At 39.6% G+C, this 1016331-nt stretch overlaps 9 protein-coding genes, 1 non-coding gene and 1 pseudogene across 32 annotated transcripts in view; 4 read left to right on the top strand and 7 right to left on the bottom strand.

Annotated features, from left to right (window-relative positions):
* Positions 1-12897, bottom strand: part of FBXL13 (F-box and leucine rich repeat protein 13) — a 209662-nt gene extending 196765 nt beyond the window's left edge. Inside the window, exon 1 of the mRNA XM_026504143.4 lies at positions 12804-12897. Within this exon, the coding sequence (XP_026359928.4) occupies positions 12804-12878 (75 nt within the window). The 5' untranslated portion in view covers positions 12879-12897. The remainder of the gene's footprint in view (positions 1-12803) is intronic.
* A 167-nt stretch (positions 12898-13064) lies between these two features.
* On the top strand, positions 13065-44040 carry ARMC10 (armadillo repeat containing 10). The gene is made up of 6 exons (XM_026504126.4): positions 13065-13525; positions 31646-31794; positions 34558-34692; positions 37660-37836; positions 42079-42150; positions 43010-44040. The coding sequence occupies exons 1-6, from the start codon at positions 13387-13389 to the stop codon at positions 43259-43261; spliced, it is 924 nt and encodes a 307-aa protein (XP_026359911.1). The 5' UTR covers positions 13065-13386; the 3' UTR covers positions 43262-44040.
* Positions 44041-95123, bottom strand: NAPEPLD (N-acyl phosphatidylethanolamine phospholipase D). 2 transcript variants are annotated; one of them, XM_026504092.4, is made up of 5 exons: positions 94731-95123; positions 77328-77616; positions 54000-54646; positions 51232-51346; positions 44041-47208 (listed from the first exon to the last, which is right to left on the bottom strand). In XM_026504092.4, the coding sequence occupies exons 1-5, from the start codon at positions 94940-94942 to the stop codon at positions 47080-47082; spliced, it is 1392 nt and encodes a 463-aa protein (XP_026359877.2). In that variant the 5' UTR covers positions 94943-95123; the 3' UTR covers positions 44041-47079. The 2 variants fall into 2 exon arrangements, with proteins under 2 accessions (XP_026359877.2, XP_026359899.2); XM_026504114.4 differs by lacking the exon at positions 94731-95123 and adding an exon at positions 94278-94388.
* Positions 95124-132758: 37635 nt separating this feature from the next.
* Positions 132759-145897, top strand: PMPCB (peptidase, mitochondrial processing subunit beta). Its single transcript, XM_026504079.4, has 13 exons — positions 132759-132930; positions 133918-134058; positions 134811-134897; positions 135742-135871; positions 139292-139490; positions 139860-139939; positions 142064-142176; positions 142934-143077; positions 144105-144265; positions 145144-145229; positions 145310-145398; positions 145560-145635; positions 145722-145897. Exons 1-13 carry the CDS (start codon positions 132832-132834, stop codon positions 145784-145786), a joined length of 1470 nt encoding a protein of 489 aa, XP_026359864.2. The 5' UTR covers positions 132759-132831; the 3' UTR covers positions 145787-145897.
* A 101-nt stretch (positions 145898-145998) lies between these two features.
* DNAJC2 (DnaJ heat shock protein family (Hsp40) member C2) lies at positions 145999-179743 on the bottom strand. 2 transcript variants are annotated; one of them, XM_026504058.4, is made up of 17 exons: positions 179445-179743; positions 177000-177190; positions 171736-171811; positions 160336-160434; positions 159130-159271; positions 157738-157818; positions 156779-156844; positions 156201-156292; positions 155996-156117; positions 155105-155254; positions 151411-151499; positions 151268-151337; positions 149610-149794; positions 148616-148716; positions 148392-148499; positions 146329-146483; positions 145999-146133 (listed from the first exon to the last, which is right to left on the bottom strand). In XM_026504058.4, exons 1-17 carry the CDS (start codon positions 179506-179508, stop codon positions 146059-146061), a joined length of 1866 nt encoding a protein of 621 aa, XP_026359843.2. In that variant the 5' UTR covers positions 179509-179743; the 3' UTR covers positions 145999-146058. The 2 variants fall into 2 exon arrangements, with proteins under 2 accessions (XP_026359843.2, XP_048068844.1); XM_048212887.2 differs by having other exon boundaries at positions 145999-146483; positions 179445-179738.
* Positions 179744-182481: 2738 nt separating this feature from the next.
* Positions 182482-195558, top strand: PSMC2 (proteasome 26S subunit, ATPase 2). The gene is made up of 12 exons (XM_026504047.4): positions 182482-182640; positions 184450-184487; positions 185069-185150; positions 185877-185976; positions 190122-190253; positions 190643-190715; positions 191100-191195; positions 191829-191993; positions 192830-192917; positions 194795-194997; positions 195105-195201; positions 195293-195558. Exons 1-12 carry the CDS (start codon positions 182571-182573, stop codon positions 195448-195450), a joined length of 1302 nt encoding a protein of 433 aa, XP_026359832.1. The 5' UTR covers positions 182482-182570; the 3' UTR covers positions 195451-195558.
* Positions 195559-196373: 815 nt separating this feature from the next.
* Positions 196374-254261, bottom strand: SLC26A5 (solute carrier family 26 member 5). Of its 12 annotated transcripts, none has more exons than XM_057304389.1 (21): positions 254177-254261; positions 250866-250987; positions 231004-231208; positions 228852-228991; positions 222606-222716; positions 221318-221484; positions 220609-220777; positions 218285-218385; positions 216896-216978; positions 212346-212493; positions 211017-211130; positions 210145-210222; positions 209067-209162; positions 208824-208930; positions 207679-207748; positions 206942-207112; positions 206565-206657; positions 205777-205884; positions 204711-204911; positions 204060-204114; positions 196374-202491 (listed from the first exon to the last, which is right to left on the bottom strand). In XM_057304389.1, the coding sequence occupies exons 3-21, from the start codon at positions 231153-231155 to the stop codon at positions 202298-202300; spliced, it is 2358 nt and encodes a 785-aa protein (XP_057160372.1). In that variant the 5' UTR covers positions 231156-231208; positions 250866-250987; positions 254177-254261; the 3' UTR covers positions 196374-202297. The 12 variants fall into 12 exon arrangements, with proteins under 12 accessions (XP_057160372.1, XP_048069006.1, XP_026359795.2 ...); XM_048213049.2 differs by having other exon boundaries at positions 218285-218437; positions 220613-220777; XM_026504010.4 differs by lacking the exon at positions 206942-207112 and having other exon boundaries at positions 218285-218437; positions 220613-220777.
* Positions 254262-265006: 10745 nt separating this feature from the next.
* Positions 265007-741709, bottom strand: RELN (reelin). The gene is made up of 64 exons (XM_026503988.4): positions 741199-741709; positions 671012-671122; positions 607683-607818; positions 548012-548082; positions 527431-527463; positions 524631-524709; positions 506062-506158; positions 500904-500955; positions 476002-476098; positions 473209-473449; positions 455994-456139; positions 438273-438424; positions 431041-431153; positions 429484-429692; positions 428465-428593; positions 427352-427461; positions 423469-423535; positions 419533-419766; positions 418709-418870; positions 414056-414292; positions 394221-394413; positions 393266-393378; positions 386328-386465; positions 385201-385387; positions 378722-378927; positions 374767-374938; positions 374049-374249; positions 368795-369027; positions 359708-359865; positions 358232-358439; positions 356963-357039; positions 351113-351271; positions 350737-350925; positions 349952-350225; positions 347447-347587; positions 347163-347340; positions 343136-343220; positions 342139-342321; positions 339631-339802; positions 339429-339531; positions 337472-337701; positions 333294-333514; positions 331377-331524; positions 328840-329098; positions 327751-328000; positions 324111-324279; positions 309686-309826; positions 308231-308408; positions 306419-306612; positions 302112-302368; positions 299374-299528; positions 298093-298307; positions 295796-295973; positions 292469-292644; positions 292211-292317; positions 290916-291158; positions 290187-290362; positions 282729-282802; positions 281770-281931; positions 280884-281041; positions 278232-278451; positions 276204-276401; positions 275461-275559; positions 265007-266115 (listed from the first exon to the last, which is right to left on the bottom strand). Exons 1-64 carry the CDS (start codon positions 741422-741424, stop codon positions 266019-266021), a joined length of 10377 nt encoding a protein of 3458 aa, XP_026359773.3. The 5' UTR covers positions 741425-741709; the 3' UTR covers positions 265007-266018.
* TRNAK-UUU (transfer RNA lysine (anticodon UUU)) lies at positions 323895-323967 on the bottom strand. Its single transcript has one exon. It is a non-coding gene; the product is annotated as a tRNA-Lys (tRNA).
* Positions 567307-568494, top strand: LOC113258876 (dnaJ homolog subfamily A member 1-like; annotated as a pseudogene).
* A 5776-nt stretch (positions 741710-747485) lies between the features above and the next one.
* On the bottom strand, positions 747486-930670 carry ORC5 (origin recognition complex subunit 5). Of its 10 annotated transcripts, XR_008956394.1 has the most exons (15): positions 930471-930669; positions 927568-927660; positions 926161-926361; positions 917178-917252; positions 913512-913623; positions 908112-908242; positions 901892-901940; positions 901713-901803; positions 896117-896169; positions 894622-894734; positions 893429-893476; positions 886902-887012; positions 860717-860829; positions 854083-855939; positions 851080-853522 (listed from the first exon to the last, which is right to left on the bottom strand). XR_008956394.1 is itself a non-coding variant. In XM_057304384.1 (14 exons), exons 1-14 carry the CDS (start codon positions 930540-930542, stop codon positions 753683-753685), a joined length of 1398 nt encoding a protein of 465 aa, XP_057160367.1. In that variant the 5' UTR covers positions 930543-930669; the 3' UTR covers positions 747486-753682. The 10 variants fall into 10 exon arrangements, 9 of the variants coding, with proteins under 9 accessions (XP_057160367.1, XP_057160368.1, XP_057160369.1 ...); XM_057304384.1 differs by lacking the exons at positions 851080-853522; positions 854083-855939 and adding an exon at positions 747486-753818; XM_057304385.1 differs by lacking the exons at positions 851080-853522; positions 854083-855939 and adding an exon at positions 753637-753818 and having other exon boundaries at positions 930113-930670.
* Between the last annotated feature and the right edge of the window lie 85661 nt (positions 930671-1016331).

The following is a 1016331-nucleotide window of genomic DNA, read 5'->3' as shown; positions in this document are numbered from 1 at the left end:
AGAATACTGAGTTTCTCTACTCCCCACTCCTCACCACATCCTTCATTCTATTCCGGGTATCCTGAAGACATTTGCCTCAGAATCACCTGGGGGGTGAACAGGTCTCTGAAGATGGGGCCCAGGGAGCTGCATTTTTATAAGCTCCCCAGCTGATTCCTATACACACTACGGTCTGAGAACTAGGGCCTAAACAGAGCTCAGCGTTAAGGTGATTTTTTCAAAGAAAGTTGGGATCTGATTAGTGAATATGAGAAATTACTTATTTCTTTATATTTCTAAGCTCCACAGATTAGAAAACTACTTTTCCTGAAAAGTTATCTTGCAGAAGTCAAACCAAGTTGGAAGGGTAGGTCTCTGGAACGCTAATAAAGGCACACGACGGAACTAGCAGAGTTCAAACGTTCACCTTCTGCGTAAGAAATCTCATTGTTCAGTGTCCCACTGGGCAAAATAAAATAGACTGAGGCTTTATAGATCAATGTGTGAATAGTACATAGCTATGTGCCAATAAGAAAGCATAATTAGTGAATCGATAGCTTTTTTCCTCCCCAATGAAAATAAAAATTACGAAACCATTAGCTTGGCCTTTATAAACAGAGGCAAAATATGCAAACATTCCCACAAAACGAATGTTTGACTCTCAAAAACATCAATTAGGTCTTTATCACTGCTAAGTTTCTTGGTAAAAACTTACATAATCAAGAACAAAAGGAGACCATGATTTAATTATCTAGATTGGCTTCCTCAAGCTTATAGTTTCACAAAACAGTTGTGCAATCCTCCACTTTCTTTCGGCTCTGCCTCTCTAACTCGGTTCCCAGTATTTCTCAAATATTCTGAAAGATGTCTGGGGACTGACGACAAGCATGGGTTTATCCAGGACAATTGTTTCTTTTTTGTTTCTTTTTAAGATTTTTAAAATTGATTGATTGGTTGATTGATTTTAGAGGGAGGGGACAGAGCAAGAGGGACAGAGAGCTTTAAGCAGACTCCGCACTGAGCATGGAGCCCAACATGGGACTCCATCTTCCGACCCTGAGATGAAACCGAGAGCTGGACACTTAACCGGCTGCGCCACCCAGGGGCCCCCAGGATAATTGTTTCTATGCCTTTCTACTACTACCCATCTTTCAAGGAGCAGGATTAATGCAGTGGGTGGAGTCCACCGGGTTTAAATCCTGGATCTGCAATCTTCTAGTGTGGAACCTTGGGCAAGTTACTCCTCTGTTCCCATTTCCTTCCCTATACATGGGATCATAAAGTTATATATATCATAGGGCTACCATGAGAATTAACGAAGTAATGTATGTAAAGCACTTTGAATAGTGTCTAGCATAAAATAAGTAATAATGATAAGAAGCCATCATTATTTTTTAACCATTCCACTGCTAATTATCACCTCCATTAGAGGGAAAGGCTTGAGCAAAGAGAAAAGAAATTCAAAACTATTCCCTTGCGCCATTCAAAGCCAGTGTGATGACAGAGAGATTAACTTTATACCAAGCCTAATGGAAACGATTAGAACAAAAGCATGTGGGGGAAAATGATTAGGAGAGAGAACTTGATAGAACAATAGTTTAAATATAAATAGTAAGATAGTAACTGTCTATGAGAACTATGGGTAGATGCAAAACACTTAAGAGAGCAAGTCTTTTTTTTTTTTAAGATTTTATTTTTAAGTAATTTCTACACCCAACATGGGGCTTGAACTCATGAACCTGAGATCAAGAGACCCATGCTCCACCAACTGAGCCGGCCAGGGGCCCTGAGAGCAAGTCTTATTTAGCTTTTCAGTTATGCATATAAATATAGTAAAATATACTAAGGGCCTACATAGCAATGCAAGAATTAATTGCTTCATGAGTGCAGAGATAAAGTGATGACAAAAGGCTTGTGAGGCCCTCAGCAGTTGGAGAAACTTCCAAGTGGCAAGAAATGGGCAGGAGATTTGCAGGTAGGGTCTCTTTCTTTGCAAGAGCAAAGCCTCAGGGGCGTAGACCAGTTTGGCTGGAGTAAAGGGTTCAGGTGACAGAGAAGCAGACACAGCCAGTCTGTGAAGAAGCCAGAATTCTATACCAAGACCTGGGACTTAGTCCTCCTTTAGCACCCCTGAGGCCATTCATGCTCAAACCCCAGCAAAATCAATCACATGGCCAAAGGTCACAGATGGCCAAACATCAGAGAGTCATGGTCCACTTTGCTTCCCAAGATCCCACTAGGGATGACCTTGACTTTTAGAGGGTATATTCTTGGTTCTGGATTTCACAGATGAGGCAAAGAAGGGCCAGGTGATTCACAGAGCGAGTAGGTTTTTAAACTACAAACTCAGGGCTCCTCCCTTGCCCATACCATGCGCTCACGTGAAATCATCTGCACGTGTATCTTCCTCCAGAACTTGAGGGTTGTTTTTTCATGTTATCTATCTGGAAATATTTTATTTATATGCAAACCCAGAAACATATTCTTCTTTTAAATAAATGGTAGAATAGGGCAGCTGGGTGGCTCAGTCAGTTAAGTGTCTGCCTTTGGCTCAGGTCATGATCCCAGGGTCCTGGGATCGAGTCCCTGCCCCTAGCTCCTTGCTCAGTGGGGAGTCTGCTTTTCCCTCTGCTTCTGCCCCTCCCCTGGCTTGTGCTCTCCCTTGCTCACTCTTTCTCTCAAATAAATAAAATCCTTAAATAAATAAATAAATAGATGGTAGAATAATCAACGTATAGTTTTCACCTCATTTGTTTGTTTTTAGGTAAGATTGCTTTTAAAAATGCAACATCAGAATCACAAAGTTACAGAAACCTCTTTCCTTAGGAATAGGATTAAGTTTCTTTTTTTTTTTTTTTTTAGGATTTTATTTATTTATTTGACAGGGAGAGAGAGAGAGAATGAGCACAAGCAGGGGGAACAGCAGGCAGAGGGAGAAGCAGTCTCCCCACCGAGCAGGGGGCCTGACTCAGGGCTCGATCCAGGACCCTGGGATCATGCCCTGAGCCAAAGGCAGACACTTAACCAACTGAGCCACCCAGGCGCCCCTGGAATAGGTGTGAGTTTCTGTTCAAAGTCCCTTATACCTCCCTAAGCCCCCCAAACAAGCCCCAAGTGACATCTCCCAAATGCTTGCACCCCGACCTGTGGTAGAAATGGAGTTGGCATGCTATTGTGTCATCTGAGGGGACCTCTTCATTTGTTTCTATGGAAGTTAGTAAGTTAAACATTTGAAAATACAAAGATTTCTGTGTCTTCTTGACATTTAAACAGAGGGTGCCAATTTTTTATTTTAGAAACTCTATAACTGAAAGTATAGTGAAGATTATCGAAAAGGGTCGGCTGGCTTCGGCCATCCGGGAGGGACCTCAGGGAGAGGAAGAGGCCCCTCAAAACCAGCACTTGAGGGGTTTTAAGTCAGGCTGGCCTTGCAAGGAGAGTCTCCATGAGCTGTGGGCATGACTATGGATTCTGATACCTGCTGGATTGTGTCGGGACCAGGCAATCGGTGCCCTCCAGCTGCCGAATCCCTAGACAAATGAATTGTTACTGGAGAAAAAATAATCATATACTTTTTGGTTACTTAAGCGTTTCACGAATTTGCCTCTGGAACTGCGTCTATGAAATAGCTGGCAGGGCTAAGGGAACTCAGCAAACATAACCGCCCTCAGGAGAAGCCACAACCTTTTAGCCCCAAGGTCCCGCACAATGAGTCAGTGTACCCAGTTCCTTCTCTCCCACACTGGCGGGCGGTCTTTTGCTCCCATATTCAGGGACTCCTGATACTGGCATCTCTAGCAAAAATTTGCACCTATTAGTTCCTAAAAGAAAATACCCGGGAATAGAGTCTACGTGATGTAGAAATAAATGCAATATTTAAAAAATACAAATTGGAAACATAATCATGAGAGAAACATAACACATAAAAAAACTTATTTCTAAAAATAGAAAACTTTGCATAAAAATCATGATTTGTAACTTAAATACGCCCTCTGCTGGAAGTATCTAGTTTTGCAAACTAAATGTTAAACCGAAACCTGAGCAGACATTTGAAGAGCCCTTTTCCGCTCTCAGACACAATCACTATGCACAGATGTTTAATAATTTGGTAGACACAATACCCATAGTATCTCCCCCACCTCTGGTCCCTATGGGGTAGGCCTTGTTTGTACACAGTGTGTTCGCTACTAACTAGAGGGAATTGAGGGAAAAAATGATCTCTAAATATTATTGACAATGTATGCCTGAAATTCTACCAAATTCTGCCAATAGGGCTTCATCGTGCACTGCTCCTATCTTAATATCTTTTAAAACACAAATGTCTCTTGTAAGAAGGAAGGAGATTTCAACAGTGGCGGGATGAGTATTTCAGAGTTCTCAGAAATATCTCAGTGAGTGAGGAATCAGAAAACAATTCTCAGTTTTCCCACAGTTCCATCTAGGTACCTGCAGGCTCTGAGTGTCGACGCGTAGACATTTTTTTAAAAACCTTTGAATTTCTAAAATATATTTTTCCTGAATTTAAAATAGTATATAGAGAGTTAATTTTTTTATTGCCCATATTTCCAAGTATTTAATCGATTTAGTTCATTTATTTCAAACCTAAAATTAAAGTTTGAAAAAACGCTTGCCTCCAAGGTCTGTAAAAGTAACAAACCAAAAAACAGCCCTTCTATCTCTCAATATTTATATCTCTTGTACAAACAGTACACGTAGATCGCGTGGAAGCCGTATTAGACACTCGTGGTCCATGACAGAAATAGACCAGCTTGCTGCAACATGAGGATATGAACCATGAAGGAAGAGATTATTTTCTGGCAGAAAGAACTATGGTGTTTAATCACAGTGATTTCAAATTCATTTTTTGAAATCAGAAAAAAAATCTTTAAAAAACCCCCAAGCTAATGGGAATCCCAAAATATATCCATCTAAGAGCAGAGCTGTTCTTTGATGTTGCAGGATGGGGAGAAGCAGAGCTCTCTTCATCCCAGTGCCCCTTCTCCAGCCGTAGAGCGCTCCTTATAGGAGTCAGGAGAACCCTGGGATTCTGCCCACATACAACAAGCCAACCTTCAGAAATCCATCAGTATGCAATTAGGCACACACTGGCCTGCCTGCAAACTGAACCAAAGTGAGAGGGTTTTATGAAGGTGCTAGCTGGGACAGAGACTGAGCCATCTGGGAAATGGGGTGTTCAGGAGACCTCAGTTATGTGGCCAGAGGCAAAGGGCTCTCCTCCCAGGGAGACCAGACACAGGCCTGCAACAGGCCAGCTGGCTGTACCTGGGATGAGAAACCAGAGTTTCCGGTAATAAATGCTTTTATGCTCCCTGTGCTTTCTTAATGGTTTATTTGGTAATAGTATAGGAAAACAAAAAAAGAGGGCATATTTTCCGGCATTTAGGGCAACATTTCAGTATTTTCTTTTAATATATGAACATTTTTTTTCTGATTATAAAAATAGTATATGGTCTTTGCAATTTGGAATATTCAGAGAAAATATAAAGAATAAAAATCAACCATCATCCTGCCAACCAGAAATAACCTCTAATAAAAATTTTAATTTCAGTCTTTTCTCAATGCATATATTTTTTACAAATTAAATTTTAAAATTATAGTTTTACAAAACAAAATTAGGATTATATATTGTTATTATATATCTTTCTTTTTGGTATATTTTTTTTTTCTTGGCTAATCATTATGTCGTGAACATTTTTCCACATTTGCCCAAAATTCTTCAAAACCTCATGTATTGGGGTGTCTGGGTGACTCAGTCAGTTAAGCATCTGCCTTTGGCTCAGGTCATGATCTCAGGGTCCTGGGATTGAGCCCCGTGTCAAGCTCTCTGCTCAGAGGGTCTGCTTTTCCCTCTCCCTCTGCCCCCCCCCCATTCGTGCTCTTTCTCTCTTTCTCAAGTAAATAAATAAAATCTTTAAAAAAAAATTTTTTTTTTAAAAACCATGTATTGAGATTGGTTGACAATCTACTGCAAAAAAATAGTACCACAAATGTTTAATAATTTCTAAATGGTTGGCCATTTGGGTTGTTTCTAACTTTTTCCCATAATAAAAAATTATATTATGATATCTTAATTTTCACTACTAATGATGAAATGTACGTATCTTCATCTCTGACTACTTTCTTAGGATAGACTGCAAGAAGAATATAGAATCAGAAGGTGTGTTTTGAAGCTCTTCATACATATCTCAAAATTGCTTTCTAAAAGAGTATTATCAATTTATACTCTCATTAACAGCCAATGTGAGTGTCCATTTTACCTTGCCAGCACAGAGAATTATAAAATTTTCGGTTTTGTTGATCTGATGGGTGGAAAACAGTAATTCATTTCATCTACACTTTGTTTTGTCAGTGGAGTTAAGAGTTTTCTTCCATGGACACAATTATGGAGTAATTGTGTTCCCTCAAAATTCCTGTGTTCAACGTGATAATATTTGGAGATGGGAACTTTGGAGGGTATTCAGGGCTGAATGAGGTCCTGAGACTAGGGTCCTCATGAGGGAGTTAGCACTGTTAAAAAAAAGAGACACCATTAGGGGCGCCTGGGTGGCACAGCAGTTAAGCGTCTGCCTTCGGCTCAGGGCGTGATCCCGGCGTTATGGGATCGAGCCCCACATCAGGCTCCTCCGCTATGAGCCTGCTTCTTCCTCTCCCACTCCCCCTGCTTGTGTTCTCTCTCTCGTTGGCTGTCTCTATCTCTGTCGAATAAATAAATAAAATCTTTAATAAAAAAAAAAAAAAAAGAGACACCAGCTAGCTCGCTCTCCGTCTCTGCCGTGGAAGGACACAATGAGAAGGCAGCCATCTGTAAGCCAAGAGGGGTGCCATTACCAGAACCCAACCATACTGGCACCCTGATCTCAGACTCTCAGCCTCCAGAACTGTGAGAAAACAAATTTCTGTGGTTTAAGTTGCCCAATATAATGGTATTTGTTACGGCAGCCCAAGCAGACTAAGACACTAGCCATCTGTGATTTTGTGTACATTTTATTTGTCCTTTATTAGGACAGGCTTCGTTTTGATAGGATTTTGGGAGGTAGCTATAACAGTATCCAATGAGAGACAACCCCAGAGAATGAGAAATTCAGAAAGAAGCAAGGCCCCTTGTTGAATCTCCACTGTGTGTCCCTGGAAGTCTCCCCTAGAGTCCTTCTCATCTACGGGGTTTTGTTTTGTTTTGTTTTTTGTTTTGTTTTGTTTTGTTTTGTTTTGTTTTGTTGAGAGAGAGAGAGTGAGAGAGCAGTGTCCGCACCAGGGTGGGGGGGAGGGAGGGGCAGAGGAGACAGAGAATCTTAAGCAGGCTGCATGGCCAGTGCAGAGCCCAAGGCAAGGACTGATCTCATGACCTCGAGATCATGACCTGAGCTGGAAACCAAGAGTCAGAAGCTTAACTGACATACCCACCCAGGCGCCCCTCCACTATGGGTTTAAAGAGTTTTGTGGTTTGAAACAACAAACCATGTCAAGAGTTAATCCATTTGGTCTGCTGTAACAGAACACTGTAAACGGGGTGACTTATAAACAACAGAAATTTATTTCTAGAAGCTGGGAAGTCCACAATCAGAGTAAAGGAAGATTCTGTGTCTGGTGAGAGGGGCTTCCTGGTTCACAGACAACTGTCTTTGTTCTCATCGTGCCCTCAGATGATGGACAGGAGAGGGATGTCTCTCGGGCCTCCGTTATAAGGGCACTAATCCCATTCATGAAGGCTTCACCTCATGACTTTATCACCTCCCAAAGGCCTCATCTCCAAGTACCATCACATGGGCAATTAGGCCTCAACATAGGAATTTGGGGAGACACAACATTCAGTTGGTAGAATGCTCTTATCACTTTTTTTCACTTTCACAATAAAATCTATTTTTTAGATTTGAAAATTGACGTCAGCTTCCTTGGGTGCATGTGAGAACAGCTGTCCCATGTGTGACCCGCTGATCGCTGGGAAGGAGGTAACCAAGCTGACTGGCCATTAGACAGCACTTCCACCCTCACTGTGCCACTCAGGCTTTTCCTGAAGTTCTAGAAGCTTTGTGCCCTTGAAAAGAACAAACTTAGAGACACAATGATCATTTCTAGACCTGCACTGTCCAATATAGTAGCTACTAATTACATGTGGCTATTGAGCACGTCAGACATGGCTAGTCCTAATTGAGATGGGCTGTAAGTATAACATACACGCCCAGTTTTGAAGACTTAATATGATTTTATAGTGAGTCCATGTTGAAATGATTATATTCTGGACAGATTTGTTTTATAAAATATATTACTGAAATGAACTTCACCTATTTGTTTTTGCTTCTTTAGTGTTTCGCAGGACACCCAAATACAGCAATGCACAGAATATGCAGGAAAAAAGTTTGGACTAGAGACAGCTTCAGATTCACAGCTCATGTATATAATTATGTATATAATTATAGTGGCTAAAGCCCTTGAGACATTTTCTCCTAGCACATGGTAGATGCCCAGCAAATACTTGCTGATGGAGTGGTCTAATGTCCCCTCCTTAGCTTACCACTCTTGCTGTCCCCCAAGAAAAAAAAGGCTGGCTGGTGTCAAGACCCTAATTTGTTGTTCAAAAAAATAAAAGTTACCTAACTAACTTGAGTTGAACATACAAACCAGCGGTCTTTAAGATGGGTGTACAAACCTCTAGAAGCCCCCAAACCATTTCTCCTCGCAGACCCAGGATAATCACCACGGCTCCCAGGCTACACGCAGACCCAGGATAATCACCACGGCTCCCAGGCTACACGCTTCCCCATGAACACCCATAGATGGTCTATCTCTGTCCCAGAGCTCCGACCAGCAACCCGATGTAAATTGGCTTAGATCACATCTTGCCTTCTTTCGTGATTGCCACCATCCGCCATGGTCACAAACACTGTGGCCAGAGAAACTGAATGCACTGGTTGTGGTAAGCCAATAAGGGTCGACCACCAGAGACAGAAATAGTCAGTTTCCCTGAAGCAGATGATCTATGTGGGGAAGAGGGAGGTTATGGAATAAGAATATAAGAAATATTAGGAAGAAGGAAGAGGGAAGCACATATTGTATGGGCAACTTTTTAACGTCCAGTGTACATCTACTCCTGGGGAACACAGAGAAGGAAGAGGAAAAGAAGGGATACTTATAGAAGGGTTGAAACCCACTTACTGGGGGATACTGCTATTATGATCCACATCTTATTTGTCCACATAATGCTTGGTAATGCAACCTGATCCGATTCCCCTTGTATGAGCAAGCCAGGTGTGGCTATTTGTATGGCCATCACGATATCTCCCATCCCACAGGCTGTTTTCACAATGTGACTTTGATATGCCTTCCACCACAAAGTGGGGTCTACGCTCCCTCCTCTTACATCTCAGTGAGAATAATGCTATGTTGACTTCTGAGCCGAGGACATACATGGTGATATAACTTCTACCTAGTTCTCTCTGGAGACGCTTGCTCTTAAAACGGAGCCACCGCTTGTGTGGAAGAACAAGCAGCTCACGAAGAGGCCCATTTGGAGAAACCAAGCCTCCTGGCTCACAGACCTAGATGACCGCCCCGTCAACACCTAGCGCCAACTTGCCAGGTATGTGAGCAAACCAACTTACAAATGGATCTTTAACCCCTGTTCATCCACCCCAGATGGTACCACATGGAGCAGAGACAAGCTCTCCCTGAAAAAACTTTCAGAATTCAGATTTTTGAACAAAATGATTCCTGTTGTTTTAAGCCACCAATGCAGTTGTATTACATAGCAGTGGATACATAGCAATGGCTAACTGATAGAGCAAGCAAACAGAAAATGACGATACAGCCAGATCAAACCTGTCATTCCATCCATCCCTAGCTCCATACATTATGAGAAAAAACACGCAGGCATTACTATCCTTTAACTTTTTATTATGGAAAACTTCAAACATACAGAAAGTAAACGAATATAATGAACCCCTATGTACCCATCACCCAGTTTCAACAATTATCCCATTCGGGGAGTCTTCAAAGTTGTTCATATTAACAATGATTTTAAAATAACAACATATTAAAGAAAACAGGAAATGATAAACAAAATGGATGAAAACATGCAAAATTTTAATCAGAATGTATAAAAAAGAATTGATATTCTAAAACTGAAAAATATACTACTGGAAATTAGGTATTCATCTGATATATTTAATAGTAGACTGGACACAGCATAAAACAGAATCAATAAACTTGAAGACAATCAGTGAAAAATATCCAAACTAGAGCACAAAGGGAAAAATAAGAAAAAAAAACAGAACAGGAAAAAAAAAAAAAACAAGCAAACAAACAAACGAAAAAACCTAACACATTTATGCTTGGAGTCCCAGAAGGAGAAAAGAGAATTGGGTAGAAGCATTATTTGAAAATGATCAAAAATTTTCTAAAACAGATGAAAAATACCAATCAATAGACTCAGTAATCCGGTAAGTCAAGCAGGGGTGTTTTGTGTTGTTTTTTAAATCAGCCTCTGTGCAAAAGCTTGCAGGGAAGTGATATTCGGGTTTTATTTAGGATAGGTAAGTAGGTAGGGGATTTTCAGAAGAGGTTATATATGCAGGGAATCCGTGATAAAAAAAAAAAAATTATGTATTCCAAAGCTTGAAGATGAGTTTCAGAAGATTGCTAGTCCTGTCCAATGGGGTCGGATGAAGAGCTGAGCAGGCGTATGAGGCACAACGGGATTCATCCTGACAGTCTCCCAGGGGAAGCGGGGAAGCAGGTTAGGGTGGAGTATGGGCCCCAGAAAACCGCTTTCTTGCTCCTGCTGGTAATGTGGTAGCAGAAGGGAGTGAAGGAGAGCCTCTCTTCTCTGGGAGCAAAGCAATACGGTGAGCTGGTGAGCAAAGGGTGCTCGCCCCCAGAGGAGGGAGGGACTAGGGAGCCCTAGCGGCTTCCTAGTGTTATGGAAAGTGGAGAGCAAGGTGAGGAGAGGCTATCACTTCCCTGATGTTCCCTGACCCTCAACTCAAGGCCACTGAGTTGCTGCCTACTCCACAGCCTACCTAGACCAAGTCATCACTCAGAAGAGCTCTATCCTAAATCTGAAATACAAATATTCCACTTTCTGACCCCTACCCTCCTACTTTCCCAGCTCCCTCACTCAATTACTCCCTCTACCCCTCTTTACTCCTTAGGAATCTCCACTTTCTGCCCACGTATCAGTATCATGTCCCGTTCTCACTTCCCACTCAGTCCCTCGGCCCATCCCTCAGACGCTCTAAAAAACTTAGCTTAGCTCCTTGGCCACCGCCCCTCCATACTGTATGTCTGGCAAATGCCTATCCTGGATGAGGTCAGGATATTATTTCTTATTTCTACACCTCCATCTGGTTTACTGACTGCTACTTAAGAAAATCACACAACGGGGAAGGTGAGTACCATGCTCTCTACATATTTTCAAATATAATTGTATAGAAGTAAAACATGAATGAAACTCATCAGAAAAAAATTAAAACAATACAGATGTATCTACGGCAAAAAATTAGGGTTCTCCCCTAAAGCCATCCCTCCAAACATTTGCTGTTGATAGTTTTACATATGTTCTATGTATGCATTATTGTCTTAAATGTAGCTAGATATACGGACACACATACATACACACATAGACATACATATGTACAATCAGAGTAGCTACAGTGTAGTGGACACTTCTGGGGCAATATGCATTTTTTTCTTCTTTTAAAATACGTCTTGGAGAGCTTTTCTTCTCAAAAGGTACATATATACTTTACATACTATCCCAGTCCCTTATTCATATATAAGTTACTTACTATTCTCACTATAATGAATATCCTTGTACAGCTTTCTGGGTACAGTGAAAGTACATCTCTAAAGTGGATCCCTTGAAGTGAAATGTTTGGTCAAAGGGTATAAGTATTCAACATTTTAATAAATTCTTCTAAATTACCATTCAAAAAGGCTCTACCAAATTGCCCTCCCAAATGCATTGGGAGAGTTACTGTCCCAAACTGGGCTCTCATCGCTGCCTGGCTCTACTTCCCTTTCCTTCCCTAGACTTCTCTCCCCCTCAATCTCCACATACCTTATCTCTGCTCAAAACCCCTTCTGCAGCCTCCAACCCCGCCCAAATGTACACATTCTTAGCAAATATCTCAGTAAATATTTGTAGAGAAAATGGAAGTTACCAGAGTACTCTCTTGGCTTCCTACCCCCAACACAACAAAACCTACCCACCACTCTCCTGTCCGCCTTCCTCCTGTTATAATGATGGAGTAGGGAACGGTCTCCTGTTAGGGCAATCCCGGCTGTGGGGTCCTTCCCTTTACAAAGGGGGGGGGGGCTACCTTCCGTCTAGAGGTCTAGCGTCCACCCTCCGCTCAGCTTACCTGAAGTCTATCCTCCACCTTCATCACACAGGCTCGCCATGTGCTAAATCCACTATACCTCCTCTTAAGACACTATTGCCCACTCTCTTCATAAAGCCACACTCTTCTGATTTTGCTCCTGTCTCTAGAGCACTTCTTCCACTCTTCTGTGTGCTCAAGGCCCCTCTTACCCAGACCTTAAATGTGGAGCTTGAGGTTTCTGTCCCCGGGGCCCTGCGCTCTTTCTCCCTGGGACATGTCACCCTTCCCCTCCTTTCAGCCACCATCACGCCCCTCTGTCTTCTCCTCTCTGATCTGTGTCTTCAGCCCAAATCGCCAGTCTGTTCAAGGCTGACTTCATCCTCTCCCTTTCCGCTCCTCATACCCTCCGCTCCCTCTCTGGCCAAACCCTAGCCCCTCCTCTGGGTTCCTCTCCCTTCTAACTCCGACGCCACGTGGCTCCAGTACCTCGCAGACCTGAGGAATGTAGTTCTCCTTGAAGTAATTCCTCAGCCGCGGGTTGGCAGTGCGTAGTGAGGCCATGACCAGAGGCCCCACTGAAACTCCCGCCGGCCGGCCGCGCCCCGCGCCGCAGGCACCGCGCGCAGGCTAGAGGCTAGCGCGTCCCGGCGTTGCCCTGGCAACCGCGGGGCGGGGCGGGCGCGGCGCAAGAAGGCGCGCGCCCCCAAGGCCGGGGACTGCCGGGGGTAGGCGGGCGGAAGGCGGCCCCGGCCCCGGCCCCGGCAGAAGCGAGGCGAAGTCCGCCTCCCGGCGGCGGCATTGGTCCCCTGTGTGTCCCCTCCGGGCGCACAGTCCCTGCGGCTCTTCCCGTAGTCCTGCCCCCCCGCCCCGCCTCGCCTCCGCCAAGCTGCCGGACGCTCCCGGGCCGCAGTGGGCGGTTTCACTATTTTAGCAGGGCCGTTTCCGGGAGGAGGAGCTCAAGCCCATTTCCTTTCTCTTCCGCTGGGCAGCGCTCGGGTGGCGTCGGGATCCGCTTGCTCTGGAGCCTCCCGCGCCTGGTCCAGCGCTGCGCCCCAGCGCCAGCAGCAGCATGGGCGGCGCCCGGGACGTGGGCTGGATGGCCGCGGGCCTGGTCCTCGGCGCCGGCGCCTGCTACTGCATTTACAAGCTGACACGGGGCCAGCGGCAAGACGGCCGCGGGCTTCGGCTGCGTCCCTCGCGCTCCGCAGGTGAGGCTACGGGGTGTGCGGCAGGTGGCCGGGGACGGCGGACCGGGGCTGGGTGTCATCCCTGGGGTGAAGGTCGAAGACAGCAGGCGCTCGTGGCTCTCCCTTGCTCGCAAAGAAGCAGAACCAGGGGAGGGAGGGAGGCTCGTAAGCATGGCCAGGTGGAGAAGCCCAGGTGCAGAGGATGGATCGTCCGCTTGATTGGGTGCGTGTAGGGCTCTGAGCCGCCCCCTGCGTCCACTTAGTTCAAAATCCCGGGATGAAAAGTTGCCCAATTCCTGCCCGAGTGCGGCGTCACAGTGGAGGATTGGTTGGGTTTCTCAAAAGCATGTCGATTGCGCCTCACTTTAAAGCTTGCTCCCGGCCTTTGTGTTACCAGAGGGATTCCCGCTACTGTGGCCTGGGTGTTGCGGGGCCTGGAGCGGTGGAAGAAATTGTGCATGCAGTTGCCCTGGGGGAAGGAACGCCAGAGGAGTAGTTCTGCTTCCTCTCGGCCCAGCCTCAGAGGGGAGGTACCTGGAAGTCACTGTGGTTCATATACAAAGTTGCAGAGAGATCCTGGAGATAATAGACACCGATGTACATATCAATTTGAAACGGTTGTCTGCATGGGGAAGGGGGTACCCTCCTGGCGAAGAAGTGCATGGTTAGGTTGCTGTCCAAAAGTCGATTGATGCATTCAGGATTCTGAGGATTTGCTGGATGTTCTGGAGGGAAATTTCAGGTCATGGACGCTTTTACAGAAGTAATTAAAAATAAAATCTCCTGCCAACCAAGAAACTCCTTTCTACAAGTAGAGAAAAGAACTAAAATTTTATTGTTGAGTAAGCATTAAGCTAGATTACTGTTCCATCCCAGGCAATCAGGTAATGGGATTGAAAAGACAGAATTCTCACCCCGTTATGTACCTAGTCAGATAAAATCTATTTCATATTACCTGCATATTCTCAAGAAAAACAGTAGCTTGTTCTTAAGATAGGGCTTGACAGCATAGTTCATCCTAAATTCACTGGTGGTTGGGGTGGCTTTTTGTGTTAGCTAATTGCCTTTACCCAAAGGCAAAATAAGACTTCTCCGAGTCTTTATGATAAGCAGGTGCTGACAGCATAGAGCCAGGTGCCAAGGCTAAACTCAGAGATCGAGGCTCCATCATTCTCGGTGTTTACATTTCACACAGATGACTCCAAAGCCCCTAAGACTTTCTTGTGTTGTAAACTGGCAAGAGGGTTACTTAACTTTTTAAAAAGACATTCATTTATTTCGAAGAGACAGACAAAGGATTTCCAGTATAGCTGACTCCTGAACAACAGGTTTGAACTGCACAGGTTTACTTACGCAGAGGTTTTTTTTCAGTAAATATATGTACAGCTCTGTAAATGTATTTTCCTTATGATTTTCTTAACATTTTCTCTAGCTTATTTTATTGTAAGAATACAGTATATAGGGGCGCCTGGGTGGCACAGCGGTTAAGCGTCTGCCTTCAGCTCAGGGCGTAATCCCAGCATTCTGGGATCAAGCCCCACGTCCGGCTCCTCCGCTATGAGCCTGCTTCTTCCTCTCCCACTCCCCCGGCTTGTGTTCCCTCTCTCGCTGGCTGTCTCTATCTCTGTCAAATAAATAAATAAAATCTTTAAAAAAAAAAAAGAATACAGCATATAAGACATATAACATACAAAGTGTATGTTAATTGACTTTTCAGTAAGGCTTCCAGTTAATGGCAGGCTATTAGTAGTTAAGTTTGGGGGAGTCCGAAGTTATACATGGATTTTCAACTGCTCTGGGGTTGACACGCCTAATCCCTGCATTGTTCGAGGGTCAACTGTACAAGTTTTCTCAAGAAAATACTCTGAAAAAAACAGTAGGGAGAAGGTCTGTTTCCCTTTTGGCACAAAGAGAAAAGCAATTTTCGGAGCGCCTGGGTGGCACAGCGGTTAAGCGTCTGCCTTCGGCTCAGGGCGTGATCCTGGCGTTGCGGGATCGAGCCCCACATCAGGCTCTTCTGCTATGAGCCTGCTTCTTCCTCTCCCACTCCCCCTGCTTGTGTTCCCTCTCTCGCTGGCTGTCTCTCTCTGTCGAATAAATAAATAAAATCTTTAAAAAAAAAAAAAAAAGAGAAAAGCAATTTTCAAAAAAAGATTTTTATTTACCCTTACTTACAAAGCCGAATTTGTTGTCTTTGTGTGAGAGATTCTGGATTCAGATACCTTCTCACTTACACTGACTCAACCTGGTGAACACTGACAAAATCTTACTTTTAAACTGAATTTTACCAGTTTCCAAAGTCACCATTACCGTAGGTCAGGCAGCTTACAAAATAAGTTGCTCATGGTCCCTTCTTCCTGAAGCTACACACCTTTATCTTTGGAGAACACTTGACAAGTACCCATGTTTTTCAGCAGCATCCTTAGGGTTCAGAAGATGATCTTTTTTGTTTTAACTGAGGTATAATTGACATATAACATTGTATTAGTGATAGGTGTACAATTTCAGGATCTATGTGTACGTATATATTTGATATCAAATATATATAAGGTATACGTATTTGGTTCGATTTGATATATTTGATTCAGGTGTGTGTACATATTGCGGAATGATCACCGCAATAAGTTTAGTTGACATCTCTCACTTCATAGTTACAGATTTTTTGTTGTTGTGATGAGAACTTTTAAAATTTACTCCCAGCAACTTTCAAGTATACAGTAGCAGTATTGCTTGCCAGCTGTAGTCACCAAGCTGTACGTTACTTCCCTAAGACTTATTTAAGTTTGTACCTCTGACCACCTTCATCCATTCTAGACTCCCCCTTCACCTGCCTCTGGCAACCCCAGTCAATCTGTTTGTATTTATGAACTCGATTTTTTCATTTTTCTTTTTTTTAAGATTGGACATATAAGTGAGATTATATAGTATTTGTTTTTCTTTCCTGTCTGACTTGTTTCACTTAGAATAATGCCTTCAGAGTTCACCCAGGTTGTTGCAAATGGCAGGATTTCCTCTTTTTATGGCTGAGTAATATTCCCCTATTTCAGTATTCCTGTATATGGAGACCACATTTTCTTTATGCATTCACCTGTCAGTGGACACTGAGGTGGTTTCTGTGTCTTGCTGTTATAAATAATGTTGCAGTGAACATGGGGGTGCATATGTCTTTTCAAGATAGTGATTTCATTTTCTTCAAATACCCAAACGTGGAGTTGCTAGATCACGTGGTAGTTGTATTTTTGATTTTTTGAGGACCCTCCAAACTGTGTTCCATAGTGGCTGCACCAGTTTACATTGCCACCAACAGTGCACCAGGGTTCCCTTTCTCTACATACTCACCAACACCTGTTATCTCTTATCTTTTTGGGTTTTTTAAAATCTCTTTTTGGGGGCGCCTGGGTGGCACAGCGGTTAAGCGTCTGCCTTCGGCTCAGGGCGTGATCCTGGCGTTATGGGATCAAGCCCCACATCAGGCTCCTCTGCTTGAGCCTGCTTCTTCCTCTCCCACTCCACCTGCTTGTGTTCCCTCTCTTGCTGGCTGTCTCTATCTCTGTCGAATAAATAAATAAAATCTTTAAAAAAAAAATCTTTTTGATACTGGCCATTCTAACAGGTGTGGTTTTGATTTGCATGTTACTGATGATTACAGATGTTGAGCGCTGTTTCATGTATCTGTTGGCCATTTATATGTCTTTGGAAAAAATGGCTATTCAGTTCCTCTGCTTATTTTTCTTAATGATTATTTGGGTTTTTTTCCTGTTGCACTGCATGATTTCTTTATATGTTTTGGATATTAACGGCTTGTCAGATATATGATTAGGGGATATTTTCTCCCATTCCATAGGTTGACTTTTCATTTTATTGATGGTTTCCTTTGCTGTGCAGAAGTTTTTTAATTTGATAGTCCACTTGTTTATTTTCGTTGCTTTTGGTTTTGGTGTCAAATCTAAAAAATCATGCAAAGATCTATGTCAAGGAGCTTACTGCCTATGTGTTCTAGGAGTTTGACGGTTTGAAGTCTTATGTTCAGGACTTCATTATGAGTTGATTTTTGTGTATGATGTAAGATAGTGGTCCAGTTTCATCTTTTTACATGTGGCTGTCCAGTTTTCCCAGCACCATTTACTCAAGAGGCTGTCTTTTCCCCATTGTATTTCTTTGGCTGCTTTGTCATAAATTAATTGACCATAGATGCATACGTTTATTTCTGGGCTGTTCTGTCCCATTGATCTATGTGTCTGTTTTTATGCCAGTACCATACAGTTTTGATTACTGTAGCTTTGTAATGTATTTTGAAATCAGGGAGCACATGCCTTCAGCTTTGTTCTCAAGATTGCTTTGGCCATTTGGGGTCTTTTGTCACTCCATACAAATTTTAGGATTGTTTGCTCTATTTCTGTGAAAATGCCATTGGAATTTTGGTAGAGATTGCATTGGATCTGTAAATTGCTTTGGGTAATATGGACATTTGAATAATATTCTTCTAATCCCTGAGCATGAATAACTTCCCATTTATTTGTGTCTTCAGCTTCTTTCATCAGTGTCTTACAGTTTTCAGTGTACAGGTCTGTAAACCTCCTTGGTTAAAGTCCTAGGTATTTTGTTCTCTTTGATGTAATTGTACATGGAGTTGTTTTCTTAATCTCACCTTCTGATAGTTTGTTATTAGTGTATAGAAATGCAGCTCATTTTCTTATACTGATTTCGTATCCTGCAATTTCGCAGAACTTGTGTATTCACAGCTTTTAGGTGGAATCTTGAGGGATTTCTCTATATAATGTCGTCTGCAAATAGTTTTACTTTTTCCTTTCTGATTTGAATGCCTTTTATCCCTTTTGCTCGCCTGATTGCCCTGGCCAGGACTGCCAGGACTATGTTGAAGAAAAGTGGTGAGAGTGGACAGTCCTGTGCTTGATGTGAGAGGAAAAGCTCAGTCTTTCCCCATTGAGTACGATGTTAGCTGTGGCTTTGTCCTGTATGGCCTCTGTTACGTTGAGGTACATTCGCTCTATACCCTCTTAGTGTTGAGAGTTTTTATCATGAATGGATGTTGGATATTGTCAAATGGTTTTTCTGCCTCTGTTGAGGTGGTATGATCTGTGTCCTTGATTGTGTTACTGCGGCGTATCACACGGATTGATCTGCAGCTGTGGAGTCGTCTTTGCCTCGCAGGGATACGTTCCGCTTGATCATGGTGTGTGATCTTGTTAATGTAGTGTTTGCTAATATTTTGTTGAGGCTTTTTACGTCTGTATTCATGTGGATTTGGGCTTGTAATTTTCTTTCTTGTGGTGCCCTTGTCTGATTTTGGTATCGGTAACACTGGCTTTGTAAAATAGGTTTAGAAGGGTTCCCTCCTCTTCTGTTTTTAGGAAGAGGTTGAGGATTGGTATTCTTTGAAGAATTTGGTAGAATTCATTAGTGAAGCCCTGTGGTCTTGGACTTCCGTTTGTTGGGAGATTGTTGATTACTGATTCAATCTCCTTACTAGTCATTGGTCTGATAAGATTTTTCATTTCTTCAGTTCAGTCTTTGTAGGTTGTATATTTCTAGGAATTTTTCCATTTCTTCTAGATTGTCCAATTTGTTGGCATATAATTGTTCCTAATACTCTCTTATGATCCTTTGTATTTTTGTGGTATCCGTTGTAATGTCTCCTTTTTCATTTCTTATTTCATTAAGTCCACTCTCTTTTCTTGGTAAGTGTAGCTAATGGTTTGCCTGTTTTGTTCATCTTTTCAGTAAACCAGTTTTCAGTTTCATTGATCTTTCTGTTGTCTTCCTACTCTCATTAATTTCTGCTCTGCTCTTTGTTACAATTTCCTTCCAACTTTGGGCTTTGTTCTTTTTCTGGGTCCTTCTTGAGGTGTAAAGTTAGGTTGTTTATTTGAAATCTTTCAAATTTCTTAATATAAGCATTTCTTAATATAAGCATTTAGCACTGTGTACTTCCCTCTTCGAACTGGTTTTTGCTTCATCCCATTCTCTTAACGACTGAGCCACCCAGGCGCCCCTGTTGTAGTTTATTTCTAGTTCACTGCCTTATAGTTGAAAAATACGTATGTTATTTCAGTCTTCTTAAATTTATTAAGACTTATTTTTGTGGCCTACCATATGCCTTATCCTGGAGAATGTTCCATGTGTGTTTAAGAAGAACATCGATTTTGCTTTTGAATAGAATGTTCCATAAATATCTGTTAAGTTCGTCTGGTCTAACATGTCCAATGTTTCTTATCAATTTTCTGTCGGGGTGACCTATCCATTGATGAAAGTGGAGTATTGAAGTTTCCTCCTGTTCTATTGCAGTCTATTTCTCCCTTTAGGTCTGATTATATTTGCTTTATAAGGTGCTCCTGTGTTGGGTCCGTACATATCTACAAATGTTATATGCTCTTATTGGATTGATTCTTTTGTCATTATATAATTATCTTCTTTGTCTCTTATTACAGTCTTTTAAAATCTGTTTTGTCTGATATAAGTATAGTTACCCCAGCTTTTTGATTGTTTTCGTTTGCATGGAATATCTTTTTCCCCCACCTTCAAGTTCAGTCTGTGTGTGTCCATAAAGCTGAGTGGGTTTCTTGGCAGCATATACTTAGTGTGATACTGTGATTTTGAATAAGAAATATATATTTATTCTTCATCCCCATTTCTGGCACAAAGCTCCTAAAACCCTTAGAATTTTCTAAGTGCTGTGAGCTATAACGGTATCTTTTGTTATGTTAATGGTAACTTTTGGAAAGCCCGTAAGGATGGGGTCTTGTTACCAGAGGAGGTGAAAGTGTGATTAGAGGGCAATAAACTTAATAAGTAAAATTTTCTCTGACTTCTGTGAGCTGCTCTAGCAAATTAATTGGACCCAAGGTGGGAGTTGGTGAAATCTCTGATCTATACCCAGTTGATCAGAAGCACCAGTGACAACTTGGACTTGCCCCTGGCATTTGAAGTGGCGGGAATGGGGGGCAGTCTTTGAGGACTGAGCCCATAACCTGGGATCTGATGCAGGTAAATAGTGTCAGAGTTGAGTTGAATTGTAGAACTAGCTGGTGTCCAAGAATTGCTTGGTTTTGTGGAAAAACTCCCATATGTCATAATGGGTGACCACAATCAGAATGTGAATTGGGTCTTGTTTTTTTGTTTGTTTTTATTTTGTTTTGTTTTTTGTTTTTGTCTTTGTTTTTTTGTTTGTTTGTTTTTATCCATTTGGCCACTCTAGGCTTTTTGATTGGAGACTTTAGTCCATTTATATTTAAAATAATTTTCAGTAGGTATGGACTTTTTGCCACTTTGTTAATGGTTATGGCTGTTTTGCAATTCCTTTGTTCCTTTCTTTTCTTGTGGTAGGTTTAGATTCCTATACCTTTAATGTTTCTTTATCTACCATACGTTTTTGCTTTGTGGTTACCATGAGGCTCACATAAAACATAACAGTCTGTTTTAAGTTGATAATAACTAAAGCTTGAGTGCTTTCTAAAGCTCTGCATTCTTACTCCCCCCACACACACATTTTATGTTTCTGATATCACAGCTTACATCTTTTTGTCTTCTGTATCCCTTAAATTACTGATAGTTATTTTTACTCTGACTTTTAGCTTTTTTTTTTAAGATTTTATTTATTTATTTGACAGAGAGAGAGAGAGACAGGCAGCGAGAGAGGGAACATAAGCAGGGGGAGTGGGAGAGGAAGAAGCAGGCTCCCAGTGGAGGAGCCTGATGTGGGGCTCGATCCCAGAGCGCCGGGATCACGCCCTGAGCCGAAGGCAGATGCTTAACCGCTGTGCCACCCAGGCGCCCCATGACTTTTAGCTTTTATACTGAATTTATAAGAAAAATGATTTGCCCACCACCATTACATTATTCTGAATATAACTATTTATCTTTACCAGCAAGATTTATACTTGTATATATTTTCCTGCTACTAATTAGCACCTTTTGTTACAGCGTCAGAATTTCCTTTTAATATTTCTTGTAAGGCGAGGCTATTGGTGTTGAATTCCTTCAGCTCTTGCTTTCTGGAAAATTCTTTCTCTCCCCTTTATTTATGAAGGACAACTTTGCCAGTTAGATTATTCTTGGTTAACAGTCCTTTTTTTCTTTCAGCACTTTGAATATACTGTGACACTCCCTTCTGGCCTGCAAAGTTTTGGCTAAAAAATCTGCTCAAAGTCTTATACGTAATAAGTAATTTTTCTGTTGCTGCTTATAAGATTTTCTCCTTGCATTTAACTTTTGACTTTTTTTTTTTTTTAAGGATTTTATTTGTTTAGGATCGCCTGGATGGCTCAGTCATTTAAGCATCTCCCTTTGGCTCAGGTCATGATCCCAGGGTCTTGGGATCAAGTCCCGCATCAGGCTCCCTGCTCAGCGGAGAGCCTACTTCTTCCTCTCCTGCTCCCTCTTCTTGTGTGCGCATGCTTGTTCTCTCTCTCTCTCTGTCAGATAAATAAATAAAAATCTTTTTTAAAAAAGATTTTTATTTATTTATCTGAGAGAGAGGGGCCCCCTAAGCTATCTTCACTTTTTTTTTTTTCCCTGCTCTGATTGGATGAGTTCTCCTGCTCTATCTTCTAGTTTACTGATCCGTTCTTCTGCTTCATCTAGGCCGTTGTTGAAGCCTCCAGTAGTGTGTTTTCGTTGTTGTTTTCAGTTCAGTTATACTCTTCAACTCTGTGACTTCTGCTTGGCACTTTTATTTTCCGTCCCAGTCTTCAAGGAGTGGTCTCATGCAGGAGATGAGCTTTACTATTCAACTGTGCCTGGCTCTTGGTTGTCTCTCCAAACTTTGTGATTGTCCAAGCAGCCTGTTTTTAATAGCTCACGGTAGTTGAGAGTATGGAAGACCTGTCAGTGTTCCCGAAGGGCAGGATCTCATTCAGTGCTTAGATACAGGCTGATTAGAAGCCAGACCTTCAGGTAGCAGCTTTTAAAGTGTGGAAATACACCTGTCAGTGGAAGACAGAGGTGGGTGTCTGTCTGATCCTTCTGTACTGAGCCCTGGAGTAATAGTTTTGAACCCTTTCTTCGTTTGCTACCATCCCACTGAATCCATGGGCCCTGCTGGCCACTAGATCCGGGTGGGCAGGGGGCATCTCTTGCACAGCAGCCACAAAACCCAGGGAGCCAAACATGTGCACAGGCTCCTTTCTGGGAGATACCAGCAACCTGGAGCGAGGCATGGGGAGAGTGGAAAGGTGGGGCCATCGGCCTCCCCCGTCTCTGGAGAGTATTGCTGTCAGCCCCTTGACGTTTGTTAAAATAGAAATCTGCCCCTCAAACTGCCTTGCAGTTATTAAGATAAGCAAATAAGCCTCTTTGATGGGAAGACTGGTTTCAGTCTATGCCTCTGCCGGCCCCAGGGGGGTAATCCATGCTCCGTATGTGCAAGCCCTGTAAAAGCTCTCTCTCCATTTGCTGTAGTCTGGTGGGTGTAATGGATGCAAGTCTCGCTGGCTTTCAGAGCCAGATGTTTTGGAAGCCCATATCTCAGGTAGAAGTCTTGAAAGTTGGAAGACAGGATGTGGGGTCCAAGGCCTTTGCTTCTCATGGAGACACTGGGAGTTGTGAGTTCCCTTCTGGTTGTGTGTTGCTGTACCAGGGGTGGTGGTTATGGCAAGATTGTGTTTCATCGTCTACTATCAGTTTTAGTGTGGGTTTTTTCTTAGTTTTTCTCATTTCTGGATTTCTTTCAGAGAGAATTATCCTCTAGAGATAGATTCAGTGTGTCTGTGTGAGGACATCAGCTCAGGATCTTCCCATGTCACCATCTTGAACCAGAACTGGGTGATCTTTTTTTTTGTCTTTAACGTTAAGAAATTTATGATTCCTGAGGTGCCTGGGTGGCACAGCCGTTAAGCGTCTGCCTTCAGCTCAGGGCGTGATCCTGGAGTTATGGGATCAAGCCCCACATCGGGCTCCTTTGCTGGGAGCCTGCTTCTTCCTCTCCCACTCCTCCTGCTTGTGTTCCCTCTCTCGCTGGCTGTCTCAATCTCTGTCAAATAAATAAATAAAATCTTTAAAAAAAAAAATTGTAATTCCTATATAGCTAAGACTGAGAGCATTGAAAAGGATGAAAATAGTCCCAAACTGATTCGTTTAACAACCTGATAACAAAACATGATAAGCATAGCATGAAAAAACTGTACATCTGTCTCAATTATGAATGTAATATACTGGTTCTCAATAAAATATTAGCAAATTAAATCCATCAGGGTATTAACGTAGTAATATACCAAGGCCAAATGGACATGCAAAGAAGATTCATATTGGGAAATATATTAATGTAACTTATAGCATTAATAGATTAAAAGTAAAAACACATCGTGACTTCATAATAAAAAGGCATTTGAATATTATTGTTTCTTTTTTTTTTTAAGATTTATTTATTTGAGGGGCGCCTGGGTGGCGCAGTCGTTAAGTGTCTGCCTTCGGCTCAGGGCATGATCCCGGCGTTCTGGGATTGAGCCCCACATCAGGTTCCTCTGCTATGAGCCTGCTTCTTCCTCTCCCACTCCCCCTGCTTGTGTTCCCTCTCTCGCTGGCTGTCTCTATCTCTTCAAATAAATAAAAATAAAATCTTTAAAAAAAATTTATGTATTTGAGAGAAAGAGCAAGCACACACAGGGGGAGAGGGAGAAGCAGACCCCCCTCCCCCCCACTGCTGAGCAGGGAGCCCAATGTGGGGCTCAATCCCAGGACCCTGGGATCATGACCGGAGCCAAAGGTGTATGCTTAACTGACTGAGCCACCCAGGTGCCCCTGAATATTACTATTTCTGATAAAAACTTTTTTCTGATATTTTATACATTACAAAATGATCCCCATAAGTCTAGTTACCATCTGTCTTCATACAAAATTATTACAATATTATTGACTACTTTCCCTATGCTGTACTATACATTCCCATGATTTATTTATTTTATAACTGGAAGTTTGTACCTCTTAATCCCCTTCACCTGTTTCACCTGCCCCCAAACCCCTCCCACCTCTGGTAACCAACAGAGGTGTCTTGTGTCTGTGAGTCTAGTTTCTGTTTTTTGTTTATTTTGTTTTTTAGATTCCACATATAAGTGAAATCATATGGTATTTGTCTTTCTCTGACTCATTTCACTTAGCTTAATACCCTCAAGGTCCAGCCATGTTGTTGCATATGGCAAAATTTCAGTCTTTTTTATGGCTGAATAATACTCCATTGTATATGCATGTACACCACTTCTCATTTACCCGTTCACCTATCAGTGGACACTTGGATTGCTTCCACATCTTGGCTGTTAAAAATAATGGTGCCAGAATGGGATGCATGTGTCTCTGTTCAAACTAATATTTTCATTTTCTTCAGATAAAAACCCAGGAGTGAAATTGCTGGATCATACGGTAGTTTTAATTTTTTGAGGAACCTCCGTACTGTTTTCCACAGTGGCTGCACCAGTTTGCATTCCCACCAACAGTGCGCGAGGGTTCCCTTTTCTCCGCATCCTCACCAGCTCGTTATTATTTGTGGTTTTGACACCTGCCCGTCTGACGTGTGAGGTGGTAGCTCACTGTGGCTTTGACTGGCATTTCCCTGATGGCTGATGAGCGTCTTCCCATGTGCCTATTGCTCATCTGGGTGTGGACTTCAGAAAAATGCCTACTCAAGTATTCTGCCCACTTTTCAATCGGGTTTTTTGTTTTCTGCCACATATATGTGTACAAAATCACACAACTTTAGAGGTGCACCTTTGGAACCAGTTATAATCTTAGATCAACCTTTTTAAATAGATGAAAAAGCCGAGACCCCAAAAGGGGTTGAATGACTTGCCTGCACTTTGTGTTTTCATTTCTCTGGTTTTTGCTTCTAACTACCTGTGTGGCTTCAGGCAAATCTTTAAACAATCCTGGCTTCAGTTTCCTGGTATGTAAAAAGAGAAGTTTGGGTGGACCCCCCCCCCCCAGTCTTTCCTTTCTAAAAATCTGTTTTTGTCATTTTTTCTCTTTTCAAATATTTTGAAAATATTTGGGGGGGGGGTGAAATCCTGCTTTACAGAATGCAAATGAGGCAGGTAATAGATTCAGAAATAAAAGCAGAATCCAGATGTCCTAATTATAAAACTTGGGAGTGAGGAACTGCTGGCCTCTTGGCTTTTTAGAGTTTCTTAACAGGTTTCTTATTTGGCTTTCTCAGGACTTCATATCACTTACTGTTTCCCACAATCTGTACTTGACCCTTTCCCTCATATTTTTCTGTGACTCATCTTTTTTTTTTTTTTAAGATTTTTTATTTATTTATTCGACAGAGATAGAGACAGCCAGTGAGAGAGGGAACACAAGCAGGGGGAGTGGGAGTGGAAGAAGCAGGCTCATAGCGGAGGAGCCTGATGTGGGGCTCAATCCCAGAACGCCGGGATCACGCCCTGAGCCGAAGGCAGACGCCTAACCGCTGTGCCACCCAGGTGCCCCTGTGATTCATCTTTAAACAATATACTTAATTATTTTCATTACAGGAGTAATACATATTTATTGTAAAAAAAAAAAATCAAAGTGCTTATACGCACAGGGTAGAAATAAGTCATCGGTAATCCAGTGCCCAAAGATAACCGCCTTTAATGATTTGGTATGTATTTTAAAAGAGAAAAGGCACAGGGGCGCCTGGGTGGCTCAGTCAGTTAAGCGTCTGCCTTTGGCTCAGGTCATGATCCCAGGCTCCCTGCTCAGTGCGGAGTCGGCGTCTCCCTCTGCCCCTCTACCCACTTGTGCACACGTGCGTGCATTTTGTCTCTCTTTCAAATAATCTTTTTTTTAAAATAAATAAGAGGCACAGATGTGACCTCATATAGCCACCCCTCCCCCAGCCGTGTTCTGTGGACACGTGCACTGTCTAACCTATAATCATAGTTTTATGATGGTGTTATAAAATGGTTTCTGGTTTTCCTGTGGCAGTTTCTGTAAATAAGGGGTTTTTTTAAGGTAGAGCTATAAATCCTAAGTCACTGACAAATCCAGCATTCGACTGCTCTGGCTTTTACTCAAAATGAAAGCTTTTCTTTTGTCCTTGCCCCCAGCAGGACTGTACCCCAGTCATCGCGCCATGTTCAGGTAAACCAAACACATCACCACTCTAGCAGCGTGGTTGGCTCACTCCCGTAGATTTTACACCTGCCTGACGTGCTCTTAAAATTGTGATCAGAAAAGGTCTGCGTAATGTAAATCCTTTTCCTTAAGTAATCTATGCCTCTAGGCAAGTGTTCCATTGGACACATGCACCTGATTTAAAAAAAAAAATGCTGTGGCATGTAGTGCCTTACTAATAGAGAAATGCTGAGTGACCATTGGCTCATTTTTTTTCTTTTTTCTTTTTTTTTAAAGTAGGCTCCATGCTGAGCGTAAAGCCCAACTCAGGACTTGAACTCACCACCCTGAGATCAAGACTTGAGCTGAGATCAAGAATCAAATGCCCAACCAACTATGAGCCACCCGCGTGCCCCGTTGGATAATTTCTTAATGTCTATAAGCCACAGTTTCCCATCTATAAATTGATCATTATAATAGTATCTTCTTCCAAAGGTTAAAGATTAAGTGAGTTAAAGCATATGAAGTGCTTAAAACTGTGCCTGGCATCAGAGTGTGCATTCAGGATTGTTTAAAAAAACCTTTTAGGGGCACCTGGGTGGCTCAGTTGGTTAAGCATCTGACTTCAGCTCAGGTCATGATCTCAGGGTCCTGCGATGAAGCCCCACATCAGGCTCCGCACTCAGCAAGGAGTCTGCTTCTCCCTCTCCCTCTGCCCCTCCCCCCACTTGTGCTCACTCACTTGCTTTCAAGTAAGTAAATCTTTTTTTTTTTAATTTTTTTTTATTATATTATGTTAGTCACCATACAGTACATCCCTGGTTTTTGATGTAAAGTTCGATGATTCATTAGTTGCATATAACACCCAGTGCACCATGCAATACGTGCCCTCCTTACTACCCATCACCGGTCTATCCCATTCCCCCACCCCCCTCCCCTCTGAAGCCCTCAGTTTGTTTCTCAGAGTCCATAGTCTCTCCTGCTTCATACCCCCTTCTGATTACCCCGCCTTCCTTTATCCCTTTCTTCCCCTACCGATCATCCTAGTTCTTATGTTCCATAGATGAGAGAAACCATATGATAATTGTCTTTCTCTGCTTGACTTATTTCACTTAGCATTATCTCCTCCAGTGCCGTCCATGTTGCAGCAAATGTCGAGAATTCGTTCTTTCTGATAGCTCAGTAATACTCCATTGTATATATGGACCACAACTTCTTAATCCAGTCATCTGTTGAAGGGCATCTCGGCTCCTTCCACGATTTAGCTATTGTGGACAATGCTGCTATGAACATCGGGGTGCATATGGCCCTTCTCTTCACTACGTCTGTGTCTTTGGGGTAAATACCCAGTAGTGCAATGGCTGGGTCATAGGGTAGCTCAATTTTTAACTTTTTAAGGGACCTCCACACTTTTCCAGAGTGGCTGTACCAACTTGCATTCCCACCAACAATGTAGGAGGGATCCCCTTTCTCCACATCCTCTCCAGCAATTGTTGTTTCTTGCCTTGTCAATTTTTGCCGTTCTAACTGGCGTAAGGTGGTATCTTAGTGTGGTTTTGATTTGAATTTCCCTGATGGCTAATGATTTTGAACATTTTTTCATGTGTCTGTTAGCCATTTGTATGTCTTCATTGGAAAAGTGTTCATATCTTCTGCCCATTTTTTGATTTGTTTATTTGTTTCTCGCGTATTGAGTTTGAGAAGTTCTTTGTAGATCTTGGATACCAGTCTTTTATCTATAGCATCATTTGCAGATATATTCTCCCATTCCGTGGGCTGCCTCTTAGGTTTTTTGACAGTTTCCTTGGCTGTGCAGAAGCTTTTTATCTTGATGAAGTACCACAAGTTTATTTTATCTTTTGTTTCTCTTGCCTTTGGGGATGTGTCATGAAAAAGGTTGCTTTGGCCGATGTCATAGAGGTTGCTGCCTATGTTCTCCTCTAGGATTTTGATGGATTCCTGTCTCACATCGAGGTCTTTCATCCATTTGGAGTTTATCTTTGTGTATAGTGTGAGAGAGTGGTCAGGTTTCATTCTTTTGCATGTAGCTGTCCAATTATCCCAGCACCATTTATTGAAGAGACTGTCTTTTTTCCACCGGATGTTTTTTTCTGCTTTATCAAAGATCAGTTGCCCAGAGAGCCGAGGGTCCATTTCTGGGTTCTCTATTCTGTTCCACTGGTCTATGTATCTGTTTTTGTGCCAGTACCATGCTGTCTTTGTGATCACAGCTTTGTAGTACAGCTCGAAATCCGGCATTGTGATGCCCCCAGCTTTGTTTTTCCTTTTCAACAGTTCCTTGGCGATTCGGGGCCTTTTCTGGTTCCATACAAATTTAAGGACTATTTGTTCCAGTTCCTTGAAAAATGTCCTCGGTATTTTGATCAGGATAGCATTGAAAGTGTAGATTGCTCTGGGTAGCATTGACATTTTAACTATATTAATTCTTCCGATCCATGAGCATGGAATATTTTTCCATGTTTTTGTGTCTTCCTCAATGTCTTTCATTTTTCCTTTTATTCTGGTTAAGAGTTGGCTTGTGTATCTTGCTGCTCCCCTGTTGGGGGCATAGATATTTATAATTGTCATCTCCACTTGTTGGATACATCCTTTAAGAATAATACAGTGCCCTTCTGTGTCTCTAACTGTAGTCTTTAAAATCCAATCTGTCTGATATGAGGATTGCTACCCCAGCTTTCTTTTGAGGTCTATTGGTGTGAAAGATGGTATTCCATCCCTTTACTTTCAGTCTGGATGTATCTTTAGGTTCAAAATGAGTCTCTTGTAGACAGCAAATGGATGGGTCATGTCTTTTTATCCAATCTGCAACCCTGTGGCGCTTTATGGGAGCGTTTAGGCCATTTACATTGAGACTGAGCATTGAGAGATATGATTTTAATGATGCCATGTTGCCATTAAAGTCTTTGTTTCTATAGATAGTGACTTTCTGTTCTGTATCCCTCTCGGGGCCTTTTTACCTTTATAGAACCCCCCTTAATATCTCCTGTAGGGCTGGTTTCGTGGTTACGAAATTGGTCAATGACTGGCGATTCTGGAAGGTCTTTATTTCTCCATCCATTCTGAATGACAGCCTTGCTGGATAAAGGATCCTTGGCTGAATGTTTTTCTCTGAAAGAGTTTTTAAAATGCCGCCCCCAACCCTTTCTCTCATTCCAGGTCTGTGTAGACAGGTCTGACGTAATTCTGATACCTTTGCCTTGGTACGTGAGAAATTTCTTTGCCCTGGCCGCTTTCAATACTGTATCCTTGGATCTAATATTTGCGAATTGCACTATGACGTGACGTGGCATAGGTTTGTCGTGGTTGAGCTTGGGAGGGGTCCTCTCTGCCTCTTGGACACAAATGTTTGTTTCCCTTGCTAGATTAGGGAAGTTTTCAGCTACAATTTGTTCAAATATCTCTTCTAGACCTCTGTTTTTCTCCACCCCCTTGGGGATGCCGATGATTCTGATATTGGAACGTTTCATTGAGTCAGTAATCTCCCATAACCTACATTCCTGTGCATGGATTTTTTTGAGTCCAGATTCTATTTTAGTTTTTTCTTCTACTAACCCATCCTCCAATTCGCCAATTTGTTCTTCTGCCTCATTCACCCTGGCCGTCAGAGCCTCTAGTTTTGACTGCATTTGGCTCATAGAATTTTTAATTTCTGCCAAATTCACTCTCATTTCCGCCCTTAGAGATTCTATATTCTCATTAACATTTTCGTTAATACTTTTTTCAAGTCTACACATCATCTTGACCATTGTTACTCTGAACTCCATTTCTGATAATTTGGTTATATCCATATCCATTAGTCCTGTGGCAGAGGCCACAGACTCATTGTCTTTTCTTTGCTGGGGGGGGATTTCTCCTTCTCATCATTCTGATGAGCAGAGGTTGCGGGGTTGTCCAGAGCCCAAATTATTGACCGGGACCCAGGCAGTGTGCACTTGTTTTATAGGGATCTTAGAGATGTGGGCTTCTTGATTTTTCAGCCTGCCTTCTGGGGGAGGGGCCTGCCGCACCGATACTCAGGCCACCCTGTTTGGGTAGAGTCTCCGTGTCCCCTGCGAGGGGGGATGGGGATGGGCACTCTCTGAGCCGGTATTTCCAGGCTTTTGTTCTCTGGCGGCTTTCCCTGGTGGTCTGCTGTGCCTCTTCTGAGAGTCAGAGCTGCAGCGGCTGAATTTCAGCCTCTGTCACAGAACAGAAGGATTGCGGCCCGTTCACCACTGATGTTCTGGCCACTTTAACTCTGCTACTGTTGGTGCTGCTCAACCCTGCAGCGTCCCGGGATGTGCGCCCCCCACCGGCGTCCCTGCCCTCACTTCCAGGGCCTGCGCGTCTCTGTCCTTTGTGTTTCTAACGCTGCCAGCCTCCCGCCCCCCCCCCCCCCCCCCCCCCCGCGCGCTCCCGGAAGCTTCCGGTCTCAGTCTGGTTCCAGTGAGCGCACCGGAGTTCCGTTTCAGTCTGGTGGCGCGCGCTCCTGCTCACGGTCTCAGTCCGCTCTCTCGTGGGTGCCAACCGCGAGTCCACCCGCTCTCCCCCGTGCAGGTGGCTACCGCTTCCCGGCGCCCGAACGCGGCGGCTCCCTCCCCCTTCCGTTTATCTTCCGATATCCGTGTGCGGTTTCACGGCTCCCCTCTTCGTACCTCAATACTCAGCGCTGGAGATGTTCATTTGTAGAGATCCAGATGCGTCTTCCTGCGTCTCAGGCTGGTTCCATGGATGTTCAGGCTGGTCTGCTACCTATCCAGCTCGACTCGGGACCGGCTGAAAAAGGGGACCCCTACTCCTCCGCCATCTTAACTCCTCCCAGTAAATAAAATCTTTAAATTAAAAAAAAATTTTTTAGGGGCACTTGGGTGGCTCAGTCAGTTAAGTGCCAGACTGGATTTCAGCTCAGGGTCGTGTGATTAAGCCCCGTGTCCGGCTCATGCTGGGCGTGGAGCCTGCTTAAGATTCTCTCTCTCCCTCTGCTGCTCCCTCCTTCCCCTCCTGCTCACACACTTGTGTGTGCTCTCTTTAAAAAAAAAAAATTTTTTTATCTCCTATTGATTAAAATGAATTTTAAATAATTTTGTTTTTCTGCAGAAGACTTAACCAGTGGTTCCTATGACGATGTCCTAAACGTTGACCAGCTCCAGAAACTCCTCTACCTGCTTGAGTCAACTGATGATCCTGTAATTATTGAAAGAGCTTTGGTCACTCTGGGTAACAATGCAGCCTTTTCAACTAACCAAGTAAGTACTCGTCTCAGAATGGGCACCTCCCATCCTTACTGACTGGCAGTTAACCGTGACCCTGATAAGGCATTTAATCCCCGAGCCTCGCTCTCCTCCTCTGTACAGCACGGGATGTGTACCTACAGCCTAGTGTTTATTTCTGAAAAGCACAGCCGGATAGTGACATTAGTATTCCTGGGATTCCAATCCCTGCCAAGTTGGTCACAGGGATCACATCTGTGATAAGTGTGGTCTACTCCACGTAGCATTGTGTGGCCTTCTGAATTATTGAAAATTCAAAAGTGTTGCAGGAGAACAGTGAAAGCATCTAACATTCAGTACATGCTTTTCATTATATGTAGGTCTTGGGGGGGGGGGTTCTGATACAGGGGGGCCCTGGACCACTGACAACCGCTACCCAGTGTAAACAGCTTCTAACAGATTTTTAACACCAGGTCTAAAGCGCTTGATTTGAATGCTTCCTTCTGCCCATTACCCCCATGGAGAAAAAGTTAAAAAAAAAAAAAAATTGTAGGGCCCCTGGGTGGCGCAGTCGTTAAGCGTCTGCCTTCGGCTCAGGGCGTGATCCCAGCGTTCTGAGATCGAGCCTCACATCAGGCTCCTCTGCTATGAGCCTGCTTCTTCCTCTCCCACTCCCCCTGCTTGTGTTCCCTCTCTCGCTGGCTGTCTCTTTGTCAAATAATAAATAAAATCTTTAAAAAGAAATTGTAATGATTTTCAGCTAATACCTTTCATTGACTTTGTCATGAAAACAAAATTATGTTGCATTTATACTCTCTTTCAGTCACGTATTTTCCAGCATGGCAAGGTTTATTGTAAAGCTCTTGAGATTTATAGGGAGATATAAAGAGTATTTGTTGATTACTTGTATTCTTTCCGTGGCTAGTGACAGGACCCAACTTAAATTATTTTAAACCAAAAAGGGGAAATACTGAGCTCAGTTAACTTGGACATCCAAGAATAGCCCTGGCTTCGGCACAAGTGAAAACAGTTTAAGGTTACAGAGAGCGTGACCAGAGCGCTCTCCCTCCATCTCTTGGCTGTGCTTAGCCCTGCTCTTTTTGCATATTGGGTTTTTTGTTTTGTTTTAGTTTGGGTTTTTTGGTCTCTCTGGCCACAAAGAGGTTTTCGTCACAGTCCAAAGCCTTCATCCCTGTGGCTTTGATCCAGATGGTGGCGTTGCTTGGCCACGATCAGGTGCTGTGCGCAGGCACCCCGGAGCACGCGGGAGCACCCCGCAGCCGAACCGCGGGGATGGATGGAGCGCATTCAACCAGCAGCCCCATCGGGACTAAATGGGGTGGAGGAGGTGCTCCGTGTGCCCCGGTGGGGAGAAGCGCCACGCAGACAAAGCAGACGGTGGCTCATTTATTAGCATGCCTGTATTGGGGCTGTTCCTGACGTCACGGGTTTAGACCCTCTGAAGCAAACTGCAGTGGGAGTGGGCCCAGAGCCACGGGTGGAACAGGGCTTTCCTGGGTAATGGGAGTCATTGCCCCCGTCGTCAGTTCTGGTGCCTTGACCTGCTTTAATAGGCTAGTTTAAAAAAAAAAAAAAAAACTGCTTTCTAATAAACACAGATCCTTAGGCACAAGCCAGAACCGTTCAGGGAGTTTGTTTTTCTCCCGGTGCTGAGCCCACTCTTGACGGGAGAGTAGGGTTTGGGGCTTTTGGTAAAAGTGGATGATGCCAGGATACGCCTTCCTTCTTTTTCTCTTACAAGGGCATGTTTTGTCCTTACAGGAGTCATTTTCAGCTTCTTTTTCTTGTAAGAATCGAAGCAGCTAATGTATCACTCAGTGTTGGGGCCAAAGGCTTAGAGTAGCATAGTGTGGCAATCGATTGTGAGAAATGCCCAGATTACTTCTTCTTTGAAAATTTGGGCATCATTTCACAAATTGCATAGAACTCTAATTCTTCAAGATGTTAATAGGTGCTTGCCCCTACGTCCGCCCTCCCCCACTGAAAAATGACCGTCCCTTTGTGTATAGTTCATGGAAATACTCTGTTCAGTGCTCCCCTCTTGGAGATTCCCAGTACTCGTGAACAGGAGTGCTTCACAGTAAAGGAGTGTCTACGCTTAAAACCAGAGTTTCTCAAACTTTCTTTTTTTTTTTTTTTAAAGATTTTATTTATTCGACAGAGAGAGAGACAGCCAGCGAGAGAGGGAACACAAGCAGGGGGAGTGGGAGAGGAAGAAGCAGGCTCCTAGCGGAGGAGCCTGATGTGGGGCTCGATCCCATAACGCCGGGATCACACCCTGAGCCAAAGGCAGACGCTTAACCGCTGTGCCACCCAAGCGCCCCTTTCTCAAACTTTCTTAACCATGGAACCTCCCTTGTCTTAATGGAACATCTATTAACATCTTGAGGGATTTGTATTCCAAAGAATACATTTAGGAAAATGTTACTTTCCTAAATCATAAGTTTTTCAAATGTGTCTGTAATAGAAAAATAATATAACTTATTGCAAAGTAAAATAATTTGTACATTGCTTTGGGATTATTTCAGTAGCTCTGCAAATCTTCATTGTAGTTCTCCAAGCTATGGTTTTTAAATAATTACTTATCTTAATTTATTTTCGATCTATTTTCTTTACCTTTAAAATTATAGAAAGTAATTTTTTAAAATAAGAATTACAGATTGTGCACAGGCAAGGTATTTCCAAAGAGTCATTAATTTTTATTTGTATTTGTGGATGCAAAAACTTTGATGAAGGGAGTTCGTATTGAAGTGTTGATCTTGTTTTTTCCCCTCTTAGGTCATTATTCGTGAATTGGATGGTATTCCAGTCATTGGAAGCAAAATCAACAATCCCAACCCCAGTATTAAAGAGAAAGCTTTAAATGCATTGAATAACCTGAGTGTGAATGTTGAAAATCAAGTCAAGATAAAGGTAAGTTACCTGAAGTCGCAAATGTGTAAGTTTTCTATAAATGAAAGAGCAAACAACCATAGGGTTAGTTAAGACCTCCATCACCTCACATACTTACCCTTTGTATCTACATGGTGAGAACATTTAAGATCTATCCTCTTAGCACCTTTCAAGTATATAATACAGTGTAGTCACCCTGCTATACATTAGATCCTGGAACTTTATTCATCTCATAACTAGAAGTTTGTACCTTTTGAGCAAATCTCCCCATTTCCTTTATCCCTCAGCCCCTGGCAGCCACCATGCCACTCTTGTTTCTGTGAGTTCGGCCTTTTTAGGTTCCACGTATAAGGGATATCTCAAGTATTTGTCTTTCTTGGTCTTATTTCACTTAGTGTAATGCCCTGAAGGTCCATCCATGTGTTGCTAATGGCACAGTTTCCTTCCTTCTTATGGCTGAAGAATCTTCCAGTAGATATACAGACCACATTTGCTTTATTCATTCATCTGTCAACACAGGTTGTTTCTGTGTCTTGGCTCTTATGAGTAATGCTGCAGTGAACTTGGGGGTGCGTATACCCTTTCAAATTATTCTTCTCAAGGTCTCAGATGGATACGCAGAACTGGAATTGCTGGGTCATGTGGTAGTTTGTATTTTTAATCTTTTGAGGCTGCGCCAGCTTACATTCCCACCAGCAGAGCACAAGGATTCCCTTTTCTCCCCGTCCTTGCCAATGTTGTCCTTTTGACAGTAGCCACTCTGACGGGTGTGAGGCGATATCTCATCGTACTGTTGATCTGCATTCCCCTGATGATGAGTGATGTTGAGCATCTTTTCATGTACCTATTGACTGTTTTTGGTCGTCTTTGGAAAAATATCTATTTAGGTCCTCTGCCCATTTTTTATGGAGAATAAGTCAGGGGAAGGAGGAACCTGAACCAGCCAATAAGAGATGCGTTGGGCTTTTGAATTTGGGATTCATTTTCATCCAACTGTTGGTAAAGGAACCTGGCCAGAGTCTGATAATATCAGCAGAAAAATGAAATAAATTAGGAACTTATGTTACTTGAACATTTCTTGAGCTCCTGCTCTGTGATAGAGGTCAGAAACGAACATGATTAACTCTTGTTTTAAGAAAGCTAGAAGAGAAAAGGCAAGTCCATAAATAGGTGTAACGCAAGGTAAACATGATGAAGTAAAGAAAAATGTAAGTAAAACATTGTTGCGTACATAGAAAGGAGAGCTGTCATCCCAAAGTTTTGTAAAAGGTAGAGTACAGCTTGGCTCTAAAGAATGTTTAAGGTTTGGGGGCATCTGACTTTTGGTTTAGGCTCAGGTCATGATCTTGGGGTCCTGGGATCGAGCCCCGAGTCAGGCTCCACACTCAGCGTGGAATCAGCTTGTCCCTCTCCCTCTGCTCCTCCTTCTCTCCCTTCCTCCCTGTCTCTCCCTGGAATAAATAAATAAAATCTTAAAAAAAAAAAAAAAAAGGAATGTCTAAGGTTTCTACAAGCAGAGTTGGGGAAGGAGGAAATTCTAAGAAAGCAGCAAGGGGAGGTAGACACAGCCCCAGGAGTAACTGATCTTGTCTGCTTGGTGATCCTGTTGCTAAACTTGAACCGGTAAAAAGACTCAAAGATAATAAGGATCTAAATGCTCAAATCCTTTTAGGAAAGGCCGTGAAAGGCATCAGCATCTTATGAAAATATATGATTTATAAACAGCTGGGGAAATGGCATTTTTTTGAAGGACAGATGTGTAATGAAATCGTGGCCAGAGAGAGCGGGTGGCTTGTAAATGTCATTTGGCTCTGAACCACGATTAAAAGTTTAATCTCTCTTTGCTTTACTGCCATTACTCTAGTTTCTATGGTAACGTGGATACTTTTGGATTTTTTTAAAACTTAATACTTATGGGACAGTTGCTCATTTCTTAGCATTTTATATTAGGAAATTTTTCTTATCAGAATTTAGGGTGGAGTTTCAGTTAGGTAAATAGTAATTATCTGAGAGACATAATTTTTCCAAGCTGTAAGAAATAGAAAACAGTTTCAGAAAATTTTCCATCATCGTGGGTTTCGTTCTACTGTGTGTGAAATAGGAGTATTACTGGCATCGCATTCCAATTTGCCAGTGTCACCAGTATCAGGAGGGCACGGATCATATACATATCCCTGGGTAAAGAAGAAAATTGGGCCAAAGATAATTTTGCCTCTGCTTTCTTTTGATAGAACCAACCGTAAAGAAAAATTCTATTTCGCTTTGATCCCCCTGTTCTTCTAACATGTAGCTCCTAGACCCTGTTGTTAAGCTACTTACCATGACGCAGAATGGCCACACAGGTCTTCCTCCTCGATCCTCGTGTGTCCAAAGCAGTTGACACAGAAAAGAGGACTGAGCTGGGAGGTCCCAACAGTTGAGAGACCACAGGTGCTGAGAGCGTGGTCTCTGGAATTAGACATTGCTCCCCCACCGGCTGGCTTGATATTGGGCAGGGATCCAAGTTCCTTGAGGACTTGTCCTTGTCTGTCAAATGGCCATTAATAACACCCACCGCATTAGAGGTGTCTTACGGATTAAGTGAGGTGTATTTGTAAAATGCTCGCACAGTGCCTGTCTTAGCAAAGGTTGCTATAAAAAAAAAAAAATCACCGAAGTTTGAGGGCTGGATAGACATCTTTTTTTTTTTTAAGATTTTATTTATTTATGTGACAGACAGCGAGAGAGGGAACACAGGCAGGGGGAGTGGGAGAGGAAGAAGCGGGCTCCCAGCGGAGGAGCCCGATGTGGGGCTCGATCCCAGAACGCCGGGATCACGCCCTGAGCCGAAGGCAGACACTTAATGACTGAGCCACCCAGGTGCCCCTAGACGTCATCTTTTTTGAGGAACCAGCCTGCCCCTGAACAACGGTCCTCTTCCGCCGTGCAGAAAAGTTACTGTGTCACAGACAAGTTTTTGGAGATACTCACTCCCCCCCCCCCCTCTAGGTATACATGAATCAAGTGTGCAAGGATGTCCTGTCTGGTCCCCTGGACTCTGCCGTGCAGCTGGCTGGACTGAGACTGTTAACAAACATGACGGTTACCGACGACCACCAGCACATGCTGAGCTGTTACGTCCCAGACCTGTTCCGCGTGCTGCTCGCCGGAAATGCACGGACCAAGGTACGGATGAATGATGATGACTTGGAAGTACAAAGAGCTGTTGCATCAAGCTTAGTAAGATTGGAATTGAATTTTAAGTCCCTCATCTTCAGTTGATATCCCTCAAAAAAGAGCACATTTATTCAAAGTTTATTAAAAGCCTTTCGTGAGCCCAACAAAGTAAATTATTTTTATCCCCAAGTAATCAATTTCAAAATGAATTTGTGAAAATGTGTTATTTCACTTATCAATAGATGGGCATTCGTGTGCTCTTCGAGAATGTGTTTACTGAAGTGATGTAGCTGGCTTCCCCCCACACCAGGTTTAATTATACGTAATTGATTAAAAGGCTTTGAGTGATAATGCTGGTTAATTGAATTTTTTGCTCACCTCGGAGGTAGAAACTTTTTTTGATTTAGCCATCATTTGTGGAAAAATCTTTTGAAAACCACCGTTAAGTTAGTAACGGATGTCTGGTGCTTGATTTTGACCACTTACGCAGATGGAGGAGGCAACAGATTGACCTAATTAGGGATCTCAGGAGACGCCCCGTGAAAGTAACTTGAGTCAACCTATTAGTGGGCATTTTTCTCAAGTGCCATTTTTCGAGAAGTAGCATAAAAACAGAAGGTAGACTAACCAAAGGCTCTGATTAGTTGGGTTGATCATTTATCGGTGTTTTACTATGTTGGTCTGTGTTCTCTGGCACAGTTGAGAGAAAACGCAAGAGCATTTTCGAAGGACCACACTCCAAATATTCAACATCACTGAACTTATTTCTGGGGTTACCAAATGTGATTACAGGACAGCCTCACTATAGCCCTTTTAAAATTTGTTCTGGGCTTTCCACGTTTCCACTAGCCAGAGTTACTTGCATCTGGTCTAAGATGTACCCAAAGGCATTCAAAATTATTAAGTGTAATAATCTTATTAGCAATATTTTTGAAATATGCTCCATCCGTAGGCAGCTTCCAAAACGCGTGCACCCATCGACCTCTCTCTATCAGTGGAACAAGGTAACTTCCAGCCTCTGAGGCCCCAGGGAAACCCTTCCCTCTACGTACAGCATCGCAGACCCAGGACAGACTCCTGCCTGGGTCTGCAGCTGCTTTACCCAAAACCTCAGGAGGAGCAAGGAGTTCGGAGCCAGGCGAGTCTGGCCTGGGCCATGTGGATCTGTCTCCGACACGGTCGGTGTTTTAGTATGTTTTATGACTTCTTAGAAGGTGACTCACACCGCAATAGTATGTTCTATTTTTGTTTTGTTTTTCCATTCCATTGCCTGGTATGGCATTTCTGGGATAGAAAATTTGCTTTTTTTGGTCTGTCTGGGAACCCGACCACCAATTATAAAACATTGTTTCTCCATAAAAGATGAGTGTAAAGTTCCAAGTTGCAAATGGACTTTTGGACAGTAATCCATTTGTGAGAAAATGTACCCGTTTTAGATATTTTCTTAGTAAATAACCAAAATGACTTTTTAGAAATCTTATTTTTAATAAGAGATCTCACCGTACTACAACAATCTCTTGGGTACAGCACTGATTCTAACCAAATATAAATAATGGAAGATTAACGTGAACATAAATCATGTGTTTGTTAAATCTGCAATGAGAGGAAAGAAAATGAATGGCTTAAAAGAAATGTGGTCACCGCAAGATGGCACATGTGGTAAGTGAGAGGACTTAACATGGTTCAAATCAAAATACATACACAGGTGTCCCCCGCTATCCGGAAGCAGGGCGCGCCTGTGAAACCTCTCCTAAAAATGGGAACATTTTTGAGCATTCCCAGACCCCCCGCCCCCCAAAAAACCCTCTCTCAGGCTTTCCCGATAGCTTGGAACGTATCTTGCTAACATGCACAGAATAAATCAAGATAAGCAGAGATGTTCACAGACACAGTTCAAAGCTCTGGCTGCTCGATGTGGACATGCTGAGCGTACTTCCTGGGGTGTGTGTTGCCCCCACCAACGCTCGCTGCAGAACACCCAACACTCTTTTCTTTTAGTTTTTCTTGCTTTTTTTTTTTTTAATAAAAATGAAAATCCTGTTTGGATTTCTTTTGGTTCATGGAAACAGGTACCAGTAACGTAGGCCTTTCATAGAAGCGAGATGGCATGAGGCGAACATTCGAGAAGCAGGGGATACCTGCAGCTTTTTAATCTGCAGTTGTGCTCTATAAATTATTTTCTCATGTTTCTTTCACTCCTTTCCGGGGCATAGCAACGTGGAATTTTAATTCAGGCTCCACTGATGGCTCTGGCTGTTACTGTTCCCGGGTTATAAGCCTACCCTCGTTAGCCACTAGGGGGCCCTGTGGATTTTGACTTCATCCAGGCTTCTTTCCTAGGTTTGGGACCTGCCTGTTTCAGAACTCTTGTCCCTTTTCTTAATCAAAACTTCACTGACTTTGGAGACAAGTGTTCATTCCTAACACTTTTCCTTTCTGCTGGCAGCCAGTCAGGCCAGACCAGATCTGCACTGATGGTTAGAAGTTGTCTTTTCTCTCTCACCTTAAGAGGCTGTAATTCATCAAGAATTCTATCTGAAAAACATGATCTCTGCTTAAACAAGAAACTGCTACCCATGGTTTCTGCTGGGGGGTGGGATAGGCAGATAGGACGGTGGCGCTTGTTTTCACCCTTGTTTCCCTCTGCACGGTTTGAAATGTATCGTGACCATGTATTAATTTCATAATTTTTAAAAAATAATTGATAAATTAAGCAAAGCCTTTTATCCTGATTAACAAATTAGTATATACAACATAGATATGGAATATGTGAGTATATAGGTATGTAAAAAGCCCAGGAAGAAAATAACAAAACGTAATATTGATTGGTTTTGATCATGGAAATTGGGGTGAATTTCCTTTTCCTTTGTGCTTTTCTGTCACTTTTTAAAAATGTTCTAAAGGAGAGGCACCTGGGTGGCTCAGGTGGTTAAGTATCCAACTCTTGATCTCAGCTCAGGTCTTGATCTCAGGGTCGTGAGTTCAAGCCCGCATTGGGGCTACTTTAAAAATAAATAATAAAAATGTTTTATAGGAAACACACAATGCCTTTATCATAAAAAAAGGTTTTTTAAAAATTTAAGATCTGGGTTCCCTTCCAGGTCTAATAGCATATTTGTCCCTCCCCAGGCCTCACTTTGTGTAATTTCAAGTATCTTGTATAGCTTTGTATGACCTTTGTCCTTAAACCAGAATTCTGTTTGAATGTTATTACAGTAGTTCCCCCCTCCCCCTTATCCGTGGTTTCACTTTCCACGGTTTGTCATATGCTGTCAACAGCAGTTGGGACACAGATGATCTTTCTGACTTCCCGTCAGAGGCTCAGGAGTAGCCTAACGCTGTGTCACACCACCTGTCATTCACCTCACTTCATCTCATCACATGGGCATTTTATCTCCCAGCAGAAGAGGAGTGAGTACGGGGCAATAAGGTATTTTCAGAGAGTGCTCCCTTCAGTACAGATACTAAAATTGGAAAGATATTTTGAGACTACATTCATATAACATTACAGGAGATTACTCTAATTGTTCTATTTTATTATTGTAGTTCATCTTTCTGTGCCTAATCTATAAATTAAACTTTGGCATAGGTATGTGTGTATAGGAAAAAACATAGCATATATAGGTTTCGCTATTATCCGTGATTTTAGGTGTGTGTTGGGGGTCTTGGAATGATAAGGGGGCTATGGTACTGACAGTTACGAGTGACAGGAATGCTGATACTGTAGCTTGTCAGCTCTAAGTGCCTATTTAAAGGATTTTAAAACATTTTTCACGTAAAAAGATAAGCTCAAAGGTTCATAGTAACCTACTAAAAAGGACCATATTTTTCTAGTCTTGGTAACCAAACTGTCCCAAGATCTTCATACTTTAAATAGAAATAAACAACGCTTTGAGAGATTCCTTTTTTTGTTCCAAAGATGTTTCACTTACCAGTAATTGTAATAAAGGTCTTTAATGTTAAGCTTATTACCCTGGATTAGGGGGAGAGGCGGGTAGACAGACATTCACCATCTTCTCCCTAATGACGTAGCTGGAAAAATACTGTTCCAATAGCCCTGCTGTGTGCGAAGTGCTCTGGGAGCGTTGAGGAGAGAGCTCCGCGGGGTAGAGCCTTTGGGCCGGCCATACAGGAAGCCCGGGCCGGAGTTTAAAATGTGGACACAGGGAGAGGGCGGTGTGCTGGGGCCAGAGATGGGGGGGCAAATCCATGCTTGCTGGTTGAAATAAACCAATATGATTCTTCTTTCAGGTTCAAGTTCTGAAACTGCTTGTGAATTTGTCTGAAAATCCGGCCATGGCAGAAGGACTACTTGGTGCCCAGGTAAACAGCTGACATTTTCTGTTTTATAAGTATACAAATACATAGATTTGGACAGATAGATCTAGAAAGAATTACCCCAAAATGCTAAGAGATTATCTGTGAAGAGCACAGGTTTTTTGGTTTTGGGGTTTTGTTTTTGGTTCTTTTTGCCTAACGAATTTCCTAAAAATTTTCTGTAACCAATTTTACTTTTAAAAAATCATTTTGGAAGGGTCCTCCCTAACAACCATAGATTGTCATCGTTCTGTCCATCCATTTTGGGGTACATGTATGTGACCGCATCTCTTCCCCTTGACGTGTCTGTGTTTTATGTGTCTTCACGGGCGCTGAAACGCTAGTCCCCAGGACGCGCCCACGCCGAGCCGAGTGCCAGGACACAGCAGTGAGCACACTCGAGCAGTTACAAGAACATGGAACAAATGAACCCCATAATTAAAAGCTGAGATAAGTGTTCTGAAGGCAGTGAAGGTGGTGCGGACACAGAACGGGCCTCCACTCCTGTAAGGGAGGGACCTGCTCCTCCCTGAGCCCCGGCCTGGCCCACAGGGTCCGGGGTGAGGGGCAGTAAGTGTCTGGGGAATTGAGGAGCCCCCAGGAAGACCAGATGATGGAGCTTAAAAAGGACGTGGGTGTTTCTGCCAATGACTACCTTCTAGGACTCCAAGAAAATAGTTTTTTTCAGCTAAAACAGTAAAACCCTTTTTTCTTTTAGTATAAAGTATAGGGGTGCCTAAGATTTTACACTGATGTTAGGCCATTTTAGGGATAATTATCTATGACCAGTTTTTTTTAAGTGAAAATATACATGAAAACATTTTTCATAAGTTATTACAATCACACTCATGGTTTCCTCTTTCAGGTGGACTCCTCATTCCTCTCCCTTTATGACGGCCACGTGGCAAAGGAGATTCTTCTTCGAGCTCTTACACTCTCTCAGAATATAACTAAGTGCCTCGGAAAAGAAGGCTCTTCAGCTGTTCAGCCCACTTTCCCTACAGGTTCCTTGTTTTTCCTGTTATATGGAGAAGAATATGCCCAGAAAATGAGGGTGTTAGCTGAACACTGTGATGCAGACGTGAAGGAAAAGGTAACATTCATACCCAAGTTCTGACTGGTCCCAGTTTCCATCTTCCCTGTTACTAAGGGAGCTGAAATTCTTCCAGCTGCCGGATCTAAACGGTAAATATCACATTTCATCATTAACACAGCTGCACCCCGCCATGGTTTTCCGGTTTATTTTGAACCAGTTTATTTACTAAATGAACAGAGGAGCTTGTTCTGACACCATTTCTTTTCATTTTGCCATTTGCTGAGTTTACTTCAGTTATTTCCTCGATGTGACAGGACAGTCGCCTTATTTATGAGCGAGCGAACCTTCGGCCCCCTGCAGGGCTGTGCGGTTACCCGTCGGAGACAGCCTCCCTGTAGACCGGCTGGTGCGATCAGGGCTGCCCCCGGACGACCCTGTTCTCGTGCTCGTGAGGCCTTCCTGAGTCTTCGAGGCCACCAGCCGGCCCAGCCAAACCGCTCCCACAGCTTCGTCTGAGTCCCTGAGCGCCGTCTCCTCGTCCTCACCACTCCCAGGGGGACGGCGGGCTGGGGTCGGTGGGAATGTCCGTCCGTAGGCAGCTGGTTAAATCTGTTACCTCATCTTAAACAAGGAAATCTGAACACGCCCATGTGGAAAGGCATCCAGAAAATGTGGGTGTGTTTTTTAAATGAAAACTATTTAGGCTTCTATCCAGAGAATATTTTCTAGAACGATACCCAGACTTCTGGGAGTGGGACTGAGGAAGGGACTTTTCTATGTATACCTTCTACTGTTTGAATTTTTTTAACCATCAGCATAACCTTTATCTTTTAAATAAAAAGGAAAAAAGTTTATACACATTTTCTCTTGATAGTATTTTATTAATTTTCATCTATTTAGCTGAGATTTTCATATGTTGTAATTTTAGTCATAATACTGTTACAATAGCTTATGAAATAAAAACACTATTAATAGATTTCATTTCAGCCAGGTCTTACAGCATTCCCGTCCAGCACCATGCTCAGTACTCGGTAAATCAGGATGCAAGTGGCAGCTTTCCGACTCCAGGTATTTAAGGCAAAGCTGTACAAGTTAAATTTCATTTGCAAATACATGGATTTCCATAGGAAGTCACAAATCCTCAACCAGAAAAGTGTGTATTTTCAGGGTTAGCCTGATAACAGAAATCAAACTTGCAAGGACTATTTTTATAGTAGAAAAAGGATTCCGTATTCAGGTGAAACCATGGGCGTTGCCAGCTGGCTACAGCCGGGACGGATACGTGCTTGGGGTTGCATCACGGACAGAAGTCCTAATTCCCTGAAAGGCACATTTCTTTATAATGAATTTTTTAATCTGCCTCCTTGCTGAATGAAAATACATAGTCAAATGTGCACAGGGTTACAAAGTCGGATTTGGCGTTGATGTAGTTCGGCAGCCCTGGATTCTAAAACCCCATCTCTGCTTTTCCTCGGTTTTTAGTTTGAATAGATAATCCCGTTTCCTGGAGATCAGAGTGTTGAGGATGAAATGTCAAAATCCTAGAGAAAAAGGGGGGTCCTTTTTACCTTAAAAGATTCCTAAGAGACCTTCGTCTCTGTCGGGCAGGGCACACGGTGGCCTTTACGGAGCGAGCCTCCCTGCCCTGGGCGAGGGAAGGGCGCGTCGGGAAGCCCTCAGGTCCGCCTGGCTGCTGCTCGGCGAGATCAGACTGACCGCGCCACGCGGTAGGCCGAATGGAGGCGAGAGGGGGCTGGGCTTATTTTTCAAAATTTGGTTTTGCTTTCTACCTAAACCCTGCAAAACGTAGCCCAGGGAAAACATGGAAGCCACGCGAACCGAGTGCGATCCTACGAGAGCTGAAGCCCCCTGTACTTCGCGAACAAAAGGTCAGCGTAGAAAGAAGGTAAAGGGTAATAAAGCTCGCGAGCGGCCTAGAAAAACGCGGCAGGCCCAATGAAGCGAAACCGGAACATAAGTTACCTGGGACGCGTGACTGCAGAAATCATGTGAAGGCCATTCACGGAGAAGACCGAGTAAGACGCACTTGGTCTGCTTCCCGGCAGAGGTAAGAGATGAATTCTCACGGCGGCGCGCGACAGCAGGGCAGGCGCCCACAGGCCCCCCCCAGACAGGCCCCCCCAGCTCGTCCGCCATCGACCTACCAGCTCCATTCCCGTCCGCGTGCTAGAATGTTCCTTTGCAGTGAAAATGTTTAGGGGTGGTTCCGTTGTGTTTTTCCTGAAGGTTATTTTATGGGAAACTTTGTGCTTTAGTGCCCCAAATCACATACATTCTACACACATTTCCCCTGGCCTGATTTGCATCTCTGTAAGAGAAGAATGCTAATTTTTGATGAAGACCATTAACATTTATTTTGGCTATTACTCTCACAAAAGGAGATAAGTTGTCAGTCCTCAGGGTTCCATGTCCTAACTATACATGCTTGACTGCAGCAAGAACAAGACCCTATCGAAAGCAGCAGGAGCCTAGTTTCAGCTTTCAGAGCTCCTGCTCTATATTAGGCAGTGATGTCTGAAGAAATAATGCTCTCCCTTATATTTTCAAAGTGCTTTTTTAAAAAAATCACTATTCACATTTTTTGGAGGTAGGTCAAAAATGTCCTCTTGTTCCACATGAGGAAACGGAGGCACAGTGAGCATAGGTGACTTGTGGCAGAATACACAGAAAATCTGTGGTGGGAGGAGGATTAAAACTGAGATTAAGTGGCTAACAGGTGGCGTGCATATATATGTATGTGAAAATAGATTACCGCCGGGCAGCTTGGTGTAGAAAAGCTACCGTGATTATTTTGTGTGAATAAAGCTCACTTCACAGACTGGGGAGCAGGAAGACAGGATGGGCCTCTGACGTATCTGATTGAAAGCTTCACAGCAGTCAAGCGACCACAGAGCCCTTACAGGACTAAACTCAGGTCAGCTAATTCCCCAAAATCACCATTTCTTTTCTCTTTTAACTGCTAGTCTCCTACATTAGCTTAGTCAAAGTAGAATCGTGCTTAGAGGTCATTTAATATAAAAATATAAGCCATCTGAATCCTGTAAAATCAATAGATCTTATTGATATACTCATGGTTGGTGCTAAGAAATGGGGAGGGTGAGTAGAGAGAAAATGGAATACAGAGAATTATTAACATTTTAAGATGTGCATTTATCTTTGTAAAATATTTCCTGGCAGCTATCTTTGTGCTTAGCAGGTCTGACTTTTAGATTAAAAATAGAAAATGTCACCAATCATGTCCTCATAACCACCCCCTTGCCCTGCCTCTGTCCAACTCTGCTTCTGATTTGGGGATTGCAGACGTAAAACAGAAAATACTCTTCCTCTTTTAAGAAACTAAGTCTTTAAAAATGGGAACTTCGCCCAACCTCCTATGTTTCTCTGCTTAAAAAAATACATAACATTTGGCATATAAGCTAATCCTGACAGAGCAAGGAGAGGTGCTCTAAGCATGTGGGTGGCCGTGTCCTCACGTCCTCCAAAGTGAATATAAGAAACAGGTTTATATGTGCAGGGCTCTGAAACAGTCTCACTTGTAGGAGGCCCTTAACCAGAAGAACAGAAATGAGACCTTAATTTTCATAACCTCCAAATTCTACCACTAAAATGTTAAAAAAAAAAAATTTCATTGCAATGCTTATGCCACTGAGACAGGATTTTAATTCCCCCTCTCCAGTTCATTCTGTAAATGACCCACCTCTGAACTCCAGTTTCCCCGCACGAGCTGGCAGGCGCAATAGCAAGCAAGTTAGCACGCAAAACAAAACCCTCACTTGTAGAAGTTGTTTCCGAATATAAAAAATCCTCGTACTCCTGAGTTTCTCGGCCTTTCCTAGCTTCGAGGATGCCTTTGTCGCCAACAGCTCCTGTGCTCACATTTATTCAGAGTTTTCGTCATCAGTATTGAGGTATCTAGATTCTCCATGCTTCAAGACAAAAAAATCTTCGGTCTTAAGTCCGTGTCTTCCTAGAGCCTCACTCAGCTTCACTGGGGGCTCCAAGTAATGCTGGCAAAGGGCAGACGGGGGGGGAAAATGGAAAAGGCTTAACCATGCATGTATTTGGAGGGTATTTCGAGTTAAGAGTTGAAACTAAAATAACCAACATATGCCAACTTAACGTCCTTTTCATTCAAGCATTAGCAAATGAGTCAATCACAGCTTCTAATAGAGTCATTAATTAAGCCAACAGAAATACCCTACTTACCTCTCCAGCTATCACGACTGTCAAATGTGGTGCCAACTTAGACCGAACATCACTAGACTGCGTGAAACCTGATCAGTTTCACCACGTGAAATTCCCATCTAAATGGAATCAGTACCAAAGACAGTTTACAGAATGAGATGTTACCAAGATCTTCGAAGAATGTAGCCGCTTACGTTCTAAGAGTGTGTATGTGTCAGCAAATGCTGGAGAAAAGATTTCTGGCTCATAGAAGGTTACCCTCGAACCACCAGCCAAGTATCAACACTACAGTCTGAGGAGGACGTGGAGAACAGAGCTAAGACAAGTAGAACTTCTTCATTTCCCTTTGTTTCCTGGTTCTTCTTTTCTCAGAAAAGCCGTAAAGTGCAGAAGTATAAAGCGCGAATAAAAATCCATCTCTGAGCCCATCGACATGATGGGTCTGCCTCTGCCCATCAGGCAGCAGCTGTCCCCGCAGCGCCCGTCTGGAGTAGCCAGCGCACTGCTACTAAGAGAATAATATGGGAGTGATAAGAAATGGATAAGATGATGTTATCAGAGTTGTTAACACGATGTGGAGAGAAAAAGGGGGAGGGGTGATAAGTGTGGTAGATGGAGGTTTCATTTTAAATCCCACAGGCTAAGAGATCGTCTATGACAAGGCAGCGTTTTAGCCAAGACCTGGGAGAGGACAGCACCGGGCGGAGAGGAGTCGGATGGAGTCAGGGCATAAAGGTCATTGCCCTTCAGAGTGTTGAGAACAGACGGGAAGGGGCAGAGTGGAAACAGTCCAAGTAGTGAAAAGTAGTCCAAATGTGAAATATTCTGGGGGTGCACCTGGCTGGCTCAGTTTGTAGAGTGTGTGACTCTCTCGATCTTTGGGCCATGGGTTCAAGCCCCATGTTGGGAGCAGAGATGACTTACATATTCTGAAGTTTGAGCTGACTGACTGCAGGGTAAACAGGGTGGGGGACAGGAGAGAGAGAAGTCAGGTTTTGACCTGAGTAGCTAGAACCATTTTCTGAGATATAAAAGCAACAAGTTGGAGGGAAGATCAGAACGCAAGTCTTTGGTACCCAGTGGACATCCAAGTGGAGATGTCGAGCAGGCAGCCGGATGTAAAAACATGGATTATGGGGGAAACTTGGGAGTGAAAGGTAGAGTGGACCGCTGGCCATAAGACTGAAGAGATCCCCAATCAAGGGAGTGACCCACTAGAGAAGAGGCCCACAGGCGGGGTCAAAGGGCACTCACTGCTTAGGGATGGGGACATGGTGACCACAAAGGGAGTAAGACACACAGGCTGGCTAAGAGCTACTGGCCACACAGATCCTTTCACCTCCATCGCTAGCTTCTGGATCATATAGGAACTTGCTAATATATCCCCAAGAAAGTGTAACTTAACAACCTAAGTCACAATTGTCGCCTTGCAAAATTATGTTAAGAGATTCGAAAATGAAATTCTTTCCCACTGAAAAATAATTTGCTTAAGTCTCACCCCCCACAGACACACACCCCAGTGCCCTACAAGTCTTGGCCAACACCACACTTACACAATCACCCTACACTGTTTCTTTGCTCATCAGTCACTTTAGTAATAGGCTCTAATTTAGTGTGGGTTTCGATGTTGCGTTATCTGAGTTTCTTCATAGGTCAGTTGTTGGCTGCTTCAGCCATCGAGAAGGTAGCCCTAGAAGGCGGCCAGAAAGCCTCCTGAGTGGTAGCAGTCTGACTGTGCAGATACCTCAGTCCCACAAGGGAGGTCAGAATGCCCCACAGCCGAACAGCAAGTACGGATCCAGCAAGACAGCGGATGAGCGCTAAGAGTGACGGCGCAGAGGAAGCGCCCAGCACTCTGGCTCCGTTAAGGGCTAGGCAACCAGCCCAGACAGCTCTGCAGTTCCGGTCCAGAGCGTCGCTGTTCTACAGTCTACTCCCACGGGAGATACTCAGAATGAAGACCTTAGTCTCTTCAAAAGGTAACCCTATCTTCTGTGATGCCGGAAATCAAAAACTCACCAGTTTTGGTGGAAACTAAGTTTTAGTGCTTAAATACATCATACAGGAAACTCATAATTGCTGAGATAAAGTAGATGTTGCTATATATACAATTTGTAAGTGTTGCAGGCTCAGGCCATCCTCAGTCCGCTTGTATTACCGGAAGTAGCTGTTAGAGCTGCCTTCGTGCAAATCACTTCAAAGTGTTTACTCATAGGGTAAATATCCAAAAATTCTGTCGTCTTTATAATTTAACAAACTCCTAGAGGTCCCGTTTATGCATCTAATGTCAAAGCATGAGCACATTTTAATTTGCTAAGACTTACTGAGTTGTTACAGGTTTCACTAAGAAATAAAGGTGGAGGTTAGATTCGTAACAGGAACAATTCTTGGGAGACTGGATCACACAGTAACTCCTGAATGTGGAGGTTTCTATCCTCTCATCTTCCCCATTGCAGGAAAGTAACTGGGAAGATAGTCATGCTCTTAAAAATCTAGGAGTCATCCTCGATTCTTCTCCGAACAGGCTTAGTGAAATAGGACTTCATCTAAGTCTCTGTGTAGGTCACACACGGATCATACACACGTGTCCCTAGATCTGCATACGTGGAACCTACACACACGAGCTACATACACGGAGAGAGAAACTGCCACCGCGTGGCACGGTACGCCTCAGGATACCGGTACCCCACTTCCCCTCGCGGACACACGTACTTCCCTCTCATTCATCCCCCTGCCCCGGGGTCATTCATTCATTCACTCCATTCCCCACTCCCCAACCCCCCCATAGTGTGGTTCAGGGGTGGGAATTGGGACGGGACAGGAGGGGATGGGCAGGCAGTGTCCTAGGTAGCTGTGAACAGGCTACAACTTAGGGAGAGGGCAGGCCAGCAACAGCGCAGAGGGAGTGCCTGGAACAGCCTGAAAACACGGTTCCCACAGCGCAGCCCTGGGGTGTGGAAGAGGCCACACACAGCAAAGCAGAAGATGCCAAGTTCAACCATCCATTTCTAAATCTTGTTAGGGTAGGACCCGGATCCAGAAAAGGAGAAAGTGGGGTTTTTTTGCTGTCCCTCTCCTTGATTCCAGAACCCTGGTTAATAGAGTTCTAGGATTCACCTACCTTACCGAAACAAATCAGCTCTTCTGTGTTCGTCTAGGAATAAAACCACCACTTATCCCAAACCTGGCACACAGCACTCAGTCACTGTTCACTGGATGAAGAACATATTCCTAAAAAGTTCCAGGCTGTCCAGCCTCAGGTCTGCCATTGCCCTCCGAGTCCCATCCATACTCTGGCTGAACTAATTCCTCACTATTCCCCTTTTGCTTGCTGCCTCCGATCCTGTGCTCTGCCCCCTTCCTCCTCTTGAAACGCATTCTCACAGCGAAGTTCAGATGTCCCCTCTTCCAGGAAGCCCTCCCTTCCTGATCCCTCCAAATCAGTAACAGTCCGTGACTCGTGAGACCACTTTGTCCCACAGTGAAGCACTTCTTTCCACCCGTTTTAGAGTTATGGACACCCCTTACATCTTCTGCTCGAACAAAAGCCCCTTGAGGGGAAGACATGATGGCTCATTTTTTCCATTTTCTAAGACCACACACATTTGGTTCTATAAATGCATGCTTCACTTACAGAAATAAGCCAAAAGCACAGCATGTAATGAGGGTTTTTTTCCACTGTATATAAATACCGTTTTACTAATGTGATCGATCCCCTAATGCATGTGAGGCTATGCAGGCCTGATTCCAGTCCGGCCTCTGCGCACACCGCAGGGGCTGCTGATGCTGGCATCCTCTCCGGTCAAGCACATAAGCAGAGTGATGTTTGTCATGATCAAACTCACCTCATTGGCTAAGGCGAAAGTTCCCCAGTGAATTGCCACTGATTTCTTTGTCTGGACGTCAATGTGAATCCTTACAGCTTCTTCTGGGTCCACATGCTGGTATTTCATAAACCACCTGATAAAACAGCAATTTATTAGTTCTGGTCTTTGAAACACACACTAAAATCTAATTACTGCTTCATTTAATCAACCTCTAAAGGTTCTGCACAGGAGTAGGACAGGCAAAACCATCTCTTTTTTGAGTCCACTTTTCTGCTGCAAAAATCTTATGCAAACTGCTCCAGAACAGCTGAGTCTCGAGCAAAGCTCCCCTTGGCAAGAAGTTGTTTCCTGAGCGTTTGATTTTACTGACCATTTATTCTGAAGGTATGTCTTACTCTTACTTTAAAAAGTAGATACTTTGCAATCTTGGTATGAATCAAAGAAACTAACGGGTCGGGAACTAGAAGCCAAAAGCACGATTCAGGAGAACCTGAATAACTTGCTGAAACCATTTTTTTTTAACTTGCTAAAGCAAAAAGCAAACAAAAATTAGTGTAGGATATTTAAAGACTGGGAGCCAAAAAAAAAAAAAAATTGCTCTTCAAGGATTTTATTTAAACACCACACAACCGAATAGTGAGGTGTAGGATTTAGCAAGAGGGAGGGTACCTGAGGGGGACTACGGTAGGGAGAGAGTGTGCAAACAGTGCAAGGCCGCCCAATGCCTACGGAGCAGGGCTCAGGCGGGGGCCTGCGTGAGCACTCCAGCTCGACCCGACGCTGGGGGTGCGGAGCTCAGGTCTGCTACTCAGAGCTCTGCTGCCGCCCAGGCTCGTGGACCTGGACTCAACACAGGTACTTCTGCGGTTCACAGAACACATCAGGGAAGCGTTCCTGCGTCTGCAACGGCTACAAGGTTATTGACTGGTAGGAGCTGCCGGGCCCCCGGGAGCCTAGAAACAAAGCCACTGTGTTCTACTCAACAGCGGATTAGAGAAGCACTGTTGTGTCTCGGAGCTCGGAATCCAGGGCAAGATGCAAATAGTTTTTGGTGTTTCTATTGATTTTTTTTTTTAAACTCCTACAGCCAATCAGAGGGATGGACATACTCCTTTCCACCTTCAAGTCTATCTGAAGTAAATGTAAAATTTTTATTTTGGTGTGAAAGTTACAATAAAAACTTAACATCCTGGGGCGCTTGGCTGGCTCAGTCAGTGGAACACGCAACTCTCTTGGGGACAGGAGTTCAAGCCCCACGTCGGGTATAGAGCTTACTAAAAAACAAAAAAACAAAAAACAAGAACAACAAAATGCATAAACGAAACTTCCAAACCAGCTTGGACAGAATATCTGGTGACCGGAGATCCCCCACAGGGATACTACTGAAAGCTGTGTGGGTGTAATCATCGTACACTTCCAGAGTACTCTGTAGTACTCAGAGCACAAACACTCTGAATTTCTGTTGATAACCTTATTTCCAAAACTGTTAGTACTGACCAGAGAAATGGATTACACAGCAGAGGCTGCCACAGTCTAATTCTCTCAGAGCGATACTGTGCTCCTGGCCTTCTCCCAGCTGAGGAGCAAGGCAGCTGCCATGCAAGCAGAAAGGGGAATTCTGTGAGGGATTTTGTGTCGTCAATCCGTACACGTTATACCATCACGTACACAGGATCTTTATGCAGGAAACATTTTCATAATTACAAATAAGGTATTCTAATATATTAAGAACAGACATTGAGTAAAGATCAATACTGTATGAAACTGATTTGTAAACAGGTTGGCTGATGTTTTTTTTGAGAGATTTCATTAGAACTAAGTGGAAAAGTGAAGTTCAAAGACTTCTGATTCATAATGATTTTTAAAAATAAGGTAGAAGTATCTAGCCCCTTAAAGAAGGAAAAAAAAAGGGAGAAATAAGCATTAATAAAGACAGTGTATGGTTTTAGTGAACTTTAAAAGTTAATATAACAACATCAGAAAGTAATGATCAGATTTGCTCAATTCATTTTTGACTTAGTGTTTTTCCTGCTTGTAGGATTGCTGAAATTAAATGCCATCCTACATACAATTCTGTATCTGTGCATGTACTTTAGGAAATAAAACTTTTTTTTTTTTTACTATTAGTGTTTATTTTAACTGGTACCTGTCACCCAGAGTTAGCAGAACTCAAACTGAATTCTCTGAAATCACTTCTCTTTTCCTTAGGCAGGCGATGGGAAGGAAAGCACAGGCAGGGCCGGGTCTCCTGGGTCTCCAGTGCCAGTGTGACCTTGAACCGCTGACTGTGGGCGAGGCGTGAACACCAGGAACATAGTGCTGACACGAGACCAGTGCAAGGGACTCACTGCTAGGATTCCTTGCTTGTTCTCTGCCCAACACAGGGGAGCTACAGGACTGGGGACGGGGGCTCGCCAGACACGGGGTGAAAGGTGGTTATGCAGTGGGTCCCCCACATGAAGAACAAGAGTTGGCTTTGCTTACTGGCTGATCGGTTTAGCCTGAGTCAGACGGTACTTGAACTTGTAGCTAGGTTGTGGCAATTCTTTAAACCGTGGCCCAGCTTTCTTGGTGATATAATCTCTGATTCGGAGTCATTATTTCATGGATATGACGGACTGAAATACTTTACGAGAAATGTAATGGAATCTGACTCACCACCCCCAATAACAAAAGTCCACCATTAAAATCACAAAGGATATCCCAAATTATCACCAACTGGGAACTCCTTTAGAGTTCAGGCCCCTTATTACGAGCAGGGCTGCCTTCTCGGGAAGTCTACACACCTTGGTGCATACGCTCCGATGGGAATAGCTGCAAGGTCAAAAGGTCCAAACCTTTTTCCAATCTCTTCGAAAGCCGGACAATAGCCAGTGTCTCCTGCGAAAAAGAACCGACTCCAGGGCCCCAAGACAGACCAGCTGCCCCACAGAACCTTGTTGTCGTCCATGAGAGTCCTTTTACACCAGTGCTGGGAAGGGGTAAAGACAAAGGTGACCTTATCATGTCCAGGGACACAGTTCTCCTCCCACCAGTCCAGCTCGATCACGTTCTCACAGCCACACTTCTGCATCCAGTCAAGGAGACCGAGAGGCACGAACCATCTCAGCTCCTGACCGAATCGCTCATTCAGAGCGGTGACGGAATTGTAGTCCAGGTGGTCGTAGTGGTTGTGGCTGATAAGGACAGCGTCTATCGGGGGCAGTTCGCTCACGGTGCACGGGGGACGACGGAACCGCTTTGGACCCACGTGCTGCGACGGTGAAGCGCGAGAGCTGAAGACGGGGTCGGTGAGGAATATGAGCTCGTCCATCTCCACCATCACCGTGGCGTGTCCCAGCCACGTGACCCTCAGCCCGGCCTCCCTCACTCCAGCCTCCTCAGGGTCATCGATAAAATACGGCTTCAGCACCGGGAGCTCTTTATCAAGTTCCTATGCATTGAAAGAGAGGAAGAAAAGCAGCCGTTGGAGGGGGGAAAAGGTGTGTCAGAACATATTTTGACATAAAATATAGAGAAAGGCCTATCTGGGGAGAACTGACCTCATTCAGTAAATGTGCTATTTTTGCTTTTCTCTCAAAAATGCATACTTCTTTCTGAATCTGACTCCACAATCATGACAGTACAAGGTCTTAGTCCCAAATGCAGTAGACAAAGGGAAAGTTAAATTGGCCACTTTGAGCACTGCTGAATTTATTAACCTTTTGAAAAGCTCTCCTCTTGTAAGTGCTAGAAGAATTGGCCAAGCCGGTCACCCTGCCATCGTCCTCCCTGCACGTGGCTGGTGCATTTGCTGCAAAAAACGGTCTCAGAAGCAGGTCAGCCCCTAGATAGTCAAGAAACCTTACAGCCATTTCTTGGCAGATCTTGTATCTCACATACGAACCTGACTTTCTGAGCACACACAGCTCAAAGTGGAGCTCAGTGCTGATCCCCGGGCGACCCCTGCCCCCCGCCAGCACAACGGGCTCTCCTCATTCCTCACCCTAAGCCTTTCCACCACCAAACAAGCCACGGTAAAACGTGGCCCCAGGCTATGAGAAGGCGATTGCTTTGGGGGGTAAACTGATGTAAAAACGCTAATAACAACACAACAGAAGTATTAATTCCTTTCGTTAGTCTATATTTTCTCCTTGGATTAAGTGAGAACGAGAAGTGGCTCTGTTTTCGGGTCACAGTCGCGGCTCTCATAAAATCGTTTTCTGAATTGCGCTTTGGCGTTAGGCTCTACCGCTGTGTCGAGGTAGGGAGATGCTGCGTGAAGCTGGCCGGCCGTGTGCGGGACGGACGTGTTGAGGACTTGGTATTCCTCCTCCTTCCCCAGCTTCTCACCCACCCCAGAAACATTTCTCTCAAGCCTCAGGAACAGGAAAAGCTCTTCTCCAGAGCAACTGGCTTTATTCGTGTGACTGCCCCTGGGAAAACTCTTACCAGTTTACGCTTCGCTCTGTGCTGGGCCCAGGAAGCTGGGGTAAAGCTCCTTCCTGCGCTGCGGGACCCGACAGCACACACTTCTCCACTACCTTTAATCCTGGCTTTGCTTCTCTACCCTAAGAGTTCCTCTGCTCTACCGTGTTCATCAATCTGATTTTTTACTCCTGCATCTATTTTTCTAAGTTGCTGCACATCAGTTCTGAAAAGAGGCTGGTACTGGATAATCAAGGCAAATACAAGACACGCTACAGCCCAGTGAGAAGGAACGAAGAGCCCAGCCACCAAAGGCATCGTGGACACAGTAAGCTGTGTGAGCTGCTGCGGAACGGATGAGAAGTTCACGATGCGGAGGCAAGGAAGGAGGTCATCCCAGGTGGAGAAGATGCCCAAGCAAAGGCACAGAGCCAAACAGGAGCGTGGCACTTGGGGGCAGGGGACAATCTATGAAGGTTCAGAACACAGAGCCTTGAATGCCATAGTCCGCCCAGAGACAGGAGGCATCTTAAAAAGGGGAAGGCGGTGCCTGGGTGGCTCAGCCGGTTAAGCATCGAACTCGATTTCAGCTCAGGTCATGATCTCAGGGTTGTGAGATCAAGCCCAGCATCTGGCTCAGTGCACACCGGGGAGCCTGCTTGAGATTCTCTCCCTCTGCCCCTCCCCCACTCGTGTGTGTACACTCGAATCAAAAAAAAAAAAAAAAAAAGACATCCCAATTTAGGTTTAGCAAAGACACTTTTAGAGTGCAAATGATGACCTGAATGTGTCACAACAGCTGCCGTGACAGACGAAGACCGAACGACGGAGACAACAGTGAGACAGGCCAGAGAGGGGCCATGGGGAGATGCCGGTGGAAGAGAGCCAAGGGGTCACAGATGGCGTGACTGGGAGAAGGGCCGCAACGGAGGGGGAGCAGGAGCAGCAGAGGTGGAGGACGACAGAGACGCCTCTTAGCCACTCTACTCCTTAGTTTCCTCATCTGCAAAATTAGTACCATTGTACCTACACTTCACTGCTGTGGGGACCGTATCCGGGGCGGCTAGCACGCCGCACTCTCTAAGTATTCCAGACGGGAAAGAAACCACAGCCCCAGCAACCAGTCAGGCACCCACTGGACGTTTTTACCGGTTTCCTTTCTCATAGTCACTAATCTAGTTAAGATCCTGGGTGCTATCCACACGTTCAAGTCTTCCCTGATGCTCGGCTGTCAAACTCAATCCATACACAAGAGCCACCTCGACAACAGTCTGCTTACACTGGAAGTCCCTCCCTCACCGGAACATCTTTACAGACTCTACTCATGGACAAAACCCGACTCCCCGCCTCGGCCCGGGAGGAAGCCCGCCGCTGGACCCCCCGAATCTTCCCTTCCAGCTGTGTTTCACCCCACGCCTGCAGACCGGGTCCTGCCTACACGGGGCCGCTTGAGAGCCCTGCACAGTACTGATCCCACTTCTCAGGCTAAAATGCCTTCTCTCTAATCCCTGGGAGACCTTAAGCTAACTACGTACCCTTCACGGGGCCAACACAGAGTCTCCACAGACAGGGACAATCACTCCAACCGCTCGACTTCCACACCCCTCTGTTCACGCACCACCCGTGCATGTCGTGCCCAAACCCTGGCTGAACGTACGCAGGATGTCATCTCCTGTCTCACTCGACTTGGAATCAGCCGCAGCGCCCGTGCATGGGGCAGCGAGAACAATCACGTGCTCGGTAAAACTTGCTGGATGGAACGAGTGTGAATTTTCCAAATCAGTTCTCAAAGTTGGTAGTTAGGTTTACTGAACAGTAACAAATGTCGCATGGTACCTTTTTCAACAATGAAGGACGAGAGAGGGGAGGAATTAAATAATGTTTAATCTGGTACCACCCGTCACACTGCAGGCAGCTCCCAGTAACTACGTCCATCTCCAGAGGAGAGAACAGTGATGGCGCACACGAGGTCACCCAGCTGCCCTTCACACATACTGCCTCCTACCACTGCCTCCTCATTATCTCATTTAATACATGTTTTTCCAAAAAACAAGTAACAGCCCCAGGGACCTGACAGGGGACAATAAGAGATGGATCAACAAGGATACGAGGAAACTTTTGGAGGACAGCAAATGGACCTTATCCTGATGGTGGTGATCATTTCATGGGTATATGAATAAGTCAAAACTCATCAAATTATGTTTTTTTGAACATGTGGAGCTTGGACTATGTTCTTAAAACCATTTAAAAAATCGTAAGCACCATCATGTTCAAACAGTGCATCAAAATATCTGTAACAAAATTCCCTGAAAATGGCTGCACTTTTTTTGCTCTAAGTTGAAAAGTCACTCGAAGTTCACGATCTCGCATTACCTGCACACTACTGGGAGCTAACAAAACCCACAGCAGAGCGCCTCTGGCAGCCTCCGCCTGCTCTCCAATCAAGGGATTAACAGGTAAAGCCAAGAAGCCAGTCACCACAGACCACAGACTGTAGGATCCTTTTTATATGAAATGTCCACAAGGGGCAAGTCTGCAGAGACAGAAGATAGACTAGTGATTTCCAGGGGCTGCAGGAGGGAAGGGAACTGGGGGCTGATGACGAGGACGTGGGGTTTCCTGGGGGGGGGGGGGGTAATACAAATGTATCAGACGTGGGAACGGATGCACAACTCTGAGTGTACTGAAAACCACTGAACTGCACACTTAAAACAGGTCAACCTAGAGTATGTGGATTATAGCTCAACAAAACTATTTTTAAAAAAGGCCAAGTACTGACAAGAGATCTGAACTAAGCACTCACCCCTTCATGCTTCCTTCTGCATGCCGTGTTGTTTCTAAACCCATCACAAAAGAGCACCTCATTTTAAAAGAATCTGATCGCTAGCACCACTATCCCATAAAACTCAAAGAAACAGAATCTACAACCGAGATTCCAAAAAAGACAAAATAACTTTGTCCTTTTGATCTGCATCACTAGAGTCTGAAAGGGCATGTAGAGGGGCACCTGGCCGGCTCCTTCAGTGGAGTTCACGACTCGATCTTGGGGTCCTAAGTTCAAGCCCCATGTTGGGTAAAGAGATTACTTTAAAAAATAAAATCTTTAAAAAAAATAAAATTTTTAAAAAGCACATAGATTGGGGATAGAGAAATTCCTGTTTATTTGAAGAAACCAAGCCCTCCCTTGACATTTTCTTTACTAGATCAGGACTTTCCTTGGCTGGCCTTCCTCTTTTAAAGCTGCAAATGGGAAAATCCCTGGGCCCATAATTAACCGGGACACTAGTCAATGTTTACTTTTCTTAGAGAAAGGGAAAAATCCTAACGTTCATTCAGCAACTATTCTTTGCCAGATGCTGGAAGTGGGTTCTGTCATCTTACACTGTGAAGCAGATGTCACCACCATTTTACAGATACCCAGACCAAGGGCAAGGGGTCACTAAGAAACTGGCCCGAGTCACACAGCAAATGCGTGCTCCATCAGTGGAATCGAGCGCTTCCTGGCTCTAAAGACCCTATCTTTTCATTAAACCATCATTTTCCCCATGGCACAAATTTCATTCATTAACGTTAAAACAATGAAACCCATATTCCTATTAATACACTTATTATTTTTAAGAGTATGTGTATGCAGGAGACAGAAGAGAAAGACTTGATGCAAATCTGCTAAAATCATGTTTAAAAAAAAAATCACCTTTCAAGACTTGAGTTAAGGGGCGCCTGGGTGACTCAGTCATTAAGTGTCTGCCTTTGGTTCGGGTCATGATTCTGGGATCCTGGGACTGAGCCCCTCATCGGGCTCCCTGATCGGCGAGCCTGCCTCTCCCTCTGCTTGCTGCTCCCCCTGCTGTGTGCTCTCTGTCAAATAAATAAAAATCTTTAAAAAATAATAATAAAGACTTGAGTGAAACCTTTTCTTCCAACTGAAAGTATGTTTTTACCAAGGACACTCATAGCTATACTTTGCAACTCAGATTTAAATAAAGACTATTTTTCAAATTTATTTTGACGATACCATGTTAACACTGAATAGAGACTGAGCTGTTACCAAAATACCTCCAATGCAATTATTAATGTTAATGTTTTATATTTTTGCCATGCTACCTGTATTAGGAGTACCAGATCCATCAAAATGGCTTAATATTTTTAAACTTTTCCTTGATTATAAAAGAAAATACCCTTCATAAAATATTTGCAAAATACAGGAAAATATAAAGAGTGGCCATCCATCACATCAGTCTGCAGAGATTATAGCCACTGTTAACATTATGCTGTCTTTCGTCACAGCCCTACTTCTAGACATGGTTAAGATCATACGGTATTCATACTAAGAGAATGAGAGAGAGAGAGAGTGTGAGCAGGGAGGGGGAGGAGGAGAGAGAATCTTAAGCAGGCTCCACACACAGCACAGAGCCCGACCCTGAGATCATGACCTGAGCCGAAATCAAGAGTCGGACACTTAACCAACTGAGCCACCCGGCACCCCTTTCATCTTTTTTAAAAGAATTTCATATTGTGACTTTTTCATCTACCCCTTAAAACTCTGAGACACATACTGAAATATTGAAAAATGAAGCAAACGGGGGCACGTGGGTGGCTCAGTCAGTTAAGCATCCACCTTCAGCTCAGGTCATGATCTCAGGGTCCTGAGATCGAGGCCTGCGTTAGACTTCCCTGCTCAGTGGGGAGTCTGCATGTCCCGCTCCCTCTGCCCCTTCCCCTGCTCGTGCTCTCTCTCAAATAGATAAATAAAATCTTAAAATTCTAAAATAAAAATGAAACAAATAGATTGAGGAAATCTTGTCAGAATGTAAAAAAAGAAAAAACAATGAAATACAGGAAAAACTGAAAATTACAGAGGACCAATCCAGGTGATCCGAAATATAACTGGCAGTTGTTTTAGAAACTGAAAGGATGAGGAAAGGAAATTTTCGAATACTCGAGAAAATTTCCTAGAACTGGAGGAAACAGATTTTCCACATCTAAAGGGGCCCACCAAGCATCGAGCATGACCAATAAATAAAACACATCATGGGGGAAATTTCAGAAAAGAGAGGATCCTCAAAGGTTCTACAGAGGAAATACAGGTCACACGAAGGATCAAGAACAGCACTGAACTTCTCCACAGCAATATCAAAAAGAAGGTCATAAAGGTAATACTTTGAAATTCTGAGAGAAAACGTTTCCAAACAACAGTTCTATAACCACACTACCAGTAAGAATGAGAAATAGAAACGAGGTTCCGATCCAGGATGACTGTAGGAAGACCCCAAACTTACTCCTCTGGGGCCGCACCAAATCTACGTCTATTTCTAGAGCAATTCCTCCTAAAGAAGAACTGAGAGCGGACCCAACAGCTTCTGCACAATAGATGACAGACCACACCGAGGACAGCAAGAGAGAGGGAGACACGGTCATGAAGGGAACTCCCACCCCGGACACCGTGAACTGCAGTGGGGAGGGATGGTCCTGAGGGACGGGGGCACATCTGACCACCCTGGGGCACAGAAGAAAACCTGATGTTTAGAAGGACAACTAGAGCGTGGCTGGGTGGCTCAGTTGGTTAAGCGTCTGCCTTCGGCTCAGGTCATGATCTCAGGGTCCTGGGATCAAGCCCCAAATCGGGCTGCCCATTCAGCGGGGAGTCTGCTTCTCCCTCTCCCTCTGCTCCCCAGCGCTTGTGTGCTTCTCTCTCTCTCCCCCTCTCTCTCTCTCAGATAAATCAAATAAATAAACAAATAAATAAACGGACAACTAGAATTTAGAGGAGCCAGTCCTTAACTACCCCGGCCAAACGGTGGCAGAACTCCTGAATGCCTGGGGTGCAAGGGGTTACAAGCAGCCTGGTTTACGTTCACCCTCCACCTTGACAGCACAGATGGGAACAGCTTCTGGGCACTGCAGCCAGCTGACTGCCTTGGTCAGCACCAGGTCCCTAGCTCACGCCAGCCCCAGATGCCCTGGGGCACAGGGAAAAAGAAAAAAATAGTTTAAAAGAGCAACTAGAATACAGAGGAGCCAGCCCTAGAACCTGTCAAAGGGCAAGAGAGCTGCTGGAACTCTCCCTGGGACAGAGGGGCTGCCCAGCACCACAGTTTGTGTTCCCCCTTAACAGCGTGGACGGGAGCAGGGTCTGGGCTCCCAAGCCAGCCGACCGCCTCAGTGCGCCCTGGGCCCCGTCCCCTGCCAGCCCCAGCTGTGGCACCAATGCGGCCCCAGTGCAACCTGCACTGCCGCACACCTGTAAGGGCTCGCTCACTACCGCTGCAGCCCAGTGCCAAACCGTGGAAACGCCAAACCCACGCAGCTTTGGCTCTGGACGGCTTGAGAGACCACTCCTAGCATCGAGCACTCCCGGTCCTCCTGGATTATGCCTGCTTCGAGTCCAGCTGCCCCACCAATATGCCCCCCTGCACAGAGCTCCCCAGAAACCCCTGGTCCATGCCCATCTTCGTTCCAGGTAGCGCACCCTGCACAGAGCACCCAACAACCCCATCCCATCCCTCCTCGGTTTCGGCCAGCCCACCAAGGCACTCCTTGTGCAGAGCACCCTGGGACACCCCAGCTTTGGAGCTAGTAGCCCCACGAGGGGACCCCCAGCACCAAGCACCCTAGACACTTCAGCCTGCACCCACTTCAGTTTCAGCTGTCCTGCCAGGATGCCCTCTGTGCAGAGAACCCTGGGATCCCCCCAGCTTGCACCCATTTCAGCTTCAGCTATCCTGCCGAGGAACCTTCTGTGCCAAGAGCCCTGGCACCACTCCAGCCATCTCATCTCACCAGGGCAGCCCCAGCACAGAGTGCCCCAGGACCCCCAGCCCATGCCAGTCACATCTCCCCAGCCAGCCAAAGTCACCAGACACATAGTCTACACAGAGAATAACCATATAAATACCATTCCTTCAAATTTAGAAGTAGCTATTCTGCCTAATTCCTAGATACAAACACAGAAAGTCAAGCAAAATGGTGAGACACGGGAATGAAATGTATGTTCAGATAAAACTTCAGAAAAAGATCTGAATGAAACAGATAAGCAATATGCGTGAGAAAGACTTTGAATAACGATGGTAAAGATGTTCACTGAACTAGGGAGAAGAGTGGAAGAACTCAATGAGAACTTCACCGAACAGAAAATGTAAAACCAAAATCATTCCAAGCTAAAGAATACAATAAATGAAATGAAAAACACACCAGAGGAAATCAAGAGCAGATTAGCAGATGTAGAACAATGGATCAATAACCTGGAAGACAAGGTAATGGAAAGATCCAAGCTGAAAAGCAAAAGAAAAAAGAATTTTTAAAAAATGAGGATAGGTTAATGAGGTTGTCACTTGGACATCAGGCAAATAAACATTCACCTACTAGGGGTTCCAGAAGGAGAAGAGAGAACAAGGGGCAGAGAACTTATTTAAAGAAGGAAAGGCTGAAAACCTCCTTAACCTGGGGAAGAAAATAGACATCCAAGTTCAGGAAGCACAGAGAATTCCAAAAGAAATAAGCCCAAGGAGGACCACAACACATGATTAAAATGTCAAAGTTTAGAGAAGAATTTTTAAAACAGCAAGACAAAAGTGAAAATTTACAGAAAAGAAAAACCTCATAAGGCTACCAGCTGATTTCACAGCAAAAACTGTGCAGGTCAGAGGGAGTGGCATGACATATTCAGAGCGAAAAGGAGAAAACCCACAACCCAAAATACTCTATCCAGCACGGTTATCAGTTAGAATGTAAAGAGAGATGAAGAGTTAAAGTAGTCCATCACCACTAAGTGCTAAAAGGACTTCTTTAAGTGGAAAAGAAAAGGCCATAATTAGATGTAAGAAAACTATGAATAAGAAGATGTAAAACAGGACGACGTAAACATAAAACACTGGAGGGGGTGAAAAGGAAGTTCTTGTAGAGTGTGGTCTAACTGAAGCGACCACCACTTAATAGAGACCACTCCATGCTTAGGATGCTATAGGTGATCCTCCGGTCAACCACAAACCCAAAACTGATACAAAACATGAGAAAGAAAGGCATGCATCACACTACAGAAAATAACTAGGCACAAGAACATGAGGAGAAGAAACGAACTACAAAAAACACCAGAAAACAATGGACAAAATGGCAATAAGTACATACACCAAGCAATAATTGCTTTAAAAGTAAATGGTCTAGATGTCCCAATCAAAAGACAGGGTGACAGAACAGATAAAAAAAAAAACAAGACCCACCTATATGCTGCCTACTAGAGACTCACTTCAGACCTAGACAGTAACAGACTGAAAGTGAAACGTTGGGAAAAGACTTTTGATACAAATGGATGTGGGGGGAAAAAAGGAGTAGCAATATTCATATCAGACAAAACAGAATTTAAAAGAAAGATTGTAACAACCACATTACTTAATAATTAAGAAGTCAATCCAACAAGAGGATATACCACTCATAGATCCCTGTGCACCCAACACTGGAGGCAACTACATAAAACAAATATTAACAGACATATGAGAGAAATTGACAGTAATACCATAATAGTACGGGACTTTCACGTACCATTTACATGAATAAATAGACGATCCAGAGGAAAATCAATAAGGAAACGGTGTCTCTGAATGGCACATTAGACCGGATAGATGTAAAGAGATATACATACAGAACATTCCATCCCAAAACAATATACATTCTTCTCGAGTGTACACAGAACATTCTTCATGACAGGTCACCTTAGGTCACAAAAATGAGTCTCAAAACATTTAAGAAGACAGAAATGCTATTATGCATCTTTTCCAATCATGACAATATGTAACTGGAAATCAAACCAGGAAAACAAATACTGGATAAAACACAAACACACGGAGGCTAAAGAACATTCTACTGAACAGCCTATGGGTCCACGAAGAACTCGAAGAGGAACTTAAATATTAAATACATGGTGACAAATGAAAATGAAAATAACAGTCCAAAATCTTTGGGACACAAAGGAAATAGTTTTAATAAGGACATTTATGGCAATACAGGACTATCTCAAGAAACAAGAAGAATCTCAAACAATCTAACCTTACACCCAGAGGAACTAGAAAAGACCAAACATAACCCAAGTTAGTAGAGGGGAGGAAATAATAAAGATCAGAATGTAAATAAATTAAATAGAGACAAAAAAATAAAAAAGATAATGAAAACCAAGAGGTGGTCCTTTGAAAACAAAATTGACAAACCTTCAGCCAGAATTGTTAAGACAAAGAGAACACAAATGAGACACAAAAGAGGAGAAGTAACAACATGTAAATAAAAGGATTATGAAGAGACTACTACAAAGAATAATATGCTGATAAACTGGACAACCTAGAAGAAATGGACAAATTCCTAGAAACATATAATCTAAAACTTAATCAGAAAGCAATAGAAAATCTGAACAGACCAATTACAGGTAACACAATTGAATCGGTAATCAAAAAACTCCCAACAAACAGAAGTCCAGGACCATACAGCTTCACACATGAATTCTACCAAACATTTAAGAAAGAGTTAACATCTATTTCTTTTAAAGATTTTATTTATTTGAGAGAAAAAAAAAAAAGTGAGAGCGATCACAGAGGGAGAAGGAGAAGCAGACTCGCCGCTGAGTGAGCAAACAGCCCAATGCAGGGCTAGATTCCAGGACCCCGGGATCATGACTTAAGCCAAAGGCGGCCACTTAACTGACTGAGCCACCCGGGCACCCTAATTTTACTCACACTACTGCAAAAATAGAAGAGGAAGAAAAGTTTCCAAAACTGTTTTATGAGGCCAGCATTTCCCTGATACCAAAACAAAAGATACCACAAAAAAAGAAAACTACAGGCCAATATTCCTGATGAAAATAAACATAAAAATCCTCAACAAAATTTTAGCAAAACACATTCAACAATACATTAAAAAGATTATTCACCATAATCAAGTGGGATTTATACCTGGGATGCAAGGATGGTTCAATATCCTCAAATCAATCAACGTGATATACCGCATCAACACAATGAAGGATGAAAATCAAATGATCATTTCAATAGATGTAGAAAAAGCATTTGATAAAATTCAACATCCAATCATGATAAAAAGTCTCAACAAACTGGGTTTAGATGGAACACATCAACACCATTATAGGGCCAAATATGATGAACCCACAGCTAACATCACACTCAATGGCGAAAAACTGAGAGCTTTTACTCTAAGATCAGGAACAAGGCAAAGATGTCCACTCTTACCACTTTTATTCAACACAGTGCTAGAAGTCCTCACAACAGCAACCAGAGAAGAAAAAGAAAAGGCATTCAAATTGGTAAGAAGTAAAATTTTCACTATTTGCAGATGACATGATACTACATATGGAAAACCGTAAAGACGCCATCAAAAAACTATTACAACTAATGAATGAATTCAGTAAAGTTACAGGATACAAAATTGATATGCAGAAACCTGTTGTTTCTATATTAATAACAAAATAGAGAAATTAAGAAAACAATTCCATGGGGCGCCTGGGTGGCACAGCGGTTAGGCATCTGCCTTCGGCTCAGGGCGTGATCCCAGCATTTTGGGATCGAGCCCCACATCAGGCTCCTCCGCTGGGAGCCTGCTTCTTCCTCTTCCGCTCCCCCTGCTTGTGTTCCCTCTCTCGCTGGCTGTCTCTATCTCTGTCAAATAAATAAAATCTTTAAAAAAAAAAAAAAAAAGAAAAGAAAACAATTCCATTTACAATTGCATCAAAGAGACTTAAAAAACCTAGGAATAAATTGAAAATTATAAAACACTGATGAAAGAAACTGAAGATGATACAAATGGAAACATATTCCACGCTCATGACTCAGAACTAATGTTGAAATTTCCGTACTACCCAAACCATCAATGCAATCCCTATCAAAATACCAATATTTTTCACAAAACTAAAATAATCCTAGAATTTATATGGGACCACAAAAGACCCCAAGTAGCCAAGGCAATCTTGAGAAAGAAGGACAAAGCTCGTATCACAGTCCCAGATTTCAAGGTAGACTGCAAAGCTGTAGTAATCAAAACAGTGTGGTACTGGCGCCAACACAGACACACAGATCAACAGAACAGAATACAGAGCCCAGAAATAAACCCACATTTACACAGTCCATTAGCCTGTGACAAAGGAGGCAGGAATACAAAATGTGGGAAAGAAAGTCTCTTCAACAAACGGTGTTGGGGAAACTGGACAGCTACATGCAAAAAAATGAAACCGGGCCACTTTCTTATACCATACACAAAAATAAATTCAAAATGGATTAAAGATCTAAATATGAGACCTGAAGCCCACAGAACTCCTAGAAGAAAACACAGGTAGTCATCTCTTGGACATCTGCCTTAGCAACATTTTTCTAGATGTGTCTCCTCAGGGGAAAGAAAAGCAAAAATAAACTATTGGGACTAATCCAAAATAAAAAGCTTTTACACAGTGAAGGAAACCACGAACAAAATGAAAAGGCAACCTATTGAATGGGAAAGAAAAGATATTTGCAAACGATACATCTGATAAAGGGTTAATACCCAAAATTTATATAAAGTACTTATACAACTCAACACCAAGAAAAAAAAAATCCAATTAAATGAGCAGAGGGCCTGAACAGATGTTTTTCCAAAGACATACAGATGCCAGCATGAAAAGACGCTCAACATAATGACCAGGGAAATGCAAATCAAACTACAAGATATCACCTTACACCTGTCAGGATGGTTATAATGAAAAAGACAAACGCTGGCAACGATGTGGAAAAAAGAGAACCCTCGTACACTGTTGATGGCAATGGAAATTAGGGCAGCCACTGTGGAAAACAGTATGGAGGGTGTTTAAAAAATGAAAAACAGAAATATCATACAATCCAGTAATTCCTCTATTGAGTATTTACAAGAAAATGAAAACACGAATGTGAAAAGATAAATGCACCCCTATGTTCACTGCAGCTTTATTTATAACAGCCAAGATATGGAAGCAACCCAAGTGTTCACTGATAAATGAATGGATAAAGAAAACATAGTATATACACAATGGACTAATAATCAGCCTTAAAAAGGAATGAGATCTTGCCATTTATGACAACAGGGATGGACCTAGAGAGTATTATGCGAAGGGAAATAAGTCAGACACAGAAAGACAAATATCACGTGTTGTTTTTTTTTTAGATTCTACATATAAGGAAAAGAATAAACAAAAAGGAGAAACAGACCCATAAATACAGAGAACAAACTGATGGTTGCCAGAAGGGAGGGGGTTGGGAGGATGAGCAAAATGGGTGCAGGGGAGTGGGGGGTGCAGGGGAGAGGGAGGTACAGGCTTCCAGCTACGGAACGAGTAGGTCACAGGACTAAACGGTGCAGTGTAGGGAAGATGGCCAGTGGGACGTGGTACGGTAAGAGCACCGTACGGGGACCGATGGGAGCTACACTTGTGGGGAGCACAGCATAACACAGAAGTTGTCAAATCAGTGTTGCACACCTGAAACGTAACATTGCGGGGCAACTACAATTTAAAAAAAAATGGCAAAAAAAGTAATAATAATAAAGACATTTCAGAAAGCAAGTTCTCAAAACACTGACTTTCCAAGTACCCGTCCCTCAGGAAGCTGATTAGGAGTATGCGCCACCAAAACGAGAACACAGGCAAGAAAGAGGAACAAGTGGGGTGCGGGACACAGACCAGCACTGCGGAAGCCAAGGGGCCCAGCGTGGTGGTGAAGGGAGACTCCAGAACGGAAGTGTGCAGGGAAACGGGGGGCTGTCGGCCCAGAAAGAACCCGGTGCTGAGAGACCAGCTTAGAGTCTCTCCTCAGGAAAGCCATGGGGGGTGGGGGGGAGGGGACAGGGATGATTAGTCCAAATACATACGAAGTTCCTAAGCAGGTGAAAACGGAGGTACCGCTAAGCTCAGGGGGAAAAGCATATAAGGAGACATGGCCCCGGTACGGTGCTTGGTTGTCAGCGAAAAACAGGGACAGACGCAGAGCAGAGCAGGCAGCGAAGGGGGAGGTCGAGCAGACCCACGCGGGAGAGGTGGGGAGCGGCGCGGAGCTAACGCTGACGGCGAGCATGAAGGAACACAGAAACACCACATGGTTCGTGCTGGGATCCAAACAGTGAAATTCATAGAATCAAAAAGTGGAATGATGGTTGCCAGGGGCTGGGCACGAGGGAAGTGGGCAGTTTCTAGCACCAGGCCTAGGTTCCAGTCAAGTGGGATGAGGACGCCCTAGAGCCACGTGACACACCATGCCTACAGTCACACTTAAAATTCCAGACGGTGTGGACACTGAGGGCACGTGATGTGATGAGCACGGAGTATTACACCGACCTCCACCTGTGAAACCAATAATGCATGTTAATTAATTGAATTTAAATTTTAAAAAAGTTTAAAAAAAAATTCCAAAGGGTAGATCTCATGTTAAATGTCCTTCCTGCAATCAAATTAAAAGAAATGAAGATGAAGGTAAGCTCCCAAGGCAACCACTCAGAGGTCTGCAAGCTGTTGCCTCCAGAGAAGGGGACCGGTGACAGGGGCTGGTTAGAGGACGGGGATTTGGTATTTGTCTGATGAACCTTTCAGCACTATGACTTCTTAAAAAACTGTGTACGTGTATTTTTTTATAAAGATAAAAAAGCAACCTGTTAGCATACTCTAGCAAAGATATAATTGTTTTTCACTTTTTCAAGGGGCACCACTCTATTCTTTCATATTCTACATCTGAAGAGCACATTAGATTTTCAAAGTACTGTCATGTGTCATGCGAACCTCAAAACCTCAAAACCTCAAATCCTGGTGACCTAAACTGTCTTAACCTAACTTGAGGGACAAGTGCCGTTAGAGACTGCGATAGAGATAAAGCCACGTCCTCAGTGAGTTGCCTGAGCCTGGGTCCTGGACTCCTGCCGTCCCACCTTTCCTACCAGTCCACAACGCGCTGCCCCGATTCTGTGTCTCTCTCACGCTCTGCTCTGTCCCCCACTCACATCGACAGTAGTGACTGGTAAGGACAGCCTCCAACTAATGAGCCTCAGGATGTTCTGCCTCCCTCCTCCTTTGAAATTCTCCAATCGTCTCTTTTCCCCTGACTACCGGTGACAGTGATCAGCAACATCGACCAAAGTCCCCAAGCTGATTCCAACAGCTCAAAGCAATGGTGGCATCTGAATCGTGTGAAGCCTGTGAACTGGCAGGCACGCGGCTACGAGACCCAGAAAAGGCAAGTATCAGAAACGGGCCAAGTAAAGAAATGGTTTTCTGATCAGCCAACTACATTGTTTAGCTTTGCTAGTGACCAACTTTCATTTTACTTAGAACTGTTCTTTTGTACTTTATCTTCCTTCCAAAATATTTTCATATATATAAACCTAAATCAATAAACTATACTATAATAATATAAATTGCATAACAGTAATTATAATCCTATGTATAGATTATCCTGTTTCCTTCCAAAAAAAAAAATAAACTTTTATTCAACTTTAGCCCCCAGCGTCTAACAAAAACAATTTCCAGAAATCTGATTAAATTCTGAATTGACCCAATGATCTGAAGCAGGTGTTCTTTACATGGTTTTCTTCTTTTTTTTTTTTCCTAGAAAATGCAGAACTCTATCATATTTAGGAGTTGGTAGAAGTTAATAATTTGGGCAATTTAAAGGGATTAAATATGGAGTTACAGTTACATATGCAAATAACAAGTCAACAGGCATTTGATCTAGTTCTTAGCTTTAACTAAACAAGGGGGAAACATCTAAGAAAACAGAAATAAAATATAAACTGGAATAGGGCAAAGGTGTCTTCTCTCCCTCCTGTTACATGAAGCTGAATTTAACTAGTATGTACTGAGACCCCCTTTGACTTTTTTTTTTTTTTTTGGAGAGGGTGCAGGGGGAGGGGGGTGCAGGGAGGGGCAGAGGGAGAAGGAGAGAGAATCTCAAGCAGACTCCACGTTCACTACAGAGCCTCACGTGGGGCTCGATCTCACAACCCCAAGATCATGACCTGAAATGAAATCAACAGTCAGATGCTTAACCGACTGAGCCACCCAGGTGCCCCTCCTTTGACATTTTCTACTAAAAAAAAAAAAAAAAAAAAAAAAAAGCTAAAGAAGACGGCAGAATAAAAGGATCCGAGGATCACCTCCTCCCATAAACACACAAAGGCAACAACTACCCACAATGCAACGCCCTCGGAAAACAGTGGGAGACTGGCTGAGTCTGGCAGAGCAGATCTTCCACAGCAAAGACGTAAAGAAAAGGCCACATCAAGAAGGGCAGGAGAGGAAGAGCCAGGCGGGAACCAAAGTCCTGGCATGGCAGCAACCCACAAAAGGGAGATCACAGGCAGGAAGGCACTCCTTGAGAAGTGGGGGTCAAGCTTCAAATCAGGCACCCCCAGCCCTGGGAACCTGCAGAAAGAGAAGTCCCCATGTCTGGCGTTGAAAATCAGGGGCTTAGCTCCAAGAGCTTTGCAAATCAGCAGGGCTTAACTCCAAGAGAGCCAGAGAGAGATGGGAAACAGAGTCCCTACTTCTAAAGGGCCAGTACCCTGGATCATGCCACCCAACACACCATGGAAGCAGCAGTTTGAAAAGTGCCTGAGGTATACCAGAAGGAGATTTATTGACTAATTTTATGATGTGTGCCAGACAGGCAAGGATCTGTAGGAGCTTTCTCTGGGAACAGAGGTGCTGCTGGGTGCCATTTTTCTTGCCTTCATTCAGCCTAGCTAGCCAGACACTTGTGAGAACCAGTTCTGACACCCTCCCTCTACCTTGCCAGCACGCTTGCCCCACACAGATGTTCCCCTGCAGACCCACCCCATCCAACCACACCAGAAGGAGGCCTCAATCAGAACCAGCGTACATCTGGAGTGACTACTACCATACCATAGCTGGGGGCAGACCCAGCTGTCACCATTGCCCCTCCAAAGCCACTATCACCCTTCCACATCTGTGGGCAGCCTCAGCCACGACCAGCCTCCCCCAACCCTGTGAGCAGCTTCAGTCTTCCAGGGCAATCCCCTTAGGATGGGGGAGCCAGTTCCATCCAGTAACATGCTCTCAGAGGCTGCCGCCAGGCCTCTCAGTCAGTGTAGGGGGCAAACCCTGCCAACAGTGCAGCCACAACAGTCCTGGCCAGTCTTTGCAGACAGCGAGGCTGAGGGCTGACCTCACCAGCCAGTGTACCCACAGCCACAGCAGCCCTGCCACAACAGAAGAGCATATGCAGCCCATACAGAAAGCACTCTGGAGGGCCCGATTCTGCTGACCAGGGGTTACGGCACCACTGGGCACCACAGAACACCTTCTACATAAGGCCGCTACTTTCAGAACTGAAAAATGCAGTAACTCAAAAAATACACTAGACGGTCAACAGACTGGGTGTTATACGCAAATAATGAATCATGGAACACTACATCAAAAACTAAGGATGTACTGTATGGTGACTAACATAATAAAAAATTATTAAAAAAAAAAAAAAAAAGAACGTAGAAGAACAGACCAATGATCTGGAAGACAGGGTCACAGAAAGCAACTAACTGAACACCAAGAAGAAAAAAGTCACAACATGAAGTGTAATAACATTCTCCCAGAAGCAGAAGATGGCAAGGGCAGAAAACTTATTTGAAGAAATAATAGCTGAAAACTTCCCTGACCTGGGAGAAAAAACAGGCATCCAGGTCCATGAGGCACAGAGAGCCCCAAACAAGATGAAACCAAGGAGGTCCACACCAAGACATGCACAATTAAAATGGCAAAAATTAAATACAGAGAATCTTAAAAGCAGCAAGAGAAAAGCAAACAGTTCCATACAAGAGAAAGCCCATAAGGTTATCAGCTGATTTTTCAGAACTTTGCAGACCAGAAGCGAGTGGCATCATGTATTCAAAGAGTTGAAAGGGAAAAAAAACCCTACAACTAAGAACACTGTACCCAATGAGGTTATCGTTCAGAATGGACGGAGAGAACAGAGTTCACAAGACAAGTTGAAGGAGTCCATCACCACTAAACCAGCCTTACAAGAAATGTTAAAGGGAATTCTCTAAGTGAAAAGAAAAGGCTTTAACTAGACGAAAATTGTGACAGGAAAGCTTCACTGGCAAAAGCAAACACATAGTGAAGGTAGTGTGTCATCACTTATAAAGCTAGTATGACGGTAAGACGAAAGGAGTAAAATCAATTATATCTACAAAAGTGAGTCAAGGGATACACAAAATAAGATGTAAAACATGACGTGACATACATAAAATGTGGGAGTAAAAAAACAGCACTTTTAGCATGTGTTCGGACTTAAGTGATACCAACTGAATACAGACAGCTAGATACATGGGACGTTATTCATGAGCCTCCAAACAAAAACCTGTAACAGCTGTAAACAGAGAGAGAGAAGGGAATCCACGCATAATTAATGAAAATCATTAAATCACAAGGAAAGAGAGCAAGAGGAGAAAAGAACAGGAAACTACAAAAACAACCAGCGAACAATTAACAAAATGGCACATACCTATCAATGTCTTTAAATGTAAATGGTCTAAATGCTCCAATCAAGACAGGGTGACACAGTGGATTAACAAAAAAAAACAAGGGGTGCCTGGGTGGCTCAGTCGGTTAAGCATCTGCCTTCAGCTCAGGTCATGATCCCAGGGTCCTGGGATCGGGCCTCACATCTGGCTCCCTGCTCAGTGGGGAGCCTGCTTCTCCCTCTGCCCCTCTCCCCACTGTGCTAGCTCGCGCTCACTCTCTCTCAAATAAATAAAATCTTAAAAAAAAAAAAAAAGTCTCTTGTAGGCAGTATATTGATGGGGCTAACTGCAGACCTAAAGACACATAGACAGACAGACAGTGAGGGGATAGAAAAAGAATTTCCATGCAAAGGGAAGTGGGGGGGGGGGGGAGCTGGAGTACAACGTTTCTATCAGTCAAAATAGAACTTAAAATACACTGTAGCAAGAGATAAAGAAAGCAATTCCATAATAAGGGGCTCAATCCAACAAGATGCTATAACAACTGTAAATTTGTATGCACCCAACATAGGAACACCTGAATATATAAAACAAATACTAATGGAGGTAAAGTGAGAAACTAACAGTAACGCACTAATACTAAAGGACTTTAACACCAAATAATATCAATGGATAGGTCGTCTGAAAAGAAAATAAATAGGGAAACAGCAACTCTGATGATATGAGAAAGATCAGAGCAGAAATAAATGAAGAGACACTTAAAAAATAAAAGATCAATGAAACAAAAGTTTCTTTAAAAAAAAAAAAGCAAAACTGACAAATCTTTAGCCAGAATCATTAAGAAAAAAAGAGGACTCTGATAAATAAAACCAAAAATGAAAGAGAAGTTAAAACAGACAACACAGAAATATAAAGGATAAGACTACGACAAAAAAAATTACATGCCAACAAACTGGACAATCTGGAAGAAATGGATATATTCCTAGAAACATACAATCTTCCAAGACTAAATCAACTGGGACCACATCCAACGAAAAGGCTTTTGTGTAGCCAAGTGAACCATCAACAAAACAAAAAGGCAACCTACTGAATAGGAGAAGATCTTTGAAAGTATATACCTGATAAGGGGTTAACATCCAAAATAAAGAATCCATACAACCCAAGAGCAAAAACCAAATAATCCAATTAAAAAATGGGCAGAGGACCTGAATAGACCATTTTTCCAAAGAAAACATACCGATGACGAACAGACACATGAAAAGGTAGATACTCAACGCCACTCATCATCAGGGAAATGCAACTCAAAACCACGATGAGTTATCACCTCACACCAGTCAGAATGGCTGGTGTCAAAAAGACAGTAACAAGCATTGGTAAGGATGCGGAGAAAGGCTCTCACGCACACTGCTGGCAGGATTGTAAATTGATGCAACCATTATGGAAAACATGGAGGTTCCCTAAAAAATTAAAAATAGAAATACCATATGACCCAGTAATTCCACTTCTGGGTATTTATTGAAGAAAATGAAAACACTAATTTAAAAAGATATTATGCACACCTATATTTACTGCAGTATTGTAACTGACCCTCAAACAATGTGAAGATTAGGGCGACTGACCCCTGCACAAAAAACCCACATATTAAATTTTGACATCCCCAATATTTAATTAGTAATAGCCTACTGTTGAGCAGAAGCCTTACTGATAACCAAAACAGTCGATTAATACATATATTGTATGCTATCTGTATTCAAGGGTCAACTATATTTACAATAGGCAAGATACGGAAGCAACCCAAGTGTCCATCGACAGATGAATGGTTAATTTCATATGGAAGGGTGTTTGCTGGTTTCCATTGTGAAAGAGTTGTATTTAATACCAGTTAAGACTCATCCTGATCTCAGCTTTTCGAGCTAATAATCAGAAGACCTGATTTCAAGAAATAACCCAAGAAGGGTTTTCAAGTAGATTCTGCATATGCTTCTGTTTGTTCTACGCTACAAATCATAATATTGTTACTTGGCAATGTTTTGATGGCTTTGTTCTTATGTCATATACCTTTTTCTCTTGCAAAGACAAAGACTGTTACTAACACTGAAATAAGCTGGACAGAGAAAGACAAATACCATATGATTTCACCCATGTGAAGAATCTAAAAAACAAAACACATGACAAACAAGTAAACTTAAAAAAGAAACAGACTCATACATACAGAGAACAAATTGGAGGTTGCAAGAGGGGAGGTGTGGAGGGGAAAGGGTGAAATGGATGAAGGAGATTGAGAGGTACACGCTTTCAGTTGTAAAATAAATTAAGTCACAGGGGGCGCCTGGGTGGCTCAGTAGGTTGAGGGTCCAACTCCTGATTTCGGCTCAGGTCATGATCTCAGGGTCATGCGATCAAGCCCTGTGTCAGGCAGGTGCTCAATAAATACTCATTAAATGAATGAAAGAGTGAATGAATGAGTTACTGGAAGGACCTGAGAGGGTCCATGAACTCACTAAAATTATAGTTAAAGGTCTACAACTTTCATCAGATTTTCAAAAGAGGTCAGGATTAAAAAGAGCTTCAGAACCACTAACCTGGCAAGTTCTCAGAGACTCAACCCAGTTTCTAGACTATCTTCAAATCCTTAGAATGCACAGATGTATTTCTGCCTTCACGGGATCACTCATTTCCCAAGTGAAATAAAACTAAAGTTACCACTGCTTACTTCTGCAGTTTCAGAACCTGTGGCTCAGAAAACCGGAAGAAGGGCGCCTGGGTGACTCCCTCGGTTAAGCGTCAGACTCTTGATTTCCGCTTGGGTCATGATGTCTGGGTCATGAGATCGAGCCCCGTGTTGGGCCTGCACTCAGTGCGGAGTCTGCCTGGGAATCTTTATCTCCCTCTGCCCCACCCCCCACTCATGCAAGCACACTCTCTAAATAAATTCTTAAAAAAAAAAAAGGAGGGAGTGAGGAAGGGAGGAAAGAAGGAAGGAATTTATCCCAAAGAGGTAGCCTATTCATCATGGCCTCCAGCCCGACCCTTCCTCTTCACAGCTATGTTCCATGTTCCTCTTCATATGGGTTCTCCAGAAGGAGAAAACAAGTGGGGGGGGGGGGGGGTCTTGTTCCTCCCATTCTCAAAGTTGAAACATGTATATAAGGTTTTATCTATTAATGCCATGCCTCATTCTAACAGGGTGTTGCAAAAGCATTATTCACATTAACCAATTTGCTAACTAGGATTAATACTGTGAACATTCCTTAGCATCAAACTGACAATATCAGGGTTTTTTTTTTAATTTTTGTTAATCCCGTATCTTTAAAACACACACACACACACCAAGGTAAAGGATCCACCACCACCACCCCACCCCCACACCCCCACCACCTCCACCCCTGTTGCCCTTCCCACCCCAGATCAAGCTGTCAAGGATGTCCCCACGCATTTCATCCCATCCCCCACTCCCCCCCCCCCTCCCCACAAAGCCTGGCAGGACAGGGTTTGGTAGAAAAGAGAGGCCAGAGACGGGTGGTGGAGAGGGAAAGAAATTAAGGAAGGTGAAAGGAGAGGGGAAAAAAGGCTTTTGCTTTCAGGAGCCACCCACCCCCCGGCAAATACAATCACACTGCTCTAATAAACTGTAGCCAAATGTTAAGTTTCATCCTAGGTAAAACTCACGTATTTAAAGGTCAGTGACCTATTGCCCATTTGTAAAGGTCTGGAAAGGTTATCTGAAGATTTCTTTTACAATTTAGCAGCTTTATCCAAGCACTCTGGGCAATGCCTTAACCTTCATAATCGTATTCCAAACACACATCTGGTTCCTGCTTTACGGTGTATGTCCTGCACTTGCTCCCCTCCATGACCTTGGTCATGCCATCAGCCGCCTGAAAACCACTGCCAAAATACTTTTCATCTTTCTAGGCCCAGCTCAAGTATCACATCACCTCTCGGGGAAGCCAACTCCAGCCCCACCAGCTGGAATCAACTGCTTCCTTTCCTACGCTTCTAAAACGCTCTAGTCCTACCTCTGGTTGCCACCATGATCGAAGCTGGTTAGTCATATACGTACTTTGTTGCTCAATTATGAACTTGAGGGCACCATATTCACTTGTTCTCCCCAGAACTCCTAGGCCTTACCACACAAATGGGGCTCAAGTAACTAACTTGAGTGTCATAATACAATGCACAGAAAAATTAAGTAATAATAAGAGTAAATACACAGCCCCCCCCCGCCCCCCCGGGAAACCAAATGCTACCTCTTTGGAACCTGGAACACTGCTGTGATCTTTTTCCATTATCAGCCATCTGAGAACATTTGGAATGGAGAGATTTTTCCAAGTTGGCCATGGGTTCACAAATCTGCCATCCTTTCCTTTCTTCGATTTAGTTACATCTTCCTCTAGTCTGTAATCTAGTTTGAAACTTTTCCTGGAAAACCTGGAAGAATCACTTCCCACAGAGCTCCGGGCTGAATTCTGGCGTTTTCTTGCTGCTTCTTTAGGGTACTGGCTGCTTGTTTCATTTTCATCCATGTCCTTTTCAGAACTAAAAAAAACAGAAGGGGGGAAAAATACTGAATTTAACATAAAGGCATTAGAACTTATTACACAGCATCCGTAGTATTATTTCTCAGCCGATAGAAATTTCCTCAAACTTATAAAAACAGCATGTCTCTATCAGCTCAAACTTTCTTCCTGCAAAATGCAATTTCTGAATGCAGTATTACTGCTTGCTAAATAGAAAAGATGTTTGCTTTACCTATTCCTGCTGCAGCTTTTAAATATTCCTTATCTGCTGTAATCCAAAGCAATGTCCATCCACCAGGCAGCATTTAAACACGAAATTTTCCATTTCAATGATATCTTGTACAATTAAAGAACCCTACTGAATTTGTCATATTTCCATACCTGAATTTAAAATATTATTGTTAAAAACACACAGTGAGAAGGACTGCCGTAGTTCCTTGAGAATAACTCAGTACTCCCGGGGATTTACATGTAACTTCACTAGGCCTACCCATTTTTACTTTGAAGATAATCTGTCACCAATTCCCCTAAAAAACACACTGAGTTCAGATCCCAGGAAAGGAGACAGTAACATTAATGGAGACACATTTCAATAAGGTATTTACGTGGTTAACCGTGCAAATTTGAGTTAACTCAGATTTAGAACTGCCAAGACAGTGTAGTGACCTTGGGTAAGTTTCCTACCCTCTCTGGGCCTCGATTTCCTCATCCATAAAATGGAGATAACAAAACCACCTGTCTAAGGTTTATTGAGAGGTTTAAAAAAAAAAAAACACCATAGAACACGTATATAACAAATGCACCACACATACACATGGTACGAGCTCCACGACTGCTAACTGTTGACCTTATTACTCGTACCACAACCACCACCACTTAACTCACGGAACCGAAATCCTTCATTCTGAACTATGTAGGTACTCCAGACACATAAAAGTGATGATGTATTAAGAATATGCATTTATCCAGGGGCACGGGGGTGGCATAGGACTCTTGATTTTGGCTCAGGTCATGATCTCAGGGTCTGAGATCGAGCCCCGCCCCGGGCTCCATGCTCAGCAGGGGTCTGCTTGAGATTCTCTCTCCCCCTCCCTCCCTGCCCTCCCCCTGCTTATGTGTGGGCGCCCATGCTCACTCTCTCAAATCTTTTAAAAAGGAAAAAAAAAGAATATGCATTTACAGGGACATCTGGGTGGCTCAGTCGGATAAGCATCCAACTCTTGATTTTGGCTCAGGTCATGATCTCAGGGTCATGAGATGCAGCCCTGAGTCGGGCTCTGTGCTCGGTGGGGAGTCTGCTTGAGGAGTCTCTCTCCCTCTCCCTCTGCCCCTCCCCCTGCTCACGCATGTGCACACACTCTCTCTCAAATAAATCTTTCAAAAAAGAATATGTGTCAATCTACCATGAATTTCATTTCTTTCCTATTCTATAAAACAAACATTTGCTTTCTGTCCAGTTTAAATACAATGCATGCACATAATACACTTCATAACCCTAACAAAATAAACACAACTGAAAGCCAAATATTTTTATGGCCACAATGATGTTTACCATAGAAATACTGTCCAGGAGGGAAAGGGAAGAACACAAACGCTAGGATGAACACAGACACTGAATTAAAACTATTTTTCCAAACCGTCTATAGTAAAATAGTCTATGGTCTGGGGACTAATCGGTGTTAAGAAACCACGGCCGACAAAAGCTTCAGCACTCACGGTTGCCACTCAGCCCCCCCACCCCCCGACTGCTGGAGAGCTGAATGGCTAAGAGAGCCTCACGAATTTTGTACCTTAGCCAAATAACCTTTTTAATCCTCAATTTTCTCATCTCTAAAATACCTACTTATCTCCTAGGGGTTCACAGGATCAAATGACAGAATGTCCATAAAGGGACTGCCACTCACCAAATGCTAATTCTGGTTTCCCTAATCTTGCGAACTGGCCACCTATTTCAATGCTTTAAATTCTAAAAATTATTTTTAAAGTCAGATCTGATAAAACAAAAGGAAAAACCTCCAGAAGACTCTGTTGGTGCTCAGAATGAGGGCAAAGGTCAGTAAGAAGATGGTCCGTGAGGGTATTTCTGGCCCTGCCCACACTCTGCTCTGCTCCAAACACAGGCCTTCCTCAACTTCCTCAAATGCATCAGGCTCCCACCTCAGGGCCACGTCTTACCATCACGGGGCCTTTGCACATGATTTTTAAAATAGCCTTCAGTACCTGGACACAGATTCACAGGATTATATACGACCGTGAAAGTGTTCAAACAACACGAAATGTTGGCACTATGCACTGTGTGAAATGATCCGGAAAAAAACAGGACATGAAAACCTGAATTGTAACAATCTGGACTGTTCTCTTGGAGGAAAAGTACTGGCAGTCCACGCAGTGAACGTGCAAAGTGAGGAGCTCTGCCAACAGGTGCTCCAGTGACGAAGTGAGCCTCGGCGACGCAGGCGCCTGCCTGAGCGCTGGGACACGTGAGAAGGGACCTCATCAACTCTCAGTGTTCTGGCCGCTCTGGAGGGCACAGCAACAATCCCACAAGGGTCATCTTCAAACACCAAAGATAAAATGATGGGAAGAACAAGGGCTGAAGAAGAGTGGGTTCTGGGTAGGGTCCTGCTAGTAACTCGCTTTCAGCTTTGTAAATTCAGACAAACCCCGTAACATAACCAGGCTGGAGTTTCCTTAATTAAACGTAGCATATCTCCTCCTCATTTCTGGTTATAGATTTCTCTCCGAATTTAACACGTAAAAATCCAGCCTTGATCTCGGGCCAACAGTAAGCGAAAGGAGATGTGCGTACTCATGAATACATATACATGGTAAACAACCTGTGTTTTAAAAGTGAGTTCAAGGGGCGCCTGGGTGGCTCAGTCGTTAAGTGTCTGCCTTCGGCTCAGGGCGTGATACCGGCGTTCTGGGATCGAGCCCTGCATCAGGCTCCTCCGCTGGGAGCCTGCTTCTTCCTCTCCCACTCCCCCTGCTTGTGTTCCCTCTCTTGCTGGCTGGCTGTCAAATAAATAAAATCTTAAAAAAAAATAAAACAAAAATAAATAAATAAATAAAAGTGAGTTCAAAACTTGAACATCTTTCCATGACGTTGATTTTCATCCAATTTAAGGCACCATGAATGGTGCACACTGTTGTTTTATGTGCCACTAAGACTGTAAAAATATTATCAATTGTAGGACCACCCATTACATGACCTAACCTGGTATCAGTGGTGTTCACATATGCATAAAATGCCTGTCAACATTGATGAAATATGCCAGTTTTATATATGGGGATGCAGATTTTGGAAGAGGAGCAAAAACATTAGCCTTGGTAATTAAATATAATCAGAACCGCAATTAATGTGTTGACCCTCCTCTACTCTGTCAACAACAGCTAACTTTCTGAACAATAGCCAAATTTGGACTAAAAGCTAGAATCCAGAAGCAGATTTAAACAATGCCCTATGACAACCAACATAAAATATAAATGCTCTTTTTTAAAGAACAATTTGTTATAAAAAGAACATAAATTCCATCTAGTAATTATCATTACATTCTCTACATTTCTTTGAAGATTAATTGCCTACTTAACAGGAGAAGGACTTACCCCAACGTTTCTAACCAAAGAGAGATCTGAGCTGTGACATTTGGTGAAGACAAGTCTGCCAAGTACAAATATTTTATTTCAATAACTGCACACATGGGTAGAACGCTTTCAAAAAACAAGGACGCTCTATTTCAAAAGCAAATGTTTTATCCTTTCTTCCTTTGACATTTAAAATTTGCCAGCTGCCTAGAATTGAATGCATTGCTTTATCACTTAGAAACTTAAAGAAAAAAATTGCATTAGTACGATGTATGTTTAAGATTTCAACATGCTCATAAATCATGACATTGCAAATCATTATTCCTAGAGGTGACATTTAATAAATACTAATTGAGTGACTATCCATTACATACCAACAAAGATGCTGACATGAAAATTGGAAAACACTCAGAACTATATTTTCAGATATCTAAAATAACAGGAAATTCACCATTTTATATTTGCAGTTCTAGCTTTAGTGAAAAGCGTCCTTTTAACATAATCCTAGATAACATAGCTAATGAAACTATTTCAATTCACTGAAGTGTCTGCAAGGGGCTTCCCCAGGTTCAATTAAACTCCCTCCATCCCTCACAGACAACACAGACTTCCCCACATGCATTCAGGAGTCTGGTAGGGAGGGGCGATATGTCCAAGCGTGGGAAGTACACTGGGTAATGAAAGGGAGAATGTTCTGTGGGAGGTATGAACGGCCCATACATCAACAAAGAAAGGACTGCGTTGTTTGTTATCAGTGAATTTCTCTTTTTTTTTCCTCACTTTGTTGACTTAACAACCAGTTTCACTAAAAAGTTAAAGGAAAACAAAGCAAATAGCTTAATATACAAGACCTGGGAGCATACTAAAAATAAGTTGTGACAACTTTTAATAATTTTTGAGTCAAAAATATATTAGAATACATATGTGTATACATATATACGTAAAATACATTTAGATAAGTGTGTATATATGATATAAATCTATCTATCACACCAAACAACCTTCACGAAAGTGAAAGAACATTAGCTGGGGCTGCAGAAGACAGGACTCCAGCTTTACCACTAACTAGCTAGAGATTATCATGGGGAAAGTAACTTAACCTGTCTCAACCTGGCCTTACTCATCTGTGAAATAGAGATAACTACCAAATGTCTCCCTGAAGGGCTGTAATGAGGACAGTGACATCATGGGTTAGTATTCCCAAGCACTATCCAAATGCAAATTGTGACAACTACTATTATTAAAGTTCAGTAGAAACAAGGAATATGATAACTAGAACCTTTTGATCCAATTGAGCTGTTTTTCAAGTAAAAGAACATTCTAGAATTCCAGGCAGACTTAAAAACAGATTGCTGAAATTGTTCTTTCCTTAAAAATTTTATGTTAAAAGTATTTTTATAAAAAAATCTAAGTTTCCTGGTCCTTTATAAAAATCAAAATATTTTCCTGTGTTAAGAACTTTAAATTTGTCCTATAAGGTGTTCATCTGATTATAGACAGAAAAATTACTTCAACAAATGATCAAGTTAATTCACTTATCAGGACCCACAGAACGGAAGCTGCCCGTGTGGCCTGGCCCACAGATCTAAACCCAAGTCAGCCTGCACTCATGGGAAACCTTGTCAAGGAATCCTATCACCATCCTCCAACTCAGCTGAGCGAGCTTACCTTACCCCAAAAACAGGATTTGCTAGCCCATTAAGAAAATCCCTGACCTCCTAACCAATCATGCCCTATTTCCACATTGCCTCTTCTGTGCTCTATAAAATGGACTCTTGCAAAAAAAATTCCTCAGGAAGAGTGTTCCACTGCTTTTGAAGCACTATACACCCCAGACCCATGTGTTTTTTTCCCTTAAAATAAGGACATGGAATTTTTAAAAAAGATTTTATCCATTTAGCTGAAAGAGAGTGTGCATGTGCACACATGAGCACAAGTGGGGGGAAGCCGAGGGAGAAGCACTCAGGACTCGATCCCAGGGTCCTGAAATCATGCCTGAGTCAAATGCAGACGCTTAACCAACTGAGCCACCCAGGCTCCCCAGGACATGGAATTTGTTACTAAATTGTGTTCTGTCATCTGACAGAAGTAATTCACAAAGAAATGCTACCTTACCAAAAGCACCAAAGACTCAGAATTGATAGTTTTGAGAAGAGTTAGTGCAGAACTCAACCTGACTCTCCAGGAAACCAACTAGAGAACATGTTTTCTTTTCAAAAGCTAATCAAGGACAACAAATGTTCTTGATTACAGAACAGGCTTTGAAAATTCTTTGCTATTTGACAAAATGCAATATATTGAATTAAAAAGTCATTTTACAGGCTATTAAAAGATTTTAAGTCACGGGATAACTGGGCGGCTCAGGTGGTTAAGCATCTGCCTTCGGCTCAGGTCGTGATCCCAGGGTCCTGGGACTGAGCCCCACATCAGGCCCCTTGCTCAGCAGGGAGCCTGCTTGTGCTCGCTCTCTCCCTCTCTCTCACACACAAATATTTTTAAAAAAAAAAAGATTTTAAGTCACCAAAATACATACACTGTAGGTGATTCCTCTATAATAAGAGTTTTTCCTATAAGTAAATAAGAAAGCAAAGCTCTGATTAGAATTAGAAACAATGAACAAGGCAGCTTAAGACCAAAGCCCATTCTAAAATACCACCCACGGCACCGCAACTGGAATCCTTAGGATAATCCTACTAAAATGGCAGGTTAGGGCAAATTGAGAAAACATGCATAAAGCAGGATGTTTACTGAAATGACAGTTATCACCTCAATATCTTAAAAATAATGCAAACGATAAGTTCAGATTCGTTTCTGGTGTAATCAGTAACACCTAAATGATGTAATTAGTTAACTGAAAAGATTGGGGAATATGGGGAGGAAAGACTAGCTTGCTACTTGAGAAACCTAAGTGTATCCTCAGATTGAGGATACAATCTGTTATGTGACCTTTTCATTCATTATTCCTTCAGCCAAGATGTGAACAAAAATATACTTTCAAAATGTGGCCTCTCTCCCGGCTCTGTCTCAATCCAATATGCAAAAAGAAAGCTTCTGGTTTTTAAAGTATAACCCATAAAAATATATATCCCATAAAGAAAATGAAGGAAGGGGCGCCTGGGTGGCTCAGTTGGTTAAGTGTCCAACTCTTGATTTTGGCTCAGGTCATGATCTCAGGGTCGTGAGATCGAGCCCCACATCATGCTCTACACTGGGCACGGAGCCTGCTTCAGATTCTCTCTTTTCCTCTCTCTTCGCCCTCCCCCCTGATCACGCACACACAAATGCACTCTCCCCCCACCCCCCAAAAAAGAGAGAAACTGGTCTTCATAGATCCTTGATGAAAAGAAAGGGTAATGAGGAGAAAAGCATTCTCTTTTACTTCCGGTTTCAGTTCTGGTCCCAACTTTTACTATACTGATCTTCCTCTACTTACAACAGGGGGGCATTCCCAACAAACCCATCCTGAGGTTGAAAATATTCAAAGTTGAAAATCAACACACTCATTTAACATACCTAACCTACCAAACCTCACAGCTTAGCCTAGCCTACCTTGCACATGCACAGACCGCTTAGTCCGCAGTTGGGCAAAATCATCTAACACAAAGCCTGTTTTGTAACAAAGCGTTGAACAGCTCATGTATTTATTGAATACTGTACTGAAAGTGAAAAACAGAATGGTTGTGTGGGGGAGAGAACGGCTGTTAAGTGTGTCGGTTGTTGACTCAGGATCACGGGGCAACTGGGGGCCTGGTAGCTGCCAGAATCATACCATGAACCATCAGCCCAGAACAGTTCAAAATTCAAAGTACAGTTTCTACTGACTATGTATGGCTTTTCCACCATCATAAAGTTGAACAATCGAAAGTCAAACCATAGTAAGTCGAGACTGTCCACATGGAAGTTTTTAAGCTTTAAAAAGTCACTTAACTATTGAGGCGTCTGGGTGGCTCAGTTGGTTGAGCATTGGACACTTGATTTCGGCTCAGGTCGTGATCTCGGGGTTGTGGGATGGAGCCCCAAAGTCGGGCTCCACGCTCAGTGCAGAGTCTTCTTATCCCTCTCCCTCTGCTCCTCCCCCTACCCCGCACTCTTTCAAATAAATACAGTTTAAAAAAAAAAAAAAGTCACTTACTATCATTAAGACTCTCTCCATCTGTAAAATGAGAGGCCTGAGCCACAGCCTTAAGGTCCCTTCAACCTCCCTAATTGTAACACACTGTCTGTACCAGAGAGCCTGCTCGGGCCACGGAAGAGCTGCCCCCCCCCCCAACGTGGCCGCCACTGTGGTGTGCCCCTCCCAAGTTCTGCTCCCTCGTAGGAAGTTCCCAGCTAAAGTTAGCTCAGATGCAGCCACCTTCCCAGGCTGGGTTAGCAGGGGATAAGCACAGTATTTTCCATCGGAGAACAGCAACGTTAGCTACTTAGAGAAAGTGTAGTTTCACGGGTTTATCAGACAGACCAGGAGATTATTTAGAGCTTAAAATATTTCAGAAGAGATTTCATCACCAATCTGATAACCAAACAGGCATTCGATTTCACCCTTTAAAAAGATTTCAGATATAATTTGTAAGGGCCTATACTTCAATCATTTCTAGAGACATTTACCAAACACTGTTTGAATGTCTACTGTATCTAAATTCTAGCAAAAACAAAACAAACAAAAACAACACATCATAAGCAACCCTACAGATTTTGGAGAAATAGGTTTACAGAAATGTCAGCTATGAATACCAAAAACTATAGTTTTTAGAACAAGCCATTTCCAAAACAAATGGCCCGAATACTTTTCCTTATACGCTGATGAGAAGTTCTGTGATCCACAGCGTCAGGGACACAGAAGAGGCTCATAAGCTTCTGAACGCAGCCAACCAGTTACGGGGCCCTGGTGTCAACACAGAGGGTGATGGAAAGCAGGGCAGGCACCAAAGAGGTTGCCCGAGCCCCTGATTCATGTACAAAGGAATATGGCAGAAAGACAGATATGAGTCTGCCCTTGATGTCACCTCATCAATCCTTCATGAGAAAAAGGTAAATGACAACAAACCAACCAACAGTGGGGCTTTTACAAGGAAGCAAGGCCCAGGGCACTGCTGAGGTCAGACCCTGTTCGGCCCCTCTGCTGACAGTGTAGTGGCAGGTTCAGAGTGGCACCATGTGACATCCCCAAAAGGTCAACTAACATAATCCTGAAGTTCAAAGGAACTTCAAATTCAACTCTGTATATATTTTTTAAAGATTTTATTCATTAGAGAGAGAGCGAGCACGCACATGCACACGCACACGCACGAGGAGGGGCAGAGGGGAGAGGGAGAAGCAGCCTCCCCGCTGAGCAGGGAGCCTAATGCGGGCCTTGATCCCAGGACCCCCGAGGTCATGACCTGAGCCGAAGACAGACGCTTAACTGCCTGAGCCACCCAGGCGCCCCTCAACTCAGTATATCTTAAGAATACCAAGAAACAGGGCCTCCTGGGTGGCTCAGTCGGTTAACCGTCTGCCTTCGGCTCAGGTCATGATCCCGGGGTCCTGGGATCAAGGTCCGCATCGGGCTCCTTGCTCAGCGGGGAGCCTGTTTCTTCCCCTTCCCTCTGCCTGCATCTCCCCCTGCTTGTGCTCTTTCTTTCTCCCTGTCAAAATAAATAAATAAAATCTTTAAGAAAAAATGGATATAATTAAAATATACTTGAATCAAGAAAAACTATATTACCAGGAAAGGAACAAAAAAAACTTAAACATTTTACAATAAATACCTCCTAACTTGGCAGGTATCCCTGTCACCTCTAAGTCTTAGTTTCTTTGTCTGATGCCCATTCATTGTGGTATTGGACAGAACATACGTAATCCTTAGCCCAGCGTCTGGCACACAATAAGCCCACAATGACCGTAAGCCACTACCTTATTATATTCTAAGCACATAATCCATTTTTAAATTTCTGCACTAATAAAATATGGGAGCTGAGGGTAACAGCATGAATAAACTGAAATGAAATAAACTCTGGAATGTGTTTTTGTTCTTTTATTTGAGTAAAAGCAACCCTGGTCTTCCTGGAATTCATACAACTCAAAACAAATATGAAACCGCAGTTCTCCACAGGATTCCTATGCGAAACCATAGGTCCTTGTGGCCGGAGCAACTCTCCAAATTCACCAGGAGACCCTTCTTAAACCCTGAACAGTGCCCTCATTCTGAAAATAATAATCCTCACTCCCTTCACCCCCTTATCTCCCCTGACTGCCCCCCCCACCCCGGGAGAAAAATGTGCAAACTCAGGATACTAACAGTGGCCACACCTACAATCAGCACCCTCCCCAGAGCGGAAGCCCCAGTTAGCAAGATTCTTTGGCTCAAAGGAAAAGCTTTCCATCACAGGAGCAGGCAAAACAGGCAAGCCAGGCCAACTCTGGCTAAATGTCCCCTAAAGTATTTCAGTGTCTTCTATCTCCAAACCAAGCGACTACTAGTCTCGGGGTTCTCCCACTTCCCCCTCCAGTGGTCAAAACAGGTTATTAAGGATCTGATCTCTAGTGTAACTGATAGGTAGCAGTGGGACCCTAAGTATTTTCAAGCCAGCTGGGCACAAGGCCTTAAACCTGGGACTCTCAAGGCTGGCTGCCCATCAGAATGACCTATGGTTTAAAAACTCTACTTGAAGCTACTGAATCAAAATGTCAGGTGGGGGTTCCCCGGATAGTTTTTAAAGGCTCTGTGGGTGACCCCAATACACAGGCAGGGTTACGAATGGCTACTCTGAATTAGTCACTAGCATAAAAGTAGGACAGGCATTGAAGAACGACCAAAGGGACTTTCCTGTACTCCCAGATGTATGCTAGACTGGCAACTGCCAGCCATCAGGCCTACTCTTCCTCCCTGCCCCACACTCCAAGTTAGAGAAGGCGCAGAACCCCAAGTTGACCACACGGGGCTGGGCCTGGGAAGACCGCATGGCTAAGAGCAAAGTCTGATAGGTCACAGACTTGGATTCAGTCCAGCTAAGTCACAAATTTGACTCGGGGCTCCCAGGAAGCCAAACCAAAAGAAAAAGAAACACGATCAATGGTGAGTCACGTGGTCTATAATAACCCACGGCAGCCTGTACATGAGGAGTGGTCAGTAAATATTTATGGGAATGAATAAACGAAGAACAGGAGCTTAATCTCCTAATTATTCTTCACTGGGACCGAGTTAATTGTTCTTAAAGACTCACTGGGAATCAAATTATATGAGAAGCAAAAGTAACTGAAGGACAATGAGACAAAAGCCAACAGAGGGCGTTCCTACCACTAATTACGGAAATAAAAACTGAAAAATCCTGGGGAATTCTTGAGGCCTTGAATTCTATGGTGGTAAAGTTGTGACCTAGTGGTAAAGATTAGAAGATGCCAGGGCATCTGGCTCAGACGGTTAAGCGTCCGACTCGGTTTCAGCTTAGGTCATGATCTCATGGTCTTGAGATGGAGTCCACATCGGGCTCTGTGCTGTGCTGAGCTGAGCATAGAAGCTGCTTAGGATTCTCTCTCTCTCCTCTCCCTCTGCCCCGCACCCTCCATGCTGTGTCTCTCTCAAAAAATACATAACATTTTTAAGATTTTATTTATTTATTCGACAGAGATAGAGACAGCGAGAGAGGGAACACAAGCAGGGGGAGTGGGAGAGGAAGAAGCAGGCTCATAGCGGAGGAGCCTGATGTGGGGCTTGATCCCATAACGCAGGGATCACGCCCTGAGCCGAAGGCAGACGCTTAACCGCTGTGCCACCCAGGCGCCCCAAAAAATACATAAAATTTTTAAAAATGTTCTAGGTGCGCCTGGGTGGCTCAGTTGTTTAAGAGTCCGCCTTCGGCTCAGGTCGTGATCCCAGGATCCTGGGATGGAGCCCCACGTCGGGCTCCTTGCTCAGCGGGGAGCCTGCTTCTCCCTCTCCCTGCCACTCCACTGCTTGTGCTTTCTCTCTCTGTGTCAAGTAAACAAATCTTTTAAAAATAAATAAAAAATAAAATTAAATTAAAAATGCTCTAAAAAACAGCAAAACAAAAAAACTAGAAGAGGCCTACAATAAAACCGAGTCCCCCCCTTTTCTCTTCAGTAACAGAGCCCCAGTTTTACTTCAGGTTGCTAGCTATGCATCAGCTAAATGACCACCTTTCCTACCTTTCCAACCAGGGATTAGCCACACTGATGACACCTTGTGATACAAGCAGAAGTCTTCCATGATGCTTCTGGAAGTCTCCTTAAGGGCAAGGGAGACACTCCTTGATTTTTCCCGCATCTTGCTGGCCGGAGCCACCCAGAGGGTGAGGGCCACTTCCTGGGAATGGTGCAAAGAACTAGGACTTCAGGGGCCACCATACCCACCCTGAGTTTTCCAGCTCTAAGCTTCCTAAAACGAATCCCAACTGAGACAATAACCATAGCTGTGAAGTTCAGGGAAGCTATGGAAACACATCACCCTTCCTAATCAAACACGGGTACACCGCACGGCACACGTGTGACGGCTGTCGTTACTGCTTACTAAGCACTTACTATGGGCCACTTTAAATATATTCATCATCTCATTCAATCCTCAACATTCCCAGGAGGCAGAGATCATCCTTATGTTAAAGGTGATGTAACAAAAGGTTGATGGAGTTTTAACAGCTTACATAAAGTCAAAAAGCTGGTTAACAGTCGGGCCTGGAGAGCCAATCCAAGTTGAATCGGATTCCAGAGCCCGTCACTGCTCTTTCCATTAATCATGTTGAATCTGCAAAAATCCAATAAATTTTTCTTGAACAGATACCAGGTTCAAAGTTAGCAGCCTGGAGCCAACAGTCACAGTCTCGCTGGCAAGGCTAGCCTTTTTTTCTTTTTTTTGCTTTCAACGATGTCCTCTTTTTTCCCTTTCAAAGTAAAAAGCACTTAGTTCCCTGATAAGTTCCCTTATAAATATAACTGCCCTTTTAATTTTATACATGGAGATTTCAAACGTGACCTATTTAATCACTAAAGTGTTCTCGTTTAAAGTTACACAGAAAAGAACAAATGATTTATATAGTTCTATAGTCCACATAAACAGATAATATAGAGGCGGCCTTGAAGATATTTTCCCTGCCTTTGAGAAGAGGTCTTTGAGTTCATCCAGCATATAACCACCTGGCATTTTATCCTTCCAACTGGGAAGGACTGCTAATCAAGGTCGATGAGGAGACACCTTCGGCAGGGGGACCAACACGTCCAGGGTGCCCAGAGCATTCCCAGTTATAGCACGGAGAGTCCCCCATCCTGAGAACCAACTCAGTCCCAGAAAAACCTGGAGGAGTGATCACTCTATGGCCTCGGGCTACCATCTAAATGCAGTTAGGTCTTCAACAAAATCTACTAAAATGTGAGCAGTTTATGGTAAATTGGAGATGACCGTTATTACAAAGTGTGATTTAAGATATTCAGGCAGCTAAGCAAAAACGAATTACAAAGCTCTACATATTCATGCTTAACCACAAGAACGTTGCCGAGAACATCCAGAGTTTGTCAAATTCTTCATTGTGATGATATTCAATATGCCCACCAGCTTTCATATGCAGCCAGTTACATAAGCTCTGAGCAGCACACGTGCAATTACACACAACGAACACCTCATCTACAGGTCCAACTGAGACACTGTACGAGCGAAGAATGAGAGAAGAATCACCTTTCATCCAAGAATGTTAACGTACCTCATCCCTGTGAAATGGGAGAAAGGTCTCATTTTGAGGTTTCAGTTTTGTGGTATCCCGATAGGCTAAAAACTCTTGCAAGAGTAGAAACAGGAAATCTGTAAATTAAAGAGGTTGGACCAGTACATACTAAAGTCCTTTCTAACCTGAACACTCCATGACTAAAGTTCATCACTGTGTGACCCCTTTACTTTACAGATGAAGCAAGTCAGGCCAGAGGGTTACATGACATTCCAGGGGTCCAGCTGTGGCTGGAGATAGAGCCTGGGCTGTTTATTAGCCATGCTCTCATCCTAATTATGTTTAAAAACACTTGGACCGGGGCGCCTGGGAGGCTCAGTCAGTTAAGCGTCTGCCTTCGGCTCAGGTCATGAACCCGGGGTCCTGGGATCGAACCCTGAATCAGGCTCCCTGCTCAGCAGGGACTCTGCTTCTCCCTCTCCCTTCCCCCACTTTATTCCCCCCCCCCAAATAAATAAAATCTTAAAAACACTTGGAACAAAGAGCATATGATCAGCATAAAAAGATAAAGGACACATTTCACCTCATGTAGGGTATTTTACTTAGTTTAACTCATGAACAGATAAATGCGCCGTAACTTTTTTAAAAAAGGGAGTCTAGAAACTCTTTAAACTATCATTAGTTACTTCAGCCATATAACAGCACAATATTCTGAATATATACACAGTACTTCTTTTCACAAACTCACCAAACAAGCCAAAGGAAGAAACACAGTGACTTGAAAAGAGAACAAACATCTTTGTAGTTTGAAGGACCCTCAAAATACAGAAAACTTTACAAACTAATTATTGTTGCTGTCCAGGTGTCCAAGCATCGGGGTCTTGTAAGCAAAACAAACAAGCACCTTACCAGTTTACGGGGTGCCAGAAACAACGAGGAAGCTTGAGGTTTCTTTATTCTGACAACTTTACTCTTAAAAATGAGAGATTACAAACAAGCACGGAAGTATACAGGCAGTTCCTGTTCAGCCAATACGTTACCGTCCCTTAATCTGGGAAGACCCCGATTTAGAGAAACCTGAAAATCTGCTGCCTTCAGGGGAAAAGATGGAGTTATTTAATAACTACATACTGAGTTATTTCTCAATCACATTTTTGAATTAATGCTGATCCATCCACATGCCATCTGTGTACCTCTATAACTGATGATACTGACCCCTCACAAACAGGTTTAGGGGTGTCATTTATGGCTGTAATGCTGCCCAAAGCTTGCTGGGCCACCCCACTCGACCCTGGCTTCATTGGAAACCCTTTCTAGCAAGGGGCAGCAAGGGATATTCCTGCGTAAGACCAGAGCTGCTGTGCTAACGGACTTTCACTAAAATCTTCCAGGCTCTCAGGTTCCTGTTTGCCTCATCTGTGGAATGGGGTTAATAACTTCACATGTTATATGTCTATTAAATCGAACTAATAATACATAAATATTTGAAAGGGCTTTGTAAGTTATAGTCATAATACTTGTAATACGTTATCTAACCAACTGAGTTGACAAAAGACAATTTCTGACATAACAAAACTGCCCCTGGGGTCCTATGAATTCATATATAATGTGCCACAAAAGTCTTAATATTTAAATACACAATAAATGGTTACTAATCCAAAAGACAAGTCAAGCAAAGCGCTACCAATTATAGATACGTAGAATTCTTCAGTAATATAGCGGTTAGAACGGTATATTACTTGAACCTTATGATGGAAATCACATTTTTTTTTTAAATTTACTCATTGGAGGGGGAAAGGGGGAGTGGGAAGCGCAGAAGGAGAGGGAGAGAATTTCAACCAGCCTCTGCACTGAGTGGGGAGCCCAACTTTGGGGCTGGATCCCACGACCCTGAGATCATGCCCTAAGCAGAACCAAGAGTCGGACATTTACCTGACTGCACCACCCAGACACCCCACGAGTGATTTTTTTTTAATGCCAATTTTATACATGCTCTCACAGGCCTTCAGGATAAAGGTGCTCATTAAAAATTAATTACACGCACAGTTCATTTCCCCAATAATACTTCAATGCAAACACTTTTTACTGGTATGCTTTTCAATCTAAAATGCCAGATCAACACAGCCTCCCAGCTACAGTCATATTTTTATTTACATAAAAAGAGTAGAGTGGAATGGAAAAACCCTCTACATCCACAGCAATCTAGCACTACCAAAAAAAAAAAAAAAAAAAAGCAGAATGAAACATAATCAAAGGCAAATAGTACTTTTCCAAGCACAGACAAAATGTTCTTTAAAATCCCTTTTCCCAAACTCATAAGTACCAAAGGAACATAATACCCTTTTCAAACAAACATAAGAGGATGACTGTATCAACTAAAACAGAACCAAAACCCTACAATGGAATGCTTATATTAAAGTGTCATTCGTACAATCATCCCTGGACTAATTTAAAAATCAAGTTTTACAATATGAAATCTGTACAATTTAACTTGGAATTGTGAGCAGAAAATAGGGTATGAGAAATACCCTAAGTATTTTTCCCTCTTGTAGCCTTATAGAAATTCTTGCAGCAGGAAAAGCTGCAGAATGTAACAAAAATTTTTTTGAAAATTGGAATTGTATTTCCAGTTGACTCACAACAGTTTTAATTGAAGTCAATCTCTCTTAAATTCTTAAACAAGTACACTTGCCCTAATTTCTTCTCTCACAGACCTCATGTTTTCTTGCAACAACATCAGACTGTTGTAGGATATAGGTAATCTTTTCTTTTTAAAGATTACATAACTTTTAAACGATATCTGTGTCTGAGGCTGAATCAAAAACGGTGTAACTAAAATAGAAACAGAACTGCTAGATAACCACTGTTAACAGATTGAAATTGTTTATAATTTTCACAGAGTTCAGGAATGACTTTCTCAATAAATTAATCAGAATTATCAAAGAGCAAACACTTCATGCTCAGCCAAAGCACACGAGATGAGTCATGTTATAACAGTAAAGGCAAGCACAAGAATTAAGGGACTTTTTAAAGGCTAACTTTTCTCATTCTCTCAATATTTTCCAGGTTCGACTGCTGTGTTGACGCATCAGACGGAGCCCATGGAAGCATATTTATCTCAAACCATCGGGACCACATCGAGTTCTGTATTGGGGGGAAAAAACGATATCTGCACATCTGTTCTGAAAAGCCTGCAATAATACCCAACTTAAGAAACAACCACGGGACAGAAAACTCAAGAAAGCACCAGCTTCCACCACCCCACTCCACTTTGGCTCCTTTCTTTTGCTCTTCCGTTCACTGGTTAACTTTGAAGACAAAAGCAAAGAAACCTGTTGGAATGGATTTTTTTTTTTTAAGATAAACCCCATACATGAAGCAGAAATAAGTTGCTCTAAGGTAGCTGTCGACCCATTCATTTACATACAGCCAAAGAAGGTACACCCACATGTATTCCGATCGGTGAAGATGCAACCTGGTGATGTGCAGAGAAGATGGGATCTGAAATAAGTCCCAGAGACGGCACCTGTCCCAAGAGGGGGCTGGGGGGGAACGTGGCTCTTCACCCAGGCAGCTTCAGAGATGCGGGCTCCGCAACTCTCGAGGTGCAGAAATTCAAAGGAAGCCCTGCCTCTCACAAGTGCAGCATCTCCAGGAGGAGGCAGGGCTCGGCACCGGGAATCCCACGCACGGAGCGCTCTGCTTCGCTGAGGTGTCCACAAACAGCCCCAGGAGGGGTTGTGCTGGCTGCTCCGCCCAGAGGCCGAGGAGAAAGCGGGCCGTGAAAGGGAACCGCGGGCGGGAGGAAGCCGCCTTGCGCGAGGCCGGAGCGGCAGCGCAGACTTCCCAGCGCTCCGGCTACCGGCGGCGGAGGGGAGGGGAGGGGAGAGGCGGGGCTCACCTGGCGTGGGGGGAGGCAGGGCGCGCGCGCCTCCGCCGCTGCTGCTCCTCCGGGGCTGCGGGCCACTGAGCCCCCGGGGACAGCGCCCCCGCGCAGCGGGAGTGGCCACGGCGGCCGGCGCCCGGGTTCCTCCGTCCCCGGCCTCGGCGCGCCGGCTCCGCCGAGGGCGCCAGCAGCTGCAGGCACCGCCTCAACGCCCGCCGCCTCGCCATCGCTGAGGCGAGCTGTACCCATAAGCTGAGGCAAAGTTCGCTCCACGTGGCCTGCTCACTCACTCATTGTGACCTTCGAATCTGGCAGCCCTGCCAGCGTCGGGGCCGCCGCTCCGGCCTTTACCAAGATGGCCGCCCCCGCGGACCCCAACGCCGAGGCCATCTTGTTAAAGGAGGCGCCGCGGGGCGCGCGCTTAGCACCCCCCCACCCCCTTCCGCCTCCCGGTCAGCGCGCGCTTCTGGTTCGCCCTGCAGAAGCCTTTCTCATACCAGATTGGTTACCCTGCTCTAAATCAATAGCTAACTTTCAGGTGCATGAACACGTTCCTAGACACCAGCCGTAACTGCTGAGACTAAATGGGATCTTGGTGGCATCTCATACCCGGCGCTATCGTAGTAGACAAACACTTGGTAGAATAGTTAAAACTTACGATGCCATGAGCCTGGCAGCAAAGAAGCTAATCTGAAGTGTGTACAAGAGATAATGAATATTAGTGGCAGCGCTGCCTTGTCACAGTGCTCATTACCTCTTAAAATGATGTCACAGCCTAATAGTGTAAAAAAAAAAAAAAAAAAGGACAAGAAATGTACTATCAGGTTACAGAGCATTAAACTGTGATTCGAGTTTCTCCTAGAATTTTTATTTTTTAAAGATTTTACTTATTGAGAGAGAACAGGGGCGCACAAGTGGGAGTGGCAGAGGGAGATAGAAAAGTAGACCCCCGCTGAGCAGGGAGCCCCACAGGGGGCTGGATCCCAGGATCCCGGGACACTTCACTGACTGAGCCACCCAGGAGCCCCTGGGATTTTCTTTTTAAACTGCAGGATGATATTAGCTGTTTTAAGAAGTCATTTAAGTATAAACAATTTGAAATCGGGTTGAAATTGAATTCAACAGCAGATGGTTGGGCAAAAAAGATTCCTTCATAAGAGTTTCCTGCTTGTGCTCAAGGCCTGGTGTTATGTTGGGGGAAAAAATGCACAGGCCCCAAATGGAGACAGGACTACTGGAAAATGCAAACGAACTATTTTGCTATCCGAAAGTGAAGGCGCCCGTGTCATACTGTAGAGATACGAAGATTAGGTCAGGCGTGGACCGTGCTCCCTCCCGCTAGTGCTGACGTCACTCCATATTCAGTCCATATTCAAGTTTCTAGGATTATCCCAAGAACGTCTTTTATAACTTTTTCCCTCTGAACTAGGATACTGTCTAGGTTCCTGTGCTGCATTTGCTTACTACGCTTAAGAATCAGTTTGCAGGGGCGCCTGGGTGGCACAGCGGTTAAGCGTCTGCCTTCGGCTCAGGGCGTGATCCCGGCGTTCTAAAATCGAGCCCCACATCAGGCTCCTCCGCTATGAGCCTGCTTCTTCCTCTCCTACTCCCCCTGCTTGTGTTCCCCCTCTCGCTGGCTGTCTCTATCTCTGTCGAATAAATAAATAAAATCTTAAAAAAAAAATCAGTTTGCAGTGTTCACTTGCAACTTTTCTCTACACATACTTACAGATGCGATGAAGAGACCGATGCTCGCAGGGTGTTTTTCTGTGAGAGCAGGTACTTGGGATGAGCACATCCCTGTAAATCAGGAAAGCCTAGGAGGGATGAATAGTCTTTTAACACAACATTGAGATTATAACTGAAGCTGTATTAATTAAGGAATAGTGTTTATGCTTGCTTAACTCCTGGCACTACATAAACTTTATGGATCGTGTCATAATCTCTGCTCAACACAACTTCTAAAGCTTTTACAATGGTTGGATTTTTTTCTAGGCCATGAAAACAAGCTGATTAGTGTAACAATTTATATCACTCCAGGCAAAATTTCTAGGTTGCCCTGCTTCCCGGCTCAGGGCAAAATGAACACTGCACCCTCTGCATTTCACTCATGGTTTAATTTTAGATCCTGCCTTGCTGAAGGGAGTTTTATTTGTCCTTCCCTCTTATGCCAGCCCTAGGAAGTCAAGCACCTAGCACATAATGGTAACTATTTGTCTTCTAAATGGTTACCGTTAAAAACAAGACAACAGGCCCCAAACGGAGTCACTCAGGCTAAGCTTCACATCACCAAACTGAGAAGTAGTTTTTGCCTCTCTCAGAAATGGAATCTTAAACTAATCAGGACTCACCTGGTCAGCACTAGTAAGATCATCTGCCTGACAGACCCCTGCCATCACCTAAAGAGACCTTGCCCCACCAGCCCACTTTCTGCCAGTGTAACTTCTTTGTCCTGCTCCCGTTGAAACTACAGAAATGTAAAGATGGACAGAAATTAAGATGGACAGTAATGCTTCAGCAAGGCTTGACTTTAAACTGTACGCATTTTTCTCCTCCTCTTCCTTGGAGCCTCCCCCTCCCCTTCACTTGTTTTTCTGTAGAATCCCTTGTTCCAAGGAACTCCCTATAGATACTGACATCTTGCTGACCTCGACATACACTTAGTAACAAGACTCAGGTAGCCAGTGGGAACCCTGAGGCCACCTTGAAGACAATGAACACGGCTGGAAGCCCATACTAGATTCCTGTCGAAACCACCCAGATCCTGTACTTTTCTATAAAACCCCTCAGCCTTTTACCCGGGGGCAGGGGCGGGGGGGGAGGGGGAGGATTGGTCTGCGGTTTTGAAGGCTTTAGTCTGCTGCAGCCTCCTTTGCCTGGCAAAGTAATAAAACCATCGTTCCTCTTTATACCCAAACTCTGTCTTTGTGTTACATTTCAGCTCCAGAGTAGAGATTGGATTTCGACACCTCCCGGCTAGAAGTCTTTCATTTCGTACAGCTACTCAGAACTCCGTTCTATCTGCTGGATGGGATGCTGCCCAATCCATGAATCATTGAATAAAGTCAATAAGATCTTGAGAATTTGCTCACTTGAGGGGTGCCTGGGTGGCACAGTTCGATTGTATTAAGTATATTCACACTGTTGCAGAAACAGATCTCCAGAACTTTCTCATCTTGCAGATCTGAAACTCTATACCCATTAAACAACACTCCCTCTCTTCCCCCTACCCCTAGGCCCGAATAACCACTATTCTACTTTCTATTTATGTGGATTTGACTATTTAAATATCTCATAAGCGGAATCACCCAGTATTTGTCTTTTTGTGTGACTGGCCTACTTCACTTGGCATAGAGTCCTCAAGATTTAACCATGTGGTCGTGTGGGACGGGATTTTCTTTTTAAGGCTGAAGAATATTTCATGTTATTTATTTACCACGTGTTATTTATCCATTCGCCCACTGATGGACACTTGGCAGGCTTCTACCTCTTGACTATTGTGAATAGTGATGCCGTCAACAAGGATGTGCAAAGGTCTCTTCCAACCCTGCTCTCCATTCTTTTCGATATACACCCAGAAGGAGGATTGCTGGGCCATATGGCATTACTATTTTTAATTTTTTGAGGATCTTCCGTACAACTTCCAGAGTGGCTGCATCATTTTACACTCCCACCAACAGTGCCCGAGGGCTCCAGTATCTCCACGTTCTCGCCAACGTTTGTTATTTTTTGGTTGGTAGTGGCCACCCTAATGGGTCTGCGGTGATCTCATTGTGGTTTTTATTAGCACTTTTCCGATGATTAGGAATGTTGAACATCTTTTTGTATACTTGTTGGCCATTTGTATAGCATTTTTGGAGAAATGTCTGTTCGAGTCCTTTGCCCATTTTTAATTATATTATCTTCTGTTGTCAGATTCTTTATATAGGCTGGACATTAACCCCTTTCAGATGTAGGACTTGCAAATATTTTCTTGCACTCTATAGATTGCCTTTTCACTCTAATTGGGTCCTTGATGAACAAGTTTGAGATAGTCCCATTTGTCTTTTTGCTTTTGTTGCCTGTGCTTTTGGTATCATATCTAAGAAACCACTGCCAGAGCACCTGGGTGGCTCAGTCATTAAGTGTCTGCCTTCGGCTCAGGTCATGACCCCAGGGTCCTGGGTTCCAGCCCTACGTGGAGTCCCCTGCTCAGTGGGGGGCCTGCTTCTCCCTCTCCCACTCCCCCTGCTTGTGTTCCCTCTCTTGCTGTCAAATAAATAAAATCTTAAGAAAAAAGAAAAACCACTGCCAAGTCCAAGGTCATGAAGTTTTTCCTGTTTTCTCCTAGCAGGTTTATAGCTTGAGGTCGCACCTATTTTTATATGGCCTGTGAACTAAGAATGGCTTTTACAATTTTACATGGTTGGCAGAGGCGGGTGGGAATCAAAAGGAAAATATTTTGTGACTCCTGAAATTTATGCAAAATTCAAACTGCAGCATCTGTAAAGTTTTATTGTCACACAACAACATTCATTCGTTTACATATTGTCTAACTGCTTTGCACACGAGGGCAGAGCTGAGTACTGGCGCCAGAGACGTAGGACCCACCAAGCCTAAAATATTTACTATCTGACCCTTTACCAAAAAAGTTTGCTGACCTCTAGGTTAGGCTACGTTTCTCCCCCTACTCTCAGTATCTGAGATGGGCCAGAAAGAAAGGTATAGAGTCGAGGACTCAAAGACAAGGACTATGTGCTACCTCAAGGAAAGGGACAATTAAGTCAAAGTTCTCCAAACCTTCTCTTCTTTTACAAGCGGAAATAGCAGCCAATTAGAGCCTGGGTGGCTCAGTCAATTCAGCATCTGCCTTCAGCTCAGGTCATGATCCCAGGGTCCTGGGATTGAGCGCGTTGGGCTCCCTGCTCAGCGGGGAGCCTGCTTTGCCCTCTGCCGCTCCCCCTGCTTGTGCTCTCTCTCAAATAAAATCTTAAAAAAAAAAAAAAAAAAAAAAAAGGCAGCCAAGAGGAAATTCTGAGTCAAATGATGTCACCTTATAGTCACAGCTTCCAAGGTGGAGTGCCCCAACCCAGTGGGTATGCAAGAGAAAAAAAGAACTTCTGTTTACATTTTGAAAGCTTGTTTGCTTTCTGATCTTGAGTTTCCTAATACGTATCTATACAGTAGCATATTATAAAAGTAAAGAACAAGCACATATGGGTTATTTGTAGGGCATTCACAATAAAAATTGGAGACCACTGCATACCTCTAAATTAGAGAAGGATATTAGCAACTGGAGAAGGCACCTGATCCAAGGAAATAACGAAAAATTAAGCCCTTTTGCTTCATAAAACTAATTTCACACACTATAGTCATGAGATTGTACTTTGAATTTCATTTAGCCTTTATCCCACTAGAAAAGAGACTAGCCAGATATTAGAGTATTTCAGTTGTGTGAGAAGTAATATTCCTCTTGCTGGTAACTGGCCAGTGTATCTCACCTTTTTCCAATCTAAAAGACTCAGGGTATGATCTTCATAAGCCCCAGGTAAACTCATCCAAGAAATGCTGATTGCTTTGACAATTTTAAAAGTCAGAATTTTTCTAAGAGCATTTTCTGTGGATTAACAGCACAGAAAGTACAGGGGAGAATTCAGACGTGGAGGGGATGAGTCGGCCACCATTGCTATCTATTCTACCTGGAAAATTCTGTGCTTCCAAGAATAGCACTGAGAAAGTACAAGCTAGCCTGCTACTTTGAATCATGAAACTTGAGATTTAAAAAAAAAGAAAAAGATAAGTAGCGCCTTCCCGGCTCAGTTGATAGGGCATGAGACTCCCTCTCAGGGTTGTGAGTTTGAGCCCCACTTCGAACATAGAGATTACTTTTAAAAAAAAGCGGGGGGGGGGGGGGGACCTAGAGCAACCAATACATACTTTGTGAGCAAGAAGAATTTTAGACTTCAGGGGTTTTTTAATATTTGAATTTATTCTTCATTAATTATTTTTTAAAGATTTATTGGAGAGACAGAGCGAGAACACCAGGGCAGAGGCGGGAGGGGGAGGGAGGAACAGAAGAGGGAGAGACTCTCAAGCACACTCCGAGCTGAGGGCGAGCCCAACATGGGGCTCAATCCCACAGCCCTGAGATCATGACCGGAGCCAAAATCAAGAATTTAATGCTTAACTGACTGAACCACCCAGGCGCCCAAAATTTATTCTTCACTTAAAACACTAGTTTTAGGGGCACCTAGGTGGCTCAGTCAGTTAAGCGGCTGCCTTTGGCTCAGGTCATGATCCCAGGGTCCTGGGATCGAGCCCCACATGAGGCTCCCTGCTCAGCAGGGAGCCTGCGTCTCCCTCTCCCTGCCGCTCTACTTGTGCTCTCTAGCTCTCTGTCAAATAAATTAAAAATCTTTTTAAAAAATTTAAAAAGCACTAGTTTTAACTTTTAAAATGGTATTAGTGTTGAATATGGACTGGTTTTTAATCCTATTAACTCGATTAGGAGAAATCCACTAAGTTAACAATGAGAATTCGGTTTTCTCCAATGAGAGACAAGCCCTCCACACCTAAGTCGTTCCCAGAATAGGATTTGAGTGAAGTCTTCTGGTGGCACACCGATTATGAAAAATCACTTATTCTTTTGTGCTTAGATTTTTGCTAACATTGTCTTTACTTCCCATGGAGCTCAATCACATAGCCACCACAAAGGATTGTAATTCAGAATAAAGAACCAAACATATTTCAAAATCTAAACACCCAAACCCAACTGTTAATGTTGAAGACATTAGATTTTATTTAGCTCCCTCAGCCACCCAGCCAAACGCCCTATGTTATGAAGGCTGAGGCCTGGAGAGAGACACTTTCCTAATGACTTGAGGGATTCCATTCCGTTGAGTGCCCAAAGAACTGGACTTGACTGCTTCCTATTATGGGGCTTTGCTTGTGCGGCTCTGTGCAGCGGGGCCCACGGCTCACTTCGGCAGTGCTATTCATAGCAGTGAGCATAACGCTGCAGCCCTGCCCCTGATACATACAGAGCCCGAGGCAAGAGTATTAATGAGGCATACATCCCACATGTCTAATCATTGAAAAATTATACATCAGGCTGAAACTGGTAAAAGATCTTCAATCCTCCTATCTTAATAAAATACACCTTCATACGGATGAGGCCCGGGTTCTTTAGAGTTCTCTGGCTCCCCAGAGCTCTCCGCAAGCCGCTGGAGCTCACTTGGGGAGAGCTGGCAACTTGTCCATGACATCAGCTTCAAGCTTTTGTCCTTCACTGTGACGGCCTGGAGCTTATGCATGTGAACCCTTCCCAGTGTCTATGTCCCATCCATGCCCAACAGAGAGCCACCTCTGGGCCTTGGGGTACACAGAGCAGCGTGTTGCCTGAGCCCAAGGGGACAGACGTGGGGTGAAGTGGGCACAGGTCCTGGAAGCAGGCTTGGGACCATTGTGGCAAGACTCCAATTCCTGGGTACCGGAGAGTGGTTGGGGATGGAGCTCGGGCTCTAAGAGACCAGGTCCCCGGGGCACAGTTAGGGTGCAGTAAAAGGAGGCCAGCGTGGGCTCTTACCTGCAGGCCTAGAGCATGGGCCCCTCTTACCTAGGTCTGAGGATAGTCATGCTCTCGGACTAAAGCATGTGCCAATCCAGCATCCGAAACTATGAACCTTCAGTATTTCCACATCAAGACAGTTCATTCCCAGTGCTCAGCCAGTCGCGTGGCTCTGCCAACACGGATTCAGCAAGCAAAAATTTCAGGAGTCCTCCAACCCTTTTTAAATTACCCGACACATTTCTAGTACAAGGGTCATCCAACTCGGATGGCATTTATTATGAGCAGAGAGAGAAAAACTATTGCCTTCTTCCCCACAAAGATCAGACCAATCCCTCAGGTATCGGATTCTCCATAGACTCAAGTCACTGATGAGGGTTACTTGTCCCAGCCCTTCTCATCTACCCCTGAATTGCCAAGTCCCTGGCCACAAACAGGAATGTGTGGTCTGCATGCTTCCAATTCAAGGACAAAGAGTACTACTATCTGTGGTAAACTGACCAATCCTCTGTTCTCCCTAAAATGCCCAACTCCTAATCCCCAGAATCTGTGAATGCTACCTTGTGTGGCAAAAGAGACTTTAGACACGTGATTAAAAGAAGGATCTAAAAGAAAGGGAGGTTAGCCTGGATGATCTAGGTGGGCCCTAAATGTAATCACAAGGGTCCTTAGAGAGAGAAGGCGGTAGGAGGACAGCAGCGGAGGGCAGAGTGAAGCAGCCACGGCCAGCCTCTAGGGGATCCAGTCCTGTCACACCTTGACCTTAGCCCGGAGAAACGGATTTGGCTTTTGGCCTCCAGAACTACAAGAAAATTAATTTGTTTAAACTACCAAGTTGAAGGTCATTGTTACAGCGGCAACAGAAAACGCACACCCTCTCCTGCAAGCAGCCTTTGAAGTCTCCTAACAATGTGTATAAGACACTGAGGTCAGGCTAACGTGACAAATGAGCAGACACATAGATCTAAACTCCATCCTGTGACTTCCGGGTTGAACTCCGAGACAGCCAGCTTCTGGGCCTTATAGGAATAGCTTGCCGGGTTAGGGCTAGGGGTCATGGTTGGAGAAAGGAGACCTAGCACCAGAGGAGATTGCTTCTGGTCCTGGTGAGAACACATCGTGGACGGCCCTGAGCCACCATGATCACCAAGATCCCTTCTGATTCTAAAATTTGGAGCTGGAGCCAGAGAGGTCTTACCTTTGAATTTCACATTCACGTGTTACTGCTAGTACCGTCTCTCTCCATCCTCCCTGTCCACACATCTAACTTTGTGCACATGTTACTTCTTCTGCTCCGAATTTTCTTCCCTTTCACCCTGTGAGCCCTCAGGCTCATTGCTCAACACTCGGATTGAGAATCACCACCTTTGAGAAGATTTCCCACCTTCCCAAAGCAGAACGGTTATCTCTGACCTTGGTGCTTTCCGAGAACTATGAAAGCAGTAATTATAGTGTGACTATCTGTTTCCATTTCCGTCTCCCTAACCAGACTGTGGGCCACTCATATACAACTATTCTGACGCATATTTATACCTCTAACAGTGAATTCTGTGGTTAGCACACAGCCCGCACTCCTGTTATGGCTGGAGACTAGATAGAATGGATGAAGGATTAGTCCCTGAATTCTGAAGAGCCTCCTTGGGGCTGGGCGCGGGCTGGGCGGTGGGGAGAGATGGCGGTGAAGCACAAGGGGACAGGAAACTCATGTTTCAGCAAGACATCCAGAGCCCTGGAGAAAAAGAGGCGGCTGATTTGTGTGAGGATTTAATTCAAGGCTATCCTCAGATGCTCATTGTACATGCAATTTGGCATCTCTCCTGACCTTGCTTCAAAGTCAGTTTCTAAGCAGAGTTAACAGTATGAGCCGCCTCGCACAGCAATCTGCTGATTAGAGGCTCTTAACTGGGGCGGATGGCAGGCAGCCATACCCAATTCGTCAGCTCCGCATCCCTGCGTGCCTCCCGGCAGAGGCTACAACTTTAGAATTTTACCATAGCTAGCTCACAACTCTGTCCTCATAGACCCTTCTGGATAACAAGGCAACACATTCAGTTTTCCTTCTTAGGCATCACCAACACCCTCCCCCACTCCTGGAGCGCTCCAGATAGAGCTTGTGTTTTAAGATTTTATTTATTTGACAGAGAGAGACAGCCAGCGAGAGAGGGAACACAAGCAGGGGGAGTGGGAGAGGAAGAAGCAGGCTCTCAGAGGAGGAGCCTGATGCGGGGCTCGATCCCAGAACGCAGGGATCATGCCCTGAGCCGAAGGCAGACGTTTAACGACTGAGCCACCCAGGCGCCCCCAGATCTTGCATTTTCTTGATTCAAATACAAAGGCCAAACCCACTCAGAAAACCTCCTTGAAGTGGAAATGAGGTTGTCATTTCCACACATCTAGAAAAACCATGAAATCACACTTTTTGCAATATACACTGAAATCTACAGTGTGTCTTTGATCATGCAGCGCGCTTTAGGATGTAGTCCTCTCTGTATTCCTTTGTTACTTACACTGTACACTTACGTTGGTTTAGGAGTTTGCATTTCAGGCTCAGCTTTTTTAAGGTACACTTTTGTGACTTTTCCATAGGCCAGACACTGTGTGAAGTACTTTCCAATTCTCAATTTTCATAACAAACTCAGACGCTAGGCATTATTATACTTCTCTTACCGAAAATGGAGATTTAGAGAGACTAACTTTCCTGAGGGTACCAGGCTAGTAAGATGTGGAAGCAAGATTCAGGCCCATTTCTGTTGGAAGGAGGGAGCCAATAATTAGACTCTCCTCTTGCTTTTTACAATGTTAGTGTCACATTATATTGCTTAATAAATACCACTCAGCAATTAACAATAGCCTGGGGTGGAGGTAAGGGTATGAAACAATGTAATCCTGGTTTCCAAAATTCCAGCTCCCTACAATGTCCATTCTGGAAAAGCAAAGGCACTGCCAGCATGGAGGAGATCACCTAGCATTATCATCTAGGTGGGTAAAGCTGTGTACCCCCTATGCTCAGAGTTTCCCCAGCATTAAAGGCTGGTGGTTAACCCTCTTGGAAAACAAACTACTGTTTTAACTCAAAGTTAGGGAGAGCAGAGTTAGAGCCCCAAGGACTCTCTCCATGGATCTAGGCCAGAAATGAAATACAGGTTTATCATGTCCATTGAGGGGAACATTAGTGGAAATTAGAATGCTTTATAGAAATTCCCACTAACCTACAACCTCTGTCCTGCTCTGTACCATCATAAAGATGAAATCTACTGTGAATTAGAATCGATTTTTTTTTAAGATTTTATTTATGAGAGAGAGAGAGAGAGAGAGAGAGAAAGAGTGTGCACGAGTTGGGGCAAGGGGAGGGGCAGAGGCAGAGGGAGAGGGAGAAGCAGGCTTCCTACTGAACAGGGAGCCTGACACTGGCTCAATCCCAGGACCCTGAGATCACGACCTGAACTGAAGGCAGACGCCCAACCGACTGAGCCACCCAGGCACTCCTAAGATTGATTATTTAGTAACACACAATCTGTATAGTAACATGCAATTCAGATCTTCTACGGAAGGATAAGGACTATGAGAGAATTTCTAATGCAAGCACAGTGAATTTACAGTTTACAGATTGTTCCAGATTTGCAAGGATCTCAGAGTCTGAGATTCACTCTTGGCTTGGTCTTGGTTCCTACAAGAAGCTACTCAATTCCTCCCAAGAACAAGAGTAATAGACTTCAGTTGTTTCGCAGGGGTCTATGAGCAAGCCCAGATGATTGCATAAAAATCACTTGCAAAGGGGCTCAGTTGGTTAAGCATCTGCTGAGGTCATGATCCCAGGGTTCTGGGATCCAGCGCCCCAACAGGCTCCCTGCTCCGTGGGAAGCCTGCTTCTCCTTCTCCCTCTGCCCCTCCCCCGTGCTCGTGTGAGCAAGCTCCAAAGCAAATAAAAACTTTAAAAAATACAGAGAGGCCTCCCCCAGCATAAGTCTCAGTAATAGCAACAACTACTACTTTATATAGTAGTGTTTACTGTGTTCCAGGCACTCTTCTAAGCACTTCACAAACATTTCCTCATTTAATCTGCTCAACAACCCTGTGAGGTCAAAGTTGTTACCATCACCATCTATCAAAGATGAAACTGAGGCACAGAGAGGTTAAGGAACTTGCCCGAGGCCACCCAGCTAGTCAGGGGCTGAGCCAGACTTGAACATAAGCTCCTTGGCTCCAGTCTGAACTTTTAACCTCTACACTAGATTCTCCGTAACCTGTATATTAACAAGTTTTCCAGGTGATTCTGATGTGCAGGAAGGCTTAGAACACCCAACAATCCTCAACGGATGTTATGAGTCTCCTATCTCTCACCACCCTGTACCTGGCAGCCTCTGAGCTAGGGTTGGAAGGCAGCCAGCTCAGGACAACTTGGTGTTTGAATTTCTAGTCATTAGCTCTTGCATCCTCTGCTCTGGGGAGACTGAGTCTGATCCTGGAATGAGGCACATAGAAAAGAGTGTAGATTGGGAGTAAAGAAAGCCATATATGGGTTGGTTCATAGAACTTGGAAGAGCTAGCTGTTGGTGTGCCTCTCTTCCCAGCCCTATGTTTAATAGCATTATGTTGGTGGCTTGAAATCCACCCTGATGGGAATATTTACACCAGAGACATCAGCAAACACTACACACCAGGCCTTCTATTTCCCCGGAGAGCTGGTAGTTAAACCTTACCAGCACACCCCTGGATTCGCTGCGTAAGCCCCAGCCCCACCACCTGGTGGCTACATTCTTCAGATGCATTGTAAAACCCTCCAAGCCTTGGTTTTCACATTTGCGAAAATGGAAGGAATGACCACTGGGGAAATCAAATGTGGAAGAAGCACTGGGCATAGTTTCGAAGAGATGGCTCAAGTGTGGGCACCTTACTGGTGTTCTCTCCTTTCCATTTCCCAGTTGCTCCCAAACAGTGGAAGACACCTGTCCTAGTCCCCCATGCCTGCTTTCCCAAGCTAAATTTTTTTTTTAAAGATTTTATTTATTTATTTGACAGAGAGACAACCAGTGAGAGAGGGAACACAAGCAGGGGGAGTGGGAGAGGAAGAAGCAGGCCCTCAGCAGAGGAGCCTGATGTGGGGCTCGATCCCAGGACCCTGAAGGTCACGCCCTGAGCCGAAGGCAGATGCTCAATGACTGAGCCACCCAGGCGCTCCCAAGCTAAATTTCTTTCAACTAGGACTCATTTTTTCTTAAGATTTGAGAAAGAGAGTGAGAGAGGAAGAGAGAACACACAAACAAAGGAGGGGTAGGGGCAGAGGGAGCAGACCCCCCACTGAGCAGGGAGCCCAACTTGGGGCTCGATCCCAGGACCCCAGGATCACGACCTGAGCCAAAGGCAGACACTTAACCAGCTGAGCCACCCAGGCGTCCCTCAACTATTACTCACTTGTCAGTGTTTCCAGACTTTTTCATATTTTGAGCTAGGTCACACAGATCACAGCTCTAGCTCCTTTGGGAAGTATTTTGGTCATTTCTCTGAGTCCCCAGGGGCACCTCACTTGTGCTCAGTCTGGTCAGCTGCCCTTCCTGCTCCAGCTCCTTCGGCTGACACCACCTCCGCCTGCAACTTTGCTGCCAGTGTCAGAAGCCTCCGTCACCTCTGGGTACCCTTACCGGTGCACCAGAGCTCAGGAAACATCACAGTTCTGTGGCAAAGCAGGAAGACGGCACCTGTCCCCAGATGGTGGACGCTCTTCCACAAGCACAAAGAACATGTTGCTTAGACACCCCAATCTGGAAGTGTTTCGGTAAAATTGCTGTTTAACTGTTTCACTGCTGTGCCCTCTCCACAGGAATCAAGTATACGAGGGGAAGGGATTGCCTGAATCAGGAGAAAAATTCGAGTGACAAAACTTACGGGGATGGGATGCATAGCATGGGGAGTAGAGTCAATGGTGCTGTAACACGTTGTATGGCAACAGATGGTAACCAGACTTACCGAGGTAACCATTTGGCAACACGTTTAAATACCAAATCACTGTTGTACACCTGAACCTAGCACCATATTGTTTGTCAGTTATTCAATTTAAAAAACCCTTTGAAGAAAGAGGGAGAGAGACGGACTAGTAGACACCAACACACTGAGCTACAGAGGAAGAAAAACCACACAAAAAAGGAAGAAAAAGGATGCTCTCCGCACTCACACGTTAAGTCTCTCTGCAAAGACAGAAGGCGTGAGCCAATTTTGGGGCAGTAATTCTAATGATTGCCCATGAACACTTTTGTCAGAATGACTTGAAGAGGCTATTAGTTATACATAGAACGCTCTAGTTCTGCTAAAACTGGGAGTGCAAACATCCCCGTGTTTTCTAGTTTAGACACCTGCGCCTTCTTGACAACACTATCAAGATGTTGCTACTGGGACACCTGGTGGCTCAGTCGGTTAAGTGTCTGCCTTCGGCTCAGGTCATGATCCCTGGGTCCTGGGATCAAGTCCCCCTCTCTGGCAAATATAGTCTTAAAAAGAAAAAAAAAAAAAAAAAAGGCGCTGCCACTATGGTTCCGGAGGCGCGGGAGTCCAAGATCAAGGGGCCGGTGCAATCACAGTCTGGGAAATCATCTTCCGGGATTTCGTGAGGAACTGCCTACAGCATATGAAGTCTGGAAGACAGACCTGCAGTGATTTTCCTTAAGGCACCATGGAAAGACCCGGGATACTACAGTGTCTAAAACAAAATATGATCTCTGGAATCTTAAGTAAAAAAGAATGACTTACATTAAAAAAACAAAGCAACAACAAAAACAAAAACCCTTTGAAAAACAGCAACAACAAAACACCTTATGCCCAGACCATGGATCCTTCAACACTTAAGGCTCCATAAGTGAGGCAGGGTTAGCTGCCCGCCTCTTCCTTCTGCCTCCATTCTCTCTGGAGAGGCTCATTTGTCCATCAACCACCCAAACACATCTGTGCCAACCTGAATTTCAGCAATGACTTCTGATAGATTCACCCTGGGGGCGCCTACAAAGTTTCTCAAGTACGTACCCATGTACCCAGAGCTGAACACCATGTTCCAGGAAGAGCTAGCTGTACAGAATGGAGTGGGAAGAGCTATTCTCCTGGATAGAACATTGTGGTTTTATAAAAGTTGCCTAAGATGGAATTACTTTTTTTTTGGGGGGGGGGGTCATACGATTATTGGGTCATACTATTATTACTATAAACTTGCAGTTTGCAAAAAGATTGTTTTAGGTCGCTGTTTAGTCCCATCCTCACTAATCTCATGTTTATACAGTTAATTATTTGAAAATAAAGAGGGCTTTTAAGTTCGTATCTATGAACTCTTACTTTAGGACAGGAGGCCCAACATCCCAGCCAATGCAGGGCATTTTAGGTTTTGATTTGGTCTCTGTCAAACATGACTAAGGGGATAGGTTTTTACTGAAAGGTATAGGAGAAAAGCTTCAAGGCAGACTGGACAAACATTTAACATTTAGGATATAGCAGTAGCTCTCTGGGCCCAAAACATCTCTGGCAACCCAAAGCCATCCAAGTGTTAGGGACACCAATATTTCTGAGGCCCTGAATCTGTCTTTGTTTCCTTCTCTTTTCTATTATCGTTGCTTCTTTCTTCGATCTGCTCTAATTTTGAATAAGCGTTCATCAGGTGGGACCTGATGTTAATTTGCAGGGTTTCCACCAAATTAGTGAAATGGTCAGCAAGAATGTTGAAGCTACTGCCAGGTCCTGTCTGTTTTTTGTTTTGTTTTTAAAGAGTTTATTTGAAAGAAAGAGTGCACAGGCACCAGTGGGGGGAGGGGCAGAGGGAGAAGCAGACTCCCCGCTGGGCAGGGAGCCTGGCCCCGGGGCTGCATCCCAGGACCTGAGCCAAAGGCAGACACTTAACGCTTAACGAACGGAGCCACCGAGGCACCCCTCATATTTTCTTAGAGTAATGACCATTTCCTGTAATTTCAATATGGAGTTATGTTATTTGATACTACCAGCCTGATGCTTCAACATACTTTGTCACAAATAAAATTACTGACTGGGTGGTCCAGTCAGTCGAGCATCCCATTCTTGGTTTCCAGCTCAGGTCATGGTCTCATGGGTCATAGGCCTGAACCCCACGTTGGGCTCTGCGCTCAGCAGGGAGCCTGCTTAAGGATTCTCTCCCTCTGCTCCTCCCCCCACCCCCATTCTCCTTCTTGCTTTCTAAATTTTTTTAATTGCTGTTTTAACATTAATCATAGGTTGCTTGTATGTTGCCCCTAAGAACAAAGAAATTGGAGCCAAGAGTGCTCATTTGTATACAGTAAGGAGTCAATGTGTTCATGGAGTACAAAGACTGTCGGTTTGGACTTAGGCAGACCTCAACTTGCCTCTTCTTAATGCTATGACCTTGGGCTATTAGGTGTCCTCTGAGCCCCAGCTTCCTCAGTTATATATTCGAAATAATTACACCTACTTTACAGAAAGGTTTTGAGGTTAAGGATAACGCATGCGAAGTCCTAGTACAGAGTCTGACACACAGTAGGCGCTCACCACACAGTTGCTGTTTTTATTAATGTCAGGTTCTGTTTAGTCCCCAACTCTTTAATCCTTCCCCTGACTCAAGTCTGATCCCCCCTCACACCCCTTCCAGCCCCTGCTTTGCACCAAATGGCTCAACTCCGGGATGGTGTTTAGGCCAATCCGGGCCTCACTGTCCACCCTTCCCAGCTGCTAGTTTTCCTGCCCCCAGCCCTCCCCAACGCAGAGGTGCGAGTGCACTCTCACTTTCGCTCACGCGCTCGCTCTCGCGCTGTGTGTGTGTGTGTGTGTCTGCTTGGAGATGTGGACCTCTGCTCTGTTCCCAGGGGCCTGAACCTTGGTGCTCCATCCAGTACTAAGTCTGTTTCTTTGGAAACCCTCCTTTCAGACCTCTCAGACCCCATAGTCCTTCCACAGGGAGGGCCAAGGACAAGGCCATAGGGCCAGTCCCATAAGGTGGTCCTACCACCAGCTAACAAGCCTCCCGGATCCCACTGCCCAGATTTCCAAGTATCGCCTGTTCCGGACCACCAGGCCTTGTCCCTCACCATTTGGGATATTCCCGTTGGTTGGGACTAGACCTCTCCTCACTGGGCTTGGAGAGTGTGTCCTCCTGCCTTCCAGATCCTCCTTTCACCCAGGACATGTTCTCCCAACACGTGTTCCCACCCAGTTATCAGGCCTAACTCCTGCCTATTCATACTGTAGGTCTGTGGGGAGAGTGAAACTATTATACCAAAGCCTTTCACCGAGGGCCACAGGGAGGTGTGTAAGATCTAGTTAGCCTTTCACATTTTGACCTTGAATGGTAATGAAGCCTACAAATATTAGGATGCAGTCAAGTCACCACTCGTGTGGAGCTTTAAGTTCATCTCAAATGTTCATGGAACAACGAGCTGGAGAGTTTGGCTGCTCTTCACATCAACGGCTCAGTGAAGACAGCTTCAGGTTAGATGGTAGGTTGGGGGTATTGTAATAACACAAATTCTTAAAAACACAGCTGTTGGTTGTTGACTCCACTTAGGAGCTGCGAAGTCATAAGCAGCTGTGGCTGGTACTGTTTTGTCAACACTGGCCCAGAGGAACGCCTGACTCAGACCCAGCAAGTCACTGGACCTGGTCACCCCTCCTGCTGATGAGGCTTCTGGGGAAGTTTCAAGCACTGGGTGTTGTTATGAAGACCTGTGTTTCTAAGTTTTCTGTCTGCTTATTGGCAATTATCTAAGTCACAAATAAGAACATCTTAGGATAAAAATAACACATGTTCACTTTAGGAACTTAGAATACAGTGAAGCATAAAGCAGCAGACAAAACCATCATCCATCCCCAGCATGAAGACATAAGCGCCACTGACATTTGTAGGCTACATTCTTGTAGCTTAAGAAGAACTTTGCATGTGTTTAGGAAATAATATTAAGAGAAAAAAATAGAAATGACTGAGAAGTGCCTGAGAAGGCACTTATGTGCCTGCCTCTTTACTTAGTGCTTTAATATGTATTAACCTATTTAAATCTCCCAACAGCCCTGGGAGATAAGCTTGTGAGGTAAACAAAAACAGGCTTCAAACCAGGCAGTCTGCCTGGAGCAGGTGTTCTTACCCAACATAACATGCAAAGGAGAAAAACAGAGGCTACTCATATTCCTAGGACTCAGAGGACCATTTTAACAAGTTACATTTCAAGAAACTGACTTTGAAATTCACGAGAAAATACATCATCTTGTGATTTATGGAACAGGAGTAATATTAAATATAAAGCATCAAGATGGGTAACATGTATTAGTTCCTTGCTCCAAAGCTGAATATTTTCTCATAGGCAGAATGATGGCATAACTAACCTTTGGTCCGTTCCTTTAGTCCTTAATGCATTCAATCTATTATACTGAGCAGTGACCTGGGGACAAAGTCTGGAAGAAGAGGGAAATGAAGGTAGGCAGAGAAGAGTGCCTCAACAAGCTGGGGTGGGAGACGCCCAGGACAAGATTTCCAACTCCCACTTTACAGTTAGCCTCTTCTGATCTTATTAAGGCTTTGCAGGGACCAGTGCAGTAGCCACCTCGCTGATCTACCAGCACCCACTCTGGCAGGCTTCCACCCATTTTCTACGTAGAGCAGCCAGAGTTTCCTTATAAGAAGTTGGGCCTGCTACGTCTTACGATGACAAGCTCCGTATGTGGCCCACCAGACCCTGTGAGCCTCACTCCCGGCTGCATACGCTAGCTTCTGTGGAGTCCTCTGACTCCTACACCCTCTCCCTCCCCATAGCCTGTGTGCCCTCCGCCTGCATCATGGCCCACAAACTGCTTCTCCTTCCTGGGCTCAGAGGCTCATTCATCAGAGACTTTCCTGACCTATGTGAATAAACAGAATTGCCATCCAGTGGGTGCATAAGGTGGGTACTGCCCACCTCTCCTTCCCAGCACAGGTCACAATTCCAGGTTTACATTTGTGCGTTTGACATGTGAGACCTGTCTCCCTGACTAGAGTGTGAACCCCATGAAAACAGCCTCCATGTCAACAAAAGATCCCAAGGTCTAGCAGAGCACCTGGCATACAGTAGACACCCCAAAAATGAGTGAGGGGTGCCTGGCTGGCTCAATCAGTAGAGCATGTGACTCTTGGTCCCACAGTTGTGACTCTGAGCCCCCCACTGGGTGCAGAGATTACTTGATAAAAAAAAAAAAATTAAAGTGAATGACTAAAAACATTTTTACTGGAGTTTACCAGCTGTTATTTTTAAAGTAAGTTGCCTTTGCGAATTACTGTGTAATTAACAAAAGTTAACATTAAGGGAAAAGGTGGTAGGAAACAGTGAGCACTAAGCTGATTTTTTCCTATCCTGCCAAGAACAGAAAACCAATTCCAGAGAGGGTTTCAGCTCCGTGGGATGGAGCCTTAAGGAACAGGTGTGTGATGGGGTTTTAAAGCCGCATCCACCAATAATCCATAGGCTAATGGGCTTCCTGATGGGTTGAATTCAGCAGCAGAATGAAGTCACAGCAAACTGACCATTTATTTCACCATCAGGGTGCTTTGCTGCTGGCTCTAACAAGTATTCTGGGAAAAAGTACTCTATTTCTTTCTTCTGGCATCCTGACTGCTGTGTTGACATTTCTCTCGCCCTCCACAGCTCAGACACCTGCAAATCCTCACAGTGAGGGCTCCTCAGGAAAACTGGGTTTACTTTTACCCGGTGGGACACTGGGCTGCATTCATCTGTAAAACGAGGCCAAAGCTATCTTTCTCAAAAGATTCTTCTGCAGATTAAGAGGATTCAAGGAAGGGAGGTAGTGGGTAATATACTTAGTAAAGACCACTTAGGTTTTATTGAAAATGCTGTCCGTGATTTAAATGATAAAATTGGTTTTACTTGAGGGCTAGCCTGTCAAGCCCTGCTAAGTGGTGCTGGGCTGCTGAAGACCGTTCCCATTTCTATGCTGCTCTTCTGAAGCAGAACAGGAAACATCTGATGCAGAATCTCCCTCAACAAGTTTCTCTTCATTATTTTAAATAAAGTGATGCCTTCGGTACCCTCAAATTCAAGGCTGAGGTTGTTTGGGGAAACTCCTTAGCTCATGGAAGTCTTAGGATAGGGGGGCACATAAAGCATAGAACTTGGTCAGACCTCTGGGTTCTTTCCAGCATCTCACCTTGATTTTTTAGAAGCTACGTGATCTTCTCAGAGCCTCATCCGTAAGCTGGCTGTGATATTAGCTGCTCACCACCTTATCGTAAGGACTAGCGTTTTATGGGAAACTGTCGACTCCCATACAAACTGAGTAACTCTCACTTGTATACATAAAAATACCAGTTTTACAATGATAACTGGGCCTAGTTCTCCACAGAAACACAGCCATGTTACCCCCACCATTGGTAGCAAGTCGGTCATACGTGCCTGATAAAGCTCAATGTACTCGAGGGTTAGGGAACCCAAAACACCAACGTCAAAGATGACCACATGAGGTTTAAAACCATAATATTGGCCTATTTTTCCAGGAAAATGTCCAATTTCTAATCAGGAAGGAATATAGCAGTATAATGCATGAATTTAGTGTCTCCATCTGATTAAAATTAAAGACGCCATATTGTTGCTATGTCAAGGCCCTTTAAATGAAGAATATGCATGTAAGATTTGATGTGAAATAAGCACAGGTCAAGGGTCTATTCCATTTAATCCCATACGAATATTGGCTTTAAAGGAAAGTCTCCGCATAGAGTCGATAGAACATCTGTGTTCCCTACGTACGTATGTGCATAAGCACGAGTGCAGGCAGACAGACTATCTTCCCAAAGGACTTTTCATTTATTTGCTGCAAATAAAAGAATCATTTGGTCATTCCCCTCATCCCTGTATTTTTAGGGTCAGGCAAGGATTTCATGAATCATTCAAACTACTGTTTTATGCCTGAGAAAGTTCCAGCTCTCTTAGAAGCAGGCTGATTTGAGACAAAATGACAGGCCTACTTTTTGTGGGTCTCTTAAAATGCTTGGTAGCTGACACCTACCAGCAAGATCTGTGTGCAAAGACTGCAGCCTTATCCTCCCTGAAGGAAAAATCCTAATCACCAATTTCAAAAGCCTGAGCTTTGCTAACAAGCCAGCCACAATGCAATCTGCAGCCATTATGTCTTACTTGAAACCAGATATCCACACAACCCACAGCACAAAGAATCACTCTCCAGGCCCTGAAGACCCTCCTGGCTATTGCTCAGTGATTAATCATGGGAAAAGACCCGATTTTCAACTTAATTGGTTGGAGGGCAATCCATAGCTATAAAAAATGCAATTCACAGCCCACTAATGAACAGCTATTCAAGAAATGCACACATTGAAAACACTATTTATATACATCATAAGGAATGGATAAAGCCAAATACAGCTTTATTCGCACAAAACCTTGCTGGTCTTATCTGCTTACTCTATTTTTTCCATTTCCTATCTGCTGCTTCAGTGAGTGAAAAGAACCTCGAGGCAGAAGCCATCGAGACACTCTTTAGACCCTGTGCACATTTTATTAAACATTCCAGGCGGAATCAGACATGCTGATGCTAAGTAGTCACAGTGGAACCAGGGGGACGTGTGTGCGTGCTCTTTGTCTTTTCAATATTACATTATTTTGAGCTTTCGGGGATCAGTGATGGTTTGACTACCTGTGTAGCCAGTGCATTTTATTTTGTTGTATTTCAGAAGCAGTTGGAAAATTCTCCATCAGGGCTTAGAACAGGCAAGTGTCAGGTTCAGAAGGGTCCCTTTATCAGTGAGGGTCCTGGCAGAAAACCAGCATTCCAAGCCAAAGTTGTGTCTGAAGATCATTCCATGGCAAGAGGATTTGTAGGGACGTGGGCAGGCTTAAGGGATCGAAAAAAGGGCTGAGGAAGCACCCGGGGCTCACAGTGGAGCTCTTACTAGCCTGGCCTTGAAGGAAAAGATCGTTGTGAGATAGTTGTGAGAGCTGGAGCCACGGAGGGAGCTGGTAGCCCCACCCAGAGGAAGACGCAACCACTGTTGGAACCAAGCTGCTAAGGCAGGGCAGGAGCAGGCAAGGACTTCCATCTTCCCATTCTCGCATTCTCCATCTCCTGGCAGCGCCTCCCCCTGGATGAACCCCATGGAAGCCAGAAGCAGGGACGCTGTTGATAAGACTCAGCTCCTGCCTGGGTAAACACATCAGGGTAGAGAAGGACAGAGAGTGGAAGAGGGGAGGGGGTAGGCAAACAGAATAACCCAACAGACCCTTAAAGGCCCACGTGCCTAGTGGTTCTCCGTGCTGTGCAGGTGACAAAGCCACGGAGACCAGCTTCTTCCTTGGACAGTACCTTCAGTGTGATCAGCTTGGACTGCATGCCTACCACGTGCTCGATGCTGCTAAAAGCGGGTAAATTCAGAGATGCATAAAGCAGCACTCCCTGTCCCAGAGGAGCCTATAGCCTAAGCCAGAGCAGACTGGTAGGCAGATAAGGTCATGTCGCATAGACATGGACAAACGGACACCTATTTGCAGCCATGAACTGTAGCATTGTTTGTAACAGCAAGAAACAGAAACATGTGCCCGTCTACTGGGGACTGGTTACATAAATGGGACATCAATTCGGTAGAATCCTCTGTAGTTGTATATTTAAAATGAAGACCTTTCTATTGTGCTATAGAAAGATCGTGGAGTTCTACTGTTTAAGAAACACAGGAGCTGAAGAGGCACCTGGCTGGCTCAGTTGGTAGAGCATGTGACTCCTGGTCTCAGGGTTGTAAGTTTATGCCCCACGTTGAGTGTAGATTTTACTAAAAATCTTTAAAAAAATAAAATAAAGGCGCTGAAAGTTATATATAATATGCTGCCATTTGTGTAAAAGGAAGGGAGGAAGAAAGGAAGAAAAAAAAAGAACAGTATGTATGTTTACTTTAGTATACTGGTCAAGTTCTCAAAAGAGGAATGAGAAAGTGGAGATATAGGTGGTCTCTGTGGAAGGGAGGCCAGAGGACAGGGCAAGGAGGAGACCTAGGATTTACTTTCTTTTGAATCACATATGGATTACCAATTAAAAAATAAAATGAAAATTAAAAATTTTAAGTCAGCATAATATGGTAAAGGCACAGGGCGTATGGAGCCCACAGGGGGGTCCGTGGCCCAGCCTGACCCCTGAACCGCACCTTGAGGGCCGCGCAGAGCTTGGAGGGGACGGGCTCTGGGGCAGCAGGGAGGGTCTGAGCAAAGACAGAGGCCTGAGGCGGGCACGTGCTGCAGTGTGAGAACCTGGGCGGTGCGTGACTAGAGGCAAACGAGTGACGTGGAAAGGGACAGGAGAGCCGGCAGGGCCAGCTGGGGGGAGCCATGTGGCCCCTGCGATAAAGACTGGATCTCATCCTGAAAAGTCACCATCAACTCTGGGGTTAAGGGCGAGTTTGAGGGAGATGGAGAGGATCAACCGCTAGTCCTTGAAACATAGGTGTGTCTAATAACATCAGGTGAAGTAGGAACAACCGGGCCGGCAGGAGATCTAATGGTTTGATACAGATCAACGGGAGACCGTTTCCATTTGTTAATTTTTTACTATTAAACTATCTTTGCTTGCTGTTGGTTCATGCATTTTAACAGGTTTCAGAGGAGAGTTTCTGGAGAAAACTGGAAAAAGAACATTCTATCAGATTATCAGGACCATGGAAGACACTCACTGACTTCAGGGGCAGAGCACCTTGTCAACACAGCAGTCCCTTTCTGAGGGGCACAGGGTAAGAACCACAGCTCCCGTGGCCACCAAACCCGACCGACTCAGGAGCTGTTTGAGGAAGGACCACCTCACCCATGAGCAAACCTCCCACCCTCCACTCAGTCCACCTAGGAGTAAAGGATCCCTGCATTTAAAGTTACAGCTTTGGGGGAGTCTGGGTGGCTCAGGTCATGGTCCCTCCCCGTCAGGGAGCCTGCTTCTTCCTCTGCCCGCTGCTCCCCCTGATTGTGCTATCAAATGAATAAATCTTTAAAAAAAATTAAGTTACAGCTTTAGCTTGTCACGGATTTCTTCCTCACTTGTTATAGGAGCTTGGGTGAGCACTTAGAACTCTGGTTTCCACATCTATAAAATGGGAGTATTTATTCCTGCCTTGCCTAGCTCACTGATACACAGGTATATTGCAAGAAAAAACTCAGTGTATGTGAATGTGCTTTAAGAAAAATGAATCATGGAGTTTTATTAATAAAAGTCCACTGATGACCACCCCAGACGCAGAACAGACTTGTCGAGCTCAACAGCCCTGACTCAATGGGCCTTCAATAACAACCAAAAACAACAAAACAAAATCTCCATTTTCCTTTTAGTCATGGTGAGATCAATGCTCAACACATTCTACATTTCCAATAAAGTAACAGATCAAAGGGTAGTTCACAAGACTAACAGGATTCTAAGGCTTGTGTTTCGTTTTGACATGAACTCAAAGAAGTTGACTTAAAACTTTTAGTTAGATGTAGTCCAAGATCATTTCATCAGCAGCTTGAAAGGAAATAAGGTAGGAGGAAAGAAACACAGGCGTAGAGTCCAAAAGCCCTGGATTCTGTTCACAATTCAGACTTTCACTTGTTTTGTGTCCAGAGCAAGTGACCTCAAGCCCCCTGAAGGTCAGTTTTCTCAACACTCCCGGGTGAAGAGATAAGCACCACCACTTGGCTCTACTATTTTCTCCTTTTCTTCCTCCTCATTCTTCACAGGAGGCAAGAATCTAAGTTAAAGCACACTTGTTTTCCAAGTGCTTCCACTTAAAAACACAGAACTTGCAAGTCATGGTCAAGACACAATGTAAGCATTCCATCCACTGCCAGTTAGGCTCATCTTGAGGGAAAAACACCAAAGTCACACCTTTGTTCAACCATTCAACTTATTAGCTCCCCCTTGGTCCCGGGCGAGGTGCCACTGATGGCAACAGGGAGGCGGTTGAAATACGCATGGTCCCCACCCTCAGAGCTCATGGCTAAGAGGGAAACAAAATGAATACACCCACAAATACAAAATTGCTATTTTTATATAGTGCAGTGAAGGCAAAGAGAGTCTATGTAAGGTGGTCAGGGAGAAGGTCATTTCTGCTGGGGGCCTCTTAGGGCAGGCTCTCTAGAAGCAGAGCCTGAAAGGGGGGGGGGGTTGCTTGTGCAAGACTGTCACTGAGGGAGTGCTTGCAGGAGAAACCTGTAAGAGTGAGAGCAGGGGGAGAATCTGGGCCATTGGGGGTTTCAAGAGAACTCTAGCCTCGGCCTGGTCTCACTGAGAGCTCAGGACCAAACTTGTCCCACTCTCAGGAAAGAGGGCTGAATGGTTTTACCCCGTATCATTTGATAGTCAGTGGAGGTTGCCCTCTGGGGACAGAAGAACCTCCCAGGCGTCTTTCAGCGAGACAGGCGGTGCCCATCAGCCCAAGGCCATGCTCCCGCGGAAGGTGCAGGTGTGACCAGTTAGCGGCAGCCGCACCTGCAGCGGCTAAGGGGGGGGGGAAGCACTGCCCGCGCGCAGGGGAGGTAGACAGGGCAGCAGTAGCCTCCGCAGTAGAGCGTCCGGGGAGGCTTCTCTGACGAAGGCATTTCTGAGCGAAGGCTCGAAAGAGAAGGAAGAGTCAGCCGAAGAAGAGATTCCAGGCTGCAGAGACCCCACGTGCGTGAGGGAAAACAGAAGCCCAACAGCGCTGGAGAATGGCGAGGGGAGGGAAAACAGACCAAGATTTTGAGAGAGAGACTATATCATTTTCGATTTTGTCCTAAGGACAGGAAACCAATGAAGGGTTTTAAGAAGTGAAGGGACAGGGGCGCCTGGGTGGCTCAGTCGGTTGAGCGTCCGCCTCGTGATTTCAGCTCGGGTCCTGATCTCAGGGCTGTGCGATGGAGCCCCGCGCTGGGCTGTGTGTGGAGTGTGGAAACTGCTTACGATTCTCTCTCCCCCTCTGGCCCTCCCCCCTGGCATGTTCTTTCAAGGAAAGAAAAAAAAAAAGTGAAGGGACACAATCCTCCCCCATATTTTATCATCACTTTGGATCGGCAGAGAGGGGAAGGGAAGATGCTGGGGGCCCTGCAAGAGGCTGGTTTGCAGTTGTCTGGGCTACAGCGACGGACGCTTAGGGGAGGGTGGAATGGGGATGCAAAGAAAAGATAGCTCAGGGTAGATTTTGGAGGTAGAATCAGCAGAATTTGGTAATGAATGCCTTGGGAGGGGGAAAGCTTTATAGCTTGATGGGAGACAGAGGTAAGAATTAGGTTTCCCCTCTTTTTATCTATTACATCCAAAACGCAGGCTTAGGGTCTGGTGTTGAGGGTGTTTGTTTTTTTTTTGTGTGGGTTTTTTTCCTATTTATCTGTGTTTTTTCTCTGAAAAAAAACGACAATTGAATTAAGGTCATAACATCAGCCACTCTGAACAGCCAGCCAAGCCTCTGAAGATTAAATGACATGCTCGGTTAACATTGCCGCATAACAAAGACACAAATTCAGTGGCTTACTTCATGCCCGTACTATTCCCCAGCCGGAGCAGGTCTTACCTGGGTTCTCTACTCCAGGGGCTCACAAGCTACACCCACAGTGTCAGTCAGCGCTGGGGTCTCATTGGAGGCTTGGGGGTCTCCTTCCAAGTTCACATGGTTGTTGGAAGACTTCACTTCGTGGGGCTGTAGAACTTCTGGCGGCTTAGCTGCTTCAGGGCCAGGAGGAGAGCCTCTTACTTCTAGACCCTTTTAAAGGGCTCACCTGACGAGGCGAAGTTCACCCAGGACTATTTGATTCACTTAAACTCAGCTGATTAGGTACTTTAATTCCACGTGAAAGATCCCTTCACCGTGGCCATGTGATGAGACCTAATCACAGGAATGAGATTCCATGGGAAAGCGATTATACCAGGGTACGGGTCATTGCGGGTCATCTTAGAATTCCGCCTACCACAAACTGACCCTGAAAACAGATCAGTTACAGAAGAATGTTTCATGGCTGGCTCATGGATTTGTAGGAATTTTAAAAATACCTTTATCGTTAAATTTCTACTTTAGGATCTCTACCCAAATTTGGTGAAATCAGCCAGGGGTAAGAAGAGGGGGGTGCGTACAGGAGATTCTGGTAATAGGTAATCAAACTGACTTGACTACCTTGTCTCCCTGCAAATCTAAGTTAACTGGCAAATCATCATTCCTACAGCTTCTGAATCTATTCTTTTCTCAGATAACAGAAAAAGGAGTAAACATAAATAGGTCCAATCTACTTTTGCACGAATCTGACACCCAGATCTGAAGAAGAGCATCTTGGGACCCAGGTGCTTTTGATATTTGGTATCCTTGCAAATTTGTTTTGAGATCCTTATTGAAGGTCTTCCCACATTAAATTAGAATCGAGACTCTGTCTTCCTCTTGCCCTCTTTGCCAAACTCCTTGGACTCTTCTCTAGAAGATTTAGCGAGTTTAAGTCTATCTTAAGGGTACCCCTGAAGACATCTAGAGCAAAACATTTGTCTAGAAGGCACCGTTGGTCTCCACTACAGGAAACGCAGCGTCTCCGGGAAGGGTTGTGGAATGATTCGAAACCAGGAGCAGAAACATTTGGTATCCATCAATCCGGTGTGAGTCAAGAAGCACAAAATGCATGAACAGAGAGAAGAACAAAATGTGGAGGCAATTCATGATTTTAAGGGTTCCAGGAAGACCCCTGGTGTGGAAAAATCCTCACGATTTGGGGTCATCTGGGCCAAGAGGAAATGAAGGTGAGGAAGATAGAAAATCAGATTTTGCTGGTGTTATAACTGCTGGACTTGGTTCCTGTCGAAGAGACGGCGGCCTGCATAGGGGGTAAGTGGGAGTTCAGATTTTTCAGAAATGATTTTTCTTTTCATATACTTGATTATAATTGATTTCCAGCTAATAAGCACTAACCAGAAGTTTGAAGAACATAAAGCCCTTTGTATAAAGTGACCTACGTCTTCTTCCACCTCCGTCCTCAAGGACCGATCAGTTCACCTTAAGCATTACGTACACCAGGCCCACAAACACACGCGCGCTCACGCTCAGAAACATTCAGAACGCGGAAAAGTGCACAAGTAGGACTTTGACAATAGACGTGGGGGCTGTGAGCCACATTCCCAGGGACTGATCGAGGCCGCAGTTCCCATGGTGATTATATATTCAAGTCAGGGCCTACTGCCACTCAGTAGAGCCTCATTAAGAGGCAGGAGACAAAAAGAAATAAAGCTGAAACACTTCAATGCGTCCAGACTGGGCACAAAGGCGGCCAGCCAGCCCCACAGCCAGATGCAGGGAGCTGCTCAAACTGTCACATTACACAACTCACAGCACACTCATCGCTCCCTCATCACGGGGACGGGGCGGGGTTGGGGGGCACTGTAGAAAAGGCCAGATCAGGAAAGCTTCCCGGAACATGCAAAGATTTTTTTGCTTCAATTCATTTGCAGCTCCTTTTACTACTTTATTAGTTATGCCCCGATGAACAATTCTGAATTTCCCTTCCTATTTCAATTTGTATAAGAAATTGTGTGACGTGTGTGTGCGCGCGTGTGTGCGTGCACACGCAAGCACATGACTGTGCGACTGATACATGATCACTAAATAGGAAGCAGCGCTCTTCCCACGCTGTTCCCCTCTCATAATAAAAACATTTCTTTCGGAAATGTAACTTCATTTTTTCTTTTAATTCAACTTTTTATTTTGAGGTAATTGTAGATTCACAGGCAGCTGCAAGCAATATCACAGAGATCTCATGTACCCTTCGTTTTGCCCCAATGGTAACATGTTGCCTGACTGTAACACGACCAGGAAGTGACTTTGACATAATTCGCTGACCTTCTCATTCGCCCAATTTACACGCATTCATTTGCGTGTATTTAATTCTGTGAAATTTTATCTCATGCGGAGCTTTGTGCCGCCATCACCATGTTCACGATGGAAAATTGTTCCAGCACCTCAAGGACCTCTCCCTCTACCCTTTTTAGCCATGCTCACCTCACTCTTGTCTCTGTCCTCTTCCCCTCCCTACTTCAACCCCTGGCAATCACTGATCTCTGACTATATCATTTTGTCTGTTCAAGAATGTTATATAAATGAAATCAAATAGTATATAACTTTTAAGATTGGCTTAATTCTTTTGAGGTCCGTGCATGTTGTTGCATTTTTCAAGAGTTCATTTCTTTTTAGTGCCAAGTAATACCCCATAGTGTGAATGTACATTTAACCATTTACCTGTCGAAGGACATCTGGGTTCTTTCCAGTTTTTTGGCGATCATGAACAAAGCTGCTATTGATAACCATGTAGATGTTGTCATCTCTCTGGGATAAACGCCCAAAAGTGCAATTGCTGGGTCGTTGGGTAAGCATATATTTAACTTAATTAAAAAAAAAACAACAACCCGCCAAGCTATTTTCCACAGTGACTGTACCCCTCTGGAATTTTACATTTCCAGCAGGATTATAGGAGATATCTTGTTTCTCTGCATCCTCACCAACACTGTGGTGTTAAGGCTATTGTTTATTTGAGCCTTTCTGCTGCAGGTGTAGTGATCTCTTATGATTTTAATTCACATTTCTCTAATGTCTAATGATGTTGACCTTCTAATGTGCTTATTTACCATCTTCAGTGAAATATGTGTTCATATCTCCTGCCCATTTTTTAATTGGATTTTTTTTTGCTTGTTTGGGTTTTTTTTTTAATTGTTTTGAGAATTATTTATGTATTGTAGACACCAGTCATTTGTCGCATGTATGGCTTGCAATTATTTTCTCTGTCTATAGCTTGTCTTTCCATCCTCTAGCAGTGTCTTTTGTAGAACAAAAGTTTTTACTTTTGATGAAGTTCTGTTTATCAGTTTTTCCTTTTATGGATTATGCTTTTGGTGTCAAGCTTAAAATCTCTTTCTCTAGCCTTCCATCCTGAAGAGATTTTATCTTACGTGTTTTTCTAAAAATTTTATAGTTTTATATTTAAGTCTCTGAGTCATTTTGAATTAATTTTTATAGCAAGTGTGAAGCTTAGGTTGGCATTCATTTTTGGAAAGAAGGGGGCCTAGGAATATCCAGTTGTTCCGGCATTGTTTGTGAAAAAGGCTATCCTTTGACCATTGAATTGCTTACATGTCTTTGCAAAAAATTAGTTGGACAGATGTGTGTGGGTCTACTTCTGGTTTGAGATAATAAAAAAAAGATAAAGATAAAATTACAAAGCTTCAGGAAATTAGGGAGATGCCAACAAATATGGAAGATGGATAAAGTAATTCAGCATAAGGATAACTGCTACCCCTGAATAAAGAACCCCCCCCCCAGAAAGGAATGCCAGATATATTGAAAGAGAATTTCCCTAAAATGAAGGAAAAAGTGAATCTGCCGATTGTAAGAACATATTATGTTTCTTGGAATTTTGATAAAAAGCACTCAACACAAAAATTGCTCAACACTAAGACGTAGACTAGTTCAGTTGTTAAACTTTGGGAATAAAGTAATTTTTTAGGTATTCAAACAGATGAAGCAAACCATATTTAAGGGTGGGAAAAAATCTGGTTAGCTTCAGACTTCTCCAAGGCAATATTCCTTCTACTTTCATAATTTATCTGGGCCTGATATTCTTGGATCACATTTTCATTTTCTTGGAATTATTATCCAAGCATAAAGGCAAAAGCAGACATGTTCAAATGTGAAAGAATGAAAAGAATATGACATTCATGATGAAACTTTCAAAATAACAAAAATAGCAACAACTGTTTGACAATGAAATGCAGTCCATTAAAATGTTGATTGATATAAGGAACTCCGGAATAGAAAAGCCACATAAAGGGATTGGTAATGAACATTGGTCTATTTAAATATTATGACCAGTACCAAATATTCATGGGAATGCTGGTTACAGAACAGAGTATGAGTAGAATACAACTGAGTAATGCAAAAATAATAATAACACAACTAACAAAAATCAGGAGCTGGAGAAATGAGGTCAGAGGAAATGTAAGATTTCAGATGCCTTTCTCTTTCAAAGTTGGGAGTCAAGAGCTACTGTTTCTATTCGAACATGTATTTTTAAATCTTTAGAGAGGATTTTATTTATTTATTTATTTATTTATTTATTTATTTATTTATGTATTTTTAAAGATGTGTTTATTTATTTTAGAGAGAGAGCACACGCGCGCGAGAGAGCACATACACGAGCGGGGAGAGAGGCAGAGGGGGAGGGAGAAAAAGAATGCAAAGCAGACGCTGTGCTGAGCACAGAGACCAATGCGGGGCTTGGACTCACAACCCTGAGATCAAGGCCTGAGCTGAGATCAAGAGTCAGAGGCTTAACCGACTGAGCCACCCAACTGCCCTATTTCAGAGAGGATTTTAAAACAATACCTCTTCCAATTTATTTTGCATGTATATATGTATTTATATTTTTAAAGATTTTCTTTTTAAGTAACCTCTATACCCAATGTGGGGCCCAACCTCACAACCCCAAGATCAAGAATTGCACAGTCCCTGACTGAACCAGCCAGGTGCCCCCATATTTCAATTTAAACAATAGCTCCTGACCTCTGAAGAGGTAGCTTTTGTGGAATAATATCTCTTGTGGTGAAGAGATCTTTGATGTTCAACGATTCCTTGTTTCATTTTAGTTTTTGTTTTCTTCTATTAAATTAAAATTAAATACTGATAATACTATGAAATCAGTTGTCATCCTAATACAATATAATAAATACTATATGGCTCATTCATACTAATACTAATTAACAAAAGTTTTTAACTTTGTATCAGTCTAGTTTCCGGCTTATTCAAATAGGGTAATTTGAAGAGAGTTTAATAAGGGGGCTTTTTACAAAGGTAGGGACGGGGTTTAGAGAAACCAACAAGGGGAAGGGCAGTATTCTAGAACTAGTAATAGCAGAGAGCTGCCCCACTTAGCCTCAAAGGTAGAAGAAGAAAGGCTGCTAGAACGAACGCAGAGGATAGCTGGAGAAGAGGCTGTGTCCTTGGCCTCCAGTCCTGGGGAGGAAACTGAGAGATGAAGGCACCTACCTCTCTTCTCCAGGCTTTTGTATCCTGCTGTGACTTTCATTGGCTAAATCCAACTAAAAACCTGATGAATCAAGCAATCTGCAGGTAGCCTCCCTAAAGAATAGAACGGGAAAACGTGGGGAGGGGGGATGAAAGGCGGATACCCAGATACCGTTAATAAACATAGCATTTGTTCTATTATCCCATTCTTTTAAAGACCCTTGCTTGAGCATTTAGGTGAATGCAATCATGCAATATGTGGTCTTTCATATAATCATTGAATATTCTGGCTTCTTTCACTTAACATAATGCTTTCAAGTTTCATCCACGTGGTAGCGTGTATGAGTCCTTCATTCATTTTACTGTCGAATGATACTCTGTTGTATGGATATACCAAGTGTTACTTAATAATTCATCAATGTATGGACATGTGGGTTGTTTCCACCTTTCAGCTATGATGACTTATGCTGCTATAGATATTAGTATACAAGTGGACATGTTTTCATTTTACTTGGGTATGTACCTTGGAGTAGAATTGCTGGGTTAACTGGTAACTCGATGTTTAATTTTTTTTTAAAGATTTTTATTCATTTATTTGTCAGAGAGAGACATCCAGTGAGAGGGGGAACACAAGCAGGGGGAGTGGGAGAGGAAGAAGCAGGCTTCCAGCAGAGGAGCCCAATGTGGGGCTCGATCCCATAACACCAGGATCATGCCTTGAGCCGAAGGCAGACGCCTAACGACTGAGCCACCCAGGCACCCCCCCTTGATGTTTAATTTTTTGAGGAACCACCAGATTGTTTTCCAAATTAGCTGCACCATTTTTCATTCCCATTAGCAGTGCATGAGGGTTCCAGTTTCTCCACATCCTCATCAACACTTTTTATTGTCTTTTTTATTTCAGCCATCCTGGTGGAGTCAAAATGGTATCTCCTTGGGATTTTGATTTTGACTTTGATTTTTGAGGGAGAGTAGGATAGTGAGGAAAAGATGTACAGCAGAAGGGGCCATTGGAGAGCCTAAGAATATTGGAAGCACCAACCTCCCAGTAATGGCAGTGCCTTTGACATCCTGGCCTTCTTTGGTTCCTACTCATTTTCAGAGCTTGCTTCTCCAGTCAGTCCATTAATTCTGTGAAGCACAAAAGTTTTCAATTTGATGAAGTCCTATTTATGGTTTTTTCTTGGCTGCTTGTGCTTTAGGTGTCATGTCTGAAAAAACCAATGTCAAATCTAAGGTTGTGAAGATTGATACCTATGTTTTCCTCTAAGAGCTTTATAGTTTTGGCTCTTTGATTTACATCTTTGATTGATTTTGAGTTAGTTTTTATATATGGTAGGAGGTAGGAGGTCCAACTTTAGTCTTCTGCATGTGGGTGTCTAATTGTCTCGACACTATTTGTTCAAAGCACTATTCTTTCTCCATTGAACTATTTTGGCAACTTTGTCAAAAATAAATTGCCCATAAACATGAGGTTTTATTTCTAGATTCCCAATTCTATTTCATTGATTGTCTATTCTTACGCTAGTACCACACTGCTTGGTTACTGTTGCTTTGTAGTATGTTTTGGAACTGAAAAATGTGAATCCTTTATTTCAAGATTGTTTTGGCTATCCTGGGTCCTTTGAGTTTCCATATGAATTTGAGGATCAGCTTGTAAAGTTAGGCTGAGAATCTAGCTGGGATTCTGGTAAGGATTGCATTCAATTTCTAGATCCATCTGGGGAATACTGCCATCTTAATAAAATTAAGTCTTCTGATACATGAACATAAGATGTCTTTTATATAGATCCTCTTTAATTTCTTTAAATAATGTTTTATAGTTTTTAGAGTACAAGTGTGTACTCCTTTGCTAACTTTTTTCCTAAGTATTATATGCCTCGTCACTATTAAAAATGGAATTATTGTCTTAATTTCATTTTCAGATTGCTTTCATTTTCAAAAGATCATTTCTTTAGATACAGAATTCTTGGCCTACAGTCTTTTCCTTTCAGCACTTTGAGCATGTTATCTCACTGCTTTCTGGCCTCCGTGGTTTCTGATGGGAAATCAGCCAGTAAGCTTATCAAAGATCAAGTATATGTGATAAATTGCTTTTCTTTCACTACTTTTGAGATTTTCTTTGTCTTTCTAGGAATGGATCTCTTTGAGTTTATCCTATTTGGAATTTGTTGAGCTGTTTGGACATGTAGATTAGATTTTCATCAAATTTGGGTGTTTTTGCTCATGATTTCTTCAAAGGTTGTTTGTGCCCCTTTCTCTCTGTCCTCTCCTTCTGGGACTCTTAGTATGTGTATGTTGGTAGGCTTGAGGATATCCCACAGCATTCTGAGACTTTTTCATTTTGCCTCATTCTTTTTTAATTCTTCAGACTGATAATCTCAGTTGACCTAACCTCAATTCTTTGATTCTTTTTTCCGCCAGTTCATGCCTGCTGTTGGACCCCTCTAGTGAATTTTTCGTTTCAATTGCTGTATTTTTCATTTTCAGAACTGTGACTGTTTAAAAAATAATAACTATCTCTTTATTGATATTTTATATTGGTAAGCCATCATCCTCATACTTTCCTTTAGTTTTTTTTTCTTTTTAGACATTGTTTCCTTTAGTTCTGTGAACATTTTTAAATAGCTTATTTTAAAAGCCTTTGTCAAGTCCAATATCTAGCCTTCCTCTGGGACATCTTCTATGGATGTTTTCCCCCTGAATATGACCATATTTTCTTAGTTCTTTGCATATCTTGTAATTTTTGGTTGATAACTGGACATAAAATACAGTGTGTCAATTCTAATATCCGATTCCACCCCATCCCACGCTTTGTTGTTGCTGTTTCCTTTTGTTTGCTTAGCAACCTTCTTTTTCTTTTCTTTTCTTTTTTTTTTTTTTTTTTTGAGAGAGAACAAACAGTGGGGAGGGGCAGAGGGAGAGAGAGAGAGAAAGAGAGAGAGAGAGAGAGAGAGAGCAGACTCCCATCTGAGCAGGAAGCCCAGCCCAGGGCTCGGTCCAGGACCTGGAAATCATGACTTGAGCTGAAAACAGATGCTTACCTGACTGAGCCACCCAGGAGCCCCACTTAGTGACTTTTCTGAATGAATGCCTTGAAGTCATGGGTGACCACTGGAGTCTGCTTGGTTAGCTTAATGGTCAGCTAATGATTGGACAAATACTTCCTTAAATGCCTGGAAACAATGACTTTCCCAGTTTTTGTGATTGTTTGTTTGCTTGTTTATTTATTTATTTTACAGATAGAGTGAGCTGGGGCTAGAGGGAGAAGGAGAGAGAGACTCTCAAGCAGACTCCACATTGAGTGTGGAGCCCACCTGACACAGGGCTCGATCTCACAACCCTGAGATCATGACCCAAGCCAAAATCAACAGTAGGGCACTCAACTGATTGGGCCACCCAGGCGCCCCTATTGATTTATTTCTAAAGTTTATTTATTTATTTATTTATTTATTTATTTATCTCCATACCAAACATGGGGCTCCAGCTCACAAGCCCCAGATCAAGAGTTGCATGATTTACTGACTGAGCCCCAACCCCGGTCTTTGTCTTTCTAGATATGGATGTCTTTGAGTTTATCCTACTTAGCTAGGCAATTGACAAATGTGCCTTAGCCTAGAATTCCTGCTCATACAGAGCCTCAAGGTCAGCCCGTGAGGAGGGTTTAGGATCTTCTCAGGTCTTTCCTGGGCAGGTGCACAGCCCTGGGGATGCACACAGTTGTACACAGGTATATGGCCTTGGAAAGTTTCCAGGGATGTGTCTGAGCTTTTCAAAGCCTCTATAGACATCTCAGGCCTTAGCTTTCCCTTTTAAGCTTTTGTTTTAGCTATTGCTTGCCCCTGCTGCTATTTACCACCTCCAGGCAGCCACAAAGTGAAATAACTACCTCTACATATTTTTGACAACACCCCCAGAAATAGACTTTCTGCTTTGAGTCAGGTCAAACAAAAACAAATTTGCAAGTGAGGCTTTCCAAGGAACCACAGGATTGGCCAAATAATTTTAATTCTCCAGGTTTGGGGCCTCGAAGGAGCTTCAATTCAATTCTGCCTCCCCTGGTGGCTGCCAAGCATGGGATGTGGATTTATTATTCATTTTTTTAAAGAGTGTGTGGGTGTGTGTATGTGTGTACGTGTGTGCATGCATGTGTGCCTGCGTGCGGGGGAGTGGGTGGGAGGGAGGGCAGAAGGAGAGGGAGAAAGAGAATCTTAAGCAGGGTCCATGCCCAGTATGGAGCTCTACACGAGACTTGATCTCAAGGCCCTGAACCTGGACCAAAACCAAGAGTTGGATGCTTACCCAACTGAGCCACCCAGGCACCTGGGATGTGGATTTTTAAGACTACTGTGAAATTAGGGGGAAAGGGTTCAGGATAAAATAAATTGAAACACCATAAAGCTACTCTTCTTGAGGTTTAGCTGTTTTTAAAAATAAAAGCTCCCCAGATTACTGCAAGCCTTTGTTTAATTTTCAGAGTTCTGAAAATGTTGCTTCTGGTAATTTTTTTTTTTTTAATTCTTTTCTTTCTTTTTTTTAAAAAAGATTTTATTCATCTATTTTGAGATCGAGAGAGAGAGACAGAAAGAGAGAGAGAGAGAAAGCACAAGCAGGGAGGAGCAGCAGAGGGTGAGAGAGAAGCAGACTTTCCACGGAGCAGGGAGCCTGACACAGGGCTGGACCCCAGGACCTTGGGACTATGATCCAAGCCAAAGGCAGATGCTCGACCAACTGAGCCACCCAGGTGCCCCCTTTTCTTTCACTTATTTATTTATTTGAGAAAGTGAGCATGGGGGTGGTAGGAGAGGGAGAAGCAGACTCCCGCTGAGCAGGGAGCCCAGGGCTAGGGCGGGGACTGGACCCAAGGACCCTGATCACAGCACCCTGGGATCATGACCTGAGCTGAAGGCAGACGCTTAACGGACTGAGCCACCCAGCTGCCCCGCTTCTGGTCATTTTTTAAACCAGTTTTCTCATTTCTTTTATGAGAAAAAGAACTTTTGGAGGTCTTTATACTGTCATTTTCTCTGACATTCCAAATGACTTTGAGTTAAAATGTGCTAAAATTTCCCAGGAGCTTCCTGATTATACCTAAATATTTATATATATATGTATGCATGTTTGTGTTTCTTTATTAACGTTAACACACATTTGTTTTGGAAATATGAAGGAATAACCTTGGCTGTCCTTATTATGTAATAGAGCGTGTGGGCTAAACCGGTGAGTCATAGCAGAGAGGGTAGGTGAAGAGAGATGAGTCCAGAAAGATAAGTAGGAGTCAGATCATGAAGGGCCCTAGCTCCCATACTAAGGAGCCTTCACTTTATCCTGACCATGCAGTTACTGGAGGATTTTTCATAATGGACTGTCATGCTAAAAGTTGCATTTTAAAAAGATCCCTTGGACAACAAGGTGAAAAACTGTGACAACTGGAGCAGATTCAAGAGGCAGGAGCAGGGTGTATCAATTGGGTGTGGAGGGTGGAGAAAAAGATAGGAGATAAGGATGAAATACAGGTTTTTGGTTTGGATATCTGGGTGAACGTTAGTCTCCTTGGCTGTTTTGCATTGGGCACAAAGGAAAGGACTTAGGGCCAGTGAATTGCATTTTGGACAAGTTGATATTGAGTTGCCAGTAGGCTAGTCAATGCAGTTTTCTAGTCATCAAAGGCATAAGTGGACCTGGAGCTCCGGAGAAAGGCCGTTGGGTAGCCAGGGAAGTCCTTATGTGGAAATGTAAACTGTTAGGGAGAGTGCTCAGTGGAAGAGGCTCAGGTCCATAACCCTGGGGAGCACCAACTTTTAGGGCAAAATGGTACAGTGTTTAAGAGCACAGGCTTTGGAGCCAGACAGCCTCTTGTTAGCATGGTGACCTCAGGCAATTTATTTTACCTCAATTTCGGTATCTGTAAAACGAACGTAAGAATAGCACAGAAGAGCGCTTATTATTTTTAGTTTCATTAAGAGATCTGTGAATAAAGAGCTGCCCAAGAAAGTAAAGAAGAAGGTACTATGAAATGGAGGAGGCGCTCTAAGATACAGTAAGAAAATTTCAAAGAGATCTACGATGTCAAATTCTGTCATTAGAATCGTAACCACCGCGAAGCCTCCGTCATTAAGCAATTGGTGGCCTCACCGAGAGCAATTTCTGTGGAATGAAATGAACCAGACTGTAAAGGGTTGAAGCGTGAATAGGGGTCAACAATGACACATCCTTCCCTCCTGTCACCACGCTTGTCTCTCCCAATAGATGCTCCTTAATGACGGTGAGTGAGTTTTGGATCGTATTCCACTTTGTCCAATCCATTCCAGCCACCGATAGGATAATAGGTAGCACCAGGTTACCTTTAACTCCTCCACATTTGAGCCTTATACGCCACAGGCGATCTAAGTAACTGATAATACAAGACCTCCTACGGACTCTCTAATTCTTATAATTTGGGGCCGATCGCTCAGCACGAAGTCCTTCTCCATTCCTTCCAGGACCGTGTCAAAGAGTATCATTTCCGTCACGGCCACAAGGTGGAGCCCGCGTTCTCTCCTGGGACCTCGGGTCACGACCGCGGAAGCACATCCTCCTTGCAGTCCCGAGCGGAGATGGCGGCAGCGGCGGCGCGAGGGTGGTTGTTGCCCGCGGCGCGGCGGCGACTTTGGGGTCTCGCGGAGAGGCTTCTGGTTGGAGGCGCAGTCGGGAGGGTGAGCTTCTCTCCACTTGTCTGGGTTCCGCCCGAGACCGGGCCGGACCTTTCCTGCCGCACCCCACGCGGCAGACCTGAGTCATGGGCGCCCGGCCCAGCCGTGGAGTCCGCAGCCCGCACCCCCACGGCGGGTCGGCACCCGCTGCCTGGGCTTGGGATGCTCACTTCCCGCCGGGGATGAGCTGCCTTGGTCACCCACCGCGCGTGACCTGCTAGAGAAGTGTGGGATGACACTGGTTACCGGCCCCCCCCCCCCAGTTGCCCAGGGGTCAGTCATAAAGAGTGAGTGTTGATTACTAAAAGCAAGGTGGTTGCAAATTGGGGGAAATTAAAAAGTGAGACCAGAGTTCTTTTTTTTGCCTAAGACTGAGCTTCCTCTTCAGCTTGCTTTCTGCGAACCTCGGGGTAGCTAAAAGAAAGTTTTGTCAGGATATATGTTTTTCTCATTCGAACCTCTAGCTTTCTCCAAGGTATGTGGGACTTTCACGTGTGTTTAAAGGAAAAAAATCGCAGGCAGGCGAGTAGTCCATAGTCAAATCAATCAGCCTGAGTATCTGCCCTTCTTCCTATCTTCCACTTTTTCCAAAACAACTTCTTGAACAGTGAGAACCTAAATCTCATTTCTGTGTTGTGTATAGGTATTTTTACATTTTTCTCTCCCTTTCTTGGCTGCCCCCCTGGCTTGTTGCCTCTATAATGAATATTAAACATGTCTCGGAAATGTACTGAAATAAAAGCAGTTTCTCTCTGGATAATGATAATAACTGCTTGTTTTCCTCAAGGAAGGGCACGTTTGGAGGCATGCTGCTGGCTTTAGGAGTGGTTAAGCAAGGTTCCGAAGGGGTGGATCCCGGTGGAACAAAGATTAAGGAGGAAAGGGTACTTTATAGAGTCTCTGGGATAGATTTGGTTTTCTAACCAACATTTAATATCAGAATAGTGATGTGTTTTGCTTCCTTCTTCCCACCCCTTCACCCCCAACCAGTCATTATATTTTGGAGGGAACAGATTGAGAAGTACACAGGCTGCTACACAGGTTGTTCTGAATGTTCCTGAAACACGAGTAACGCGTTTGGACAACGGACTCAGAGTGGCCTCTGAAGACTCTGGCCTCTCAACATGCACCGTAAGTGATTCCAGCAACCACTGTTTAGGTGACCCCTCAGTGGGAGAGAGCAGATGATTTTAATCTCAGCTTTTTATTGGCTGGTGGTGGTTGAAAAATAGTGACAGTTATTTTGCTTTCACAGATGACTCTCACTTGTGAATCTTCCGGTGACGCTTTCATAGCAAGTGCATATGTACCTTGTTTAAGGGTCTACATCTGGTTCTTATAGCCTGTTATTGTGTTATTATTAGTAGTGTTGATAATGGTGAAAGGAGTACATTCTCTGGGCTACTCTGTGCCAGCTGTTCTTACATATACTGTCTTATTTGATCTTTAAAATAATTCTTTGTAGTAGGCGCCATCACACATATTTGAGGGGCAAGTTCAGAAAAGTTAAATGGTTTCGTCCAAGCACACAGCTAATATATGACAGAGCCAGGATCTGAACCTAGGTTTTCTGACAATCTCTATAATGTTCTTTATACTGTAGTTCTTAATTGACTGTACTAACAGGTTGGGCCAAAAATCTGGGTCCCCTGTGAGACTGGCAAGTAGATACTTTAGCACCCAGCAGCAGCTCGACGACCAAAATTTTAAAATCTCATAGCTCATAGGAATGTGTTGTCAATCCACTGAAGTCAAGAATACTTTAGAGTTAGGATTGGAAAGCATTTGTCAAAAAAAGGAAGGAGATTGCCCCCTCTGGAGCACTTCCATTCCCCCAGAAGAAAGAAAATGATGTTTTATTTTTTTTGCTTGATTACTTTAAGGTTGGGCTCTGGATTGATGCTGGAAGTCGGTATGAAAATGAGAAGAATAATGGCACAGCTCACTTTTTGGAGCATATGGCTTTCAAGGCAAGTTTTAAGACTTTATAAAAATATGTTGTCTTTGAGAGGCATTATGCAGAAAGTCCCAATCTAAGGCAAGGATAACTATTTCAGTAGTAGATGTGTGTGTATACACACACACACACACACACCTAGAGTATATATATGTGTGTGTATATATACTTTAATATATATTAAAGATTTATTTGAAAAAAAAGATGTATTTGAGAGAGAGCATGCATGTGTGCATGTGCACATGGGGTGGGGAGGGTAGGGAGAGGGAGAGAGAATCTCCAGCAGACTCCCCACTGAATGCAGAGCCCCACTCAAGGGCTCTATCTTATGACCCTGAGGATGATGACCTGAGCTGAAATCAAGTTGGACGGTTAACCGACTGGGCCATCCAAGCGCCGCCAGTAGTATAGTCTATTTTATTTATTAAATCTTTTCTTTTTTTCCACAATAATTACCTGAAATAATTACTGAAAGTTGCTTTGTAGAGCTAAAACAAGGATTTTCTCTTGGAATGTAATGGTCATCTGTAAGTATACCAGTGTTTTTGAGGCCCAGTGCACTTTATTTTTATTTCTAATTTTTAAAAAAAGTTTATTTATTTATTTAATAGAGCTCAAGCAGGGGCAGTGGCAGGCAGAGGGAGAGGGAGCAGCAGGCTCTCCGCTGAGCAGGGAGCCCGACACAGGGCTGGATCCCAGGACCCTGGGATCGTGACCTGAGCTGAAGGCAGATGCTTAACGGACTGGGCCACCCAGGCAACCCCCCCACCCATGCACTTTAGAAATCAAATTTGGCCCTTGCATGAAACTGACAAAGGAAGGTATCATAATTTTCTTTTTCTTCTTTTTTGTTTCAGGGCACCAAAAAGAGATCCCAGTTAGATCTGGAACTTGAGATTGAAAACATGGGTGCTCATCTCAATGCCTATACCTCCAGAGAGCAGACTGTATATTACGCCAAAGCATTCTCTAAAGACTTGCCGAGAGGTACTGTCGTTATGTGTAGTGCAGATAGGTAATTTTCACAAGTTCAAAAATAATGTAGTACTGTTTTTTGCTGTCTGTTGTGAAAGAGTAACCCTCAGAAATGTGAAAAAATGAATCAAACTCCGGGTGAGGGGGCACCTATTTTTATTTTTTTCTGTGAACATGATAAATGGTATCAAATAGGTGCAAGCTGCAAGACTTGTACAAAGCAGGCCCTAACACTTGATTCAAAAATACTTTCTCCAGAGCCATATGTGTGTAGTGAAACATTTTTAATGCCTTTGCAGTCTGTGGATGATTTCCTTTGCTGTGCAGCTTTTTAGGGTGAGGTAGTCCCACTTGTTTATTTTTTATTTTGTTGCTTTTGGTGTCAGTTCAAAAAAAAAAAAATCACTAAGACCTGTGTCAAGGTACTTTACTGCCTGTGTTTTCTTCTAGGAGTTGCATGGTTTCAAACCTTACGTTCAAGTCCTTAACCCATTTTTAGTTACTTTTTGTATATTGTGTAAGACAGTGGTAGCTTCTTTTCTTTTTTTTAAAGATTTTAAAAATTTATTTGATAGCGCACAAGCAAGGGAGTGGCAGGCAGGCAGGCAGAGGGAGAGGGAATAGCAGGCTCCCTGCTGAGCAAGGAGCCTGATAGGGGGCCCAGGACCCTGGGATCATGACCTGAGCCGAAGGCAGACACTTAACCGACTGAGCCACCCAGGTGCCCCAAGATAGTGGTAGTTTCATTCTTTTGCATGTGGCTGCCCAGATTTCCCAATAGCATTTATTGAGGAGATTGTCCTTTCCCATTGCATATTCTTGGTTCCTTTGTTTTAAATTAATTGGCCGTACATGTGTGGGTTTATTTCTGGGTTCTCTGTTCTGTTATATTCATCTAGGTATCTCTTTTTGTGCCAATACTATACTGTTTTGACTACTGTAGCTTTGTAATACAGTTCGAAATGAGGGAGTTTTGATGTCTCTAGCTTTATGCTTTCTCAAGATTCCTTTGGCTATTTGGGATTCTTTTGGTCATTTCATACAAATTTTAGGATTCTTTGTTCTAATTCTGTGAAAAATGCCATTGGAATTTTGATAGGGATTGTACTGAATCTGTAGATTGCTTTGGGTAGTAATGGACATTTTAATATTCTTCTAATCCATGAGGATGGAAGAGCTTTCCATTTACTTGTGTCATCTTCAGTTTCTTAATGTCTTATAGTTTTCAGTTTCTTTTTCCCTCCTTTGTAAGTTTAATCCTAGATATTTAATAGATATTTAGTTCTTTAATTCTTTTTGATGCAGTTGTAAATGGGATTGTTTTCTTGGTTTCTGCTAGTTCATTATTAATGTATAGAAATGCAACAGATTTTTGTACTTTGATTTTGTATCCTGCAATTGTACTGGATTTATTAATTCTAAAGGTTTTTGATGGAGTCTTTAGGGTTTTCTGTGTATAATGTGTTGTCTGCAAATAGTGACAGTTTTGCTTGTTTCTAATTTGGATACCTTTTATTTCGTTCTCATGTAATTGCTCTGGTTATTACGTTTTTTTTTTTTAAATTCCCTGTTCTATACAAAAACAACTACCACCTGCAAGTAAATAAAATAAAAATTTTATAACATGGTAGTCTAACTTGCATTACAACCAATTAAAATGACAACAGTGAGGAGGGTGTGTTGAATTGCAAAAAACATTGTTAAGGTTCTTAATGATTTCCTTGAAAGGTTTTACCCTAGGACTAGTTAAGGATTGGAACAGAGGGTAGGCCAGACTACTTTAAAGGATTGTTCATTCTAGCTCGTCCCTCTCCTTTTTTTACACAGGGAACAGCAGGGAAAGCAAAAAAAGAGGACTAGAGAAAGGACAAGACAAGGTAGAAGGCCTTTTTTTTTCCTCCTGGCTTTTGGTTGGGAAGGACAGAGCCCCCGCCGGTGGCAGTGGCAAAGCCTGGGAGCTCCTTGAGGAATCCACAGTGGAAGTGCTCTCTGAAGCAGCTCATTTTCTCAGGGTTTGCTTGAGGTTTTTGTCCCCTCAGTTGGGTGAAGCCTGGTGTATGAGGTAATAATGTGATGTTTAGACTAGCAGTCTCCAAACGTTTACGATCACTCAGCCTTATTGGTAAGAGACGTGATTATATATCAGTATAGGTATATTTATAAATTAAATACATGTACTACTATAGAATATTAAATATACATTAAAAAGAAAGATTCTGATTAAAACATAAATTCCAGGAAATATGAACTCCCAGTTGAGCAAACCCCAGTCTAGACTACCAATCCCATATAAGGAGAGTCTTCACACAGGATTCCTTGTCCTCCCCTGTCTTTGGACTCTTCGTAACGCATCATGGCCTCTGGTTCTCGTCCGGACAGATGGTTTTTGTTTGGTCTTACGGATAATTTTTTCCCTTTGGTCATGATCTCTGCCCCAGCTTACTTTGGTCTAGCAGTCTTTTTCCTCATGTTGGGCAGTCTAGAGGTAACTATTATAGTTGGAATGTAACAGAATTGCTTCTGAGACAAGGACCCTTAAAGTGAACCTAAGACGAGGAACAAAAGTTTGCAGTAGAGAAAAAAAAAATGAAACTAAAGATTATACATGTTTAAAATTTACTAAAATTTAGATCGTGATTGCAACTATGTACTCATTCTTGAAGAACAGATTAGGTTTTTCCTTTTTGGAGAAGTATGTAATTTTTCTGATGAAATTGCTTAACGGCATAGTAGGGTATCTTTGAGTTCAATTTTGGCTTTTTGCAAATTAGGGTCATTCCTGTATAAATATTTAAGGGCTTCATCAGTTTTTCCCAAGAGTCACTTTTAATCTTTGGGATACCTACCCTTTTCTTCATGTTAACTCTGCATCTCTGTTAGACCATCATTTATCAGTGATTTTGCTAATGGTGAGACTACAGCCAACATGGATCAAAAGGGTAGAAACAGACACTGGGATTAAGTTAAGTGGGGAAGGATATTTGAGAAGACTCATTCTGTAAGTGGTTCATTGGGGGCAGAGTTTAGATTATGCCGTTTCTTGCCTTTCTGTAGCAGCCTCACTGTTGCGGGAACTGGGGTAGCAAATACTTGGGCGCTGTGGATCCTCTGTAGGTACCTCGATGTTCTAATGCAGAACAATATACGCTCATTTGCAGATTCTGTGGCATGTTTGAAGTGGCAGAGTCATTACAAGTGTTGTGGGGACCTTTGACAAATGTAGGAATTTTCCTCAAGTTCTTCTGTACCACAGGGGGCTTATATTTTATATTTTTAATTTTAGGTATATTCAGTGTATAGAGAAGTTTGTTTCTTCCTACTTTTAGTCAAAATCAAATGATGCTCAGTGTCATGGTTTCTGATGCTAGTTTAATAGATCTTAATATTGAAAATTAAGATTCTTGGTGTTTCTTCTGTTTTATTTTCAATTAGCTGTAGAAATTCTTGCTGATATAATACAAAACAGCACATTGGGAGAAGCAGAGATTGAACGTGAGCGTGGAGTAATCCTTAGAGAGATGCAGGAAGTTGAAACCAATTTACAGGAAGTTGTTTTTGATTATCTTCATGCCACAGCTTACCAAAATACTGCACTTGGACGGACAATTTTGGGACCAACTGAAAATATCAAGTAGGTACAATTCTCAAGATTTTTTTTTTTTGGAGAAAAATTTGAGTTTTGAAAATTAACATTCAGAAACATTCAAAAAGTGTGTTTCAAAATGTAATTTCTTCCTCCCTGATAATCCAAATGAAATTGTGGTTAGCTACATTTTAGCCCCACCTAACTCGCAGGTGTCTGGGCTCATGGATATTACTGACATAACAAGTAATGGTATCAAGCTTTTTTCTTGATATATAAAAGTTGAAATTGTTTTGATACTTGTTGCCTATATCCCATTTCTGACTGCAGTTAAGTTAGAGCCTTTAAAGTCCAATTTAATGTCAGGTGTATTATTTTTAGTTTCCCTTTATATTGCTTTTCTTACTCCATTTACAGATCTATAAATCGTAAGGACTTGGTGGATTATATAACCACACATTATAAGGGGCCAAGAATAGTCCTTGCGGCTGCTGGAGGTTAGTCGATTTCCATTTCTGTATCTGTTTTAAACACAGTCATAGATAGTTGTGCTTATTAGTTTGATCGTGGTGGGACATGTCCTGGGATTTATTATTTACCAAGCAAATTGTTTCATATGCTGTTTAAGGGGAATGTACAGCACTGAAAATAGACTTTTCCTCTGTCTTCAGTAGAGGGTTATTTTTGAAATAGAAAAACTTACAGAAGTGTACACATGGAATGGAATTTACTTGCAAAGAAGGGGGCAAATGAGCAAATTCGGTGATAATGACATTTGGGAGGTGTACTATAGTTTGGGAATCTTTTGAGATTTTCAATTATTTTTTGAGAACCAACTCTATCCTTGGTCAGGCATGAAATGGGTATGTTATGTTGTTCATTCTTTGTTTATTCATTCAGTAGAGCTGATTACTGAAAAGGGGAACTATATAGGGAACCATTTAGAGTGTTTAATGGGAATCCAAACATACAGGTGGCATCAGGACAAGGCTTCCTTGGGGACACGTTTGAAGCTAGTGAATGAAAGATAATTGCCATTAGATTCTGCTGGATTTCCTGGCAGTCTGAAATTAGGCAAACAGTACACTTCATTGGGTTTCCAGGTTTGTTTTCTCTTTGGTATTTTTATGGTAAAGCAGAGTTAGATGGTGTTCTTTTGTGTAGATTTAATTTTTCTCTCTTTAGAAATGACAATAAATTAAAATTCTAGTTGCCCTGGATAGACTTGAGCTAATTACTTGGGATTAATGGAGAAAATGAAAATGAGGGTTAAGTCTAACATGTTATGCATTGGCCTCTGAAATGAAGTCATGTTACCTTTGTAAGAGTGCACTCTGAGTTGGAATATCTTACACTTCATGGCCTGTCCTGTATTAATCAGCATTTTGTATTTTGATACATAAGTGATAATGAGCCTTATAAACAATGGCTTCTTAAATTCAGTGAAAAAGACCAGACCTAGCTTTGTTAAAAAAAATTATTGGCTCCCTGCCTTTTGGATAAGGATGCACAGAGGTCTGGAGCGGGAACTGAGTATCTGGAATAGCATATCAGGAGGGCTGTAGGTGAAGTTAATAGAACCGGGGAAGTTGGTGGTGTCACGTGCTGAGAACTGTGTGCGTGTCCACGGTGGAACATCAGGGCCTTCCTGTTGTTTCATCAACCTCTGGATTGATAGCCAAGGTGGCTCTCCTACACAGTGCTTCTGAAAACAGGCAGTCATATGTGGTCTTGTTTATACCACAGATTTGTTTGGGAAATATGGGTGTAAGTTGTGCTTTTATGTTCTAAAGGAATGTTTCATATAAAGAACCTTCATGGCAATATTTTTCAAAGCGCTTGCCGTATGCCTAAATTTGTTTTCTAAGTTTGGCTTTGTGTTTAAGAATCCCTCACTGAATCTGTTCGGGTCATAAGTTTGAATAGTCATGTATGTAGACTTCCTAGGTTTTGGATGGTCAACAGTGAATGTTTGGATAGCTATGGATTTATTCAGAAATTTAGATGACATTTTGTTTCTGAGTTCTGATAGCGGAGCTAACAGAACAAAGCCCATACTTATAGTCTTTTCTACTTAAAAAAAAAAATGAACTGAAAAGTGATTTTGCTCAATTTGCATTCTAGGGCTTTTAGTGATATAACATAATTCTGTATAGAATGTGGTATTTTCGGGGCGCCTGGGTGGCACAGCGGTTAAGTGTCTGCCTTCGGCTCAGGGCGTGATCCCGGCGTTCTGGGATCGAGCCCCACATCAGGCTCCTCTGCTATGAGCCTGCTTCTTCCTGTCCCGCTCCCCCTGCTTGTGTTCCCTCTCTCGCTGGCTGTCTCTATCTCTGTCAAATAAATAAATAAAATCTTTAAAAAAAAAAAGAATGTGGTATTTTCAAGCTGTCTTACCCTTAGCTGTGAATTTGTTCATGAAAACTGTTAATTGTTCTACAGACAGAGAAAGCTGTGCAACGCCAAGCCTCATAACAGCGAGGAGAAAGTGTGCTGTGTGGGCTCACTCTCTAATGGCTTTTGCCACATTATACCACCTGGAGCTTACTGTAAAACAAAGGTAGTTGTCTGCTTTAGATTGTGCTGCTACGAGATATATGAAATATTTTCCTTCAATTTAGGAGTTTCCCATGATGAACTGCTTGAGTTAGCAAAGTTTCACTTCGGTGACTCCCTGTCCACACACAAAGGAGAAATACCAGCTCTGCCTCCCTGCAAATTCACAGGAAGTGAGGTAGGGCAAGCCTCCTTAGCTAGTGTTTAGCCCTTTGGGTTTCTCGTATTTATGAATGAGTGTACAAAATGTGCTTATTTCTAACATGAGTAAAATGGAAGAAACCAGAGGCTTAAATTGAAAGAAAAAGGGAAGAGGATGAATTCACGTGCTTATATTCCATAGTATTTAACCACCTCTCTCCTAAGGAAGCAGGATTTTGAGGGGAATGTCATAATTTGCTTTTTGTGCTTTTTCTTTGACATTATGCCCATTTATATATTTTGAGGTATGGAAATGTATTTTTAAAACCCCCCAAATTTTGACTTTCACGTCAGGTTTACTCTTCAAGTTCTGCCCAGAGTACCCTTCTGGGAGTAGCTATTAGAGAACTTGCAGAGCATCGGCTACTTGTCAGCTATAGCCTGCAGCTCATCGGTGGCCTCCTCTGCCACATCAGGGAGGAGGCTCCAAGGAGTACCCGGGAGAGGTCTGCTATTGGCGGACGCGTAGAACTGTGTAGCATCGGTGGTGCAAGAATATGAGTTATGTCAGTATTAGAGTATTACTGATCTCTACCGGGAAATAATCATCTCATGGCTATGTCTATACTATCTCAATAGGAGATGTTTTGGTGAAGTTTTCTTTCTAGAACTCAAGAAATTTTTCCGGATTAGACTGTTCAGCGTAATGTGGCGTGATTAAATCATCTTTCTTGTTAAAACCCATTACGTGGTGCGTGTCTTAACCAGAGTTGTGTTTCCTTCGTCTTAACTAGATTCGAGTGAGGGATGACAAGATGCCTTTGGCGCATCTTGCAGTAGCTGTGGAGGCCGTTGGTTGGGCACATCCAGATACAATCTGTCTAATGGTTGCAAATACACTGATTGGCAACTGGGATCGCTCTTTTGGAGGAGGAATGGTAAGTGATTTAAAAAAAAATTTTCCCAGGGGCGCCTGGGTGGCGCAGTCGTTAAGCGTCTGCCTTCGGCTCAGGGCGTGATCCCGGCGTGCTGGGATCGAGTCCCACATCGGGCTCCTCCGCTGGGAGCCTGCTTCTTCCTCTCCCACTGCCCTGCTGTGTTCCCTCTCTCGCTGGCTGTCTCTCTGTCACATAAATAAATAAAATCTTTAAAAAAAAAAAATTTCCGTAATAAACGACAAGGTAGAGCTCTATACTGCGAATTGACTTTTAAAATATAAACTGTGATCCTGGATTGCATCCTGGGCCAGAAAATTTTTTGTGTGGGTGCCGTAAAGTTTGTAAGTTGGATAAGTAACAAAATTTGAGTAAGGATAGAATTCATTAATAGTACCATATCGATGTTAATATTGTTTTAATGATCATATGGAGGTTAATTTCCTGGTTTTTCAGAAGTGTACACAAAGCATTTAAGGGTAAAAAAGCATCAGATCTTTCCGTGTACTCTCAAACAGCTGAAAAAATTTGTTAAAGAGAATGATAAAAAACATGGTAAAGTAACAGTTCTTAGGGAATTTGGATAAAGGGAATTCCTTGTACTACTTTCATAACTTTTCTGAAATTACTTCAAAGTACAAAATATGTTTGTACTCAGATTCAACAAAATAACACTTCACGTAAATATCTTAGGCTTCGCGTGCAATAGAATTTCAAATCTTTTAAGCACACACAGCCAAGAGCCCTGAAAATTTGGCTGATGACAGCAGTGAATCACCCTAGAAGTGGAGCAGCTACTATGTTAATTGTAAGGTTTTATTGCTTTTACATCGTGCATTTCTCTGGGGATACGCTGGGCTGGTGAGAGAAGTAGGGTTCTTAGTCTCGTTGAATTTTAACTTCTTGAGCTGTTGCTAGATGGAAACTCTACCTGTTGGGACATTCACTGTTGGCCACAGAACTCATTTTTCTTTCTGGTAATTTGGGCACGTATTCCTACAGTTCTCTTGGACAATGTTTTTCCTTACAGACTCTATCTAGCAAGCTGGCCCAGCTCACCTGTCACGGCAACCTCTGTCATAGCTTCCAGTCCTTCAACACTTCCTACACAGATACGGGATTGTGGGGAATCTATATGGTCTGTGAACCAGCCACCATTGCAGACATGCTACATGTTGTTCAAAAAGAATGGTGAGAAAACAAATCTTGCTTAGAATTCATATTTTAAACTAGTTTCCTCCTCACACGGTTGGTGATTGGTTTTGATGGTGATGTTAGCATTTAATCAAGAGAACAAGACTGAAGAGTAGCAGTTGTTGCCATGTTTTTAAAGATCACAGAGGTTTCTTCTAAGTCTCATGTGAAGCTAACTGTATCCTATAGGAAATTCTTAATCTTTAAGAAGCAGATTACTTCAGAAGGAAGATCCTAAAAGTTTGTTTGGAAAGTATCTTTACACGTTTTCTGGCTTGGAAAGGAGGTGTTAGCCAATGAATCCGAAGTTGCCGCTGCTAAAAGAAAAATGCAGTGTTTTACCCCTAACTGGTGCCTCGAGACAGAGGCAGAAGCCCACGCTGCTTGGAGAACTTCCTTAGCTCTGGTTCCTCTCTTCCTCTTAAATGGCTTACAGGTCTCTAAATCTCATCAATGGGGGGGGGGGTGTATTTGTTAATTTAATTAGTAGGCTTAAATTAGACTCCGCTGGATTCTTTTGAGAAACCAGTGGCCTCCAGACCTATCCTGGGCATATCGGATCCAAACACGGGGATTGGTGAAGTATTTCTCAAAATGTGGTCAGCCTGCTTTCACGTTGGATTGAACCTCTATCTGTAATCATACTATTTTTGAGAAATTAACGATACCAGGAAAATAAGGAATCAGTAACATTTTAGCTTTTGTGTAGCTCTACTGGGATCATTAAAATTTCAACTTTTCATTAAGTTGAAATCCTAATCCCTTGTATGTTGTGCAGTTCATAGACTACAGCATCATATCTTTGAGCTATTAACTCAAAAAGCACATAACCTTTTCAAACTAGTAGACATGTTGATTTTTCCCAATGGTTTTAGGATGCGACTCTGTACAAGCGTAACTGAAAGTGAAGTTGCACGAGCCAAAAATCTTCTGAAAACAAACATGTTGTTGCAACTTGACGGTAAGAGTAGAGACCTACATTCTACTTTCAAAGGGTTGATCTGTATTCCAATACTTAGTTTTTCCTTCTCTTTTAAACAGGGTCCACCCCAATCTGTGAAGATATTGGTAGACAAATGCTATGCTATAACAGAAGAATTCCCATCCCTGAGCTTGAAGCAAGAATTGATGTAAGCTATCTTTAGATACTGTAGGCACTTGTATAAAAGTTTCTTGTTACAAAAGCTGAAAATATGTATCATAAATCCCTGCTTTAGTTCTAAAAAGTTCTAGGTATAGACTCTGTCTTTACTACACAAAGCTCTGAATGCTGGTGTCGTCTCTATTTCAGGCTGTAAATGCTGAGACAATTCAAGAAGTGTGCACCAAATATATTTATGATAAGAGTCCAGCTCTTGCTGCTGTCGGTAAGCCCGGCTCCTTTTCTCTCCTGCACAAGGTGCCTAAGTACTTGGCTTTTATTCAGTTTTAACTATCTTCTTTTAATCTTTAGGTCCCATTGAACAACTGCCAGAGTTTAACCAGATTCGCAGGAACATGTGCTGGCTTCGTGATTAAAATGCTCCTACTCAAAATATTTTGAACATGTATATTTATAACGCTAACAGATGTGCAAGTTTTAAGCTACCAGTCCCTAAAGAAAAAAATAAAAACATATATACTTGGAAATTTGAATGAAATGCTGCATCTGACTTTGAAAGGATAAGACCACCACATTGAACGGTAGATCAGCACACTTTCAAATTACCACTATAATTTTAAGAATGAAAATGTGTACAATATTTTCAGTTTTATTATAAAAATGCACACACAACAAAGATTGTCATAAGTCATTTCTTGGCTCTACTTGCATTCAGCACCTGCTCTTGAGCAGCTTTCTTTGCTTTTACCATCTCGACAAGTTCCTAGGAAGGCAGAAAGGGGTTGGCACAGAGGTCAGAGCTGGCATGCTTTCCTAGCACTGGCTTGTGCACGTATGCAAAACATTCAGAGAGGGTAAGTCTGTCATTAAGACACCACTGACGAGGCTGATGTGTGCTAAGGGCCAGAGCTAGAAAGCCGCTCAGGTGAAACGGTAATGGACTCGAAACACGGCTCACCTTGTATCGCTTCATGCAGTCCTTCTTTGTGCGGCCAGGCACTGCTGCTGCTATTTTTTCCCATCTTTCAGGTGTATTTACTGGGTACGTTTTTAAGGCTTGTTCCAAAAGCTTCTGTTCTTCTGTTGTCCAAGGGGTGAAATCTGTGCACGGACCTGTTTAAGAAAGATTTGTATTTGAAAAATCTTAGAAAATTCTGTTGCAGTGCCCTCCCGGAAGAGTCCTGGTGCACGGTTATCTTGGTCAGTGGCCATTCAAAGCTGTGGTAATTCTGAACAAACTTTAGAGATGAAACACATGAAAATCTCTAAAGTACTAAATGAGAGAAGAAACTTAAAACTGCTCACATCCCCCCAAATATCTCAGAGGTTTTTTGTTTTAAGCATAGTCAGAAACACCTGCCTCGTGTTGCTCATCTCTTACAACCTAACACTGTCCTCACCAGACGGGCTGGCTGAAAAACACAATCACAAGTCGTAGGAGAGCTGCCTCAGACTTTCAGGTGGGTGAGACCTTGAAAAACATTCTCTTTCTACACTGGAGGAAAGAGCCTAACAAAATTAAGCCAAGTGCCCGAGATTTCAGTGCTCTAGGGGCATCGGATTGTGTGTTCCAGTGTGGCATTTCTGACATCCATCGACTAAATTTTTGTGGAGCTAATGCTAGTAAGAACCTCTATTAAACTAACCCCTTTGTGCTTGACAAGACCTCTCACACACTATCAGAAACAAATGTAGGTCTTCCTAAGGATGTAAAGATTACACATCACAAACAAAACAAAAACGTTAAATGGTTAAAAAGCTGAAGTCAGCTTTTAAATTCCAGGAAGCCCTTAGTGGAATTTCGTTTCACTGGTCTCAGGCCCACATTTAACACCATAGATTGAATTTATTTCCTCTCTTGGAAAAAAGATAAAGGACACAAGGAGCAGGAAAATAAAGCCTTTAGAAGTGCCCTCCAAGTGTCCTGGAACTTCCCTTTGTTACTTAACCTTAAAAGAGCCTAAATAATGCCCAGCCTAGACCAAAAAAACCAAAATCACCCCAATGATTTTTGCAACGACAGTAGGATTTTTTGCTCTTTATAGCATAAGCCTCTTTACTATTTTCATACTGAAATTTTGGGATAATAAACCAGATTAAGAATACAGGAAAAGTGGGACTTCGAGGATAGGTTATCATTTGATAGGTTATCAAATAGAGTTAGTTAATACCAAAACATGTATTTGGAACTGTGATTTGGAAGGCCTATCCCAAGATTAGTTTAGGGAAGAACAGACTGATGGCTCACAAATGCATCAAGTGAAATATAACTTTTCCCATCTTTGTTGTCAGCCACACAGAAAAAAAAGTTCGTACCCCAAATGTATACATGGACAAAAGTTTTACAAACGATACCACTTATGTAAGAGGTGTAATGCTCTCTGATATTTTCTGTTCATGACCCATCTGTGGGTCACAGTTTGCAGTTTGAAACACACTGGTCCAGGGAAGAACACCCAGGACAATGTGAGCACCCTAACAGGTTTTAACTAAGTTTTATTTTGAAATGAAGATTCCCTGTACATGCTCCCCAGGTTCCCCAAATCTGAACATTTTTACCACGCTTGTTTTTTCTCTGTACATTAACAGACATAATTTATTCTGAACCATGTAAAGTTGTAGACACGATGCCCTTTACTCCTTAACTTCATTTTTCCTTAAAAACAAGAACATTATAGTGTATTTTTCAAAATCAGGAAATTAACCTTGATAAAATACTATTATCTGGTCTGTAGACCTCATTCAAATTTCAACTGGCCCAATATCCTTTAATACTGATTTGTAAAGTCTGGTCAACAAAACAAAGCCCGCCCCTCCCCTAATGCATCTGAAATGGAAGAACTGCACTTCTCAGTGGTGTCGGTGAGGTCAGTCTAGGACGGTCCTAGAAATGCTTCCTTTCCACCTTCTAGTCTGTGAAAACACTTTATTTTCCAGTTATTCTGACCATAGACCCCGGGTCTTGTCTGTCGCAGTGTGAGTACATGCCTAGCATTTTCTAAAGAAAAACGATCTCATTACCTTCAAATCGTTCTGAAGGTGTTGCATTGTCTGCTTGAGGCACCACTCCATGTTCTTTTTTAAATTTATCAAAAGCCTTTTTGTTTATGTCATCTTTTTGATGAGGGTCTGAGAAATGAAAAAAGAAATATATCACAGATCATCTCATTTAGTCTTTCATTAAACTGCACAGTTTATTTTAAAAATACGTATTCAACGTAGCAAAGAAACTAAGATTTGCTCACCAAGTTTTTGAAGACTCTTTGCTTTGCCAATAACATCTTTGGCAGTTCTCTTGACTCCAGAAGAAGAGTGTATGTTCATGTAATTCGCGATAACTTCCCATCTAGAGACAGCGATGTAAGTTAGAGGGTAAAATGCCCAAATAAAAGCTAGAATGAATCTTCCAACTGTAATGCATGGGGTTAGCTATAATATCTACAGAATTAGCTCTGCTGGTGGTCTCATTACTCTAACCGGATTATAGCTTTTGCATTCTGTATGTTTAAACCAATTGTATATAATCTTGGTTTCAAGTCTATAAAAACCTTAACGATTTCTGTGTACAAACCAAGAGTAATAAGACCATACGTGAAGAGAGATTCTGCAAAGAGTTTTAGTTTCCCCTTCTATAGAAAGAGGGAGGCTGGATCTTGAAAGCTTCTTGAGTTCTAAACTCAGACTTGCAGTAAGTTTTGGTTTGATGTGGGAGTCAAGAAAGGAGGATTAAGACTAAGAGAAACTTGAACGCGATCTAATTCCCAGGACAAGCCATGATGGAGTAGGCCAGCGTGAAAGTCAAGGTTTATGTGTCATAAAATTTAATTTCCTGAGAAATCAGTGAAGCATCCTCCTGTACATGTGTTGGTGAAAGTGCAAAATCTTGTAGGTTCAAAATGCACTCTGCTTTTCACACTTCCTACCGTGGCACTGAATTCAGTGGAATGAGTCTGTCTAGACTCAGGCATAACCCTGGAAGTTTCTGCTGCAACCAATGCTATTCGGGTGTTGTCTGCATTTTCCCTAGGCTCTAGTATGAGCTCAAGAGAAGTTTCATTAGGGGCGCCTGGGTGGCTCAGTTGGTTAAGGGTCTGCCTTCGGCTCAGGACCAAGCCCCACGTCCATCATGCTCCCCGCTGAAGAGGGAGCCTGCTTTTCCATCTCCCTCTGCCCCTCCCTCTGCTTGTGCTTTCATGAATAAATACAATCTTTTAAAAAAAGCTTCATTAAAACCAGTACCTTGAATTTGTTCCAGCAGGGAAGAGGTTCACAGCTTTTATCAGTAATTGCAGATCATCTTCTGACCAGTTTTTACTGCCATTTCCACTTCCACCAGTTGATTTCTCTGCATTCCTGGATGCTTGGCGCATTCGAGCCTCAGCTTCCTCTTTCTCTTTTCTAATTTGCTCATTTATTTCTTCTATCTACACAAATATCACGGGTAAGTCAGGGACTTAAAACATCTTGCTACACTCCCTCTCTGGCTGGGCTCTGTGGTTCTCACTTCTCAGCATCCTCCTGACAATGCCCTATAGGCCTCCCAGGCCAGCCCCGAAACCGGCCATCATCAGGTTTTCACTCTGGCTTTGCCTCACTCTGGCCTCCAGGCACCAAGAACCACCCTTGGCCTGACCGGCCTTGTATTCACGTCCTGTGACTTCTATTTGCCTTGGACACGACTTGTCAAGTCTACAGTCACTGGGTTATTCGCACATAAGGGCGATTTCAAACCTCTCTTTAAGCTCAAAGCCACTCTTTCAGAAGATAACCTCGTTTATTCTCCACCAAAAGGTAAAGGCATAGATAGTGGCCAGTGTTTCATCCTGAAGTTCCACCCTTTACACTGTTAATTCCAGTCTACCTTCAAACATGCACAAGCAAAAAACAAGAAAACCTTTACTTGGCCTTGTTGCTTCTGTCAACAGCTCTCTAGGGGTCATCTGTGACTTATTTCCCCTCTTCCAGCCCTCAGAACCAGTCACCCAGAGCCAGCGATTCCAGTGACTGCCATCATCCCTCACAGCCCAAGTCCTTCCAGTGAGAGTCTTAGAACTAGTCACACTTCTCTGGCGCATCCCGCCAACAAAAGCCAGACTGAAAGTACATTAACCTTTTGCTACTCAAACATCTGCAGTAATGGAAAATAGTCGTCACGGTATTAAAAACCTGCTTAATTTGGCTCTACTTTTCCTAACCGTCTTCATCTCCCACTTCTCCCCCTTGCTGCTCCTACCTATATGTTAGGGTTCATGCTTTCCTCTGACCTTCGTCTTAGCACTGTCCATCCCTTCAAGGCTGGCTCGCACCCTTCACTGAGCCTTCCCTCACCACTCTGCCCTGCACTGGGAACTTTCAGACCCTCCATCTTCCGGTCCTCAGGCCTCTTCTCTTCAGCGTAACTGTTCCTGAACTCCTTTGAAGCAGCAAGAGCATGAGGCATTTTTGCAAACTACCTAGGCACAGTGCTATATATTGTAGGCACTAATACTTGTTACACTGAATTGAATTTCTGGGCCTGTTTCCTCATCTGTAAAATAAAAGGTGTACACTAGACAGAACATAGATTTCTTTTGGTTCTAAATGTTACTATCCTACAAAGATGCTCAAGGAATAGTCAAAACAATTATTTTTTCTAACAGTGACTTTGAAAAAACGATTAATATGCTATAGATACCCCAAATCAAATACATGTTACACAGTAACAACTTTACAGACTAAATCCAGTTTAAAGTAACAATAGCACTTACTGAAACATACCGGAGGACACAAAGAGAAAGGAGATTCCTTGCCCTTACTCGTACCTTACATGTGAGGTAGGGAAATAAATACTGAGGTGAAAGCAACACTATAAGCAGAATTAAATGCTAAATAAAGGTAGAAGTGATGTGTTCTATTACCTGTTTTTCCAGAGCAGCCTTTCCTACTTCTTTTGTAGATGATGTGAGTGTTTCATTCAAGCACTGTAAGCTAAAGGAAAAAAGGGGGTCAGACTTTATCCCAAGCCCAAGACAAGGCTTCAACAGCACTCCTATAGCTATACCTTGCTAGTTCAAGCCGATCACAAAGTTTTTCCACTTCTTCCATCATTTTAACCCGCTCTGCCTCATTGTCAGAGAAGTGATTCCAGGTCTAGAAGCACAAACACAAATATTTTTATCTTTTAAAAAACTACAGACACTGAAGAATATGTCCATAAACACAACTGCAAAATATTAAGTCCTCGAGAGATTCCTGCGGTGAGTGCACGGCCTTCTAAACATTAACAGCCATGCCCCCAGGCCCTCCCTGACCCTTTGGCAATAAAAAGCCATTACCAAGAGGATGGGGGGTCAGAAAAAAGGTGATGGTGTGGAAGATCGATCTCTGGATGTTATAAAAGAATGATTCCCCAGAGAACCACTTAAGAATCAAATTCTGTACGATGACTCAAAATTCTCTTTGTTGGGCTGCCTATTCTCTTTGTGCTTTAAATGTGCAATTATAGGGGCGGCTGGGTGGCTCAGTTGTTAAGCGCCTGGGTCCTGGGATCGAGCCCCACATCAGGCTCCCTGCTCAGCGGGAAGCCTGCTTTCTCCCTCTCCCACTCTCCCTGGTGTTCCCTCTGTCTCTCTCTCTGTTCCAAAAAAAAAAAAAAAAGGAAAGCTGAATAAAACCTTTAAAAAAAATAAATGTGTAATTAAAGATAATGTAATGTGTTAAGAACAGGGGGTATAAGAAAAATTATGATTAACTAACGAGTGTGTGCAATGTCTCCCATTCTTTAATGGAGACATTAATTAATTAATGTCCTTAATCCATGCACTCTGGCTCTCGCTAAGGTCCCAGTGCTGCTTTACTGCTGACCCTTCCCTAGTGTCTAAAAGCACTGCTGATTTTTTTTTTTTTTTAAAGATTTTATTTATTCATTCAACAGAGAGAGAGACAGCCAGCGAGAGAGGGAGCACAAGCAGGGGGAATGGGAGAGGAAGAAGCAGGCTCCCAGAGGAGGAGCCTGATGTGGGGCTCGATCCCAGAATGCCGGGATCACGCCCTGAGCCGAAGGCAGACACTCAATGACTGAGCCACCCAGGCGCCCCTGCTGATTTTCTTCCTACCTGTCTGGGTCGCTCCTTCCCAGGCTCTCTTCCTCTATCAGTACCTTCACTAGGGTGTTTGCATCCTCCACCCTCCTCCCTCTTAACCCTCTCTGGCTGATCTACTCACATGGTTCCTAGTGGCACTGAGACAGGGAAGACTTTAGTGATCTCACTCTTGCACTCCAGACTTGTACAGCCAACCACCCACTCAGAATTTCCATCTGAGCATCTCATGTGCTCAACATGCCCTAAACTGAAGTCAACTGGAGCAGGTGGGAATGGCAGTAAACAGTTCTGAACTCATCATTTCCTTTCAGCTTTTTCTTCTTTGTTTTCTATTTCACTGAATTATACCATCATCCACCCAGTGCCCCATGCAGGAAACCAGAACATACCTAAATCCTCCTGTATTAACCACCTCCAACATACAATCAGTGGCACACAGGCAGCAGTCTATCCCACCTCCCGAACACCGGTTCATTTCCTCCACCTTTTCTATTCCCACCCTCTCTCAGTTAAAGGCACAATACTCTCTTTCACCGGGATTATGGCAAAAGACTCCCGACTGTCTCTGCCTCTGGTCTTCTCTCATCATCCTGACTGAAACCAACCAACTCAGTAGCAGGTACGAACTAGCAAGACATGTAACGTCCTTCAAGACCCAGCTCCTTACCTCTTCACAGCTGCCTCTGGCTCGTTTAACCTGCGCTTCCTGGATCTCTGCCTTCCTTCCCTGCTCCCTGACCTCTCTCATCTCTGATCTCATGCATACGCTGCTTCAGCTGCTTAAATCCTACCAGATCCAGGAAGCCCTCCTTGACTACATTTTTGGTACCTCTCTTGCTAGTACTCATCTTAAAGTGTTTACTTTTAATTCTCCACCATTAACCAGATTTCTGGAAGGTAAAGACCGTATCATAATTATATCTACATCAATTGTAACTGCTTAGCACATAGCAAGTGCTCACCAGATATCTGATAAATGAATAATAACTCATCCTGGAAAGGAGCAATAAAACAGTTACCTAATGCCAGAACATTTACCCTCATTTATGCGACATCTCTAAGAACTATTCCAGCTTTCTACCTGGTCTTTCAGAGTCTTTGCGGATCTCTCATTACATGCCCATGTGCTAAGTACTACTGTGAACGATCTCATTTAAACTCCCTAATTCTATTAATAGGTACTGTTTCAGCTACTGTATAGGTGAGGAAACTGGGGCACAAAGGGGGTGAAGTAACCTGAGAGCCCACAGACAGTAAGTGTCTAATAGAGAATGACTTCAAACCCAGGCAGCTTGCTCTCAGCCCCAACTCTTTACCACTATGATAAAATGCATCCTTCTCAAAACAATTTTCTGGGTGAAATCTGAGGAAAATACTTCATTTTCTTCTATTTTGTTTCCTCTTACAGACCAAAAGCCTGAAGTGACCACCTGTGCTTGTATTTTGGTTAAACCTCCTTCAAAGCCTGCTGATGGGGCAGGTTAATTTCAATTATATTATATTAACTGAAGATTTAGGACGGCATATATTAAAATATAGATCCAATATCTAGGGCCTCTGGACAACGACATGAAAGAGAATGTTTCTGCACATAGTAAGCATTTATGGTACGGTATACAATACTGTCTCCCTACAGCTTGGCAGTTCATTAATTTATTCATTCAGTGCTATCTGATAAGGAACAATACTGGTCCCTGACTCTACCAGCTTCAAATGTTAAGAACAGCTCTTAGACAAAACTACATTTGAATACTTCTGGGATTTTTTGGTCAATCTTTTTCAGTGAAAACTATCTGAATGCAAGCTACCAGTACTCCCCCAAATGATATCCATTTCGATAAAAATGAAACCTTTCAGATTCCTAAAAGGAACCCAAGTTTAACTTCCAAAAGAACTTCTTCTAAGATAAATATTGATTTTACACCATTAAGGAAGCAACCAGCCAAAACCAAACTAAGGGACATCATCAGAACAAATGATCTGGTTTTTGCAACAAATGAATGGCAATGCGAGAAGGAGAGGAGATGGTGATGGTGGGGGGATCTGTTACAGACAACTGGGAGACACACAACTGGAGCCTTTGGAATGATTCTATTTAGATCCTAAGTTGAATAAACCACCCATACAAAGACATTGTAGGGATAATCAAAGAGATAAATGTGGACTATCAGAATACTGAGCAAGGTTTGTTTTTTTTTAGGTTTGAAAATAGCATGTTTATGTCAAAACACCAATTACCACATTTGCATACTGAAATATGCACACATGAAATTTTTTAAAAAGTGAATTTAAAAGCATTTAAGATCTTTAAATGAGATAAAATGTATATAACAGTTTAATTATATTTATATGGTATAAGAAAAGAAATACTAAGTTTAATCAGCAATTGGATTTGTTTTTTTTTTTTTTTTTTTAAAGATTTTATTTATCTATTCGACAGAGATAGAGACAGCCAGCGAGAGAGGGAACACAAGCAGGGGGAGTGGGAGAGGAAGAAGCAGGCTCACAGCGGAGGAGCCTGATGTGGGGCCCGATCCCAGAACGCCGGGATCACGCCCTGAGCCGAAGGCAGACGCTTAACCGCTGTGCCACCCAGGCGCCCCAGCAATTGGATTTGTTACCTAGAGTTGGTTCTCACACAGTCTGACGTACCTTGCATGAGTTTCGAAGTTTTTGCCTTTCCTTCTTAATGGCTTTTTTCTGGATATCTTTTTCCTTCTTCGCCAATAATGCCTGTTGTCGAATTTCCTCCTCTTCTTTTTCTTTAGCTAACCGAGCAGCTTCTAATTCAGCTTGTCTTTGCTTTAATAATGGAAAATAAAATCATTTTAGTAAGAAAATTCAGATTTCTAAATGTCTATAATCTTATTCAAAAAATTCAACCTTTAAATTAGGAAAAAAGGGCACATGTCAATTTATTGAAGACTGAAGGTTAAACTGAGAAAAGCAGCTGGTACAGTTCTACATTTAGTAGTAATGTAAAACAGGCACATTAGAAATAAGCATAGTATTAAAGGAATATATATGTTTTTACTTAATAAAAATTTGCTGCAGGGGCGCCTGGGTGGCTCAGTCGTTAAGCGTCTGCCTTCGGCTCGGGGCGTGATCCCGGCGTTCTGGGATCGAGTCCCACGTCAGGCTCCTCCGCTGGAGCCTGCTTCTTCCTCTCCCACTCCCCCTGTGTTCCCTCTCTTGCTGGCTGTCTCTCTCTGTCATATAAATAAATAAAAAGTCTTTAAAAAAAAATTTGCTGCAAGGAATATGCCTGTAAGTATCAATGGTACCAAAGTATCAAGATTCATTCATGTAGCACCTAAATCTCTACTACAAGATTACAGTTGTTTTGTTTCATTTTGTTTTTTTAAAGTAGGCTCCATACCCAGCCTACAGTCCAACACAGGACTTGAACTCATGACCCTGAGATCAAGAGCCGGACGCTTAACCAACTGAGCCACCAAGGCGCCCCTCAAAATGATAGCTTTTTAAATATATCTGAGGATTAAAGATTTTATGAACACTTAAAATCCAGCTTTCTCATCTTACTTTTTCTTTAGCTTCTTGCTCCTTCCGTTTTGCTTCTGCCTTTGCTTTCTTTTCTGCTTCTTTTTTGGCTTTTTCTTCTTCCTTAAATTTTTTTATTCTTGGATCACAGCTATACGCATTGTCTACCAGAAAAAAAAAAAAGTTAACTTTTTCAACATCCAGTATTTAATTAAAGAACCTTTTAAAAAGTATCAGTTATGCTTACCAACTAATGTTCTTATTCTATTCATTTCTTCTTTTTTTCTCTGTGCCCTTGTTGCTCTGTTCTGCTTTTCAATCCATCTCCTCTCATCACGACTATAAAATAGAAAATATTGCAAACTATTGATTATAGATGGTATCACTGGAAAATGTAATATTTTATAAGTTTATATGTAAATAATGTCTGAGAAAGTTAAAATGCCATGTCACTATAACATTAGTTAAAGGGTGATTCTACTTAATTTTGGTTGATTTTTTGGGGGGCATATTCATGTCAAAAGCATTTCCCTATGCACATGTGGAAAACTAAAACCAGTTAAGCAAACAGAAGAAAAATAATTTGCTGAATTGAGCTTTTGTGACAATTATATTTCTTGGCAATTTCTTAAGCATATCATAACCAACTATTGATTTGGCCTCATCTAGTTTAACTTGTGAGATGGGATTTCAAAATACTACTAAAAAACTCAAAAAAGCATACACAAAGAAAATTACTTAAGAAAATACATGCAGTATATTTATACAACATCACAACAGGGAACCAAATAACTGTCTTCCTTTATTAGTGACTTACATACATACCATTCTGCTTTTTCTTTTTCTTCTTCATCTAAGTAAGAAAATTCTCTCCAAGAATCAAAATTATACCTAATATAAATAAAAACAAAATTAAGCCAAAATAAATGAAAAAAATCTTCCTTTTAAAATTAAGTTACATGCACGTAATTCTAAGAAACATTAATGGCAAGTGGATGAGTCTGTCTTAGTAGATCCCCACCCCCCACTGGTGGAACGAACACGATGCTTCCTCTTTCTTAAATGACACTGTACTTGGTATGAGAATCTAGAAGTACATTCATCACCCCTAACTTAAAATCACAGCTCCCTGCCATCTCCATTAGCTTTCTCTCTTGCCTGGGACTTGTTAAAGTTCTCCCTACCTTCACCTGTCCTAGTCTGTCAAGTCTTAAGGAAACCCTCAAAGTGGCTACTGCATCTCTGATTTGTATCACCTGAAGGGAAAAAGCAACTACAACTGGTCCAGCTAAATTTGGATATTTTTGTTTCACATTTATCTTATGCTTTCATTCACCAGATACTTAAGGAGAAAAGATAGCACAATTATGAATTGCCCATGAATATAGTGTTTATTAAACACTAGTGTATTAGTTACAGAGACAAAGCAGCACTGCCTTCCTCATGTATTCAAGTATTTTTATTAGCAAGAAAATGCAAAGGTATTTATTTTTATTGAAATTAAATGGCTCCTTAATTTCCACTTTTTTTTTTACCAATATAGTATTCTTGACATCTAGAGATCTGATTATTAGAAAACAGATTAGAAAATCATGAAAACCCAAACATCACATAGGAGATAATATAGCACCATACGAAAACCTTTATGATTATTTCTGAATAGAGTGCTTTTGTTCAGAAAAGGTTCTGTGATTCTATCCTTCAGTTAATTTATGAACAAGCAAATATTGAATAATTATCCTTTTAAAAAAGGGAAGCATCATAGAAACAGTGTATTCACTTACCAGAAAGAATAAAATGCATCTACATCTTCAAATGATGAATTCATATCACCAAGTTTAGGGACATTTTTTTTATTTGACCATCTGAAACATTAAAAGAGAAAAATTCAGTTTAAAATTCTGTGTAACGGTCAACAGACAAGCTAATTTATTAAAAAACCATTTTTACCAAGCCCCTATAATCTCCCTTCCCTACAACTAAGAGATGGTGCTGGAAGATCCGCAGTGGGGTATTGAACAATGCAGGTGCAGCGCGAGAGGAGAAGGGTTGACCGGGTTGGGAAGAAAACAATGACACAGTGTTCTCATCGTCAGGTGGTCTTCAGCTCCATGAATTAGCAGCTGCCACACTGGATAGGAAAATCAGGCGCTAGCCGCCTCGCCCAGGCACACTCACTCCTGCCTCTAAACAGCCAGTTACAGAAGCAACCTGTAGGCCCAGATTTTTAAAAAATGTTACTTCAGAGAGATGACTCCCACCCCTTCGTCACCATGACCACCCCCCCATGAGTCAGACTTCTCAGTTCAACACCTCACCCATCATCTCTGAAAGGATCCTGAGGCTGTTACTGACCCATGTTTTCCACTCTAGGAAGCCATTCCACAACAGAATATATTACACTATTTTGTTTTTACCACCTTCAACACTATGACAAAACAAAAATGAGAATGGGTGGAGAAAATACTAAGCTGCACTAAGCCAATGAAGTGGGCCTCAAACCTGACTGCACATTAGGATCACCTGGGTATTTAAATGCCGACAGACATTCCAAGCTCATTAAATCGAAATCACAGCTAAAGCACAATCTCTCCGGGTGGCACACAGCCATCAGGAGTTCTTCGAGCTCTCCAGGCGATGCCGATGTGCAGCCACGCTGTGCTCTAAGGAAACCTTCCAGTGCAGATGGAACCAAAAAATGTAGAATATTGATACATACTATTTAAAAACTGACTTTAGATCATCCTTTGTCAGAGCACCTTCTGATGATGAAATGCTCCAAGAAACAGCTCAGTTCAGAAAGAACAAAAGCTTTATCAAATGATAAGGGGCCAGAGTACATGCACATTAGTAAAGGGGAAGCAAAAGAATGGGAAATTACCGTCACCTAAATAATAATATCACACTACATAAAGTCAGCCATTGTTCTTTCCCCACAAGGGAAATCTAAAAGAAAAACATCCCATGAGGTGTAAAGGAATCTCGCCATGGAAAGGCAGAACTTCTGTTCAGAGAGCTAAATAAATTAAGAGCAGTACGTTCACCAGAGGAGCTCAACTCTGTAGAGAAGGAGGAAGAGAGCAAAAACTCTTTATCAGAGGAACGACGCAGACGTCTGGAAGCGCATGCAGCAAGCCGATATAGCATTACAATCACAAGGGGATCCCTTAACTCACCTAGAATTCCTTTCAAACACTGGGGAAAACACTTCGAAGAAATTGTCCTTTGCTTCACTTTTAGAAGGAACTGAGTTATCAAAAGTAGGATCTACACTGTTGAATGCCCGTCTTTTCACTGGATCAGATAACATTTCATACGCTGAGGAAAAAATGGTAAGGTCAAATTACCATGACTCTACATTTTTTTCCTGTGAGGAAAAAAAAAATCCCCTTCTTTAAAAAAAAGTTATTATTTTTCATATTTAAAAATTTTGTGTGCTTGTGGGCAGGAAGAGACTGAATCTGGGTAATGACACCTCCAGCACTACTGGGATATAATCTCACTTCACAATTTCCTTCACAATCTCTTCTGGAAGGCGCATAACAAAACAATGGTTAGTCAACCCTTAAGAATGCATGACTCCGAGGAAAAAGACATAGAAAATTAACCGTTAGATTCCAAGGTTGTAAAAAAAATCAAAGAATCTTTAGCATCTTGAGCACTGTGTAAGAATGGGCCAAAGAGAGTAAGTTTGAAAGGTATGTACACAATTTTAAAATTTTACCACCAAAATGTAAAATTAGGGGCACCTGGGTGGCTCAGTTGGTTAAGCACCCGACTCTTGATCTCAGCTCAGGTCTTGACCTCGGGGTCGTGCATTCAAGCCCCGAGTTAAGAGTAAAATCACATTTAAGGACACATTTAGAAATGGCAACAACCTATATTAATTTGCTTAATGAAGACATGGCTATGCAAACAGCAATCAACTGTCTTAGGGTCCATAGCAGGATATAATCAATTTTTGGATTTAAATTATCAAAACATCTGAGGGACAATTTAGTCCTACAAAGTATATGAAATGGAGAAATTAGTATTCTTGTTAGACATAACACTTACGATGAATTAACTCTAGGATGAGCTTCTCCTAAGAATCACCTGATGATTTCATTAAAATGCAGACTGTGTCAGCAGACCTGGGGTGGGGGCCAAGCTGCTGCGTTCCCGAAAAGCTGCCAGGTACTGCGGACGCTGCTGGTTGGGAGAACCTCACTTTGTTGTAGTGAGGCTCTGGGGCAGTTTATCAGAAACAACCAGATATAACTGAAAATGTTTTCAAATGTCATGGTATAGTTAACTACAGAATATACACTAGAAATCCATTCCCAGCACTTAATAAATAATCATCACTATTAGAAATTCCTGACTCCAAAGTATTTTCTTACCTTTAGTTATGCAAGTGAAGTAGTCATTATCTCCTTCTTTTATTGGTTCACCAGCTGCTTTCCGTTTGTCTGGGTGATGTTTTAAAACCATTGCTTTATCTACAAAACAAGCCAGATTTAGACAATTTGTCACTTTATGCATCAAAACTAAAAATAAAGATGAGGAGCTTGGGAAAATGGCGGTGTAGGAGGACCCTGAGCTCATCTCCGCCCACGAACCTACCAAGACTGCAACCACATACAGTGGAACTCACTCTGAGAAGGCCCTGAAGACCAACAGAACAGCTTCTCCAGAGCTAAAGAGGTAAAGAAAAAGCCACACTGACAGGCAAAGAGAGGAAGAGACGTAGTCTGGAACCAAATCCGCAGTGTGGCAACCCACTGGGGCTGAAGGAAGGATATCACAGGTGCAGAGGTCCTCCCTGAGGAGTGGGGGATCAAGCCCCTACTGGGCACCCTTGCCCTGGAGTTTCACACAGGGAAGAGGAGCTCCCATAACATCTAGCTTTGAAAATCAGTGGGGCTCCACTCCAGGAGTTGGAAGGCTATACTGAGACTCTGCTTTTAAAGGGCCAGTGCACTGTATCACTCATTCTGAGACCCAGCACAGAGGGAGCAATTTGAAAAGCACGTGGGTTATACGTGACAGGGATTTATTGACTAATTATAGGGCATGTGCCAGAAGAGCAGGAATCTGCAGGAACTTTCTCCAGAAAGAGAAGTGTGGGCAGGTGCCATTTTCCCTGTCCTCCTTCAGCCTTACTGCCCGATGCTGGTGGAAGCCAGTTGTGACACTCTCCATCTACCTTGCTAACACTACTTGCCCCACCCCATGGTCCCCTGTAGAACCCCCCACCCAAAGGTGTCCATCCCAAGTGGCTCCCATCCCACCACACCTGGTAGGGAGCCTCAGTCAGAACCAGTGCCTCTCCAAACCAAATGTGGACAAAGGAGGGAGGGCAGCCGCATCCACCAGCACACCTGCAACACTTGTAGCTTGACCTCTAAACCAGCTGTGCTGGGGGCAAGCCGTGCCTACCACTGCACCCACAGTAGGCTTGGACCAGTCTACATCAGAAGGGTGCCTGCAGCCCCCACACAAAATATTTCGGGAGGGCCTGGGCCTGGTGACCAGGGTGGGGGAAATGCACTACCGGGCGCCACAGGACACGTTTTACATAAGGCCACTACTTTCAAGGACAAGAGAGGGAGATGACTTACCTAATACAGACACACAGAGAGTCACACAAACTGAGGAGACAGGAATATGATCCAAATGAAAGTTCAAAACAAAACCCAAGAAAAAAGAACTACTAAACAAAATGGAAATAAGTATTCAACCTGATTAAAGGCTCAAAGTAATGGTTATAACAATATTCGCTGGATTGAAGAGTGGATGATTCAGTGAGTACTTCAACAAAGAGAGAGAAAATATGAAAAACAAACTAGAGGGAATTAATGCCAGATTAGAGGATGCAGAAGAATGGATCAGTGATCAGGAGGACAGGGTAATGGGAAGCAACCAAGCCGAAGAGCAAAAAGAAAAAAAGAATTTAAAAAATGAGGCTATGTGGGACACCTGGGTGGCTCAGTTGGTTAAGCATCTGTCTTTGGCTCAGGTCTTGATCCCAGGGTCCTGGAATCGAGTCCTAATCGGGCTCTGCTCAGCAGGGAGCCTGCTTCTCCCTCTGCCTGCCACTCCCCCTGCTTGTGCTTTCTCTCTCTCATTCTGATAAATCAATCAATCTTTTAAAAATTTTTAAAAAATGATATGTTAAGGGACCTCTGCAACAGCATCAAGTATAAGAACATCTGCATTACAGGGGTCACAGAAGGACAGAGATAGGGGCAGAAAGCTTATTTGAAGAAATAACGGCTGAAAATTTCTCCAACCTGTAAGGAAACGATATCCAGCTCTAGAACACAAAGGGGGTCCCACAAAGGGAGAATGAAACAAAGAAGGTCTACCCCAATGCATAATAATTTAAATAGCAAAAATTAAAGATAAACAGGGAATCTTAAAAGCATCGAGAGTAAAGGAAACAGTTACAAGGGGAACTCGATAAGGATGATTTTTCAGCAGAAACTTTGCAGGTCAGAAGAATGTAGCATGATATATTCAAAGTGCTGGGAAAAAACCTACAACCAAGAATACTGTACTGAGCAAGGTTATCATTCAGAATGAAAGGAGAGATAAAGAGTCTGCAAGACAAACAAAAGATGAAGGAGTCTATCACCACTAAACCAGCCTTGCAAGAAATGTTAAAGGGAATTCTTTAAGTGAAAAGAATAGGCCATAACTTGAAGAAAATGGTGAAAACAAAACTTCATTGATAAAAGCAAACATACAGTGAAGACAGATCACCTATAAAGCCAGTATGAAGGTAAAAGGACAAAAGTAGTGAAATCAATTGTTACGCAGAAAAATCAGTCAACAGATAACACAAAGTAAAAAGATGTAAGATATGACAACATAATACATAAAACATGTGGGGGAGTAAAAAAGGAGTGCTTTTAAAATGTGTTTGAACTTAAGCAACCATCAACTTAACAAAGACTACGATTATATACACAGGATGTCATAATAGGAACCTCATGGTAACCACAAACCAAAACCCTGTTAATAGATACAAAAAAACCAAAAAACGAAAAAGGAATCCACGCCTAACTCTAAAGAAAGTCATCACATCATGAGGGAAGACAGTATGAGTGGAATAAAGAAACAGAACTACACCTTCCCCCCCACAACAAACAAAACCTCACCCCAAAACCAAATCCAACCCAGGAAGCAATTGGCAAAATGGCAATAAGTACATACTATTAATAACCCCTTAAAATGTAAATAGTCTAAATGCTTCAAAAAAGACACAGGGTGACTGAATGGATAAAATAACAAGAACCACTGGTGCACCTGGGTGGCTCAGTCTGTTAAGCATCTGCCTTCACCTCAGGTCCTGCGATCAAGCCCCACATCAGGCTCTCTGCTCAGTGGGGGGAGTCTGCTTCCCCCGTACCCTCTCCCTCTGTGTGTTCTCTCTCTCTCTCTCCCTCTCAAATGTTTTTTTTTTTTTTTTAAAGATTTATTTATTTGACAGAGAGAGAGACAGCCAGTGAGAGAGGGAACACAAGCAGGGGGAGTGGGAGATGAGGAAGCAGGCTCCCAGCGGAGGAGCCTGATGCGAGGCTCGATCCCAGAACGCCGGGATCACGCCCTGAGCCGAAGGCAGACGCTTAATGACTGAGCCACCCAGGCGCCCCACAAATAAATAGTCTTTAAAAACAACATCAAGACCCATCTATATGCTGCCTACAAGAGACTCACTTCAGCCGTAAAGACGCACACAGACTGAAAGTGAAGGGATTGAAAAAAATATTCCACGCAAATAGAAGTGGAAAAAAAAAAAGTTGGGGTAGCAACACTATGTCAGACAAAATTGACGTTAAAACAAAAACTGTTACTACAGACAAAACAAGGTTTTACTTAATGATAAAGAGATCGATCCAATGATAGGATATAACAATTGTAAATATCTATATACCCAACAGAGGAGCACCTAAATATATATTAAAAAAATTATTGGTTATAAAAAGAAATCGACAGTAATACACAATAATCATAGGGGCCTTTAATCCCCACTTACAGCAATAGACAAATTATCCAAACAGAAAATTAGTAAGGAAACACTGGCTTTGACAACACACTAGACCAGATATACTTAACAAACACCACCCAACCCTGGCACAATACGCTTCTTCTCAAGTGCACATGGAACATTCTCCAGCACAAATCACGTGTTAGGCCATTTAACAAGTCTCAATCAATTTAAGAACACAGAAATTATACCAAGCATCTATTATAACCACAATGGCATGAAACTAGAAATCAGTTACAGAAAAAAAACACAGGAAAAAAACAAACATGTGGAGGCTAAACAACATGCTACTAAAAAATCAACGGGTCAAAGAGGAAATCACAGAGGAAATAAAAAAAATACTTTGACACAAATAAAAATGTAAACATAACAGCCTAAAAAGGCAACCTACTGAATAGGAGAAGATATTTGCAAATAATGTATCTGATAAGGGGTTAGTATCCAAAACATAAAGAACTCCTAGAACTGAACACCAAAAAACCCTCAAATAATCCTATTAAAAAATAGGCAGAGAACCTGAATGAACATTTTTCTAAGAGGACATATGGATGGCCAGAAGACACAGGAAATAATGCTCAGTATCACTAATCATCAGAGAAATGCAATTCAAAACCACAACGACCTCACACCAGTCAGAATGGCTATTATCAAAAAGACAAGAACTAAGCTTTGGTGAGAATGCAGAGAAAAGGGAACCCTCACACACTGTTGGAAGGATTGTAAATTATTTTTTAAGACTTCATTTATTTATTTGATAGAAAGAGAGCCCGAGCAGCGGGGAGAGGGAGAAGCAGGTTCCCCGCTGAGCAGAGTCCGATGTGGGGCTTATCCCAGGACCCTGGGATCATGACCTGAGCCAAAGGCAGACAATTAACCAACTGAGCCACCCAGGCGCCCCGGTAGGATTGTAAATTCACAGAGCCACTATGGAAAACAGTACACAAGAAGTAAAATGACTTTGAAAGATGGGTGAATTTGGTCCAGGTGAATGGAAGACAGGAAGTAATTCCAAGCAAATGAGTAAGAGTTAACAAGGCACAGTGGCAAAATAATTGAGCTAAGACCCTTGCAGCAAACACTTCAGGCAAGGAAAATTGTTTTTAAAGAATCTTACTGATGACTCTTACAGCATCCTTCTCTGTATTAATAACTGAGCACTTTTACATTTGCCAAAAAGATTCTAAACAGAAGTCATGAGTTTAAAGGAAGTGATCACTTATTTTAAAACATTCTTTTGTTTTACATCATGTATTACTTAAAACCTTTATCTCATGGGGGCGCCTGGGTGGCTCAGGCAGTTAAGTCCCATGTCGGGCTCCCTGCTGAGCAGGGAGCCTGTCACTCCCCTTGCTTGTGCTCACTGTCAAATAAATAAATAAGATCTTAAAAAAAAAACCAAACCCTTTATCTCATGTAACACTAAGTAATAAATAGCTCGTGATGCTTGTGGGGGATATATTGAAAAGAAACTTGCCAAAACAAAAAAAAAAAAAAAAAAAAAAGAATTTTTTTTTTAAACTAAGTATAATCTGGGGCGCCCGGGTGGCTCAGCCAGTTAAGCGTCTTGACTCTTGATTTCAGCTCAGGTCATGATCCTGGAGTCTCTGAATCGGGCCCCATGTCGGGCTCCCTGCTCAGTGGGGAGTGTGCTTCTCTTTCTCCCCCTGCTCATGCTCTTTCGCTCACTCACTCTCTCAAATAAAAAATTTTTTATAAATCTTAAAAAAAATAATTTTAAAACTAGAAGGGATGTTAGAGATTATCTAGTCACATTTTAAATTTTACAATGGAAAAACTGAGACCCCTAAATTCCCTGTTCAATTCCTGCTCAGCAAAACTCAATTTTCTTAATACCTCAGCTTTAATTTAAAAAGTGATTACCTACTGTATTTGTTTCTAAAATGCTTTTTCTATGAATACAGTTGTCATTTTCCTTGTGATATGTATGATATATATACATTATACATATCTACATATATATATATTCACGACATATATATATACATACATTATTTATATATACGTAAAACTTCTACTTTTTGAGATGTGAGATTTTCACTGCCAACTAACCTAATGGGAACCCTAAATGATGGGGAAAAAATCCTCAAAATAGAAGTTTTACATATATATAAAATAACGTATATGTACATATGTCATATATATGTACAGTTACAAAATTTATATATGTACAATATACGTACCAGTCATTTTCATTTATATTTACTGATCATTTCCTTTATAATTTTTTTCAGTACTTATAAACGCATAAGGTACTTTATCATACTCAACAATATATTTTGTAGTTTCATTAGTATTTTCTGTGGTTAGAACTGAAAAATTTAAAAAAGTCTTTAAGTTTTTTTAGAATTTTAACATATTCAAGTAAATATCTAACCCTCTCATTTTTCGAAGTGCTAATAACATCTAACAATCCTTCCCTTCTCCAGTGATGATGCCTCTTTTATCATAGTAAATTTAATCAGGGTTTGTTTATGATTACCTATTCTAGCCCTGGATCATCTTTAAAATGATTATACACTCCTAACAAATTTGATAGTGACTTCCAAAAACTATTATTTTTGATATTTCTCCTGCATCTAGCCACTTGACTCAACCTTTTTTTCGTTTTCTAGGTAGAGCCTGTATTACCTACAAATAATATATATATTTTTCTTTCCATTAGTTCTCTTATTTAATATCTTAATTCACTAAACCACACTCCTAAAACAGCATAAAGAATAATAGGCAGGTTAGCTTCTCCCATGGATTTTAATGGTCATATCACTAACCACATGGTTAAATTTGTTGGCTGCGGGTGTGAAATACTTACCAAAGTAGGAAATTAACTGTATTTCTTTGCAAAGTTCTATTTATCAAAAAAGAATGGCTATTAAACTGTTTTATACATTTTCACTATTTAGGAAATCACATATTATCTAAACTATAGATTTAGCTATATTAATATATTTCCTAAGTTAGATTCCCGAGAGAAATCCTACCTGTCTGTGGGTATTATTCTTTTAATGTGCTGTTAAATTCAAGTTGCTATGAATAGTTTTTAAAGTTAATTTATCTAAGTAATCTCTATACCCACTGTGGAGCTCCGACTCACAACCCCCAAGATCAAGAATTGCATGCTCTTCCAACTGAGCCAGCCAGGTGCCCCTAAAAACATTTTTTTTTCAGGAGGTGATTCTTTCCTAACTTTTAAAATTTCTTCCTATTTAAGGATGCCTGGGTGGCTCAGTCGGTTAAGCATCTGACTCTTGGTTTTGGCTCAGGTCATGATCTCAGGGTTGAGAGACTGAGCTCTGTGTTGGGCTCCATGCTCGCCACACAGTCTGCTGGAGGTTCTCTCCCTCCCTCTCCCTCTGCCTCACCACCCGCGTGCATTCTCTAAAATAAATAAAAAACATTTGCCTTTAAAATTTCTTCCTCAATTTCAAAAAATTATTTGAGAGAGAGAGAGAGGGAGAGTGAGCTCATGCACGCTCACAAGCAGGGGGAGGGGCAAAGGCAGAGGGAGAAGCAGACTCCCCGCTGAGCAAGGAGCCCAATGCCAATGCCAGGCTCTATCTTGACCTGAGCTGAAGGCAGAAGCCTAACTGACTGAGCCACCCAGGTGCCTCTCAAAAAAGTTCATTTAACAAAATTTTTGAATATATTACATTTAATAGTGGTCTCCATTAAAAATATCATACTATAATGATTTCTTTCTGTATTTCACTATTTGTTTTTTCTTCTTATAAATTCACTTCGGGATGCTGCTGTTTTATCTTTTCTATTTTTCCATGTCCCTTAGTGCTATTCTTTTAAACATCTGAATTAGATGCCCATTTTATTCCCCCCCCCTTCTTTTTTAAGATTTTATTTATTTGACAGAGAGAGAGAGATAGCCAGTGAGACAGAGAACACAAGCAGGGGGAGTGGGAGAGGAAGAAGCAGGCTCCCAGCGGAGGAGCCCAAAGCGGGGCTCAATCCCAGGACTCCGGGATCACGCCCCGAGCCAAAGGCAAATGCTTAACGACTGAGCCACCCAGGCGCCCCTATTTTTACCTCTTTTTAAAAAGTAACAGTTTAAGGCAATGAACTTACTTACGGTGCAGCTCTAACTGCCATCCCTCAAGTTTTGATAGGCAATGATTTTACTTTTACAAAAAGAATCTCTTAATACAAGTTTTGTAACTTTCTAGGCCCCAAAGAGTATATCTGATTTCCCAAATGATTGTTTTTTTGTTTAAGCACATCTTTTACTGAATTAAAATAAAACTGACATTGAATTTTGACAATTGTATACACCCTAAAACTACCACCAAAGAAAGTACAGACCATTTCCATCATCGAGTTCCCTTTGCGCTTTCCAGTCAACTCCCATGCCGTACCCCATGACTTCTTTCACCACAGACAACTTTTGCTCTTGAACTTCATGTAAATGGAATTCTAGTCTGTCTTTGTATCTCTTCTGCTCAACCCAATGTCTTAGCTATCTCTTCTTTTTTTAACCACCGAGTACTAATCTACTGTATGAATATACTGCAGTTTGCTCACCCATGATCCTGCTGGTGAATACTGGGTGGTTTCTAGTTTTTGGATATTGTGAATAAGGCTGCTATAAGCGTTTGTGTACAAATCTTTTTACAGGCATAACAAACTTAGTAATTTCTACATATACTGCAGGGCTTCAAAAACTGACAAATACATTTTTGGTTTTTTGAACTCACATTTTTTTAGTAGTCTAGTATATCATCAGTTTCTTTACTAACATTGCAGAAAAGGCATTTCTGTCTTCTGGCTGGTTTAAGCAGAAAAGGAATTTATTAAACGTTATTAGGCAGCTCACAGAATCTCTGAGAGAGTCAGACGATAGGGCTTGAAAGCTATGTACCTAGGAACTATAATCAAATCATAGGAGATAGTTCAGAGGTGTGATGATCCCAGCACTGCGGGGCACTAGAGAAACTGAGCACAGGCTACTTCCATGGCCAGGGCCTCGGGGTAAAGCCATAAGCTCTGCAGGGCGCCTCCACACCTGCTGGCAAAATGGATTCTGTGCAGCACAGCCTAACCCACGCTGCTCTCCTGTGAATGCGCTGGGCGGTGAAACCTAAGTCACATGCCCGCAAACATTCTCAATCCCAAGATGTATTTTCTTATAAACCGGTAAGTTTCCTTCTTCATTTGCAATTATGGTTTGTGACATTTTTCTGAGGTCTTTAGAAATCTGCCATCCCTTTATTCTTTCTCTCCGAATCTTGGGAACATTCCTCAAGGTTGTCCTCTGCTTTACTGTTTTTCTAATTGTACGTAAACCTCTGGAATTCTAAATTCTGCTCTGTTTTCAGTTTCCACACAATTCTACTTATTTCTCCCTAGTCTCTTTCCGCAATGCCTACACCACGTCCCCAAAGCAGTGTCTTCATATGTTACTGACAACATGAGGAGATACTTAAATTTTCTTTTGAACCTTAGAAGTCTGAGAGGTGATGCTTCATTTTTTGTTGGATAGTCTCCTCTTACGCTGCACTGGTTTTTTCTTCGTGGAGTTTTCTGCCTAATCTTTACTCATCCATGTACATTAGAGAGTCCTGAAACTGTCTTACATCGTCTTTTGTGGAGGGGGCAAAAGATATTTCTCAATATTAAAAATAAAGGAGGCCAAAGAAACACTGTCTGAAAAATAAACGGGTAATTTGCCAGTAGCAACTGTTTACTGAAATGTCAAAGATATCCCCCTCTCCTTCCACTGAAGACAGTTTCTGGGATGTTGTGAGGGTACATTAGCAAAAAAGGCTTTTACTGTACATTCCTACTGCTATTATTATAAAATGTCTCTAAACAGGATTTTTAATTTTTAAGAAGCATAAGGAACGGCTTCAGTTTAAAATGCCACAAATATTTTGAACTAAAATTATTAAATTTAGAAAATTCAAATCACTGAAGACTTCGCTTCCGTGCAAAGAATATCAAACCTACACACATCATTTGCCAGTGTGGCTATTTTACTTCAAAACAAAATTATGTAAGCAACTGAAATCCCACTTTTAGTATTCAAGTACTTTCTCTTAACCCATCATTCAACTTTTCTAGTGACTTATTCTTTTCAGATAATGCAGAAAACAGAAAAAAAGACCACTTATTCTATTCATCCTTCACTTTTTAATTTTCATTATAGCAATTCAAAATACATTAAACAAAAAGAAAACTCTTTTATAAGTGTAATAGTATGTAAGAACTTGAAGGATCTCATATGCAGTAAGATTTTTATTTTTATTAGGCTTCTCTGTGTTAATAATTACGGGATCTGTGAACACTAACTTCGCATTTTTACTTTTGAACTAAATTTCAGAAAGCAGTAAAGCAAGCAACTGCCTTTTTTTATAATGACAGAGGTAAGAGAACATCAGTTGCCTTTTGAATAAATACTGAGAATATCAACACAGTGGCAGAGAGTGAATTATAATTCTACTTAATGTTAATAATCTGGTGCACTGGGGTTGCAAAACTTCTGGCTATAGAGTATTAAAAATTAACTTCTATTATGCCAATAAAATGATGGACTTAGAAACAAATGAATGTTTCTTCTACAGCTCATTGTACATTTTTTATCTTTGGAGAAAAAAACAATTCTTTCAACTATTTTCATAATCCTAAATCACTTCCAATTCTTTCACAAATTTATATGTATCAAGACTCACTTGGTATTTGTATGCTGCTCTTTCATATAGCAAGACTTTGCAAATATTTTTCCATGGCAAATCAATTTCCCTGGCAGTTCTGTACATTGCAATGGCTATTCATATGCATTAACATATGCTTAGTCTAAAACCATGCCAGCTTTTTAAGAAACTGAATAGATCTAAAATAATCTCATAAATTCCTTCACCTTATTAAAAATATTTCCTGTGATTTTCCTAAATATAAGCATTAGTGGAGAACATTTTGAGTTTATCTACTATAGTTAGTGTCAACTAGTATTTCTCAACATGAGATGGGTCTCATTCTGCCATCTTCCTCCAAGGACAATACTTTCTCCTCCTGACTGGCCTTGACTCCCTAACTCCTCTTCCATATGGTCACAATCTTACCTCCTCTGACCTCAATATCCATTCTCTAGAGTGGAGGGCAGAACATTCTCCTAAGATAAAACACAGAAAACTAATCACCTTCACCTCTTTCATCAAACTTTACTAACCAAGTGAACCGAATGGTGTGTAGAGTACTAAGGGGATTGTGTTTTCCAAGGCATGTGAAGACTAGGTTCCCAACAATTCCCCCGAAATTTTTAATCTTATTAATGAAGAAAGCAGTAAAACGTCAGATAATTCTTTCTTGGGCAGAAGACACAGGGTGGTATCAATAAAAATGTAACCCAAACCACAAAATAACATCAAAAAACCTAAGTAACAAGGCAGATTCCGCTAAATACAGCTGGCCATACTTCTAGTGGGAAATGAAACATTTTTAAAAAGCTTGCCATTGGAAGAATGTTCTTTATCTTGGTTACAAACACACCGACCCTCCCACCCTCTGATTTCTTATCCCCAGTGAAAAAGTCCATGCATGAGAATGATTGCTTTTTTCTGGTTCTGAAGGTAAAGGAGACTGTGGTTATGCATTGTTACGACCATATATCAAATGCTGTTGAATCTAGATTTATGGCTATAGACTATGATTGTGCATATCTTTTCAAAAAGATAGCATTTCCTATACCAGATATTGGATTATCTCAAAAGAACTAAGTACTTACGAGCTGCTTTGATCTGTCTCTGTGTAGCTTTGTATCTTACATGGCAAAGTCCAAGTACTGCATAATGATCCTGGTTCTGATAAAGACACAAAAGCGAGTCAAGTGTGAAACAGAGCAATATATCTTATCCCTTGTGCTGGTACCCTAAAATAGTGCTTCCCATAATAGGAGTCCAGTGAGACATTGCATATAAAATGGATTCTGTAGTAAGTCTGGGGAAATGTGGATTGTGATATAGCCTTCATGATTTGTATGCACATAAACCTAATAAAGGCTCTGAGAAGTCCTGCAATTAAAAAAAAAAACACAAACCTGCAAAACACAGCATTTTCCAAACTTACTTGACCACGGAGCCCATTTTTCTCTTAACACCTACTAATATCTTATAGCCATCCTTAAATCAGGGTATAGCCAGGAAGATTTCAGAACAGAGGGAAGCATTATCACAGCCCCACAGGGTTGGGGCAGGGCAATGATAGAACTAGGAGTCATATTAAGCAAAGAAGGTAGGTTGCATGGAAATTTTGAGAAACTGAGGGCCGAGGCTTCTCTGGAGAGGAAATACCTGCTTTTGTTTCTGCTTTGGTTAACATCCTTGTGAATTTACAAGCTGAAGTAGCAACTGAAGTCTCCCTGCAGAACTCAAAGGCTGTATCTGGTATTGGAGAAGTGAGTGGTGAGGAAAGGGAGTTGAGGGCATGTAACATGGGAGGAAAAAGTCAAGCAGGGCTGACTCATTTCCCTTTATTTATTTTTTATTTTTTTTAAAGATTTTATTTATTTATTCGACAGAGATAGAGACAGCCAGCGAGAGAGGGAACACAGGCAGGGGGAGTGGGAGAGGAAGAAGCAGGCTCACACCGGAGGAGCCTGATGTGGGGCTCGATCCCACAACGCCGGGATCACGCCCTGAGCCAAAGGCAGACGCTCAACCGCTGTGCCACCAAGGCGCCCCTGACTCATTTCCCTTTCAATTCAGGACTGCGGAGTCCGTAGGGATGGGCTCCTTCACTGCGCCTGGCAATCATACTTTGTTCCAGCTGATTTACCTTATTACTCTCTAAGGTTACTCTTTCTCTAGTCTCTCCTCCATCTCACAGATCCTTCTCTACCCTCTTATCAACAGCCCTGCCTCCTGCTAAACTAAAAAATGTAAATTATCCTACTCAATTTCCTACTCAATCCTTCTACCACCCTACTGGCATCCATATATCTTTTCCCTTTCCCTCCATTCACAACTGAAAAAGCCTGTCCTACCAAGAGAAACTACACCATCCTCCTTCTTGGTTCTGAGCCCTGTCTTCTCTAAGTCTCCTCAAAATACTAGCATCTTTCAGTTATCTCCTAAATTTCAACTGGATTATCTTCATCCATATAAAAACATACTGTTAGCTCTCACCTTTTTTTTTTTTTTTAAGATTTTATTGATTTATCTGAGAGAAAGACAGTGCATGCACAAAAGCTGAGGGGAGAGGCAGAAGAAGGAGTAGGCTCCCCAGTGATCAGGGAGCCTGACTTGGGGCTCGATCCCAGGACCCTGGGATCACAACCTGACCTGAAGGCAGATGCTTAACTGACTGAACCATCCAGGTGCCCCTGTTAGCTCTTATCCTAAAAATACTTCCAAGATCCCCTTTCCAGTTACCGCTCTATCTCCCATTTTTCTGCTGTTCATCAAGTTAAACTTGTTGAAAAAGTCGCCCACACGTTTACCTCCTTTAGCATTCATTTTCTTTTTTTTCTTCTTTTTTTTTTTTAGCATTCATTTTCAAACCACTCACTCCACTTTGGTTCTGCTCCATCCACTCCCACCCCAGGTGCAATGAGGCTGCTCTCTCCAGTAAGAATTTCCAGGTGCCAAGTCCAAGATCATTCATCTGCCCTCACTTGACTTCAGCTCCCAGTGGCAGCACAGCTGACTCCTTTCTTGAAATATCACCTTCCTTTGCTGTTCCGTGCATTCATTCTTTTCATCCCACCTGCCAGTACCTTTTTTCAGCCACTTCTACTGGCTTCTCTAGGACCTGCAAAGCTCAGTTCTGGGGTTTCTCTGGTTTCTCTAATTTGGTCCTGGGTGACATGAGCCAACGCCAGGGCTAGAATATAGTTAGTACCCTGTACATGCTTATGACTCCCCAGTTCACTTGAGCACAGACCTCTCCTCTGAGCCCGACATATGGAGCACCTCCACCTCTTGCTCGCTATTCCCAGCCTGTCACTCTCTACCTTAGTCACTCATTTCCAAATCCAAGAGTGGTGGTGCAGTTCCCTGCAGACAGCAAGCCCTTTCTCTTCACGTGCTGTTCTCCCCACCTTGCACACTCTCCACACTCTTCACCTTCTCATCCTTCAGTCTCAGCCTAAATGTTATCACCTTATTTAAAAGAGACAACCTTCTCTGCCCATCTCTGTTCCTTCTTGTTTCCCCTAAAGTACTTACAAATTGTTATTGCTCCCAACTCTCCAGTGGCTTGTCCAGTGACTACTGCTCCTTAACCTCCTCACCTCTCCCTGCTCCATGCTGCTCCACGCATTTGCCTTCTTCAGTTCCTGGCACACTTCGAACTTCTTTCTGCCCCCACACAAGCTCTCTGCCTGGAATGCCATTCTCCCTGATCTCTGCGTGTCATTCAGGTTTTATCTTAAATGTCAACTCCACAGGCCTTCCCTGCCCACCCAACCTAAAGCAGTCATCTGGACACTCTATCACAGGACCCTGTTCTACTTTTTTGCCCAGCACCTGGTGACCATGTCCTTGACTGTTTCCTTATTGTCTGTCTCCTCACTGGACTAGAAACTACGTGGGAGCAGTGATACTGTCTTGTTTGGCAGACTCCTCAGCCCCCAGAACAGCGTCTGACACAAAGCAGATGCCTGATCCCTGCTTGCTGAAAGAAACAATTAACTAAACCAAGGTATGAACCCTGCTACCTTGTTCTGATGTCACCTACTCTTTTCTATATCAAAGACCTCCATCTTTCTTCCTTTTTTCTCTTGTAGACCTCGATGGTCCCCAATTCTATCTTCTCCTGACCCAGCCTTTCTCTCGTTAGTATTTTCTCTACAGCCCAGCTTCGCCTCCTAATTACTCAACCCATCTGTAACCACTTGCCCTCCCAACCAAACACCAGAACTGCTTTCAATGTGGTCACCTACCCTTCGGGTGCCATACCCAGTGGCTTTTATTTTTTATTTTAAGATTTTATTTATTTATTCGACAGAGATAGAGACAGCCAGCGAGAGAGGGAACACAAGCTGGGGGAGTGGGAGAGGAAGAAGCAGGCTCATAGCGGAAGAGCCTGATGTGGGGCTCGATCCCATAACGCCGGGATCACGCCCTGAGCCGAAGGCAGATGCTTAACCGCTGTGCCACCCAGGCGCCCCCCCAGTGGCTTTTATTATTATTCATGTTATGTGACTGACCTCTCCAAAGCAGTGACACAGGTAACTGTTTGTCCTTCTTGGGACTTCTTCCTCTCCTAGTTTCCAGAAGAGTCTAGTGCCTGATGTTTAATAGTTGAACAAATGTCTCTTGTTTTTTTCTACCTCTTTCACTCTTCTTAGTATCTTTTGCTGCTTCTCCTCCTCTGCCCACCCCTTACTCAGGCTCAACATTCAGTTCTTTTCTTTTAAAATTGATCATGACAGTATGTGAATCAGCTAACATTTTGAGTGCTTATTTACTTTTCTAAGTGCTTTACACGTACACTTGATCTCATTTAACCCTCACAAGCTAGGAGACAGGAACTCATTATCTACTATCTGTTTAGTACTTATCGCACGTCAAGCACTAGGTTAAGTGCTTTATATGCATCATTGCATTAATCCTCACTCTACTCCTTTGAGCTGTTAGCAATCTCACCACATGAAACAGACGCATCAAGTAACTTTCCCAAGGTCGCAGCGCACTAAATGGGCAGAACCAGATTTGAATTCTGGCACTCTAATTCCACGGTATACATATTTAAGTATACTAGTGCCTACTTAAGCTTTATGTGATACCTATTTGTCAATATTCTTCTCCTCGGCTCATTATCACTCAACTCCCCCAGGTTCAACTACCACCTACAACTTGCCAATAACTTGCAAATGTTCTTGGCTTTATCGTCCTTTCAGAGCCACAGACCAATTTCTTTTTTTTTTTTTTTTAAAGATTTTATTTATTTATTCGACAGAGATAGAGACAGCCAGTGAGAGAGGGAACACAAGCAGGGGGAGTGGGAGAGGAAGAAGCAGGCTCATAGCAGAGGAGCCGGACGTGGGGCTTGATCCCATAACGCCAGGATCACGCCCTGAGCCGAAGGCAGACGCTTAACCGCTGTGCCACCCAGCCGCCCCTAATTTCTAACCATTTACTAGAAGACTTCATCAGTACATTACTGGAACCTCAATTTTGACATTGCCAAACTTGAACACAAACACCACATTCCCCACAAACTTCCTTATTCCTGCAACCCAGTGTTGGTGACTGACATCACTCCAGCAGGTCATTCAAGCTGGAATGCTCAGAGGTCTTCTGAGTACATCTCCTTTTCTTGTACCACACAGTCAAGGTCACCAAGCTCTATCAAGTCTACCTCCAAAAAAAGCACATGTTCCCTCTTCCTCAAAACCCAGCCATAAATTTAGCTCAAGTATGCATCTGCAGGCTTGGATTATTGCACTAGCCCCGTGACAGCAAACTATTCACTTCCCTTCCAGTCCTGCCCTCCCTTTTCAAGCAATTTTCTGTACTGCCAGGAGAATTACTTTGCTAAAATTAGCTTAGAAACTTTTGATGACTTCCTACTGCCCTGAAAATAAAATCTTAGTTCCTTCCTTAGCATGACATAAAAAGGACAGTACAACAGAATTTGGTCTAGAGACTTGTTTCAGGATTAATTTCTCACCACCACCCTTTAAGTACCCTACCCACTCTACTTTTCATTAATCCCTGAAGAGGTGATATACATTCTTCACTCCTTTGTGTCTTTGCAGATCTATTCCTTCTGCCCAGAACACCTTTTCTCCCTTCTCTGCTTCAAAAACTGCCCCTTTTAAGTCCAGTTCAAACATGTTTTCTGTGAAAAATTCCTAGATTTTTCCATCAGAGACAGTATCGTATGACCAGTGCTATCCCACTCAGAGCTTAACAATAAACAGGTGCTCAATTATGGTTCTCGTTGAAGCATCTTGAAACATGGCTCACTGATGGAAAACTCACGGGCCAACTGCCTATGCCTTTCAAAGCATCTGACTGAACAAAAGATTCAGATATTAAATACCTTCCAGTCTTTGGGATCAAGTGTTTTCAACATGGGAAACTCTTCCAACTGCAATTCTTCATCTTCTGATTCTTCTGATAATTCTTTCTTATCCTCCAGTTCCTGAAAAGAGGCAGAAGCATTTCTGTTTCTCCTCTTAACAAAAGCTTCAAACCATCTTCCCACAGGTTCAACTTGACAGAGTGTTGAGGCTGTGATTGAAAGTGTTAAGAGAGGCTTCAATGTATTGCATGGAATAAATCTGTTTCAAGGCAATATGAGATCAAAACAGCACCAGAATGTAATTTTAAAACCATCAACTAAAGAAATAATTGCAGTACAGGGATACCTGGGAGATAGTGCAGATTTGGTTCCAAACCACCACAATAAAGCAAATACTGCAAAAAAGTGAATCAAATATATTTTTTGGTATCCCAGTACGTATAAAGGTTAGGTTTACAGTATGCTGTAGTCTATTAAGAGTCTAACAGTACCATGTCTTAAAAAACCATGTGTATACCTTAATTTTAAAATATTTTATTGCTAAAAAATGGTAACCATCATCTGAGCCGTCAGCGAGTCAATCACATCATAGATCACCATAAGAATAGTGACAAAGTTTGAAATACTGTATTACCAAAACGTGACAGAGACACAGAGAAAGCAAATACTGTTGGAAAAGTTGTCCTGAGAGACTTGCTCAACACAGGGTTGCCACAAACCTTCAGTTGTAAGAAATGCACTATCACCAAAACACAATAAAGTGAAGTGCCATAAAACAAGGTATGCCTGCATTCCAGTTAACATGAGGGTCAGCAATAATCATTTCCTAGTATTTACAGAGTATTCAATCAACCTCTTCCAGTTATCTGATAAAATATTCAGCAAAACTTTTCTGAGAATATGAGAGGAAGGTGGGGAACAGGGAGAAATGTTGCCAACTGCTTTCCTTTTAGACCAATAATTGCAATAAAATAAATGATCAACTGTCATAAAAAACTAACCTCATCAAAAATTTTTTTTTCCTAAAAACAAGTCAAAGTATCTTAATTAAAACCTTGAATTCAGATAGCTTTTAAAAATTTTAAGAATTCACTAGCAATGATTTGTTCTGGAAGACAATTTTCCAAGCAGCTAATGAGGATTTACTGACCACAGCTATGCTTTAGTGAAACAAGCTCTAGATCTGAAATCAGAAGCTCTGGATTTAGTCTAGGTCTGACAATTAGTGACTATGTGAAATGAGAGATGTCTTCAACCGTAAAACGGGAACAATATCTATCTTCTATGGTTTCCCTGGAAGACTGAATGACAAACCACATTTTGAAACCACTCTGAAAACCACAAACTGTTGTATCAAAGTAAGGCTTTATCATCATTCCTGAGAAGCAGGAATAAATCACTGTATATCTGTATATTAACAATTCCAGAAAGGCAATGAGTAAGGAAAAAAAACTGAACACTTTAATTTTAATTTCATAGTCTATATGAATGCAAAAAGCTTTACTTTGCACAGCAACAAGTAACTCAAATAGAAGTCGTTCCATGTACCTAATGGCCACAATTTTCTAAAAATAATTGATTTTTCATGCTTTAGTTGGTTTGGGAAATTCAGCTCTCCTGTACCATATACAGGAGAGGATTCAAACACTATTCTCAAGAAGTACTAGCTGTGTTGTAGGGGCGCAGCTTTGAAGAACAACACCTTTCAAGCCTTTTCCTTTAGGTGTTAAGATTACACAGACTTCCGTGAGCAGAACGCAACATGTGCCCCGAGATATGCTCAAAATCACATCCGACAACTGTCTCTGTAAGTGGCACTGGTAATTAATGTGGATCGCTGAAACCGGAGACTAGGTTTACAATACCCATGACTGTCCTGGGCTATACATCGAAGAAACTACAGCAGCAGTTCAACTCTCAATGACTCTTTTTAAAAAGTCTGTCTACACAAATCTTATTAGCAGCAGTACCGGCAAGGATCTTTTCATACTGAGTATAAGGAGCAGTGTCTGAGTTCTGACATTAAAAATAAACAAAGCCGAAGCAAAAGCAGAGCGGGAGAATGGTGTTTAACAGAGCACCAGCAACAAGGCTTTGTACGACCCGAGGCACGTGGGAACTCGCTGCGGGAACTCTTGCCCTAGGCAAGGAAATGCTTACAAGAACCTTCTTAGGGTACTAGAGGGTTCGGTCCCGAACTGCTCCTCCCGATCCATGAGTCAGCAGCCGGGAGAGGAGGAAGAAACTGAAGGAGCCGAAAGAAGACGCCCCCTCCCTCCTTCCTTTCAGTCTGGGCAAAGATTACTGGATAGCCTGGAGCAAAAAGGCAACGGCGTCAGGGCCCCACACGTCCGGGGGCTAGTCGCCAGGGACAAGGACAGAGGGATTTCGGGGTCGCGCAGGTGGAGGACTGAGGCAAGGGCGGCTAAGGCGGGACGGAGCCGGGGTTGAGTGGGCACGTACCAGAGGTCAGAGCGTGGGTGATGGCGGTGCCCTGGCCGTCCGCAGCGCTCGGCAGGAGCAGCATGATGGCGCCGGGACCAGACCCGCGGGCGCAGCGGTTCGCGTCCCGGGCGGAGGGCACTTAGTGTCCCCTCCAGCTCTACCTCTCGGTCCGAGCCTCGCGCCTTGGCTCTACGACGCCCAGGAACCGGCGCATGGAGACTACCAATAACTACTTCCGGGATGAATCTTTCGCGGTGTGGAGGCCAATTCCACCCCCACACACCGCGCCAACGTGTGCGGCAGCCTAGTTCCGTTCTGACTCAGATCCGGTTGGGGACCGACTCTCACAAAAGAAAGGTTCCTAGACTCCTCAGTTCCCCGGCGAAAAGGATTATTTTCCTCCACCGGGTGCTGCTACACGTGGAGCATAATTTTCCGAAGCAGCTGTTTCAATGTTCTTTTTATTTTTAAATCACTACTAGCCCGAGCCTAACCGCAGGTTTTTCCAGTAGCTCTACTGGTATAAATAAAAAATGAAGATATGTACGAATAAATATTGAGAATAATTATTATAGTCTCTCTATATATCTATAGAGAATTTTGTAGAGATTTGTAATATATTTGCGTTTACGTAAATAATAGTGTCAACTAATATTTGTTGCGATATTACTAATTTACCTGTGTTGTCTCATTTAATCCTTATAACATTTGGAGAAGACCACGTCCTCGGTGTTAAGATTGTATTCCAAGGCCAGTAATCTCTTTACCCTGATCTAAAAATGAAGTTCCCGACCCCCTCCCCCCCAATATTTACAATTATAGGATTCTGGAATTTAGTTGTTTAATGTATAATAAAGTCAATTGTAATCCTTCTAGGACTGAGGTCAAACGCAAAAACTAGCAAAAGGAAACCGGTGGATGAAGATTCACCCCTGTCCCCCACTCGCTCCAGCCCGGCAGCAGTATCTCGAATAGGTTGAGCAAAATGAAAGACTTGTTGTGTTAAAGAGCACCAGAAGTTAGAGAATTATTCTCTATGAATTACATTTTCACTGTTAAATAAGTTGAATGGGCCTCCCATCTACCACATGACAAAACTGTCACTTCGAAATTGACATTTCAAAAAGTTAATTATCTCCCCCTAAACCTCTTCCTGATCCCTTTATTAATGCAATCACTTGTTAAGACAGGCTTTAAGGCTCAAAGTAACCTGAATCCACTTTCTTACTTTTTTCTCACACCTACCCCATCCATTCTTACAATTACCTCTAAGGTCATAAGGCTGGTGTGTGTGTGTGTGTGTGTGTGTGTGTGTGTGTGTGTGTGAGATTGTGGTAAAATACACATAACATGGAATTCACATCCTAACCATTCTTTAAGTGTACAGTTTAGTAGTGTTAAATATTCATTTTGTTTTGTTTTTAAAATACTTTTTAAAAATTTTTATTTATTTGAGAGCAAGAGAGAACAACCAGGGAGGTGGGGCAGAGGGAGAGGGAGAAGCAGGCTACCCACTGAGCAGGGAGGGCCCTTGCGGGGACTGGATTCCAATTCTGTGACCTGAGCTGAAGGAAAATGCTCAACTGATTGAGCCACCCAGGCGCCCCATTCATTTTGTTGCACAACCAATTGTCAAAACGCTTTTCATCTTGCAAAACTGAAACTCTATTCCCATTAAATAGCAACTCCCCAGTTCTGCCTCCCCCTAGGCTCTGGCAACCACCATTCTAGTTTCTGCTATGAACATGGATATATAAATTATTTTTTTGAGACCCAGCTTTTGATTCGAGTATATCCAGAACTGAAATTGCTGGATCATATGGTAATTATATTTTTTTTTGAGGAACTGCCATACTATTTTCCATAGTTACATCATTTTACATTCTCACCAACAGTACAGAAGGTTTTCTTTCTTCTTCATATTCTCACCAACACTCTTCTTTCTCCTCACCCCCTTTTTTTGATAGTAGCCATTCTAATGGATGTAAGGCAGTATCTCCTGGTTTTGATTTGCATTTCCCCAATGACTAGTGTTGTTGAGCATCTTTTTCCTGTGCTTGCTGGCCATTTGTACATTTTCTTTGGAGAGATGTCTATTCAAATCCATTGCCCATTTTTAGTTTTTTTTTTTCTTCAAGATTTTATTTACTTATTTGAGAGAGCCAGTTGGGGGAGGAGCATCAGGAGAGACACAAGCCGACTCCAAGCTGAGCGCAGCGGGGCTCTATCTCAGGACCCCGAGATCCTGAACTGAGCCAAAATCAAGAGTCAGACGTCTGCTCAACCAACTTAGCCACCCAGGTGCCCCCACTGCCCATTTTTAAAATGGGGCTGTTTTCCTCTTGAGTTGTAGTTCTTCATGTATTCGAGGATATTAATCCGTCATCGGATTTATGACATGAAAATACTTTCTCCCACCCTGTAGGTTACGTTTTCACTCAATTCACTCTGTCAGGCTTCAGTGTAAAGAAGGGCCAGCCTTTTCATTTCTGAATTTACAGTTGTTTCCTAACTACTCACTTCTGTTCATCACCTAATTTCTTTCAAAACGTGCTCTTTTCGCCAACTCCCCCGTACCTGAGGATGGTTCCTACCACTCCTCTTCGGCAGGACGTTCAAAAATGCAAACTGTTTTCTCATCTCATGCAGACATTAGATTAATGGACAATTTCTATCTACCTCCACTCTATATGTAGATCCAGCTACTACTTACTGCGTATCTAATACGCCAGATACTTTGAAAACACTGTTAATTACTGTCTCCACAATGCTGTGAGATAAACTAGGGAACAGAGTAAAGAAGTTACCCAAGAGGACACTGAAGAAATGACAAAATAAGGACTTAAACTCAGCGACGTTGCCAGGGTGGGTCTCGGAATCTGTTGCTCAGGGAAACTCTCCCGGGTGAGGGGCCAGAGCCCACCCGCGTTTCGTTTCCCACCGGGAATTCTTCCCACCGCACGCAAACGCGAGCAGGACGCCAGCGCGTGTCCTCCGCGACTCTCTTCCGGTTCTCGTGCGCAGACTAAACGGGTCCGCGGAGCACGGCTTACTTCCGGTGAGGAAAGGAAAGAGTGGCACCACCGGAAGCGACAGAGGTGCTGTGTAATCACTAAGGGCGTTGAGGCACTCGGAGCTCCTAAAATGCCGGATTACCTCGGTGCCGATCAGCGGAAAACCAAAGAGGATGAGAAGGACGACAAGCCCATCCGAGGTCAGTTGACACAGGCAGGCGGTCCCGGCCGGGGCAGAACCAGACTTGGCTCCCGAGGGGAGGCTGGATTCCTTGCTCGCCGCTGTGTCCCTTTTGTGCCCCTGATGATTTAGTCGGGGGCGGCAGCGCGCTTAGCCTGCCTGCCTTCTCTCTGCCCCTCGTGCTGTTCCAGGTTCTGTATTCGTCTCCCGCGATTGAAGTTTGTATTCATACAGAGCTGTCAGGTCGTGAGGAAGTCACGCACCCTGCTTGGCCTTGCAGGCCGTGAAAAGTGTCCCCGCCTGGCGGTGCTTGGTCACCTGGATCCTCTTTCCTGTCCCTCCTCCCCCTCTAGTGGGACGGCTTGGTGCTCTCCCTGTGTAGCCGAGATCCTGAGACGTAGTTTTCTTAAAAAAAACAAAAAAAACAAAAAAAACAACCCAAACATTCCTTTGGTTAATTTATTCGTGTGGTTCAAAACGCTAAATGCATAAAAAAAAAGATACATTGAAAAGTGTGTCACCCTTGGTCCTGCCAGCCATCCATTATCTACGGAGGCAACTAGTGTTGCCTTTTTGCGTTATCTTTCTAGACATTTTCTGTGCATAAACAAGCGTATATTTACTTAGTTTTACATAAATGTAACATATTGTACCTCTTGCTTTTTTCCTGTCTTCATGTGTCTTAGGGATAACTTCATATCATTATATGAAGGGTCAGTGCTCACTGCCTGTCTCTGCATCTGAATAGTATCCCACTTTATTGGGGAAGCCGTAATATATATAATCCTTATTGATGCACATTAAGATTTCTTCCAATCTGATGGCCATTCTAGAACAACGAATAACCTTGTTCATATAACTTTTATCCCAGGCACAAACACAAGCTGTAGGGTAAATTTTAGAAATGGAGTTGTAATTTTGATAATGCGGAATTACTCTCTGTAGAGACTACTACTTTACACTTCTACCCACAGTGCCAGAGATAATGCGCACCCAGCTCACCTTCCCCTTTTAATCTCATCTTTATGCTATTTTCTTCTTTTGTTCCTTATAGACCATTTAAAAAATATTCTTGCATTGTTTTTTTTTTTTTCCTTTCTTTGCTCTTACTCTTCCCTTCCTAAACAACTTCAGCCTCTCCTAGCACTGTTTTCTTCTCCATTTCCACTTCCCTGCCAAAGAAAGAACCTCTCTACTTTCATCCCATACTCTACTTTTTGCCTTGGAGGTGTTTTAGGATACTGCAGACCTCAGAGCTTCTCAGGCACCTGGTGGAAAACTTAGTCACAGAGACTTAACATTTCATCTGTGTATGTCTCTGGGTAGGTTATCATTCTGTAAATGTATTAATAAATTTATCCCTTGCATATAGTTATGACTGATGTATACGGAATTTTATGTGCTGCTTCATCCATTTCTTATTTGGCAACATTGTGAGGGTAAAATGAGTGTTATCTCTGCTTCTCAGATGACAGAACTGATGCTTAGAAAAGTGGTTTTTCCAGCATTACTTCGCAAGTGCATGACTTGCTGGGACTTTGCTAGTGCCCAGGTTGTCCTGACCCTCAGACTGTTCTTTGGGCTCGCTGTTCTTTTTGTGTCACAGCACTTTGAAACTCTTCAGCATATATGTTACACAGTTGGTAAAGATCCACCTGCACCCAATTAGATAAAAGTTCCTTGAGTCCAGGAATTTTCTGTTGGTTGTATTTATATCATTACAACTTTGCATAATTTTTCTCACTCAATTAATGCAATCTAAATTGAACAGAAAAGAATTGTTAGTTCTAGTTTCCTCTTTTTGAATCTATTATTTTTCTTATTTTAGCTCTGGATGAGGGGGATATTGCCTTGCTGAAAACTTACGTAAGTCCTTTCAGTGTCTACCAAATACAGATGTTTTATTTTGAAATAAGAACTATTGTTGGTATTATCCTTTCAAAATAATTAGAAGAGGATGTCTAGCAGTTTATAGTAATCCTCACTGAAAAAAGTTACACACCACAGTTTCTCTCTAGATTAGATCGGAGAGTAAATATTCAGCATGTCAAAGTTTGTACATTTTTTAAATACTATTTGTAATTAAGGGTGGTACTATATTGAAAGATACTTGAAATAGCTTACACAAATGTGTACTATATTTAAAATGTATGTAACTGAGTTAGATCTGAAATGGAAAGTTTTAATTCATAGAAATGGGCTTGTAGTTTTGGTTAATTTGGTTAAATGGAAAAATGATTTTCATTTGTTAGGTTCCATAATGGTGTGTTGTTTGGGGGGAAATACTGGTTCAGGAATACTTCGGAAAGGTACTCTCTCTCTCTACTTCCTTCACAAGCTTTGGGTCAATAATAGCTATTAAGATTGTAACTTAAAAAATTTCTGTCTGCAGCTTAATGAATTGTGGATATCTTAATGTTCTAATTAAAGTGATCTTTATCTCCTAGGGTCAAAGCACTTACTCTAGGCAGATAAAGCAGGTGGAAGATGACATTCAACAACTTCTCAAGAAAATTAATGAGCTCACTGGTATTTATTTCTTTATTCTTGTCTCCTCTCTTTAAATGTCACATGTTAATTATATCAAAATAGTTTAACTACAAAACTTGCTGTTTCTTGAATTACAGATTAAAAAAATTATTGTCCTCTTATCTAGAGATCTAAGAAATTGGATCTCCTTTAATAATCTTTCACTACCTTTTACAACCAAGTTCAGTACTTACACAGTTAAGCAACATCATCCTTTAAGCAAATGTTCTGTTGGTCAGAGCCAAGTTCAGTAAACTCTAATAAACAAGTAAAAATTTCTTAGTGAATAAAAATATGGTCTCCCATGGTATTGCTTGAAGTAAGTGGGCTATTGCCTAGTAGTTGGAAACTTCTCTTCTCAGTAACTTGAGTGGTCAAGTTTTATAGTATTTGACGTGCAGAAATTTGTGAAATATGGTGAATTTTGGCTGTGACTACTTTAGGGCAGCAGTTTTCAAAGGGGGTGATTTTGCCCCAGTGCCCCCCTTCCCCCAGGACATTTGGCAGTGGCTAGAGATAGTCTCGATGCTCATGACTTGAGGGGGAGGTGGCGCTGGTGGCATCTAGTGGCTCGCCTCCAGGGATGTTGCCTACTACACGAAAACGCACAGGACATCCCCCACAACAAAGTATTCCGTCCAAAATGTCAGTAGTGCTGAGGTTGAGAACGCTTGCTTGCAGGCGATGCATTACATTTCAGTGAGTTTGTTATCTTTCTTTATGTAGGTATTAAAGAATCTGATACTGGCCTGGCCCCACCAGCACTCTGGGATTTGGCTGCAGATAAGCAAACACTGCAGAGTGAACAGCCCTTGCAGGTTGCGAGGTATGTGTAGCACTCTGGAAATTTGTTTTTATTTTTTAGGATCTAGGGTATACACGGTAGTTCATAAAAATGTTTTATTCCTAATTTGAAGTAAAAAAGCTTTCTACAGAAGTATCTGGGATTAAATTTTATGCCTTCAACAATTATTCAAGTAGGTGAAAACGTAACATATAAAAGATTCAAAAGATTCAAATGGTACAAAAAAGATCAGATGAAAATAGGAAAACTTCCCTTCGCATCTTTGCTGTCCCATTGCCCCTTCTCAGCTGTAACTGAAAATAGTTCGGTCCTCTTAGTCCTCTTGTGTATCTTCATATATATATATTTGCATGCAAAGAAACATATCCTGATTTTTTTTTTTAGTACTTCTTTCTTTCTCTTGTTTTTAAAAAATTACTAATATTCCATAGATTTTGGTTTATTTACAGTTTCGTTACTGTGCATGGTGCTACACTGAACATACATATTAAATATTTCTCTGTGCGTACACTTCGGTAGTGTAGCTTACTAGCAGTGGAATTGGGAGGTCAAAGGCATTTACAGTTTTGAAAACCTGGAAAAAGGTGGTTTGACCAGTTTATACTCCTTAACACGAGGTTTTGAGGCAAATACCTGTTTGCCTGATCAATATAAGATATGTGATCATCTATTTTTACATTTTTACCATTTAGGGAGAAAAAAATCTCATTTTAATTTGCGTTATGCTGATTACTAGTATGACAGCTTATTATACTTACTAAACATTTGTATTTCTGTGTCCGTTCATGTTTTGTTCTATTGGGTTGTTTTTATGAATTTTTAGGAGCACTTTCTATATTGTACACATTAATCTTCAATATGCTACAAATATTTTTTCCCATTCTGTCACTTGACTTTTAACTTCTTGGTACCTTTTGTTGTAGTAAGGTTTAAAATTTTTAGGTTAATAAAATACATAAATATTTTCACTATACCTTTTGGGTTTGATTGTTGCTCAAGAAGGCTTATTAGCTCAGTCCAAGATTATATTCTTCTGTGTTTTATTCTAATCATTGAAAATTTTGTTTCAGTTTTACCTCTGTACTGTAGCGAAAGGTTATTTTTCCTTTCCTCTTTTCCTTCCTCCCTTCTTTTTTTCTGTCTTTCCTTCTTTTCATTTATTGGTTTATTTTTCAGCGTTATCATGATTTTAAAGAGTTAAATAGTTCGAGGACAATAGTTGTCTTTCCCAATTCCTTATCCCTAGAGACACCTATTTTCAAAATTTTTTTTTTTTAAAGATTTTATTTATTTATTCGACAGAGACAGAGACAGCCAGCGAGAGAGGGAACACAAGCAGGGGGAGTGGGAGAGGAAGAAGCAGGCTCATAGCGGAGGAGCCTGATGTGGGGCTCGATCCCATAACACCGGGATCACGCCCTGAGCCAAAGGCAGACGCTTAACTGCTGTGCCACCCAGGCGCCCCCCTATTTTCAAAATTTTTAAGTGGTTATTTGGTTACTACCTTCATGATCCTTATGGACACAATTCTTGTAGACTGTGGATTGCATCTTCTTGTTTTTTAGTTTTAGGTATTATCTCTTGGCTTGAGGATTTTGTTTTGTTTCCTCTTCCTTCATCCCCAGAACATATCTTTCCTATCTCTACATCCTCCTAATGTAATTACATTAAAATTTTGGTTAGATCAGTAGTCATTGTTTTCATAACTGTGGTAAGTAATGCTACTCACAAAGAGGCAAGTAGTAAACTGTGATTACTTTTTCTTTCCTGTACCATTTTTTGTTTTCCTTGTCATAATTGTCTTGTTTTCTCATTTGCCCAGTTTTCTGTGTGTAGAAAAACTCAACCTTCCAGTTTTTCCTGATTGTCTAACTTGCTTTTTGGATGCGTTAGGTCCGTCAGGTTTTTTCTCACGTGTACCTCAGGTGCGTTACCTGTGCCTCGGGTTCTCTCAGGTCCATTCTCCTAAAGAAGTCTTTCCCAGCACTTGCCCACCTGCTTCAGTTTGCACCGTGGCCTTTTGTACCTGCTAAATCACAACGCTCCCGTGACCTCCGACCCTGGAGGTTCCCTTTGCCCCTCTCCTGTTGCTTGCGTACCATGAGTTTCTCTTGTTGGTTTCCTTACACCTGCATTAGGTAGGCTCTATTCTCTGGTAGCTTCCTGAAAGAAGTGAGCTGGGAGGCAATATTTTGAGACCACGTTATGTCTGAAAATGTCTTGGTATAAATAGTTCCTTCAGAACTTTGAAGGCATCATTCCATGGTCCTCTACCTCCCGGGGTTGTTGGTCTGAAGCTGTTGCTTCCCAGTCCTGTATCTGTGACCTGTTTTTCATCTGGAAGTTGTAGGGTCGCCTCATTCTCACGATTCTGAGATTTCATGATGACATGCCTCAGTATCCATGGTGCTGGGCTCTCATGACCTTCACCGTGGCATTTTTTCTTGAAATGATTTGTTAATAATTTCTGTTTTCTTGGTCCTCTGTTCCAGGCTTGTATTATTTGGATCTTGGGCCTCCTGGATATTTCTGCTAATATGCTAATCTTTCCTGTGTGGGTTTTTTTTTTGTTTTGTCTTTTGCTCTACTTTTTGTGAGATTTTCTTAACATTAAGTCCCTTTATTTTTTTTCCTTCCTGTTTCTCTTTTCAAGGCTTTAATTTCTAAGAGCTCTTTAGTCTTTCAATATATGTGTTTTGTTGTTTTTTTGAATGTCCTCTGTTTTTGAATCATGGTTTTAATATGTTTTCATCTCTAAGGAAATTAATGATAACTGCAAGGTTTCTACTTCATACATACTCTCGCTTGTTGGGTGTCCATCTTTTATGCTAGATGTCTGGTAATCATACTTTGGTTTTAGTTGGAGACTTAAGAGCTGAGAGAAACTCAGCTTCATCCTGGAAGTTGACATCCTTACATATATATACTTTCTCAGCTTTGGATTAAAAAAATCCTTATTTGTGCAGACAGTGTTGACACGAGAAAGTAGTGATATTTTCTATATATGTAATCCTCCCTGGTGGACCTTAGGCGGTAACAGAAAACAGAGTCCTGTCACACAGTTAACGCTGCGAGGACAAAGCATTCTTTGTTTTGTTTTTTTTTAAAGATTTTATTTATTTGACAGAGAGTGAGAAAGCACAAGCAGGGGGAGTTGTATAGGGAGAGGGAGAAGCAGGCCCTGTGCTGAGCAGGGAGCCCTATGCAGGGCTGGATCCCAGAACCCTGGGATCATGACCTGAGCCGAAGGCAGATGCTTAACGGACTGAGCCACCCACGTGCCCTGTGGACAAAGCATTCTTGAGCTTACTTTGGGCTCCACATTTATGTACATGCCAGACTATTTTGTATTTCCCCGTATTATTGGTACAGCTTATGACATGGATTCTTTCTAAAGTGAGTTCTATTTTTTGTTTTTCTTCCATAGACAGAAGAGGAAAGGCAGTAGACTGCTTTTTACTATGATGTACATGGTATTACAAATTTGCCTTCACCATGTCACACAGAAAAAGAATACATTTGAGTTAAAAATAGCAACAATGATAAACATGGATTTGAAGTGTAAACTCAGGAAAGAATGAAAACACATTTAGTACTTAACTTGATGTAAGACAAGATGACCATCTTCCTAAAGGGAAAATAAAATGGAGAGTAACTTAAGATATAGAGGAGTATCACTAATACAGGAATGTAATTAAGAAAATCAAGAAATTGGGGCACCTGGATGGCTCAGTCGGTTAAGCGTCTGCCTTCGGCTCAGATCCTGATCCTAGGGTCCTGGGATCGAGCCCGGCATCAGGCTCCCTCCTCGGTGGGGAGCCTGCTTCTCCCTCTCCCCGCTCGTGCTCTCTCCCCTGTCTCTGTGTTTCTCTCAAATAAATAAAACCCTTAAAAAGAAAAATCAAGAAATTAGAGAACTTCTTAATGATGAAATATTTGGCTTTAACTTTCTGGGGGAATGTATCTTTTGAAAATTTTGCAGCTTAGCTAAGTTGAGTGGACCCTTGGGTTTCTATAGAAAAGGATCTTTAGCAGTGACCTATTTTCTGCAGTTCTGGTTTATACCTGCTCATTAGTCTACTGCTTGCCCAGGGAGAATCTGGTTACTTGAATTCATTATTAGTGGTTTAGGTTCCTTACTCTAATCAAGCCTTTTGCTGGGTTAGGTGTACGAAGATAATCAATGCTGATTCGGAGGACCCAAAGTACATTATCAACGTGAAGCAGTTTGCCAAGTTTGTGGTGGACCTCAGTGATCAGGTAGCACCTACCGACATTGAAGAAGGGATGAGAGTTGGGTAAGATTCTATTTACGGTTAATACTCTTCGCTCCTTAAAGATACCTTGTCACTTTCACATCCTTGGCTTTCTTTTGAATGAATGAGCTGGGTGCCGTAGAATACAAAGAAACACTCTGTAGTAGAGCACTACGGTTGAACATCCTTTCTTCCGCAGCTGCTGCTTTCCCCTACCCCAGGGCTTTTTGTGAATGGCTTTAGATGTTGTACTTAAGTGCAGGATTTTAGAGTTGAGTTTGCCAGTCTGTTTGAGGGAACGTGGTGTGAGTGGAGGAAGCGCTTGCTCTAGGGTATTTAGGATTAAGTAAGTTGGTTTATATACAATACATGATAATTAACTTAGTAAATTTTTTGAATGCATTGAGTGAGGATCTTTTTTACCTCCTTAGGGTGGACAGAAATAAATATCAGATTCACATTCCATTGCCTCCAAAGATTGACCCAACAGTTACCATGATGCAGGTAAGAAGATATGGGAGGGAAAAGGAATGGCATGACTTTGAATACAATTGCATCCATCTCAAAAAATTTTGAAACTTTGACTTGTAAGCTATCAATATGTGGGCATATACTGAAGAGTTGCAGAAATGTTTTAAACAATTTTTCAGAGGAGAAAATTTTTATCAGTCCTTTTTTTACTGGTTTGTCTTTCACTTGATGTCATAACAAGTAGTATCGCAGGTGGCTCTAGGACACTGGACAGTGTATTTCATTTTTATGGAATTCTTATTTGCTTTGAGTCTGATTTTCCTTTTAGGGTATTGGGGCTGCTCCACCAGATAGAACGTTTGAACTAGTATTCAAAAGCCTGTGGCTATATGTTTCACATTTTCGTCCTTCTCTTAGGTGGAGGAAAAACCTGATGTCACATACAGTGATGTGGGTGGCTGTAAGGAACAGATTGAGAAACTTCGAGAAGTAGTTGAAACCCCATTACTTCATGTAAGTGGTTGAGTCTGTGTACTAAATTCCCTATTATTAGATAGCTTTAAAAATTTTATATTTTCCTTAGTAAAACTTTTTGATGGGGTAACGGATAGAGGTGTGGTGAGTTGGTATGTTCCAGAAGAGAGAAAGCAAAAGGATTGAAACCCATTCAAAAACAGAAGGATCTGCTATTTTGAGTGATAGAGGAGGTTGAGGTGTAACCTTCAGCAACATATTAAATGTTATAAGTTATTGTCGAAGAAACTATGTGTTTTAATGATACCAAGAGGAAATAGGCTTAAATTGAGTCAGATTAAGTTTGGGAGGATAATGGAAAACTAGGATATTAAACACCAGGTAATACTTCTGTTTTTAAAAACATTATAATTTTTCTTAAATCAGGGGAAAATGTTTTGTTAAGCCTGGATAAGAGAAACACCTTTAGAAGCCATTTAGCATTATGTATTGATATGAGTCTAGTTTAGATCTTAGGTCTTAGAATAAGTAAAATTCTTATGTAGATCAAGCATATAGGTCGTGGACTTAATTTTGGTTTAAATATAATGATACTTACAGATATGATACAGAAGTAGTTCTGTGTTTATTACACAGAAGTGATAAGTGTAAAACTCATGTCTCCCACCACAGCCAGAGAGGTTTGTTAACCTTGGCATTGAGCCTCCCAAGGGTGTGCTGCTCTTTGGTCCGCCGGGTACAGGCAAGACCCTCTGTGCTCGGGCAGTTGCTAACAGGACTGATGCTTGCTTCATTCGAGTTATTGGATCTGAACTTGTACAGAAGTACGTCGGTGAGGTAAAGTACATTGATCAGAATCAAATAATTTGTGGCCCTGTGAAAGGTGTATAATATGGAATAGCAATTCCACATCCAAGGATTGAGACTTGAAATTTCTTGACTGACATTTGATTAGTAGTTCGGAAGCCACTGGCCTTCCTTTGGTCATTGGAAACAAACAGCTGCTTAAACCTTTTAATCAATATGCTCCCTCTTCAGAAGGAGGACCTTTTCTACAGATTTGGTTTCTAAGACCCCAGAAATGTGGTGAATGCATTCAAAAGTGTACTTTCATTGTAGGGGTAGCGTTTCATACCCTATTGAGAAGGAGAACATGATCGTCTGTGTATGTGCAAGGGTATATACACATATGATGTAGTTTTTCATTAAAGTCTAGGGCTATATAGATCACATCTGAAACATGAATGATCACTATACTTAGAATAAGAATTAGTAAAGGAGCTGCATGAGTTAAGATATACTTCTGTTCCTTGTTCAAAACTTAAAAAGCAACATCAGTGATCAGAAATGCCAAGTGATAAATCAGATGCTTTCTTTCATTTCCTCAAGTTTAACTGATTGAAATGGTGCTTTTATTCAAGTGTTCATTTGACCTCTTCAGGTCTTGAAGTATTTGGCTATTCAATAGATATAGAAACATGAGATTAATAAATACTGTTTTGAGGCTAATGAGATTAATTTGATGGAATAGGTAACAAACTTTGGTTTTTTTGAAAAAGCTTTAGGTAATAATACTTGAGAATACTGTTAGGAATATTGAAAAGTTTGAACCATAGCTTCTTATTATATTTAAAAAATGTTTTAAACCAACTCTCAATTATTTTTTTCATTAGGGGGCTCGAATGGTTCGCGAGCTCTTTGAAATGGCCAGAACGAAAAAAGCCTGCCTTATCTTCTTTGACGAAATTGATGCTATTGGAGGTATGAGTGGTATTTTAGAGAACAACTTTAGGATTGGTTTTCATGAGTGTTCTAAAGAAATGTGTGTAGAGTTCTCTTGATATATTAATCTTATTATAAATTTTAATTCCAATTCTTCTATGATCTCCGTCATGTCTGAGCTACACCTCTAATAAGCAATAGAGATACACTGTAAAGGAAAAAAATATAGAGCATTGCTATTTCTCAAAGTCTTTATCTTTGTACTTTCCTAATTTCATTCACATGAAATCCAACTCCTAACTTGGGATATAGCTCCACTTAATGTGGTAAGAAAGCCTTGGGGCATAATTTAGTTTGTGGTGGTTTTTCATAAAGTATACATAAAATAATGTTATTGTTGGCTTCATAGATTTGATGAAATACAGTATTAGCTGTGCGATCTAGGCAGGTTATTCCAACTAACTCTGAGCCTCTGCTCACTTACCTTATAAAGGAAATGATAATTCCTGCCTTGCTTATTTCATGGGTTTTTGAGAGACTTAAAGTAAGTCATAGGGGTGTTTGGGTGGCTCAGTTGGTTAAGCGTCCAACTCTTGATCTCAGTTTAGGTCTTGATCTCAGGGTCTTGAGTTCAAGCTTCACATTGGGCTCCACACTGGGGTAGAGCCTACTTAAAAAAAAATTAATAAATGAGACCTTGAAAACTAAACTGTTCTGTAGGCCTGGATTATTGTAATAGTTTATGATATTTCTTTTTTTTTAGGAGAGGGGAGGGGCGAGGGAGAGAGGGAGCCTGATACCGGCTCGATCTCACAACCCTGAGGTCATGACCTGAGCCGAAATCAAGAGTTGGACACTCAACTGACTGAGCCACCCCAGATGCCCTTAGAGTAATAATTCCTAATAGCTCAAGAGATGTCATATGTTCAGACAGTTATTTAATGAACTTAGTGACAAAAGTGACTTGAAAACAATGCACCCCATAACTCTTTGGGGACTGCAGTTAGGTTACCTAGAGTCTTGTTTTTAGACTGGATGAGTGTTGTTGGGTGTGGACATTTCTGTGGCTACTGTCTTGGAGGGACATAGTGTGACCACAGTGTATCAGTGTAGTGTTGCGACTCTGAAGTTATTTGTATAGTGTTTTTGGAATAAGCCTTTTGATGACGTCAGGATGCTCTGAAGCTCTGGCCTCCAAAGTACACTGTGTATAAAGTAGTATTAGGGCACAGAAAGAATATCTAGAATTAATCTAGAATAATCTCCTTTAAAAATTTTCTAATTTTTTTGTTTTATAATGTATATGATACATTAATATAACCGTATGCATTTATACAACTTAAAAGGAAAATATATATTTGGAGGTTTTTTGTTGTGTGTTTTTTTGTTTTGTTTTTGCTATTTTGGTTGAAATGAGAGATTGACATGAAGCTAGAATAATTCACCTATCACAGTCAGGTGATAATAAGCTGTTACAGTTTTACTGTATTATGGATTTAGCCATATATTTAAGGAAAGTTTTAGGAAACGTGGAGCAGGACCGTTTCTTACGTACAGTCGGACACCATTGTAGCGCGAAAGCCCGCGTGTATTCTGGTGCCTAGTCCAGATGTATATTGTGCCAAAAATGGAGGTGTTCTTGGGTGATTTTAAAAAACAAAATTCCTAAAACAGGTTTAAAAAAAAAATACTTAAAGGGAACCTCTGTTAAATAAATCTATGACGAGTCCTTTTGAAAGATTCACTTTCTAATTGGTTTTGTGTAAAAGAGGCTGTTCTTCGAGAACGTGCTTCACAGTGAGATACTCACTTGCGCTGAGTACCGGATTTGAGCTGAGATTGACAGTACTTCCGAGTTACGCATTGCACTATCCTGAGTGGATGCGAAGAGTTTATTTTTCCTTTTGTCTTCTCAGGGGCTCGTTTTGATGATGGTGCTGGAGGCGACAACGAAGTGCAGAGAACGATGCTGGAACTGATCAATCAGCTGGACGGTTTTGATCCTCGAGGTAACATCAAAGTGCTCATGGCCACTAACAGACCGGACACCTTGGACCCAGCACTGATGAGGCCGGGCAGGTTGGACAGAAAGATTGAGTTTAGCTTACCTGATCTAGAGGTAAGAAAATCATTGCATTTTAGAGAGTCCAGGAATCCCTTTGCTTGAAATTTTTTCTTCCCATGATATTTTTCCATTTTAATATTTATCAATTCCCCCATTTTTAGGGTCGGACTCACATTTTTAAGATTCATGCTCGTTCAATGAGTGTTGAAAGAGATATCAGATTTGAATTGTTAGCACGACTGTGTCCAAATAGCACTGGTAGGTTGAAAGGTCTTGCTTATTACTACATTTGCTGGTCTGTCTTTTCAGGCTGCTTGAATAAGCCTGTTGTTTTCTTTGTGTTTGAAAGGTGCTGAGATTAGAAGCGTCTGCACAGAAGCTGGTATGTTTGCCATCAGAGCACGGCGAAAAATTGCCACTGAGAAGGATTTCTTGGAGGCTGTAAATAAGGTCATTAAGTCTTATGCCAAATTCAGTGCTACTCCCCGCTATATGACATACAACTGATCCCTGAAGGCTTTCATGAAAAAACTTTTCATTGGAATCCTAACTTTATTAAATAGACTTGTTAATAACCATTAATTACACACACAAAAATAAAACGTTTCAAAATTGTATGTTTTCTTCAGATGTCTTTTGTCTGTAGTACAATAAAAGGTGATAATATCTAACGTCATTGGGTAGAAAAGCTTATACGATGTATGTTGATTGCGTTTTGATCACTACCATTTAAGGGTCCCCCATCATAAAGTGCTTGCTTAGACCACGTACGTTCTTGGCATATGCTGGCTGGGTGCCGCTGGTATCCTCCCATCTGCCCAGTGAGGGGATCGAATGCATCTTGATGTGATGCATGCAGAAACTTTCCTACTTACTGTACTTGTAGCCAAGCTGGGATTCAGTCCAGGTTTGTCAGCTCTGTACCTGTGTTCCTCACCTTTCATGCTCTTCTGGCCTCCATCAAAACAGCCCATCTAGGCACAGGACCTCATGTGTTTCAATGCTTTTTAATTTTTTTCCTACCACATTGAATAATAAAGCTTTGGCCAAATTTTAAGGTGGAAGAAGCATCTGATGTATTAGGTTTTGCTTTGTCATTTCAGTTGATTTCAAGTTAATCAAGAAGAATTAGTGACTTTAATGACCAGCGAAGTAGTAAAGCAGAAAGAAAAATAAATACACATAATAATCTAATTTAGAAAATCCAGAATTGGTTTCATACTGAGAAGTACTTATTTTCATTTTATAAATTAATGGTTTAAAATTTTGGCAGAGCTCCTGTTAGACTTTTGGTGAAGCAAGCTACTTCTAAAAATAAAGTTGTATTGGGATCCTCAGCAGATTTAAAATTATTTCTTATGCAGCCATCACCAAACCCCCTCCCATCTTACACCACCATTAGCCTCCACGTCCAAATACTGAGACCCAGGCACAATAGAGAATGTTTTTATTGCAGTTCAGTCTTCGTAAGTAATGCAAAACAGCAAGAGCTGGATACATTTTAATTCACAGACGAAAAAGTTAACATAGAAAATGCTTTAAATGTTGTATTGAAATATTTAAAATATGAAAGTTTTCAAAGAGAAAAGTGAAAGCCCTTCATTCATAAAATCCAGCCAGCATTCTTTTCTTTCTTCATTTTTCTTTTTTGTGAAATGGATCAGAACAGTTTTTCTGAGCTTGCCCTGGTCTTCCACAAGGTATGAAACAGCGAGCCCTTTCTAGGTGTTAGGCTTATGATATATTCAAGTCAGTGACTGGAGATGTGTGTTTTTGTAATGCTTTGATAAACATAAGCATTTATGTCACACTTTTTGAAATCTTACCAATTTTTCAGGGAGCCACATACTTGTATCCTATGCACCAGTGTGGGATTACTCAAACTGGCTATGTTGAGCTCACTCAGGCCTAACATGGTACAGCTCTGGAGAATCTTAACATCTCAGTTACATGATAAAAATCTAATGCCACACATCAAACTGACAATTATCTGAAAAATGTGGGTGTTTCTGGCCAACAGCATTAACCCTATCTAGATTAGCATCCTCGTACCCTATTTTAAAAGAGAAAACACATGTTCACCGGTAACCCCCCCACCCAATACATGTACACGTGTGTCCACAGACATGCATATATACATGCCTATGGACACATGTATGTTCTACACATCAGGATGCTGATAAATCGGAATACAGAGTTGACGACTTTAGAAAAATACTGTTGTGATCTTTAAAAAATACTTTCTATAAACATTTTAAAAATGTGATTGGATTTATAAAAACTTAATTTCCACAAAGCTCAGGTTTATCCGTTACATAAAGTGAAATGAAAAGCCTGGTATGCCTTTTTCTCAAAGGCAAGATAGATTTTTGAGATGCTCAAACTTGATTAAATCCAGGTCAGTACGCCAGCAGGTTACCTGTTACAATGCTAAACTTTTGAACATTCTGTTGTTGGGATGTGAGGGATTTCAGAGTGGTCACGTGCATTTCAGTTGGCTATATGGAGAATGCAGGCGGTACTTCTTACCAGTTCTCAAACCAAGTCTTACCAACACTCAAACCATATTATCAGTCTAAAAATAGTGACTCCTAAAAGCATTCCTGAAAGATACACTAAAACAGACCAACAGCATTTTTGCACTCAAAAGCAAACAGGCTCACACCAAGGACATTTTATTTGATTTTAAAACTTAATTTACTGTTTTTAAAGGAGCAGACATCCCTACCATATACCCTATCTTCCCTCTCCCTTAGCCTCTCACAAGGGCGTACGCCACCCACCCCACACCCCTCAAAACAGGAAAAGCACACCTACCCTCTCCAGGGCAGTTTCCTTGTATTTGTTACCCTCTCCTTCGTGCACAAGTGAGGGCAGACTCATTTTCTCAAAATGTATCTTTGGAGGCAGGCACCTCCTTTCTCTGTTGAACAGTTAAGAGTACAAGATCAAACCACATGGAATGGATATTTTAGGTGTTACCTGAAAACTATAACATGAGTTACTCCCAGGGCTTGCAGAGGATTCCTATCCTTTCTTGTTTCTCTGAGTCCCACTGCAGATGAGACTGGCAATTGGAATTCCACTATATGCTGCCATATAATTACACAGAATCAATGTGTGCGACATGAATTAGTTTCCCGGGCCCTGGTTCACAATTATTTTCAAACCTATTCCATCTACCCACAAGGCAGAAATCAACCACTGTTATACTGTGTAAGATCTGAGAAAGACAAAAGACTTTTCTATGTGGGACCCTTCCTGAAGACAGGGCTTTCGCATCTTGCCATAAAATAAGACTAGCTAAGCCCCGGTATCTGTCATTGTGGATTACACCCATTTTGACAGGGCATTAAGGCTGAATTTGAACCAGGGCTGAGAAACATAGGAAGCATACACTGGCAGCTATTAAGGTCCAGAAAGAAGAACATAGAGGCATACTTAAAGTAAAAAAGGTCAGGAAATTTTCCACTATACTAAATTTTAAGTAAAACATTCCAACATATTTACATAGAGATAAAACATTTTGAAATGCACTCTTACATTCTCAGAGGCATGCTAAAACAAAAACAGATTTCCCTTCAGTAAGACTTAAGTGCTTTTTATGTACATGGTAAAATTCTACTCAAAATAGGTTGAAAATTAAAGAACAGAAAAGTTAAATACAAATCCGTTAGACACAGGTAAATGCTATTTTTGTGCGCTTTCAATCCGCCAACAACTAGGACGTGATTATCGACTGTGTGTAAAGCATTTGTGGAAGATGGGTGCTAAAGAATATGCAATGAAGTATTTATAACATTGTTTACAATCCTCAAATTCTGCTTTAGTGGCTGAAATGGTGCAGGCCCTCTGACAAAAGCTTCCACTAAAGCTGAGGTCTACAGCTACGTGCTCCTTTAGAAGGCGGTCTGCATCACAACGTGGATGCAGCTGATCTTGCGTGTGGTGGCTGCAAACGAAGTAACTGGATGTGAACCTAATGTCCCTCTAGTTCTACATTAAGTACTGATTAGAACGCAGGGGTCTACTTTGAATTAAATTAGTAAAGTCTTTGAGGAACCCAGCAGTTAAAGCAAACAAACCATAGGGTTTGGCTGGAGTAGACTCATGCTAACGTAGTTCTTCCCTGGTGTTTTCTTTGTGAAAATGAAAACAAGAAGTCAATAAGAGAATCTACTTTAAAAACTGACTATTAGGGGCACCTGGGTGGCTCAGTTGGTTAAGCATCTGTCTGCTTCGGCTCAGGTCACGATCCCGGAGTCCTGGGACTGAGCCCCGCATGGGGCTCCCTGCTGAAGGCAGAAGCCTGCTTCTCTCCCTTGCTCCCCCTGCCCCCGGCTCGTGCTCTCAAATAAATAAAACCTTTTTTAAAAAAACCTGATTATTAGCAGGAAATCTCAGCAGAGGAGGTTTTAGGCATACTTGTGCTTTGATTTGGAATAAAGTGGTAGTTGGAACTATAAGAGTAAGACCTTTTGATGACAAATTGGCTTAAAGTTCTCCCCCACTCCTGACCAACTATAAAGAGTGCTTGAAATAGGCATTTTACTCACTCACAGGCTTAACTCTGGGTTTGATGAAGAATTAACTGACAACTCTCACAGACATCCAAGGAAGATATTAAATTATACCTAGGAGTTACCTTTATAAATACATGGCCTTTAAGGTTACTTTAGTCTTAGCAACAACAAAACTTCTGGTCACAGCTGTGACAATTTGAACACCAAAAAGAATAATTGTAATGAACTGAAGAACACTAAAACTATAAAGATTCATGAGCCTATAATTATCTGAAAGAAGATATAGAAGAACCTAATTTATCATCATCTGTTAAGCCAACTCCTTACTTTGAAGCTGATAATTAAGTGGCAAAAAATGAAATATTTAACCTGCCTTTCCAGTAAGAGATGTATTTAAGGATGACCAAATAGCTCAAGTGGAGGAGGGACAGTTGTAGTTTACAAAGAAACATCAACTAATAAATGCTGAAGAAATGAGAGAAATGGACCCCCCCCACAAACCTTAATAAAATTATCGACTTAGGCAAGGATTATCACTAGATGTTAAAACCCCTGGGTGAATGGTTAACGGGAAACTGGGCATTCATTCAATGCCAAAGGAATACCATGCAGGTAACACACTCGTCACAGAGGAGACGACGTAAGTGGGGGATTAGGCTGTCTTGTTAATCCAGTGACCCACTTTAGCATCGTTCGTTAATGGCAGGTCAACTAGATGTCATGTGTTTTCTGATGTGATGAGATTTGAAGCACGTGTCTCATCTATGATATATTCTAGCAGAAAAATGTTTTCTTTCAATCCATGAAACTTTTAGTTATGACTTTTAGATTACAGGCAGTTCAGGAAATAAAGGGACGAGAGAAATAACACCTTGAAAAAACAAGATGGGATTCTACAGGACAACTGCCCCAGTCTCTTTAAATAACCTAATGTCATAAAAGGGACTGTGCTGGATTAAGATGGACTTGAAGAGACATGACCAGTTGTAGTGTTAGGTCACAGAATGGATAATAGTTTGGACAGACTAACTACAAATTTGAGAACAATGGGAAATTTGAAGATGGTCTGAGGTGAAAGTATTCTGGAATGAGAAAGCAAGGATTACTGACTGAAAACAGTGGGTTACAGAACACTATGTTGAATATGATCTTCCTTTGGTTAAAAGATGAAAATACATAGGCACAGAAAAAGATGTGGAAGGAAATGCATTAAATAAAGTGTTAGTGATAATCTTTGAGTGGTAGCAATATCATGTGTTTCTTTTCTTCTGTTTTTTTCTTTTTTTTTATTGTTCTTTAATAATAACAGATTATTTTAAAAGAACTTCTAGAAAATTGTGGGTTTGCTCCTTCTGTTAGATAACTCTGATTACAAAAATCCTGTAAATCAACAAGTGCAAGAGCAAGGAGCCACTAATCTCCTGGGGACAGCATATCTGATTTGTAGGTAAAGTACTTAAAGGGAATAACTTCTCAAGTGCTTGGCTTATAAAGGTAATACTAAAGAGTAATAGAAATGTCACTGCACAAAAAACGAACTATTGGGACTTCATCAAGATAGGGCTTCTGCACAGCAAAGGAAACAGTCAACAAAACTAAAAGGCAACCTACAGAATGGGAGAAGATATTTGCAAATGACATATCAGATAAAGGGCGAGCATCCAAGATCTATAAAGAACTTATCAAACTCAACACCCCAAAACCAAATAATCTAGTCAAGAAATGGACAAAAGACACGAACAGACACGTCTCCAAAGAAGACATCCAAATGGCCAACAGACACATGAAAAAGTGCTTCACATCACTTGTCATGAGGGAAATACAAATCAAAACCACAATGAGATACCACCTCATACCCGTCAGAATGGCTAAGATTAACAACACAGGAAACAACAAATGTTGGAGAGGATGTAGAAAAAGGGGAACCTTCTTACACTGTTGGTGGGAATGCAAGCTGCTACAGCCACTCTGGAAAACAGTATGGAGGTTCCTCAAGGCGTTAAAAATAGAGCTACCCTACGACCCAGCAATTGCACTACTGTGTATTTACCCCAAAGATACAGATGCAGTGAAAGAAAGGGCACATGCACCCCAATGTTCATAGTAGCAATGTCCACAATAGCCAAACTGTGGAAAGAGCCGAGATGCCCTTCAACAGATGAATGGATAAAGAAGATGTGGTCATCATATACAATAAAATATTATTCAGCCATCAGAAAGGATGAATATCTACCATTTATGTGGACATGGATGGAACTGGAGGGGATTATGCTAAGTGAAGTAAGTCAGTCAGAGGAAGACAATTATCATATGGTTTTAACCATATGTGGAACATAAATAGCACAGAAGGGAAGGGAGGGAAAACTGGGAAGAAATCAGAGAGGGAGACAAACCATGACAGACCCTTGACTCTTGGAAACAAGCTGAGGGTTGTGGAAGGTGAGGTGGGTGGGGGGATGGGGTAACTGAGTGATGGACATTAGGGACGGCACGTGATGTGATGAGCACTGGGTGTTATACACAACTAATGGATCACTGAACACTACATCAAAAACTAATGATGTACTATATGTTGGCTAATTGAATTTAAATTAAAAAAAAATGTCACCACATAAGAAATGCAGGCTAGAGGACAGTTTATCTTTGAAATATTCAATTAAAAAGCCCCCACAAGTAAGATACATCTTGCTATGCTTCATTCACCCTCCAAATCAAGCTTTGACTACTAGTGTTTACCCTTAGGAAAAAAAATCTAGTGTCTAGTACTTAAGCTGTGTAACAATGAGTAATGTCATGAGAGGCTCATACCCCATCCCAGCTGAGTTGCTCATCTATGCTTCCGGAGTGGCGGGAGTGGCGTTGGGCTCCGAGTCCTCCTGCGGAGCGGGAGCCGAGGCTTCTTGCTCAGCAAGCGCTTCCCGAAGCCGGCTGCCTAGAACTGCATCGTGGATGCTGTGAAACAGCAGCTCCTTTAAGGCAGGATTTTCAAAAAATCGATTCTGAGTGAGGTCGTTTACAACTTGTGCTATGAAAGAAGAAAGGAAAATCAGTCCCCACTCTGGGTATCAGTCTTGAACATTATAAAAATTAGCACTCTTATATAGTTTAAATATTACAATGGTATTGTAAAAAGTGTCCCTCCAATCCTGTCCCCATGATATCACCCCCCAGTAGTAGCAGGAAACTATTTTTTTATTTTTTTTAATTTCAATTTTTTAATTCAAGTTTTTGTTGAAATTCTAGGTAGGTAACATATATGGTAACATTGACTTCAGGAGCAGAATGTAGTGATTCCTCACTTACATAGAACACCCAGTGCTCATCCCAACAAGCGCCCTCCTTAATGCTCATCACCCAGTTACCCCATCCCCCTCATGAAGAGTCTCTGATGGTTTGCCTTCCTTTCTGTTTTATCTTATTTTTCCTTCCCTTCCCCTATGTTTCATTTCTTAAATTTCACATGAGTGAAATCATATGGTATTTGTCTTTCTCTGACTTATTTCGCTTAGCATAATACCCTCTAGTTTCATCCATGTCACTGCAGATGGCAAGATTTCATTCTTTTTGATGGCTAATACCCCTGTGTGTGTGTGTGTGTGTGTGTGTGTGTGTGTATCAGTATATATTTCACACATGCACATACTCACACACATCACATCTTCTTTATCCAGGAAACTATTTTCTTGGATATTCTTCCAGTATTTCTTTATGGAAATACAAATATATATTCTTATTTTTCCCTTTTTTCTTGCCCAAAAGTATCTCTTTAGCATTAAATATGTATTATCCTGGATTTTTTTTTACTTTTTTTTTTTTTTTTTAACCACTACATGATATTCTATTGTGTGGATGTACCCTAGTTTATTTAAGTGGTCCCTTTTCTTTGACATTCTTCCCAGTCTTTTGTTTTATAGACAGTAACCAGTTTCTAGAACTGCTTATAGATGGTTAACCACATACACGTGTCATTTTGAGTATGTGCAGCACATTGCTGGATTTGCTGGGGTCGAGGGTAAAGTGCATTGGTGATCGGGCACGATAATGCCGCTCTGCCCTCCACAGAGGCTGTTCCATTTTGCGCTCCCGCCAGCAATGTCCGAGAGACCCTGCTCTCCCTCGTGTGCCCACAGAGCGTGCTATCAGTTCTCCTTTTTGCCATCCTGGCAGGTGCAAAGTGATACCTCTATGTAGATTTCATTTTCAGGCACTGTTTCAACCAAAATTCATTATAAAGCAAAAATAGCAGGGGTTGTCATGGAAAGACCTAAATGATTTTATAGAACTATGTTTACAGCTGCTGTTAATAATTACTAAAAAACATACCAGCTCCTTCCCTCCAAGGCCAGGTCAGGAGGCCTGCCACAACAGCCCAGGATAGGGGTGCCCGTGAGTGACTAACTGCAAAGCTAGCTTCAGAGTCATCTTTCAGAAAAATAATTTTCATTTTTTTCCCTTCCCTCCCCTGAATAATTTTCATTTCTGCCAGGAACTAAAATTAAGGGAAAATATTTCTAAACTTTTTAAAAGTTAATAAGAAAAAGAGAAATAAAACTAAAATGTCAAAACTTCTCCCCATTCTAGAAGCATACTCACCGCTGCATCCTGCTAAATACACATAAATACCGACATCTCCATATTCTCTTACAATCTGTAATAATGTTGAAATAAAGTTTAGTTTCTCTCGACTCTGGGCCCGAGGCAAGTCTCTTTCTACAGTATGTATTTAGTGACACAAGACGCGAGTTCATTCACCTGAGCTACTTCACTTCAATAATTACGCATCTTTGAGCTACTCGTTTAAAGCTAATTTTGTATTTCTCTTAATTTTTATATGGACAGTGATAATGAGGGCTATCAAAGAATTCTTGTTGAATTTTACGGAGGTGTAATAAAGGGATTATGGTACTGACTGGTAAAGAATCTTCTTGTAGAGCCATGCCCTGAAATACAAAGAGGCGACAGCTGGGAGGCGCGTCAGGGTCGGGAAGGGGGCAGCGGGTGGGGTGGATGCCACGGGCCTGCCCTCAAGCTGATGGGCTGTTGCAGCTGAGCCGTGCTTACATTGGGCTGCACCACACTGTGCTCTTTACTCTGGTATGGTTTTGAAATTTTCCACAATGAAAAGTTGAAGAAAAAAAAAACACAACAAAGAACTTTAAGAGTTGAAAAGGGGACCCTAGTCCAACTCTCTAATTTGACTGATGGCACAGAGCTACGAAACGACTCATTTAAGATGATGCTTACCCCAGCCAGGGTTTTCACGCCAACAGAGTCAATGAAGTTGACCTGTGTAAAATCCAGAATGATGGTGTGGACGTTATCCCCTGGGGGCATGAATCTTTGCAGTTCCTCAGGGAGTGTGCTCTTGATGACTATTGGGGGATATTTTACTTCATCATCCTCTTCTTCAGGCTTCGTGGCATCTTCTCCATCGACTTCTGCATCCTGTCAACGGGTAAACCAAACCAAAAGTCTATGAACGGCTCATGGGCTGGTTCTGAAAGAGATTTACGAGGGAAATTAGTCCCCCTCCTCTCAAGCTGCTGACTCCGCCAGACGTCTTCTAAAGCATTTGCCATATCCCTGCCTTTAACGTGACAGAAACGATGTGTACATAATATTCAGTTTTAGCTCGGTTTCTTTTCTCCTCTTCTTCCTCTTGTTTTTGTCCATTAAAACTCACTCTCTTTAGTCATCATATCCAATTTCTCCTCATTTCTAAAACAGTTCTGTTAACTTCAGCACAGCCACAAGTTACCATTAGCTTGAACAGCAAAATCCAGCCTTTGAGGGTTATTTTTTTTATTGTCAGCTGAGTGAATCTATGACAAAGTACCCACGGTACAATTTATTAAGGTACTACTGGATGATCTTCATTTTTTTTAAACAGTGTTTTCCGGGGCTCATAGCCCTACTCTTTTCAGAAGCATTCTCATAACTGACCTCATCATGTATCTTTAATATATAAAGGATACTTCAATTGTCTCTGAGCTTTCCTATTTTAGGGGCTCCCTGCTAAGACTTCAATCATGAGGGGCGCCTGGGTGGCTCAGTCGTTAAGTGTCTGCCTTCGGCTTGGGTCATGATCTCAGGGTCCTGGGATTGAGCCTGGCATCGTTGGGCTCCCTGCTCAGCGGGGAGTCTGCTTCTCCCACTCCCCATGCTTGTGTACTGTCTCTCTCTGTCTCTCTCTCTCTGTCAAATAAATAAATAAAATCTTAAAAAAAAAAAAAAGACTTCAATCAAGAATGAAGGTGGGGGTCGGTGCAGATCGAGAGAGAAGGGAAAACAACTTGAAGAGACCACCTACCACTTTGACAACGTTTGCATTGGCCACGTTTGCATTTCCAACTTCCTTAGCATACTTCTTCATGGCCTTTCTTCTCGCTCCCATTATGACTGCTGGGTTCACTCCAGTCTTTACAGAAGAGGAATACATGCATAATCACTTCTTGGTGCCCAGGAACCCACCCCAATGCGATAAATCTTCAAATCTCCCCATTGGACTGTTTATGATGCCAAGTTATCACCCACCTCTTGCTCCACCTTTCCCTAGGACACCCTGAGCTGAGTTACTCCCGCACTAAAGGAACATGAGTAACTCTCCTTATTCTTATGTGCATTTAACAGGATGCAGCAGTGAATACACTAAAGGGTCAAAGACAATTTTTAAAGGAGTATTTTTCAAACATACTCTCCGATTCTTATATTTAAGAGATTCTGTGGGTTGACTGGGAGGTTTTCTCATACACTGGGCAGTGTGGGGTCCAGGTTTAATCACGACCAAAGGAACCCACATGATCCGAAGAGTGAGATAACTAAAATTACTTTTTCACTCTTTTTCTTAAAAATTTTTTGAAAAGGTAATATGTGCACATGATAAAAGGGAATGACTAGTGGTGTTAGTGGTATTGTTTGCACAACAATGTGGATATACTTAATTCCATCTGAATGGTAAATTTACTGAAAATGGTAAATTTTATGTATATTTTACCAAAACGCAGAGAGAGAGTATAAAAGATATATCAAGACATTTAAGTGTCCCTCACATTCCTCTCAATCCAAAGGTCCCCTCAAAAATAATTTCTTGCGACTCACCTTTCTTTTCAAAGCACTGCTATATAAGTCGCTATTTGCATAATAAATTGGGGCATTTATTTGGAATATTTTTATTCCAGGAATTTCTTTCACCTGAGAAATAAAATGTTGTGAATTTAACACACGGAAATATTTCAGGGTCAAAACTGCACCCGCCTCCCTCCTCCAGCCTGAAAATCAACGCAGAAGTTGCTACCGGCCCTCTCGCAGGCCCTCTCACCGTGTTTAGATAAAATTCTGTCACTCTAGCCTACCTACTGTCCTGGAGGAAGGAGGTCTGAGAAGAAAGCCTTTAATATGCATATCTCTACATTTCTTTTAAAAGTCTTTGTTTCCTATTCACTATAAAACACAAAGAAGGAACCAAAAACTATTACAAACAGAGAAAAGAAAACAGGGAGGGGAGGCTGCCCCTCAGACTGTGAGGAACAGGCGGTCCACGTGGAGTGAAGAGAGGTGATGTTGGTTGGTTCCTGGAATGCAGGCAGGAGCTGAAGTAGACCCAAGTTCAAGAGAGTGAATGTTTTAGCCAGAAGCCTCAAAGAATTCTAGAATGACAAATCCAGCACATAATTCATTAGGAGGAGGAAAAATGAACAATCCTCGTAACAGTCTCATTTCCTAGTAGCTTATAGGGAGTCTGAGAATTTCTTCCCAAACATAAAGCAAATCAAAGAGACAAAACTAATTTTAAAAGGTTCTGTACAAGTCTTCTAGGTGTCACCTGAGGATATTCAAAATCAAGGGAATTTGAAGGCATAAGTCGTGCACGTACAAACTACCCTCCCAGTTTCAGTATTTGGTAAATATATACTTTAATTCCAAGAATATCTATTTATTCCCATTAAAGAAAGAGGAAAAGTAAATATGAGGAGGTTGAGTAATTAACGTAGAGTATGAACTCCAGAACTGCCTCCAGACAGTAAACTCCAGTTCAAGCTTTTTATTCTGACCGCGACACCTCCCTCCTTTTCAGCCCCACTTTTTGTCCTGTGTAAAAATAATAGTCAGCTGATCCCATGATATGCTTACAACCATTTACTATTTTTTAAAAATTTTTAAAAGATTTTCTTTATTTGGCTTACATCCATTTAAAATGAGAAAAAAGTCCTACCTCTTCATATGCGTCTATATCGATATACACATCCGTGTCGGGAAGCTGTCCAAGGACTTTGTAGCTGGGACTAAAGACAGAGGGACAGGGTGTTAAAAGACCATTGTTTTGAGGCCCAGTACGTGATTTAAACAGGAGGTTTTGCGTGTTTACATGTCATGTATGGACCTTCTAGTGAACTCAGGAATACTCTTTGCAGAGGGCTTCACATGGATACATGCCCAGGGCCATTCCCGGCACGCCCCCACACCCTGCCCCACGTACACGCCCACATCCACACACCCTTCATACACATGCATGCACGCGCGCACACACACACACACCCCTCACACACACATACACGCTGCACAATCTGGTCAGGACAAAAGACTCGGGCATTTAAAGCTGGGGGCAAAAGTGAACGGTGCAGAGTTCAAGCCATGCCAAGGAATGTGTAACTCAAATTCTCATCCACTCCATAGAACTGTCTTCCTACTCTTATTCTAAATCAGGGGAGGAGATTTTCTTTTGGTTTCTAATAAGAGGCTCTGACTCATGGGGGTGGTAGTCAACTGAAGGTGTGGGAAGAACACAAAAAATCTCATTAGCATAGAAAGAAGTTTTCTTCAGTTTGGTTTGAATAGATTTTAAACATTATTTTTCGAGAGCCCTCCCCTTTGCATAGGATAATCTGGCTCAAACTGGATACCGTAATGCTGACAGATGCTACTGCCTGAGCATCTCCTATTACCTTATTGTAGCCTACACACGAGGCTTATTTCTGCTGTTGTGTGGATGAGAAATTGAGGCCTAGTGGAGCGAGCTGTTCAATGTCAGAGGGATCGGCAAAGCCAGAATATGGCTCAAGGTCTTTGAGTTGACAGTCCGTGGACTTGCTGCAATGCCCTGGTGCTTCGTAGCAGCTATGCGCCCGTGCTCTGTGAATCAGAATCTATGATATGAATGTTAGCTATATTCTGGGGGGATTCCCTCAAAAAGCTTCCAGAGAACACACAGTATGTGCCCGGTACTGGACTCTGGGAACACCGCCTTCACAATCAAGACGCTCACAGTCTAGGTGCTTCTGTTGACAAATACGATATATTTAAAGTCAACACTGCAATTTCAGGCAGGACAATCACATCCATCCCAATTTGTACACTCACCTCTGTGTTCTGTAAATCACAGTCAGCAGAGCAATGATCACAGCTGTAATCAAACCATAGTCCAATCCCAGGAACAAGGAGGAAACAAAAGTGGTGAGCCAGATGGTCTACACGAAAGACAGAAAGCTTTATGTAGAATCACGCTAAAAATGATGGCACTAACTTAGCTTTCTCAAATTTTTACCAGCCCTCGTCCATGTGTTGCAATGACATATGAACCTAACAATCACCTTTGTTACTTACCAGTTCTATTTTGCTCGTTCTCCAGAAAAAGGGGAGATCTGAGAATTGCATAAACATTCCTTTCAGGTTGACAATCACAATGGCCGACAGCACAGCCTGAAACAGAGCACATCACGCATGCCTCTCCTCTCGTGTCCAGAGAGTCCCTTCTGCTGGCTCCTCACTGCCACGCGGCCCTCCCCATGTCCTCTCCCCACTCACTTCCCACACGGCAGTGATGGTACGTTTTGAGCGATGAGGACCTGGTTTTCAGGACTTCCTCATATTTACTTTTCCTTTCTTTAATGGGAATAAATAGATATTCTTGGAATTAAAGTGTATATTTACCTGGTTAGCTAAAATGGGCCTTGGAAAACCAGGCTTATATACTAGTAGCAAGCCTCCATGGTGGTCAACAGGTTCAGAATTAAACTTGGTACCCGAGGAATCATTTCACCCATGGTCTTCCTATACCATGATTTTCTCCACTCTATATTGTCCCTGATCTCTGCTAGATTAAATAGATCGGCGAACAAATGTCTTCGGAGTGAAGTCCATCTCAGATTTTTTTTTCAAGATTTTACTTATTTGACACAGAGTGAGCAAGCAAGCAAGTGAAAGACAGCACGCAAGCACAAGCAGGGGGAACGGCAGGCAGGGGAGAAGCAGTCTCCCTGCTGAGCAAGGAGCCCGATGTGGGGCTTGATCCCAGGACGCTGGGATCGTGACGTGAGCTGAAGGCAGCCACTTAACTGACCGAGGACCCAGGTGCCCTGCCATCTCAGATTTTTAATGGAAGTACAAGGTCATAGAAGATCAAAGAGAGATGGGACCTTGGAGATGAATCAGTCCAAACCCCCACTTTGCAGATAAGGAAACAGAGCCCCAGAGATGTTGAGATGGCTTTCCCAAGGTCCAGATTGTGGGGCAGGATGGTAGATTGTGAAGCGGGATCTTGGTCCCAGCCTTGGACCTTTCTTACATCACCCTGACAGGGTTACAGTAAAAACCCATGAGATGGCCACAAAAACAAACAAACAAACAAAATAGTAAAATCTCTACACATGGAAACAGCTCACACCAAGTCCAAACTACACACCTGGGGTAATGATTCAAAGAGGAATCCAGTGGCTAATATGACCAGCAGAATCATTAGTGAGGCCAAACAACCCGCAAGCTGAATGAGAGAAGACACACGGAAGGGCTTTTAGGAGACTCGAGTAAGAGGCGGGGCAAAGGGTGGTCTTAGTCTTTTGTTAGTTACTGCGGGAAGATCTAGAAAATACAGATTCAAACAAGTCATCAAAATCATTACATAAACCCGTAACTCCTTCCCACTCCCTTTCTGAAGTTTTGAGTTCTCTTATAGCTTTTAAATAGAGGCTGAAATGATTAAAAACCCTGACAGAAATGCTCTTGCCAGGGGTGAGGGAAAGGAGCTAATGACCCAAGACCCACAAGGGCCAGAAGCGTCCAATAAGACTCTGCCGTCCAATGTGGCAGCCACTAGCCACGGGCAGCTATGAAATTCTTAAAATTAAAATTAAGTACAACTAAAAATTCAGGTCTTGGTTACATTTCCCACATTTCAAGTCTCAAGGGCCATGTGTGGCTAGTGGTTGTCATACTGGGTGATGCAAAACAGTGACATTTCCTGGACGGTGCTGGCATCCTGACCATCCACACCCCGTCTCAGGCTTTCAGGACAATATCCTACGTCTGAACTGTGAGGTTTACTGGCAGCAGGGAGTGCTGAATAATTTTTGATTTAACTGGAGAATATACCTCTTTCCTACAGATTCAGGTCCTGTGATTTGCTTCAACCATTCATGCCCTTCTCTGATTCACTACACAGCTCCCTGGAGCATCAGTCTTCAGTCAGAGGAGCTTTGTTTGGGTTCAGAATAGAATCAAGGGATTAAGGTAAACCACCCCAAGTCACCGGTCCTCAGAGGCCACTTGTATACACACCTGCGTCTTCCCTCCAGTTCCCTCCTGAACAAGGCTTCGAGACAAGGAGCATGAAATGGAGAAAGTCTGGAAGAGTGAGCCAATGGAATTGCACAGTCCCAGGGCAATGAGCTCCTTTTCCATGTGGAAACAAAGCACACAAGAGGTCAGTCATTCTTCAGGAAAAACAGGCATGAAGGTCCATTTAAGACACATTTTCAGCTGGATAGACTGTCTCTTCATTCTCTTTCCAGATACAAGTTTGTTTAGCATGAGTTTAAAATAGGGATTCTTGAATAAGATGGGAGAAAAACACTTAGAGCTTTTGTTCTGTCAGAGGTAAAAAGCTGCACTCACTACCTTGTCCCCTCTTTCCCAAACACACTCTTATACAATTTTTTTTAAAGAAAACTGTAGCAAAAAGGGACAACATATTTTTGTTATGAGTAAGTTACTGGTGTATAGAACTGTTGGCATCTTCTAAATGCCTGGACTGTTGCTCCTCAGTGAGTGCACGCCAGTGTCCTCCTGGGACAGTGAGTGAGTCCTGCTCTCGGGGCTACTTCTGGTCTTCCTAGTTGGATCACTGTGTCTTGCGGGAATGTGGAGCATTTAATCTTCTCCTAGAAACACACACTGTGTTAAAGCACACAGTGTCATGCCAGAATTATGGCTCACGGTATTCAGATTAAATACCTTATCTATAGATAGGTTATAAAAGGAGGTGGCAGGGCACCTGGGGGGCTCCGTCGGTTGTGTGGCTGACTCTTGATTTTGGCTCAGGTCGTCTTGATCTCAGGGTCATGAGATCGAGCCCCGTGTTGGGCTCTGTGCTGGGCGCGGAGCCTGCTTAAGATTCTCTCTCTCCCTCTCCCTCTCCCTTTGCCCCTCCCCCTATCCTTCTAAAAAAAAAAACTTAAAAAAGAGGTAGCAAAGACTATAATGTGGAGTTTGGGTGATGAATCGCATATCCAAGTTTAATGAACAAAGAAAAGTCTTCCCAGAAATGGTTCTAGAAAAACATTAGCTTCTCAGGCTGTGAGCTTTAAAAATAGGGATGACATCTGTCAGAGTATGGCAAACTGAAAGCCTCACATCAAAGGTTACCTCTTCCTAGCAGGACCCCTACCCGTGATATAAGGTAGGACTGTACCTCAGTGCTCTGATGACCTAATGCACATATAAAATGAAAAAATTGTAGTGTTGAATAAATACATGTTTCCAATACCCCCAACATCAAACTAGAAGTTTTTCTAACAATACAGTGAAATCCAAGTCATTTGCCTTCCGTAGCGCAGCAGGATGATTATACCATAATGAAACATCTGCAGGAAATGAATGATTTTTTACCTGATTGCCATCAACCTGGTAGCCATGTTTATTTGCCAAGGTCTTGGCCATTGAGATGGTCACTGAAAATCCAACAATGGCTATGGCGATAGCATCCACGTATACAAGGTGGAAGAGGCTGGTGTCCGGGTTGGCTGGAGGCAGTAGCCTGAAAGGTCAAGCTGACTTTAACCCAAGCGTGTGACCACTGGGAAAAAAACATGCAACTAGAGGGGAGCATTCCAGAAGAGCATCACCTGCAGATAAGGTGATCAATGCTTGGATATTTGTTTGCTCTGGTTTGGCAAAAAGGAACACCCTCTTTGACACACATAGATTCTTTTTAGGGCCCAACCCTAGAGCACTGGCTTTCTACTTGAATGGGTTATCAGCAGACATCAGATGCCATTTTATTTAGAAAGGAGTAACCTCATACCTCATGACACCCTCGTGGTAGGTGTAAGTAAGACACAGAACAGGAAGAAGAGAGGGTCAGCGAAGGGCTCAGATGGCACAAGACATTTGAACCAAAGTCTGAGGGCAGGGAGGGTGTTCAGCAAGGGCTGTCTTAGAGGAGAACTACTGTCCAGACTGCTCCCATTTGTTATTTCAAGTAAGGGCTCTGCTTCCCAGGATCCCTCAAGGTGAGTTTCTAACACGGGAAAGGAGAAGATTATACTCTTTAGGTCTCACCTGGTAGTCCTGGGAATCTGGAGAGACCAATGGGGAGCCCAATTTTTGTGGTTCATTCTTATAGTTTTGAACCCTTGTCCTAACGGAACAGAATAGGGATTCCCTAGAATGGTATCGGGTAAGGGGCACCAGAGGGTTTCAAAGACACCTGATTCAGTTCAAGGCATTGGGTTAAATAATAACAATCAATTCATATATCATATTATTCTTTTTTACAATAACAACCATTTATTAAGTGCTTCCTCTGTGCTTATTTATCTCTGACAGCCCTGTGAGCTAGGCACCACTATATTGCCCAGTTTACAGATGAGGAAAATGAAGGATAGGAGACTAAGCCACTTGTCCAGGGTCCTATGGCTCATGTACAAATGGCCACCAGTACAACAAAAACCACGAAGAACCTGCCTCTCTGTGCCTATCTCTCTGACTGTGTCATATCACAGTGACAAAGGGGATGTTTCAAGTTCTGGGGTAAGGGAAAGGGAGGGGGAGAAGGAAAAAAACAATCTGAACATATATTAAGCCTACGTTTTGTGCTATATGCTTGCCATATGTCATCTCATCTGTCCTCACAGCAATCCTCTTAGCTAGCTGCCATTATTATCGTAATTAATAGGTAAAAAAACAGATAATTGCAGATGTTAAGTTATTGGCCCCAGATGGAGCAAGGAGTCAAACCCAGGAGGTCTGCCTGCAAAACTTAGTGTCTTTCCCTTGCACGTTGCTACAGAAGCACTAGCCAGAAGGGAAGTCCGAGCAGCAGATTTGGGACCGCAGAAGAACAGGAGAAAAGAATGTATTTTGGAATGAGTTAAGGAAAGTAGACCAAGATAAAGGATATATTGCTGTGACTGGGATCTTTAAGAGTCAACTATCACTTTCTGGACACTGTCCTGTGTGCATATTTGTGTGTGTGTGTGTGTGTGTGTGTGTGTGTATAGGTAAGTGTGGTAGTTTGCTTTCAAATATGGCTGCCAACAGTTCCTCCCATACTTGTATGTGCTCTCCTCCCGTGTAGCGGGGGGATCTGTGTCTCCTCTGGTGAATCTGGGCTGGTCTTGTGATTTGCTTTAGCCAACCGAATGTGGGGCGGGTGATGCTGTATGAGTGCTTTTAGCAGCCTAGCACCTTCTGCTTTTCTGTCTTGTTTCCCTGAGCCACCACAAAAGAGTCTGGTTATCCTGCTGGAGTCACCATGTGGGGAGAAGATGCCGGCCAGCCCTCTGCCATTCCAGCCCTCCACCTGACACATCAGACGTGGGACTGGGGCCCACCAGGCACACCTTCAGACGTTGGCACCTGCCTGAGAGACCCCAAGTGACAGCAGGAGACTGCCAAGTTCCTTACCTAGACGGTGAATTGTGAGCAAATAAATGGATGTTGTTTTAAGACATTGTTTTGGAGCTGTGATTCAGCAGTAAGACTCACAGATAACTGAAACGGTAGGATTGTATGTAAATATAGGTAGTTAGGTAAGCGTGATTTGTTTCCTGCTTGGTTTTGGGCGAAGTTCCAGAAAGGGTAGCCAAGTTATGGAAAGGTAAATTTTTTTTTGCTTTGTTTTTTGTGGTTTTGTTACTGTTATTGTTGTTGGTTTGTTTTTTGTTTGTTGAAGTATGGCTCTCACACATGGAGGAAAAGCAACATATTTGGGTACAGTGCAATAGGGAAAGGAAGGTACTGGGCAGAAACTGGTGAACTGTATGCGAATTTTTAAAAGGAGAAATCTAAGTTTAAGAATTCACATTTCATCAAATTATTTGTAATTAGTTATTGAATAGAATTGTCTATTGGATCTAGCCAAAGACTAATGCTTTACACATGACTAATTATGTTAGAGACCCAGGTGTGAGGTAATGGAAACAGCAAACCATGGAGCATCGGACGACTGTATTCTGGGTCCAGGCTGGGACTCACCAGTGAGCCACTAAACCTCATCCACGTCTTTCAAATGTCGCCTTCTCTGATAGCCTACCTAACACAGCAACCCCAGTCCCTCCCACCTTTACCTGCCCTCCCTCTTCTTCACAGCACTTCTCACTGTTTATTCTCCCCTCTCCCTCCTCTCCGCCGCTGGAGAATATAAGCTTCGTGAGGGCAGACAGTTTTCTGCTTGCATGGCTGCTTTTGTTTTTAATTGCTGTGGCCCTGGCACATAATAGCTATATGTTAAACATATGCTAAATAAATGAACTTCCTTACCTTGTAAAATGAGGATAGCATATATGTCAATAGTGTGACTGGGCGCACCAATGGCGATGGTGGGTAGAAGAGTATTTTATAAATTGTAAGTCCAAGTAGAAAAGCAAGTGTCACTACTGGGTTATACCTCTACACGGAATCACAAGTAACATGTTCATGACAGCAATCCACTGTTTTGAAGCAGAGTGCATGCTTCCTCCTTCAACACCTGTTCTGGGTGGGGGGAGAACTCTGGCTTCACGAGCAACTCCTGGCCCTGCGCTTCCCAGGAGATTCTTAGATGGCACCAGAGGCAAGGCCTGATGCACGATGCCAGGTTCATCAACGCCCAACATCTGGGCGAACACCTGATTCTGCTCATCTGGAAAGAGAGAAGAGGATGGCAAGAGGAAGAGACAGTACGAGAGACAGGAAGACAGAGACACACAGAGAGATGCAGAGAAGCCTGAGCACTTCGGAGAGGAGCAGACTGAGATGAGAAGAGAGGCTCATAGTTATTCCAGCTCCTTCAAATATAAAGAGAGTAGTAAACAATTTTAATGTAGAGTTAGATGAAAGAATACCAATCAAGCAAAGAAGAGATGATTTGAAACTAGAAAAGCTGTTGAAATAATGAGCCACAGAGCTTCCAATTAGCATGTCTTAAATGCTTCCAGGCGGATGCATGAGATCCTGTGGCTTCCCGGCTGCTCTTGAGACCGGAGGCGACAACTGTGCTAACCTGAAAGGGGAGGAGACTGGGGCTTTAAGAGGATAAGTGACTTGCCTGAGGTCACCCAGCTAGTGTCAGGCTAGATTTAGGTATTTTGGTTTTTAATTCCCACGCCACCCGAAGAGAGATTTGAAACACCAGCAAGTGCTAAACAATGGGAAACAAAGAAAATACTGCATACCACTGTTGGTGGAATCGCTACGGGACATAGTATGGGAGTGCCTCAGAAAGTTAAAAATTGAACTGTCTTGTGATCCAGCAACCCCACTTCTGGGTATATATCCAAAAGAACTGCTGACAGGGTCCTGAGGACATATTTGCACACCCATGTTCATAGCAGTAATATTCACAGTAGCTAAGAGGTGGAAGTACCCCAAAGGTCCATTGTTGGGTGAGTGGATAAACGAAACGTGGTATATATACATCCAGTGAAATTTCATTGAGCTTTAAAAAGGAAGGACATTCTGTCACTTGCTACAATACAGATGAATTCTGAGGATATTATGCTGAATGAAATAAGCCAGTCACAAAAAGACAAACAGAATTCCACTGCTGTAAAGTACCAAGAGTAGTTACATTCAGAGATAAAGAATGGTGGTTGCCAGGGGCTGGGTGGGGTGGGGGGAGGGAGAATAGAGAATTCTTGTTTAATGGGTACAGAGTTTCAGATTTGCAAGATGAGAAAATTCTGGGGATCTGTTTCACAACAATGTGAATATACTTAACATACTGAACTGTACACTTCAAATGATGAAAATGGTATATTTTCCATTATGTGTTGTTTTTTTTTACAATAAAAAAAAAAAAACCACTAAAACCCCAAAAACCCAAAGCCTCAGCTAGTTGATACGTAGGAAAAAATAAAAGAGATTTTTGATTGTAAGAATGCTAAAGCAGGAGTTAGAAACAACGATAGGTCTATTGATTATTCAAGTCACACTGTTACTTAAAATGGTTTTCCTACCCCAGAGGAAGTGTCCCGACGACATCCACGTCGTAGGATTCTTTCAGGTTAAACCCAGCTGAAATGCCAGTCCCCATCACCACCTAGAACAGACATAAATCCGAATGTGCCTTCATCGATGGTAATTCAATCGCCACAAACATGAGCTTCAAACGATGTTTGGCTTGTTCTCACTTTCAACTTCCAGTTTTAAAAAACAGAATTATAGTTAGCTTCTAGCATTTCTAACTTCTGATGGCCCTTCCCCTCCCCCCAAATTAGAATGGACTCTACAGTTGCCTGTGGCCTGGCATTCTTTCCTCTTTATTTTGTTCTGTTCCCTGCTGAGGTGTTTGGCCTGCTGACGACAAACAGGAAGAGTCCTAAAACCTTCTAGGAGTTGCCTCTGCCCTTCTGACTAAGATGGCGTGAACAAAGGATGTTGGAGAGTGTATTGTCAGGGGGGGGTGTCCTGACAGCGTGTCATCAGAAAAGGTATGTTTGGACCCACAATCCTGCTGATGCTGTGTTCGCGTCAGCAGCGTCAACTGTGGCTAGAGGCCTCCACCAGCCCCACAGCGGTCTCCCAGCTCAGCTATACTCGGGGTCACAGAACGCTGTTGTGCGTAAGTGTTCCTGGACGGTCAGGACACAGACTGAGTTGGTGTGTAAAGTACAGCCCTTTCTGAAGTGCAACGGGAACATAACAGAAGGAGAAGCAATTTTATTCATCTTGAAGAACTATTGCTATCGAACTTTCTGAGTGGGTCGTCCAGGGGAGAATGAGGGCTGGCCAGGGCAGGGAGCCAGTCCTCACTGTAGTGGCTGCCATAGGAAACCAATAAGGCAAATGTTATTAATAAACCATTGTGGTCATTTAAGAACATAATAGAATATATAGTAGCTCACTGCACGTGCATTATTTTTATAATAGTTGCTAAGTTGTGAGATGTAAATATGTATTAAGTTGTAAATATGTATTAACTACTTAATACTGTTAGGTATTTCTTCTGGCTTAGGAATGCCAGGAACCAAGAAAGTCTAGGAAACTTTGTCTCTTTTCAAAATGGAAACAGCTCAATTTCTTTAGGTTATTGAAGTTGCAGGTGTTCATTATAAAACAAGTAGCCAATAAAAATTTTGAGGAAGAAAAATATTCCATAATCTCATCACTCAGAGATAATTCATATTGCAGTTTTTACGGATGGCCTTCACCTAGACTTTGAAAATCATCCCTGTCTACGCTCTCCTAGATTTCCTTTCCTTTTAGCATATTTGTGAATGTTTCCCTTGACACATTCTACCCTTCTCTTGGCAGGACTGGGAGAAAAAAGGGAGGGACTCCCTGTTCCTCCCCTGTCCAAATCCCTCACCAGAACAGCGAGGCATCTGTGGCCAAAGTTGACTTACCGCAAAGAACTCTAAAGGAATGGGTGCCGGTAGTTTCTCTTTAAATCTCTCATTAAACTCCTTGCCACCCAACAGCAAACCAAAAACCATCAGCCCGACGCCTAGAGAACACACGTTGAGGTTTTTAACATTCTGCAACACAGCAACCGTACTCTGTAACACAGTGAACACTGGACGTTTACATCGAGCAGCAGCCCCTGGGTAGACAGAGACGCTCGTGGAGACACCGGTGAGCTAACTCACACTAGCCATCCCGCCACCGTGCATTCCTAGTTGAAAGTTCTCAGACTGAAATCTCTCTCTCCCACCAATCAGGAGGCATGTTTACCCAGTCATACAACTTTACAGTTTTCATTCTTTTTTTTTTTCTAGAGAGAGAGGGAGAGCACGAATGAGCAAGCAGGGGAGAGGGAGAGAGAGAATCCCAGGCAGAGTCCGCGCTGGGCTCCATCTCACGACCCCAAGAGCATGACCTGATCTGAAATCAAGAGTCAGATGCTTAACTGACTGAGCCATCCAGAACCCCTGTCGTGGTAATTGTTTTCCAACAATCTTATATTACAGTGTTCTTTGATTCTGTAACGGCTCAATGTAATATTATCATACTCAGAGAGGTACCCCTTAAGCTGAGTCCTGAGCATGAGGAAAGATTAGGGGTTGATATCAGCAAAATAATGCAAAGGTAAATACACAGAGAAGTTTTTTGGAGGGAAAAGAGGGAGAAAGTCGTCCAGGTCAGCACAGGAAAGAGGGAGCAGGTGCACTTCAAAGGCAAGAGAGTGCTAAAGTTTGGAAGAAGCCCAGGACAGTTAGAAAAGAAAGTCTCCGGGGTGCCCGGGTGGCTCAGTTGGTTAAGTGTCTGCCTTCAGCTCAGGTCACAAGGCTGGGGGTCCTAGGATCAGGCCCCAAATCAGGCTCCCTCCCTGCTCAGTGGGGAGTCTGCTTCTCCCTTTGCCCCTCCCTCCCTGGTGTTTTCTCTCTCTCTCAAAAATAAACAAATAAAATCTTAAAAAAATAAAAAGAAAAGAAAGTCTCCTACTTTTATCCTAGGGTTGCAGTCTCGGCACCCCAAATATGGTCAGTACTCATCTGGCCCCTGGGAGAGTGGGCTACACTGAGCCCAGGCTACACACCTTGCCTGTTGATGCCTACAGCACACTCAGGGGCTGATCTCTTCTTTTTCCTTTGTGACAAGGCACTGAGAGAAATCTCAGTGTAGGAAGCATGTCACTGGCTACTATGGGAAATGAAGAGTTTAGTTATTTAAGGCATGTTCCTACAGTTTGATCCCATTCTAGTCCATCGAGGACTCAATTTAAATGTCATTTCCTTATAGTGACTTTCTTAGACCCCTAATCGAAAGATCTCCCTATTTACCTTTCACAGCCGCCTGTACCTTTCCTCCATAGCACGGAACACAGTTGGTAATTAATTACATATTTATGCAATTAATGGTTTACTATCTGTCTTCCCACGGACGTGGGCTCCAAGAGGGCAAGGGCCGTATCTGCCCGCTCACTGCTGTGCCCACCACGGTGCATGGCACACAAACGCCGGCAAAGGCCATCGGTCCTTCGGCCCAAGGCTAGCTTTAGCAGCATCGCAGAGCTTCTGGTATGAAGTGTTCAGCTGTCATTTGACTTTAGTTATTTCATCATTTCCTCTTTATGCATGGGATATTAAGAAGCAGGCTTTTTGTTTTCCAAATGTATGGGTGTTTTAAAGCTACATTTAGTTATCGATTGCTAATTACACTGCACTGTGTGAGAAAACATTGAATTTTTAGAATTTGTGATCAGTTTCAACATGATTAGTTCTCAGCATTGTTCCCTATGTGCCTGCAAGTAATTTATATTTTCTCTGAGCTGGGTGCAAGCGTCCACATATATTTTATTCGATTCAATGGGTAATCGTGTTAGTTAAATCTTTTACAGACTTTTTTTTTTTTTTTTTTGCCTGCTGGAGTAAGCAGTTTTAGAGAGAGATGCATTCTCCCATGACGCCTTTAAATTATGTTAGCTCCCAAAGAGAACACAATTTGGTCTTAATAAAAAGCAGTCTCTTCCCGTAATTAGGGTGAAGGTGCGGTCACCAAATAAAGGCCTAATAAAAAAATTCCTTGTGAGGCATCACCTATTAATAAAATGGGACTTTAAGGTTTAACTCCCCGTGTAGGGTTCTCAGAAACGTCTTAGAATAATGAGATCTTATCCATTTTACTGTAATTCTTGGAAGAGTGAGCATTGAAGGTGACAGGGACACAGAAGAGAAGAGGGGGGAAGAAGAAGGGAAAACAAATACCAGGAAGTTGGGAAGTAGCTTACTTACGTACACCACCGAAAAGATCCCACTGTACCGCTTGGTTTTCACTCCAAACAGGTATTTCAACATGGAGGTGAAGACGTGCACAGCGGCCGCGGTGGTGAACCCCCGGACCAGGGGCTCGGTGAGATATATGGCCACAAATCCAAACCTACAGACACCTAGGCAAAACTATTTTTTTTAATGACAAAGAAACAAAGAAGTCACGTGATAGATCAGGAAGCGAAAACCAACCAGAAAACACACAAAAGTTCTTTCTGGACCACTTTCTAACAGGACAGTCTTGCCCCTGCAGCAGTTAAGTAGCTCACAGGTGAAACGCTGGTTGTACAGAAAATGGGAAGGTGTGGAGCGGCCTGGAGCCCCACGGGGCTCTGGGCACACTCGTACTTTCCCTGTTCCTCAGGACTGGGGCGGGTTCAGTCAATTGCCACCTCCTGCTCCTTCCAAGCAGTTAAGAGAGGCCTCTTCCTGATCGATCCTGCTTTAAACTTTTCTTGCCTTTGGAATCTCAACGGAAGCTTGCTAGCTCCTCGTAAATACCAGCTTAAGCCGGGCGTGCCGTGGGGCTGGTGCTCCTGAGCGCTTTGAACCCGGAGCTCCAGACCTTTGCTGGCTGGACCCTGGCAACCACGTACACCAGCCACGAAGGCTCGACAGATATTTATTCAATGAACAAATGAGAGCCATTTCTCCACCTGTGAATAGTACCTGGATGATTCCCGAGAGTAAGGTCACAGACATGGCGACTTTCACCCTCAAGGCATCTCTTGCTTCCGTACCATTGGTTGCATTTACTCCTCCTGGAATGACTATATCGTCTGGTACTAATCGAACGGCCACACCGCCAATCATCAGGCTGATCACAGCAAATGGACCTGACAGAATGAAGCATTAACTGAGGCAATCATTTTTGGTGTATCTCCCGGGGTTGTTGCCGAGGGAGACACGGGTGAGGGTCAATAAAGCATCACTGACATAAAACTGCACTGCTCTCCCTCGGCCTTCCGCCCCTGGGTTATGTGTAAGCTGTGTATGTACACATCGCATTCTCTACAAATGACCACAAGGATATCTTCCGCCCCATGGACTCTTCCAGAACCGGGACACCTGCCCATTAAGAAGTAGTCTAATTCCTCTCTCCTTCAATCTGGGTGGGCTTGTGACATGCTAGTCGCCAAAAGAATGCAGCAAAAGTGATACTGCGTGGCTTCTGAAGCCAGGTAACAGAAGGGGATGGCTTCCATATCTGCACTTGCTTGTGCTGGGCCCGAGGGCGAGCAACCTCCATTAGGACCCAGTGGAGAGAAGGATGGAGAGGGAGGGAGGGAGGGAGAGAGTAGCTGCTCCAGCTCCCCCTCTGACTCACAACTGCCTGACAGACCCTGAGAAGAGCGCTTCCCAAATCCTGACCCACAGCAAATCTGCAAGATAATCAAGTAAATATTTTAAGCTGCTACAGTTGGGGGGGTATTTTTTACCCAGCACCAGACACTGGAAACAGTGTGTGTGCGTGTGTGTGCGTGCACACGCGCACTGCTAGCAGCCTCGTGCAGCACCAACACTGTTATGAAGTCCATATAAATCTTATCCTAAATACACTGGGAAAAATCATGCATAATTCAAGGCCTCAAATAGGATGAAAACGCAATACATGCATAGTACTTAGGAACATGCAGTAACACGAATAAAAGAAAACGAAAAACCAGATCCAAGCAAACTGTATCATGAACTAAAGTACTTACTCCCCAGATTTCAACAACTGCTCTTCTTACAGGAGAAAATGGTCTTTTTCTCCCCGTTATGTCAAGATTATAAGAAAACTATTCATTCTGGAAATCTGCGGAGAGTCTCTTTTTACAAAGCACCTAGTGCGTATGCAGTAACCAAAGTTTCTATGAAGTGGATGTTGTGAGAACAAACACGCAATTTCTCTGGCACACTGCAAAGCTGGAAACCCACACGGAACGGCACTAACATAGCAACTCTAAGCTTTTACCGATGGATATGTGTCTGGAGGTTCCCAAAAAACAATACATGATAACAGGGTAAAATGAAGAGTACAGGCCAAACACCGGAGGCACAGCAGCTAGCATCGCAAAGGCTAACCCTGTGGGATTGAAACCAGACAGATATGGAGAGATCATTAGAAGGCAGAGGGTCCCGTGTACTTCTCTCTCGGCGCTTTAGGAGGAAGCGGTGAAAGGCACGGTATTTTAAGCAGATGGGTCTTAACCTGCCCACCCTGGCACCCCAATCCTACACCCAGGCTGAGACCGGTTTCCCCGTCATCTCCTCTTTGCCAAGGGGTGGGTTTTTTTCTGCTTTATTCTTTCCCAACCTAAAGAAGGGCAGAAAGTCTTAGTTGACTGGTGTAGCTATAATCCGTGTTGATGGCCAAATGTTGGCTGTTTCTCTAAGGGGTGTTTCTGTGGGTTCGTTGCGGATTCCTTTTCAATAAGGAACTCGCAGTTTCCAGTTCTTATACCTCTTCCAGGTTCTCTCTGCGGGCATATGCTCCTCCGTAGGCAGTCTTCTTGGGCAGGCACCTTTCAAATGAGCCAAGCCTTGTTACCTTCCAGAGCACCCACTTATCCAATGGGAAAGCACCTTTACCCCAAGAAACTTCGGAAGTGCAGGCCACGCCCACTGGAGGGCTTTCCATTCTGCCTACATGGGCAGTTTATACCCTTTTACCCGTAGATTCTTTTTCTTGCAAGAATTAGGCAGCAAACCCCCAAACTCCAGAGGACACATGTCTAGCGCTCTGAGTCGTTCTCCTGCAGTCACACCTACCTTGACTTTAGAGGAGGGGAAATGTATAGCGCTTTCACCTCTCTAGAAAATTCTCACTCCAGATTTATTATCATATCCCTGGTCCCCGAATATATCCTGTTGAAGTGATGCACTAAAGAGATGGTTTGGTGTCATTTACTCATAGTTTTGCAGAGATGGTCTGGCATCCTCTTGAGAATGTGGAGACTATAAACACCCCTTGTTCTCAGCTCAGGGGGCTCAACCAAATATCTGGGACAACTAGAAAATTCACTTAATGCATTGTTATGTTGTGAAGAAAAAAATTTTAGCCGAAGAAGAGGTGGGGAAGCATCCCTATTTCATATATAATAATATGGTTATCTCAATGTTGTCTTTTTTAAAAAAAACAAGTTTCTATTTTTTAATTTTTATTTCAAAGGAACACATGCCTATGGTTTAAAAAGCCTAACAGTACTAAAAGGCTCTGAAGAAAAGCAGGCTCTCTTCTGCCTTACCTCCAGGTTCTGCTCCCCAGGGGTGCTCACTTCCAACTTGTTCAGCTGTTTTTCTACCATTTATCTTGTTTCTCTAAATCGACAGTTCTCAACTGAGAGGATTTTGCTCCCCTCCCCCGCCCCCCAGGGGACATCCTGGCAATGTCAGCAGACATTTTTTTTATCATCTTGACGGAGGGTGGGGGCTGCTCCTGGCACCATTTGGGGCTGGGAAACCTTGCTCTAAATAACGTGTTGGCATGATTCTCAGTTTATCAGTTTCACATGTTAACTACTGACTTCCTAGTTTTTCAGCTTTCATATCATAATTATGTGACTTTTTTTTCCTTTCTAAGAAGGAATATCCCTGGTATTCTTTTTTTTTTTTTTTTAAAGATTTTATTTATTTATTTGACAGAGATAGAGACAGCCAGTGAGAGAGGGAACACAAGCAGGGGGAGTGGGAGAGGAAGAAGCAGGCTCATAGCGGAGGAGCCTGATGTGGGGCTCGATCCCATAACGCCAGGATCACGCCCTGAGCCGAAGGCAGACGCTCAACGACTATGCCACCCAGGCGCCCCTATACCTGGTATTCTGATATTTTATTATGGTGTGCCTCATTTTATTTTTTATTTCTTCTGCTGGGTACCTGGTGGTTTCTCGCAGTCTGAAGACTCATGTATTTCAAATCTGAAAATATTCTTTGATGGTATCTTCCCTTCTGTTTCACCTCTTCTTTCTGGAACTGCCAGTACATGTGTGACGAAACGCCAGGACTGATCCCCTGGTGTTCTTGTCTCGTCTCTCTTACTGCGCACATATTCATCTTTCTCTTCTACTTCCAGATTTCCTCTATCTTCCAACCCTTTGACAGAGTGTTTTATCCCAGCTATCATAATTCTAATTTCCATGATCTCTTTCTTGTTCTCTGAAGGCTCCTTTTAAAATTACATCCTGGGGCGCCTGGGTGGCTCAGCCGGTTAAGCGTCCGACTCTTGATTTCAGCTCAGGTCGTGATCTCAGGGTCGTGAGATGGAGCCACGTGTGCGGCTCTGTGCTCAGTGTGGTGTCTGCTTGAGATTCTCTTCTGCGTCTGTCCCTTCCCCTGCTCACGGTCTCTCTCGAAATAAATAAAATCTTTAAAATCACATCCTGTTCTTATCTCATGGATTCAGTATGTTTTCATAACCTGCTGAGAATACTACAGAGCAGATAGGTCTTATTTTGCCTTCTCCATTATTTATGTGCCCAGTGAGTTCCTTCTTTCTGTTTGGTTTGTTTTCTCCCTTGAAACTTCGTGTGCATTCGCCCCCTTTATTTACTGGTGAGCTTTACTGTATGGCAATTGGGGGACCAGCCAGCATCTTGTTTGGGAAACCCCCAGTTGTCACTATAGCTTTGTCTTCTCTGGAGATGGGTCATCTGCCTTGGGCTGCAAGTCTTCGCAGGCTCTTTGGAGCTGCTCAGGGCAAGGAAGAGCCTTTGTTAGTGCACAGGTCAGCGTGTAACCTCATTCCTCCTGACATCTTCCAGTGTTTTCACCTGCCATCCACTGCATGGGATCGGTGGGGACCTGGGTGGGCATGTGCTTGCTGTTTATTATACAGACTTTCAAACAATCCTCTTGCTTCTAGCCCTCTGCCTGACTCTCACCTTTGACAATCCTTGGAGCTGCCCATTTCCCAACGTTCTGCAAGGCAGACACCCAAAAACCAGCTTCCTCCACTCTGATAATTCGGTTGTCACTCATCTATCACTTGCCTTTTTTTTTCCCCTGCTCCACGGCATCTGCTCCCCCATTTTCTTTGTCCTTGCTAGTTTACACCATTTCCCTCTCCTTTACCATCATTTTAGAGGGATTTTAAATTTAGAGACAGAATCATGTATTCAATTAAATTCATGAATCCATTAATTGAATGCTTAACAAAGTCTTTTTACTAATAATTCACCAACCTCAAGAAATTAACTTACTATCTCTTGGATCTCTATCTTTGCTACATTTTGTTTTTCCTATTTATCTCTCTCCGTTGACTAGTAATGGGCAGAAAAATACCTTTTCCATACAAATTTGATTGTAGGATGACTTACATCTCTTAGTGTTCAACCTACTGGATCATTCTTCTTCTTTTCTGTAATACCACAGGCTTCTGGTTCTCCTTTCCCCTTTCCAGATGCTTCTTTTTCAGTCTCTTCTGCTGGTTCCTCCTTCTTTATTTGGTCTTTAATGTTGGACAAAGCTTGATCCTGGCTCTCTTCTCTTTCACTCGCATTCTTTTCTTGGGTGGCCTTGTCGTGGCTTAAATGTCCCCTGTATGTCAAGGATCCCCAAATTGACATCTCTAGCTCACAGCTCTCTTTTTAGCCCGTTATATTTTAAATATAAATATGCAATATCTATTTGTCTATCTCACAAGCATTTCAAATTTAACATATTCAAACTTACCTCTCAAATCCATTCCTCCTGCAGTCTTTATTACGTCTGCATTTGGCACCTCCAACTCTCAGAGGTTAGAACCAGAAATCTGAGAGTCATTCTTGACCTCCTTCTTCCTCAATGTCCCCACATCCAACTCATTGGCCCAGAAACCTTAAAGTAATTCTTGACATGCCTTGCTTCCCCATTCTCCCCTCAATTAATCCAACAGCCAATCTGGCTGATTTCACCATAAAATATAGCATGTATCTTTATAACTCTTCTAATTTTTTTTTAAAAAGATTTTATTTATTTATTCGACAGAGATAGAGACAGCCAGCGAGAGAGGGAACACAAGCAGGGGGAGTGGGAGAGGAAGAAGCAGGCTCATAGCAGAGGAGCCTGATGTGGGGCTCGATCCCATAACATCGGGATCACGCCCTGAGCCGAAGGCAGACGCTTAACCGCTGTGCCACCCAGGCGCCCCAACTCTTTTAATTTTTATCACCACCACCCTAGTTCAAGATGGAAGAATGCTAACAGGTCAAAAATAAATCTGTGGAATGGCATTTTAACCTAATTTGGCACAACCCTGAGGTCTTTTCTGAAGTATTATCTTATACGGGTTCACTGCAATCACTTCCTGTAGCTTTATCTGTCCCACTTGACTGTTTGTTTCACTTATTTCCCATTTCAGATGCTGAGTCGCTGTGTGCTCCCCTCCCTGCCCCCACCTCTGCCTTTGAACCTGTCCCCTTCTCTGCCCTTGGGGTGTTGGTGCCAAAATGGATGTGAAAAACTATCCTAAACCTGGTGTAAGGCTTTTGTTTAAAAGATTTGGTATATTAGTCACTTGGAAAATTAAAAATGCAGCGAATTGATCATTAGGGGAAGTGATTTTTTTTTTTTTGACAAATTGATCATTTGGTAATTAATTTTTGGGAAACTGGAGAAGGAAACAGATTCTTGGCCAACTGACCTAGAGGTTGTTCAAGCCATTATCACCTTTTGCCGACACTGAGTCATTGTCACCTCTAATTGGTCTCCCCACTTTCATTCTGGTACCCCTCCCACCAAGCAAATCAATCCCCCCCCCCAACAGCAGTCCTAGAAACCTCTTAGAAAGAAAGAAACTCCAAGTGAAAGCATGACGATAGCTTTCAGTGCCCTCAGAGTGGAATCCAAAGAGTGGCCAACAAAGCTGTGCAGACCTGCTACCGCCCACCTCGCTGGCCGCCGGCCCCTCACTCCCTACACCCCTAGCAAGCTGCTTTTCTATGAATTCTTCAAACCAAGTCTTCAAATACTCAATTCTTTCCCTGCTAAGTGTCTTCACACATGCTATTCCTTCTGCCTCAAATGCACTTCCTCTCATTCCTTACCTGCCCCCTATTCATCCCTCAGGGCGCAACTCAAATCTCTCTTAAAGAAGTTTCTATGACTTACCTAGTTAAGTTAGGTTCCCCTATTACTACCTTCTGGTACCCTGTATTTTCCTTCACTGTGTTTAACATCATTTGTAGTTAAAATTTATATGTGCTTTCTGCCTGTTTGGATAGTTAGTTCCATAAGGACAAGGAGGGCTGGAGAGATGCTTGATAAGAATGTATAAATAGATGAATAAATTAATGAGCATTTTCTTAAATTCTTATATCACAGATAAAATCACAGAAATGTAGAGGAACTCAGCAATCCTGGTCCCTTGTAATTAGAATATGGACTTAAAAGTCAAGATCCTTAATAATGACAACTCCAACAACACATTCACTGAGTGACTGATTAACTTAGCAAGAAGTAAGGCCAACAATAGCTAAATTGTGGAAGGAGCCGAGATGCCCTTCAACAGATGACCGGATTAAGAAGATGTGGTCTATATATACAATGGAATATTACTCAGCCATCAGAAAGAACGATTACCCAACATTTGCAGCAACATGGACGAGACTGGAAGAGATTACGCTAAGTGAAATAAGTCAAGCAGAGAAAGACAATTATCATATGGTTTCACTCATTTATGGAACATAAGAAATAGCAGGGAGATCGGTAGAAGAAAGGGAAGAATGAAGGGGGGCGGTAAACAGAAGGGGGAATGAACTACAAGAGACTGTGGACTCTGGGAAACAAACTGAGGGCTTCAAAGGGGAGTGGGGAGGGGATTGGGATAGGCCAGTGATGGGTATTAAGGAGGGCACATATTGCATGGAGCACTGGGTGTTATACGTGAACGATGAATCATGGAACACTACATCAAAAACTAAGGATGTACTGTATGGTGACTAACATAATATAATAAAAAAATTTAAAAAAAAAAAGAAGAAGAAGTAAGGCCAGGCCCAGGCAGTTCCTAGAAATATACTGATCTTCAAACTAGTATCATCATAGTCTACTACTACTGTTTCTGGGCTTTTTAAGGGTAAATGTTTCTGAAGAATTCCTTTAGACTGCTAAAGTTGAGCAGAATGATATGATAAAAACTATGAATTTGCAATCATGATGAAAGTAAACAGAAAAAAAGGTCAACAATTGCTTGAAGCGATGGTGGCAAGGGAAACAACACAAAGAAATAAATATACCTACTAACCTTGAGGAAGCTGGAGCACCCCTGTGCTTATGCCTGAGACCAAGTCACCCAACACATACTCTTTGAACTTGTATGCCGGTAACCACTTCGTTATGGGCAGGAACATATAAATGATATTTCGTATCTTCTTGGGAGTACATCTGGGAGGACAAAAAACAAAACAAACCCAGAAATAAAATGAGGAACACATCTACAGAAGCCACACCAAGGCATTTTCCCTTCCCCATATCCTGGAGCAATAAGGAAAAATTCACACTCTGTGCTAAGAATGACCTTTCCACTTTGCAGAGAACAGAAACAAGAAGAGCTGCTTGTAAACCCCCCCCTTTTTTTTTAAATGGAAACATCTGAATTGGCTCCATAATAATGCCCTATGACTTACCATGAAAAATAAGAAAATTTTAGCTTGAAAATAATTGCGATACCCCAGAAGCTATTATTTTAGTAGATGAAATTCTTTTTTTTTTTTTTTTTTTTTAAAGATTTTATTTATTTATTCGACAGAGATAGAGACAGCCAGCGAGAGAGGGAACACAAGCAGGGGGAGTGGGAGAGGAAGAAGCAGGCTCATAGCGGAAGAGCCCGATGTGGGGCTCGATCCCATAGCTCCAGGATCACGCCCTGAGCTGAAGGCAGACACTTAACCGCTGTGCCACCCAGGCGCCCCAGTAGATGAAATTCTAATGTACTTTCTAGGTTGGTGTAAAAACAAAGCAGGGGAATTATTTACTGATTGAGTAAATTTTTGAATGTGGAACCACTGACGGGCAGGCCCATTTAGTTTCCCCTGTCCTTATAAAATGAAGGAAATTTATATAAGTACTATGAGCTTTATGGGTATGTATTCAACACTTCAGGGTCTTTGATCAGTGAACTCAAAACACCACTTGTCACTGGCCTGTAGTAGTGGATTCTGTGTCTGGTTGTCTTGATCAGGTGGAACAACGTGCTAATAAAACCCAGGCCTTGTATTTAATCCCTATAGAGTTCAATTAATTTTGATACATAGACTATTCTGGGCCCTGGCCAGTCCTTTTGCCAGTCTATGCCAATCATCAGAGACATCACTGAATAAGAGCACAGACAGATGGGTTCCATCACCACTAGGACAGCCCCAAGCCCTCTGGGTGACAAGGAAGCAATTTATTCCATTCAAAAGACAATGCATTCTTGCAGCACACATGGGACTTTGTACCATGTCTTTAGGAGCCAGAAGTATCTGATCGCCAGGTGAAGGAAGATACTAGAAGCAGATTTGGGGCAACTATAGCAAGAGCTATGAATTTGAGGGAAACAAACGGGATTAGATGCCAGGCTCCTTGTTTAGGAAATTAAGATATCAGTACTAGCTACATTTGTGTAGTGATTGCCGTGTGCCTTGCACTTCGCATGTATTAACAGATTTTAACCCCCAGGAACTCTTTGATGTAAGTATTATTATTATCCCCATTTTACAGAGCAGGAAATGCAAGCACATAGCTGGTAGGTGGTTGGGACCAGGATTAAAACTCAGTCTGACTACAGTGAATACATTTTAAAACTCTTCTGATGATCATTCCTAGAGCGGAGGGTCCCTGTGAAGCTACGTGAACACAGAGCACGGACGTGTGGTCCCAAGGGTGCAGAAGGCAGCAATCAAACCTAATCTCGGGAGCTCTCAAGAGACACACACGTCAGGCACACACGTATTACCATTCCCAGGCCTGCAACATGGCTGTGTTAGTGTCTCCAAAGTGAGGAGTCCTAGGACACTGAGCGTCCTTGACAGCCTGCATTGGGTCTTAAATTCAGGATATTGCCAAATGGGGTAGAAGCCGGGGTGGAAAAAAAGACGGAGTGGTTGGAACATTCCTGAGAGATGAAGGAAGAGGTGGATATTTCAAAGGTGGTGGAGTATGAGAAAAAAGGGTGCTTAAACTGTTAAAGGGGTGCGAGTATAATCAGAATTTAATAAATAGGGTGAAATACATGATGAAGCTGGGGTTCAATCAAATACCTATCCCTGAGTGAACTGTGTGGACAGTTCTGCAAACCCTAAGTGCTCACCATTTGTTTTTTTTCCCCACCGCGCCAGATTTTCTTGATACATTTGACCTTGCTTCTGTCATCACTGAATGACGGGATAAAGGAAACGGGTTAAAACACAACATACGTGAATGCCTGTTTCAGCTTATCCCCGATGGAATCCGAAATCTTGTCCTTCTTGTGCAGTCTTTCCTGGAGGACTGGGTGACTGAAGATAGGCCTTTCCACATAGTACCTCTGGCTTGCTGCGAGGATTTCATTTTCTTCTGCATGATCCATAGTCCTCTGAGATTATGCGTCAACAGCAGGAGACAAGCATTTCCTGAGAGTCACTAAAGGAGAAAATGAAGAGCCTATTTCAGATGCCAAAATCTGACAGATGACTGTTCCTAAGCATCTCTTCCCTGCAGGACTGTGAGCTCGCTGGAGGACTTCTTCATCTTCGGACATCCCAGAGCACCTACCTCAGTATCTAGCGACCATTGATAAATCAAATGAAGTTAGAATCAATAAAAGAAAAAACCCATATGTGACTTATTTCCTCCCAGGGCAATAAGTGGTAATGTGTATGCTTTTAACAGAAACTCATATTAAATTCAGTGGCTAAATTCTGCAGTCAGCTGGCTTTCAGTGCATATGAGGAGAAGAGTGACTCAGGCCGACACGGATCATTTACATGTCAAGGAACCAGGAAAAGGGGCAAGATCAGTCCTTAGATTGACCCCAAGGTTCTTGAAGGTATATTATCCTCCTCTCCAATTCTGTACTCACATTTGATTACTCCTTAAATTATTCCACGGTTCAGAACTGAGGTTTATACACCTCCATGAGGGAAATTCCTGGTGACTAGTGAAAGGGCGTAAGTTGAAAATATCAGTGCAGTATTATAATACGGTTTTAAAGATGATGATGTTGTCATGTTTGAGACAATCAGGATGGTAGATTTATATATATATAATATACATATATTATATATATACATATATATATATATATATATATGCTACACATAGTGAATGTTAACATGAGTAAAAGAAATGATTAAGGAATAAAAACCCAATATATTTGTGCACATGAAAATGTGTACAAGGATGTTCACTATGGCAAAATCGGGAAAAAAAAAACCTTAAATGTCTACCTGTATACAACAAAAAGTAAATTTTGGTAGAGTGATATATTGTATGTTATAAGTAGTTTTAAAAAGTGAACTAAATCTGGGGCGCCTGGGTGGCTCAGTCGTTAAGCGTCTGCCTTCAGCTCAGGGAGTGATCCTGGTGTTATGGGATCGAGCCCCACATCAGGCTCCTCCGCTGGGAGCCTGCTTCTTCCTCTCCCACTCCCCCTGCTTGTGTTCCCTCTCTCGCTGGCTGTCTCTCTCTCTGTCAAATAAATAAATAAAATCTAAAAAAAAAAAAAAAAGAAACTTAAAAAAAAAGTGAACTAAATCTACTTGTGTTATCATCAATAAATCTCAAAAACTTAACTTTCAATAAAAATGCAAGGCTCAGATACTTCAAGGATACAATAATTTAAACAAAGTTTAAAAATGTATAAAGCAATACTATACGTTTATGGACACATATATGTAGTAAATGTATAAAACCAGGAATGATAACGAGAAACACTAGGATCAGGGTGGTGTTTCCTTCAGAGAGAAGGGGAATCAGACTCAGAGGAGATAATGCTTTAACTTACTGTATCTACAATGTTTTAGTTTGTAAAAACAATTGGTGCAAATAGAGGAAAACATTTAGATTTGATGAAGCCTTGCAGTAAGTGAATGGGTGTTTGTTACATGATTCTTTGTAATTGTCTGTATATTTGAACTATATACCTTATAATAAAAATTAAGTGCACAACAACTAAATCCAGTGTTCCCACCTGTAGGAAGTTAACAGCAGAGGAGATGGGAGTTAGCATGAGCTAACAGTTGGGTATCTATGTGTGACCACAGGAGTGCGGGGGATTACTGACGTTGCTCAATACCATTCCTGCGGGATGAGAAGTTAGTTTTTCACCAAACTGAAATTACATTCACACTGAACTCAGGCTCGGGTGGTCAACCACAAAACATCACGCAAAAATAAGTGCCTATGTCCGAGGAGGTTAACAATTCCAGAGTCTAGAATAAAAAGGAAGCCTAACAGCAAACGCAGGCAAGTACCAACAAGGAGGATATGAGCAGGTTAGTCTGGAGAAAGAGGATCTTGCAGCAGAATCTGACAAATAGAGATCATATGTCTTTTGTTTAAGCTAGCAAGGACGGTTGGCCATGTCTCGGCTAACTTTTTAAGACCACTCTAGGAACTCATCATAATACCCCAGAATGACTGGGCTGATGTATGTGAGTAAAGTCTGACAAAGGGCAAGGCAACCACTCTGCCTCCCCACTGAACTCCTCCAGAACATCACATGACAGTGTTGTAGAACCATCTGTAATTCAGGCAACGTACCACTCGTGCTGCTTTCAGCCGTGGTGCCCATGCCTACAGTTCCGTTCACTCTGATGAGAAATGCTATTTCCCCCCTCACTCTCCTTCCATTCTCCCTACACCCTGATCATTGTATCTTTCAAAAGCCTGGTTTTGTCTTCTGCTTCTCTGAAGTTTTCCCTTACCACTAATCCCCCACAGACTGGGTCTATACTTACTACTTGTGTAATTTCCCATTTTTCCTCCCACTGATTATAATTATTGGTCTCTTTTTTTTAATTTTTCTGTATACCTCCTTGGTCCTCTTCTGTCCTATTTCAGAAAGGTTATATCTTCTTTCATAGAGTCACTCAAAGAGAAAAAGGCAAAGTAGATCTGAGGGAGTTCTTTTTTTTTTTTTTTTTTAAAGATTTTATTTATTTATTTGACAGAGAGAGAGACGGCCAGCGAGAGAGGGAACACAAGCAGGGGGAGTGGGAGAGGAAGAAGCAGGCTCATAGCGGAGGAGCCTGATGTGGGGCTCGATCCCAGAACGCCGGGATCACGCCCTGAGCCGAAGGCAGACGCTTAACGACTGAGCCACCCAGGCGCCCCGATCTGAGGGAGTTCTAATAAGAGTCAGACTTTCTTTTTTCCCCTGTTGCAAAAACCCAGTTTTACCATTGATTTTACTGTTGCCCAACATCAGTTTGCCCAGATGTCAATGGGATGGATCGTGATGTTGTATCATCTACAATCAGTGGGACCAAACCTGACACAATGGTCTGGGGAAGGTTTAAAGTACTAATGTCAGGGCCTCACTTTGAACCTCCTGAAATAGGATTTCCAGGGGTAGGGCCTGGACAATGGACATCACTCTGTGTGGGTGTGGGCTTGCGCTGTTGTACCCATGTGTGACAGCCTTCTCTAAAGATTTCAGAGCAACAGAATAGGTGTTTACATTGAAACTCAGCAGAGGAAATAAAATATCTTTTTTAAAAAGAAGGAGAGGGAGAAGGAGCCTCCCTGCTGAGCATGGAGCCCAACTCGGGGCTCGATCCCAGGACCCTGAGATCATGACCTGAGCTGAAGTCAGATGCTTAACTGACTGAGCCACCCAGGTGCCCTGGAAATAAAATATTTCCAAAATATTAGGCATTCTTTTTTTTTTTATTTTTAAAAATTTTATTATGGTATGTTAGTCACCATACAGTACTTCATTAGTTTTTGATACAGTATTCCATGATTCATTGTTTGCATATAACACCCAGTGCTCACTGGAATACGTGCCCTCCTTAATACCCATCACTGGGCTAACCCATCCCCCCACCTCCTCCCCTCTGAAACCCTCAGTTTGTTTCCTGGAGTCCATAGTCTTTCATGGTTCATCTCCCCCTCTGATTTCTACCCCCTTCATTTTTCCCTTCCTTCTCCTAATGTCCTCCATGCTATTCCTTATGTTCCACATATAAGTGAAACCATATGATAATTGTCTTTCTCTGCTTGACTTATTTCACTTACCATAATCCCCTCCACTTCCCTCCATGTCAGTACAAATGGTGGGTATTCATCCTTTCTGATGGCTGAGTATAGACATTCTTATCCTTATTCTCAAAAGTCCTTTGGCTACCCTCAACAGGATTCCTCATTGATACCCATTACTCTGAAGGTCATTTGCCAACACCTCATTTCTCCTTCTAGAACTTAAAAATTCCTTCTACTTTATTAAGCAGGGCAATTACATGTGTGTTTTAAAAGTTACCTAGGAGACACTGGCTCTCGTGTACCAGCAGGACCTGACCTTGGGGAGGACAGGGACAGCTCCTCCCTGCCCACAGTGGGAAGGCAGAGTACGTGCATACAAATGCACTTAGGCTGGTAGATCTGGTGCTAGAAAGACGAGTTGTTTCTCTTTTGTGAATTGTATTGAAAGGGAGAAGGAGGGGCGCCTGGGTGGTTCAGTCGGTTAAGTGTCGGACTCTTGATTTCGGCTCAGGTCATGATCGCAGGAGCGCCTGGCGGGGAGTCTGCTTGAGATTCTCTCTCCCTCTCCCTCTGCCCCTCCCGCTGCTCTCTCTCTCTCTCAAATACATAAATAAATCTTAAAAAAAAAAAAAAAAGAAAGTGAGAAGGGAAGAGAGACTGTTGGAGGTCTAAGGAAAGAAAAGTTAGACCAGAGATTGACAAGGTATCGCCAGGCAGCACTGTGTCTACTTGATGTCTGTGATCTTACTTGTAAGTAGAAACTAATAAATACATAAATTTTTCTTCCACTAAAATAATAATAATAATAATAATAATAATAATAATAATAATAAGTAATTTAAAAAAAGTTCCCCAGGAGATTCAGATGATCAGCTAGATAGGTATTTGGCATGTTAAAAGATACTGGCTTTCAACTCTGCCTAAACTCAGAATCTCCTCAGGTGCTTAAAAACAAGAAATTCTGGCCTCCACACCAGACTAATTAGAGCACAACCTCCAGGAGGGGAGCCCAGGCATTTTCTTAAAAAAGTATCCTAAGATGATTTTAAGGAGAACCACTGGCTTAAAACCTAAGAGAGACAGAGAAATACACATGAAAAAGACACAAGAAAACCACAAATAATTTGAAATAATTTTGAAGACGAATTTGTAATAGAAGGACATGATGTAGCAGTAAAAATACTTCTTTGAATTTGCCATTTTCATTTAGGGAATTAGTTCTCAGCCCTGGCTGCTCACTGCAATCACCTGGGCAGCTACTGATGTGTGACTCCACGGCCAGGGATTCTGATCTAATTGGTCTGGGACGCAGGCAGGGGCTGAGAATGTAAGAGGCTCTCCAGGTGATGATAGTGCACAGCTCAAGTTCATAACCACTGCCTTAGGGAATGGCGATAGAGACACCCACATCCAAACAGAAAAGAAAACACTGGAGAGGGTGTAAACACTGTCCTTACTTATGTGTGTCTTTGAAATATATAATAAAAAATTACAAAACAGAAAAATATCTAGCTTAGGTTTTTCAAGGAAAGTCTTGTTTCTATTCTTACATTCTCAAAACAAGAGGGAGTTGTGTGTAGGTGAGCAGTGCAACGCCTGTTAAACTTTATACGGCCTCAGTTGTTACAAACACTTCTTTCTGGGTTTAAATTAGGAGCAAGTCTCAAAGAAAGATCTCAAAACATTAGATGGATTTAGGAAATCATTAGGGTATATACTCTCTGTAGGGTTGCCAAATAAAATATAGGATGTCCATTAAATTTCAATGCAGACAAACACCAAATACTTTTTTAGGATATGTTCCAAATATTGCATAGAGCATAGTTACATTAAAATTTTATGCTTTATCTCAAATTTTACTGGGTATCTTATGGCCACTGTAACTCTCTGTAGGTTAGGAAAAGACAAAGAGAGGATTCTCAAATATTTTTGAGGTGTTAGGACCCTGGCTATAGTCTTTTGTTTCCTTGAGATATTTTTGGCAGTTTTTCTTGCCTGGGAAAAGAAAGGAGTGCTGGGAAGGGTAAGGACGGGACAGGAGAAGAGGGTATTATAAAGAAAGGCTGTCCTTTTGGGGAACTTTTAATGCTCAGCAATGATTAAATAATTAAAGCCATGAAGGCTATCAATAACCCCCTTATCAGAAGAGCGGCAAAGAAACCAAGGGACCAACGCGAGATCAAATGACCAGACTCTTATCTGACAGATAATGAGCTTCCAGTGTGCTGATTAAAACATAAATCACCAACTTGTAAAACCACACAAACTCTCACATGAGAAAAGCTACTTCTAAGATGGTCTAAAGAGACAAATCTGGGGCGCCTGGGTGGCACAGCAGTTAAGCATCTGCCTTCGGCTCAGGGTGTGATCCCAGCGTTATGGGATCGAGCCCCACATCAGGCTCTTCAGCTATGAGCCTGCTTCTTCCTCTCCCACTCGCCCTGCTTGTGTTCCCTCTCTTGCTGGCTGTCTCTTTCTGTCAAATAAATAAATAAAATCTTTAAAAAAAAAATAGACAAATCTGACAGGTCCTCCAACAAAAATACTAGCGACAGAAAAGCAAAATGACCTGGAGGTTCAAATCCTGTTTTCCACAGCTCTGAAAGAAGGGATTTAAAAACAGTTTTCATCATAGATTTCTAGGTCTGAAAGTCATCTTGAAGATGATCCAATCTAACTCCTTCCCTTTGTAGGTGGGAAAACCCATCGACACTCACGTGGGGGTAAGTGACTTCTCCAAAAATATTCTTAAAACACAAACCTTGTTTCCTATTCAAAGTGCCATCAAATTTAAAAGGCACAGATATTTAGAAATAAAAACTATAACAAAACAGCAGCACCCTTTTTAACTTCAAACTAAAAGCAAGAATTAGTTGCTTGCCCATAATGGAGATTCACGATGGTTTTGTGGGAGATGCTCCAACATGGAGGTCAGGATCAGGGTCCAGCCCTAGCTCTGCACCTCAAGCATCTGAGCCATTCAATACCGTTACGACAGGGCCAACTAGACAGCAGCAACTTGGAAGACTGTCCGAATCACCTAGGGAGCTTGAAACAACAGATTTCCAGGTCCTTTAGAGATGCTGAGTTAGTAATTCTGGAATCTGAATCATTTAAAGCTCATAGTGGGAGACTGAGGAAGAGCCTGTTGGGAAACCCAATGCTGTTGACTTCTGTTCAGTGATGGCTACTTAGGGCTCAAAAATGCTTGTTGAATGAATACAGGAAAACAACTTGCCTCTCTGAGTCTTAGTGTCCTCCTCATCCTTACGTAATATTTCCAGTGACGACACTCTGAGAACAGTATTTGGCAAGCTTGTCCCAAATACCAATTAAATCTCTGTGGATTTAGCTAGAATGGGTTCAGTTGTCTGAAAGTTAAGATACCCCCCCCCACACACACACACCAGTTCAGCAATGCTTTTCAGTTTGAAAGTGAGTATTCTTCACTGTGGACTGGAGGTATCAGAATAGAGCCAGTTTCAGGGCATCCGTCCATCTCTTCAAAGTAATTGACTTACATAACCCTAATTACAATTATATAATTAATTACATAATAATCTAATTTGTCCTAATGCTTATGTTGTTGACCTTTTCATTCCAAGTATGCAAGCACATGCCCAAACTTACTATACCTTTCACATAATTTCTCTATGGGCGTCAACTAACAAAAATGAATGTTATTTATTATGAACATTTTCTACACTTCCCAGGGCATGCACTTTTCTATAACAGACATGGCATACAGAAAAGGCTTCATGACTTGCAGTCCAGAAAACAATTTTTCACTTATGACTTTGTCAACCTTTTCCTGAAAGCGATTTGGAAAAGCTGCTTCCTTCTCTCTATTCTTCTGGGACTCTTAGCATATATTATCTGCTCTTCCTTATTAACAATCATTGATTAACTGCAGTGGCCAATATGTACAAAGAGCCAAAGGCCCTAAAATCTTTGCAGGCTGCTCCTGAATGTGGATGGTAAGCTCTATGAGGCCAAGACCACTGTCCCCGAAACACTGGCCACATACCCCCACACGCGGCATGCTCCCAGACATTTGGTGACTGACTGCTCCCCACGTGTGTTTGATGGTGGGGGCCAAAGTGGCCAGAGTCCTTAACTTGGTGCTCTGCTCATCCTTTCCCTCTTCTTTTAGATTTATCATCCTCCTCTTAAATTCCTCTGCTAAAGGATTATGAGATTTCTATCCAAAGATGCAACATCATACATTATAGGGTTTGGGTTCAGAAGGACCATGTTTGGAGGCTGGAACTGGCACTTAACAGCTGTGTGTGTTTTGCAAGGTACACCAGTTTTCTGTCCCTTCATCTGCTTATCTGTAAACGGCAGTTAGGCGTCCAGGCTGTGGAGTCCCACAGACCATGTTCTGATTCTGCCATGATGATAGGACATCTGGCACATTATTTGACTTCTCCAAGGAGGCGGACCCTAAGTCCTGGCTTATGCTTGCTGTCCCAGAGTAATTATTATTTCAAAAAGTGTCCGGGATTGGAAAATACATTCTAGGTTTCCTTCAGATTCTTCAGCAGTAACACTGAAATAAACATAAAACTTCAATATAGATCTGTGAGTAATAAATTAGAAAATGTTTCCAAAGCACTTACCGTGGGGGGGGGTGGCACACAGTAGGTGCTCAATAAGTGTGACTGTTATAATTACTGCTGTGGGCAGGGGACCTCATTTCCTTCAATCTCAAGTTGCTTATTTGAAAATGGGGATAATGATTTTTCCTCTGTTTTTATTTAATTATCTTTTTGAATCATTAATATACTCACATGGCTCAAAAATTCATGTATAAAAAGAATTAAAGTGCAGTCTCACTTTCGTTCTATGGCTGGGAGGCAACCGTGGTGTCAGCTTCCTGTGTGTCTTTCCAGAAATATTTTACGCAGACAGATATGAATACATAGTCTCCTTCTCATGACAGCAGCATGACTTAATACTGTTCCACACCTTGCTTTTCTCACTTAATATCTCTTGGTGATCTTTCCATATCACTATAAAATGGATTCCTCATTTTTTAAAAAGTATTTATCCACTTGAGAGACAGAGAGAGAGAGAGACAGAGGGAGAAAGTGTTTGTTTGTGTGCAAGCGTGGGAGGGGGACAGGGAGAGAGATAATCTCAAGCAGACTCTTTGCTGAGCATGGAGCCGGAAGTGGGGCTCAATCTCATGACCCTGAGAGCATGACCCGAGCTGAAACCAAGAGTCAATACCCAATGGACTGAACCACCCAGGCACCCCCACATTGTTTTATTTTTTAAATAGCTGCACAGCATGCCGTTATACAGATGCTCATCATTCGTCTAGCCAGTCCCAACCCTGCTGCATTGGGGATTAATGTGAGAATTATAAAGCACGTAAAATAAGGGACTCCATAGATATTTACAATTACCTTTTTAATCAATCTCACACTTATTTCCTTTTACCTGCTCCATTTCTCAATGCCTTGGGTCTCTATCCACTCATTCATTCAATATGATTCTACTGACTCTCTACCTCCATGTTTGGCTGTCACATCCAAGATGGCTTAGAGATCAGTAAGCTATGATACATGCCCTCAGGACCCTTGTCATCTAATGTCTTTGCAGCCTCCTACCTCCTTTTAAGGATTTCTTACAGGTGGGTAGTAGCATATGAAATGATAGAGCATATAGAACACAGAAAGTTCTGGGGATGGGAGCAAAAGATTATTGGCAAGGAAATATCATTTAGGAAATGAGATCAAGAGCCTTTGATATATAAATCATGATCTTTTTCCTTATAAAATATACGAGCACTGTGGAAACTTAGAAATTTTTCATTTTCTCATGCATAAATAATCCATATTCAATGTATATTATGAATATGTACATTTGTGCATATATAATGGATATTTACATGGCTGGATATTGTCTTAATAGTTTTGCATTAAAATTTTTGTTTTTAAAGACTTTATTAATTTATTTGAGAGAGAGGAAGTGGAGGGAGAGGGAGAGAGAATTTGAAGCAGACTCCACACTGAACATAGAACCAGACGCAGGGCTCTATCTCACGACCCTGAGATCATGACCTGAGCCAAAATCAAGAGTCAATGCCCAACTGACTGAGCCACCGAGGCGTCCCTGTATTAAAAATTTTTTACTCAGACACCTGGGTGGCTCAGTCGGTTAAACATCTGCCTTTGGCTCAGGTCATGATCCCAGGGTGCTGGGATCAAGTCCCACATCGGGCTCCCTGCTCAGCAGGTAGTCTGCTTCTCCCTCTGCCTGCAGCTTCCCCTGCTTGTGCTATCTCTCTCTCTCTCTCTCTCTGACAAATAAATAAAATATTTTTTAAAAAGCTTTAAAAAAATAAAAAAATTTTTTTACTTAACATGATATCATAAGCATTTTGCCATGTTAATGAACAATTACAGAAGCATAATTTTTAATGGTTGCATAATATTTTCTAATATTCATATACAATGATTTAACCACCTTCCCTATTATTAGACACTTCAGCTACTTTAAGTAGGCCCTACGCCCAACGTGGGGCTCGAAATCACAACCCTGAGCTCAAGAGTCACATGCTCTACTGACTGAGGCAGCCAGGCAACCCCAAATTTTTGCTATTACAAGTGTAATTTTGGTTTTGGTCTGTGTGCGTTCACATGCGATAAAAACAAAAAAAAAAAGTTCACCTTTAAACAGTGTCAATACTCATTTTAAGTACTGGGTAACTTACAAAGTAAGTATATAAAAACTACAAGTTGACTTAAAATAATATGAATGGTACATATTTATGTGAGCTGCTGCTTTATACACAATAATAGTTAAACATAATTACAGCAGTTAACATTCACTGAGACTGTGGGATTAAAGACTCACAGCACCCACGTGTTTTTCAGATGATGTATCTGAGGCTCTGATAGGATAAGAACAGCCAGGATGGGATTCAGGTCTGCTGATTTCAGAAACCATGCATGTATGCAATGCTGCCTCATTAACGGTGTGTCAGACTGATCATGCCAGAATGCTTATCTAATGTTACTGAAATGATATTAATTATAGGCATGTGTTCTCACTTGCCGTGATTTGCTGCTTATGAAGCATGGTGGTTTTTAAACACACTGAAAAGCTTCAGAGAGGCTACAGCATTTGAAGCCGCTCTTGAATAACGGGTAGAAGGCAGAAGTAAGGGCATGTGATTCTGCACAAAGACGTGAAAGGTAAAAATTAATACAAAATGTTCATAGAACACCAAAAGCACTCGTAGACTACAACTGTGTTTTGAGTGGTTACAGAAAATGAAACTAGAGGTTGAACAGAGCCAGGTGTTACAGGACTGTCAAGGGGCTGGTTCTAGGCTCCAAATGAGTCCATATGCTCTAGTTATTTGACTCTATTCCCATTCTACTTTGTTCTGTATAGAACTACTGATCAAAACACCACCCTACTATGGAAAAATGATTCAATTCCATTAAAAATGAAGTCCCCTCTAACACTGATTTGCTGTGACTCCATAAGTTGATAAACGCTAAGATTTATTTTTCACCTACTTGAAAGATCATTAATACTCACAAGATATGCTTCCAGAATCTTCTTGAGTGTAAAAAGCTCGGCAATTCAAATTGCTGCTTAGGTTTGAGTGACAGATATTTTAATATGAAAAAGTTCTGCGTTGGGGGGGGGAGTCCCTGCTCAGTGGGGAGTCTGCTTCTCCCTCTCCCTCTGCCCCTCCTCCCCACTCATACTCTCTCTCTCAAGTAAATAAATAAAATGTTTAAAAAAACAAAGTTCTGAACTTTAAGTTAGAATGGAAGAAGAATCTAGTGGTTTACCAGTTATTTCTTTTTCTAAAATGGGAACTTTAGGTCATAATAATACAGATACAATAAAACTGCAAGTATTATAGGAGGGATAGTCATGAAAAGCAACAGTTTTCCATCTCTCTTCTCCCCAAGTGGAGCCTTATTCCCTGAAGCAACTATTTTCTTAAAATCATTTTTGTCTTTAGTTCCTCTGGTGGATTTATTTTGAACTCTACATCAGCATTTCTTAAAAAGTGCTATTAGTATTCTTGCTGGGACTTGGGTGGAACTGTCCTGTGCGTTTAGCATCTTTGTCCCTGACACTAAATGCCAGCAGTACCCTTTAGTCACTTTGACACATTTCCAAATCTCTAAGATTGAGAACTACTTTCTCAAAAAGTTAAAAACAGAACTACCTTATGACCCAGCAATTACACTACTAGGTATTTATCCAAAGGATACAAAAATAGTGATTCTAAAGGGCACATGCACCCCAATGTTCATAGAAGCAATGTCCACAATAGCCAAACTATGCAAAGAGCCCAGCTGTCCACTGCCTGATGAATGGATAAAGAAGATGTGGTATATATATTTACAATGGAATATTACTCAGCCATCAAAAAGAATGAAATCTTGCCATTTGCAACAATGTAGATGGAACTAGAGGGTAAGCAAAATAAGTCAGTCAGAGAAAGACAAATATCTTACGATCTCACTCATCATTAGAATTTAAGAAACAAAACAGATAAACATAGGGGAAGGAAAGGAAAAATAAAACAAGATAAAAACAGAGAGGGAGGCAAACCATAAGAGACTCTTAACTCTAGGAAACAAACTGAGGGTTGCTGGAGGGGAGGTTGAGGGGGATGGGGTAATGGGGCAATGGGCATTAAGGAGGGCACTTGATGTGATGAGCACTGGGTGTTACATGCAACTGAAACATCACTACATTCTACCCCTGAAACTAAAAATACACTATATGTTGACTAAATTGAATTTAAATTAAAAAAATTTTTAAATATATTTTTAAAAGTTTGAGAACTACTATTCTAATAGAACGATACCACTATTTTTTTTAAATCACTGAATTTAGACATTATTTGCGAATGCTTACCATTAAAAATGATATTTAAATCTCCTTCTCATTATTTTTGCTAGGTTGTATTACTATTTTTTTTTTAAAGATTTTATTTATTTATTTGAGAGAGAACGCGCCCACAAAAGAGAGCTGGAGGGAGCATGAGTAGGGGGAGGGTTAGCAGACTCCCCACTGAGTTCTTTTAAAACATTTTTCTGCATTCTTCTGGTAGTCTTTATTTAAAGTTAAGTTTATTTAACTTTAACTTTATTTAAAGTTTATCTTTTGTTTTTGTGTGTTTGTACATATGAGTCAGCTTAGTCCTTTATGTTGCCAGAAGTCCCATTATTATAACTACATTAAAATTGTTTCATTACTGGTTCTATCTATTGAATGGAATTAAAGTCATTTGCCTTGGAGCTCACTGACTACTTGAACTAATTAGCATTAATTTCTTTCTAAGTCTGGTGCACATCTGTCAGCCTAGGATTTATTTTAATTGACTTGGGGAGTTACACTCTTTCTTATTCTACATTTTCCTCCTTCTCACTTTCTACCCTCATTTTGCTGGAACACATCCTTAGGTAATTGATTCAGAAAGGGTACATGGAAGGAAAGGGCCTGAATCTTTGAAATCAAGAGTTGGATGTTTAACCAACTTAACCAACCAGGAGTCCCCTTCCCTCATAATTTTGAAGGCATTGCTTTATTACATTTTAGTACACAGTTCATTGATGAGAAACTTTATGTCGATCTTAAGTAACTTCATATTCCCTTTTAGAAAGTAATTTTAGGAGCCTCTCTATATCCTTGACTCTGAAATTTTATAATGAATGTATATTTGTATGGATTTTTCCCATTCCCTTGATGGATCCTTTAAAAAAAATTTTTTTTTGTGAAGATTTTAGTTATTTGACAGAGAGAGAGAGAGAGAGAGAGAGAGCACAAGCAGGGGGAGAGGCATAGAGAGAAGCAGGCTCCCCACTGAGCAGGACAGCGCAATGTGGGGCTCCATCCTAGGCCACCGGGATCATGACCTGAGCCGAAAGCAGACACTTAACTGACTGAGCCACCCAGACATCCCAATGGATCATTTTTATCTCCTACTTTTCCTCAACTACAGGAATTTTTTCCTAGTATTTCTTTGTTGATCTCTCTCCCTCCATTTTTATTTTGTTTTCTTTTGTTTTCTAGAACTGTAATAAGTTGATACTGGACTTACTGGACTGCTCCAGTTTTTTCATCTTTTCTAGCATATATATTCTCTGTCTCTTTGACATTTGGTTGTACATTCAGATTTCTTAAACTTTTTTTTTTTTTAATTCCAGTAAACATACAGTGTTATACTAGATTTCTTAAACTTTATCTTTTAGTCCTTCTAATAAGTTATTTTTATTAATCTTTTTTTTTTAATTGAGACTTTTTTGCTCTCTTTTCTGATTGTTCCGTCTTCAAAGAACTCTGTTTTTGTGTATGGAAACAATACTATTTTAATCACTGTGAGGGTACTCGGATTTTTTAAAAGCCATTTTAAATGATTTCTCTGAATGATCTCCCCTCTGGCATTAGACTGTTAATCTTTTTTTTTTTTTTTTAAAGATTTTATTTATTTATTCGACAGAGATAGAGACAGCCAGCGAGAGAGGGAACACAAGCAGGGGGAGTGGGAGAGGAAGAAGCAGGCTCATAGCAGAGGAGCCTGATGTGGGGCTCGATCCCAGAACACCGGGATCATGCCCTTAGCCGAAGGCAGACGCTTAATCGCTGTGCCACCCAGGCGCCCCTGTTAATCTTTTTTTTAAAAATGCTCCATCATATGTCAGGTTCTTAATTATATATTTATATTTATAAATTAAAGACTTTATTAACTTTTCTCGTTTTCCTCCACTACCATGTATCAAGTGTTTCCAGCATCGGACCCTTCCCTGAATGAAATGATGATTAGGAGGTTTTGTGTACCACAGTCAGCTCTGCAGAGTGCTTGCTTGATTTGAGGGAAAAGAGGCAAGAACTGGCCTGTAGGCTAGGGCCCACCCTCTTTCCAAGTGCTAGGAAGAGAAAGGATTTATCTGTAATACCTAACTCATATTAGAAGCACTGTTTCATTTTAATTAATGCATCAGAATTTTCCATTAATCTCTCTGCTTTAATGCCTCTGCTCATCCCTGCTCTATCCCTGCTGACTCCGTGCCCAGAGCTTCTTTCTAGAAGACCACTCTCATTCCCATGGCGGTCCTTCTTGCACTAATCCTTAGTTCTGTTTCATCGGTTACTTTTCTCCAAACATTTGCTTATCTCATTCTCTTCAGAGTTCCTCCTATTCTTTGCATAATTTTACAGCCTTTTAAAAGGAGTTACAGGGCAGAGAGAAGGCAAATGCTTGTGCTTAATCCTTCATTTATTGTTTTTCATTTTGAAAACTGAGCACGTGAATGTTAAATTTCATCAAACACATTTTTCATATAAAATGCATAGAAATATGGAGAAGGATTTGAAAGCATTTACCACAAAACTGTAAATAGAAGTTACCTTTGGATAGTGGAATCGTGGCTAACTTTGTTTTTATTTGTACTTTCTAGGATTTCCATGGTACACACTACCATTTTTGGAAGAAATGTCATAAAAGCAAGTTGTAAGTGCTTATGATAGGAGCACAAGGGACTTTCTGAATCCTCTCGGAGGAGGTGTCTGCAAACACAGGAGACCCCTGGCTGAAGAGTGAGAGTCATGTTCAGAGACATCTCAGAACCCCAGGTTTGAGAATACCACTAACTGAGAGAGGGATGTGGACCCGCTCCCTGACTGACCTAAGCTATCAGGTTTGCTTTTGTTACCTGCTTCACATAGAACCCTAGAGGCAGGTACTATTTTCTCTGTTGCCAACTAAACATACCAGGCGGCCTACAGATCTGCTCCCCGCTGATAGCTGAAAGCAGAACCGCGGAGAGTCTGCTGTGGGAATCCCCCACGAGGGGACCAGCGGGGTAACGACAATGACTGGAGGGAACCAGGTGAGTCTGTGCCAGCCCAGAGTGGTTAGCTCCCACTCAGCTCTTGCTGAATACTGGCTTCCATTTAAAATCGTCCTTTATATACGGGTTCAATTTACATATAGTGAACTGCACAGATCTGTGTGTGGTTTTAATGAGTTCCACCGTGCATTTCAGGCTATTGTGAATAGAACCTTTTCGTCACCCAGAAATTTTCCCCGTGCTCCCACCTGGTTAATCCCTGCCATATCCCTGAAATCACCATTGAGTAGTTTTGCTGATTCTACAACTTCATACAAAGATTTATTTATTTGAGAGAGAGAGAGAGCACGCACGTGTGCGTGCAGGGTAGGGGCAGGGCAGAGGCAGAGGGAGAGAGAATCTTAAGCAGACTCTACGCTGCAGAGCCCAACGTGGGGCTCGATCTCAGGACGCTGAAACACAACCCGAGAGGAAACCAAGAGTCGGATGCTCAACTCATTGAGCCACCCAGGCACCCCGCATTCCACAACTTCATATAGATAGAACATCCAATTTTTAAAAAGAACTTGATACTACGCTGTAACAAAACTATCTCTTTTTAAATGTTACACAGTATTTCTAAAACAACTGCAGACCCAACACACACAGGCTAAATTCAGCCTACCAGCAATGCAGCCCCTTTCTGCCTGGGCTACAGGAGAAACCAAGATATATTTTCTACACATTTACTAATTTCTCTCCCCATTGTTGGCTTTGGTACTACCTGCCAGTTTTATTCTTTAGCAACTAGCAGCACATTCTTTAAAAAGGAAGGGAGAGCCCCACCTGCAGGGTACCAAGCCGGCAAGGAGAATGGGAGACTGAATCCCACTCCATGGCCAGCCTTGGGGAATGGAATCCCAAAGGAAAGAATGGGTGGGGGCTGACTGGTGAGGGAAGGAAAGCTGGACACCACGCAGGGGGTGTAAAAAAGAAGAAACAGATCCCAGGGCTGCTGGAATTTGGACTAAACAATAAGAAACCTCATCTTCCAATCACTCCGCAAGCATCCCTCTGAAAAGGCCCTAGAAGGCCCCATCTGATCTTCAGCATTCTCCCAAGCTCCCGCTCCACAGCCGCCACTTTCATTTCCTCCTACTTCCCACCTTGTCCCTCTGCTCTGGGCACTGGGACCTTCCTGCTGTGTGCCAGGCACACACCTGACTCCTGCCCCAGAGCTCCTCAGAACCTTCTCCTTCACCACCTTCAGGTCTGTGCTCAACATCATTTTCCAGCTGAAGCTTTTCCTAACTAGCTTATTTTAAAAATTGCCCAACCAGGCCCTCCACTGCCTTCCCCCCAGCTTTACTTTTATCACATAGCACACATCACCCTCTGACCCACACTGTATGTTACTTCATTGTCTGCCTGTCCTCTGCCCTTCATGAGAAGGAAAACTACAAGAGGACAGGTACAGAACAGAAATTCACTGGACATTTGTTGAATGAATGAGTGAATCGAGGAAGGAAGGAAGAAATGAAAACCCCTGCTAGCTTTGGATTCTGTTGTTAAAAGAGTTCAATCGGACAGGGGTTAGTTAAAACAATTTTATCATTTCTAATTATCTTGCAACATTTCCACAGGATAGTCTTTTCTAATTACATTGCAACATTTGTTTTGAGGGAATAAAGATTTAAAAAGCAAACACATACTACTCCTAGCGACCAGAAAAACCCCAACAATACTTATTAACTTCAAAAATCAGGTTTGTGGGAGGAAAAATGCTTAAACACATCACTGGGCATTTGGGTTTACTCATAATTAAGTTTTTCATTTAAAGTTTTAACTTAAAGTTATGAGGACAAAACCCACCTTCTCATAGAACATTTACTCCTATATTTCCTTTAAAGACTTTAAGTAATCTCCACACCCAGTGTGGGGCTCGAACACATAACCCTGAGATCTAGAGTCACATGCTCCACTGACTGAGCCAGCCAGGTGCCCCCCCCCCATTTACTCTGTCTTAATTTATTTAAGGAGAAAGTAAAGAAATAACAAAACAGCATGTACCCAATATTACTAAATATATGAGAATAAGGATCAGCAATAAACATATAAAAATGAATCCAAGATTTTTTTTTTTTAATGGCAGGGATGCAACCAGTTCTAGGTAGATGGCGAAGTAGGGGCTGAGCTAGTTCTGTAGGTCTGCATTTGATTTTTGATACCAGGTAAGGGCAGTTCATTTAAAACACAAAGGTAAATAACTCTGGGGTCAGTAGCTTTCCTAAGCTAAGAAAAAAAAAATTCCCCAACCCAAGACATTATTTAGAATTAGCCCAGGCCCTGGGATTGGCCAGTGCTGGATTAGACCATGTGTGTCCAGCCTGCCAGTTCACCTATGAAGACACCCTCTATCCACCATGTTTGGAAGACAGCAGGGAACATGCTGGAATCATGGGACACAAGCCCGTATTTCCCAACACATGGCAGGGGAAATACAATGATTTGCCCAAGTTTTGGAAAGCTTGAGAATAAACTTGGAGCAGCTCCAAGACCAAGAGTCGAGAGAAAAGAAAGAAATTAAATGTAGCTCCTTGCAATCCATGGCCCTTGATGCCCTTGGTCTGTTTCCTCCTTAATGCCTTTCCATCCTTTTGTCAACTCATGTCCGTTTCTCTTTTACTGATCTGACAGTCACACATACACACAGTTTTTTTCTTCTAGGTGTTTTGGGATGTGAAGGGCAGTAGGAGAAAATAAGAGTAGGATAAACAGAAATAAATTTCATGGATTACAATTTAATAAGTTATATCTTTATATCTAAGAATAATTTTCAAAGTGTGAACATCTACAGAATTAACAACATAATGGCAACAAGACTGGGTCCCAAACAAATGATTAAGGTAAACAATATGCTCTGTTTTTCCTATCCCAGCTCTGGTAACTGGATAGCCTACAACTACCTGAGAAGGTGTGAGGATCACCTTTTTTATCTTACTTTGGACACAGAAGCTCGCATTTCAGCAATGATCAAGGTCATCATCTTTATCCCTTGCTGACACTTTTCTCCCATACCCCTACCAGTCACAGACCGCTTCTAGGAAAAAATTTCAACAGGCTATTGAACACTGGCATGGGTACCCAGAGGAGAGAGATAATCGTCTCTGGGGACATTTAGGAACAGCTAATGGTCTTGGATAGGCAGAGTTACATCGAGTTCAGTCCATCAGAACGTACTGGGTGCTAAGGGCTCGCAAAGCATCGTGGGAATGCTGACCCAGTGAGAAGGCACAGCACCTTCCCTGAATAAACTGAAGTCGCTTGATGTGGACTGCTTCTTAGGAAGGCATGTTTAGGCCTGGTTACCACTGAGTCTATGTAATCCTGGGCCAGCTATGATAGAAGGGATTTTGTGGGCCTGCTTTCTATCTTCAGGTGACACAATCTTAGAATCAGTTCTTTAACCCAGTGATTCTCAGTCTTGGCTGGACATTAGTGTTTCCTGGTTGGGGGTTGGGGAGGCTTTAAAAAGAGAGATGTCTGGGCCTGCCCCAGTCCAATTACATCAGAATTTCTGACCCAGTACTTCTTTTTTTTAAATAAACTCTTCCTGTGATTCAAATGCATAGAATTATACCTTAGTAGTCAAGAATCACTGATCCCATATGACACAGAAAAAATGAATGTCCAAAGAATTTAATTGACTTGTTACTTGCCCAAGATTACACACCTAGTTAAGGGCAGAGCTTGGATTAAAACTGTGATCTCGGGGAGCCGGGGTGGCTCAGTTGGTTGAGCGTCTGCCTTTAGCTCAGGTCATGATCCCGGGGTCCTGGGATAGAGCCCCATGTCAGGCTCCCTGCTCATCAGAGAGTCTGCTTGTCCCTCTGTCCCTCACCCCACTTGTACTCTCTCTCTCAAATAAATAAATAAAATCTTAAAATTAAACCATGATCTCCACCAGTTTACTTATCCAACTAATGTCTATCAATGGCATTCTAAAGTTGTGACCAACTACACAGCTGTCACTCAATAAGGTAAGTCAAAGCTGCTTCATACCTAAGGATCAGTTAGGCTGGTCCTGATCCAAGTTAAAAAGAGAGAGTAAGCTGTGTTCTTTCTGGCATTCCCTCTCTTATCCCTTTCTTCTAAATTGTGCTGCACGATTCAGGACTCTGGAAATGTTAAGAAATCCTGGGCTCCACATCAAATCCATCACTATCTATGACCCACTTTCCCAGTTTATTAGTTCCGGGGGGCCCTCTACCTACCCAAATCCAATGTGCAGCACAGAGGGCAGGGGACAGGTCCCCAGATGAGAGGTCTGGTCAGTTCAGTGAAACCTTGAGTCGTAGGGCTGAGAGCTGGAGAAGGGAGAGCTCGCTCCTCGGCCCTAGGACAGAAGAAAGGAAAATTAATCCAGTGGTTGCTGGTTTGTTCTTTGAAAGAAGTTATGTCCAAAATGTTTCTTGATGCTCTCCATTCCTAATAACAACCAACTCTCTCCCAAGACACAACTACTGCTATCACAGGGGTTTATACTGACTATGGTAATTACGTAATACAACACACACCCATACACACACACACATCTCCTTTCCAAAGGTGAACACGAGTATGTGTGTGTGTGAGAGAGCAAGTTCAAATTTTGAATTCAACCGCTCCCATCCTGAACAAATCATGGTTACAACAGTTCATATGTGAGAAACTGCCCTGAATGGGGCATCATTACTGGGAGAAAAATCTCAGAAGCACTTTCGTTGAGAAGGAAGAGAAAAAATTAAAAAATGGGATTCATAACATTCAAGATACAAGCTGATATTGATCAACTAAAAAATTAACAGGACTACTGTCTTTAGTCTTTTACAAATAATATAATTACTTTCTATTTACAGAACACTTACTCAAAAGGCCAAGTATTTATTCCATTCCAAAGTAAATTAAGTTCTAACTACTTGGTTTGACCCATATCCTCGCTTCACTTCCATTTCCCTGACTAAATCACTGGTCCTGTTCTAAAGGGAGGTCTTATTCCTCTGAAAGATATGCAACATTTTGAATGCTATGTGTTTTTTCTAGGGATAAAGTCCTTAGCTTTGGCCAGATTTTAAAAAAGACTGTCCCGTCCCCCCACCCCCTCCTCCCAATACAATAGTTTACAAGGGTGAAGCTGAAGAGAAGATGATGTAGTTGATAATTGCTGGTATCCACAGTGCAAGATTTTCTGAAACTGGCATCTGGAACTGTCTTCTAAAAGAAGAATTGAAGGATCTTATGAAATTGGATCTATCCTCCAAAAGGATGAACTTAGATGAAACAGAGTATGGGAAGCACCAGAGGATTACATTGCCCATGCTGACCTTGTCTTCCTTTCTGCACAATTCCACTAGTTCGAAACCAAAGGAAAATCACCATCCCCTCGTTTTTGTTGTTGATTTTGACTTTATTAACTCAATGATAGTGCAAACACTAGGGAAAATGGACATATCTTTTTAGTTATATTTCCTAGAAAAACTTGTATCTGGAATTAATAAAATGCAGACTACCTGCATTGATGGAAAAAAAAATTAAGATATCTGGGGACATACATTTAGAATGAAATGAAAACTCAACTCGTTTTCCCCAGATTTCAAGCTACACTACAAAGCTGTAGACATCAAAACATGCCCATATGGTACTGGCATAAAACAGACACATAGATCAAGAGAACAGAGTAGAGAGCCCAGAAATAAACCCACACTTATGTGGTCAGTTAATCTACAACAAAGGAGGCAAGAATACACAATGGGGAAAAGACAGTCTCTTCAAAAAATGATGCTGGGAAAACTGGACAGCTACATGCAAAAGATTGAAACTGGACCATCTTCTCACACCACACACAACAATGAATTCAAAATGGATTAAAGACCTAAACGTGAGGCCCGAAACCATAAAACTCCTAGAAGAAAACACAGGTAGTCATCTCTTTGACGTCAGCCTTGGAAACTCGACTGGTTTTGATTTAAATTGAAGAGGCATCTACACCTGACAAGTCAGTCCACTGTTGTAGTTTTAATTGGAAAATTCCTCTATCTTCCATTCTTCTGCAGCTCTTAGCAAAATGCCTCACACAGGGAAGGTGCTCGAATACTTGCTGGATTGAGTCAATTCTTTGGTATCACTCATAAATTAATGAGGAACCTGTAACTCTGTAGAGTTTCAGGGTAGAGAGAGAAAAAAAGAAATGCTACGTAACAGGACTGGGGCTTCAGGTGTTACCTAACAGAGCAGAATGCTTTCCAGCAGTGCACTTAAGATATCAGTCATAGCAACCTTACCTACCAATTCTTCACGCTGAGCTTTTTTCTAATGCAAATTAGTCTGAATTTCTCTCTCCTGCTTCTGGTCTCCCACCCGGAAGTCTTCTGAACAAAGAAATACTACGGTAATTAGGATTGCCTGGCAAAACCCGATTCCAAATTTCGTTTCAGGAAGTTGCATACTTCAACTTTTCCTCTCTTTCCAAGTTTACCCTCAATGATGCATGTTCTGTGCATTTATAGCTAATACACACTGTTCCCAGTTCTCAGATAAGAAAAAGCTGAATCTCAGGGTTCCCCCGCACCGAATTTCCATTTTTGTTATTATAACTTCCATTCACGATTTACCAACTCTAGACCCCAAACGGATCACGGGGAGGGAAAGAATCTTCGCCCCCTTTCTCACAGCGTCGCTGACAGCTGCCTTCTTCACAGCCGGCAGACCCTTGCAGGTCTTGCACCCTCGCGGGCTTGACCTCCACCGAGGATGCCCAGCATGCGTCCCCTGCCCGCCTGGCGCAGAGCGCCCATTCCGGGAGGCAGTCACCGCGGGTAAACCGGGTTCCTGATCAATGGTCTTTCCCAAGTAGAGGAGCGCGCAGGGGCCGCTGGATCACACCCGCTCCTGCGGCAGCGCGCCCGGCACGGGTCGGGAGCGAGCCGGAGTTTCAGGCAGGAGGCCACCACTACCAAACTGCAGAGCAGGAAGGCTCGTCCCCTTCGCGGAGCTGCGGAGACTGGGGGCTTTGCCGGGTGCTGAGGGGAGGCCCAGCCTCCGAACCACAGCTCCCCTCGCCGGGCCCCCGGGCCGCGCAGCACGGGGACCCCACCCGGCGGCTCCGCAGGCAGCGCGCGGTCCCAGCGAGGAGGCCAAAGGCAATAAGGAGATTTAAAAACCGACTGGGATACAAACAGGCGAGAACCGAGAAGGTGTCTCGATAGCGGCGTCGGCGGGGCAGGGCCGAGGGTGTTGGCCGAGCACTGTGAGGGCGCCTGAGAGGCGGCGAAGAGCGAAGGGCTGGGTTCGGACCCGAGGGAGGCGAGCGTCTAGTAAAAAGCCGGCGCCGCCGCCGCGGGCGGGGAGGTGTAGCGGGACGTTTCCGGAGGAAAGCACTTCCTCAGACTTCATCCTGTCAGCGCTTAGACACCGCCGAGGGGGCAAGTCGAATTCGTTTTTGGAAGGCGTGAGAGCCCAAGAGACCGAGAGGTAAGCCCGAGACACAGCGGAGACGACGGCCAGGCGCCCGAGTCCCCGGACCCCGCGCCCCCTCGCGCGCACTCACCGGCCGGCGCTGCCCGGGGCTGCCCAGGGCCGAGCCGCCTGGACGCCGCGCCGCTGCCTCCGCCCGCGGCTCTCGGAGGAGGCGCAGACGCGCTGTGGGGCCAGGGCGCCCGGCGCGCCGCCCGCAACCCGAGCCCGCCCCGCCCCGCCCAGGCCCGCGCCGCCCTCCTCCCTCCGCCCTCCGTCCCGGGACACCTTGGGCCCGAGGTCTCCTCCCAAACGTCTAGAACTTCGGGGGCGTGCTTGGCGATTAATGCCATACTTGTCCATCCCCCTAAAGTTACGGAACTGACACCCCACTTTCACGTCCCATGGCTCACGAACTCCTCAAGAGGGGATTCGTGGAGCTTGAAGGTGGGGTAAGAGACCAGTTTGGAGGGTCGAGGCCGAAGAAAGCACAATAAACAAACGCTATAGTATTCACGTAGGAAACACTGCTTATTATTTTTAAAATGGAAACATCCTAACATATATTATCAAATACAGTGATTATAGAAACCCAGACCTGATACAGGAACGTGCAAATGCAGAATGACAATCTTTTTTAAAAAAATGCTTTGATGAGCTGCTTTCGATGAGCACTTTTTCTTGCAAATACTGACTCGTGCAACAAGGCCGTGCGTGATAGATTCTTTTTCAGGAATTCTAGTTAGAATTTACAAAACACCTTAAAAAAAAAAATTAAGTAAAGCAACAAAATATTCTGTTTGGGAGAAAGGAATATACCTGGGGGGAAAACGGAGAAGGGAAAGAAAGAAAGGAGGGAGAGAGGAATAAAAGAAGAAAGAAGGGAGGGAGGTTTTGCTTTGTTTCTAACAACTGAGATGCGAGGGAGCACAACTAGAGGCCTAAATTCTCTAAGGTGAGGGGTAGACATGATTTCAACATAAAAACTTGCCCCTGGTTTTATGTCACAGCAAGGGTTAGAGTTGGTTCGCGGGCGACATCTTTTTTCTGCATTTCTGCACGTGCACACCATAGTGACACAGGTGAGGGGCTATTTGTAGCCACTCTTAAAGATGAAAAGTGCGCCAGGAGACACTATTGACAGATACCGCCTCCAGGGCAGGGGCCTGGCAGCACTCTTGGGGCCATGGTGCTGTCCTTCAGGCACCTGAGGAAGAAGAGCTGGAAATAAAGAGCTGTCTTCAAGGAGCCCCGAATCCTGTGCCGAGGAATCGCGGACTTCTGGCCATGGGTGTAAAACCACATTTGCTCTTCTTCAGGCTTTGAACATCTCTGAAGAAATCCTAACAGAATGACATACTAAGGAGGAACTGGGTTCCTGTGACATGCCTTTCTGGTGTTACTCGTTTGACACTTGGCCTTTGCCATTGTATGAGATGATCTTGTCACATGCATGTCGGGAGCCCAGTACTTCAACTATAATGCAGATACCAATCACCTCGGCATCTTGTTAAAAGTTGAGATTCTAATTCAGTAGATCTGGAACAGGGCCTGACATATGCATTTCTAGGGGCTGAGATAAGCCCCTAGGTGGTGCTGATGTATTTCTTTTGAAATTTATTTTGAGAGAGAGAGAGAAAGACACCATGAGCAGGGGGAGGGGCAGACAGAAAGGGAGAGACAGAAGCTCAAGCAGACTCCAGAGCGAGTGTGGAGCCCTGCCCCGGGGGGGTTGATCTCACAATCCCGAGATCATGACCTGAGCCAAAATCCACAGTAGGATACCTAACTGACTGAGCCACCCAGGTGTCCCTGCTGTGCTTTTGGAAATAGCACCAGGTTATCTGCTATAACAACAATTGTTTGTTGTTGTTTTTATTGTTTTTAAGATCCACGGATGGAGTGCCAGGCAGAGGGAGAAGCAGGCTCCTCGCTGAGCAAGGAGCCCCATGCAGGACTCGATCTCAGAGTCTGGGGGTGATGGCCTGAGCTGAAGGCAGATGCTTAACCGACTGAGCCACCCAGATGTCCCCTCCACACACACACAAAATAAAAAAATAGAGAATTGTTTTTTATACATTATGTGGCAGATACTGAGAGTACAGTGCCCTGATGGAATTTATAGCCTAATGGGGGAGACGACAGTATGGTTAGATAATCACATTAATAAAAGTATAAGTGCAAACTTGGATAAATGCTCTCAAGGCAAGCAAAACAAAATCCAGATGGATGAACACATTTAAGTACACAACCCAATCCAGATCAGGATGGAGTGGAGTGTCAACAAAAAGAGGGGGAGATGACATGGGGAGGAGCCAGTATGTGCGAAAGCTAAATAAATACTCATATTGGTACCTAACTTTGCATTTGTAATTTTGAGTTCTTTTTCTTAAAAGCAGTGCACCAAATTGTGTAAGCTTTGGGACCGGGCAGCGATCATAAGCAGCATGGAGAGAATAAGGACTTGAGAAGGAAGTGCCATCCAAAGATTGGGCACAATATATGAATATCATTGTTTCTGGCTTAGACAGTGCCCGAGTATCTCTTTCAACTGAGAATCACATCCATTTTCTTAATTATAAAGGCTCACTTACCAGGGCAGTGAAATGCAAGGGAGGGAAGATACACCATGGTAGGGACTTAAAATATCAAAAAGTGAGCATTTGTGTGAGCTAGGGGTTTGAAACAGGTCCAGAGGACTGATCTGCAGGTCTGGTCTCACAGGCTATCTGATCCATCAAAGCAGAAGACTTAAATGGCATTTTTGTCAAAACATCTACCTCAATCACCTAAACAAATACCTGAAATTTCACCATTAAAACACTCATTCTTTTGGATCTGGAAGCATTTCTGGAAGTTTAACACTACTTATTAAAATAGAAATCCCTAGGGGGAAACTTATAGTTTATTCTATATTAACAATTTTTGTGAGATGACCATGTCAATGCCCACCACAGTGTCTGACATTCAGTAAAGCTGAGTTGCCCCTCTCTCTCCTATGTGAGAACTGGTTAACACCTGGAGGACTAGGACCCAGGCTGGTTTTCTGTGTTGTGGGGATGGGGGCAGGTTCTGGTCGGGTGGGGTGTGTCTTAGGGAGAGAAGCCAAAGACAGCTGTCCTCCTTTGATGTTTTGCCAAACTCCAAACACGGAATATGCTAGAATATAAATGTTGTTACAGTTGGAAATTTAGAGGCAGACCGAAGAGTCAACTTCAAGTCACCTAGAATATGAATGTGGGAGAAATTATATTAAGAATTTGGAATTTCTTTTTTTTTAAAGATTTTTATTTATTTATTTTACAGAGATAGAGACAGCCAGCGAGAGAGGGAACACAAGCAGGGGGAGTGGGAGAGGAAGAAGCAGGCTCCTAGCGGAGGAGCCCGATGTGGGGCTTGATCCCATAACGCCGGGATCACGCCCTGAGCCAAAGGCAGACGCTTAACCGCTGTGCCACCCAGGCGCCCCTAGAATTCGGAATTTCTAATTAGCCTTTAATTAATGAGGAGTTTCCTCTTTAGCCTTGGAGGGCGTTGTTTAGTTTCTAATGAGATGATTCTTAACAGAATTTGTTTAGATTCTATTAAGGTGTAGAGGGGCTCCAAAGTGTCTAACGTATCACAATACGTCTGCCTTCCCTGGGTGGTAACATTAAGGGATTCTTATACTCACTTTGGTGTAAGTTAGTTTACAGTCCCTAGATTTACTGAGGCGATATTTCTTGTGCACAGTTCTGTGCCTTTTTATTATTCACATATATATCCACATATTATTCTACCAGTACTCTTTCCATAAAAAGTTATGTTTTCAGACTTAACTTCCTCTTTCTCTGCTGTACTGACATGATTTCTAAGACAGTAGATCCAGACACTGAAATAAAGTAATAAGGCCACTGGAGACTGGCAGACTTTTCCACCGTCACAAGGTCTCCCATGTCTATAAAGAGAGCATCAATTTCCATCCCATTGGATTAAAAAAAAAAACCAAACTAAAAATTCATTTCTTTTTTTTTTTTTTTTAAAGATTTTATTTATTTATGTGACAGAGAGACAGCCAGCGAGAGAGGGAACACAGCAGGCGAGTGAGAGAGGAAGAAGCAGGCTCCTAGCAGAGGAGCCCGATGTGGGACTCGATCCCGGAACGCCAGGATCACGCCCTGAGCCGAAGGCAGACGCTTTAACGACTGCGCTACCCAGGCGCCCCTAAAAATTCATTTCTAATAGGCACCCAAAGGACTAAATGGGAGATGCAGTAAGAATGGCAAACCCTCTCACCTCTGAACTGGAATTCTTTTAATAATGGCTGATTTTTTCCCCCTGCACGATAAATAAATGCATAGTTGCTGTTGTATTTACTGCTATATTTTGTGATTGAAGCAGTTTGTTGTTACTCTGGAGAAGTATGAGTCCTTAGTAAAGTTATTTTGAGACAATATAAAATTACACCTCAGCTGTAGTTCTGGGTTTACCCGTTAGTTCTAGTGTCCCGGCTTATTTTCTGAATTGACTCTAACCGCTCTCCATTCCTTGGTCAGAGTGGATTTATTCAAAGGTCATCGCTTTAAAACCCTCCCACAGGGGTGCCTGGGTGGCTCAGTCATTAAGCGTCTGCCTTTGGCTCAGGCGTGATCCTGGTGTTCCAGGATCGAGCCCCACATCAGGCTCCTCTGCTGGAAGCCTCCTTCTTCCTCTCCCACTCCCCTGCTTGTGTTCCCTCTCTCGCTGGCTGTCTCTGTCAAATAAATAAATAAAATAAAATAAGAAATCTTAAAAAAAAGATAAAACCCTCCCACAGCTTCCCAGAGCCTCCTAATTAAAGCTGAATTTTGTTGGTATGAGAAATTGCTTCCCCTCCCTTGCTCCTGATCTCCCCCCACCACGCAGCACTACCCCCCCCCCCCCCGCCCCCCGCCCCAGCCCCTCTGCAAATTCAAAAGATCTGAGACTCCCCTAAGGAGCCAGGCTAGTTCCTGCCTTTGTGTTTTTGCGCACATTGCTCATTCCTAGAATACGTCCCCCCGCTGAATCTGCCTGTCAAATCCTATTTATTCTTTTCTCTTCTGGCTGTAACATTTAGATCTTCACTTGAAAATAGTGAATAATACAGAAAAATACTTTTGTATGCACACAACTTGGGCCAACCTGAATATTTTACTGTATCTTATTCTGGCTTTTAAAAAAGAAAGAAACCATTTTATGTCCTCCACATACCCCTCTCTGATCTTTTTCCCCTGCCTGAGGAGATCACTGTCATGAATTTGCATTTACTATTCCCACACATGCTTTTAGATTTTTGCTACATATGCATGTATTGGTAAGCAACAGACTGTATAGTTGACCCTTGAACAACATGGGGGTGAGGGGCGCCAACCCCAGTGGAGTTGAAAATCTGAGTATAACGTTTGGCTCCCCCCAAATTTAACTACTAATAGCCTACTGCTGACCGGACGCCTTACCCATAACATAAACAATTGATTGACACGTATTTTGTATGTTTTACATCTTATATACTGTATTCTTACAGTAAAGTAAGCCAGAGAAAAGAACATGTTATTAAGGTAATCGCAAGGAAAAGAAAATACACTTACAGTACTGTACTGTATTTACCCAAAAGATCTACACGTAAGTGGACCCACCAAGTTCAAACCCATGCTGTTCAAGGGTCGACTGTATGTTTGCAAAGTTTAAAAATCTGATAAATGGCATCATGCTATATAATTTTGCAACTTGTTCTGTTGTTATTGTTAATGGGCGTGTTCATTTTAATACCATAGAATATTATACAAATAAACCACAGTTTATCCATTTTCTTGTTGATGGGCCCTTGGATTGCTTCTGATTTTTTGCAATTACAAGCAATGGCGCTGTGAACATTCTTGCACGCATCTCTGTGTATACATGTGGGAGTTTCTCTAGGATAGCTGTCTGGAAGAAGCTGGGTCACGTTGTATGTGCATATTCAACCTTACTGATATTATGACATATTCAATGTGTGTGATATTACACTGCTCTCTACGGAGATTTGTATTAGCTATATTTTCTGTTTTTTTTTTTTTAAAGATTTTATTTTCTTAAGTAATCTCTACACCCAATGTGGGGCTCAAACTTACAACCCTGAGATCAAGAATTGCATGCTCTACTGACTGAGCCAGCCTGGTGCCCCCTTATTTTCTATATTCTTGATGCCCTCACATCAGAGCCTTACTGACTGAGAGACTGCCCCTCCCAGGGCCAGCCAATTCCTACAGATAGCAACAACCCTCCAAGGATTACTCCTTTCATATGCAAGCGAACTAATAGACTGCCCTTTCTTAAACTGCCTCCTTCTTCTGGCTCTCAGGTTTCAGGAGGCAATATTCCTCTGCCCTCATCATTCCAGGGTCCTAGAAACAGTTCCTAAAGCCCGAGCCTGAAGAAGTCATTCAAAGTACCCAATTCTGAGCCTGCTTACCCTGCCTTGCCTTTCCTGGGGAGACCACAGTTAAGTCTCAAGTCCAGGGGCGCCTGGGTGGCACGGCGGTTAAGCGTCTGCCTTCGGCTCAGGGCGTGATCCCGGCGTTGTGGGATCGAGCCCCACATCAGGCTCCTCCGCTATGAGCCTGCTTCTTCCTCTCCCACTCCCCCTGCTTGTGTTCCCTCTCTCGCTGGCTGTCTCTATCTCTGTCGAATAAATAATAGTAAATAAAATCTTTAAAAAAAAAAAAAAGTCTCAAGTCCATGCTTTCCTCTCATTCCTTCTGCCTCTTCACCAACCTTGGTGCTCCCATGTGACTATGGCACGCCCCCTCCTCTTGGGAACTGTCAGTGGCAATTGTATCCTGACCGGCTGGTCTCACCAAACCTGGAAAATAATTAAACCTACATTTTATTTATTTATTTTTTAAAGATTTTATTTATTTATTTGCCAGAGAGAAAGAGAGAGCACAAGCAGGGGAAGCAGCAGGCTCCCTGCTGAGCAGAGAGCCCAATGTGGGGCTCGATCCCAGGACCCCGGGATCATGACCTGAGCCAAAGACAGATGCTTAACTGACTGAGCCACCCAGGCATCCCCAAAACCTACCTTTTATTTTATTTTTTAAAAAGATTTTATTTATTCATTCGACAGAGAGAGAGACAGCCAGTGAGAGAGAGAACACAAGCAGAGGGAGCAGGAGAGGAAGAAGCAGGCTCCTAGCGGAAGAGCCTGACGTGGGGCTCGATCCTAGAACGCCAGGATCATGCCCTGAGCCGAAGGCAGACGCTTAACGACTGAGCCACCCAGGTGCCCCAAAACCTACCTTTTAAAACAAGGTTGTACCATTGTAAACCAGCGGGGTATGAGAGTCCCTCTTTCCAGAACCACTGTGTTCGGATTCTTATTTTGCCTCCCTGGTTAGATATGACATCATTGTTGTTTTAAATGTTTCCGTAGTTATTAGTGAGTTTGAACATTTTAATCTTTTGTCATTTCAGTTTTTCCTTCAGGAAATTTTCATTTCTATTCTTTGTGATTTAAAGAAAATTATGTTATTACCTTCTTTTTTTTTAAGATTTCATTATTTTTTAAAGCAATCTCTACACCCAGCATGGGGCTTGAACTCACAACCCTGCGATTAAGAGTCACATGTTCCACCAACTGAGCCAGCCAGGTCCCCCCCCCCATTATGTCATTAACTTCTATTATCTATTTTTATGAGTTCTTTATATTTTCTAGAGTTCAGTCCTTTATTGATTGTATATTGTGGCTTTATCTTCTCCCCTTCAGGCTGGTTTTTAAACTTTGTGGTCTCTTCTGTCATGAAAAAGTTTGACAAATGAATCCAGTCAAACTACAGACCAATAACCCTATAATCTTTTCTTACCATTTGTCTGTTTTATGTCATGTTTAAGAAATTCTTTCTTCCCATGATCCCACAATGATATTTTCTTCTAAAAAGTTGTAAAGTTTTACTGCTGCCATTTATGTCTTAAACTCCCTGGGGTTTATTTTTGTGTGATGATATGTCTAGAGATCTATTTTTGTTTTTTCACTTGAATAATGAATTATCTTAGTACCACTTGTTGGCTAGTCCATCCTTTCTCCTCGTCTGACAAAGCTACTATGAGTAAAAAAGGTTGATTGGAAGTTCTTTGTGTGAGCAAGGTGATCTGGCAGGTTCATGACAGAATTCCTTAAATTTCAGTTCATAAGTCTTCTTTCAAGAGAGGAGTCCTTCAGCATTCTGTCTGGATGATAGAAGCCCAATGCCAGAATTTGGGGAGTTGCAAGATGAAAGGGTGCTGTGGTGAGGGAGATGGGGGTCTCACCCTTCAACTGGTGGGTTTTTGCTTATACCTTAAGAAGAAATTACTAGACTTATCGCAGCTCTTTGTTGCCTGAAATCTTTGGGTCTTCTTTAACTTCTCTGATTCAAGTTATCCAAAAAATAAAATAAAATAAATAAAAATAAAATAAAATAAAATAAACCTCTTGTCCCTTGCCAAGATGGGAAGGATAGTTTCCTGTTGGTAGTGGATGAAAGAAGTCTGTTCCTTATTCAGAATTTTAACCAATACCCTTATTTTCATCCTCTAGCCTGTTCCTTGTTTGCAAAGGCAGTTTTCTCTCTAGTTCCAGAATCTTCTGTGTTCTGTGATGCACATCCCTTCTCTGTAGACAGTTGGGTTTTAGCTTTTTACAGCATGATTAGTTACGAGTCGTCCATTCACTCTTCCTTTTCCAAAATTTTGTTGGTATCTTTTATCTGTTTGTCTCCATCCTATATTTTCCTTTGTCTTTTTATGGCTTTATATCATTTAAATTTTCTAAGTGTTGTTTTATTTGGGTATTGGAATTTAGTCTATTTCCTGTTTTTTATCTCCACTGGTTATTAGTGGTGTCAAAAGTATTGTGAAAATTTACCATTGCTGAAACCTCTAGATTTAACATTTTTCCCCATAGGTGTTTTTTATTTATTTTGGTACTGGGATAACTTATTAACTATTTGCAAAAAAAATATAGCTAGGGTCATTCCTCACAACATATAACGAAGTAAATTCCAGAATAAATTGTTGGAATATAAATAAGCTAAAGCAAAATATAGAGTAGTATTTATACAATGTGAGATACAAGTCTTTAAAGCATATGCAAAAAACCCTTCATAAATAAATACACATATCTAGATGCCGTATGCCCAACTAATAAACATATATGAAAAACAAATTTTACTTGAAATGCATCCTAAATACCCATCTCAAGTAAATAGTGCACATTTTCGTATAAAAATTAGCTAGGAAAAAAGTATATTACTTAGTGTCGTTACAAGTGGCAATTGCCATGTATGGGAAAGTTAAAAAAATAGAGTACAATTGGGGCGCCTGGGTGGCGCAGTCATTAAGCATCTGCCTTCGGCTCAGGGCGTGATCCTGGCGTTCTGGGATCGAGCCCCACATCAGGCTTCTCTGTTAGGAGCCTGCGTCTTCCTCTCCCACTCCCCCTGCTTGTGTTCCTTCTCTCGCTGGCTGTCTTTCTCTGTCAAATAAATAAATAAAATCTTTAAAAAAAAAAAAAAGTACAGAAAGACAATACAAATTGCTGTCAAAAAATTTCTGTTAACATTAAAAAAAATGGGTACATATTTTAGTGATCTCCTATACTTTTTTAAACCTTGAAACATAAGGACAAAAGTGATAATCTCAATTTGGGGAATTTTCCAAGTAACATACATATGTTCTTTCTTAGATAAAGGGTAAAATATATGTGATATTGACTATATTTAAGATCAGATATTGAGTATAATTTACAATAAAATGTATGGTGAATAAGAGATAACTGTAGAAACCATGGAAACTTGGCTGTGCAAATATTTTTAAATCTCTGCTATTACTAAACCTTGTTTCCTTTATTTATTTAGGAAGGTAAGTCAGTTCAACCAACAATACTTGAAGTCCTACACTAACTGCCTATGTTTTCAAATTAAATAAGCCAATTATATGTAAGTCCCCACTTACCCTATTAAAACTTTGCGGAGATGGACTGGTAGGGAGTTCAACCCTGTTCTGATGGTAGGAAGACAGGCGGATGGGAGGACTATAAAATATCTTAGCCCTACTCACCTGGTAGGTCTATGGTACACACACAAGACTTGGACAGAACGCTGTGGGAAAAATTCAGCCCTTCCACCAATGAGAAAATGAACCAAATATGCCATCAAATGGTGAACCGGCAGCAGACAATTTGTGAACCAAGAAAGGAGAATCCACAATTAACATACAATGTTACAAACATTCTTGGGCCAAATACTGCACTTAATTATAAAACATATCACATGTTAAATTAGGCAGAGAAAAGAACGGCTTGTATCTCCAGAGCAATGATTCACAATGGATTTGATACCAGGCTCAAAATGTACTTTAGCTGGACTCCTCAGCGGGATCGTCCTTTATCATTTCCCTGTTCAATGAGAAATACTACTGCCATCTATTACTCTATTACTTAGATGTTTTTTTTTAATCCTCTGGGAAACCAACACATTCAACACTATCAACATATTTTTTTATTTTGTAGATACTAGAAGCAGGGAAAATGCCTCCATCACCATTTTTATTGTCAACACGCAACACAGTGCCTGTCACACAGCAAGCAATCACCAAATATTTGCTGAATGAATGCATGAGTGCTTATTATGAGTCAGGCATTACGTTGGCAGCCAACAAAATTCTCAGGAATTCAATAATTTTCAAAATTCTCTATTGACTTTTCTTGGCGTAATTAGGGTGATTAATAGAAAAAGCTGAATACGAGGAATGCGGCTCAACCGAAAGTGTGGCTTCATAATTATTATTAACAATGGCGAAACAAAACACCAGTAAATATATCTGACACTGTTTTTTCCAAAACTGATCCAGCTTACAAATCCTACAGAAAATTTAATCAAAAAATGAATAAAGACAAATGAGCCTCAAATGGCTTATGGACATACTTTTTATTGAAGCATGGGCTTTTAGCTTGGTTCACCCTAGAGTACAACCTTTCAGTTAGGTTAATAGAGAGTTCAGGGCTACGGGGCCATTATAATGTTGCTGGTGTTGGTACAACTTCATCAGAAGGTATGAGTATGACCCGCGGGAAAAACAATCCACGAAGAGAACACAATGAAAACATCCACTGTTTTACAAATCACTCTGTTACCACAGACACGAAATGGCAGTTACTGTTAGTAGATCAGCCACAGAACACTTTAAAAGAACCTTTAGACAAGGAGCTGGGAACTTTGTGGGAGATAGGGTTTTCATCCACGATTTTTAAGTAGAAAATATTTCAAGGTCAAGCATTTCTCTTATCCACAAAACAACGCTAAACCAACATACATTTTAAGGAGTATATTAAAGGAGATACAATATCTTTACAACTATCTTCTCGAGTAGGTATCTCAACGAATTTTCTGCAGAATATAAGTAGCCCGAAATTCAGCAGCAAAATATTGCAACATAACAAGTAAATACAGTGTCAATGTGTTATACCATAGAAGAGAATACATAAAGGAACAAACAATGATAATTTAATCATATAAAACATGATACAGAGCTGAAATACAGTCCACTTACATACTTTGTGACCAAGAATGTTAAATTCTGTACTAAATGCCATTTTAAACATAAAATCTCTTAAATTTTTGTGCTTAAACTTTTTTTTTCTGTTAAACTATTTATTTTCAATACTGCCACTGTAACTGATATTACAACAGATCACCATTTTCACGGACACAGCAACATGAAGACATTTACTTATGAGAAAATAAGTCACTTGTCATTAGTTCACAGTGTGGGAAAGTGGTGTACACTCGGTCTTGAGAAGGGCTTTCAGTTAGTCACCAAGTCCTTCACAGAATTTTCCTGATATCAGATGCGGTGCGTGATTTAAAAGAACGGGAAGCAACACATCACATGTTGGAAGGAAAAATAAAATTTTTGATTCTTCATGGGTATCGTCTAAGTGACCTTCGTCTTCTGTTGTAGAAGTGCCTGAGCCCATGTTGTCGTGAAAAATTCATCATGTAATTTTGTTTGCGAGTGCTGTTCGAATCAGAAAGGATAGAGGCAGGGAGGCAAAGGAGAAAGAGCATGTAAGTCCCATCGTGGAAGGCACAATCTAGTCTATGTTCTAAGTTACCCTGCTATTTATCTGAAAATGTTCATGGTTAGTAGGTCATGCGGACAATGCTACCCCAGGACAGAATAACTGAAGTTGACACCTGTATTCACTGCCTTTGGCTTTGAAGAAATCCCCTTCTTTTCATTAGTGAGCTCTAAACCCGGAAAAAAATAAAAAGGCAAATTCTCTTGATTCACAGTGAAAGTGGATTGAAATTGTTTTGGCTTTTTGAATTTTATTCTTGAATTTTTTCTGAACACTTGGGTGGATTTCATTTGAGAGGAAGTGTGTGCTGTACCCATCACCTTATTTAGACACATCTTTAACAAGTAGGAAACATAATTTGATTCCTTTAGCAAACATTCTTGTTTAAAGCTTAAAAAGCAAAAACGAAGTTGTTAGCGGAATCAGCTTGACCTTCCTATTTCATTAGACTCAGGGGCAAAATAAAGTTAAGTTTTTCTCATGGCCTTTCACAAACAGTAAGCATCTGGGGTCTAGAAACATGGTCTTATGAAGAAGACACTCCACTGGAAAAAAGATGATAAAATACTAAGAAAGTGTAACAGACTGTATGATTGTGTAATGTGTGTATGTATTTCCTTCACATACATACACACACACGTATGTATGTCTACCTACTATACGGGAAGCTGATAAAAGTACTGAAAATGGATTTTCAGAGTCTGTAGGAAATTGCACATTAGTAGAGATAGTTGTTAAAAGGTTTGGTATGGAAAATATACTTTAAAAAGAATCATTATCTATAACATCACTGAAAAAAATCACACTCTTTTCACACACTGACCTGAGTGACAACATATCTCTATCTGGCATCAAAATGTGTTATTGAAATGTGAGCCTATCAGTAGTTTTCAAATTCACTGAGTCTCTTCAATGCTGTCTGGACACAGAGTTTTTTCCTCCTTAATTTCATGGAGACATAAAATGTATCTGGACCAGGATGATGTCATGTGATGTGATTCCACCATGAAGGGTCAATATGGCCTGAACTTGAGTTAGGGTAAAGAGGAGGCAATGGGTAATTTTACACCGAGTAGCATATTCTGGGTTATTAATGATCAACATACTAGGCGAGGTGTAAAACTGTACTGTTGTACCTATATACTAGGTATTATATTTAAATATACTAACATTTGTAATATACAAAAACCTTTAAAATGAGGGTTTTGTAGTTTGATCATTAGAAAAGAAAATTTATAATAAAATGTCTCAAAGGAAAATACATAAAGTGAATGTCATCAGATATACTTAACCAAAAAGCAACAGCATCTACACTTAAACCTGATAAAAAGACAGACTCACAGTGATATATATTTTATAAAATAAAACGAAGTGCTAATAACTTTCTACTGTAGGTTTCTATTTTATCAAAATGCTAGAAACTGTAGAATGGAAGCTAGAATATACTCTGAAGATACTGTAGAGAACAACACGAAACAATCAGGTTCATCTTCAGTCGCTGTACTAGCCCTCCTTCCTCACCTGATGTGACAGCTTTACATGTATCAACGAAGTTATTGGTTTCAACTTCATAGTTGAAGGATGAAATGAATGTATCCACTATTTATCATCAGCTGTAAGTACTCATTGCTGCCTAGTTACAAAAGAAGGGCAATGACCTTTTAGTCTTGAACGAATTAGTCTTGAATGAATCAAGTGTTAGGAGGAAGAGTCCTGTTACCTCTTTCGTCACAACATACTGGGGCTGGCACTAGCCATCTTCCTCCTAGCATGGCAGGTGACCTTGTAGCCCTTTTCCTGGGTTATTATAGTGGCCCCCTAAACTAGCCTCCTCATTCTCTCTCCTCATGGAAAAAAAAAAAAACTGCTGAAAAGAAACCATGAGATCTCGAGAACGTATCACTGAACACACAGTGGTATGTATGTGTGTGTGTCTTCCCACATACATACGGTGCATTTGGCACACCAGTCTCTCAAATGCTGGCTTTACCTTGGTAACAAGCCACTCACAACCCTCTTGTCCACGGAGCCACATCTAAGCCAACTTAGCAGATACTTCAAGTCCTCTACACGTTTCATCTTATTCTGTTTGTCAAGTCCTTTCTTCCCACACAGACTGCACTATTCAAACTCACCCTGAACCTTTTCCATCCATCTCACTGGTCAACCCCTTACATCACTTCTTAAATTTCTACATTTTTTCCCAGTATCACATTTTACGTATTGCTCGCTGAAGGGATTTCCCCCAACTTTGAACTCTCATAGTGCTCATCTTCTGGTTTGGATGAAGATTGTGTCTGATGGTGGAGTGGCCTGTCCCCCATTTCCCCCACCCCCACACCACAGAACTCAGCCTCCTGCCTCACCCCTGGGTGGTCAAGGCATGTTTGTTGAACTTTTGGTGACTTACTGATTGGATTCCTGTTGTAAGTCATTACTCTTTAACTATAAAGAATAATTGCAAGGTTAAAGCAATGAAAATTATTCTGTTGAAAACATGTTTAAAGATATAAGGTACTCAAAGAGAATTTAAGATAGTTAAAATATTTTACATAGGAAAAAAAACTCAGAACATTCAAGACATTTAGTTATCCCAGTGCAACCTAGATTGACACAAAAGTGACCTCAATATATGGGAACAAAGGAACATTCAATTTTTAACAAAAATTGATGTGCATGTTTAATGGCTTTAAAGCAATTTCTCTAATAGAACTATTGGCTCATTATTCTTCATCGCTATATATAAGAAAATAAACATTAACAGGTTGCAGATCCTTAATGCCTTGACAGTCAGTCCAAAATGGAAGCTTACACTTCATTTAGAAGGCATTTTGATTCATTGGATACCCTTTAATATTGAATAAATTTATACATATCAGCAGCATGCCTTTGGATCCCTGAGAAGGTAGATGCACATGTTTGCTATAGATGCCTTGTGTTTGTCTAGTCACATTAAAAATGGCCACATTTTCAAAGCATTCTTGAAACTAGTACTTTCATATGTAAAATATAAATATTTCTGGAGTCTGTTAGGTCGGAATCTAAAGAAGCAGGTTTTTCTAGTTCATAAACTTTTCAAAGTCAAGCATGTGGGAAGCTATACCAAACTGCTGTCTGCCTCTTAGGCCATTTAATAAACTGATGTGGTCATTAAACAGGTATTGTGGCTTCTAAAATGTCTAACTTACAGGATTGGGCAATCTTACACAAGTGGAAAGATCTCAGGTTTACTTATTTATTTATTTTTTTGTGGAGCCTGTTTTTGTTTCTGATACATATAGATACATAGCTATAGATAACCTGTAACGAAAATAATAATAGGTGTGATAGAATTAAGATTTGTTTTTCCACCTCAATTACAGGGAAAAGTAATTTTTTATTGTAAGTCCAATGAAGGTAGGTAATGTTCATCCCAAGGCACATCAACTACACTACTTGACCTACCAATTTGCTCTGGCTGGGCATAGAGCTTGGTCCATTTTTAAATTCTCCTACTGTCAGTCATTGAAAAAAGGGAGAATGAACATCAGTGGCATCTTGGAAATGCTAACTTAAATGTCCACTAATGCTGAGTGAGTTTAGGGACTTGGATGATATGGAAATATAAGACACTTCTCTGTTTCTGCATAGGAAATATGGATATTACAAGAACTTTCAAGAATGACTGTACTCTTTTGAACTGTTACTCCTCACTGGAGCCAGTATCTTAGGTCATTAATTATTACGAAAAAAATTCCACTGATTTTTAATGGATTCTCATGGAAATGGGGAAGATAGAGATTTGGTAGAAGTAATTTGAGCTCATAGAAATGTAGGTATTTTTACTGATCTGTAATTAATTTTATTACCAAAACATATAATACAATAAATAACACCTCATATGAAGGCAGAAATAAGAATTCAGTGGACTGTCTCATCTTCCAGAGAAATATTGGTGAGGGTCAGATGAGAAGCTGCCATTGAAACTAATCAACGAAACTCCCTTGCATAGAGGATGCTGGATACTCCACTTTCAAGACCATGCATTTTCAGGAAGGCTACACAGAAATAAGTGTAGGCTCATACATCTCACAAATGTTAAAGATTTCGTATTTATTTTCTCTGCTAAGTAGGAAGGAAAATAATATCTGGTAATGTGTACCCCAGGGAGTTGTAAGGACTAAATGGAAACTTCTAACATAATATGCAGATGATTAATAAACGATAATAATTTTAACTTCTTTCCTAAGCCTTAAAGTATCTCCATTAGAGGACAAATGTAACTATCTATTAAAGAGGGCAAATCTTACCTAAGGATAGGATCTAGAGCTCACAAATATTAAGAATAAGCCCACTACCTTCTGCCAATTCATTTATTAATTTGGAATAGAATTAAAAAGTCAAGTTACCCTCACGCATCTCCAGCACAATAGATCTTTTGAAAGACACTACATTTAATCAGAGCCCCCAGGTCTTTTACACACATTTCTAGGTTTACTTTCCCCTCACAACAGCTTATAAACTATGAGCACTTCAAAAGCACCTCATACAGTCCCAGGTATGGAGTCAAATTTGTTGCCCAATGAAGTAGTGCCGATTAGCACTCTATGTGCCCGATATTGCATTTTCATTAGAGAATTGCCACAAGGTTGCTGAACTCTGAGTTTACATGATATAGGTTTCAAATGTCCCAGTGTCTCTCAATATCATGTCTAACTTTGTTTTCACAAAAAAACGTTTCTTAATTGCAAAGGTCTTTGACAACACTTCTGTTAACGTAGGTAACACTGATGAAACTATTAGTCAACAGTTACCCAGAATTAGTAAGAGGACTTACCTTACTCTAGTGGAAAACCAATGACAGCAAATAATGAAATATAACACAAGTTAAAAAATGCTTTTCAATGCATGCAGCACTGTGATTAGTCATAAAAGTCTGATCAGGCTTAGATGCAATATAGGATTTTTCATCTCTTTTGAAAATAAAAATTAAAGAAGTTATTTCTTATTCTTCTACACCTAATATATACATATATTTAACTTTTTAATGTAATGCAACATGCAATATTTGCTCATAACCATATGTCAAAGTACATGTAGCTTAGTACTACATTTGGCATAAATGTTGTGAATAAAGTATAAATACGGAAGTAGTAGTTAATAACGGACATTAATTTTGCTATCTGTTTTTTCAATTATTTACATTTTAGGAAATACTTATTTCTGAATGTATTAAGGAATGGGCTTTAAAAAATACAGAAATCCTCTACATCAGATAACACGGTCAAATTAATAAAGGATAAATATGCTTTGCAACAAATGTACTATGCTCATTTCCATAAATCATTTGTGCCAAAAATGACAGTATTTTGATAATGAATAGCATGAGGGGATGGTCATGATGGCACTCATATTATTAAAATCTGATAGATGCGTTTAAGACCATAGTTAGCAACGTACTGGTTTTCACTCCCAGTAATGTGGTAAAAATTCACTTCTTAGTAAATCAATTCACAAAAGCTCTTTATTGAGCAATTTGCTTTCAAGGTACACATGCAAAAACCGGCCCACTTCATTATACATGTGACGAGTTGTGACTTAAACACGTACACAAAAAGATGTGATGTGCGAATGAAATGCATATTTGGGTGAGGGAGATTCTTAGGATAGAAGGATGAGTGCCCAACAGAAAAGATTAAGACCACTACTTTTCTTTTATCCTAAGAAGAACCCCACCAGCATGGATCTTGTGAGGGGTCTGCCCAAGTGTGTTCACAAACATTTACTGGAAAACGTTCTATACCAGCAAGTGAATTCAAAGAAATTAGGGTTCTGACATGATTGTCAGTGACTGTGTTATCTACATCATTCAGACTTTACAGAATAAGGCCTTTTGGTAAGCTAGTGAGGCTGGAAAAAAGTCATCTGTCAATTCAGTCCATCTGTTGTATGCCAGAATAGTGGGGGCCAATAGTCACAAAGTGCTTTTCGTGGGCAGGTTTTATTGAAAAACATCACCAGAATGAAAAGATTTCACTCTCAAACAAGCATAAAGCGTAAGTAACTTTGCTTGTTAAATGCTAAATGGTGCTTTTTATCGTTATGGTGTGGGGCCTGTCACTCCGTACATCCATATTTATGAAACGCAAATCCTTCCAACATGGACCATATTAGAATTAAACCATTAGATTACACATTTATTATATATGTTGTCAATTTAGGATGCATTCCTAAACCTTGAAATATTTTCAAAAGTGCTGAATTTGTTCTCACCAAACTCATTTCTCTTCTTAGTTAATATGGGCAGTAGTGAGGTTAAACTCAAGATACCATGCGTGACCACAATTTTTCTTTCTAGGGATTTTTAGCATGTGTCCTTAGTGCACATGCACAGAAGCAAAACTATGGTAATAAAGCTAGATTAAGGCCAGTCGGCACTCAGAAAAGAAAATATGTTCTAAAAATGTAATGGTTTTCCAACCATTAGTTGCAAAAACATATTAGCAGCCCTCTTTGCAGTAATCAGTTAGGTAGGGCCTGCGTCTCTTCGGATTTGCATCCCGGTCTCCTTTCCCATCCACACTTGAGGAGTTAGCCATACTAGTTTATATAACTAAATGTTATCATAAAAAAGTATGGTGAATTCAAGGATATTTTGAATTATTAGGGATATATGGGAGTATTCTATCTCTGTATTTCTAAATATACATCCCCTGTAGCAAAATTATAATTAGTAATATTTGTGAATCATGAAATGAACCTTGGATAGCTTCTTTGTGCCTCATTTGGTTGAAAGACACTCTGGAAAATGATTGTGTTTTCTTTTTCTGAATTCTCTGGAACTTTCTTTTTTTATTTTAAGCTTATCAAATGAGTAAACTAATTATTCTGTAGAGCTATCGAGGGCATATTAATTAGTAAATGCCTTAAAACTTTTGACTCTTCTGAAAAGAAGTACTTTGAAAAGGTACAGTGGTATAGAAATGTTAAATCCTAAGACAAGTGCAAAATATCAAAAAGATAGTTCTGAAAATATAATTTCTCTGTATTGGTATTTTTCTCCAAAAAAAAAAAAAAAAAAGGAAAGAAAACCAAGTGACTCCTTTAATTTTAACAAGTTTTTGAAATGTCACTAAAGACATAGCATTTGCTTTTAAAATTACCTGTGTAATACATAAAAATAAAATTATATGGTGATATGTGTGAAGCTATAATTTTTAAATTATTCACTGAAACTATTCACTCTTTCTTCACTCAAAATGTTTTAGTGCTCTGAAAGTCTGAGAGAATAATGCTGAGTAAGAGCAGACAGGGGCCCGGTAAGTGATAAATTCTTCAAAGGATTAAAATTATGGAGCTGGAATCAAAGTGAAGTCTTTACAAATACAGATTATTTCTCCAGAAAAATACCAGATACAACAGGTATGATTGAGATGATAGATTCCAGAGTATCTGAACTTGATTCTTACAGTAATATCATGATGCTGTTGTCAGCTTCTAAAAATTAATACCAACCCCAGGTGTTCCAGAACAGGGAACAAAGAACAGAGTTCTGCTTCAAAGTTGCCAAGGGGTGGTTTCATACCAGGGGAGGTGATGTGCACGGCTGAGCCCACCTGCTCTTTAATTTTGTCTAAGGGAGGGTGTGATGGTGATGATAAGCCTCTGGAATCTGAAACTGATAACTGAACTTGCTTGGCTGGGTGGCAGGAAGAGAAATATCTACTTGCACACATAATATGTCTATCCCAGGGCAGTATTCGCTGCCTTCTTTTGAGGACTGTCAAGTTTTGAAGTTTCCATAGGAGTTGGTAATGCTTTGTCAGGCACAGGAAGCCCCATTAATGTAAACTGACTTGGCAAGAGACTTGAAAGATAAGAAGTGTTTATTGACTCTAAATCTGATTCTGAACCAGTTTATTAGAATCACCCGAGGTGCTTTTAAAAAAGACTGATGCTCAGGTCCCACTGCAGATCAATTTAAATCAAATCATCTGTAGGGACGCTTCTTCCAAAAGCCCCTGAGTGATTCTGATGTTCAATCAGATGAGAAGCGCTGCTCTGAAAGGGAAGTAGTTAGGGCAGCAAGGCTCTAGGGTTGGTTTTTGGTCTATTTGGACGTATCTCTGGCCTTACTATATATATGTGTTCATTTTAGAGCCCAGGTTATTCTATTCTCCTGGAAGAACGTATGCTGAGGAAATCAACGTCTAAGTAAAACATCAGCCTCATATGTAGGTCCAAATGGGTTTGGACTGTTCTTTTAAACTTCAACTTTGTCTTGTGGAGGCAGAGCCCAGCAAGTTGTCCAAAGCAGCAGAGCGCGCAGTGGGGGCTTGTGTAGGGACTAGGTTGCTCTTGGATTTGGGGATTGATATGGATGCCATGCAAGCAGGTGCCTCAGTGAAAACTAAGACGAGGGCTAACTCAAGACTGAAAAAGTCAGCTCATGGCTATGATTGAAAGAAAACAAATCTGGTAGTTTGCCTACCAGTCAATCATTTAAGTTTGCTTTCAAAATGACTGAAATCAGCCAAAGGACTGATTTCATTTTTGATTTGGTAAACAGAATGAACATTTGAACCTATCTACCGAGAAGATTCGCCTCTCCTTGCCAACCACTTGGAGCCATCAGTCCGAACCCGTCGAGACATAAGCATTCCAGTTCTACAGGAACTAGATCGTTAGAGAAAAAGCAAGTCATCTCTCTGCGGAACAGTTAACCCGGCTCGGTGAGAGCAGTGCCAACTTTATCACGGGAGAAACCACAGGGGAGCACCCCAACGTGCTGGTGCTGGGATTGGTCAGGGGGGATCCGAAACCACAAATTCCTCGCTCCAGTGACGATCGCGTCATTGCACGGAAGAATCCCTGGGGCATCTGTGGCTCAGACAGGGGTTTGTAACTGGGCGCCTTAGCTAGAAATACTCTGTACCTCGACCAGTACAGACCCCTTCTCTGTTCAGGATGTCATGCCATTTTATAAGGCAACCCAGATGTGGCAAAGACATTGCTCCCCATTTCCCCAAGACTTTTGTGTCATTCAATTTCACTAACATGGTCAAATCCGCAGACTCGTCTTTTGCTTATTGAAGTTTGCTAAGGCATATTAAATTGCTTTTGGGACATTGCTACTTCAGGTTGACTCGAGCTACAGACTGCTGTTGCTGAAGAGCGTAGGCCAAAGTCCTGCGGGGGCTTCCCATCAGGAACGGTTGTTACTGAATTAAGGAGCATGCCATAGCAAAAGAATTTCAAACCTTCCTGAAATGGACATGGTACGCTATGTAGCAGATACTCACAGGACGACCTCCACATGGTCCAAAGCCCATTGATCATGACCTGTTCCGTTGTGGCGAGGTTGCCACCAGCGCAGTAAAACTCCTTTCATCCGTGCCTCCCTGGGTCACAGAAGGACAAAGAGGTTACCCGCTTAAGCACAACTTTCTGCTATGCCATTTCCAGACCTCAAAGATAACAGGCCGGTCTCAATCAACACAACTGAGGGATGGAATTCGGATCTGCTTAGGTCACCGTACTCTTCTGAGCAGCATTCAATTTTATTGGTGACCCAAGGACTTGGAATCCATTTCCTTCTCCCTCCCTGCTTCCCCTTGCTCCAGGAGGAGCTGGAAGAGACCGAATTTGGGGCACGGGCCATGCCTTCTGTGTGACAGGCGCGGTGCTAGAAAGTGGGGGTACAGTGCCGGACCACAGTGACACCGTTGCCTATCCTCGGAAAACTTTCGAAGGAGTGCACCCAAAAAATTAAAAATGTTCTTTTCTAAAGGACTGGAAATACCCGTTTGAGAAAGGGAAACAGGCAAAAAACGCCCCTGCGTGTAGTTGTTACATTCTCTTCCCTCTTGCGCCTCCTCCTCGCCTAACAGGAAACAGGAACACAACTCCGGGGATCTGGGCGCATCTTGGTTCTGCCACCACCGACTTGGGTGGTGCTGGCGTAGGAACCTCACACTTAGAGCTCGATCTCAGTGACTCCCAGGGAGCAAGGGTGACACGATGCCTTTCTGCTCGGGCCACTTACAGGGGGACATTGTAGGACACCCTCTGGGCCTGCGTGAAGTCCTTGGGCTGGTGCTGCGCGATGATGTGCCACGTGATGCCGTTGTTAACACTGTACTGCAGCAGCACCGCCTTGTCCACGGCGTGCGGGCCGCTCACGTCGCTGTTGCAGCTGTCCGTCTGCGACGTGCTCCCGATTTGCAAAACAAACATGATTTTGCTGAAAATACAGGGAAACGTGCGTCAAGGAGTATTAGAAGACTTACACTTTCTAATTTTTTTTTTTGACCTTTCCTGATCCTAAAGTCCATAATTTCTCAGGTTAGAGAGTAGAAATGGAAGCATCCAGTCTTAGGACTAAGGCATGCTAATTAAAAAATGTATTTATATTAACCTTTACCTCCCACCTATGAGAAATAATCTCAGAAGGCAAGTTTTCTACATAAAGAAAACAATTCTGACTTTATAAAAGGCCTGTGCTCTTCTTGGCTTATTAAGAGTATTTCACCTGAAATACCTTCTATTCTCTGGAAGGTAATATGGGTCAAACAGGCATGAGGACAGAGACAGGACCAGGAATGAAACCACAATATTTATACTACATACTTTTTTTTTTTTTTTAAACAAATAGCTCCAAGCTCAATAGCATCTGCAAAGGGATAAATCATCACGTCTATTTTAGGAGAGGATGTTGGGAGATAAGAGCGGAAGGAAAACGGAGTTGGACAGGCAGGCTCTCGACCATGTCTGCGATTCTGTTTGAAGTGTCTTTCTGCTCCTCATGGGCATCCTTGCCCTTTATGATACCGTTTTTAACATAAGAAATCTAATAGGAGGCCTAGTGATAAACAGAGTAGTGCCATTTACGGGAGCTGGTGACATAAAGCCGTAGACTTCGCACTTGTGAATGCATAAATTAACTTAAACTTGCTTGCACAACTTGGTGTGCAATTGTTCATTAAGCAGCTACTCATTGCTGTATATGGGGTCAAGGGAAACATCAGGCTGTCCCCAGATTAAGTCCATCTTTCTGGTAGGAAAACAAGGGATGGGTGAACATAACTTTTGGAACCTCCATGGTTACCACACAGGACTTAACTGTATTTTCATTGTTTATCATACTGGAAGACCCTAAGCTTGCCTTTCTGCCTCTGAAAACACTTTACTAATATCTTCCAAAGTCAAAAGCCTTAAGTAAACGTCTACATTTTTATTAACCAAGCATCTAATTCTCAAATATCCTTGTAGTTCCTGAACACTTTGCAGCAGTCCATGAATACTCTAGTCCAGTACTTTGCAATCTTCAGAAAGCCTTGGAATCTTTTTTTGAATTACACAGACAGAAAGTCATGTTTGCACTGGATGAGGTGGCAGAGCTGGGAATGAGCAGGTGGGGAAGGAAACCCCACCTTCCTGGAGTGTCTTTTTCTCTGTCACTTCCCTGGTTGATTTGCACCGTCTCTGTCCACTCTACTCTGCACTAGTAAGCAGCTCCGAGAAAATGTGAATTGATTCTCCATTTCTGTTTATTGTAACTACACATGCTAAATATAGGTATGTGTTTGCCTGACTACAAATCTACTTCACATATACATTTATATTTACATACTTGCAAACAGTCAACATTTAATTATCAATACAGGTCATCTACAGCCAATTTAAAATGTTTTCGTTATTTCTTTTCAACTTTATTGAGACATGATTGACATAAAACATTGTGTAGGTTTAAGGTATATACAACACGCTGATCTGATTGACTTATCAGTTTTTTATATTTGGCCATTTCTCCTGGCTTATGCCTATGTCACCACCACTCAGCCAGTGTATGTGAAAAAAAACAAGGTAATTCTACAATAGATTGAAGCAAAGCATAACTCTGAGTTGTGAAAACATACATTGTTTCCTTCTACCAAATTCAAGTGACATTTAGGTCTCTACTGCTTCCTGACACCCATGCCGTGAAGTTCATGATTATATTTAACAGACAGCGGAAAGTGACCAGTCTTGAGACCAATTCTGTGTCTGAACTACCATGTAGGAGTTTGGTTACCTTGCTCGAGTGAGATCCAGAGGCTTGGTGGCTGCCTGCCTTATCTGACAGCCATTGAAATAGAGTGAGTCTCCATGGGCGTAGGGTGCGAGCTGCCCACAGCCACTTCCTATCACCCCACCTTGAATGGTCTCCCAGTTTGCTTCAGTGACTCTTGCTGACTCGAAATTATCTTTGATATAACTGGGAAGATCATGACTGAAAACAGAGCAATCGTCACCTGGAGGGAAGGGAATAATTGCAAGTTAGCTAGAAGCAGCAACATCATTAAAGATGAAGTATTCGATTTTAGGCTTAATCCATTCTTGTTACTGTAAGAACAACAACATACTAAGCAGATCCAGACTCCCCAAAATAATTTTTTTTTTTGTATTGGAGCAATTATTGGCTTCCATTCTTGAAAAAAATCCCACTATCTTTGAGTGAATGTGTGCTACATTGTGTAGGTGCTAATGTACCCAGCGCTCACGTGAACCGGTTGTGTAAGTACCCAGCATCAGGCCGGGCTGCATGTTTACCAATGATGGGTCTTGGTGGAGAGCTCTCACCCTGGGATGAGAAGCCAACCTGATTTCTTTCTCCCCAGCACGCTTTTGTAGCAGAAAATGGCATAAATTATATTCTTATTCTTCCAGCTCTATACTTGAGTCTTGAGAGCAGAGTCTGCATTTTATTCCTTGTTGGATTCTAGCACCTAACACAATACTTGGCACGTATAAGATATGCAATAATAAGGTGATATAAATAAATGAATAGTGAATAGGCTGGAAGGATGGGACCGCTGAGCTGAAATATGGGCATTTAAGACAGAACATTAGCAAATGTGTATGTGTTTGCATTTGCCCTTGATTTGACCAGCACAACTTCCCTAAACATCTACAGTAGTTCCAAATCAAAAGGTCACAGCTCTGTTGGATCAGGGGAGAGGGCAAATTTCAGACCTCTGGAACTCCTTGTGAGACATCCGATTTGTTCATTTGCCTAAAGTTCAAGTTCTCCAGCTAAGACATGGACAGAACCAGCTGGTCTCAGCAGTGATGACACCAGAGGAAAGAGATGACAGCTAAGTAATTTCCGACATGAGAGATGTACAATGTCTACATTAATCATACTCATTTCATTTGGAGGCCAGGAAATAGCATCAACCAAGAAATCTAAATATACTCTACTCCCGAAGTCAAATCTGTGGATTTTTACAATGTAAAAACTTCCCCTTGGGGAAGCTGTATAATTCTGCTCCTCTTTGGATAACTCTCTCGGTTATGAGAGACAGCAAGGTTGACTGGAAAAAACTGAGTAATGGTCTTCTTTCTGATATTGACTAGCTGTGTCATCTTAGGCAAGTCACTTAAGTTCCCTGAGTCTCTGTTTCTTTACCTGTAAAGTGGGAATAATTATATGAAACATAGCTAACTTATGGGGCTATCATAAGTACTAAATGACTCTGCTGAATAAATTGGTGGACACTGTGTAAATAGTAAAGTATAAGGCAATGTAAGAATTCATTCAAAAAGGATTCACTGGGCATGGCTATATGCCAAGCATTAGGCTCTGAGGATATAATGGTGATTATATGGACTTTGTAACAATAGAAACCTGTTGGAAACCCTGCATCAAAGGAAATCAGGTTGCAGGCCTTCTCTCAGGCCAAGGGAGCAATTTCCTATGATGTCAGGAATTGAGTAGATACTGGGTCCCAAATCATATACTCAGCTTCTAGAAGCCCAAGCAGTAAAAATGTATTTTTTTGAGTCATGGGTTTGTGTGTGTGTGTGTGTGTGTGTGTGTGAGACAAAGTGACCTGGAAAACAGAATATCTTGAATCATCAGCTGTATCTTGAGAGGACAGGGGCAGCTGCTATTGGAGAGACTGAGAAAGAAGGAATATTGACAAAGTATCCAGGGATGGGCAGCTAGGCCAGGAAGGAGAGAGGCCCAGAAGTGAAAGTAAAGTGCTGGGGGTAGTGGCTGGGGCAGGGAGTTATATGGAGGATGGAGAATGTGAAGTGCTATAGAATTCTGTATTTTATTTTTTTAAAGATTTAATTATTTATTTATTTAATTAATTAAATGAGAGAGTGCATGAGCAGAGGGAGGGGAAGAGAGAGAGAGAGAATCTTAAGCAGGCTCCACGTGCAGCGTGGAGACTGATGTGGGGCTTGTTCTCATGACCCTGAGATCATGACCTGAGCCGACATTAAGAGTTGGCCGCCTCATCAACTAAGCCACGCAGGTGCCCCAGAATTCTGCATTTAAAAAAATACTTTAAGGAACACAGCAGAAAATTATCCTTGATACTTCATTCCAAAGATAAATAACTCTGTGATCAAAGAGTGTGTCATCTATCTCAAATCCCTCAGGGCTGGAGTTTTTCTTTCTTTCCTAGTGGCCTTTTTTTTTTTTTTTTTTTAAGATTTTATTTATTTATTTGACAGAGAGAGAGCACAAGCAGGCAGAGCGGCAGGCAGAGGTTGAGCAAGAAGCTCAACAGGGGGCTCCATCCCAGGACTCTGGGATCATGACCTGAGCTGAAGGCAGATGCTTGACCAACGGAGCCACCCAGACGTCCCCCCTAGTGGTCTTCGTATACATGCTGAAATGAGGAGAACCTCCTGGTCCTCTGTATTAGAAGAGACAGTCTGGGATTCAGACCTTGGAAACTTTCATCACAGATGCAGACGGCGCCAGTGGTGCAGTATCCGTGCCCACTGCAGAGCTTGGGGCAAGCCTCTCCGATGTACACGTGGTCAATCGCCCAGCTTTGCTTCTCCGTTTCTTCCCCCTTCTGGATCCAGCGGAACTGTGTCGCACTGAAAGTCCAGAGAGAGCAGAAGGGATTCAATAGGCTGTTACTTCCCGTGCCTGTGTCCCACCTCCAGCCCTGGGAATGGGGACTATTTCTGAGAAAAGGATGTCCCGAGGGTTCTCCTTGAAGCACCCAAGTACAGGTGAATGAACTTGTACCCTTCAGACTCTGGGGATATCTCCCAAAGTGCCATTCTGGAAGCTTGTACCTTCCCTGAGAGTTTGACGTGAGTTTCTTATTCTATTCCATAATAAATTTGTGTCCATTTTTCTCATAGAGGTATATCATTTTCCAAATCTTTGAGTAAAGTGAACGCTGCTATAGGAAGATTGCACTCTATTATGTTTATCCTGTGCTTGCATGTAACCCGACCAGCCCTGCACACCCCAGAGGGTATTTTTATATGGGATGAGCAGTGCAGCCTTTGGGAGTCACAGAGCCCTGGAGCAGATATGGTGCCAATTCCAGGTCTTTGAGCATCTGTGATCTGGGGCCTGTGATTGAGTTTGGCATGTGCTGTGGTATTTCATCAAAAGCAAATCTGAGATCTGTAGCATTTACAGAAAAGATCCCATGTCTTCCTATTTCTTCTTGGGTCATGCCATTGCCATCTGGGGACATGGGTTGGTGAAAGGCGGGAGAGAGTACCACAGCTGTAATGGAATCTCACTGCATGAGCTCTGCAGAGATTGCCAGATAATTCCACCAAGTTCACTTCAGTATGCAATTTACCTGGAGGAGACATGGTCAGGCAGCTGAATGGTAATCCTCTTCCAGCTCGAGCTGTTGACAGCATTGTAGATGGTGGCTTCATGAAACTGGAAGGGGGAGCAGCCGATGCTGTTTGAAGAGGAAGGAAGGCACTGGGTCTGAACGAGCTGCCAGGAATCAGACCTGCAGAAACCACAGAGGTTATGGTAGATAACTCTTAAGAGAAATAGATGACCTGACTAATGTCAATGTAACGCTTTGGGGTTGGGTTAAATTGAGGTATTTTTATGTAAGTTTTCTATTTCCTGTATATATTTATACAAACAATGAAAAGGAAAATTGAAAATAATTTCACAGAAGATATACTCTAACTCTTTACCAACACAAGAATATATTCACAGATAACAGAATAAAATCATAGCATGCACACTGCTGGATCCTAGTGGCTCCCTCCCACTGATATTACCAGAAATATACCTGGAGTCGACTGACAAAATTCTCTGTTTACCCAAACTTAACTCCCCATAATTCACTTTCAAAAGTGGTGGTGGGAGACAGGGCTATCAATATCCCAATAAAGTAACTGCACTGTGTCAGACTTTCACTATGCTTCAGGACATGTGACTCGGGCTGAAGCATATTTTCTCTAAAGTCTCATTAAGATTGGTTGAAAATGAGCCACATGAATAAAAGAGAATTCTACTTTGAGGACAAATGTAGCATCTACTTTATTTTAAGAGAAAAAAAGTTTGTTGGCTTGCAGCCAGCCTAGTATGAAAAATGATTTTTCTTGGTCTGAAGGAAAAATCTGAAAATAAGACATACATGTAAATCTTATATAAAGGCAATGAATACATGTGAAATGAACATAAACTGTACTTTTAATATAAAAGGTTGCTTCTCTGTAGTTGCTTTAAAAATAGACAACCATTTGAAGTTGTAGTCAAGTTGGGAGGAACATAAAAAGTTATTTCACGAACCTTGCATCCTTAGTATACTCCAACATGACGGAATGAAGGTCACCACACGAAGTGGCCTCGCAACCCACCACAATCTAAAACACACATCAGCAACAAATATGTACAGGTAAGATTAAATGCCTATCATTAATTAGAAATTCCCTCTCTCTAAACTATAACTCTCATAAGTAATCAACAAATATTCAGAGAAGTTTTTACAGAGCAGCCTGCTAGAACACCAACAATACATTTTTTTGAGTTCTGATACTATATGCTGGCTCACTGAACATAATAAAAAAATGAGGAAGGGAATAAAAAAAGATGCAACTTTGCGTGAAGATGAGAATTAAGGTTTAAAAAAGTACTATTTCTAATCAAGAGCTGGTTGTTTGAAAAGATAAACAAAATTGATAAACCTTTAGTTAGACTCATCAAGAAAAAGAGAGAGGACTCCAATAAATAAAATTAGAAATAAAAGGAGAAATAACAACTGACATCACAGAAATACAAGGATTATAAGAGAAGACTATGAAAAATTATATGCTGAGAAATTGGACAACCTGGAAGAAACAGATAAGTTCTTAGAAACGTACGATCTTCCAAAAATGAATCAGGAACAAAGAGAAAACTTAAACAGACTGATTACTAGTAACAAAATTGAATCAGTAATTGAAAAACTGCCAACAAACAAAAGTCCCCTCAGATGGCTTCACAGATGAATTCTACCAAATAAAGAAGAGTTAATATCTGTTCTTCTAAAACTACTCTAAAAAATAAAAGAGGAAGGAAAATTTCCAAATTTATTCTATGAGGCCAGCATTAATTTGATACCCAAATTGGACAAGGACACTACAGAAAAAGAAAACTACAAGGCAATATAATTAAAAAAAAAAAAGATTTATTTATTTATGAGATGGGGGAGGGGCAGAAGGAGAGACTCCTCAGACTACCCCTAAGAGCATAGCCTGATGCAGGGCTCAATCCCACCACCCATGAGATCATGACCTGAGCTGAAACCAAAAATTGGAAACTTAACCAACTGAGCCACCCAGGCACCCCAGCCAATATTCTTTTTTTTTTAAAAGGTTTTATTTTTAAGTAATCCCTACAGCCAACATGGGGCTTGAACTCACAACCCTGATATCAAAAGTCGCATGCTATACCGATTGAGCCAGCAAGGATGAACGTAGATGAAGAAATAAATCCTCAACAAAATATCAGCAAACTGAATGCAACAATACATTAAAACAATCATTTACCATAATCAAGTGGGGTTTATTACAGAAATGCAAGGATAGTTCAATATTTGCAAATCAATGTGATATATAACATTAACAAGAGAAAGGATAAAAACTATATGATCATCTCAGAGATGCAGAAAAAGCACTAGACACAATTCAACATCCATTCATGATAAAAACTCTCAACAAAGTGGGTTTGGGGGAACATACTTCAACATAACTAGGGCCATATATGAAAAACCCACAGCTAACATCATACTCAGTGATGGAAAACCTGAGAGCTTTTCATCTAAGATCAGAAATAAGATAAGCATTTCCTCTTTCACCACTTTTATTCAACATAGTACTGGAAGTTCTGGCTGCAGCAATCAGACAAGAAGAAGAAATAAAAGGCATCTTGGAAAAGAAAAGTAAAACTGTCACCATCTACAGATGAGATGATACTATATATAGAAAACCCTAAAGACTCTACCGAAAAACTGTTAGAACTGATAACTGAATTCAGTAAAGTTGCAGGATACAATATTAATTTACAGAAATATGTTGTATTTCTATATGCTAATAACAAAGTAGCATAAAGAGAAATGAAGAAAACAATCCCATTTACAATTACACCAAAAAAAAAAAACCCACAAAAAAACACCACCCAGGAATAAATTTAATCAAGGTGGTGAAAAACTTACACTCTGAAAACTGTAAGACAGTGATGAAAGAAATTGAAGATGATGTAAACAAATGAAAAAAATATACCATGTTCATGGATTAGAAGACTTAATATTGCTAAAATGTCTATACTATCCAAATCAATCTACAGATTCAATGCAATTCCTATCAAAATACCAATAGCATTTTTCACAGAACTAAAACAAAAATTTGAATGGAACTACAAGACACCCCAAATAGCAAAAGCACTCTTGAGAAAAAAGCACAAAGCTGGAGGTATCACAATTCCAGATTTCAAGATATACCACAAAGCTGTAGTAATCAAAACATTTTGGTATTGGCATAAAAATAGACACACAGATCAATGGAACAGGATAGATAGCCCAGAAATAACCCCCCACTTATATGGTCAATTAATCTGTGACAAAGGAGGCAAGGACACACAATGGGAGAATGACAGTCTCTTCAACAGTGCTGTTGTGAAAACTGGACAGCAACATGCAAAAGAATGAAACTGGACCACTTTCTTAGCTGTATACAAAAATACATTCAAAATGGATATAAGACCTAAATGTGAGACCAAAGTCCTAAAAGAAAACATAGGCAGTAATCTCTTGGACATCAGCCTTAACAACATATTTATGTGTATGTTTCCTTAGGTGAGGGAAAAAGAAAAAATACATTATTCAGACTATAGCAAAATAAAAAGCTTTTGCACAATGAAGGAAACCATCAACAAAACAAAAAGGCAGCCTACTGAATGGGAAAAGATATTTGCAAATGATATATCTGATAAGGGATTAATACCCAAGATATATAAAGAACTTATACAACTCAAGACAAACAAACAAACAAACAAACAAAAATCTGATTAAAAAATGAGCAAAGGACCTGAATATGTTTCCAAAGAGGACATACAGATAGCCAACAGACACATGAAAAGGCGCTCAACGTCACTAATCATCAGGGAAATGCAGATCAAACCACAATGAGATAGCACCTCACAAAAATCAGAATGGCTAGTATCAAAAAGATAAGAAATAACAAGTGTTGGTGAGGATGTGGATGAAAGGGAACCCCTGGGCGCAGTTGGTGGGAATCTATACTGGGTACAGCAAATAGTATGGCAGTTCCTCAACAAATTAAAGACAGAAATACCAAATAACTCAGTAATTGCACTGCTAAGTATTTACCAAAGAAAATGAGCACACTAATTCAAAAAGATAAACACACCTCTATATTCACTACAGCATTACTTAAAATAGCCAAGTTATGGAAGCAACCCAAGTATCCATGAAGAGACGAATGGACAAAGATATGGGGTATATATACAATGGAATATTACTCAGCCATAAAAAAGAATAAGCTCTTGCCATTTGTGACAACATGGATGGATCTAGAGTGTAGTAGGCTAAGTGACATAAGTCAGAGAAAGACAAATACCGTATGATTTCACTTATTTCTGTAATCTAAAAAACAAAACAAATGAACAGACAGAAATAGATTTATAAAGAACAAACTGGTGATTGCTAGAGGGGAGAAGGGTGGGGGAACGGATGAAACAGGTGAAAATATTGTAATAACATTGTAAGTTAGTGACTTATTGTAAGACAGTGACTACTCTTATCGTGGTGAGCACTGAGTAACGTATAGAATGTCAAATCACTATGTGGTACACCTGAAACTAATATAACATTTTATGTCAATAATACTTCAATAATAAAAACAAAAAGTTGAAAGAGCAAGCTCTTAACCTTTGTGACTAGTACAGAAATGACCAGGCCCAATTTATTTTCCAGGCCCAATTTTTATCCATTGATCTAGCTTGCTAGCTAATTTTAATATTTCTTTTTTTTTTTTAAAGATTTTATTTATTTATTTTTTGACAGAGATAGAGATAGCCAGCGAGAGAGGGAACACAAGCAGGGGGAGTGGGAGAGGAAGAAGCAGGCTCACAGCAGAGGAGCCTGATGTGGGGCTTGATCCCACAATGCCGGGATCACGCCCTGAGCCGAAGGCAGACGCTTAACCGCTGTGCCACCCAGGCGCCCCTAATTTTAATATTTCTGGATTATGCTATTGTTCTTCAGCTTTTCTACCCGCCAAGTTTGCAGTTTTAGTAAGACTGAGAGTCAGATGCCTCTCCAGGAGTAAAAGGCATTCCATACCAATCAGAGCTTGCTGTAAACAGAATGATATCCATGACTAAGTAGTAAACAAACAAAAAAGTACTATTTCTATTTACTTAATTAATATAACAACATATTAATCATAAATTTAGGGAAGATGATTTGGCCAACAGGAAAGTAACATTTGGAGAATTAATGGAAAGAAACTCAAAGTATCACTGGTTCAAAATATTTTCATTGATAGCCTAACTTCCTGATGCTACTACATTTCTATCATGACTTTCTATTTATAATTAAAAATAGTAAGTTTTAATTACTTAATATTCTTTATTAGGGTTTTTCCATTTCCATATGAATAAAAGCTTTCCATATTATATGCAATTAAGTGTTTGAGTCATTAATAATGCATAAGTGCTATAAAACTTTGGTGATTTAAATTTAAGCCATAATCTTCTAATGATCAACATGTCCTATTTTAGTGCTGATACTGGGGAAGGTTAGTGTTAAAAATTTCAGGCCATACACTCATGAATAAAACACCCCTGGCTTCAGAGAGAGAATAAGAAGCATATTCAATAATGGAAATGGAAATCATAAAAGATATAACTAAAACGCTGTGGTGCTTCATAAGAAGAAGAGATTGTATTTGATTAAATGGATTGGAAAATAATTAATCAGAAGTGGAAGATCTTAATTATTCCAGGCACAAGAAAGAAATGATGATTACGTGACATGATAGAGGTGCTATCATTATAATGGCAATCATATTACAGTATATATATCTATCTACCAAATCAACATGTTGTACATCTTAAATTTGCACAAAGTTATATGTCAAATATACTTCAATTAAAACAAAACAGAAAAGAATTAATCAAATAGGGTGCATGTAAGCTGCCTCTGGAGAACGGGAAGAGTCTGAGAGGTGGAGGTAGGAGAAACATATTTAGGTGGAAGGAGCGCGAGCAAAGACATATAGGCGGGAAGGCACTGTGCCATGACACAGCATGTGGTATGTTCTGGTCCAGGTATAGAAGGTGTAGAATACTGGGAGAGAAGGTGAGACGGATTAGTTGAGTTTGGTAGACCACGAACTGTGGTCTATGGCTTTTGACCTTAATCTGCTAGGCAATGGCGAGCCATTAAAGGTTTATGAGCAGTGGAATAATGTGCTCAGAGCTGTCTCTTAAAGATCAGTCTGACTGTGCTGTTGAAGGATAGGTGGGAGTAGAAAGAAAGACTAATTACTGGACTACTGATTTAACGAGGGCCAGAATGCAGGTGAGAATAGTGCAAACGGAGAAGATGGGATGGGTGCCAGGGACACTGGAAATTAGAATCACAGGGCTCCAGTAGGGCGCCTGGGTGGCTCAGTCAGTTAAGCATCTGCCTTCTGCTCAGGTCATGATCTTGGGGTCTTGGGATCAAGTCCTGAGTCGGGCTCCCTTCTTGGCGGGGAGTCTGCTTCTTTTTCTCCCTCTGCCCCTCCCCCCAACACATGCTTTCTCTCTCTCTCTCTCTCTCTCATAGATAAATAAAGTCTTAGAAAAAATAAGGCTGCAGTAGCTGGTTAGATGTGAAAAGTGAAAAATCAAAGACTACTTCAACTTTTAAAGCTGATGAATAAGTCAAAGGTAGTGCCATCAATAGAAACAGGAGAACCAGAAAGAGGAGCTGGTAGGGAGAGGGAAGAGATGAAGCTCACTGTTCGCCATTGCAAGTTGAGATGCCAGTACGACGAAGGTGTAGAAATGTACACAGAATGTAAAAGTACTGAATTAATTGTTGGTGAACCAGTCAAGATTGGAAAGGCAGATCTGGGAGCTGTCTTAAAGATATACCAGAAGCCAAAGGATGAATGGAATTCCCAATGGGGAGAATATCTAAGAGAGAAGAGAGTGGAGAAGGACTGCAAAATGCTGACATCTAGAGGGATGCAGGAAGAAGAAAAGCCAGAAAGGAGGCAGAAGTAGATTCCAAGGAGGTAAAAGGAGAACTGGCAGAGAACCCAGGGCCAAGGGACAAGAGCATGATGGCACCAGCTGGGGAGGGCAAAGACGACAATGCCCAGGGGTACAGATCAGAAAGGAAAGGTAAGAAACAGGTGAAGTTTAGAAAAAGTCTATGGTGACTTAGAAAAATGCAGTGTTGGTGATACTTTAAGTATTATATTTCTGGGGTCAACCGTTTTTCTTTTTTTAAACAAATGGATTTGGTTAGAGAAGAAGATGTCCATCTCTTCAGTCCTGGGTTGACAGAGGCAGCAAGACAGAAAGCTCCAATCAACTTAATCCAATATGATGACTTTGATAGGCGCCCAGTGTGGGCCTGCTAGAGGAAAATCTTCACTCCTAAGGGAGGTGGCTTGGAATTAGGGGTGGTGTATCACTGGATATTACCTTTAGCAACCTTCATGCCACTAAGTTAAGGATAGTCCTAGGAAGTGATAGCATTTGGGGATATTTCCTCACCCTTTAGTCTCTGAAGGAAAGTTTAACATAAAGCTGAGGAAAACAGTGAATACCCCTATCCCCTCTTTTTTGCAAAAGATCTGAATTTTAAATCTTGCAAAACTGAAGCTCTATACCCATTAAACGATAGCTCCCCATTTCTCTCTCCTACCAGCTGTGAATACATTTTTATTCCTGCTAGAAAGGATTCTTACTATGAACCATCATTGTAGGACATCTTTTTAAAACATTTAATAAATGTTTTAAATAAACAACCAATGTTTGTCTTTAAAATGATCTAGTAACAAAGTGTATTTCTGTAATACCCTTTTTAAAAAAATGTTTTATAATGAGAAAAACATCAATTGATATTGCTTTATCTTTCTGATTATCTATTAATGCTCTCCTATGACTTCTCTTTTAACCTCCTCTATGAATAAAATTTGCATATAAAGGATTTGAGAGTCCTTCTTAAATCTGAGGATTTGACAGTCCTTCTTAAATCTGAGGATTTGGGCTACTGCATATGTTTGTGTTTAGAAGTCAGACAAAAAAGTAGAGAGACATGATGGAAAAGGATAGAAAGTGGCTTAATATATGAAATTAGTGTAGAGTAAGAGAAAGAGGTACATAAATTGTGTGTGTGTGTGTGTGTGTGTGTGAAAGAGAGAGAGAAATAGGCAGAGAAGGCAGAGGTACCTATATGAGCTCTTGATTTCCAGGGTTTGGGAAACTGAACTCAAGATTATATACATGAAATACAATACAGTTACATTTCTTGCTATGTCCCAACATGCTAATTGATTTTATCTATGCTCAAATAATCCTATCCGATAAAGGTCTTTGCTAAAGGTTACTTCTTTTATTCATAAGATAGAGTCCCTTTTAATGAATGAAATCAATCATTTCCTTAAAGTTGTTCAAGTAAGCATTCTCCCCACCCTCCAACCCCAAATGCAATGCTATGTTCTGTCTGAAAGAGCCACTTCCTCTTACTTTAAACTGCATCATATATCCTGGCTGTATAATGAGTTCTCTGGAGGAGAGCGCATTGTGAGTCTTGTCCTTCTTTTTATTTGGCCAGTAGAGGTGGAAGGATGGATTGCCACAGAATCCTGCCGTCCTTACTGCATTAGGGTAAAAACTCCAGTTTTCTTCATGGGAAGTACCTTCTGTTAAGGTAAATTGGAAGCAATATGGCATGTTACTCTCTTGAACTGATTGGTTTATTGTCGAATTACTTAAATGTCTATGCTCTGCCTTTTTGCTTACTCTTTAAGAATGATTTTTATGTAATCGGTATAATATATAAATCCAAGGTGATTAATCAAATTTAGAAAACAGTATTAAATGCTCGCATAATGATTACCCAAGTTAAAAAACGTAACTGCTAGTCTATTGACTTGCACCATTACAAAATGTTTGGCACACTTTGTAAACAAGGCAATGTGCATCTCCGTGGTGCAGAAATTTCTAAGGAAACTAAAATTATTTTGGATACTGAAATTTCATATTATGTTTAGATCTAGACATTTTGCCTTTAATAGAATTTATTAAATTCTCAGTTGACATTTCAACAAAGTTAATTTTGAAGATTTATAAGCCACTGGGTGAAAGAATAGCTACCATTTGTTGAGCAGTGAATATGTGCTCCTCTTCTGAATGCTTTTCATGTAGTAACTCATCTAAAGACATAAGCAGACAAGAGGCTCACAAAATTCTTACCATCGTCAAAAGTGTCGACCAGTTGACTAGGATTGATTTCTGCTCCCCCAATCAGTATGTTGTCTAGTGCCCACTGCGCACGCTCCACTCCAGAGACCACGAGTCCATTGCTGGTCACAAAAGGCTGCCACCAGCGAAGTCGAGTAGTGTTGGTGAGGGCGTCCTCAGGAAGGAGTATGTAGTCGTGTCGAACAGAGATGTATTTCTGGTAATCCATCTCATGGAGCAAAGTCCAAGTAATTCCTATAGTAACAAATACACCAACGTAGTAACGTATCTGGAAAAAACTCCACAAAGCAACAGTAGACTGTAGCTACCGTAAGCCTCCCAGAGAAATCTTCAACCAGGAAATGAGAGTTGATTTCACTGACTTTAATGTAAGTGTTCACCACTGTTTCAAAATCAGGCTGATGGTATGAGGGGAAGGGTAGTTAGAAATATTTGGCCAAAAATAAAAACACCGAAGTAAAAATTATGTATTTTCTGTTCTTAAAATTTTGTTTTAGGTTGCTACGTGCATTATTTTTCATAAATAATGAGATACATCCGTGTTTTGTATGTTTCTGGACAGGAACTCCTAGTAACTTAATCTTTTAATATACCTATTTTAATTCTAGGCAATTTTTATTTTGTTGGACTGATAAGAATTTTCCCTCTTATCAGTTGATAAGACTGTAGGTGGGATGTTTAAATTACTTAAGGAAACACTTTTGCATACCCTAAAATACTTTAAGTTCATGTATTTCTTTGTTAGTTATTCAAATGATACCTATCTGCTGAAACCGATCTTCTAAGGATTGCATGGTATTTTCGGTTTGGTTTCAGCTACTTCAAAATAATACAATAGAATTTTATTAAAATATTCTTTGAAAGACTCATGAATTCAGACTATCTTCTTTCACAGTAGTTTTCTTATAGGTTTATAAAAGCTTGTCCACACACAAGCTTTTAAAATGTTTAAAAAAATGATCTTACTTGGAAACCATATAAAATTTACTTAATTGTATCATTTATTATCAAACTTCAGTTACACAGATTTTTTTTTTCTTTATTCATAAAGCTTGGAGCTTATTTTTTAGTGTGATTTCTCTCTTCTCCCCCTGTGAGTAGATTCTGTGGGACACACAGGCCGCATGTACGGAAGTGAAACATGACTAAGATCTGTAGCTTTCTCTTTGTGATTTTCGCTATTCTCACTGCAAAAGCAGCAAAGCTTTGCAGAAACTTTTCTGGAGGGGCACTGGATGTAAACTGGGAATCTGCTCCAAGGTGTGGCTTTCACCCCTGAAACGTGCCTCCATCGGTAGAGTAGTCCAACAGCACGCCTTCCTTCCGGCAGATGGGCCGATGGCAGGAGGTCATGTTGTTCTCACTACCGATGCGCCCCCAGTATTGCAGGAATCTGAATGCAAGCACATATTATTATCCATCAGAATAGTGAATTAGAACAAATAGTCTGCTCAAGTCCTGGATAACAGCTTCTCCCATAAATGTGTTCCTTACGTTGGGGCCAACTTGCGATGGTGCAGTAAAAATAACAAAAAACGACTTACTTGGCCCCCCTGAGATCCAAATCTTGAGTAATAGCTTGTCTCACGGTGGATCCCCCAAAATAGAGTGCAGTGTCCTCGGCAAGAATCCCACACTCGGTACAAGTACTTCCACCTTCTAAGGACATCCATAAATCAGGCTTGATTTCTTCACTGTCAAAGCGTTCCTTCAGGAAAGTCTGGAAAAAAATAAGTGGGATGTGATTAAAAGTAACAATTTCAGAAAATAACTATGGAATAGTTTAGACAACACAGTTTCAGCTTGGACTTTAAAAAAAAAGGGCTGATTTCAAATGCTTTTCTGAAGATATTAAAAAAAAAAGCAAGATATCCCTATAACTTTCTTTTTCATCATATATTAAGATCATTTAAAGTGATTCAATAATGTTTAATTATTGGAATTTTAAGTCTAGAATCTTTTTTAAATAAAGATTTTATTTATTTAGAGAGAGAGAGAGCAAAAGCAGGGGCAGTGGCAGAGGGAGAGGGAGAAGCAGACTCCCTGCTAAGCAGGGAGCTCGATGTGGGGCTCTATCCCAGGACCTCGGGGTCATGACCTGAGCTGAAGGCAGACGCTTAACCAACTGAGCCACCCAGGTGTCCCTAAAGCCTAGAATCTTAAAATGAAACAACTGCAAATTGACTATAGTAACATTATTATTTGTGAAGTTACTTAGGTATATTTTCTCCAAATGTATACATTTATCTATATTGCATATAAAAGTACAATTGTAATTTATTATATCATGAAACATGCACAAAAAAATGAAAATTTAGAGAAATAAGATATAATAAAACAGATGTTCTAGCACTTTTTTCCTTAACATTTTTCAGTGGATTATTTTGTTTTTCCCCAGGAGTGTGTGCCCCCCCCACTCTGGAGACTGCTTTAGCTTCTGGGACAGTGTGAACTTGGAAGGTCTATATGGTTAGGCAGGGACGTTTGAAACCAAAGTTTTTGTATGCAGTCAAAAGAAAATCAACCTTGGAAGTCAGGTTTTACATATTTACCAGGGTCAAGATTCAGGATGATGATGAGGAATACTCAAAATACAGAATATTTTACCAGGTCTCCAGTTTATTCTAACTAAGAATGATCAACAACCAGGAAGAGTCTATTTTCCAAAGAGAGTAGATAACTAAAATATTAGGGTTCGTTATGGCTGCATTTTATGCAAAATTATTTCATCCCCTCGCATCATTGTAAACACCTTGATTTTTCTATTCATTTTGTCCATAATAGTTTTGTACTGTGTTGAGGTATGATGCTTTCGTTTTTTGTTTCTTAAATGATAGAAATGATGTATCATGAAAACAATTTGTTAAAACTTCAATTGCAGTAACTCGATATAGAAAACCTGCACTTTTTCATTTCTTTAGATGAGTTGTCTAGTTGGTATCTTACTGTGTAGTTAAAATGGTTTAAATGGACTTTCTTGAAGCTCAGAACATAATCATCTTTAGAGTTATGGTCATGTAGGCACGTGTCAGTCTTACCTTCCCTTACTGATGTGAGCAAATAAATGCACTTTTTTAAAAGTAGGCTCCACGCCCAGCGTGGCACCCAATGCAGGGCTTGACCTCGCGGCCCTGAGATCAAGACTTGAACTGAGATCAAGAGTTGGACACTTAAGTGACTGAGCCCAGGCGCCCCAGCAAATAAATGCAATTTTAAAAATGGAGGTTTACCCGTAAGAACACAAGAGTCAGAAGACATGCACCGTTAACCATGTAAACGCTTATTAGAAATTCTAGGGTGTTGGGGCGCCTGGGTGGCACAGCGGTTAAGCGTCTGCCTTCGGCTCAGGCCGCGATCCCGGCGTTATGGGATCGAGCCCCACATCAGGCTCCTCCACTAGGAGGCTGCTTCTTTCTCTCCCACTCCCCCTGCCTGTGTTCCCTCTTTCGCTGGCTGTCTCTATCTCTGTCGAATAAAATAAAATAAAATCTTAAAAAAAAAAAAAAAAGAAATTCTAGGGTGTTATACGCAACTAATGAATCATTGAACTTTACATCAGAAACCAGGGATGTACTGTATGGTGACTAACATGATATAATAAAAAAACATTGAAAAAAAACATAAAAAAAAAAGAAATTCTAGGTCTGATTGGAGTTCATAATATAGACTTGTATAATTTCTTATCCAACTGAAGAATACTAATGAAATTTGAATGTTCAGGAAGGAAACTAGATTTTTTTTAAGTTAATTTATTGTCTGTGGCTAGGATTCTCATGTTAGAACCTCATTGGATAACAGAGAGACCAACAGCTTCAGACACAAGTGAGCATTGCTCCAATGTTATTTTTTTAACTTTTTAATTCCAGAGTTGTTGGTATCTTTTTTATTTTATTTTTTTATATTATAATAATATTTTTTTATTATATTATGTTAGTCACCATACAGTACATCCCTGGGTTTTGATGTAAAGTTCGATGATTCATTAGTCAAAGTTGTTGGTGTCTTATAGAAAAAAAAATGACAGAATGGGTTTGGTTTACATAGTTTGCCACTTACATGTTTGATTTCAGCCACTTGTGCTTTTTTGGCTTAGTCGTTTTTCTGTAATTGCAATGACGAATGTACTATATTTGTTCACAGAAATAAAATGCTTATATGGCAGCTGCGTGGGCAACTGTCTTTACTTTACACGTTAAATAATGATGTAACAGCTAAAGTTTCCAAGAATGACCTCTCCACTCTTAACACACAACCACATTTCAGCAGTCAGCACATCAGAACACTGAACTTTCTGAACGAAAATGCAGGTGGTGATAATCTTGTAATGACTTTGGATGGTGACATAATGGGGACCACGCTTATTGCGGTGAGCACTGAGTAATGTACGGAATTGACCAACCACTGTGTTGCATACCTGAAACTAAAATAACATTGTATGTCAATTATAATTCAGTAAAAAATTTCAGGTACTGTTCAGTCATTTTTGAAAATTTGTTTCTCTGTGATAATAAATGTAGGTTATTTGCTTCATTTCACATCAGCATCTTCCTTCAAACAGTACATCTACTGAAAAAGTGAAGACTTCATATTGATTTCAAATTAGGAGTCTGCTTTAAAAAAAGCAGAGTATTTATGTTCTTTCATTGACACAGTCTGGGTTTATTTTATAAACTGATAAATTGTACTAGAGGCCATCCTAATATTCTTGTATCTAAAGAAACCTAAGACATTCTTTAGTTGCCATCTGAAGGATTTATTTACTGGGGTCCCCAAAGAATGCTGTTCTAAAGTATTAGTCTCACACTGACAATGTTTCTTCAGGCATGACCTGCAGTGCGAGTAAATGTTTCCTTCGGGGGCTTCAACGTTACCTTCAGAGTGTGAGTCAAGTAGCAGTTGGGCCCAGAGTATCCCGGATCACAGATGCACTGTTCCTTTAAGCAATCTCCATGGCCTCTACAGTTGTCCAAGCATCCAGGGCCCAGGTAGAAATTATCGATTGCCCACTGCATATCTGAGTACTTCTGGTAGAACCTCAATCTTACTGGACTATTGACAACACAAAAGCAAAGGAGTGAGAACCAAAGTTAATTTTATTCAGGTCCATTTTCCTACATGTACATTCAGTGCTCAAGAGCGGAAAAAAATTTAAGACACTCTTGCAGGATGAAATGGGTTAATAAAAAAAGCTTTCTGACTATCATTATCTATTTCTAGTAATGGACATTTAAAGCTAGGTTCATTTAAATTTTATGATCTGTAAGCAAACTTGTAAAACAAAATGAAAATGCAGTGGAATCTCTACTTCAAGTAATAGGAACATTTTAAGACACAAATCTGTAACTATTATACATGAAGTTGCTTATGAGCTGGAGTCCAGTGGTTGTGTCGCCATTTAGACCCAGTAACTGCATTTCTGAGATTGTACAGAAGGTGAGTGAATCCTCTGACAGAGAGACTTGTCAGCATGCACACAGCCCTCAGGTGGTCAGGAAACAGCAACTTCTGAATCCCCAAAGATAATCAATATTCTCAGAACAGCTCCGCTAATTAGAAAACAATTGTGAAAGGGTTTTTTAAAGGGCAATTTCCCCGAGATTTTGATTTCATCTTTGCTCTTCTCTGTCTTCTGGGGAAAACACAAGCCTCATAATTAACCCTATATCAAAATATGCTGCACTGTTTTGGTGTAAAGAGTTCAAGGTGCATGAGGAGACTTTCTGGGGTGATGTAAATGTTCTGTATCTTGTTTTACGTAGTGGCTACATGGATTACACGATTAAGATGTGTGCACCTTGCTGAACGTAAGTTATACCTCATTATAAAAAAAGAGAGAGGATGGGAGGGGGGAAAATGAAGCAATGACATCGTGGTGTCTACCCAGCACCCATTTCACCCCAGGTGAGTTGTGTGAGTAAGATAACTCCCCTAGCCATTGACTGAGTCAGGGATGGGCTTTCTTGAGCTAATTCGTACCACTGGGATGCGAGGAGGTGGTTGCCATGGCTCTGAAAGAAAAGCAACTCTTTCTCTTCCTTTCTCTTACCTACCTTACATAGGTAAGGATGCGTTCTGCTTCAGTTTTCTGGAAGCCATTTATGTTCATGAGGGCTGAGTGTGACACCAATGTGTGAACAGTGCAGCAAGAGTCAGAGTAAGAAAGAAAGAAGTAACAATGTCCTTGAAGACATTCTTGAGCTCGTGAATCAACCCATGCTAGAGTCCACTTATCTTTGGATTTTTTCATTATAGATATAATACATTTCATTTTTAATTGAGTCCTTTGAATTGGGTTTTCTGTTACCTGCAGCAGGAAATATCCTGATCTAATTTCCTAGCAAGTTAAGTGACGAAGCCCTTTAGATTTGTTCCAGGAAACAGTGAATGATCATGTAGTAAATGATATTTATGGCACGCTGGAAAAGCCAAGTGCAAGCACCTCTATATGTTCTTGTCATATATCATAATTCTGTTTCATAAGATGGTTTTGCATTTAGCCAGGCTCTAAGATTCGTATGGTGGAGGTATGCCTGCCATTTTCTCCAGTGTATCTTTTTTTCCTAATTTTACAGTTAAAGGGAAATCTTTTGGAATTGCTTTAAATTAACTTATCCACAGACTTCTCAGAGAACAGTTTAATCATCTCGGCTCACCACTGCTCCAGGCTAATGACTTTTCACTGCAGGTGCAAAAAGTAATGATTTGGTAAGAGAAAAATGAAATCTACAAACCACACTTGCACAGATAGCATGAAGAATTAGGATTTGTACAAATAGCATGACCAGTTAGGATTTGCTCCTGGCTCCATCTATGGAGTGACAAGGCAGTAATACGGAAAGCATGTGATGCATGGTGGACCACAGTCTACAAGATCCATGGGGAAGCATACACCTTTTCATGTGGCTCTTAAGACTATCACTATTGTTATGTCCCCATGTTTAGAGATTAAAGCCTGGGAAATGGAAGGGCTTGCCAAGGCCCAAGTCTGAGGATTAGAACTTGAGGTCTCTTCAAGGTAGCTCATCGTGGAGGTCACCAATTGGAGAACCTTTAGAGTTAGGGTAAGAGAGCATTTTACCCACAATTACACAAAATTTCAGGCTCAACAGGTGTCCCTAATGAACTTCTAGATGCTTGGAACCAGGCTTTATTTTAACTTTTTACTTACTTCCCCACTAAGCTTTCAGGGAGTGGGTAGGTGATCCTTTTCCAGCCTTTGGTTGGAAAGAACACAGATGGCTGAGAAACACTTCCAGAACATTTGGGGTCTGCAGGTAAGCACTGAGGGACCAGATAATTCCAGCTCACACCAAAGTCGGTAGAATACTGCACATGAACTTGATTCTGGGCAACTTTTTCAGATACTTTACATCCAACAGAGATCTAATACACAGAAAAGAAATATTGTTAAAGTATTAAAACCATATTACATGTTTCTGCTCTAAGGACTTGGCAACAAGAAAGTTACTGGTCCCTACGCAGACGCTGCCCCACATCTATCCTGTATTTTCAGGTTCATTATCTGTGCTGCTGATGGACGGGGGAGTTGAGGTGGTTGCCCAAGGTGACAAATTATAGAAAGTGCCAAATATATTGTGCAGGGACTTTGGAGAGAAGCTGAAAGCTGTGCTTCTGCCATGGTTGGCCGATTGCCTTGGAAGGCCTGGGCCCACTCTTACAAATTGTTGTTTGTTGTGCTAATGGTCTGGCACTTCTATTTGGCAGAATGCTTGACCAAGAAGGATTGCTAACAGCTTTTCCAAGTTTACTATTTTGTTGTACAATTTATGACTCTCCATAAATCACTTTCGACTACAAGTAAGATGCAATGAAGTGATAACAGAAGGTACTTTTAATAAGGCACAATACCCTTGGTTGACGCAGATAGGCATACTGCGACATTTGTTGTTAATACAGTGGGAGTGAGGTAGACCATAATTTAGTTGACATAAAATAAATTGGTTGACATAAAATCTTGGCTAAAACTGATGTTGGCACTATAATCATGCCTTTGTTTTCTAGAATTTTCTTTCTCTAGAAATATTAAAGTGCTCTCATAAAAAAAAAAAAAAGTAGTTATAACCATAAGAGCTTTAAGCTCCTCTTAAAGGAAGAAATTGGCTAAGCCATATAATGATTTAGACTCTGGGAATTGAAATCAGTATCCTACCTTTTTATTGTCATTATTTTGCTCTATCAGTATTTAATCCCGAGCAGAAACACATTTATGAAAGTTTTACCTTGGCATAGTTCAGAAGTAAAATCATCTTAATCACTTTTAATCATGAAGTTATATATAGTTGAGATGTACATTACCAAAACATTACATTTTATTTTTCAAAGTATAGATTAAGTCAATGAAATGTTGTCTGATCTTTGTCTCTATATATTCCTTTTTCATTTTTATATTGCTAGTGGATGGTTATTTATGTAACCATAACATTTTCACCTTGAACTGCATGATCCAGCCTTCCGTGGGGGTCAGGTCATGGGTCACTGCGTATACTTCTCTTCCATCATGGCTGCCGCAAATCATGACACCATCAGGGGAGTCACAGAATCTTTCTACCGTGCAGTCGTCGTGGAATAGCCAATGCTCATTCACTTAAATGAACAAAAAAATTTATGACAAAGTTATGGCAAAATTACTTGAAGCAAACTTTCACTTTAAGCAAGATCTCATATTATTTTCAGTAGAAATCTCTCTTACATTATATACAATTCACACGTGAAACACTAACGTAAGCATATCATTTTAGGAACATGGATACTAGGAGGTTGAGATACACCTACTATCCAACATTGTAAGTCTACATTTAGAAAAAATGTATATTGTATGTATTATAAATGAAAAGTAGAGGGACATGTATATCAATTCTTTTTTTTTAAGTTTATTTATTTAATTTTTTAGTAATCTCTACACCCAATGTGGGGCTTGAACTTATGACCCCAAGATCAAGAGTCACATGCTCTTCCGACTAAGCCAGCCAGGTGTCCCTATACCAATTCTTTTCTGATAGATATTTAACTTTTAGTCAGGATTTAAAGAAGGACAAAGAGTTTTTAGTAATATGATAGCAAAGTGAGTTAGCTATTTCTACTCAAATTCTGGTAGTGACATCTGGGTAATTAAACAAATTATAATAGTCAAACTCATAGAACCAGAGAGTAGAATAGCAGTTATTAGGGGCTAGGGAGAGGGAGAAATAGACAAGTGTCAGTCAAAGGGTATGAAGTTTCAGGAATAGAGGGCAATAAGTTCTGGAGATCTACTGTGTGACAGAGAGCCTATAGTTACCAATACTGTATTGTATACTTAAAAATTTGCTAAGAAGGTTATAAAAAACAGGGGGGGGGCTGTGTGAGAAAACTTTAGGAGGTGATTGATCAATTTATGACCTTGATTGTGGTGATGGTTTCATGGGTGTACACTTATCTCCAAACTCATCAAGTTGTATACATTAAAATCAACAGCTTTTTGTATGTCAATTATACCTCAACAAAGTGACTAAAAACAAGCCTGTAAGAGTCTAAGGAAAACGTAGGCAGCAAGACTATGACCTGATTAGTGAAAGTACATCCTATTGTCTCTCCTTCTGTTTCTCAATCGCACACACGTTGCCCACAATGTCCTTTCAATTTTGAAACAGGTGTTTTTAACATGATTTTATCCCAGAAAGTTTAGGAATGGAACATAGCCATAAGTTGCATCTAATGCACGATATACTCTCATTTTATAGGTCTCTTTCTCTGAAAGTTTCCTGGTCAACTCTAGCATTTATGATGGAGATGAATGGGTACAATCAGAGGCTTGGGGTCCCTGGGCAAGTCACAGAGTTGGATGGCCTCAGAGGAGTCAGAGGAGGGACCGAACAATGTAACTGAAACTCAGCCTTCACCGTGTTGTGTCCTTTGGAGTTCGTCTGAGCGTTAATCTATGTCACAGAACAAGCAGTTTACATCTGGGTTCAAATGGCTAACACAATGCCATTGCCATTACCTGTTAATTTTCATTCCAAATCCCATCCCGATTCACGGGATTTGGAGCTACATTTAATCCTGCATCTACTACTCAAGAGTCAAAGTGCATAGACACTTGAATTCCATTAAGAATATCCCACAGCAGTTTATTCGGGGAACATGTTTTATTTCATGCCAGAACTCTGCAACCCTGATAAAAGCAGGTGTACATTAATCAACTACCTCATCAATCTCTTCTGAAATTTCAGAAACTACTTCTGTAAGTAGATATTACAGTGTCTAGAAAACCAGTGTTACCATTCTTCAATTGTACATCACCAACCAAGCCGAAAGTAAAAACCGCATTTTAGGTACTTGAAAACATAATCTCTATGTGCCTTTATTTACACAAAAGCAGTGAATCAATTATTCTCTGACCAGAAACTCACACAGGGAAAAAAATAAATGAATAATTTAGTCAAGGTCTGAATCAGATCTGTGTAAGTCAATCTCCTTAATAACCTTCTTCAGAGAACGATTTTCAGATAACTCTTTCAGACAACACTTGCAGTGTTGATAGGAGCTGTATAATTAAACATCACTACTTTGCTTAAGGATACCATGTTTTCTGTAGTATAAGCAAGGATGTGGCACGATAAAGCCACAACCTTGAAAGAAGACACCATTTTAAAAAAGGTGACCAGAAGAGTTTCAATGAAATGTAACAAAAACAAGACATTAAAAATGAGCATAGCATGGAGACATCTTTTCTAGTTCACCAGCATCACTGTTCTACTTCGAGAGAGAATGAAGAGTAATCAGCAGGGTCTTTAGACACTCTCGAAAACATGAAATGCCATCCCAAAGGCATCTGACATGTAGCAAAACAAGACACTTGTCTTAGGATATTAGAAAAAATGGCTAGGATATGTTGGCTTTCTACCCAAAGGAGAAAATATAGGAAACATAGAAATGAAGAGTTTCTAAGAAAAAAAAAGGTATTATTATAGAATGCTATTTATTAAAACATTCTTGCTGTTTGAATGAAAGAAAAGATTTAGTTACAACATAAGCCAGGAAGTTTGAGAGAAACAAGAGGGTGAAAGCCTTTTCACAGTTTTTATACTATTTAAGAATCTGTAAGAGGCTTCACAATCTACTTTTTTGAAAGGACCCCAGTCTACACTACATTTCTGGATTTTTATTTATCATTAGGGAAAAATGTACCTGCAGTTTTATCCTCCATAAACATGTCGAAGGCAATTCTCCCGACAGGACCGGCGTCTGCAGGGGAGCGCTCGTGCTGGGGCACAGGGGCGCTGCTGAAAGTGTCCAGCATGACAGTCCTCTGGTCAGCAGAGCCTGAGATAAGGACATTGTCGATGGCCCAATCATTCTGATCCAGGCCGTCGTGTCTTGGCTGCCACCAGCGGAAGCGAGTAGCAATCTCTTTAGCATCAGGAGGGAGAAGGATATTTACAAATCTGTGAGAAAATGATGGGGGTGAGGGAGGGAAATTGTGTCAAACATCTCATGTGAGTAAAAGATTTACAACAAGAGATAAGATGTTACAATCATGTGGTGGGTGGGGGGAAGATATGAGATAAAATTTAAAAAATTTTAAATTTAATTTAAAAATTAAAATTTTATTTTAATTTAAAAATTAATTAAAATTTTAAAATTTTAGTTTTTAAAAACCATAATAAACCGGTTTGAGTTTATGAGGGTCCAGGAGTCCCTAAATTGGGGAAAAGGAATGTGAACAAATTCGAGAATTCTGGAACTACCTACTTATTCTAACTGTCCCTGGTAGGCCTTAAAGGAATTTTACCATTTTCTGCTTGCCGCGGGGCATCTCTAGATCTGTGGGCCTAGGGATATGCACTTTGGTAGACATAAGCCAAGACTAACTTTTTTTTCTGTCTCCTACAGGTTGGTTTCCTCTCTTCCTTCCCCTGGCACCTGGATTTCATTCTACTTCCATGAGTATCAGCAATTTGCTTAGATTTTAGACACTGGGATTGTCGCAGGACATTTGGGCTCCCCGCTTGATAGCAGGTTTTTTTGTAATTACTTTACCAGTTGCCTGTAGTTTGACATTGGCTTTGTCTTTATGTTTCATTGAAAACAATGTATTAAGAAATACTAAATAAGAACCATGTGCTAAGAAGCCCAGTATGCTGTCCCCAACCCAGTCACTAAGAACAGACATGAACAAATCTGACTCCATGCTCCAATATGAATCATAACCAGCTAGACATGAGGTCTCAAATACCCCTTAATCGCAATTATGCATTTAAAGCCCAAGAATGTATCAAACCCTTTTGAACTTGTATTCACAACCATGAAGTTGGCTGGGGAAAATAATTTCCTGTGGTTTAATCTCCTTTGCATAAATTCCCATCTTTTTATCCATGCTAATTTACCCTCCTTAACTTTTATTTATTTATTTATTTTTTTTTAAAGATTTTTTATTTATTTATTCGACAGAGATAGAGACAGCCAGCGAGAGAGGGAACACAAGCAGGGGGAGTGGGAGAGGAAGAAGCAGGCTTCCAGCAGAAGAGCCTGATGTGGGGCTCGATCCCATCACGCTGGGATCACGCCCTGAGCCGAAGGCAGACGCTTAACCGCTGTGCCACCCAGGCGCCCCTCTCCTCCTTAACTTTTAAATGCTGCCTCTTAGTGTTAGTGTGCCAAGACAGGGCCAGTAAGCTCAAATTCATCCTGTGAAGAACCCTTAAGTTGAGGACTTTGATGGTGGCCCTTTTAGTTTTTGTCTTTCACACTGAAAAGGGTTCATTATTTTAGTTTTATTTACATAGTATCTCCTTGTTGGTTTTATTTTTCCTCCCTTTTTTCTCTTTTATGTCTTTCTTGAGGTATAGAGACCAGAATAGTAGGCCATAATCCAGATGGGGACCAATCAAGATCCACTCAAATTGAGGATGCTTTTGGTTGGATTTTCAGTCCTTGAATTTTAAATATTTTTAGGACTATGTCCTTATTTTGTGAACCCTAAGACCAAGATGCATTTTGTGTACCAAAGGGTACACAAGGAAAGTGTAGACTGTGAATCCTAGATCCTTACCTGTATAGTTACTGGCACTCTGGAGACCATCAATGCTTAGGCAAATAATCTTTTCCAAAGTTTATTTCCCCATGCATTTCAATTTTGAAGTTCATCTGCACCTCTTCTTGCCCCCTTTTTGTATGCTCACCTTGTAAGATCTTTCTATAACTTATCTGCATTGATTTGGCATGTTTAACATTTTATTTTAATTAATTAATTAATTGATTTAAAGATTTTATTTATTTATTTGACAGAGAGAGACAGCCAGCGAGAGAGGGAACACAAGCAGGGGGAGTGGGAGAGAAAGAAGCAGGCTCCTAGCGGAGAAGCCTGATGTGGGGCTCGATCCCGGAACGCTGGGATCACGCCCTGAGCCAAAGGCAGATGCTTAATGACTGTGCCACCCAGGTGCCCCGGCATGTTTAACGTTTTAAAGTGCATCAAATAATATCAGAAATCTATCTGCTTCTGGAGGGACATACAACCAGACTTCTTTACCCAGAGCAATGACCTTTATCTTTTTTTTCTTTCCTGTTTTTTTTTTTTTTTTTAAGATTTTATTTATTCATTTGACAGAGATAGAGACAGCCAGCGAGACAGGGAACACAAGCAGGGGGAGTGGAAGAGGAAGAAGCAGGCTTCTGGCAGAGGAGCCTGATGCGGGGCTCGATCCCAGAATGCCGGAATCACGCCCTGAGCCGAAGGCAGACGCTTAACGACTAAGCCACCCAGGCTCCCCTTCTATCCTATTTCTAAATTAGTTTCCTTTCTCTGATAAATCCTTAACTACATTTTACAAACCTTTGGAGTGAAAATTTATCTAACTAAGGCTGTCGAAAGTTTAAATAAATTATGACCACTGTTCCTACTTTGGTCAATTTTTTTCTCCCCAAGAGAAGTAAAATAGATCAGATAGTTATGTTTATATCCTATTAACTTCCTTCTCTCTGTATATTATGCTAATTGTTCAGGAACTCATAGCTGACAGTCTTTATAACTTTCTTCATAAAGACTAAGGAAAGGTTTACTTGGCTTATCTATTATTGTCTACTAATAGATGAGCATGTTTTTTGCACTATTACTCTGTGTTCCTCTTAGCTTCTCTGGATTCCTTTATTGGTGTCCAACTTTAATGCAAGTGCAGGATTTAAAACGTTTGCTTGTGGCTGGCATTTTCTCAACTGCCATTTTCCCCTTCTTCCTTCATAATAGAAGCCCATCTTTTTAGCGAGGTGAACAGTCAACCAGAGTAAAGATGGTATGTCCAGACTCCCTTGGATCTGGGTGTGTTTCTGTGACTAAGTTCTGATTACTGAAATGTGAATGGAAATAGGGGCAACTGTTAGGAAGTGTCCTTAAAGAGAGACAGCACGCCCCTCTTGCCCATCCTCCCTCCTGCCCGCGGAAATGTGGAGGAGCCAGAGTCACCCTTTTGGGCCACGAAATAGAGGTCATGTATTGAACGTGGCAAGAGTATCAGGTAGAAGGAAGCCGGGTCTCTGGTGCTTGTGCAGCCGCTGTAGCAGCCCTGGGCTACTTTCTTCTGGATCTAATTTATACAAGAGAGAAAAAAACCCTTTAAGTTACTTGGGGTTTTCTGTTATTCACAACTGAACCTCTTCTTAACAGATACATTGAATTTAAATGACCATCTATAAGATTCTTTAACTGTTTTTATTTTACCTAATTTTTAGCACCAAGGGATTATCTATGTTTTGTCTTCCTTTTGGGGTGCTTTTAATTATTCTATGTTTTTTGATTGGGCCGTGTTCATTCCTCCTTTCCCTTCACCTCTCTTCCCCTCTGCTCTGCTCTTGCCTCTCCTCCAACCTTCTTTCTCTGTTACTCTCTTCTCCTTCCACTTTAATAAATATGCTCTTTTGTTTTTTAAGATCTTTTTAACTTTTCTCATTGGTCATATTGATTGCTTTTTGCCCTTTGACAATATGTATATTTAGGTGACTCACACATTGTGTCTGTTAAACCCATTGTGAGGGTTTTCAAATAAGTAATTAAAAAATAGGCTCTAGGATTCTAAAGGATATTTACATTTTATTGTGTGTATTTCCAAGTCCTCAATTCTCTAAAATGGAATGAACACTATATAAATAAATAAATAAACAAATAAATAAATAAATCATCTTCCAGTTTCTATTTTCCCAAAATGTCGTTGAAATTAATTGCCATATATTCGTTAATTCACATGGGTTTTTGCACAGGGTCTATTCATAACTGGCAGTGTGATAGCATATTTTACTTTATTCTGGAATTAAAAAACTAGCTGTTCTTAAAATAAGACCCCCAATCAGCTGCTTATCCATCTCAGAAACCTTATCTTTATGGATCTCTACCAATGGGTATGGTTCGAGGTTCCCTGCAGTCCCCATGATTGAAGCTGGCAGACCTCATCAGCCATCTTTGCTCAATGTACTCATTATTAAAGATAAAGTAGAATACAAACCCAGGTTTACTGTATTGATCATAGAAAATTTCCATTAGCAGGTTCCAGGTAATGCCTCCGTTGACAGAATATTCCAGGAGAACACCTTGGTTACGGTTGTTCGGTGTAATCAGGCATCCGTACATGAAGTAAAATTGGATAAATTCGGCATTGGTGAGGTTCAGATCCACGGTGACTAGCAGTCGACTGCAACCCTAAGGGAGAAAAGCAGAATCCAACAAAACAGTGATAAAGAATCATATTGCAGGTTAGAGGTTTTCTCTGGCTTCCATCCTCTTCATATTTCTTTTGTAACACAAGTTCCATGGTATTGTATTTCTGGTGTTTGGATCATCTCTCGCATTAGCCTAGCTCCCAGCATGGCCTCTAGCACAAAGCAGGTACTCAGCAAATATTTGCTAAACTGTGAGATTTCATTATTAGAAATTACTTACAAAGGACGATGTATTCTAAGGAGATTTTCTTTTGTTTTCTTATAAGCAATAGGAGAGCTGAAATTAAAGTAACTGTTCTGTTTTATTAAACTGTTTCCGGTTATTCATAGGCATTTTTAGATTTTTTAAAAGGTAATAGCTATTAATAAAAGAACATGTTGAGATAACTATTTTAATATGAAATTTAAAAATGACTACATCTAAGAATTTCATACAATTTAATTATTAATTAGAGATAATAGTAATGATTTTTATTTAAATGTTTATAGCTGATTTTAGTGTCATCTATACTAATTTATTAGTGTAGATAGACAGATAGACAGAACATATCCGGAAAACTAGGCCTTTTCAGTTCTATCTACACTAGGAAGAGTATTGTAAACACTGCATTCTTAGCATTGAGGATTATAGAAATCCTGTATTACTGTTGGCTAAAACACTGAATAGAAATAATACACTTTATTGGCACAAACGCAAATTCTAAGATAGGGAATGGTAGGGAAATAAAGACCTGACAATGAAGTTGTAATTTTTTAAAAATTAAATTGCTTAAGAAGGGTATTTAGTTATGGTATTGAAAAAATTCTATTTCTAAACATGTCGTCTTTGGCAGTAATCAGAATGACCATAAAATTTCTCAAAGAAATTTTTTGTAAAGATTTTATATATTTATGAGAGAGAGAGAGAGAGAGAGAAAGAGAGAGCACAGAGAGAGAGGGAGAAGCAGACTCCCCACTGAGCAGAGAGCCTGATGCAGGGCTGGATCTCAGGACCCTGAGATCATGACCTAAGCTGAAGGCAGACGCTTATCCTACTGAGCCGCCCAGGTGCCCCATCAAAAAAATTTTCTACCATTGCTGCTGTCATTCACAAAATAATTTGCTATAAATAAAAATATCTAGTCGTTACTGACAATTATTCTTTCTTTGATAATTTGGAGAGAGAATTAAGTGTTGTTAATAAATTCAGGAAACACTGAAGCTCATTTTCCTGATTTTTGGCTCCTTAAATCCCAAATTTGTTGCAAGCTCAAGAGTTTTCAATTAGAGCATCATCCAGATGCAAGACGCTAGCACACTGGGCAAGCACTCTCCTGGATGAAAATTCATTTAAGTCCTTTTTAAATGTGTACTTACATATGCCTTGTGCTGATACTACCTTGCATAATTAAGTGGTCTCAACTGATTTGTGATGGGAAAATGTTGGAAATAATTAGTATTTTCTGATTTGTATGAAGTTGCAAGTTCACATCAGGGTTGTGCATTTAGAGTGTCTAATTCTGCATCTTGATTTGTCAATTAAACTTTAAAAGAGACTCAACTCTTTTGGGGGAAACTCAGAGGATGCAGAAATGAATAACCAGTAGCCAAATACTCACCCCGCTGAAATGGAGAGCCATTCCCGAAGCCACAGCACCACACACAGTACTTAGTTTCCCTCCGTTCACAGTCAACCAGTTCTGGCTGGATGGAGCTCTATTGAAGTTGTCTTTGAGTTGGGTTGGAAGGGAGATCTCGGGCTCATCACAGTATAGGCCACCCCACTGCTCGTCACAGCTGGGTATGGAGAAAAGAAAGGAAAAAGTCAACATTAAACAAAACCTCCACAATCGTGTTCTCAAATTAGTGAAGACAGCTGCTATTCCTAGTCCAGGATGATGAAAGCTTACTTATCTTCACAGAGCTTTCCAGAATTCATCTGCTTTTCTTAACAGTGCTTGCTTTAGGTTAGAAATAATCTGTGAATTAAGTGCCCCTAGGCATTCCTAAGGTAGTGACTTGGGCTTACAGGGAAAGAAGCAACTTCAAAGAATTTACTAGAGCCCTGTCTCTACATGACACAGCTCTAGAAAGCTGATAAGAAATTGTGGCTACCAAACTGAATTGGTAGGTCGTAATAACTTAGGAAATTGGTCTTTTCAAAGAGGTTTTGGGTCAATTAGGAATCCAAGATGCCATGTTCCAAAGGGCAGTGGGTACTTCGGGTAGCATCTGCCATCTCTGACCGAAGGACGGACCTCCCTGTTCGATGTGGGAGGAAATGTGAATGTAGGACTGGCGGCTCTGGGGTTTCAGAGGTCATTCTGGATATGGGCTAGAATCACTAACCAAAGAAAAGACCTCCCAGGTGTTCGGAGATTAGCAGAGAAGGGGGTATGAATTCCCTATCAACATCTTCATTCATACTATCCTATCAAACTGTAAAATCTTTGAAAATAAAGTACAAAGGCCTGTAGAACACAAGACACACACACACACACACACACACACACGCACACACACGCACACGCACATGCACACACACGGACACTTTATTTAGATCCTTCCAAAGATGCTAAGGCTCTCTAAGTAAAATACTAGGCCTTTCTGTTGATGGTAAGTTGAATAGGCATTTAAAAACTTTCTTATGCAAACCACACGGGAATACCAATTCAACCACAAGTAACACATTATCTATTACATATATTCAGGCCTAAGTGAGAAAAATACTTATGACATATTACTTTTGGTCAGAATATACTAAATTCCTGAACCTCTTCTAATGTCCTTTTCTGGGCTCAGGTGTATCTCATGAGCACAGAAGGAAATAAAATACAGTTGATGATAATTCACCTTTCTCTTGACAAGATGGCTATTGTTCAGTTTCTAACCTCTAAGCAAGAAGGAAGATACAATATCCATAAACTCCTCAGTTAGCTCAATATCAGATTCCAAGAGAAATGTACGACCGATGGCAGCTTTGGAGTGATTACAAATCCAGTTTTGGAAAAATCTCCTGGCTAGAATGTGAGTCAGGATCTTCCTATGGAAGGAAGAAGAAACAATGTACTTACATACAGCTTCCCTGGATGCACCTTCCGTGGCCACCACACATATCTATACAGCCGTCCCCGATGTAGACATTATCTATGGCCCATGTCTGCTGCTTGTCGAAAGGAGCTGGTTGATGCCAACGGAAACGAGTGGCTTGGGACCTTTGAAGAACAAGAGAATTATAATGAAGGATGCAGTGGAAAAGAAAATGTGTTCTGGTATATGTGAACAAGCGCGTGGAAGGCTGTAACAAAAATGCGGACACAATTGAGGAAGACACAAAAAGATGGAAAAACATTTCATGCTCATGGATCGGAAGAATTAACATAGTTAAAATGTCCATGCTACCCAGAGCAATCTACACTTTCAATGCTATCCTGATCAAAATACTGATGACATTTTTCAAAGAGCTGGAACAAATAGTCCTTAAATTTGTATGGAACCAGAAAAGGCCCCAAATCGCCAAGGAACTGTTGAAAAGGAAAAACAAAGCTGGGGGCATCACAATGCCGGATTTCGAGCTGTACTACAAAGCTGTGATCACAAAGACAGCATGATACTGGCACAAAAACAGACACATAGACCAATGGAACAGAATAGAGAGCCCAGAAATGGACCCTCGGCTCTTTGGGCAACTAATCTTCGATAAAGCAGGAAAAAACATCCGGTGGAAAAAAGACAGTCTCTTCAATAAATGGTGCTGGGATAACTGGACAGCTACATGCAAAAGAATGAAACTTGACCACTCTCTCACACCACACACAAAGATAAACTCCAAATGGATGAAAGACCTCGATGTGAGACAGGAATCCATCAAAATCCTAGAGGAGAACATAGGCAGCAACCTCTACGACATCGGCCAAAGCAACCTTTTTCATGACACATCTCCAAAGGCAAGAGAAACAAAAGATAAAATGAACCTGTGGGACTTCATCAAGAAAAAAAGCTTCTGCACAGCCAAGGAAACAGTCAGAAAAACTAAGAGGCAGCCCACGGAATGGGAGAATATATTTGCAAATGATGCTACAGATAAAAGACTGGTATCCAAGATCTACAAAGAACTTCTCAAACTCAATACGCGAGAAACAAATAAACAAATCATAAAATGGGCAGAAGATATGAACAGACACTTTTCCAATGATGACATACAAATGGCTAACAGACACATGAAAAAATGTTCAAAATCATTAGCCATCAGGGAAATTCAAATCAAAACCACACTAAGATACCACCTCACGCCAGTTAGAATGGCAAAAATTGACAAGGCAAGAAACAACAATTGCTGGAGAGGATGTGGAGAGAGGGGATCCCTCCTACATTGTTGGTGGGAATGCAAGTTGGTACAGCCACTCTGGAAAACAGTGTGGAGGTCCCTTAAAAAGTTAAAAATTGAGCTACCCTATGACCCAGCCATTGCACTACTGGGTATCTACCCCAAAGATACAGACGTAGTGAAGAGAAGGGCCATATGCACCCTGATGTTCATAGCAGCATTGTCCATAATAGCTAAATCGTGGAAGGAACCGAGATGCCCTTCAACAGATGAATGGATTAAGAAGTTGTGGTCCATATATACAATGGAATATTACTCAGCTATCAGAAAGAACGAGTTCTCAACATTTGCTGCAACATGGACGGCACTGGAGGAGATAATGCTAAGTGAAATAAGTCAAGCAGAGAAAGACAGTTATCATATGATTTCTCTCATCTATGGAACATAAGAACTAGGAAGATCGGTAGGGGAAGAAGGGGATAAAGAAAGGGGGGTAATCAGAAGGGGGAATGAAGCATGAGAGACTATGGACTCTGGGAAACAAACTGAGGGCCTCAGAGGGGAGGGGGCAGGGGAATGGGATAGACCGGTGATGGGTATTAAGGAGGGCACGTATTGCATGGTGCACTGGGTGTTATACGCAACTAATGAATCATCGAACTTTACATCGGAAACTGGGGATGTACTGTATGGTGACTAACATAATATAATAAAAAAAATTAAAAAAAAAAGAAAGGGGGGTAATCAGAAGGGGGAATGAAGCATGAGAGACTATGGACTATGAGAAACAAACTAAGGGCTTCAGAGGGGAGGGAGGTGGGGGAATGGGATAGACTGGTGATGGGTATTAAGGAGGGCACGTACTGCATGGTGCACTGGGTGTTATACGCAACTAATGGATCATCGAACTTTACATCAGAAACCAGGGATGTACTGTATGGTGACTAACATAATATAATAAAAAAAAACATTAAAATAAAAAAATAAAAAAATAAAAAAATGCGGGTACATCCCTAACTCATGTTTTGAGAAAAGCATTCACTATTGCAATTGGCTATGCAAAACTTTGACTAACAAACACCAGATCAAACTGAACTGCAACAGCTTGAGAATATATTTGGGATGATCTTTCTGAGCCTTGTAAAAACAGACCAGAACAGAAACTCAAACTATCCTGACCAGTAGCCTAGTGAACATCGAGCCCTCAATTTTGTGGGGGCACCATTCTGGAGGGACACCAGGGCTGCTGCTAAGTTATATTTGTAAATTAGGGAAAGATGCCTGTGTGGGAGCTGCCCCAACCGCTCTGCATTTGACTCAGAAAGTATGAATAAAAGGTGATAAAGGCTTTGATGGAGCATGATAAAACATTAGGGGAACAAAGATATGGGCTCATTTTCAACTCCTATGTGCTCCTGAAGATGAGACACTTTTGCACAGTGGGCATACTGGTCTACCTCACATAGCATTCGTGAGGAATTCTCACAATGAAAGTCTGAAGAAGACAGTAAGAGTGTAACTGAGAGGGATCAATAAAACCCTAGGTAATTGGATGGAGAAAAGAGAGAGGGTAATAAGTCTAGGCTTATTTTATATTAATTCGAATGCAATATAAATAAAATCAAAACAGAGATTCTCCCATTCCAGGAGCAGAAATCTATTTGCTCATTTGCACAGTTTTAGGAAGTGTCTTGTTCAGAAACACAAATAAACTTATGTTTTCAGAGACACTAGATGGCAGTAAATCCAAGCAGTGCCCAAGGCTCAAGTGATCATGAACATTCAGAAACCCGTAGATGAAATAATTAGCCAAAGCAAGTTTTGTCTTACGGATTCATTTTTTAAAAGATTTTATTTTTTAAAGTCATCTCCACACCCAGCCTGAGGCTCAAACTCACGGCCCTGAGATCAAGAGTCTCACACTCCATCAACTGAGCCAGCCTGGCACCCCTGTTTTATGGGTTCACATACTTATGTCATGACATGTCACAACACTCTTTCCCATCTTCTGCCTGTGTTTTCTTCCTCTCTCTGCCTGGTTACCCCTATGTGTGCCTCAGGTCTCGGAGGCAGTCTTAGGTCCTCAGAGAAATTTTCTTTTGGGTCCCTTTAAAAAAATCATGTTTATTCCAGAGCAAACTCTTCTTTTCCTTTTATAGTATGTATCACAACTGTAGTTATATATTTATTTGCATATGTAATTCTTTAATGTCTGACTGCTCCTCAGAAGAATAAGTTACAAGAGAACAGCGTTAATTCCCTTTTTTTTTTTCAACATTAGACCCTCACTGCACAGTGCCTAGCACTTAGTAGGTGCTTATATAGGTACAGGCAGTTAAGGGACACCTGGGTGGCTCAGTCAGTTGGGCGTCTGACTCCTGATTGCCTGCAATCTCTCTTTCAAAAAAATTAAAATCTTAAAAAAAAAAAAGGTGCAGGGAGTTGGTATCCAGGGGCCACCATTCTCACAGTAAGCAGGGAGAAGATGCTCCCCTGGGTTTGTGCAAGTCAGTGGTTGTGCTGTTCAGTTAATTCTTTTTTTTTTTTTTTTTAAGATTTATTTATTTATTTGAGAGAGAGAGCACTCAGGCCTGAGCAGGATGGAAGGTAGGAGGAAGAGAAGGACAGAGGGGGAGGGAGAGGGACAAGCAGACTTTGCTCACTGAGCATGTAGACGACCCAGGGCTCAATCTCATGACCCTGAGATCATGACCTGAGTCAAAATCAAGAGTCGGACGCTTAACCAACTGAGCCACCAAAGCACCCCTGCTCAGTTACTTCTTAAGGATGAAACCTATTAGCAGTTATGCCTGTTTACATGCAGCAACATTTTATAAATAACATAGTGGAATATCATATCTCCATAGCACATGGTTACTTGGATTCTAATAACAAGTCAACACTTATGTTCTTATTTTTTCTGACTATAAACTTCTGAAGGGCATTCCTTCAGGGAATACTGCTTCGTATCTCCAGTGCTTATAAAGGATAGGCAAGTAATCTTTGTTCCCCTAATGTTTTATCATGCTCCATCAAAGCCTTTATCACCTTTTATTCAGAGGGCTTATTTATGTATAGTTTCCTCTGTTGGATTATTCTCCTTCTTTATCATTTTTTTGTTGGTGACACCTACATATAGGACTTTGTAAACATTTACTGAAAGAACAGTAAGTTGACAGCAATAAAGATGGCCAGTTAGAATCAAGTAAGAGATGACTTTAGGGTGGGTGGGCAGGGACCGGGGGTCAGCGCTGGAGGGCACAATGATTTGATGGCTGTCAAAGGGGGAGTAGAACTCCCAGCAGTTGAGAGGTGGCATGAGCTGCCTAGCAGGGGGTGGCTTTCTGAACGTTGGTTGTGTTGAATCACAGTCTGGGCAGCCATTTAACAGAGAGACTGTAGAGAAGATTTAAGAGCCAGACGCATTGTTGGGGTTGATAGCTTTTATGGGGACTTCCAACCATGACATGTTCAGTTTGTACAACTCTGTGGCATTCCACAGAAAAGGAAACAGTGGGAGACCATGTGCAGAATGTACTAAAACCAGAGTTGGCCACTAAGAGTACAGATATTTAAGGACGCTAATCTGTACTCTGGCACTAGTCAGTCCTATGTCCGTGGTGCATAATTTAACATAAATAATGAGGGGATTAACTTAGAGGATTTCTAGGGCCCTGTCTCAAATGCGATGATTTTATATTCTTGGGAATAACTGCACTTACTAATTATGTACCCACAAAACAGGAGTAAATACACTATCCAATATTATCTAATAAGAAAAGGAAACACTTTCACTAAGGGGATGAATTGAAATATAAGTTGCAAAATGAAGGTCTGGAAGTTGAATTTCTAGGACTTTTTATACCTAGCCCTGTCACAACTTTTCTGTATAAAGGGGCCAAATCATTTATGTTTACGTGCTGACACTTCCCCATCTGTAAAACTACGAAAATGCTACTTCCCACCTCACAAGGGTGTTGTGAAAATTAATTAGCTTGTGTTTACCAAGACCAGAGAGTGTCTTGGTGAAGTCCCTTGGCAGGTGTCATCATTTATCCTGAAGCTTCCTTATAATGACAGCCACCACCAGCTGCTGCTTCTTGGAGTTGGGGGGAAAATGGCCCCAGAGCATATTTCTCCTTTTCCATATCCTTGAAATGTCTCCCTTTGCTTCTTTTCTGAATTTATATCATTTCCTCTCCATCAAGTGCACATAGTAAGTGCTCCATAAGTGTTGTTTAATAATTGAATGTCCATTGCTATGAAGTTAAAAAATGTTACCCTCAGTAGTGTTCCTTCCATCTCTGCTCTCCCAGGGAACCTTTCCCCACACTGCCTCCACACCTTTTAATAGGTTTCTATACACATTTCTGAGTCTTTGTAGCTACTCTTTTTTCCAGGACTGCTCTGTCTACCTATGAAGTCCTTATTGTCATCGTCATCACCAGGAGAAAAAGCCCTTTGATAGGAACCATACAGAACTTTAAAAAAACATTTTCGTTCTTCCTTGATGCTTCCTTTACTCTCAGAAATACATAAAATATTTAGGACTAGTAAATATAGCCAACTCTCTTACTCCCAATGAAGAAGTTGAAGCTCGGTGCCCTAAGTCACAGTGATTCACTCATGAAACTGAGAGAAGGCAAGAATCTCTTGGTTCATTACTATAATGTACTCTCAATGAGTAAACCCTTCAAAACTACCTCAGCCTGCACAAAATCATCCTATCCCTACCATGACCCCTAAATATGAGCAGTTGTTTAGCTATGGATTGTATGTGTTGTTGCTGTGTGTACACCCAAATCTATTTATCCTGACTTGGCAAGTTAACGTCATAGCTGAAGCCCTTGGCCCTCTGTGTCTAGTTAGAGGCTCTGCAATGCCCCATTTCAAAATGTGTCCTATATTTCCCTTGGCAGCCAAGGTTCTGCCTTTCTATTGGAAAAAAATTTCCTCTATGAGCCTATTTTTCTGCGTCAGACAAAAGTAGAGAATATCTCCAGGGGAGATAACGGCTGATAAGTGCGTGTTCAACATCATTAGTCATTAGAGAAATGCGAATCAAAACCAAAATGAGATACAACTTCCTACCCACTAGTGGTTGTAATAAAAAAAAGACAGCAGGGGGCGCCTGGGTGGCACAGCGGTTAAGCGTCTGCCTTCGGCTCAGGGCGTGATCCCGGCGTTATGGGATCGAGCCCCACATCAGGCTCTTCTGCTATGAGCTTGCTTCTTCCTCTCCCACTCCCCCTGCTTGTGTTCCCTCTCTCGCTGGCTGTCTCTATCTCTGTCAAATAAATAAATAAAATCTTTAAAAAAAAAAAAAAAAGACAGCAATAACAAGTGTTGACCAGGACGCGGAGCAATCTGAACCTTCATACACTGCCGGTGGGTATGCAAACTAGTGTGGCTGCTGGGCAGAACAGGTTGCTTGTTTCTCAAAATGTTTAACAAAGAGTCACCCTATGACCCAGCAATCCCACTGGTAGGTGTATACCTGGGAGGAAGCATAGATGAGCACAGCTGAACAGAGTGGACTCATGGGTCACAGCCCATGACCTACAGAGAAGAGCTAGAGGAAAAAGTGGGCACTAGAGAGGAGGCCTGAACTTTGGTACCAGGAGTGTGAATGAATTACTTATGGCTAGGGGCTCTACAGGGACGGGCCATCGGCCAGGGGATCCCTCCTCCGGGGGAGATCCTCATGAAGAAGACACTGAAGTATGAACAAAAGAAGGAAGTTGAGTTTTGAGGTGGAAATGAGAAGATGACTCTTAGAAACTTCTCTGTACAACTGACTCATTTCATAGGTCTAAGGACTGCCAGTCAAGGAGGGTGCCTCCATGGCTTCTTAGTGTAGAACTGGCTCCAGAACTATTATCTCCTGCTGGAGCTGATGTGTTACTGAGAAACCTGGTTGTCTTGAATGGCAGGTAAAGCCTCGAAAACCACAGATTTCACAGCTAGCTGGGGGTACTTAATTTAGGCATCCCAGACCTTTTGGTAGAAAATTCCCTCAATGATTATAATTAACACTAGGGATTTGTAGGACACTGAACGACTGTAACATTTTGGGATTTCTTAGGTAACATTAACCTGCCCATGAAAGAATATATACTGTCATTTAATTTTCCTTTCTTTTAAATTTCTTACAAAACACTGGGGTCTGAGAGGAGAAAGTGTTTGGACAACAGGTTATGACCCCAAACAAATGTGATAAAGGTAAGGTATCTTTATAAAGTGACCTAGATCCTTCACGATACCTCTCTGGATCTAGGGTGGAAAGCACGTTACAGAGTTAGCAATAGAAGAATTTAAACAAGCCACCCCACATGGCCTTTCTTCCTTCTTTGATAGAGAACAAATGGAGAGCTTTGGTACAATCCTGCTTCAGCCACTGACTGTGTGTCTACGGGGAAAATCATATAACTTCTCTGTGTCTTAGTCTTCATCTGAAAAGGATAACAGGGAGACCTCAAGGTTAAAGAAAACTTAAGAGAGATGTCAACCAGTTATATTGATTTGTATCCTAATTTGAAAAAAAGAATAAAATGTTTTATGAGACAAACAGGGACATTTGAATACTGAATACTAAGTAAATATTGAATAAGAATATACTGAATAAGAAATTGTTGTTAATTTTTAGGTGGGATAATGGTATCATAGTTATGTTTTTTAAAGTCCTCTTTTAGAGATACATACTAAAATATTTACACTTGAAATGACGTGTCTGGGAATTGCTTCAAAATAGGGGGTCCAGAGTGAGTGGTGCTATTGAAGATACAAGGCTGGTCATAAATCAATAATAGTTGAAGCTGCATGATGATTATATTGAAATATCATTTGCTATTTTCTTAAATTTTGTATGTTTAGATTTTAAATAAATAAATGTGAGCCAAAAATAATCTGTGGTCCCTTCAAACTCAGAGTAAAATTTTGATTCGAGGATTACAAAGAAAAGAAAATGGTTATCCTTGTTTTGGTAAATAAGGGTTTATTATTTTTGCTGATAATTATAATTAGTAATGATAATAAAAAACTACAGTGTCCTGAGTAGACCCACCAAGAACATCAAATACATTGGACCATCCTTCAAATAAAAGGAATTTCCTATAATTTATAAAATGCCTTCTCAATGGAGAATGACTTATATTTGTTAAAGCAATCTTAAGCATCCATACATAGCAATATGTACAAAGCACCCCCAAATCTCAAATTCTCTAATAAAACTTGGGCAACAAGGTTGACAACTGAGAACGCTTAGCTGGAATGCAGAATTTCTGTAAGTAGTTTTATTCTTCATTGTAGTGGAAATGGAACTATGTTTTGTCTTAACGTAATGTGAAAATATTGATATATTCAGTATGTGAAAATCCATAGTACCATGGTCTATACCAGACAAAACTGTTTTATGTTCTGTTGTCCTGAAAGACCAACATGAATTTGGTAAAGTAATAGCAATGATGTTCAAAGTATCAAAATGATGCATGAGAAAATGGATATGGAAGAGAAGTCTAAGGCTTCCTTGACCTGATTGAAAATGTTTAACAAGATGTTCAGTAATATGAATGCTTGCAAAAAGTCTTTTAAAAGATACTGGAAAATTGGAAGTAACAATGGAGATAAATAGTACCAAGGCAAGTTTGAAGAATCTCTTCTTTAAACAATGAACTTGTAATTCCTGTGAATATTTCTCCACGACAAACCCAATAAATACTATACATAGTTATTTGGTTTTCTTAGCATAAGATCTTCTCTTTGGTGTTATAGTTGGGATTATCACAGAAGAATATCCTCCCTCCCTAAGTCTGTTTACCTGAAAAACGGTAAACCCAACCCCATCCCGTTCTTTCAATCCTTCCACAATCTTTTTGCCCTTTCTTGTGCGTATCACTTGTCCTGTAAACTTCCTGCAAACGTGAAGTAGTGTCCATGCTGTGGCTGAAACCACCTGGCTTCCAAAGCGTTGTAGTTAATCTTTAAAGACAGTGGTATCAGCCAGGTCATTAGGGCTGGTAGGAGGGAATGGATCATCTTCAAACTGTGACTTAAAATAGCCAAGTCACACCTGAGCCTTCCAGTGGCAGCACCCCCTTCATTCCCCCTTTCTCAGTGGATTTGAGTTACCTGCCCTTCTGTTGACTCACCCTGGTTCTCAGGTGACATTTCAAGAACTGATGCTACTTGAGCCACATGTTATTTTTAGATCTGGGGTTAGCGAATAGGAGGAGGCAGATTCAGATGAGGGGCTATGAAATGGATTTTGGCATCTTTGTATTTTTTTTTTCAGCCTCTTTCAAGATCTCCTGCTTTCTCCCTTCCTAGTTCTTCTAGGACCATATCTCTTAGGCAAGCAATAAAAATGTAGGACTAATGTAGCGGTTAAGCCCATGGGCTCGGGGGCCAGACAAGCTGTATTTATTTCCAGTATCTTACTGAAACTGTTCTTTTGAAGGTCACTGACTATCTCCTTATTGAAAAATCTAGCAAATTTATTGTGAAACTTCTTTCTTCATTAGTCTCAGCAGCGTATGTCACTGATGGTGACTTCTTCCTGCTTGACACTGTATTCTCACTTGCTTATGGATACCGTGCTTTTCTGATTCTTCCCTTACCTCCCCAATTGGATCTTCACGGTTTCTTTAATAACCATTTCCATTCATTCTGCTATTAAATGTAAGGATCCTTTCTTTTCTTTTTAAATACTCTCCCGTGGAGAGCTGACAGTTTTATGGCACTGCCTATCACCTCTACGCTCTTGCCTCCAAGGTTGATCATCTTTCCCTGGGCTCTGACCTTCACAACTCTGTCAAATGGATGTCTTCATTTGTATTTCCAGTCATCACATTGAATTCGGCGTCATTTGGTTAAGGTTGTCACACTGTCCCTCCTGGAGTCAACTGTAGCTTTCTAACTACTCTCTCGGGCTTCAAACTTTAGAGTCATTTCTTGATGTGTGCAGTGGAGAAGAAGCCAGTGAGTTTTATCAATTCTTTCCTTGAAATGTCCTGTAATATCCGTCTCATCCCCTCCTTGTTAGCTGTAGCCTAACTTGTTACTTCATGTAAGTCATTATCACAACACCTTTGCCACTTTCTCTTACTTGAGCCTCCCTGTTTCCCGGTTGTTTTTCTTGGAAGAATATTCTCAGTTTCAAAACCCACCACAGTTCATTTTTCCAACAAGTCTAAACTCCTCTGCCTTGCTTCAGTGCTTATGATAAATTAAGCCAACTCCATGAACGAACAACTTTCCATAGCTTCCAGATATGAGCTCTCTGCCTTCATCAGCAACTCCTGGGCTCTTGCCAGGCCCATGTGTCCTGTTCACATTGTTTCCCTAATTTAGAAGGTTCTTCTTTTTACCCACCTAATTCCTAGCCATCCTTTGAGGCCAGGGCCCATCTTTTCCACGAAACCCTCTCTAACTCTGGCATTTAACACTGTCTCCCAGTACCTAAGGCATTTCTAGCCCTTTCCTCATTAAAGTGCTCACTTACACATGGCACATTTTATTTTTAAGTTGGTAACCTCCTCCAGGGCAGGAACTTGAGACAGTGTCTGACCATTACTGTGGGCTTGCTCTTGTTAAGTAAGCTTAGTAAGACTTCTTAGTCTGACTGAAGATGAAGTCTGATAATCACAAGTGTGATTATGTTGTTAACTCATAACTGTAAAGATGATTTACATTTTATAAATGTTCACAATGTTCCAAGCTCTTCCATGCACATTTATTCAATTTTTAACATGGGAAAAAGTCTCTTCATTTTTCACATGAGGACCCTGCAGCTTTGGGACATGGAATGACTTGCTTAAAAGCTCACGGGGCTGAAAAGCTGGAATTCTCCACTAAACCACAATGCTTTCCATTCGTTTTTTAATTTCCAGTAAGATCTAACTGAAGCAGTAAATATGGGAGTAATAGAGACTATGATCCTATCTACCTCAGTTTCTTTAGGTTCCAACACAGAAATGTCTGGAGCAGAGTGTGATTCTCTTGTGTTCAGTCTCAGTACTCCCTGCCCGTGAAATGCATGGGCATCCATTCAGTTCAACTCAGAAACCAGAGTCATCTTCACCATTGCCCCTACCCTCACCTTCCCGTGTCCGTTTCACCATCAAACTCTTGAATTGTTTTCATTTCTCTTGAATTTCTCTACTTCCCTTCATGTCTCCAGCACCTTAGTCTAAGCTACCAGTACTCACTGCCTCTTCAAGAGTCTCCTTCCAGCTACTGTTATCCTCCCCAATTTGTTTTCCAATTAGAATAAGCTTTTCTGATGCAAATCTGACTGTGTCCCCCTATTCCCAAGCACTTTAGCAGATTTTTAAGCACTTATATGACATATCCCCAAATATTATTTTAAACATTTTTTTTTAAGATTTTATTTATTTGAGAGAGAGAGCACCGAGGGAGAGGAAGAGAACACAGAGGGATAGGGAGAAGCAGACTCCCGCTGAACAGAGAATGCAGAGAGAGCAGATAGCAGAGAGCATGACGATGTGGGGCTCGATCCCAGCACCCTGAGATCATGACCTGAGCCGAAGTCAGACACTTAACTGACTAAGCCACCCAGGCGTCCCGACATATCCCCAAATCTTCAGTACGACCTACGATACTCTTCATGGTCTGACTCCATCTCACTCCACTTTCTCTATAGGTCGGATCCATTCTTTCAGTATCTCAGATATGCCTGCTACCTCCTACCATAGGTTGTTTTCCTTGCCTGGAACACTACTCCCCCTCCTACGCCCCCTTAACTCCTACCCATCCTTTATCTCATACACATTGTCACAGTCACTCCTCACCCCTAGTTAGCACATGGCTTTAAGCCCTCAGCATCATGTCTGTTTATAGTGAAGAGCTACAAACTGAAATTCTCAATTCTGTCCTAGTGGACAACGTACACAAAGATGTCTCAATACTTTGCAGATGTTGAGGCTATAAGTTCAACTCAAAACAAAGAAGTGCCATATTGAAAAAGTAACTGGCGGGGGCGCCTGGGTGGCACAGCGGTTAAGCGTCTGCCTTTGGTTCAGGGCGTGATCCCGGCGTTATGGGATCGAGCCCCACATCAGGCTCCTCCGCTATGAGCCTGCTTCTTTCTCTCCCACTCCCCCTGCTTGTGTTCCCTCTCTCGCTGGCTGTCTCTATCCTGTCGAATAAATAAATAAAATCTTAAAAAAAAAAAAAAGAAAAAGTAACTGGCTATTAAGGGCAGATATAGTATCGATATGCTAACTTGTGTTTGAGACAAAGTGCTCTGAGCCTGGCACATTGTTCTAATGATCTCTGGCATATGGCAGGGCACAGTAAGAGGTGGGTCTGGCTTGGCCTCCATCCACATGCATCTCTTTCTGAATTATCCAGAGGGCCTACTATAAGGCAGGATCACCTTTAAGACCACTGCATAACATGGCCTTTGAGGGTAGTACAATAAACAAACTGCAGATTTTCAATATGATAACAAGAAGAAATGGATGCTCATCAGGTTTTTCAAATGCCATTCGAAAGGGTCAAAATTCTTATGGGTATGTGCAAAAGACAATTAAAAGATAGATTAAAAGATGAAGAATAATTACCTTTCTTGAGTAGAAGACTCACGGGTATAATGACTAGCTGGAATAAATCTTAGAATGTCGTTTATTTGCAAAATGCTACCAAGTAGCTGGATAATAATTCACAGACTTCATAAAGCCTTAGAAGACTACCGCCTTAATGGAGTGTTTTTTCTATTTTACTTATTAAGATCGCCTTAATAATTCATGCATGGCAATACCTTTAACGAGCAACAAAATCTCACGTATCTCATTTAAACTTGGCAACTCTGCTGACAGTTAATATAGTCCTGTACCTCTGAGCCAGCAATTGCAGAGGGGCCCCAGGCTGTTAGTAACTGAAACCAGCCCATTTATGATAATCTGAAGACAAGTTATGTCCTAGATGAATAGTTGAATTTTATGATCATTTGCTAGGAAGATTTATTCATTCTTCATTTGTGGGGAGGCAAGAGAACAATAATGAGCCCAAACTATAACTCCTGTTCCACATGGTAGCACTGGTCACTTTGCTTCTCTCTTAATGGCAACAACTGATTACCATTTTGTTTTTTGGAGGGGAACGGGAATTCCTATCAAGATTTTAAAGCTTCCCTATGATTAGCACCTATGTAGATAGTGAAAAGAGAGGGTTGTTAACACTATCCATTAGGCAAAGTGAATTATTCTCTGTTTTACTCAAATAAAGCATTTACCAGGCAATTTTATGAAGCCATCATCATTTCTTATAGGCACAATGCATGATGCATTCATCACTGTTTTTCATATAAAAAGAATGCTCCAGGTGATAATTCTCAAGATACTGTTGAAAATAAAATTTCAAAAGCAGACAATAATTTTAATACGTACTTACCTGTTATATTTATTTGATATGACACCACTCACTGCTATATCTACAGTAGTCTGACTGAACAGAAAGTAGACTCCATTTAAATCTATTCTGTATCCAACGTGCCTGTTTTAAATTTAAGTGAATCAAGTCGGAGATTCTCACTGATTCAGCTACTGTTTTCTTGCGTATGCCATTTTTTCAAAATATTAGTTAAATGAAAGTCAGTATAGGCCTGGCTTTTGGGAAAACACAGAACAACGTCACCATAAAAATTGGTTTCTACCCCCCCCTTTTTTAAGAAAATAAAGTTTTAAATTATTTATTTATTTATTTATTTAAGTTATCTCTACACCTAACCTGGGGCTCAAACTCATGACCCTGAGATCAAGAGTTGCTTGTTCTTCCAACCAAGCCAGCTGGGTGCCCTGATTTTTTTTTTTTTTTAAAGTAAGCTCTATGCTCAATGTGGGGCTTGACCTCATGATGTTAGGATCCAGAGTCTCATGCTTCACTGATTGGGCCAGGGAGGCACCCCCTATTTTGTTTATTTTTTAAAGTAAACTCTATGCCTAATGTGGGGCTCAAACTCACAACCCTGAGATCAAAAGTCACATGCTCTACCAACTGAGCCAGCCAGGTACCCTTGTTTTGCTTACTAATTCATGCCTGGCGATACCATCAACAAGTAACACAATCGCATGTATCTCATTTAAACTTGTCCTAAAATCCGACATGCCAAATAATATCAAGTTGGGGTTCGCTACATGCAGAAGCATCCATACCTGGTATAAGGAGGGAGAGGCAGAGTGATTCTGGTCCATTTGTTGAAAGTGTCTGACACCAGGATCCGCTGTAGGTGGTAACGACTGCATTCAACATTGGTAGGTAGACAGTCCCTTACCAATGGATGCCACGATAATCCAAGATCTACCGAGTATTCCAATTCAATAGCTGGAACAGGAAACATTATTCTGAATAGAAATACATGTATGTAGACCCAGGAACCATAATTACTTGTTTTCTTATGTTTTAATTCAAATGTCAATTTGATTGTTCCTCCGTATTTATGTTTCCTATTTCTAAATGTGTCTTGATTTTTCCGTCTGCACAATACCGGTTATTATTTTTCACTTTCCAGATTAAAATAGTTTTTCTTTTAAGAGGCTAGGATCAAGTGAAACATAAAGTAAATTTTCCTGAGCCACTCTGTATACTGAGAAACTCTCAGAACAATCATAACAAAACCATTGTTCATGTGCAGTTAAAGCAATAGTAATGATAGATATATATTTATTGTTTAATCTAATAGTTACAGTATATTAGGAAATTATACAAACTACATATGTATACACTATAATAACCATACCATGTTTATTTATTTCATGGTTAGCATGCAAATACAAACATAGTGACCATATATTATAATGATTACTTCTTAAATAGTTTTAAAAAATTAAGCAACTTTCTCAAAATTTGACCATTCCACAGGGATCCTGACCAACAATGCCAATTTTGTCCCTGCTATTGGTAAAACTTCTCAGAAATGGCAAGATCTCTTTTGCTCACATATCCTGTTCTGCTGTGTTATGGAATATACAGGGTAATCATCGAGGTATAGAAGGCCATGCAATTTGTACCAAAGCATGCAGTCAGGCTGTGGGTCTAGGAAAAGCTATTTCTTTCTTTTTGTTCTGAAAAATCCAACTTCTAACCTATGTTTTGTATTCCTCTTTATTTCCTGCTTAAGTCTTTATAAAATCTGCTCGAGCCCCTACCTCCCTATTGAAATTGCTTTCTCTGAGGTCGTGATTCTCAATCTTGGCTGCACACTGAAATCACCTGGGTACCTTTAGAAACCACGAATGCCAGGGTTCCCCCCCCCCCCAGGGATTGTGATTTCACTCCCCTGGGGCACAGCCAAGATGTCGGGCGCTGTCCAGCTTCCCAGGTGATCGTCATGTTCAGCCAGCGTGGGACCACTCACTGCAGCACGGTTCCTAGCAACCCTTCCTAGTGAAATACAGTGGTCCAGTTCTGTCTTCATTGTTCTTGTCCTTCCTACAGCGTTGGACATTATTGATTATTCCCTGGTTCTTGAAGCTTTCTTTTCTTTTGGAGGCCATTATTCTGAATCTCCTGTCTTACTTTCCCTCTGACTCCTGTGCTAACTAGCCCAGCTATGGGCATTCTTCCAAACTCCATTTCTGGGCTTCTATTCTCTGTGTATACTCCTTGGGCTTCAACTATTATCTCTGTGCCCAGATCTGCCAATTTTATGTCTCCAATTAATTTCCTTCATTCAATAAATGTTTACTCAGCCTGGCATTGCACCGGATGTTGGCATATTGTGACGCACAGTTTAGACAAAGTTCCTGCTTTCTATCTTGTAAATCCTCCTCCCTCAAGGGCATCTCCTCTTAAAGCTACTTCCACCCGAACTAAAGAAAAACTCAGCATTTTCTATCATAAATAAACATCTCTTCTTAAGTACCCAATTCTGTCAATGGTGATACTTTTGCACTGGTTTTCTGGGTTCAAAATTTAGAAATTATTTTAGAAATTTTACTCTTCTCTCTTCTTTACTCTCTATGTTCAAACTGGCACCTGGTTTTGAGATTTTTCTGCTTCTTTCCTTTGTGCTTGCATTGTCTCATATCAATTTTATCCATCCCATTTTTCTTCATGCCACACAGTGAGGACTTCATCACCTCCTACAGAGATGACCACTGAAGCTTCTTTATTGGGATTCTTCCCTACCCACCTTCATCAGCTCCTATGCTAATCTCCCTAAAACAGACCACGTCACTCCTCTGCCCTTGTGCTCCTTTATTCATGTCCTTGTCAAGCACAGATTCTTGTATGTGCCTTTTAAGGCTCTTCTTCCTTAGCTGCCAACTCTGCTTATCCACTCTCCTCTTTGATTTTATCCTTCAGTTCAACCTTTTTCAAGAGGTTGCACCAGCCCACAGTAGAAAGTACACAGGACTGGGCTTATGAGGGCAGAGTGTCAGTCCTGGTGCTGCTGCAGGCCTCCTGGGTCATAACTTACCTCCTTGGGTTCTCATTGACTTCCTATGCTACTGAGGAAATAGGTATGTAGGACCCTAACGTCCTTTTTTATTTTCAAAATCAGCACTCTTCTCTCCTCCACTAGACGCAAATATTGCCTGTTCAGGCTGGTCTGCTCATGGTTTTCCCTATGGACTAGGAGCACCCCCACCTCTGCTTCTTTGCTTATGCTGTTAGCCTCGCTTGGGATGTCCTTTCTTCTCTATTCACCTTTCAAATCCATTCTAATCATCAATGCCCACTTGAGGCTAAGCTTCTTTGGGAAATCTTCCCCAGACCCTTGGATTGGCCATCCATTGGTCATCTCATTCTCCTTTAAGCTTTCATTACATTTTGCATCAATACTAATCCATAGAGCACTTGATTTAGTCATTTATTGGACTCTAACTTTTTGAAGTAATCCCTCAACTAGACCTATTAAAGACAGATGTGTACCTTATACTTTCCCAAGTTCCACCCCTGTTGACGAGTTTAGTGTTGACTGATTGAATCTGAGGTAGAAGGAGCACTTCTGGGATTCCCCCTAAGATATGTCCCTTAAGTTCAAACTAAAGAAAATATGAAGTATCTGGACTTTGCAAGACCTTGGAAGTAATCAAATTCGTCAGATGTTGCCCCCTGGAATCTAAAACAGAACAAAGTCCTTGTGAACATTCTTGTCTGGTTCTCTTACAGGAAGAATGATAGGGGTGTTCCAAGTGTTCAGTGATGTCAGTCTTTATATCTCCTAAGATAGATGTGTGTGTGTGTATGTGTGTGTGCGTGCGTGCACGTGCATACATGCGCACGCATGTGTGCAAGGTATATGTAAGTATGTGTGTGTCTGTGCACAATCTAGAGGATGCAACTGGTCACAATGAGGGTGGCCTAGAATATGCTATGACCCAGAATAGCAAAAAGTATGAGGCAAAATGGGAACAACAAAATTTCATGATTCCTGGGGCGATGGAAAGAAGACAGTAGCTGAACTAATCCGAAGCCCTATGAATTAAAACCCATGTATACACAAATTCGTGGGTCAATCCTATTGCTGATTCTGGCATTCTCTATGTGATGAGAATCCCTAATTCTGCAAATCTTATAGTAAAAGAGAAATAAGGATTTTCAAAAAGAGATAAATTAGGCGTTATTACTTATATGTAAAGAAGTCTTCAAGTACCTATACTTAAAAATAAGCTCACATTCTGATGCTTTAAAAAATAGACTTCTAAAACTTAATGCATACACAACATTTTCAAGAATGCGATTATGGTTGGACTCACGTGCACTTCTGTTTTGCTTATAGACTGTCAGAGGTGCCACCGATGCCCCTCTACACACGTCTGTCCCTCTACATGGAAATGGAATATTTACCATAACAGGAGTCTGTGACCGAGCAGGAGGCAGCAAAATCGATCTGTAGGAATGAATCCTCATTCACAGCAATGTCTGTGGTGACCACATAGCGGGTGCTGGCCTTTTCAATGAAGACCAGGGCGTCACCAGAAGAGCCGCACACAGGCATCTTGGTGCCTCCTGGGTGGAGCAGCCATTTCCTACTATCCAGAGTTGTGAAATCATCCTCCAAGACCGTATTACCAGAAATATTTCCTCCGATAAGAATCTGAAAGGTATTTTTTAAGAAAACAAATTTTCAATATGGTTTCAAGATAGGAGAGAGTTCAGTCTTGTTTATTTGTGTTTATCTGTCAGACTGCTCAACACTGGCGTCACACGGCAAGCATCCTGTCAGGGGCCTTTCAGAACGCTTTTGTTTATGTGGTCTGCTTGCCCAGCTGGCAAGAAGCGACAGAAAACAAATCGACAGATTGACAAAACCATTCACAACCTTCATGGGCCAAACTATGCCTTTGGAAACTACATGCACCCAAGCTGGGAAAGCAAAATTTGGCTTACATGTGATTATTTTCCATGCGAAATTTCTATTTAAGGACAGTCGTATCCTAAGGCATTTCAGTTCCAATTCTTTGCCTGGATTCTAACCGTTTGTTAACAGGTTCTTTGAGTTCTATTTGATATGCATTTTATTATGTATGAAGATCCTTTAGAACTGTCCATAAGGATGTTAGGAAGATTTATTTATTTCTTCTTCAAAGGCTAGGAAAGAGGATTTGGAAACGACTGCATGTGGTACCAATGCTAATTTGCACATTTTCCTTTTCAGAGAATTATAACCTCGTATCACGCTTGATAAAGTCCCTCTATCCATATGGCAGATTTCTCTATGTGCAGGACCTGGGCCTTCTGTTGTGTTGTTTGTTTTTATAGGCTCAGGCTCGAAGCTATATGGCATATCTAATCTAGCCGTGTGCCCATGGGCAAGTCATTCAATTGTGGGTCCGGGGCTTCCTCGACTGAACGAGGAGGCTGAACTGAATGCAATCCAGGCCACTTGCAGCTCGAGTGCCAACAATTATAATAGTTAATCTTGAATGCACTGACCTGGTCGATAACCCAGGGACTGTAGAAGTGCCCATTTTCAGACGGTTGCCACCAGCGGAGGCGAGTAGAAGCAGAACGGGCTTTCAAGGGTATCTCCAGGGCGATGTACCTGCCCACGTTGCTGGAGTTGCTGAAAAGGAACTCTTGAAGGAGACTCCATGACAGGCCGCCATTGAGCGAATACTGAAGAAGCACAGGTTGGCTCCTGGGGTCAGGAACACCTTTACCACATCCCAGTCTCATGAAGAACTGCACAAATCTGACACGAGTAAGATCTATTGTAGACTTTTTTTACTTCAGTGAGAAATTCACACTATTCACAAAAGACAAGCCCACAGGGTCATGGCGGGGGGAATGCATGGCTTTAATGAATATGATGATTTAATGAACGTCCAGAGCAATCATTTCAAAGTCCGATTTTCCTTTTTGACGTAAGGGAGTTAATAAAATGTGAAGTCTGAAAAAAAGGCAATTCTGTACCCGTATACATATTTTATGGCCCTCCACACAAGTGAGTCTGAGGGAACTGAGCATTCGCCGTACCCTCTGGCCATCCTATAAGAAGACGGAAGGGCTCCAAAGTCTCTCCAAGTGTGCGAGTGTGTATCGTTATCTATTTAAGATGAATTTGTCCTTAGTATCTGAAACTGGAAAAATGTTATGAATGTAGTTTATGCCATTAATTGGCAAAATCACCCATCCTATGGTTTTACCAGGTGTTTTTCAGATCTCCTGTTACTGGTTTGGGGAGACACATTTAAATGCAGCAGTTGTAGCACCTCTTTGTGAAAGGCCAGGCATCTTTTGGAAGAGGTATGTCAAGCCTGGGCTTCTTTTCCATCTTTTGTGCCAGGGGCAGGGAAGCATGAGTGTGGGGTGGTGGTGAGGGTGGGCTGTGCCAGCTTCTGACTATTGCTGGGTCTGGGATGGATGATACTGGCCATCGAGAACCGTGGCGGCCAGCCAGGGGCAGCCTTCCCAGCTGGCAGGGAGGTGGACGGAGTGGCAGCAACCAGCTAGGGTGCCAATGAAAACTAGCTCACATGTTATCTTTGGCAGGCAAGCTGCTGGTGCCTGGTCTGGCTGCCGTGCTAGCTGGTAATGCAGAATAAATTTCATGTGTAACCCAACACATACACCCAATTATGTATGCATGTCAAACATAGGAAGCATACTGGGACTTATTATAAAAGTTATCAGTTCCATATATAAAACCATGCGTTCTTCATGGGTTCCTCCCCTCCCCCATCTCCATTAACTAGGCATTCATTTATCTTATAACCCTGAGAAAATTGGGATTTTACATGGAGCGTTTTGAGGTCAATGTATGCAAATCCTACACAGCATGCTACTGAGATGAGATAAATAATGGAGCTTTTAACATTGGATTAATGAAAAAAAAATACATAGTTAGTACCTAGTGGACGTTGATATCTATAAAAACAATAACCATTTACAGAAAAATACCTTTTGGTCTACTGTCTACTTATATTGAGAAATGTTTATATATTAATTTAGTTATGGATAAATCCACATCGGAATTATTTAGAAAAGCCCAGTAATTTCCAAATTAGAGAACTCAGCTGCCAATGATAAATCTAAAATAAAGAGCATCAAATTAAACCATGTGCATTAAAATAGGAGGAAGAGAAATAAAATTTTGCTTTCTATTACTGTAAAATTATCTCACAGAATCGTATTTTTATGAAACATGGCCAAATTTATATTCAATAAATAAAAGATCTAGGTGAAAGAGGAGGATAAATATGTCAAGATCTATTTTAAGATACTCGGAAATGCTTTAAAAAACCAAAAACACAACTCCTTTTTTCACTTGCAAAAATAGGTCAGGGTTCCATTTTATACATGTTGAGTTGTCTTCTTTATTTTCCTGGCTAAGTTTTTGGCTCGTCAAATGATCAAGGGATATACATCTTGACAGGACATAATCCTCTGAGCCAGTTTAAAATGTTTGTTTCTGAGAGGCTGTGCTCAAATCAGAAAATGAGTGCCTAGAAAGCATGAGTAAATCATTGGAAAGAAATGTGTATAAAGAATAAGGCTAACTTCAAATATTCTTAACTTAAATTGCTAATGGATGGAAAATTAATGGTGGGTCATTTGAGGACGTATTCTATTTCAACTAAGCGTGGTGTAATTTTCCACATTGTTCAAGTGCTCATGAAAAGTATTCTCCAGAAGGTGGATAAAAAAGATGCAACATTATTTTCTTGAAGTGAAAGGAAGTGAAACATTGTCATTTCCTAGTCACCACCTTGTCAATAGCACTGATTTTGATATTGACTTGTGTCTGTTTAGCTATGTTTCATTTCTCATCTAGCTTATTTCACAAAGCTCTCTCGGTTTTAGGATGGAAATGACAGGAGCTGTGTCTTAACGGAGTCTCAGATAAGAGAGAAGCTCAGCATTTCCAACGGAAGGCCTTGTCCTTGAGAGGTCTGCTTCTCTCTGATTTGATTATGTTCTGTGACTGTACATCACAATGGGGCTTTTCAACAGCATCTAAAAACGTTTACCTAGCATGTGATAAATCCAGATCTCGTGTCATCAACATGCGCAAGCCATCTTCGTTGAAAAAGAGGTTGTTTCCACTGGAAAGGATTCCACACTTCCGAGATGGCTTCCCGCCACTCATTAATAAGAATCGATCGGATTCTAGCTGACCTGAAAAAAGTGGTAAAGGTGATTTACCTATGACCCCAAAGATAGTCATATTCTTTTTTAAAGGAATATGGTTAAGTGCTTTAGGCAGTTTTGAAATACAAAGTCATGACTACTGAAGCCACATATTTTGGGAGAAGAGGTCTCTTCAACAGTTTAGCTTGTTTGAACTGTTTAACTTTGGCTGTATAATTTAAGGGGCCACATGACAGAAGGGGGGTGGGGCTTTTCCTGAGTAGCTATGGTCCAGCCAGCTGGGTCCTTCCTCTCAGCTCTCCTACGCTGCCAAAAATGACACTGGCTAGTCTGAGCGTGAGTCAGGCCAGAAGTAAGGGAGGGTAATGTAGTTTTTTCACTGGCCTCTTCGCTGTGTTTTTGCTACTCTGAGGACCGCGTCAGGCAGGTATTATAAAATATTTTTAAAAACACAGTTTTAATGGAAGAAGTTACAGTGTAATTTAATATTTTCTATTAAATAATGTCTTTCAAAACCAGCTTACAAATCTCTCCAGATACTTATCTTAGATCTAGTGGGGGTTTTTTGATTGTGGTAAAATGCAAATAACACAAAATTGATCATTTTCAATATTTTAAAGTGAACTCAGTGGCATTTAGTACATTCATACTCATGTTGTGCAACCATCACCACTACCTTGTTCCAGAACTTTTTAATCACCCATGAGGGAAACCGTATACCCTTTAAGCAGTCACTCCCTATTGCCCTCTCACCCAGCCCCTGGCAACCACTAATCTGCCTTCTGTCTCTATGGATCTGTCAATTTTGGATGTTTCACAGAATCATATGATATATAGCCTTTTGTGTCTGACCTCTTTCACCTGGCATGTTTTCAAGGTTCATCCATGTTGTTGCTTGAATCAGTATTTCATTCTTTTTTTTGGCTGCATCATACTCCATTGCACTGATATACCTAAATCTAATATTAAATTGTACCTCACAACCATAAATCTACTATAACAATTTTATAAACAACTTGGGAAAAAGAAGTCTTTTGGTCCCACTATCCTAACACACGTAGCTGTTACATTTGTTTAAGACTTTCTCTTATGAGGGGCGCCTGGGTGGCTCAGTCACTGGGCGTCTGCCTTCGGCTCAGGGAGTGATCCCGGCATTCTGGGATCGAGCCCTGCATCAGGCTCCTCCGCTGGGAGCCTGCTTCTTCCTCTCCCACTCCCCCTGCTCATGTTCCCTCTCCCGCTGGCTGTCTCTATCTCTGTCAAATAAATAAATAAAAAATCTTTAAAAAAGAAAAAGACTTTCTCTTATGAGAATATTTTTCCATTGTTTTATCAGAGTACATATCCAAGCACATTTTTCTATAACATTTTCGTCACAGACAATGATGTTAGATTCTAGGTATAAAACTGAGGTACAGAAAGTGAGAAGAGGCTGCTCAAGGAGCTGATGATAAACAACGACAGGAATTTATATTTTTGGAAACTTGTTCCCTCTACCCAAGATTAACTGTCTAGAGACAGTTCCTAAAATTATCATTAATCAGCAATTCCATGTGAGAGAAAAAGTGGTGAAAATAGCTTTAGTTTTCTCAATCATGGCCTTGCTCATTCTCATTGCATTGCCTCAAAAACGGAACCCTATATAATTCAGAATGAAATGAAGGCGTGGGTGGTACCAATTGTAAGGATAAATAATGAATGTTAGAGTGAAATTCACGATTACTTCTATATTACAAATTACATTTACTATGTAAGTTCTTTCACAAAGCTCCATAGGATTTATTTTAAAAGATTACCTTCAAAATCATCCTTGAGAAAATCAGGATTTTTGGTGCTTATTTTACAGGTGGGACCTGAGTAGCCGGGATCACATATACACTTGGTTCCATTGATACAACTCCCATGTCCGTTACACATCTCTTCACATTGGGGACCAATATAGACATTATCGATGGCCCACGTCACTGGCTGAGAGCCTGCAGGGTAAAATCCTTGGTACCATCTGAAACGCACAGATCTGGAAAAGAGGCACAAGTCTTTTAAAATCGCATCAACAGAACAACGTAGGCTCAAAATAAGGACATCTGATCAAGGAGCAGCGGCCAGTCAGTGCCTCTGCACCACACTCACGAAGTAGAAAACATGGTTTGACATTTCACGAACACAAACTCCATTCCTCAATCTCCAGGATTTTGCCAATTTATGTTTTTGCTTCCTGTAAGCCCTTCCCAATCCTATCACCAGGTCAAATTCCACCTGACCCTCCACCTTTTTCAACAGTGACTTCTTTGGTGATGCTTTCTCCATTCTGACCATCTACACTCTGCATAACTAATCTTTTTCTTCATAAATTGAGGTAAAATTCACATAACAGAAAAGCAACCATTACTTATTTAAGGGGTACGACTGGGGGGCAGTCAGCACATTCCCAGTGTTCAGCTAACCACCACTTCGATCAAGTTCCAAGACATTTTCATCACCCCAAAGGGAAACCTTGTGTCTATTAAGCAGTCAGTCCCCATACCATCCTAGTTCCAGCCCCCGACAGCCATTAATTAATTTTATTTCCAAGTAAATTGTCCTATCATATTGTTGATGATAGCTTCTTGGAAATAACCTACATATTTAGGTAGTAGTCCAAAAATAGTTTAGTATATTTTATTAGACACAAAAAGTCAATTCAAAGAAGACAGGTTTATTTTTGAGGGGCTAGACATAGAGATGGCATGCACACTCCTTTTTGTACCCTATGAACGTGTCCCATTTTCAGTGATCATAGAAACCAAATTCAGAATAATTTTTTAAATTTGAGAAATAGAAATTAGAAGTCAATTTTGGAAGTACTTATTAGGCTTCTAAAGTTTAGTAGATACTAAAGCAGATGGAGTCAAGTTCCCACATATAATTTTAACCCTAATTTCATTGTTTATCTCAAGACTCCAACCATACTGAGCTGCTCCCAAAATGCCAGTTCATAATTACATTTTATTTTCAAATACTTGTCAGAGTTTAGTCTTGGCAAGAAGCACTTTCTACCCTTTGAACTTTCAGACTGCTGAGCTGAGGGAAATGGCTAGAGCTTTCCTTTGAACAAAAGCCTACATGGATTTTTTTGAACTTCTTATTTATTCAAATGTCCTGAATACAAATGAGCCACCTTGGTTGGATATTTATTATTGTTCACCTGCCTTGACACAGAAACTGCAAGCACTGTGATAAATGGGCTGAAGGGTCTGGTTTCACTGTGCTTCCCTTCTGCTGAAATCTTATTTTGAAAATTTCTCACTGCCACCCTCCCTGGTGAATGTCAGCGTTTGTTCTCCTAAGCCAGTGGTATTCAAAAGGAACTGTTTTTCAAACGTAAACTTAAAATTTCAAGCACACAACAGTGCTTTCTTCAGACAGGGGTTTTGGTTGACTCATTATGAAACTGTACAAAGCAAAAGCAATTAGGAAGTTTTACAGACAAAAAGGCTCCTAGATGAAAAGGACACAAAGGTGATGTGAATAAAACTCAATGGAAGCTCCATACTTCATGCTTCAAAGGTGAATTGACTAGATGCGGAGGCAAACACGGTCATTTTTGCACCTGAAAACATCTCATATGCTTTTTTGGTACCTGGTGTCCAGTAAGAGCACAGAAGAGGGTAATTTAAATATGGGTTATATATATATTTTTTAGCATCTAGCTTGTACTGTCACTATGGACCATGCTGAATACAAACCAAGCAATGGTTCACTGAGTTGGAGAAAATTTAACTTTTGCCTTCCAGCAATTCATGCCTGTGTGGGTTTTAAGAAGAGTGTTAATTCTTTTCCTGAAACAAGGACCAGACAACACTATTAAGGAAAATTCTTCTCTTTGCAGAAGTGGTTGAAGGCAGTTTGGAAGGTCGGTTTATACCATTCTGAGAGCGGGCATGCCTCTCAACAGATTTCTTTTCTTTTTATAGAAATAAAAATGACACGGAGTACAAAAAACACAATGGCCTAAGTTCTATCCCTTTATCATTGGAGGAGATATATTTTTAACTGACACTCAGTAGCAGTGGGTGAAAATGTATACATTTCTAATGTTCAAATTATATTGCCTTATGACTTCTCTCATTCAGATTTCCAAATTGTATTTCCTCATGCATCAGCACAGCCCCGCGGACATCACCAATTCTGAGAGAGGTGGTTTCCATGACACTGGAGCAACTGTCCTGTGACTTCATTCCATATTTCTTTAAATAGGATTGTTTCCATGTGGGAACGTGCTGAAGCGAGTCTCAGTTGTTAAAACAATGTAAACTCATGGCCTACACCCTATCTTTAGGGTGGTTTCCTAGTTTACCCAATTCTTAGCTGAGCAATAGGAAGAAATGAGAGGTCCATTAAAGAGAAAATTGGGAGCTTTTCAACAATAACCATAATGGTCACAATCTGGGCCATAGGTGTCTGCGTGATTGGCCAGCAGGCCTTTCCCTGCCTACACTGCCCTTAAGCGCGGATTTTTGGCAGCTAGGCTTCTGTTGGATGGCTTAGCTTTCTGGCTATAGCTGATTGATTTAGATTGTCTTTTCTAGAAATGTGGAATTAGGAGTTCTGGCACGTGAGAGCAGTCGTTTGTTGAGTGATGTTAAGGTCAACATGATAAAAATGAGGGTCACATACTGCTTTTGCTGAAGTCCTCACACTTTGAGTGGGGTCCATGAAATTCCCCAATATGCTCCTCCTAAGTTCTTCTACTTTTTGGTAAGCCCCTTCATATTTCCTGCAACATAGGATCTTAAATAATAGAACTGATTTTGGGTAAAAAGTGTTTCCTGAGCTCTTTCTCCCTGCCCTATTCTTCTATAGACAGTCCTCCCCACCCCCAGCAATAACAGCTTTCTGGTTGTGCCGGCTGAATTGTCAGCTCTATCTTCTAGAGAACCATGAGGACATTCTGCTTAGTAATGCTCATTTTTTTTTTTAATAGTTGGATTTTCCATTGGGATCATATCCTGGTGTAATAGCAAGAATTAATAAATATGACATCCATGACAGCTCAAAATATTACAGTCCTTAGCAATCAAATTATAAAAATTATGCTGATGACATGATGAGAAGCAAATGGATTTATGTTCAAAGAGAATACGGACTAGTGAAAAGTCACTTTCACCCTTTTGGAAAAGTACTAGGTATTAGTCGTTTTGCTTGAAGACCCAAGACTTCTAATTATGCTGAGTTTCACACTGGGAATGTAAATCTGTTTCCATCTTGAAAGTATATTAGTACTTTCTTCTTTTCTTGACATACCCTGAAAGAACAAGTTCTTTCTTCTGAGAGAAAAGACAAATTCTGAGGCAGCCTGCTTTATTGACTTCCTCTCTTTGTTCGCTTACATTATTAGGTTTAGTTTTTGAACTATTCATTTCAATTCTATTAGAATTGAAGTCCTTTATCTCCAAATAGCTTTCCGACAGACAAGTCAAATACATGGAGCAAGAATGCTGAGAGAGGTTGGAAAAGCAGAAATGCCTGGAGGGGGGAGAGCGGAACAATTTTTTTTTTTTTTTTTTTAATGAGGCACCTAGAATATTCTGTGGGCTTCCATCCTCTCGCTGTTCCCTCTCCCTACACAAGAGACAAAGGTAGATGTCTGAAAGTCATAAAATTCTTACTCCATTTATATTGGGAGCTGGGGGCAGGTGGGGGGGATTACAATATTAGGAGAAAACCATATTTCTGTTGCTTTCTCATGGATCTAATAAAGACCCGTGGGGGATGTGAATCACTACAGAGTGCGGTCCAGGATGTACTCTTTTAAATCTATCTTCGAACTCTGAGTAGTGTGTCAGCTCAGAGCCCCATGTTTAGAGTATCCACTGATCTGCTGAAGTGGAGAACTAGGGGGAGGTCACCCCCCATGAAGTGGCAAGCCAACGGTGACATCGGGGAGAACATCGTCAAATGAGAAAGATGGCGGTGTGAAGCGGCAGGTCCTCACCCGCAAAGGTGCAGCTTCCCAAAGTGCACGACCTCCCTCCTCCAGCCCTGGGTGGTCCCCGCGTAGTAGGTGCTGCTCGGGTGGTGCTCGGTGGAGCACAAGGAGCTGACGTGGCTGCTGCTGTGGTAGCACAGGGGGAGCAGCAGGTGCCAGGTCGCCCCGAAGTCCCTTGAAAACTCCAGTCTGACTGGATCGGTGGATGAGCTATCCGTGGAGCAACCCACGTTGATCTTGGGGAGGAAGGAAAAAAGCGATACAAATTACTTCAGAGCAACAGGCCTTGAAATGATTCACCACTTCGTTCTTTTCTCGAGAGTCCATTTTCCTGGGAACTGTCTTGCTGAAATATTTAACACTATAAAATTCTGTTTTGCCTAACTGAGTAATATCATATATTACCTTCAAATAATAATTTTTTCATAAAGAACCTCAAAGGGCCTCATAAAAAATTTATTTTCCCTCCTTTTATAAAAAGCTAGGAAATGGGTAAGGCAGAGGCTGGCGTGGATTCCAAATTTTACCTCTGGCCTACTTTCACAGCCAAGCCAAGCAAATTGTAATGAAAAGACTGTTTCCTGACTTCTAGCCATTAGCTTTTTTTCAGTCCACGAGAGAGGAAGACCCTCTGTTTTCCTCCTTGCGACACCTTCCAAATAATCCTCAAAGTTCTGCACGCAAAAAAACTTCAGTATGTAATCAATATTAAGACAAAACGAAACACAATTATTGTCACTATTTCCGTGGCACAGGGAGAACGTTTTTCAGAAAGACCTTCTTAACCATTAGGGAAATAACCACTTCATTCCTTTTTCCATGCTTTCAAGTAAATAAACTAAAACTTAATTAAATAAATGCATGTAATTCTTTCTATGCAATTTTCCCCTCTTGCAACTGAGATTAATATTTTCTTGGTATTGTAGCACCCAGATATATTCATATTTATAATTTTTGTTGTTGAACTTACTCCTTTACCTTTTGATGAGGAAACTATTAACATTAGATAAACTTTTCAACTAGAGGTATTTGTTTCTACCTAGATCTCCTGAAAACAGAACAGGGCCACATGTGCTATCTTTTTAAATTAACATTTAAAGCATGCATTTAGACAATATAATAGAAGGTTATTTAAGTAACTTAAAACTAGAAAATATAACAGAGAGTCTAAAATAGATATAGAATAATTTCTCTATGAAAGCATCATTTGGTCTCTGACTTTTGAGATGCAAAAGACAACTCTAATTTAGAGGCTACTGAGAGTTAACCTAAAACAAATATTCAGAATTTTGTTGATGCAGTTAGGCACCACTGTAAGCCTTCCCAAGGTAGAGAGAGATCTCGGCTATGAAACAAGCATTTTTGAAAGTTAGTACTACTGAATGCTGGCACAACGCACCCTTGGTCCTGCTGATTTTATCTAAGTGCTTGAAATACACAAAAGTATCTCTTTTATACATTATTAATTTGCTCTCTTCCAAATTATAAGGAGTCCATGAATATTAATGAAATACACAAAAATTATAAAAATAGTGTAGCGTTGTTTTATCTGTCGAATCCATGGTGGCATCATGATAAATATTATATAAATGTGCCCGGCATGGTACAGCAGTAGTTACACTGACTGGGTCTTAACTAACACATAAAAATTGTGACAACAATAATACTAGAATAGTATGGCCCTTTTCGTTTTCATCATGTTTAAAATAATTTATTTCAACAACTTCCCATCATAGTAGGTAGGGAGATTATGTCATAAATAAAGGACAAAAATTCAGAAATATAAACCTTAGTAGGACAATTGGTTCTGCTAATAAAAATGAATTATGATGTGAAACCTTTTTTGTCCCTGCACAAAAATGTAAAGTCATAATGCATGAGATTATCTGAGATTTTCCTTCTCTTTCCTGGCTTTTGCTCAAGATAAAATTTAAAGCATTTCTGACAGAACCATGTCAAGTACCTCAAATTGTATGATGGTGTTCTCGTTCACATCCAGGTCACGAGTGGTAATGGAATGCTCACCAACTTCATTTGAAACAAATACCATTGCTGAATCTTCCTCACTGTTATGTAAGAAAACAACAAGAAATCCATTGGGCGAAAGTTCATCGTGATTTGTATGGGGCAATGGTTTTATTTTAGCGTCTCAATTAAAGACTTACGGAGCTCCTTTTGAGGAATACGGGCAATAAAGGCCAATGTTACCACCAGGATAGAAAAACCAGTTGTCTTCTCTGGGTCCAAAGTCAAATGTATCCAGAAGCATCAGAGGGTTGTTTAGATTATTCCCATCAATAATGAAGTCATCAACAATCCAGATTTCTTCTTTCTTACCTAAGGCATTTTTGGATTAAAAAAAAGTTTTTCTAATGGTTAAAATCGCAGAGACATTTTTGCTCGTTAGAAGAAAGAAAAGGACAGAAAGGAATCCATAACAACAGGTTAAAAATATGCCTTCCAGACAAAGTAACACATACTATATGACAGTGTATTTATAGCAATTGAGGTATGAAAACATTAAGCTGTCAATCATATTAAGTTGACAGAGCAGGAACAGCCTCACTGGCTTTGGAAAGCTGAGAGGGTTTGTGAAAATGTGCTCTCCTTCCAGTCACAGTGCGGTGGTGCTGCAGACCCTCCACTGCCGAGAATGGGATTCGAGTTATGTTTTCATGGTATCAAGGGATCTGGAAGATATCTGCATCTGTGAGCATAGGCGGTCAAGCCTGAGGATTTAAAACTGAGGTACGCTAGTCAACTTGAGGAGCAACTCATTACCTTTTCGAGTCAACTCATGACGAGGCATCATGCTATGGTCAGGCCAAAGGACTGCGGTCATGAAAACACTGGCCTGATGCATAATTTTATTTAATTGTTAAAACTACACAGAAGAATATACTCAGTGTTATATACATTTTTTAAATGTTTTTCAGAACTTTTATGTTTATTTGAAGATACGTGGAACTATCCAGAAAACTAGTAAAATCACTCCATAGGCTGTCATAGAATTTGATTCAGCAACACAGGCTGGGTGTCGAAGGAAGAGACCTACAGAGTAGAGAGGAGGGCAAACCCAGGCTGCCTTGGCAAAACGTGGTCTGGACTCAAGAAAACAAGGAGATAAGACCATGCCAAGCAGACACATCAAGATTCCCCAAGGTTGCTTCTTCATTGATTTCTACTTTGATTACAATTCTTACAGACTATCTATATATATTATAAATATATATATATATATATAATCTGTAAACAGGAGCCTGTAGAAATAACCTGATGATTTAAATGAAGTCACGTGTGTCTCTCTCTCTCTAATCCTATCACTGTTCTAATTCTAGTAGCTTTCTTCTCTTTTCTTGTTTTGGAAGCAGCTGGTGAAAACAATAAAGAAAAATCAGGTAAGCATTCCATCCATAACATGAAGACAATAATCCTCTGGATTGTGAAACTTGGTTGTATTTATTTACATTTATTTGGTGATTATAAAAGATTATTTTTTCTGTTCATAATAAGTTAAAAAAATTTTTGGCTTACTAGTTATAAAGTAAAAATTCAGGTTAAATTTTAGAGATAGCAGTACATTTTTCTTACTCATTTCTCTGTTACCTCTGCAAAGAATCTGCTTAATGGGATATCTCCATGCTTACTCAGGCCATTAAATGCATGATTTGGTAGAGTCTGGTCCTTTATAATCAGCAGTTAATAGAAATATTGGAAGCAATAAAACATTACAAATTTGTCTGAAAATGCTGTTAAATTATACATTCACTTTAACTTACCACTGAAGCGGGTGTGTGTGATAAGAATATTTTATCTAAGGCACTTTCTGCTTGGTGTAAGTCCCTGTCACTTTGTCATGGTATTTTGCTGGAATGTTGTTCTGTCTCAATAATGAAATGCCACACTCAGAAGAACTATTTATTCTTTTTTTTTTTTTTTTAAAGATTTTATTTATTTATTTGACAGAGATAGAGACAGCCAGCCAGAGAGGGAACACAAGCAGGGGGAGTGGGAGAGGAAGAAGCAGGCTCATAGTGGAGGAGCCTGACGTGGGGCTCGATCCCATAACGCCGGGATCACGCCCTGAGCCGAAGGCAGACACTTTAACCGCTGTGCCACCCAGGCGCCCCAGAAGAACTATTTATTCTTAAATGAATTTAGCAGGAATGTAGTCATAATTGATGAGTGACTAATGATAATATTAAATCATTTATTTAAAGATTTTATTTATTTATTTGAGAGAGTGTGCTCATTAGCAGGGGGGAGGGGAAGACGAGAGGGGGAAGCTAGCTCCCCACTGAGCAAGGAGCCCGATGCGGGACTCGATTCCAGGACCCTGGGATCATGACCTGAGCTGAAGGCAGATGCTTAATGGACTGAGCCCCCCAGGTGCCCTAATGCTCAATTATTTTTTAAAAACCTTAACGCTGTAAGAGGCTTTAGCTATATTTATGAGGCTTTAGCTATACTTACATCAAGAGAACTTACGAGTCAAGCACAAAGAGCCGATAAAGATACATAAAGTTAAATACTCGTTGAGACGCCTCTAGGTACAACGTGTGTTATGGACAACGAAACTACTCAGTTGACAAACACCTCCTCTACATCTTAGAAACAAACATGTTAAAATGCCACAGTCAGTCTGGATCATAGGAGAACATCTGCGTTCTTACCATTATTATAAGGTTGCCAGAGTCTAAACCTTGTAGCGTTGGTCTGGGCAGTATACGGCAAGGGCACATTAATGAAAAGTATGTTGGTCGTTTGAGGGAAGTAAAATTCGTCCATCAGGTGCCAAGTGATTCCCCCGTTGATGGAGAACTGTAGTAGAATAGAGTGAGACCTCTCCGGGGTACCTAGACAGAAGACACCACGGCATAAAACATATTGTGATAAAAGTGGGGAAGTGGTATGTTCTAGGGCTCTCCTTTTGGCATTGATGCATAAGCCTCCCATAGAGGCTCTTGAGTCCAAATGCTTCGGAGGCAGCAGCTTCAAGCAGCGTCAGGTGGGGCTTTCTGTACGACTGTATCTCAAAACGCACACCCGATCTCAGATTTTCGCACAACAGTATCTCCCTCTCTTTCTCAGATATGAATACATATCTTTCTGTATTTCATTTAGGAAATATTATGTCAGAGAATTTTGCTTCTACGGGCATCACAATTTTATAAATGGTTAAACATTTAAATCTCAGGATACAAATAAAAATCTACTATCCAAAGGGCATTATTTGTCAAGGAAATGATTTAGTTAATATGAAAGGTCATAATGGCAAAGAAGCTGTCTTTTGGGGGTTCACGTCTGTAAAAGAAAATCCAAAATGTCCATAAGCTAAAGTTTCAAAATTTAAAATTCTTACACCGAGGAAGTAGTGGTGGCGAACAGACTCAGGGACATGATGATAAATATAACTGCCATAGAATTAGTATGATTACTACAGCTATACGAAATTTTTGCAAAATCAGTAGTTATCTTCCTTTTATATTAAGATGAACTTATAGAAGCACATTGATGAACATTTATTTACTCAAATTTATGTCAGCTGTCCCATGTAACAGAATTTATGGGCCTCAAATCCATCATTTCTTTGTGGGGGAGGAATTGGGTAAGGCAAGGGAGAGTTCTCTTAGAGGGAAATAATGAATTCTACCCATAGAAACGACTTACCTTTTGCTATAAATCTAAGTGAAAACTGGACATACATAGTATTCGTACAGTCTAGATCTCTTGAAATAAGCATCCTCAGTCCTTCCTGAAAACACAAACATGTACGTTAAACAACCTTATTTCATCAGAATTATTTTCCTTTGACTTTTATACACCCAACTTGCATTAGCTAAGTAATAGATACATACATGTAATGACCCGGAAGCAATGCTGGGTCCAGCTGAAAAAGGCTTTCTTTTCTTATGACTGCATAACCCAAGTTCATTGTCTCAACTCGACATCCCACTTTGCTGTGACTTTTATAAAAAGCAGTGCAAAAACGACAGCATTACCTATCTGCAGGCCTTTTTAAAAAGTAGCCTCCTTTGACCCCAGCACGCCATGAGAGGAGTAATGAGGAAACAGATGGAAATTCTCTGCCAAGTGCTCCTGCTGGAAGTTGGGAACTAATAGGTAACTTTTTCAGTGTTCCAAGGAGTCGTAGGGACTTACTCCTCCTTTGTGCGCTCTGACAGCGCTGGGAGGCTCTCATTCAGGCTGACACAACACCCTCCAGTTGGTCAAGTTAAATAAGGCATAACTAAGTGAGTCCCCATGCCTCGGCTGTAACTGCTCATGCAGAGAAGCCAAAGAAGGAAGAAAGTGATCACATTAGCTTTGGTAATTTTTTCTGCTAATTAACTATTTCTGGTTGCCTGGGATTGACAGCCCCAATAGCTTGTTTTCTCCGTGTGTACATGGGACTGCAGTGACAACCAGTAAAATAGAATTTCACTATGCAAGTGTCCTAAGGTACGTATAAGCCTTTTAGCATCTTAGCTGTGACTTCTGAATGAAGTGACTCTTCCGTGGTATAGGACTGTGTGATACTGAGTGGACGCTGTGTGTGTCTTCCTTCCAACCTTCCTTCCTTCCTTTTTAAACATTTATTTATTTATTTGAGAGACAGAACAAGCAGGAGGGGCAGACGGAGAGAGAGAAACTGAAGCAGACTCCATGCTGAGCAGGGAGCCCAAAGTGGGGCTCGATCCTAGGACCCTGAGATCATGACCTGAGCTGAAACCCACAGTCGGACGCTCAACCAACTGCACCACCCAGGTGTCCCTGAATTTCTTACTTATCAACTAACAAACACCAAATGTAATTTTAGTTAGAGAAAGCAAATTCTTCCGCTTTTTCTTATTACCCAGCACAAAATCCTCATTAACTGAAAAACTTTAAATAGAACTAATTTTGTAATAGCAACCGTATTATTGAATGTCTATAACATTCCAGGTTCTAAAACAGACACTTTTGTCCTTTAACACACATCACACTCATAAGGGCAAGATATTATTATTATTATTATTTTAAAGATTTTTTTTATTTATTTGACAGAGAGACAGCCAGCAAGAGAGGGAACACAAGCAGGGGGAGTGGGAAAGGAAGAAGCAGGCTCCCAGCGGAGGAGCCTGATGCGGGACTCGATCCCAGAATGCCGGGATCACGCCCTGAGCCGAAGGCAGATGCTCGATGACTGAGCCACCCAGGCACCCCAGGGCAAGATATTATCTTCATGATGCACAGAAGGAGACTGGAACTCAGAGACAGTCACTTGCTCAAGATTGCACAGCTTAAAAGTGTTGATGGCAGAATTTGAGCCCAGGTATGTCAGACTGTGAAACTTATCTTCCATCCTTCATAGAATACCAGTGTTTCGTTCATTAAATCATTTTTTAGCTTTGGGAGAAGAAATCCAGATAACACTAAATTCAGAGTTTGAGAATGATTTAATACTGTCATGAAAAAGTAACGGCATGTATACCTGTCCATGAACTTCAAAAAGCATCGATTCAAACTTCCAGGATTGAAGGTTGCCCTGTAAAAGCCTTAAATTTCCAGTCTCCGGTTTTGTTTTTTGTTTTTTACCCTAATAAATCACTGCCCTGCTCAGTCCATGACACCTAGTCAATGCCTGTTCTTCATGTCTTACTGTTGAGAGACACTCTCTCCCTCGTCCCCTGACAAGCACAAAGCCTTGAATGGTTTTACAGCTTGGTGCCACGTGGAGGTTGAGGTGATGAGGAAAGGTGGCTTCTTCAACTTGCAATGAATAAGCTTGGAGGTGGGTAGTTGATAGGTCCATGTAATAAAGATCCCTTGCTAACATCAAGTTAAAGGAGTATGAGGACTCTTCCCCCGTGATTATGGAACTGAAGTATAAAGTTGTTCCCATGGGCAAACACAAATCCACCATAAAAGGACCATTGCACACTGCATCTTGTAGGAACAAGTATGTAGGCACCATGTGTATGAAAGTATCTTTCATGCTTGTAGTATTTGCTTGTTGTTCAGCACTTGATATTAATTACGTGGTGGAACCGTCAAGCCCTGCTTCTGTGCATATTCTAGTTCACACGGATAGGTTTCTTTTCTCATCTTTTCCAGGTTCATTAATCCATTTGTGCTAAGTGCGGGAGTTCTTTGGCATCCAACAAGCTATTTGAATAGCTGATAGTACTCCTGAATCTATAAACATTAAAGAGAGACCACCATTTCCTTTTTAATGAGAGAATGCCTTTCTAGGTCAAACTGCACCCTACTGAATGGCCCATTCTGAGCCTTCTCTACATCTTGCAGAGCTGATAGATAATATGTCTAATACATATAATGCTTGGCTGCTCTTGCGTTTGGATGGCTAAAGGGAAAATAGAAAACACTGTGTGTCTTTCTCCTTCATAGGATCTAGGGACCAGGTTAACTCCACTGCTTAAAAATTTATCAAGTAAAGATATTTAAATCATGAAAAGTCATAGGGCTCCTGCTTTTTGGTCTTGTCAGTGCTGCAAGCAGATCGGAACTGAGCTAGTGGTAATCAGAGCTAAAGCCTCGGACAAGACTGAAAAAACACACACATGGAAACCTGCAGTTTCCATCCTGAAATGTCCTACCTCAATTTCTTCGGCCTCTCAGAGCTCTTAGGGACTTGTAAATCTCTCTGACCCCTAAGTGTTTTTTTCTCTCTCATCCAAACTTGAGACAAATTCAGGACTTGAACAAGGATGATAGGCAGCATCTATCAGCTGTAATTGAAAAAGCTCCACTGGGCGCCTGGGTGGCCCAGTTGGTTAAGCATCTGCTTTTGGTTCAGGTCATGATCTTGGAATCCTGGGATTGAGTCCCGAGTCGGGTTCCTTGCTCAGCAGAGAGCCTGCTTCTTCTTCTGCCCCTCCCCCTAGCTCATCTGCACTCTCTCTCTCTCACAAAAATAAATAAATGAATGATAAAAATAAATAAATAAATAAATGAAATCTTAACAAAAAAAGTTCAGGATGTCTAATTTTCTAAGCATTAAGTGTCAATCATGAAGGCTGTACAGGCACTCATGTGGATTGTTGTTACAGATTTCATTTGCACACCTATATCAGCCGATTTCCCCATGCTGGGAGAGACAGGCTATAGCACGTTTTCACACAGGAAGATGTGTCAACCAGTACAGCACTTCACGCAATCGCTTAATATCTCTGTCACCAGACATCTAGGTTGAAATACAAAAATAGACTAAAAATGTTTGAGAATACTATTTCACTTGACTCAAATGTTTGGTTTTCTTAAAGTCACCAAAGGGTTCTATTGGCAGGAGGAAAAAGGAAAGGAAAAAGCAAAGACCTTTTATAAAATCATTTTTTTTCAGTTCTGTAAGTTATATATTTAATAACACATAAAATGCTACATTCTAGAAGCCAAGGTTCTAGATATTTCATACACATAATTTATGTGTGCGTCTGTGTGTGTGTGTGTGTGTGTGTGTATTTGCAGCAGAAAGTAACGAAGGTCTGATCACCAAAGCAGAGGAAAGATTTTATGCCTAAGTGATCCTCAAGAATGATTATGCTGAACAGAGAAGGAAACACGGTCTGGGCTAGAAGACAACAGCTGTGTATAAAATAATGCACCACCTGAGCAGGTTCAGAAACGCATTTGTGTGGAGCAGTGAGGGAAGGAAGGAATCCCAGTAGCAGAGGAGAGAAGTAGAATCTTATCTGACCCCTTTAAAAATAAGCGATGTTCCAGATTTGATGGTTTCCCCATTCAGATTCCCCCTCTCGGCACCATACACTTCAGGCCAAAGGTCGGGATGTAGGTTCCCGTTGAAATCATCCTTAAGAATTGAGGGCAGAGGAACGATGGGCACACAGTAGGCTCCACCAAAGCCCCGGTCACACCTAAGACAAGAAAAGGAGTGGAGGAAAGGCATTATTTGTTGTGTGTTTGAAAGCCATTTTTGTTTTTGCATCATAAAGAAAGAAGCTGCCAGTTTTATTGACTTACACACAGCGTCCGGCATCGCAAATCCCTCTTCCCGAGCACAGCCAGGGGCACCCCGAGGCCAGCACAACATTATCAATAGCCCATGCGTCAGCCCCCGCGGTGTAGTTGGACTGAATCCATCTGAACCGGGTCCTGGGAGATCTAACCAAAGAAAACACACTTGATTCGACAAGCACCCTTGAAAGCAGAACATTTCTTTTAACTCCCTTTTCGCTCTGAAGAGCCCTCCTCTAAGTTCTAGTTCCCTCTTGTTGGAGACACTTAGTCTCACTCCAAGTGTTGGATGCTCTTTCCTGCCGAACCCACCAGCAAGAGAGTAGAAAACATGCTTTGTAAATATTTCACCCTTTCTTTCATACAAGAGTCTCCTAACACGCCTGGGATGGGAAAGTGATCTCGAACTATTGATTTATTGTGTGTTTGAACTATGTGCTGAATTTGTGGTTTTGCTTTCAGGCTTTTCTTGCCATTCAGGTCGAGGGAAGAGGTGCAACGGATGAGAAACACGAGGAAAAGCTGGAATCTCACAAAGTTCTGGCCATGAGGTCCCTGCGCTACTGTCCCTAAATGGTTTCTGAGACAGGAAACGGAAGTTCTGCCTCCGTGTTGGTGTCTGAGGTTCTGGCTCCCGAAAGGTGAGGGCCAGAACAGCGTGATGCACCCCCACATTCTCTATTCTATTGGCAGTCTGCTATTTGGAATGCACTGTCAGAAGATCACCTGATCCAGAAACACGTGCAGCCTGGGCCAAACCGCAGTAGCAGTCCCTCACTTAGGAACAGACCGCACAACAGAAGTTGGGGAGTCACTTACTTGGAATGTGGAACCCAGTCTCCTTAACGTAGAATTTCAACAGTAACATTTCAAGTGCTATTGCTTCCTGGCACAAGTTCTCCCTCAGTGCAACACAGCTGCTGGTGTGGTGGCTTTAAAATGGAAATCTAATCACTGTCACCACTCAACACCCTTCCAATGATTCCCCCTAGGAATGGAATGTCAAGGCCAAGTCGCAGAATGCCTTCCCACAAGCCCCAGGCTCTACTTGCTTTCTCAGTTCAGAGATGCACCCCTCCAGGAAGCTCCCTCAGATCCCCCTAAACTCAGTTAGGTAGTACTTCCCCCCCCCCAACCCCGCGTTTCACTAACATCCCTGAGTATTATTATCAAAGTCACCATTTTATATCATAAATAGCTGCTGAGATGTCCACTATCCTACATAAGATCTTATTCATTTGTATTAGAGTTCTAAAACACAGTAGATATTCAATAAACGTTTGTTGAATAAAAATAAGGTGAATAAATGAGCTACCAGTAAGCACCATTTAAAGCTCTGGGGGTCCACAGGAAACCGTTTTAGGTTCAACACAAAAATGCTTTGGTTTCCTGCATTTTTTCTTCTGCCACTCGGTTGTACATCTCTGAATCAGAATCGAATCAGCAAGATGGAAACCACTGTGAGTATTTCATCTAGAGAGTGTTTAACACAAGGAGCTGGAGGGACAGTTAGTGCCAGAGGTGAGAAGCCAAAAGAGGTGGTGAGGAGACCAGAGCTTAGCAAAGTTGGGAAGCCGGTACAAGTCCGAAGCTGGAGGGACACAGGGGGGAGACACTGTTGTGGTGCCCAGGGGCCAGGGTCCCATGGGGGGCCGTCTCCGGGGAGTGGGAGCCACTGAAATTGGCCAAGATGCAACAGAGACAGAAAGAGAAGGGGAGGGATACCCTGTTTAATCTCTGTTTCCACTCTGGTGATCTTGCCGGGTTCTGCCACTAAATCTACCAGGAGGCCAGCAGATGCAGGAGCCTGGTAACCGCAGCCTGCAGAGGCCAACTCGCCTGTAATTCAGAACGGAGTAGTGGCAGTGCGAGGCAGGGATTGGAGGGGAGAGGTCCCAGGACGGCACGATCTGTAACCAGCCACCCCGGGACGCACCAGTTTCTAGAAAGATCCCCAATCTTCGGGATTGGGATACCCAATGCCTAAACCACAGACCTGGGGCTGTAAGCCCTAATACAGCTCTTGAATGTGATCTGAAATCCCGCGGGGGGGGGGGGGAAGAAAGATGTAAAAACAATATGAATGTTTTGAAAGAACCACCTTTTTACTCTTACTATGGTACTGTGAACAAAGAAAAAAAAAAGAAAAGAAACTAAGTTTACTATTCTTCTGCATGTGATGATTTCACATACTGCTTCATGTGAACAAAGATCACTCTGGTTATTGAGCAGATACTTATGTTTACAACAGAACTAATTTTTACAATGGGCTCTGGTGGGGAGGCTTCCTACTGCCAAAGAACAGAAAAGTTCATACCCGTAAAACTTCTGGAACTCACTAACACATTAAAAAATTGCAACCCCAAGCACCTTATACTCGCCCCACCCCCGCAGACTCCTTGCAAAATTATCTTGAGAGAGTCTTAGAATTGCCAAGTGGAATCACAATTATTTTCAAATGAGGTGACAGGAACCTAACATTCTGATATGAAGCCACATGACAATTCTCACATGGTGGAGAGTGGAAGGTAGACAGTGATCCGTTTCCAATTCTGGAATCTTTCTGAGGTGTAAACAGAACTTTCTGTGTAGTGCAGGCAGCCAATGGTGGGAGGCACACACTCCTCGGTGACCAGATGCCAGTCCCTGCCGTTGTTTAGAGAATACTGGAGCTGGACGCCATGGGTGTCACTGAAGGGCTTGCTGCAGCCCATGCTCATTTCAAACTGCAAGAAGGTCGATGCCGACACGTGAAAGTCCCAGGTCTCTGCATAACGAGGTTTTCCTACAAAAAAGGGAGAAGTTGAATGGTAGCATATAATGATCCTCTCTTTGCTTATTTGGCATTTGTGCTTGTAATGAACATGGTCAGGAGCAAACAAGAATCCTGTCTTATCTGAAGTGACTTTTCATCCCACAATAACTGCTTTTATTTGGTGAACAGAGGCTTGGACCCACGGAAAACTGCTAATTTGAAAAGCGTGACCATCTTGGAGAGTCTTCTATCTGCAATTCTGCAAATTACGAGACACGGGAATGCCTTCCGAGAGAGATTTTATTGCTCGGCTTTTGGGAAACCTTAGTTAGAGCGCGCATGAAGGACGGTTCTAAGGCAAGCTGCCGCTGGGCGCACCATGTCATCTTAGAGGTCAACCCAACTCCTTTCTTTCCAGAGTCTCTCTCAGCCCAGGCAAGCATGCGCACAGCTTTGCGTTAGAGAGTCTCCTCTTGGGTTTTAGTTAATTTAGTTCTCTAGTTAACTAAATATTCTCCCTTTATCTGGGGAAAATATATACCTATGCTTTCAGTGAATATCAGAGCAGTATCCATAGAGAGACAGTCAGTTCCGACTTGACCTCCTTGTATTCGGTACCAGCTGGCTTGCAAATCTATGGAGCCATCAAATTTGTCTTGAAACCCAGTTTGAGAGCTGTCATTCATTCCTATAAGGACATCATCCAAGGCCCACTGGGCTGAATGTTTCCCTGAAATCCGATGAATAAAGGCAGTTAAAGAAAGTTCGTTATATAGCCATATGAATACCTTTATGACTATGCTTTTAAATCAAATTGTCTAGGAGACTGACAGCAAATTAAGAAGCATACGGTGCAATGCGGCTTTAACCGTATGCTCTCAACGCCACCAGGAAGGGTGGAGTGAGCAGTAACTTGCCGTGTTGGGCTTGCCACCATCGAAAAGCTGTGGCGGGGGTCTTCGCCTCCCGTGGCAGGTCAATGGAAATGATCTGTGGCTCCAGAAATGACATGAAGTCCAACTCTCGGAGCAAATGCCAGAGTATCCCGTTGTCATTTGAATACTGAACAACAAGCCCTGTTAAAAAGACATAAATCAGTTACTTGGACAGTTTTCCTACAGGCAAAAAAAAAAAAAAAAAAAAAAAGGCAAGGAACAGTATTTTTCAAATGGCAAGACTGCAGCAGAGACTTCAAATTGCATCTCATAGAACGAGGGCACATTCATCTAACTTCCGAGGAATGAATTAGTAGACCTAAAGGCTCATCAGTTCCTTGACAGTTTCTAGCACACCAACTCCCAGGAAATGGAAGACGAAGAAGAAGAAGAAAAAAACATAAGCTCTTTTAAAGACTACTCAGCTTTGTATGAGTGATGAGTGGGTTGGTAAGGAGGACATAAAAATCCACTGCAGATCATGTATTTGAATTTTAGATTCTGTCCTGAACATTACCAAGTCTCATCTCATTATTATATACTCAGAAGATATATCTCAATTTCCCCAGCACAAAATCAAGTAAGGCTCTTTTCTGCCAAAGCACCAGACAGTAAGCAGGGACCAATCTGAAAATTCTATTATGCAGAAGGATCTTTTCACTGGCCCTTCATACTTTATCAGGCTTTGGTTACTGAAGCTGGAATGAGGTCAAATTATAAATGGCAAAGCAGAAAACTCACTTCCCTTCAATATTAGCTCTACTCTCCTTGCTGTGTCAACCTTTCCCTCTCTACCCACTCCATCTACCCAACGTCCCTTCACCTGTTACTGCGTGGCATGATTTAGTGACCTGCACATTCAAGTTACGGGACCATATGCACTTGCTCCTGCTACCTCTCCTGAAAACTTTTTTATTTTAATTATTAATATTTTTTAAGTAGGCTCCATGCCCTGGGGCTTGACCTCTTGACCCTGAGAGCAAGACTTGAGCTGAGATCAAGAGTTGGACGCTTAACTGACTGAGCCATCCAGGTGCCCCGAAACTTTTTTTTTTATTTCAAAAGAGGTCAGGGAAAGGGTAAGGTTGAATGAAAAAAAAATTGCTAATGATGGGAATCAACAGGATCTCGATCGAACGATCTATCTATCTATCTATCTATCTATCTATCTATCTCTGTTGTTATTGATGGGAGGCACAGAGGGCTTTCTTGGCATCTAAGTAACTGCCTATTCCATAACTGTTCCTAAGGCTGGCACCGCATACTCAAAATTATGACTGGGAATACTGAAGTACTTTCTGAGTATTCACAGAAATTACGTTCAGGAAAGTTGTATTTGTTATACTAATTTTATTATATCTTAAGCTTTTTGGAAAATTTTGAATCATTCATGGTACATATGACAACTTTTTAATTTCCCTATTATTGACTGATGGGAATATCTCAATCCCTTTATCATGCTGGGCAACAAAGAGTTTACTAAAATTAAGTTTCAGGAGCTATTAGGATAAAATACAGAACCCAAAGAAATCCTTTTAAGGCTAATTGTTAGCACATGGAATTATTGTCACTGCATCTGACAAGGGAGGAGGCCAGGAACAACAATGACTAATACGCAAAAAATTAGAACTCTTGGGAGAATTAATCTTACCATATTTAAAATAGAAGAAACCATCATTTATAATGAGAGGATAAAGATAGCTCAAAGAATAGAAACTCTTTGGGGAGAAAGCATGATGGATACAGGTGTAGAGATTGGCAGTTAAAGCTTCAGTGGGTGGGTATAGACCCATGTGTTGGAAGAAGAGAGTCACAGTAAGGTTCATGAAGAAAATGGAAGATAGTCTGTTTCTAGTCTTTATTCTAGTTAAGTTGAGGAACTTCCGGCAAAACTCCAGTCGCCAACATTTGATGTGTGCTCAAAATATGTCCAATGGCTTTTAATTTTGGTGGTTGAGAGAGCAGACATTTCAAAATTCAGTTTTTCTTGTGGCTATTAATTTGTGTTGATATGGTTTATATTTAATAAGATAGAGAATAATTTAGATGATTATCTATCTCGGGGGTGACCTATTCAGAAGGTAGATTATGGTACCAGAAAGGAAGCATCATGAGAATAAAATCTCACCTGTTAGTCCTTTCTAGTACCTTCTACTCAGTATGGTCCAAGGACCAGCACCTGCATCACCTGGGAACAGGCCCTACCTGAAGTGGTTTTAAAACATGCCCACAAATTCTTTGACACTCCTCCCTTCAAAAAGTGGAGTTTAATCCCACCCCCCTTCTTCTTCTTTTTTTTTTTTTCTTTTTGAGTGCTGCTGGATTTAGTAACTTGCATGCAATATATAGAATATGGTAGGAATGACAGTGTGTGACTTTTGAGACTAGGCCATAAAAGGCTTTGCACTTTCTTCCTTGTTTTCTCTCACGGATCTCTTGCTCTGAGGAGAGCCAGCTGACAGGGAGTAGGGACAACGCTCAAGCAGTCTCTAGAAAGGTCCACCCAGTGAGAAACAGAGGCCTCCTGCGAACAGCCATGTAAGTGAGCATCTTGGAAATGGATCCTCCAGCCCTGCTTGGGTCTTTAGGTGACTGCCCCTCTCCTGGCTTTTATCTTGTCTGCAACCTTATGAAAGATCCTACGCCAGAACCACCCAGCTAAGCTGCTCCTGAATTCCTGACTCATAGAAACTAGAAGGTAACTGATGTTCGTGGGGCTAAGCCACTCAGTTTTGGAGTAATTTGCTATGCAGCATACTGCCCCAGTCCTGCTGATTCAGAATCTGCCTTTTAAAGCTTCCTAGAGGATTCAGATGTACACGAGAAGCATGATTCCAGGGGTCCATATTCCATTTGGTTTCTGCTTGCAGCCCATCTCCTCAGTAGCTTTTTTAGGAGTGACACAACCAGGTCTGCAGAGACTAGGGCCCAATCCCGAAGGGCAATAAGAGGGCCGCCCAGAAGTATGAAACAATGGAGGAATGCAAGAAAGGGAAACAGCAGTATCTATATTTTATACAAATTGCTGAGCCCCATTAGCTGTGTCATCTGACACACTGCACATCTGAAAAAAAACCAAGCCGTTTTAGCTCATCTCCTGAGGGTTTCGGGCATGTACATTTCTCTTTTTAAATTACAGCCCCATCTGCATTCTGCCCAGTCTTATTGAAAATCGCCCAATTTTGATTTTAATTCCAAATATGTAAATTAATGCTTCAGCTTGAGTAAGTAAAAAATCTGTACTTTCATCAACTGGAAGAGATCGGTTCAAGGATTTAGGCAGATTTACATTTTAACAACCAGTTTTCAATAAAAGGCTGAGAAATGCCTGTGGGAATGTGAATTACATGGCTAGCAAGGAGTTCAAGAAAACGGCTCTAGAGTAGTTGAGAAAAAGTTGCTTGTTCCTCAACGGGTCCTCAGGGAATTTGCCCGGCAGAGCAGGCAACAGCATTTGTAGTCAGAGGTGAGGTGTCGAGCAGAACGTCATCTCTATGACAGGTAGATGCTTCTCAGTCTACTCTGCTCAGGTTTTTTTTTAGAGCTCATACCCTGGGATCTGTAATTTCCAGAAGAGTCATGTACACAATTGCTACACTGCTCCAACCAGCAAGTATTGTATAGTAATTTTATCACCAAGGTTAAAGGAAATGTTAAAATGCTCTACCTCTCCAATCCAAAAATCAGATCTTCAGGACAGAACCCGTCTTCTCCTGTACACCTCAAAGTTCCCGCCTCTTATGTGTTTTGAACTCTGTATTATTTCTGTAGGGCTATCTTGTAAAAATTGAAGTCAGAGTATGTCGCCGCCTGTGCTCAAAGCCTTCAGCTGGTGTCCATGACCTGTGGACTCAGACCCCATCTCCCTACCATGGCTAGCAAGGCCACATAAGCCTGGGCTCCTGCCCCTCATTCTCGATGAGTTCCAAGCCACGCTAGCCTTCCTTCTGTTCTCCAACATCACAATTCTTTTCCACTTCGTGGCCTCTGCTGCTGCTTCTGACTGGAAAACTCTCCCAGAGCTCATCATGTTGCTGGCTCCTTTCCATCCTTTAGATTTCAATTTAAATGTTACTTCCTCAGTGAGCCCCCCTCCCAGACCACTTTATCTAAATCAAATCTCTCAGTCAACAGCTGTCCATCTCATCAGCTTATTTATTTCCGTCTAGCTGGTCAAACTGACATCTTGCTTATTTGTGTGTTCTCCTCTCCCTAGAAGGGAAGTGCCCTTTGGGGCAGGGATTTTGTCTGCTGTGCTACGAGGGCCACTCTGGTTCTTCTTCCCCTTCTGGCCTGCGGTGGTTTGGACTTCTTGTCCCCTTCACCACACTCTCTCTTTCCCTCTGCCACGTGGTAGGCAACATCCAGAATCTACCCAGCAGCTGCTTCACTCTCCTGGGTGCTGGAAGGAGGACCTCAGATGAGCCTCGATGAAAATGTAGCACAAAGGACACATCTTTTCTGGCTTAACCTGCTGAGATTGAGAGAGCTGTTCGTGATAGCAGCATAACCTAGCTCATCATGACTCATGTGTCAGACATTTGGGGACATGGTATCCACAGCCTAGAACATGTGTGGCTTAGAGCAGACTCTTGAATAGACATTTGTTGAAGACATTAGGGAACACAAAATGGTCTTACGTAAAAGTTTCTAGACCGCTGTTTTGGTGAATGGATGATCTGGATGATTACTAGACTAAAGGCACTGAGATATTCAGAAAAAATCATGAAAGCTTTCAGTCAATGACAATATGGCTAAGGACATTTAGGATTGGTCATTGGGGCTATCGGTAGCTCTACTGACTAACAGCTATGGTTTAAGCCAACATGACATACATGGTCATGCCTGAGGTAACAACAAATGCAGAAGCTACACAACTCGTCACGTGCCATTCACGAGCTCAAGGATTAGAGGAGGACCCATCTGAGAAGCCCATGGGTTTTGTGCTAGGAAAACTCACATTCGGGGTTCCCCAGGGCATCCCACCCTATCTGCAGAGCTCCTGGAGGCCACTCATATGCTACAAGCCTTTTGCATTTCTTTCAGAACTGAATCACTGAGGCAGAAGATGGTATGGAAACCTAGAGAAAGCAGAGATCTGGGCAAGGAGAGAAGCAGGATGCGCGTGGTTAAGGCATCCATTCTGGACCCAGCATCAGTGGCTTGAATCCCTGCTCATCCACTTACTGACTGCATGATCTCGGGTAAGTTCCTTGACATACCTGTGCCTCAGTTTCTGCATCTGTGAAAGAGGACTAATAATACCTGTGGCAAAGAGGTATGATGAAGATTAAATGAATTAACAGACAAAACACTTGGAACAGTGCCTTGCATATAACAGGTGCTTAGTAGAGATTAAGGTTTATCATTGCCAGGAACTGTTCCTTCTACCAAGGGATGCTAGTACCCCAGAACGTTTATGGGCAAGAAGTAGCGTCTGATCTGCATTCAGTAATGCAAGTAAAGCTTGCGAATAAGCTTCTAGACCCACACTAAGTGTTAAAGACTCTGCTATTTTTTCTCCCTATTGAAAGTTATAAAGGAACAGCATTCCTTAAAACGAATATACTGTGATCACAAGCTAATATACTCTGATCAAAAAAAATATACTCTGACATGATCTATAAGCTTTTCAGACTTAAGGATCTAGATGAGGAACCTAAAAGATCATGGCTCTATGCAGCTAGCCAGCTAATGATGGAGAAGAGAAGAGAAGAGAATAAATGATTCAGGGTAGTGTCTCAGTTTGCAAAATCCTGACCAAACTTTGGAAAGAAAAAGGACTAATTTGCCCACAGTAACTACAATTTCTAAGGAAATACAGCAACTTACCTTCATTTCTAGCTCTTGGTTTGATGCAGGTAATCCCTGAAGTTTTGCTTCCAATTTGTATATAAAACTGAACGAGTCTGTAGGGAAAAAAACACACCAAACTTCAGTTTACTTACAAATAGGTAAGTTTGAAGAGATTTAGCCTTTTGCGTTTTGACACATTAAAAAAAAAAAAGCTTCTGTTAATTCTGAAATATTACTTTTAAACACAGAGGGCATATGAGAAGCAGAAACTACATAGATTATATAGCAAGCTAATTCTCTAACCATTTTAAAAGGTTACTTAATAACCATTAATTTTATACTGTAATAATGATTAAGAAGGAAACAGCTGACCTCTACTTCAACGTGACAGTCTGATGTAATTTAGTGAAATCACTGAAATGCAGATTCCTTAAATCAAGATAATACTATTCTTGGAAATTCAGGATGAGGAGAAATCTAACAAGAAGCTAAATGCTACATTAGTTTAGGGCCACATCATTACCTGTATTACTGATTTAGACTCAGACCGTTTAATTCTTCACAGCTGACACTCACTGTGATGTAAATTAGGCCTCAGTCCACAGTAAACCAACAGAGAGGGCCTATGTGACAGGTGAGCCTCCGTGAAAAGAAGTCAGAAGGAAGTGGAAAGAGATCGAAGGCAGAAAAAAACGTGACACAGAACCCCAGATTTTACTGAGGACAAGGTCTAGAGGTTCCAAATAGTTCTTCAGTTTCCTTTCTTCCGATTTTCAAATAATTTAACTGATAATAATACGAAAAGCACAGTTTTATTTTAGGCGTGCTACTACTTCATTTGACCTTAAAACCAAGCAGTTATTTATTTTACCAGCAGGTGTCAGTGTAGGTATTTTAAATTTCTGGAGCAGTTTTTAATAAGTGAATACAAATAAATTTCAATCAATGGAACGCATCATTTTCGGACACAGAATTTGAAGTTGAAAAAAAAAAATCTTCGTTTCACCTGGCATATGTAAACATAATACCAAACACTCTTCGTAGTAACACAGAACTTTAGAAAACTGAGCTGACACACTTTTAGACACACAGACTTTGGTGTCTGATCGGTGATTAACGAATTGCGGTATGAATTTTGCAGAAACTCTTTTATTATGGAGTTAAAGTTATGCTTCATTTTTACATATCAAAATCTATATAGAGAAAGCTTATTATGTAAATCCTCAGAAACAGCACAGAGTTTTGGGTTAGACCACAAGGCACGGTAAATACTATGTTCAAGAAATGTACCAATAAACTCTTTACCTGATATTCCTGGTGTCCAGAGGGACAGTCCTTGCTTCCCTTTTCCCAGGGCCATTGAAGTAGAGAGATTTGCCATCATTAAGCGTTCCACAGCCGGTTCCAACCTGGCCCCCAGTTATCTTGTACCACAGAGGGCTGAGCTTCCCCTCAAACCTATCGAACATCTCACTGTGATTAGGGACATTAGACACACAGGTTCCTTGCGCGGCTTCCAAGAAAAGAAATACATAGGAGAGAGAGGCTTTGTTGAAATCGTCACATGTTAGAAGGTCCATTCAGAGCATGGGCTAAGGAAGCATTTCCACAGGTGTTAGGGGAACAGAACCAGATGGAAATCCGTATCCCACAATTGTCTGTCTGAAATGTGGCCATTGCTACCGTCATCAAAAACATTATTCCACCTGTATAATTTTTTATTCATGCATAGAGAGACACTGGGAACCACACATTTCCATGGTTCTTGCCACCAAGAGGATGTGGGCAAACTGAAAAATAGATTTTGTCCACCATAAAATTTGCTCCTTTGTTGTCCTTCTATCAGAGGACCAATAAGGAGAGTTAATCCCAGATTTAAAAAAAAACACCCCTGAAACTATGAGTGGCAGGGCTCGCCACAGAAGGCCTGCAACGACATATGTTTGTCTTTGGTCACGCGCCAGATGAAGGGCAGAGCGCTGAAACTCTGGGAAGCATCCTTTTGAAGTTGCCTCTAGGAAAAACTCTAAACAAAGATTTTGAAGCTTATAACATTTTCTTCAATTTTTTTCTTAATCTCAGCTCCCTTTTTGTTTTTGCTTATAGCAATAGCCAAGGGTGACTGTGGTCAGAAAATATTTCTCTTGTGAAGTTCTCTTTTGGCAGTCTTGGATTTACCCTTTCAGACACTGATTTTTACTCTGCATGTATAAAATTACGTTTCTTATAAAAAGCAATGTTAAGAGCACAGAGAGCCCCTTGTAGCCAAGTGGTCAAGGAAGAGTTTAGGTTTGAATTTTAGAGACTGACCTGCCAGAGTCCAAAGCCTAGCTTCAGCAACTCCTTGCTGTGTGCCCTTGGGAGAGTTACTAAGCCTCTCTGTGTCTCAGTTTCCTCAAATGTAAGTAAGACGATAACAGTATATGCTATGGCACAGGGTTTTTGTTAGAATTCGGTAAGATGACATAAACAGCACTTATTAAAATGCCTGGCATAAAGTGTAGCTGAAAGCAATGTTAACTACTATCACTGTTACTAATAAATAAATTTCCTTTAGGGAGTGAAATTGGTTTTACCGTGTTTTTTTTTTTTTTTCCTTAGGCAGCTCAAAACTATAAAATATATTTTAGCACGTCAAGTGCTTGGGTGGCAAATTCGTGTAAATAGGACTTAAAGAAGAATCATCTCAGAATCTATTTCCTTGGAAGAAGTAACATGAAAGACAGTAACTAGGGATAAATATTTTAAAACAAACCATCAGACACACATCTGTGGCCTTACCGGTGTACCCCAGATCACAGAAACACACCCCTGAGACACAGTCCCCATGGCCACTGCAGTAACTGGGACAAGGCTCAGATATGTACACTCCATCCAGACCAAAGGGAGGCACGTTCTTCTGTGAGCTGCTCTCCTGAATCCATCGGAATCTGGTTTTACTGTTGGGGAAAACAACACGTGTTTCTTACACCAATACCATGTACAAAAGCATGGAAACATAAAACAGTTCAGAAAAATTCAAGGAAGATTTCATGTTTATTTGAAAGTCACGGCTGCTTGACTGGACACTTAACCTTCATAATAAAGTGTCTCTCTCAGAGCTTTCTTGAAACTTGTTGATTTCCTCTTCAGCCTAAATGTTTCAATACCAGGAGGATACCAGGTACAGAAGATTTTTGATGGCCATATTATATTTTATAGGTTTTATTATATTTATATATTTATTTACATATTTGTTATAGGTTTTTACTTGTATATTTTCCATCTTATATGCTTCTTTTTTAAAAAATGTATAGACCTTTTTTCTTTTTAGATTTTTATGTTTTATGTATTTATTTGAGAGAGCAAGAGAGAGCACGAGCATGGGGAGGGGCAAAGGGAGAGAGAGAGAAGCAAACTCCCTGCCAAGCAAGAAGCTCGACTTGGGGCTCCACCCCAGGACCCTGGGATCATGACCCGAGCTGAAGGCAGATGCTTAACTGACTGAGCCACCCAGGCATCCCCCATCTCATATGCTCTTAGTAATAAAAACCAGAAGGGTATTCCTTTCACATAATATTTCACCCTTCCATCACATCAATTTTATGGGCATTTTCAGAAGAGGCTATTTAGGAATTTCTTTTTTTTTTTAAAGATTTTATTTATTTATTTGACAGAGAGAGAGACAGCCAGCGAGAGAGGGAACACAAGCAGGGGGAGTGGGAGAGGAAGAAGCAGGCTCCCAGAAGAAGAGCCCGACGTGGGGCTCGATCCCAGAATTCTGGGATCACGCCCTGAGCCAAAGGCAGACGCTTAACGACTGAGCCACTCAGGCGCCCTTATTTAGGAATTTTTGAGACCATCAGATAGACTGTTCTCTGTTAGGACATAAAAGGGGACTCTGGCTATTTGCCACTGACATGATCCTGCCAGGGAAGAGTTAAGTTTGTACTAACAACACTCCTCCCACCTGTTGCCTTCCTCTTCACCTCTCAACTTGGAATCCCTAAGACACTCATTCTAGGAGCTCTTAGCAACCAGCTGGGCTGCCAACAATACTGGTGACTACCAGTAAACAAAAGACGGACCAGGTCCCAATGCTTCAAAACCTTGGAATACCAGTGGGCTGGGCTGCTGCCCAGTGCTTCTTCCCCCACAACAACAGTCGAGAGGCTGCCAGACTAACACTAGTCCCAATGCTCTCCAGTCTTTGCGATCTTCTCAGCACATCTCTTTCTTTTCAAATATATGGAAACCTGTGCCCATCTATAATGTCACACCAGAAAAACACCTCTTCCTTCTCAGTTCTACTGACATCAAGGAAGGAAGAGGATTAGGTTATCTGGAGTCCAATTAATTTTGCTGCCAATATTTATAGACTTTTGAGTTTCTAGCTCTTCAAATAGCTTTGGTTATTTGGCAACACAGAACCTTAAACCTGGATTTTCTTCATTATTTTTTTTCCTTCCATATTTTTCTTCATTATTTTAAGTTACCTACTCCTGGCAAATTTGCGAAATGTGACCCACAATGTTGTTTAATAGGTTTAAGTGATCAGAGACTAACCACCCATTAATGCAAGTCTTAACACACATTCATCAGTGTATTAAGAGGAAGGTGAACACATCTTTTATTTCCTTTAAAGCTAATTTAAAAGATACTGGTTTTATTTTTTAAGGCAAAACACAATTGAAATAAGATTAGAAAAACATAACCAAAGAAAAAGAGAGAAAGAAAGAGAAAAAAGAAAATACAGTGGTTGTGCCATTAACCTCGGGAAAATTCCTCCCATTAGGGTCGTAAGGTTATTTAGGTTGTGAAGATATTTTTCCTCTCAAAGGAAGGAAATGGAATTGATGTTCAGCAGCTTTTGCCAATTGCTGCTTTTAAGGAAAATGGTAAGGCCTCTGTGCCGCTCCCAAAAGACAGGCGTATCTTTTGATAAAAACGGAAAACATGCCAATTCTCTGATACAAGTCCTCTTAGATTAGAAGTCATTCTTGCCTCTTCCTTTTGTGTTTCTATAATACAGAAAAACATGGATCTACAACTTCTGCCGCACGGAAAGTAAAGAAAGAGGTAGGAACAACTTTCTTCTACTCTAAGTTCTCCCATCTGGATCAGATGAGGGCATCTCTATCAACTGTCCTACTTCATGAAAGAAGTGTGCTCAGGTTGGCCCAGAAGCATTCAGAAGGTTGAAGAATCCCACGTTTAAGTAGAATTCTAGAAGCTTTGGTAATGTGATAGTGGAAGAAGAGCAAGTGAAACCCTTTGACCCATCTCTGTTTCTTGGGGTCCCTATAATTTTTGTAACAATGAAAAATCAGGGTCTGGTCTGGCCAGACAGAGGAGGCAACCCCAAGTCTAAGGCTCCTATAGACCCAAGAAGCAGAGTGCGCTGTTAGATATTTGAGAAGATGAAGGACCTCAGGAGCTGAGTATTAAGGAATCCATTTTTAAATAAAGAAAAAAACAAAACAAAACAAAATGATGAATTATTGGTTAAGAGGGTGAGGCCAGGACATGATGATTAGAGCTAAGAGTCCTAGCTGGGAGCCCATGTTTCAAAGTAAAAGAGCAGAATATTACACCTCTTTTCCTTCTCCTAATCTCTGCTAGGTGGTTTTTAGTTGGTAGGTGCAAATCAAAGCAAGAAATTTCTCACCAATCACGACATAAGCAAGTTTTGCTTCATTTAAATTTCTCCCAGTTGTGTCTGGTTTCTGATGCCTACTGCTGCCCTGTCCTACTCTCCCTTGCACAGTTCTGGAATTGGGCACAAATAATTGAGAAACCTCAGGGTTGCTGGAATAAGAGGAAGAACTAGTAAGAAATTCACTAAAAAACTGCAGTCATGGAGAGACCATCAGAAAAAATAGGTTAAATGAGGTGGGTGCTTCATTTCTTCCCTGAAGAAACAGGTGGTTTCTGATGGTTAAAAGTTATCTTGCCTCTTTCTTTCTTTTTTTTTTTTTTAAAGATTTTATTTATTTATTTGGCAGAGAGACAGCCAGTGAGAGAGGGAACACAAGCAGGGGGAGTGGGAGAGGGAGAAGCAGGCTCCCAGCGGAGGAGCCTGATGTGGGGCTTGATCCCAGGACTCCAGGATCACGCCCTGAGCCGAAGGCAGAGGCTTAACGACTGAGCCACCCAGGCGCCCCTTTGCCTCTTTCTTAAAATGTCTTCTAATTCCTTGCCTAAGAGCTATTTTTTATAATAGGATACTTTTCATTGAACTGTTTCTGCATCTTTGCTTGAAAACCTCATTTTATACCAGCAAAAATCCACTGTGCCTGGGATCCTACATGGTCCTAATTTAAACACCATGTTATAAGAGACCCAGCATGAAGACAGTTTCTTGATCCAGTACCATGAATTCATCATTCTCTCCACATTGGGATATTCACTGCTCGCTATTGGAATGGCTTTGTCAACTGAAGACTGGGTAACTCTTATCCTGGGACTAGCTCTTCTCTGGGTACTGATACTCAACATATGAATACTATCATGGAACAATGGAGAAGGTTAGTCAAAGACAAGCAAAGTATTATGCTCTCCTCCCCTTACAGAATGAACCTTCAATTGAATCTAGCTGCAGGAACCAGAATGAGCCTGTTATCCATTCTCGTGTGCAGAACCAGTCCTCAAGTGTAGCTTACTTTTATTTACTCTTAAACTAGAAGAATAAATTGTAATTTTTAAGCTATAGCAACAACAGCAACAACAACAAAAAGAAGTAGTCCAAAGTTAAGCTAATAAGCATGTCTAGATTCCATATAGTTTATCTTTTATAAAGTAGAAGAGAGATAGTCTTGAAATTATTAATGCTATTAATGTGTGTGTGCACATGTGTACATGTGCTATCTGTGCCCTTTCAGGGAGATGCAGAAGAATGATTTTTTGCTGAACAGCACTGAATTTATTTTGGAAAACATATTTTAAAAAGGGAGGTATCTTCATTGTAGGTAATCACCTACCGTTGGTCCTTATTCCCCATTCAACATCCCTTCGTTCAACCAGCATTTACCAAGTGCCTCCAGCATGCCAGGCATAGTGCTAGGCTAGGTATATGACGGGAAGCAAAACCCAGCATGGTTCCTACCACCATATAGCCCGCAGTCAAGTGAGGAAACACATTAGTCAAACCCTGAACGAAGAAATGTAAATGTACAACCCTGCTTACTACTGTGATTGAGAAGGACATAATGCTAGAAGAACATCTCTGACCTGATAGTCAGGAAGGTCTGGGAAGGACTGGAGGAGATGACGATTGAGGAAAAGACAGAGTTTAATTTTATGTAATTTTACTAGAAATAAGCCATAGTGTGGCTTGACCACTCAAATCATTGAACAAAATTTTCCTTTTGTGTTACTTTCCCAGATAAGGAAAAAGTAGAAGATAAGACTCTATCTCTGAACCTTTCCCAATCACTTTTGTTCATAGGATGCCTGAGTGACCAGGAGAATGGGCTTCTATACCTTCCCCTTCCATCACCACGTTTGAGAGAGATGTTGCATTGCCCTCTCCAATCAAGAAGATTCCTGTGCATCTGCTTGTCCTGTGCAGAGGTGCACAGGTGATGGCGGCAGTGGAGGAGACATTCTGCAGAATACTAAGCAACTGTGTTTCTAGCACATTCCCCCCTCTACGTCCCCCCCACCCCTGCCCCTGGAGATAACAACATTTTGCATTCTGCATAGGGAACCTAGAGCAGGCTGCATGACATGACATACTGTATGGTTGGGATGCTGCTGGGTGTCAGGGATATACCAGCGTATATCTACTGCCACCGATGTCTCTCCTTTGTAGGTAAGAACTAAGAGAATGAATAGGAGGACAAAATGCTCCTTTGAGAAAATCAGCTTAGAATTATTTGTGAAAGAGCAATGTTCTAGTAACTATTATGAGCATGTTGCCTCGTGGCAAAATAGCTCCCAATTTTAACAATTTTCACACTTAGAATTCTCAGCTTTCCAACACTGCATTTGGAGACAGCGGAGTTGAACATATTGCAGAAGAAACAACAACAGCTCTTAAAGTGGAAACATATTTACTACTCTTTAGTAGAGAGCTCTTTGTCACGAATGCCATCAGCCAGCAAGCTGGATGGTATTCAAATTCGCCAGGAAGCTGGACTCTAATGAAGACTATTTCTTCTTCCAAGAGCTGAGGTCCAAGACAATATTGATACATTGGGAGCTTCAAAATATTGGCTCACTTTGTGATATTAAGGAAAACCTTTCAGTTCTCATATGTGGCTTTACCACTACTTTCATAGTGATGTCTTGTAGCTCCCTGATATTCCAGTCATTGCAGGAAATATACACCTGCTTCTCCCCAGCTTCACGGCACGCTGTACTATCTATTTGGAAGAGCTGTAGTTGGGTCAAAGTTTCAGAAAAGCATCGGGGGAGGAAGGCAGTGGTGGCGGTGAGGACTACAGGGCTGCACTGCTATGTGCCCAGCTTGCGAAGGGCAGAAAGCAGGATGCGATGGCTATTAGGGTACAAACACAGATAAATTCTCCTGGCAAAGGAAAGATGCCTCAGTGGTGAACCCTACAGAGCAGAGCTAATAGCTGAGAAGAATGATAGATTAGGGAACCACTCCTAAGAGCAGAATTTAATCAAGGCAACTTTCTTGTCCTGGACATTGCTTGTGGAGGACAGAGTCCTAAAACAAGTATCTTGCTGGCTTTTAGAATTCCTACTGGCCAGTGGCTGCTATGAGTGTAAGAATTTATTGTAATTATCCTGTCAGTGTCTCACCATTGTATGTTGGGTATGGATAATTGTCTTTTTAGTTCATAGGCCTCTAGATAGAGAAGCCATAGTCAGGGAGCCACGGCCATACCCTGACCTGGTAGAGATCAGTGACGTGGTGCCTGATGCTATGGTGGATGACACTTGGGAGGTCTTGGGAGAAGAGTGAATGCATCTGGCTGTGGAAGAGATGTGCTCACTGGGGCTAGGACAAACTATCATTGATCATTACAGTAATGCCCCCCAATGACTCACACCTCCTTGTGTACTTGTTCCTCTGAATTTGACTTTTCTGCATTTTCTATCAAAAAGGAGAGTCTGTTTTCCTACATTCCGAATCTATACTGGCCTTGCGAGTTGCTTTGACCAGCAGGATGTGGCAAATGAGATAAAGTCTTGCAGCTTTTACTTCTGTTCTCTTGGAACTCTAGAACCACCAACTGTGAAAAATACTGGGCTGAAGAAGACACAGAGAGAAAGGTCCTGCTGAGCCTAAACACTAACCGACCCACTGATTAAACGCAGTTACATGATGGAGCCCAGACAGAGCCAAAGCAGACCTACCCAGGTAATTCCCAAAACTATGAGAAAGTCAGTCATTGTTGCTTTTGTTTGGAGAGACAAGTTTTGGAGAGATAGGTTACATAGCAATAGATAACTGTACAAATATTATCCTAGGCTGTACTCAGTAATATAAACAAGGAGTAAGGATGATTTATTAAAAAGTAATGTATCTGGGCGCCTGGATGGCGTAGTTGGTTAAGCATCCAACTCTTGGTTTCAGCTCAGGTCGTGATCTCAGGGTCGTGAGATCTAGCCCTGAGTCAGGCTCTCTCTCCCCCTCTGTTCCTCCCCCTGCTCAAGCTCTCTCTCTCTCTCAAATAAATAAATAAAATCTTAAATAAAATAAAATAAAAATAATATAAAATAAAGTAACTCAACTACGCATCCCTGACTTCTTTTTCCTTCTGCTGGTTAAGACATGACAAAATCTGGAACAGCTGCCTTGGATCCAGAGATGAAAGTTTGTGCTCAGAATGGCAGAACCACCCTGGCAGCTTTGAACGGTTCATCTCTGGACCGTGATAGGAGAAAGAATTTCTGTCTTGTTTAAGCCTTGTTAAGCATTTGTGTTTGTTTCTCTGTTATAGTACTGGGCCTGCATCTTACCTAAAGCACACTGAAAGTCAAATTCTTAAATTTCACCAAAGAAGGCCAACCCATCAAATTTGCCACCTATACATCAAATCATCTGAGTCGCTCTTTAAGATACTTCAGAGAACACCGGCATATAAAGACAAAACATTACTTACAAGTAAACTTAGATCCACCGACAAACTCTTTCTTGGAAAAATTGGTATTTAAAGATTATGCTTCAAAGTTTAGTAGATTAACCCAGAAATGTGCACATCCTTGGCTAAACAAGTTCTCTCCCTATCTGGGAAGTTTGTCTACCAAAGTGTGTGGCTTAATTTTTGAGAGATGCACGCCTAAGTAACGAGGGAGGCAGAGAACATAACCAGCTTATCCAGCTAGACGATGCACAGTAAGTTTGGTGATCAATTTGGTGAAAGATGTCACATCCAGAATGGTCTCCAAGAACTTTATGAAGAAACCACTCCTCTAGATTGCTAAGCTTTTACCACTGTATCAGGATGAGATCAGTTACTCCTTGGTGACAAACAATCCCCAATCTCAGTGGCTTAACTCAACAAAAGGTTATTTCTTGCTTATGCAAGTATGTCCAGTGTAGGGGGCAAGGAAGTCCGCTTGTTGTAGATAGTCAGAGACCCAGACTGATATAAACTACATCTCCAAACATGCTTTCACAAAGGAGAGAACATGGCAAAATGCACACGGGCTCTTAAAAATCACACATTTCATTTCCATTCACATTTTATTAGGCCATGTCAAACTTTAAAAGGTGTGAGGAAAATATAAATTCTACTATATTCTAGGAAGGAAGCAAGCTGGGAATATTGCTGAATGGCACTAATGAATATTGTAAGTGTATATTAAGTCACGACCAGAAAGCTGTACAAGTAGATTTTTATCATCTAGGCTCTGCAGAAATGCCTTGACTTTGTCACAATTTAATGCTACATTCTGGGATTCAATTAAGAAGTGTCCACTTGAAGAATGTTTCTTTATCTTTCATAAAGTGATAGAGTTAAAAATACTGATCTCTGGAGAGCCTGGGTGGCTCAGTCGTTAAGCGTCTGCCTTTGGCTCAGGGTGTGATCCCACAGTCCTGGGATCGAGCCCCACATCAGGCTCCTCCGCTATGAGCCTGCTTCTTCCTCTCCCACTCCCCCTGCTTGTGTTCCCTCTCTCACTGGCTGTCTCTCTCTGTCAAATAAGTAAATAAAATCTTAAAAAAAAAAAAAATACTGATCTCTGTGTTAGCTACTTTACCTGGCATAAGGATACCTATACATGCTATAAATTTATTCCAGAACACTAAGCATGGAAAAAAGTTTTATCTTTTTCTTAAAAATCAGAATGCATTTTTTTCTTTTTACCCAAATATGAGAACTAAATGATCCTGCATTTTCTCCCTTTGTCCTAGCTGTCCAGAAAACTGAGTTAAATTTATTGCCCTATTAATGAAACCAATTCACTTCAAGTTTTTTTTATCCATTTATCTCATTTCTCTGTCAAATGATTTTTAATCTTTCTATTATTTTAATAGTCATTTAAAGGGATCTTTTATATTACAAGATATCTCAAATTGTCCACATAGGGAGGCATTAAATTATCCAAAATGTCTATAAAGTGAAAATCAGATATAATAAAGCCTTATGACTCTCTTAGACTTTAACATCTTTTGTTCACTGTTGTATTCCCAGTGCCCAGAAAGGTGCCCAATAAATATTTGTTGAGTGGATGAATAAATGAGTGAGTTTGTTTGCCAAGCACGCAGGGGTGTATGTGCATGTGCGCCTATGCACACACTCCTAATTTGGGAATTTTGCCCCAGGGCTCTTTTCCTCAAGAGTCATTTTGTGACTAGATATAGCTAGACTATATAAATTCTTGTAGGTTACTGAAATGATGATATTGAGATAAATATCTGCTTCCAAGAAATAACACCTATGGCATGTAATAAGAATGTCACTTTACCTGGATGCAAGAGACCTTGGAATAACAATAGTGATTCTCGTCCATTCCTCAAAGTCCCCCGTGTGATACATGGTGGGCTCACTGAGTTCCCTGGAGTTGCCCTCACATCCTTTGCCTGCAGAAGCTGGGTAACAGCCTTCTTTCACCAGAAACCAGGACATACCCGCATCATGAGAGTACTGAAGAAGAACTGGGGCAGCACTGCTGAACTGATTGGCACACCCTATGTTCAGCTGTCAAAAGGAAGGACAGGATTATACAAGGTTTGGGTTCCAAGTTATCACTTAACACATTAGGTGCTACAGCAACCAGGGCTCCTGCTACTGAGTCTGCCCTGTATTGACAATGATAAGATTTGCAGCTCAATTCCAACAAAGACCCTTCCACAGGTTCTGGAAATCTTTAAGTGAGCAACAGGTGCTTTTCAAGAAAAGTTGGGCCAGTCGCCATTTTGTGGATTTCTTGGGATTACAGGAGGGAAAATGGAAGCATGGTATCTGTGATGTTGGAGCCAAGGACAAAATCCAAGAAGCCAAGAAATGGTTTTCTTCTTTTATCCCAGACATATAAACAGAGGGAAGCAGAAGATGAAACGCTATCCTCTTCAGAACAAGAAGGTTACCTCAAGAGAGGGCTATCCTCCCTGCTTTCAGTGGAAAAAGCATCTTTACTCTATTTTCTTGCCAAAACTCAGTAAGAAATCATTACCAACTTAGATGAAAGAGCTAAGTTTTTTGCCACTGCATCGAATAAACAAAATAATCCAGAAATAAAACTATTATTGTTCTATGTACTCTTGTAGTGGAATATCATCATAGGATTAACAACATGAAAAAAAAATTGAAACAAGCAAACAAAAAAGCAACTTAAATCCCAATGCCCTAGCACAACTGTTTTTATTTTTTCTGTTTTCTCTTCTAAACTTTAGAAAGAAGTGTATACTTTGGTCATATAGTTGAAGTCATCACACTTCTAGAACATTCCTTCTACTTTCTATTTAACCTATTATTTTATTATTATATGCAGCATTGCAAAGAATGTGTATTTTTTTCTTCAGTTGATCTGTTAATACCAGATACACTGCTAGCAGTAGTATTACTGAGTCAAAACACAGAAACACTTAAAATTTTTTATTTTTATGTTTTCATTTTTAATCAGTTGGGTTCACATGAATCAGTCTTACCACAGCTTTGAATATTATTCAAGTTTAAAACAGTTCCTTTCTAAATTGGTAAGTGTATAAATAATTTTATTACTGTTTTAGTTGATATTTTTTTGGTAATTATAAATGTCAAGCTCTTTTCCTGGTATTTATTTAATTATATGCCATCTTATACCAATGACCTATTCATATCTTATTTCATTTGCTGGTGGGAGCCACCATAGAATTTCATTGTATAAGACTATAGATAAGAACAGTCAAAATTTATTGAAAAATATCACTGAAGTAAGCACTCAAAGGAACATGATCATGACCACAGAAAAAAGGATGAAGGGAAGGTAGGGCTGGAGGCAAATAATATTGGCCCAGAGCTCAAGAGGTCAACGAGTTCATCCTTGTGACTACTGGTAGCTTGATCTGGTCTTCCAAAAGAAGATTCTATATTTTCCTTATTCCCATACTCACAGCTAGAAAGCATCTCTCAGAAGGATTTATAATTGGGCTTGTAGAAATTTTATTGTGATACTATGTGTTTATCCAAGTTTATATAGTTCAATGTCAACAATATAAGCAAAGACTTGACAATCTCCAGTGTGTGATTAAACCATTCAAACACAAATTCCTTTTATTATGCATAAGTAAGCATAGCTTTTGGTTGGTGTGTGGTGACAGTAATTACAATAGGCACACATAGTTAGCTTTTCATTGCAGACCTCTTATGACTGCCGTTGTTTCTAAGGTAGGCAATTCTCGGGAACCTTCAGTTCTCGACAAGTCTGTGCCTTTTTTAACTGACCATTTAGCCTGCCCCTTAACTGTCGATGTTTTCTAGTCTTCAATTCTGGGCTTTCTTATCTTTTTAGTCTGTACATGCTCCCAAATCTCATTCACAACCATCATTTCAAATCCCTTCTGAATATCTGTAACTCCCATATCGGGCTCCTCTCCGGCTCTCTGGAATGTCCATAACTGATTTCTACGCATTTCCCCTTCAGCAGTCCCCAGGCACCCCTCGTTCCACAGGTCCAAGTCTGCTCTCATGATCTACCACCCTCATACAAATCCTACTCTGACTCTATCTCCAATTTCAGTGACCGGAGCCAGAAATGTGGGAGTCATTCTCAACTCCCTTCTATCATCCAACAGGTCACCAGAACCTGTTGACTATGCCCCTTTAACATCTCTCAGATCCATCTCCTTATTTTTGTAATCCCATGCAATGCCTTATCTGGCCTCCTCAATTTCTTCCTTTGATGATTGCTCTAGCATCCTTTCTTTCCTCAGAATATATTCCACAATCTCAGCACCTCCCTCTGCCTCCTCCACTTGCACACAATCCTCATTGTCTTTTACCTGGATCAATGCAATAGCTCTGCCCTTGCTTCTGTCACTGTACTCTCAACACGGTCACCAGATTCTTTAAAAGCCTAAGTCACAGTACATCACTCTTCTGCTAGCCATTTTACTTCTACAGCCCAAGTCTGACCTCCTTTCTGCTACCCGTCTTCCCATTCTCTCTCTCTGTGCTCTACTCACAATGGCGTCCTTGTGATTTTCTGAACTTTTCCAAGCACACTCCCAATTCAAAGCCTTTGTACTTTTTGTTCTCTGTGGCTGGAATGAGCTTTCTCAGATAGCTGCATGACTCACCCTTTTAACTTTGATAGGTCTCAGCTTAAAAGTCATTTTATTAGTGAGGGAACCTGACAACTCTTTATAAAATAATAACTACCCTGCACCACCCTAGTCCACATTCTCTATTCCTATTTATTTTCATAGCCTACAACAGAGCCTGGTGCACAGTAGAGGCTTTACAAATATTTGTTGAATAAATGAATAAATGTACTTGTTGATTACAGTGTCTCTTGTTAAGTTAACACCCATACTGCTGCCGAATGATCTTCCTAAACAGGTCTGATTCTTGCATTTAATAGATTAAAAATCTTCCATGACTCATTGCTCTTGGATTAATGTCCAAGTGGCTTAGCGTATCATATCAAGCCAATTAGGATCAACTTTCTCTCTTACCTCTGTGGCACATACCCCAAGCTCCTGAAAGTTTCCAAATTATCTATTCTCATTTGCATTTCATGTGTTTTCATATATTTGCACATTCTGTTCGCTCTAACTGGAATTCTTCCCCCTCCATTATTCTTTTTTTTTTTTTTAATGATTTTTTATTGTATTATGTTAGTCACCATACAGTACATCCCCGGTTTCTGATGTAAGGCTCGATGATTCATTAGTTGTGTATAACACCCAGTGCACCATGCAATACGTGCCCTCCTTACTACCCATCACCGGTCTATCCCATTCCCCCACCCCCCTCCCCTCTGAAGTCCTCAGTTTGTTTCTCATAGTCCATAGTCTCTCATGTTTCATTCCCCCTTCTGATTACCCCCCCTTTCTTTATCCCTTTCTTCCCCTACCGATCATCCTAGTTCTTATGTTCCATAGATGAGAGAAATCATATGATAGTTGTCTTTCTCTGCTTGACTTATTTCACTTAGCATTATCTCCTCCAGTGCTGTCCATGTTGTAGCAAATGTTGAGAACTCGTTCTTTCTGATAGCTGAGTAATATTCCATTGTATATATGGACCACAACTTCTTAACCCTCCATTATTCATCTGGCTAAATCTGTATTTCTGGAGACTTTCCACTTCACTTTATCCATCCATCCATCCATCCATCCATCCATCCATCCAACTAACAGATGTTTTTGAGCACCTGCCAGGCACCATGCCAGGTACTCTCACAACATCCAGAGCCTATTTCTACTACAATACTCCTGTGATAATGACTGTTCCTTTTTCTGGCTCACTTGCTAGTTTCTGAGCTCCTTGAGGGCTAGGACCATATTTTTCATGTCTATATTCCTAGCAACTAGTGTTTGACAAATGGCACACAGTTGCACCAGCACTATGTACAAATGACACCAAGTTCTTGTCACAGATTCCAAATATACATTAATCAATTTCCAAGTGACCCATAATACATATCTACTATCAACTAATGGCCACAATCAAAAGTTTTCTGCTGGTATGATTTGAGAGTTGAGATTTTTCTTAGGCAGGTGCATTCTTACTGGTTAACTACTTGGAACATTTAATAATGTTTTCTTGATTTAGATTTTTTTAAACACCAGAATGCCATCTTCCAGATTTTAACACCTACACTACCATGATTTTGTGGCTAATTAAATCGAGAAGGTGTCAGGTGAGAAACAGCATAGTATTCCAGCCAACGTATTTGTTATTGCTGTTATTCTGTTACCATTTTAAGGCAGTACCAACAAATTAATACCAGTCATATACTGCTATTAATGGTTTTTTCATTGTAGTTTAGCGTCAAACTCTAAACAGAAGGATAACATCTCACTAATCATTTTATTTATGACTAACTTCCTTGTTTACAGACCTGTGGAAATTATATTTGAAGAGCTGCCTATAAACATCTGATCTCTTTAGTAATTCCATTTGTAAATTATTTAGCATCTCCATCCTGCCGTTATGTAAAGACCATGTAGTTGTTCTACCTCATTAAAACTGCATTACTTTCGACCCCAGAATTCACCAATGGGATTTTATCATAAACAAAATGAAATTTTGATTAGGCTTCTGAAAAAGAGAGCTTGTCAAAGTAAATGCTTGCTATACACATTGACATGTTATCACAGTGCTGAAAATCAGCAAGCTTTTAAGAGAACAATGATAATTAAGGTACGAATTTACTGAATCAAAGGAAGGGCAATTGTTTGAAAATCCTGTGGTACAAACACAAACTAACTCATAAGCCCAAAAAGCACTCATAAACTGAAAAAGAGATTTTCTCTCTTACCATTCAGAAGCATGGGATTCATTAAGTCACAATCAGATTGAAAATCTAAAAGTCAGTTTTCAAACTAACCAGCTTGTCCTTGTGGGTAGAGCTAACTCGAGAGCTTTACCATTCTAAGATTGTCAAAGCTCTGTTGATCTGAGTCCCTCCCACAAGAGAGTTCGAAAAATTTGTGTCCTTTCGATTTCACTTATGAATCTGGCAGATGTTCTGTTTTTTGACCTGCCCTGGGAAGAAATCTGTGCATAAATACCTTGAACTGTAGCACATATCCAGGTTTCAAAGTCAAATCTCGAGTTACTGCAAATCGATCCCCATCTGATTTTCCAAATACCATGGCTGATGGTGTGGCAGAGCAGAAAGTTTCGTTTTTAGCCATTCCTTCATTAGCCAACATCAACCACACACTCATTTGATTAATCGGGTAATCAAAAGCTGGCTTCTCATAAAAGTTCTAAGAGAAACAATAGAGACAACACAGAAAGGCTTTGAAAACGAGAAAAGAATTTTCAGTTCATGATATGCAGGGCCACGTGCCATCTGTATTTCTAGGAAATACAGCAGAACCTCTAAATTATTACTTTTTTACTGCCACAAACCTTTTATCTTGATGATTTAACAACCATAAATATTTTGCCACTGTGTATTTAATTTTATAAACACAGTACTAATTGTATTTGATGTCTTGGCCAGACTTCCTAGTCTTTATATACATACATTGTATATATTATAATTTATTGAATTATAAATTATTATATAAATATAAATAATCTGTGAACTAGTAGCACAGAGAGATAATAGAACAGTTAAGTGCAAACCAGAAAAGTAAGTACAAATACTGAAAACTTAGATAACTTATAAAACTTATGTTCAAGGGTAAAGCACTAAATCTTTGGGGGAAGTGAGAACCTCTTTAATCTCATTTGCTTTTACAATCCCATCCTCTTGGAGCTCAGACATAAGAAAGATACCTGAGGTAAAGTTGGGTTCACAATTGGGATGACCTGCTTTTGCTTCTCTGACAGGATGATGATGTCATCCACCGCCCACTGGTCGTAGCCCTCCCCCGAGAACACAGGCTGCCACCAGCGAAATCTGGTGCAAGGGGTCTTAGCAGCAGCTGGGAGCTCCAGGTAGACAAATCTGTATAAAAGCAAATCATTTATGGCTGAGAAAGGAAAAGCTGTGTTCTTCTTAGCAGCTGTTAAAATAAGAGTAGCTACAAGAGAAAGTTCAGTTTTGTTTGATCTCTTGATATTTTTGAAAAGTTTTTAAGTTTTTTTTTAAAGATTTTATTTATTTGAGAGAGAGAATAAGAGAGAGAGAGAGAGAGAGGAGTGGGGAGAGAGAAGCAGACTCCCGGCTGAGCAGGGAAGCTGATGTGGGGCTCAATCCCAGGACCCTGAGATCATGACCTGAGCCAAAGGCAGACGCTTAACCAACTGAGCCACCCAGGTGCCCCCCAAAGTTTCCAAGTTTAGACAGATCAAGAGGGTTAAAATTGCAAGTGCCTTTAGTCCTGGTCATGTTTATTCCATTTGGAATTGTATCTTTTGGAGGCAAATATTTCTACTAAATTTGATTTACTGAACAGTCTTTTGATTACCATGAAAATGGTATCACAGTTTCAAGAAATACCTCGAAAAAACCTGTTTTCTTTGTATATTACATTAAAATAGCATTAAAATTTTTTCCAAAGCAGTTCTTACTGTGTGTTAATATGAATTAAAAATGAAATAAAAAATCACCCATAATCTCCTGCACGGGGTTGACCTCTGTTAACATTTTGATGTATATCACGAAAGCATGTAATCTTTACATAGGTGAGATATATGTAAAATTTGGTATCCAATGGTTTAAAATTTCATATTATATCATACGCACATTCTTATGTCAGTATCATTACTTCTTAACATCATTTTACTATTTTCATGACACGGACATACTATTGTTTATTTTACTTTTCCCTGTTCTAAATAATTCTGTGATGAAAATCTTTATGCATAAAGCTTTACGTACACCTCAGTTTATTTCTTTAGGGATGATTCCTAGAAATGGAATTACCAGGTTGAATAAACTAGTCATGTTTAAGGCTCTTGCTTTTTCCAAACTTTCTCCTGGTGGAGTCCTACAGTTTGCAGAAAGACACCAGAGCACCTGTCTTGCTACTCCCGTGTGGCGCGAGCACCAGTGCTATCATTAAAGTATGACCACCAGACTGTTGAAAAATCATATCTCTTTTATTGCAACAGAGGTTGGCTATTATTTATATTTTATTAAACCTCTAGGCTTCCTCTTGTGTAACACTGACTCATTTCTTTTACCCATTTCTTAAATTGGGATCTTCGTGGCGTGCTTGCTAGTCTCTCTACGCTCTTCATACAGGAACATCAGCCCTCTGTTTCTCATATTAGTGGCAAATATTTTTTCAGGGTTTTTTCTTCCACTGTTTTCTGTTTTCTTTGACAGAGACGTGTTACATGCGTACATAGGTTTATGTCTGTAGGTAGTATATTTCTATGCGAGTAGCACTTTTCTCTGTTAATTCTTCCATTGAATTTGTGTTTAGGAAGTTTAAATCTCTTTCTAAGATCTGATACTCACTTCAATGTTTAGATCTTTAACCAGTCTTTAATCGTTTTTGATGGCGTCGGGTAATGATCTAAACAGCTAATTCTCCCCAAGAGCCTACCCATTTTTCCTAACACTGCTTGATTGAATAACCATTTCTTTTGCATTGATAGTTGATGTGTCTTGTCTTAATATACAAGTTTGTACATACATATATCTGAGTTAATTTCTAGGTCATCCATTTGGCTTCATTGTTTGTTCTGTCTATCCATGCACCATTTAAATTATTTAGGTTTTCCGGTGTGTTTTAATATCATGTAGGGCATTCCTCTATTTTTTTTTGCAAGTTTATGTTTCTAGTTATAAAGTTCCCCAAAACATACCACTAAGATTTTCATTGGAATGGCATGAAACATAAATTAAGAGATATCTTCATATCACAATATTTAGTTTTCCTATCCAGAGACATTGTATTATTTTCCACTTATTTGTTTTCTTTTATATCTCTGAGGGAAGTTTTGAAGTTTCATAGTACTTTTTTACAGAGATGCTCAGTACTGTTGGTTAAAGTTATTCCTTATATTTATGTATTTGCCACCATGAGCGGGATCTTTTTCTGATATCTCCCAACTCAAAATTTCCCAACCATTTTAGTGTCATAGAACTCTTTAAGAATGTGGTGAAATATTCTGGCCCTAAAGAAAAACTCCCCTTAATAAAAACTGAATATTTCTGAAATTTGAAAAAGCTACCAAATTCTTGTGTGTCTGTATAGTAATCTAGCCACTTTGCTGAATGTTGAAGAATTTCCAAATTGACAATGATGACGTTTGGAAAAAAGAACTTGAATTATTCTAAATTGTTGTTTAAACTAGTTTGGCACCATTATCAATACCTCTTGTCCTGTACTGGGGGAAATCTCATCAGGTTCTGTCTCCCACACACCGTTCCTGACATTCTCCCTGGATGTTATGTCTTTCGTTTTACCCAGTTACCTCCCTTCTGGTTTCTGCTTCTCTCTGTGTCTCTTAGAAGAAAAGCTTTTGGTTGGTCTGTCTGCGTGTCTACTTGTGTTATATTACGGAAAGTTATGTCACCTTTAAATGACTCAATGTTTTAAAACAACAAACTTAGGAACCTTCAAGCTACAAAACAGCTATATGTTATACAGTGTGTTCAAATATATTTAATTTGTGAGAATTGGATCTATATTGTCTTCGATAATATTTTTATCCAATAAAACAAGGTTGAGTTGTAAAATGCAAAACAGGATGTTAAAACTTGAAACGGTTGATGGTCAACCTATAAAGAAAGATTCTGTTTTTATGTTAAAGTGCAAATACTGAGATTATAAAACGGAATATTCTACAAATGATAACCTTGAATAGATTTTAATGACACATATAAAATATAAAGTATAAATGTAGAATTTCAAAATACTCCATAATTGTAAAATAACAAAATTTAAATACAGAAAAATATATTGATCGCCTGGTATAGGTATTAGTATTAAACATGAGTCATTTTCCCAAACTCCTTAACTGTCATTGTCTAAGACATTTTATTACATACATTCCTCAACCATGAAAATAAAGACAGGGATGGACCAGTAAAAAATTTTAGAAAAATCTGAGCCCCACAGATGTTGTCTAGGATTAGCTCTGGTACCATATGGATACTTTGAATAAAATTATCTTGCTGTTAAATCTAATCAATGAACATATATATTTATATAAGTGTATGTTTATATTCTATATATAATTTTATTTTATACATATTTTATATAAATTTATATTTTACATATATTTAATTTTATAATAATTTTATTATATATAAATAACTATGCATATATATATATATATAAAATATATGGGGTGTGTGTATTTTAAAAACCTGGGAATGGGAAAAGTGAGCCATAGGAAAACTGTTCAATTGTCTTACTTTTCCTCTAGTTACAATTTTTCTTAAGTTCTTTAAGAATTCAGCCATGACATTTAGTTTTATTTTTGTTATTTTCTTCAATTAGCCAACATATAGTGACTTAAGAGAACCTTACATTTTTACGATATTCATTTAAATAGAGTTTCTTTATGATACTTTGAAACAATTGGAGAAAAATAAAATTTATCATTTTGTGAATATAAAAATTAAAAAAAAAAAAGAATTCAGCCATGAAAACAAGTACTTTTTGTCCAGAAATAAATGAAATGAAATTTTTATATGCTGGGCTAGCCTATCAGATACTTATGAGTTTGTCTACTTTTGCAAGAATTAGCGACATATTGGAAACAGTGCAACAAAAATGTACTCTCTACCCTTCCTGGAAACCACCAGAAGGCCATCAGGGGCAGTTACCTGGGTTTGCTGAAGTCGGAGAAGTACATCTCTGCCAGCAGGTGCCACTGGATGCCCCCGTTGTTGCTGTACTGGAGGAGGACGCCCTCCTCCCTGCTGTCCGGCTTGTTGCACGCGGCACTCTCTCCGCCAATCTGGATGTAGAACTGGACAAAGTCCACCCAAGAGGTATCCAGATCCCAGCTCACCAGCTGTCTTTTCCCAGCCTTTCCAAAAGATGGAAGAGTCACAGATTCAATCATCTGGGAGCTCTTTGGCATTTTGCTGTTTTAGTTTCAAGATCATACAAACATCCTAGCACCACCTGGAGATGATTTTGTCCCCATTTAACATTGAGAGGCACAAGTCATGCCATTTAATTCTTTGCTCTCATTACGGTAACTGTTCCTGACTACGTTTGATTAGTCTCTGCATCACTGACTCCCAGACTTGGTTATGAGACCCTTGGGAACTGCTAATTATAGAAAGAGTATTCAAAAGTCTTTAAAAATAAGGCAAAATTAATTTTAATTAAAACACTCCCTCTATTTGCTTTGTAAATCTCCTCCAGGCGGAGTAATGGGGAAGAGAGACCATTCACTTTGAAATCAGTTGGAGTTGGGTTGGAATTTTAGCCCATTATTCATGCTGTTCACTAGCTATGTGACCTTTCTGAGCTTTTATTTTCCTCAAAGGTACAATATGGGTAATAATACCTTCCTTATAGGGTGCTGTGACAATTAGATGAATACATGTTGCATATAATTTGCCAAGCACATGGCATGTCTTGTTGAAGAAACATCCTCTCCAGAGATTGCCCTGACCCCCCTCCTCCCTGGGAATTAAAGTGAAACTGGCAAAAATAGAAACTGACAAAAAGAAAGAGTATCCAAGTCTCTGAGGCTCCTAGTCTCTGTCTCTTTCTGGGAAACAGAGAGGTTGGGAGGGATCATTTCAGTAAGTTTTTGTGACTGTGAAATGGTCTCCTTGTGTTTTAAAAATGTGAAAATTTTCCTCGAATCCAGCAACTTGCTTCCTTTGCTCCGTGTGTCCCCTACATGTCACAGTCCTGTTGTGAGTAAATGGGTTCATGCTAATGGAACAGAAAAAAGGGTTTGCTCATGAGATTCTTCCACCCAAACAGATACTGCCAAAGCTAATCCACAGACTGCACCAAACTGGTCTTGGAGAGCCCCCAAGGAGTTCAATTAAAAGTCAGGGAGAAAAATTGAGATAGGATACATAGTATAGAGAAAAACACCCACACACTTATAATTTAAACCCTACTCTAATCCACTAAGTTAATTAAGAAAGGGTTTCAGTTATTAGAAATCACAGGGGAAATACTTGGGGGTAATTAAAACAGTACACTGTTACTGATAAATCTAAAGCCAATTAAGAGATTCTCAAATAACCGAGGGGGCCAGTGAAGTGAGAACCGAAGTTAATCCTGAGACAGGAACTTACTCTTTGGAATTCTCAATTTTAAGTAAGTATTTGAGAAAAGCTTACAAGTAATATGCATTTTCAATGTGCTATGTGCACTTTTTTCTTTTTGTTGACTTGAAATATTGTAAGGGAGAAACACCTCAGAGGTTATTATAATCTGGCCTAGAATTCTCATGCCTCAGGATCATTACAGGAAGAATCATTTTCAGAAGAAAACCTATAGAACCTAGCTAGTTAATTCCAATCCAGCAAGCTTCTGTGAAAAATTTGGCACGTGGAAATGAGCCAAAAGGATAAAGATGTAAGGTGAGGAGAATTATAAAAATCCAATTATCACAATTAGCTGGTTGGAATGATTGGTCTATTGTGAAAATCACAGAGCGGTGTTGTTTTTCCAGGAGAGTACGGTGTTGGTCGACAAAGGTTCTGAAAGTGTTTTGTGGGGTTTTTGTAAGGGGTGGAAAATATCATACAAATGCTTAGTTTGGCACTGAAGATGTTTTTTCCCAGAGAATAGCACAAATCGTTTTCTTTTGTTCAGTGAACTGAAATGTTGAACATTGTTTTAAGGGAAGATAAAAAAGAAAAAGGAAATGGTTCATGGCAAACTTTTTGTCAGAGTTTAGAATCTGATGTAACATGTGCTAGTTTCTCTATTCTACTATGATCAATGTATTTACATGTGTGTGTCTAGACATATACACACGTGTAACGTGCACACGCATATGTATTGGAGTCATAGGTTATGGATCTCCTGGAATGTGAAAAATACTCTATTTCCCCCCAACATTTTAGGTCAAAATGGCTCACTGCTTTAAGGGTTTAGATAAAATAAAACATATTTAAAGGTAATGCCTTCAGAATCTAGAGACTTAATAACACAACCTCTAAAACATTTCATAAAACTTTACCCTTTTGCTTCCTATTAAAATCTTCTGTAATCAAAGTGCTACTAGAAAAATAATTCTACTATGTTTATTTGAAAATAACCATTTCTTTAGAACCTCTTGTTTTCCATTTTTCTTTCATTTGTTCATTCATTCCTTTCTTCAGTAGTAATTATTGGGCGCCAGTCACACCAGGCACAATACCACAAACTTGAAAGGAGAGTTCACAAGTATGTATAGTGACGATAATGACAATTAGAGCTGCAGATCAAATTCTATTCCTTGTCGAGTCCCATTTGGTCATACGATCATCTGTCAATTCTCCAATCTATTCCGTCTCAAATGTACTTACTGATTTGTAAATGCCTACCATGTGGCATGTTTTTTCTGAGCTGAACATCTTATCTAGAGTTCAGCTCAGTCAGTAGGACTCAGCATCTTGCTGGGTCCTATGGGAATAAAAATAAAAATATGATCTATATATGTACAGAACACCAATGAGGGAGGAATTCAAAGAACGGAGAGATCAGTGTAGTTTGCCATAGTCCCACAAAGCTCCACGGAGCAGCAGGATTTGAGCCAGATGCTACAAGGTTTACAGGGATACAGAGATGGTGGAAGGCATCAGGGTAGGCAGTGGAGATTAAGCGAAGACAGGGAAATTGGCAAAACCTGGGATGTGGAGGAGAGATTTCTGTGTGGAGCAGAGCTCTAACTTTTCAAAAAACAAAATAAGTTGTATAGTTGGGGCAGCAGTACTGGAGAGCATCCCGAATGTCTGTGATAGAAGTGGGACAGGACAGAAGCACGTTCTAGGTTTAGGGTGCTTTGCAAAAGCTGGTGGCTGTGCAGAGTTGTTCCTTTGGGTCACTGCCCCTGCTGGTGGGGGCTGCCAAACCCTATATACCAACTCTCTGCTGAAGGAGTGGGCACATGACTCTGGCTATGCCACTCAGAATACACCATTCCCCAGCACACTGTGATTGGCCAATTAGAAACCTTTCCCAGATTTTTCTACGGAGCTGCTCAGGAAGCCCTGTGGCCTCGGTACCACTCTCATAATGACAGCTGACCTGAACATAGAGGAGAGAGTTCTGTGGGTGACTGAGTTTCTGGTTCCAGAGATCTCTGAGGCCAGTTTCATCTAAGCCCTCCCTTGTGTTTTGATTACATGAACCAAATTTCCTTTTTTGCCTAAGTTAGTTTCTCTCACTTAGAATTCAAAACAGATCTGCCTGATACAAGAGAAAAAAGGGAAAAAAAATGCTCTTCAGATATTTTGGCAAAAATTTAGGGAGAAAGCTGGATTGGAAGGGGAAGAGAATGATTTTACTTTTGAAATGCTGATTTTGTAAAAGATTTATTTATTTGAAGGAGAGAGAAAGAGAGAATGAGCACTTGTGCACAAGTGGGGGGAGGGGCAGAGGGAGAGGGAGACGCAGACTCCCCGCTGAGCAGGGAGCCAGACGTGGGGCTCAATCCCAGGACCCTGGGATCATGGCCTGAGCTGAAGACAGACACTTATCCCACTGAACCTCCCAGGCACCCCTGAAATGCTGATTTTAAGTTAGTGGCAGGGCATACACATGGAAATATCTAGTGATACCGATTTTAAATATATTCTCATAAAATGTAATTGTGATAGCTAACACTTACTGAGCGATTTCTATGTGCCCAGCACTATTCTTTATTCTTTGCCTTCATTAACCCACTGATCCTCTCCAAATCCCATTTCACAATAGAGAAAACTGAGGTGCAGAAAGATGTTATAAGCCTGCAAGATGAACCAGCTAATGAGTTTTGGAGCTTAGGTACAGATCCACGTAGTTTTACTATAGAGATCATCTTGAATTACAGTTATATACATATTAATATGTAACCTTTCTATGTTCCAAATATTTGTGTGTATGCATATGTGTTTACTGGGGTGTTTGGTTAAAGGATTCATATTGGTTAAGGATTCATAATATTATCTAAAATTGATGCTTATGGGAGATAGAACCTTCCCATTTCTGAACAATTACACAGTGTATCCAGATCTGTGGAATGTATATTGGTCACTTGGGGACAATTATCTTTAACAATAATGACCAGAGGATGTTCAATGTCAATGGATAGGAAATATCATCAAATGGAATTCATCCCTGATTTTCTATCATTCTCTATCTTGTTTACTTGCTGCTGATTCTTTGTTCTGCACCTGCATCAAAACAAAACCTGTACCTATTTTTGTATTTGCATAAATTAACTTATTTTGGATTTCTGCCCAGATTCCACAACATATGAGCCCTACAGTATATCACCCACACCTGCGTATTTGTTAGGTGATGTAGACTGGGACATTTCTAGTTGTCCTAGAATTGGTGGCTACAGTCCTTGCTGGAAAGAAGTGGTTTTAAGCACCTGACATTCTAAAGAGAGCTGCTAATAAGTAGGGTTAGACATGTAGCTCAAGTTGGAGAACTGGACCTGCTCCCACTCTAGTCTTTTTGAGGACTAAATAAACAGATGAATTGGAGGAGGGAAAAAGAAAATAATGTCCTGCCTAGATGGTAGCAAGGGAGGAGAGGAAGGTGGTTCACCCTTCCCCGTCACTAACCAAGCAACAGGGGTTGGGCGTGTTCCAAGAGATTCAGTCTTAGAGATTCTGGGTGGCACCTTAGTCCTTCGGTGGTCTACTGACCTGTCTGCCCAACCTGGTGCTGTCCCTAGTGGAGCCGAACACTGCAAGACAAACTTCTACACTGTCTCTGTATGGACTTCATGTCTGTGTCCCCCAAATCCATATGCTGAAAGCCTAACCCCTAAAGGGATGGTATTAGGGGGTGGGGCCTTTATCAGGTTATTAGGTTATGAGGGTGAAGCCTTATTAGGGCCCTTATAAGACCAGACACAAGACAGCCTGCTTTTTCTCTCTGTGCTCTCGCCACCATGTGAGGCCACAATGAGAAGATGGGCATCTATAAACCAGGAAGCAGGCCCTCACCAAGCACTGAATCTACTGGTGCCTTCATGTTGGACTTCACACCTTTCACAACTGTGAGAAAAAAATTCTATTTAAGCCACCCAATCTATGGTACTTCTGTTATAGTTGCGTGAGTTGACTAAGACAGTCCTGTATTAGCAGACACCACCAGGAGCCACCAAACCGAGCCAAAATAGGATGCGAGGTGTCTGCTCAACATGGACAGTTAGTCCCAGGGAACAGCTCTGCACATCCCCAAAGCTCACCATCATCCCTCATTCCTCCAACCACATTCTTAAGATTAATGGATTGACAAGTTTAGCAAACACGTATAGAAGTGCGTTCTGTGGGGGCGCCTGGGTGGCTCAGTCGTTAAGCGTCTGCCTTCGGCTCAGGGCGTGATCCTGGCGTTCTGCGATCGAGCCCCATATCAGGCTCCTCTGCTGGGAGCCTGCTTCTTCCTCTCCCACTCCCCCTGCTTGTGCTCCCTCTCTTGCTGGCTGTCTCTCTCTCTGTCAAATAAATAAATTTTAAAAAAAATCTTAAAAAAAAAAAAAGAAGTGCGTTCTATGTGCTCGGCACTGTCCTACATGATTTACAAGTACTGCAGCATGACCCCAAGGTGGAGTACTCATCTCCACTGCACAGATGAGGAAGCCAAGCCCCACACTGAGGTAAGGGATTTGCTCAAAGTCCCACAGCTAGGGAGTGGTGGAATCGGACGGCAGCAGGAAGGTGCTGCTCTTAACCTCGAGGCTTCGCCTTTGCCTCCACTGCTCACTCCTCGTGCCCAGGCCACACGCTCACACACCCTCTGATGCCAGGGCCAGAAGACACCAAGTCCCTGCCCCACTCAAAGACCTTCAAGATATAAGCCCGGCTGGCATGGCAGGAGAGGAAGGCAACAAGATTTCAATCAGGGACAAGAAGGGCAGGAATTTTCAACGGTCCTAACCTGGATTTGTAGTAACCCGAACAATCATCAAAGTACCAGAGTTTCCCAAAAGTAGTTCAGGGATAGGAATCTGACAAAGGAATTTAAAAGCAAGCAGCGTGGGGAAACATAAAACTGTCTCACGTTTGTACCTTCTGAGTTCAGACTGCTCCATAAATCGCTCACTTATGGAAATAGCCATTGCTCTGCTTACGTATTCCGTAGCTTAGTCAGACCTTAGTCATCACTCGCCCCCAGCTCTTACCTTGCTGAAATACAGAGATGAGCCAGATGAGATGACTCCACACCCTTGTTCAGGCTTTACAACTTCTCCCCCAATGACTTCTTGCCAGTCAGACTCCCAACCATTCTGGTTCTCAAAATCCGACATAATCGTGGAAGGAAGAGCAGCTTCCGGGTGGCATTCGGTGCCTTGGTATCCCTGGTCACACCTGGGAGAGAGGAAGGGCCACGTAAGCAAGTCACAGCCTCTTCTGTGAATGCCCTGGCCACGCACCTGCAACATTTCCCACTCACTTTTGCTCAAACCTTAGCAGTCACATGAGATTTTTCTCTACAATGTCTGTCTGTGTATGTGGTTGCAACAACCTTCAGTTTTTGACACCAGAAAGAAAAAAGGGCAGAATCCTTTCTTAAAAGGAATGGTGCTGTAACAGCAGAACCGAGGCACCAAGGAGTAAGGAAGGAGGATATGGGTGCAAGCACGCGTTTATGCGTGCGTGCGTCTGTGCATGTGTGTGTTTGCACATGTGTGTGCGTGCGTGCATGCGTGTGTGGGGGTGGTCGGCAGCTGCAGGGGAAGAGTGGGATCTTCATGTAGGTCTTGAAAATCACATAGAAATGTTTGCTCATCCAACATGTATCTCTGGCCATGTTTTATGGCTCCTCTTCCTGATTAAATTACATCTCTTTTAGAGTCTTTAAGTATTCAAGGGTGTTCCTTTCTGATTCCTCATTAGTGATAATCACCGTCTTCCCCCTGCTACAACCTTGACGCGGGGCAGGACAGCGCGCAGCAGCTGTCTGACTTGTGTTTTAAGACTGTCAGGGGAATGGAAGTGAAACAATAGCAAGGCTCTTTTAACCCCCAAAGAGGACTTTGGGGTTAGTTAATAAACTCTGAAATTTAAACCCAGGAGGCCTCGTCTTGAGGTTAGATTTTGAAGTTTAGCATATACGGCTTCAGACTTTACTTAAAATGTAACAGCATCTTTTACATCTAAAATAAGAACAGAAAGGAGGATCGTTTCCTTTTGGCTCTTTCATTATTTATCAGTCTGTCCATATTGCTCTGATGACAACTGCTGTGCTATCCCTCTGAACACAAACCCCGAGAAGCAGACAGTCGATCATATGTGGCTGTGTGTGTACCTGCACACGCCGTGGTCACATGAGCCGTGTCCACTGCACATGTTTGGGCACTGCTGTCCAATGTAAATGCTGTCCAAAGCCCACTCGTCTTGGGCTGTGTAATAGCTCTGACTCCAGCGGAAGCGGGTGGCACTGGACCTAGAAACAAGGAACGGTAGTGAAAACAATATTTTAATAGACATGCAGTAGCACAAAGAATGTCAGAGTTCAGACTCTTTCAGATAACGAACTTTCTGGAACTTGCATTTAGCTGTCAATCATTTTTCTTTGGTAGTTGAAAGTCTGTCTACTCAACTATTAGCCAATGCAACAATTTGATTAGGATGAAAAGTTAAAAAGAAATCTGTGGTTTAGATATATACCTCAATCTTAATTTAATTTGCAACATTTTAAAGAAAACCAAAATACCAGATTTTTTTGTTGCTGTTATGCAGAGACTTGATGTTAGGAAAACCAAGCAAGCAAGCAAGAATATTAAAAAAAAAAAAAAAAAGTATATACAAAAGAGCCTCTTTTCCACAGAAGAAAATGTGAGGTGTTTCAATTATAGTAATAAAATTTCTTTTAATAAATACACAGTAGTTATTGGAAAACTTCCAGTGAGCTCTCAAAATAAAAGTTTTGTGTGGGGGTATTGTTTTGGGTTTGAGGGACATACTACAATGTGCTGTAAGAAGAACATGTTCTAGAAGTAAGAACATCTGGGTGCTAAATTCTGCTGATTATTTCAGGAACATTAAGTTGGGTAGGTTTCACGGACAAGCTGATGTTAAGTGGAAACAGAAAGTTAAACAGTCCATTACACATAGAGAAACACCTGGGACCTTGATTCATCTAAACCAGACAGAAAGTCTAAAGAAGAGCGTATTTTGAGAGCAATGTCAAGAAAGTTTCCATCCACTGACAGTCACAAAAAATTCTTTCCAAATCCCATCATATATTTTGCCTCTAGAAAATTTCAGGGATTGTCATTAGTTCTTTTTGGTCAAAGTGCAAAACAAAAGAAAACAAAAAGGGTTTGTGGAATTAACGTGCAGGCTCTTTCCATTGATTAAACGCTCGTCAAGCACACTGTCTTACACATTCACTTGATCTTAATGGCTCTGAATGATCTCTTAACGTCTACTGCATCAATTACCCACATATTAAATACTCCCTAAGTATGTAACAGATTGTTAAAATCCAGACTAAGTCTTTATTGTTTATTCTGCCAATGATCTGTGGCAAATATGTTGCATTTTTATTCCTAGTAGGGTAATTCAGGATTCGCTGAGATGCATCCAGTAGACACTGATTTGTTGCATATCAGTGTTCGTCATGATACATGCAATGACACAGGTACACCTCCTCTATGGCAAGTTTATATCTGAAATCTAATAGCCATCACAATTTTCATAGTGCAATGAAGAAATGGTTCCTGTTTGCACAGGAACATAATAAAGTAGGTATACCAAAAGAGAGTGCTAAAAAAATGAGTCAATGAGCGGATGAACAGGCCAGGAAAGGGCAGCCTGTTTTTGCCTTCTGTAGGTAATGGCGTAAAGAATGTGCTAGGAGTCTGGGAACTCGACCCCTTGGACCTTAGCTCTGCAATTTATCAGCTGTGTGACCTTAGTGAGAAATTTAAGCCTTCAGGCTTTCTAGTTCCTCACCTCTCAAATAAAGGGATTGGGCAAAATGATTTCTAAGATCTAGCTCGTATATTTAGTGCTTGTTCTGGTGGTTGTTGACTGAGGTGATGGTTTATTTCCTATGTACTCACATGTCTACGTGAAAGGCAAGGCATACATTGTTTTGAAGTTCTGATATTTCAAACATTAAAATGGGGTGGGAGGGTTTCAGACGTCTGTCCCAGTTTATTTATGTTTCTGAACAGTCACACGTAAAGACATTCTAAATTCTTATACTAAGTAAATTAGTCCTTAACATGCATCTTGTGAACTCTGGAAAAAGAGAATACTTCCTTAAGATACAAAGCTTAAAGTGGATTTTTCCATTTAAAATGACAACTCACAGTTTAATGTGCTGATGTTAATTAACAGAAAAGGAAGTAAGAAGAGGTTGAATATTGGCTTCGTTTTTCGTGAGAAAAAAAATTCGTTGTGTGAGCAATCTCCAGCTGGTCACACATGAGAACACAAGGTGTGATCTCACTGATTTGCAGCTGCATCACTGCTAAATATTGCCCTCAATACAAATATTTAATTTGCCAACCCCCCGCCCCCAGATCTAAGCATTCTTACAAGGAAAATCTTGTGTACTTTGGACTGGGTCTGAAAGTAGGACCACTGCTGTGTGGATCATGCAATGAAGTTGACTTGCATTTAAAACCCAAACTCTATCGATTCCCCAAAGCAACAAAACTTGTCAGTCCTGTCTTTATTTGATTTTTTCCCCCATATAAACTTCCAGACTGAATTAAAGGAGCATTGAGTCATCTCTTGATAGTTAGGTATCGCGGTATCAAGGCTGAGGAATCAAGGTAAATGAACGCTGACTAAATTGTATTTTCCACCTTCAGAGTTACTGTAATTACATTTACCCAATTATTCTGAAACTCATTCAGTCATTAGGTGTGGATTTGTTTATGAAGTCAGCAACTGACAGCTGTTTGGGTCTCATTAGGCCCTGTTCTTATGTAAATGTCTCTCATAAAAACAAAATTAATTTTCATTGGGTAACAAATGTTCAGTTCATATACAATATAATTTCTCCAAGCAGGTGTATACATATTCAGTATTTCCACTCTAAGTTGTCCTATCTAGCATATTTTCCAAAGTTAACAGATCTTTGGTAATGTGGGGACCCCACCCTGGCTTGTGTGTATTCAATTTTGAGCTGTATATTGTGAAAGCAGCAGAATGAAGATTTGCCAAAAGGAAAACTGCTTCAAACTAGACTGCACTCCCTTTTCCTCAATGCTTGGGAAAAACATGCTATTTGCAAAAGTTTGAGATGAATATAATAAATAAAGTTATCAAGAATGCCAGGGACACTAAATGCACTTTATCTTAATAGCAGAACTTTTAAAAAGCATTATAAATCCAAAGCCAATGATAATAACCAGATGAACACTATTTTTTTTTAAAGATTTTATTTATTTATTCGACAGAGATAGAGACAGCCAGCAAGAGAGGGAACACAAGCAGGGGGAGTGGGAGAGGAAGAAGCAGGCTCCCAGCGGAAGAGCCTGATGTGGGGCTCAATCCCAGGACTCTGGGATCATGCCCTGAGCCGAAGGCAGATGCTTAACCACTGTGCCACCCAGGCGCCCCCCCCCCTTTTTTTTGATATATAGCAATCATGTTTAAGTATTAGCCGGAATGTTAAAAGAAAATACCTTATTGGGTTTGTTTTTAAAAACTATTTTTAGGGGCGCCTGGGTGGCTCAGTCGTTAGTGTCTGCCTTTGGCTCAGGTCATGATTCCAGGGTCCTGGGATCGAGCCCCGCATGGAGCCCTGCATCGGGCTTTCTGCTCAGCGGGAAGCCTGCTTCTTTCTCTCCCACTCCCCCTGCTTGTGTTCCCTCTCTTGCTGTGTCTCCCTCTGTCAAATAAATAAAAATCTTAAAAAAAAAAACCCAAACTATTTTTACTTTCTTTACCCAGGGCTTTGAAAAAAATTTGGAAAAGCAGAGTTTAGTTATTCACTTACATGGACTTAAAGGTAAACCGTTGCAGGAATAATCCAATAGACATCGAGGCACACTGCATTAAAATTCTACTCAATGCCCCAACATTTAATGAGTACCCAACATGTGGCAGGCGGTGTTGGAATGGAAGTGTTTAAGGGTCAAGTAGATTTCCTCTCAAGTGTCTAATAAACATTGATGAGAATTGATCTTTTCTGACTATACTAAAACTTTCAACTCAGTGGTACTATCTTGTAAGCTAGGAAATAATAATGCAACATACAATCTGAATGTGAAATAACATGCAAAGGTATTTTTTTCTTTTTTTGATAAAGGACAATATATTTTGGATTCTGCCTAAACTACATTAAGAATAATAGTTCAGCGGTGCCTGGGTGGCTCAGTTGGTTAAGCATCTGACTTCAGCTCAAATCATGATCCCAGGATCAAGCCTGCATTGGGTTTCTTATCCACTGGGGAGTCTGCCTCTCTCTCTCCCCTGCCCTTCCATGACTTGTGATCTCTCTCACTTTGCTCTCGCTCTCAAATAAATAAATAAATAAATAAATATATAAAATCTTTAAAAAAATAATAGTTTATAACATTTCTAGGGATGAAAAGACATCATCTCTGAGATATACTATTAAGATGACCTTGCCATCATAATTTTCAAATTATACCCCACAAGTCAATAAATAAAGATCAACACTTTTAAATAATAAGGGTGATACACTTATTGGTGAAATAATCATAAAGAAAAAACCTCAGTAGCTTTACAGCAAGTACGACTACTATTTCAAATTGTTGCTTTTTTATAATCATGATAGAAATGCTTGGAATATCATTGAAATTAAATACAGATCTTGATTATATTCTCAGCAGTAGACATAAAAAAAAATAGGATGTCAGAGAAAGTAGCAACTTGTCATACAAAGCATTAACAGAGTATCCAGGAAATGGCTCACAGTTGGATGTAAAAAAAATCTGTGGAAATCAAATTTCAAGCATTTTATTCCAACTGACATAATGATGAATCCTTAAAAATAATCAAGGAGGCATTCTTCTATAATTTAGTAATTCAATCTCCAACTAAAGGACATATAAAAATGTTAGGTTGTTATCTAACCAATTGTTTTTGTGTAGAACCTAACTTCCATGTAAAATAATCAAAGAAGGGTTTATTTGGTAATTTTCTCTTTACAAAAGGGCTCTTGGAAGGCTGATACCACAGAAAAATGTAATTCTTGTCTCTTTCATGCTTTTTCTATTATCCATGTCACAGAATCTTAGAATTCCTGAACTGAGAAGGACTTTTAAGATCATCTAATTAAACTTCTTCATTCTACTTACAAGAAATCAGGCTTGAAGAGGTTGTGAATGGTTAAAATCATGTGATTAATTAATCACTGGTAAGGATAGACTGAGAGATCGGGACTTCTAATTTCTAGTCTAATTTCTAGCTTAAGGTTCTTTCTGGGCAAGCTTATCCTGTCCCAGAGCTTCAAACAGTACTCATGGTATTTAACTCTTCAACCCAAACCTCTCTTCTGAGCTCCAGATGGATAAATCCAGTTGGCTTCTTGACATTTCTGCTTGGATAGATAAGTATCTCAAAAGCTGCATCCCAGAAACAGAACACTTCATTTCCTGCCCCAAATCCACTCCTTCTCCAGGCTTCTCCACCTCGGTCAATGGTACGACTATCCAACAATTTCTCTGGGCCTCGGATTCACAAACTGTTTTTGATTCTTTCTTTTCTATCACAGCTCCCATGTAGTGCACCAGCGCAAGCCCTACTTGATTAAAATACATTTCACAGTGATGGCTCTTGTCTTGTCTGCTATAGTCATACTCCAAGCCACCCAAACACTGAATGCCTAGAAACTTCTAACTCGACTCCCTGTCTTTGCTCTTCCTCCAGTAATCTATTCCTCATGAGCAGATGCCCAGGGTGATCAATCTAACACAAAGTTATGTAATATTTAGGGAAAAATGTATTTTTCTCTTAAACACTATCAAATATTTAATTTTCTCCTTAATCACTGAGGCTTTAGCTTCTTGGGGGATGATTTTTATGGTTCCTGAAAGAATGTGAATGGAAAAACAAAGCGTGTATTAAGCTTTTGAAATAAAAAGTAGGGCTTCGCAGCAAGAAAACAGCCTTGAAATCCAAATTGTCTTGACATAGGAGAGTTTGGATTCCTGTATCTTTTCCTTCTACATATGTCAAACCTAAAGGAACTGACTCATTGAGTTGGGGCAGGAAGGAAGGTCAGAAAAAGCTAGGACTTAGGGGCGCCTGGGTGGCACAGCGGTTAAGCGTCTGCCTTCGGCTCAGGGCGTGATCCCGGCGTTATGGGATCGAGCCCCACATCAGGCTCCTCCACTGTGAGCCTGCTTCTTCCTCTCCCACTCTCCCTGCTGTGTTCCCTCTCTCGCTGGCTGTCTCTATCTCTGTTAAATAAATAAATAAAATCTTAAAAAAAAAAAAAAAAGAAAAAGAAAAAGCTAGGACTTACAGGGTATAATGCTAAGTGAAAGTCAGACTGAGAAAGACAAATACCACATGATTTCACTCATATGTGGGATCTAAAATACTAAACAGGGGAGCTCGGGTGACTCAGTTAAGCGTTTGGCTTCGGCTCAGGTCATGATCCTGGGGGTCCTGGGATTGAGCCCTGCATCGGGCTCCCTGCTCAGCAGGGAGTCTGCTTCTCCCTCCCCCATTTCCCTCTGCTTGTGGTCTCTCTCTCAAATAAAAAAATAAAATCATAAAAATAAAATACAAAAAATTGAATAAACGAACACAAAGCAGAATCAGACCAACAAATACAAAGAACAGAATGGTTGCCACGGGGTGGGGAGGGTGGACAAAATGGGTGAAGGGGAGTAGGAGATACAGTTTTCCGTTTAGGGAATGAATAAGTCACGGGAATAAAAGGCATGACATAGGAATACGGTCAATGGCATTTTAACAGTGTTGTGTGGTGACATACAGTAGCTACGCTTGTGAGCATAGCATAGCGTACAGAGTTGTCAAATCACTAAGTTGTGCACCTGGTATACACAATGTAACATTGTGTGTCAACCATACTAAAATTTTTAAAAAAGTAGGACAGTTTGGAAATCAAATTTTCGTCAGCTCTATTTTTCAAATATCTTTGGTATAAAAAGAAAGATCTGGGTCTTTTGATGACAAAGAAAATTCATCTTGCCATTGTTCTTAATTCTCCTTCACATTCAAGCCATGCTAACAGAGATAGTCAAAGTTAAAGTCTCAACCGTATCTATGGATGTCATCTCTCACCAAGTTTTCTGGGGAAGAAGCACTATGACTCTTCTCCACTGCGTGAACTCACTGGCATGGTAAATACTTGCTGACGTGAATTCCTGACAACTCGGCATACTTGGAAGACATTCCTAAGAGAAAGGAAGGCAAAAATTAAACTTGGCTTCTATTCCTCCAGTGACAATATGTTGACTCACTCACCATAAGTGCCCAAGGCTTTAGAGAAATCTAATGTCATAATCTTAACTATTTGCAATATGGATGCAATCCATGGTTCTTCCTTCTGTGAAGCTAAAATATTTGGGAAATAATGGAAACAAGTGTCACCATGAAATTAAATGTCCTTTAATTCTCACATAAAAAAACAGACATGGATTAGGATCCATTTTTTTTGACCTGCTAACACTGGCATTTTAAAATTATTCTATTCATGTGCTATTTATGCATTTATTGCAAAGTCAGATCACTGTGTATATACATAAAGAAGTACATTTGATCCTAAGAATCCGGATCTATTTTTCTTTCTTTCCTTCTTTCTTTCTTTCTTTCTTTCTTTCTTTCTTTCTTTCTTTCTTTCTCTCTCTCTCTCTTTTTTTTTAAAGGCAAGAGATGCCAGATTCTTAATACGGTCTACCTACAGGTAAAGAGACTTAGGAAGGAACAGATGAAGACAGGCTATAGGGAGAGAAGAAAGAGAGGAAGGAGGAAGGAAGGGTTAGAGAAAATAATATTCCAGGCACCATCCTAGAGTATTCAGTCCTGAAGTTATTCCCATTTCTTTTTAATTTTCAATTACAATTTAGTATCTGACAGTGCAGAATGTGGAATCCTTATTGCTGACTTGACGTCAATGCTAAGTCACAAATAACATTGTTCCTTTTCAACCAAACCTAAACTTTTGGAATTGTAACTCTGCTTCCTACATAAAAAGAAGGAGCTTACCTATCACAAGCATTAGAGAAAATAGACCTACCTCTTGGACCAGGTGCCAGGTGAGGCCGTGATTGGTTGAGTACTCCAGCTTCACCTGGTTGTCCATGTGCGGAGTGTATTTCTGGCCACAGCCCATCACCAAACTGAACTGAATCATATAGGATGCTCCTATCTGCATTGATTGTGTTTCCACATAGCGCATACTCGACGCAAGTTTAGAATCTCCCGTGAAACTGAAAGACAGAGGTGGGAATCAGAAGGTTAGAAACAGCGATGTATGAAGGGAAAATCGGGCTCTTCATTTCATACCATACACCAAAATAATTTCATTTTACTTGTTTAAATCTTGCCAAGCTCGAGAATGGATTTCAGTCACTCTAATAAATGCAATTTAAAACAATCTGCCTATAAAGAAGCAATTTTTTTTAAAGTTAATATCCAGAGTTGTCAAATATATTTGAAAACAGGTACTCACTCATATATTGTTCATGAGTGTAAACCATTTGACTCATTAATCTCACTTCTTAGAATCTATCCAAAGGAAAGAATCCTAAATTCAAGGACAGTTTTATAAAATACGATGAATATTGCAGGTCTACTTAGAAGAGTAATTGGTAACCATTTCAATGTCAAACTACAGGGGAAATGGAATACTTGAGTAAATTGGGATAGCCACTTGACAGATCACCCATATTTCAAATATTTATGAAGGGAATGTAATCACATTAACATGCTTATGAGAAAATAAATTTTTAAAAATCCACAAAATGATGCATAAAGGAAAGTCACCAGAATGCTTGGAGTGGCTCTGTTTGGTGGTGGGAAACTAGACAGTTTACAGCTTTTTTTTTTTTCCCTTATTTTCTAAATGGTCTTCAGTGTTGAGGCATTAAATACTGGAAACATCACGATGTAGTTTTAATCACTGTGCCTCAAGCCAGCAAAATTTTACTGGGTCCTAGTTAGGTACCCTGTAATTGTAAACTGTTTGAAGACAGGCACAATCACTTTTTTAGGGCAAGCTGCTCAAGGAATTTATCATCCATCAGAGGAGATTAAAATATGGACACGTTTTCACTATGGTTAATATGGGTCAACGTAAACATTCCCAGGGCTAACCCCACTGGGGTTTGTCTGCCACAATGCTTGGTGCTGGTCTTGTGAAGCAGGGCCAATACCACGCAGCAGCAGCAGCTCCTACTCATCAGGGGGCTGAGCTGATATAAAGGGAATGGTGCAAAAATCTGTGATATCTTTAGGGCATTTAATATTTTTTCTTATTTGTCCTTTGCTGAATCAGCAAAATAAGGAGCAACTCCTCTGTCTTGCTTCTTGCAGACGTTAAGATGACATTCAAAGATGGGACATTGTCCATATAGAGGATCATCATGGGTTTGGGCTCAAGGTTACAAAATGCAACAAGCTTTTTCCTAACAATGACTAATTACTCTTTACCAATTTCAAATTAAGTTTTTACACTTTGACAATGCATAGAAGAATAAAATGGTTAAGAGACCCAAATTCTGCTTTAGCTGAATGGTCAGTAAAAGGAAGGGATGTCTCATATTTATCACTGCTCGTGTTACACATCCAGTGAGTACAACTTGTTTATCATTAATAATAAAGATGCCCACTGTTGTTGAGGCTAGGCCATCTCCTCAGACGGTGCTAAGCACAATACCCACATTATCATCCTTAATTCCATCCTTACAATAACTCTGTGATGTAGGAGTAATATCTCTAGGTAACAGATGGGCAAATGGGGATAGTAAATGGTAGAGACGGTATGAACTCAGCTTGCCCAACTCTAAAACCTCTTAACCAGTACACTATCTCTCTGTCTTTCTATTGCTATAATATGGAGAAGAAAACACTGCAGTTTTGAATTACTTTCATATACAGTTAATTTAAAAATCATTAACTTTCTGTTACTGTGTAATGATACTTTGGTGTTAGAGATAATAAACCCATGATTGCCTCTGGGTGACAGAGCGTATGGGATGTATGCTCGCAAACACAAAGCTGCAGAATGCAATTTCTAGCAATGTTACAAAACAAAAGAATCAACATAGAAGAAAAAACACTAGTAAGCTCTACAAGCACACACTAGTCCATATAAATTCCAGAGTCTTTTAAGTAAGCAAAAAAAAGTCCTGACTGCTTCTCTCCATGAGAAATAAATGTTGCTTTTAACTTGCTCTTTCTAGTGCCCTTTGTGAGGAAGGTAAACAGAGGGAGCCAACTAATTAGCCATTTGAATTGTTTACTTTAAAGTTATACTATCTATCCTAGGCAAATGGGAAAAACCACACAGTGTGGGGCAGCACAGTCTGCAGTCCATGGAGAGCCACTAGAACTTTCTCACTCAGATCCTGCACAGTATTTCCTCACCCCTGCATTTCTGAAATAATTTAAGATTATTTTCACAATCAGCTCCTTGTAAATTACTCCCTTCAGAGATGGTTTAGTGTCCTTGTAATTCTAAGAGAAGCAAGGAGAAATGTTATGTTTTGTAAATACTGCTTGCACCTAACTCTTGCATGGTTACAATCGAACATGAACCTGGTTGAAGACAGTGAGTATTCAGACCTGAGAAGGATGTGCTCTGTGAGCTACCCTCACAATAACAGCTTTTAAAGGTGCCAAGACACCAAGAAAGAAAAAACATAAAAATGATATAAAAGGACAAGTGTCTCAGGTGCCTGGCTGACTCAGTCGATAGAGCATGTGACTCTTGATCTCGGGGGGTTGTGAGTTTGAGCCCTGCACTGGGTGTAGAGATTACTAAAAATAAAATCTTTAAAAAAAGGACAAGAGTCTAAATGAGGTCTGTTAATCGGTGACAATAAAATTCTTACTTAGCACAAATATCTGTTCCACCAGTAGTTGTGTCTTTTCTTGTTTTTGTTGTAAGCTAGAGATTAGAAATCTATTTGCTTTCTAACCAAAATGCCTGCCATACCTCATGGTATCATATGATACCTATCCTATCTTTTATTTATTTATTTATTTATTTTTTTATTTTTATTTTTATTTATTTTTTTTATCCTATCTTTTTTTTAAATTTAAATTCAATTAGCCAACATAGAGAACATCATTAGTTTCAGATGTAGAGTTCAATAATTCATCAGTTGCATATAACACCCAGTGCTCATCCCATCATATGCCCTCTTTAATGCCCATTGCCAGCTACCACATTCCCCCACCCACCTCCCCTCCATCAACACTCAGTTTGTTTACTATAGTTAAGAGTCTCTCATGTTTTGTCTCCTCTCTGATGACTTCCCATTCAGTTTTCCCTTCCTTCCCCTACGATCCTCTGTGCAGTTTCTTATATTCCACATAGGAGTGAAACCATATGATAATTGTCTTTCTATGACTGACTTATTTCGCTTAGCGTAATACCCTCCAGTTCCATCCATGTCATTGCAAAGGCAATATTTCATTTTTTGATGGCTGTGTAATATTCCATTGTGTGTATGAGTGTGTGTGTGTGTGTGTGTGTGTGTGTGTACACCACATCTTCTTTATCCATTCATCTGTCAATGGACATCTGGCTCTTTCCACAGTTTGGTTATTTTGGACATTGCTGCTATAAACATTGGAGTGCAGATGCCCCTTCGGATCACTACATTTGTATCTTTGGGGCAAATAGCCAGTAGTGCAATGGCTGGGTCATGGGGTAGCTCTATTTTCAACTTTTTGAGGAAACTCCACACTGTTTTCTAGAGCGGCTGCACCAGCTTTCATTCCCACTGACAGTGTAGGAAGGTTCCCCTTTCTCTGCATCCTCGCCAACATCTGTTGTTTTCTGACCAGCCATTCTGACTGGTGTGAGGTGGTATCTCATTGTGGTTTTGATTTGTATGTCCCTGATGCCAAGGGATGTTGAGCATTTTTTCATATGTCTGTTGGCCACTTGTATGTCTACTCTGGAAAAATGTCTGTTGATGTCGTCCGCCTTGTTTCCATAGTGTAGTGGTTATCACAGTGGTATTCACCTCACCTATCCTGATACCTTATTGGAAGCAAAATAACACAAGAAAAGCACAGACATCTATGCCTTAAAATCTTGACCATTCATAGTACAAGTTCACTCAGTTGTTTAGGATTATTCAAGACTGGCTGAAAGCCAGTAATATTAGGTCAGCTTTTCCCCTCCTAAATACACTGATGTTCTCACTCAGCTGGAGCTGTAGAGGTGAGAATTTCACAGACTGCCATCCTTTAATTGATAAAACTGCTCCTCTTTGTTGCTTAAGTCAAGATAGGTTCATAAAGGCAAAAATGAAGCTGAACTTCTCTGTTAGAATCAGAGAAATGAAAAAGAATGGTCCACATCAGCCTTTTGGGGAGAAATTCTGGAGACAGAATGCATTGGGAATCGGGACACTTAGTTTCATTCATGTTGATTTTCAAGAGTGCCTCAAAAATAAAGGAACGGTAAAAAAGCTCCTGCATGTAATTACAAGATTTAACAAGAAAATGGGGACAATTCTTTCCGCTAGGACAAGATTACCTCTGGTAAAATGGATGACACCGTAATGTAACTCAGATCTCCACAGTTCTATACTTAGTCCATAGCACAGCTCCTTTGCCTCCTCCTCCCTTGTTAATCTCACATACTGCCAAGGACCTGTTTTCCCAACTAGGTTGGAAGCCTCTCTGCAGAGAGAGATCATATCTCATTCACCCCATCCCCTGAAGCACTCAGAACCTGTGCACCTCACAGAAGCACCAGCTGTTGTGGCAGGACATCGTGGCTTTCCAACAGCTAGATTATCTTTTTGACCTTTGAGTCAAGGTCATTTGGGAGGCCATCAGGGATCCTTAACACTGGATTATGGAGATGAAAAACCAGAGGCTGAGTTGCTGGCCCCAGAATCACACAGTCACTAAAAAGCTAGAAACCAGGCCTTCTGATTTCTACTTGGATGTCCTTTTCACTATGTCATGCCTATTAAAGGCACTTAAAGAACGTTGAATAAAATGAGCACATGAGTGAGGCTTCTCAACTGGGAAGAAAGCAAGTTTCACAAAACCATAGTTACTTACATGCTCTAGTGAACACAGACAAGGTTTTTTGTTTTTAGTTTTTTGTTTTTCAAAATGAAATTAGAAGTTTAATGAACATTCTGGATATACATTCCATTTTATCATCCCAGGTAGTAATTTTTTTTTTTACTTTTATGTGTATTATAAAAAGTGTATTTGCCTAATACAATACAAATTTTTCTTATATTTTTCCCAAAAAGAGCTTTGATAAGTCGATGGAAATGTAATACTTCTTGTTTGTTTAAAAGCCTTACCGGTTTGTGTTTAACTCTACAGATATTTATTCAGTTGGGCCATTAAACTGCTAATACTTTATATTGTTTAACAAGAAAGTATTTGTAGGAAAACTGCTTTTTTGACCATCTAATAGTCATATCCTAAGACTCAGCCCAGATACTTCCTTATGTATAAAGAAGTTTGATCTTCTGTAAAGACTTTACCACTCTGTAGTGCCTTATTATTTCTTATTATAGCCCCTATAAAATTGGTAATACTGTTTTTTTGTTTAGATTTTCTTCATTTATCTAAACTATAAGCTCTTCAAGTAAAGAACTGACAGGGGAAATTACATAATGAACACAAACAAGGTTTTGAGGTTATCCTCACTTAAAGAAATCACTCTTCCTGCATTTCCCCAGCAGCTCTTTCCCATCTCCATAAAAATGCTCTTTTATATGAAGGCGGATATACATAACCAACATAAACGGGAAAACACCCACCGCAAAATTCCTTCAAGGCACATTCACCCAGGGACTGAGCCATTTTCAACAACTGATCCCATCTCTTTAAGAAAGGTTTGATAATGGGGTGCCTGAGTGGCTCAGTTGGTTAAGCACCTGACTCTTGATTTCAGGGTCCTGCGATCCAGCCCTGTGTTTGATCCTGGAGTCTGCCTGGGATTCTCTCTTTCTCTCTCCCTTGTCCCACCCCCACTTGCCCTACCCTGCTCCCCGAACATGCACTCGCATGCTCTCTCTCTCTCTCTCTCTCAAAAAGAAGAAAAAGTTTAGTAAGCTAGACAATGCGCCTGAAGTCTCACTACCAGTATGCCACAAGACAAGATAATGCACCAATATTTACATTTCTTGGAAACCTAAGCAATATTCCATGATTTTCAAGGACCCCACAGAAAAGAAAAGCTCTGCAAAGCTCATTTCCACAACAATACAGGGGCAACATAAAACTGGTTTTGGTTTGACACCACTCAGGAGTTATATTCATCTGTAAAAGGATATGTAAATGAATCTAAGCCTAATACCATCCTTTTTGTTTTGTTTTTGCAATCATCAAAGAAATATTTGGAGTTGACTGTCTTGTTGATATTGTGGAATTAAAGGTGGCATTTTAACTTATTTGTTATTTCTATAATATTATACTTCAAAACAGAAATAACTACTATTTTAGTGGATTATATAAATTTTAAATTTTTTGGAAAAACCAATCTGACAATATAGAAGTATTTTTTTTTTAAAGTAAAAATCCACAGTTCTACTACCTAAAGATGATCCCTGCTAACATTTTGGTATAAATACTTCCAGACTTCATTATGTTTATGGACACATAAACACTCACTTTTTTTTCTTTCCAAAAAATTCTTATAAAATCATAATAAACCTGTTTGGTTTTTTTTGAAAGAGAGTGAGAGAGTGTGCACACATGAGAGGGGGTAGGAGAGGGGCCTGGGAAGGGAGAGGGAAAGGGAGAGAGAATCTTAGGCAGGTTCCATGTTCAGCGGGGAGTGGAGGTGGGGCTTGATCCACAGATCATGACCTGAGCCGAAATCAAGTCAGCCACTTAACCGACTGAGCTACCCAGGTGCCCCTCTCTCTCTCTCTTTTTTTTTCCTTTTTACAACTATTTCACTGACATATCTCCCTACTGAAAAAATGTTGAGAATAAAGCCTATCTCCAATTATGGAACTCTTTGGAGATTGCTCCATTTTTCACTGTTATAAACAATGCTTCTATAATATGCATCCTTATATATCTTCGTGTACTGGTCCAATTATTTCCTTAGGATAAATTCCTAGAAGCAGAATTGCTTGGACAAAGCAAATTTTAAAAATGAGCATTTACTGCCAAGTTGCCCTCAAAAAAGGTGGTACTGAGTTAGGGCAGTGGGAAAAACAGCCTTCCAGTTATGAAATGAGTAAGTCACAGGAATTAAAGGCACATCATACTGAATATAGTCAAGGATACTGTCATAGTATTGTGTGGTGGCAGATGGTAGCTACACTTGTGGTGAGCACAGCATAATGTAGACAGAAGCTGAATCACCATCTTGTACACCTGAAACTAATGTAACACTGTGTGTCAACCATACTCAAATTAAAAAAAAAAAAACTTTTTTAAGTTCTTGTGTATTTCTAAGTAGCTTATTTATTTTGTTGATGTGGCCATCAAGGGTGTGGCAAGAGAGAAAAATACATGAGGAATCTTTGAAATTCTTTTTTTACCCTTCCAACTATGAGAAGCCAAGCAGGGCCATTTTAAGACTTTTAAAGGACCTTGATAATTTTAATGTTGGAAACCCCATTATACATCATGGCAAACACATTAAAATACAGCCATGTCCATTAAAGATTTCTTTTCACTGTAAAAACCTTCAAATGGATTTCATAATTTTGCCTTTAAATTTTATTTGGCTACTAGTAATGCTTATATGCTTATATTTTACATTTGGTTGTAATTTTTCAGCATACTCAGGAATCTGACCAAAAAATTATTTCCAGTATCATGAAATTTTATGAATATTCAAATTTAGCAATGAATGGAGTTAACATATATTATGTTTTGTAGATAGTTAATTTAAATTTATTAATTCTTAATTTTCTTATCATATTTTTGAGAAAATATTCATTTCCTCAACTCCTGGAAAGCTTGCTGGCCCTGGCATGTGCCCAAAATGACTAATAAAAGAACTTTCCAGGAAGAGGCAGAGCTAATGCAAAGGTACTAGAAGAGGAAAGAGCTTGACTTGCTGGAGCAGAGAGAAGGGAGATCAACATGTTTGGGGTGGACTGAGTGAAAGGCAGGGAGGTAGGAGAGGCCAACTGGGTCAGGCCATTCTGTCTACCCTGGAGATCTCCTGAACCACCGTCCATAGAAAGTAATTGTCTCAGCTTATTGAATTTCTGTTTCAACAAGCCACACATACCATGAATCTAAATCATCAAATGTAGAATTCTCTTATTAATTTGTTTAGTGATGTGTTCTCTTACTTCCAAAATCTCACTTAGCTACTTAGTCCAAATGGAGATTTTTAGGGAAATCTCACTTTGGAGAAATAAATGACTTAAAAGTCAACTGTCTGGATGACAACTGGACGTGAGTGTTGGAACACAGCCATTTTATCCATTTCTTTGGCAGGTCCTAAGGCTTTGTCCTTCAATATATATCTTCAAGTGGTCCACTTCTCCACTGCATCATTCTGTTCCTAGCATCATTATAAGCACGTGCAAATGACACCATTAGACTCTGAGCTGAGTTTTTTTTACTGCTTCTTCTATTACCCTCTATCATCTGTTCTCCAAAGAGCAGCCATAGCAATTTTTAAAATATAAGAACGAACACATCACTCCTCTGCTCAAACTACTAGGTTCCCATAAAACTCAGAGTAAATTCCAAAATCTTTATGTTGTTCTATAAGGTCCTAGGGGCACCTGGATGGCTCAGTTGGTTAAGCATCCGACTCTTGATTTTGGCTCAGGGCATGATCTCAGGGTTGTGAGATCAAGCCCCAAGTCAGGCTCTGTGCGGAGTGTGCAGCCTGCTTAAGATTCTCTTTCCTTCTCCCTCTGCCCCTCCCCCTTCTCTAAAAATAAATAAATACAAGGTCCTAATACAATCTAGTTCCTTGCCTGCCTCAGGGCCTTTGCTCTTATTATTCTCTCTACCTGCGATGCTTTCCTAGCACACTTTTACACACTGTCTCTCATTATCCTAGTCTCTGTTCTAATGCTTTCCTGACGATCTTACCTAAAATCATTTTGGTCTCCACTTATGCTATCTAACACTCCATTCATTTATCCTCACAGCACTGACCACTTTCTGAAATATTATTATGAATTTGTTTACATGGCTAATGGTGTTATTCCCCTTTAGATTGTAAACTCTGCAAACAAAAGACTTTTCTATCTTCATCTCCAATACCAACTGCAACACCTCTAGCACAAATAGTGCCAACAGTGCAATCAATAAACAGTCAAATGTATAAATAAGTCTATCAATGGATGAAAAATTTCATGTAACAAAAATCCTCATGTTAAAAAGCCTAATAAGTAGACTCTATTTTAGAAAGTCATTTGTGAACCTATTTGGGGGAATACTCAATTATATTACCAATTTTAGAGAGGCACTGATACGCCTGGGTACTGAAAGTACTCTTTAAATAGTTGTTGAAAACAACAGTTAGTGACTTGTCAGTTTGTCACTCAATGTATTTACCTTATGTATCTGCTAAGCTTCCAAGTACGATCACTTACCGTGAAATGGTCGTTGAAGTGGCTCTTGGGAGCCACCTCACCCCAAGTGGCTTCCCTGAGCAGCACAATTTAAATTGATTTACAGCTCTTTTTTAAGAGTCTCTGTAAAAAATATTCCCAAGAATACTCTAGGCTTACTAACCAACTATTTAAACTGACAAAATTTCTAGATAAGATATGGGTTGATGTTGAATGAAGGAAAAATCCTAAGGAAAAGTACTTGGCTGTGTCTTCTAAGAGAAGCTGCTGGTGGCATTGATAAAACTGAGTATTCTTTTTGATGTAATCGTCAATGGGATTGTTTTCTTAACTTCTTTTTCTCATAGTTCATTTTTAGTGTATAAACATTTGATTTTTTTTCTATATTGATTTTGTATCCTGCATTGTTATTGAATTTGTTTAAAGAATATTCTACTGGAATAAACAACAGAATATTCTTTAAACAAATTCAATAACAATGCATGATATGGACTCTGGGAAACAAACTGAGGGCTTCAGAGGGGAGGGGGGTGGGAGATTGGGATAGGCCGGTGATGGGTAGTAAGGAGGGCACGTATTGCATGGTGCACTGGGTGTTATACACAAGTAATGAATCATGGAACTTTACATCAAAAACTAGGGATGTACTGTATGGTGACTAACATAATATAATAAAAAATATTATTAAAAAATAAAGAATATTCTATTGGAATAAAAAAATAGGCAAAATTTAGCTAGACTCTCTCACACACACACACACACACACACACACACACACACACACACAAGACTCAAACAAATAAAATCAGAAATGAAAGAGAAGTTACAGCTGATACCACAGAAATACAAAGGATTCTAAGAGAACTATGAACAATTATACGTCAAAAAATTAGACAACCCAGAAGAAATGAATAAATTCCTGGAAACATACAACCTACCAAAACTAAATCCTCAACACAATATTAGCAAACTGAATTCTAAAATACATTAAAAGGATGATACATCATGATTATGTGGGATTTATTCCAGGGATGCAAGGTTGTTTCCACATGTGCAAATCAATCAGTGTGATATACTACAAACAAAATTAAGGATAAAGATCATATGATCTTCTCAAGAGGTAGAGAAAAAGCATTTGGCAAAATTCAATATGCATTTATGATAAAAGCTCTCAACAAATTGGGTATAAACAGAATGTACCACAACATAATAAAGGTCACATATGAAAAGCCCACAGCTAATTTACCATTCTTAATGGTGAGAAGCTGAAACTTTTCCTCTAAAAGCAGTAACCAGAGAAGGATGCCCACCCCACTTTTATTGAGCATAGTACTAGAAGTCCTAGTGAGAGCAATTAAGCAAGAAAAATAAATAAAAGGCTCTAAGTCAGTAAGGAAGAAGTAAAATTGTCTCTATTTGCAGATGACATGATATGTATAAAAAACTTTAAAGCCTTCACCAATAAACTGTAAGAACTGATAAACAAATTCAGTAACAATGCAGGATACAAAATCAATATAAAAAAAAAATCAAATGTTTATACACTAAAAATGAACTGTGAGAAAAAGAAGTTAAGAAAACAATCTCATTGATGATTGCAAAATACCTAGGAACAAATTTAACCAACCAGGTGAAAGACCTATACATTGAAGTCAATAAGACAATGATGAAAGAAATTGTAGAAGACACAAACAAAGGGGCACCTGGGTGGCTCAGTAGGTTAAGTGTCTACATTCTGCTCAGGTCATGATCTCAAGGGTCCTGGGATCGAGCCCCACATGGGTTTCCCTGCTCGGTGGGGAACCTCTTCTCCCTCTCCTCCCTGCTTGTACCCTCTCTCACTATCTGTCTCTCAAATAGATAAAACCTTAAAAAAAAAAGACACAAATAAATACAAAGATACTTCATGTTCATGGATTGGAAGAATTAATGTTTAAATGCCCATTTAGTTGCTACTCAAAGCAATCTACAGATTTAATGAAATCCTAATTGAAATTCCAGAGGCATTTTTCACAGAAATAGAACAAACAATCCTAAAATTTTTATGGAACCACAAAAGACCCCAAAAGCAATCTAAGCAATATAGCCAAAGCACTCATGAGAAGGAAGAACAAAGCTGGAGGCATTATACTTCCTGGTTTTAAACTACATTACAAAGGTATAGTAATCAAAACAATATGGTATTAGCATGAAAACAGACACATAGATCTAACAAAGAAGAGAATAGAGAGCTTAGAAATAAACCCACACAGATATGGTCAATTCATTTTTAACAAAAGAGCCAAGAATGTACAATGAGGAAAGGACAGTTTCTTCAGTAAATGGTATTTGGAAAACTGGACAGCCAAATGCAAAAGAATGAAACTGCACCACTATCTCACACTGCACACAAAAGTTAACTCAAAATATGAATCAAAACCTTGAACATAAGGCCTGAAACCATGAAACTCTTAGAAAAAAACAGATGGTAAGCATCTTGACATAGATCTTGGGGATTTTTTTTTGGATCTAACACCAATCAAAGGCAACAAAAGCAAAATTCAACAAGTAGGACTACATTAAACTAAAAGGTTTCTTCACAGCAAAGAAAATCATTAAGAAAATGGAAAGGCAACCTATGAAATGCGGCAAAATATTTGCAAATCATATATCCAATAGGGAGTTAATATCCAAAATGAATAAAGAACACATACCATTCAATGGCAAAAACAAACAAATAATCTGATTAAAAACAGGCAGAGGATGTATGCAGATACTTTTCCAAAGAATACATGCAAATGGCCAACAGGTATGAAAAGCTGCACATGACTAATGCAAATGAAAACTACAGTGAGATATTACCTCACACCTGCTAGAATGGCTGTTACCAAAAAGACAAAAAATAGCAAGTATTGGTGAGGATGTGGAGGAAAGGGAACCCTCGTGCACTGTTGGTGGGAATGTAAATTGGTGCACCCACTATGAAAAGCAGTATGGAGGGTCTTCAAAAAATTAAAAATAGAACTACCATATAATCCAGCAATTCCACTCCTGAGTATATATATGAAGAAAATGAGGTCATTATCTTGAAAAGATATATATATTCTCATGTTCATGGCAGCATTATTTACAATAGCGAAGACACGGAAACAACCTAAGTGTCCATCCATGGATGAACCGGTAAAGAAAATGTGATATATATGTACAATAGAATGTTTTCAACCATAAAAAAGAAGGAAATCCTACCATTCACAATAACTTGGATTGACCTTGAAAAAAACCCAAACTCATAGATAACAAAGAACAGACTGGTAGTTGCTCGAGGTGGGGGCTAGGGAGTGGGTGAAATGGGTGAAGATGGTCAAAAGGCACAAACTTTCAGTTATAAGATAAGTTATGGGGGTGTAATGTACAGCATGAAGACCATAGTTAGACTGCACAGGCATATCTCCGATATGTTACAGGTTCAGTTCCAGACCACCCCAATAAAACAAATGTCCAAAAAAGCGAGTCAGACGAATTTTTTGGTTTCCAAGTGCATACAGAAGTTATGTTTACACTATACTATAGTATGCTAAGTGTGCAATAGCATTATGTCTAAAAAAATGTACATACCTTAATTTAAAAATATTTTATTGCTAAAAAATGCTAACCATCATCTGAGCTTTCACTGAATCATTATCACTGATCACAGATCACTACAAAAATATATTAATAATGATAAAGTTTGAAATATTGTGAAAGTTACCACAATGTGATACAGAGACACCAAACAAACAAATGCCAATAGAACTCTGCTTGACACAGGGTTGCCACAAACCTTCAATTTATAAAAAACCCCATGTATCTGCAAAGTATGATTAAGCAAAGCATATAAAACGAGGTATGCTTATATTGTGTATTTGAAAGTTGCTAAGAGAATAGATCTTAGTTCTCGTCACAAGAAAAAAATATTAATAGCTATGTGAAGTGACTGGATGTTGACTAAACTTAGTGTGGCAATCATTTCACTATGTATACATATATCAAATCATTATGTTGTGTACCTAAAACGAACACAATAGTATATGTCAATTATATCACAATAAAACTGGCAAAAATTAAAGTGGAAAAAAAAGATGGAAAAAAGCTGTAGTTTTTATCTTTAGTGGTGCTTGAGGAAAAGCAGATTTAATTAAAAGATTTAGGGACCAACGAGATGTACAAATGTTGAAAGCCTTCCTAGGTACTTTGATGGGTGTTAAAATAGAAGGTACTCATTCCTTATTATGTGTAATTTTGTTTTTTTTAATTAAAGCACTCTCTTTTCTTTATACCAGTAAATCAGTACTACTTGTCATGTTAGGGTTGGTTTTTAGAAAGAGAAATTTCCTAAGGTTTGTCTTGAAAGTGGAGAGAAAACAAAAGAGCAACATGCGAAAGTGAAATGAGTGGTGAATGACAACAGGCACGAGAAAACAGGGTAATGTGATGTGGTATTTGGTGCTGTGATGGGAGGATCTGGGAAGCCTAGTTTCTCACACCAGCCGCAGGTGGCACGGTCAGCCCTGGGGATGCAGGAAAATAGAGGTGTAAAAGGGAGAGGCAGCTACAGGGTGGGTGTTCCATGTAATGAAATCCTCATGTTGAAAAAGCCTAACTTTTTTTGATGCGTTGAAGATTTTATTAGCGTTCAGTTTAAAAAAGCTTTACATCTGTGGTATGCCAAGACACAGGAGTTCTTAAAGAAGTTACCCTTGGGGCGCCTGGGTGGCTCAGTCGGTTAAGCATCTGCCTTCAGCTCAGGTCATGATCCCAGGGTTCCCTGCTCAGCCGGGAGTCTGCTTGTCCCTCTTCTTCTGCCCCTCCCCTCGATCCTGCTCTCTCTCTCTCAAATAAATAAATAAAATCTTAAAAAAAAAAAAACCAAACCCACTCTTAACTTTCATTGATTAACTTTTCTACTTTTTAATCTCTATTTCATTTATTTCTGCTCTGATCTTTGTTATTTCCTTCATTCTGCCAACTTTGGGCTTAGTTTTTCTTTTTTATCTACTTCTTTGAAGTGTAAGTTAGGTTATTTACTTGAGATCTTTCTTGTTTCTTAATGTAGGCATTTATTGTTATGAAACTTCTTTTTGCTGCATCCCATACATTTTGGTATGCTCTAATTCCATTTTCATTTGTCTCAAGATATTCTTTGATTTTTCTTTTGATTTTCTTGACCCATTAATCTCCATTTTCATGTATCCCATACATTTTGGTATGCTCTAATTCCATTTTCATTTGTCTCAAGATATTCTTTGATTTTTCTTTTGATTTTCTTGACCCATTAATCTCCACATTTATGAATTTTCTAATTCTCTCCTTGTAATGATTTTCTAATATCATATCATTGTGGTAGAAAAAGCTGCTTGATATGATTTCAGTCTTCTTAAAAATTTTAAGACCTGTTTTGTGTCCTAGCATATGATCTATCCTGGAGAATATTTTGTGTGTGCTTGATAAGAACATGTATTCTTTGCACGGGATGGGATGTCCTGTAAATATCTGTTAAGTCCATCTTGTCTAACGTGACCTTAAGTTCAGTGTTTTCTTATTGATATTCTGTCTGGATGCTCTATCCATTGATGAAAGTGGGTTACTGAAGTCCTCTGTTGTTACTACATTGTTGTCTATTTTTTCCTTCAGGTCTGTTAATATTTGCCTTATATATTTAGGTCCTCCTATGTTGGGCACATACATATTTACCACTGTATATTCACTTGTTGGACTGACCCCTTCATCATTATATAATGACCTTCTTTGTCTCTTATTACAGTTTTTTTCCCTAAAGTGTATTTTGTCTGATATGAGCATAGTTAACCCTGCTTTCTTTTGGTTTCCATCTGTATGGAATATCTTTTCCATCCTTTCACTTTCAGTCTGTATGTAGTTTTTTTTTTTTTAAAGATTTTATTTCTTTATTTGACAGAGATAGAGACAGCCAGCGAGAGAGGGAACACAAGCAGGGGGAGTGGGAGAGGAAGAAGCAGGCTCATAGCAGAAGAGCCTGACGTGGGGCTCGATCCTGTAACGCCGGGATCACGCCCTGAGCCGAAGGCAGACGCCCAACCGCTGTGCCACCCAGGCGCCCCTGTATGTAGTCTTAAAGCTAAACTGAGTCTCTTGTAGGCAGCATATAGTTGGGTCTTATTTTTTTTTATTCATCCAGCCACTCAATGCCATTTGATTGGAGCATTTAGTCCATTTACATTGAAGGTAATTATTGATAGGTATGGACTAACTATTCCCGTTCGTTAACTGTTTTCTGGCTGTTTTTAATTTATTTGTTCATTTTTTCTCTTGCTCTTTTCCTTTGTGATTTGGTAATTTTCTGTAGTGGTATGCTTAGATTCCTTTCTCTTTCTCTTTTGTGTATTTACTATAGATTTTTGCTTTGTTGGCACCATAGGCTTATATAAAATATCTTATATTTGTAACAGTCTATTTGAAGCTGATAACTTAAGTTTGAATGCATACTAAAAAGCTCCACATTTTTACTCCCTCTACCCACATTTTATGGTTTTGATGTTACAATTTACATCTTTTTATCTTGTGTATCCATTAACAAATTATTGTGATTATAGTTATTTTTCCTACTTTCCTCTTTTAGTCTTCACACTAAGTTTATAGTGATTTAGCTGCCATCATTACAACATTGGAGGTAGAAAAAGTTACACATATCTACCTTTGCCAGGGAGGTTTATACTTTCAAATGTTTTTCTATTGCTAGTTAGTACCCTTCTGTTTCAGCTTTCAAAGCACCCTTTAACATTTCTTGTAAGGCCTGCCTAACAGTGCTGAACCCCTTCAGCTTTTTCTTTTCATTTTTTTTTTTTTTTAAAGTAAGCTCCACACTTAACATGGGGCTTGAACTCATGACCCTGAGATCAAAAGTCACATGCTCTACTGACTGGGCCAGGCAGGCACCCTGAACTCCTTCAGCATTTGCTTGTCTGGAAAACTCCTTATATCTGCTACTAAAACCAAATGTCAATTCTAATATGCAATAACAACCATCCCTCACAGTTATATACACTTTGAAACCAAAATCTTATATATATGACAGCAATGTCCTTACCACCTATACACCTCGCTAGTCTATTAGATAAGATAGAGGAATGTCAATATCCCTTGGTATTATCACTAATAGCATTAGTCAGATAATCTTTAATGAACCTCAATTAAAATTATTCCCTTAGTGATCTTAAAATATATGGAGGAAGTTTTAAAGACTATTTTTAGAACATAAAGCAGATAGAGGTTCTGATATCAGATACTGTGCATGGAAGAAAGGAAAGTACTACAAATAATTAACAACAATTCATTACTCTGTGGAAAAAAGTGCTCTATGATGACACATTGTAAAGTGATTTATAGCATATTGACTCTAATTCTTCTAATGAAAAAGCAATTGTCCAAGTTCTCCCTGCAGAACACTCAGCAACAACAATCCATGCACATGGAAAGTCATGAGTTAGAAAACGAGAACCAAATGAACTCACAGCTGGGAAAAGCCAACAATAATTAATTTAACACCAGCCATTTGTAGAGAACACGTATACATTTCAAAATTTCCCTTGAGAGGAGCAAGGTCATTGAAGGGCAGAGGCTACATACTTGAACATGTTCAAAGAATGTTTACTTAATAAGATAATATGCTCCAAAGATTTTACATAAAAAAAATAACAACTCATCTTGGACTCGGAGGTTAGGATAAATAGTTGGTAATACCATTACTCAAATTTCAATATTGTAACAAGTGCTTCTGAAAAACATTGCCAAAGTGAGCTCTTGTTGAACTTGAACAATATATTCCTCAACAGCAGCAGAGAGAAAACAGTGTCATTAAAAAGGGCTTTATTCTGACTCATTGGCTAAGAAAATGGGAACAGTTTGAGATCTTCCGTGTTGTTTCATTTTAATGAGCAGCGAGAATTTTTCATGTCCTTATTAAAGTGGTTAATGTATTTCTCTAGTCTCATTATCACCGCCAGAGTATACTCTGTTGTTTCATAACCAAGACAACTCCTTTTCGTTTCAGAGAAGATCAGAAAGTCAAATCTGATTGCTCACATGTGGTTGTTAATAAAACTCCCACGGTGCTGCTTAAGGTGCCTATGGGGATTGTACAATTATTTATATTTTCTTATAGTTTTCTATAATTACTGTGATTGTATTTTCACAAAGTAAATGTATCTCCACCAATTAAAGCAGTGGTGGGTTAAGAATATTCATCAGACTCGTGTGAAAGGATATTGTTCTTAGGGTTTTGATCAAAGCACAGAAATTAAACTGCTGTTATCATGCATTCAACCCAAGTGTTAAATTAAAATGCTCAGCAACTTTGGAGTTTATTTGAGCAGATGTTAACTATTTATGAAAATAAACATGATACAGGACTTGCATTCATGATATGACTCTTTGCTGCATTAAAAGTGCTGGAAAAAAACCTACAGAAATCTTGGAGGATATGGTTTATGGTATATGGCTGATTTGAATTACTGCTAATTCAGGTCAATTTAAATTTTCAGAAGCATGTAATTCTAAGAAATCTCATTTTGGTTTACGTCTCTGTATCTTCTTACTTCGCCTCAACCCTTTGTCTTCCTTGAAGGCTCGGGGACTAAGAAAGAACATCCATAAGAACAAGCATCTGAGGCTATCAAATAAAAAACAAACAATATAGCCTTTCACACTTTCCCATATAGAAATTTCATTCTATCTATTTCAACAGTGCTTGCAGCAAAAGTGACCAGCTGTACTTCCATTCCATTAGCTGTCATTTTGATGCTCGAATGTTAGCCTGCTGTGTGTGAGATGTGATGTCCATGCACAATTCCCATCAAAGGTAATTTTCTGTGCAATGGTGTGTAAAATTTACCTCTAATTATGATAAGGTCACTGATGGGTCATTTATGATATGTTCTCTGGAGACAACTGCAGTGAATAGCTTTTGGTGAGATTCGTCTGGAGAAATTAAATTGGTCTGACGATGACTCCATAGAAAGTAAAACTCTCTTAGAAAATTATTCCTCAATCATGTTTAAGGCCCTAGAGGAACCCAGAGAGGGGCAGTACGTGCACTGGTGAAGGCTGTGGGTTTTGGTATGATGCAGGCCTGAGTTTTAATCTAGAGTCACTGGGCCAGGAGCCCTACATGGTCTGGCCTCTGCACTACTCTTGGCTTCTATTCCTGACATTTGCTCCCTCCCTCCCTGGGCTTCCTGGTCCTTGAATATGCCATGGTTAGTCGCCCTTCTGGAGTTTTTGCACGGCAAATTTTCCTGCGGTTGGAATGTTCTTCTTTCAGATCTTCATGTGGCTGGAATTTCCTTTTTCTTCTACATTCTAATCAGTAGAATGCATCATATCCACCATCTGAACTCCCTGAATATAGCCTCCTCCTCCTCCCTACCTGAAGTAGCCACCTCCTGATGCCAGTTATAATCACTATTATGTCATTCTACTGATGTTCTTAAAGTCTGAATCATGGTGTTAAATTTTTATTTACTGTTTATTGTATTTATTTACTGTTTATTGTATAATTAAGCTTGTATTTGACTATAAATAAAAAATGGAAAGGTATCTTTTTTTTTTTTTTTTAAAGATTTTATTTATTTATGTGACAGAGAGACAGCCAGCGAGAGAGGGAACACAGCAGGAAAGTGAGAGAGGAAGAAGCAGGCTCCTAGCGGAGGAGCCGGATGTGGGACTCGATCCCGGAACGCCGGGATCACGCCCTGAGCCGAAGGCAGACGCTTCAACGACTGCGCTACCCAGGCGCCCCAAAAATGGAAAGGTATCTTCACTAGGATATTTCACAATCTTGAAACCCCAACAATGTTAACTATATGGGTTAGAGGTCCAATATTGCTTGATAAGATGGATTTAAAAGGAGATCCTAATTAATTAATTAGGGGTGAAAAAACTTCCTGGACTTTATGTAAGACAGCATGAAAACAGAACTAGTTATGACAAATTTTATTAAAATAGTCCTTAGAGTGATTTCACATTTCACCATGATCATGGCGGGCCTCCACGAAGGGACAATGTGTTAGTCACTTTAGTTATTAACACTTTTGGAAGAGGTTTTTATATGTAACAGTGGGAAACAAAAATTTGAGATTAATAACTATGGTGAAATTTTATATTTATTTAAATCTATCAGTATTTTGTTTTCAGTCCTCCTTCCCAAGGTATTTTACTTACAGACATGATAATGACTTTTGAAATGGTTCCTATTCAATAAATATTTGTCAGCAAATGACTAAGTGCTGGATGGACTAGAAGATCATTCTTGTGTTCCAATCCTCAATGCAAATTAGAACAACAACAACAGAGATGAAATTCTTACCAAAGTGTCCAGTCATGGCCACAGTATGGCTGAACATTTCCAAGGTAGAATCCCAGAGATTGAGTGACCTCCACAAGATTGGTAAAGTCAAGGCTAATGCTGTTGAAAAGGACAGATGTCATGATAATCTCATCAATGGCCCATACGTCTTCTCCCTGGGAAGAATGATATGGTTGCCACCATCTGAACTGAATTCCGAACTGTCTTGCATCATCTGGTAACTCTACAGAGATTATTCTGGAGAAAAAAATAAAAGTATAAGTTCAGATTACTTTGATATCTTAAAATACAAATATTTATGGCAGAATATTTTTTCCTGTGGTATAGTATTTAAAAGAAATAGTTCTCCTACTATTATAAATATTCTTTTGAGATTTCCAATTTCTCGTCTGATTCAAACAAAGTCTCCTAAACACATCCAAAAACGTGACTGCTTTCACTCATCTGCTTTCAGAAAACCTAACTCAATAAAACACAGTTGTCAAAGTGGCAGGATTTGTCTTCATCTGAAAAAGGATCTTGGGCATCTTGCTACACATATTACAGTTTGAGGCTGGTTGGAACTGTGGCACTTCCTAATTCCTATGAGCACAGTGTATGAGGTGACTTGCTGTGTCATGGTGGCTATGACAACAAACCTGTATGTGACAAATGGGGAAGAAAATTAAGAATAATATCTAATTTCCGGGAGCAATTACTGTACACAGCAGCAGGAACCATACATTAATTGCCACTGCAATGACATCTGCTTGAAAGCTCCATAAATCACAGTACCGTGCTGCTCACATCCATACTAAGGTGAGATATGAAGCAAATGGCAAATGGAACATTTGTCTCCATCAATGTACAATTAAACACCAGGAGAGGTATTCGCAGTAAACACACACTAAAGGGACTGAGTCTTTTTCCCAATGAGCAAAGGAAAACTCCCTAAGACAGGTGACTAGTTGGATAACTTAAAAACAAATTATTTAAAAACTTCAATGTCTAAGGCTGGATGTAATTAGAAATTAGATTGATTTTCTTATTTGTATTCATTTATTCTTAGTTATTGCATAAAAAATGTCAAATCACATCTTGGAAATGTAATATTTTATATAGAGTTATTAAAAATAATATCTATTTTCTCTTTAAATAATTTGTATATGGAAATGTGGGATAGAATAACATGATTTTCATCACTATTAATTATACAAACTACCAGTAAAAAACTGGTAGAATTTTTTTGCAACGTGAGAAAACATACTTTTTAAATAATAAAAAATCAATATTCAAATACAGAAATATAAATTTTAAAATGCTGCTTAAATTAAAAAGACATAGCAATAATGTTTATGGTTTTTAAATACTTTTAAATACTTATGGTTTTAAATACTTAAAATCTGTTAATTTTTTTTACCAATCTGAATTTATTAGAAGAGTAAAATTCAGTTAAATTACTTTAGTGATTTTCACTTTAATTTCTAAGTATTTATTAAGAAATCAAATAAGCATATTTACTTGTATTAACATAAAATATGTAAAGAAATAAAATAATTGAACTATATTTAAACTGGCTCAATAATGAAAACATTATGCATTAATTTAATAATTTGACATCATGTTACTAGAAAATTATAATTTTCCTTTATATTAATAATTTTAAAAGCAGTTACTATTCTCTCTGATGAAAATAAATGTAATTTAAAAATAACGACTGAAAAGTTGAGTTTCTCAGGCAACTTCAAAGGTTATTTTCCTTTATTTCCCTTATTTTAGTGCATATATATATGTGTGTGATAACAGTAATTGAAATGACCAATATTTTCCTTAGCAGAGACGTTGAGACTATGGGTCTGTAATCAGACTCTTGGGGTGAAGTCCGCACTCTGACTTATTAACTAGTAGTTGATAAGTTCTATTAACTAGCAGCTAATATTAACTAGTAGTTAATAAGTTCACAGCTGCAGGGAAGGTACTCAACTTCTATGTTGCTCAGCATCTTCGTCTGTGAAATTGGGATAATATCCTTACAGCAAAGTCAGAGACATTTTTTGGTTTTTCACTGTTGTGTCTTAGTACCTAGAATAGTATCTGGCACACAACAAAAACTCAACAAATTCCTGGTGCATAAATGAAGTACATATTGTCCGTATACCCCAATAGAAATTCGAATACTGAGGCACAGGAAGGTCAAAAACTCTCCCTAATGTTAAGCGGCTTTTAGGTGACAAGGCCCAGTGCTAGATCTAGGCAGGACGGCTGTAGAGCCTGTGCTCTTGACATTTACTTCATGTCTGGGGTGGGGTGGGAATGTCTGCCTCCACTACTCCGTGCTTACTGCAGTGGCTGGTTACAATAGTTATGGAACCATTTGATCTGAATATTCCTAGATCCCAGGGACTTGGGTCAACTTTCTGTTATCAATCTTCCTTTTGGGGCAGATCTAAGCTCAGACATCTCTTGTCATCACATACAATAATCAAAGCAAAAATAAAAATAGGCTTCATTATAATAATTTTAGATTAAGAAACAAGCCCTATAATTAAGAAAAATCTAAATAATTTTAGTTTCAGCAGTAATATAAAGTTTTACATTAAAAATACCAATTAGTTCCTGACATTCTAGTCAGTTTGAATTAAAAGATTCACTTAGATAAATGTACAGGCTTTACATGTTATAAATAGCAAGCAGAGTTCTATTACTTACTGAGTGGCTCTTAGGCAAACAAATTATTAGAAATCAGCCAGGAGTAATAGTGGTTAGCTAAGTAGCATATCTAATTTATGGATCATACTTCATTTTCGAACAGCCAAGGCCGAAAGGGACAATATGGAATTGACAGCAATTGCAGGTAGCAATTTATACTGAAGAAAATACAACAAATGGCTAATGGCATCAAGATATATTTAACTCTCCTATGAAGAACTTACATGGTTTTGTATTATTTATCATGTAAAATATAATTTAGAATCTAGAATAGATCAAATCTTACTTCTGCCATGTTACCTTTTATTAATATTTGTAAGAAAGAGGGAGATGGAGGAAGAATTTCACAGACAGAGGTACATGCGTGGAAAATAAAAGTGTTCTTGATAGCTTCACCATGTTCTCTTTTTTAAAAAATCTCCATTCAATCTTAATCTTTCAAGCTATGCACATACCTAGCGCTGAAAAGCCATGTTGATTCTGCTTAGAAGAAAAATGTTGCTGTCAAATGGCATGCAAGATTAAATGCACCTTTGCAATAGCACATTAAATGTGTAATTATTTTTCATATCAACAAAGATTAATTAAATTTCATGATAAAGATTGATTATTGAGTTTTGGAGCTGTCCATCCTTGTTAGAAAAAATTGTGTTTTAGGCCAAGTTAACTTCGGACAGTGATATTTTCTTCATGTTTTCATCATTATTATTATCACCTTGATTTTCATTTAATTTTCTTTTAATATTTATTATGGAGAGTCTATGAAATGTTTGATATTCCTATGTGCCTACTGACTGAGAAAGTTGAGCTTCACCTTTCATTTACCTTTATAGGGAAAATACTCAACACATTTAATGTGTTCTTAAAATTTTATAATGTAAGTAATTGTAATTCATAACAGTTGTTAACTATTATCTGTTACATGCTACTTTATTTTCAACGAGAATAAAAGTTCTCATCTACTTACAAACACCTAAATGTAGGGACTGCTGTTGGCAACATCTTTAAGTATATAAAATCTATGATCCGTGCCCGTCTTTTTGCATTGGTTCCAGTGCAAACCTCAGAGCCCAGAGCCCTCACTCTCTTTCGTATTTCCCCATGATCAAAATGTACTTCCAGAAAGGCAAATGGTGTTAGTTCTTTACTAACTGTGAATGTAGCCAGAGTGTTACCTCTTCTACAGGTATTTTAATTTCTCATGCTCCTTTTCTGAAACTTTTAAAAGAATTTCAGTGAGCAGGTCAACAGTGTTCTAGAAGAGGAGAGGACCCTTCAGACATTTCTGAAATTGTACCACTAATGGTGATTACTACTCTGCTGACATCGAAGGATGGCTCTGCTTCAAGTAAAACTTAAATCTCACAATTGCACCTATAGATTATGAAATGCGTAAGCTAAAGAAAAGCAGAAGTGGCCTGAAGAAAGGACTTCAAATAAATCCTCACACTCCATTTTTGCCAGGGACTCTATACTTGCTAGAAGAACTTCACGATACTCATTACTTAATCATCTTACATGCAAATTTTAAATACATACTGGTTATCAGATTTTATGAATTACTGTCTCATGTAATTTATGATAACATATTATAATATATTGGTAACAAATACTTGTTAACAGAATTTATAATTTAGTACCATATCAAAATCGTATCCAATAGGCTGCAGTAGAGTTGAATAAGGATAATAGTGTTAAGTATTTTTCTCTTTCCTGGGCATCAAAATATTTCCCTTAGATATACACTTCAAAATATGAGAATAAATTTCTTCAAATTATCAGAAATCAGTAGGACAAATGAAATAGGAGAATGTGACTTGCTAGTTTTTTATTGCAAGACACATCAATCTTTGTCCTCGTCATCTCTCAGTGGAAAAATACCTTGAATCCTATACCAGTTGAATGATGATTTCCTCAGGAAGGAGATATCACTCTAACCATTTTTCCAAATGCTTTCCAACGTACCTGGGCTCATGATAGTTGAGATATGAATAGTGCTCCAAAAGTTTCCAAGTTATCCCATTATCATACGAATAATGCAATAAAACTCCTTCACCAGGCTGGTCGGGGGCTCTGCATGTGCTGAGAACAGACTTGCTCCCCAGCCTCAGTGTGAACTGGAGAAACCTGGACATGAATTTTCTGTAATTAGTGTGTGCATAAACATTCTTAATCATAATGCTCATTTTAGCTTTTAAAGAATTCCAAACAAATTTAAATGAATTACTCAAAAGCTGCATGTTTCCACTCATCTCTCTTTTATAAAATGTAAGTAATTTCACTGTAGGATATATGAATATGTGTGGAAGATGAGGTCAATGCATGTTTATATGCAGATATATCCATACAAATATAAGTGTATGTTTATACATACTTGTATACTATGTACTTGTGTACATACACTTAAAATGCCAATCATTCCTTTACTGCATTATTTATTAGGCACTGGGGGAAGGGAAGATGTAGAATAAATCTAATCAGCCTCTGCAAGCTGTCAAATAAATAAAACTACATAAATAATTAACTAGCCCTTGGCTTAAGAACACAGTTTTGATGCTAACATTTCATACGTCTAAAAACCTAGTCAGTCATTAGTATCTTAAAGTCATCAGTAGGCCTTTTAATTTATTATAAACTAGGGCAAATTAACCCCATATAAACTAACTGTAAGCTCTCTCTCGGTTAAAAATGGAAAGATGTACGTATCAGCAAAAAAAGGAAAATAAAGAGATCTAAATTCAATCATTAGCATCTGGTTTCTCTATGTATTCCACCATGACTTAACTCACCTGGACTGTGAGCTGTCAAGGAAAGATGTAATTAGCTGACGCCTCCCATCCTTGTTGAAAACCAGGGCCTTACCACTGGCCAAGACACCACAACCAAAGCTGACTTCAGCACCACGGATAGAGTAAAAGTTATGGTAAGAGGAGAGCCTGGAACTGCCAAAGCTTTCAGAAATAAACATTGGGAATGTCTGCGATGCCATCTCACAAGCTGGGCCAGAAAATCCAGGGTCACACCTGAAAGACATAACATAAAATACAATCTTAAGCCGTTGGTCCTTTCAGAGCTCCCTGAATCTAATTCAGGGAGGAGGAAGTCCAGGGGCCAGGATTTAACTGAATGGTAAACGAGGCTCATTAGTCTTTGGAAAACAATGAATCTGAAGACTTGATAAGGGTGATTGACTGCAAATATTCCAGAAAATATAGTCTTTGCACAGCCCTGCTATAAAAGCTTGTGATTAAAACAATAATTAAGCACTCATCTTTAACCAATGCCAGCTATGTATCTGCATCTAACATTTGCACACATTTCCAATTTAAAATCTTTGTAAAAGGTATATTATTATATATATAATTTTATTTACAATGATGTTCATTAAATTTGTAAAAGAAACATCAATAAAATACTTCCAGAGACATCTAGAATAAATTACCTCTAAGAACAAATGTAAAAATACACATTATGTTTCTGATAAAAACTATTTGAAATATTGGGAAAAGACTGGAAAATAAATCTATCTTTATTTCAAACTTAGATTGACACTATAAAGGGAATGAGAACAGCCTGACCTGGAGAGGTGTTCTTAGCAGAACCGTGCTGCTCACAGTGGAATCCCAAATTAGTAGTGCTTCAAGAAAAAGAAAAACAAAACCCAACAAACCCCACACAACAACTTGCCTCCTTCTGTATTTATATTAGAAAACTCACCTCATATAACGCCTTAGCTGAACATCAGAAACTTCTTATATTTTAAGGCATTTACTCATCAGGAATTAGTTTTAATTTTTTTTTTTTTACTGCACTATTTCTTTTTCACTATCTATACTATGCCACCTATTACAAAATCAAATTGGTGTCTTTTGGGGTGGGGTGAGGGGTTCTCATCTAAGCATTCGAAACCTCCTAAAGTCTGAAACAAGCATTTTAGAAAGCCATGAAGTTCCAATGAAGTGATATTATGGCATAATTCTGAAAACCACTTTTTTAGCACTATGCTGAGACTGGGATCTATGCTGGCCTCACAGAGGGTCCATGGGGTGCATGAACAAATGCCAAATTGTATGTGTGTTGGATATTATTGGGGAGAAGGTTTATAGTCTTCATCATATTATCAAGGAAGTTGGACCCCAACATGCCAAGAGTTACCACAGTGTGAAGTCTGAAGGTTGTTTGGCATTAGGGATGGGAGTGGGAAAGAAAACCAGTATTTATGGAGCATGTAAATAACCCTCAAACAGTTTACTTCTTTCACATGTTATTTCACCAGCTGAGACTGTGAATAGCCAAGCAGTTTCTAAAAAGGAGAAAAACTTAGCTAACCAGGACACCATCTGACATTGGAAAACTGAACGTGGTTTTCCATGGCCACAAATTGGAATCAGTGTCCCCCAACAAGACCATTGCCAGAATGCATTTCTGTGTCTCTTAAATGTGTCTTCTCAGGACCAGTGATAGGGAGAAATTGGTGATTATTTAGAGATGACTCATATTGGAGTCAGTTCCCATTAAGTGGTTTTGGAAGTGTACTTTTAATCAAAAGTTATAGAATTGGGATAAAATGCTGATAAAGATTCCATTCATATATTTAAAAATATATTTGTAGCCTTTGTTTTGCAGTGGAACAGTAGGGTAACACAGTTGGGAGATACCAGGAATGGCACGAGGCTCTCCCGACTCCAAAAATATCCCCTATTGGTTCCTCTTCCCAACCTTAAATGTAGCATTGTGGTCACCTTGTATGTCAGGATAAAAGGCCCCAGTGTTAAGCTATGTGGATGACACCCATGTAGAAAGGTTTCTGCTTTTTGCACTTCTCACTAATACCTCTAACAGGGGAGAGCTTATCAGGATGAAGAGTTGTCAGTTTAGAAACCCAGGCCAGGGGATTATACACAGGCAAGAAAATGTTAGGCAGCAGGAGACGCAGAATCCTGGTAGAAAATAACAGTAGTGATGAGGGGAGCAAAGTGGGAAGAAAAACAAAGCTGCCGGGGCCCCAAATTCGAGGATTCGTTTAAAAGAAATAAATAGTAGTGAATATAAATTTCTTTTCTATGCCATTTTGCTCCTACTTGACAAGTCACATATTGCTGGAAAAGGGTGTAGTAGCCAAACATTTAGTGCAGCCACAAATGAACAAAACCGATGACTATTACATAAAACATTGTCAGAAATAGGGAGAAAACTCAAGTTCCAACTGGTGAAAATATTCTGCAAAGCCTGAGAAGGAGGAAAAGGCTATGATTATTCAAGATAATGTACAGTGTCAAAAAAGAGCAATGCCCAAAGGCATAAAACTGCCATTCAGATTTCTGTTTGCATCCATCATGAGTGACACAGATGGCTGCCTTAATAAACCCACGAATGCTAACAGGGAGACTGTACACAAAAAACAAAGTATGAAGTATAACTATTCTAATTATAGATGGGTCTTTTAGAAATAGCACTTTCTATTTTCATTAATAAAAGCAGCTGTCATTTTAGATAATTTGTTTTCAAAACTTTTCAGGACAACTTCAGGAATTACACAGATGTCTGGCGTTCTTGTGTTAATTTTATTTGAAATGCACTAAACGAGAGGATGGCCTGGTTAGGGATGACAGATGAAGATAACAACTTGAGGAAAACACCAGAAAATGCTGCACAGATCTAAAGAGTCAGTGTTTTGGGGCGGGAGCTGGTAGATTTATTGAAAAGCACAGAGATGCATATTCATTTTTTAAATATGAAGAGGAACTTTTCAAACTTTGATACTTTCTAAAACATTTCTATTGTGCAGAGTGATTTCTTTGTTAATTAAATTCATTGCAATGTAGTTAAAAAGATAACATGACACTCTAATGTCAGTGCTGACAAGTGTCTTGCCTCATACATATAATTTTCAAATGATCAGGTAGAAATCTCTTTTATGAGTTCTCTATTAATTAATTATTACTCTTTTTGTTTGGAGGACAAGAAGAGACAGACTAGATGATCAGTGGTTGAAAACTGTATAACAAAGATTGTGGTTTCAGGAATTTCCAGGATATTTTATAATTAAATGTTAATGTGGGAATGACATAGTACATATGCATATCCATTCTTATTATAAACAGTGCTTCAGTGGTGACTAGATATTAACTATTTATATATAATTTCAGACTTCATATTCAACATCATTATTATGTAAAATACTTTATATACCATTTTGAAGATTCAAATGATGTTTGAAAGTAAGCAAGACTGCAAAACTATATTTAAAGATGAATTTTCTTATCGAATTTGCTAAATTTGGCTCATTCTAGTTTCCTTTAGCCTTGGGTCAGTACTGATTTGCATAATTCATTTATAAAGCATGCTAGGAATTAAAATATGGCGCAAGAACACTAGAACAAGTTTATGGAAAAAAAGCATATTGAAGAATGTAACCAAAGACAGAAAAGGAAATCATCAAGCTATGAAGAATTCAAATTTGTTCACAAATTTACACGAGGTATGCTAAATTTGTTCACGATGTAGCTTCATAGAAAAGTTATTTATTCATCAATTTCCACCTACAAAAGACACTTAATACTCTATTACGCTTAAATTCCCTTTGAAGAATCCTACTTTGGTCTTGAAAAGACCTCAAAAGCCTAAAAAGGAAATTAAAACAAGTCAAAATGACTTGTGGCCTCAATATATAAAGTACATATAAAAAAAAAAGAAGTATAATTAGTATTTTAAAAAATGCTTACTTGCAACCATGTCGAGTGCATTGTCCTCGGCCAGAACAGAATTTGAGACACGACGGACCAATATAAACTGCAGGTAGGGCAAAAGACAGCATGTAAAAAAATGGCAAAACCAACTGGAAAAACCAAGAACAACATTAGCATGTGAATCAATTTTGTGAAGCGATACCCATAAAATCTAGCCCTTTATACACGTGTTGTGTGCAGGAAGCCAGGTGACATACAGAGTGTTGTGTAACAAGGTGAGTGCTTAGCTACAGATCTGCTGGAAAGGTTTTAACTTAATTTTCAAGATTTTAATGTTCCATAGCAAAAATAGGTAGGAACATATGATTTGGGTTCCTTAATGGAATCTCTTCAGCTAAAATGATTTCAGGCAGAATATTGTGCTTCTGACTTGAACTTTCTATAAAGTTTAATATTTTTTTTAGGTAGAAATAAAGAATTCGCAAAGGATCAATTTGATATATCAAGAAATGGAGACGTTATAATTTAACTTAAAAACTATAACTTCCATTCTTATCTGGGAAAAATGTATAACACATTGCAGACGATTGTTACATATCTTTCTAAATATTAACCTGTCCTTCCTGAAATGGGGAGTTAAAAATCTTTTTTTGTGCATCAAGTCTTCTCTGAAATGCAGATCTTTTCCTACATGGTGGTTCTGACTGATAATGATACTACAAACCTCAATTCTAATCTTTGGAATGCCAAGGAAAGGGTTCCTGATGGTTGAATGGTAGGTTCTGAGATAATCAGACAAAAAATACATTCAAAGATATTAAGCCTCTTGATTACCAACCGGTACAATGAATAACACACCAAAAAGTGTGAAAATGGAACAAAACCAATGAGGAATTAGAGATGCAATGGTTGTTAAGACCTCACATATTCAATTTTAGGCACAAACAAATTTCCATTCCATTATCATTTTTTTCCTGTCTCGTAATCATGTCAAAATAGTCAAATGATTTCATTATAAAATAAATTTCCCTGTGGATAATGCTCCTATGAACACTTGTTCTCTGGAGCCAATTAATTCAAGTGTGATACAAAGCAGCCAGGAACAACTCTTGCTGAAGGCAGCTCATGGTTGAGGAAGAGATCAGATAGCAGTCTGAGTGGTTAAAGTTACGGGTTTAAGGAGTCAAATAACCTTGGATTCAAATTCCTGCTTCACCTGGAAAACTCTAGATAAGTGAGTTCCTAAGTCTAAGCCTCAGTGTTCCTACTCTTTAAAGTGGGATAATAATCCTTGGAGGAAAGAGTAAATGAAACGTTCATGCTTTAGCCTGCTGCCTGATACCATGTGGTTACGTTCACCATGATACTGGGGTCAAGAATCCTTCCTGCTCCATCTGCCTTGTTGGGCTTTACTGGACAGCACGAGTACCAGGAAAGGGCTTCGTTCTTTAGCTTGGTAAAGCTTATTGATTGTTTCCCCAGCACACTTGACTTTATGGCTGCAGTAAGATCTGTTCTAAGGCCTGTGAATGGTTCATTGCATTTTGTGGGATCACTCTGGAGGGCTGCCCTAGAATGTAGCCATGTCATAGTTCAAAAAACTTCCATTGTAAAAAAAAAATTTCAACAATAAAACAAGATTTTCCAAGTCAATGAAAACATTGCAATTAAGAATCTTGTCATCCCTTCCCGCTAATGATGGGGTCATTGAGATGCACATGAGTAAGTTTATAGGCCCTTTTCCCTACGAGCGTGGAAAGGACAGATTTGTTTTTATCACTATTATTCATTTAATCAAGTTGAAAAGATTAAAAAGTGATAACAAACATACTTTGCTCTAGGATTTTCCATTTTGCTAAGAACTGCTGGATAATTCCAAAAATACTTCCTGTACACACTAACAGGAAAAACATACCTAACAGAAGTAGGATATTGACCTGTTTTTTTCTCTTTTTGGTTTCCTTGACATGATTTGGAATTCCACAGAGAAGTGGGAGAGATTTCAGAAGTGTTCTTTGGCAAGTTGGCACACATTTCTCTTGGAAAGGACTGAGTGTGTGTCCTTTTTTTTGCCTTATGAAGAAGCTGGAGAGCAGGTCTTGTTTTTGTGAAAACCTCACATGTAGGATGATAACAGAATTGAGATTCTGCCGCAAGTTTTGCATTTGACCTGCACTGCTAACCACGCTCATTCCATATACTGTTGTTAACTTTTCTCACTCTACCCAAAACATGACGGTGGGATGCTTTCTGACTTGCAATCATGTAAGAGCCTTCCTTGGGAAATTTAGATATGCTTTTCAGAGGCTTATATGTGCTTCATAGCACTCTTAATTTCCTTGCTTTATTATTGTTTTTTTTTTATTTCTTTTATTATCAAAATAATATAAGTTCATTATAAGACCCTTAAAAAGTATGACAGCAGAGGAAAAGTCACCCATATCCTACTATCCAGAGGCACATACTTATTCCTAGAGCTAATTAACAGGTGTTGTAATTCAAATGCTATGCAAAATGTTCTGCCAATGGAGGAAGTCCACTTTACCAAATTAATTTTTAGATGGTTTTGCAAAAGTACCATGTTTATGTATTATGTGCTATGTTAACTTATGTGGTCTTTGAAGACTGGGCCTCTTATTGGTCTTCTCTAAATAGAGACTGCTTAAAGAATTTCCATTGGCTTATCAGTAAATTATCTTGCCTGAAGTTATTCCTGAGTTTCAAGAATGTATTCCATTAAATGTGTATCAGTTTTTTTATTATTCAAAAATAGCAAAAAGATTGGGGCACCTGGGTGGCTGGCTCAGTCAGTTGGGTGTCTGACTCTTGGTTTCAGCTGGGGTCATGATCTTGGGGTTGTGGGATTGAGCCGCCCCGTCAGGCTCCACACTCAGCTCGGAGTCTGCTAGTCCCTCTCTCTCTCCCACTCTGCTCCTTCCCCTCACCCCCCCTCCCTGCTCGTGCTCTCTCTCTCTCTCTGGTAAATAAATAAAATCTTCTTAAAAAATTGCAAAAACATGACTAAAACATGGAAGATCAGCGTGAAACAATGATGTAGGCTTTTCCTGCTTTATAAAATTGACCAAAGTCAGTGGCTATGCTAAATTTGCTTAAGTATTGACATTTTGTCCCTCCTTTCCACCCTTTCTACTTCCTCATAGTGTAACTCTTCAGTCAAATTGATGTACTCTGAAAACAGGAAATCTATGAATCTGCCTGTAATTAGAATTATTAAAAAACCAGAGTGGGCTATTAGTAACAAATACAAAAAATGTGTAGTCATACACCCAATAACTTAAAATATCTTCTCTCCTGTACACTTGTTCCAAGTGATATTGGCTTTAAAGTTACACAAAAATTACCAACAATTCACTTAAAAATTAAAGATAACATAGGATATTTCATGTATATCTACATTTTCGTCTTATACTGTTTTCTGAGAAGGAAGTAGAAGTTTTGCTTCAGAAGTTTCATTTTAGAGATGATGCTCCCTTCTGTGTGGTGTCGGCATCTAAAAGATAAGCGTTCCAGATGTTGCAGTAGTTACTAAGAGAAGAATGGGTCTTATTTTAATACATGCAGTATGGTAAGTATTTATGTTAATTTTGTGTAAAACATTCAAAGAAAATGTTAGGATATCCCCTGTCATCAGCTGTGAATTTGAGTTTCAGGGCTTTACGCATTTTTACATTATGTATGTTGAAACATTCTGGCATCTAATATTGCTGACACTGCTGCCTTTTTTTTTCTGACTGTGCATCCCTGGGCTTCTAATGGAATGCAAAGGAGAAAGGGAAGAAAGGGCGTTTAATGAATCGCAAGACCATGACTTAGAAATGTGATTAAGTCTGTGCCAACGAACAAAAGCACAGGAAGACTCTACATCAATGGCATGTGATTATGACAGGCATAAACTAACCATTATCAATTGCCCACATGTTTCCAAGGATTGGTCCCATTTGTCTCCAGCGAATTCTGGTGTCCCTGGTTAGTGCTGCGTTAGGAAGGGGAATCGTTATGCGGTTCCACCTGCAAGAAATTTAGCACATAACAGCTTCACAACTACATTCTCATCTTTTGAACCTCTTTTACTTGCCTTTGATGTTCTAGTTTCTGAATGCTTCGGACAGCACTAAAGTTTGGTAATAAACTCTTTAAATTCACCTGTGGAGTTTGTAGTTTCCAGACAGACCTAGAACTTCTAAAAACATCTGTATCACACTAGAGTAATGAGTTTGTTCTTAGTAGCAAGTGATATTTACTTCGTTTTTGGACATTCTTTTTAGGAATTTTTACATCAATACTCAGACCTTAGATATTATTCTATGATATGCATCTGTGCCGACATGGGGGCTGATTAGCATTGATTACTTTCTATTTTTTGCTCTCCCCTTGTCCTATGGACATTTCAAGAGAGGCTAAGAAAGAAATTCTCAACTTAATTTTGCCATGCTTGGAGATATTTTTACTAGTTTATCCAGGGCTTATTCTGTAAGGTGGGAAGTATTTGGCACAGTCACCTTTAATTCTCTAAACAACCCTCAACGTCGTATATCATTGTTCTTAATTTATGTGGAAAAGAAGGGGAAAGTGAGAGAGGAAATATCATTACTCAAGTAGAGGGCAGAACCAGGATTTGAACCCACGGCTTCACTTTCTTCCACCTCTCTATGCTGCGTCTTTCCCTAATTTTTGGCAAGAAGCCTTTTGGCAATAACCATGCAATCAACTATACAGAATTTAAATTTATGTATCCAAAATATAAAAGCCAAGTACATAGAGAATGAGTGACCCTACAAATCATGGTCTTGCATCAGATTTACTGAAGTTATCTTTCTTCTTCTTCTTCTTCTTCTTTTTTTTAATGAGATACTTCCTACATCACCTGAAAATGAGAAGGCAACTTCCTTACCTATTATGGAAAAATAGTCTCAGGCTTACTCCTGGATTTTTTTTTTTTTTTTTTTTTACTCCTGGACTTTGAGTCACAACACGGATTCAAATCTCCTGATCTCTCAGGAAGTGTACTCACCCACTATAGTTTTCGGAGGAGTAGATCGTGCTGTGGGGGAGGTGGGGTCCAGCACAGATCTCAGGCAAACACTCAGTGTGGAGGAGGGACCAGGAGCGCCCATGGTTGGTGGAAAACTCCAAGCCGACGCTGGTAACACCAGGATGAGCACAACAAAAAAGTGCAAACATTAGAAAATGAAGAGACTCACCCTTTGCTAAGTACCTTAAACATTTGCAGAGCTAGGGTAACAAATTTTAAGATGTTGTTTCCAAAATGATCGTTTCCCCCTCTGCTGCAGTCTGACCAGCCTTCAAAGGGCAAACGGTTAAATTACTGCGAGAGAAACAAACCATCTTTTAAAGCCAACAAATGGGAACCGGCGTTGGCGTGCTTCAATCTGATAGATGGCAAGGCAATTACCATGTCTCACACTGCCACCTCATCCTGTGAATGTGAGACTCTCAAAATTCTTAGAAAGGACTAGCAACACTTGTGCGAAGCGAAACCGAGAAGTCATAGCTCTTGAAGTGCTAATTGATTTCTGTGCCTATTATTAGGGGGTCACTAACCAACATGAGGTCAAGCTTTTTTTTTTCAGTTATTTGTTTTTTTCCTCTCTGGGCAATCTGTCAGCATGGATGGCTGCCACAGCATGTGCAAACACTTCTGATACCTAAGACCAAGCTTGTAGAATGAACTCATTTCTACTTAAAATTATCCAATCATACTCTGCATATTAATTGAAGGGCTCCTCTTTGGGGGGAAAGTGTGTATTTTTTTTTTTTTAAAGGACATTTCATTTGAAAGTCAGCTGGAAACCTACTGAGAAGTTGCTCTGATTTAGTGGCCAAGTCCACACGTTCATTTTTTTTTAAGATTTTATTTTTTAGGTAATCTCTACGCCCATGATGAGGCTCGAACTCACAACCCCGAGATCAAGAGTCGTGTGCTCTCCCGACTGAGCCAGCCCTGAGCCCCCACGTGTTCATTTCTAATCAGTGTGTCAGTTCACACCCTCACAAAATAGGACTTCCTACCTGTTACCAGGTTGATGTGTTCCGCAGCCCAGATTAATGGAAAACTGTATCATGTGAGACATCGTAGAAGGGAGAACAGGTAAGACGTGAAAAAAATCGACAGCCCAGACATTCCTGTTATGCCCTTGATGGTTCTTTTGCCTGAGACAAAATCTGGTAGCAGGCGTCTGAAGTTCAGGATTGATGACGACAGAAACTAAAGATGGAACCTTCAAAACAAAGGAAAGCAAAATCACTCATCATCCCTCTATGTGAGTCTGCGTGAATTCTCCTAGCTTCACTCTTGCAGCTACTGTAACTGCCATTTACTGAGCACCAGGCGAGGTCCTGCGTGTTCCACCGTTATTTCCTGTAGCCGATGCAGTCTTTGGTGGGTATTTGTGTGAGTCACTGAGGATTCCTCCTTGGCAGGTACCTGGAGCTCTCTGTGTGTGACTGATCAGCCCCTTTCTGCATGAAGATTAACTGGTGTAAGGTCTTTAAAAGTTATCAGAGCGTATGTATCCATTTTATATACCTTGGCACAAGACAAAGGCAACTTCACAGTATCCTTTATCATCGGTCCTCTTTTAAAGTGAATTTGTATGGTACTAGCCGTTGCCAAACTAGGTATTCTGAAAATAGGATGCTAAGCAGTAACAGCCAATGAGTTAATCCATAATAACTTACATAACTGACTTGGTCTGAGGCATGCAGCTGACCAGAGCAGGTATGACCCTAGCTAGTCATAGGTGGAAAACTAGTCCATTACGCAATCCTAAATGGTCTAACTTGAATGACCCTAGCAGATGGGGTATGCTGGATACTTTCTCTGGTCATTCCCTATTCTAGCCTCAACGTTTATCTCCTATGTTCCTAACTGAAACCACGAAATGCTGGGTGCGGGCTGCGTTCAAGCTCGTTACAGTACCGAGGGCGCCATCAATGTGGAGAAAAGCTGAATTAATACTGAATGTGGGAGTGGAGTCTCAGCACAAAGAAATCTACTACTAGAAAAAAATTAACCCTACACCTAATGATAAGCATCACACATAATTTTGAAGATGTTTGCATATAATCAGAGCCAGCACATATCCTAAATCCAAAGGGCAAAGGAAAAAGGTCAATTTCAGTGGCTATAACAACAACAACAACAACAAAAAAAGCGAAAGTAGCAATCATCTATACTTCTACAATGTCTTCTGCCTAGGAAATCCTAAAATGCTTGATAAATAGTCATTATGCCTGATAACAAGTCTGTGAGGCTCCATAATTAGAGCCCTTTTAGGGCTTTCTAGGTAACAAAAATAATTGTCAGAGTACTAGGCTCCATCTTATCATCTCTAATGGGCTGTAATTCATTTTTCCTGATAAAAACCTCTTTTTCATCTGTATCAGGAAAAAAAAAAAGAGAATATTAAAATGTCCATGTCACTTTTAAAGAAATCTGGCAACTTGCTGGGCTTCTAAAAGAGAGTGTTCTCCTAGGCATCTAGCAGGGTCTTCATGGTTTTGACCTTGGCTTGTCTAGGGTGATCTGGGGTGGGGGCCATCTGGCACATGGATTGGCAACAATACCTTATAGGAGGAATAGGAAAGACTGTCCAGTGTAATGTGCTCTTTTCTTCCTTCAATCTTTGCATACAGGGTGATATCATTTTCATGAGAATCTCCAGGGTCACAAACTCCTCCTGTACAAAACAAAAATTGTAAGCTGTTGGTACCAAACTGCATCCATAAACATGTATAGTGTTAACTTTCAGAATAAAATGATGATTACAATTATAAGAATAATAATTATAATAATAATGACCTTAAATAAAAGTAACCAGACCCAAGGAAATAATTTATAAAGATAGTTCAGATAGAACTATCTCATGCTGAAGATCAAAGACTTGATAGTTGGGAAGGCCAGAGGAAGCATGTGCTTAGTGAGATTGCTCAGATGATTGTCTGCAACGAGCCACGGCTGCATGTCCATATTTTAACCCACATTAAAAAAAGATGTGCTTTCCTTTTTAAGAAACTGTCAATTCCTTATATTTGAGGTCTTAATGGCCAAAGTTCAGAACCGATTGACGACGATTTTTAAAAAATGTGGTGACTCACTGCATCAACTATTTCTGAAGTGGTATTACTTAAACTGTTGCACAAAGTATGCTTAATATTTTAGCACATATTAGGTATTTTGATACCTCATTTGGTTGTTGGAAAGTACACAGAGTGGTTCATTCCCTATCTCTCTATGTCAAATGAAATGATGGGACATCAGAACCGAGAGGTAATTAAGATCATCCTGATGAGGAAACTGAATAACACAGCAGGGATCTGAAACTGAAGACGATTCAACTAATCAGTGGAAAAGCCATGAGTCAATGGCATGTCTTTTAACCCTTTACCATCTCTTCTTTTCACTACTGCATTCAGCCCATAATCCTTACTATTGCTGGCATCTATGAACTGTCTGCAGACCCTGGATTTTAAAGGATTGCATGTCTACCCAGAAGCCTCTCCCCACCCACCTCTATCATTCACAACGGCACCAATCATTATAGCAGGAATGTAGGTATATACATGGACTTCCTGGCAAATACTCTATCCTCATGTTCCAAAATTTATAACATTAACTCTTAATTTATTACTATCTTTCAAAAAAAAAAAAACCCTCCAGTTCTTAAATTAACCACCATTAATGTTAATTTTTATCTATAGGCAATTTCTGTTGCTAATACTCCATGGTGACCTCAAAACTCTAGAACAAGGTGACCCTCTGAGAATTAGTCTAGCAAAATCAACAAATAATGGTTGAGATTCACCATCGGGAGGAAGGAAGGAAGGAAGGAAGGAAGGAAGGAAGGAAGGAAGGAAGGAAAGAAGGAAGGAAGGAAGGAAGGAAGGAGGGAGGGAGGGAGGGAAGGAAGGAAGGAAGGAAAGAAGGAAGGAAGGAAGGAAGGAAGGAAGGAAGGAAGGAAGGAAGGAAGGAAAGAAGGAAGAAGGAAGGAAGGAGGAAAGGAAGAAAAGAAAGAGAGGAAGAAAGAAGGAAGGAAGAGGGAGAGAGAAGGAAGAGGAATGTCTGGCAGAATCTCAGCCTTGGTAACTGGGGTCTGATTGTGGGAAGAAATTACTGATAGGTGATGTTTTAAGTAAGAAAGCTAGAACTTAATCAGCATAAGAAAGATTATAATAATAGAAGTAACTTGGATGCTGGTATACATGAAGCATAGAAATGTAGCATGTTACATCTGTTAGACATACATAACTTGGCATATTATAAATATTTATTGAGTTAACTAATCTGAACTGAGAAGAGAGAGGCCAGATGTGGTGATAATGTCACCCTCCTCCTAACAGATGTTTATTGTTTAAGGGCAACAACCAGTAGAGAGAACCTTATGACTTTGATATCTGACAGAGTATATTTTTTAGCATTTCATTACACACTGCTACATTATGGTAAATATAGCTAGTAAAGTCATTCTAAACAACTGTCTCTGGAGGAAAGGATCTGCGTGAAAACTAAACCCCAATCTAAAAACCGTAACTTCTTTACTGAGGACCTATTAAAGTCTTACCAGAAAGAGCACAGGAAAGGTGAAAGGTCACAGGCAGTATGGATTTAAAGCAACATGCCCAGACACACAGGAAATGAACCTCAGTCCGCTCTAATTTCATTGATTTGTTCCCTGTAAATTTCTGCTCTCTTAAGAACAGTTCGTGAACTTCACCTGCCTTCCAGAGGGAACGGAGACACATGTGAGAGCTCCTCCCGCCCAGAATGACAGAAGAAGAAAGTCCAAAAGGAGCCAAGACTTTAAAATGATGACAGACTTTATCTAAAAGATCCCTCAGGGGGCAATTTATCAGCTCTGTGAAGTTTCAGTGACAGCAGCTCGTACAGAAAGATACGGATTCTTCTTCAGTTTCATTCGCTTTGATGTATTGTGGGAAGGTATCACTCAAGGGGCATTTTGTACAGCAAGTACAGAAAATTTTAATAAAAACCGGATGGACAGTCAGTTTTTAAAAAGTTTAAGTCCTGCTTTAAGTAGCTTTTAAGATACTAATTTATATTAGGAGAGTGATTTTGTTATTTACTAAGTACAGGACGTTGGGCTTGAAGGGAAAATAAGCCCTGACCTAAACAGTTTGCAATTTAGCCAGGAAAACAAGATTATACACACGAAAGAATGATAATTAGCAGTAAATTGTGTTGTGCTGCCATAATTGCAGACAAAATTCAGAGAAGAGAGATACAAGTGTGGGCTAAAAGAGCTGGGTGTATGGGAGATGTTCAGTGAATATGGTGAAGGAATAATAAAGGAATGAGTGATGTATGTTAGGTTATTTTTGTCTTGTTCACTGCATTCTGGCTCTAAGAACAGTGTTGGATACTGGTCCTCAGTGAATTTGTGTTGAATGAACATCTGAATGAAGGAAACAGACCTGAACTGAATTTTGAAAGTTGAGCAAATTTTCCAGAAATAGTCACAAAAATCGATCTGAACCAAGGGATGAAACCAGGAAGAACATACAGGCAGGGCCAGAGAGGAAGGAAATGTGATCTTGTCTAGATGAACAATCAGATATTGATTTTCCAAAGGCACCAGTATAAGCTGTCTACCGTATCTTACTTCTCTTTCCATGTTGCCTTCTTCTCCATCAGCTGCCAAAGTTTTGAAGTCTTTCTATAGGTCCAGTCTTACCCTACCCTGTCTTTCCCTACTGTCCTGCCCAATTACATCCTCTCCTATCTTAAAAACCACCTTTGCTAGATTCTGCTTTCTCCTCAAGATCCAGACCCCATTTCTTTTCTTCTGTTACTGATGAACTTCTCGAAGGAGCAGTCCTTTTTCCAGGAACACACGTCTTGCATTTCTTTTAACTTATGTGCTTTGGCTTCCCGTGCATCACACCGTGGGAAATACTCTCTCAGAAGTCCCTGGGGGGCTCTCAGCCCCTATCCTGGTTGGCTCCCCTGTGGGCTGATCCCCACCCCTTCCCTTCCTCGTTCAGCGTAAAACAACACCTTCCTCCCACGTCTCTATGTCCTTTCTCAGTATCTTTTGTCTACCTCTATGCCTTCCACCTTTACTTAGATGAGGGTTCCCCCTAAGAACTTTGCCTGTCCTTTGTTTACTCTGCCCTCTGTTTGGGAGAGCACAGCAACTCCAGTGGCTCCAATTGTCACCTGTGTACTGATGACTTTCAATTCTGGTTCACACCTTGAGAAAAATTTCTACCTTCGTATGGCTTTCCAGAAGCCTCAACCTCAACATACCTAATGCCAAAATCTTCTACTCTTTATTTATTTACATCTGCTCTTTATTTATTTTTGTATATTTCCTATTTCAGGAAATAGGAAGAAATCCAAGAAAGAAATCTCTGTCCTTTCTAATACTGGTCTCACAATCCCCACAGTCTTCTGGGTGTGAACCTCGTTGGTTCCTTCTCTTCAGCTGTTTATTTTCTGTCCCCTCCTTCATATTATCATCACTGTCATTGCCATATTCCTTTGTTGCTTGGACTAGTGCAATAGCTTCCTAACTTAGGATTACTGGGTGAAATATATTGCATGAACAATATTTATATGAAGAAATTATTTGTTTATCTGAAATTCAGATTTAAATAGGTAAAGGGGATTAAGAAGTACAAACTTCCAGTTATAAAATAAATAAATCATGGGGATGAAAAGTACAGCATAGGGAACATAGTCAATAATACTGGAATAACTGTGTGGTAACAGATGATAACGAGATTCGTTGCAGGGATCATTTTATAATGTTTGAAACTATCAAATCACTATGATGTACACCTGGAACTAGTGGGATACTGCATGTCAGTTATGCTTCAATTAAAAAATCTTTTAAAGACTATTTATTTGAGAGAGAGAGAGAATGTGTGTGTGCGAGTGGGAGGGGCAGAGGGAGAGAGAATCTCAAGCAGCTCGGCGCTGAGTGTGGAGTCTGACAGGGGGCTCAATCTCACGATCCTGAGATCACAACCTGAACCAAAACCAAGAGTCCAATGCTTAACTGACTGCGCCACCCATTAAAAAAAAAATTAAAAAGCTGTTTTGGTTTTTCTCCACTAATTCTGGTAACCCTACCCTAACTGGTCTCCTGCCCTCCAATTTCTGAGTGTTTCAGTCTTTCCTCCACATTCATGCCAGAGTTATCTAAAACACAGATGAGAATGTGTCAGAGAAGTGACAGGAATCATCTGGTGGCTCCACGCTGCCTAGAGGAGGAACCCGACCACTTAGTCGATATTAAAGAAGATCACATTCTGGTGCCAGTTCTCTTTTCCTGCCCCACCTTCTATCTTTCCACTCTGTTGTATCGGGAAAATCACCTGCCCCAAACATACCACATGAATTTATCCTTGTGCTTTTTCTCAAAATGCTGGCTTAGCTTGGCATTCTCTTCTCCCTTCAAACCCTTAAAAATTTATTTTTAATATTCATAATTCTCCCTGTTTCAATATGACACTCAAAATTAACTATCCCATTTAAATATCGGCAGAAGTATAGGGATAGATTTTTACGTTACAGTTTCTGTTCTGACTTTTGTATCAAATAAAATGTCCCTTATTTCCCTCTACTTTCAGAGAACAATCATCTTTCTCCTGCATCTATTCTCTAGGAAGTTATAATTTGTTTTTGTTTTTAAAACTTTTATTCAAGTATAATGAACACAGTGTTATATTAGTTTCAGTTTATAAATCCCTTAGATTTACATTATAGCCATCCTTCCATGACCGGTTCAAACGTCATCTCCCTCGCAGGGTGTTGTCCTGATCCCAACACTGCAGTGACCCACAGTGTCCTTGGCACTTCCATAGCATCTTCATTTCAGTACAGCCCATTACATTCTCTCTCTCCCTGAAAATTTTTATTTCAATTCCAGTACAGTTAACATACAGTGTTACAGTAGTTTCACGTACAATACAGTGATTCAGCAACTCCGTACATTACTCAGTGCTCATCATGGCAGACGTACTCTTAGTTCCCGGCACCTATTTCACCCATGCCCCCACCCTCTTCCCCTCTGGTGACCATCACTTCGATCTCTATAGTTAAGAGTCTGTTTCTTCGTTTGTCTCTCTTTTTCCTTTGTTTGTTTGCATCTTAAATTCCACATATGAGTGAAATCATAGGGTATTTGTCTTTCTCTGACTTTTAGATGTTACTTGTGGGCAGGAATTCTAAGTAATTTTTATATATATAAAAAAGATATATTGAGTCATACCTATTGCATTAGGTACTTTTTAAGGGATTTGCATGAATTCAGTCATTGATCAGCAACTCTGAAATTTAGGTACTGTTATTACCCCTGATTGTATTCTGCACGTTACCTAGCTCAATGCTCTCTAGTCAATCAGAATTAATTAATTTTAAAAATTAAATGGAGATGCTTTTATTTGGGATAATAATGTACTTTTGGCTCATTCAAATAAGTTTTTTTTCCTCATAGTCGATATTATTTTAATTGATTCATTAATAATCTGCTTTGTTTCAGAAATAATTAAAGATGACTAAATTTCTTCTACAAAGACACTTATATACACATGCCAGTGTCTTACAAAGGCACCGAATGGGGTTGATTTAGTATGATTCACCTTGAAAAAAATCAAGAAATCAAATATATTATGTGAAAAATGGTAAAAAGGGAAAATGCTTAAAATTAGAAGCATTGACAAGCTGAATGTTTATTACAACTTTTCTGAGGGAAGGTCAAGATTTCCCAGGAATCTTTCTTAATAAAATGAGAGCCAGTTTGAATCCTAATTATGTAAAGGAAATGAGCTCTGGGTCTCTAAGTATACAAACCATTTCAGAGTCGAGGCGGGGAGATCCTTAATGTAGGAAGATTACATTATTATATTTTATATGCACAACTTCCCTGTTATCAAACAGATCATCATTGAAAATGAGGTAGCATCAAGCAGATGGTGTTTTGGAGCATGACATAATCTGAAGTTTACATGCCACTCTGACCTGTAGGAAGTAAGGAATGTGCAGGAAATAAACAGCCAGTGCTGAAGCCCACACTCAGGGGGCCTGTTTGTCCTGATGAGCTGACATCTTTGCGAGTAAGTTCAAAGGTGGTAAATGTTTATTTCCTGTTTCACTTCCAGGTGTTGCCTGTGCTTTTCCAGTCACTCAACAAAAAAAGGCATGTGACACCTACTCACATTTCTGGAATGACATCCAGTGGAAGAAGATGTAACTAACATGATAAATTTGAGAGGTCCCTAATTTCAACCCCCTCATTCTTCCTTGAGTACTTTTCTAAATGTTTACCTACTTATTTGCTCTACAATAATCTGGAGAAAAATACATCTTATGAGCACTTTCTTTGGGTGATTTCTACATATTAAAAAGTAGACAGTGTTATTAAAGTATTATAAACCTATTCCTTAGCTTCCCACAAAAAAACAGTGATGCAATGATGACACACCCAGGAAAACAAATGACTTACCTGGATGATTGCCTTTGGGGGACTTTGGACAAAGGAGTTATTTTGTTCTCAGCTTCTCTCCCATTGTCTTTTCAGCTATGACCACTGAGGGAGAGGTAGGATGAAGGTATATGGCATTTTATCTTCAGGCCTATCAAGGCGCACCAGAACTAGCTTTCTTACAGGATGGTTCTAGTAGGGTGGGTCTGAGCAGGTGCGAGTTTTTGCTCATCTAGTAGAACCCATACTTCGTGAATTTCATTTTTATGTTGTTAGACAACAAACAATCTTACTTCCACAGGGGTCTAGGTTCTGCCTTAGGTCAACAAAATGTGTTCGAAATGTACCTACCCATAACAAAGTAAAATCTTAGGTTCCCATAACCGGTGGTATCCATATATGGGGTGCATAATTTCCTCTCTCCATCTTTGAGGAAGACCATTGATAAACCTGATTCTACTGTTCCACATTCTGTACCAATGACAGCTCCCAAGATGTCCCACCTTAAAAAACAATGAGAATCATGAACAGTTGGAATATTAAGTCAAAGCTTTATAGAGTATAACATTTTATTTTTCATGAGGAACATTTACCTAGTAATCAATAATTCTGAAATAAAGATACGGTACAACAGATTTTAGTAATGAACCAACTTGTAAACACATTCCATTCACAATTATGATTTTTCTGTAGAAGGAGAAATGTAATCAATACTATGTACAGTCTTTATTCTCAAAGTACTTATAGTCAAGAGGGAGGGGTCAGATTTGAACTAAGGAAACAGGGAACCATAAAAGACAGTATCATAAGATCATAAACACTTGTATGGTATTTTGCACATTAACAAATAGTTATAGAATATAAAGTCATAAGAGTGGCAAGAGCCTAGCCAGTTTTCAAAAAAAGATGAGATTTAAATGGGATCATGTCAAAAAATATATACTCAGCTATACGGAAGAGAACAAAAATATCTAATATTTTAAAACTCCTATTTCTCCTTAGTATTTATTTCTGGTTGTGTCTAATCTGGACACTGCTATTCATGCCACTCACCTGCCCACAGATGGAGGAAACTGGGACATACAGAGGTAAGTGGCTTGCCTAAGGCCAACTACCTGTTTAGCTCTAAAATTGAGATCTTCTGTTTCCCAGTCTGTTGTTATTTTAGTAGTTAGGGTTCTAACAAGCGTACTGTGTCAGGGAGATTATGTTGAACCATTTCAGTTTATAATAGATTTGGGACTCAGGTGTTTAGGAAATGCCTATTTTTTTTTTTTTGTATTTTAACAGATTATATTAATCATTCAAGAAACTCAAAAATAACTTTGTGGAGCAGCTCTTAATAGTGTCAGACCACTGTAAATTAACGAGGAACCTCTCTTGACTCATACAAGAAAATTTCACACTGGTTCATTAGTCTTTTACTTGCTCCATTTATCCCAATTAAACCACTCAGCCTACTGATCCACAAAGCAAGTTAAGGTTATAAATGATGCATATGATGACTCCTTTTAGGCTTTAGAGTATTTTTAAAGTGAAAAATTGAATTGAAAAAGATGGAATTGTCATGGACTAAGAGAACCTTCTATTCAAGTGAAAAATGAAATTAGTAGTCTTTTTCTCATTATTAGTTGTGAATGAATAACTCTTCTAGATGAATCTAAATGAATTATTTTCAAGACATCCGCCACAGATGGAGCTGTGTGAGATATATTCAGACTGTATATTTCTTTCTTTCTTTTTCTTTCTTTCTTTCTTTCTTTCTTTCTTTCTTTCTTTCTTTCTTTCTTTCTTTCTCTTTCTTTCTTTCTTTCTTTCTTTCTTTCTTTCTTTCTTTTGTTCTTTTTTAAGATTTATATATTTATTTTATGGGGCGACTGGGTGGCTCAGTCGTTAAGCGCCTGCCTTCGGGTCAGGTCATGATCCCAGGGTCCTGGGATCGAGCCCCTCATTGGGCTCCCTGCTTGGCTGGAAGCCTGCTTCTCCCTCTCACATTCCCCTTGCTTGTGTTCCCTCTCTTGCTGTCTCTCTCTGTCAAATAAATAAATAAAATCTTTAAAAAAATTTATATATTTATTTTAGAGAGAGAATCCCAAGCATTCTCCTCACTGAGAGTGGAGCCTGATGCAGAGCTCGGTCTCATGACCCCGAGATCACGACTTGGGCCAAAACCAAGAGTCAGATGTTTAACCGACTGAGCCGCCCAGGCACACCTGTATGTTTTTTCCAATCTTTATTTTAAAGCCCCCATATCTTCCATTTTACTCTATATTAGTCTTTATTTCTCCCACTTTTAACTGTTGGAAGATAACAAAAGTGAAGTTATTTTCTTTCGAAACCCAAATATTTATAATCAAGTGAAATGGAAAGTTTAGTCTGCTTTGAAGAGAAAGAAGCAGAGAGAGATCTAAAAAAGCATTTTGTAAAAGCGTCAGTGATTTGAATAAATTATCTTGCATTTATTAAAAATTCAGTAGAAGCCTGTTGTAGCATAAGCTCATTCTTTCATGAATTTGTATAGAAACTGGCTCAGGCTTAGTTGGAGACAAAGTAGCCTTGAGGGATGGCAGAGACAGCCTTGCACTCCCTGGACTTCAGAGTCCAGATCTGTACGGGTGCAAAGTTGTGGGTCTTTTCTAGTTATAAAAACGACATGGTCCCTGAGCATCTCCTGACAATCAATTACATGAAGTAAAATTATAACATAAGCAAATCTTTGAGGCCAGGAGTGGTATCTCAAGAGCTTTATAGTTTTAGTGGTATTTTCGATGGCATGGCAATTTCCCTGAAAAGGAGTGTTACTTCTCTACGGTCTAAATTATGTTTTCCCCAGGTAAATGTGGTTGTGTGTGAACTGCATTTGAAGGAATGCCTGCCTACAGGGGAGACACCTCTACAGCACAGCAATTTATATTTACGCGTTGATGATTAACTCTAAAAAAAGAGCCCCTGTATTATTTATTATAAATACAGTGGTGCCTATTATTTATAATAGAGTTGGTTGAATTTGGAACACAGAAAAAAAAGTTTGATAATCAATAAAATGCCCTAAGGCTTTGTTCCTTAGATGTAGCAAGGTCACAATGATGTTTAATTTAGATCTTTAAACTATGACTTTCTGTTTTGTGTCAAAAAAAGAGGAATATTTTTGTAAGTAAAGATAGTTTAAAGGAGTTTATTAGCTGGAAAGCTGATGGTCCTCTCTATCAACTATTTTGTAATGCTTTGAGAATACAATTAATTATGTTTTAATCAGCTCATACTTTGATACTTCTAAGAAAGACACAAGAGAGGAGAAATTAAATCTTTTCACACAAAAAAGATAACTATGTTAGGTGATGGATGTGTTAATTAACTAGATGGAGTTCTTTCACAACGAATACATATATCGTATCACCATGATGCACTTTAACTTTCTCACAATTTTATATGTCAATGATGCCTCGGGAAAGCTGAAATTAAAAAAAAAAGATTTCCTTCATTAGCTTAAAAATAGAATGAAATCTATTCTTTGAAGGGTAATTTGGCAGTAACTATCAAAATGAAAATTACCTACCTACATGTATGTATATGTACGCACATATGTCTGATTCTCAAATTTTCCTTTTCTCTTTTAGAAATTTACCTTTCAAAAATACTTTAACAAGTATGCAAAAATTTTCATTATAATATTCTTTGTCTATCAATAGGGGTTCAATTAGATAAACTGGTACGTCACTTTTTAAAAAATACTGATCTATATTTACTGACTAGAAGATACATTCATTATTTGTTAGTTTTTTTAAAAATTAAGTTGTGGCACAGTTTACAAAATGTGACTCTGGTGGGTGGTGTGTGTGTGTGTGTGTGTGTGTGTGTGTAATCACAGAAAAATTTCTGAATGAATATATGTGTATATTTTAACTGTGAGAAATGGGATTAGCATGGGAGGACTTTTGATTTTTCCTTTACATATCTGCTTCTCAGTAAGGCTGTAATTTTCAGGAAAAAAGAAGAAAGGCATTCAATTTATAGGTATTATAATTCAGAATGAAAACCTGAATGATCTCATTATAGGTTGATGAAAATACTAAGAATATGAACACAGGGAATAGAGGTCATATTTTAATCAGATATTCTTTGCCTACAAATATTGGCATAAAATGCTCTAAAGCTAATGAAGCATTCATTCCACGTCATCTATGAAAATTTGTTTTATTATATTTTCTGGAATATATTAAATCACCTGAAGTTGGCTACTTTAGGTTTGAGCTAAGATATAGGATAAAGCCTGGCTATGAGATCCCACATTTACCAAATTCATAAGATTTTTTTAATCTCTATGAATTCTCTGAGGTTAAATAAGTTCATTCTATCCATAAGGTCTCTATTTGGGATAAATTCTCTGTTATTTAATAAGGGATGTGCCATAGGTAAAGACCCTTCCACATTCATTTATATTCATGAGGTTTATCTTGAGTATGAGCCCTGTGAGGTCTAGCAAGGTGTGTACTTTGACTGAAGGCTCCTCTACTTTCATTTAGAGGTTTTTCCCTGTAGCATGACAGCTTAGGTGAAGGTAAAGGATGAGCTCTATCTGAAAGCTTCCCTGCATGCACTGCATTTCAAAAATTCTTTTCTTCAATTGGTTCCCCTGTATTTCACTCAAATTCAATTTTGTTTCAGGTTTTTATTACATGCATTATGTTGATTTACACTCTTGTCGGAATAACATTAATAAAGAATATTGTCTTCACAATGGGAGAAAGCACTCAGCTTTCTCACCAATAAGACAGAAATATGACCTAGACTGGAGGATGGTTAGAGAAAATAATGTACTGCCTGGGACGTGACAGCGTGTCAGTAAGCGTTAGCTTCCCCTCCTCCTCCCGTAAAACGTAGTGCTATCTTTGTTTTAAAGTAAGTTGAGGAGGCGATTCAAAGGAATTTCTAAATTATAATGAGTGTTTTTATTTTTTCATACAGAATTCGCAAAGCAACAAGACTAGACAAAGTCACTGTACCATATGCAAGTGCTACGACTTAATCTTTAAGCAAGGGGACACTGAGCTGAAAGAATAATTGCACTTTGTCTATCTGTGGATCTTTGGTACTATTCATGATTTCTGTCTATAATCTTCTGGGCTCCTCAATTCATTATTTATGTTATCTAAGTGGTCAAGTGGGTTTTGCTTTAGTAAAAATGAACATGCTTATAAAAGAAAAAAAAAAGATCCACTTAATACAATATTAACTCAGACTGCCAACCTATCTTCAGTCCATTTACCTTGAATTATAAGCTTAAATAAAATCCTCCTTTAGCTTTATAAGCATTTTTGTGAAAAGTATTCTAAGTCAGAGAGAACATAATTCTTCTGAGTAGGACAGAGGGAAGAATTTGTAGAAAATACAAGAAGATGCTCAAATCGTTCTGAAGAATTCTAAATAATTTAAAGCCCATTTTTTTAAAAGATTTATTTATTCGACAGAGATAGAGACAGCCAGCGAGAGAGGGAACACAGCAGGGAGTGGGAGAGGAAGAAGCAGGCTCACAGTGGAGGAGCCTGATGTGGGACTCAATCCCACAACGCCGGGATCACGCCCTGAGCCGAAGGCAGACGCCTAACCGCTGTGCCACCCAGGCGTCCCTAAAGCCCATTTTTAATAAAAGCACCAACTTATATTGAAGGGGCTATAATGGAGATTGTTCTTGTTGGTTTATATGCAGTTTTGGTTTTCAATGGTTATGTGTAAGATTCTTTGCTACTATTTCCCTGGAACAAGGAAGCCGATATAAAATTGTTTTATTGAGTTTATATTGCCTTTTACTTGTCCCCCTGTCCCACTGGATAACACTCAATATTAAGAAAGACATACTGAGTCAGTTGTAAGTGTAATCCAGTTAGCAAGCAGTGCCGTTAAAACATATAACTAATACTTTGCATTTGGTGTCTCTATAGTAAGTCATCTATCAGAGATGAAGCCATGGCTAATATCAGAAAACCATTCTTACTCAAATTTTTTTTCTATAATCTTAGATGAGCTGTTTATTTAAAAAAATATATCTATTGGAAGAGCTTCTTCAGAGCAAATTCATAAAGCAGTTATCTTAATAGGATACGGGTGGTAGTAGAAGAGGGTTGTTAGCAATGGAAGTTGGAGGGAACTGGAAGTAGGTTAGTAGTTCAGAGACTCCTCTCTCTCTAACCTTTGAAAAAGTCAGTGACACCAAATACGGGTAAGCAAATTTGACCTCAGGCTGAGTCCTGTTTGCGCTCTAAGCATCTTTTCTATATCCTGCTGGTGTATTGGAATTCTGAGCATTTCATCATGCACAGTATTTGCCACTAGTTGCTTTTAATTTTTAAGTAGAGGAAGATGTTTCACAAAAAAGATGTCTGTCCCCATGAGGATACCCACATGGAGAAGTACAGTTGGAAATATTTTTTGAAACTTTAAAAAAGAAATTTTATTTGTTTTCTATTATGATACCAGCATTCTCATTACTGAAAAATTGGAAAATAAAAAGGTAGGAAAAAGTCGCCCATAACCACACTCTCCTGGAGGCAAGCACAATTAATATTTTAGTTTATTTATTTCTAATATTTTTGTATGTATATTTCCAAATAGTTGTGGTAATATTATATAGATGGTTTATACTCTTCTTTTACTTCCATTAGTAATGTACACATTTTCCAGGATATTACTAACTCTTTATAAATGAGCCACACAATATTTTGTTTTATATATATATATATATATATATATATATATACCAAACTGTATTTAGTCATTTTCCTATTTTTGAATTTCAAAATATAATAATAAATAGTTACACTATTTAGCATACTTATGGGCCTGAGGAATTAAATCGTCAATTCCCTAATGCTCCTGGATGTGCTCTCGAGCACAGGTTAACTTCAAGCTATGCTTCTTGAGGTGTCAGAGCTCTGCTCTTACTTCACAGAAACTCCTAGATCATCAGGACTGACTTGCGGCCAATGGTGATCAGGTGAACCACTGAGGAAGGGCTATGGGGAACACAGACAAGGTTGACAACATGGGCATCTAAACATTTCAGTGCCAGCAACCTCCTCCAATACCTTCCACAGAAAAATCCTATCACCGGCTAATGTTGTGCCAAGCTGCCAGAAATCAAATCACTTTGGAAGGATTCAGATTTCATTCTCGTTTTCTCTGTGACCTCAGCAAAGATTCTATCCTGGAAGGGAAGCCAGTGGCTGTGTTCTGGATGCTCACACGGACAGCTGGTTTTTGGAGGGGGAGGTGGGTGGCTCCGAACCAACTCAAGAATGGCAGAACCCAAAGCAAAGATGGTGTGCAAATGGGCTGCACATTAAATTGCTATGAAGGAGTTCCAGAACAATATAGCGCTTACTTTTTGTTAGTTGAAATTTTACTGCTTATATTTTTAAAGTATAAAAACAATTTGCTTCAAGAGAAAGTGGTGTTAGAACCCAGGCCCAAAGCAAACCAGAACAAATAAGATATAATCTATGTTCTTTGAACAGTTTGCAACAAGATTACTCAGATCCATTTTAGCACTTCCGCGGTTTTAAAATATATCCAATTATCATTTTAACTAATATGGTCTTTTTTCTTAATGACACTTCATTGGTTTATTTAGAGAATCCAATTTAGGTTTCATTGGCCGATTCGACTTTGTTTGCGTTTCTTCTATATCTCATTAATTAATTTGAGTATAATTTTCCTTTGAGCACCACGTTCCTCACATCCCATTACTAACCGTAATTATAGTTGGAATGAAAGCTAATTCCTAAGTTTTTTGATTGCTTGTTATGTGCTATCATTGTGGCAAGTGTTCTACATATACAGTTGCATAAAATATCCCCTTTTAGCCCTTTTAGTGCTTAAATTTGGATTCTATTTTATTTGATTCGAATTATCTGATTTTAATATGCCTCCTTCTTTTGTTGTAGTTGCCTGGTATATTTGTTTCTCTTCTTTGATTTTTAATTTCTTGTGTGATTGTAAATAATAGCTTACTTTTAAAAACTTACTTTGAAAATCTCATTTAATAAATGAATATAACTCAAATTTATTGGGTCACTGATATGTTTGAAAATCTCATTTAATAACTAAAACTCAGTCAAATTTATTGGGTTACTGATATGTTTAGATTGATTCCTGACCAATTGTTTTCTCTTTTCTATTTTACCCTGTTTTTTATTGTTTCCTTTTGTTACTTTTCATTTAATAAATGAATATAACTCAAATTTATTGGGTCACTGATATGTTTGAAAATCTCATTTAATATAAACTAAAACTCAGTCAAATTTATTGGGTTACTGATATGTTTAGATTGATTCCTGACCAATTGTTTTCTGTTTTCTATTTTACCTTGTTTTTTATTGTTTCCTTTTGTTACTTTCCTGGCATGTACGAGACTCAGTCCTCTGTGTCCTATGTGACCCTGATGCTTCAGAAGTTATATGGCCTCTATCTGGCTAATCTAATTTTTCAACACACATATTTACACTTAAAGTTTTCTATTAACATTATTATTATTATTATTAACATTAAGAGTTATCCCAGATCCACATCCTCATTCCAAGCAAGCTAGGAACTCTGGCAGTATTTTACTTCCTTACTCTTCTTTTCTTCTTGTCACTTTCCCTCTGTACTTCTCAAGTTGAGGTCATTTGGGCTTTAATTTCAAATTTTTATTAAAACTTTTTAATAATCAATACTTATTTAGACTGAACTATAGGCTTTACTTTTTTCTTTGATCACTACTCTTTCTTGAATCTGCCATATTTCTCTTGGATTAATTTCCAGGAACATATCTCCTAGTAATTCTTTCAGAGAGGGTTTGGGGGATAGTAAATTTTTTGAACTCTTGTGTGTCTGAAAAGGTTTTTTTTTTTTCTTTTCCCCAATTGAAGTATAATTGACATACAATATCCTATTAGTTTCAGGTGTAGATCACAGTGATTTAATATTTTTACGTATTATGAAAAGATCCCCATGATACGCTAGTTACCATATGTCTCCATACAAAGTTATTATAATATTATTGACTATATTCCCTGTGCTGTACATTACATCCAAAGGTAGAAAGAAAAGTAACAATGAAATCCCATGTATGTAATATACAATTTCGATAATTATTGAGTTGTTTGGTTTCTTTCAATATTGAATTGTATAAGTTCTTTATATATTTTGGATATTAACCTCTTATTGGATATGTAATTTGCAATTATCTTCGACCATTCAGTAGGTGGTCTTTTTGCTCTGTGGATGGCTTCCTTCACTGTGCAAGAACTTTGAGTTTGATGTAACTTCATTTGTTTATTTTAGCTTTTGTTGCCCTTGCTGAAGGAGACTGGTCCAAAAAAATACTGCTAAGACCAATATCAAAGAGCTTAGTGCCTATGTTTTCACTTAGGAATTTTAAGATTCCAAACTTATGTTCAAGTCTTTAAGTCTTTAATCCATTTTGACTTTATTTTTATATATGTTATAAGGAAGTGGTTCCAGTTTCATTCTTTTGCATGTAGCTGTCCATCATTTATTGAAGAGACAGTCTTTTCCCCATTGTATATTCTTGCCTCCTTTGTCATAGATTAATTGACCATATAATCATGGGTTTATTTCTAGGGTCTTTAATTTATTCCATTGATCTATGCATCTGTTTTTGTGCCAGTACTATACTGTTTGATCACTATCACTACCATAGTCTGAAATTAAGGAGTGAAAACCTACAGCTTTGTTCTTCTTTCTCAGGGTTGCTTTAGCTGTTTGGGGTCTTTTTTAAAATAAAAATTTTGGGATTCTTTGTTCTAGTTCAGTGAAAAATGCCATAGGTATTCTGATGGGGGTTGCATTAAATCTGTATATCGCTTTGGGTAGTATGGACACTTCAGTAAGATTTTTCTTCCAATCTATGAGCATGGTATATCTTTCCATTTATTGGCGTCTTCTTCAATTTCTTTCATAAACGTCTTATAGTGTTCAGAGTAAGTTTTGTACTTCCTTGGTTAAATTTATTCCCAGGTATTTTATTTTATTTTTTTGATGCAATTGTAAATGGGATTGTTTTTTAAATTTTTTTCTGATAGCTTATTAGTGTACAGAAATGCAACAGATTTCTATATGTCAATTTCATATCCTGCAACATAATTAATTTATTAGTTCTAACAGTTTTTTGGTGGAGTCTTTAGGTTCTCTCTCTATAAATTATCATGTCACCTGCAAACAATGACAGTTTTACATCTTCCTTTCTAATTTGGATTATTTTATTTTTTTCTTGTCAAATTACTGTGGCTAAGACTTCCAATACTATGTTTCATGAAAGAGATGAGAGCCGACATACTTGTCTTGTTCCTGACCTTACAGGAAAAGCTGTCAGCTTTTCAACCTTGAGTATGATGGTAAGCTGTGGGTTTGTCATATATGGCCTTTATTACATTGAAGTATGTTTCCTCTATATCTTTGTTAAGAGTTTTTGCTATACATGGATGTTGAATTTTGTCAAATCCTTTTCTGCATCTATTAAGATGAATATATGATTTTTATCCTTGGTTTGTTAATGTAATATATCATGTTGACTGATGTGCGGATGTTGAAACATCCTTACACTCCTGGAATTAATCTTTCTTACTTGATCATGGTATATGATCATATTAGTGTTGTCAAACTCAGCTTGCTAATTTTTTTTTTTTTTTGAGGATTTTTGCATCTGTGATCCTTAGGGATACTGGCCTGTATTCAGTCTTTCTTTCTTTCTTTCTTTCTTTCTTTCTTTCTTTCTTTCTTTCTTTCTTTCTTTCTCTCTCTCTCTCTCTCTCTCTCTCTCTCTCTTTCTTTCTTTCTTTCTTGTGGCTTCCTGTGGTTTTGGTGTCAGGGTAACGCTGGCCTCATAAAATGAGTTTGGAAGTGTTCCTTTCTCTTCAATATTTTGGAATAATTTGAGAATGATAGGTGTTATTTTTTACATGTTTGGTAGAATTCACCTGTGAAGCTGTCTGGTTCTGGACTTTTATTTGTTGAAAGTTTTATTATTAATTCAATTTCATTACTTGTAATTAGTCTATTTAGATTTTCTATTTGTTTGTGATTCAGTCTTGGAAGACTGTGTGTTTCTAGGAATTTATCCATTTCTTCTAAGTTTTCCAATTTGTTGGCATGTAACTATAAGTAGTTGCTTATGGTCATTTGTATTTCTGTGATGTCAGTTTTAGCTTTTCCTCTTTCATTTCTAATTTTATTTATTTGGCTCCTCTCTTTTTATCTTGATGAGTCTGGCTAGAGGTTTACTGATTTTGTTTATCTTTTCAAAGAACCAGCTTTTAGTTTCATTGATCTTTTCTGTATGTGTTTTTTTTTTTTTTTTTGGTCTCTTTCATTTATTTCTACTCTGATCTTTATTATTTCTTCCTTCTACTAAATTGGGCTTTGTTCTTTTTCTAGTTCTTTAGGTATAAAGTTAGATTACTTATTTGGGACTCTTCTTGTTTCTTAAAGTAAGCTGCATCACTATGAACTTTCTTCTTAGAACTGCTTTTGCTGGATCACATAGTTTCAAAGTATTTTTTAAAAAATTTTCTCTTTGATTCCTTCATTGACCTATTGGTTGTTTAGTAAATGTTTTGTCTCCATGTGTTTCTGGGTTTTTTTGGTTTTGTTCTTGTAGTTGATTTCTAGTTTCATACTGTTATGGTTAGAATAGATGCTTGATATGATTTCAGTCTTCTTGAACTTACTGAAACTTGTTTCATGGTCTAACGTATGATCCATCCTGGTGAATGTCCCATGTGCATTTGAAAAGAGTGGGTGTTCTGCAGTTTATGGATGAAATATTCTCTATATTTAGTCCATCTGGTCTAATGTGTTAAGGTCAATGTTTCCCTATTGATTTTCTGTCTGAATGACCTATCCATTGAGGTAAGTGGGGTATTAAAGTCTCATACTATTATTGTATTGCTGCCAATCACTCCCTTTATGTCTGTTAGTATTTGGTTTATATATTTACGTGCTGCCATGTTCGGTGTATAAATATTTACAAATGTTATATCCTCTTTTGGATTGACCCTTTTATCATTATATAATCTTCTTTGCCTTTTGTTATAGTCTGTTTTAAAGTCTACTTTATCTGAAATGAGTATTGGTACTCCAGCTTTCATTTCCATTTGCATGGAATATCTTTTTCCATCCCTTCACTTTCAGTCTGTATGTGTCTCTATATCTGGAGTCTCTTGTAGACAGAATATAAAAGGGTGTTATCTTTTTTAACCACTCATCACTGTATGTCTTTTGATTGGAGCATTTAGTCCATTTTCATTTAAGGTAATTATTGGTAGGTATGTACTTATTGTCATTTTGTTATTTGTTTTCTGGTTGTTTTTGTAGTTCTTCTGTGTTCCTTTCTTCTTCTGTTGGTCTCTTCCTTTGTGGTTTCACGGTTTTCTTTAGTGTTATGCTTGGGTTCCATTCTCTTTATTTTTTGTGTTTCTATTGTAGATTTCTGATTATGTACAAAAAAACCACATGGTTACCATGAGGTTCACATATATTTATAGGAATAAAAAGCGTTTTGTTTTTTCCTAATGCTTGTATGATAACTGACTGGAGAAGAATTTTATGTTCCAAATAACTTTTTCAGAACTAGATAACTTTTTTTTAAAACTTATGCTTAGTGCTTCCAAGATAAGTAGTATGAATCTCACCTAGAAGCTTTTAGGATTTCTTCTTTTATCAGTGTTCTGAAGTTTCTTCCTGATGCTTTAGGACTCGATATGTTCCCATTCATCTTGCTAAACATTTCCTTCACAGGAATTACGTCTTTTCTTTCTTCTTTTCTTCAATAATATCTTTGAATATTTCATTCCATATATTCTCTCTGACTTCTCTTTTTGGAATTCCTATTTTTTAACATTAGAAGAGCCAATTCCCTTCTATACTTTACATCTTTTTTCTTATATCCAGTGACCCTAAGTTTTGGGTAGACTTCAAGACTCCAATTTGTAGCTCATTAATTTGCTCTTCAGCTATGCCTATGCTGACATTCAGTGGAGGAAAAAAAACCCATTAAATTTGTTTCGACAATCATATATTTTCATTTCTCACATCTCTATGCTTCCTCATAAAATGGATTTTAATTTCTCAAATGCAGTACACACTTTTATCCCTCTGAGGATATTCATTATGCTTCTTTTAAAATCTCCATTTGTTTATTCTACTACTTCTTTTTTCTCAGACCTTAGTTCTTTAGTTTGATGATTTTTAAATGGAATTGATTTTCCTCAGATTTGTTGATTCTAGATCATCTGCTTAAATTTGTATCTTATTATTATGGCTACTGATGGTGGCAGATGGGCCTTTAGGTGGGACTACTGTGAGGGGGGTCTCTGTTCCCCCTTGAGGTTTCCGGTCACCTGGATTGTCCTGCTTCTCCATTCCAAATGTCCACATTCATTACTTGTTCCTGGGAACAGAAGCCTCTCCTTGGAAGTAGGTGTACTGAGGGACACACCTACATGGCAATCCCTATAGCAGTACCTCGAGCCCCATCCTCATTCCTGTGCCCAGCATCTGTGTCCTGGAGCAGTGCTGAGACATCTTTTTTAGTGTCTTATTCAAACAGTGTTTGGGGCTATAGTTCCCTCCTTCCATCAGATCTTCTCCTCTCTTTTTGTGTACAATCCTTTATAATTCCTGACCCAACTAGGGCATATTTTTTTTTGTTTTGTTTTATAGTGTCGCTATAGATATGTTTGCTCATTTTCTGTAATTTCCAAGGATTTGGGGCAAGTGGAGAAGACTAAAGCATGCTGCTTTGATTCAATATTCTAATATTCATTATATTTGTGGAGTTCCTCTTTAACGTGAACAGTGACAGCAGTAAGGTATTTGAATAGTAAAAACATACAGTGTTTGCATTTGGGATAAAAGAGAAGAATACAAAATCTATATGATAGCAGTGTGTTTTTCTACAAAGTTCTCTCCCACCTAAAAGTGGTCTCAGCTAGGTGAGATACAGTGGTTGCTAATTAAATGATGTGTTTGTAAGGTTAAGCCAAAGTTTAGAAAGACTCACATAAATTATCAGTGTATCCATTAAAGTTTCTGTCTTGCTGAAGTAACAGATGTGTCTTCTTTAGGAAAAAGAGAAAAAAACCTTTACGATCCCACTTAAAAAATAAACCTATCAACATTGGATTTAGGACAGCTTTGAGATATGAGAGGCAAACAGCTCTTGCATCCTTGTGATGTGAGATCAAATGGTTTGACTCAAATGGTAGGAAAACAGGAATATTTGGGAAACCAGATTCCAAAAATAGTGGCTTTCCTTTTTCTTAACATTCATATGAAGTGTTTTTAAATTATTAGAGAGGACTGCATACTCATTTTTTTCTTTCATAATTCTTATGGGAGAAAAACATAGTTAAGTAAAAATATTATATAGAGGTTAACAATTTAATTAATTTATTAAAAAATATTTTTTTATTTTTGAAAAAGTGACCTCAAAATTACAGAGCTCAATCAATTCAATCCGTTGCTCTTGAGCACAATGAGGATTTACTATCTACATTTTCTATTTCAGCAGGTGAGCCAATAATGATAAATTATCAGTGTGGGTGATGACTGAGTTGAAGAATGAGACAAATATTTAGTAAATCTGGCTTGTAAAACAAAACACATCAAGAATTTCACTACCAAATTCCTAATCTGTTTTTGTCAGCTCTTACCCTATGTAAAATATTTCACATTAATTTGATTTCGTGACAGGCTTTTTTCCCCCTGAAGCTATGATTAAAAATTATCATGACAACATTCTTCCCTGGACCAATAAAGCAACATTTGGGAGTGGGTGAATGGGATGCGGAGAGGGGACACACACACACACACACACACACACACACACTCATGGACTAAACCAGCATTTTTATCATCACGCAAACACAGAAAACACTAGATCCTCTCATTATCCTTTTATACCTTTATGATATAACGCCAAGTTGGATAACTGGGCAACCAGCTGAGAGCATAAATGACGTAAATCTGGGGGGGTGTGGCCTGATATCTTAGGGGAAAAGCTGCAAATAAACTTAAAGATGTAGTTGCTAGAATAATTTACTGCTTTTAGAACTTAGAGGAATTAATTGTATAGCAATTAGAGTGGCACAGGTGCTTTTGTCAAGCACATTATTCTATGTTATTGGAACAGAGATCTGCTGACAATGCTATGGTCCAAAAGTATTAGTCTCTTAACTGTGACCAAAACCCTGATACATCCTCAGTACTGAGAAGCGGCCAAAGAGCATAACTGAAACCACCTGAGTCACTGAGTGGATGGAATTTGTGCTGCTGTTCCTCTGTGTGTGTCTTAACTTTAGTTCTTTTTTTAAAGAATAAATACTTTTAGTTCCATCCTTGTTTTGGAGGATGAATGATTTGGTTTAGCCACAAATTCTCTCATACCATTAGTGTTCTGTGAAAACGGAATGTCTGCTCTGTTAATCGGAAAAATTTTTTGCAAGCTATGTCTCTGGACTAGTACACTAATTTTCCAAGATACGTTGGGTTTCTCCTAATATAAAATCAATTCCTTTCTAAACTTAACTCGTGGTTTTCTGTTTGTTTGTACTAAATCTTCACTGATGTTACTAGCAGATTGCAGGATGGACCATTAATCCAACCAAAAAAGCTTTTCTTTTGTTCTTTTATAGACAAGCTTTGATGATACGATAAGGTGGGGGAAAAAAAAGGAAAAGAAAACATTGTGGGACAGGGAATAGATGGATATGAAAGCCATAATTAAAAATAAATTTTCTCTCTCCCCAAAAGAACAAGAGTGGTAACACTGAAGACTTTGAGGAAAGAGGTAGATCGATAGACAGGGATTTATGTGCGTATGAGAGTTATCCTACCGGAAACTAAATTTGTGTTTCTGTTTCTCTCTCTGCTTTAGTGGGATGGGGGCTGGATATCACTGGGAATCATCTATGTCCTCAGGGGATGTGGGTCTCACTGAAGAGGATGGCTCATCACTTCCACATGGATGGTATTAGCTTGGAGAGATGAAGGACTGGAGGTCAATGAATCTCTTGTGTTTCAAGATTTGGGACTCTCTCGTAGGCAGTCAAGCTCCGAAACCAGGGAAGGGGTTTGAATTGGTCTTTCATATCCGGAATCAAAAAGGGAGAACTTATATGCTGGTGATGTTCCTTATTTCCGAAATGTAGGTAAAGAAGCCTTCCTTGCATTGTCAAAATTCTGGACCCCACCAAAACCCATTGGTTTGTAAGGGGAGTAGAATGAACCCTGTGTAGTGTAAGGGTTATGTGTAGTGTATGGGTGATGATGGCAGGCAGTCTGACTCTTGGGGAAATCCTGTAGATGGAACAGAGGAGCAGTAGTTGTTGGTCCCTCAAGGAGACACCGGAGCCACACTGGACATAGAATTTCAAGGGTGCCAGGAATTTCCAAGGAGAAGAACTTTATGGACTGAAGGCCTTGAACATCCCTGCTAGGCTCTGAAGAAATGAGGTCCCTCAAAATGTCAGCCTCCTTCAGAGGCACCCCTGGCCTGCCCCACAGGCTGGACCTCCTTGAGGCAGGGCTAGGTCAGCCACAGCAGAAATCTAGCTTTCAATAATGAAAGCCCCTGATGTAGCAGCAAAAGGTCACAGCAGCGGTGCAGCTTAGGCTACTGGTCAGATTTCTGTCTTATTGGGTCTGAATGCCATTCCCGGACAACACCAAAGAAGCAGAGAGCCCAACAGAGCCATGGCCTTCTTGTCTCTTGGGCACTTAGAAGTTCCATCCAGTTTTGATTTAATTTGTTGAGATCAGAGACACATGACTACCTCAAATGTTGTATTTTGGAAAAGTTTCTCACAGTTAACACTTAAATTATTGTTATTTTATATTCATTATAAAATTATATTTTATGTTAATTTCATTCATCTTCATCATATTCTTAGAAAACACACACTAAACAATAAAGACCTGGTGTTCTGATCACATGTGTTTATTGAAAAAAAATTTCTAGAATTTCCTTCCCACTCACATTACCTTATGAATTTAGATTCTCTGAACCTATTAATTTTTTTCAACTTTAACTTCTAGGAAAATGCTGCTCAATTAGTAGGAAATACCTTAGGGATACAGGACCTAGAAGAAGGCACACAGCTCAGAATTGCCAGAAAATACTACCACCAAACCATTCTCATTGCTTTAGCTCTCTTCTTCAACATCAGCCCCATCTTCCTCCTTTAAAAATCTCTCAAAGAGGGCGACTGGATAGCTCAGTCCGTTAAGCGTCTGCCTTCAGCTCAGGTCATGATCCCAGCATCCTGGGACCAAGCCCTGCGTCAGGCTCTGTGCTCAGTGGGGAGTCTGTTTCTCCCTTTCCCTCTCCCCCTGCTTGTGCTGTCTCTCTCAAATAAATAAAGTCTTTTAAAAAAATCTCTCAAAGATAAATTTTACTTCCTAAACAATTTTTATAGATCAAAACTACATTCCACTGAAAATCAGGTAGCATCATCTATAAACCTCAGGCCCCAGGAAGATGACTGAAAGTCTCAATATAATCATAGTGGAGTTTGTCTTCCATACACATTGAAAAACACTTTTTCCCAGTAAAAGCCGAATAAACAAAGATGAGATATAAGTGCTTCAACTGCAGTTAAAAGATATTTGCAATTACATATTTTTAATACACATAAAAATAGTTGATTATTTAATAAAGAATGTTTAAGAGAAGTCTAACCATTTGTCCTGTCTATAAGAACAATTGGCTTTGGGGCACCTGGGTGGCTCAGTCAGTAGAAGTGTCTGACTCCTGATTTCGGCTCAGGTTGAGATCTCAGGGTCACGAGAGGGAGCCCCGTGTTGGGTTCTGCCCTCAGCATGGAGTCTACTTGAGATTCTTTCCCTCCCTCTGCCCCTTCTCCTACTCTCTCTTTCAAATAAATAAATGAATATTTTAAAAGAAGAATCAATATTGATTTAACTGTGCTTTTGCTATTTAATAATATGCATTTAAAATATGTCCAGGGGAATAAATATAAGTGCTATACGCAGCATGGGATAGCAATTACTTACCCGGTAGGCTGGCTTTCAAATTCTTCTGACCACTGCTCTTGAATATCCTCTGTAGAAAGATCTACATCCCGGGTGGTGGCGAAATTGAACTCACTGCCTTCATTTCCATGGAAATAAATGGAGTTCCCATCTGACTGACAGCTATGCTGTAGATGAAAAGAGAGCATGGGGTGGCTGTGGAATTGGTTCTGTAGCTGTGTCTGTCTTACTCATGTATAATTAGAGTTTTTAGAAAAGTCAGTATATTATTCCCTCTGTGATGGACGCTCAAATCAGAAGAGCTTGTTACTTTTTTTTTGGTCTTGTTTAATTCAATTACAATTTCTTTCTAACTTATTAAGTTATCACAAAAAAGGAGTCAAGAGGCCATTTGAGCTTTGCTATTTCAGCCTTCGGTAGGAAACAAGAATATTTTAATTGGAATAATTTCCCATCTTCACCCAGTCCTTGTCGTGGGAATTACGTGTGATAATGACTTGTCATATATTTTCGATACTGTGCTTATGGGCTAAATCACACTGACCTTTTCAATATTCTATATATTTCTGGCTTGCCATTCAAGCCTTTCACAATTTGTCTGTAAATGGGATATGAGTCAAATAGCCAGCTAATCAAAACATGGAATATAGAAAAGGTCAAAGTAATCCCTGATATGATCGTATATTCTCGGCTACCTTTTGAATAAAAGTTTCTGGTGAGACCTAAGTAGTGCATGATGCCCTCAATGAAGAGCTGGGAAATCACAATCTTTGTTATTCTCCCAAAAAGCACAAGGTTTACAAAGAATAGAGAAAAAGAGTTTCCTGTGATACTTCTTTTTTAACCTATATTTTTTCAGCTTAAAGTGAATAGTCAAAGGTACAATCGAACTCTGGAGCTGAGTAATCTGAATACTTCGTAAAAATATGTTTTTATTAACTAACTTTTGGTAGTAAGTCATATATACAAAAATACTAATGAAAGATCAAATGTCCTTTTTAAGTGTCATATGCTCTTAAAATGAAATAGAAATGAAGAAAACTAATTGGACAGAAAATATCAGGCCCAGTGACTGTAAGTTGTGTAGAGCTGGGATCATGTCCATTTTGTTTCTTGCTGTATACACAATGTGTGGCTTATAGTAGAAATTTAAAAAAATTGTTGAATAATTCAATAATGAATGAATGAACGATATGGTTATGCCTTTTTAAGTGATCAATTATTTTTGTACAGAGAACTTACTATGTAGAAGGCATTAAGGAAGGTACTGGGGAGGGGTTTATAATGAAGTATAATAATACATAATCCTTGCTCTCAAAAAATCCCAGTCTCGTTGAGAGATATCAAAGATATGTCTCAATGCTAGGCAGCAGATGGTACGTGCTAATGAGTGAGAAAAGGTGAGAATCACTGTCCAGGGCTGGTCTAAATACATAGGCTTCATGGATGAACAGGTCTTCAACCTGTTTTAAAGAATGTGATAAAAATCCAAGTTGGATGACAAATATGAATGAACGACAAAGGTGATCAGTAGGAATGATTTTCAAAATTTGACTGGAGCCTGACAATAAAAAAAATCTTAAGTAGTAGTCTTAGAGATCTCTACAATATCCTGTTGGCAGTGGTGTCCTAAAATAAGGGAGTGATGTATGCATAGAAATGTTTTACGACAATTAAGCTAGTTATGGCTGGTAAAATCAATTGAGGGAGGAATCAGAATATCATTTTAAAAGAGTAAATTAAGCTTCCAGAAGCTTCCAGAAGTTCCAGAGAGTCACAGCATATGATCCTGGGGAGTCATTTCACAGCACTAACATAAGACACACCCACAGAGCCTGTCATCACCCTAGATACCACTGTAGCACGTGGCATGCACCACCTCCAGAGAATCTTCTTCACACCACAGTGAATACAGATTACTCAGCAGATGCTAAACTGAGCTCTATATGTGATCCATAACCCAAACAAACGTATCAAAACTGGGGTTCCGTGTATTTAACAGTAAGTAGAAACTGTCAAAAGGTGACAAACTCAAGGGTCCACTACTATTATCCTGTGAAGACTACAAATGCTAACTAAAATAACAAAGATTACTTTCCTAATAAATCCACCAAACTCTAAGTAACGTTTTTTTACAATTATCTTCACATTCTGGAATCCTGATCAACTGTGGCATTAATATAAGAATGCTGATATCCGCGCAGATGACACATTTAGTCATTGTCTAAGGAAAAGCCATACATGAAATACCTATATGTGTGAAAACAGAACATTTAATTACAATTCAAAAGGACATATTTACGTAATAAAAAGAGTGACTCACTTAACATGAAACCTTGGTCATTTCTGGCTAAATATCAATTTAATTATTTCAGTTTTGGTTCTGTGTGCCTCAGAATTGTTTGTTAATATTTTAAGACTGTGTTATAAATGAGTGTTTTCCTATTCTCTCAAAATTTATATTTTTAAGATATTTGATATATATTTTAATTTAGTTGAGATGGAAAATTTATGTAAAAAAAGCCATTATAAAACTAGATATTGTTTAACTGAATATTGTTAAACTGATTTCAAAAAATTAAGATCAGTTGGTGTTTTAGAAAAACAGAAATAATTTTAAAGGATCTTTTTGTTAGTTATTTTGCTGTTACCAAATACATCAGATAGTTGAATAGATCATTTGTAATTGTATAATGATTGAAAATTATCTACCAGATACACATTTTTGACACTATGACTACAGAGCGCCAGCATAGGAAACACAAGTAATATCTACCATATCAAGGGTAAATAAAGCAATCTGAAAAAATGCTAATACTCACCTTAATTGAATGTTAATCCAATTTTCATGCTAATATAATAGGATCTAAAAACTAGTAGGATCTGTCTTTGGTTAGTTTCCATAAGAGAGATAGTGGTATGGTTTTTGGCATAGTTTTAGTATTTCTATAGTGAAGGAGTTGTTGTTTAACAGCTTGTAGTAAAAGAATAATAATGCCAGATCTAAAGTCAAACAGACAGGGCAGTGGTTTAGAACAACCAGCGCTGGTCTTTCCACTGCAAATATCCTAATCCTGTCTGTCAGGTTTAAGGGACGATTTACAGTTAGCTCTCTTCTCCCTTCCCAAATAGGCCCAAAGTCCTCTGGGTGTGGAGGGGAAAAGTACGGCTCTTTGAATATTGTCTTTTTCATAGTCTTAGTGCTGCAACCCAGTACCAAAAAAAGGTGGTGACATATGCAAAGTAAACAGTCACAGCTCAGCGAGAGGCGGCTCAACCTCCCCTCTCTCTCAGCAAGACGGGGCTGTCATTCTCTGGGCAGCAGGGCCTGGGGATGAACAGAACACACACACACACACACACACACACACACACACACACACACGGCGACGGATGGCTGCTCGACTCCCCACCATGCTAAGGAGATCGAGAGGCCACCTCTGCCTCTGCCTTTCTGAGTAGAAGCCAGAGTTTTCAAGGTTTGGAGTCAGGGTAATATGAACCAGCAGGGTCATATTGGGACTCTAAAACAGGGGACAGTTGGTGTGAAACTGGAGTATTTCTGAGTCATCTGAGCAGGAACAGGCAGGAACAGGCCTACTGAGAGGTTGACTGTCTACAGGCCCTGTATTTAAGAATCCTGTGAAAGGCAGGGGAACAGTTGAGGGTTCTCAGTCTGAGGATCCCTACATCAGTTATAAGGTAAGTTAGAGCTCCCTGTGAATTCTGTTTAGGATTTATCCCAGGGGCTCAAAATCTTAGAATGGGCCTGGTTTCCCAGATGCTCTCCAAACTCAGAACTTATGCCCGAGTGCGTTTGGACGAGGCTAGAATCAGCTTGTTTGATACTGCGTCTCTGTCTCTGGATGGGAACCCCTGGCCCCTGAAATCTACCTCAGTTAATTCAGCACTTACATGAATTGAGATGAAGGTTGGGAAAGAACAAAATCCTAGAAACCAAAACCAATCAAGATGACAAGAAATGAAGACTCAGCTGCTATCCATCCTCAAAGAGTGTGAGGACTGGAATCAGAAGGCCTGTTCCCATGCGTTTGCTCTACTTAATAGCTACATGGCCTTGTATAAGTCAGTTAACCCCTGTAGGCCTCAGTTTCTCAGGCTATAGAATGACGTCAATGATATCTATTTCCTAGAGGTGCTGTTAGAAGCACAAGTTATATTACCCATGGAAATGTATTTCTGAAACGTCTGAGTGCTATACAATAATCATTATTTTATTTCTGGATAGATATTTTTTTTCCAAAAATAAAATGCTATAGTCCATACTCTTAGCAGTATGTGAAAGAGAAATAGAAACATGTGTAAATCTATTTTTAATTGTGTTTCTCATTAGAATAGTCATTAAAATTCTTCAGGTCAACTTCAAACCTTTAGTAAAATATAAAAGAATATATCCCACAATCCCACATGGCAAAAATACTGCAAACATTCATTCACATTTAGGGCAGGTAGAAGCTTCAATGAGAACTTTAAAGGCCCTCCAAATTTTGGCAGATTACCAAAAATTCTCCAAGGACAGGAAAACTTATTAATGCAAGATGTCTGTTGCCACCTTTTCTTTTTTTTTTTTTACAGACAAACTTGCATTGTGTAATATCAGTATACTATGTTAAAAATCCAAGCAAAATGTGCATTGAAAGTATGAAAAGAATTTCAGAAAACTGCTCTCAGTGATTTTTAATACCCAGCTGTTTTTGTTTAACTCATGTCATTTATATGTAATAACAATTAAAATCTAAACAAGTTCAAAAGACAGTTAAATGTCTAATTTTGTAAGATACACAAGTTCTTGATATGATAAAAACAAGAATATTTTGGAATTCAGGAGTATTTTGAGTATACTAAAACTCTATCAAGTTTTTTTCTTTTGAGCAAATGATCATAAAATTTGATTTCCTGAGTTATAGCTTCTGACTTATGGTGACTACATGTCAAGTAACTAAGCATGTATTGGGGGCGAAATAAAGTTATAATTCTGAAGATGGCTTTAAATATTTCTATTTCTAGCTCTCCTAATGTGCATTAATTATAATTATTTTTACTTTGTGTCACTATTTTAGCACTGATCAATGACATATACTTTGTAGTTCTAAGTACCAGAGATCTCCAATTTTTAAAAATCCCTTAAATATAGTCCTTATTTGCTTCTATTTGTCAATCGAAAATATTTTCCTACTTTGCAGCTAAACGGGTTTCCTTTACTTGAAAAGCAGAACACAGTGTAGCTAAGTGACAAGAATTTGCCATTCAGAAAAGCATCAACAGGAAACATCCGTGCAAATTCCTCAATATAACAAGTCCTTGGCCACAATTCAGGATAGCATTTTTCTAAGGTGGCTCCCTATCCTCTGCTGCAAATGTTAATGACTTCACCTCTGTACTTGTAAAAGTACTTGCAATCGCCCCCCCCCCATAGTTTAATTAGGTTTTCATCAAAGATGAACACTGAGGCACCTCTTAATATTATCTCCCTTGGGTCTAATGGCCCTGATGCTTCTTTCAGGCATGTGTAGCCTTACAATTTATTTTTTTGACGATATCCTTTTTGTTGGAATGAGTATATTGGGCATTTGGGCAATGCCAGCTTGCAGAGAGCTGGTGGCAGATGGAATGAAATCTGCCTGGTATGCCTTCCCCTCCACATGAGCAGAGAGCCATCCATTTCCTCCATTAAGGAGTTGTCACTCAGCCCACCCAGCTGGAAGACCATTTTTGATAGCCAAGCTGGCTGGTGGCAGACAATTCAGATACAAAGTGCACTTTAAAAGGAAGCTAAAACATCATTTGTAGGAAAATTGAAAATGCATGGCTTCCACCACAGCCAATGTTTTAATGACTGTAATATTTTAAGTGATTATTTTTGCCACTTCAGATTGCTCCTTAGAGAGGAGAGGTTTTTTAATTAAAATCTAGGCAATGCAAATAGATGAGATATGAGGAGCAGAGGAAAGAGAAATAAGATGAATAAAATTAATTAAAATGGCATTGTTGGCAGAGTCATAAATTAGCCAATATCTGGCTGGAAATAAAATATGTTGGTAGAGGAGTTTCTGGCTTACATTGAGATGTGTGATTGAGTGTTTGGAAATTGACTGACTGATAGCCTACCTATCATTGTGTTTCCTAAGCCTTTCTCTGTGCGAGAGCTATTATCATATAGAAATACATATATCCTACATCCTGGGTCAATGGTCTTTATAGGTACAGACTTTCATGCTATATTTAAAAATATCAAATTGAAGGAGAATGATTTCTCTCATGAGGCAAAATGAATTTCTGTCCTTTTCCACACATTCGATTTCTAGGTAATTTAATGCCAGTTAAAAAACTGAAAACTTGGCTATGAACACAGTCCAGGTGTAGGAGGGCTGAAGTGCATTTTCTCTAGTCGACACAATAGATTCAACCATGGTGAGTGAATTTGAGGGAGCTTAAAGAGTATTTTTTCTCATTATTTTCTGGATTCATTGAGCATTCACATTTGAACCACTTTGTACCAAGATTCATAAAGATTCGATTTATGGTATATTTTGTGACAAGTGTATAATTACTTGGCAACAGTTATGACAACTCCAAAATGGCAACAGTGACAGATTTGAATTGGAGTAATGAGAGTAAGAATAACAATGTAAAATTCCATGGGGCGGTTGTTAACCTTGTCTATGGAGATCAACTTGACTTTCACAGGGTCTGAGGTTTTCGGACTTGCCTTCACAAATTAAGGCTGAGGATGCCAGGTACAATGTGGGAGGCTATAAGAGACGGAGGGACGAAAGGGCTGACTTTCTAGTAAAACACACTTGGCTACAAAAGTCAAAACTGATCTTAGAGAAGCCATTTGGCCTCTCTGAGCCTCTGTCTTTGCATCTGTGAAATGGGAGTAATTGTGAAGATTAGATGAGATACTGTAGGCCATGCCTCCTAAAGATTGGGGAATGTCAGGAAGTTGGTAAACGTTCATTGCCCCCATCTTCACTCATTCGCTTAACAAACCTTACTTCATTCATTCGCTCAACAAACCTTACTTCATTCATTCGCTTGACAAACCTTCCTTCCGTGAGTGTCACTGGGCAGGTTACCACGCTATGTCCTGTGCTAGGCACAGAAATGATGAAAAATGTTATACGTTTTTGACGTTCATATAGAGCAAAATAGATCTCACTGAACATTGAGTTAATTAGTGAGTAAATGTGTCAGCTTCAGACCAAAAACAAACAAAAAAGGGTGCATCCGTTAGGGAGGCTCTGGCGATTTGTTTGACTAGTCGCTTCCAGTAGAATTTATCAAAATTATTTGATTCCGTGTTATTGCCACCCTTGTCATGGTGATTTGGCTCAATTCCATGTTTCACTAATGCTATTTCACATTAATTACTGTACAAATAGGCAGCATTGGAGGGAAATTGTGAAAAGCACTACTTACGTTTAACCCTTCATCCCCAAAGTACTCTTATTAGCTTGACAAATTATATCCTGGCTCCTTCTACAATATCATGCACCCACCTCTTGGGGGAAACATGACAATAAGAGCAATGCAATCCAAAGTGAAGAACATCCCAAGCAAAGGGAATTTAGGTAGACAGCATGCAATTAACCAGGCTGGAATCTGGCCAGAAAAATCATAGTTAACGTTCCGATTCTTAATGGAAAAAGACATGGGAACATGGACCGGCCACAAGTCTTACTGAGCTCAGGTTTATCGTCATTAGAAAGCCGGGACTCAAATCCCTCAAGTTACACACCAGATAGTTTCCAGTACAGCGCTTTGCAAAGCACATTTCTGGAAAGTGTATCTGATTTCCTCCTGTTCGTCCTTCTACTGTAAAAAATAAAATAAAATCATTGAATGGATCATTGAAACCTTCTTCTGGGTGCTTAATTTCTGGAAGAAAAGTTGGGCATTACAGTAGGAGAGTACTGACCTGCCAGGGGATTATATCCCCCAAATCCTACGTTTAAAAGTGAACTCTGCTTTGAGTGTGATCACCTCTTTCACCATTCATCTGAGGGTTTTTTTATTAGCCACAACCTGCATGAAGACTTTACATTTTCAGACAAATTAATTTACATGTTTTCAAAATTGGGACATCATGACCTTTACTCTGCATTAACAATTCCACAATTTATGACAAAAGTACCAGACAGGTGACAGAAGACTCCAGAATGAAAGCTCCCATTCTTACTCAGGACTGGATATCTGCCTAGCATCCACTGGGACAATGAATTTGGCAAATGCTTAATGTACAAGAGCTATAAGAAAATTAATAGACTCTCCTGTTCTGACTTAATGCTTCCCCTTAATGGGTTGTTGATTTACCTAATGGCTGTTGTCTTCATTAGGGCCTTTGGTGTTTGTTAAACAGGAAAATTGTCATTATTACTGCATATTTATCAACAGTAAGTGTAGTAAAGAGGAAGCAGTCTGCGGAAGTAGGAATAGAGAAAACAGAGTAATAGAGAAAAACTAATAGAGAAAAGATTAACATACGACCCTTCTAAATTCTGTCTACTTAGTTATTCCAAATCCCTGGCCGAAATTTGAAAAACTTAATAAATTACTTTTTAGGAAATTCCTTTTAAATGGACTCTGAGAAACAAACTGAGGGCTTCAGAGGGGAGAGGGGTGGGGGAATGGGATAGGCTGGTGATGGATAGTAAGGAGGGCACGTATTGCATGGAGCACTGGGTGTTTGTTATACGCAACTAATGAATCATCGAACTTTACATCAGAAACCAGCGATGTACTGTATGGTGACTAACATAATATAATAAAAAAAAATTAAAATAAAAAAATAAATACACGTGATCAAATCACAGCCTATTCTAAAGGACAAATCTTCCTCACAGAATCTGTGACATTTAGCATTGATTTACTTCCCAGCACGAGTTGACATAAATGTGTTGAAGGAGTAATCTGGAATTCTTTGCTAGCCACACAATGAACTCGGGCAGTAAAGAGAGAAAGATTAGCAGGTGCAAGCACAGCAATCAGAGTGGGAAGAGTTCTTAAAAATAAAAAATACGCGGAATGGCACCTATCTCATAGTGATCTGCATTTAATCTGTGGGTCAATTCCAGAGTCGACAGAAGCCAGTGATTTATGCCTTTGCAAGCCGAGAGTAACCAGGCTAGCTGAGCAGATATTAACATTTATTAATGGTGACTGAGCAAACACATACCCTCTCTCTCTCTCTCTCTCACACACACACACACACCAAAGAGTCACGAATGATACATGCTTTCAAAATACAAATTTTTGGCTGCCACCGAAGATGAGAGTAAACAAACAAAATGAAACACCTGCCGGACGAAGAGTTGTCTCCATCACATGTTGCTCCATTTGGGAACCCTGCTTCATGGGGTACTATCAAAGGATGAGGAAAACAGGAAAAAAACCACAAAAAACCAAAAAACCCAAACCCAAACCCTTGCTCACAGCCCTTTGCTCATCGTTCGTCCCTGGGCTCTCCTGGGAGTGCTCCACTGATCTTTGCGTCTCTTCTCTGACAGCGAGTTATGGAAAGCAGGCTGCTAGCTGCAGGAGCTCCAGGCTGGCCCGCCACAAACTTATATTTAGTGTTTTTCTTTGACCTTGAAATTAAGGATGTTCTCAGATCGTAGGATGTATGTTTGAGGAGCTGGAAAGAGATGGCTTTGATGGATTTGTCCAGATGTTTCACGAGTGACTAAGGAAAATGGAGTGCTAAGCCTCCATTTACAGACACTCAGTGTTTACTGACTACAGATACAAAACTTGGACGATAAGGCTTTCCTCATAGTGCATTCATGACACGCCATCATGACTACTCTTCCTATTATCGTTGTTACTATTATTTACCCTCATAGGGTTACTATTATTATTCATTGTTATTTAGCATCCATACTAGCGCAAGTGTCATTCCTGGATATGAGACTCCTACCCAAGGTGAAAGGCTGATCCTTGATACTCTAAGTCTTAATTGGAAAGGGTGAAAAAATGGATCCACTTCCCTTAAACCTTGATGGCAAAACCAAGACCACCGTAACAGAGCTGGAAACCAGAAGCTGCCCTAAGATGAATCGCTGCCCTGCTTCAGGCAGGAAGAACGTGCCTCCCGCTTTTGAATGTGGCACAGACACCCACACCCCCTGACCGAGAGACGCACTCCTGCGGGGTGGGGGATGGCAGCCGTGGCAGCACTTGGCTATTCTAGCAACTGCGGATGAACTGGCAGAGCTCACTCCATGTCTTTTGAATAGGAACGACGGACACAAATAATTCTTGATTCTTCTAGAAATCATATACAAAAGTTACAAAGGGTTGGGGTATTCTGTAAACGAAGGCAAGATCATCTTAACCAGTAACTGAGACAGGTGATTCCAGACTGAGTAGGCTTCAGTCGGCTAGCCTCATGAGCCCACGATCCGCTTACTCTGAGACATTGCTAATGAGGGTGGTGCTCTGGGGAGCTTTTTAACTTGCGGCACTGTGTTTATTGGCATTTAGAGCCCCACCTACTTGGTCATGAACAAAGGGCTGCTTAGGGATTTGCGGGAAATAAAACATCATGATGGTAATTAGAAGCATAAGAATGTGGTGTGCCTTTTCTTCCACATGGGCAAGTTTTCTGGAAACACATTGGAAGATGAGTCAGGCAAGGCCATGCACTCGTAAAGAGAATGGAGGAGAAACACAGAAGGCTGAAGAGGAAGAACAGATTAATTCCATAAGCTCTTGCAGCTCACCAACCCCAAATCAAAAAGCGCAACAAATGGAAGGCCAGATTCTATATTAAAAGCCAGTACTGTTATCCATCTATTTTATGTTAATTACCCAAGAGCCAACAGATGGGAATGGCCTTCTACCAACCCAGGGCAGATTTAAACTAGTGACCTATAATTGCAATTCTCCAGATCACATCAACTCCTTCAGCTAATTACTCTATTTGGTCTTATATCATTCTGCCCTACTTGAGATAAACAAGAACAGGCTCAGATGCAATGAATTAAATATTCCCGAAGAAACTGAACAAAAAAAATCTAGAGAAGACAAGGAGAAATATGCACTGTGAATGTGAATCATTTTCATCTTTCCCATCCGACCTGACACCCTCAGACATTATTTTCGAGGTCATCAGCTAGGCAGTTTACATACTCACTACTTTCTATTCCCTTGTTTCATGAACAGTAGCATTAAAAAAATAATTTGTTGTTAATAATAGAAACTATTAATAATTCTGATTATATGAGTGGCATTGAAACTTAATTCCAGTGGAAACCATTTCTTATTTTGATTGCCAAAGGTTACATGTACGGGCAACACTTGTGTCCAACCTAATCATTTTAAGGCATTTGATTCTGTTACTCTAGTGACATATAAGAATGACATAAATTGTGAGGTCTCTATTTTTTCTATCCTGTTCTCCCCCACCTCATAATCACAGCTATTGGCTCCATCCTTTGCCTTTTACACATTTTCCTCTATGTTCACTTTCTTCTGGAGCCTAGTCTCAAAGTTTCAATAAAGAGGACACATATTTATTACACCCTTTCTATGTGCCAGGGACTGTTCTAAGGGTTTTATATGTATTTTCTTATTTAATTACCACAGCTTGGGGTGGGTACTATTATTATCCCTGTTACACACATGAGGATACTGAGGAACTAAGAGATTAAAATAAGTAGCCCCAAACCACATGGCTAATAAATGGTAAAGCCAAGATCTGAACCCCTGTAGTTAAGTCCATTTTCTGAATAGTTGTACTGTCTCCAGTTCCATTCACAAAATTTTCAGCTGCCTTCAAGTGATCAGTGAATATGAAATTCATTTTCTTTCCTCATAAACTCGATCTTCTGGTTATTTTTTCCACCTTTTCATTCATTCCGTTAACACTTAACAACAATCCATCACGTGCCAAACAATGGAGACTCAAAAATGGTTGAAGCAGTCCCCGAGCTTAAGAAGCTGACCTTCTAACTCGGGAGACAGAAACATAAATGGAAAGCAAGGTTGTAAATGCTCTCATAGAGGTATATGTCCCATGTAAGAGAATATTGAAATGGAACTACTCCACGTTCTAAGGTGAGGGTGGGATGGACCAATTATAAGGACCTAGTGAAAGAGGTGGTAAAAGGGCTTAGTTACTCATGTTGCAGGGATACAAACTCAAAGTTGATGTAAGTAGGAAGCTGGGCAGCAGAGAAATGATTTCTTTAGAGAAGGCTGGTGGTGAACTATGTGTCCCGCCCAGGACCTCCTGAGGGGAGGAAGGTATCTTCTTCCCTCCTCAAGCCTGGTGCGTTGGACTTGAAGGACAGCACTTGGATGGTATGCTGGATGGGCCTGGACGCATGCCTGAGGCTGCCTGGAGGATGGCCAGGTAGGAAGAGGGCTGCGCTTGGAAGTAACTACTCTCCTCTCAATCATGGATCCAAGGTGGATGTTTACTAGAGAGTACACTTGGGCCCGTGGACACAAGAAACAGCCTAGTTTGTCTAAGATCCTGCCCCAAATGGCTCCCTGGAGAGGCAAGAAGCCCCCAGTGGAAACAGACTGTGGTCATTAACCCGAGGCCCCATGGCTGGAAGTGGAACCAGACATACGAGATGCATCAAAGAACAGCAGGTGAGAGATCCCCAGCATTAGTGAGGAGTGGGGAGATGTCCAAAGAGCCCAAAGGTAGACGGAAGAGAGAGCCAGCTTTGATCGCTTGCCAGGCCACCGGATCAGTAATTTCAGTTTATAACAATATCTGCCTCCTGCCTCTTCTGCTTCCTCCACACTGAGCCCTAGAGGGTTCAGAGGCTGAAATGCATGGGGTGGTGAGGAAGGAGAAGGAGCTGACCACTGCCATCACTCCCACTGCAGCACACTTAAGCCGGAGGAGGAGAGAAGCTATGGATGAAGCTTGGAGCTTAGATGATTATGGTGAACCGATCATATGTTATTGAACTGGGACTGTTTGAGAGACTAAAATGATCGGATGGCTTATTTGGTCTCTCAGCAGTCTTGGGACCTGCAAAGAGGACAGAGATAAAGAAGCTCTCAGACTGAACCTGAATGGTCACTGGGGGAAACAAAGAGACCTGTTTTCCACAGCCAGTCTCCAACCCCAATTCCTGCTTATTCAACCCAACAGTTACACCAGGACAGAGAGGAGGAGACATGAACAATGCACAAAGTTCACACAGACAATGACTTTGGAACTGGGTCCTTAAGGAGACCGGGGAATTACTAGGCAGAGAAAAAAGAAGGTGGAAAAGCATGTCTAAAGTGTAGGAGTGTGAAATTCTGTGTTGTGTTTGTGAGGCTGGAGCACAGCGGAGCAGGAGAGGAGGATGAAAGTTAGGAGGGGCCTGGACTAAGGGGCCTCGGATTATATGCAAGGCCCCCACGGGAAGCCTTCAGAGGCTTGAGTATGGAGGGAGCATGATGTGATCTCCGTGAAGGAATGATGCTGAAGTTTTTGTTAGTGGCATCCCTAACATGTGGTCCTTGCCTCTTAACACCCTTGTCCCAGGCAGTCTGGTGCCATGACAGTGTTGGTTTCTCTTTCTTTAGCGTCTCATCGTTGTTACACTATATTACCCCCTGCACAGGATACGCAAATGCCTCCTGCCTCCATAAGGAAAACATGTTAATACTCTCATCCCCTTAAGTTCACTTGAGGTCAGAAGTCAATACCTGTGATGGTCCGGTAACCAGGACCATGAAAACAAAATCAGCTGGAAGAGTGTGGAGGAGAAGAAAGAGGCCAGTCCTTGGGCTGAACTTACTAAATTCTAATGTATAAAAATCAGTCATCTGGAGGAAGGAACATGCAGTACAAATGAAATAAAACTGGAGCAAGATGATGAAATAGGAGAAAAACAAGAATCTTTTAACCTATAGTCAGAGAGTGATACGGAAGAAAATGGGCGGATAATTTAACACATGGATGTTGGGAAGAAACACGGGACAAACAGAATCACACCGGCTTCTATTTACCACCTGTAAGAGCAAAGCCATGTGGTGAATGAAATCAAGATCAAGTCTGATTCCTCTAGGTGAGTCCTGGCTTTTCCATGGGTGAGAGGGATATTTTGGACAAGTTACTCAACACCTCTATGTCTGCTTTCCACATCTGTAAAATGGGACTAATATAGCACATGCTTTATAGGTTTATAAAGATAAAATTATGAGATTATATACATATATATATAAAATCCTGTGTATACGTGTGTATATGTATGTCTGTGTGTATATATGTGTGTGTGTGTATGCATGCATGCACCTGGAATGTTAAGTGCTCAGAAAAAAAGTAGCCCTTACTACTTAGACTAAGAATACTCTGTCTGTGCTTGGACATTTTTTCCGCGTCTAAGCTCTATTTTGTAATTAAGCATACTTTCTCAATTGCTGTTAGACTCATTCTTTGATTTAGTTAAGATGTATACATCTTGGAGACTTTTACTGAACATAGAAAAGGTAATACATAGGTAGAGCAAGGAAACAAACAATAATCCTCAAAACTAAAAGTCCAAAATAAAGCAATGTTTAAAACATGCCCTGTGACCAATAGGAACATGGAGATATGCTTACGCTTTTTAATTGGTTGTAGTTTTTGTTTCGGATGCCACCAAGTGAAGGAGAAATATTTAATGAAGAAGTTGCATGCAGTTTAAATAAACAATTTTTATTGCTAGAACTCCAAATCACTTGGCAAAAGCAACTTTTTAATGCTCCGATGTTTGAGCCAGAAAGCAAAAGGGTGGTCATGCAAATGAGGTAAAATGATAATTCTCAGATTATATTACTGCAAAGTTTTAAAAAGAATTTTCAAAAAGAAACATCAGAGAAAAATTTCTACCTGATAGCCAGTCAAAGGGCATGATAGATATCAACTACAGTAGTTTTTTTCATAGGTCACCAGGCAGGTCTCAAAGGTGTGACTGGTAAGTTTGGGAGTAAGATGATGGACCACAAAGCAAAACTATTAACCCACACAAAGTTGTAATTTAATTGAATATCACTGCCGAAGCAAAACCACATTTCATGCATTTTTATCAGGGGTGGTAGTAAAGTACAATCCATTAAGAAACTGAATGGCTAATTAGATTAGTATAACAGCTTGTAAAACAAGGCATAAAAATTGCATTTATATAGTAAAGGGTACTGAGTCCAAATGATAAATGATCATCATGGGAAAAGGATGTGAATCCCAAGCCCTGAGGTCCCCATGTGTTTCCTGGGTTTTCGTGGCTTCTTGCCAATGCTGAACAACATCGACAGAAATCCTACTTAATCAAGTGGTAGTGGGATAGGATGCGGGATATCCTTACAAAGGTTCTTCTCTACACCCATATGAAAGGAATCCACGGGCTCTCTTTAAAGGCACAAAGGTTTTAGAGTCTTTGTCAGAACGGATTTCCATAAGGTTTACTGGGTGTTTTCTCACAGTGAGCAAGGATGATGCCTGTTCCTAATGCCAGTCAATCGTGTGATTTCATCAACTTCGAGTAAAATGTCTAGCGCTTGATTTGCTAAGCAAGAAGTTACTGTGTCAGGCGAGTTCCTGTGTTGAAGGGTTCTAAGTAATTTGGAATCACTTTTCTAGAATTTGAAAACATTATTAAAAGAAGGAGAGCATCTTAGCTGTTTATGTCCTACTTGCTGCTACTTTTGTGATTTCACCTCCCCTGAGTTGCACATTGTACCAGTGAGTCACATTTAAAAAAATTCTCTAAGCTGTATTTGCACTTGATTTTCATATCTTGGAAACTTGAGAGGGTCCAGTTGAGGGTCTAACGGCATTCTTTATATTGCCTAGGCACAATTTCTTCTTCCACACCCTCTCTCTGGGCAGGCAAGCCCATGACTTCAATGTTCATTCAAAAGGCTGATAATTGCCAAACTTCCTCTGAGTTCCTGATCGCTTTATCTAACCTCCCACCAAATATTTCTTCTTGCCTGTCCCCAGGATTATCAAAATCAATATGTCCACAATGTATAGCATGGTGACTATAGTTAATCATACCATATTGCATATTTGAAAGTTGCTAAGAGAGTAGATCCTAAAGGTTCTCATCACAGAAGAAAATTTTGTAAAAATGTGAGGTGATGGATATTAACAAAACTTACTGAGATGATCATTTTGCCATATATGCAAATATTAAATCATTAAATGGCACACCTGAAGCTAATATTAAACATCAAGTACACCTCAATTAAAGAAAAGATCAACATGTCCAGAGTGAATCAACTTCTGTGAGCCTGCTTCTCCTTCTATGTTCCTTGTTTCCATGAATGGCACTGCCGTCCACCCAGCTGCCCAAATCTTGTCCTCACCACCTGTTATTCCCTCATCATCTCAGTTGGTCCTGAATCTTCTCCATCCCCTCTCCTAAAAAATCTCTAAAATCCCTCCACATTCTTCCCTAAGTCTGACCAACATGGTCCCCCTACCTGCACTTTCTCCCTTCTGGCCCATTCTCTATCCTCGAAGGTATATTTAAAAAATCAAATATGATTGTCATACGTATTTGGAGCAATTCAGTGACTCCCTATCACCTTCAGGCTAAAATTCAAGCTCCATAGCAGCTTGCAACATCTTCAAGGTTTTGTCACCGGCCATATCTCCACATTTAACTATCATGAGTCTCAACTCAAAATCTGTTAGACAACAGATTGAATGTCGAACATTGTCTAAGACCTTTGCCTTGTGCTCTCGCGATCCAGTCTTTATGGATGTGATTTCTGATTCTAGAAACACTATTCTTCCCACCTGGCCAACTCCAAATTACCTTTTGGTCTCTGCTTAGATTCCCAATCTGGAGCACCTTCTTAATCCCTTGAGACTGGATTCGGTATTGTCTATCGTGCTTCCGGAGCTCTAAACTTTCCCAGCAAGTCATAGAAATTGTGCTGTTTGTATTTGCGTGTTGACACGTCTAACTACACCCACGAAGTTGACAGCCACGTGAAGGGAAGAAACATATCTGCCTTTTTGTGGTCATATTCCCTAGGTTCAGCCCAGGACACAGCACAGTGGGTCCTCGAAGTTACTTATTAAATGGACGAATAAGTGAATATTTTTTGTACCAATGACACCCCATCCTTAAAAGAGAAGGTAACACAAATAAGAATATTATTTATTCCTTTACTAGTGGATTTGGTAAGCTTAGTTATATTTGTCTGGTCTGGTTGATTAAGCTTTAGGTTTTAGAGGGAAGGAGAAGAAACAAAAAAGAGCTCAAACCTTAACTGTAGCTCCTGGGAAAAAAAGCCAGTTGCCCGTGTCTACTGGATCAAGACTGTCTTCTAAAATGACTTGTCTGTGAGCTGAGTTGATGATCAGGATGTTATCCAAGGCCCAGCAGGCTTCATACACTTCGCCTACATGGAGACTTTCCTGCTTCCACTGAAACTGGACGTTCTCGCCTTTGGCGTCTTGAGGAAGGTAGAGGATATGGATGATGGCGCTGACGTTGGAAGGGGCTCTGGAACATAGGGTGAGATAGGAATTGGTGCCATATAATAAATGAACGATAAAGTTCAACAGTATCCATTTTTTCTTTCTTGTAGATCAATTTTGTTTTTTAATTAAGATTGTAGTTTCATTAGCTTAACATGATATGGACTGCAGATTAAATACTCAGAATCCTATAGCTCTTAAATCTTTTGTTCCTATTAAGTGATGACAGTTTAAACATTAAATGTCTTTGAGAGCTCTTCTTTTAACACAAAGCAAACACTGAGTATACTCAAGTAAGCCAGTAAAGGAATAATCAAAGAGAAAATAGCACACACTTCATGGTTCCTGCAAAAAATCAGTGTTTCCAGCACGGTTTTTTGCATGTGGTAGACAGTCAATCACGAAAAACTCAAATAATCTCATGGTTGATTTTATTTGATGCTAAAAAGAAAAAATAGAAAAACTATAAAATTTTCTTAATTTTGATTCTTTCCTTGAAATTGTGTATCTATGAGAAACCATTACCGCATGCTATTTCATAATCCATGTTGAAAATAGTTATTTTATTTCTAGTAACCAGATACATTTTTGTTTTCTCTATATCAATGTGAGATTTGCCATGAAAATTAAATGCTCTGTATAATTCTTCACAACTTGATGCAGATCAATCTTTAAAAGCTTGATATAATTTAACATAATTTTTATAGTATGTCTGTTAGAATCCAGGCCCTTCTGCTATATGATAAAGTATTTTTATTAAATATTTTATTCTACCAAAGTAGAAACCTGCTATAGTAAAAATGATTGCTTTAGCCAAGATTAAAAGTGGTACTAAAATGCAAACTAGTAGTACCCTGGGCTTACTATAAATCAGTTTTGAAAGGACCACAGAAAAGACATATTTTTCACTCACCAATGAAGCACATATATATCCAAAGAATTGTCAGTGTAGGTTATAGATGGTGTACCTTATCTTTAGGGGTAATCAATTGCCTTTTCTTTTAAAATATTTCACAATGACTATGTTTTTAGCTTCAAAAAAGAATTTAAACCAATGAAAATAATATATTTTAGTTTTAGGAGGTGACTGAAAATATGTTCACTCTGATCACTACTGGTAAGGATAATTGCATTAATGAGCATGATAGCTTGGAGCACGGTCTAAAATTAAAAGTCTCATTTGGTGAAAAATCAAATTGAGTCAGCTAAGTGTGATCTTCATATGTTATAATTTAATGTGTACCTTCACTATTTGTCATATCAAAAATATGTGGCAGTTTTCTAGCAAGAAATGTCTACCACAATTTACCTAAACTATGATACATCACTATTGGATAAAGAAAAATGGAGGTAGGGATACAATTTTCAATATGCTGCCTTGTTTACAGCCATTTATATAAATAAGTATTTAATATAAATGCATTTTCATAATAACTACTAGAAATTAGGAAGAAGAGCAAAATGCTGTTATAAGATTGACACAGCATGACAGAGCTTGGCTTATACCTGGTCCTTATGGATTATATGGTATCCTGCCTCAGAGATAGACAGTCTATTGAAATCCGTGAGGTAGAATCACTTTTCTCAGTTTCTGGTTGGAGTAGACCTTGGACATGTGACAGTTTCTTAAATTTGAAATGCGACTGGAAACTTTGGGCAGATTGGTTTAGCTTTAAAGACTAAGAACCTAATATTTACTCTTCTTCCCTAAGTAAGTCACAATTCTTTCAATAGGGAAATACGGTAAGGAAATTAGCATGTGAAGAAAGAAAACGACAAAACTGATGGAAAATGTTCTACTTGGGTTATATGAATTTAAGAACTAAACCAATCAGATTAACTACTTTATAAAAGTCCAAGCCAGTTCTTTCCTCTAAATATCTTACCAGACCTGAAATTAGTCATCCATTTAATTGTTTTATGATTTAAAGTGTGCAGAAGGAGTAAATATCATTTGAGTTTTGCTAATTTAACCACATTTTTTCAACTTGAGTGAGCTTCCTCTTTAAGCGTCCTACCTCATTTCCTTACAGAGGGTTTTTTTTTTAAATAAAGAAAATGTAATAAAATGACTACAAGTTGCATCACAATTATGATAATAGAATTTTAGAACCTGCCTTTGGGAGGTTGGAAGGGAAATAACAGAACTAAAAATTAGATGCAAAAGCCCCAGGGGCTATGAACCCATTACCAACCCAGACCGGAAGGAATTTACGCCGTAATCTCATATACTCCTAGGCCTCTGAGGCAGCCCAGAGCCAAGCCACCTAGAGAGTGGAGTGATGGCACTTTGTGGAGGATTCCATCCTAAACGTATTCCCCCAAATGTGCTTCCACCAAAAACGGTTTGTTAGAGCTACTACTAACCGTGGGAAATTCTGAGTGGAAAATGACACTTTTACAATACTTCTTCAAATAGGGCAGGGAGTAATATGTGCAGGCATGCAATTCAGTGTCATTAACAACCAGAGTACTTTTGACCATGAAGAATAAAGTCAGTGGTAGAATGAAGGCAAATGGGGAACTAGAAATCCACTTACGTCAGGACTTATGAAACTACCTGAAATGATAACAAACCTAATTCTCTCAAGCTGAATCCAGTCTGCGGTGTTGTTCTTGGCGTAGGACACGATGATGCTGGGGTCTGAGTAACTGAAGCGACAGGAACCTGAGCCTGTAAAAAGCAGTCACATGGTTCAAAGTTAAAGAACAGTATAATTGCGTATTATCTGTCCTCCTAAATGGGAGACAGTTTTGTAATCATTTGTATATTTATTTAACTGCTTCCCCATGCTTCCAACTACGCTGACATTTCTTTGATTCCGATTTGGTTACCGGTTCTGAGAAATACTATTGGATAAATAACTTTAGGGATCAGGAAAAAGGCAAGAAAACTTTAGATTTCTTGAGAGATACACAACTAAACTAAACTAAGTTATAAAATAAACACTTAGTTCCATGCCAAGAAATATCTAAATGTTCTAGAATGATTCATCATGCCATTATGGTTCTTGAAAGTTAGTATTAATTAACAGCAGTCGCATTAAATGGTATATAAGTCATTAAATTGAACGAGAACTAAAAGCACTGTTCTTCTTCTGTGTGTGTGTTATTTAAATGATAGAGAGCATGTGAGTAACTAAATACTGTAAAGAAAATTCAACTACCAAATGAATGAGAACTATTAGATATGACTGATATTATTCTACTAGAGCCCAACATGAAAGATTTAAAAGAAAGACATTATGTCCCATTGTGAACATCTGGTGATTATTTCTCACTCTGATTTCCCATATTGGAAATATGACCAAGGAAAGTTTTAAAACTCGGACAAGGATTTGTTTCTACGCATTCAATGAATTCAGGTAATAAAACATGGCATGACTATCATTTCAAAGATCTCCTCAGAATACCCCAAACAGCCATGAAGCATATGCCAGAAGTAACTGAAGAGCAGGATTTTTTCCTACTATATTAAAAACAAATGAACCAACAGAAAAAGAAATAGTGCAATTTATGTTTAACTTTCACCCATCTGCTAGAGGAGCCTTGGTTTCAGCAAATGGCATCTGTTGATGGTTTTTACATTTGCAGCTCTCAGGAGTTCCAAGCTTTAATAGACTCATTTATTGTATTTCAGTGGTGTTTAGTACAACACCCATTAGTCTGCGATCGCCAAGGCTGGCAGTGTGCTAAAGGCCAAAAGGCAGCTTTCCCAGATTTATTCTCACAGCCAAAACGTGGGTGCAAAAAGTATAAAAGAAAGGATATTCGACGGACAGCTCCCCAGCAACCCTAATCTCACATACAAACCCACCTTGTGCCATTTTGATCATTGCTAAATTTTACCTTTCATAAGCAGCTGCTTAAAATAAATATCGAGCTGTGAGGCTGGAACTGGAAGGGGCCAGGATTATGGGGGACAAACCTCAGTACAAACAAGAATAAGGACTGGCAGACCATCTGTTTATTTTAAAACAAAGTTCGAACCAGCCTAAAGCATTTCAATGGTATTTATGTGCCTCCTTTGCGTTGCATACACCATAAGCTCTTAAGAGCAAATGTATAATGTGAATCCCCGAAAAAGGAACAGGTAGAACAAATGATGACCAAAAAAGTTCCTTACAGAACGCAATTCCTTGCAAATTGCTTACAAGTTAGGAGAGGGCAGCTGATCAATATCAGAACACAAACGTATCCAAATACGACCTTGATGACAAATATGACTTCTCTCCTATTTCCTTATGCTACCATCTCAGTGTTGCGAAATTCAGTTTATTATGCACCCGTAAAACACGAAGGCACCTGGCAGGTGACTCGTTTTTCCTCAGCCACTTAGTCATGAAATTCTCGCATATCTAAAATAATATCTTTATGAATACATCTTCTCTGCAGCATTGTCAATAGACCCTCATTAGCTCGGGCCAGGACTCCGCAAGAGGGATTAGTGAGCCTGCCTGTCTCCAGCCTCATGCCTCCTTCTCTGAACACATTGTTGCCAGTGCGCTTCCTACAAGTAAACCGACTCACGTTCCCTTCCTGCTTAGAATCCTTCAACAATTCCTCAGTACTTTCAGGAGAAGGCTGCATTTGCACCTGCAGTGGGACCAAGATGCACAGTTCCTAGACCACATGTGTACCCCGCAAACACATCTAGCCCAGGGTCATTATAAAGGGTTTCCATGTGCAAAGATGGTCAAAAAGGGAAAGGGACTCCGACACGGGGATGGACACCTGGATACCAGGATCAGAGTGTGGGGAATGAGTGCCGGTCCAAGGAGAAGCACTCACCGCCCATGCCAAGAGAACTGAAGAAGGAGGGCGGGAACTGGAAGAAGCACCCCCAAGAGAACCCGTCAGCTTGGGCTATCTGCCTCACTCTGAGGCCACCCCTACCAAACTCCCATTCCAAACGGTACCAGTCCCATGAGTAAACTCTTCCCCACTCCCACTCAGAAGGTAGGTGTTCCACATATATTGGATACAACTTTTCTTCACATAAACCCTTCTGGATTGCAACCCCCTGGCACCTAGACTTCAGCCAGCAGAGCAAGATTTTCCTTGCCCAGACTTACAATGGTTACTTAAGCCTGTGTGGGATGAGGGGAGAACAGAGTTAATCAGTGTCCATGTGCCCAGGTGGCTAATGCCTACTCCCCAATTCCCTGCCCCCCTTTGCTGTGGTGCAGGCTGTCACAGACCTCAAAGCACCTTTTACGAAGTAAGGAGGCAGTAATAACCAGGTGCCACCTGCAACAGGTACCTCTTTCCCCTCTGAAGTCAAGGATCCAATGTCATCTTTCTTCACCCTAAAGTAGCAAATTTGCAAGGAGTTGTAAAGAACTGCTGAAGGAGGGACGATAATTCAGGATCACGGTTATACAAGTATGTTCTGATAGCCATTGATGTAACTGGTCTAAAAATCCAAACACTTCCTTTGGTTCGTGATGGGCAAATGAGGAAAGGCCATCTATTTTCATTTCTGCCCACGGCAACGGTACCTAAAAGTGATTGAGGGTTCCTAAAGTTTTGTATTCATAAATAAAATCGGTGAAATTTTAGGATTTATTGAGGATCCCAATCCAGCAGTCTAAGAAATCTGGCTTTCATGTAGAGCTACACATAAAAGGTTACTGAAATACCTACGGTGTGAGAGAGGACAGGGTATTTAGTGTTAAAGGCACTTCATTAATATTCTTCCAGTTGGTCTTTGTTGCCAATTCTTGATTTTAAACTGACAAATAAATTGATAGATGATAAAGATAAACCTACAGTTATTTACAGTAACTGTCACTGACATTATTACTGGTTATTTAGTGAACCCACAGTGTACAATGATGGATATTTTAACGAAAAACATTTCTAGTCTATTATTGTCTTATAGCTTGTCCTATGGATTAAGAAATACATGCATTGCAATGTAAACACAAGCCATCTTTACTGCTCTGCTACAGCAGATTTCTACATAATGCCCTGCAACTACCTTGCAACAAAACAACCCTTCACTAATGATGTCCTGAATTTGTGCTACCAAATTTGTGCCCGTGAGTTTGTGCTCTTTTAATAACTTGCGGTGTATTATCAAGTTAATATAAAAATACTGGATTATTTTTTTAATTTTTCAGAATTTTAACGTCACTTGTAAGTCTGAGTTCATTCTTACTAGGTTAAGAATACAATACACACAGTTAAGAAAAACAGAAACACAGACATTGATGCCCTCAACTTGTCCGCAAATCTGCCTGTATCATAGTCTCCATCCGTCATACCAGTGTTTTCTGTTGTAGCGGATGAAGTGTTTCTGTTCTAATCAATGTGAACTTCCTCATATGGTCTAGATCCCACCTCCTCTTGCTCCTTATAATTTCCCCTTTCTTTTTCCTGAATCATCCATCTCTCCCCATGAGTTTCCTGGATCATTCCTGTCATCATACAAATATCACAGAAACATACAAAGCATCTCCCATTCTAAAAACAAACCACTTTCTTGATGTCACCCCTCTTTCTTCTCCTTCTATTTTTGTTCCCCTGTACAGCAAAGCTCCTCAAAAGCATTATCCAGTGATTGTTGACACATCTTCACATCCTCTTCTCTCCCCACACCCCACGCCCCCACCCTCCGCAAAGGCTCCTGCTCTCAAGCGCTACCCCGAAATTCACTGTGGGTGGTGGTGGGGGGGTCCATGTTGCCAAATCAACAGATCCCAAATTCAATTTACTTGACTTCTCAGCAGGATTTGTCACAATCTCTGCCTTTCTCCCCTTGGCTTCCAACACCTTCTCGATTTCCTCCCCCTTCACTGGCTGCTGATTCTCAGTCTCCTTCATTTTCCGTTTCCTTCTTGACCTCAAACTGTTTTAGGCCTTTTCTTCTCTGACCTACGCCGCCTCCCTTGATGATCTTTCCCACTTTCAAGGCTTTAAATAACATCTCCAACAGGTAATACCCAGGATTATACCTTCCATGAGGTTCACACTTGCAGATCCAAACTGCTATTTATCATCCCTAGTGAACGTCTCAAACTCACTACGTCAAAATTGGAAGTACTGGTTTTCTGCGTCCCCAAAAGCTACTAGTCTTTTCATTTCAAATGAAACCACCCCACAGGCTCAAATAAACAAATGAACAAAAACACCTAGGCATCATCGTTGGTTCCCCCCTTTCCCTCACGTCCCATTTCAGCCCATCAGACTGTGCTGGGAGTTCTGCCTCCAAAATATTGTTCAGGTTATGTCCCTTTCAACTGCTACCGCCTCAGTCAAGTCATGAGCATATCTTGGTGATTTTCTTGTTCCCCCTTTTATCCTCCTGTCATCCATTATCTTCACACCCATGGGGGAGGGCATCTTTTAAAAACAGGAGTCTTCTAAAATGTTTTAACCATGATTCTGTTCCCCGCTTAAAACCATCTCAAAGCTTCTCAGCACCCTAGGAACAAAAGGGTGAGCTCCTCACCCTGATATACAAAATCCTTCATGATCTGCTGTACCAACGATGCTTGGTACACAGTAGGAGCTCAATAAACTCTGATCTTAGACTACCTTGTACCACTCTTCCTCTCGTTTACTATGTTCCAGCCATCAACTGCTCTGGACTTTCTTTCTCTTCCCTGAACACTCCATCATCCTAGGGCTTCTGCCCTCCTTCTCTCTGCCTGAAACTACACTTATTATGTCAATTTCCTCACACCCTATTCTCTCCTCATTCCATTCATATCTTTCCCCACTGACTCTTCCCTACCTGGGTCCCTCTTCTCCCTCAGGCATCGGTGCAAATATCACCTCCTCAGAGAACCCTTCCCTGAGTACTCAATCTAGAGAAGTCTATCCCAATCACCAATCATCCTCCGTCTTATCACTCAGCTTTGTATTATTCATAGTACTCTCAGTATTTACATTTATTGTGTTTATTTAATTGTTTACTTGCTCACTGTCCACATCCTGTTAGGATGCAAGCTCCATCAGAGTTGGAACTGTGTCTGTCCTGCCCATTACTTATGTCCCTAGTCCCCACAACAATGCTTGTTATACAGCAGGAGCTCAATAAACTCTGGCTGGATCATGAATAAGTTTGCCATAATTTATTTACTTCAAATTCTCCATTTCTTCATTTTTACTGAGGTATGTTTCTACTAAAAAAGAGAACTACAGGGGCGCCTGGGTAGCTCAGCTGGTTAAACATCTGCCTTTGGCTCAGATCATGATTCCAGGGTCCTGGGATCCAGCCCCACATCCAGCCCCCTGCTCAATGGGGAGCCTGTTTCTCCCTCTCCCTCATTTTGCTGCTCCCCCTGCTTGTGTGCGCACTCTTTCTCTGTCAAATAAATAAAATCTTTTTTAAAAAGGGAAGTACAACAATAGATGAGACTTAAGGACTTTTGACCTGACTTCAAGAGTCAAAGTGCAAAGACATCTGACAGCCATGCTTTAGGATACCGGGATGCTTATTTCCTCACCACAGATTAACTCTGGTACTGTTGTATGGTCACCCAGGTAATAATTCCCCCATATAAATTAGAAGATGCCCCAAGAGGACTTAACTGGTTCTATAATCCAGTCTGCTTTCGGAATAAAAATATCAGAGACAAATTACATGAGTAATTATGGTCCATTTTTGTCAGTCAGATAAAGTACTGTGAAGAATAATGATAGCCAGATGAGTTATTTTGCTTATTAGTAAAGCCTTATTATAATGGCCCAGCATAATTGAAAATAAGCAATTTGCAAAGTCATACAAGGTAGTCATCAGCCGTGTAGAGTATCATTCCCAAGGCATGAATTCTGACCTCTCCATCAGGAATCAGTTTCTACTGCATGAGAAAGTTTCTCAAATGCAGTATCTCCTTGATTGTGACATTATCTTGTGTTTTTAAGTTGACACTTTTTGTTTCTGTTAGAATATTTGAATAGTTAACACACTGTTTTGTTTTGTTTTTTTCAGAGAGAGCGTGTGGGGGAGGGACAGAGGGTGAGAAGAATCTTAAGCAGGCTCCAGGCCCAGTGTGAAGCCCAATGCGGGGCTCAGTACCACAGCCACCCTAACACACTGTTCTAAGGGGGAAAAAACCCACTTTTACGTTTAGGAACAAACTTAATACCACTGTAACCTTACAGAAAAATGTTACTCTTTTACGCAGTTTATTTATTTATTTAAGTAATCTCTACACCCAGCATGGGGCTTGAACTCACAACCCCAAAATCAGGAGTCACATGCTCTTCTAAGCCAGATACACACACTGAAAAATGTTACTCTTAATTGTAATGTTATAGATTAATGAGAGAATATTTGATGGCAGTTGCATGTTACTGTGTCATATAGGTTTTTTTTAAAAAAAACATTTATTTTAGAGAAAGAGTGAGTAAGTTGGGGTGAAGGACAGGGGGAGAGAGAGAATCCTGAAGCAGACTCCCTGATGAGCACGGAGCCCAATGCAGGGCTTGATCTCACAACCCTGAGATCATGACGTGAGCTGAAACCAAGAGTTGGCCTCCCAACCGACTGAGCCACCCAGGTGCCCTGGTGTCATATAGGTTTAAACACATCTTACTTAATTTGTCTCATATGAGGGAAGTCTACATGATAATAAATTCAGTGATGGTAATCACTGCGAGTTCTATGTAATTTTTTTTTACTTTACTTTTTAGAGTGAAATTTCCTCTGACACAAGTTATCTTTCAGAGAGGAAAGTCTGCACAGGGGATAGGAGAGAATGGAGGAGGAGGGCTGCCAGGGTTGTGATCTGGGCTTGGACACTTCCTAGCTATGTGACTTTGGGCTACATGACCTTTGCTATGTGACCATGTCACTTAACTATCCTGTGCCCAGTTCCCATGTTTGTAAAATGTAAATAGTAATATTAACCTCTTCATAGAACTGATGCAAAGATTAAGGAGTTAAGACATGACACGTGCCTAGGAAACAGTTCTTGGCCCACACTATTTAACAGATTTCAGCTATGAGTCAATATTTTTTGTTTCACTTCACAAATTCATTTATCCTAGAAAAGGAACATGTTTCTGACCATACTGGTTAATAGGCTAAATATTAAATTGAATTACTGCTTATCAAAGAACTTACAGTCCATTTTTCCTATGGCTGCTTTTATTTTTGGGCTATTTCCAGGCTCTTCAGTGGAAATGCTATAAATTCAACACATAAATAAAATCTGAGACTAAAATGAATAAACTACTTGTTTGTTAGCATTACTGGTAAATGTATTCATGGGTAAAAGAAGAGTCTACCTGATAAGCAAAAGAAAGTGCTCTGGGAAAAGGATAGCAAGACAAATCAGTATAAGCAGATCCATTTCATAAGATCCATTTAATTGCTGGAGTGGAGTTGAAAATTTGATTTTATAGTTCCTAGCATCCAAACAAAACAGAAAATCTGACAATAAAGAAAATAAGTTCTAATAACTCAAGAGAACAATAATGGTTGCTATGAACGGGTAGGTACCACTATGTGCAGGTCTACTTTACAAGGAAGGAAAAGGAGGCAAAGAGAAGTTAGGAAATGTATTGGGGGGTAAGTGGGATTCAGAATTGGATAGACCAGAACCACACTTTTGACCACTTCACTGTAACTGCTTCTGGTAAACAAAAGCACACTTAAAAAAAAAAATGGTGCTACATTTTCACATGGTCACAACAGGCTGGGAGAGGTTTTCTGTACTGCGACTTCTACTCAGGCTTACGACTTGAGACCATAATGTCCTGTTCTTGGTACAGAGAAGAAAACCTAAAGGACTGAACCACCACCAGCCTAAATATCCTGCCAGTCACCAACTCTGCTTTCAGGTTTTACAATAGAAGATGAGTGAAACTGCATCCAGAAGAAATGGGTGGCTCAGTTGGTTAAGCACACAACTCTTTTTTTGTTTTTTTAAAGGATTTTATTTATTTATTGGACAGAGAGAGACACAGCAAGAGAGGGAACACCAGCAGGGGGAATGGGAGAGGGAGAGCAGGTTTCCTGCTGAGCAGGGAGCCCAATGCGGGGCTCGATCCCAGGACCCTGGGATCATGACCTGAGCCGAAGGCAGATGCTTAACGACTGAGCCACCAGGCACCCCTAAGCATCCAACTCTTGATTTCAGCTCAGTTCATGATCTCAGGGTTGTGAGATCGAGCTCTGTGTCGGCCCTGAGATCGAGCCCTGTGTCAGGCTCCATGCTCAGCACAGAGTAGGCTTGAGGTTTGCTCTTTCCCTCTCTCTCTGCTCCTCCCCCACATGTGTGTGCTCTCTCTCTCAAATAAATAAATAAATCTTAAAAAAAGAAAGAAAGAGAGGAAGGAAGGAAGGAAGGAAAGAAGGAAGGAACAAACATCATGTTTACTTGGACATCACTTTCTCTGCTGGTGCCCTGAAGATCCCTCTCCTTCCCTTGCCCCACAGCCAGCCACCCGAATCTCTAGACCCTTCTCCTGCATATTCATTAAATCAATACCTTTCCTTTACCTTCACCACTACCTCCTTAGATCATCTCTCACCCCCAGACCAATGTGATAACCTCGTGACCAGGTTTTCAGAACAAACACAAAAGGTTAACCTTCTTCCAAAGAGTTTCTTTGTCGTTTGCTTTTAAATCCATAGAAAGGCCTTTCAAAGAGATTTCTTTTAAAAGTTGCGTTCCAAAAAAAGCAATATCCTAACGTTTCCCAATTTAGACTATTTCAATTATGTGAAAAGCATTCACCTGATATAATACTGCAATCAGGATTAAATGTAACATACCAGGTAATCCACATTTGTATTCTAATAAAAATTGTCATAATAACTTGTAAATCTGTTTCTGAAATAATCATTTACTGCAAAGAAACCATTAATATTTATAAGTGTCAAACAGTATCTATTACTTTTTAAAAGTAAAGGAATAAAAATAGCAAAGCTTGTTTCTCTATGGTGGCCTCCTTCTACTGTTAGAGAGCTTCATCACTGTAATTCCAAGAAATACTTTATTGTAATCTTAGTCTGATCCATGAATCATCTTCCTCAATTTAAAATTACCACAGAAATTGGTATCAACTTCTACCCCTGGTTATATTTAAATAGTATACTACCTCTAGTATAATTCAGAAAAAAAGAGACAAGTAACTTTCCACTTTTGTTATATGGAGCCAGGCCAAGATGATTAATCTATCAATCAACCAATTAATCAATGAGTCAACCAATTATCAAAAGTATTTCTCATGTCAGAGATACATGTGAACTCAAAAACCTAGTTAACTTTCTTGTGATAAAGTCCCAGTTCTCTTGACTTCGGCTGTCATTCAGGAAAAAGTAGAAAACGCACACCCTTTGAGCAACCTTTCCCACATAAGATGTAAAATATCATTTAGTGCTCACATTTACATAAGGCTTTTGTGGTGACACAATGGCACTCTGTGTGGCTCTTACATCGGCTGCTCCTTCTACCAAGCTAACTCTCTTACACAATTCGGGCCTCTGCTCGATGGTTACACCCTTAAAAGTCTTCTCCTAGCCACCTCCAATAAAGGCTACCCCTCGCTTGCTGACCCCTGATGTGTTTCCTTCATTGCATTTATTACTCGCTGACATATTCATTCCTTCAATGGTTGCCTCCCCATCAGAATGTCAGCTCTACCTGGGCAAAGATTTTGTCTTGAAAATCCCATCTCCCCAGTGCCTTGAGAGCTGCTTCACATGGATGAGGACCTCAGTGAATAGCTGTTGAAAAAGTGAATGAAAGGGTGCCTGGGTGGCTCACTCAATGAAGCATCTGACTTTTGATTTCAACTCAGGTCGTGATCTCAGGGTCATGAAATCGAGTCCCACATTGGGCTCCACACTGGGCATGGAGCCTGCTTAAGATTTTCTTTCTCCCTCTGCCCCTCCTTGCCCCTCTCCCCACCCCAGCTCTCTCTCTCAAATAAATAAATAAAATCTTAAAAAAAAGAAAATAGAAAGTGAATGAAATAAATCTAGGAGTCAGTTAAACTCTAGGAAGAAAGTCTTTTTGAAATAAAATGATACCATTATTATTAACTCTTTTAAAAATTCTTAAATATTTAATTTTTCCTTGCTTTCTCTTCCATTGTGATTTATTAAAAATTTTATTAAAGTATAATTAACATACAGTGTTACACTAGTTTTAGGCATACAATATAACGACTCAACAGTTGTATACATTACTCAGTGCTCATCACACTAAGTGTAGTTTTATTATTATCTCTTTTGTACACTTCTCAGCAGATTAAGGAGATAGGGTTGCCTTATAACCTCAGTCCACCAACACAGAGACTGACACTCTTTTTTTAAAAATTTAGAGAGAGAAATAGAGAGATAGTACAAGTGGGGGGAGGGGCAGAGGGAAGAGAGAATCTCAAGCAGACTCCCCGCTGATCACAGAAGCCTGATGACGTGGGGCTCAATCTCATGACCCTGAGATCATAACTGGAGCCAAAATCAAGCATTGGACGCTTAATTGACTGGGCTACCCAGGAGCCCTTAGACTGACACTCTTATAGGAAGAGCCGGGGGGCAGCTCATTTGCTCTCTCATGCTGAGATCTGTTTGGGTGACTTGATTAAGTTAACCACAGTTGGTTGAATAAAGATATGGTAAGTACTTTGATATTTCTTTGGGGGCTGCCTTAACTAAAACAGACATCACAACCATATGTTCAGACAAAATGCATTCCTACTTAACTCATAGTTCGTTCTTGTCACCAAGTGCTAGGATTTAGGATCACTGGGAAGGTCCTTAAGAGTCATGAAGATGTTTACTCTCACTTTACAAACCAGTTGCCAGAGGTCCAGACAGCCCTCAGCACTTGCCCAAGGTTATGTGGCAAGGTCAAATGGCAGAGAATGACCATATGGGCTGACTCCCGATCCAGTGCTCTTTTCCCTTCCCTGTTTATACCAACAGCAAAAGTTATCTATCAATAAAAATGACCCTTAAAGACATGGAAACATGCTGTACAATATTACAAATGTAGGAGCGCCTGGGTGGCTCAGTTGGTTAAGTGTCTGCTTTTGGCTCAGGTCATGATCTCAGGGCCCTGAGATCGAGACCCACATCGGGCTTTCCACTCAGCGGAGAGTCTGCTTCTCCTTCTCACTCTCCCTCTGTGCTCTCTCTCTCTCTCTCTCGCAAATAAATAAAATCTTTAAAAAAATATATTACAAATGTAAAGAATACATGGTTTAAAATATCTACATTGAAAAAGTATTAGATTTGGATTAATAATTTATTGGGAATCAGAACCCTAGCTGCAGCAGTATGTAGAAATCTCCATGGTCCTTAAATATGACTTCTGAGATAAGCAGAACAAGGGAATGTTTATCAGAATGTAAACACGTATTCATCAATAGAACATATATAAACGTAATGCTCAATTCTAACATGTTGGTATAGACAGGAACAGTGTAGACAGAACTGGATTTACTTTGAAGCTGATGAAGCTCAAGCTTCAGGGCTCCTTCCCTTTGTGAGCAACTCCCAAGGCTCTGGGAAGATCTCTAGAAATGTGTTCAAATGACCATGTTTTATAATATTTGCTACTTTTTTTTTTAAGATTTTATTTATTTATTTGAGAGACAGCAAGCAGACAGCACAAGCAGGAGAGGGAGAAGCAGACTCCCCGCTGAGCAGGGACGCTGACTCCAGGCTCAATCCCAGGACCCCAGGGATCATGACCTGAGCCGAAGGCAGACGCTAAACTGACTGAGCCACCCAGGCGCCCCAATATTTGCTACTGGTTAAGACCACCATCTCCATTCTGACTATTCCCTCACCATATTCCCCTCATGTTGGACGGTGTTGGAGTGGCCATGGCTGCTTTTGAGATTCAGCTAAGGGGAAGTTGAGTTTGAAAACAGGTTATTTTGGTTTAGTGCAATATGGTTATGTAGTTATGGAGGTCACTTCTATTTCATAGTGTAGTCATTCTCAGCATAGAAAGAACTTCCAGGGGCACCTGGTGGTTCAGTCGGGTAAGTGTCTGCCTTCGGTTCAGGTCAGGATCCTGGGGTCCTGGGATCAAGTCCCGCATTGGGTTCCCTGCTTAGCAGGCAGTCTGCTTCTCCCCCACCCCCAACTTCTGCATGCTCTCTCTCTCAAATAAATAAAATCTAAAAAAAAAAAAAGAAAGAAAGAAAGAGCTTCCAGGAACACTCCTACTGTCCACTGTGCTGATGCACTGCATTGTGACTCAAGGACAATGGTGAAAAAGTGTTTACTGAGTGATGACAAGTCAAGAGTAGTTAAGCCTACTAACAGCAAGAAAAGTTAAAAAGCCCTGAAATCTTAGGGTTCATACCTGAAAGAAATAAGAAAGATTTTTCAATGTGATGATGATCCTATACGTTTAAATGACATCATCAATAAGAAGTTTGAAGGTAAAATGTTAATAATTACCAAAAAAAAAAAAAAAAAACCCTCTGACCCACCAAGTCAGAAGCAGAATTATCTTTCTATTCCCTCTATAGAAAATACTGTAAAATTGTCATTTGAAGAGGTGATTTGAGAATATGCAGCCAAAAATTCCAAGGAAAAAAAGTATTACAGTGCATTTCAGTTAGTTAACAAAGATATTATGTTGTATTTCTGGATTTGTGATTTTGGGGTATTGTTAGCTTCTAAAAATTTGTTGTGATTTCTTTTCTCATTCTAAATAAATACATTTGCACCTAATTTTGAATGTGTGGTTTTGTATGTTTTTCTTTAAAGAGATCCTAGCCCTTTCCCCAAATTGTATAAGCTTCAAATATGGACTCAAAATCTGAACCCATCCCTGTTCAAGAACACATACTTCATCCTCCCTCCTACATTTCATAAATGTCTTAAATCACAGGTCTTAAAGCACTAGATTAGTCTAGATTACATAGTACATTTTCTACTTTGCTTAGCATAGCACATTCAAACAATAAATGTATTTTAATGCAGGACAACTTTTAAAAAGAGAATGAGAAGTTATCATTTCTTCTCTGTTACTTAAGGCAGGTTTGGCTCAATGAAAACATTCTTAAAAGGAAATGATCATTATCACTGCATTAAGATTGATGAATCAACTTTAAAATAATTGTTTTCTCACACTAGCCATGTGCCACTCACTTTTGGCCTCTGTTGAAGATGAACCTGAATGAAACCTACGTTGACCTTCATGAACCTCAGGGGCTCAGCAAAAGTCCCAGAGAACCTGTAACTTCTGGGCCTTGCTTAACTGGAGTGCTTCTGTGCAGTGCTGGCTGAGAAAATCTGCATGTGCTGTTAGAGTTTATAATGTCAGGAACACACGAACACATGAGCAAGTAGCAATTACGTGTCAGTGCATGAAGCCCCTAGTAAGCACTTGGAAAGCCTGTCCATTGTGCATTAGCCCATTAAGCACAACATACGTGTATGGAGATTACAAACAGCTCCTAGGGCCAGGAAGTTTCCCAAATTCACAAATGAACTTTCCTCTTTCTCCCCATCTCTCTTGGGTGGTGGTGCCATAAAAACAAAGAACTTAAAAGTTGCTTAATGTGGTATAAAATCAAGGCCACTTAAAAAAACAGAAGTATTAGTAATTTCTTCTATTAAGAATTTAAGATTTATCTCCTTCTTTAGAATAATAGCCACACAGGCCCATAATTACCCTTGAGGTATGACAAATTTCAGGATCCAAATTACTTATATAATTAATGTATGGACTTCACAAAGGTGATGTGGTGCATATAACCACATGTTCTGCAGCATCCCCAGCAAAGTCTGGGGCAACGCTCTGCAATCACATTAGTATTTCTGCAGTGAAATGCATGAAGAGCCCATAAGTAGTATAAATAAAGATTATAAATAGCTTTAAATTATTTCAAGTCAGGATTTGCTGACAGATGAATCCAGGTCACGTTAGGCTTTGCCATCATGCTTTTTTTTTTTAATGGGCTTGCGGTATTTTTTTTTCCCCCAAGTTTTTTTTGTAATATGGAATTACAGATCAGGGATGGTGAGCCTGTATTTCAAGGAGCTCTATTTCCTTTTACTCTTATGGTAGAAGGATCAATCATACGTTTTTAGTCTCCCAACGCCTGGGTCGTTTTATTTTTATTTGGTTATGCCCTTCACAAAGCCCAGGACTTTTCAAAGTAAATCAGAACAGAAACAATAGAAAAAGCTACTGTCCTCTCGGGAAGCTGCCTCTTTCCTCAAAGCTTGTGTGAAAAACAAGCTGTCTTTTAAAATGTCGCACAGAGCCATGGAAGGAGGAGAGAACGGATCTCACGAAATTTATGGATGGGGAAGAGCACCGCCAGAAATCATGCCTCTAGAGAGCAGAGTGGGGGCCCATAAATACTGAACGCTTGAGGAGAACTCGGACAGAGCCCTGCTGAGGATTCCTGCCGCCCAAGTGCTGCCGCTGCCATTACTCAAAATTCAGACCTCAGAGACACGCAGGGCTCAGGAGCCGCATGCAAACCGCAGCATTTGATAGAGAAAGATCATAAAGTTGTGAAATGGATGCAATCTGGTTACTTAGAACTCCCTGCTATGACTGGTGCAGACCTTAACAGGAGCAACACATCTTTTCATCTTTTCAAGGGAGATAAATGGAAGATAGGACCATTAACTCGAGGTTGAGGTGATGGAAAGAGAGAAGAGATGAATGGGAAAGTTTTAGAGGAGCTTTTAAAAAGCTAGACACCATCATTCCCAGGGGATAGGACATGTTACTACAGGCGAAGGCATTCAAGAAAGGGACTTGCCTCATTCTATATTGTGAAAAATGGGAGGAAGCATGCGAACATATTGATAAAATAGGCAGTTGCGGCAGTTATCTACCCTCTTCTTGCTAAGAGTGATTTTTGAGGACAGGACTACTCACTGAGAAAATAATCTCGCTGTATGCAAAAGCATCAAGAAACACAGGAAAGGCTTATTTGCTCCTTTGGAATTCATCTGCTTCAAAATAATTCTGCCATAAGCAGAACCATAGATCATTATTTATGCAGGTGATCGATATTTCTATTGTTTTACAAACTTCTGTTCAAATATTTTATTGGAGGCAGTTGTGCATGTTAATCTCCAGGAACAACAACAATGTAGAACAATGATTACATTACACTTAGATTTTTATTTCCTTTGTTACTGAGCCTGCCAGAAAAATCCTAATGGTACTAGCCCATGGCATCAAAATAATCTACTATAGAGCAACATGTTGATAATAAGTATAACAGTACTACCTGATGAAAAGTGCTTAAATGATGACTCCCAATTTAAAGAAAGGCTCTCATTTCCAGAATAACTGGTTTAATGTTTCTTAGCTTTCATGTTTGTTTTATTCCTCTCCTAGTACAAAAACCCCAACTTTATTAGCATTTATGTATTATGCATAATGTTTTCTTCTGTGGCATATCTACGTACATTTGTTCCATTAGTTTGTAAATTGTGTAAAAAATGTAATCATGTTTATCCTCTAGTAGTGAGCCAGCTTCTTTGCCTTCTACTCTTTGAAACAAATTGTTTTTGCTGCTTCTTAGCTTCCTGTGCATCGGCTCTCCACAGAGCACTCTGAAATGCAGAATTCAAGGAAAAGGGGAAAAAAAATCTACCTGCAAAGGTGAGAGTTTGGTCCCATGTGGACTATTCTGCGAATTCTCAGACCACGGGCGGAAAATACGCTCACAGGAAGTGCTGCTCTTGGCCGAGCCAGTAGTCTCCCCCGATCCTCGGAGGCAGCCGTTAGCTGCTGTCCCATGTCTGTCTACGCATCCTTCAGGCTCTCAGAAAGCACGGGCTTGATTCGCCTGGCCTGTGTCTCCACAGAGACAGCAGTTCCTGCCTTGCTGAAGTTCAGGGGCTGTAGCCAAAGGGGCAGCAGTCTGATTTGTGGGTGAGAGGCAGGCAAGGAAAAAATGGTTACCACATCGGATAATGCTTTGTGGCAGCCCCGAGAAGCATCCTGGGGCTTCTGGGTCCCAAATGACAGGGAGGGGAATTGTGACTGAAAGGAGCCCACAGATATGACTTTAATTAAGAACAGGTCCATTCCGCACGAGAGGAAATCCTCAAATAACTCTTAGATCTGTCAAGAGCAAATGAATTCAATTTTGGTAAAATACGATGACCGAAGTTGAGATCAATCATTATTTTATTAATGAAAATGGTCAGTTTAGAGAAATCGACATGTCCAAAATCTTTGTCTCAAAAATCAAGTAATCAATTGAATATAGAAATCTGGAGTTTATGTCTATACCTCTGTCTCACCCACACACACAAAAAATAGCCTTTGGCGGGGAATTTAGCATATTTTTAACCGAAGAAGCATATTTCAAGGACAGTACTATAAGAAGGACCAGTATATGGAAGGGAAATTTCCATTTTAAGAATCTACTAAAGACTGATATTAAGGATTAAGAGAGGTCAAATAAAGTACAGCAGTAAAATTCTTCAAAAATATTCTGTACTTACACTAAAAACAGGTTTCCTTTAAACTCGAAAAACCTCTCTTACTATGTAGAAAAAGAGCTGGGTTTTAAAAGCAACTTGTCCTCACCTTCCGTTTTATATTTGGTTATTAGAATGAGGCTACTGGCAATAACTTCTGTTTTGACTGACTTTATTAGTAAACAGGCTACTGGATCTACAAACCTTTCTCTCTGAATAAATGTGACAGTACGTGATTTATTGTACTTAATATTTTGCCCCTTAGTCACTTCCTTGGCTGAAATCCCCAAACCTCATTAGGTGACTTCTTTCGGTTTATGGCAGATGGACAATGACCACAGGATATAAAATGAACAGCTGTCCTCCTCCCCTTTTGTACCTTTCTCCGTTTCAGTCCTATCCCCGTTCCCTCACTTCCAAAATATTTATATTTTTTCCTCTTTACCACCGCTCCTATCATAAGGAAGAAAGGAACCAATTCTTTCTCAATTTATGGAACACCATGCTATTTCCAACTACCTTTGGATGTCCACCCCCTTTGCATGTTTCCTCCCAAGCCCACAGCGTAGAGCTTTCATCAGATCCTATGCTGGGAGAAACATAAGGAAGAGAAATGCAAAATGTGTCAGGCTTTGCCAGGTTCCCTGCCAAGCAGTCCTCCTTTTCCCAGGGCCAAGGCCATACAACCTAGCCCTAGTGGTGAGATCTGGCTCGTTTTCTGGGAGGACTGATCCCCACCTTAGGCAGCAGGTGTTAAGTACTGCCCCTCCCCACCCCAGCAATCTGGAAACTCAGCATTACCACCCTTGCTGCAGTTCTGGCTTTGACCTTGATCTTCAGGTCTTAGATGGCCTCTGCCTTGTTCCCCTGCCAGCTTCCATCTCTCTAACCTTCATGGGTGGTGCTTTGGAGCAGTCCTACTCCTGCTCTTATCAGTCTCCGTCCCAAATGATAAAGTCCTGCCTCTGGACCTCCCTCTGTCTGGATTTTCCAACACACTCTGCTCTCACTCTCCTCTGCAGTCTGCACCCCGTCCTTGGCTTCTTCTCACATGTGGACTCTTCCCGCACCCTCACCTATTTGATAAATACAGTCCTTGCAGGCTGAGCAGTGTCTTGGATTTGGCTTTCTCCACAGTGCATGCACACACACCACATTATATGCAGCATACATCCTAAAGATCTCTCTGAGAGAAGAAGTCTTGATCAAGAGGCCTTGATTGATAAGAACATGATAGTTGCTGGCTTGGATCAGGTTCTCATATTGCCCATGGATTTCATTCAGCATGCTCCCTTGCCTTGGCAGGCCACAGTGGGTATAGTTTTGAGCACCAGTGTGGAACATCACTAAGTCTCTTTCCTAACCTATGAATGAGATCCAACATAGTCCCCAGTTAGTTCGAGTTGTGAGCAAAATTCTGCCCTCTAAACCAAGAGGGATACTTGTACCCTAGGGCTTTAAAGATTTAAGCTTTAAAGGGTGCAAGTGGATGTGCAGAAATGTGTATAAATGTGTATACATCAAAGCAGAGAAGTAGGTGTGATAATATAGAGAAGTGAGAATCAGAGATATCAGGCTAGGAGAGATCACTTAGTCTATACCAATGACTGGTTTCTCCTCATCCTCTAATTTACTGCTTTTATGCCTTCTACTAGAACAGTCCTCAATAAATTTTAGTGGAACATATTTATGAATGAATCGTTGATATTTATTTTTTAAGCCTCATCAAGCAGAGTGACAAAGAATTAAATATTTCAAACGGAAAAGGGCACAGTATCTTTTAAATTGTATTTTAATTCATATAATGATAATTATTTAGTTATCAGTTTTAATTATTCAAGAACACTTATAATTAATCTCAACAATCTTTGCCAGAACTTTATGCTTAGTAGTATTTTACAATATTTGAGAATATTACCTTTTATAGCTTAAAACAGGACTTAAGAATTTTGGGTGAGATGGATTTGAAATATATATAATAAAGTTTATTTAAACTGGTCTTTTAAAATATACATTCCCTGAAAAGGAACAGGTCAATTCCAGGATGAAGAAGCAGGATAACCTGAATTATAATCAGTTCCAAACCTTTATTTATCGAATTTAGATAACACATAAGTGTTCTATATAAAATTTTCACTTTTTGTGTTAATATAGACCTTTGAAGATCTAAAACTCAAGTCATAAACGAATCTTATTTTAATATCTTCTATATCCAAGAATCTTACACTCAATAAACATGTTATTTAACCTTAAATTCATATGTATTAAACTAATTTCACCATTAAATTTTTCTAAACTTCTGTATTTTATTAATATTTGTTTTGAGCTCAAGTCATCAGAGATTTTGATCATCTCATACTCAGAGATTATGTTTTTAGAAGAGGTTTTTCACTATTTCATAACAAATTCCCCAAGGTTTTACTCACTTACCAAGGAGAGTGACTCCTGAAAAAAAATGAGAGTCTAATTTAGAAACATATCTCAGGAAGCTCACAGAGGAAATGAGCAATAATTCCTACCAAGACATGGAGGGCTCAATTTCTCCTTCCTCTGAATTAGCTGTCCTAAGCTGTCCTAAGAGTAGAGAGAGACGTTCTCTACTGGATCAAGTTCTGAGTAATTAAGATGTTTATGAATTAGGCTTGAGGGAAAAGCTGCTTCCCTTATGCTAAATGCAATATAATACCTCATACAAGTAGCATTTTATTCACTGTACCTATTTAAGAAAAAATAATACCAGCTCTCTTTTCTTTTACAAAGCAATCTTCCAATTTACCATTAATAGCACCTCTAACTTTCCTTATTTTCTAGTTTTTATTTTTCAAAATACACTCATACAAAGTGAGAAGCTCTCATTTATCTCAGAGAGTCTAGCACATATAGTACATAAGAGAACAGATCAGGCCTAAGGACATTTTCATATTTTAATCCATAAAAGTAAAACATTTATGATTTAATGACTATCCCATGTCTTGAGATGGTTAAAAACAAACAAACAAAAAAGATATTTAAAAAAATGCCCACAGAAAACCCCAGATCTTTAAGATATTCATAAGTAAAGCCAAAGAAAAAAGGAACTAATTCTATAAAGTATGAACAAGTAATAGATTCTAGCTAGTTCATTAATAACAAACTGATAAATACATGGATATATATTACTGTCCACTGGCTTCACTAAAAGCATAGTTTATTGGTGATTTTATGTTTCCTTCTAGGTCAACTTTTCCATTGATTGAGGTCTTCAGATCACCATGCCCAAATCCTCTCTTGGCATGAAATGTCTGCATCGAACCAACTTAGCACTTGGTTACATACTATTACAGATGTCTCTGTAATAGTTACTTGTCACTCAGGCCAGAAATATTTATGAGCATCTACTTGTTTTGAGTCCCTGGGCTAGGCGCTGAGACTATCATGATGGTCAAGACAGATTTATCTCCCAAGCCAAACTCTGTTCTTCATGGCATATGTTTTTAAATGCTTTACCTTAAATCCCCATTTGGCCTCCAAATTCTATTAATCTGAATAAAGAGCTAAGCTAAACTGAACAAGCATAATACTTGGCAAGATCTTATTGAGCAAGTCAACGCAGATTTATATCAAGGAAGAGACAAGTCCACTCTGAACACAACTGTCCAAATGATCTTTCTTAAGAATTAATTTCATTATATTTTTGTATTGCTCAAGAGAGAAAGAGGCCATTTCTGACTTCTGTTGACTATTCAGGATGTTTAAAACCCCCGCCGATATAGATTAACTCTTCAAATGGACACAATTTTATCTGACATTGATCATAGTCACCCCCTGGTCAGCCCTTCTGCTCCGGGAGGGCACTCACATTCCCATCTTGTATCTTGCTTGTGTCACTCTGTCTCCTCACCTGGAAAACCTTTGTCCCTTCTAGTGACTCATGTCGTTGGCTTTCAGGGATTCTCCTAAGAAGCCTTCCTGACCTGCTCTACTCTGCAGGACCTGCCACCATGGGGACCAGCACACATGTCCATCTCCGTTTATAGCATTCTGGCAGTTCCCTAGAGGTTTCCTGCTCTGGATGTATCCAGAGCCTTCTATCAAACCGCTAAGCATGGTAAAAACCCTCTGTTTTCCTTTTTTTTTTTTTTTTTTTTGTCTTTCTATAGTTAGCTCAGGAAAGGGCTGGGCACACAGCAAATACTCAGTCAAATCTTGTGAAGTGAATGAACCATATGAAGCATTATCAGCCCTTCCCTTGGACCCAGGATCCTGTCTGAGAAAGCAGAGTTTGGAGGCATCTGTAAGATAACGGTTTGCAAGGACATCGTCTCAAATTTTTCTTCCTATCCCAGAGGAAATCTAAAGGAAATGGGTAAATGTCTCTAAGGCTACAACCATAAATTCCACCAGGTGACTCTAATGAAGCGACTGAGGATTGCGGTAGATCAATGCTTCAGCACAGAAATGGATATGAGATCTTTCATTGGAGTGGAAAAATGAAAAGTTCGTCTACAAACATTTTAGGACACTTTTCAAGATGGTTTAGGTATTGATAACTTGATAAATTTCAGGTTGTGGAGCTGTGTTTTCAGGATGCTTTAACTTTAAAGTTCATTTGGTTAAGAGAGCCTGTATGTTTATGCATATATTTACACGTGTGTGTGTGTGCACATGTCTGTGTGTGTATATGTATAGATATTTAGAAAGGGCTGGGAGAGGATTGCTGTGAAACAGTGGCATGATAGAGTTTATTTGATATGCTTAGTAATTTAAGACATTTCTGTACACATAGCTCTGGGGTACTTGGATAACACTTGTGATGGAACTGAAAATATTTACAAGAGCAATATAAAAGGATCAAGGTAATAACTTATTCAATTGTGGCTATATGTCCATAATTGTGAACATAATTCACCATGAAAGCCATGAATAATGACAGAATTCCCCAGAAAATTGTCCGTATTACATCTGAATCATCACACTAAACAATGAGCATTTAACATCCTTAAGGAATTCCAAGGAAGGACACTAAATCCGACTGACCATATTGAACCATTAGTATAGATTTGGATAATTCCACAATCCACAAAGAAATATAAATGTTGGATTGTCTACACAGTGTTGTTTTTTTTTTTTTTTTATAACACAGGCAATATAATTTTTGAACTGAGTATAAACGCATTGGCTGCTACTTAACTCTGCATTTGCTTTTTTGGTATTTGGTTATCGTGGTACTTAAAGCTCAGGATGAAATCACACGATTACAACATCTCTGGAATCTGTGTGTGTGCCCTCGTTTAGTCCCCACACCATCCATATAAAAAGAATGATGCTACCCAAGCACTCATAACGAGTTACACAAAACCATTTCTGAAAAGTTGTGCTCACCCTACTGTATTGACCATTTACCCCCATAGGCCATACAGCTAATGGTTTGCCACTACATTGTTTCCTGGCCACCCTAATCCTTCTTAGTTCCCAAGATTTTTATTCTCAAAATGCAGTAAGCAAATTCCCCAGTGAAATCCTAAGCAATAAGTTATAATTCTTCACTAAATATTTTGTTTCTGATGAAACCAGAGAAGGAGACAAACCATAAGAGACTCTTAACCATAGGAAACAAACTGAGGGTTGCCAGACGGGAGGGAGGTGGGGGATGGGGTAATTGGGTGGTGGACATTGGGGAGGGTATGTGTTGTAATGAGCACTGGGTATTATATAAGACTGATGAATCACAGACCTGTACCCCTGAAACCAATAACACATTATGTGTTAATTAATTGAATTCAAATTTAAAAATGTTTTTTAAAAAATTAAAATAAAATAAATATTTTGTTTCATTTCCAAACAATGACATGTTAAAATTTCTCTTTTGAGGGGCGCCTGGGTGGCTCAGTCGTTAAGCGTCTGCCTTTGGCTCGGGGCGTGATCCCAGCGTTCTGGGATCGAGCCCCACATCAGGCTCCTCCACTGGGAGCCTGCTTCTTCCTCTCCCACTCCCCCTGCTTGTGTTCCCTCTCTCGCTGGCTGTCTTTCTCTCTCTGTCAAATAAATAAATAAAATCTTTAAAAAAAATTTTTCTCTTTTGATTCTAAAACTGCCACTCAAAAAAGATTTCTAAGTATTTTTTTAGATATAAACTTGAGATATTTTTATCTGTCATCTATCCATCTACTTATCTCTTCCAACTTCCTGATTCTGTTACTCTAACCTAGGATTCAAATCCACGCTTTAAATAATACAAGCAGCTCTCTGGCCTGGTAGGCAACAGTCTTTGGTTTGCAGTGAAGTCAAGGGCTCTTACTAAGTCATATGTTTGGGGCTAGTCCCAAGCCCTTGGTCATGATGCTTGTTCTGGCTTTGGGATCTTGGGCACCAGACCCTGTATCCTCTGAGTAGCTCCCCTTCCCAGCCCTTTATCATCAGCTCTGTTGCTCATGGTAGGGTGATATTAAAAGGAGAGGAAATTAATCCCTGCCAGCTCCACAGTATACTCTTTACTATTAAAAAAATAGAGTGGTTTTTTTTTTTGGTCCCCTTTAAGGTAGGATAATTTCATTGGTGCTGGAATAAAATTCCTACCTACCTTGAACAAAATTCAAATACTAGTAGAATTGTGAAGCATATATTTTAAAGAGGATTCTCTTGTATTCTTTACTTGGTAAGAAATAATATCTGAAATTAATGTTCATTGCCCTAACAAAAAAGTTTGGAATAAATACTTGGAATAGAGATAAACAGGAAAACATTTTCAGCACATTCTTTTATACTAACAGCATAGTAAGTTTAAACACATTGGTTCTGGTTACTTGCCTGTCATGCTAGAGTTTTTAAAAGAATTGTTTTTATAGCACCACAACTTTCAAAAATTGAACTTCACTTGTTTCTGATTATAAAAGTCTTACATGCTCATTACAGAACATTTGGGATACACTTGCTAACAGATCAAAGAAAACCCTCCTAAGAAAGACTCATTATCTTGTTTTTGCTAACGCTTTCCTTATGACCACATATGGACTTCTGAAGAGTCTGCAAATTGTTGTAGTCCTGCTATCGAAGTGAGAAGAAAACAACTCAAACTGTAATCAGGCAGTTTCGCATGAGACCTACAGAAGCTTCAGGGAGGCACACGGATGAGAGGGTGACAACCGCATAGCTTGAAGAAAACTACTCTCCTGCTCTCTGGCACAATCAAGCACAGCGAGCTCCTGGCTGGGAGAAGGCCACTTGGTGATCAGGACTCGGAAGCTACTGCGGGAAACGGTCCTTTTGCTTATGGTGGTTCTCCAAAGACAAGTGGCTGATGGGGTTGGGGGTGGGGAATGGGGCTGAAGGAAGCTCTCCCTCCCCTGTCCCCAAGCCCCAGCTGCCAGCAACTTCATAGGCAAAGGCCGGGAGGAGGTCTCCATGCTACAGGGCTGAGATCAATAAGGCTGGCCCCCACCGAGAGGGCAGTATCTTTCTTTACCTAGAACATTCCTATTGGAAACTTGTCCATGTTATTTACTAACATATCCTTTGGAGATGAGAACAGAAGGTAATATAGACAGCAAAGCTGTACACGCTTGATCCAAAGGTACTTTATTTTACTGAATGCTTGGGTAGGAATTTTTAGCTCACTGAAAAGAAATATTGCCAGATACAGTCATTTTAAAATTATCTATGTCTGAATTAAACATGGATTATTGATGTCAAACATGAAGCCCTAATTGGTTTCTCTCAGGGCACGATAATCATCTCTTTCACTATCAGCCAGTCAAGGTGCAGGAAATTTAACAGATTTCCATCTTAATCTGAGCAAAACACAACCAGTCAGGTTAATTCTGCTCTAACAGTATCATCCCAATAATTCAAAATCCATATGTAAATCATTTTAAAACGTTTTGAATTATCTGTATCATTCTTAAATACCACTCCCTGCTGGAGAGAAGTGAGAACAGAACGCAGCATTTCCGATTTTTAATTTCATTTAAAAAACATTTAAAACTATTTACAGCAACGTTAAGACGGACTCTTCTCTAAATCGAAAAGCATTTGGCACTATGATCCAGGTGACAGACTATGATTAAAACAAACGCTTCCAAGTTAAATTGTTATAATTGCTAAAAACACTTACCAATGGAAAATTGGAGGACAGAGGCTGTTGTTGTATTAAGGCTTGTGGTAATCTAGAAAAAGGAATATATCAAATTAAGACCAGGCAGAAAGACAGGAGGAGAAAGAGGAAAGGGGATTGAAACGAGGAAAGAAAGGAGCCATAAACAGAGGTTATATTTATCCAGTGGTTAGCTTATTTTCATCACTATGTCTGAACATAGACACATTTCATGGTGTCCTGTGGGGAATAATGCTGTGAGATCCTGACTTAGACTCTCAGGGTCCTGCTGAAAACCGTTTTCAGTGTGATCTGTCAGGTAATCTTGTGAGGGCACTTAACACAGTCCCCTCCACTCACCCCTCAATGTCCCCTCCATCCTACACCAACAGATCTAGAGCCCAAAGCAAAGGCCATAAAAAGGTTCCCAAACAAAAACTGGGAGGTAAATTAAGAGGAAATGAGGAGAATAAGATTATTTTGAAAAGTAAATAGAAATACAACAGCTAAAGGGTATAGGATTTTGTCAGGGGACGATAAAATGTTCTAAAATTGATTGTGGTAATGATTGCATAATTTTGTGAATAAACTTAAAGCCTTCAATTCTATAATTTAAATGAATGAATTGTAGAGAATGTGGATTATTTCACAATAAAATTGTTACCTCTCCAAAAAAAGTAATCAAACTATGGGCCTAGAAATGTCCTTCTAATACATTTCTATTACTTTCCTTTAATCTCATGAAGAAGCACGCTTAAACAATTTTCCCCCTTCTAAAAGAGAAATGGTACCTGATTTAATTTTAAATAAATTTAAATTTTAAAAAATTATTTATTTATTCCGTGGAGCCGTGACGTTGACCCATACCAGTTCAAATGAGATGAGGATTAGGGTTCGCATTTTCAGTGACTCTCTTGTGGGGTTCCTGACCCCGTAAGCTAATGAATGGGATGCCTCCCATGACTGCACCTATAAATTACAAAGTGTACAACTATGTTTTCACCATGGCAAAACCAGGAAGCTGTCTTGCTTCTGCGTCTTATGTCATATTATCATCCTTAAATTTATCCCTGCACCTTGTTGGCCCCCATGTGATGGAGTCCACAACTGTGGTAGGGTCAGGAGACATCCAGTTTATGAATCACTGTGGGAACTAGTGGAAAGAGGAGTGAGCAAGCCTCTTGTTTTGCCAGAATTCAGTTGAGCTGTGAGCATCCAAAGATCGGATGTGTGCTTCCCATTTCTCCAACATAATATGGAAAGATGACTGAATGTACGCTTTAAATATGTGACTTTAAAGTCCATGAGGAAGCAGGAAAGGTAAAAGAGGGGAAGGCAAGAGAGACATTTTATAAATTATTAGATTATCAGCATAGATATCAGCTCCTAACTGATTTTAACTGTAGCAAAAATCACTGATGTCAGGGCATCAGAGCAAATTCTCTGCTTAATTTAAATCCCTCATTATCACAGATTACCTGCTAAAAGAAAACTGGCCCACCATGCCCAGAGCTCTGTTTCCTGCTCTCTTCCCCTCAACCAGAGTCATTAGAGAAAAATGCACCAACAGAATTTTCTTTAAATAACTAGGATACTAGTTCTTTTTCAAGATTCCTTTAAAAGGAATCTGTCCCCCCCCCCACACACACAATTTTTAGAGTAGGTTCAAGTGTTTGTCTTCATGGTTTTTCCACTTAGATAATTTAATCTTACAGTCCAAAGAGGTACAAGAAAATTTTTAAAGTTTTCACATAAATTGAACGAATGCTCTTTCCACCTCTGATTTTCTATAACTGAGTAGATTCCCAGGTGAATCATGAAACACTCCTGAATATAAGTTCTTTGAAACAATGGTATCCTACGTAAGCTAAAAGCACCATAGTTATTGCTAAGGCTGGTGCATGAAATATACTAGAGAGTCTGAGATGCTTATCCTGCTGGTCTAATAAATGACACAGTGTCGCCTGCATAATGAAGTTCCACAGACGTGACCGCGACTAGCAAACAGTACAGTGCTTGGAATATTGCCAAATTTCAAATTACATGTGCTAACCGAGAGTGAGTGACCCTGGACCTAGATTAGTCATTGATTCTACATTTTTTTTCTCCTCCACCAGGGAAGCTAAGGACTGATAGAATGGTTAACTTTCATTTCTCTACCTATACCCACTTAGCTCATTATCATTATTAAAAGTGTTGGCTCCAAGGAATAGGAAAGATGAAGAGAAAAAAGTAACAAGAAGCATTACCTATAAAATCTGTTAACCTATGTTTACATTTGGGGATTATAAATTACTTCTTATCCTTGGATTCACATATGTAATTCTAGTTTGCAAAGTTATTAAGTCTTTACATCGGACATTCTGAAAAGGAAAAGGGTCTCCTACATGGCTTTGGATAAATAATACAGCGACTATGAATGTCTGACAGAACTTTTCTCCTACCAAATCTCAGTGGTCTTAAGTTATAAAATAGACCCCAAATCACAGAAAATTAGTAGGATCACAAAATGAATACGAGTTCGCTACAGGCTGAGGCGATTCATTCTGCACATCTTCCCTGCAAATTTTGGGGGGATTTGATCCTGTTTTAGCCCAAACTCCTCACTGCAACTAAAATGCATTTCCAAATATCTGAAAATAATTCAATAAGTAATTTCTTTCAAAAACAAACACAGGGGGTCACATAACCAACATGTCTCATGCTCTGAGAGAGCACATTTTCTCTTAAAGGACTGGATAAGTTAATTCCTCGTGACCTTCACTTCAGACCAGCAAAATGAATAAAGTTGGGGTATCACCACCCGAAATATGGGGACCTCACGGAGTTAAATAAAATGTGTGAGGGCTATAGCCACAGCATCAGTGGGGACATGAATGCCTGGTGTGCCCATGTGACAGCAGATGTCTCTCACCGACTCTGGCTTTTATTGAAATAAAATGCCATGTGACTGAATTCACAAAATGGAGATGCTCTTGCTGGCATTATAGAAGATATCACATTAGCCTACCAAGGTTCTTTGCCTGTGGTCCTTTGTTTCACAACTACAGTAAGAACTGAATTTATGAAAAAGAAGGCAAATTTGTTAAAAAATGATGTCTGGGGGCTGATACCTTTCATCAGTTCTCACGCACAACAGTTTTGACTGTATTCAGTCTTGAGTGCCAGGCAAATATCTGAATTTTAGAAAACATAATAGCATGTTAACTGACAACTGAATTCCTTTGTTTTCATTTGGTTGATCTGTCTTCTGTAAACACAACTTGGTACAATATATATTTTTGCTCCTGGGACACCAATAGAGTATAAAAATTATTGAAAATTAGAAGCTGCTACTGTGTAAAATGTGGATGTCATCCTGTCTTTATTAATGTATCTTCACTCTATTCCCTTGGAGTCCACAACACAATTCTTCGTACTTATGATGGGAATATAAATCTACATATGTCTTTTTTTTTTCTTTCTTGGATGAAGAAAATTATTTCAAGTATTTTCTTTTTTACTTGAAAGGCTAATTTCACATTAATTATATAATACAATTCAAAACTAGCCCATTGGGTATATTAACTCTAATGTTAAATAACCTGAGAAATAGTGAAAACAGGATTAAAATACACATGGGTCGAATAAACTAGACACTTCAGTTTTTAGTTTAGAAACTGTAGAAATACGAATTCTGGCATTATTCTTAGATATGTTTATTTCTTATTTATCAGTAGAACAAAAAAGAACTTGCCAAGCATCTCCGAAATATTACCGAATGGGAGAACATTCTAAAAAAGGCATTTATTCTAAGCTCAATTAACTACAGTAAAATTTTATTTTGTTTTAAGGTTTATAGATAATTAATTAAGTCATGGTACATTATTTAAAATGCACAAGCAAATCTATTTTTTTCAAGAAGATCTTCACTACCAGAGTCACATTTGTCTGCAGGAATATTATAACACCTTGTGAGACTTGAATTATGAGCACCTATTATTTTAATTTGCATCCAATTAATTCTGTTTGTGTTCTAATTTCAGCTAAAAACTCTTCAATTTATCAATGTTCTGCAGCTCGTATCCTTAATAAATTAAATGTATCCATTGCCATGAAAGGGGTATTCAAGCAGCATAAAATAAGAACCATGTTATAAAAATTAATTGACTTTCACTTTGATAACTAAATCTTCTTCTAATTGCCTCGCTAGTTTTTCTTCCCTTTGTATTGTGGAAGCCAGACTTTTAGCCACTTTTAAAGTTAATGAATTTGAAACACAGTGTGCGATGTAGGGGTGAAAAATGCAACCTGTTACCTAAAAGCCCGATGATAAGGAAAATGTGGGAGAAAAAAGAAGCCCTAAAACTCGAGCTGAAAATCAGAAAAGCAAAGCGTAAGAGATGTTGTTGAGTAGAGCATTTCTCGCAAACGAATTGAGCCAGGAGTATAATATAACAATTGCTTTTATATCCTTGTTCAAGAATGTGAGATGTAGTCTTTCTGCCAGAACCAAGGAACAACAAAAGGCTCATTAGCCGCATGCTGATGGCTAGTGGTTTCATTGCTTTCAATTTAGGACGCTCATGTTTCATTTTACGTATGATCCAAGAACTTCCCTTTGGGAGGCAAAGTCTAATCAGTCTAAATTAAGGGAAAGTAACCTGCTCCTAAACAATTTGGCATAAACCAAAATTTGTTCAAAACTAGTTTATTCAGTGCACTTTTACTTTAAAAAAAAATCAGTCAAGTTCCTTTCTGGTTGGGACAAAAAGTTTTAAAATAATGTGATAAAGTTGCTCATTTAATATTTTTGGCTTGCAAAGACGGTTAAAAGTAAATCTTTATACAAGATTTAGAAAGCCATAAACCTTATTTAAATATGATATACATATATATGCGTGTCATCTATGTCACATGTATGTCGTACCCATATTTTTTAAAGCCATCTAATCATAATGATGCACCATGTGTATGCACTGATGCTGCCCATTATATTAGTGAATTTTTTATTTTTACATTTGAAAATAAACTATAAACCACTGCTCCCTATTTTGAGATATGTGTAATAGGACTCATAATATAAATAATACTGCACATTTTCATATGACTTATAAGAGCATAAAAGAACCTTTTGTTGGCAAAAAGCTCCATAAAGATAGTGTATTTGGAATAATGTACATAAATAGCATGTACTTACCAATTCTCTCGGACCATATGGCTCACAGAAGGTGACAGCATTGCCATGCATAATTGCACCACACTGTTCTCCAGTCTCACAGTTGTTACATTCAACCCTGTGAGAACAGAGAATGCACCCCCAGTCTGAGAACTAAGTAGCACAAACTGGTTTATTGCTCAGGTAAGGAAAGATGTAAGTTACTGTTATTCGGTTCGAATCAACAATTTGAGGAAGGTTATACTTTTTTTGTATTGTGACACGTTTATGAAACATGAACCCAGGAAGGCTTGACCTTAAATCCCAGTTCTTTCGGTCACTTGAAGTGGTGGGCAAGTTATTTAATCTCCCAAAGTTTTGGTTTTCTCACCTGAAAATGAGGATAATAATACTGACCTAAATCTCACATGAGGATTAAACAAGATAGTGCATGAAACACAGAGTACAGAATCAATCTCCTAGTAGGCACTTAATAATGGCAGATGGTATTTTTACTGGTAATTACATATAATATGTACCATATCCAATACAAGGATGTTTCCAAATATTAACGATAAGCAAAGTAATTTACACTTAGATAATGAACTAAAACTTGTTATCTCTGAAAACAAAAGATGTTTTGTCAATTCTAATTTTCTTTTGAGTTGTTATATGCATAAATGTTTAAAATTACTGTCCTCAAATAAATCTGAATATCTATAAAATATACCATGCTAAAAATAATGGAATCAGATTATATTTAATGTACATATTAATATGAAATACACACAAATTCTAAATCAAGCAGATTTTGGATACTGAGTTGACACATTAGACCTGCAAATAATTTAATTAGCTGCTTTTTTATTATTATAAAATGAAGCAGTCAATACAAACTTAGGACAGAATCTCAAAAACAAATTTATTCATGTTGTTAGTAGAAATTGAAGGCATGAAAATTCTGGATTTGACTTTCCATATTTACAGTAACACAATGCTCTGCATCATGATGTCTCAACCCACAATCATTACATACCTAACATGTATGAACCTCAAACTACATGAAACCTATATTTCAGGCAGAAAGGACATTTTCAGACTTTCACATTCTAGGTGCCAAACATTGTGGAAAGGGCAGCATGCCCTTTGTTTTGGAGATCACTGTGTTTCACCCTTTCAACTGTTGGCTAATTTCAGAGAAAGAGGGAGTAGAAATTCCCATTTAAGGAGGAAGAAGACAAAAGTGTGAAAAGATACTAGGTATCCCATAAAACCAAGAAGCAGAAGCACAGTAAATATGTAACAATTTGGCAAATAAATGTAAGCATTTCCTACATGTGAACTGCATGGATTAAGTGATTGGTATTATTCTTCTGAGCTGTGTTCCCATAAGCAGATCAATAATGTCAAGAACCTTTGATTTTTTTTTTTAGAATAAACAGAGAACAATTTCTGATCCGAAATGTAAAATGCTAGTATCTCATAGCATCACAAATCTTCGTGGGAGATTTAAATCTTCTCTTGATTACTATGAGCAAAAATTCTAAAAAAAATCTGTGACATTAGAAGAGACATAACAGTAGCTTCATAAAGGTGATAAACAGATCACTGTTTTATGCCTGACATGCTGTATTCCACAAATATTTGCTGAATGAATGAAGGAATATAAGACAACTTCATAAACAGTACTATTATTAAGTCTCCAGGTCTTAGAATAGGACCCGCACATACTAACATGATGTGTTAGTGTGTTAGTTATTTTTATTATCATCATCATTATTACAGATTTCCGCCATTTTCATCCAGAACTGGTGTACTAAGCTTTTTTTTCCCCCCACACAGAGAACATATTCCATGAACCTCTTATTACTGTTTCTCGATCTTTAAATTGTACATTAATGTTTTCAAGGAATGTGATTGTGATAAAGTAGAGAAGTAGCACAAAAATTTTAGTAGGGTTCTTAGTGGGGTTCTTAGTGATAGATGAGGATTAACTGGCCTCCAAGTCATTGTGAAATGGCTTGAGAGAAACATCAACTTTGACAGAGAAAAATTTTAAAAATGTTCAACCCTCACAATGGCTATCTGCCATTTTCCTCCAGTGACTGTAAACTAAAATCTTCATTGTTGGTGAAAAGCTGGAATATGATCCTCTAAGATAAAAAACAAGGCAAAGATGCCCATTCTTGCCACTTTTATTCAACATAATACTAGGAATCCTACCCTCAGTCATCAGACAAGAAATGAAAAAGGCATCCAAATTGGTAAAGAAGAAGTAAAACTGTCATCCTTCACAGATAACATGATACTACATACAGAAAACCCTAAAGACTCTACCAAAAAACTATTAGAACCAATAAATTAATTCAGTAAAGTTGCAGGATACAAATTAATATGCAGAGATTCGTTGTATTTCTATACACTAATAACAAACTAGCAGAAAGAGAATTAAGAAAATAATTCTATTTATAATTGCATCAAAAAGAATAAAATAAAATAAAATAAACCCTGGGGCACCTGGGTGGCACAGCAGTTAAGCGTCTGCCTTCGGCTCAGGGCGTGATCCCGGTGTTATGGGATCGAGCCCCACATCAGGCTCCTCCGGTGTGAGCCTGCTTCTTCCTCTCCCACTCCCCCTGCTTGTGTTCCCTCTCTCGCTGACTGTCTCTATCTCTGTCGAATAAATAAATAAAATCTTTAAAAAAAATAAAATAAACCCATTTACAATTACATCAAAAAGAATAAAATACCTAGTAATAAGTTTAACCAAGGAGGTGAGAGACCCGAACTCTGAAAACTAGAAAATACTTATGAAAGAAGTTGAAGATGACACAAATAAATAGGAAGATATGCTGTGCTCATGAATTGGAAAAATATTGTTAAAATATAAGCACTAACCAAATAATCTATAGATTCAGTGCAATCCCTATCAAAATACCAATAGTATTTTTCACAGAATTAGAACAAATAATCCTAAAATTTATATGGAATCACAAAAGACTCCAAATAGCCAAAGCATTGTTGAGGAAGAACAAAGCTGGAGGTATCACAATTTCAAATTTCAAGATGTACATTGAAGTTATATTAATCAAAACAATATGATACTAGCACAGAAACAGATACACAGATCAACAGAACAAAACAGAAGGTCCAGAAATAAATCCATACTTATATGGTCAATTAATCTGTGACAAAGGAGGCAATAATACACAATGGGGAAAACACAGTCTTTTCAACAAATGGTGCTGGGAAAACTGGTCAGCTACATGCAAAAGAATAAAACTGGGTCACTTTCTTACATCATATACAAAAATAAACTTAAAACTGATTAAAGACCTAAATGTGAGACCTGAAACCATAAAACTCCTAAGAGAAAACATAGGCAGTAAACTCTTGGACATGTGTCTTAACAATATTTTTTTGAATCTGTCTCCTTAGGCAAGGGCAACAAAAGCAAAAATAAACTACTGGGACTACATCAAACTAAAAAGCTTTTTCATAGCAAAAGAAACGATCAACAAAACTAAAGGGCAACCTATTGAATAGAAGATCTTTGCAAATGATATATCTGATAAGGGGTAAATACTCAAAATATATAAAGAATTCATACAACTCAACACCAAAAACCTAAGTAGCCCAATTAAAAATGGGCAGTGGATATGAGCAGACATTTTTCCAAAGAAGACATAGAGAGGGCCACAGATGTATGAAAAGATGCTCAATATCACTAATCATCAGGGAAATGCAAATCAAAACCAAAAAGAGATATCACCCTCACATCTGCCAGAATGGCTAATCAAAAAGACAGGAAATAACAATTGTTTGTGAGGATGCGGAGAAAAGAGAACCACTGTGCACTGTGGGTGGGAATGTAAATTGGTTCAATCTCCATGGAAAACAGTTTGGAGGTTTCTCAAAAAATTTAAAAAAGAAATACCACGCACACTAGTAATTCTACTTCTGGATATTTGCCCAAAAATCCCAAAAATATTAACTCAAAATATATTAACTCGAAAAGATAAATGCACCACTGTGTGTACTGCAGCATTATTGAGAATGGCAAAGATGTGGAAGCAATCTAAGTAGCTATCAACAGATAAATGGATAAGGAAGATGTGATACACACACACATACACACACACACACACACACACACACACACACACAGGAATATTACCCAGCCATAAAAAAAGAATGAAATCTAGCCATTTGTGACCACATAGATGGACCTAGAGGGTACTGTGGTAAGATAGAGAAAGACAGATACCATATAATTTCACTTACATGTAGAATCTAAAATAAATAGAAACAAACAAACAGAAAGAGATTCATAAATACAGAGAGCTGGTGGTTGCCATGGGGTGGGGGAGGAAGGGTATAAGTGAAGGGAATTGAAAGGTACAAACTCCTAGTTATAAAATAAATAAGTCACAGGTATATAAGATAGAGCATAGGGAGTATAGTCAATACTACTGCAGCAAGAACTTTATATGGTGACAGATGGTAACTATACTTATCATGGTGATGCATTTCATAGTGTCTATAAATGTTGAACAACTATGTTGTACGCCAGAAACTAATATGTCAACTATACTTCAATTTTAAAAATATAAGATACACATATTAATTAATAATAAAAGCGTTGTTGTTGATATGAAGTCTGAGGCTTGATGTCTGAATTCCCATAGCAATCATCATTCTATCTACAAATATTGATCGGCAGTCTTTAAATCAACTGTATATCAGAAAAGTAATACACCCTCTTCCCCACAGCTTTTATGAACTGGGATTCAGGTGCAACCTAGAAGTCTGAATATTGTTTAAAGGTGATTCTAACATAGATGGCCTACAGCCTGGCATTAGGGAACCAGTGGCTGGACAACGGATGTGTGATGTGTTTGCAGAACCACTTTGATTTTGTAAGATAACAGGAGTTAAACAACCAGCAAACACAAGAAAAAAACAAACACATAACAGCCCTTCTCCCTATTTGGCTCAACAACCCTTCCAGACCTTTTTTTTCTCCATTGTGCTATAGATCCAGAAACTGAAAATAAAATTCATAAAGGCATTGGTACCCTGTTGAACTTAAAGATTTAGAATTACCATGTATTTAGAATTACTCATGGGGTTGCTGCTACTTGGAAGAACAATGGCTTCAACAAGGACCGATGGAACAAATCCATCAACTTTCTGCCAACATCTTTTAAATGTCCTTTGCTTGAATTTCTCACAGTCTGAGTAATTATTATAATTTATCCTGAATGCCCATCCCTCTGGGTGCTCAAATCCAACATCCTCTTAGCTGCCAATGTGTTATTTATTCATTCATCATTCATTAATTCATTCTTATAATTAACAAACTTGTGTTAAGGACCTACAGGCACTATGGCGAGCTTTAATGGTACAAAGACCAATAAAACAGTATCATTTTCTTCCAGGAGTATACACTACAGAAGAAAAAAGCAGAGAAACAAGCACACAATTGCTATTTAGGGTGCCAATGCAATGATAGATATTTATGGCCTTCTTTTATGTGCCAGATATTCTAAAGCCCATGTAAATCTCTCAACCTCTCTACAAGATAGTTGTCGGTGTCCTCATTTTACTAATAAGAAAACTGAGCTTCAGAGAAGTAAAAAATTTGCTCAAGACACCCAGCTGCAAAGGTGACAGAGTTGAAATTTGGCCCTGGGCAAGCTAATTCCAACACCCATCCCATTTTCCATAGCTCCTCACTCCTTATTAACAGGAGTGTGTACTGGTTGTGATGATACCTAATTCAGACTGAGGATGGAAGGGAAAGTTCCCAAAGGAGGTGGTCCAAGATCTGGTCCTGAATGAGAACTAGGAGTTATTCAAGCAAAGAATAAAGGTGAGGGTGTGACAGGGCACAAAGCACACAGAGATTACGACACAGAAGTAGAACTGCCTCTTTAGTGAGTTAGTATGACTGGAACCATACTGGTACATTCAGAATAGTGGCAAAGGATGGGGCTGGAAAGTAGGAACCAGTTCATGGAAGGACTCGTACACCATTTACAAAGTGATAGGTGCTATGCTACTAGTTCTACAAACAATGACTCAACGAATTCATATAAGACTTCCTCCCTCCATTTTTAATCCCCACGGGGAGGATGTTAAAACTGAGATTTAGAAATATTAAATAATTGTCCAAGGTTATACACCTTATAAATTATAGAAATGGGATTCAAACTCTCATTCTATTTCCAAAGTCATGATACAAATCCAACTTTTAGTAAAATTACTCTAGCAAATGATGGATTAGAAGTAGAAAAAAAAAGGACTACTGACGTAACACAAGACATGATAGTGCCTTGAAATAAGGTAGAGATGGAGAAAAATGGGCACATTCTAGAGTATTCCTATTCAGTAGAAATGTAATGTTTAAGTAATATATGTAATTTTCAACTTTCTAATGGCTACATTTAAAAGTAAAAAGGGGAGTGCCTGCGTGGCACAGTTGGTAAAGCATCCGACTCTTGATTTGGCTCAGGTCATGACATTAGGGTCATGAGATCAAGCTCTGCACCGGACCCCGCACTCAGTGTGGAGTCTGCTTGAGATTCTCTCCCTCTCTCTCCCCCTGGCCCTCCTACAGCTCACACATGCTCTCTCTCTCTAAAATAAATAAATAAAATATTGAAAAAATAAAAGTAAAAAGGAACAAATGAAATTAGTTTTAACAAGATTTTATTTAATATAAATATCTTCTAATTATATTTTAACATGTAATTAATGGAAAATTATTAATGACATAGCTTACATTCTTTTTTCATACTAAGTCTTCAAATTGCAGGGTGTATTTTATACTTACAGCACATCTCAATGCAGACTAGCCACATTTCAAGTGCTCAACAGCTGTATGTGACTAGTGGCTGCCATATTGGACAGCACAACCCTAGAGAATTACAGGGCTTAGAAACTGAATGCTCTCTGGTTCTGCCCATAACTGGAGATGACCAGCTGACAATGGCTATATGTACCTGAACTTCAGAGAAAGGAGATCATCACTGATATGACAGTTTAAGATATATGGTTGAAATCATAGGAGTGCATGGGAGTCAGGAGAGAGGGAAGGATATTACAAAGTGAAAAGCGAAAAGGTCCAAAAATGGATCCCGAGGGAACAATCAATCATGTTACCTTTAGTCTGGTTTCTGGAGAGCTCTAACCATCATCATGACCTTTCAGTGTGTAGCAGTCTGAGCCTATCTCCTCTTCCTTTTCCATGATTATTGACGGTGGGTTCATTTCTGTTCCTAAAAATCTGTGTTGCTCATCAAAGTGACTCTCCTCGTGGTGAATCTGTACCATGAGCTTCCTTATAATTTTTCTATAAAGTTAAGCATTATAATGCTATGCGTATGAATGCCGTTGCCAGAAAGGAAAAGACACCACAATTTCATCATGAAACAATGATCTCGGTGGAGACCAGACAGTACAAAGAGCAACTAGAGCTCATGGCTTCCCAGAAGAAAAAGTGATCCATGTCAGAAAGAGAAGCTGAGTGGTGAAAACCGACAGATGTAAACAAACATCCAAATGCCAAGAAAAGTAATTTCTGGATCACCCCAGGGTTTAAAACAATACCTAAGTGCTCTTAAAGTCCTCTCCTTTCTTCCTCAGCATGCCTCTTCATCTAACAACTTAATTTTGTTGAGTAGAATTAGGTACTTAGCCCCAGTGGGTGCACTCTGTGAAGACTATCAGTTGTCTACAATCCTACTCTTCCCTTATGAAAAAGTTCTACAAGTTCTTAATAACTGACTGAGGTTCAATTTGCTGGATGATGAGCAGTGCGATTTTTTTCAGGCTCTCAGAGCAAAGAAAAGGGGGGGCAGTTATAAAATAAGTCATAGAAATGAAAAGTACAGCATAGGAAATGTAGTAAATAATATTGTTGTAATGTTGTATGGTGACAGATGGTAACTACACTTACCATGGTGAGCACCGAGTAATATGTAGAATTGTCCAATCCCTATGTTGTACACTGGAAACTAATATAATATTGTATATCAATTATACTTCAATAATTTTTTTTTAAAAAAGGTGCTGTTTGTTCCTAACATTTAAACTGTGGCCTAATGATTGAATTTTCCCAGGAAAATGATGGGCTTTGTAATGTTAGGCAGCATATTCTTCAGAGATTGGTGGGAAGAAGGAGTTTTAAATAATCCAGTTAAACAGACTTTTGTTTTTCAATTTAAAAAGGAATGTGACCTCGCAGGCTAAGGGTTAGAAATGAATTGCTTCTCTGCCTAATAGTTTAAGTAATACTGAATATTTCCCTAATCTAAGAAAACTTCCCCCTTCCTTTCCTTTTTCCCAAACTGAAAAACGGAACGTAAGAATCTGACAAATACCATGCGTATCATATGAACTGCATACCTCGAAATATTCCTCCATGAACAGTGTAATTAGAAGACATTTTAAGGGAAATGCTTGCCATCCCCAAAGACCATGCAAAGTCTGAATCTATTAAGCCCTCTCTGACCCCATTTATCACACACTTAGGTTCCACATGAAGCTTATCTATTACTAGAGTTTACAGATCATCGCACGTTCGAATTAGAGGGCATCTGAAATATCTCCGAGTCTCATCAAATGATAGAGCAGGACTAGAATTTGGGTTCCCTGACTCCCTGTCCAACATTCTTCCCAGGCCACTCTAACACACTCAGTAAGAGGAAAGAACTCTAATTCTATGGAAACAATTTGCACTTAAAAAAATATTTGTCATCCTTTTTACTGTCAGAGTTTATTTTGAAAGGTTACGATGACTTTTCTTAAAAGTTCTTTCTTTTATTTGATAAAAGGATTTTGTTATGAAAATGTACAAAAATAAGAAAAATGTCATGGACTTCCTAGGAAATGTTAAGAATGAATTCGACTGAAGTACATTATCAAATTCAATATTCTTTTGCTTACGTACAACCTTAGATAATTCATCACTCTTTTATACATAGACTATCATACCTGTTTATTCACTAACAAAAACATAAAAGAATCAGTAAACATAAAGGAGGGTACTTGTTGACCAACCACATCTGGGGTCAAACCATAAACATGAAAGAAAAAGAAAAAAGAAAGAGAAAAAAATTAAAAAAGAAGAAGAAATGCTTTGAACCAAGGTTTTTTCTTTCACTGTAACATGCTCTTTGGAAATTTGAAACTTGTTATTTGGTGTCAATTCTCTATCTTTGTTTTTTATTATTTGGGTGGCTGTGTTTGGGATAAAGCATTATATGTGATGTGCATCTATGCTGTAGAGAGTATACTACTGAAGGGATAATTATGTTTTCAATCCTGATTGAAAAATTATTAGGCTGGAAAACATGCCAACCACCCATTCAGTAGGCGCGGAGGAAGCTGAAGTGAAATGTCCCTGGAGAATGTGGTCCCCATGTAATGCAGTGACTCACAGAGGACTTTTAGGATGCAGGAAAGAGGAGGAGGATTAATGAGAAAATTAGGCTCCTTCACACAACAGGAGATTTATGAATGGTTGGTGGTGACATCATCCTCATAACAAATAAATAATTGAAATATTATTTTCTCAAGAGCAATCTAATTACATGGCTCATTCTTCTTTTTAGAGCAGAGTGAAATCACTCAGCCTTTAGTCAGGCATTCTGCTGAGACAAGTTAATCACCTGGAAACTCACTGACAATCAGTTATCATCAAATTCTCATTTGAGATACATGCCGTTTGTCCCCAAGATCGAGGACATTGGATTATTTCTCCAGAATTTATTGCCTCTGAAAAAGTCAGTGTCTGGGACTCAGCCTCAAAGAAGCAATCCAGCATTCTATGAACCAGAATTGTGGATCTGCCAGCATTTCTGAATGGTGATATTAAAATAATTTTAATATGTGTACTGACTAGAAAAAGTGTTTTAAAATGGAAAAAGGAAAAGAAAAGAAAAACCTCTTGACCCCAAGGATAACATGACTCTTCTCTCAAGAACTGCTCACACTGCATATCTGACAAAATCTGATGTGTGAGTCTGCAAGGCAAGGCCAGATCAGAGACTGGTGCATCCACCAAAGTAAATGGGACCGTGAGGGCCACTGGGTAGCTGGGCAGTCAGCTGATTTCTTCTGGAGATACCAGAGCTCCTGGTACTTTCCATTCAAACCTCAACAACCAGACCATTCAATTTTGACCACATTTTATAATAAAGAGACAAGGTTTCATAATGAAGAGGGCACAACTATTTTCTTGTGAAAGATTAAGCTATAAAAAAATTCCTATTCTCTTTGTAAATGTAGAATATTTTTAGAAAAACAGCAAGGAAAGTTCACTCTGTAAGACTGAGAATAATATCACCTTCAACGATGTCATGCCTTTTTTTTTTAAGAAGCTAACACATGCCCTCAATGTGAAAATGACAAACCCCATTTATGGCTCATCCTCATTACTTCTCACTGAGGAAGGTAAGAGAGCTCTTTTTATTTCACTAGGGAGTTTTAAATTTTGATCTCTCCTTTGTTAACAGGTACAATGACAAACATTATTTGGGTTGAAAATAACCCTTCTAATACCCTACGACTGCATGCAATATTCCGACCTCCTACTATGGTGAATTCCACTACATGCTGCTTGAAGAAATATTTTCTCCCTTGTTTCAAATGTACTTGACATTTAATTCCATTGAGTGAGCTCTTACTTCTGTCATCTAAAACAGAGATTAAAGAAGGAAATAATAAGCCTCAAGATTCACACCTTATTTTATTGGTAGGACACCTCCTGGTTAACCTTTCTATTGTAGATGAAGCTTTTCCCCAGAGCAATGACATCATGGTAAGAAAAGAAGAGGAAGGAGGGGGAGGAAGCAGGAGAGGAAGGCTAGAGGAGAGTTTTGTGATAACATAAAAGTTATTAACAAAAGAGAAGAAAGAGTGAGAAGGAGTGGGAAGAGGTGAAGAAGTCAAGAAGGAGGAAGTGAGAGAAAAAGTAGAAAAGGATGCCCATAAGATCAGAATATTGGACCATTAAACCCTAAAAAAAAATCAAATTATAATTTCATAACTCACAAATACACATATATATTAGAGATTCTGGCAAAGGTATGTCATCAGAGAAAAGATTTATTTTGCCTGACTGTTCTCATCTATTCATGATCTCCCTTGGTCACCTTGAAAAAAAATGTAAGGTTTATGCTCTGTGTTACACTGGGTAAGTCTATGAGGTCATATGTCTTCTAAGGGATCATCATTACCAACAAAATCCCCTGGAAATCCTTCAGCAGTGCCACAGAGCCCATGGTATCTGTGGTTTGTCCCCCTTCACCCAGCGCTATTGCAGGCTTACTGCCCATGGGCCTGTTGGACCTCAAGCACAGTGGATGGACTTTTATCTGGTTTCCTTCCCAGTGACACTGTTCATCAGTCTAACTTTTTTTCTGACTTCTTGGAAACCACTTACATTGTGGGTCTTATACTTGGCTACTAAATGGGGTCCTCTCTGTTTTTGTCTTTTCTTGGTGGGGGGTGCTTCAAGATACCAATGAACTATGACGCAATTTCACTGCTTGCTTGACTTGTTTTCTCCTATGGGCTAAGCTTTTAATCACTGAATAAAGCTCCAGTTAGAATAACTCACCCCCCTCACCCTAAAACCTTGGTCTTTTTATAGTCTTTGTTCAGACAGTTCTTTTTCTCAAAGAAAATAAACTGTGATCAGCCAAATCACCCATGTTTTTGCTCTATTTCAGAATAGTTGCTCCGATACATTAGTATTTTCAAGAGAATACCGGATGCAGCAGACTCTGTGATCTCCCTCTCGCTGGTCCTGTAGTATGATCTTTTACAGATACAAATGGAAAGGTTCTAGTCTCTTCTTGATTCAGGCAAGCTTACGCAATGCCACCCATGGCTTTAGCTTCCTTAACTGTAAACTGAGGGGCTTTCTTATGATAAACCAATGGACGGAGGTTTTCATGTACCAGAGGATCCGAGACAACTTCATTTGCGTCTTTCTTCTTGATGTCTCCTATCCCTGTCGGCATCACAACTTACTCATCTAAGATGCTTCTTCTGAGGACTGACTCCTGTTCTTCCCTGGTCTCTGCTGAAAAGGACATCTCTGCTATTATTATTGTGCTGGAGGGGAAACATCTGTTGTCGTCAAGTTGCCATTTATCATCATGTTTTCTAACAGTCCCACGTTCCCCACTAGAACATCAGAGCCTAGCGATATTACAGCTCCAAATGCCTTCTGTGATCTTCAGAAAACAAGCATTAAAGGGATAATCTGTTAAGCAAAACAAGGATTCCTGCCTGACTTTGTAATTGCTTGGAGGATAAAGATACCTCTTAAGAAAACTTAAGTCGTTTTTCACAAATCATTCACTTTCTAGTTCCTTTAACTCCCTTTCTCTCTGAACTCTTCATAACCGAGAGTTATGAATCAATAATGTTTCCTCTTTCTTATTTTTTCTCATTTTCTTATTATCACTGAATTTTTAAATTGAGGTAAATTTGCACACAGTGAAATATACAGACCTCAAGTTTTGACAAGTGTACACATCTATGTAACCCAGGCCCCTTAAGATACATATAACATATTTGTTATACTCAGAAAGCTCCTCCTGTCCTTCCCAGTCAATTCCCTATCCTGGAAACAATCACTGATCTAATTTCTAGCACTTGAGATAATTTTTGCCTATCCTAGATTTCACTGGAGTAGAACCATATAGTAAGAACTATTTTGGGTCTGCCTTCTTTCATTCAACATAATGTTTTTGAGATTAAACTGTGCTGCTTCAACAATCAACAATTCATTCTTTTTTATTGCTGAATAGTATTCCATTGTGTGGATATATCACTGTTTATCCATTCTCCTGCTGATGGGTATGGTACCTGGGATGCTCCCAGTTTGGGGTGATGAGCTATGTTTCCTTTTAATAAAATAAAACCAAAATTGTGCTCCATTCATATGAAATACTGGTAATGTTTATACCACACGAAAAAGAGTTTAATTTATAAAAAGGAACTATGAAAGTATAGTTGATATACAAGTAGTAGATACTTAAGGGAAATGTTAATGAGATAAAGCATATTTGTAGGTCCTTAATTTCTTCTAACTTGAGTTAGATGAGGGTTTTCTTCTCACTTCCCTTTTTTAAAAAAAAATATTTATCTGAGAGAGAGAAAGCAAGAGAGAGAGCACGAGCGGGGGGGTGGAGGGGCAGAGGGAGAGGGAGAAGGAGACTCCCCACTGAGCAGGGAGCCTGATGTGGGACTTGATCCCAGGATTCTGGGACATGACCTGAGATGAAGGCAGACGCTTAACCGACTAAGACATCCAGGCACCTATTCACCTCCATTTTTTTGGCGGTTGGAAGATTGTCTCTATATGAATAAGACATTCCTGATTCCTTCTATCACAGTAATGCAATTGTATTGAACACACTTGATGTGACAATGGAGAGTTGTCAGCAGTGCCAATAAATTGGTACCGCTCTCCCCCCCTTGTGGTCAGTGGCACATTCGAATCAGTGAAGTTACAACTGCAGTGTAGAGGTGGACTTGCATGTGGTCCAACCCCAGGGCAAAGTAGAAGTGGAGAAGCCTTACTCCCGACAAGCCTGAGCCACCACTATATTCCCCTGAGGGGGCTTTGTTGTTCTCTTTATTTGTAACTTGACTTGTTATCTCTCATTCAAACAAAGCAATCAGAAGTGCCTGAGAGGGGAGGAAATACAGGGCCTTTTCACTAGCAGAGCCCCAGAGATATTTGGGGAACAAAGAACAGAAGGACTCTTGCTCTGCATTTCAGGGAGGTAGAAGGACACTAGCTGCATGATCGTAAAACAGAGCACGGCATCGCCAAGATGCATGTGGTCCAGATCCAGGAGCAGCAGAACAGTTTCCTTGCCCCCAAGTCGGCATCAAAACAGAGCCATGCCCTGAAGGAACGGTTGGGACAAGGACAAAGGCTGTCTGTGTGGGCCAGTCACCAAAGACTAGATGAGACAGGGAGACGCCATGGGTATCTGCAGGAACAGATGAGTAGGAGCCCAGAGGTAACATCCTCATACCACCCCTGCCTTTGCACCAATAAGGCCTCTGAAACTTTGTTACAACATCAGAAAAATGGGAGAGGGTTAGCCAAAGGTGACTGAAATTAAGTTTTCACCACTGGTAGGAGGGGGACAATAAAAAGAAATTAAGTTGGGTTATGAAAGAATAAAGAAAGTTTTATTTCTCTGATGCCCAAGTTTGTGGAGAGAATTTATAACTGCTACACTTGTGTAAGCATAAACTTCTGGAATGACTGGCAGAAAGTGCTAACGGTTGTTGCCCCTGGAGGAAGGGAATATAGGTGTAGTGTGGGAGGAAGGCTAATTTTTATTATTTATTTTTTAATACTATTGGACTTTTTTGCCAAGTACATTTATTAATTTTTCAATGAAATCTAACATTTAAACTAAATAGATAGAACACTCAATATTAAATTGATGGAAAAAAAGTTTCTTGGTTCTATTCCAACTGCTGCCAAACACTTGGAATAGTAACTGGGCTGTTATGTTCACTCATAATAATAGTCATATTGTTTTATGTTCCTTGTTTTTTATGTACAGTAATTTGTACACAAGATAATAAACCTGGCTATCAAGTTTACATGTAATGGAGTGATAAAAAATTTGATTTTATTAGGTGAAGTTAATGGAAGCAAATAAGTTGTGAGTGATTAATTTTTAAATAGCTCTCCTCTTCCTCACTGCACAGACATGACTTCAGTTTCTTAATTTCTCCTTTAGCTTGTCCTTAAAAATTACAAATTAAATAATGCATATGATGATTTTCAAACCCCAGGGCAGAAACATGCTTATAAAAGCAGTACATTTTTCTCTTGTGGTAAATTCTCTGGTGATGTATTTAGTCACAGGTATTTGACCAAAAGCAGCACCCCAGACCCTCTGCTGTATGCGGTGGGGGGCACAGAGTTCCAGAGTGGGCAGCAAGGTTTTCTCCTTCCCACATGGTCAGAGTTGCCCAGTGATTTCTAATTCTGTGGGGGTGAAGAGAATCAAAGAGAAGATCATATAGAACAAACCTCACATGCCAGTATGTGTTCCGAGAAAACGGACTTCGGAAGAGTCAAAACTGCCCGCAGAGTTCCAAAATAAAGTAGGGCTTCGTTACTTTACCGGAAATATTTGACTGGGATGTCTGATTTTATTGGGTGCTGGTTTCTGACTTCGCGGAGTTTACGTCTGTTTTTAAGGATTTTGAGACAGCTCATATCCTCTTTTCTCCCCTTCTCTATGATTCTACTCTATTTTCACTAACATATGCTCCATATATTATATAATACAGATATATTTACTCCAATGTCCGTTTTTCATCCAAATGCAATGAGTGAAGACTTGAGGACTCGTTAAAATAAACTGGTTGACGATTTTTGAACTAATAATGATTTGGGGTCCTATGTGGGCTTAGAGGAGGCAAAGAGAACAATGCACAAATCCAGCACAGGAGGAAGAAAGGAAGGGCTAGAGGGAAGGAGGGAGGAAAAGAGGGAGAGAGAGGAAGGAAAGTAGGGGAAGAGAGCAGGGGAGGTAAGGGAGAGACAGAGAGAGAAAGAAAGAGAAAGAGAAAGAGGGAAAGAGAGAAAAGTAGGGAAGGAGAGAGAGAGAGAGAAGGGAAGAGGGGAAGGAACTACCTTTACTGAGCACCTACCATACCAGGCGTGGTGGCTGACCTTTGCAGGCTCATCAAACTAGAACAATGCTGTAAAAACATCTTCATCTCACTTTTACTGACTAGGAAACAGGCTCAGCATGGTAAAGGAAGCTTCTCGCTTTTCTCAAGGTACCCAGCTGGCCCGTGGTGAGCTCAAGAGTCAAAAGACATATGCTATCAGAACCTTTGCCACCTTTTACTCAGCAAAGTCATCTCTCCAATGATGTGAGGTTCATAGTTGGGGCTTTTTTTTTTTTTTTTTTTTTAATCTTAGAGGGGCTATGAAGGAGACTATGGGCAATAAGGGTTAAAATAAAATTACGCTGGGGGCACCTGGGTGGCACAGCGGTTAAGCGTCTGCCTTCAGCTCAGGGCGTGATCCCGGTGTTATGGGATCGAGCCTCACATCAGGCTCTTCCGCTAGGAGCCTGCTTCTTCCTCTCCCACTCCCCCTGCTTGTGTTCCCTCTCTCGCTGGCTGTCTCTACCTCTGTTGAATAAATACATAAAATATTTAAAAAAATAAATAAATAAATAAAATTACGCTGAAGTATATTTGATAGAAAACAGAAGCACATGGCTTTTTAAAATTAATAGAAGTTTTTTTTTTCTTTAAGTGGGAAAAACCGTAGCTTAAGTGAAAGGGACAAAAAATCCATAACTTCGGTCAAGAAAGCATATATCAGATCAGTCATGAAAATGGGTGAAGCAAAATCAATCAAGTTTATTGATTTCAAAAACAACAGAATTTGAACCACATAAAAGTCACATTTTGTATCTGTCAAGAAAACTCAGTGAAGACAATGAATTAGCTTGACAGAAATGAACTTGCCTTGAAAGAAACAAATCATCTGATAACATCTATATTAATGGAATATAAAAAACCCAAATGTCAGGAGGAGGAGAGAACCTTTCCTGGGTACAAGCAGAGCTTAGAAAGTTTCATTGGCCTTTTCTTAATAAAGATTTTCAATTTATTTTAAGAAATTTATATTTAGGATATGTTCACAGGGAAGTGAAATTTTATTGATAAATTATTTCTTGAATGGCACATAAATTATGAGACTTTATGACTCTGTCCAGTCTGATTTTTACTGTATAGTATGTAGATCGATACTTCTTTCTAGAAGACAGAAGAAGTTCCTCCATTATTGAAGCATCGCACTCTCTATATGTCATCCTCAATGCTCAGATCAGGACCACTTTCTCCAAGAAAAGAGTCATCTTTCTTTTTTTGGAACTACAGTACATATGTTATTTGTACCCCTCTATTACACTTAAGAATTTCTATCCTGGATTATAAGGTTTTTAAAAATATATTCTTAATATATTCTCTACTAAACTATAAGCTACTTGAGAGAAGGAACTACATGTCTTTTTAATTGATTATATAAATAAATAAAATGATTATTGCTTAATATTTGTTGAACAGTGAAAATAAAGAAAAACAGACATGAATATCATAGGCTGACATTTGAGGATGGAATTCTAGTTTTTTAAAAAATTTTTAATTTGAGTACAGTGGACACATAATTGCAGGTGTACAACACAGTGATTCATCTTCTGTATATGTACTATTCTGCTCACCACAAGCATAGCCACCATCTGTCACCATACAATGCTATTACAATATCACTGACTATGTTCCCAATGCCATGCCTTTTATTCCCATTCCCTAGCTAGAAGCCTGTATCTCCCACTCCCCTCCACCCATTTTGCCCAGCCCCCCCCTTCCCTCTGGCATCCATCAGTTTGTTCTCTGTATTTATAGGTCTGATTCTGATTTTTGTTTATGATTCATTTATTCATTTGTTTCGTTTCTTAGATTCCATGTAAGTGTGAAATCTCATGGTATTTATCTTTCTCAGTCTGACTTATTTCCCTTAGCATAATACCTTCTAGGTCCATTCGGGTTGTTGCAAATGGCCAGATCTCATCCTTTTGTTATGGCTGTGTAATATTCCATCACACACACACACACACACACACACACACACACACGCACGCACACAGCCCTTCCTTATTCATTCACCTATCAATAGACATTGAGGTTACTTCATATCTTGTCTATTGTAAATAATGCTGCAATAGACATGGCCGTGCATATATCATTTGAATCAGTATTTTTCACTTTCTTTCTAGCCTCGAGCATTGTTTGGATTTTGGTTGCAACTTGAAAGTTTAAATTAGAGCTTCAAATTTATCTCGAACTCTTGATTGTGCATACAGAAACATTTAGTATCATAGAAAATCCACATTCAGACATTCCCTGAGATTACACAGATTGATTATAGCTCTAGGTTGATAGACTTATTTCTCCAGTCAGCAAAAATATGACAAACTGCCAACCAATTCATGCATCCATTTATGTATTCAATAAGTTTTTCATGAATGAGCTTGGTTCATTATTTCTTTCCCCTCAAACAGCCCATGGAGTTGCACCTAAGCTGTCCTCAAAGGAGAGACCGGAGTATAAATAATGAGGTGGCCCAATAACTTAGAAGTTAGTTGGAAGTATGACTCAAATCACCTGTCATTTCAGATAATTTCCTTTCTTTCGCTCAGCATAAATGCAATTATTAGACACATTAAGGCATAGTTTTTTCTACATAAAGAACTTGTACAACTGAAAAAAAATCTAACCATACACATGGCTTCGAGAGGGCACTTAGACTCAACTCTTAAAGAAGTCATGAATTCATGCAGTCTACGTAAAGCCCGGTTTCCTAGTTGGATAACTCAAAACTCTCACCGATCCCTTAGTGCTAATGAGCAATTTAATGTTATATAACTGCTCCAAAGGAGCAGTCGGCATCTTATTTATTTATTTATTTATTTATTTATTTATTGGCATTAAACAAACAAACCGAAGTGAGCCATATTCCCGTAACTTACCATATATTTGGATTCAACTCTAGTTGGTGGTAGGAGTCAAAGTCATCTCGTAGGATAATGCTGTCGCTATGTACTTCAGCTAAAAGAAAAATAAAATACTTAGAAAAAAATTACACTAAACAACAGATTAAGCTACACAAAAGGGTCAATGTGCTGCCTTTATGAGGAATAACAATATTTTAAATTAAAGCTGAATTTTAAATAAGCAGTTGATTCTATTTGCTTTGCACCTAAACTACGAAGGGAAAAGGGTAAAAACTCTGCTGTTCAGACACACAGAAGTCTGGAAACCAGAGTCCCCAAAGAGAAATCCTACTAAATCGTCATCAGCCAGAAGAGGCAGGAAGGCCAAGGTCAGTACCAGCCCACAAATAGAGGTCATCCAGACTTGCCTCTCATAGCTCAATATGCCCAGAAAAGACTCAGTGTTAACTCACTTTACAGCATAGATGGAGATGGAACATTCTGGTTGTTTACTGTCGGCTAATATGGCTGGTATTTAACCCATTTCCTCTTCTCTTTCCTACTATCCCTCTTGTCCTGGCTCATTTTCTCTCACTCCGTATATTCACTCATTTTTTTTTATTTAATGGGTTGTTAGTTGGTAACATTTTTTCCCCTCAGAGCTACACTGGAGAAATGATCTACGTGAGTCCGTGAAAACCCCAAGTAAAGTCATGTTAAAAGTCAGGAGGAATACCAGGAAGACATCCATAGTTTAAAGTAAATCATCATTATACTTGAGATTGTATTAAATACCCATTTTCAAGCTTTAGAACAAGTATGGTCATTCTAAGAGCAAAGACTGTCTTCGTAAACTATAGAATATGTGGTATTTCCACTGAATAGACAAGTTAAAAATTTTGTGGCTCATTTTTAAGGTTGTGTGAGAAATGACCACTATTTCTACTCAATTTGTAAAAAAATGATTTTAGTGCTTAAAAATCGTCTCTCATCTGATTTCCGTAGTTTGCTTGGGAAGTTTGTTTTGGCTAATACACACCCTCCAGGCCTGTATAATTTTGTTTAACAAGTTTACACATGTTTTTTTGGAAAAAATTAAAATCATAAGATGTAATTAATCAAAAAACTAACCCCCAATTTTTATTATATATTTTATATTTTATTTCTATTTTATAAAGTATATTTTATATATTTTATTATATATATCATATATATTTTTTATTTTATTTTTTTTGGCTCACTTGAAAATAATTTGTTAACTCACTGGGTAATTAAAATCACCTCCAACAATCAGGAAGCATATTTCCAGATTCTCTTTGGTGACACTGCCACCCACAGCCACCCTCGCTCTCTTGATTCCAGGTACGCCAGCAGGTGAGCACATAATGAAGTCCGGGCAACCAGTGAATCAGCATGTATTAAGAGCAATGGCTGCTCAGACTCGGAAGCCTTAGGCAGGACAACAGGGAGAATATGGATTTCCGCTGGAGAGAACGCTGTGATGTGTTCTGTGCGTGGGAGTGATTTAATGATTCCTCTGAGCCATCGGATGCAGGGCCTGAAATGCCTACAGGGTACAGCTCTCCCAAACACCTAACCTGGCCGAGACGCGGCTGTGCCACTGCGGGTCACCAGCCCGCCTCGGCTGCCAGAAGGCATGCTTCTAAGCGCTGGCATTTGTCTGCCAAAGAAGAAGAGCCCCAAGCTGTAGCATTACATAAAAGTCGAGCTTCTCGAGGCAGATTTTCAAAGAGAAAAATAAATTAATTGGGTTTGTAAGTTGAAAGGAAAAGCCCAAGAGACAAATAACTGACCCATCTCCAAGTCCCACCTCGAGAGACATCTGAAAAGGCTGGAGCCAGCCAGGATGATTTATTTTTCATTCTTATGACATAGTGTAGTGTAGGAAATGGCTTTTAAAATAAATCTTCACTAACACAAATGAGAAACTGAACTCTTAAAGATCGCTTGTTTTCTAGAGAATGTTTGACAAAGGCATGGATAAGCCTCAGTGGTTACTGTTCATGTATTTACTTCTTTCCAAACACGATTACGTCATAGACTGTACACTGTACAAAAAGGAATTCATTCCATCCTCAGAACAACCCTAGGAGGTAGGTACTCTTATGACTTCCATTTTACAGATGAGGAAACTGAGGCCCAGAGAGGCTAAGTTACTTACTCAATGTACGTGGCTAGCGAGTGGAGAAGGTGAGATGAGCCCAGGAAGTGGCTCCATAAGCTGTTCCCGCAAACACTTACACAACCTTGCCTCCCACGGCATTATGGAAAGAACCCGAACAAAATGAGAGGCGGTAACTTTACATGGTACCATTACACAAAGCTCATAGTTATTTAAGCAGCCTCATTTCAATTTTTACAGAAATGACCAAATGCCTTCTCTTTTTACAACCCAGTACTGGTCTGAACAGGTATCTTAAATCTAAGATGACCTCCACTCCTCCATACTCCTAGCTCCTTGCCCACTATCCCTATGATCTACTATTTGTGATGGGTAGGAGCTCTGGGGAGAATTTAGCATTAGAATACAGGATGGAAAGGTCACACTCCACAGGATCCCGAGGCATCCCGAGGCTGAACGTACTAACAGGTTCAAAAGTTCCCTCCATTAGCCCTAGCTGGGCAGCATGATTACCTCCTCGGTGAGGTCCTGTGTTCAAGCATAATCAGAACCTAAGACCAATTTCAGTGAATGATCCGTGAAAATCAGGGCAGGAAGTTTCCTCATCTCTATATCATCTGCTCACATAGCCAGGGGAGTGAAACAAGCACATCTAGTACTAAGATTAGTGACATCAGGGTCTTAAGCACTTACCTAGATGTGGGTGCGTCGTGGCTTCTGTTGGAGCTGGACCGAGAGAGAAAAAGGGAAGGATGATTGATTAGCAATGAAAGCAAAATCCAGTAATAATCAAATACAGTGACAAAACTTAGGTCATACTATACAAATTAAATGGTCAGAACCTTTTGAGAGGAGTAGGAAAAAATGTCAATAAACGTCTTAAAGTAAGACATCCAACACTCTATTTAGTTATTCTATTTAAAAGTACTGCATTACTCCTAAAGTGAAGAGTAGAACCCCTTACACTCAGGATAGTTGTTTATTATACTAGCTTAGTCAGGTATCCCTGGAAACACACAATATCAATGTGATGTGATATTTAATGGATATGCCAAAACTTTTCCTGAGCATCCAGTACTGTCAGGGGCTGTTCTGGGTGTTAGAGAAATAGATAAAAGCACCACCTTTGCTCTCAAAAAGGCTTACCATCTGGTAACTCTGGTTACCAGCTATGGCAGTGTTTGCAGGAGGCTGGGAGGAGATGGAAGACAAGGAAGGGATACTAAATTCCAGACTGGACAGTAAGAGGGTTGTCAGGAGAGGTTTTTCGGAGAAGATGATTTCTCTGCAGATTTTTTTTTTTAGACTTTGTTTGAGAGAGAGAGAAAGCACGAGAGAGGGAGAAAGAGAGGAAGCACGGGAGAGAGAGAGAGAGAGAAAGCACGGGAGAGAGAGAGAGCACGGGAGAGAGAGAGAGCACGGGAGAGAGAGAGAGCACGGGAGAGAGAGAGAGCACGGGAGAGAGAGAGAGCACGTGGGGGGGGGGGGTGGCGGGAAGCAGACTCCCTGCTGAGTAGGGAGCCTGACGCAGGGCTTGATCTCAGGACCCTGGGATCATGACCTGAGACAAAGGCAGACGCTTAACCAACTAAGCCACCCAGGCGCCCCCTCTGCTGAGTTTTGAAAGATGAGCAGAAGGAGGATAGGCGGTAGTACAGGAGCAGAGAGGTGTTTCTTTTTGGAATAAAAGTGAAATGGCATAGAGAAGCAAAAGAGAGGATCACCTGGGTGGTGCAGCAGTTAAGCATTCGACTCTTGGTTTCGGCTCAGGTCATGATCTCATGGTTCCTCCAATCTTGGGCTCTGCACTCAGCAGGGAGCCTGCTTGAGATTCTCTCTCCCTCTCCCTCTGCCCCTCACCGTCCCCACATTGCTTGCTCACTCTCTCAATAAATAAATAAATCTTAAAAAAAAAGAGAGAGAGAGAGAGACAGAGAGAGAGAGAAGCAGAAGAGAATGGCTTCTTGGAAGAACCAGAACAATTTCAGCATGACTAGATGAAAGTTTAAGAGGAAAGAGTAAAAAAAGGTGATATTGGGAAGATCAGGGGGACAAGATCATAGAAGTGAATGCTGGGGAATTTGGACTTGACCATGAGAGCTTGAAGATTTTCTGAGCATTCATGAGCAAAGGAGTGGGTGTTCAAAATATGCTTTTTAAAAAAGGGCACTCTGCAAATAAGGGACACTGCCCACTTAATACTTTGGTTATCTATTTTTTTTCTTGAAGTGAGTGTATGAAGAAATGTTGGCAATTCACTGTCTAAAAATTAGAACTCATGACATAAATGTTTTTAAATCTCTTGCAACAGTGAAAGAAGAATTTCAGTTAGATGTGAAAATATTAATTTCTAATACAGTGCTTCAGCTGTGTTAGGTGAAAAATCCAGACTTAACAGCATTTTAAAACTACAGACTAATTATTTGTCTTATTGCTTCACACCAACATATTTTGCATATTGAAAATATCTGTGCTTGATTTTTTGAAACAGATTCTGTGGTAAGTGTCATGGATACAATTGTTAGTATAGAGTTAGTACATACATGCAAATGCTCTGACTCATCACCAGTTTATGAAACTTGAAAAGAAGCAGAAGAAAAACGGAATGATCTTGTATTTTGTGCCAATGCTTATTGGTTATGTCAAAGAAGAGTTTTACAAATATTCATTTAACTGTTAACTCTAATTTAATATATTTTTGAAACAAAAGGAATAATTGCTCAATAACCAATAATCAATGACAAAAACATGCCACAATGATGTATGTTGCCTGACCAGTATCGCCTCTCAAATGAATGAGCTAAGTCTGAAGCTTCAAGTAAGGCAAGAGTTTATTTGCAAAGTGCTTGGAAAAGTAAGAGAACTCATATTGAAAGTAAAATCTCTAAAATACAAATAAATAATGATTTTATACATTTTCCTAACATGAATCAATAAGCAGAAGATTTTAATTACAACTGACATTTTTTAATTGTCTGCAAAAAAACCTTCAAAAATATTTAAAACGTCTTGTTGATATGATAATTTTGGAGATGCTTTTCAATTTACATAATATCCTTGTGAAACTCATGTTAATAATAGTAGGTTGACATAAGAGAAATACTGAAAATATATCATTAATAATTTTATATTGACTACAGTACGTTGAAATGTTTAATATTTTCTATATCCCATGTTAAATAAGTTATTAAAATTCATCTATTTATTTTTGTTTTTTAAATATGGCTACTAGAATGTTGAAAATGATACATGTGGCTTGCATTATACTTCTACAGGACAGTGCTGAACAAGAGCTAGGAGGGAGATCTGTGCTGGATATCAATTAAGGATTCATTATCACGCAGGAAGTGTGAAGTCATGGAAGAAGACCATGTCACCCAGAGAGAACGTAGGGCATAAAAACAAAGTGAAATGGAAATGTAAAGACACATTTCAGGGACTGGCAGAAGAGGAGCTAGCAAAGGGGTCTGAGAAAGAGTACATTCATTATGGAAACAAGGAAAAGAGAGTGTTGAGAGAGAAGAGGGTTGAATGAGAGTAAAATAATCCTAATAAAGATGATATCTATTGAAAACATCCTGTTATCTAAGCACTGGTAAGCAGAGTCTAGAGATGAACCCAGAGAATTTGGCTTCAGAGGCCACACTTGTAACTACGGTGCAGACTGTTCTTTCAAGAAAGTTCACTACAAAGTGAGAGATGAGATTTTGTAACACATAATGAGGAATGAGGATCAAAGAAATTTTTTTTGTCATTGTTTTCCTTGTTTAAGATATGATAGTTGTTAACATGCCTAATATCAGAGAGAGAGAGGCAGAGGAAGAAGCAGACTCCCTGTGGAGCAGAGAGCTGGATGTGGGACTCGATCCCAGGACCACGGGATCATGACCTAAGCTAAAGTTAGATGCTTAGCCGACTGAGCCACTGAGGAGCTCTGATATCAGCTATTTTACAAAAGGGGTTCTCTGTGTTCATAGAATAAATTTTGAAGAGGGAGGAAGTAACACTGATATCTATAAAATATTTAACTTCAAAAAAACCTGGGAAATAAAGTAAATGTAAAATTTATGGCAATTATCAATTAAAAATACTTACTAGCCAGTACCATGGTTAGATAAGTATAACAAAATATCTGTAGAGACATCAGACCTACTTGATTTTATATGACTCCGGTGATTAAGGCCTGGACCCAATAAAAAAAATAAGTTCTAAAACGTTTTACTCTACTTAAGAAGTCTATCCACAGTGCTAGCTACCTTTTCTACATTATTTTGGCACATGTCATCTTATACTGAACCACCTATAACATAATCATCAGGGGAGGGCCAATTAGAAAAGGCCCACTGAGTCAGAATCTTTGGGAGTGGAGGCTTAGAATTTTTTTTGTTTTGTTTTTTTGGTTTTGGTTGTGTGCGTGTGTTTGTGTGTGCGTGTGTGTGTGTGTGTGTGTGTGTGTGTGTGGCGGAACAAGAAAGGAAGTTATTTCAGTGACGCCAACCCTGGGAAGACAGCAGACCAACATCTCAAAGACTGTCTCCAGAACTTGTATTTTTAAAAACCTTTCCTGCTGATTCTGTCAGAAAGCCAAATTTAAGAACCGTTGATCTTAATCATACAATCCAGCCCTTATTTTTACAGCATGCAGAACTAGTCTCTGTATTAAGTATATCTTTTCTCCTAAGAAGAAATTAGTTCCTCAAAGGGGGAAAATATGCCCACCCAACACTAGCCTACACTGTTAATTGGTTCTCAATAAATACTGAATTAAACTGAGAGCTATTTCTTTGTGTGTGTGTGTGTGTGTGTGTGTGAGAGAGAGAGAGAGAGAGAGAGTGCGGGGGGGGGGGCAGAGGGAGAAGGAGAGAGAGAATCTCAAGCAGACTCCCCGCTGAGTGTGGATCCCAACAGGGCTCAGTCTCACAACCCTGAGATCACGACCTGAGCCAAAATCAAGAGGCAGACACTTAAGCGACTGAGCCACCCAGGCACCCCACAACTTCTTCATTGTAGTATATTTTATGAAATTTTGGAAAATGAATAATTGAAGATCCAAACTTCTGGGGAAAAAAGCCAAAATGTATTCATAACATTGTGAAAAATTCCTCTAGTATAACAGTCTGGGTAGTTTAAACACCCAATAAGTATCCACCTGAATTTAATGTAATTCAACAAATTTAAATCATATTTTAAATCACTAGTTAGGAAAACGAAATTCAACATTTTTAACAAAATCTACTGAGATAACTCAACATTATTTTATCAGAAAGAGAAACCTAGTATGCATTAAACTTGATGGAAGGACAAGTACAAATTTCCTTGAAAAATATTCACCCATGGATGGTATAAATACGGCCCAAAATCTAGTCAAGTATTGGGCCTCGGAAGCTTATTTTAATCATCTCTCAGTAAGTGATTATATCAATCTAGTTTTATGTAGTATAACAAAATACCTGAGCCTGTAAGAAGCTCAACCTTTTTTCCACATTTATTGGGGTAAATGTACCACAGAAAAATTAGAATAAGTAGCCTGAAGAAGTATAATGTAGTTTAACATTATTTATTACACTCCCACTTGGATAGTACCTGCTTTGCCTCATACTACTAACATGGATGAATTATGCAAATCTGTCATTAAGGCTTTACTCTTTCTTTATTAAATATAACATGCATGCTTTATAATTTGTCAACCTTCCAGGAGCTTGCCCTTACCACATCTCCAACTACAGATACTATGTGTACTTTCCTGCTCCTTTGCCATTGAACTACTTCTGACTCATCTTTCTCGATTGCTTGAATGTTTTTATCTCAACATTTTGTTGGTCTGTTACTGACTATCTCTCCAAGGACCTTAGACTGCCCCCACCCTACCACCCCCACTGTGGTCCAATTTCCCAGCTCCATTGACCCAAAATTGCATGACCAATTCTAGCTACCACATAAAGTTGCCAAATGGCTTAGACTGGAAGTTTTGTTTCACGAGAGAATAAAAATGTTCTAAAGAAGGCTTTGGCTTTGGAGAAAACAGGATAGAACACATCTTTAACAGAAGTATAAAGGACATCCCAGTTCTTTCCAGGTGTGTCTCTCCATCAGGATAAGAACACCAGGTCAGACAACCGACCAGGTAAACAGAGGGAAGGATGCACTGAGGATGGGGTTCCTACTAGTGTTCAGAGGAGACTGAATTAGAAACAGAGGAAGATGACTGGAATGGTTTTGTACCCAAAGAGATCACTGAGGGGGACACCTCATAATAGGGTCCTGATTTAGCTTCACTGGTGAACCCCATGAGGCTATACATCAAGTCTGGACAGAACTTTAAGCTGTGAGAACTCACTCACTATCCTAACCCAAAACTGTTAACAAATTTGGATATTCCTAGATTCACAAAAATGAGTAGTTGTACACTCTCTACTACAGAAAAAATTCATTTCTGAGAAAAATACCAAAAGTTTACTTTAGCTTACACAAACATGTGATTACTTATTAAATCTTTTATCTTCCCATAAATGTTGGGGCAATTCAGCTCAATAAGGAAGTTTCTACCAATAATTTGTAAACTCTTATAAACAGTGCAATGGTTAAAGGCCAAGCTTTCAATGGTGTTTTAGAATCAAAGTACAATGATCACAGGATACCGTATCTTGCAGCTGGAGTTCATGGATCACTCCAAAGAAATCCATGAGTATTGGCAATGGATAAATAAACCCAACTTATAATTCTGAATATCTACTAATTTGTTACTAATCCTAGGCAAGATGACAACACTATCTGTGTTAACCAAGAGATAAAGGTGTAAATGAATTTGAGTTTCAGTGAACTCAATGTCATTCAAAATAATCACACATCTCTGTAATCTTTACCCACAAACTTACTGTCATTTAGATTTACAAAAATTACAGAAGTGGCGCCTGGGTGGCTCAGTCGGTTGGGCATCCAACTCCTGATTTCGGCTCGGGTCACTGTCTAATGGTCGTGGGATCAAGCCCTGCACTCAGCGTGGAGTCTGCTTTGGATTCTTTCTCCCTCTCCCTCCTGCTCACCCTCTCTCTCTCTCAAATAAATGAATAAATAAAATCTTTTTTAAAAAATTACAGAAATTATGTCCTCTGTATAGCTTGATCATGTTCAGGTAATTGGACTGAACCAGAAATTGAACTTAAGTTGTATCGTGATAACATCAGGACTATGCCAAAGTCATCAAAATGAATCAACTTAGTCTAAACCACAGATAAAATATGAAATGCTAAATAGGCTAGTTAAAATGAACTTTCTACTTTGCTTAAAAAAAAAAACAAAGTAAAAACAAGTCAAGAGAATGTAAGAATCATGAGAAATTTCACTAAAGCCTCCAATGTTTTTTAAAAGCCTGTTTCCTGCAAAGGATTAAGAATGAAGGTATGACTTGTTTTTAGTTGAAAAAAGCTGAACACCTTTAAAATGTTTTAATTATCAATGCAATTTGGTAGCAATTTTACCAGGAAAGCATTACTAAATGAGGACCTATGAAATTTCATGAGTCAAATATCTCCCGAGAGCAGTTAAACAAGAAAAAATAATAGGAAACTTTTAGAGTTTTATGCATAATACAATTTTTTCATGTTGAATAGGTAATAAATGTTCTAAAGACTGTCAAAGTGATTCATAAATACGCACTTAATTTTTCCAGATTCCTTTTGATGTTTGTGATAGTGCCACTTAAAAATAACTTAAAAATTATTTGTCCTACAAATTCTCCCGCAGGATCCACCCAGATTATTTATGTTGGTAGAATACAAAGCTTTAGATCAATAATGAAATGTTTCAGTGTAGGTTTTTGCTGCTTAGCCAAACATTTTCTTAGAGGCTAGGGTACTATTAAATGACCTGAAGTTTAAGTGTGTAATTTTACTCAGATTTTATAGAGTATGTAAAGAAGACAGGAGTGAATTCTCTACAATTTTTTAAAATTTCAATTGCAGTAGAGTTAACATACAGTGTTTTGTTAGTTTCAGTTGTACAATATAGTTATTCAACAATTCTATACATTACTCAGTGTTCATCGTGTTAAGTGTACTCTTGATCCCCTTCACCTATTTTACCCATCCCTTCCACCAACCGCCCATCTATTAACCATCAGTTCGTTCTCTATTGTTAAGAGTCTGATTTTTGGTTTGTCTGTTTTTTTCTTTGTTCATTTGTTTTGTTTCTGAAATTCCACATATGAGTGAAATCATATGGTATTTGTCTTTTTCTGACTGACTTAATTTAACTTAGCATTATACTCTATAGATCTATTCATTTTGTTGCAAATGGCAAGATTTCATTCTTTTTTGTGGCCACGTAATATTCCACTCCATTCCAATATTCATCTGTTGATGAACACTTGGGCTGCTTCCATAATTTGGCTATCCTATATAATGCTGCAATAAACAGGGGTGCAGATATCTTCTTGAATTGGTGTTTTCATATTTTTTGGGTAAATATCCTGTAGTGGAATTACTGAATCACATGGTAATTCTATTTTTAACTTTTGAGGAACCTCCAGACTGAATAGCAGTGGATTTTTTTTTAGTTAATAAGCTAATATAGTTGAAAATAAGAAACCTGAATCACTGTTTTTAGAAGGTACTTTAAAACGTGCTTGAAAAAATATATTCCTTGTAGAGCTGCTTTTTTATTCAGCTGTGCTATTCTTTTTTTTTTTTTTTTTTAAGATTTTATTTATTTATTTGACAGAGATAGAGACAGCCAGCGAGAGAGGGAACACAAGCAGGAGGAGTGGGAGAGGAAGAAGCAGGCTCATAGCAGAGGAGCCTGATGTGGGACTCGATCCCATAACGCCGGGATCACGCCCTGAGCCGAAGGCAGACGCTTAACTGCTGTGCCACCCAGGCGCCCCTCAGCTGTGCTATTCTTGAAATGGTTTACTAATCTCCATGAGCTATCATAAGAACAAGACTGGAACTGCCTTGAATGAACACAATGAGTGCAATGAAATCTGTACTAACGCAGATTTCATGAAGACAATTGTGCCAGGGATAGTGAAGGTGAATGATTATTATGTGATACACTTGTAAAGGGACCTAATTCACATCAAAACAAGCAATTCATATCACAAAGGCTGAATAGGCCTAACATGAAAATAAGCAAGTTCTGTAGCAAAAATTTCAATGAACAACATGCTTCTTGGTCTCTTTAAACAAGGTGACCATTGATTTGTTTAAAATCAAGTAGGAAAAAATGTGTACTGATACTTTGTTGAGTAGATGGAAAAAGCACTTAGCCCATACATGTTCATGCATCTTTGTGTTGGGCGGAAAAGATTTTTATTTATTTTTTAATTTATTTTTATTTAAAAAAAATATTTTATGTATTTATTTGAGAGAGAGACAGACAAAGATAGTGAGAGAGAGCACGAGCAGGGAGGATAGGGAGAAGCAGGCTCCCCGCTGAGCTGGGAGCCTGACGTGTGGCTCGATCCCAGGACCCCGGGATGACCTGAGCTGAAGGCAGACACTTAACTGACCGAGCCACCCAGGCACCCCCGGAAAAGATTTTTAATAGCTCATTATTTTCCACTCCCAGTGAGTTAATCTGACCTTCCCTATATTATGAAAATAACTACTTATCAACCCTTTTCCAAACATTTAAACACAACTAATGTTAAATATCTGTCTATTGCTTGGCACAGAAAGAGTTACTCTGTGGACATTATCTTTCATTTGCTAAATACATTTTCTCTATTATCTCCAACTCTTTACAGCATCTCATAGACTGTAATGATTTGTCTTATGACACTGGCAAGAGAGCAGCAGTTGAGCTTTGCGATGGAAATGGAAGATCAGAATGCTTCAATAAACTTAAAAGGCAGTAAACACCTCTAATTTCATATTAGCTTCTAGGATTTCATTTGGATCTTGGACCACACAGTCATGCTTTTCTTAATCACATTCCCATAGCTTAAATCTTTGGGTGTTTTTAAGTAAATATCATAAACATGGATCATTATATGGTTTTTCAATATTAACTCGAAGCAGAAATTCTTCCCATCATCAATTCCATTTGTCTAAGAGACATATTACATGCTGAAAGTAAAGCTTCATTTCTTAAAAAAGCATTTCTGCATTTATGCTTTTTCAAAAGTTGAGCCCACCAGCATCTCATGAGATCACAGCAGCCTAGAATAGGCACATTAGAAAAAATGAGGTCATGTTTAACTCCCCCAAAGGTTGTTTGTTGGACAAAAGTGTTTATCTTTCAACTCACTTATTTTGGAGGGAAACTTTTAAGTAATCATGTTAATCTAAAATGTATTTCTACAAATTTTTTCAAGAAATAATTCAGTGCAAAGGATGGAGATTTCAATATGCTGAGCAGAAAAAGGAAGGGTTATCTAAAAACAAATTGAGGGAGTGGTTAATGAGCTTCGTGTTAATATTATTGATTACTCAAAAAAAAAAAGGTTTTGAGTCTGGCAAGCGATATACATATGATGACAGGCACTTCTTACAAATAAAGGTATTATGTTATGGGAACTATATCTCCCGGATCACTTAGAATTCAAAGGCCCTAGGTAGTTTTGCCTCAGGTATCTCTTCACCTAATTTGAAATTCAAATGTATGAAATTTCCAAAGCTAAATATGACAAATTAGACACGGTCTGTGAAGTTACCATTTAATGAGCTATGAACCTAGACTTTCATCTCCCCAGGAATAATTTCTTTATTACTTTTGTATTTTATTGCAATAAAGAACCATTTGACCTTCAAGTATGATAATTAAGCTTCCAAAAATGTTATAAATTCAGAGTGAAAATAGTTCTCTCTGTGTTCAGGAATATACTTATGATCAGTATAAAAGATTCCTTAATATTTAAAGACAGCTAAATTATACACAGAACCAGCAATATTAGGAGGTATTTTTCTTTTCCCTTCCCCCCCATTTCCCATCTCAATTTGAATTGTGTCTCATAACAACTTATCATCTGTCATATTCTAAAATAAATGGAATAGGAGAAAAACTAAAATATATCTTTATAATCTGCAAATGGGGGAACAGAGAACTCTGTCAGGTATGATTTATTCTACCATGAGCTGTCAATAATGAGATCTTCAATACACACACTTGCGACTTCTTGTCTTGCTATGCTCATGCCCTGAACTTTTCTGGGCGAGATAACCACACATTTTTCAAAACTATGCCTATGATATGAAATAGAAGTTTTAAGTGAAAATCAGAATACAAAACAATACAACATCTGAACTGTTGGTGAATAGTTGTTTGTTTTTTTTCTTCAAATAACTGTGTAATAATTTTTTAAAACATCTTAGACCTTTGAAAACTTGAGGAGAAGGGGTTGATGGATGGGGCAGAGGAGAGAAAGTATAGCTAAAAATTGACCTGTAGGCTGAGCACATATGACATTTAACTAACAGTCAGAGGTAGGAAGGGAAATCATTAGGATCATCACCATCATTATATAATTAATAACAATTACTACAATACTAATACCACTACTATGAAGAAGAAGAAGAAGAAGAAGAAGAAGAAGAAGAAGAAGCAGCAGCAGCAGCCGCCGCCGCCTTGTTGCTAGAGCAGAACTTTGCTAGAGGTCTGCCAATATCTGTTCTCCTTTCCTTTGTTTTAACTGAACTGTGGCCCCCAGTTAGAGGTATCTATCACACTGTCCCCTGCAGCTTCCTGTGACAAAGGAATTAAGCTCTGCTCTTAGGGAGTGAGCAGAAGTGACCTGTGTCATGTTCAGGGCTGGGTCATGCCCTCTAAAGGAATGGCCATGCTTCCTTGGCCCTTTGCCCTTCTTGCTAGGACACGGTAAGTGCTGGAGCAGCCAGCTTGGCCCCCCGATTTAGAACCACAGAGCCATTCCAAACTGCCTCCAGACTGATTTAGGATGGAGAAATACAGTTCTAATCATTTAAGCCCGCAGTTTGTCGCACTTTGTCATAGAAGCTCTATACTCTAATTAAAAAGAGTTAACTTCCTGTGGGCTGGAGAAGGGATCCGTTTGGGGGAAAGGTAATCCCTCTGTATCTCACTCAATCCTAAAAGCTGGAGTGGAAATGAGGGCTGCTCCGACTGTAAGTTCGGATGGTTAGAGACTCTATCTTATGTATCTCTGTATCCCCTGCCTGGCTCCAAATACGTTAGTTTACTGGGTAGTGATAACACCAACAAGACATTAATTATTGGGCACTAATAATACCAGCAAGACATTGCTGTTAGGAAATTCTAATGTTCTCTGTTCCCTCCTGTCCTGGTCACTTGAACCTCTGTTATTACCTTCACGTTACCTTACTTCTGACTCTCCTTTATACGCCTAAGGATACGCTGTACAATTCGCCTTGTTCTAAAATAGATACAAGGCAGCTTGCGAATAAGGACAAAAACAAAAAAATCAAAAACCACAAAAACAAAAACCAAAACCAAACCAACCCCAAAATGGCAATCAAACAGTTAATAAAGGGGAAAACACAGAGACGGTAATAAATGAGGGTCAGAATAAAACCACATCCAGTTGAGGTGGGTAAGATGCATGCTGTAACATCTTAAGTTTGGTCCTGCTCTAAAGTTACAGAAATTGAAGAGTTCATAACATGAAAATTAAACACATTGCTCAGGGGAAGGGGAGGTACTTCCCCAGATTTGGGGAAAAGTCAAGTTCAGTTTAGAATATATTGAGTTCAAGGTACCTAAATGGCATCCAAATATAACTGCCTAGTAATAATAACGATAGTCAACATTCAGTGAGTATTTAGGTGCTAGCCACCATCCGCACATCACTTTTGCATTTAATCCTCACAACTTGACCATGTTCCTTCTGGGTACAGAATATTGTGCCAGGCACTTGGGAATGGTATGGGACACAGCACAGTATGTATTAATTAATATTAATGAATTCCAACTCTTAAAAACCTGATTATGAAAATCTGTATTAATGATTACATTAAACAACTGAACCTTTGAATGTAAAAATACGGTTGGATTAATAGGTTGCGTGAATAGGATTTTGCAACCCAAAATAAAATTATAATTTAAGGTGTGTTCAGCACAGCTTTGCTCCCTTCCCCTAAGTAATTATAAAGATCCCAAACCTAGGCTTTTTCTCCTTCAAAATAGGGGGAATCCAGCAGATTATATAGCAACTTGAGTAGAAAGTGTACTTCTCTGGATCCAAAAGAACTGAATGTCAAATTCTTCTCGGGCATAAATCTTGGTGTTTTGACTTTGGACTAGATAAAGCTGTCAAGTGGGAATGTATATAACCCTGAGAACTAAAAAGAAGGCTGTTTAAATCTAGGTTCAATCATCTTGGGATAAACAGCACCAGTTCAAAGCACCATGCTTTAGGAAATTAAAAACGTAGTCAGACATACCTAAGGCCGGTAGCAAGAAATTTTACTATGGCCCCATGAGTCAGCTCTTCGATGTTCCTTTAAATCTCATCTGTCCTCAGGATCGCTTAGAAACACTTTTTGCCCGCCCCAGCCCTAGGAGGGTTTCAGTTCCTCCCCCTGTCCAGTAGTTTTTGACACCTTGAAGCAAGATTAAGAGTTCCTGGATGGTTTTACCAAAGTCTCCTAATTCAGCTCTCTTTGTTTGTCAATTACAAAGGCAGGGATGTCAGGAAAAAGCAGCTATAACAGGTGAACGGAAATGTAAGCTCTAGAATAGCCATGGGAAAAACACGTCTTTGAAAAGCAAAAATTTTAACACTGGGCAAATTCAAATGGGATGCATCATTATTTTTCACTTTAACTATTACAGTAGATACAGTAAAACTCAATTCTATTAGTTGATTCTGACTTGCATAGTGTGATTAATTGAAAAAAAACCCTTGCATTTCAGGGTATTGGAAAAACATTTAGTAATATAAGCTACTGAATGAACAAGAATAGGAAAGAGAAGATTTTGATAGATCTGATGTAAAATTCATACAGTATTTGGATATAAAAGGTATTCTTTTTTTCCAACTTTATTGAGGTGTAACTGACAAAAATTGTATATATTTAAGGTATACAACGTGATGTTTTGATATATGTATACACTGTGAAATAATCACCACTATCAAGCCAGTTACCATATCCATCACCTTAAAAGGTATTCTTAATGTGCTGAAAAATACCTAGGGAGATTAAGTCCCTCCTTCACTTTATGGACTCTCTTACTGAACTTTTTAACTTCCTCCATCTCACAGTTTAAATAAATGTTCCTCAGTCCTTATTACAAAGAATCTAAAAATTCCGGAGTGCGGGCTCTGAATGGAGTAAATACACTGCCCATCACCATGGTCCAGCAGCCCTTAGAACGTACTGCCGCTCTGTCTACCATTCCGTTCGGAGAGTGATGAACAGCAAAGCAATTGCTGAGCACGGCGGAAAGCAGCCAAGGTTTTTGACTCCAACTATAAGCCTGACCCTCTTCCCTGACATAAAACATTTGCCTTTGGTTATAGCCACTTCCATCAACCCAACAACAGAGAATTCCAGCATGGTTTATAAATGGCATGCACCCTTTGGGGGCACTACAGGGCATGACTGCTGTCGGCCGTTAAGCTTGCCATCTGGCCTTGCTAAATAATGTGTGTGTTTGAAGGGTATATGCCAAGAAGCTCACAGCCCAACGAATATACACACGCGCCATGATTCCCCCGCCCAGTCCCCACCAGCACGTGTGCACACTGAGGGACCAGCAGCAGCCATGCTGAGAACACTCACATCAGCTTCACACTTGCCACCTCTGTCTTGTAAGGGAAGGGCTTCAGAAAGTGTGTATTGTATTCTCTCCTAGGTGCTCAGGGGATGGAGGCAATGGCGATGATTCTTTTGTTGAAGCTGGGATTCCTGAGGATTCTTAATGTCTACTTTTTAAATTTTAAGAATCTACTTTGTATAATGGAACCAACACTGGACGGTGAGCCCTGAGATTTGGTTTCTAGTCCTCCTATATATGTGCAGCATATATTTTGTCAAGTTAACTTTCTTGGTTTTGTTGCTAATCTCCAGATGAGGAATTTACAGTCCCAGGATCAGAGCATAAATTCAAATATGTCCTCATCCCCAGCCTATACATTAACCACACTCATCTTAATATTTCTTTAAAAAAAAAAAGATTTTATTTATTTCAGGCAGAGTGAGAGCAAGCACAAACAGGGGAGAGGGGCAGAGGGAGAAGCAGACTCCCCACTGAACAGAAAGCGTGATTCAGGGCTCAATATCAGGACCCTGAGATCCTGACTTGAGCTGAAGGCAGACGCTTAACCGACTGAGCCACCCAGGCGCCCCTCATCTCAACATTTTCAACAGGACTCTTTTTAGGTGATTCTGAGGGCTATGACCTAAATCCACAATTTCACCACACTGATCTACTTGCTCAGGCTTTTGATTTCACATGGGCTACCTTGAATAAAACCTTGCTCCAGCAAGATCCCTCCCCCTTTATCATTCACTGAGTCTGTATTTTGTGTCCAGGCTCTGAAAGTAAGGTTACACAGAGCTTGGGTCCAGACCTACTTCTCTATGATTGCAACGTCTTCACAAAGTCTAAATTCAAAAGCAAATGCCCACTAGCACTCTCTCCTTGGCCTCAAGAAAGGAAAAGCAGCCCCTGCCATCGAGGAGCTCGTAGCACTCGCAGCTGAGCCTTGCTGTTCTCCCAGTGAACAGAAATGATTTCACAGAACTTCAACTGCAGACAAAGCCACTCTGGGATTGTGATGGGTTAAGACTGAAACAGGGGCGCTTCATAAATGTGCCAGAACACAGACCCAACCAGAACACTGTCCAACTCACAGTACACAAAGCCTCCCCTTCTCCTGGCTAATAGTGGTGACTGTACTGTCTTTTCACCAAGTATAGCTCACCCTCACTCTAGTCTGCCTCCCCTACCGATAGGATTTATTGAGATCCCTAACCAGAATTACTGGTTACAGCATCCAATATAGAGCAAAGCCCCACTTCCACAAACCTGAGCCAAAATCATGAAATACAGGCCCAAATCTCATAACAGTTCTTTTTGTAACATCCTCTTATTGAGCTGCCCCGTGGTTGGATGGCATACCTTCTCCACACTGGAACTAGCACTACCCCAGCCTCTCAACGACAGGGGTGCTCCTGGTGGTCTTTGGCTGCAAGGCACTGGATGCTTATAAATATGTTCTGGTTCTGTCAGGGGGTGTGGGAGGGAAAGAGAGCGTCCCCACTCTTCCGTTGAGTCTGCTTTCCGCTCTGCTTGCCCTATCTCTCTCCTTCCCTTTAATCCTCAGTTTTTTTCAAAGCCTCAACTTTAAACATTGCCTCACATTTACTTCTCAACTCAGTAATCTTTCTTCCCTTGACTGTCTGTCTACAGAGCCTGGGCAAGAGCTTTCCACACTACAAGGCAGCTTCAGGTGGTCCAGCCTCTCCTGAGACCATCCTCATTTAGAGTCAAATCACCGATGACCTTTTACGTACAAAATCTTAAAGCCTTTTTTCATACTTCGTCCTCTCCGTCCTCTCAGAAGCCTTTGTCCCTGTCGAACACCTCTACCACATTGAGATGTCTTCTCGAGTCTCCCAGTCTCCCAAGCTGGCCCCTTCTCCAGAATTCCTTTTTCTTCCTGCTCGTGTGCCATCACAGCCTTCCACACTGGGAACCTTCCTCCCTTCTCCTGGGGAGCCCCCTGGATGAGCACGATCCCTCCTCAAAACCAACATGCTGATCGTTCTCAGATCTGCCTCTCTTCCCAGCAGGCTATTGGAGAGCCCTGCAGGGTGGAAGGCAACTTCCTCAGGGACAATGTGTGGAAGTCCAGTCTGTTATGTTCTCTTTCAAACACCTCTCAGGTTTCTTCACGTCTTCTCTCAGTCCCTGGCATCACTGGCCACTGAGTCACCCAGGCCAGAAACCACAGAATCACTCTGGACCCTCTTCCTGCCTTCACTCCCTACGACGATCACATCTTCTCTTACGTCTCTCTATCATATCCCCTTCTTTCTAGTCTCCAAGACCCCAATTTTTTTAAAAAGATTTTACTTATTTATTTGACAGAGAGAGAGAACACAAGCAGGGGGAGCAGCAGAGGGAGAGGGAGAAACAGGCTGCCTCCTGAGCATGACCTGAGCTGAAGGCAGATACTTAACCGACTGAGCCACCCAGGTGCCCCACCAAGACCCAATTTTCATTTAGCTTAAAATTTAGCTCTCACCCTGGTGATACAGCATCCTGCTACTGTGTTTAGCTTCCTCCGACTCCTGATCTCTGCAACCCATTCCACCCCCATCCCCAGTTTTCTTTCAAAAACACAGATTGCTCACGTCACCCTCCTGTTTTCCACTTGCACACAGAACAACGTTTAAACTTCGGAGCAAACAGAGAGCCCTTTACAACCTGCTCCACTTACCTTCCCAGCTTAGCTGTAATGACCTGCCGGGTAGCTTCCTCTTTCCCCCATCTATCAGACTAGTTGGATTCAATTGTTCATTCACTCATTCAATAAACGTTTACTGGGTGCACACAGACATTGTGTGAGGCTTCGGTGATTTGGAAATAAAAAGCACAGTTCCTGTCCTCAAGGAGCTTGTATCTAATGGCAGACAAGGCACCTGTGATAATGTTCTTATTACAATCTGCAGTAAATGGTTGTTAAGTTAAATGAGCGCGTGCTGAAGTGTGTGTTTCATTTGAAAGGCAGTGTAACGTGATGGTTAATATCATGGGCTACTGGCCAAACTGCCTGAGCTCCCCTCCCAGCTCTGACAATTTCTAGCTGTGCGACCTTAGGCAAGTTATTCTTGCTGTGTCTTTGTTTCACCATCCTTAAAGTGGAGATCGTAAGAGTTCCTTCTTCAGAGAGTTGCTGGAAAGATTAAATGAAGTCATGGTTGTAGAATGAATGGGTAGAGTGCAGTCGGAATATAACAGTGCTGACAGTGTTTTCATTTGATTATTATTGTGCTTTGAGAGGTATGTCCAGGGATTATGTGACCATGTATGAGAGTCCAAGATTAACTTGAGGAGGAGCTTGAGGGAGATCACAGATTTTTTTTTTTCTTTTTTTTCAGGAAGAGGCAATACCTAAGCAGGGTCTGCAAGCCTGAGTGAGCCAGACATGACATGACATATAAAAGTAGTCCAGCCCAAGCAAACGGGGGGAAGGGGAGGCATAATGTATAAATCATACAAGGGTGATGGAATGAGGTGCATTCTGGGAATTTTAAAGTAGAAATGATAGGATGAAAAGAAATGAAGTGGGGTGGGGAGCCTGGGTGATTCAGTGGGTTAAACGTCTGATTCTTGGTTTCGGCTCAGGTCATGATTGTGTGGTCATGGGTTTGAGCCCTGTGTCGGCCTCTGCGCTCAGCATGAAGTCTGTTTCAGATTCTCTCTCCCTCTCCCTCCCACTCTTTCTCTCTCTCTCAAATAAATACATAAAATATTTTTTAAAAAGGTAATGAGGTGGGGGGCAAATTGAAGCCAGGTTGTAAGGGATTTTTCTTTGTATGATGCTGTGATTAGCGGTAATGATTTTTACCTTGAAGATGAACTACTACCTCCAATGGAGATATTGAAGGGTTTTAAGCAGGGACACGATAGAATCACGTTTTCATTTTAGAAAGCTCATTATTGCAGCCCTCATTACGGTGCCAGTAAGTGGGAGCAGGGAATTCCAAGAGGTGACTATTAAGCAAAGTCGGAAGGGGATGATGGGTGTGGGGTGTGATCCAAGGTGGCTCAGTAGAAATGGGAAGGAGATAGATGGAATTCCTCTGCTTTTTTTCTTGAACTGCTGCTGACCCTTCAGGCCTTGCTCCCTAGGGAGCCTTTCCTAAAGCCCTCACCCCTCCCTCCCCACCCCCGGGGCAAATGTAGCTGATCTGCCATTTACATCCCAGCCCTTGAGAACAGGAAATGGGTCTTTCTTTACTTTTATAGCTATATTTAGCCCTGTGAGCTAAGACAGCGTCTTGTAGGTGTTAGATACGTGTTTGCGGAATAAAATCCTTCAACGAATGTCTTTTAAGGAAAAAGATCAAAATGACAGACTATCTCAGACTAGTGTGTTTTCTGATCTTTTTACTTTTTCGATATGCTTAGCCACTAATACAGTCTTATAATAATAGCTGTCCTCAAGCTCCACAGAACAAAATTTGGTTTGTTTAAATTATTTAATTTCATTAAAATCAACAAACCTATTGAGTTGTAATTGAAAGGCACTGTGCTTTGGTATATACTGATTGCCATTTTTTTCTCTCTTATAAATACATGAATTATTCTCCACCCAATGTATAGGAAATAATAACATTTTAAATTTATGTTATTTTCTTTAAGGAGATAATTAATGTTTTAATTAAAAGTAGATAGGTCCAAAATAGATCTATGGTTTATAGCACGAATTATTCCCCTTATTATTCCTGACAGCAGGAAGCCATCACTCTTGTTAGTATTCTTTCCACCCTATCTTGGATGGATTGATATGATTTCAATTGATTAGGTGCTGTTGAAAAGCTCAGTGTTTTCCTTTGGTCCTGGGCTGAACAGCATTTTTAATAACACGCACTTCTACCATTGTGTAAATCATATTCGTGTGCAATTCGACTACATAAGGCTTTTTTTTTTTTTTTAAACCCACTGGTTGAGAATTTTTTCCTACTGGTTTTTCTTGGCTTTTTCTTTTCATTTTAAATGAACCCAATTCCAACAATTCATTTACAATAGAAAAGACTCAAACATCCAACACTTAAAAGGGATCAGCTTTTAAACAATGTTAAATGTTAATAAAATTAGACATATCTTTTTCTGACAGCATGCATTTTTCAGAACATTAATATTCACTATGTTATACAGTGTTCTATATTTTCAGTATTGTGAACATTCTCAGTCTGAAAAAAGAGTTACATTGTGACAGGTTTTTTGAGGTTACTACAAAGGCTAGCGCATTTTTGCATCCACAAAAGTCACAGTAAAAATCTGCTCAAACCAAGAACACTGATAATATATTTGAAACTATAATTAGAATGGGGTTTTCTGATTCAAGAGCTATATATGTAAGCAATCAGAAGTTTGCCAGTAATAACCATGCAGTATCACATTACTTAGATAAAGCCATACTGAGGATGTATATATTACTATGAATAATAAATGGTATTTTCTTAGGCCTTTCAAAAACCAATATAGTTTTTCCTCATTTCTTTCCTAAGCCCATTAGATTCTCTTTAACAGAAATAAGATTAGTAGAAATTTCCTTCAAATTCAAAAATGTAATTCTTAACAAATTTCCAAAAAATATCGCTGTGTAAATAAAAATTGATGCTATGCCTATAATGATGGTGAAAATGGCATGACATTAACAATGACTGGCTTCAAATGTATTCACTGCCAAATGCTTAAATCAATGAATAGATGTATGGCTGAGAAAAACGTGTATTCAATCTATCAGCGTTTTTTGAATGGTCATATGCCAGGTTCTGGGGAACCAAAGAACTCTAAAGGCATAGTTCTATGCTTGAGAAGCTCAGTCCCTGACAGGTAGCATTCATTTCTTTTCAGAGGAAAATTCTATGTGAAGTGGTAAGAGCTACAGTGAAGACGCGAACGAAGTCAGGTAGAAGCTTAAGAAGTAGAGTGAACAAATTTGTGTTGGGGCATGGATCCTGTTTTCCACCTTTTCATGGTGTGTGTGCATATGTGTGTACGTGTGTGCACGTGTGTGTATATGCATCTGTGAGTCTGGTACAGGTGAAAATAGGATGTGTATGAGGCACTCACAAAGCAGAAGTCATTTAATGTGACTACTTAATGTCCAATTAATGTATCTAAAATGATATAATATCTATCCACAAATCTGAAATTAACGGTGCACACAGTTGAAACAAGAACATAAATCCTGAGCACAAGATCATGTTTAAAAGCAATAAATAGAAACATTTTCAACGAAGTCGGCAAGAAATTTAAGTGGTAAATTAAGCAGATATGTTTTTGTAGAATTCTAAAACTACTAAGATTTATATTTCCAGGACAACTAAATGTAATTAGTTAGAGAAAAAAATAGGAAAAGTAGATAAATTCTCTCTTGGTTTGCTTTGCTCACACTTAGTATTTTCAGAAGTCTACAGATCTTTATCAATAATTACTAAATACATAATTCTTAGGGATATGAAGGGATCAATAATTCCATTTTTAAAGCATTGTGATCAAGTAAGAGTAATGAAAAACTTACTCAGGACATAGAACATCGGGCCAGCATGAATAGCTTAGACACAGCCAACATAGAGGAGTCAGAGATCATTCTTACCTCCTTGTTCACACAGCTGCTGGGCTAAAGCATCTTTGAAAATAATCTGGCCCCTGTGTGTCGCCGTAGCCCTGAAAATGAATAGGAAAGGTTAATCTAAATCTTGTAATAAGTTTGGTGATAATTTAATGTCTTTTTAAAGCTCTTTGAAAAACCTCATTTTTACATGTTATTGTGTAGATACGATCTTTTAAAAAATGAGTGCATTTGAACAGTCACACAAATGAACAAGAGTCAAGGCTTAGACCAAGGCCCCTGGGTTGAGAATTATCTTCCGGTTTTCCTTTGTAAAGATATGGTAACATTTGTGGGCTTATTCCGAAAACAGTAGAGGTGAGCAAATCCTGGATTGAAGAAAAACTATGGAAAGGATGCTTATTAAAATTTCTTCCTCGGAAGACTGGTATAAAATGTTTTGTGAAGCAATAATGATATTAGCACTGGAGAAAGATGCTCCAAATGTATTTTTCTGAAATCAACAGTCACCATAACACATAGAGAGTTTAGACAGAGAATTATATTTTTGCAAGAAGTACTTTTTTAAAAATAGGGCTATTCAGAGCTTTCATAATTACAAAATCTGTCATAATAAAACACACCTTCTCTCCCTACAGAGTCTAACTCACCGTTTGAAGGAGATGTGCATCTTTCACCTTCTCTAATCAGAGCTGTGCACATTTATTGGTGAAAAAATTACACCCCTGCAGCAGATGTGTTATTCAATGGCTATAATAGGAGCTGTTTTATTAAAGGAAGACTTATTTATGCCTCATATTTGAGGTATGTTTCCTTAAAAAGAGCTTTTCTGGCACGAAATGTATTGTTTGAACAAATTTAAAACAGAAAATCACGCCTCTTTAAGAAAATTGATTTTAGAAAATAAGCCGTACACAAATCTTTTTAATAACTAAAAAATATTAACCTTAAATCTCAACTTTAGTTCTACCGAAACCACCTGAGGACAAAAATAATTTGATTCAGCTATAGTTTACTGAAGATGGATTACGTACAAGGCGCTGTGCTAGGTCACCAGAGGGCAAAGTTCGGCCTCTGCATTTTTCCCCCTTCATTTGTGTGTCTCTCAGTCAACATTTCATCCTTTGTGGGGCCCGCAGGACCTCCTGGCTCCCAACATTTCCCACTTTGGTCTCTATGTGGATGTACCTTCCTTCTTTGTGCTGCAGACCTTTCCAATTTCTATTCCCCATCGAATTGTTACAATCGTTAGTGTCACCTGCCACGACCCAACTTTTCAAACGTAATCTGACAAACTAAGCCACACTGAAGTGTTAATGGGTGATGTTGCTCCAAGCTAACATATTTCAGCAGTGAGACAGAAAATATTACACTTTAACACACACACACACACACACACACACACACACAGGCACAATAGTGAGAGCTTTGAATGGTGGACGGGAGACAGAATCGGAGAGAGGAGTCACTGGGCAGTCTTCATCTCACACTACATGTGATGTTTGTAAGGTAATCTGCCCTTGTTGTTGCATAATCATTATCGAAATTACTCATAAACAGACGTTACCACACTATATGTTCACCTATGTTTATAGGTTTTTCTTTGCTTTTAGCAAGCTGAAAATGCGGAGGACTAAACATAGGGCCAATTCAAGCCCGGGGCCTATGGACTCCATAATCAATTACAGGTGTTATGCCCAGAGGGGACATGGAAACTTGATTTACCTAAATACATTTCATTGTCAAATCTCAATCAAGTCAAGAGCTTCTGAGTTCACACACCTCTAGCAGCAACACAACAATCATAAGTGGAAAATTTTAATTTGACATTTGCTTTGGAAGGAACATACTTTCTGAAATCATTAACCACCAAGAAAAGTCCCACAATGCACAGTGTTTAGTTGCTCACTGTAGTTGTCTTCTGATTGTGAGTATAAAATATCCTCATTGTAATATTTCTCACTGATCCACAAACTTAGTTATCATCGTGCCAGTCTACATTTCAATGAACACAATGAGGCCAAAGTATCTAGCTGAAACTCAGGCAACAGAAGTTTTGCCTTTTCCCTGGATAGCAGAGATCCTGAAAGAGCCCGGTCACTGCACAGCACCTTGGGAATAGTCCACACTGCTTTCCCCATTACTCAGTTTCCTCAGCTTTAGTACTTGTTGCTTTCATTCACGTTCTTATTTCTGCTACTCTGGTTCAATGAGGGTCTAGGGAATAATTGAAACTGAAGGCACTTTTATCATCTAGTCAAAATTTCTTTAGCAGTGGTACTCATTCTTCAAACAAATGTATGAAATCTCAGTATATTTCTCTCTTCCTAGCTTTTGAAGCCCTTGGGCTCCCTTTGCTCACACAGCATGCTCCTCGCCACCCATTCCCCAAAACTTCCTGGAACACCTCTCAGGAACTCTCAGGGCCTAAAGTGGCAGAGTTTGAAAACTACTGAACTAATCTAGCTCTTTACAGCGCACGGATCAAAGAACCGGCACCAGTGAGAACACGATGAAGGGTACACAGCCTGGTAGGGGCAGACAGGACCTGATTCAAGGTCTTGATTCCAGGCCGTGGATTCTTTCCAAGCTTTCAAAACGTGCTCCACAGTGGTGCCTCGGGGGTCTCTGTCGGAGTCCGAGGGAGCGGGAGCAGGGGGTGGCCCAGGCACCACCACTTCGAACCAGAGCACCTGTACTTTAAGTGTTCTAAAGTATTCAATGTTGTTTGAAGGAAGGGCTCAGCAATTAGAAACTGGCTTGAGAGGCACACCACGTGCCCAATGTTATTATCTGAAGTTCTTTGCTTGGGAAAAGTCAAAGTAGTAATAATAATAATGTGACTGGTATATATTTACATATATAAACCATTTATATATGTTTTACATGCATGTATATACAGACATATATTAATATATGCATTTAAATACACACATATATGTATCTACACACATATATATATACCATGTATACATACACACATATATAGTTGTTTATTATTATTATTATTAACACCTATTAAGAAATGAAATCTACTCTTTGCTAGGTACTATTGTAAGGGCTCTAAATACATTAGTTTGATTAATCTTGACAACAACTCTACAAAGTAGAGACTATTATTCCCATTTTTCTGGGACACAGAATTATTGTGTGATTTGCCTAATGTCACATAACTGATTAAACTCAGGCAGTCTGAGTGTAGGGTCCTTGCTTTTATTTTTTTAATTTATTTTTTAATATTTTTTTATTATGTTAGTCACCATACAGTACATCCCCGGTTTCTGATGTAAAGTTCAATGATTCATTAGTTGCGTATAACACCCAGTGCACCATGCAATATGTACCCTCCTTACTACCCATCACCAGCCTATCCCATTCCCCCACCCCCTTCCCCTCTGAAGCCCTCAATTTGTTTCTCAGAGTCCATAGTCTCTCATGCTTCACTCCCCCTTCTGATTACCCCCCCTTTCTTTAAGTGAAATAAGTCAAGCAGAGAAAGACAATTATCATATGATTTCTCTCATCTATGGAACATAAGAACTAGGAAGATTGGTAGGGGAAGAAAGGGGTCCTTGCTTTTAACCATTACATTAAATTGTCATTGATCTGGTTCAAAGATTTGAAGGTAGCTTTCACTCTCTGTTCAGAGGGAAAGCCTCCTTTGAGGGCCTGATCCTAACATTCATGTGGCCTATGGCTTGTGCTCTCCACTCCAATCCTTTAGTTCATAGCTAAGCCCTTTTATTTAATCTCCTTTTGGACAAACATCTTTTCTGTTTCCAGTTGGAAATTTGGCCACTTGGCCAGAAACTCCATGGGATTTGCCTTTAAAGATGGCATTTCTCTTTCTTTTAAATTTTAATTCCAGTATAGTTAACAGGCAATGTTATACTGGTTTCAGGTGTAAAAATTAGCATTTCTCTTGATTGCCTCTCCCACAGTACTCTGCGAGTCCCTTGGCTTCTAATCAACTCACCAGAGTCCCCTTTCAACTCTGAGTCACATTTCCTCCAACAGCCCCACAACCCCTCATGTCTGTCCTGATCTCTACCAAAGACAAGAGCACTGGAAGCCAACCTCATCCACACCACTGCCCAAACCCTGGAGGGATACACAGGACACAAACACATGTGGACGACAATTATCATGTGCATTACTTCTTTATAGACCCTTAAACCCCTTAGATAACATGTTAATATAAAGATGCCTAACCCTTTGGTAGGTGTGTACTTAATCATTTTACGGGCCTGCAAACTCACATCTTACTTTAGGGAGAAGAAAGAACAGAACCCAGGTGACCAGCAAGAACGCAAGGTCCACTGCTTTGTACCATGAGATGTTGCTCCACACTCTCAGGGTGCGGCTGATATCAATAATGGCAAGCCTACTCTGAACATATTTAAAACTATGAAATAATTCATGAGTCTGCCTACAGAATTATAGCACTTATTTTAAAAATCTATGACTATATTTACATAATGACAATAAATATAAATATAAATATATCTAAATATAATATATAAACATAAATTTATATATTTAAACATAAAAATGTATATATTATATACACTCAAAAATTGCTAAAGCACAGTAACTCACTCAAAAATTGCTCTCCAATTTTTAATACACATTCTATTTTTCTTTTCTTATAAAAATAAACATGTATGGTAGATGGTAACAGGCCTTATTCATTCTCAGAATTTAGTGTAATTTACAACATTCCTTTGGGGGCATGCCTATCAAATTTGTGGTGCTAATAACTATGCTGGCACTACTTTCACTTAATTTTCCCTAAGGAGCAGTAATTTTTCAGAAGAGGTGAGAAAAATCCTCATTATTCCCTGTCCTGAAGAGTAGACCAAATTTCTCAAACAAGTTTCTAGTAAGTACTTATCTTCTTGGGAGATACAGATATTTCTAGAGCAAGTTTGCCAACAAAAGTCCCTATTAAATAAATAATTTTAAAATTCTTTTGATCTATAATTTAAGAGCTCTATAGATTCTACCAAATGAAGAAAGTTCATTATGATCACCATATTCGGAGCTTGAAATAGCCATTGTTATGAATCTAAAAGAACATGCCAGATCCTAATTTTAAGTGAACTCCTAGACTGTGTGCCCCAGCCACTTAAGAATTAGTGTATATCTTGATGAAGTCCCAATAGTTCATTTTGAGACTCTTGACTCTGGGAAACAAACTGAGGGTTGTGCAAAGGGAGGTGGGTGGAAGGATGGGGTAACAGAATGATGGGGAATTAAAGAGCGCAGGTGATACGATGAGCACTGGGTGTTATGTTCAACTAATCAATCACTGAACATTATATCAAAAACTAATGATGTACTATACCTTGGCTAACTGAATTAAAAAAAAAAAAAGAACTAGTGTATATCCAGGGGAGGCACGATGTTGAAGCTCGGTGTGTGGAATCAGAAAGACTCGTGTTTAAACGCAATGAGCTGCCACTTACGTGCTACCTGAATTTGCCTAACTTCTTTGATCACTCTAGGATCCAGATTCCCCACATTAAGATAGGGCTAATAATAACAATTATTATTTAAAGATATTAATATTCACTCTTCAGAAATAGAGTTCAAGCTTCTGGAATAGTAGGAATAGTTAATTAAAAAGTAAATATCCCCCATAAGGCACATGTCATAATGACTTCAACATTCGAAGGAATCAAAACTATATACTTTCCAGTTCACAATTCATTTCCAATATGCAATATTGCCATCCAGTTACCAAAAACAGAAGAAAACAGGGGTTTAATATAGTTGTTACAATGCCTACCCAAGGGTATTATTTCTTTATTTCATGAATCATTGTGCTCACAAATTACTTAAAGAATCATTTTTAAACCTAGGGCAATGTGTTTGACTTCCAGGAGTGGGTTACTTTTCCCACCATTTTCTCCTGCTTTACCAATGACTCCTAGGATGTTACTGTGCCTTGTCCATTCACAGTTGGAAGGTCATTCATTAACCAGCAATCTGGTGTTAACTACCCACCAGGAAATGTTACTAAATACGTGGAACATGGGAAAGGACAGAGGTGGTCTGAATTTGGTAAATGTGACATTCAAAGGAATCAGTTCACTTGAAAAGATTCCTGCCCTCTTTTCATCAGCAAATTACTGTACTTGCTAATTAGGTTGTGGACACAGCTTGACCCTTATTAAAATAAGAAAAAAAATACCAAATTCTTAAAACATATAAAAAGGAGTAATGAGTAACTTTAGGGAGAAATTTTTTTATATTAAACTCTCAAATTATGCCAAGGCCATTGCAAAAAGGTAAAAAGTCTGTGTATGTTTTCATAATGCTGTTGCTTTTCAAAGTTTTACTGCTCTTTTTTATTTATTTGTATTTTTTAAGACTTTTTAAAAGACTTATTTATTTATTTGAGAGAGAGAGTGCACAGGTATGTGGATGAATGGGGGGAGGGGCAGAGGGAGAGAATCTTCAAGTAGACCCCCTGCTGAGCCCAGAGCCAGCCGCAGGGCTGGATCCCACAAACCATGAGATCATGAGCTGAGCCAAAACCAAGAGTCAGATGCTCAACTGACTGAGCCACCCACATGCCCCTGCTCTCTTTAGTATCATTACACCTTTTATTCCTAAGCCATACCATTTTTTCCAACTGTCAGATGTATAAATATTTCCTTCCCCTTAAAACAAGTTTCAGCATTAATGTTCACTATCCAGTAATCACAAGGTCTGTGTGTTCTTAAAGACCACCAAACTCTTAACCATCAAATTTATTACTATTAACTCTCAAATTTACCCTTCTTCTCCATCTCCACAGCCACTGTTTTAATTCAGGATTTAATAATTTGTCATCTGGTAAACTGCAATACTCTCTTGATCAGAATCCCCCTCCAGATTGAACTCCATGCTCATCCAACTTTCACATTGTGTCAGTTTTCTTGCTAAAATTGCTTGAAATCCTTCTGTGGCTCTCTGTCACCTAAAGGATTCTGTCAAATTCCTTAGAATGGCCTAAAATTTCTTCAGGATCTGGTCCCTGCCCACGTGTTCAACCTCATCTTTCACCACACCCTGCAACTGAGTGGTAGAGTAGTTCCCACAGGTTCCAGAATGGAACGCATGACTTCTCTCATGTCCCCAAGATTCTTCATGTTCTGTCCTCTGTGCATGGAAGTCCTTGCCACAACTTTTACTCTTCCTCTAAAATTTACCCAGGAATCAGCCAGTCAGCTATCTTCCCCCAGATGAAACTGACTCCAGAGGAAAAGGAGCTAATGTCACCACAGCCTGAAACTTGCAGACCCCCATGGGGCCCTGCGTGAGCTGTCCTTCCAAGCTCCCTCTAGCTTGGAGCTTATGCTGGTCCTTCCAGAGCCTAGGGAACCTGCTTGTACCTTCATGGCCGTCAGAATGCCTCCTCAGCTACCTGGTGTGTGAGACAATGCAGCCTGGGAAGCAAGAACAACCACCTAAGGCAAGGATGGAATGTACTCCTTGCCCCTGTCTGAACCTGGGGCTGGCACACAGCCTCTTCCCCTAGTGTCCCCATTCCAGACATGTCTAGAAGGTGTTGCCATGGCAGACATCACTAATCAAGCACAGCATTCTTTGTAATGGAACCCAGACACAGCCTACTTCACTACCCACAATCCTAGACTCTAAGCAGCCCCTGTGTTTATTCAGAGTTAGCACATAACATGTAGCCTGCTTAGCATTTCTGGCCTAAGGATACCTCAAGGGTGATGGGACCTGGGCAGAGCCCCAGCACAGACAGCGCACTCAAATGGGAGGACCCCGGTCCATGTGCTGGAGAGCCACGATCTCTTTGGAGACCTACATGTACCTACCTGATGAAGATCAAACTGCATATACTATTGGGAGAAAGTCTCTACTGACCTAGGTACTGAAGAATAACAAAGTCAAAAGAGAAAAACCAAGTGTTGGGTTTGGGGCTGTCACATGTGAACAGAATAAAACAAAAAATAGTTATTAACTAGAAGTCTGAGTGTCATAAAAAAAAGGATACTTTTATCTCTTTAAGGAGAGAAGTCATTGGCCTATAGTTAGACTTCTGGGATGAATTACAAGTACTGATTTAGAAGCATAAAATACTTTTCCAGAAAATTTAGCAGAAAGCATTGAAAAGAAAGTTTATTATTTGTAACAGGAGTTTAATCTCCATTAAAAAGTGAGCAAGGTATCACTGAAAAAGATGCCATGAGTGATCTTCCTTACCCAATTCAGAGACTTTCAGAGGTCTTTGGCATATTGAATTAGTAATGGAAATTTTCCAAAGGATAACTCCAACTTGGAATGTAATTTGAAGGTCCGTGGGGGAAAAAAAAGAAAAGAAAGGAAAGCAAGGAAAAGAAAAAAGAAAATGAAAAAAGAAAAAAGTCTGTGCTCACAAGAAAAAAGCCAGTTTCTGGACAACTATCATTAGATCCAGCCCATGCAGAAAAAATTTCTCCCAAAAGGATATTTATGATATAGATTTTTATACTCTTTGTGTTTATACATAGTAGTTTTTATAAGTATGCATTTGTGTTCTATTGCTATAATTAATTTTGATATTTTAGCGTGTGAAAAGAGATTTCAGGAATGGAAACCCAACTAATAACTTATGAATCTGACTGGAGACAGTTTGACTTGAGACCAGGCCCAAAACCATAACTCCATTTCCTCTTTTCTGAAATGGATCATTTCTCCACAACAATTTTATGTTTGTGATTTCTGGGAGTGTCCAACTATACACGTCAAAAGAAATTCACCAGCTTCCCAGAAGAGATGTGGGTCATGATGTGTGACCACTATTGCCTGCATATGTGGAAATTTGGCAATGCATAGATGGTCTACATTCATCTGGCCATCAAGCTGAAGCTGAAGCAGGGGTCAGAAAACATGATCCAGACATATAGGAATGGCTGCACCAAGGACCAGAAGCTGCTGCTGGAGGTCCAGCAGTACTGCAGGACAGTAAGACCAAGGGTGACATCATCTGCATGCAGCTCCACCAGGCACTATAGGCAGGCCAGCTGGAGAGCCAGACTATCACAGACAAGGCCCAAGGGAGTCCAGACCTGGGGGCCATGGAGCTGCACATTCAGGAGCCGTGGCACCACTTCTGAGTGGAGCACGTTGTGGCCAAGGGTACCAAGAATCACCCATGATACTGTACACATTCAACAAAATGTAGCTGGTACTCTAATTCTTACTTAGTGTTTTCAGTAATTGCTATGTGATACTGCATTGCTATAATCATTTTGGTGAAAAAGCACTGATAGTTGCTTTTTAAAGAGAGGCAAACATTTATCACTGGCAGAGTTTTTATCTTTCTTTGTTTTATAAATCAACAACAAAGTGGATCTAGGGAGGGAAGACACCTTCAAGCAGATGAGATCATGTTTTGTTTTGTCAATGCGCAAAGGATTGCTCTCATTAACTATTAAAAGAAGCAGAAATGCCACATTTCTCAAGAGTGATCAGAGAATTTTAGAATAAGGGGAGGCTGATTGGACTGATTCATGTACCCAGGCACCAAACATCTGTCCAAAGCTCCCAACTCACATGCCAGGTTTCTAAAACTGAAAAGAGGAGTGCTATATGCCAAGATAAAGGACTTTTTATTGTCTAATTTCTAAATAGCTTCATATGAGCTTTATCAGCAATTTGCCTGGTTCAGAAAACCACAAGTAATAGATCTCTCATTATAAACAACAAAAACCATGCACAACTTTTGTTATTAAAAAGATTGTGTTATCTCTACCTCCACTAAATAATTCAACAAGCCCTTAAGGATTATGAATCTGATGAGGTGCCAAGATATTAGCCTGCTCCAGGTGTTCACATTTCTTAGTCCGGCCCTGTTGACAGAGGATAGGTGCTCAGCAAATATTTTTTTGGTTAATTTGAACTCTGTCTTCTAAATGAGGCTGTATGAACCCTAGACATAGGGATTTTTATCTATTTTTTTTCCTATATTGGTACTCAGCACTTGACATAGAGTAGCCTTGCAGTAACTGTTTGTGGAATACGTGAATAACTAGTCTGTGTTATGCTTACTATATAACGTTAAGTGCTTCAATAACTAACTGGTAAATTCTCACATAAGAAACACATAAGAAAAAGATGATTAGGTGGTTAATAATAAATGGTCACAATAAACTTTAATATAGGCAAGATTTAGCTCAGAAATCAAATCAGGTAACAGTAAGAACAATAAAAGTAATAAGCCAATGCATTTGATTGACCACTGCAAAATGTTCTCACCATTTAACATCTTTCAGAGTTTTCTTAAACCACTCGTATTCCAGAAATGCCTTCCAAAACCTCGCAATAAAAATAGCTTTCATACCACCTTTTTAAATCACTAAAATTCATCAAAGAAATGTACTCGAGTGGCTCTGCTGTTTTAAACACCTTTTAACTAAGTAAGCCTTGTATTAATTTGCCTCAGAGGTATCCTTAGGCAAGACAAAGACAAAACTGGTAAAACAGTTTATCAATTCCAAAGAACACCTTAGTAAAAATTATGTTATTCACTGGATAATGGATACTGGATAGTGAATTAAAGAGTCTGCATATTTGTGAAAACACTAATGCAAAGTATTTAGGTGCCACTTCTGAGCAGCCTAATAGAAAGAGTATATGTTTCAGATACAAAAGAAAGGAGGTCGCAAAAAAAAGGATGGAGGTTACATGCTAGGTCTGGCACTCATTCTCTCCATGACTTAGGCCATATCATTGTTTGTCTCATTTTCTTAATCTGTAAAATAACTTGATTGCATTGGGTAACTTCTAACAGTAAATCTGGAATGAGAACAAACATTTTGTGTTTGTACCATAGCTCAATTGTTTATGTTGACCTTAGATAAGTACTTATTTTTCAAAAGAGGACTTTAAAATTTGCACTATTTTCCAGGGCTGTGTTGAAAATAGAGTTCGACTCCATAAAAAGATTGGAAAACAATGCGAAGAATTATAGTGATGATGTTCTAACTGGTCATTTCAGAAAATATTGGCACAAACATGAAAGGGAATTCTAAAAACATCCCTCTACTCTCACCACTTTTATTCAACACAGTACTAGAAGTCCTAGCCACAGGAATCAGACAAGAAAAAGAAATAAGAGGCATTCATACTGGTAAAGAATAAGTTAAACTCTATTTGCAGATGAAATGATACTATTCATAGAAAATCCTAAAGAAACCACCAAAAAAACTAGAAGTAATAAACAAATTCAGTGAAGTGGTCAGATACAAAATTAATACCCAGAAATTGGTAGTGTTTCTGTACACTAATAATGAAGTCATAGAAAGAGAAATTTAAAAAAAAACCCAACACACACATCACTTACAATTGCACCAAAAGTAATAAAATATCTAGGAATAAACTTAATCAAAGAGGTGAAAGACCTATACTCTGAAAACAATAAAACACTGAAGAAAGAAATTAAAGATGACACAAATAAATGGAAAAATATTCCATGCTCATGGATTAGAGAGATCAATATTGTCAAATATCCATATTATCCAAAGCAATCTACAGATTCAATGTAACCTCTATCAAATACCAACAGCATTTTTGGGGGGCACCTGGGTGGCTCAGTCGGTTAAGTGTCTGCCTTTGGCTTGGGTCATGGTCCCAGGGTCCTGGGATTGAGCCCCACATCAGACTCCCTGCTCACTGGGGAGCCTGCCTCACTCTCCTCCCCGCTCATGCTCTCTCTCAAATAAAAACAACAAACAATAACAACAACAACAAAATACCAACAGCATTTTTCACAAAACTAGATCAAATAATACTAAAATTTGTATGGAACCACAAAAGAGCCCAAACAGCCAAAGCAATCTTGAAAAAGAAGAACAAAACTGAAGGTATCACAATCCCAGATTTCAAGATAAATTACAAAGCTGTAGCAATCAAAACAGTATGGTACTAGCACAAAAACAGACACATAGATCAATGGAACAGAATAGAGGCCCCAAAATATACCCACATTTACAGGTCAATTAATCTATAGCAAAAGAGTGCTTGCTTTGACAGCACATACACTAATCTATGTCAAAGAAGGCAAGAATACACAATGAGGAAAAGACAGTCTTTTCAATAAATGGTACTGGAAAAACTGGACAGATAGTTACATACAAAGGAATGAAGCTAGACTACTTTCTAACACCATACACAAAAATAATCAAAATGGATTAAAGACCTAAACACGAGCCCTGAAACCATAAAAATCCTAGAAGAGAACACAGACAGTAATGTCTCTGACATCAGCCATAGCAATATTTTTCTAGATATGTCTCCTAAGGCAAGGAAAACAAAAGCAAAAATAAACTACTGGGACATATCAAAATAAAAAGCTTTTGCATAGCAAAGGAAATCATCAAGAAAACAAAAAGACAACCTTGTCTTTTTGAGAAGATACTTGTAAATGATATATCCAATAAGGGGTTACTATCCAAAACATATAAAGAACTGATACAACTGAATACCAAACAATCTTACTTAAAAACGAGCAGGGGCGCCTGGGTGGCTCAGGCGTTAAGCGTCTGCCTTCGGCTCAGGGCGTGATCCCAGGGTCCTGGGATCGAGCCCTGCATCAGGCTCTCTGCTCTGCTGGGAGCCTGCTTTTTCCTCTCCCACTCCTCCTGCTTGTGTTCCCTCTCTTGCTGGCTGTCTCTCTCTGTCAAGTAAATAAATGAAATCTTTAAAAAAAATAAAAATAAAAAATAAAAATGGGCAGAGGACCTGAATAGATACTTTTCCAAAGAAGACCGATGGTCAACAGACACATGAAATGATGCTCAACATCACTCATCATCAGGGAAATACGAATCAAAATCACAATGAGATTTTACCTCACACCTGTTAGAATGGCTAAAATCAAGAAGACAAGAAACAACAAGTATTGGTGAGGATGTGGAGAAAAAAGAACCCTTGTGCCCTGTTGGTGGGAATGTAAATTGGTGTAGCCACTGTGGAAAACAGTTTGGAGGTTCCTCAAAAAATTAAAAATAGAAATACCATGTCCAATAATTCCACTATTGGGTATTTACTCAGGAAAAATAGAAACACTAACTCAAAAAGATAATATGCACCCTTATGTTTATGGCAGCATTATTTACAATAGCTAAGACATGGAAGCAACCTAGGTGTCCATCAATAGACGAATGGATAAGGAAAATGCGGTATATGTATACAATGGAATATTATACAGCCATAAAGAATGAGATTATGTCATTTGCAACAGCATGGATAGACCTAGAGGGTATTATGTTAAGTGAAATAAGTCAGACTAAGAAAGACAAATACCATACAATTCCACTCATAAATGGAATCTAAAAAAAAATGAATAAACAAACAAAAAACAGAATCAGAACTATAAATACAGAGAACAAACTGATGGCTGCCAGTGAGGAATTGGGCAAAATGGGTGAGGGGGAAAGGGAACAGGACTCTGGTTATGGAATGAGTAAGTCACATGAATAAAAAGCAGAACACATGGAATATAGTCAGTGATATTGTAATAGTGATGTAATGGGACAGATGGTATCTCTACTTATGGTGAACATAGCATAATGTATAAACTTGTCAAATCACTAAGCTGTACACCTGAAACTAATGTAACATTGTGTGCCAACTATACTAAAAAAAAAAATCTCAAAATATTTAGGATGAAAATTCACCTCCTTACCCTCAAAAAATAAGACTACAAACTCTAAAATGTTTTATGACTGTGACAAAGCTGATGAAAGCTCTAATAAAGGATAGGATATCTAACCTAGTTAATTAATCATAAAAAATTAGGACAATATTGGTATATTCTTGTAAAACAATCTGCAGAAGTATATACAAGGGTTACTTTGGAGAAAACAAGTTTTTAATTATTTTTTCTGTTACAGAAATAATGCGTGTATTATAGAATTTAAAAATATACAAAAGGATTAGTGTGAAAATAAAATTACTCATATTCATATCCAGGAGAGATAATCATTATTAACATTTTAGTAAACTATATTCTAGCTTTTTAAATTAATTCATGAATATAAAGTTTTTAGAAAATTGTTTGCTTAGGGGTGCCTGGGTGGCTTCATCTGTTAAGCATCTGCTCTGGGCTCAGGTCATGATCTCAGGGTCCTGGGATCAAGTACCACGTCAGGCTCCCAGTTCAGCAGGGAAACTGCTTGTCCCTCTGCCCCTGCTCTTCCCCCTGCTCATGCTCTCTCCCAAATAAATAAATAAAATCTTTAAACAAAAAGAAACTCGCTTGCCTACAAAGCAGGTTTCTATTCCTTTATATTCAATATTTATTATAAATAGTTCCTACATCATTAAATATTTTTAGAACAAGATTGTAAAAAGGTAAATAATGTTCCAGTGTATAACTACAGCATAGTTTCTTTAACTATTATACTGCTGTTGGAATTGTATTTGTTTCTATTTTTTAAATATTTTAAATAATGAAGTATATAAATCTCTGACCATTTCTTTAATTTTTTCCCCAGCTTTACTGAGATATAACTGACACATAACACTGCATAAATTTAAGGTGTACAACATGTTGATTTGAAACATTTATACATTGCAAAATGATTACCATGATAGCATTAGCTAACACCTCCATTCTGTCATATAATTACCATTTCTTTTTTACGGTGAGAACATTTAAGATCTACTCTGTTGGCAACATTCAAGTATATGATACAGTTTTGTTAGCTGTCATTACTATGCTGTACATTAGATCTTCAGAACTTGTTTATTTTATAACTGGAAGTTTGTTTCCTTTGGTCTATATTTCCTCATTTCCTCTACCCGTCGACCCGTGGTAATTACCAGGCCACTGTGTTTCTCTGAGGTAGACATTTTGTGTATATCTTATATTTTAAGATGGATTTCTAGGACTGGGATAATGAAATTCAGGGCATAAACACGAAGGCCACAATTCCAAACGGCATATAAAGAAAGGTAGATTTGTCCACCAGTGTCCCAGAGAACACCCATCCCACAATACTCCTGGTGGCACTGAGCATTATTAGTCTACAGTTTTCATTCTAAAAGTGTCATGTTACTTTTAATTTCTATCCCACTGATTATTAGTAGGATAGTTTGCATGTTTGTTGGTTACATTTTTCAGTTTTGGGAATTAACTATACATGTCCTTGCCCATTTTGTTTTGGGTTTTAATGATTTTCCTAACCAATTCACAAGAACTCTTTAAATGTGAAGGCTATTAACTCTATACTATATATTTCTTACCAATATTTTCTATGCAGTTTATAATTAGTCCTTTACTATATTTATGTTTTTTATTAAAAAAATTTAAATTTTCATGTACTCAAATCTTTCAATCAATTCCCTTCTAATTTTTTTCCAATTTTTCATGCTTGGAAGCTCTTGCCCCTTTTAAAATCAATTAATAGATATGTACATGCATTTTCTCCTGGGAATTTTTTCTATTCATCTGGAATTTATTTTGGCATATGGACATTCAGTGGAGATTTAAATTTATTTTTCTCATTTATTAAAAAAATTTCCTTACATGTTTTATTGAATATTTTTTATCAACCTTATTTATTATAGAATCTTTCCTATATCATGTTTTCAATATATATCACAGTTACTTCCTGAATTATCTACACATTTCCATTGATGTGAAAGGCTTCAATAAATTTCTACACTAAAAACTTTCCACAATAAACTCAATTATATGGATAGGGTAGTCCGGGAATTGGGAATAATGTTTGGTGGTTTTTTTTTTCATGATTTCTGACTTTAATAGAAATAAACAGTGCTTATATTAGCCATAATTAAATTATACTCATGAAGTGAAAATGCATAGTGAAACTTTCAAAATCTGTAGATTATGCTTATTTCTAGTTGTTAAACATCCATTGATTCAGATAATTTCAGGAAATAATTCCTATGGCAGTTTGAGAAGACATACTTATCAGCTGAGCATTTATGTGGGTAAAGTGTAACGAATTTTAGGAAAATATAAAATAATTCTGAGCCTTCTTGTCTGAAAATACTGAAACAGGGGTGCCTGGGTGGTGCAGTCCACCAACTCTTGGTTTTGGCTCAGATCATGATCTTGGGATCATGGGATCAAGTCCCGCTTTGGGCTCTGACTTCAGTGTGGAGTCTGCTTAGGATTCCCTGCCCCTCTCCTACCCCCTCCTTTCTAGCTCTCTCTCTCTCAAATAAATAAATAACTATTTTTAAAAAATAATAAATGAATAAATAAATAAATAAAAATACTGAGTCACAGAGAATCTGAAATTAAGATATGAGGTATAATATGGGGGGGGCTAAAAACGGGAAGATGGAGAGAACACCTCTGGTATGAAGGGTTGGACTGTCACCCACTTCCTGTGCATTATACGCATTATCAAGAAATTGAAAACCAACAAGCATGAAGAGAAGATCCTAAAAGCTCCCAGGCAAAGAAAATACAATAACTTTCAAAATAAGAATAAAATTGCATCATTTTCATGTTCTCAATTATAGTACAGAAAGCCTTCAAAATTTTCAGAGAGTATTATTTTTAATCTGGAATTCTATTTCTAGCCGATCTATCATCAAATGTAAGGAATCAAACATTGCACTTCCCAGCTATACTCTCTCAGGAAGCAATTGAGAAAGTGCCCTAGGAAAAATAACAGTAAATTAAGAAAGAGAAGAAACAATTAAAAGTGAAAAGTTGTTCAAGAAGGAAGAAATCACAGTACACCATTTGGTTCTGCAGTGAATAATATTTATATATTTATATCATTGATATTTATATCATTGAAATATTTATAGCATTGATTGAAACACATGACTGATTTTATTTAAAAATGTGATATATTTATATTAAGAGGATATGGGGATGAAGTTGTGTGTCAGAGGTTAATGGCATAAAAGAAGTATATCTTCTTCTACCACAATATGAAGTCACTTGGTTTAATATATTATTAAAAAATATGGATAATGATGCCAGAAGCAGTGCCTAAAATGATGACAATAGCTTACTCTGGGAGTGTTTCTGGAAGGAGCAGAGAGGGAAGCCTTCTTTTTTATTATGAGCCTTTTCTTATTATATAATATTTATTTTTTAATTTATTTTCAATATTTATTTATTTGAGAGAGAGAAAGCATGAGTGGGGGGGAGGGGCAGAGGCAGAAGGAGAAGCGGACTCCCCGCTGATCAGGGAGCCTGACATGGGGCTCAATCCCAGGACCCTGAGATTATGACCTGAGCCGAAGGCAGATGCTTAATCGACCAAGACACCCAGGAGCATCTTATTATATGATATTTAAAACATTTTTGTCAAAAACAGAATTTAAAAAGAAATGAATATCAAAGGAAGAAGAAGGAAGGACATAATAAAGATTAAGGAAGATAAGAATAAAAAAGAGAACAGAAAAATAATAGAGAAAATCAATGAAGACAAAAGTTGGTTCACTGAAAAGAACAACAAAATTGACAAATCGTTTACTAGACTAAAAGAAAGAAAGAAAGAAAGAAAGAAAGAAAGAAAGAAAGAAAGAAAGAAAGAAAGAATCAATTTACCAAAATCAGGAATGAAATAGGGGACATCTACTATATTAATTTTGCAGAAATAAGAAGGATTTTAAAGAAATACTATGAATAGTTAATACCCATAAACTAGATAACGAAGATGAAATAGACAAATTTCTAGAAAGATATAAAGTACTAAAACTGATTCAATAAGAAATTGAAAACCTGAATAGACCTATAACAAGCAAACAGATTGAATTAGTAAAAAAACAACTTGCCACAAAGAAAATCTCAGGTCCAGATGGCTTCAATAGTGAATTCTATAAAATATTTAAAGAAGAATTAACACCAATTCTTCACAAATGCTTCTAAAAAATAGATGAGGCAGGGAACATTTTCCAACGCTTTCTAGGAGGCCAGCATACCAAAGCTAGGCAAATACATCACAGAAACAAAAGCTATACAAATATCACTTAATGAATATAGACTCAAAACCTATCAGCAAAATATTAGCAGATTGGAATCCACCAACATATTAAAAAGATTATTTACCATAACCAAGCAGGATTTAACCCAGAAATGCAAGGTTGGTTCAACATACAAAAATCAATCAATGTAATATACCATGTTAATAGAATACAGGGTGGAAAAAAAAACACACGATTATATCATTAGATGCAGTAAGATCATTTGACAGCTTCTAATATCCTTTCATGATAAAAACAAAGCCCCTCAACAAACTAGGAATATAAGGAACAACTTCAAACTGATAAATGCCATCTACAAAAAACTGACAACTAAAAGCATACTTATTGGAGAAAATGAAAATTTTCCTTCTAATATTATGAACAAAACAAGAATGCTGCTCTTGCCACTTTTATTCAATGTTGGAGGTTCTAGCCAGGGATATCAGTCAAGGAAAAGAAATACAAGGCATCCATATTGAAAAGGAAGAAGTAAAAAACATCTCTATTCGACATGATAATGGCATAATGACATAATCTTGTGTACAGAAAATATTAAAGAATCTACAAGAAAATTATTAGAGCTAATTAACAAATCCAGCAAGGTTACAGAATAAAAGACCAATATACAAAAATAAGTTGTTTTTCTATACACTATCAATGAATAAGGTGGAAACAAAATTAAGAAAACAATTCCATTCACAATAGCATCAAAAAGAATAAGGTTTTTAGGCATAAAGTTAGCCAAATAAGAGCAAGAATTGTACGTGGCAAAATACAAAACACTGTTGAAGAAACTAAAAGAAGTCTAAATAAATGGAAAGAAATCTCATGTTTATAAATCAAAAAACTTAATATTGTTGAGATGTCAATAATATCAAAATAGATCTACAGATTCAACACAGTACTTATCAAAGTCTTAAGTATTTCCTAGAAATGCACAATCTGATCATAAAATTCAAACAGAAATGAAAGGAGTTAAGGAAGTCAAAATGATCTTGATAAAGAATAACAAAGTTGGAGGATTTGCACTTTTTGATATAAACTTAGAGTAACTATAAATTTACAGTAATCAAGACTGTGATATTGACAGAAGAACAAACAGATCCGTGGAACAGAACTGAGAGTCCAAAAACAGGCTTTCACATATGGTCAATTACTTTTTGACAAAGGAGCCAGGACAATTCAATGAGGAAAGAGGTCTTTTCAACAAATGGTGCTCTGACATGTAAAAGAATGAAGATGGGGGTAATTCCCACAATACTTGGTGAGAAGAGGAGCAATGGCTGCGTGGGCTGTGCCCAGCAGTGTGCTCCTTCCTGCTCTCCGCACTGGCCTTGGCTGCTCACTGGCTGTAGAAAATGGTGAAAGAAACCACTACTATGACGTTGTGGGGGGTCAAACCCAACGGTCCCCAGGAAGAAGTGGAAAGGCTTACAGGAAACTGGCCTTGAAGTACCACCCTGCTAAGAATCCAAATGAAGGAGAGTTTAAACAGATTTTTCAAGCTTATGAAGTACTCTGTGATACAAAGAAAAGGGAATCATATGACAAAGGAGGAGAACAGGCAATTAAAGAAGGTAGAGCTCGGGGTGGCTTTGGCTCCCTGATGGACATCTCTGGTATGTTTTTTGGAGAAGGAGGAAGGATGCAGAGAGATAGGAGAGGTAAAAAGGTTGTGCATCAGTTCTCAGTAACCTTAGATGACTTATATAATGGTGCAACAAGAAAACCAGCTCTGCAAAAGAATGTGATTCGTGACAAATGTGAAGGCCAAGGTGGTAAGGAAGGAGGGGTAGAATGTTGTACCAATTACCAAGGTACTGGAATGCAAATAAGAATTCATCAGAGAGGATCTGGAACCGTTCAGCAAACTCAGTCTGTGTGAATGGGGTTCCAGAGCCATGGGGAACGAATCAGTCCTAAAGATAGATGTAAAAGCTGCAATGGAAGGAAGATAGCTGGAGAGAAGAAGATTCTAGAAGTTCATACTGACGAAGACAGAAAGATGGCCAGAAGATAACATTCCATAGTGAAGGAGACCAACAACCAGGATTGGCTCCCGGAGATATTATCATTGTTCTACATCAGAAGGACCATGCTGTTTTTACTTGGTGAGGAGGAGACCTTTTCATGTGTATGGACATACAGCTGGTGGAAGCGCTGTGTGGCTTGCAAAAGACAACATCTACTCTTGACAACAGAACCATCCTCATCACCTCTCATCCATGTCGGATGGTCAAGCATGGGGATATCAAGTATGTGTTAACGAAGTCATGCCAATTTATTGTAGACCATGTGAAAGAGTTGCCTAATCATCAAATTTAAGGTAAACTGTCCTGGGAATGGCTGTCTCTCTCGTGATAAACTCTTTGCTGGAAAAACTTCTCCCTTACAGGGAGGAAGTAGAAGAGACTGATGAAATGGTCGAGGTAGAGCTGGTGGACTTTGATCCAAATTGGGAAAGATGGCGCTATTACAGTGAAGAAGCATCTGACGATGATGAACATCATCGGGGGTGGGGGGGGGTTCAGTGTCAGACCTCTTAATGGGGCCAGTGGATAACACTGCTGGCATTTTATATGCGGCAGTGAATGAGGGAAGGACCATAATCATAGCTCACTACCTGCTATTGTTTTTGATTTAATATTCAACTACAGTAGTGTTCTAAAAGTTAAATGAAGAATAAACTCAAATAGGAAAGCTCTGACTTTGCCCTCTATGTATTATGACTTTAGTGTGGAAAGTAAGATTAATACTTGTAAAAACTACTTTAAAAAAAATCTCCCCTAGCATTTGTTAGGCCATGCCCTGTCACTGATTTCAGCTCTACGTACATGAAACAGCTTAGACTGAAATGCTAGGTGTTACGTATTGACTTCAGTGTATGACCCTTAATTGTTTTGTTTGTTTTTTAAGTAAGCTCTACACCCAGCATGGGGCTTGAACCCATGACCCTGAGTCACACCCTCCACTGACTGAGCCAGCCAGGTGCCCCTACGACTCTTAATTGTTGAGCTATGAAGTTAAAACTTGTATTTAACTGGCAGTAGATGACGAACTTAATTTGTACAGAAGTGCTGGTCTGCAGTTATATTAAGTGGGATTCATTGTGATGCCTCTGCATTCATCTACTGCCTCACCTGTTACTTGGAGATGGCGTGCTATGTAATTTGGCCTGTGGTAACAGTGACAGGATACCTTTCTGAAGAGGTTTAGCATGATATGCTGCTGCTTGAGGGCTTGCACTTATAGAACTGCATTCCCTTCTGCTGTGTTTTTTCTTTTCTTTTTTTTTTTTTAAAGACTATTTATTTATTTGACAGGGAGAGAGAGAGAGCACAAGCAGGAGGAGCTCCCCCACTGAGCAAGGAGCCTGATGTGGGGCACAATCCCTGGACCCTGGAATCATGACCTGAGCCAAAGGCAGACACTTAACTGACTGAGCCACCCAGGTGTCCCTATCTTTTTCTTTTTAATGTGTGTGTGTGTGTGTGCACGCGCGTGCATCCTGGTTACCTTTTTTTTTTTTTTCTTCTATTTGGACCACGATAAGCTTCAGAGTAGTGACTTTGGAAGCAGGGTAACTTAGAGTGAAGAGACATGGCGAAGTAATTTGTATGTATGAGATGGAAAGGTATTTTTTAGGTATGTTATAGGCTTATTTTAAACCATTTTACTTATGCTCTGAAGTAACTATAATTTAATGTTGGTAGGATAACAAATTATGATGAATAGCTTTAACTGTATGTTTGAAAGTCATGTTCACAAGCTTAAAATCTGGATATCAGAATTAAGAAATTCTTGAAATGTATGAATGTCTCCTTAATATACTAATTACAAAGCATAAAAACAAAAAAGAGTGAAGTTGGACCCCTACTTCACACCAAATACAAAAATTAATTTGACATGGAACACAGACCAAAATGTAATAACTAAAATTATAAAACTCTTAAAAGATAAGAGGTAAATCTTCGTGACCTTGTGTTTGGCAATGCTTTCTTAAATACAACATGAAAAACACAAGCAAAAAAAGAAAACAAACTAGACTTTAAAATATTAAAATTTTTGTGAAACAAAGGATACTATCAATAAAGTAAAAACCCATAGAATGGGAGAAAATATTTGCAAATCGTGTATCTGATAAGAGACTTGCATCCAGTATGTGTATATGTATACATGTTTGTATGTACATATATACATACATATCTCATATATAAAAATCAAAACAATAAAAGATAAATAACCCAATTTAAAAATGGACAAAGGATTTGAATAAACATTTATCCAAAGAAGACATATGAATAGCAGATAAGCACATGGAAAGATGCTCAACATCATCCCTCATTTGGGAAATACAAATTAAACTCACAGTGAGATATTACTAGACCTATACCAGGAGGCTAAAACAAAAAGACAGAAATAATAAGTGTTTATGAAGATGTAGAGAAACCGAAACCTCAGATATTCCTGGTGAGATGTAAAAGGCTGTAGCCTGTTTGGAAAATCGGGCAATTCCTCAAAATGTTCAACATCGAGTTACTGAATGATCTAACGACTCCATTTCTAAATCTGAACCCAAAAGATTTTAAAACAAAAGTTCACACACACACACAAAATGTATACAAATGGTCCTAAGAGCATTATTCATAATAGGCCAAAGTGGAAACAGCCCCAAACATCCATCAGACGATTGATGCCTAAATTAAAACATGGTACATCCATACATGGGAGTATCATTCAGCCATAAATAGGGATGAAGTACTGTTCACGCTATTCACGTGGACCTTTCAAGGATGAACCTTGAAAACAAGCTAAATTTAAAAAGTCAGCCATAAGAGGCTACATGTTGTATGATTCCATTTATATGACACATCCAGAACAGGCAAATCCATAGAGACAGGAAGTTGACTGGTGGCTGTCAGAGGATGGGGAAATGGGGACTAACTGCTCATGTGTGCAAGGTGTCCTTTGGTGGTGATGAAAATGTTCTGAAATTTTTGAGGATGATTGTACAACCCTGAATTATACTAAAAAACACTTAAATTGTATACTTTAAAGGGGTGAATTCTATGGCATGTGAATTATACCTCAATGAAGCTGCTATTAAAAACAAAATTGAAATATATTCTAGAAGGCTGTAGATAAGCTAATAGTATATAGATATACAATCATTATTAAGGATGGTCAGGAATGTTTGGGGGTTATCTCTGTCTTCTTTCAAATGATGCTATAATGGACAGAAAGAAGTGCTTTGTTGCTTGAAACATACAGAGAAAGAGCTAATTTAGTATTTCTTTAATGCTGCCATCCTTCAATGCTTCATTAAGAAGAATGTAGTAGGTGGCCCAAGGAAACTATAAAGCCTCAAACTGCAACCAAATTTCAATTAAACCAAAGTTTAATTTCTGCATATTACATGCAACTCTGAGCCCAGGGAGTGAATAATCTTTCTTTTGCAATGTATAAGTAGTGCTTCTCTTACCTGCCTCAGGACACATTTAGATGAAAGAAAACACATTAAATTATTGAGGTAATGATTAATTGAAAGTCCCCTTAAATTATCTAGCATATTTATAGCAACGTCCTTTGGCCCTGTGCAGGCAAAACTACAACTCTTACAAGTATGTTCAAAATTAGTGATGTGTACCTTTCTTTCTTCTTTTTTTTTTTTTTAAGATGAATTACAGTATTGAAGGAAGCAGAATGAATGCTTAGCGTGTTACCTGGATAAAGGCTGACTTTTTCTGTGCCTCCTCATATAGAACTACACTCCTTTCGCTCAGTACAGAACCATATTTGGACTGAATCTCCTTAGTGTTTCAAGTAAATTCCAGTGCTGCCCATGGTGCTAGACAGAGGGTCCAGGTGGGATTTTTGGTGATATCATCAGTTCTGTCACTAGCGAGTCTGATCTTGGGATACTAATACGTGCAAGAAGAACCACTGACTAGCCTGGTAAAACAGTGGCTCCTGTGAAGCATATGTAACTCGCTGCCAAGGCAGTCCCATCTTCAGGGAACTAAAAGGTGATGGGAGGTAAAAATGGAGTGGCCATCATGGGTAGGACAAGTGAACATTTTGCTAGACAGATAATATTTTTATTTTAAGGGTATTTAAAAGGTTGATTCTAAGCCATCTTGACTAGAAATCAATCCACCTAGAAATTGGAAACATAAAAATATACAGCATGCCAGGAGCTAACCCCAATCAATTTCTTCAGAATCTTGGTCCAGGGCTTGGGTACACATGATTCTACTTGTAGCCAGACTTAAAAAACTACTGGTCTGAACAGATATGTAGTTATACGTTCTTCCCTGAGTCTTCACCATCCCTCTTTGTAACATCTACTCCCGTAACAACCACCATCATCAATAAGTTATTTTATTCCTTCTTTCTCCAGCTAAAGACTCTTTAGAAAGAATTAAAATTTATCCCACAGACTCTGGCAAGGGATTGCCCCACATTTCCCCTTGAATTTTCACTGTCTTGGTAGATGAGAAACATATGTATATTTAACTCACAACAACAACAGTCAGAGTAATTTTTCAGTGAAGTAGGATTCCCGTTAACCTAAAGGGATGCTGGATGAAATGGTACATTTTCAGAGTTGTCTCTGGTACAGTCACTCACAAGCTGGTGTGCAGGCAGCATTTCTCAACCTCAGCACCAGGACATTTGAGCTGGATAATTCTTTACTATAGGTGGATGTCCTGTGCATCAGAATGTTTAGCCGCATCCCTGGTCTCTAACCTCTAGATGCCAGGTATGACAACAAGAAATGTCTCCAGACATTGTCAAATGTCCCCTGGGAGCAGAGGTAAAATTGCCCCTGGTTGAGAATCTCTGGTGTATAGTTTTGTAAGAACTTAGCCCCATATCAAAATTACAATATTTACACTAAACCTTCTGTTTACCACATTGAATATCATTCATTTTGACATTTATATGATGAAAAATATTTCAAATTTGGCTCAGGTCTAGGAGCATAATTACATATAATATCTCCTAATGCCAAGTAGCATTTTCTATTGAAGTCAATTTCTACAGCACAGTCATAACCGGCTTCCTGCATTGCTCCAGGCAAAAGAGAAAAATAAGATCTGACACACACACATTCTGCAGTAGATGTCTGTATAAATGGCCCTTGCTGGCTCAAGCTAACACTCAGTTTTAGGGAAGTTGTTTTGTCTGATTCACATTTTCTGTGAGTTTACTCTTTGACTAACATAGCCCTTAGGGTTGGGGAAGTTGAAGTGTCTTGTATTTTTCTTTAAAAGGCCTTTCCTGGAATTTAACATGATATTGTTAGAGAAAACCCAGTATGGATAAATGGGAGTGAATGAAAATATAAGGTAAAAACATCAAAGTTCAAAAAGAGCATACCAGGGATTCCCTAACAGAACAAAGAAGATTGAGCCAATTAATCAGAAAATTAGGTATTTTAGAGTTGAATTACTTGCTTCATGATTTTTTTTTCTACCCTTTGCTGGGAAGACATGAACAAATCATCTAATTTCAGAAACTTAGCTAAAAGAAAGCCTTTATTGCAAACAAAGGCAGAGACAGTGTAGCTGAAAGTAAAAAGTCATGGAAAATGAATATTTTAAAATTCCTTTGGAATTACAAGGCACAGCCCCCTGACTAATAGTACAGAAATGATGGCCCAGGATTACAATTTTTGCCCCAGTAAATACACACTATTTGCATTACATTTGGGATAAAGTAGCAACAAGGAAGACCATTTTGACACAGCTTGGCACTTATAATGTCATTCTTTGCCTTCCTGTGAATATTCCATTTTTGTACAATGCTAAAGAAATCACATTTTCATTTTTCTGTAGTTCATTATGGCTCATTGCTGTAGCAACTGCCAAACCAGTCAATTTGTATAAATAATAGAACAAGCTTCCATTGTCTCTCATCTGACACAGTGCCAACTAGTCGGTCTACCTTTTCCAAGAGGGAAATCATGTTTTTAAACTCTTTATCTAATTTTAATGTCCCTGGAGTTATACACAGTAAATTCTTTCGGAACCCTGAACTGAGGGTATGTATTCAAGCACTTATTCCCTTAAATTAGGTCATATAAAGACTACTGATTCCCATGTTGCCATTAGATAAAGAACAAAACCCTATGTGAGTATTTGAAAGCCCAAGTGAATTTGTTTTCCTTCTGATTTTTTAAAACAGTGGCACTTTAGTGACCTTGGTTTTTCTAAATTACTCATCTCCCAGCACATCAATTAATGTTTGCCTAATTCAGATTTCTGGAATCAATCATGCTTCCCTGAAGAAGTAAAAATGTCTATGTGCTTCCTGTTTGACAACTTTAACTCTCAGATTGGTTTTTGTCTTTCAGCAATAGCAGTGAGTAGAAGAAATACAATCTTACTCTGCATATAATTCATAGCACCCCAAATTTACAAAACAGATCACAGCATCCGAAATTTACAAAACAGAAATATTCAGTGGTTAAATAAGCTGAAGGTCTGTACAAGCAAGTGGGTACACAGCTATAAGGTCATGCTCACATACCTACAGGGTAGGACCTACGTGCCTAAAATTCTTAGAGATTTATTCCTTTGAATAGTAATTCATCTCTCTTAAAGAGCCCTTTTGCTGCTTCAAAAGTGTTATTTGCTGATGATTTTAGATTTACAGAGAAGTTGCCAAGACAGTACAAGAGAGTTTCCATATACCCTTTACTCAACTTCCTCTAATGGTAACTCCTCACATAACCATGGTACATTTGTTAATACTAAAGAATTAACATTCAGATTTTACCAGTTTTTCTGATGATGTCCTCCCCCCACCCCACAAGTATCCAATCCAGGGGACTACATTACATTTAGTAAGATTCCTTTTATAAACACAAAAATTTCCAGGCAGTGTAATTTATTAAATTACCAACCAACCCTATTATGAACTCATTTATTACATCAATCTTCTTCTGGAAGGAAAAGATAAGGGCAGCATAAAAATCCTGGGCATGTGAGGGAATATAAAGGAATTGTGAAGGGAAGGAAATGCTGCCAAGATAGGAGGTAACAAATCAAAGCCAGAAGACATTCAATTTTGCCTGGGGCAGGCCCTGTGCAGCTACGTGTAATTAGCTTCCTCAATTACTACATCTGACAAACTAATTTTCATTTGAGACAAAACAACAAATCATTAATTATGGTAATAAGTCACGGATTAAAATCTTTGTGTGTGGATTCTACATGCTCTGTGATCCGTGCCCTTGGTCAGCCGCCATCTTGCTTCCTCTCTCCAGCACCTCACTCCTGGGAATTCTGTGTGGAGACATCTCCGATGCCCAGCCCTGGACAGCACTACTCACTGACTCTGAACCAACTCTGCTAAGGGATATACCTCCTTGTGATGCCTTTAGTGGCGACAGTCTTGTTCTGATACCTACTTGAAAGCAAAGATGTATTTTTAGAAGAGGCAAAGTATTGTGATAAAGAGCATGGACTTTGTAGTTAAATTTGGGTTCAAATCTTAGCTGTCACTTAATAGTCCTGATCTTAGTCAAATCAAATAACCTCCCCAAGCCTCAGTTTACTCATTTTTAAAACAGGGGCAACAACAAGACCTAGCTATTTTTGATAAGGGGCCTGAATGAGATCATCTCCATGACTACGTGCTTGACGTATTAGTCATCCCTGACACCCATAAGGTCAATCTTATCTTTGTTCTTAAACCAATCTTAGAGTCAGGAAGGACAAAGGACATTGTATCAGTCCTGCCATCCAGGGAAGTTTAGAATTTACCTGCTTCATCTGATGGAGGATCTCAGGGATCAGCCATGATTCTTGAGAACCTGTGTTGTTTCTATAGCTTCTTCACTGCCAGGCCAACCTGGGATCCTTTTCTCACATGAACGTCCCTAAGGCTCTTCTTTTCTCCCTTCCACATTGTTTCAGTGGACTTCAGACTTATACCTAGGCACCTGCTAACAAGACCTCCTGGTTACAAGGCCAAGCACTATTCGAGGCACTCAGGATAAGCATAAAGTAGTGAACAAAAGATGTTTTATGTCCTCAAGAAGTTTACACTATAGTTAGCCACAGCTGGAGTTCTAGATACAAACCACCCTTTCTCTAGGTTGACTGTGTTGGCTGCCCGGATTTGTCACTGGGCTCCAAGTCAGGGAAATTCCAACATCAGTCTTCCTTGGCCTGAACTGTCTCCTGCCTGGGCCAGAGCCTCTAGCCATTCTCTGCTGTAGGCTCAAGTTTGTGAGCATTGGTGTCAGACCTATCACCTCCTCTCTACTTGCTTTTCATAAGTTGGGGACTGCTGCTGACCACCACGCCTAGTAACAGAGTTGCACTTTACAAGAGCAATAAGAACATCCATGAGGTTATAACCTTACTAGTAATAATAAACTAAAACAGTGTCAGAATTACCTACCTTAGGTAACTGATTTAGAGATTCAAATACTTTGGACTTCCAGGTCTTTTGACACTTGAGTAGGAAACTCATGGGGAATCATACAGCTAGTTATAGTCCTAGTTTCAAATCCTGCATTGTCTATCAATAATATGCATTTTTGTATGAATAGATCTGGTTAAAACAGAAGCAGTCATATTTAGAACAATGGCAAACTTATATTGTTCCACAAGCTGTGCCTCTGTGGGGAGAGACCAGTGCTTCTGGAGTACATGCAGCTCCATCAGTATTCCTTCATCACCTATTACACTTACAGTCTGAGGCCTGCTTTCAGTTCCTCTGACCACCTAACCATTTCCTACCACAGGACATTTGCATGTGCTGTGCAATTACCTTTAAGGGAATTTTCTTCCACAGACCAACTTAGAGTCAACCCTGAGGTCTCATCTTAAATGCCTTCCTCAGAGAGGCTCTTGGTCAGTTCACTGTTTAGACAGAAGGAAAAGTTGTTTGTTCATGAAATTTAAGTAAGAATACAAAGGTAAGAGCAACAGGAGAGATCAGTAACTTTCACAAATTCAGAAGGAAAAAAGTAAACGAGTTACTATATTCGAAATTTAGCAACAGGTTCTTGAAAAACTTTTTAGAGGGGAAAAAAGAAACAAAAATGATCAAGTACTAAAAATTACCACTTTCAGTAACAAAATCTAATTAAGACACGAGCAAATAAACAGAAATTGATATTTACTTTGCATGATTCTATGCATATGTTTCTGAAAGGTATATGAGGGCATTCAAATATGAACTGTAGAAAGAGAAATTGTTAGTTAAAGGATAACTACTATAGGCGCCTGGCTGGCTCAGTCGGTAGAGTATGTAACTCTTGATCTCAGGGTTGTTGAGTTTGAGCCCCATGTTGGATGTAGAGATTACTTAAAAAAATAAAAAAAATTAAAAAAAAGCTTTTATAAAAAAAAAAAAAAAGAATCACTATCATAAAACAAATCCCAACCCTTTAATTGGTCTTTTTTTTTAACTTGAATTTTCACACATTGAATTTAGTCTTAGACCAAGGTTCATGAGAGTTTAAATTAATTTAAATACAGGCATGCTATAAAAGTCACATAAATTCAAGATACCCAAATGTGAAATTTTGAAAAGCATTCTGTTTAGTAGCAAAGGATAATATTAGCACTGTGCATTAAATCCCTAGGAAAATAAACAAGGCTTCTAAGTACCAATATAATTACAAGACTCCTTATGAAATCAGAGTGCTGGTTCCATTTATAGACTCGGATTGACTTCAGGGATAGGTATGCAACAACAACCGAAATATCCAAACAGGGATTTTAAAAGTGTACCTTTCATACAAAGTACAGATATAAGAACTCCTCCAACGCTTGTTTTATTAAAACAAAAACAAAGCCTTGGAAGTAACCGCAGTCACAATAGAAAACTATTTTTAAAATGCTAGCATTTTTTATTTTTTAAAAAGATTTTTTATTTACTTATTTGGGGGGGGAGAGAAAGAGCAGGGGGGAGGGGCAGAGGGAGAGGGAGCAGCCAACTTCCTGCTGAGCAGACAGCCCGATGTGGGGCTCGATCCCAGGACCCTGACATCATGACCTGAGCCAAAGGCAGACACTTAACTGGCTGAGCCACCCAGGTGCCCCTAGCATTTTTTAAAATGAAGTAAACGAACAGTATTTTTAACTAGGTAATATATAATAATCCCCTAATGCATTATTTTCATATTTCCAATTAATATGTAGGATGAACATTTCCAGGACCTGTTTCCAAGTGCATTTAAATTTGGCCAAAATGGAATCATTTACACAGATACATAAAAAACAAAGTTTTAAATCTCTCTCATGGGTCAAAAATAAGCTCCCTTTTCCCTAAAACCCTTTCTAGCTTTATGATGGCAATGCTAAAATAATCCGTATCTTTGTTCCTTCTCAAGCTCACACTTTATAAACACATTCCCATTTGCTGCCTTTCACCTGCCATCGCATTAAGGCATTTATCTTTTGTTCACACTAATGTACTCACAATGATAATGATTAAAACACTCTAATACTTCTAGTGCTTTCAAACACATCGTCGCTCTTTACTTGTTTAATTAACTGCCTTCACTTAACGCTTCTTCATAGGCTAGGTGTCTTTAATTTACTTAGCATTCTTTCCTTATATAATAAATTCTTCGAGGTTGTGAATCACATGATTAACACAGGATTAGATAATAAGACAGCTGATTGGAGGGAGGATAATGGAAAACTTTTGAGACTAACACCATGACTGCCTACCACTCCAATGGCTGATTCAACAAATACTCTTTGGTACCTTCTAGAAAGTACGAGGCTTTATGTTATGTTCTATGAGGGACAGATGCCCAAACCATGTTATCAAATTGCTTAGAGGTTGCAGTTCGATATCTAGCTTCCAAGGCTAGGAGGAACTTAGAGAAATATAGGATTTTCCAGTCACTTCCGCAAATTATAACGGGTGAAGATCATTATGAGACTTGGTGACAACCTTGGCTCTTACGTTTCCAGAACAACAGAAATTGGCAAGGTTATAGATCTTAGGATGCTGTCATTTTTTTCTTCTGCTCCTCTCCTAGCAACAGATGCAGTTACAGGAAATGCTTTAGAAATTGGGGTTCATTAGCTATTTTAAAAGGTGGAAACTTTTATAAAGGGTAGAAGTTGCACCCAAAAATATCTCAAGGCTATGAAAACCACCAAGAATCTTTGAGTTCTGTGTTTAAGATCTTCAAATGATGTGTAATCGGAAAGGAGACCTCCATCATATAATTAGCTTCACCTTCACTCCCGCTGAGGGAGACAGAATCTATCACACCCATTTATTTCCCCTTCTTGTAGGGGAAAAAAAATTCCTACTGTTGGAATATTTTTAAAGTGTTCATATCCTTATCTTTGAGACTTGTATTTGCTTATTGACAATTTCATAAAAGTTGATTCCGTTTGAAGAGAAAGGTTATTTCAAGGACATATGAGAATTATTCTAAGTTATATCTAATGTAATGAATCATGATTGATAACAAAGCCAAAATATTAATGAGGAGAAATCTCAAATTTCATCTGAAGTTGCTGGACATCTTTTCTATTTCAAACAGGATGACACTAGATAGTAGTCTGAAAAGAAACCCGTAATTTATGCTCTGAATCTCTGACAAATTAGGAGTAATGTCTGTTACACTATGCAGGTCACAGACTGTCAGGTAAGCATTTCTCACTGTGTGGCAGCGACAATGCATATATTAGCTGTGTAAATGTGAGACCTACACACAATTTCCATGTTAGAATATGTTTAAAGAATATGGTCATAAATAATGCGTAGTAATACCAAGCCTGATTTCTGCAATGTCTGGGCATCCACAAATTATTCATAAGGAATAAGAAGCAAATCTTTTAGACAGATCTAATGAACTAATACATGATATCACTAAGAAATGATGTAGACTATAATAATAGGTTATTTCTTGCTAACAAATGAAACTCCTAAATCTTAAATATTAGTTACAAAAATTAGTCAGGAAACAGCCTGCCCAACTTACTCAGTGCAGGGTGTATTTCATGATGTATGTTCTCCTCGTTCTTTTATTAAACATCACATCCAGCCAAGATATTTTTAATTTGGGGGAGTGATCATGGATGATCAAGATGAGCAACCACTGCTGGTCAAGAGGTCTGGCAGGGACTTGCCTTCCGTGAAAGAATTTAAAAGTGCTACCAAGGTATCTCATACCTACAGTCCTTCAGGTTGAGTAAAATAATACCTCAGTGTCAAGAAACCATTCAAAATCTAAGAAAAAGAAAACTAGACTCTACTCTCAGTTTTGCCACTAATAGTCTAGGTGGATGAACCCGGGCAGGTCATATAACCTGTCTAAGCACCAGATTCTTCATCTGTAAAAGGGACACAATAGCTGGCCCGTCTATCTCAAGGCTGGGTGAGTATCAATTAAGACAACAGATGTGCAAGTGTTTTGTGAGAGGTAGAAGGCTCAATGCACAGAGAGAATTAAAATCTAATCTCAAGAGCCAATGCTTTTTAAACCAACTCTAGATTCCCGAATGCACGGGGCACATGAGTGCAATTGAGGGGCGTGTATACCTATGAAAGCACACGAAAGTCTGGTGTTGCCAACTCTCAGATTTGTAAAACTATAAAAGTCCCAAATCCTCCTGAATACTCCAGTCAACTTCCATTTATTCAGATTTTAGTCTAAGAGAAGATTTTAGTCTTCTATTAGCCAATGGTCTGATGATGGTTTGATCTTGGGGGGTGTGAAGGTTGTTGACACTTTCCTAGGCCACAGGCTCTTTTAACTTATCAAGAGGTGCTTTCACTGGTCACATACCCACTTTTAAAAAAAAGAATAAGCCAAACTGATTGGTTTATACTTACGGGACATGTGGCATATGGTCACAGGGAGAGCAAGGAGGGTCTAAAAAGGACAATGGAATGCTTTCCCAACAGCCTTTTTTTTTCCATAATAATATTTTTATTATGTTATTCACCATACAGTACATCCCTGGCTTTTGATGTAAAGTTCGATGATTCATTAGTTGTGTATAACACCCAGTGCACCATGCAATACGTGCCCTCCCAACAGCCTTTCTTATCAGGTATTCCATGGGAGTGAACACTGACCCACTATGGTTTAAAAAACATTATTATTTTTATGCAAGAAAAGAAAATATATGGAAGAGAAAATGTAGATTTTGAGTTGCTAAGTAAGGAGGAACCAAGGTTCTATATCTTCAGGGAGTTTTTGCCCATCTTAAAAAAAAATGTCCTACTTATTAATAAGGAATATATAGTGTATATTTTTAGAGAAATTTAAGTAAAATCAAGCTTAATTTTCCAGATGAGAAGGTCACAGTACTATAATATGTATTCAAAAATAGAGAAAAAAACCAAACATTTTCTTAACATCTGAGGTAAGTGCTAGCTAACTGCTCTAACTATAAGTACTGGAGACAGGGAAGCGGAGACTTAATTTAGTCATGGTTAAAGCAATTAGCGTTGGTGCTGAGGGGAAATGGAGCTCCCTGTAAGTACCTTCTTACAGACAATCATAAAATATAAGTTGCCTCTCTCACATTCTAAAAGAAGAGGAAAAACAAACAGTAAGCTGAGTAACTGTCAGGAGAATCTGAAAAATGGATTTTCTATTTGTAAAAAAACAAAACCCAAAAATCAATGCCATCTTTTTCTTGGCCTTAAAAATCAAGTACCACTGCAACCAAATCCTTAAGAGTCAGTATAATCTCTTCAGGATAGATGGAGTCAATAAAAGTATCTCCTCCTTAGTATCCAAACATTCAAACTCATTCATTCACTTAACAAGTATTTCTCAACACCTGCCATGTTATAGGCTCCATGCAAGTGCTGGAAACAAGAAGACAAATAACACACAGCTTTCAAGTGAATGACCACACAGACTAATGGCACAGCAAACACATGAGATGGCAATTGTAATGGAAGGATATATGTTCAATAGCAGCACAAAAAGAAAGAAGAAGGAAGGAAAGAAGGAAGGAAGGAAGAAAGAAAAGAAAAGAAAGAAAAAGAAAGAAAGAAGAGAGGGAGGGAGGGAGGAAGGAAGAAAGAACTTCTAATTCAAATGGGGAGATTGAGAGGCCATATCTGAGCTGAGTTTTAACTGAGAAGTCGTTTAACTGAGAAGTTTAACTGAGAAGTCATCAGGTTTTAAAGTTGGTGGAATGAATGCAAATATCAACTTCCACTCTTTCCTGAAACCTCACTAAAATACAGTAAAGGGTCTTTTAAAAAGGCATAAGCCCAAAGAGCCAAGAGGACAGGAGAAATGACATTGAGATCAAAATCTGGGAAACTGGAAAGCAGATGGGTGAGTCACAACTAACCCAGCACACACCGAAACACTGAGTCCTACGCCAGCAGTAGGGTAGGCTGAGAGAGACTCAGAAATTCCAAGTACTGGATGCCTTTTGAAGTGAGGATGAAGATGAGACAGAAAACAGAGACTCTTTGTTGAAGTCTATTTAAGAAGCTTTCCTTAAGAGCTCTTCCCCCTAATTCTGTGAAGCTTAGTAAGGCCTTTCTCATAACAGCCAAAGATTGGAGGTTTATTCTCCAGAGACACCAGTCACTTTTGAGAGCAGCACACAAGGAACAAGTGAAAGTTTACAGACTGAATGAGCCGCCCCAAACTTTCTTTCTACTCTTGGATCCTATAATTCTAGAAACTAGGTTTCCACTCTCCATCAGGATATTGAGAAATCCTTTTTGGAGACTCTATCTTGCCTAAGGGAAAAACCTAAAGACACTAAAATCTTTGACCTTGCAGGAAATCAGTGAAATCAGATCAACCTACAGTGAAGCCAATCACCACCCTCTTTCATTACCCCCTCGCTTCCCCTACTAGACATCCAGGTGGTTTTGCAGGATACTACAGACAAAGATCGCTGGACTTTTGAGGAAATTCTCTTTAAGAAAGAGAGAGCAAAACAAATAGGCAATAAAAAAATAAAGAAAACAGAGATTATACAGAGATACAAAGAAAAAAAATGGTGCTGTTAAAATATTTCTATTATAAAAGGACTATCCAAAAGGAAAAAATGTATTAGAAATTTGAAATGTTATAACAGAGCTGAAAGACAATACAGGATTTGGAAGATAAAGCTGAGGAAATCATTCAAAAGGTAGAGCAAAAAGACAGAGACTATAGGAGCAAAAAGAAAAAGAAAATTAGAGGGTCTTATTCAGAGTATCTAATGTCATGATTGAGGCATTTCAGAACGCAAATAGAGAAAAAGAGGATGGGAATGGGATAAATCCCATTGAAATAATTCAATATAATTTCCTAGACCTAAAGAACATGAATTTATACACAGAGGATCCCAGTGAGTTTCTAGGACAGCAGATAAAACAGAACCATAACAATATGTATCATTGCAAAATTCCACAAACGCTACAAATTTATACAGAACAAAAGTTTTCCTAGGAAGTGTCAAGAATCAGAATGACTTTGGTCCTATCAAGCTATTCTGGAGGCTGGAAGGCACTGGAGTATGGCCTTCCAATTCCAACTTAGAATTCTACACACAGTCAACCTATTAATCAAGACATTTTCAGACCAATAAAGTCTAAAAACTTTTTTTTCCACTCAGAAAGGTACCAGAGGATGTTGACTTTCAAACAGCAGCAGCAACAATGCCAAATACAGGGGTGTGGTTGCAGGGACTACATTAAGCAAAAGGAATATGTAAACTAAAGGAAACTGGAGATCCAAAGCAGGAGCAAGGGAGAGGGAAATCCCAGGGTACCAGCCACGCAGCAGGCCTGGGCAACAGGCAGTCCAGATTCCAATAGGCCAGAGGGCACCAGGAACATTTCCTTCAAAAGGTTCAAACAGATGGAAAACTTAGTGGGTTTGAATGCGTGAAGAGAAAGTTTACACAAGTAGGGAAGAAACACATACTTAGAAAATAAAACAAATGAAAAAAACAAGGAAATTATTAATTCCCGGGAAAACAAAAAGCCCAGAAAAGAAAAGAAAAAACAGTGCTGTGTACGACTCAGCTGGGAATGGAACTGACATAATCAATATTATAGAGTGTTAAAATTGTCCGACCAAAATCACAAAAATAACAGTCTAGCCTTCCATTCAGGAAACTCAATAGATAATGCCTAAAATAGGAAAACCAAGATCGGGCAAAATAAGCATATTATATAGAGAGCCGGTGGAACATTCTGAAAGAATCAGCTAACAGAGGAGTCCCGTTGTGAGGACGAACAGCAGAAACACAGCAGGTGATGTGCAACATTCATGACTTCTTAGATGAGCAAAAACAGACTTATATTTTTTTAAGACACCTAAAGTCAGGTTTTCTCTTGTGTGTAGGTAGAACCTATTCCTAAATGATACAAATTCTAGGAAGCAGATCTTCCAGTTGATACTGTTTACAGAAATTCTCTACTTTTAGTAAATTCTTAATCTCACCATTTGTATGAAAAGGAACTACTTTGATTATCCTGCTGTTACCAACCACCCTCCTCCAGTGATTTTCCCCTTCCGAGGCACCCTATTCCCCAACACTGCTTGTGTGCTTTCTTTCCCCTCTGCTGACATGCCTGGGGTGTCATCTGCTCTCAAGCGTGCATGTACTCTGCCCTTCGCCCTGAGCGTTATGAAATCAATTACTTATTACACTACTAAGTAATGTCATTTCCTCTCATCCTTTTGTCACTCAGGCCTCAAAAGCAATAGCTCATCCATCTTCTTTTCAAGCAAGGTCCAACTAAGTAGGTCTTAAAATCATCAGGACCTCAAGCTAGGTCTAATCAACTGGAACCAGAGGAAGGAGGAGAAGACATTTGTGTCAGTTTCTTGCATATGCTGGAATTATTTTCTTTGGCAGAAACATGTCACATTCTTTCTTTGTGACAGTCAGCAGAGCCGATCACAGGGCTACACAGTGGGCTGGTGACGAGGCTCGACAACCTGGCAATCTCGCCATTATCCCAGAGCCCTGGTCGCAACACTGCTGGAGCCAGATTACCCTTCTCACCAGGAGAAACACTCACATCTTCTGCATGGATTACACCGTGCTCACACTGGTTCAAAGAATCAGTATCAGTCACTGTAGCAATAGTAACAACAATACCAGCAAAATTCTTTAGGACAGTTAAAGTTTCCTTTCTAGAAAACCCATATATAAATATACCTTGAATTCTATTTTGTGGAATTGTTTGCTTCTAAACAAGCAAGTGACTGACTTTCCTTGTTGTATATTAAGTTGTCATATTTCCCCTTTCTTGGACTGGACTAATCAGCAAAGATAACCAGGCCCATTCTCCCAAAGTTAATTGAGCATTTTTTAAGTTATTAACTGAAAGGAAATTTTAAGGCTTAAAATAAAAACTATTTTGACTCAGCATTAATGTCCACTTCTTCTATTTTTTAAAACCTTATGCCTAAAAACGATTTAAAAAATAAATTATAGATATTAATTCATCTTTAACTACTTAAAGAGTATACAAGGATTTCAAACTCGAAGTAACAGTTCTTTCCTTATACCTCTCTCAGTATTACTCTCTAAAATATATCCCGCTTGTGGGGCAACAATAGAAACCAATCGTACCTAAATAAAAATAAATTGCATTTATCTGAAAAATGGTTTAGTGTAGAGCAACCTATTATTTTTACCTGGTATATAAAGTCATACGGAAGGGCCTGGGTTTAATCACAAGAGGTACTGTAAAACACATTTGTGACATCCTCTAACCTAACTCACGCCTCCATGAGAGATTGGTACATCTTATGAATTAAACATAAGTTCTGATTTATGTTCAGTTATCCCTCATATCAAAAACTACAGTAGCAGAGCTGTGTCACTGTGAATTCATTTAACGATATTGATGAGACAGCTAGCACAGAGATTGCAAAGTAACCATCAGTGTATAGCACGGCCCTATAAATCACTTCTGCAGAGTGTGTGAGCAATAAATAACCAGTCATTAATTCACTGTAAGTTATGCTAAGAAGCTCAAACTACATGTGTACCAGATTGTAAATAAACGCCTCTGGTACAATATTTGAAACAGGCAATGTTTAGCATTAAAACAATTTTATAAGACCAAAAATTCATTGAGCAGATTTAATTCATTGTGGATTTCCCCTGGCGGACATAAACCAACACAGAATTTAAAAAAAAAAAAAAATCAACCCCCTAAACTTCTTTAATCCAGAAGGAAACACATATCAGTTGTTAAATCCAATGGAACTTTTTTTTTTTTTTTAGGTCTGAAATTATGAAGCTATCCAGTAAGTGATATAATGATTCTGCCATAAAGCCCTTGAATAAGCTTATAGCATTTCTGTGAAGAATAAGCTAGTGAGAACGAGGCTATTTATTCAAATGGTTTGTCTTGCTGCATCCACAGGACCAGCAGAAAATAGGTAGCTATGGCCACAGCCATTTGCTCTCCAATGTAAATCAAAAAACATTTAAGTTCAAGTGACCTGCACTAAGCTACGGTTACCACTACCCGTTACCACCTAGTGAGCGCCCCCTAATCACACTTTCTCCCCAGGCCCTCAGAAACTGAGTCCCTCAAGTGGCCCAGGGTGACACTGTCTGACCCTATCTGTCCCTTCTGAGCCTCCTGTAGATCCCAGGCCACACACCTGTCTGCCCCCCCAACCGACCCCTTATTCTGAGTCCTGCCTCTGCCACATGGCTGCCGAAGAGTCTTTCTAACAAATCCATTTCCATTAATTCTTCCCAGGAAATCAATGGGCAATTTAATGGGAACTGTTGGAAGAGCAACCTAACTAAAGTCGTAACTCAGAAGATGAGAACCTTGTGTACTACTTCCGACGGGTAAGGGACATATTTTAAGGGAAAGGGGGCCTTTTATTGTAGTTTGTTGCTGGCTGGCACTGATTTTCCTGGGCTGTAGGGTATTTGCATACATATGACAAACTCTAATCTTTTCTTTTTCTTACAGCTTTGTAATCTGCAATCAAGGAAGTCTAAACGAGGTCTCATCAGCCAATAGTGTTTATCTAATCCTTTATGCAGAATCTGAATACAAGAGTCCTAAACATAGTAGCATTTTAACTATAATACATTTCGGGCTTATGTCTAATTTTCTGCTTACTATCACCTGAAGGCCCCTTTTAATCATTACTGGATTCTAATTGTAGCTTATCTAATATCCGTGGTTAAAATTGCTTCCTCTCTAGATACATTTGCTTGCATTTTTAAGCTTCAATTTTGTTGTGGTGGTTGTTTTATTTCCCGACTATCTCTAACATTCTCTAGGGACCTTTTGAATTTTGTCTTGTTCCTCACTGGTATTTAGCAACAAACACTTCTTCATTTAGCATTATCTGATAATTTAATTAACTTGCTGTTTTCTGTTGTTTCAGGTCAATAATGAGGATGTTAAGGTACATGTGACACTAGTCTCCCTGGAAGGTCACTAGAAGCCTGTACTCTTGCGATGTACGTGGCCAATTATCCCCTATGATCCTCTGATCGGGTTTTTTTTTTTTTTGGTTTCCAATTACGGGGTAACGTTCACATCCTTGTCAATTTCAAGTTTCTCAGTAAAACTGCATGGGAACTGACAAAAGATGATACCCAATAGACAGTTCCTTGTGTTTTTACAGTTACTGACACCCAGTATTATCCAGGAGGCACACACTGAAACAATACTTCATGGTTTTCTCCAAGTAAATTAGGAAAATGCTAAGTAAAAGTAACTCTTTGGAAGGGGAAACTGAGGTAGAGAAGCCCAGGACATCAGAACTTTAATAATTCAATCTGACTACTTTTGTCTTTACTTATTTTTAAAGGAAGGTTACATAACATTCATTAAAGCCAACATAAATATGTATATAATAATGCTCCATTATTTGGACATGGTTGGAAAATTGGATTTTCCACATAAGCAAATTTTCCAGATGAGTCCAGAAAACTGAAGTTTATGCCATGGGCACAGCAGAAAATCTTAAACTTGGAGTATAAGAAATGTATCCATAAGAAGGTTTCTGAGAAGAGGAGAAATGCTTGAAGATCTCCTTTCTCTGTATTTTTCTCATCTTCTTTTTCTCTTTCTATTGTAACACGCCAGCTCTGACTCCTTAAATGACTCAGAAGACTATGTCTTTTTTCTTTTATTTTAGATCTCTTTTCTTCTTCTCCCCCAAATAGTGGTTTTTCTAAGCCTTCAAAACTATACTTATTAATCAATTTATTAACCATATAACTAGTCTCCAGACTATAGTATTTTTAAATGTCTATTTTTTTGTTTTCTTTTCTGCCTTTTTCATTTAACCAACAATTAACTTTGTGTAGTCATCAGAAATGCATTGATTAAGGGCTCAGGCTAAACTGGGGGTGAGGTTCTGCCTCTTACTAGCATAAAAACTAGCTGCATAATGAGATAGCTATTTAAATACCATGACTCTGATTGCTATCACAGGGATAATAATACTGCTTATTTCCTAAGACTGTTGTGAGGATGAAACAAGGAGAATGAAGTAAAGAACCAAGCATAGTGGATGACACACAGAGCGACACTTAGGGAATCATACATTCTTAAATAAATATAAAGGTGGATAATCTGACAAAAGCTTCTTTCTGATTTAGAAGTTTATTCTGATTGACTTATAAACTAATGAATATTACATTTTGCACATTTATTAGTTAGTTCTATATATTTTACAAATAACCTTCTTGGAGAGAATATAGTAATCTGAGCCTGTTCCACAAAACCCAGAATATAAGGTCATGGTCAATGTAGATTAATAAATCCAAATGAAATATCCCCATTTTTGTCAGTAATCAAGGATCAGTATCGTGGTGTTTAAGTGTAACACTTCACTGTCTTTGCTGTGTTATTAATATGTGAGGGAAAGATGGAGGCAGAAAAATGGAATATTATTCAGCCATCAAAAAGAATGATATTTTACCATTTGCAATGACATGGATGGAGCTAGAGTATATTATGCTAAACAAAATAAGTCAGAGAATGACAAATACCTTATGATATCACTCAGATATGGAATTTAAGAAACAAAACAGATGAACATATGGGAAGGGGAAAAAAAAGAAAGAGAAATCACAAGAGACTCTTAATGAAAAGAACAAACTGAGGGTTGACAGAGTGAGGTGGGTGGGGGATGGGATAAATGGGTGATGGTCTTTAAGGAAGCCACTTGTTACGAGGAGCACGGGGTGTTATATGTAAGTGATGAATCACTAAATTCTACTCCGGAAACCAATATTACACTATATGTTAATTAACTAGAAATTAAGTAAAAATTTGAAAAAAAAAAAAAAAGAAAGAAAAGTGATTTAATTTGTGAAAATACAGACAAATATTATAGAGCTGTTATAGAACTATTTCCCAGTTGATTTTGCTATGGAATTTTTTTCCATTTTCATATTTTAGAGAAATTCAACTCTCAGCCATATAATCCATATAATCATATTTTGATCAATATTTGACCTTGTAAAGTTTTATACATTTCACAGTGACATATAAAAGTTATACTCTTTCCAGTCAAACAAAATAAATATTTGCCCATATATTGAAGAGTCTAAAACAAGTAGCTCGGTGGATGTCTTTGAGATAAAATTTTCCTCAGATTTGTTTTTTTAAAGATTTATTTATGTCAGAGTGAGTGAGGGGAAAGGCAGAGGGAGAGGGACAGAGAGAATCTCAAGCAGACTCTCCGCTGAGCACGGATTCTGGTGCAGGGCTCCATCTCACCACCCTGAGATTGACCTGAGCTGATATCAGGAGTGCAACGCTTAACGAACTGAGCCAACCAGGGGCCACAAATGTAAAGTCAGGTCATGAGTTCAACTTGATCCATCAAGTGAAAAAAGTAAGTTATCTATGAAATGTTAACTGTATGAGTATTATTACTCTATTTACTAGAATTTTATTAAACATTTGATTTGCCAATGATTCATACTTCTTGTTGAAATACTGTTATTGCAACAATTTTATACTTAAAAATAAAACTTACACTTGCGCATTAGCATTACGGGTTGTGGGAAGTCATTCTTGTGAACTGGCAAAGGGGCAACTACAGTGTTACGATAATAACTTTGTAGTCCCTTTGTAAGTCAAATGTTTAAACCCAAAGACTTTTTCAATGGCACTCTTGAGTGTGTTACTTTGAAAATCTCCATGAGAAAACAGCATTTTTTTTACAAATAGTAATTATCCAAGGCCATGCTCATCTCCTGCTGTACTGAAAAGCTCTGTGTAAATGGATTTGAAAAAGAAAAAAGTATTTCAAAGATATTTGATATTTAAATCCCCAGTTAAATCTTTAATAAAAAAGCATTTATTTTTTAAGTTTAATCATGTATAATATCCTGTAAGTTGAACGGTTATACATCAAGTTCTCTAAAATAGAAAAAAAAAAAGGCACTTCTGTGTGCTCTAGATTTTATCTTCATTTTCTCGATGTAAAATTAGCAAAAAGGGGATTTAGCTTTCAAGACAGGTGCCATTACATTAAAAAATTTAAAAATGTAAATCATGTTTTAACTTACATAAAAATATAAAAAGATCATATGCAGGAACTTATCCTCCAAAAGAAAAACTGATTTATAGTGGTACTCCAGAGCCTTCTTTCTCTGACAACACACAAACACACACATACACATACACTCCAAGGTCTTTCCTTCAGAATAGATATAATATAGACTCTAGGCAAAAATAATTTTATCTAGGGGCACCTGGGTGGCTTAGTCAGTTAAACGTCTGACTCTTGATTCCGGCTCAGGTCGTGATCTCAGGGTCATGAGTTCAAGCCCTGCATCAGGCTCCATGCAGAGTCTGTTGGATATTCTCTCCTTCCCACTCTGTTCCTCCCTTCTCTGCTCCTTCCCCTACTTGCACTTGCTCTCTCTCAAATAAATAAATAAATAAATAAAATTTAAAAAAATAAAATAATTTTATCTAACATTGCAATCACTATTCCAGAGACTGCTGCTTGTAAGACCATCATTTTTCACTTTCTAGTAACCCTGGAGGCTCCCCAGAATTTGGAGGATCATGAAATACACAATAGCATTGTCTGAAGTTGAAGACACAGTCCATAATTGCACCTTGAATCTCCCTCTTGGAACAGAACTGACAACTCATAGACCATGACTTTGTAAAAACTGCTTAAATTATTGTTCTTTGCTCATATTTTTTTAAATTTGTCTACATATTGATACACATTTTGTCACTCTTCTTCTCACTCATGTTTACAATATCATCCTACAATTTATTCATATCAAGCTAGCATTTCACTCCCTGGAGGAGTCTAGTGTTACCCATAAGCTTGAATATTTCAATGTGAATTCTCACTTTGAGGGGATTTATGAATCACTGAGTTGAGACCAAGGGCAAACAGATATCCAAAGCAGCAGGCCAAGGTTCTAAATATGTGGCCAGGCCCTCTCTATGTGAATAATGCCCTGCTTTTAATATAGCAGAAGCAGAGATGAAGGTGAAAAAGACTTCCACCCAGCTGAAAAGGACTTTAAAGATTCCTCCACATCGTTAAAATGGTCAATATTAAACATGCTCACATTTGTTTGTATAATAAATCACAATTTCTAAGATTCAGTCTGTAGGATTTCCTTTAGGAAAAACTTAAGGATACTTGTATTAGAATTTACTTTTCCAGGAAAGACTAAATTGATTATGGAAGAAAAAAAGGATAGACAATGACAATGCTAGAATAAAATAGCATTAATTAACAGAAAAATGTAGATGTTAACACTCGTGGCAATTTTAAAGGCTCTACTCTGGGCCTATAATCATTAAATAATTAGGACGTAGAGAGTGAACATTTATATAATATAATAAAGCCGACTCTTATTTACTAGTGGAATTTACATTCTCTATGGGAATGCTACATTCAGATTATAGAGCTAAAACAACAAAGATTTTTAAAAAGTATTAACATTAGACTAAGAGGTTCACTCACTACTGACTAGTTAGCTGCAAGGCCCTGTGTTCCAGGGACTTTTGGAAAGCAGACACAATGTGTTGCTTTTCAACTGAATTAGTTTGCCTTATAAAACAGACCTTTAAAAGGCATTTATTGAAATTTAACAATGGTACAGAAGATGTTGCAAAGTGAGAGACAGTTTCCTTTCTTTTTGTTCAAGTTTTTATGTAAATTCCAGTTAGTTAACATACCGTGTAATATTAGTTTCAGGTGTAGAATTTAGTGACTCATCTTTTACATACAATACGCAGGGCTCATTACAAGTACCCTCCTTAATCCCCATCACCCATTTAGTGCATCCCTCCACCCACCGCCCCTCCAGCAACCCTCAGTGAGTTCTCTTTAGTTAAGAGTCTATTTTCTGGTCTGCTTTCTCTCTCTTTTTCCCCTATGTTCATCTGTTTTGTTTCTTAAATTCCACATATGACTGAAATCACATAGTAGTTGTCTTTCTTTGACTTATTTCATAATATGAGAACATAACAGGAGAGACAGTCTTCTTAATTAAAGTGATGACTAGGTATTAGAACAATGGTAAGGAAACGAGTGTTTAACTTAACCTATGAATAATTATCAAACATTATTATAAAGACTATTACTGTTTAAAGCTGAAAAGTTAACTATCATTAGTCTTTGTGATGCTGGCCTTAGCACAAAAATCATAATGTGGTTTTATTTTAATCAGGTTGACTTCATAGCTTAGGTTTTCATTTTAATCAGGCTGACTTCATAGTTAACTCCACTATGAAAATAATACGCTTTTGTAATTAGGCGTGTGCAAAGAGCATTAGCTACAAGACTGTTCATTATAAAGCTGCTAAAATAGCGAACACTGGAAACAAGCAAAATGTCCATAAATAAGGAACTGATTAAATACATTATAGTACAGACATATAATAGAATACTCTCCAGATGATGATGTAGACGGATGTTTATTAGAAAAACATTTAAAATGTACTGTTAGGTTTTAAAACAAAGCTAGATTATAAAATGGAACGTATGATAGAGCCCCAAGTAGTAAAAATAAAATTGAACACATACATACGTCTAAAGAAACATACCCCAAGATACTATTCTTATTTCTGGGAAAAGGAACATGTGTGTGTGTATGCATGCGTGCACACATGTGTGTCCACACAGAAGCAAGTGTTGGTGTGAAGGTGTGTGTGGACATACATAGGTATTTGCTTAGCTGTAGTTTTAAACATTTTCTTCAATAAATATTCTTTCACAACCAGAAAATAAAATGAGTTTAAACATTTAAAAGGAAATAGTATTCACTGTCAAGTTTAAATGTGAAGAACAGTCTTTTTGTAGCATACATTTGTCTACTGTCATTCTTTTAAATTCTAAGTCCATATAAAGGCATTTTGCATTCTGACCCAAACATGAAATACAGAAAGCCAAAAAAATTAAACTTGACATTTTTACAAAAAACAAACTCAGAAGAGAGAATATCTAAAAGAAATAGTTGGCAGGAAAAAAAGTATAAATATATATATACATATATATTTTTTTTCCAAATAACCGTGGGATTAGAAAATAAGTTTTTTTTTTAAATGTCTGATTTGGAGTTGCCAAAGTGAACTATATAGAACTGAAGTTATAGAATAAATAATTCTTGAGAGAAAATTCTGATTCCCTTTGATCTTTAAAGAAGTCATCTCGTCATGCTCCAAATGAACCATTTAGAAATCTCCCCCTGCTGTTGATTTGTACAGGAATTCTGATTTCACAACATATTTGAGATCCATTATATTAAATAAAGAAACCTGTGTTTTAACAGGAAACTATAAATTTAAAAATTAGGAATTATTTTCCTTGAACTGATGACAGTACAGTTATTTATACTCTCAGTTTCTTCTAATAGGCTTTTATTTTTCCTAAAGTCCATAAATATTGCTTTAATTTATTATACCCAAGATCTTTAAATGGGGACAAACGCTAAACACCTTCTATTTATACGTTCTGATGATATATAGATAATACAGATTCAATTCTTAATCTACCATCCATCTGTACAATACAGAAACCTCTGTAGAGCTATCCTTTTGAACATACATTTAAAAATTTCTCCAATGTGGTATTTACTATAAATTACAAGGTCTTAAAAATACCAAATATTTCCAAAAAAGCAAATATTCCATTGTAATATTTTAGAATTAAATGTTACCATTTAAAATACCTGAAGATATATTTACTTAGATTTCTTTATCAAAATATATTAATAACACTTCATTTTAACACCAGAAAATAACCAAAGTCATAGTTGGTATAATACTTAAAAGACTTGATGTTTTCACCTAATATGATTGTAGGTACATTTTTCCGTTCCATCTTTCCCTCCCCCACAGGAAATGATTCCATGCCAAATCCCTTAAATTCCTCTTTTGAAGTTTAAAATTAATTCCCATGGTTGCTCTTCTATAATCCCCCATCTTTTAAAAAATGCAAAATATGCTTATACTTTTTGAGAAATCAGATGAAATCCCAAATATCTTATATGAGTATGTGCTATGCTTTTAAAAAGAAAGCCCACACGCTCCTTCTCAAAAGCTATTCATCAAGGAGTCTAATTCTGTAATTAATACGAACAAGGTAACAATTTGCTTTAAGTGTCCACTCATAATGTTAAATCAATGTTAAATTATAAAGAACTTCCTTGGAAATACATAAGACACACACACTGATTCTAAATGAAATTCATTATGAGCAGCTCTATTATACTGAATAGCAAATGAATTCTTAATAATGAGGCACTTGATGCGTTATCCAGAACTGGGGTTGACAAGAAAGCCACTTAGCTTCACTTTCTAATAATATTACAGCAAGTAACTGATACAGTGCATATATTTTTCAATTTGGAAGGAAAACTTGAAAGAAAATTATGTTTTACCAAACCTTTTTAATACAGCCTGTTTCCTTCACAGACTTGTCGAAGGTTCTGCTCTCTTTTATAAGCTCATCTTGCCCTCACCATCAGAAGTCCATAACAACAGATGCTAGAATAATTAAAAACCTATCACTATAGACTCTTCCATCACATCACAGACTAGGAAAATGAAGGCGGTTTATGGGTGTCCTTGTCTCACTTTATCCACCCCTTCGTGGTTGATGTGTAGGCTTTAATGTGCATCCTTGCACCTCTCCTCCGGCAGGAAGCCTGTCTCTGGGGATCACTTGCAGAAAATAGGACATTGAGTCCATAATTAAAGTAATCTCTTTCCAGGCAGATGCTGCAGTTGGCTCTGTTATCACATATTACAAAAGGCATCTTGAGGGTTATAAAATGTGCAGCAAATAGCTTTGGAGATGAGAAACAGCAATTTTTCATCTAATTTTGATCCATAGACATGTAAGCACCGTATTGCTACTTTTTGGTTTCGAGCCAAATAACTATTATGGTGCTAAGATGAGCCGGGCAGTAACCAAAATTAAAGAATACTTTAGCTTTTATCCTCAAAGTGAGAAAAGCTCTTTTGTAACCATCTTTGCACTTAGCAAATAAGGATGCCATCTCAAATCTGAGCATTAATGCCTGCAGGCGGATTTAGAAGAAAGGCTTATGTAGCTTAGCTTTACAGCCTTACTTTCAATATATTTGCTTAAGTTAAAACCAGAGGTTGATTAAGGGACCTACCATCTTGGCTCCTTTGCAATCACAGCGCACATTTTTAATTAGAAGTGTTTCTACTGTTTTTCATTTGTATGATATTTTGGACATTGCTCTTTTGAAATATATGTCAGCCCAGATAACTAATATGCTCATATTATTCCTAATCCCTTCTCTAAATACTAATAGTGGGAACAAATGGAGGACATTTGACTAACACATTTTTGTTTCCAGCTTAGGACTTGTCAGTGTGGGTAACCAAACCTGACCTCAATATTGTGAAGTGCTAAAATGGAGATGGAAATAATTTTAATATTTATTTCTCAGTGCTAAATATGACAACTTTTGAATAGGCAGTGATGTAATGTTAAAAGGCTACCTTAAAATTCCAGAAAATATGTGGGTTTAAATTTACTTCCCCAAACTGCATGTATTAAAGAAAAAAAATTTTTTTTAAAGATATTATTTATTTATTCGACAGAGATAGAGACAGCCAGCGAGAGAGGGAACACAAGCAGGGGGAGTGGGAGAGGAAGAAGCAGGCTCATAGCGGAGGAGCCTGATGTGGGGCTCGATCCCAGAACGCCGGGATCACGCCCTGACCTGAAGGCAGACGCTTAACTGCTGTGCCACCCAGGCACCCCTAAAGAAAATTTTAACAGCAAAGTTTTACATGAACTTGTGCCTTTCGATTAAAAAAATACTACTGATAATATTAACCTTTTTATTTTATGTTAGTCTAAATAACATTCAAAAACAGGAGATATCTCATTTAGCTTAATTAAAAATAGAAATATTATATTCCAGCATGTTTAAGATGTCAGAATTATGATTCAGAAGAATTTATATATCACATGAATTATTAGAGAAAAATTAACTGCAAATCAGAATTTTAAGTTATTGATAAAGTTTTGTTAAATGACCAAATTGTTATTTCCAGAATGCCTAAACTGTTATAATATAAAGCCCTCTGTTATCAGTGCAATATCTGGAGGTTTAAATAGCATAGTGTAAATCCTAATTTTCTTTCTTTTTTTTTTTTTAAAGATTTTATTTATTTATTCAACAGAGATAGAGACAGCCAGCGAGAGAGGGAACACAAGCAGGGGGAGTGGGAGAGGAAGAAGCAGGCTCCCAGCAGAGAAGCCTGATGTGGGGCTCGATCCCATAACGCCGGGATCATGCCCTGAGCCAAAGGCTGAGGCCCAACGACTGAGCCACCCAGGCGCCCCAAATCCTAATTTTCTAACACAGTCTTCTGGTACATTTGTGGATTCTTACAATTTTTCATTGATGTATGCATGCATTCATTCATCCATTCAACAAATAATTTTTAAAGAATTTTTCTTCAAATAATTTTATAACACTACTGTATTTGAAATATTGGAAAATACATACTCAATATTCTTGTCACCTCAAAGCCAGTTTTCAATTTTGCATTTTTCTTTCAGCTTTATCTATATGAATGTTATTTTGTCCTTAGGAAATTACCCCAGATATTTATCTCTAATATTATTACATTTTACTTACTTTGTCTGGAATTAATATAATGACACCAACTTCCTTTTTGTTAGAATTTGCCTGGTATATATTTTCCTATCTCTTTACTTTCAATGTTTTTGTGCCGTTATGTTTACGTTTGTCTCTTCGAAGCAGTACGTTGCTAGATTTTTAAAGTTGGATTTTGAAAGTCAAACCGTATTAACTGGTGAATTTAATCTGTTTATATTTATTGTAAATATATATATGCAGTTGACCCTTGAACAGCATGGGTTTGAACTGTGCAGGTCCACTTACAGGGGGATTTTTTTTTGTAAATACAATCAAGTACTGTAAATGTTTTTTCTCTTCCTTATGATTTTCTTAATGACATTTTCTTTTCTCCGGCTTACTTTATTGTAAAAGTATGGTATTTAATACATATAACGTACAAAATATGTGTTAATAAACTGTTTATCTTATCAGTAAGGCTTCTGATCAACAGTAGGCTATTAGTAGTTAAGTTCTGGAGGGGGGGGGGCGCAAAAGTTATATGCAGATTTTCGACCATGCAGGGGTTTGATGCCCCTAACCTCTGTGTGGTTTGAAAGTCATATGTCTATGGTTTTGAAGTTAACCTTTTTTCCTTTCTTTGGAGGGATTAGGTTTTCTTTAATTTTTTATCTAATCCCTCCACTGTTTTGGAAGTTACACTTCTATTTCAGTTCTATACATTTATGTTTTTAACTGCCTCTACAACTTTCTTCCAGAATAATTTGAGGACCTTAGAAAACTTTAATACTGACTTCTCTCCTTTTTCCAACTCACACATACATGTTTCTTAGTATTTTAGTTATTCTTTGTCTTTAAATTCGATCTAAAAATAGTTATTGGTATATATTTTATATATAAACTTATTACATATCCAAAGCTTATTTAGAATTCTAATGTGCTTGCTAATTATTATTAATTACAACATAATTTCTTACATCCTACACCTTTCTTCTGAGTTTGTTTTCTTCTTACTAAAGCATATCTTTTAAAAACTTGCTTTAAAATGGTCTGTTTCTGTGTGTGGTAAGAATATCAAGCCTCTTTTTTTTTTACTGTCTTTATTTTGTTTTTCATGCCTAACTGATAACTTATCTAGGTACAGAATTCTAGGATGACAATGCATTTCCTTCACAACTTTGAAGATACTGTTCCATTGTCTCCTGGCATCTCTTGCTGCTGACCAGGAAGCCACTACCACACTAAAATGACAGGAAATCTACCTTTTGTCTTTGGTTGCCTTTGAGATTTTCTCTTTGATACTCTGACGGTTCACCATGATCTGATCCAATGCTAACTTTTTTATGTTGCTTAGATAGAAAAGACTCACATCTTCCTTAGTTCTAGAAAATTCTCTACCATTATCTCTTCAGATAAGTCTGTCCTCATTCTTTCTATTCTCTCCTTCTAAACCTTCTATTTGATGTTACTTTCTTAACTTGATGTTCTATACCAGGTTAATAAGGTAAAGTCAAGTCAGACTCCTCAGAGAGTTTTAGTTTCTCACAAGTGACTTACTTTACCAAAAGTCGCAGTCAGATGACAAGCTTTGCTGTTTTCCCAGGCAGAACTGGATGATACTTGAGGCTCTAGGCTCCATGCAGTGGGCCCAGTGCCAGCTCCCTCTCCTTCCCTTTCTCCTGCTGTCTTTGAAGAGGCTCTCAGCAATGTCTCCAGATTCCACTGAGGCTAAAACTCCAGGCCTAGGACCTAAATCCAGGTTTAAAATACCTGTAGATGCCGCATAATGTCTGCTTCCAGTTCCTAACCCAGTCTCCATACCTCTCCTTCCTTCTGGCACCTGTGTCTTCACTTTCTCTCAAATCAGTGTTATATATATATCTTAAATAGGTACTCATTTATCTAAATTTCTATGTGATTTTAATAGAAAGAGTTTCTGCCATGAGAGCTGAGTCTTCCATGATGCCAGAAGTCCTCCACAAACATAATTTTAATGTGTTCGAAATAGCAGAATGCATTTTTTTAATGTTTTTGTCACTTAATACTCCAAACAACTCTCGAGTTGCTACACTATCTTTACAATCACTATTTTAACAGTGTGACACAGAGCAGTAATATAGGATGGCAGCTAAAAGGACATGTGTTGGATGAAAACAGACCTATTTCTGTGAGCTCTTCAAGCTCTTTCTTTGGTAATTGTGGTTCTAGGAAAGTGTAAGAACTGAATAGGCTGCCTGGTATACAGGTGCTCACTAAATGGAAATTGCTATTTTTACTACTACTATCACCATCATCATCACCATCATATGCTATTCCAAATTTCATTGTTGCTTCTTTTCATATTAATGACTAGCATTCTAAACAAGCTCATTTTAAATCTCAGGTTCATGGTGGTAAATTGTCATGGGGTAAGGGCATATTTGAGAAGGCCCTTAACTTAAAACACTGTAGCAGGGGATGGGGGCGGGGGACAGGCAGGGTGGAAGCAGGCGCTGAGACCCAAGGGTGGGGGCAGGGAGGAGAACAGTGCCTTAGCCCAGAGCAGCCAAAGAGTAGTACTAAGCCCTGAGCACTGTATGAGAAGGTAAACAGAGGGGATTCCCCACCTGTCACACTTGGCCTACATAAAGTTAAGATTCCCATAAAGTTAAGGTCCATAGAAATTTCTGTCTTAGCAAACAAAATTAGGTAGGGATGCCGGATGGCTCAGCTGGTTAAGCATCTGCCTTCAGCTCAGGTCATAATCCCTGGGTCCTGGGATGGAGCCCCATGTCAGGCTCCTTGCTCAGCACGAACCCTGCTCCTCCCTCTGCCTGCCACTCCCCCTGCTTGTGCTCACTCTCTCTGACAAATAAATAAACAAAATCATTTTAAAAAATGAACAGTTAGGTAATAAGCTTTCTACAAAAAATTGCCCTGCTTGGCCAGGTTAGCTGTTATGATGTTTTAAATTCATAGGGCCATTGCAAAATCTTAGCTTTACTCCTTCTATATGACCTTTGAAGTACATGGTTACATTATGTAAATGTTAGGGTAACATTAGAGGAAAAGATAATTTATTAGATTCTCTCAAGTTTGCACATTAGAACTTTCTGTAATGACAGAAATGTTCCAGATGTGTGCTGTCCAATATAATAGTCACTAGACATATGTGGCTCCTGAGAACTTGAAATGTGGCTAGCACAACCAAGAAACTGAACTATTTATTTTATTTGACTTAAACTTAAATTTAAATAGCCACATGTAAAAAATAAATAAATAAATAAACAGTCACATGTGCCTTTTAGCTACTGTATTAGAAAGTATAGTTCTAAACAAATTTTAGAATATATGTGTATATGTATATATGCATATATATGAATACACATATATGTCTGTATGTAAATATATACACAAATATAAGCATATACATCATACGGACATACCAGGGAGGTATTGCAGGTTTGGTTCCAGACCATGAAAACAAAGCAAATATCACAATAAAATTAGTCAACGAATTTTTTGGTTTTCCAGTGCGTATAAAAGGTATGTTTACATTATAGTGTAGTCTGTTAGGTGAGCAATATGCCTTTAAAAAAGTATATACCTTAATTTAAAAATACTTTATTGCCAAAAAGTGCTAACCATCATCTGAGCTCTCAGCGAGTCATGATCACTGGACCATGGATCACCATAACGAATATGATAAGAGTGAAAAAGTTTGAAATATTACAAGAATTATCAAAACGTGACACAGAGACATGAAGTGAACAAATGCTTTTCGAAAAATGACACTGGCAGACTTGTTCAATGCAGGGTTGCCACAAACCTTCAATTTATAAAAATCGCAGTATCTGTTAATTGCACTAAAGTGACACACAATAAAGCGAGGTATGTCTGTATGTATACCCAAGTAAGTCACAGTGGACAAGATAAGTTCTTTAAAAAATCCTTATCTGGAAGAAGCAATCAAAATTCTACTTTATATTGTAATCATGCCTTAATATTCAGAGATTTTACTAAAAAAAGAGCAGAGCTAAATAAAATCTTGCTAGTAATATATATTATCCAAGTCACTGTACTGGCAAACCATGCAGCTATTGCTGCCATGAGAAAAATTTATTCACCTGGCTCCCAGACATCTTTGTCATCACTATTTTTGACTGCGTAGGCAATTTGAAAAAAAAAAAAAATTCACACATAAGGCCTCTAAAATTGGTTTCATCAATTCTATTAATGAAAAAATAACCCAAATCTCTGCCCATATCTCATTTAGGAAATTCCTATTAGATACAGAGAACTGCTAAGAATTGTAATACATAAAGCTTTTAGATTTCCCGACCTTGGTCTTTTTTGCTTTCACAAATGTTCCATGTGATTTCAAGTAATAAGTGCCAAGTGGAGTAGTAATCCCATCTAAACCACAAGGCCTTGTAATAAAAAACATCTTGTGGATTCTAAACCTCAGTCCATTTACTTAAGTACCCTTCACAAGTTATGATTGCATTACACGAAGGGAAGGGAAGAATGAAAGGATGGGTTTGCCATAAGCCTGTTTTTTTGTTTATTTGTTTTGTTTTTGCTTCTAGAATTAACATTAGGAAAAACCGGTATTTCTACCTAAAAGAAAAAAAAAAGCAGAGATTTAAAAAAAGAACAAATTTACTAATACAACTATTTGCAGTGGGATAGACTTCCACAGATGCAGGTCCATCTTTGGACACTAGTTAAACATATTTCATTACTGAAATAGAAAAATTTTCTCGCTATAAAGCAGTTCTACTTCTCGGATGGTCTTATGATTCTGCTGAAAAGAAAACTGTCCTACAAAACTCCAGTAAATTGCCCTAAAATAACCAATGCTGTTTTCACTGTGGCTTCTTGGAAGGAGGTGACAGGAAGGGATAAGATAGGTAATACAAAGGGGTTAGTTTTGCCTTTTGAATATCTGTTAAATTTTTTAAAAATATTTTGTAATTAATATAAAAAATAATTTCTTTAGAGCTTCCTCGAGATTAATGGACATACTTTATCTCAACATTTTATCATACTTCCTAAAATTAAAAATTAAATCCCCAGGAAGCATCTTGACTTCATTTGCCAAAAAGCTGATAAATAAGAACACACATTAGACCCTGAACTTAGACTGTCTTCTTGTCTGAGCCTAATTGGCTATTTAACTTTGATGAAAAACAGGGGCCTACAGGGAGTGAGAACCATCAAGGTCCTAACCATTTACTTTTAAGGGTAGATAATATTTTTTTTTATCCTGTCTCAAAGATACATTTTTGAGCAGCACCGAAATAATTGTGTCGGGGTGGGAAATGTCTGTTTTAAAAAGAGAACTAGACCATCAGAAAAAAATAAGAGACTTGTGAGTTAAGAGACAGATAAAATTCCTCCTATGGAAAATAGCATATCTGGTTTTATCTAACAGTGTGGATACAATCATGTTAGCCTTCCATGAGAAGTGATTTATTTTTGCAGTAAGGCACGTAAACCTAGAAAGTAAAATAACATTTGTATGTATCAACTGTTGGCATCCTTATCTGTAGGTATGAATGCACTCCCAATAAATGCACCCATGGGAGCATCCCTGATCTCATTTCAAATGTTTAAATAACAAGGCAAATACATCTGTGATTCTTCCTTCTGATGGATGGAAATAAATGGGCAACCATCCTACCTTTCCTGAGGAATCCTCCAGACACAGTGGAATGGCTCTCATCAAAAATTAAAGGCTTCTGAGATACACTCAAGGCAGCACTTCAAATCTGTCCATCTGTATGATTTCCAGTCTGGTATTCAGAAACTGCTGGTGTCTTCAATTTTTTAAATGATGTGTTTTTTTTGTTTTCTTGTTTTAGTATACTTTTAAAAAATTAGTCTTCTAGGAGAATCTTCCTTTAACATGTCAAATGTTCAAATACAGTCTACTTGTGTACCTCTTTGCTGGCCTGAGTTCATTCTTTGTTGTTGCTTCAGTATCTTAAATAGAACATTGCTTGTCTCAATTCGGTTCTTAGTTTTGAGGGATTTGACTTACGGTTAAATTGTCACTAATCTGGGCACAAATCTGATCTTTTCTGCTCCCTTTTAATTCTAATGTTATGTTAGCATCTCTGTCCAAACAATTAAACCTAAATCTAATAGTATTAAGTTTTGTCTTTAATACACACATTCCCTCCCTGATGGAATCCCTTTGTGATAAGGGAGAGGATATAATCAGCATCCAAGGAATGAACCTGCATCATAGAATATCAAGATCAAACCCATGTTTGACATATAAACCTAATATGATTCTTCACATTTCAGAAATTTAAATAGGTGCCTCTTATATTTATTTGTAAAAGAGCCTAATATAGTGCTTTATCTTTTAAAGTTTTATTTATTTAAGTAATCTCTACATCTAACATGGGGCTCAAATTCATGACCCTGAGATCAAAAGTCACATACTCTTCCGACTGAGCCAGCCAGGTGCCCCCATAGTGTTCTGATCATAGTAAATGCTCATAGATATTCCTTTTTCCCCTCCATGCCTTCATAGATTTACCCAGATATTATTTTTCAACGTATGATTTGTCATCCGTATTCTTATGTTTGCTCACTTTATGTAACGTTGTTGAAAGATGTGAAAATTTCTGTAAATATTTTGGCACTAAAAATGTTTGAATAAATAAATAGGTGCCTCTTGATATTTGAATGAGTTAGATAATATTACTGCATCTCAACTAGAGACAGATTTTAAAATGAGGATAGGAAACCCATATTGGTCACTTAAAATTAGGACTGGCAATTATGATTGTAAGATGCCATCAAAGGTAAGATGCAACTCAACTTCAGAGTTCCCAAAATGTAAGAAATCTGTATCTTGAAATCAATGAAATATGATATCATTATTAGTTATTAAGAAATATTTACTGAGGGCCTTCTATTGTCTGTAGTTTCAGCATTGGGATTTCTTAGGTATATAATAGGACTATACATAGTCCCTGACCTTGGGGGATTTAAAGTCCAGTTAAGGGGCACCTGGGTGGCTCAGTTGGTTAAGTATCTAACTCTTGATTTCGGCACAAGTCATGATCTCAGGGTCATGAGATGGAGCCCAGTGTTGGGCTCCATGCTGGAGCCCGCTTAGGATTCTCTCTCTCCCTCTCCCTCTGCCCTTCTCCTGCCACGCTCTCTCTCTAAATTAATAAATTAAATAAATAAATAAAGTCCAGCTAAAAAAGAAAATACATGTGAAAAATTAACTAATCATATGAATTAACTCACAACATGAAAAAGTTACATAAAACATATTACGAAAGCATATAAGCATGGCTAAAGTTTAATTTCTAAAAAGTAATTCTTCCTCCCCCCCCAAAAAAATATGACAGTTTTGGGGCTCATGGGTGGCTCAGTTGGTTGGGTGACCAACTCTTGATTTCAGCTCAGGTCATGATCTCGGGGTTATGAGATTGGGCCCCATATTGGGCTCTGTGCTGGGCGTGGAGCCTGCTTGGGATTCTCTCTCTTTCTCTCTCTCTACCCCTCCCCCTCGTCCTCTCTAAAAAAAAAGGAAAAAATGACAGCTTTAATTTTGGGGATTAGTCAGAAAAGAGAGAATCATGGTATATTTACATTCAAATGTCATAGACCTTGCGTTATTTTATTTTTGTTTAATATTCAAAGTTAATGTTGAACATTAACAATCTCCTTCAAGTATTGCTGGGCACATACTAATTACAGATAACTCTTATATAGAGCTCTACTGAACACATCATAAATTCTGGAGAAAGAAACAAAGGCAAGAAATTGCAAGACTTGGCTCAGAAAAGTTCAAATAAATTGCTTCAGAGGCCCAAGTTTGATCTTCAGTGTTTCTGGACTCTCTCACAATCTAATTAGGAAAAGAGATAAACAAAAGCATCCTGCCCCCATAGGAAGCAGCTACTCTATGTAACATTCAGTACAGTCATGGCTTACAATAAAGTGAAGAATTAACTGCTTATTAAGAATGCTAAGGGGTGCCTGGGTGGCTCAGTGAGTTAAGCATCTGCCTTCTGCTCAGGTCATGATCTCAGGGTCCTGGGATCCAGCAGCTTAGGGTTCCCTACTCAGCAGGGAGTCTGCTTCTCCCTCCCCCTTCCCCCCATCTCTTGTGCACTCTCTCAAACAGATAAAATCTTAAAAGAAAAGAATGCTAAAAAGTGCAATCTGCATCATCAAAATTTTATTGGGAAATATGGGTGAGGGCATATGAATTTCTTTGTAGTCGGTAAATATTATTTCTGACCAAACAGTATTTTTCTAAGAAAACATTGTTTGGGTTAAGATTTAAAATACCTAAGTTATGGGGTGCCTGGGTGGATCTGTTGGTTAAGTGTCGGACTCTTGATTTTGGCTCAGTCATGATCTCAGGGTCCTGAGATTGAGAATCACATTATTGGGCTCTGTGCTCAGCGGGGAGTCTGCTTCTCTCCCTGTGCCCCTGCCCCTCCCCCAACTCAGGCTCACATGCACTCTCTCTCTAAAATAAATACATAAATCTTTTTAAAAAAATACCTAAGCTATTTCTCAGAAGAAAATAGAGTTTGGGACCCTAGGAACAGTGAGGCCAGAAGCCATCAAACACCACTTTTAAACATATTCAATTCAAAACTATATCTACCTGGAAATAGGCAGTTGTATGCTGCTGATATAGATTTCCTTTATGTTTTAGCTTTAAAAAAAGTAATTCTTGTCTTAAATGAAGAAGTTATACATGGCAAGAATTTAAATTACCCTTCCCAGTGCCAATATGAATAAGATAGAGCACGCCAAAACAAAGAGTCAGAGATTACTACTAAACTAAAGTAAAAGACTATACTGAACATCATTTAATTCAAGGGTCATCCTCTGTGATATCTGTGTTTGAGATGTTGTACCAACTGTGCGTAGAATCACAAAGAAATAAACACGGATCCCTGTGCAATCTAATTTAACAGCAAAGGCAAGAAATTAACTCGAATAAGTATACAGTAAAATATAATCAGCATTACAATAGAGTTACAAGCAAAATGCAATCATACACATCACTTCTGTGATGTATATCTTGGAGCTTTATAGAAGAGTTGGCATTTTAAGGAGGTCTTAAAGAATGGGTAGGACTTCAATAACGAGTTGAGGGGAAAAAGCATTCAGGGATGGGGAAAAAGCATTCTGGGCTAGGGAAAAGCACAGAGAAAGAGAAAGTCAGGGAACGTTTACGGAGTCGTGGGAAGTCCTGCAATTCGTGCCCAATCAGGACGTGCACACTGGAGATAAAACAGAAGATGCTACACAGCAAGACTGGGAAGACTCTTCCAACCCAAGCCAAAGGGCTGCTCTTCAGAAAGGAGGTTTAAGGTATCCAAGGCCCAAGTGATCAAGGTTGTGCCTTAGGAAGACTAGCTAGACGACAATGTCCAGGATGGACTGGAGGAGAAACAGGCTGGAGAACAGATCACTTAGGAAGCTACTGTAATCATCTTAGCAAAAGGTACTGGAAGGAAAAGGTTCAAGTATGAACAAACTTTCTAAAGGAGAAATGATCGGATTAAATGTCAATCAGCTGGGTAGGATGAATCTGATGTTTGCGGCTTGGGTAACCCAGAGGACAGGCGGAAAGTATATAATCAGTGATGTGGGAGCCACAGCAACCCTTGACCCTGAACTGTATGTTATTAAAGGTGAAGGAAAGGTAGTGGGTAATTTTAGAGTATGTAGTTTTATGGGATGTTGTTGCCTGAGCAGAAGGTTCAGAATAGAAAACCATTCAAGATGCCTTCCAGCTCTCTTTTGCCTGACTGCTCATAGAATAGATGTTTCTGAACTGCCCTTGACCTTATTCCATTGGCCTACTCCTCCATTAAACAAATATTTAGTGAGTGTGTACTGAGTGCCAGGGACTGTTCTAGACAGTTGGGGCAGATCCGTTAAGAAGACAGGAAAAAATTCTTGCCTTCAGGGAACTTGCATTTTGGTTGGAAGAGACAGACAATAAATAATACACATAATTAAATAAATGAAGTATATTATACTAGAAGTCAAAAATGGTATAAAAAAAAGAGAAGACTAAGTATGAGGAGTGGAGATTCTGGGGCAGGGGTAGGGGTACAGTTTGCACTGAGAGATGGAGCGAGTCACAGCCTTTGAACTGTAGCACGGTGTTAATATCTACGGACGCTGTTGGGACATCATTCACATTTCCCAGCTTCCTTTTAATGAAAGCACACGAGAGGGTCATTAAGTTTCTATGGACCTCCTGACTTCTGCACCATTATCAGTCACCTAACTGGTCACATTTCTCTCTTGGCGCTTATGGCCAGAGAGCTGAAAGCTCAATTTGTGATCTTCTTGCAAAACATGAATGGAGCCTTATGGCATTTTTTGTGTTTGTTTCCATCTTACTTTCCTAACATTCGTTTTCCTACTGCCTTGATTTCTTCACATACTTTTATCCTACAGTTTATTTTTTGTCAGCTGAAATCCAATTTAGATCTCTTGAAGTATAAAGATACATGCAAAAATAAACTGCATTATCTTTTTTTCATGATCCTGACCTCTTTTTGACAACAAAATTAGTGGCTTTAATTAAGGTCACACCTGTGAAAATAATACATTAAATACTTACCCTTCATGTCGTCCCATGAGAGGTATATTTGCCTTCCCTACGGGTCACAGACACTTTGGGTACTTACATGAAATTCACACAGCCGGTGCCAGCAGGTGGAGCGATCCAGACGAAACTGAGGTTGGTTGTGGGCAGATGACTCACATGAGAGGCCACCACGCTGCACATAAACTGGTTACCAAACTGGTGGTCAGACATGATCCCTGAGACAGAAAGGAAGAGAAGTTGTTATAGAAACAACAAAACAAAGTCTTTCTTATCATGACATCAACAATATTTTCCAGACATTTTTCTTGTATGTTAAGATTCATCATGTTGTTTGGCTGCCCTGTAAGTTATGCAATTTTCCATGTTCTGTTGTTAGAGGGATATCAATAATTTAAAACATTTTTGTTAAGGGCTAATCTGTTGATTTCACTGCCATCGTAGTTGCTTTGCTTTGATTTTGTGGATTGGTCTTTGTCCAGCACCAAAGACCACGAGGACCACACCTACAGCATAACAAGGTTGGATTGATTGGAAGTGTTTACAGCAAACAAGACAAAATATTATTGGGAACTGGGAAGTATCTCAGTAAGACAATGTTAGCAAAGGCTTGTTAAACTATTTGGGCTTGTGTGAGGTTATTTTAGACAGTAGGGTGATCAGCCTGTTCTGGGAATTTCCTAATGCTAGTACTAAAAGTCCTGCATCCTGGGACCCCCCTAATCCTGCTAAGAAGGTTACAGGGATAGATGGTTTTGCTTCTGGATTTGGTGCTATCAGAAAGTGGGGGCAATTTTATCACAGAGTACCTTACTAATTTTATATGAGAAACATGAGGAATGACATAGGGTAAAGTTGTGATGGATAAAAGTTCGCATGGAGAGGGGGATGGTCATTTTTGTGATTTGCACCATGTTCCTGCTTTTGTCTGTGTCCAGGTATGACTACAAAGTGGTCTTGGTTTTGGTTCAAGCCACCAGTTTCAAGGTGGCCTTGTCTGATGTTGATGTTCTGTAAAACTGTTTATATTCTACATGAGAATACCACGGCCCAGGTATGAGTGCTAGGTCAGCTCCCAGCTGAGCTATCAAGAGATGCTTTTTTTTTTTCTTTTTTAATAAGATGATTTTCTTAGGTTGACCTCCAATATAAAATATTAATAAATAACCCAACGATAAGAAAATAAACAACTCAATTTTTTAAAAAACAGGCAAAAGACCTGAATAGACACCTCACCAAAAAATATACAGATGGCAAGTAAGTATATGAAAAGATGTTCAACATCATAGGTCATTAGAATATTGCAAATTAGGGGCGCCTGGGTGGCACAGCGGTTAAGCGGCTGCCTTCGGCTCAGGGCATGATCCCGGCGTTACGGGATCGAGCCCCACATCAGGCTCCTCCACTATGAGCCTGCTTCTTCCTCTCCCACTCCCCCTGCTTGTGTTCCCTCTCTCGCTGACTGTCTCTATCTCTGTCGAATAAATAAATAAATTAAAATAAAATAAAAGAAAAGAATATTGCAAATTAAAACAACAATGAAATGCCACTTCGCAACTATTATGGCCACAGTGCAAAACACCGACGACACGTGGTGAGGATGTGGAACAGGAAGAATGCTTATTCATTGCTGGTGAGAATACAATATGGTATAGCCACCTTGGAAGACACTTTGGCATTTTCTTATAGAAACAAACATTATCTTAGTGTATGATCCAGCAATCATGACCCATAGTATTTACCCAAATAAATTAAAGATTTCTGTTCACATAAAAACCTGCACATGGATATATATAGCAGTCTTATTCATAATTGTCAAAGCTTGGAAGCCACCAAGATAGCCTTCAATAAGTAAATGGAACAGAACTGTTGTCCATCCAAACAACGGAGTATCTATTCAGGGCCAAAAGGACATGAGCTACTAAACCATGACAAAACATGGATAAATAAATGCATTTTATTAAATGAAAGAAGCCATACTGGAAAGGCTACATACGGTCTGATTCCAACTATATGACATTCTGGAAAAGGCAAAACTACAGAGGCAATAAAGACATCCCCAGTTGCCAGGGGTAAGGAGGGAGGCAAGGATGAATAGGCAAACATAAAAGATTTTTTGGGCAGTGAAATTATTCCATTTAATACTACAATAGTGGACACATGTCATTACATATTTGTCAAAACACAAAGAATGTACAACATTAAGAGTGAATCCTAATGTAAACTAGGGACTTTGAGTGATAATGATGTGTCAGTGTAGGTTAATCCGTTGTAACAAATGTATCGCTGTAGTGCAGGAGGCAGGAAATAGTGGGGAGTTATGGGGGGCAGTGGAGGTATTTGGGAAATGTCTATACTTTCCATTCAGTTTTGCTGTGACCTAAAAGTGCTCTAAAACCAAAGTTTATTAATATTAATAAAAACATTGCCAGGAATGAGCAATTAAATTAAAAATTCACTTCCTGGCTTTGTGAACTTAGGCAAATGACTTACTCTGAGACCCAGTTTTCTTGTCTATAAAATGGAAATACCATGTCCCCTCCATCCCAAAGTTATTGTGAGAATTAAATGATCCAATACAAATGAGTACAGTCCCCCCCATGTTTGGATAGGTGCCCTTTCTACATGTCATCATAACAGGACATACATGCTTCATCATAGCACTTGACCTGTAAGGGACTAGGTCTTTAATTTTTATATTCCAAGCAACTATCACAATGCCTGACACATCACAGATACTCAAGAAATGTTTTTTCTGAATCAATACAAGAACGATTTAACTAAAGAAATTAAAAGCAATAGAAAAATATCACGTTACATTCCCTAGTGAGACCGAATCTTCTAGAATAAAAGAATAGGTCATATTCGACAAACAAATAGAAAAACAGTATTGTATTTTGACATATCCTAACGATGCCCTTTTTCTCATGCAAGTTTTTGTTTTGTTTTGTTTTGTTTTAAGCTACATCTTGAGACAAAATTCATGAAGCCAGAGAAACCACAAGGTTAGGAAGGATAAGAGACTCCCAGGGAAATCACAGAGTGCTGCAGGAGACTCAAAAGCCATGACTCAGAAATTGCCACTCCACTCTGTTTGGGCATAAAGCAGAAATACCGTGTGTGTGTGTGGAAAATGACACATCTGCAAGAGTCAGCCTGACCAAAAAGGAAAACAAAAGTTCCAGCCACACTCAAGTGGAAGGGAAATGAATCAAACAAAATAAGCCTTCAAGGTTTCACAGCCTTGGTAACAGGATTCACATTCAAATATCTCCCGATTCTTCAAATCCCTCCTAGAAAGTGAGTCAGTGTCTAGGCTGCATATTACTTCACAACATTTTACAAAATAGCTATATTGTTGTAATTATGACAGGCCCCACTCTGGGTAAATTTGCCACAGAACAACATTCTTGCAACCCAACAGTCTGGCACAGAAGTTCCCCCAAAAAGGCTGCACAGTGGCATCATCTGAAGAGATAGGATAAACACTGGTTCCTAGAGATTCTGAGTTAACTGGTTTGGGATAAAGCCTGGGTACTGGGAGTTTCAGGAGCTTACCAAACAATTCCAATGTGTAGCCAAGAACATGCATTAAAAATGTGTCTTAGTCAGACATTGTTCTGGCTTCAGGGCTTAGAATAATACTGATATGGTACCAATAGAACAGTATGAAAGCATCCAGCAGTGTCTTACACAAGGGCCCTGATGGTAATGCAAAATAGTCAATCCTCTACCCCCTACTCCTAGAACCATGTATTCAGAGGGCCTTATTATATACCTTCAAATACTAGGAGTGTGCATTGGTCTCTGCTTTTTTAACAAAGAGCCTTAGCCTATTACACACTTATCACATTTTCTTTTTTGTTTTTAATTGAAGTATAATTAACATACAGTGTTATATTAGTTTCAGGTGTACAATATAATGATTTGATAATTCTATACATTACTCCATGCTCATCACAAGCATACTTTTAATCCCCTTCATCTATTTCACTCATTCCCCTACCCACCTGCCCTCTGGCAACCACCAATTTGTGCTCTGTATTTAGAATCTGGTTTTTCCCCCTCTCTTTTTTTGTTTGTTTGTTTTGTTTCTTAAATTCCACATATGAGTGGAATCGTATGGTAATTGTCTTTGTCAGACTAATTTCACTTACCATTATAACCTCTAAGTCCGTCCATGTTGTTGCAAGCTGCAAGATCACATTTTCTTTTTACGGCTAACATTCTATTTTATGTATATATATATATATATGATATATGATATACATCTTCTTTACCCATTCATCTCTGGGTGGACATTTGGGTTGCTTCCATATCTTGGTTACCACATTTTAATTGGCATTTTCTCTGAAAATATCTAAAAGTTGGCCACAGTTGCAACTATTAGCAATCTATTCATTTTAATATCAACCAGCAGAAAACAACAGTATTTACAGAATACCTGTTTTGGCTCAAACATTCTGTTAAGCCCTGTGGAGGTGCACAGAAGAAATGTAAGACATGGCCCCTATCCCAAAATGACTTGAGCTGGAAAGAGACAACTGGAACAAACTGACATTCTTAAAAAACACCTGGAAAATAAGTAAGTGCTAAATGAAGTTGTATTTGTGAAAAATTATGAAATAGGGAAGAGTGATTAATAGAAATAATTATAACAATGGTTATAATAATACTTAATTGAGCACTTACTATGGCCTGGTGCTATTGTAAGCATTTCATGAATATTAACTTATTTGAGGCTCTTCACAACCCTGTGAGGTAGGAGCTGTTAGTTTCTCCATTTTACCTGCGAGGACCCTGAGCCGATGGAGATAAAAGAATGTGTTCCTTGTCATAGAGAAATTGGAGAGTGTCACCTGGATTCAAACAAGTGCCCTTGCTATCCAGTCAGAAATGGCGCTATTGAAGAGGGAGGCTGGAGCTGAGTCTTGAGAGAAAAGCCATGATTTCCCATATTTGTTTTTATATACATGAGGCAGCATGGTATAATCACGAGACTGTCCCCTCACTCTGCCACACACCACTGAATGACCTTATCAGGGTGTCCCCTCTCAAGCTTCAGTTCTGACATCTGTAAACTGCTGGTCCATGATCACTAAGACACCCCCCCCCTTCAGTTCCATAGCTCTCTGAGTACAATCTAAATGGATAGAAGAAAGATGGAAGGACATCTCACAAAGGCAGACATAATGAGCAGAGGTGCAAATATAAAATGAGAACGAAGAGAAGGAGAGCAGTCAGACTCAGCTTCCAATGTTCTATGAAACACAATTTACTGCCTCCACCACAATGATCTTCTTAATGGCTTGTGTCATGAAAGACATATACCATCTAATTAACGCAGGTGATTTAGGAACCTATTCTTGGGACAACTGAAATTTGAATTTGATAATGAATTTAAATTTATGATGGTGCTTTCCCTGCTGCATGCCGGATAATAGGATACATATTGAGTTTTATTATTGCTTGGAAAAGGGAAAATCGGATCTATAATAGAATTTAATTATATGTATCTCAAGGAGATATATATTTATTATATGTATATATGTGCACCATAGTAATAATAAAGACTGTATTTTCATTGCTGTGGTTATGTGTAAACACTCGTACAAAAAAATGTTCATGTGGAACTTCTTCCTCAGAGAAAAAAGCTATACTTTTCTAAGCACTTCAAGAAGTATGGCTCTCCTGATCTAACTTTGGGCAAAGAAAGTAAAGTATAATTTCAAACTCTGAAGTGCTACAAGATTGATAACTTGTCTAGCAAGATTTTAAAGCAACCATGTTATAAAACACATTTTCCTTTTGAATATTGTGTATATACACCTGAAAAATAGAATATTCACAATTCAGCTATAATTTCTATATTCGAAAGAGTCAATATAACTTTTTGACATAGTACAGGCGTCTTAAATTAAGTCATTCAAACCACTGGATATCTAGTTTAAAAATATCTAATATTTGTCTTCTTAATGATTGCTGTGGTTAAAGGATATAAATCTGCACCAGAGTTTCCTTTATCCACATTATACTTCTGCAAGATTAGGCTCACAGTATCTTTAATCGTTCTAAACTTGCTTCCATGATTCCTTTTAAGACAGTGATACACATTTCTTTGCCTTCTGGGATGTCATTTTCCTTGACAAGTCTTCAGTTATTTTAAGTTTGTGACTAAACCTTGTATGAACTCTATTTTCCCACAGGAATACTTTTCTATGCTTTTAATGTGCACACCTTGGATCTTCAGAACTGGAACTAAAATTTCTATAATTTCCACCATCTCTAAAGGAAAATGTACATATTCTCATCAAAACGTAGGCCATTCACTTCTAAGAAGCACACTGAAGACTTTATTACCCAAAATAACGAATGTAGTGGGAAAGTTACATATTCATGTTGAGTTTATTCTATATTTTGTAGATTAAAGATGTCAATTACTCAAATCTTTTTAGTGTATGATTTGTCATGGTTAGTGTTAAAGTGGGTAGAAACATGCGATGGTTTATTTTCACGGATTTCAAACACTAAGGTATCTGTGGACGAGATATTGCTAAAGAAAGGGCAAGTACCTTAATATTACAGATTTTTGATTGTGAAAAATGTAGCCTTCATATATAAAAATAATGAAAACTTAAAAGAAATATTATTTTATCATTTCAAACACTTTCAGAAAGTATAGTAGAATGTTGTTCTGTCAGGAAGTTTTAGTAATTTACTAACTTATGTCTCCATAAAAAGCGGAAGATAAGACAAATATTTAAGGTGATTTCTAACTCCTTTTATTTTTATCATTTGCTCTTTCCTTAAAAGGGATATCTAAAGGCTTCCATCAGTTAATAAAAAAAAATAGACCCTTCTGCAAATCCAGTTTGGAAAGTTAGTATTATATTGTAAGTGAACAGGGAAAATGAATTATAGAGTTTCTCCTAGTCATTTTAAAAATCTTTTCATTTGATTTAAATACGAACAACTGTTTACTTACAGAATTTGACTTGTCTATTATTCGCTTTCTTCGCTAGGTCAATGTTGTACTCAAACATTTCAACAAAGCTAAACACAATTTTATAGGCTGAAAAGTAATCACAGAACTTTCTGAAAACATCCTTGTTGCAGCTTATCTGTGAAGCACCAGCCAGATGAAAATGGATATGAAAAGAACAGCTCTTGCGTAGTGCTACTAGATAATGAATAGTTCACACACTCACATATATACACACTGGGTATATTTAAACATTGATTTAAAGGCATTTGGTTTCAGGTGTAAGTCTAGAAGCAAAAAAGCACCAAAACCTTTTAAAACCATTCTGAAATTGTATGTCTATGAGCATACGTTAGAAAATGTATGAGGATTCATGTTATTTACACCCCTCTTTTCAGTTACACAAAAAGATGTTTTTCTAAATCAGCCTGATTCTTTCCTCACTCACTGCTGCTAAAAGGATGAGAATTACTGCTGTTGCCCTCCCTCTCTTGTCCTCTCCCAGCCCTGCCATTTCTGAATGTCTTCTCCGTACCTGGTGTTTTAACCCTACTACTGCCTTACTAGTACTGGAAGGACAGTAGTTAGGAAGGGTTGAGAGCACAGACCCTGGAGCCAGTCTGCCTGGGTTCAGATCCTTGCTCCACTACCAAGGAGCTATGGAATCTTGGGCAGGTTACTCAAAAACTCTGTTCCTCAGTTTCCTCTCCAGGAAAACAGAGATAGTAATAATAGGGTGGCTGCAAAGATTAAATGAGTATACAGCACATTGTTAGCACTCTATGTGTTAAATATTATCATCCCTATTTTGGAGACCAAGAAGAATTACCAAGAACCAGTGATTTTAAGTGCCTTGCAAAGATAACAGAACTAGTGAATGACACTTGAACACATTTATCTTACACTGTGCACTGGCTTCTTCCCTACTTGTATCCTTATGTAGAAGTACCTCAGTTCTGGGACAGATCCCTGTCCTGATCCAAAGGAAATCCTGTCCAAACCCAGCGATGGAGAGCAAACCATCTGAGAGTAAACCGGAAGAGGACCCCTTCTCTAGGCACAAGCTTAGGTGATCCTCCTCCATAATTTTTCATCAGACAGTTATTGGATACTCTTTGGCCTCTTGGTAGGCACATCTCTGAATGAGATACACATGTGAGTGGGACAGCTTTAGGTCAAAAGCACTCCCCTAAAGGGCAAAGCCATTCAGTTACCCTTAGGTCTATGTGGCCACTGAGTTTAACAGAGCAGCAACTTTTCCAAAGAGCTATGTAACCCTTTGCACTAACTGAAGCTCTCTGAGCCAGTGGTTCAAAGTATACCTCTGCAGCTCTCTTCCCAACACTGCATACCCCCTCCCCCACTGACCGCTGCTTGGTGCCAGGTAATCACTACATACTGTCTGCCCCCAGACTTTCCAAACTGACTGCACCACCCTAGCTATCTGTCCAGAACTCTATTTTGCCTCACTACCTGTTGCCTGCTCCTTTGACTTACCCTGGTATATGCTGGATTCACAGTACAACTTCCAGGCTGGAAATCAGATTTACACATTTGCAGGCAAGAAAAATCCAAAGAGGAGAGGCTTCAGAGATATAAACCCAAGCCAGTGTAGGAGGCTGAAAAGAGCCTCCGGCAAGGCTTTCTTTCCAAAACAAAACATCCTGCATAACTGAAACTTGGTACCAATCGAATAGCAACTCTCCATTTCCCCGTTGCCCCCCACCCCTGGCAACCACCATTCTATTCTCTGCTTCCATGAGTCTGACTCTTTTACATACCACATATAAATAGAATCAGGCAGGATTTGTCCTTCTGTAACTGGTTTATTTCATTTGGCATAATGTGGTCTAGGTTCATCCATGTTGTCACATATGGCATATTCCATTGTAAGTATATACCATATTCTCTTTATCCACTCATCCATTGATGGACATTGAAGTTGTTTCCCTACCTTGGCTATTGTGACCAGTGCTGCAGTGAACATGAAAATGCAGATATCTCTTCAAGATTCTGATTTCAATTCTTCTGTATTCCATAAGTGAAATTGCTGGATGATATGTTATTTCTATTTTATGTAAAAAACAATATCATTGAAGCCCTCAGTGCCCTTGATACTCTCAGTTGCGAACCAGAGAATACAATCTAGCTAATTAAAGAAATTTTGAGTGAGATGAAATAGCTTCTCTGAGAGATACACAGAAATAAACCTGGATGCTGCATGGCAAGGAGTGAAGTCCACAGGACCGGTCCAATATAAAACAATAGCTGATACTGCGCACTCCTTGACATCAACCATATTTGGACTAAAATAACAGAACATTCGCCTCAGCTATTCCAAAAAAATATATAAGAACTTACCATGACTGCACTTGATTAAATATGGATACACCCATGCTCAGTCCCTAGCTCATACTGCACTCTTCTGTGTCCAAGTCTCATGAGGGTTGGTCTAGATGGTAGGAGGAAACTAAGTTACATGCCTTCACCCCTAGAAAGGAAGTGTGGGAATCATATTTTGGAATGGCAGTACTCACAATGTGGGAAACTTTATAAAAATGTTGGATAATCATAGGTGGTATATGTCTACTATAGACAGCAAGTTCAGACTCTATGAAGTTCTGATTTTTTGATCCCAAAAGAGCTAAAATAACTGATAGCTTTAAACGACCATGACTATGGACTATGTCCACGAACCTATACACTGAGTCCCTTATCCCTTTCCTTGAGTGAGCATTCTGCCACAGGAAAGATACTGCTTATAGCAGTGAATCTATTTGATAGAAAGGAAGCAAAGGCTCCTGAAAGCCCAACAAATTTCCCAAGGAGTCACATCAGAACAGATAATGTGCCTCTGCTTTCTGACTCCAGATGGTATAAATCTGCAACAAATGGCAGACATTCTTTCAACAACCAGAGTTCCTGCTAAAGGAGGAACATCAATGAGTTAGCATAATATTTATTATCTCAGTTAAAGAACACTATCTATCTAGTCTTGGAGTTATTACTGACCTCTCCCCACACCCCAGTCAATCAATCAGGAAGTCCTTCTGATGTTACCTCAAAATTTTCTCAACTCTGCCCCCTCCTCCTAACCTTCCTACCTTGGCCTTATTTCGGGCTTTCATTATCTCTTTTTTGACCAGTACCAACAGCTCCCTAATTGGGTCTCTTTGGGTTCAGTTTTGCTTCCTCAGGCTACTTCTCAATACATATATCTTTCTAAAATGCAAATCTGATTTTATCATTCCACTGATTTAAATCCTTCATTGGCAATCCACACTTATAGAAGTAGCCCAAAGTTCCTCAAAATGACATTCTGTCCCCCATCTATTTTTCTCTAGACTCATTTATCATGGCCCTTATTCAAACTTCACACTCCATCATGACCGAACTGTATATAGCTATATGCACACACCTCTAGTTTTGCTCTTATTCTCTCTGCCTAGACGACGGGTCAGCAAACTATTGGCCTATGGGTCAAATCTGGGTCATGGCCTATGTTTGTATTACCGTTGAGCTAAGAATGAGCTTTTACATTTTGAAAAAGTTGTAAAATAAAAAGAAAAATATGGAGTAGAGACCTACCATTATGACCTAAAAAGCCTAAAATATTAAAAAGCCTAAAATATTTACTATCTGGCCACTTACAGAAAAAGTTTGCTGACCCCTGGGCTAAGTACCATTTCTTCCTCTCACTTGCCTAAACCATTACTCATCACTTAATACACATATGAGATCATAAATTCATCTCCTCCATGAAATTCTCCTGTACAACTCCTGCCTGTATCTGACGTTAACATTAGGAACACCTCCATGCTCTTATACCACCCAGAGAATAGTTATGTTATTGAACCTACTCATTGCATTACAGAGAGTTATCTGTCTTTCTCATTAGACTGTTAATTATGTTATGAATTTTTTATTCACCAAATCTACGACAGGCATATAATCGATGTTTATGGAATGAAATGCTGAATAAAGGTGTCACTATTAACATTATGTGGTAACACAGTCATTCAAATGACAGGAGCTCTCCGTGGTACTGAAGAGACTTCCTCCAGCTCCTTCCCAGAAACTTCTGTTTTGTGTTTCTCAATTACCTTCACCAGCCTCTATAATGACTTCATGACTTTTCCTGCCACTTTCCAATCGATTTCCTGTAGAATACAAACTCTTGCTCAACTCTCTTCTTCTCCAATTAACTATACATACCTTTTGGTCAAGGCATTTACTGTTTACCAAATAGTCATAGGCCCCCCCACACACTCTAGCCCCTCTGTAGTTCAAAAGGGCTGCGTGAATAATTCTGAACAATGTGATACAAGCAGAAATGAAGTATACTATTTCCTAGTTGAAGCACAGAGTACAGTGAGTCTAGGTTCCTGTATTCCCTTGTCTTGATGGCAAAAAGAGCCACACACTGAGATAGCATAGTCACAATATGGAAATACCTTAGACTGCTGAGTCCCTGCACGGAGGGCAACTACCCTAAAAAGTCTCTGACTTATAGAGAGCTGTTGAATTAAACTGCGATTTGGGGGTGACCTTCTTACCACAGCAAAACTGAATTTCCCTGATTAATACATCCTTTTAATATAATAACTTTTATCACAGTTCATTTACTTCTATTTCCTTTACTAGATTATAAATTTCTTAAGAGAAGTGATTTGATCCTATTGATTTTCACAGCATCACTCAATAATTGCTTACTAAATGGATGAACAGACTTCTAAGTCTGCTTTCCTCTTTTCCATGACATTTCCTACTCTCAAAAAAGAACAACAATTTGTTTATTTTACAGCAGTCAAAGGAAAACTGTGATGAATGTAATTTCCTCATATGTGGAATATGGAAAACAATAGTACCTGCCCCATTGGGCTCCACAGTTAATGTATGTAAAGTTTTAGAACTATGCCCAGCACATAATAAATATACTATATAAATGTTGGCTATTACAACATCACCAAAACTTCTTTTTAGGATCCCTAAATTTCTATCCATGTTCCCAGTAACTTACAAAATCAATCATTTTTTTTTTTTTCTGGTAAAGGCACGGCATTCAGTAACTCTAGTCTTTGTTTTCTTATAAAATTAATATATTTACAAATATTAAATCACATATAATACACGGGAGCCTGGGTGGCTCAGTTGTTAAGCGTCTGCCTTCGGCTCAGGGTGTGATCCCGGCATTCTGGGATCGAGCCCCACATCAGGCTCCTCTGCTAGGAGCCTGCTTCTTCCTCTCCCACTCCCCCTGCCTGTGTTCCCTCTCTCACTGGCTGTCTCTCTCTGTCAAATAAATAAATAAAAATTAAAATAAAAAAAACACATATAATACAAAAATATAGGGTAAACATGTATAATATTACAATTATTGCAAGAACTTTATTTATATCCCGGTGGCAGCTTAAGTACCATAAGAAAACACTGACAATGAATGAATTCTGACGATGAAACATATTTCATGTTTTCAGCTCATGGGATTCCAAAGCAGATAAAAGAAATACCAATACATTGTAAAGGACAAATCAGAGGAAAATATGATGTATAATGCTTTCATTTACTTATTTATTTATTTAGAGAGCATGAGCACTTGAGTGGGGGAAGAGGAAGAGAGCCTTAAGTAGGCTCCAACTCCAACACTGAGTCCCATGTGGGGCTCAATCTCACAACCCTGAGATCATGACTTAAGCTGAAATCAAGAGTCAGACACTCAACCAATTGAGTCACCCAGGTGCCCCAAAATAAATTTAATTTTAGATTTGAAATTATTTTGCCTGCAATTTCTAGCTGACAAGACAACCCAAAATTTTTTTTTAAAGAATTCATTTACATAATTCTATAGTTGGAAAGAAAATATTAGAACTTCTATATTTTACTGTCAAATTTATATGTCCTATAATACACGAAGTATGTGAGTACAGGAGTATATGTATTAAACTTACAAATTAAAAGTAAATAGACAAATATTTAATTATATATATATATATATGCTCAAAAACTTTACTAACACAAGAATTCTACATTTGGTTTAGAGACTTCACCAGGTCAGGGAGGGAAGTAAGAGATGATTAAGAGATTTGGCATGAAAAAAATCATCTCCCTTGTGACTTTCTGAGACACGAAAACTGTCAGATTTTTATCTTATCCTCCTGTGGTCAGTTAGGAAATAACAATGCTGATGAGAAGAAGAACAGAAAAGGCTCTGATTTGAGTCCATTGTTGTATTCTTCAAGGGAATGAAGGGGAACATACCAGGAGGAGCACAGCAGAAATGTGCAACCAGCAGTGTGTTTCCACTTCTGCTATGGAATTATGATCTAGCATGGGGATGCCAGATTTCTGCCAAGAAGCGCTGAAGATGCTATGAGGGCTTAATACAATGGAAGAGTCATGCAAAGATATTGGAAATCCGAAGCAAATTACTCTAAGTATCATAAAAGAAGCCTACATTATTTTGTGAGCCCAAAGAGACAGCAAATGCATCTCTTTAGGACAGAGAATCAATAAGCTATTACAGCAATGTTTGAGACATTGCTGGTTTTGAAAGGGAAATAAAATCCTCTTGGGTTTTTGTTTTTTCAAAAGGAACGGCATTCTCAAAGTGGAAGAGTGAGGGCCATACTGAGACAACCAAGGAGAAGGGAGAGCAGCTGGGATACAGTGGTATGTACAGTGGGCCCAGGGAGGAGAGAGCAGGAAGGGCAACTAAGGGAAGCCAGAACAGAAAGATGTTGGATGCCTCAGTCAAGAATTGGTACAGCTGCAGGCACAATGGGGAGTGACTCTCAGAACTGTGGATACATAGCAAGAAATATAAATACGATAGTGTGTATAAAATGTATGGATACAAACCAAAGAACATCACAGACAGTGCCTGGAAAATTAACACAAGAGACCAGGCAAGGCACAAAAAGGTTGGAATTCCAGTGTTAGGAGAAAGGTTTTTGATTTGAATTCATTGTTTTATGCCTCGTATTATGGTGCTAGGGCTGCTAGAACAAAGCATCACAAACTGGATGGCTGACAACAACAGGATTTTACTGTCTTACACTCTGGAGGCTAGAAGTCCAAAATCAAGGTGTCAGCATGCTAGTTCTTCCTGAAGGCTGTGAGGCAGAATCTGTTCCATGCTTTTCCCCTAGCTTCTGGTGGTTCCAGGCATTCTTTGGCTTATAGCAACATCATTCCAACCGTCCTTCCTCACATGACATTCTCCTTGTGTCTCTGTGTCTTCCCACGGTCGTCTTATAAGAACACCAGTCATATTGGATTAGGAAGCCACCCTACTCCAGTATGACTTCGTCTTCACTTAATTATATGTGCAATGACTCTATTTCCATATAAGGTCACCTTCTGTGGCACTGAGGCTTTAGGACTTCAACATATCTTTTTGGGGGAGACTCAATTTAACCCAAAATGTGCCTCAAGGAAATGAAGAGAATCGTGAGGAGCTACAGTGTTCTCACTCAGAAAAATATGTTCGTGATCATGAAAGCATGGATGGTGTTCTGTGACTCAGTGTTAGGTAAAAAGGCTATGATTTATTAAGATGCTATCAAAGAAGAGTAACTCATTTTCTAAATATTGATTTATAATTCAAACTTGCCTGAAATACAAAGTATACAGTAAATAATACCACACAAAATCATGGGGGAGTTCATTAGAAGAATGGGCAGCGGGAGGGGGGAGAGAGAATTTACAAAAACAAAACAAAACAATGAAATAAGTTGACAAAAAGTCCTAGAAAAAATTCTAGCTTTGCATTTAGAAACTGCATGGAGTCACAAGACTTTTGAAAGTAATATGCACCTTTAAGAAGAGATGAACCATTGTCACCCATACTTTTTTTTTATCAAATGAAAATTACTGGCTAACATAAACCCTAAAAGAACAAATAACCAGTTACAGTAAAATGATCATTAAATTTGTTAGCACAGACCTTCAAACACGATAAAGGCAGCGTACCTAGCAAAGGTATTAGTAAAAACTATCCTAGTATATTTGCCAGCTCAATTAACTACACTACCACACCCCAACATATGTTATTGATAAGAGCCAGGCAAAGGTTAGGCTTACATTATAATAATATAGCTCCTTATAAAGATGTCACAAGAGGTGACATCAAGATCTCTTTCTAAAGACTGACTGCATAGCTGGGAAATAGTACTAATTAAACTATCATTGAATGTAGATTTTACAAAAAAAATTTTTTTGAGACATAAGAAGCACTCCATGAAAGACTACAATTGCATTTCATGAGAGAATGACTGCAAAAAGCCCACCCACACTGTCCAGTTTTAGAGGAAGTTAATTTGGCAGTCTTTTAAGCAGATTGTCTTTTCCTTTCCATTCAATGTAGAGGGGTGTAATACAGTCTCACCTGGGTGTATAGGGATTTACAAACACAATTCCAATTACAAGGAACAGGATTTGCACATGTAAGGGCCTGCCCAGAGCTCTATGAATTCACCTTCTAATTTGCAGCGCTGCCCCCAGAGGCTGAGAGTGATTCTGTCCGCATATGGCGAATGTGTGGATGCCTGTGCCCAGTGCACCAGGTGGGAGGTACGGAGCTCACAGTCAGGGAGGCTGAGCAGATGATTTACAGCTGACGTCTAAGAGCTCCGTTGAGAACTGCCAAGCGCTGTACTAAACGCCACCAATCAGGCAAATCCAGTGGTGGCAAACAAGCTTGGCATTAACAGCCGAAATAAAATATGCTAATCAGTTGCTCTACTCCAGGAAAGCAAGTCACCAGGGAAGGAGGCTGGGGGAAAAGCCACATCTTTAAGGCTCTGCAGAGATTTTTCGGTTAAATTTCTACATTTATCTCTAAGTTAGGACTTCACGGATATTTCCACCCCATTTACAACACAGTAAATGTTTTACACGTTGGAAATCTTCAAATCCCCTTCCATGCTACCAGGAGTTAACTATAGCATTTAAAATACATAGATCATGTCTACTTTACATTTAAATACTCTCTGTAGGATGCAGGATAGTGTCATAGTGAAGTACAACAGGACTGGCACAAAGCCCGCTAAGTTCAAATCCTGCCTCTGCCACTAAATAGCTGTGTGACCTTGGCCTACTTAAACTCTCTCAGCCTCCACTTCCTCACCTGATATTTACAATTGTTGGAGGATTAAATGAGTTAATATAAGCAATACTCTTAGTACAGTACCTGGCACATGGTATTCAATAGCTGTCTGTTCACCTTTATCATGATAATTGCATTCCTAATAAATATAACATTATACAATTTGGGTAATCAAACCAGTTTGATGGCTTATAATGGGGGTCTGGAGTAGAGCTATTCAGAAGATCTTTTTCAGGGAGGTAATGGAAGGTGCTTTTTTTTTAATTTTTATTTTTAAGTATATAAATACAAATCCTAAACATCATGAAAAAATACAGTATTTCATTATACTTAGCTTATTCACAAGAGCCTTTCCTTTCTGACCTGCACCAGCACCGGCATTCATGTATCCCCTCCTGTACATCCTTATTGCATCACCTTAATTACCCATTGCTTTAACACATAAAACACAAAGGCACTCCAACAATGGAGCAATGGTGCTCCAATAGCTTTTATTCTTTGTTATAGCAAATGTTGAGGATGTGATGCAAATTTTATTTACCAATTAATTTATCTTATCTGTCCAACTGGCCTTAGAAATGAATGCTAGCCCTACAGAAAGAAACCCCGTACCCTTTATTACACATAATGAAGATCAAGCCCAGGCTTTCCTCCACGACACATAAATAGAACACCAGAGATAAAAGACCTCAATTCTGTATTTCAAGTGTTCGCGACTTTGGGCCAGTAGCAATATTTGATCTTTTTAGTTTTAAAACTGGAAGCATTAAAAAAAAAAAAACTGGTCAGTTGAATGGGTAGACAGAAAAAGGGAAGATTATAGAAATTACCAGATTATCTTTAATGGGAAAACAATGCATGTTTTGTGACCTGCCCTCAGTTCACTGGGAAAAGATTACACATGGAAGAGAAGATAACCCACGGAAGACACTGAGACCACTTCAGTGTTTTGTTTTTTTTTTTAATGTGCACAATAACAACAATTACCATTCCTCAAATCCCCATGAACAAAATGTCAAAGCAATGTAAGTAAACCATTAAGCCACATCTATAAAGGCATTAGTACAATTACTTGTTTTATTGGCTTTAAACACGCACGCCAAGCCACAATAAACTGATTTGGGCATATGTTGTTCATTACATCATAACTATAAATGGAAATTTTTAATATTCCCCAGCTGTTTCTATCAATAGCAGAAGGTAATTAATGATGACAAGACTAAAAAAAACCCTAAAATAACTTTATACTCAACCCTCAAAACACTTAATATTCATCAAATTATGAAATCTGTGAGGCAAATATATTAACACTTCTTTACTGTATTCCCTAAGGGATCAAGGTATTTAAGTTTTTATTTTAATTATAATGTGCAGCAAGCCAATTATTATATGGAATAAGTCAGTGAATGGGATCATACTGCTTTATGGGTCCTTTGATAGTACTGAAAACTGAATGTTCAGATGCAGGGAAACATGTAATGAGGAAGAACTTGTTGAAGGATTCTCTCAAGTGAGAAGGGAGTCTCATTAGGCTAGAAATAATCGTAACTGTGAGAGCTACCATTTACTGATGCTTACTATGTGACCTGTACTTTTTCCCCCAATAAATCCCCACCACTACCCCATGAAATAGTACCGGTATGGTGGAGCTAGCTGACACTAGCTACAGAACACGGATTGTACACTACTCTTCCCTCCTCTTCCCAACTCAGTCATATCACATTGGTAGCTTGAAATCAGCCACAGTGTGAGTATTTACATCATACAATTTGGCAAATGCTACAAATCAGGGCTTATATTTTCCCAGAGAGCTGGTTCTTAAACATTTATCAGCACACCACTGAAAATAGGTATGATTTTTCCCACATTATAGAGGAGGCAACGGACATTTAATAAAATGAAGTGATTTGATCAAGGTCATCAAATTTAAGCCTGAGATCTGCCTCAAAATAATCCAGTAGAGGGGTCCCTGGGTGGCTCAGCTGGCTAAGCATCTGCCTTCCAGCTCAGGTCGTGGTCCCCAGGTCCTGGGATCGAGCCCTCTGCCCCCACTGTTGGGCTCCCTGCTCAGCAGGGAGTCAGCTTTTCCCTTTCCCTCTGCCCCTCCCCACTGCTCATGTGCTCTCTCTCTCTTTCAAATAAATAAATAAAATCTTTAAAGAAATTTTAAAAACTAATCTAGTAGAGAAAGGGAAAATGGGTGAGGGTATAGCTAAAACAAAATTGCCTCTGAGTTGATGATCATTGAAAATGAGTAATAGATCCATGGGGGTTCATTGAGCTATCACATCAAGTTTTATATGTTATTGAAATTTTTCGTAACAAATAGTTTTAAAAAACATACATACACACACACAGAGACCATTGACACTTGGATAAACAAATCAATTCAATATAATAAAAACCCACTGAATCAAAAGTTGAAGAAGCAGGGCTCAATAATGTCTTTTGATGTTAAAAGTTGACAACCACTGCCTTATACTACTATTTTTTTTTTACAGCAAAAAACTTAACTAAAACAACCGAAATGACCACTAATAGGTGATAATGAATAAACACATTATGCACAAGAAATATTATATAGCTGTAAAAAAGGAATAAGGAAATGCCCATATACTACTCTTGATTGGTTTCCTAGAAATACTGTTAAATTTTTTGAAAACACCATAGATACAGAAACTGTATAGGTTTCTATTTATCTAAGAGAGGGAAGAAGATATACAGATAGAGATACATACAAAAGCAGAGAAATTTTCTAATATTATAAAACAGTGAAAAGATAAACCATAATTTATAAAATGGTTATGTAAAGGGGGAAAAATGAAATTAGAGAGAAACTAAACTTTGAATAAATCTTGTTTTGTAGATTTTATACTTTGTAACCATGTAAATTATTTACCTAATTCTTAAAATTAAATAAACAGCAATCCCTAATAACTGAAAGTAAAATTAAGCAAATTAATTATACATCTAGCTGGTGGCACAATTACAGAAAAAAACTCTTCTAAATTACTCCAAAATATAGTAATTTGATTCTATGTCCCTAGTGATTTAAACTGTTTGAACTTAAATCAGCAATGATGGAGTTATTTACACCACAAGAATTGGCAAAAACTACAATCAGATACGTACCCATCCCCATATTTACACCACAAGAATTGGCAAAAACTACAATCAGATACGCACCCATCCCCATTTCAGAGAGCAGGTTGTTACATATTTACTACTCCAGTTGAATAAAGCTCACCACTAACATTAAGTAAAAATCTTGCAGGCCTAAATTTGAAATACAAGTATAATGAAAACTCATGATATATTTTATGTTGGACATGCAAAGCCATGTGTGCATTTACTCTCTCTCTCTCTCTCTGCTAAGTTCTGTTTACTGGAAAGGCCTAAAAACAATAACCAACCCTGGAACAACACCCAAATAGTATTGTCAAAATAGCATTTCCAATGAAAAGTAAATAGTAAACCTTTTGAGAGAAAAGTTCTAGTAAAGAAACATCCATGATGAGCCTACAGTATCTTGTCATACCAGAAAGCAAGCAAACGACCAAGGATGCAGGGCCCAACTTAAATAGGCTTCTAGTGGCCAAAAATGAGCTAATTTGAGCACCAATTAGGATGATAACCTCAATGGACTGAAACACACCAGGTATATTTATTTTTTATTTATTTATTTTTTTTAAAGATTTTATTTATTTATGTGACAGAGAGAGAGAGACAGACAGCGAGAGAGGAAACACAGCATGGGGAGTGGGAGAGGAAGAAGCAGGCTCACAGCGGAGAAGCCTGATGTGGGACTCGATCCCCGAACGCCGGGATCACGCCCTGAGCCGGAGGCAGACGCTTAACGACTGTACTACCCAGGCGCCCCCATCAGGTATATTTAAATCATGAGTTTAAAATACTTTAGCACTCACAAAAACAAATTGTACATTATTGGAAACTAATTCATTATTCTTGGAAACTGAAAATAATACTGTTTTTTGTATATAAACTCTACCTCGGAGTAACCAAATTGTTGAGGAGAGGTCATTTATTTTGAGGAAATTATACTAATTAATAAATAAAGAAGGAAAAAAGAAGTGGGGTATTACTATTTTGTAACCCATAATGAACTGATGGATCTAGGCAATGACCATCATGGCTCATAACATCACAAAAAAGAGAACCAAACACTATATACGTCCTGATGGAACATCCCAATAACACCTAATAGGTTTTGCCAAACTACATCAATGCCATTCCAGCTTCCAGAGCTAACAAAAAAATGCAGGGGTCAGAGGAACACAACACCTGAAACAAGATCACAAGGATACAATTTAGCAAAGACAAAAATTAGGATACAATTAATCTAGGACAAAAAATATGGTTTCTTTAACAATAACAACAACAAAGCAAGAGGAAACAAAGAATGGAGAATCTGTAGTTTAAAAGAGATTTAAGACACAATGATTTATAGCAATGTCTATATTTTAATTTGATCCTGGTTTAGAAATGTTATATACACACACACACAAATGCAAACACACACAGCTGTTTAAAAATGTAAGTACTATTCGGATATAGGATGATATTAAGGAAATACTGTCTTATACAGGCATGATAATAGTAGTCTGGTTATGTTTTTTTAAGATTACCTAACTTTTAGATACATACTGAAGTATTTACAAATGAGTTGCTACGTCATCTAGAATTCACTTCAAGATAATCACAGGCAAGGGGGAGGGGCAGGTAAGTGGGTGAGAAACAAGAGTAGCCAAGAATTGACCATTATTAGAACTGAGAGATGGACATATGGTGGTTTATTAGAGCATTCTCAATAATTCTGTATATTTTGGAAAACTTTTATACTAAAATATTTTTTAAAGAGGAGAATCTGTATTTCGGCAAGGTACTAATGATGGTGTATCAAAAAAGACCCAAACCACTATAACGTACTAAAGAACAAGTACCGAATTAAATTTCACAGCTCTCTGAGGTAGCGGGTAGAGCAACTGGAAGAGAAAACTAAGAGAATATATTGGAGGCCTAGATACAAATTCAAAAATTCATTCACCTTTCTTTCTCTTTTTTAATAGCTTTAAAATATAATTTATATGCCATCAAATTCACTCATTTTAAGCACATGATTCAATCATTCTGATACTTTTAGAGTGGTGCAACCATCACCAAAATCCAATTTTAGGATCTATCCATCACCCCCAAAAGCTCTCCTGCCGAGCTTGCCTTTGATTTATAACAAGTTCCTTTCAAAGGTGAAAATGTAGAAAATCCCAACATTGGGCCTTGGCTCTTACATTGCTATCTACATTTTTTTAGTCAAAGCAGCCCTAGGACATGTTTCCAGGTTGGAGTTAAGGTCCATTGGGGATAATTCTGGGATGTAACCCCCAACATTTCACAATGGTAATTAAAATTCTTAAAGATTTTTAATTCGTATAGAAGACCATATTTGGGGATTTGAAATAGCTAGCTAGCTATTTCCTATAAAATACACCAATCATAATTCTAAAACAAACAAAAACATAAGGAACACTATTATAAGAATGCAGTGGTTAATTATTATTATTATTATTGATGATTATAATGATAAATGATTTACTGACTCCTTATCAATTCCCTCAAAGTTTTCAACAGCATGATATTACTCTGAAAATTTCATAACATCCTGAGGATAATTCTGCCATGTATTTAGCATTGCAAAAAGTAACAACAAAGGGGCGCTTGGCTGTCTCAATCCCTAGAGCATGGGACTCTTGATCTCAGGGTCATGAGTTCAAGCCCCATGCTGGGCGTAGAGCTTACTTTAAAAAAGAAACTAAAAACATAACATCAAGAATACAGACAATGCAAAGCTCCTGGTAGCAAAGATTTTATACCCTGAGGAGACTAATAAACATTAAAGCACAAGACAGAAGATAAGTGCTAAGTTATAAATGCTGAAGTAATGTCAGAGTAGGAGGTATTCTCTTTTGCAAAGAGGGAGGAGGGACTGCTTAAAATAATAGTTTTTTTTTTTTTTTCTGATGTATGCAGTTTTGATTGAAAGTGCTACGAAATTTCTAGAAGCTGGTGTTAGAATATGCTTTCAGTTCTGTGAGGACTCCATCTCAAGCAACTACAGATATTAGCCAAGTTAAAAAAAAAAAAAGTCCCAAATTTCTGGTATGCCAAGAGGCTCTTAAGGTTTCACTTTTAGGAAAGAATGTAGCGTATTACAGATTACTGCATTGTTGTGAGCCCAGGAAGAGAGAGAGAAGAGGCTGGACTGGAGGTTGGCAGAAACCAGGCCAGGAATCGCACTATTTGTAACTGAATAGTGAATATATTTTATAACGAGTGGCACTCTGTCTGACTATATTTTGGGTAACGTAACATACAGTTGCTGTAGTAAGACTGGTCATAGACAGTTACAGAAACTTCTGTTCACCAATAGGAAAACCTGATTTTTCTTCCATTGCAAACAGGGAAGTTCTAGATATAGAGTGGCCACTGGTGTCCAATTCTGCCAAGAGACCAGGAAAGGTGAGATTAAAAATAGGCACTGGATTTGGCTAATAGAATGGCGTTGTTGACTTTTATGAAAGTAAAATCAACAGTATTGTGGGCAAAAAGAAAGCTTTACAATATTGTATTAAGTGGTGAGTAAGAGGTGAGAAAATGGTATTTGTAGGTACAGTGTTTTTACACGATGTTTGGCAATGAAGAAAAGCTGGGTGTGATGACAGTTTGAGGGAGAAGACCACGTAAAGGGCTTATTTTTTGGTTTTAGTCTTTTGAGCATGTTTGTAAACTGAAAACAAATAGAGAAGAGGGAATTTGGAGATAGAAGTGAAAGGGTGCTAAATAGGTTCTGGTACCAACTGCAACACTGGATGTGGGGGCTGTTCCTCACACATGCAAGTAATTCTCCAGACACCAGCTGGATGCCCTGCAATTGCACTCAGTTCTGACACTACCCACCATCCCATCCCACATAGTAAAGGTTCAGTCCTCCAACACTGCTCCACCTCACTTGGAGTGGTTAAACTGTACTTCTGACCAACTAGCTATAAATCTGAGGTTCCTATGATCCCCTCCTTGGGTCTGATCAATTTGTGGTTCACAGAACTCAGAGAAACATGTTTCCTCCTAGATTACAGGTTTATGGTAAAAGGATATGGCTCAGCAACAGCCAGATAGAAGAGATGCACTGAGCAAGGTATGTGGGAAGGGGTGTGGATCTCCCACGCAGCTCCAGGCCACTCTCTCCGCATCTCCACCACATGTTCACTGACCCAGAAGCACTACAAACACTGTCCTTTTGGATTTTTACGGAGCCTTCATTACATAGTCAGGATTGATTAAATCATTGGCCATTGGTGACTGAGTTAACAACAGTCGCTCTTCCCTCCCAGAGACTAGGAGGTAGAGGTCACTGAACAGCCTGACCCTTCAATCACAGGGTTGGTTCCCTGAGGCCTTTCCAAAAGGGACCTCATTAACATAACAAAAGACACCTTTATGGCTCTTATCTAGGAAATCACAAGGGTTTTAGGAGCTCCTTGACAGGAACTGGGTCCAAGACCAAATATAGTATAAATCAGAATATAACATATGCAAAAATAAAGCTAGACTTTGCCAGTAGGAAACTCATAAATTAATTCAGTGGCTGCCCATCAGGTCCTAACACTAACCTCTCTTGGATAAGGCCAACATGTTGGTAATCCAAGAAGTAGAGTGGAATACAAGTACAAATTTTTTCACTAAAGAAGGAAACCTAAGATTTTTCGGGTAGTACATAATGGTTGATCTTTTGGTGTATGGATCTGTTGTCAGTGAATCTGAAATATTGCAGCATTGTCTGTGTATTTGTTCGGGAGTGCAGCTGATACATGTTTCACAGTGTTGAAGAGGGTAAAAGGCTGTGAGAACTGGAAATTAATTTGTAATTACAATATTGACCATCCTACTACGGTCCTGGTGTCTGTTTACACTTTCATCTATTTACCCACCCATTCATCCATCTAGCTATCTAGCTATCTGTGCCTCATCTCTCAACCTCCTTCTTTCCATGTCCACACCTACACCTGGCCCCTTACTGTTTCACTCCCATGCCTCTTTCTCTTATTTTTTCCCATTCCTCTTTTAGTGTTTCCACCTTTCAAATTCTCTAATTTATGGGCTCCCATTTTCAGAGCATGGCACATGATAGATCCTCACCATACTTCTACTGAAATAAAGAATTAAAATATTACTCTAGGGGTGCCTGGGTGGCTCCTTCGGTTAAGCGTCTGACTCTGGATCTTGGCTCAGATCATGATCTCAGGTCATGGGATCGAGCCCTATGCTGGGCTCCATGCTGGGTGTGGAGCTTGCTTAAGATTCTCTTTCTCTCTCTCCCTCCTGATCTCGCCCCTACTCTCCCTCTAAAAAAAATAAAAATAGAAAAAAAATTAAAATTTCACCCTACGACCTCTTCACCTAAAGGCAAGGGTCCAAGGAGAAGGGATACAACTGAAAGGCAGAAAGGTTGGGAGTACTGGACCATAAAGTTGAGATGAAACAGAAATCTAAGCCTCAGGCAACCATACATATCCAGGATGCTGCTTTCCAGGGGAAAGGAGGTAAGGAGCAAATGGTCTAAAGGATGGTAAAAACAAAACAAAAAAACAAAACCAAAAATAAAAATAGAACAAAACCTTAATCTGATCCAAAACAGTCAGCAAATCAGAGAAGAGACCTAACTCTTTCTCCCAACAAGAAATGCAAGAATTTACTTAGGGAGAGCCCACACACTCAACAGTGAGCATCTCTTCAAGTTCATGTCCACACTTAACTGGGGATGAGAACGTTCAACAGGCTAGGCAGCAGGAGAACTGAAACAGGCCAAACACAGAGTGGCCAAAGGAAGAAAAGCTTTAAAACTCAGTCATCCGCTATTCAAATGATAAAGCCCAACAAAAGGGACTAGAAAGAACAAACAACAGGAGCTCACCAATAAAGAGCAACTTGGCAAATGTGGAAAAAAAAAAGCAGTGGGTCATTTTGAACAAAGGTGTTAGCATGATTATGAATCTAAGAGGAAAAGACATAATGCTTAAAAGCAAAAGGAATAATTATGATAATTAGAGTCTCCAGCCGAAAGACAATTGTGATGCCATGCACCATGTGATCATAGAATATGCGGGCTGGAAGGGGCCCAGGTCAGATGGAAACATCTGACTTAATCTCCTTTTACAGATGAGGAAAGTGGGCCTCAAGAAGGTAAAATGATAAGGTCATTAATGAGAGAGCTGGGGTGTCAGAAGCCCAGGCTGTTGTGGCGAAAATCCCCCACCCCTGGGATGGGAGCAGTCCTCACAATGGCCTTCCATTAGTGTTCTCCTCAACCACATCTGCATGGAACACTAACTCTTGGAATTTTGAGGATGATTTTTTATGAAAAAGCTAGGGAATGGGGCTTAAAGTGAGGGCATCTAGAGACTTCACTTGCACTGTGGAATGCAGACTGTACCCGGTGGTACCGGACCACATAAAACACTCAATACTTATATATCCTGAGTATCTGTAGAGTGATTTTTTTTCCAAGCTGCTTTTCTGTAATTTTTTAACCTGAATCTCCCCTGAGATTGGTAAAATGGATATTATTAGCCCCATTCAACAGATGAGGAAGTTTTACTCCAAGACAGTATGGTGGGGTCACATCTTCTCTTTCTCATAAGAAAAAAATCACTCCTAATCAATATTTTCCTTTCCAAAATCTCCTAAGTTGCTCAGCATTGGAAGAGATCACTGTTTTGTTGGCTGAGCACCAAATGAGGTAGTTGGCTTGCACAAATCTCACATGTTACATAAAACATATGCATCCTTAAACAATAAAGTTACACTGAGCCCAGGGGATGTTCACACTATTGGAGCCATGAAAGAATTCAGACAAACCCAAGCAACAGCAGACTCACATCCCCCATTTCACCTTCACTCAGAGGTAAGTGCTCTTTGGAGGCAAAGACAGCTGGAATCACTCACACCCATTTATTTTTATTCTTCTTTCTTTTTCACCTGTACAGCTGACCCTTGAATAATACGGTTTTGAACTGCACAGATCCACTTACATGCAGATTTTGTTGATACAGTATGGTACTATAAATGTATTTTCTCTTCCTTAGGATTTTCTTGATAACATTTCCTTTTCTCTAGTTTACTATAAGAATATAATATATAATACATATAACATACAAAATACATGTCATTCAACTTTTCTATTGTTAGTAAGGGTTCCTGTCAACCAGGAGGCTGTTAGTAATTAAGCTTTGGGGGAGTCAAAGCCAGATGTGGATTTTCAACTGTACAGGGCTTGGGGGATGGGCACCCCAGCCCTCACCCTGTTCGAGGGTCAACTATAGTTGAACTCCCATAACTTGAACATATGTATGACACAACTCCACTCTAAGTGACTACAGCCCAGGGTCACAAGACTAGTTAGTGTCATTTCAGGCCCTTATGTATATGGTATCATGAAAGAGTTGATAGAAAGTGTTTACTTGGAAATTCAGAGTGTGAAAATCTCTGAACTTGGGAGTTAAGACACCTTAATTTAGAGCACCCACAGTGATGTTTGAAAACCATGGAACCTTGGTCAATTTACTTAACTACTCAATTTCAGTTTCTTTACCTGAAAAATGAAGTTAATATTACCATGCTTTCAGTTATAGTATGTTATGTGGATCAAGTGGAATAATGGCAGTTAGAATATTTTAGAAACTGGAAAGCCATAACAAATGCAAGAATTATTATTATTTTAAAATATCAGTTGCTACCTTAGAATTGGTCCTGGAAATGCGGTCAACTCTTCAGTCTATTACTAGAAGCAAGCAATAAGTACTATTTTACCATATGCCTAAGAGCACTACAGCTTTTTAAAAAAAACAATACTCCTGATTAAAGTTGGGAAAAACATATCAAACAGATTTGCTTTACTCTGATGGTTCTTCCAAATCGAGTCAAGGTGCATTTTATTTTATTTTTTTTAATTATAATATTTTTTATTATATTATGTTAGTCACCATACAGTACATCCCTGGTTTTTGATGTAAAGTTTAATGATTCGTTAGTTGCATATAACACCCAGTGCACCATGCAGTACGTGCCCTCCTTACTACCCATCCCCAGCCTATCCCATTCCCCCACCCCCCCTCCCCTCTGAAGCCCTCTCAAGGTGCATTTTAAAGACCCCTCTAGCAGCATGTTTGACAGCAGATAGGGCTTGCTTCTTTTTAGGGATGGATGTAGTTTTGGTAACCCAGTTTATTAAATGCACAATTGATTATATTTTACAAAAACTAGATATTTGTGATTGTACCTCTGAAATAATTTAGACCCCGAGTAAATCATTTAGGTAACCAAAATAGCCAGTTTACAAAGTAGTTATCTTTCTCTCATTTTCATATTTTAAGTAAAAAAGAAAGGCATTGTAACTGGATCAAAAATCAGGCATCCTTACAAGCAAAATATTTTTGGAACACTTTCCTCAGTGTGTGTTTTTATTTTATAAAATATATACACTTACTACTATACTATTATATTATGTACATTATAAAATAGGCCCAAAAATAGAAATTGTAAAAGGTCAGGGCATAATAAAATAAAAACAATATAGAGTTTCTGGTATTTTCTTCACATCATCTAAAGCATCATCTTATCTGCCCTCTATGACGTATGCATAGCCTCCCTCTATCCCTTGACATACACACAGGTTCAAGACAGAACTAGATGGTTCTTCACTCATTAAATAATCAGAGAAGAAATGATTTAACTATCCCTACTTACTGCCTTAATAAGTGAACATATTTCACCTATTAAAAAAACCAGCTAATATGTAAAATACAGATGTATAGTTTAAATTAAGCAACCTAACCAAAAATGAGAACTAGTAACACTGAAATTAGATTGCTTGAAACACAACCATAACTGAATAGATGTTACCAAAGTTCAGCAACAGCTAAACCAGTGACAGTTAATATTTACTTTAAGCAATTTAACTAAACATTTCTGTATGGACCTTGTTACAAAATAAATATTATTTATGTATTCTTATTGTTGCACACAGTGCATTCAGACCATGAGGCAGTACCTTCATTTAAAAGAGAAACTCAATAAACCAGACCATTTATATTTCCCAGTTTGATAACAGTACCCCAAAATGTCAACCATTCAGAGAAAGATTAGTTCATTATATTGCCTTATTGAAAAAAAATTACTCACACACAGGTTTGTTATGTGTCCTTTGGGCATGAAAATATGAAGTCATGGAAGAGTCTATGCTACTTTTTATTTGGGAATATATATCACGAGCTGTTTAAAATGTGCTGGATCAAAGTTGCTGAGCTTTCTATGCAACTATTATACTTACGTAAGAAAAGAATAAAAATTTAACTGGGAATATAAAAAAATATTTCCTAGAAGAAAAATTAGCATTTCTTCAACTGAAATAGCAAAGTTCATCTTTGGCTCAGAATTCTTACCTTTGATTATGCTATTTAAACAACAAAATCTTTGCTCTTGCTCCTGATTTGGCATATTTTTCTCTGTGTCATCCCGAAATTTAATCTCCTCTTGACCACAGGAGGCTGTAACGTTTAGTAACTATACACATAGATACACTCTTGATTTCATTTTACAGAAGAGCAAGGGGGGAGAATATCTCCCAATTTTCTTTGTGTGATAAAACAATGTGTACCAATCACAAACTGCCTAATTCATATTCTAAACCAGAGTAGACCCCAGGCAACGCTATGAAGTCAGCCAAATTCGTCCACTGTGTCCTCCCACCTCCCTTTTCAATGCCTTTTTTCCTCCTGGCGCCAAGTGCCCTCCTGCTCTGTCCAAGTGCTCCACAAATTCAAAGCACTATTTAAAAAAATTTTTGGCCCTACCCAAAGGCACCCCTAAGGCCACCACCATGCATAAGTGGGATGGTGTTCCATATGGACACAAATACAAAGAGCGTGCCTGAATTTTCATGATGAAATGCCACCTGCATCTCTGTAAACTAAAACACATAGATCTCATTTTAATCCATAATATAGGATATCAGGAATTAATTTGAAAATTCACCCTCAGACTGACCAAGCCAAATGCTTGGTTGAACCATCTGATATCCTAAAGCTTCTCAAGACTATGTTAATATTTTCAGCCTTCCTAAACTCTATCTCTGAATTGAAATAAACAGATTTAAAAGGCAAAAGAGTGTTTTCTCAACCTACCTCCATATAGAAATCAATTAAATGTATTCCATTGAATTTTATTTTATAGAAAATGTAAAACAAGAAAATAAATTTAAAGATTGTTTCTACATCATTTGAGAACATTAATCCACTAGGAAAGTGTCCTCAGTTTAAGTATCTATGGCACAAATCCCTCCCAGAATTTACTGCTAATCTCTTCATGTAGATCACCCTCCACTAACCATACAGGACTAGCTAACAATTACGTGTTCCTTTTTGCCTGGTATACTATGGAACGCAGACTTATATTTAAAATCTCCCATGATGATTTTGAATTTGTCTATTTCTCCCTTAGTTCTTTTAGTTTTGCTTCATGAATTTTGAGATTCTATTAAAAGGTATATATATATAGTATATGTATTTAAGATCATTAGATTTCTTACCAAATTGCACTTTTTATTCTCATTAAATGTTCCTCTTTATTGTTTCCGATAATCTTTGTCTTGATATTCTGTCTCATATTACTGTAACCACACCTGCTTTTTATATGTACTGATTGCATGGCATATCTTTTTCTATCCTTTTACTTGCAATCTGTTTTTATTTTTCTGCTTAAACTGCACCTCTTGTGAGAGAATATATGTGGATCTTGATTTTTATGTCCAGTCTGACAATCTCTGCCTTTTAATTGGAATGTTTAATCTACTTACAGTTAATGTAATTAGTTATATGGTTAGGTGTAAGTCTATCACTTTTTCATTTGTCCCTTCTGTGCCCAAAAGTTCAGAGGCAAATAATAACCTTACAAATTTTGTGACATGTGGAATGTAAAGTCTAAAGGTGTGAAGAAGTTGCAAGTGTGGAGTGGAGGTATTTTTAAATCCCATATTTTAATATGGTTTTTTTCTTTCTTTCTTTTAGGAAATTACAAGGAGAAAAAAAAATTCACTATATTTTTATGTTCACCCACTTCCATACCATTTCCAGTACTCTTCTTTACACTTTATTTTACGCAAATCAAGCCTTCCACCTACTATAATTGCCCCTTCACTGGAACAATGTCTTTTAGAATCTCCTGTAGTGCAGATCTGATGACAATGAATTATTTCAGTTGACATTTATGCAAAAATACCATTTTAAATTTCATTCTGAGGATATCTATGCTGGATATAGAATTCTGGGCTGACAGTTTTGTTTTTTCTTTCTTTCCTCATCTTAATAATGGCATTCAAGCTTCCTGGCTTCCTCTGTTTTTGACAAGAAGCAAACAGTCACTCTTACTTACATTTAAAATATATTTTTAGCTGGCTGCTTTAAAGGTTTGCTTTTTATCTTTGGTTTTTAGGTGTTTGACGAGTGGCTCTAGGTATGAATTTCTTTGTATTTATCATTGCTTAGGGTTTTGTGAGATCTTAAATCTTTCAATCAATGTTTTTCTCTGAATTTGGAGAAATTTTGGCCATGATTTCTTCAATATTTTTATGCTCAACTGTCACTCTCTTCTTCTGGAAATCTTGTTATTCATACTTTAGACCACTGGCCCACGGGTGCTTGAAGTTTTTCTTTAAACTTTGTCCTATTTGGACTGCAGACTGAATGATTTCTATTCATTTGTCTTCAAGTTCACTGAATGGGAATGGGAAGTAAGACTAGACTTAGAATTGAGAGGAGGAGGATAGAAGAGCAAAACAACATTTTAGCAACCACTATGTCACTTTAATAATATCAATTCATCTTTGGAAGGGTGGGCAAGACTGGTGTTACAGTGTGGTTTACTCATTTGTATATTTCAACATTTCTGTGTTGCAAACTAGGGGATTGGTAAAAAAAAGTTTTAAATACAAGAGTCCATATTAGAAATAGTGCATCCATTTTTACTATTAGAAATGAAATCAATGAGAAATAATGCTAATTCAATCATTTATTATTTATATTCCAACAATATATAAATAATATAAACATATCTTTGAATAGAAATTTCAAATATCTTAGAAGACTACATTTTGAAATACTGTCTAAATACTAAAACAGGTTGGTACTATATTTAATATAGACTTAATGTGCTATTATTCTAAAAAAATGTTACATATTAATTACAATCTAAGCAAATTTAGGATTCCTTGTTAAAATTACCATGTGAATATAAACCTTGAGTTCTCAAATGACCACAGCAAAAGAAAATATATACTAGACTTGGGAATTTTTTCCAAGCATAGTCTGGAAATGTCAAAGACTGCAACAGTTAAAACTCAAAACCCTGACTCTCTCTTTCATAATTGATGAATGGAAATCATCTTGGGAGCTTCTAAATGAAATTTCCTTGGAGTAAGGTGATTCTGAAGAGATTCAAGAGACTTAGGGCATAATTCATATTTTAAGTACATGTGAGAGGCAACCCCCAAGAGTCGATGCAACATCACATAAAAGCTACTTTCTAGCAAGTGTTCTTGCAGAAGCATTCTAAAGACAACATAACTACATGAATTCCCACAGTAACCAAGACGCTCTGTTGCAGGATAGCTATTTGTTTGTTTGATTATGTACTCCTAAAGGACTATTGATTTTAGTTTCTGTCTCTCACTTTCTTTAACAATTGGCCATTACTGATACTTTTTTAGGATTAACTTGTATAGAAAGACTGAAAGAAAGGCATTTCATTAGGGATTCAATTAAGATGAAATATCAGAATATATCTTTTTTATTCCTCCAAATACATGTTTGCTTCATCCTCTAAATACATATATCTGTGGAAGGTTGTATGCAAGGGCAACCTCTCAAAGGATAAAGACGTGGAGCATTAACTTTCGGATTTACTATATTCTGGAACACAAAGAATGTAAATGACTATTTTCCTTAATCACAGTTACCTCCTGCCCCTCCAAAAGTATTTATTCGATTATAAGCTTTTATTCATGCTTAAGTGGGTAATGAAGTACAAAATATTACCAAATATGTTATTACTATTACTAAGCTTTTATTGCTTTTGTACCTTCTATTGACATTAGTAATATTTTATATTATAATTACACTGAGCTTTAACAGGATAAAGCCTGATGCATAGTTGATTTTATTTTTACTGTGGGAACTAATCTCTATCTAAACTCTGTCCCTCTTATGTTCCCTTAGCATGTCTACTTACCCTGATCTTTACAACAATGGCACAGTTTGCCCTCAGACTAGGACTGACTTCTTCAGCATTGTATCTTTAGTGTCTACTTTGATAAATAGTTATCAGATTATTGAATACTTATCAACTGTAGGTGTTTGTCCTCTTCTTGTCCCAACTTTCAAGCACACACATCTCAGAGTTCCTGAGAAATGACCCATCCAATAATGTAACAGAGGAGTTTCTGCCTACACTGAAAACAAGTGCATGTAGAGATCACTAGAAACTCCCACTTAGAGTCTGCTAGAGGTTACCTAGAAGTGGGTGAATGGGGCTCCTCCAATTGCAAGGTCTGACACATTAATGGCAGTGCGTGATGAAATTTCCTACTTCAAAAAATTTTAGCTCTAATATATGCATTTAAATGCACAATCATTTGTGCCTAGGATGGGGACGGGATATTACAACACTAGAATTCAGTAAAGAAATAATACTGAATTTATTTCCCTGTCCTCGGGTAAGGTAGATTCACAAAACCCTTCTAAAAATAACCAAATGTTTGTCTATAACAGAATACATGCTTCCACCTACAGGTCAACACCAACCCAGATGGGAAGATAATCAGGGTTTGGCTCTACTCTTGCTCAATTTTCAAACACTAAACTTGTGGTCAAGTTATAAGTCTGGTTTTTATTACAAAGTGAACCTCAGGCTGAGACCCTAATGCTCAGTAAGGCAAAGGATAGTGGATACGTCTGAACTTTCTTGAATTTCAAGCCATCTAGAAAATATTGTCAACCACTTTCTCTTCAGACATGGAGAGGAGTATAACTTTATGGCTGAGCTCCAGAGTTAGACCCAAATTCTATTCTCAGCTCATTTCCTATACAACTTTGGGCAAGTTAGTCAACTCTCCTAGCTTTCATTTCCACACAGATTATATCTTTTCTGAAGCATTTAAAATAGAGTAATAGAGCTAATACATGCAAAAGACTTAACACAATGTCTGACACAAATAGATAATTTTAATAATATCCCTACCAGATAAAGAAAGGGGGGGTAATCAGAAGGGGGAATGAAGCATGAGAGACTATGGACTCTGAGAAACAAACTGAGGGCTTCAGAGGGGAGGGGGGTGGGGGAATGGGATAGACTGGTGATGGGTAGTAAGGAGGGCACGTATTGCATGGTGCACTGGGTGTTATACGCAACTAATGAATCATCGAACTTTACATCGGAAACCAGGGATGTACTGTATGGTGACTAACATAATATAACAAAAAAAATTAAAATAAAAAAAATAATATCCCTACCACTCCTTCCTCTTCTGTTTTACAAATCAGGCAGATATACCTGCAGTTATCAAGGAGCAGGGAGGGGAAAATATGTCTTAGTTTTTCATGTTCTAACATTTGCATTAAGTGCTACAGAATTGCCCACCATAGTGAGGGACCCAAACCATACTTCCATATTCCAGTAGAAGGATGATGTGCCATATGCAAGACTCTAATGCCAAAACATTTTTTCATTTTTGACTGAAAAGACAGAGAATGACCTGCCAAAACACCAAATCAATGCTTCCTGCAACACGTGAATTGCTCTGACAGGTGTCTGCATTCCAAACACTGACCAGGCCAACAGTAGCTAGAACAGATGGCCCAGTTGGCAACATATGCATTTTTATCATTTTGCAGTTTCTCACAGGTGCTAGGAGTAGGTGGGATAATTCAGTGTTTTCTCATGTTTTGATAACCTTGACTGTGGTCTTTTCCATGGGCCAATTCTGTTTTGGACATATATCTAATTTTTAATATTTGACAAGTAAAGTCACTGATAGGAAAAATAAAAATGCTTTTCTAAAAACGATCTTCCACACATACAATCATACAGCTGGCTCCTTCTCAGACATCAAAATTTCCTTTCCCTTGAAAGCATGTTTATCAAGATATCATAAAAAACTGCTTATAGCCATTCTCCACAAGCTGGGATTTGATACTATGTGTATCTCTAAAGTGTATTTAAATAATACATTCATCCTTTTCTGAAATAAAAAACTACATTCCTTCCCAATAGTAGCCAAGGCTGAGCCCACTTGTTCTTCATCTGTGTTACTTCTAGACTGCAAACAGATGGCTGATTTACGAAGCAGGCAATTTTAACATCCACCATCACAAGCAGAAAGGTGGCATAGCACATCTAAGTAGAAAAGCTTACACATCCTAGGTGTAATTTATAAGTAATTTTTATTTAGAACCTGAAAAAATATTTAAAACACAGGTTAGAACTTTGTACATGCAAATACTTCACATCTTTTTAAAGCTTTTTAGCTATTATTTTATTTTTAGTTCAGTTGTGATGTAGATCATGAATCATTATCATTATAAAGCTACTCTTTCAAGTGTAAGAAAATTAAGGCACCAATAATTATAGGCTGCATATATCCAATGTCCACTTCTTTAGTCAAAATTCAGGGGAAGAATCCCTCCCTTACCATCATCATCATTATCATCATCTTTGTTATCATCAGCAGCATTGCAGCAGCATTGCATAGCTAGGAGCACAAAGGCTAAGAGCATGAGCTCCAGAAAGTGAGATCTAGGTTCAAATCCTTGCTCCTTTTCTTCTTAGCTGTATGACCTAGAACAAGAGGCTTAATTTCTCTGAGTTTCCATGTCTTCATGCAGGGACATAATAAACAATAAATGTATTTTGCTTGTTATTTACCAGTTAGTTGAACCAATTCTCTCCAGTCTCATCTTCCTCTAGCTACTGTTCTTTCTCCTCCCTTTCATTTCCTTACTTCCTGCTAGGTTCAATCCATTGTAATTTGGCTTCTGTTCCTACTAAACTTGGTTTTAGTAAGGCCTCTAACCAGCATTTCTCATTGCTAAATCTAACTGCTACTTCTCATTCGTCATCTTCCCTGGCCTCTCTAGTGCATTTGATCCTGTTGATCATGTTGTCCTTAATACCCTCTCTTCCTTCGATTTCTATGATAACCCTGTCTGTTAGCTGTGTTTCCTACTTCCACCTGTAAATGCCTCCTCAATAGAGTCTTAAATGTTGCCATCATTAACATTCCCTGCTTTAGACTCCTTCTGGTTCAACAAATATGACCCTTTGTGATCTATCCCTATTTAATTCTGTAGCTTTAGTTCCTGTAATTTTCCACATACTGCTTTTTCTGCCTCCTTTCTCTGAACCCTTCACACACTGACCTATCTAAAGTTCCCTGAATACATGATATTGTATACTCTTCCTCAGTCTTGCATATATCGTTTCTTGTTTTTCTTTTGTTTCTTCTTTTTAATGTTCCTTCTCCTTCCCTTTGTGCTTCATTTTTGTCCTTCAAAACTCAGCTTTAGCATGACCTCATTCTCTGGCCATCCTAGCTAAGGCACCATGTTTCTGAGTGAAAAAGTCATCTGTGATATTCCATCCTCAGGAGATACTTCATGGAGTAGAGACAAATTTCCCCACGAAGCCCTACCCAAATTACAGAATCATGAACAAATAAATGATTGTTATCATTTTAAGCAACTAAGTTTTGGGTGGTTTGTTAGATAGCAATAGATATACAAAACACCCCCAACATACTAGATTATAAGCTTCTCACAGGCAAAATCATATTGCATATTGTATTCAAACCAAAGCTCCCATGAATGAATGAATGAATGAACTAACCAACCAACCAATTAGCTAACCAATCAGCATTCCCTGGTTCATGAAGCTCCCATGAATGAATGAATGAATCAATCAATCAACCAGTTGATCAATCAATAACCCAACCAACTAACCAATCAGCCTCAGCCAATCAATCAAAATTCCCTAAATTTAGTATTTTCTCCTTGTTTTAATTAAATATTTCTTTGAATCAAAGAACAGGCAGGCAACTAACCGAGGGAAAGGGAGAAATAAATAAAAAAACTAAAGCCAGTTAAATTCATGCCCATGGAGGGACCTTCCAATGTAAAGCTCTACCTCCCATCTGCTTCTATGGCCACAGTCTCACTTCCTCTAGTTTCTACTACGTATTTTCACTCAGGTGTGTTCACCCCTGTTACCTCAAACTGAACTTTTACAAATCCTCCAAACTAGGGCCCTATTTGATCATTCTAGTTATATTACAACCATTGTTCATTCTCTAAATCCCAAAGTTATCTTTGACTCCTCCCTTCATCTCCTCATAGACATATGCAGTTTCTAGTTTCTACCAATTTAGTTTGGCTTTTTTTTCTTTTTAATTCATCATTCCATTAAATCCTATCTCTAGCTTAGTTCAGATTCTCATCATCCCACTCCTGGATTACCATAATAGATTTTTAAATATTTTATAATTTTTAAATGTCCTACCATTAAATGTATTGAGAGCCTTACAGTTGCATTTCCAAGTCACAGATGTGTCCAACCTGAAGTTCTTTTATAAATTAAACATTGAATGTCCAGGTAATTAGGTCACTGTTTAAAAAAAAATGGTGATTATTTTAATAGCCATTATGCTCTTCCAAAAAGAAGTTATATTTGGAAGGGTGAAAGTAAATAGATATTAAAAATAATTTCTGTGAAGTGAACACATATTAAAGCCTAGTATTTAATGAGTTTTTGCCATGAACAGTGCCATAAGAATAGGTGATAGATGATGTCTGCAGTGAGGAAGCAATTAAAATTGTTTTTGTTAGTCTTAAAACCAAAATGAAATAAATACGCAAAAGGAAAGGAAAAAAAAAGAGTTGGAATGCCATCTCCTTGGTATTCATGAATCCAACCTCTGCTAATAGGATAGGGAATTCATTATCCATATCAAGAGGAAATGGACAAACATTTTATGCCTGATAAGATTTTTTTCTTTATACATCAAAGTCTTTAAAAGATATCCAACTGAAAGATATTTTTCATCATGGGAAGTTTGGAGAAGGGATTTATCCATATGCTAAAATCTACCAAAGCTATTTCCTGAATCTGTATTAACAGAAGCTAACCCCAATTAGCCTTTTTCAATCAAGGGATTATCTTTCATGTACAAAGCAATGCACATCTTGATTTTAAGCTATGGTGAATTATTTGTTTTGTGGGAACATAAAAGTCATTTTGATATTCACAACAGAAAACTAATTCTAATTAAATAAATCGTGCAATGTTATAATCTTATCTAGGAAACAGTATGAGATAAGGATAGCTGTTTATGTACTAACAACTGTGATAACAATTAAAGTCACTTAAACTTATCACTCCCTAATGTAATGTCATTATTTTTACGTCATTGTAAGGACATATCTCATCATCAATGATAATTCTACACCCACAATGTATCTATCTTCATAACAGATGTTACAGAGTTTATACTATCAGCTACCACCTTGAACTCATTTGCTGGAGTGGAGATACAAAGTGGACAAGGAGAAATTAAGAGCAGGAAGAAAGAAATATATGTAGCAAGATAATACAAATAAAGATAAGACAATGAAAAGACAACATGAAGACCAGTACAAGATGATTTTTCTGCTTCATGCAAGTGTTATTTCTATCTAGATTACTATCAAGGATCTTTATTAATCAACAGAATGGTTACTCCAAAACCTGTGCTTGTTCCCATCTCTGGGTCCTGGCAAATAGATTTAATTGCCAAAGATAAAGCATGTCAGTCGTGATACAAGGTAGCTGTTAAAGAGCTGAAACAGAGGTTGGTGGAATTAAGAATTCATTTCCAACTACACTGGAGTTGGAACTTCAATGTTTGGTACCCCAGACAACTTCACCATATTGGTACTGGAGGATTAGCGGTTACACAGAAGTCAGGGTTAGCTGAATACACTATGATGGGTGGATGTAGGTGAACAGAAGAAAGCTGCCTCACCACTGTACCTGAAACAATGCAGAATGGAAGAGTCTGTTCCTGATACAGTTATAAGAAAAAAATCGAAAGGTGAGTTGCAGGAAAGAAGGACACTTGCATTCATGGGAGGACACTAACTCAAATACTGGCAACTAAAAAGGAAATCATATAGAGGAGAGCCAAAGTGCTGACTGTGGCAGTTGGGATGGGACGAAGGGAAGTAGAAATAAGAGTTGGATATTGTATGAGTAAGAGGTTTCTGTGGTCAGACATGAGATCAACATTGTCTAGACAAAGAAGGACAGTCACAGAATGTCATACAGAGAATCGGTACTCTGTCTTTGCTCTAATTAAAGTGTTTTGGTGTGGACATGGGAATCCCTGGTGGAAAAAGAGATGGATGGTTGGATTTAATCAAACAGCACCAGGACTGGGAAAGATCTTCTTACCTTTGCCTTTGACATTCTCAGAAGAGTTCTAGGAAGAATATGTTCATCTCTCATCTTACACATAGACAGAAAATGGCAAAATAACTAGGGTTGAACTAGCCCAGAGGGTTCTGGAGAAAACTCTCAGTGGCATTGATTAACTTGGCCAGAAGCTAATGGAAAAACATTAACTAGCCTCGGACCTCCAGTGTTTTCATTGCTTTATCCTGCCCTGTAAAGGTTCTCTGCACCTTCCAATATCCTAAACATAATGAGAGTTCTAAATTCACCTTCTGGTCTGTCCCAAAATCTCATACAAATCTTCCTTCCCCTAAATAAAATCCCCAGGCCCTTAAAGTGACATATGGATCTGAGCTCTCCTGTACCAGCTCATCTAAGAAAAACATAACCTAGGAACCTGGGAACCTGCAATCAAATGTGTCTAAGGAGTGAAAGTATAGTGATACCTAGGGAAGAATCAGAAGGGACTGCTGTTACTCTCTCCACCTCCCCTGGGATCTTCAGTGCCTCCTCCCACAGATGTGGCTTGGGCCAGGAGCCCTGAGATGGAGTGCTGAAAGCCACGGAGGATCCCAAAAGCTGAAGCAGAAACTGCTTTCCTATTTACATTTCCTTAATGTCAATGCATTGGTAATATTTGGCAGTCCCTAATCCCAACTAAATTTAACAAGTTCTCTAACAACCAATTATTTAACATCATGCTAAAGAGATGGCCTCTAAATCCATTCATCCACTGATGGAAATTTAGGTTGTTTCCATAACTCTGCTATTGTGAATAATACTACAATGAACATGGGCATGCAGATATCCCCTTGAGATTCAAATTTCAATTCCTTTGAATATCTACCCAGAAATGGGATTGTTGGATAAAACAGTAACTCTGTTTTTAGTTTTTTGAAGGACTTCCATATTGTTTTCCATGGTGGCTGCTCCAATTTACCATCCCAGCAACAGTACGTGACTCCACGTCCTAACTAACATTTGTTGTCCTTTATTTTTTTGATAATAGCCACCTTAACAAGTGGGAGGTGATGACTCGTCATGGTTTGGATTTGTGTTTCTCTGATGATGAGTAACAATGAGCACTTTTTCATACCATTAATATTACTCATTCTTAAAAAAGAAAATCCTGTCATTTGTGAGAACATGGATGGACTGGGAGGGCATTATGTGAAGTGAAATAAGCCAGACACAGAAAGACAAATACTGCATGATCTCACCTATCTGTGGATTCTAAAAGAGTCAAACACATAGAAGGAGAGAGTAGAATGGTAGTTGCCATGGCTGGGGGAAGGGGAAATGGTAAGGTCTTGGTCAAAGGCCATGAAGTTTCAGTTACATAAAATAAATAAGTTCTAGAGATCTAATGTAATAAGAAGATACTCTGGCAGAGCCACTGCTAGCCTATTTTTGGCCTCGGTAGAAAGTAGAAAGACACTCTCTGGATAGATGAAGTCCTACAGCCCCACAGCCTGGTCATCCATGGGTCTTTTCTCCTTTAAGACAGAGTTCTTCACCAAAGCACAAGACATGGCAAGCACATCAGATTTCAGCCCCACTTGCCAGGAGGTTTTGTGTAGAGCTCAAATGCACGGTCATTCACAGCAGCTCTGTTCCCCAGTTTCCAGCCACTTGTCCTATGTCTTTGGATGACTGTTACTGACCCACGCTTATCTCTCTGGCTTTCTGGTTCCCAGATCCTGGAGTGCTTTGACTTTCTCACTTGGCCTGCTGGCCACTGACCCGCAAGCCATGACCTCAACATACCAAGAACTCATGAGTTACAGATCCTTGTTCTGATCCCCTGTCACCCAGTCCTGATTTAGGACAAGAGAAAAAATGCAGAGGCCAAAACAGCCAATTATACAGGCTTATATTTATCCAAAGGAATAATGTCAGGAGTGAAGAGGCACTTTACACAATCTTTTAACCAGTCTAAGTACTAAGATCCCAGACTTCTCTCAAAGGTGAAAAGTCTATACTTCACATCATATAAGTAAAACACTCCTGCTTTTCTTACACCTTCAGGAGGCTATTAGCTTTGCTGGCAGCTCTTGAGCTACACAGAAATGTTGGTAGCAGGAAGGCTGCTGATTCCACCCACTGAGAGCACTAACAAAAGAGGACTGAGGGTCATCACCTTTATTTCTCTTCTGAGAACACTACCAAGAATTTAATGCATAACTTAAGAGCTAAAATGCACAACTCATGGAAGCCACAGAAGATTTTATTCTTCTGAGAGTCAATAGGGTTTAGTGAGGAAAGGCCTGGTGTAAAGCTATGGAAAGAGACTTTTCGCTTTTCTCACTCTGCAGTCACTTATAGGGACCAGACTTATAGGGAACCGGACACTCCTCCAGAAGATATTATGTCCTTCTATGGGTTATATTATTATTTCCACATGACAGAGACAGACTAAGAGAGAAAGAAAGAGACAGACAGACAGACAGAGGGAAGCAGGTAGGCAGAGACACTAGAACTATAGACGGGAATGACACTGTAAAGATTGGTAAAGACTCAGTCAAATGATAAGGTTTCTGAGGTTATCTACAAAGACTCAAATACATCCCTGTTAGAGAGGACTAAGACACTATTGAGACACACATTCCAAAACCCTTGTCTAATGACCTGAAACAAGAAACATTTTCCCAGGCTCCTCCAAATAGGCAGCACAACACAAGAGTCTATGCCAGCTAAAAACATGCCCAACACTGATTTAGCTGGCATGCTTAATGTGAACTCCTCTAAGATCTGACGAACTAGTTACTACCAATTCAAATCTTTTTGCAATTCAATGACCTTTTTGTTAACGCACTCATCAATTCTTATGTTCCTTTGACTTCACTCTAGTCCTTCCTGTGGCATATTTGGCAACAGTTTTCCCATGCTGTGCTTCTGGTTTGCTCCCCCCATGTCTTTTATGTACTGCAGCTATACCTCTGTCTTGGTTCTTCCTAGGAACATGGTGGGTAGCATGCAGACATTTTTAAAAGGTTTTTCTTACTAGTTAAGCAAGACTCTCATTTCACCTCATTGCAGCTCTAGGGCAATGTGTCTACCAAAGTGTAGAAGACTGTCTTTGATTCACACTGGGAGACCCTATGATAAGGGTGGCCAAGGCCCCTTTGCTATTTGAGCCAGCACCCTGGATATTTAAGCCCTACAGAAAATGGTATGATCTTTGAGTTCCCTTCTCTCTCTGAACCAAAAGGTAGGTAGTAGCAATTGAAAGTAGAATTCCATCGCAGTCTTTATTTGCCTGAGGAGAAATTAACAAGTGATGTAACTGGGCCATCCTTCATTTGTATCTAAAAAGTATTCCTTGGCCACCTTGCCTAAGCTAGAATAAAAAATGCTCTTACATCTTAAAAAACAACAGTGTTCAGTTTAGACACGTTAGGGCATATATTAGTGGAATTACATGCATGACACTGGTTTATAAATTGCAGCATATCAGACAAATGTGCTGATTAGGATGGTGAGTCTCATCTCATTGTGTTACAGGTTGGTAATTAACATCACCGTGAGGCAGGCGAGCATAACTCAATGGCCAATGACTCTGCATCAGGTTAGTGGTCTTCCCTTCAGTAAACCCCTGCCATAATTGTGAGTGTGTTCAATGCCTACATGGATGGTCACTCTTAGAGCCTTTCCTGCCAAGGCTATGAGAAACTCAACACCAATTACCTTCTTCTCCACTCCACTTCAGCAATACTTCAAATGACACACTAGACTTTTCCTGGAATTGTTGCACTTGTGAAGTATTAGCTCCCCATATCCCAAATCTGACCAAATACCACTATTCTTCCAGTCCTTACTACCTTACCCCACCTCACTATTTATTCATTATTCTTTTATTCTACAAATATCTACTGCCTTTACAACCTCGCTGAGCCCTCTGATTCCTTTATTCTCTCATCAATCCCCATTTCTAGGGCCTCCCGGCCTTCATTCCTTTCCTAACCAGTTCAGACCCATTGTGCATCACATCATCTGCACCCTGGATACTCTCTTGCCAACACCCTAGATCCCCTTGCTTCGGCCCAGAAGAAGAGAATAACAAGATAAAGGAAGAATATAGTGTGCTGGGACAAAGGTGGGAGAAAGAATGTATCAGAGGCAGCTCACTGTGCACAGAAAGTCATGCTCCCCTTGGCAAAGAACAGAATTATTGCTGGTAGGCAGCTGCCCCATCTAGAACTATATTTTCCAGGGTGCCCAATGTAGCCAGACTAAGCCATATGACTAGTTTTCACTCACCAAATGTGAGTGGCAGTGATCTATCACTTCTAGGCCAAGACTATTAAATAGTAGTTACGCTTTCTTTACTCTGCTTTCTCTCTTCAATTTGCTGGAAATTGATGCCCAAGTTCACCTAAGAAACTTTGTGAAGACAGCAGAGCCTCCATGCTGACCAGAAACACCCATGATAAGCTGATACACAAGTGAGGAAACAAATTCTAGTTTCAAGCCACTGAAATTTTGCAGGTATATATGATGGCACCTAGCGATTCACCAGCAAATTTAAAGGGTGAGAGCAGAGACAAGAAAACAATCATATGTTTGAGAGTATAGGTTTTACGCTAGGTGGTTTTTCCTCTATGATTACTGCCAATTCCCACCACAGCCATGTAAAGATATATCCATTTTGTAGATGTCTATTAGGGAATGTGGGTAACTTCTGATAAGGTCACAATCAATTCTGATCAGGTTTGTTTTGGAGTCCTTAAGAATTATGCAGGACCAATACATTTATGATATTTTGTACCTTAGAATTCATTTCATATTTCAAATATTTTAAAGAAAAATTATGAACAGGGAGCACAAAAGTTTATTCAATAAATCTAAATATACTTTAAAATGTGCTCTAACAGTAAGTATACTTGCTACTTCAAAATATCATTTTAAAATGTGGTTTTTTCCCACATTATGACCGATCACCTGACAATGGCTCACAGTTTCAGTCTTTCACCTAGGGCTGCCATTTCTCTGCATACCTCTTGGTGCATCTTCATTAGTCTGCTCTGCTCCTAACATGCTGTAAACATGGGCCACACTCTCCCTGATGATGTACACTAAATACCATCACTCTGGGTAATCCAAGGAGCAAATGCTGCTTACATAATGAATGAAGGAATGAGGGGACAAGAGTAGAAAGTGTGCTGAGGCCAACAGAAAAGGCACAGTGCAGAGAGATGAGAAAAACTGGCGCTAGGGACAGTAGAGAAATTAAGGATTAAAGGAAGGATGAAAAGGAATAGAGAATTGAAAGAAATGAGCAACCACCTAGAAGAAGGAGAGAAAATAAGTAAAAGCACTAATGGGGAAGTAAAAGGAAACCATCAACAAAATGAAAAGGCAGTCTCCTGAATGGGAGAAAATATTTCCAAATCATATATCTAATAGGGGGTTAATATCCAAAATATATAAAGGATTCATACAACTCAATAACAACAACAACAAACTCTGATTTAAAAATGTGCGGAGGGGCACCTGGGTGGCGCAGTCGTTAAGCATCTGCCTTCGGCTCAGGGCGTGATCCCAGCGTTCTGGGATCAAGCCCCACATCAGGCTCCTCCGCTAGGAGCCTGCTTCTTCCTCTCCCACTCCCCCTGCTTGTGTTCCCTCTCTCGCTGGCTGTCTCTGTCAAATAAATAAAATCTTTAAAAATAAATAAATAAATAAATAAATAAATAAATAAAATAAAATAAAATAAAAAAATAAAAATGTGCAGAGGATCTGAGTAGACATTTTTCCAAGGAAGACATTTAGATGGTCAACGAGTACATGAAAAAGTGCTCAACATCAATAATCATCTGGGAAATGTAAATAAAAGCTGCAACGAGATACCATCTCACACCTGTCAGAATGGCTAGTATCAAAAAGACGAGAAATAATAAGTGTTGGCAAGGATCTGGAGAAAAAGGAACCCTTATGCGCTGTTGGTAGGAATGTAAATTGGTGTAGCTACCATGGAAAACAGTATAAAGGTTCCTCAAAAAATTAAACAGAATGACCATATGATCCAGCAATTCCACTTCTAGGTATTTATCTGAAGAAAACAAAAACACTAATTTGAAAAGATATATATATGCACCCCCATTTCACTGCAGCATTATTACAACAACCAAGACACCTAAATAGCCTAGGTATCCATCAATGAATGGGTGGATAAAGAAAACGTCACACACACACACACACACACACACACACACACACGAGGAATATTATTCAGCCATAAAAAAGAAAAATCTGCCATTTGCAACAATATGGATGGACCTTGAGGACATTATGCTAAGTGAAATAAGTCAGACGGGGAAAGAAAAATACTGTATGATATACATGGAACCTGAAAAGCAAGCAAAGGAACACAAATCAAGCTTATAAATACAGAGGAACAGACTGATGGTTGCAGGAGGAGAGGAGGTTGGGGGAGTGGGGAAGGGAGTCCTGAGATACAAACTTCCAGTTCTAAAAGAGTCATGGGGATGTAAGGTACAGCACGGTGACTACAGTTAAGAATACCATATTGCACATTTGAAAGTTGCTAAGAGAATAAATCTTTAAAGTCCTCAGCACAAGAAAAAAAATGTTGTGACTATGTATGCTGATGAACGCTAACTAGATTTTTTGTGGGGATTATTTTACAATATACGCAAATATTAAATTATTATATGTTGTGCACCTGAAACTAACATGCAATATGTCAACTGTACCTCAATTGAAAATATTTAAAAAGAAAAAAGAAATGAGCAACCACCAGAGGCAGAGAGAAAATAAGTAAAAGCATCAAAGAAGAACTAAAAAGAGGAATTAAAGAAGAGATAAAAGTAAAAAGAGGTGGGATAGGGCAGAAATGAGAGGAAAGAGAAGAAAAGAAAAAGAAAAGTAAGGAGCACCCATAAAAGTCATCATGCCTCTCACAAGCCTTGTGTGATCCGTCTACCAGCTGCTAACCAGCCTCCTCTCCCTGTCCTGTCCTCCTTCACAGTCTAGCACCTTCTCTTCCTCAGGGATGGGTCTCCTGTGGAAACTCCAGGGGAATACCAACATACCCACCTATGAGACAGCCCTTATTCCTACATTAAAAATGTATTAGTAAGTGCTTCCATTATACACAAAGTAACTTAAGGTTTGATTTTTTTAAAATTTCTGGGACTAAACCATTTAAAACATTTTTAGGTTCAAGCACGTATGATGTTTTTTAAAAAATGATTTCAGCTCAACACATCAGTGCAGCCCTTCAGGATTACAATTCACTTTGCTTTTTTTGGCTTACATATAAATTAGCATCTCATTTAATAGTAAAATCACTAGGTCTTGCCAGCATAATACTGTCTTTTCTAGTACAGACTCATATTGCCATTCTGAAACTAGGATTGCTTTAGGAAACTCCTATTATGTCCGTAGGAAATAACATAGTTCAGAATATACCTGCAACCAATCATTAATCTGTATGTTAGTGATATAACAGAAAAACTGATGGCTTAGCCAAAGGGGTCTTTAGTTCTGAGCCCAAAATAGGAGTGTCCAGAGACAAGAGAGAGACTCTGGGACAGGCTTCTTTGCCTGCTATGTAAAATGAGCTTTGAAGGGAGGCCAGAAGGATCTTTCTGTATCCTTCCAAAGGGCATCCTCTCCAAGCATATGCGCAGAGGACAGAAAGATGCTGCACAGGGAGAAAAGAAAGAAATTAAGGCTTCCCCCCTCTGCTCCCAAAAGCTGTGTTCGCAGCTGACTCCATGTGAGGATGGAGTATAAGGATACCAGTACTCAGCTAGAGATGAGCCAGGCCCCCAGACACTCTTAGAGGATGCAGAGCCCTCAAGTGGGGCCCATAAAATTGGAACCTAGGGATGTGAGCATCCAGGCTAAGACTTCACTTTCCCGCATGTCCATCCGTAGTTCTCATGGATAACCTCTCTGAGGGCTATTTTCACAAAGAAATAAAAGTCCTTATCACTTTCATACTGCATGAGAACAGTTAGAGAAAAACAAAATGCATGAAATACGGGTAGTGAGTGGTTACTCACCAAGCCTTGAAATGTGTCCTATTCAAATTTGTGCTCTAGCTGAATAACAGGTTATTACATGGTCTTGCTCTCTGAGGAGGCTTACTGGTCACTGAAACTACAGATAGTTAAATCTGACACACCAGAGCTCTAATGAATGTAAGTATCTGCACATAAATGCACACACACTGAGGCAACCACAACGCTGGGGGGACATCCTCTTAAGCACCAAGTGCTTTTCAAACTTCTGTAATACCACGACCTAGCACAGAATAGACTTTTTACTGTGCAACCAAGAACTCACAGAAATACACTGACCCAAAACAAAAAAAATCATGAAATGATATGAATCTGTGCCATGATGTGTTGAAACATTAACTAAAGAATACTGTATATCCCAAGGCTGAGGGTCATTAAGATTAGAAATGTGTACGGCTGATAGGTAAATTGGTTGTGATTCCTCATCACCAAGCTAATTAGCAGACTAGAAAAATGGAGTAAAACAATTAACACTACATTGATTCTCCTTCTTTCATGCTTTGAAGAAAGTCTCTGAAGACTAAGGTATGGCTGAGGTATGAATACAAGGGAATAAATTATAAAATTAAAATTTCTATTACAACAACCACTTCCAGAACTCTCAGTATATTAAGTGTAAGTGCATGTACAAGAATTAAAATGTTCCTGCTACAAAGCTTTCTTTGCTCTTTCATGTATTTCAAAAGAATTCAGCAAACATATTCTTCATTTCCACCACAATCTATGAAACCATAGTTTCACCGAGTTTATCATCTTCCTATCTTTTGAACAATTCAACATTTTATTTTTCACAGAACTTCTAAATTCTACAAGGCTTTTTTTGCTACAGTAGACTCTTCACTGCAATGAAGATTTTACCAAAAAAACAGTTTTAAAAAAAGTATGCATTCATAAATAAATAACTGAAATTTTAGTTTTTGCCCAGTGATTAAAAGACTCCCCAAACAAATGGAATTTTAAAACACTTAAATTATCAGGCAGTGTGTATTAAATGCTTGGCACTACCCACTCACTCATTAGTCTAAATGAAAAAATTAAAAATAGGTCTAAAAGCATGCTATTCTTTAACAAAAATGTTAACTTTTAAAAAATGGTTTAATGGATGTGTTTTCAAATACTTTGAAGAAGAGCATAATGGTAACGCCTGCATTAACAAAAACAAAGAAAATTGGCAGTCAAGCTTTTATTTTCTTCTTTGTGAATCTCCAGCTACCCATTTCACACACTCAAGTCGTAACTCTCATAAGCAGAAAAACACAGAGGAGGCTGTGGTCCAATTTCATGAAGATATGTTAAGGTTGAGAAAGCCCATGCAATTATTAGGATCAAGAGCAAAGCAAATTAATGAAGTCTCAAATCTTACATGTTAAAAGCAGAGTAGAAACCAGCAGTTGGTGTTTTTAATATTTAGCACCAAAGAGACACTAATTCTTTAATGTAATGACTGTCCACCTTAAGCACTGTAACTCTAGGTCACGGTCACACACTGTACTCCACCCATGCCCTGTTCTGGCTCAACGATGTGATCTTTCCATGATGTGTATATTTATTTATTTATTTTACAAGACCTTCATCTGTAAACTTTCTTGACCAACACTGACTTGGCATCAACTCATCAGTTAATTAACTGTTAACAGATTCTTCTAGATATGACTGCTACACAGATATTTTATCTTCCTGTTAATTAGTAATTATGCACTGGCAAGAAAAACAGTGTTTCTTTCCAATTATCCCCAAACTCAGTGATTATTTAAACTTGGCTAATTAGCATTAGAGGGCTGTACATCTTCTGGGCAAATTGTGTTTGATAATCCCTATTAAAATATACATGGTGGTTGTTGACTTGTAACAAGAAAAAAAAAAGTGGCAGTTCAAAGGGTATTAGATACAGCACGAGGCAAATGGGGGCCCATTAAAATTTCCCCAACAGCTCTAATGAGAATGCCGAGGGTCATTTCTGCCTAGTTTACCATCTGTTTGGTTTCTGGCATGTGTCTCTGGTGTGAAGGGAGTGTCCTGAAGCCCATTTGGCTTATCACAGCGTAATCTGGGAGTCTGAAGCAATTTCGGTCACTTATAAAGTGGCACATTAACATCAGAAGCTTACACATGTGGGATGAAAAACTTTTAAGTGTAAAAATGATGCCATATTAATGAAAAGTGTCCTAACTTTTTTAAAACAAGCAGGCAATGGTTAATGAGAAACTTTTAGAAATACTGTATATGAACTCTAGAATCTGCTCTAGACTCACCCGAAGATTATGAAGACTGAAAATAACTGCTTAAAAAAAAATCAAGAAAAAATAGCTACTTTTTAGTAGTTATTATTAGTATCTTATTAGTAGCTATTTTTTAATGAAGCATATTAAAAAATTAGATTTGCATTAGGACAGGCAATGGCTTCCTTAGCCAGGACACAGAAAGCAATAACCGTAAAAGAAAAAAATTGATGAATCTGAGTTCACCAAAATTTAAAGCTTCTACACATCATACAATACCACTGAGGAAAAGAGCAGGCAAGTCATAGGTGGGACGATAGATTCATAAAACAAACATGTAATAATGGACTAGTACCCAGTATATATTAAAACTCCTGTAACTCAATAAGAAGAAGACAATTCAACTTTTTAAAGTGGGTATAAGATTTGAACAGATACTTGACAAAAGTGGCCAATAAGCACATGAAAAAGTGCTCAACAGGTGGTGGCTCAGTTGGTTGAGCATCCAGCTCTTGATTTTGCCTCAGGTTGTGATCTTCTGGGTCCTGGGATGGAACCTTGCTTCAGAATGCACTCAGCGGGGAGTCTGCTTGAAGATTCTCTCCCTCTGCCCTTTCCCCCGCTCATGCTCTCTCTCTTTCTCTCTCTCAAATAAATAAATACAATTAAAAAAAAAAAAAAACTAAGAGGTGTTGTTTCCAAACTATGGTTGAAAGGTATCTGTGAAAGATTGCAAAAAACCCCATAAAGTATCTAGAATGCTACACTCAGAATTCTTTGCAAGTCTGTCTATGTTCCTGCTCCATTTTAAAGAAACTAAAACTGGAAATGTGCTTTATGTGGGGGCGGGGGAAAGTAGTAGAAGTCTGATTGGTGGAACCATATTTAAAGAATAGTCCTTTGCTGATATCTGAAAACTTGTAAATTTATTGCCTGACCATCCTATTTAAACCAAAACCTACCCAAGTACTCCTAGTCACCCTCTCCCTTGCCTGGACACTACCCATAGGATGGGCTGCCTTTTAAAACACCATATTGTTTAATCAGTCATAGAACATAAACAATAAACATGTCTAACCAATTTCTTTCAACTGACTCAATACCAGTACTGATCATGTCAAATAAGAGGGTTTCTATAGTTTCCTTAGTAGGTGAGTGTGGGTATGTATTTGGGGAAGCAACGTAAATCTGCAAACTATGTGTGAGTGTATGTGAGTATGTGTGTGTATGTGTGTGTGTGTGTGTGTGTGTGTGTATATGCATATAGTTATTTCAATTGTACTAGTTTCTCATGCCATTACTACTCAAAAATATCACTTTAATGGCAGCATTTTATTTTTTAAAAATTTCTTTGAGCATAGTTGACACACAATATTACATTGGTTTCAGGGTCCAACATAGTGATTCATCTTCTCTCTGTGCTATGCTAGGTTCACCACAGGGTAGCTACCAATCTGTCACCATACAGGCTATTACAGTATTATTGACTATATTCCCTGTGTTGTGCCTTTTAGTGCCGTGACTTATTCATTCCCTAAATGGAAGCCTGTATCTCCCACTTCCCTTCACCCATTTTGCCCAACCCTCCATCCCCCTTCCTTCTGGCATTTGGTCTCTGTACTTATAGCTCTGATTCTGCTTTTTGTTTAATCATCTTTTTTGTTTTTTAGATTCCACATATGAGTGAAAACATACAGTATCTGTCTTTCTCAGTCCGACTTATTTCACTTAGCATAACACCCTCTAGGTCCACCCATGTTGTCACAAATGGCAAAATCTCATCCTTTCTTATGGATGCATGATAGTAGTGCGTGTGTGTGTGTGTGTGTGTGTGTGTGTTGCACCTTCTTTATCTATTCATCTATTCATGGATCCTTGGGTTGCTCCTATATCCTGACTATTATAAATAATGCAATGTCAGCATATTATTCCTTCCTATCAACACTCTAGCTGATTTCATCATTACCTTTTATTGACATTTAGATTATGTTCAAGTTTTTCCTAACATAAACAGTGCCCTAGTAAACAGTGACATGCATCAACCTTTGTCTGCATTTCTGGGTTTGTTTAAATTTCTAATAGATTCCCAAAAGTAAAAGAACCATGTCAAAATATGTGAAAATTTTAACTGTTTTGTTTACATATTGCCAAATTGTTTTCTAGATAACTAATGAAGACATACTCACATCAATAAATACCAATTTTCCAGCACTGATACCAGAGTTGAGTACACATGATTTTAAGCATCATCGCCAGTTTTAAAAAATCATTATTTAACTGAAAAATTTTTTAAATCTCATACTTGTTGGGGTGCCTGGGTGGCTCAGTCAGCAGAGCATCTGACTCTTGGTTCTGGCTCAGGTCGTGATCTCAGGATCCGGAGATGGAGCCCCATGAGGTTCTCTCTCCCTCTCCCTCCGCCCCTCCCACTCGTGCTCTCTCTCTTTCATATAAATACACAAATATTTTTTAAAAATCCTCATAATTGTTTTAATTATGCATTTTTATTAGCAGTGAGTTGAATATTTTCCTCATATTTATTGGACATTAGTCTTTCTTCTTTTGTAAATTGAGTTTTTACTAGTTTTTTGTTAGGGTATTAGGGTATTGGTTGTTTTCTTTTGGTTGAATAAAAGCTAATAGCCTCTTCACACCTAGGGCAAAATGTCTGTTCATCATTTTAATTTTTTAAAATTAGCATTTTTTATTACACAGAGTTCTTTGCTGTCAGAAGATTAGAAAACAAAGAAGAAACATTTGGATGTTCTACGATTAAACCATCCTTACAGTCCAGGGATTCTAAAAAATCAATGTAGTCGGATGGACTCTTCTTTGTATCACTTCACTACCAATCTAAGAAAATCGAAGAAAATAGCAAGTGTTTGTTAAGGATGTAGTTACATTTGGAATTCCTATATTGCTGCTGGGACTATAAAATGGCACAGCTGCTATGGAAAACACTTTGGCAGTGCTTCAAAAAATTAAACAGAATTACCACATGACCCAGTAATTCCACTCCTAGATATACACCCAAGAGAATTTAAAATATAAGTTCATACAAGAAACCTGTACACAAATGTTCACAGGAGTGTTATTCGTAATAGCCAATATGGAAACAATTCAAATATTCATCAACAGATGAATGGATAAATAAAATATGTACTATCCAAACAATGGGCAATTATTCAGCCATAAATAAGAATGAAGTACTGCAGGGGGCCCTGGGTGGCTCAGTCGGTTAAGCATCTGCTTTCAGCTCAGGTCATGCATGATCCCAGGGTCCTGGGGTCGAGCCCCGCATCAGGCTCCCTGCTCAGTGCTCCCTTCTCCCTCTGCCGCTCACCCTGCTTATGCTCTCTCTCTCTGTATGTTAAATAAGTAAATAAAATGTTAAAAAAAAAAAAAAGAATGAAATACTTCATTCTTTAATATGCTTCGATATGGATGAAACTTGAAAACATGTCAACTAAAAGAAGCCAGTCATAAAGGCCACATACTATATGATTTCATTTATATAAAATGTCCAGAATAGGTAAATACATAGAGACAGAAAGTAGATTAGTGTTTGCCAGGGGATGGGAGGAGAGGGATGTAGGACTGACCGCACTTAATAGGTATAGGGTTCTTTCTGGGGGGATGGAAATGTTTTCAGATTAGTTAGTGGTGATGGCTGCAGAACATGAAACATACTAAGAATCACTGGGCTGTCCACTTTAAAATGCTAAGTTTTATATTATGTGAACTAGACCAAAAAAGAAAAGTATATTAAAGATTCCAAGAAGTACTATTAAATTTTTAACCAACATACTCCAAGCTTATTTATATTGCAATACACTTCTGCCATGTATTTTGCTATTAACACATCATAAGATACTAATGACTGCAAGAGGCAGTGTGGGGAAAGGTGCAACTAGCGTAATATTTTAAAATTCATTCTAAGATGAGTCTGATAGCACCTCCTTGTTAAAAAGGGGACAAGAAGAAAGAAAGAGCAAAAAGGGAGGGGAAAGTCTAGGGACTTGAAGGATAAACTTCGTCAACCTCAAAATGATTCCAGAGGGGCTCATTTGTCTCATTCTCTAGAAACAGAAAGCCAACCCCCAACGGAGTTCCTCCTTTATTTGTAACAGATTTCTCTCCATTTTCGTTATTAGCATTAGAAATGGTATTGGATGACAAAGACTAAGAGTTTGGTTACAAAAGAATCTTCTCATAATGCAAATAACTAATTATTTCAAAAAAGAAAACCATGAAGGATAAACAAAACGTCTTCCCGGAGCATGATCTCTGATAGCTCCATTCATTTCACTTTTAACTTGCTGTTTACGAGAGTTCATGTGGAGAGGCACTGTTCTGAAGAACCAGAAATAACATAATTAACTAGATAATAGCAACAACGTGGTTCCCATGTCTGAAAACATGTGGAAGGAAAAGGAGGAGGGAAGCTCAGTCTGAACTTTTACCAAAATACTAACAATTTTGCTATTCTGTTTTCCAAAATGGCAACTCCCACACTAGCAAGTATCTTCCCATGCAGACATTTCAGAGTCCCCAAAACAGTAATTTAGTTGTGTGTGTGCCTCAGAGAGCAGCCTACACATCTAACAGGCGACATGCAAAGCTCAGCATCAGAGGGCTGAATGCAAACTACACAATGGAAGACAAGAGTGGAAACAGAACCAGCATTTGGTGAAGGGCCTCTATGGGACAGCAACAGCTGTTTTCAAATTCGTATGCTGCATCCAGAACTATCTTCTAGGCGATGCCAAGGATTTACTTTCGCTACTTTTTTAAAAAATACTTCAAAGATTACTATCAGAATTATTTCTAGGAAGTAATAACATGACACAATTGTTTTCAGTTGTTCTTAGATTTAACTGCCAAGAAAGAAGCAGCCAACTTTAACCAAGAGTATTTATAAATCAATTACTGTGAACATGGAACATGAACTCATTTATCATTATCTAGATACCCAGAAAAAGGACTGGAAAATGTCAAAAGTAAGCCACACTACAAGCAAAATGACTGCCAGATCAGAGTCAGAATTCAAAGTTTATTCCCTTAAACATAGACTTTGATCTTTTCTCTTGTTAAAATGGACAGTCTGGCATACTATGGAAAGTGTCACTCTTCTAGAAAACAGTATCTCTTATCAGCAAAGAGCCACAGTTCCTAAGTCATTTTTAAAAGTATTATTTAAGAAAAAGAGTAAAATATCCCTGACTCTGTCTTTATCTAGTAAGGGATAAGACCTCATTTACAGAAACTTATTTCCAGAATTACTCCAAAAAACTTTGACATGAGAAAGTACCCTCACATAAAAACCTACTGCTCTCTCCTTGTTTGTTCAGTGCTGTTTGGGGGGCAAATATCAACTTTAATAAGGTTACATTTGCCAGACAAAAGAGACTCTTCACAATCTGTTCACACTGACAGACAAAATCGTAACAAAATAATCTCAAAAAATCGTAACTTCTATAGCAGAGTGGCAACTCCCATTAGAATCCGCTCGAAAAATGTGACTTTGACATTCATAGTTAAGCACAAGAAGTTCACTGTGATTCTGAGCACATGGATTTGAGCAGGAATAAGGAAGAGAAAGGAATTAGAACTCCCCTGCCTTAGGGAGACATTTTTAAAGTACCTTTCAAGGGTTTCAGGGCATCTGTCTTATCAGGGCTAAATTCCAGAATCTAGATTCTGCCGAGTATCCAGAGACAACTGACAAGTTAAAGTATGAAGGAGCCACAAAACGGATGAATCTTATGAGGAATATGGGTTTTTTTGCCTAGAGGAAAGAAAGTTACTTACTGACTTTTTAACATTCACCTTTTTCAATTACTTAAGAAATTATGTGAGAGTTTAGAAACATGGCAGAGGAGTAAGGGGCCCTATTTCAACCAGTCCCCTAAATCGAGCTGGATATCTACCAGACCATTCAGAGTACCCACGAAATCAGCCTGAGATGTACATGTATGTACAAGGAAACTTCCTTAATCATCTCACTTGATGTAATCTTAGAATATGTTCCCAAGAAATTGTAGAGTCATCATTTTTGAAAGATCAAAGAGATAAAATAAGAACTTCACTACCATGTATTGTTAGGACATTGACCTGCACTAAGAGAGGAGGCTGAGATGGACAGTCTCTTGAACTTCTTTCTATCTCCTGATTCTAAAGAAGTCACTTCATCAATCTCTCTCCTATCTAAAGGCACTGTGGCCTGCCACCTCCAGGAAAAAAAGGGACAAAGTGGTAGGCAGGGTAATAAATTACCCCAGAATCTCTGATGATAAAATTTACATATTTTTGTATAGTTTTAAATATATGTATAGATGTGTAGATTTATATGTACATATAGAGATTCAGAAATATCCTCAAAGTTAAAGACAGTAATATTCACTCTCTTGTCTATACCAGGACACTTGGGAACATACATGCACTTACTGATGTCAGCTCTAGTAGTAAAATACCCCATAAATCCTCAAAGATTTGTATTGGTTTATTCAATGAATATTTATTGAGAACTTGTTATGTGCCATAAGAGTGAAAAGGACTAGATCATCTCTTGTCCTCAAAGAGGTATAAAGGTTTTAAACAAGTAAATTCAACAGATCGTTAGAGATGGCTGGTGGAGGTCAGGGAAGAGACTGAATGTACAGAGAAGGGAATAGAGTTCCGTGGAGGTGGGCACCAGGGAGGAGCAAGGAGTGGGGTCATAAAGGCTCAATAGAGGAGGTGAATCAGGACAGAGGCCCTAAAAGATGGCAGGAGGTCTGCCCAGCAGAGAGAACCAGAAGAAAGTCCAAGCACCACAGACAAAGGCGTGAAGTTTAATGCAGCTGGGATTTTGGAACTGTGTGTGGGTTATGACTGGTGCACAGGCGTATGTGTGCGTGGCAGGAATGTATGTGGCTATAAAGGAATGGAAGGAAGATTTGGGAGCCCAGTAGGCTGGGCCATAGCACAGAGGGCCTTCTCTTAGTCAAGGTTCTTTTTGGTTGTAATAGAAACCAACTCAAGTGAGCATGGACTGTAAGGGGAGCTTAAGGAGAGACTACAGAGTCGAGTTTTAATTATGACTTTGCAACTCCCTATGTGTGACCTTGGGCAAGTTACTTACCCTCTCTGTGTCTCAGGTTCTTTATCTATAAAACGAGGATAATTAGTACGATTTTTGTTAGGATCTAAAGAGTTAATATCTGCAATACAACTGCCACATAGCAAGTGCTTGATAAATGTTAGCTATTTTTATTATTGTTTCTTAGAACCCAAGACTATCCGAGCATGATGGGAGAAAGCCAAAAATATGAGCCTGGAAAGCTTTGGCACCTCAGGCAGTGTTCTGTCTGTCTTCCCTTCTCCTCTCCCTGCACAACATTCCTCTGAGCCCTTGTGGATGATGGCTGCCCACAGCTCCCAGATATTTACACATGCCTTGATTAGCACATGAAGAGTTGGGACTGGGATTGATCAGCCTTGATTCCAAATTCTTGTACTGGTAAATTTGGCTGACTCAGCTTGGCTTGGAGATCTCGCTCATAGTTTACATGGGGCCAAAGGGTTTGGGTGAAATCATGCCACAGTGGCCTACCTCCCTTGAATGGCAGGAAGGAGGGCAGTGGAGTAATTCATCTTGATTTTTAGATCTAACCATTTTCAGGTCTAAGCCACAGAGCAGACTACACAATTTGATCTTCAGAGGTTTTAGAGTGGCTGATAAGTACTGAAGGACGTTGGTTTTTCCAATTGCTTTGCATCCTCCTTCAACTTTTTCTTTCCCAATGTGCACAACCGCAACTCCTTTTAAGAATCTGGAAACTGTCAAACTTCCATCTACTAAATGAAATGTGGTCTAGCCATACAATGGAATATTACTTAACCATAAATAGGAACGAAGTACTGGTATCTGCTATAACACGGATGAACCTTGAAAACATGATGCTAAGTAAAAGAAGCCAGACACAAAAGGTCACATACTGTATGATTCTATTTACACGAAATGTCTAAAATAGGCAAATGCATAGAGACAGAGAAAGTAGATCAGTTGTTGTCAGGGACAGTGTTGGGAGAGGAATGGGGAATGACTGCTAGATGGGGATGGAGCTTCCTTTGGAGGTAATGAAATATTCTGAAATTAGATAGTGGTGTTGGTTGTACAACCCTGTGAATATATTGGAAATCACTGAAATGTATATTTAAAATGGTAAATTTTATGGTATGTGAATTATATTTCAAAAAAAAGTATCTGAGAACTGTATGTATCAGAATGCCTGGTCTTACTCGTCACACCTACACCATCTCATGTAATAGCCACTACTTGCCCTTCCTAAGCCTTGTTTTCTTACCTACACATCAGGGCAGGGGCTAAGCCAGGCTGTACCGAAGAGCCCTAAATTCTATGGGTAAGAAACTGGGTGCATTGCTCAGCAGCCAAATTAAAATCAACCTTCCTCTTTCAAACATTCTGCCACTGGAACTATCTTCTCATTCTATTCGCTATTTCAGAGAAAGAATTCTCACTTTTTCCTGAATTTTTAAATAATACCTATTTTAGGGCGCCTGGGTGGCCCAGTTGGTTGTATCCAAATCTTGGTTTCAGCTCAGGTCACGATCTCAGAGTCGTGAGATTGAGCCCCAGCGGCGAGTCTTCTTGAGATTCTGTCTCTCCCTTTCCCTCTGCCCCTCCCCCCGCTCTTGCTCTCTCTCTCTCCAAAATAAAATAAATAAAATCTTTAAAAATAAATAAATAATACCTATTTTAAGCACATATACTAGGCACTTGAACAGATAACTCATTTAATCCACCCAACAATTTTGCGAATGAGGCACTTCTCATTTTACAGATGCAGACATGGAGGCTTAGGGAAAGAAAGAATGTGGCCCAAGTTAGGAAGAAGAGGTGGCAGGCGGGCGTGGAACCTGAGCTGCCTAGCTCTGGAGGTCATGTGATGAACCCCTGCACTGAGCTGCCTTTCTCCCCTAACTCCTCCACTTGGCCCAAATCTCATGCCCCTCAACATCTGCTTTAGCAATTTGCTGACTAATTCAACAGCTTTATATTCATCATGTCCACTATTCTAGTAAATGATTCTTTTTAGTTATTTAGGAACTTGGAAATAATCCCTGAATTCCTTAGTCATATGTCAAATACAAACTACATTATACTGTTTCTTAATGAAGGTAATGCTAGCATATGCAAATGGAATTGAGGCCAAATTAATGAGTTGAGACCAAACTTAGGTTAATACCCAGTAAACAGGAAAAATTAATGGCAATTTCAATTCTTGTCAGCTATGCTCCTGGTACCACTGACTACAGCAATTTGTTTAATTAACCTAAAGTCTTCTTGTTAATTATAGATCATTTACCATATCCAATAAAAGGTCATGCCTTCAAAATCCCGGAATATGTTTAAAATTTCTCAAGTGTGTTGCAAAGTATTTCTTTGCAAAGAGACAGACAAAATAAATTTAACGAGATCATTCCGAGTAATTTAGGTTAATTTAGGCTAGTCAATAAATAGCATTACTATACAGGACCCTATTTAATGAAGTTGCTAGAGGTTGTCCCCTCTTTATACATATTGAAGCCTAAATATATGTACGTATAACACATGTGTGCGTCTCAAAGGCACAAGGATAGGACAGCTAAGACTGAACTGTATTTAATGCCCAGGGATGTAGGGGTCCTAGTGACAATTAGTAAAGTTGTAAAAGGTTCTACTTAGTTTCAATGTGAAGGATAACCAAAACTTAGCTTAAACAAAGCCTATATTTTTATTTTTAATGACAATAAAACAAAGTAGTGATAAAAATTTGCATCATGGCAATGAAACATTAACATACAATCAAAATCTACTGGTAAAGTACACATTTTTATTAACTAGTGACCAACATAAGATTTACTAAAATTTTAAATCTTAAAACCCTCAAATAATTTGTTTTATAAATATATCCCTATTCATTTAAAGTTAGAATGTCAGATTACAGTGGGGAAAAAAAATAGATCAAGTTAAAAAATTCTACTACCATGTTTTAAAAGTAATATTGAAAATATTAAATTTTTATGTTAGTTGCTTAATCTCTATTGAAAACATGACATGATTGAATGTTTAAGAGAAAAAATTAAAAAGAAAAAATCTTGGATCTGTTCGCTGTATTTTCTCCCTAAACTTGGATTTTATCAAATCTTGTCATTTTAAGAATTTTGTAATTTAACAAACGACTGGATCTAGAATGCTTCATCATTCCAGAAAAAGGAAAGGAAACACACAGAAAATTACAAAAGTTTACATGAAAAACTGTTAAAATGGCTCACGTAGCTGAGCACAGTGATCTAGCAATGCCAAAGCGCAAACGTTTAATTTATGCAATGTCTAACAATTTGAAGTGTGGCTGCTACTCCTCAGACCTGCAAACCCAGTTCTCTGGTTTTAGAGCCAGAACACCAAAAATTGAGTAAAATGCTTTTAGAGCCAGAATACTAAATATTGAGTAAAATGCATTTCAGCCTCTGGAAAAGGAATAATTTTGTATGAAAGGATATTCAAATAGCCCTTCATTGAGCGACCACAAAGAGCCTTGAAGATTTACATGATTGAGCTGGAATTCAATGCCAAAGACAAGAGGAAGCATTTTTTTTTTCTTCTGGGATGCACAAAGAGATATCCATAATTAAACATCACTCTTCCCTAGGGCAGCATGTTTTCTTACATTGACAAGCAAAATGAGGTATTTCAAATCACGCATTGTTGGCATACAGTCATCTTTTGCATAGCCATTGTTTTAATGTATTTCTGGCTATTAGGCATTTGTCTATTTTTGGTCAGTGAGGCATGCATTTTAAAGAATTCTGATTTTGCATAAAGGCTGTAGTTATGTTAGTGGAATTACATTTATACAACAGTATCTTAAGAATAATTATAGCCTTATTTTGGCTGGTCACACACATTTTATAGTTAAAGGAGAGCGGCTATAACTTTCATGTAATTAGTACAATTAAAATTAACTATAAAAGGAAAAAAACTTCCAGAAGTACTTTTCAGACTCAATTTTATGTTTTACTTTGTCTTATTTAACACAGCTAGTTAAATATATCCCACCCTAATCCTATGCTATGTTGGGAAAATGCCAAACAAACCAAGTTTGCCTAACATTCCATCAATTAAGTCAGAGCCTAATGATAGATTACGTATTCAATAACTCTTTTGTTCTAGAATGCCACATTTTGTCAGCCTGATCCTACTATAACTACTAAACTACCAAAAAGCAGCAATTATTTTTTACAATTTACCTTCTGTAAGAGTTTCCTCTCCTTTCTTACCTGCACCCTACTCAAATCCTCTTCATTTTCTTAAATTGTAAAGAATATGTTAAACTTAAGTCAAATACCAAAAAATTCATGTGCTTATGTTTTCTAAAGTGGCCACTGATCTAAACAGACATTTTATCTCCTGCTCTCTATTCAAAAACATCACTTCCAAAGATTAACTGTTTATAATATTGAGGTGTATAATTAAATCTTTTAAAGGAATTTACCACTATCCTATAAATCCATGTAAACTTATGTAGCTATTACTGGAACTTAAAAAAGTTAGATCTCACTTATCTATCCATCCATATAAAAATTATGTCCTATAAAAACGCCAGTGGATTGGTGGGAGACCTAAGCTGTGGTTACGGGAGGTCAAACAACAGACTTCTTGTTTTGAAGCCTCTTCAGATGTCAACCTCATGATACAGGGTTCATGGTGATGGGGAGACCAAGGGCAACTTAAGCTAATCAAAAAACATTCTAATTCAAGTGAAACTGCATTTGTACAGCTTTCAAAGTCACCAGAGAAAATGTGTTGAAGCCCGGGTATCTCAAATAACTCCTAACAATTGGGGCACCTGGGTGGCTTAGTCAGTCGAGCCCTCAAGTCGGCACTCTGCACACAGTGTGGAGTCTGCTTGAGAGTCTCCCTCTCTCCCTCTTCCTCTGCCCCTTCCCCTGCTTGCTCTCTCTCTCAAATAAATAAATTAATTTAAAAAAATAACTTCTAACAATTGCATTCCTAGTTTTTCATTTGGCTTACTAGCTAAAATCGGAGGCAATGTGACACGTGCATTTCATGTCCTTTCAAAATGTGTTTACAACATACTTATGAGTGATATTTAATGATTTAATGACAGTTATTTCATTCAGCCAAGTCTTCTCCAATCATCTGATCTACAAACCCCAGACTAATTCCTCGAAGAACTGTTTTTTGCCCCTCAAAGGAGGTATATACAAGTCCTGGGCTAGGGAAAGCAGCTGCTTCGGTTATCAGTATAATTTCGGAATATCTAGATTTACTGAGTGTTTCCTATGTGCTAAGTGCTTCACATAAATAATCACCTTTAATTCTCACAAATCTTATCAAGCAGGTGCCTTACCAACCCCTTTCACAGATGAGGAAATCAAGTTTACATCTCAGCTCAACACCACTTCCTCAGGAAAGCCTCTCCTACCTCCATCCCATTTCACTCCAGACCAGATCTAGTTTCTCTGGCAAACCCTTTCCCAGCACTCAGTACTTGGGCAAGCTCGCCTCTAGCAAGATTTGCTATTATGTACGTATACGGTCAATTAAATAATGTCTCTCTCTTCCCTTTATTGAATGTAGATGGGTGGTTCTCAAACTTCAGTGTGTACCAAAATCACCTGGACTGCTTCTTAGAAAGTGGTCACTGGGTCTCGCCCCCAGCATATCTGACTCACTGAGTCTAAAGACAGGCTGGAACTTGGGAGTCACAGGTTCCAGGTGCTGCTGCTGCCACCAGACCTGGACTGACCCAGTACAGCACCTCTCAGCCCTGCATGTACATCGGAACATTCCAATCCAGCAACCAAAGTGACATTAAAAACAACCAATGCCCACACCCCACTCCCAGAAGTTTTGATTTAATTGGGCTAAGGGAGAACCCAGAACGCCTTATCCCAGATACTGTATTCTTTTACTAAAAAATTGTTTATCTAAAAGTTAAATTTAACCAGATGGCCTGTAAATTTTTATTTGTTAAATCTGGCAACCCTGCTTGTGAGTCCTGTTGTAACATAACAGGTAGTACGTCATATATATTACGTACGTGTATAGGACTGGAAGCTGACCTCTGCAGAGCACAAAAAGGATGGTGCTAAACAAGCGGAATTTTTAGACCTAAGAATATTTTTTCTTGAGGCTTAGAACTTAGAAGTAATTACCAATACATTGTAAAAGCTTATCTAAGATCTTCTAAAAATAGGGCAAATCCTCAATGTCAAATAATTAAACGTGACAATTAAATGACTTCCAGGTTCCATGAAGCCCTGAGGCTGTGAGCCTCAAAATGGGCCAGAGAGTGACAATGGGGCATCAACAGTACGGCTCTGACATCAATCAGTGAGTCACCTGGGCACTGCTACTGCTGGGACTTGGCGCAGAGGCGGCGCTCTTTCATATATCAAAAGTAGGTAAAAATTATCTATTTAATAAATACCCCAGCAAAGATAAAACACTGAACACATGGCTGCCTCTGATAACGCAATTCTATCTTTTTCATATCAATGTAGGGAGTCTTGTGCAGTTTTCCAATTTCAGAGTAAGATCAGTGATTTCATGTCTTACATAAACGGATATATTAAATTTGCATTTTTGATGCTGAAAAGGGACTATTTAATTCCAGCTTGGCATGTTTACTGCATAATGGGTAAAGCAGGGATTTCCAAACTGAGAATCCTCTGGGCTCAGTAACGATCATGTAGCCTTTGCTTCCCCATAGAAGTAACCTCCCATGTCTCTGATTCAAGGACAAGGACTCTGTGTAAGTGTTTTAAATATTAAAACATGAATACTCACAGAATTCAATCATTTCAACAATCATTACTACCTTCCACTTTGTACAATGCTTACCTGCCAAACTTAACAGGACACTTTCCACCTAATCCAGGACCGTAAGAACTGTTTATAAAAACAGCTTATTGAGGGGGGTGCCTGGCTGGCTCAGTCAGGAGAGCATGCGAGTCTTGACCTCAGGGTCATGAGTTCAAGCCCCATGTTGGAGGTAGAGTTTATTTTAAAAAATTATAATAATAGAACTTAAGAAAATAGGTTATGGAATGATTGCATGGGCATCAGAGTAAAACCCAGTTTCAGCAACCTAAATGACAGAACATAAAAATCTACTTAATCCCCCAAGACCAAGTATAATAGTGTTCGGTAGATGGAGAGGGATAGAAAGAATGTCACACCAAGCTTATGGTTGGCTGTACATTCATGTGACTTATTTCAATTCACCTAACTTCAAGCAAACAACACAAAAATCATTTCAGATTAGTTTTTTTTAAATCATCAATGTCTGATCCTTTTAAAACAGATGTTTCAAAAAATAACACCTATAACTATTTAAACATTGACGATTATTGGTTTCTAATGTCAGGACAGCTTACCAAATCCAAAAGCATTGGAACCTCCAATGCTCTGTGAAGCCTGCGCACTTGTGGACGTATACAGTCCTGTCACCAGCAAGCCGTCAAAGAAGGTGCTTGTTGAAATTGTCACTGAAATGCAGGGAGGGAAAAAGAAAAGAAACCTCAATTAATACAACCAGAATACTGAGATACATTTCTGAAGAGTTAAACGTTGCCAAAACAATTTTTACTCATTATTTAAAAACTTTTTTATGCTATTGGTAGTTAGTATTTTCTTTATATAGGAATCACACGTAGAGAAGCAAAAAGAAGCCTAGAACGCCTGTAATCACTGGTCCTAAATTTAGTACATTAGCTCTATCTTTCTGCATTCATTTACACGTTTCCCAGCCATATGCAAAATTCTCTGAAAATAATGTAGTATTGAATAGCTAGCTTCCCCACCTCCACCACCACCCCTGAAGACAGTCAAAGGCATCGCTGGAGTTTTGGCATTGTGATTAAACACTTTTTTTTTAAGTATTCCATACTGTGGGAAACAATCTTACATTGGCTGGAAGAAGAACAATAAGATGTACTGTATTTCTTATTGTGCATCTACATTTCATAGATGAATCCCCTGAAGTTTTTCAACAAAAGCAGACTAATTTGCATGAAGACAGTTAGCCTTTTTCCTTCTGAGAACAAAAAAGGAAGACCACTGCATGCCTTAAGTTTCAGAACAAAGTCTGCAAGAGGAGTCCAAATGGTTTCATAACCAGAAAATCAGGATGTTCCTGGGAAAAAAGGGCCTAATACAATGTATCTGTATGCCACTCAGGTTTGGTTTTTTAAAATTTTATCTTGCTCACCACCCTAAAATAATGATTATGATTTCTGCCTTGACATAATATTTTCTCCTGCATTGGTTTTATAAGATTAAGATGACGCCATTTGCAGGAAGCAATGGGAAAAGGCAATATTATTTTGGTAGTGCACAGTACAAGACCATCATCATCCTTGGTGGCAGTAAGGAGAATGGCCAGAGTCACATTAACTTTGATGAGAATGTTTAAATTAAACTCCAGGAAATCCAGTGACTAGAGCTGAAGGGTCTGAAGCATCCATATTATAAAGCATAAAACAAGACTCGTAGATCAGTAGAACAGCCTGACATCATGGTACCCCCACAATGGCACTGGATATTGGAGTAAATCACCCCTTCACATCCTTTAATAACAGCTAGTATTTTGACTGCTAGCATGTAAGCCACTCAGCTGGGCACTGAGCTAATTAGTTACAATGTATTATCTCATTATCAAAACATTTCTATAAAAGGGGTACTATTATTACTCCCAGGATACAAATGAGGAATTTATGGCACAGAGCAATTTAGTACCTTGTTCAGGACCATCTGATATCATCTAAACATGTCTGATGCTGATTACCCAGCATCTCTCTTGTTTTCTCTCCGCCTGCACACCACCCCCTCCCCCACTGCCAAGATCCCACAGAAGCCAAGTGACATGGCCAAACTCTTGTTAAATAAACTATTTCCCAGATTATTCACATGCACGAGGAGTATTTGAAGAAAAGGAAAGTAAAAGCTGCAGGACTCCGTGTCACTGTTAATAGAGAGGAAGAGGGCTATGGGTGGCTGGGAGGTGACCCCCATGGCATGGCGGACGGAGCCCTAGGCTGGGTAAGGGATGGGATCCGGGCACCAGGTACTCATCTGCTACTATCTGTTCTTGAGCAAAACCACTTCATCTCTTAGAGTCTCAATTTCCTCATTTATGGAATGACACACTAATCTCCAGCCCCCTGTTCTGCCTTCTCCAGATTCCCACAGTTGGTTCTACTGCTGTCTCTGCCCTTTGGTTCAGTGAGTTATCTTGGCCAAGGTAGGAAGTGCTTAAACAGCTTCTGTGTCCCCATCCAGTAGGGTTTAGAATTAAGTTGCTTTCTCTTAAATTAACTACACTAGCCACTGAACTCTAAGGCAGTGTCTCAGGCTGTTCTTTCCAGCAAATCAGACCCCACCTGCAGTTCTCACTGTGGACCCACGGGACCCTGCTTTTACCCACTTCCTCTCAATCCACTCCACTCTCGTCCAGTAAGACAGCAGCAATTCTGTATTAAACGTACAAACACAGCCCCTATGGACTCCTCTCCATTCCTTTATGCTTCTACTTTTATTATTTCCAAGACACTAAAAAATATCAGAGTTTTATGAGTTAGGGAGTGAGGCAAACCTGAATTTGAATCTCGCCTCTTTCTACCTCTGATCAGGGTGTGACCTTGGCTCAGATTCCTCAACTGCAAAAAGAATAATACTATCCAATTCGCTGTAAGAATGAAAAGAAATATATTTACAATCTATCAGTGTATCTATCTCTTTAACAAACTATCATGCATACAGTAACTCATTGGTGAAAGTCAGCTCCTCTTCCCTGCCCTCTTTCAGACCTCGAAGCCCTGCCTTGCTCTTCTCTTCTGGAAAACTGGAGTCCCGCACCGAACTCCTGACATCTGCTGAAGACACAGCTGATCACTGGACTGCCCACATCTGAGTCCTGCCACCTGCTAGGATTACCCACCTACCCTCACCATGCACTACTTCATTTCCACCCACCGTCCACATCAAGCTCAGCTGTGACGTCTGCAAGCTCAAGACAAGTGCAATCCCCAGCTTCTTATTAATATGGCTTCTCTTCCAAAAGATATTCTGCTGAGTGTTAATTTAAAACAGAGGCTAAACACTCTTGGAAAAGGGGCTAAAAAAGAGGAGGACCATGTGCGACAGCTCTTGGCCTTCCCTCTGCTGCCCCCAGCTATCCAGCTCTGGTCTCAAACAGCTATGTATCTTCCAGCAAAACAAAAGCCCTGCCCAGGCTACCACAACAATTGATAAATTCAATTTGATCGCTTATACATATCTAGTGATATTTTAGTATCTTAGACATGTGCACTTAGGAAGCTGACTGCACGGCCTGGACTCATTTGGGTACTGAGCACAACCAACATCTGCTGTGCCCCTTAGATGTATGTCCACCTAGGCTCTTAATCCCTTAACAGGCCTCCCCCTTCCTCTGCCACTAAGTGCCTCTCCAGACCCAGAGGATGAGGCAAATTCTGATCTTAATGTCTCCACACACCGCAATGCCTGGTTCAGATCAATTCTTTGCTTTAAATAGATTCTTGGGTGCTGAAACAGCAAGGTCTAGTGAAAACATCCCAGGAATAAGAGGACTGGAATTTATTACCAACAATAATGTGCAATGTCAGATCGGGCAAGCTTTTCTCCCTGCTTGGCTCTATTCCTAGTTGTAGTGAGATGAATACTGATTGTTTGGTAAACTCATGGCTAGGTGGACATATCATTTCTAAGCATTGAGTGTCTTAGAAAACAAAATTGAATTACTGCGAAAAACACTTCTTACTCTTAGAGTCTTATGTCATCCATAAACTGACTCCTCCCAAATTTCTGTCTCCTGTCCAGATCCCTACATACCTCTTTATATATACTCCAGATTTATATCAAGATGCTGCTCAACACCCCCGCTTGGATGTTCAAGAGATGTCTCAACCTCAACACGACCAAAACTGAATGCCTACCCCGTCCTTCAAAACTGCTTCTCCTTCAGCCTTCACCAAATCAGTTGTTGGCAGCACCACCTTTCCTGCTGAGTGAACTTTAGAATCACCTTCTCCCATACTCTGCATCTAGTCCATCAGGAAATCCTACTGGCCCTGACTTCAGAACATATCCAGAATCTGACCACTTACTACCTTGTTCTAAGCTACCATCGTGTCTTACATGGATTATTGAATTAGACCTCAATCTGATCTCCCTGGTTCTACCCTCCTCTCGCTAGAGTCTATTCTCAGTATGAGTCAGAGGAATTCTTTAGAACATCCATTGGAGCATGTCAGTCATTTGCTTACAACTTCTCCACTAAGTCAATGTCAGTCTTCACAGTGGCCTACAGAGTCCTATGTGACCTGCCTCCATTCCCTCTCTTTCCTCCTCTCCTTCTGCTCTCCTCCTGGCTCACCCCACTCCAGGCACACTAGCCTCCTTGTTGTTGCTCAGATATGCCCAGGCTTTGCACCAGCACCTTCCTCTGCCTTGGACTCTCCTCCTTCAGATTATCAGGTAATTATCACCTTCTAGCATATTATACTCATACATTTGCTACAATGGTTTTTGTTTATGTTTATTGTCATTCTCATTCTGCAGAATGTGAATTCCATCAAGGCAGATATCTTAAGGGTTTATGTTCAGTAGTACATCTCAACATCTGTAATAATTCCTGATACAATACTTATTAGAATATTTATTAATGAAAAACTCATTCATACAAAAATGGCACAAGGCTGTCTTATCTTCAACTTGTTTCCAGAGGAAAAGTATGTTGTGAATCCTAGATTTTGTATGTCAAATGAATCCCACTTGGAAAAGCCACATAGAAAAAAAAAAGAAAGAAAGAAAAGTTGGCTATTTACGTATTTAAAATGTTTTCCAGAAAGCAAACTAGTGGATGCAGGGACCAAGAGACCAATTGAAGACATCTGTAAAAAACGGCAGATCACCTTAAGTCTACATACATTCTCATAGGCTATATGTTTACACAAATCATCTAAACGAAGAGTTCCCTATTGGAAACTAATTGAATATAATCTATTTCTCTGTTTGCTAGAGTTGGGAGTTTAAAGTTATTTTGGAAGGGAAAAATGATATTTGCCTTTGAAAAACTGCTGTCTTGACAAGCATTCCTTCTCCTTTTTTAAACAGATGTAAATGCATAATCCATATGTGAACTGAAAATCAGTCTCTTTTTTCCAGAAAGAGGATGTGTTGCCCAGACTCTTATGGGATATGAGACATAGCTTTCCGATCATAGCTTTCCCTTTTACTCAAGAAGACAATGGGTCCAACTTCTGCATTCAAAAACCATCTGACAGAGTTTGGATTCCCTGATAGCTTGCAGGCAACTTCAGAACGCCTGCAGCCTGCATGTTTCTACTGACACAAGCACCAGCAGCAAACACAGGGATAATCTGAGCAAGATGCTGAAAACTTGACGCCAAGGCACTCCAACTGAAACTATGTCAGGAATACACATCTCTCTGTCCTTCGCTTTCCCTTTCATCAAATGCTTCCACTTATCTCTACTTGCAGCCTCTGGTTAGTCTGTCAGGGTTTCCTAAACAAACAAAACCCCCACAGAAACAAATAATTGTTTCAGGCATCGAGGCTGCTCTGGCTTGCTGTCCCTCACCTGGGTGATTCTGCATCATCACTCACTGCCAGTTTCTGTTTTCACACTTAATAATTACCTTACCCTCTGATATCTTCCTGATTCCTTTCAATCAGCTTCATCTGACCCTCCGTGTGCACTAGTTCTTACCCTTCCTGTGTGCCCTGACTTGACTTTCGTTCCTCTAATTCCACTGGGACTCAGCCTTCAAGCGCTATCTGACCTTTTCCAGCCTTTGCTCATCAGTTATATCCACAGACTGCTGCCATCCAGGCAACTGAAGCAATCCTCTTGAAAGCAGAAGAGTGATCTCTGATAAATTGTTTTAAAGTTTACTATATACAAGTTCCAATGTGGCTCATGATAGAAAAAAAATGATGCTCACATTGCTGAATGCAAATTAGGTTAATAGGTACATGAACTAGAAGGAAATTTTACAACTTTTGTATTTTTGTAAGTTTCTGATTCAGACTGTTACAGTCTCACTACATAATTTAAAATGTTGCAAAGCTAATGTCATTTAAAACATGTTTCCTTTAAAAATACTTTATGAAACTACCTTTGCATAAGTAGACGTTTTAGTTAAAAGATATAAATTTGGGCACACTAGGATGGGGAAAATTGTACAAAGTTTGTGGATTTGAACTCCCCTTAAGATGAACAACTATTAGGACTACCTGTAAATAACTGATATCTAACTAGCCCAGTTAATATGCAAACCCTTCTTTCTCTTCCCAGGATTACAAGCCATGTGCCTTAACTAATAGTAAGAAGATGGGAATCAATATTTAACAAGTACCAATTCACTTGAAAAGAAATTTATTATATAATGTGAATAATTGCTGAATCTAGGTGCTAGTCTTTAAAATTTTGTTGTGCTAGTCTTAAATTTTGTTTCAGAAAAAAAAATCCTATTAAAAAGGGAAAGGAAGGCATTCTAACAAATGCACTTAAGATGAGCAAAATAACTCAAACAATAAAATGCACTAGAAAGTACATAATACATTCAGACTTAAAGCAATATATATGGAAATATATGTATATTGCTATATATATGTGTATGTGTATAGATATAGATACACAAAACCTTCTATGAGCCAAGAACTGTGTTAGAGCTATAATTTGGATTTTACCAGCTTATTAACACTTGAGTTTTCCTTTTCACATATAAGGGAAAATGTGGCATAATTTACTTCATCCTTGGAATGTACAGCACCCCTTCCTAATCACATTACTAATGTTTGTAAGAATTTTAAAACTTCTTAATTCCTGAGGAATTAAGGTATATTTAGAGGAATTATACTCTTTTAAATATTCTTTGGGAAACTAAAGTATATACTGTCTCACAAAGTATATATATTCCTAAAACATTCAGGCGATCTTTGTAAAGAAACCTGATGCATGAAACTTAATCTCCCTACTACTTTCCAATGATAACCCATGAGTATTATTCATTATTTTAAAATGAGGGTTTTCTTTTATGTTGTTACTATTATCTTTCATATGTATTTCACTGTGTGGCATTTATTAAACCTGGAATCCTTAATATTCTATTCTGGGCATTTGCATTCACAGACTGCATGTCTGAGGTACTAATTTCCCATGTCAGTAAAAGCTAGTTGAGTATAAATATATATATATATTTAGAACTAGTTCCCTATTAGCAAAATGCCTATAAACACTATCTGACATCTTATCAATTCTAGTTATTTTATAAAAATTGAAATATATCACCACCATATGACAGGACCCGCCAGTAATCCATTTTAGACACCAAAGGTTTATATATAATCACCAAATATTTTAACGACTTTAAATAGATAAGGACCTACTTAAACATGTCAATCTGCCATATTATCTACTTCTTTTCATGGTTTCACAAATGTTTATGATAAATTTATAAAACCCTTCCCCAGGAGACTTTATTTCCTTAGAGTAAATGTTTATACCTTTTATATTTTTGTTCTATAGAGAACTAGCTACTTTAATCGTAAAGGGAAAAAAAAGCAATATCAACATCATGGATTGCAAGTAGAATTTTGAACCTACCAGTGCATCTTAGAGGAAAAATCAAGCATGTATATGATTACCAATAATCAGAAAGAAAATATGTCTTTATCATACCACATCATTCCTTTGTTCAACAAACATCTTTACCTTCCTATCATCCATAGATTAAAATCCTGTCTTCAGTGTGGTTTCAAAGACCTTCAGGTTTGGCCATAACCATTCTCTCCAGTCAAATTTCCTTCTTTCAGTGAAAACAACCCTTGACCCAGTTAAACTAGAACATGTTCATTACTTCCCTGTTTCCTTGTCTTTCTTTGAAGGGAGTCCTCACCTAAAATGACTTTCCCTGTTTCTTTTGGTTAAAATCCTCCCCATTCTTCAGGCACAGACCCCAATGCCATCTTTCTCACAAAGTCTCTTCTAATCTCCTGGGGAAGCCACCTCTCCCCCCCTCAGTGACCCAGCTGGCCGCTCTCAGAAACTGGAACACATGATCACTCCCTACCTTCCTTGGAGCTTGGCTCAGAGGAGGAACTCAATCAACGCTTATTGAATTCAACCCTACAGAAACACTTGTTACAACATAAAACAGCATTAAAATAATAAAATAAAATAAAATAAATAAAATAAAATAAAATAAAACTGAGAATATAGGGTAGCTGATGAAACTAAAATTGTGATATCCGGCATCCCATTGACAGAGAAAAGAGAACAAGTGTTATTCATAGAGGTGTATGAACATGAAGGTTTCTCCTGAAAGGACACAAAAACTGAAACTCTATGTGGTATCTTATTGTTTACTCAAAAGTCAGAAATGTCTGAGAAAATCTTGGTGAAATTTTGCATTTACCATAATAGTGTTTCTTTTGCTCATGTGTACTTTGTGTGTGAATATACATATATATACAGACATATTTATGTACACACCAAATTAATCTTCCAGTAATTTTGTCACTAAGACACCTTATGCCTTATCCTCACTCTGAAGTTACTCTGCCGTTTCCTCAAATAAGAAATAAGAAGGGATCAAAAGGCTGAGGAGGCTGTGCATATCGCTCCCATGGCTGTGTTAAATTGCCAGCGAGCTCAGCTCCAGGAGTCTATGAATATGGATTGCTGGGCTGGGACAGCACAATGAAAACACGATGTAGCGACACAATTCAATTCTTATCAGTGGCTCGGAGAACACCTCTGTCTTGAAATGACTAATTACAGAGTCAGTTATTATCTATTAGAGTTTCTATTAACTGTTCCCAACAAGACCCTAATACCATTCGTGCGGAACATCACTGTAAGATGAAAGCCTGGAAGAAAATAAATTTCGACGTTTAATGCTGTTGCATTTCATCCTAAAGCTTCTGGCCTACAAATGCTCTATGGGCCATTAAATTTTGATCACTTCAAGCTTATTCCATTACTACTTTATAGAAAAGACCTTTAATATGTGCAGAAAAGAAACATATTATATATGAAATGATGTTACCATCTCTTTCAAGATGATAAACATCAGAAGACAGCAAATTGCAAAAATGTTGAAATTAAGTATTAGTGATAGTGCCGCGATCGCAGAGTTTCTATTTCTTATTTTTATATTTTGAAAATGAAAAACACCAGCAGAACTAATATTGTCAATATTAAAAAAATGTAGCCTCATTTTGCCTTATGAACAGAAACTTGTTTGCCTTTTGAATACACAACAGATTAAACAGCCTGAGGAACAAACATATTACTCTAAAAATGAAATAAACTGAGTTTCTTTGCTGCAAAATTTCATCAACACAGAGTGTTCAACTACTGGTTCCTCTTTAAAGTGCCCCTAGCTCTGGGTACCAAATAGAGACCATCTAAAAATACATTATAATTTAATTCAAAACCTCTATCAACATGATCCCTGAACTACTTCTCATTACATACATTAACTCCTTTATGACATGATTTTATGTAGCTTTCAAATATTAAGCCAGCTCTTTCAATAACATCCCCAAACCAAAAACAGCTGAGAAAAAAAAATTTATCCCAGTAAATATTTACAAGAAATGACCGGAGGTCAAGATTCTCTGTGGCAGGACATGTATGCATAGTAGTAAACTGAATACAAAGATCTTAAAAAATCAGACCAGAAACGAATGGACGCCAGTCAGCCTTTTGTGAAGGACAGAGAGAGGTCACACTTGCCCTATGTATGTATTCCAACACCTACCCGCAACACTGGGCCTTAGGTGGCATGTGAGAGGAGGCTCTAAGAAATGGAAGCCGTGCTCCTCAAGCTGGATGGACTGGATTAAATACAGCAGCCTGCATCTCCTGGAGGCCCTGAGAGGATGGCAGGGGCTTGACCTCCTCTTGGAAGGCAGTGGCATAGCGGTACCCCCAAGCCTCAGGTACACGGGCGGACGCAGTTCTCCGGGAGCGTGCCCAGCAGGCTGCTCTGCAGAATGCATTTAACCTGATGTTTGCTGCACTAGTCATTATCACTGCCCTTATTATTGGTATTATTACTCCTCTTTTTCATTTTATATGGATTTGTGCTGTTCCTTGGGGGACAAAGGAGGCAGAAAGAATGGCCTCCAGGGAGGACTAAATGCGGTGTGATGGAGGACAAGGCTGACGATCAAAATAATAAGGTCAAAGAACTCTGGATCAGCCCAACTCTGAAAGCAGGGGGAGAACGCCCTGGCAAACCCTCTCCCACCTTTGTCTCCCCCTGAAAGGAGAGGAAACCCAGCACAAGATCTGGGAACTGTGACAGGTTACAGGAGGCTGATTGTATGCAAAATTTAATGATGCACTAAAGCATTTTTTAGAGTCTGTAAAAATGCTCTTTGCTGGCTGGAAGAGGGATCCATTTCTGTGGAAGCCTCTTACGATATATTTATTATGGATTCAGAGATTCCAACGAACCACATATCGTCTCGAAGTCTTCTCTTCCAGCATCACCAGTAATGAAAGGAGAGCCACCGAGATTTTTCCTCCTTTAAATGCACCTTAGGAGATAAAATGGGTGCAGTCAAATGTGTTTGTGAGTTTATCAGTTTAAAATTAAGCCCTTTGGAAGTAAGTTTAAATGACATCATTCGGTGAATGTAAAGTAAATCTGTTTTTCCATCCCTCCACATTGCCTTTCTGTTCTTTACTCCCTAGGGCTGTCCGTCTGTCTCTCTCTTGCACACGCACACTCAGAATTTCTGAACACACTAACCTTTGGGGTAAAATCTCACATACCTTATTCAGGTGAAATCCTGTCCTGAGACTTGGAGACATATGTCAGAATAGCACCTGAGATGAGATCTTGAATGTTTTTGAAACCTCCTTAAGATTGTCCAATCTATGCTATACACAGATTCCTTAACTAGTCATCTTAAATATAAAAAAAGAAAAACATAACCCTACAATGCTCCACTCTACTAGTACCAACTGCAGTTATAGTAATGAGGTTTTTATCATCCACTTTGGACTTTCATAATGTAATTCTGAATTTTTAAAAAATCCTACAAATAATAATAAAATTTAGTTCCTAGAACCAAAAATATTTACTTTCCCCTATAAATAACACTTTATTGTAATTTGGAGAACTCTAGACAAGAGTTACTGGTATTTGTCACTTATCTTTGACCTTTTTTTCATATGTTACTTTCATATGAGGCTGGATGATACTCATACATGAAAATTTCATATTGTTAGCCCTGCATTTGATAAATTATTAAAGGGATGTGAATGAATGTGGTGTTCAGGTTTTCAGCAATTTTTATCCTTTTGTTCTTTCTTTTTTAAAGAAAAGACTACCTTGTCTATAATACCACAACTTTTTAAAATTTAAGCGAAGATTAGCCTTAAAAGAAAGCATTTAAAGAGACTTACTACCCCTAATCTTCTCAAAGGAGTCCTAAGAATTTTTTCTTTGACACAGGATGTTAATTAAGCTTTTCTAGAATGAGAAAAATACACCTAGGGGCGCCTGGGTGGCACAGCGGTTGAGCGTCTGCCTTCGGCTCAGGGCGTGATCCCGGCGTTGTGGGATCGAGCCCCACGTCAGGCTCCTCCGCTGTGAGCCTGCTTCTTCCTCTCCCACTCCCCCCTGCTTGTGTTCCCTCTCTCGCTGGCTGTCTCTATCTCTGTCGAATAAATAAATAAAATCTTTAAAAAAAAAAAAAAAGAAAATACACCTAGTAGTTCTCATAAACATACATACAGGTAAATACGTTACAATTAAATGCACAGCTGCCTAAAGAAAAAACACATGTATAATTTTTTTCAATATAATCAGGTGTTTAATGACTTTACACAATCAAAAAGGCCTGTAATAGTTTTGTTTTTATTACACTTTCTTGGACTTTTTTTTTTCTTTTTAACATGCAATGCCCCACAATCCCTACAAAATGCAGTTTTGACTAGAGTTAACTAAAGAAAATCTGAACTCATGTAACAAACTGCAGGATGACTCCTAATACTGCCCCAAGTTGTTCAAGACATAAATATATGCTTTGTTTGTGTATCATTACAAATTTTCAAAATATTTTCATATTTGCAACAACTGTGTACTTGTTCAAGAACATGCCCAAGGGTGACATTGCTGGTACTCCTGTGTATGTCATATATTTCTGTTATGTGACAGAGATATGTATTATACATATTCCATATATTATATATCTGTTATGTTTGTAAACTGACTAAATCAACATTATTAATAATTGACAGAAATCCTAATAGACAGTTATATTGACTATAACTGTACAAATATTACAATTTTTTAAAAAGGGTTTTTCTGTAGGCTTCTCATTTGTCATCTCTGTATGTTCATTTAAAAACACTTACTTAATTACAAGCAACTGGGCTAAAATCAAAGAATTCATTTAAATACATACTGAGTGAATTAGACATATGGCATACATATGATTAAACTATAAAATTCTATAATTAACTTATATAGGACAAATAGAAAATTCTCATTTACTTTATGGTCAGACCTTGTGTGTGTGTGTGTGTGTATCTTGCTGAATCATTCATTCACTGAGCAAGTAGGAAGTGCTACTTCTTGATACTGGTGACATAATGTGAACCATCTGCATGTTTACAAAAATAACATTTGAGTAATTATTCCTGTCCCTTTTCAGAAGAATCTTTGTTCCATATTTCAAAATTCAATTCATAAAACCCGAAATTGCTAACACTAAAATTCACGAAAGCTACAACTAAACGCTCTCCCAAAATCTTTAATAAGAATAATCATCAAATAAGAATATAACTTAAATGACATTTACAGTGATAGATGGCATCTGATAGTTACTGGATAAATTATTAAAAAGGAATAAATGCACTGCTAACTTGTATAACATCAGACTGTAATTACATATATTTCTCCTATATGTAAAATGGAAAATGTCACACTTCATATTTCACAACATGACATTTAGTATGATGAGCCTTAAAATCCTTCTTAAAATAACAAAATATCTTGCAGTTTAATATAAATTTGCATTTTCAATACAACCGTAAGACAATTTTTCCAAGGACACAGATAAAGAAAAACTGCAGGTGTGAATATTTATCAGGAAATGTCTTGAGACTTGAAATTCTAGGAAAAAATTAACTGGGTAAAAATTTTTCAAATGAAAGGAGTTTGCAAAGGACTAAACCTGTTTTGCACCTGTGCTATTCCTTATTTTCTGGTATAGGATTTCTAAGTAAATTTTAATCTAGCCTTAGCACATACTTGTTTTTGATTTGTTTTTCCCTTTAAGAAAATTCACCTAAATTCTTAAGGTGAAAACTTGCCATAGAAAACTAGAGTTGGATGAAAGGCAAATTTGCATACAGATACATTTTTATAAACTTGTACATTTTGTTTGCAAGTATTTGTATATGCCTACTGAAGTGCCTACTTAAGATTTCCCAATAGAATTTAAAATGTCAGTTACGGTATTTATTCAACACAGATGGACTTGTACTCTACAGGTGCTAACACTGATCAATAAAATTATTACTTTAAATCAAATAATGAGTATTTGGTAGAACTATTAGCCAAACTAATTTCTCTCGCAGATTATTTTACTTTTTCAATTCGAACTTCCAATCACCTGAGAAGATTATTAAAATTCAGATCCCTAGGTCTCCCCCAACCCCTCCCACTCCCCTGGGGATTCTGATTCTATAGGATTGGGATAAAGATCAGGCATAGCATGTTTAACCGCGTTCATCCTGGGTAAATTTTGTGTAGGTGGTCCTGGGATAGACCAATTACAGTGATACGAAATGCTCCAGATTGATACCTCATGGGAAATAGAATTTCCAATGAAGGCTATCCATGGGACTAAAAATTATAATTGAATTGAGTTGAAACTACATTAGGAATTCCATACAGTACAAAGCCACTTTGCCTTTTATTATACTGCAGCTTCCTCCTAGTGCAAATGATGTTTAACAAGATGAGGATATAATGGGACACCTGTTCTTAGGAGACCTCATGCATGCCAGCAAATTTTCTGTCACTGATGAGGACAGAAACAAATCCAGAATGAGGATGAGCAGCCAAGGTGGCAGTGGATTTGGGGAGCATCCACGAAAGAGCAATGTCAGAGCCTGTGGTGACGTTTTTGGCAAACAAAGACCACTGTACGTTCCGACTGTGCATTAATGATAAAGAAAAGAAGCTAACTAGTTCCTGAGCTTGCAGGTATGCCTTTAAAGAACATTCACCCGAAGTTACAGAAGTTATGAATTCAATATCAAAAAGAAGGGGAAGAGGAGGAGGAAGAGGGGGGAGGAGGACGAGGAGGAGTAGAAGAGTTAAGTTAAATTAGCATAGCGTATCTTGTTGTAGAGAACACTTTCTGGGTGCTCTAGGACATCTCTTTCCTTTCTGATTGCTAGTAAAGATTATTAGAATTTCTAGAATTTGCTAATAAAGCAACGTAAAGTTGAATGAGCTGTGGCCTCTGGAATCTTTATCATCAGAAGTAGTTGTATTACTTTGCTAACTATAGGACAGGAAAGGTGGCTCAGTAACCACATGGGTATATTTCTCATGGCAGGGCTGGAGTGTCTAGGACCTCACTACCTTTCATCTACCTCGAGCTTCCCCTCTTCTCTCAAGTACTTGTGTTCTACATTTTTCATTTGGAGTAAGCCTCTTGGTAGAGAAGGTGAAAATGAGATTTGGATGGTGAGGCTTTTCCACCTGCTCCAACAGCATACTGCTGATTCCCGATATATGCGGTAGTTATGCCCTATAGAGCCACCACGAACATTGAATCAGCAAATACCAGAACCACTGCTCCCGGGGGAAACACAAGGTTAGGTTCCTTCCAACCTCTGGTCACAACAGTTTCATCAACTCATCATTACATCACCTTGTTTTATGTGTGTTTTTGCTTAAAGGCAACCTTATTTTTAATATATATTATTGATTTGTCAACATTTAAAGGTCAGGGGCACTATAGCTCATGCCTGAACAAAGCTTATCTAACACACGTATTTTCTCTATAATGCATGTCACAGCTTTCAACACCCCAGCGCTACCACCTGGGGACAACCATAAAGAGAACAATGATCAAACATAGCATAATGTGTCAACTTGTCTAATCACTAGGTTGTATACCCGAAACTAATATAGCATTGTGTGTCGACGACACTCCAATAAAAAGAATAAAAATAAATAAAATAGCAAAATTATCAATAAAAAGCCCAAAAATGGAATGCAAAAGGTGTGCCACTAAATAGATGGTGAAAAGGACACGTATTTACAGCATGAGGGCTGAAACAAGATGACAGCATTCAACCTCAGCTGGGAAAATGCACATAGGACCACTCAAACTTTTCACCTCTCTGGGAATGTCTGCAAATGACTGCAAAACCAGCACAATTATTGATTTGAGGGGTCGCAAATAAATTTCAATAAGTAGGTGGGGCACAAAGACGGAACCTGTGAAAAATGAGGACTTGTGGTATCATCTGTGCCAAGCCAAAGGCCCCCATTCATTGCTTGCTTCATGCCAAGGGTATTAGTTTTCTAGGGCTGCCATACAAAGTACCATGGACTGGGTGGGTTAAACAACAGAAATTTATTTCCTCATAATTCTGGAGGCTGGAAATACAAGATTGAGTTGTTATTGGGTTTGGTTTCTTCTGAGGCTCTGCTCCTTGGCTGGTAGATGGCTACCTTCTCACTGTGTCCTCTTCTGTGTACAGACATTTCTATGTCCAAATTTCCTCTTCTTGTAATGACATCCATCACACTGGATTAGGGCCCACCCAAAAGATCTCATTTTAAGTTAATTAACTCTTTAAAGGCCTTATGTCCAATTTCAGTCTCGTTCTGACGTACTGGGAGTCAGGTCTTCAACATATTAATTTGGAGGGGTACACACTTCAGCCCCTAACACCATCAATGCCTTTCTAGCACACATAACTTCTCTCCAACTTCAGTTCATTGCTGGCTTGGACTTCCCAAAAGCATTCTTTGTGTTATGCTTCTTGGCTGGGGGTGTCTCTCCTTTTGCCTTTTTTCAATACTTTTTGATATCCAAGCTGATGAGGGCTCTCTTTGCTTTATTCCTCATTATAACGAGTTACAATTTATAATTAGAATTGACTGCTCTGAGACCCCTGTCCCTCTTAGGTCTTACAAAATTCCCTTTGGAGCCTGTGCCCAGAGGATCAGACCCCTTCATACAGTTTCTCTGCATCTTGAACACTTACTATATTAGGAGGCATACCAAGAATTTCCCAGAAATCTATCCAGGCCTCCAAAACCCAACTGTAATCTCCCTTTCTGAGCTTACCCAAGATTCCATGCTCCTGTATACCTTTGTATTTCTAAGAACATGAATACATAGATTGTTTTCCCAGCTTCAGGCCTTTGCTCTCACCATTCTCTCCACCCAGAATTCCTTCTCTCTCTATTTCTCCCTGTTGAAATCCCTCCGTTTCCTCTAGGTCTCCCCTAGATGTTACCTCCTTCAGGCTGCTCACTATAATTCTGATCACCAATTACAGTGTGTGGGGGTATTTTCCCATACCACCAAGCGATTCTCCAATACCACACTAACCAGCTGTTCTGCAATTCAACTCAATTCTGACACCATCCATCTGGAGATAGGATCAGATCCCACAAGTTAAGGGCTCAGTCCCACAAGACTGCTCCCCACTTCAGATGCCTATCACAAGTCCAGGCTGTCACCAGTGCTTCTGACCAAAGCACATATCCAAGCCCTATATATCTGAAGTTCCTACAACCTCTTCTTTGAGTTCAATTGATTTGCTAAAGCGGCTCACAGAGCTCATTCTACTTACTAGAGTACAGGTTTATTACAAAGGATACTAAAGGTACAAATCAATAGTTAGATGGAAGAGATGCACAGGGTGAGGGGGTGTGGAATGCCCAGGCTTTCTAGGCATACCACTTTCCCTGAATCTCCTTGTGTTCACCAGTGGAAACTTAGAACCCCATCCTTTTGGTTTTTAAAGAGGCTTCATTACATAACCATGACTGATTAAATCATTGGCCATTGGTCAATGAACTCTATCTCCAGCCCCATACTTCTCCCCAGAGGTTGGGGGGATGGGACTGAAAGTTCCAAACTTCTAATCTTATGGTTGTGCCAGTGGCAGCCAGCCTCCATCCTTAGGTGTCTTCCAAAAGCCACCTCATTAGGTTAACAAAACACACCTTTATCACTCTCGTAACTTAGGAATTCCAAAGGTTTCAGGAGCTCTGTGCAAGAAAGAGGGATGAAGACCAAGTATGTATTTCATAACGTACACTGTATCACAGTCCCTGCCCATTCGAGCCTTCATTCTCCCTCCCAAGAGCTACAATCCCTCTCAACTATATGAAGCTTACTACCTCCTACCTTAAAGTATTTATGTGTGTCCATGTGACATCCCCTGGTAGGTTATAAGCTTCTTGGAACTACTGGTAATGCCTTATTCATCATATCCCCACACCACTGAGCACAGTACCTAACAGATTAATACCAAGTGTTTTGTTGTTGTTGTTTTTATTACCAAGTGTTTTTTAAGTGGATGTACTCTGCTTCTAGTAGAATTTGAATTAGAATTAGATGAACACAGTTAAAGTCCCTCATGACTACTCTACCTTGTTTTTCTGCCAGCTATGAGAAAATCATCTTCCATGTCTGCCATCTGGCTGGCTGGTTCGTTGTTGATTCTCACAGGATAGCATACTTCTGCCTCTTTTCTGATCCAAAAGTTCTTCTATTCAACACTACTGTCCTCTCTCTCACACACGCTCTCAGAAGTGGACCTTGAGGCAGGGCTGGGGGAACATCAGCCCAAGTGAAAGAAGTGACAGAGGGATGGGAGGACAGCCAACAGAAAGTACGATATGAAATAGGCTATCCTCGTGGGCAACTGAAACTTAATCCTGCAGGAAAACTTGAGGAAATAGTGTAAAACACTTGCCTCAAAATTATCCCCCTTGAGGATGAAGGGAGCTGGGGTATTTATACACTGATTCCCATCATGCACTGGTGAGAGATGCTACTGGAGGCGTTTCCTCTTGCCTGGAGTGCACAGTCCTCTGGCTCAGAGATGCAGATATTGTGGTTAGAAGCATGCTGGAGTACAATGAAATGGGAAGGCTCAAGGTTACGGGCACTGGTGTGCAGCTAGCTGTGTAACAACCACCTCTCTGGAGCACAAGGCCCTGGTATTTGACAATACTACGAACTCCCACCATCAGTGATTTCAAGGCCCCAGCTGCCAGTTCACTGAACACTGAACTGGGAAGAGAGCCACAGCAGACGTTATTATGCCACCACAGGATATTTTTCCCACAGAGATACAAGAAACAAGTAATAGTAAGATGTAGTATACCAGTTAGCAAGTGATGAGCTTTGACTATGCATTACTCTTGTCTTAATATAATTAACTTATTGGTAACTTTACATAATTTAATTTTTAATAATCACCATGTTTAACAACTGACTCACAAAATTCCTGAAAATTTAACAAATGGCATTTGTGAGTTGACTGGATATGGAGATGGGAGGCACTGAAGTATCAGTTTCAGTGTCTGTTCTTTTTGAACAAAATATACCCTTTTCACGCTATATTCTAACCAGGTATTTTATTCTGCCCATGAGGCAATGAGCAGAATTGTTTAAAAGTCTGGGAACTAGCTGGAGATGGGTCCTTCAGCTAGGAGAAGAGGGTGTACCTGAGCTCAGCTTCCCATAGAATTGCAGGAGCTTCCTTCTCCACTGAGGGCCACAATACTCCATGGGCCCAAGGGTTCCAGAGGCTGGGCAGGTGACTTTCCAGACAAGTCTGATTTCTGACTGCCTGGCCTGCAGCAGACTGATTATTCCTCCACTTACAAGACTGCTTTTTTTTCACTTACCCTATTAAAAGGGAGAAAGAACCACTGGGGAAAGGAGGGCCCTCCACGGAAACACAAACCTACAGCCAGGGTTCCACAGCACCTGGGCCCCTGCCCACTTCTCCTTGGCATGATGAGAGACAGCATAAGTTTCCTATTTGTAGCTGCGCATCTTTTAAGTTTTACCGACAATGCCTACGTATTAATCCACACCACAACATGGTGGAACTTGTCCCAAACTCTTTCAGGACAGTTGGCGACCCATCTTGCAGGGTAACTCCAAAGCCCAATAATAGCTAGGAAATAAATTATTGTCTTGTATTAAAATTTTATTTTCACTCTGTGTGTCTTTTCCTCTGTGGTTCTTTCTATTTCACACCTGGTATCCTCTATAAAATCTCTCTTTTGGTTTTTTGTTTTGTTTTTCAGATTTATGTAGGCATTTGTTTCCCACTTTCTCTTATTTAGTGAGAATCACATCCCTGTTAGACACATTATTTCTTGTCTTCATGAGATATAGTTTTTCCTTTGCCAAGAGCCCATTATTCTCATAACTTAAGCCAGAGGCAGAAACCCAAATCCTGTTTTTCAATACTTATCTATGTAGCCAGATGATCATATCCTATATTCTCCTTTCACTTCCAAATACAGCTTCCAAAACACTCCAGCTTCCCAGCCTCAGAACCACAACTTCCAAAGGGAGACACGGAAGGTCCATGTAATCGCTGTGTCCGTCAAGCACCTGGAACTAGAATATACTGTGCCCACACATGGACGGACATCAGCATCTCCTCTGTTGCTAGGCAACCACGCTGACCAGCAGCACAGGTGTGCTCCTGTTATTCCACCTGGTGGGGGCGGCAGCTCTGATGCACTGGCTCTGGGATCAGAATGGCTGGCAACAGCAGGAGAGGATACGTCACTAACTTGGGACTCCCATTAATCTATAGACATAAAGTAATCTCAGGATGGCAATGATAAGACTGTTTGCTTCCTCTGCTCCCACACAGAATCACAATCTTTGAGGAAGCAACTATACTGGGAGAGATCTCAAACAGAATAGCATTTTAACCTATATACTTACCTAACCCTTGAACATATAACAACTATCGGCTGAAGCGCAGAGCTACACACATCTCCAATCACAGTGTTTACACAAGAGAAAAGCCATCAGCATGACTTGCTTATTTCTACAGCACAAAAGAGTGATTGGTACATGTTTGGTTATAAGTGAATAAAATTTCTCTGCATCCTAAGTATTTATGCTAAAGGTCATTCCAGTGTTCCTAATTCCTGGGTTTTTAGTTATTATCCTTAGCCTTGAATCTGCTTTTGGAAGCAGATGACATGTACATAAAAAATTAATATATGAAAATGTCTGGTATAAGTGGGCACTGAATAGATAATTAATCAATTAATTGAAAGTCAGAAAACTTGGTCTCTAACCCCTGCTCATGCTAACTTTACTAGGAAGATCAAGATACATTCCTAAAATAAGAAGATTAGAGAGACTGCAAATTGGACACCTACAAGCCAACTATGGCTGTGGATATGTTTCATTAAGACAGCACAGTGTTTGAATAAACTTGAACTGGATACTTTTAGGTGGGGCCAGGCTCTCTAGTTTCCATAGTCATCATCACTTCCAACTCTACTGTTGCACTCGAGATAACTTCACATAGATTCTGCTGGCCCCGCAAGGCATTTGGGTTTGAGAATCTAAATAATATATAATTTCTAAGGTCCCTTCCAACTGTAAAAATCATCATGCCCGTATTATATATGAAGTAGATACTTATGAAATAATAGGAGAAAACTGGATTTGGTTGGTATCAAAATGTAGAGCAAAGAATAAACAACAGGTAAGGGGCACATAGGTGCCTCAGTCGGTTGAGTGTCAGGCTCTTGGTTTCGACTCAAGTAATGATCTCAGGGTCCTGGGACTGAGCTCATAGTTGGGCTCCACGCTTGGCATGGACTCTGCTTGGGAATTCTCTCTCTCCCTCTGCCCCTCCCCCTGCTCATGCTCTCTCTCTCTCAAAATGAATAAACATAGTCTTTTTTTTTTTAAAAAGAATAAACAACAGGTAAAGCTCAAATTTAACATCAAGATATTCGGAGGTGCAGAGAATATTGCAATAAATTGCAAATTTATTTCCGAAAGAGAAAAGAATAGCTTAATGCTTATAACATCTGGAGATCAGAATTTTAACATAGGGATTAAAACACACATGTAAAAATGGCCTCGTCCTAATAGGCTCAGAACTGCAGGTTATTTGCCCACATTACATAAAACACAGTACAATCTGCCAGTCCTGGCAGCCCCTACTCAGTAACCAGGCTCAGAGCAGAACCAGACGTGAATGGAAATACATTTGGCAACGAGAAACAGACCTCCCACCTCATCCCCATTGACCCCCCACTTTTATGAATGAATTCTATCTGCTTTTATTAAAATTCCACCATCTTCATGCAAAAGCTACTTTAAAAAACACCAGTTCCTGAAATTTTTAAGGATTCCTGTATTTTATATCTCCCCAATATGGTCACAAAGAATCAAATATATCTTTAAAGACTGAAAAACAACCTATTCATAACATCTCCATATATGGAGCAGCCAACTATAAAGCCTTTGATACGTAGCATTTTAATCCCAATTTTATTTACAATCCTTAAATCAGGAGCGAACACAGATTTTTCTCTGAAACAGTTGTTTTCTCTAAAACAGATTTTTCTCTAAAACAGCATGCTCTGAAAAAGTGATTGTAAAGGGAAAACTTACTTTGTCACTTTCCCTAAATTTTAATGAGCTTAAAAAAATACTCTAAGTTTTACTGTCTTTTACATTGCAGAGAGATTTTTAAAGAACAGGTAAGGTGTAATTTTATATATTTTAATTTCTATATACAAGAAATAGAAAAATAAAGTAACTGCCCAATAAACATATGAAAGCATATCACTAATAATCATGGAAAACCCAAAGAGTGGTCAGATATCAATTTCTAGCTATCAAAAAGGTAAAGTTACACAGACACACACACACACACACACACAGAGAGAGAGAGAGAGAGAAACGAATACAGCCACTCATAAATTCTGGTGGATTGGTATAGTCATTCTTTGGGGTAATTTGCCAATATGTATCCAGAGCTTTAAGATATTCATGCACTTTGATCTAGTAATTACACTTCTAAAAATGTATCCTAAAAAACGAATCAAAAATGCAGCCAGAGATTTATGTTCAATACTACAATCTACAACAATACTATAATAATGAAAAGCTGAAACAGCCTGAATGTCTAAGACTGAAAGAACAGTTACATAAATTATTGTTCCCCCACTTGAAGATCTATCATGCAGCCATTAAAAAGCTTGCTTCTTGAGGAATATGTAGTAATGTGGGCAATATGTGGCAATAGGATGTTAAGTGGGAAAAGCAGATGGCAAAGTCCAGGTAACGCTAGGATCCAGTTCTGTGTAAGAGTATTTATAAAGACTCTCTGCTTGTTGATCTGGGTGAAGGTTCACAGGTCAGGTATGTTCAGTTTGTGAAAATCCAATAAGCTATACATCTGTGTTATTCATATCTTTCTGCATGCATGATATACAGCAATAAAAGATTTGTTGAAGGTCGATTTATTATGTTTTAAACAAATGCCCAGTCAAAAAAGGGAAGCTTTTTTAATATCTAGTAAGTGCCTTGGTAATTTGTTAGAGTTGGAGGAAGGCCTATCTAGAAACAAAAAGGAATACCTATAAAGCAAAAGGGAGCTACAGGAATTAAATGAGATAATTTACATTAAGTTTTCAGAGTCCGGCCTTGCACAGATGTTGTATGTTCAAAACTGTTAGATTCATTATAAATCCTTTAAACCTATCATAGAACAGGACTTGAATTCTTACTGAGAAGGAAGGTATTTATTGAAAACCATCACTAAAAACACAATTTGGAGAGGATACTGTGCTACTGAGTCAACTCCCGCCCCACCACTATCGTGGCTTACCAGCAGTGGCTCTCACTGCCACGTTCACCTCCTGATGTGACCTTCCCACCTCTCCTTCCTCACTGCACCTCACAAAGTTCTAGGGCTAGCCTGAGGCATCATCTCTCATCTGACCCCCGATAAGATAGCCAAATCTTAAAGCTTAAGGATAACCAAATTGTTTTAATTTGTCTCCAGATGCAATGAAATCACGTACTTTGGTGGTAAGTGGCTGGGTGATAGCTGGTGGATCAGAGATCTCTAAAGCCAAAAATTTCCATAGCTGACTTTATTAATGAAGTAATCTTACAGGATATCAGCTGTCGGTAACATTTCCTTCCTTCATTAAGATTTTTTTTTACAGTATGTAACTTTTGATGGGACACTCGGGTTCATTCCTAGCCTAGAAACTACATTGCTAAATTAATAATAACCTCTTTTTCCAAAGGTCAAGTACGACGGAGGTTGGTTTTACTCAATACACATTTAAAGCACAAATCTTCCTCTCTGGATGATATCACTCCCTTGGTCACCTCTCCCTTCCTTTCTACTCCCATATCATCAGGTCAAACTATCCCCTTGGAAGAGAGGAGACTTCCATAACTGCACCGTGGGAGAGTTTTCATACAGCTGAAAAAGAGAAAGACGCGCTGAAATTTCTACTACATTTACTCGGACCATAAATCCCAGACCTCCTGTGTTTCCTCTAAATGGTGGCTCAAACATTTTTAGACAAATTGGAACTTATTAAGATAAATACACATTGTCGAGATTGTCCAAAGGGCATGGAAGAATTCAAGCTGTTTCTTCCCTTTTAAAGGAGACTGGCTTGTTCCTCCTTTAGTCAAATTCATAAGTAAAACCTCCATCTAGAGCTAACTGATTTCTTCTCCTGCCTGGATTACCTTTCTATTTTGTCTTTATTTCATCTTATTGGTTACTTTTAGTTTCTATCTCCAGCCATACCTAAACAGAAGAAAATTATTTTTCACTTATTAAAACTAAATTAAATTTTTCTAATTATAAATGTAATGCCTACTCATTCCTAAATTTTGAAAAAAAATTTAATGTTTAAAAAAATAATAAAATCACTTGAAATACCATCATCCAGAAATCACTACTATCAATATTTTGTTCCATGCATATACTTAAAATTATAACATGTAACCAAAGGACATTTGTCCATTACTTCTCTGATCATCAAAGAGTTCATAACTTAAAGGTAAAAAGGTACTACAATTGAAGCTATGAGTCCACTGGTAACGCCACCAGATTGTGTCAAAGATCCATAGAACACTAGGTCACTGGGACAAAGAGAGAGAGTCTGCCAGGCAGGAGTATCTCTTTAAGCAAAGCTGATACGTAAACATCAGAAATTTAAAAAAAAAAAAATTTATATATATATATATATATATATATATATAAAAAATGTTTAACTATAAATATATATGGTATTTGGCTTAAATATCATAGCTAAGACTTAAAATACAATTTAAATTACTATATTTAATTTACACATTCTAAATATCCATCTATTAAAAAAAAAAACCAAAACTAGATTTTTATCCATAATACTTATTAAGGGATGCCTTTCTTAACCCAGTGATTCTCAAAATGTGGCCTACAGAATACAACCTATATAAGAATCACCTAGAGAACTTGGTAGTAATGCAGATGTTCAACCCTTACCAAAGACCTAAGAAAAGAGAATTTCTAAGGGCTAAGTAGGAGTGGCAGGGAGGAAGACCTGGGGAATCTGCATGTTTATAGGTATTCCAAGTCATTCTTACAGCCCTAAAATTAGAGAACCACTCTTTTGTTTCTTAACAGAAATGGCAACTGCAATTGTTTTTAGAATCAAAACTCCAAAAACCAGATTTACATTTTTTGGTGTCACTATACAGATTTGGCCAGTAATAACTGCACACTTAATACGATTTATTTATGAGAATGACTTTCTCCCAAACTGAATAAAATCGACAATATGTAAAGAGATAGAACAAATCATATCATTGCAATCCTTACTTTCCCCTTTCAAAAGAGAAAGGCTTCTCTCTTGCAAGAGAGAAGGAAGGCTTTAACCTTGGTCATGACGGAAGTTAGAGATAAATGGGGTACAGAGCACAACTTGGTTAAAATTGTGAAAGCAACCCTAATCCAGAAACACATTTTAATCCTGACCACCAGCCTGTTAGAATAACTGTGCAAAGCTCTGTGCATGAAAAATAGACAAGGCAAGAAACAACAATTGTTGGAGAGGATGTGGAGAAAGGGGATCCCTCCTACATTGTTGGTGGGAATGCAAGTTGGTACAGCCACTCTGGAAAACCGTGTGGAGGTCCCTTAAAAAGTTAAAAATTGAGCTATCCTATGATCCAGCCATTGCACTACTGGGTGTTTACCCCAAAGATACAGACGTAGTGAAGAGAAGGGCCATATGCACCCCAATGTTCATAGCAGCAATGTCCACAATAGCTAAATCGTGCAAGGAGCGGAGATGCCCTGCAACAGATGACTGGATTAAGAAGTTGTGGTCCATATATACAATGGAATATTACTCAGCAATCAGAAAGAATGAGTTCTCAACATTTGCTACAACATGGACGGCACTGGAGGAGATGATGCTTAGTGAAATAAGTCAAGCAGAGAAAGACAACTATCATATGATTTCTCTCATCTATGGAACATAAGAACTAGAATGATCAGTAGGGGAAGAAAGGGATAAAGAAAGGGGGGTAATCAGAAGGGGGAATGAAACATGAGAGCCTATGGACTATGAGAAACAAACTGAGGGCTACAGAGGGGAGGGGGGTGGGGGAATGGGATAGACCGGTGATGGGTAGTAAGGAGGGCACATATTGCATGGTGCACTGGGTGATATACACAACTAATGAATCATCGAGCCTTACATCGAAAACCGGGGATGTACTGTATGGTGACTAACATAATATAATAAAAAATCATTATTAAAAAAAAAAAAAAAAAAAAAAAAGCTCTGTGCATGAGATTTAATGAAGGGGAAGCCACGATGTTTAGTGGTGTACCAATGGAAATTTAATGAGACTTTCTTGAGGTTACACTCAAGATGTACAAATTTTGGGAGAATACACTCCTGAAGATTAACAATACCAGTCAAAGAACTCAGTGCTATGTGAGTTCACAAAATTAAGTCTTTAAAAGTCCCTTTTAGAAGCAATAAATTAGTAATTACTAGTTTCCCTGCCATTTCTTTTTTTTTTTTTTTTCGATTTTATTTATTTATTTGAGAGAGAGAGAGCACAGAGGGAGAGTGAGAGGGAGAAACAGACACCCCCCTCAACTGGGCTCCGTCCCAGGATCCCAAGATCATGACGAGAGCCAAAAGCAGACGCTTAACCGACTGAGCCACCCAGGCGCCCCTCCCTGCCATTTCTATAGACAATGGTTTCCCTCAAATTTAGAATCCTTTCTGGATGGCACAATAATGTTAGACCTGGTCAGACTAGTTTAAGGTTTCAGTGCCACAACCCAGCCAAGACCAGACCCCTGGGGATTTGATGGCTGCTGTGCAGCGTGTCAAGCAGGCGTTGGAACTGTTGGAATGGACCAACTGCCTCCAGAAACATGAGAAACTCTGACTGCAGGAGATTGGAGACAAAACCATTACAAGTTAAACTAGAGACCCTGTGTTTTGGTAATGCTACTATGTAAATTAACAATCCTTAATAACTCTGATCTTTCTGCTGAGAATTACAGGAGTGTGGTGGACAGTGGGTAGACAGTGACTAGGATTCTTGGGCCAGATCTATTGCTTCATGGAGCGCAGAAGTGCTGGGAAGACTGAGCTCAGACACTGTGTTCTCCTCCAGGGATTCACACTGCATGGGGTCCCTAGGTGTCTCAGTCAGTTAAGTGTGGGACTCTTGACTCAGCTCAGGTCATGATCTCAGGGTTGTGAAATCGAGCCCTGCATCCAGCTCAGTGCTGGGTGTGGAGCCTGCTTAAGATTCTCTCTCCCGGGGCGCCTGGGTGGCACAGCGGTTAAGCGTCTGCCTTCGGCTCAGGGCGTGATCCCAGCGTTCTGGGATCGAGCCCCACATCAGGCTCCTCCACTATGAGCCTGTTTCTTCCTCTCCCACTCCCCCTGCTTGTGTTCCCTCTCTCGCTGGCTGTCTCTATCTCTGTCAAATAAATAAATAAAATCTTTAAAAAAAAAAAAAAAAGATTCTCTCTCCCACCCTTCCCCCTGTTCCTTTACCAACGCACGTGTGTGTGTGTGTGTGTGTGTGTGTGTGTGTGTCTATATATATATACACTGCAGTTGGTCATCTGCCAAGGGGTATCAGAATAAGGCCTGGAAGTCTAGAAACAGCCAAGTCCAGTTCAAGTAAGGGTGATTTAGGTCAGAAACTGATACGGTTTTGGGGTGACACTGTGACCATCAAGGAGCCCTCTGGATTCTTACTGGTGGTGGCACTAATCAGGGCTGAGGGCACTTTAGTGCCTATCTTGCAAGGGAGGACTTTAGGAAGCCAGATGTGATACAGCTATTCCTCCAGCTCTTGAAGATTAATCCCTGGCAAAACCCTATCAGGTGCAGAATTGCAGGTTCTCAGGTCATGGTCTGACTTGACTTCCAATGTGGCAAGGTGAGCCTTAAGGAGCCTCACTCCTCAGGTTTGCAGGCTCCAGTGTGAATAAAAACACTGAAGATCCCAAACCTGTCTGAGCTTTGGGTGGTGGAAACCACCCTATGCTTGGGATAATAGGACCCTATAACTTCTTTACTAAAGCCATTGAAGGGAGAATCCTCCATGGTTGTTTCCTGAGGAGTGCAAATTCTCAGCCCCCCGATATTTTTTTAAGACTTATGGATTCCCTTTTACCTCCACCTGGCAGTGTCTCGAGTTCGCCTCCAAACAGAATGAAAAGAATTATGATAACTGTTAAGCACAGTCACAGAAAAAGAAGACAAGCTGCAAATAGCAAAAATCTCTGAACTACCCTGTCAAATATTAAGAATTCCCAGGGTGGTGGGGGAGCCCTCAAAAGACTGACCAGGGGAAAGTACAGCAAAACTGACAGATGTGAGAAAGTTCTTCCCCCACCTCCAACCCTGCCAAAGAAAGCCTGTCATGTTATTCCTTTACCCAGGATCAGTCTCGATCATGAGCACTCACCCTCCATTATTACAAACTGACATTAACACAATGATTCTGCAGGCTTCTCAGACAGTTTCCAACAGCAAATCCTAACCTCAGAGGAAAGTCATTCTCATCTGTAATATTATTTTGGACTTCAAATTTGATTCAGTTTACTACTCTCCCAAAGACACATGGCCCTCAAGGCCTTTATGTGTGGTCTTCCCTGCCTAGAACACTCTCCTTTCCCTTCCAGTTCTCCCCCTGACCACGGGTTACTCTGCCTGAAAGTCAGATCATAATTGCTTTTCTTCAAGGAAGTTTCCCTAATCCCCGCTGACCAGGCTATAAGCTCTATTAAATATTCCCACAAAATTGCACACTCCTCCTACTTGGCACTTACCATACTGTAATTCAATGATTATTTGAGTAATTATTTGTTCAATCTCTAAATTCCTAATAGACCATAAGTTTCATGAAGCCGCGACAGTGTCTTACTCATTGCTGACTGTGACCCCAGTGCTGAGTACATAAGAGACACTGAGCATATCTACAGGATGAATAAAAAAACACCTTAAAAAGTAAAATCAAGGTAATGTTATCACTAAGGTACTTTTACTTTATTAAGACTATGCAAACCTAACCTCAACCATTATTTTTAAAGAAAATTATGGCGTAAAATGTTTAACAGATATTGTTAACCTTTAATTTTTCATTCTGTTTTAGCTCATAAACTGAACCAAAAATGATGAGTTCAAAAAAATATTTACCTAAAATAGAATGAGTCATTTCATAAACTGGGCCTGCAAATAAAAATGGTAACTAAGTAGTCTTACAGTGACCATGGTTCCAGTTAAATAATATCCAATCAAGGCAAGATATGGGTATTAAACATTCATGAGCTGTTCAGAATATTATGAATTAATCAGTGTTTCCTCATTTAAATGTTTAATATTTAATGCTAGTGCTTCTACAGTCTCTTGAAATTATTACACTTTACTATGTACCTTACAACCGAATAACAATAAAGTTAATACATAATATCTGGGTACTCTGGTTCCATAGTGATCTGTACATTACAGGAAAACATGATTGCAGTGTATTAAGCTTTTGATGAAATTCACAACACATTTATCTCAGATGCAAAGAGATAATACAACAACAAAAACAACTCATGATAAGCAAAAGTAAGTGCTTGTGGGATGTGACTGCCTTTCATTCATGATGAATTATTTGTAGAAGCTTACTAAAAATCTGGTTTTCGTGAACTCTCCTAGACAAATATGAGGTATGCTAAAGGCATTTTAGATAATACGAAGTATTCCAGCGTGCACGTCAGTCTAGTAAATCTTCTAAACACTAGCTGTGGAAATAGAATATCTCCCCAAATGAATTAATTTCTTTCAAGTCCTCTCAGGCACCTGGCATTTAAAATTCAGTAACAGCCACAAATGTTTCATTCTTACATATACTCTATCACTCAGAAATCTCAAGGAAATTAATTGCAATTCGTTTTATCTCACAACATACCCAATTCCTGTAACCCTATTAGGGAAGCACCTTTGTGCATCAAATACAAAACAATGGGGCTGTTATGGGTTGAACTGTGTACCACCCTTAAAATTCATATATTGAAGTCCTAACCCCTAGGACCTCAGAATGTGACCTTATGAGGAGATAGGGTCTTTACAAAGGTAATCAAGTAAAGAGAGGTCATCAGTGTAGGCTCTAAACCATATGACTGTTGTCCTTATAAAAAGGGGAAATTTGCACACAGAGACACATGCATACAAGGAAGACAATGTGAAGAAAAGACACCCATCCATAAGCCAAGGAAAGGGGACTGGAACAGATCTTCGTGGCTCTCAAAAGGAATCAACCCTGCCCTGGGGATTTCAGATTTCTAGCCTCCAGAACCGTGAGGCAGTACATTTCTGTTGTTTTAAGGTATCTAGTTTGTGGGACTTTGTTATAGTTGCCCTAAAAAACAAATACAGTGACCTAAGTAAAATACTGTTCATTACAACAGAAATATTCCATTCATAAAATATGTAAAAATTAAATTTCCTAGTGAAGCTGCAATTTGCCTCTAGCACATATATTAATATAAGAAATTATTATATATTATTAAATGTGACTTCTTACAAGGTCAGTGTTACTTAGGAGAGTTTCAGCTGCTATGGCACTTGTTCCTCCAAAATTTCTCTTTCCACATTGATGTATAGTTTTAGCATGACATTGCCTTTTTCCCTTTTCAAATTAAATTATTTCTGTCTATCTATATACATTCATAGCAAAACTAACTACAGCAAAGAATGAAATACAAAATATGGTCATTTTCATCAGATGAATAACCCGATTTTTCATTAAGTAAAGCAAATTTAGAACAGATACACAAATGCATAAATGAGTATATCTACATGCATATTAATAGTCTTGCACTGTTGATGCCACGACCATTATCGTTAATGCATTAAAAATACTCAATAGGACATGTAAATCATTTTTAAACACTTAATACCTACATGTATTATGTTTGGATGCTTTATGCTAGAACTATATTTTCGTGAATAAAATTACATTCTAGGTGCTCTACAGTTTTCTAGGTAAGGAAGTATTTGGTGAATACACAGACACACACTTCCTTCTTTATATAATCAGTGTATATATATAGGTGTGTGCACGTGTCTATTTTTCAACTCCCTTCATCCTACCTCAATTGATTTATAATTTAGGCTTTCATCTCAAGTTTGCATGAACTGGAGTATATATTTATTTTTTTAGTTAGTTTAATAACTTTTAATTCTCAAAATGCCTATTGTGAAAAATCCAAAATGAAGAATATTATTTATAATCTGAAATTTTCACTGAGTGAAAAGTAATTTCCCCAACATCATAATTCAAAGGCCTAATGTGGGACTAGGCTGTTCACAGGTGATGGAAGAGAGGCAATGATATTCTAGATTACAGCCCTTCCTTTCATTTTAGTGGACAAATTAGTATGATATTTTAAGAATATAAATTTGAAAATGACATTTCCTTTCCTACTCTGTGCCTCTCACATAGGCTATGTACAATATTTAGCTACAAGATGCGTGGTTAAAAGGAAATCATGTTCTCAAGACATAGCCAAATGCAAAATAATTAAGAGTATAGTTTACTAAGATTCTATAAAATAAACCATATTCTAAAGTAAAATTTCAAGAAATGTATGGAAAAGTCAAACTACTATTAATTCATGATAAACTAAGATATGAAAAAATTTAGCAGTATACATTTAGTTATCCAAAAGAAGGTATATAAAATGTTAAATCTAGGGGCATGTGGGTGGCCCAGTTGGTTAAATGTCTGCCTTTGGCTCAGGTCATGATCTCAAGGTCCTGAAATTGAGCCCCACATCAGGCTCCCTGCTCAGTGGTGAGTCTGCTTCTCCCTCTGCCTCTGCCCCTCCCCCGTACTCATGCTTTCTCTCTCTCAAATAAATAAATAAGACCTTTTAAAAAATGCTAAATCTAGAATAGGGTTAAGGTTAGAATATTATATTAGTTTCAGGTATACAACATGGTGATTTGACATTTATATCCATTTAGAAACGCTCACTGTGATTAAGTGTAGTTACCATCTGTCACCAAAGTTATTACATTATTATTGACTACCTTTCCAATGCTGTACTTTTCATTCCTGTGACTTATTTATTTTATAAATGGAAATTTGTACCTCCTAATCCCCTTCACCTATTTCACCTATCCCCCCACCTCCTTCCCCTCTGGAAACCACCAGCTTATTATCTGTATTCATGAGTCTGTTTCTTTTATTTAAAGTTTGTTCGTTTGCTTTGATTTTTAGATTCCACATATAAGTGAAATCATATGCCATTTGTCTTTCTCTGACTTATTTCACTTAACATTATACCCTCTAGGACCATCCATGCTGTCACATATGGTGAGATTTCATTCTTTGTTTTATGGCTGAGTAATTTTCCATTGAATTTATATACCACATCTGTATCCACTCATCTGTCAGTGAATGCTTAGGTTGCTTTGATACATTGGCTATTGTAAATATTGTTGCAATACACATAGAGGGGCATATATTTGAATTAGTGTTTCCATTTTCTTTGGGTATATACCCAGAAGTGGAATTACTGGTATCTAGTTTGAGATATCTTTGAGAAATCTCCATACTCTTTTCTAGAGTGGCTGCACCAATTTACAATCCCACCAACAGTCAATGAAGGTTTCCTTTCTCCACATCCTCACCAACACTTGTTATTTCTTGTCTTTCTGATACTAGCCATTCTGACAGATGTGAGGTGATATCTCATTGTGATTTTGATCTGCGTGTTCCTTGTGATTAAGACACATGTCTGTCTGTTGGCCATCCCTATGTCCTCTTTGGAAGTCTATTCAGATCATCTGCCAATCTTTTGATCCGGTTGTTTTGGTTTTTGGGTTTTTTTGGTGTTGAGGGTATATGAGTTCTTTACATACTTTGGACATTAACCCCTTATCAGATATATCATTTGCAAATATCTTCTCCCATTCAGTAGTTTGCTTTTTCATTTTGTTGATAGTTTCCTTTGCTGTGTAAAAGCTTTTTAGTTTGATGTAGTCCCAATAACTTATTTTTGCCTTTCCTTCCCTTGCCCAAGACAACGGATCCAGAAAAATACTGCTATGGCCAACACATATGCTTTCTTCTAGGATTTTTATGGTTTCAGGTCTCACATTAAGCTTTTTAATCCATTTTGAGTTTTTTTTAAATATGGTGAAACTGGTCCAGTTTCATTCTTTTGTATGTAGTTGTCCAGTTTTCCCAGCACCATTTGTTGAAGAGACTATCTTTTCCCCACTATATATTCTTGCCTCCTTTGTCATACACTAATTGACTGTATAAGTTGGGTTTATTTCTGGGCTCTCCATTCTGCTCCAGTGATCTATGTGTCTGTTTTAGTGCCAGTACCGTACCATTTTGATTATATATCTTTATAGTATAATTTGAAACCAGGGAGCATAATTTCTCCAGCTTTGCTCTTCTTTCTCAAGATTTTGGCTATTCAGAGTATTCTGTGGTTCCATACGAATTTTAAGATTATTTATTGTAGTTCTGTAAAAAATCCTATTGGTATTTTGATAGGGATTGCATTGACTCTGTAGATTGCTTTGGGTAATATGGACTTTTTTTTTTTTTTTTTTTTTTTTAACCAGAGGTTTCCCAGTCCTCTTCCAAGTCTACCAGCAATCAGATCTATTGGAAATCCTAAAATAATCTGACACCAACTCATTTATCAACTTACCAGCTATTAATAGTCAAGTACTATAAGCCAATAACATCTATTTCAATATACTGTCTTTGGGATATAACTAAATGCAAAAGAGAGGGAAGAATCATATTCTAGAGGGTAAACATGTATTTTTAAGGGGAAATAAAATACCACATTCTTTTATTTAAATCTTCTAATTGCCTTATTATGATATAATTACTACTTTAGATACTTTACATATCACCAAATCAGAGGTCTAATAAATCACACTTGGGAGGTAGGTGTTATGTTCATCTCAATTTTTTTCAACAGCAGTCTGCTTTAAGGAGATATTCCTTTCACTCCAGTATTTAGCCTGAACTTTATCAAATTTTCCAACACTCCTTATCATGAAACCGTTTCCATTATGTCCTTTGTGTGTGCTTATGTGACTTAGCTCCCACAAGCATCTGTGTTCTAGGCCTTCTTTGACTTCAGAGCCCCTATATTTAAAAGTCTAATGGACTTATTATATTACACATACGGATACCATTCCTATTTGGAGAGCCAAACATTTCTTTGTTATAACGACTGTTAAGTTAATCCTAAAGAAAATAATTTACATATGGTGCTATTGCTATTTATTGATTTCTATGGCTTGTTTAAAATCAGTGGTTGTGTTGTTCCAATTTGTCTTGATTTTGTTTGTTAATTATTTGATGAAGTTTAAAGCAGCCAAGTGTTGAGTAGAAGAATCAGTGAGGAGCTTAAGTCTGATTTTTCATATCATCCTATGGTCTATTTGCAAAGTCAGGAAATATAAGAAACTGATTTTCTGAAGTATGTTAGTTATGTACAAGTCCCTGTGATTCTTGACTTTGCTAACATACTGTACACCAGTCATTTTAAAACAAATGTATTTAAAAGTTCACCCTTTGGTACTTAAGCAATCGTGAGTTAACAACTTGCTCTCAACCTTTTCCAACTGCCAACTAAAATGAATACTTCTGATAATAGTTCTAAACCTTTCTTTAAACACACTCTGTCTCTTTATCTCTTCCGATATAAACTGGACAATATAAGAAAGTCTCTGATGTCTTGAAATATGTCACCAGAAATGATTCCAAATGCATAAATCCATATCAAGCAAAGGGAGACATGAAGACCCAGTATCTCTCCGTATAAAGCGTTAGGGAGACATACACTAATAAAGCACACAAGCAACTGTTTATATTCAAAAGTGCAGGAGAAAATATATTAAATCATTATATTCTTTAAACAGTAAGGATGCAGACCTACACCCTAGTGTCTCAGACACTTTCCAGAAGGATGAAAGAAATACTGATAAAAAGACCTTTTTCCTTCAAAAAAATCATTCTTTAAATTCCATCTTCCTGAAGAAAATGGTGTTTTAACATAGAAATGGGCTCTGGCCTCATTAAAAGGTGTTTCCCCTGCTAGCCCCTCATTAACTGAACTCACACTCTTCAGTGATGTCACGGCCATCACTACATCCAGCTCCTGGTGGGCCTTCTGCTGGGGACCAATCACCGAGGCCTGGTTCCTCCCCTTCTCTTGCTCATCCTGTGTATTGATCCAAGCCCCAAGATTCCTGCAGACTTCAAAGGGAGATGTGCTCCAAGATCAGTAGGGAGGGGTGGGTGGGTCAGGCAAGAAAAAGCTTCCAAAGGAAGACAAACTCTCAAAAGTATCCTAAATTCATATTTACTACAAAGAGCTTATTGAAAACATGAAAATATTTCCCTACCTAAGGCTTACAATAATGATTTGCAGGGTTATCGGTGTTTGTTTGGTTTTGAATCCACATGCATAGCTTATTGCATTCTTTGCCATAAAGCATCAAGAGGACTTAGGGCAACTCCAACAGTGTGATTCAATCACTAACAACGCACAATGTTCTCCACGGTTTCACTGAAAGCAGTTTGAATGTGCTCTTGATAATTATTATTGTTCAAAATTATTATGCTCATATTTTTAAGGCACTGGGTGAGGGAAATACACACACACACAGAATTTTATATAAGAATATTAAATATGCCAATCTAAATATCAAATGAGAATGTAGTCTTAACTAGCAGTTATAGTGGATTTGTTGTGGTAAAAATAATCAAAACCTACAAGCCTTATTTAATTCATACCCTACTTTTATCTCTTTCAGTTGTTAAGTGCAGGTGCCAAATATGCTATTAGGCACCCAACCAAACATTTTGGAGGAGAACAGTGTAAGTGTGTGTGTGTGTGGGGGGGAGATCTACTCCTATTTTCCTTCAGTGGGATAAAAGAATATTCTTCATATATCATTTCTGGTAGTCCACTGACAATCATTTCCCAACTGTAGACTATCTGAATAAAGGTCTGAAGTGGTACAGAACAAAATACACATAAAATACTAGAAGTCCCAAATATTTTTGAAAACAAGGTCTGAGGGGCGCCTGGGTGGCTCAGTTGGTTAAGCATCTGCCTTCGGCTCAGGTCATAATCCCAGGGTCCTGGGATCGAGTCCTGCATTGGGCTCCCTGCTCAGTGGGGAGCCTGCTTCTCTCTCTCCCTCTGCCCTTCTCCCCTGCTTATGCGCTCTCTCTCTCTGTGTCAAATAAATAAATAAATAAAATCTTTAAAAAAAAAAAAGGAAAAGAAAACAAGGTCTGACATGGAATATAAAAATGAATAATTAGACATAAAATTAATATACCACAAACAGACTTTATAACTAGATTATCAGTGTGCTTAAATCTAGGTGGGCAGGAGTCGATATTTGTGTTCTGGTGAACTAAACCAGAAATGATGAGGAGTTATAAATCTGGATACAACGTAAATCTTCCATATTTCAAAAGCACACAGACAGGAGTAAATGTTTCCGTGTGTATTTTATGCTGATTTTTTTTCAAGGACAGTAATTTCAAGCACCCCAGAAAACAATTAGCAAGATTGAGAATAATTTTTTTGAAAAGCTCTTTTAGCTGAAGAAAAAGCCAACGGCTATCCTTTATAAAAGAGGTTTCCACTAATGGTGGACTATTCTGCTCACGAAACACAGGAAAGGAAAGCACCCAGCCTCTGTGGTCTGGTGTTCAGCCCTTAAAGGTATCCAGTATTCATAGTTTTCAAATAGTATACTATTTAATTCGATCTTAACCAGGTTCCAGTCCTATCTTTCCATAGCCATGAGACCTTGAGTAATCCAAACAAGTTTTCTAGACTTCAATTGAATAAACTGTATAAGTAGATTCAAAGACATCCAAAATGTTTCCCAGCCCCAAATCTCTTATGACCTCCTGGTGTTCTTATGAGATGTTTTAACATATTACCATGAACAGTTATTGAATTCCTTTCTCTAGAATTCAAAATGAGTAAAAATAATAAAATGTTTGCTAGGACTTGAGGCTATTTTCTCCATTGACAGAGGAATGGATACACCTTTGTAATTCCTTGCGGTGCTATGGCATCCAAACTATTATGACTCAGATTCGGTGTCTAGTTTCAACCTAAGGACTGAAAACTTTCTCCAATTCTAGGAAATGCTCTGCCATCGTCCCTTGGAATATCGCACCCGCCTCATCTGCGGCACTGTCTCTTTCTCGAACTCCTATCAGGTGTAGGATCATTGGCTGCTACGTTCTTGCTTAGATTTCTGAGTGTGCTCAGTGCAGACTCAGGCCTCTACCTACGTGTCCAGTGAACTTTAGCTTCTGTTTCTCTCAAGTGACCTTTTTTTTTACCCAAGAACCAGGACAAGAAGCCTACTTCCACGTCACATGTCAACTCTCCTGGGCAGAGATCTTCAGGTACTCACGCAGGAACAGGAAGACTCCATCCCAACTTTGGACTTTATGCTGCAAGCTCAGGTCCATCTTTCTTTTATGTTTAGAGACCAGATTCCTTGATTCAGACTTAAACTTCTCAGTTCCCAGGGCATAGGTTAGGTCCAGATAGCCCTGTGGGTCTCTGTAGCTTCTATTCTTTCTAACCACTATGTCTTTGGGTCCTTTCTTGTTGCTGGCACCTGAAGATCTCCCCTAACTTGCTTTTAAGTTCAACTGTGTACTTTACATTTTTTTCTTTCATATTTCATCCAGCATTTAATATGTGTGGAATGGCATTAAGGCTTTCCCATGTTAGTTCACCCTCTACTTATTGCTCTGTCTACATTCTACATAGACAATAAAGTGCTACATCCCTCAAGCACATTTAATGGTTCCTCAGGTACGTTAAAAAATTCCGTTGCAACGTCATTTCTACTTACGCTGCTGTTAGTCATCAGAGTCACCCATTTATCTAAAAGAGCAACCACCTGAAATGAACAGATTCCTAAAAGACAGAAGACCACAGTAAAACTGACTTTAATATCAGAACTAAGTATTCAATAAGGAAATAAGTCACAATATTGCTGAATCAATCTACTACCAAGAAAGAAAAGGCCAGGATAAAGCCAAACAGAACTTAAGAAACATGACCCAAAAATGTGAGTCTTAATCGGCACAACATAAGAGTCTCCTCTCCTTACAGAATTATTTCTGGGTATAACAAAAAAATAATCTTAGGAGAAAAATCTCTCCTTTGGGCTGGTTTTGAAAACTTTTTAATTAGGAATCATACTGATAGGCTATAATCTTTGGATAGAAGCTTGGTTAACAAGGAAAAGATATGAAAGTGTGTTAGACTAAGACCGTGTTTACATCTTCTCCCACAAGGGGTTATTAGCAAGGATTTAAGAAGGCTTGGAAGTGCTAAAATTTCAATGTAGGCTTGAAAGGGAGGGAGACACTAAGGATGAAGCTGTAGATGGCATGGACTGTTGTCCTGGACCAGAGCAAAGAAGAATGAAATCACTGGAGTGTTAAAAGAGAACCGTCCTGGCAACTTTACAACTTGTTCTTAGAAATGACAGACCAAGACAAACATGAAAAGGAAAACAGGGGGGAGGAGGAGGAGGAATGGGAGGTTTTTTGGTGCCTTGGGATTCTCTTAGAGAGAAGATTAATACTTCATATTGGAACAGGGGGCGTAAGCCCAGGTAACAGGATGCTAAGGAATGTGCCCTAAAGTAGGAAAGAGAACTGGCGGCGTGCAGAAAAGGGTAAAGGAGTCATGGTGCAGACGTATAACTGGAGGGGCGCTGGGTGTTTGCGTTGGCTTCCACAAGCCATTCTCATTGGAAATATTTCTGGAACTCAGTTCCCTGGAGTCAAAAAAAAAAAAAAAAAGTGCTTCATGGAAATCTGTCTCAAGTGAAAAAAGCATTTTTTCAAACTTTTCTCAGCACTCCAGAAGAAAATTAATATATGAAGGAAAAGAATTATTCTTTTTCTATTTAGTTTGCTAAACAAAAATAAGCGAGGTACAATAATTATCTCAGGGATTGCAACTAGAACAATTGAGTCTGCTGGTTTGTAACTATAATAAAAAGTTACCTAATTCTAAGAGGGATGATTCAACCACCACAGTAGACCTTTCCATGTGGGGGCCTTCGTGGGATGCCTGCTCATCTCACCTTTATCTCCGGCCCTCTGCACTCCCCTACATCCCTCCCATCCCCAAACGCATTTGTATTCATTTTATAATCATTGGAATATTTTCAGATGGGGCTTTTTAGATTTCACAGTGGTTCCTGGATTGCTGGCTAAGTAATGCTCACACGTTTGCATGACAGACAGGACATACGTCAAATCTGTAGGAAATCCTCATGAAGGCAAAATAGGTACGTTCGTGTGGATTTGCAAAAGCATTAGTAATAGTCTGAAGGATAATAACATACAGCCCAGTTGTCCCCTGAGCACTGGAAAACACTAGAACAGCATACACTGGTAAAGTGCCAGCAAAAACGTGGACCCCTTCAGACTCCCCGAGGCAGAACCCACCTCTCCTAATCTGGCTCTCCTGACCTATACCCCACGGATTACAATGTGTGTCATGGGATAAACATGAGCTCAGAAGCCCCGGAGCAGTAATTCCTAAATTTACCAGCCCTGCTGGTATGACCCAAGGCCAGGAATTTAAGATGTTTGTGCCTCGGGTCCTCATCTACACAACAGACAAAATAGTATCTACCTCACCATGTTCATATAAGGATTAACTAAATCAAGACAAGACATATGCAGCACCCAGCAGCGTCCACCTGGATTAAGCATCAATGATTACTCCCCGCCCCTGAAAGTAAGCCACTTTTCCCTGGCAGTTTGGGGAGTGCATGTATCCTCTGTCATGAACAGGACCCAGTGCCAGTCCCCATTCCTGAAACTTTAAAAATCTGGTGGAGGTTTGGCTTCCATGAATTCAAGGAAAGATAGTAAGATCCATGGGCTGAGATTCCTGAAATAGGAGTTAAAGTCTGATTTCTGACTGATTTCCTGCAAAGGTACAGAAAATACAATGTACAGCAGAATGCTTCTACCCAACGTGAACGGAGCAGCCTCACAGGTAATTCTCTACCATTCACTGGTCCCCCAGTCTCCCAACCAGCTCCCCTCCCCCTCCCAGCAAAGAGCACAGAGTAGGAAAATCTCCACTGCTGTGACGGTCTCAACATGTGTTCGATTTCAGTGACTGTTTGTGTGTTTGTGTGTGTGTGTGTGTGTGTGTGTGTGTACATGTGTGAGATCATGGGAAGGTACAAAAATCAAATTGATAAAAAGGGATTATTATCAGAATGTGTGTCTGGGTGCATGAGCACATGTGTGCACGTTCGGTCTGATCTTATGTTTGGACAATGCAGAGATTAGCATCAGAGACAGTATCTGTGAGTAGCTGTACATAAATGACTCATTATATAATAGTTCTCAGAAATAATCTTACTGAACCCAGATTAAACTAGCTGAGATCCACAGCCTGAAAACTGAAAAAAATCAGAAACTTTAAACTTTATATTGTAGAAATGACCAGAGCTCTAGAGATCATTACCATTTAGTTCAAGAAAGAGATGTCTGAGACTATTTACTTCCACATTCTACAAAAAGGAAAACTGAGTCTGAAAATAGAGATTTGTTGAAAGTCACACAAACCTCGCAACACACAGCCCATTCATTTTTCCCTAATCACTCACTGCTCCTTTCCTTCCTGCATTACTTAGTAAATTCCATGGACTGCTAACCACACTCACTCCTAATGATACCGTTTACATACAGATAACACCCATATTTATATTCCCAGCCCAGACCTCTCCCCCTAATTCCAGACTTTTACATCCAAATATCTACTAGAAATCCCTACACGTGTCCCAACAGTTCCCCGAAATTTAACATCAAACCAAGCTCCTTAGACTCTGCCTCCTCTTCTTGCCACCTTCTCCATCTCAATAAATGACAACTCTATTCCCCAAGTCGTTCAAGACAGAGCTCTTGAAGCCATCCTGACTTCTCCCTACTCCCCACCCCATGTCTGTTCAAAACATTAAAATCTGATACCACCCGGTCCAACTCCCTGTCCTTTACCAACCACATTGTTACAGTGGCCTCCTGTCTCATCTCTGCTACCTTCAGCTCCTTCTCAATTCAGCATCCCAGAATGATCCTTTTTAAAGGAATAAATTCAATGGAGTTACTCCTTGGCTCAAAACCCTTCACAAGGTTCCCTTTCACTCAAGTCCATACCGAGGCCCATGAAACTCTATGTTAGTGGCTCTGTCTTTCCCCCATTTTCCTCACCTCCCTCTGCTGTCCCACCCAGACACAGTACCCACCCTTGCTGTGACTCAAATACAGAGGCAGGCTCCTATGTGATTTTTTTTTTGTTTCCTTTTGTTGTTTCTAAGATTTTAATTATCTATTTATTTAGAGAGAGAGAGAGTGCAGTGAGTGGGGCAGGGGCGGGGGTGGAGAGGCAGGGGGAGAAGCACGTGCCCCACTGAGCAGGGAGCCCCACATGGGGCTCGATCCCAGGACCCTGGGATCATGACCTGAGCTGAAGGCAGATGCTCAACCGACTAAGCCACCCAGGCACCCCGTGATTATTTTTGTTTCTCCCTGGAAAACTCTTCCTCCAGATCATTGCAGAGCTCACTCCCTCATCTTCAAGTCTTTACTCAAAAATCATCTTCTCAAGGTGAAGCCTTCCTCCCCACTCCCCCCTTCCCTGTCCCTCTTCCTTGGCTTTTTCTCCCCCTCAGTTTTATTTTTCTCATCTAACATTCTATACTTTTTATTTACTTATTATTTTCTGACTCCCCCATCTTGGCTATAATGTCCATAAGGGTGGAAAGTTCCTGGCATATCTGATGAGTGAACGAATAACAATGAATAAAATAGTAGGATCCTTGCTAAATAAAACTGGTTCCCAAAGCAGGATTACAGTGACCAAATGCTATGGAAAAATAAATAAAGCTTATATTAAATGTGCCTACCTATCTTCATCTATATTTGTGCATGTGTATATCCATGCCTGTGTATGTACATGTGTGTGTTTGCCATGAAGATTCCTATGAGTCAGCAAAGTTAACACTCTGCTCTGGTTCCCCAAGTCCTTCTTTATATAGAGAGAAATTACTGTAAACTATTTCCCGAAGAATTAGAAATGGCAGAGCGAACGTAACTAAGGAGGAACACTGCTCTAAGGTGCTTTCTTTACATAAAGCTAATTTGACCCTATAGAAATCACTAACGAACTTGGGTAAACTCATATGGGTAGCTGATGTTTGGGAGGTGAGCATGCACAAACAGGATATGCAAATTGTTAGAGCAGATGAATTTCTTTAAACACAAATGTGGACTATGTGTTTGAGCAGCAAAGTGCTAACGAACAGGGGAATTTAAAATGTTGCTTGTGCAAGACATACAAGAATAGAAAACATGTCTGTTATAGACCCCTGTGTTCTTGGCTAGCTAAGGTAAATGGATGACAATTTGGAGAGAAGACAAAATTAAGAATTAAGATGGGACAACAGTCCCAGGTCTTGATGAAGAACTAACCCATTTCCCCCCAAACTGTATGATTTTACTACACTTCAGATTTCAAAAAATTCAAAAAAACCATCTAAAATTTATGGTCAGCAATAGCCATCTGAGAAATACCTTGATGTATTTTTGCTTTACTCGTGGAGCAACTAAACCAAGACTCAGGAATCACAAACTAATGAATTTAGGTCCCTGCCTACCCTGTTTGCAATCATTTATATTCTTGTGGCAGCTCATAAACAATAAAATGGGTAAGATAAGACAAAAAAAAAAAAAGAAAGAAAGAAAGAAAAAGAAGCTAGCTGATTGAGTAATGTACTCACCAGGTGCTAGGTAATTCCCTCATGCATAGTGGAAAATGGTGTAGTCTTATAAGCTCAAGAGCAAGGCAAATATAAGCACAATGAGCTGCTGAACTAGTTTCTGAACTGTTTTTTGTGGAGTGTGGTGGGGGGGGGGTATTTTTGGTTTTTGTTGTTGTTTTTGCTTTGAGACAAATGCATCAAAAGTAATTTAGGATTGTGAGTCCAAGCTCTAGAAATCATTCCCCTGGACCTGAATTCTGCTCAGCCACTTACTAACTCTATCATCTTAGAAAGTCACTTATTCTCTCCATGCCTCAAACTCTCCATGTGTAAAATATGCATAAATAGCATTTCAAAAAAGGGTTGTTGTGAAAATTAAAAGAGAAAATGTATATAAAGTACTTAACAAAGTATCTCTAAGAAGCATGAAGTAAATATTAGCTATTTTTTAGTAATCTTATTATCTAAATTCTGAGTGCCCTAAACACCACTGGAATGGGTCTTTCTGTCCCTCTCCTCATGACCACAGAATAAAAGTTAGTCCTTATTTTAAAACGTTTAGGTGGAAGACTTTCCCAAAGTTCTCTTTCTTCTTTCTGAAAAATGATCTACCCGCCTTCTTTTATTTCTGTCTTCTTTACTTTTTCATTTCTGGATTCTTTTATTTAATCCCTAATACATTCAACCTCCCACAGTTGGTTATAGAAAACAATACCCTTTAGCAAACAAACAAAACATCTTCCCCTTTACCATATCCTCACCCTCCTCCCTGCTCACTGCTATCCTTCACCCGAACTCAACTACACACGGGCTCCTTCCACTCCTCATAATTAGCCTCATCCTCTGACCCCTCCCATGCATTCCTCTTACACACACACACACACACACACACACACACACACACACACACACCCCTTTACCACTTGCCAGACTTTGCCCTTTGTCTTGCCACATTGCCATCCCCACTCTCCTTGCAGGTCTTCCCTGTCTTTGTTCCTTATGCTCTTTGCTTGCCCTTCCAGCCACCAGCAAGTGTGATGTGCCTCTATGTCTGCCACAAACAGGTGGCCTGCCACAAAATCCCTGCCCAGACGCACCTCATCAATAGGAGATTTCAGCTCTGGATAACACAGAATGTTCACGACACAAAGGGGAGAAGAGGACACTTCCCAAAAGACATTTTAAAGATTTCTTTGGGTATTCCACTCAGAAGTCATTGTAAGTGTGTGTGCACATGTGTGTATGCATATATGTGTATGTGAATATAATATAAATAATATATATAATATATTAGATAGGTGGACTAATGAACTTATGGGTCTGTCTTTACCAAAACACAGCAGGACAACTCAGACTTAGTCTGAAAGTCACAGAATACCTTTTGAAATGAGAATCTAACCAGAAAAGATAAAAAAGTAAATGAAAGTGAAAATTTATGACTTCATTTTTATATTAAAGAAAACTATTATGATTACTTCAGGTGATATTAAAAAAAAAACCTTCTGAATGTGCCTGTGAAAATAAGGTAAAACTGTCAATAATATATAATATCATTTAGACCTTCTACTGACATAGTACCATAAACCAAAGAAGATAGTGAAGTAAGGCTGAAAAAAAGGCCAGCTCTGTTAGGTGGGTTAGAGACAAAAACTCCTGGAACGGGAGGTGGAAGTAAGCCAGTGATGGGAACAATAAGGCAATTTCCCTGCCCCCACCCCATCTCTGCCAGTTTCCTCTCTCTTTCCTTCCCATTCTCTTTTCTCTCATTGCCTCTCTCTCTCTGCTCCTTCTCTTTCCTGTCTTTGCTTTATGATCTCTTCCCACACCAGCTTTTTTTCCAAACCAACTGCAATCACAAGACAGACCTTAAAACTACATAATAGTAACCATGCCCTGCATTTATGAATCACTTTGCAGATTACAAAACATTTTCACCTAATGATCGGTCACCCTCTGAGATAAGTAAAGCCAATATTGTAATCCCCAGTGTATAAATAGGTGAACAAAGGCTTAGTGAAGTTCGTGGGTTCCTTAGGTTAGGAGTTTTCAAAGACGCTACCTCTTCTTTTTTTTTTTTTTAAATCAGAATAACCCTGTGGGCAACAAGCCCACTGCTATCCCCAGGTAGGTCACATGGGTTGTGGTGGGAGTAACACTGGGTTGGGGACAAAAGGAGTTTTAATATCTCTATTGTTTCATTTCTTTTAAAAATCTGAGCAAATGTGACAGATATTCATATCTGTTACATACATCTGGTGTTAAATCATTCTTTTTGTTTTCTCTCGGTTTAAAATATTTCACAATAAATATAAAGGAAAGAAAAATAACCCTGCCAAGTGTGTGTTAATCCCTCTCTTCTTTCAGATGAGGAAACTGAACTATAGACCAGTTAAGTGATTTGCCATTCATTCAAAGTTACACCAACATTGTAAGTTACAGATACAGGACTCATACTCTTCAACTATTAATAACTAAGAAAGATCGAGATACTAAGTCCTTAGTCCTGGATATTGAGGTAGAAGCAAATGAGATCTGAATACATCTTTATTTCTGTGATCAGTATCAATCTAAAAAATGATTAAATGGTTAATCTCCCAAACAGTGGGGTGAAGATGACTTGACAACATGAATTACACCCAATTTGAGGATCGAGCTATGTCTCTCTCCTAGATCAGAGCTTGCAGGAAGAGGCCCTTAGGGAGGTCTCACAGCTAGGACCAACCACCATCACATGATGTCACCTAAAGCAGTAATACCTCATCTACTCCGACGACTGAGGGCAAAATCGACGATTATCACAATAGTCACTCCTAGGTCCACTAAATAAATTATTCAAGTCATTGGCACCTAAACCGGGGGCTGTGTAGAGATTTAGAAACTTTCAATTTGCTCTCCTCTTTTCATAATCCAAAACTTAATGTAAAAAATAAAGGCACAGACACAGACATTTCCCTTCTGCCATTTCATTCATCTTTACGTAAAGTGACCACTTTAGAGTCCCCAAGGCATTCTCAAATACTTGAGTTCATTTAGTCCTCTGTAGAATGGGATCACTACAGGAGCAATGCTGAGTGAGGCCACACTGAGAGGGACATAGCCAGGGACTTAAAGCCAGAGATGGGCGGGCACACCAGCTCCACCAGCTATAGGTCATGAGACTCTGGACAAGTTACCCACTCTTTCTGCACTTAGGTTTTGTCATCTCTCAAATAAGGATAATATTGCTACCTCACAGATTTATTGTGAGAAACACATAATTTATTTGAAGCCACACTGAAAACTGCAAAGCACTATAAAAAAGTAAAGTCTTATTATACATAGAAATGTTATTAAAACACATTCTTATGTAAACACACTACACTTCTCAAACTCATGGCCAGAGAACTCATTTCTTTTTTTATTTTATTTTATTTATGTAATTGATAGACAGAGAGAGAGAGAGAGCACAAGCATGGGGAGTAGGAAGGGGAGAGGGAGAAGCAGGCTCTCCCCTGAGCAGGGAGCCCAACACAGGCCTCGATCCCAGGACCCTGGAATCATGACCTGAGCTGAAGGCAGATGCTTAACCGACTGAGCCATCCAGGTGCCCCAGAGAACTCATTTCTTTTCTGGACTTTGGGGCCAAAATTTTCAAACTGTCTTATGACATCTATTTTTCAATCAAAATTATAGGGCTTTTTAGAAATGGTGCTTATAAATATATTCAGAGTCTACTTAAACACAAGGTGCATTAATGTAAAAACTTAATATATTACAAGAAATGCTGAAGAGAACCCAGAATTTAAAATCAATGAATTGCCTTGGTCCACATGAATAAAATGGATGCCCTGAGCACTTTCATCTATACTTGGTAGAAAATACATTACAGCCTTTTTAAATGACAAACTAAATAAATAAAACTGAATATGTACTGTTATGCTCATAAAATCATGTCTTTGAATAGAAACAGCATAATGAAACCATCATTTTTATGTAATTTAAGGACTCTGTCCCATATTTTGATTCTTGGTCTCTTGGTATCTTAGAGGCCAGGGCTCCATTCTAAATAATCCATTTGGGCATAGAAAATTAATCTCGACATTAATGGCAATGATAACACATTTTATTCACATATTTCCCTACTCACCTGGCTGGATCAATCCAATCCCCAGACCCTTTCTCTTCCCTGCCAGCACAGAGTCCTTTGTTTCACAAAAACCTACAGAATCTAGAGCACTGTGGTGAACGGTACTCAATATTTGGGGAAAATTTTATTTTACATCAAAAATTAAAATTTGAAATTATTTAAAGTTATTAATTTCATGAACGAAAGTAAGAACTTACTTGATCTAAATCAATATTCTTTGCTCTTTTCCTATTCCCGACATTTGAATTATTCCTACCTATATCTATGTTTACCACATCAAAATAACAGATTTAGAATTTATTAAGAAAAATTATTTATTTTGTACATAGCCTATGACAATAAGGATTTAAAATACAAAAAAATAATCCACTGCGATTCTTTTTATAATGTACAGATGAATGCCTCAGATTAGAGATAAATATACCAGAACCTAGGCTACAGAACTGCCTTTATTTTCCTAACACAGGTACTGAATGAACCACAAGCCGCCCATTTTGGAAAATCTGGTTGTCCTAGAGTAACTTACACATCTTTCCCCTGAAGGAAAATAATAGGCAAAATGAACCCACAACCTAAGAATCTGCACATCTTTCTGAAACTTCTCCTTTCAGATGCCACTGTTTCCACCATTTCTTCCTCAACTCAGATGTTGGGGGAATTGCTGGTCCTATCTTCTGTTTTTGCCCCGACGCCCAATCAATCAAGCCTCTTTATCCTTCCTTTATAATTCCCTGTAACCTCTCCCAGCCTCCTCATTGCCAACACCCCAGGAACAACTAATATAAATTCAGTGCTTACGCTATGCCAGATAATGGGCTTGGCCCTTCGCAAACGCTTACTGAGAGACGAGTGCCGTTACTCTGCAGATGAGAATACTGAAGCTTAGAATTAACTGGTAGCCGCAGGACTGTAACACACCCAGACCAAACAACTAGTCATACTCTTCTCCGCTCTGCTAGATGACTCCCCTTTTATTAACACTAGTAGCCTAATATCTGGTCTCCCTTCCTCAGGCTTCCACCACCCCGGTCTACTTTACACAGCCCCACAAGAAGCTGAAACACTTCCCATGGACATGAGGGGCCTCTGTCACCTTCTGGCTCACAAATACCAGTTTATCTGGGCAATTGTTTGCACTTCCCCAGGCAACCCCAAAGCTGCACACCCACCAGCTGTCCTCAGATCAAACAGGCCTTTTCTTCCCTCAAGGTCCAGGAGACTCCCAGAAAACCGTTAGGTTTTCAAGGCTTTCAAGGTACAACCACCCAGCCAATAAACTTGCAGGGGCTCCCTACTGCCCAAAGACAAAAGGAATGCCTCGGTTTGATGTACCAGGCTCATCAAGCCAAACTTGCCCAAATCAGCCCCACATCTTGCCTTTCATTTCAATAACTCCTCACCTCCACCAGGAACGCTTACTCTTCACTAAACCTTCCCTACAAGTCTCAACAGTACTACTTTGTTTGTGCCCCTTCTCAGGACTAACGTACCATTTACCCCTCTTTTCCTTTTATCAGAACTCTAAACTTCAAAGTCTATTCTGAACCATCTCTGATTACTCTGAATCAGAAGGGCTTCTCTCTTGTCTAAAGTTTGATAGCTCATGTTGCTCATGCCACTGTCCTGTCATATCATTTATTATTGGTATTTACACTTGCCATTTGGTTTTATTTTCAAGTATATATATTTTGAAGTTGTTTACAAACTACAAACTCCTCACAAACATTTTTATTTTAGGATGCCTGGGTGGCTCAGTCAGTTAAGCATCTGCCTTGGGCTCAGGTCATGATCTCAGGGTCCTGGGATCGAGCCCCGCATTGGGCTCCCCACTCAAGGGGAAGTCTGCTTCTCCTTCTCCCTCTGCCCCTACCCCCTGCTGCTGCTCTCTCTCTCTCTCTAATAAATAAACAAAATCTTCAAAAAATTTTAAAAATTAAATATATAATGAAGAGAGGAGAGAGAAAAAAGAGATATTAAGATGTGAAATAAATTTACAAAGGTAAGTAAACGTAAAGAAGACGAAATTAAATCTCTTCGGAGATCCAACAAGGCAAAGGATATTACTGCTTCCTTGTTCAAATCTAACCATCTAGTAATTCTTTTCACTAGACTATTTCTGTAATTCATTTACAAATTGAGATAAGAGGCCCTTGACTACTTAAAGCCAGTTAGAAAAGATGGGAAAAAAAAAAAAAAGATGGAAATGATCGACTAAAAATGCTAAACGATGTCAACTTTTTACGTTTTGCCTAAAAACAGAACAGCCCACATTTGCTGCAGCCAAGTGCCGGGGCTGAGGATGCAGGACCTGCTCCCAAGAGGTCGAGGGAAGAATTAAGTGTAAAATCTCTTAACATTTAAAAGAATTTTATATGAATTGTCATGCTTTTATGGAAATATAAAAAGCCAGTCATACGAAATTCAATTAAAATTTCAGAATAATTGGAAAGAAGAGAACTGATTTTGTTTGACATTTTGTAGGTTTCAATACCCCCCCTGCACCTCCATTATCCCAACTGTAAAGTGGGAATAATATGAGTATCTACCCCGTGAAGTTCTCCTAAGAATAAATAAGTTAATTCCACACAGGGTTTAGAGAAGGGCCCTGCACATAGTAATGAGAGCTCAATTAATGCTGGCATTTTTGCTGTCTTATCTGTTGTGAGTATTCCTACCATCTGGGTTTTCCCATCCATAAAATGGAGGCGTTTGAACTCACAAAAGAAAAGCCTATAAGAATAACAAGCTAAGTTTTTGAAACCCCTCTCATTCACGTGTTCTAAAGTTTCCGTGTACTATTTTTGCCTTACTGTCCTGTTGGAAATAAACTTTACTCAGCAAGATGTAAAATTGAGTTGTTCTGACCCCTTTCTGGTTCGTATACAACCTGCCTTCTTCCTCCATTCCACCCTATTCATTTTCAAATGCCTAAAAATGCTTCCTAAAAATAGGGGAAAATCAACCCCTCCAAAATATTTGTAAGAATAGTCGGAGTTCCGTAAGATGCCTCCATATAAAATATACAAAGATCAGTATCATACCTATGTATTAGAAATGGCCAGTTAGAAGACGTAATTTAAAAGATCACTTATACTAAAGAATACTTAAGAATTAGTGGGAGAAAAATGTTCTATTCAATAAATGGTACTGGGAAAACTGGCAGAACATAGAGGGAAAAATTAGATCAGTACCATTCTTCTTAGATGAATTCTTCCTAGAATGAATTACAAATGAATTTGACAGTTTCATGCAAAAACTAAACATTTTTAAAGTACTAGGAGATAGAATATAAGAATGTTTTTGTAATCTGAGGGTTCATGAAACTTTTTATATTCATAATATTGAAGGCAGATACCATACACCAAACGCAGCTAACAGTGACTAGCTTACTACATACCAAACATACATTATCTTATTTATTGTCATATCATTTTAATGTCCGTTTTCCTTTTACACAGAAAAAAAATGACCTTAGCAGTGTATACAGCCAGCCCTCATTATTCACAATCCCTTGTTAATTCACCTACTTGCTAAAATGTATGTGCAACCCCCAAACCAAGTTTCATAGTCATCATTCAGGGACATGTACAGAATAGCCAAAAAAAGAAAAAAGAGCCATCTGACACACCCATTCCCAGGTCAAACAAAGCAACACTCCATCTTCCTATTTCTGCTCTTGTATTGTAAACAAGTACCCTTTTCAAGAGTTATTTCGTGCCCCTTTTTCACATTTTTCTGCTTTTTGTTTGCGATTTCACTGCATAAAATGGCCCCCAACCATAGTACTGAAGTGCTACCTAGTGTCCCTAAGTGTAAGAAGGCTATGATGTGCCTTATGAAGAAAGTACATTCATGCATGAGTTACAGTGCCGCAGGCCAGGAGTTCAATGCTAATGAATCAGCAATATATGTTAAACAACATATCTTTAAATAGAAACACACATAAAACATGGTTGTGTATTAATCAGTTGATGAAATTGTGACCACAGGCTCATGGAAATCTAACTCTACATTTCCTCCAGGAACAATGGTTTAGTATTTGCCCAGTGTTTGCAGAGACTTTATAGCATAAAACTACCACAAATAACTTGAATCAGCTGTTAAAAAAAAAAAATTGCAGAGCTAGGATTAGAATCCAGGCATGTCTGACTCCAGAGACCATACTACCGAACACTGTGTCATTCTCACTCTGTATAAAGGAAACAACTGATAGGTTTGATTACATAAAAATCAAAAGATGAAGGACTAACTGGGGAAAAATACTCATAAAATACATCACAAAGGATTTACTAATATTAACAAAGATTTCTTTGATTCGATATGAAAAAGAGGAACTCTAAAACAGAAAAATGAGGGGTGCCTGGGTGGCTCAGTCAGTTAAGGGTCTGCCTTTGCCTCAGGTCATGACCTCAGGGTCCTGGGATTGAAGTCCCGAGTCTGGCTCCCAGCTCAGTGGGGAGCCTGCTACTCCCTCTGCCTCTGCTGCTCTACCTGTTCGTGCTCTCTCGCTCACACTCTCTCTCTTTCCCTGTCTCAAATAAAATCTTTAAAAAAAAAAAAGAGAAAAATGAGCAAATGATCTGAGAGATAATTTATATACACACACACACACAAATAAATAACAAGATATAAGAACAGTATTTGATCTCTCTAGTAATCAAAAAAATAAAAATAATTATAAAATGCTATTTTTCAAACCTTTACATTTGGCAAAGACTAAAAAGCATTATATCACCCAGCATTCCTGTGAGTGTATGGATGGATGGGCTCCTGAACAAAATGTAAACTAATGTCATCTTTTTGGAGGAAAATTTAGCAGTAGGTATCAATATCTTAATGTTATTAATAAATTTTGAACCCGGGGCGCCTGGGTGGCACAGCGGTTAAAGCGTCTGCCTTCGGCTCAGGGCGTGATCCCGGCGTTCCGGGATCGAGCCCCACATCAGGCTCCTCCTCTATGAGCCTGCTTCTTCCTCTCCCACTCCCCCTGCTTGTGTTCCCTCTCTCGCTGGCTGTCTCTATCTCTGTCAAATAAATAAATAAAATCTTTAAAAAAATAAAATAAAAAAAAAATAAATTTTGAACCCAAAGTTTCAGTTCTAGCAATTTATACTGTGGAAGTATTTAGGCATCAGTGAGTGAATAGTGAACATACATGAAAAAACTTTCTTGCATTGTTGTCTACATTATCCCAAACACGAACCGTAGAGGGAATTAAGGATATTTATATGTACCCATACAACGCAATAGTATGTAGCCACTAAACAAAAATGAAAAGCTCTGCATTTACTGGCATGTAAAGATACTGAAAACACAGAACAGAGTGAAAAAAAGCCGACTGTGGTAGGTATAGTCTGAACCCATTCGTGTATGCATGCATATTTGTGGATAAAAACATAGATTGCTTACAAGAGCTCAGAGTTAGCTGAAGGGCTCAGTCCTGAGGACAATATCAAAGATGTCATTGGATCTCACAACTAAAGTTTGCAAAGTTTCCCACTGAGCATTTCTTCAAATTACAGGGCAAAGAGGTGCAGCACTGTCCCACTGAGAAGCCCTGATAAGGCTGAAACATGGGTGAGGGATGGGCAGGTGCCATGTCACAATGACTGGCAGCAGTCACCTGACTTCTGTCTGGAACAGAGGTGGCGGTCATCCATTCAGGATTCCTGAGGTTTGATATCACTAGATTTACGAAAAGAGAAGGCCATGATGAGAGCATCACCACCAGACAGGGGCTTACAAGACACAGTAAGAGTGGAGGGCAACAGGAGTAGTTTGAGGGCTAAACTAGAAAGAATGAGAACCCTGTACAGTTTGCATTTCTTTTATGTTCACTTTCCGGCTTATCCATCTTTTCTCTGATAAAGAGGCAGATGCTTCACACACTGCTAATGTATGTGGGTATGAGATAATATACATGTGCTGTAAGTTTAGATAGAAATGCTTTAAGAGAAGCACCCCAAAACAGGTACCATCAGCAAAAGCATACACTCATGACGTCGGCAGTTTTTCTGATCCCGTGGTGTTTCACAACTGAGACTATTAGAATCCCCCCAAAAATTCTGTGCAGGAGAATGAAATAGACCCTGTTAAAAGAAGCAGAGGTCCCCCAAAGACTTTAGTAAAGGCACCAGGCATTTGCACTCAACCACTGTAATCAGTAGCAGTAATTCAATCCATACGGTACATGGAACAGCTTTCTCAAGAGCATTTCTGGTGGCAGCTAAGACAAAACAGGTAATGGCAGAAAGTTACTGTAATAACAGAGAGCGCCTCTGTGGATCAAGGGGAGCCACGTGCCCCACAGGAAAAGAAACATAAACAAATGAGCTCAGCACACTTAACGATGCATGCAAGTTATTATAATCCACTACTTAAAACATAATAAAGTAGGGAAAATATTTATGTGAATATTTACTTAGTCTCTAAGTAGGAAAAGACTCCCCAGGTACAAAAGCAAAATGAGAAAGCCAAAGAAAGATATATCTGTCTTTATAAATTCATTGACATAATTTACATGTAAACATTTATGAAAAAATAAAAATAAAGCCACAACTTGGGGGAAAGTGCTTTGCCAAAATTTGAAAGAACGCAAGATATTCATCATAGAGTTTGTATCACTGAAAACAAATGACTGCCAAAAATGTCAAACATACACATTTATAAATTATGCTACAAGCACAGAACAGAATATTATGCAGCCATTAATGTTTTTGAAAAATGTCAATATAATGATCACATAATGTTATGAGAATAAGAAAAAAATTATAAATCCTATAATTGTAAGTATGGATCTATTTACTCACAGGGGGAAAAATCAGAAAGAAATCAGAAAGTACAACGATAATACTTAACATTATTGTCTGTGCCGGGCATTGTGTTACTCTTTATATTACCATTTCACTGACGTTTCATAACAAACCTATGAGACAGATACACCACCATCACTGCTATTTTTCCAAAAAGAAAGCTGAGACACAGAGAGGTGAGGTCTCATGCTCAGGGCCACACAGCTTGAAAATGCAAAGTCCAGAAATGAAGCCAGCCAGTCTCCTGAGCTTACATGCTATCCATCACCAGAACTCCCGAAGCTTTAAGTCTCCTCTCATTTCAAAGGCTCATAAAGTATCCAAATATATTAGAAATAGAGTGGGAAATTTCTTTTTAAATCTTATCCCTAACACTTGAGCAATTCTATCAACACCTGAAAACATTTACATTGACATCTACAAGCTTGGAACCTCTGATCTCTCAAATTACGGGGTATCCACAAGTGAAACTTAATGAAGATCTAGAATTCTCAGTTGCTATTCCCTTCATATATTCATCATTGCCCAAATAGATTTCTCTTAAAAGATTAAGTCTTTTGAGAAATTTGAGGGTTTTGTGTGTGTGTTTTTCTATAAGGTTATTGTATATCTGTTGAGTAGGGAGCCAAGCTATTTTGGTCTCTGTTCTTCCCATTATTTATTCCCATTCAGATGAAAATTTAAATACAAACTAGCTACCCATTCATCAAAATTGCTTCAAATGTATTTATGGTGCAGCACAGAGGAGCTTCTGGGAATAAGAGTCTAAAGTCTATTACAGTTTCTATTAATAATTGCAGTCACTAATTGCTATGAGAACTTTTTTGGATATGCTAACATATAGTTAAAGCAAAGCCAATTCAACAGACCACTATAAATAGCATTGCATGGTCTCACAAAAGTCATGAGAATTTTGTAAGTTTGAAGGGTGGGAAAGTAGAGACATGGTTCTCAGATATTTTAAACATTGTTATCATGGATTCAAAAGGCCAAAATTTAGGGGCGCCTGGGTGGCTCAGTCGTTAAGTGTCTGCCTTTGGCTCAGGGCATGACCCCAGAGTCCTGGGATCGAGCCCCACATCGGGATCCTCCAATGGGAGCCTGCTTCTTACTCTCCCACTCCCCCTGCCTGTGTTCCCTCTCTCGCTGGCTGTCTGTCTCTGTCAAATAAATAAATAAGTAAAATCTTCAAAAAAAAAAAAAAAAGGCCAAAATTTAGAATTACACTCACAAATTCTTTATAAATAATCCACTTGATTGCCTTATTTTAGGATTACCACTTTCATAAGACAGTTTTTAACTATAACTGAGATTAGACAGGGTTCCCAAGTGCTATTTTCGCTCATTGATTCATTAAACCAAAATGTTTAAAGTGCCTGCTGTATGCGAGGCACTATTCTAGGCACTGGCAATAAAGCAGCAAACAAAGCGGACAAAAATCCCTGTCTTGGTGGAGCTCAAAGGTATTATACTGATGGTACACAGCAAGCAAGCAAGGTAAAGAATAAAATGTTAGATGATGATAGCAATGAAGAAAAACAGAGCAGCTCGGGGAAGACGGAGTACAGGAGAAGGTGGGGGCACAGTGGTACAAAGCATGGTCAGGAAGTCCTCGCTAAGAAGGTGACATTTGAATATGGACCTGAATCAGGGAGGAAGCATGGAGCTCTCTGAGGAACAGCATGCTAGACAGGGGAACAGCAAATGCAAAGGTCTTGAGATGAGACTGAGTCCATATGTGTTTGAAGAACAAAAAAAGAGGCTTTAATGGCTTCAGTAGAAGAGTAAGAGGAGAAGTCAGAAAAGTAACAGAGCAGCCAGGTGCTCAGGGCCTTACAGGCCATGACAAGGACTTTTTTTTTTTTTTCCTCAGAGAGACATAGGGAGCAACAAAAGGGATGGACAGAACTTTGATAGACTTTACCTTTCAAATTTAGGCATCTTTGTTGGTGAATGTGCTAAGCTGATGGGTCACTGGGAAACCAGAGGCGGATCACAGCTGTTCATGCAACTTGGTGGAATGGACCAGCTGCCGTAGGCACGGAGCAGAGGAATGAGGTGACCTTCGTTTGAGCTGGATCAGTCTGGCTGCCGTTTCAAGATTAGAATGAAGGTGAGCAAGCACTGAAGCAGGCAAGCGGTTAGGAGCCTGCCATAATCCAGGTGAGAGGTGGTGGCCATGGCAGCGTCTGGGTGTGTTTTAACGTAAAGCCAGCAGGACTCAGGGATGGACCCGAGGTGGGGTGTAGAGAGAGAAGGTTTGGGGCCTGAATAACTGTAAGTCCTCAGTTGGCAATAATGAAGTTGAGGAGACTCAGGGAGGAGCTACCTTGTGGGTGACAGGATGAAGGGAACGTTAAGTTTGAGATGCCAACAGACATCTGAGTGGAGATGTAGACTGGGGAGTAAGACACAGCAGTTCGGAGAGCCGTGTGGGAGTCAGCAGCACGTAGATGGCCCTCAAAGCATCGGGATGGATGGCATCCTTAGGGAGATGGAGCAGATGAAGAAGAGAAAAGGCAGAAAGGACGGAGCTGAGCACCCCAGTACTATGGAGTCGGGGGGGAAGGAAGACACGACAAAGGATGAGAAGGGGCAGCCAGGGAGAGAAGGAGAAGCTAGGAGAGGGTGAAATTCCAGAGGCCAAAAGCTAAGTGTGTCAAGGAGGAGGGGGTGATGAACCGTGACAAGTGGTGCTTTGGTCCTGGAATGCTGAGGACTGAGAGAGGCACTCTGACATTTTCCTAGTGAATACAGAGATGGTCTGTCTATACTGAGGCATGAAAGGAGAGGCAAGTACTCATTGATTTACCTCTGATATTCCCTTGCAGGTCACTGGGGGGTGGCCCCGGGGGTTTGAACTGAAGAGGAGCGTGCACACCCCAGAGAAGCTGGGCTTCTTGTTCAAGTATAGGTAGTCTGTACCCCACTGTGCAGCTTTCAGAAGAGAATTCGACATGTTCACCAAGCTACAAAAGCATGATAAGTCACTATCAGGCTGGATCTGTCCCCACCCCCGCCAGAATCACTAAACTCCTCACATCTGATGAAGGATGCTATGGCACCCCAGAGAACACTGCTTCTCCACTTGGCCTGTGTTATAAACATAACAGTTACTATCCCAGGGGTCATTCTACATCTTTTTTTCTTACACATATATACTGAATACAGACGGCAGCAGTTACCTGTTGTTTTGCCTGACCCACACCCACTCCCATTCAACAGCCATCTAAGTGCAATGGCCAGACCCCAGGTAGACCAACGAGACTTGCAGTCCCAGGAATCAGAATTCAGTGACACAAGAAAAGAGAGGAGTTGAAGAGGATTCATCCTAACCGTGGGGCCGAAAAAGCCTCAAAATCAGAAAAAAGCCATAAATAATCAGAAAAGCCAGAAAATCACGGTTCTTACCATCTCGATTCCTTTAGCAATTGACCCTCCTTCCTCCTGAATATACTATCATTTCTAGCATTTGGATTTTCCTTCCATTCTGTGAGTTAACCCACCTTCTTTATTTTTTTTAAGATTTTATTTATTTGACAGAGAGGGAGAGAGCATGAGCAGGGGGGAGGAGCAAGGGAGCCTGACATTGGACTCCCGGGACTCGATCCCAGGACCCTAGGATCAGGACCTGAGCCAAAGGCAGACGCTTAACCGACTGAGCCACCCAGGTACCCCGTTAAACCACCGTCTATTAATAAATTACTTTAGCCCAAGTTATCCAGAGTTGGTTTCTGTGGCTGGAAACCAGAGTACCCCGGTATACCCACCACTCTCAAAACTCTGTGGTAGCTAATAAAACTCATCAATTTTCAAGTCAGGTCCATTTTCCAACATCAGTAAAAATGAAGGTCTAGAGGCCATTTTTATACTGGCAAAGTAAAAGCTTAAGAAATTCTTTTAGTTGGTAATATTCTAATAACCACTCTTAAATTCTGATTGTAAATGTTTCTTTCACTGGAAAACATTTCTAAGGAGAAACATTCTTTTTACTCATTGGAAACATTTATTGGTCTTTAATCAAAGTAGTGGTTGTTTGTTTTTTTTTAATAGCTGTTTCATCAGGATGGCAACCAAGCACGTACCTCGTGCCAGATTTCCTCTTCTTTTCCTACTCTGCAGGGCTTCCATGGTTTTCATGCTTGGGAACAACTGGTATAGTGGGAACAGGACAAACTTATTTAAACAAGCAAAAATCATTCAGCAATTCAGGTCAAGCCAGTGGATATTATTTTAATAATTGTGAAGAGCTTGATCTCCACAGCGTTTACATTTTACTTCAATGAATATAGATAGGTATCCCTTGGGGACTCATTAGTGATACCAATTTTGAATTTTCATTGATTGTAGTTTTCTATATGTTTAAAATGTTTCACAATTTATTTGGAATTGCAGTGTCTGCCTCACAGTTTCTGTTAAAAGGCTGACATAAGCTATTTGTGTTTGAGAGAAATATTCTGAAAGGTTTAATGCCCTCATCAGGGCAGATCACCAGGGAAAGCAGTCTTACGGCTTCCTAGCCCACACCTGAGGCTCACGGACTTGCCCAGCAGAGCCTCAACTTGACACAACTCCCCAGGGAAGGCTCAAAGGAGAAACGATCTGATCTGTCCCACCTGAGAAAAGGAAACATCTAGATGTGGACCTTCTCTATATTTTTGGGGTAATATCTTTATAAAAGCCACTGTCCTTTCATTAGAGTCCAAGGAGTCCAATTTTTCTCTCTTAGGAAAAGCATGGGCCTCCCTTCAGGCTGTCTGAGAACCTCGGTGGGTTCCAAACGGGAAGCTCTCCCTCGAATCTGTCCTCCACCCTCTGATTTAGTTTCCACCGCAAACCTTGAGATAAACTATGATGGTGACAAATCAGGAAATATGGGCGTTACTAACGTAAGTACGAGGCCAGGGTAGCCCCTTCTTCTCAGCACTCAACACTGACGCCCTTGCCATCCCTCATGTGTCACATTCGCCTGGCTGCCACAACCTAAGGCTGACCTCTGCCCTCTGTGGCAGGAGGTGAATTATTTGAGGACAAGGGCAGAAGAGGATCCTTGGCAGTTGCTCTTTTTTTCTTATTCAAACGAGCTCAACAGAACGTGGTTTTTAAAGATCGGATCCAAGTATGAAAAAGAACCTACAAAGCCACGTGCAAAACAAACATTATGTCATTGGTGTCAATAACCCCGTGGGAGCAGACCTGTGGCTAGTGAGCAGGTCAGACACTACAGAGAGCTCTGGGTTGTCACCAGGACTCAGACTGTGCCACATCCCTCAATTTCACAGGCTGCACCTGCAGACTGATAACACGTAAAGGAATTTCCTGAAGGAAGAAATATATTACAAATACATGAACTTCAGTGAAAATTTTTTGAAATGTCTCTCTGCCTCAGTTTAAAATTCTCCCCTTGTATTCCTCTTCTATTCCGGTTCTACTTAAATTCTATTAGTGAACAAACTTCTATGAGAGAACAAACTTCCTATTTACTTCAAAATCTTAACAGAAATTACACTCATCAAAAGGTTAAAAATAAATGTGAACAAAATCTGCAAATCACTTGTTTATATTTTTACTGGCTGTCATACTTTGAAGGCAGGTTAACTCTTTCAGGTCAATAGTATACTAAATGGTATCTTTGCTTTCTGCTTTATGTGGAGGATAATAAGGTCTCAGACAATGAATATTTAGGATTGAAGTTCTGACTTAGTTTGGCATGGGTATCATCTTTCTGGCTTAAGTTTGCAATCTTTATTTTAAATAACAAAATTGGCTTTTACTGTTCTTTGTTTTCTCTTTAATGTGTCTTTTATTATTTCTTCTTATTATCCCTTTCCTGAAATAAGTGTCACTTCTACAAATAAATGCATACCAGCTAGAAGCATGGATTCCAAAGCAAGACAGATTGAGCACTCCTGCCTCATAGCCCTGAAATCTTGGGCAAAACACTTAACCTCTCTAGGACTCAGTTTCTATATCCATAAAAAGAAGATAAGAGTACCTACCTCATAAAGTTGATGTGAAAATTACATGATTAATACGTGTAAAGATTTTAGATCAGTGCCTAGCACACAGTAAGTCCTACTTTAGAGTTTGCTATTAATATTGTTGCTATTAATTTATTTCTAATCCCTTGAGTTGCCTTTTTATTTTTTGATAGTGCTTAGAATGGGAATGTGAACCCACTTTTTCTAAAAGAGACTAAAGCCCACTAATTTCTATATATTCCTCCATCACAAACACTAAACATATATTTTTTTTGCAGTATAAGAATGCAGGAAGTGTTTATGTGAGAAAAGGAAGTTAGAAAAGAACTGGAACTATGATCATAGGATATTTCAACATCCATAACAAAGGTGGCCTACACGAAAAGATGACATGTTCCTAAAGGTAAGACTGAAAGGCCTGTTTCCTCTGTCAATACACAGCAAGCAAGAGAAATGACAATGTTGGATTTGGTCCTAGAGGCTGAGCCAGACATAACAAGCAAGGTTAAGGTTAGGGCAGAGCTCACATTCACAACCATGTCACACATCTAGGTATTTTAAATGTCAACAGGATTTATATATGGTGATGCTGCATTTTGGAGAGAAAGAAGAGTCAGGAAACAGTTTGGTGAAGGAAACTAGCACAAACTGTCAGTTATAAGAAACTTCAAAAACTGAAGGTCAGGGACAGGTTACTTTCTCAAAGCATTACTAAAAAGTTAACATAAAATGCACTAGCTTTGCTACCTACAGAAGTAGCACACCTTGAGGGATATTTTTTAAATGTATTATCAAGGGGCGCCTGGGTGTCTCAGTTGGTTAAGCATCTGCCTTCGGCTCAGGTCGTGATCCCTGGGTCCTGGAATCGAGTCCCACACCAGGCTCCTTGCTCAGCGGGGAGCCTGCTTCTCCCTCTTCTTGCTGCCCCCCGCCCCCGCTTGTGGTCTCTCTCTCTGACAAATAGACAAAATCTTAAAAATTAAAAAAATAAAATGTATTATTAAAACTGTCTTAGGAAATACCCTAGTTCCACCAAAGTGCCAAAAGCAATTCCATGGGAGGACCAGAGCAATTCAAAACTTGATACAAGAATTGTGATGGATCTAAAAGAGAATGTAAACTGGGTCATCTGGGGATTTAAAATAATTAAGACTATATTCACCTGCACATAATAGGAACCTGACTAATTTTTCTTAAAATACAAGAAATCCAGAAGAGGTATTCCAGGGCTGGTACAGCTAGTCAAAGGTACAAATAAAGACAAAGGCTCCTTCTTGGGGCACCTGGGTGTCTCAGTGGGTTAAGCGTCTGATTCTTGACTTTGGCTCAGGTAATGATCTCAGGGTTGTCAGATCGAGCCCCAAGTTGGGCTCCACAGTGGGTGCTGGGTGTGGAGCCTGCTTAAGATTCTTTCCCTCCTCTCCCACTACCTTTCCCCGCAACGTGTGTGTGTGTGCACGTGCACACGCTCTCTCTCTCTCTAAAAACAAAAAGTAAAAAATAAAAAACAAAGATCAAGGCTCTTTCTAAATTCCTGGTTCACTCTTACCATGTGACCACCACCCTCAAGGTCACAAGATGGCTGTACCACACCATGGCTAGAAGAAATGGGTAAGAGTAGAGCAAAACCCAAGTATTTGTGGAGTCTTTTTAAAAATCATCTTTATCAATTTTGCCAATAACCTTTCTAAAGATCCCACTCAGTAGACTTCCACTTCATCTTACTAAATTATATTGCAAGGGAGCCTTGGAGGTGAGTATTTTTAACCAGACACATAGTTGTTCTCAACAAAATCAGTAAGAAAGGGAGTTTCAGTAATGACTAGACAACAAGCAATGTATGACATAATGAGGCATTCTGGAGTCTAGGAACAGGACAATCTTCCTCCACTACTGTCTAGGAAAGAAGAGGTCAACCAGACCAGCTGACATGAGTTGGCTGGACAAGCTTTCCTAGATGCTGGAATCAGCCATTGTGATCATCTAACTCCATGCTCCCAAACAACCTGCTAATAGTCACTTGCCTACCCATAGAAACTTTGCTCCAGTGGACAGAAGAATGCAGTGGACAGCCAAAGCCTTTATACGGACAAGCACATTTTTTATTGTAAACGAACTGACCTTCCACTTCACCACCTAGCTGCTTGTGGATCTAAGTTTCCTCAATTAGTCCCTGAAGACCTGGTGAACTCTGGGTTCATTATCAAAACCAATCTCTCTCAGTTCTAGTTTGGCTGAAATAGTTTTGTATTTTAAAATTATTTCACATGGGTTGTAGACATATATATTATAGGATTTGACAAAATATATTAAACTGATGTCAATATTTACTTATCTTGGCATCTTTCCCAGACTACACTTAAATACACAGTTTGGTTGTTATTATGACCATCAAATAAAGAAAAATACTCCATTTAGGAATAGGAAGGTTTGCGTTAGGAATGGGCTAAGTTAATAAAAGTTTTGGTTGGACTAGAACCATACTTAAAACTCTTAATTCTAGGCAAGTCATATATGTATTTTGGCTGGGAAACACTTTCTGATCATACATATTGGGTGATGAGTTGATTTTTTTAAATTTTTATGATTCTCCTCAATAACTAAATTTGAAATTTCTCTTGAAATATGCCACATAATGACAGGGCACAAAACGGACATGCATGGGGAAATGGCTCATAGCTGTATAAACAGTGCTTCAAATATCCTTATCTAACGTTGGGTGATGGTACCAGACGATAGCAGCTACTATCTAATAAGCACCTATTGTGTGCCAGGTGCTTTATAAGCATAACCTCATTTGATGATTGCAACCCTGAAATATGAATATTATTATTTCTAAGTTAGAATCAGAAAATTGGGACTTAGAGAGGAGAGGTAACTTGCTGAAGGCACACAACTAATTAAGTGGCAGAGAAAGGATATATACGTGGGTCTCTCTGCTGCCAAAGCTTGAACTCCCGCCACTACATACATGCCTGTGCCTCCCCAGGACTGCCCTTTTTAGTGTAATAACTCTGAACTCTCAGCCAAGACATCTTTGAAGTTCTGAGCTGGAACAGACAATGGCACAAAACAATAAAATAGATCTTGCTCGAGAAAGACTATGGTACTTACCCCAGAGCAACCCATCTCCAATCTAGTGTTTGCTTTGTACCAAGGCCCCCACCCCCCTTTCTGACCTATCTGTTAAGTGCCAGCAACCAGAAAAGACTGCATCACTATTTCGTACCTGGGCAACTGCAGTTGTGAGCCTTAGTACAGACCAGCAAGTAAATGAGACGACTTGAGGTGACTGAGGTGATGAGAGAAAAAGTCCTTCATCAGTTTACTAGAAGAGATTCTTTGCACTCAAGCATTCAGACGTCTCCAGATTGAGCTGTCTTTTAGATTCAAGCTAATTTAGTACACCATTTTCCAATTTCTGTAACCCCCCCCCTAATGTGTACCTCTGGGTACTTCTGTGCACAAACTTCAGAATCTGTAGTCCCACCAAATTAAGTGACAGTGGGGAAAGTGGCCGACTCAGAATTCAACAGCCATAGGCTTGAAAGTTCTTCCGAGAAATTTTACAGTGTAGGAGGAAAGGCCCGTTTTCTTTGAGGAGTAATTAATCCATAATTTTTTAAAAGGGCAAGTGCATGTCACAGAAACATAACATTAAGTTTTTAAGAGAATAATACAAAAGCCTACTCATCCACTTCTATGATTGCAAACATCCAATGAGTACAATAATTGCTATAAATCTACCGATATTTTTCACGTTACAGTCAATGGAGAGAAAAATAGAGATGGTGACAGAAAATCTGAAGGGAAGAAGGAAAGAGAGAAAGAGGAGAAAGAACAAGAGAAGGGAGTTGTAAAGCAGGAAAAGGGAAGGAAGAGGAGAGGGAAAGCAAGGACCTGTGACAGAGTGGAAGGGAGAAGAGGAGGAAAGACAATGAGAAAATTCAGGAGGAGGAAGAAAGGGTCCAAGGCTAGAGAGAAGATGAGATACAGAGGGAAGAAGAGCAGGCAGAGCAGGAAAGGCAGAGAAAATTGATTCTGAGGTGAGTGTAGCGCTGGCTGGTCAACTATGGTCATGCCTCCACGTCACTCAGTATGTGGGCACTTGCATACATCAATGGCAAACACTCATGAGTGCTTCTCCAGTTGCGAAGACTTCTTTAATCAACAAAATTTAATTTATTCTGTTTTCCAAATAAAGTCTTATTTCTCTAAGGAAAGATAATTTAGTATCAAAAGATAAGCTGGGTTTTAGCACTTATTTTGGAACGTCAGAGTTCCTATGACTATTTCTTTGTGGCATCCCAAAGCTACCTAATTACCATCACCTTGTTTTTTGAGTGATTAGAGCTGCCTTAAGCCACACATCAACATCTGTACATTTATACTGATCCTTCCGCACATCCCTACATCTGTTGCTATATTGATTCCGACGTGGGATTGAATAAAGAAGGAAAAAATATGTGCAGTTTTAGCGAAGCACACCTTAGAAATAATTGGTTAACCCATAGGCATAGCATTCAATCCTTTGGAGGCTCTCTTGCCTTCAATGACATGGGCAGGACAGATAGCCTGGCAAAAATTACTCTCTGATCCATACAACTGAAACCAAAGTAAGATCCTCATGGGGAATTACCTCATGGGGAATTACCCGACAGCCAAGAATCACTTTTTTAAAAAATACAGCATTCCTGGGGCGCCTGGGTGGCACAGCGGTTAAGCGTCTGCCTTCGGCTCAGGGTGTAATCCCGGCGTTATGGGATCGAGCCCCACATCAGGCTCCTCTGCTATGAGCCTGCTTCTTCCTCTCCCACTCCCCCTGCTTGTGTTCCCTCTCTCGCTGGCTGTCTCTCTCTGTCAAATAAATAAATAAAATCTTTAAAAAAAAAAAAATACAGCATTCCTGTATCTGGACAGTCATTATGAAACGTTCATATTTGAAAACTCAATTCCAATTTCTGGAAATGTGTTTTCAATACTGTTTTGCTTAAGTTCAGTAAGACTGAAATTATATAGTTTGGTTATTTAATAACTGACTCTAAAATTGGTGGGGTGGATTAATCACCCAAATGTTTCTTGAAACCAAAATAGTTAGATAAATGAATTTCCCTTTTTTTCTGTGTTATGTCATTACTCAGACAAAGCCTACATCCTTTCTCTTTGTTGTTCATGGCGAACCTGCCATTCTAACTGAATGCATTCCACCTTCCTTCTCTTCCTGACAAGAGTGTAGGGCCATCTATTTTTGCTATTTCTATATTACATAAAGAACTTAAAATTTTTTAAGAACTTTATATTTTGCATGAGAATATATACAATTTTTAAAATGCCAATCCTCAAAAAGTACTGGCTACTTGATTTACTTATGCTTTACAAATGTAAAGGCTATTTGAAATACTAAGGGTTCAATGCATCAGCAATCACCTATTAACATTAAAGACATAGTAAGTGTCATTTGAAGTAATCAAAAGAACAACTATGGCTTAACATGCAACACGTTCTAAGTAATTGATAATGTAAGATTCCAGGCCATTCTAGTAAGGTGATCAATTCCAGAGAGGGAAAAAATAAATCAAAGATGGCTTTCAGATCTATTCTTTTGAATGAACTAATTTATGAAAAAATTTCTTTTTTTTAAGACCTGAAATCATGAGTTGGACACTCTACTGACTGAGCCACCAAGGCATTTATGAAAAAATTTCGAAGTCAATAGTGTGGACTTTAAAATCTTGTTTCAATACCTATCACCTACTTTTTAAAGGTGAAAAGAAAAAAAATATGGGAATAAGATAGTCTGTCAAAAATATATGATTACAATTATGCAACTTTATTTTATTCTTTAATATTTTTAATGAAAATAAAATAATAGTTTAAAATAAAGGTTCATAAAAATTGGAAGGAAATACTCTAATCAAATAATTTCTAGTAATGTAGTACTGTGAACGAAGTAAGAATATCTGCCTAAATGCGATGTTTTCAATTATGAGCCTAAGACCTGATTTTTTAAAATTTATGGTTGGAATTGAACCTCACATGGGGAATATATATTAAAGCAAGATTTATGTGACTTAAGAAACAATCTGAACCACATCAGTAAAACATGTTTGAAATAAACCGTACAGTGAGATGAAATATATAACAAGTAGAGCAAAATGCTTTAAAATGGTCAATCTTCACAGTCACATACAAGTAGGACACCGCTGCAGTTCACTTATAAATTGCATTTGACAAATGATCCTAAGAGTTTAAATGTGCTGATTCTGGAATCTGAGACAGGTAAAGGACAAATAACCACATACCTGATCAAACAATACAGTTACCTTAGCAACATGAGATTACATTAATTCAAATGATAATATCATTCCTTTGAAAGGAATTTTATTTGGAGTATATTACCAAAAATTATGTCTGACACATATCATTCCTGTATTTGAAAGGTCATTACATCGCACTGCCTTTGAACAGTGATTTTTAAATAGCAACCAGTTGATTCCAGAATACATGTATTTATAATAGTAATATTGGCAATTGTTACGACAAAGTGCTCTTCCTCCAATCACATCTTTTTTTAGGTAAATGCTCAGTTTTAGCAGTAGGAATTGATTTCCCCAGTCACCCCATAAAATGATTAAATAAATAACAGAATGGAAACATAGCATGCAAGAACGACCTGCTACTGCTACTGCATTTACAAAATACAATCAATCCCCCTTTTAAAGCATTATACCATATCACTAACTCAGTTCTGCTTAAGACAGAATTTTTTTTCCCCCTCAATCAATATTGTAGAACATTTTTTCACTATAAGGGATCACTTCCCCCACCTTACATGCCCTTAATAATAGGGATTCTAATCTATTTCTGGATTCAGATAAATTGTCTATCGAAGCTCAGGCACTTTCCACAGACTCATTTACCTATGCTTGGCTTTCATAGATGTTTTTCCTAATGTCTGACCTCTCCTCACTGATGGTGACTGAGTAAAGCCAATCTTGTGACTAGGTAGGTTCTTATTACATGATTTCAAGGGTTTCTAAAAGTCTTTCTATCCCAAAATGTATTATCTGCCTGCTTGGTGATGCTTAAAATTCTTCTAAACAATAACGGGAAAAACATCTTTCTACCATTAAAATTAAGACTGTGGGAGAATTTAATATTGATGAGTCACACTCTCTACAAATCAGTTGGAAGAGGAGCCTGTAAACAAAAAAGGATAGGTAGATACCTGAGGGTAAAGGGGAGGAAGAGGGATTATCATGGGAAGGGAAAGGTACAGACATCAACTCGACCTTTGCATGTTTCACAATACTGCCCTGGTCCCCAGGAGAAGGAGCAGTGAATTGCCAGGCATGGCTGGGAAAGAGAAATGGCCACCTGGCTAGGCCAGCTAGGTCTTCACTTCCTATCTTCCCATTATTCGCAGCCTTCTACAAAAAAATTCAGGGTTGGTCCTGGAAATCATGTTGTGGAAATTGACCGTATCTTGGGATTAGTGCAAAAACAGTAAATTCTTAAAAAAAAAAAAAAAAAAAAGTTCTAATCCTGAGACCTTTCCAATTCACTATGATGTATGTAAGACCTCTTTTTGCTGAGTTTCTGCAATGTGGTATACTCATGCAAGGACACCATAGTTCACTGTGACTAATGATGCCATCTCAAGAAAGTCATAGACAACAGAATTTAAAAGATGTAAGAAGATGGAGCACTCAGTCAGTTAAGCATCCAATTCTTGATTTCGGCTCAAGTCAGGATCTCAGGGTTTTGAGATTGAGCCCTCCCTCGGGCTCCGCACCGGTAATAGAAACTGCTTAAGATTCTCTCTCTCCCTCCCCCCAACTTTCTATCTCACTAATGAATGAATGAGTGAATGATGTAAGAAGATGAAAACAGAGGTACTGAGTGACAACCTTTAATTAAGAGATGAAAACTAGGAGAAGTAACCATGTACTGTATTTAGAGTGGCCAAAATTGCAAATACATAGATACACTACTTAATGTTGGAAATATATGACAACTCTGTTGGACATGCAAGATTCAGATTCTTTGGTATTATATTTTTGTTTTTGAAAAGATTTTCTTTTTAAGATTTTACTTATTTATGAGAGAAGCGAGAGAGAGTGTGCTTGAGCAGTAGTGGGGGAGGGGGCAGAGGGAGAGGGAGTAGCAGACTCCCCACTGAGCAGGGAGCCTGACTCCTGGGCTCCATCCTAGGACCCCGGGATCATGACCTGAGCCGAAGGCAGACACTTAACCGACTGAGCCATTCAGGCGCCCCAAAAGATTTTCAATAAAATCTTTAAATAAGGATGACACATACAGAGACCCATAATTTTGAACCACTTTTATACTCTTCTGACATTTGCCTCTCCATTTCACATTCTGAGCTCTGTCACACAGCACAAGTCCCAGGGGGCAGCTGACATAGTCTGATCTACAGTAATGTTCTGTGTTAGGGGCCCTTGTACATACCACTTCTATCTCAATGCATTCTCTTAGGTAAAAAAGTGACAACCACCAGCTGTACCCAAACACCATTCCTCCAAAGGATGAGTTCAATGTAAATCATAGATAAGACGGATTTATCCTGACATAATTGCTACCTTCAAAGATTGAGAAGGTTAGAAATAAAATCTCAAGCTAATATTTTACAGATTTCTGAGCTTTAAAAATTTTTGGCTGAGGGGCGCCTGGGTGGCACAGCGGTTAAGCGTCTGCCTTTGGCTCAGGGCGTGATCCCGGCATTATGGGTTCGAGCCCCACATCAGGCTCCTCCGCTATGAGCCTGCTTCTTCCTTTCCCACTCCCCCTGCTTGTGTTCCCTCTCTGCTGGCTGTCTCTATCTCTGTCGAATAAATAAATAAAATCTTTAAAAAAAATTTTTTTTTTGGCTGAATGACCTTCTATTTTGGTCTCATATAAAATAAGCCAACCAGAAATGTATATTAGGTTAAGTTTTCCTAGTATCAGTTCAATTCCTAAAGATGCTATATAATTTTAACAATTTTTGGAAGTCTAAAAGAAAAAGAGACACATGTAAGCATCACTTCATTTTTAGACAATTCTTCAACCTGTAGCACATTTTACAGGGAAAAACTCTTACTGAAGTCCTGTTTCAAGGAGGCAATTTCAAAATCTAAGTATTTGATAACAGGTAACAGGAAATTAAAATATGACATGAACAGTTCTCAAAGTTTATAATAATTTGACTTTCTTAAAGTCACATAATAAAATTTCTCTACTATTCTGATGGCAGAAAAGAGGTAGGAATTGAGGCTTCCCGCACAATGTCCAACTTGAAATATGACACTTTTTTCTGACTCTCTATCATTCATTCTTTTTCAGACTTAGGGATGTGATTATGGTCAGTCTTTGACTTATATTTGTTAGCTTTATAGCAAAAGCAAAGGCTATGTCATATTTTAGTATTTATAAGTTTTCTGTGCTAGCACCTCACAAAGAACGTGGAAAGCAGAAGGAAAAAAAAATACAGTAACAGGGCTTTGTATTACCACATGGTCTTCCATCACAACCTAACAATCAAAGCCCAGCTTTGGCTCACTTACCTACCACTCTCACTTAGAACTAATGTCAGGCAAGCACCTTTGCTAAGGGTCATACCAAGTGACAGACTCAATCAGTCTTTGGTTTAGGTCTAGGTTGCCATCAAACTGGCTGGTCTTTCCACTTAAAGATTCTCGGGACCTCAGAAAAAACACCAGAACGTTCTTGGGAAGGGAGTGAGGGAAACACTTTATTAAAGAAGGGACTAGTTGCAGAAAATTAATTTTTCAAAGTCTAAAATTCCACCGAATTAGACTCCTGCTTTACAGACAAGGCTGCCACCATGCCACAAGAAAGTTGTAAAAGCACTCTTTTAAACCTCTGGAGAAAGCACTATTAACGTAAAACATTTTAAAGCAGACACGAAGGTGTTTTTCAAAAAAACAGAAAACTTAAGGACTTCCATCATTTTTACACGCATGTTTATCTGAAATGCCAGCTGCTGGGTGGATTATCTCCTGCTATGTCAATAATTGTTAGCCTACAAGACATCAAAACTATAATACGAGCTTACTAGGCAATAGTTTCTATTTGGTTGGGTGTAAGTATTTTTGCCTTGAAATTCTAATCAAATAGTGCCTGTCACACCTTAGAAGCACCAGGGAAGTGAAATAGCCAGAAGTGCCAGAGGAAATAACAGAAAATAGACAATATCTTATCTCCCCCACATACTCAATTTACTAGCTTAAAACAGTCAAAATACACGCAGCATATAAAATTCTATTTCTTGGAGCTATATTTTACTTCCTCAGCAACGTTTAATTTTGATGAAAGACTCCATACTGATCTTTTTTAAAAGGTACCTTTAAATTATAAGGGGCTTCCAGCCCTTACCTGAAAATAAAAGCTGTGCAGATAAAAGACAAAGTCATCAATAAACACCACAGAGATCACTTTAAAAACAAGCAGCACGTTAAAAGAGGAATTTTTTAAAAAAAAAACCCATCTATTAGGGACATTTTAAGGGACATTTCATAAAGCATAGACGGAGCTGGAAGCCGCCGCTCCATTTCTGGAGGGCCGTTTGACACTGGATGAAATGGGGGACCCCTGGCTGGTGAGCAGCGGGAACTTTGCAGCGGGCAGGGGACGGCGCGGGGAGGCCGGGGACCGGGGCGCGTCAATCTGCCACCAGCCCGTCCGCAAAGCCCAGCGCCAGTCCCAACGCCACCCGGCTCCCTTCAAGAGGAACTGGGAGCAGGACAAAGGTCTGGAATCTGAGCGCCGGGGTTAGGGAAACAAGACGCGCGGATCCACTAAACGTGTCAGCGGCAAGGACGAGGAGCGAGGAGGGAAAGACGCCAACCCCCAATTCTCAGGCGTTTCCCACAAGAACCGGCTCATTACGAGGAGATGCGTGAGGGGAGCGTGTGCTGTGTGGCGAATAAATCCCAACTCGCGACTCGAGCCTCACTCACTAACTTTGTTCTCCGTCCCTCCACAGAGCGCAAGGTTGAGGGAAGGGTTCTCTTGGCTCTCGTTTAAATGGCCCCTTGGAGGAAGGAAAGGGATAAAAAGCTGCGCTCGCGAGCGCACCGGGCCGGGCGGCGAGCGCCGAGCGGCTGTGGTACCTACCATGGTATTCTTGTCCCGGTACGTAGTAGGTGGGGTTGCCCGCAATGTGCAGGGAAATGAGCACCTCGCCCTGCTCCCCATCCCCTTCCAGCTCCCCGTGGTGGGTGCACAGGAAAAAGAAGGGCGAGAAGCGGGGGTAATAGCCCACCGCCGCGCGCGCCCTCAGCGTCGTCCCCAGCAACAGCGCCAGGAGGAAAGTCCGCGGGGCCCAGCAACTGCGCTCCATGCCGCCGCCGCCGCCGCCGCGCGCCCCGAGCGCCGCTCGCTCATTCAGTTTGGGAGGCACCGGGACGGAGGAGCCACGCGGAGGGAAGGCGAGAAGGCGGCGGACGGGAGCAGAGCGGGCTCGGGAGCGGAGCCCCGCCGGGGAGTTCCGCGGGAGACCGCGGCTCGCAAAGTTTCTTTGGGCCGCGGGAGAGCGGGACCCGGGATGCGGACGCCGAGAGCGCGTCGGCCGCCGCCTCCGTGCGCCGCCGCTGCCGCCGCCGCCTCTGCGCGACGCCCCTCGGCCAGGCCTGGGAAAGCGCCCGCCCCCCTCCACACCTTCTTAAAGCCCCGGGCGCCGAGTCCCCCCACCCCCCCCGCCGCCGCCACACGTGTCCCGGCCGCTCCCCCGCCCCCGCGCGCCGCGCCGCGCGCGCCCGCCCGGCCCCCGCCCTCTCGGGCTCGCTCGCCCGCACCTCGGGCGGCGCGGGGCGCACGCCTCCCGGGGCCCCGGCGCCGGCGCCGCAGCGCAGTTCCCACCCGGGAGGGTTGCCGAGGGGCGCGAGCCGGAGGAGGGGGTGGGCCTGGGGGTGCTGTCGGGGGCCACGGGGTCCGCCAATCTACAGCAAGGGACGGAGAAACCTCGGAGAGCGAGAACCTCCCGCCCAGCTGTCTGGAGGAACACAAGGAGGAGACCATCCCCTTTGGCCCTCAGATTTCCCTCTTTTTCCTGAGAGGGGCGCGGGGGAAGGAGAGGGGTGGTGGGGCCGGCGCTAGCGCCGGCTTCTTTGTCTGCGCTGCCTGCGCCCCGCGCCCCTCGGGGCTCGCCCGCCTCGGAGCCGGGCGGCCTGCACTTGTTCCGGGGATCCGCCCGCGGCCCCGACCGAGAGGGGCCCCTGCGCTCCCTTTCCATCCAGGCTTCGGGTCCCTCCCGCTGCCCCCCGCCCGGCTCCTCGCCGCAGCGACAGAGCCTCATCTGTAGCCGGATTTTAAATGAGATTAAGCGAAAGTGGAATTGGCAGCCTCGAGTGGTGCCTGGAAATGGTGATTTGTGCAGCTCGGGTGTGGGGAATTGTGTGGCACGAAGGGCTGGCGGAGCTGAGCCCCGACAGGCGCTCTTCGCTGGACTGTTCTGTTATTCATTGCTGCTGGGTTCTTCAGGCGGAGAAGGTTGTAATTTTTTAAATCCGTGTTTATTTCCTTTAAATGTCAGCTACGACCAATGTCCCTGAAATGGGGGAAGGGTAAAACGTTCTGGGGAGATGCTGGCAGTGGTGATTGAAGCGGGTGGTAATGAGCTGCTGCACAGGAGACTGCGGGGAAGTGAAATAAAAAGCACGTTTTTTAACCGAGGCCGGCTGGCAGGAGCCCTGCGGCATCCGGAGATGGGGGAGCTGGGTTGCCAGGTTTTAATGCTTCTCCCCACCCACCCTTGGCTTACCACCAAGCCCAGATAAACCCGTACGTACAGAAATGAGTAGATTTTAAAACTGGAAAGAATAGTGTCTTTGCCTATTTGGGGGGTGGGGGTGCGAAAGGCAGGGGCCAAGGGGAGACCTCTGTAGTCATTCGGTTGCAAAAGGAAGAGATTGTTTTTCTTCCTCTTACCCAGACCGAGTTCAGACAGGCAGAAAGGGCCCACTTCTAGCTCCTGATTTTCCTTCCTCTGAACCCCCAGGGCCCGACTGCTATGTATGTTTGATGTAAGGATCGTTACCACTGCAGCTCTGTGCTGGGTGCAGGCTACAAGGGCTGTAGGGAAATTACCACATGTAATACACCACCCCCAAAGGCAAAAATTATCCCCATTTCACAAGGGAAGAAACAGAAATGTTAATTTGCCTAGTATCAGTAACAAAGGCTGGATGCAAGACAGCTTGGCTGCTGGCTTTAAAGGCTCTCACCCAGAACTGCCCTGCAACCATCTACAACCTTAGCAAGAAGGAAAACCACCACCACCACCTGTTCACAGCAGGGAATGTTACCCCAAACAGAATTACAAGAAACTCACCCCACAGCTGGCATGACCGTTACCATGTCTTCCTGTCCAGTTATGTGAATATAACCTAACACAAAATGAATCACTTCTAGAAAGAATCCAAAACTATTGCACATTTTTAGCTAACACTTTTAAATGTTTGTTATGCGCCAAAGTACTGTCCTAAATACTTCATAGACTAAGCTCTTCTAATCCTCATAACAGCTTTATGGGGAAAGTACTATTAATATCCTCATTGTACATATTATGAAAATGAAGCACAGAGAGGTCAAGTAACTTGTCCAAGGTCACACAGCTGATAAGTGAGAGAGCCATGACTTGAACAGTCTGATTCGAGTCCCAGCACTTAACCACTGCAAACCACTTCTAAGGAATGCATGTTGGTGTTGTTAGAGGGTAGTATCAGATTACCTCACTTAATCCTTACATTACACCTGTGAAGTAGATAATAATTATCTTCACTTTTTAGAAAAGAAAGTTGAGATTCACAGAAGTTAAGTGATTTGTCAAGGCCACTCAGTAAGAAGAGGAGCCTGGTATCAAATCTGGCCATGCTTGTTCCCAAGGTTGCTGCTTTAAATAAATTGTCTTTAGGGGCACCTGGGTGGCTCAGTCAGCTGAGTGTCCGACTCAGTTTCGGCTCAGGTCATGATCTGATGGGTTGTGAGATTGAAATCCGAGTCAGGCTCTGAGCTCAGCGACAGTCTGCTTGAGATTCTCTCTCTCTGCCCCTTACCCCACTCAAACACAGGGTTGCTCTCTCGAATAAATAAATAAAATCTTTTTAAAAAATCGTCTTTAGTAAAAGCACTGATAATTGGTCCAGGACGTAACTGGCACTTAATTCCCAGAAGGTTCCAACTTCCAGAGGTCTCCCTCTTTTTGTTTTATAAGAAGTACTTTCTTGTGTATCTTACCATGGCTTTCTTAGCATTCAATTTATGTAACCAAGTTTATTTTCCAATCTTCTCCTTTTTCGGTGCTTTCTTAATTTTTTACAACATTACCTTCTATTACCTTGCATCTTGGTGACTTTTATACTCTTAACTACTCAGGTTCAAATCTCTGACTTCAGCCCCATGGTTGTTCATTAACAGGCACAGAGACTGTTCAAATAATGCCCTGAGTGGTGTAGAGTTGCTTAAGAAAGGGGTAGGTGCTGGTACACCCCACTTAGCAGTCCTTTGGACAAGCATGAGTACTTCTGCTCTTACAATAATAGAGGTCCAAGTTCACACAACTCTGATACTTCCATGGTTAAACCCAGTTCAATTAGCTATTAATTAATACTTTTTAATAATCTTAAAAATAAATCAGGAAAATACACAAGATCTATATAGAATCACCTCGAACATCAGGAATTAGCATCTTCCTAATAAAGTCGTTTAAGTCCCACAAAGTAGGTTCCAATTCAAAACTTCCAGTTTCCCAGCTCCTGTGCGAAGACTTAAATCTTATTTCTATTCAGTGAATCTTAATAAACATCTTCAAGAATATTTGGTCCAGAAAATCTACAAGCCTTCAAACTAAATAGAAAAATAGAGAAATGCTTTTCAAGAAATACTGGCTTTCATCAAAAAACAAAAATCTGCAAAAAATAAAGAGTGCTGTTAGGGGTAAAAAATGAGTTAATCTGTGGGAAAGGGAGTTTAAAATGGGGCAAGATTCTTTTTTAATTAAAACTGCTCTGAAGTGGTAATTAGTCTACAAAAAAAATTACACTTAAGACATTCTTAGACTGTAAATCCTTTCTTGCTTATAAGTAGAAATCACTGCCCAGTATGAATGTGAATAATCATAACACAATGGGAAATACATATATATATGTATATATATGTATATATATATAGTATATGCATATACATATAAAATCAGATCCACAATTTTCAAATCATTGGGAGATGATGAATCCAGATAAAATACAAAACACATTGAATTACATTAAAAAGTTGCAAGAGTTCACTCACTGTCTGCCTTTTATTGATCTTTTGAGCCAAGTAGCAAACGTTTTGATATGTGTGAGAAAGGAAATCTCTACTCTTATTTACTATGGAAAAGTCAAGCAGAAAGTATATAAAAGTGTGTGTGTATATATATATGTATATGTATATATATATATATATATATATATATATATATATATTCCAGTTTGTTCAGTTTCTCCATATATCCATATATAGAGTATATGCATATATACATATATATACGGAGATATGGATATCCATATATATATATGGAGAAACTGAACAAACTGGAATCAGTCAACTCTTCAAGCTCTAAAATAGTAATAAGGGGCCAAATAAGAGGAAACCCTTCCTTACATAGAAGTAAACTTCTCAAACCTATTACTTGTAAGACATGGTACAATCTGAAGAAGTTGAGACTCTTCAGCAAAAGAAGGGTTAGCTAAGTCTTCAGGGAATGAAACTTCACTGGGAAAGGACTGGCTCTGATATGTGTGTCCTGCCAGAACATTTACTTAATGCACCCCAAATTTAAATACGAAGATGAGATAAACCATGGGTCAGTAAAAGGTCATTATATCATAAAATTTCTGAACAAGATCCCAATTCCTCAATATTAAAAATCCCCCCTTTTTTTAAGCTTCTCCACTTCCAGGGATTTGTACATTCTGTTTCCTCTCTCGAATATCCTTCTCAATCCTTGTGCCCTAAGTGCACACCCTTAGCCCTCCCTCCTCCACCTCACTCCTCACTTGGATGCTGTCAACTCATCCTCCATGTCTCCATTTACACGTTTTTGCCTGAGAAGACCTTTCCTGACCCTGCCCACCCTCCATCCTAAATCAGGTTCTCTAGAACTGCACTGTCCATTATGGTAGGCCCTAACCTTCATGCATCTATTCAAATTGAAATTAAACAAAACTCAAAATTAAGTTTTTCAGGTACACTAGGCACATTTCAAGTATTCAATAACTACATGTGGCTCATATTTACTATATTGGACAGAGCAGACTTAGATTATAATAGTTAACTTATGTGTCAACTTGACTGGACCAAGGGATGCCTGGTAAAACATTACCTCTGAGTGTGTCTGTTAGGGTGTTACCGGAAGAGATTAGCATTTCAATTGGTGAACTGAGCAAAGCATATGACCCTCCCTAATGTAGCTGGGCATCACCCAAGCTCTTTCTGCTTGAGCTGACACATCTATCTTCTGCCGTTAAACATCTGTGCCCCTAGTTCTCAAGTTTTGGGACTCAGATCAGGAGTCCCTCAGACTTAGACTGAATTATACCATGGACTTTCCTAGTTCTCTAGCTTGCAGATGGCAGATTGTGGGACTTCTTTGCTTTTATAACTATATGAGCCAATTCCTAAAGTAAATCTCCTCTTATATACATCCAGGTAGATAGATAGATAGATAGATAGATAGATAGATAGATAGATATAGAGATATAGAGATCTCCCAATGGTTCTGTTTCTCTGGAGAACACTGTCTAATCCATAGACTGTTTCCATCATCACAGAGAGTTCTATTGTTTAGCACTGCCCTACACTGAAAGGATGAATGAATGCTCAATCACTAACACATTGGTTCAATTATTCAATCAATATATATCAAGCACCTCCTATGTGCCAAAATGCTAGATGCAGTAGACACAGCAGTGAATAAAGCCAATACAGTGCCTGCCCTCATGGAGTTAAGAGTCTAGTGTTGGGGATTGAACAGTGAACAAGTACAAAAAACAACATAATTCCTGACACTGGTAAATGCTATGAAGAAATAAAACAGGATGATGTGGTAGAGAGTATCGAGGGCAGGCAGGTCCCTTTAGATTGAAGAGGCAGGGAAAACTTCTCTGAAGACTGAAATTGGAGCTGAAACTTCTTGAGTAGGGAAGGGCCCACCACGTGAACATATAGGGGGAAACCAGTCCAACGAGCCCAACCATACAACTAGTGTGAAGTCCCTAAAGCAGGACGATGCTTGGGATGTTCAAGGCTCAGGAAGGGCAGCATGACAAGGGAAGAGCAGTATGGGAGGAGGCCAGAAAAGCGGGTGGGGGCCAGATCACATCAATATGATGGGGAAGATTTAGGTCAAGGAGTGACATGATCCGAAGGAATTAATTAATTTATTTTTAAATGCCAAAAACGTTTGAGAAAAAAATATTCGACTAAGTTTTCCCCAGGGTTTAAATAAATGTTCAGCGTAATATTTTAACATCATCGTCTCTAGCACACTTTCTATCACAGTATCGCAAGTACATTCTTCATTCATTCATTGACTCAGCAAATATTAATTGAACAACTATTACATGCAGAGCGCTGTGTTAGAGCTGGGAAAACTGGTGAACAAGACAGATGCAATTCCTGCTCCATAAAGCTTACATTTCAGTGGGAGAGACAGGTATTAACATTGATTAGTACAATCAATGAGGGACTTAAAAAGTGATGCACGCTTTTTAAAGAGGAATAAAGGATGAAAAGAGAAAGAGAACAGTGGAGATTTACCTGAGCAAGGGGTTGAAGTTATGAGTTATGAGACATTAGTTTGGTAAAAGGGGCTAAGGAGAAGGAGAAAAAATGTATTTCGGGCCAAAGCACCTATGTGTAAAGAAGATGCCTACGGGGAAAGCAAGGCGGTAGAGGCCTGAAAGAAGGTCAGTCCTGATGGAGTAAAGAGCATCAAGGGAGATTGGCCCTGAAGAGCTGTGAGCACAGCAGTGGACAGACCGGGCAGGGCCTTGTCGGCCCCAGCAAGGACGGTGGTCTTGTTTCTGAAAACAGCGGGGAGAAACAGAAGGGACTGTAAGCAGGGACATACCCCGAGGTCACAGTCATACATTTGGAGGGTCATCTTGGTTACAATGGATTGGAGAGCATGAAGGTAGACGCAGGAAGGGGACTCAGAGGTGGTACAAGTAGCTCAAGTGAGAGACGATGGTCTGGGAGGAGTAGGAGGAAGGAGGGTGGAATTGAGAATATTTAAAAGACCCACAGTCCTGGGTGATAGACTGAATCACAGGACAGAGGGCTAAGGCAAGAGAGATGATGGTACCAATTTTCAGGCTTTTGCAGGTTAGTGACTGTTGCTGTTAGATAAACTTTTTTAAAATACTTTTTTATTAAGTAAACCTTTTAATGAAGTATCAATATGCACAAAAAAGGGAACAAATCATGAGTGTAGAACTCGATGCATTTTCACAAACGGAAGACCACATGTGAGCAGCATCCAGAGAACATCATGCAGAAGTGCCTGTGACCTGTTGGAGCCATCATCTTCCCCAGGACATGGAAGGGATTTTAAGCAGGGCCATAATATGTCTTCAGAACGGTTAATTTTGCCTGCTTTTAAATGTCATGTAAACAGAGTCATGCAAATATGTATGTTCTATGCCCGGCATCTTTGACTCAACATCATGTCTGTAAGAATCATCCATGTTGTTGCATGTAACAATTGTCTGTTCATTCTTATTACTATATGGTAGATGGTGGGGATCACAATTTATTTATCTATTGTTAATGGAAATTTTGACCATTTTCAGTTTGGGGCAACTATGAAAATGTGGTGAAAAATTACTCTTGTGCATGTCTTTTGGTGAACATATGCATACATCTCAATGAGGAGAGAGCACTGGATCATGGCAGAACCTCTTTTAATGCACTGCCAAACTAGTGTGATATGAAAACAGATCTATAGGTGTAAAAAATGAGTGAAAGCAAGAATCAAGTGATAAGCCAATAGGTGCCCAACCCACCCAGGACTCTGACCTCTCCCATTTCAACAGACCTTGAACTTCCATTTTGATGGCTACATGGGATGTGGGAATAGAAGATAAAGTTTCAGATCTGCCAAAGTTGGGAAGAATGATAGGATAGTCCTACTCAAAGTGGGGTTTGCAGGTGCGTCTGTAAGTTATCTGTTGCCAGTTCATGTTGAGATATGTACAGAAATTAAGTGCTTAGAAATGTTCATAGTAATTTTATAGCGCAGTAACATCCAAGCGGAATTCCATTTTTCTAGTAACTAATTGTGATTGTATTTTATAAAAATATCTGCCGGTGACACATCACAGATGTTTCTAAAGCACTGTGATAGGAAACCCATGCATAAAGCTATCGCTGATCCTCAAAGAGCTAGACCTTCAACAGAAAGATGAACTAGAAAAATTTTCTCATTTGTCTCAATCTTGGCATGGAGTAATGATGGCAGGGGAACGTTCTCACCAAAATTTGAAACTACAGTCTGGCTCTCAAGAATATGTGGCCCAAATTCATACTTCTGTTTTATTTGAACAGCCTCAAGCCAAGAATTAACTTTAAAGTGGTCCTGGGTTAAAAGTGCTCCGAAGCACCTAGAAGAAACAAATTCAAATGGTCTCTTTGAAGGGAAAACAAACAAACAGAACACCTTTAAGTCAGGCTTCAAAGAATTACAACAGATAAAGATACATCAAACACTTGTTTGCAATCATAAGTCACTAATACTGCGAGAAAGCAGAACCCAGTGAGTAAACTGAAATGGTAGATAACCAGAACCGGACCCACAAAGACTTCAGGTATTGGAATTATCAGCTATAGAATACAAGATGTATTTATTTAATAAATGTAGAAAAATTAAATGTTTCAAAAATAAAAGAATAAGGGACTATCAAGAATGACCAGGCATTCTCAAAGTGAAAAACTGATACCTAAAATTGAGAACTCCTATGACAGACACATCTGCTTCCGGCGGTCTGGACTAGTAGACATTCTGGGGGGCCTTCTTCCTGTAACACAGCTAGATCCAACATAAAACATAATTTCCTTGTGGTGTTGGGCTTATAGGAAATAGAGAAATCACTAAGAGACCAGGAAATTTTAAAAAGGAACCAACCATGAGGGGAAACAGGAACCACATGCAGTAAGCACATACAAATGTGGGTTCCCAATTACATAGAAGCTTAATGCATAGCCGTTGGCACTGCAGATCCAGCGAGGAAAAAAACGGACTTTTCAACAAATGTGTGGAACCATTATTTATCTATATGGAAAATAATAAAACTGAAACTCCACTTCCCACCTAGAACCACAGCCTTAAGTATAGAGCCTTTCACTTGTGTAAGCCTCTTCCAAGGCTGTGGTGGGAGGGTCAGTAGAAATGGGTTCACATAGTTATAGGTTTTGCACAATTTAAAAGATATTTTGACTACATGGTTAAGATGTCCATTCCTTTCTATTCTAACTACCTCTCCACGTTTCTCCTTTTGTAGATTGTCATTGCAGGGGCTGTGAGCATTTTTTTGGATACGGCTAAAGGGAAGTCGATTTAGAGATTTGAGTTTTGCTGGGTATTTTTATGTAGTTTGCAGTCACTCTTGATGCACTAAAGTTACTGCCAGCTGCTGTCCCAGTAAAGAATGACTTCCAGAAACGCTTCTATTGTCCACCATGTGGACCTAACTGGAGGCATGATACGTGGGTACGGTTTAGAGGTCCTATTATAGACTGACCTATGGCCCCTGGCACCAGAAATATGTGACAAGTGGAAGGGTAACATGGTGTGAAATGTATAGAACCAAAAGTTAGCATGTGGAAAATTCTCCCAATCACAAGACATTTCGAAGTGTCAGAAATGCATGAATTAATGCAGTATCTACAATTATAACTATTTTTTGATGGGATCACTTGAAATGTAATTTAACTTAACCAGAATACCTATATTTGAAGGGCACAAGTCTGTGGTATCACTGCAGAGAACAAATGAATCTGTCAGTGAGGTCTCGAGTGTCACGATTCCCAGTCTGCTGAATCACATATTTAGTGTGTCTGATGTAGTTTGCTCTGTCAGTCTGGTGGGTCCAAACACGGAGTGCACACAGTTGTCACTGGTACAGTGACATGACCTGAAGAAACAAGTGTCCCAGCGACAAATCTCTTCCACGCAGTCATCTGTAGAACTAGGTATGTAGTATTAGTCTGAGTGAATTTGGTGATACATTGCACTTATTTGGTTTGGGCATGCCTTAAATTCAGATTAATTTTAGGTTTTTCATAATCATTGATTGTACCAAAATTCAAATACGATGAGGAGAAAGTATTTTAAGGAACGTCAAAAACATAAAACTAAATAAAGAAAACGGGGTTAAGTTTTGAAATGTCTAAAACTATTTTCTAGAACCATGGGAACCCAAGATTCTGACAGTCCATGTCATGAAGACAAAAGAATTAAGATAGCCAAGAAAATGTAGAAAATAAAAATAACAATAAGAGAGACAAAACTATGGGAATTTGTACCCTCCTGAACAGGAAGTGAAGATGAGGAGGAAGATGAAAATACTAATAAAGAAAAATACATTTTATATGATCATACTTGAAGGTCTGAGGCAGCTTCCATTGGATAAATTTGGTAGCTCTATTTTTCATTTTTTGCAGAGCCTCCATGCTGTTTTCCATAGTGGCCGCACCAATTTACATTCCCATTAATAGTGCACAAGGGTTCCTTTCTCTCCACATCCTCGTGAACACTTATTTCTTGTCTTTTTGATACTAGCCATTCTGACCGGTGTGAGGCGATATCTCCTTGTGGTGTTGATTTGCATTTCCCTGGTGGTCAGTGATGCTGAGCGGCTTCGTGTACCTGTTAACCTCCTGTTTGTCTTGCTTGGGAAAATGTCCGTTCAGATCTTCTGCCCATTTTTAAATAGATTGTTTTTATTTATTTATTTATTTATTGCTATTGAGTTGTATGAGTTATTTATTTATTTTGGATATTAACTCTTTACCAGATATATGATTTGCAGCTATTTTCTCCCATTTGGCAGGTTGCTTTTTCATTTTACATATTTTGAAAATTAAACCCTACTCACACCACAGACAAAATATCAATGACTAAAAGTTTTAAATGTGTAAAGCCAAACTTCAAAAGTTTTAGAAGAAAATACTGTGCTGGATTTCTTTCATTTGCTCCCCACCAGATCTATTCTCCACTCTTCTTCCCTATCAACTATGCTCAAGATGCTGACCTATGTAGATGACATCAGCACGGTACCTGAGGCCTCTGTTTTCTGGGTGAGTTTGGTCAATAGGGAGACCGGGAAGTAGATCAAAGGGAAAAGGGTAATGAGGTAAAGGTTTTTACAAAGCTGGGATTAGGGTGAGGTTAGTGAGGCATTATTCTTTGACATTTGCCTCTCTCCATTCTCTCTGGTCTTCCCTTCTGGAGCTCAGTTCAGATGTAAACTACATTTTCTCACTCACTTTTCCATATCTTTTAATCTCTCTGTTATATTTTCTGTTCATTTGTGTCTCTGTGCTGCATTTGAGAGAATTTCAAATGTATCTTCCAGATGTGTCTTCTAACACATTAATGATCTCTTCCCACTTGTGTGTCTAAGCTGCCATCAACCTGCCCACTGGGTTTTCTATTTTTGTGTGTCGTGTAAAATTTGACATACATTGAAGGAAGGTCTGAAATATAAGAAACAATACTGTATTGTATACTTAAAATTTTACCAAAAAGGTAGCTCTTACATTAAGTGTTCTTATTGTAGGAAAATAATAATAAATAATATGAGGGCAGGAGGAAACTTTTAGAGGTGCTAGATATGTTTATGGCATAGATTGTGGTGATGATTTCATGGGTATATATTTGTCTCCGAACTCCTCGAGCCATATGTATTAAATATGTTCAGGTTTTTGTAGGTCAATCATACCTTAATAAAGTGGTTGTTGAAAAAAACAATGAGCAGAATGGTAATAATAATGAATAATAATGAATAAATGTACATATCAGAAATTTTAAGTTGTGGAATCCATATATAACCTTTAATTTGAGACTGTAGTGTTCAGGAGGAGCACACTAACTCCAATTTTTATCAACAAACATCATGTTCAGTACATGTGGGTGTGCGGGGCTTACAGTGCAGAAAGGGGGCCACCGAGGGGGCAGGAGTGGCAGATGAAATCAGCCTGCGCACCACTTGCCAAGCCCGCACAAGGCGATAGGAGAATGGGACACTGTACACCAATCTCAATCACTCATGCACAAATCACAAAGATGCACAAATTCTAAGCAAACTACTAGTAAGTAGAATTCAGCAAAATATAAAAAAGATAACCCAGGATGACCAAGTTGGGTTCACTCTATGACTAAAAGAATACTTTAACCTTAAAAAAGCTCTTCATTATATTAACAATTAAAGAAGAAAAATTAAATAAGCATTTCAAAAGATATAGGATATTTGGCATCTATTTATGACAAACAAAATGAAAATTGAAAAGAACTACCTTGGGACACCTGGGTGGCATGGTCAGTTAAGCATCTGCCTTCGGCTCAGGTCATGATCCCAGAGCCCTGGGACTGAGCCCCATGTTGGGCTCCCTGCTCAGCGGGGAACCTGCTTCTCCCTCTCCCTTTGTCTGATGCTCCGCCTGCTTGTGCTCTCTCTGTCTCTGCCAAGTAAATAAATCTTTAAAAAAGAAAAAAAGAAAGAAAGGAACTACCTTAATCTGATGAAGGATAATACAAAAAAATTCTACAGAAACATTATTCATATTGGTGAAACATTAAAAGCATTCCATTCAAGATAAAAAATGAGACAGATGCCTCCACCACCATTTTTATTTAACACTATATTAAAGGTCCTGGTCAGTGAAATAAGACCAGAAAAAAAGGAGATAAATACATAAGGACTGGAGAGGAACAAGCTGAATTCTTAGCTCGCAGTTAATTTCTTTCAGCATATTGAAGATAGTACATTGTCTCTTGGCTTTCATTGTTACCACTGAGAAGTCAACTATCAATCACCTTAACTGCTACTTATGTGAAGGTAATCAGTATTTTTCTTTCCCCTTACTCTTTAAAGACTTTTGTTTTACCTTTGATGTTCTTCATTTTAACTATAATGCTTTTCTCTGCATAAAAGTCTCACTTTTGTAACTCACCTATTCATTCTAATAGTTTGTATATTTCACAAGTGATTTGACTACCTATATGGAAAAAAGGGAAAAATATAAAATGATACTACTCAGAGAAGCACAACACAAGAAAAAAATAGGCTCTGTAGGAATAAGTTAAAACAAAATGTGAAGTTATATATGGCTAAAATTATAAAATAATTTTCCCAAATTATAACCTCTAGAACCATAATTCAAACCTAGACAGAATGTCCTTAGTGTCTAACCACTATGCTATCTTGCCTTGGGCCATAGAAAACGTCTCATACCAGATGAAAATATTGCAATGAAAATTAAAACAAGATACTCTTTCATACTTACTAGATTGCAAAAGTTAAAAATCTGACAATAGCAAGTATTGGTAAGGCTATAAATTACAAAAACTCTTACACATTGTTGCTGGAATATAAATTGTTGCAACCATCTGGAAAGCAATATTTCAATATCTGGCAAAGTTGAAGTAATATAGTAATTTTGCCTCTAGCTATACACCATAGAGACATGCCCAGTGGGTGCAGAAGGAGATACATACAAGAATGCTTGTAACAATATTGCTATTAATAGCAAATACAAAAATGAAAACTGCCTTTAATAGAAAAATAAATAAGTGATCTGGTCCTGCAATGAGCAAAAGTTTCTTGCTGTTTAAACAGCTTCATTGAGGTTTAATTTGAATACCATAAATTTCATCCATTTTATTTATCATTTTGTCACATATTAATGATTTTTAGTAAATCATTTAGAGTTGTGCAACATCATCACAATCCAATTTTAGAACATTTCCTTTACCCTAAGAAAGATCCCTCATGCCCATTTGCAGTTAATCCTATCTTCCTCAACCCCAGCCCCAAGAAGCCACTAATTTACTATGTATCTATATGTATCTATATTTATACTTGTCTTTTCTGGACATTTAATGTAAACAACATTTTAAAATTTGGTCTTTTGTATCTGGCTTCTTTCACTTAGTATAATGGTTTTGAAATCGCCCATGTTGTAGCGTGTATCAACAGTTCTTTCTTTTTTTTTTTTTTTTTTTAAGATTTTATTTATTTATTTGACAGAGAGACAGGCAGCGAGAGAGGGAACACAAGCAAGAGGAGCGGGAGAGGAAGAAGCAGGCGTCCAACAGAGGAGCCTGATGCGGGGCTCGATCCCAGAATGCCAGGATCACGCCCTGAGCTGAAGGCAGACGCTTAACGACTGAGCCACCCAGGCGCCCCAATAGTTAGTTCTTTCTGATCATTAAAGTATTGTTGTAATGTATGGATAGACCTCTTCACTTTTTTGGCTATTATTAATAATGCTCCTTGAACATTCCCATGTAAGTCTTTGTAGGGATGTGCATTTTCATTTCTTTTGGGTAGATGCCTAGGTGTGGAATTGCTTGAGATCAAAGGTTCTAAATCTTGTTTGTGCCCAGGACCTCTTTAACAGTCTGATGAGAACTGTGAGCCTCTTCTCAAGGATAATATTTAAAAATGTTAATGCCTTTAAATAAAATATATAGGAATACAAAGAAGCAAATTGTATTGAAATATGGTTATTATCAGCATACTAAAAATGTTATGGTAATCTATGTGTTTTTATAAACTCATTAGAAGGGGAAGCAACGTAAACAACTATCAGTGTCAAAGTAATTAATGAGCTTAATCTATATTTCAAGATGTCTCTCTGTATTCACCATGAGGTGACATGGAAATATCTATGACTTCTATTGGTGATAAAGTTACATATTACTATTGTTGGTTGTCTCTTCAAAATTAAAGGAAATGCTAAATTTCAGTTAAAGTTTAGTAAAAATTCTGTTTCATAGATTTTCCCCACCCCCTGGCTGGGTTCTCAATCTATTAAGAGCTTGAAATACAACATTATACTGCAGTGAAAATGAATGAAGGAAAGCTATCATTTCAACACGAATGAATTTCACAAACATAAAGTTTAACTTAAAAAGCAAGTTGCAGGAGAAAACATACACTCTTATACCATGTTTGTAAAGCTTATTTACCTCCTAAATAATACTATTAGTTGTTCAGGCATTCATACATAATTGGTAAAGTATGAAACAATGCATGGTAATTATAACAAATTCAGAGTGGTAATTACCTCTAGGAGGGAAGGAAAGGGGTTTGTACAAGAAGAGGGTGAGGGAGCTTCAACTTTATTAGTAATGATACATTTTTTAGGCCAATAGGTACACAGGTGTTGGTTACATTATTTTATATGTTATTTTACATGTGTGGTGTTTTTTTTTTTTTTTAAGTAGGCTCCATGCCCATTGTGGAGCCCAATGCGGGGCTTGAACTCACAACCCTGAGAGTAAAACCTAAGCTGAGATCAAGAGTCAGATGCTTAACTGACTGAACCACCCAGGCACCCCTCTTATGTTCATTTGATGTTTCTAATGTATTCCCATATGTACAAAATATTTCATAAAACATTTTAAAAGGATGAATTAACCCTTTTGAAAACATGTAATTAAAGAAACATTATAGCCTCTACAATTATAATATTAACATATTCATGCCCAAAATATGACCAAAATACTTAAAATGCTTACACTCAAATTTGTTCAAGTAAAAAATGGGAAGTGAAAATATAATAATGTCTTTTCTCACCTATCATTACCAGTTGAGAATTTGTCTAATTTTTGAAACTAGCTTGAAAATCTTAGAGATGTATAATATTCATTCTCTTCATATTTTCTTTTACTTTTCAATTATTTGAGCTCTCTGGACTTTCCCTAGACGTCTTTTCCAGATAACTTTTACATTTCATTTCACTATTATTTGTAGATTGGAGTTGACAGAATCTTTTGGTTATAAGCAATGGAAACCCCCAAGTCAAATTAGTTTAATCCAAAAAACCTATTATATTGGTTAAGATAATAGAAATGTTCAAGGGGTGCCTGGGTGGCTCGGTGGGTTAAGCGTCTGCCTTCAGCTCAGGTCATGATCCCAGAGTCCTGGGATTGAGCACCACACATCAGGCTCCTTGCTCAGCGGGAGCCTGCTTCTCCTATTCCTTCTGCGTTCCCCCCGGCTTGTGCTCTCCAGCTCTCTCTGTCAAATAAATAAAATCTTAAAAAAAAAAAAAAAGATAATTGAAATGTTTAAGGGAAGTTCTAGCTTCAGGCACAGCCGAAATAATGCTGCCAGAACTCCTCTCCATCTTTCAGCTCTGTTTTTTCCTGCAGTGGTATTACTGTCAGGCACGCCCTCTCAACGTGGTAGCCCTGGGCAAGCCCAGGCATACTTCATCATTACAGGACTGAGTCTCATTGCATTGGCTCAGAGTTGTGTACCAATCCCTGAACAGTCACTGTGATGAAAATGCTGATTGGCCCCATCATACGTATGTTTCCTAGAGCCTAGGGTGACCGAGTGTAGGCCCACCAAAACCACACGAACTATGAGGGAGGAGAGGGTGGGTCCCTGAAAGAAAATGCATTAAAAGACAGGAAAGGACATGCTAAACAGGACAAACAACACATGTTCACTACATCATCTGAGGATTGAAATGTCCTCCCATTGTCTAGCAGTGGAGGTTCATTCTGGTGTCACGTCGTTCTCTAGTAACTGCAGGATGTCTGACATGTCTGCATGGATTCTTTCACTTAATGATGAGCGTTGATCAGGGTTGGTTTTCAGAATTAGCATTCATGGCAGGAGAAATTTTAACTTGATCAAGAAAAGTCTGGATCATCGTAAAACAGAGGCCAGGACTCCCATGTTCTGTAAAATTTAATAATATTAATGGTGTTTCCTACTTGGATCTTCTGTTTGCTACTTCCATGATAAAGTCCTACATGAATACTATATAATTCTGTAAATCTTTCCAGTAAAGTTAAATAAAAAAGAAGGATTTGTTTAATACTATTGGATTCAATGCTGTGTACTGACGTAATGGGAAAATTATTCAGGAACATTTCATTCTCGAGAAAATACTGCCCACATTGTCAATGCCTCAACATACCTGGGCTTATAAAAAACTATAATCCATACTTTCTGAGCACATGAACTTGTTGGCAACAACAAAAAATTATCTTGGAATTCAACAGCTATTAGCAGTGCTCAAAAAGTTTTTTGTAACAGAAAAGGATACAGTTGCAGATGATATTTACCCATTCTTCACACAATAGTCAAGGAGATTTCCTGAGGAGGTTCTCTATTTATGAACATTCTTCCTATTGAAATAGGTAGCCAGAATTTTTTTTAAGCTTTATTTATTTTTAGAGAGATAATGAGAGGGGGAGGCGGTGCAGAGGGAGAGAATCTTTCAAGCAGACTCCCCACTGATCATGGAGCCCAACATGGGGCTTGATCTCACGACCCATGAAATCAAGACCTGAGCTGAAACCAAGAGTCAGACACTTAACGGACTGAGTCATCCAGGTGCCCCGGTAACCAGAATTTTGCCTATAAGGGACCAAACTGAAGGAGACTAATAAATAGTGGTTCATTAAATATTATTTACCTACTGTATGCCAGGCACTCATGCTAAGCCCTGGGGATATAAGAGTGAAGAGAGGAGCTTATAGTTTAATGGAGGAAACCTACAGGCAAGTAATTATAATAATGATGATCAATACTTTGATGAAATGAATATGCATTGTGATACTTAGAATAAGAGTCAGCGAGAAAAAGAATGAAATGGGATGGTAGAGGTACTGGGGAGGCTTCGATAGCAAATAAATGTCTTCGGGAAGACTTGGACTAAGTCTTAAGGACAAATAGGAATTACCCCTGTACAAAGGGTAGGGCAGGAATGGGAAGAGCAACTCCAGCAGACTCAACAGAGAAATGAGCAAATATAGTGGGTTTGGAGAACTAAACATAGGCTTCAGTAAAGGAGGCACATAACTGAAGACATAGGCTCTTCCTGGTAAGCCCTGAGAAGGGTACCTACTAAAATCTAACTATCAAGGACCCATTGAGATTTTATTCACGTAACTGCAAATAATTTTGTCTTAAAAGCATTTTAATAGGTTAACATTCTGGGGGGTGGTTTGGGGAGAGGTAGTCATTCACATTTTAGTGTCAATTAATTTAATCAGTTCGCTGCTCTAACATTTGGTCTAGATTAGGGGTCGGCAAACTTTTCTTGTAAAGCACCAGATGGTAACTTTTTTTGGCTTTTCGAACCAGAGAGTTTCTGTTGCAACTACTCATCTCTACAGGTTTTTTTTTTTTTTTTCCTTTATGCAAGTGGGGCGGGGGGCAGAGGGTGAGAGGAAATCCCAAGCAGGCTGCATGCTCAGTGTGGAGCCCGACATGGGGCTCGATCTCACAACCGTGAACCTGAGCTGAAACCAAGAGTCAGCTGCTGAACCGATGGAGCCACCCAGGTGCTCCCTCTCGTCTCTACTGTGTATCACGAAAGCAGCCCTGGGCAATACGCGAGCACATGGATGCGGCTGCATCACAGCAGAACCTGATTCACACACAGGGGCAACTTCCCCAGGGTTTCTACTAAACAAAAGAGCTGTGAATTAAACCAAGGGCTTTGGATCCCCAAAACAGTGATCCTTCCCAGCCATGCTAACCCCCACAAAAAACCTTGAACTTTTAATATTTGCCTGGACAGACCGCCCTTGCCTCTCATTTTTCTCTTACATTGCCACCCACCAGAGGCCATATGAGATCTTAGTCTGTCTGGAAAATGGTGCTGAAGAGAGAAGGGAAACCCTGCCTGTCTCTTCTCAATGCATCTCCTGCCCGGGAGAGGCGGGAGGCACAAATTCTATACAGAGAAGTGGCTTCTCTAATCCCAGGGTAAGCGTCCCTTTCACGTTTTCAGACGTCTTCCCCTCCTCATCGGCCTGGCCTGTGCATGGCACTTAAGTGCTCCTGGGAGGGATTTTGGCTACATGCAGGTTACAGGGAACACCGCATTCCGATTCTGAATTCATTTTCCTCTCCTCTCAGCCTCCCCCAAATATAGTAAATCATCGTTAGCATGTAAGCCTAAACATAAAAGCCTATTAAACACATTACATAGCTGAAATACAGCACTATTCCACTGCTAGAAGTTCTGTCATGTTTAGTAAAAGTGTGGCTCTTGGACCATGAAACTCACTCTGAAAGGCATAAAAATATTTAAGAACTAGGAATCCCAAGCCTTTGGGGAAGGGAGAAAAAGAATGAAACTGGCTACCTTTAATAATTTATTTCTCTCATTCTTTATCCTCTTTTGAATTTGAGAAAATCCTTAAGGCTTAGAAGGGACTTGTGCATGCCAAACAATTTATCTCTATGAATTCCTTTTTTGTGCACTTCACATGTCACAGACACACAATAATGCCACCATTACTTGCCAGTTGCATGAACTTTGATCTCAAACGGGTCATGGGTCAGTTTCAAACAAAGCACTAAATGTGAAATGATAAGCAACTTCCATGCCTATGATATTACGAGATTTTATTTTTCACATAGTGGGCACAATGGCGTATTTCTGTCTTTATTTTTCAGTTAATGACTATAATATGGATACTGCTAGAAGTCAAGGACAGGTCTAACAATTTTGTTGAAGACAGAAACTTCTCAGCATTACACAATACAGTATAATATATCTTATTTCCTAATAGTTTAATGGACATTTCATTGTTCATTAATATTAGAGGATTTAATAAAAGAAAGGCCATTGACAAAATTTGCCTTATAATTGAAAATCTCACATTTTAAGAGTTATGAAACTGGTCACTGGGTGTTTTAAAGTTTTTGTTTAAGTTCCAGTTAGTTAACGTACAGTGTAATATTAGTTTCAGGTATGCAATATAATGACTCAGCACGTCCATACATCACCTGGTGCTCATCATGACAGGTGCACTCCTTAATGCCCATCACCCATTTCACGCACCCCCCACTTACTCCCCCCTGGTAACCATCAGTTTGTTCTCCACAATTAAGAGTCTGTTTCTTGGGGGGCGCCTGGGTGGCTCAGTCAGTTAAGCGGCTGCCTTCGTGCCCTCTCTCCCTAAAATAAATAAGTCAAATCTTAAAAACAAAATAACAACAACAAAAAGAGTGTTTCTTGGTTTGCCTCCCTCTCTCTTTTTAAAACTGGTCGCTGTTAAGATCTGGTTTCACAAAGTTGTTACTGAAGTTGTGGGTATTCACGCACAAAGTTGTAATAATTTTAAAACCTTAACTTAGCCAAATTCTCTATTATTGATATAAGTCATATAGGAAGCATTAAATATCACACATTTTACATTAAAATGTGAGGAAGGGTATTTATAACAAGACCAATGTCGTAGGTTCAATATTAAGATATGGAATGAATTTGGACCTATGACCAAAAGTGCTCAAGTGCAGCTGGTTGTGCTGAGCGTTACGAATGGTGACAATAGCGTTAAAGTTTCAGAGTATAACCAATTATCTCTAACCAACCTCCCGTCCTTTTGCTAGCCCTCTATGGTCCTGGATTATTCTAGAAGTTTTGTGAGTTTTGTCTTCTGAGAACCCACAAACCTAAGAATCCAATAATACAGTTCTGACTCAATTTAATTAAGTCTACTAACTCTAAGTTATATGCTAATTTTTAAGAAATGGTGGTTAAGATTATTTCTAAAATATTACTTTAGTACTTTATGAATTATATATATATGAATATATATGATGAGAGTTTGGCCAAATTGAAGCCTTTAAAATTATCACCATCATTATTATTTTGCACTAGTATGTGAAACGTGAGCAGCCCATGTGTGCAACCACGTCCTCACAGTGACAAGTTTCATAACTCTTAGAGTTCTCAGTTATTAGATTTTGTTAATCACTTTTCTCTTATTAAGCTCTTTGTAATAAGACTCACAAAATTATTTATGACATCGTTTCTCTTTTATGGTTAGACTCCTACTTTAGTTCACCAAACTACTGCCTGCAAGATGGGCTGGCAACTTTTAAAATTCTTGGAATTATGCTAGATAGGCTTTATCTGAAGCGTTTTTGAAATATTGATGATCACAAAAATCTCCTTCTATTTTGTAACTTAATGTAAGGTAAAGACCATCTAAAGCACTAGCAGCTTGCCTTCTCAGTAAAGGCAGAACTCACGTCAAAGGGATTACACACAATTTATAACATTCTCTCTGTTCAGTACGATTAATTTTACCTCTTTAGGGCATCATAGGTTGAGAAAGCTGGCACAAAAGACTGCATTTTATGCTTTTATAATGCATAGCTCTCAGGAATTGCACTGAAATACTTTCAGAGTTAAAATATCCCTATGTTCGAGGTTGGCCATCAGATGTGTTATACGTAGTATAAGGATTGAGTATGAGGATTTTCTAACTCTACCTTCATGAAAATCACGTCTAGCCACCCTGCTTTATTTTGCAGAAGCCTCTCCAGCCATGATTCTTCTAAGAGTCATTTAAAGTGCTTGAGAGAAGATTTTCTCCCAAAATGGGCAGTTCAGGGGCTCCACAAGAGGTGAGCTCAGAAATGCTTCCCCGTCAGAAGGCCCGAGGGCCAGGCACCCCACAGGGAGGACGACACACTCCTCTGTGTAAGGGGTCTGTGCTCTCTGACCTCAGTAGAAAAGCTGATCCATACCCAGGGGACAGAGGCTGAGGGCTTGCAGCGAGCAAGCAGCTTTGCTTGCTGATGCGAAAGTCTAACTTTATACAGCAACAAGCAGCCCTTTCTGAGCCCTCAGGAACAGGTTTTTACCACAGCCCCTCTGGCTGCCTGTGTTAATCATTGAACTCTCTCTTTCTGAATTTGAGAATGAGTCATGGCTTTAACTCCAGGCAGCCTGATAAAGGTCCAGCATCAATGACCTGCCCTAGGATTTCCAGGTCAAAGGAAAAGGAAAAAAGAGGAAAATGACAACTGCCAACTTAAGAGAGGCTAGAAACAAGCGTTTGTGTTGAAAAATAATGTCGACCTCAAAATGACCTTCAGTACAACAGTGCTCCCTGCTCATAGATTACGGAGCCTTGACTAAGATACAACATCTAGAAGGAGTGTGCAGCTTCTTTTATCCACCACATTTTGAGTTTTGCTAACATTTGGTATAAATGGCTAATCTCGATTGGGACATCTATTGTCCTGATCTTTATATAAAGCAACTGGTTCACTGAGGTTCAAAGTGAACATGTGTGACTCATTCTCCAAGAAAGAAGATCATATGTAAGTGTACGAAGGTTTTGAAGGCCCTGGTCTAGTGATCGCATCATGCAATACTTACTATTGATAAAACTGGATATGATTTTGTTGTCTTGCTGGTTTTCATTTTACGACAGTCATTTTAGATATTCAACTGCCAGTGTTCATTAGAGAGCCTGAAGCCAAAATGATGGAGTTCCATCCCCCGCCTTGGCCAAATTAGATAGAAACAAGGAAATCTGAACTTAGGGAGGAAGAAAATCACATTTCAAAGATTCAATAATATCCAGAATAATGTTCCTAATTATCCTGCCAGATGAAATTTTAAGACCTCAGATGAGAACAGAATATATCAAATAAGGTCAATGTGGTTTTATGGTCAAATATATTGTTTGACCTAATTACTAAATTTAAAAAATATATACAAGATGAAGTTCAGGGACTAAGGAAGCCCTGAGGTCACATCTTACCATCTACGAGGCAAACCCCATTTGCGGCCCCAAATTCCAAGGAGCAGTCCATTGTTGCTGAAATTTATTTTCTAAATCGCTTATTATCAAATGATAAATTATTAAAAAGGGTCAGGGAAATAAACACAGTAAGTATTCAGTAGATGATTCTGCAGTCAAGCCGCCTAACGTTAGTAAGTTCCAAGCCACAGATTTCCCATTTTCCTAATATTCTATAATTGAGAAAACACTTGCCTGCACAAGTAATCATTCTATTTTATCCGCAAAATAAACCCCATGAGTTTGGTCTCACCCCTCCATTCTATAGATGCAGATGGCGAGGCTCGGTGAGTTTAAGAGCATTCAGTGGAGATTCATTCATCCCAACAATTATTGGTTGAGGGCCTACAATGTGCCAGGCACAGCTAGTAAATACACTTAGACCAAAATCTAATAAGGACCCCTATTGTCAGAAACATGGTTGCAGTATTTTCCTCAACACAGAGAAGCAGAGCAGTTTCCAATCCCTTTGAGCTACCACAGGAGTTGAAATCTCTTTGCCATCCCAGCACTGTGCCAAGCTACCTCTGACAATCTGAGAGCTAGAAAGTAATGGCTTTATCTAGCCTCTGAAATACTAATTATAAGCAAAATTGTGAGGTGGAGCTGTGAGCCAGCTGTCCCCTTCCTGCCACAGGGCCTTTCTCTGGACTTGCTCTCCTCTCTGTCTGTGTCCCACCTTTTTTATTTCCGTTAAGTCTTATTTGAAAAGCAATCTTAAAAAAAGTAGGTTCTTGGGGCACGTTTGTGGCTCAGTCGTTTAAGGGTCTGCCTTCAGTTCAGGTCATGATCCTGGGGTCCTGGGATCGAGCCCACATCGGGATCCCTGCTCAGCGGGGAGTCTGCTTCTCCCCCTTCCACAGTTGCTCCACCTGCTTGTGTACTCTCTCTGTCAAATAAATAAATAAAATCTTTTTTTTTTAAGTAGGTTCTTTAAGGAAAAAAAAAGCCTGATTAAGAAAAAAAAAAAAAAAAGCAAAATATAGGTGGTTTAAAAAAAAAAGGTTTAACCACAGACATGGAAGAGACTATAGAAATTATGCGGAAAATCTCTGCAACCCAAGGCAATAAAATGGAAAATCTAATTTCACTGATAGAGTAAATTTTCAGCAATATATAAATTACCAAAATTAGCCTAAGAAAAGAATGAAAATCTATACAGACCAATAATCATAAAAGATAACTAAAGATGTACCTTAAACAAAATCTACAGACCCAGGTGGTTACAGATACAGTCTTAAAAACCTGGTGATTCATGTCATTTAATTCACTTGAGCTCATAGAAAAATGCATTACTCTCCATTTTATCCAGCTAGCCAACACCTTATTAACAAAACCCAACAGATAGTACAAACAAGAAACATAAATCAGTTTTGTTTATGAACATAGGTGTAAAATTCTAAGTCAAATATTATCAATCTAATCCAACAATAAATAAAAAGAGAAAAAATTTGAGTTTATTCTAGATATGCAAGGATACTTTCCAGATATCTTTCCAGATAATTCATTACACCAACAAATTGAGTGTGAAAATGAATATTGCTATAATTATAACGATAATACACTAAAACAAGATTTATCAAAATTCACCATCTATTCCTAATTTTAAAATCCTCCAAATAAAATAGATGTAAAAGGATAATATGATAAAGACTGTTTGCCACAATCCAAGAGCCAACATCAAGCTAAGCAGTGAAACTAAAGCCATTTTCCTATTAAAATCAGAAACAATGCAGAATATCCACATTGGCATTATTATTCAATATCATTTCAGAGCTAATATATTAGAAGAGAAAAAATCATATAAATATTGGAAAATAAAAGACAAAATTATTATTTTTTTTGCAGGATGTGATTATAGACATAAACACTCAAAAATACTAATTTATTAAAATTAATAGTATAAAAAATTAGCATACTGTACACTGGATGCTTTTCCACATATTTATATTTCCTAACTCATTTATTCCTCATCCCATCCTATGAGTTAAGTATATTATCTTCCCGAGAAGATATACCTAATTTAATTTAATCTTCCCAAGATAATATACCTAATTCATAGGATGAATCTACAGCCCCCAGATCGCACAACCAATAAATAAGAAACCTAGAATTTGAACTCAGACCATCTAGCTCCAGAAACCGGGCACTACAATAAATTGTTTCTTGCATCATTGACTAGAAAAATATATTTAGGGACACCTGGGTGGCTCAGTCAGTTAAGCGTCTGCCTTCAGCTCAGGTCATGATCCCAGGATCCTGGGATCAAGTCCAGCATCAGGCTCCCTGCTCAGCGGGAAGCCTATTTCTCCCCCTGCCTGATGCTTCTTCTGCTTATGCATGGGCTCTCTCTCTCCCTGACAAATAAATAAAACCTTTTTTTAAAAAAAGAAAAATATATTTACAACATGTACTATCAACCATCATACCACCAATATACAATGAATTCTAAAAATTAATAATAATAGCAATAGTAGATAAGCAACTAAATGGAATCATTGCCAAAAGATATGAATGGCTAATTCACAAAACAGTAAATTCAACTGGCCAATTAGCTAAAAAAGGTCCAGCCTACCAGACAAATACAAGTAAAAGCAGTAGGCAAATTACAAAGAATGATAAAAATCAAGTACTGTCTAGGATGTTGGAAAACAGTTATATTCAGATGTTCCTGGTGGGAGTTTAAGGATGAATTGCCATACTTTTAAAATCCGGCCATAACACTGAAAATGTAACATACACATATTCTTTTACCCACAAATTTCACTTTTGGGAATCTCTCTTATCAAAAGAAAAACATGAGGATGTAAGACTACTGCATAAGGATATTTATTACAACATTGCTCTAGTTGCAATTAGTTATGATATATCCATTGTAAGCAATATTGTGTAAATGTCAAAAAGAAAAAATGAGATTTCATATCTGTTACTCTGTAGGGATGTCCACATATTGTTAGGTGAGAAAACAACTGCCAAATACTGTATAGAGGATCCTCTCATTTTAAAAAATCAGACATTGTAAGGTATTTGCTTTTATCTGGATATTGAGAAAGGCTGTTAATATCAGCTTCCCCTGGGAGTGAAATAAAGGAGGCAGGTATAAAGGCAAAAAGTGTTATCTTTTAAATATGTGAACTGTCCCACTTGAAAAAAATTTAATCTGAAACTGAATATCTGAAGGGGAGCCTGGCTGGCTCAGTCAGCAGAGCGTGAGACTCTCGATCTCGGGGTCATGAGTTCGAGCCCCACGTTGCAGGTAGAAATTACTTTAAAACAAAAACCAAAAAACAAAAAAACTAAATGCCTGCAAATGCAGAGAAAATTTCTGGAAGATACCCAAAAGTGGAGTGGAATTTGAATATGTAAGGGAAGAAATTTTTCTCTTTATACCCTTGTGTAGAGTTTGAGTTTGTTTTTTGAGCAAGGAACATATAATTATTTTTAAAAATCTGATAAACTAGGGGCACCTGGGTGGCTCAGTCGGTTGAGCATCTGACTCTTGATTTCAGCTCAAGTCATGATCTCAGGGGTCATGAGATTGAGCCCTGTGACTGACTGCCCACTCAGTGGGCAGTCTGCTTTTCTCTCTCTCTCTCTCTCCCTCTACCCCTCCCTGTGCTTACACACGCTCTCTCTCTAAAATAAACAAATCAATAAATCTTTTTTAAAAAATTCTTTTAACTTTTTGAAAAATCTGATAAACTAATTCCAGTGATTGAAAAATAACTTAATGTTACTCTTCGAGGGATATTTAAATTGTAATGGGTAACCCAGCATTTTTTATCTGGGAGGAGTAAGTCCATTTCAAAGAGACCATCAGGGCCAATAACAGAGACTCCCCACATCATACCATAGGGTTTGACTGACTTGGTTTACCTACTCACACCTCTTTTAAGATGTTTCCTGTCTCACATGGAGAACTTCAGTTCTTGAACTTAAAAGCTTTGAACTTGTCAGGATTTCAAGGAAGCTTGGAGGGGCGCATTTAGCATTGGGGTAATAATCCATGAGACATGGAGAGGAGAGGCTGGTAAACACGGCAAACACACCTATTAATGCTACTCATACCACCCACCGCATTCCATTTTGGTATCAGGTTGATTCACACATCAGAAAGAACCAGAAACCTCTGCATGTCAAAATTATTTTTTGTTTACATGTCTCAAGGAAACCTGAAGTTGGTGAGTGCATTTCACAAGGACGCTGGGAAAAGCCATTTGTGGCTACCTAACTTTATGCGACCAGCAGAAGGTAAGACATTGATCACACCAAGAACAGAGGGCAATATTAAGAAAAGAAGTATTCTGTTATTATTCCTGGGCAAGTCCAGTGGGCAGAGATACAATAATCAATTTAAAAAAAAAGAAATCAATTACTTACATAAGTCATGCTGTAATATCTGAACTGGTTGGATATGGGGAAGCACAAAGAAATACTTAAAAGTTATTATTTGGAAGTCCTCACGTTCAATTTTTCTTTTTATTGTCTTAATAAATCACACATCAAATAAATACTGTTGAAGGAAAAAAAATTAAATGAAATGTGTATTGAATGTCAGGTTGAGCAGGAAATTTTAATTGCAGAAGAATGGATATAGGTGGATATAGATGACACTTTTAAGTGAAGTTATCACTTCCTTTCTCCCATCTCAGCTCCTAACACAAAGTGATAATTGCTTTAAAAGCAAAATAGTTCTGGATACACTGATAGGTATTTTTTTTTCCCAAGGACTATAAGTAGCAAATTTCAACACCCAATGAATCATGTTATTTCTCATCTCACTTAACAAATTCTAATAGGCAGCTAAAAGTCTCTTAAAGGGTATTCATTTATCTCACAGTACAAAATGTTTGAGGTTGAAGTCTGGCCCAGAAAATGGAGCAGAAAGATCAGGAAAGGGAAATTACATAACTATCATCACAAGTAATATTCTGTTCTGCTGGAGACCTGAATCATACCATTTTGACCACCAATGCCTATATTTCCTTCTCAAGAAAAAATAAATAAATAATCAAAAATTGGAAAATCTCAATAAAATATCAACAAACGCGGCATTTCCTAAATGAACTCATTGTGAAAGAGTTAAAAGAATATGGGAAAAATATACTACAGAAGGGTTTTTTTTACAGAAATGGAATAAACACTTGCAACATTCACAGAATGGACAGAAGATAATTGTGGTCAATTATATTATACTCCTACTCCTGAGAAAATATCTCACAGTCCAGGAAATGAGTTCTGAGATCCTTCCTGGATGTGGTAATATGTCCCAGTGAGCCTTATTGTCTATTAAATGCCTTACTCTCCCACAGTCTAAGAGTGGATATGCATTTTTATTGATTTTTATGTACCACACCTTCTGTTCCAAAACAGACTTTTAAGATAGCTTAAAAGGACACATGAAGTACAACAAGACCTCATAAATTAAAAGTATGAGCAAAGGAGAAAGGAAAATACAGACGGAGCATAAGTGGAGCAAAAATTAAGGCCAAGGAAGACACATTATAATAACTTCACTCTTGCTAGCCATGGGCCACAAATTCGGTGCTAAGCTCTCCAGCAGCGGTAAGAGGAAGACATCAAACCCGAGTATATCCTTACAAAGGGAAAAAAGTCCTGATGAAGCTTCAGCATTGGCTTCAATTATTTAATTTGTAGTAAGAGTAAAAATATAGCAATGGAGTAGATCTAACTCATAGAGTGCTTACAGTAATTTCAGGTAATCCTCTGAATACATTACATATATTAAACCATTTAATCCTCACAAAATCGAATGAAGTAGATAATACTATTATTCCTTTTTTAGAGATCAGGAAACCAAGGAACAAAGAGGTTCTGTCTTGCTCAGGATCATGCACCTAGGAAGGGATAAAGTGAGATGCTACTAAATGTGTACTTAGATAAAGAAGGTACAATCTTCAGGTGCTTATGGCTTTTATATATTCACCTATATGAAACAGATTTGAGTAAATATAAACAAAGCTACAGAAACAAACCAGCTAATAAATGATCCTGTTTGAAACGAAATGCTGCTTGCAACATTAATATAGGATCGAGTGTCATGACGGAAGTTCATTTAAGTTTGAAGTGCTATAACCTGATGACTCAATTCCCCCCCCCATTTTTCTCTAATTAGACTACTGAGAAACCCAGTTCACATGGCCTGTTGTGATACCGTTTGGCCTTCCTTTGGGGAGAAGACATTCTCAATATATCAAGCACACCAGTGTTTTTTTTTCTCATTAGCTGGCAGCAGTTCAAGAAATACCACTTGGCATCAACTCTACTGGAAACACAAACAGAAACTCAGGCAGTGAAACTATGGAGCAGTTTTCAATTATAAGATAAAAAAATGGTGCAAATATGCTTATATTAATTTGTTTTCTAGAATGTCATTTAAATAAAAACACAAAATTTAAGCATTCTTGTGAATAACTCTCAAATCCCCTCTCTTGGGAAACACTCTTTTTGGAGAAACATACTTGATAATGTTCTTAATTTAAAAAACTAATTGCTTCAAGTATTACTAATTTACATAGTAGAAGACAGTTATTTCTCAAGGGGTGGGCAATATAGAGAACATAGTGTGGAATTAAGTTAGTAATGGTGTAGGCACTTCTACCAAAAAAGACAAGGATCTCGAAAATAGAGAGACGACATCACATCAATGGGCAACTCAGTAAAAATAACTACAATGATCTGGTTGGATTTGGGGGCATATTTTTAAGTAGAGGGAAGGCAAGCTTTGGAGAAAGAAGTCTGTGGCAATGAACTTAGAGATGTCAAACACCTGAATTCAGCAACCATATGTTGCTGGTTGAATATGGATCCATGGACTTCTTCAACATCAAGAAGCAAAAGAGTCCACTAAGAAACTGAACCGGAAGGGACACATTCCATTTGTACTGAAAGCAAAAGAGCCCACTAAGAAACTGAACCGGAAGGGACACATTCCATTTGTATTCACAGAAGGGCTGAGAGAATATTCCTTAGAAGTATGCCATCCAAGAATATATATTTATATGATGTCCTTAAGCTTAGAAATCAACAAGACCTTAAAGATGCATTACTATTTCATTTGTTTCCATCTTCCATACTGTTAACAGTATGCTTTCAAATGGACTTAAACAATAAGAAAACATAGTATCTCATATAATAAAAAGTCCAGTGGAGGTAGGGCTTCTGAGTTGGCTGATTTAGCAGCTTAAAGAAGTCCAGGCTCCATTCAGTCATCTCACTCCATCTCACTGCTTTGCCTTCCACCATGTGGACTTCTTCCTACAATAGTTTCCCGGCGATCAAGGCATGGTTATCAGTAGTAATAAGGGTATAGGATTCCTCATTTATATCATCACAGAGCAAACACATTTCTCTCCCAATTATGCAAAAAGATTTCCTCCTTTCAGTCAGGCCCAACATAGGTCCCATTACCAAGAGAATGCCATGAGCCGATGGCTTAAGTCAGGTTACATAACCAACCCAGCTAAGAGACGGGAGATCATCACGATTGCTTTCAACTAGTTAAAGCCTATCCAGAAGTTGGTGTTGGGGTCACCTTTCCCGAAGTCACTTGGGCTGCATTTTGTGGATACCTGTATAAAACCAGGGTTCTCCTGTGAAGGGGTAAGTAGGGATAGGATACTGTACAGACAATCAAGAAATCCTCTAGCCACAAAACTTTTTCCTGAGAGTGTCAAAGGAAAATATTCTGTGTTATGTCCTGGTATGGCTCAGATGGGCTATAGGGGGCAGCAGCGGCTCAGTACTTAATGAATTTCTGCCCTATAATGAGGGACACTTCTCTGGAGAGGTATTTTTCTTTAAGGGTCAAATATCACTTGCTATTACTAAATCATACCAGAAATAACTGGTATTTTCATCAATTAAAATCACAGCTGCTTAGAGTCAAAAGCATTGACATATTGACTGGTTTGGTTTTTTTTTTTTTTTTAATCAGTATCTCATTATAGGACCTTTCTGTACCTTTGACTTAACATGCAGAATGATTCGACTTAGCAAGAACAGTTTATGCATTCGATTAACATATTTTCCCCACCAACCATTTGCCTGCTATGTGCTACAGAATAGGTGAACAAGCAAAAGATACTTCTACATACTTATTCTATACAAAGGAACATGGTTAACATTAAACTCAAATGTTACAGGTGTTCAAAAACTAAGCTAATAAACATGCCAAGTTCTAATTTAATCAGGAAGACCTCTTAAATGAGTTAGACTCTGAGCTGGAGATAAATGAAAAGGAAGATAGAGACAGAAGGTATTCTAGATAAACAGGCTCCAATGGACAAAGAAAGAACTCTAAGTAGGGTGGTAACAATCTGGGAAGACAGTCATGAATGGGAGGACAGAAGAAAGGACCATGGGACTAGTTCACTGTTAACTCAGGGTGGATTCTGAATTACTGGGTAATGAGAAACCTTGTGAAGGAGATAGGAAGAAAACTAACATTTGCTGGTTGTCTCAAATGTATCAGAAGCTTAATGTATTTCATTTAGTCAATCTTCACAAGAGCCCAGCACAGTGAGTTTTACCATTATCACCCTCTTTTATAGATGAGAAAACCGAGGATCAAAGAAATTAATTGTCCAAGTCACAGCTAGTAATTGGCAGAAGAATTTTAATCCAAATCTGTTTATGCCAAAATCTGAGCTTTTCCCCACTGTCGAATGTCTCCTGTTGGAGGAGAGAATTATATAACAAGAATCTTAGCATTCACAATTGACCATTGGCTGTTGGAGGATCTGAGAGAGGGTATTCCAGGAATCTAAAGAAGGAGGGAGTGGCTAGCAGACAGAGCTTGGTTATGGAGATCGAGATGGGAGAATGTCCAGGTTACTCCTACCAGTTAATTACGTGAAGCAAAGGATTCGAAGATAACTCCAGGTTCTGTGCTTGGCTCATTGGTCAAATGGTTCTGCTCCCACCAAAATATAGAGGACGAAATGTCAGGAGTTGATTGTCATTGCCATCAAGGATAGTGACTGGGCCAAGTGACATTTGGAAGATATTTTCGTATGTAGCCGCATGGGTAATATTCCAGAGATTTCTCTCACTTGGAACAGAGCTAAATTTCAAATCTTCTTAAAATGTACTTAGTACCCAACCCAGTTGGAATTTGTTCTAATTTGGAAAAGGATTGGGTTAAATTTCCCTTTTTTTCTTTTACAGATTAACGATATAAAAAAGATATTTTAAAATCTAAATTCTCTTACTCTAAAGTTTAGAGTCTAAACAAATGGAGTATCACTTAAGGTCAACTGACAAAGAAAACAAAGTAATGTGAATATTCACATTAGACTATAATGCATGGCAGTACTCCAAGAAATAGCAAGTTCTCCCTGTCAATTTTAAATACATATTCAGTTCCCATTGTAAAGTCCGATCTGCTTTTTGATTGGATATGTTACAAGTGAGGTTAGTTCACAGGTCTGTTTTCCTCAGCAGGAAATTTCAGGGCACAGATCACCTTATAAGAAAACATCTTTAGTGATTTAATTTAAGAGGTGCATGGTAAATGCTTGTTGACTGATAAGACGTTTGTTAAATGTAAATCGAACATTTTATATTAGTACTGTTGGAAAGGAAAGAGCTCCTGGTTCCTCGGTTTTTGGCTGCATGACTTCAAAAAGTTCTTTAACATTCTGAACACTATCAGTGATGCCTACGGAACAGCATTCTGTACAAACACAGCAATGTATGCAAAAACACCACAGAATTTATTTTATTAAATAAATTAAAACCATGCAAATATTTTAGACAGCATGCTGTTGATCACCTTGGCCATGCCAACAAGGCAAGCCTTGATCATGCACTCTGAGGACTTGATAAAGTAAAAGACCTTCTCTCCTAACATATTCTATACTCCAACTGTCTTATAAATTCAGACTGGCAAACCTCGGAAGATTCCTTCTTTCTACTGAAATGAAGTTTAATAATAATAAAAAATGGGGAAAAAAGTCCCAAGAAACTAATACATGCTTCTAGAATATCAGAGTTGTTTTTCTCCCCCACGTTCCCTTATCTGTTGACATTCCCTTGAGCAAAGAAGCTGACTATATCTTTAGATTTTTGCAGTACATCTACTCTGTACATATCAAGTCAATGATCATATAATTCCCAAATGACTGAAGTAAGTTTTGGACTAAAAACAAATGTCAGTGTTAAGAGTAAGAGAAATAAAAAAGGGCTCCTCTGGGGGAAGACTGGAGGACACAAAGAAAGAGAATGATGGGGGTAGCTAAGAACGATGGTTTCACTCTCCGCTTGGAGGCTGGGAGGGAACAGGAAAAATCAGAAAGGCCATAATTCTGGAGAAGCTAGCAATAGTCCCCGTAATGAATTCTGAAAGTGTGATCCTCTCAGACACAGATGCTTCTTCGAACCACCATTCCTTTCAGGTGCCATGCAAAAAAAGTATTTTTCAGACATTGTCTACAAGACCTACTATGGTGCTGGGAAACAAAGAATAAATACAGAATTAGCTCAAAGGCCAATGCCGTTTGCATATAAGTCTAGGCCATACTCCAAAATCACTACGTGTAACTTTCCCCGGAATCCTTACCATGGACACAGCGAAAAAGAAAATATAAAAGGGAGGAAGGGGGATTGGAAACCTTTGGCTGCCATGGTTCTGCCTGAAACTGGCAGCTTTCCTACCATTTACAAATGAAATGAGCGACAAACCAGTCATTAAAACAATCAAGCTTAATGCAGGTGAAATTCTTAATAAACATTTTTAATAAATTTTTTTCTAGATTTTTCTTAAAAATCTAGAGATTTATTAAATATTAGAATGGTTCTCTGAAGACTTATTGTTGGACATGAAAGGCTTTACTAAAGGGGCTCCTCCCTCTACTTTCCGTCCCTACCCGGAGGGTGGTTATTCTGCCTCTCAGTTCTCTGGGTAAGGAAAAGCAATAGCGTAACTGCTCAGAACTCAAGATCTCTGGTCACACAATTATAGGGCTGAATCTGATGCAACTACTTACTGCCTGGGTGGTGTTCAGGAAGTGACTCCACCACTCCATGCCTCAGTTTCCTCACGTGTAAGTAGATACAACAACAGTACTGCTTTATGGAATTGTCAGGAGTGTCGCTGAACTCCCCACCAATAAGTGGGACCCATTAATGTTAAACATATGTCCTGTGAACAGAGTAGGAAATCAAGGGGCTGCTAGCTCAGGAAAAGATGCTCACCTTGAGAGGCCCACCAGCAGGTGGGGCACAAAGACGCACAGTGAGGCCCCAACAGGAGTTTTGGGAACCTGGGAAGGGCCAGCCCCAGCCTTTCCCAAGAAGGCCAGAGAGGACGCAGACGGCCCACAGCTGCACCTCCTTGCATGGATATTTGTGTAAGCAATTGGCTGTTTAAAGTTTTTACTTCCCACTGTTAAAGATCCTGAAGGACTGCTTGCAAGTGAGCTTTACGAACTCAGGGCCAGCCCTGGCCTTCAGGGCTTTGAGGGAATGGAACGCTGGACTTTGGGGTTTAGAACATTAAAGGGATTGTACATCTCTTTCCTCATGCAGCCCCGAGGCTGAGAGGATCATCTCTCATTTTAAAAAGCTTTCGTTTTTCAGGGCCCCTTGGTACCTCAGATTCATTTTATATCTGAGTTTTCTAGCTGTTATTTATTTATTTTTTGGGTAGTCTACATTTATCTCTTCTCTGCTTTCCTTTTGTGCTCTCTTTCGGGGTATTGTTTTTTGGGAACGCACTTTGGGTTAGAACCCAGCTAATATGCACTAATGACAAGGATGTCCATGGTGAGTTTTTGAAATTGACAGATAATAAATCAGCAGACTACTTTTTAAAGTCTTTCAAAAGACTTCTTTAATTATTTTTAAAAGTCAAGGATATGGCTTTGCAACATGTTCTTTAATAATTTATTTTAACACATATGGTTTAAGAAATGGCAACGTGTGGGATGTTTTTAAAGCCTTTTATCAGAGCCTCTCTGAATAAGCTTTTATTGAGGTGAGCCCACGGATCCCACTTATTATGTTGAAAACAGAGGTTCCAAGAAGCTAACAGAATTACCAAGATCATTTAAGAAACTGTAGCCGATCCGAACATGGAGTCCAGGACCCTTGACCAACACAGGTTCCTTATGTGCATTAGAATGACTGAAAAGCTTTTCAGACATGGAGGTTTTCTCATCCCCATCCTGCAAGTATCCATTTCAGGAACGTGGGAAACAGCCCAGGAATATCCATTTTTTTACATATTTATACATACTATTTGTACTAATCCTCAGGCTGGTGGTCCACGGGCCACACTTCAAAAGCTGTGTCTTTAAACCCAGTTCAGAGCTCCAAGACAGTGAGTCTCAAACTTTTTGGTTTCAGGAACCATAAAATCCTTTTAAAAATATTGAAAATCCCCCAAAGCTTTTGTTTTTGTAGGTCATACCTATTATATATGTAATGTATTAGAAGTGTGAATGGAGATGTTTTTCAAATATCTACTTATAAATTCATTTAAAAATAATAAATATGTTACATGTTAACATAAACATACTGGTTTTGAAAAATAACTATTTTCTAAAACAAAAAAAATTGGTGTGAAGAGTGGCACAGTTCTATATTTTTGAAAATATCTTTAATGACTGGCTTAATAGAATACAGCTGGATTCTCATATCTGCTTCCGTATTCACTCTGTTGCAAAATGTTGCTTTGGGTTGAAGTACATAAAGAAAATCGGGCCTGACACAGATACTTAGTTGGAAAAAGAGGGACTATTTTGATAACCTTTTTATATACTTGCGAACATTCTTTGATACTACAGCAGAACTCAACAAGTGGAAGTTTCTTAAAGGTTATTTGCAATATGGAATCTGAAACTAAATGAATTTTTCATTTTCTGTCACACTGAACTCATTGGTCTCACTTGTATTTTGACTATCCTTTTCATCCATTCCTGATTTAACATCATATGTTAGTCATTTGGAAAATATTGTTTCACTGAATTATGCAGACCTCCCAAATTCTGGCATATTTCACTACACGATATTTTTAAAAATCACACTCGTTAATATCACCACCTATAGTGTCAGAAAAATCATTAAGTTTTGAGATATTGCTAAACTCCTGGTGGCAGATACAATCTTTCCAAAGCCCTAATTTTCACCTGAAAACTCAAATTTATCACTGGCAACAAATACCTAAATTTAGAACCAAGGCTTGCTGGGTTCATTTCTGCAAAGCCTAAAAAGTCATTATTTTATATGTCAGTTGTTCTTCAAATTAAACTGTGTTTCATTTAAAAAGTGGTGAGTTTAGCTCACAAGTCAAACAAGTGCACTACTGCTTTACCTTACATTTTGGTCCCTTATGAGCACTTCCCGTTTTGTCACACAGATTAAAAAAAAAACAAGTTCTCAAAAGATTGAGATTTCACAAAATTAAAACTTTTACTGCTTTATCAGGGACATTCTTAACTGAAACTAGAACTTGTTTAACTTCAAGAACCTAACGGTGAAGAACGACGACTAGTAACTCTGGTAGCATTGTCTCGATTTGGGTTAAGGTGCCAACAGCTTGCTTTTGCATTCTCAAGGCAAACACCAACACTGCAAAAAAAGGGCAAAATAATGTCTTGTGTTTTTATGAAACTAGTTTTGACCTTGCAAACCTTCTGGAAAGTTTGCAGGACTCCCAGGGCCTATGGACCACACTTTGAGAACCATTGCTCTAAAAAGAACCAGTTTGCCATTATTCTAATATGATCCAGCCTGGAAAATCAGAACACAAATTTAGCAGGTTGTCCTCATTTTTACTGGTTCATCTTCCCCAAAGAGGTACCACGCGAGTACAATTAATTAACCCATCATTCCCATTAAACCAACTAAAACAATCATGTGTTCTTGTGGAGCTGACACCTGGGAGTTATGTAGTATGATGATAACGCAAGTGTCAAATGATGGTTATAATGTATGGAGGGTCCACCCACTATAGTTTCACTCTTGGCTTCATACTAAGTGAGGGATTAAAAAGAGTGTGAGGGGTGGGGCAAGTTAGGTCACAGTGGCTCCCGAGGCTGTTTCATCACAAAGGAAAATATATTCCTTTGCTAGGCACCACTGCGTACCATAAGCAATACAGAGAAAGCCTTCACTCATGGGCATAAGTGTTCTGAATGGTGGGGGTTGAGGGAATTGCTACTGAAAAGATAATGTGATGGGGGAGATAAAAATATATTTCTCTTTGCCCCTTAGGCCTTCATCTGCCAATGACTGGATGTTACCCTTGTATGGGTTTCTCCCTTCAGGCACAAAGATGGAAAGGTACTTCGAATTCAGAGCAAAATTTGAATAGGCTAGACATCTGCCTTCCAGCTAGAACTTTCTACACAGCCCAAACTGCTAAGAGCCTTAGAGCCCCTGCCAACTTATCATAACCAGGAAACTTTATTTATTTTATTTTTTAAAGATTTTATTTTTAAGTAATCTCTACACCCAATGTGAGGCTTAAACTTACAACCCTGAGATCAAGTTGCACGCTCTACTGACTGAGCCAGACTGGTGCCCCATAACCAGGAAACTTTCATATGTGTTATATTTTATTTTTTAACGTGAATTTTAGAAATTGAGAGACTGTTTAATGACTTTGCAATTAGGTTTTGGTTATTGCCTTCAGTCCATGGGTCACTGGTTTGGAGAGAAGGTAAGAGCCCTGAACACTAGTACTTTCTCATTTCCTTGTTAACCAGTTGTATGGCCTTGAGCTGGCCTCAAATCTTCATCTCATAGGTATAATTAGGGGGCCTAGACTCTAGAATGCACAAAAACCTGCAGTTGTTAAGTCCCTGGAAAATATTACCTATTTCAATCCCCTTTTTGTTCCTGCAAAAATAGCCATTGCTAATTTAGCACTTACTACAGCCAAGTGTTACCTAAAGGTTTTGTGCATATTAACTCAATCATTAGCCTTATGAAAGAGCCCATTATTGATATTACAGTCAGTTATGCTGTCACGTGATGTACCTAGCATTCCTAAAAATCACCACTCTAGGCAAAATCATGCAACGGGAAAGTGGGATTGGGGTACCATACTCAAAAACTTTTCAGCGTCACATTTTTAAAAAGATAAAAACCTAATAAAAGTGGTATCGTAGTTTTACAGATGTGAAATAGTTAAGAACCACATGGTCAGGACAATAAATCTGGCACTTTATCTAGAAAAAGACTCGAAGCTTGCTTGGGGCGGGGGGGGCGCCTGCACTCCCACCACTGCCCACCTGCTCCCAAATCGCCACCCTGTGTGCAGATAAGAAAATACAAGAGCATTGAGAGAAACTATAAAGAAAGAAAAAGAACAGAGAATGGAGAGGGAAAGTACAAAATTGGCTGAGAAGGAGAAAGAAAATGAACGACAGGGGGGCAGTGTCCAACTGGGTGGACACGAGTTCCTGCATTCTTCCGGCATTTCTTGCTCCCAAACAGGGCATTGTGTTCAATTATTTGAATAAAATCATGTTTTCTTTTTTTTTTTTTTTAAAGATTTATTTATTTATTTATTTGACAGAGATAGAGACAGCCAGCGAGAGAGGGAACACAAGCAGGGGGAGTGGGAGAGGAAGAAACAGGCTCATAGCAGAGGAGCCTGATGTGGGGCTCGATCCCACAATGCCGGGATCACGCCCTGAGCCGAAGGCAGACGCTTAACCGCTGTGCCACCCAGGCGCCCCTGAATAAAATCATGTTTTCTTAACAGGCAGGACAGCAGAAGGGACTACATCTCCAGCTTATGTATGAGGAATCAATGGAGCAGAAAGGTAAATTACTGAAGATCAGACAGTTAAAAAAGAAGCACAATCAGTACTTGAACGTGGGCCATGAGCACCAAAGGCCACGTCCTCCCTCACTGTCCCAGGGCCCTCCCAAACTCAGGGGACCTATGCATTTCAGTCCCCAAATCTAGAGATCTCAAAGCAGGGAAGGAAGCAAAAACTGAAAGAAGGTGGCAGCTGACACATGGTTCAGAGAGACAGAGAGGGAGAGCAAGCAAGCGATCCCATGACTTTGGCCAGTATTCATCCACCACAGGATGAGTGGATTTATTCCCCATACTCATACCCAGGCCTGCAAAGCTGAGTTCTCCATGTTTCACAGTCCCGAATGCATTTTCTAACATATTCTTATTCTCCTTTAGCCCACAACTAAAAAACAGGTGTTGTGCCCCTTAAAATTTTGGAAGAACATAGGAAGGACAAGCATTTTCTTTCTCAGTACAGAGTATTAGCATGGCTGAGGGAGAGGGTAGGCATTACTCAATGCACCAGGGCAGTGATATACTGAGGAGGGGTGAGCAGAGCCCAGATTTGTAACATCTGCCAATTTTGTGGAGTAAACACTCCCAGCATGGCCAATTTCAAGCTGCTAAGATTTACAACCAACTTTCAAAAGTCCCGATTATTTCGCATTCAGTTCTTCCAAGCCAGTAAGAGCAGGCTCTGGCAGCAGCCTGGGAGCTCCCTGACTCCCAGTGTTAATGGGAACTAGGAGGCAGGCGGGACTCCAAAACAATCAATAAGCAAACAGCCACAGTTACAGCCAAGCCAAAAAAACCACAAAAGGATGAATCCCAACTCCACAATTTACAGACTGGTACACTGAGGCCCAGAGAGGTTGTTGAATTTCCTGTGACCACACAGTACGATGATTAGAATGCGTGTTTGCACATCTGTTTCATTTAATAGTCTAAAACAGTAGTTCTCAATGTTCACTTGCATTAGAATCACGTGGAGGTCACCAATCCCTACTTAAGAGTTTCAGATTCAATAGATTCGGAGCGGAGCTCCAGAAGATCCCCCCACCAACCCGGCTCCCTATGGGCAACCCTGCATAATCACCGTTTCTGTTCGTGCGACTAAGTATATGATAGGATTTTTGCCCCTTTGATGAAGCTGTGTTACAAGGCAAAGTGAAGGGATTTTGTGGATGTAATAAAGTCCCTAATCAGTTGGCTTTGACTTAATGAAAAGGGATATTATTTTGGGTGGGCCTGATCTTATCAGTGAGCCCATGAAAAGAGAGAGGAATGGAAAAGAAAGAAATGCCTTCCTTCAGGAAGAACGGGGAAGGTTTTCTGGAGGAGAGATTTGGTTTGAGTCTCCGAAGTGAGAGAAGTACCTCACAAGGGGCTCACGGAGCAGAGAGAACAAAGGCCAAAAAGAATGAAGGTACAGAGGAATTTGGAATAAAAAGCAGGCAAGGATAATAGGTATAGAGGGAGTTGTATTTTGACATCCTAAGTTTGAGTGTTCCTGAAGTGCTTGCTTACTGGTGGCGTGAAGGTTAGGAAGGAGGTCGGGGACAGAGATAGGAATATCAGAGACAGCTATGCAGAAGCCATAGTTGAAACAGGGAACATTGGTGAGATTACCAGGTGAGAGAAGAAATGGGCCAAAGAAACACCTTGAAGAAGAACCACATTAAAAGCCCAAGCAGTGTCTTCTTAGATGTAGATTAAAAACAACCAATGAATCACTACACAATTAGTGTAAATTCCATACTGAGACCTGAAATCTGAGAATATTTCTGGCCTACAGTGGGCTTTACTCACTTCTAAATACTCAATGTATTAAAAATTAAACCAGAGTGTTTTGAAGGTTGTGTTATAATAGTGGTCCCTGGACAAAGAACCTGAGTACCACCTGGAAAATCTTAGAAATACAAGTTCTTGGGTCCTACTCCAGACTTAAACTTTCCCAGCAATCTGGTGGGGTTTTTTAAAAGATTTTATTTATTTATTTGAGATAGAGCACTAGCGAGCATGAGCCAGGGGGAGGGGCAGAGGAAGAAGGAGAGGGAGAAAGAGACTCCCCCGCTGAGCAGGGAGCCAGATGTGGGGCTTCAATCCGAGGACCCCGGGATCACGACCTGAGCTGAAGACGGATGATTAACTGACTGAGCCACCCAGGAGCCCCTGCCAGCAATCTGTTTTAATGAGCCCTCCAGGAGACTTTGTACCACCCTGAAGTTTGGGAAGCAAGACTGAAGTTAGGAAAATAATGGTCATGTTAGTTAGGCAGAGACTCTCAGTACTGGTTGCAAAGTGTAAGAGAAGGATTGTCTGATCTAAGGAATGATGGTTATTGGATTATCAGAAAAAAAATCAATCTAAATGTAAAATCAAACATAAGATCATGTTGATAAAATATTCTCAGAACAGACATTACTTTCCCCAAAATGTGTTGGTTATTTGATAATCTATCATCAAGGCCAATGTTTAGATAAACATTAGGAAGCAATCATAATTTTTAAAAAAAAGACCAAGGAGGTGATTGGAAACCATTAGTTGATCATTACCCCATAGAGTTCTGTAACTAGTCCACCCCAGATTTACCATAATAAGATGGGAGAGGGGACAAGTCACACCCCAGGGATCATGATATCTTCTCACCTCATCCTCCAACCCATCCAGCTGAGAAACAAAGCCCAAGAAATTCTGAACACCAATTTGCCACAAGTAAACTTAGAATATGGCACCTTTGCATGGGTTATCAGAATGGATTGTCTCCTTTGTGAATACTTGGATCAAATAATTTACTTGCAGAACCTCTTGGAAAGTTTGTTACAGAGACATGTAAAAACTCCTCAGTCTTTCTCATATGTTGCTGCTGCTACTGATTATCATTACCAACATTCTGTATCAGAGAGTGCTTCTGGCTGCAAGTGAGAGAAAACCCCAGCCCAGAGCAACCCGAGCAGTAAGAAATGTTAACTAGGAACACGGAGGCAGGGCAGCTCCACGCCCAGGTCCTCAATGCCCCCTGCCCCCCTTGTGTGTTGGCTTCATCCACAGGCTGGCAGCCACATGGCTCCAGCTGTTCCCATTATCACAGCCAGCCATGACTGTGTCCAAAGGAAGAAGAGAGGGACCAGTTCTTTCTTGCAGCTCTTTTTTGGCAGCAAGAACTTCTTTCCCAGAAACCCCCCAGCAGACTTCCGCTCTTGTCTTATCGTCTATTGGGTGACATGCCAGTCTTATTGACACCATTCCCACTAGATGGCTACTGCAAATCTCCGGCAAGTTACATGCCAGACTCACGGACCCCCTAGCTCTCTAGGTTCCCCTGGGAACTCCAAGTGGAGTTGGCATTTAGGCATTTTTATAAAATCACTGAATATTCTTTTCCTTTTTCTATTGGTAAAGATACAGTCAGGCACAGTAAGGGTAAGTGTATAACTACGACTAGCTCAGACTAAACCCTTGGGGTGGAATAGATATTGGAAAGATAATCACTATTATCACTACAAATAACCTCCACTAACAGTTACTCTACGTACTTCCATTGTGCTGGGAACTGTGTAAACCCTCTCTAAGTGTTATACCATTTGAAAATAAATTCAGGGGACACCTGGGTGCCTTAGTTGGTTAAGCGTCTGCCTTCAGCTCAGGTCATGATCCCGGGTCCAGGGATCGAGTCCCGCATCCAGCTCCTTGCTGAGTGAGGAGCCTGCTCCCTCTACCCCTCCCTCTGCTTGTGCCCTCTCTCTCTCTCTGACAAATAAATAAATAAAACCTTTTTTTAAAAAAAGAAAATAAACCCAGAAGATACGCAATTTTATTAGTGTCGGGTTACACGGGAGGAAATGTGGGCTGAGGTCAGTGAATCACTTCAAATTACCCAGTAAACGCTGAGCCAGGACACGAGCCTAGCGACCACTCTGCGGTATGGAGAAAACACCCTTAAGATGACTTTGTAGATCTGAATGTACGGTTCAAATATCAGGACTACGTTCAAGGGAAGCACAGCATGAACTTCAGCAAAAGGAGAATGGAAAGCTAGGAGAAAAGAGGAGATAACCAAGTGAGCGTGCCCTTTGGTGCTTTAAATGCGTCCAACATTTCAAGCTCTAAAATTTGTATCCTAAAACACGGAGAGAAGCTGTTATGTGACTTTGGGGATGTCACGAAGGTAAAAAGCACCAGAAAATTGAAGAGAAGCAAGTGTCTGAATTTTCAAGGAGCAAAAGAGTAGACTGTGAACTGAATAACAACAGCGAACATTTATTGAGTGCTTCCTCGACGCCTGGAATTGGTCCAGCGATTTTGTGATGTAGAATTATTATTCTCTGCATGTTATAGATGAAATACTGAACTCATGGGGCTTCTGAAAAGGATTAAATAAGTGGTTAGATAAGTAAAGTGTTTGGAATAATTCCTGGCACATGGTGAAACCCTCCAAAAATGCAGGCTGTTATTGTTACAGAGAAACCAAAGAAGTTCTCTTCTTTACGCCTGCAGTGTGCCATCTTTATTTCAATTATTTAATTCGTATTTATTCCATTTAGAGCTATCATCTGCTTTCCTAATTATTTTGCATCAGCAATATCTGGCAGCAATAGTGTGTATCAAAGGAGAGTACAATGTTAGCAGATTCGTTTTGCAGGTAAAGAAACGGGCAAACGGATTAAGCAATTGCTGTGAGATTCTGGGATTTGCTTTGTTGGAGCCCGGTTAGCACCACTAACAGTAGGACATGAGAGCTCTTAAAGCTCCCCTCTCCGACTCACCAGTATTAACTACACCTGAATCCAGCGGCTTCAGCAGTCTGCGGCCTGGGAGCTGAACTCCTCAGCCGAGCTTAAATTGCTGATCTGTTATTTACTAAACTATTCTCTTTTTCTTCCCTTTGGATCTTCGGCCTTCGTCTGGAAGCAGTCATAAAAGTTTCATATAATGACAGGTGAGGGACTAGGAAAAGATGCAGGCATATGAAATCTGACACTTGAAAGATGTATTTGTCCTGCAGTATGCTTCAAACAAAGCATTTTTCTGGGCATTACAACAATAACAGTGAAAGAACACCAGCCCCTGCCAATGCTAGATGATTTTGGCACAAGAGTCATTTTGCCTCACCTCATAAAAACAGGTGTGTTTGGTTCTTGGACACACTCGAATCTTTGGGATGTCTGACTAGTTCAAGAATGAAAAATGTTGCAAATTCTGAGGTCTGAGGACAGTGGTTTTGTTTGCTTGCTTGCTCGGACAGGAATTTAAGCCTTTTTTATCGTGGGTTTTATTAGCACACATTTCCCACTAGATGGCTGCAACAAATCTCTGGAGATTCATTCTGTTAGGAGGAGTGGACCATGTCAAATTCATGCACCCCTAGCTTTTGTAGGTTTTCCTGGGATGTTTTTCACATAGAGTTGGCATTTGGGCACTTTGATAAAATTATTGAATATTTTTCCCTTTTCTATCAGTTAAGATATTAATTCTGAATTCAATTCCTTTCTTTTCCCCTAATTTGAAATCACTCTCATCATCATCCCAAATGTGTTTGTCTACTAATGTAATCAAGGATCACCTCATAAAGCAACCTGTTCGGCTGATCCTCCAACATGTGGAAACTGTATGTAACCATGATCTGGATAATACAAAATCAAGAGAGAAAAATTAAGCTTTCATCCCTGACATGAATTTATATCACTGAAACCAAGAAACTAGGCCCTTTATCAAGGACGAGAATGTTCATTGGTCCCACTCACGGCTTTCTTCACTTCCCCACCCTCAGACTGGAGGAACCAAAGAGCTTGTTGATAATCTGGGAGTGATGGTAAGGGTGACCTACCCATTCCTACAGCTAGCTAATCAAAACCCAGTACAAAATCCCATCAAATGTTATCTATTGTTACACCAAAGTTAAGTAAGAATAGTATTCCAACCCACTCAGAGCCCTCAGGGTAGCAAAGATTTTCAGCTAACTTCCTTCATCAGCTTGGGTTGTCTCTGATTTCCACTTTGAGACACAACGCCTTACTCCTAAACTCTCAGGTAGCCCCCATGACCTCAATTATTAGACAGTACCCCTCTTAAGTCCTCTCCTTGTGTCTCCTTCAAAAGTATCTCAGGCTCGGGGCTCCTGGGTGGTTCAGTCAGTTAAGTGTCTCACTTCTGCTCAGGTCATGGTCTCGGGGTCCTGGGATCGAGCCCCATGTGCGGCTCCCCACTCAGTGAGGAGTCTGCCTATCCCTCTCCCTCTGCCTCTGCCCATCCCCTGCTTGCGTTCTCTCTCCCTCTCTCTCTCTCAAATAAATATATAAAATCTTAAAAAAAAAAAGTATCTGATGTTCCATAACCATTTTTCACCTACCATAACCCTCCACCAAGACCTCATCTGGTGTCCTGCTTCTCTTGATGGCTGTAGTCAATCTATGTACCATCCAGGTCCTTTAACACACTGGGGGAAAGGGGAGCTTCCAATCCCATGAATGGATAGAAAGAAGGAAGAGGCTATCAAAGAGAACAGGTCTAAGAGTGGAAACATCTAGCAATCATTCAGACACTTCATAATGCAAAGGTTAATTGCCTTAGAATATTCAGCATGATGCATCAGTGTCTGTCTCCTACCCTTTAGTTACCTTAGAAACAGCTCCTTTCTATTCCCTCCCATTCCCTCTGCAAGCTTGAGAAGACCGAGTTCCATGAGGTGACAGATGGGGGGGATGGAGAAAGGGAAGAGAGATTCCTTCCCATAATATTATATCACTTTGGGAATCCCTACCTTCACCTGTATCACTGACTACAAGATAATTTGCTTTATTATGACATTAAATTTATATTGCATCATATTTCTACATATACAAATACCAATGGGACAGAATAGAAGTGTTTTTGTGGGAGCCTGTACACATTTCCTTCTTGCCCCCATCTACCAAAAATACCCTATAATTTCCAGGTGACAGATACCCTCTCCCCTTCAGTCTTGTGAAGAGGATGAGTTCTTTCTTACTATGAGAGATGCTAAGTTTATTTACACAATGAAGGGCTTACAGAGAAGAGAAGTAGTAAGAGAAACTAAAAATAAACATTTCTTGTGAGGTTCAAAGAAAAAGGTAGCAGATGTAAAGAGATATGGCAATGGATAGAGAACTATATACTTAGATTCCTTTTAGTTTAGGTTTTTTTTTTTTTTTTTGTAAGAGGCAATCATAAGGAATAAAATTCCATATCAACTATTTTTGGCTATTAAGTGTGTGTCTTCATTCATGTTTTTAAAAATAGCTTTTTTGAAATGCCAGTCACAGATAATGGATTTCTCCATTTTAAAGCATATAAGTTAGTGGTTTTTTAGCATATTCACAGAGTTCTGCAACATCACCATTACTTAATTTCAAAATATTTTTATCACAAGAAATGCCATATCCACTATCAATAACTCCCCATTACCCCATCCCCAGCCCTTGCAAACATAATATACTTTCTGTTTCCATGTATTTGTCTATTCTGGACACTTTAGGTAATGGAATATTATAATATTTGGCCTTTTGTGACAATTCAGTAACATAATAATCTCTCATAGCATAGGAATTTTAAGGTTTGGGGTGCCTGCATGACTCTGTCAGCTACGCGTCCAACTCTTGATTTTGGCTCAGGTCATGATTTCAGGGTTCTGAGATTGAGCCCAGCCTGGGACTCCATGCTCAGTGTGGAGTCTGCTTGTCCCTCTCCCTCCCCCTCTGCACCTCTCCCTGCCCATGCTCTCTCTTTTTCTCTTTCATAAATAAATAAATAAATAAATAAATAAATAAATTTCAAAGGAAAAATGGTGTGCATTTCCCTAACATCCAATGATATTGAGCATTATTTCATGTGTTTGTTGGCCATTTGCATATTTTTTAGGAGAAATGTCTATTAATATCCTTTGCCCATATTTAAATGGGTTATTTGTCTTTATATATTCCAGATACAAGTCCCTAATCAGACATATGATTTGAAAACATTTTCTCCCATTCTGTGGATTGTGGAAAGCTTTCAGTCTACCACCGTTAAGTATGATGTTAAGATGTGCGGTTTTTGTAGATGCCCTATATCAGGTTGAGAAAATTCCGTTCTGTTCCAAGTTTGTATGTATATGTGTGTGCGTGTTATGTGTGTGTGTGTGTCTATCTTAAAAGAGTATTAAATTTGTCAAATGTTTTTTCTGCATCTGTTAAGATGATCCTGTTGTTGTGTCCTTTGTTATATAATATAGCATAATTGATTTTTGTATATTGAATCAGTTGTATTCCTGGGATAGATACCACTTGGTCATGTTATATAATCTTTTTAAAGTTTGGTAGTATTTTGTTATGGATTTTTTATGTATATATTCATAAGAGATATGGTGTGTAGTTTTCTTGTGAATCTTGTCTGGTTTAGCTATCAGGATAATCCTGGCCTCATAGAAGTTATGAAGTGTGACCTGCTTTTAATTGTTGGAAGTTTGTGAAGGACTGGTGTTAACTCTTCTTTAAAAGTTTAGTAGAATTGACTACTGAAGCCCTCTGGGCCTGGGATTTTCCTGGTACAAAGTTTTAAAATTACTAATTCAACCTTTACTTGTTATATGTCTTTTCAGATTCTCTATTCCATCTTGAGTCAATTTCAATCATTTCTGTCTTTCTAGGAATTTATCCATTTCATTTAAGTTACCTAATTTGTTGGCATGTCTTCTATATTCCATGCACAGTTTCAGGTTCTAGGGCTAAGGGGTGAGTGATACCTTGCCCTCATGGAGCATACATTCCCTCATAAGAGAGGTGGACAAGAAGTATAAAAAATAAGTTATATAATACATAATATAATGTCAAAAAGAGTTTTGATTTCTAAGCACAGTTTAATAGATGATAGCTATTAACCTGTTGGATATTATATTCCAATCATAATAAGTTAATGAATGAGTAGAACATGCTGGTAGGATGCCTATCAGGTTAAACACATTCTCATAATGAATTTCCTTTCACACATCAAACCCACATAATGACTAAATCTGTATATGTATTTTATTTTTAAAATTAAAGCGTGTCCACAAAGATATTAACTGGTCAATTAAGACAGTTCATTGACAGGAGGGACAAAACAAGTCAAAACAGCTGTCTTATGGGGCGCCTGGGTGGCTCAGTCATTAAGCATCTGCCTCCGGCTCAGGTCATGATCCCAGGGTCTTGGGATCAAGCCCCGCATCAGGCTCCCTGCTCAGCGGGAAGCCTGCTGCTCCCACTCCCACTCCCCCCTGCTGGTGTTCCCTCTCTTGCTGTGTCTCTCTCTGTCCAAAAAATAAATAAAATCTTTAACAAAACAAAACAAAACAAAACAAAACAGCTGTCCTCTTTACTGGCTAGCTGTTGTGGTGGCACTTAATCCCATTATGCAGCTTACGTGAAACAGTTTATCAGTGGGCCCACTTCAATTTAGTAAAAATAAAATAGATATAGCCTGACTGAATGGAAGGCCATCAACTTAATAGACTATACATACTGTACAGCTCTGGGCAAGTCATTTGTATTGTGTCATAATGGTCTATGATTCAGAGCTCACCTCAGCACCCTGGACAGCACCTGGTTAAGTTCTCATGTTAACACATGAAAAAATATTAAATTTAATCACTAAATTATGCTAAATTCTTTATTAACATAATCCATAGTAACACTGTAAGGTAGGTAATATCATTTTTCTGTATTTACAGATGAAGAAACCGAGGCTCTGAGATATAGGCACAGAGCTAATAGGTGGCTGAGATGGACTCGAAACTCAGAAAATTTGATTTTAAGCCGATATGTTTTACTGCTATATTTTCCTGCCTCCCTTATAAGTAACACATTATATATGTAAAAAGTCCTTACTTTGTTAGTTAAATGTGGCTAATCTTAGTTCCCTCAAGTTACACTCATTAATTAAGAAATTTGCATATGTAATTTATTTTAAAAGTATGTTTGTCTTCACAAAGCTATTAATTGGTCATTTCAGACAATTCATGGGGTGGGGGAAGAAAAAGTAAATCAAAACAGCTATATTCTATCTAAGCCACTTCTTCCTAAACACTCACACATTCTTACCTTTGTCCCCATCCTCAGAGGCAGCATTTTCATAGGCCTCCTGAGAAGACACATTATGCTAGAACATGTGATGGAACCAGGATAACTCTTAAAGTAATGGGCAAAGTCCGAACACATTAGCAATTCCTAGACCTACAGATAATCTATGTGAATGTAATGGTACCCTAACTCTCTTCAACTACCACAGCATGAAATCATCATTAAAGCATGTAATTAAAAGCTTCAAAATACTTAATTAGCTGCAACACGTGTAAAATGGAGTAAAAGTCACTCAAGCTATGTGTTTCTGAAATTAAAGTGGTTCACTGTTTGTGTTTTTGGTCCCTTTGAGTTACTTAGAAAACAAAGATGGGGGTGGCTAGACTATTTCTAGAACAATTAAGAACAGTCTTGCTGAAGGCCTGCTCATCTATTGTTGCTCATTACTTATAACAAACTCAAAGCCTTTATAACAACACAGAGGACAGGCTTTCCCCCAAATATTAGAAAACAACACTCAGTACAAATCCACCTTCACCCACTACCAGTAAGCAAATGAATACAACCTCAAACATGAGGACAATCTATTGTCAGGCCACTTCTTGGTATCTTTATGCTGAGAGGATCCCTTCCATCTTAAAGCAAATCAAACACTATGTTTTGGTCAAGTGTATTGTGCTTCCCCTGCCTGTGTAATTCACAATTACCATAATAAGGGCACTCAGTTCTCTGGCTGCCCTGTGACAAACGCATCGGAGGAGCTTGTGGGAGAATGTTCACAAGCACCATCAGTCATTGTCCGGAGATTTATGATCCACATATAAGATCAACAGTCTGGTGCGCACTGATTATTTTACTGCTGAGCTGCACCATCTGTCTCCACCCAGGAATCTTCAAGATTTCTTAGATAAAGTTGCAGGATCATCTTTTAAGAGGCATTGTCAATGGCCCTCCAACCCCTTCTGTCTAAAGCAAAATTGATATGAGCGCGTTAACCAATGAGTCTCGGAAATTAAAGGACTTAGATCCATGAAAATCAGCTTTTACTAACAGGTTTAGCAAAGGAAAAAAGAAAGTGTACTCCACAGTATCTGAAGATTAGATGTGCCAATACCTATTCTAGTTATAGATTTAAGGATATAAAATGTAGATTTTGATGCAGTAAGATTGTCTTGCTAAAATAAACCATTACTGACTTAAAAGATGGCATGAGAGCTGTGTTTAGCTACAGTGACAGAGACTATGCTTACCAAATACTCATGTGTTCTTTCTATGGTAGTGTCTTTAAAAATTATTTGGCATAGCACTCTTAGGGTATGTTTTTCTAAAGATCAGTCTATACCTTCATTATGTATTTTCCCATCCCCCTTACAATTAGGTTAGGACCATATGACTAAGTTGATCACCTTAGGCTCTGACTAACTGTATCCCTTCCAGGCTGAGGCATGTAGGAGCTGGTATACCTTCTCCATCACTCCCTTCCCCAGTGGAGATGATCTTGAAGAGTATACTCAGATGTTATAGAATATGGAGGCCAGCCTGGCCAATGCTGGGCTGTGATGAGAGTGAGAAATAAACTTTTATTGTGTTAAACCCCTGAGATTCAAAGTTATCTGTTGCAATTAATTACTCTGAATAATACAACCACAGACATCAGATGGCATGGAGATTTCTCACTGCTAAGAACAAATCTTATTTTCACTACCAAACTGGGAATAAATCAGGAAGGAAGTGTTTCTCTTACAGAAGGAGTTAAAGTTTTGTAGCTATTCTATGGTATTGCCTTTAAAAATTATGCTGATCGCGAGGGTCTTTGGGTGCTTTTTTTCCAAAGATCAGCTTATACTTTAATTATGTTGAGAGATAAGCAAAATAAAGATCTCTGTCCAGAGATCTTGTTGTTGTTATTGTTATTCTAGTCTTACTAGCAGGTTGGAAGAACAATACCTAATGCCAGTACCCTGAGCTACCAGTACCAGCAGCCTCCAGACGATGGTAGGCTACCTCCCTTGCAAGAGATTTAATGTCAAGTATTTCCTTGATCCATCTTTTTGGGCTTGGCATATCATATTAATTGCCTGGATTCAAATGTGGTATGGACAAGGTGGCCAGGAGAGAAGGGCAGAGGAGCCAAGCTTTTAACAAGCTGCCATCATGAACTATCTGCCTATAAAAGAATGAATTTTATGGAGAAAATCTCATTGTTATTTCAGAAGGCATCTGTCACATTATCTTAGCCACAATAGGTGAAACACAATGAAGCAAATGTTTGCAAGAAGGCCTTGGCCATAAGCTACGTTTGGTGACCCAGAACTGATTACAGTATTGTGAGCGTTGTAAAAGACTATGGTATATGTAAGAATACTGCTTACAACGCATCAAAGGAAATCCTCTTCCATGAGATGTGATTAAAAAGTCTTGATCAAGAATACATGTCAACTTCCTATACCTACTCTAGATGGAGAAATCTCTATTTTCAAAGATGTCTCAAAACGTTTTGCCATTATCCATTGAATTTATGTGTGTTGTCTTTTTTCTATAATGGCTGCCTTACTGCTGCATTAGGGTATACAAAAAAGGGATCCTGCCTCAATGTGGAGGACACAGCAATGAACAGAGAATCAGCAATTTTACCAGGAACTACATGGAACTATTTCCTCTTCCATAGGTTTCTGTCCTTGTAGAGGGACATCCGTTACATAACACTCCTGGACTCTCTCACCCCTTCTTCATCCCCAGGAAAGAATGAATTTCTTATCTGCTGTGTGACTTTAGGAGCAGGAACTAGGACTCTGTAGCTTAGAAGAAGAGTCCTTCTCCCCTTTTATCTTTGGGATTTGTCTGATTGCAGAGAAGATGTGCCACAAGGTAAACTTAGGGGTAAAGCCTCTGCCCCTGCAGGATGAGGTCACAGTTTTCTTGTGCTACCTGTGAGGGGTGGAGCAATTGGTCAAGTTCTGAGATTCAGCATCAGGAAATCCTCTCTTGTCACACACCTAAGTTATATCCTCCAACTCAACATTAGTCGGCAATAAACTAGTACTTCTATCTTCATTTGCCTGACTCCTTTATCTTCTGGTTCAGAACTTGGTATGGGGGAAGAGGTATGCCAACCCAGGCCAGAAATCCAAATTCAAACTAGAGGAATATGTGCAGAAGGCAGTCTGAGAAGTCCCAAGCAGGCCCTAAATGATTCTGATTCTTTGTATTAGCCAACTGAACCCAACTCAAGCTGGGGTGGAGCGAGGGAGGGAATGGAGTTTCAGGTGAAGGAAGATAAGGTAATGTTTCATCGAACTCAGGGTGAAAAAGCTCTTGGACCTCAGGAAGGAACTGGAACCAGGAAATGTGAGCCCAAATGTATGGAATCTTTTCCACCTCTTGTCTTGGCATCCCCGTGAACTTGCTTCATTCTTTCTCTGCTTCTTCAGACCACAGAGGGTTGTGAGTGTCTGTGTGCGTGCGTGCGCGTGTGCATGTGTATGTGTGTGTATGTGATGGGGGTGTCCATAATGATCCAATCAACTGTAACCACAAGGAGAAAAATCATATAGAACAATGTTTATTGTATCAATAAATCAACAATGTAGGTTACTAAATAAGTGTTAGGAGTGGGAAACAGCTGTATGAGGTTTGAGGAAGATAGTGTAAAACAGGTGGCTGAGAGAGACTGGAAATTAAGTATTCTAGGTAGTCTGAGGGTACCTGTGAGATTTGTGGTCCTGTACTTAAAGACCCATCACCCCAGATGCAGTTGTGTCCCCAGTCATGAACAGCTCCTGACCTGCAGACACAGCATAGGCAGAGAGCTGAGTTTAGCCTGCATTGCTTTGTCAGGTGAGTAAATCAGAGGAAGAGAAGATATGGATGGTATTTTGAAGATATAGGTAAAGGTACCTTTGTTTCTTTTTTTAGTTTTCACTTAAACTCACTCTTATAGGAGCTCTCTGACTTGCTTTTCCAATTTGGGCCAATGGCTTGGCTTTCCAGGCTTGCTGCAGAATTCCCCCCCTGGAATATCATTACAGTAGGCACTGAGTTAGTGCCATCATTTCTTGCATCCTACAACCCCTTTCATATTCCTTTTTATCTTATGTTCTCAGGAAACTCTTTAGAATGAAAATTTTACATGCAAATTTCCTGAGATTCTGTATATCTAACATTATCTTTATGTTACCACCATTGCTGACTGATAATTTGACTGGATGTAGGATTCCAGCTTGAAAATTACTTTGCTCAGAATTTTGAAAGCATTGCTTTCATGCCAGTCTGACTCTTACTCCTTTATATGGTGACTTCTTTTTATTCCAGGCAAGTATTTAGGATCTTTCTCTACCCCTAGAGTCCTGAAATTTCACAATCATATGTCTACTTGTGGGTCTTTTTTCCTGCATCCTTCTCAAAATTTGGTGAGTAAATTCACTATTAATTTAAAATAATCCAGCTCAGATTAATACTAACTTAATTTCAACATTATATAGGAATTTTCCCCAATACATATCCCTTTCTTCCTCCCTTCTTGGGCTATTATTGTCACACAAAGTACATCTTCACATGTTATAAGTCCACCAGTATAATTTTATTAATTATAAATTATTATTATTATTATTAACTATAGTTTTATGCAGTTATCTTTTAAAACAGTAGAAGAGAAGAATTATGAGAAAGGCAATTTCAATCTAAAGATTCATGTCTCTTTAACTCTGACAAATTTTCTTCTATCATTTCTATAATAGTATCTCCTTTTTTCCTTGTTTTCTTTTCGTGAAGTTCATATTAGTAAGATTTGTTATCTCTTTATAGCTCTGCTATGCTATCCAAACTCTTCTGTTATTCCACCACCGTTTACTTTCCAAGAGTTCCTTCTTGTTCTCTGTTCCTTTTCTATAGTACTTTGTTCTTAATTTATGAATATGTTATATTTTATTAAGTTAAATAGTAATACATGCTCCTGGGACAAAACTCAATAGTTTTTAGAAAATGTATAGTGACAATTAAGCTCTCTCTCATCCAGTTCCCGGCCCTAGAGATGACCTTGCTATTAAGTTGTGAATCCCTGAGAGATATTTCATGAATTTTAAAAACAGATATACACTTCAAACTACATTCTTGAATCTCTCTGAAAATGTTATTTCAGTTTTGCTTTCCTTTTTTATTCTTTCCTAAATTATCTCATATATTTTTAAAGATTTTATTTATTGATTTGAGAGAGAGATAGAGCGAGCACGGGGGGAGGGCAGGGAGAGGGAGAAGACAACTCCCCACTGAGCAGGGAGCCCAACGTGGGGCTCAATCCCCAGACCCTGGGATCATGACCTGAGCAGAAGGCAGACGCTTCACCAACTGAGCCACCCAGGCACCTAATTATCTCGTATTTATTGGGGATCAGATATTTTCTTTATCTTAGACTCTGATTTCCTGATTCTTGTTTTCTTCTTATGATTTGTTGTCCATTCACATGTAAACATGGACTAGATTATTATATTTTCTTGATCATTCTCACCCCTGAGTAGAAAAGCTGCCTAGGAGCTATGTTTGTGTGTGGTAACAGTGGTAGAGTCAAGACAAAGGACTCGTTCTAGAATGAAGTGGTTGAGAGTTGGTCTATGAGCTGGCCAGATCAGTGCATGGAGGGGCCGGATTCGGCCCAGCAGCCGCCTGTCAGGCAGTCCGCTCTGTGTGTTCACACAGACTTCTAATTAATGCCTGCTTTCCATCCCCCTCCTCACTCCCACATTCCACCCCTGCCAACCCCTCATCCAGAGTCTCTCTGGGTTTTGCTTGGCAGTTCAGCTCTCTCCATACCATTGTCCTTCTTTGCATTTCCACCTGGCTTCCACCAGTTTGTAGAAGTCATTAGCATCTTCCACCAGGTGAAATCTGCCCGCTGCGGGCATAAGTCCCCCAGACTAGCCTGTCAGGTCACTGGTGGAGCAGTGTGAAAGGAGAGCCCGTGGTGAAGGTGGGTGCTTCTCTACAGAAGGATATTTTTTCGTGTGAAGAGACTGTCAGTCTGTTCTCGGGGATTTGGAGACGTATTTGGGGGAGGAGCCCCAGAACAGAGGCGGGAGAGCAATGCTATTTTTATTCATCTGTTCTTACATCTTCCCCCCACTCCCCATCTGGAAGTTTGGTATTTTCCTGAGAGACATCTGGCGGCCCTGTCTGTTCCGGGGTTCCTCATTAGTTTAAACAACATGGCAAATGCACTGTACTTATTCTTTCTTCCTTATAAATACAGCATCATGTAAGGCTTGCCACGCTCTGGATATGATTATGTCTCCATCTCCCTGGGAAGAGCTCTCATTTCCTAGTTGAGGTACATTGTTCTCTTCTTCTGACAGAAGGGCCTTCACTCATCTAGCAACACTATAAAATTAGAAGGGGGGAAAAAAAACTTCAGAAGTTGCAAAACAGATGATTAACAGTAATGCTGTGGCCTTATTAAGTTAAGGATATCACGCTGTTTGCCCATTCACACATGCTTATTGATTTAATGTTTTGTAAATTTAGCTCTCTTGAGTCTCAGCTGACGTGTGGGTGCATATACCAACCAGACTGATATTTGTGCCATAAGTGAGAAATAACTTGATAATTTATGAGTGGTGAAACCCAAAGTCGGACAGGTTTTCCCTCGGGAAAGGAAAAAACACATGCGGCTCATCGGAGACAACTCTCTTCTCCGGCTCTTTGATTTTAAGAAAGTCTGCCCTTTCGGGTGCAATGGTTGGAGGCGGATCATGCCAGTTGATCAGCCCACGTTGTCTTTCATGAAGTGCGGCTGAGAGGAATGTGCCTGAGTGGCAGGGTATTCTTGCCTTTCCCTCGCATCTGTGCAGAAGCTGCCCTTTGCTAATGAGGACATCCTAGGAGTTCAGGGGCCGTGTTTGGGGTGTCTGGGCATTGCTACTAAGTGACTGGCCTTGGAGATGCCATGCTGAGGGAATAAAAAAAAATTAGTAGATTGGGTCTTTTGCAATGTCTGATATGAGCCCCTCTCTTTCTTATATGCCCTGTGTTTGACAAAAGAGCTCTCTGGGTTTTTTTCTTTTAAAGTAAGGGAAATGTATTTGGTTATAAGGGGGGAAAGGAAGTTGTTTCATTGGAGAGAAGGCTACATATCAGTTTGGGGAGGAGAGATTAGGGAGAGTTGCTTACAGATCCTCTTGGAAAAGCACCTCTCCCCCCAAACATATACACATGCAAACACACATGCTTGCACACATTTTCACGCTCACTCAATAATGGGAAGGATGGGGAATCCTGAAGGCAAAAAAGGAGGAGCCAGCCAGTCAGTCCCCTTCCCCCCACAACCTTGCTATCCTTTCATTTGGAGAGGTCTGTGGCAGCTCAAGGGCACCTGAGCCAGAATACGGATCTACAGTACAAAAGCTCGTGTCAAAAGTTCCTTACTGGGATGCCTGGGTGGCTCAGTCAGTTAAACGTCTGCCTTCAGCTCAGGTCATGATCCCGGGGTCCTGGGATCGAGCCTCGCATTGGGCTCCTTGCTCAATGGGGAGTCTGCTTCTCCCTTTGTCCCTCCTCCGCTCATGGTCTCTCTCTCTCTCTGTCTCTCTGACAAATAAATAAATAAAGTCTTTTTAAAAAAATTCCTTACCATCAGAGCAGCATAGATCCCTCAGGGACCGTGGGCTTTGGTGCAGGACATGAGTTACTCTAGCTGAGTTTTGCCACTGGCCATCACAGAGGAGAGGTGTGGAAGTCAGGAAGCTGATTCAAAGGTAGAAGCTGAAATGGGAGGAAGCACAAGGGCAGGCACGCAGCAATCCCGGGTCGGCGGTAGTTCTGGGAAACGGTCAGGCACATACCGTTGAAGGCCCAGTGCTGCTGCTTGGTTCTTAATGCTCAGCTCAAGCTCATAGCCCTTTCACCAACAAAATTCTCTGTGTTCTCCATGCATCACGTTATCGGTTTCATGCGCACACCCACATGTACTTGGTGATGGCAAGTACGGGCCAAGGTAGCCACCAGCTCAGATCTCTTTAAGATAAGCTCTCTTTGCCCTGCAGTCCTCATGAAGTTGCTGTGTGACAATCCCTTCAGAGTGTAAGAAGTTCCATTGTTCAACAGAGAGTCGGTGAAGCACATCCTAACATCTTCAGAAGAACTTTGTCTATTTGAAAGAGTCTAGGAGGTGGCATCTTAAACTATTCTGAGGTTTTAATAAAGGATCTTACAGGTCTGTCCTAGATTGATCTTTACCTGGAAGCCATTTCTTAATTTGAGAATAGTTTGCCATCTTAAGAGACTGAGAAAATACATACTTTTTATTTTCAAATCTAAAGAGTCCTGGCTCCTTTACGATTTTCCAAATTTTGCTGGAAATTGAACACTTGCTGTATTCATTTTTTATCTCTATGTAACAAATTATCACAAACTTAGTAGCTCAAAGCAACGCAAAGTTATCATCTCACGGTTTCTGTGGATCAAAAGTCCGGCATATTTTAACTGGGTGCTCTGCTCATGGTCTCACAAGGCTGAAGTCAAGGTGCCAGCCAGCTATTCTCATCCTGAGGCTCAACCGGAGAAAGACCTGCTTCCACGCTCCCTTGGTTGATGGCAGGATTGATATCCTCGGGTTGTGTAACTGAAGTCTCATTGCTTGCTGCTCTCAGCAGTCTGGTCCTTGCCATGTGGCTCTTCCAAGGCCCCTCATATTTCAAGTCTCTTCACGGAAAGTGACTCGCCTGATTAGGTCAAGCCTACCTAGGATCATCTCTTGATGAACTGAAAGTTAAGTGATTGGGGACTTTAATTACCTCTGTGAAATTCCTTCTGCCATATCATTCCTTCTGCTAGACCAACCTAGCCAGGGGTGCAACACCAGGAGGTAGAAATCATGGGGCCATCTTAGAGTTCTGGGGGCCACAGTTCCTTTTTTGGTTTATTTTTCTTTTCCTGTTTTATTATAGGTACCTAAAAACCCCAAGCAGTTTTGGGGAACCATCAGTGCTCTTCATGAGAACTTCCTTAGCTAGATCATCAAGTTTATTACTATATTACATATTTCTGTTTTTCATATTCTGCTACTACATAACAAGGGTCCTGTTTTTCTAGCTTCTAACAATATTTTCCTCTCCTTCCTTTAGGCCCTACTGACAGCTCCCTCAAGGCCTTTTAGACTTCGCCTAACACTCTTCTTAAGACCCTTTAGGTTTTTGCTAATGTTCTCCTTGTGAGAGAACAAAATGGAGAATATCAGCAGAGAAATAAAAAAGTGGACATTGAGCTAGGGCCTCCAGATCACCTTACAATCAGAAATTACAGTGATTCGAAGTTGGATATCAGTATCTGGGAGTGCTGATCTATTTCCAGTTTCCAGCAACCATGTAGTGCCAAAGCCAACGACATGTTTGGGGTTTTTCTCGTGGCAGTTCCCAAGTCGGGCACAAGTACCAAAATCTGCATCAGTTGGCCACAGCGGTACAGCAAGTCACTCTAAAGCTTAGTGACTTAAAACAGCAACAATCGTTTTTTAAGCTCTTGAATCCACCAGGATCGTTCCAGACATACGTCTGTGTTTACTGAACCAATTAACACATAAGATGAGATGAGATTACTGTTAGCATAAAATTCTCTGGTCTAGGAGTTCTACTTTTTTTGCCATCGAAAATTAGTTGTTTGGACCAAACTCCCCACGGAGAACTAAAAAACCTGGAACACACATAAATGCATGTATGCGCATGTGCACACACACACACACACACACACACACACACACAGACACCAAGACAGTTAAGATGTGTAGGGAAAATATCTTAGGTAGAGGAAGGAAGCCCAAAGAGGTGAGTCTGGCATTCGGTGCCACTATCCTTTCAAGGGAGATAGCATTGTTACAAGCAGTAAATGAGAAGCTGAGCAGAACTTCTAGCAGACACAGGTCTATAGGGCAAAAGCTGAAGTTCAAGGCTTGTCAAAGAAAAGGAAATCTATTTCTAAAGGGATTCCAAAGGGTTTTATACAAGGACTAAGAGTAAACTAGAAATAGATCAGCACTCCCAGATACTGATATCCAACTTCGAATCACTGTAATTTCTGATTGTAAGGTGATCTGGAGGCCCTAGCTCAATGTCCACTTGCAGAAGTAAAAGATAATTCTCTTTGAAGGAAGATAACATTATGCAGAGCTTCAATTTCCTCTCCATTTTTATGTATAGTGTCTGGTACCCAATCAAAAACATTTTGGTATTTGAGAAGATGGGACTTAGTTGAAAGCCCAGATAATAAAACAATGATAGATGTACATTATTTTGTCAGATGGAGTTACCAGCCATGAACTTTAAAATAATAGGTTCAAGGAACCAAAAGAACAAAATGGAGAATATCAGCAGAGAAATAAAAAAGAAGAATGGGGGCGCCTGGGTGGCGCAGTCGTTAAGCGTCTGCCTTCGGCTCAGGGCGTGATCCCAGCGTTCTGGGATCGAGCCCCACATCAGGCTCCTCCGCTGGAAGCCTGCTTCTTCCTCTCCCACTCCCCCTGCTTGTGTTCCCTTTCTCACTGGCTGTCTCTCTCTGTCAAATAAATAAATAAAACCTTTAAAAAAAAAAAAAAAGAAGAATGATATAGATGCTCCAGCTGGTAAATCCTAGTGTTAATAATAACTAATATTAAGAATTCAATGATTCATACACTTGACCTAACTGTCATATGCAGAACAGTGCACCCAACAGGTACAGAACCATTTATCAAAACTGGACACAAGCTAGTTCATCAGCTTCTCTAATAAATTTCATAAGATTAAAATTAGAGAGCACATTCCTTGACCATAGTGGAAATAAGTCAGATATTAATAACACTACCATGAAAAAAAACCTAGAAAATTTCTGTATGTTTGCAACTTACACAGTACACTTCTAAATAATCCATGCAATCCAGAAGAATTTGTAATGGATATTAGAAAATACTAGAACTGTGAATAATAATTAAAATTGGACATAAAAAGTTTGTATAATGAAACCAAAGCAGTACTTAAAGGGAAGTAAGTAGATGTCAATATATATGTTAGAAAAGAAAAGGGGATTCAAATCAGTGATTTAGTGTTCATCTGAAGAAGTTACAAAAATAAAATCAAATGAAACCCAAAGCAAGTAGAAGCAGGGAAATTATAACTCTGGGAGCAGAAATTGCTTAAGAAGAAAAACATACAAGAAAGATTAACGAAGACACAAAAAGTATTCCTTGGAAAGACTACAAAAACTGGTAGCACCTTGGCATGACTAATCAATGAAAAAGAGAGGGTAGGCACAAATAACCAATAATACAAATGAAAAAGAAATATTACCACTGGCCCTTCTGGCAATAAAAAAGATAATATGAGGATATTAGTATTACAATGAGAGATTAGGAAGTTTAAGTAAAATGTAGAAATTCCCAGAACACACTACCACTGACAGCAAAAGGTAGAAATTGACCAACCTTCTAAAATGTATATGGAAATAGAATAATAGTTGAGATAATCTCGACAAGAAAGGACAGGATTGGAGGAGCCAGGTTATTGAACATCAAGATTTGTTAGAAAACTACTACAGCTGAGACTGGAATGTTGGCACAGGGAGAGACTAACAGGTGTGGAATGGAATAGAATCCAGCAAAAGGCCCAACCACATATGGACACCTGTTTTAATTAAGGGTGGCAAAGCAGAGAAGAAAGGAGAAGAGGGTCTTGCAACAAGTGATGCTTTGTCAATTGGATATCCACAAAAGAGAACACGGAAAATAAGATTCAGCTATTATTAGACTGCAGGAAAAAATTTTAGAAAAAAAAAAAGGAGAAAATCTTCATGAAGTGAAGTTGGTAAAGATTTCTTAAATGGAACACATAAAGCACTAATCATTAAAGAAAAGATGAATAAATTGGAATAAATTAAATGTAGGAACTCCCGTTCCTGAAGGAAAAGACATTCTAGAAGACAGTGAAAGGCAAATCACAGAGTTTTTTAGATATTTGAAATTTGAAAAATATATACAAGGGGCTTATATCCAAAAATACTTTCTATAAACCCATAAGAAAAATATTGAAATCCTACAGAAAGATATCCAAATGGCCAATGAATATCTGAAAAGATGCTTAATATTATTATGAATTAGGGAAATATGCAAACAAAAACCACAATGAGATACCACTACACCCCCACCAGAATGGCTAAAATTAAAAAGACTGGCAATATCATGTGTTGGTGGGAATACGGGACAACTAGAACTTTCATGCACTGGTAGCGGGAGTGAAATTGGTGCAGCCATTCTGGGGAAATGCACATTACATGTACACCTTTCTTATGACCCAACTAGTCCTCTCCTAGATTTATATTGAAAAAAAATATGTATGTATATGAGCCCAAAGACACAGCACCATTGTTTGTAATAGCTAACAACAACAAAAAACACAATAAAAACCAAAGTTCCACTAACTGCCAAATGAGAAATACCATGTGGTTGCATCGTATAATAAAAGAGCACATCACAATGACAACACAAATGCTACTGCCACACGACATGGATCAAGCTCCCAAACAGAATGTCAAGCAAAATAGGTCAACTACCCCCACCCCAGCAATATACGGTTCATGATTCCATTTACATCAAGTTCAAAGGCAGGCAAAACTCCTGTTGAGTGGTTATCTCTGGGGAGCACCGAGTGAGTAGAGATCACAGAGGGTGGGTCTATCCCCAGGCTCATGGAGCTTCCACACCAGCCAGAGACCCAGCAAACTCTTTGCTAATCTCTAGAGTTTTTTCTGTGCAACTTCTTTCTCTTTGATGCTCTGCTCCACAAATTCTAGCCCCTTGGCCTCCCAGAGCCCTACAGCAAGACCCTCAGACTCTGTTTGGGTTCCCTCTTGCTGAGTTGAGGTCTGGAAATAGCCTCCGGGCAGGACGCTGGAGCAATTGACCAGCTCATTTGTTTGCCTCCTTCCATGGATCACAGTCTTCCATAGCCTGTTACAATGTCTAAAAACCATACTTTTGTATACTTTCCCTAGTTTTCTAGTTGTTTATGGTGGTACTGCCATATTGAAAGTGCAAGTATTTCCATTCCTGGAAATTCTGATCCACTAGTCCAGACTGAGGGATCTGCCTTTTGAAAAAAATATGTACAAGTGATTGTACAGTGCAGTTCCCCAGTTGTCTACAATTTAAAAAAAAGGCATTGTCATTCATCGACAGGGCCCTATGGTTCCCTATTTGAAATACTGACGGTCACATTTATATTGAAACATACACACACACATAAAAAGACACAGTGTGCTGGGGTGCCTGGGTGGCTCAGTCATTAAGCGTCTGCCTTTGGCTCAGGGCGTGATCCTGGCATTCTGGGATCGAGCCCCGCATCAGGCTCCTCCGCTGGTAGCCTGCTTCTTCCTCTCCCACTCCTCCTGCCTGTGTTTCCTCTCTCGCTGGCTGTCTCTCTCTGTGTCAAATAAATAAATAAAATCTAAAAAAAAAAAAAAAACCACACTGTGCATTTTCAGTTAGCATATGATCATTTCAATTATTTTGTATTTATGTACATGTTATTTTTTTTAAAGCTCCTATTTGTTTAATTGAGAGAGAGAGTGAAATCAAGAGCAGGGGGGAAGGGCAGAGGGAGAAGCGGACTCCCTGCTGAGCAAGGAGCCCAATGTGGGACTCGATCCCAGAACCCCGGGATTACCACCCAAGCTGAAGGCAGCCGCTTAACCAACCGAGCCACCCAGGCGCCCTAGATGTTATTTTTTTATATGTACATGTTATTTTAACTACACTGGGCATTGTGAATCTATTAATTGGAATTATAAAGTTAAAATATATTCACCATTTTAAAGTACAACGTCAACCTGGCTTGATGTGCATGCCTAATTTTTACAAATCATGTTGGATAGGCCTATACAGACAACATCTTTGTTCAAGGGTTTTTAAGACTTACTGATCTTTACAGAAAATTGCTAAGCCCACTTACATTCAGATTCTGTAATCTGTAGTTTTTAGATTATGCAAACACACACACTGTAATTTGCATACATATAAATTTTGAAATAATGTAACTGTATTGATAGCTAATGTTTACTGAGCACTTATATGCCAGACACTGAACTAAATTCTTTATAATTATTATATCTTTTGAAACTCAAAACCACCATAAAATGTAGGTCTTATCATTATGTCCCCTTATAGAGACTGTTATCTGGCCCAATGTTAGGCAATGAGAAGGTGTAGCACCGCAAATCAGCTCTCGTTTGTGCCTCCCAACTTGGCTTATAATATCTTTGCTGCCAAACCCATTTAGAATCAGAAAAATTCCCTCCAGTGTTTTGAAATAAGAAGATGAAACAGTGAAAGAATTTTGGCCAAACTCTCTTTTCTCAGATAAATAGGATTTTTAAATAAACCTCTTCTATGGGAAGAAGTAGGATAAGAAAAAATTGCAAATGTAAGTTCCTGTCCCTCAAGTAAGCAATGACCCCTCAAGTCAATATTTAACATTATTGATTGAAATCTAAACATACAGTGAGTTCGACTGAAAAAGGAAGTTTTGCCATATCAAAGAACTTTGATGCAGATAAAGAAGAAAATGATTAATCCTGGAGGAATCAGAACTTTGATCTCATGTTTACCCTCAGGTGAATGGCAGCAGACACTTTACCAAAGAAGAGTCATTAAAATGAAATCAGTGACTTCAGGAATCCCTTGGATCAATACGTAGCTTTCCCTATGTTTGTAGAAGCCGGTCATCTGTCTCTGTGCAGGCTGGATGAGGTCTGTTCAGATATCTCCCAATACCCACATTCTCTGCTCATTAACCACAAAGGCTGAACTCAGGATAGTTCAGCCATTAGATAAGGAATTGTCCCATCTCCAAATTAAATGTCTTATTAATTTTCACTAAAAACACTAAGGCAGTCTATGTATATATGCTTCGAGACTACCATAAAAGGGAAAAGAAGGGGATGTTTTTTCCATTGCCTCTGGGTTTTTTTTCTTTTTTGAAGATATACCAACTTCCTCTCCTTTGTCCTTCCACACCCAGAAACACTTGCCTGTTTTACAAAACTCAATTTAAAGAAACTGAGGTTAATGAACTCCACATGAATAAAAACGATGTCCAGGTTCCCATAGTGAACATTTAGGGTTGTTCATCTTCTCCACCTCTTACAGCAATTGCAAAGTGAGAGCTACACCAGCCCAGAGGCCTAATGAGCACCTGTTTCATTTGCTAGGGATATAACTTGAGCTGCTGCAAAAATTGCTTTTGCAGAAAAGATGAGAAATGATAAACAAGCTCCTCTTCCCAGAGGCATACTAGCTTACCCATAACTATCACTTCATAAACAGATTCAATCCAATTCTCATCTTTTGGTGTCTCTGAGGAAAGCAGTTACCTGCCTTGGAAATAGGGTAGGAAAACTTTCGCTCTGGCTCAAACTGCTTGGATTTGGATCCCAAGACAACCACCTGCGAGCTGTGTAATCTGGGCAAGTCACTTAGCCATCATGTGCCTCACTTCCTTATCTGGAAGGTGGGAATAATAATAGTGCCTATCTCACAGGCTTTTGTGAGGATGAGTAGGCATTTTTTAAATATAAAATTCAATTCTATTTGATTGCTCCCATGGTCACTGCAGGGATAAACTCTCCCAAGTATGTATCCATCTTATTTGAAATAAGATAGATGATATCTAATAGAGTTGAGAAATCTCCAAATCAATCACATTTGTAATATAACCTAGCTAATTTCATTGAGCCTCAAGACCCCTTACAAATCCCTCCTATATACAGAATCTACCATGACTAGCGTTGACCAAAGGGACATCATGCCTATTCCTTCAAATTCCCAAATTACTGTAACTGCTGCCTGGCTCAACCTTGTGGCTTATCACGTATTGTCTTGTATTCTCAATTATACTTCTTTTTTATTTATGCATCATCTTCCTAACAAGACTGTGAGCTACTCAAAGATGGGGTCTATGTTTAATAGTTCCTTGATTCCTCCCTTACACTTAGCATCATCCTCATTGTTGTCATCTTCATCGTATCTCTCATCTCTTCAGCTAAGGCAATCCCCCAAAACAGCTGATGGCTAAAGACCGTTTGCTGGCAGCACTCCCAATAGCTGGGGATAATAAGTACTTCATTCCTGAATGGGGACCTGGATCCTATATCAGAACATCCACTTTACTATCCAAGATATAATATGCACAGAAGATAGGTAAGTAGGTAGAATATGCACAGAAGATAGAGCCAGACCTTCCCACACTTGGGAAGAGATTTCCTAGCTGCCTTTTGTGATACAGTTTGGTACAGATTTTCCTAGGGGGATAGACTGCATGACCTCCGAAGGCTGGCCTTGTCTATTATCAGCCTGTGAGTCAATGGCAGTTGAGAGGCTGTCTTGGGCAAACAGTTGCCCTTGTGAATCAGAATGTCAATGCTAAGAAAACACAGGTTATCTGTTTGAGCAACCACATTCAATTTACAGATCCAAGGAATTCCATTGATGATTCCTGTCCCCAAACTGAACCTAAGAGAAACCGAAGAGCTCAGAGCTGGCTCTGCAACTTTAAAAAACAAAACAAAACAAAAATAATGAGAAAGTGTTTGAGAAATAGGAGGCGGTTGGGTCTGGGGTGGGTAGATGATGATGTATGCTCTAAAGCTCCAAATGGGGATAGGCCAGCAGAGAATTTTTTAGTTTAACTCTTTTCTCTCCCCAGCATTACCCTGAGTAGATCACTGACTTTTCTGCTACAACCATAGGGCCAGTAAGAGAACATCCTGGAAGCTCTGAAGTTGCAGAGGTAAAGCATAGACAGCTAAGTGCAGATGAGTTGGCAAACACCTGAGAAACCTGCAATCCTCCTCAAACCACCCCATAGTTTGAGCAATTGCAACATCCCTGGATAAAAGCAGTTCCTGGGAAGAGTGACTGAAATCCCAGGATGGAAAGGATGATGCAGGGGTGGCTTAATCCTGAATTTCAACACAAGGGCTTCTCCAGCATGGGGCACTCCCTCTAAGTCACTTGGTATAATGTTCCCTATCTAACTCGCCTGGAGAAACCACAGGCAGGGCCTAATCAGCTTTTGTCCCTGTCTCCAAGTAGATAACCCTAGTTGAATATACTAGTCAGGGTCCCAGCAGGAAATGGTGGCATACTCACACTGATCATTTGAGAAGACTTTAGTAATAAGAATATTTATAGTTACGTGGCCAGCATACAGCAGTATTCAAGTGCTAGTAAAAGGCCTGGGAGTGGGAGAGGAGGTAGGAGGTCTCAGATTCACAGGGAGAAAGTCTTTTGAAGAGGTCCATTTCCTTGACAGGTGTTCCGACCTTCAGTCAGGAACACAGCCAATACCATAGGGAGAGAAGTGAGAGAATAAATATACTTGACTGCATATTCTTTCCTCCCACTGTTCTCCTGCTGGGTCTCCCCAGTGGCTGAACCCAACAGGAAGCCAGAGGACAAGGGATCCTATAGATGTCATCTGCACTGGTCAGGCTCAGAAACACTGAGCAGGGTGGGGAAAGTGGAAAGTGGATCTAGAAGGGCAAACAGAAGACCTGCAAAACACCAAGTTAGCCAATAACCTCAAGGGACAAATAATAAGATATCTCGTAAGCATAAACACTGTAAAATGGAAGCAAATAATTAAAAAAAAAACACGCATAAAAAAAAGCAGAATTAATGTAACTAAAAGATCTTAAATAAATAAGTAAATAATATTCAGAGATATAAGGAAGAATATTGGAAACATGATGTAGAGGAAAGCAATTATGAAAAATAGGCAATAGAATATATTGTGATGGAGAATAATACAACAGATGGGTTTAATAACAGAATGATTGTAGTCAAAGAACAAATTAGTGAGCTGGAAGATCAGGTCAAGGAACTCATCCAGAAGGTACTTGGATGGAGTAAAAAGATAAAGAGAATGAAAGAGAAGTTAAAAGACATGAAAGACAGGTCAGTTTCCATCTGGTGGGAGTCCCAGATGCAGATAAGGGCTAAGTGAAAACAAGAACAGTTTTTAAGAAATAATGCCCAAAAGTCTCCCAGAATTAAAGAAATATCTAAGGGGTGCCTGGGTGGTTCAGTCAGTTAAGTGTCCGATTCTTGATTTAGGCTCAGGTCACAATCTCACGGTTGTGAAATCAAGCCCTATGTCAGGCTCACATGCTGGGCATGGAGCTTGCTTAGGAGCTTGCTTAAGATTCCCTCTCTCCCTCTCCCTGTTCCCCTCATCCACCCCCTAAAAAAAAATCCAAAACTCCAGAATTACAGGATTTTTAATGCTGAATTAGGAAGAAGAAAAAACCTAAACACATTATAGTGAAATTTTAAAACATCGAAGAAAAAGAAAACCAGATTTCTCAACAGCAAAACTGTATAGTAGATATATAATCTCCTTAAAGTATTAAAGGGAAACAACTTTTAATCTTGAGCTTTATAATCAATTAATCTATCATTTAAATGGAATAATGGAATAAACATATTCTCAGGTATATCTCAGAAAGTTTACCACATCAGCACTCTGAAAGACCTCTTGGAATCTGTACTCCAGCAAGAAGAGAAATTAATATAGGAGGAAGCAATAAGATATGAAAAGAAAGCATGAATAAAGAATATAGTAAGATTTACTCTTGTTTAGTTGAGCCTTGGCCAAAATAAACACAAAAAGTATATCCATAATAATCCAGAACTAAAATTTTAGCTGATACCCATGGGGTGAGGAAGGGGTAGGGAGAGAGGAAGGAGGAAATCATAGTATGCTAAAGTTCCTGTCTTCTTTGCAGGGACACATAGTTTCTGATGACCTTTAGATACTGACAGAGAAAAAGCAAGCATGAGCAAGATTTAATAATTGAGATCTTAGCAACAGATAGATTCATGAATATATAAAAACTAAATACATGATAGAGGTAATATCACAACTAGTAGGGAAAAAATGAATCACTTAGGGGTGCCTGGGTGACTCAGTCGTTAAGTGTCTGCCTTCGGCTCAGGTCATGATCCCAGGGTCCTGGGATCGAGCCCCATGTCGGGCTCCCTGCTCGGCAGGGAGCCTGCTTCTCCCTCTCCTGCTTCCCCTGCTTGTGTTCTCTCTCTTGCTGTCTCTCTCTGTCAAATAAATAAACAAAATCTTTAAAAAAAAAAATCACTTAGTAGATGGTGTTGGAAAAACAGGCTCCCTATATGAAGAAAAATAATATAGGCTCTCTATACTATATTAGTTACCATTAGGGTATTAGGTTTAGCTGTCTATATATTACTTTCTCCCACCAAAAAAAGTGGCAGTGGTTAAATAAGGCATAAGCTTATTTCTTTCTCCTGTAAGCAAAATCCAGAGTAAGATGCAGGGCTGATACTGCAACTCTAATATCACCAAAGCCTTTCTAGCTTTCTGCTCTGCCATCCTCAGCATATGTTATCCAACCTCAAGATCCCTCCATGGCTCAATACAGCTGCTGATACTCCAGCATCATTTCAGCAGTCCAGGCTGGTGACAGAAAGATTCAAAGGGAGAAAAGGAGGAACCTGTCTCCTCCATTTTAAAGAGTCTTCCCAGGAGTCTCTGACATACTTTTAGTTATATCTAATTGCTGAGAACTAAGTCATATGGCCTCACTCACCTGTAAGAAAGTCTGGAAAATGTAGTCTTTATTGTGGGTAGCAATATGCCCATCTAAAATCTGAGGCTACATGCCTAAAGAACAGGAGGAGAATGAGTATCGAGAAGCAACTATTCAATATTGACTACAGAAATAATAAGCTCCAAATTGATTAAAGATACAAATATGAGAGATACAGAGTCAATTAAATAATAGAATAAGATGATAAAATGTAGAAGAATATCATTGTGATATTGGGGCAGCAGGAAGAAGGTGAATTTCAGAAACTAAGCATAAAAAATCCAATCCATAAGAGGAAAATGGATGAACTCTACTCAAACAAAAGGAAAGATTCCTCCTTAATGAAAGGCACTATGGATCAAGTTTCCCATGGAGGGGGAAAAAGATATTTGGAAGAAACCAACAAGGATTAATGCCTAGAATATACAAAGAACTTATCAAATTATCAAGAAAAAAATAGGACAATTAGCAAAGTGTACCTGAATGGCTATTAAACACATGGAAAGGTCCTCAACTTTAGTAGTGGTCGGAACTATGCTAAACAGAACAGTGAGATTCTTATTCTTCCCATTAGAATGAAAATTATTAAAAAGTGGCATTAAGTGCTTCTGATGATGTTGGGAAAGAGGAATCCTCATCCACAGCTAGTCCGGAACCTGGAAAGCAATCTGGAGGTACTTAATGATATTTAACATGTGTACACTCTGCATCCTAGCAAGTCACTTCTGCTATATAATCCAGAGAATTTCTTGCAGAGTCCCACAAGGAGCTATATACAAGCATGTTTTTTGCATCATTGTGAGAGTAAAGGGTTTGGGGCAAATTAGGGGGTCCATCTTTTGGGGAATGGATAAGTAAAATATGGCATTTTTCATATATTGCATGTAGTAACACAGATGGATCTCAGAAACAGAATGTCGAGAGAGAACAAAGAAATAATAAGATATACAGTATGTTAAGGACTGAATTCTGTTCCTCTCAAATTCATATGTTGAAGTCCCAACTTCTAGTTTCTCAGAATATAACCATATTTGGAGATGAGGTCTTTAAGAGGTGATTAAATTAAAACAAGGTCATTAGGATGGGGCCCTAATCCAGTTTGACTGGTGTCCTTATAAGAGGAGATTAGGATATACAAAGAGACACAGGGATATACACACGCAGAGGAAAGGCCATGTGGGGACTACAACAAGAAGGCAGTCATCTAAGAGCCAAGGATAGAGGCCTCAGGAGAAACCAAACCTGTTGATGTTTGTACTTCTAGCTTCCACACTGTGACAAAATACATTTCTGTTCTTGAAGGCACCCAGACTGTGGTATTTTATTATGGCAGCCCTAGCAGACTAATACAGAGCACAATACCATGCATTGCCTCTAAAAACACATGCAGCAAAGCTACACACACACACACACACACACACACACACACACACACACACACAGAGAGAGTAAGGGTGTTTAAAGGGAAGAGAAAGGATGGAGGCAGAAAAATGATGAAATAAAAGAAAGCAAAGGATGGCCTTGCACAGACTGATGATGCTGGAGTGGAAAGAGTATAATCAACTCTATCTGAGTGAGTTATAATGAAGCACAGAGGTGGCGTGTCAGAGTGTCGATCAACTCCATTTATGATACAGGTAACCAGAGCCACAGCCTCAGCCAAGAGTCCTCTATTGGTAGGAGAGAGAAGATGCTCCTGGGTCAGGGACAAGGTAATCACCAGAGAGACAACTCTGGGAGCACTGATTTCTTCATTCACAAACATGGTGGGACATTGGTAAATGTCAATGAGCCAGAGGTCAGTCCCCAAGACTGGTAAGAAACTGTACTGTTAGGTTAGGACTCTGGCCGGTAAGAGACAAGAGAGGGTTAAAAAAAGAAAGAAAGAAAAAAGCAGCTGGACCAGAGCAATTCTACCTTGGCACCCACAACCAAGGTTGTGGCCATCTCCCCTGTGCTTCCTTCTGTCTCCTTATCCCCAAACACCACATCACCCACTCTCTCAGCCCTCACCGACTCTATCCTAAATATGGAAGGCAATATTTGTTCCCCAAAACCTACAAAGGGAGGTCCTTGAATGACAATAGAGCCTAGCAGTAACCAGAACTCAGAGATAACACATAGAGGCTAAATCCCTAAAACCCTGTTGTGTGGAACAAAACGAACTGGAATGAACTCACAAGCCACAGAAATTCAAAGTTAGGAACTTAGCTCTAATCACTGAAAAACATAGACTGCCAGAGCTCAAATGAACCTTACATATTACCTGATTTATAAATCCATCAGTCATCCATCCATTCACTCAACAACTATTTTCTGAATACACACCATGTTCCAGGTACAGTGTTAGGCTCTGGTGATTCACTGATGAATCAAAAGAGATTGGTTGTCTTGCCTTCACCAAGTTTCAGTCTAGTGGCAGAGAGAGTAAAACGCCTTCCTGTCTTTGAACCTTCACAAATACTGTTTTTTCTGCCTACAAGAAACTTCAAATGAAAGTATCCTTCTGAAACTTTAGATGTAGCTGAAATGTTAGAGGTCTGTCTTAACAACTCTTTCTAAAGCGGACCCTGCCCCCAATACACACACTGGTATTCTCCTATCATAGCACCCTATTCATATCCTTCATAGTACACTTATCACTTATATTTGTAATTATACGTTCATTGACTTGTTTTGCTCAATATCTAAAGTTTATAGATGGTAAACTGAGATCCAGGACATACAGCAAGCTATTATCAGAATCAGGATTAAAACCCAAGCTACCCAAGTACACAGAAACTTTAAGAAGCTAAGTAATTTCCCTGAATCTCGGTTTTCCCATATATAAAATATGGTTGTTCATCTATTTTACCATGGAAATCAGGCCAGAAAAAGATACAAAGGGCATCCAGTTTGGAAAGGAAGAAATAAAACCATCTCTGTCTTGGATTCCACATGTGACATAATCTTGTATATAGAAAATCCCAAGGAATCCACACACATTAAAAAAAAAAAATCTCTTGGAGCTCAAAAAGGTTGAAGGATACAAGATCAATATACAAAAATCTGTTGTATTACTATACACCACAAATCAATGACTTGAAAAAATAAATTAAGAAAATAATTCCACTTATGATAGAATTAGAATAAAATACTGTAGGAATAAGTTTAACCACAAAGGGCCAAGACCTGTACACTGCAAGCAATAAAATATTCTTGACAGAAATTAAAGAAGATCTAAGTAAAGAGAAAGTCATCTCATGTTCATGGATTGTAACACTTAATATTGTCAAGATGGCAATTCTCCTACAGATTCAATGTAATCCTTATTAAAATCTCAGCTGGCTTCCAAAACAATTTTGAAAAAGAAGAGCAAAGTTAGAAGCATGTACACTTCCCATTTTAAACATTATTACAAAACCACAGTAATCAAGACTGTGGTATTAGCGTTAAGTATAAACATATAGATCAGTGGAATTGAGAGTCCAGAAACAAACCCGTACTTTTACAGTCAATTGATTTTGACAAGGATGCCAAGATAGTTCAACATAGGAAAGAATAGTTTTTTCAAAAAACAAAGCTGAGACAACTAAGTATTCACATATAAAGAATGAAGTTCGACTCCTACTTCATACTATATTAAAAAAATTAACTCAAAATTTTACCTAAATGTAAAAGTTGAAACTATGAAACTCTTAAAAAAAAACCCACATGGGGTAAATCTTTGTGACCCTGGACTAGGCCACTGTTTCTTAGATATGACACCAAAAGAAAAAATGATTGAATGTCCTCAAAATTAAAAACTTATACTTCAAAGGGCACTATCATTAAAGTGAAAAACAACCCACAGAATGGGAGGAAATATTTGCAAATCATATATCTAATAAAGGCCTAGTATCCAGAGTATATTTAAAAACTCTTACAACTCAACAATAAAAAGACAAATAACCCAATTTAAAAATGAGCAAAGGATTTTTTAAAAAAAATTCTATTTATTTATTTGAGAGAGAGTGAGAGAGCACAAGCAGGACACACCAGCAGAGGGAGGGAAAAGCAGACTCCCTGCTGAGCAGAGAGCCCAACGCGGGGCTCGATCCCAGGACCCTGGGATCATGACCTGAGCCAAAGGCAGAGGCTTAACCAACTGAGTCACTCAGTGCCCCCAGAATGAGCAAAGGATTTAAATAGATAGTCCTGCAGAGAATATATACAAATGGCCAATAAACACATGAAAAGATGGTCAACAGGGCGCCTGGGTGGCGCAGTCCTTAAGCGTTAAGCATCTGCCTTCGGCTCAGGGCGTGATCCCAGTGTTATGGGATCCAGCCCCACATCAGGCTCCTCCGCTATGAGCCTGCTTCTTCCTCTCCCACTCCCCCTGCTTGTGTTCCCTCTCTCGCTGGCTGTCTCTATCTCTGTCAAATAAATAAATAAGATCTTAAAAAAAAAAAAAAAAGATGGGCAACATCATTACCACAATGAGATACTACTTTACACATGTTTGAATGGCTATAATAAAAAAGATAGACAATCACAAGTGTTGAAGATGTGGAGAAACGCGAATACCATATATTGCTGGTGAGAACGTAAACAAAAATAGTTCAGTTGCTTTGGAAAACAGTTTGGCAGTTCTTCAAGATATTAAACATAGAATTCCCATAAGTCACAGTAATTAAACTCCTATGTATAGAATAAAGAGGGTTGGAGACATATATCCACACAAAAATTTGTACATGAATGTTCATAGCAACATTATTTATAACAGTCTGAAAGTGGGGTCAACCCAAATGTTCATCAACCAGCAAATAGATAAACAAAATGTGGTATATCCTCTCAATGGACTAGTACTAGGCTACTGAAAAGAATAAAGTACTGATCCATACTACGACATGGATGATCCTTAAGAACATATGCCGAGTGAAAGAAGCCTGGCACAAAAGGCCACATGTTTTATGATTCCATTTACATGAAAGGTCCGGAATAGGCAAATCCATAGAGATAGAAAGTCGATTACTGATTGGTAGGGGTTAGGAGAGGGGAGAATGAGGAGTGACTGCTCATGGGTGAGGGGATTCTTTGGGAGGTGAGAAAAATGTTCTGGGATTAGACAGCAGTGATGGTTACATAACTTTGTGAATATACTAAAACCCACCAAATTGCACACCTTAAAAGGGTGAATTTATGATATGTGGATCATAACAACAACAAAATTTAAAAGATCCTTCTGGGTAGGGAGCGCCTGGGTGGCTCAGTCGGTTAAGAACACGTCCTGGGGGGCCTTCAGGTCCTGATTCCAGAGGTCCGGAACGTGAGATACACCTGGGATCTTCCCACAGTTCAGGGTGTCCAATCTCCTTGGGTTCCATAAATCAAATAAGTTGTCTCTCTTCCTAAACTGTCTATCACTGGCTACCACACCAGTATATTTTAACACTGCAAAGCTTATTTTGAATGACAGATGAACATAGGGTAATGCAAAAGAAAACAGTATTAAGAGCTAACTGTTATGAAGGCCTTACTGTATGTCAGACACTGTTTTAAGTGCTTTAACTGTCAAAGAACACAACAATCTTAAGAGGCAGGTGCTACTCTTATTCCCATTTCAGAGATGAAGAAAGCGAGGCACAGAAAGGTTAAGAAACTTATCCAAGGTCACACAGGTAGTAATTAGCAATATCAGTATTCTTAATCATTGCACTATGTTGCCTTACATAGAGTAAAACGCTGTATGTGTGTAAGGCATTATTATTACTGGGAAGAAATTAGCAGGGGAAGTTTCCTTGTTGTTGTGATTTAACAACTATTCTGAGACATGGGTTTCTTTTAAAAAGCAGTATCTTTCAGACACAGAAACGCTCAAGAACTATTCATGGTACTTGGTACTTCTAACCGATGATTTCAATTCTCTGACTTTAAATACTTCTATTACCTGGATCCAAATGAACTTTGATAGTGGTCCCAGTGATTCTGATGATCAATAACAGTATTTCAGCTTTTACAGCAGCGTACAGTGTCTGTCTCTGTTACGCTCCCAAGAAAAGAAATGCTCATATTCTTATGTTCTTATTATCAGAGAGTCAGTAAATGATCTACACAGAGTTCACACCAGAGCCGTGGAGTTTGATAGAATACGATCACATCATCTACAACACATGCAGGGTCTGCTACTGCGGCTGTAAATCAACAAGACTAACACTTGTGCTGCCTGGTTCTCTTTGCAAGAGCATCTCTAAATTCATGTCAAACTTAGAAGCTGCTTTCTCGAGATGATTAGAAAATCAGATTCTGGTGAATCCCAATGTGTACCCAATCTATCCCCAGCGCAAGTCAGAACGTTGCACAATAAGCTTTTCCTCTCCTTCCTCTCTGCCTTCCCTGCCTAAGAAGGTGTCAACTTTTTGTTAAAGGAAGAGCTCGAGGGAGGCTGTTTCCTCCAGGCTATTCTATCCCCTGTGTCTGATTTCCTACGGAGTGCTAATTATTGGTGGAAACCTGTTAGATGAGGTGTGTGCATTGGGCATCTTTGTACAAGAAACAGGAAATGAAATTACCACTTCGTTTCAGAGAAATATCCAGTTGTCACCAAGAAGACAACCACTAATGCCAATGGCAGATACAAACTGGTGGCCCCCAGGGAGCACGCTGGCTTTAGAGGTAAGTAAGAATTGTCCTGAGATGGGTGAGGAAACTAAGCTGGCCAGAAAACACTTTCTCCTCTCGCAGGATCGTATCACAAATTCCATGGTTTGAGTTTCACTCCTGAGTTTCAGACTTTGCTAGACTGAGCTGCAATTACTCTAAGGAAAGGAGACATTTTAAATCTTATCAATTCTTTGTATCTTATTTGAAAGAGTTTCAGATCCGATCCTGTGTTTTAGGAATGCAAAGAAAGAATAAGAACACACCCCAGGAAGGAGACATGAGGGACAGGAGCTCACACGGAACTCAATGTGGCCCAAGTCCTGCCTTGCAGTGCCGTCTCTGACTGGTCAGTATCTCACTGGGTCGCTTAGCCACTGAACCAAAGGGAAATCTTCGAGGCCTGGCCACCCCACAGGAGGAATTGGACAGAATTCTTTCAGAACGAGGAAATCACAGCAGGCCTCTAGGCAAGAGAGGGGATGGGAGACCCCATTGCATTGTGGTTGGGAACTACCAGGTAGGTCATAAGCCCTTACGCTTGATCAACCATAGCGGAGTCATTGCTTTCAGCAAAATCCTACTTGAAGTGGTGAAGGAAGAAGAATGAAATGAAATAGAAATGGAAGGATTAGTTGCTCCTGTCCTTTGAAAATCCAGTGAGAACAATCGTATCGACACACCCAACAAGTAACAGCAATTCAAAGCAACATGTCTGTGCGAACCAGTTACTAAAATGAAGGCAGGGTAAGTTCTCTCTATTCTCACAAGTTCCTGATCCAGTCTGCTCATCAATCCTATTTACCAGATGTCTAATGCTCATTTATATGTGGCTCCTCTCAGGAATCCCATGATGTGAGTTTCGAGCTGAGTCTAATGTTTCTGTTTTTTTCTCTCTGAAGACTGCCTTGATGAATTTCTTCCCCAGCAGCCTGGAAAATAAAGTTAGCCATCAAAATAATTAGTGCTAACTATTCATCATCTAACTCTAAGCGGCCCTGAAATTTTTCTAGAATTTGAATAGAAAAGAAAAGCATGTCTTAAGCTTACAAAAATAAAAGAATGAGGGTAGAAAACTGACTTAGCATAAAATAATGTCACAATTCACTTGTGATAGCCACTCTGATCTCTCAAAACGCAGAGTTTTAAAATAAAACTATTAAAATCTTTACAGCATTTCACAAATTGCCTCTTGGTTCTCACAATCAACCCATAAAGGAGACAGGACTATTTACGGTGTGGCAAATGATGAAACTTCGGGGGACTTATTTTTTTCTCTTTTTCCTCAATTTTATTTTGGAAAATTTTCAAATAAAGTCAAAAGAAGAGTACAGGGGACACTCAGATGCCCACCACCTAGATTGTACCATTGTTAATATTTTGCTAACTTTGCTTTATTTATACATGTATAAAAATATTTCTCTTTTGCTGAGCCTTTTGAAAATCAGTTGCAAACATCATAAACTTTATCCCTAAATATTTCAGAATTCATCAATTAAAAATAATGACCTTTTCTTTTATAGCCATATCATTCTCACCCTACGAAAATTAGAAATTATTCCCTAATATTGTCTAATATTTAGACTATGTCTAAATTTCCTCAAATGTTCCCTTAAAGGTCTTTTGGGTTTTTTTAAATTGAGATATAATTCACATTCCATAAAATTCATCTTCTCAGAGTGTACAATTTAGTGGTATTTGTATATACCATCCTGATGATCTAATTCCAGAATATTTTCATCCCCTCAAGGGAATCCCTTACTCATTAGCGGTCACTCCTCATTCCCTCCTCCCCCCAAGCCCCCGCCAACTACTAATCTACTTTCCGTCTCTGTGGACTTGCTTATTGTGGACATTTCATATAAATAGAATCATGCAGTAGGTGGCCTTTATATCCGGCTTCTCTCACTTAAGACAATGGTTCCAAGGTTGATCCATGTAGTAAAATGTATGAGCACTCCATTTCTTTCCATAGCTGAATACGACTCCATCATATGTATCTACATTGTGTTTATCCATGGACATTTAGGTTGATTCTAGTTTCTGGCTTTTATGTATAATGTCACTATTGAACATTAATGTACACATTTTTCTGTGGATATGTATTTCCGACTCCCTTGAGCCTAAACCTAGGAGTGTCATTACTGGGATGTATGGTAACTCTGTGTGTATATTGTGGGGAACTTCCAAACTGTTTTCCAAAGCAGCTGAACCATTTTACATTCCCGCCAGCATTGAGTGTTCCAGTTTCTCCACATCTTCACCAACACTTGTGATTGTCCATCCTCCAGATCATAGTCATCCTAACATATGTAAAGTGGTATCTCATTGTGGTTTTGATGTGCATTTACCTAATGCTGCTGAAAATCTTTTTCCTATACTTATTGGCCATTTATGTATCTTCTTTGGAGAACGGTCTATTCGAATCCTTTGCTCATTTTAAAATTAGGTTATTTTCTCTTATTGTTGAGTTTTGAGTGTTCTTTACATATTCAGGATATTAAACCCTTATCAGATACATGATCTGCAAATATTTTCTTCCATTCTGTGAGTTGTAGTTTCACTTTCTTGATTCTATTCTCCGAAGCACAAAATTTCCAATTTTAATGACTCTCAATAAGCCTGTTTTTTCTTTTGTTATTTGCCCTTTTGCTGTCACACTTAAGAAATGACTGCCTAATTCAAGGTCACAAAGATTTGCCTCTATGCTTTCTTTTAAGGGTTTTGGAGTTTTGGCTCTTCTGTTTAAATCTAGGATGAATTTGGATTGATTTTTCTATGTAGTGTGAAGTAGGGGTCAGACTTCATTTTTCTGCACGTGGATATCCAGTTGTCCCAGCATTATTTGTTGAAAGGACTATTCTTTCCCCATTGAATTCTCTTGGCATCCTTGTCAAAAGCAGTTGACCATAAATGTGTGGGTTTGTTTCTGGACTCTCAGTTCTATTCATTGATCTCTATGGCTAAACAGATGCTAATTTTATGCTAGTCTTGATTATTGTAACTCTGAGGTAAGTTTTGAAATTGTTAAGTGTGTATCCTGTGTCCTCCAACTTTGCTCTTCTTTTTCAAGATTGTTGTGGCTATTCTGGGTCCCCTGTATTTCCAAATGAACTTTAATATCAGCTTGTCAATTTCTACAAAAAGGACAGCTAGGGTTTTGATAGAGACTGTGTTTAATATTTTTTAAAACTTGCAAAGAGTGACTTTTAGATGACAACCAATAAGCTTTCCCTAAGCAAAGAGGTTTTTCAAGGACAATCACTTTTAACTATTTTAATTGTTTCAAAGGACTAACTGTGGGGTATTTATTCTCGTTTTTAAATAACTTCATTCATTTTGAAGAAAAAATACATTAAATACATGCAAAACCGAATTTCAAAGGGTGTTCATGAATAAAGATGTGTGCTGCCAAGTAATCTACAGCACTCTTACCAGAACTAGTGCTCTTTAATCAGCAACTTTTTTATTTAAAAAGAAAAAGACAATTTTGCAAAGGATTTTTTTTCCTTTTGAAGAAATCTGATTGCTAATTATTAAAGAGAGTACTACATAACTCCAGTAACTAAGTGAGACACAGACTGAAAGATGAGTTTTCAGCGAATGAAAATTCAAAATGCAACAACCTCACTTCAATCTGTTGGTGTAAGCTCTTAAAATGCTACTTTACAGAAGTCTGATTGCCTGGGATTTCAGTTAGCAATACTGTCAAAGAAAAAGATTTAAAAATGCTTCCTTATGAGTTTGGTGCCAAACCCTTGCAACTGATTCTGTTTTCAGTGCTCTTTCTCCTCCTCGGTGCCTCCTCATCACTCCCTCCCATCTCATCCTCACTGACTGCTTCCTTTTTTTTTTTTTTTTTTTCCAGGGACTTTCAAGTATAGACTTTTTAAAGTATCATAAAATAGAGTTAAAATACATTGTTACTGAAATAATTGATTTTCTTACATCTAGGTCAGTATTAACTCATTCTACACCAAGCTCTTGGGTCATGTCCTGAGAAAGTGGCATGGGTTGGGGGCGGGGGAGGGGGGTGGCCCCGCAGTGGGGGTGGTGTACAGATCAATTCCGGTGAGCGTGTGCATGAATGCTGAGATACGATGCTCTCTACCCTCTACTCACTCTACAGCAAGACAGACTTAGGTGTAAAATTTCCAATAATAAAAATTTTTTGATACTTGTAAAACAAATTCATCTTCAACAGGACTCACGCTTGCTTAGACAAAGTCAGTTTTTCTCTATGGCAAACACTATGTAATAGAAGAAATACTACTCAAACATCTATGTCATGAATGTGAGTTGCGTCAGCTACAAAAGCTTTTATAAGATGGCTACTTCGTGGGCTATATGAGGCAAAGTTTAACCTCAAAGCGGCAGCTTTCAATCACTCGGTTTGTGTCTGAGTCACCTACATCCCTCCACTGTCAGAGTCTATGTTCGGAGGTGGAAACTCATTTTATTACATCTCTCTAGGAAAGGTACATGGTGAAGTAAATTGAGTAAAAAAACTCAAGCAGCATATTCCAAAACAAGTGATATTTTTCTTAACTAGTATTTTGTATTCTCTGGTCCACCAGCTTCCCTTGTATTATCCTAAGTCACTGCAAGTTGAACATATGTAGATTTAATGTGTTTGGGTTTCAAAAGGGAACGTGTGTTAAGTCAAACAACCACTCACACGCAAATACGTTCATCCTTACCTGTTGTACTGAGAGGTTGAATTGGCCAGTTATGTATAGTTTCTGAGAACATTCTTGTTTAGCCTAGCTTGAAACAACTCAGGCCTGTGATCTCCTTGCTACCAAATCCTTGTGGAAAATTATAATAAAAGTACATTTTTCCAAAGAATTGGGATTTAAATGCTTCAAACTTTTAAACTTGTGACTGGGGATTATTGTAAAAATGTACTCTAAGACAGTAGCTTTGGAGCTTTTTTTTTTTTTAACTTTGACCCATGTAAAATATACATTTTACATTGCATGTGTGTGTGAAGTGACAATTTTTTATGAAACAGTACTTACCCTTACTACATGCAATGCATTCTGGTATTTTCTATTCTATTTCTTTAATTTTGTAAAAATGCTGAGTAATCCACTCAATTGATTTCACAACTCAGTAATGGCTCCCAACCTGGAGTTTAATAAACACTGTTCAGAGAAAGACAGTCTTATCACCCCAGAGTAATCCAAGAATCGGACTTCAGTTTGTTGGCTGATAACCCCAGATTTGACTCAGCTGGGGCCCCACTTTGAGTGACAGAGAAGGCATATATTCTTTCCTGTTTTCTTTCTTCTGTAAGAGTCTTCCATGCCCCATGCTTCAGGTAAATACAAACATGCAAACAGGGAAAACTGAGCCATCCTGTAGCATTAGTCACAGGCTTAAAAAAAAAATTCCTCTCTTCAACATAACAATCTACAAAATTGGTGATTATGTAATCAGCAATCAAGAGAGGGGCAAATATTGAAGGCGAAATAGATCCACAGGAGCAAAATATGCATAGTCTACAATCTGCCTCTCTCTAGACGCATTTCTTATCCTCTGTCCTCTGTCAAATTTTTTGCTCCGTGGGTAGAATACAGTTGCCTTCTTTGCCCTAATGTCTGCTTTTTTCCCAGAAAGTTGCTTTTCTCTTAGACTCATGGCAGCCTTCCATGCAGTCTCTCCCCATCCTTCCCCGGCACTCACTGAATAATGGAAGCTCTTTTATTCAATCCAGGGCACTAGCTCTCACTTGACTCCTCACCCACTAATCAATCACTGATTGCCCAAAGATTCCCAGTAAACTCTGGCTCCCCTTCCTCCCCTGCCACAACATCTTTCCAGCTTTCCTCACACAAAGGCACACGATTGCATAGCCAACCTAGATAAGAATAACGTGAAACAAAAGACGGATTTAAATTTTTTGTTTAAATTTCATTACAGACAACATCATAGTCTATTTGGTACATATTAGTCACTGTATCTACCCAGCATAAGATAAAGGTTTTATTTTATTTGCGCAGGGATTAGGCGAAATTAATTGAGCCACAGGGAATTCCCTGCCCCAGCTCTGGCTGGAGGAAAATCCCCTTCGGTCATCCGTCTTTCTGTTTAACTGCACATATCACCTTGCTAGTGAGGCTATGTCACTGCTAATCTTCCAGCTCATCACTTGGCGGTTTTTGTTAATTACTTTTCCTTTTCCTACAATGACTCCCTCTTTTCTTGTTACTCACACGGCCAAACTAAATACAAAGTAGACTTGTACCCTAGAATGGAGCAGAACTAGACATTCAGCTTTTGTTCAAAAATGTTGTTTCAGCACCTGCCATATCATCTTTCTGGAAGTCATGTTTGATTACATCATTACATCTAAAAAAGATGGACTACATAACATTTCATATCAGGTGACAAACCTCAACAGAGAAATAACTGGCTTCACCTACTTTATTTAATTTTTTCCCTGATTTTAATTAAAAGATGGCCACATATAATTTTTTCTAGTATTACATAAAAGTATGGAGATCAAAGTGAAAATCAACGATTGTTCCACCACCGAGAAATAACCATAGACAACAATTTACATATCCACGGAGACATTTTCCTTATATACACGTCTCTCACGCACGCACACACACATACATACACACACACACTTGAATACAGTATTTCAGAAAATCTCAAAAACAGTTGCCTTTGGGGGGGTTGGACTACTAGGGATAATTTTTTTCTACTTCTTTCTATCTTTCTCTGCTTTCCACAACTTTTTAGATGTCCCTGCATGGTTACAAATCACAGTAAAAGAAAGCCAGAAACTAAAATACCTAAGCAACCAAGGAGCCATGATGGTGCGGGGAGAGGTCAGGTGGCAGGGTTGGCAGGGGCAGCTGGCCCCCGTGGGCTATGGGCAGGGAAGGGAGCACCCCGGGCAGGGAAGGAAGTGTGCATGGGGTTGGGGAAGGGACTGCGGAGGAAGAAAGTCCCAATAATCATTCCTAATTCTTAGCTCCTGCTGATGTTCTCTCAGAACTTTGACACTTGGGCACCTTCACAGTGACTTTCTCATACATTTATATTTTCCAGGAGTTAGGTTAGGACTTTCTGATAAAAAGAAAATTACCTAGATCTTTTGCCAATGTCAAGAAGTGAGGAATAATTTTTACATATTTCCTTAACTTCTGCTATTTAGGTCTTTATGAAAAATCCTGCTCATAGGTAAGATGTAGCTGGCAGGAAAGATGTGAGTATTATCTGTATTCCCTCCACCAGGCTCGGGGAGAAGGAAGTGCACACATGTCTGCGGGGCTAGGACTGACTCCCCATAGGACACTGTTTCAACCCAACGCTGGTAAATTACACTCCTGCGCCAAACACAGGAAACTCCCCTCTCTCCCTTATGAAGCATTTATCACCCCTTCCACACTGAATCTACAGCCTGTTCCCTCTCCGGCAACTTCATATCTCAGTCCCATCCATCTCTTCCCTTTGTTTTACTTTAGGAGGGAGGTTTGTTATATATTGCTTGTATAATGCTTTAATCATGGATTATGGGTTGCTTTACAGCTCCCTGAATACCTTGGCAAGGTCTCTATATAAATAAAATTATTATTATTAAAATCAATTAATCAGAGGCACCGTTCACTTTTCAGTGTCTGACATCCTGAAAGCTTACTGATGCAGAGAAGTCTTTTTGTTCACCTTCAGTGGAACAACATTTTTGGGAATCAATAATATAAAACATGGTACTATAGAGGTCCTTAATTAGACTGTAATCTGCACGTACATATGGATGCATTTCTTTTTGTTGACCTGTTAAGGATCAATGATTGATCAGCAGTGCAATAAGATAGGCTACTGAGTAATTATGTTTGGGAAGTGCTGGTGAGGCTTGTCATATAATTTGCAAGCTATTTTAATTCATACTCAGCAAAAGAAAGGAGAAGTAGCTTGTTGTATAATTTGAATCTCTCATCTACATCAATTGCTTTTGATAGAGTCTCTCTGGAGCAGCTAATTATTTGATTTTCCTTTTTTTCTATTAGCAAACTTTTTATTGAGCATACATAACAGATATACAGAAAAGTGCGCAAATCACAAGCGTACAGCTCAATAATTTTCACAAAAGAAACACAAAACAAGTACCACCTAGATCAAGCTATAGAACATCACCATTTCCAGAGGCCCCTCATACCACGTCCCATTTATTACCCTTACTCAAAGGTAATCCTGCTCCTGTCCTCAAATTAGTTTTGCCTGTTTTGGAACTTTTTTTTTTTTAAGATTTATTTATTTATTTGAAGGGCGGTGGGCAGGGGCAGAGGGAGGAGAGAGAAACATAAGCAGACTGTGCACTGAGCACGCACAGCCCCAGGCGAGTCTTGATCCGACGACCGCGAGATCACCTGAGCCGCAACAGTCAGGCATTCAACCAACTGCACCACCCAGGAGTCCCTGGAATTTTCTATATATGTAGTAACACAGAATGTACTCTTCTGTGTCTTCCCAATGATTTGGCTTTTATTGGACTTGGGTTTTTCATTTATTATTTATTAAATACCTGCCATGAGGCAGGAATCATATTAAGGGCAGGGACTATAAAGACCTATTAGAGACAAGCCCCGCCCTTGACAGTCTTTCAGTTCAGTGGGGGTATGGGGATTAGCACACACCTGTGCACAGATGCTGGCAGGTACCTGTCTGCAGTTCTGTGAAGGAAGGCAGTGGGACTCCAAGTAAATGGGGTTCAGTCCCACCGGGGTTCAGTTGGTAGGTTAAAAAGACTCCCCAGACACCTGCCTTCATACCTCTTACAAAATTCTCTAAGATCTTGAAGAAAGAATAGAAAGGCATAATGCTGTTGTTTGGACAAATGCTGGAGGGGCTTTCCTTCCCTTTCAGCTCATTCCATCCTTGTCTCCTTTCTAGTTTTTCCACCACCTTCCTCCTCTACTTTCCCTTTCTCTAAATTCTCCCCTCTTCCTTGGTCTCCTCCCAATTGGATCTGTGGGTTCTTCCCCCGCATCTGTTCTGGATCCTTCCCTCCTGACTGACCCCTGCTGCTTCCAGGGGGAAAGAAGACAAAGGAATGAAGCCTCCGTGCTCTCTGTCTACATGTTATGTCCACACACCTTCCTGGATGGGCTTCCTTAGGGTTTGTGGGCTTGTAGCTCTCCTGGTGGCTGAGGGCTGAGCAGGTGGAAAGGATAGATAAAGAGAAGGACAGAGGGGAGTGCAGGATAAACACAAGGGATGAGCAGAACCATTTCAATCAATTCTTTATGGTTTCCCACTCAAGTTCTATGGTCAATCGAATTGAGTTTGGCTGATTGAATATTTATTGTGCTCCTTGTACCACCGCCAAGCGCTATTCAATTGCAGGTGTTGAGGTGGAGTGGATAGAGTTCTTGGTTTTGTTTTGGCTCCAGCAAATACAGCCTTCTCTCCGAAAACCCAAAAGGTGGTTTGTGGTGATTGCTTGTCCTCTGAGGGGATGCTGCTCTTGTGTCTCCTGCCAGAGGGATGTTCCCTGTTCAGTGTCAATAGGAGACCATTTAAAACACCAGCAAGGGACCTGGACCTCCTGCTTCAACATTATGCCAAGAATTCCCAGCCTGTATTTCTTTTTCATCTGATTCCAACAGGGTGGTTTTTGTATTTTACCCACTGGCTGCTTAAATTGGAGACTTGGCTGAAAATGAACTGGCTGAAGTTCAATCCAGACAAGATGAATGCCCAGGGTTGGTAAACTATAGAAATTGGAAGAGATAGGCCTGGTCCTTCTTACATGGGATTTTCCACAGGGGGATGTTGGTGTTCTGGAAGACAGAATGTGACTGCCATTTGGCAAGTGTTAGCTTATGTTAAGAGGCAGAGGATTGAGATGGTGAACATCAAAGGGCTCTGGATGAAACCATCTGAGTTTAAATCCTGGCTGCGTCAATTAGCTGGGTGATGGTAGACAAGTTGCTTAAATGAAAGCCTGTTCACCGGTCTATCACTTGGGGTAGCAATGCAGGCCTCTTCGGCTGGAGTCAGTGAGATCATGTGTGAGAAGGGCTTGGTGCAGCGTCTGGCACAGCTCCTTGGGTGAGGTGTGTCTTTATCTCTTCTGGGTGGGATTCTGTTTTTAATTTGTTACACTTTAAAAAATTTTTTAAAATCGATGTACAATTGACTTATATTGGTCTCAGGCAGACAACATAATGACTTGATATTTGTATATGTGGCGAAATGATCACCACAATAAGTCTAGTTAACATCCGTCACCATACATAATTACAGCACTTTTTTCTTGTGATGAGAACTTTTAACATCTATCCTCAGTAACCTTCCAATATGCAATACATTATTATTAACTATAGTTGCCATGCTGTACATACCGCCAATCTGTTCTCTGTATCTATGAGACTTTTTTTTTAGATTCCACATATAAGTGAGATTATATGGTATCTGTCTTTCTCTTTCTGACTTATTTCACTTAGCATAATGATCTCAAGGTCCATTCGTGTTGTTGGAAATAACAAGATCTCATTCTTTTTCATAACCAAATAATACTCCATTATCTATATGTGTGATACACACACACACACACACACACACACACACACACACACATATAACATTTTCTTTATCCATTCATCTATTAAAGGACACTTAGGTTGTTACCATATTTTGGTTATTGTAAATAATGCTGTAACGAACACGGAGGTGAATTTAACTTTTTGAGTTAGTGTTTTTGTTTTTTTTCAAATATCCAGAAGTGGAACTGCTGGATCATATGGTAGCTTTATTTTTAATTTTTGGAGGAAACTCCATACTGTTTTTCATAATGGCTGCACCAATTCACCAGCCCACCAACAATACACAAGGGTTCTCTTTTCTCCATATCTTCACCAACATTTTTTCTCTCTTATCTTTTTGACAACAGCCATTCTAATAGGTGTGAGGTAATATCTCATTGTGGTTTTAATTCGCACTTCCCTCATAATGGGTGATACTGAGCATCTTTTCATGTACCTGTTGGCCATCTGGATGTCTTCTTTGGAAAAACATCTATTCAGGTCCTCTCCTATTTTAATCAGACTTTTTGGTTTTGCTATTGAGTTGTACAGGTTCTCTATATAGTTTGGATATTAATCCCTTATCAGATATATAATTTGCAAATATTTTTTTCTCATTCGGTAGGTTGCCTTTTCATCTTGTTGACTGTTTCCTCTGCTGTGCAGAAGGTTTTTAGTTTGATGTAGTCCCACTTGTTTACTTTTGCCTTTGGTGTCAAATCCAAAAAATCATCACCAAGACCAATGTCAGGGAGCTTACCACCTATGATTTCTTCTAGGATTTTTATGGTTTCAGGTCCTACATTCAAGACTTAATCCATTTTGAGTTACACCACTGGTGTAAGAGAGTGGTCCAGTTTCATTCTTTTGCACATGGCTGTCCAGTTTTCCCAGCACCATTACTAAAGAGACTGTCCTTTTCTCATTGTCTGAGATGGTTTTAAAACCACAGGATGCTCTGGTGTTAAATGCAGCAGCTTGTTGATGTCAGCACCCCGTGATAAAGGGCAGGTTTTTAAAGGGGTCCAATTTCAGGTCCAATTGAAGTTTACATTTCAGAAGAGTACGGTTGAAACTCAAAAAATGTAGCTCTCTGGTTGCATGTCTGAGGAACGAATCTCTTGGAATGCCAAAGACCTAATGGCCCCAACACGTCTATAACAGACAGTGTGTGTGTGAGGACCTTCTGGGCTCACTGAGCCATCACCAGGATCCAGACTCTGAATGACAGTGGGGTGCTCTTAAAAAAGAATCTCCTTTTGCTTCTTCAAGCTGACACTTCCAATAAAAATCAGAAATCATAACTTAACTAATACAGCTCTGAAGTTATAATGGCACACACACACAAAAAAGACTTGAGAAGAAAACAGCTGATTTCTCTTTTGTTCTTCCATGGTACATCCTCACAGATCAGGAAATCCTGCTAGCTCTACCATAAAAATATAACTAGAATTGACCTACTTCACCTCACCTCTGCTACTACCACCCTAGACCAAACCATCACCCTCTCTCACTTGGAATAGCCTTCAAACTGGCCTCCCATTATACTCTATTCTAGACACAGCAGCCTGAGTGGTCATTTAAAGTGTGCCATGCCCTCTACTGCATGCTCACTGAGAGTAAAAGCCAAAGTCCTTACAGTGGCCCTAAGAGATCTGGGTCCCACTCCCTCATCTCCTGTCCCTGCCCCTGGACCACTCTGCTCAACCACACTGGGCTCCTTGCTTCCCCCTGACCTATCCTCTCAGCTCCTCTAACCCAGCTCTTTGTGCTAGTTCTTCCCTCAGCCTGGACCATTCTTCCCTCTTGAGGCACATGACTGACTCCTCATGATATTCAAACTTCTACTCAAATGTCACTCCTGAGTCTTACCCTTACCACAGTATTTTAAATTATCCTCACTACACACACACACACACACACACACACACACACACACACACCCTCCTCAAGCACTCTGGTACGCCTAACTTGTGCCTTTCTATCACTGATTTGAGGCTCTACATTTGTGTCATTTACTTGTTCATTATGTTTATTGTGTTTTTTAAGAGATTTTATTTATTTATTTATTTTTGTGTGAGAGAGAGAGAGAGAGAGAGAGTGCATGAGTGGCGGGTGGGGAGGGGCAGAGGGAGAAGCAGACTCCCTGCTGAGCAGGGAGCCTGATGCCGGACTCGACCCCAGGACCCCGGGATCATGACCTGAGCCAAAGGCAGATGCTTAACCGACTGAGCCACCTAGACACCCAACATTATGTTTATCGTTTACTTTTCATCTCCTTCCACTAGAATGCAAACTCCATTTTTTTCTATTTTATTCACTAGTGTATTCTAAGCATCTGGAACATTTAACAATACATATTTGATAAATGAATGAATTAATCACATAACCAAGGTAGTTAGATACTTTAGAAATAATCTGACCTCCCACCTGATACCTCAAACTTTCCAGGATGCATTTAATACACAGCCTGAGAACAACCTGTACTTCTGTGATCTAAATTCAGTTCCGCTAAGAGTGCACTCTTGGCAATGCATTTATTTATATTCCATGTGATTTTGACCAGTTCTTCTAAAATTATCTGCAGTGAGGGATTTTTTTTTTTAAGATTTATCTATTTATTTTAGAGAGAGAGAGTGAGCACGAGCACGAAGGGCAGAGGGAGAGAGAGTATCTCAAGCAGATTCCCCACTGAGCACAGAGCCAGAAGTGGGGCTCAATCTCATGGCCCTGAGATCATGACCTGAGCTGAAACCAAGAGTCGGACGCTTAACCGACAGCGCCACCCAGGCACCCCTGCAGTGAAGGATTTTTAATTACAACCTGCAGTGGACCAATACTTTAAAACATTACAATAATTATTAGAAAAATAAATAATTAATTATTAGAAAAATAAAATTTAAAAATAGACACATAAGAATAATAGTTAAAAATAAAATTATTATTCTTGGGTTCAATTGAAATACAGGTACTTTGTCCAGCTGCTATAAAGATTCTGACCACTTCATTCCTACCCTTCTATCATGGTGGACACGTGACGACAGTTGGAGAAACAGGCTTTGAGGAGTGCTAGTCTAGACCCTGCTTCAGGGTCCGCTCCTCTCCTGCCCTCCGGGCTCTCAGCATGCCCTGTGCCCTCAGCTTAACGAGGGGTGGCCTATGTATTTTGTTAACTCTGTCCACAATTTCCTTCTGGAGAGAGCTTCCAGAGGGCTTCTGTGGAATTCTTGCCAACTCTAGTTTAACAGAAGCCCAGTGAGTTGACCTTTGGAATGTGGGGATAAAGCCTTATCTTTCCAAAGTCTTTTATTCTTCTGCTCGGGAACAGCAAGGTCGCTGTTTTTGTACTTTATGGTTCATTATGCTCACCATTACTAAAAACCATATTTCTTAGAACACGGCATGCCTGATACAGTTTGTACATATATCTGGGAACATCCAAAATACAGCTAAAGTTTTATCCATGTGCATGAAAAGAGTGGACAATATATTTCTCTGATTTCAAAGCAGTTACTAGTCTATCGCCTGGATACAGGAATCTGAAGGCTCGTATCCCCAAAATGGTGTGACCGTTTTTAAATTGCCACATATGTTTTGGGGGGAGGAAGTGGAAACGTAATTTAGAAAAGAAAGAAGGCGGTCCACGCATATTTCTCTAGACATTTATCAAATATGATCCGGGCCGCAGAGTTCACGTTCAGTGGGCTGCAACTTCTCCTCTTAACAATACCCCAATTGAGCTTTTGTGAAGTTACCAGGCATTTGTTTTCACTTTATGTACGGGATTTCTCCATGGAGATATGTCCATAACATGAAGGCATCCAATATAGAAAATGACAGGCAATGCCTTTATTCTCGCAGTTTAATTAATGCCGTGACAACCAGTTGGCACAGCCCGCAGAGGAGCAGGGGCCTCTGGAGGGAACTGCAGGTTATAAGCAGTAAGGAAACTGTCAAGCTGCCCCTGGGGTCCCAACAGAGCAAAACCTGAAGCTCCCTTCTCAGCATCGCTGGAGATAAATCCCAAGGAGAGCAAGCAATTTAGAAAATTGGGTTGTTCAGTCTAGCAAAGAAGAAAGTTGATAATGACCAAAAGTCATAATGTTTTATGCGTTTCAAATTTCTAGAAAATGGTTGCCCACCTTTGAAAAAAGAATCCTTGTACCTATCCAAGCTAAGGTAAGTTCTCAGTGCCCTGAGTTCTTTGAGGAATGTACGGGCCCTTTCTTCCTTCTGGGGTGATTTCCTGAGGTGCAATATGGTGTCAGGTTTAGCGGCGAAGGAGACAGTCGCTGCTGCCACAGAGAGTCAGCAAAGCATCAGACACGGGGGCAGGTGAGTGGGAGTGAAGCAGGGGGCCCCTGCAGACAGGGAGGGCCTCCGGGATATCTGAGCTGACACCTAAGTGAAGGGAGCGACGGAGACACACGGAATTTTCCAGGACGGGCAGAGAAAGGGGGCAAAGACCTGAAGCAGGAACCTGTTTGCTGGGCTGGAGAAAGAGCAAGAAGTGGGTACGGTGGGAGCGGAGGGAACAGGTGCAAAGCGGATGGAGGTGAGTGAGTTAGCAGGGGGCCCATTCCTGACTTCTCCCTTCTATCAAACCAAAGCCCCTTTTACATAACAAATGTTTTCAAATGACCCTTTCACTCTCTTGTCATACAATCTTCAGATAATACAACCTTTACTCATAATTTTTTAAAAATCAACACAATAGCCTAATTCCAAGAAGTGGAGGCCTTCCATAAAATAAGTACCTCCTGGCGGTACCAGAAATTATAATGAATTAGTAAGACCCTTGCACCTACACATAAAATCACTGTGAATCTGCCACTGAACTGGGACCAGTGTGTTGGCAACTCAGTAGCATAGTGCTGCTATCACTATATTTTCTAAAATAGTGACTCAATTTTGAAGACTAGCTTTTTGTGTTCTTGGATAAGTGGGTGCATGGTAAAAAATAGTGTGTTTACATGTAAAATGGAGTTAGGGTCTAAGCTTAGGTCATAATTAATAGATTTCAGGACTTTCAAAAGTCTTGCTGCAAACAGGACAATTTGGGGTTGTGTGAAACTATTCTGAGCATGGCGTCACGTCTGCCATTACTGGTCCCCACTCACTAAATGCCAGCAGCACCTCAGGTCCTTCCCAGAAGCCTCCCAGTGGAAGTACCCTCACCTGGGAGACCATGGGGATAGGCCACGACAAGGACTCTGGGTTTTCTGAGAAGCCGTTGGAGGTTTGGAGCATGACTATAGACCAGTGCTGTGCACAGAACTTTCTATAGCGACAAAAATGTCCCGCATTGGTCTTGTCCAGGAACGCAGCCACTGAAATGTAGCTAGTGCAGCCGAAGAACTAAATTTGTCATTTTATTTAATTTTAATTAATCTAAATTTAAATAGGCACAGGTGACTGGTGGTTGCCATGTTGGACAGAACAGCTGTAGACTATAAACCCTGATTCCTAACGACCAGCTTTTTTCTTTTGTAGTTATCCCTCCCCTGCCTTATTTTCACGATTTCTTTTTGAGTCTACTGATTTATTTACACTTGAAAGACGAGCTCCCTGGAAAAGCTGGACTTGGAGCACTTGCACCATCACTTACCTAAGGACTAGGCAAGTAATAGGTAACGGGGCCTCCCTGAACCCCTGTCTGGCCACGGCTGTGAGTGAGCCCCTCACTCCTGCCATCCGCCTCTGGCCAGACACCTTGCGGCCTCCCCAGGACACAGGATGCCTGAACGCAGAAGTGCATCCAGCTGGCAAACACAATCACCCAAGGGACCACCGTGTCCCAGGAACGTGAAGTTCAGATAACAGGGAAAAGGAGGACAAAGGGGCCAAGAGAGGAAGCAGAATGACATGAGAAGACAGCTTACCTGAGGCGCAGTGGGGGAGGTACAGTATCGTCAAACTGGGGGACAGGGTCATCTCACCACCGTTGCTGTGAACCAAGTGCTGTGATCCCTGTGAGGTGAGGCTCCCCTGCCAACCAGACTCCTCCCTCACTCTATTTTTGTTTTTTTTTAAAGATGTATTTATTTGAGAGAGAGTGCACCTGTGCAAGAAAGCGAGCGGCGGGGGGCGGTAGGGGGAGGTAAAGAGGGGTGGAGAGAGAGGGAGAGAGAGTCTTAAGCAGAATCCACACTCAGCAAGGAGCCCTCTGTGGGGCTTGATCTCATGACCCTGAGATCAGGACCCTGAGATCAGGACCTGAGCCAAAACCAAGAGTCATACACTTAACCGGCTGCGCCACCTAGGCGCCCCCTTCCCTCTTTTTGAAGAAAGCATTCCTTGCCTCCAGGCTTTGCTTGCCCACATCCCTCCCTTAAAATCTGCCCAGTTGTTCGGTGCCCAGGCCTCGTGCCACTGCCTCCCCGCATGCTGTCCCCACACAATGCACTGTGTCTGTTTCATCCAGTTGGACGGATCGCCTCCCCACCCCGCTGCCCTGTGTGCCTCTATCACAGCACTTTCCCCAGCCAGGTGAAAGGAGGCCTCCTCTGAGCCTCCAAGTGGACACTGGCCCTTCCCTTCTCCTGAAGCCCTCAGCACTGTCATTGGTCATGACAGCACATGGTGTGTCAGTCCATCCCCCTCCCTACAGGAAGCTCTGTGCAGGCAAGGATGAGGGCTCACTCATCGGTGGCTCCCCTGCACAGTGCCAGGCCTGGGTGAATCCGTGATGAACATCTGTGTAGGAATCTAGCTCCTTTTCTCCTTAACGAAAATGAGAGTCTTCATGTGACAGGCCTAAGAGCCCTCCAAAGATGTCCACATCCTATTTACCACAACCTGCGCGTTTGGTGCCTTGTGCAGCAAAAGTGTCTTTGCAGATATGATTAAGGATCTCAGGATGGGGAGACTATCCTGGATTATCTGGGTGGGCCCAATGTCATCACAAAGTTCTCATGAGGGACAGGGCAGGGAGGGGTGACAGAAGAGGAGGTCGGAGTCAGAGAGGGATTTAGAAGATGCCGGGCGGCTGGCTCTGAAGATGAAGGGAGGTGGTGAAGCAGGAAATGCAGGCGGCGTCTAGAGCCTGGAAAAGGGGAGCAGATTCTCTCCGATGAAGGGAGGTGGTGAAGCAGGAAATGCAGGCGGCGTCTAGAGCCTGGAAAAGGGGAGCAGATTCTCTCCGAGAGCCTCCAGAAGGAACTCGGGCCGGCCAACAGGTGCACTGTGGCCCACTGAAACCCATTGGACGGACCTCTTACCTCCAGAACTGAAGCTGCCAGATGTGTGTTCCAAATCTGCTCTAGCTGAATTTCTCCAGAGATACTCAGCATCTTAAAAGTGTCTGACTATTGTAGGGACAAGGCTAACATAGGTAGAATAATCTTGAACAACACAAAGGAATAGATGATAAGGCCCTAAATCATTTGTCAAAATCAACTGGTTTCCCCAACTTTGTCACCTAACAAAGATGGATATATCACCTTGATTTGTCCAACCAGTCCTCACTTGAAATGGATTGCTTTCATTCTACATCTCATTTAGGCGTCTGTGGACATGAACATCAACTGTAAGGCAGCATCCTCAGTTCGAAAATCCTTCAACAATGAGCCAAAAATGTAGTCTCCTCTTCACCTGATATGAGAACAGGTAGGGGAAAATTCTGAAGGAATGGAATCAACTGGACTAATGACATGTCCTCCATACAAAGTCCCACCTCTGCCCCAAGCATAACCTTTTGGGACAACTACTGTGCACCACCCAGCACGTATTTTGGCATTATAGTTTCCGGGGACTTCTTGCACCCAGCAGTAAATATTCAGTAGACTTGGTTATAAAGATAGTGGCTATATGTGACATCCTGAATTTATTGAGGACATGGCTGAATGATCCTTAAAGTAAGCGACTGTGTCAGATGGAGAAATCCTCTGTGATGGGGGCACCCATCTGTTTTTTTTTAAATGCTCATGTTGGCTGTCATTTGTCTATATCGGTTATTTTTCACCTATATATAGTCTTCTCTCCTGCCCGCTGATAATTTAATTTCACTGCTCCTGACACTGATTTGCAACCAGAATAATTATCAAATGTCATGAATCCTCCATTCACCCCATAGAGCACATTTACAGACCTGGTTCTCACACGAGTCCTAACCTAAGCCCCAGCCTCCACCGAGCACTCCTCACCCTTGAGGACACTACTACTGAATTGTCCTTTTATGGGCTTAATATTTTAATCAATGCACTTTGAGATGTATTCATTTATAAAAACCAATTTGGGAAAGGCTTTTTTCCTAGATGACTTTATTTCGATATAGACATGCAATGATTCTTCTCATTCAGTAAGTTTGTGAATTTACAGATATAAGGCCAGGATGTTCAGGACATAATTTTCAAACCCTTGCTGTGTTCTTAATAAGTCCGTCACATTGTCTCAGTGTCACAAGTCATAGATTTTTAAAGTAGCATGTTACGCGCAGTGTATTTTCTTCCTCTCCCCGTTAGCATTCAAAACAGATTCCCATGACAACTGAACCCCACTGGCTGGTCATGACTTACAAGAAGGCTGAAAACCCAGTTGAGATTGACTGGGGGGCACCAGCTCCAGCTGCAGCCCCTTACCATGACCCACGAGCATTTCCAGCAGGAAGGAGATAGGCCTTCCCCACACAGGAACTTCTTGATTGTACTCCCTCTCTGAGCTACTCAAGGGCAAGCCTTCAAATGAGGATCGGACAGGGTCCTCATCACGAACATGTTGGGGCCCCTGGAATACATCATATAGATATGCTGACTCTGTATTTGGCAAAGGTAAACTAAGAGACCCTGAAATTGACATCTGTGGTGTCTACATTCCTGTTAACTAGGGTTTCAGGGTTTATCTCAAGGACCCAACCTGTGATATACCCAGTTTCTAGAGAACATGGTATTGAAAATATATTGATCAACCCAGCCTCATCAAAATTATAGCCATAATATAATGGGGTACAGAATGGCTTGGGTTTGAAACCTGGCTCTGCATCTTACTAGCTGTCTTGGAATACCTGTTTCTTCTTTTTGAGAGGTATGAGGGTGTCCCTGTCACAGGTTTGTCCCCACCGTTTTTTTAAATTGAAGTATAATTAAAATACAATTTTATACTAATCTCAGATGTAAAACATATCGATTCAACGATTCTGTACATTACTCGATGCTCATCATGGTACGCTTAGTCACCGTCTTGTCACTGTACCGCATTATTACAAAACCACTGACTACATTCCCTCTGCTGTACTTTTCGTCTGCATGACTTACTTATTTTACAACTGAGGTTTGTATCTCTTAGTCTCCTTTTAGGGGAAATAATTCTTAACCCATCCAAAGCTTTGGTTTCGTCATTGATTAGAAAGAAGAATAGTATCTTCCTTGCAGGGTTGTTGAAAATGTAGCAGAATTTTTTTAAATGGGAAATGTAAACCTAGTGTTTTCTTTTTCCCTCTTGATTTTTGCTTTTTCTGTTTTGCTATTATGAATAAAACCACTATAAACATTCAAATACAGTTGTATTTGTTTTGTTTTGTTTTTGTTGGATAAAGGTTTTCATCTCTCTTGAATAAAATCTTAGGAAATTTTCTAGATTGTGTGGTAAGTGTGTTTAACTTTTCACAAAACCTGCAAAGTGTTTTCCTGAGCAGCTATACCATTTGGCAGTCCCACTACCAACAACGGAAGAGCATTATTTCTGGTCTCTCTGAACCCTTGCTAGCACTTGATATTTTCAGCTTGTTGTTGTCTGTTTGCTATCTTTCACTAATCTAATCTGTGTGTAGATGTATCTCTCTGGGGTTTTAACATGCATTTTTCTACTGATTAATGATGTTGAACATCTTTCATGCATTTTCTACCCTCTTTATATATTTTTTGATAAGGTGTCTGTTTTGTCAAATTTTTAATGGATTATTTTACTGAGTTGCATAAATTCTTTATATTCTGGATATCAAGCCTTGTGCATCTTGCCAATATGATCTCCCAGTCTGCTGCTTGTCTTTTCATTTTCTTAACAGTGTCCTTTGAAGAAAAATTTTAATTTTGATGAAGAATGACTTATCATTCTTATGTGTTCTGTGATTTTTGTACCCTAATAAATCTTGACCTAATTCAAGATCGCAAAGATTTTCTCATGTTTCCTTTGAGAGTTTTATGGTTTAGGTTTTAAATTTAGATTTACAATACATTTTGAATTAATTTTTATATATGATTCAAGCTGTGTGTCAAGGTTCTTTGTATGTGTGTGTATGGATGTCCAATTGTTCCAGAATCATTAATTGAAAAGACTATCCTTTCTCCACTGAATTATCTTGGCACCCCTGTCAAACATCAATTGATAGCTAGCTATTTATCTACCTATTTATCATCTGTCTATAATCAACTTATAATGTATTTATAATATAGACAATGTGTATCTCTGGAGTCTCTATTATGTTTCATTGACCTAAGTATACGCACTCAAAATCTGTTCATGTAAATTCTCCAATTTTTTCTTTTTAAAAAATTGTTTTGGGTATTCTACTTCCTTTGCATTTCCATATAAATTTTATAATCTGCTTTGTCAGTTTTTACAACAAAAAAATCCCATGGGGATTTTGAATGTTACTGCATTGAATTTATATATAAATTTGTTGAGAAGTGACAACAATGTTGAGTCTTTCAATTTATGAGCACAGTATACAGTTGGCCCTTGAATAGCACAAGTTTGAGCTCCATGGGTTCAGTTATATGCGGATTTTTTTCAATAAACATAGCACAGTTCTGTAAATGCATTTTCTCTTTCTTATGATTTTCTTAATAACATTTTCTTCCTAACTTATTTATTTATGCATGTAATACATATAACATACAATTTATGTGTTACTCAACTGTTTATATTACTGGTAAGTCTTCGAGTCAAGAGTATGCTATTTAGTAGTTTAGTTTTTAGGGAGTCAAAAGTTAGACACGAATTTTTGACTGCTAAATTCACTTATGAGTCCCAAAAGATTTTTTTTGTAGATGCTTTGGGATTTCCTACATAAAAGGTCTCTGCAAATACTGACAATTTAATTTATTTTTCAATCTGCATGATTTTTATTTCCTTTTCCTCTGTTACTACATGGGTTGGAACCTCCAGTATATTTAATTTATTTATTAGGATTACATTTCATAGGAATGATGAGGGTATATTTTATAGGAGTGGTGAAGGTAAACATCTTTGCCTTATTTGTGATGTTAGGAGGAAAGCATTAGATCTTTCAACATTAACTATGATGTTAGCTATAGGTTTTTCACAAGTGCTCTTTATCAAGTAGAAAAAGTTCTCTTTAATTTCTCATTTACACGGAGTTGTGTTTTTTTAAGTCATCGATGGATGTTGGATTTTGTCATATAATTTTCTGCAACTATTAAAATAATCATGTGGTTTTCTTTAATCTATTGACGTGATGATTTATATTGATTGATTTTTGTATTATATTTCTCAGAAAACTCCACTTGGTCATAATAATCATTTTTATATATTTACTGGCTTTGATTCATTAATACTTTGCTAATAATTTTTTGTCTCTCTTACAAGGGATAGTGGTCTGCAAATTTCTTGTTACGTCTTTGGTTTTAGTATCAGAGTTATGCTGGCCTTCCAAAATGAGTTGAAAAGTATTCTCATGTCTTCAATTTTCTGAAAGTGTTTGTATAGACTAGAAATGGTGTGTATCATTTTCCATTAAATAATCAATAGAATTATTAGTGAAGGATATGGCTATTCAGGTTATCTATTTCTTCTTGTTTTGATAGTGTATGTTTTATAAGGAATTGGTCTATTTCATTTAAATAATCAAATTTATGGGCAAAGAATTGTTGATAATATTCTCTTTTATCCTTTTAAAGGCTGTGGAATCAGTGGTTATGTCCTTTCTTAGAGTAATTTGTGTCTTCTTTTTCTTGGTTAGCTTGACTACAGGTTTATCAATTTTGCTAATCTCCCTGAGTGGGAGACAGATTTTTTTTTTTTTTAAAGATTTCATTTATTTATTTGACGGAGAGAGAAACAGCCAGCGAGAGAGGGAACACAGGCGCAGGCGGGGGGAGTGGGAGAGGAAGAAGCAGGCTCCCAGCGGAGGAGCCTGATGTGGGGCTCGATCCCAGGACTCTGGGATCACACCCTGAGCCGAAGGCAGACGCTTAATGACTGAGCCACCCAGGCGCCCCAGGGAGACAGATTTTTTTCTGTTTCTTTCCCCCAGCTGCAGCGTGCCCCTAAAGATTATTGGATTTGTTGCCTTTATGCCAGTGGCCAGTGGTTTATGCTTTTTCATGGAGAGATAGGAGAGCAATATATGAGGGAGGCTTCATGCTTTTCCACAGCAGCCACTTCTCCCTGCCCCAGGTCTGCATGATGAAGGAGGATTTCTTCAGTCTCTTGTCCACCAATCTTTCTTGTGAACACTTGGCGAAGAGCCTATGAATGCATGCAAATTCTTCTTGTGTCTGCATCTCCCAGGAATTCTATATTCTCATACCAGCCCACATTCAGTCTTTAGTAATTTGTTTAAAATTTTGGCTGAATTCTTACCAGCTTATATGACACTCAGCATCTGGCCCAGGTAAGCAAATGCTCATGTCCCATTTTTCTTTGATTTCAAGTCACCTCTCTTTCTTTAGATTTCAAACTAGTTGGTTGCTCTGTACCTCAGCTATTTGATGGGCTCACAAGAAGTCATGATTTTGCAGAATTTATTCCTGATATAAGGTTAGGAATGCTTTCATTTTCTAGATTCTAAACAGAAGCTAAAAGTCCCAATACACGGCTTTTGGTCTAGCAAATAGATTTTTTACAATACCTATCAGGAAGAAGCATCACATTCATTTGTCATTCACATATAAGTGACAACTATATACATTCATATTACTCCAGAATTATGTTAATTCTCCTGCTGTCTGTTGCAATATAGCCAAAAGGCCCTGAACCATCTGGATATCATATAGAACATAATGTTGGTTTATTGTGTTGGGTGATATGGTATTAATTGGGCCAACTGAGCAAGAACCGGCAAGGAAGCTGGATGCCTTGGTATGACAACACATGTCCTCCATGTGCTGGATGGGAAATCCTCATGAAGATTCGGAAGCCTTCCCACATCAGTGAAGTTTCAAGGAACTGGTGGTGTGGGATATGATGGGACATCCCTTCCAAAGTAAATGTAAAGTGAGGTGCCTGGGTGGCTCAGTCGGTTAAGCATCTGACTCTTGATTTCAGCTCAGGTCATGATCTCAGAGTTGTGAGATTGAACCCCACATCAGGCTCTGTGCTGGGCATGGAATCTGCTTAAGATTCTCTCTCTCCCTCTTCCTCTGTCCTTCCTCCCCCATTCTTCCTCTCAAAAAAAAAAAAAGTATATTTAAAGCTATCATACTTGCATCTCCTATTGCTAACAAAGAAACATAATGCTTCTTCAGGTTCTGGTGGCAACATACACTATTTCTACTCATTTACCAGTGAGATGGAGGATTGCTATTTTTGAATGGGGAACAGAGCAAGAAAGGGAATTATAGAGGATCTAGGCTGCAGTACAAGCAACCCTGTCTCCTGGGCCATACAACCCAGCATCCCATAATACAGATCTATGTGGACGTCGTGTGGAGCCTCTGGATTAGAGAGAAGGATGTTCTGTAGAGCCTCTGGCAAGCTCCAATAGCAGGTCCCTTTCAGGGCTCAAGCAAAAAACTCTTGGGATGCTACAGTGCCTTGGCAGAAGGTGAGCATCTCACCATGGGACATCAAGCATCGCAAGGCCAAAGTCACCCATTATGATGAACTGTGTACTCTCAGACCCACCAATTCACCTGCAGCTATCCATTTTACAATGGAATTGATACATTGGGGATCAATCTCAAATAGGTCCAGAGAACATAAGAAAGCTGTAGGAACAAGAGTCCCAGATCCACTGTGGCACCAATGCCTCTCTCTCAGCTCATACCTATTGCCCCATGATCAACTGATGAAGAAGGAAAAAGGCTGGTTTTGTTTCACGGACGGGTAAGTTCTGTATGTGGGTGCCAAGTTGAAAATTAACTGTTGTTGCACTAGAGCCCTACTCAGTGGAAGTGAAAGACACTAGCGAATTGAAATCCTCACAGGGGACAGTTTTGAGTGGTAACCTACTTCATGTGGAGTGAGAAGTAGCCCCACGTAAGGTTAGTCGGACTCAGGGGCACGGGTGAATGGCTTGGCTGGTTCGTCAGAAGCCCACAAGGAACCAGACTAAAAAAATCAGGGACAAGGAGGTCTGTGGAAAAGGCAGGCAGAAGGATGTAGGAGAGTGGGCACAGACTGTGAGGCTCTTCTACATCCACATGCAGAGGAGACACTGAATCACCAAGTGGGAAGAAGCCAGTTTTTGTCCTCAGCTACTCCAGGGCTTGCACAATAGGAACAGCAGGAATAGCAGAGATTCAGGCTATGCATGGGCCTAATAAGCATCAGTGGTGGGGGTGGAAAAGAATCCAAAGAGCTGAGTTTAAACTGGAATAGGCTGAGTTAATCTTGAATTGGCCAGTTAGTTTCTACCATCAACAGAAGTGAGGGCTCAAAAGCTAAGTGAATTTCAAAGTAAACAGATTGGGGACATCTGGATGGCTCAGTCAGTTAAGCATCTGCCTTCAGCTCAGGTCATGATTCCAGGGTCCTGGGATGGAGCCCTGCGTTGGGCTCCCTGCTTAGCAGGGAGTCTGCTTCTCCCTCTCCCTCTGTCCCTCCTCCCCACTCGTGCTTGCTCTCTCTCTCTCAAATAAATAAAATCTTTAAAAAATAAATAGAGCGAGCAGACAAATTTAAATTTCTCTTTGGCTGTATCACCTGTACAGTGGCCCAGCTTGAAGACTCCTTTCATGTATATTCTTGCCCTGATCCTTGGCAGCGAAAATAAATTCTTATTTTTTAATGCAGAAGGGTTTAGCCATGTTTCTACTGCCTTACGTCTTCCCAGGAACTTCTTCCCAGGGTCTCATCCTCTGCCTTTTCTGCTGCTTCTTTCCCATATTAGGCTCCTAGTTGCTCATAATGTATTTTCTTCCCTAGGAGGCATTCTAGGGTCAGCTGTTCAGTGAATTCATTTTTTCCATCCAAACCATGTAAGCATTAGAGATGATGTATGTGAATTGTCTATTACAGTGCCAGGCATACAATATTGTCTGTGAATTGTCTATTACACTATGCCAGACATAGTTGGTATTCTTACAATCACACAGTTTTTACAGTGAAAAGCAAAAGAGGAAAAGAAAACTCAATTTCTATCTCAAAGGTCAGTATGTGTCCAGTAATTCCTGTAACTTTAGTCTTCATCTTCCTTACTCAGATAGGCAGCTCTGAATTATTGTGTGATGATGATGGAACCGTATAGTTTTAATGATTATATAGTCCTGACAGTTTCACTCTATTCTGCCTTCTATTACTGTCTTGCTAATGAGTGCCATTGGTCACAATTGCAATTAAGAGAAAACCAAGGCAAACCAACCCAGCATCTTTTTTTTTTTTTTAAGATTTTATTTATTTATTTGAGAGAGAGTGACAGAGAGAGGCTCCCTACTGAGCAGGGAGCCTGATGAGGGGCTTGATCCCAGGACCCTGGGATCATGACCTGAGCCAAAGGCAGACACTTAACTAACTAAGCCACCCAGGTGCCCTAAACCAACCCAACATCTTGAGCCACAACTCCAAGCATGTCCCTTTACGAGTGGGATTCAGTGATGGATTTATGATTAGAATAAAAAATATATGACAAAAGATGGATGGATATTTCCAGGAAAAAAAATAGTTAGGTATTAATAACCAAACATTTCATACTTAGATCCATTTAGAAGGAACTTTTATATATAATGGAGAAATTCTTCATCCAAACTTATTTATTTCTGAAATGGAGAAAAAGTAAATGTGTAGCAATGGGAACAGCTTTAAAACAATAGGCATTTGAGGGACGCCTGGGTGGCACAGCGGTTAAGCGTCTGCCTTCGGCTCAGGGCGTGATCCTGGCGTTATGGGATCGAGCCCCACATCAGGCTCCTATGCTATGAGCCTGCTTCTTCCTCTCCCACTCCCCCTGCTTGTGTTCCCTCTCTCGCTGGCTGTCTCTATCTCTGTCAAATAAATAAATAAAATCTTAAAAAAAAAAAAAAACAATAGGCATTTGAGATTTAATTAGCATATTTAATCAGTGAACTCAGTATTTATAGAGGCCATTTTGTCTGGGCTGGGCATGGTGTACATTGTTATATTTAAATCTATGACCCACTCATGCCTTTCCTGTCATTTTTCTTTTTAATATTGCAATGACCATTTGAAATTTTAGATTAAAAGTTAGTATGTGAAATTTCGGTATTTAAATTTTAAAAAATTGTATCATGCATCCTATCTTCTCACAGGGAAGATCGACGAAAGGTTCCTTACAGTTTAGTACCAACTCCCCAGGGAGTGGGGTTACCTTCCTGAGGGGAGCTCATCCAGTGAACAGGAAGTTTTCTAACCCAGAAGAGGTGACCATATTTCCTTTATATACTTTTGATATACGCTTTCACTTGGATACTGACAAGCCCCATGTTTTTATCTCCAGCCTGGGCTTCTATCCTGAACTCCAGACTTAACTACCTAACTGCCTCCATGACATCTCCTCTTCGATACCTAATAGAAATTTCCAATTTACCATGTCCACACCTGAATCCCTCATCTTTTCTCCCCTCCACACTTTCACAAAAACAAGTAAAAAACCCTGGAGTCATCCTTGACTCTTTCTTTCTTTCACAACTGATACCCAATTAATTAGCAAGTCCTGCATACATTTCTTTCCAATTATATCCTGAATTGGACAACTTCTCACCACCTTTACTGTTAACACTCTTATCTGAGCCACCATTATCTCTCATTTGGATTATTTTGATAGCCTGCTATCCTGCTCCTCCTGCTTCCATCTTCATCTCCTCTGTGGTCTATTAACATGTAGCATCCAGCGATCCTTTTCAAAATCTAAGCCAGATCATGTGACTCCCTGCTCAAAACTCTCCCATCTCACACAGAACAATAATCAGGTCCTTCAGTGCCCTGCAAGCCACACAGGACGAGGCCATCACCTCTCTGCTCCCATCTCCCACCATAGGTGACTTTACTCCCTGCGCTCCAAACTACACTGGCCTCCTTGCAGCCAGAGCCCCTGTGCTTTGGAGGAAGGGAGGGGAGATACGTGGAAGGAGTGGGAGGACAACCAGCAGTCCCCACTACACTGTTTCAGATTTTGAGAGGATATGAAATATACTTCATCTGCATTCCCTAGTATTTTCAGCCTATTCTGTTCCGTGTAGTGATTTAAAGCATGTTTGCAAACTCTGTTACCCTTCCTATCAAGATAGGTGGGTCGAATTCCCTTCCCTTTAAGTATAAGCAGGCCTTGATCAAAACGCAGGAGTGATGCTGTCAGGAAGTGGAGAGAGCACACAGAGGGACTCTGTGTAGGTGTTCCTCGTGAGAGCCAGCAGCCAGCGTCCGTCTCCAGACATCAATGAGCCAGCCTCCATGTGACAGTCACTTCTCTCAAGCTGCCCCAGGACACCGCATGGAGCCACACCCTGCCCAAACTGCAGATTTGTGATCAAAACAAATGATTATTGTTTTTAGGCCATGAAGTTTGGAGCGGTTTGTTATCCAGCAATAGATTAACTGCAACATCCCATTTCTGTGCCATTTGTGGTTCGTGTTCATAGAAGTTAGTGTCTGTTCCACCACCCTCCTCCTTCCATCCTTCACTTCAATTTCTCTTCTCTCTCTTCCCCCACTTTAGTGTTTCTTTTGTTCTTTCTCCCATTTTAGTATCAGGATAAGCATTTTTAAAGAAACGATTCTTTTAAAAGAGACAAACTGGCCACACGTTTGAGAATTGGCTTTTGAGGCTCTGTCTTTGAGATGCTAACTTTTCATGATGTTGATGTGGTTTCACATTTCAACGACTTGTATATAAATGATTTTTTAAAAACCTGTTGTCACTCTAAGCAGTTTTGGTGATGCTCCGATCTTAAATCCTACCGGTCATATTTCACAGGCGGCTGTGACCACCACTAGTTTCCACCTGACCCGTCCTTTCTTTCACAGTATAAAAGAAATGATTATGGGTTTTCTTTAAGTTATGAGAATATAGCAACCAGAAGTAAATATACACAACACTGACTTACAGAGACTACCTCTGAATGTTGCTAACTGGTGTTTTTTACTTCTTCACAACTGCCTCCAATTTATGCAGGAAACTTGTGTTCCTTTTATAATAAAGACAGATTCTTTAACTATGTACAGCAGCATTACGAAAAACACGTTCTAAAGCTCTTTCTCTTTGAGGGTGGAGGTCTTTTCACATTCTCTCCTTCTTAATTTCTTTCCAGTTTAACCCAGACCTTTGATCAAAAAGAAATTCAGGCAACCAGCCCATGCTGCAGGGAGCTGTGGACAGTGTCCTCTTCCTTTCAACAGTTCCAAAGTTTCATTCCTATCTCAGCTGGGGGCTTCTCTCATGAACTTCCTATGCTCGTAGTCTAAGAAAATTTCTTTATTGGTACATGTTTCATTTCTTCCACATAACTTTTAGTTATATCACAAAAAAAATGCAATTACTTAGATCTACTTAATTCCTTTCTCTGTAGGTCACTTCAGCTTAATTATTGTTTTTACATTCAGAGGCATTCATAGCAGCTGCCTGTTTTATCCCTCCAGATGCGTGACTCTTTCTCACGTCTTTCCATCCACTCGAGGCTTCAGTTAGTCAACGTTGTTCAATTAAAAAAAGACTGATGTATTAAGTTAGCAGAGGTTTCTATTTCAGCTTCCTTCCTCCTGGACGTTTATGGGGTTGGTACACCTCAGCTCCTCTGAGGTTTTCTTCTTTTCCAGCTGGATGAGTCCCATGAAGGATGGTGGAAACTTCTGTCCCAGAGGAAGTGAACCTAAAGAGGGCTCAGAAATTCCAGGGCACCCCTGAGCCACAGCAATGCCTCTATTATTAATGAGAGTCAGCCAAAAGTGATGAAATCATGTGTTTGGAACTAATGGATCTCCACAGAGGTAAGACTCTAAGTGGGTCTGATTTTTCCTTTTGGGACCAGATACTAAATGGAACTTATTAGCCCATGTCTCTTTTGCTGCCGCTTCATATACTGGAGAGGATGGGGTGTATATGAACAGTGAAGAATTGTTAGTTAAAATAAAAATTAACCTGCACTTAGTTCTGTGGTGGGTTGAATGGCAACAGCTATGGCCACCTTCCATATATTTTCTAACTCATTTCCAGATGGTTTCTTCCTCACCATGTCAAGGAACTAAGACCACTAACTCACTAAACAGCCCCCTCTATTTTGATGACCTCTACATTTATACCTGGCTATGACTCAGATCTCAAACTTAGATGCAACTACCTACTTCACACTTCCACTTGACAAAGCACCTCAATGGCAACATGTTCAAAATTGAACTCATAATCTTCCTCATCCCACAGATCTAGTCCTTTCCCTGAGATTTCCTATCTCATGGAATGGCTCTACCAATGCTGAGAGCACTTGTTGTCCAGGCCAGACATCTGACTCCTTTAACCAATGCTGTTACTCCTCCTTGACCAACACAATGCCTGGCACACAGCTGGTACTTAGTATTTTGGGGATGAATATTCAATATTTGTATGGAAAATGCCATTAAATTAGACTCTCAACTCCTTCAAAGACCAATGAAATGGATTGTGGTTCATCCAAAACTCGAGCAAATCTTCACTGTCTCTAAAATCCAGACTCCCTCCTCATGCCAAAGCTACCACTATTTACTCAAACAGTTGAATGCCTTCTAAAATTCCCATCATTAGTGTGCATCAACATGCAGTTAAATGAATGAATTGATTATAATTTTCTCTGCTCTACCAAATTTCTGCTTCTCATACTGTGCTTCATGAATGTGTCACTGCTGGAAAATGAACACTAACTGTGTATTCAGGGCATTTAATAGCAAATTTGAGTGAAATGTTGGTATCTTGATAGGAAAGATTTTTTTGAGCTCTACTAAGCATTTTTGAAAGCAAAATGTGTCAGCAGACTGAAATTACATGCAAAATTATCTAAACTATTTACATATGATAGACAGTCCCACTTTGTAGCAGATGAAGCTTTCAAAACGTAGGGGATGAAGCTGAATAATATCAACCTCTGGTCTAATTACTCCCAAGTCTTTGCTCATGGCTAAAGGCATAAAATGCAAACAATTATGATACACAATAGTGTGAGTCTTCAGGTGACACTGGAGGACACTATGACAGCCCTAATTGCACACATAGGGGCAGCTGCTGCCTTCCATCTACTATAATGGAGACCTAGTACTTAGTGCAACAGGGATGCACTATCCCTGGACTTGGTGCATTACTTTACTTTTCTTTGCACAGTGCAAACAGTGGTGCACACCCTGAAGGGACTAAACAGACTACTTCTCATGCCCGAGCTTTCCATCCTCCAGACCACCTTAATTACATTAAACAGCTGTCGGTTGACTAAATCCACTGGAGGTATACCACTCATTGCTCAACCATCACACCTTGAGGGAAAACAGTGTATGTCACTTGTTCTCTGATTTGATCACTCCCAGTGCATGCTTTTCACTATTGGACAAAATCTTGAAAAATAAGTAATGAAATCTGTGCGTGAAATAGAACCCAGTAGATAATCCTCCAATTTCAAAAATAAAAATCCATGGTACTCTGTCCATTTGAATAATTCTGAAATCTCAGACAAGATATCTTCCTTAGGTATGGTTAGGTAAGAGTACCTCTTTCCTTCTTAGTTGGAATGTTGCTACATTCCCTCACTTCCCTGCTTTCTAGGCCACACATATTTCATATTAACAGCTAACATTTACTGAGCACTTACTATGCCAGGTACCTTACTTGGACCATCACTACTGACATTTTGAACCAGATAATTCTATTGTGGGGCAGGCACATAACATGTTTAGCAGCAGTATCCCATCCCTCCACACACCCCACAGTTGTGACCAAAATGTTTCCAGAAATTGCTAAATATCCCCTGGTGGGAAAAACTGCCCCCAGCTGAGAATTATACTGCTTCAGATACATCAACTTATTTAATCTACTACACTACTCCAGAAGGTTAAGTTCTACTCTCCACTGTACAGGTGTGAAAAGAGACACACAGACAGATTCAACTTGCCTAAGGTCACATATCTTGTAGAGATACAGCTGGTATGTGATCCAAGGTAGTCTGACTATAGAGCCCCAACTCTTAACTAGAGCCCTGACCCCTTACTGACTTAAGGGCTTAATAAGCATAGGTCTGTTGGATCAGAATCCTTTCCAGAGTTATTGAAAAGGAATTGCTTTAGCAATGAAGACTGATTCAGGAATTGAAACTAACTTGAAAATAAGAGGGAAGAGGGCATATGATCTCCACCTAACTAGGTATATACCTGAGTCATAGTAATTGAAAGAACACATTTTTCGAACGGTCAACCATATATAAAAAAACTAAAACCCCACAGCATGGTAACTTTCTTCTTCTACCACCTAAATCATTTTTAGATCTAGGTAGAATATTTGCAGAGCATAATTTAAGTGTCTCCTCTCCTTTTACAAATGATGCACCAGAATGTTATTTTAATAACAAACAAAATTTCCTGATAAATTTCAACACAGTATTTTTCATATATTTTATCATGTTTGGTGTGAGAAATTAAGATGTTTACTTTTAAAGATTACATGTATTTTGAGAGAGAGAAAGCAGAAGCATGTGAGCTGGGGAAGGGATGTAGGAGGACTGGCAGAGGGAGAGGGAAAGAATTTCAAGCAAACTCCTCACTGAGTGGGAAGACCAAGGCAGGGCTTAATCCCAGGACTCTGAGATCATGACCTGAGCTAAAATTATGACCTGAGCCACCCAGGCACTCTGAAGATGTTTATAAAGCACATATTAAAAAGAGGGTTGAAAAGTTATATTCTTTTTTTGCGATGAGAACTTTTAAGATTTATTCTCTTAGCAACTTCTAAATATGCAACACAATATTATTGTCTATAGTTACCATGCTGCATAATATATCTCCATGACTTAATTATTTTACAACTGGAAGTTTGTACCTCTTGACACTCTCCACCGATTTCACCCCCTACCCCCCTCCTCAATGCTTTTCCCCTGCGGCAGCCATCGGTCTGCTCTCTGTATCTAGTTTGGTTTCATTTTGTCTTTTTTATTTCACATAAAAGTGGAATCAGAGTATTTGTCTTGCTCTGACTTATTTCACTTAGCATAACACCTCAAGGCCCATCCACATGGCTGCAAATAGCAAGATTCCAAGCCTTTTTTATGACTAAGTAGTACTCCATTGCATATATGTACCACATCTTCCTCATCCATTCATCCATCGATGGACACTTAGGTTGCTTCCATATCCTGGCTATTGTAAATAAAGCCTCAATGAACACAGTAGTACATATATCTTTTCAAATTAGTTCTTCATTTTCTTCAGATAAATCGCCAGAAGTAGAACTGCTGGATCATATGGTGGCTCTATTTTTATTTTTTTGAGGAAACTCCATACTGTTTTCCATAGTGGCTGTACCAATTTCCACTCCCAAGGCATCTCCTCTCTTAATGGAAATATCTGGCCGATCAGCCAGCGCAATTCTCATCATTAGATTCCTTCTTGTAATTGGAGATTCAGATCTTCCCATTACAGAATTCATTTGCAGATGACCCTTGTTAGAATGCTAATATCCATATTAAGCTCTGTTAGCCTTCATTTAAATAAATTAATCAAATTAGTTAGTGAGTCATTTAGCAAGGCATTAGAAAGGAAATTACAAAGAGAGAAGTTCTTATGGTCCAGTCAGGAGCAGGGAAAATCTGGTTACAAGGTCTCCTGCAGGGAAGCCACACATGGGGCTGGTAGCACCTCACGGGGCAGGACGAAACAGGTTAGGTGCTGGGCAGGGGAAAGGTGGCCAGCAGTGAGAAGGAGGCATGGAGAGTCACTTACATTCCTGAAAGTGTACTTTGCCTCCTTTCCGTTCTTCACCCCAGTGGCCCATTTGACAATCTCTTCTCCCTCTGGCATTCCAGAGTTCTTCCCTCAAAATGCAAATTGGTCGCAGCCTATCCAAAGAAGGCTGCACAGCAGACCTTCCACTTTATAGCCAACTCTGAGGAGCTGAAAACTCCCAAGTGGTATTGTTCCTCCTTGATTCAGCTATCCACACTGCTTTCCACTTTAATGATACCTGGATTTCTACGTGTAGGAAACCTAAGCCTGAAATCACAATGCACATGGCTGTCCCCCGGTCCTGGTTTCTCCAAACGTCTTCCAGAACACAAAATTTCACCAACTTCTGTGGGGCAAGCGATGTAGGCGAGGGTGTTGTCATCCTTTGGGAGGCAAACAGGAAGTCCATTCCTTCTCCCCATCTCATTACCTCTAAACAAATGCAAGCACACAACAGCCTGTTTTCTTTGATTCAGAATGTGGCAGACAATAACTACATGAAAAAGTTTCCTATCTGGCAGTGTCTGTTGCGAGAATTTTTCTTTGAAAAAGAAATGAAAGAATAAAATGCCCCTAAAATGTAAACTAGGTTCTGTAATTAAGCACTTTAAATCTGCTTAGAACAATTTTCTAGCATTTAACTGCTAACAGAAATCTTCTTCAAAAATATGAACAGACAAGAAAACCAGACCCAAGGTTCATAACCAATATAACAGGAAAACATTTTATTGCGGAACTGTTTAAGGCCAATGATTAAAAAAAGAAAGGAAAACCATCATGCAGATTAAAAAGCTAGGTTGGGTGGTTAATTGCAAGAGTGACCAGAAAAACCACACATAAGCATACTGCAGATACTAAGCAGGCTTGGAGATGGAAAGCTGGCCTATATCTGATCGAACTACCTTGTGCCTTTTCAGAAAATCAGGGTGATGGATAAGCATATACAAGCTTGGATTAAAAAAAAAAAACCCAACTTCTATTTATTTTATTTTGCAACTATGATCTTTTAAAACGGTGGCCTTAGGAAAATCTGCTTTGGCAAGCAACTGCAGAGGCTCCTGTGGAGAGGAAGTGAAAAGACTGGGCTTATATACAAGGGCTGCTGGCACGTTCAAAGCGCAGGGGATAGTTCACAGAGCAAAATGTAGTCCTAAGTAAATGGGTTTCAGGCAATTTCAGTGTTAAGATAACATCATTAAGAGTAGAACAGATTGCGCTCAAACCCTGCTGTTTATAATTAACACGTTGCTTCCAAATACTCCAGGGTCCCTGGTAAATAGTCTTCTGCTCACATCCACCCAGACCAATCAGAGTATTTTCATCAGATTCCATGCTGGGCCAGCACCTGTCTGGACAAATCCAATAGAGCCAAAGAACTCCTCTCCCTGGCCAGCTAAGTAGTTGGATGAACACAGCTTGGCTTAGTCATTGTCACAGTGTCCATATGGCTTTGAAGCTTGTTTTCACAAGAAATCATACAAGTATTTTATTATGTCAAAGTTCACCGTCCTATAAACAAAAATAGATAATATGTTAGCATCCTCACCCCCTAGACTGCTCAGCTTTGTATGTGTGATTCTGGGAGGAACATGCAAAATAATTCACAACCAATGCTAACCAATCCTATAGTGCTATCAAAAGCACCATGATAGGAATGGAATTAATTTTATAAAAAGTCACTAGGAACAAAGTTTTTTATAAAGTTTCCTTTTTTCTCCCATGCATAAAGTTTGCTTTTCTGAAAAAAGGGAAATGAAGTTAGAACTATTCAACATTCTGTATTTCAATTATACTACAGAAAGTTTAGATTTCATTTGAAAGCTATTTGCTTTTTTGTCTAATAACCATAATAATTAGAGATGCAAAAGTATTTAAATCTTCTCTGCTTCTGAACACTGTTTATCTTCCCAAACACCTGTTTTATCATTACATAATGCATAGCTCATCCGTCCTCATTTGTAGCTTTCATTCTTTTCAGTCTTTTAACACTGGGTGACCTGGATGTGTATTGTAACTAAATCTGTATGATCCAAGAATACGATACAACAAACAGACGATGTGAATGTATATTTTTGTACTCTGATGGCAGGCAGAATAAAATAGCAGGGAGACAGAGACATATAATTATTTTTCCTTTCTCCAAACTCATTCTTCACTATAAATATTCAGCCTTGGAGGTTTATTATTTGAATAAATGGTCAAAATAATTAGTTATAATGATCTAGCGATAAGTATAAAATTAAAGCCTTAAAGTATTCAATTCTGCAAAAATAATCATCCATGGAGAACAGTCTTTTAAAGATTCACTAATTGCACGCTCTTATTTATTAAACTATCATCAATTAATGTTTTTGTCTATCATTTTATAATACATTTTCTAAAAAAGTTTCTAAGCAAATGACTGACATATCAAATATTGTTTAAAATTTGGAATGGAGAACTATGGATACTGCTTATGAAAACACATTTAAAAATAGCTCAAATGAGATGCTCCAGCTATCGTGGTACCTAATGTAGGACCAAAGAATACCGTATTTGCTTCATTACAATAGTGCCTCTGAAGAACACTAAACCTTTCCAAATGGTATAAAAACACTGCCAAGACAATCTTGTTATCATTAACAGTAACAAAACAACTAAAAACAGTTACTAAAATTAAAAAAAAAAAATCTCAGGCATAAAGACGTAAAATGTGTGGTTATTATCTCATAATCTATTTTATTTTTGTTTTTCTCCTGTTCAATTCTAGGACCACCCAAATATACTGGCAACAAGGTACCACTAACCACTTTTTTTTAAATAAAGTCATAAGAAGTACAAACTTCCAGTTGGACAAAATTGCCAAAATATATAAATCATATTGGTTCAGATCATCTTTTTTAAAGGATCTTAGAAGGAAACAGACATAAAAAGCTATTTCTAACCACAGGCAGAAAGGGAAGGAGAATTTGTATATTTCTCCAGGCACATATACCCACCATAACTTTGGGTTTTAAGGTTATAAACCTGAAGTAACAAGATAAGGTAGACTTAAATGTTAAATTTTATTGTTTTGGGTTTTTGGGTTTTTTGACATGTGTGGGAAAAAAATTTAGAAGCAGCTAAGATTAAAACATTTACATTTCAAAACTACAAGATTAGAAGGTATTATTTGATGGAATGTGAGGTAGTCATACAAAATGACCAATACGAAGACACACCTACAATACAAATGAGGGAATAGAACAGAATTACAACTCGGTAGTGACAGCACAGGCGAAGCATCTGTATAATGGACTAGGACCAGAGAAGAACACGAACAAAAGAAATACTGTGATTTGTTAGTGGCGGGACTCCTTTATTTTACTCATTCTAGTTGGGTAACTTGAGCAGAGTTCTGCAATAAGGTTTTCTTTGATAGAAAAAATGGACTGACTTAAAAACACTACGCTATCTAAGTGTCTATAAAAGTTTCACTACATTCCGTTTCTCTGCTTTGCCACTAGAAAGTACTCAAGGACACTGAATGATACCATTAAGATTTCTGGACTTTTTCATGACAGTAAATTATTCAGAAATTGAATATGTAAAATGTAAATATTACAAATGAATATGTAAAATCATTCCTTTAAGAAACATTTACTGCCCAAGATGTATGAATGCCTCTTTCTCTATCATCCCTCCATCCCCTAATGGATGGTCCCCACATACATTATTCTAAGACAAGGCAGAATTTGAAAGAATAACCACAAGGAAAACATCAAAAATTACATCACACATTCCAAGGATAACTTTGTGCTTCATAGGACTCAGAGACAAACAATTCACTGTAAAGAACACTTTAAACTTCTACAAAGAGAATTATGTACTTTGTACGTACTTTCTCTGGCTTTTCATGGCTTCAGATGCATATTAAATTTATATAAATATGATTTTAAGGTTTTGGATAGTTCTCATATAATACAGGAGATACTTGGAACTGAAATGAATTATTTTCGAAAGTAAGCATATAGAAAAAATACGATAAACAATCTTAGTGACAATTTGCATAGGAGTAATCAATTCTTAAATCAGAATTCAGAATACTTTAATACAAGTTAGTTATATGGCATGTCTAAAGATTTAATTTTACTGTTATCCTTTTATTACACTGTACTTATACTACACTGAAATACTTTTTTTCTCACGGGATACTACTTTATTTCCTTTTACTTTTGTGGGCAGTTTGAGTTCTTTTTTAGTTTGGTTCCACTGGCAATTTGTAACCAGACTTTAAGCAGCCTTGTTATCTTATGTTATCTTCCCAATGACTGTGTAAGAAAGAAACTTAAAACTACCATTCACATTAAGAACAACCCAAGGACAATATTTAATAAGCTTTTCATCATCTGTCTTCTCCCATATTCTACCTCTATATTTTGTGCTTCCTTTAAAGCCTCCCACTGCTTCTCTGTCCAAACCTTTCCAGTGTTCCTTGGTCAATAAAGTTCTCTACGTCCTCTCCCTCTTCCATGAATGATTTTTCTCTTCTGGGCTTACCTGAAATCTGGCTCCCCCTGAAGAACTTGCCTCCTCTTCAGCTCTTTCTAATGAGGTTAGTCCAGGCAGTCCTGTTGGGTGGGTTTGGTGTCCTGGTGCAAAATACTCTGCTCCTCTGAGACTCGGATCATTCCATTCACCACCTTGTGTCCCCCTGCCCCTCTATCTTAGTCACTATATCATGCAGCACCCAGTTCAGTCTTCCTCTCCATCCCAAGACCTGCATCAGCTTTAGTGACCTCATTGCACACCTGTCTTTCCTACCTCCAATGGCCTTCTTTTCTACTTTCATGACCATATTCAGAAATATTCTACCTCTAAAAACATAAATTCAGGAATGCTATCCTCTGATCCCCAAGCTCTTTTTCTAAGAGCGTCTATCTGTTCTATCTGGAACACCTTGACACAACCAGTTCACAAGCCCCTTCACTTGCTCGTGATCTACAAACACTATTACGTGCAGGCACTGAACTGCTGGCCCTCTACTGGGTTTACTTCCTTCCTTCCCTTCCTAGCTTAGACTCCATGGTCCATTACTTCAAGCACTCACTTGCTAGCATCCACCAAATTCACCTGGCTAAACCTCAATCCTATGTGATTTCAACAATATTCCTTTTCTGTCTCAGTACTTACCACATGGAATGCTATTAGAGAAGATTCTAAGTTTCACAGATTGGTGCCACTGTAAATTCAAGGTCAGGAACATTAAATGGGCCTCAGTACTCCCAGCAAGTTCCTTCTCCTGACGACACCTTCTTCCATTCCCCCACAGCAGCTACTTCAAATACCCATATTCCTCTCAAACTGCTACTACTTCTATCCTTGATCTCAGTTTTGTCTCCCCATTTAAAGGCAAAATAGAATACATCAGAACTCCCTCAACTTCTTGCCACCAAACTTCCAAACGGTGCCATCTGAATCTAGTTTTTCCTCCTGTTGTAATGCAAAAAGAGTCCCCTCTTTCATCCGTTATTTCTTTCAACTCATGTTTCTAAAATCCCATGTTGATATACCATTTCAATCTTTAATCTCTGTCCTCTGTATCCTTAATTCTCCTCTATCACCTTTCCCATCAGCATTTAAATATGTTCAAACCCTTAAATAATAACCCTCTCACAACTCCATAACCCCTTTAGTAGGTAACAATCCTCTCTTCCCCTTCACAGCAAAAAAAATAAAAAAATAAAATTAAAAAAATCCTAGAATACAGGCTCATGAGGATAGGATATAAGTCTGTTCTACTTGTTGCTATATCCCCAAAGCCTGGCACAGTGATTATAACGGGCAACACAACAAATGTTAAGTGAACAAATGAATCAGAAACATTCTATTTGCTGCACCAATTTTCTTATAAATACTATTTAAATATGCTATAACCTGACTTCTAACCCACTGTATTCCTGTAAGTGTTCCTGATAAAGTTACAAATGGTGTTTTATCAGTAAATCAGATGGACTCTGCTTGATTTCTTGGCATCAGCTGCCAGTTTTGATCATCACACCCTTCCCTCAGGTTTTCCTACTTTTCTTGTGTATATATTTATATAACTCCACATATAACTGCTTTATCCACTTAAGCTTGTATCGCAAGTATTTTTCTGTGTTTTTATCCTTTCAAAGCGTGATTTTTAATAACTGCATAGTGGTTTTTTAAAATAAGAATATACAATAAGTTATTGATCCATTCCCTTGTTTTGGACATTTAGGCTGTGTCCTCTGATCTAATCATTCATTCTCTACCATAGGAGTCTGAACTAGACATACCTACCTCTTCTTTGGTAACTATCCTTGAGATCTCTTATCTCCACCACACCTTGATTTGGAATGAAACTCCGTATCCTTAGCTCCCTTCTTGTTGCTGCCCCAAAAAAAACAAGTGCACAATGGTTCCCTTTCATCTGAAGTTTTACTGCTAATCACTATAGGAAAACATGAACTATTTATGTATTTAGCATATACTAATTTAAAACATTGTTTAAGTTTGAGGTAAAGCAGTGACTGGCACAAACACAGTCCGTATTGAGCTTCATGGACTTATACTGTAGAAAGAAAGATGAATTTGAATTATTAAGTAATTAATCAAAACTATGATAAGTATCAGAGGAAAACAATGAGACCTGTATACCTGTATACTGTGAATGGAGTGGGGGAATGATGGTGGTCATGGTATGTTTAAGAATGCTTCTTCTCACTTAAATTGAAATCTAAAGGCTATGCGGTGATTAGCTAGATGAAGGAGACAAGGTGATGGCAAGTGCTGCATTTGCCAAGATGGGAAGCAGAATGGTGAATATGAAGAACTAACAACAGCCAGCAAGGTTAAAGTGCAAATACCTTGGAGAGCAGCGTGTGTACCACTGTGGGTGGGAGACACAGTGATGGGACAGGGGCCAGATCACCAGGGGCCTTGTAAGCTACATTAAAGATTCTTGATTTTTTATCCCAAGAGTCATAAGAAACTATCGAAGACTTTTTTTTTGAAGTATAATTGATATAACTGACATGTTATATTAGTTTCAGAAGTACAACATACTGATTCCACAATTCTATACATTACTCAGGACTCATACAATAAGTGCAGTCACCATCTGTCACCAAACAACATTATCGCAATCTTATTGACTATATTTCCTATTCTGTATTTTTCATCTCCATGATTTATTTTGTAACTGGAAGTTTGTACCTCTTAATCCCCTTTATCTATTTCACCTATCTCCACACCCATTTCTCCTCTGGCAACCACCAATTTGTTGTCTGTATTTAAAGAGTTTCTTTGTTTTTTAGATTCTACATATAAACGAAATCATATGGTATTTGTCTTTCTCAGCCTGACTTAAAAATTCCACTTAGCATTATACCCTCCAGATCCACCCATGTTGTTGCAAATGGCAAGATCTCATCCCTTTTACATGACTGAGTAATAGTCCATTGCATATATGTACCACATATTTATCCATTCATCTATCGAAGGACACCTGGGCTGCTTCCATATCTCGGCTATTGAAAATAATGCTGCAATAAACACAAGGGTGCATGTATCTTTTCGAATTGGTGGGGGGTTTTTTCCATAAGGAGGTAATATCCAAAATATATAAAGAACTTACACCACTCAACACACACACACACACACACACACACACACACACACACACATCCAATCCAATTAAAAGAGAGGATTAAAAGATTATTTTAAAAAGAGGATTAAAAGAGATTTAAAAATGAACAGAGGACCTGGACACTTCTGCAAAGACATATAGATGGCCAACAGCCATATGAAAAGATGCTCAACTAATCATCAGAGAAATGCAAATCAAAACCACAATAAGGTATCACCTCATACCAGTCAGAATGGCTAGTATCAAAAATACAAGAAATTACAAGTACTGGTGAAGATGTGGAGAAAAGGGAACCCTCATGCACTGTTGGTGGGAATGTAGTTGATGCAGCCCCTGTGGAAAACAGTACGGAGCTTCCTCAAAAAAAATAAAAATAGAAATACCATATGATCCAGTAATTCCACTATTCGGTAATTACCCCAAAAAACAAACACTAATTTAAAAAGATGTATTGCAGACTTTTAAGTAGGAGGGTGCCATTAAATTTGTATAAAATCATTCTGGCTATAGTGTGGACAACAAATTATAAAGGATAAGAGTAGACAGAAGAACAATTAGAAGGCTACTAGAGAAGAGATGATGGGGGCCTGGTCTAGAGAGGTTAATAGGACAAATGTAAGTGAATGACTTTGAGATCTATAGGAGAGACTTGGTAGTTAACAGGACTAACACTTGGATACTGGGAGTGTGGGAGAGAGAAATGTCAAGAATGACTCCCAGGTGTCAGCCTCATACAATGGGGCAGACTGCAGTATTAACCACTGAAATACACAACACTGGAGGAAAGCTGGATCATTCTTTTTTTTTGTTGGCAGGCAGAAGTAGAGGTTAGAATTCCTGAGTTCAGTTTTGGAAATGTATTGGTGTAGCTGAGAAACATCCAATAAAGGTCAAGAATACTAGAATAAAGGTCTGGCCTTTAAAAACTGAGGAGTTATTAATATAGAGATGGTTGTTTAAGTCATGGGTATAGCTAAAATTGCCTAGGGGAGAAGTACAATATGAAAAGAGAAAAGAGCCAAGTCTCAAGGACCAGCTACATTTAAAGGTCAGGTGGAAAGGATAAACTGGCAAAAGAGCTTTAGAAAAACAGCCAAAGAATAAAGAAGAAAACCAAAAGATGGAATCATGGGCTCTAAAAAAAGAGTTTTAAGAAAGAGAGTGGTCATCAGTGTTAGATGCCACTGAGAAGACAAACAGCCTGAGAACACTTCAAAAAAAAGGTTCTGGGGAAGATGGAGGAGATAAAATTCAGATCACAGGTGGAAGAGAGACCCCACCTACTGAAAAAGGAAACAGAGAAGATGAGCAGCTACGTAGGTAGTTCTCCTGTTGGTAGAACTCCAGTGAAGGAATTCTCAACTGATGGTTACAATTTTTTTCTGTAAAACAGGTGAATGCTGAACAGAGTGAATTTGAAAAGAGTCAAGAATCAGGGTTAAAAAGAAGCCTGTGAACCTTGTGCTCTATTCTTCAGTACAGGAGGTGGAATGGGTGCGAGGCTGGTAGAAGATAATCAAGCATAACGAGAACGGGGAAACAGAGCCAGATTGCAAGAGGCCCAAAGAAGTCCACATCTCTACAACAAGATGGGGGAAGCAGCAATTTGGAAGTGGCAACAAGAAGGAAGGGTGACACTTAAGGAGCATCCAACCTTGAGAGATTAAAGTGTGAGAAAATGAGTAGCTACCATTAAAGGTAACTTCAGCGGAAGGAGTATCCCCAGGTAAGAATAAGGTTTTCATTAAGGGAATGAGGAAGAATATTAGGAGAAGACAGCAGGATATGGGAGGGAGAGAAAGAAAGAATGGAAGGTTAATTGAGCAGAAAAGGAACACAAAACATCATGGGGATGAGGGAGTGGAAGAGGGAAGATGTGGGGAAAGGAGGTGGTTATTCTTTGAACACTGCCCACGGAAGGCGAGGAAGAGAAAACAAAAGTAACAAAGCAAGCTACAGAGATCCCAAGCTCTATGACAGAATCCCAGGTCTACAAGTCCTGCTCCCTTCTTAGGTGGTAAATGGAAGCACACTTCTCTGGGCGTGTTTAATATCACTGATGCTAGAATTAAGTTTCTGTTTGGTTCACTGTACATTCATCGTACTGGACATTCGTAAGCCTCTGCCTTGTACACGTTTATGTTGGGGGACAACCCAACACATTTACAGTAATGACAAAATCCCTGAAATAAATATGCTTCATTCAAAAGTTATGTCTTTGATAAAGGCTCTTATATACAGAGTTTTTAAAAATCATTGTTTATAAAAAGAAAGGTACTGCCCCTTACGGTCACACCGAATACATTCAAAGTTTCTGTTCAATTTCTTCTGGGTAAAAGTTTGCCCAGTTTTGCCATAACAACACATTTTAAAACCCTCACTTTATGTTTTAGAATCTACATGCCATCAAACTATCTCAAATACCTCCATCATAAGATCACAGAATTTTTTCTCTGGGGCAGAGGCTGCCAACCTGCGGACTTTAGAATGTTAGGAAGCTGTCAATTTCATCTGAGGAGCTCTGCACATCCAGACCCATGTCAAGCACTATTTTTAGCCTGAATAAATAACTGAAGGATATTAAAAAATCAAATCTTTGTATTCAAAAGGGTCGGGAAAGCACTGTCTTACAGACTATCTTGTTCCACCTATCAGTTTACATGCACATTTACCTCTTCTACCACACGGCCTGACTGATTGCTATCCGGCTGCAACCATGAGATGAGGTCATTCATTCATATAAATGGCTGGAACATTTTTCATAACAGTAAGTAGACCTCTCTGTGAGGAAACTAGTTACATTTTTAAACAGCTCTCATTTTGACAGACATACTTTCTTCCCTAGAACTTCTTTCAAAAATTACTCGGTAGTCTCATCCACTTTGTACGTGAAAACCCCTGAAAGACTTGAGACAGTTACTGTATCCTTCCTAGGACTTGCTCTCATACCCTGTCCCTCAGTCAGGGAGGCGACGTGGCTCTTCATTCTACCACTCTCCTCCTGCCCCCCTTGGCATGTGCCCATTTGTCGATGCCCCTCTTAAAATGCAAAGCACAGGACAGCACACCAGATTTGTTCTGCCGATGGGAACACACAGCAGACCTATTATATCCCCTGAATGAGACACCAGGATCATTAAAACCTTGCCATCAGCTAAAATACATAGGACTTAAGCCGGGTCTCTCCCACCTTGTTTTAGGACATTTGAGTTTTTTGTAGTCAACTGTCCGTTAAATCCTACCTTGCTTCTATGGGACCATTACCCCAATCTTTTTAGGTCTTTCAGAATCTTCCTTTTTGCCATCTAACATATGAGCTGCTTCTCCCAATTTTATGTCATGTGTAAATTGATGAGAGAGTTCATTCTACAGTGAAACTTATTCATTCTTGGCACTTAAATGATCTTCTCTTGCTTAACTGACTAACGACATTACATTAGGAAGAACATTAATTTTTATATTTAGTATATCATTTACATAATTCAAGACATTTTACATCAACGATTATTCTATGCTTACCTAGCAATAGCTCTGATGAAATCTAGAGATACCGTGCATTTGTATTTTGGTCCATCAAGCTGATCGTCATGGCCAACCAGGGTTAATAGCTGAAGGGTCACTAGAGAGGTAATCTAAAAATAAGAAAACATTTTTATGAGCTGTTTTGATGAGCTTACATGATGTCCTCATTTCTAAAACATTTTATAGTTCCTTTGATAAAGATATATAACTGAATTCATAAGAATAACTGCAAAGAATATAACTTTGAAATTGGTATACACAAATTTGTACATATGCCTGAAGTCCTGGTTAAACTAACAATCAGTCTTTAAGGATTCCACTAGAGACAGCTTTGTTTCATTAATAACTCAAACGATTGCTAATCTTTAAAAACTACAAATAAAGCACATTCCTTCTTTACTCAGAATTTTATGGAGTTTCTATCTTAACACCTCAGAATGTTATCTGTACTCCCTTGAGAACTGAGCAGTTAAAATGTGGATGTGGGCCTTTTTCAGAGTTGGGTAACTGGTTAGATGAGACATAAACACATCCTTCAGACCATCCTTCAGGTGGCTTAGCAAGATTTCAAACCTACAGTCCCTGCTCATCCTACTACGCTACACAGACTCCATTCTGTCTCCCATTTTTTTTTTTTTTTTTTTAGATTTTATTTATTTATTTGACAGAGATAGAGACAGCCAGCGAGAGAGGGAACACAAGCAGGGGGAGTGGAGGAGGAAGAAGCAGGCTCACAGCTGAAGAGCCTGATGTGGGGCTCGATCCCATAACGCCGGGATCACACCCTGAGCCGAAGGCAGACGCTCAACCACTGTGCCACCCAGGCGCCCCTTGTCTCCCATTTTAAAGAGAAAAGTGTTATGCAGTGTTCAGTCAGCTGTCATTACTTTATTAACAAATTAAAAAAGGAACAGATGGTAGATACCACAGTATTTTATATACAGAAAATTCTATATTTAGCAAATATGAAGCACTTTTGCTAAACAGAAAAACATTTTGTATTAATATATCAAAATATGAAGCTCTGCACTCAAAAAGTGAAGACTTTAACTTCTAATTCAATATCACAAATTAGGTTATGCCTTGAAACGTTTTTTATAGATGTGTATGTTGAAAAGAGTTATGCATTCTGCAGCTGTTTTATGTTGTTTTACAGGTCTATTAGAACAAGCTTATTTGTAGGGTTGAAATCTTACAATCTCCAGTTTTTATCTATTTCATCTATCAAAATTGATAAAAGGCTCCCATTATGAGAAAGAGTCTGTCCTTTTCCTTTTGTAATTGTTAGTTTTTGCCTTATACTTTTGAACCTATTATTAAATGCATGCACTTAAAATCACTGTGTTTTGCTGGTAAATTAAACCTTTTCATTACTATCTAATGGTCGCTTTCTTCAGTAATGCCTTTGCCTTAGTGTATTTTTCTAATATTAATATACCTATATCAACATTGTCTTAAGTGATAATCTTTTTTCCTTTTTCAACATGTTTTCAAATTTTATATTTTCTTAACTTTAGACAGTTCTCATGTAAACAATATGTATTGGGATTACCTTTTTATAGCCAGTCTAACAATCTTTACCTTTTAGTTAGACTATACGCTCCACTTGCTTTTATTGTAATGATATCCTAAAATTTTATTTCTATCATTATGTTAACCTATTTGCTTTTCTTTATGTGTCTTTCTTGCCTTTTTAAAAAAGACTTATTTATTTGAGACAGAGAGAGAAAGAGAGAGAGAGCACACGTGTGCACAAGGGGAGGGAGGGGCAGAGAGAGAATCTTCAAGCAGACTCCCTGCTCAGCACGGAGCCTGACGCTGGGCTCGATCCCAGGACCCCAAGATCTCAACCTGAGCCAAAACCAAGAGCCAGATGCTCAACCAACTGAGCCACCCAGGTGCCCCTCTTTCTCACCTTTTACTGAACTGAATTATAATACTTTTCCATTATATAATTTGCTCTACTATCTCAGAAGTAGTTATACACTCCAGTTCTAATTTCTGTTTTGATTTCTTCTTTAGCCCCTAAGCTATTTTAGAATTAATTTCCAACTCATGAAGTTTTTCTAGTGTTTTTAAATTTGTAGATTTTGGGGGGTAGGGGTGGGAGGGAGTTGCTGGAAATCACAGGATATGGTCTGTATACTGGCAATCCTTCGAAATTTGTTGAGACAGCTGTGTTGTCCAGGAGGAAAGAAGAATGCACAGAAACCTGAATGTCATTGTGACAAAGAGTGAAACTGACCACGGCAGTAACCCTGCCTGTCGTGCCTGCCAGGTCCCTTCCTTCTTTGTCCCCCAAAATGTCTCCAGCTGATGGCAACTGAACACAAAACATGCCCACAAAATGTGATGACCTCACGCCAGGCAGAAAGATTGGAATAAGAGTCTTCTCTATTACTTATGTAAGTACCTATATAAAATATCCTCCATTTTGCCTCTTTGCCTGCAAAACCTAAAATATTTACAATGTGGCTCTTTACCAAAAAAACTTGCCAACCCCTGCATTAGAAAATTGCTAGATTCAGATAATTAATTTAACCAATGTGGAAATCAAAATGCTCGCTGACTTGCCCGAAGTGATAATGACAGGATGGTGCCAGAAACTCAACTGGCTAGGATTTAGCTTTCCTAACTACAATTCAAAACTTTTGAAAATCATAACTAAACTGTGATCACAGCTAAGAGAGCTAACATCTAATGAGTTACGTTAGACTCTTGTCTGAAAAAAAGTATGTGCTGAACGAATGGGGATGATCTGTAAAAAAGGAAGCATTCAAGAGAACAGACTTGGTAGTGTGCCTCCAGTAATGGGACTAAAAGACTCCTTGCCCATTAATTTAGAAATCTGAGTAGGTGCTCACTGTGGAGGTGGAGTTGTTTAGCTGTCACTCAAGGTATTAAGATCATCCAATCATCTCCTTCCCACTCCCACTCCTGAACCCACTTTGATTCCATGCTTAATCTTCTCATTTCAGACAAGAAAGAGGGAACACTCAAAGTTAGGAAGACCTATCTTCTTCCATTTACTACAATTGATTAGTCACTTCAACAAATTGAGCCTCAATTTGCAAAACTAAAAATCTGAATAATATTAAACCAACCATGCAGTATATTCTAAGTATTTATGAGATAACCAAAAATGAGCAGAAAGTCAAGGTACTATTTCAATGCTTGGCACAGAGGAATTGTTCAATAAATCATACCTATTAAGAAATGAGTATTTTAATTCTGAGTTTATTGAGCTGATCAGTAAACTTAAATATCCCAGCTGCTTAATAATTTTTTTCAATTACCTAGTCTGCTTAAAAATATTTATCAATAAACGGGCATTCTGGCTTATACATTTGTCTCCTGAGATTTGACCAACATAATTAATTGTAATCATATTCCTGAGATACTGACCACCTCTAGGAAAATCTACAAAACCAAAAACCTACGAAAAACCTAAAAGCTAATGGCCAGTTCCTGAAGCACCCACCCAAACAACAGCTCTAGAGTCCTGACTCTGCAGGCTACACCACCAGACCTTACCACTGCTGCCCCCTAGTCTCACTGAGCTGTCTCTCACTTTTAATTTTCCAAACTGTGACATGAACATTTTAAACTTGTTTTTAGTACTTAAAGATAACATAAGTTCTACTTGTGACACTACTGTGTTTGACTGAAGTCCAAAAACATAAACTGTATCTGATCAACTCCTTTATTCAAGTAATTACATAAATTACTATAAGCAATAGGAAAAGTTTAAAAAATGGCTAAAACTAATGAACTGGTAACACTGCTACCTATCTGGAAACTTAGTCATCAGACATATATCTTCCAGTCCATAAATTACAAACAATATACCCCTTCTTTCCTAGGGTTTGCCCCCAAATAATATAGTGGTGTTAACAAATATCAAAATTGGTACACGTTACAATAGGGATGTAAAAAGAATATTTTTAAATCATTACCTTTAACTTTAATTTTTGAAAGTTTAATAACAGGTATTGATAGGTGAAAAATGAAAGACCTTGTTTTCTTGACTGATGCTGAATCACATAGGGATTAAAATGAAGAGAGCCAAATAGGTAATTAAATCATTTCAATTGTGTAAGATTCCTTCACATTTTCACTGGAAATGCAAAGAGGAAAATGAAACGATAGAAATGGGAATCCAGGTGATAAAAAATCAAAGAGAACCCAAAGTAGCCTACAGCTTGCAGAGATTACTGCTATTTTCTAAGTGAAGTTATTTCTATTGTTAGTATTCTTACCTCATCCCATGAAGATATACGGAAAGCAAAACTGATTCAAGGAAAAATTATTTCATAAGCTAATAAATGCTTTTCTTGGTAAAATTTTATATGCACATATGAGTAAAGTTAATGGATGGTAAAAATAATTCAAGTTATTCAACATTTTCATAAAAAATAAGAGCTTCCATTTACCTAGTATAAGAGTTAAAGTTCAATGGAACAAAAATGGTTAAAATTAAGTTCATTGTTAAAAACGTGTGGAATAGTGATGTGCCCATCAAATGAGGTCATCTGTAAAGCACTCAGCACAGTGCCTGGAACACAGTATTTATTTAGTAATATGAGGCATTATTTATATTATTACTACCTATTAGCATTATTTTTCAATTTCAAATTTAATGAGTTTTTCTAACAGCTCATTAATTTAAACTACATTAGCATGGTGATGGGTATTAAGGAGGGCACGTATTGCAATGAGCACTGGGTGTTACACGCAAACAATGAAGCATGGAACACTACATCAAAAACTAATGAAGTACTGTATGGTAACTAACATAATAAAAAAATAAAATAAAATAAAAAATAAAACTATGTTATTTTATTTGAAAACTTTGAATTTCATATAGCTTTCTGAATAATATACCATGCTTGACCTGTTTAGAAACATAAAGTAAAACTTAAAACTATCTGCAGGCTTAAAATACCTGTATTAAAAGTACAACAAATTAAAAATTATATAGCAGTCTGGAACCAGCTATAGAGAAAATTAAGGAACATAGGAAGAGTTCTGAAGAAATTAACCAAAATGCAGAGTACAGAGATACAAAGAGGGAAAATATGAAAGAGATGATTGAACATATTTCTCATCAAAGATCTAGAAGGAAAACAGAGATGGACAAAAGGGGGCACAAGCTGTATCTGAAGAGGTAACAGACGGGAATTCATTTGAGAAGATGAAAAACAGCAAAGCACAGAATTAAAGAGCTAAATAAATCCACAGAAGGAGGAATTAAAAGAAATCCACACCTAGACACATCATAGTGGAAGTGTAGCCCTGTACAAGATAAGAGGAGTTCTTAAAAGCAGCTAGAGAAGAAAACACATTACCTTCCTACAAGCAGCAGTTGGACCTAGAGATTTCTTAAGAACAATGAAAGCCATAAAATAGTGAAAAGATAGCTTCAATGTACTGAAGAAAATTACCATTAACTCAGAACTGTACACCCAGAAAAAAACAATCTTTTAACGAGGATGAATTAAATGCATTTCCAAACTAAGAACAATCAAAGATTTGCTACCAAGAGATCCCTACTCAAGGAAATTTCTAAAATGTATCTCCAATGTGAAGGGAAAGCATCCCATTAAAAGGTGAAATGCAAGAAGAAATGAAGAATGAAGAGAGTGGAAAATACAATGGTAAATCTAAATGAATGTGCCTGCAGAAATGATAACAATAATGTATTATGAGTTTAAAAATAAGATTAAAGGGCACAGTACCAGTAATATATAAATTGGGAGTACAGAAAATGAAGTTAAAATGTTCTAAGGTCCCATGGTATCTGAGAAAATAACAATACTTATTAAATCTTGTCTTTGATAAGTACAAATGTTATAATTTTTAAAATAATAACTGAGAGAACAGAAACAACAGTGTGTACTTGTAAATTAGTAGAGAGGAAAAACTAAATTATAAAAATAATCTAAAAGAAAGTAAGGAACAAAAATAGAAAGTATAAAATTATAATAGATATAAACAAAATTGTATTAGTAATTATATTAAAAGTAAACTAATTGCTGAAAATTGAAAACAAAGATTGCCTGAAAAAAATAAATCCAACTATGTACTGTTTAGAAGAGATACCTCTAAAACAGAAGACAGAACGAAATACATCAAATACTAACTAAAAAAAAATCAAGGTATATCAGCACAGATAAAACCGATTTTAAAAGAGATTTAAAGAAAGGTTCACTTAATAATGAAAACATGCAGGCCCAGTGCTCATCTCTCTTATGAGTTACTTGTGATCTTTACTATGAAGGGATGAGACACAGAATAAGATCAGCAGCCAAGGGATAGTGGGGGTCTTTGGAAGAAGAGTATATACATCACTGAACATCAAGACAAACTCGTTACCCTTTCTATTTTGGAAGCAGGTAGAAATCATGAGAAAGTAGGTCTGAAATTTTAAGAATATATAGAAAAGAATTAACACAGTTTCCTACGGCAAAATACATTCATTAACTTCAATCTTTTCTATTTTTCTGTAAGGGATTCATTTGCTAAAGTAGGTTAGTAATAGTCATTTGAAACTCACACATTAATCTTATTATTAAATACAGGTTTCTTTAGTAGTTTTCTTTTAAAATAGAAAACATTAATTTCATTTTTACTCTGCCAGTGGCACTTCCTTATAATATTTCTTATAACTTCTACTTTCCTGCGATTCATATACTCTCATATATTTAATCCTTTAATTCAAATTGTATGCTAAATTATTCTTATATATTTTTTCATAAAGAAACAAAAAAATCTGTCTTAAGTTAGAATTTCAAGAATATTTTTGGATAGCTTACTTTTATTACTTTTATCACATTAGTTTCAACAAAATTCCAAAGGCAGTAAGTTGAACTATAGATAGTCCCTTAAGGTCACTACCAGAATTCCATGGATAATCATATAAATTGTGTGAAGGATACAGTATCACTGTAAGATACAGCAGTCAAAAGGCACTTCCAAACTATTAATAAGATGAATGCTCAGTTTGGAGGGGGAGGAGGGTATGATTTAGGAAAAGTTAATACACAAAAAAATCTAAAACCAAAATGAAGCAATTAAATTAGGATGTGATTTTTCAAATTAAAAATCACTAATTTCAGAGCTTTTTTTTTAATTCCTTGACCTTACCATATGAACAAAAACAACATACAGAGTTTGAGAGAATACTACATAAAGCAATGCACAAATGTACCAACAATCTAAAAGTACTCTGCCAGTTTATTAAGACACTGCTAGAGTAAAACTGAAAAAAATCATGTACAAAGATTAACTTGTGGAATGAATATTTTGAATCTCAAACATATTAACTTATACCAGGAGAAAATATATGAAACTTTCAGAAAATTATTTCTATACACACATAAGTTCAAGAATACCTACCTTCCTCAGGACTGTTCTGGGAGTGTCTGTTAATCCGATTACCTCTTAGAGCTAGATGTAGTCTATACTTAGCCAATAAAATGGCGGAGGGAGCAGAGGAGGGGTGAAGGGAAGGGCTTTTTGCTAGTATCTCCACATCTAGAAGACCGTTTTAGGTTATAACCATAGGTCTGTTTATGCATTTTTATGAAGTACTCGTGTTTGTTGTGGACAAGGTTCATTATTTTGTAACATCTAAGCTTTTTGGATGTCCTGAAGTGACAATGTATGATAAAATGTATAGCTAGTGAATTAATCAATTTATAAGTTTCTTTTTGTTATTCATAGGAAAGCAGCATCCTGGAGATGGAATTGTTTGTTTTTTTTTTTTAAAGATTTTATTTATTAATTTGACAGAGAGAAACAGCCAGCGAGAGAGGGAACACAAGCAGGGGGAGTGGGAGAGGAAGAAGCAGGCTCCCAGCATAGGAGCCTGATGTGGGGCTCGATCCCAGAACGCCGGGATCACCCCCTGAGCCGAAGGCAGACGCTTAACGACTGCGCCACCCAGGCGCCCCTGGAGATGGAATTGTTAAGCTGTCTCTGAGAAATGTCAGGACTTAGGCTGGCAGCAGAGGGGCAGAAGGAAGTACAGAGGGAGAGATGTATGCAGATGTGTTCATATTTACATTGTAATGATAACTGTTAATGTGCGTGTGTCTCTTTGGCTGTAGTATAGGAACACATTAAGTGATTCAATGGAAACATACCTCCTTGCTAGTATTTGAAAAGTACAGATTGGACAATGAATTCTTTTAGAAGCATTATACACTGTGTACTCTGTTACTTTATGTCTCAGTTTTAACTGAACATTAAGGGAATGCAGTATTTTAATTGTAACTCTGCCAATATCTTTATCTAGAGGCCTGTTGCCATTTTTGTCCTTTAGAAAATTTTTGTCACCAAGAAAGGCAGGATTATATTTTTTTTCTTTCAGATGGAGTCGGTATAGTGTATTCTTGGTTATCAAAATACTTGTAGTTTTGGGACTTTGAAATGATAAATATTCACGGTGTATAAAAAAGCATGATACATAACCGTACAATCTTAATTACATTAAAATGCTTACTTGTGTAGATACACACATGGGACCTAGAAGTCAAACTGTAAAGTTCTTGTGATTATGGATGACTTTGTTGTTTCTTGTGTTTTTCAGTTTCCTTTTACGCCCATTAACTTTTAAAAAATAAAATTTTTAAAGCTAAAAAAGAATATCTACTTTCCTCTCCATTAGCCAATTCATAAAAATTATCTAATTTTTATTTCTAATTGCATACTCATGAAGCTTTCTAGAGTACCTCCTGAGTTGCTCTAAGTACTGTGCATCTACTAATTTACTTCTTTGCCCAACTTAAAATGTTCATGATAACATAATTAAATCGTTATCTCTAGGCTAGCATTAATACCTTTATAGTTTAATATGATCAGTAGGAATATGGCAGAAGTCTCTAGATGGTGAAGGTACTTGGGACCAGATTCATTATATATAGTGTCCCGGTTGTGTGTGTGTACATGTGCATGCATAAGGTAGAGGTGGGACGACAGTCCTTGCCATCTGCTGCAGCAACCAATCCTATTGTTAGAGTCATTTCCACTGGTAAGGCCCCAAATGCACGAAGTGATTCTGAGTAAGGCTCTGTTTCTAGCAAAGAAGAATAAACTGGAATATGCTGCAGTCAATAAAATTAATGCCTTAAAAGGATTTAATCTTGATTGGGGATAAACTCCCTAAGTAATAATGGTAAAATATACTTGAATATTCTAAAAAAAATGTTAGCACTAATCTACAGAAGGTTTCTCATGCAACTGAGCTTTGTTTACCCTTGAACATACTGTATAAACAAATACTAACAAAGAGCCTAGAAAGCAGGGTTAGAAAGGAAAATATAAAAAATTAAATTAAAATATAGGAGAACTTCTGGTCCAGACAAGATGGCATAGATTCATATTTACTGGTCTTCCCTGGACAACTATATAGCCTGGAAATGACTTAAGAAGCAACCAAAGAAGGACTCTGAAAGATGGAAAGGGGAAGGTTCACTACTTAGGGACCCAGGACTAGAGGAACAATATAAAAGCAGGGAGTCCTGTGATTCTCCACCCAACAGCACAAAGTGATCCAGCCTAGCATCCCCTAATTCCCAATCCAGAACAGAAAGCTACCCAGGTAAGCTTATTCCTCCCTGGACTGAACACAAATCCTACCCCCACAAAACTGGCAATTTTGAGTTCTATGTGTCAAAACACAATCCTTCATGAATAAAGTGGAAATACAGACATTCTCAAACAAGGGAAAACTAAAGAATCTGTCATTAGCAGACCTACCTTTAAAGCGTGATTAAAGGAATTTCTTTGAACAAACAGGAAATGGTAAAAGAAGGAACCCTGAGTGCCAAGAAATAAGAACAGTGGAAAGAGCAGAAATACAGATAAATTAAATAGACTATCTCCTCATGAATTTTCTTAATCAAATCTGATTAAAAACTATACCACCACCTGATACTCAAGACAATATCAAAACCACTCACCATCTCACACCAGTCAGAATGGCTAAAATTAACAACTCAGGAAACAACAGATGTTGGCAAGGATGCAGAGAAAGAGGAACCCTCTTACACTGTTGGTGGGAGTGCAAACTAGGGCAGCCACTCTGGAAAACAGTATGGAGATTCCTCAAAAAGTTAAAAATAGAGCCATCCTATAACCCAGCAATTGCACTATTAGGTATTTATCCAAAGGATACAAACATAATGATTTGAAGGGGCACATGCACCCCAATATTTATAACAGCAATGTCCACAATAGCCAAAATATGGAAAGAGCCCAGATGTCTGACAGATGAATGGATAAAGAAGATGTGGGGATATATATATGAATATTACTTAGCCATCAAAAAGAATGAAACCTTGCCATTTGCAACAATGTGGATGGAACTAGAAGGTATCATGCTAAGTGAAATGAGTCAGTCAGAGAAGACAAATACCATATAATTTTACTCATATGTGGAATTTAAGAAACAAAACAGATGAACATAGGGAAAGGGAAAGAAAAATAAAATAAGATGAAAATTGAAAGGGAGGCAAACCATAAAAGATGCAGAACTCTAGGAAACAAACTGAGGTTTGCTGGAGGGGAGGAGGGTGGAGGAATGGGGTAACTGGGTGATGGGCATTAAGGAGGGCACTTGATGTAATGAGCACTGGATGTTATATGCAACTGAGGAATCACTAAATTCTACCTCTGAAACTTAAAAAAAAAAAAAAAAAAGCCAGAAAAAAAAGTGGATGAATCTTAAAAAAAAAAAAAAAAGAAAGAAAAGAAAAAAGAAAAGAAAGTAAGAAAGCAAAAGGATCTGAATAGAAGTAAGATTACCATACTTCACAGGAAGTGGTAAAACACTGACATCACTTATAAAACAAATATACAATTATTACCTAGCAATTGTACCACTGGGCATTTATCCCAGCGAACTGCATGTTCACACAAAAACCTGTACATGAATGCTCATATAGCTTTATTTATAATAGCCAAAACCAAAACTATACAAAACAAAGAATGGGAGAGCCCAGATGTCCTTCAAGGAGTGAATGGTTAAACAAACTGTGGTACATCCGTATCATGGAATACGACCCAGCAATAAGAAAAAGAATGAACTATGACACATGCAACAATTTGGATGAATCTCAAAAGAATTAATTATGCTGACTGGAAAAAGCCAATCTCAAATATTACATACTATATAATTCTATTTATAAAAATTCTTTTTTTTTTTTAAGATTTTATATATTTGTTTGACACAGAGAGAGCACAAGCAGGAGAAGCAGCAGAGGGAAAGGGAGAAACAGAATCCCTCCCGATCTGGGGCTCGACCCCAGGACCCTGGGTTCATGACCTGAGCCGAAGGCAGATGCTTAACCAACTGAGCCACCCAGGCGCCCCTATAAAAATTCCTGAACTGACAAGACTTTAGAGATGGAGATTGGTGGTTGCCAGGGATTGGCCGAAGGAGCAGGAAGGAGGTGGGTATGGTTATAAAAACATTGTGGTGATGTCACTGGTCTGTATCCTGACTATAGTGGTAGATATACAAACCTACACATGGGATAAAATTTCACATAACCAAGTATGCACAGATATACACAAAAATAAATATATGTAAAAGTGGGAAATCTAAATAAGATCAGTGGACTGCATGAATGTCAAACTCCTGGTTGTGACACTATAGTTTTGTAAGATGTAACCTTTGGGGGAAACTGAATAAAGGGCATATAGGAAGAGCCCATATTATTTCTCACAGTTGCATGTGAATCTACAATTACCTCCCCAAAAAAAGTTTATTTAAAATATAAACATACAAGATCCAATAAAATAAGTACACAAGAAAAAATTTGTAACGATGTATGGTGAAAAATGTTATCTAGACTTACTATGGTGATCATTCCATAGTATACGCAAATCTCGATTCCTTGTATTATATACCTGAGACTAAGATAATGTTGTATGTCAATTATACCTTAATAAAAACATACATACAGTGTATCTGTATGTACATACAACTGTACATACACTGATAAAATACACAAAATACAGAGAGGGCTTTGAGAAAGACCTTATGAACGGCCAGAATAAATTTTTTCTCAAAATGTTTAAGTACCTATGAAGTTACAAATATCTACTTGTAGAAATAAAACCATTTTTTGACTCATATTTACATCAGATTTAAAGAAACTACTTGATAAAATATTGCTTAAAATGGGCAAACTAGAGACGTTATTTCAATATTGATAGGTTACTATGTTGAGGCTATGTAGATTTTAAAAAGCATACAGATTACATATTTTCTTACTGAAAGCCAGATGATTTGTGGCTTAGCAGGAAAGGATTTGTAGCTGCTGGTTTCATGCTCTGAGCCCATAAAGGTCTCACAAAGTTGCTACAAACCTGTGACTTGTACAACTTATTTCCTCTAGAACATATGATTATAGCAAAACTATTATTATGTAAATCCCAGCCTGAGTGTTCCACATTTTCCCAAAATTTACTTTTTATTTCTATTTCTTAAAACTGTGAAAGTCTGTTTGTGTGGAGACTATAAAAACCAAATGCTTCAATATAAAAATGACTATAAGACAAAATTCTGAGCTAGTCCATCAGGACTGAAAACCTTGGAGATCAATGCCTCATTTTACGGATGAGAAAACAGACATCATAAAGGATGAATGGCATTATCAGTCCCTGGTCAGTCACCCCAAACAAATATGTTGAGGCACTTCAGCAGATGTTGCAAAATTATTTAATCCAAAAGTCCCAGTGAAAAAGAATACATACAACATGTACACCATGTTAGAGATTTAAAAAAAAAATTAGAGTTGTAAAAATAAATTTTAAATTAAGCACTTACTCTTAAGAATGTTTAACATATTAAAAATGTTTAGCCAAAATAATGACTCACTTTGGGTGTTGATGAACATTAGAAGGTGGTCTTGCCAAAGCTATTTACTGTACTGAAGACCCCAGTCAGTGTGTTTATCTTTTCTTCTAGGGTCCCTCAAAATTCCTGAGATGACACATATGTAACCTGGCCTTCCTTCCTTCCTTCCTTCAGGATTTAGCAGAGGATATGTACGAAACATGAGCGGGGGTGAGGGGGGAGAGCTATGGGATTGATTAATATTAGAGACCACGGGTAACAGTGGTATGGGGACTGGAACTTATTATTGAGTCCAAGCTCTACAGATCAGACACAGACATTGATAGATTAGATCTCTAAACGGTACAGACACTGTGGTAGGCACTTTAATTTCTTCAGTCCTCACAAGAACCCCACCGTGAATTAGGTACTATACATAACCCCCTTTTTCCAGATGAAGAACCAACTTCAAAGCGGTTAGTAAATGTTTAAAGTCACTGAGTTAACAGTTGTAAGAGCAGCACTGAATTTGAATACCATTGGAATCCAAAGCCTATATTCCTTACACTACCCCCCAAAAGGGAGCTGCAGCATACAGGAAGAGATAACTTTGTTGGGACAGACTAAGGAAACCTTTATGGAAGAAGTAAGTAAAATGACGACTCTGGAAGCACTACACACTGAAAGGGGTTCTGTGAGTATGCTTGAGGTGAGAAACCCAGCAGCAAAGACACTGCAGACAAAACAAAGACCTTAATGAAACTGTAGCAAAAAGGATTAAGAAATATCTCAACATAGGCAAATGTCCTGCCCCAGGGATACAGGTAATAGCCTTAATAATAAACAATCCTATGAAGAAAATTATCAGATGCGAGGGGTGTGATGTCACCAAAGTAAAATATTAAGTGCAATTTGCTAACCTAATGAAATGTTAACTTTTCATAAATCAGACTGCACATTAGACATAAAATTGCTGCTTTTAAGGTTTAATTTCTAAAAGATAATTTCTAAAAGGTAGGGAAAAGCGTGATTCCTTAAAACCTGAAATTACATAACACTAAAAATGGCATTACAAAGCAAAATTTCTTATACATTGGAAGATTAAAGATTTACCAAAAAATTATTATAATAAATCATACAAAACATATAACAGTTGAAAACATTAAGTTAGGATAAACATTAAAATTTTAAAAAGCAAAGGCAAAGAAAAGGTCTTTCCTGAAACACTGAAATCATTCTCAAGAAGTGTCATTTTAATTAAGTTAGTTTAAATTTTTGTGGGGAAATTATTACCCCCCTTTTTGGTTTCTATTACCTATTAAGGCATATTCTTTTGTCAATAATTTTCATATTTTAACCATTTTCCACAGCTGTTTTTCTTGTCTACTGTGCCAAACTCAAATTCAAATGAATGAAATTCAAATGAATATGAAAGTAGCCCAGGGAGTGGATTTTGTTTTTCGAAGTGAGGATTTAGATTTGGTGCCAGGAAGTACAGAATAAAGTTAAAAAAAAAAAAAAAAAAAAAAAAGCTGTACTAGAAGAAGTCAGGATCTAGTAGAGGATATGGACAAAACTTGAGAAATGGGGGGAAAAGAGCTATGGGAACTAGTTAATATTAGTGTTAAGTTTGAGTCATATGTTGCCATTGATGTTTTTCCTCAGAATAAAATTTCTGGTTTTTAGTCCTTGGTTTAAAAATAAACAAAACTAAAGATCTGAAGCCTCTTGCTATCAAAGAAAACAATATTTGCCTAGCTTTCATGTACTACCAGCAATACTGACCATAATTAAATAACTTTATTTTACTTTAGCTTAAAATAGTCAATCTGCTTAAGTTAGATGCCAAAGTATCTATTTTTCCCCTCTGACTAGCTCCTCGATCATGTGAGAGGCATTCACGAAGAAATATAACAAGTGAAAAACCTCCTGATACTTGGATATTTTTTAAACTTACATGTTAAATGGGGTCGTGCAATATTTACTTAGTTAATCTTTGCTCTGTGTACTATTATGTTCTTTGTTCTCATCCATGGAGGGGATGAGCTGATTATGTCTTAACAAGAGGAGTTCATGTACCGCAGTGAAGATTTTTTTTTCTTAATCTGAGAGGCAGTCACTAACAAGCTTCAGCTGGAAGTGCTTGATGTTAAAACAGTGTGAACCTGTTCCTGGGCTAATAAACTATGTTCTTTCTGCCAACAAAAGGAAATCAATTTACAACCGTAATTAATTTTTAACATGCTCATTATTTTTATACTTTCTTAGGTTGGTATCTATGTCAATTGATTTGTGAAATACTCTGTCCTGTTTGTCCTGGAGGAGATTTACAACCTGAAACATATTAAATTATTTAAATAAAAGAATATGCGATATGTTAATGCACGAGGGTCATACAACCCAAGAAGCACCACATTTGATCTGATTTCAGGTGACGTGATAGTTCATGAGCATGTGGCGGACATCAAGAGAGTTCAACTGCCAGTTCTGCACACACAAGGTAGAGCTGATGAGTGCGGCAGTGGAAGGGATAGGCAAATGCTGTCAGAGCTGCTCAACTTAAAATCATCACCTCTGGACACTCACCTATGGAATTTCTATTTCCAAAAAACAGGTGGGGAGTAGACTATTAGTCTTCACTTATGCTCAGATAAACAAAAATTGGCATGTATGTTTTTACATAGAGGACTAAAGAGAGCGCCTATAATCTCTGGAACTTATTAGCACACAAATGACTGCAAATTGTTCTTATCTAGGAAGGCCATGACTGCAAACTTAAGAGAATGGGAAACCATTCATTCAATGAGTGAATCTCATGTTGAAGGCACCGTGTGAGACACACAAAAAAAGACAAGGACCTTTGCAGCCTCAAAGAATTCAATATATCAGAGAAGACAAACACATAATAAAATGGTAATGACACAGTATGAGAGGGATGCTAGTGATACGTATAAAGTCAACTGTCTGATTATAGAGAAAAGAATGAGTAATAGGGAGGGAGGCAGATCATGGACTCATGGAGAAATGGCATTTGCGGATGTGGAGTGGGTGTTTTTCAGAGAAGAAACAGTTTATTGTGAATGGTGTAGAGGGTGAATAAAGAAAGTAGCAGAAAATGGGGCCAGTCTGTAAAGAACCTTACAGGAAATGTTATGGAATGGAGAACTGATTTTGCAGATAAAGTAACTCATTTAAAAAAGTGTAAGCAGAAAAACAAGATCAAATTTATTTAAGATTTATGCTGACGACTGTAGGGAAGACAAATTCAGAAGTACACGGTGACAGGGAGACCAGCCAGGATGCTGGGTGCAGTCGTCTAAGAGATAATGAGGCTACGTTTTTAAGGCAAAGGCAGCGTGCGTGGGAAAAAAGGAGTAAGTCCAAGAGACATCTGTACTTTGGAGGAAAAATAGACTGGCTTGGTGACCAATTACAGGGAAACAAAAGTGTTCAGAAACGATTTTTCCACTGAACTTTTTTTAAAAAAACCTGTATTATCTTTGTTTTTCTAGCACCTAACACCGTGCATGCTACAAAGTATGTGCTTTGTTAAAGGACGAATAAATAAATGATTAGTTTTGAAATCTAGGTAAGGCTGAAAAACAGAAAAAAGGTTTAGGGAATAATTTTTGGTTTGGATGTATCAGTGTGTGATGAACATGGCACGTTCAGGTATGACCGTTCAGTTGGCAATCTGGTCCAAAACTAGAGAGGATACAGGCTAGAAATACAGGATTCAAAAGACATCAGCAGGCACACAGCACCTGAAGCTAAGGGAGTAGATTAGACAGTTGTGGGTACACTTATTTCCCTTTCTGGCTCCTAACACGGCATGATTACTCTTGATTCTAAGAATTCAACTCTCACATTTAGAGTGTCCAAGGTGAGGGAGCAATTAGGTTCTATAGATGACTTGGCAGTGAGAACCCCAATTTCTCACTATGAGAAACTGAAATATGTCTTTGTATGCGCAGGTGTGGCACCAGTTATTGAAATATGTCTTTGTGCAGGCAGGTGAGGCCAATGTCCTCCAAAGGACTCCAAATAGTTGTGAGCTGACAAGAAATCAAGACAACTGCTCACTGGAAATCCCCTTAAGCATCAACGTTTCCTCTAATCATCTTTTTATAAAAGTACTTAAAAATATAACACACATTTCCATAACGTAGATTTTTCTAAATCATCTATCAAACTATTCCTATTAAAACTCCTTTCCTCATTAAAACAAACTAGTCATGAAGCTCTAACTAAGGTATGCATTGCCTACATAGTCACTATATTAACAGTATAGGTTTTCTTAAATAGGCACACGCAAGCACATACCCCCATATGTTCTTTTGTGCTTTCAGGAAGAAAAAAAAAAAATCTGCCAAGTCAAATAAAATTTATTGGTGTTGAATACATTTCCCCCCAAAATGTGAACAAAGGGCATACATTTGGGATATTTATTAGAAGCACTACTAAGCTTTGAGAAAGGTGGCTATAAAATATTGCCTACAAAAATAAGGTACCAATGTATTATTTTACTCAGAAGTTGAAAGTATAATTTATGCAATTTTTTTATCCCTTAGGCAGTATTTCACATGTCACCCTTAAGCAATGGTTCCATTTTTCCAGAATTCAGTAAAAATGCCTATTGCTGGGCTAATATATTCACAAAGGCAAAGTGGCTACACTGAAGAAATTTAATACCAGGTTTAGGGAAGACAAGAGAAGAGGAGAGTAGGGGTAAACACTGTTCTTTTACAAATGACAACAAGAAATTCAAGCTTTACCTCTGGGCAACAGACTAAAATATACTGTGCTTTTTTTCATCCTTGGAAATAATTAATATTAGTATTCCTTACCACCAAAGTAACTTCACTCTTTTCAAATATGAAATATCCCCAAATAGTTTTTTAAAAATCTCAGGAAATAGGCACCTTCTATGGAGTGTCTGATGGCAGAGTAGTAATACACCCACATCAGGGGTAGGAGTGGACTTGAGAATCTAATTTACTGCACCAGTGGAGACTGAGCACCATGGCAGTTGGGCCCTTCACTGCTAGAGAAGGGTCTGCCTCTGTCAAACAGCACCCCTGCCGACCTATTCATCAGGAAGTAGGCATTAAGTAAGCCTCCTTTACCATGTTTGCAATGAAATGTCGCACAGTCTCAGTTGTCATTAAGAAAAAAATAGTAAGGGGGTGCCTGGGTGGCACAGAGGTTAAGCGTCTGCCTTCGGCTCAGGGCATGATCCCGGCGTTATGGGATCGAGCCCCACATCAGGCTCCTCCGCTATGAGCCTGCTTCTTCCTCTCCCACTCCCCCTGCTGGGTTCCCTCTCTCGCTGGCTGTCTCTATCTCTGTCAAATAAATAAATAAAATCTTTAAAAAAAAAAAATAGTAAGATTATTAGAAAACATTAGCATTCGAGATATTTTCTGTGATTTATGTAATTTACCTTAACAGCATCAAGTATTTAAGTTGGATATTACAGAGAATATTGGAATGCTGGAAGAAGCCAAAAGAAGCATAGAGAACTTACAAAAGAATAGGTTTTCACATTTTCTACTACACTAGTATGCAGGGAATTTGTTTTCAGGAAAACTGTTGTTTGCCAAACTTAATATAAAGAAAATTATCATACTTAAAGTCACTTCATATGAACATATTATAGCTAGATTTAGGATGTTACCCTTTATGTTTACAAGGTTCAAATTCTCACCTAATCAATACATGCATGTGATAATATTTCATCAACTATGATTTCTGATGTTATGTGACTAGCATTTGATAAATGTTATTACTTTTTCTGTAAAAATATAAAACAACTGTAATATTATGCAACAAACTAATTCTTTAAGGTAAAGAGGTTTATAATTATAAGTAAAGTATAAAATCAGCTTATTTGGTTAAAGTAGTTTTGGTTAAAAATTTACAAAAGTAGTTTGAAATACTGTATATAAAAGAGTGAAAAAATAGGGTAACTTTTTTTCTTTCTTAAAGTATTTTATTTATTTATTTAGAGAGAGAGAGAGAGCGCGCGCGAGCGCGCGCGCACAAGCTGGGGGAACAGCAGGCAGAGGCACAGGGAGAAACAGACTTCCTGCTGAGCAGGGAACCAGATTCAGGGCTCGATCCCAGCACCCTGGGATCATGACCTGAGCCAAAGGTAGATGCTTAACCAACTGAGCCACCCAGGTGCCCCTAGGGTAACTTTTAATCATGAAGTATTTGAAATACACCCATGTAACTTTTTAAGACCCCCTTAGTTTATAATAAGCCAAATATAATAGACTGCTTATTTGTCCATAACTTAACAAGTTTCAAGTCTTAACTGAGATTGTTTGATACCAACAGATACAACAGAATCTAATTTAGTTACAACTAAATTTAATTTGGTATTAGCAAAATTTAGTTATGACACAGGTATTAAACAAGCATGCTCCACAACACTAAGTTCAAGGCATGTCAGAAGGAAAGATTCAACAAACAGGTTTGTTAATTTTACTTGGAACGAGACATTCAAATACCTATACTATCAAAAAACAGGGACTACTGAAGTGAAAAATCCTATTTTTATCTATTCACCTTAAATATTTAACTATTAGTTTTCCCTTTAAGTATCAGTTCCTTCATTCAGCATGTCTGTCCTCCAGTAAATACATACATAGGCCATTAACCCTAGTACAAGCCAGAAGCTGATTTGGAACTCCTCATGGCAGGAATAGCATTCTCTTCACATTCATATTCTCTTTATCTAACACAGTGCCTGCAACATAGCAGGCCTCAGTAAGGATCTGTTAAATGAAATCTTAAGCAGAGAAAGAAAAACTTAATTTCAACCAGGGAAAAAAGACAAACACTTTGAATTTGAAGTATGAATTAAAAGTAGATTAACTAGATTAAAATATTTATATTTAAATGTTTTTGAGTTAATATTAACAAAATCCCTTCTATACTGTAAAAAAAAAACAGAAAATTATATAAATTTACTGAATAGCTACCTATATTTGAAGAAAGATGCCAAAAATCTGTTTTTGGTTAAATAAAAGGTTAGCAGCCCCAACAAGTGTAGTGAAAACATCTTCCAGCTATGGTAAATTAGAGATGAAGTAGCTGCTTCAAAAAGCTTTCACAGATAAAATACATTATCATTCTGCATTCTGACTGATGATGATTTGGAAAATATCACAATTATTAGTTTAAATATACCCTGTATAGCTTATAAACCAACAATTAAATCAGCAGAAAGCTTAAGGTTATCTAAATGCTACTACAATTAATGCAACCTTTATGGGGAAAGATCAGTTGATTTATGACCAAAAAATTAAACAGATATAACAAATACAGTCCAAATATATTCCATTATGTATATGGTATCATGATGTGAGTCCAAAAGCAGAGAAAGCAGAAATGGAAATGTATATTTTTGAAAAAACTATATCTGTACATTATACTTTGCTCAAAAAAAATTCTTTATACTCTTAAAAATTAAAATAAATGTGTAAGAACATTTTAATTTTTCCTTATTAAATTATGTACAACTAAACAGAAAGCCATTCAGAAATCAGATATTAATTACTGAAAAAATTCAACTTGTCTATATGGTACATAGAACTATTTTTTAAAGGAACAATGTATGCTCCTTTTCTTATCTTTCAGCTACTTCTTGATATTAATTTAGACTGCAATTCTTATACAGAATATAACAATTATATCATTTTAAAACTTCTAAACTGTAATTACAGTGAACTATCTTCAAAAATAATTCTTCAAAATGCTAAATCAAATAAGATCAATGTCAGTATGTAATATATGTGTAATTAAATGTCCTTAATTTTTTAAAGATAATTTTCCCTTTAAAAGTCACTTTCAGAAACTTCTACCAGTAATTTTAGAAATAAACTCTTCAGCAAGTTTATCCTCGAGAAAAGATAAATATGGCTTAATATTTTAAAATAAGTAATATACATGACTAGAATCTTAAAGAATTATTCCTACTATCTTCACCTAAATATAAGACTATGGAGGAAGTGGGCAAGGATGAGTAAGAGAAGATACAGAAATATCAAAAAGGATGAAATAGATCATGCAAAAATTTCCAAAAAAATTATCATTTTTCTTCAAGGAAAAAAAAAAGATAAAATAAAAAAGCATAACCTGGTTTTAATACGCTTTAAAAAAAAAAGGGCAAGTGATCCATTTATACAATGGAATATTACTCAGCTATCAAAAAGAACGACTTCTCAACATTTGCTGCAACATGGACGGCACTGGAGGAGATAATGCTAAGTGAAATAAGCCAAGCAGAGAAAGACAATTATCATATGGTTTCTCTCATCTATGGAACATAAGAACTAGGAAGATCGGTAGGAGAAGAAAGGGATAAAGAAAGGGGGGGTAATCAGAAGGGGGAATGAAGCGTGAGAGACTATGGACTCTGAGAAACAAACTGAGGGCTTCAGCGGGGAAGGGGTGGGGGAATGGGATAGGCTGGTGATGGGTAGTAAGGAGGGCACGTATTGCACGGTGCACTGGGGGTTATATGCAACTAATGAATCATCGAACTTTACATCAAAAACCAGGGATGTACTGTATGGTGACTAACATAATATAATAAAAAAATATTATAATAATAAGAAAATGCATTTGATCCATTCAAAAAAAAAGGGCAATTCAACAGTATTTCTTTTAAAGATGATAAATGGTCTTCAATAACATATCTGATCAAATTAAAATTTGAACGTAATACCTCTGAACTTTACTACTTCCTGCATGTACATGGTATAGTTTACCCATTCTAGCCACACTGACGGGAAAAAAAAATAAAAACACAAGAATTAATGCTTTGCCATTCACAAAGTTCATACACATATATAAGAACTACATTTGTTTCATGTGACTGACAATTTTTAAAAAGAGCCATGATCTTGACTACAAGATTATATTAAATTGGATAAGGGTAAATTTACCTTAAAAGTCTCAGAAAAATTTAAAAACCATATTTCAATTTGATAAATCTGAGCATTAATCTAACATAAAACATTAAATATGCTAATATTTTTACCTACTTATGAGACTAAAAAATTAATGAATAGGATTTTATCTAAAACCTAATAAAGAATAAATTCAGAAGAATACCAACCACAATACAATACTGCTACTAATACTATTATGAATTTGATCATTATTCTCAATTGGAATTTTAACAACTTTAAAGATTCCTTAAGCTACTATTTTTATAACTTTTTTACAGAATAGATTTAAATAGATTTGAATAAAATGCAATGGAAATAAAATTGCACTTCAAGAAAATTGTGAACAATTTTGTGATCAATTGTGAAAATTGATCAATTTGTTATATGTAAAAAATAATAAATAATTATATAACTGGTAATTCAAACTAAAAGAACAGCACATTACTATGAAACTATGAAATAAATCTTTAAAACAGTTGCATATGGAATAAATGATTAGAAAAATAATACATTATCATCTCATATAGGCACATAACAGTCAATAGAAAACACTTTACTTCCAGGTGGAAAATACTCATGCAACACAATTCTTTATCAATCTTATTTACATTTTCATGAACGTGTACACATGTGTGCATACATACATGTATATATCATTAAACATCTTCAGGCAATTGTATTTTTGTTTTGTATTTTGTTTAATTTTGTATTTTGTTCAATTGTATTTTGTTAAATGTGTTCATTTAACAAACAGCTTTCTCTAAACATGAAAGACTTTAAGGAGTAAAGCTGTTTCCTTAGGTTCTTAAAACTAGAATGCAGCAATATCACCATCTAGTGTTCTTATCAAATAAGCACTGCCAATACAAATGTGGGCAGCCTTCTTTCACTTAAAGAATTAAGTGAACTTAAGGAAATTGCATTCCTATGGTCAAGAGTAAAGTGTGATGGCTGAATAATATGATAAAAATAGAAATGGTCACTGGGAATCAATGGGAAGGGGAAAAAAACCTGTGGGAGAAACACCCTTTTTCTGAATGTGAATTCTGCCACATTTTGTTTTTAAACACAGTATATATATGCTTCTTGATTTTCTTAGATACTTTATTGACCAAGCAAAAGCAGAGCTCAATTCCTTAGGGTTAGTTGCATCTATCCCTCAGTATTCTCTCACCCTTTGTATCCCAAATGGGAATCACTGAGATCAAGTCCTAAATGATTTATCATCAAATGAACACAAACAAATTCATTTAAAGCCATGTTTTAAATATATAAAATTATCATTTTGATTACTGCTAATGAGAAGAAATAAAGAGCAAAAACTTCGTTTAGGCTGTTACGTTGAAGAGAATTTAACTTCATTTAAAAAATAAAGATGCATTTAGGCCAAGTTGTTTCTTAATTACATTACAGACACTGCTGCAAACACAGACTGGTGATACTGTTCTTCTCTAACCAAAGCCTCAGAGCAGCTAGTAAATCTCCAAATCAGCAACCTCTTGTTGGTTTTGACTGTCTATCCCTATAAACCTAGACCTGCTGCTGGGAAAAATCTGCATCCAAGTCTGGTTGCTGCCAGTGATTTGCTGTGTGGCCTTGGGCAGATCTTTTAGGCACTGAGCTTCAGTTCCCTCTCCTTTTTTAAAGATTAACCTAGTACACAGCAAACTATAAATGCAAAACACTCTAGCAACATAAGGTACGATGTGGAGGGCATCAACAGCAAGGTGTGATGTGCGGTTACTTGTGTGTGTGTTACTTGTTCTGGACCACAGCGACAACAACTGCTGTCACTATGACGATACAACCCCATCCACTCTCAACGAGACTGGGGCGACAGTTCACAAATGTATTTTGTTTTTTTCCCAGTCCCGTCCCTTTACTCCTATCATCTCCCCTTCTTAAATCTCTAACTAACTTTATCCACTGGAAGTAAGATATGTTAGCTTTATCTATTACTTTTCCTTTTTATTTATCCAATTTCTCATTTTTTTTGTATAATAAACAGGTATCACTTACATAAACTAGAAATACTTAAAGAAACAAAACTCCTACTCATTCTCCACAGCCCAGCTCCACTTTTAACCTTTTCTGTGAAGCTGTCTTTCTCTCACCCTGCCCAATCCACAAGTGCTCTCTGCTCTAGAATTCTCAGCAGCACTATCCAGCATCCATTTACAGCCTTATACCATTATTTTTATGTATATGTTTTATTCCCCCAGAATAAATTACAAACTTTCCAAAAGGAATAAACATTTATTATCCTTCCCTCTCTCTCCTTCACACAAAGGTAATTTTGGGGCACTTGAGAAGTACAATCACATGTGATGCAAATGCCTTCCTTAACTCTCTACCTCACTTCTCCGCTTTGGTTCTCAATGATTTACTCATTGTGTCATGGTGGGAATACCATTTAACCTCTCTAAAGCTCAATTCCTTTTAATAAAGATAATGGAAGCTGCCTTCTGTTCCATAGTTATTGCAATAGCAAAAACGAAACAAAAAATCTCTACTATATGCAGAAAGCTTTTAAGAAAATGTAAAGTCTGATTACAAATTAATTTCAGGGGGTGCCTGGGTGGTTCAGTTGGCTTAAGCATCTGCCTTCGGCTCGGGTCATAATCCTGGAGTCCTGGGATCTAGCCCCAGGTAGGGCTCCCCGCTGCTCATCAGGGAGCCTGCTTCTCCTCTGACCCTCCCCCCTCTGGTGCTCTCATTCTCTCTCTCTCTCTTTCTCAAATAAATAAAAATCTTTAAAAAATAAATAAACAAACAAATAAATAAATAAAGGGACACCTGGGTGGCTCAGTCAGTTAAGCGTCTGCCTTCGGCTCGGGTCATGATCCCAGGGTCCTCGGATCAAGCCCCACATCAGGCTCCTTGCTCAGTTGGGAGCCTGCTTCTCCCTTTGCCTGCTGCTCCCCCTGCTTGTGTTCTCTTTCTCTCTCTTTCTGACAAATCAATAAATAAAATCTTAAAAAAAAAATAGTCACTATGACTTAAAAAAAATCATTTAAAAATTTTTTTTCATTTAAAAAAAAAATGGAAAAAGAATCCCTATAATACAGATTAAAACTGAATTATATTTTTAAAGTTACCAGCATTAGGGCCACCAATCTACCTATCTAAGCTAGTTATTTACATAGCTTAATAACCAACTAGACTACCTTTCTTCAAGAACACAATAAATGTAGATACAATTTTCTATAAATGCTGACTTACATAAAAATTATCTAACTTCAATGTTGAGAATGTTGAGAACATATCTGTTTTTGGTTCTCAAAGTCTTCTTTAAATGAAAAGTTAAAAGTTAGCATCATATAGGGGTGCTTGAGTGGCTCAGTCGGTTAAGCATCTGCCTTCAGCTCAGATCATGATCCAGGGGTCCTGGGATCAAGCCCCAGGGTGGGCTCTCTGCTCAGCATAGTCTGCTTCTCCCTCTGTCCACCCACCCTGCTCCCCTGCTCGTGCTCTCTCTCTCTCTCAAATAAATAAATAAAATCCTAAAAAAAAAAAAATTTACCACCATACATTAGATTATAAGTCAAACATCCATTCAGGGACTAAATTTATTTGCAGCAAATTTAAACATCAATGTTATTATTTACATATTTCTCAACCTAAAAACATATATAGAGAACAAAATGCTCATTGTAAAATCTGAAGTGCTTTTCAATACTGCTAGTCACATCATCTGATTTATCTTCTACCCATTGATACCATATGCTAAGAACTGTTTTTCTGGACCATTTAAGAAATCTATTGTGACTGTATTTTTAATAGATTTTTTTCTTAAAATGTGAACTAAAAAAAATACCCTTAATGACTTTATTTTATTTTAAAAAGTCGTATTTCATATTTTTATGGTACTGCTGCCATCTAGTGAAAAATTTTGAGAACTTAATCATTCCAGAAAATTTTTTTTTTTAATATCATACTGTTGACATATATATGAGCAATAAGGATACTACAGATTACTTTCCTACAAATAAATTTTTTTTAATTTTGTGTTCATTAGATTATATTCTACATAATAATTCATCAATTTAATCATGAAACCACTTATTTAATCAGCAAGATAATTATAATTGTTTAATTTAAAAATTCCTTTATTGAAAAAATAAAACATCTGGAAACATCAAGTTGGTTTTGTCATCAAGTTATACCTGTAAACAGAAGCAAATTCAGGGATACCCTCAAAGATTCTATATTTGGAATTTTCAAGTACTTACCAAGAACACTGTTCATTGCTTAGTTAAAACAGTAACATATGCTAACTAAAAATCTAAATGCCTGGAACTATACCAACTATACTACCTGAAGAATTCCATAAAGACAGAGAGGACAGATAAGAACCTATTATTAAGCTTACCTGGGAAAAAATGTTTGCTGTTGGAGCAACTCTACTGTCCACGATACTATATAATATTGCTAATAATCTGTCTAGTGGAAATGGTTTTGGTCCGAGAAGATGATTACTTGTCTGTAACAAAAAGAACATGGATTTTCTTCTTGCAGAACTCACTTTCTGTACCACAAATTCCCAGTAACAATATACATATACCCCAAAGATCCTAACAATTCTAACTTCTACTCTCTACGTTAAAACCTTAGCTGATACAAAGACTTATCTTTCAACATTTTCTTCAAGATTTTCTGACTTAGCATAAACAGGTATTAAATAAACACCTCACAAGTCATCCATTCCTAGTCCTGAACATCACACCTATTTTGTTGTTATAACCAGATGGTAAGCCAGGTCATTTGTCAAAATAGTGCATAACCAAAACAAGGGTCCGGGTACTAACTCCTCAACTAGAACTTACTCCTTAGTTTTCACTATTCATTCCTTTTTGTGCCACCACCAGGAAAATACATTTGTTCACCATTAATAGTTCTAAAAAGATCAGTTATAGTAAATGCTAGCTTAGAAAACTAATAAAAGATTTGACAATTTGTGAATAAGCTGCTGTCAGCCTGAAACAATGTAAATTTAAAAACTGAAAGATCAGGGGCGCCTGGGTGGCACAGCGGTTAAGCGTCTGCCTTCAGCTCAGGGCGTGATCCCGGTGTTATGGGATCGAGCCCCACATCAGGTTCCTCCGCTAGGAGCCTGCTTCTTCCTCTCCCACTCCGCCTGCTGTGTTCCCTCTCTCGCTGGCTGTCTCTATCTCTGTCGAATAAATAAATTAAAAAAAAAAAATCTTTAAAAAAAAAAAAGAAAAAGAAAAAAAAAACTGAAAGATCATAAAATGTGCATATTTGTGTACAAAGCCATATGGTACAATTTCTTGTCATCAGAAACTGAAGTGCTCAAGGTCTACTCTAAGATAATTTTAGTAGCACTGTTAGAATGTAATATCTATATTACTGATGGCAAATAAATGGAAATCTGTATTTACATGCATAAGAAAAATTATTTCTTTAAAGAATGACTGTAAAAAAAAGGCCTACACAGAATTAAAAAATGAAGTATGTGTTTACCTCAGCTACTTATATCTAAAAAATAGTTTAGAAATCATTTTCCAGGTCTTAAATTTTATATCCTTTCTCATTAAATACTTCAAGCATATAGAAAAGTATAGAGGCTGATATTTAAATAATAATGTGCCCAGCACCCAATTTGTGATATGTGCAAAGGAAAAAAAAAACATTAGATCACATTACAGGTAAACTGAAGCTCCCTTACACCCCTCTCACATCCCATTTTCTCCCAAAAGGAACCACTATCCAGAATGTGGTGTTTTTACCACTTTCATGACAACTTTTATACTGCTACTATAGATGTATTCATAAACAATATACAGCACTATCTGCAAGATAAATGACATATAATGACATATAAATGACATTATTTTGGACATATCACTCTACTAAGTTGCTTTTTTCCTTCAATATGTTTTTGAGGTTTACCCATATTGATACACGCACTTCTAAGTCCCATTTTTAAGCAACTCTACAGAATTCCATTTTATGACAATAAAATCTATCTACTTCTAAAATCTACTTCTAAAAATTCATCACTATAATTCATCACAAATTATCCTGTGATGGACCATCCTGTACATTTCTCCTTGTGCACATGTGTGAGTTTCTCTAAGTGGGACTGAGAAACTGAAGTAGAAAGCAGAGGGCAGAGACAATGCTCTATGATCACCAACACTTCGTCTGGGGCACAGGGAAGCCTACATTTCCTAGTTATCTTCTGCCATTAGATGACTGGGGGTGAATGTGACGTCACCTACTTCCAAGCCTGGCCTTTCAAACCTTTAATCTTCTTTTAATCCTTTAATCTTCTTACCCTTTGGTGGCCACTTTAGAAATCACCATGTTTTACTTGGCATCACTACAAAAGAGGGCCACCCAACCCATACTCCACTGTGTCAGGAGTAACATATAAATCTTTGTTATGTTAATCCACTCAGAGTTGGGGGGGGGGTGGGTTATTTTTTGCTACAGCCCAGCCCAGCTTACCGTGACCAATTCAAAGTACACGCACATATTAACTTTATTATCGCCAACCTACAGAATACGCAGGCCCTTATTCTTCTACATTATCACCAATAAAATCATCAGATTCTTTTTTTAGTTTTGCTAATCCAAGAACATGAAATAACAGCTGTTGTTTAAGTTTCATTTCTCAAAAAAATAAATAAAAATAAAGATTCATTTCTCTCACTAGTGAATGAGGCTGATAACCACGTCAGGTTTGTTAGACATTCAGGTTCCTTTTTATATCATTTACCCACATATCGATTGGATTTTTGCCTTTTTCTTACTGGTTTATATATGTCTTCTAAAAAATTCTAGATACTAATCATTTGTTACTAATCATTTGTCATTTGTGTGAGTTTAAGAATAGTGGTTAACATCGGGGTGCCTAGGTGGCACAGTCAGTTGAGCATCTGACTCTTGATTTTGGCTCAGGTCATGATCTCAGGGTCATGAGAGCCAGTCCCACGTTGGGCTCCACACTTAGCGCAGAGTTTGCCTGAGATTCTCTCTCTCCCTCTGCCTCTACCACAGAAGTATTGTGAATTCTGACCCCACATCAGTGTTAAGCCCTGGTTTCCAGCTGAAATTCTCAGGGAAGACTTTTGTCCTCCTTTCACACAAAGTCAGAGTTTGGCAGGGAAATTTCCTTACCAAATCCATTTGCTTGGAATGGAAAATTTTTCACTTTTCAAGTTTTCTGGTTAGAAAACACATACCCAATTTAAAACTAAAGTGTTCTAGAGGAATGTGAGGCATATGGTAGTTACTTTCCTCACTGAACTGGTTTGGTGTGTTATACATGCAAACTGGCTTCCCTTCTAGAAGGGAAAGTCTGAGAAATGCCTACTAACTCCACCACAGAGCTCATTAAGGAGAATGAAGGCCTGTAAGAATAGATCAAAAAGGAAATCAAATCTAATTTTTGAGGAGTTAAATGGCATCAAATTTGGTGTCAAGTTACACCAAGAAAAATAGAGACAGAAACTTAGTTATGGACGTTTATACTAGAAAAACTAAAACTAGAAACAATTCGGAGAACAGGGGAATGAGACTATGGGTGAAGACAGGGGGAAAACTGTTGCTTTTCTTCATAAACTGATGGGCAAATAATCTGACATCACACCCAGGCATTAGTTGAATTAAAAGTAAAATCTTTAAAAATCGGTGTCAGCTGATTTTTAAGAATTATACAACTGAAGATATATAGTATTTTCAAAACAACTGGTTTTTTTTGTTTTGTTTTGTTTAATTTATTATGTTAGTCACCATACATCATTAGTTTTTGATGTAGTGTTCCATGATTCATTGTTTGCATATAACACCCAGTGCTCCATGCAATACGTGCCCTCCTTAATACCCATCACCAGCCTATCCCAATCCCCCACACCCCTCCCTTCTGAAACCCTCAGTTTGTTTCCCAGAGTCCATAGTCTCTCGTGGTTCATTCCCCCTTCTGTTTACCTCCCCTTCATTCTTCCCTTCCTTCTCCTACCGATTTTCCTGCTATTTCTTATGTTCCATAAATGAGTGAAACCATATGATAATTGTCTTTCTCTGCTTGACTTATTTCACTTAGCATAATCTCCTCCAGTCAAAACAACTGTTAAAATAATTATTCGTGTGGTTTGTTTTTTAATGTGTACTGGCTTGATTAGATTGAGAACTTCATGAAGGCAGAGACAATGGCTATTCTGTTCTCCACTCTCCATAGCATCCAGCAGAGTGCCTGGCATAAAATAAGCATTCAATCAAGATTTCAGGAAGAGAGGGAACAAAAATATAAACTAATAGGTATACGCAGGAAGCTTTCAGTTAAGCTCAGATTTTAAAACATGAACCAAAGACAAAAGAGGCTACTATAAAAGTCAAATCAGTAAGAATCACATCAAAAGAACTACAGTTCCTTTACAACTAGAGATATTCCTATGAGGTCTTGGCTCATATGGTTCCCTCTGTCAAGACTGTCCTTCTCGGGGAGTGCTAGGATGTCACAGTCCTCACTGACCTTCATACAGCACTCATATCTCCCACCTCAAAATCTTTAAACGGTTTTCTCTGTCTAAAGAACAGGACTAAAATTCTTAGCCTTATGTTCATTCTTCAATTTTCTTTATTCTACCTATTCATTTGTAAATACCCACGAATATCACCAAGTGCTGAGACACAGAGGTGAATAGATGGGCTTCCTTCCCTTAAGAACTGGTGAGTGACAAAATTCCTCCACAACCTGGCCTCACATGACTTTTCTCTGAAACTCACTTTACAGTTCAGTGGAATACCCCCTCTCCCATCTTTGCACATCCAGTTCCACTTTTTTTTTTTTTTTTTAGATTTTTTTATTTGAGAAAGAGCGAGTGAGAGAGAACACGAGTGGGGGGGAGTGAAGCAGACTCCCCGCTCAGCAGGGAACCCGACAGAGGGCTCGATCCCAGGACCCTGAGATCATGACCTGAGCCCAAGGCAGACACTTAACGGACTGAACCACCATGGTGTCCCAGTCCCCACCATTCTTGAGTGCCCATTCATATGCAAGCCCTACCACAGATCCTTCCCTGACCACCCCAGCTATAAGTACTCCCTCCTAACAATCCTTTACTACCCAAAGCACACACATAAGAAAGAAGGTACAAAATCAATGATCTGCCTATAGTGGAAAGCCTAATCAGAGATGTCTCAGTGAGGAGGCAATACCAGAAAAAATTTTCCGCTCCAAGCAAATGGATCTGGTAAGGAAATTTCCCTGACAAACTCTGATGCTGTGTGAAGGGAGGACAAAAGTCTTCCCCAAGAATTTCAATTAGAAACAGGGCTTAACACTGATGTGGGGGCAGAATTCACAGTACCTCTGTGGTCTGAAAACCTCCAAGGCTAAGAACCGAATTTCAAATGATCACAGGTTACTGGTGTTCTTAAGTGCCTGCACAAGAAGTAAACGTAAAACCTTTCAAAAAGAACACACCTCAGGCCTCAAAAATTCCAAGATGAAATTCAGGCAACAACTAAAAATAATAAAATGTCCAGGAGCAAGGCATTATGTGCATGAGCCAACAAAAACAGAAAATGGAGAATTCGTATATCGACAAGGACTTCTAATACCAGAATATAAGAGAGAACATAAAATATTTTTATGTTAAAGAAAAATGGGACTAGGAAAAATATAAAAGTGATGAGAGTTGAAATGAACCAATGAAACATCTAAAAATTACAAATGACGTTACTGGAATGATAAAGATGATGTAAACAGAAGAGACAAAGAGAGAAAGAACACAGAACTGAAGAGATCACCCAGAATACAGCACACAGAGACCAAAGGTAATAAAGAATGAGAAGACTTAAGAGATGAAGAGAACAGAGTGGGAAGGTCTGACTTATGTCTAATCAGTGTCTCAGGAAGACATATTACAATGAGGGAGAGGCTAATATTTGAAAAGTTAATTCATCAGCACTGAATAAAGGCATCGTTATTCAAATTCAGGAAACAAAATGAATCCCAATTAAAAAATTCAATTCCAGATCCACCATGTTGTGAAACAGTAAAAACACTAAAGGAAAATGAGAAGAGAACTTATAAGCAGCTAGAGAAAAACAGAGATATCAAAAAAGGAATAACAAATAGCGGATTTTTTAGTGGCAACAATAAAGCCAGAGACAGTAAAACAATGTCTTCAAAATCGTGAGAAAACACTATCATTTCAGAAGGGCATTAGAGAAAAACTTCTTTTAAGAATGGGACAGAGAAACAAGACTCACAGCTCCTATGTTACGAAGTTAACAGGTAGGACTTCTCCATCTTTTGTCAAGAAAGGCAGCGGTGGTTTCAATGTACAAAGCAGAACAAGTATCTGAGCAGTCCAAACGCTCCTCTGCCAATTTCAGTGTGGCCCTATACCCTGTCTTCGAATGTGCTCAGGGCCTCTGATTTCTAAGCTGTTCCAGACTCCCCAGGTCAAATCTGCTTGCTTTTGGGCTTAGGTGCCCGCCTTGTCGGCCTATTTAGTCATCTGTGCATCTACCTACAATGCTGTTCCAAGTTGTGCGGGTCTCTCATCCACTTAGTCCCTATGTATTCACCTTTCTTATTTCTTCAGGGTCACTTTTGTGAGGGTTTCAAAGGGGAAAAGAGGAAAACCAGCTGTGTTTAGTTAAAAATTCCACGGTAATCTTTTTCATCTATGAATTCACTAAAAGACCTTGTCAACTCACTTTTATCTCCAATACCAGCTCACTTGAATGTGTCTTTGTCACCACACTCGACTTAACAAAATACCACTACAACGTTATAATGGTACCTTATCAATAAAAACTTCTTACATCCAATAACTAATAAAAGCATGCATTTATCCACTTTCTACAGTATCCTGAATTCATGAGTTTTTCCCAAGAGAGAAATTAAAAGGTAAATACCTTTTCATGTTTCTTTAGAAAGCTGGTTTTCTTGATTTTCCCATGATGCTGCAATTAAGGAAAATAATTAAGATGGGGAAAAAAGGTGATACTCCACAAAAACAGAAAACATAATTTAAAACATGGCACATATATACTAATTTACATATCTTAGGCTTTCTTATTTTATTTATTACCACTTAAAATATCAACATATTTTTAGGCCGCTTTGACTTAGACTTCGATTATATACAAGATTACTTCTGTATGAAAGAGGTTAAAATAAAATAATGATACTTCCTAAGAGATTAACTTATTATATTGATTTAGTACAGCATATTTGTTTCTATAAAAACAAAACTTCCACAGATAAATGGGTTTTTATTCATCCCTTAAGGCAGGCTGTCAATTCATATAAGAATCACTGATTGAGAACATTTGGTTCAGCATTTGGGATTTAACAGTGGAGAAAAAAACAGATGTGGTCCTTGCCTTCATGAAACAAAGACTAGTGGGAGAGATAAGCAGAACAACAAATAAAAATTTATTACAAATAGGGGCGCCTGGGTGGCTCAGTCAGTTGAGTGTCTGCCTTCAGCTCAGGTCATGAGCCCAGGGTTCTGGGATCGAGCCCTGCATTGGGCTCCCTGCCCAGCGGGAAGCCTGCTTCTCCCTCTCCCAATCCCCCTGCTTGTGTTCTCTCTCTCGCTATCTCGCTCTCTGTCAAATAAATAAAATCTTTAAAAAAAAATTCATTACAAATATATTTAATAATGAATCAAATTGCATTTTTTTCCCAAAAAGAAAAGAATTCCAAAATGGGATTTCTCCAACTAATGTACATGCAGAAGAGGCTTCTGAATGTTCTAGATAATGCTGTATGGAATGCATAGCACTACTGTAGGAGCTTTAGAACAATGAAGGAATTACCAACGTTAAAATTATTACCATCTCTCATACTTTACACAAAACATTATTTATATATTTTTTAAATCTAGAACTATTACCTAAAGTATACCTGAACTCTTCTGTGAAGCTACCTACGTTCCCCATTCAGGTTGTGACCTTAATTTAAAGTCTTAAAGAGTAAGTCCTAAATGTACATTTAGCAATCTCTTATTCTAATATCTGCCCCTGAGAAACTTACAAGAGTTGAGAAATTTTAAAACATTCCTGGAATCTTCAAAAACAAAGTAAAAAGAAATAATTATTACCTTAAGGAAGAACCTCTTGTCAGTTCTTGCTGGATTGTATGAAGCAAGGTATGCAGCAATCAGAATAAACTTAGAGTAATAGGGAAGCTCCACATGAGTATATGCCGAGAGACCTACATAACAAAAATCTTTTATGAAGGCATTTAATAGGCTACCATTAGATTTTAAGTATCTCTTTATCTTTTCTCACTGATCTTTTGACTTCCATATGGTGTTCTCTGGTAAAAACGACCTACTCCTTGAGCTTAAAATGCCATTATAATGGGCAGCAGGAGTGGTGGTGAACATTACTATTAATCATATTCTTGCTCATTCTATTATTTTTGCTTAGCTCCTCCTATTCTGAAGTCTAAATCCTACCCATCCTGCCCATCAAAGCCATACTTTCCATTAAACTTTCCCTGCTGCTCTCCTATCATACCAAAATAATAGAAAATCTATCCCTACTATGAATTCCTACTTTGTGGATTTCAGTTACAGCCCATGTAACTTTATACATTGTATTAACAGTTAGTTGTACATAAATTATATTTCTTACCAAGCTATATATAATATTTGCTGAAGGAAACACATCTGGGTTTTGGTTTTGGGTTTTTTTTGTATCCCTACAGTACCCCACATGAAGGAAGTAACTAAATGAATGGATAAATAAAACAAAGGAGCCAGTCAAATAGCATCAATTTTTTACAGGAAAGGAAGGAATCTGATATGTACTGAACATCTAGCACAGACACTGTGCAAGGTGTCGCCTTATCACTGAGGCATCTCCAAATCTCTGCAGTAACTTAAAGTTAGACGTTCTTTTCATTTTAGATGAGGGCACTGAGTTGGGTTCGAGGTCATACAGTTAGGGAATTACTGCAGATTTTCTAACGCCGGCATCTACTCCTTTCCATTGGAACACACAACTGAAAATCACTTGTACACCAGCTAGGGCATTGAGAAACAAAACAGACAAAAGAGAACTGCAACACCACTTAATTCTATACCATTTCCTCCAACCACTACCCAGTGATCTACTTTTTAAAATAAGAATACTTTAGATACTCGCTCCTTGAAGTTGTTCTATTGGGATAAATCCAAAGTAATAGTTTCTTTAAATAAAACAAAAGCACAAAGCTTTTTTAAACATAACCAACAGGAATGCATCCCTCAAACTGGGTTAACATAAAACCCAAGAAATACATATATACTGAGATAAAATTGTGTCATACACCTGAACAAAGGCTTTTAAAGAAAATAAATTGCTTGATTTTTATATGACATAATCCAACATTTAGAAAATAGAAAACTGGTATTCGAATTATTTCCTCTCATAAATTGGAGTTTCACACTTAAGAGAAAATCATTAATTAAAATATCGTAATTTGTAAATTTTTTTCCAGAACACTATTTACTGACTGATGCTATCTTTAGTATTAACTTCAATATCTTGATTATCAGTAATCAATTAAAGAAATGTCTCTGGTAATTGTCTCAATACTTCCTTTGATACCTTTAAGTTGTGCTGGATCCGTGTCATCTTTCTGTACCTTTTCCCACTGTGAACTGAGAGAAAATAGAAGAGCAATAATGATTTGAAAATATAAAATCAATATACTGTACTTAAAACAGTCCTAGAAAAAGTAATTTTTTGGTTTAAGAAAACAGTCAATTTCCTTATAAATAAGACAATATATACATGCATGTTACATGTTTGCGCCTCAACAAAATCATTTAGTACTAGAACAATATAAACTTACATATCAATATCCAGATGTTATTTTAATCTTTTTTCCTGATCACAATTTTAAAGCTATCAAAAAGTACCAATAAATAAATAACATCACCTATCCTTCAGTAAAACTCCCAATGCTCCAGTTAGCATATTAGATGCAACTGTTATACACTATTTCTAACTCCATACAATCTTTCTTTTTAAAGATTTCATTTATTTATTTGAGAGAGAGAGACAGCACGCACATGGGTGCGCATGCGCACACAAGCAGAGGAGAGGGGCAGAGGGATAGGCAGAAGCAGGCTTCCCTCTGAGCAGGGAGCCCAACGTGGGGCTCGTTCCCAGGACCCTGGGATCATGACCCTAGCCAAAGGCAAATGCTTAACCAACTGAGCCACCCAGGTGCCCCCTGCATAACAATCTCTTAAAATAAGTACCATCACATCAGAAAATTGAGGCCGACAGGTTAAGCTGCCCAAGGATACCTGGCCAGTCAGTAACACAACTAAGACCTGAATCCTTATAGAATGCCTGCAAAGTTCATGCCATTTCTACTGCCTCACTCTGATCTTACTTGCTATTAAAACTATTAAACACCCTCAAATATTATTAAGAATATGAAGTCATGATATGACAAATCAAATTCATTAGGAAACACACTACAGTGCAGGAAAAAGACAGCCCTGACAGACAGAAATTTTAGCTGTATGACCTTGAATAAATCAATACCCTTCTCACCAAAACATAAGGCAGTTAGATGCAATGATGTGTAAGAACCCTCTCAAACTCTTTAACTCAGTTCTTAAAATACTAATTTAAAAGTAAATGCCAGACCAGAACTAAAGATCCCAAATCAAACTGTATGTATTTTTTTCAAATCTGCAAGCATAGCTGAAAATTATGGAAATATAGGCATACCTCATTTTATCATGCTTCACTGTGCTTTGCCGATGGTGCATTTTTTTTTTACAAATTGAAGGTATGTAGCAACCCCCTGCATCAAGCAAGTCTACCGGTGCCATTTTTCTCACAGCAACTGCTCACTTCATGTCTCTTTGTCACATTTGGGTAATTCTCATACTATTTCAAATTTTTTCATTTTTATTATTCCTTATGGTGATCTGTGACCAGTGATCTTTGATATTACTATTCTAATTGTTTTGGGGTAACAAACTGCACCCACAGAAGATGGCAAACTTAACTGCTCCACTGACTGGCTATTCCCCATCTCTTCCTTTCCTTGGGCTTTCCTACTCCCTGAGACACAACAATATTGAAATAAGGCCAATTAATAACCTTACAGTGGCCTCACAGTGTTCAAGTGAAAGGAAGAGTCACACATCTCTCACTTTAAATCAACAGCTAGAAATGATTATGCTTAGTGAGGAAGTCCTGTCAAAAGCTGGGACAGACCAAAAGCTAGGCCTCTTGCACCAGTCAGCCAAGTTGTAAAGGCAAAGAAAAAGTTCTTAAAGGAAACTGAAGGTGCTACTCCAGTGCACACACAAATGGTAAGAAAGCAAACAGCCTTATTGCTGATATTGAGAACATTTTAGGGGTCATGGATATGGACAGTGATACGGACAGAAGATCAAACCAGCCACAACACTCCCTTAAACCAAAGCCTAATCCAGAGCAAGGCCCTAACTCTTCAATTCTATGAAAGCTGAGAGAGGTGAGGAAGCTATAGAAAAAAAGTTTGAAGCTAGCAGAGGTTGGTTCATGAGGTTTAGAGAAGGAAGCTGTCTCTATAACATAAAAGTGCAAGTTGTGAAGCAGAAGGTGCTGATGTAGAAGCTGCAGCAAGTTACTCCAGAAGATCTAGCTAAGATCATGAATGAAGGTGGCCACACTAAACAAGAGGTTTTCAGTGTAGGTGAAACCGCCTTCTATTGGAAGAAGATGCCATCTGGGACTTTCACAGCTCAGAGCTGACTCTCTTGTAAGGGGCTAATGTAGCTGGTGACTTTAAGTTGAAGCCAATACTCACTGACCATTCCAGAACTCTTAAGCCCCTTAAAAATGATGCTAAATCTACTCTGCCTGTGCTGTATCAATGGAGCAACAAAGCCTGGATGACAGCACATGTGTACAACATCGTTTACTGAGTATTTTAGGCCCACTGTTGAGACCTGCTCAGAAAAGATTCCTTTCAACACATGACTGCTCACTAACAATGGACCTGGTCATCACCCAAGAGCTCTGATGGAGATGGACAATGAGATTCATATTGTTCTCATGCCTCCTAACACAGCGTCCGGTTCTGCAGCCTCCTGATCAAGGAGTCATTTCACTTTATAGTCTTACTATTGAAGAAATACACTTCTCAAGGCTATAGCTGCCATAGATAGTAATTCCTCTGATGAATCTGGGCAAAGTCAATTGAAAACTTTCTGGGAAGAATTCACCACCTTAGATGTCATTAAAAACATTCATGATTCATGGGAAGAAGTCAAATTATCCACATTAACAGAAATTTGAAAGAAGCTGATTCCAACCCTCGTGGATGACTTTGAGGGGTTCAAGACTTCAGTGGAAGAAGTAACTGCAGAAGCGGCAGAAAAACAAGAGAACTAGAATTAGAAGTGTAACTGAATTGTAACTGAACTGCTGCAATCTCATGACAGAACTTTAATACATGAGGAACTGCTTCTGATGAACAACGGCAGTGGTTCCTGAAATGGAATCTGGTTAAGATGCTAATGAAGATTGATGAAATGACAACAAAGGATTTAGAATATGATATAAATTTAGTTGATAAGTTGGCAAGAGCATTTAAAAGTACTGACTCCAATTCTGAAAGTTCTACTGTGGGTAAAATGCTATCAAACAGCACTGCAAGCTACAGAGAAATCGTTTATGAAGGGAAGAGTCAACAGATGCAGCAAATTTCACTGCTGTCTTAAGAAACTGCCACAGCCACCCCAACCCTCAGCAACCACTACCCTGATCAGTGAATAGGCATCAACATCATGACAAGACCCTCCACCAGCCAAAAAAAAAAAAAAGAAAGAAAAAGAAAAAAAAAAAATCACAACTCACTGAAAGCTCAGATGATGGTTAGCGTTTTTTAGCAATAACATTTTTTATTAAGGTATATGCACACTGTGAGGTTTTTTAAAGATAATCTATTGCACTCTTAATAGATGACAATATAATGTGGACTAACTTACATGTGCACTGGGAAACCAAAAAATTCATCTGACTCACTTTATTGCATTATTTTTTTAATTGCAGTAGTCTGGAACAGAACCTGCAATATCTCCAAGGTATGCCTGTACAGCAATACGGGAAATTTTCAGACTACTAGTAACCTATGTGGAGAGCAGACCTAGCACAACAAGCTGACTTTCAAAACAGATCACTTCCTCCACCTGATAGCTCAACATTGCTTCACAGATTATAAGGCATTTTCACATTCACTACTTCTTGTAAATGCAAATAAAAATAAATTTTCATCATTTACATTGTCATAATCCAGACTTTGAGACACTTCAAATTGATAACAGTTTCTTATATAGCAATTACCCATCTAATGTTATTTAAAGTTGCAAAGGACAACCAGGGGATAAAATGACCATCTTTAAATAACTTGATTCCAAGTCAAAGCACTGTATTAACTGAGGTCAAATAGCCTAGAATTTTAAGATGAACCAGGGAAGAAGGCTGGAGTCTTTTTTATAATTCGTCCAAATGGTTTATAAAAGCTGTACAAGCAACATATATTCCTAACAACAGCTTGCTGAGTCAGGAACTAGCCTTCTATGACTTTATTCTTTTTCTTTATTCTGTTTATCCCAATTATTTAATCTCGATTAGGAACTATAAAACATTTTTTTTTAATTTAGCAAATTTTATTTTACATGGGTGAAGGGTCAGGGATAGTAGGGGAAAAAATATATGAGTCACATCTTGAAGTAATTTGAATGCTCTCAAATGGACCAGGAGATATCACCAAAGTTAGATTGCCATTTTCCTACTACCCTATTGGAAAGTCTCACAGGTCCTTTACCAACCACATTACGAGAAAAAAGGGAACGTAAAGGGCATTCTATGATTTGACTACAAAGTTAACCAAGCAGAACAAAAATGCAAACTCTCCTAACTGCCAAAATTTTTTTTTCAAAAAGACAAAGAAAATAACCACAAAAGGAAATTCAACAAATTAACATGACAAAGTTAATAAAGCCTATACACTTCTTACCAATAAATACAAATGAGTGTAATCCAACCATTAAAGAAAAAAGTTTTCAAAATGTCTCAGTAAGGCAGGAGGTCAGATTAGCAATGCTTATTTCTGTGCTCTACACCCTTCTGTGAAAGAAACACATTATAGACTATATATATAACTGTAAATATAAGTAGGCTCCATACCCAACATAGAGCCCCACACAGGGCTTGAACTCACAACCCTGAGATCAAGACCTGAGCTGAGATCAAGTACTTTCATTATTATGTAAAAATCATTTTACTAAGCATCCAAATTTTTCTACCTTTAAAAGAGCAGATCACAGCTTTTCTATTCTGTGGCTTCCGAAAATCCTCATCAGATGACTTTTTATTGTTGAAATAGGAATAACAGTATCTTTGTAATGTTTCTATTTATTTAGAAACTATTAAATTTCTCCCTGAATTATAGCCTAATCAGCTAATTAAACGAAAATCAAAGTTAGTAAAGAAAAATAGTTACAGATTAAGGTATTTATGAGAGAAAAATGATAACACAACTGACCAGGAAGTGAGAAAAGCAGATAGCATTGTTGATGTTTTTAAATTTCCTATATTGCTTTGTAACTGCGACTTAACCTATCACCTGTAAGGCACTGTATTATTCACAAATCATTTTCACACACATTCTTTAAATCTTGGAAGGACTGTGAAAGGAGGAAGCTGAGGCCTAGAGGTTTTTAGGTGACTTGCTAAGACCACAAGTCAGAAAGTGGCTGAAATGGAAATCAAAACTCTGTTCTTCCCACTAAATGCCACCACATTTCCTGAGCAGTTTCGCTGCTATGAAATTCTAGTAATAGACAAATGTAGACTTATGACTTGATTTACACATTGCTTTAATAATCAAATTTTCATTATACCTATTCAAATATCTAACACAAATATAAAAAACAAAGCTAAAGTTGATTTTCCTGTAGCTTTCCAGACTTAAAAAAAAAAAAAATTGTGAGATATACACCTTACTTCAAGCTGTGTAACCTGTTGGTTAAAAATTGTCTGTCCTTCCCAAAATAAGAAGAAATGATTCAAAACTCATATGAGTTTTTTCCTAACATGAAGAAGGTAAAGGAAAACACGTACACTTTAGCAGATAAAATATCCAAACTAAAGATAGAAATATTATACACAGTAAACAGAAAGTTACCTTGATATTTCCCTGAGATAAACAGTCTGCATGGCTCTCTTCAAATGAGGTTCAATATTTCTCCAGAGTTTGCGAGTATCACGTTCATTTGCTACTCCAAAAGGGAGAAAATTTCAAAAATGCAGATCTTACAGAAATCATTTCAAAACAAATATTAATAAGTAAAATTACATAGTTACCTTCTCCTTTAACCACAGGCTCACAATATTTAGGAAAATTAAGTACTGCCTGTAAATAAAGGGAAAAAAAGAGAGAGAAAGCACTTTTTCACCACAAATAGGAATTATTTTCCAAGTACAATGTTTATTAGAATGTAGGCAATTTTATTTCAATATAATTACTCAAGTAAGATATTATTATAGCTTATTACAATAATAAAACAATAAATATAAAAAATGATAGTAAAACAACATGCAAAATACTCCTGAACTGGCTAAATCCTGCCTAATATGTTAGCCTCTAGATATAAAGTAATATAACAAAGCATAATTTGTAATTTTAGTTTATAATTCTGTCACAAAGGACCACAAAACACACAATACCACTAGCCCAAAGAATTACCCTGTTACTCTCCAACATTTAAACATTTTCACAAATCAAACATCAATTCATTCAGTACGATTCAAAATTAGGAGACTGGCAGCACCACCTGAGACTACTATAAATTCAAGTTCTTGGCACGATGCCAGGCATACATGATCAGAACCTCTAAGAATGAGATCCAGGAACCCATGTTTTAACAATCTCTCTGAGAATTCTATGTATTCCAAGGTCTGAGAAGTACTAATCATAATTACTTAACAGTTTTCCATGATCAGCACTGGAATTCTACCGAGAGGTAGTTCAAGCAAACTGATAAAAACATGCCGTTGCCATTTATTAATATTAACTTGATCACAAGTATTTCATACTGAAATGACTCCATAATGAAGCCTGGAGAAAGACAGACATAAATGTGTAACTATCCAACCTCAAATCTAGAAGATAACAGAGCTAAGAACTAACCTTGAAACAATTTTTCCTATTTTATTCCATAAAAAGCAATTGTTTAGGGCAGAAAAATCTTCCAAACTGTGTTAAGTGTAGAGAGGCCAACTTTCTTTTTTTTTTTTTAAAAAAAGGTTTTATTTATTTATTCATTAGACAGAGATAGTGACAGCCAGCGAGAGAGGGAACACAAGCAGGGGGAGTGGGAGAGGAAGAAGCAGGCTCACAGCGGAGGAGCCTGATGTGGGGCTCGATCCCACAACGCCAGGATCACGCCCTGAGCCGAAGGCAGACGCTCAACCGCTGTGCCACCCAGGCGCCCCTGAGAGGCCAACTTTCTTAACTTAGTTTCAGGTTTTTGGATCTAAACACTGCTTAATAACAGTAATGTCTCAATGTCAGGAGTAAACAACTTGGCTAACTGCTTTTTTTCTTGGCCAAAACATCAAAATATTTGTTTAATCATTTACAAATAGCAGTAATGATTCTGAGATCAAGACCTGAGCTGAGATCAAGTCCGATGCTTAACCGACTAAGCCACCCAGGTACCCCTTGTGCTTTTCTGTACGTATGCTACACTTTAATCAAAAAGTCAAGGGGAAAAAAAGAAAAACAAACCTAAGTAGGTTATTTCTCCTAATTAAAGACTGCCTCCCCCTTAAGCACCTTTCACCAAAAAATAGCTCTTCCCTAGGTGGAAAAGACATCCTCATTCATAAATCAACCAGTATAAAGATATAAAAGAGTGGTGAAGGACACCCACTCACCCAGCCATCTGTCAAACCAAACCTGGCAATCAACGGAATGATAGCTGTTCTGCCAGATCATCCTTCAAATTTCATATTCTTATGACTTTAACATATGATGCAAGCCTACAGCAGTTTTAGTTAGCAGTCTCCATACCCAAGCCATGGTTTATGTTCTTGGACACAGGAAGATTACAATATATTTTTAAGTCCATGAACGTTTGCTCCGCAGAGGGAGGAAGAGAACTAAAATTAACTGATCCCCTTCAGCTATCAGGCATTCTACACGTGATCCCCCCGCCCCCCCCCTTTTTTTTTACCTCACAAAAGTCCTCTGAGGCAGATATTATACCTACTTAACAAAAGAGAAAACTCAAGTTCAAAAAGGTTAAGTAACTTGCCAAGAACATACTGCTGGTAAATGACACTTGTGTTTCTTCATCTATAAAATGAAAATTCATGATAATGCCTTCCTTCACAGGGTTGTTTTAAGAATTGAGTCAATATTGGTAAAAGGCTTAAAACAGTGGCCAGCACACAAAAAGTACTCAATTATACTGGCTATTATTTAAGAGGTAGTTGTAGTCTAGTGCTTATGAACACATGCTCTGGAGCCAGACCCTATGATTCTTTATTCGCAAAATTTTATAATCTAATTCATTTTCATTCTCAGGGACCATTTTTCTCTAGCATACAATCATATCGTAAAAATAAAGCAAAAATACCTAATATGTATAGAAACATATTGGTGTGTACTGTCTTTTGAGTCAACTGAGAGCTAGGAGACAAATCTGCAACCATTTCAGAACTGTGACAGTTTCTTCCTTATCAAAAAAATAATAATAATTGTTTGAAAAATACATGAAAGAATTTGAGATTTGAGAGTGTCAGACTGTTTGAAGTAAAAATTACGTTGGGTTGGTCAGCTGCATGTTAGGCGAGTTATGTGCAAGGCAGAAGGCTCTGTAACTCTGAGCAGCTTCTCTGCGCCAGCTCCCTTCACTGTCCTGTGACCCAGAACCCACCTCTCCCCATGCTCCAAACATCCATGGGACGATCTACCTAGTCCCCTGCTCAAAAGTAAGATCGAAACTTCTATTCCCTAGAAAGTGCTGGGTCCTGGCTACATAAAAACCAGCTGTATTATTTTGTCAAAATAATTCACAAAAAGTAAATGATCCCCCCCAGAAATTATTTGTACTTTAAAAGGAGAATATTTATTCAAATAACTTAGTGTTATCAGTAATATCACTTAACATATTTTTATAAGCACTTTAATAGAGAATATTTCATTTTATCCTCATAAAATTCATCTGAGATATGTATTCTTGGTTACTACTCCCCCCTACTTTAAAAATGAGGAACCTGAAGTACATAAAATTACATACATTACATAGCTGGTAAGTGGCAGAGCTGAGGTATTTTAATATTAAGTCCTCTGCTCATTCTACCATACATACTTTGATTATGGGACACCCACTTCTTAGTCACTATGTCACTGGTCACCACAGGCACATGGTCTAACCACAACAAAAACTTGGCATAAGAAATTTGGAATTGGTGCGCCTGGGTAGCGCAGTCGTTATGCGTCTGCCTTCGGCTCAGGGCGTGATCCCAGTGATCTGGGATCGAGCCCCACATCAGGCTCCTCTGCTGAGAGCCTGCTTCTTCCTCTCCCACTCCCCGTGCTTGTGTTCCCTCTCTCGCTGGCTGTCTCTGTCAAATAAATAAATCAAATCTTTAAAAAAAAAGAAAGAAACTTGGAATTGCACTCTAAAAGATTACTAAGCTCTGCCTAAGCAATTAATTTTTCTGAGTAATTTCTAAGAAAATTATGATATTTAAAAAGAAAAAAGTGGGGCGCCTGGGTGGCACAACGGTTAAGCGTCTGCCTTCGGCTCAGGGCGTGATCCTGGTGTTATGAAATCGAGCCCCACATCAGGCTCCTCCGCTATGAGCCTGCTTCTTCCTCTCCCACTGCCCCTGCTTGTGTTCCCTCTCTCGCTGGCTGTCTCTATCTCTGTCGAATAAATTTAAAAAAAAAATCTTTAAAAAAATAAAATAAAATAAAAAAATAAAAAGAAAAAAGTTTAAAATACAATAAACTTCATGTGTAACAGATTTGTTTTAAAAGGACCATGTAGGGACGCCTGGGTGGCTGAGTCATTAAGCGTCTGCCTACAGCTCAGGGCGTGATCCCGGCGTTCTGGGATCGAGCCCCGCGTCAGGCTCCTCCGCTGGGAGCCTGCTTCTCCCTCTCCCACTCCCCCTGCTTGTGTTCCTCTCTCACTGGCTGTCTCTCTGTCAAATAAATCGATAAAATCTTTAAAAAAATAAAATAAAATAAAATAATAAAATTTTTACGAAATGAACCATTCTGTGTTTGGCATTTATAAATGAATATAAAATAACTTGCTGGCCATTTTAAAAATTATAATGACTATTTTTTAAGACTATCATAAAAACAGAAAGGACAAACCTAAATGAATATTCGAAGTAGTACTTTACTTTCTCTTATCTTGTGCTACCTACACACTTAGCCTCCAAAAAAAATAGTACTTAAAGAAATAATTTATAAAGCAAATTTAAAAGCATATACATAGAAAAGATGCCTAAAAAGAATCCTTTGCAGGTGATTTATTAAACTTTCAATAACTATGACATTTACAAACTCTGAAACAAATAGTATCCACTTGAAGGAAAATATACCTTTATTATCCTATGTTCCACATATGGAGGAAAATAAGAACACTGCTACTTTTTTCCTGTGCTTAAAGATCATTTCTTACATATATTAGTTTTACTAGTAGTAGTAAAAGCTTAAACCACCCTTCAAGCTTCAAGTTTATGAACATGATGTAACAATAACAACAACAACAAAACTATAACTTCATCCCTAAACAATTTCTCAGTAAAACCTAAAGGGTTAAAAAGGGACTGTATAAGATACCATATTTAAATACATATTTTCTTTTACACTTTATCTAGATGTAGTTTCCTAAATAATTCTTTCTTCTTACACTTTACGCTCTACTTTGAAATGGCTGCAGGCGCAGATTCCCACAGGATTCAGGTAAGTTGTGGTAACTGCAGGTTACTTCCCAGGCAAAATGGTAGAGGACTGTTTCCCCTTGACTCTACCTCATGCAGGTACTGTGTACTAACCCCTCTCCTCTCTGTAAGCCCCTCTGCTGTCATTTCCTTTGGGCACCAGGGATCCAAGACGTTCAATTGCTGGAGAAATGTTAGTGATGAGCTTGAACTAGAAGCTTGTCTCTTCTTTTTTCCCTACTCAGAAGATGCTTGGTGTCTACATCTACATCAGAAGAAGCCTAAAATCTAAAACTTAGAAAAACATACTAAATGTAAACACGATTTGAAACTGTCACCTTCTTCTACATCCTGTCTCAAACACACATTCAAACACATACTGAATCCCTCTACGTGACTCTTTTCAGAGCAAAGAGTAAAACAAAGAAAACGTGCTAAAACCTATAGAATTTGTTCCTTTTAAAGTAATTGTTTTCCAGGGCGCCTCGGTGGCTCAGTCGGTTAAGCAACTGCCTTCATTCAGCTCAGGTCATGATCCCAGGGTCCTGGGATTGAGTCCCGCATCAGGCTCCCTGATCAGTAGGTAGCCTGCTTCTCCGTCTGCCCCTCCCTGTGCTCATGTTCTCTCTCTCTCTAATGGATGAATAAAATCTTAAAAAAAAAAAAAAAAAGTAACTGTTTTCCAGCCTTAATTATATTACTACTTTTTCTTACATCTTAGTATTAATGGAAGGTTTCTAAAAGGGAAACCAGATACTCTTGCCTCCTCCCCTTCATACCCAATTAAAAAGTAGAAAGATTGGGGCGCCTGGGTGGCACAGCGGTTAAGCACCTGCCTTCGGCTCAGGGCGTGATCCCAGTGTTCTGGGATCGAGCCCCACATCAGGCTCCTCCGCTATAAGCCTGCTTCTTCCTCTCCCACTCCCCCTGCTTGTGTTCCCTCTCTCGCTGGCTGTCTCTATCTCTGTCGAATAAATAAATAAAATATTAAAAAAAAAAAAAAGTAGAAAGATGAAAGAAAAATTAAAGTAAGTCTTATTACTTTATAAATTACCTGTGAAATATAAATAGCTTTACTACTCTTTTAAATAATGTTTTAAGTAATTATTCATATAAATATTAAAAGTAATCCTTTATATAAAGATAAGTAATTCAAGGTCCGTGGCTCATGAAAGACCTGTAAGTAAGGCTTCTGACTATCCTTAAGTTCATCTAGATGCCAGACCACTACTGCTACATACACAAAACCTGAGAGAAACGTTACAAAAATTAAAAGACATAAAATTACTTATTAAGCTTTTACACCTTCTGTTTCTCTTCATTTTGATTTTAATGAAGTTTTACATTTTCCGTAATTAGAAAAAGAGAAAGAAGGAAACAAAAAACACTCCTAAGGAAGAGTGAGAAGACATAACTAAAGATGAATGAAGGCTTTCTGATCAGATTGAAGTTTGTAATAAGGAACAGACTTCCACCTACTTACGTTAGCCTCAAAAGGCCATATCCAAATTTCTAGAATAAATGTTCAGCTTCTAGCCTACCTCACAACACTTCTACATGGAAAAATATTAAAAGATGTACTTTTCTTTTTTTTTAAAGTAAAAAGCTCACTCACCAGATGTCTGAGCTCTTTCAAATCTCGGCAGACAGTGTAGAAAACTCCAAGAAGAATATTAATGTAGGCAGCATAGAAATCAGCTGAATACTCTGGAGGATGATCATGTGACAGGATCTTTTGAAGGTTCCCTGTTCAAAGGACACACATGAACTTAAGGATTAACCCAGCACCCAAAAAGTTATAACTTCTGGCATTTTATAACAAGGGTATAAAACAATAAATATACAGGCCCAACGACTATTAAGGAATAAGGAAACTGTTCCAAGAGTAGAAAAGTAACACAACTTTTGAAACTGAGGTAAAAGAATTATGAATCTAATATTCTAAAAACATTACTAAAAATTGCTTAAGACAAATATTAAACAATGGCATCTAAAGAAAATCTCAAGAACCTCTGCAGGCAAAATCAATATCAAGAGTGAAAAATAATATATGCTCTATTTCTTTTTCTGCCTAAATCAACTAGAAACAAGCAGGGGTACTACATAAACAACCACCAAACTGGAAAATGCTTTTCATTTTTTCAAAAATAAAAAGAATTCATAAGTTTTTATGAAAATTGTCATCTTTACTTTGTCATTCCTCCTTTTAAGAATCATGTTTTCTTCCTAAAGCTTTGGTATCTTTACTGTATTTCTCATCTATCTTAAACTCTTTATACAATATCACACATTTAGAATCCTAAACTTTATTTTATCCTGCTGGAAATATCCTATTGTAGAAGCACAGTTAAAATTAAAAGTGAAACAGCCACCCGTTATTTAAAAATTTCCCATTTTAGTACATGAAATCAATTAGTCATTCTTTCCTTATTGCAATTCCCTCTGGCTCCCTGGTGCGACGGTCTCTTTAGAGTCCTCAGTTAGGGGTTCTTTGACTAGTTCTACAGGTTCAGGATTTTTGCAATACTTACAAGTAAAAACTCTTATAGGATGTTCTGACCAAGTCAGGTTCCCTTTAAAAGGTGAGTATTTTTACCATGGATACTATGTCATTTACCATCAGCCCTTGACTCTACCACTCTCTTGTTCCTCACAATCAGTTAGATACAGGTGCAAGATCGAACAATATATATGGCCTATCACTGGATATATATTAAGAGAAACATATATATAGTTATATGTCAAGGGCTCTTTTAGATAGGACTGCTGACTGAAAAAACAAAACATAGCACACTTCAAAGCCCAGCCACATGCTTGGAATATTATCCTGAACGGATTCTGTATGAGAGACTTACTAGATCTGCATTTTTTATATCATAACCACTGAAAAAAAAACACACAAAGTCCAAAACTTGACTTTGGAGTCCATGTATTTTTACATTCTAATAGGACATTTTAAATTTAATGTTACTAAGCTTTTTAAAACCATGCATGGAAAAATATAGGATACACAGAAAGTTTCTAAAAGGTGCCTTAAAACTTGGGAGATAGAAGGGATGGATGGTCAGACAGATAAACATACAAAGGCAAAAAAGATAGTCTACAAATGCATGGATGCAGAAATCTGGAAAACAGGTTTCCAGCTCAGACTGCACTCCTAAGCTCCTCCTGAACATCTCTATCTAGACACCCCTTACCGGTGACTCTCAGTGCCTCACATGAAAGTTGGTTAGTTGTTACCATTGGCTCAATCCTGACGGAAGTGTTATAAGTGTTATAAGAGTTAGAGATCTCACTGTGTTTCTATAAAAATAAACCAGCTGCTTAGTTAAGACTACAGGCAAAACTGCAGAGTACAACTCTATGTTATGGAAGCTCGAATGGTTTGGGACTATTCAAACTTATGGAAAAATCCCAACTTTAACAGAAAGTCAAAAATAGTATGCTAACAGGTAGTAAATAAAGGGAAGGAGAAACCATATGACTGGTCTCCTGTTGTCCCAAAATTACACTATCAAAGTATAGTTTAAAACACAAAGAACAACCATTTCTAACTTGAAGAACTTCAGCTTCTAGTCATGAAAAAGTAAGAGGCTCCAGAAATATTTCCTGCAACAAACTAAAAACTGGACAAAATGTAAAAAAAACACTATTTTCAGACATCAAACAACAAGCAATAAAGGACTGTGATACCTGAGAAAAAAGGAAACAAATGAGCCATCAGCCAGGCTTTCTAACAAGAGGTAATTTTAGAACTGTGGTACAGAAAAGTTCCAAAAGGAGCCATTAATCCCAATGAGAACACAAAGACCAGAGTAGAGGGAGCTATCTAAGGCAGTCAGAATGTGCAGGGTAGAGTACAACAGAGAAAGAGCTATGGAAAGAAACAGCTCCAGAAATCTACATAGGGGTTCTCCTTGAGTCTTGCCTGAATACCAATCTCTATATGCACAGAGTAAAACCCTATAGGCCAAGCAAGAACTACTTCTGGGGTTAAACAATTAATGGAGAGTTGTCAGTAAAACGTTATCAGAGCTCACAAAGAACTGTAAATCATTCATACTGTCACCAGTCAGAATGAAAAAACTATGCTGAATACATGTGGCATTCAGTAGAGATCCCAGAAGGGCTATGTCGTAAAAGCAGAGCTAAAATTACCCCAGGAAAAAAGGCCACTCCAGAGCATCCCTCCAAAAAAGCTTAAAAATACCCCTAAAAGAGTCAGATATATCTTCAAGAAATTTAAATGCTTCCTAGAAAAATGTCCAACATACAACAAAAAACAGATATCTGTTATTCAATCAAAAATTACTAAATACACAAAGTAGTATAATGAATACCCATAATAGATAAAAATTAGTCAACAGAAACAAACCCAAAATGAAAGAGATCATGGAATCAATAGACAAGGACATTAAAACAACTATTATAAACATCTCATAAGCTCAAAAACACAAAGGAAAACAAAAGCATAGTAAGATCTGTAATGAAAATTCTAGTGGATGGGATTAACTGCAGATTAGACACTTGTAGAGGGAAAAAAAAGTCAGTGAATCCAAAGACATAGAGAAAAAAACTATCCCCGATAAAACACAAAGAAGAAAGATTTAAAATTTAGGGGTGCCTGGGTGGCTCAGTTGTTAAGTGTCTGCCTTGGGCTCAGGTCATGATCCCAGGGTCCGGGGATCGAGCCCCACATCGGGCTCCCTGCTCAGCGGGAAGCCTGCTTCTCCCTCTCCCACTCCACTGCTGGTGTTCCCTCTCTCACTGTGTCTCTCTCTGTCCAATAAATAAATAAAATCTTTAAAAAAAAAAAGATTTAAAATTTAAATAAGTAAACAGATTCAGTGAGACAATATCAAGTGGTCTAACATACATATAATGCAGTCCCAGGATAAGGCAAGAAAAGGGGGCACAGGGAACAAAGATAAAACATTTGAAGAAACAAGGGCTGAAAATTTTCCAAAGTCATTGAAACTATACAATTCATGCATCCAAGAAGCTCAAGCAAGACAAACAATAAAAGATTTTTTATTTCTTTCAAGTCCAAATAATAATTTAATATGGGGTTTATGTTGGGGTACCTGGGTGGCTCAGTCAGTTAAGTGTTCAACTCCTGATTTCAGTGCAGCTCATGATCTCAGGGTCATGAGCTCAAGCCCTAAATTGGGCTCCGTGCTCAGCCCATAGTCTGCTTGAGATTCTCTCCCCACCCTTGGCCCCTCCCCTCTCTCATACTTTGTCTCTCAAATAAAATCTTTTTTAAAAATATGCAGTTTATAATAAATATAGAAGTAAAACACAGTACAAAAACAGCACAAATGTTGTGAGACAGGAAACTATAAGTCACTGAGATTTTCAGATTGTTTATTGGAGCATAACCTTTCCTGAATGATAGAATAACTAAACCAAACCAAAAAGCTGATGAAGTGCATTATAATTCACTGGGGGGGGGAAAAAACCGCCTTGCCAAAAGATGAGTAGTCTGCATGTGGTAGAGATTAGAAACAAGAATTCCAAACTGGGACCCCTAGTGATCACTGCTGAGACAGGGCATCCTGAACATCAAATATCATATTCTTATAAATGGTATGTGTATCAAGTTATGATTGGATGACATTAGCCACTAAGATTATCCCTTTACTCTGGTTCCATGCTTACTCTAACTACAATTTGGCTTATCAATTAATGTTTCCTTTTTGAATGCCTTTCTATGTGATTATGGGTTGCTTTTTAAAAAAAAATCTTGGTATGTAGAAGGCCCTGAATTAAATCATCAGATTAAGCATGGCTCCATTATTACATACTCTCTGAAATTGGCCAGATCACTTTAATTAAATATATCCCCAAATTCTCTCCATCTGTGATGCTTTGTAATCTTTACTTTCCAAAATTTTAAATCAAATTCTACAATTATACCATACTTCAGTACAACTTCACTAAGATGTAGAAAATCAGCTTTTAAAAAAATAATTTCCTTAAATTCTAAATAGTTTTTCAGTACTTAAACCCTAAATGGGTCATGAAATAAGTTAACTTTGAACAGTGATGACACAGGCACAAAGGAATTTTTTTAATGAAATCCTTGATTTATTCCTTTTCTTCCTACTCTTTTCTCTTCTTCCTATTTTGCAATCTTCATGTAAGAGAAGCTATTGAAAATAAGGGTTCCCTTTACCTATTTTGGGTTCCTTTCTTCTATTTCAGTTAATTAGCTCAGGCAAGGTGTCCTTTGATTGCTGTTCCAGTGTAAGTAGGCAAAAATGTGTTTATCTTAACAATGAATGTTTACAGCTGATTAGTTCAGAGGGCTAGTGTTAATGAGGCCAAGGTCAAGGAATGCTATTTTTTCATAGCCTGCGTTATGTTTCACATTCATAAACTTTGAATCAGAAGCATCATACTTGTATAGTGACAACACAATACTAATCTACAAAACTATTCAGCAACACAAAAGGCTACAGTGTTCTTCCAAAAACAAAAACAATCAAGATCTATGAAATTTAAGATAAAATAAAAACCAAAAAGAAATAAGAAATGCAAGGCCTAGTAGTTGGTATCATAAGAGGAACACTAACGAAAAATAAAATGAGATTTACAAAGTTAAAAGATACATTCCACATAGTACTTAACCCAAATATATGGTAAATAAAGATTTTCACACAATTTAGATGTGCTTTGCCAACCTAGTCTGACTCTTATTTGTATGGATATTACCACCACAATATATACATCTTACTATACTGACTAAAAAATGTGAAAATACACCATTAGCACGAATATGTGAAGAATACTTATTCAAAAAACTTTAGTAACTATGTGAGAATAACCCCTCACAGTTCCAAAATAAAGCCTCTGTAAGTGCAGATACTTAACGTTTTATCTGAGATTGGCAGCAAATCTGAAAAGATTAAGACATCAAAGAATTTCATTTGAATATGGCTAGCTTAATCTTTCAAAAAACAAAAACTATTTTAGTGAATATCATTTGTCAAAACAAAGTTTTAAAATTTACCTATGCTATAATCAGGGAAATACAAGACAAATGGCTCAAAGCACCCAGTATTTGGACGAAACTTTTCCCAAACAATTTCACTGAGAAATAGAACAGTCACATTTCTGTCAGTCTGGAAAAGAAAGAAAAATAAAAGTAACTTTGCATTTAAAAATCTTAATCAGAGCAGCAATTCCATTTGAATTTTTCTTTCAAATAAACCCAGCAAAGTTACAACATATAACAAGTTATTTGCATATTAATAAGCCTTATTTATAAAACCTAATCAAGGAGCTCACCCACATGCAAATTTTCATACATAATTACTTAGAATTTCCATAAAACTTTTAGGTTAACCGACATTTCGGTTACCCATGAACGCTAGGACAGTCATACAAGGGTTTCTTTTATAGAAACCAAGAAGCGCATTTGCTTAATAATTAAGACGAGATCCTTTTATGGGAATTTTCAAGGAAATCATTAGCTTACAATCAATAAAAAAATGTGCAACTTAATATCTCTTATCATTAAAATAGCTACAGAAACCCAGAGAGGAAATAAGAGTTAAACAAAAAGGGATATGCTGTACTTAAAACCATATAGCATTAGGAAACTTTTAAGGGTTTTTTTAAAAGCTATTTTCACACAAACACATGAGCAAAACATGCTGAATATACATTAAAAACATTAAATACACACACAAAACACCACTGTAAAGTAAAGTCATCTTTTGAAGTCTATTTGGAAGTATTATCAGTATACCAAAATGAACACTTAAGAAAACAAGCTCAGCATGTATATGTCCTACAGAGTGGCCACAAATGCCCTATGATGCTAGTTACATTTTATCTGGAGACACACTTCTGCATTTTCAACACAAATTTTAATTTTTTCCCATATTCTTTTTGACATCTCCCAAGTGACAGAGCAGGCATGATAGCTGTTTTGTTCTATAACTATTCTTAGGATCCAAACACATAAATTACACTATACTTTGATGGTGATTTACTATTTATTGATTCCTAACTTACATGTAATCTTATGTTCCAATTTTCATTACCTAGAAAAACATTCTTTTGGCTAACAAAGATAAGCTGAGTTCAGTAAATTAATAATTCCACAAAAATCTAGCTTCTTTTTGAGAAAGAGGAAAGGATTTTTACTTTCAAATGTTTTTTGTGTCCTTGAATTTATTTCTATAGGGATAAAAAAGTATACTCTAAATACAATCTTGATTACATAGCATTGAGTGGTTTTGCTTTAAAAAAATGATCATCTAAAAGCATTTGATAACATCAGTTCAAAAACAGAAAGGATTGGGATAGGCCGGTGATGGGTATTAAGGAGGGCACATACTGCATGGAGCACTGGGTGTCACACGCAAATAATGAATCATGGAACACTACTTCAAAAACTAAGGATGTACTGCATGGTGACTAACATAACATAATAAAAAAATTATTATAAAAAAATAGAAAGGTCTAAAAAACAGATGATATTTATCTATCTGAAAGAATTTTAAGTTGGTAATGTTCACACCTCATCTCACCTTCAATATACAATGATATCTATCATAACTTAAACTTCATTTTGCTCAGATATGTAATATAAAAAACATGAAATGCTGGGGTACCTGGGTGGCTCATCTGTTTAAGCATATGACTTCAGCTCAGGTCATAATCTCAGGGTCCTGGGACTAAGCCCTGAGCCCCGAGCCGCATGTTGGGATCCCCACTCAGTGGAGAGTCTGCTTCTCTCTCCCTCTCTGCCTCTCCCCAACCTCATGCACACAGGAGCGTACTCTCTCTCTCTCAAATAAATAAAATCTTAAAAAAAAAAAAAAAACCCACATGAAATGCCTTTACTAGATTTCTCCTAAATGAAATATATTTTTTAAAATCAAGCATATTTCCAGAAATGTCAAAACAAGTCTCTTTTCTGGTAGAGGTGAGATTACTGTGAATCTTTTCATCATCTTCAGTTTCCATAATTACAACTAAAAAAAAGTGAAAGGCCTAACTACTATGAAGGTACGCATGATGACCATTACTAGGCATGAGGGGTAAAATGAGGTAAGCTATAGTGGAAGAGCAAGAGGGCAGCAAGAATGTACTCTAGACACCAGACAAGGAATCCTAGAGCAATGGGGACAGTGGATGAAGGTATGCAAAAACAAACAAACAAACCACAAATGCAACACAACGAAACAATAAAAAAATGCCTGGGTTGCTCAGTCAGTTAAGCATCTGACTCTTGGTTCTGGTTCATGTCATGATCTCATAGGTCATGAAATGGAGCCCAGCGCTAGGCTCGGTGCTCAGCAGGGAGTCTGCTTCAAGATTTCTCCCTTTGCCCCTCCCGCCACTTCTGCAGACACACAAGCATGCTCTTAAAATAAATGAATAAACCTAAAAATAGCAACAATGACAACAACAACAAAACAAAAAAAGCAATGAAGGAGGAGGTATCTACTCAAAGAGGACGGGTTCCTGGTCTTAGTAGTAAAATGCCAGGAGTTCACCTAAGTAGCAAAGGCTAGACTATGTAAGGAAATTTCCAGGATGACTACCAAGAGCTATATACCAGGTCTGTAACCCTATCCACTCAGAGCTCACCCCCCGCCCAATACTATTACTAAAAGTGGATTTTAGGAAGCAACCTCAGGCAGACAATGATATCAACAGCATTTGGAAAGCCTCTCTGAACCTCTAACAGTTTCTCAAATTTCAGTATTATGTTCAGTAAATGTTTAACTTTTCAAAGGTGGAAATGCTGTAAGCACTGTCTCTCCAAATATTAATTTTCATTATAATGTTACTTAATACGTAACACAGACATAAAACTAGATAGGTATAAACTATTTATGCTCAAAGTACTTATAGGATTATAGAACAAAAACAAAAATAAACCTATAAGTTAAATACAAAACTACAAAATCAATAAAATTTAAATTAACAGTAATTGAATATGATGATTAACAATACTGTTTTTATCAAACTAAATATTTGCTCACTTTTGATTATGGTACAAACAGGAAATAGCCACAGATCTTTTGAGTTTAGCATTTCTATACCAATTGGTATTGGTGACAATGAATTCTCTCTCCAGTTGTCTTTATTCAAACTTCTGCAAAACCCTGATTTGCCATAATATTATTATTTGGCTTTGACCTGACACATATGCATATTAAATCCATCCCTATTTTTTTCTCATTAGTCCATGACAATTAGAGTGGTATTAATACTATTCAGTGCCAACACAATTTATAAATTGAAATACAAAGCCGGTTTTGAAACTGACTGGCCATGAGGTAGAACTCAAGAGGCCCAGAATTGGCATACCATTCTTTTTCTAGATTACTGAAAAGAAAATTAAAAAATTCTTACATAAAGTCTAAAGTTTAGGCCCCCACCATTTACTCTAGCAAACACCTAAAACCTTTAAAAGAAAGCAGGGTTAGTCACTTCACAATTAGAAGTAAAAAGCTAAAATAAAGAATAAATGTTAGCAAGTCACAAACCACTTTTACTTTGGAAAAAATGCTCAACAACAGTCATAATAGAGAAATGCAAATTAAAATTATGTGAAGATTCATTTCTCACCTGTCAGACTGGCAAAATGAGAAAATATGACAAGACAATCTACTGATTAGGTCATAGGGCAAAAAGACTTTCATACATTACTTACCAATTCTTGTAACCTAAGAAACCCAGGCAAAAGATTTGCTTCCATATCTCTTAGATATTCTGCTTTATCTAGAACCTTATAAAAAAAAATGCAGTGTCAAAATCAATTTACAAAGCTCTCTACAAAACGTTAACATCATATAATACACAATTCAAGACTTGAATTTTCCATATTAAAAAGAAAAATTGTAACCTATGAATTAACTTTTAACTGGTATTTACATTTGTAGAAGACATTTCAAACAGGTCAAATTAGTAAATTAAAAGACTACTTACAATAGTATTTACATCTAAATTTCTAAATAGAAAATGAATCACAGCTACATTAAAAAGGTTTCTTTTCTAAATATACTATCAATGCTCTAAGGCTATCTTACTAGGTATAGAAGAAAAGTAACTGGATACATTTTTTATTCCATTTGATAAAAGTTAAATTTTTGTTCAGTTATAAAGCCATTGGTATTATATTATTTTAAAAGATACCTCTCTGTTATTTTAAAAGATACTTCTCTTTCACAGATATATGGTATATATGTTATATATAGCATATATGAATATAGCATATAAATAAGTAATATATATAGATAAAGCATATATAGTCATAGATAACATATATATGATGTATATAGATATGTGGAGAGAATGTATATGTTATCATGGATAATATAATATGATACCGGGAACAATGTACAGAGTAAAGATGACACGAGTTTGACCACGTTAATGATAACTGAAGCAGGGTGATGGGTTCATTGGAATACATTACACTATTCTCTTTATATGTTTGAAATATTGATAAAAAATGTTAAAAAAAAAAAACTTGCTTCAAGAGGTCATCCATTAGTCCATAAAAATAAAATCAAGGTCTTCATAACACTGTCTAAAATATTTACTCTAACCTTTGTCTTTACTTTTTGTTATGGAAATTTTAAAATACATACAAAAATACAGAGATCAGTAACTCCCACATATATTTCATCCAACCCCAACAAACATCAACATATGGTCAATCTTGTTTCTTCTATCCACCTCTTTTCCCCTTCACCATCTCGCTGGATTATGTTAAAGCAAATCCCAGACATACCACTCCATCTGTAAATATGTCAGTATGCAGCTCTAAGAGATGAAGAACTTCCATTTTTTTTAAAACATAATCACAGTATCTTTATCATGCCTAAAAAATTTAACAATATTTCTTAACATCATGTAATAACCAATATTCAAATTTCCCCACTTATCCCACAAATGTCTCCTTAGAGCTCATTTATTTGATTCAGGATCCAAAAAGGTTCATATGCTGAATCTTATTGTATTTGGTTTGTCTTCTAGTCAATTTTAAATTATAACATTTCCCCTGACTCTTCCTTTTTTCCTTGTTATGTATTTGTTGAAACCTGGTCATCCATTGTATAGAATTTTCCACATCCTGAATTGGCTGACTGCATCTCTTTAGTATCATTTAACATGTTCTTATATCCCCTGTATTTCCTGTAAAATAGTCAATAAATCTAGAGGTTTGATCAGATTCAGGTTCAAGTTTTGGTCAAGAATACTTCACGAACAGCGCTCTGTACTTCTTACTGAATCACATCAGGAACACAATACCTGGCTGTCTCTCTGTGACATTAAGATTGATTGACAGGTTCAGGTATTGTCAGCCTGATCCATCCATTATAAAGTTCCTCAGCAGCTTTTCACCAAATGATTTCTGCACCAATTGATGATCATTGCCTATATCTAGAACTTTCTTAGGTATTACAAAACTTAATTTTCTGTGATTCTTTCTGCATTTGTTGGAGGACATTTTTCTAGAAAGAACTTTGCCTCATCTGCTATTTAGTTACTCAGAAATAAAGTTCACACAGGACAGATGGGATAAATGCTTGATTCTTTCCTTTTATCTACTAATTTTCAGATTAAGTTTGTGCCTCTATTAGTTTTCTGCGGCTGCTATAACACATTACCACACAAACCTTGTAGCTTAATACAGACTAAAAATGTATTTCTTCACAATTCTGGAAGTCCTAAGCCTGAAATCAGTTTCACAGAGCCAAAATCAAGGTGTCTGCAGGGCCACCACTCCCTCCAGCAGCTTTGAGGTAGAATCCATTCTCTGCCTCTTTTAGCTTCTGCAGGCTATTCTTTGCCTTGTGGCTGCAACGCCACGTAATTCAAGGCGAGCATCTTCAAGTTTCTCTTACTCTGCTTGCCTCTGCTTCTATTACTTGGCCTCCTCCTGTGTGTGTGGTTTAGTCAAATCCTCCCTTTGCCTCTCTCCTACACAAACATTTGTGATGACGCTTTGGGATCACCCAGATAAACCTGGTAAATCTCCCCATCTCTAGACCCTTAATGTAATCACATTTGCAAAGGCCCTCATTCCAAATGAAGGGTCATTTACAGGTTCCAGGGGTTTGGACCTGATATCCTCAGGAGCCATTATTCAGCCTACTCAGTGCCCTAGTAAATGAAACTCCCATGGTAACCAGTGAGCTGAGGTTTTGCGTTTTTTTATATATTTGTTTGGTAACATTATAAATTCATGGATTTTAACACATCTAATGTACTTCCACCTACTGAATTGATCGTTCTTTTTGATGGCCAAATTGTACCATGTTTGGCCAGTAGAAGGCCCTTCAAACTAGCTTCTGTGTCCTTTTTGTACCCCCAGCTTTGAGATGTAACTAACATATAACACTGCATAAGTTTAAGGCATACAACTGTTGATTTGATACACTTTTATACTTAAAGTGATTTCCATGGTAGCTTTGGATAACACCTCCATCACCTCATATAATTATTTCTTTTTTGTGGTGAGAACATTTAAGATCTATTCTCTCTTAGCAACATTCAAGTATATATAACACAGTATAGCATAACTATAATCACCATGTTGTATAATAGATCCCCTAGAACTTATTCATCTTATAATTAGAAGCTTGTACTCTTCGACCAACATCTCTCCATTTCCCTTATCCCACAGCCTCTAGTAACCAACCATTTTCCTTTGTTTCTATGAGTTTGGTTTTTTAGGTTCCACATATCCTTAAGTGTCGCTGCCTGATTTCTTTCATGTAGCATAATGCCCTTAAGGTCCATCCATGTTGTCACAAACGGCAGGATTTCCCTCTCATGGCTGAATAATATTCCATTGTATGTGTGTGTGTGTGTGTGTATACATATATCAATCAGTCTTAAGTATTATGAATAAAACTGTGATGAACATGGGAGTGCAGATATCTCTTTGAAATCCAAATTTCATCTCCTTTGTATATACACCAGAAGTGGGATTGCTGAATCATATGGTATTTCTATTTTTAATGTTTTAAGGAAACTCCATACTGTTTTTTCCACAGTGGCTATACCAATTAACTATCCCAAGAACAGTACACAAGGGTTCCCTTTTCTCCACATCCTTGCCAATACTTGTCTTTTGGATGATGGTAATTCTAACAGGTGTGAGGTGTTATCTCATGGTTTTGCTTTGTACTTCCTTGATTAGTGATGTTGAGCACCTTTCCATGTACCTGGCCATTTGCATGTCTTCTTTGGAAAATGTCTATTCAGGTCCTCTGCCCATTTTCTAACCAGATTTTTTTTTTTTTTTTTTTTTGCTATTGAGTTGCACGAATTTTTTATATATTTTGGACATGAACCCCTTGTTCAGTAGATGATTGCAAACATTTCCTCCCATTCTATAGATTGCCTTTTTCATTTTGGTGATTGTTTCTCTTGCTGTGCAGAAGTTTTTTAGTTCAATGTAGTCCTACTTATTAATTTCTGCTTTTGTTGCTTGTGCTTTTTGGTGTCATATTTAAAAAACCGTTACTGGGGCGCCTGGGTGTCTCATGACTTTTGATTTAGGCTCATGTCATGATGTCAGGGTCAAGAGATCGAGCCCTTCGTCAGGCTCTGTGCAAGTGGGGAGTCTGCTTGAGATTCTCTCTCAAATCTTTAAAATTAATTAATTAATTAATAGTAAAAAACTGTTGCTGAGACCAAGGTCAAGGAACATTTTTCCTATGCTTTTTTTCTAGGAGTTTTATGGTTTCAGTTTTTATATTTAAGTCTTCAATCCATTTCAAGTTAATTTTTGTGAATGGCGTAAAATAAGGGTCTAACTTCACTCTTCTGCATGTGGTTACAGTTTTCCCATCACCATTTATTGAAGACATTATCCTTTACCCACTGAGCATTCTTGGCTTCCTTACCAAATATTAATCATATGTATATGGGAAGATTTATTTCTGTGTTCTCAAATCCGTTCTGTTGGTCTATGCATCTATTTTTATGCCAGTACCATACTGTTTACTAGAGCTTTGTAGTATAGTTTGAAATCAGGAAGTACAATGCCTCAAGCTTTTTTCTTCTTTCTCAACATTGCTTTGGCTCTTCCACCTTTTGTGATTCCATACAAATTTTAGGGTTGTTTTCTCTATTTCTGTGAAAAATGTCATTGGAATTTTGATAGGGATTGCACTGAATTTATAGATGGCGTTGGAAACTACAGACATTTTAACAATATTAATTCTTCCAATACATGAGATTCTGTGTCTTTCTGAATGACCACAGTTGTAGTTGATAGTTTCTGAGCTTTCTATTATGGCAAAATGCTCTAGGTTTATCTTGTACATTTTCTTTGCAGAACTGAAATTCAAAAAGCTGGGTTGTTTTAACATTTACACTTTATTAATAAATCTTATTGGAAACTATAATCATTTAAATTAGGAACAAAATTAAAATGCAAAGAATGTAATAATATTGTTTCCCTAAGTAGTCCAAACTGTTTTATGTTTTATTAATTGAAAGCTTGAAACAATCTATGAGAGTAATCAACTTAAGATATTTCATTCCTAATTAGACAAAAATAAAGCTAAAATTATTTACTCCTAAAAAGATATAAATTATTTTCTCCACTATGCAATTATACAATTTCCCCATCAATCTCCATTTAAATAACTCTAATCCAGGACACAGATTAATTCAAATAATTGGCCCATTTTTTATGCCCATTTTAATGCAAAACACAAAGCTGAAGCAATAAATTAATAGTTCATTCTTCTAATTTAATTTAGTTAACCCAGTATAATTAATGATTTTATGATATTCTAATAAATGATCCTTCTTCAAAAGCAATTTTCAGATAATATTCAGAGAAGTAAAAATTTTAATTCAGATCCAAACATTTATCTTAATAATTTACACAAAGGTATTTTAACAGGGGCGTCTGGGTGGCTCAGTCATTAAGTGTCTGCCTTCGGCTGAGGGCGTGATCCTGGGGTCCTGGGATCGAGCCCCACATCAGGCTCCTCCGCTGGGAACCTGCTTCTTCCTTTCCCACTCCCCCTGCCTATGTTCCCTCTCTCGCTGGCTATCTCTCTATCAAATTAATAAATAAAATCTTTAAAAAAAAACAAAAAAAAACAAAAAAAAAAAAACAAAGGTATTCTAACAGACTCTTGATTTGCACCACATTAAACACCGGCAAACTTTCTCACACTTAATGTTCAGCCAACTAACAAGTACTTACTGAACACTTACTTCTATCCAATAGATCTGAAAAATGAGTAGGGCCCTACTTACTTGTCAAGGTGTTTCTAGAATATTGATTTTCCCTCCTACCTAAAGACATTTAGCTTTGAAACTCCTTGTTGTCATCCACATATACTGAGGTCATTCCTCCTCATTCTTTAAATATTACGGCTTCTTACTAACACTTCCCTATTATGACCCTGTATTTTGGGGGTATTTCAAAACCCACATTAATGCCCCCTTTCTGATATGGACTCTTAATTCCTTAAATTTCTCTCCACCAGTGATCTATCTTGTCTCCTACATTATCTCACTGAAACACCAACTTTATTTCCTAGAACACTGGTTTTGAGGTATTGTCTGCAGCCCCTTCAGGGTGGGAAGGGTGGTCCCTGGTATCCTTTCAAAAGGTTGGCAAAGTCAAAACTATTTTCATAGTAATACTGAAACGTTATTTGCCCTTTTCACCATGTTGATATTTGCACTGACAGTGCAAGTAATAGTGGGTTAAGTTAGAGTTGCCTTGGCATAAATTAAGGTAATGGTGCAGAACTGTACTAATAATAGCTATATTCCTCACTATGCACTTGCATTTTAAAAGAAATTAGACTTCTACCTCCGAGAAGATGGGAGTAGATGTATTTTTTTCCTATTCCTTTTGCTAAGTAAAACCAAGAATCTTGAATATTATATATAAAACAAACAGGGCTCTGAAAGGTAGAGAGAAGACAGACCAGCTACAGGCCTTAAGAGCAGAGGAATGACAATTCACTTCAGAGAGTGTACTGCCTGAGCTGTGTTTTTGCCTCACACAGCATGTATGTGGAGCTGAAGAAACCAGCAACACAGAAAGGCTAATGAGCATAAACCAAAAAAGCCCTAACAAAACCCTGCTCTCCCTAGTCAAAGGATCAGGAAAGGGGCAACATAGTGAGACTTCCAGGACACTGCACTTACCCAAATTTTCCTTATACATCATTGATTTCTTCTCTGTCCTCATTTTTCTTCCTCATCTCATCCCATAACAAAGAGATTGCCACAAGATTCAGGCACTTGGACTCGCCTCTTCTAACTCACTCACTCTCCTGGTGACCTAATGGTCTCACAGCTTTAAGAACTGCTACCTCTATACTCACAACTCTGAAATCATATCTCCACAGTGGGCCTCTCTTAACCTAAGACTCCAGTCTCCAAGTGCCAACTGAACATCTGTACTTGGATTTAACGTGCCCCAAACCAAATTCCTGATCACTCCCTCCCTGCCCAACAAGAGCCCCACTGTAGTTTTCTCCACTAAGATAATGACAACTCCATCCTTTCAAGTGCACAACAATTTTTGAGTCACTCTTAACTTTGTTCTTTCTCTCCTCCTCTACAGTCAATTTATCAGAAACTCTGTCAAAATATATTGAGACCACTTCTTACCACATCTACTGCTACCACCCTGGCCTAAGCCAACATGATGTTTTGCTTAGCTTATTATAAATGCCTTATGACTAGCTCTATTAGTTTCCTACAGCTGCCATAAAAAAGTGCCAGAAACAGACTTATTATCTCACAGTTCCAGAAGCTAGAAGTCCAAGATCAAGGTTTGGGAGGGCCATGCTTCCTCCAAAGGTGGTAGAGAAGAGTCTGTTCCAGGTCTCTCTCCTGGTTTTTGGTAGTCCCTTGGCTTGTGGCAACATAATTCCAATCTTTACATGGCATCCTCCCTGTGTGCATGTCTATCTCCAAATTTCCTCTTTTTATAAGGACACCAGTCATATTAAATTAGGGGTCCAAACTACTCTAACTTCAGCTTAATTAATTAGAACTGCAATGACCCCATTTCCAATTAAGGTCATTCTGAAGTACTAGGGATTAGAACTTCAACATATGAATTCTTGGAGGAAATGATTCAACCCATAACACTAGTCTGCATGCTTCTATCCTTGTACCCTTCATTTGATCCTCAACATTACTACTCTCCCCCATACTTAAACTATTCCAGCCACAATGGCCTCGCTGGTATTCTTTGAATACACAAAGTATGTTCCAGTCTCCTTTGTAGTCTTATGTAAATCTCTTTACCTGGAATACTCTTTTTTCACATATCTTCATAGCTTGCTCCTCACTTCCTTCCTTGCTCCTCAGGTCTCAGCTAAGTCATCATCTCTATTTAGAAAAGTAACTACTCTCCCCCGCCCAAGTGATTCTCTCTTACTCTATTAACATATTGTATCTGACATCTTACATATTAACTTGCTTTTTATCTATCTTCCTCAACTACACTATAAACTGCAGGAGGGCAGAGACTCTATTTTGTTCCATATTCTATCTCCAGTATCTAAAATAGTGCCTGGCATACAGGAAGGACCCAATAGTTATTTGCTTAATAAATAAATGAATGAAACTAAAATGTGGAAGGAACTGTTTTATATATTTCAGGAGATGCAAGAATGCATAAGATTTGGTCCCTTCAATGAGTTTACAACTTAGCTGTTATAATAAGGCATTATATTAAAATTTAATTCCAATTCCAGAGATAATCATTTTTTTTAAAAGGGCTCAAGTATTTTAAAAAATCCACTAAAAAAACACATTACACATTTTCAGTTGTCTGCTAATCATTTTCACATTGATGTAACAACTACGATTCATACTTAGCCACCCCAAAATCAAATGATTCATCTTTCCCCACAAACCTACTCCATACACAATTGAAAAATTTAACCTTCGCAGTCTCTTCCGTTTATTCCTCTCTGCATCTTCCGCCCCAAGTCTAGTCCAGGCCCAAATCTCCTCTAATTTAAACAGTGATAAGAGCCTGAAAATTATCTTTTGGACTTCAGTCTGGCATCACCTTCCCCCAATCCATCTATTTAACATGCCTTGCAGAGTAATCTTCCTAAAACAGATTTGTTGCTCTAAAATCCTCACTACCTCCTCACTGCCTAGTAAATGAAATATAGCACTTCAGCAGAGTTTTCAAGATACACCATGATCTGCCTCACCTACCTTCCTAGCTTTTTTTCTCCCCTCATACACTGTTACCCACTAAAACTGGACTATTTGCATTCCCTACCCTCTGCATCTGCATGCCTTTCCTTACATAATTCCTACCATCTGAAATTCTCCTTCTTCAGCTTCTTCCTATAATCCTTTAATCATCCTTTTAAGTCTATCTCAAATGTTATCACCTCACGAAGCTGTACCACATATGCCTAAGTCCGTACTTTGCATGGGATGGTTATCACTTATCATACTCCGCACATAGTCAAGTGTAGTATGTGCCACAACTCTTCCATTAAACTGAAGTTTCCTTTGGATAAGATATACATCTAAAACATTTTTGTATCCCAAAAACACCTTTGCACAGTGCAATACACATAATGAGACTTGAAACAAATATACAGAAATTGACCTAATAAGCAATTTTCAAATAGATGGAATAATGAAATTAAATTACTCACAATATATACAGTCTGATCCTTGAGACTTTCAGCTTTGGTTATTTGTTTAAACAAGCGAACAAAATCATTAAATGTTTCACAGGTTATGTGAGTAGAACATCCGCCTTCTGAAGACCTAAGATGATTCAATTTGTTTAAAATTTGTTCCAAAAGCAGCCTTGAGGTAAAGCATTCAACACAATTCATGAAGACATGTGGGAGCTGAAAAACAAAAATTTAAAAAATGTGTAAACAGAAAAGAAAACCCACATATACAGTAATGGCTCCGTTGGATGTTTCCCAGGTGTCCTTCTACTCTACATCTCCGATCCCCAACCTGCTCTGTACCTCAGGAGGCTGACTACGACAGAATACATCACCCAGACTCTCTTATATTCTGGCTCTGGTTGGATTCAGTCAATGAGAAGAACCAGGAGCCTGAAGGAGAGCAGTAAGAAGAACAAAAGAATATTCCCTTAACCTACCCCTTATCCCTCAGTGGCCCATAATTCCACCATGGCTACATTCTTCCACCAAACGCTACAGCTCCAGCTGGGCAGCCCCCGTCTAAGGCTACAGCTCTTACCATGATCTGGTAACAGCCACTTCTCATGGTCCATTCAGGTCTAGGGGGAGTAAAAGCTCTCAGTGCTTTATCATCCCTTATTGGTTCCCTTAACATTTCTTCAACCTTTGTACAACAGTACCCTCAATAAACTCACTTCAATTATTTGAGTTTGCCACTTGTTTCCTACAGAGATTCACAGCAAATTTGTATTTTACTCTAAAGAATTCTTATAAAAAAACCCAAGTACATGTTAAAATTCTCAGTAGGAATTTCAAACTAATAATTTTAAGATAATATTCTAATGATAAACAAATCTAGATTGAAAAGAATTTTGAGAATTTGAAACCATAGTAATCCTCCTATGAGGATTAAGCTAGCTCTTCATTTAGATGAAGAGATCTAATTCTCAGATCAGAATGGAGGTTAATTCCAGAAGTAACAAGGAAACAAAGATTTGCTTACAAATATAGTCCGTTCTCAAAATGAAATCACAAAAGCAGTACTGCTCATTCTGAGCAAGATAACTTTCGGCATCTAGCACAAACAATGGAACCTATTACTATTTTTAGTGACATTGTCACCCAAAAAGGAAGGTTTTCTTTCTCTTTCAGAATAACAATGTAACTAAGGCTACCTTCTATCTCTCAGTCACAGTTTCACTAACATTTGCTAACCTTTTTTAACCCCTATTCACTGACGAACTAGAGTTCACAATATCACAAATAAAAATTGGTCAGAAATGTTTCATGTAGAAGATAGTCCTTCAGAGAAAGGTAAACTAGACCAAATAATCTCCCAGATTCCTTCCATTTCTAGGAGTGTATGAGTTTAAAAAACAATCAGTTAACAGTTATTCTTACCTCTAAAGTTTTCAACAAAGTTTGTGTTACATAGGTCTTTCCACTGGCAGTATGTCCATAAATAAAAATTGATGGAAAGCTGAAATGATGCCTCTAACACAGAAAAGACAAGTATTAGTCTGCACACACAAAACAGAAGATAATTATCAACTCATGAGAAAGTTTTACGTGGCAAAGTAAAATATTCAATCCAAATTATTTCAACAGTGACCATACACTGGATCCATGATTACACTTTGAACTTAACCTGAATTCAATTCTAAGCACTTTCTCTGTTAAATTAAAATTTCTGAAAAATTCTGTTTGGTATATTTAGTATGTACTACATATATAATATGACTTATATGCTATATATACAGTATATATGTATTTATAGTTTTATTACTGTGCAGGTTTATATGTACAAACTCTTCTATTTTCAAATATATAGATTTCAGAGATTTTTCAAGGATAACTTTGACCATACTCCATTTTTATCTTAACTCTTTAAAGAATCTAATCCCACAGGCTACAATTTCACTAAACATTTTAAACAAAGTATATGCAATCACAAAGTTGGAAGGAATTTCACAAGTCCTCTGTTCTTTGGAAAACTTAATACTTTTAAATTATGCATATATATTTACCATGGCCTAAATGTACACACTTCATCAAATAAAACAATAAAATCTATATATATTTCAAAACACATATTCTCAAGAACCTCCTGCTAGATGTTAAGAGTCAGCTGCCTAGTGAAAAGTAAAGATTGTCAAATGCCCCTCTACTGGACTCATTCATACTACAAATATGTTTCATTCATTTATTAGACACCTATAAAATGCTGAAAACCATGATGCATTGAAGACTACAAATACCTGTTAAAGACAAAATCTGCTCTGGAAGAGTTCAGAGTCTAGTGGGATGTTTTAAAAAAGTAATTACAAGAATATTGGATGATGCAATTTCCATAAGAAAGTAGAGTCTCTAATGATCATTATCTACCACTGCAATAATAGCCATTTATTTTTATTATTTATTTATATATCCACATTTGTTTTTACTTTATTAATTTATTATCATTATTATTTATTTAACATTTATTACATTCTAGCCACTAAGTTACACATTTCCTTTTGCAAGACAAATCAGGGACTCAGATTTATATGGGAGAAAACTTTCTAACAACATATGCCAAAGCAGCCCCCAAATAGGCTTAAGATGGATGTTTCAGTATATGAATCCTTTTTTTAAGTTTATATCTAACAATCCTGTAAATTAACTGGCTCAAAAATGCGCTCCCAAGAATTAAACGCATGCTTGCTGAGCATTTCTGCTATCCAAATAATATAGTTCACCTTTAAAATTTCCTTCAGGAAATTTTTCCAAGCTACACGAAAAAAAATCCTGCCACATTGGTCTGCATCCACTATTTGTTGCTTAGTAATATTTCACCCTATGACATCTTTTCTACTGTAACTTAGAATTGTACTGAACTCTCGCACTGTTACTTAACCTTTCACCCTCATAAATCTCCTTAACAAACTGTAATTAGCCGGGATCTGGCACAGTGCCTAAGACAGAGAAGGTGCTCAGTAAATATTTGTTGAGCAAATAAATGGATCTGCTTAGAAATATGAACCGGCTTTTTTTTTCTTTTTTTTCTTTTTTTTACAGTTTTTGCATCTCCCACATGCACAGCACCTTGAAGAAAAGCAATATTAACACTGTTAAATGTGATCTGCAGTAAGAGCAAAGGTCGAAACCCTTTCTGTGATCAACACCAAACCAATACTGTCATCTCTATTTGCCAATATTCTTTTTTCTGGAGGACGGCTCTAGTTAGGAGTGATCTGGTTTTATATCATCTCCAAGGAAGGAATGCAAAGAGCATAACCGAGAAAATATTTCAGTCACAATATGGATAACTCTAACTGAAAGCATTATAACTAGAACACTGAGGATGCAGTCATTGCAGGGAAGTAAGAGCTTCCCTAACTACTGTGCACCTTTAGAAGAAGGATGGTACTTTTCCATTAATACTTAGACTGCTATCCAACATTTTTAGTTGGATGCAAGTACTTAAAGTACTCAAGAAAGCAAACCAGAAGGTGGGCGGGAAGGAGGGAAAATGAGTATTGAGCCTAAACTCATTTACTCTCCTCACAGATAAGACGTATGTCTGATTAAGTTAACTCCATGTCTAATTAACGAGGCTGAAGCAAAACGCTCACTAAAGGCCACCAGAACATAAAAAAGATGAAGTTTTGAATTGGTGAATGCTACCTCCTGCCTATGGAGGAGTCCCTAGCTGTGTTCATTCAAAGACACTTAACCTCTTCTCTCAGGCATCACCTGAACCGCTACTCAAGAATTCTAGCCAAGATCTCTTCAAACGGCTTCCGCAATTCTGGAAAAGCCGCTGAAGTTTTAAACCTGAAGCCTACACTGGCCATCACTAGTCTTGAAAACCACCACCTACATCCACGCTTGATTTACACCTATTACCTCAATGAAACATGCGAACTTACTTTGGAAAAAAAAAATAATAACACTGCGAACACACCTGTTGTGTAAAATCTTTTTCAGCTGGCATAAGATACTAAGCAACTTCCAGTGGCTACTCTGGGTTAACACCGTCTCGAAAGCGTGGCGTGTGTAAAACAACCCGTCCTGGGCCAACGTCCTGAGGTGCCGGCCGGTCCTGCCTCAGCTGTTCTCTTTTAAAGGGACTAATCAGAAGTTACTTTGGGTGTAAGAGTGGGGTAGACTTACAACCACCCTTTTCTCAAAGAAAAAAAAAAAAAAATGGAGTACTGCCCCTCAATCCAAACACGAAGACAGAAATTTTAAAACACGTCGCAAGACCACGGAAATGTCTGCCTCCAGGATTTGGAAGAGAAAAGATAGTATGACCACAATACCTCTCCAAACAGGGACTGCAAGATGGACACTTGGGACTCGCGACAAAGCACCACGTTTTCCAAGTGAGGCATGCCGGCGGCTACCAGAGGGCAGAGCACCCCTCAGTCGGCTCCACGACCCAAGCCGCAACCTCACCTATGCCCCTAGTTCTGAGCTCCCGCCGGAAAGCGACTCGCGAGGGTGTGGGCGGGGCCGGCGTGCCCGTGCGTCGGCGTAACGGCAGCGCGCTCGCGGAGCGTCGCCCCGCCCTCATCTTCCAAGGTCCGAGGAGGCGGGCTCTGTTTTCCCCTTCGAAGAGGGGTTTGGCTGACGGTGCTGTTGGTGATTGGACATGGCGGGTGCCGCTTTTCGCCGTCCAAAGGCCGGGAGACCGCACCGGGATGCACGAGCAGGAAAACGGCTGGCAGGAGCTAGGGGTACCCTGCGGGTTCCTGATGACCCGCGAGCCCGTGGCTTTGATTTTCTTTCCTGCAGAAACTTTGAGTCCTGGAAGCTTTCATCCCGGAGCGCCGTCGAGGAAAAGAAGGCAGGCGTGCCGCCCTTCTCCTTACAGGGACTGTAAGGCGGACTGAGCTAATCCGTAGTATAAAGATGGGGTTTTTCCCCTACCAGGGTGTGGCAATTAGGGGTCTCTGGTGCAAAGAAAAAGTGTAATGGGATTGAACAAACAACTTGAATTACGAGTCTTCGCGCAAGCCTGAAACCGGATCTGGAAATGCCTCTCCCTCCTAAAGGGAGGAAGTTCTAAGGTGAAGGTGTTGGTGAGGGCGCCGGGAATAACAGTAATGCTACCTTTAGCAGAAGGCCTTCACGTGTATTTATTCGAGGAACACCTACTAGAAGCCAGACACTGGAAGATTCTGTAAATAAAAAGATACAGAAGTAAAGAGAAATGCGCGTGAAAAGAGAACTTGGGGTCCTAAAACTTAGGAACAGAGAGACCTCGGTAAAGTCTTTGAACCATTCATTTTGAACTTCAACTTCCTTATCATAAAATAAGGAAAATAATAGCTGGGGTACTGCTAGAAGTAAAAGATTATATACTTAGTACCTGGTACATAGAATTAATTGTGCACATCATGGTCTGATTCATGCTCTAAAGGATCTTCAGTTACTTATTCTCCAGTTTTTAACTAAATGATTTGTTTACCAAAGATCGATGCTTAAGTCCTAAAATATTGAGTGATAAAATGTGCTTTCAGGTTATTGTTTTTCAATATCATTTTGAGAGTCTAATATACATTGTGATGTACTGGCATCCCAGGGCTAATAAAACATAAATTGTTTAAAAAGTAATCAGGCAGAAAGAAAATCTCAAATAATGGTTGTGGAACTTAGCAATGGCATCAGATAAACTAGAAGTAAGCCCAAATGTAGATGGAAAACTTCAATATTTTGGGACAGCAATAATATAATTTTATGAAAGTTGTCATCCCCCTACTCTGATCCTTCTCATTTCCCATTCCACCAGATCCTCACCGAGTACAAGACCCTGTAGAACCTGTTCTCCTCCCCGCCTCACCGCTTCACTCACTTCATCTGCTTCTCTTCTTTAAGCTCGCTACCCTTCAGCTACCCTTCAGCCATACGGTCATCCTTGCTTTCTCTGGAACATGCCAGCCGTGTTCCAGCTTCTTGTGACTCTGAGCTTGCTGTTTCTCCGAGACAGTTTGCTCAACCTTATTCATGTGGCTCACTTCTCAACTCACATCTCTGCTCAGATGTCACCTTACTAAAGGGGACTTCTTTGACCACTTAAGTCTCTACTGTCCCCCACTCCCCTTTTTTTCTTTATTCACTGTACTTATTAAATATATATTTTACTTGTGTATTCTCTTTCACACTAAAATATAAGGTCTCTGAGGAACTTAACCTAAAAAAGTTCTAGTGCAGAGTAGGCACTCATAATTATTGAGGGGCTTGTGGGTGGCTCAGTTGGTTAAGTGTCCAACTCTTGGTTTCCGCTCAGGTCACGATCTCAGGGTCATGAGATGAGCCCCACCTCGGGCTCCATGCTGGGCATGGAGCCTGCTTAAGATTCTTTTTCGGGGTGCCTGGGTGGCTCAGTCAGTTAAGCGTCTGACTTTGGCTCAGTCATGATCTCAGAGTCCTGGGACTGAGCCCTGGGGAGTCTGCCTGTCCCTCTCCCTCTGCCCTTCCCCATGCTCATGCTCTGTTTTTCAAATAAATAAATAAAAATCTTTAAAAAAAAAAAAAAAAAGATTCCCTCTGCCTCTGCTCCTCTCCTTCCCCCTCATACGCACTCTCTCAAAAAATAATAAAATATATAATTATTGAATTAATTAATGACTTATTCCAAATGACTAGCATGAGTTCTAATACAGAGTAGATATTTAACCACATTTGCTTTATGAAACGAACAAGTAAGGAAATATTCTTGCTAAAGTAAAACAAAAAAGTCCCAAATATCCTAGTTTTAGTTGCAAAAATGCCTTCTGTGCCTTGAAATACAGCATCCCATTTTTACTCAGTAGTCTGATTATCAGAGTTTTAGCCACTTTGAAGACTACCCTGAGCTCGAAAGAAAGTATAAATGGTTGTCCAAAAAATAAACAAGCATATAAATAAATAAAATTGGGTTAAAATCCAGTTTTATTCTGAAATGAAGCTACCATTAGGTCCTTTGGCTATTTACTATTAAGGAAGTTTGAATGTGAAGGGCCAACATGGTCTTTAGAAATTGTATAATAAAAGGGTGCCTGGCTGGCTCAGTTGGAAGAACATGCAACTCTTGATCTCAGGGTCATGAGTTCGAGCCCCAGGTTGGTTATACAGATTACTGAAAAGAAAGAAATTGGGTAACACATACTCAGTACCACATTACACTTTTGTGAAAGTCCCTCCAGGTAGATGAGGACATTGCTTAGAATATTATTTACAAATAGACCAAATATTGACTTTTTTCCAAAATAAATATATTTTAATAACATGTAAATACTAATTGAATAATAATTACCTATATGCATGAAGAAATATTAGGAAAAAACATAATATGAAGTAGATTTGAAAGTGATGTCATACTTAGGCAGATTGCTGTATTTTATGTACCTTTTCTAAACTTACTATACATCTCTGTAGTTCAACCTAAGCACGATGTCCACCTTTTCTGCTCCTTCCATTAACGACCTGTGATAGGCAGAATAATGACCCAAAGATAGGCATGACCTAATTCCAGGACCTGTGAATATGTTAGATTACATGGCAAAGGGGAATTAAAGTTGCAGGTGGAAGGAAGGTTATCAGCTGACCTCGACAGGGGGCGATTAGACTGTATTAACCATATGGGCCCAATCTAATTACAAGAGTCCTTATTAGTGGAAGAGGTAAGCAGAAGGAGAAGCAGAAAGGTAGCAGTGTGAGAAAGACTTGGACCGATGATGCTGGCTTGGAAATGGGGGGACAGGGACATAAGCCAAAGAATGCTGACAGCCTCTAGAAGCTACAAGGGGGAAGAAAATGGATTCTCCCCGAGAGCCTCCAGAAAGAAATGCGGCTCTGCTGAAGCCCTGATGTCAGCCCAGTAAGACTCATTTCAGACTTCTCACCTCCAGAATTATTTAAAAATTTGTGTTGTTTTAAGCTGCTAAGTGTGTGGTAATTTGTTACAGCAACAATAGGAAACTAATGCACCACCTGTTACATTAGAGTTCATCCTGATCTTTCTGCTGGATTAAAGTATATAGACAGTCTACTCTTTAGTGCTCCTATGGGTTAGTCTTTGTAGTAATCATGTTTGGCCATATTTTAGGGATATTAAAGTGGTTTAAAAGGACACTTGTCTCTACTCATGGATTTCAAGAGTGAGGATCATAACACAAGAGACCCTGAAGTATTATAACTTTTTTATTGCATCAAAATTGGGGAAAAGCCCTATCAAAATTACATCAAAACTTCAAATGCCAAAAATGGTGGATATTCAAGGAAAAGTTGTCAAATCCATTCCTATCACAGAGGATTTCAACAGAATCTCCCTAAACTGCTGTTAGATCAAGCAGACAAAAATAGGAAGGATACAGGAGGTCTGAAAAACATAACTAACAACCTTGATTTACCAGACATACATAAAACCATTGCTTTTTTCAATACTCTTCCTCCACCCTCAACTCTTGGCCTGCGCTGTGGACTTAGAATTCAGAGATGGTCTCTCTCCACATTCTAGCCTCTTCCCCAGAGACAGAATGCTGCTTTTTTTTTTTTTTTTTTTTTTTTTTTTTACTTGCTACTTGCCTGTCCAATCAGAGGGTGGGGAGTATTCTCTGCTGTCCTGTCCTGCTGCAGTCTTAGACTGGCCCCGGAACTTAGCAGTAGGTTTTTGCTCAGTAAACCTGTCCGTTTCCCCATAGTGGCTAAAGTCTGCAGTGTGTCTTTGGGAGATCTGATTTTGGGATTTCCTGCTCTGCTGCTAGGAGCAAAAGGTGTTTTCCATTTACCCTTCTCCCAGCTATGGTTTTAGTCTTTCACATATACTCCGTAGGTAAGAGGGTTCATTGCCTTTCTTCTGAAGGCTTAAGACTTTTGTTGTATACAGAGCAAGAATTGGGGCAGGCTTTTGTTCCTTTCCCAATTTCCAATATTTCTCGTTTCTCACTTCCTCTACCTTGAACCTCAAAGGGAAGCTTTCTCCTGCTCTGCCCTCCATCTTTCTTGTGAGCACCAGTGGAGGTCCATTTAGATGAGCCTATGAGTGTAAGCTCCCCTTATATCTTAGCTATGACTGGCCTTCACCACATCATTAAAAATTTTCGCTAAACACTTTTATCTGCTTCTATGGCACCTACCCTCTCCCCTACCCCCTATTTTGCTACTGGTGAGTCAATGCTTCCACCCAGCTCTCCTTGAAGGAGCCCGTCTTTCCTTAGATTTCATGCCAGCCACTTGGTTTCCCTGTGACCTTAGCTCTTCTTTAACCCTTGTGGGTTAAAGAAAAATTATTAGTTCATCCAGCTTTTCTTGGTAGAGTGGGAGTAATGCTCTTTCCAGATTTTTACAATCTAAATTATAGTGGAACTCAACTAGTTATTTTTTAAATCCAAGCTCACATATGTTCTCATTTCCCTTTTTATTTTTTCTGCCTTTGGTTTGAACGTTCCATCCGAAAGCATTTTCATCATTGACTCAAACTGTATTTTCTAGGAAACGAAACCTAAGACATCTGCCTGTTTTAAGTCCAAGCTCCCCCAATTGTCTCAACAAAACCTTTCCAGTCTCTCAAGTCTCATAGGATTTGTTACTTTACACTTGTATAGCACCTGAAATTCTCAACCTTGTATTATGGACTTGTGCTTATGCTTTTCTGGGCACCAATTGGATTAAAATACTTGGATTCATTTATTTATTCCTTCATTCATTAACCTAGCATTTGAGTGGAGTGCCAGGGATGCGGTGTGACCAAGAGAGATATTGTCACCCATCCTTGTGAAACTTACAATCTAGTGGGGAAGACAATGAAGACATAATTAGAAGCTTACATCCTGCAAACACCGAGTCTCAGTAAAAAATAATAAATTAATACTTATTAAATGAATAAATGAGTGGTTGAATAAATGTGTGAATAATAATCTTCTTCACAATTTTTCCCCTCTCTTCTTTGTACTACATTTAGCCTAAAATATAATGTTCCTTATGGTCCCTATTCCATTATTTGAGAATTTCACTGAATATAGCCCCAGGAAATATTTTTCACAAAATATCTTCTTTGATAAGTGATCAAAAAGTAGTTCTTCCTAAGTGTTGGATTCTCATTACAGGACCACAGTTTTCTGCGCTGCTTACTCTCTGAGAGCTACTAATAGATTTTAGAAGTCTTTTTAAATATTCCATTGAATAGGACAAATATTTTGAAATTCAGCTCAACTTAAATGTATTTCAATGAGATGATTTTTAAAATTATACCACAAAAGAAAAAGAAAGTAATAAAAATATGTAATGAAACTATATTCAAAGTAATTTATGTAGTGAAATATAAGAAAATCCAATATCAAAGTGAGATTAAATCAATATTAAGCAGAAAAAGCAAGTCAGTTAACTTTTCCACTGTAATAGCCAGATCCATTATTTTTACATTACTTCTTTTTAAATTTGCAATATTGCATTTCTAAGGACAGTTTATTGGACGGCTAATTTAACACTTCTTGAATGATATTATATTCACTTTAGTGAATATTCATGAATACATTCTTATGCAAAAGATAAATAATGAGGCGCCTGAGTGGCTCAGTAGGTTAAGCATCTGCTCAGGTCAGGATCCCAGCGTCCTAGAATCGGCCTCCTGGAGCCTGCTCAGCAGGGAGCTTGATTCTCCCTCTGCCACTCCCCCTGCTTGCACTCTCTCTCTGTCAAATAAGAATGTATAAAATCTTAAAAAAAAAAAAAGATAAATAATAAAACATAGGTTCTAGTGTTAAACAGATGAGTTAGAATCTTGGCTTCTACATTTATTAAATGTGACCTTAGGCATATTAATTTTCGAAGTCTTGATTCCTCATCTATAATGTGGGGGGAAATAAAAAAACGCTACTTCACAAGGTTGACATCTCTGTCTCCAGAAAGAAATGATTCTCACTTGCATTGAACTTCCTCTGCAGCCTGACTGTCCTTTGTTAGAATGCGAGCACTTCAATAGAAGGCAGGGATTTTGCCGGTTTTGTTCGATACTCTAACGCCAGAGCTTGGGATAGTGACTCGCATGTATAAGGTGCTCAGTTAATATGTGTTAATATGATATGCCCAGCACATGACAAATACCCAATATCATTATGATTGTAATTATTTAATTAGCCTGACCAAAATTAAACTTCTAATTCTTGTCCTGCTGCTACCACAGTCGTTCCATCTCAGTAAATTGGCACTACATTTTTCCATTTGCTTAGGCCAAAAATGTGGAAGTCATATTTATTTCCTTTTCTTCTTAATACCTCACAAATTCATCATAAATCCTGGCTCTGCCTTTAAATTACTGTTGTGAGATACTTCTCCATGGGTCTCTCACATTTCTCCATATCTTTTTTTCTTTTAAGATTTTATTTATTTATTTATTTATTTGACAGAGAGAGACAGCCAGCGAGAGAGGGAACACAAGCAGGGGGAGTGGGAGAGGAAGAAGCAGGCTCATAGCAGAGGAGCCTGATGTGGGGCTCGATCCTGGAACGCCGGGATCACACCCTGAGCCGAAGGCAGACACTTAACAACTGCGCCACCCAGGCGCCCCTCACATTTCTCTGTATCTTGTGAGCAAGATATACTGACTGCATTTTTCTCAAGACTATCTCCTCTAAGAAGCTGGTCTGGCAAACAGCTTTGGAAAATAGAGATAGCATCTTTGGAGCAAAGGAACAGGCAAACATTTGGCCCAATGTTGTAAAGATAATATCTCCTTCAGGAGCAAAAAGCAGGCATGTTTACTGCCCATTATGAAAGACTCAGATTCCCCAAACTCAGGGTTCCCTCTCACGTAACAAAACCCACAGTGTGTGCAGTTGTTATCTGGTCTTTGTCGTGTTGCTTTTTAGGATTTGGAGCTGGGGCAATTCACACAAAAAGGCTGATACTGGGGCATAGAATTAAAAGTGTGTGTCATTGAAGTCTTTCTAGAGAAAATGATATCCTTGTGAATACTGAAATATGAGTAGAAGGTAGCCAGGTAAATAAGAAGAATGTATGAAGGTTCAATGTGTGAAAGAGCACGAAAACAGAAAAGTTTCAGGTGTTTCAGCAGAGCCAGGGTGTTGGGTACAAGATGGAGGGAAGGAAATGGAAGAAGACTAGGGGAGAAAGTCAAAAACTTTGGAGAGGTAAGAGTATATTAAAGGGTATGTATGACATAACATGGAGCTTAGACATGATCTTGAAGATTATGGGGAGCCACTGAAGGATTTTATGCCTGGATATTTGCACCTTGGAAAGATCACAGTGGCGGCAGTATTGAGAACATTGAAACAGGCAGGAATGAAAACACAGAGTTGTTGGTTTTTTTTTTTTTTTTTAAGATTTTATTTATTTATTCAAGAGAGAGGGAGAGAGAGCATAAGCAGGGGGAGAGGCAGGGGGAGAGGGAGAAGCAGACTCCCTGCTGAGCAAAGAGCCTGATATGGGGATCGATCCCAGGACCTGGAGATCGTGACCTGAGCCGAAGGCAGACACTTAACCATCTGAGCCACCCAGATGCCCCTAAAACACAGAGCTCTTTTAAATCTCTGATTTAGTGAACTGGTCTAGAATTTTTAAGGAATTTAAACAGGAAATGACAGAAGCAGGGTCAAATTAAGGATTCAAATCTTTTGTTTTAAAGATTTTATTTATTTATTTGAGAGAGAGAGAGAGGGCACAAGTGGGGAAGGGCAGTGGGCGAGGGAGAAGCAGGCTCCCCACTGAGCAGGAAGCCAGACTCAGGGCTCGATCCCAGGACTCTGAGATCATGACCTGTGCCAAAGGCAGGTGATTAACTGACTGAGCCACACAGGTGCCTAAGAACTCAAATCTTGCAAACATTATGACATTTTCAAGTCTTCCCCATGCATATTTCAAATAAAAACTATATTAAACCATAAAAATATTTGTAAGGAAATTCAATTGTTTTGAATTATGTTGACTATAATCTTTTTTTGATATAGCAAACATTAAATTCCTTCCAATTTTTGTCTTGGTTTTTGTTTGTTTGTTTTTTGTAATTCCTGAGATTTTAGAGAAATCATTTAACAAATTATCAGGGGAGACTTCCTCCTGCTTGTCAAGGTGTCAATTAATTACATGGTTTGAAAGACTCAGAACATGAAAAGACAAAAATCAAGGGTTTTTTTTTTAAGTAATTTTCATTTCTCTTTAACATTTTTATTACGTAATCAGATATCAGCTATGCACTGGTTTCTCAGTTCTCTATTGGTGAGGTTTCTTTCTTAGAACTGTCCCATAATTTTAATAATGAATGCCTCTCCTATCACAGGGATAGCTGATAAAATAATGTCTATTTATAGTTCAATATTGCAGACATGATCTTATGACTGCTTCCCAGGGTAGCTGGGGTGGGATTCAAATTGAGTGCCTCTCTTTTTTGTATCTGAGGTGATTGACACTTAAGATGTCTAAGTACAACTTTTCCTTTCTTATTTGGGACACTCAGAGGTGAACTTCTTCTATTGTCCATTAAAAATATCACAAAGTCACAAATATGTAAAAATTCTCATGACCGAACAAGAGAAGAAGATTCTGAAGAACATCTAATGTTTTAGTGTCTTCCTCTTGTATGACAACATATCAACTATCTCTTGGGAACAAGACAGGGAAGTTATTGGTCTTCCAGTGGCCATTTATCAAGTTCATCTTTTTCTCAGATGAGCATAAAATTCTTACATGACAAATAGCCAAGAGACTTGGCCCACAAGGTGGGAGTTTGATGGTTTCCTGAGACCCCATACTCTGCCAGTGCCCTAATCATGCAATGAAGCCATCTATTAGATGATCCGACAGCAGGAAGAGGAATGAAGATAAACAAGTGTGAGAGCTATTCAGATAGCAGAATTAACAGACTTGTTTGGTTAAAGAGAGAGGGAAGACAAGAATGGCTGCTAGGATCCTGAGTGGAGGTGGTGGCCACCACTAAGATGAGGAATGCTGGGCAGAGCAGTTTTGGGGGGACGGGGAAGATGAGTTCCGTTTGGGGCAGGCAGAGTTTGAGGATACTGGAAGACAAACAAATAGTGATGCCCAACTGGCTGAATGGTTCTGGAATTTAGGAAAACCATTGGAGCTGAACACTCAGATTTGACATTCCCTAACATTTAAATGGTTGTTAAATTCGTGTAAAAATTTATGTCATTCGGGGCACCTGGGTGGTACAGGCGGTTAGGCGTCCAATTCTTGGTTTCGGCTAGGGTCAAGATCTCAGAGACATGAGATCGAGCCTGCCTCTGGCTTCACGCTCAACTCAGACAAGTCTGATTAAGACTCTCTCTCTCCCTCTCAGCCCCCCTGCCCCGAGTGTGGGTGCCCACATGTGCTCTCTTGCTCTCTCAAATAAATAAATAAATCTTAAAAAAAAAAAAGAGAGAGAAAGAGAGAAGTCACTCAAAGAGAGTGGACAGAATGAGAAGATAAAAGAAGAAGAATATGGAAATCTGAAAAATATCAACATTCAGATGTGGCCAAAGAATAGAGTAACAGATTGAGAAGACAGCCAGAGAGAGTGCAGGAAAATCAGGAGTGAGGAAAGAGGCGTCATGAAACTAAGGAAGTTTAAGAAAGGGAATGATCAGCAGTGTCAAATGCTGCAGAGGACAAATGAAATGGATATTAGGATCACATAAAAAATGCTGTTCTGTGGGTGGTCTTTTTCCTTACACAATATTGTAAATACTTTTTTCATTTCAGCAACTATAGATCTGCATTATAACTTTAAATAGCTACAATGTAGCTGCTGCGTGGAATTCAATTGTATGAGTGCATCATAATTTATTTAACCAATCATCAACTGAATCTCGAAATTATTTCCAATTTTTGCCTTTATAAATGTTTTTGTGAATATCTTGGGATATAGACCAGGACATGGGTTCAAATATTTCCTTAGGTTAAAACCCTAGAATGGGAATCATTAGGTCAGAATATCTATAGGTTTTAAAGATTTTTTATACATACTTACCAAATTGCCTTCTAGTAATTTGCTCCATTTCGCTAAACCTGGGATTTCTGAATTAAGCCAGAGAGACTGGAAGAGAGGAGGGGGTGGTCACAAGCCAGGAATGCTACCTAATTCTGGGCAAGAGGAAATGGACATGCTTTCTAGAGAAAAGCATCTATTAACAGGGTCTCCATAGATTGAAACTTGCCAATCCTAGCACCTGCTATTGCAGGATAAATTGATGGACTGACCAAAGAGGAGGAGGCAGGCATGCCCTCCACATTCTTGAACAGTATGGGCAGAAGCCAAGGAGCATTCTCTGAGCCTGAGGCTATACCATCTGGAGAGAGCATGCCAAATTAGGAAAATCCCTCAATCGAGCAGGATTGTCAAGTAGAGTAATGTGCTTCTGGCTCTGGGCCGAATTCTCTGGGTTTTGCAGGCAGCTGCAGCTGTAGGGTGGAGAAAGAAAAGCCAGACGACTGATAGAAAAACCCTGGCCCAATCCACAAAACTGCCCAGGGCTGCGTACATGGGAAAGAGAAAAGCTAGCGCAGTTTTTAGAGAAAACCTCTTGGAAGGTCAATGAGAAGGGAAGAAAGCCATGAGAAAGATAATGGGTGAGGAGGACCTGGGGATGGGGAAATTTGAGATCCGGGCCTTTGTCCTTTGCTCTCCAAGCCCGCAGCCTCACAGTCCCTGAAGGTGAGGGTGACCCACCAGTCCTCCCCCCATCCATCCGGGTCCGGTGCCGCGCTGCAAACCCGGCCATTGCAGAGTCAGACAATCACTTCTCTGGTTGGGTCTGTTGGGACTAGAGGAAGACAAGGTGAAGCTTGGTGGTCCCGCCTTCTCATCCCAAACCCTGGGTTGCTGATGCTCACAGAAGGGAGAACCCCACTTACTAGGCTTAGTTTTGGATCTTTTGGCTAAACCATGAGAGCTCATCACGTCTCCCTGACGATAGCTTTCAGAATGGAGGGCCAAGTCTAACTGAAATGCAGTCCAAAGTGGGCGGGAGGGGGTCGGATATTAAGGGGGCAGCCTTGGCCCTCGGCCCCTCTACCCTGGCAGGAGCCCTTGTCACCTGGGAAAGGACCTCAGCAAACCGCTGGAAGGGTGATGGAGACACAGATGGCCTCCCCCGGCTCTGCAGTTACTCCTCTCTGCCTCTAGATGTCGCCCTCAGAATCAGAATAACAAATCGTGGCTCCCTCAGAGCACATCAGTCCAAGAAAAGAACTCAGAAATCTACCTTACCCCCCAGGCACAATGACAAACCCTAATTGGTAGAATTTACACACATCCAACCGCAAAACTGAAGGGCTGTGGAGGTGGAAGTGGGGGCAAATAATTGCTTTCTCTTTCTGCGTGTCAGATATATGAGGAGACCAGAAATTAGGGGCTGGAATTACGGTAAAACATTTAAGCTACCTGAAAAAGAATCCATCTCTCTGTGCCCTGGGCAAGGAACTACTTTGGGCTAGTGGCTACCTCAAACCCTCAACAAGAGGGGTTGTATCCTCTTCCTGGCCTCAAGATCTCCAAGGTGCCTGGTAGCGAGGTTCCCAGAAAACTCCTGTAAACAGCTGACATCTGTATCAGCATTTCCTGGAAACCAAGTAACCTGCAGTTGCCCCATGGAGAAATTTATTCTCCTGCTTGCCCACTAAAAAGGGAGCCAGGAGGAGGCGGGTGTCTCTTTGCTGCAAACTTGGTTGTGTGGCCTACAGTAGCATAGATTTCTAGGGGATGGAGGAAGAATTAGGACACCAAGGTCCTTGCTTGATGCTTTTGGTTTGTGAGTGTCCCCCCAATAAAGCATATTCCCTACCATGTCATGTGATATTGCGGAATTCACCTTTATCCACCTCACCACACTGCAGAAAAGCAAAAACAAACAGAAGATCATAAACGCGGCCCAAGAGAAAAGTCAGATACCTAGCACGAAACCACAAATAGACTGTAGATTCCTACTCAACGACAAAGACCAGGAAAGGAAGACCATATACAAAGAGCTGAGAGAAAATATCTCTCTCAAATTGTGTGCCCAGAAAACCTCCTATCAAGAATGGGAGCCAAATAAATGAATAAATCTGTTTTGGTAAATAGACACTTAGAGAGTTTGTCACCAACAGATCTATACTTAAGTTACCTGTGAAAGATGAACTTCAAGAAGAAGGAAAATTATATCAAAAGGAAGGTCAGAAAATGCAAGAAGAAATATTAAGGAAAGAGAGTGGTAAACAAATCTAAAACATTGTCTGCAAAAAAAATGATGATGATGATGATGATAGTAATAATGTCTTATTTGAGGGGTTTGAAAAAGGACAGAACTAAACCATGGGGCAAGAATGGCATACGAGGTGGCAGGGAGTTGATAGGAGTCTGTGTTCCAAAGACCTTCATTAGAGGTCTTCAAGATGCTATCTTTAGACTTTGACATACATTTTTCTTTACATATATAAATTGTATAAATCATGTCTTAACTAAACTTCTTTCAAAAGGGAAAAATAAAATGAACATCTGAAAACTTTGGAAGTGTATAAAGTGAAATCTCTCCTTAGTTCTGTCATTTATACTCTCCAGACGGAATTTTTTGTTTACTCATGTATATGCACACACGTATACAAGTATCAATGTTTTTAAACAAAAAGATTACTCGTCAACTTGCTTTTTCACTTAGAAATAAGCATGGATATTTTTTCAATTCAACATAAACACACACACACATGCACACACACATACACACATACCCCATTCTGTTTAATTGCTACACAATATTTTATTGTCTGAAAGTACCATAATTTAAAAAATTCCTTTGATTTATAGTAATTCGGTGGTTTTGTTGTTACCACTATTATTTCAGTGTCACAATAGATATTCTTACACATATCTCTGGCAATTTGTGATCATTTCTGTAGGGAAGATTCCTAGAAACAGATCGAAGGCTACATGTAACTTTAATTTTGACAAAGTCAAATTACTCTCCAATCCACAGCCCAACAATGTATGAGAATGTCTGTTTCCCTGCACCTACCTCAACACCAGGAATTATAAATCTTTTGGATTTTTCCAATTTGGTACACAAAAATGAGTTTTGAAATTTAGTGTTTTACATTGCATTACCTTGATTGTTAATAAAGGTATCTTCATATTTTATTGGCTGTTTACTTTTGTGATTTGGCTATGCATCTTTTTTTACTTGTTTTTTATTGGCTTTTAGTCTTGCGTAAGTTGATTTTTTTAAGTTTTTATGGGAAGATATAGTCAATATACAAGAAATTGTACATATTGAAAGTAATTTAAATGTACAATTTGAGAAATTTTGGCTTAGTATAAACTTTGAAACCATCACCACAATCAAATAATGAATATTTCAGTCACCCCAAATAGTTTCCTCACATTTTTTTTCTTTTCTTTTCTTTTTTATTTTATTTATATATTTGACAGAGAGAGAGAGCACAAGCAGGGGGAGCTGGGGCAGAGGGAGAGAGAGAAGCAGGCTCCCTGCGGATCAGGGAACACAACGTGGGGCTTGATCCCAGAACCCTGGGATCACAACCTGAGCCAAAGGCAGACGCCCAACTGACTGAGCCTCCCAGGTGCCCTCGTATTTCTTTATAATTCCATCCTTCTGCACTTCCACCCACTCGAGCCCCAGGCAAACGCTGATCAGCTTTCTTTTCACTATAGATTCGTTTGCAATCTCTAGAATTTTATATAAATGAGATCATGCAGTATGTAGTCTCTTTTTTGCCTGGCTTTTTTTCATTCAGCATAATTATTTTGAGATTCATCCATGTTGGTGCTCATAAGAGCTCTTTCTGTATTTTAAATATGAGTTCTTTGTTATATATAATGAAAAGATGTTCTTAGAGTTCTGTCTGTATTTTATTGTGGACTTAATTGTGCTGTATAATCGGATGCTATGTTTGGATTCACAATTAAAAGGCCTTCCCCATTCCACATTATAAAAACACTCAAATATTTCCTACTACTTATTTTTTGGAATTACATTAAATTTATAGATTAACTTGGGAGAGAATTGATACCTTTAAAATATTGACTCTTATTATTTAGGAACATATGTTTCTCCATTTCTCCATATCTTCCTTTATGTCTTTCAGTAAGGTTTTATAGATTTTTTTAATGTTTTATTTATTTAAGCAATTTCCATACCCAACGTGGGGCTTGCACCCACAACCCCAAGATCAATGGACTCATGCTCTTCTGACTGAGCCAGGCAGGTGCCCCTATAGTTTTTAAATATAAGCTTGTCCTTTCCTTTTGACCTTACGCACAAGAATTACTATTTGGGGTTAGTTATTGTGAATAATATTTTTCCTTATATTTTTCTTACCAGTCTTCTAATCAGATTAAAATGTACCTTCTGATTCTTGCTCTAGATTTTATAGGTTTATGTAATTTTTGTGTCCTCACTTTGCACAGTTTCAATATGCACAAATTTCAGTTACCATGATTTAGTTATATAACACCAGTCCCCCAACAACACGATTCAAATCTGAGTTACCAGGGTATGTTGGGTATGAGTAATTGCATACAGAACCCAGTCTGCAAATCATTGCAGAAATAACAGATGAGCATCAGGATCAGTGACCAATCACATCACTTCTTTCAAAACCTGTCCCCGATTGGTTACCATGCATTTGTTACTAAGTTCAAACACAGAGTCCAAAGCATGTAGTTTTGCTGTGTCTTTGTCTCCTGGTGATAAGCTAATATGACATTTTACAAAAGTGAATACTCAAAAGCGGGAATTGGTCACCAAAGGTAAAAGTGCAGCAAAGAAATGAAAAGTGATAGCATTGGAAGAGAAATTTGAGTCACACATGAATGGAATTATAGAAGTTATGGCTGACTGTGGGTAAGATGCCCGCACTGCCACTCAAGAAATTCTAGACATACAGCCAGAGGAACTTTGTGAAGGTGAACTTATTGATATAAATAAGGATAGTAGTTGTAATGAAAAGGAAATGACACCAACAAAAATCTACACCTTAAAGGAACACTCAGAAATATTCCACAACATTGAAAGCATAAAGGATGAAAGCCAAAAACATTTACACCAGTAATAAACAGTATAAAAATGTAATTTAGAAATTCTTTGCCAAACAACAATCTCAATAAAATAAGCTTTTAGCAGTAAATCAAAAAAAGATAATCTAGACTTTAAAGAAACCATGAGCTTAGTGGTCTAAAACTATATACCTGTACGAAAACTTTGAGCTATTTGGTCCCACCTGCACTCAGGCAGGTGCAACATGGGAAAATCCTCACGGTCACTTGCAGGAAGACCCTGTGGGGAGGCAGGATGCTGAGGAGACCTTAGATGAAGCTGCATGTCTGTCCAATCAGGAGGCCCCCTATAGGTATTGCTCTTTTGCGGTACCTCCCAGCCAGACACCTATGGCCCATTCAAGATGTGGAATGATATCTGAAGAGTCTACTGGTGGCTTCTTCCTAAGGAACATCCTATGACATCTTGGGAAACCCTTTCTAGTGCCTAGGAAGCCCTTCCTAGCCCCTGATACACAATTACTGAGGTTCATCCTTCACATTTTATTGTTCTCAAAGCCGTAACACCACCTGAGTGGTCTCAGTTGTGGAGTATTGCTGCACTTATGGAAGACTTGATCAGGGCACTTGACACGTATTTATACTGTTATTTGCTGTCAGCCCAGCAGCAAAGAGCACGTATCTACTAAGTGCTTAAAGCCTTCCCATTCTCACACTTAGTCCAAGAGCCTTACCTAGGAGAGGTCACAGGTGGGTCAAGGGCCTCGGGTACAAACAAATGTAATTTAACTATTTGTTTTGCCTTATGTAAAGTCACACTTGGGCTCTCAAATGCCCGACCTCTATTCTTGCCCTACTGGGTCATCCCAAAATGTTCTGAGACGAGATTCTTCTTCATCGAGAAGAGAGAATAAAATAGAGGGCTAAGCAAGAATGTGAAGAAGTGAAAAAGCATAAAAAATAAAAAATATAAATCAAACCGTAGTATCAAGAGTGAGATGGCGATATATCTAAAAAAGCAGCCAAGGGGTGCCTGGTTGGCTCAGTTGGTGGAGCGCATGACTCTTGAACTTGGGGTTGTGGGTTTGAGCCCCAATGTTGGGTGTAAAGATTACTTAAAAAAATAAAACCCTTTAAAAAAAAGTAGCAAAGAGATAAGAAAGATGTTGGAAAATGAATGATGGCAAATATGAATCCATACACTCAAGTGTGCAAAATCATTACCTTACGTTATTTTTTAAATCTGATTTAATATGACTTTGGTCCCAATTTCCATGACCAGGTTGACAAAAAGTTTAATCTCAGTCATGTTGGAAACATCTGCTCCCACCCAATCCTATGAATGACTCCAGGGAATTTACAAAAGATTGTGGGTGGCACCTCCCATCTTCAGTCCCCCCCTGATTACCACTAATATTCCCATTGTCCTTGCTAGACCTTTGCAGAGCTCTTCTACTTCTTTGGGCATGTGAAACTGTCAAATGCTAGGTGACTGTCTATGCTCAGGCTGCTATATAATAAAGTATCATTGACTGAGTAGCTTTGAGAACATTTTTTTCTCACTGTTCAGGAGGCTGGGAAGTCCAAGATCAAGTCTGGAAGATTTGGACCCAATGAGGAACCTCCTCCTTGATTGCAGGGAAAGAGGGAGAAAGAGAGAGAGAGAGAGAGAGAGAGAGAGAGCCCTCTGGTTTCTCTTCTTTTAAGGACACTAATCTCATAATGGGGTTTCACCCTCATGACATCATCTAAACCTAATTTTCTCCTGAAGTCTCTACCTCCAAATAGCATCATTTTGGGGGGTTAGGGTTTCAACACATGAATTTGGTGGGGTGACACAAATGTTCAGTCCATAACAGTGACCATGCAGCCAACCTCCCACTAAGTTCTGCCACCTTTCCCAATGCAGCCTCAGGTCCTCACTCCCTCTGGACCTCCAAACTCATACAAGTACTAGAAAAATCCACTTTCTCTTCTGTCACTCCTCAAAATCATTTACTTCTGTCTATTTCTTCCTAGTATAATTCCCTCCAGGATTTCAGTCTTTGGGAAACAATTGCCAGATACGGAAGTTACCTACCTAGAGGCAAAGGAACACAGAGGACCTGGCTACCTTCTTGGAACTGGGGGATTGGAGAAAAAACTGAGAAAAAAAAAGCAAAAATTAATATCTCAACAAATTATCTTTTCACATTAAAGTCGAAGTGATTTTGTATAATCTCTGCCAGGCTCAGCACCTTGATTAGGCTGTAAATGGATCACACAGGAATGGGAGCTTGTACTTAGACTCAAGAGAGAGCAGTTATAGGGGACAATGTCTAATCAAAGACCCCTGATTCAATGCAACAACGCCAGCCGATGATTGGCCAGTTCTGGGTAAATAACCAAGCACCGCAATTGGCACCTAATCCATGATTAGCTATTGTCTATAATATATGCCCAAAATCTGGAAAACTTTGAAAGATAAAAGCTTTCTGGTAATCATTTGGAAGCAATATCTGGCCTGGTCTGTCTTGAAACAGTTTATAGTCTTTATTTGCCTAGTTTCATGTGAGTCGTCATATATTTTGCTGGAGAGAGATTAATGTGTTTGATGAAAGGGTGTGGTCTCAGATTTGCTGGGGATATTAAGTTATATATGGCCCATGCACCATATTTTCTTCATAAAATTGAAAAAAATCTGAATTCTAAAAGATTAAATCATAAGGGTTTCAGAAAAATGATTGTGGAACTTGTGTGCTTGGATCTTATTGGCTCATGTACAAAATTGTTCCAAGATAGACTCCTCAAGTCACTCATTTCCAACCATGAGGAAATAAAACATCAGAACAGATGTCCTGGGTAATCACTCTCAAGATTGATGAACCTGAAGGCCTGATCTCTCCTGTGGGCAGACAGAGAATAATGAATGAAGAAAGGTAGTTTGCAGCCAGGGCTCCCTGGCTCTCAGTGTGGTGTGTAAGTCTACTGGGCCAAAGAAGCAATACACCCAGGATAACAGTAACTCCCTCCCTGCTGGTTGGGCTTTATTTGAATGTTAGGAATGAAAGAGGAAGCTGGAGCTATGTTCCATGGCCTTGAGATAGAGGTGAAGGGTAGGAGGAGAAGCGGGGTAGGCAGTCACTGTTACCCAGCATGAAGCTTATTAGCAGAAAGAGATCTTTTGGAGAACATAAATCCAGGTCTTACAACTTACCAAGGGGTTTTGCTGGGTAAAGGCCACCAGTTTATTAGATCTCAGCTTTCTATGAAAAAGATGTGATTGAGCAAAAGAAAGCAGTAAAGGAGAAATGGCAGGCATTTCAATAGGAAATGGGTTGTTTCGGAAATTCTGTAAGAGGTAAAAATGCAGACAAGAGCCCAAGAAAATCAAAAGGAAAGGTACTAACATATGGATTGCCTCACAGCTATTTCACAGTGTAGAAAGACATCTGGGGGTTATTTTCACAGTTTGAGGAAGCATCCATAATGTGAAGACTTTATTGTGTAAGGAAGCATAAACAGGAGTTGGTTCAAGTGATTTGATGAACAAAAGAAGTGTAAATAAGTAAATAAACATGTATCATTTTAGGTTATCTACCACAACATGTATGAAACATACTCATTTGGGGATATTTAGTGTGTTTCTTTCATTCTTTCTTTCTTTCTTTCTTTTTAGATTTTATTTATTTATTTGTCGGAGAGAGAGAGAGCACAAGCAGGGAGAGCAGCAGGCAGAGGGAGGAGCAGGCTTCCCTACTGAGCAAGGAGCCAGACTTGGGGCTCGATCCCAAGGACGCTGGGATCATGACCTGAACCAAAGGCAGAGCTTAATTGACTGAGCCATCCAGGTGTCCCTCTTATATTATACCATTACTACGAGCTTTAAGAAACTTACCACATCATTTGACAGGCTTAGAATCTTTCATGGGTGTTTGAGACTTGGCAATCTATCTTTCCTGTAGAGATACTTGTTAACCACACTAGAGTAATGCTTGCTCCATAAAGCACATTCTCTTGAAGAGGTTGAGAGGGGGTGTAACTCACAGGCTGATTTCCTCAACAGGGCAGGTATGATTGAAGCACGGGTCCCATTCTCTTGTGGCAGGGTGGTCTTCTACCCCTCTGTGTCTCTGGGGGGCAACTGGCACAAGCTGTAGGAAGGGCCACTGACCTACTTTCAGGAGCTGGTGCTTCTCATCTGACATTACCTCCAGCATTCTTGCTAATTGTCTATACTCTCAGCTTCTGTTTTCTCACTTTTTGGGGGCTACCTCCTGAGATTACCTTCTGTTCAGCCTTGGTTTGTGTTTTACTTCCTGGCTTTGGAACGTCATCCATCTTGCTTGCTTGCCTGGCTCTCATCCAGCCTCATCTCTGGCTAGATTCAATGTACCCCGTTCACTCCGCCCTCTTCCTGAGAGATGCTGTATTATTTTTCTCTCTGATTAACCTCCTCCTTCTATGTCACACTCTTAACCAGTCTCTCCTTGATTATTCACACATTCAGAGACCAGAGACTGCCTGATACGTCTTTTAAATTCTGCATAACACCTATCTATATTGCTGGATACTATTAATTGCTCATTGAATATTTGTTGAACATCAATCAAACTCATTTTCAAACTACTCACAATCAATTGTGTTCATGAAAACACTTTGGTGAGTCAGGACTAGGGTTTGGTGTGTTTTGTTTTGTTTTGTTTTTTAATGAAGTAGAATGTGATAGAATGAAAAATACCAGAGTCCATCGCAAAAGAGTATTGTTTTGTAAAATTTGTGTTTCACAAAGGTTAGGAATCTTAGAATCAGTTCTTTTTCATCACTGTAGGTCATGATTAAAAAATGCAGAGCCGGGGGTGGGGGTGGTGGCTAGGTGATGGACATTGGGGAGGGTATGTGCTATGGTGAGCGCTGTGAATTGTGTAAGACTAATTAATCACAGACCTGTACCCCTGAAACAAATAATACATTATATGTTAATAAATAAATAAATAAATAAATAAAAATGCAGAGCAGGTTAGATGAACTAGACATTTGCTGTTTTTGTCTAACATCTCCAGCTGTATTTCTGATGACCGGACCTCTTCCATTCCCTGCTTCCATTCCCGGTCAGCATTTTCCCCACCCACCCAGCCTTGTCACTAGAGAACTCCACCCCCCATCACCGCGACTGGCTGAGGAAGAAGCACGCAGCACAAACCAGTCCAATCGGAGTGCTCCTTGAGATTTTTTTTTTTCCCCTCGAGCTATCAGAAAAAGCACAGTGCTCTTTCTTTCCACTGGAGTTGTCAAATTGGTAGGCTATGATTTTAAGGCTACTCGTGGACATATTGGAGAGACTTGGAGGGAGAGAGAGACTGCTCCTGGTCCCAGTGTTACTCCTGGACTTTCCCATTACAGGAGCCAGCGCACTTCCTTAGTTTAAATTGGAGTTTTGGGGGCGCCTGGGCTGCTCAGTCAGTTAAGCAGCTGCCTTTGGCTCAGGTCATGATCCCAGGGTCCTGAGACTGAGCCCTGCATCAGGCTTCCTGCTCAGTGGGGAGTCTGCTTCTCCCTCTCCTTCTCTCTCTCCCTCTGCCCCCTACATTCGTGTTCTCACACACTCTGCTCTCTCTCTCAAATAAGTAAATTAAAAATCTTTGAAAAGAAAAATAAAAAATAAATTGGAGTTTTGCCTTTTGAACCAGAAGAATCACAGCTAATGTGAAAGAGCAGGGGACAAGGAATAGGGAAAGATGAATTTAGGCCTAACAGTGTCACGCCCTTGATATGTGACCCTTGGAGAGGATCCAAAGCTGTACGGGTCTCAGTTTTCTCTTCCTCTGAGAAAAGAGCAGTGGATTCAGACGGTCACTCGCCATCCTTACTGGTCATCAGGGTTCCCTATGGACCTTCAGAAAATGCAAATGTCGGAGCTCCATGCCAGGTTTAGGTTTTCTGAATCAAAATCCATAGGAGTGTGGCCGAGGCAGGCGTTCGTCGTCGTAAAGTGACCTCACATGATTCTGATGTGCCGCTCACGTGGGTAAGTTCCATCGTCGCTAAGATATTTTCCACCCTAATGCTCAGCGCTCTGTGATTCTTGTGACATGGCACCTTCTGATCGAATTTCCAGCACCTGACATAGTGATGAAGGCAAACTCAGGATTCACACCATTTTTGTTGACTAGCCTGAAATAAATGATGTCATGTGAACAGGAATAATGACAATAAAGATGTGCTATCACTCTTCCTAATTAGCCTTATAGAGAAGTAACACCCACCAATGCATCAATCACGTTCTCTCAGTGCAGACACCCACGGTACGGTCTGCTATCATAATACACACTCTCTCTCTCTTTCTTTCCTGAGAAGTAGAGGCTTAAGGGGAGGACTATGGAAATAAAAAAATAATAAGTGCAAGAAAGTCAGATGATTAAATTTGCTTTGTGTCATTACAAATATTTCTAGTGCCAGAAGCGACAAATTTCCGTTCTTTCCTGTGTCAGAGCACACGTGTAAATTAGAGTTGTTAGCCAAGTGATAATACATTGACCTCGGTGATTTTTCCTGAGTAATTGTTTCTTGCCTGATGATTTCATTCTGTATAGAAAAGGCATATTTCTCTCATTAATAAAAAACCCACAGAGATAAGTCTCATTACCCCTACAGATTTGTGTCTATTTTCCTCTTTAGTATGCTTCGAGATAATTCATTAGTCTGTTCATTGTTTTTCACAGGAACACTAACAAGACTAGCAGACTTGAAATTCTTTGTCTGGGAGACTGATGTCTTGGTAAATTTTCATTATGTTCCTCTCACTCCCACTCTTCGGTGGAAAAATGCAGTGAGCTATGGGCAGGCTGCAGAGATGTACACGAGGCCCTCAAATGCATGTGTTCAATTCGGTATTCTGGGGGCTCCGGGGTAGTGGCCACAGAGGGGAGAAATCGTGTAGCCTCTTCTTGAATCAAGTCCTGCCGGCATGGAGGAGGAGATGGGGACCACCAAGTAGGCAGAACAGGGGAGGCAAGATAGGAGACAATTTTGCACTGAGGGAAATAACTATTTTTGAAATGTTAGAGTAGCCTGTCAGCCTTGACAATTTTTTTTTCCAGATTCAGAGGAAACCAGGGTGAGTAATTATAGGCAGTGACTGTCATTGTCAAGAAAGTTCTGTAATTAGAGAAACACAAAATATGTCTCATTTAGAGGTACCTCAAATAGAGGCATGGGGACAGCCATCAGTTAGAAAAGGTTAAAAAAGTCAGAACAGTCAGACGATGGTGCCAAGGCTGAAGACTGCAACAATGTCTGTGACAGGAGAGGACCTTCCGCCCTCCTTAAAGCAGGGACTTGCTTTCAAGCAAATCTGGATGGAGCAGTCTGGAAGAGGAAATGGCTCCCGGAATCTGCAGGAAATTCTACTGCACAGGGAAGGGCACAGAGGCAAAGCCCACTCAATGTCTATGCGTTAACTAGCCAGATTTTTAAAATTCTATTTCCTTTCTTAAGTTCATGGAATAAAAAATACTTCAGGAGGACGAGCAAGACTCTTTCCTTAGACTCATGATACCCTTGCAATCCACTTCCGCTCATGTGTAAATCCAACAAAATGGTTTAAGGGAGGTAGCTTGCTGCCTAAGCAGTCGGTGTTTTAATAAACATTCAGTCAAAATCTTAGCTGTCTCACAATTTGGAAAAACAAAGCACTTTCACCATGAAAGTATGTAAGAAGAAAATGTGCATGAATTAGGGTTGAGGAGAAATCCCTGTCATCATTTACTTCATAAACAGGAGAAGCAGCTGGGTGCAGCTACCTCGGGGGCTCCAGCTCCAGACTGAGCGGCGCCCAAACAGACCTCCGGAATTCTAATAAAGGCGCACGGGTGGATCAGCCGATTGTACGCACCTTCTTCTCACGTGCGGTTTGGTTTGGTTTTTTAACTCAGAATATCTCTCTTATTCTTACCACACCGGTAAAAGGAGCTTAAGAAGAAAAACCGTATCTTTAACTTTTTCCGTTACCATGTGCTTAAAGTGATTTTCCACAAGCATATAAAGTTCAAGGAAGTGTGTTTCCTATAAAGCCAGGCGATACGGTATCCCTTCCTCCTGCACCTCTTCCTTGGCTCCTCTTTCCTTTCCTTTGCAATTTAGATTTAGGATCTGAACTTTCTCTAAGCAAAATGTGAGAACTATGTGAAAATTAGGCTAAAATGGAAAGCTTTATTTATTTTGTTTAGGAACACGTTATTCATCAGTCACAAGTAGACGTGACCTTTAAATACTAACACTGTATCTTAGTCTGTATATAAGAATAATTTTAAAAGTTGTTTTTATTTTTTTTTCTTCTTTTTAAAAAAAGATTTATTTATTTTAGAGAGAGAGAAGGGGGGAAGGGGCAGAGGGAGAGAGAGAGAATCAAAAGCAGACTCCATGCTGAGCACAGAGCCCAACACAGGACATGATCTCAAGACCCTGAGATCACAACCTGAGCTGAAACCAAGAGTGGGATGCTTAACTGATTATGCCACCCAGGTGCCCCTAAAAGTCATATTTAAAAAAGAAGTCTAAAGTATTAAGATTTGAGATGATTCTACTAGACTGAAGATATCTGGCCACATATGGAACTTTTTTCCTTATCATTTAATATTGAGTGTCACGAAGTCCAGTTTTCATTCTGAGCCTGAGCCAATGACGTCATAACCAGTATGCAGTCCTACACAGGAATAGTGTTACCTGCCAGTGGGTTTGGAGGAAGCTGGTGAACATTATTGATGGCAAAACAATAGTTATGGTTGTGGTTTCTAAAAAGAAGCAGCTAGAGTTTAAACTGCTATGGCCTAATGAGTTGATTAAAAATTCAAAATTTCTGGCTCAAATCCAAAAGTTAATTACTTGTAAAGAACATAAATGAAAAATGGTGTTTTTGTAATTCCAGTCTTATACCTGAGAGGCTCATGGCAAGAAGTACCATTGAGTAGTTCCATTCCTGTTGAATTGACATCCAGAAGCTGGGCATTACCTTTTTTTTTTTTAATTTGTTTATTTTTTTTAATAATCCCTATACCCAATGTGTAGACCCTGAGATCAAGAGTCACATGCTCTTCAGTCTGAGCCAGCAGGCACCCCTGGGCATTATCTTTATAGATAGCTCAATATAATTGCAAGACTCCTCCACCTGCAAACATGTTGGAACTACTCTTTCATTCTTCAAATATTCATTAAGACACAGACTCTTGGGGTGCCTGGGTGGCTCAGTCGGTTAAGCATCTGCCTTCAGCTCAGCTCATGATCTCAGGGTCCTAGGATTGAGTCCCACATAGGGCTCCCCACTCAGCGGGGAGTTTGCATCTCCTTCTCCCTCTGCCTCTCCCCCTGCTTGTGCTTTCTCTCTCTCTCTCTCAAATAAATAAATAAAATCTTAAAAAAAAAAAAAAAGGCACCAGGCTAAAGATACTGGGGACATGAAGATGAAAGAGACATGATTTCTACTATGAAGAAGCTCAAAGTTGGGGCACTGGGTGGCTCAGTCAGTTGAGCATCTGACTCTTGATTTTGGCTCAGGTCATGATCTCAGGGTCATGAGACAAATCCCTGATTTGGGCTCCATTCGGAGCATGGAGTCTGCTTGGGACTCTCTCCCTCCCACTTCCTTTCCCCCCCCCCCCCCCCCGCAAAAGCCCAAAGTTTAGCAAAGAAGAAAGACATCTGTATATATGTGTGTCAGGTTCAGACATGGAAACATGTCTAAATACTTAGGAGAGTCTAACTCTGCCAGGGATAGTCAAAAGAAAGTTCCAGGGAGTATTTGATGTTTTAGTTGAGCCATGAGGAACAATTAGAAGTCTCACAGGCAAACGAGAAAGTTCCAGAACGGTGAAGCACCTGTGCATAAGCATGGAGTGAGGCATGAACGTTGGAGAGGAGCAATTGATTTAATTTGGCTAGAACAGAGATCAAACACTTGGAGGTTAACTAAAGATAAGGAGACAAGAAAGATAGATGGAGCTCAGATGGAGTTTGCATTTTATCCAACTGGTCAGTGATTCTTAGCCTGAGGAAATACACACATACCACACTGCAAAAAAATTCCAGCGTGATTCATAGATTTCTTTTCCCCATTTCCCACCCCCTACCAAAGTCTTCAGGTTAAGAACCCCTGCTGAAGGCAGTAGGGACGACTCAAGTATTCTAAGCTGGAGAATGACATAATAAAATATGTGGTTTAGAAAAACTACTCTTACAGCAGAGTGGAGAATGTTACTGATCACCTCTCATGTGCCAGGTTTGAAGGACAGACTAGAGGCAAAGAGATCCATTAACATCTCACTCAGCTCAATTTCTTTAAAATCTGGCTCTCGCTCCCATAGGTAATTAAAACACACTTGAGAAGAACACCAGGCTGCAAGTGGTACGTGTGTATCTCTGGTTTCCAGCCTAGCTGCTCTCGACTGCCACGCCAATTGACTTTCCTCCTGGCTCATACCCTTTTGATTCACTGCCTAGATTCTGACTAAGATCTCTCATTTTGTAGGAAATCTCACAGAGTAATAACTGGTTACAAAACCCCTTTTGGCGCAGCCTCAAGACATCCCACATCAATGTATGTTCCTCAGAGGCTGCTCAAACCGGATTTTCTCCAGCTCCATGAGCTGGGCCCAGACAGTAAGGAGGCCAATGTCACTTCTAGGTGAGAGGTGACACAAGATTAAACAGAGATGGCGGGGGGGGGGGGGGGGGGGGCACTGGGAATACAGATGGGTCACAGGAAGAATTAAAGGGCCTTAGCCACCTGGGGTCACCTGAGTTCAGGATCAGTTCTCAGTGTCCTGAGTTCAAGCCCCATGATTGGTGTGGAGCCTACTTTAAAAAAAAAAAAAAAAAAAAAAAAAAAGAGCTTTGGCCACCAGTTGGATTTAGAGAATGAGGATAAGGGTGTGACATGAATGACTTTCAGGTTTACAGCTCAGAGAATGGGATGCTTATAAAGGATATAAGAGAAAGAAGAAGTGTGCCTAGTTGGCTCAGTTGGTGGAGCGTGCAACTCTTGACCACGGGGTTGTGAGTTCAGGCCCCACACTGAGTGTAGAAATTACTTAAAAATAAAATCTTGGGGTGCCTGTGTGGCTCAGTAGCTTAAGCAACTGCCTTTGGCTTAGGTCATGATCCCGGGGTCCTGGGATCGAGTCCCACATAGGGCTCCATGCTCAGCGGGAAGTCTGCTTCTCCTTCTGCCTCTGCCCTTCCCCCCACCCCACCCCTGCTCATGCTCTGACTCTCTCAAATAGATATATAAAATCTTTAAAAATAAATAAATAAATAAATAAATAAATAAATAAATAAATAAATAATCTTTTTTAAAAAAGGAAAAGATATACAAGGGGGATTTTGGACCTGCTGATTTTGAGCCTTCTTCAATTCATTCAGCTTCTATAGGGTATGTTCTGTCTGTCTGTTAAATGTTAATGAATCCTAGGGTTTGATTCTTACTTACCTTGTCTTACCCTTGCACACAGACTCTGCAAGATCCCATTCATTCTCATGGTTTCAACCACCACCTGCCTGAAGGCTGTTCTCTCTGCTTCCAATCTCTCCCCTTTGTAAGCGGATAATAGGAACTCAATGAATATTCATCAAGTAAATGAATGTATGGTTGACTGAACCCTTCCTCCATAATGCCCCAACAGTTCTCTAAAATGTAAAAACGAGGAGCGCCTGGGTGGCTCAGTCAGTTAAGTGCCCACCTTCAGCTCAGGTCATGATCTTGGGGCCCTGGGATCAAGCCCCACATTGGGCTTCCTACTCAGGGGGAGCTTGCTTCTCCCTCTGCCCTCCCCCAACCTTGTTCATTCTCTCTCTTTCTCTCTCTCAAATAAATAAAATATTAAAAAATAAAATAAAATAAATAAAATGTAAATATGAGTCTGGAGTTAAGAATCATTGTCACTCTGAAGCTGAGACCCATTAGCATGGAATGGATTAATGAAGCCTTGGCAATGGATAAATTCACCCAGGGATAATATGTGATTAGGGAAGAAGAAATAATAGAGGACAGAACTTTGGGTGTCAACAATATTTAAGAGTTAAGCAGAGGAAAATGAACTAGAGAAAGTTACTGAGAAGAAGAAACATAGAGGGAGGTGGAAGAAAAACCAGGGGTTCTCATATCTTTGAAGTTAAACGAGAGGTTTAACCGTTTTGGAGAGGAGGACCCATAAGTGAAATGGCCGTGGTGGCGGGAATGGAGGGTATGAATGGGTCCAGCAGCATGGACTTCCACTTACTGAGACTGTTGTAGTTACTGCCACTGCTGAATATCCAACCTGCTATCAGTAGAAACCAATGCTAAGCTCCTGTTGTGTTATTGTCTCTTGAAGAGTCCACCTGCCACTTGGTGGTAAGTTGACTACGCTGGGCATCTGCCACTTGGGAAAAGCCAGCAATTCGTGTTGACAGAAATGGACACACATTCAGGCATAAGTGTGCCTTTTCTTCCTGCAAGGTCTCAGCCAGCGCCACTATTTAAGGGTTTAAAGAATGTTTGATCCACACATGTAGGATTCCCACATAATATCATTTCAGACCAGGAGACTCACTTTATAGAAAGGGAGGAGTAGAATAGGCCTTTAACCATGGGATCCACTGTTCCTATCACCCTGCATCACCCAGAAGCTAATGGCCTAAGAGAGCACTGGAACATCCTATTAAAGGCGTAGATAACATGGAAGCTTGGAGATAATACTTTATAAGAATGGAAGTATGCAATGTACACTCTGAGTCAAAGACTTAATGGAGTGTTGTGTCTTCGGTGGGAAAAACAGATGAGTGCAGGAACCAAGAGGTGAAAGCAAGAGTGGCTCTGCTTGCTCTCACTCCCAAGTAACTCCCATTGCTTTCCGTGTGAGACATTGGTGTTTCCTATCCATGCAACTCTGACCTCTGCAGGTTGGAAGTTCTAATTCCAACAGGGGGAATAGTTCCACCAGGGGACAAAGTGAAAGTCCCATTGAATTATAAACTATGACTGCCATGGGTCCTTGAGCCAAGGGATCATTAGGTAAGAAGGGGAGTGACCATCCTGACAAAGGGCAATTGACTGTAATCATTGAGAAGAAGCAGAGCTATACAATGGGAGCAGGGAGGAATATGTGTGACACTTAGGTGACCCACTGGGGCATCACTTGGTATTTCCATGCCCAATTTTTAGGGTGGATGGGTAAGTGCAGCAGTCTCATCCTGAGAAAATCATGGTGACCAGGGTCTGACCTTGTGATGGGACCTTGAGACGAGCAGAGGTACAAACTGAGGGGGAAGAGAATCTCAAATGGACAGTTCAGGGGGAGGGGATGAGTATCACTTGTAGCCGTGAGCCCAGCTGGAGTGGCAGGGGCATAACTCACCCCACTAACCTTTTCTGCACAGTTCTTCCCAGAAGAGCTGCTTCCAGAATAACTATAAAGAGGTAGATGGGAGCAGCACTGCGGTAGATGCTGTGAGGCACCGCCCAGATCCCTTTGCAATGAAGGGAGGGAGCACTAGTTGCTGGGAGTACTCGCTGCAGATGGCCTTCAGCTGTCCGCCCTTCCAGGAAGTGCCTGCAGAGAGTGGCTTTGCCCAAGGTGGTGCCCTTCCCAGGGCAGCCCACATACGATAATCGATTAGTGAGGAAGTATGAAAGCCTGGGTATCCTGGCACACCTTGGGCTAACTTTGAAGGTCCATTCCAGCTTGAGTTCTCCTTGCTGTCAGCCAAGGCTGTCGTTGGGCTACATCGCAGCTCCATGTCTCCCCACTTCCCGACCCGCTTCCTTCCTCTACCTTCCACAGGTATTGATCTCAAGGACTCCTTTTAGCAAACATCTGCATGCTTCTGTTTAGATTCTGAACTTAAGATTTTGCTCCCCAGGGAACCCAACCTGGGACGTTTCCTTAACGACAATTCACATCATTAGTCCTGGATGAGGGTTCTCTTAACACCACTGTTCATCCTTTCTTCAGACCTGGGATCAATCCTCCTTGGAGGTCGAAAGTCCTTGGTTTTGGATCATAGGGTCTTTTGCTCATGGGGTCCACTTCCAGGTGGAAGTCCATCTGGCCTGCCATCTTCTCTCAGCCAATTTCAATCATTCACATTTTCCCCAGCATGACTGCTATTAGGACATGGAGCCTTGGAATACCCTACTATTCTGGCCAGGGGTTACATTGTATTCAGAAGATCACACAGAAAAGGAAATCCAATTCAACTAATGTTTATTGAACAGCTACTGCAGCAGAGATACCTAGCTACCATCTGGGAGTTTATAGAGATGAATTAAGTCTTTTCCCAAAGAGCTTACAAAAATGTGCTGGACTAGCAATTTTCTCTTTTGAAGACTAATCCAGGAGCAGCAGAACGTTTTAGGTTTTTACATGTTACATGCTTCCTTTCCTTTGGAGTGCAACTATTGCTGGGAGCTTCGAAACCAACACTCAGAAACGGTGACTGAACTCATCCCAGCCTCTATGCCCTTCTGTCTTCCCAACCACAGGATCAGACACCCAGCAGTTTCCTTCACAGAGATGCTTCCAACCTGAGTCCATTAATAGACTAAACACCACGCTTGGTGGTCTCCTGCCTTATCTTTACTAGGTGGTTGATGAGAACGATGATTCCACCCAGGGTGTTCATAGACAAGTACCAAGAACCCTATTCTGTAGGCCAAGTAATTCCTAAGGCTGGGGGGCCTAAGGGTCTAATTCCATTGACCTATATTTAAGCACAGCAATTAAAGAGGTCAGGGCTCACCATCGTGGCTCTAGACAAACAAAGTCACATTCAGTCAGCATTGTACACTCTTACACATGTGCTATGCTGAGCCTCCCTCAGAGACCGTTTGCTATCCTGATTAACACCTTAGATTATTTTATCAGAATAATAGGTATAACTTCACCCAGACAGATTGAAGGGGGCTTAACATCAGTTTCCTTGTTTGTAAAATGAGCATAATGATGCCTACCCAGCTTCTCACAGTTTATCGTGCTGGTCAAATGAAAACATATGAGTTCCGTTCATAAAAACTAAAGCACTGAGCCAATGATCTCAATCACATGGCCCAGAGACATGCTCGGCTGTGACAGAACAGTATCTTAATGTTTTGAAATTTGGGTGCCTTCAGATGAATGACAGTCCACCAGAGATTTAACACCTGGTAGGCTTCATTAATTTACATAAACTGCCTGGCCCTGAAGGCTTTTGAGCTTATAATTCTGCTCATGCAAACGTAAGATCTTAATATTATCAATGCTTTAAAGGAAACTCTACTATTACATTGATGCCTGTGTCCTTAACAATGTCTAATAAATTACAGATAAATCCCTTTCTTTTTTTAAGATGTTATTTATTTGAGAGAACACGGGGGGAGGAGCAGAAGGAGAGGGAGAAGCAGACTCCCTGCTGGGCGGGGAACCCTATGTGGCGCTTGATCCCAGGGCCCGGAGATCATGTCCTGAGCCAACATCAGACACTTAACCCAGGGAGCCATCCAGAGTCCCCAGACAACTACCTTTCTATATCAACTGTAAATGCATCCCATTTGACTGTGAACTCACTGGAGAGAAATATATTATCTTATTCATTATTATATCTCTGAAGGCTAAGATGGTGTCTGGGCATTGCAAACGCTCAATAAATACTTGTGGGGCCTAACTGAACCAGATGCTGGGTGGGGAAAGTGGGTCATTATAATAGGGTAGAGGTTAAGGAGAAGCAAGCCATGGAAATGCAAAAAAAAAAAAAAAAAGAAGAAGAAGAAGAAGAAGTTATGGAAGTATCAAAAATGTGGAAATACCTGTAGAGAAAGGAAAAATACTACAACAACAAATACTGAGCACCAAGTGGACATGGGGACATATCCCCAAACTGGACAGTTTGGACTCCTGGGGTTAGGTTCAGGGCCGGGGAAATGGAGCAGGTCTCTGAAAGACAAGACACTGAGAACTGTGTCTGTCTGTCCTCTATTAGGAAAGCTTCTGAGTGCTGCTGATTGGCAGGCAGTATCTGGCTTGTTGGCCAGACACATACTGGGCGAGCTGGAGGTGGTCTGCTGCGTATGTGCACGTGCCCGATTTAGGATTATGACATCAGCTGTCTCTGCTGCTTACATAAGATGCCAGTCTAAAGATTAGGGTGTTCGGCCCACTTCTGCTCTGGATGCAAAGTGCCCAAATCAAGATAACATCACCCAGCCCTGTATGTATAGATGGCCAGGTCATGGTTTATTAGCCTCCAATCTTTCTCCTTTCTTCAACTTCACATCGGCGGTTCCCCAAGGCCTTTGCTCTCCCCCAGCAGTAAGCCACAGCCTGGGTCTGAGAGTAACCTTCCAGCATCCCATGCCACATCCTGGACTTTTGGTCTAGATGCCTTTTGGCTTCCAGACCCTCAACTCTTTTCTGCCTCCACTCTTAATACACTGGGTTTGTCTCTCCACCTGACATGGCCCCCACTTGTTTTTCAAATCAAATTATAATGCCACCCTTCTCTTCCCATAGAAACCTGCTGCATTCATTCATGCCAAGGCACACCCTTTGCCCCATCAGGTCGTTTTCCCTGCCCTCATCGTCTCCCTCTCCTAGGGCTGGGCCTAGTCCAGTTCCCATTTGCAGTGGGCTCCCCACTTTTCTTCACCAACCATTTGTCATTTTAATTTTAATTTCACATTTTAATTTTGAAATGTGGGCTTATGGGTGCTTTTTGGATGGTCTGGCATAGGAAGGCATTGACTCAGAAAGTCACTGTTGTAAGCCTGGCTTATCTGTCTGGGTAGATGAGATGGCCTTGTCTCTTTGGGAAGGACACACATCCCATGGCGAGGGAGGAAGGGGATTCCTGCCTATGCCAACACATTGACCGTCCACAGGAGGGTAGGTAGAGCAAAAGTACCTTCACCTGAAGCAGACGGTCAGCAAACTAGGGCCTGGTGGTCAAACTGAGCCTGCCACCTGTTCTTGTAAATGAGACTTTATTGAGCACAGTCACACTCATTCATTTGCATACTGTTTATGCTTGCTTTCATGCTACAATGGCTGAGCTGAGTAGTTGCAATAGAGACCATATGGCCTGCAAAATCGAAAATTGAAAATCAGTATCTAGCCTTTTGCAGAATGTTTGGCCAACGCCTGCCCTAAAGTTTCCTTATTTTAGCCTGTCTGATGTCCCCCATCAGGTTACAACCTGCTTAAGAACATGCCCATATTTCCCCCTTTGTGACTTGTAATACAGCCCACACAATGGAAAAGTGGATTTTCTGATTGAATGACAGGCATTCATCCAAGGAACGTTTTTAAGTGCACCAGATGAGCAGGAAAATCTAGAAGTGGTTTCCATTTTATGTGATGAAAAGGCTATTTCCATGCCTTTTCTTCTCAATACATTGAATTTTTGAAGTTTTACTCCACAGGGACACCATGATAAAAAAACATCTTAAACTTTGTTGAAGAGGTTTCCAGAAGACATGATCTCTTTGACAAAAGAGACTCTCTGGTTCACTGCTGTGGCCTCGTCCTACTGCAGCGCTGGGGCACAGAGGAGCTGCTCTACAGATATTAGTCAAATGAATGATGAATAAATGAGCTTCCTCTTCTGGTTGCAAACAATTTTATTTAAAATATGTTGTTTGAAAACATATGTAAACTTGAATTTCACAATGTTCATAACTCCATGGTTAATTAAATAACACCCAGGCATATGTTTGTTTGAAAATACCAGCATATTTGCAGGGAGATCATCTGAGAAGCAAGTGCCGCTATAAGGAGCCCATCAGGCCAATTCTGTGTATTATGAAGAACCCCCTTTCCACCCCAGAACAGATAGCAGCATTATGCTCAGAATGAACATGGACAGCCTCCATTGAAAACACGGTTGCTCTTCAGAATTTCACTTATAAGCCAAGACTTTGACAGGTGTTTCCGCATAGAAATGCTCTTATAGGGAACGGCTAGGTTCTAGTCCAAAAACACTACTGTGGCGAGGAGGGCTTTGTGTAGAAGAAAACAAATCTGGGTTCAATCAATCCGGCTACATCACTAATCAGCTGATTTGGGCAGTTATTCTTGCCAAGCTACTGGGGCTTGATTTTGTTTTGTTTTTAATCTGTAAAGTGGGGGGAAATCACACAAGTTTCGTTGGGAGAATGAAGTGTGACTTAACTTTCACAATGCCGGGCACATATTAGATACTTAAAAAATTTAGCTTCCCCTTGCTTAGGCAGTGGTGGAGTTGACATTTGAAGCCACCCTTTCCTTTCTGCAGGCCTCATTCAGCTCTAGCACCTTCGCTCCGTGGAGATCGGTGATTTAGATCCATGCCTAGTCTATTCATTGCCCAGAGCACTCCAAGCTCCAGTGTTCCCTCATTCAGCTGAACTTCTCAGGTGTTTTCTAACATCCAGGCAATGCGATTGAGTTAACTGACACTGCAGGACTAATGGTTCACCAAACATTGTTGGTATTTTCAAAAAGAACTACGAGACCACCCAAATGAATCTCCAGCAGTCCAACTAACATGCAGGCAGAGGAAGTACCATTCCATTTCTCCCTCTTAAAATGATCTTCCCTCTGGGTGGCCTGGGCAGCTCAGTTAGTTAACTGTCCGACTCTTGGTTTCAGCTCAGGTCAGGATCTCGGGGTTGTGGGATCAAGCCCCACATTGGGCTCCACACTGGGCATCACGCTTGCTTAAGATTCTCTCTCTCCCTCTCCCTCTGCTCCTCTTTCTCTCAAAAAAATTTTTTAAAAAGGGGGGGGTCTGAAATCAGTTTTTATTTGTAGAGATCCCAAGTGCAAATACCTAGAGTGTTAGGCAGGCAACACAAAATGTAAAGTTCTAGGTGAGTGTAGGGGGTCCACAGCCAAGCTTACTGCCTGCCCTTCCTAAAGGCAGTCAAATTCAAAATTCTGCATTTGTCGCTTTCCCTTTCAGATAAAAACAAATGAGAAAATAGAATCTCTCTATCTCATTTGCAACATTAAAGCGTATTTTATACTGGTAGGTAAAAGAACCCATACATGTGGAGAATGATAAACTGAAATTAGGGGTTTTCTTAGACTCTCAGTCTTAAACATGTCCAGAATTCTGCCTCTTGCAAAGGTCAAAAATGTTCTACCTGAGAACTTAAACTGACTGAAGAGTCTTCAAACCTCTGGGACCTACCACCTTTCCCCACAGCCCCCCCAATCCAAGCAACTTTCAAAAGTCTATGCTCAGAAGGCTGAGAAGACTAGGAGCATGAAGTTATGTGGCCAACCCTGAGGCGCAGTTCTCATGGGCTTATGTAACCTGGTAAGCTGTGCCCAATTACCAAGGGCCATGATGAATTTCTACCCTGTCAGAATAGCCTTCCAATTCACCCTTCTAAAGTACTGGTCTGTGCATCAGATCTGAGGTGAAAGAGAGGGACTCATCATGGCTTTGTAAGAGGCGAAGGAGTAGTCACTCTACACTGGGTAAAATGTAGAGCGTGAAAAGGGAAATGTCCACAGGAAAACCCACTTCAAGTGGAAGGACCAAAACCTAGAAGACAGACCGCAAAGAACAACACCCCTGTTGTCTCACTGTTACAGGAGATTTAGGGGAAGGAACATATTTACCTAACCGGAATGCTCAAGCAAGTTTCTTCATTCGTTCGTTCATTCATTCATTCATTTATCCAATAAGTATATCTTGAGCTTCAACGACTTTCCTGGCTTGTGGTATGGGAGATAAGAGGAAAGGGTCTAAATTTTTCTCTTTACGTAGTAAATTCTAACCAGAAGATTGACAATGATCACAGTGAGTTAATTGTTTTAGAGGGAATATCTCAAGGTGTGGTAGGAGTTAGAATAGCAGCAGCTTAGTCTGGCTGGGAAAGGATGGAAGTTTTGACAGAGGGTGATGTCCTGTGCTAATCCTTAAAGAAAGAAGAGCTTACCAGCACTGACTTCCCAAGGGTTTGGTTTATTGAAACTGTGTGTCAATAATTAGCTAAGAAAGACTATCTCCTCTCCCCAAATCCAAATAATCAACACTTTAATGAATTTCTTTTTGCTCATGTATTATTTTCTTCAAACTGCTTTATTTAAATCAGAATGTGTATCATTTAGGGTTCACTTTAGCTGCTCATAACAACCAAACCAAATCAGCAACATACCACATTTTTAAATTTTAAAAAATCGACAGAAGTGGCTTCAACAAGATAGGAGTATATATCTTTGTACTTCCTTCTCTTGTAAAGGAAGTCTGGAGGTAAGAACACCAGGGCTGGAAGGGTAACTTCATGACTGTCAGGCATCTTGGCTTTTTCTGTTTTGCGGCTGTATTATGCTTAGCATGCTGCTTCACACTTCAGGATAGCAGTCAAAGTTCTGGCTATTCCATATGCACTTCAACCAATAAGAAGAAAGAAGGAGACAGAGGGAGAGATCTCCCTATCTTTTAAGGACACTTGGTAAAAGTTCCCTAGATGATTCAGCTCATGTGTCATTGACCAGAACTTCATCTCAAGGTTAGCATGCACGGCAAGGAAGGCTGGGAAATGTAGTCTTTTAGCTAACTGACAGTGTGTCAAACTAAAAATTGAGCTTGTGACTAAGGAAGAAAGGGTGAGTGGATATTTGGAAGCAAGCAGCAGTATCTGTCACAGATTGTCAGCTCACCTGGGCTTGAACACGCAGTGCCTGAAGACCACGTCACAGTCTCCTGGAGCCCCAGAGTGGCAACCTAGTGGAGCAAGGCCAATGGAGTAAAAGTTATATAAAAAGTGGATACTGTGTAAAATAAATTTGGGGAAAAACTGCATTACAAAGTTAGATAGGTTTCCTTGTTGTAGGATTTCTCAGAATCCTTTATTTGCTAATGTCCATTAGGAGTCTCTAAAAGGTCCCAGGGAGCTCTATGACAAATTTCCCATATATATATAACAGGTAAGTAATTTATTTAAAAGTCTTTTCTTTTTCTCAAGAGATTTTAATGGGCTTAGTGTTCCACCGGACATATTTTGAGAAATGCTCATCTAGTGAAAAGATGACGGGCTTTGCAACCAAACTAAGATCTATTAAATCTCTGCTTTTACTCACTACTAGTGTATCTCTTACAGTTGGTTTTGAGGATAAGATAAAGTAATATTAGGATTCATCCAAATATAGTCCCTAGCAAATAACATGCATCTATTTTTCTAATGAGTAGAATTGACTTTTTAGAGCTGTCTTAGATTTACAGGAAAATTGAGCAGCTAGTACAGAGTCCTTATCTAACCCAGCTATACAGTTTCCTCTACTATTAACAACATTAGTGTGGTAATTTGTTAATAATTAATGAACCAATATCAAAACATTATTATCAACTAAAGTCCATTGTTTATTTAGGCTTTCTTAGTTTTTCCCCAATGTCCTTTTTCTATTCCAGGGTCCCACCCAGAATACTAAATTACATTTAGTCATCATGTCTCTTTAGGCTTCTCTTAGCTGTGACAGTTTCTAAGACGTTCTTTGTAAAAACAAGGAGTTTGGGGGCATCTGGGTGGCTCATTTGGTTAAACATCCCACTCTTGATTTCAGCTCAGGTCATGATCTCAGGGTCGTGAGATCGAGCCTCACATTGGGCTCTGTGCTGAGTGTGGAGCCTGCTTAGGATTCCCTCTCTCTCTGCCCCTCCCCACCCACTCTCTCTCTCTCTCTCTAAAACAAAACAAAAAAGCAAGGAGTTCTGAAAAGTTCTGGTCTGGTATATTATAGGATGTCATGCTATTGGAAATGGTGTGATGTTTTTCTCATGATTAAACCAGTGTTACGGGTTTTGAGAGGAAGATCATGGAGGTAAAGTTCCATTTTCATATCATATGAAGGGTACATTCTATCAACATGATTTGTGACTATTGATGTTGACCCTGATCACCTTGACTGAAATAGTGTTTGTCAGGTTTCTCCATTGTAAAGTTACCCTTTCCTTCCACTTTCCTTACTGTAGTTTTCGGAAGGAATGTCACTATGTGAGCCCACACTTAAAGAGTGAGGAATTACATTCCCCCTCCTTTATGGTGAAGGGTCTACATAACTTATTTGGACTTCTGCGTGGGAGATTTGTCTCTTCTCACCAATTTGTTAATTTATTCAATCATTTGTCTATATCAGTATGGACTCATGGATCCTTCTTTAAACTTTGGGTTACAATCCAATACTACTTTATTTTGTTGCTTAGATTGCTCCTGTCTTGGTCATTGGAAGCCGTTTCAGTGGGATCCTGGGTCCCTTTGACATAACCCCATTGACGTGGGTTGTTTTGTTTTATTTTGAGCATTTCCGTCCTTTCTGACACTACACAATACTCCAGACACCTCTATATATTTCCTTCCCCAGTCCTAGAATCAACCATTTCTTCTAAGATCCCTCTTCCTTTTATTGGAAAATGGTTTGGGAAACCCATACTAAGTGCTAGATGTGCTCATTGCTATTGGAGTATCATTTTTTAAAAGATTTTTATTTGTTTGAGATCGAGAGAGCGAGAGAGAGCACGAGCTGGGGGAGGGGCAGAGGGAGAAGCAGGCTCCCTGCTGAACAGGGACCCTGATGCAGGGCTTGATCCTAGGACCCTGATATCATGACCTGAGCCGAGGACAGATGCTTAACTGACTGAGCCATCCAGGTGCCCAGAGTATCATTTTTTTAAAGGCTCTGTCAGCTGACAGAGAAAAGAAATATATACACGTATACTAACCTATGTATATGCACATATCTATAAATATTTCTATATGTAACCATCTTACCTGTATGAATTTAAACATGAGCTCTTACTGATGTCTACAATTCTAATGCATTACCACAAAGATCAGTCTAGCTTTCTCCCCTTGTTGATCTGTCAATTTCCCTTCCAGCAGTAAGATACCGGACTCCCACCATCAACCATCCATTTACTTAATTGTCCAATTCCAGTAAATATGTAGAGCAATCTCTGAATTGTTAACCCATACTCCTGTGGGAAACAACTCTACAGACTAGAATACATTGTTTAAGCGCAGTTCCTTTTGCCTTTCATGTTACATTCATTTTCAGCGTTACTTAGGTCAGTACCTTTTCTCCACCACCTTCAGTGAGGCTGTTTCATACATTTGTAATACAATTAGATTCTCTTTTCACAGACTGCTCTATTCCTGGGATCTTCAAACCTCCTCAATGATTTTTTAAAATATGTCTACATCAAGTCACTGTTTGTGTTGTAGAATTCTACGGGTTTTGACTAATGCATAATGTCATGTATCCACCATTACAGCGTTATACGGAAGAGTTTCGCAACTGTAAAAATTACCCGAGCTTCACCTATTCATTCCTTCTGCTCTCTCCTGAGCCTCTGGCAACCATGATCTCTTTTATTGTCTCTATACTTTCATCTTTTCCAGAATATTGTATGATTGGAATATAATTCCAGAATATCATATAATTGGAATCATACAGCCTTTCCAGACTGACTGCTTTTGCTTGGCAATATGCATTATCCACATCTTTCTGCAGCTTGATAGCTCATTCATTTTTATTGCTAAATAATATTATATTGTATGGATGTACCACAGTTTGTTTATTCATTGCCTATTGAAAGACATCTTAATCGCTTCCAGGCTTTGGTAATCATGAATAAATCTGCTCCAAACATTCCTGTGCAGGTGTCTGCGTCGACATATTTTCAACTTAATTGGGCAAATACCTAGGAGCACAATTGCTGAATCATATGCTAAGTCTATGTTTAGCTTTGTAAGAAACTGCCAAACTGTGTTCCAGAGCTGTTATACCACTTTGCATTCCTACCGACAATGAAGGAATAGTCCTGTTGCTTCACATCTTTGCCAGGTTAGTGTTGTTTAATATTCTCAGTTTTGGTTGTTTTTTTTTTATCTTAGCCATTCTCATAGAGGTGTAGTCGTATCTCATTACTGTTTGAATTTGCAATTCCCTAATGACGAATGATGTTGAGCATTTTTTTCATATACTTACGCACCATCTGTATGTTTTCTTAGGTGAAGTGTCTGTTCACATATTTTACCCAATTTTTTCTTGGGTTGTTGGTTTTCTTATTGTAAAAAAAGTTTTTTTAAGATTTTATTTATTTATTTGAGAGAGCACAAGCGGGGGTGGGGAGAGCAGCAGAGGGAGAGGGAGAGGGAGAGGGAGAAGCAGACTGCCCGCTGAGCAGGGAGCCTGACACGGGACTTCATCCCAGGACCCCAGGATCATGACTTAAGCTGAAGGCAGAAGCTTAAGCAACTAAGCCCCCAGGTGCCCCTAAAAGTTTTTGACAAAAAAGAATTTTTTTAGGTTTTTATTTAAATTCCAGTTAATATACAGAGTAACAATCAGTTTCAGGTGTACAATTATCAGTAATATCAGTTTCAGGTGCACAACTGAGTGACTCAGCACTCACATACAGCACCTGGTGCTTATCAGAACAAGTGCCCTCCTTAATCCCCATCACCTATTTAACCCAGCTCCCCACCCACCTCTCCTTTGGTAACCATCAGTTTGTTCTCTAGAGTTAAGAGTCTGGTTTTGGTTTCTCTCTCTCTGTCTTTTTTTCCCCCTATGCTCATTTGTTTTGTATCTTAAATTTCACATAAGAGTGAAATCATATGGTATTTTGACAAATTTTTTTGACAAAAAGAGTATAGTCATAGTTGGGATGTATTGTTTTTATATACAGTAATACTACATATAGCTTTCCTTAAATATTACTGACTAGGTCTTATTCAAGAAGATAAAACGTAGCTATTGATTTTAAACATAATTATTTCATTCTGAAACTTAACCTGATTTTCCAGACCTTTCTGATTTCATTTCTTTTATGTGTTAACTCTTCTTTCCATTCAAGTTTTTTCTTAAAATTTTCCTTCCTTTAGAATAACTAGAAAATAATCTATTTTATGTGTACAGATAAAGACTGGCTGAAATTATATGAGTAATAGAAGGGTAGAACCAGACTTCCAACTCCAAAATAATCTATTTCTACGATATTCATTCATTAAAAATAGGAAGATAAAATTAGAGTAATCCAAAAGATTTCTTATAAGGCATTTTTAAAAATTGCTCTGCACAGATAATAATAAGTAGATTTCATTATAGAGCCTTCATTGTAAAGCCAACAGAATAGAAAATAAATGGTGGCAGTCCAGGAACAGTTGATAGTGGCAATTAATATTCATAACAGCCATCTTATAGCTATAAAATATTACTGATTGTTATAGCTAGTATATAAAATCCAATTGACTTCCTCAGGATTAGCACAGTAATGTCATTATAGTCTAAAATCATGTTATAAAACTGTAATCATACTGACCTAAATAAAATGAGAGTTTGTACCCGAAAAAAATTAATCCATTTACTTACATTCTGCATTTGACTTAACTCAAATGCCTCATATCTAAATTGTACATCACATGGTCCTATTAGAATTGTGCAAACTTAGTAGAAAACGGAAGTACCATCCAAGGTGCCATCTACAGGGTATCATAGAAAATACAAAGGTTATCTGGTGCCAGAATATCTGGTTAACAGGGAACAAACCTCTAGGGGATTGTCTGGGAGGGAGGACACGTAGAAGCAAAGTTGCAAAAGGCAAAGCGATATATAGAATCAAAGGAGCTAGTTAATTACCACTTTTGAGTTCAATGAATGGAGTAAACTGCATAGTTCAAGAAATGAGTTCCCACCCTCATTTGTACATGGTTTTATAGTTTTCTATGCACTGAATCAATGAAAACAAGTCTGCAAGAAGTTCTCTCTGTATGTCTGAATTGTTGAGGGGGCATTTTGATGAAATCGAGACTCTCAAAAAGAGTTAAGAGATCTGGGTTCAAGTCCAGTTGCCACTTACTAGTTGTGTAACCTTGGATTATAATGTTGAAAGTGTGGGCGCTGGAGGCTGGCTCCTGGTTGTGAATTTTCACCACTTCTTCCTCCCCCAGTTCGTCTCCCTTCCTCGATGTCTCCTACCCTCTCTCTACCTTCTTTCCCCAACATGACCTTAACTCCTTTTCTCTCCCTCCTGTTTCTCTCTCTTCCACCTCCACCCTCTGTGCTTTCTCCTTTTCTTTCCCCTAGTCACTGTTCTCCTATATCTTTCTCCCGCTATTTCTGAAAGAATCTCACAGAACTTTCTCTTTTTGACCATTCACCAAATGTTCATAAAATAGTCAAGTAACACAGTTTCAGGTCTGTCATTAATTTTCATTATTGCAATGGGCATCTGCCATGTGTTCTGACTGCCCAGCATCTCTTCCCCTCACACATTTTTTTACACTGTTGCTATATTTGAGGACGTCTCCGCTTACGAATTCGGTGTCCCCTTCCCCCACCCGGGCTACTTTGCCCCTAAAGCACAGGCGTATGACCTAGATTCCACCTACGAACTCACCACATGAGACTTGAGATTTGGAAGAAGGTAACGTGGAGCCGGAGACGCTGCAGGCAGGCAAAGCAAGCTGGCCTGAGTGTGGCAACCATGAGCATGCGCGCCAGACCGCCAGCTGTGGGGAGCATAATGGATCTCGGGCCCCAGCTGCTGCCCTCTGAGCGCCATCATTGCAGCATTTATACTGAGGCCGTGCTTTCCACCTGTCCGTGAGTGACACAGAAACATTCAGAAAGGCCCGTTCCTGTCCTCTGCTGACTAACTTTAGTTGCAGGACTCCCTGGTGGACCTTCCAGAAACTTCCTTAGACTGCAGCAGTCTGACGCACCTCTACTCACCTTCCCACCCTTCTCCCTTCACTCAGGGTAAGACTTGGTTAGAGATCTGAGAGCTCTCCCCTCCTACCTAGCACCTTCGCATTTTCTCTCACACAGCCATTTCCCCTCATAAAATCCTTGCATGTCTAATACTCTCTCGATGTCTGTTTCTAGGAGGACCCAGAGTACACAGGAGGCATTTAGCTTTGAGGGGAGGCAGGGGCTGCAAGGTCGAGTCCCTGGCACGGAAGTAGCTATGGGGGATGTGTCCTTATCAGAGCAGTTCTAAAGTATGTTTTGAGGCGATTTTCCCTAGAAGATTAGCCTCAAACCTCATTCTCTAGCTATCTCCACAATTCCATGAGCTTCTTAATTTTATGCTTAATCAGCCAAAGTAACTTTTTCTTCCTTACGATTAAGGACTCATGATACAGAAATCAATTACAGAAGTAGCCACGGGCAACAGAACCTCAGAGAAAGGGAGAGAATCTGAAATGGATTATCTGACCTAGTTGGGTGGGTGGCTCCTAAAATTCAGCTAATGTTAAGAGACGGCGGCGTTACGTGACATCCACCGTGGCAAAGAGCGAATTAAGGGAGGTAATCCGATGAGCACCTATAGTTGTGTGGGATAAAGTGCCCATCGGAGGCAAGACTTGGAGTGCCCAAGTGGCTGCTAGCACAGCCCAGAGAAAACAGGAAGGTTGTGAGGGATTTAAGGGCTGTAGGATCAAGCGGTTGCTTCTGCTTGAAGCGGGTAGCTTAAAGAAAGAGAATACAAGTCTCCACCTATTAAATTCTCACCTCCCAGAACACCATGCACTGTCTGTGATTACGCTATGAGAACCTCTTGCCAAAAGTATTTGCCGGAAAACACAATAGAAAACCAAACTCAAAATTTGATTCTCTGGATGGTTTCATCCTATCAGTGGAATTCACAGCCAAGTATACTCTCTCATAAGAAAGTTAAGAGGGAAAAAATGAGCCCACAAGAATTGGAACGGGAACTTTTAGGAAGATTTGAGTGATTCAGAGTACTCAAACCAGTAACTCTGCGGAACTTCTCGTCAGGGGAAGCACCATCTGCTCTTCTGTCTGAGGAGACTCCAGCCTCGTGTAAAGCCCTTGTGATGATCACAGTTTCCTTGCAAAGAGAAGGCGATTCTCTGGCCATTTTACCATCTCCCACCATCTCCAGACCTGGAGAATCAGTTACCTGGAATCAGTTCCCAGCAAGTCCAAATTAGGCAAATGCAATGTCAAACCCAAGAATCAAAGACTCAAGCACCAAAGGACTTGCAAGATTTTGCTAATTGTGTTTATGAATGAATGAAGAGAAGAGCATATGCATTGAAATATGTTCTAAAAGAGATAGAATAAAGAGAGGAGAAGAAATAATTTAATTGGGCAAAATTTATCAATATGAGTACACTTACCAGGTTTCTGGATTCATGTTTGAGAGAATTACGTAGGTATTGTTTGCTTAGCTGGTTGACTGAAACCTAGACTCAGCAGTGCCTCCTATGAATGCTCCCCAAATGCCCCTCTGAGGATCCCCTGGATCCACAAATAGAGGCTGTCAGTTAACCTCTTTCCTCTGCCAGTCCAGGGCTTTCTCAGTGGACTCCTGGAAAACATAACTAACTCAGCCAGAATCAGATTCTGCTACTTGAAGCTGGAGATTACTACAACATGTATCTTTTAATTTTAAAAATTAAATGCAAGGTATGTTGTTCGGGGTTCTCCGGAAAAGCAGAACTATTAGGTTAAGTGTATATATAGAAAGATATTTATCTTAAGGAATTGGCTCATGCTATTATGGAGAATGCAAGTCCAAAATTTGCATGGTGGGCCAAGAGGCTAGAGACCCAGAAAAAGCCAATATTATAGTCCAAATCCAGGGGCTATCTGCTGCAGAATTCCCTCTTGCTTTGGGAAGGTGAGTCTTTTGTTCCATTCAGGTTTTCAACTGATTGGATGGGTCTCATCCAATGGAGGCCACTCTGCTCTCCTCAAAGTCCACCTATTTAAATGTTTATCTTACTCAAAACATTCTCACAGAAACCTCCAGAATAAGGTTTGTCGTTGGGTTTTTTTTAGATTTTATTTATTTATTTGACACAGAGAGAGAGAGAGAGAGAGAGCACAAGCAGGGGGAGTGGCAGGGGGAAAGGCAGAGGGAGAAACAGGTTCCCCACTGAGCAGGGAGCCTGATGTGGGGCTAGATCTCGGGACTCCGGGACCATGACCTGAGCCGACGGCAGACACTTAACCGACTGAGCCACCCAGGAGCCCCCAGAATAAGGTTTAACTGTATAACTGGGCACTGTGGCCCAGCCTATTGACAAATAAGATTAAGTCTCATACCAGATAAATAGTTTTTTATCAGAAGAATACTGAGCATCTGCATTATAAATTATAATTATTTCTAGAAATGACTGTATTTAGTCTTTTTATAAATAACTCAAGAAGTGAATGACTAGGACAATGTAATTTCAGGCCAGTTTAAAATGTTGAATTTAAATGCTACAGAATTTCCTATTATCCATTTTTTTAAAATTGCTTTTTCTAATGATTAATGGCTAGAATAGGAGGGCACAGTCTACCATGCTTGCTCTCAGTTCTTTTTTCTCAGTCGATATGCTTTATTCAGAGATTCCAAGCAGGTAACTTGGTATTCATGGCACATGTCTAAATAGAAACCTGTGAAAGGTAATGCGTAAACATTAAGACTCCAAAGTTCTGACCCATAGGGTCATCAAGCTATTGATCTTGCTTGTTTATATTTGTCTTGCCAATGGAAATCCTAAGACATGTCTCCTTGATGTGTATTATAGACAATAACTGCAAAATCACGGGATAGATCACACACTCTAGTGAGGGAGAGGCATACAGATAAAAATGATTGAGATTTAGAGAACATTTTTGTCCCTAGACAAATGGAGATTTAACAATGAAAGCATATTCTTTTTATTTAATTCGGTCAAGGTTACTTTCTCATGATGTTAGGGTGATAGAGGCCCTACAGATAATATTCTCATAAAAATTTCTCCACCAAATACATAAACTCAAATGAGATATAAAAAGAATCAGTGAATTATTCTGTCGAAAGCAACTTTTTTATAATAAAATCTACAGAAAAAGATGAATTAACTTTATGCATTGTGATATAATTATTTGACCTTCCTTGAACCGAGATTCTCAAGGACTTCTGAGAGCCAGACAAAACGCTATTTAGTCCCACTGAAGGCTATGTAAGTCTCTCCTTTAAACCAAGCTTGGATTCAACGTTCCAAGTAATTATTACTTAGTGACTCACAGAGAGAGGTTCTTGGCCACTAACAGAAGTGGTATACTAACCATGCTAGTTTCACATCAGGCTTACCCTTGTCAGAACCCACCAGTGCTCTCCACCACTGCCTTTGAATAGCCTGACTATCCTCGAAAGTGTTGCAGCAGTGCATAAATAAATTTACCTTTCACAGTATAACACTTAAGAAGAACAATAACTTAGTTATTATTTCAAATCATCTTCAACAGTTTAATGATACAGGTGGGTATGACATGGTAAAATATTTTCTCTTGTATCTCAGTTTATAAAACGCCTATGCAATTTGTGGCTATTGCAGTAGATGGCAGTATTTTAAAACTTCCTCTATTTGCAATCAGGACGATTAGATGATTATCTTTAATCAGACTATTTATATTTTATATAGATGAGTCCATACAAAACAGTTATGGTTTGATTCTCACATTTATTACTTCCTGGACAAATGCTAAACAGCAATAAAACTTGGATTAACAAATGTTATCTGTGTACTTGAGAGGTGCCAGGTGTCACTTGGGAAGTACAGGGATTTTCCTGAGCCATGGGAGCAGGAAAAGTCAGGGTTAAATTGTGCTAATGATGGTCATCAGCAGAGACTAATAGAGCCCAGACAACATTAACTGTGTTTTTAAAAGAACCATTACTGAAATAGGGGTTTACATTTTATATAATGGGCAGTTAGTAACCCAGGAGAGGTGAAATCATTCTCCCCATTGAAAAATATCCTGACACTCAGATTTGCATTGGAAATCTTTAGAAAATGCTTTTGGCTGAGTATTGTGCAGCATCAGTAATATGTTATTTATTTTCACTATTACAGACCTATATGTCTGGATTTTACCAACTTTGCCTAGAAGCAATTCTTTAAGATTTGCTCTGTGGGGTGGGGAGGGGCGTCACTGTCTTTTCACCATATAGCTACAATGAAAATTATTTTTTTCATTATCCCTGGAAATAGGTGGATATTCCTATAATTGGAGGAAAATAATTTCTGGAAAGCCAGTAGTCAAACAAAATAACTCCTGATCAATTAAGGATTCTGTGGTAAACCACTCTTCTCCACCCTGACACTTTATTTTCTTCCAACACTTCCTGAATTCAGACTATTGAACACTTCAACAACCAATGATGAGTAACGATTTTGGAAACTCTGCTTCATACACACCCAGTATGTATTCTTTCTATTTTTTAGATCAGTCCCCAAGTCATGCTCTTAGAGGTCCCACTTCCTACATTTCTTTTGTAGGTTTGCTGCACTAATTATCCATTCTGTCTACTGTCTCCCCAATTTTTCCCTTTCCACTGAATTCTTCTTTTTAGCCTTCCTTTGTGCTCAATCTTGTCCATCCTAAAAAATTCAATTAAGGGGGCGCCTGGGTAGCGCAGTCGTTAAGCGTCTGCCTTCGGCTCAGGGCGTGATCCCGGAGTTCCGGGATCAAGTCCCACATCGGGCTCCTCTGCTGGGAGCCTGCTTCTTCCTCTCCCACTCCCCCTGCTGTGTTCCCTCTCTCGCTGGCTGTCTCTCTGTCACATAAATAAATAAAATCTTTAAAAAAAAATTCAATTAAGAGACTTTCCCTTGATCTGGACCTTATTTTGATTATTGTCTGTTTTAGTCAGCTCAGGCTGCCATAACAGAATACCATAGCCTGAGTGGCTTAACCAACAGAAATTAATTTTCTCACAGTTATGGAGGCTGGAAGTCTAAGATCAGGGTGCCAGTCTGATCGTGTTCTGGTGAGAGCTCTTTTCCTGGCTTGTAGATGTGTCCTCAAATGTCAGAGAGAGGAATTGTTCTCTCTTCCTCTTCCTATGAGCCCTCCTCTCGTGATTTTATCTAACTCCAATTACCTCCATGTGCCCATCTCCAAATACCATCTGCTTTTTAGGGCTTCAACATATGAATCTGGCAAGAAGGAACACCAACATACAATCTTAATTCTCAGCCTCATTTTCCTTCCTCTGGAGCTTCTCAGATGACATTTGGGAAAGGATAACTCTCACTCCGTGCTCCTCTACCTCACCTCTCATTGTCCTACAACTCTCCACACTCTGGCTTCTAACCTGATAATGTGACTGGCATCACTAAGATAACCAGCGACCTCATGTTTGTGAAGTTCAAAGATTGCTTTTCGGTTCTTGACTTACTTGGCTTCTCTTACTTGATTGTCCAGTGCTTTTGACCATTCTGTGTATTTGTGGCTTCCTCCTCTGGCTTCCAGGAAATGATACTATTTTCTGCCTCCTCGTAGCTCTGGAGTTTCTCCTTGATAGCCTTTGCATTGTCTTCCTCAGTGACCCCAGTGTCAGGGTTCCATCCTTGGGGCTCTTTCCTTGTAATCTATATCCTTTCCTTCTACTTACTCTCATGTCTTTATTACTGCGTCTGTGCCGTGGTAGGCCTCCTGTGGACCTCTCTGTCCATGATGTAAAGGGAGCTCCCTTTACTGTGTTCTAGTTATTTAAATAAATATTTTTTCAGATGGAATTGGAATCTGCCACCTTAGTGATTATGGTTCTTTCCTTTGCAGTAATATAAAACAAATTATCCTCTCACTTCTGTAGCCAGACTCTTCAAGTTTATATTTTAAAATATTTATTATTGACTTTCTTTGTTTTCTCTTATCAACACTAAGTAGCATGTTATCTTCTACTACTCCTCAGTAGGTATGGTCTCTGGGCTGCTCCAATCACCTCTGGATACTTCACTATTTGTCAATGTCTTTCTTAAAATGTGCCACTAAAAAATCAAATATGGTATTCCAGGAGTGAAAGAATTATTCATTTCATGTCTGAACTCTATCCTTTTTAATGATGTTCTGTTTCTAAACCACCTTTCCAAAGCACGTTTGGGTGTTTTTTTTTTTTTAACTGAAAAACACATGAATTATTATTTGTTTCTATTAAGTTTCACTCCTCAGACTTTTAATCCAGTATTCTAGCTCAGAGAAATAATAAATTGTAATTATGTAATCTATTGCATAGTTTCTTTCTACAAAATAAGTCACTATTCTTAATTTTACTTTCTGAAATTTGGATAATCTTGCTTTCTGGGACTTTATCCAAATCACTGATGTTATTGAATAGGATAAAATCAAGGAAGAGCTTCTAATACTTTTTTGAAGATGCTGCTTCACTGGCGGTGCTGTGTACTTTACTCAGAATTTGCTCTGGAAGTGGCTGACCCACACAGTATCATTCGTTAGCATCAACTGTGGTTGTGTAAGCCACAAATAAACAGCATGGTCACAGCATTGGACAATCAAGTAAGAGGAGCCATAACTCATCAATGATGCTGTCATGCCAACAACCTATCCATAAGTCCATCATGGAAATCTTTCTCAAATGGTTATTAAACATCAAAATATGTTAAATGTCTATGATGTTTACATGTTCCATGAAACCGTAAGTCTTATCCCCAAAGAAAACATTAGTTTAGTATGATGTTCTCACTGAACTCATTTTGAGTTCTCATTTGAGTAGTACACTTTCCATTAATTACCCTGTTTTATCACATTTCCAAAACTTTCCAATTTACCTTGATTTTTATTTCAGTTTTCAGACAAATTATAATTTGCCTTTGTCTTTCCTTTCTCATTTGCCTTTCTCAAGGCAAGATACTTGTTTTGAATATTTAGTCCACGTACTGGCCAGAGAGAACTCCTTTGTTAGGAACTGCTTCATTGTTCTAAGACATTTTGCTGACACAGTTCTGCAGTATGGTTTGTTACAGTGATGAGAAACTCTCAATAACCTGAATAATATTAATTCCTCCTCTTGAGTAAGTCTTACCACCGTGTCACACAAGGGTCCCCCCAAATATAAAAACTATGCTTTTATTGTCTCTTAGAGATCAGAGTCTCCCCAGTATGTTGAGAGATTCAAAGTGTGATTTTTCTTCAGTATTTTAATCCCAGGCGCACGAACATAAGTATAATTCAGGAAACTGATTGTTCATATCATGGGTTCATTTCACACTCTGTTGCAAACATTCCAAACACTCTGATGATTGGAGTGTAAATGCTTAGCCACAAGATTCTTGCACATTCCAAAATATTGCCTCAAAAATGATGGTTTAGGATCCTTCCCAATTTTCACAGCTTTCCAGAAACAACTTAGCCAAGCATATAAACAAGTATAAATGCCAGCACCTTTCCGTTTTGCCTCTTCTAGACTTCCCCTGATCGAGTTGTGCATTTGTCATTAGAGAGTTGCCCAATAGGACAGAAGAGTGGTAGCAGCTCTCTTAGCTTTCCAGCCATCTGCTACCAGGCTATTTCCCCTGGAACTTCTCTTTTACTGTCTCTTGCCCATCACTGACAGCCTCCATCCTCACGTTATTGGTCCATCTTTATGTTTTCAAGCCTACATAATCAACCCCCATAAACAACATTTGCAGTTAGACTCAATCTCATCGTCACTGAAGCTTAATTCTTCCAGGTGCTTGCCCTTGATTTCTAGCTGTGAAATGAGACACTTCTGATTCCCGTGAAAAGAATTTCAGGCCACAGTCAGCAGGTAGAAGAAAGTTCTGCTTTTGATGGGGGAGTTATTTTCTTCTTGCTTCTGAGCCAGATATACCTAAGGCTGTCTCTGAAAGTAACGCTCCCTTACTTGTTTATTTAGGGTGCCTGAGATAAAAGGGGCTTGGTCAGAATGGGCAGTGAAGAGTCTGGACCAGTCCCTTAAGACAACTACTTTAAGAAAACTATAGGTCAAAATTTTGGGGGGGGGGGGAAGAAACACACTGTCCCTCCTCCCAAAATCTGGTCATATGTAGCCATTAATTTGACTAATTATATAATTCCTAGATTGACTAATGTACAGAGACATCCAACACAGGGAATCTTAAAAGATCTCTCGAGTCGAGTGAAAACCAAAGTTGCCATTCAACGTCAAGAGTAGCCAAAAGGGAATCAAACAATTGATAGCTCCTTCATAATTTTCAGGCCTGTAATTAAGTCTTTTAAGAACTCAAGAACTGTATTGAATTATATTTCTGTTTCCCAAACCTCATGGGTTATAATGAGGTATTGAAGCATAGCGAAAGCACTTGACTGAAGTTGATTCTGTGTGCTTGATGGAAGAACAAGTCCCACATGAGGTCAACCGTAATTTCTGATAAAAATGACTAAGTCATGGCTCTTAGTGAGAGCCTCTGACAAGTAGCCATGTTGGAGATCAAAAGATGATTCTTCCAACCAAAAATTAGGTTCCATGTTAGCAGTTTGCAAAAGGACAAACTATTGGTAAGTCCCCATAAATGACCAATCTTATTCAGAAAAGAGAAAGCCCAGGAAATATGAAAGTAATCTTTATTTTATAAAAAATTAGTCTACCCCTCAAGTTGACTCATGTCACGAAAAATGCAGTATTTCTTCCAGAAAAACCAAATCTGAACTTTCAATATTCAACATGTTGAAGAGGTGGTATATCAGTAAGGCTGACATTAGTGATAGAATTAGTTGGCTGCTCAGATATAAATCTTTTTTTTTTAAATCTATACTAATAAAGTATAAAGTATTAGTATAGATTTTCACAGGCACAGTGAGGATCCATGGTTATTACATATAACGTATGAGGAAGGCTAGCAACTTGAAATACACTACACCCTTATGATACAGAAATAACTTGGGACTTTATATTTGTTTGGTTGATTCCTTTTTGGAAAATGAAATAAAACCTAGATTGCTGAAATTTCTGTGAATCTCACTAAATTTTTCTGCTTAGACATTCTGAGCAAATATTTTTAGAAAAAGCCTTCCCTAGAATGGTAGGGAGGAACTGCATACGTAGATATATTTATCTTCATTCATTTATATTGGCATATTTTCAAGGAAATTGCAACTGGAAAAAGGTATGAAATCCAGTATGTAAATACACAGGTCCAGTTTCAGTGAAATTGGTATTCTATCAGAAGGTAGGAGCTTGGGGCGCCTGGGTGGCTCAGAGGGTTAAGTGTCTGCATTTGGTTCAGGCCTTGATCCCAAGGTGTTGGGATTGAGCCCTGCGTTAGGCTCCCTGATCAATGGGGAGTCTGCTTCTCCCTTTCCCTCTGCTCCTTCCCCCCATTCGTGCTCTCTCTCTCTCTCAAATAAAATAAATAAAACATTTTTAAAAAATAAGGTAGGACATTGTCTACCAATCAAATGTGAATCAGTGAATGACCTGATGACATATCTAATTCCACTTACACAAAGCAGATGGCCTTCTCTGGTCCCTCACTATCCCTCAGTCATCTTCTTCCTCGCTAACTACATCCATAGATTTAAAAAGATGGTGGTCTTACACTGTTTCTCTTGCTCTACTACGAGCCTTTGCACTTTTTCTTTTTCTTTCTTTTTTTTTTTTTTTAATGTGACTCGTAGAAACCAGTCAGAAATCAGTCTTCAGAAATGGGTTTACCTATTCTTGTAAGGGGAAATAGACTTAGCCAAATAGGGAGTCACAAGCGTCCTATTCAACATTAAAGAGCACTCTACCAGCAAAAGCAAGTGGTCCAGAAGTTGAAATCTGGAGATTCTTTAGTCCTAAACTTCATGTGAGTATCTGGGTAAGAAGTTTCGTGTTTGATCCAATGTAGCACTAAGATCAGATACTGCTGACCTTACATAAGAATTGGTGTTGTCTTCACACCAAAGCTGTGGCTTACTGGGGAACAGCAGCAGCAGGGACGACAAACTGAGTGGCAATTAGAGGACTGCACATATTTTATATAATTCAGGATCTGCAAATAGCAGTCTTTCCTAGGAGGTACTTCTGTCTTATGGGGAAAGAAGAGCTGATCACAAGGGCCCCTGGTTGTCTCAGTTGGTAGAGCACGTGACTCTTGATCTCGGGGTTGTAAGCTGGAACCCCACGTTGGTTGTAGACATTATTTAACATCAGATCTTTAAAAAAAGAAAAAAGAAGGGCTGATCACAAATGGACCTTTCAGCTGTGGATGGACTCATGAACTCTGAAAGTAGCAACAACAGAAGCAGAAGGAGCAGCAGTGGTATGAATGTGTGGATTTGTATGCTGGTGGTATGTTACTTATATTTACTGAAGAGATACATCGCCAGTTGTGTGCGAAGTTTGTTGATTTAAGAAAGTGGCATTACCAGAGTATTTTATCTTTCAATAATCTGTGTTCTCCTGTGATTTAAAAATAATCTGTATTCTCAGTAAAGATTTGCATGAAACTCCTGTATTTGCGTGAAAGAAAGCCAAATTTGCATTGGGAGAATGTTAAAATAATGGGATAGCATGGAAGGTGATGAGCAGAAGAATAGACTGAGTTGATCCTTAATTCCCAAATGCACAGAAATCAACATTTTTACCTCTTGAAAGGATAAGGGGAAAAGGAAAAAAATATATTCAGCAATGTCCTGGCATTTGCCATTAATTGTAACATAACCCAGTTGCATATTGAAGAGCAGTTCCAGTCCTTCAAGATTTATGTAACACTTACAACAGTATGATTTATTTACAAAGAGCTCCTTTATGTGTTCTTTGAAACAGCCCAGCAAAGTCATATCCCTTCCATTCAAATAATGTTTGATTTGAGTTCCAAATTCAGTCCTGGAAAGGAATGCAGGCGGTCAAGTGCATTTACTTTGGGCATGAGCCATGTGAGGATCCCAGGCCTCTCAGAATCCATGCCAGCTGCTCTGTCCCCTCTGGGCCCAGCAAGGTCTCCTGGGATTGCCTTCTTTATCAGCATGGTACCCTGAAGACAGGGGTGCCGGACACTGTGATTTTCCCCGATCAGCATCCGATCCCTATTCTGTCACTGTGCCCCAGGTTTGCTTGGGAGAATTTGCCCTCCCTCATTCACTGGATACAGACTTGATGGGTGTAACCACCAAGATGTCCTACCATCCCACATTAGGTCCTTAGAGGATTTCTTCCGGAATCTGACTCTTGAATTGAGACTGATGCAAGGAGCTGGCCCATTCTGGTGATGGCACTTTGAAGGGACTGTCCATTGGTTTTTGTCATCCATGTCCCGGCTGTTCTGGACCCTGTCCTTACTGCAGACTTGTAAGTCACCTCAACAACATTCTTTCTTTCTGCCTTCCTTTTTTTTTTTTTTTTTTTTTTGCTTAAATTAGCTATTTTTTTTTCTCTTGCTTGCAAAAAAGCTTAACCACTGAGTTATGCCTCTCAGTCTGTAAAACCTCTCTGTCTGGAACACCTGTCCCCAAGGCCAATCTTCTGCATTCACTCCACTCTCCTTGAAATCTCTAATTGACTCCTGGTGAGTGGCCTGAGGACTGGTAAGTCGAGATTCCTCAAGAGAATATAGTTAAGGATAGGAAAGGAGATGAGTAAGGATTTTAGTAACAAATATTCAGTGTTTTGGATGCCAGATCCCTTTTTTCCCTAAGATCAGAGGTACTTCCTTACACATCTGAACACTGATATACCAAAATTGGCTCCTACTTCATCAGCAATTCAAATAAAAATGTTCATCATCAACCATCAGCATTCAAATAGCCTCCTGGCATACTGCCAGAGAACTCTGCACATCCTGCTGTCCTCAGGAATGGTTTTTGCTTATTCCTCTCTAGTAAACTGTGTACTGGGCAGGCTTAGGTGGGAGATTTCCCTTCAGGGATTTCCTGGAAGCCACCTTGGTGAGAGCCAGCTGTGCCCCCTCAAAGCTTTCTCTCTTCTCACCTTTTCTCCCAGAATTTCTGTTCCTTCAGAGCCTTCCAGGTCCAATTCCATATTCACGTTTCTTAACATCTAGACTTCTGTTATGAAGTACAGAGGGCTGGTATAATGTTCTTTATACAGAGACATTGTTTTTCCTTAGTTTCTAAGTACAAGTTAATCAAATCCTATTATATAAAATAAGATTAATAATCCTTCCTTCTCAAACATTTTTGCTCCCCCTGAAGTGATTACATATGTTTTTATTTATTTTTACATATACATTTACATATACCCTTTAATTGAAAATCTCAAGTCATCTTTAATTTATAGAAGTCCAAAATTTCAATTGCATTGCATTTACCGAGTGTCCTTTTCCCATCTTTACTTTCACAGTCTAGGTTTTGGGTCTCAAAACTTGTCAAACGTCCCATTGCAACAGCTTCCTAACTGATGTCCTTGTCACCCTTATATCCCGTGTTCCGACTGATACCGGTCGTGTTGAGACAGAAAGCTGATCATGGTACTCTTCTGCTCACAAAAGGCTAATGGCTCCTGACTTCCTAAGGATAAAATACAAACTCCTTGCAGAACACCTAACCCCTTTCAGAATCTGTGCAAACTCTGTCTCCATCCAAGATACCCTACCCTTCCTCCACTGGAGCCAAACCCAATTTCTGTCTGTCACATTAATCAACCTTGGCACATGTTAGCTACTCTCTCTGCCTGAGAAAGGAGAGGGTGACCAGTCATCAGTGAATGTTCACCATGTACCAAGCCATTGTGCTATTCATTTCTCCTTCAATAATACTCTTAGAAATTAGTTCTTTTTCCCATTTTGAAAATAAGGTTAAAAAAATCATGCTTAGAAAAATGTAAAAACCTTCCTCAAATTCACAGAATGATTAAGGGCTAGAACTAGGATTCAAACTTTAGACTTCTTGATTTTTTTTTTAAAGATTTTGTTCATTTATTCGACAGAAAGAGAGACAGCCAGTGAGAGAGGGAACACAAGCAGGGGGAGTGGGAGAGGAAGAAGCAGGCTCATAGCGGAGGAGCCTGACATGGGGTTCGATCCCATAACCCTGGGATCACACCCTGAGCCGAAGGCAGACGCTTAACCCCTGTGCCACCCAGGCGCCCCTAGACTTCTTGATTCTAAAGCTCAAGCACTTTTTACAAAATCAGACTGTGCTCTGAAACTCATCCTCTCTTTGTCCTTTAAGACCCAGTCTAAAATGCCACCTCCTCCGTAAAACTTCTTCTAACCTCCAAGGCAGACTTAGTCATTCGCTCCTCCCAGTTCTGGTGCCGCATTCTTTCGTGGTGTCCTTGTCACATTGCATTGCAGTTATGGATGAGTCTGCATTCCCCACAGTCTGTGGGACAAAGGCCACATCTCATTGATCAGTAGGAAGGCCAGCAGGGGAGGTGGAAACAGCAACAGCTTGCCAGAGTTGAATCCCCTTTCTAGTATTTCTGTACCATGCAACCTTGGCCAATTTACAGCCGATTTCCTCACCTGCCCCATACTGATGATCCCACGGGCAAGTTTTCTCATACATAGAAGGCTCTCAGGAAATGTTGAAAGAAAAACTTGCAAGACTATTCAATAGTTTTGTGGTCCTTTCAAGACATAAACTTGCATTTCAAGGGATCTTCCACAGAACTTCAGTAGTGGGATGTTTGATATTTGCGAGAGAATGGAGGGAGAGGTAGTTGGGGCTGGCACCGCATCCAGGCCGCTACCCACCCACCGTATTTTGATATCCACCAATGCTTGCCCCAGCAGGAGAGGCTGGAGCTCTAGAAGAAAAAATTTGTTCTTAGATCTGCTCGGCATCTCTTTGCAAGAGTCTGAGCCCAGCCCTGCGCTTGGCAGGTGTGGAGAACATACTCACTGATTCACTGATTTGCTCCCTGAAACTCTTAGCTTCACCAAGAAAAATAACGTGCATTTTATTGTACGTTTATGGAAAATGCTCAGTAACAGACTTTGTTTTGCAAAATATCTTTTAAGAAAAATGTATCCCCAAAATATCTTTTCTAAAGCTCATTATTATGTTTTCCTATGTATGTGAATCTTCCTACTTAGATGGACTCAAAAGCATTTTGCAAACAGATTTATTACCTGTGTGGTGTGTTCAAGTCAATTAAAGTAAAATTCAATTAAAACGCAACCACTTCTGCAGTGGGGCGCGGCAGATGTTCAACAGCTCCCAGTAACACCTCGCAGCGGTGACACTTAAGCAGCAGTTGACGAACAAAAATGAAGAATTCCATTTTCTATTTAAGCCACAGGAGCCACAGAGAGAAGCAGAATGTAATTATCCAAATTAGAAATTTTCTGTGACACTGAAGTCACCCTCTTTGCTATTCACAGAGGGGCCAGGGGATATTTATTGATCACACGCAGCCAAGAACACTGTTTTATGTCTCTGAGGATGGACAGCCCCTCAGGCACATGGTGGCCAAGTACTCTCGGCAATGAAGATTTCTACAAAATCAGGAATGCTGTTCAGGACTTTAGGAAGGCAGTCCCTTCTCCTATTCTTCTACCCTTGGACTCCAAACAGGGTTGACCAGTAGACTGTCTTGAGGGACATATGCAGAATACAATGTGAGACAGCAAGAGTGTATCTTTTTGTCCAGTGCAGGAGGGCCATTACTGGTATTCAACTCGGTCCTGGGTCTGGGTAGAGTGGAAAACATTCGGACAGCTTCATTCAGGGGTTTCCACATTCCCTGCTGCTGAAGACTAAGGACTACTGAGGTGGGAGGTGGGTTGTGGGTCAAGGTTTCTTTGACATGTAGAGATACGATTTGAAGAAAGTCACTACACAACATCAAGGCAACCTTACAAAGAGTTAAAAAAATCAACCACTATATGAAAAATGCCTGGATGGAGAGAACTGGATATGTCTCCCCTTCTAGATTTGAGCCGTTTGTTCCACAGCCACAGGCTAGCTGTGTCATCTTATATGTACCAACCATATACCTATTGTATTACATTTAACTTAAACGTCAGATAGAATAGGTTTCCACGGAGAAAAAGAGCAACCTTTTGCCTTCAGTTTAGGTTGAACTGAATGATAATTTGACTCAGATTTGCCTTAATCTGATAGAATTCTAAAATACGAAGCAAGCAGAAACATGTTAATGTATTTGTCTCTGGGTCAAATTCTACATCAACTCACCGTCGTAATGCTATTATTTAATTAACTCATTTTGGTAATGACCACTTGCAAACAATTTACTGATACATATAGAATTAACAATTATTCTGTCCCTGCATGCTGAAGAAAGGACGTCTCCAGAGTCTGAAGGAGAGGGGAGCCAGCAGTTTCTGGGAGAAGCACTGTTTACCACTAAATCACAGTCTATTTAGATGTTGTTACAATTTTACCTGATGAGAAATATGACCAAGGCTGCTTAGATAGTATGGTATGATCTCACGTCTAGCTTATGAATTGCAGGGATTAAATACTGAGGTAGGTATTTTCCTCCCATGCAAGAAAAATGGAAGTCTTCCTGAAGAGGTTCATAGGGACTCGATGCTCTCAAGATCAAAGCCGATGCAGATCGACACGGTTATTACACACCCACTGTGTGCATAAAATTGTGCTGAGCACTAGGCAGATATAAAGATGGACACAATGATCTCTTGAATCCTTACAATATTTCAGGGATCTAAGGAGATATTAAGGAGCAAAAACTAAGAAACAGGGGTCACACAGAAGGTTTCTGGTAGAGCCAGAAATCATATCAGAACTTCTTTTTTGCAGTCTGGGGGTGCCCTTCAGAAGCAGAATTTTGCATTAGACCTTAGAGATATCAAATGGTTTTCAAGAGCATACATAAAGAATAAGGGAACCAAGTAGGTCACCTACAAGACAGCAGAGGAAGAATCACTCCTGGACATACAGAGAGGAAACTAAACTTGGAGACCAAGGTGGAGGCTGTCATTTCTCTCCAGACAGATTTCTCCTGTCACCCGAAAAATTTTATTCCATCAGCAATTTCCCTCTCCTGGATCTGCCACACCTCTCTTTGACCACTGGGTGCTTCTCGGCACAGAATTTGATCAACTCCCTCATGTCCAAACTAATCATCTAAGCAAGCGAATCTTACCTAAACCCTGAGCCTGGTGTACGTATCTCTCTGTCTTTTTCCTTCCATCCACAGCCAGACTCGGGAAAGGAAGAGTTGTCTGCACTTCGGGACCCTCATTTATCATAGTCTCGCCTCGGGCACCAGCAATCGGACACCACACTCTGGAGATTGCTCTCCTAAGATCACTAACAACCACTTTTCTAACGTTCATCTCAGGGCAGTAATGATCATGCTGACAGTTTTTCAATCTTGAATCCCTCCCTTACCACTGCCTTTATGATCCCACTCTTCTAATTCCTCCTCTCTCTCAGACCACACTCATTAGGACTCCTCTGGCTCCATTCACCTCTTCAATTCTTGGTCCCTCCACTTTGTCAATCTCCCAGAGCACCGTGGAGAGTGGAAGTAACATGAGCTCCCAAAAACATTGGTTGGAATGTTGATTCTTGCGCTTATTGGCTGTGTGATTTCAAGCTAAGTATTGACTTCTCTGAACCTGTCTCCTTGTCCTCAGTAAGATGGGGCTAATCATGCATAAGTCATCAAGTTCCTGTAAGAAATAAATGTGAAACTATAAATTTCACAAAGAGATGATCTTAGGTCTGCCACATAGTATGTGCTCATTAAATGTTCATTCTCCTTCACCTCCTACCGCTATGTTAATAATGCCTTAATTGATTTCTCTAGCTTAGACCTTACCCTCTCTCGGTGCAGGTATACATCAAACTGCAAGTCACCTAAAAATCACCTTAGACTTTTTCCTCTGCCTCACTCACGTGGAATTCCATTGCCTTTAAAATTCTAGAATCAGGGGCCCTGGGTGGCTCAGATGCTTGAGTGTCTGCCTTTGGCTCAGGTCATGATCTCCAGGTTCTGGGATCAAGTCCCATGTTGGCCTCCCAGCTCAACGGGAGTCTGCTTCTCCCTCTCCCCCTGCTTGTGCTCTCTCTCTTGCTCACTCAAAGGGATAAATAAAATCTTAAAAATAAAACAAAACAAAACACCTCTAGAATCATTTATCTTCTCATTTTCCCACTTCGACTACTGTCTTACTTCGGGGTACCTTCATCCTTTACCTGGACTATTGCAAGTCTTCTGGTTGGTCTCCCTCCAGTCATTCCCACACCACCCTCACCCCTTCTCCCTCCATACCTCCCATCTAATGCATCTTCTCTACAGGAAAGTCTTCACTGGCTCCCCATCCTCTAGAGAACAAAGCTGACATCATTTGCACGGCATGCAAAGCCTCTCAGGATGATCCTCTTATTATAACTTTCCACCTTTATCTGCAGCACAGATATCTTTATCCTTTGCACAGACGTCCTGCCCTCCATTCTTACCAACCTACTAGTAAGTTTCCTAACTCACATGTCCTTACTTTCTCTCTGCCTTTTACATTCTGATTCCTCTGTTACAAGGGAAATATGAAGTGTCCTAACACTATGTGGTGTGATGTGTGTGTTTTTGTAAGTGTAAACTCCTAACACTTTGTTCCCTATGGTGGGATAAAATAACCTGAGATGGAGAGTGAGAGAGAGAGAGAATACCAAAAGCCAAGAAGGAAAGGGGAAAAAATAGACTCTTGGGATCTTGAATAATGTTTTACCAAAGTAATTAATAAAATAAGAACTATTTCCAATGCAGACCACTTACACACATTTCCCCAAGCTGGAGCCACATGTTAGGAATTTGCACTATTGTGTGAGGAGCGTTGCTGCTAGGCTAAAATACAGGTGGTTTTTTGAATTGATATCTTAGTTTATTAATGGCTCCCAATTTTCAGGGACCATTTCTCTTCTCAAAAATCACAAAGATGGAAAGTTTATTCACTTTAAGCACGAGGCTGCCTAGAAACTACGGGTTTTCTTAAACTGTCATTAAGGGTAATTTCAACAAGACCTGTGACACTTTCTGCCACCAACCCTAGGATAGCAAAGTGTCTTCCAGTTTGTTGTGCATTGAATTTACTTAACATAGGCCACTTTTTTCCTTTTTTTTTTTTTTTAAGATTTTATTTATTTTTGGAGAGAGAAAGAGATAGTGAGAGCAAGCAGGAGCAGGGAGGGGAGGGAGAAGCAGGCTCCCTGCTGAGCAGGACCTGGGATGCTGAGGTTCCCACCAGAAGGCGGAGGCCCAGCCCAACTTACCCGCAGGCCCAGCCCAACCGACGGAACAACCCAGGCGTCCTAACATAGGCCGCTTTCAATTCAATTGAAAATCAGGAATAATTACACTTAGTTAAGAAAAAAAGGACATTTCTAATTATTTATAATTACATGATCACAGGCTCACATTGCTTCTTACACTTTTCTTTCTCTAATTTTATTACTCAGAAAGAGGAAGCATTGGTTAACCGATTTAAATTTGGTGATGGTGGCATTGGGAAAGGGATTTAATGAAAGCTAGAGACCTTTATTTTTCATGACAAAATAAAGTCGGTCTCTGAGCACAGACACTGAAGGAAATCAGCTTGGATATTTTCCTATTTTCCAACTTGGTTACATCCCAATTTTGGGTACAGATTACAGGTTGTCACTCCTAGTCATGAAGGAAGATCCCTTCTCACTTCACCTGGGAAACACTTCCTGTAGGGCATGAAATTCTGAATAACGGGAAGGAAAGTAGTCAGTATATTCCCATCCCAAGGTGTAAAGCCCCGGAACCTGACTGCTTGGCAGCAGACCCACATTTCGCATTTACTGACTATCCTCACTACGTCTCAGTTTCCTTCTCTGTAAAGTGGGGGCAATAATAATGGAACATGTGTCATAGGTTCATGATGGGTTTTAAAACTCACCGATTAATATAAAGTACCCAGAATAAGTCCTGATCTGCAGTAGACTTGTGATAAATGTTAGCCCTTATGATAATCTGTGGCTGTTCGCAATGACCTAGTGATTACTTACAGAATGTCTGTATGATTTATCTCATCAAATCATGGAACGTTTGTGGTAGAAAGGAAAATCTTAAAAATCACCTGGTTTTAAATTAAGCCAAGACTGCTTCTCCCCTTCAAGCCCTTCCCCCAATCCATTTTTTTCACAGTCTGAGTGATCCTTCTCAACTGCAGATGTGATCAATGACTCACCGTCCTCAAGGGAAGAGGAATCCATTTCCCCTGGCAATAATATTCTAGCTGCTTTCCCCTCCCCCCCAACATGGATCAAATATTTAAGTCTGTTTTGCTGAGATCCCCCCCCCCTACATTTTCAGGAGCTGTTGCTTGTGCCTCACATACCCTTCTACTCACCTTACTATCTCATTCCTACTTGTTTTAGGGCAGGACCCCTCCTGTGTGCTTGGGGAGAAGTCCTGTGCTTTCTCCCTTAGCCCCCATCATGCTGAACTGTAGTTGCCTCTTCGTCTGTATCTGGCTACTTACCCCAGTTCTGAGGGGGAGGGGAGACACTTCTTCAAGACAAAGCACAGTGCCTGGAACATAGTAGGTACAAAACAAATACCTGTTTTGTGAATGAATCGATCAATGATTTTTCCCCCCAGGTTACTCAGAACAAAGATAGGCTTAGAATTAAGGTCTTTCGGGGGTGCCTGGGTGACTCAGTTGGTTAAGCATCTGCCTTTGGCTCAGTCATGATCCCGGGGTCCTGGGATTGAGCCCCACATCTGCTTTCCTGCTCAGTGGGGAGTCTGCTTCTCCCTCTCCTTCCGCCCATCCCCCCCTCAAAGAAATAAATAAAATCTTTAAAAAAGAAGAATTAAGGTTGGCTAACTGAACATAATAAAAATAAATAAATAAATACCCCCACCCCTGCCAAAAAAAAGAATTAAGGTCTTTTCTCCATGGGTATTTGATCAGTTCTTTGGGGAAAAAGGAAAGATTTTGTTCAACAGCCATTGAAGTTGTCAGAAGAAATGCTTTTCCAAATAACAAACATAAACACTCTTACAGAAAAAAGCACCAGGATTATATTTTGAATTTAGTCCTTATTTCTTCCTATGTCTATTCCTCATCTCAGCTTCTTATAAATATGAACATATTTTCATTTCTTGATGATTTTATTCTTCCCACCTGGCAGATAACCATTTTTTTCCCCTTTGTGTGTGTATGTTTAATGGAGCTGACATTAATACGGATATTTTTGCTTGACAACTTCAATTCCTGAAGCTTCTTATTATAACCAAACATCTTTAATTTGATGCTATATCAGCAATTAGAAAGGGTAAGTTTTTGTGATGAGGAGTAAATGTCTCAGTTACTGATTGTTGTGTTTGTGAGAAAGAATAAAATCATTCACCTGATCTCATAAATGTGCTGCAAGTTTTAAATGAAGCCAACGCTGCTTCTCCCCTGTGCAGAACTGAAGAGCTGCAGAGTGTCCGATGCTCAACATAAGCCATTCCATCCCTCATTCCCCTCAACTCCGGTGGAAGGAAATGGGACTTCAACGCTCTGCATGCCCACCAATGGCCTCCCCTGTCCTCCCCACCCACAGGCACAGCCTCTGAGGCCTGCCCTGCTCTCACAGTCCCAGGGCTAATTTCATTCTCTTCTCTATCCCTGCTTACTTTAGCGACAGGAGAAGTCCAGAATGCCAGGTGATCTTTGCTCCCACCTACTCTCCAAGAAATTTGGCATATTCTCCTTTTAGTTTTTATCTCTCCTTCTCTTTCTGCCAGTTCTCTGAAACTCATGCTCCATCACCAGGAAATCTCAATCTTCTCTAACATTTCCCTCACCCAAAGGTGGCAATCCCCTCAGGACTCTGCTTCTGCTTTGATGCTCTTCAATGAAGGCAGCTCTCTTGCCCACATTCTGCGTAACTGGCCTTGTAGGTGGTTGTTGCCTCTCATTGCCCCTTGCAGACCATTCTTCCTCTTTCCTCCCTCCTGCAAATACCAGCTCAGAACTCTGAGTCATCAGAATCTGCCGTCCTCTACTCCTCTGGTTGATATCACCTGTTGACTCTCCCTCATTATTTGAAGATCTTCCCTTAGTCATTATCTTGGGCTCGTGTCCCCCATGAAACAGACTGGAATATTTGCATGCAGGAGGTCTGTTGAAGAGTGCACTCTGACACAACACTTGTGAGGCAGGGAAGGAAGTAGAGCTGGACTGAGGAGAAACTGATCAGTGAAGAAGCTGCAAGAGAGGTCTCAGATCACACCAAGGTAGCAGTGGAGTTCCTTCAGACTCACCCCCAGTGGATGGAAGGGAGTCAAGATTTTGTACTTTATCATCAAACTCATACTCTCTGGAGTGTGAGTATAATTACTGTTTCTTGCTCAATCCAGTCTGATTCACATGATCTCACTGCTATAGTGGACCAATGGGATGTTCTGCAGAATGTCCAGATGTTCTACGTCCTTCAGACTATGACACAGAGTAAGAAAGTTAATACAGCCCTGGATCAAGACATAAATGTGTACTGTTGTCTGTGCCACATTAGTATAAACTACTCCTGATTTTTCTTCCTCAGAGCGATGAAAAAGGACGCACTTACCAGATCAATGACTGCCTACCATATGCCTAGGCTGCATTAATCTGCCCAGGGAGGACATCACATCTGACCTGCTGCTCGTCCTTGGTTGAGTTTGCCCTAGTCCATATTCATCTATCCGATTTTGTAGGGGCTGAACTGCTGAATGACATGAGAATATGGTGGGAACCACCAGCCCTGTATCCTTTGTATCTTTATGGGTGGGAGTAATCTTTGCCATTCCCTCTCTTGTCTTGAGTCGGGAGACTCTTGACAGCACAGTTCTACCCTCACCTCTAGAAAACTCACCTCTGGTCTCTGTGTGGAGGACTGACTGACAGATCTCTGTCTTAGAGAGGCAGACAGCCTGGGGCAGCATCGGGAGTTGCAGTCCCAGCTCAATAACAGATCGTCTGCAGCATCAGCTCTAGAAATGGCCATGGTGGGCCTCGGTAATGGTCAGGTCACAGCCTCACTGGAAGCATTTTTATGGGTTTAGAGAGGGGAGAGACATGAAAGAACCAACTTGTGAGGGACTTGAAGGCAACAGAGGGGAGTTTGGAATTAATCCAATGCACAGTGGGGAATTTGTTAAGCAGAACAATGAGTTGGTGAAAGTAGGGCTTAATGACTTAAATATCCTGGCCAAAGAATAGATGGAACATGGCAATCGACTGGGCCAAGTATGATAGAAAATATTACAGTATCATAAGCATGTGGTGACAGGGTCATGAACTAAGGTGGTAGCTGTAGGAATTGGAAAAATGAGGAAGGAATAAGGCATATCTTAAAAAACAATGAATCTTGATAATGTAATAGAATCAGCAGATGACAGACTGATAGTTATCAAAAGTTTTTCCATCTTTTCGCCCATGAGTGATGGAGGAATGCTATCCTCTTTAAGATAATTCAGAAATGAAGGAAGAGGTGCAGAAGAAGAAGGGAGCATTTAAAATGGAGGCTGATGAATTTGCTTTGGAAATGTTGAGTGTGAGTTGATGGCAGAATATCCTGTTGGAATGATCCCTTAACAATTGTAAAAGTGAGATTATAGACTTGGATAAGCATTTGGCAAAACTATAAAAATGTAAACCTATAAAGAAATACTTTTATCTGTAACATTTTTAAGATTTTATTGTTATCAATCTCTACACCCAACATAGGGCTTGAACCCACAACACCAAGATCGAGTCACACGCTCTACCAGCGGAGCCAGCCAGAGGCCCTAAAGGAACCCTTTTAAAGAGACCAATTAGAACTCATTCAGGTGCTTCAGTGGAGGATAACAGTGGTGGTTTTTAAGAAATTGTAGAATGTTTGTGAAGTATATGCCTGGGTAATATTTGGAGACATTAATTCATATTCTGCACACCTCCCTAGCATTTTCCTGTTCATTTTCTTTTCTTTTCTTTTTTAAGATTTTATTCATTTATTTGACAGAGAGAGACAGCCAGCGAGAGAGGGAACACAGGAAGGGGGAGTGGGAGAGGAAGAAGCAGGCTGCCAGTGGAGGAGCCTGATGTGGGGCTCGATCTCAGGACCCCAGGATCACGCCCTGAGCTGAAGGCAGACGCTTAACAACTGAGCCACCCAGGCGCCCCCATTTTCTTCCATTAATTCAGTAGTAAACTCTATGCTTGATTGCCTATGGGGGAATAAGGGGCAGGCAGGAATTCCAAAAATAGTTTATAAGACCTGGTATCTCTAAAAGCATAAGTCCATTGGAAGAGGTTTAAGCATGAAACAGTGGACGGAAAGAAGTAGAAGGAAGAGAAAGGCTCCCTCAGATTAAAGAAGATCCTCTTGATAAAGACAAGCCAAGTGGTCTAGAGGCTCCTGAGACAGTTCCACCGTAACTGCACAGCAGGTACTCTGGAGAGAATTTTTTATTTATTTATTTATTTATTTATTTAAATTTATTTTTGTTTTGGTTTGATTTTGCTTTTTGTTCGTTTGTTTTTTGTTTTTAAAAAGCAATATCCAAGTTCTCCTCCAAAGATTCTGATTTAAATATTCCAGTTTGGGCCTAGGAATAGGGTATTCTCGTTTTTTGTTTTTGTTTTTGTTTTTCTTTCTGGAATAGGTATTTTTGAAAATTCTTCCAGGTAATTTTTATGAGTAGTTAGATTCACTGGCCTAGGGTGGACTTGCTCAGTCTCATCACTATTACTATTTGGGGTGGATAATTCTTTGGTGGCGGGTGGTTGCGCATCTTTGCATCGTGGATATTTAGCAGCGTTCCTGGCATTTTCTCACTCAATTCCAGTAGCCTCCAACCACTCCGAGTTGTGACAATCAACAATGCTTCCAGATATTGCCAAATGTTCCTGGAGACAAAATTGCCCCTGTTGAAAAGCACTGGTCTAGGAAAACCATAAGGTTTGAGGTTCTTGGCCTCACCCATGAGTGACATGACACTACTGGGAGCTCGGGAACCTGGAGCAAACATTGGACAACTCAGAGGAGCTTCCTGAAGTCTATGAGCTATGTAAACCAATGGCCAATGATCAGAGTACCCTGCGCCCCACTTCTCACATCTAGTGCTGTTCACTGTGCAAGTGTCTGAGGTCTTGGCCTAACTTGAGGATGAGAATGAAGGATGGAGAACTGAGAGAACTCCAAGGTAACTATAGTGGAATCTCCTGCTACCCTGGTAGAGTGGGGGCTTAGAGCTAAACATGAAATATTAAAGAGAAAGAAATCGAAGAGTGATATTTCTTGAATACCTGAGTTTCTGGCCCAATTTTCATGCATTATAAGAGCTCATGTCCTATTGCCCTACTAATTCTCAGAAATACATCACACAAATCTTATGCATACATGTCCATGGCAATCCTGCAGTAGACTGGAAGGCCAAAAAAGGCTGACTAACATGGAAGCAGAGCTGTTACAGTGACTGCCTAAAAAGTCCACAAGTGACATCTGAGCTTATCCTGGCAATAAATGAAATGGCAGGGGTGCCTGGGTGGCTCAGTCAGTTAAGCGTCCCCTTCAGCTCAGGTCATGGTCCCTGGGTCCTGGGATTGAGCCCCGAGTTGGGCTCCCTGCTCAGTGGGGAGTCTGCTTCCCTCCCCCAATCCCCACTCGTGTGCTCTCTCTTTCAAATAAATAAATTAAATATTTAAAAAATAAATGAAATGGCATTGCAAAATAAGTGCAGTAAAACAAAGACAATTGGGGGTCTCTTCAGCAGCTAACATAATCTGTCATGTCTTACCCTCCAAACTTTCCTGATACCTGGGAGCTCAAGGATCTCTGGTGGACAGCAGGAAACTCAGGTAGACAACTCAATGAGGAAGGAGGACATCTATGCTCTAGGGCCCTCATAGCTCCAGACTAAAATGCTCACCCCAAATGGCAACTGTCCATCCACTCACCTCTTGAATTTATAAGAAGGTCTGTCATCCCAATTGCACTGAGAACCAGGACATTCAGTTGAATCTCATCATCTAAGAAATAAGAATCCTGAAGTCCAGAGATATTAAATGCCACTCACCTAAGGTTATACTCCTAGTAAGTGACAGCACCAGGACTAGAACATGGGTCTGATGACAACCAGACTGGTAGCTTTTTCACTCATCACAATGTCTCAAAATAGAGATTTTCAGAACATTTGTCTCTTTACACTAGAGATTAACAGAAAAGGAAAGGCAATATAGTGTAAGTGTATAGAGGTTCTTAATTGTGGGGTTATTTCAGGCAGTGGCCCAGATTCCATTAAGTCCTGAGCAATAGGGAAAAGGAAATAGCTCATATATTTCAGCAAGATGGTAAATCCTAGAAGTTTTGCCATGGGCAGCCTTGGCTTATGATAGATTGTGAAGAAGGAAAGTTTGTCTTCTCTCCCAGCACAGTTGTGGTCCATGTGCAAAAACAGAGTTGGCCCTCAGGTTTATATATATTCCCCACAAAAAATTACTTTTATCATCTTATATCCCTCTTTGCCTCTATATTACCATTTTCCTTTAAAGACTCATGGGAAGGGCCTCCAGAAAGGGTTTGAGACTAATGGTCAGGTTCCTCACGTTCAGAGTAAAGTACATTCGAAAGGAAGTGGTGACAGGACTATAAGGAAATGTCTAAGGGAAGAAGGGGCCTTAATAATGCAGGAAATTAATCTGACCCAGAAAACCTGGGCCCTCCTAAAAATACAGAGTGGTTGCCAGGGTGGTCTACGATACCCACGGCACCAGGTGATGACTCTTCCAAGTCGTGTCACCTGAATCCCTTCACTTCTGAAGTGAGTTCTCTTAGTTCAAAGGCTGGGTGCCCGCATGGTTTCCAGAGACTGATGAACTGTGGCTAGAGATGGGAACAGAAGTGGTTGGCAGTGCTGCGACCAGAGATGTGGAAGCAGAAGTGGGGTCAGCAGGTGGCATCAGAGACTGAAGTTCTGTTGTAGTCAGACCTGAACCGAAGATGCAAGTAGGCCGTGGGAGGGCAACAACACCTACTGCTTCTTCCAGTAGAAGTTGGAGCTTGTGTAGCATAGGACTAAGGGTCACTTCCATGTTCTATCTTCTTTACTAGGGCCACAGGCTTCTTTCCTTCTTCACCTTTGTCTGATCAGTCCTACCTAACTTAGTTCTGGAACACCTTTGTCTGATCAGTCCTACCTAACTTAGGAGCACAATGAACTCAAATGAATTGATCAGGTATTCAAAGAGTTTGCCCTCCCAAGCACATTTGCATTGAAAGAGGACTCTTTCTGGAACTAAATATTTATTCAGATACACCTTCCTTAGACTTGGAAACAAATAAAACACAAATTAAGAATGTTAAAAATTTAACTTTGAACACTGACAAATTGACACAATAGTGGGGAACTGCAGCCAAATTTTGAGAGAAAACCTAATTCCTAAGAGGCAAGAAAAGTCACTAGGCACTAATGCTGACTGAGAGCATTTGCCAGTGTCAGAAAACATATCAGGAAACCTACATTTGCATTCATCAGCCTCAGGGGTAGGGGGACAGAAATCAAGTCCTTTGCCAGCAAATTCTACCTAATATTCAACAATGAAATATTTCAGTGATGAAATCGACCTGGTACAGACTTACAAAGGATAGAAGGAGGGAACATTGCCCAACTCCTTTTTGTGAGGATAGCATATCCTTGATTCCAAAACTCAATAAGGATAGTATGCAAAAGGAAAAATAAGGCTAATTTCAATACATGAAAATAGTTGCAAAACCCAGGAATATGAGATTGGATTCACATTAAAATCAATTAATTTATCACAACAAAAGATTGAACTAGAAAGATCATGGGATCCAACTCACAAGATGAAGAATATAATAGCCCAAATGTTTGTCACCAGTAGAATACAATGGGATACTACCTGTACTCTATACTATGTACCCGTGATGACACAGAGCAGGGACAGGACTCAGGTCCTCTCAACCTGGCCGCCAATTCCAGCATTGCTTGATGGCTAAATCTCCATGCCCTTGGGTAGCATACCTGCAGGAACAGAGGCGGGATGCTTACTGAAAGGAGGGACTCAACTACAGGAAGACTGGCCAGGGCTGGACCAAACCAGTCTGCACCAAGATGGACCCCAGAGTCAAGCTCTCACCGACTTTTCCCCTCGTTCTAATGTTAAGAATCATATCCAGGGGGACGCCTGGGTGGCACAGTGGTTAAGCATCTGCCTTCGGCTCAGGGCGTGATCCCGGCGTTATGGGATCGAGCCCCACGTCAGGCTCCTCCGCTATGAGCCTGCTTCTTCCTCTCCCACTCCCCCTGCTTGTGTTCCCTCTCTCGCTGGCTGTCTCTATCTCTGTCTAATAAATAAATAAAATCTTTAAAAAAAAAAAAAAGAATCATATCCAGGGATACAGATTGTACATGTTAATTAGACACACGATGCGTGAAGAAGCATGACTTTTAAGTGCACAGGTGCTAAAAATACCCGGCTCTCCATGCATAGACATCATCCTTTTCCCACCTAAGTTTCTTTAAGAAACTCTCCCTGACCTCTCCTTAAACTCAGCCTGAGGATTCTTCCTTTTGTGCTGTCTCTCTTGTACTCGAGCATAAGCCCCCAAAAAGCTCTGCCTGAAACTCCCATTTGGCCTCTTGTCAATTTCTGTTGCTTAGCTAGCCCAAAGGCCGTGGGAACGAGGGTAGTGAGTTAACTGTAGCTAAATCCACAACCCAAATGCGTCTTACATATAATCTTAGCAAAAAAAGCAAGACATCGAAGAATACCTATAGCATGATTCCATTTATATCGTTTAAAAAAATAGGCAAAATGTAATAATATTCTTTAGGAATGTATGCATAGCAGGTAAAAGTATAAAGAAAATAAATTTATTACTGTAAACCTAAGAACTCTATTACCTCTGGGAAAGAGAGAAGGGGCTGTGAATTGATGGTGGTGTAGAAAAAGACATTAGTCATCAAAGCTGACTGCCAAGAAAGACTTCTTGAGACGTCTTTGGTGCAAAAAAGTGATTTTATTATAGTATTGGGACAGGACCCATCAGCAGAAAGAGCTGCACTGGGGTCATGAGGAGTGACCCATTATATACTTCCAAGCTGGGTGGTGGTTAGGGATAGTGAAAGTCTCTAAGGAATTTTGGAATCAATGTTTCCAGGACCTTGAGGTGTTGCAGAAAAATAAGAATCAGACCTGCGAGAGACCAAGTGACACTCGGAGAAGTAGGAGAACTCGGATTTATTTTACATTGGCAGACCCAGATGAGCTCGTGCTCCAAATTCTGGGCCCTTGGGCAACGGGGTTACAGGGCTTTTATAGGGCACTGAAGGCAGTCAGGCTCCAAGGCCTATGCTGACTGCTGGTAGGTGGATTTAAACTGGGGGAGTGAGGGCTGTTTTAGGCGGGAACAGTAGTGCAGGGAGTCTGTGGCTGGAAGCCTGTTTACAGAAGAAGAAACGGCTGGTTATCTCTTGCTCCCAGTAGGGCTTCTGGTTATCTCTAGCTTATTGTTAGTAACTTTCCATCTTCTGGGGCCTCCTGCCTGGGCCTGCTTTGGGCAGTTTCCCTCTTCCGAGGGGGCTAGCCATTGTGGGGAAAGGGTCATTTGTTATTATCTAGTAAAACCTGAGTTCATGAGATCCTTCAGATGTATAACGGTGGGTCATATGCTTGGGGGATGATTGCCAACATGTATCTTGGTGGGGTAGAGATAAAGGAAATTTACAAAAGAATTTTTTTTTTTTTAAAAAGATGTTATTTATTTGACAGAGAAAGAGAGAGAGAGCACAAGCAGGGGGAGTGGCAGGTGGGGGGAGAGGAAAAAGCAGACTCCCCACTAAGCAGGGAGCCCAATGCAGGGCTCCATCCCAGGCTCCTGGGATCATGACCTGAACAGAGGGCAGACACTTAACCCACTGAGCCACCCAGTGACTCTGAAAGAATTTTTATATGCTAGTGTAGACTTACAGGATCCTGGGGGTTGGGCTAAGATTGCCTTTTGCCCTCAGCAAAGTGTTAACATCGAGGCAGTTGAGTCCCTAGAGGAATGTCACCCTGCATGCTTCAAGGACTTGTCAATGGGCTAGAGATGGTATGGAAATTTCATAAATTTTCTTCTGCCTTTGTTTCCCACCTTAATGGGATACAGGGAGAGTTTGGGGAGTGCTGTCAGTGTTTTATATCTTGATTTAAGTGGTGGTTACTCAGGTGTGCACTTAATAATTACTGTCATCGTCAAACTTCATTATGGTTTATGCACTTCTAAATATGCATCTTATACTTCACACCAAAAAAAATCTTTTTCAAGGAAACGTTTTGAGACTCACAGAAATAAAGCTCCAATGGTGGCATTTCAGGCACCATGTCTGACAATAGGAAAGATGTTTCGGGGTAGGGTGGGCAGATCCATACTCAGGAACATGACGGACCGACCGTTTACTCCACTGCCCACACAGGCAACCTCCCTGTCTACAGTCCAGCTCACTAGACTGAAAAGCTTGGTCCTGGTCACTTATGCAGTGGTCTATTGATCTTTGCCATAATCTTTCAGAACCAACCAAGCCAACATTATGACTACTTCAACCATACAGATCTTAAATTTAACTTGAAAGCATAATAATTATGTTTATGTTTTTTAGCATTTTGAATCCGGCAAATTGATGAGCGCAATCCCAAAGCAACTAAGACGATTATTCATGCCTTGTAGTTTGTTTGGTCATGGGTCATAAGAAATAAGAAATAAAACCTACTGAAAGTCAATGATAGAAAATAAAAATGCAAAACTTAGTATTTTTTTGAATGATAACAACAGCTCATTCGAGAAGAGCCTAGGAGTTGTCATGGCAACAGTAATACGGGAAAGTAAGCCTCCAGCCTCCAAGTCTCCTTTTTCTCTCTTTCCTAGTACTGGCACCAAATAGTAAAGAATGGTCCCAGATGATGTGTAAAACCCATAATGTTTATAAATTAGTCTCAGTTAACTCATACAACAACCTTGAGTTTCTAAACAAATAACATGCTGATGAATGTTAAGAGAGTAGAGACATCTTTGATGGATGTACAATGCATCTAGGTCTCATAAAATAAAATAATACAGCATATGGTTGGGTTTACTGATGGCCTGTGCATATCAAACCTGACTAGCATCATGTGTAGTTTCAAGTGTTGAATTTTGCTCAATCTTTATGTCACTTAACTGTAATACACTCATTTCAACACTCACATATACATTCTAATCCTTGATCTCCAATAAGCATACACCTTGTCTATTGTACAATGAATAGGTAGTAGGGTATACTGGTTAAGACAGTGAAATTGGGGATCAGAGAGATCTAAGCTCAAATTCGAACACTATGACTTATTTGCTGGACACTCTTGGGTGAATTACGTAATATTTCCAAATTTCAAATTCATAATCTGTAAAACGGAGATGACTATAAGTATAATACCTCTTACAGGATGGTTGTGAAGGCTAAATGAGATCATGTGTATAAAAGCACTTAGTGGGGCGCCTGGGTGGCTCAGCTGGTGAAGCGTCTGCCTTGGGCTCAGGTCATGATCCCAGGGTCCCAGATGGGGATGGAGCCCTACATCAGGCTCTCTGCTCAGCGGGAGTCTGCCTCCCCCTCTTCCTGTGCCCTTCCCCCCTGCTTGTGCACTCTCTGTCAAATAAAAAAAATTTTAAAAAGCACTGAGCACAGCACCTGACACATACTAAATACTCCAAATATTAATTTATTATTATTATACATAAAATACTGTCCATGGCCTATAGTTATAGATAGTTCAATCAATATTTCAAAGTCACAGAAAAATTGGAGTTCTTAGAATTGTAGTTCTCAGCCACTTTATTCAACTTCTGTTTCTATTCCCGATTTGGTGTTTTATTTCTCAGTTAATGCTTGGAAGCACTATTCAAAAACCACTCTGCCAGCCCTCCTCTACAGCTCTCACTGCTTATTATGCTTGTTTGGGTCCCATTCTCAATCACAATTAAGAGTGGCAAGCTCTGGGGACGCCTGGCTGGCGCAGTTCATAGAGCATCGATTCTTGATCTTAGGGTCATGAGTACAAGGCCCACGCTGGGTGTGGAGCTTACTTAAAAATAAGTAAATAAGTACAACGTAGGAATATTAAAAAAAAAAAAAGGAGTGTCAAGTTTTCTGAGAGACAAGGCTCAGTTTAATTCCTATTCTGACCACAGTTTGTTAAGTGAGGTAGAGTGTAAGGGTGTCATGTCCATGAATATAAAAAAATGGGGTATTGGGCAACTGGCAAATCTATTTGCTGTACCATCATGTAACAGCTATGAATGAGGAGCATAGACTTGAGTTAGGCTGCTCGCCCTCTTTTTTTTTTTTTTAATTGATGTATAGCGTATATACGGAAGCACAAATATGTTGTGTAGAGCTTGACGAATGTTTACAAAGCGAGCACACTCATGGGCCCATTGCCCAGATAAAGAAATAGCACGTTATCAGCACAAGAGAAGCCTTCCTTAGACTGCTTCTCGGTCATTACCACCTTCTATGGGAGCCACTTTTCTGTCATTGTCAATTAGTTCTGCCTGTCTTTTAATTCTGTAAATAGAATCATAAACCTACTCCTATGTTTGGTTTCCATTTATCAACAATATTCTTGTGAGAAGGCGATACAGTGATTTATAATAAGAAATACATATTTGATCTTTGACTCCATTCCTGGCACAGAGCTCCGAAAACCCTTGGTATTTCCTGTGATCCGAGCGGTAAATGTGTCTTTTGTTACGTTAATGAGGCGACTTTGGGAAAGCCTGTAGGTAACCAGAGGATAGAGGCTGGTTGCTGGGGAACCAACCACCTGATTACAGGGTCAGAACTGGAGCACAGAGTAGGCAAATGCTTAGTAGAGTAGACACTGGTTTGCCACTTCACCAAAGTGGTTTTGCCAAACTGCCCTCTCACCAGCAGTGTATGAGACTTCCAGATGCTTCTCATTTTCACTAATACTTGGCATTTGTGTCTTTTTAACTTTACCTTACTGGTGAGTGTGCAGAGGTATCTCACTATGGTTTTGACTTTCATATTCTTTATGAATAATAAGGCTGAGCCTATTTTCATACATCTACTGACTGGTTATGAAGGCCCTTATGAAGTGCCTTAGCCAAAGCATGTTTTTCTTTTTTTCCATTTTATTTATTTGTTTGTTTGTTTATTTATTTATTATTTTTGTTGTTATTGTTTCAAGTTTTTATTTAAATTCCAGTTAGTTGGGCACCTGGGTGGCTCAGTCAGTTAAGCATCTCACTCTTGGTTTCGACTCAGGTCAGGAATTCCTGGTCAGGAGATCAAAGCCTGATTCAGACTCTGAACTCAACACGGAGTCTGCTTCCTCTCTCCCTCCACCCCTTCCCCCACTCTCTCTCTCACTCTCTCTGAAATAAATAAATCTTTAAAAAAAACGCTGATTTAAAACAAATTTTTAAAAAATTAATTTCAGTTAGTTAACATATAGGGCGATATTAGTTTCTGTAGTAGAATTTAGTGATTCATCACTCACAACACCCAGTCGCACGTTTTTCTAGTGTCCTTTTTTATTGATTGATTAGAACTTATATATATATATCTATATATATATATCTATATATATATATATAGATATATATATATATCCCCCTTTACTGGCGTGTGTACATGCTCTCTTTCTAAAACAAATAAATACATCTTAAAAAAAAATGAAAGGCTCTGAAGTTGGAAAGATATATATTAAAATATATGAGTTTTCTCATCTGTAAAATGGGAATAGTAATCTCATCTCCCACATGGTAGTGCTATGAAGATTTAAGAGGACCATTTGTGTGAAGCATCTAGAATAGTACTAGGTATGCAAACTGTTTATTATACTCCACTTATTACCAATGTAATACTCATTATTTTATTCCCATGTTAAAATATACATGTAGTAAAACCACAGTTTTATAGGTGCACATCACGGGTAAACATAATTAATTTGTTCATATTAACTTTGATATGCAAACAAATTTTGTGACATTGATACCGTATTGCAGGCCTGGACCACAAAGTGGAGTTAACGAGATTTCCTCCTTGTCTAGAATCTATTTGATTTGCCAGCATAATTGATTTTGAGTCTTCAGTTTCTTTTTTCTTTTTTTTTAAGATTTATTTACTTATTTAGAAAGAGAGAGAGAACACGTGAGTGTGAACAGGGGAAGGGGCAAAAGGAGAGGGAGGGAGAGAATCTCAAGCAGACTTCCCGCTCAGCTTGGAGCCTGATGCAGGACTCCATCTCAGAATCCTGAGATCGTGACCTAAGCCAAAATCAAGAACCAGAAGTTTAACCAACAGAGCAACCTAGGTGCCCCAAGTCTTCAGTTGTCTTAATCCATTTTTATATTTTATCGTATGAGTTATGCTTTAATGTAGTGAAATTCCACAGCATTATGTAGATAAAGCCTTTGTAAAAGGAAACATACTACATTATTCTTCCTTGAACCTCATTGGGAAAACATTAAGATCATATTTAAAGAGTTACTCATCTGGATTTACTTGAAAGTTTGTTAATCAATTCCCTGGAAGCAAGGTAGGCATTTCTGGGAATTTGTTGAAAACACCATAGTATCATTCATTATACTGTGGTCTTAATTTTTTAAATGATATTCTGGTTCCCCAAGTTACTAGAGACAGAGCTAGGGTTGTTCTTCACCTGGTGAACTTAAAACTGCAACAAACACAAAGACAATAGAAGTGGGAAGGGGAATGATTTGATATGGTGGGAGGTAGTCTTAAAAATTATTAACTGACTCCTTTCTTTCAAGATTGTTTCATAACATCATTCTATAAAGGTTGCGCAGAGATTGGCCAACTAAGATGAAACTGGAAGCAATGAGTCATGGTGGATACAATGTAAGAGTTGATATTTACTGAGCACTTTCTATGACTCCCTTCAGGGCTTTATGTGGGTTATCTCTTTCAACCTTCTTGGCAAACCTCCAGAAGGGGTACCATTTTGTACCCATCGTACAGCTAAAGAAGCTGAGTCTTGGAAAGAGTAAGTAATTCGGCTACAGTGACACAGTTAACAAGTGATAAGCCAGGATTCAAACCCAGGTAGCAAGATTCAATATCTGGCATTCTTTTTCTTTTTTTTTTCCTAGTTTTAAATTATTTATTTATTTATTTATTTGAGGGAGAGAGAGAGACAGCACAAGCAGGTGGAAGGGCAGAGGGAGGGGAAGAAACAGACTCCCCACTGAGCAGAGAGCTTGATGCAGAACTCGATTCCAGGACCCTAAGATAATGACCTGAGCCAAGGGCAGACGCTTAGCGGACTGAACTGCCCAAGCACTCCGGTTGCTTCTGTTCTATTCAATTATTAAAATGCTTGACTGTAAAGCATTTTTGTGAGTGACCAGATATGCCAAGATTCAGTGATCTTGACAACCTAACCTGGATATTTTGTCAGTTAGGGACGAATCTCTTTTACTCAATATTCCAGTTATCTCTTGCTGTGTAACAAACCATCCCAACTTCATGGCTTCAAACAGTAGCAATCATGTATCCTTGGACAGGCCTTTGCAGCGTGGTTATCCCTCTTCCACGTTGTGCTAGTGGGGTGGCTCAACCCGGGGCTAGAGGTTTACAAGATAGCTCACAAACATCGCTGCAAGATGGCGCTGGCTGTCAGCCGGGAGTGCAGCCCGGGCTGCGGAATGAAGGGCTCAGTTCTTCATCTTATGGGCTGTTTGGACTTCCTCATGGCTCGGTGGCTGAGTTCCAAGAACAAAAATCTCAAAAGAACCAGGCACAGGCTGTTGCCTTTTATGGCCTAGAATCACTTCTGCTTCTGCATCACGCGACTTCACTTCTGCTGTAATCGCAGCCTGCCCAGATTCACGAGCAGGAAACATAGTTCCCACCTCTCCACAGGAGGCGCCTTGAAGCCACACACTAAGAAAGCCTGTGGGGTGGGAGATACTGTGGCCATTTTTGGAAAGTGCAACCTGCCACACCATATGTGTTCATTCATTCATTCATCTAATAAATATTTATTGAGCACTGAATTAGGAGTCGTTTTCAGTAGTGAGGAAAAATACATACTCACTGTGTGGTGAGGGAAATGGGCCTCATTCGTACAGTCACATAAATAGATCTATGGTTATAACAGTGATAAATGGTGCAAATGAGACACCATGAGGGAGTGTGAGGAGATCTAAGACGTCAGTAAAGGCTTCTCTCCAGAAAAAGAAATGTGAGTTACACTGAGATCTTAAGGCTGAGGAAGGGTAAATTTCTCAAACGGCATTCCATGCACAGGGAACAGCATGTGAAAGGCCATTCAGCAGAAGGGAGGGACACGGTGAGAACAAGGACACGAAGAAGGCCTGTGTGGCTGGAGAAGCTAGTGAGAGACAAAGAAGTTGAGGCTGGAGAGGCTGCTGGAAGAGCTGGTAGAAGACCAGGCAGGGACAAGCTAAGGCATTTTGCCTTTAGTCTCAAAGCAGGGAGAAGCCATTGAAGTGTTTGGAGCAGAGGCAATGCAGAATCTGATTTGCATTTCAAAGAGCACACTGTGCTCAGTGTGAAGGTTAAACAGGAGAGGGTGAAAGCAAGGAGAACGGTGATGTGGCTATTGTCACAGTTCAGGTAAGAGGTGATGGGTAATGTAGGCTAACCTGGTGGTAGAGATGGAAAGAATTGAACAGATTTGAGAAATGGACGGGAGATCCTGCATTTGCTTAGGTCTCTCCTCAAACACTGGATTCTGGTTTGCTAGAGCAATAAGGGTCAAATCTTAATAGTGTTTGAATTTACACTCCTTAGCCCAGTCTCTGGAATGTGAGAGATAATTAATGAGGGTTTTGGGGGGGATGGATGGGTGGATGGATGGATGGATGAGAGAATGAATAAGAAAATAGACACACCTTCCTTTCAATTCCAAGCTCCTTCATTCTCTCCTGCCTTAGTGCCTTTACTCAAATTGCTCTCTTCTTGCAACATCAGCCTTCTTGGTCTCACTTCTTTCCGCCCCCTGGTCAACCCATCCTTCATCAAGGGAGCATTCCTGGATGCCGAGCTAGTCGGATGTTTCCCCTCTGTCCTTCAGAAGGCATCTCCATCAGATGTCAGGACTTACCACACTGCCTTGCAATACTCAGTGTGTCTCTTCACCTGATCGTGTGAGCTCGCTCATGCAGGGACTGTGTCTTGTTCACGTCTGTAACCCCAGCAGCTAGCACAGTGTACAACCTACAGGGGCACTAGTTAGTGTTGGCTTATATCAGTGAATGGAGGGAACGAATTCTGTGGGTAAGACCCCCACGTGCAAAGGTGTCAGAGCTGACATTCTGTGGGGGAAAATTAGGAGTACAACTAACTAGCCTTCTTTCCCAAATGGTTGCCATTGCCTCTTCCGGAGAGTAGTCCAGAAGGTTGCTGGTGCACCATCTTTGTTTCCCTGTCACCCTCCCCAGTGTGCAGCCACCCTCACCCTCAGCCAAGAATCTGCTTCAGCAGGTGAAGGAACGTGCGGCTGAGATTTCAGAATTTGCCATCATAAAATACAGTAGGAATGAGTTGGGCCTGAAAAATATTTAAAAGCAGCTGTTTTCAATAAAAAACTTAATATGTAGAATACCACTCCCAACAGAATAATTCACTGAAGCACTGTTTCATGCTTTTAGTGGGGACACTAATGAAATATACTCACGAAACTTGGAAACACTACCCGGTGAAATGCATAATGATTTAGGCCAGGGCCTCTTAAACTGAGATCCACATGACATGACATGACATGACATGTTCTTAGCATTTGTGAGTTCTCTAGGAGAATTTTTAATTTTAGTTTTTAATTAGGTGCTAATTTAAAAATGAATATGAGCATACCTCAAATTATCTGGTACATTTACTGTCTGGTGGGGAAACAGGCGGAAAAGCCGTACTGACAAATAGTTTTAGAACAGAGGAAGACTTCATTCCTATGATTTCTTTGATGCTCAGTGATCCGCCAAAGAGTTTAGTTTTAAATGTATTGGTAAGCTACACATTCTCATGTCAAGATGATAACTCATCCCACAACTACCATTATTTAACTCTTACTAGATTTAAAGATAGAACAAAACGAAACACGCCTCTTTTTTGCAGTGATAATTTGCAACTGAAAATCATTTTCATAGAATAAGATGTTAATTTCTTATTTCCTGACTATGATACTGTCATTTGAAAATGGTGTAGTGTTTCAGAGTCATGTTGTGAAGTAATAACATAATAGAAGTGGTCTTTTTTTTCTTTAAGTAATCTCTACACCTCATGCGGGGCTCGAACTCATGACCCTGAGATCAAGAGTCACATGCTTTTCCAACTGAGCCAACCAGGCACTCAAGAAGTGGTCTTTATGTGTAAATTCAATCATTCAGTCTTTTGATATCTGCCATATGCCATGCACAGTTCTCTGCTTTGGGGACGCAGCAATGAATCAGAAAAAGTCTCTTGCCCTGTGGAGCTTACATTCTAGTGAATGACATCTAGGCATCTAGTAAAGCCAAATCACATTGTGGTCCAACCGTGAAAAGAAAAGTTTTGCAGTAGTTTGGAGGAAGAAAAGTGATCAGAGAATTGAATTGCCACAGGGCACATTGTAGTCCAGACATTGTCGCCTTAAAACACCTGTGCCAGGGGCACCTGGGTGGCTCAGCTGGTTAAGCATCTGCCTTAGGCTCGGGTCATCATCCTGGGGTCCTGGGATCGAGTTGCCTTTTGGTCCTGGGATCGAGTTTGCCTGGGATCCCTGCTCAGTGGGGAGCCTGCTTCTCCCTCTAGCTCTGCTGCTCCCTCTTCTTGTGCTCACTCTCTGTCAAATAAAAACAAACAAACAAACAAAAAGCCTGTGCCGGATCAATCATGGCCACATTCACAGTGAGACAGGAGTTTTTGAGTTGATCTTGTCTTTATGCGTATCAACTTGTGGCATTAGTATAAATGAATAAATAATACTTAAGAAAAATATTTTTATTAGATGGTATCTTGGAATCTCTAGTTATATTCTGGAAATGTTAATTTGAATTTTATTAGTTTGGTAGTTTGACCTATGCTTAATTTGTAAATAACTTTTGGGTTGATAATTTCATGAGTAGGTTTTGAAAGTATAAGCATTGGGAGTTTACATTTCATTTTGTAAACAGTTTTATTGAAGTATAATTTATAAGCCATAAAAGTCGACCAATGTAACTGTGCAGTTCAATGACTTTTTAGTAAATTTCTACAGTTGTGCAACCATGACCATAACCCAGTTTTAGAGCATTTTAATTTCACCGAAAAGTTCTCTTCTGCCCATGTGAAGTCAATCCCTGCTCCCACCTCCAGCTCCAGGCAGTCACTTATCTACTGTCTCTAGATAGTTTCCTTTTCTGGAAATTTCTTGTGCATGGAATCTTTTGCACCTGGCTTCTTTCATTTAGCACAATGCTTTTGACCTTCATACATCTCATAGCACGTATCAGTAGTTTTTTCATGTCTATGGCTGAATAACTTCTGTTGTTTAAACACATTTTGTTTATGCATTATCAGACATTTGTATTGTTTTCTAGCCAGTCTGACAGTCTGTCTTTTGATTGGTCCATTCGTTTTTTTTAAAGGCTTATTTATTTATTTGGGGGGGGGAGGGACAGAGGGAGAGGGAGAGAGAGAGAATCTCAAGCAGACTCCCCACTGAGCACGGAGCCTGGGTTGAGACTCCATCTCACAGCCCTGAGATCATGACCTGAACTGAAATCTAGAGTCTGAAGCTTAACCAACTGAGCCATGCAGATGCCCCATTAAGTTTAAAATATGTATATGTTTAGGGGTGCCTGGCTGGCTCAGTTGGTGGAGCATGGGACTCTTGATCTCAGGGTCGTGGGTTTGAGCCCCACATTGAGGGTAGAGATTACTTAAAAATAAAATATTTTTTTCTCCAAAGATTTTATTGATTTATTTGAGACAGAGAGAGAGCATGGAGAGGGGGGAGTGGTGGAAGGAGAAGGAGAAGCAGACTCCCCGCTGAGCAGGGAGCCCCACACTGGGCTCACTCCCAGGACCCCGAGATCATGACCTGAGCTAAAGGCCAACACTTAACTGACTGAGCCACCAGGTGCTCCTAAAAATAAAATCTTTAAAAAAAATGTATATGTTTATTTTTACACATTAAGGAGGGCATGTGTTATGATGAGCACTGGGTGTTATATGCAACTAATGAATCGTTGAACACTACGTCAAAAACTATATGCTGGCTAACTGAATGTAATTTAAAAAGCACATAATTTTTAAAATTAAACTTTTTTATTTTGAGATAATTGTAGATTCACAGGTGGTTATAAGCAATTATACAGAGAGGTTCTTGTGTAATCTAGTTTTCCCCAGTTGGTAACATTTGCAAAACTCTAGTATTATAGCTCAGCTAGGATAGTGACACAGATAGGGTCAAGATAAAAACATTTCCTTAGATACCAGGTTTCCCCCCAACCAGTTGCCTTTTTACAGCCACACCCACTTACCTCCCGTAACTATTTCCTTCTTAATGCCTAGCAGCTGTCAATCTGGTCTCCATTTCTTCTTCTCTCCTCCCTCCCTTCTTTTTCTTTCTTCTTTTTTCTTTTCTTCTCTTTCCTTTTTCTTTTCTTTTCCTTTCCTTTTTCTTTTCTTTTCTTTTTCTTTTCTTTTCTTTCTTTCTTTCTTTCTTTCTTTCTTTCTTTCTTTCTTTCTTTCTTTCTTTCTTCTTTCTTTCCCTTTTATATTTTATTTTTAAGTAATCTCTACACTCCACGTGGGGCTTAAACTCACAACCCAAAGAGCAAGAGTCGCATGCTCCATGAACTAAGCCAGCCAGGTGCCCCTGGTCCATTTCTATAATTTTGTTATTTTAACAATGTCATATAAATAAAATCATGTAGTATATGATCCTCTGGGATTGGCTTTTTGTTTGTTTGTTTGTTTCTCCACTCAGTTTAATTAACCGGATATTCATCCGGGTTACTGCATGTATCAATAGTTTCTTTCTAAAAGTTGCTAAGTGATATTCAGTTTTGAAGGACAGTTTTCCTGGATATAGAATGCTTGGTTTATAGTTTATTTCCTTTCAGCATTTTGAATATATCCTCTGAACGCCATGGCCTCCATTGTTTCTGATGGAAAGTTAGCCATAAATTGTATCGCTATTCCAGAGTTCCTATGAACTGTTTTTCTCTTGCTGTTTTAAAAAATTTCCCCTTGTCTTTAGCTTCGGCAGTTTAACTATGACAAGCCTAGATAAGATTTGCTGCCCTCGGATCTGAAATGTTTTTCATCAAATGTGGGACATTTTCGGCCATTATTTCTTCAGATAAACTTCCTGCCCCTTTTGGGGCTCTCATTACACATTCTTTGGTACACTTGATATTGTCCCACAGATGTCTGAAGTTCTGCTTATTTTTCTTTAATCTTTTTTTCCTCTGTGCTCGTCAGATTGGATAATCTCTCTTGATTTATCTTCATCTTCACTAACGCTCTCTTGTATGATATCAAATCTGCTGATATTACTGAATCCATCTAGTGAATTTTTCACTTCAGTCATTGTACTTTTCCACTCTAACATCAACATTTGGTTCTTTTTTGTATTTTCTGTTTCTCTTGACATTCTCTATTTGTTGAACAGTTTATTTTAAGCCTTTAAACATGGCTCCCTTTCAGTTTTAAAACATATTTTAAATAGCTGCTTGGAAGTTTTTTGTCTGCTAAAATCAGCATCTGGGCCCACTCAAAGTTTGTTTCTACTGACTGATTATTTTCCTGAGTAAAGATTAGACTTTACTATTTCTTTGCATTTTTGGTTGTTATTGAAAATGAACATTTTAGATAATAAGTTACAGCAACTCCAGATTCTGATTTTTCCCTCCTGAGGGATTTTTTTCCAGTAACTTGCCTGAACTGAACTTACAGGATCCGTCTCCCTCATGGTCTGTGGCTGCTGAGATCTCTGCTCAGGTTTTTTTGTTTGTATGTTTTGTTTTGTTTTTAAGGTTTTATTTATTTATTTGTTTGTTTGTTTATTGAGAGAGAGAGAGTGCCAGAGAGAGAAGGAAGCTCCCTGATCAGCAGGGAGCCCGATGTGGGGCTCGAGCCCAGGACCCTGGGATCATGACCTGAGCTGAAGGCAGACGCTTAACCAACTAAGACGCCCAGGCGCCCCAAGTTTTATGCTTTTACTATTTACTCTGTACATTTAAGTAACATTACAATAATAATTATAAGTCCTTACTGTCAGTGTACTAAGGTTTTTTGTTGTTTTTATTTTTTAAAAAGATTTATACAGTTTGAAAAACACTGTAGACTTGTGAGAATTCACAAGACACATATATTTTCTCCACTTTGAAACTAAATGCCATTTCAGATCAAATACACCTCAACAGGAAGAATCACCTATCATGTCTGAATATTGTAAAGTGAAGAAATTCATTATGAATTTAGCATCTCATGAGACTTATTTTTTTGCAGTGTATTAATTGTCCATGAAATAAAAAGTAGTGGCAGATTCTTCAAAAAAAGAGTGAATGGGATGAAGTGTTTGTGTAAAATGAAATGGTCTATAGCATTCAAGTGAAAATTATATATACATATAGTCTTTCCAAGAAACATTTGAAAAGTAAGTTGGTGTTAAAGCTTTATCAGAGGCTGGATGTGGTAGATTTGACTAAAGTTCTTGCTTTTTCACTCATCTGTTTCCTGTAAGAGCATTTTATATCCCCATGACATTGACTTTTGGTCTCTGCATATGATGTGCTTTGACCAAAGGAATATGAGATGACATGCTACATGCTGTCTTTGAGCAGAAGTTTTAGATACAGTTTTATAACTTGCCTCAGCCTCTTATACTTCTGTCCTTGTGCCAACTGCACGTCCCAGATAGGAGCTGCTCCTTCAACTTGGACCTCAGAATGAGAATACAAGCAGACCTACAGTTAGGTCCACTGCCTGGAGCAGAACCCTAGCTAACAGCAGCCATCACGTGGTGTGGGATAGAAGTAAATGTGGTTATAAGCCCATGAGTTTGGGTTCATTTCTGCAGCAAAAGCTGATTAAAATAGGCATAAAAAATGTGACTTTTCAACAAAAGCACTGAATTACCAAAAGTAATATTTTTGTACTACTATAGCAGTAACAGAAAGCATGTGGATGGGTTTCCTTTACATTTAGAGGGGCATCTGGGGTTATAAGACTTTAAATAGAAGCTTTGTGGGTTGGGGATATTTTCAGAAAGGTTGAAACTGAGGCTTGATAGACTCAAGTGATTGCCAAGCTTTGTGAATAAAGATGTGTCTAGCAGAGAATCCAAGCAGTGGTTTCAGATATAAGCCCGGAATTGAAAGTACAGGGGTAGATATTCCAAATAAAGGTGTTGATTGTCAATCAAGGTGCACCTTGAATGGGAAACTCCATGGGGCAGTTTCAGAATTAACAGCAGATGGAATTGATTTTTTTAAAGATCAGGAAGGCCAAATGAGTGCGAGATTGGAAGAGAATGGAACACACATACTGAACTGAAAACTTTAATATAATAATCATTACATTTCAGACTTAAAAAAAATCATACCTCAAATGATGATTACATCTATAGTCTTTTATTCAATAGAGGTCACTACTTACCCTCAAATAGAATTGTTTACAAATCATCAAGGGCTTTAAAAGTTAACAGAGACATGGTTCTTCTAGCACAGACTGTAGAGGTGTTCAGCCTATGAGAAAACAACTTATGTTCTTAGCTGGGTTTTGGAAAAGTGGAAAGAACTTACAAAAGGAGTGATTCTCACACAGAATTCAATTTAAAATATTAGAAAAAGGGGGAGGAACCGGGAGTGGGATAAATAGTGGAAAGGGGAAAGAAGAATGATTGATATTCCTATTTCCCATTTCTTTCCATATGTGGAACTCACATCTTTTCGCAAGTGGTATAGACTAAGGTGCAATGAAGTCAGAGCCTTGTGATCAACGTGATCTTGACTTGCAGGGGCCTTTGAAACACTCAACACATTTGATTGCCACAGCTGACCTATCGACTGATTAACTAAGAGGTGTTTCCAGACTTCCGAAAAGCCCCAACAGAGAACTAAGGTTGGGGCAGGGGGCAGAGAAAATCCTTGGTCAGTGAAAAGAGATTCATTATTAGAATCTGTATATTATGGAGTGGGATCTGATACTGACCTTAGTAATAGCCCTAGAAATTGATGAAATAACAGATTTTAGAAATCATCTCTTTGTCCATTTTCCAAGGTCATCGCAATGACTTACCTGAAAACACTAAGTACCGGTTGCCTGAAAAATTATAACAATTAGATTTCAGGAGGGATTTCCAATTTCAGATAAAACGTCTGCATCACGAGTCTGATATCTCTTGTTAGGTCTCGCCTCATTTTCCTGCAAGTACTGGGTTTTATCTTTTTCTGCAAAGTCATCCTAGAATAGTCTTTGTAGAACAGAATAGAATTCTACTGCAGAAAGGGACCTTGGAATTCATCTGATATCCTCTTTCCCCCATCATA

The sequence above is a fragment of the Ursus arctos genome, unplaced genomic scaffold (assembly GCF_023065955.2).
Source record: "Ursus arctos isolate Adak ecotype North America unplaced genomic scaffold, UrsArc2.0 scaffold_3, whole genome shotgun sequence".
Classification (NCBI taxonomy): Eukaryota; Metazoa; Chordata; class Mammalia; order Carnivora; family Ursidae; genus Ursus; species Ursus arctos.
The sequence above is the reverse complement of the archived record's forward strand: the minus strand, read 5'-3'. Positions and strand labels throughout refer to the sequence as shown.

Coding starts and splice junctions, on each gene's coding strand:
- ARMC10 (XM_026504126.4), top strand. CDS start 13,387: ATGGGCGGCGCCCGGGACGTGGGCTGGATGGCCGCGGGCCTGGTCCTC. Junction 13,526..31,645: donor GCGTCCCTCGCGCTCCGCAG/GTGAGGCTACGG, acceptor GTTTTTCTGCAG/AAGACTTAACCAGTGGTTCC. Junction 42,151..43,009: donor AAGGACTACTTGGTGCCCAG/GTAAACAGCTGA, acceptor TTCCTCTTTCAG/GTGGACTCCTCATTCCTCTC.
- NAPEPLD (XM_026504092.4), bottom strand. CDS start 94,942: ATGGCGAGGCGGCGGGCGTTGAGGCGGTGCCTGCAGCTGCTGGCGCCC. Junction 54,647..77,327: donor GTGTTCCAGGTTCCAAAGAG/GTAGCATTTGGT, acceptor TTCAATGCATAG/GAACTTGATAAAGAGCTCCC. Junction 47,209..51,231: donor CTTTCGCCTTAGCCAATGAG/GTGAGTTTGATC, acceptor GCCCTTTGCCAG/CATTACTTGGAGCCCCCAGT.
- PMPCB (XM_026504079.4), top strand. CDS start 132,832: ATGGCGGCAGCGGCGGCGCGAGGGTGGTTGTTGCCCGCGGCGCGGCGG. Junction 139,940..142,063: donor AGTCCTTGCGGCTGCTGGAG/GTTAGTCGATTT, acceptor CCTTCAATTTAG/GAGTTTCCCATGATGAACTG. Junction 145,636..145,721: donor TCCAGCTCTTGCTGCTGTCG/GTAAGCCCGGCT, acceptor TTTAATCTTTAG/GTCCCATTGAACAACTGCCA.
- DNAJC2 (XM_048212887.2), bottom strand. CDS start 179,508: ATGCTGCTCCTGCCGAGCGCTGCGGACGGCCAGGGCACCGCCATCACC. Junction 156,845..157,737: donor GATGCATTTTATTCTTTCTG/GTAAGTGAATAC, acceptor TATTTATATTAG/GTATAATTTTGATTCTTGGA. Junction 156,118..156,200: donor TAGAATAAGAACATTAGTTG/GTAAGCATAACT, acceptor TTTTTCTGGTAG/ACAATGCGTATAGCTGTGAT.
- PSMC2 (XM_026504047.4), top strand. CDS start 182,571: ATGCCGGATTACCTCGGTGCCGATCAGCGGAAAACCAAAGAGGATGAG. Junction 191,196..191,828: donor TTGAAACCCCATTACTTCAT/GTAAGTGGTTGA, acceptor CTCCCACCACAG/CCAGAGAGGTTTGTTAACCT. Junction 195,202..195,292: donor ACTGTGTCCAAATAGCACTG/GTAGGTTGAAAG, acceptor TGTGTTTGAAAG/GTGCTGAGATTAGAAGCGTC.
- SLC26A5 (XM_048213049.2), bottom strand. CDS start 231,155: ATGGATCATGCAGAAGAAAATGAAATCCTCGCAGCAAGCCAGAGGTAC. Junction 221,485..222,605: donor CTCCAGACACATATCCATCG/GTAAAAGCTTAG, acceptor TCATTCTGTCAG/GTCCATTTGCTGTGATCAGC. Junction 216,979..218,284: donor TTCCTTTAGAGTTCTTTGCG/GTAAGTCAACTT, acceptor TGTCTGTTCTAG/GTGGTGATGGGGACTGGCAT.
- RELN (XM_026503988.4), bottom strand. CDS start 741,424: ATGGAGCGCAGTTGCTGGGCCCCGCGGACTTTCCTCCTGGCGCTGTTG. Junction 527,464..548,011: donor GCAGCTGTGTGAACAAGGAG/GTAAGAATGATC, acceptor CTCTCGGTCCAG/CTCCAACAGAAGCCACGACG. Junction 308,409..309,685: donor TGCATCCAGGGAAGCTGTAT/GTAAGTACATTG, acceptor CTCCATACCCAG/CTGTGACGAGCAGTGGGGTG.
- ORC5 (XM_057304384.1), bottom strand. CDS start 930,542: ATGCCTCACTTGGAAAACGTGGTGCTTTGTCGCGAGTCCCAAGTGTCC. Junction 913,624..917,177: donor TTCTTAGGTTACAAGAATTG/GTAAGTAATGTA, acceptor TTTCTTTTCCAG/ACTGACAGAAATGTGACTGT. Junction 896,170..901,712: donor TATCTCAGGGAAATATCAAG/GTAACTTTCTGT, acceptor ATTTTCTCTCAG/TTCACAGTGGGAAAAGGTAC.